The sequence below is a fragment of the Camelus dromedarius genome, chromosome 6, assembly GCF_036321535.1.
Source record: "Camelus dromedarius isolate mCamDro1 chromosome 6, mCamDro1.pat, whole genome shotgun sequence".
Classification (NCBI taxonomy): Eukaryota; Metazoa; Chordata; class Mammalia; order Artiodactyla; family Camelidae; genus Camelus; species Camelus dromedarius.
In genome coordinates, this window is record NC_087441.1 from 50,631,164 (window position 1) to 51,784,596 (window position 1,153,433).

The 1,153,433-nt window shown below is 37.2% G+C and overlaps 3 protein-coding genes, 2 long non-coding RNA genes and 3 other non-coding genes across 22 annotated transcripts; 6 read left to right on the plus strand and 2 right to left on the minus strand.

Annotated features, from left to right (window-relative positions):
• Window positions 1–12,518: 12,518 nt before the first annotated feature.
• On the minus strand, window positions 12,519–318,235 carry LOC116154359 (uncharacterized). The gene is made up of 8 exons (XR_004138226.2): window positions 318,053–318,235; window positions 316,431–316,563; window positions 278,410–278,533; window positions 276,826–276,933; window positions 258,993–259,097; window positions 164,782–164,845; window positions 28,809–28,873; window positions 12,519–12,593 (listed from the first exon to the last, which is right to left on the minus strand). It is a non-coding gene; the product is annotated as an uncharacterized LOC116154359 (long non-coding RNA).
• Window positions 318,236–318,374: 139 nt separating this feature from the next.
• ASCC3 (activating signal cointegrator 1 complex subunit 3) lies at window positions 318,375–621,069 on the plus strand. 3 transcript variants are annotated; one of them, XM_010989648.3, is made up of 42 exons: window positions 318,375–318,647; window positions 338,674–338,804; window positions 340,982–341,132; window positions 355,371–355,930; window positions 381,571–381,691; window positions 385,883–386,084; window positions 386,855–386,996; window positions 387,592–387,717; window positions 418,595–418,795; window positions 419,248–419,388; window positions 446,973–447,137; window positions 455,728–455,904; window positions 458,597–458,668; window positions 485,828–485,962; window positions 503,116–503,307; window positions 503,619–503,843; window positions 510,039–510,158; window positions 513,155–513,319; window positions 515,018–515,104; window positions 515,982–516,158; window positions 519,285–519,510; window positions 521,238–521,392; window positions 523,729–523,827; window positions 524,799–524,967; window positions 527,844–528,064; window positions 529,433–529,518; window positions 530,817–530,983; window positions 531,087–531,232; window positions 531,358–531,478; window positions 533,662–533,804; window positions 548,884–549,021; window positions 549,101–549,221; window positions 550,159–550,291; window positions 553,408–553,533; window positions 558,669–558,780; window positions 558,977–559,111; window positions 593,826–594,050; window positions 612,609–612,760; window positions 614,434–614,581; window positions 617,945–618,154; window positions 620,297–620,472; window positions 620,568–621,069. In XM_010989648.3, the coding sequence occupies exons 2-42, from the start codon at window positions 338,715–338,717 to the stop codon at window positions 620,713–620,715; spliced, it is 6,606 nt and encodes a 2,201-aa protein (XP_010987950.2). In that variant the 5' UTR covers window positions 318,375–318,647; window positions 338,674–338,714; the 3' UTR covers window positions 620,716–621,069. The 3 variants fall into 3 exon arrangements, with proteins under 3 accessions (XP_010987950.2, XP_031311938.1, XP_064342893.1); XM_031456078.2 differs by having other exon boundaries at window positions 385,904–386,084; XM_064486823.1 differs by lacking the exons at window positions 318,375–318,647; window positions 338,674–338,804 and adding an exon at window positions 339,690–339,720.
• On the minus strand, window positions 566,220–656,713 carry LOC116154358 (uncharacterized). 10 transcript variants are annotated; one of them, XR_010381296.1, is made up of 7 exons: window positions 656,091–656,713; window positions 653,442–653,535; window positions 633,326–633,492; window positions 591,335–591,469; window positions 573,763–573,895; window positions 569,279–569,350; window positions 566,220–568,273 (listed from the first exon to the last, which is right to left on the minus strand). It is a non-coding gene; the product is annotated as an uncharacterized LOC116154358 (long non-coding RNA). The 10 variants fall into 10 exon arrangements; XR_010381295.1 differs by having other exon boundaries at window positions 591,335–591,472; XR_010381297.1 differs by lacking the exon at window positions 591,335–591,469.
• Window positions 656,714–660,991: 4,278 nt separating this feature from the next.
• On the plus strand, window positions 660,992–725,455 carry SIM1 (SIM bHLH transcription factor 1). 4 transcript variants are annotated; one of them, XM_010989649.3, is made up of 12 exons: window positions 660,992–661,334; window positions 662,048–662,663; window positions 672,024–672,106; window positions 675,517–675,606; window positions 676,153–676,261; window positions 676,366–676,451; window positions 677,171–677,370; window positions 677,584–677,690; window positions 678,341–678,488; window positions 700,628–700,796; window positions 721,331–721,733; window positions 723,763–725,455. In XM_010989649.3, the coding sequence occupies exons 2-12, from the start codon at window positions 662,489–662,491 to the stop codon at window positions 724,491–724,493; spliced, it is 2,301 nt and encodes a 766-aa protein (XP_010987951.2). In that variant the 5' UTR covers window positions 660,992–661,334; window positions 662,048–662,488; the 3' UTR covers window positions 724,494–725,455. The 4 variants fall into 4 exon arrangements, with proteins under 4 accessions (XP_010987951.2, XP_031311937.1, XP_064342894.1 ...); XM_031456077.2 differs by lacking the exon at window positions 660,992–661,334 and adding an exon at window positions 661,389–661,566; XM_064486824.1 differs by lacking the exons at window positions 660,992–661,334; window positions 662,048–662,663 and adding an exon at window positions 669,638–670,317.
• A 139,404-nt stretch (window positions 725,456–864,859) lies between these two features.
• LOC116154528 (U6 spliceosomal RNA) lies at window positions 864,860–864,966 on the plus strand. The gene has a single exon (XR_004138503.1). It is a non-coding gene; the product is annotated as a U6 spliceosomal RNA (small nuclear RNA).
• A 143,143-nt stretch (window positions 864,967–1,008,109) lies between these two features.
• TRNAT-AGU (transfer RNA threonine (anticodon AGU)) lies at window positions 1,008,110–1,008,183 on the plus strand. Its single transcript has one exon. It is a non-coding gene; the product is annotated as a tRNA-Thr (tRNA).
• Window positions 1,008,184–1,025,067: 16,884 nt separating this feature from the next.
• Window positions 1,025,068–1,025,149, plus strand: TRNAS-GCU (transfer RNA serine (anticodon GCU)). The gene has a single exon. It is a non-coding gene; the product is annotated as a tRNA-Ser (tRNA).
• A 23,075-nt stretch (window positions 1,025,150–1,048,224) lies between these two features.
• MCHR2 (melanin concentrating hormone receptor 2) lies at window positions 1,048,225–1,059,382 on the plus strand. Its single transcript, XM_010989650.1, has 5 exons — window positions 1,048,225–1,048,406; window positions 1,048,695–1,048,904; window positions 1,053,916–1,054,110; window positions 1,056,320–1,056,439; window positions 1,059,067–1,059,382. The coding sequence occupies exons 1-5, from the start codon at window positions 1,048,225–1,048,227 to the stop codon at window positions 1,059,380–1,059,382; spliced, it is 1,023 nt and encodes a 340-aa protein (XP_010987952.1).
• The last annotated feature ends 94,051 nt before the right edge of the window (window positions 1,059,383–1,153,433 follow it).

The window sequence follows — 1,153,433 nt, forward strand, 5'->3', positions numbered from 1 at the left end:
TTATATATGTATGTTCGAAAACATTACTTATAATTCAATAGATTATGTCTTGCTTTTCCTTACAGGTAATTTTAATTCCATTGGGCTAACTGTAGACAAACTGCTTGTCAGATACATGAAATATCCCATCAATTTCTCACACAGTTCACTCATCTGCAGTGATAAAACTGTATTCCACATATTCTTTGGGGGTGAAAAAAATCACTCTTTGCTTGATCCTGAATCACCTCCTTTATGTTCTGCTACCTCTTACGAGTGATGATGCAGATTACGTATAATCTGTATATATGTGTTACATCAGAAAATGAGATGCACTTGTCTTGAAACCATTCTGGCATTAAAGCAGTGTTTAATGCTGCCCACTTACCTGCTTTTTTTGACTTAGGATAAACAAATCCTTTAAATAAGCACAAACGCATTTTAAAGTGCAGCAAACCAATATATCACTGGAAAATAACCAGGGCAAATAAACAAAACTGGCATTGTCAATAAGGAGTGTGTGATTCATCTTGAACAAAGATGCTGAAAGGGGAAAAAAAAACACCAAATTGAGAGTCACAGACTGTAATGGTTGTTTGAATTGTACCCTTACCTAGCAAAGAATAAAACAATCTTTAGACATACAAATAAACATTTTCTCCAAAAGTGGAAGTCAAATCTTGTAAAGATAGTTGAAAATGAATGATTAAACAATTTATGTAAAACCCGGAAAACAGATTTATTTTTGGCAAGCATTTTCTCTCAATGCACATTAGAGAATTCAGAATGCATTTAGTATAAATAGATTTAAATGTTGAATGATGTCAAGTCCTAAATGTACAGCTAAAATATTTAATGCTTTGCAGTCTTTATATGTCAAGTATTTTGAACTTATAGACTACCATTGACAAACAATCATTAGCCATTCAACTGTGGGAAAAAAAGAAAAAGAAAGAAAAACATCTAGATTGTTCAATTTCTTAAAAACATGAATCTATTTTAGAAAGAGCTGAGGCTAACTGAGGATGTTAAATAAGTGGTAAGAAAAATAGGTCTCAATTAAAACACTTTGTTCCAAAGTTATTAAAAGATATTTTAGTACTAGCTTAATACTCTATTAACTTGTGTTAATCTGATTATGAAAAAAAAAATCTCTGTATAGAAGCCTGAGAAACTTAGTTATATTTACATAAAGTAATTTGAAGAATATTGACCAAAAAGGACATATTAGAAAATGAAGATTCCTTTATTTAAATACCTTTGAATTCCAAATTCCAAACTTAATATAAAAACTCAATATCTCAATGAAACTTGAGGAGACGCAATTCTAATATATATATCTTATATATAATGTACTCTAAAAATACAGAGTATTTTAAAGGCATGAATTTTGTAATTATTTTCAAATATATACAATAAAACTAAAATAATAATTAACCCTATATTGATAGTTCCTACAGTCTATTTTTTAATCAGATTAATTTCCAATATTTTACTTAAGTTAATGAATTGTTTATTACCAATGTTATTTCTAAAATGTTTAAGAAACGGTAATTTCAGAGTAGTGCAAAGATCAGTCAACTCCAGGTTTATTAATCTATATCTTTAATAGGAGGGTATTTCTAAGCAAAACAAAACAAACCTAGCCCCTGCCCATTTGTCTAAGTCCAAAATTAATTTAGATTTTAGGAACTGGTATTATGTGGTTTTATTTCCAAGAGTGCAAACTCCAAAAGGGTATTTTTATCTGTTTTACTCATAACTATATCTCTAGCATCGAGAATAATGTTGAGCACATGGTGGGTACTGAAGTCTTTGTTGAATGCTGAATAAATGTATTGTATTCCTAGTTCTCCTCCTGGAGAGAGTCTGTTATTCTTTTCTCTGGAAGACTGAGGCTTGCTGGAGAGAAGTTCTACAATCTGACTTTCTCATATGGCCCAGACTTGTCTCAGTCTCAAAGTCAGTATTTTCTCAAATAATTGGGTGCTGTAATTTTCAGAAATAAGATTTTAGTATATGATGTTGCTTTTAATCATGTTGAATTGCAGGATCTTTTAGAATGCATAAAGTCACTTGGGTATACTTAAAGAAAAAAGCTCCTTGCTAAGCTTCCTCCTCAAGGAAGTTAACTGGCTAAGTGCAAATGTTCCAATTTATTCAGTGTAACCAGGAGACTGATGTGAGCTGGAAATTTTAAAATGTTCCAAGGATTAGCATTTCAAAAAGACATATTACTAAATCCTTTTTAAAAAACTCCTCACCCTCAATTTACTCGGAGAACATTCCTCAAACATTAGTAGAAATAAAATGTTTCAAAAGATAAAATAAAGAAAATCACAAAGGTTAGAAAAAGTGACTTTTTTAAGCATATCCATTGACAGAGTTAATAAGTAAAACACTGCATGGAGTTCATCTCCTTCAAGGCAAAGATCTCATATAAGAAAGATCAGATTGAACATTTTGCTATCTATTACCCAGGAATAATCCATCATTTTTTTTTTATTTCCCAGAAACTATGTTTAGAGATGCTGTATACATTCTTCAGTTTAACTTGTAGTCCTGGATCTCTGTTAGATGACACCTAAAATATGTCTCAGGGATGCTTCCTTTTAATCTTTTTAAAACTCTATTTCTACTTATGTTTTTTAAAAATATATTCTCACTGTTACAAAAAAGCAAACATTAACAAGAGGTGTGACTTAGAAATTGAAAATACTCAACCCTCAAAATTACTAATTATAAATAGGTAGTGAACATACTTCCTAATTTTTTTATTCTGCATATACTAAAATGGGTGTATTGTGTTTATAGACAGATAGCCATGCATGTATTTTTGTACAAAAATGTAATCTTATCAAATATAGTGTACTATATTGTCCTTTTTTTGTCTAGCAACTTATCTTATAAACCTTCCCATGTTATTACAAGTGGATAAATCTCCTTTTGTAAAATAGCAGCATGATATTTTATGATAATAAAATATCTAATATCTGGTAGACATGTAAGTTTTTCCTTTTATCCTTTCTACAAGTGAACATTCTTGCACTTAGATCTTTCTTGTGTATTTCTGTAGGAGTTTTCTAGAAATGGAATTTCTGGGTCAAAGAGTATATATATATATTTTAAAAATTTTAATAGCCAAATTTCTCTAGAAAAAAAATTGTGTAAAGTGACCCCTTTCACCAATATGAATGAGAACATAGTACTGGTGTACTAAGTATTAATGATTTTAATACTTGAAAATATTTTCGGTGATAAATATCCTATTTTAATTTGTATTTTAACTATTGCTAAAGTTTATTTCTTTGTGGATTATTTAAGAACTCTTTGTATACTAGGGATATTTACCTTTAGCCTCTTATTGCAAGTATTCTTCCTAGGTCGTTGCTTATTTTCTAGTTTAGTTATGATATAAACATATATATATTTTGCCATAAAGATGGTTTGTGCCATGCTCAGTAAGATCTTCCCTATATACAAATATGTACAACATAAATATATCCAAAGGTGAGAGAGTAGCCGCAAAATATTTAGCACTATCACAATCTGAGTTTAGAGTTATACACTAAAATGGTAGATATAGATAGATAGATAGATAGATAGATAGATAGATAGATAGATAGATAGACAGACAGACAGACAGACAATGCTATATATTCTATGCAACTAGTATGCCTGTACTAGTTTGTACAAACAATATCAATTCTGCATCTATGTTTTCTTTTATTTCTTTTATGGTTTAAGTTTTTATCTTTAAGTTCTTCATCCACATAAAATTTGTTTAGTGTAAGGACTGAGATAGGGACTATAACCCAACTTCCCCAAAAGATAATCATTCTATTATCATTTATTTATCCATTTTACTCCAGTGATATGAAATGCAATCTTTGTTCTGTGTAAACTGTATTTCTGGGTGAGACTGTTTCAGAAAGACAAAACAGCTAGGGCAAAGGCTCTAGTGCACAATACCAGGAATGTTCAGGAAACAGTAAGGAAGCCAGTGTGGTGGGAGATGTGCGAGCTTGAAACAAGAGGAGCAGCTGATGAGGTTGTGCAGGAAATGGGACAATCTGCATCATGTAGGACCTCCTAAACCAATCTGCTTCTGAATTATTTTTTACTGATTTCCTTTGTTTTGCTGGTTTATCTGTTGGTAGCTAGGAATGGGTATAGATTTTTAAAAACCTCCCTATTTATCTCATTGTTATTGGTTCATTTAAGTTGTCTTTCCTTTTTAGATAAATTCTGAACATTTATATTTTCAAAGACACCTATTTTATCCATGATTTTTCCCAAATTTATTAATATGGAAAGGTGCAAAGAAATCTCTTAACATTTAAAGGATATATTTCCTCTCATTTAATAGACATTGCTTTTTAAAATAACTATTTATGCTTTGATTTCCCGTTTCTCCCCCTTCATTAAGGTATCTAGTAGCTTAGTTTTTTTCAACCAGACTTTTTCATGAAGACAGCTTTTTGATTTATCTACGCCACTGTTTTCCTTTTTTCTAATTCATTAATTTATAATTTTATTTTTAACAATTATTTTTCTCTGTATTCTTTGAGCATATTTTTATTTCCCTAATTTCTTGAGTGTGATATTTAAGTGATTCATCTTTATTGTTTTGTGTTTAATAAGTTAAGTGTTTAATGCTTGGTATTTTCCTGAGTATAGTCTTAGCCATATCCTACAGTTTTTGATTTGTTGTGTAGTATGTTTATTTCCCAAAATTCTACAATTTGTTTTGATTTTCTTAGATCCAAAAATGAAATTGTGAGCCTAAGAGAAATTATTTTTTTAAAAAAAGAATTGAATTGTGTATGAGGAGAGGAGTTTGTATGTGGTTTGTTTGTTTTATTTTATTTTTTTAATGGATTCAATTTTTTTTTTTTGTTTCTATTTTTGCTATAACCTGAATGCTTTACTGCTTTTGTCAAAAATGGGACTTTTACCACTTTTTTTTAATCTTGAAGTTTTGTATTTGCGATCAATATAAGATTCTTTTTAAAATTTTAATAGGTACATTTATACTTAACAGTAAATCTGAAGTTAGCATTTGAAATCTATTCAAATTTTTTTCTGCTCTTATCTGAACTGATAAGAATCACAGAATAAACTGAAATAACTACTTATCATTTATAGAATAAACTGAAATCATTGCTTGACATTAATGAATTGAGCCTATCAATGCAATCAAATCCATTCACCCAATCCAACTTAGCCCCAAGAATGTATCAGGCATGGAAATGATTTTGTGAATGAGAAAATTGTGGACAATGACCGAAAAAAGGACAGAGGGTCACATACAAAATCTCATGAAAGAACATAGTAGGGAGAAATTAATTCTGAGAGAAGAATAAATGAAGGCAATAGGGAATCATTGCCTTTCTCTAACAGGGTCTCCAATATATATTGCTCAACATATCAGCTCATGACTGAGATTAGAAAAAATAAGGATTGTCATTTTATACATATCGGGTCTCAAAATACCATGAAGTCTGTGCAGTAGATGTCATGCTTTGGATCATAAACCCAAAGTTGGAAATATTTCATTACACACTTTCCAATGCAGATTTTCTGGCAACACTTACTAAACTATTTCTCAGATAACAGCAACCCCCTACCCTGCTTCAACCCACACAATTGAAATAGATATGTCTTAAGGGAATTTATATCTAAAAGCATAAATCTCTGAGGCCATATTAAAAGCTAGTGAGAAAAAAAGAACATCAGAAAGAGAAAATAGTTTTTATAAAACAAAATGGGACATTTCCCTTATTATTAAAACATGCCATGGAACTCTAGGGATTGGGGTGCTCAGGTGCAGAATAATGAGCCATGATTTGGCAATGAAAAATTCCATGAAGGGTCCAATAATACGTTATGCTTCATTAATATAAGAATTTTTACATTTATACTGTGATTTTCACCCTTCATTATCCCCAAATGCTTTATTAACTGAAACTACTATGAAGAAAATCGCACCACCGAGAAGTTCCCTGTGATATGTTTTTAAATTAAAATATCAAAAACAATTTTGTTTAAGGAAGGGAGAACAAAATGATGCCTAAAAAGAAGCTTTATAAATATCTAAAGTCAGCAAATTTTAGCACCATCATATTTTAAGTTTAGATTTATACAGAGTCATTTATTTGCCCTGAGAATAAGGACAAAGGGCTGGCTTGAGGTGATGGTTTAAGAGCGGATTTGGACATCTAACCTTCTGCCTTATAAAGTCCCCGTGAGTGACAGTCTCTGGAAGACCAGATGTAAAACTGCTACACACTTCATGTAATCTCTGTATGAGCGGAGCTCTCGTACAGAGCGATGAGCCTCTCTGTTGTCTGCCAGATCCCCTGCCCGTGACAAGTACGCTTTGACTCTCACCAGTCCCCTTCTCTTCTACCAAAGGTTTCTTTGATGCTCCGAATAGAAGGAATGTGGGTAAATAAAAGCCCTCTACTGTTTATTTCCTCAGAATTTATTCTATGAATGGGATTTCTTGGTCAACAGGAATTATAATCCTCAGGACTCTCTCTCTATATGTTGCTCCAAACCGCTTTCCCAGAGGGCTATCCTAATTTGGAGTATGAGAGTCATTACCAAACTGCACCCTAGTCAGCCCTGAATATTACCTGTATGTAATCTTTGCCAATTTAATAGATAAAAACCATATATAACTAATATGTTAATTTGAATGTCTTTGCTTACAGTGAAATTAAACTTTGTTTTCTCATAGTTAATAAGCTTTGTATTTCTTCTGTAAAATGTTCACATCTTTTAACCATCTTTTTTTAATTATAGTATTTACGTTTTGCTATGCATTATTTGATTCTATAACCCTTTGTCATATTTCAACAATTTTCCTTACAATTGCTATTCATCTCTTACTTTTGTTTCCAGTGATATTTTAGTCATTCAGTAGGTATTTACTGAGCATCAACTGTGTGCCAATCACTGCTCCAAGGTCTGGAGAGACAAGACAATATTTTCTACAAAGCTAATAAGATAGAGATGGCCTTGATCTCATAGAACTTACAGTTTAGTCAGGGAGATAGGTGTTAATCAAGAAAACAGTAAATAAATAATATAAGAAACAATGTAATAAAAGTGATGTTCAAATGGATGTTCAAATGGCGCAGATAATTTTCACCTGCCAGAATGCCACAATATATGTGTTATTCATTAATTATAAAGTCTAGGCAGGGTTTCTCAGAAACAAAAACTAGAGGGCTTTTTTCTTGATAGTTTACAGTTTAATAAAAGCTTCCCTTGTCTTCCCAAAAGAGGGTTCTCAACTCTAGCTGCACATTAGAAGCAGCAGCTTTTTCAGTACCCACGCCTGCCCGCCCCTTCCTACACTATGAGTTGGGTCTTGGATGAGCGCTGGGCAAATATTTTTTTTTTAAGCTTTATAAGCTAATGTGAGTTCAGTGTTGAGAATAGAGTGTTGACAAGGCACTTCCTCGTGCCTTCCTGCTCCCTCAGCTTGAATACAAAGAGACCAGGACCTGGCTTTAATGTTAAAACTAAAGACACTAATGTAGGTCACCTTGGGGTAGTGCTGAGAGACGTGACTCTCTTCATTTCTGGGTGAAATCCAGATGACTGGAAATCAGATCTCAAATTGCCTGTTAATAGTTAAAGGAAAAGACATTGGGAGTATGACTGATACGATAACTGAAGATAAAACTAGGAGACACCCTGGGCAGTGTGGGGTGAAAACTGAACAGTGACAAGAGGTATATATACCGCACAGAAGGTACTATTAGTCAGGATAGGAGTACATTACAGCATGATAAATAGAAATCCTAATTTTCAGTGGTTAAAAACCACAAAAGTTTATTTCTTGCTCAGGGTAAATATCCTGCTGGAGTTAGCAAGGAGCTCTACTTCAGAGTCACACTTAGAATTTTAGGCTAACGCATGAATTTAAACATTAAGAAATAAAAATAGATGAAAATCAAAGTACCATATCTTTCTAAGTTGGGCTGATGATGCCAATAAGATTACTGCTTTTAGCTCCACATTCTCAAAAGGAATGGGAGCTGGTAGCTACTCTGGATCAGAGTTGAAGTGCTCCTTAAATATTTATTACTGTTAATGGTCAGATTACACCTCAAGGCAAAACTGGGCTTATAATTTCCTATCCAAAGCCAAATTCAGCAAAGATAAATAAGTGTGAATTAATAAAATTTTAATATATGTTGCCCCTGCTTATCAGGGATATGGTTTAAGAATTTAACCACTCAGTTAGCAACTCCTCCTCTTATCTGAATGGGTGTAAGGGTGGCTGGTGGATGGAGTTAAGAAAGAACAGAGTCACAAAGCTGTTTACTGCTCCTACACAGCTCTTGATAATTAGGAATAATGAAGTGGCATGGAGTGTATTCTGTTTTTCTAAACTGCTGCAGTGAAAAATATAGTATATGAAAAATAATCACAAGACCCAACAAAGTCAAGAAACAAAGAGTGTCTCTCCTCCAAAAGAAAACACCAGATAATACAGAGGAATGTATTTTTTAATTTCATCATCTGATCTATGCTGACTCAAGTGGGTGGTGTCGTATGGGGCAGTCCAGCTGATTGAATGCCATGTTCCTAGAAAATCAGTCAACAGTGTGATCCAAAGAAACCTCTTCCCGAAATCCGTATGTGACTACCTCTTGGAAACAAGAGGGGATGATATGAATGAGGTTGGGTGGGTCACTTCAAATATTCCCCATAGTCAGGAAAGGAAGTCAGAGTACGGGCCTCTTTTAATTTCAAAAACAACACCCCAGGAATAAAACAGTAGTCCTTCTCCAACTTCCACTATGTTCTTCAAATAATCTGCTGTGAAAAAAAAAATCACTACTGAGGAATTTAAGATTATGTGGAAATGGGTGTAAGGAATTGATGACATGAGGGGAACTGTGAAAGCCCTATAAATATTTTTACATTAACCAAAATTAAACAAAAGTAGAGCAGGTTAAATAGAACAGCAAGAGCACACTGTATAACTTTAAGTGAATATTAACTAACACTCTACAGTTCATTTCCGTTTTCTTTTCCTTCCTTGCTGGGGCTGCTTTAGGATCTTTGGTCCCGTTGTTTTAGTGAGAAACTTACAATTGTCTCTGTTTTGTAGCAGCTTATAAACATACTGAAGAGGAGCCTGGTCTCTTATAAAAAGTTCAATGTCTTTCTGCTTATTATGACCTAAGTTGTTGGGTCTGCTTCCAGAAATTTAAGAAAACCAAAAGAATTTGTACATTTGACATATTGAGATGAAGCAGGGGAAAAGCAACATTAAAATCGTGGATAATCGTGTTAAGTTGTTCAATGTATTAGAAAGCAGTAGGTCTCATCAAGGCCCAACCCCTCCCTTGGAACATGCCAGAAGGCCAAAGTTATTCAAGATGAGCTACACCCGTGAACTTAACCAATAGCAAGATAAATTAAAACACAGCAGAATACGTGGACTTGACTCTGAAAACCTCTGACACTTTAAACTGCTTCCCACCTAACGGAGAAGGCTGAGGGTTAGGGTTAGTTGCCTCCTCCTCCTGTATCTGTCTTAAGGCAACATTGCAAAACCCTGTATCCTGCATTGCTGACTACCATTGCTTTATCTAGCTTTAGGCTAGAGAGCTGAAAAAAAATGTTCCCTTCCTAGAGTATGGTTTTAGGTGCTTCCACAAGTGATGGATTAGTCAATCTCTGTTTTTAGCTTCTGTTTTGACCTCCAAAATAAATATACAAACAAAAAAGGAAAAAAGGAAAAAAAATTACACTGTCTGCTACAGACTGACTTGTGTCCCCGCCAGCTGAGATCATCTCTCTCTCAATCTCTCTCCACATGGGAGGACACAGAAAGAAAATGGTGGTCAACAAGCCAGGAAGAAAGCCTTCAAGAAACAGACCAGCACCATGATCTTGGACTTTCCAAGAACGGTGAGAAATAAAGTTCTGATGTTTAAGCCACCCAGTCCATTTCTTTTTTTGAAATGGCTGACTAAGACACTGTCCCAGAATGATGATTTATCTTTAACGAATCTATGGACAATTCTAGTATGTGTTTTAAGAGTTATCAGTTTTCTTTTCTCATTCAGGACCTGGGACCCTATACTGGGATATTGAGGAGCAGCAACAGGACTGTCCTCCACCCATGACTTCTACCCTGCACTTCCCCTGGGCCGACTTTTCTCTCCCACGTTTCACCCAATCTTCTGCCACAAAATTGCTTCAAAATCCACATCTCCTAAAACTGAAATTCTCCATGTTGAGGAAGCACTTTTTGAACCAAATCTTCAAAGGAAAAGTAACTTGTATGAGGACAGACTAAATTAGGAAATTTCAACTCAAAAATCTGTTAGGGTATTTTTTGTATTATACATATGGTACTGTACATTAATAAGGTAAATTCTAATTTAACAGAGTTTTCCTCAGATGGAAGCATTTGCTCTTTCCCTAGCTTTAAGCAGACTTCAAAATTACGACTGGTTCCTTTTTTTTCATTTTCACATGCTTTTCTTTATTAATTAATTTATTCTTTTTTAGTTGAAGTACAGTTGATTTATAATATTGTGTTAGTTTCTGATATAGATTCAGTTATATATATTCTAATATATTCTTTTCCATATTCTTTTTCATTATAAGATATTGAATACAGTCCCCAGTGCTATAAGAGTGATTCCTTTTTAATGTTACGTTTGAGAGGGCAAGGATGTAAAAATGATCTCACTTTTTGATTTTAGGAGAAAAATTATTATTTTGTATAGAAAGCCCTGCAGCCTGCCTGGCCAAGGCTTTCTTAGACACAATTTGATAAACCTTAACATGTTAAAGATATGATCTCCTTTGGGACTGGACCTTGTTACTGACCCTGGGGAGAAATGGACTAGTTTAGGACACTCATGTGGTTCTGAGCTATGCTGCTACACTAACCTTGATGCCTTAATTCTTCTTCTTCAAAGGAAAATCTGGGCCTCAAAGGATTTTAGTGTTGTTCTCATGTTTCATGGGTTCCTTGGGCTATAATTTCCAAGTTGAACCTATAACGGAATTCCTAGGGAAGCTTTGAGAAAATGTGAAGCATACGTTGGAGGATCAGAAAATTAATATGCATTTATTGTGATTCCCTCACAATTTTTCTTCCCTTCTCTATTTGCAGCTAAATGCTCGGTTTACCAATTTATAGCTTCATTTTCCTTCAAATGCAAATATTTTAGTGAAATGATATTGGTATTCTTTCTCTTCTAGTAAAATAAGGCAGCATAATTTGAAACCTCTACCCCCTTGCAAGAACCTCAGAAGATACTAAGCTTATAAATCAGCATTACTGTTAATCATTTCCAACTCTAAGGGCTACCATTATGTTTGCTTCTGTATCTTCCTTTATGTTTGTTTTCCATGTGTTCAAAGTGCTAACGACATTCATTACTTTTGAGATTTATCAGATTAGCACCACCATAACAGTTTATGGTGTTAACATTTTACAAGATTCACTTAATATAATTTTAATTAGCATTGAAAAATGGCTTCTAGTCATAAAAGTGCTTTAAAAATTATAAGCTAAACCCACCCTAAATTAAAAGTCAGGGTTTGTGCTGTTAATAATAATTTTATAAAAGGAGAACATCACACGGCACAGCATATCAAAACTGAAATATTCATATTTTAAATAACAATACATTTAGAAATATAAAACTGCCAAATAAAATGGGTTCTTTGTGATCATACTGTACAACATTGTGGAAAATTAATGGTGTGACAATTACAGGTTATTAGCAATGTGTATTATTTCAAGAAACAAGATTTAGTTTGGAATCTTGGCATCCTATCCATGTATGGTGCTTCCAAAATATTATAATGTGATGGTGAAAACAGTGCAAGAATCAGTTCTATGCTAAGCATTATGAGAACTGTACTGCATAAGAGATACAGCTAATTTTGAATCACCTACAAATAGAAACTCAATAAAAGCTTTAAATATTGACTCTGAGGAAACAATATTGCCAAGGATCTCTAAAGATTTTGCTATTTTTTTAAATTCTAGAAGCTCCATTTCAGAGGATATTACAAACAAAAGTATCAGGTCTTAATATCATATGGGGCATTTATTATTTCACAGAACTGCTTCATTCTTCCTAAACTTGCTATAGGATTACCTCCCTAATTTTGCTTAAATTAATTCTGCTGCCTCTTACTAGGAAGAAGGAAGTTTTACGTATTTCTCAACAACCCCCTACCACCCACCTTAATTTGCATTAGGTCTTATATTACTTTCATGACTTTGTTCAAGTCTGAGAGTTATATATATATTAAAAAAAAAACCTTCAAGATTATATATAATTCCTATCTATGGTTAGACAAGTGTTGAGTCCTGAGAGGTTGGACAACATTGGCAGGAACTGAGGACATTAGTAACTTAAAGCATGAGCTCCTGGGTCCAAGGGCAGATACGAAATTTAGAGGTGAGTTAATCAACGGGGAAGAACAGACAGGATCAAAACATGACTACTCAAGGGTTGTAGACCTTACCTGAAATTCAAGACATCCATCCAAGCCAAGGTGTTTGGTGACAGCAAAAAGAGTGGGAAGACAAGTGGCCAGCACTTGGGAATCTGGGAACAGATATTGGAAAACCAGCTCTGAGAAGTTGGTTCACGGACAGAAAATTCGTTCTGGAGTTCTAGGGCAAGGATGAGGCGGCAGGGAGGGAGGGAGGGGGAGACTCATCCACAGAAGCCCAGTGGAAGCTTGATTACTGGGAACTTGAAGCATAAGACAAGAATTTACTTATAGATTCACAAAACAGGATCTCAGAAAATGAGTGGGATAGGAATATTGAGACCAGAGTAGAGGCAAACGCACTAAGAACAAGATTGGCCAAAGGCCCTGGGCAGGAGTCATCTAACACTGGGTGCCAGGAGCCTCATCCAGAAACAGGAGAAAAGTGTTCCTTCATCCACTGAAAAGCTGACTCCCCCATGAAAAGTAAGGACATAAAAATTCCCATACAATTTCAGGAGACCCTTGTCATTTCTGAAGTCCATCTGTGGATCCTTTGGTGGTACTTGGATCACTTCCACAGACAACTGGGTCTCAAGCTGCAAGACTGAAGCCTCGACCACTGTGCTCTTTCTCCAGGGAGCTTCCTACCTGCCCTGCCTTGACTTCTAGACTCCTGGAGTACTTATTATTTCCCTCATTTAATCACCATTTAGAATATGCTACCAGTGTATAGTTTTAAAAATGTATTCATGTTTATTAACTCCCTTTCCCCTGAAGCCTGAGACAGTAAATCGCTTTGCCCTTTCTTAACCAGGAGCCTGGCACACTGGGTACTGGTACTAGTTTGCAGATGACGGTGAGTTTATAAGTCAGAATGGGGGCAACTGGCAAAGACATTGACTTTGAAAATGTCTAACAATTTTGATGGAAAGGGGTAAATTTATTTACCTTGAAAACTGGATATTGCTCCAGTGAGCTTCCAAATATCAGATAAACAGCTGTTCAGATTAACCAGATAAACTTTAAATCATTGCCAAGAGACTCTCACATGCCTCAATATTATGAGAAAGGGAGGGAGGGAGAGAAAGTGTAGTGTGATTAACTTAAAATTATTTAAATGAGTAGAATTTTTATAATCATCTTTCAAATACTTATAGAAAAAGTGATTAAATACATTGAAAGGAGAAAATTTTAAGAGGTTTTAAAAGTGTATGATTATGATGAAATGAATGGAAAGAAGAGAAAGGAAATGAGGCTCAAAATCAGGAAAGATTCTGGTAGCAGAGCCATTATCCTGAAGTATATAGAAGCAGAGAGCAGGATTAAAGATATTGTGAATAGACAAAACTTCTCATTCCCCAGAGAACAGACTAGATTTCTGAGTTAGTATTTCCTCATCCAACTACTCAGATGCTTGTGCAGTAACTGGTACCACTGTGGTTCTGAAAAACCTTGCTCTCATTTTCCTTAGAAGTGTCTGTGTCTATAAAAGGACTGATGGTTTTCTATCTTAGAGTCACATCTTTTTTTTTGTGCTGGTGGTGGCTCATATACACACACTCATTCAAGAAGCACACATGCATGCGCGCGCGCACACACACACACACACACACACACACACAGCAGGAGAAGGAGTAATCTGTGGTCCATGTAGCTTTGAAATGAACTTAGAGAGATCTTATTTGCAACTTCTTGAGTACTGTCATGACTTACTTATGAGTCTTACTGGCATTAAATGGAAAGACAGAGTCACCACAGTTGAGTTGTCTCACCAGCTGGCCCCAGTGATTGAAGGCTGTGTGCCCAGAGTACCACTCATGGACAAGGAAGCTCTACCCAACTCAAATCCAATTTACTAAGGGCAAAGGGCAACAGGAGACACACTTGTAAAATGCACTGAAGGGTTACATAGCCACACACTGTAGGCTGCAAGTAGCAGTCACAGTAGATTTTAGAATGTAAATTCCCATGCTGTTATGCTGGAAGGAACGGGGTTCTCCCAGAACACCCTAACTTGCGTTCTTAGATGACGAATTTGAGGCCCAGTGAAGCAAAATCATTTGCCTGGGTTCATATGCCTGGTTAGCAATGGTGAGTTGACTAGCATTACAGACTTTTGGAGCCAAGGCTCTGAGTGACACGGTGTTAAAGGCAGTCTGCTAGCAAATGCCTGCGAAAGATATTCATGTAGAAAACATGGGCAAGCTTTTATGCATGGATAAAAGAAAAATGTACTGACTGTTAATAAATTTTCAAAACTCCTTTCACATATATAGATATCCATTCTTGTTGGTAGTGGCATCTTCAAAGATGAGAGAGACAGCATCACATAAGCATCCAGAAACTGAATAATCAGTATCATCTTCACTCAAATCTCTCACTAAGCAACAGTAGCCCTAACAGCCAAATTCAGCAGGTTTGTGCTTCTCTGAGGAAGCCCCTGCAAACTCAGTGGGCTTCCTGACTTAAAAAGCTATTTGCCCCCATTTTATTCCGTTAGTCTCCTAAGCACACGTATATTCATTCATTCATTCACCCTCCCATTCAATAAACGTGTGTGTGTTTATTATGTGACTTTTATGAGGATGCACATTTAAAATTTAAACCACCTCTCACAAAAGGAAAGATTCACCTAAGTAACTTTCTGCTGTCTTTTTCAGGCTTACCATTTTATACCTGTCAGAGTAATTGCTAGATAAAAGAAGTGTAATCATAACCAAGAATTTAAACATCCCCTATATTACAAACTCCCATTCAACGAGCAAAACCACAATTTCCAAATATGGTGCTTTCTCTCTTTTTCCATTGGGCAGTCCCATTTATATTTTCTATAAATAATCACCATTCCTACACCTCACCTCAGAATAATAAGTTATTTTAAGGAAAATTGTAAAAAATTGTATCCAGTTATCTAGGAATGAGCCAGTCCCGCCCAAGTTCAAGGGGACCTCAGTTCCCTTCTATTCCTCCCACCCTCCCTCCCTCTTGTTCCTCCCCCAAGCCCTTGTGTGATACCCCGGGGGCTCTGTAAATGGAGCACCTGCTGTGACGGGGACATGAATTCACCTTCCCCTTGATCCCTTCCCTGGAGCCTGGCAGATAGAAAATATACCAGTTCTGTTTTCTGAAGCTAATGGATACAGATTCATACTCTGAATGTAACTCAGATCAGCTAACTGTGAAAAGAAATGAGAAAATAAAATACTATAACCTCAAATCCTCCCATTCCTTTTCATTTTAGTGTAAGTGCTCCAGTGGACAAAGGATTGAACACAGAAGAAACTAAAATAAAACCTCATGATGTAATCAGTACACAGTTTGCTTCACATTAATTAACTTTGTTATTTTAAAATACAATTACTAGCATTTTCTTTGTCCTCCCATTCCACTCCTAAACTTGATTTCCTGAGGAATATTAATATTAAATTACTGTGAAGTGGCATATTATTCATAGGAAATGTAGTCGCCAACTACACAATGTATCAAAATCCAAGTATGATTCTTTAAAAATTCCATGTTTTTATTTATTGCTCCTTAGAAAAGCCTGTGTGCCTCTGAAACCCGAGGAAAGTGTAGGGTCCTGTGCTTTTCTTAATCAACAAATATTTATGTGGTAAATAGAATGCCTTTGGCCAAGAACTCGAGTGTTGACTTGCATCCTGATGAAAATTTAAATAGCTGATTAAACTCCTCAAACACAGGATTTATAATGGATGCCACTACCATTTTGCAAAGTAATTTAATGCATATTTAGTGAAATTATTATGTGCTCTCTTTTCATAACCAGACGCAGCTGTGATTCTGCAAGTGCAAGAAAGAGAGCAACTGGTATAAGGGCAGCAGTTTGCTGAGATTTGTGTGAAGGTCTTCTGATCCTCGCTTCACTAGCGATATATAATTGTAGCTTTGAAAAAACTTCACAATGTTGCTACTAGATATTGTATGCATTTTGAGTGAAGCGGACAAACAAATGTAATATTCAACATTCAAGGACTGAAAAATCTATTTGGAAGTTATGATTGCTAATTAGATAAACACATTTAAATGAGCACACTCCTGTGGCGAAGCCCTTAGACTACAAAGGACCAAGTGAGCTAAAGACTCAGGCTGGTTGGCAGAGTCATGCCTCACAGTGCACATGCACACACGCAAGCGTGTGAGCACACGTACAGACACAAGCACACGCACAGAAAAGACTAACTTCAGTCTTACACCACTCTGTGAATGAACCATAAACGCTCAAGTCTGTCTTAATAAAATCCAACAAAAATTCTTCTCCCAATTTCCAAAGATTTTACTTTCCTTAGAAATTGTCCCTGAACTCCCTCAAACTGAGTCCTAATATAATAAAATGATCATTATGACGAGCCCTCACTTTATGTGCTTCTAAGGGAGTAGAATGTTCAGATCATTTTTTGCAAAGAAACCACAGAAAACATGGTGCTTCATGGAGAGAAAAGGAACACAGAGAAGCCGAGGAAATGACAGGAAATATATTTTTAGATGAGAGTTAAAGTGAACCTAACTAATGTAATCCCACAATTTATTTCAAGTTGTCTGTAGTCTGCACACGAACATCTTCTCGATTTTTGTATCCTTTTATGTTGAGAGAAAAAAGGCTTATTCAGTGTCTTCAGTCATATTTTGCATGTCTTCTTTCTGTTGCTTTTAATGGAAATGTTATCAAATCTTCGCAGTACATTTTGGCGTCACTGACGCACAGTATGCGGCCTGTGTGTGCATGCCTGAAGCACCCTTCTTCCAGGAGCACCTGAAATCTGTTAGCACCACTTCCCTGCCCCAGAAGCATAATAAATGCCTTGGTCCTCTGAACCTCACTTACTCTGACATGTTTGAGACTACAAACTCAAAGTATGTCAATTCTCGCCTCTCTTTAAATGAAATGGAAAATAATTGGGGAAAAACTGATCTAGAAAATAATACTCTAACATAAAATAACACTTGAGAAACATTAATATTTGCAATAAAGGGAATGTAATAAAGGTGCCATGTGCTAACTTTGTCATGCCTTCAATCTGGTGCTCTCTGGAGATAGACACGGCTGGGAGGGAGGAGAATCCCCCCACTGTTTAAAATGAGAGAATAAGCAATAAAGAGCACCAAGATATGTATACACACATACACACACACATATATATATTTTTTATGTTGGGTTTACATTAGTATAAAAAATGCACTAGGGCCTTGGGAGCGTCCACAATGGTTAGTTTAGTTGTTTGGATTTCTATGAATCAATCCTCTCAACCTAGCGCTTGAAACCAAATGGTAACCAGGGGAGGCAAGAAAAAGATGTTGGTCCAGAGCTTCATTGATCATGCCTTCTCTTGGCTAAATTCTTAGAGGAGTTCCAACTTTAATACTTTGGAGCCTTTATTTCATAACCACGGTTGACTTTTTCAGCGTTTATGTTCTTATTTGTGCTTTTCAGTAGGAGCTGGGAGGGAAGAAAGGCATTCTTTCACTAGCCCTCCAAGTAACTTAGCTCTGCTGGAAAGGAGAGGGGGAGCAGTGGGGAGCAAAGAGGGGGGACAGACTTAAATGACTTTCCTTCCAGAGAAATCAGGAAATTGAGGCAGAATTTGGAGAGTTTTGCTCAAAGTACATTAACTTTAGAGATCCTGTCTCAGCACTGAGAGGAAAGAGAGAGGTTAAACATGCTTAAAAGCGCAGGGGTAAGAAACAAAATAGGTTTTTTTTTTTCCTCTCCAGCTCCCTCTGAATTATGTTTTCACAGAATAATTTAATATGTGCTCTTGAAATGTGTATATTACATAAGTGTCAGAAACAGTCATATTCAATACCAAAAATAACATTAAATTATTTGGTAGTCAATATTTGCAATTTTGCATTACAAGCTTCATTGCTCCATTTCACCAATCATTCTTCTATGGTTTAGCAAGTATCTCTTGAAGATCTACTGTACACCTGACTTTGAATTATCAATGTAGGGCATAGATTAAAAAAAAAAGCTGTGACCTGTGAGATGATCTATACCCTAGAGAAACCTAGAGTTTAGATGAGATGTCTACCTTCAGAGTTTCCCTACTCCTTGCAAGCGGTTTGTTCCCTGCTCTGGGTGGAATTTTGAATGAAGAGTACAATTCAGTGGCGGGCTGAACCAGTTCAACTGACTTTTCTAGTTTTGAATTCATGTTAATAAAGCGTTTTTTTTTATAGTTATCAAGAACTAGAGTAACAGTATCTTGAGCTACAGGCTCAGCCAATGAGTTTTTGACAGCTAATCCTAAGTTGAGTTCTAAAACCTACATTATTCCTCTGCTGTTATCCCTGTTCCTGTCTTTCATTTTGTTTTCTGGCAAACAATCTTGATTGAATAAGGCAGTTAACCAGTATGTTAGTAACACCGCTGGAAATGCTACATTGACCCCAGGGAGGATTATCAAACTAGAACTTGTGCTGCAAGTTTTAGAACAGATTGAGGAATCTTCAAGAGAAAGGTCAAAGAAACAGGCAGTGAACATCAACATGCATTTAGGGATTGGGGGAAGCCTGACTTACTAAGGGCACCACGGAATTATTGCAACTGAGGAGGACACACCAACAAATGCACCGACAGGAGCTGGAAGAAAGCATGGTTGGAGGTGCATCAGGACGTTGGGGTTTTGAAGAGAAGAGTGACTACTAACGTGAGTTTCCGGGAGCAAGACTCAGCAGAGCGGCACTAGAGTAACCCTGCAGAGAAATGATCTAACTTGAGTTCCCACTTCCAGGCACGCATCCCTAACTCTACCAGACCCTGCCTGCATTCCTTGTTAGAAGAGAGCAAGTTTCTGGTTAGGTAGACCCAATGGTAAAAAGGGTTCGAGAGTGCACTCTGAGTACATGTAGATCTATGTCTTAACACACAACAAATTTTAAAGATTAAATAAAAATAATTGTAAAAAATCTTTTAATTATGTAAATATTAAATGTTAAATATATATTTTATATAGATTAGATATAAAGACTAAAAATATATGAAGATTAAAAGTTGATATAAAGATTAAATAAAAAGACGTAAGATTTAAATATCTAATAAAGGTTAAAATAAACAGATTAAATAAAATAATTATAAATATAATGATATCTAGATTAAAATTAAGTAAAAATAATCATAAATAATCTTCTAATTAATAGCACAAAACTTTTACTCCTTCTGTAATATTGTCTATAATAAATGTGGTAAAAGATGTTTTATTATTTTTTAAATTGGCTTAGACTTTGTGATTCAGCTATTTGAAGGTCTGGTTTTAACATTTTAAGGGCAGTTTATTTGAATACTTGATTTTATTTGCTATCATAGTTGAAGTTAGCTCAAAAATAGACATAGCTTCAAATAAAAGTATATTGCTAGCTATGTTTACAAAATCATGAAACATTTTTTCAATGTCATTGACCAATTATACAAAAAAATTTTGCCATAATTCAGGTAGCAAAATTTCTGTCTTCCCTTATATTAATCAGTTGTTCTTAACAACCAAATTGGAAGGCATTTTTCCTGTATTTTTTTTTTTTAAATTAGCTCAAAATTCACTGAGTAACTTCATTTGGAAGATTTTTAAAACAGGTTAGGAAATTCCATTTCCTTAATTTGTAAATACACAGAGTTTGTAAACACAAGAGTTTCTATAGGTGACATATTATTTTTAGCAATAAAATCACTCCCCGTGTAACTGTTTGCAAATAGTCATTTCTGAAGTGCTCTCATTGTAGTGAGGTTTTTTTAAAGTCGCCCTTACCTTCTTATTTGTTGTTTAAATGTCACTTTCACCTTCGAGAAGGACAGATTTGGTGGGTTTTGTTTTTTTTATTTTGTATCTCCTAGATAAGCATACTGTTGAAAGCCATTTCCCTCACAAAAATATTTAGCAAATTTAAAATATTTATTTTTATAAAATAAAAATGTATAACTTTTACACTTCAACAATTGTTTTAAGTATTTTGCTACAAGATGAATGGCAAACTTCTGTGTCTAACACATTTTCAAAGTCATTCCACCTCTCACTGCAAAGCACTTAAAAATTATAATATTTCCAGGTCTTGCTTTTATGAAAATAATTGCCTTGGTGACACTAAATGGCAAATAAACTACACTTTTGTCACAAAATAGTAAAATCAAATGAGTGAGGGCAGCACTGTCAACACCTCCACATTGAGAAACTTCCATTTTTCCTTCAGGAGGCCTCCAGGGCCTGGGTTACTGGCTGAGATGTCAAGGGGTGTGGGAACCAGTGTTCATCTATATACTGATTATTAGAAAAGCTTCACTTTTTATTTGAAAAGTAATAAAAAATGCTCTAATTACTTTTTCTCTGCTCTGATGAAGGTCCTTGCACACTCCAGGGAGCATGGCCATTACAAAGACCACTGTGGCACGTGGGGTCTCTTGTCTGGATTTTTCTACACAACCACGAACAGAGGAACCATAGAAGAGTAAGTGCAGATTTGGGATTTGAACCCAGGTGTCATAAACTCCTGAACTCACCTTTAACCATCTCACCCACAGCCTTTGCAGCAGGGGTTGAAATGACCAGCCTGCCCCACTTGCCCAGAGACAAAAAGAGAAGAGCCCTACCTCCTACGAACCCAGGCATCAAAGAGGAAAGTGGACCACTTGCTTCTGCCCGTGAGCCACAGAGACCTTACCATTAGTATAAGGACCAAGGAGCACCCCAAACATTGACCAGAGTATAGTGTTCTTCTTTCCTGCATAGATGGACTAAAAAGGGAGGTTATGAAGGGGTAAATAATTCCCACTGACACTCTCCCAAGTTGAAAGAATAAAGGGCGAGACCTTCCTAGTGGGCTGAGCTTCCTCATCACCTCTTGATAGTCAGGATAATGTCATCCAACCCCTTTGCGCATTTGTGTCCTCCCTCTGTAAAACAGACTAGAGTTCCTGCCACCAGGGTTTAAGAAACATGTTTAATAAAGTGTAAAATGTTACAAACATTGGGTTGGATGAAGGGGAAAGGAATGGCAGAGGACCCTCACTGTCCCCAGTGGTTCCAGACACAGAAAACATCTAGTGCCCATAGCTAACTGGTGGGGGAATTGAGGAAAAGAATACTTTCTAACTAAGGCAATTTCAAAGAAATTGGTTTTCAATTCACAGCTTGGGTGGGTACAACTGTTCCACCCACAGCCAGCTGTGCACAGAGAAAACCTAGTCCTGTATTGGGTGGCACCTGGTTTGCCTAGAAAGTTTGAGAAACAGTTCTATTTCTGGCCAACTCAAAACTCCCCAAGCACTCCTCTACAACATGCAATTTACTCAGTGCCTTCCCTGGACTGCCTGCCTTCTCTTCATTAGTGTTACATATTATAAAGCTCTTGGAGATACAAAGAATTCTCATTAACACCCCTTTTTGTCTTCCCCAAAGAGTTAACCAAAACATGACTCCCTTTCCTCAAGCTGTGGAAACCTCATTCAGCAAGGAATGAAAAATGAGATCCTTGTCTAAAAATGCTGTTTTTTGTTCTACAAACCCCTGAACTTCACTCTTACAGAAATGCTTATGAAAGCTTCTTTCAGTCCAGTATTGGGTGTAAGTGATAAGTGAAATGAATAGTATAATTCATAACAAGATTACTTCATAGTCTTTTTGCCTTTGCTAAAAGTCAGAACTCTGCTATGCTTCCCTTTATTAAAAGCTCCCAAATAACCCATCTTCTTATAATTCTGATGCTCTGTATGTTAGATATCTGAAAGGCATATATTATGTAATGGATCTTAAAATAAACTTTAGATGCAATTATGAATCACTTTTCTTTCTTTTAAAGCCACTACACTGAATTTCTCCTTCTCTCTACCATTATACTTCTGTGATGAGCAGTCCATCTCATTCTGTCACGGCCTTGGAGGCTGCCTTCCTCTCTCATCACTGAACTGTGGCTGCTCTCTGAAACCTCATCTATCTTAAAGTCGGGAAACAGCTAGCATTTACATCCTCTCCTCCACTGATAGCAAGCTTGCTTCATAATTCCTTCCTTCTTCCCCCTCCAGTGGCTTGTACACAGTTGCTTTTGCTGTGTGCTTCAGCTCCCAGCCTTAGATGGTCCACACAGGGCTCCCCTTGGCTTTGTTCCCTTCGACTCACCTTGCAAATGCTGCCCCGGTTCAGCCCTTTTCATGGCTAACCTACAGCCCTGGTAGGTGAGGACTGCCCTGTAGGGTCATGTAGCCCTTCATCTCTAACCTTGTCTTCCTGACTCGTCTGCCAGCTTTCAGGTTGTATTTTATTTTAATTCTTTAAACTTCTTCAGTTATCTACCCCAAATACAAGTGAAATCATATCATTCACCTCCTTGGAAAACCCAGTGGCTTCCCATTCTTTTTACAGTACTGTGTAAACGCCCAAGCACTGATGGCTCTCCCAAGATCTGATCCCAACCATGCTTTCAGCTTCATTTCCCAGTCATGCCTGTGAGAATTCGTCTCTCAAGGGATGCCAGATGTCTCACTGTTCTCTGAGGGCACTGTGCAGTTTTCCTATCTCTGTTCCCTGGGATGATCTACCTGAAGAAAGAATGGGATTTCAATAAAGCCCAACACAAACAGCCCCACCTCTGAGAAGCTTTCCCAGATGCCCAGTGAAATTCCATCTCTCCTTTTGCCCCACTCCTCCCCAACACAGCATACAGCATGTCCCTTCTGCTAGAGCTTCAGTGATTGGGTTAGTTGTTTATATGCATGTTTAGCAAAGGAGATTTTTAAGACAGATAGAAAATGCTCAATAAATATCTAATACAGGAATCTAAAAATGATTAGAAATCTTGTATTAAATTGCTGTGGGTGACTGCGAAGGGGGGATAATTTTTTTAATTATGTAAAATTCTAAAATAAAGGGTAGAAGATGTTATAACAAATACGAATATACCATCAAGAAATAATAAACAAATAAGTAACAAATGTTGACATTTTGTGTTATTTGCCACAGATTTTCTTTAATGCATTATTTCTGCTTTCCTAAAAGGACTACTTACAGTCTTAACTGCTTAGAGAAAAAAAGTTAGAGTAAAAATTACTGAGTTAAGTGTTGTACTTATGAAGTTAGAAAAATAAAAGTAGACTAAATTCAAACCACATGTAAAGAATGAAATAAATATGATAAACATTGTAAAATAGAAAATAAAGATAAAACAGAATCAATGACTCTAAAATGTGTTTTTTGAAAAGGCTAAGGAAATTGATAAATTTATGATTTATCAAAAGAAAATAGTATTAATGATAAAAGTCATATATATGAAAAAGCAAACATTTAAAAAATAAAAGAAGACTACTGATTTTATGCTGATATATGTGAAACTAAACAAAATAGACAGTTTTCGGGAAAAATAGCAAAGCTGAATCAAAATGAAAGAGAAACATGAATAAAACTAACTATTCAATCAGTCATTAAAAATCTATCAACTCGTACTTTGAGGGAAACAGGGACCAGAGTTATCCTACCTCCTGAAATAATTCAGGAAATAAAAATAATCATAAGGGAATAAAATGAATAACTGTATCACAAAATTTAGATAACCCGGATAAAATGGGCAAAGTCCTACAAAGATATTAACACCAAAAATGACTTAAAAAAGAATGTAAAATCTGAATAGATCTATATAGCAAAGAAAGAGTTGCAGTTATGATCAACACGGTTTCATAAAACTTTAGACAGGCTTCTTCCTCACTGTAGACACCTGACAAGACCCTTTACTTAGAGCATTTACTTTAGAAAACTTGTAATTATGAATTCTTTCCCTGCCCTTTTGAGATGTAAATCTTCTTCCAGACTGTCACAAGTTTTACAAGCCCTGGGAACCATCTTTTTAAAATGTAATTATCAGGAGACAGTGCTCCTATCTCCCAGTTACTATAACAGGATAAGAACCTAATTGTGGAGGTAAGGAGGAGCTTTGCTTCAAGCTGTAAAACTACTTCTTGTCTTGAAGATAAGAGAACATTTACTTTTTCTTTAGATAAGGTCAATTAGCAAACATTTTTGGTCTATGATCCCCAACACCAGCCCTACTCTAAAAAACTCTCCAGCCCTTTGTCTTGGCAGAGCTGGGTGCCCAGGCTTGCTCTGGGCTCTTTCCCCTGTTGCTGGCACTAGTATCAGAAGAAAATCAAATTCTACTTGCTCATCTTGTCCAGTGCATTTTTTTTTTCCTTTTACAGATAGTACTTTTTAAAAATCTGATAAACTAAAGCCTAGGACCAGATGATTTCACTGATGGATTCTACCAAACATTTAAATAAAAATTAACAACAAAACTTCAAAAAAGCTATCAAAAAATAGAAGAGGGAACACTTATTTCCTTATTCTATGAGAACAGTTCCAAAACCAGATTCCAAACACAAAGACATTACAAGAAAACTACCGATCAACGTCCCTTATCGGTATAGATGCAAAAATCCTCAACAAAATACCAGCAAATCAAATCCAGCATCACATGAAAAGATAGCACACCATGTCCAAGTGAGATTTATTCCAAGAATACAAGATTAAGTCAATATATGAAATCACTCGACACACTCCATGTCATTAGAATATTGGAGAAAAAAATGAATGATCATCTCATTGGGCACAGGAAAAGCATTTAAGAAAATCCAACAATCTTTCATGATAAAACCACTCAACAAAATAAAATAGACAGGAGCATCCTCAATGTGGTAAAGAGCATCTATGCAAACCCCACAGCTAACTTGATGGTGAAGCACTGAAATCTTTCTCCCTAAGATTAGGAACAAGATACGGATGTCATCTCTTGCCACTTTCATTCAACACTGCACTGAAATTCTAGAGAAAGCAATTAAATAAGGGGGGAAAAAAAACCTGAATACAGCCATACTGGAAAGGAAAAAGTAAAACTATTTGCACATGACAAAACACTATATATACAAACCCTTAAGGAATTCACAAAACACACTAAAGCTAATAAAAAAGTTCAACAAGTTTGCGGGATATAAGATCAACATACTAAAACCAGTTGTATTTCTATACACTACCATGAACAATCTGAAAATGACATTAAGAAAATAATTCCATTTAAAACAGCATCAAAAAGAATGAAGTACTTTGGAATAAATTTAACCAAATACGCACAAGTGCTGTACGCTGAAATTTACAAAATATCATTAAAAGAAATTAAAGAAAATCTAAATAAATGGAAAATATTCTGTGTTGAGGGATTGGAAGGCAATATTTTTAAGAAGGCAATATTCCCCAAATTGAATCTGTGATTCAATACCATCTTTTGCAAAGACTTTTATAAAAACAGACACGCTGATCTTAAAACTCATGAAAATGCAAGGGGCCCCAATAGCCAAAATGATATTGAAAACTAAGCAAAAAAGTGGAGAATTCATACTTTCCAATTTCAAAACCTACTACATAGCTATACTAAGCAAGGCAGTGTGGTGTTGGCATAAGAATATATAGACCAAAGGAGAAGCATTGAAAATCCATAAATAAACCTCCACAATTATGGTCAATTGATTTTTGAAGAGTACCATTACCTTTCAATAGGTAAGGAACAGTCTTTTTAACAAATGGTGCTGGGATAACTGGATATTAAACATAAAAAATTAATCTGGACCCCCTATCCCACACTATTTACAAAAGTTAACTTAAAGTATCCTCCTTTGCCTGAATTTTATTGACCTAGAGAGTTAATTTCCTTTGTATTTTTAATGAAAATATTAAAAGCCAATTGTCTCAAACACAACTCAAAATAGATCACATATCTAAACGTAAGAGCTCAAATTATAAAACTCTTAGAAAATTTAGGTGTAAGTCTTTGCAATCTTGGATTTTCAACATTTCCTATGGTTTGATCAACCTATCAACATTTTCAATCCCACTTCATTCATTTCATTCTAATTTTAGAAACTATTCCTAATCTTGCCTGTGCCTCTGGCTCTTTGTCCCAGGTACAGATTCATTTCTGGCTATTATTCCTTGTCCTCAGACTTTACTGTGATAGTTATTTTCTAATTGTCGCCAATAATTAGATCTGTTCCAACACTGGCTTTCACCGAACTCCCTGCATGTCCCTCTCCTTGAACACTCTGGTCCCAGGGTCCACCATGAAATGCACATTCCAGAATACACTGTCTTCCAGCCCTCAGTTATATTTAAAAAAGTCTTACCATAACTGATCATTCATTACCTAAAATAATATTCCAGACTTAAGACACCAAGTAGAATATAAAATGAACTAAAAAAGTATCCCTTTAATTTTTCAAATTACTGTATCTTAAAGAAAAAAAAAACTATTTTACTTTTTCAGTGACTGATTTGTAAATTATTAAAGTAAATTAAAAATTTAGTAAATATTTTCTAAAATTAAGAGCTAAATAATGGAAAAAATTCAATATTGACATTTTATTACATTTCCTCACTTATACACAAACTCTTTTTACCTAGTTCATCATATTTCCTAGATGGCAAATGTGTAGTGTTTTTACCTTTTTCAATTTGCATTGCACTTTGAATAAGCTGTACTGAATATTTAGAAACACAATTAAAATTCCTGTTGATTGAGAAGTTAGTCATGAAAGGAAGAATTAGAATTTGAACTCAGAAACATAGCAACATATATTTAGAATGCAAAGATTTTTTTCATGAGTAGAGAGCCCACCAAATCTATTACAGATATTTCATACCAATTTTAAAGATCTCTCCTAGGCTAAAGAGATCTAATAATAAATTGAAACTGTATTTTTTGAGAACAATCCATTAATTAATCTATATATATATACATCTTTAGTTTCATCTTTGGAAGTTAAGAACTTAGTCTCTGACAGCTAAAACACCTATTCTTCTATTTTTAACATGAAGAACAATTTAAGTTTCTAAGATGTAAACTGAGAGCTAAGTGACTTATCAAAGTTGCATAGCAGGTAAGGTACAAAAATAGTGTTTAACATGAAGTCTTATAGATTTGAATATCATACTTTCCCATGACATGGTATCATAAGGTTATAAAATATGCAAAATATTAATATTAATTATACAATGGAGCCAATGGTCTTAGTAGGAAATAAGAGGAAAAAGCCTAAATATAAGAGACCACAGAGGGATGGTCAACAAGCCAAACGATACTATATCTTTGGAAGACCAAAACCAAAATTGCATTCTCCTCATGCTGAAGCAATTTCAATACATCACTGAGACTTCCAGCTCCAGCTGCCTGATTCTAGTAATAAACAATCACTGTCTTTTTATTCATGAATCTATTTCTCTTTCTAAGAAAAAACACATTATTTACTACAATTGCCTATTTAATAGGTACCAGTAAGATATTACTCACTAAATTAATTCTAATGGATTATACTACTGTATAAATACACCAATCACTAACTCCCTAAAACTAAGCAAGAAAAAACCCTATTCTGGACAAAAGCAAATGACACAGATCTGTCAACAATTACTGCTTCATAAGAAAGATTTTGTCTCTAACTATGCTTTCAAATCATGCACACATTCTTGCTGTTCTCCAACCTTGTTACATATAAGAATCACCTGGAAAGCTTTTAAGAAAAGTATTTATGCATCAACACTTCCAATAATGAATAGGTCAGTCAGACAGAAGTAAAGAAACAGAGGACTTTAACAACAAAACAGACAAACAAAACAACTAGACCTAACAAACATATACAAACCCTCCAACCAAATACAGCAGAATATACATTCTTCTTAAGTTCACATGGCACACTCTCCAGGATAGACAATATGTTAGGTCACAAAACAAGTATTACTAAATTTAAGAAGATTAAAGTCATACAAAGTATCTCTTCTGACCACAAATGGAATGAAGTTAGAAATCTATAATTGAAGGAAAAAAAATGAAAATTCACAAATGTGAAGAATCAAACAATGCACTCTTAAACAACCAAAGAGTCAAAAAAGAAATAACAAGGAAAATTAGAAAATATTTAAAGGCAAATAAAAATGAAAACAATATACCAAAACATATATGAATCAGAAAAAGCAGTACTCAGAGGGAAATTTATAGCTAAAAATGCCTTCATTGATAAAGAAGAAATACCTCAAATATGTAACCTAAATTCACATTTTAAGAAACTAGAAATAAATGAGCAAAAACCCAAAATTAATAGAAGGAAGAACATAATAAAGATGAGAGCAGAGATAAATAAAATAAATAATAGGGAAATAATAGGGAAAATTCAATGAAACCAAAAGTTGATCATCAAAATTGACAAATCTTTAAGTAGACTAACAGAGAACAAAAGAGAGAAGATACAAATAACTGAAATCAGAAATACAAGTGGGGACGTTATTACTAACCTTGCAGAGATGAAAGGATTACAGGAGAATGCTATGAAAAACTGTACACCAACCAATTAGATAACCTGGAAGAAAACAACAAATTCCTTGAGACATACAAATTACCTAAACTGAGTAAAGAAAAAAATGTAAAGTTTTTTTTAACATTTTTGATTGATTTATAATCAATTTACAATGTTGTGTCAAACTCCAGTGTAGAGCACAATTTTTCAGTTATACATGAACATTTATATATTCATTGTCACATTTTTTTCTCTGTGAGCTACGATAAGATCTTGTATATATATCCCTGTGCTATACAGTATAATCTTGGTTTTAACAGCTTTATAACAAGTAAAGAGATTGAGTCAGTGATCAAAATCTGTCCAACAAATAAAAGTTATGGACCAGATAACTTGACCAATAAATTCTATTAAACATTTTAAAAAGAATGAACATAAATATTCCTAAAACTCTTCCAAATCAAAAAGGAAGGGAACACTTCCTAATTCATTCCATGAAGCCATCATTACTCTGATACCAAATCAGATGCATGTTACAAGAAAAGAAAATTTCAGACAAATATCTCTTATAAATATGAAGCTCTTATACATATGAAGCTCCTCAACAAAACATTTGTATATCAAATCCAACAGCATATTTAAAGAATTATTCACTATGGCCAAGTGAGACTTATCCCAGAAATACAAGGGTGGTTTAATATAAGAAAATCAATGTAATACTACACATTCATAGTATGAAGAGGGGGAAAATCATCACACAATCATCTTATATGATACAGGAAAGGCATTTGACAAAACTCAACACTCTTTGATGTTTTAAAAAAGAGTTCAAAAAATTAGGAATAGAAGATAGAGGGAAGACTTCTCAACCTGATTAAGGGTATTTATGAAAAACCACATCTAACATCATAATCAGTGGTGAAAGACTGAAAAGTATTCCCCTAAGATCAGAATAAGATAAGGATGACAACTTTCACTGCTGCTATGCAACATTGTACTATAAGTTCTAGCCAGAATTGACATGAAAAAGAAATAAAAAGTATACAAATAGGAAAGGAAGAGGCAAATTATTCATATTTGTAGATGACGTGATCTTATATATATATATCTATATATATAAATCCGAAAGGATCCACAAGAAAGTGACTAGAGTAATAAACAAATTCAACAAAGTTGCAGGGTACAAGACAAATACACAAAAGTCAGTTGTATCTGTATACACTAGCAATGAATAATCTGAAAAGGAAATTAGGAAAGCAATTCCATTTACAATAGCACCTAAAATAATTACATGCTTAGAAATCTAACCAAGAAGGTGAAAGACTTGTACAATGAAAATTACAAGACATTGCTGAAGGAAATTAAAGGTGACTTAAATGGGAAGATGCCCCATATTCATGTATAGAGATACTTAACATTTTCAAGATGTCAGTACTACCCAAAGTAATCTATAGTTTCAACACAATCCCTATCAAAATTCTAGCATCCTTTTTGAAGAAATAAAAATGCTGATCACTAAATTTACATAGAATTGAAAAGTGCTCCAAATTGCCAAAACAACTTTGAAAAAAGAAGAATAAAGTTGGAGGACTCACATTTCTGAATTTTAAAACTTAATTATAAAGCCACAGCAATCAAGAGAGTATGGTACAGGCATGAGGACAGACTTAGTGACCAAAAGAATTGAGTAGACAGCCCAGAAATAAACCCTTATGTAAAAGGTCACTGATGTTTGACAAGAGTGCCATGAGCATTCAATGAAGAAAGGACAATCTTTTCAACAAATGGTCCTGGCAAAACTGGATATCCACGTGCAAAAGAAGGAAATTGGACACTTAACTTCCACCATACACAAGAATCAACTCAGACTGGGTCAAAGACCTGAACTTAAGAGCTAAAACTATAAATTCTTACAAGGAAACACTAGAGAAAAATCTTCATGATGTATTTGGCAATGACTTCAAGAACATAACATCAAAAGCACAGGTAGGCAACAACAGAAAAAATAAATAAACTGAACTTCATCAAAATTAAGAATTTTTGTACATCAAAGGGTACTATCAAGAAAGTGAAAGACAACTTTTAGAGATAAAACATCGCAGAACAGAAAATAACAATCATCTCATTAGAGTTTCACAGGAACGTTGTGACTGGACCTATGTGGGCAGCTGCAAAAACAAAGGATTCCTGCACCAAGAAGTAACAATCAGCCACCCCCATCTCCCCTTTTAGTATAAGAGAAGCCTGAATTCTAATTTGGATAAGATGATTCTTTCGGACACTAGTCCACCATCTTTTTGGTCTGCCTGTTTTCTGAATAAAATCACTATTTCTTGCTCTGGCACCTCATCTCTCTATTTATTGGCTTGTCCTGTGATAAGCATTATGAGCTTGGACTTGGTAACAAAAAGAGTGGTAGAGGCTTGAGTTTTAGTTTCAGCTCCGCCTCTGGCTGGGAACAGAACTTTAAGCAGCTTTATTAGTTTCACTGGCTGTTCTGCGAGCTGACAGAAATTTTCTAGGTCCTTCCACTAAAAAAAAAAAGAAGAAGAAGAAAGAGAGAGAAAGAGAGAAGACAGTGGGGGAATGCCTCTGGAAAAAAAACATTCTTATATTCATGAAGTTCTTCCCTCTGACATCATTACTATGAACTTTAAAGTATCTCAGAACCCCAAATGGCATCATGACTTCCTGTGGGAGAGAAAGGCAATTTGAAAAGGCAGCTATGAAAAATCCAGAGAAAGCTAGGCTGATATGAAAACAGAAAGCTACTGTTTAAGATAAAATTGATTTTTAAGGGACTAAAGTGAAACAAATGGAAACTAACAAGACAATCATGAATATGGTATTTTTTCACCAAAATGATAGCTCTCTGAAGACTTAAGGACTTGGCAGATGACTGAAAACTGAGTTTAAATAGAAAGTTGCACCAGTTTGTTCTTCTGTACTGACACCTCATTCAATTACACTTTAAATTTAACTGTTATTGAGATAGTCTTATGCTAGCAAGTTGACAATTTAGTGGGGGTAATTAGGGAAATTCATTTTGGCCATTAACTACTCCCTAAAGGTTTCCATCTGAACGTTGCATCTCACTGAAACTGAAACTAAGGTTGTGTAAAAATTCCCACAAGAGTAAATTGCAGGATTCTCAGTTTCTATTTTTCTTTGAAAATTTGGTTAAGGGGACATTGGCAATGAGCAGGAAACAAAATAATGTCATTTTTGCTTAATTACTATAGTTACAAGCTTTACATGAGAAACATGAGTGATTAAGACTTGATGTTGAAATCAAGTTTGTGTTAAGTTGTTGTCCGAGGACCTGCCAACTCCAAGGGAGAGGGGCTTCTCTCAGGTTGGGAAGTGAGTTTTCTGCAACTGTCTTGAGTGTAAAAGGGTGACAAGGTCTTCAGAGATCCATTATGCTAATATAATCTGTGGTTGAATAAGATTGTAAATTAAAAGTTTCTGGCTTTGTCATATGATTTTTGAGAAAAATTGAAGAGATTAAGAAAGAAAAAGGAAGCCTAGGTCAAGGACACTGAATAGGCAAATAGAATGGGTAAAGGGGAAGCTACTGAAGTTACTTTACAGAATTTCCAATAACTCTGGCTTCTCTGACTTGGTAATTTTCAAGATAGAGCTTTGATTTATATCTGAATTATATCAACTAGGGTCAGAAGAGTCAGTTCAAGTGCGAAAAAAATCTTTCAGATGCTCAGTCTCGTGAAAAACAGAATGATCAAAAAAGTAACAAATATCCTACAATTCATAACACACTTTCTAAGAATACTTGGGTCAAGTCTATACCATAAAAGTATTTTTAAAGACTCTAATTTTAGCTGTAAGAGTTACTTCTTTGCAGTCAGGAAGACACAGTGAAACCAGTTTGAGCATCTGCCCCAGCCTTCAGCACTTCTTATCCTCCTCAGCTTCCTGAAGCAGCACAAGATCTTATTCCTCACTTTGCACAGCCTTCTTACAGAGGGGATTGTAGCCCTCTCCTCAGACAATGCATAGGTACTGAAAACTGGATTGAGGAATTATAATAGAGGACTGATCCTTTCCCCCCTCAGTTTTATTACGGTGTAACTGACAAATAAATTTGTTACATATTTAAAGTGTACCATGTGATGAAGTTTTTGTCTCTCTCTATCTAACTTATTTCACTTAGCATAATGCCCTCCAAATGAAGGGATTTCCTTCTTTTTTAAGGAAGAAAAATATTTCTTTATATATATGTATTATTATATATATACATATGTATGTATAAATATACACACACACCACATTTTGTTGATACATTCATTCACCAACAGGCGGGTTGTTTTCTATACCTTGGCTATTGTGAATAATGCTGCTATGAACATGGGAGTACACATATCTCTTTGAGATTCTGGTTTCACTTCCTTAGGATACAAACCCAGACGTGGGCTTATTAGAATAGTAGTTCTATTTTTAATTTCTTGAAAAACTATCATACTGTTTTCCACAGTGGTTGTATCAGTTTAAGTTCCCATGAATGGTGTACAAGGATTCCCTTTTCCCCTCATCCTCATTAGCATTTGTCATATCTTTTTTTTTTAATTGAAGTATAATTGATTTACAATATTGTGATAGTTTTGGTGGCATTTGCTATATCTTGCTTTTTAAAACAGACATCCTAACAGGTGTGAGATGATATCTCACTGTAGTTTTGATTTGCATTCCCCTGATGATCAGTGATCACTAATCATGTACCTGTTGGCCATCTTTTTTTGAAAAAAATGTATTCAGGTCCTTAACCCATTTTTTCACTGAGCTATTTGTGTTTTGCTACTGAATTGTATTATTTCCTTGCATATTTCCTGGCATATTTTGGATATTAACCCCTTATCAAATATGTGGTTTACAAATACTGTATCCCATTCCAAAGGTTGCCTTTTCCTTGTGTTAATGTTTTCCTTCGCTGTGCCGAAGCTGTTCACTTTGATTAGTCCAACTTGTTTATTTTTGCCTGTCACCTTTGCTTTTTGTGTCGAATGCAGAAAATCACTGCCAAGACCAGTGTGAAGTTGCTTACTTCCTATGTTTTCTTTTAGAAATTTTATGGTTTCAGTTCTTATGTTTGAGTCTTTATTCCATTTTGAGTTAATGTTTGCATGGTGCATGGTGTAAAAGAGTGGTCCAGTTTCATTCTTCCACATGTGGCAGTCCACTTTTCCCAACACTACTTATTGAAGAGACTATCCTTTCCTTATTGTATATTCTTGGCTCCTTTGTCAAAAATTAATTGAGCATATACTTATGGGTTTATTTCTGGGCTCTCTATTCTGTTTAACTGATCTACGTGTCTGTTTATATGGTAATACCATAATGTTTTGATTACTAAATCTTTGTAATATAGTTTGAAATCAGGAATTGTGATGCCTCCAGCTTTGTTCTTCCTTCTTAAGACTGCTTTGGCAATGCAGGATCTTTTGTCGGTCCATACAAAATGTATGATAAAATGAATGATTTTTTTTCCATTTCTGTGAAAAGTTCCATTGAAATGTTGATAGGGATTGTATGAATATTACACATAAGTTTAATGTTTCTTAGAGTTCTACATCTAACAATATTAGCATGCAAAGCAGTAATAACAAACCCTGAATGTATATATCACTATAGTGTCTACACACATTTTCACCTACGACACATTACTTCACCTTTGTAACAAGCTTGTGAGATACAATGCTCATTTAACTAGTGGCCCGTTAATTAGCCATCTTAATTATTGAGTATGATCAAGCATCTGGAGAGAAGTGAAAAAACAAAACATTTTAATCAACTCAAATCAAGGTCTGCAAAGGCTACACAATACAATTTATCTGCTTTACTATTAGGCTGCCCCTCAGTTTTACTCTGAGTCCACCTTTTTATACTTTAGGCACAACTCTAAGAAAATGGAGCATATCTGACTAGAAAACAACTAGAAGAGGTATGGGGAAAAGGAGCAACACATTGCTATGATGTACACATTAACAATAGTAAGAAGTGGTGTCTGATATTTGAAACACTGACACATGGTTTTTATTTTAAAGCAGAATTGGGAGCTCAAAATGGGATCATTTATTGGAGGCACACATACCTCTGAGTTATTTCATCAAGTATAACATATTAATTCTAGTTATTCAGATTTATTTACTAGTGCTGCTCCAAGTACTTTATATATACATTAGGATGTAATGCTCACTGTGACATTATGACACGGGAACTGTTAGCATCCCCATTTTACAAATGACAAACCTGAGACCCAGAGAATTTAAGTAACTCATCCGAGGTCTTACGGCTAAGCAAAGATCCTTATCCAGGTGGTCTAGCTCCAGAGCCCATGTTTTTTAACAGCCCTATTCTAATTCATATAATGACCCTACATAACCAAAGGACAAATTCCTTCTGTATAGTGTACATGCTTTTAGAAAACAGGGAAATGGTTAACTTTTTAAGAAACATTTTCTACAAAAATATTTTCACATTTTTAGTTAAAGTTTATACATTTGTTATAAAAAATATTAAACATTCAATTCTTCAATAATACTAGGATTTTTTACTTATTTGCTTGTCTATTTGTTTGTTTTGGTTTTACAGTATTTAAAAGTTCAGGCTACCTACAGCCCAATTGTCCCCCTGGGAAGTTAAACAGCTAAAAGGACCAAAATGAGAAATTATCTCTGACTACTTTACTAGGAGGAAAATGGAAGAAAAATAATAGGTAGTTCAGACTAATTTTACTGATCATCTTCTATATGCCAGGGTTTTACGTGTCAGGTGGCAGAGAGGAGAGCTTCCCCAAACCCATGCAGAAGCTGGAGGAGCGCAGGTTCTGCTAAGGATGGAAGTCTCAGCCCAGTCCCTCACGATGCTGGGAGACGTGGCTGGACTTTGGGGGTAAATGGCTGCAGGAGGGTGACTACGCGGCCTGGTTGGCCTGGACAGGCCCATTATAGGCCAGTTAGGTCAGTATAGCCCCCCGTTCAGTCTCAAAGTGTATTGATTTGGATTACAAATTTGGTGTAGCTAGAAAAATTAAATGCTAGGCACTAAGTTCCCTAGCCAATTAGGCGTCTTCAGCAGCAGGGGGCTCGGACCAGAGTTATGTCAGCAGCAACCAGTGCACACCAGAGACCAGGAGCTTTCAGTGTTTGTAAGTCCTCAGACCTTTTAAGCTGAGGAGCTCAGAGAATGTGGACTTGTCTGTCACCTAGTAGAATGGGATTTGGGGACTCATTTTAATTTAAAAAGCAATAATAATGTAATGTGAGATTTCTATACTCTGCACTTGAGAGCAGAACTGGCTTCCTGGGCACTCACAGGGAGCGATGGTCAGAAAGGCCTTGTGCTTGGTTTAAAGCTCTGTTGTTGCTGTGTTGAAATTCCTAGTTTTTGAGCAGGGGATCCTGTATTTCCATTTTTTATTTAGCCCTGCACATTACATAACCAGTCCTATTTGTGAATAGGCTGAGTTAAACTCACACCTGTTACATAATGTTTTGGATGCTTTCTACATCTCTACTCTACCTGACCTGAAACTTAGTAAGTACTCAGTGAATCTTAGGGCTCAGTTAAAACCACACACCAAATACAAATAAAATCTCACACCAAAGATAATTTTTCTCTTGTTTCACAATTATTAATCTTATTATCAAATTAAATTTTAGAGCACAAAATCTTCCAGGCAAAGTAGGTTAAAAAATCCTTGTAGAAATGTATATTTTAAGGCCCAGTAATAATTGAATCCCTGCAGACTAAACAATCGCACTTAGCAGTCTGCACAATGTGAAAGACTAAAAGCTTTTAATTAGACTTTTACTCAATAAGGGAGGGAAAAATAATTTAAAAGACTCAGGGCTAAAGCTGAATTGTTAGTTTTAACTTTGAACACAATGAAAAAACAATTTGACTAAATTAGTTTAGCTGTGCATTCATTAGCCTTTAATAGAAATGTGAATGCAAACTGACTCCAGGTCATTGTACTTAGAGCCAGCTTTTTAATTAGTGATTGGCAAAATGTTTATCTAGTTTGTTGTTGGAATGTTGAACCATTTACACAACAGGACTTTATGTAATCTTAATTGGATCTTTCAGGAGAACAAGATTTCATGTACATAAAATGACAAACTATAGTAATAAAGTTAGCTAATTTATATCCAAGTTGGTACTTAAAAAGAAGAAGTTGTACTATGTGGCTCAATGAGGTGGAGAAATGGTTAACATCTATTTAAACTTAGTTAAATGTGATGCTCAGTTGAACTTGGCCAAACCTTGGTTATCTTTGGCTTTGAAGTTAGATAGACCTGGTTTCCAGGTGGTAAATGGGTTATTAATCCTGTGATACTGGGCACTTAAGTTGCCTCTCTGAGCCTCAATTTCCTCATCTGTAAAATGGGTATTACATAATGGGTCTTAAATAGCCATTGTGAGCACTGAAGATAATATATGAAAGCCCTATCTGAGGCACTCAATATATAGTATCTTTTGTCAGCATCATTCTTATCGGTTTTTTTTTATTTTTAATATATTTAAGTTAAATACTTTTGAACAGATAAAATTAGTCACAAAATTCAATGCTACAAAATTTAAAATGCTACAAAAGTTCAAAATGTACAAAAGGGCACACAGTCATCTCCCATTCTCCATGAATACTGTGGCATTATGTGCATTGTTCAGTAAGTTGCTGTTATATCATAATCATGTTACATGATTATGTAACAGTAATTTATCCTAGAGTTCATTCTATATCAATGTACATAAAACTTCCTCATCCTTTTCAATGGCTACATGGATATACCATCATTAAAATAAGTAGTGCCTTATTATCAGAAAATTAGCTTATATCCATCCTTTGGCTGTTGAAAATAGCACTGAAGTAAATATCCTTAGGCATAGATTATTTTGCACTGTGTGAGTACAGCTTGTGGATGAACTTCTAGGCATTATCAGTGGTGAAAGCATACGTGTATTTTTTCATCTTGATAGCTATTACAAATTGCCCTCCACAGCACTGTACCAATTTACATTTCTACCAATAATTCTAAGTGCTTGTTTCTCTGCACCAACAGTGCATCAACTTTTAAAAAACCTCTGCCAATCTTACACATGAACATTTTCTCTTAAGTTTCAATTCACTTTTCTTGTGTATGAAGTTTAGGCCTTTGTTATATGTTTAAGAGCAATTTTGCATTTCCCTTTCTATGTACTGTTTTTTCATGGTCTTGTCTCACATTTACTGAGTTATTTGGTCCTTTTCTGAAATTAATTTTTTAGGAAAATGAAATGTAGCCAGAAAATCCATCCTTTGTTAATTGTAGTTATTTTTCTCCATTTTACCTTCTCATATTTCTTTTGTTTTTATGTAAAGTTATACATCCTTTCTATTATAGCTTAAGCGTATTATATCATCTCTAGAAAAAATGTTTCTCTAAGAATTAAAAAAAAAATCTTTCACGCTTCTTCTAATACATTTCTGCTTTCACTTTTTATATTTAAATCTTTGGATTTTAGTTACTCATTTAGCTGCCCTAGTCTAATTTGCTGAATAATTCACCTGTTCACCATCAGAATACAATTATTATTTTTATCATATGCTAAAATCAGTTAGTAATAAATTGTATCTTTTTCTGGATTCTCTATTTAGTCTCACCGATCTGTTCACCTTGCTAACTGTTCTAAATTCTATAGTATTTATACTGTTCCAATATCCATAACATAATCAATTCACTATTACTTTTTTTTTCCACATAAAGTTTAGAATCATATTCAGTTTTAAAAAGACACTTGTTGGTATTTTTACTGAGATTGAATTAAATATTCAGATTAAGTTAGAGAAAATAATGCTTTTATAATGTATGTCTTTCCATTAAAAAATAGAAAATGCTTTTTCCATTTTCAGTTATACTTTTGGTATCTTATTAACACATTACAGTTTTCTTTGTATATGTCTTTCACATATTTGTTACCAATTATAATGCATCTTCTCTTATTGAATCTTTTTCTCAATTATATTTTTAAATTGGTTTTTGTGTAATGACATAAAAATATTATTGATTTTGGTTATTATTTTTATATGAAAACAACTCGTAGCAATATTACTGGTTTTTCTTACTGGTTGGAAACTATTTTAATTTAATTTTTTGGATTTTTTAGGTATGATATATCATTTACTGAGAAAAAATAATTACTTTATCTTTTGCTTTCCAGTTTTATGTCTTTCACTTCTTTCTCTCATTTAATTGTTGAGCTTGAAAACTTCAGACTAAGTTAAATAATAGGGGTAATGGTGGACACCACTATACTGATGGATATGTTCATTATTGCACATTATTTCAGAGGTTTGGAGATTGGGATAGATTTTTTTATCAAGTTAAGAAATCATCTGTCCAATCTAATTTTTTTTAAAAAATTAAATAAATATTGAATTTTTTCAACTGTGTTTTTATTATCTTTACAAATAATCATGATTTCCTTCAGAAATTATTCATTTAGAGAATTTTATTGAATCATTCTTATGTCACAATGTTAACAACAGAAATTTTGGTCAAGATTTTAAAATGAAAGATTGCAACTACCAAAACATGTGGTAAGACAGGATACTTGGAAGAACTTGCAAAAGTGAGTGGCCTAGAACTAGTGACAGCAGAAAGACACCAGCCTCCTCCTCATCATTGCCTACCAGTTTCTATCAGCAGTGAGCTCTTCCTTGAGGAGAGAGGAATATAAGAAAATCGGAGTATCCATTTCACTTATTGCTAAATTAATGCAAAATTTTATTATTTCAATGTAACCAGAAAAGTCATGGGATTGCTCCATGGACAGAGATTAAAAAATTAAAAACAGGCTCACTAATTTCAGAGGATGGTAGCAGACAAGAGTAAATTTGCTTTGTGATTCAATCTTCAGTTACAACCCTTCCTTCCAAGCTGAGGAAGTTTGTAGCATTTGAAATTATCTTCATTTAATAATCCAATAGAATTCACCTGTGTTATGTCTTGTCCTGGTGCATTTTGTCATGATGTTCTTTAACAACTTTTTTTCTACTATGGTAATTGATTATTTAGAATTTTTAGTTATCTAAATTCATTTTCAATAATTTACACTTATAAATTACATTCATATTCTCTTTTATTTCTATTTTCATATTAACTATTACAGCATTTCAATTTATAACTACAATAAAGGAAATTCCAGGCCCAAATGACTTAAATATGAATTCTATCATTTATTACAGGAAGAAATAATACAAATACTACATACACTCCTTCAGAAAACAGAAGACATGGAAACACTTGTCAACTTATTTTATAAAGCTAGCACTAGCTTGATACCAAAATAAGACACAGATATTATAAGAATTTCTTATGAATATAGACACAAAAACTTTTAGCAAAGTATTATCAAATCAAATTCAATAATCTCTAAAAATGTTATTACACCACGACCAACTACACTTTCTCTCAGGAATGCAAGGTTAGTTCAAGATTTGAAAATCAGTCAATGTAATTCAACATATTAACAAAGGAGGAAAACCACACGATTATCTCAATCAATGTAAAAAATATTAACGAAATTTGAGATTCACTTATAAATTAGCAATAGAAATGAGCTTTAATCTAATAAATGGTGTCCACAAAATACCTACAGCTAACATCTTCAATGATTAAAGATTAAATGTTTTTTCCCTAAGATTTGAAACAAGAAGGAAATGCTTGCTCCCGCCATTTTTATTCCACATTGTAAAAGAGGTTATAGCCAGTGCAATAAGGCAAAAAGGAAAAATAGAAGAGAAACAAAAGGCATGGAGAGAAGATAAAAAGATGTAAAAAAAAAAAAACTGTTCTTACTCTAAAACAACATAATCATGCTCATGTACATTGAAAAGCCTAAGGTATCTACCAAAAAATATTATAATTTATAAGCAAATTAGCAAGTCTACAGGATACAAGGAGACTACACTGATTACTATGGTCCTGTGTCCAGATATGCAAAAAGACATTAAATCTTAGGGCTCTGAGTTCTCCCCTTAATAAATGACAAATTCTCCAGCTGAAAGTAGAGTAGCTTAGGTTATGTCATTATAAGTAGACATTAAGGTCAAATAAAGTTATTAGTAGACATCTACCTCTACAACACAGAAAGCAGAGGTCTGGATTTCTTTTCCTTGTTTTTCTCAGCTTAATCCTTACATGTATAAGTAAAGAGAGCATATTATTCTAAGTAAGAAAGATCCAGGTTCAAATACTATCTTTGTCCCTTACCCTGGCCTTTGAGTGACAACTCTCTGATTAACTTCTTAACTTCCTCCTTTATTAGATAGGAATAATAATATTACCTTTCAAGACTGAGAGAGAAGCCATAGTGTCGGGGCACATCATTAAGGCTTCATGGAGTCAGTGACATTTAAACTTCCTTTATTTCATAGGTAGGTTATCAGCAGATGGAAGGAAGAACACACCATTTGAAGCAGCACACTGCCTTCAGCAAAGGAACAGAGATAAGAAATTACAGTGTGTACTTGACAACTCTTCCAGTCTGTATGTGGAATGGCAAAGTATTAGGAGTGATGTGGGGGATACAACTATCAGAGGGCCTTGAATGTCGAGATACGGAATTTTGATAATACAGTTGCTAACAGGGATAAGTAAAAGTTCTTGAACAAGAGAGTGATCAATCAGAACTTTACTTTAAGAAGAATATTCTGATGATGATAAAAAGAATAACTGGAGCTTGAGAAAACAATTGCCAAAGTCCAGGAAAGTGGCAATTAGGGGTTTACATAAAGTGGGACATCAAATCAGTTGTAAGACGCATCATTATTTTACTTGCTTTTATGAAAGAACAAAAAGCACGGCTAAGGAAACCATGGCACAATCTTAATACACCATAGACTGCAGGACATATTCCAGTTTCAGAGATGTAACATTTGAACAAATACACATATTAGAGTTGATGAAATATAGTAGAATGATTGTAATGAAAAAAAGAGATTAAAAGTTCTGAGAGACTATGATAACTGAATTACCAAAAATTGAGGGGGAAAAGATGGAATCCAATATGGAGTTGACCTTTTTAGTTTTATTTCTTATCCAGCATCCAAAAAATGGGAAGGATTTCATTGTGATGTCATTGAAACTTCAGGGGTGTTGTCAGTCAAAGGGCTGGAAATGTGGAATAGAACTTGAAAGCATGGTTGCTGTTTGAGAGCGATATTTGAAAATCACATACTTAGGGATAATCCATGAAGTCATGTGAATATGTAAGCTCACTAAGAAATAGAAGATACAGAAAAAACAGGATAGAATTAAAGACAGGAAGCTCCATTCTTGGAAGAGGAAAAAGGAACAAAGAAAACAGGGGAAGAACTATAGTCAATATCTTGTAGTAACCTATAATAGAAAAGAATATGAAAATGAATATAGGTATGTATATGTATAACTGAAACATTATGCTGTACACCAGAAATTGACACAACATTGCAAACTGACCACACATCAATTAAAAAAAAATAAAACCAGGGGAAAAAAAGAATTTGAGTATAGAAAAATAGTCATTCTAAGATAGAGAACCCAGATAAGGGAAGAAAAAAGTTTCCAGAAGAATGAGTTGGTCGTTAGTGTTAGTGGCTGTAAATCAGTGAAGGAAGCCAACTACTGGAGAAAAAAAACATGGTTCTGTTTCAACCAAAGTTAATTAAGTGAAGCTAAGACTTTACATTCTGAAAAATATTCTCAAAGAAACATGCTGAACAGATTTTATGTTCTTTTCTTTTTTGAGAAATTTCCAGCATTCAAGAAGGACACATTTTGTTTTAAAAGCTAGAATATAGGTGTTTAGAATCTGCCCTAAATTTTTAAAAGCTAATGCATGCACTTTACCAGGAATCTTAACCGAATCTGAAATATAGCTGTCATAATAACTTCTCTAGTTCCCAGTATTGCAGATGGTCATTAGAATTTTCAAAGAGAAAAAATAAATGCAGCATCAAGAAATATAAAAACAAAAAGCAAAACATTTCTCCAAATGAATAAATAAATATTAATATGAATCATACTACAAGCACTTTCTAACAGGATAAAGCTTTCTGGTGTATATTCTGCTAGAGCCTTGAGCTCTACCTGGTCACATCTTCTCAAAGGGAACAGATTTTCATTAGAAGAAAGCACCTCATTTTTTCCCCCAGCTTCTCACTCACCCAAAAGCAACCTGTTTATGTCACAACAAAAAGATTGGGACTTTCTAGGTACCCATGAACCTCTCTACTTCCATGCCAGTTTTTTTTTTTTCTTCCAACTTCTATTGAGTGTTTCAGTGAGAAAAATAAGCCGTCAACCCAATTCATCTACTGCTGGACATAATGGCTTCTGAGGAAATGATAAAATTAAACCCATTTCTAGGACTATGTCTGGGCAAAGGAAAAGAGACCTAGAAGAAGCAAACCACTTTATTCAACTACTGCCACCTGGAACATTTCTACAGTGGCAACGTCATAGTAAAATGAGCATCAGGGGAAGCCTTGACATAGAAAATGTAGGTTCAAAAAGTAGGGACAGAAACTAACATTTGTTGAGCATTTAACTATGAGCCAAATCATCTGCTAGATGCTGTAGTGATTTTTTTAATTTTATTCTCAGAACTACACTGTAAGATGTGTATTATTGTTTCCATTTTACAGGATCTGATATTGAAGACATAAGAGGTTACTGTGGATGGAGGATACTGTGTGACAAATCAGGATTCAAATTCAGGTCTGACTCCAAAATCTTTTCCCTAACACCCTGTTGCCTACTTGAATATGAGTAGAAGTGAGAGCAGAGACCCAAACTATGTTTGGGGTATAGCTGATTGTGTGTGTGAGGGCTCAGTCTTTTTCTTTTTTTTTTTTTTTTGCCATCAACTTGAAGCAACGTTGTCTGCCAACCACCATGCTTTCTGTGTCAGGGCTCACCTAGCCACAGTCTCAGAGAGGCATGGAAATTAGCCGACCTAGAACTTAAACCCAGTCCACACATTTAAGTACTATATAAAACACTGCTTCTAAAAAAGAGATAAACACAGGTTGTTATTAGGTATCTCTATCTGCATGTAAATAATACCCTAAGGCCTTTTTAAATTATACTTTTAATGGGATAAATGTGCCCCACCACACAATTTTCCTTACTAGAAAGCCTCTACTTTTTCTAGTCTAATATGCTGTATATTAACTTTTGACAAAGAACTGTAGAAATACAGCTACCGTATCTCAAATGCCCTCCCAAAACAACTGCCTTAGGAACGTAAGCCTCTAATGTACGTAACAGGTAATATTGTTGTGAGTATTAGGGATAATTTGTTTATTCAAAAAATATTTATGAGTACCTGTTATGTACCAAGAACAGTTCTGGTTGTGCAAATCACCCACACTGTGCATGGCACATACCTACTGCTGAAGAAATGAGGGCACTGACTTCATGTCATAGGATCACAAGAGGACAGAAAAGCATCTACGGCTAAAGGGACTGGTCATGACTCCTGAGAGGTGTCCATTTTCCTTTCCCCACTGGCAGCACAGTGACTGCTGACAAGCATCTCATCAGTGGGTGCTGTGCCACGCTTGCTTTCCCTGCCGCTGCATACCTGGGTAACACCCTGCTGTCTAATGGGCCAAAACGGCCCGTGTATGCCAGCTTCTGTGTTGTTGACTTCTTCACAGCAGGCCAGGACTCATGCCAAAGACTGTCAAACTCAAATTCTTAGCATGCAATGGCTTTAAACAGAGCCCCTCAAAGCATATTTTCAGCTACATAGAGTCTGCCTGCTTTGCCCACCCCAAGAAACTGCACCCAGCATCTGCAAATTGTCAAAGTAAGCATGCAAAACAACAACAAACAACATGTGTGAGAAACTAGGGAGCTGCTGTTAAATGGGTATCAAGTTCCGACTATACAGGATGAATAAGTTCTGTAGATCTGCTATGCAACACTGTGCCTACAGTTCACAATACTGTCTTGTGCACTTAAAATTTTGTTTAGATCTTAAGTGCTCTTACCAAAACTAAAAAAAATAAAATTAAATTAAAAAAACCCAAGAAACTAGTCATAAAGAAAAAAAATGCATGTTTCCAAAAGCAAAATGATACCCTCCCACACACACAAATATAAAATCTCTAATGAAGGACCAGAGGCAAAACTTAAGCTTGCAACTGAAACAAGTAAATTGGAAGAACTGGTACTAATTTTGCCACCTTATATACAAAGTTCATTCTGTCTTATTAATATACTAGCTGTGGGCATTTGAGATACAGTAGCTGTTACTTCTACAGTTCTTTGTCAAAAGTTAATATTTAGCATATTAGAACAGAAAAAGTAGGGGGCTTTCTAGCAAAAAAAGTTGTGGTAGGGCACATTGAACCCATTAAAAATACAATTTGAAAAGGTTTTTAGGGTATTATTTACACGCATGTAGAAACAAGTAATAATAAGCTACATTTATCTAGTTTATAGAAGCAGTGCTTTATGTAGTATTTAAAAGTGTGGACTAGGTTTAAATTCCAGGTTGGCCACTTAATAGCTGTGAGCCTGGGCAAGTTACTTATCTCCTCCAGGCCTCAGTGTTTTGATCTGTCAAATAAAAAGAATAACATTTAGGGTGGCCCATATGGAATTGCTGAAATTCAACAGTTTTTGATCTATAAAGAGGGCAATTTCATTGGGTTAATCTAATGACTAACTCTAATATGTATGCTGAAGGGATTATGGAGATAATATGCGAAGAGCATCAAGCACACTTCCTGGAATATATTCAAGCCCCAATAACGTTCTCTCATATTCCCTACAATTCTCCATGGATGCTGCTGACCTTTACGTATAATCTGCTCTCAATTTTGTGTGTTAGTGAAGGTAGCCATGGGATGAAAAACCAAATACTGCAAGTGATAATCATACTCTCTAAGAGCAGAATTGGACCTCAGGCATAAATTGCTCCAGCCTGCTCATTTTTCAGATGAGGAATCTGAACTGGGTCACTCACAGAGAACCCTTTCACCATCCTAGGATAGGATCATGGTCTACAAACTTGCAATTTTTCCAATAGAACCAGTCCGTCGGGATGTCACAGAAAAGCACTCAACCCAAACTTTAAATGCCGAAACATCTAAAAGAGTCTTTTTATGATCATTTTAAAGTTCAAAATATAATTTAATATCAGTGGCAATTTAGGCTGATATGAATATGCTAAACATTACAAACTGTAATCACACCATAAGGTCACAAAGAACACTTAAGAAAACACTTAGAGAAAAAAATCTCTAAAGTAGAGCTAAAACATTAAATTAGCTCCAGTTAAACAATATAGATTTTACATATTTTCCATGCTACTTCCTCTAAATTTATTTCCTTTATGTCAACTATTCATATATCTTTAGGGCCTCCTGGGTTTACTTATTCCATGCATACTTCCATATAACAATATTCATAAAATCTTTAAAAAGAACAGGCCACCTTAATTTTAGGACTAATATTGGTTTATACACTGTCACAGTGTATATACATGCTATATTCCAAATAAGAATGCCAGCTGCCAGAAACAGTGGCGTGTCATGACCACTGCAATTAAGAAGTGTAGTCATTTGTTAGCTTAATTAAGGCTCTAGGCTTTGATTCAGAAAAGTGTTGATTAGAGTTCAGTCTCAACTAGATTCCAAACTGGCAAAAAGCAAACATATTAATATATAAATATATGGTCACTAACAGCTGACAGCCGTGGAAAAACCGCTTTAAAAAAATCAAGAAATTATTTTCTGGTTATGAAATGTAAGCATACCATAATTCATTTTTCCATCCTTATATCCTGTCAGTGGCATTATTATATTACCTATGGAATTCAAATTGCAAAGCAGTCTTTTTTTGCTAATATTGTACCACTGTGCCAAGTGGTCCAATAACTCAGAAATATAAAACCATAACTATAGCCTATTTTCAGTAAAGAGGAAATAATTGGCTACATTTTTACTTGGAGTAATAGTGTTGCTATCCATAGACACAGGGAAAAGTAAAGTGGGAATAAATTAAGAGGGAATAAAAGAGAAAGTAAAAAATGATCTCGAAGGTGACTTAAGTTAACAAGGCCACCAAAGAGTCAGGATCACAGCACCTCTTTGTCATTTGCTTTCTCAAAGTGTAGTCAAAGGTTGTTTCTAGCTTCTGAGTTAAGACCCTTAAGCAATCCTGGCAGTACTCATCTCTGTACCAGCTATGCTGTGCTCACTCCCTAGCCCAGCTGGATATCAATTCATTTTTTTTTTCTGATTAAATTTACAAGAATAATGTAAAAACAATTGCATTGTGAATTTTGCTTCTGATACCCCAATCAACCAAATGTAAAAGTGGCATATGGCACAAATGCAAGCTGCAGATGGCCCAACAGCAGCCGTGCACATCTGGCACATGGTTGTTTGATTTTGTATTTGCCAACTTGCCAGATGACTCTTTCTGGAGAGAAGCCCAATAAGAGAAATTCACTCATCTTCCCTCTTCTACAGGCTCAGTGCTTCAGCCACCCTTCTCACCCTCACCCATACAACCTCAATCATTGATTCTCAACCCTTCTAGAGGAAAAAAACAATTATCTTGGCTCAATTTGATGGGAAATAGTATGTAAGTCTTCTGATTTTGCAATCTCTGAACCCAATTCAGAGCTTTATCTTTGGAAGCTAGTTAGATAGCCTATAAAATGGAAGAGCATTTGGTGCAATGATTATGCAGTGGTAAGAATACATTGATAGAAATTCAAGAATATCAATCTCCCTCCAAAAGCTTTGCAGCTAGATATTGGAATCAAGCTGCTGAGATATTTTAAAGTTCACCTAATTTGACACCAGGGGACCAATTGGAATAGAATGTGAAGAAATCACTCTTGTGTTAAGAAGTCATTTTATATGGTAGATAATTTATATGTTCCAGGGAAAGAGTGCATCCTCTCTTTAGGTATGAACTATCTGTGCAAGATGTAGTTATTTTTACTAATCTCCTTACGTTTCCAATTCTATCGAACAATTTGCATTTACCTAAATAGACCTTGATTTATCACGTCTTCCTATATTTATATATCTTTTTTCATGCTACCTGAAATATTCTTCTCCACGTAATACCATTTACCCATCATTTAAAATTCAAACTGTTACAATTTATATAAGGATTTCTCTTCTTCCTCCTTTCCCCCAACTCCTAAAAGTACCTCTTTTGTGTTTTCATGGTGCTTTGAGTACATTTTTTAAAAAATGCACCCACCCAAATTTATCCCTTTGATTAGTGTACTGGTTTGCTTGGGCTGCCACAGCAAAGCACCACATACTGGGTGATTTAAACAAACAAACAATTTTCTCACAATTCTAAAGACTAAGTCAAGAGATCAAGATGTTAGCATGGCTGATTTCTTTCAAGGGCTCCCTCTTGGGCTTTTAGAGAAACATTTTCTCCCTGTGTTTTCACATGGTTTTCCCTTTGTGTATGTCGGTGTCTTAATTTCTTCTTTTCATACACCAGTCATATTGGATAAGAGACCACCTTAATGACCTAATTTTAACTTAATTAAACTATAAAGACCCTCTTCCCAAATATAGTCCCATTCTAAAGTACTGAAGACTAAGACTTTGAAATATACGGGGACACAGTTCAGCCCATAACAACTAGGTTATGAATACCTTGAGAGTCAACGCTGTCTTTCTTAGTCACATGTATGTTTCTAATTTCCAGTACAATCTCCAATATGTAACTTGAGAGTACGATCTTAAATCATTTTTCTAGAAATAATTAAACAGAGATGGAAGTTGAAGGTAGGTCCAAATTCATACGTAGAAGAAGTCATGGAGAGGACGTGAATAGCATTAATGCTTAGGATTTAAGCAATGACTTAGGGGGTCTAATCAGTCATGCTGTTGTCCAGGCAAAGGATAATCATAAAAGGTAAAGGTAAAGAAGTTATTGTTACTGGGGATAGGGTGGGTCCAGCCATAGTATTGGGAAACTAGGATACCAAACAGCAAATGCAGTTCCTTAAAGAAATAAAGAGTAAGTCAGGAAACCTAACACTGAAATGCAGGACTACCGTTGGTGCCAGCTTTTTAATAGTTGTGCTCTGCATCAGTCAGCTGTTATCACATAATGCTATGTAACAAACTACTCAAAATTCATTGGCTTAAAACAGCAATCATTGATTTTTACTCACGTATCTGCAGTTCAGCCAGGGGTTGGCTGATCTCCTCCAGCTAAATTGGTCAGCCTGCTTCAAGTATTCATTGGGTCTAGGCTTATTTCCTCATTGTGGTTTGGATCAGGTCAGCTCTGTATATGTTCATTCTGTGACTCAGGCAGAATAGGCAGCATCTACTCAGGGCAGGTTCTTCTCATGGTGATAGAAAAAGTGCAAGAAGGCAAGCTCAGTCATGTGAGTCCATTTCAAGCTTTTGTTTGCAGTAACTGCTAACAGCCCATTGGCCCAAACAAGTCACATGGTGAGCACAAAGTCAAGGTGGGAGTTCACTCCATCTTTAATGGGAGGGACAGCAATGTCACTGGCAAGAGGCATAGATATAGGGGATGAAGAACATCTGGGGCCAGTAATACAGTCTATCATAAGCCCTTTGAGATCTTGAGGGTAACTTTATAGAAGATGAATTGACTCCCAGTCACTTCATAGGCTGTTTCATCTTTATCTAAACAATCTTCTTAAAAGAATAACATAATTCCTCAAATAATACACAAAGATATTTATGCTGCCATCAACACAGAATTATACAATCTTCCTTCACTTTCAGCTCCCTCCCAATACAACACTTCACATGTGGCTAAATTCCATCCTCACCTGGGTCCCAGCATAGATGCTGTTTATTTGGCCCTTTGCTTTTCTAGTGATTATTTCACTAAGGTATGTATGTGATTGCCTCATAGTTTTTCTTTTTGCTTCCTTCTCACCCCTTCTTTCTTTCATGCCATAGAGGATTTTGAAATCTAGAATAAATTTTATTTCAACTCTTCCTTTCCATCTTGGGTCATCATGACCTTGCTGACCCATGAGGGTTCAGCAGATCTCTCCTTATGGGTCTCTAAGTCCTTGCAACGTGGACATTTCTTTTACTGTCTATTTTGGTTACTTCTTAGCAAGCATGCTTTTCTTGCCCGTTACTCCTCTTCTATTCTCTGTCACTAACTATTGCATTTCATAGTACATTCTAAGTAAATTTATAACCTGTTTACTACATAAAATTAGATTGTCCACACACAAATTGGAAATTCTGATTTACCAGTGAATTCACTTTCTATTTTAAGGACTTTAACATTCCCATCAGAGTTTAGCAGTTCAAGTAGAAAGAAATATTTCCCAGGTAACCTCCAAGATTCTAATTTTCTCTTTTGGTTCCTACAGCTGGCATATACACAGACATTCAAATATCTAAATTCTGCATGACACAAGCATGCTTGTGGTTATAGATTTGGGGATGAACCAGTTTCTTTTTTTCAGTGTGTCCGCAAAAGCAACCGATTGATGAGCAAAGGAATAACTGGCACACCAGTCATCTAACCAGAGCTAGGGGGTATACTCAGAGTCAACAGCTGCGGTGATAAGAGCAACATTGGAAAACTGAGCTGGGGGTGGTCAAAACTAGGCTAGTTTCCTAGAAACCATGAATCCTGGCCTCGGAAGAGCCTACCATGGGATAGGGGTTTTGTTTTAAGAGTTCACTTTCCAATGCAGCGTTCCTTATATCATTAGCCTATCTTAATTTAAGCAATAAAAATGTATTGTTTACCAGGCAATACAATTGAGATTTAGGTCAATGTTAATCGGCTGGTTTTGCAATTGGATAGCCAATTTGATAGAAGTTCAAATAAATTCTAGCTCCAGTCTATGTACTCTTTATTCTAATTCACAACTCTAATTGTGGGCCTGTCCTTTTATTTTTGGTATGTTTTCACATGAGCCCTTTCACTTATATTTTTACATATGACTGGTTAAATATAAAGTGGCATGAAAATCAAAGTTAAATAAATAATAATCAAGAGAACAAAGGAAGAACAGTCAACATCAACAGGGCTTTGTAAGGAGGGGGCTTAGTGGTAATTGAGACTTGTGTTTGAGAACTGCTTCTGCAGCCAATACCTCTGGAGAAATATCTATGTTTGTATCAGATTCCATCTTAATAGGAAATGCCATCCATGAAATACCCATGTGTAAGAAGGTCTAAGGTCACAGCTCGGGAATTAATCCCATACTAAATCCACACATCAAACTCCATGAACTTTAACTGAATTTGGAAAAGACAATTTCAGAACCTAGCTGTAGGTGGATAATTTATGATGCAGTGGGAAATAGAGAACTTACTATACCCGGGCAACACAAAGGGCTAAATTTACTGTCATCAATTACTTTTATACAACAACAGGGTCAGCCTCTGCCCTCAATTACTCATGTGCAGAAACAGAACTGGTAGCAAGAAAATCAACAGATCCTCAGAGGTTGTAAAAGTAACCTGGATGCGTACTGAGCAGTAACACTAGTCCCTCCATCCTCTGCCCTGGGCACCAGGAAAGCACTGTGACCTTAGGAAACTTTCTGACATTCTGATTCTTAAAGAATGCCTTGAGTTGGGTTCTCCTCATAGTATGCAGAAGGGTACAGACAAAGGAGAAGCTGGAGTCTGATTGGAGTATCTCACACCTCCCTTTTTCCTCCATCTTAGACTGAAGCAGACCAGGAGTACTGTCTAGATGCTAGAGAAGCTCTTAAACGAAAAAAAAAAAAAATGCAGAGGAGAAAGGATTGCACCCATCAGCTTGACAGGACTTAGCCTCTGCCTACATGTGGTACATGTCAACTCTATCAAAATGAATGGGACAAAAGATAGTTACGGACCAGCCAAAGCTCAGGATCAGTCTTCTTTCCATCCCCATGGCCCACTTTCTACCTGCATGTTAGGAGTATGGGCCTGGACCAGGAGATATTGGCCACATTTTCTAACCTCCAAGTCAGTTATTTCCAACAATATTCCAATATCTAGGGTATCTCCTACTCCTTTTTTCAGCCATAGAACCTCTGAATTTATTAGATTTATATAAATGGGATTCCAGGTAAGGTTTTATTAGAAAAAAGGGCTATGTGGGTAAAGATTTTGAAAATCATTGCAGAAGTGGGAGCTCAAATTTTTCTTAACTCCTCACATCTACATCTGAACTTCTCTTGTAGAGATGAACAAAATGTAGTTCTAAGGAGACCATGAGGCCTGACTGTATGGAAGTGCAGCTTTTAGTAAGTGAAATCATACACTGAACTTGACTGGAACCACACTTTTGGAAGGACTTGTTTCCATTTTTCTCAGCAGAGCTCTCCCCATTCACTCCCACTTAAGATGGAGTTGAGGAGGTTAAGGAGGAGGAAGGGGTAAGAGTACCATCTAATGAGGAAGACTTACAGGACCAGAGTGGGATTAAAAGCAAGAGACACAAATGGGGTACTTCTACCAATGGGAGATGAAGGTCCCCTTTTCTTCTATCTCAATTTTTTTTTCTTCCTGTTTTTGGAGTGGAAACTAGGGGCAAAATCATATGCATATCTAGGGGAAGGAGAAAGCTCTTTTTCTTCCTTTAGTCTGGTCCATTAAAGAATGAAGGTAAAAATGTTCTTGAGGCTCACTTGTGGTTTAGTCCAGCTTCCTTGGAGTAAAAGATAGGGACTGGAGTTCAGTGCTCTAGTTAGTGCTAATGTGTATACATACTGCTTGGTGTCTTCTGAGGATATACTACAAGAATGGCAAAGCTATGATAAGTTCAAGATTTAGATGGAAGTTTCACGACCCCAGAGATCTTCCTTTAGAAGAAACATGAATAATAGAATGGCCTAAAGAGCAGAGATGAGGCATCTCAGAAGTAAGCTACACCCTTTTAAAATGCCCACAGTAGGTAGAGACCTCTCCAAGGGACTAACCTAAGAGAAGAGTCCCCAAGCAGACATAAATTTTCATAAAAGATATCTAAATATATTTTTTCTTGCCCCCAGCAATTTCTTCTGCACCTAGTGAAAGATTTAAGTTCATCTGGCTACGAAGCAAAGATAAACAGGCCTGGAAGTTTGCAAGGAATTTAAGGGTAAAGTCAACATCTATCACATCCAAATTTGAGGTTGGGCTTTATGGATGTTGATTCAGGAGAACTGGGACCTGGTAGATATCGCCTGACTTAGTCTACTCAGGCTGCCATAACACAATACCATAGACTGGTTGATTTAAACAACAGACATGTATTTCTCACAGTTATGGAGGTTGGAAGTCCAAAATCAGTGTGCCAGCACGGTGGGGTCTGAGTAAGAGTCTGCATCCTGGCTTGCAGATAGTCACCTTCTCATGGTGTCCTCACCTGGCAGAGGTTGGGTGGGTGGGGGATAGAGAGAGAGAGAGAGAGAGAGAGAAAGAAAGAGCACTAAAGAGTGCTCTCTGATGTCTCTTCTTATAAAGGACACTAATCTCATCATGGGGATCCTACCTGCCTAAACTCATTTAGATCTAATTATCTCCCTAAGGCCCTATGTCCAAATACCATCACATTTGGGGGTTAAGGCTTCAATATATGAATTTGAGGGAGGCATGATTCAGTTCCTAGCATGGAGTTTCTAAGTACTCATACTATTGCTATGTATCTATAAGCACACAAAATGCCAAATTTATTAGGAGGAAGCATTAAGAAGGAACAAGATTAAGAAGCCCTCAGAAACAGGATTAAACCTTCAGGAGATGCAGCAGGATTTAGTGAAATATATATGGGCACTTGGAGCCAGATAGTTTTGCCTTGAAATTGTACCCCAGCACTTGTGATCTCTGTGACAGGAGAACCCTGGAAAGAGTAATACTAACTCCTTCCTCACAGAATTGTTGTGAAGATTAGTGAAATAATATATAAGACATCTAGCATTGAGGCTGGTATGTGGTAATTCCTCATAAATATTAATTTACCCTTTTGCCTTTTATCGTTAGGAATGTTTTGTGCACAAATAATAGTAGCTTTGTCAGTGAACACATTTAATTGTCTCTCAAAATTAAGAAGTGTGGAAGTATAAAGATCTAAGCCTGAAACAGTAGCTCAGCAATGCCCTCAAGGACTGTTTATATTTCTTCTTCACCACCTTAGCATTGTTTTCTCAAGCAAGAACATCATCGATGGATCATCAAGAGAAATGGGTAGATGCTTGTTCCCAGATGGCTTGGTATACATATTTGTAAGCTCGTGGTCAGCAGGTGGCCAATGCAACTCCAAGTATCATACATAAATTCCATACAGGAGGGAAAAGCTCCAGGAGTACCTGTTTATTTTATCAGGAAAGCAAAGGTTTTGGAGCTGCTTTCCAGTGAATTTCCTCTTAATGCTTCATTGGCCAGGTCAACTAGTTACCTGACCTGGAAGGGAGGCTGGAAAACGGTATGTGGCTTTCCAACTTCCATACTGGGTATGGTATGGGAGAAGGGAATTGGGAGTGACTGACAGGTTGGCTCTCTGTAGCAGGCAGAATTCTGAGACAGCCCCCCAAATTCTCAGCTTCTGCTCTGCACACACCTTCTCTCAGTTATGCAGTCGAACTCTAATATAAGTACTGCTACAAAGGGATTTTTGCAGATGTATGTAATTAAGGACCCAAATCAGTTGACTTTAACAAAGGGAGATTATCCAAGTGGTTTTAACCTAATCACATGGCCCTTTAAATACAGTCTAAATGTCAGAGACTGAGAAGCCAAGAAAAGTTCAAGGCACCTTTGCTGACTGGATGATGGAGGAGGCCATGTGGCAAGGAATGTGACAATCTCAGGAGCTTAGAGTGTCCCCAGCTAAGAAGAGCAGGCAGGGACATGGGGACCTCAGGGTCTAACCTCTAGGAACTAAATTCTGCCAACAAAAATGAGCTTAGAAGATCTTTTCCCCCCTAGAGCTTCCAGGCAAGAAGTTATTTCAGCTGATGTCTTGATTTCAGCCCGTAAGACCCTGAGCACAGCCATGCTGCGCTGGACTTCTAATCTACAAGACTGTGAGCTAACAAATGGGTATTGTTCCAAAGCCACTAAGTTTGTAGTAATTTGTTACACAGCATCAGAAAACTAATACACCATCCAGCACTGCCTACCATATTCCCTGCTTTTAGTATTATAATATTCTGATTAAAAGGTACATACTTATATAGTCAAAGTAATTTAGGAAGATAGTGCATAGTGAGAAGGTGAGAAACACTTTGAGGAAAAAGATGATATAGTAAAGTCAGCATAATGAAAAGAGGCAGAAGCAAGGAGCAGTAGTGAGTTTTGACTGAAGTCTCCAGACTGGAACAATTTGAGCCTTAAACTTGAAATTTACAGGAAAATTAGATATTTGGTGAGTAAATCAAACAGTTGTAGAATAAGGAAGTTTTAAAACTTAATCCAAAGGATGACAAAATTGGTGTTGTTTTATAAAGTGATGACACCAAAAGAAACTGACGTTAAACTAAGATATGAACTTGTCTATATATGGCTCCACTAATAAGGCCTATTCTATGCATCATAAGAGGCATTTTTATGAATTAAATTTGTTTAGATTCAGAATTAAAAAAGAGCTTCAAAAGTCATAACTAATTACCCTACAAATACATATTTAACCTAATTATACATAACATCACCTCCCAAATATTATATTTATACAAACCAAGATACTGAGTGAAAAACACCAAGATAAGCATGCAGTGTCAGATAAGTTGATCACCATGGGAGTCTTTGACACTTATTCAGAAATGGAGAATCACTACTTGATTCCAAGGGGTCAACCAGAACCCTGACTCCTTACCACCTGGGGCAGGTGAGAGCTTACCGAGCCTTCCCCTTGGCTGGAAAAAGGAAAATAAGACAGATGTGCCCACAGCTCAAACCCTAGCATCTTACAGAAGACATGGTCATTTGTCAGACTGACACCGGGATACTTTGAGGAGAGTGTGAACCCTAAATATCATTCAGCACATTAGGATTCTGGAAGGGAAAAGTAAAAATCGCCCTGTCACTTGGTGGAACTGAAGGCGAGAAAAATTAAACCTCGTCATGATTAATGTCAGTACCTTCAGCTTCCACTCTGTCACCTACTTGTGTGGAATCTGGGTTTACACCATGGGCAGGAAGAAGCAGTTAAAGCACGCATCGAGGCAAAAGCAGAACCAGCCTTTAACGAAAGATTGCTTTAACTCTTCAAAGAACCTCCCCTTTCACATACATCATGTCTCTTTTGCTGGCTGGCTCAGATCAGCGAGTATAATTAGACTGAATCTCTGGTGGCAGGGCAGGTGGCAGCTGAATGGCTGGAAAATTACACACTTTGCTTCGATGCTGCCAGAAGCTTCCATTTTCCTGTTTCTGATTTTGTTTCTTGGGAAAAAAAAAAAAAGTTTTTTTCTGAGAACAAATTTAAGTAGAGCTTAAATGATTCAAAATCATTATAAAATCACTAACGTTGTGAGAAGACAGTCCCACAAATATAAAGACTTCTTGAAGATGATCAGTAAGTTAATAAAATGTAATATGAATACCAATCAGACGAGGTAAGGAAGAAAAATCATGGTATTAATTATACACAGTTATTTTAAGTTCATACAGAAATCTAATTGAACTTATTCCTTGCAGAAGTTGAATGTAAGATCTTGATCCTTTTACCCTTAAGTAAGTATGTTTATTTTCATCTTGGAGACCTTGAAGAATTAGCTAAAGTTATGAACCCTCTCCACATGATAAAAGTATGTGCACACATGGTGTAGTACCAGTACCTATAAATTCTAGAAACATTAGCTTCAAATCTTTTTCAATTAGAATTCTATTCATGATAGTTTAACATATTTTGAAAGTCCAAAAATATGAGGAAGATATATGAATATGAAAGAACAATGCTTTTCTTCAAGAAGTGTACCTCCCAAGCTAGACAAATGTCCAAATGTGACAGTTCCTTTCTCAGAAGTAGTATGTAAGGCTGATGAAAGTGTGCTTTGAGATAAATTAAGGAAGGATTTCTTTCAAAACAAGCTTTAAACCTAAAAAGAGATTGACAGGTGAAATAATGCCATTTGCAGCAACATGGGTGGACCTAGAGATATCATACTGAGTGAAGTTAAGTCAGACAGAGAAAGACAAATATGATATGATATCACATATATGTGGAATCTAAAAAAAATGATATAAAAAGAGATTGACAGAGACCAGTAAATTATTTCAGAAAAGAGAGGGTGGGAGAGTGTTAGATAAGGCTTTACTAGATGAAGCAAAAAAAAAAAAAAAAAAAAAAAAAGGAGGGGATGGTTATTTGGATGAGGGCAAGAGAAAGGACAAAGCATATATAAAGATATACAGAAGGGCAGCAAATGAGTGCTCTGAAACCAGGAAAGGAATCTGCTGCAAAGAGCAACAGATGGACCTGTGAAAACTATAAAGTGTGAGGATCATTTTCAAAGGGGTGTCAAAAGAAAAACCAGAGGAGTTAGAAGAAATAAAGTCGATGGAAAAGAAACACACGGCATGGAATTTATTAAAAATAAATGACAAATTTTAAAAGTAATAATAAGAAATGAGTGTCAGAGGCCTGAGGGTATGGTAAATTAATAACTATTGTGGCAATTTTTATGACTAAAGTCATTATACTACTTATGTTTGCAAGTCTGTAGTCTAAACATGACCCAGGGGTTGTGGGGAGGGAGGTGGAAAGACTCTTTGCTGGTTGTTCTCACTTGCCTGGAAGGCTTCACTTTCAATAGGACACTTCTAGGGATTTCCAGAAAATCTGCTTTACATAGATATTCCCTAATATCGATAAGACACCGTTAGGTCTCTCAATTCATTCCCAAACAATAATCCATGCACCACACCAAGGGAAGGATTTTTGTCCTCCTTGAGGCTCTTAACTTCTCTTCTTAATCTACTGGCTGTCTCTGGTTGGAGTCAGCATCCGTGGTCTATGATCTCTCCCAGATCCATGTCTCCAGCTCCATTTCTCTCTCAAGCTCTAGCCCTATATTTGCAATTGCTCTCATTTGCCTAAAGGAAGAAGTCAAGACCCCTCATCAGTGTAGAGAAGATCCTCTAGAATCACCTGTTGATCTCTCTGCCCTCATCACCTTCACCGCTTGCTCTGCATTCCACTTACAGCCAAGCTCAACTTCCCCAAACCCAGAAGCGCTGTGCTCCTTCAGCCTGACCAGGAAAACTCTACTCGCTTACTTCTCAGAAGCCCCTGCTCTCCCTTTACACAGCCGGATGTCTGCCTCTCCCATGATACTTTGAGTGCCAAGACAAATACGATGACGTGTTTAGCCCTGCTTCTAGTACAGTGCCTGCTATGTCGTTTCTAATATATATATCTCATAAATTACTACAAATGTTGCAGCCTCAAGTTGCTATTTCAACCTAGTTTTCTTTAAGTACATTGAGTATTTTATCCAATGTACAGAGCATACTGATGCCTCCAGAAAAAAATGCTAGCATGTAATAGGAAAGGATATTTTGCCTGGTGCTTAGAAGTAGATGGGAGAGGAATTGGAAGTATGCATATTGTTTTGCCATATTATTTTCAGAGCAAATATCAAAATAACAGTCTGCATATAGCATGACATGCATTTTAAAACATAAATTTGTATCTAATGAAATGGATCATTATCAAAGTCGTGAAAGAACACGGAAAACAAGGGCCGCTGGGATCTTCCTCCAATCATTAAATTAATAAGGCAAATACTAAGTTGATATAAAGACACAGTTTTTGGCCAGCAAGAATAGACCATAACCTAATTTGCATTATTGACATAACTGAGCTAAGAAAATGTCATTCAAAAAAACATGGTGCAACTAAAAGAGCACACAAAAAGATTGTCCCAGAGGCAAACATCCACAGTGGTAATACAAAGACTTACCAGGAGAGAGGAGATCTTTCCAGGCAGGCGTAAGCAGAGACCTGATCTAGCTGGATTATTTCTGTTGTGTAACGGGACACCTTAAGTTCCCAAAGACGGTTGCTGTTTAACTCACATCAAGCCCATTTAACTCACACCCCTTACCCTAATTATATTAACACTATCCCAAGTAGTTTGTCGAGAGAGAGAGGAGCAAGTCAGGCCAAGAGAAATACTTGATTTTTCTAATAGCTATATTTCTCATTTTAAATTAATCAACCGCATTCTTGTTTTATACACTGGGTCTTCTGTGAGGTCGGTCTGCATGATTCAACATGCCAGCATCTTGTCACTTTGGGATACAGAAGAGATTGGATTTCTAACTTTACAAGGCTGAGTGCCAGATTCACCAGTCATACCTAAAACACACCCTTTACAATTATATGCTTTCTCCTAATACAAATTACCCCAATAAAAAGAGGGAAACAGAGCAACTGGTAGAAGTCTTAAGAAAACAATCTCCCAGAAAACGAAGGTAACTGGGATAAGTAAGAACAAAAAACTTTAGACAAAGTTCAAAAGATCCAACTAAAGTAAACAAGAATGGGGAGGGGGACCTATACATCTGAGTCCTGGAGTGTGATTTCAAGGAGAAAAAGAAACTAAGGCAATGATTAACTCCAGAAGGATAAGTAATGAGATTATACACTTTAGAATTGGTAATAAGGACGTGATTTTAATGGACCAGAAACTAGACTGCTGAGAATCTAAGAGAAAGAAAAGGCAATAATATAAATCTTGTAATGCACAAGGGAAAGTGAAACAGTAAGAATCACACTTCTTTGAATCGCAGACCCTTCAGGTTTTGCTCTCAGATCTACAGGAAACCATTTTGGTCATGTGACTGCAGACATGACTGTAAGCGGGGGATTTCAGAAAGGTAGTTGCCCAAAAAGAAGGCGGTGGCCCACGCTAAATTCTATAAAATAAGAACTAAAATGGCTCTGCAATCCTTACTTCTCAAACCATGCCAACCCCAAGAGGAAAAGATGAACATTTCGGCAGCGACACAGGGGATGCTGTCTCCTCTGCAGATACCCACACCAGGTTCCCGCCGCCTTCCTACAAAACATCAAGACCGTTGTGGCCAGTTCTGCGCTCAAGTACAGATTTTACTACCAATTCAAGGGAGATGCTCAAATCCAGTTTTTAAAAGTTAAGAAGTTTTATTTTACAGTAAGTATCTGTGGAGTCCTCTTACATAAAGGGATAACATTCACTGTTTTTGAAATGAAAATTTGAAGAGTAAGAGGGTCAGTAACACATACTTGGCAAAGATAATCTAAGCCACTGACGTTTATCAGGATTTATCTAGCCTTTAGTGCTTACAATGCTTTGTATTATAATTTAAATATAGAACTGGGATAAGCCCAAGCAGTTATTTGTTCTCTGAAATGGTCTCCTGAAGCAAGTGGTTCAAGTTCAGACATTTAAAATTTCTAAAGTTAAAGTGAAAATTACATACAGGGCCATTGAGAAGGTAATCCTTCATTGGCACAAGACCAGGCTGCCTAATGGGTCTTTTCTGTCTCGTATTTCTGCATGGAGAGTAAAAATTCTGAGACCTTTCAACTTTTACGGGATTAGACAAACATGAACAGTAAGCTTTCTAAAAGTTGATGAAACCTGCCTTAAAGCAAGGCTGTATGTTCTAACACATTACAGCAGCTGAGCAAAGCTCAAGTTCTGGAGCAAATTATGTGATGCAGAACAGTGTCAGTGTTTTTATTTAGATCCACAGAGAACTAGAGTAATGAGAAGAGAAGAGGATGAAACTGACAACAAATATAAATTATAATTATTTGAATTTCTGCAAATATTAATAAATTGTTCATCCAATGTTAAAAACATACGTAGAAAAAAATAGAAACAGTATTCCCAAGCATCATTTATCTACTTAACTACTTTTTTTTCCTGAAGGTCATGGCTCACTCTCTAGTGAAAATCACAAACACACACACGCTCATACACAGACACACATATATAGAAACTGACATACTGCAATGAATTTCACAGGCTTTATAGATCCTTGAAACAAAAACCACTATGTCCATTCTGGCTCTCTCCAAACCCCCTCCCATGATAAAATTTTGCTCTCTGTTCTCACCATGTGTCAAACTTGCTGGTAATGGCAGCCCACCAAGGGCTTACTGAACATAATGCAACTGTAGTTTGCAGAGGTCAAAATTCTGCCTAAGAATTTTGAAAATTCATGAAAAAAAGGTTTCATTTGGTGAAAACTAATGGTATACCACAATGAGATACTACTACACACCTACTAAAATAGATAAAATGAAAAATACTAACTATATAAAATGTTAGTGAGGATGTGGAACACCTGGAACTCTCCTACACTGCTAATGGAATTAGAAAATATAACAACCTTGGAAAAATCTTAGGCAGTTTCTTATAAAGTTAAACGTGCGCCTACACTGTGACCTAGTCATTTCATGCCTTGCTATTTACTCAAGAGAAATGAAAACATATGTCCACACAAAGACTTGTTTAAAAAACGTTCATAACAGTTTTATTTTAAATGGTCAAAAAGTGGCAAACAACCCAAATATTCATCATCAGGAGAATGGATAACCTAATTGCACTATAGCCATAAAATGGAATATTACTCAGCAATAAAAAGAACAAAATACAACATGGATCTCTAAGAACTTACAATGGATAAAAGGAGTTAGATACAAAAATGGGCAGGCATAGTATTAATTCTCTTTATATGAACAGAAGATAATCCATAGATAAAAATCAAAACAGTGTTTATCTCTCTGGAAAGGACTGAATGGAAGGCAATCCAAGGGAACTTCCTGGGGTGTTGGAAATGTTTTATATCTTGACTAGGGTGTGGGTTAAATGGATGGATGTATCTTTCAAAATTCATTAAACTACCTGTTTAAGATCTGTGCATTTCAATGTGTATAAATTATACCTCATTTAAAAACTTTTTAAAAATCTAAGGATAGGCATCAAATTTACTTTGAAACAAGAGAAACAGCATGGAAGAGGACGGGCTTAATGAAACCAGAAGGAAAGCTCTAGAAGGCAGTAGCCAGGGACCTTCCCACAGGAACAGTCTGTAGAAAAACATGTCATAGAATCTGCATGTGGAACTCCACCATGCGTATCACCCAGCCTTTAATTCTTCAGTTTTTTTTTAAATTGAAGTATAATTTACTTACAATATTACATTAGTTTCAGGTGTACAACACAGTGATTTGATATTTTTATACATTACAAAGTGATCACCACAATAAGTCTAGTTTACCATCTGCCACCATGCAAAGTTACTGCAATATTATTGGCTGTATTTCCAACGCTGTTACCTCTTTAGTCTTAATATTTCTTAGCACTTGTCTCTCTGGAACTTAATGCCTGGTTTTTAGCTTTGTCCTATGGTACTCACAAATGATTACAGGTCCTTTCTCCATGGGGTAGCATTTAAAATAATCACTGAGAGTCATTACGCCTCCTCACTTTAAGTCTTCTCTCATCCATACTAAACAGTAACAGTTCCCTACTTCAGTCCATCTACATCCAGCATGGAACCAAGGCCCTTCTCCACTTAGATCCCTCTCTTCTTAACAGATATACATTCATGCTCCCCAGTGCCCATGCTATGCTACAGCTAAATATAACCATCTAAGTTCCTACGAACATATCACTTACACTAAGTACTCAATAAATGTTTATTAAATAAATGAGTGAATGAGAATATGATTGTACCCTTCTATGGATACCTTGGAATTTCTTAGCCCTTAGTTATAGCCTAACTCTGATTAAGTCTACTATAGAGCCTCAGGAAAGAAGGGACCAAGTGACTGAGCCCATTTCTCTAGAGGTAATATTTAAAATTATGAGAATAAATGAGTTGTCCAAAAAGAGCATATATTTAGAACAGCAAAAATCCAAGGAGTGAGCATCGAAAAACACCCATATCAGAAGGCATTGGTTGGGTGGAGAAAACTAGAGATGAAGAAGGCAGAGAGCAAGGAACAGAGGAGGCAATAAAAAGTATATTCAGAGACTCGGGATAATGCATCCTGGCGGGAGAGAGAGGAGTCATGAAGACTGAGCTAGTCAGTTATCAGATGCTACTAGGTGTAACTGATAACAATTAAAGAAGGATAACTACCCAAGTTTCAGCACCAACACTGAGGATATATGCAGGATCACCTGATAGCAAATTGGTTTTAAGATCACACCCAGTCGTTTTTATTATTTTATTAAGCAGAAATGAAGGATGTACTATGAACATTTCCTGGAAAAGATTTTATAATTAAATAAATAGTACAAACATATATAGGATTATAAAATAAGTACACACACACAGACACATATACAGACATTCACACATACATACACTGGGCAAATTTACTTCCTTGGAAAAACACATTTATCTCTTCATGATATTTTAGTGGTAGAAACCAATTTTCAAAAAAAAACCCCAAAAAACAAACAAACAAAAACAAAAAAAAAACAAGAACATAAATACAAACCAGAAACAGACTCATAGACATAGAATACAAACTTGTGGTTGCCAAGGGGGAGGGACAGACAGGGAGTGCAAAATTTGTAGACATTGACAGGCATATGTAGAACAGATAAATAAGATTATACCATATAGCACAGGGAAATATATACAAGATCTTGTGGTAGCCCAAGCAAAAAAAAAAATGTGACAATGAATATATGTATGTTCATGTATAACTGAAAAATTGTGCTCCACACTGGAATTTGACACAACATTGTAAAATGACTATAACTCAATAAAAAAAAAATGTTTAAAATAAATAAATAAATGAAGAAAAGAAAAAGGAAAACAATTTTCACATTGACATTTACTTAAAAGTAATATTATAAAACACTAAAATGATAAACTGATCATTTCACTGATCCTTTCAAATCAAATTTTTTTCCATTTTTAATTGTGGCAAAATACACATAATAAATTCACTACCTTAATCATTTTAAGTATATAATTTTGTAGTGTTAAGTATATTCACATTGTTACACAACTAATCTTGAGAATTTTTTACCTTGCAAAATTGAAACTCAATATACATTAAATTATTCCCCATTTCCCCTCTCTCCAGCCCCTGGTAACCACCATTCTACTTGGTTTCTATGAGTTTGATTATTCTAGACACCTCATATAAGTGGAACCAGACAGTATTCGCCTTTCTGTGACTGCCTGTTTCACTCAGGGTAATGTCCCCATGCTTCATCCATGTTGTAGCATGTGCCAGAATGTCCTTTTTAAGACTGAATAATATTCCCTAGCATGTTCATGCCACATTTTGTTTATTCATTCATCTATTGATGGATACTTGGGTTGCTTCCACCTTTTGACTATTGTGAATAATGCTGCTAGGAACATGGGTGTGCTCAAACAAAAAATGTTTAATTATTTTTCTTCATAGTTATAAATGATATTTATATTACAAGTTAGCCAAACTAGAAACCAATAAATCAAACATTATGCTCTTGGCAACAGACTAATAAAAGTTTCCATATAAAGTAAAAACAGTCAATTTAACAGTTTCTACCAAGTTCAATGTGAAAAATCCTGTACTTGCCAAATATATAATTAGAACGAACTTTTAGAAAATGAAAATAATATGCTTCAGTTTTACATACATTATATATGTAAAGTCTCTACATTTTACTAAATTCATTGAATAATTAAAAGCTAAAAACAGATATAAAACCATTAATTTAAAGTTATTCAATGTAATACAAGGAGATGTGTTCTTATCGATCACTATAACTAAATTCCTTCAAAATAATTGTCCTGTATTGATAAGAAAATATCTGGAGATTCATTCCACAGGATTTTTGGACAGTAACAGCTAAAGACCTTTTTAAACCGTACACGGTGAATAAGAGAAATGATTTAAACATATGGCTAGCTCTGCAGCTATAACTTAGCAGATGGTTAATACTAAGTTTGAAAAACTGAAATGGAATTTCTTAGCATCTTAATAGACCGTGCGATCTTATTTACCTGTTCAATGACTGCTGTATCTTTCTATTATGTAGATTGTTTACTTCATGGCTATAGGAAGCAAGATTATAGAAAATACCTGTTAAATATAAGAAAAAGAAGTGAAACGACCATGACAACCTACCTCAAGATTAACACTGATTTACTCATAAAGTCTTCAAATAAAAGTGTAGAAAATCTAATTATCTCATTACAAGTTCTACTAAATCACATCCCTCTTTCCCTACACATGTCACTCTTACTCTAATGCCAGAAGCCTCTGACACTACTGTTAATTGTTCTAGTTCGTCTAATCCCAGGTATATGATAAAGTCCTATGCCTCTAAAGATAATAAAACATCTACAAAGATAAGCCTCCTCCCCAAGCCAGGTTTGGGCATTTTCTAGAATATTATCCAGCTGGATTGTGATATCGCCATAGAAAGAAAATTTTTAAACCTTAACTACTTAAAGTCTGCATATTTTAATTTTTCATGTATAGAGTCCTAAAGTGTCATTATTTTTGACCGTCTATGCAAAGAACAGATAAGAGTTACACAAAAATTGCATTATTCAGGAAAATAAATATTTAGTAGTTACAAAAAAGATTACTCGCTGACATAAAGTAGCAAAGAAATTCAATTTGGTAGAGACAAAACAAGAAGGAGATTAAATATATCCAGTTGAGTCTCACTATTTAGGTCCTATAAAGTTGCTACCAACACTGAAATGTTGCTCTTAGGAAAAAGACAAGGTTAGGCTCCCATGAGCCTCTGGCCACAAAATTTTTGTCAACCAAAATGCCATTTGCACTATACAGGTTCATTTGCCAATGTCCTTTTAAAATAAGCCAGTCTCATCTGTGTTGAAAACCTGTGCTTCCATGCAACCCTCTCCTTGTGTTTCACTTAGCAGGTATTTTTAAATTCTTCTGCAACATCCTGATCTACAGAACCTGCCTCACTTTCAGGTTTAACATTTTTCACATATCACCCTCTGAAAGGTGTGAGCCAGCCAGCACTAACCAAGAATGGTTTAACACTTTCCTGACCCTGAGTCATGTGACCATACATTTCTTTGGCTCTCAGCCTCACAACAACACTATCTACTGCATTTTAAAAATCAGTTGTCATCTCATCAGTCCCCCAGTATAGCCACTTTTCCATAGCTTCATCACACACCATCGATGTTACTTGAGCACTTTTTGGAGCAGCTTTACACACAGATTGCAGAATTTTCCCCAATTTCAGAAGTCCCCAGGCTGAGACCACCTTAGTCTACCTGCAGCCCCCAGGTTAAATGTGTTTCCTGAGGCTCCTGACCACTGTGGCCTTTATAATCTCCCTGACAGCAGGAGAAGCTGGTTTTTGTTCCCTTCTCTCCCCATGTAACTGTAAGCCAGAAAGAGAAAGAAAAATACCATATGATATCACTTTTTGTGGAACCTAGAAAAAATGACACAAATGAACTTATTTACAAAACAGAAAAAGACTCACAGACATAGAAAACAAACTTATGGTTACCAGGGGGAAAAGGGGGTGGGAAGGGATAAATTGGGGGTTCAAGATTTGCACAGGGAACTATATGCAATATCTTGTAGTAACCTATAGTGAAAAAGAATATAAAAAGGAATGTATGTATGTATAGATATGACTGAACTATTATACTGTACATCAGAAATTGATACAACATTGTAAACTGACTATACTTCAATAAAAAAAAAGATTTGCAGATACCAACTACTATATATAAAATAAACAACAAGTTCATACTGCATAGTGCAGGGAAATATGTTCAATATCTTACAATGACCTATAATGAAAAAGAATATGAAAAGGAATATATGTATGCATATATATGACTGAAACACTATGCTGTACACCAGAAACTGACACAGTATTGTAAACTGACTACACTTCAATAAGAAAAAGAAAATAAATAAATTCAAAGAAATAATTTTTAAAGTCTAGAGGGGCTGATTTTTCTGATTTTTACAACAGCTGCGTCATAATAAAACTAACGTAAAATAAACTGCACATATTTAAACTATACAATTTGGTAGGTTTTGACACACGTATAAACCCATGAAAATATCACCACAATCAAAATAATGAATATACACACACAAAACTTTCCTTGTACCTTTTAATAATCCTTCCCTCTAACCATCCCAATCTGTCTCCCCACTATCTTCGTGCAACCACTGACCTGCTTTCTGTCACTATAAATTAATTTGCATTTTCTAGAATTTGACATAAATGAAATCATCCAGTATGTTTTGTTTTGTTTTGTTTGATCTGGCATTCTTCATTCAGCACAATTTTTTGAGGTTCATCTATGTGGTTGTATCTTTCAATAGTTCCTTTCTTTTTATTGAGTGGTATTCAGTTGGGTGGATGTATCACAATTGTTTATTCATTGATCTGTTGATGGACATTTGTGTCATGTCCAGTTTGAGGCTATGAGCATTCACATACAAGTTGTGTCTGGATGTTGTTGGGAAATAACGTTCCAGATGTATTTTCACTTTTCTGCATGGGCCAGGGCTTTCTGAGCAAAGAGCACTGGCGTCGGTGTTGAAATAACTGAGTAGCAATCTCAAGGATGGAGACAACCAGGGAGATATGAAGTCTTACGTACCCCTAAAGACATCATTTATTTCCATGTCAAAGGATAAAGAACCTAGAGATCTTCTCTCCCCTTCTCAGAGTGGATTTGCTTACGTTCTATACACTCCAGAGCAATGCTTGCGCATGAGCTCTGTCCCTCTCTCTCTCAGGGAAAAAGGGATATGTCTGCCAGCTGCTGCTCGTATAAACCCTGAGATTCATGATTTTGGAGTTCCTGACCTGTGGTACAGATCTTTCCCCACGCACAGGAACATTAGGCCCTCCTTGTGTCAGCCCAGGGATTACTGAGGCATGAAGAAATGGCACTAAGATGCTCTGTGAGTAAATAATTTGATTAGTTCTCTGATCCAGCAACTTTGTGTATACTGTCAGGATAAATAAATAAAAATATAAAAACTGACGTATGCTTTCATTTCTCTTGGATAAACACCTAGGAGTGGAATAGCGAGACTACAGCGTAGGTGTATATTAAACTTTTAAAGAAACTTCACAACTCTTTTGTAAGTTGGAAGTACCACTTTACATTCTCACAAGCAGCGTGAGGGCTCCCGTTTCTCCTCATCCTCTCCAACACTCTATATTGTCCATCTCTTTTTACCTTAACCATTCTGGTACATGTATAGCATCATTTCATTGAGGTTTTAATTTGCATTTTCCTAATGATTAACGATATGGGGTATCTTTTTATGTGCTTATTTACCATCTGTAAATCTTCTTTGGGGATGTACCTGTTCAAATTTTTGGCCCTGTTCAAAATTTTATAATTGGGTGTCTTGTCTTATTACTGAGTTGAAAGATTTCAGATTCTATTCTAAGATACAAGTCCTTTGTCAGATATGTGTTTGGCAAATATTTTCTCATGAAAGGGCTTGACTTTTCATGTTCATAACAGTGTCTTTTGAAGAGTAAAACATTTTAATTGAGTCCAATTTACTAACTTTTTATTTTATAGTTCATGATTTTTGTGCCCTGTTTAAAAAATCGCTGCCAAATCCAAGATCACTATCTTCTACTATATTTTATTCTAGAAGTTTTATGTTTATATTTTAAATTTAAGTATATGATCAATTATGAGTTCATTTTTATATATGGTATAATATATGGATCCAAGGCATTTTTTTCCTTTGCAAATGGATACTCAATTAATCCAGCACCATTTATCAAAAAGCCTATGCTTTCTCCATTGCATCTTTGTGAAATATAAGTTGTCCATACATGTGTAGGTCTATTTCTCAATATTTTCTTCTCTTCCATTAATCTAGTTGTCCATCTTTATTCCAGTGCCACATCATCTTGATAACTGTAGCTTTACAATAAGGCTTTAAAGTAAATAGTGTTAGCCCTTTAACTTTGACTTTCCTTGTCAAGCTAGTTTTGCTTATTCTAGATCCTTTGCAATTCCACATGAATTTTAGAATTAGCTTTCATTAAAGGAAGAGGCCACTGTTTCGTTTTTTTTTTTTAACTGGAACTTCATTGGATCTCTTCACCAGTTTGTGGAGAACTGACATTTTAACAATACTGAATCTTCTGATCCTTCAACACACTGTACTCTACATTTTTTAGGTCTCTAATTTCTCTCAGCAGTGCTTTTAGTTCTCAGTGTGCGGACCTGCACAACTTTTATTAGATTTATCTCTAAATATTTAGAATTTTGATGCTATTATATTGTTTCCCAATTTCAATTTTATTTGTTGCTTGTATATGGAAACACAATCGATGTTTGTGTAGCAATTGCTTATTTTGTATCCTTGATAAACATGCTCTTTTTTGACTAGTCACACGTGGAACAATTTAGTTACATTTTTGTGGATTCCATAGCTCACTGATGCCCTTTTTTATTGTTTCCCATCTTTTTCTTTGTTTCATTTTGGGTAGTTTCTATTGAGAAATCTTCAAATACATTAATCTCATCTTCTTCAATGTCTAATCTGTATATTTTGATCTCAGTATTTTAATCATATACGTGAATTTTTCATCTCAGACACTAGTTTTCATCTCCAGGAGTTTAATTAAGGTTTTTAAAAAAGTATCTTTATGTTTTTACTTACACTTTTGAAAATAAGGTCTACAGTTACAATTGTTCAATGTCCCTTTCTGCTAATTCTAACATCTGTGTCATTTCTGAATTAGTTTCTATTGTTACATATTTCTCATTATGGGATGTATCTTCCTGCTTCTTTGGATGCCCTGTAATTTTTAATGGGGTATCATACATTGTGAATTTTACCTTGTTGGGTGCAGGATGTCTCTGTATTCACGTAAACATTTTTGAGCTTTTTGGGAGGGATGCAGTTAAGTCACTGGGCAGCAGTTTGATTCTGTCAGGTCTTGCTTTTTAAGATTTGTAAGGCAGAGCTAAAGCCATATTACTCTAAAGCTAATTACTTCCCTCTACTGAGTCAAGACTCTTCTGAGTACTCTATCCACTGCTCTGTGAATTCTGAGATTTTCTCGTCTAGCTTGTGGGTCTATTCCTAGCCCGGTGAGCATTAGGTGCTATTTTCTCCAATAATTTTTAGTGATTCTTTCTACAGCTTTAACTACTTTCCTTGCATGCATTTGCTAATCAGTATTCTGCTGAAAATTCAAGGGGGACTCTGACAATCTCTGGAACTATCATCTATACAGATCCTCCATATCTGGCTCTCTTGTCTACAAACTCAAAGCTTCACTCAACCAGGAGTCTGTCAGGTTCCACTTTTGTTTCCCTCTCACTGAGCCCCAGTCTGGAAATTCTTTTAAGACAATAACCTAGGACAATTGTAGGACACACCTTATTTATTTCCCATGTCTCAGGAATCATTGTACTTCATTGCCTTATGTCCAATATCTTGAAAATCACTGTTTCACATATTGTGTCCAGTTTTTTTGCTGTCACTGTTTCTCATAAGAAGGTAAATCTGGTCCCTGTCCCTGGTCACTAATGAGAAGTCCTCTCTGTTCTGTTTTCTTCTAGGAGCGTCACACTGTCAGAAAGCTCCTTTCTTTGATTTTATGAGAATTTTCAGCAGTTTTAGACTACATCTTCATAGCTCCAGATCCAGAAAAAAAGAGTTTGTCTCCTTTCCTAGTGATTGAAGTAAAGATTCCTAATTTGGTCCTGATTGAACTTGAGTGCCCTGGCATTAGTCAGGTAACTATCGTGAAGCAATCACTGCAGCTTGGGAGATGCTGTGTGGTGTTGGGGACAGCTTGCATCCCTGCCAATCCTAGGACCAGGGTGCACTCAACAGCACCACACTACATGGGCTGAGAGTCAGGTAGAAATGTGTCCCCAGAAGATAATTGGGGAAGACGGATAGCTAAGCAGAGAAAACAAAATAAAACAAAACAAAGCCAAAACTGGCATCTATTATATGCTTATTATGAGAATTATGAAAAAGTAAGTACAAGAAACTTACTTTAACCATTCAGTTAAAAAGTTGTAGGTCTTTTTGTTTTGTTTTTTGGCTTGGTTTGCTTTTGAGTCATTTTGTTAACAGTTACAGTTTCATAATAATTCAACTGAGCTAAATTAATTCTCTTGTTCAACATTATAAAGGCTCTCTGTTCAAGATCAGAAATGAAATACCTTTTAATTAATAAAATATTCCCAGTGCAGAGAAAGTAACACTGAAGACAGTAAGAAGCCTTGCCTTTACCTTTGGTCTATAATAGATGTTTACATCACTTTTTCAATTATTTAACTTTTCAAGATGTCTTTTGCAACTCTGTAAAATAAAGACTTCCATGATTTATTTTATACTAAAGACCAGGAATATGCAAACATATAGCCACTGTTAGTAAAGATTTTGAAAATTTATCTTGTCTTAAATTAATTTAAATAAGGTGACCTATCCCTTGTTGAGCAATGGATTTCACACTGCCCCTTGTGAGTAAAGCAAATGAGATAAAAGTACACATTTCTTCCCCTTTGTCTGTATTTCTAAATGACTCATGAGTAGGTAAATGCACCCTGAGGAAGGAAACAATGTTGTCATCTAAGTACACACTACTTATCTTCAATGATCTTTTCCACATTTTCCAGAGTTTTCCAAAAAGTTGGATCTCCATTGAAACATAATTAAAAATTGTTATTTAATACATCTTTTTTTTTTTTACCATGAATGAGTAACAAGCAATCAAGTACCTAATACTAGAATGTTTTCCAACTTCCAACTCCAGCTGTTTAAAGTGGCATGAAATTCATTTTGAAATTTTCAAAAGTAGTGAACTAAGTCCTTTAAATCAAAATTTTGTGACATAAATAAAAGTACATCTGCCTAGCCTTCGGAACGATGCAATGACTACTAGGAAGTGCTTGCTGGGAGTCACCTCACTGGATGCATTTAGTTTATACCTGGCCTACTTCTCCTCACAAACCACCCCTAACTGCAGACAGGTATAACGACATAAAGCTTGAATTACTTTTTATTTTTTGCATGCATCAGTTCATCATTTCACGTATGCTTAAGCTTTCCATTTGCCCTCTATTATTTTCCCAAAATGTTAATTCTTTGAAGAAAATGATACAGTAACTCTTCAAGTTAAGTTGAATAATCCTTTTCATCCTGAGGACTATATCAATGCAATCTATATGATTTTATTATTTATGTCTCATCTTAATTGAATGCTGTTGATTTGCCTCTACTTAAATGTTAAAACTACTTACAAGTCTTTTCAAAGTTATAAAAGAGTTCTTAACTATAGGACTTGTTCTGACTAACTTTACAAAAATAATAACTTAGAATGATGGTGAAATAATTGGCAGATTTTTCCTGGTTTCACTCAGATGGCTACATAATGTGATTTTATTTTTCAAGATATTTTTTACAAACTTCCCTTATTTACCTTATCTCACTACAGTGTCAACTGAGCTGAGCAGCTGCTACTCAGAAACTACCACATAACCTTAAAAAAAAGTATATGGATTTGTGACACAAACTCATCACCTAGCACATTTTAAAATGGCTAGCTGTTAAAACATGAATAGGTGATTCTTTAACATAGCCACTTAAAATTAAACATGAAGTATTCAGACTCTGACATCAGAGACTCCAAACTTCCATCAGTGGGTTAAATCTATATCTTGTTAAAAAGCAATCACAGATTTGACCTGGAATTCCAATTATGGCCAACTGAAAATATACAGACTGGATTTGAAACAATTAAAAATAGATACTAGGCCATGAAGGACTGTAATGTCTAGAAGACAGGAAACAAAAGAGGTAAGCCCTATTATTGCTCCAAACCAGTGCCTTAGGGACATTTCCAGGCTGCAACCTAGGAAAGGGAACCCAGGCAGAATCTGGAAGAGTCTATAATTGAGGAGAGGGAGCTGAGAGTTCAGGGAAACAAAAGCAGTTAGAGTTCTCAGGGCACAGAATCAGAGATAGGAGGGCTACAAAGAAGAAGAACCCCAGAGTTCTGAAGAGGGTTCCTCTCAAGGATTCTCACTCTAGGGAATGAATCATCTAAAAACAACTAGAGACCAATAACCCTCATGAATATGGGTACAAAACTATTAACAAAATTTTAGCAAACAAAACGCAACAATACAGAAAAGGGGTAATACATTTTGACTAAGTGGGATGTAAACTAGAATGCAAAGTTTGTTAAACATCTGAAAATCAATGAACATAACCCATCATATTAGAAAACCAAAAAAGGAAAAAAAATATAATTTTTATCTCTATTAACACAGAAAAATCATTTGACAAAATCAACTGCCATTCATCATTTCTAAAAATCGTTCAACAAACTAGGAATAGAAGGGAACTTCTTCAACACTGACAAAGAGCAGCTACGAGTAACCCTACATGTAGCATCATACTTACTGCTGAAAAACCAAATACTTTCTCCTTAATACCTGTTCTCTCAAGAAAAAAAAAATGGTATTTCTTTTTCAAGAAGGAAGTAAAACTGCCTTTATTCAGATGACATTATCATCTATGTAAAAAAAAATTCTATACAGTCTAAAACAAAAAGAACTAATAAGTGAGTTTATTGAGGTTGCAAGACACAAATTAATATGAAAAATGTATTCATACATACTAGCAATGAACAATCAAAAACTGAAATTGGAAGGGACATAAGAAAGTTAGTTTCTTCCCTCAGAAAATCTATGAGCTTCTTTCTGGAGCATATATTTTACTGAAAATAATAAACATATCTATTTTTATAATTTATAACTAAAGAGATGCAGTTTGGAAAAAATTTTTAAATTGGAAAACAATAGCATAGCATCAAAAATGTGAAATAATTAGGGATAAATGTAACAAATATGTACAGTTTATACACTGAAAACTAAAATACAATGCTATGAGAAATCAAAAAAGACCAAAATAAATGGAATGATATACTATGTTAATGAATCATAAGACCCAATATAACTAAGATGTCAATTTTCTAAATATTAGAATGTAGATCTGATGCCATCCCAATTAAAATCCCTGTATGCTTTGCTTTAGAAATTGAGAAGCTAATTTTAAAATCACATTGAAATACAAAGGACTTACAATAAGCAAAATAACTTTGATGATGAACAACAAAGTTGGAGGACTAACACTACCTAATTTCCAGATTTACTTTAAAGCTGTAGTAACCAAGACAGTGTGATTTTGTGTAAAGATAGAGAAATAAATGAACTGAACAGAAAGCAGAGAGCAGTAATAAACCCACACATAAACAACTAATTTTTGATAAACATTGAAAAACAAGTCATTAAATAAAATACAGTGACTTCAACAAATGGTACTAGAACAACTGGATATTCATACACAAAAAATTAAACTGTGATCCATACCTTGCACTGTATTCAGAAGTCAGCTTAAAATGGACCATAGGCCTAAATGTAATCCATTAAACCATAAACCTCAGGAGTGAAACATAAGATAACACTTTTCTTAGATTAGGCAAAGTTTTCTTACATGCAACATCAAATGCATGATCCATAAAAGGAAAATTGATAAGTTGAACTTCCTCAAAATTAAAAACTGCTCTTTGAGAGATATTTAAATGAGAATGCAAAAAAAAATTACAGACCAAGAGAAAATATTTAAAAATCATTTATCAGATAAATGACTTGTAGCCACAATATATAAAGATCTCTCAAAACTCAATAATAAGAAAACAGAAACCCATTTTTTAAAAAGATGAGTTGAAAATCTGAACAGGGATTTTTACCAAAGATGACAGCTCAGTGACAAATAGGTATATGAAAATATGATCAACTTCATGAATTATTATGAAAATAAAAACTCAAATGACAGTGAGATACTGCTACATATCTATTAGAGTGACTAAAATGAAAAATATCTTACCAATATAGCAAGTACACTGCTAGTGAAAATGCAAAATGGTACAACCACTTTGGAAAACAGCTTGGCAGTTTATCAAGAAATTAAAAATATACCAGTCCCATGATCCAGCTATTCCATTAATAAGTATTTACCTAAGAAAAATACAGTATATCTTTTGCCTTCATATATGCTTCACTCCCAGGAACCACAGGATAGAAATAAAGTGACCGTACTTCCTCTGCATCCCATGAGCTGGCAGTATCTATTGATGATAAATCATCCCTTCTTCTGTCCTAAATAGGCTTGATTAGGGTTGACAGGTTTAGCAAATACAAATACAAATATTGCATAGGATGTGTTTATACTAAAATATTATTTATTGTTTCTCTGAAATTCAAACTTAACTGGGCACCATGGGCATCTCTAGGTGAGATAAAGAATCCTAGATTTATATCTTTGACAGTCTATATCCTGGAGCCATTTCTGTTACCAAACAAATCATTTTAGGCACTTCAAACAGAATGACATTAAATAAAGAGAACTCTACATATATATATAGAATATACATATGTTGGAAGAGAGAAAAATAAAGGGAAGGGAAGGTTCCCTCTGTATCTCAAGTGCACCACTAGATTTCAGGAAATCCAGTGCTCAGGTCAGAAACTGCCAAAAATGAGTTCCACTAGTCACAGTTACTCAAAGGCAACTTATAGACTGCAAGAAAATATTTGCAAATCACATGTCTGATAAGGGGTTAATATCCAAATATACAAAGAACTTATATGAATCATTAGCCAAAAAATAAATAACTCAATTAAAAAATAAGTAAAGGAAGCTAAATAGACATTTTTTCAAAGACATACAAATGCTCAACAAGTACCTGAAAAGCGCTCAATGTCACCAATCATTGGGGAAATGCAAATCAAAACCACAAGGAGCTATCACTTCACATCTGTTAGGATGTCTACTATCAAAAGGACAAGATGAGACTATAGAGAAAAGGGAATTCTTGCACAGTGTTTGTGGAAATGTAAACTGGTATAGCCATTATGGGAAACAGTATGGAGATTCCTTAAGACAGTAAAAACAGAAATACCATATGATACAGCAATCCTACTTCTGAGTATTTATACAAAGGAAATGAAACCAGAATCCTTTTTTTTTTTTTTAACATTTTTTATTGATTTACAATCACTTTACAATGTTGTGTCAAATTCCAGTGTTCAGCACAATTTTTCAGTCATTCATGGACTTATACACACTCATTATCACATTTTTTTCTCTGTGAGTTATCATAACATTTTGTGTATATTTCCCTGTGCTATACAGTGTAATCTTGTTTATCTATTCTACAATTTTGAAATTCCAGTCTATCCCTTCCCACCCTCCACCCCCTGGCAACCACAAATCTGTATTCTCTGTCTATGAGTCTATTTCTGTCCTGTATTTATGCTTTGTTTTTGTTTGTTTGTTTGTTTGCTTTTGCTTTTGTTTTTTAGATTCCACATATGAGCGATCTCATATGGTATTTTTCTTTCTCTTTCTGGCTTACTTCACTTAGAATGACATTCTCCAGGAGCATCCATGTTGCTGCAAATGGCATTATGTTGTCGGTTTTTATGGCTGAGTAGTATTCCATTGTATAAATATACCACATCTTCTTTATCCAGTCACCTGTTGATGGACATTTAGGCTGTTTCCATGTGAAACCAGGATCTTGAAGAGATATCTGTACTCCCATGTTCACTGAAGCACTATTCACAATAGCTAATATATGGAAAAAACCTAACTACCTGTTGATGGATGAATAGATAAAGAAAATCTGGTGTATATATAAACTATGGAATATATTATTCAGTCTTCAAAAATAATGAAACTCTGCCATTTATAACAACATAGATGAACACATAGGGCATTATGATAAGTGAAATAAGAGAAAGAAAAAGAAAAAAACTATATGATCTCACTTATGTGTGCAATGTAGAAGAAAAAAACGTTGAACTCATAGAAATAAAGTAGAAAAGTGGTTGCCAGGGGCTGGCAGATGGGGAAAATGAGGAGAGATTTGTAAAAGGTTACAAACATTCAGTTCTAAAATGAATAAGGACTAAGGATCTAATACACAACACGGTAACTATAGTTGATAATACTGTATTGTATAATCGAATTTTCCTAAGAAAGTAGAACTTAAGTGTTTTCACCAAAATAGGTAAATATGTGAGGTGATGGATGTGTTAACTCAATGGGGGGAACCCTTTCACAATGTATGCATACATTAAATCATACACTTTAAATGCATTAAAATTCTGTTTGTCAATTATACTTCAATAAATCTGGGGGGGGGGGGACAAAGAGCACATACTGTGTGCATCAATTTAAATGAATTCCAAAAACGAAAAAGATGATCTAACGTGTTAGAAGTCAGAAGAGTGCTTACCTCTGAGGTTAGAGGGTGAGACTGATTAACGTGACAGGAAGGATTATTCCTGGGTGCTGAAAATATTCTATGTCTTTAACAGGGTGTTGAGTACATAGATAAATACATACATATTCATCAAGCTGTAAACTTAGTATTAGTGCACTTTGCAGGATGCATGTTATATCTCAATGAAAAGGTTTTTCAGAAGTCATGTGTGCTGAAGCCCACACACATTTATTTATCACTACTAGAAGAAGAACACTATTCTCTACTTAGAACTTCCAAACTCATCACATGCCTCTCATTGGTAGAAACTAGATTCATACCAGCAAGAGATTCTGGGGAAATCAATTCCTAGGATTCTGGGCCCATAAAACAGGAGATAATACAGAAGGAAGTAAGAATAAATGCTGAGTATCTCTCAAAAGCAAAGAATAAAAAGTGTTCTAGAATATGGTACTACAGTACTACAGATGATATTTTAAAACTATTCCTCTTTGAATATCCTAGGATTCATAATTGAAATCCAAGAGATGTGTGTGTGCATGTGTGCGTGTGTGTATTTTAACCAGGATAGCTATATGAGGGAAACAATATGGTTATCTAGGAACTAGAATATTAAGATTATAAGTCCCTATACAATTGTATGATTGAAATATAAACACTCTTAGAATGTAGGAATAACAATTTTAATTAGACTATACTTTAACAGAACAAAGCACAAGTATTGATTGTCTAACAAAACAATTTTTATTGAGGTTGCAGAAAATGCAACAAAATAAAAATAACACATTTTAACAACTTTCTTAACATAATCCATGATATGAAAATAGGTATACCTTATTCATGTTTGTATTTTCCTTTTTTATTTACTCTGCTTGGAAACTTAAATCTCTGAATGTACCATGTCTAGCTTCAAGCTTATCAATCCAGTTTTATGACTTTTAAGTAGCACATTTTACTAGAGAAATATTTTGCATATTACAAAGTATATTGATATTATCATATATTTTTCAAGTTTTTTTTTCAAATTAAAAAACCCTATGAGAGTCTACAGGCCATAAAGCAATGGTTCAACGTTTTATCGCACTGTATTACAACTACAGAACATATGTTGTTGCAGAGAATCTTAAGTGTTACAATGTACCGTGAAAGTATTTTTTTAAAGACTTGTTGCCTACTCCTCTGCTCATTTTCATCTTTATATAAATACTCTCCCCATGGCTACAATTTGTCATGTGTTCTCTCCCATCCTCTGCTACAGCCCAGACCATATCATCTGACAAGCTAAGCCCCTGTAACTTCATTTGGAAGCCTCCAACTGCAGTCTTCCCTCAATACAAATTTGACAGGTCCCCTTATGAGGAGGAACATAGGGCTACCAACAGAATAAAGATACTCTGCCTCCGTTCGCCTGTCATTTTATCTTTTCCCACCTCTGCTGAGCATCGGAACCCTAGTTTCACTTGAATGTGGTGTTCTTGCATATCTCAGCATGGTCCGGAGGAGAACACATTTTCTCTAAACAAGTATTCTCCCTACCTTCCTTAAACAGCATATTTTGCAATTTCAAGTTCTCTGGCCATTTCCTTCTGATTTATGGTCTACCCTGTGCTGCATGTGCCATCCAAGAAATTATTCATGAGAACATTTGCAACAGGATTACTGAGGAGGGAAAAAGATACCTTGAAAACTGCATTTACTAACATCAAGGTCGTCTCTCTTGCCATTCTCTTTTTTTTAAAATATTATTACCCCCTTATTTGAATGTGATAGCCATTTGACCTTTCCCATGCATTATTGAAGACTTTTGTCTGAGTTGGATGAGAACATTTTCAAATATCTTTCAGAATTCAGCACCCCATCCCTCACACCCATCATATTGTGTGTAAGTTTCCTGTGAAAGCTTTTGTTTCTTCATCCCTTCTTGGACTTCCATGGGCTATTTGGCATTCTTCCCCTAATTCTATTCCTTAGTGATCTCTGAACTTATTTAATAACATATTTTCAATTCTTCCCCTCTTCTTTGTTACAGTCATCTAAATCTGAACACCATTCTCTTAAAACATTCAATACTCTCTGCTAGGACATGCTCTAGTATATGTAAGTTGCACTTACTTTCTTGTTTGCTTGTGGGTTGTTTTTTTTTTTTTTTTTTTTTGCCTTTTATCCATCTCTTAGCCATATTCTTTCTTTTAATTATTTATGTTTTAATTTCCACTCTCACATTTTTCCATCTATGTTTACAAGAGTTCCCATGATACAGTGGGGAACCATTAAAGAAAGAAGAAATCTGGGGTTAATCCTGGCATATTAACTCTTTCTTTGACCTCAAGCAAACTACTGCCTTCCTGTGGGCCTCACTTCCTTCATTGTAAATGAGAAAGCTGAGTGGGATGCTCTGTGAGGTTACTGCTAGTGCCAGAAATTCTGTAATTCCAAGAAACAGTAACTATATCTATACTTATATGGCAATATCTATACCTACCTATTTCCCTGTTGCATTAGATCTGTTTCTTGGACTAAAATAAAATCAAACTTTTTTCTCCCAGAAGGGAACCCTCCTACACTGTTTGTGGGAGCGTAGTTTGGTGCAGCCATTATGGAAAACAGTATGGAGATTACTTAAAAAACTAAAAATAGTCTTATCATATGATCCAGCAATCCCACTCCTGGGCATATATCAGGAGGAAACTCTAATTCAGAAAGATTCATGCACTCCAGTGTTCATAGCACCATGATTTACAATAGCCAAGATGTAGAAACAACCTAAGTGTCCATCGACAGATGACTGGATAAAGAAGCTGTGGTATATTTATACAATGGAATACTACTCAGCCATAAAAAGAATAAAATAATGTCATTTGCAGCAACATGGATGGACCTAGAGATCGCCATACCAAGTGAAGTAGGCCAGAAAGAGAAAGAAAAATACTTTATCACTTATATGTGGAATCTAAAAATGACACAATTGGACTTATTTACAAAACAGAAAGAGACTCACAGACATAGAAAACAAACTTATAGTTACCAGGGGATAGAAGGTGGGGTGGAGGAATAAATTGGGGGTTTGAGATTTGCAGATACTAACTACTATGTATAAAATACATAAACAACAAGGTCCTACTGTATAGCACAGGGAACTATATTCAATTATCTTGCAGTTACCTATAATGAAAAAGAATAGGAAAAGGAATAAATATATATATATAACTGAGTTACTATGCTGCACACTAGAAATTAACACTGTAAACTGACTATACTTCAATTAAAAAGAAAAAAAATTTTTTTGCCCATTTTTACTTTAACTTCTACATTACTTGCTATTTCTTCTTGTTTTTGGCCTGAACTCTAGAGAAATCAGATTTGTAAACTTTGTAAATATCCTACTCTGCAATCTTCCTGGCAATATTTATTACCCTGCTCAGTTCATGAACACATGTACACACACACACACACACACACACAGACACACACAGACACACACACACACACACACACACACACACACACACACTTTGCTGACTGTGGACTCATACTGGTCTAAGTTCAAATCCTATGTACATACTTCCCTTTCTAAATACCTCCCTCTCTAGGCCACAGTCTCCTCAAGTGTGAAAAGAAAGTAATATTCCTACTTCAGAGCTCTGTTTTGAGAATTAAATAGGATAAGGATACATAGTGCCCCACATGGTGCCAGTACCTAGTAGATCTTAAGCTGCTCTCCTCCTCATTATTTTAATATTATTTCACATGTAAAATGTAATGGAGCTCCTTGAGGCAAGTCAACTTCCTCTGTCCTTCACACTGGGCACCAGAACCATGACTCCACTGGAAAGATGGGTCCTTCAAATCCCTGGATCCATTTTTAATAACACCTAGAAGAGTTCTTTGTTTGAAGGTGTTCTGGCAATGAGAAAAGTATTTGTGGGCAATGACTGAACTGACTCTCCATAAAGAAAACTACACAAAGTTTATCATAAGGTGTGAATGTCGGTTCCAGCTCACCTCCTCTTCAGTGAGGAACTGGCATGTCACTTAGCCAGTGTCATCAGGGTGATAACACTTGTCTTGGCCCTGCCTGAAACCTCTTCTGGATTTTGTCACATGCAGATTCCTCCTTGTTTGTGCCTACAGGAACTTCTTTGTCTTCTCACCACTAAGTCCTTGAACCTGACTGCGTCCTTACCCTTATTCTTTGCCTTCTCTTCTGTTATAATGGAAGACCTGACCTGCCAACCCTCTACTGTGCGCCAGGTCCTGCTCCTATTCTCCTTCTCAGAGGCTTTTATTCTGCAGTCACCTTTCTCTCCTGTATTATTGATTCCTTCTTGACCACACCATTCCCATCTGCCATTGACATGTTCTAGGATAGGCTCTCCTTAAAATGTAAACCTTCTCTGTCAGTCCTCCTGTAGTTAATGTCCCATCTCTGATCCCCTTCACAGCAAAACTTGTCAAAAATCTGCTCTCGCCTTCACTTCCTCAACTTCTGTTCACTCTTCAATCATTCTGGCTGCTTTCACGACTGAGTCAGAATTCTACCTCTGGCAATCAGGAAACCATCATCTGGTCAAATCCAAGCCCATCTTGATGATCTTCTCTGCCCTGGCCTCTTAGCAGCAGTCACAGAGCACCCACTTGTTCTTAAAATATTTTCCCTTCATTTCCATGGTGTCACACGATCTTGGTTTTCCTTCTATTCTATCCTCTATCTCCTCTGCTGGGTCATCCTCCTTTCCAGCTTCTAAATAGTGGAGAACCTTAGGGCTCAGTTCTGAGAGGTTTGTTCTTAATCTTTCTGTATTTAATCTCTCCAGCTCCATGGACAGAACTGCTGCTTTTGAATTAACTTCCAAAATCTTATCTCTAACACCAAGATCCTCTCTTCATACCCTTGTATTTCTAACTAGATAGTCAAAAGGAATCTCATACTCGACATGTTCTAAATCAATCTCTTACCATAACCCCCTCAGTTCTTCCAATCTTTCCCATCTCAGTAAATGGCACCATCATCTTTCCTGTTTCACAAGAGAAGCATGTAGCCTTACCCGTGAATCCTCTTCCCCCCTCCCCAATTCAATCTAATTAAGTCCTGCCTATTATTTCCAACTATGAAATATGTCTCAAAATATTCTTTTTACTTTACCTCTGATGCCACAATGCCCAGGTAAGCCATCATCATCCTTTCTTGTTACCTGAGCAGAGAACTTGGAGAAAAGGGGGATTAAATCATAATGCTGATATGTTCACATGGCAAGGAGTTTCCCATTCTTCAGCCCTATCTTTCCAGGAAGGAATTTTAACGGATAGGAGAAGTATACGATGTATAATTACACATACTCCATTAGAAGAGAAATAGCAGTGAGGAAGAAACGGGATTACAAATACAAAGAGTACATGGATCAAATAGACATGATATTCCTTTTTTGGAGGTCCCTAAAGATTGATTGGGAGGAAAGCATAATGGTAATAGTTTAAAAATTAAATTAGAAATAAATCCATGTTCTGCATGTGTTAATCCAAAAGACTCCAAAATGCATCAGCTTTGTCTTTCCAATCTGGATATGTTAAATCTGCCACTTTTTTCTGAAAGATCAAAATCTTTGTGTTTTCAATATGCTGTGGCAATAAATGAGATTTAAGATATCCTTTGATAGAAAATGTCTCCTCATGTGTGAAGTTAGAACTTAAAATAATCCTCATTTATTGCTCTTGTGTCCCCACATATCCACAGCCCAAGAAATAGTCATTTGGGACATTGTTAGCTAATTCCTTCATGCTCTAAAGTAATAAATTACTGGGACATAAATGCATAATTTAATGTTGACTCAGTTTTTATTGTGGGAGATAGCAAATACCTCTTTCCATTTGAGTTACCTTCCAGTCCTCTTACTGGTCTCTTCACTTTGGGGAGCAGGGAGTTACTAATTTGTATGTCTGTTTGTTTGCTCTGCCTAGCTCTACGCCACCTTTCCAAAGCCTGGCATAGGAGAGATGACGCAATGAAAAGATGGAAAGACAGCCACCCTCCGTGAATCCTCTGTTTACATTTACCTCCATGGTTGCCTTTCCCTGCTCTCTAGAGAAGACAGAGTCTCAGCTGTGGTTTCCAAATATTTTAATGGAACTAAAATTTTACTTTGGTTTCTTCCATTGCCATCTCTATTTTTCTAATGTCTACCAACCAGTAATTTTTCTCCTGATCCCCACTTTCCAAGATAACTTTACTTTCCTCCACTATTCCTTTGAATATCTCTCAGCCAATCAGAATTCCAATGCTACCCTACTCTATAGTACATTCTCACTATAGTTTTGTTAAATACATGTGTGTTACTTTACTCTCTTAAGACATCTTTTTAATTCCCTCTTGCCTGACTGTCATTCTGTCTGATTGTATTTTTCAATTATAGGTCTTTCTTATTCTAAATTTCCACTTCTGTTACCGCTTCTATATTTTTACCCCTATCAAATTCATAGTAGCTCTTAGCCACACCTTTTCTGATCTTTACATTTTTCTCCCATGATATTCTTTATTCTTGGTTTATTCAGAAGAATTACTAAAATCATGGCTCCTTTTTTCCTCATGTATTCTCCAAAGTCTGATCCATTTTTCCCCCACCAATCTGAAGCTTACAGAAAATTCATTATTAACAAGGATTTCAATTATCTTAAACATGCCTCTTGTGTTCAATCCAACTGAGTTTCTAATCAGTGTTCCCTGGTTGAACAACTCTTCTCAGCTCCCTGGGGCAGATCTTCACTGTGATTCTTCCTCGAAGGCATCGCCCCCAGCATCCTCTTAGAGCCTGGACAACTTCTTTCCAGCTTACTCTCAAGCTCCTCCCTAAACTAGTCCTTATTTTAAAAAAAATTAATATCTAGGCCAACTTAGATAATGTGAGTCTGCTTTCCTCTTTTTTTTCCCTTCTGTGTCTCTTTTCTAAACTCAGCTTCTCACTATCACTCCTCTCTTTTAAAGTCCACATTTGCAGGTAGCCTGGACACTGACAGTAGGCTTGGCTCGAGCTGAGGACTGACCGCCACTGAGACCTCATCACAGGCTAACTCTGTCTTGTGGGTCCCCAAAAGAATCACAGTAGCCTGAGCAAATACTGAATTGCTGCCTTTCTCCAACACCTCCCACACCCGACCTTCCTGAGGTTTTGGCTGTAGAATGAAAATGGAAGCTCTGAAAATTGTTTTAGGGGTCCTGAACTCTTTAGTCCTGGTATTTTCTGTAAATTAAATGTGCTTTGCTTTTCTTACTCTTTGTTCTTCCTGTACCCCTCATCCTGGGGGCAGTCACGCGGCCTTAGCAGAAATACAAGCCTCTCATATGAGCAGAAGAGGATCCACGAACTAAATTCAGGAGGAACTCTATTTGAACTCTGTTTGCTCTAGTACTTGTAACGACTTCTAACTTGGAAATTACAGGGGTCTGCTGTGATCGAGTCTGGCAGGGTATCACAATCAAAGAAACACAGCCAAACAAACAAGAGTAAATAAAAATGATTTAAAACCTGCATCCGTCCCTTAAAAAAGCCCAAAAGGCACAGGACAATAGCTTTAAAATCCTTTCTAGGCATCACCACTATGCTCGATACTCTTCACATAGGCAGAGATTCTCACAAAAACTCAACTCGTATTTTCTCTCTTTCCATATTTTCTCTCTTTCTATATTTTCTCTCTGGCTAAAAGTCACTCCTTCTTTAGTTCATGAATGTAGCAGTCCCCTTTGTCTATGCACCACTTTCCAATTTCCCTTCCTTCATGCTCACGCCATGAACTTCATCCACTATCTCTTCCCCAGGAACCCAAGCTCTCCCCTTGTGAAACTCTCCAAAGTGCAAAAGAAAGAGGTATGGTGCATCTGCTTCTCTCACAAGAACCAGCGCATCACCCAAACTCTGTACAAAAAAAAAAGCCCATGAATGACCCATTAATGAAGAATGGATACCTTCCACCTTTAAAGGTGGCACAGGAGTGAGAAAACCTATAAATATGGTGAAAATCTTACTGTATTTTCTTTTTTCAAAGTTCAAATCCACATTGCTTGACTGTCTCCTGCACACAAACGCAAAAAAATCTTGAGATATTTTCTGACTATACTTCTCCCTCTATGATGTGTTTATAATGTAACCTTTCTACATAAAGGTCTAGAATTGATCAGCATATGGACCTAGCATATACAAAGCACTTCTGGAATGTGGTAGTGAAAAGAACCACTAGCCTAAGAGTTAGAAGATCTGAAATTAAACTCTGCACTATCACTGGCTGAATGACAGTTAACAAGTCACCTGCTGTCTTAGCTTGGGCTCTCCAGAAGCAGACCCTAAGACAAATATTTAAGTACAATGAGTTGACTTAGAAAATGACGCCAAGAAACATGAGTAGTTGAGTGGCGAAGTGAGGCAGAGAAAGGAAAGAAGTGAGTAACAGACATACTCTGAATTGAGTTACCATCGTGGCAACTGGCGCTCAATCCCGCTGGAAACTCTAGGAGACCATATAGGAGATACCCGCGAAGTTACTCCACTCCAGGATGAAGGAGATGGGGTATTTAAACAGTAATTTCTATCAGACATTGGGTAAAAGCTTTTTTGTGGAGGAAGTTGTTAATTCTAGTCTGCCCTTAGAACAGACAAAGAAGGATCTCTGATCAGAGTTAGCACTCAGTCAAAGAGTCATAAATCCTCTCAGTTGGAAGATTTTTGCAGGTGCATGGAAATAGTAAAATCAAGGGGCTATGAGTAGGACACTGTAGTGTCTTGCTATACTCTTTCGCTTGTACTATTCAGATTCATTCACACCTCAGGAAGGCACTCCATCCTATCACTGATACACAATTTTTTTTTTTTGTAAAATTACCTTAGGAATGTTAGCAGAATAAACTACAGTCCCCACTGCTTCAGCTGATTCCAAGACCATAATTGATATGCATTATCTCCTTTCTTTATCATCCATGCTAGTTTTTTCTTCCTCTTCAACCAGTGTCTCAGCCTCTCTAGTTGCTTGCCTGGTAAAGCGACCCAGACTCAGCCTTGAGGGGTTTGAGTCCTGGCTCCTGTACATTGTCAGAATGTGGCTGCTGCAGTGCCCATTTGAAATTATCAGGCAAGGAAGCACCAAGAGGCCCCTCACTGAATCCCCTGGGCTCTAGACATGCTCTTTCTTTCCCCCACTAGGTAGCAGCAACTCTATCTCCTCTGGATAATCAGGGTCCGTTGTCCGGCCGGTATGGTAATTTCTTTCTTTGCCTACCTGTCTACTATTTTGAGAAGCACAAAATTACTAGATGATAGTCCTAACTAAGGTGTAATGGAACACTTACCCTGTCTATTGACAGAAGACTTACTTCCCATTCTGGGAACCAAGACCTCTAATCCAACAGAGTTTCAAGTTGTAGAAACTGGAATCACAAATTCCCCAATCAAATTGATGTTAAAACGGGCCACTCTTACCTTCATCCCTTGATCCATTTTCCATCTATCAGGGACACAGAGCCACATAATAGCTAGCAATTCAAAGTATGTAATAATTCTTTAAGGAGCACCCCATGGCCACAAAGCTTCCCTCCCAAGCTGGCTTCATAACTGTGCCCTTAGGGACTAAATGACACAGCATTTCATCAGGCCAGCAGTTTCTGGGCGATGTATATGATGGTAGAACTAATGGGTCCCTAGGTTGTATGTATGTTCACTGTTGAACCTTGAACCCTGTAAGTGCTGCTCCTGATCCAAGCAATGTCATGTGGGATTCCATTATGATAAATCAGCCACTTTGTAGGCCCTCTGACTGTGGTTGCTGAACAGGCAAAAGGTCACATTTATCGTCAATTTGAAAGCAAGCTGGCAGGCACAGAAATGACAAATGCCAAAGGGATATGGGTGGGGTGCTGACATTATCCGCAAACTCCCTGAATCTGTCTCCTCATCTATAAATTGGACGAAACAGCAACACACCTCAAAGGATTTCTATGAGGATCTCCTTTTGAAGAAATGTAAGCTATAAACATTCAGTTTTTTGATAGAAGCTACGAAAGAAATAAATATCATCACTTCAGCCTCCAGAAAATGAGAATCTATCTTGAGTTATCTTTTACATTATATTTCATACTTAGCCATCTGTGGCTAATATGTGACTTTAAATCTAAGATATAAAAATGAGGAAACTAAAAAGAAAAGCTATCAATTTACAAATAAAAAAACAGAAAATTAAGCTTTCCATTTCCAAAAGGATTGTTGCTATTAATAATATATACAAAAGAAACTAAGAATAATTAGTTTTTCAGAATAAAATCTATAATGAAATATTTGGGCAATTGATGAAGGGGAAAGTCATTTACTTGCTCATGTTTGATTGACATTTTAATCTAATATATTAAATTAAAGAATTCATTTATCTGAGAAAACTTTATCACTGAATGATACACTTGATTACAAAGATTAATAAAAGTAAACTTTAAAATAGATTTTAAAATATTAGTTTATAACTTACTGAATTGCTTTAAATGTCTCAGTGGTATTTTCTTTCTACAAAGATCAGCTAAAAATATTTTATACTCAGTAAGCATGTATTCATTTTGTGATAATCAAGTTTCTGTTAAGCAGTATTAATTTTTGTGGATTTTATAGGGAAACCAGTGGCACAGCCTCAGGAGCATGAGGCCACATGGTGAGACGCAAGAGCCAGTCTAGTAGAAAGAGAAGGTTTACCAGGAAAGAAAGGGCACTAGGCTGAGACTGTAAAGAAGAAGAAAGAAAGTTTAATGGCACAGAAAGAGCATTTTTGTACTAAGTTATTTTTATAAGAGAAAGAACAGATCTACCTTAGTTGGTCCAAATAGTAATGTTCACAAGTGAGATCATCTTGGGGAGACAGAACGCGCTCTCTTGGAAGAATGAGAGTGTCGACTGTCAGATTTGGTTATCAACTACATCTTTGAAAAACACTTACTTTCAATGAGAGACAGTTTCTATTGGTATAAATTTTCTCTATTTGTCTTTCCTTTTTCATTTGTTATTATGGTTAATTGTAGTTGCTTTAACTAAAATGTGTATGTATCTTGCTATAAATAAATATGAACAATAACTTTTACAACAGTACTGTAAAGCCGGTCTGCATATTCCTGAGGCTGTTCAGTTATTCACTCATAACTAAGGAACATCTAGTATCTCTTCTCACCCAGTGCCAGTCACACATGAGTGAGCACAAAATCTCAGCTGCATCTGAGAAATCTAGTTAGAGCCGTCTCAAACCTCAAAGTAATAAGAAAAATAATGGGCAACTCACACCCGGTAAAAAGACAGGGTGACCCTTCACATCCTTTGACAAAGGGCAAACATGAAAAGAAAAAATGCATTAGTAACAACAAATTCCTGTCTCAAGGCTTAGGGCTGGGCAAACCAGGACTTAGAACTATACTAACATTCAAGATCAATGTTCCCTTTTGTTCACATGGAGAACCCTAGACATGATTAAAGGTCTGTCCCTTGACCACATCCCCTCTTGTGCTCTTTCTACAAACAAAATAATGCTTTCCTTCTCATAAGCCTTAGAGATGGCTATATCATAGCCTCATCCTCACACTCAGGAAAAATTTATATAATACTGTAAAGCAGATTGACTTTATGTATTTTACCACCTGCAACAAAAAAGCTGGTTTTAAAATATATATAATATGTATATATGTATATATATTCATACTTATATATAACATATACAGTTTATATATGTGATAAGCTTTATTCTTAACTTCTTGATGAGTTATACTTTTCTTCGATCAGCATAGAAGTATTTCTATGCAGTATTTAAAAACAGAAATCTAAAGAAGATAGTATTTTTGGCAATACCAGGAGGAAAGTTTATTTTTTTCCATTACAATGCACAAAAGCAGAGTTTATTTTCTTTACACTTGGATGATATTTTAAACATTATTTTTCATAGTACCTTAAAAGAAATGTATATCTCAAGGTATTTAATGATGAATGCAATCCCCAAAAAACAAGGATATATGCAAAAAGGAAAAAAAATAAAATGTTTAAGTAGAGAAACAAGTTATATGATTGCCAGGACAGAAATCATTTTTAATTAGAAGGTAATGATTAGAATCAGAATTCCAAACCCCTGGTCTTACAGTTTATAGTAACATAATTTTCTGTGAAATTTAAATACCTAGAAATTGGACTAAATTCTGTCAAAATGGAAAGTTAGACCAAATATTTTGCCAGAAAAGGATGTTCAATTCAATTTGAAAGTTTTAAACTGACCACCAGTAACATTATAAGAATTGAAACACTTCTGGTCTATTTAAAGGAGAATATAAAAGAATTAAAAGACATAGTTTCTGCATTTATGGTATTTGGAGAACTATTATTTCATATGTTTATTCTATTATGCTTTCTTTTCTTTTCTTGCTTAACAATTTGATTTAGACTTAATTTACATAACTGACAAGATATTCAACTAACCTAATCACCATACCACAATTCTAAATATCAAATATAAACAGATACTCATTTTCCCTACTTGTTTCAAACACCTGGATTTTCAAAGACAGCAAATTTCAATGCAAAGGAAATTCTGTGCACTAAAAATGCCACCTTTATGTAATACTGCTATTAAACGCCTACTACAATCATCTTATAAATTTACAAGCCTGTCTTAGAACACTTTAATTAATGGATACCTAAAATGTTTAACAAAAAAATTGTAATTCTAATTTAAATTCAAATATCTAAAACTATCTTAATAAGTAAACCTAATAAAGTAAATGTATTTGAGTTCAACAGTATGAATGTGCTCTGAATATTCAGAATTCTTCTCAAATGACTATATTAAAAAAAAATGAAAAAGAATGGAAAATAGGATGGGAAAGGAACTAATATTTATTGAATGCTTTTCTCTGTGTTTTTCTGTGTTCAATGCATTACATAGATCATCTTAAATAGCAATTGTCTTCCCTTCTGTACTCTGAATCAAGGATTGGCAGATTTTTTTCTGCAAAGAGTCAAATAGTAAATATTTTAGGCTTTACTGGTGTCTGTCACAACTATTAACTGTCAGTGTAGCATAAAAGCAGCCATAGATTGTATATAACTAAATGAAATGCCTGTGTACCAATAACATTTTATTTATTAAAACTGAAATCTTGGAGTATCATGTAATTTTTATGTCAAAATATTTTTATTCTTGTGACTTCTTTGAACTATTTTTAAGGTAAAAATTATTCTTAGCTTGTGAGTTGCATACAAACAGTTATTAGACTGGATTTGACCCACAGCCTGCAGTTTGCTGACCTCTGCTCTAAATCTACCTCAGTATGATCCATATTTTAACAAATTAAAGTATTGGTATTTTACCAAGTTAAGTTAAATTGATGGTTTAATCAAATATCTTTTTACTTTTATTCATCTCTGATGCCTCTATGGGGTATATCTGCTTATGTGTTAATTTTTCGTCACCCAAAACAATCCCATAAACTTGGATAGAAATTTATAGCTAAAATCAAGCTGAAATGTTAAAATTTTAATTTCATTAATTTAAAAATTAAATTTAAAATGTCATGCTTATTGCTCTACAATGAATGCTAAAGTACTTTTTAAAAAATAAAACTTAAAAAGATGATTGGTACGACAGTCAAAAAACTGTATTTCATACTATATAGAAAAGTATGTTCATTTAGATAAGTTGTGAAAACAAGCATGAATTCAAAAACACTTCAGGATGAAGATCAAGATGACAGAGCAGATCAAGATGACAGAGCAGAAGGACACAGAACTCATCCCCGCCCCCCCCCCACACACACAGCAAAAATACATCTATGTGTGAAGCAATTCTCACTGAAAACTAACGAGAGCCTGGCAGAAAGAGTCTTGTACTACCAAGGCTGGAAGAAGAATTGACACGGAATTGGGTAGGAAGGGAAAAGGAGCAATGAGGCCAGGACCTGTGCCCCTGGGAGGGGACTCAGAGGAAAAGGGAGATTACACGGGAAGAGATCTTCTCTGGGGAGTGAGTTGTTTGAGCCTCATATTGGGTGCCCCAGCTCTGGGGTCCAACACAGGGAAGACAAGTCATCTTAACTGGTTAGAAAACAAATGAGACAAGCAGAACCTTGACCCCACTCCCGAAGTGCACACAGACACTTGCTTACTCCTGAAACAAGATGTAGAGAGTAGATCGAAACTGCATGTGACTCAGGCCAGTTTCCTGTGACTGTTCTGAAGTGCAGCCCAGCCTAAGCCAAGCACTCACTCCAGCCCCACTTGCTTTGCAGTGTAGCTCCACACTAGGGCAAGGGCTGCCAAGGGTGAAGGGAATGCTCAGCTGTGAGGGACGGAGCCAGCCCAGACTGGGAATAGAATCTGAACGGGGTAGGGGTTGGGGCTGTCATCACTGGCAATTACAGAGGCAGTGCATCAGAAGCAGACCTGGACTCTGTCTGCAGCCAGGACAGTCACAGCCCACCCCCAGACTCATGCTGAGCCCCTCTCCAGGCCCTCTTGTCCCAGCACTGCTCCCCTCTAGGGCAAGGGTTCTGGAGCTGGGACAAGGGAGAACACACACTTAGAGGGAACAGAGCCAGGTCACATCTCAAGGTTTCTGTTCCAGCAACTTGGGGCCCTACTCATCCCTCAATAGGGTAGTGTTGGCCACTGAGCAGAGGAGAAGCCCTGGCTCACCCCTGGCTCTGGTTTTAGCCCTGCCATCTCCAGCCTTCCTACCAAAGTGATAGCTGCCAGCACAACCTGGGCAAAGATGTGACTTATGTTCACATCAAATCCAGGTCTCCCACCAAATCCACTAGGCACACACAGACTGTATAGTGACACTCCCACACAAGGACATCCTTTCAAGACTGGAATAGGTCACTGATTTCATAAACACAGAGAAAGTTAAACAAAATGAGAAGACAGAGGAATTGCTTCAACTAAAAGAGCAAGAGAAAACTCCTGAAAAAACTAATGAAGCAGGAATAAATAATTTACAATAATTTACTAAAGAGTTCAAAGCATTAATAATAGGAATGCTAACTGATTTAGGAAAGAGAAGAGATTAACACAGTGAGAATTTTAAGAAGGAACTAAAAAAAAAAAAAACCCAGTCAGAACTGAAGAATAAAATAACTGCAATGAAAATCACACCAGAATGAATTAACAGCAGACTAGGTGATACAGAAGAATGCATAAGTGATCTGTAAGATAAAATGACAAAAAGCATCCAATCAGAACAGGAAAAGAAAAAACACATTTAAAAAATGAAGAGTTTAAGGATTATCAACAATCACATTATAAGGGTCCCAGAAGGAGAGGACAGAGAGAAAGGGGTAGAAAATGTATTTGAAGAAAATATGACTGAAAACTTCCTGAACCTGAAGAAAGAAACAGATATCCAAATATAGAAATAAATAAACAGAAAGTGGAAAAGATCAACGAAACCAAGAATTGTTTTTTTTGAAAAGAAAAACAAAATTGAGAAACCTCTAGCCAGGTTCGTTAAGAAAATAAAAAAAAAGAGAGAGGATCCAAATAAAGTAAGAAGGAAAGAGGGAAAATAATAACTGATATTATAGAGACACAAAACAGAGATGCTACACACAGTTATGTGCCAACAATTTGGACAACATAAAAGAAATGGACCAATTTCCAGAAATATACAACCTTCCAAAATTAAATCAGGAAGAAATAGACAATCTGAACAGACTGATCACTAGAAGCAAAATTGAATTTGTAATACAAAAAATTCCCAACAAACAAAAGTCCAAGACACATAACATAAATTCCCAGCAAACATAAGTCCAAGACTTATATTCATAGGATAATTCTATCAAACATATAAAGAAGAGCTAATACCTATCCTTTTCAAAATATTCCAAAAAATTGAAGTGGACAAAACATTTCCAAATTCATCTTAAGAGATCACCATTATCCTGATACCAAAACTAGACAGATACTACAAAAAAAAAAAAAAAAAAAAAAAGAAAAGAAAGAAAGAAAATTACAGGCCAATATCTGTGATAAATATAGATGCAAAAATCCTCAACACTGTATTAGCAAACTGAATCCAAAAATGCATAAAAAGTATCATACAACATGATCAAGTGGGATTTATTCCCGGGATGCAAGAATGGTTTAATAGCTGCAAATCAATAAATGTGATGCACCACATTAACAAAACAGAGGATACAAATCACATGATCATCTCAATAGATGCAGAAAAAGCATCTGACAGAATTCAACATCCATTCATGATAAAAACTGTCACCAAAGCAGGTATAGAGGGAACATATCTCAACATAATAAAAATCATTTATGGCAAATCGACAGCTGACATCATACTCAACAATGAAAGGCTGAAAGCTTTTCCCTGAAAATCAGGAATAACAGAAGGACACCCACTCTCACCTCTTCCATTTGACATAGTATTGAAAATCCTAATCAGCAATCAGACAAGAAAAAGAAATAAAAGGCATCCAAATTGGAAAGGAAGAAGTAAAACTGTCACTATCTGTAGATGACATGATACTATATATAGCAAACTCTAAAGTCTCCACAAAAAAACCTATTGAAACTAATAAATGAATTCAGTAAAGTTGCAGGATACAAGATTAACATACAGAAATCTGTTGCTTTACTATACACTAATAATGAATTATCAGAAAGAGAAAACAAGAAAACAATCCAGTTTAAAACCACATCAAAAAGAATAAAATACATAGAGAAAACTTAATCAAGGGGGTGAAAGACATCCTCTGAAAGCTGTAAGACACTGATAAAAGAAATCAATGATACAAAGAATTGGAAAAATATCCTTGTTCATGGACTGGAAAAATTAACATTTTAAAGTATCCATACGACTGAAGGCAATGTACAGATTTAATGCAATCCCTTGAAAAACACTCATGACATTTTTCACAGAACTAGAACAAATAATCCTAAAATTTATATGGAACACAAAAGACCCCAAATTGCTAAAGCAATCTTGAGGAAAAAGAACAAAGCTGGAGGTATCATACTCCCTGACATCAGACTACACTACAAAATTACTGTGATCAAAACAGCATGGTGCTGGCACAAAAACAGACACACTGATCAATGGAACAGAATAAAGAGCCCAGAAATAAACCTACTCACCTATAGGCAATTAATCTACAACGAAGGAGGCAAGAATACGGGATGGAGAAGACAGACTCTTCAATACGTGGTGTTGAGAAAAAAGAATGAAATTAGAACATTCTCTAACACCATATACAAAAATAAACTGAAAATGTATTAAAGACCTAAACTTAAGACCAGAACCATAAAACTCCTGGAAGGAAACAGCCAGAACACTCTCTGACATAAATTGTACCAATATTTTTTTGGCTCTGTCTCCTAAGGCAAAAGAGACAAAAGCAAAAATAAACAAATGGGGTCTAATTAAACTTAAAAGCTTTTGCACAGCAAAGGAAACCACTGACAAAATGAAAAGACAACCTACAGAATGGGAGAAAATATTTGCAAGTGATATGACAAATAAGAGATTAATATTCCCAAAATATAAACAGCTCATACAATTCAATACTAAAAACAAAACAAAACAAAACAAAACAAAACCACCACCTAGTCAAAAACTGAGCAGAATTCCTGAATAGATTTTATCCCAAAGAAGACATATAGATGGCCAATAGGCACATGAAAAGATGCCCAACATCACTAACCATCAGAGAAATGCAATCAAAACCATGAGATAGATATCACCTCACACCAGTAAAAATGGCTATTATCAAAAGTCTACAAATAACAAATATTGTCAATGATGTGGAGAAAAGGAAACCCTACTGTTGGGAATGTAAATTGGCTCAGCCACTATGAAAACCAGTACAGAAATTCTGCAAAAAACTAAAAATAAAACCAGCAATTCCACTCCTGGGCATACACTCAAAGAAAATGAAAACACTAAAGATACTTACATCCCAATGTTCACAGTGGCATTATTTACAGTAGCCATGATATGGAAGCCACCTAAGTGTTCATCAACAGATGAATGGACAAAGAAGTTGTATATATTGTGAATGAAAAATGCTGCCAGCCATATCAGTAAACAAAGTATGCTGTGGCCATCAAGTCATCATTAGCTACTGCCACCCTTGACAGTGAACGGAGGGAACTCAGGATGCAGACACGCAGGCAGTCTGGCCTCTGCTGCCACCCCCGAATCATGCACCCTGAGGGAATTCAGGATGTGAAAACAGTGGCCCTAGATGCTAGGTGCATCTCAAAGGAATGATTTCAATGAGCCCAGACCTTTGCACCTTTCCATACATAGAAAAGCACTAAATTCCTTAACATGAACTATCTGGTTTTCTTTAATTAATAGTAATCTTTTAATGTTCCAACTACCTGGTCTTTGCTGCAAAAACTCCTATATATCCTGGCTCCTCCCTTGCCTAGTCAGAACAGTCTGTCTCTTAGGGTGATCTGAGAGGCTGCCTCCCAGTCTGAGTCCTCAGAAAGTCTGCCAAATAAAACATAATTCTCAACTAATAGTTTTGTATTTTATTTCAGCTGACAATATATATGTGTCTGTGTGTGTGTATACACATATGTGTGTGTGTGTGTGCAATGGAATATTACTCAGCCATAAAAGAGAATGAAATTTTGCCGTTTGCAATAATATGGATGGACTTAAGAGGTATTATGCTTAGTGAATAAGTCAGACAGAAAAGACAAACACTGTGTGTTATTACTTATATGTAGAACCTAAAAAGTTTAAAAAGCAAATGAATATAACAAAACATAAATACACTCAAAGATATAGAGAGCAAATGTGTTTACTAGTGGGGAGAGGGAAAGAGGAGAGCAAGATTGGGTAGAAGACTGAGAGACAAAAGTTTTATGTATAAAATAAGCAACAATGATATATGGTACAGCACAGGGAAATATAATTTATTTTGTAATAACTTTAAATGGAGCATAAGCTAGAAAAATATTGAATCAGTATGTTGTATACCTGAAACAAATAATGTAAATCAACTATATTTCAATTAAAGAAATAACTTCAGCTAGTAAGAATTTCAGAAGATATTTTTGAAGAACTAAGAGCTCCTGTGACATGACCATCCCTCGATTTTTTTCTTCTACATGTTTGATCACTTTCCAGCCCTCTGAGTGTAGCTTACTCTCCTCCTGGAATGTTCTTCTGACCATACTTGACCTGGGTAATTCAGACCTCTCTATACACTTCCTCACAATGCTACTTCCTCACAATAGTCTTTCCAACCTCTCTATACACTTAGATCTCCCCTTTTTATCTTCCCATAACACTATTTTTTTCACAGAATTTGTTATAAGTATACAAACCTTTTTCTTTCTATTGATTCGCTGTCTATTTCACCTACTAGGTAGAATTTCCACGTGGGTAGCAGGTGACACAGAGGATGCACCTGAAGATCTAGTGTTAAAACTTTCATTTGTGCTTCTTTTCATCTCATCACATCAAAACTTATTCTTGAGTTAGTTCATTTTATGTACTTGGTATATTAGCAAAATAGTACAGGCATGCAATTTATAAATAAATATGCATGGTTCATTATCAAATATTTTTCTAATAGAGATATTCAATCAAACAAGTTTTAAAAACATTGCCCTAGATCATAAACTCCATCAGAAGAAGGATTGTCTGTCTCTGCACCCTCTAAATGGCCTTGCACATGATCATCTTCAATAAATACTTGTTTAATAGGTAAATGAATAATAAGCATCTCCAATTTACTATCCTTAATAATTAGTTGGAGTTATTTTATGTATTCTAGAGTAACTAAAACTGTATCTGTAAAGACAAATTATCCTAGGCTTGCTTTAATAAATAGACAAAAATCAATTCATAAATAATAGCATACATTTGCATATAAACAATGTTCTAAAGTCTTCTAAAATTATGTTGTCTCTTTCACAAAGGTTAAACACCCCCACCATCTTCTTTAAGCTATTCATCTATTCAGTTAAAACTTTCTTCAAGATAATACAAAGGGAAATGTCAGCCTTTGCATAGGATCACAAATTCCAAATTAAATAGAATCTGAATTAATGAGGTTTTATCATATCATCAAACCAACAAAAATCACTTACTACGTTCAAAGTCATTACTTCCTTTTTTTTTAAATGATAAATTTAACTTTTAAGTAAATGTATGCTCAGTGATTCTCTAAGCCCTATGGTACATTCATGTCTTGCAACATGTCTTGCAAAACATTAAAATAACTATTGTTAGTAAACTTCATGTCTTCAGTATGATTAACATCATATTTCTATAATTTTTCCAAATCATACAGTTGCTTTATTATTTCCTTTACTACAGCCTTCTTAGACATACTGAAAATATAAAAACTTTTTTTCCTATTTTTAACATAATCTTTTGGATATAATAGGTTTTTTTGGTTTATTTAAAGCAATTCCAATTATCTGCCCCAAATTTCTTTTATCCCCCGCTTCCTGTACTTTCCTTTAAGCTGCAAGAACCTGCACTGGTAAGCTGTCAGGATGAAGTGACAGAAAACTTAGCAGGGCCTTGATCTCTGATATTTCCTAGTCTGTTTCTCTGCAATCAAAGCAGAAAGAGTAAGTTGAAAAATTAAGTTCAGCAGCTGGTGACCGACACTAATCTTCATATACAATTACTTGTAGTATTTCCTTTCTTTGTTGATTTATTCAATGGTCAATATTTATGAAATACTCTATATGCCAAGTGTTATAGACTCAGGGATGAACAAAACAGACTTAGGTCCTGCCTTCATGAAGGTCACTGACCAGCAAGGGAGTTTTACACCTGCAAATAGATATGTGAGTATATCCCTGCAAGTTGTGATAAATGCTAAAAATCAAAAGAACATCTTTTCCAATCACATTCTACCTACAAACTGGTGATTTAATAAACACAATCATAATAGAAAAAGGAACTTTTAAAAAAATCCCACTCTGGATAATTGGCAAATAGATGAGCATTAGCCAAGACTCGCCTGGTTAGAATTCAAACACTGCTATGCTGAATCACTCTCAGTACTGTAACCACTCTTGCCTTGCTTTCTCCTCAGCCTTTTTCTCAGTATGCTTGAATCTTTCATGGTTACTCTGTATAGGAATGTTACAAAGGGCAAGGTGGGATGTGGGAGTTAGAGGAAGTCAGAACTTAATTTTTTTAACTATCTGTAAAATATTAAAATGTCTACTGTGATAAACATTAAGGAACACTGCAACAAAGGCAGGGAGAAACAGGTGACAGTTAAAATATTGACAGTGCAATGGTCACTCTTAGGCACTAGTCAGAAAAAAAATACATACATAGAATACGATTGCATTTGGCTATGGACTACATATATATATATTTATATATACAAATGAATACAAGGAATATATGTATATACATGCTTGGCTAAGAAATATATATGTATGTAACATATGTACATATATTCCATATACACACACACACACATATATATACACACATATATTTCCTAGCCAGATGCAATCAGGCCAGTTCTAACTGAAATGAGTATCTCTTCCCAAGCACAGCTAGGTTGTGATGACCAACAAAGTCCAACACACTCCTACTGTACTCACATTCCAAGCCAAAATAGCATTTTCAGTTGTATGTACCAACGTATTTAACATCATCTAAAGAATAGTTATTCTTCAGTTTCTGCTGTGGAATTAATTATCTTAATTATCTTTTTTATGAGCTTCTAAAGCAATTATCAATGTAAACCTACAAGACAAATGAAAACATGGTTTAATTATTACCATTTGTTGGTTCGCAAACTTAGGAACTTTCCCAGTGAAATCTGAAACTGGCCCCCAAGCAGAGAGGGCAAAGGGAGACCCATGTAAAAGGCAGACCACTCCAGATCTAATAAGCAAGGGAACTTAGGAAGCTTCTCTTGGGTGACTGTAAGATGAGTCGATCTCCACATTAGCCCATAAGAATCTTAAAAATTTATATAGAGTCCTTACTGGGGCTCAGTCATGTGTTCATGTAGTCCAGATGATCTCAGCATCACATGGCTATCTCAAGGCTGCACCCCTGAACACAGCTCCCACTGTGGGAACAGTCGGCAGAAGTTACATTCCAAGGATGGGGAGGGGTGAGGAGCCTCCTACTATCTGAGTCCAGCTCATTGCTCAACTGGGAGTCACGTCCTCCTGACGCTCTCCTCCAGCACCGTTAGTTCAGGAAATGTGTAGTAATTCACTGAGGAGGGGAAGCTTTGAATGAGGACATTATGTGTGGAACAACAGCACTAAGAATTGGACTTACCTTTCTCCTTGATTGTCATTTCCTTTTTAATGGACATTCTTCTTAATATTGTTATTATTTGGGGTTTCTTTTATTTAACACATGGGGAAGCAAAATATATATCCTTATACAAAAATACAAGTGTGCTGATAAGTTATTTCTACTTGCCAGCTTTCCCAAGGTAAGGACGCTGACTCGGATTTAGGTGCGTTTTTATTATAATTGCTATTTGCTGATCCAATTAGCATTATAGAGAATTCTGTTTTCTCATATTTCTAGGCAGATCTTAATCTCTTCTCTAATTTAATTTTGTGATTGTTCAAAAACACTGTTTTTGCATGCATCTATAAATAGCTGAATTTTAGATTTTTAGGATGGCAGTATTTCTTCTGTCAGGTATCTTCTAAACTGATCTTCTGTCCTCATTTATTTTCTTGTTGTTACTTATCTTTTACTTAAGTGAGAGGATAATTTTAATGGCTAAAGATATTCCCTCTTTATCATATGCTGCATTGGATATATTGTTATGGACTTTTCATACATTTAAGGACTTAAATACATTTAAGTTTTGTGACATCTTGAATTTCAGTATAGTTAAGAAACTAGCCTCTACCTCTATAAGGTGAAATGGACATTTCTTTCCCTTCCTTCTTTTTATTTAATCAGTTATTATTTTTTCCATTAAACTTTAAGCAAGCCCCCAGAATAGCTACCCAGCAATATTTTAATCCACAGCAATATTTCAATCAATCAATCAATCAACCAACCAATCAATCAATGTCACAGTGACCAACACCTCACTCTTCTGCCAAGTCTAAATGCAACACAAGATTCTTTGGTCTCTTAAGGAAGAACTTTGGGCTGAGAGAGAGCACAAGACTTGAAATTGGCCCTTCCTCTGAAGACACTTTGTGGTGAGGTTGCCTGGGGCAGCTCTCCCTCAGCCGTCTTTGCCCTGTTCACATCCTCAACCGTGAAGTTCCATAACTCACTGGGAACACAACACTTTTATCTGAAGCAAATTTTAATTCATTTCTAGAAAAATGGCATTTCTCCCCATCAGCAGAGGAGGGTGAAGGATGACTGAACCTTGAGCAAAGGAGAGACAGAGGAAAGAAGAGGTGAGCTAGGAGTGTCACCTTTGAACGCAAGGAATGAGTAGTTCTGTCTAAAATTGACAGAGCAAGAAATATAAGTGAAACTGATTTCTTTACAGTAACAAATGTAAAAAATAGATGAACTAAAAATAATGATATATTAGGAAGAAAGGAGACATAAGATGGGAGGTGATGTGAATGAGTTAAGGCTTTGTCTATTGACTTCTTGCTAGAATAGATTATGTCTAACGTTGATAAATCAAGAAAGAAAAGTAAAAGCACACTATTTGGGGGGCCAGACTGAGTGAGAAGAAGAACTGAAAATGGAAAAGTGGGACTGGGATTAGTGCAGGGTGGAGCAGAAGACAGGGAGGGTTGAGCGACATGAGACCTTTGTGCAATTTATATTTAAACCATGTGCATGTACTCCTGTGATAAAAAGTAAACAGCATAAGAGGCAAAACAAATTCAATACCATTCCTAGCATAATCAACAGTTAGACAGTATCTTCTCATAATAAAATGCAATAACAGGGTATGTCAATGACTATGAATTACTTTTGCCTTAAAATGAACCTAAATGTAATTGACACTTATATTTTAACCACCAGTTTATTGGAAATGTATGGAATAAAGAAATTTTTAAGCTAAACAAGAAGGAAGCAATCAACCAAATTCCAGAATGTCAGACATTCTAAAGGACAAATGATCTAGTTTCTAACAAACCAATGACAAATAAAAAGGGTGGGGGAGGAGACTATCACAGCATAAAAGGGACTTAAGAGACATAAAATACAAATATAATACACAAAATACAATTGATTCTTGATTTGAATAAACCAACTGTAAAAATTCATCTTTGAGAAACAGGGAAATTTGAATATAGACTGGATATCAGATGACATTCAGAAATTACAATTAATTAGAACAGGTGTGATAATGACAGAATAAGTACGTTAAAAATGTCTCTGCAGTTACAGATGAATATTAAAGTATTTATGGGTAAAATGACATATTTTGTATTTGCTTTAAAAATATCCAAGCAGAATTAAATGTTGAGGGTAACAGTGATAAACAAAAAAATGATGCAAATAAATAAATCTCCAGGTGATGAGTACACTGGAATTCGTTATACAGAGTACTATATAATGTGTATATTTGAAAGTTTCTACAATAAAGAGATTTTTAAATTTTAGGAAGTAAACGGTTTCAGATGTATTGAGAGATTTTGTTTAGTAATAGATGATTGAAGAGAAATATTAAAATATATAGAAAAGCAAAATTAACATGGAAATCATAAAATGCCATTGTGATAGATACCATTCCAAATCATTCTCAGTTTGTGTAAGAAAGTAGTGGCTTCCACTTGAAGAAATATGATTTGTCCTGAGAGACATGAACTAAGAGCCAGACAAGAGTGCTGAGCTGCTTCTAGGGTTGGTTTGTGACAATTTGGAAATCCCTCTGGACCCAGCTACTGTAGACTTGCCTTGGAAACAGGCTACGAGTGAACATTAAAAGAATTGTTAAGTTGTGAGTACAGCCAATACTAGTGTTGAGTATTTCTGGCTGAAGAAAAGAACACTGTACAAAGAAGCTTCCTCCCTCACACCCCAAGGAGCACGTGGGTTGGGCAGGAAAGTGCACTAGCAGGGGTGGCAGTAAAAGAGCAGGAGACTTCGCCCTAACCGTACCACTTACGTGGACAAATTACAGGAGCAACACCTGCTTCCTGTCTCGCTGGAAACCTGGTAAAGCAACCAGCATTCAGGAATAATGCAAAGTCCTTCACCCTCAAGGGAGGGCTTCTCAATTCTGGCTCTTGCAACATGGCTAAGAAAAACAGGATGGGTCCTTTCAACATGAGAAAACAGCCCTGGGTATTCTTGGAAGTATCAGTGAAGAAGAAGCCCAAGGTGAGAAAAACATTTTACTAGTTTTTCTAGGAAGATGCTCTACTGATATGTCAAATGTTGGTGACTGTTTATTGAAAAGCCATTATTTGCTCCGTAAACAATTAAGAAGAGTATCTCAGTTAAATACATATTTGTATAAAATGATCATGTGTACACACTCCTTATTTCACTTAATAAATTGTGAACATGTTAGTACATAAACCATAATGTTATCTTGCTTGCAAGTATTCCATTATAGTACTGCACTTCAGTTTGCTCAATTTACCCTCTATATCCAACACTTAAGATTGTTTTCCAATGTTTACTATTATAAAAAATGACCCAATGGATATTTTTATAGTTAAATTTTTCTGCTTATCTTTATATTTTCCTAGGATGAATTTCAAGGAGTCAATATGGTATTGTGAATGAGCAAAACAAAGTGAACTGCCCCAAAAAAGAGCTTAGTGTATGTACAGCATCAAATATAAGACAAAGCAGGTATCATGGATTAGGGTAGAATAGAATTATTTTACAATAAGTGCAACTGAGCCAATTGCTTAGCTATCCATCAGATTTATTTTTTATACCCTTCTTTGTTATATAAACAGTTTAAGATGGCTTACTAAGATACGTATTACATAGCAGCATGTAAATCAATGAAGTTAGGACACTCTCCTACACCATATACAAAAATAAGCTCAAAATGGCTTAAAGACTTAAAAATAAGACAAGACACAATAAGCCTCCTAGAAGAAAACATAGGTAAAACATTCTCTGACATAAATCTTAGCAATGTTCTCCTAGGGCAGTCTACCCAGCAACAGAAATAAAAGCAAAACTTAACAAATGGGACCTAATTAAACTTATAAGCTTTTGCACAGCAAAGGAAACTATAAGCAAAACAAAACAACAACCTACAGAATGGGAGACAATATTTGCAAATGATGCAATTGACAAAGGTTTAATTTCCAGAATATATGAACAGCTCATACAACTTCACAACAAAAAAACAAACATTGCAATCCAAAGATGGACAGAAGACATAAACAAACAATTCTCCAATGAAAACATACAAATGGCCAATAGAAACATGAAAAGATGATCAATATTGCTAATTATCAGAAAAATGCAAATCAAAACTACAATGAGGTATCACCTCACACTAGTCAGAGTGGCCATCATTCAAAAGTCCATGAATGATAAATGTTGGAGAGGCTGTAGAGAAAAGGAAACCCTCCTACACTGTTTGTGGGAACATAGTTTGGTGCAACCATTATGGAAAACAGTATGGAGATTCCTCAAAAGACTAAAAATAGAGTTACCATATGATCCAGCAATCCCGCTCCTGGGCATATACCTGGAGGAAACTAATTTGAAAAGATACATGCACCCCAATGTTCATAGTAGCACTATATACAATAGCCAAGACATGGAACCAACCTAAATGTCCATCGACAGATGACTGGATAAAGAAGTTGTGGTATATTTATACAATGGAATACTACTCAGTCATAAAAAAGAATAAAATAATGGCATTTGCAGCAACATGGATAGATGTAGAGATTGTCATTATAAGTGAAGAAAGCCAGAAAGATAAGGAAAAATACCATATGATATCACTCATATGTGGAATCTTTAAAAAAAAAGAAAAAGAGGACACTAATGAATTCATCTACAAAACAGAAACAGACCTGTAGACATAGTAAACAATCTTATGGTTACCAGGGGAAAGGGGGTGGGTAGGGATAAATTTGAGAGTTTGAGATCTGCAAATGTTAGCCACTATTTATAAAAATAGATAAATAAATGAATAAATAAATAAAAATAAAAACAAGTTTCTTCTGTATAGCACAGGGAACTATATTCAATATCTTATAACCTTTAATGAAAAAGAATATGAAAACGAATATTTGTATGTATATGCATGACTGAGACACTGTGCTGTACACCAGAAATTGACACATTATAACTGACTGTACTTCAATTGAAAAAAAAATTCTGTATCATGGAGCAAGATAAGGTAAATTTTAGATGGGAGAAATGAAGTAAGTAGAAAACAAAGACAGAAAGAGAGTGTGGTTTTTTTTAATGCATGCTTTAAAACACCATATATTTGCTGGACATAAGCCACAAACTTTAACTTTTCAGCATCAAATGAGAAGACAGAAAGTAGCTGTAGTTATTTAATTCACATACATAATGAGATAAAGACAACCTAGTTGCTAGGAAGAAGCACAAATACTTGTCTGTTATGCCCTGAAGGAAATTCCCCCCAGGTTCTCTTGGAGAACAAGGTATAAATGAAATGGACAGCACCCTTACAGTAAGCACAGCAATGCGTTTCTTGCGTTTCTTCAGGCTGTTTACTGCAATATCATTCAACAAAAGTCAATGGCATCATGTTGAAGTGCAAGTGAATACAAACCACACAGGGGAAGGTGGGCAGCAAAATGCGGTCCACCCAGGCAGCAACCTATTGTACTGATTTCATGCAGGAATAGAGTATCTGAAGGAGGATGAAGAGCATATTTTTTAGCTCAGTCCCTCTTAAGTACAGTTTCTCTCCACCAGAGCTTTGCTAGATGTTGAACATTAGTGAGTTAATACTTCCTGAAATGTACTATCAGTGTAGCCATGTTAAAAGTGGTGAATGGAACCATGAAACCCCCTACAAGGATATATAAACCTTGGTATAAATTCAGCTCAGCTTTCCAAAGTAAGCAGTGCAAGTAACAGTTTAGATGGAATAACTTAGTTAATGGGTCCATCCTCCTTGCATCATGGTTGTAATTAAATACTTACGTAATGATATATTTAATATGTAACATTCCTGTTAGACCGTAAGCTTTGAGGGCAGGAATCATAGCTATTTCATTCATACAGAACTGAAATATCATAGGCATTTACAACCTACCACTACCCACCTACATGCATCTTGCATGGAATACTGACCTATAAATTCAGGCTTGTAATTTATTAGGCAAAGAGTGGCACACATTTTTGACAGAATGTTCAGTAAATTTGGTCTACAATTTGAGGGGATTAAAAGACCTTCTGTTTTATGAAAAGGAGTACACTAAAACTTGGGATCTCTCATCATTAAATTCTACCACTTGAGTTGGTGAACATGCAAGCAAGAGCCAAAGGCCAAAATTAAGAGACAGTTTCTTGATAATGTTAATATCGGGAATTCCTCCCCAGTTGCTTCATTTAGCTTAAAACTTTAATCATATTCTATCTGGGTTCTGCAAAGTTTGAAGCAAGGGCCTTTGCTCAGTAAACTGGAAAAGGTAAATTTTCCCAGTGGTAATTTCCCATAGGCATTGTACTTGTTAAACAAAAGAATCTCTAATTGATGGAAATGTAGGCACCCATGGAACTCCTAGTCCGCAGCTCTTTTTTTCTTAGGATACACTCTGACTATTGGTAGATGAAAGGATAGGATAGGGGTGGTGGAGAAAAGGAAGGAACATATGGGCCTTCTCTATATTCTTAGTCCTTGTTTTCTTTGTATATGTTTATCCAGCATGCAGACCACTTTGTAACATGTCCTGCACTACAAGGCACCTGGATCCTATCTTGTATATATTCCATATTTTTAAATAAATTGTTACACATTTTTGAATTATTTAATAAGGTATCCAATAGCATGTTTTTCCTAAATAAATTAGCAAAACATGACTCCCTTTTGAGATTCTGAGATCTCCCATTCACAAGTTATAAAGAGTCCAAAATAAGTTACAGTAATATCATAATGAATTCTATGCTAAGAATACTGGCTCTATGAAAATTTTCTTTTTAAAAAAATTATTAAAGTATAGTTGATTTACAATGTTGTATCTGTTTCGATGTATAGCATAGTGATTCAGTTATACATATACACATTCTTTTTCATATCTTTTTCCATTATGGTTATTACAGGATATTGAATATAGTTCCCTATGCTGTACAGTAGGACATTGTTGTTTATCTATTTTATATATAGTAGTTCATACATGCTAATTCCAAACTCTTAATCTATCCTTCCCCATCTCTTATCCTTTTTGGTAATCGTAAGTTTGTTTTCTATGTCTGTGAGTCTGTTTTTGTTTTGTAAATAAGTTCATTTGTATCATATTTCAGATTCCACATGTAAGTGATATCATATAGTATTTGTCTTTCTCTTTCTGACTTACTTCACTTAGTATGATCATCTCTAGGTCCGTTCATGTTGCTGAAAATGGCATCATCTCATTCTTTTTTATGGTTGAGTAGTATTCCATATCCTCTTATCTGCTATGAACATTGGGGTGCATGTATCTTTTTGAATTATATTTTTCTCTGGATATATGCCCAGGAGTGGGATTGTCAGATCACATGGAAACTCTATTTTTAGTTTTTTAAAGAACTTCCATACTGTTTTCCATCATGGCTGCACCAATTTACATTCTCTCCAACAGTGTAGGAGCATACTCTTTTCTGTGAAGATTTTCTTATTTGTATTTTTGTTTTTGCTCTGGAAGAACATGTAGAATGAAGGTAACACTGTTCCTCCAGTGAGTCAACAAACATCTGAATGCTTGTAACATGCCAGACAACGGTCTATGCATTATGACATCAATTTCAAATACTTGAAATGATACTTTTAAAGACATAGAACACAGTAGTCCTTGATAAATATCATATAACTAAAGCACAGTAAGATATGTGGGTACCAAGAGATGCAGAGCAAATGTCAAGAGTCAACATGAGCAAGTAAATAGGACCAGTATCTTCCAGGTTTGACCACCTCAACTAAAACAGATGATCAGTTGAGGGATGCCAAGGTACTCATGGTTCCCATGTTTTTATTTTCTATCTTGGAGAAATATGCTTTTTGTCAACTTGTAATTAGAACATGACTTACATTTCACAATTTAAAGAGTCAGTTTTAAGTTGATCACAGCAACAATTCTTTTTTTCTGTTAGCATACATGGAACAAGTGTAGTCTCCTCTGAACTCTGATACATACACACTCTTGATGTTCTTATTTATTTATCCACAATTTGGAGCAAGATTTATAGGTGCAAAAACCCTATACACAGTGGTGACTAAAACTGTATTTGCTTTACAAAATTAATGGTATTATAGATCTACTCAGATTGACAAATCTGTAGATGTAAGATAAAAGCTTACTTTGAAACACACAATATTACAAGGTTCCAGGGCCATATATATGTCCTTGCAATGTCAACTACTCTCTTTGGACCCAACTTTATTTGAAAAAAAACTGCTGTGGTGTCTTCTTGCCTTATCTGAATTAAGTATTACACTTATCCTCTGGCCTTGTCCTCACTGAGAGTCTCGTAAGGCCTTGATGCCCTCCTTCTGTCAGCTGCTTGCTGCTCACCACTCACTAAAATAACAAGACTCAGATGAAACTTTAATCTGCTCTACCCCCATTCATCTGAGGGGAAACTTCTTGGGAACATACCATATGCTGTGTATAACAATAGATGGCAACCCAGTTAAAAAACAAAAACCAAGTGATTATAACCACAAGCATCCAAAAGAGACATCCTAACATCTTAAACATAACAGTTCAATAAATATGTGCTGAGTCAGAACAAATGAATGACGGAATCAACCTACCTTTATACTCACTAGACAGTTTAATTATACTTAACTAATGATATGATGCCCTATTTACTTATTCTACATAATATTTTCCATGAGTTTGATATCACTATTCTCTTTTCTAATCTATGAAATACTATATTCTAAAATTTAAATATATGAAAATTTAAATTGTAAATAGCATATTTATAGACTGGGGTCTTTTCTTCTCACTAAAAGGTATTTTTGACCCAGAAGATGACAGATCCAAAACCACTTCAATTTATTTGGTCAATGATAACTGACTTAAAATGTCCTAAATTAGGTCATAGCACAGGGGACCATACTGGCTGAAACAAGTCATTAGGCTATTTCTACTTCTGACTTCCTTAGATTTTTCTAGATAATTATAAAAACATAGTTTTTAAAAGGAAGAAACTCTTTTCACACCCTCATGCAGACATGACCTGTAGACCTTCATAGTTCATAATTTCCACAAAAGCCAAATGGCTATTACCAGTCGCCTAGAGCTGTCATAAGTTATAAAGCAATTAAGACCTTTTTAAGAGTTCATAATGACTAATTTTTCTTAAAATACTATGGCAAGCAACAAATGACATTCAGCTGCATTTAAGTCATTTTAATGATTTGATTGTATCACATTTATCATTAGGTCAAAAAACTGAGGACACATTTTTCACAATTTCTCTGTACAAATTATTGTTGCACATGCATTACTTAACAGGCTCTTCTCAACTCCTGGGTACAAGGGCATAAAGGTAGTCTTGAAATTTTAGCTTTACTTCTATTACTTTGAGTTGCTGCATTAACACTAGACTGTAACCTCAGCATTTTATGGGAACTCTTTCTGTTGCCATAGGGCCTTCGGGTCTACATATTTTCATGCATGAGAAGACATACACAGCTATGACCAGAAGGAAGCATTTCTGAAAGCAATCCATAATCATAGCTAAGTCTTTTAAATGATATGGAAAACAAGTGTGATGAGCAAATCTGTGTACTGGCTGGAGTGACAGGTGCAGATAAAGTCAAGTTCTGGTTATCAAGAAAGGACAGAAAGAAGCTCAGTGCTTTAAGGAAAGTAAATGGAAATGTGCTGCCTGAAGGCTCTGAAGCTGATGCTGAGGTCTGGATGACAGCTTCCATTCTCACTTACTGCTTACAAGACTGATGACAGCGGTAGACAAAGGAAAAAAGGCAGCCCCAATTCTATGTAAACACAGCCTCTTTCAGCAGTTTCCCTGGGAATATTAAAGTTATTGTCTTTATATACTAAACCCAGATATAGTTCTAAAGAGTAATCAAGAATCTAACCAAAATTACATTAACCCACAGGATATGAGAGCACAGAATAATGAAAGCTAAAAATACATTTAAGAAGAGAGGTTTGAAATTTAAACTAGTCTCTCATAATAGTCAACATATAATTGATCTGATACATGCATTTAATTTTACGGGATATAAAATAGCATGCAGTGACATTTTATTTTTACTAAACTTAGGTAACCACCCCTTTTTTGAACACTATCCATGAGTCATTGTATATGCTGAAATCATTCCTCTTTGGTAGCATGAACATACAAGCCTTGAACTAGTCAAAAACTAAACCATCTCCTGTCATTTCTGAAATAGAGTAGATTGATTGATAGAGTCAGATAGTTATGGTTTGCTGGTTTTCAGTGTGTCAACTTCCTGGTGTATCTCCCCTTTCTTCAGTCACAGTGTCAACTGTCATCAACATCCTCCTCTAAAATGACAGAATGTTTGTACTAGAAGTAACATTATTGATAAAGTTGCCAAACTGTTTAATTTTCAAAAAATCAAGGTCTAAAGCTAAACAATTCAGGACAACCTGGCAATAAGAGGAGGCAAATGAGCAGGAATTCAAACATCGCCACACATAAGCCAATACTTGGCTATTAACCTTGTGCTACTACTCTGAGAGGACGCTTCTATTATACTGTCTTTCACTGAATGTAAGGCACTATGCAGTATATGGCACGCCATAATTTTGTATACCATTTAAAAAACTGATAATGGACATTAAACTATGATATACTGCCAACTGTATGCCACATCCTTATTTCAAAGATGTTAACTGAAAAAAACAGGAATTTTAGGAATGCAGAAATATGATGTCACACACTATACGTGAAGGAAAGGACTGCTTCCTGGTCTAGTGAAATTCATAACTAGATAAATGATGATTATCTACTTCATACAACATCTTTAATTTTATAAGCAATTGAGATCCAGAAGGGCAAGTCTGCCCTAACCCACACAAAGATCTGATATGAATATTAAGACTTAACACAAATTTGGACCAGCTGTGATGGCAGCTTCCATAACTTTAATTCCTAACTCAAACAGTAGGTCACTGTGTGACCGGGGTTAAGTCACACAGCACTCTCTCTGGATCACTGATTTAATAACAGAGATTTTCAATATGATAGCACCCAGTGATCTACGCAATCCCTTCCAGACATGATGGTCTTTAACTCTTATAAAGTAGCACATTCTACACACAATAAATCATTGTTCTTATTAATTACTTGCAAGAGAAATGCACAAATGTATTGACATCTCTCCATCTTCTACTGAATTTAGTAGAAAAGCTATAAATTAAAACTTCAAAATTTTTATGAACAATCTGATTCTCACCATCTCTTCTATAATCACCACTTTCTTTCCACTGTTCCATTTCATGAAAAAACTTATTGAAACTTCAGATATATGTTGGACATCAATAGCTCTGTGGTCACAATTTGACTCTTCTAACATAATTTTCCAAAGACTTTTATCTTCAACTCTAATTGTTTGGCATGCTATTACTGCAAACTTGTTCAAAGTCATAAGAGCTTATTTACAAAGCACTAGAACAATGATTTTTATGAGGATGATTATTTTTCTGTAGCCAGTAGATCAGCTGATATCAAAGTGTGATTCTGGGCCAGCCACATCAGTATCACCTGCAAACTTGTTAAAAATGAAGAATGTCAGGCTCCCTATCTGACTTATGAATCTGAAACTTTGAAGCTGAACCCAAGTAGTCTCTATTTTAACAAGCCTTCCACGTGCTATGGATGTACACTGAAATTTCAGAACTACTACAGTGGATGTTTGTTTTTATTTTCCGTAACATAATCACCTATTACATTGCTTTTTAAATTGATATTTTAAAAATTGTTTACAAGCAATTCCTAACACTCTTATTTGTGAAGGAATATGCACAGGAATAACCAAACCTGCACTAAACTTCTGAAATCTTTTTATTGACTACATTAGGTGATCTTGACAAGAAAGCACAAATGGTATTGATTAAAATTGTTTCAAGTTAATGTCTTCCCCCAAACAGTATTTCTTTGGTTTAAACAGACTAATTAAGAGAATATCCTGTAATATGAAAGGTTAAAAAGGTCTCAAATATAAATTGTGTATTTTCAAGGGATAATTTTGAGGAGAAAAAAAGTCTTTCCTTAAAATTAGGCATGTACATTTCTTCCATAGCTTGGTAAGATTTACCTTCTATATTTATGTGTATGGATTGAAACTGAGTTCTAGGAGGGAGGGTATAGCTCAGTGGTAGGGTGCCTGTGCCAGGCATACACGAGGTCCTAGGTTCAATCCCCAGAACCTCCATTAAATAAACAAACCTAATTACCTCCCCCTCCAAAAAAACCCAAAACAAAGAAACTAAGTTCTGGCTAGAGCACCTTGTCAGCACTTTATCAGCACCACAAGAACTGCCTGTGCTCAGTGAAGGATACTTAATTTACATATTTACAAAACTTGAAGTCTGATGGGAGGTTACAGCAGAGTCTAATGTTCACTCTTCACATCTAGACCCAACATATTAGGGTTTGTTAAGAATAAAGCCCTGAGCTTCCACCACTCATGACACTTGCAGGACTGCCTGTTGCCCATCCACTCTCCTAAGACTGAAGGTTCAGCCTCTAGACACAGACTCTGGATCTTGCTATGAACAAACATCTTGGAACAGGATCTTACTCACAGTGATAATCTCGGCATCCACCAGGGGGAGACTTACAAGGGGACTGACGATCCATCACAGAAACCTCATAGTGTTTGGGGTACTGCAAGGGACGCTTTGGTATCCCAACCAGATTCCTCATTTAGTACTGAGGCACTTACTCTTCCAGCTGCCAGGAGTGTTCACCCACAATGGTTCACAGCTGAGTCCCACCATAAGCACTGCCCTGAACTGAAGAGCATTGCTTCATTCAAGCTTATGCTTCCCTGGGGGCAACCTAAACCAATGGTCCTCAGTGCAGGAGTACAAAAGCCAGGTACCCTTGCCTCAAGTCAGGCACTCTGAAAGTCCACGCCAGCCCCAGAGCCAGCCCCAGAGATCCCGGGGTCCACTGGATGTTGCAAATGCATGGTAGTTCGGCTTCTCCCTGCCCAGTCCATCTTCCCTCTCTCCCTCACAGGTATGTTCCCCAAAGCACTCCCAATACATCACCTGCATGCAAATCTCTGTCCCAGAGTCTGACCCAGGGAAGTGGACGTACGACAGGAACTGTGGCCTTCTGCCCGTACTATCTACCCCAAAAAAGTGTTGTGGAGGGAGGTTTTATTTATATAAATTGGATCATCTTATATTGAAAACTCCTTTTGTTGTGTTAAATAAATCTATAATAAATATCATTATTTTGAAAGGCTAACTTGGTCAGTGTCTACATTTTTACACTAAATCCAATTTATATAATGTTTTACACCGTGGATTTTAGACTTGTAGTTGTTTTGTTACTGCCCTCGTATATTTTTGTAAACCAATTGTTGGATTTTACTCTCATATATAGAAATACTACAATCTGCTTAACTAAATCACTATTCATACATGTAGTTTTAGACTAGCTTGTATTTAATGTATATAATTTCTACATATAATAGAAAAAATAATTACTATAAAAAATAAAAAATAAGTAACATCTCCCTTACCCTTCTCCTTGATTCTAGTTCCAAAGGCAACCACTTTATATTGTCTGGTTTTTCTGCCATTACAAATCTAAGTAACATAATTGAACTTCTTTTTCACAGTTTATAAATGTAAGTAATGTCTGTTGATATTTCTAATTAAAGATAAATTTATACTATATTTTACCACTCCTTCCACTTCATTTTGTTTCATTACATTATTATATGTAGTTCTTCCAACGATTTCTCTTTTAAATTTAAATAGTACAGTGAAGTCTCAAATTCTTGATTTACCACCATGAGACATTATTTATTACTGCTCCACTATGATAATAGTAAGTAGTAATTGGACATAAAATAATTGTGATTCTCTTCCCCTTAAAAGGAAAGCAGCCATGAATCTAGTTCTTTTGAATTCTGTTTTAATTTTTTTTCTGAATTTCATCATTTTTCAGATATATTTAGCTACCTTTATTCATCGAGTCCTATTCCATCTTTCTTGTATTCATTTAGTATTTCTGGTCATTTTACTGCAGTACCCCCTGGGAATAATATTTTACACAAAGAGTGTATGAATGGTAAATGTTCCAAGTACTATTGTGCCTCAATTGTTTTTATTTAACTGATCACTTAGCTAGATATAAAATTCTGAGTTTAAAACCCTCAAAACTTTGAAGAAATTGTTCCATGATCTTCTGATATCCATTGATGCCAGAGTAATTCTCATCCCTTTGTAGTGACCTGCTTTTTTTTATGTTTTTTTCTCCCCAAAAGGCTTTAGAATTTTCTTTGTCCAACAGGTCTTGAATTTCACCAGATTGTATCTAGGTGTGGTTTTTCGTTTTTGTTTAGTTTTTATTTTTCTTTTTATTAAACAGACTTGGCATTTGGTGGACCCTTTCCATTTAAAGACCATTTCTTTCTTCAGACCTGCACTGGTGTTTTGTTTTTTCTGTTTAATGGCTCCTTAGTATCCTCTCCTCTCTCAACTTTGTTTCCTATTTTTAAACTTCACATGAGAAAAACATTGCATCTCTTAAAACACTCATCCAAATATTTCAGCTTTTCTCACTTTTTTTTCCAACTTTATATTGCCTAGTTCTGTGTTCTCAACTTTATCTTCCAAATAACAAGCTTGCTACTCACACAAGTCTACTTCATTTCGCAGTCATCCACTGGATAGCTTTTATTTAAGTAAATATATTTTTAAATTCTTTCTTGTTCTCTGTTTCTTTCCCACTAAAGCCAATTCTAAATTTATGGGCACAAATTCTTCTGAGGCTAATAATTATATATATGTGTGTGTGTGTATGTGTGTGTATATATATATATATCTTATATATATATATATTTTATATATATATATATATGTATATATATAAAATTCTCATTTAACTGAAATGTCTCCCTTTCTAACACGGTTTTTGAGTCTTAATGGTGGATACCATGGTGTGCTGCCCAGATTCCCATCCAGAAAGAGCTCATTACCCTCATTGGGAGAGTGTTCCACTGTAGCCCCATCAGTGGTCGAGAGCCCCATTCCACAAGGCCACGCCCCTTCACAGGATTTCCCATATCTCACGAGGGCTTGACATGGCCTAACCTGGGAGAATGCTGAAGGGGCACCCCAGGTCCAAAGCTCCCTTTATGACTTCGGGTTAAGGCTTTCATTAGGCCTAAAACACAGCTCAACTTCTCCCTGTGCCATGAGAAAGAAAGAAATCCTGTCCCTTGCAACAACATGGATGGGCCTTGAGGGCATTCTGCTAAATGAAATAAGTCAGACAAAGAAAGATAAATATTGTGTGGTATTGCTTATATGTGGAGTACAAAAAAGCTGAACTTACAGAAACAGACGTAGAACAGTGGTTACCAGGGGCTGGGAGAAAGGGGGATTGGGGAGATCTTGTTTAAAGGTACAAACTTACAACTAATAGATAAATTAGTTCTGGATATCTAAGGTACAGCAAAGTGATTATAGCCAACAATACTGTATCTTTTACACTGCTAAGAGCAGAATTCTTAATTGTTCTTGCCACAAAAAAAGAAATGGTAATTATGTGATGTGATAGAAGTGTCAGTTAATGCTATGGTACTAATCATATTGCAATATATAAATGTATCAAATTAATACTTGGTACATCCTAAACTTACACGATGTTGTATGTTGACTACATCTCAATTTTAAAAAAAGAATGAATAGATCACTTTTGTTGTTTAACTAGAAAAAGGATTCAGAGAAGATGAGATTTTAGAGATGTCATAAGAGGTTATACTGACTGTCTCTAATCCATTCTGAATGAGTTGGATAATAGCAGATCTCAATGCATGTTGTGTACACTGGAGCAACATTAAATGAAAGTAACAGTTCCACTTTTCCCCTTCAATACTTTATGCCACCAAGAAAATCTCTTTGAGGAGAGTGGTTTTGAAATAAGGATTATTGACTGACAAAACCAGAAGAAATTTTAAATATTTTAAACCATTGCCTCATTTCTATTTTCAGAAATTAGAGCTTTTTGAGTTCCTCTGAAGTAAAAGCAGCTTGGAAAGTATATGAGAATTTGAGGGCAGGCCAACAACCTGATCCAAAACATTTCATGTGCCTAGAATAGATGTAAAATACATCTCAACACTATAAAGACATGGTTAATCCCACTCAGATGGAGGGAGAAATGTGAGATCAAATTTACTATAAACTGATTATCTTCCTTCCTCTCCTGAATTCAAGTTTTCTAAATTTCAAACTATGAGTAATGACAAAGAAATAAACTAAAAACTGTGTTGTCTGAATCTAACCATCTGCTATTCAAAATTATATTTAGAAAAGGACACATAGGGACAAAGCAATCAGAATCTCTCTTACTGCAAACATTCTTTAAATTTAATTTTTTTCCTTAAATAGCAAGAATCTTACATGAAAATAAATCTTGAAAATTTAGTCATCTACTTGACTATGAAAAACAAAACATTAAGATTTTTTTAATAAAAATACTGTTATCAGTTTCAAATTTGACCCTAATGCTTTTAAAATATAAAGTACTTAAAATTGTTTATACTGTTATTTGTTTGTTTTAAAAAGATTGATTCCATAGATACAGCTTTTTTAAAGCCACAGAATAGTAAAAATTGGTGCTTATAATCTTTAAAACTTACACACTGACTCACATACATGACAACTTAACAGCTATTTACAGATAAATGTGAAATTTAAATACATTATTTCTAGCACTTACTTCTTGTGAATATAGCTGATTTCCTGGATATTCCCATAATTATGTAGCCGTACTTTCTTTGTCTAGTTTCATTAGTTCTTATTTTTCAAATTAATGAAGTAAATCACAATCACAGATAAACCAAAATAGTACAAAACCCTCCCCATGCCAAAAAAGCAGAACTTTTTGTTGGAATATAATTCTGTCCTTCAGTGTCAGGAGGCAGAATGTGAAATGGCTAAGGATGTGTGCGTAGGGCCAGACCTCCTGGACGGATTCCCCGCTGGACTGCGTGCCACCCTGTAATTTTGAGCAGATTCCCCAATCTGCCTAAGCCCTGGGATCCTCATCCACAACACCGGAGATGCTGATAACACCCAGCTGGTAGGGGACTGTGTAGATTAAAGTAGTTGAATCCTATGAAGTCCTCTGGACAGCTTCCAGCGCCTAAGTGACTAGTCAATGTTAGCTGGTAGTAAGAGACACAGAAACTGGAAATTCACTGCAAACAAAGTTATAAAACCACAAAGGAGGTGGTTTCATAACTTAGGAGGTTTTAAGATCCAATATTTACCATGGGTATATCTCAGTGAAAATAATCTCACTATAAATGAAAAGTTGAAGAGCACAGGGTCTGACAGCAGAAGGGCTGCCTGCCGACAACACTCTCACAGTTAGGGTAATAAGCTCTTCCTCGGGGGCAATCTGCACAGCACAGCACAGTGCTCCACCAGAAAGAATCAAAGGTCCTGTTAGAAATAGGGACATTTCAGTAAAAAAAAAAATATATACACACACACATACACTCAATAATTATATATAATTATTATCCTCTGTGGAATTTGTACCCATAAATCAAAAATAAGCTTCAATGAAAAAGGAACAATCAGGGAATAAGAAAGGACTTGGAAAATATGCCTACTTAAAAACAAAATTCAGTGGATGACTGGAAAGAAACCAAAAATGAAAAATTGCTGAGAGTTGTAAGAATGGTTATAAAATACTAAGAATCAAAAACTTTGAGTGGAGCAGAAGCAATAGTCTAGTTTAATGCTAAAGTATCTATTTCACTAAGAAGCTAGGAAACCTAGAAGCCTATACAGTGCAATCAAAGCGAGGTAAGAATGTCTGTAACAACTTGAGGCCAGTTATTTTATCATTCCTGTGACTCCTTGCTTGGGAGATGAATCCAAGAAGTTCTAGCCATAAAAAGAGATGAGAGAGTCCCTGCATAATTTTTCTCCATCTTTCTACCCTGATTTCACTTAGAAGTAGGAAATACTAAATGATAATGAGATGCTAAAAGGTAATTTGAAGACTCCCCTCAACATAAATATGTAATGAGCAACGGGCCAAACTTATGATGTCCCATCAGCAGCTGTTTCAAAGAACAGAACCTGAGGGTTCAAGTGACAGCTTCCTTCATAACGAGGCGGCGGTTCAGGGAGAAAGGCTGCAGGGATTCTAGGCCAACACACTCAGCTGCCAAACAATGGCAGGGGTGCCCATGAAGGTGACCCCCAACACTTCAGCTCATAGGAAAAGTAGTTTCAGAATTAATGCCTCTAGCACATAATTGAAAGACAGTGAGAATGAGTGGTATTAAAAAGAAAAGATATAAACATTGAGCCTAGTTTCTTGCTTCTAGCAATGTTTTTTAAATCACATTCCTCCATCTTTTTTTTTTTTGAATTTTTATTTGTATTTGCCTTAATACGTTTCCACCTTCCTGCTTGTAAGCCCCAGTCTGCACTGCGCCACCTTGTATCAGTTCCTTCAATTTACAGAATTGAACCTGAAGACAGTAATGAGTCTAAAGAGGGCATGCCTTGCCAGCATAATATGATTTTAGTTACAGCTCATAAGATTTAAAACTGGAAGAGACATGAACTATCCTTCATTTCAGGTAAGGATTCTGAAGCCAAAAAAGATTTAAAAAAAAAAAGGGTCCAAGATCTCATGGCTAGCTGGTAATAGGTCTTGAACTAAATAAATCCAGGTGTCCTAACACCTAAAGTTCCACGATTCTCACTGGACCAGCAAACCACAGCACCATTCTTCAGAAGTAAAGGTGAGGAGGACGTGGGAGAACTTGGCTCTGCAGCTAGCTGTCAATCTTACTTAAATCATACACTGGTTTTGCGATAAGACCCTGAAACCAAGGCTATGAATCTTCTTGACTTCCACCCACTTCATACAGTTACATGGGGTTATAATCAATGAAAACACATTTAGAATGTGTACCAAATCCAATTTGCATCCCCCTCCCTGCTTAGATTTGCTTAGTTCCACCTTCCTTCTGGGTCGTCTCCCTTGGGCTCAACGTAGAAGTTCAGCTCGTGCCACCCTTCCCGGACCTCTGAGCGCTGTCAGTGTCTCAGTCTCTCCCCAGCTGAGGACCAGACCCCCTCTGTACCAGCGCAGCAGGAGTCAAAGCAGCCCCAGGTCCCACACCTGCTCTGCTGGGACCAAAGGGGCCTGGGCAACTCTAACTACTTCCGGGCTCAGTTGAAGTGTCTGTTAGTGGCATATGGGATCCAGCCTTCACCAGTGCTAACATTCAGCTGCTTACAGAATGCCTGATTCTTCAGTACGGTACCCCCATGACGTTACTTTAGACCGTAAGGTTCGTTTTTTTTTTAAATGAGTGAAGACAACAGGCTCATGACTATGGGATATTTGCTAGAAGCCTGGGCTGATAAAAGTGAAACAGTCTGTCAAAAGCTCAACTAAAGTCCTGGGAAATGCATTTCAGGAGTGTGGCACTATGCTCCAGGGTGTAGCACCTGCATTTCAACAATGGCCAAAGTGTCTCCCTAACAGCTGGAATGCAGAAGGATGCATGAGGAGACAGCCTTTCTACCATCTCTTCCTTTCTTCTCATCTTTCACTTCCAGTGACCCACCCCTCCCCATGCAAAATTTGTGGTTTCTCAAACTGAAAACATGAGATCTGCAGGCCAGCAATCCTGGGCCTTGGAGTTGGGTGGGTCCCACTTCTAGGAGAGGATATAGTAATATTTCCATTGAATTGGAGGCTATGACAAACCACCAAGCCATTTTGAACTCCTCAAGTCAGTGGCAAGCAGGAGAAAAAAAGGAGTATAGTAACTGGGAAGTTAATCAACCCTGATGACTATGGCATTCTAGGACTATAATCCAGAAGCCAGGGAGAAGTGTGTCTGAAACCCAAGAAGTTCACTGGCGCTCCTCCTATACTCTCATGCCCAGTGACAACCGTCGGCAGGCAGACGACAACTACAGCCCATCAAGGCAAGGCACGTAAGATCCCAGATCCCTTCCTGAGGAGAGTCCTCAGGGTAAGAAACCCTCGAGAAAGCTGAGGAATATTAGTTACAGCAGCAGGATAAGCAACAGCAGAGGAGGCTACAGTTTGACTTAGCCTCTCTAAACCCTTTTCAGAAATTACGGGTGGCTACCATGCTTAAGGAAAATCTGGATTGGCTGGATTTACACCTCTTCTCTTGGGCATCCTGTCTTAAAATGAGGGCATCTTGTTCTTACAAAAATGGAGGTCCCACATTATGGTAACACCAAGAGGGTGTGAGCGAATCTCAGTGGTCCAAGGGGAACACTGTCGTGGACCTGAGGTTTGTGTCCTCCCAGGTTTGCACAAACTCATCTGCCTTCTGGTCACTCAGCTGCTCAGCGAGCCTTGCTGTTGTCTCACCTTCTAGCACTTCCAGCCGCCTCTGCTGCCACCCCCCACCCTGTGTTAAGGCGGGGCTGTGCCAGCCTCTGTTAACACCCACTGAGGCAGAAACTGCCCCAGCTCCAGGCAAGCCCAACGCAAGATTCTGGCTTCTTCCACTTCCCAGATGAATGGGATGTAGGATCTGGCTTCCAAGTGGCAAGACCTGGAAGTGTAGATGATGCTGAGAAGGAGAACAGGTGCTTCTGCCTTCCTCCCTCTGGCAGACTGTTCCGAAGTGCAGTGGGTCCCTACAGCTCATCTCACCCACTACTGGCTGTGATTTTTCAAGAAGTCATGCATGGTCGGTAATGAACCACCTCACATTTACTGACTGACTGATTCTCTCCCCTGACTCTCCTTCCATTTCCCCTCACTACTGCCACCCTGGGATTACACTTTGCAGTAGGATACTACCACAAAAAGTTTTGCCTGGGGCTCTGTTTTCTGCAGAGTCTTGGCTAAGACTAAATATTTTGAGTCACTCTTCCAAGAGAGGTATGCCACGAATTGAAACACACATATGTGCTGCCTTCCCTGAGTTTACCACAAAAAGGAGTATACCACGACCGAAGGATCATTTCAACAGATGAGTGGTCCTAATTTGTACTTGCAATAAGATTAAAAACTTTAATGTTGCTCTAATAGTCTTTATTCTTTTATAATTGTCAGATATGCATTCCACTAAAATTGTCTAAGTGTACTTGAAAGTCTTTTTCTTCTATTTCACTCCACCAAGCATCTTTTCATAAGCTTTAATTTGAAAGTATATTGTTTAAGCTTGAAATATTTCCACACTTTAACAAAGCTTTGATGGTACAGATTTAAAACATTTTTTCTCCATAAGTCAGAGTTTTAAAGGGGAGGAGTCTTGCTCTTAAAATTGCAGAGCATGAGTATATATAAGAATAGAATGCTTAATATTTTACCAGTCCTTCTCTTTCTAAAGTGGACATGTAAGACACACATTTTTTTTGAAGGATACAACAGAAAAAGAAGTGACAGTTGTTAAAATACTGTTCCATCACCTCTAGATTACTGAGCAGAGGAAAGGTCACACCATCAAAAGAAGAAAATTAGTGCATTAGCAGGGCAGACTGAAAGGACATCGGATTATAAATACCTAACTCACAGGAAGTAAAGAAGATTTTGTTAGTTTCCATTGAATCAAGTGATTTCAGATATACTTACTAGCTTTCAGATATATTTACTAATTAAGCTCAATGACAGTCATATACTGGAGATGAATTACAGTTCATTAATGTAACTCTAGGTCCTAGAGAGGGTTACAGTAGATATTCAGTCCACACTTGAGGACAGGGTATTCAAGCAATGGCAGCCTGTCACGACTCATTACAACCAAACAGAGCAACTAAAGAATTCACAACAGTAAAGGCTCCCATTGAAGGAAAATATTAGGCTCACTTGCCTTTAAAAATAAATTTTCTATTGGATTTTTTAGGTTGTTTTTCCTACGATACAGCAAAAGCTAAAGAACACTTTCATTAGGCAGGTTCCAACATAACCCGACTCGGAGAATATCAACTGAAATCTCAGCACAGAGTGGTGATATCTTCCCAACAACAAACAACAGACCTAAGACTGAGTGAGCAGATGTCGGCCGCTTTAGGGAAGTAGCTACACATCCATCTTGGTTTCCTCTGTGGGAAGCTGAGTGGATTATGGCGTATGCTCTCCTTTTCAGTTCTGACACACTGGCCTTTGAGAAAGTCACCAATTCCCTGGGAACATGAGTCTCCTTTCTGCATATTCAGCCTTCATTTAAATGAGGCAGTCATCGTAGAAATTTATACAATTCTTCTATATGTGATGGTGACTCCTTTGCTGGAATCAAGTAAAAGTTCACAAGTTCACACATCATTTTCAGAAAATTAGGTCCCCCTGATCTATACAATTGGTGAATAGGGATCATAAAAAAAAAAAAAGCATTTAGAAAATCATGCTTTTTCTATAAAACGTGTTTGTTATATTAAAAATGTGTTTGAAAGGCTAGGAAGAAAAAAGCGACTTTGAAATCAGTGGTCTACTTGCTTCAGTAAAGAAAACTTTTTCTTTAGGAGCTAATGATTAGGAGGGAAAAGGAAGAGAGAAGGGAAGAACTGAGTAGGGTGGTTGCCTTGACCAGAACAAAAATAGAAATAGCCTGAGATAGAAGCTTGAAAACATATAACTATTGCTGATTGGAAGGTTGGCAACATAGGGAGACAGGAGAGAAAAAGAGAGAGAAGGAACAGCATACTTTCTATTTTTATCTGAAATAGGCAACATCAAGCAGTAGCCCTTCTAAGGAGCGTGCTGTAAACTAGCCCCCTAGACTGTGAGTTCCTGGAGAACAAGGTCTGTGTCTTCTTTGTATCTTTATCCCCAGCCCAGCACACAGTACATGGCATATAGAAGGTGCATGACACATGTTCATTGAATGAGTAAGTGACCGTGCAGCTCTTCAGTAAAAGGAAGGCACAAGCAAGCAGGATACAGAAACACAGGAAGTCGGCCCACTCACGGAAGAGTTACCTGTCAGGGACTGCCACACACACAGAAGCCTGAGAGACCGCTTGTCTTGTATCTACTGTCTCCACCCTTTGAGATTTATGAGATTCCTAACATAAGCCACCTTGTACAAAGAAGTTAAAGGCGTCTTTGTATTTCATATGTGTTAATCACTGTCGAAAACTAAAAATTTTTTCATGAAATATTACATTATCTTCTGAAATGGGCTAGCAGAGGCGAGGACACCCACACCTCACCCATGGTCTCACTCCTCTTTGCCGGTTCACCCTATGAGCAGCTCGGTTTTACCTCTATATCAAAGACATGCATATTCAGAATCACATTTACCTTATTTACTTGTGAAGCTTACAAATTCATTGCACCTATTTGATTATGGAATGGCTTGAGAATATATTCTAGTCACACTTTATGTTTATAATTAAGAAAAATATTGGCTCAAATCACAATCCATAGAAGTAATTCTTCCTCATCTACCGCCAAATGCATTCTGTGGCCATTTGTTTGGGAGGTTTTTATGTCCCCAAACACCAATTCAGAACAGAACACAGGGTAAGTCATTACTTAAAGCACAGCTCCACTTTAAATTGGGTGCTTAAATGACCTTGTGAATTTGTTTTCTCTAGGTGACATTCACATTGTTTACTGTTGAACACACCAGCATGTGATTCTCCTGAATACTAACATGAAAAAGCACTGCTCACACTACTGGACGTTCCCCACAGTGTCTTCTTATACCAAGTGTACCTGTTCCAGGAGCACGTGCCCATCAGCACATACGTGGGCATCCAGACCCAAGTCCTCCTTGACAAGTGACTCTTAACCTAGCTGACACAACCCTTGATTTGACACACAATCCTGTCAGTCCTAGTTTTCTGACCTTGGCTGTTCTCCTGCTGATGGCTCCATCTCTCCATTTTGGCAAATGCTCCCATAAACAAAACCCTTTCATTTCTACCCACACCAGAACTCTTGGACCCACATACCAACCCAGGGAGTAGTTTTCATCTGGTTTGTTCCTGCAGAAAAAAATTTGTAAACTATTTTGATCTACAATGGAAAGCTCATGCAAACCATGCATTATTGCATGCAGTAGTAAATTACGTTAAACTACAGACTTTCTCAGAATGAAAAATTATCAACCAAATAGACATATGAGCTCATCCTTTCAACTCTCCCCTTTTGCCAGCTTCGTCAACAGAATATCATAGCCATAAAAATGCACACACCCACTTGTGACCACACCATCCCTGGTTTAGTGTTGCTCAAGGATTAGCAGACCTGAACCCAAGCAATGACCTCACAGCACAACTCCTTCAGTCAGATTCCCACCCTTGCATGTCACCTCCCTTGGAAGTTCCCTTTTGCTTCACTCTGACCATCCCTGCCTCATTATTCTACTGACATCCACTGATTCTCTCAAGGACAGATGCTCCCACCAAAACTAATACATACTAAGTTGCTAACGTTGGTAAAGCTTATTATGAAATCTGGTCTAGAGTAGCTTCATTCCAGTGGTAGACAATTGTTTATCAATGTTCAAATCTCAGTCACCAGTATCCAAATTAAGAGGGGATACTCCAGGAGTATTCCAGATATTCCTTCTCATAGGAAACTACTTACCTCCTCTCCATCAAATGGCTTGACCTCCTCCCCTCCATCCTTAGCCTTCCAAAGTGTAAACGATCAACATGTCTAAACCCTAATCACCCCTCAAAGACTAACTGAATGATAGCTTCTTCTATCATAGTCAGTAATTAGATTTCTTGTCTAGTCCTATTGTTTCCTGTTAACCAAATGCCAATTTCACTAATTCAATAAAATAGATATAACATCATCCCAGGATGTACCTGATGAATTCTGCAGTGTTCTGCACTCAGTGAAACATCTCCTTGACCCTTAGAGTCAATTGTTACATAAAGGAAAGCCTGTGATGTAATTGAACAACATTAGCAAAATCCATTGTTAAGAGCTTTTCTTATACTGCCACTTAATGATCAGGCCATGATATTAAACTACAAGTTCTCTTTCCAGAGTTGAACTCCATCCCACAGTCCACAAAATCTCTCTCAAGATAAAAATAGTAAGCCCTCTCCACAACAACAGAGAAAAGAAAACTTGCTAGGTGTGAGTGACTTAAATAGAAAAACCTACATTTAGCAAGTGCATAGAATTTCCCAGTCTCAAAGGTAATTATCCTAAAAGTAATGGTGAATGAAATTGAGTTTAAAATTCAATTTTCAAATTGAAGGGCATTATCAATTCTAAATCTGAGATAAAAAGAAAAGCAAAACTTGCCAGGGTTCACACTGTGCCATTGTGTGACGGTCCTGTGCACCCGGGCTTGCCCTTTCCTCTGACCGGGAAGCGCCCGCGAGGCTCCTTCAAGACTCTGCTCAAGTACAACTTCTTCAGTGACGGCTTTCCAAATGAGGTAGGACACTAATGACGGGGCAATCGGACATTCTGTGCTTCAAGATATGCATGTGATACACTGTGAAATATCCTGATGTACTTATAAAATATATTCTTGCAGAAAAAGTAGAACCCTCATCTAATCATGCTCTTCAATCTAAAAACCAGTTTATAGAAAACATACGAAAAGAAGAACCAGTTAAATGACAACCCAAAGAAGCAACAGGCCAAATTCAGAATGTGGGATATTCTCCAGGACAAATTAGTGAGATCAAAAATGTTAGGGTGACTATCACATAATGAAAGTTACAAAGACGACATAATAACCAAATGCAAGAGGTGGGTCTTGTTTTGCTCCTTATTCCAACAAAACAACTCTAAAAAGACATTTTTGAGGCAATTAGGCAAATTTGAAGATGGACTGGATATTAGATGATATTAAGGAATAATAGTGAATTAGTTAGGTATTATAATGAGGTGGCTCTTATATAAAACTATTCTTTTCAGTCAGAGATTTATGGTAAGTGAAATGATATGGGATTTACCTAAGCAAAAAAGAAAGAAAGAAAGAAAGAACGAACAGATGATAGTTGAAATAAGATTGACAAAATGTAAAATGATAGAAATTATTGAGGCTGGTGACAGGTATATTAAACAACGTTCTCTACTTTTGTGCATCCTTGAAAATTTACACAATAAAAAGTTTTAAAATGCTGAATATCTAGAGTGGGGATTAAAGCCACAGAACTCTGTGTGTACAATGGGGAACAGGAGCCCCCTGGGAGCTTACATTCTCAAGCAAGAGAATGAATTGCAATATTAAGCAATTTTGAAACAAACATTTAATAAATTACAATGTGTTAGTGTTCCACAGGAAAAGTACCAGGTGTCATGAGAATGCGTAACTAGGACTGTTCCCGGCTGCCTGCAGGGCCTCTGCGTTCTCCTCAGCACTCAGCTCAATCACCACGCAAGCTCTCGGACCTGTCTTGTCCTCTCTAAGACATCGAGGCACTCCCTCCTTTGTCCCTTAACTCTTACACCACATGCAGTTTTATTCACAATTTATTGTGCATATTTGACTACGTGTCTCCCTAATCCATGCCTGCCTCCCCTTCCCCCCAAGTCTTTAAGGTCCTTAATGATAGGACACTGTGCAATTCAGCTCTGTGTTCCTAGTACTCAGTTAACTGTGGGCCCGTGGAGACACTGCTTGATCCCACTATAACAAACTTTTCACCCAACAGTCTGGCTATCCGTTGGTGATATCACCCAGATATATTATTACAGCAAATTTTTGAAAATAAGAGTTTGCTAGGAACACAGACTTCAGCCAGGCCCTCTGCCTGCTGCTACACTAAAGCCCCATCAGGCCAGATGCCAGGACCCAGATGCAGAGAACAACCCTAATCGGACCCCTGACACCTCTGCTTCCCGAGCTCACTGCTTACGTCCCCTCATTTTTGTTCACCCCAGGCTGCGATGTGAGTTCTTTCTCTGCCCCTCGGGAAACCTCTCGTTGGAGGAAGAAGAACCTGGATTCAGAGAAGAATGAAGCCCAAACTGCCAAGAAAACAAAGTCTCTTTCCTCTCTCTAGGGTGCACACGGGTTTCTCTCTGCACCTTACAGAACCTGTCTATCTAACAGGATAATCAAAGGCCCCATCCAGTGCTGGGAGTGTGCTACCCAGTAAAGGTAATATTTTCTTTTAATCTTTTTATGCACTTTACCTGTAGGTAATATGTACATAGGTTTTAAAGAGAAGAAAAGAACAGTGAGTAAAAACAAGTATTCTGACCTAAAGTATGTCCCAAGGAAAGCATGTTCCAGCCTCTATAAAAAAACAAACAAAAGCCTTCAACTGAGCCCAGTAATGGGGTGTCTTTAGTAATTTCATTTGAGTTAAACCTAGAATTTGAATAATTCTGCTAAAATAAAAAGAGTTTTACTCAAAAATGCCTCATGATGTAAAAGGTCTGGATACTAGACCTGGCTAAGATATGGGCAAGATACTGCTGTGCTGGGCAACTTTCTCCCTTCATGCAACCTAAGGTCAGGGACACGTAAGGATATCTTCTCTCTTACCACTTCTACTCAACATGGTACTAAAGTTCTAAAGAAAGGGACACTGAAGATAACGAAAAACAGAAAAAAATGGTATCCAGATGGGAAAGGAAGAAATAAAATTGTCTTTGTTCACATACAACATGACAGTCTGAGGAACACCCTATGGAATCTTCAAGAAAGAGACTAGAACTAAGAAGTGAGCTCACATGCAAGTCAATCACATTTTTGTATACTAGCAAGGAACAATTAGAAATTAAAATTAAACAATAACAATACCACTTGAAATAGCATCAGAAAAAGTTAAATACTTAGGGAAAAACTGGACAAAAGGCATATAAAACCTATATAATGAAAAGTACAAAACACTGTTGAAAGAAATAAGGAAGCCATGCGTAAATGAAAGATACACTGGGTTCATGCATCAGAACTCTCCATCCTGTTAAGATGCCATTTCCCACAAATTGACCTGTATTTATTAAGTGCAGTCCCATCAAAATCCCAGCAGTCTTTTTTGTAGAACTTGACATGCTGATTCTAAAAGTCATACAAAGTGCAAAGAATGTAGACTGGCTAAAGTAACTTTGAAAAAGAACAATGTTATGAGATTTACACTACCTGAATTTGAAACAATATAAAACTACATTAACCAAAAGTGTGGTATGGGCACAGAGAAATAGATAAATCAGACTAAGGGTCAGAAAATAGACCCACACATATGTGGTCAGTTGATTTCTTGACCAAAATACAGAACAATTCAGTGAAAAAGGGGTAGTCTTGAACAAATGGTCTTGGAACTACTGGTATCCATCTGTAAAATGATCAACTTCCTCCAAATGTAAACAAAAGTTAGTTCCAAATGGATCATAGGCCTAAATGCAAAGTCTAAAACTATAAAACATCTGTGAGAAAACACAGGAGAAACTGTTCATGATGCTGAACGAGGCAAAGATTTTTTAGATACATCAAAAGCGTGATCTATGAAAGAACAAATTGATCTAAGAGACTCCATCAAGAACCTCTTTATCAGAGAACCTCTGTTCTTTGAAAGACTCGATAAAATGAAGGACAAGCAACAGGCTGGGAGGAAATATCTGAAAATCAAACATCTGGTAAGGCACTTACAACAGAATATTTTAAAACAAATTACAAAAACTGCTCTTGGTAATGTAAAATGAGACAAATTTTTGGAAAATAGTTTGGCAGCTTCTTACAAAGTTAAACATGTACAAATCATATGACTCAGCCATTCTATACCTAGGCATTTTTACCTAAGAGAAATAAAAACATCAGTCCATACAAAGATTTGCACACTAATGTTCTTAGCAGCTACATTGGTGATAACTAAAACACGGAAACAACCTAAATGTCCATCAAAAGATGAATAGATAAAATGTGGTATATCCATACAATGGAATAGTAATCAGCAATAAAAGAGAATAAACTACTGACACACACAACAACATGGACGAGTCTTAAAATACACACACTGAATGAAATAATATGAAAGATTACATAGAATATAATTTCATTTATACAAAACTTTAGGAAATAAAACTAACATATAGTGAAAGAAATCAGATCAGTGGTTGCTTGTACATGGGGAGGGGGTGGGAGGAGACGGGAGAATGGATGGAGATATGAGAGAGAAGACTTTCAAAGGGTCATAAGGAAGCTTCTGGGAGTTGCTAAAGGGTAGGCTAATTATCTTGATTGTGGTCATTGTTTTACAAATGTATACTGTGCATTTTGCAAATGTATACTGTTTACTGGGTGTGTATATATATATACACATAGATACATATTTCAAAACATCAATTTATACATTTTAAATATTGTATGTCAATTATACCCTAATAGAGTTGTTTTTGAAAAGCCTATAGTAAACATTATACTTACAGAAGAAACTTTACATGCATCTCCTTTAAAGATCAAGAACAAAAAATAATGCCCCTTGATTCAACACAATGAAAAGTCCTGGAAAATTTTGTAAGAAATAAAAAGGAGTAAGAGATGCATGATTGGAAGAGAAAAGATAGATATTTCTTTATTTGCAAAATATGTCATCATTTACCAAGAGGAAAATATCCCTCAATAGAATCAGCAGAGAAGATGGTAAGAGATGCACAAGACTTCAGTGTTGAACACTTGAAAATTCTGATAAATAACACAGACGAGTATTTAAGTAAATGGAGTCTCTCTATGCTTTAGAAAGGGCATCTTAATAGTATACAGATGTTAATTTTCCCAGATTACTCTATAGATTCAAATTTGCAATCTGAATCAAAATCCCAGTTATATCTGTTATTTAATCAATAAATATATTATAAATGTTTCATGGAAAAATAAATTCAAACCTGAGCTTCTCTGGTTGAAGAGGGCAGGATGAATGCTTTAGGCTCTCTGTGGCTCTGACAGACTCTCTTTCAGAGTCTGTAAAGCATTTCAATCCAAGTATGTGAAACCATCAAGCTAGACACTGATTGAGAGGCTAGATGGGTGAGGAGGCAGAGATTTTTAACAAGCCTCCAGGTGGTGCTAGTGTTGCTGGTCTTCTAGCAAGTCACTAGGTGATCTCAGTGTCTTTTCTAATGTCTATGTGGATTTTATCTTCATTTTACTACCTAACACTCATTTTTATGAGCTCATTGACAACAAAAATCAATCTCAAAGGGCACTGCTAGCTCCCAATTTACTAGTGGAAGAGTCTACTAGTGAAGGAGCAGAACCATCTGAATCTGCCTTGAGGCACCAGAGTGTAGTGATGGAGAACATAACCTCTGAGTGTGACAGAACTAGACTCAGGTCTCAGCTGTCCCACTTCCTAGTTGGGTGACCTTGACAATTAACTTGTCTTGTGAGTGTCAATTTTTCATCAGTAAAATGGAGATAAAAGCAGCTGTCTTCAAGGTTGTTGGGAGGATTATAAATGGCATTATTTAAGAAACTTAGCACAGTGCCTTGAACGTAACAAGCATTCAATAAATGTTAGCTAGTAAAGGGGCATAGAGGATATTTTAAAGAACTGTTTGCAAAGCCTTAAGTCTGGTATCAAAGCACCTATGTATAAAGAACTCTAACCTGTGGTTGGTGGATGCAGAGTAAAGTTACAATGTACAGAGCAGTAGCACGTGAAAGATTAAGCAGTAGAAATAAACCACATTATTTTCACCAGGGCCCTACTGACTATTTATAGCCTATCAGGATGACAGTGTCATGATTTCATTATAGTTACCCAATGTATCACCAGAAAGTATTGTTCATGTAATGTGTCTTTGGAAGAACAAGTTATAAATAAAATACAAACAAGAACAGATCTTTTCCAACTAATTAAATCTGTCTAGAAACATTGATTCCATCTCTTTAGCTTCTCTGTCATTTTTTCCTGCTAAAAACTCAACTATTGTAGGAAAAAAAGTATATTTTACAATCATTGTTGAAACTAAGTATTAACATTCTCTCCATCATATCAAAAATATTCCCCCCAGTTCACCACACATAAATTACCAAAATAATTGTTTTTGAAAATTCTGCACTACAGAATTCTAGGTTTAAACAAAGGAAGTTATGCCACTTTACTGGGAAACATACCGAGAATGCTCTGGTTCTTTCTGATTTTCTTTGAAGCGGCACGTCCCATGACAATAAAACTCATTCTGTGGGGTAGCCTAGGAGTTGAGAAATTTGGGGCTGAGGTAAATGCTAAAATTTGGCAGAATATTGTGCAAAGATCCAGCCTCAGACAAAATGTGATTCCAGAAAGCTTCACCATGAATAGACAACTAATTTAGAAAATAATCAAAAAATGTAATTAGTAGAATGTGAAAGAATAAAGAAAAACGCTAAAGCTTCATCAAATGTCTATTGACTAAAGGCTGCATATATTTTCAAAAATAAAGATTAATCTACTAGAAATACACACACACACACACACGCACGCACGCACGCACGCACACACACACCCTTGCAGAAGGGCAACAATGCAAGGCAAAGAAGGAATTTGTCAAGCCTCAGTGAGTTTCCCAGACAATGTTAAAGAAAAGAAGATGGGAGATGAAGCTCACTTACATGTGCCAATAAAATGTATTTTGGTTTCTCACACTCAAGAAGTAACATATTGCCATTTTTATAACCTCTAGATTAAAAAGCAAGTGAATTGATTTCTGCCCCCATTTCACCTCTCATGGGTTTACCTTGGGCAAATCATCCAATTTCTCTGAACTTTGACTTTTTAATTTATTCAGCGAAGAGATTAATCATTTCAGTTACAGTTTTATTATAAATCAATTTATTATAATATAAATACATTTATTATTCATTTTATTAAAAATATGTTCATAATTCAAATATAGAAAATTGTATGTAAGCTTCTAATTTTTCTATATGTGTTCTGTGCTTATTATTGTAATCTTTTTAATATCCATCTTTTACTTGGTTCCAAACTTTCAGAAACTTAGAGGAACAAAATTTTAAATGTTTAAAATAAATTGTATTTGAGAAGGAGGAGCGAGTATATGTGTGAGAGAAAGGGAGAAAGACAGTTCACCCCTGAAAGAATACATATGTGTTTAAGATACAGTGAATATTCCTTTCTAAAACAAACCTAGAGCTTGGTTTTATTTGAACTGTGTATTTACATTGCTGTCTCCTGAAGGAGAAGAAATCTGACTTCAGAAGGATTCTGCACGGTGCCTGCTACGGTCTCAGAGGCACTTAGGGAGTTATGAGGCATCATGCCCATTAGAACTGTTTCTTCCTTAAAGAATTACTCTTCCTTCTCTTCCATGACAATTCTTCTTATTTATTTCCCCAAAGGCACAGTGTCTTATATGTGGTGATACTCAATAAACGCTTGTGGAATGGAACTGAATGTCAGCCAATGTGAAAACAGAGCAAAAGGAGCAGTTTCTCGTCCTGAAGGTCTTTCTCCAAGATTTGTAAGCGTCTTTCTCTTACTTTGATGTCTCAGTGTCCACCCTACCCATGAAGTCTGCCCTTTCTCTAGTTCTCAGCCTGGAAATCTCCTGCAGCTCAGCCACCTGCTTCTTGATAGAGTTAACCAGCCCACACCTCCCACGCCAGATGGCTCCCTTCCTCCGCCTTTGCTTGGCAAGAAATTACAAACATATTTTCACATGTCCAGACTGGGACATGCATGCATCCCAGGGTCGAAGCTCTGTATGAGCCTCAGCAGAAGCGGTCCGGACTGCCCAAAGAAACTTGGAAGATCTGTACCTCTACACCATTTTGCATTCTCTTTTTGTTTAAACAATGATATTCTTTTGCATACAAATACTTGTTTTAGAAGTTTGTTTCCATCTTCAGAATTCCTCACAAATTTCCCAAGTTCCACTCAAATCCCCATGAGAGAACTGAAAAGATTTCTTTAATCTCAGTTTCATATTTGACCTCACAATTTTCAGTAACCTGATTATCAGTCCCAATCCCCTCTCCCAGATTAGCGAGATTAAGACTGGAGTGCTTCTTTAGAGCAGCTAGAATTACAGGTTTGGGAGAGAACTACAGGTGTGGAGAAGACAGATTTCAGAAGCTTCTTGGAAACCGAACAGGCAGATCACTTGTAAAGGCTAAAAGAACCAACCTTCCCATCCACATTTCAGAGATGCCTATCACTTCTCTCCTTCTTTTGATTTCAGTTATTCAAAAGTAACCCAGTTATCAAAATGGGACTTTAGACACTGAAGAGTTGAAATTGAAAGAACTTTATTTCCTCTTGGTCCATCTGCTTCGGAACTGAAGGAAGGAACCCTGCTTATACTTCAGTTCCTCCTATTATATTTTACAAACTAATGTACAAAAGTGAGCTGAAAGTAGAACACAGCAGCCTTGGAAAAGATAGAAATAAGAATTTAATTCTGTCTCTTTTTAACAGCCATCTTCCTTCACTGAAAAACCAGTGAAATGTATGAGCCAGTCAGCTCAGTTGGTTAGATCCGTGGTCTCAAAATATAGGTGAGGACTGGTGAATGCTACAGGTATACCAGGTAAACTCTAGTGTGGTCTTACATCATGATTATTTAGGATATTCCAGAGCCTAAGCTAACAACTGCAGAGTAAACTAGTAATTTGTCTATATATTTTAGTAGAAAACTTTTACTGACAACATTTCAAAACTGTCAACTTGTCCCTTCTGTCCAGTGAAGTTCCTTGGATCATTCACTTGGTTGGGTGATTAGTTACAGTAGAAGTCAAAACTTGGTTTGGATGGTCCTTGGCTGTTTCTAGACATTGTCAGGGCCACTGTATTCCAACTACAATGTATTTACTTGCATATCTTCCAACCTCACAAAATTATCTTCCACCCACCTGGAGGAGGAAATGAGAAAATTGAGAAAGGTGATGTCCTTGATTAATTTCCACTTTTACAAATATTTTTCTTTCCTTGAAAGAATAATCAAGGCAAAAGCTTAATGATAATCAGTTTCACAGCTGGCAGGAGGGAGAAGGTCTTGCACATCTACCATTTTCTTAAACATTTTCCTTCAATTCAAGGGGACACTTGCATTAAGGAGTGTCTACCGTGAGCCACACAGAAGGTTAAAACAAAGATACTGTGTAAAGTCCTGTTATCTGTAGGTGCTTATCCGCTGCCCTCCCACTGCTGTTGTCTGTGTCCATTATTCCTCACTTGAACCCACCTAGCTAGTATAATGCTCAGTCTTCCTGTGGACCAAAGGTTCTGAAGCCAAAAGCTATAAACTTGGAAAAAAGGAAAGCAATGAACATAAATATCACTTCTCAATCACTTTGCTTGCTTACAAAAGCACTGGTGCATTCTTTTTTTATTACTTTCCTAAAGACACTTTCCCTAAATTGCTCTCAAGAAATAGCTGAGGAAAGAAGTCGGGGAAGGAGGGAAGAAGAAAGAGATAAATAAGAGACCACAGTTAAGGGCTGGCAGTCTGAATAGGCAATATGTGTGGCTGTCTACCTTGTGCCCTCTCAGAAAGCCTTCCCCGCCCCGCAAGTTTCCTTACCCCACCAGCTTTCTAAGGTTTAAAATGCCATCGTTAGACTTACATGACTGAATTAAAATGCTAGCTCCTATTAAAATACAACAGCAAACCCTAAGAAACCTTAAATAAATGATTTATGAGATCCATTTAGAAGAGTAGATTTTGATAGCAGTAATGGAGGACAAACATGAGAAACCTGAGGATGAATTTAGATAACAAATGAAAGAAGGATGAATTTAGATAACAGAAAAATTATTGCCTGACATGCTACAGATAAACTGCTACTGCCTGACTTTGAGGTCAGCATTAGGTTTTTAGTAACAAGAAGCAGAACTACAGGTTATTGTAATACAGTCACATGATCTTCCTCCGCACTCGCAGAGTAGTGGTGAACTGCGGACTCTGGCACCAGTGGCTGCTTTGAAGCCTGGCTCCGCCACGTACAATCCAGGTAATCTTGGGCCTGTCACATGCCCCCTTCCTGTTTCAACTTCCTCATCCGGCTAAAAATAACAGTGCCTGTGCAGTTGAAGATAGAGACATGTTGCATGTAAAATGCGTCATTCAGTGCCTGCTACATTAAAAAACCCTAAAAAGTGTTTCTCATCATCATCATTATTATCATACAGGAATACCATGAAGAAACATGGAAACTATAAGACAATTACATAGTAAAATGATTACTTAAAAAAATTCCCGTTTCATACTAATGTTTCCTATACTTAAGCTCAGTGTCAAATTGTGGTTTGCTCACCTTGAATGATAACAGTCACCATGTATTGAGCAACTCCTAAGTGCAAAGCAACTGTTATTTACTATACGCATTTACATTTAATCTAAGACATGGGACCTCCAACAAGGTTTCAGTTATGTACAATGAATAGATTCTGGACAACATAGGGCCTATAGTTCATAATACTGTATCATATACTTAAAATTTTGTGAAGAAGGTAGATATTTTACTAAGTCATCTTACCACAAAAGAAAAAATATTTTTTAAAATTAATAAATAAGTAACAGGGGCAAGTAGTAACTTTGGGAAGTTATGGGTTTTATGGGTGAATATTTACCTCCAAACTCATCAAATATTAAACATTAAGCACATACAACTTTTTGTATGTCAATCATACCTCAACAAAGTGGTTTTAAGAAAAAAAAAAAGACACAGTACCCTGGAGAAATGCCAAGTTTTCTAAATAAGCAGATTAAATTTTAAAAAAAATTTTCACACAGCAATTTACCTTCTAGAAATTTTCCTAGGGGGAAAAATCAGAACTATGAATGCAGATTTATGTACAGTGTTTATAGGAGCATTACTACGTAATTGTCAAAACGGTGGGAATAAAACCTAGATGCCTGAAAATGTAGAATTCAGAAAATACAAAATGTTCACCTTTCTGATGATATGCGATTAAGGTATTTCAATGAGAAATATTTAATGCCATGGGAAATTATTCAAAATATGCAAGCTAAAAAAAAGCACATTACAAAACATTATTTATAGTATTATTTTGCTTGTATAAATATCGATACAAAGTATATAGCACAGAGCCCAAATCAAAAGTTGGTTGTTAAATACATGTAAATAAAAAAATGTAAATCCAAAGAACAAAGAGAGTAAGGCTGTTTAATTTCAGCAATGGTTATGTAGGGGTAGAGGGATTAAAAGTGATCTTTGATTTCTTCTTTGTAATTCCTGAGTTCTCCAAATTTTACTAATGAATATATATTACTTTTGTAATTTCAAAAAAAAAAAACATTCTGACTATCTAGGAAAGTAAACAATTCTAAGAAGCTCAGCAGAGGGGAAGCATTTATAGGAGACAAGAATGAAAATACTGCAAAGCAGGTAAGTGAGGGCTTTAAAGAACAAGTGCAGAACACAGAACCCGGACAAACTCCCTCGGCAGGAGGGGGGGCGGCATAATTGGCACACGCATCGGGCAGGAGCCAGAAAGAAGGCGTTAAAGGTTCCAGCCCACCTTGACATTCATTGATGTCAAAAAAATCAGTGGCCACCATAACTGCTTAAAGCATGTAGACATGTTCCAGCACGTTGTGCAATGCCCCCTCCAGGAGATCCCAAGTGACCAACTCTTCAGGGTTTGTACCAAAAGGAACTGCACCTTCTTTGAAGAAGCAGTTTAGATGCAACCTTTTTAGCTCCGGTGCCTGCATGTGGAAAACGAATGTTATGGTAGTGACCACTTCACGGGGTTTAATGAGGACTAAATGAGATACTATGTGTGTAACAGAAATCACTCATTAATATTTACTATTTTACCGTTGCTATAGCTTTCCCCCATTGTTGAAATGGCTTCATAAACCAACAACAAAAACAACAATTCCCTTTCTCTCACCCTACATGAAGTTTATTCATCAGTCTTAGATAATGTACTTCTCTCTTCTCCCCTCCCCTGAAACCAACCTAGTTCAGAAGACTAGCACCTCGTACCCGGACTAGTGTCACAGCCCCTTAATCGCTTTCTCCAGATCCATTTTGCCCATTACAAGACCATTCTCCATGTCTCTGTCAGAGTATTCAGCTTAAATGATAACCAAACGTCTCTCTGCTGTTTTAAATCCTTTGTTAGACTGAAGTGCAAAGGCGTAATGTGACCTGTGAGACCCGGGATGCACTGGCCCGTTTGTGGCCTCCCGCTGGTCTCACCCTGTTCTTCGTCTTGTCCATGGCTTCAACTTCATGGGTCTCTGCCCAGTTGCCTGAACATAACACCAGTATCTCTCTCACCTTGAGCTTTTTTTAAAAAAAAATATTTTATTTTATTTAAAATAAAAATTGGGGGGGCAGATAATTAGGTTTATTTATTTTTTTTATTTTTAGAGGAGGTACTGGGGATTGAACACAGGACCCCGTGAATGTTAAGCATGTGTTCTACCACTGGGCTATGCCCTCCGCCCCTCACCTTGAGCTTTTGAATAGGCCAGTCATTCTGCCTGGAGGACTACAACATCTCCCTCCCCCTCTTTCATATGTAATTCTTACCCATCCTGATTTCATATCTAATGCTACCTCCTCAGGGAATCCTTCCTGGCTTCGCAAGCTGGGTCAGATCTTCTACTCCACACTCTTCTGCACCAGCCTTATTCCCTTCATAGTCCATTCTGTGTTTGCAATTATGTAATTATGAGGTTGTTTGAATAGTTTCTTGCCCACTGCTGTATCATAAACCTTATGAAGGGAAAGACCACTTCTATTTTGCCCCCAGTAATATTTCAGGACCTAGCAGAGTCCACGGTACCCAGTACCCAGTGACTGAATGAAGGCACAGCATACTGTACTCGTGCACTTCTTTCCACTCCTGCTGCCTCTCCAAAGTCGGGGCTGTATCATCACTTTTCTGGGCCACTACAGTCCCCCTTAACTGGAATCCCCACCTCCCAGCCTCTTCTCCCTATAGCACACATCACAGTTCACTGCCAGCTTAGTCTTCCAGAAGCTCAGCTCTGATCACTTCACTCCTAGCTCAAGAGCCTTGAGTGGTTTTCCACTGCCCACAGGAAAAAAGTCCAAATTCCTTTTGGCCTCCAGCCAACCTTTCCAATCTTACTTTGCCACCACTCTTCACATGCCCGGTGTTCTGGTTAAACTGCACTGTGTGTGATTCAAGGCATTCTGTAATTTTTTTGCCACACACTGTATCCTTTTTTCACACTATTTCTTCTCCCTAGGATATTTTAATAATGCCTCTACGATCTCCACATATTCAGGTCTTTATGATTTTCTAAATTTAGACAAAATCTAATTCCTCCAAGAAGTTCTCTTTGATTACTCCTAGCCAAATAATTTCCCCTCCTTCTGAATCCCTGTCCTTTCTTTCCTGTGACTCTCAAATAAAGATTGTCATTTTCTACCATTTATCAGAGCTATTTATCATGTGCAAGCTCCACTAGACTGCAAACTCTTTGGAGACAGGACTGGAACACCCAATCAGTGCCTTGCGTATTGCAGTGTTAGAGCAGGCAGACAGCTAGATATGAGCAGAGAAAGGGGGAAGTAGGACAAAGGGCACGAACTGGGCAGAAAGGAGGGGCACGGGCCAAATGCAGGAAAGCATACACCATGTAAGTACCAGGGGTCCCTGGACAGAAAAAGAAAAGCAGAAACCTCTGGGCTGGTAAGTGGTCATACCTTTTGAGGTGACCAGCGGCCTCCAGAGAAAGGTGGGAAAAGGCAGGAATCTTCAGCATCAAGTGTAATCCTTTGTTCATTATGCTCTCATTTCAGTAAAATTAGCCTTGCAGATTAGAAGTATCCATCATGCACCGACGCTATGACACTTCCAATCCAGACTAAATAAGGACAAAAATCCCTCCTCTACTCTGGAAGGTGGAGTTGGGATGAAAATCAGGGAATATGATCCCAAACCCTTCCGTCCCTAATGAATATTACAACCTTTCATTTTTACACTCTATGTAATCATCTTGCCAAAGAAACTCAGGGCAGCTGCTCACCTGAGCCTGCCCGCTCTCCCCTTGAGAGTGTACTATCCATCCCTTAATAAATCCTCACTTTACTTTCTTAACCTCTGCATCTTGTCTCTGAATTCTTTCTGGGACGGGACAAGAACCCAGACACCGGCTACATCTACCGGCAACAGGAGGAGTTACACAAATACTTATTGAATTTTTGATTTGTGCAAGTATGTAAATTGTTCTGTAAGATGCTCATTAAAGATTACTTCATAATCAGAAAGAGAGAAAATCCATCTACACCACCACTCCTTTGAGGGAAGAAGTTGGTTTTCATTGACCCAGTAGGTAATTTTCTTGGTGCACTTGCTTAATTTCTTCTAATCACTAAAGTGGCAAAAAATGATACAGGAGAAAATTATCCTTTCAGCCATTTCCTTCTCTTTTGATGGTAACTTCAGGAAACGTCTGCTAAAGATCCTTTTGATAGAATATAATTATAGTCTGTAATTTTTATCTGTTTCTTGTTAATTCCATTCAGGGGCTCATGCTGGCAGTTGAAACTCTTGGTTTTTCTTTCTGCCTGAACTACTGCTTCCCATCGAGCTCGGACAGCTCACGCTGTGCACCCAGGCCATCTTTCTCAATGGGTTCCTGCTTCCTCTTTTGAAGGAGGCAAACCAGGGAGAGTAAGTGCCATTTCCTGACAAATCTAAAGCATTTAAAGGCAGAAAGAAGGAACTGATCTATCAGCTTAGGAATGTGGACTGCTGTCATAACTATATCCTCAAAAATTCAGAATCAAGTGAATCCTAGGAAAATGAACTCAGATTAAGAGCTCTCATAATTATGACTGTAAACTAGTTTTGTACATTTAGCGTGGTTATACAAAAATAAGGCATTGCTAATACTAACCAGATGTGATCCAAAAGACTGATACAGATATTAACACTTAATTGTGCCTGAAGGATGCATTATACATTGTTTGAGAATCCAAAATTTTTAGACAGGAAGTGACTCATTCCTACCTCTCAGAGTAAGTGGCCTACGGTAACGCACACTGCAGTGGAAGTCAGGACACCTGTGTTCTGGTTCCATCTGCCACTTACTGAGCATGAGTCCCTGGGAAAAGCTCAACTTCTCTGAGCTGTAGAGTTATTTTCCCTGAAGTAAAAAGGATGTCTATCCTACCTGACTCTCTGGATACTTTTTGAGAATCAAATGAAAACAAGTGAAATAATATATATAAAAGTTGTAAACTGAAAGTGCACGATTTTAGTTTAGACACATTTTCAGCCTAACCTAGTTAATACATGACATGAAATTCAAGTGTTTCCAAAAATATTTGCCATAAACGCAATTTTAACTTTGCTGACCTTATGAAAGGTGATAATAAAACATTTCCATACATAATTGAGTGTGGTCTATCCTTCCTTCTTCTGTTCTTTTTCAGGTAAGGCCACTACCTTGAGCCTTTTCTCACAAGGCTAAATCCCCTAGAGATGAAATTCGTCCTCTTTTTCTCTTCACCTTTTCCAAACTTCCAAAATCTATTTAACATGCTGATCTTGGGTTAACAGACTGAGTTGATGGTTATCAGTTTATTGTTGCCCTTATTAGCCCACAAATCTTTCTTCAGGCTTTATCGCAACACCTATTCACTTATACCAGTATCATTCATTCAGTAGCATTTATTGAGCAAGTATTATATGGAAGGCAGTAGAGGACGTATTCAATGTGAGAAAGCAATGTGTGTTTGATTCTTGGCTCTCCAGGAGTTGACACTTCTGATAGAGGAGATAAAACATGCCCACAGGTAATACTGTCAGGGAACAGAGGGATTTTTTATTTGTGGAAGCTTTATCCTACGAAAGTAACTTAGACATCCATGCTGTCCCAGGAATCCTACTTGAAAGAATATTTTTTACTTCTCTCAGGACCAGTTGCATACTTAAATGCTAAAGTCCTAGGCTGGCAGCATTTGGTAACATTCTTCACATGTTTAAAGAGCATTCTTCTTTACCAAGAGCAGAGTACCTCCTGAATCTAACCAAGGCTTAGACTGGGGAGCTCATTCATTTTTAGGCATGAGACAATGATGTTCTTAATATCCAACATCACTGACCCAAATGAAAATATAACCCAACACGACATTTTTAAGTGAAATAGGATATGAGAAATCTTCTGATTCAAGCTCTTATTTTACAGATTTGGAAAATTGAAGCCCTGAGAAATTCAGAAACTAGCCTGAGGTTCCATAAATAACGAGTAACTAATCTCTGACTGTCTTTCCTTCCAGAGCAGTGTCTGTTCTACTACACTTTTTAAAAGAAAGAATGTTTTGCACAGCAAGAAACCATAAACAAAATGAAAATGCCACCTATTGAATGGAAGAAAATAATTGCAAATCCTGTCTCTAATAAGGGGTTAATATCCAAAGTATATAAGAGTATACCACTCATTAGCAAAAAGATAAACAACCCAATAAAAAATGGGCAGAGGATCTGAATAAACATTTTTCCAGAGAAGATGTACAGAAGGCCAACAGGTACACGAAAAGATGCTTGTTGTCGCTGACCAGGGAAATGCAAATTAAAACCACAATGATGTATCATCTCACATCTGCTAGAATGTCTATTATCAAAAAGACAAGAAATAACAAGTGTTGGCGAGGATGTGGAGAAAAGGAAACCCTTGTGCACTGTTGGTGGGAATGTAAATTGATAGAATCACCGTAGAAAACAGTATGGAGATTCCTCACAAAAATTAAAAATAGAACTACCATATGATCCAGAGTTTCCATTTCTGAGTATTTATCTAAAGAAAATGAGGACATTAACTAAAAAAGACACATGTGCCCCATGTTCAGTGCAGCATTATGTAAAACAACCAAGATATGGAAACAACCTAAATGTCCAATAATAGATGAATGGATAAAAAAGATGTGATATATATATATATATATATGCTTCTATATGTAGAGTGATAGATCTATATATGTAGATAGATCTCTCTCTCTCTCTCTCTCTCTCTATATATATATATATATATGTGTGTGTGTGTGTGTTAGAATGTTATTCAGTCATAAAAAAGAAGGAAATCTTACTATTTGCAACCACATGGATGAAACCTGAGTGCTTTATGCTAAGAGAAATAAGCCAGACAGAGAAAGACAAATACCATATGATCCCACTTACATGTGGAATCTAAACAAGCAAACAAACAAAATGAAGCTCACAAATACAGAAAACAGATTGGTGGTTGCCAGAGGCGGGGGCGTGAGGACTGGGTGAAATGAGTGAAGAGAGTCAAAGGTACAAACTTGCAATTATTAAATAAGTCATGGGGATGCAATGTACAGCATGATGACTACAGTTAATTATATTGTATTGCATATTTTGAAAGTTGTTAAAAGAGTAAATCTTAAAAGTTCTCATCACAAGAAAAAAATTATAACTATACACAGTGACAGATGATGACTAGACTTATTGTGGTGATCATTTTACAATACCTTCAAATATCAAATCATTACACTGTACACCTGAAGCTAATATAATGCTATGTGTCAATTATGCCTCCATGTAAAAAAAATTAACTTAAAAATTTTTAAAAGACTTTACCTTTTGGAGATGAAGATGTAAGAGGAGGAAAAAAATCTCATTGAAAGATGGAAAGGAGCTCTGGGCTCCACGACTCTATCTATCTAAAGCTTCTCTTCCCTCAGCACTGCCTTTGCCAGTCATTACGAAGGGAAGTGTGGTCCCAGAACAGGCACGGAATTCCCATTCCTAAGGCCAGTACTCTGGTTCCACCTCCATTTAATTAGCTCTGACCAGAAATGTGTTGCCCTTTTCTTCTGTAAAATTAGAAATCAGATTAGAGGAACTTTTAAGACCCCTCTAAGAGTTCCAAACCTCTGGGATATTTTTTCTTCCCTTACCATCTCAACCCCGTCCACAAATGTAAGCCTTAGTAATAATACATGTGCTTTCAGTCTGTCACTAGCTCGAGAATGGGATGCCAACAGTCTAGGCAGATGATGCTCGCACAGTGTATTCATTCGCATCCCCCCCTTGACCCTGAGGTAGAAGAGGCAACCTTGCTGCTGAAGAAACCACACAGAAGAAGCATGTAGAGGGTACATCTATGCCCTTCCAAACTCAAATTAAATGTGACTATCTCCAAATTATTACCAAAAATAGAAAAGTAAGAACCTTTTAGGTAAAATTTCAAATATCTCTAAGTTTTTGTTCCCTGTTTCTTTTACATTTCAACTCTCTTTTCTGTCAAAACCTACACTGTACTGCATCTTTTCCACAAAACTCATAAGAGCTAGTAGCATGAACTGAATCCCAGCACCTAGCGCAATGATGACAGAGAAGGCACTTAACTGTTTTTTTTAATATATCAAATAACAGGTTCAAACAAACAGAGAATTGTCCTTATTTCCAGATGGTGCATGATAATTGAGAAAAATCATCCACTTTTTAATTCGATTTATGTGTATAATTACAATAAGCTTAATATATTAAGAAAATATTGATTCACCCAGGAATAACAGTGATCTCTTTACGCTCATCTTACAGTTATTTGTCCATTTTTTTAGGATCTGATTCTCCTTTTGTAGGATCCCAAATAACATCCAGTTCACCATGCCATGTTGGGCACTACATTAAATAATGATAGATTCTCATTGAAGATAAAATATTCCAATTCAAACCCTTTGAAAAATATTTTTGCTGAATAAAAAGCCAGTTGGTTACAAAAATTATCTATGCAGATAATTTAGAAGACTGTGAGGTCAGGAGAAAATAAATTTCATTTTATATATTCTAAAACCTTTCACATTAATATCTTTGATCAAATTAATGCATTCCTTTGTCATGAAATGAATTTAGGGTCTACCACTTCAAAAAAGACATAATTTTCTTCTTTCCTCGTTATTTGAATACTGCATTATATTTATCATGATCATTCAGACTTTCCTTGCATTTTCATTTTTCAGTCACATACGAATACTATTTGCTTGAAAAATTCACTCTTGATTCCTAACACTTCCCTCAAAATCCATCATAGACGAAAAGTTCTAAAGTAATACTGAGTTTTTCATTTTTAGCAATATGTAAGAATGACTTAATTCTTCCCAGAAGAAGCTTTTTTGAAGTTAGTAGGAGATCTGCCACAGAAGAAACAGAAGGGAATTAAAGCCTAACTGTGAAAGCGTCTGTAAATGAACGCAGAAGTAAGATGAGAGATCTAGAAGGCCTCAGACCCATCAGCTCCACAGCAACATCAATTCTGACCCATGGATTGGTATATCCAAAGGTGAGTGAGGAGAATACGCTATTTCTGTAACGGAAGAGCACAGCGCTCTGAACATAGTTGGACTAATCGGTGAATTCTAGAGCACTGGACTTGTTATTTGGACACTGGGTCATTCTATGTACCCCCACCCTAATTCCACATTCATCTCAATTTTAAATAAATCAATTAACATTTCTGGGTGTCATTTTTCTGATTGTGCTGTGAGGATAATAAAATGTGTCACTTTTCAACTTTACAAGAGAGAGTAGATGTTAATTATCTACAATATGTCCGAAGTAGTCTAAGGACATCACTGTGTAGAACTACATAGAACTGAAGGGATTTCTAAAGAGAAACAGAGTAAGGAAGAAAAGAACCAGAAAATTTATGTACTGGCTGAATTGCAAGTTTTAAAAGATGATTAACTATTTATCCAGTAATCTCTCTCATTTCAATGCATCTCATACCCCAGAAAAATCACAAAATCATCCCTAAATGTTACATGGTAGACAGACGGTGTTCTCTTGACAGTATAGCAAAAGTTCATGAATGGAAGGCTAAGTGTTACTTGTGTTGGTGGGGATGCTAAAAAAAAATATGGACACTTCCTATTTAAGGCAAACATTTCAAGAACAGACAGATTGCTCAGTTCTGATTTTTTCAGCAAAGAGGATGAACAGTGGGTGCTTTCATTTTTCCTGTGGTGAAGGGTATTGGTCAGAGGGCTCCCATCCTTATTCCTTATTTGCACAAAATTCTGCCTTATCTTCTGGCCTGAACTCTAAGCTGTCACTGATTTCACAACAACTTATTATGATCACATTGTGAGTAACTGGCAATATCTTGATGTATATCCTGTAAGCTGAACAATGAACACGGCATATCACAAAGCATCTAGAATCATGTCATCTATTTCTCTGGGGCAAAATCAGTAACAATAACATGATTAAGATATTTTACTCTAAGGACCTTACAAAGAAGACATTCAATCTAACTCCAATATTTGCATTATGCAAAATATTCATGATTCATCTAATATTTATATGGTAGCTTTCTCTAAGGAAAGTGTTTATATGACATGATTATTTTCAGAGCAGTTAAAAGCAAGTTTTATTAACAGAGAAGTTACATTGTATTTAACAGTGGGGCTAGCACTGGAACCCAGGTTGTCTGACTTAGGCAGTATTCTATGCCACACTTCCTTCATTTTTCTTCAACCAGCTGATAACTCCTATGTCAAACACAGTGCTTGATACCACGGAAAAAGTACATAGCTTTGGAGTCCGAGGAATCTGGTTTTGAAAATCAGCTGAGTCATCACTAAATGCATGATCCTGGGCAAGATTCATGAGCTGTCTGAAACTTTCCTTCATGTAAGATGAGGATATCTACCAGACTAGCTTGCTTTGAAATGAGATGCTGTATGTAGGTCAAGTATCTACGATATTATAGACACTTAATGCAAAGGAGGAAGAAGAGAAGAAAGAGAAGGGGAAGGACTAGCAGAAGGTAACAGAATGAAATGGAAAAGTGAGGATGTGATCATTTGGTTTTGGCTTCAACCTCTTTACTGTAACCACAGTCATTGTTACTCTCTTTTGTATCTCCCTAAATCCAAAACAAAACTATAACGGAAGTCCTGTCAGCATGGATGAAGCCAAATGTTTACTCTAAATTGGCAAAGAGCCAGTGACAGTGTTTCTGTATAATCCTTCTTTAAAATGTTTTCTGCCTGGGGCTTCTTTTCTGCCTCTTTCTCTTCCCTGACCCCGGTTCTTCCTTGATCTCCATCATTCTTTGCTCCTGGTTTTGTTTCCTCTTGTTTCTCCTCATCCTCTTGATTGTCTCCTCTTCATTCTCTTGTCTTCTAAACATAGCTTTTCCTTAAAGTTCTATCTAGTAAATTTATTCCTTCTTCCTGTATATTTTCCTTCTCTATGATCTCATCCACTCTCATAACTCCAGCAATTTAAACCTCCTCATCCTTAGCCCAACATCCCCGCTGTGCTCCAAAAATTCACGTTTTCAACTCTCTGCCTGGCACTCAGCTAAAGTGGTCTATAACTGCACAGGCTGGCTTTCATTTGCCCCCAGTGACTCTCCATCCTGCTGTGTGCCCTGAGAGGCTGACCTAAATGGATAACATTCACAGCTCTCTTGACCTCTGGCTTCCAGTTGGGCTTGGCCAATGGGGGAGATCTCACAAGAAAGCAGAAGGAGGGAGGAGAGTAAGGTCAGGATATGTTCCCTGAAGTAGCTCTGGACTGCCTGCCTCTTTCTACCAAAGTCTTTCTGCACCACACACTTCTCTCCTGGGTTCTGATAATGCTTCTGTCCCACTCCACTTTAGACCTAGCAGTGGTGATGGCCCCTGCTCTAACAAGTCCCAAAGAACTGCATTATCTATTCCCTACAGTTCCCCCACCCAATTATTCACATCTTTGAAAATAGGGCTTTGTCTCCTCCAATTAACCAAATTGAATGCACCATTTGTTTTCTGTCTGGACCCTACGTAGCATTCCTACACTTCTACTAACTCTCCAATTCCATCTCAATAATCCAGGCACTAGCATATTGCAACAATGTACAATTCACATTTACCCCTCTTATTTCTCTCTACCCTTATTTCTGCCAGAGCACATTTCTTAACCATAGCACCACACCTACGCTTCTTTTCCTCAAACTCTTTCAGTGAACCCACATTTCCCATTAAATAAAGTCTGGGCATTTCATTTAATATAAATAGGCCTTTCTGCAGGAAGGCCACCCTGTCTTTCTAACTTCATTTCCCACCACTTCTCCAAGTGGACCTTAGATCCAGATGCATTCAACTATTCCAAAATACTGAATATTCAAATATTCACTATTTCAAAATATGGATCACTCTTCCACAGTCACAGCTCTGCTCATGCTTTTCTTTCTGCAAACCCTTTGCTCCCCAACAAACAAAATCCTATCCTTTCATGCCCATCTTAAATGTCATCCTTTTCATGAATTTCAGTTACAGGAACTAGTTTCTGCCATTCAACTCCATATAAATTATTTGTACTTTTCTTATTTACTTGTTCTCAATTAAAATTATTCGTGTTCTATCTTAGCTCCACTATTGATGTATGTGGCTTCTTGAAGACAAAGTCCATATCTTGATCCATTTTTATATATTTGACTTATACACAGTGCCCTGTTAAATAAATAATTGTTGAAGTGGAAAGTTAAATTTTTTGTGATATTATTATATGTCACATGTATGTTTCTGGTATATATATGTGCTATAGCCAAAAATTATGAAAAATTTGCTAACATACACTATAAAACATGTCAGCTTTTATTTTTGATCCTGGCTTTTGATATAACATATATCCATTTGGCAGCTGCATAATTGCATCATTCTTTATCTATTTGTAGTTTTGCGCCAAAGTATACTAAAAAGAAAAAAGGAATTTCCTCATCCATTCTATTATTATAGTCACAGGCAGCAAGGAATCACATGAGACTTTGCTGTACTGGATTTTGTCCCACGTGTCCTGTAGGAAGCGAGTGGGGGAGTGCCGTCATGAAGACTAAGCTAAATGTCAAAAATCCAAAATGCCAACTTTCATGACTCAAGATGAAAAGGTAGTATTTGCTGGACTATTTGCTACCTCATGTAGATTAGTTCATTGCTGCTTAGAATCAGGGCAGAGTGAGAACAGAACTCCCAACTTCCCAACAAGACAGGAGAAAGCCGCACTCAGCTCAACGCCAGCATAGTTCTTCCACTTTCATGTTATTCATCCTGTCCACAGTTAGGCTTTTGGTGGCTGGTTTGGCATAACATAACGGAGTATACAGAGGGTCTTAGAGATAAGAGGGTTAGCTTTTCTGTTTACTGGCTCATTCACCAATTCATTCAATTACTCATTGAACACGAATTTGTGGAGTGCCTACAATGTGGTAGCCATGGAGAATCAGCAAATAATGAAGAAAAAAAGTAATAAAAATTATAAAGAAATGCTTCCGGGAACTTACAGTCTCGTTGCAAAGGAAGAGAGATCAAGCTCTTCTTTTTTAAAAAAGAAGTCTAGAAGACAACTCTTTTTCCTCATCTCTATTACTTTTTGTTATAATAACCAAAATATTAAGGCACATATATGATATAATATTCTTAGCAGTTAATTTTTTTCAAATGATCTCTAACATAGAATTCTATTGTATAAAATGATACATGACTTATTTATAATATGTATCACTTAATATATTTGATGTACTATCTGTAATTATACAAAAAGATAAAGTGATAAATGAGTTCCTTGGACAATTAAAGTTTTAACTGATAAGCGGCGAGCACTTTGCTGTTTCACTATCCTGAAGCATCTCCATGGAGACACTGTGCTGTCAAGAGCAGGATTTGAAACCCATTCCGCTACCCCATCCAGAAGGATGTGAATTCAAGAAGCAATGGTTAATTATTTGATCTGGTCCTTAGAGAATGTTCACAATACAGTGGTCTAGGAGCCACGTCAAATTAAAAATTGGTTAATTTTTGTGGTTCTTGTCCTCTAGGAAATTAAGGTCCTGTTTTGGTCTTTGTTTAAAAACAGAACCCTCAAGTGAACCAGCCTTCATTTACTTATTCTGTTTTACACAGAAGCAACGCTCAGCTTCCCTTTGCAAGGTGGACACCCTGAATGGCCTGAATGAATGTCAGGAGCAATGACTCCCCAAGGAGAATTCTATTTCAAACGAATGATCTTTAGTGACTTTCTAGCTGCCTGAGGACCAGACCTATAAGAGTGAAAGATCCTGTTTGGGCTTCAGTTTTTATTTAACATAGAGAATAATCCTTCCTGTTTATGAAGTTACATTGTCACCAAAAGTAGAGCTCATTTCCATCTAAAAAGTTCAAAAAGTCTGAAAGGAAAAAAATAAAGAAAAGCTGTGCAGATAATAACAACATACATAGTGAGAACATGGAGGAAATATACAATTATTCTGAGTAAAGTAAAATGAATAGAGAAACAACACCATTTCTAAATACTAAATTGAAAGAGAATTTTAAAAAGAGAAAATACTACTAAATATGAGAATAAATAAATAAAGTTAAAATAAAGCAGTGAAAATAACACTCACAACACTGACTGAAAAATGCCAACCAAAGCAAGGGGGAGCAAAAGCTTGGTTGACATTTTATATCTAGCATGTGAGCTTTCCTAAATTTCCTTTCCTATATATTTTTTCATCAAATCTTTGTAGTCAAAGACCAAGGCTACAACATGCTGTGAAAACAAGAGAGAAAAAAGGATTTAATGATCAGAAGCTAATAATAATAACTGCCTGGAATGATAAAGAGTTTGAACAAAGCAAACTATTATACTACAGAATAATCTTCTAAAAGTGTAAGTTAATCTTTTTCATCATTTTACTGGAACAAAGGAAAAGGTGAAACATAAGCATTGGCTACTAATCTTTTGTCATAAAGATCTGATCTGTCTCTGTAATTGCTTCAAGAACAGCTTAATTCAAAGAGAAATAGAAATAGGAATATAAAATTACTAATAACAAAAATCAAAGTGTCTTACTTGTCAAGTAGATATGATCACAAAAGAAGGATGAAAGTCTCTTCTAAACACTAAAATCAATGAGTAGTCTTCTGAGCATTTACCCAAAGACAACAAAAGCATGAATTCAAAAAGATATATGAACTCCTTTGCTCACTGTAGCATTATTTGCAATAGCCACAATATGGAAGCAGCCTGTGTCCATCAATAGATGAATGGATAAAGAAGATGTGAGATAGACAGACAGATAGATAGACAGATAGGAGATAGAAATAAATATAAAGTGGAATAATAGCCATAAAAATGAATGAAATCTTGCCATTTGTGACAACACAGATGGACCTACTGTTACACTAAGTGAAATAAGTCAGAGAAAGACATACAATTTCACTTATATGTGGAATCTAAGAAACAAAACAAATGAACAAGCAAAACAGAAACAGACTCACAGATACAGAAAACAAACAGGTAGTTGCCAGAGAGGACGGGGTTGGGGAGTTAGGTGAAATTGGTGAAGGGAATGAAAAGGTTCAAACTTTCAGCAATAAAATAAGTAAGTCATGGGATGTAATATACAGCATAAGAAATATAGTCAATAATACTGTAATAATTTTGTAGAGTGAAAGATGGTTACCAGACTTACCATGATGGTCATTTTGTAATATATTTACATGTCTACTCACTGTGTTGTACACCTGAAACTAACATAACATTGCACATCAACTATACTTCAGTAAAAAATCAACTCAACTCAAATGAAATCAAATCAAATCAAATCAGTGGGGTGGTCTGCTTCTAATGTTCTTTCCTTAGTTTTTATAATAGTCTGAGCCATGCTATGGAAATCACACATCAGAAGAGTTGGCTGGTCTTCACTGAAACCCATCTCTCTCATCAAGTGTGAATACAGGTGTATAGGTTGTGTTCCCCCCACCCAAAAAATTCATACATTGAGGTCCTTAACCCCCAGTACCTTAGAATGTGACCTTATTTGGAAACAGGGCCATGGGAGATATAACTAGCTAAGATGAGATCATACTAGATTAGGGTAGGCACTTACTCCAGCTGGAAATTTGGATACAGATATGTACACAGGGAGAACATCGTGGGAACCACAAACCATGGCAACTACCAGAAGCTAGGAGAAAGGCCTAGTACTGATTCTTCCTGGGAGCCTTCAGAGGGGAGCATGACCCTGCCAACAGCTCGATCTCAGATTTCTAACCTCTAGAACTGCGAGACAATAAATCTCTTTCATTTAAACTATTCAGTTTGTGGTGCTAGAAACTAATGCAACAGGGTTGTAAATACTCAATTAGATTAATGAATTCTTACAGGTTGTTTACTGCCAGTCTCACTCTCATGGTAGGAAAGTCATGAGAACTGGTCAAGTTCATTGTAAAGACAATTAGTCTCTACTTTATCAAAACCTATAGGTGAAGAATTGTTCAATGACCACACCACTTAAGATGAAAATTATGAGTTTTGTACAAGTCTTCAAATACCCTAAAGCCACAGAAAAAGCAAACTCCAACTTGCATTAATCCTTGACTACCATAGAGTTGTATGTTGTTTTTTTTTCCTAGCAAAAGATCCATCATTAGAAGACTGACTCTGAGAGCTGAAGAAGTAAATAAAAAGCCCAACCAACTTCTGCAGTGCCTTCCCATATCCCTGGGTAACAATTGTGATTAAAAGATTCCACACGTGAACCACTAAAATTATGCTTCATGAATAAAATAATAGAAGCAAAGTAAATGGATGTGCATTCTCAACGTGGTAGACAGTGGGCATACAGAATAAAGCATGTCTAGTTTTATGGTTCATTAATTTGAAATTATAAACCTTGAGAACTACATGGGGCTATTATTGTTCAGCGAGAATAGAACACAGCAGATGATATTCATTAAAAGATATTTACCAAAAATCTTATTAATTAACATAAAAAGAGCTTTACATGCTCTTGTATTAACAGTTCTTTAGTAAATATTGTCTCTTCAAATATGAAGGTTGGTGGTGTTACAGAAGGGAGGAAAAAAACCTCATGAATTACATGTACTAAATGTTTTGCCCTAAGGACAATACTTAGAAAATGAGGATGAAAAGTAGAATATGATGTGTATTTTATACTAACATTTTTTGCTAACTCTCGGCTTTAATTTTATAGATTGTCTACTGACTTCTTTTTTTAGTCATATTTATTGATGCAGAATTTACATATATAACAAAATTCATACTTAGCAGTGTTCACTTCTATAAGCAGTTCTGTGAGTTCTGATAACTGCATAGAATTGTGTAAGCCTTACCAAACCAACAAACATAAAATTCCCCTATATCCCTGTAGTTAAGTCCTCCCTGCTATAGATTAAATGTCTGTATCTTTCCAATATTCATATGTTGAAATCTAATCCCCAATGTGATCGTGTTAGGATGTGGGGTATTTGGGAGGTCTTAGGTAATGAGGGTGGAGTCTTCATTAATGGAATTAGTGTCCTCATAAAAGAGAACCCCCAGAACTCCCTAGTTTCTACCACTATGTGAGAACACAGCAAAAAAATTCCCATTTATGAACCAGGAAGTGGGTCCTCACCAGACGCTGAACCTGCCCGCACCTTGATCTTGGACTTGCTAGGTTCCAGAACTACGGAAAAGTAAATTTCTATTATTTTTAAGCACAGTCTATGGCATTTTTGTTATAGCACCCCAAACAGATTAAGACACTCTCTCTACTCTCATTTTCTGACAACCACTGACCTGTTGCCTGTCCCATTGTTTTGCCTTTTCCAGAATGTTTTCATACAAATGGAATCATTCGGTATATAACCATTTAGAACTGGCTTTTTTTTACTTAACACATTAATACTTTTTGAGATTCATCCATGTCATTGCATTTATCAATAGTCCATTTCATTTTAGAGCTTAGCAGCATTCTATTTTATGGATGTATCACAGCTGACATATCCATTTATCAGTTGCCAGACATTTCAGATGTTACCAGTTTGGGGGCTACTACAAATAAAGCTACTAGAAACAGTAGTGTACAATTTTTTAAAATTTCTCTTAAATAAATCACCTAAGAGTGGTAATGCCAGACCTTACGATAAGCGTATATTTAACTGCTGAACTGTTTTCGACAGCAGCTATAATGTTTTCCATTCCCACCAGCAATATATGAGAGTTCCAGTTGCTCCATATACTTGCTAGTACTTTGTACTAGCAGTTTTGGTTTTGTATTTTAAATATACTAACAAGTGTGTAGTGATACCTCATGATGAATTTAATCTGCATTTTCTTAATGGCAAATACCGTTTAGAATTGTTGCATGTGCTTATTTGCCACCCAACTCTTTTGTAGGTAAAGTGCATATTCAAATCTTTTTACTCACTTTTTATATCAGTTCTTTCAATATTTTATGATCATGTTCTGAGAGCTCTTTCTATGTTCTGGATATTAGTTCTTTATGGAAGATGTAGGTATTTGAAAATATTTTTATTCATTTGGTGACTTATCTTTTGATTTTTCTAAACTGTACCTTATGGAGAGCAGAAGTTTTTAATCTTGATGAAATCAAATGTATCAGATTTTCTTTATAGTTCATGCTTTTGGTGTCATTTCTAAGAAAACTCTGCCTAACCTGAAATCACAAAGATTTTCTCCCATGTTTTTTCCTAGAAGTTTTATAGGTTTTATATTGAGATCTATGATCCATTTTGAGTTGATTTTTTAAATTGATGCAAGGTATGGATCAAATTCTTTTCTGTTTCACATAGATGTCCAACTGTTCCAATACCCTTTATTGAAAAACAGTCCTGGATTTCCAGTTTCAGCTCCAACATCCAAAGAGCTTGGAAGTCATTGCTCCCATCTTCACAACGAGAAAAAAAAAACTGAACAAACTGAAAATCATTGATTTTTCTTGGACCCAGCAGAGAACTGAGGCTACAAGGCAAACGGTCACCCCTGAAATCTGGAGAGAGAAGTGAACTCAGACAATCACAGCACAATCTTTTTATCTAGAGTAAGTAGAAGCCACAAAACAGGAGGAGCACGTCAGGGGTGATTATGACTAACTACTGGAAGTTGAATGTGGACTAGCATGACAGTGACCAACTCCTCAGAGCCACAGAGTGAGGAGGGCCCCTAACCCTGGTGGGGTTTACCTCCAAAACTCCCACCAAGTTCTCACAGTGAAGAGCCAGGAAGAAACAGAGCACTGGGGTTGGAGGGGTTTGTTGAACATAGTACCTTTTCATCTTTATGTCTTCCAGGACATTTTTTGTGTTTCTCAAACTTGAGGTTGTATTGTTTACTTTGGACTCATAGCTCTTTCTTATAATTAAGGGTGCCAAATAACTGGAATGTTAACTCTGCTTATTTGGTTGACAACTGTAGGCCAAACATCTATCACCAATACAATTAAAATATTTGTGATATATATAATGAGAAATGGAAGTATATATTCCAATATCTATTAGAATTTATCAAACAGTAAGCTATCTTTTTTTGATAATTTTTTTGGGGGGGAGGTAATTAGGTTTGTTTGTTTGTTTGTTTGTCTATTTATTTAAACAGAGATGCTGGGGATTGAACCCAGGACCTCGTGCATGCTAAGCACGAGATATATAACCTTCCCTCCCCCAACCAAGAAAGCCATCTTTTGAAGAAACTTTTCATTAAAAGTTAAATTGAAAATAATAACCTAATAATAGTGAAACCAAACAGTTTTTTGAACTCAAGTGTTTGTTTCTGAAATATTTTGTGTAGAGAAAAAGTAGAATTTAGTAGATTCGTTAAGGTGAAGACTAGATTAGATAAATGCAGGAGCATTTGAAACTGTGTAACAGCAAATGAAAAGTGGAATCACATTCACTGATAAAAGCATCTTTCAAAAATGTAGCTTGAAAACTTGGAAGGAGCTAGAGAAAGGAATGGTACCAAAATGCTTCAAAACCAATAAGAATAACATATAAAAATGCACAAGGAGTAGCTTGATTGATGGAAGAAATGCCCGCATGTTTCCAAATAGAAAAAGGAACAAAGCAGAAGAATAACTTAAGTGCTTTCTGATTGTAGAATTCATGAATAAGATCAAGAAACACTGCAAAGAAGAATGGATGGGCCCAGAATGAGCAGTGGGAATTGGAGAAATATAAGCATTCAGGTACTGATAAGCCCAGGTTACACATACAGAAATGATTTTTAAAAATGTTTTTAAAGCAGAAATAAAACATTTGGAAAAGGTCACAAAGATAAGGGATACACCGAAATTAAAAATTAACAAAGGCTACGTGCTTCAAATATTGAAGAAAAGAAAACATGCTAATCACATGCCAAGAAAGTAAAATAGAGATGTTTAAATAATAAAATTTCACTTGAAATGACAGAGAAGATCCTGAAAAGCTAAGCAGAATACCTAAAGATCATGAAAGTATATAATTAAAAAGGATTGACCCACAATAAGTTACCATAACACATAGTATCCATCATGTTTGTTTAAATCAGTTGTCCAATTTCTTTCTTGGATTTGAAAGGTAGAAAACATAAAAAAAAGTCAAAGTTCTGGAGTGTAATTATTTTTTAAATGACTACAATAAATAATGTAAAAATACAAAAAAAAAAAAAGAATTAACATTTATCTAGTGCTTCTTATACACCTAAGCCATGCCGTTTGCTCTTCACAGCAACACTGTAAAGTCAGTATTAGTGTTCACATTTATAGATTAAAAAACAAAAAACAAAAAATGTAAATTCAAAGAGTTTAAAAACCATAGGAATATAGTTCTAAGCCAAGAAAAGGGATTCAAATACAGATCTCTGAATGTAAACCTTATATTCTTTCTCCTTTCCATGTTGCTTTCCTACTACAACTAAATCTAACGATGCACAAAATAGAAAAAAAAATGACAGTGTAGATTCTAGGAATCTATGGTAGAAATAACGGCATTCCCTGTAAAATTCACTCAACTTTGTCGTGTGTTTGAAAATTTTCAATAGAAGATGTTGCAGTCTGGGGTTGGGGGAAATACCTGAAGTTTAAAAAATCTAGTTAGAAAGGAAACTCTGGATGTTACTGTGTTACTCTGAAAGAATATCAAAAGGCCCAAAGACCTATCTTAATGGGCACCTTCACCAGGGTGCCAAAAAGACATTAGCATCTCTTTTGGTCAAGACATGTAATAGTGCCATAAGCCTCCTGTCAAAATAGAGATACGTTGCCTGGATTGAGATCACACCACAAGCCATTTAAATCCATGAATATATGATGCTAATAACATCTTTTTAATACTTTAGAAATTAGAAAAGAGGGCCTTAGGAAAATGGGACAAGGGATGGATACACTTCAATACAGAAAACAGTAATAATAGCAAGAGTAGCTTCACATCTACACTGTGCTTACTGTGTTACAGGCACTGTTCTAAACACAGAATAAGTAGTAACTCATTTAAACTTAACAACCCAATAAAAATATATGATATAACTGATATCAGCAGTTTGATTTCAGAGGCCACACCATTAGCCATTGTACTGCACTGCCTTTCTGAGGTCAATTGCTATCTCTTTGGAATACTTGGAACCACTGGATACCAGGGAAATGGTAGAAAACATTGAAAGTGATAATGGTCAGGGTAAGGGGATGGGGAGGCGGTTAAAGGTGAAGTGGGATTGAAAATAAACAGAACTACGTGAGTTTGTTTAGATGCTAATAGGTGCATTTCTTATAATAGGATAAGAAAGGAAAACAAGATACACACAAGATGTTTTAGAAAAAAAAAGTAGGGGGAAATAGGATATAAAGTCAGTAAGAAAAGAAGCAAAAAAAAAAAGAGAGGAAAAGAAAAAAAAGTGATGCTTATGTACTGGAAGAAATAAAAGTTGAGTGACAAGAGGAAAAAAGATGATAAATTGTGAAGAATAAAAAATTATTTTTAAAAAAGGAGAAAATTTCCAAGTCAACAGTAATAATGTTTTAAATAGAAAAGTATCCAAGGATAGAGAATGGAGTGAGTCAGTGTAAATGCAAGGTATATGCAAATCATTATGCATTTCTATGCAAATGTATTTCTTTTTCCACTTTCCAGCTGCATTATTTTATTACATTATTGTATTTTGCTACTCAGCATCCAACTACTTTCTTCTGGAGGAAAACTTTTCATTATACCTGGTGAGGGACATCTACTCCTCTGATACCCAAAAACCCTCTCCTCGCCCTCAATCAGATGGAAGGTATGTAACCTAAGGTTAGCCAACTGGATGTTGCCACTGGGGCACTGGGGACTGGAAGTCTTGCGGGTGTGTTGCATCTGCTCAGTGACTAGAGTCTCACATGCTCAGATCAGAGCAATGTCAGCTCCAGCCACAAGCAGAGGCTGGAAGCCTCCCACAGGACTCAAACAGGCTGCTCTGAGGCAGCCTTGGCTGCACTGCCTGCTGCAAGTGCCCTACCGATTGCCCTAACTAAACTGAATCCATTCCTGTTTCCATCAATTCTATAAGCTATCTTCCAATAAATTCATTTTCAGCTAACATAGTCAGGTTTATGTTTGTTGTTTGTAACTAGAAAAGCTGACAAACGAACAAGGGGTCCCCAGCAGAGGCGGGAGCAATGAGGGCAAGATGAGGACGGCCACACTGCAACAAAGGAGCTGTGAGAGTCAGGACCTGCTGGTGACACCTTTTCCAGCAACACTGAACAGATAGAAGAGAGAATGACAAATTTACATCCCTAAATGTTTGTCTTAAGGAACAAACTGATACTGATAGAGATGTCCTCTGAAGAGAGTAAAGAACTTCTAAAGTCTTAAAACTTCAGGGCTGAGGTGGTCAAAAACCACACTTAAGGCTTGGGTGAGTAGCTTGTTGAATTATGTCCACTGAAGTTTATAGCCTCTTCAGGTTCCTTTTATGTAAAAGTTATGGTATTGATGAAGAAAGATTAAGGCCTTATACACTGGGACAGGGGGAAATAAATGGCTTCAAGGGATGCAAAGCATCCTGAACCCCAACCTTCCATTCTCACCTCTGTGAGCCTCCCTGGTCAGCCGTCACTACCTCATTGTCTGTGAGGCTGTTTCTCGCTTGCGTGAGGAGTTACCTTACAAGAGAGAGTCGATGTTCAAATCCCACCCCTCCTTGCCCCTTCTGTCTCAGTCCAGCATTCCTGGAAGGTCAAATACATCACCACATGATTCAGTGTGCTGCCTTGAGCAGCTGGGAAGGATTACAATTGATTGCTCAGCTGATAATTAGAAACTTGGAATCAGTGATGGACAACACAAAAATGAACATGCCAGAAAATCCTTGTTAGCACCCATGAGGAAATCCTGCTGGTTCTACACTTAAAACATATTCAGGACACAGCACTTCCAACCATCTCCACCATTACCATTGTGGTCTGAGCCACCATCTCCCACCAGGATTACTGCAAAAGCCTCCTCACAGGTTTCTGGGCTGCTACCCCTGCCTCCTTCACCTCCATCCCTGTAAAGTATTCCTGATTCAGCAGCCAGATGGAACTTCTGAAAATCTAAGTCATGCAATGTCCCCTTCTTCAAAACCTTGCAAGGGCTCTCCATTTCACACAGAGTAAACCCAAAACCCTTAAAGAAGCCTGTGAACCTCTATGTGATACAGCTCCCAGCTGGCTCTTTGAACCTTTCCTCCACCATCCACCTCCTCACTCACTGCTTCAGCCACGCTGGCCTTCCTGCTGGTCCCTGAACTTGCACAACACACTCCACCTCAGGGTCTTTTTGCAATTACTGCTCCTTCCACCTGGAACACTCTGCCCCCAGAAGACTACGGTTGGTTTCCTCACCTCTTTCAAGTCTTTGCTCACCTTCTCAATGAAACATGCCCTGAACATTCTGTTTAATTCTGCAACCTGATCCCTTCTTCCTGTCTAACAATTTCAATGCTCCTTGGCTTTCTCTATTTTGTTTTCCCTGCTGCATTCATCCTCTTCTAACATGACAGGTAATGATTTACTTAGATGTTTACCACTGATCATCTACCTTCTTGTCGTAGAATAGAAGCCTCCCTGGATCTGGTTTCCTATGCGGGTTTTCGACTCACCTATTTGCCCTCAGATTCCTTCTGAGCACTTCCTACTTAATTCTGTATCTAAGAGGTGCTCACCTCTACAGGCTGCATTCCCAGGCTCCCAGATCTGCCACTTTGGACTAAAGGGAACCAGGAAATCTGAAATTGGCTGGTAAGGTTGCTATTATATCTTTCGCCCCCACCATACATGGCCTTCTAGAATCCTGAAGTTTTTAGAAAGATCTTTAATGTTACCAGTCTCCCAGAATTCTATTCACTGCAGTGAAGATGTAGTTTACTGAATAGTAACCTGAAGGCTTTAAAGAGCTAATGTCACTTTAAAATAGGCTGAACATAATCAGGTCAAGTCTTTAGGGTAGGGGAAGAAATGAAATTTTGTTTAATTTGTGCTTAGACATGTGTTTTGCTTTGTATAGTTTACCTCAAAATTCTAAAACTATTATATTCATTTGAAAAGGCATATAAGTTGAAAATTATTATAGAACACTTCTAAAGCTAATTTATCTTCTCTTGATTATTTTCCATAAATATTCCCCAATGTCTCCTTCTATCTTTTATGTTTTTTGGAGTAGTTTGAGAAACAATCATGGTGAGCTAGCTGCATGCCAGCGTCTCCAAAGTCTGTTTCCATATTTCCACCCAACAGTAGGCTGTTTGTTCTGGGATATGTCCTGAGGCAATCTTGACACAGAAATGCTAAGTAATCACAGTTATCTGGAATCTTTGATTAAAACTTACAGTGATAGCTTTGGCAGCAGAAATATTCTTATACACCAAAGTGTCATAAGGCTCTTTTTTTCAGACTGTGATTAGATAATGAATCCACATAACACTGCAAAAGCACATTTAAATTTATTGCAAAGGCAACCATTTATTTAGACCAGTTCTATACTGGGCATTTTATAAATATTTTCTTTTCAAATTCTCACAACCAGAGTAAGGCTATATTATTATTTCCATTTTACAGGTGAAAAACTGAAACTCAGAGTCTCATAGCTGTAAGTGACAGCAGTGGGATTTCCACACAGGTCTCCCTGATTCCAAATTCTCAGATTTCCACTGTTCTGTTCACCTTGGGCTTTATAAAAGGTAGGATGAAAGAGACAGGAGTACATAAATACCTACAAAATTCTTATGACCCTCAAGTTATGTTAGTCCATTCCAGGAGGGAAGTCTTAGGAAAACGAGGTGCATGCAAGCCAGCAGATCCAGTTGGAAATGGAGCCAGCTGGAAACAAACTACGTATTGTCTTTTGCGCTGGTGGCACTTACATGTAATACATAACAGTAATTTCACTATTTCTAAATAGTAAAGAAGAGACTAGGCAGATACTTGGATGATGAGTCATTGAAAATCTCTGAAGGATACACAGTGAAAACTCCCTACTACTATTAAATAATAATAATAGGTAGATTTTTCATGTTTAATATGTGCCAGTGACTGGGAGAAATATGTAAATGTCCTTCAAACTCTTATCATTAATTATCATAGCTGATGAAATTCAGACAGAGAGGTTTAGGATTTGTCTGATATTTAGCAAGTGGCAGAGTTGGCAATTAAAGCTCATGTTTTTAACCAAAATTCTCTTAAGCACCATAGTGTAATCATAATTACTGCAATCGAACTGTAATGTAGCTTCACTACATGTCCTCCACCCTCTTGCAAGGTCACGACATGTAAGAAAACAATTTTAATTGTTTACAATGCCATAGCACAGAACATTAAACAGAGCAATACTTGAAATCAGCTATATAAAGTTGTGAAACACACATTATGGATCATTTGTTCTGCAATAGTAAGAAAGAAAAAGAACCATCAACTTTGCAACATAACATTTTGGAGGCAGCTCTTATCACCACCACAATACCACTCAATGAATCACCCTTCCTGGTAGCCACATCTTGGTGTAGTCTGTTCCCACAATGGCTCTCAGTATGGACACAGGCCTTGCTTTGGCCAGTAAAACATAGCAAATATATCACAAGCAGAGGCTTAATAAGTGCTAGAATATTGGACCATGTTCTTTGAGAATACACCACCACTATGTAAAAACTCAAACTATCCTGCTGGAGAAACTACATGGGGGAGAACAAAGCAACCTTGGCCAGGAGCCCCAGATGACCCCCAGACATGTAAGTGATGCTACTGTGGACCAACCAGCCACAAGTGAACCTCCAGATGACTACAGACACGGAGTGACTCCAGGCAAGATCAGCAGAAGAATCGCTTAGCTGAACCTATCCTACATTAAAGAGTCCTCAGCATATAAATGGCTGTTACTGTAAGCCACTAGGGTTGGGGGTTTCTATCCCCCATACAGATGTCATTTCTCTTGGGAGTCCCCAGCTTCCCACACATTTTAGTTTTTGCCCATGTCCCTCCTAGAAACCTGTAAAACTGAGAAACAGAGAGTCACATAGGCCTTTGTGAAATAAGAGAAAGAATTCTAGAAACATATTCAAAGCTCTGCTACTTTGACCTAAGTTCATTCCTTCTGAAAACTGAAAATTATAAATCTTTGCTGTAATTGTTCTAAGACAGGGGTTAGCAAATTTTGGCCCACAGGCAAAATTTAGCCCATCCTGTTTTTGTACTGTTTGTAAGCTTTTTCTAGTATACCCTACAAGGTATACATCATAACCAGCAACGTGACAATTTTTTTCTGATTATTAATAAAAATTTAGCATAATAATTATCCCAAAATTTAATAATGATAAAGATGTCTTTAATAAATATTGCTCATAATAAATGCTAGAGAGGACAAAATACATGTTTTTGTTAACTACTATGAAGGAAAAATAGCATTATAGTACTTAAATGATGCCTATTGAAAACTTGTATGAATAGATTCATTTAAACGTTTTTGTCCATTACTAAAGCTTAATTAGTTATCTTATTTGCTATGTACAGCCAGCAAAATCCCCCCAAATTCAGAGAATATGGGTAAATTAGACTAATACGGAAAAGATAACCAATTTGCAAGATGGAATTATTCAGACTGGATGCCTTTACTGCTCTCATTACATATAACAGCTCTGTTCCTGTCTGTTTTGACTTGTTTGTGTGGACCTTGCCTTAAATGACAAAGTGGAGTATCTGAGGCTAAAGGAAGCAGAAGAGGGAATGTTTCTAAGAGAAACAGAGCAATCCTGGGAGCAGATGGGCAGATTAGTGAAAGAACAGCAGAGCCGTGGCAGGAGCTGCACCTGTCAAATTCTGGCTGGAAAGTACATTCCCAGTTGATCTGATTTTAGAGTAACAGGATGGGTCCATGAAATACTTATCCTGACACTTTAAAGTCGCGGATTTTACGGTTTGCTGCTGCTCCTGCTGGGCTGCCTGTTCCATTCGGCTATGCTGAATCCACATATCTGGAAACGGCATCTCTTGTCAGAGGGAGGACTGCTTCCAAAAAGGCCAGTTCAGCCCAAAGAGGCTCAAGATTGGCAGTGAGCTCACCAGGTTTTATAAGTCTTGGAATATAATAAAGAGCAAAGTATTGGGGAAAATATTGCAGCATTCCAGTAATCAGTGAGACTGATAAATTACACAATGATTTACTACCTGGCTCTGAATCCTGAACAGAGTAAAGCTTGGTTTCAGTGGGCTCTCAATGGCCATTAGTGTTTGAATCTCTAATTAATTTTGTGTTAGAATCTGTAATGAATAAAGACTAAGATTGCAGATACTGTCGCTCCCATCTTGGTAGACTGCTGAGATATCAACTGTGAAAACCAGCAAGAAGAAGGGGACTTGGGATGGGCCTAGATACATGCTAGAAGCCCTGGACCCCCTCCTCTGCACAACCTCACCTTCCACTCTCACCTGCCACCACCTGGCTTTAACCACCTATCAATCTTCCAAAATACTCTTCAAGAATCCCCATAGTTACTGATACTGCAGCTCACTTTTTAGCAACAATCTGGTGAACTAAGTGCCCTGATTAAAACTCCTACCAAGCAAAGAAAAAAAAGTAAAAGAAAAAAAATGCTGGATCAAGTATCTTTTTAAAGTCTTAAATGTATCGATGAGTTGACAAGAAAGTCAGAAATACTGAGTGAAGGCAAAAATCCAAAAAGATAAAGTTGGCTTTCACCTCGTGCACATTTGCCAAATCCTGATACATTTTATGTTCAGTTTTTATGGCTTTGAAATTAGAGAGTGTAGACAGGAGGGAGGAAAAGCCAGAGTTTCCTAACTTGGAAAATGTCAAAAGATCTTCCCCCATAAAGCTGGATATCAAAGGGCTATAATCTCAGGGGAAAGGTGAAAGAGAGCTTGACCAAACTCCACCTAACCACTCACCCCTCAGAGAGGGGCCACAAACAGAACTCCTGTGGTTCTGAGTGAAAGGGGACACCCTTGAGAACTTTTAACCATAATCCAGGCCTCACATGGGTTTTACATAAGGGAAAACTGCTTATTTAATCTGAAAAACAAAAACAAAAAACTCAAGCAGAGAATTTCAAGTGTTTCTGGACTAGAACTTGCAGAAGAAAATGTAACTCTTCTCTGCATGAACATACCTTTATCCTACGCCTCAAATTATTCCCACAGATGAAACCCCAAGAAATATTTACTCACAACAAAAATCATAAAACAGAAATAAATAAGTCACCAAATGCAGCATTAAAAAACAGAGGACAGATCAAACATGTAAACAGTTCAGATACTGAAATTATCAGACAGAATATAAAATGAATGTATTTATTATGTGTTTTTAAAAAATAATGAAAGAACAACAATGTAAAATAAACAATTTCTGCAAATGAAAAATATAATGATTGAAATTAGAGACTCAACAAATGGATTTAGCAGATGAAGAGAGTTTTATGGAACAATACAATACATCTGAAAACTGCAGCACAGAAAAACAAAGATGGACTTTTTAAAATTTTTTTAAAATTTTATTTATTTATTTTGGGGGTGGGGAGGTAATTAGCTTTATTTATTTATGTTTTTAGAGGGAGTACTGAGGATTGAACCCAAGATCTTGTACATGCTAAGCATGTGCTCTTCCACTTGAGCTATACCCACCCCCTGGAAAATATTTTTTTAAATGTAGAAACATGGAAGAGAAAATGAGAAAATCTAACATTTTAATGAATTAAAATCTCTCTCTTAATAAATATGAAGTGAGATGAATAAAAAAGACATCAATTCTCTAGTCAAATCACTGTAGAACTGCAGAAAAATAAGACAATCTTAAAACAAAGAAAAGATTTAATTTTAAAGAAAATACAATTATATTGACAGCAGACTTTTCAGTGGTACCAATGCAAGCCAGAAGCAAATGGAATATTTTCAATGTATTGAGGAAAAAAACAATCATCCCAGCCTAGAATTCTGTATCAAGTAAAAATACCTTACTGAAAAAAAAAAAAAAGGCATTATTCTATAATGAAAACACAAGGGTTTGCTCATTTATAGACCTTCACTAGAATAAAATCCAAATGACATCAGGCAAAAAGAAAGTGATTATCATAGAAGATGAGAAGAGGAAATAAAGAAAGAGGTACCTGGATAAATCTAAATATAAAATGACTTAATTAAATAATAATAATGTATTGTGGGATTAAATTAAAACACATGACAAAAATAACATAAAGTTAGGAAAGGAGTAACTGAATTGAAAGACTTTTAAGTCCCTTATATTGTTTGGGAGGAGAGTAAAAATACTAATTTAGAGTTGAAAAATATGTATGTTGAATTTTCTGGAATAATCATTTCAAAATAATCAACAATTCCAAAAGAAGGGAAAAACAAAGAAAAAAAGTATAGAAGAAGCATGGTAATCAAAAAGCACAAAATATGGCTGAAGAAATTAAATACTTAAATAATTACAATATATATAAATGAAGAAACATTCTGTTAAGACAAAGATTATGACTAATTTCTTGGATTTCTATCATAGACTTCTTTTTAAACTCTCTTTGCAAAACACACATCTAAGAAACAGAATTCAGAAATTATGAAAATAAAATGATGGAAAAAGATACCAGTCAAATACTAACGAAAAGAAACTGGTGTCACTCTTTTAGAATCAGGCAAAATAGGCTTTAAGGCAAAAACAATGTTATTAAAGAAAAAAAAGTCCGTGTTTAACAATAAAAAATTCAGAGATATATAAAAATCCTGAAAATCTATAAAAATATATAATGTAACTGTATATATTTCAACTATTTTAAAATCCTAAAAAAAGTGGTATTGTCTTTAAATATAAAGATCAAAAATTAAGTGATTACAGAATACACGTTATTTTCAAGCTCACAGAGAACAATTACAAAGCTCACCAAATAAATGTTTGTAGGGCTAATCTCAATAAACTTCAAAGGGCTGGTATTATAATCATTACATTTTCTGATCCTAATAAACTTAAAAGAAATAAATAACAAAAAATAAATATTAAAAATTCCATATATTTGAAAATCGACATATACTTCTAAATAATCAAAGGGATAAAAAAATAAGGAAAATAAATATTTTCAACTGAAAAGAGTGGAAATATTATATACTAGGTTGGGTAGAATGCATCTGAAACAGTATTTGCCACCTTAAATACATATTAGTAAAGAAGAAAGTATAAAAATTAATAAGGTAAGCATGCAACTAGTTTCAGTACTTACTATCTATGTGATCTTGAGCAAGTGACTGAACCTCTCTGTCGCCTCAGTGCCTCGGTTTCCTCATCTGCAGAACAGTAAAAACAGTAGCACTTACTCAGGGTTGCTCTGAAGATCAAATTGGTGCGCTAGATATTTCACATTTGCTCCTTCAGATCTACTCTCCTGTCTTCTCTCTAATTTGCGTCTCAAGAGGCTGATCCATATGGACTAAAACTACTAGGCATTCTTGTTCTCTGTGGATTTCAAGCACCACCAGGAGATTGGCTGTTCAGAGGAGAAGAATAAAGGTACTTATCCACATGGCTCCTGCACTCCAGGCCACAATGTCACAACAGTTGCATCCCTGAACCTAAGCACAGGAGTCCTGTTTGGTGGCTTTTCCTCACCAGGTTCCAGGAACCACCACCTTCTTCTGCACTTCAAAGATTCGAAGAGGTAACAGCTTCCCACTGTGGTTAGCCTCAGGGTGTTTCACCACCTATTGTTGGTTTCCTTTAATCTTAACAAAAGCATCAACAATAGTCCCTTCGTTAAAGTCTCTTCAACTACCCACATTGTGTTTCCCACCAGGACTCCTACTGATAAAATGAGTTAATACATAAAGCACTAAAATACAATGCCTTGCACAAAGCTTAGTCATTAAGTCATTATTTTGTTGTTTTTGTTCCTATGTCAATATACGCAGAAAAAAGTATTACATAATTTAATGCCCACTAATGACTTTTTTAAAGCCCACTTACAAAGTAAGAATAGAAGGGAACTTTCTTAAATATAATAGACAATTTTCAAGTCATACCTTACTTGGCCTTCTCAGGAATTCAATTCCCCTAACCATGCTGTCTTGAAACAGCCCTTGCCCTTGGCCTCTGTGACATCACACTGACTTGATCTTCCTCCTACCTTTATGATCATTCTTTCTACTTTTATATGCTCTTTCCCCTCTACTTGTTCCGTAAATGTTGGCATTCCCAAAGCCCTGTTCTGTTTTCTTCTCTTTTTATTATACATAGTCTCTTTGGGTGATTTAATCACAGACTTGTCACTTGGAACTCATACACAACTACTCTTAAACGACCTGTCACAACTACTCTTAATGACCAGTCACCCATGTAGCCCAGGCCCCAAGTTAATGGTTTTTAACCATATAGGTGTAAATGAAAAATACTGCCAGTCATACCAGTAAACAAAGGATGCTGTGACCATCAAGTCATCAGCTGCTACCACCCTCCCCGACAGTGAGCGGCGGGAACTCAGGATGCGGACAAGCAGACAGCCCAGCCTCTGCAGCCACCTGCAATTAAGTTGTGCGTTTTATTTCAGTCCACACAGGCTACTTGTGTTTTATCAACAGGATGCCCGGAGGCAGGCGGCAAAATCAGACTGAACCGGCTATGTCCACTTAGGCAAAGTAGGCTAAAGGTCTCCTCTTTTCTTCCCTTGATTTATCTGTGAGTTTCCATACCATCCCGAGAGCTGAAGGACACTTGCCCTGATTTTTCTGTTTTTATTTCAAAAGTACCTGGTGTTTGGCAGAGACGCTTTGAAAATAGCTGTACTTTGAGACCTATACAGAGGTCCCACAGCCCCCAGCCGGCTCCAACTTGACCACAGGAACGCGCCTTCGCAGCTGAGACCCGGAAGTATCCCAGCGTCACCTCTGCTTCGTTACCGTGCTGAGGTCTCCGCCCAAAGTGGGGCCTTGCGCCCTGTGCAAAGGAGCGCGGCCGACTGCCGCGGAAGACTGCGCATGCCCCGGCAGCACCCGCTCCCCGCTGCTCCAGAAATCTCCTCCCCTTTCCTGCAGCCCTGAGGACCTGTCTGCTTCCTAATTCTTAAATTCTCCACTCCCCTCCTTTCGGGAGGAAGGAACCGTTAGAGCACGAGCTCCCCTTCTCCATTCTCTGGCCAATGAATAAAAGCTTGTCTTGCTAGCACCAAACTTACTTTCGTTAAAGGCAGCGCAAAGCTGAACGGGAAAGAATTCCCTATCCGAGCCAGGGCGGGGGGCTTTGGTTCAGCTAGGACCCCAAGAGGGGGTGCCTCATGTCTAATTCAGCAACAGACCCACAGGTACCTCAAACTCAGTCTTTCCAGAGAGCTCCTCAAATGTTCCTCCAAGTGTGCTCTTCATCTGGTTCTCCCGATTTCACTCTCCACCCAGCCTGAAACCGAGGAAATCGCCGCAGATCTCTTTGCTCCCACTTCCCTCCTATTTACATCACCAATATCTTCATCTCTCAACTCCATCTGCTCTCCCCTCACCCACCATCTCTTGCCTGCACTAGTGCAACCTCCTACTAACTTGTCTCACAGTATCTCTCTCTGCTTCTCCAAACTCGTTTTCAAAGCTGTACCTTTTCCTAGTAATCAAGTTTGTCCTGCTTAGGATCCTTCCTTCAACGTCTTATTATTGCCCTAAAGATAGAGTCCAGTATTTTAATGTGGCTTTCAAGGTTTCTTTTACGAATCAATAATGGAATATCTCCTGCTTTGCTCCTTGTGCTCCTCTCTGTCCATCTATGTGGACTTGATTTCAGTCCCTTGAAAACAGCATTCTCCCCTGCCCCTTCTATATAGACATCTATGCACACTGTCTTCTCTACCAGAAATACTTTCCCTCTTCACAAGGCTAATTTTTAAACCTTGGAATTTTTTATTTAGCCTTTTACTTCTGTATTCAACTTTCATGGAAAATTTTAAACATACAAAGTAGATAAACTAGTTTAATAACGCCCTATTTCCTATCTCTCAGCCTCAAGTATTGACTCATGCCAATTTCTTGTTTATTCCATACTTCTATCCATTTACCCTTTCGTATATTATTTTGACATCATATCATTTCATTTGTAAAATCTGTGAAATCTTCCAATATGTATCTCTAAAATTATGAGGACTTTTTATAACTACATTACTATTTTCACATTTTCAAAAATTAAAACCTTCAACTATCCAGAAGTGTTCAAACATCCAACTGCCTCATACATTCTGCATACATAAAATTACTTACAATTTCTTTATGTGACTCAAGATCCAAACAAGTTTATGACATGGTAATTAAGTGCTATAACTCTGAGGTCTCCTTTAATCTCAGATTCCTCTTCCATTCTTTGCTATTTACTTGCTGAAGAAAATGGGTTGTATGCCCTGTAGAGTTCCCCATGTCCTGGATAATTCTTTTTTTTTTTTTTTTTTTTTTTTTTCAGAATTGATTTTTTTTTAACATTTTTTTTTATTGAGTTATAGTCATTTTACAATGTTGTGTCAAATTCCAGTGTAGAGCACAATTTTTCAGTTATACACAAACACACATATATTCATTGTCACACTTTCTTTCACTGTGAGCTACCATAAGATCTTGTATATATTTCCCTGTATATACAGTATAATCTTGTTTATCTATTCTACATTTTGAAATCCCAGTCTGTCCCTTCCCAGGCCCTGCCCCCTTGGCAACCACAAGTTTGTATTCTTTGTCTATGAGTCTGTTTCTGTTTTGTATGTATGTATGTATGTATGTATTTAGATAATTTATTTAATTATCCTGGATAATTCTGATTGTCTCTTGGTTGTATCATGTAACAAGTTTCTCTGGCTTCCATATTTGCTGTAACTTGGTAATTGGATCTACAGACTTAATCAGAACCGGGTTCTTTATTTCTTACCCCCAAGACTACATCATAGGTTGTGTTGTATTCTTCAGTCAAAAGACATGTAATTTCTGCTTGTATCTCTTATTGTAATGTAAGCCATCAATGATGATCAGTGCTTAAATCCCACCAAAGGATTACGAGTTGGCAAATTGCCTGACTAATGTCTAAATGTCTTATTCACCCTTCATGTCTGAATTTAATATTGTCCTCTTTGGGGGAATTCTTCCCTGACTTTTGCCATCAGTCTCTATTCCACACTAGGCCATGTTCTTCTGATAAGTATTTCCTACGATACTCTTTACTTCACATTGTTGTTTCTTGTTAAGTTGAACACCTGCCCCACCAATATGGAAGTCTAATGTGGTGGGGCACATCTGCTTATTTACCATCAAATCCTCAAAACCGTGCACCATGTCTGACACACAGTAAGTGTATAAAAGTGTAAGAAGGAAGGAAGGAAGAGAGAGGGGAAAGAAGAGAAGAAAGGAAGAAAGACATTTTAAAAGGTTGGTGAGAGGGATGGGTTTTAAAACATGTAACCACTGACAAAAGACTTCAGTCACACATGGACATAATGGAAGTAGAAAAGGGAAGCATATACAGGGTTACCTGGATTTATTTTTCTTGCTAGAATTAGGCCATTTAATAAGCATGTCTCAGCAACTTTCAGACATAGATTGATGGATTTAAAGTTTTACTTTCCCTCAGATGAGATAAGAATAGTACAGAAAACAATGCATAAAGACGAAGCTGAGAGAATAAGAATACTCTGGAAGCCCTATAGTAATTGAACTAAAAAAACAAAAACAAAAACTGAATGGTAATGGACAGATATGTTTTGCCCCATGTCCTTGATTAGTATTTTCAAAGTCAGTTTGGGGGAAAAAGTAAAAATAAAGAACATCTCTCTTTTCCTATCCCTGCCTTACACCTTGAAACATAGAGATATTTACGCTAGTTCTGAGAATTGAACATAACTAGGAGTCACAAGTCGTTTGCGTTTCTGTAGGTAAGAGGCTAAGTCAATTGTGTCTGGGTATAGTTGTTTTACTGGAAATGTGAACAAAGAATGGGTAAGTAAAACAAATAAAATATCCATCCCTATTTATACAGAATAAGGTAAAATTTGTGTCACCATAATAATCACCTTTGTTGATAAGAAACTTCCCCTTCATGCTCCTTCAAAATTCAGATGTCCAGGAAGACTTTCTGAATCCTCAGTTTGCACAGAGGTCCCACCTCTCCATTCTGACAGAACTTTCAGTTGTATCATCAACAAATTCCCTATTCAACTGAAATTTTCTGACAGCCTCATTTCACGTGTTACTCTAGGGAAGTGATGAAGTTGCTTTCATCATTATATTCCTGCACTGTTGCACGTGCAGGCACAGCACATAACATGTGTTAAATGTTTTTTGACCAGTGGTACCAAGGTGAGCCCGTGTAAAATGACATATATGCTCCCCTTAACCTAATTATCACCAAAAGCAGTCCTCCCACACAATCAGAGACAATATTTAGTCTGCTGCTACAATAAAAGAATAAACCCAACAATCTTGATGTAAACAAGAAAATGCTCCTCCTGCAGCTTTATCTCCACTGAAATTAAACTTCAGCTGATGCCATTTATACGTAATGCAGATACCTTGTGCCAGGTGAAGTGTGTGAAACGGGAGAGCAGTGACTATGACTGTTCACAGTCAACTTTGAATACAGATATCCTCTCTAAGTGCTGAGTTTTATGCATCCCTTCCCTTTCTTTCTTGGCGAGGTTATCTCATCTCCTCAAGACTTTCAAACATTTAATTTGATCATGTAGTATGATGTAATGTAATGCCCTCAAATGATCCGGAGGTGTATGAAAGTATAACACAATAAAAGAGTCCCTGAGACACCACCAGGACTCCCTAATCGCCGAGGTGCATAATGAAATATATCAAATATAATCTATTTGTCCTAGATACTTGTTTCTCAAACTTCATGAGAAAGAGACTTATAATATCTCTATAAAAATATCCTGTTCTCATTAAGAATATTCTGTAGTTGAAAAAATTAATATGTTTTTCTGTGAACTGAATTTTTTTTTAAAAGGAAACAGGTTGAGAGAGCTGGATCGTGGGGGTGTGAGTTTTTCTTGATCAATTCTAAGTATTTAAGATTTTACACAAGTTAAAACAGATGAAGTAACTCATTTCTATACTGAAGTGGAAATACTAGATGTAGACTAGAGAAGACTAGAGTCACAGCATCCAGGTCCAGGGTGAGGCATACTAGGGAAATATGCATCACTTCTGTTCCATTCCACTGCTACCTCTCAACAACGATAAGGAATTTGGTTATGTGTGGACCCTACTGGATCCAATTTTTTTTTGTTTAACATTTTAGAAAACAGTACAGCACCTCTGATGGAATACTCTTTTTTTTCCTACAAGGAAATGTCTCAAGTGTGACCTCATCAGGCCTTTTTCCTTGGTCCTGATTTTAAGAGCTCACCAAAATCTGCACCCTCTTCCTACTGACATTGCCTAAACGGGCTAATTTCAAAACTGAGCCCCAAATCTAACATCATGAACGTCTGAACCTCGAGACACTAGTGAATATTACTGGGAGTTTATTGCAAGGCTGCAAAAATCAGTACCTTTATCATTTCAACTCTTTTCTGAGAACCTCTCAGGCACTGTCCCAGGCAAGCATGGTGTGTAAAAATTTGGAATGTTATTCCTGCCCTCAGGTAGCACAGAGTAAGACTTAGCATGGCTTTGAGCACCCCATAAGCATTAAAGGAGGGAGAATACTCCAGGGCAGTGGTGCACATGGATTCCAGAGAGTAGACATGCCAAGGCAGGGTCCAAATACTAAGTTGCTTATTTTTAAGTTTACCTTCTTGAAGCCTCAGTTTCCTTAACTATAAAATGGACTTAGTAACACTTATCTTAGGGGGTTACTGAGAGATTACTGAGTAAGGTATACAAAATGTTTAGCACAGTGCCTGGCAGGTGAGAAATAGTCAAATAGGAGAGTAAATATAATGCCAAGAACTAGTAACTAATTAGTGTGTGTAGAAAGAGTAAAACATTTATTTTAACACTCTTTTTACTTTCTTTCCAATGAAAACATTTTTTTTTTTCTGTAACAGCCACAGGTAAGAATTTCTTCACTCAAATCTTTTACTCACTTTTTGTATACAGTAATCCTGGATTTTTCTTCTCTAATTTGTACTATGCTTTGATCCTTTTTCAAAGAAGGTCTACTTGAGGTTGACTCTTTGGATTCTCTGTACAGCATACTTACAAACTACAAAAATGAATCTGGGGTTGTTATGTATGAGTTGAAAGAAGGAGGACTGAGGAGACTTGGTTGGTATGGATCTATTTTTCTTAGGTCCATGTAAGTTTCATTGATTCTGCAATTGAGTGGGGCAAAAATGATATGTGAATTAATTCAGTCTCACTGTATCACTGTATCTAGACTATACAGTTAGGACAAGATTAATGCTTGGTTGACTTAAGTAGCCTTTGCATTTTTTAAAATTCTATTACAGTTCCTATAATGCCCTGTGCTGACAGTTGTTGTTTCCATAATATTTAGCACTGTTAATTTTATTTTGTCCATATTTTTAATAATGCCATTTAATTCATCTTTAATAGATCCAATTTGACTAGCCTTCTATCCATGAGGATAAAAAGGCAGCATAATGACAGTAAACGTGCTCCACTGAAAATCTCATATGGCCTTTTGCATGTCCTCTGGTCTCTTTGTTTTTAGAGCTAGTGGGGTAAACACTAAAATTACTGCATGAATTAAAACTTTGCCACATCAATTTTATCGTGGTACTAATAGGTTGGCAGGGTACATTTCAGATTATGGTGATACAAATGCTTAATCTCTGAGCAAAACAATAAAATTCAAAAACATAAGATTCCTTTAGGGGGAGGAGTTGCTTTTAAATGAGCTCAATTAAAAAAAAATGCCAAATGATTACTCCAAGAACACTGAAAATTAGACATCGCCAGAAGGAGCGAGTAAAAGGCTTTCTGATGGCCTGGATTGGAGACAACTGTTCCCACAAAGCCTATAAGAGATAAATGAAATAAATGGAAGGAAGATGCAGACTCGGTCTTTGTTCCAGTAACTGCCGAATGTCATATTGGAATTCTCAACACAAAACCAAATGGCTGGCAAGATCATCTGTATGCAAATGTAGAGTTAGTGACCCCTCCCAGCTCAGTAGCTATTTTGAGATAATTGAAGTCTATCCTATGTAGGAAAGTAGTTTCTTTCCAGAACTCTGTTGCCTTTTCAAGAAACCTAAAAAAATTCTATGTGAGCATTTAATGCCTAAAAATATGTTAGTTTTATAGTTTAATAGACATATGTCATTCCTTTAACTGTCCAGCATCCAAAACCCCTTTCTACCTGGTGAAAGGCAAAGCTTCATCCCTTCTCTGAAAATCCCAGTGGGTCAGGTCAGAGGCTACCTCTTCCTGCCATAGATGGGTAGAGCAGGTGACCCAGGCTTTGTCAATCTGATGATCCTGCCTGCTACTCTGAATTGGGAGCAAGTGACAGAAAGAAGCAGGGATGGTTTAGAAATGCATTCCAAGAGGCATCACCCAGTGCCAGCAGCAGCATCCAACATCCAGCATGGTGGCCAGGGGAGGTGTGGTAGAAGCAGAGTTCAGGGGGGTTGTCCTTACCAGGCTATTCCTGCATCATGATCTTGGCTTCGGTTTCTCCTGCTTGAACCTGCCTGCCTGCGTTCCTGCCAGTTTACAGGGTCCCTAGGCTTCTCAGCAAACAAGTGAGATATCCTGCCAGCAAATTTCTCTTTGCTTAAGTTAAGGAGAATCAGCTTTGAGTGCTTACAACAGAGAACCCTAACTGACACAGGGAGGGTTTACTTATTGTTAAGTGTGTTCAGCACTGCTCCAATAAGTTTTGTTCTATGTATGAAAAGAAGAAGAATGCTTGGTGAAAATATATCCAGTCTTTCATGTCTGCTTGTATAATAAAAAGCCTCCTAATTCTAAGGATTACTAGTTAAAAATATCAGTTTAGAGACAGATTAGTCAGAATTATTCAAGATTAATATTGCAGCTGTGTTATTATATATCATATAGTGAGTATACAAAGGATTGGTCACTAAAAGTAATAGAAACATACTTCTAGCTCTCTTTTTTTCCTTCTTTTTCTTTCCTTTTTCTTTTAGATTGAAGTATAGTCAGTTTATAGTGTGTCAATTTCTGCTGTATAGCATAATGTTTCAGTCATACATATATATACATATATTTGTTTTCATATTCTTTTTCATTATAGGTTACTACAAGATGCTGAATATAGTTTCCTGTGCTATACAGTAGAAACTTGTTGTTTATCTATTTTATATATAGTAGTTAATATCTGCAAATCTCAGACTCCCAATTTATCACTTCCCACCCTCTTTCCCCTGGTAACCATAAGTTTGTTTACTATGACAGTAAGTCTTTCTGTTTTGTAGGTAAGTTCATTGGTGTCTTCTTTTTTTTAAGATTCTACATATAAGTGATATCATATGGTATTTTTCTTTCTTTTTCTGGCTTACTTCACTTAGAATGATGATTTCCAGGTCCATTTATGTTGCTGCAAATGGCATTATTTTATTCTTTTTTATGGCTGAGTAGTATTCCATTGTATAAATATAACACAGCTTCTTTATCCAGTGTCGATGGACATTTAGGTTATTTCCAGGTCTTGGCTATTGACATACTTCTAGCTTAATATATTTATATATATATAAAGAATAACCACAGAAAAATTTACAAACATCCAACTCTGTATAAGAGTCATTTACATACATTACATAATTAGCAAAATACTTCAGAAGGCAGTATAGCATAATTATTAAGATCATGGATCCTGGTTCCAATTCTAATTTGCCACTTCCTAGCCATGTGATTTTAACCATTCTATATCACACCCTCCTCCTCTACACAATGCACATACTGATAACATTGTGTTCACAGGGCTAACATTAGCATTAACCCCAGAGTCCAGGAGCACCATGCTAACTCATAAGAAGAGTTTATAAATGATGGAGGCATAAACGTCAGTAAGTCCAATATATGATGATACATTTATCCCCACTTACATATGTGGGTCCAGCCACACACCACCACCACCAGTCTCTCCTGCATTCCCATACACAGATTTGTTGGAATTTCTATTGGGACGGTTAATGTAGCTCAAGAGAGCTCCTTCTCTCCTGGTCTCTCAGGGATTTCATCAAACGACCCAGTCATCTCCCTCAGTCTCAGGACCTGGAATCTCCTGGTGGGCATGGTGCTGCTGGCATTGTCATTTTCTGGCCTCTGTTACATTTAATAAAAGAAAAAACAAAACATAAAACCTTAACTTTATCTTGAGAACAGCATTACGAAGTTTGCTCAAGGATGAACACCCTGATGATTTAGACAAGGAGCTAGTGGAGAAACCTCACTGAATTCTCCCCTGCTTCTTCCAGATGAGCACCTCATGCCTTTCTCCTCCATCACTGCACCATCCGCCTCTCCTCCCATTCCTCACCTTAGAGCAAGAAGTGACTGATGAAAAAAGTATCCTGAAACTTTAAGTAACCAACTTAAAAGCTCTCCATGGCTTAAGGACTGACCTCAAATCTTCACCCCCACCAACCTGGCCTGACCCACCACTGTCTCCCCCTGCACCAGCATCCTTGCCTCCTAACTGATCATCCTCCTCTCAACTCAGGACCCCACCAGTTATCTAGTCAATGCCCCAAATGACCTTTTAAAAACAGACACTGAATCACCTCACAGCTCCTCACCAAACACTCATTCATCCACCTCTACACTTAGAGTCAAATCTAAACCCCATGTAAGTGACCCACAAGGTGTTCCATGGTCTGTACTTGAACCTCCACCTCTCTATCCTCACCTGAAACCACTCTGCCTTCGCCTATTGTGTGCTGACTGGTCCAGCCTTCATCCCCTTCCTTGGAAAAGCTATGGACTTCCTGACATAGGACCTCAGTGTCAGCTTTCCTACAGCACAAACCACCTTCGTTCCCCAGATCATCTCCTCATTATAGCCTATCGGTCTGGTCTCATCCTAGATGTCACCATCACCCAAGGACTCTCAATCCCATCACTTTATTTTATTTTCTCGTGGACTGCTTTCTGAAAAAATCCGGCATGCTTCTTTCTGTGTCTCCCAGGTACCAGTAGAATTAAACTCCATGCAAGCGAGAACAAATTCAGCTTTGTAGCGTGTCCCCAGGGCCTTATGCTATATTTGACACATGGTAGATACACAGTAAATATCGGTTCCCTGACAGACGGAATGAGTGAATGTTTGGTCTGCTTTTAAAATCCCAAAAGATAATGGTCTCTCCCATGTATCCCTCACTCCTCTTTCTGAAAGCTTCATTTCTTGAGTAGGCTTCTGCCAGAAAGAAAGAAAAAAAAATGGCTTTGCTGCTGCCAACAACTTCCGGTTCGGCTAATAAAAGGGACTTACGGTGCTGATAGCCTCTGCTAGTTTCCCAAATAACAGCCCGGACTTTCCTTGGCCAACAGGGTCTTCCATGCTCCCCTTTGGACTAAGAAACCTGCCATCCGGTGCTGTGCCCCTCGACCAGACCCTGAGCAGACAACCTCCTGTGGTAATACCACACCCAAGCTCAGGCCAGGAAATTTCCTCCCCACACGTGGAGGTATGGGAGGCACCTAAGAGCAATTTCATGGCAGACTTTCGGCTCCTCACAACAGAAGGTGAGGAGGCAGCTCATTAACTGAGTTTGAGTTCAGGTATAAAATGCCATGTTTTCACAGGAGGAAGCTGATGTGTTTTCTGTGAAGAAATCCAGTCTGAGTTCTCGCTTAGTCTTTTAATTCCTAAATGCAGGAACAAACTAAATAATAAGCCTCGTAGAATACATACAGAAGAAGCTCTGTTTAACCCTAAGCTATTTAACACCTCAGTGGTTTTATAAGCACCAGAGCCTCATTAAATCTTGTGTGTGTGTGTATGTGTGCGCGCGCTGCTAAGGCACAGGGTGATCTGGGAGGAGTCCTGCAGTCCTGCCACACTTCATGGTCACACTGAATAAGCTATGAAAGGACTGAAACGAGGAGGCAAGCAACAGTGACATCTAGTGTGGGTGAGAAATGCCAATACAATACGGCAAACTCCCTCTTTTCCCATAGCAAACTGGAGGAACAGCAGAGAAATGGATGGCAAATTAGAGTCAGAAACATAATGATGAGGGCCAACGTGAAACCAGAATACAGATATAACAGATTACTACAGGAAAATAATCTACTCGGATGACATGGCCACTAAATTCTCTCCCCAACTCTACATCATGATGCACTTTCTCTTCCCATAAAGTCTCTAAACTGATCCAATCTCCCTCCTCTGTTTTCCCTGTCCCCATCCCAAACCCTCCCACTGCTGCCCCTGGAATCAGCCAACCCCCTCGTCCACAGCCTCTTCTGGGAACACTTCTTCATCTCTTGTTTTCAAGAGGTCTGTTTGGATGCCACCTGCGCTGAAACCCCCTTGAGGAAAAGCTCTTTGTCTGTTTCTCTCCCCCTGTGCTCCCATCTTGGCCACTCCTACTTTCCCTCACCTATCTCTTCCTCTCCCTTACAAAAATCTCTGCTCCTTTGAGCCCCTGCCAACTGGATATATCACTCTAGCCCCATGCTAGAGTTGCCATCATCTGCCAAACCCCTGCACATTCACGATCTTGACTGTTTTAACTCCTGACTCACCATTTTCCCTGGACCACACACTTATCACTGTTTTCAGTGTCACCACTGACTTCACCTTCCATAATTCCCCTCCTGGATTCACTGCCCTCCCAGCCAGCCCATATACTCAATGTCCAGTATTTTATTCCCTGCCTTGCAAATACTCTCAATTCCCTCACTCCTTTCTCCCTCCATTAAACTGATGGATAAGATGGCTTATCTCTGCCTATGGTGAAGCAGCTGAACATTCGTAAAGAAAAATTACTCACCCCAGCTGACTGGTTTCACTTTAAATTCATGATCGCAAACCTTAGATAGATGCTCACTATGGCCTGGCCATCCTACTATGTTTCTCTCAAGTAGTATTACTTCAGACTCACCAAGAACTATTTCATACATACTTCATCCTCACTCTGGTATAGAAGCCTCACCTCATTACTCCTGGAGAATAAGGAAGTCAATGATCTGCTTTATATTCCCAGCACTGGCACCCATTTTTCCTTCTCCCCTCCTCCTGTCCAAGCCTGATTCCTCCCTGTGTGCCCAGGTTCTCACCTTCTCACTGACGGACATCACTGCCTGAGACAATTCCTCCCCATTCTAAGTTAGAAATTCCCCTCTGTGCGAAAGCAGTTCTATCTTTACACGAATAGGCTGCAGTATCACGTATCTTAAGAAAGAAAGAAAAGAAAAGAAGGAAAGAAAGAAGGAAAGAAGGAAAGAAGGAAAGAAGGAAAGAAAGAAAGAAAGAAAGAAAGAAAGAAAGAAAGAAAGAAAGAAAGAAAGAAAGAAAGAAAGAAAGAAAGAAAGAAAGAAAGAAAGGAAGGAAGGAAGGAAGGAAGGAAGGAAGGAAGAAAGGAAGAAACCAAAACTCTCTCAATCCCAAAATATTCTGTTGCCTCCCTCATAGCTAAATTCCTCAAAAGAGGCATTACGTGTGCTGCCTCCACTTTCTCACCTCCCTTTCGCTCTTCAGCCCACTTCAGTCTGGTTTCTGCCCCCACTGTTCTGGTGAACGCTTCTCTCTCCCGAAGCTCTCAGAAGCAGTCATCCGAGTTGACACCTCCATCCCTCCGCTGAGTGCAGGACTCCACGCTCTCTGTCTTCTACCTCTCTGGTCACTCTTGGTCAGGCTCCTTCTCCCCCAAAATAAACCTACCAGTGTTGGCGGTCCTCTGTGCTCAGTCTTGGCTCAATTTTCCTCCTTGCCTTATGGGATCTTAATGCATTCTGATTGAAAATACTATTTATGTTTATCTCCTAGAAACTGAGGTCTCCAGCATGAATCATTACTGAGAACCCCAGGCTCACATATCCAGCTGTCTATTTAACATCTTTACTTGGATATTTCACACACATCTCAATCTTAACATGTACAAAGCTAAACACTGGTTTGTTCTCTCCACCTCATCCACTTCCTTCACTTTCCCGATCTCAATGAACAGCAACACTACACAGCCCATCACTCTTGATTCCTCCTTTCCTTCCCGCCCCACATCCAAGTGCAGCAGTGCCTGTATGCTCTCATCTTCCCTGTAGACCTTGAGTTAGAATACTTCCACCACTTTTTCTGCCATCACGCTATTCATGACCACTACTACCTCTCAACTCGGTCTCTGCAAAAGCCTCTAAAATTAGTCAAGACAGGTTAGGCAATGCTGCAGCAACAATCAGTCATGAAATCTGAGTGACCAAGAAAGGAGAAGTACTAGAAATATTTGGCATTCGGCACTAATGGCTACCAGAGCCTGCCCCTCTAGAAATCCCACTCACCATCTTTCCCGCAGCCCCCTACCTACCTGCCACTCTGTGGAAGCTACCCAATATTGCATCTGGCCACGGTATCAAGCTCAATGTCCAGCATCTCCTGGTGATGTGTAATAGGCTCCAAAACACTAAAAAATTTTAAAAATTAATCACCTTCTCCATATATTCCTTGAATACAATAGTGGAACAGGAACAGTGCAATAAACACTCCCATTCGGAGAGCAAAAGAATGGGAAAAAGAGACAAAGTAGTCAACATTTCATAATTGTGAAATCCCACCTGGGGCTGGAGAATGTTCTTTGATTAGGCTCAGACTCTCCCCCTGGAGAAGGGTTCTCCAATCTCTCTCTCTCTCTTTCCTTCACTAAAATTTTATCTGGATGAAACTAGCAACTCTGACTTTAATGTTTATTGCTGTATCTGCAATACCAAGCTCAGGGACAGGGGTATGAATAGTAGGCACCAGGTAATAGTTGTTGCATGACTAACTAAATGAACCTACCTAAGTCTGAATGATGATTCTCTCAGCTCCACATTCTACTTCCCTTAATTATTTCACTCTTTCTTCTTCTTGTCTTTTCTTTATGAAAATGCTAGGTTCCAAGTCCAAGTGGCTTCTAATTCTAGTCTTCTATTTCCTTCTCTGTACATCCTCACTTTTCTCTCTCAAGTACCTTTTGGACCCTGACAAGGTGAATTCTAATATTCTTCAGTTGTTTTCCTAAAGTATTATATTAGACTTCTCTAAATCTAAAGTGGTGGTTTCCAATCTTGGCTGCACAGCAGAAGCAGCTGGAAAGCATGTGAAATGCAGCACACGAGGCATACACCAAACAAATTAAAGTCCCTGGGGTTGCGGGTGGAGCGGTCCAACGTATCAGTCCTTTTTGTGACTCCTCATGCCATCCCGGTGTGCAGCCAAGACTGAGAGCCCCTGCTCCAGAGGGAGACTTTCCTCCTTCTCCTTCCTTCCTCCGTAACCCTGAACCCTCACACTGATTGCACAACCTGTGGAGCCACCATCACTCCAAGCAGCAAATCAACAAGTATTGAATTCCCTAAGTACTCACATCTGTGACTAATTTTACTTCCTCCTCACTCTTTTTCCCCCTCCCAGCTGCATCTCTCCAACTCCATTCATGGCACTAAGTTCTTGATTTTAACAATTGCACTTTAATTTCCTTTTAGATCTGTTTCCATGTCTTCTCTCCTCAATTGCAAAACTTTACTTATGATTTCAACTAAATCATCCACATTTTCTCATTCAGCACATGTGCTGATTCTCTCTTTTTTTCACTTATTCTCATCCACCTGTCTTTGTTTTGTTTTTATCATAAAAAAGAGGTATACAGAGATTTTTAGTAAATCAGCTTGTCTCTGTCATGTGCCCTGTCCTCCTGTCTGTCCTCTTGTTTTTTTGAGTGCAGTTGATGATCATTCCATTCTGCTTCAGAGAGCTTCCTAAATATGACACTCTACAAGAAAGATACATGGTTATTTACCATCTCGATGTCTGAAAAAAATAATAAAAATGCGGACCACTATTTCATACACTTTGGTATGGGCCTAGTGATTAACAAATAGTGTATTTTAAAAGAGAATAAAAGAATGGATGTTTGAAGATCCATAATTTTAAAACACACACATAAACACAGAAATAAATGATGAAGAATGAAAACACCTTTCAACATTCTACCAACTTTCTTTAACATATCAAATGGTCACGAATATGTGTGCGTAAAATACCAAACTCGAGCAGCATCTGAAGCTGAGGCTGGAGTGATATCCCTGGCCAGGTGGCATTTAAACTTCCTCTGTAGATTCCACCTCACTCTAAACGGGACTGAGCAAGCCACCGGGAACCTGAATGCAGAAATGTTTCTGGTCCAGAGTATAGTTTGCACAGGTCACAGGCACATGCAGTTCAATCCACGCCCACTTGGAGGTCAGAAGCTAACAGTAGAACCAATCATGATCAGATAGAGAAAGGATATTCACTGATCTGCTCAGCAAATGCTTGCTGATTTCCTAAAGGGCAAGGCACTGTGATTAAGAAACTCAAGAACAAATGAAGGACAAAAATATGCTAAAATAATGTTCCTACAATTCAAAAACTGAGATGTACATGACATAAATAGTGTTCGAAATAGGTCTCTAAATCCACTGAGAACCAGGAGACTGAAGTCACAGAATTAAACTAAATATGTAGAAAAATGTTGTAACGATGAATTGACCAAAGGGAAAAAAGTTAGTGGGTTATTTTGAGAAGTAATGAGCTTCCTTCCCATCAAAAGGAGGCTGGTCAAGTCTGACAGAAATGCTGGAAATTTTGTCACCTAGGGGTGAAGGCAACCAAGGTGCCTTGAGTACTTACACCCGTTACTCCTCTGTCTGCAATCCTGGAGTTCAGGCTGGAGAGTTAAAAATAGAATCAGGTAGGTAGATAAAGATATTATACATATAAAATGAGAGCATGTGAGAGGGAGAGGAGGAAAGATAAGACAAATTCTGCTTAATACATAAGACTTGGACATTTTAAAAGGAGAATCACTATTAGCAAAATCAATGAAGTCAAATGGAACAATTTCCTTCACAACTTCTTTCCAAACATGCTATCTTAAAACAACCTGAAGGCTCATGATTGAGAACCGTGGCTGCCATACTCACTCATACAAACACTTTAGACATCTTCAGTCATTCTGTGATATGTTGTATCACAGAGCAACCCAATTAGATGATGTGCTCCTTTCATCTCAGTACCTTCACCACTTTATTATTCTAATCATTTTCCTACATGACCTCCTCAGGCTATTTCCCATTGTATTGGTTTATACTCTGGGATCCATATTTTATAGGCTTCCCCAAAGCTTCTCATCATTTTACAGACTGCATCTCTAATAATGTCTTTGATGATGTTCTAAACACCGTAATCTACTCCATAGTACTGAATTGATCATGTTAGTAGAGTGTGATCAGAAAACCAAATCCTATAATGCCAATGAAGAAGGGGTTAATGATTTTTCAGCTGCATTTCTTGCTGGTGAATATGCCACAGATGAGTATTTTCAAAATGAATATGAACAGTTTTAGATGAGCGCTCCTTAAATGTCACTGTGTATTAGTCATGCAAGGATCATTAAGGGGTGTGAGAGGTAGACTCGCACATTTCATCCACGACATACATTCTTGCTGTAGACTGTTACTGCCAGAGTTGCTAGGTTAGACTCTGCTGATAATGATTATTAATGCAACTGAAGCATTAAATGGTTCATTTTTCTCCATTTTTTCTCCATATACAATATTTCCAAAATATCCAGAAAAAAGAACCATTTTTCTGCACGAATCCTTGGGGCTGGCAAATAATACAAGGTAAATAAAAAGCTACAAATTCCAAAATAAATTGATAAAATGGAAATTATCTTCTATTAAAATTTAACAATATATTAATGTGCCTATTTATAGGCAGAAAGCATATTTATGCAAATGAACCATCTTAGTTCTTTAGGAAAACATAAATAATTGTATGTCTTGAATGCTTGAATGTCAGTAGATAACTATATGTTTCCTTCCTTTTTGATACACACATCAGATATCAATCCTTGGTTTACAAGTATATAAATACATATAACTAACCTTGAGGTGATATCTGCCTTCTCAAATATTTATATGACAAATGGGAAATGCTTCACAATCTTTTCCCCAAACACACTGAATGCCCTATCATTTAGATTTTATGGGGCTATCAGTTGCTTGAAGGAGTCTTGAAATTGATCAAAGAAGAGAGCCTTTGAAATTCACCTAAATTCAAAGGAAAATGCCTGACAGTGCATGTGGGCCAAAGGCAATGTTCTGCAGGAAGGTGGGGTAGGTCTGGATCAGTGGTCTGCATCAAGCCCTAGAAGATTTTCTAAGAAATAATGTCTTTTCTCAATACCAGGTCTCACATAACCATTTCCTTTGACTCTGAGCAAATCATTTACCCTCAGTTTCTCCATCCATAAAGTGAGAAGCAAATACCTCATGGGGATGACAAGACAGCTGAAAACTTTTAATGAGGTTCTTTGAAGAAAGATAATACAATTTGCTTATAATTATAATACAACAATTTGAATGTAAAGAACTTTCTTACCCTCAGTGATTCCAGTTACTGAGTACTCTTTGTCAGTGTAGCAAATTATTCTAAGTAAAGCTAGTCTGCAAAGTGTGAAAAGTTACTATCAGCATCTTAACTCTACACAAAATATAAGCTGTCTCTATGAAATAGTAGGTTCTTTTATCTGGTTGAAATATGGGCAAAGTAGCAAATAAATGTGATTTTCAGCCTTGCTGTTAAACAATGAGTTCTTAAATTGAGTAGAAATCCCTATGCAAGAAAGAGAATTCAGTGGTGTCTATTGTTATTACTATTATGTTTTCAGAATCCAAAGCGTTATATTAAAAGCTATAATTAAATTTCTAAATATTAAATCATATCATAAACAAAACTTCCTTTTCTCTCAGTAGAATAAAAATGATTTTCATTTCCTGACAAAAATATGATTTCTCTGAGAGAGGTCTTTCTTGTCTATCTAACTGTATTTATCTCTCTCCCATGCATAATCAAGTAAAAAGTCTCCTGAGGCAACTCAAATGATTCAATAAACCAACCCTACATATCACAACCTCATTAAATGAGCGTGGGGTAGAAGTAGCAGGACATACACACATCATAAATGTACTCAGGCCACACAGGAGAGGGAAAACTATAGCTTCCCTACCACTCAGACACATTTTCACTAAATAATAGGCTCCATTCCCATTATTTTAGGTCCTGTATGAGAAATATAACTGTGAACATAGAAATCTTATTAATTAGGATGCTAGGGACCAAGAAAATTAAATGACAGTTCTAGGAATCTTAACAAATCAGAAACATACACAGACACACACACACACAGGAGGTTTGGTACCAGTCCCTTGCTTGGTACCATGAACTTGCAGAGAACTAAAACGTGGCTTCCCAGCATCCTTACTTCAGTCAATCCACCCTCCACACTCCTAGTATCACCAGGATGAAGCCGAAATGTCTTATCAGCACCCATACAGCCCTTCAGGGTTTGTCCTCTTTATCCTAATCCCTTCAGATTCATTTCTTGCTACTTCTCCATGTACATTTCATGGTCTTTCCCATCTTTCCTGACATGATACACACACAAATGTTTACATATGCTCACAACACACAGGCTTTCCTATGTCTTCACACACTTACCTTTGCTTAGAACTCATATTCACCCTTCAAAACCCCCTTTGAGGACCTCTCCTCCAGGAAGCCTTCCCTGGCATCAAATCCCAGTCTGTACTCCCTATAATATCCTATTTATTACTGTCATAGTATTTTTTCATAGTCTGCTTTTTCTCTATTTTCTCTATAAACTGTGTGCAGCTCAAGAGTAATGGCTCTGTCTGCCCTATTCCCGCACCCTCAGGGCCTAGCCCAGAGACTGAGACATACTGAGTGTTCGGGTCTGGGCTCTGCTAATGCTAAAAGCTGGTCAAATAGCTAAGGCATGCATGTCTGATGCAATTAAACACAACATAAGATCACATCAAACTGTGAGGTGTGGAATTTGGTGCTAATTGACATAAGAAGCTTTTTAGAGAAACAAGAATTTAAATTGAGCCCATGAGAGCAAAGAAATGGAGGTGGGCAAAGCAATATAACAACCAGGAAGCCAAAAAGGAAGGCTAAGAGCAGGGGAATGAAAAGAAAGAGACAAATCCAAGCCATAGAATAATAGAATATAATAATGTTCTGTGCACTTAAAAACCTATTAATAGGCTAGATTTCTTGTTAAGTGTTCTTATCATAATAAAATAAAACACAAGACCTGATGTCACTCTAATATACTACTGTTGAGAATGTAAACTTGTATAGCCTTTCTAAAAGGCAGCTTTTCACCACTGAAGCCTTAAAATACACATCCATCACCACTATCACCACACTCTTAACCCTATGCCTTTCCCCTCCTATTGCTACAATAATTCCACCTCTAGCAATGCTCCTAAAGAAATAATTAAGAATGTGTAAAGATATATGTACAAAGATGTTCATTAGAGTACCCTGAAAATTAGACACCAAAATAAATAAATAAATAAACCTAGTAGTTTTCCGTTAATAGGAGACTCTTTAAATAAAGTATCACATTGCTATGTAATGAAATACACATCAGTTATCCAACTGATACTTGAATATTCATTTTTTGCTATTATCACAGTATAGTAATACTAGTATTAAGTAAAAATGCTAGAATGTTAAAGACATTGAAAAAAATCTAAGTTTATAAAAAACATTTATAGTGTTAGTTTATTTTAAAATAATTGGCAGAAAAAACTAGAAATATAAAATGAGGTTAACAATTAAGTAATTTCAGGAACTTTTTTGTTTTGCTTCTTTGCATTTTATACATTTTCTAAAAGAATAGTCTGTTTTGTAGTAAGGAAAATAAACTCATCTTAATTGACATAAAATCCTGACTAGTCCTAGGAAATAAAGTTTGAAGGATAATGGGAAAATTATTTGGGAGAAATGTTGAGATTATTTCAGAACTATATCTTATAGTGATGATGGATAGGACCCAGTGAGATCAAATGTGAAAGAGCTTTGAAAACTGGAAAGCATAGTGACTGCATTTCTGGAAGCCTCTTCTCAGGGATGTTTATAGAGGCTCTATCAAAATATTGTATGGCATAATAAAGGTAGAATATTCTGAGTCAAGCACAGTTAAGTGGATTTTTATTGCAGGATGTATCAGAGCCTTAATATGCTAGTTTTCACTGTGGAACGTCAAGAGGGCAATATAATATATATTGTTTCCCAAGCATATTTGACCCTTTTCTCACAGAATTTCTGACAGGATTTATGTTTCATAGAACACACCTTAGGAAATGCTGCACTAAAAAATACAGTGTAGTGCTCATATTGAAGTGATGGCAAGCACCTGTAAATACAGGACTGGCACAATGCATTCGAGTCATCACCTTAGGTCAGGTTTTCTCAGCCTTGGCATTACTGATATTTGGGGCCAGATAATTCTTTATTATGGTGGACTGTCCAGTGCACTGTACCATGTTTAGCAGTGTCTCTGGCCTCTACTCACTAGATACCTGTAGTGAACACCATCTCCCGGCACCCAGTTGTAACAACCAAAAATGTCTCCAGACATTGTTTAATGTCCCCACCAGTGGTAAAGAATACTGACTTGAGGAGTTAGGCTAGGAAGCTTTGGCTGAGGTCAGAATTCCCAGCCCCAGTTCTTCAGTCTTTTTAAATAACATCTTGCAAAATGTCTGTCTGCTCTAGCAAATAAATGCAGAATGTCATCATGTTACTTTTCTAAAACACTATGTCAAAAAGAACCATCTGTTAAAATGCTACATTGCACATCTTCATCATCTTATCTATATAACATTTGATGAATGCTTAATTTAAAATAAACAGTTATGACTTTTACAAACAAATGAAAATACCTTCTTTTTTATGTTAACTGCAGCAAATAGGTATGTTATTGGGGAAATCAGTTACTTAGAATCTTGGTTTCCTCACACACACCAAAAAAAGTGAGGCTGAGGCCACTGGCCAAGATAATTTCTAGAGTCCCTCCCAATGCTAAAAAACAATAAAAGCTGACTTTTTTTCATTTATGATATAAAACATTTTACACATCAAACTTACTTTCTATTGTTGCAATGGGAAAATGCTACATTCAGACACTGAAATGAATTATATTCAAAGGAAACCAGGAGTTATAACCTTCTTTATAATTTGGAAACCCAATGTGCATCTGGGAAAATAAGCTGTGAGTTTATCAAAAACAATAACACAAACATACAACATACGGAATGAGGAGATTTAACTTCAGAAACAGATTTTTTAAAATTATGAACCAATACTATACTAATATTGAAATTAGAATTATTGATGAAAAAAATTTTCTAGGAAAAAAGATGAAAGAAATTGAACAAGTTTTCCAAAGAGAAGCCAAGTTCAGTTTCATGGCAGAATTCTTTCTTCAAAACACAGGTCATTCCCTATTCTATTTTAACTCTTCCAGTATACAAATATCTTGAAAACTTGTTGATTGTTTTTAAAAAGCTATCAATAATCCTGGCCAGAACCAGAGTAATATATCACCCAAAAAGAATATTAAAGTAACAACATCACTAGCATAAATGCAAAAATCCTAAGCGAAATGTTAGTAGATCATATTCTATAATGAAGCAAAGGAATTATCTGACATAATTAAGTGGGTTTCAATGCATCCATTAATTCATTCAACAAGTGTTTATTAAGCATCTATAATACAAATCATAATTCTCAGTACTTGGGATATATCTACAAATAAAGATCTTTGCTTCATGGGAATTAAAGCAGGGTAATAAAGACAATAAATAACTAGTGTCATTAACAAGTAAACTACACAGTAAGTTAGTGACAAATGAGATAGGAAAAGAAAAGTCAGAGTAGGTTAAGAGGATCGGGGTGATGAGAATAGGAGGTGGGCTGCGATCTTAAATAAGAAGGTCAGGATTAGATCTCCATTGTGTTGAGAGTGTTTGAACAAAAGCATGAAGAAGTGGGAGTTAGCCTTGTGGATACTGTAAGGAATAGCCTTCTAGGCAAAGGATACAGACAGATTATGCCTGACAAGTTCCAAGAACAACAGAGGCCAGTGGGGTGGGAGCAGAGTGAGGTGTGGGAGGGGTAGGAGAAGGGGGTCAGAGATGTAACAGGGCCAGATTTTCTAGGGCTACCTTGTAAAGGCTTTGCTTTTACCATGAGTGAAATGGGGACACTTGGGGGTTTTGAGCAGCACAGTAACACAGATGATCTACACTGTAAAAGACTCACTCTGGCTGATGTATTGAGAGAAGACTGTAGAGGGAAAGGGTGGGATCAGGGAAAACAGGAGATTATTGTTTATTCCGGGCAAGCGAGTAGCTTAGGCCAGTGTGGTACCTGGAGAGGTGGTAAGAAGTGGGTGGAGTCTGGATATACTTTGAAAACATAGCCATCAGGAATTGCTGATGTGTTGAAGAGAGAGGAAGTGACAGTGACTCCATGGTTTTTATCCTCAACACCTGGAAAGATTAAGCTGCCATCAAGTGCAACTGGGAAGGTTATAAGCTGAGCAAGTCTGAAGGAGGAAGATCAAGAAATGTTCTGAACACATTGTACATAAGAAGAATTTAGACATCCAAGAGGAGACATCAAATAGGCAGCTGGATAATCATGTTTGGAGCTTGAGAAAGGGCCTAAATCGGAGATTCAAATTTGTAAGTCTTCAGCATATAGATCATCTTCAGAGCCTTGCGACTCAATAATTTCAAGGGTAGAAAGCAATAAATCAAAGATTTTTTTGTGGCACTTGAACATTAAGAGATTAGAGAGAAGACACCAGCAAAGGAGACTGAGAGAGAGAGAGAAAAGGTAGGAAACAAGCCAGAAAAGAATGATGTTCTAGAAACGGTGTTCAAGTTTGTCCAAGTCCAGTAAAGGAAGGATGGTTCAACATAAGAGAAATTATTAATATAATAAAATTAACATAATTATTTTGACAAAAGTAATGAAATACTAGTAAAAGAAGAAAAATTGTATCACCATCTTAATGGCTGCCAGAATGTTATTTGATAGAATTGAAGGCTATTTAAAAAGATATATGATCAACTAATAACCAACATCATACTTAATTGTAAAATAGTGGTAATATTCTCATTGAAGTCAGGAACAAAAGTAGCATGCCTACAGGCACCACCACAATCACTGGGGTTTTTTTTTTACAAGCTTTCATGAATGAAATAAGAAGTGTCCTTCTAAATACTACTCAGTCATAAAAAAAAAAAAAAAAAAAAAGAAAGAATGCCATTTGCAGCAACATGGATGAACCTAGTGATTATCATACTAAGTGAAATAAGTCAGAGAGAGACAAATATCATATGTTATCACTTATATGTGGAATCTAAAGAAATGACACAAATGAACTAATTTACAAAATAGAAAGAGACTTACAGACATAGAAAACAAACTTATGATAACCAAAGGGGAAGGGGGTAGAAGGATAAGTTGGCAGTTTGGGATTAGCAGATACAAACTACTATATGCAAAATAGATAAACAACAAGGCCCCCCTGTATAGCACAGGGAACCACAGTCAACAGCTTGCAATAATGAAAAAAATATAAAAAAGAATATGTATGTATAACTGAATCACTTCTCTACACCAGAAACTAACACAACATTGTACATCAACTATTCTTCAATAAAAAGAGAAGTGTTACTCTATAAGGAAGAAAATGAAATAATGAGTTATATATATATATATATTAGAATACAGGACATTATGCTTGTCCATTTAAAAATCTTCTGAAAAATCAGCTCTAAAATCTTGTAATAGCAAGAGAATTAGGTGAGGAGGTTAGTTACAAAGTAAATACAAAAAAAAAATTACTTTTACTATAAAAATACAACACAAGTATAGAGAAAGTAGAGATCTCATTTTCAGTAAGTACAAAAAGATAAAATATCTAGAAGTAACAGTTAGTTAATATGATAAAAATATGGCAACTGAAAGTGTCAGTTATAAAGCATGTAACTTTAGCCAAAAAGGATATAAGAACACTCACCTCTGTCATACAGGATATCAAGCATAATGGCCTGAATCATACCTTTCCACAGCATTTTTATAAAACCTATGACTGGAGTCATGTGCCTTCTCCATTTTCCCTTAGGCTATGGGACCAATTTTTGGTATCTCCAGCCAAGATAGCAGTCATTTCTGTGATCAAACTAGATGCACGTGATTGTCACCATTATTTCCCACCTGGAACATACTGCTTTATGACAATAACCATGCCATTTCAAAGCCTCAAAGTTTCCTATCTCTTAGCTTCTTTCTATTTAGTATACATTTGTTATTCTGGAGAGGATATAAAAAGGAGCTCTCTAGAGCCATTGAAATGATACAGAGGTTATAATTTTGGTACAATAAAATATTGCTCCCAATAAACTTAACATGATAACAGGTCAGATTTGGTAGAGTGAGCCATAGAAACCATCAAAACTTTTATCTCAGAGCAAAATAGATAACTGAACCTTTGAAAATATTTCCAATATTTGTGACTGAGGCCTGTCAGAACGCTGAGTCTGAAGGGATGGTTTTTCTGAGATCTCTTCCCCATGAAGAATGTGTCACAGCATGCGTTAGATTTCAGAGAACAAACTTTGGGCGTTTATGAGCAAAAGGCAGTGCAGGCAGAAAGGATTCATGCTCTTACCAAAATGGCAGAAGACCTGAATTCTAGTTCCACCTGCCTGTGGCTCACCATCGTATCTTTCAGCTATATAGTACCTGTGCAAAGCAGCTTAATTTTCACATTGGTCATGTTAGGTCTCACATAGGCTTGTTGCAGAAGAGGAAGCCAGTGGGCAGAAAAGCTGAAGGTTGAGCCCAGGCCTTCTGACACCAAATCCAGGGTCTTGGCACTGACCTGCAGAGCCCTGGACAAACCAGCTCCCTTTTCTAAAGACTCAGTGTCCTCATCATTACAATGTATTGGAACCGTTAAAGTTCCAGTCCTTCTGGGTCTAAACTCTTTGCGTTTTATAGAAGTTAAAAAAGAAGCAGTTCAAAGTAAATTTAAAAAGTATATTATTTATGGAGACTCATACCCTATGTCGGGTAAGTAAAAAAAAAAAATTATTCAATTTTTATAATCTCATACACATCCCTTCTTAATTTTTGACACCACCAGCCTAATCCTAACCCTCTAATTTCAATTTTATGTTACCAAAATGTAGCTGGTTTTACTCCTGGACTAATTCTGTTGCACAGATGTTACCAATCATCACACTTGTCTGCTCAAGCACTTTTTAATATTTCATCACATTTAAATTTCATCTCTTCTGTTTGGTGTTCAAGTTCTCTCTGATTAGGTCTCATCTCATTTATCTAATCTTACTTCCAAACTTGAACTGCCTTCACTTAATTAGACCAGCATCCTTGCCAACTAAAGAAGCCAGAGTTCAATTCCACATTTGTGTCTTTGGTCACGTTCTTCCCTCACCTAGAATTATTTTCCTGACATTCCACATATTTCAGTGCTATGTCTCCTTAAAGACTCTGCTTACATTCTCCTATCACTCAGAGACTCTTGCTACTATAAAACTGCTAAAAACTCTCTGACCAGCATCTTCTCTAAAAGCCTCAAAATGCCCAGAGAACTCGTGGTCTGGTCCTGAAGGTCCTAATTATATTTAGTACAAAGTAGATATTTTTCTATTTAGGACCACAGAGAATTGTTCATGCCCACCTATGTACAAAGGTAAAGAAAGATCTAGTTCTTTTATGTTCATCGTGCTACTACATTATCACCAATGCCCGAACTCACAGTAAAACAATCACTGGGTATATTATAAACTATACCCTCAAATTATTTTATAAAAATCCTATTATTTTTCTATTGCTCTGGATGAACTACCTTGACTTTCATTAAGAAATATTTCCTCAAGCACAGTCCTTAAAGGAAAACCAACCAAACTGATGAACCAAATTTTTCATATATTGTTAGAGTCTCATATATATAACTACTTTAGTATAAAACATCACTTTAATATAAAATTACAAGTATAAGACACTGAGGCAATATAAAATTTATATAGGAAATGTTAAGAAGTAGAGATTCTTAAGTTTTTAATATTGCTACATTATGGGCAAGATGTAATATTCAAAATATTCTAATAGCTGAGGTATGAAATATACCTTACAGTTCTTGGAAAAACTTAACTTCATGCTTCCCTGAAGGCTTAAATCTGTGCAACTTACTTGGAAAAAAGAGTCAGTTAAATTTAATGACTAGCCTTGCCTGAATAGTTTTCTACTGAGTGCTGTAATCATAGTTCTTTTTCTTTTCAATTTTTTAAGTAGGGAGAAGATAGTTATGATCCATGTGAAACAAACCAAGAGAACTGTACATCTATTAAGATGTAGTTAATTTTAAAAATCATAAGTCTGGTCATTACTTTGAGGTGTGAAAGTTGGAGGGAAGAAGGACACAATCCTTCTGGAAAAAAGTACTTCTTTTCGACTTGTAAGACTTGTTATAGCACAGATCCTAACAACATAATAGTGGTGTGAACTTGGATGGGAACTTTTATGAATAATCAGTTTTCACATCTGTGAAATAATCCCTGTAAGACCTTCATCATCTTACATGGCAGGAAGTTAGATGTAAGTATTACATGTAATAATATATGTGAAAGCATTTTGTATACTGTAAGGTACTATATAATTTTTCAAAAAAATGATTCTTGCTTATTTATGATTATAAAAAAGTTTATCAAAGAAAATAAGAAGTATAAAACTTTACTAAAAAGAAAACAAATTTTGAATCACTAGTAATTTTACGATACAGGAATAATTATTGCTATTTCAGTGGATAACTTTCTAGCTATACATATAAATTTCTTTTTAAATTTTGCATTATACTATGCTTATTGCCTTAAAAGCTGCTTTTATCATGTAAAAAATAGTACATACATTTAAGTCATCGTTAGGTATATGACAATGAGGATACATAAAGGTGAAAAAAAAAACAGAAAGAAAAACTTTTCCAGAATCAAAATTAGCATTTGGGGACTCAGGTAAATAAAACAAAGATTAGAAGTGTGTAATGAGGAGACAATTTGACATTGAAAATCTCTCTGGGAACCCCTGAATGTATAACACAAAGGACCCTCAAGATTACGGTCTCCCTGATTTTCCAGTGGGGGATACCCTGAACCTCCTCCGGTGGGGAGCCCTGTATTTTCACAGGCAAGGGCAGCTCACACCTCAGACTTTACACTGGAATCAGGTGGAGAAAGAGAAAGAAGGAAGGTGCTGTGGTGTTCTGACCAGATTTCCTCTTCAGATCATAGGCACACATGTCCCAGCTGCTGGGGCTGTTACTGACCTTGCAGAGCTGCCCGCTCACTTGGAATGCCCCTGCTGGAAATGCCTAACCCAGAGGAGGCTCTCAGCCATGGACTCACTGAGGCGGGACCAAGGCTTGGCCTATTTCCTCAACTGGAAACAATTCTGAAGAGCCTTCCTCACTCTCTTACAGGAATATATTCAGAGAGCTTTTCCTATAAACCACTGTCTCCCAGTATGCTCAACTTTCCATAGCAGAGTCTGTTTGCAGAGAGCCCATGGCAATTTCCTTTCCAAAAAAAAAGAAAAAAGGAAGGAAGGAAGGAAAGAAGGAAAGAAGGAAAGAAAGAAGGAAGGAAAGAAAGAAAGAAAGAAAGGTAGGAAGGAAGGAAGGAAGGAAGAAAGAAAGAAAGGAAGGAAGGAAGGAAAAAGAAGGAAAAGAACGGAAAAGTGCTCAATTACAGAAAGGAAAAATTAATTTTTATGGCAAGAAGGAGAAAGTTGGGATCCAGGACCACTTAAATAAAATACTATTAGTAGATAGCACTTTGTCAGTTACTAAAGACTTTCACATATATTCTCATTTGATCCTTACAATAGCCTGGTGAGAAGTGTTTTATAATCTCCATTTTATAAGTTAAACATCTGAGAAAAGTCGACTGAATAGTATGATTTACGAAGAAATAGTCCTACTCAAAGATCCCTCCTCTAACCCGTTGACCTTCTGAAACTCTAAGATTTATCAGATACCTATAGAAGAGTTAAGGCAATGTCTGTTAATTCTTTAGTGTGAATTATATTGCTTTCCCCACATTTTCTGAGATGCAGTTTTAAAGGGAATTTTGGGGAGATGCAATGGTGGAGGAAGAGGTAGGAGTAAAGGTAATCTTAGAGAATAATCTCCTGCCCTGACCCCCATACCTCATAAACTGGCACATATGACACCTTCAGGCTCAGTCTCCCATTGTTCCCCATCTCACGGTACATCCTCTAGCCAAGTTAAACTCTGTCGTTCCTCAGACATGTCCAACTTCTCTACATTTTACACAGGAGTTTGGTTTCTCTGGCTGAAATGCATTGCATACCCACTTTGCGCTTAGAAAACTCCTGTTCATCCTTCAAAGATCCATTTCAAGTTCTTTGGAGTACTTTTTCCTAGATTCCGCAGATAGAATTGACCTCTTACTTTACACACTCCACATTGTTTATTTTACCTCTCTGTTTCTTGTTCATGCTCTGGTTCGGTTCTGAAGAGATGCTCTTGTAATTATCTGTTGACACATCTAACTCAACCATGATACTCTGAGGGCAGAACTGCATGTAATTTATCTTTGACTCCCAGGGCTTTGTTCGGTTTTTGGTAGGCAGTGGGTTCGCGATGAATGTGTACACAACACATGAATGAACAGGGATTGGGCTGGGTATAAAGAAGACACAGATGATTGCATGGAGGCTGTTTAAAGGATTAAACTGGATTTTGAAAGGGACATAGGAATGTTAGGGTGACTTGATCATTTTTTTCACATGGTTTATATTACCACATTTTATTCTATTGATTTTAATAGTTTGAAAAGGGCGTATTAAATAATATAATGGGTTTGAATTTCATAACGTAGCCAGGAGAGGGGAAGTGGGATATGGAATGCCATGTCAGGCAACAGCAGAAGGTACTTCTGTCAATAGGGCTATGGAAGCTCCGTTTATATGGCTGTAGTCAGACAAGAGCGCTCACTGTTTTACAAGAAATTACCTCACATAAGAGTGACTGTTTTTAGACTCCCTTGTTGGAGGAAACAATTACTTGGTAGTGTAGGTTATTTTAATGGACATATCACTTTAAATGAAGCCATCACATCTGTTCTGTCTTCTAATTACAAATGCAAAAGAAATACAATTCACCAATGCATCATTAAAAAGTAAAACATAAGTGATTTAAATGCAAAAAAAGAGTGACTGTTTTTAGTTTACCATAAGTTTGACTATTTATGATTTTTAAAATGTTTTATTTATTTACCATTGTATTATTTAATTATTTTATTTTGGTGGGGCTGGGGGAGGTAATTAGGTTTATTTATTTTTAAGAAGAGGTACTGAGGATTGAACCCAAGACCTCCTGCATGCTAAGCACATACTCTACTGCTTGAGCTGTACCCTCCCCCCCAACTATTTATGATTAAAAGAAGGTATAAAAATACAATGTTCAAAATTGACTTCAGAGGAAAAAAAATTGTTTGTGCTCAAAGGAAAGCAAAGAGAAACTAAATAGAATCTTTTAGGAAAGATTTATAACTGTTTCCTTTTGGATTCAAGGCAAAAATAAAACAAAATTACCATTAACTCTAGAGACACAAAATTATGTTTTTGATACTTTTAAAAAGCATTTTTGAACTGTTTTTATACTACTAGAGTCATAGACAAAAAGAGAAGTTTTATATTTCAACATATAACATGCATATGCAATTCCATGGAATATCAATTGTGTGTGCAATGTTCTTCCATAGAGATAAATCAACCTGTTCAGAAAAATAGCAGGGAAATTCAAAAATTGATAGTTATTTTCTCCTGAATATTGCTTTAAGTGTTGCTTGGATAATACTTTATTTTATGAATATTTTAGTAATCAAACTATTACTTATTATTCATATTGAAAATATAAAAGTTAAGTCAAACATCCATTTGCTGCTATAAATTAATGGTTCCTAAGTAATGCTTAATTTGAAGTTCTAAAATTAAATTACTTGCAGAAGGAATGTATTCAATAATTAAAGAAACATTTTAAAAGTAACTATATTAGTCTAATTCTCTTGAGCATAGCACCAACTCATTTCTACAATCTAAGATTTGTCCCTTTGTCCTATCACTTTTTGCCAAGTACAACTCAAGACTGACACTATCTATTCATGAACCAAACAAAAATGAATATTCTGCACAACATTGCATAGTGATTAAGTCACGGCAAACAAAGCTATTGACCTTGGGAATGGTACAGGAGAGTGCTATGAAACACACTTACAACACTTCATCTTAGCTAGTGTTAGTATAACCCAGTTTACCTAGCCCTGGATCCCCTGAATCTGAGGAGCTTGGTATGCGTTTACCCCCAAAATGCTATGGTCTTCACTTAAAAATCAGAGTGACTCATGAAGACTGAGGATGATTAATGAATCCTGTACCATTCTATTGGGTGTGTAAATTACAATTTAGTTGTCTTTAGGACATTATTCTAAAATACAGTTGACCCTTAAACAACAGGGGTTTGAACTGTGCAGGTCCACGTAGATATTTTTTAATAGTAAATACTATAATGCTGCATTATCCACAGTTGGTTGGATACAAGGATGAGGAACTGAAGATACAGAGGGCTGACTATAAATTATGGCAGATTTTGACTGGAGAGAGGGTGAATGCCCCTAACCCCAGCATTGTTCAAGGTTCAACTGCAGTTCCAAAATTGTTTTGGCAACTTAATATTAAGCCATGTGCATTTCAAATATGTAATCCTGTCAAGTTCACTTTATTTACCTCATGGAAACACTAAAGAACCATGCTACCTTTGTACTGTCTTAAAATTTATGGTTCAGCCCTCAGTGTGGTGCTGAATCTCCTCCATTTGCTATCTCCTCCCCGACAGATGTGTTCTTCATCCTTCTCCACCATGCTCTGTGCCCAGGTGGCAGACCTCTATGCTTTGCCTCCTGGATTAGGCTTGGACTTGGCCAATGAGAAGCACCGGTAGCCGATCAGAGAGTGGAAGGAAAGAGAGATGGGGGTATTTGTACCCCTGGCTCCCTCTCTGCCAAGAGCATGTTAGCAGTGGCTGCATTTCTCTATCTAAGCCCGCAGCTCTCTAGGGATTCTGGTAACCACTCCTTCCCCTTTGGATCCCCTGCAGTTGTTAACCTTGTTGATTTACCTTAATTCTGCCCACACGTTACTAACAGTCTGTTCATTAAACGAGCCTAATTACTAGAGTGGAGTGTGCCATGTGTTTCCTGCCAGGATCCTAAGTGATACAAGTAATAAAGCAGAATATGTACTATTTTAGAAAAAAAAATATTTCCTTCCCTGCTTTCTTCCTGCTAAACTGAGTTGCCCCTTTAGATACTGTTGCAGTTTATTAGGGAGAAATAGTCCTTTTGAGAAGAAACTATATTTCTCAAACATAAAGGACCATGAATTCTATTTCTGTGGTGCCCACCAAGCATCACAGTCTCCTGATTCCTAGAGATAAGTATAGTAATGTGCATCTACTAAGCAATCAGCAAATGGTCATTGGTTTTAAACATTGAAATCTAATGTAAATAATTTCTCTAAGTGATTATTTTATAACCCCAGCTACCTCAGTAAGGTTACCTAAGACAAAATCAAAGAAATCAGCAAAAAAATTCGTATTAGCAATCAAATAGGAAACAGCACATAGTAGTTTCAAATTCAAAAGCTTGAAATTTCTAGGACTACCTTTGGGAATTGTCAGTGAAACTGAATAAGGCAGGTGTATAGAAAGATCATAGTTTTTAATCAAATACAAATCTGGTAACTGCATACGTTTACTAATGAACAGAATTTAGTTTTTACTTGTTTAAGGTATGAATTAACTTTATGTGTTTTTAAGAAAAGTTCTTAAGAAACAAGTGAATCTAGACATTCTATCTCCTAAGTTTTCATTATTATTACAAAATTACACATGGCCATCTTACAATATTTCATTAATTACTATAGATAAATTGGAAGAAAAATAATACATAAAGCAAATAATGTTATCCCACAGCAGAGTCAAATAAACATTGAATTGTTTTTCTTATTCATCATTCTTCTCAACTAGGTTATAAAAACTTATTTGCACAACCTAGAAATAGAAAACTTGTAGAAATTGAATCTTGCAGAAATTTATTTAACTTTTCATTATGTAAATCGAAGAAGCAGAGCAGCCACAGCTTTGACAAATGAAGATTAAGTACCCTATTTGTTTTGGTTAGTTCACTCTCTTTCACAAGCCACAGTCTTGCAAGTGAGAAGGGCCCAATTCCAGGTGGAAGGACAAACCTTTTTATGTCTGGAGCAAACTAATCTGCCCGTCTACAACCTTGTCTCACTGAGGGAGACCGAGAGACAAAGGGATCAGTAAGCCTTGGCTATTAGGAAATGTGTGATCTCAGACGCCTTTGAGGAAGTCAAGGGCATAAACCTTCTGAGATAATGGAGAAAGATCACAGCCTGCTCTATGTGTAGTCAGAAGTTATACTCAACCATACTACGACAAGCCTCAGCACCTTAGGAAGGTGGTGCTCTAGCTTACAAAGTACCGTGCCATGAAAGCCAAATAAAACAAAAAAAAAAATGTTCAGAATGATAAACATCGTTCATTTTGGAGTCATTAAAAAAGTAGTTTCCCTACAAAGTGGAATCTAACTCATCATACAAAAAACAGTAATTTCTTACATAAAAAAGCTATCATGATTCTCAAAATCCTATAATATAAATTTTGAAGATAATTACCATCAGTACTGGTTTGTGACTATTAATGGAGAAAAAATGTCAAATATCAAATCAAAAAAGCATTTATTCTAAGAGAAAATTTTTAAAACCTTCTAATTACAATGTATTGTTCTTTTTTCCTTAATCTGTGAACCGGAAAAGCAAAGTTCTTGGTTGTTTTCCTTTTAGAAGTTCAAGAGAGTAGATAAAACTGTTTTATGATGACATTTTAAAGTAATACTTATTTTTTGATAAAGTAATTTTTTTAATTTTAAAATACAGAAAAATATAAAGGGAAAAAAACCGCCTCTAACAAGCCAGGCAGCCACGTTGACACTCCAGGACTGATCAGTCTATTTGATTCCTGTCTTATTATTTATCATAGCGTTAGTATTTTCCTGTGAGTTAGGTGTACCATAATTTAGTTATTATAAATACCACCTTAATTTGAATAATTTTTTAATTAAAGTTTTGTCTGCATCTTGAAAAGCTCTTTAGGACTGAGTTGTAAGACTGGGAGAAGGAAAATTAACATTTTCAAGATACTTGATATAGATGGTAGTTAATGTTCTCAAAGAAACACCCTGTTGTTTTAAAAAAAATTTTCTGTGATTTTAGATTTCAAAATTCATGGAAAAAGAAATAAAATAGACTCAAAATACTAAACAGCCACCCACCATAAGAACAAAATTTACAGGATAATTAGTGATTAAAAAGCAGTTTTATCTGAAAATCATTACTGAATTATATACACTGGCTACTCTTGGCAATGAAAAATTGCACAGGAAGGAGTTAAAACAGGCAAGGAAGACTCTACTCAAGACTAATGCAATACGGGTGAGAGGTTGAATTCAACCCCCCTGGAACAAAAGGCAGGAGAGTTTCTAAGTGCTGGGGTGAGCCAGTGGGAAAGTGCTGAAGGACATCAGGGGTGAGGCTGGTCAATAAGATTTGGCCATCTATGCTTGCCATTTGGTACTTATGGAAGTTAGGCTCCAACCCTCCCATAGACTCTTAGTAAGAGACTGAGAGGTAAGGCACCATTTTTTTTGATGGTTTCATTTCAGAGGCATGGTGCCCAGGTCCTTGAGAAAGGCAGTCCTGAGTTGTAGATTTACATCTCAAAGTGGGAGAGAAAGAATTTACAACTACAAGTTTTTCTAATGTAAGTGCTCTAAGAAAAGGAAGGTCAGGAGTCTGGAGTCAGGGAGAAATCTATGCCAAGTTAAGTCAAGTTGAGGGGAATCTTAAGGCCATCTTGGTCAATATCACCAGTGAGGACATTGTCCCATTGCACTGGATGGCTGGTTTTATGGATGTGAAAATCTGAGAAGAAATATTTGTCCTGAATAATATCATTTCCTGTTAGTTTTTCTTATGACTGAATAATAAGAAAGGACATTCAATGGCTGTGGTTGACTGAATCCTTCTAAAGATGTGTAAATGGACCTAGGTACCAAGCACGTAACCAATTTTTCCTGGTGACCTCAAAAATCTCAGCTACATGGGATAAAATTCCACCAGACTGCCACTGGCCTGTGATGTGAGTGAGAATAAACCTTTAATGCAATAAGCTCTAAATGTTTGGGGGTATTTTGTCACCTAGTAATTACCTCCTACCACCTACCCCCAACTAATTTAGCCTGGAAGAATTAGTAGAAATTCAAAAGATGAACAACAGAAGAATGAAAAACACCCTCTAAAGTTCAAGGCAAATTTCCAGTAACATTTTCAACTACAGGACCCACAAGGTTTTTTCTAAATTTAATTATTTAACCTAATAATATTCAAAATCTAGGGGGAAAAAGTCTCTTTTCTTTCTTTCTTTCTTTGTTGTTTTTTTTTTTTTTTTTTTTTTTTTTGAGGGGGGAGGTAACTAGGCTTATTCATTTATTTATTTTTAGAGGAGGTACTGGGGATTGAACTCAGAACCTTGTGCATGCTAAGCATGTGCTCTACCACTTGAGTTATACCCTCCCCATAAATGTCTCTTTTAAATGGCTGGTAATGAGCCATACCCAAAAGAGTAGAGCTTTATCATAGGTATATCATTCTAGTTAATGAAACATAAAAACTGTTTCATAGAGGAATAAATGTTGGAGGGAGGGGATTGAATATATATATTCAATTTATATATATATGTGTGTGAGTGTGTGTATATATTCAGAGCCAATATGTATTATATTACTTAAAATTTCTCTATTTAAGGACTCATATTTGTGTAAGTTAAATTTTGTTTTAAATGACTGATCAGTGGCATTTTGAAGAACAATCAAATTTTAATACTGCTTGAGTTTTCTATAAGCTAAAATGTGAATAAAGTCTCTTGAAGTCTTCTAAAATATTAGGAATTTTGTCCAAATGTCTATGCCCATAACAGAAAATTCTCTTAGAAAGTGTCCATCTAATCACATTTTACCAGACAATTCATCCTTTTTCCCAACTTAATGACTTTAGCTCTACATAAAATTTATGTAACTTTTTTGAATTCACCATTAACAGAGTAAAAACATGCTACAAAGAATTGGGTAGTAGCATATAGACCTAGCCTTTCAGAAATCCGTTTCTTTTGTAAATCCCTTTAATGGTTTTTGGTACCCTTTTCAAAGCACACTTTGATTTATTATTAAAACATGGTTTGTAAAAGTTAAACTTTATTTTTTTTTTAATTATGCTTTTTAATGATCTGGGAATGGCAATCCTTTAAGAAGTCCAAAACTATGGTAACTCCATCTAAAGGATTAATTATACCTCAAACTCAGAGGCCCTCATCATCTTCTCCCTAAAAGCTCTTTTTTGGCTATATCCTCATTTTTTAAAAATGACATTGTCATCCTTCCAGTTATCCTGCCTTTCAAGCTCAGTTGCTCCACTATCACCCTCTCATCTCCAAGCTCCATGTCCTGTTCAGTCTATATTCATTATGTCATCTCCCCAGTCCAATCCATATTACTACAAGAGCTATCTCTCTTTTTAAAAATACAAATCAAAAACACAATCAGATATGACTCTAGACCTCCAGGAAGAAAAAAAATGAAAAAGGCAAAATACACCGAGAATGCTGAGAAGCCAAAACTCATACAAAGCTGATGGGAATACAAACTGACATGTATTTGCAAACCTGTTTGTAGTACATACTACAGCTGAGACGTACACACCCAGCCACTTCATGCCTAAGAATATTCCTGAAGTGGCAGAGAATGTGTCCACAAGGTAACTTTCTTTGTTCTCTGAGATAAGAATAACAGAAGAAGAGAAGTAGCCATTTTTAACTAGACTACCAAAACATACTCAGGCTGTAATTAATATAACTAATAAAATATCATGGCTAGATTTAGTTGTAATAAACTACATTAAATATGCAACAAATTTTAAATATTCTATTTAATTTAACAATAAGGGTATTAACCAATAACTGTCTTTCAGTGCCCTTCTGCACCTCTTGCTTGCTTCTTGGCAACAGTTCAGGCTATTAAGATCACATTCCTTGTGTTCACCACTCAATTTTTCTATTTTTGTCAGTGTTGGGGTTTTTTTCCCTGCCTCAATATCATCTATTCACCAGTTGTTTTGTATAGTTTCTTTTTACACCAAGATAAGTTATTTGTACATTAAGGTAAAATATAAATAAAGTTAAAGTGGCTCTTTATTTTTGTTGAAAATTTTAAAAATAATTTAAAAGGGAAGGCCAGAGTCAGAGAAAAACTAATAAGTAAATGCTATACTGTAAGCAAACCTTTTATTTCTTTTTCTTTTTTTTTGACCTTCAGTACAGGTTTTATTTTATGTTATGGTTGTTGTATTTTACTGTATAGCACAAGGAACTATAGTCAATAGCTTATAATCACCTATAATGAAAAAGAATACATGTATAAATGCATAACTGAATCACTATACTGTATACCAGAAACTAAGACAACCCTGTAAATCAAAACTTTTATTTCTATTCTGAATAGGTAAAAAATTTGCTTTTTTTTTTGCAAATAAGAATCAGTATTTGTCATATTTTGATTGTAATTCCTATTCACATGAATATAAAAATTATTCCTGTGAGATCTTTTAGCATTTAGTCTTAGCTCTGATCCTTAAAAAATAAGGTGAATCAACATACAGAAGATTGGCGCCCCAGAGGCAGATGCCTATAAATAACCTGTTTGTCTTTTTTCACTTTTAACGTGAAGCACAAAGCATCTTTCATAGCTGGAATAATATTCATTTTCCCTGTCATAATATACTTATTCATTAGCTTGAACTACTTATGCTGAAAGTTGAACAATGTCACACATATCGATTCCCCTAATTGTGGCAGGAAATCAAATAACATATGCTTTATTGTGGTGGGACAATCCTGGATAATTTTTTTGTCAACATATCTACTGCAAAGAATGGATTTCAGTTACAATACTTTAACTGACTGCATTTGTTTGTAATGAACCATTTTGAAAGTGTCATGACATTTTCCTCCACCAGATAATTAATCTGTACTCTTCCTTAATACTTATTGCAACTCCATGATCATGTTATAGCTTTTTGGGTCTTTTTTCTTTATTTTGTTTTGTTTTGTTTTTAATGAACGTACTGGGGATTGAACCCAGGACCTCATGCAAGTTAAGCATGTGCTCTACCACTGAGCTAACTACCACCAGCCAACCCTATGGCCATGCTATAGCTAATAAAAGATCTCGTGTAACACAAAGCATGGACTATGTGAAGATATGTGGTAACTGCATGTTGGAGTTACGGGCATACATTCAGCAGGCTTCTCGCAGGTCCCCTCTGCGCACCAGGGTTGGTGCTGGTGCTATAAGAGAAAAATGAAAGAGAAGAAGCAACAGCCTCTGTTCTTATGGAACTGAGAGCCTAGGTAAAGGATCCTAATGAATTACAAAGCAATGAAAACGTTCTCTGAGTTACTTGCTGGGGAGCCCCAGAGCAAAGAGTGAGTAACTTGGGAGATTTGAGAACTCACTGGAGATAACCCACAGGATTGGCAAGGTTCTGTGGACTATGTCCTCTCTTGCTACGGAGAGAGGAATGGAGATTCCAGGCAGAGGGAAGTCAGGATGGATCCCCAAAATAGGGAATCTCCGGGGAGAGAAGAGGGTTATCTTGTTCTAATGCCAAATATCCCTCAAAGGACAACACTCTCTTTGGTTTGTAAATCAAATAATGGCAGCAAGGCACTCCAGTAATTCTACATTTATCTGGATTGGAAAATTCTGAAGGAATTCAGCTCCTGCCAGAAAACTGAATTTATTATTAAAGCCATTAAGGCGAGTCATTTAAGCAGAACAATTGCAAAGTGTGTCTGTCAGTGTACTTTGAAAGCTGCTAGAGGGCCTTTTTTCTCTGGGTTTAATAATCCAATTAAAGGCTACAGAGTTAGACCCTATGAAGGGAAAAAATACTTTCTCCTTTTTGTTCCAAATTTTTTTCTTTTGTCCCATACCAATATTCCAAGTCCATTTATGCTGAATGCAGGGTGGTCTTAAGTCTCTTCAACTGTGTTGTTAGCTTGGCTTAAGAGTGGGATGAGGGTCAAAGAGACTGCAGAGGAAGGGAAGCTATCTCCAGTAACATTTCACTAGCTTTTTTTTTTTTAAATGAAGTATAGTATACAATGTGTCAATTTCTGGTGCACAGTATCATGTTTCAGTCATACATATACACACATATATTCATTTTCATATTCTTTTTCATTATAGGTTACTACAAGATATTGAATATAGTTCCCTGTGCTGTACAGAAGAAACATTTATTTCGTATATACTAGTTAATATTTGCAAATCTCAAACTCCCAATTTATCCCTTCCCACCCCCTTTCCTCTCATTAACCATAAGATTGTTTACAATGTCTGTGAACACTAGCTATTTTTTATTTAGGCTGTTTTTTTTTTTTTAAGTGGAAAATGTTACTAAGAGCAAGTTGTCAGTAATCTGCTATGGTTTGGGTTCAGATCAGATATCTTCCAGTCCTCAGTATATAATGCCCAGTAACATCTCTCCCACTGAGGTTTCAGCAGTGATTGCAAAATGCATTTGATACGTGACATTGGTATAATAAAGGAGTAGGTTATTTACCCAATACAGTGTACTCAGAACATTATTGTTCTCAAATATAAAGTTATGTTTTAATTTATGGAAAGCAGAATGTCCGTAATGATAAATATTTAATACAATTTCTACATATGTTCCCAAAGAGAATATCCCTAAATCTAACACATTATCTCCTCTTCCTGGAGATCCTTGTATAGGAATTACTTATACATATGGGGTTGTTCAAACCAGCACCTTAGACAGCACCTGCTGCAGCACTATTTCCCTGCCTGGATCTTGAAACACTCCTACCTGCCTCTCCTGACCAGCTCCAACAGTCTCTCATCCCTCTTGCCCCTTGTTCAGTCTCACTGCTCTTCCTCCTGTCTCCTGAACACATTGACTATTTCCCCTCTCAGGACCCTTGGACTTGCTGTTTCCTCTACCTGGAATAACCTAATAATCTTTCATTCGCGCTACACTTTCTCTTTCTCTCTCTCTCTCTCTCTCTCTCTCTCTCTCTCTCTCTCTCTGTTTGTGTGTGTCTGTGTGAGGCAGCTCCCCTTGGAACTCCACTGCCATATGGTAAAAAGTGTTCCAGTCAACAGCCCCAGCAGAGGTCTCAGCCAACAGTCACCATCATCTGCCAGACACAAGAGCAAGCCTCCAGATGATTCTACTTCACAGCCTTTGAGCCACTCCTGTGGATGCCAACTTAAGCAGAGATAAACTATCTCTGCCAACTCTTGCCCAAATTGTGAGCAAAATGTATGTTGCAATCATTTTAAGCCATAGAGTTTTGGGATAATTTGTTATGTAGCCATAGTAACTAGAACGGATTTTTGGTACATACATTGTACAGAATATATATGTATACACATACACACACGTATATATGTACTGTGAATATATACATATACACACACAGCCATATACACATGCATAGGGCTGTGTGTGTGCAAAACAATTAAACTGCACAGGAAATACATTATTGTTTTTGTGCTTTCATAAACAATATTATTTTTTTCCTGTCAATATTCATAGACTCTTGTATTTTCCCTTTCCAGTGTTCTGCACTCTTTCCTGCAGCTTCATGCTTTCATCTATTATCATTTCCTTTGCTTAAAGAATACTCTTTCGTATTTCTCTAGTTTAGGTCTGCTGCTGACACCTTTTTTCCCTTTTTATTTAAAAATGTCTTAATTTTGCCTTGATTTTTGAAGAACGTTCTCACTGAGGACAGAATTATGGGTTGGAAGTTATTTTTCTTTGGCACTTTGAAGACCAAAGTCACATTGTCAGTCTAATTATTGCCCTGTTGATAATATGCATTTTTTCCTCTAACTTCTTATAATATTGCCTCTTTTTCTTTGATTTTCACCAGTTTAATTACACCGTCCCTAAGTATAGTTTTCTCTGTATTTATCCAGTTTAGGGTTGATTGAGGCTTCCTAAATGTGGTTTAAATCTTTTTTAGTGATTGTCTCTTCAAATGTAGTTTTTGTCACATCCTGTCTCTCTCTCTGCTCATCCTGGGACTATAATTATACATGAATTGAAACTTTTCATAACGTCCCATATAACACACATGTTCTTTTTTTTTCTGTGTCTTCCTTTCTTTTACCTTTCTGTGCTTGAGCCTGGATATTTTCTTCTTCCTATCCTCCAGTTCACCAATTGTCTCTTCTGCTGTGACTAATCTGAGCAGAAAACATTATTGAATTCTTAATTATAGTTGTTGTCTTTTCAAATAAGAATTTCTAGAAATTCTACTTACTATTTTTCTTACAATTTCTGTATCTCTTTCAAAATCTCACCTTTATATTTAACTTATAAGGCACATTAATCATATTATCTTAAATTCCAAGTCTGATAATTCATAATTCCAGTCTTCTGTGGGTATGTGTTGCTCTCCAGGATTTTTTTCTCTTAGCTTTCATTCAGCTCTTATCTTTTTGGACACATAGTTTCTTTAGATTGAGTGCCAAATACTGTGAAAGCTCTGAATGATGTTATCTTCCATCAGAGAGGATTTACAATAACTAGGCTCAAAAGAGATGTACATAATGTTATCAGGCATTGAGCTCATTCAAAACTGGGCCTCCATCATTTTGAGGGGTTGTGGGAGCCCATGAATGGGTTAACAAATTGTAACAGATCCCAGCCGCTTATCTCCTTAAAGAAGATGCGCTTAGTAACTGCCTTGAGGTTTTAGCAATGACCCAGACCCCCGGCTATAAACGCTGGGCGTGCCTGCTGTTAGTCTTCTATCCCCAAAACAGCCTTGGGCTGGAATGGTGAGAAGCTGCAGACTCAGAGGTGAGAAGGCTGGTTAGCCAATGACGGGTAAGATCCCCTGAGGGGGCAACCTAAGACAGGCACAGCCGCCTGAGTCCAGGAAAATCTTGTCAAGCAGCTGATTCTCAGATGTTCCGCCCTGATAAGCTGAAAGGCTCAACACGATTATGATTCGCCAAAAAGGGTCTTCTAACCTTGAGCCAAACACCAACAATAAACAAAGCCTTTGTACTCATTGTGATCCCACCCTGTCCTTCCCTAAATTCCTGCTTCAACTGTACTCAGTAAATATGAGAGATTTGAGAGGCTCGTGGAGTTGGCTCCCGACTCCCTCTCGCTCTCTTGACTTTTCCCCAGAGTCTTGAGTAATTCATTCCGTCTCAGTGGGACTTCTGCTGGCCAGAACCCACAACTTGTGACGAACCCACAAGGGGTGATGGGTTACTAGCATATCCTTTCTCCTAGAGATTAGCCCTTTGGGGTTCCAATTAGAAACTTCAGGTGTTTACCAGGGCCTGTCTTCCTTAGAGAGGTCCAAACACTAGCAGTATCCAGAGACTGCTAAAATCTCTGCTCAATTTACCCTGAAGCGAAAGTTCTAACTTCAGTTTCTCAGCTACTACTTTTGAATCAGCAAATACCTCAAGGGGAAAACTGATACCAAATGTTGGATTCATTTCTAGGTATTTCCTTACACATCTTCACTATCTTGATATCGCTCTGATGCCATCAAATATATTGTTTTTATTTATCCTAGCTTTATAGTTATTCCCAGTGGGAGAGTTGGTAGGAAACAAATTAGTCTGTCATTACTGAAAATTGATCTCCGGATGGCTTACTTTTAAGCATCAGATGACTGCGAAAATATCACTTTGTTCAGAGAGGACTTATTTCACCGTAGATTAACAAAATCATCCTGATTCCTATTCCTTCACTTTCTTTCACATTATCTTGTTTATTTCCTTTATAGCATTTATCACAATCTGAAATCATTGTTTAATTACCTGTGTATTTATTAATGATATTTTAAATGATATATTTCTCCCAACTAGAATACAAGTTCTGTGATAACAGGAACATGACTTTCTTGATTATTACTATACCCCAATGCTCAGCACTTTGCCTAAAACACTCAATAAATATTATTTGAATGAATAAATAAATGAATAAATTGCTTGATAATCAGCCAGGAGATTCAAGAAAGAGATAACCACATAAAAATTAAAAATGTCTATAGGTAACACACTATTAGTTGCTGTGAACATTTTATCTATGTATTTTATTAATGCAAAGAGTAAGAAGGTTCCTCATATTGGGGTTGGTAGAGCTTAGAGAAAATTACATGTGAATTCTGTGACAGATTGTCAACCATGTCAACCTGTTAACAAGTATTTACTAAGTGGATATTACAATCTGTGCTACCAACACCCTTTTTCTGCAAATTATGAGAAGCCATGGTAGCATCTGAAAACAAGCACCCTTTCATGTTCCTTCTTTACTTTAGTCAGTAGGTGTTACGGCCACCACTATTCCTCTCTCCAGAGTACTCTGCAATTACTACTGCTACTATAATTGCAAAATAATTTTCTTCCTCCAGCACTTCTTTTCTCCATCTGTCTACTTTATATCTCAAGAAACATTTCTTAGGCAATGCATTTTTTAAAACATTTCTTTCTTTTGTAAATCTCTCTTACCATCAGAGCTATTGTGTGTGTGCATATGTGTGCACATATGTGTGCAGGGGTGGAGGGGTAAGGAGAGGGATAGAGAGAATCAGATGATTGCAGGGACTCTGGAATATACTGTTAATGATTTTACTCTAAATCAGCTGGGTATTCAGTCTGAATCTCTGAACTATGCTCGAGAGGACAAGGACAATTTAATGGAACTTTGCTTTTACCTCTTCTAATATTCAGGGAGAAAATGTCCTGCAGCGAAACTGAAACCTTGTGTGAGTGAAAAACACAGAGCCAGTTCTTGGAGTCTGCTTACAAGATTCATGTCAGGGTGGGCTGTGACAGCTGGTCACAAAGCACTGCAAGTTTGTGCCTGGCCGGTGCCTCAGTGAGCCTCTCCTCCTCACCAAAGAGGAGGTCAACTTTAGGTAGATCAGAGCCATGAAAATTCCTTGCAGGTATTAGCCACAGACAGGTCTTCCAGAATAAGAATGCTTTACTTACTTTTCCAGAAGACTCAGCTCTGTTCTATTTATGTCTGGGTGAATAATAAAAAGGAAAGATGATGGAACCAAACTAATATATACCGATTACTGTAGAAAGGCTGATGCAGGAGGTCAAAGACATAAAACATCTCTTCCTTCCCTCATTCTCTCCTAGTCACAAAATTCAGCCTCCAACCTATTAAAGGTAAAGTTTGAGCTAATGCTTGAACATAGGCCAGAAATCAAAATTTTAGAATAGAGGTCATAAACTGGTAACCTATGGACTGAATTGACTCTTACGTATGTTGTGTTTGGCCAGCTCAGTGTTCTTAAAATTTTGAATTTAATGATTCTGGATTGGAAACGCACCTTTCACTTGGCCAAACCTCTCCTACTGCTTAGTATTTTATACCAAGCACTCAATTTTGCTGTATGTATGTATTCAGGGTTTTTTAAATATATGAAATTATCTTTAAAATTAAATGCACTAAATTAATTTGTAAAGTCTTTATAAGGATATTCAATAATGATTATTATAATTTTTATTCCAAAGGAAATATTCAACATATTCAATTACTTAGATACCAGATAGCTGGAAATGCACAATCCAGAGTTAGAAAAAGATGAAACAATTGGGTTCCTCTTTGTTCTATTTTGTAGGACTGCCCATAGTCCTTCAAAATCATAAAAGTTATATACATCATTATAATGTTCATTCTAATTTGGTTTTACAGTTTATCCACAAAATCGGAATAACCATAACCACAAAACCTCAATGGCAGACAACAAGAAACATTTGTGCTCAGGAGTCTGTGGGTTGGCTGGCTGATTCTGCTGGTTTGAGCTGGGCTCAGTGGGGTTAAACTACGTGTCTGCTGGCAGCTCAAATGGGGATGGCTGGTTTAAGAAAATCTCAGGTAAGACAATCACTCTCTCACATGCCAACAGATTAATCCATGGACACAGGGTCCCCAAAGAAAGAATAGAACAGCACAAGATTTCTTCAGGTTTAGGCGTAGAGCTGGATACAATCACAAGAAATTGGCCAAAGGAAGCCACAGGCCAGGCCAGGCCAGAGGTAGGGAAACAGACTTTATCCTTTGTTGTTAAGTCACATCTCAAAAGTCATATTATATGGAGCAGCAGAAGACAGAGGTCATTTTAAAAATCAATCTACCATATATAAAATAGATAAACAGTAAGGTCCTACTGTGTAGCACCGGGAACTATATTCAGTACCTTATAATAGCCTATAATGAAAAAGAATATGAAAAGGAATATATATATGTATAACTGAATCACTTTGCTGTACACCAGAAACTAACACAACATTGTAAATCAACTATACTTCAATTAAAAAAAAAAGTCAATCTACCAAAGTAACATTTTTTCTTTTTTCAATATACCACAAGACCCTTAGAAATAAGTACTCCCCTCAACCCATTACTTAGGAAAGTGTTCACGTTCAATAGCGTAGGATTTTAACATTGCCTTGGAGTCTAAGGATTCATGTTTCAATAATATTAGATTTTTATAATTTTGAATTTCACATACTACACAGACTAAAGAGGCTAAGAAAAACAAAATAATTCAGTGGCAGAACCAGAAATAGGTATTTCCTCAGCTACCACTCTGATTTTCCTTCAACCTTGTTGGTTGGTTTTGTGTGTGTGTGAAGGTTATCTTCCATCTGGAATATAATAATTCTTAAGAGGTCTTTCTGCTTCAAATCTGGAAACCCCTCCAAAGCTTCTTGCACACAACTGCCAAAATGACCCTGTAAGTGATATCTGATTACACAACTCCACTCTGTAAACCCTTCAGTCATCTCAGTTCCCTCAGGATAAAGTCCACATCCTTGGTTCAGCATCATATATGTGAACACATGACCCAGAACCATCTGTTTTTTTTCTCTATATCTGACCTCATCTTGGGCCACCTCCACATGCTTCTTATGTTTTAACTGCACATCAACATTCTAAGAATGTGTTGTGTTGTGTCAAATCTCTGAGTGTTTGAGATGCTGTTCTCAGTTGCTGCCTATGAAACTGATGAAAATTTTTTAAAACACTTAAAGTATAGAGAAATAGACCCTTAACACACCTGTTGGTAAAAGTCTAAATTATTACCAACTTTTTGTAAAATTATTTGGCAGTGTCCAAATCTTTATTTTATATTAAAATATAATATATTTCCATTTTAGGGGGAAAGCACATTAAATTTTGATCTTTCTGCTTCAATTTCTGTTCTAAAACTAAATACTAGAATAAGAATGAGAACAGTAAAGTGAAATTTAACTGAAACTTACTGGTAAGAAATGTTGTCAAATAAATGAGATTCTAAGTTATTAATAAACATCTTATAGCCAAAAAAGTCAAGAAATACACATTTTTAACCACTGAAAATTTACATCTTATTCCTAGGAGTGAAGGAGATATTTTCAGCATCTCTTCCAAGCATCAGGACATGCAATATATTAAAAGAAAGCTAAAACCTTGTAACCTATATGAGCAAGAAATGGCCCTAAAAAGCCAAGCTATTACTAGAGATGGCCTTCAAGCAATTCATGCCTCCTTGGGCTCTCATTAAATTTTATTTTTTATAAGATCCACATTGAAGGTCAGTCTGCTGTACTGAGTAAATTGCATGTGGATGCCCCTTCCCATTTGGTTGTGAGGTGAACTTGGACCAATCCCCAAAATGAAACAAAGTTCACTGTTTCTGAGAGTGCAAGGAACATTGTGAGCATCTTAGCAAAGTGTGCAGTTTTGCAGCTGAGTCCCTTCTGATGAGTCAGGTGGACAGCCTGAGCTGGAAAAGGGTGAGTGATGGGCAGATGATGGACTAATATGACCAGAGTGTTCAGAGAGAGACGGTAAGGCATCTGCTGACCCCCTGGCTCGGTACATACAAATCCACGTGTCGTCAGCTAAATGGGAAGAGAAGGAATTGACTCCACCTGCTTTTTGAAACTGACCCCATACACTTTCATTCACCCACACCCCACGGGGTGACCTACTTAACCAATCCTTAAAACATGTCTCTTCAAAGAAACCTTTGGATGGTAGACTAACAAAAGACTATTTTTAAGCAAGTTTTAAGCAAGTACACAGTCCAAAGTTCATTCAGATCAAACAAAAACAAATTGCAGACCTACAATTGGCACTGATTTTTTTCCTATATTTTCATGGTTTTATAATGCACTTTTTAAAGTATAAATAAACGATTCACTTAAGCATATAAGCTATGAAGTCTGGGCACTTGAAGCAGGCACTTACTGATAAATAATTCATTTTTTACTATTAGCCATTGTGTTCCATAGAGTTGAGAACTGGAAGTTAACAGCTTAGAAACCAAATATAAGTAGCAAATTTCTTAAACTAGAACCTAACCTCAGATATGCCCATACAGAAACTATATACTAATTGTATGGCAATGTATTAGTAATAGTATTATAAAGGGATATCAAAAGTGGGGAAAGAAGCTCCTTTCTACTCTCAGAAAATAATACACCAGCGTATACAGACACTGGTCTCAAACAGGATTAATGTTCAAATCACGGAATGGTGTTTGGCAGGAAAAAACCTAAAATCTATTTTTTTAATGTGTATTCTAGTACCACTTCCATTTTGGAGGATTAAGTAGACTTTTCATTACTAATATAATTTAGGAGTCACGTGAATTTTTTTTTAACTTAGAGGATAATCCATTATGTATTTAACTGAAATTGGAAACAAAGCCATCCCCAAAGCTTTGACAATACTCCAGGAAAGCTGGCCCAATGCAGAGGGAGCCTAGCTCACTAAATTTGGCCACAGGTCTGTTTTCTCCATTGCTGAGTTGGGGCTGTGTCTTAATCTCATATAAGGAAGATACATCATTTAAAAATTATTCAAAAAGGTAAAAATCTTACAAACTAAACTAAGAAAATATTTTTTTCTCCACAAGATGTTTGCTATTTTCAGTATTTTAACACAAATGGACTCTCCTGTTCCCCAGTGTAGATTATCCTGGATATGGCTGATCTAATCAGGTGAGCGTGTTATTAAAAAAAAGAGTCTAGAGATCTGAGACAGGAGATGTCAGAGAGATTTTCCAGATGGCCTTGAAGAAACAGACAGTCATGTTGTCAAGTGCATTTGGACACAGACAACCTCTGGGAGCTGAGGTCCTCAGTCCTATGGCTGTAAGTCATTGAATTCTGCCAGCAACCTGAATGAGCTTGGAAGGGAACTCCAAACCTTAGATGGGATGACAGCCCTAGCTGACACCCTGCTTTGAATTGGGTGAGACCCTGCCTAAACACAGCTGATTCATACTTTGACTCCTAACTCACAGAAACTGTAGAAGTATAATGTATGTTGTTTTAAGCCATTACTTTTGTAAAGTAATTTATTATGAAGCAATGAAAATTAATACACTCAGTAAGTTCTTGGTTGAGTTTCGCAATAAATTCTCAAGTGGAAAGGATATTAGAAGTCATCCAGCCCAACTTGTCACCTATTAAGTTATGTAAATACTTTTCTTATTAAAGAAATTAATTAACTTCTTTTTGTTTCCTTGACTACATCTTTTATAATGCATGGAAGACCTGCATGTTGCTTTACAGAACTATTTCCATAGTCCATTCATTTCCTCAGACATCCTTTACATGCTCACACATGTGGCTGAAACCAACATGGGCAGAGAGCAATATGGTGGCACAAAGTGGTCGGCTTTGCAATACACAGGGCTACATGGTGCTTAATTACAATTAGCTGGTTCAGAAGTAGGTCTGGGATTTAGCCATCCAATTTAACTCATCAGATGTGTGCCACTGATCAGAATTGAAATGATGGATATGGACACATTCTAGACAGTCAATCCTAAATAGAAGGTAATTTACAATTCATATAACTTTGAAATGGGAGTCTGAAGATTTAGGTGGAGATTCTCTCTCTGCCACTAATTCATCGTGTCATCTTAGGCAAGGCCTGAATCTCTCTATATAATTTGTGCAGTTATGTTAATTGTTAGGGAAAACTCTCTAATGGTCCTTTAAGTACAAATGTTCTAAGATTATGTTAGTCCATATCTATTCCTTTAAGTAGGGCTGAGCCTATACCAGTTCAGATGATTGCTTTGGTCTAGGCATTGGAAATACTGTTTTTTTTTTTTTTAATTTTCCCTAAATGAAGAGCAGCAATGATGAAAACAACTCATAGAAGTACCATTATAGCACATTGGCATCTACCCAGCTACTATCCCAGGTCACAGTAGAAAGAAAGATGAAAGGCTAAGATGGAGAGGGACAAAAATGCACCAATGGGAGAGAGGAAATATGAATGAGAAGAACATGGGCTGTGAGACAGGAATTTTAAATGTAAAGGGCAATGAACCCAACTGCCTCAACCTCATTTCTTTCCAGAGAAGGAATTTCAGAGATGAAATTATTCTAGAGACCCATATACAGAGATCTCTATGGAGATCTCAGAACCTAAAAAAACCTTTAACAGGCCTCTATATACTACCTCTATAGACTACCTATAATGTGAATTCAGAATCCCCCTAGAAACAACTACAGGATACAGGGACTCTTAAAGGCACCTCAGATTTCACTTACAAGACTCTACCTATGTTAGAGAAGAATTAGTCTCTGAGAGATGCCCTGAAAGGACTATATAACTAAGATCCTAGAAGGCAGAGTCAATGTTTAATAATTTTCTGCATTATCTAGACCACTACTGCATAAAATTTTACCTCCTACTAAATGCTTTTCAAACTCCCACTGTGGACAATGTACAGTTTAATAAGAGGTCTGTAAATAATATCACCCAGAAAGGAACAATTCAACCATCTGTCCCTTTGAAACGTCAGTGAGCACATCTTAAAGAGTTAAAATAAATTGACAGTGAATGCCTTAAAGAAATCTAACTCCCAGGATCCTTGTGGATCTCAGAGTATATAAACCAAAAGCAAACTACCTGGAACTCTCATAGGCATAAATTTCAAATGATCTGGTAACTGAAAGGGAAATAAATGTATTCTTACTAACAAATGTTTCAATACCAAGTCCATGGAAGATATGATTCATACAATCTATGCCTGCAGGGTTCTTATTGAGGTAAAGAATAGGCAAAGGGCGGAGATTGGGGGAAGATATCTAAGGCACAGATACTAACAATATTATGAAGAACTAAGACAAAAATTGTGAACTTCATAGTGCCAATCAAAAATATGATTCAATAGAGGGAAAGCTGTTATTTCCCCCAGACTTCAGCCTAGCTTTCTATAGCAGATAAAAGTAAATGCTATATTGAGAAACTCTTTTGTGGAAGAAGGTGCTAAATCTCCAATTACATCTCAGAAAGAAAAAAAAAAAACCTCAACAGTTACTCGTCATAGAAAATGACATATGTTTTGAGATCAAAAGTCAGCCACCTGCCTGGTACACAGAGTGAAAAAAAGATTTTAAAAATCTGCCTTATAGTCTGTGATAACATAAGTTTGATAAGAAAAAATGACAGAAAAGATTAATACATAGCAAGCTGCATGGTCATAGCTAAAATTAATGGCCTTCAGAGTTCTTTACTCTCTCATGAGTGTCCAAAAATGTTCTTTTGAAATCTACAAAGTGTCACACTGCATTCTGGAGTCATGAGGCAAAAAATCAATTATGACATAATTTTGCAAGCCACTTTTAATTTTATATAGTAAAAATCACATGTATGTGTTTATACAGATATATGTGTGCATGTGTATGTGTATGCATACATACATAATTTTCTACAAAATGCTTACCCTTCATACCCCATTCTTTTAATCCTTATAGCCTTAAGCTTTGAATAACATAACTAATAATTCAGTATTCTACCTATGAAATATTTCCTTCTCAGATAGAAGCAACGAAATCCAATGACAAAGAAAGATGAACTGCAGGCAAGTGAGAGAAGGATAGAAAACTATTTTGAAAGCAAAATTTAAAGAAACCTACAGATGCCAAGAAGGGAAAGAAAATGATCACTGTAAAAATTTGGCAGGAGCAAAAAGAAGATGATAATGTGCTCATAAAGAATCTGAACTCTAAGCAAAATGCAGAGAAATTTGGGGACTGAATGGCAAGGATTAGCTGTTCTTGATATACACTTTCCTGCCAGTAGAGAGCCATCTTTAAATGAATAGAATAATTAATAAGTTACAGCACATTATCAATTGAAAGCTGATACAGTTAAATACTTAAATTGAAACTTAGTTTAAGTACAAGGAAATAGCTTTGTGACATAGCACAAAATCCACTGCATGCTTACACAAGGGTACAGTTGTTCTTCATTTGCAAGATATATGTTCATTCTTTTGATATTCATCAAATAAATACCACATTTATTTACTGTAGTGACTTGGAATGTTACCTAAGAAAAATTCACAGGAAAGGAATAGATTGGAACAGCATGTAGAATATACTACCGTTAGTGGAAAGGAAGCAGAGCCCATGTTGAAATGTGCCTAGACAATACCAGGAAGGAGTCATGAAAAACTAGCCACCTCCTGGAAGGGGATCTAGGGAATGAGGGATAAAAGCTGCAGAGAGACTTACTTTAGCTGTATACACTTTATGTTCTGGTCTAATGTTTTATCGCCAGCACATAGTACTTTTTCAAACAATTAAAAATCAATAAAGATGGCATGTACTTGCGGTCTCTTCCATGTAGTGGGGATATGAAGAAAGTACAGTATACAGAACCACCCCACACCCAACTTTTGATCACATCATTCATCCAGAAGTCCAGATGTCCACAAACCTCAGGTACACAGTCCCCATCCCCAAAGTGAACGAGGCAGAAAAGGCCTCTGTATTTGGCCATAGCTACATCACAGCCCATCCACTAGGTCCTCCCTTACCTGTCTCATCAGCAGACATTATCTCATTCTCACAAGGACCCTGCAAGGTAGGTATTCTTTTCTGCCTTTTCAAATGAGGTTGGGTGAGGTAAAGACGCTTGCCCAAGGTCTCACAGATCCGAAGTAGCAGAGTGAAGAACCTCTCAGAATATCTGGCCCCAAATCACTATGTTCCCCCGCTGCTCAGGAGTTGGGGGTGCAGGTTTGAGGGGCAGCACCATAACAAAGGCAAGGATGGTGGCTGACAGCCAACAGGCTGCAGAGGAGAAGGAAGGCAAATTCAGAATTATATCATCCTTCAGAGCTCAGACGAGGGTCTGGAGTTAATGTCAGTTAAAAAAAAAATCAACAAAAAAAAACCCCCCCAAAAACATCGAAGTATATTACACTATATCAGTTTCTCTATTTTGCTGCTGTAACAGATTACCACAAACTTGGCAGCTTAAATCAACACAAATGTATTTTCTTATCTTTCTGGAAGCCAGAATCCAAAATGAGTCTCAGCGGGCTAAAATCCAGGTGTTAGCCGGGCTGTGTTCCTTCTGGAGACTCTCAAGGAGAATCCATTTTCTTCCTTGGCTTGTGGCCCCCTTTCATCTCCAAAACCAGCCATCATCGTTGGAGTCTTTCTCCTGCTGTGTCACTTCACTCTGACCCAACCCTTCTGCCTCCTGCCTCCTGCCTCCTCTCATGATTATACTGAGCCCCTCTGGGTAATCCAGGATAATCTCCTTATCTTAAAGTCAGCTGCGTGGCAACCTTAATTCCATCAGCAACCTTATTTGTCTCGTGCCACATAACATAACATAACATACTCAGAGGTTCCAGGGATCAGAATGTGGACAGCTTTGAGGGGCCATTATGTTGTCTACCACGTATCTTTTTAGGAAAAAAATTCATCAGTAATGTTAAAATGAAGTAGCTTTCAGCATTTTAATTATCTAGAAAATGTATATATAATTCCTTTATGTTGCTGGGGACAAAAAAGGCATTTCTCTTCTTGAAAGTTAGTTTATTCTGAAAAAGAAAAGCTATATTTTCTACAATAGTACTTAACACATTTGGGAACCTGGATAAATTATATAAATCATTATAAACAGTAATATGTGACTGTATGGTAAATTTTTTAAACTTCATGTTTTCCTGCTGCTTCAGCATCCCCACAGGCAGGCTGTGAGCACCCCATCCAGGAGACCAGGGGCACTAGGCTGGCCGCTCCCCCAGGTTCCCCTTCCTGCCCTCTCCTGACTGTGACCTAGTGACATTCAAAAACACCAGTGAAATCCCCCCATGCCTTCTACTTATACACTCCATCCCCACCCACAATAAAGGCACCTGCCCAAGGGCGCTCACTCTCTCACAACTCCCCTCCTCCCTCGTTGCACCTGCTGCCTTGGCCTCGCCCCATGTGGCCCCCTGTGTGGGGCATGAGTGCCTCCCTATTCTAGGACCTGTAAGTACAACGAATTCTTTGATTTCACATGCCTGACCAAGTGTAACACCCATGGATGTGTTGAAGTGTCCTTAAAGTCCCCACAAGGGGATTTCCCCATTTATAGCACAGTGATTATTTCATAACATGTTTATAATGTTCATCAGTCGACTTCACTTTATATAATAACTGGCACTGACATTGTAATTTTGTACGTAATTTTACCTATGTATATCAGATATATTCACATGGTTGAGAAATCCCTTCCAGGCTCATCCAGAATGAGCATCCCCACAGGCACACAGCTGTCATCTATGTATATCCCTGACCCCACATCATCACTCTAGGACTTACCTTCTAACATCCCCAAACCCTTAATAGACCCAACAAATCCAACAATTTCACATATCAGTAAAGGATATCAAATATTTTAAGTGCCCAACTGGTTTATAGTTCTGTATTTGATTAATTGACCATTTGCCCTTATAGTCACTTGCTAAAAAACAAATGGCACCAAAGATAAAAGATTTTGACTGGTTGAAAAATTATAGAACTTTTAAAGCATCTAGACTCTATTAAAGGTAATAATTGAAAATATTTTTAAAGATGTAATAAAATCATCCAAATTTGTATTTTCCTAGCTAAGAACATCATTGGCTGAAGAGGTGATTGATTCCAAAACAACTGAAAGAAAAGATCCAGTGTGAGAATTTAGTGCATGTGCATGTGTATGCGTGTTCCAGTTCCAGCAAGTTTGCCCAAACACTGTTTTGCAGCAAATCACAATTTGTCAGGTGTGGCACTGGGTAGCTTACAGTCATTAGTTTTGGTTCAATGCTTGTAGCCTTAGGAACAAAAGCGTTACATTCTGTGCACATTTAAAAAGCAATTTCACAGGCTTAAAATGCCAACAGTTTCTCATAAATGTTGCTGTAATTATTTTAAATCACCTAATAATATTCCAGGAAAAAAGTGACTTAACTGTGTTAAGCCCAAGTCCATTTCACAGAAAACATCAGCATGGCCCAGAGCTGGGAGATTTTGTCTTTGTTTTTGTTTTTGAATCAAGATGTCTGTCATAGTTCAATTACTATTGTGGTTTTCAAGAAGCCATCTTTAGGCAGGCATAAAGAATGATTTAATTGATTCAAAGAATATTGACTCATGTGGAAGATTAATAGACTAGGGAGATACACAAAAGGCTTCTTTTGTGGGCTAAAAATCTCCAACGTGATCCTTATCTACTAGCATGGGAAAACCAGAAGGGATTATTTTACATTCAAATCAGTTACCATTTCATTGTTAGCCTGTATGCGGCTTCCTTCAGGACTCCCGTTTTCACCGGTGAAAAGAATAAGAAAATATGATCTATGTAAATACAAAGAAAGTCTAAAATAATGATCTGTTAACAGCTTTTTTCATAAAAGCATCAGAACTTCTGAATTAGCAAACATATTTTCCTCTCCAAACAAGTTTTCTGTTGGTTTGTGTTTTGTTCTTTATGAAGCATTCTTACTACCTGGGTCTACAGTGACGGGATGAAATGTATTTGGATAGCGTTTTCCTGCTGGGCACTGGGATCTCATCTACGACCACTCTCTGTACTTTCCATAGCTGGTCATGCCTGTAGGTACTGGCTGTGATCCTTTGGTTTGTAGGGTTCAGGATGCCACAGAACAAACCACTTCAGCCCCCTGCTTAAGGTCACCAGGTCAAGATGTACTAGGTGAACACAATGAAATTACTGTTTCTTAATTAAGAAACAACTGAATATTATTTCCTTAAAGATTCTTCAAATTTCATTATTTGAAATTTTTCATAATAAAATGTTGGAAGAAGAAGGCCAAATATAAGCACATTCATTATGGTTAGTCTAACCGTATTTCTTAATTCTGTACCTTTGAATTTCTGAAAGTAGATGCCTCGATTCTCTGTGCCTTGATCCCTAAGTTCTAGCTACTTGTACTTAACCAAAGTCCCTGATCCTGCCTGGTAGCATCTAGCATGCTGCCACCCAAAACCTGTGTCAGAGAAGCTGAATGGATAGGGTCTCCTCGTGCCTTCAGGGAAACATCCCTCCAGCTGACTTCCTACATTTCTGAAAACAGGCCACCCCTAAGTTTCCTGTGCTCAAGCAGCCCCTAGTCATCAAGTACCGAGGCCATCAAGGCTTTTGTCACAAAGTCCCAGCTCCCTCTGGGAGTCCCTTCACACAATCATCTAAATGTGAAGTAACTACCCGGTTCTCAGTGTGCACCTCCTCTTCAGCTTGCCACCTCCACTCTGAAGAGTCCCTACAGCATCAACCTCTGCCCTTTTCTCAGTTCAGTCTTTCCTTTCAAAGTAAAACCAGTTTCAAGACCCACTTAGATGTGTCTGTTGATTATGAGGACTTGTTCAATGCATCACTGCATCTAGACTTGAAATAGTCATACCACCTATTTTGAGTGGTTACAATCTGTAGTTTCAAAGTGGCTGCATCATTTGGGGAAAAGGTACCATAAGGAAGATAAGCCAACTGGACTATTTATTAAACATTCAGCCAACATTGACTGAGGCAACAATCTACCATGATTGCCTGTCAAAAAACTAGCTTCTCCTCACAAGCTTATGATGACCTCTAATGAATTCCAAAATAGATTTCTTTTAAAGTACAAATTTCAATTTGTAATTTGTAATCGTTTCTATTTTTGTTTTTATTTGGTACCATTCACATAGCTTTAAAAATCTAATAGTATTATGAGCCTTCTAACAAAAATTCTCAATACCCCAACTCAATAAATTCTTCACTTAAATTTTCCAACAAAAAGAGGAAACCTCTGACAACTCTCTTAGCCAATTATTCTATAATTTAAGAATATATTGTTTATTTTAGTCAACAATAATTTTCATTGTGCTTATTACATACCAGGAGCTTTCTAAGTACCTTACAATATTAACTCTTTGAGTTCTCATAATAACCTACAAAGCAGTTATTCCTACTTTCTAGATAGAAAATAGAGGCAGAGAAAGGTCAAGTAACTTTTGCCCAAGGTCACACAGCCAGTAAGTCATAGAGCCAAGCAAGTCTTGTTCAAGACACAATTATAATCATAACAATGCATATACATTTCTAAGTAGTAATCTTAAACTACTATTTATTAATTTTAAAAATTTTGACAATATTGATTTTCTATGAAAAATTAGGATAATTTTCCACACAAATGCACACAGACACACAATTTTACCTCCACTACCCATTCTCCCAATAGATGTATCGTATTTGTTAAATTACCATCCAGTTTACATTTTTATAACAGCTGAGTCATGCAATGCACTTTGATTACATGTCTTTTCTCACATAGATGTTTGTTTTTAAGATTTAATTTTCAAGAAAATTCTTGGATCTCGGGCATCACACTTTGAACTATTTGATCTGTTTGTTTTGTTGGTCATTTGAAGTAGATCATATCCCTGTGATCTGAATAGGTTTATATCAGCCCTATTTTGCAAACTAAACAGTTTTTAGAAGCTTCACCAACTGTACAGGAAGAAGAGGTTAACCTTCCAGGGTCTCCTAGATCATAACTGGCACATATCGTACTGGTAAAGAACGTAGACTTAATGGAGGAACTGTATCCATCACCTTATTTATGAGCATATTTCCCCCCTTTTATCAGTAGATATTTTATTGCTAAACTTGCTGAATTGAAATTATGCACATTTCCCTGACTAACGCTGACCAGGTTATCTAGGAAACTCTAGAATTTCTACAATTCTAGTTTAAAGAATATTCCTACTCCTACCCCGGATCCTGCATAGAGAAGCCCCAGGATGCTACAAAGAGAAACTGAAGAGCACTTGCCTAATGAGCCTTTTACTTTACAGAAATAAAAATCACGTCCAAATCATTTCATAGCTCTTAACAAGCTTTGAAAGTCACACAAAGAGAGAATCATGGGTAGGGGGAATCAGATATTTGATTTAAAATTTGTGGATGATAACTCATAAGGAAAGATGACACTATTAGAATTAGAGGTACATTAATAATTAAATGTGTAGTATTGCTGAAAGAATTTCCAAACTTATTGAAAGTTAATTTTGCTATTTTAAATGCATATTATTTGAACTGGGTTTAACCTTCTTTGGCAAATGAATAAATACACTTTTGAATGCAAATTAATATTACAAAAGAAATCATCAAATTTCTTCAAAAAATCCTTTGTAAACAGAGCTTCCCTTAGTTATGCTGTTTATTTCCTTAAAAACTTATGTTTCAAATAATGTCAAAATATACTTAAATCAAGCCTGCTTTGTAACAAACACAAATCCCAAATCAGTGAAGTATATATTCATAACACTAAATTAAAATAACTACAGGGTGTTAAAATAAAACATTTTAACAAGCTTACATATCAACTATTCAGTCTTTCTCCTTTCTCAGAATCACCGTTCAAATTTCAGCTTGAAAAGCAAAACATAAAGTGAGTCTTAAATATATACATTGATAAGAAAGAAGTTCAAAATTACAATGTTTTTCCATTTATGTTGGAAGTTATCAGAACTACAAATCCCAACGTTTTATTTATAGATAATTTTTTGAGACCATATTATTGTAAGTAATTCACTCACTGTGGAAAAGTTCAGTAGAATTTAATCTTGTATTCAAAACCCAATCTCCCCGTGGTGCAAGCTTGGAAAATATTAACATTCCCCAGTATCAGCTCAACACAGTAAGAGAAAATAAACCACATGGTATAATTCATTCTGTCAGGAAGAAATCCATCAAGTCATCCTAGACAGAAGAGACACAGCAATAGGGCATGAGTAATGGATCAGGCTTAGGAACCTACAAAGCAGATTCAAATGCAGGAGACATAGTAAATTGGCATTGAAAAAAATTTAAAAGGCAGCCATGTGACAAGCATGCAATCTATACAGGCATTCTGTATCCTCTGTATGGACTAGAACTTTTAGTTACAGAGGAAAGAAGGTAAATTTAACAAATTTATCAAAAAGAAAAAAAATTAGAAGATTTGATTCAGTAAGTTTTAGCAACCAAACAAATAACTGCAAAGTTTAATCATCAGTTCTGATTTCCTCACAACTATCTAATCCTGATTCCTGGAATTAAATGTAAGTTTCATAGGCTTTACTAGCAAGCACAAGCCTATGCCAGTCCTATATCTAACCTAAAAGGAGCAGGTAGTAAATCTTGTGAGGCTGCTACATTTGATGGAGATACAATTCCAAGTTCAGATCCAGTGACCCAACAACAGCTGAAAGACTTTCTAGTCACCTTGTTGCCCTAATCCTACCCCACTATCAGGTTCAGTTTTCTTTTTGGATAATAGACCTGAGATCTGAGACATGCATCTGAGTGAGGTTGCTCTTCTGAAATGTGCCCTACATATCAGTGGGTGGGATTCTAACAAGTCCTATGGTCCTATGTTGCCAAGTTCAGCTTGGCAATAAATGGAAGAAGCAACAGTTCAAATGACTGTTCTTCACAATTTGATGCAATTACTCTGAAGACTATCTATCTATCTATCTATCTATCTATCCATACCTATATATATCTATAGCTATATCTATCTAACTTTAAAAAGAGGAATTGTGTATAACTTACAAAAAATGCATAAAAAAGGTAAATACAGATAAAGAATTAACTAAAAAGATAGGAATGAGGTTTCTACTCTGGCTGTAATGAAAGAACACAGTCTTGATGCAACTTCCTAATGTAAGAAACTAGAAAATGGGACAAAATACTTGAAACAACTGCTATCAGACAATAAGCAGCACAGACGGCAAGAAATCGACTTTAAATCTAAAGACATGAATAAATTAAAGTAAATATATAGAGAAAGATATACAATGCAAAAACTGGAGAGCTTGTTTTAATATCAGATGTGGTTGACTGAGAATCAGGATTTTAATTTTCTCTAAGGGAAGAGCAGCCATGATGAAAACAACTCATAGAACTGCCGTAACAGAGTCTTTGGCATCTACCCAGCTACTATCCCAGGTCACGGTAGAAAGAAAGATGAAAGGCTAAGATGGAGAGGGACACAATGTCACCAATGGGAGAGAGGAAATAGGAATGAGAAGAACATGGGCTGTGAGACAGGAATTATAAATGTAAAGGGCAGTGACTCCCAACTGCCCCAACCTCATTTCCTTCCAGAGAAGGAATTTCAGAGTTGAAATTTTTCAAGAGACCCATAGAGAGAGGCCTTTATACAGATCCCAGAATCTAAGAAACCTCTGAACAGGCCTCTATCCTACCTATAAAGTGAATTTGGGATGTCCCCAGAAACAACTACAGGATACAGAGACTCTTAAAGGCACCTCAGTTTGCATTTATAAGACTACTAATATTAGAAAAACACTGAAAAACCAGCATATCAAAATGTGTGGGATATCGCTAACATAGTGCTTAGAGGGAAAGTTAACAGCTTTATTTGATTACATTAAACAATAAAGAAAGGTCCAAAATATATTATTTAGACTTTTACCTCAATAGGTGAGAAAAAGAAAACCAAATTAAATAAAGTAAAAAATAATAATAATACAAATAAAATCAGAAATCAGTGTAACAGAAAATGCACAAAAGATAGAGAAATTTATTGGACAGAAACCTAATTATTTAACATAGTCAATAAAAACTGACAAACATCTAGCAAAATTGATCAAGAAAAAAGAAATGAAAGACAAATTATCAATATCAAGCATAAAAGAAGGGATATCACTACAGACTGCACAGTTATCAAAAGAATAATAAAATATTATGAACAACTTTATGACAATAAATCTCAACTTACATAAAATGGACAAATCAATTAAAAAAAATGTTACCAAAACTGACTCAAGAGAAAATAAATACCAAAATATCCTGATAGCTGTTGAAGAAATTAAAATAATTGAAGATTCTCACAGAGAAAACTCCCAGCCTCTCAGATTTTTTTAGATGAAACTATCTTCTTAATTTTCAAAAATTTAAAATTCTACCACTCAGTAATTTTTTTTAAATTAAAGAGTGTGATAAAGGGAAATACTAGCCAATTTGAAAACTCATGCGAAATAAAGGAGTTCTATTTACATCATGCCAAATACATGATGTAAAAGAGTTTTATTTACAAACAAACAAAACAGAAGCCAATTCATAGGTAGGGAGAACAAACTGGTGATTGTCAGAGGGGAAGAGGGTGGGGGAATAGATGAAACAGGTGAAGGATTAAGAGATACAAACTTTTAGTCATAAAATAAATATCACGGGGATGCAACGCACAGCCTAGGGAATACAATCAACGATATTGTAATAACTTTGTATGGTGACAGATGGTCACCAGACTTACCGTGGAGATCAATTTCCAATGATGTAAATGTCAAACCACCGGTTGAACATCTAAAATCAATACTGCATGTCAACTATACTTCAAAAAAGTTTTTTTTAAGTTTTGTTTTTAAAAATTCACCAGGCAAGGCAGAAAATGGAAACCATTCTTTCCTATTCAACCGTACTGGAGGCAGGGAGAAGACATTCCTATGGCCAAGGAGAGCACTCATTTCCCTAGAATGTTTTATTGCATTTAAAGTGATAAAAAAAAAATTAAGTCCCAGCATTAATTGGGTAGCCTAAGTAATCACTCTGAGAACATTTGTCGATTATCTTTTCATCTCATGTATCCATCCTGGATGTTACAGCAAGACCACCAGGTGAAATGGTGGGGCAAATGCTGCAAGACTCCCTTAAGGACTTCCATCAGCACTTGGATGTCAGAGGGAAGGGTGGTGGGCACACTGACGTGAATGTCTGTCTTCTGACTCACAGCCCTCTCTGTCACATGAACTGGGCCACAAGCAGCTTCTGATGCTGCTCTCAGAGCTCTTACTCCTGTATGTGCTCACAGAAGAGCTGCTAGCCTAGCAAGATGCGTGATGTCATCCTGGAGGCACTTATCTCAGGGTTAGAGGCATCCAAGGATGCTCCCCGGAACTGTTGTCCTTCAAGAGTTGACTTCTGAGTTCCTAATAGGTTTGGGGCTTTACCTGAAACTCCTCCTGACTTCAAAATTCAGCATGACCCCTGATTCCGACTGCATGGCTCAGCTTCCTATCCTTCCACTGCTCAAAAGTGAGAACTGACAGCCAGTTGGGTGGTGCAGGGGAGTTCTCTGGAGCGAGTGGTGGGCTCTGACGCAGTACAGAGCTCCCAGGCCTACCAGATTTTAAAGAAGAAATACTAACAATGACAAATAAAAGTTTTCTAAGGCCAGCATTACCCTGATGTCAAAAGCAGATTGAACATTACAAGAAAAGGAATATACAAATCAATATCTTCCATAAAACAGAAGCAAAAATCATTTTCCAATTATAGGTATTCAAAATTCAGCAATACATTAAACCAATTAGGGTTTATCCTCAGAATTAAATATTAACTTAACAATCAAAAATCCATCAATGTAATTCACTATACTAATAGAATAAAACAGGAAAACCATATGATAACCTTAAAATATGTAGTATTTGACACAATTCAGTAACCACCCATTCATGATAAAAATTCTCAGTAGACTATGGTATCAGAGAAGAACCTACAACCAACTTCATACTTAATGATTAAAGAATGAGTACTGATTTTTATATCAAAAATAAGACAAAGATGTGTGCTCACATCACCTCTATTCAAAATTAGTCTTAAGGGCCTACCTAGTGGAATAAGGCAAGAAAACTTAATAAAAGGCAAACAATTGTAACTAAGGAATAAAACTGTTTTTATTCCCAGATGATATGATAATGTATGTAGAAAATTCTAAGAAACCTACCAAAAATTATTAGACTCAGCAAGAAAATTAAGGAAGTCACCTAACATAGTCAATACACAAAGATCAATTGTATTGTTGTATACAAATAATAAAAAATGGAAATTGAAAATGGAAACTGAAAATGCCAGTTAAAACAATATCAATCATATGAAATCACTAAGAAAATTTTAATAAAATATATACAAGATCCATATACTAATTACAACATATTAATGAGAGAAATTAAAGAAGCTCTAAATAAAAACAGAGATATACCATGTTCATTAACTGGAAGATTCATTATTGTTAAGATGTCAATTTTTTCTAAATTGAACTATAGATTTAATGCAATCATGAACAAAATTCCAACCAGATTTTTTGTAGAAACTGTTGAGCTAATTCTAAAATATATATAGCTATGCAAGAGACCTGGAAAACACAACATCAAAAAAAGACAAAGTTGAAGGATTCTAAGAAAAGAAAGGTGCTATATCTCTATAAATATCAGATAAAATGGACTCCAAGGCTAGATGCATTATTAGAGTTAAAGTGAAAATCAGAATGATGGCTCAATCCACCAGTAAAATGCAGCAATTTTATTTACAATAATGATGGCTTCAAAATATATGAAGCAAATGTTGACAGAACTATAAGAAAATGTAGATAAACTATACTGGCAGAAGATTTTAATCCATCTCCTCAGTAACTGAGAAAACAAATAGACCCACCTCCCCAAAAAATATAGTATAGAAGATTTCATCAATGTGATTAACAAATGATCTAATGAACATATATAGAACATTTTAACCAATTTGCGCAAAACACATAGGAAATATTTTCAAAAAATGACCACATTCTGGTCATGTTTGGATATATATGACATGGGTAGCACTGAAAATAAGTTGGGAATCTAGCAATATGCAAGAAGAACAGTACTTCAATACCAAAAAGGGTTATCCTGGGAATGCAACGCTAGCTCAACATTCAAAAATCAATCAATGTAATCCATCATATTTACAAAGATAAAACAATCTGATCATTTCAATTGATAAAAAATTCAACATCCATTCACAACCTCTTAATGCACTAGTAAAGAAGGGCACTTCCTTAGCCTGATAAAGTCATCTGCAAAAAAACTTATAGCCAACATCAGACTTAATGGTGAAAAAAATGGGTGGAAGACCTAAACAAGCAATTCTCCAATGAAGACATACAAATGGCCAATAGGCACATTAAAAAATGCTCAATATCACTAATTATCAGAGAAATGCAAACTAAAACTACAATGAGGTATCATCTAACACCAGTCAGAATGGCCATCATTAAAAAGTCCCACGAATGATAAATGCTGGAGAGGGTGCAGAGAAAAGGGAACCTTCCTACACTATTGGTGGGAATGCAGTTTGGTGCAGACATTATAGAGAACAGTATGGAAATTCCTTAAAAAACTAAAAATAGACTTACTCTATGATCCAGCAATCCCACTCCTGGACATATATCTTCAGGGAATTCTAATTCAAAAAGATACATGCACCCCACTGTTCACAGAAGCACTATTTACAATAGCCAAGACATGGAAACAACCTAAATGTCCATAGACAGATGACTGGATAAAGAAGTTGTGGTATATTTAAATAACAGAATATTACTCAGCCATCAAAAATAATAAAATAATGCCATTTGCAGCAACATGAATGGACCTGGAGAATGTCTTTCTAAGTGAAGAAAGCCAGAAAGAGAAAGAAAAATACTATACAGTATCACTTATATGTGGAATCTAAAAAAAAAAAAAAAAAAAAGGAACTTATTTACAAAACAGAAACAGACTCACAGATGTAGAAAACAAATTATGGTTACCAGGGGAAAAGGGGGTGGGAAGTAATAAATTGGGAGTTCAAGATTTGCAGATACTAATTACTATATATAAAATAGGTAAACAATAAGTTTCTTCTGTGTAGAACAGGGAACAACATTCAGTATCTTGTAGTAACCTAAAATGAAAAAGAATATGAAAAGGAATATATGTATGTATATGTATGACAAATATGATGTTGTACACCAGAAACTGATGCAACATTGTAAACTGACTGTACTTCAATTAAAAAGAAAAAAACACCCCCTGTTAATGGTGAGATACGAATGCTTTCCCACCAAGACTGGGAACAAACTTTGAATGATTTTTTTCTAGGAAGATAGCATAGGGAGGAAATTGTCCAAGCTCTTGTCTGTATTCAAATGTCTGTTTTGCTCTTGTAGTTCCCTGTTTGATTTGTTGAATTACATTTCAATAATTTTAGGAGGCATATTCTTCTCCATACATCAATTTATGAACCCTCTTCTCCTTTCAGGGTCCCATCTTCAAGCCTTTTCTCATTTTCCAGGAAAGATGTCTTCATCCAGAGATTCCCCCATTCCCTTTGTAGTATTTTGATACCCAGTGTGTAATAGTTACTCTTGACATTCCTTCTCCTGGTCAGTTAAGAGCTCCTCGAAGAGACTTTACCTTTCCTGTCTTTTCTCATCAGCACCCAACTGAACCCCTCATGTAAAGTTGATAACCAATTATTATTTCTTTAACAGAATAGAAATTGCTGCTAAACATTAGAGAAAAGCTGGTAAAACTGCACTTTACCTGTCATCTGAAAGTACTGACGCTTGCTCATTTCATTCATTTAGGGCACTTTTTGCTATTTAGTGCACCTTCTGCTGGCTTAGTTGTTAAAATTCAAATGAGGCATTAATTAACTGCCGCTCAATTCCTTTTTATAAGCATCTAGTGCTTTGGTGGCTTCCCATAACCAAAGAACTATAGCAGTTAAGTAAAGCAAATAGAACCCTTTTGTAAATAGAAAAATGTAATTAACAGTATTTCTTCTTTCCCAACTAAAAATCAAAAAACTCTAGTTCTCCTACCAAGGGAAATTACTGAACTATGCTTCCAGAATTATGCACTATTAGAAGCCAAAACAAAATTATAGAAGTGTAGAGACAGGTAATAGAATTTTTTTCTCCATTCATGTCACAGATGGTGAGGTAGATAACTCTGAGAAGTTTATCAGAAATGGAACTGGCTCCTTCATAAGTTAGGAAAAAAGAGATCATTTATTTATGAGGAACTTCAGTTAAAAACTCAGCATCTTGTGCCAAACACTTTTCAAAATATGCTTTTTAAATCACTATTCTGAAGCACAGAATTTTTGGAAAAATGAAAAAACATGCAGAAGAAGATCAAGCCTTTCCCCAATAACATGACATTTCCAAATATAGTGATAGCCATGCTCATTAACAGCAAAGATTCATTCTCTTTACATTTGATACTGGAATCCTTCTGGCTGATGTAGATAGTATGTGTGTTTAAAATTAGTTAAATATGTAAAATAACTATCTGGTCCATGAATTTAACATTATATTTTGTACCTACCCTTTTGACAGGATTAGACAATAATAGTTTCTTGTTAATACAGAACAGAATATTTTATATTTTCTGGAAGAGAAAAAATGCAAAGAGATCCAGTACTTAGCACAGTTTGTGGCACATGGTAGTCACCTGATAAATATTTAGAGAAGGAAGGAGGTAGGGTAGGGAGGGAGGAAGGAAAAAGGAAGGAAGGGAGGGAGGAAGGAAAGATGGGAGAAAGGGAGGGAAGGAAGGAAGAAAGTCAAATAAGTCTTTCTATCTCTATTCAAAATAGATGCTTTGCAGTTATAATCATAAATAAAAATGAGTCATTAAAAACGAAAGCAACTATTTAGAGTGACGGCAAATTACTCACTGAAGGCATAAATTAATTACTGCAATTTTATTTCCAATTCCTCTAAATGATTTCTTTCCAATCTCGAACAAACCTCCGTGGGTTTAATTAAGACTCCCCCCCCCCCCCCCCCATTTTTTTTGCCTTCCTTCCTTCCTTAATCACAGTATTTCCCTTGGTTTTCCTTACAGGTAGTTTTGGAACTGCAAAATTTTAGAGTCATTTCTTGCCTATCACTGCAACACAAATAAAAGGTGCTTGTCGAGAGGACTTCATCTTCTAATAACAAATTATTTTACTTGATTGAGATTTTAAAGTTCTATTTGGCTCAACCATTTTGCCTCAAGCTTTTAAGGCAATCAGGAATAAATTTATGTGAATCCTGATGTTACCAGAACTTAAAAGGGAAACTGTAATACAGGCAAAGGGTTTAGAGAGAAATCAATCTGTCTACAGATTCGAGAAGGTTGTTCTTCTTAGACAGGAGAGGCTAGTCCTCTTATCTCTGTGGTCTTCTTCCTGCAGCTCTGAGACTGCAAATTCACTTAGCTGCTTTCCAAACTAATGCAATTTCCCAAATCATCGTCTTTACAGGGAAGACAATGCACTGACCCACCTGAGTTAGTATTAGCCACAGCAATAGTATTCATATCTCTCATTGTAAAGGACTACATTTATCTTCTAGTATACATTATCCTCTTGTCAGTTTGAGGGTCTATAAGTTTTGCTCTGGGACTGGTCACTTGTGACTGACCATCCAAATTTCAGAACAGCAGAAAAAGAAAGGAAAACCCTAAAGTACAGAGAAGTAACACCCTGGCCTTCTTTGAACATCAACCTATTTCCCACTAATACAGTGCAGTGACTTCTTCTGGGGTGGGAGCAAGTGTCTGCTTTACATGTGAGAACTCGGAAAGTATACCTCCCACTGGTCCATTCTTGAGGTTATACTTTTAACAGAACAAGCAGTGCAGGAAATGGTGAGGAAGCAGCAAAGGGAAGCTCCAGGATAATCTAAGATTTTGAAAGCAATTTACAAAGACTGTGACTAAAAGGCCCTGAGAAAGAGAGGTTTCCCAGAAGAAAAAAAAGGGGGGGGGGGAGAATCCATGCAATGGGCACTATGATAGAAAGGCCATATAAATTTGAGGACATAGAAAAGACTCACTTTTTTAATTAAAAATTTTTTAAAAAGCGATGTATAGATTTCAGTGTGGGGGAAATAAAAAGGGGTACAGGAAAATAAAACATGGTATGATGTTACACAATTGTTGGAAATGTAAAAAAAATAATAATCCATTTGATTTTGCAGCTGGGACTGTCCTCTTCTGAGTAATGCAGGAGTCATCATTTTGGATTCATAATGAAAGAAATATAATCCTTAGCAATATTTATATTATTAAAAATGTAAACATTGTCTATTGGATTTTCACTTTTATTCATTCATTGGCTGTATTCCAGGCACCATTCTAGGAACTGATTATACTTTATTTTTTTTAAAAACCTTTAGAGAAAGCATATAAGACTTATTTTGATTATAGAACTGAATTAAAATCTGACAGTGCCACAGTAGTCACAACTCAGAGACAGTGGGAGATATATATGATGGGGAGGGAAGGTAAAGAGAAATTAAAAGGGCCAATAGTGTCACATTATATCTGGGAGCCTGCAGTTGATACAGAAAAATGTGGGACAAGAGGCTGGCCATGTTCCAGGTCTGGACTGAGTCCATGGAACACGCCCTGCCAAATGTGGGTCCACGGCTTTGCGCAGGAAAGAATTCAAGAGTGAGCCACGGTTGAGTAAAAGCAGATTTATTCAGAAAGACACACACTCCATAAACAAATGCAGGCTGTCTCAGAAGGCAAGAGAAAGGCCACAAGGTTTGGGGTTGGGTGCTTAGTTTAAAGTACAAGTAGATACACACTCCATAGACAATGTGTAGTCCGTCTCACTCAGAAAGGAAAGTGGCCGTGAGATGTGGGGGTTGTTAGTTTTAATGGGCTCAGTAATTTCATAGGCTAACAAGTGGGAGGATTATTCCAACTACTCTGGGGAAAAGGCAGGGATCCCCAGGAATTGGGCCACTGCCCACTTTTTGACCTCTTATGGCCAGCCATGGAACTGTCTTGGCACCTGTGGGAGTGTCATTTACCATATTAATATATTACAATGAGCTTATAGTGAAGCTCAAGGTCTACTGGAAGTCAAATCTCCTGCCATCTTTGGTCTCACTGTTGGGAGGTGAATTTTCCACCATCTTGGTGTTATTGTTATGTCATTCCTTGAATGGCTGTGCCCTGCCCCGTTCCTTTTGGTCTTACGGTGATTAAGCTGGAGGAACAATAAATGGAAGTAAAAATATATTGTTTAAAATTTGGAGTAAGAGAAAGAAAGGAATGTAGAACTGGGTGAGTTAAATCCTAGCCATGCATAGTATGCAGTCTATCGCCACTGTCTTGATAGAGTTGATTATCAAGCAGAGGAAACATGTGCATGTTATTTAGAGGTATAATTAGAGATTTTCCAAGTTCCTTCAAAAAGACTGAGTTGTTCATTTTTTTTGAACTGCATTTATAAAATTATCTAAGACTAACTGACATTGCTTTCAATATTAATTATGTATCCATGAATGGAATATATATTCATAGTGATTCATATATTTTTGTGTTCTTTCATAGAGTTTTTAAATCTTCTCCATAAAGATCTTGTTTCTGAGAGCCTTTTGGGAGCCAGCCCTGTGCCAAGAACCTACTATCCTCTCTTATCACTCCCCACCTGGTTGAAGGATCTCCTGACTAGCTTGCCAGACAGAGTAGGGTAACATGTGCAACTTAGAGTGCTTCCCATTCCAGGGGAAAATGAGAATATCTGTTCACTTTCTGTTTTGTTTATTGCATGATATTTACTTGAGTTTCATTAAAATTCCAGTCATGGTCTACACTTTGCCGTCAGATTCTGCTCTACCCAAAAGAGGGCCAGGGTCCAGGCCTGAATTTATTCTGTTATTTATGATGAAGTCTCTCTAGATAAGATAACTGGGGAAGAAAGTCCTGATTACAATACATTATCCCAAGGGAAGAGAAGGAGTCAAGATCTGGGGGAGAAAAAGAGGAGGGGAGGGGCTGGAATCTAGCCATTAGGGAGTGGTGGTCCCCACAGCTCCAGAAGAAGGCCTGGGGCTATTTCCCACCCTTCCTCCTCTCTCAGTATCCCCAGAGCATAGCCCCCTCACTTTTCCTTAGTGGTTTCTCCAGCCCTATTCTATTCTAAGAACACTGCACCAGAAACCTCAACAAAAGATAAAAGCCCAAATTGGATCAAATGACTAATAAACATAAGAAAAGATGCTCAACCTCTTTAATATCGCAAGATCTTTCCTAAGGGTCTTTTTTTCTCCCCAAAGGGTTTAACAAATGAGAAATGTAGTCAGAATCATTTCTAAGTGAGGGCACATAAATTCAAAACAAAATTGTAATTCAGCATAGAATCCTGAGTAGGTCTCAAGATGTAAATGCACACTTGAGAATCTTTTAAATACCAAAAAAAAAAAAAGTTATTAAATACACACACAGACAGAGCTATTTCAGCCCTTGAAAATAGCACAATATAACAGAAAAAAATAAAAGCCATATTTCATTAACAAAAGTCGGTGTATCACCAAGCCTACAGTATTCCCTGAGCACACACCTCCACTCAGGGCTCTGAAGCCCCTGACCCAGTTGCAGGCCCATCCCAGCCTTACAGAGATGGCAGCCCTGTATTTTCCAAGAAGCAGCATCCCTTCCCCCAAACTGAGGCCACGCCTGCACCGCCTAATGGCCATCTCTATTCAGGAGCTTGTTCTGGAGGCATTTTCCACTCTAAACTCAATGTTTTAAATGAGTTGAAAGACTGACTTTGAAAGAAGCTCAAAACCATACTTTGAAGTTAGGCTGGCTAGAGGCTGGCCACAGCCCTTAGACTAAACTGAAATTTTACTCAGTGTAACCTGAAATTCAGCTGAAATGCTGACTCTGAGACCTTGAAACCCAGAAGCTCTACAATCTACCCCAAACATCCCTTTCAGGCCGGCTGCCCTTTTGTAGCACCTGGGGATACACAGAATGACTATTTCTGTGGGATTTAACTATTTTTGAGTATTTTAAGTAGCTAAATATATTGAACAGAATGTATCCCTATGTATTTTTGTCCAGCGGTATGAGGTGGTGAGGGCACATCACTGTATAAAGTAAATATAATAATTTATATCATGGACCAATTTGTCCCATTGTTATAAAGCATCTTGAGTCTCTGGACACTGAATAAACCTTAAAAAATAAGTTTTTCCAGATATTGCAGCATTAGAATTAAGAGCATGTAGAGTTATGCCAGATATGAGGGAAAAAAAGTATGCAAATAAGTGAATAAAAGTGAGAAATAAGAGGAGCTGAAGAGATACTCGAGATTTTCAGAAGACAGAATCAGCAGTTGGCAACTAGTATAAAGAGGCAGAAGGAATAAATAGTCTAGAAAGAGCCCAGTACTTTTGGCTTGAGCAACTTTCTGTATGGCAATACCGCAGGTACTGTCTGTTTACAATTTGGGATGTGTAAAGGAAATACATGATTTCGTTTTGTGTAACTTTAGTGTTTGTGGGCTATGTAGGCAGAAATATCTAGTAGGTAGTCAGACATACATCTATAATTCAGGAAAAATCAGGTCTAGATATGTTAGGTAGTTAGACAGAAATGAGCACAGGGCAGGGGGAGAGGAAGGGGGGAGGAGCAACCAAGAAGATAACAGTACACCTGTGCTCAGGATAAGGGGTTTCAAAGAGTTTTACTTTCTCTAAATGAATGTCAACAAAGAAGCTGGTTATAATCAAACGCTGCAGCTGTGCAGTAGAGAGGAGGACCTGGCTTAACATGACCCACTAATCATTATAATGTAATTAACATTGCAATTTGGTCCCCTCCCACAGGTTTCTCTGTGCGCATCATGGGTGAGAGCATGCGTAAAAGGGATGGCATGCTGCGCATTCAAGGGATGTAAGCTGTCAATCAATCACGAGAACGCCCCTAAGCCAGGATATAAGACAGGAAAAACAAAGGGCCACCATTTTCCTCTCTTGGGTTGGCCCACCTTCAATTTTTGAAGGTGTACTATACTAAATTCTGCTCTATTAATAAAATTTTCTGTTTATATCACACCTTCAGCCTCCCATTTAAACTCTTTTTCTCCAGTAAGACAAAGAACTGAGGGCTTTTTCCCTCCTCATGGCAACAGACAAATATATAATTTTTTCAGCATGACTTAGATTTTACAAACCACAAATTCAATAATTTTTAGTAAATTTTGCAGTTGTGCAATCATTGTGACATTTCACTTTTAGAACACTCCCACCTCCAGCCCCATGCAGACACTGATCTGCATTCTGTGTACAATTTTAGAAATTTCATATAAATGGAGTCATCCAAGATGTATACTTTTGTGTTTTGTTTCTTTCCCTTAGCATAATGATTTTACAGTTCATCCACGTTGTTGCATGTATCAGAGGGTTAGAAAATTTCCTCTGCCTTTCTAGATTACTCCTACTGGTCTAAGAATTAAACTGACATGAGACAGATTAACAGGAGAAAATCACACGAAAGTGTACATGACTCCCTGGGAGAGACTCAGGAAAACTGAGTAATTTACCAAAAGGACTGAAGCCTTCACTTCACATACCATCTTCAGCTAAAGACAGAAGAGGATGTCAGGGGTAGTGGTTTGGGACTTCAAAGGGAAGGAAGGCAATTCTATGGAGATGGAAAAGCAAATGTTTGGTAAGTAAATGTTTGCTGGGTCATACAGAGACAATGGGACACAATGAGGAATTTTAACAGACTTTGCTAGGTTTCTCCCTGTCTACTATACCTAGTTCATACTAATAGTTATCTATAGTGATAGCTCCTTTCCTGGAACAGGTCCTCCATCTACATTCTTTTAGGCAGTTATGGGGAAAGTTAAAGTTTCTTCCTCGGTCTTTTGGGCCTTTATTATTTTTAATTTGAAATAATACACATGCCAAAGAGCTTTTTTGGGACAGAAATCCTGTTCCCATACACATGTATCAAGAGTTCATTCTTTTTCATTGCTGAGTAGTATTCCATTCAGCAGATATATTAATTTTGTTTATCCATTCACATGTTGATGGACATTGACCATTTGTTTGGTTATTATAAACATTTGCATAAAGTCTTTTTGTAAACCTATGTTTTCATTTCTCTTAGGTAAATATGTAGGAGTAGAATTGCTGGGTTGTACAACAGGTGTGTGTTTGACTTCTTAAGAAACTTCCAAACTGCTTCAGTAGTTACTGTATCACTTTACATTCCCACCAACAATATGTGAGAATAATGAAATATATTTAATTGTCATCAGTATATTAGTGGTAGTAAAAACATGGACGTGGACTTCCAGCATAATGGTCAGAGTAGGCTAGAGTATGCTGCAGTAACAAACATGCCAAAATTTTGGTAGCTTATCATAACAAGATTTTTTTTTCTTGCTCATGCAGCTTGTCTATCTAGGAACTCTACTTAATCTTCATTCTGGAATTCAGGCTCAGGGATCAGGCCCTATGCAGAACACCTGTCTTTTGTAATGTTGAGGAAAAAAAAGATACAGCAAAACAAAGGCTATTTTTTAAAGCGTCTGCCGAAAGTGACACAGATTAGTTGCATTCATATTTCTTTGATCAATCTAGTCCCATGGATAAGCCCGACTTTAATGAACAGGGAAAGTGTAATCCACCTCCAGGGAGGGCAGGGGGAGCAGATATTGGTGAAGCTGAAGTTTATATTCTATCACACTCAGAGAGACGATAAATGGCCAGAAATGAACAAGGACAAAGTGTTGTGGAATGCCAGAATTCATTTATTTATAAACACATTTTATTGAGCATTTACTATGTATCCATCATAATGTGTCTCCCATCATCCAGCAACATAGCCTGGGCTTGCTCATATGGTGGTGACAGGGGACCATAGGACCAGTTGAAGTATTCAAGACCCCTTGAGGCTTATGCTTGAAATTGGCACAATTTCATCACATTATCTGGCCAAAGCAAGACATGAGACCTATGCTGTTTAAAGAAATGAGGAAATAGGCTCCACATCTCCTGATACAAGGATCGACAAAGTTACCCTGCAGGGGGCAAGGATATAGAGAGGATGAATTTTCACAACCAAGTTCCATAATCAAAATGTCAATTATTGCAGAAAACCAGACTAACACTGCTTTCATATCCAGATTGAAAACTTCCATTGGAAACAGATTGTTGGGATAAACCCAGGATGAAGGTGATTGTAAACTGCAGTTTAAAAGTAAAAACTGGTCAGATCTCAAGAATACATGCTGTTCTCTGTCTGGAACAGCATGTCTGTTCATCCCCAAGGGCTCCACTGGCTGGCCCTGCCCCACGGCTTCACTGGGCATTAGTTTCATCCTTCGAAACCAAGGTGTAGACAGGTGCTCTCCCCACCCCTACCAAACTCTGGGCTTGTGGTGAGAGTCACAGTCCTGACAATCTCTGAATCACACTTTGGGTCCTTCCTATGCCTTGAAGAATAGCACACGTTCACAGTCAAACAGTTCTATGATCTGGTCCTCCATGGTCTAAGATGCCCAACATTCTTCTTCTGTCCTGTTTTGTTTCCTTTTGTCCCAGCTGGCAATGTTTCTGGTGGTATAATCTCATCTAATTCCAGCCTTTCGTTGAGATGGTTGATTAAATCCGTGCTTTTACCCGCACTAATCTCCCTTTCCAAACATACCTTTAGTGTTCTCTTCTAAACAGCCTTCTCATTTTTCATAATATAGATAAGCTGAGATTTTTCAAGTCTTTAAGGCTCTAGTTCCTTTTTGCTTAACCATTTCACCTTTAGTTCATTTCTCTCCACTCACATTTTACTGTAAGCAGTCAAGAGGAACTAAGTTGCCCCTTCAACACTTTCCTCAGAAATCTCATTTGCTAAATATTTAATTTCATCACTTCAAGTTCTACGTTCCACAAAACACTGAAAAGTAAAACAAAAACCAAACAAAAAACCCCCACAAAACAATGAACACAATTCAGTCAAATTCTTTGCCACTTTATCACAAGGATTGTCTTTCCTACAGTTTCCAATGACATGTTCCTCATTTCTGTCTAAGATTTCATCAGAATGGCCTTTACTGTCCATATTTCTACCAGCATTCTGTTCATTGTTACTTAGGTATTCTCTGAGAAGATAGAAGCTTTCTTTACAGCTCCCTTATTTTCCTTCTGAATGCTCACCAGAATCACCTTTAAAAATCTGTTCACAGCAATTCAGGCTTGTTCTAGCATGCACCTCAAAACTCCTCCAGCTTCCACCCACTGCCCAGTTCCAAAGCCACATCCCCATTTTTACAGCTGTGCTCTCACTTCTAGTACTAATTTCCATCTCAGTCCATTCACGCTGCTATAACGAAGTACCCTAGACTGGGTGGCTTATAAATAACAGACATTTATTTCACACAGTTCTGGAGGCTACAAGTCTGAGAGAACGTGGTCAGATTCTGGTGAGAGCCCTCCTTTGGGTTGTAGACTGCCAACTTCACACTATATTTTCGCTTGGCAAAAAGAAAGTGAAAGAAATCTCTGGGGTCTCTTTCATAAGATTATTCATCCCATTCATAACCTAATCATCTTCCAAAAGCCCCACCACCTAATACCATCACATTGGGGTTTAAGATTTCAACATATGAATTTGAGGGCGGGGCATGGGAACACAAATATTCAGTCCATAACACCACTGAATCATTTTCCCCATCAGTGGTAATAGAGAAATTTCTGTATCTCATGAGATCCTATAATGATCAGTATGGAAAATATTATCAAAATTCCCTATGCTAAAGGACTGAGTCATGTTTCTCTAGTGTAGCACAGGAGCAGTTTTGCTATAGTCTCATTAAAACTTGCAGATTTGTGTGGAATTGTTTAAATGTCAAAATATACCAGAATATAGTCCTAATATATTCCAAGGTACATAATTCCTGGAACATATCATGTATAAGATGTTAGAAGATTTGATTGGGCACTAAATAAACTAAACCAGTTTCTCATAGGAAATTTGTATTCCATCTATTTCTCCTCCAATATCCAGAAGTTGTCAGTTTGTAACAAGCTGTTTGAGATAAATAGACTAAAATAGGGAATCATCCCAAAGATCTGGAATTAGAAAGACAGGGAGTGATGATCTGAATGCTAATAGCATTAAGGGCCTAATAATTACTACATAAATGAATGAGCATTTTAAAACTCATCACGTGCTCAGTGAAATACTCTTAAGAATAATTTTCTACACTACTCATGTTTGAACCTGCCTGAATAGGGGAGTAAAACATGCCACCCCAAAACGTGTCTCTTTGGCCCAAGTATTAATTTAGGCTGATTATTTTTAAGAAACAGGAGACTCTGGAAGTCTTCCTTTTTACCTCCCCCTTAGCTGCCTAAAGAATTCAGAAAAAAAGTCTGTTCCAGGAAGAGAGCGATCACCAGAGTTATTTGCAAAGAATATGACTGGGTGTGGGGGGAGGAACTCAAGTGATCAGAGCCAACTTTATGTCTCATTGTCTCTACCTGGCCCAGCAAACACTGGTTTACCAAACATTTGCTTTTCCATCTCCATGTCAATTGCCTTCCTCCCCTTTGAAGTCCCAAACCACTACCGCAAGAACTCTTTTGTCTTTAGCTGAAGATGATATTTAAGGTGAGGGTTTCAACCACTTTGGTGAGTTACTCAGTTTTCCCGGATCTCTCCCAAATATAGCGCTGTTACATTTTTGTGTGATTTTCTCCTGTTAATCTGTCTTACGTCAATTTAATTCTTAGACAAGCCAGAAGAATCTAGAAGGGTAGAGGAAAATTTCTTCCTCCCTGACACCTGCCTCAGACGTGAACCTCCTTTGACATTGCTCCTCACCTATTCAGGCAGAGTTAGTCACTGATGCTAGTCTAAAGAAGACATTTTGTTTTAAAAACTGTGAGTTGCCCTTTGGAGTATCACTTGCATTTAGAAACAGAACAAACTGAAATGAAATCAAATGCCTGAATTTGAAAAACAAACTACTCACCTTTCATCTTTGATGAAGGAGTTAGAAGTCATTTGCAAAGCAATATCATGCTAGGCAATTTCAAAATGGGTAAATTAATATATATTTCATATCAAACTATCTAAATATGTGATCAAATATACTTTTTGCACAGGAGATTCTTGGCAGCTGTTAGCCAGAGCATGGGGGGAGAGACGTCCACTTTAGTTCAGTCTTCTCTTGTGATAATGTATATAAAAGGATGGGGAAAGATACAGCTCAATCCCACTTTTCTGCTGATTTACTGCCACTCACAAGGCTGACAGAACACGGCACCCAAGGCATCAATATTAATCATTCCACAGCTGTTCTCAATTTACCTCTTGAGCTTCGCAAATGTTAATAGCATGTACTGGTCCGGAATGGAAAAAAGAAAAGTTTTGAGTAAATATTTAAATACTTATTAGGAAAGCTATAGATACAGATGGCATTAAAAGTTACAAATCGAAGTGAATATGGCCTTTTCTATGAAAAATGGACCTGTAAAACATTTCTGTTTTTAAACTTGTCACAAACTACATACAGAACTACAGTGTTTAAATAGCATTCTTGTATGTTTCAGATGCTGGTTATATGAATTTGTATACGCATTTCCATAAGACCTAGGAAATTCTTTGACAATAAGTGTCATAAGAACAGTTCTTCCAAGCAAGTGAAAGTTTGTTATTGCACAGGTTAAGACAAAATAGCTTGGTTTGTGGGCTTAGACTTTTCCTATATACAAGCAGTCAAGAAGGAAAATGGAAATTACTTTTCCTTAGAAAATGATGTAGTTTGCTATTATCTCCATTTGTTTGCCCTAAATTTTTTTTTAGAAATGGTGGATAGGTGGTTAAAAGAATCATTTTAACCTTAATTTCCTGAATATAGACTGGGAAAGAATATCCAACACTGACCACTCTCTCATCTACTGAGAGTTTACAGGGGCTTCAAATTAATTTTAGATACAGAAATTGATTCTCTTCCAATATGGCTTTAAAAAGCCTGGGGGAAAATTAAACCTTGGATGGTAGACAACTCAATCTGTCTCTGAACTTTTTTATTTTTCACATTTATAAAATAAAAATAATAATATCTTCTTCATCAGAGTTGCTGTAAGGATTAAATACAATATATATTTTTAAAACCTGGATGAATAATAGTCAACTTGTCTGGAATAAAAAGTATGGAGTTGGAAAGAAGAGTAAGTCCTAACAAGAATGTGTATAATGATGGTCTACTTTCTTGGCTGGCTGGCTGGCTGGCTGGCTGAAGGAATAAATGCTACAGTCTCACTCTTCTCACATCTTCTGATGCCCTGCTAGGCACCCATTGCCCAACCAGTAGCCAATGGACGAGATGGTGCAGGGATGTGATCTGTATTAGACCAGCCTCGTGCAAAAATGAGCAGGCTAGAGAAGGATAAAGAGTGAATTTGGAAGGACAAATAGAAGATACATGGTATATTACATGTTTCATGGATATTTCTTGAACACATGAAGGTAGGCTACATAGTCCATTACAACTTTTATAAAACTCTTTATTCTTTCCGCCATCAACTTCTCTCACCACAACTCCTACCACACTATCCTCTCCCAAACTATCAGAAAAAAAAAGACTCTGGAAATCCTGCCTAACCCCATCAGCCCCTTCCTCTTTCTGTCTTACAATAGCCCAGAGTGGGTCCAGCATTGGCAGAAATCTCACCAGAAGTAGTAGGTAAGTAGACAAGGTAGATATCCTCTTCCGCATTAAGGGGATAGAGGCAAGGCTCAGAATATTCATACGATAACTTTTCAAAATTGCAAAAGTCTACACAAAGCTGTTCTTGGGTTTTTCTGCTCTAACTCCTTTCCGTTCTTTCCCACTCCTGTTAGAGTAGTTACCTTAAACATAGACTCGATCCTATCATTCATCCTGAAACATTTAAATAGTTTCTGCTGTAAATTACAAAAAATAAAAATAAAAACTGGTCACAATTCTCCACTATTTCTCATCTCCAGGCCCCTTTGCAATGCTGATGTGACTGGTCCTCTTATCAAGAGGTACAGTCTAGTTCCTCTCACTCTTGGGAAGCTTGCAATCTGTAAACAAGCCCAAGCTCCCCTGATGGATGATGAGAGACCCTTGGTCCAATAACCTCTGTCACCCCACCTAAAAGCCAGCCAACCACCAGACATGTGAGTAAGGCCATCCCACTCAGCCAACCACAGACCAGTGAGCAAATCCAGCCAAGTTTAGTGGGGCCTGGCCCAGATCAGTATAACTAGCCACCAAAACCTTTGACTTGTATTAATAAAATGGTTATTAGTTTAAGCCACAAAGTTTTGAGACTGTTATGCAACAATTGATAACTGATAAACTCCCCACTGCATATAATATTAAAAATCTGAACTTCTAACATGATAATCAGATCCTTCATAAAGCCGAATATAAATATTCATCTTTATACTTCAACCTCAAAATTTATCTATATTACAGCTTGGCCTTAAGAGTCTGATCAGTGTTCTGCAAACAACTGTATACTTTCACACCTCTGTGCTTTGCACATGAGTTGGAAGTCAGACAGAAAAGTAGACTGAAACTAACATGTACAGAATACATACAGTGTCTCAAGATTTTTACATATGCCTGCAAATTATTGCTTCACAACAACCCTGTAAAGTTGTAGTTATCCCCACTTTATAGATTGGAACATTGTGACACAGAGATTAGATTTCTCAAGGCTGTACAACTAACAACTGATAGATCTGTATGATTTCGAAGTCCATGATCTTCCTATTGCAAAATTAGTTCTCAGTCTGATGGCCAAATGGGGAATGGGCTGGGGTAGAATTATCTTGACAGCTTTCAAAACTTATTTGCTTATGTTGAGAACATAAGAATGTTTTTTGGCAGAAATAGATTCTTTTATTAAACAGTTAGCAAATCAATAATAATATTTGTGTGTGGACAATCATGTGTTTAGCTAACTAGAAAGGAACAATGATAATGTCTAGATATCACTTGTATTTGGCTATTAACATAGTGATATCCATGCTACAGAGTTATTTTCTCAGTAGGTTTGTCCAAGCCAATAGGAATGCTGAATTCCTTGACATTACACTAAGAACAAGAGGTACATTATGGAGAATAAGAAGCTACCTTAGGCTTTTCATTCACCTTTAAATAACTCCAAAGTGCTTATCATACATGTGGGCAGGTATCTATTAGATGTGGGTTTTATATTTTTTATTAATACATTCCTGTTTGTTTTGTCTTCTACATTAAGACAAAGGTGAGGACTGTATTGCTATTTCTCAGGTTGCACCTCCATCCCTAACATAAGGCTCTATAAACACCTTCTGATAAGGTAGCCAGCTGATTTATCCTAAATCCATTTCCAAAAACATGAGATAAAATTATTCTCATTTTGCAGGCTTGGGGCTCAGGCTATTTCCAGAACTATCTGGGTTCAAATCCTGACTTCTTATTACTTTTGTAATTTGTACAAGTTATCCAATCTCCCTGCACCTAGATGTGTGTTTTTCTTAATTGAAATGTAGTTGATGTATAATATTATATGAGTTACAGGTGTACAATATAGTGATTCACCATTTTAAAGGTTATACTACATTTATAGTTATTGTTAAATATTGGCTATGTCCCCTATATTATACAATATATCCTTGTGACTTATTTTATACATAATAATTTGTACTTTTTAATCCTCTACCCCTATATTGTCCTTCCCCCCTCCCCTCTCGCCACTGGTAACCACTAATCTGTTCTCTATATTGACACAGAAGAATTTTAGCAGGGATGGAAATGGTCTCCTCTAATACAGTTCTCCCTGCTCCATACTTCCCTCTTTGAAAACTACCACACTTAATTTATCTATATTATTGTCTCTGTCTGGAAAACCCTTTCCTCCTTTTCCATCTGGCTAAATCATACACATCCTTCAAGGCCCAGCTAAAAATCGAATCTTCTCAGTGAATGTTAGATAGTAATAAATGTTGACTCCTCTGCGCACTGAAACCACTCTGCCAGTGTCTTTAGTGCATCATACTTAGTTGTGTACCTTTCCCTTCTTCCTTGGGAGCAAACTGGGGACAAGAACCATGTTTTATTTGCGTTCCCGAAATGTAGCTCTACACCTGGTATACAGCAAATGCTCACTAAATATTTGTGGCATTACAGTGAATGGCTTTCCATGTGCTTAACAAGAGAAGGAAGAGCTATGCTTCCTTTTCAAAGCTTAGAGTAAAGAGCTGGTTTGGGCTAGGAAAGAGATATTCGCTGAATCCTCAAATTTTGTTGCTATTCGTAAATCAGAAAATTTGTTCAAATTCCTTTTATTAAGTAATTTACAATATAATTAATTCCAAGATTTAAAACATGAAGCCCTCTAGAGAAGAAAAACAATGACAGCGGTGTCTGGGGTAATTGGGGAATGTAACTGTGAATTGCACAATAGACAAATAGAACTACTGAAGAAATCCATCCTGCTAAATGTAGTTTTTAGCAAAGCCCATATTAATCTTCTCATGCCAGATAAAACTTTGCACTTAAACTTTTACCTAGTTGATTACTTAGCTGACAAAGCCGTAATTAGGGCTGCAAATTTTAAAAGAAATGTCAAGATATTAAAGTAGCCTGGTCTAGAAGCGTGTAAGTTATTTGTTTGTGTTAAGCCATTTTGGTAGATAATGCCTTTTTCGGAGAGAAGAATGACAATGAAAAGAACATCTCATAATTGAATTTCTGGACTCTTCAAAAGCCCCCAAAAGAGAGGAACTCTAATTGTTACCCCTTGACACTAGGCTTTCTAAGGAACTGGGGTTCCTTAATGATTTACCCCCATTTTAACATGGTAATATGTATGTCAGAGTTCAATGAGGCTATTTTCAGTTCTCAGATTAAGTTTGACCTTTGCCCCCTGTTCATTTTGGTGACTCTCACACCACCACCATCCTCCAAAGTGCATGATCAACTGTGGTAATTACTGCCTGTAAGAAGACTTGAAGATTATTTCCTATGTTTTTGATGTCTAGTTTGATACAAACGTCTACTATTCAGAGTAACAAAACAGTCTTGTTTCATAAGTACACTTGTTGATGACCAAAATGAGGTATGGTTGAATTGTATACCTGAATCTGGCCACATGGAAAATTTGTATAAGCATGAAGACATCACAAAAAGGGTGAAATCCTATAGGTGAAATGATTTAGGCAGCCAAATTGCTCATGGATCTTGAGAAAATGATCATTTGCTCATTAATGATGGAGCTGAGGATGCAAGTGAATTCTGTAATTAGTGGGATGCGGGGTGAAGGCAATAGGAGTGCAGGTCCCAAAAAGGGCTCCTCCAGGTGCATGACCAACCAGCTGAAAGGCAGGGTAGCTGCTATCTACCTGGAAACATATTAATCACAATTCTAGTTTTAGACAACACTAGCTTATAATAAATGCGAGACTGGGTTAGCCACTTGGATTAACCATGAAAATCTCCAAAATTTAAACTTCAGCTGTTTAGGGCAATTATGGGTATATATAGCTATGAATTGATTCATTTTTTTAAAAGCAAAAACGCAAAACAACATCACCTTCAAAATTAGTTGTTTGGTTAACACTAGTGAAGACAGGGTTAAAAAAAAATCAGAATCTCTAAAAACAAAAATGTCATAGTAAAGGTGAAAAAGTTCATCCCAAATCATATATTTTATATGTCTCTAAAGAATGATGATGGTTCATAGGAAAACATAATTGAAATGTAATTTTGAAATATAATTGAAAACTTGGGACCAATTCTACATGTTTTCTTGTATTTTTCCCTACTGAAGATTTTGGTTTGACTTCTATTTCCTTTGCCACCTTCCCCTGCCTGAAGTCGTAATCTTCCAATTGTAACATAAAAAATCTTTTTTATAACAACCAACTGTGATACCTCAAACAGAGGACTACTCTTTGAGATTTGAAAAAGCAGCAGGAAATGACTGTCAAAAGTTTTTTAAAAATCCCAGCAAAGAACCAAGCAAGAGATATTCAGAGAACATAATGCAGAAACAGAAATGACCTTCCAGAGAATGTCTAATTTTCCCAAAGAGATTTCATGCATTCTGTCAGGCCACTTTCACAAAATACAATCAGGCAGGATTCATCCTGGAAATAATGACAAAGCTTCAGAACACAGAGAATTCAAGGCCTGGGAATTATTTAAAACTCACAGTTCTAAAGACTCTCACTATTCCATGCAGTAACATGGAGGGACCTAGTGATTATCACATTAAGTGAAGTAAGTTGGAGAAGGACAAATATCATATGATATCACTTATATGTGGAATTTTTAAAAAATTACAAATTTTATTTACAAACCAGAAATGGATTCACGGACATAGAAAACAAACTGTGGTTACCAGGGCGGAAAGGGCAGGGAGGGACAGATTAGGAGTTCAGGATTAATAGATACACATTACTATATATAAAATAGATAAACAACAAAGACCTACTGTATAGCACAGGGAACTATATTTAACTTCTTGTAATGAGCTGTAACAGAAAAGAATCTGTAAAAAAATAGATATGTAGGTATATGTACAACCAAATCGCTTTGCTGTACACATGAAACTAACATTGTAAATTGACTATGCTTCAATAAAAAATAAGAACTAAAAAAAAATTTTTAAAAAGAATCTCTCTCTCCAAAGAGAAATTTCCCAGAACTAATTTCTTAAAAATGACCGAGTAATTATGTCAAACTGTGAGATAAATATTAAGGAAACAGACTACTAACAATAGAAATGTTATAAACTTTCACAAAGTTATACAGTGCCTCTATCTATTGAAATAATTTTTGACAGTTACAGAACTGGCAGACCACGAAACAAAAACTGACCAGTATTGAACCATGAAATAATTTTGAAATGAAAAAGCATTTAAATTATGTTGCTTGCAAGACACAATTATTTTTTAAAAGCCCAAGTGAACAATTACGTGATATCTATTGCTCAAAAATGATACCACCCAAGCTATTTAGGAGACCAAAATCACTGGAACACTAAATAACCAACCAAACAAACAAGAAAACCCCCAGATTGCTGTAGAAACTAAAAGATACAATGTCCATGAAAGTACTTTATAATTATGAAACATTAAACATTCTTCATATGAAATGACTTGTAATAATCATTTTTAGGGGGTTGACACAAGTGATCACACAGCAGATTCTAGGGTATTTCACACAATCGCCTGATTTTGACTATTTCAATCTAAATGTGTTACTTGTCTTTTCTGATTTTCTGAGGAAATAGTTTATTTGTATCTTTAATACTCCATCTCTTAGAAATATTTTAAGGATATTATACTAGAGGGGGTAAGATCCACTTGCCTCTTATCTAGCTCATCTAAAGACTTGTAAAAATCTTAGCTTGGATTTCCCTGAAAACAGATTCTGAGATGAGCATCTGTATGCAGGTGAGCTAATTGTAGAGAGAAAGTAACACAGCCAAGGATGACTTAATGAAATGGTGACTGTTGAGGTCACAGCTCTAGGCATCAGGGGCTTGGTTACACCAAGACTTCTGTGCAACACAGAGAACTGTCTGCTTCAAGAGCCCCAGGCTGGAACTTTTATCTACCGACTCTAGCCTCCACTAGGTTAGTGATTCCCCCAGAGCACTGAGTCCCTCATACTTCTAAGCTGTGACTGAACAGGTCCAAAGAAGCTTCTATTGCACTGAAGAAGACCATGGAGTAGAAAGAGCATGGACACACAGTGAACCCTGGAGGAAGGATGCTGCCCAGCGTGAAGTGAGTCTGGGCTCACACAGAACTATGTGCTACAGTGAAGGCTATGTAATGTTAGTTTTCTGTTGTTGTGTAATACATTACCACTAACAGAGGCTTGAAACAACACCCATGTATTAGTCCCCAGCTTCTGAAGGGGAGAAGTCCAGGCACAACTTGATTCTCTGCTCAGGGTCTCACTGGACTGAAATCAAGTCTTTGGCTGGAGCTGCAGTCCTCATCTGGACTCAGGGTCCTCTTCCAAGCTCACTGGTCATTAGCAGAATCCACTTCTCTGTAGCTATAGGACTGAAGTCCCTGTTTTCCTGCTAGCTGTCAGTTGGAGATTGTTCTTGGGTACAAGAGCCTGCCCACATTTCCTTCCACAGGGACCCTCCCTGGGCAGGCAGTTCACAAGATGCACGTTTGCTTTCTTCCAAATCAGTAGGAGCACATCTCTCTGACTTCCTTTTCTGCCACCAGCGGAGAAAACTCCATTTTTAAAAGGGTCATGAGATGAAGTCAGGTAATAGCCCTATTTTCAGGTTGACTGATTAGGACTGTAACTGCATCTACAAAATCCCTTCACAACAGCACCTAGATCAGTGTTTGATTGAATAATTAGGAAAAGGTTTTACACCAGCAGCCAGGACCTTGGGGAGCATGTTAGAAATCCGCCCATCCCAGACCGAACTCACAGATTAGCTGAGGAGATACAACAGGGGACACCAAAAATATCTGCTGCAGCAATTTGTTAAAGTGAGTTTGTTCTTGCTTAACAATTTAAGTAAAGGAGAAGCCAAAGTCTAATAAGACGGGTCTGAATTAAGAAGTACCTCCGTAAATTGGGTTGAGGGAATTAATTGGTCATATTTTTCTGATACGTAAAGAACCAAATAGAGTAGATCTCCACATCCATCATTACCTAGGTTTTTGGTTATTTTCTATGATATCATCTACATGGGGTGCTTAAATAAGGATGCCTGTTAAATAAGAACTATGCCATAAAACTGATTGCTCTGAAGAACTGTGCAACTACTAAAAAAGGTAAAGTGAGAGATTTTTGAAGATTTATCTCCCATTTACCCTATATTGTGAGCATTATTTGAACATATTACAATGGACTCAATTTTTTCATACATAATTGTTACATTTAATCTAGCCTATTAAATCTAACATTTAAATTTAAAAACTCAGTTACTATAAATTAAATATCTGCCAATTTTATGGCTATGAGCACATGCTAATCTTCTTGCCAGAAGATGAGCCATGCAGATTGCAAGAAACCAAGCTGTATTTAGAAGCACATTACTAGGGCTGGGTATTTAAATTCAAGCTCTGCTAGATCCTATGGAGTTCTTTCCCATTTTGTAAAAAGAATGTCCAAAAGTTTTTCTAATTGTATAGTTTAACCTCTGGGGAGCCTAAGTGGCCTTCCCTAATTCTCTGCAGACAATAGCAGTGTTGTGACTGATACACAAAAGCAGCCCTCTGATTTTTCCGAATCTATTTGCAACTCCATGTGGTTATCTCTGCTGTGGATTCCTGAGCAGCTCCCCAACATAGTGATGTACGAGAGAGAAGCAAACGGAAATAAAAACCACAGGGGGCTCCGTCGTGACTCTGTGTACCCTGATCACTCTCCTCCTTCCTGGCTTGCAAGATGGAGTATCACGCATATGTGTGAACACTTACTGTTTGCCAAGCGCTATGCTGAGAACTTGATTTGTATGCTTGATCCTCATTTAATCTTCATAAAAACTTTAGGAAATAGGCACTAGCGATATGCTCCTTTTTACAGATGAGGTCACAGAAGAGCTTATGTGACTTGCATACGGCTAACAGGGTTGCATAGCTAATAATGAGGTAATAAGGATTCAAACCCAGCCAGCCTAACTCCACAGCCAGTACTGAACCTTTATGCTATACTATCAAGAAGGTGGTGAATGGATTAATTTTCTAAAATTGCTGCTCAACGGCCAAAGAAATTAGTAAATTTTCCCTCAGGTCCTTAAAACCAAGATGACTGGAGGATACGGATTCATAAAGTGCTATAAAATGCCGCACATAAATATGCTACCAAGTACACTTAAATATAAAGCATTTTAAGATTCCAAGTCTTCTTTTATTCTTATGTAACATGTCATTTATTGAGCCATAAGACAGTACATTTATTACTAAATATTGACTTCCCAAATGAAACAATGACTGTGGAATTATTTTTTTACTTTAAAAAAAAAAGTTACTACTAGAGCAACTGTCTCAAGATCAGAATTTATATACTATTCATTTTTTTCTTAAATGTTAGTCACTTTTGAAAAATAAGCCAAAAATTGTCCAATATACTACATACTCTTACCCAACAAATGCAAGTATTCAGACCTCTAGGTCCTTTTTCCCAAACCCACCAGCCAGTACTCATTGCCTTCACTCAGGCAGGGATTTTAAGGGTAATTATTTACGAATCAAAATGATAGAAAACTACTAACATGTGCCTTTACTATAATTTGTCAGAGAAATTTTCCTCTTGAAGGTTGGTTCTTATTTAAAGGGAACAAAGTGTCCTCCAGAATTAAAAAACTACCAAATGGTGATTCACAGTCCAAATGTCTTGGTTCACATACTCTAAAAAGCAGAATGTTAAGTGAAGTCTTTAAGTTGCCCATATGGATTCTGTAGGCTAAATGAGGTTCAGAACTCAACCACGAAGTGCATCAGGGATAGACTTCACCAAAGGAATTGCTTCCAAATTTAGTGTTATAAACTTCGAATCCACATCTTATAGGATTTTGTATGACATCAGGGAACTCATGCATCTCTTTTTCCTTTAAAGGGTCCTGATATCCTGGGACTGGAAGGGATGGTCCATAGCTGGAGCTGATGACCCATATTCCCACTATGCCCTTTAGTTCAACCCTCGCTGAGTTCTCAGAGCTTCTCAAAAAGTTCGAAATCATTCATTTCCTCTCTCCCTTTGCAATGGATAAGTTTTACTCAGTATAGATAGTATTTGGGATTTTTAAATGTTAATATATAATCATAATGAGGAGTAAAACTACTGTTTTCTTTTTCCCAGTTTGAGTAAAACATTTACATATTCAAAATAAAAATTACAGGATCAGTGAATGAAATACAATATTTTTAAGACACTTGCAAATTAAATGCTTTGCATGAGTGATCTGCACTATCATCAGAAAACCTTTTCATGCACATAATATGTGCAAGTTCCTTTTACTGATTCTACCAAGAGAAACAATGAGTATAAGATACAATCTTTTAAAAAGATTATAATCTACAGATAAATCATTAAAACCATAGCTCCATGAAAGTTATATATAAGGAAATTATCTCTTTAAATGAAGCAGAAAAGTTGTTTTGTTTAATTTTTTTACTGTATTTTTTCTTTAGAGTAGCAATTAATTCAAAGTACAAACTCCAAAATATTATATATTCAGGTATTATAGTGAAATCACAAATAAACACATATCAAATTTTAAATCATAGATGGATGCCTGGTATAATATAATTTATTGCATTTTGGATAGAGCAAAAGTCTTTTTATGTGAAAGATAACAGATGGGTGGTTTTCCCATTTGGTGTGATATTTATACATTAAGTGTAATTCTGATACCTTTATTATTTGATACCAGATTAATCCTTATATAGTCATTTTGCTGGTGATCCCTGAATCATGAAAGAGTCATACTTCTGATTCACTCTTCCATCCAGAAACTAAGGAAAGAGCTCGGCAAGCAAGTCCAAATTGAAATATAAAAGAAAAAATAAATATATATATATTCATATATAATAAGTTATATATTATGTAAAACTGATAAGAAGCAAATTCAATAGCCATTATATGTCCTTCATACAGCAGATAACCCAGGAAGATGGGAGGTATAGTGGTGTAGTGTTTGTGACCTTGGCCTTAGATGACAGGCCTGTCACAAAAAAGGAGTTCTTATTAACTGGATGACCCCTGAGCTTAACTCCTTTCCCATAACTGGAAATAACACCATAATTCATTGGTTTGTTATGAAATAATGCATATCAAGCAGTGAATGAGAGAAAAAAAAACATTTTTGAAACAGTAACTGAAATAGAGCTATTATTTAATCATTACAAGAACTGAACAAATCAAATACTATTTCCTCATTTTTGAGACAAAGATAGAAGCTCAGAGAAGCTGAACAACTTGCTCAAGGATGCCTACCCAGAATACGAGAATGCCAAGACTGAACAGTGACCTGTCTGATTTTTCACTTATACCACACAACTATATCCTACCATTCTTAAAACCCCCCAAGGGGGGATTTTTATTTGTATTTTAGTTTCGGTTTTCTCATTGTCATTTACAGTCCCTGAGATGGTTTGCTAGGACTGCAGCGACAAAGTAGCAAAAACTGGGTATCTCAGAATAAGAGAAATGTATTGTCTCAGAGCTCTGGCGGCTAGAAGTCCTGTATCAAGGTGTCAGTGGGGTTAGTCCCTTCTGAAGACTGTGAGGGACAATCCATTTGTTCCTCTCATTTAGCTTCTGGTGGTTGGCTGGCAATCGTTGGCATTCCTCAGCTTTTGCTGTTCACCCTGATCTCAGCTGTTATCTTTACATGGCGTTTTTCCTGCTTGTGTGTCTGTGTCCAAATTTCTCCTTTTTATGAGGACACCGAACATTTTGGACATGTGGTGCATCCTACTCCAGTATGACCTCATCTTAACTAACTACACCTGCAATGACCCTATTTCCAAATAAGGTCACATTCTGAGGTGTAGGTAGTAAGACTTCAACATATGAATTTTGGGGGGAAATAACTCAACCTATAATGGTTCCCAAAGGGAAAAAAAATTTTCATGTGGGCAGGCATGGAGTCTTGTAACACCACCCTTCCCCAATAAGATTTTCTCACACGGTGCCTGGTGAATTGGTGTGGTCATTCTGCTGCTACACTGTCTGCTGGCTTGGGCTAATCATTGCACTCCTACTGTGTAGTGAACTGTGGCACCCAAAGCTAGCTTACTGACCTTATGTCTTCTCCTAGCCAGCATCCTTTGATCATTCAAGGCTCACACCATCCCTAAAGAGTACCTAGATATTCCACTGAAAGTCAGGAAGAACTGATCTAACCAGGCATCAGCTCTCAGGCTGCACATGCAGCTCTAGCAATCACTGCCTTCTCATTGACACTTCCACATCTATTTGAGAGTTCAACACCTTCTGCTTTAGAGTTACCTACAAACAGAATTTTCTGTTTTTCTCTGTGAGTGGCAAATTCTCCTCACCATTGAGTTTTGTTTTTTTTTTTTTTACCACTGAAGATTGTTCACTCACATTTCTACTCTCAGAGATTACCTGTCATTACCAAGGTGACATCTTCCTGCTCTAGGATGGTTATGTGTTTATACTGCTCTTCACAGCATCATCACTGATTGACTCTTGAGCCAGTCAATTGACCGATGCCTTACCCACCCCATCCTGGAAGACGATGAGGCATTTTTCCTGCACAGGGCCACACCGAACTTTCCAGGCACCACCAACTAACTCAATTTATTCTTAGCTTCTGAGATCCATTAATAACAGCAACAGTGAACACATGTTACTATGTGTCAGACTCTTCTTGCTATTAAGAGGCCGAGACAATGGGGCCTGAAATATCATGATTTTGTTATTGTCGTTGTTTATGGATTCAGACTAGAAAATTTAAAAATTCAATATTATAGCAAATACATATTTTTATACATACAAATAAATATACATATTTATTTATATACAAAATATTTATATATAAATATATATTATATAAAATATTTATACATAAATATATTATATATAATTTTATAAAATATTTCTATTTTTTATGTATATATAAAACTCTAGAGTTCCATAGATTCCCTCAATAATTAGTTTCAGTTAATATGGATTCTCCTGGGGAGGCAGAATGAAAGAACATTTAAGTGCTTAGGCGATAGGGTCTGGCAGGACCAAGTTAAGGTCCCGTTTCTGTGACCTTGAGCAAGTTAATTAACTTCAATAACCCCATGCGTAAAATGGGAAATAAAAATAGCTCCTACACATAAGGTTGTATTTGTGTAAAGCAGGGTTTCCAAAACTTGCCTAGTGTTAAAAACCACCTGGAACATATTAAAAACAGATTCCAAAACCCCTCTTCTGGAGAATGGGATTCAGAAAGTCTGAGTGAGGGCTCCCAAATTAACATTTTTAGTAAGTACCTCAAATGATCAGTATCATCAGGCAAGTTTTGAAAATATTGGTGTATTAAACAGTTTATATCCCAGTCGGTAAATGTAAGTGCTTTTCTGTTTATCAAAATTGATTTCCTAGAGACCCACCGGGAGGAAGCTGGCTAGGCTGCTCATAAGCCAGTTTCCTTTTCCTGGTCACACCACTAAAGTGCAGTTCCCAGATCTCCTCACTTCTCAGTGACCCCATGAGATTAGCCACATCAGTGTCAGCAGAAACAGTTTGTCTCTTTCCTCTCTTCATCTCCCTCCCTCCAGTCTGATGGCTGTGTATACTTGAAGGCAACCTTGAAACCACAAATTAAAGATGGCAAATGCACAGTTTACAAATTTCCCTGGTTTGTAAATGACTTTGTAGCATTACGTCCCCTGCTAGCTCACACTGGACTGCAACATGAAGAGGGATAAAGCTTTATTGTGTTGAACCACTGGCTTTTGGAGTTGTCGCACAACCAGCGTTATATATCTTAACACATCCATTTTATATGACCAGGAATTACTGAAACTGTCTCATCTCCTTCCTTCAAGGTCTCAGTCTCTCTGATCTAGCTTGCATACCACTGCCTGATGCTAATCTTAAGACTACATTTTCTTCCCCTCACTTACCTATACAAACATACATTAATGACTTCTTTTATTTACCTCATCAGGTCAAAACTCTTCACCTTTGTTTTAAGAACCCTGAATATCTCACCCTAACTATCTAAACATTACTTCTAGAGGATAGAAAAAACAAAATGTCTAAGAGAAGTATAAAGAACTAGGGAGATATAAAGATAATTCTTTCTTTGTGGAAATCTTGTTTCACTTGGTGTCAGAACCACACAATATAGCACACCATTTTTTTCTTTTATTTTTTTATAAGGTAGCTCTATCTCTCCTGGAGGATGCCATTGAATGTGGGGTCCATGTCTCACACTTCCTTTTTATCTAACCTAGTCTCTGGCACCATACTAAACACATAGCAGGAATTCAATAAAACCTTGTTCCTTGATTGTTGAGCTGAGTTCATAAGGTTTTACACCCCCTTTCTTAATCATAACTGTTTATTTCTGAAATGGAGCACCTTACACAAAGTGCTGGGATAGTGTGAGCAACTAGAGAAAGTATTCCACTGAATGACAGGCAAGGGGTGAGTAAAAGGGGTGTGGTTTCCTCGACTGTAGAAACATGTTGAGAGCTGGTCTGCTGTGCAAGACACCCTTCAGTTCCATATGCAGCGGGAAGTAGTTATTTGTTCCCAGCTACTTAGAAGTTTGTGTACAAATATAGAAAGTACCCAAATCCTTAGATTTTTTTAAAAATAGATTTTAAAGGAGAAAAGAATCATAAAAATTATCTAGTCCATCCCCTTCATTTTTATAGATGGGAAAATGGCATGGTGAAACACAGTTTGACCAGGGGAAGGGTATAGCTCAAGTGGTAGAGCGCATGCTCATCACCCAAGAGGCCAGAGGTTCAATCTCCAGTACCTCCTCCAAGTGGAAATCAATGAAGGAACCTAATTACCTCCCCCTCATTAAAAAGCTTGACCAAAAGCCATGTGTCCATATTCTGGTTTCAGTCCAACATGTGTGGCTTGAGCAAGCCACTCAGTTTCCTTCAGCTTCAATTCCACATGTAAAAATTAAAGGAGCAAGATGATATGTATTTAAGGCCCCTTCTAGCTCTGGGATTCTAATAGTTCTACATGCTTAGTAAGTACTTTTAAAAAAAGTAATGTTAACTTATAAATCCACATAAATAATGTGATTTCTATATTTATACAAAAGACTTTGAAAAAGTTTTTATACAAGACTTGAAAAAATCATACAACATGCTGGGTTAATAAATATACTATGATATTCTATTTAGCAAAAATATGGCAAAACTAAGTTAATGAGCTCTTAGTTTAAATCAATATAAATGAATTACAACCAAAACTAAAATTATGGACTATTCTTTTAGAAAGCTGTGGTAATAGATTTTTGCCTGTACTGCTTTATTTAAATCTATTTTTGAGCATATAATGAGTGAGTTTCCCCAGTACCTAGGTTATGACAGGGACATAAATTAGGCACATAAAGGAAAAAACTTCTGCAAGCCATCATATTACTACTTAGTACATAAAAGAAATAAAATTACTAAATGATACCCATAAGATTTTGGGGGGGAGGAAGTATGCAGCTTTTATAGTGATTTATTCCAACAATGCTGCCTACAAACTAGATCCACACTTATTCACTACAAACTATATATAACTCAGGTATCTGCACAGAATCCTCTATCCCTTCAGCTCTAAGTAAAACTGTCCCCAAAGCCCCTCCCTGATTCTACAGCCTGTGCAAGCTCAAATCCCTCCCCAGGTTTTCTGTGAACAGAATCATATATCCCCTGCCTTCTCATATGTGGATTCTCTGTTTTGCTCCTCAGCAAACCAAACGTGAAATTCAACAGCCATTTCATCCATTTCCACAAAAGCTAGAGCAAAGCATTAATGAGAACTAAACACCTTCCTGAAGATCAAGGATCACGAGGAGGAATCACACAGCAATTTTAAGATTCTTACTAGACATTCCTTTCTCCAAGGACCCTTCAACCAGCCTGTCACCAGGAGTCCTCTCTTGGCACTTCCTGCTATAGCAGACTTCTCTCATCTTTCTTCATGCCAAGGAGCCACAACAACAGCAAATATGTATTTTCTCATCTCAGAGAGAGCAACTCAGCCCCCTTTTCTAAAACTTTCTTCAGTTCTCAGGGCCTTGGGTCATATATTTGGGATATTTTTCCAAAGTTGTCTCCTCTTTAAGACAGGATTCTTTTTGTTGGAAGTTACTGAAAGCAACAAATCAGCTTAAGCCATAAGGGAGATTCCCTGGTTCATGTAACTGGGAAGTTGGGGGTGGATTCTAGGACTTAAAACAGTGCCATTTAGATTTTCTCACTAATTCTCCTGCTTTTCTCTGGATGTTGGCTTTGTTCTCTCCTACCTGTCCATGTTGAAGGAGATATGGAAACTGGCAGCTAGGGGTCATTTCATTAGAGCTCACAATTCAAGAGGAACAAAAGACACACTTCATCTGTTATTGCCGTTCTCCAGAGGCAGTACGGATCCTTACAAAAGGCTGTCATGTGTCAAGACTGATGAACCACACACACAATATGGGGTACAAGAACGGCTTCTTACTTACATAATGAGGCTTTCTGGAGAGACCAGCCGGAGGTACTTTCCATGCTAATCAAAAAATGGCATAAGAGAGCCAAGGAAAGAGACTGGATCAAGGCTTTTATTTTGATTAAGAGGTGGGGCCAGAGCGAGAGTTCCTATGCTTAGACAGGTGCTTGCCTGGTTTGAATCTCCCACCAGCACCAAAGAAGAAGCACTGACCTTTCTTGTCATCTTACCCAGATGGGAGGCAGAAAGGGAGAGGAAGGGGTAGGCTGAAAAGTTTGTTAGCAGTTTCCAAAATATGGAGTCAGACTATTACATTAGCTCAACTTAAGTCACATATCCAATTATCAGAATCATCACTGCATCTGGCAGGATACAGTCCTGTAACAGATCCTATGCTCGCATCTGTGGCCATGGGGTCAAGATGCTGAAATTGGCAGCCACACAAAATCCAGTGTAATGGGTGGTGGGAAAAGAGCAGATCCTCAAAGAAAAGATACATGCTTTTGCCAAAAAAAGTTGAGGTAGCTGGCTGAGCAGGAAAACAACAACAACAACAACAACAACAACAACAACAACAACAACAACAATAATAATAATTCTGTATCCCAGTAAAGAGATTACAGAGCTACCTGGTAAGATCTTTTTTTTAAAGTCCCCATCTTGTTATGTGTGATGGGTAGCACATAAAATCAGCAGAGGTACATAATACAACAGCACTGAAGTTTGTATTCAGAATGAACTAGTTAGGAATGTAAAACCACTCACTAGCTCTGGGGACTTACGCAGAAGTAAAATAAGAAAAGGGAAAAGGAAGAAAGGAGAAAATAAAGATTTTTAGAGACTGCTGAGTAAGTGCCAAGTAATATGCTAACTGCTTAATGTGGATTATCTCATTTAATCTCCCTTAAGAACCCTATGATTTGAATGCTGTTGTAACTCCCACTTCATACATATGAAACTGAAGGGTAGAAAAGTTAAATAACTTACCCAAGTCCTACCGCTAGAAAGTTTTGGTTCCTGAATTCAACTCAAGTGCGAAGTGTGTGTGATTAACCACCATGGCTTAACTTCTCTAAACTTCAGTTCATTTCCCTGTAAGATAAATAATGAATAAATTTTAAAAATTAGCTCTGAAATCTTTGCTCTTCAACCAGTCCTCCCAACTGCAACTTTAATTTTTTTATTATATTATATAAAGCAAATTCTATCTCTTCTTAATTCTCACTGCCAGCTTCAGTCTGATTCTCAAAGATCTCACCTTCAGGCCCAAACACCTCTCAAAGTATTTTTTCAAATTAAGACAATTCCCTCCCTGAGAATTGTGCTTATAATTTTTCTAGCTCATATAAAATGATCAAAATAAAAATGATAAAGAACAACAATGTCATTACTATCTCACTATCACACAAATGACAATGAAATCGATTTTTACTAGGAGGATAGGCAAAAATCAGGTAGTCAAAATTGCCTTTAAAAATCTATCCAAGCCCTGCTTTGAGGCCGACATTTAATTTGTAATTTAGTAAGTCCAGTAGAGCTAGATCTGCCCCCAGCACTGAGGAATACCACCTTTTTTGATTGAGCCCAGTGGAATATTGGGCTTATGTTTAAAAAGTCGTGTATGAGAAATACATACCTTTAATCAATAAAATTACATGAATCACAGCAAGAAACTCAGAGCATGAGAGGTGTGAAGAAATTAGGATTAGTTGTGGTAAGAGTAGATTCAATGTGCCTTAGAATAACCATGAAGAGATGAGATCATACTGACATTTGAGAAAGATTATCATTTCAATGTGGAAAACAACTGAGAGGAAAGAGACCAGCATGAAGGCTGCTGTAGGACTTCAAACTGAAAAACAATGATAGTGCAAACTCAGGTGGCAGCAGTGGGGCTGGAGAGAAGGAACGGACTCAAGTGTTATTAGGCGGTAAAAGTATACAGAACAGGGTATTTGATTGGATGCAGAGGATGAAGGAAAGGAAAGAGTCAAGGATGTAGACTGGATAGTAGGATGATTTCCATATGATACTACCAACACAGAAAACACTGAAATAATGAATTTGTGTTATGTGGGAAACTGCCCTCCATTAAAGCAGCATGGTTGCTCTTTCAATATCATACCAATCTTTTAACCAAATAACCCCAGGTCTTTTTTACATAAACTTCTGCCAAGCTAATGTTCCCCAATCCTTTATTTTGTACACAATTTTTTAACCTCTTGTTCCAGTACGTAGCAGTTCTCAATGTTGATGCTCTCATCTGAAAATGTGTGAACTATAATTAAATATGAGAAACATGGTTAAATCTATGGACAAATTACAAATTTTACAGTCAGTTTTTTTTTTTCTTTCACTATCTATGAGATAAGTCCATCTGTCATGTGTATGACGAATAGAAATTTCTGTGTGGCTCAACGGGATAGACAGGACAAGACTACTTCCTGTAGATCTGAGCTACAGGAAGATCAATTTTAGCTCTATATTAGGAGAGCCTTTCTAGTATTTGTAGCTATACATGAGTGGAATGAGATAGTATATGTTTTGATGTTCTGTCTCTAATGGTGTTTAAGAGGATTCAAGCTTTACTGGAAGAATTAGATCAGATGATCCTTCCAAAAGAAAGAATGATGATGATGATGATAATTAATAATATTACACTGAAGCCAAAATACACACTATCATTAGGGTGTGCAAAAAAGCAAGACTCTACTATAATTTGACCTTATCTTGCTCTAGAGCTCAAATCCTGATGATGGCAGTGGAGAACACAGTTTCATCCAGTTTAAGAGAAATACCTTCCGTCAGGTTCTTAACCTCTTTCAAAAAGATTTTCAGTTTTCTTCATTTTCCTAAGGTTATGTGTAGGGATATAGTTGAGCATAAGAATACACAAGTCAGCAGGGGTAGGGAGCTACTTCTTCCTGTACTTTTCTCCCAATTCTCACTGGACTATTGAAGATGTCCTTAGTTCTGTACAGATACCAGGTGTCCATGGTAACCATATACTGATATGTGGGTAGCACCTTCTGGCTTGTAGCCATTGTACTGAAGCCTGTGGCTGAAATCTGTTGTCTCTGTCATATTCTCCTGTCACTCTGAAATCTCTTTATTCTTGCTCTAGGCATTTTCATGTCCACTAGTTCCATCTTGGAATGTATGGAAATTCTGGACCACCTTACATGTCACATTCAAGCTGAAGGTGACATAAAGAGCAATCTTAGGACCATCTATCTAACTTGCACCTCCTTCCACTGATGCTACATTACTGCTTTTGTACTATATTGATGTTATGCTGCACTAGAAAGAAAATTTCTCTGAGAGGCTTGTAAACTTCCTAGGATATATATGAAAAAGTAAAGCATTAGTCTGAAAATTTTTGGATTCACACAAATACACCTAGAATTTTTACCTGTCTCTCCACATTCCTAGGGTTTCTCTCCCAAAGAAAAGAATGGTGAAGACCCTGCCTCTTATCCTTGCTCTCATTATGACTTCTTTCTCTTTGGCTCTTTTTACCAGTCATCTATTACCACAGTAATGCTGTGTAACAAGTCATTTCAAAAACTAACTGGCTTAAAACAACTGTCATATATTTTCACTCACACATCTGCAGGCTAGGAGTTGGAGATTGATGAACCTAGGTAGGCTCGACTGGCTTAGCTGCAAGCTGAAGGATAGATCCAAATCAGATTCTCTATTTCTCACCTTCGCTGGTCCAGTGGACTAGCCAGTCACATTCTCCTGACCATGGCAGAGGTTGCAAGAGGACAAGCTCAACCACATGAACACATTTCAAGCTTGTGCTTATGTCACATCTATTAGCCTTTGCAATAGCCAAATACTTTCCACCTACTATGAGGCCAAAACAAGTCACATGACCAAATCCAACATGAATGAGGTAGCAATGTATACTCCAGCCATGGAGATGAGAAAGAGGCAGGTGAATATACGTGAACAAAAATCTAATAGACTATACTCCTCCGACCAGCACCAGAAAAATTCTCTACTTCTTCTTTCTGTCTGACAGAAAGAGATAAGAAGAGACCAAACCATGTATCATTGACCCTCTCATTTACCTTCCCATGGAAGAAACCCATTAGATCACTGAGAAGAGAAAAAACACTGGGTAATATTTCAAATATATTATCCCCAAAGCAACTGCAATATCATTTAGTCCAGGTCTTTGGTAAGCCTTTTATGACTTCAAGTCATTTAATTATCACCACAACTTAGTGTAACAATTTATTAGTCCTCATTTTATAACTATAGACATTGATAAAATTCAGAAATTTGATCAAGTTCACCCAGCCAAGTGAAAGAGACAAAAGTCAAACCATGTGACTCAATAATTTATTACCAGCAAGAATTCAAGTTCAGCAAGAAAAGCCAGCAAAATACTTTAAAATCCCTGCCAATACACCAGTAAGAGAACTCCAGGTTTTTCAGACTTGAATGGCTAAATCTTAATATTTCCTATAGACTTATTGTTTCCCTGAGCATTCATTGTGTTGTCTTAGTAGCCATCAGTATGCCACTAATTTGTTTTGCCTAGTGACCTCATATTTTGCTCCAGAACTCGTGGTTCACGAGTCAGAAACTAGGACATTTCTTTATTTAGCATCATCTAGTCTCCAGATACAAGGCATTGCTATCTGTCATGGTAACTTTATACCTTAATTTGGGAAAATCAGTAAGAGCAATAGGGGCAGAAGTCCTAGCAGTAACAGAGATCAGGAATGAAAATGTACTTGTCTGAAACAAATAACAAAAGGGTCATCTGCAAGACACACACACAAACCATAAAACACAGGAGGAAGTCCCCAAATCTGCCACCATAAGTTACTACTATCACATGATGTGAAATCAGTAATGACAACAGCAATGACTCAAGTTAATTGAATTCTGAGCTCCCTCATTGTCATCTTCACACCCCAGTAGGTGCTCAGGCCTCTTTCTCTGACTGAAATCATCTATACAATACCTTCCACTAGCTCCTTCCAACGTGTATAATACATAAGAAATAAAATCAAATCTCTCTTTCGATAAGTAGCTCACAAAATGGTTGAGTGAGTCTTGTGCCCTTTGCTCACTTTTTCTGCAAAACCATCATCCTCAGATCAAAATAGTACTTTCCAAGTTACGTACCAGGCATTGGCCTAGACTCTGGAATACAAAGGTGAACAAGAGAAACAAATCTTTGCTTTGAAGAGTTCATATTCTGGAAAAGAAATATATGCAATAAGTGAATGAAAGATAATTTTATGTGGTGATGATCACTGTAAAGTACGTGACGAAGGTTGAGAAAGGGACAGCAACTTTAGATTGGGTATAAGGGAAGATTTTCTATGAATAAATATCCATCAAGACAACCAATATTCTTCTGTGATAAGAAATGACACCAAAATCTCAGCAGGGCTGTCTGCTCTAAGTCTGAACAACTCTCCAGGGTAACTGATATTTTTATGTTGATTCAACAACGCAGGCCAGTGGGGTCTCCACTTTCCTATAACTAAACCTGCTAAAAGAGCCTATTTCTCCACCAGAGATGGCAGGGAAGGAAAGTCTGGAAAGCATCACAATCAATGGCTTTTCATGGTCACCCTCCTTTACAGCCAGTTGGCCAGAACCAGTCACACAGCTCTGTCGAATATCAACCACTATTGGAACTCTGCCCTCAAGATGTACCCTTTAACTTGGTACACAAGGACCATGTTACCTATGAACTCCCTTGTTTATCTCTCCTACCTCTGCCCCTCTTAAAGCAGAGTGGAACATGTTCACTTCACACATTTACTTCCACTTCCAGAAAAGCTCTTCCTGTCTCCATTCACCTTCCTCACTTTCTCTCGGGTATGAAACTTGTGTTTCATAACCCAGTATACTTGTCATCTCCTCTGGAGAATCTTCTATGACTCCCCCCAAGCTGGGTTAGTACCCTCTTCTGTGCTCCTACTACCCTACACTTACCTCTGTACCTGTTACTTCATTACTCCTTTCTCTCCCTAGCTCTACACTAGTCTACAAGTTTATGAAGAATGTAACCATGTCCTCCTAATTATTATACCCCAACATAGTTTCTTAAAGACATAGGAGTCCATTAAGTAGCTGTTGAAAGAAACAATGGGGAGAAAAATAGAACCTAGAAGGAGATGCTGGATTGTCAAGTTGGCCAGCAATATAGTATTGTTTACAAAAAATAATGAAATCATGAGAACAGGCACATTTGGTTCAAGAAGAAAGAGAACCAGAATTTTTTTTTATTTTTGAGAACCAGAATTTTTTTGAGTTCCTGTCATATACCAAGTATTATGGATGTCTAGTTAAGGTCTGAACATAATGAATTTGAGATGCTATGGGAATAATCATTAGAACGTGTCCAAAAGATAGTTTAGATAGAAGTCCAGTTGTCATGGGTGAAGAACTGTAGATTTGAGATTCATCCATCCAGGTGGAGATGGGATCCATCCAGTGTGGATCTCTGTGTCTCAAGCTCTGTGTAACAATACTTGACAGAAATGAAGTCTGGTCAAGTCAACAGCCAGCAAGTATTGGGTGACAGTGAAGAAAAGCATGTCTGACATCCTGAAGCAAGATATAATTGAGAATTCTAAAGGATATATTCTATGGCAAATGGGAGCTAGTGGAAAAAGTGTGAGGCTGAGATGAATTCTATTATCCTTTTCATTGGCGTTCACCTTGATTTTGCTGTCCTGTGCCCCACGTCATTTTTAAATCTCCCACAATTCCATTATGAGTTAAAGTTACCACCATTTCTGAAAAGAGTTCACCATATCTTTCTGATAAAGAGGAAAAGAACCATGAGGGTTGAGAGGGACAAGGACAAATGAAATAGGAGAAGGAAGCAGAGGGCAGGAGAGGAGATTTAGCATAGAATCTGAAGGGGCAAGTACATTTTGAAGCAGAAGGAAAATAGCTGAAGGGCTAGGGAAGGAACAGTTATACAGATGTGGAGTCTAATTATGGTGTATTTCTAGTGATTATTTCCAAATATATTAAATAAAGGAAGGAGCCAGAGGAAGAGCAGGAGAAGAGAGAAAGCCAATAGGGATAAATGTAAATTAGTTATTAATCACTTAATGATGAAAGTAACTTTTCAATTTACAGTTAGCCACTGGGAATTCTCTGAAAATTTTTATTTATCAGCTGAAATGTCACTTCCATCTGATTTCACGTCTCATATCATTCATCTCTGATGCATGAGAACTAGTTAACTGTCAGCACAAATCTGGGAAGTGCCACATATTGGCTTGATCGGACTGCAGAAGAATCATGTGCGACTGAGTCACTTCAACATAGAGCACTGTAGCTCATGACGACAGTCTCTTGAGCTCAGTGTCTGAAATCTCCCTGTTTCATGCCACTTGTGGAGCTATATAGACAGACTGTAATAAACTGGAGGTAAGAAATCTTTTGTCCGTGTCAGCTCAACTCCAGTCCTGTAAATATTGCTATAATGCAGTTGCCCTTTAAGCCTCTTTGATTTTGACATCACTCATCCAGAATTTGCAATACATCCACCCCTTTTGGAAGAAGTTTATTTTTCCTAAAACCTAATGACTCTCTGAGTTTCCATTTCTAGAAAGTATCTAACCAAATTATTTTTGAAATGCATTCTACAGAATAAATATTCAGGTTTATTTTTTAAAGGGTTAAACTGAGGACTAAGCAAAGTTAAACAGATTTATTTACTATGAAATTTCTAAGATTCTTTTAATATGTTAAAGCCCATTGTGATTTTCTTAAAGGCAGATATACTTTGAAGCGATGCCAAAAGCTATCTGACCTTGGAACCCCTTTTTCCTGGAACATATTTTGGGAAATATTAATCTAGCTTAAAGCATGCCAGCACAGATTTCATTTATCTTGAGAGCTTCTACTACGTGACAGGCATCGTGCTAGCACAGTCTGAGGAAGCAGACCTAATCTCTCTCTGGGTCAGACAGACATTAAATTATAATTAATTTAATCATTCTGAGTGTGCAAATTACTGGAGGAAAAGTACAGGGGAATCTAACCTAGCCTAAGAGGTGAAGGAAGGCTTCTCTGTGACACATTGTTTAAACTGAGACCTGCAAAATGGGTGCGAGTGTGTTAAATGAAGAGAGGCAACAGAGCATTCCAGGTAGAGAAAACAACAGATGCAATGGCTCTGAGGCAGGACAGTACGGCCAATCTGAACAACTGATAACAATCCAGCAGAGCTGAAACGCAGGACACAGTCCTCAGGGAGCACACTTTCTGGCTGATGAGAAGGACATATTCTATACTTTACCCTTCTAATTCCAGACCATGAGGAATCATCTTTTCCAGCCAATGATGAACTAGTTATTCAGGACTGATACATCACTAAGAGTAACCTCAAGAGCAGGAATAGGTATGAACATTATCTCTCTGAAGACACTGGAGAGCTACCAAAGTAATCACCTAAGGGAACGTGACTCCAGAAATAAGGGAAGCTCGGAAAGGTGAGGGGAATGTTGGAAACCTCTCTTAACCTGGAGGCATTAGCCAGCTTGGAAGCTCTGGCTGGGAGCTGAGAAGCTTAGCAGGGAAGTCAGCAGTTTCACAGAGTTTGGGTGACAAAAATTATGTCCAGGGCCATAAAAAACAAACTGTGGCTACCAGTGAGGAAATAGAGTAGGAAAAATAGATTAGGAATTTGGAATTAATAACTACACATTACTATATATAAAATAGATAAACAACAAAGGTGTGCTGTATAGCACAGGGAACTATATTCAATTTCTTGTAATAACATATAATGGAAAAGAATCTGAAAATATACATATATATGTTTATATATGTATAATTGAATCGCTTTGCTGTGCACATGAAACTAACATTGTAAAATAACTACATTTCAATAAAAAATGGGAATTAAAAAATTATTTCCAGGGTGTACCAAGGAGAAGGAACACAGGTTAAAACACTGACAGCCTCCATTTGGAAAAACCAAATGACTACAGCCTATGTCTAAAGTGAATGTTCACAAAGGCTAAATTCCAGCTTCAAATCAGCTCAATCTCTGTTTAGATTAAAGTGATCCACCTACCCTAACTGCCTACCAGAAATAAAAGTAAATTCCCTAAGAATCCTCATTCTAAGCCTCAAATTGTCTCTACAAATGGTGGTTCACAATAGAAGACATTAAAGGTCAGAAGAAAACACCAGATTCATGAAGAAAAAGGAAAAGAAATACAGAAAATGTAGAACACTGCTTAAGAAACATTTGGGGCTTGGTGAAACCTTGGCTAACATACCTTGAAGTTTCAGCACAAAAGGAGTGAGAAATAGAGCAAAAGCAATATTTCTACAGCTAATGACCAATAACTTTCTAAAACTAAGGAAAAAATACTAAGCCACAGATGTAAGATGCACTGTCTTTCCCAAGCAGAATAAATGAAAGGCACATCTAGACATACCAGAGCAAAACTGTCAAAAATAAAAGACATATATCCAATCTTAAAAACGAGAGAACAGGACAGATTACCTCCAAAGAATCAATAGTAAGATTGAAAGCTGACTTCACAACAAAAAAAGTAGAAGCCAAAAATACTTTAAAATATTGAAAGAAAATAACTGCCAAACTAGACTTCTATATCCAGCCAAAGATTTACTCAAAAAAGCAGGGGAACTAAAAATATGTCCAAATAAATAAAAGCTGAGAGAATTATGCTCCAGTAGACCTATATTAAAAAGACACCAACACAGGGCTTTCAGACAGAAGAACCACCGTCATAGATGGAAGCATAGAAATGACAAAAGGAATTAAGGAATGAGGACTAATGGAAAGGATAAATATATATGTAAGAGTAAATAAAATCAGTTGTATTAAACAAAAATTCTATCTTGATGTCAACTATACATGTATATGGAGAGAGAAGACAGAAAATAGAGGACAAAAATAGCACAGAAGTTTAGGTGAGGCTAAACATAAATGAAATGTTCTAAATTTCTTGCATTGCCCAGGAACAATACATTTACACTACACTTTCTAAGTCAAGGATGTATGTTGTAGGATGTACAGTAACTACTAAAGAAAAACAAAAGAATAGATAGCTAACAATCGACAAGGAAATACTAAAGTAAAATTCTTTTTAATTTTTAATTTTTATGCAATTTTAAAGCTCACACTCCATTTACAGTTATTACAAAATATTGGCATATATTCTTTGTGTGGTACAATACATCCGTGTGGCCTATCTTACCCCCAGTAGTTTGTACCTCCCACTTCCTTACCCCTATCCTGCCCCTCCCTGACTTCTCCCCACTATTAACCACTAGTTTTGTTCTCTATATCTATGAGTCTGCTTCTTTTTTGTTATATTCACTGGTTTGTTGTATTCTTTTGATTCCACATATAAGTGATAATCATACAGTATTTGTCTTTCTTTGTCTGACATATTTCACTTACCCTCCAAGTCCATCCATATTGCTGCAAATGGCAAAATTTTGTTCTTTTTATGGCTGAGTAGTATTCCATTGTATATTTATATGGATCAAGAAGATGTGGTGTATATAGAGAGAACTCATCTGTTCATTGACAAATTGCTTCCATATCTTGGCAACTGTAAATAATGCTGCTATGAACATTGGTGTGAATGTAGTAGTATTTTTGTTTTTCTCATATATATACTCAAGAATGGAATTGCTGGGTCATATGGTAGTTCTGTTTTTAGTTTTTTGAGCAACCTCTATACTGTTTTCCATAGTGGCTGCACCAATTTACATTCCCACCAACAATATATGAGGGTTACCTTTTCTCCACATCCTTGCCAGCATTTGTGTTCTTTTTGATGATCACCATTTTGACAGGAGTGAAGTGATATCTGATTGTGGTTTTGTAAATTAAAATTCTTAAATTGAACTTCTGCTCCTACCATAATGGACTAGGTAATGAACTTGCCCCACCACCATAAACAACTAGAAGACTGGACAAATGATATGAAACAACTGTTTTAAGACATTAGAATAAAGGCAGCACACAACTGTGATCCCTAAGAAAAGAAAAACAAATGAGGTAGGGCCTATTATTGCCAAGGCTTTCCAGAAGGAACCATTTTCAAGACTAGAACACAGGAAAGGGTTAACCAAACAGAGCATGGATGTCGCATTGACTTAAGGAACTAGAAAATAGAGTTTGAGGAGACTGAAATGGCTGGAATTTGTGGGACAAGCTACCATTAAGAAAGAAGATATGCAGAAAAAGAGATCCCGAAATCTGCATAGGGATCCCTTGAGTCAGCGGCTGACAATAAGCTGTGCACGGATAAGGTAAGACTAGACAAAGACAGGATAAAAGCAAAAAACAATCCCAAGGCTCATATAGGGCTGGGAGAATTCTAATTCCACCCAATTGGTGTGAAGAAGCTTTTTTTGACTATCCAGAGCATTCGTAAGATCCCAGAAGGGACACATCTCAGAAGTAGAGCTAAACTGACCCTAGAATAAAGGCTATCCTAGATCTATATTTTTTATAAAAGATGAAAATAAATGAGGTTGGGGGGGAGGAAACTTTGAAAAGATCAAGTTGACCCACAAAAGTCAATACAAGAGAAGGTATGAATCTCACTCAGACAGATGTGCCAACACTAAGGTCTCTGCAGAGCATGCACTGTAGGTCCTTCTTCTAGGACAAGGTGAGAGCAATAGCATTGGTGGGAGAATATACAGGTTGCCTAGAGCACCACCATCCAAAAGAATTTAATGCATGCTACATAATATAAATTTAAATTTTCAAGTGGTCATATTTTTTAAAATGAGTATGATTAATGTCTATTTTCTTTAATTTGATATATCCAAAATATAATTTTGGCATACAACTAATGGAAAATAAATTGTTACTGAGATATTTTACATTTTTTTCATGCAAAGACTTTGAAATACAGTGGGCATTTTATGCTTTCAGCAATCTCAATTCAGACCTTCCTCATTCCAAGTACTTTGCAGCCATATGTGGCTGATGGTTGCTATATTGAACAGTACAAGCCTAAAGCTAGGGAATCTGGGTTTGTCAGCTGTGTATAAGAGTTGTCTAGGAAAGCCTGCATCTGGGGACCTTGAGCTTGTAAGAAGTTGCAGCCCTTCCAGCTGGGGATATGAAGTCATCACTCCCTTAGACAAGTAACCATAGAAGCTGAGTTTGCATGCAGCCCCTCATGATTCTCCAGGGTTATTTTTGGACAATCCTGTTTGTCATACCATAGGATAATATTGCTAATATCCCAACTATTTAATTAACGGGTCTGCCTCCTGTCATTAAAATAATATAGCTCTTCCAGGTGCTTAGTTAGACCAGGAGATAAACAGGAGTGATCCACTACAAAATGTTCAATCTTTCAGGGTCATTGACTGCCAGATGTCACCAATGAGAATCACATGCAAACTGATAAAGATCATTTCCATACTGGATCAATCATATTTAATAAAGGCATGCCATTTGTTAGGAAAAAAATCTACTTTACTACTACAGAGAGCAACAAAACAGTAGATAAATAGACAATGAAAGGGAGTAATTCTTGGGTATAAAACTGCTTGCTGTGAAAATCCACGAATCCCACAGGGCATGCTGGTATGTATATCTAGACCTTATATATGTAAGACACCATGTCACTTGTTTATAGTTATACATTTTTTCATGTTACTCAGTGACATAAAATACCTAGTTTTCCAGATATTTTACATATTATTAAAACACTGTAATTCATAGATCTGAGCCACAAAAGGAAGATAGATTTCCTCTGGTCACTTAAACAGTAATTGGCCACATTTCGGCTAAAAAGCCACAAAACCAGAAATACTCAAAAGGCTTGTTTGTGGTAAGTGAGTACAAAGTAGATTTTGTCTGGCTCAGTGATTAGAAGGTCCTGAAGATCTCGTATGGTTAAGTGTCATCTGGTAAATGTACTTACTGAGTCTCTGAATTTCTCCTTTCAACTTAACATTCAGGCCTTCTTTAGCAATTTTCAGATTCCTTAAAACATTCCTATAATCTATTTTAGGAAATGTAAGAAAACAAGACAGTACATATATTTTTAATGAACATCTGAAGCCTCCCCAGTGACTCTCACAGGAGTCTTCCCTGTAGCCAAAATTCTCAGCTGGAGTCGGTGGCAAATTCTCCTTCCTAAATGACTTTCCTGTTGGAAAACTCAGGCAGCTGAAAACCTGAGCACACTCCAGGAACACCCCCAAAAGGGACTGTGTACTCTGAGGTTGGGGACATGATATCCTTTGATAATAAACCTACTGAGGGAATTTCTGCAAGACTATAAACAATAACAACAACCACAACAATACTAATGGATATCCAGTATCCATTGAATGCTTATAACACACAGGCATTGGGCTAAGCATGTCACATGGTTCCCTGATTCTATTTGTACAACAACCTTTGCAGGAGGTACTCTGGTTTTCCCCTGAGGGAATATTAGGGGAAAAAGTAATTTATCCAAACGCACCCTGCGAGTAATGGTGGAGCTCGGATTTGAACCCAGACAGCCTAATTTCAGACTTCATGTATTTCTTGCTACACATAGACTCTCACTTATGAAGAAGCTAAATTCCACTTAAACTTCAAAAGCAATTCAGACTCCACCAATAACCCTATCCACATGCCATTCTAGACCTAAAACTCATCCAAGTATCTCTCTTCTTTGTTCCCAAAGCATGTTTGCATTCCCCCAGCTTGTCTGCAGTTCCTATTCACCATACGTTTTTGCACTGTTTAAATTATCTGGAGTGGGGAGGGTATAGCTCAAGTGGCAGAGTGCATGCTTAGCATGCATCAGGTCCTGGGTTCAATCCCCAGTACCTCCTTTAAAAAATAAAAATAAACCTAATTACCTACCCCCCTTAAAAAAAAACAAAAGAAATAAACATTAAATTATCTATTAACTTCTCAGTGTCTCCCACTAGATTTACATTTCTTTAAGGCAGTGGTTTGACCCTGAAGTGATTTTGCACCCTCACACCCCCAGCCAGGGCACATGTGGAAATGTCTGGAGACACTGGCTTGTCACTACTGGCAGAAGGATGCTACTAGTATTTAGTGAGTGATGCTGCTAAACATTTCACCATGTACAGAACAGCCTCCCACTAGGAAGAAATACCTGGTCCAAAATGTCGATAGTGCTGAGGCTGAGAAACCTTTCTGTAGACAAGGCCAACTATATATTATTAATCTTTATATTCAGCACCTAATACAATATCTGAAACATAACAAGTACTGAATAGACGCTTGTGGAACAAAGCTCAGCTGATACTATAGGTTAGAAAATTATGCTCCATTTAATGCTATTTATTTGAAAATGCTTCCCTAAACTTCCCAGATTGAGCTGGCCCTCCATCCTCCACTCGCTATCATTGCCTTAAGTCACCCACCAGACTGAAGAACTCTCTTTGGTTTAACATACTTGTTAGATGGTAATCTCCTGTAAGTCTTAGATATATCACTCTCTCGGTCCTGGCGTATACAAAGCAGTTTTTAAAGATACTAAAAAAGGCTGTATCGAGAAATACTCACCATAGGTGACTTGTTGGCACCTCCCTCTTCAGAATACGCAGCCTCCTCTTAGTCCCAAATGCTACAGGGCACGCAGCCACAAGGGGACCTCCGGTCAGCAGAGGGTAAAGTCGTCTGGTGGGATGAGGCTGGCCCTGATGTGCATTAGTCTTTTCTGTTTTCCGTTTTCTATTATGCAGCCTGGAATATTTATTGTCTACAAGCTGTAACAGCTGGCCCTACTCAAGTGGCCCTCTCTCAAACGTACGTTGTTCCCCGTTGAGGCTGTGACTTTATTTTTATCTGTCTTTCACAGGTCTGAAGAAGCCTGTTGCTAAAACTGGTGTCAGGACACTCTGCAGTACATGCTTTCTCTTTTTTTTTTTTTTTTTTTTTTGCAGAGGCAGCAGAGTACAAGCAAGCACTCCCGTGAGAACTTGCTACCGAAAGAGCTGTGATTTTTCTCATTGGAAACAGGTGAAGTAGGATAAGGTACACCATGGTTGCTCTCGTTCAAGAGCAGGAAACTGAGTGTCTCCTACACAAGGCATTGAGAAAGTGGCTGTTAAATCTCACTGGATTATTACCAACCTATTCAGCCTCTTTTCATTAATGTTCTGTTTGATCACAGTCTAACATTCTAATATTAGTACAATAATGGTAATCTCATGTCCCTCGTTACTTGTTGATGAATTATGACCTGCAGTACTCAATCCTTCGCCTAATATCTCAGTCTTTCTTAGGCTGCTTTGGTCTAAGGTTTAATTAAGATGTTACTCTGGTGTTTTTAAAGCACTAGATGAATAATCATTTTTCAGTAGAGCATTCTTTATATAGAAGAAAATGCCATTACAACTTCCACTTTTAGCTATGACTAAGTAACTACTAACAGACCAAAACTCACACCAAAAACACCGGGAAAAGCTGGATAAAATTTTTTAAAAAGATTTTAGAGGTACTGGAGAGCTTCAGAGCCACCAGGACTTGAGGAGCCAAGCACTCAAAGAAACAAGATGTTCATGAGAATTAGCTTGACACCTGTGTGCCAGTTTTCCCTTTGAGTTATTTTCCAAATTTGTAGGACTTTGGAGCAAGAAACATAAGGATGGTCAGTAAAGAAGCAGATATCAGCTGATAAGTAGCACTTTGAATGGCTGCAAGAGGCTAGGGGGATAAAATTCTGAATTCAGGCCTAAATCAAGGAAGCCAGGACTTGAGGGACGAAGAACCTGTGTCGAGGAAAGGATCATTTTTAATAAATGGTACTGAACTGTGGCATGCCTGCCTGAGGGGAAAAAAAAGAATCTTGACCTTTATATCATACCATTAAAAAAATCTTTTCCAGATGTATTTTAGGTTTAAATGTAAAGTTTAAAATTAAAAGCTTCTAAAGATAACATAGGAAACTATATTAAGGATGGCCAAACAAACTTTTAAGCACCTCAAAGGCACTAACCATAAAATAAAAGATTAATTTAATCAACTAGACTATATTAAAATTAAGAACTTCTGCTTTTTCCAATACACCTTTGAGAGAGTGAAAAAGGTAAGTCATAGAGTGAAAGAAAGTATTTTCAATTCATATATTCAACAAAGGATTTGTATCTAGAAAATATAACAGCTCCTTCAAATCAGTTAGAAAAAAACAGACAACCCAATTTTTAAAAAAATGAACAAAAGACTTACACAAGCACCTCATAAGATGATATCAAGTGGACAATAAACATAAATATGTATCAAAAGCACTACACATCATGGAAATTCAAAGGAAAACTACAGTGAAATAGCACAATGATGGCTAATATTTAAAAAGGATAGCACCAAGTGTTCATGAGATTGTGAATAACTCAAACTCTTTTAAAAAATGGAAATTGGTGTAACCACTGTTTGGCAATATATGCTAACATTAAATACGTACATAACTTATGATTAAGCATTTCTACTCCTATGTATACACACTGCAGAGATGCAAAAGTATGTTTATCAAAAGGCATTCACAATCATGTTCATTGTAACACTATTTGTAACACCCCAAAATAAGAAACCACAAAATGCCTTTTCACAGTAGAATTGACCAATAAATTATAGTATATTCAGATAAGGCAATATTAAATGTGGATAGAATGAAATACTGTAATAGTAATAGTTACACAGTAACAGGAATAAAATACACACAACATTGATAATCTCAGTGAAGGAAAGAAAGCAAATACAAGGGAAAACGGACTGTGCAGCTTCATTTATTTAAAGTTTAAACATACACAGGATTAGCTGGTAGCACAGATGTCAGGATAGCAGTTACCTTTGGGAGGGATGGTAGGGACTGGAAAGAGTGTAAGGGAGGATTCTCGGCTGTTCATAATACTCTGTTTCTTGATCTGAGTAGTAGTAGTGTAACTGCTCATGAAAAAAGTCCACTGAGCTGTGCACTTATGATTTAGGCACTCCTCCTCTGCGTGTTATATTTTAGCACAAAGTTTATGCTCTAAAATCTCATTACAAATCAGATGACAAAACAGTGTTTATGTTTTAGGAGAAGACTACAGAGGCTGTATTAGGTGGCCAGGTTAAAAAAAGAAATTCTGACTTCAATATATTATTTGGTTTGATTAAGACTAAATCTTAATTTCTTCTTCCTATCACACATTTTCACCACTTGACATTACATTATATACTAACTTATTTATTGCCTGCCCCCTCTGACTAGCATATAAGCTACCTGAATACAAAGAGTTTATTTTATTCAGCATCTAAAATGGTACAGTAAAAACTCCTTAATTGGGGGGAGGGTATAGCTCAGCAGTAGAGCGTGTGTTTAGCATGCAGGAGGTCCTGGGTTCCATCCCCGGTATTTCTGATAGATGAATAAATAAGTAACAACTTAATTACCTCCCCCAACCTAAAATAAAATAAAATATCAGGAAAAATAAATTTAAAAAAAGAATCATATAAAAAAGAGTAAGTTTAAAAAAACCATAAAGTTAAAAAAAAAAAAAACTCCTTAATAAATATTTACTGAATGAATGAATCATGCGCCTTATGCCCTTTACTGATCATTGAAGCTTTCATTTAAAGTTTGTTTCAATTTCACACACATGAAATCTTACCGTAAGCCCTCAATAATTCCAGGTCTTAAGCAACTTGCATGAGGTGGGCAGTAAGTAATTAAGAATTTAAAAGTTCTGGAAGATAACCCCTTAATCCTGCTTCATAGCTACAATGATGTCACTATAAGAAGAAGACCAGAAAGCATTTTAGAATAATCTTTTGGTTCAAGGGAGTTTCTTGCCAGCCCACTTCTCTACAAAATCTTTAGTTTTTTAAAGGAAGAAAATTGTTCTACCTGTCATTCAGACAAGAAGAGGGAGGTATATATGGCTAAATGGTAATGCAATGACTGGACTAGTGTCCAAAGCAGGACATCTGCTGACTGGTACACATCTCTACTGAAACCACAGAGGGAACGTGAAGCAGTGGTAGAAAATCTAAATAAAAACACCCCTTTTATGAAACAGGTGATACGATCTCTTTCCCTATGGGCCAAGTGACCCCAAAGCATGTGATGTTTGGGCTCAGATAAGCAGCACAGAGGGGAAATCAGAGAGCTCAGGGAAAGCCTGTGCAGCCCACAAGGCATGGGGGGGAGCCTGGGCAGGTGGCCCTGCATGGGTAGGCACGGAGAGAAGAAGCAACAATGGACACAGCATCACAGGGGTCCGTGAGTCATTTAATATCAAGAACAAAGGTGAGAAAAGTTGGAGCAGAAAGAGAAAGCTAACAACAGTCAGAGAAACTGCAGGGGAAGGGGAAATACCCAGGGAAGCAAAGCCTACTTACAAAACCGGGTATTGAGTAAAGACTGAATCACCTGGCATAAAGAGAAGTGGGAAGAGGAAAAAGGAGAAGGAAGGGAGAAGGCAGTGGGACAAACGGTAAGGCAGCTGTCATCATCAAGGGGGCAGAGCTAAAAGCATGTTTGTTGATGTTTAATTTAGCTATTTCATACATTCAGTTAATACTTTCATTTTTAAAGCTAATTGTAAAGAAAATTAGTAACTCTCCAAAAAGATTTCTAGAAGATCATTAGTTTATATTTTTTTAAATACCAAATTCCAGAGGACTGATGCCCAGTAAGCCTGTATATAACAGAGGTATCCATCCTCCTTATCCAGCAGAGAAGAAATGGAAGTATTACATGGCAAATATGGGTGGTTTGAGGAGTGCCAGTGATCAAGATTGTGTTTGAAGGATATTCCTTCATTGCATAAACAGGGTAAAACCGGACATACAAACCTGCTTCATTTGTACCCTGAGTCCATGCAGTTAGGGTTTGGTCTTTCTTCACAGCATAAATATGGCTCAAACTCAGTATTGAAAGTTTCATCGGGTCAACAGACACTGCTGAGAATTCAAAATTAAAACTAATATTAGAACCTGTTCGAGGCTTCTTTTTTTAAAAAAGAAATGCAGGCTCATGTAAAACATATCCTAGGTAGGTTATTAAAGCTCTAAACTGAAATATATTTTTTTTCCATGGAGTTTAAAATGTTAATGAAATGTTATTACCAGGGGCAAGGGAAAGGAAAGGATTAAACAAACTACTGTTGTGTAACTCCGACTTAAGGGACAATATCCATGATGAACCTATTATCTCTTTTTCCAGGCAAGATATTTACTGAATCCACTTTTTAAACCAGCCAAAATTGCAAAATGCAATTCATTCTTTAAATAATTGGAAATCGGTATTGTGAATGGATTTTGATTGCTAGAAAAAAAAGTTAGCTTTTTCTTATTAGCAAAGCACAGCTGAAAATGAAGATGGAAGACAAATAAAATGTGGACTTGTTAATGGACCCTGGAAAAATAAATGAGGTTTTCTTAATTTCTTAGTAACTGTGGAGAGAGTGTTTATGTCACAATGAAAAAGACAGCTCTGTCAAAGCTCTGAAAAGGAAGCATATAGAAATGGGTATTGAATTAGGTTATTTTTTTTCTTCCTAGCAACTTTTTAAAAAAGTCTTTTAAAAATAAAAAAAACTAAATATTAAATCACTTATTCAGATTTGACTTTTCTTGTATTTGTTGAAATCTTAAATACTGAGGAAATATACAGGCTCATTGATTCCAGCAGCAAATAGATTTTAAGTTTTATAATCCGGTATAAACAATCGAGTCTTAAATCTCAAAATAGATCGAAAGAAAGGGCTCTGTTCCAGAATCAACCTTTAACTGTATGTAAGGACTGGAGTTGGTTCCTCAACTTCTGAGAATTCACTTACTCATTTGCAAAGTAAAGAAAATAATGCCATCCAGCTCAATACTCACTGTGAAAATCAAATTAGATAACAGAAGGAACAGGCTGCTGAAAGTGCTTTTTCCTGTGTCTAGCATCTCATTCACTGCCTGGACATTTGCTAACTGGCAGAGGCTCATATGCCCACTACTGGGCTGCCACCGGAGTCAAGAACAAGGAGGCTATGTATCAGTCAGGCTTCTCCAGAAAAAAACAGAATCAGTAGATTGATCTATCTACCTACCTACTTACCTACCTACCTACCCACCTACCTACCTACCTATACATAAAAGTAGATTATTATTATTTATTATCCTTTACGTTTTCCCCCTCTATTCCTTCAACTCCTCTATTTCACTGCTGGACTCTCACATTTCCAAGGAAATTCCTATCCTAATGCCATGATATCTTGTTCCAGACCACAAAGAGAAGCAGGGGTAAATTTTAGCATATTCACATTGTCTTGAATTTATTTCCTTTTCAGAGTGTTGGCTAACCCCCATTTAGGCAATTGATAGTATCTACTTAAACTACCTATGGCATTTTTGCATTTTGTTATGGCATTTTTCAAAGTTCCTACTCACCCAGAGTTGGATGAAATATTTTCCAAGTGCATCACTTTGTAAAGCTCTCCAGAGTGAAACACAAGATTAGTTTAAGGTCATAATCATGATGGTAAAAGCATAATCAAATTTATGTTCAAAGTTTCTGTAATGATTTGAGAAAAAAAAAATTTGTCATTACAAATTGTCATCAGCAGAAATGTATGTCTTCCAAACTTTAAAAATAAATTGATTAGAAGATTGCTTAATTGATATTCTCTGCTTTGATTTTACAGTGCTTCTGTTAAATTTTCAAGCCCATCTCCAAAACAGATCTACCAGGTACATACTAATCAATGTCCCTGTCAAGTGAATATTCTATGGAGTACGGGCCCCACAACCCCTACTGAATGGGCAGGCGGTCATCTGACCCCTCTGCTCGGTCTAGCTGACAGGATGAGGATGGTTACCTGACTTGAGCTGAACCAACTGGAATTTCTTCCAAAACTAAGTTCAAGGACTCAAGAACTCAATCTCTGCTGGGCACTTGACCTGATACAGGATGCAACACCAAGGTGGGGGGATCTATGTTAGTCATAAGCAAATGGAGCAGAGGAACTCTATCTACTAACAGAGAATCATGAAGCAGACAGACACAGAAATCTTAGCAGAGAGCCCTGATAGCTTACGAGACAGGAAGAGAAAAAAAAAAAAGAGATACTGTCTTGATTTCTGCTACTGTCCTGATTCCACTTCCACACCAAGTGGCTGACAGTTGCATTTGCTCCTTTGGGTTCTAAAAAGATGCCCTGGTGTACATATAATAAATTAGACATTTTACATATACTAATTTAAGTGGTATCTAAGAGTAGTCTTCTTTCCATAAAATAAACTGATTTTACCATCTCTAATTCTGTAATTCTATGAAGACATTTTGTATACAACCCATACACAGAAGTGAAATTAAACCAAACCCTCATAAGGATCCTACAATCCAGATACTACTAGAATCACCATTTTACAAATGAGAAAATTGAGGCACAGAGAAGTTTAGTAACTTGTCCAATGTCATTCAACTAGTATTTAAGGTCATTCAGTTAAGAATTAAGCACAGACTGTGGGGCTCCAGGATCCACAGTCTTAAGAACTATATAATTTACAGCATATCAATCATTTTTCTATGATTCAAATAATCGTATTTTAGAGAAGGCTGATGGTAATTCATAATTTATTTAGAAATTGCATTAAGCAGAATAAATAAAACAATGCAGCTATTAGAAGGAGCCTGAGAAAACTATTAGCATTTGGAATTACGAGTTTGATATGCAGATTAAAGTCATGAAACCCCTAACCTTCCTATGTAGAATGCCTCATTGACCACTCTTTCTCAGAGGAGTTACAAAGAAGATTGATACATGATAAAACCATTATGATAATTAGGGCATTTATTTTAATTTTCCAATGAATAAGCAAACATGAACTAGAGGGTAATAGGACCAAATAATTATTAAGCACTCAAGGGAGTTTGAGTAACAGTTCTCCCATGGCTGAGAATCTCCAGTTTAAAATAATTTCTGTATATAGCCTTCCTTCCTCTATAACATGTATTTACTTGACATGAAACACAAGAAGCTAAAACTACTGTGGGATTAAATAGAAATTTTTAAGGTTGGGTTTTTTTTTTTTAATTACTACAATTGATAGCATTTTAAGATAAAGGCAAATATAACCTCTAAAAATAAGTTTTAAAATGTTAATGGCCAAGAACATAATGATAATAAGCAATGTTATGTTTTGGATCATTAAGAATTAGGCAATAATAATCTGCTGTTTATACCCTGAACCCAATTCTGTGAGGTACAAGAGAAATAAAGGGTAAAATCCCTGCCAGTAAGAGTATACAATCTGACTTTCAAGACAAAAGGGACCCGTGTGAAGAAATCCAGACTGATAAATAAGGGTACATTTTGTTATTGATTCATACTCCCAAACCATTAAAAAAAAATCTGATCAACTCCAAATAGTAGAATATAATCCAGCCATAGCATCATGTGGTATAAAATAAACATCTAACAGAGAAGTTAAAGACAGTATCTTGTAGTAAGAAGGTACATCTTTACCTTATGCTTACAAGATGAGAAATATTTCAATAAGCAGAAAGAAGGGAAGAATCTATTGAATTCCAGAGAGGCAGCAAAACCATAAGTTTGGAGACAGGCAGTATTACACTGCAGTTGTCTTTCCAATATCCATTCTTGCCACCACATAGGTCAGAAGATAACAACCCCAGTTCGAGGAAGGAATCAGACCGCAGGCAGTTTGGGCAACTCCATCTTTCTTTCCACAGTCACTGGTCCAAATTATCCAGGCCTAAGCCAATCAGTAAATGGCATGTACTGGTCTGAGAGGTTCAAAGAAGGACTCTTGAGTGTGTTGTGGGAAGGTATGCTTTCTCACGCTGGCCATAGTGAAGCTTGGGTCTCTGGTTATCACGAGTATTCTTAAGCATTGTAACATGGAAAGTGTGATTCTCCATAATCGTGTGAAATAGAGATGGTTTCTACTGAAGAAATATTATCAGCATGTGACCACTGATTTGTGATTCTATTCACAGTCCTTACAATGTTTTATCTATAAAGGGGAGTTTTGTTTTCTGGTTGTACAATATTCTCATTGGTAACATATATCAACAATGAAGAAAATACACAGGGGGATTTGCAAAACACTTCTACTGTGTATAATACTGTCCAATCTACTTGACTTCAATTATTATCACTTCATTAAAAGTGAAATATAATTTCTGTCCCTCTATCTCACACAGATATTTTGAGAGTCAGTGTTTGTAAAAGGAGTATGTCGTGGTGGCACATGATTAGCTTTTAGGAAAACTATAAGCATAATTGCACTAAAATAAAAAATCACTACTAAGTCAGTTAATGGCCAAATTTACATTCCTTTTTATAAATAAGTTTTGTTAATATGTTATAGTTTCTATAACACCCAGAATACTAGTCATAAAGCTTCTTTAATCAATCACAGTTCCCTTGGATCGTTTTCTTTTCCAACATATGGAATGGCTTGACATAGACAAAGTAAAAATAAAAGAATAACCTTATAAAACTCCTACTTCAAATAAGAAAAAGTATGGCGCAACTAATCCATATTATTTTGAAAGAAAGTCAGTTACAGTATTATTTTAAATAGCTAACTTTCTTATTTTTCCCTTGAAATCTAAACAGTCCTTTTATAACTTGCAGTCAGTGATTTTTAACTGAAATTTAAGTCACTCAACTGTCCTCTTTTCTCCCCATCCTAGTTTCCAAATTTCTAAGTTTCATCATTTCACTTTTAGTCAGCACAATATATAAATACACAAAATCAATACTCAATTTGATAGATACAGGACTAATTTTAACAAATGTTATCTCAAACAAACCTTATTCTAAATGTTATCTTTACTTTAAATGCCCTGCATTACTTCATGTTTTAAAGTTCTTTTCATTTCACTCTCAATACCTCTCTCTCATCACATTGTCCACAATAGCTTGTCTATATTTTTCTTACTTTTGATTTGGAAATGTTTGCCATTGAAGGAGCAGGCAGCAATTGATTCTTTTTTCACCTCAATTACATATTTCAAAACTTTTTTAATATATGGAAATAACTTCTGACCTTCTGAAAGAATACTAATTAACCCTCACAGACCAACTGTTCTGGTTTATTAGACTTCCATAATATACTTAGTTTTTAAGCAAATTTTAAAAGGAAAAAATTTTAGAAGTCAATAACAATTTCTTTCAATCTTTAAAAAGTTAGTTTTCTACACTCCTACAGTAATCTCCTCAACAAAACCATGAACTCTAAAACTTTACGAGAAACAGAAATCCTATCTTTTTCAAAAGGTACTTGTATGACATCTTGCTGAACTCCCCAAAATATCACCCAACAAGCCAAACCAAGCTCATTTGGACTTACTGCACTAAGGCAGAATACCACCTCGACAGAGTATTAGCCACGTTTCAGAAGAAGAATGTCAGGAGTGAGATATTTATAAGACTTCGAGTTTGAGCGCAAGTGGCTGAAGGTGAGTTTTTCAAGTCATGAAACTAACTAGGATTTAATAATAATTTGTGACATAATAGTTTAGGATTGGCAGACATAGCAAACACATTTGGAAAGTAAACACCTGTTTGTTAAGTGAACAGTTTGCCCAGGCGAGCAGATTATTGTCTCCATTAAACTGATCTATAGCAAATTCCTGAAGCAAAGAGTGAAGTTGTTTATTGGTTTATTGTTGTATCTCTCCCAGGTAAAACCTTCTTGGAACAAACAAGTAAGGTTGACATCATTGGTCTAAAATCTCACTGAAGTCCTTCTGAAGCAGACAGTCTTCCTCTCAGTTTTCCCTTTTGATCATTCTTCAGCCTGACCTAGAGTATAGATGGTTATTATACGGGGAAATGATTAAATAGATGTTAGTAGAGCCATCTTGATATACCAGAGTTCTGTTGTTGGTCATTTCAACAATTACACACATCAAGTTTTCTTGTTCTTTTTGGTAGATTATCATCTGATGGAACAGTGCCTATGAAAGGCACTTAAGATTCAAAAGGTTACGTATTTATACATACACACATACATATACTATGATCAGATTCTGTAGTCCATATCTAAGCCAAAAGCCAATGGTGATCTAATTAAACTAAAAGAACAGCTTGCATCTACTAAAAAACTCAGGCTAGATATGGGTATATTAGCCAAATGGCCTAATCTCATCATTTTCTTTGTTTCCTGGACCTTCTTAGTGTTATTAAGAGTCTCAGAAATATCCATAGGAATGTAAATGCAATATTCTTTTCCTAAAGTGTACTTGTAATACCTCTGCAACTCAATGATGTCTGGGGCTTCTTATTTTTTGAACAGAGGAGTTCTAAGGATTTCTGACATTATCTAACTCCCCTTTAATCTCTGAACAATGACAAGTTAAGATTTTCCTCATCATCTATACCTCTAGTAAAGAATGATATAAAGAGTCTTAGAAAAGAAGAAAACCTTCCCTAATCTTTCTTGAGTAGTTAAAGTTTCAGATCTCAACAGATGTTTATTTTTTTCTCCTCCTTGAAATAATCTATACAATTATCTCCTTTTCTGAGAGTTTAACTAGTGGACCAAAACGTAGCCTGAGTGGTATCAGAGACTACTGACTACCCTGAAACAGGCATCAATTTACTAACGCAACAAATACCTATCCAATTTGTCGGTAGTAGCCAATAGGCTTTTGTGCCACAAATTCAATACCTGTGGTAGGGGGCTGCCCAATAACAAGTTCTTAGGCAAATGACTTGTTTGTGGATGCCAAGTCTTTTTTATAGTTTTGGCAATATTCAAAGGTATTTAGGTACTCAGTGGGAGAATATATAGTAAAGGTGTTACAAAACAGATGAAATGTTCTGTCTTACAGGGAATTCAAAGATTTCCTATACAGTAAACCTTGTTTGTAAGGTCTGTAAACATGAGACAGGTGTTAAATAAATTACACAGGTTCTTTGGCTGAGTCTTACCTGTGTACAAGTTCAGTTACATAGAGGTGTGCTCCTACAAGTGATACCTGGGTATTACACAATCCCCCCCTTTCTATCGTCCTAGGTATGACATGGTAGTGTGTTTTAGTTTTTGGTTATCCGCTTGCTGTGCTATCCTCCACCAAAAACAAAACAGAACAAAACAAAAACAAACAAACAAAAACAACCAAAACAACCAAATCCACACATCAGCAATTGAGTCAAATGATTGATGAAACCAAATTTTTTCATTATAAGGAAATGGAAATAAAGGGAGCTAGTTGACACTCAGAGAAAGTGGTTGTAAACTCAGTCATTGGCTCAGTTACATGTTTTACCCAAATTCAAATGATGAACAAATTGCATCCAAGTATTGGACTTATATTTAGGACAGAATAGGATTGTAGAAAGCAGTACTGATCACAGAGAACTCACAAGTAGCATGGATAAAAAATAACAAGTGTGTTTCTTTAAAATTCAGAATTTTAATCAGAAAAGAAGGGGAAATGGCTAAAGAAATAACTAACAAGAGCATACAGATTAAAGAATGATAATCTGTGGCTCCAGTCCTCTAGAATCTGTTCCACAGGTACGGAGGAGAAGCTGCCCATGCCATGCAGCCTTCTTCTTCTTCTTTTTTCCTTTAACATTTTTTTATTGATTTATAATCATTTTACAATGTTGTGTCAAATTCCAGGGTAGAGCACAATTTTTCAATTATACGTGAATATATATATATTCATTGTCACATTTTTTTCTCTGTGAGCTACCGTAAGATCTTGTATATATTTCCCTGTGCTATACAGTGTAATCTTGTTTATCTATTCTACATAGCCTTCTTCTTCATTCAAAACTCTTAGGTGGAAGCTGTCTGCTTTCAAAGACCATCTGCTTCTAAAGGATTCTTAAGAAATCTTAGTTTTACAATAGACATTAGAATGGCACTTCAGGTGTCAGAGAGTATTGTAGCCTACCACTTCTTGGTATTCATCCCTGGTATTCACGCTCCTGTTAAGTTCCACACTGTACCAAAGGTTGGTCTGTGTGATCAATGGAATATGGCAGAAGTGATGGTATGTCACTCACGAGATTAAATAATAAAACACTTTGGCTTCCTTCTTTGTTGTGTTCTCTCTCTCTTCTTCCTTCTCTCTCTCCCTCTCTATGTCTCTTGTCTCTGATCATTTTTGCTGTGGAGAAAGCCAGTTGCTATGTCTTGTGCAGCCCTATGGAGCAGTCCATTGATGAGATACTGAGGGCTCCCAGACAACAGTCATGTGAATAATCTTGAAAATGGATTGTCTAGCCCAGCCAAGACCTCAGGTGATTGGAGCCCCAGCCAATAGCTTGACTGTAACCTCATGAGAGACCCTGACTCAAAATCCCCAACGATGTCATTTTTAGACATTATATTTCAGACTCTCAGAAATTATGTGGAATAATAAACATTTACTGTTTTAAGTCACCAAATTTGGGGATAATTTGTTGAATAATTTATTCCTCAGCAACAGATAATGAATACAGAGGGCACAAGAGAAATCTTGTGTCCTTTTAACTGGAAGACACAAATCCAGGGATCTACACCCTAGAGTGTAACTGCTGTTATAGTGGCTGGACGTATCTGACGGAGTTCTCTTCAACATGCCTCCTAATAGTTTTTTTTTCCACTTTTGCGTCCTTTCCTAAAGAGGAAATCTTCAGGTTTTAGGCCATATAAAGTTGCTTGGGAGGATGTAAAGGAAAGACAACTTGAACCTGTTACAATAAGACTGAATATATAGCATGAATGCGTTGCAGTCATTTGCCATGTATGTCTGAAGTAGAGTCCAAAATCAGAGAAGCAATCTCATGGCGTAATTTGTAACCAGTTCATGTGGTGACAATTTACAAGTACCAGAAGGTATGAAACTCAGGCTCCTGAGTCAGAGGAAGTCCCAAAGTGTCAGACAAGTTTGCTAATTTCATTTTTACAATATCATTAATTTGGTCTCTTTTTTTCTTTTTCTTTTTTTTTTTTTTTTGAGGCTTGAGGAGATAAGAAAATGAAGTTTGTGAATAAGTTCAAGGCTTTACAAAATTTCTAATAGTCTCAGTAAAGTGAGTGCCCCTATCACTGGATAAATAGACTGGAATTCCCCAATTTGTGAACATAAAATCAACAATGTGTTTGCTATTGTCAGAACCATAGCTCTCCAGGAAGGAAATGTTTCAGTCGACTCTAAGAATAAGCAAACAATGATCAGAAGGACGTATTAAAAACCCATAAAGGAGGTAGTCATTTGAACTCCTTTAAAAATGTTCACAGGGACCTAGAAGCTTGGGCTCTTGTCCATGTCCTGTCTTTACACACACAGACATACCAAAGATTCCTCAGTAATCTTAGTAAAAATTTCCCCAACAATGTGGATTGACTATAGTGGTCAATTTGTCCTTCTTATGGTAGGTAATTTCATTTGAAATGTTTGGCAAGGTTCTAGTTAAAGTCCTCTACTGTCACCCAGTACCCACTCTGAAGTGTCAGAGATTATCTTCATGCAATTTACAACTGGAATTTTTCCAATAACTTCATATTTTGGAGCTAATCCCTGGCATTCTGTAATAGCTTCCTTCAATCTCTCAAAAGAACTGGCTTCTAGGACTCTCAATAGAGCCAGAACCTTAGTGAGGCCTGCCTGCCATATTTATTATCTAGGCTTTTTTTTGGCCTCCCTGCTATCTGTTGTTGCATGGCTTCAACCTTTATGACAGCCAACTCCTTAGGATGTACTACAACATTTAAAAGTTGTTTCTGTTTTTACCTGAGTTAACTGCTAAGGTAAAACTTTCATTGTTACTACTTCACACTTTAAGGATGGCTATTAAAAATATGGAAAGTAACAAGGGTTAGCAAGGATATGAAGAAATTGGAACCCTCATGCATTACTAGCAGGAATGTAAAATGTTGCAGCCACTGTGGAAAATACTTTACGTTTATATTAACATACTTACATTAATGTTATATTATGCTATGTGAGGTAAGTCAGACATAAAAGAAAAAACATTGTATGATTCTGCTTACATGAGGTACCTAGAACAGGAAACTTCGTAGAGACAGAAAGCAGAATAGAGGTTACCAGGGCTGAGGAGAGGGGTCAATGAGGAGTTACTGTTTAATGGGACAGGGATTCTGTTTGGGATGATGAAAAAGTTCTGGAAATAGATCATAGTGATGGTTGTAGGCAACTTGATCTTGGACTTCACAGCCTCCCAAACTGTGAGAAATAAATGTTTGCTGTTTAAGCCACCCAACCTATGGTATTTTTGTTATAGCAGCCCCAAAAGACTAAGATATATGTGTGTGTCTATATACATACATAACCATAATTAAAAAATAAAAATCTCCTTTGTTTCCAAAGCATTTCAAAATCATGGACTTCTCCAGTGGCCTACCTGCTATGAGTGTATCTATTAATTCTTGTCTCTTGTCCATTGGCAAACTCTGGTGAGTACAAAAAACTTGACCCTCTGGGTTAAATTTATTTCTGATAAAGGATCATGTCCTAGGAGTGAACTGAGATCTGTCATGGGATATCTTGCCTAATATGTCCTAGTTTCAGAATTAAGAGATGATCCGTTAACAAACAATACTAAACCAGAAATTTCTGGGGACATTTATAATAAGTCTGTTAAAGGAATAGTCAGCTCCTAAACAGAAGTTAGACAGCCATGGGATTCTCTTTCTTTGGGTAATAAAGAAGATTGGCAGAATTTAAAATACTACAATGTTGGATACAGTGTGTGAAGAAGAAAGTGATAAAATTTCTTGGGAAGTAAGCCTGCTTGCTGAATAATGTCATTTATTTTCAATAAGTAGTAAAGATTACACAGCATGAGATACCATCAAGTTTAAGGAAGATGCTAAAACCAAGTCAGTATACTGCTCCCCTTGTTTGGCTGCCATTGCTTAGACGAGGAGATGTGGGTCTAGGGAAAGGCTGAAGTAAACACCTGGTCTGGGATGATTCCCCTGGGTTTGCATCAGAACACTAAGGGCCTTCATGTACGAACAGGGAGAAAGGTTTGCAGTTAGGAAGACCCAGAGTCTGAGACCTTGGAGAGGTCATTTTAAGTCACAAAATGACTGCTAATACGTAGATTCTCAGGAAAGAGTTTCAGTTACCAAAGACTAAGCAAGTCATGTAGAGATGTGATTATTTTTAAAAAGTTGGGAACCCGTTGCTGGCAGTGGTTGGTGAGAACCAGAAAACCTGTTAATTGTCTCTAGTAATCTGTATAGGTAAGTTTTAAATGGTTTGTAATCTATCAAGTGTGAAGAATTTACTCTCCTTAGGATAAATTGTGTCCTGGATAATGGACTCCATTCTAAGAAAATTGTAATTTTTCTTTGCAATGATATAACCCTGTTAGTTAAAATACTACGTAAATAAAAGCCAATTTTTAAGCCCATCTCATCTTGAAAACATAGCAAAAGGTCAGCCACATATCAGGTAAGAAAAATTCACAGTACTGAAGGTCCTAGCTAAGAAGCTGTGAAAAATATAAGGGTACTTCAGAAAACCCTCAAGGCATAACTCCTGAACTTCCAGTGTTTGTGGGTGGGGTGTGGGTGGGTAAGGGGAGCAGAGATTTTTCTGATCTAAAGAAAAACAGAACATGTTTACAATGTTGAAGATAAAGTAATTTTGGTATTTGGTATCACAAGGAAGCAAGAGATAACATATTTATTTGGGTTTAAGGTCCTGAACAAATCTATATCCTCACTCACTGATTTCTTTAGGTGAATTGGAGAGTTACAAAGACAAGTATAAGGTATAACTAATATTCTTTGTCTACTTGACTTTCAATTCTTGACTTGTCTTTCTTAGTTTCTGTTTTTAAGGGATATTATGAAAACTTAGGATATTATTAAATTGGAACCAAATGAGTTGATCCCCAGTAATTCTGCCAATATCAGTAGAATTTTTGCCCAGAAAGAACTTTGGACCACAGGGTGGTCTTCAATCTGGGTTTGATTAAAACAAAAAAATACTAGAAAGCCAAAATTCAATTTAGGTAGGCAGCTATGATCTGATCATCAACAGGGAAATTCTAAGAGATTTGAAGAAAAAGACCATCGGGAAAGTTTTTAATTTAGCAGTTTCTCTGCTTTTCTAAATCATTCTGGTTTCCTGTGCAATTCAGAGTCTTAAGTTTACAAAATATATCATGCATTGCATTTTCTACCAAAAGGGCCCATACCTTTCATCAAATGAAATCACATAACAACTGCAACCCTTTCCTTGTTCCTTCTGATGGACACGCATTATATGCAGTCTCAGTGAAAACATCAAAGTGTCATCTTTCCCTAGCCAACATCTGGGCACATAACTCAAACTAAAGCAACCAGTTTTCCTCTCTTCCATCTTTCTTCTCTCTTCTCCTCTCTCTTTCTCTTTCTCCTTTTAATTTTAACCAAAGTGATACAAAGGCATCAAATATTAGTATAATAATAAAGCTCTTCAAAAAATACTGTTAAGAGAATGAAAAGAAAAGCTAAAAACTGAGGAAATATTTGCATATCACATATTTGATAAGGGAACTGCATTCAGAATATATAAAGAATTCTCAAAACTTAATAAAAAAGTCCACTTTTTAAAAATAGGCAAAACACATAAAGCTATAGCCAAAGAAGTACAGAATACAATTACAATAAAATAACATTTTCACCTATCAAAATGACAAATGACTTGTTCCATACTTGCAAGAAAATGTGAGGTTAAACACTCATACTTTTGTAAGAGAGTAAACTGGTAAAACTTTTCTGGAAGGAAATTTTGATGTTCTTTATTCTACAGTTTTAACTGTGTTCATATTTTTGGACTCATATTTCCTTTTGTGTAGTTAAACTAAAGAAATAATTATACATGTAGTCACAGATACATTTAGCATAGGAAACCATCAGCACTGTAAGGCAGAAAATGTTATCTCATCATTTATAAGACATAGGATTCTGGATAATTTTTTTTTAGATTGTGGATAATTTTGTCTCCTTTATACTTTATTTTATAATGTTTTCTACAATAAATATGTGTTTCCTTTATATGGAAAAAACAGATTGTTTTCTTTCATTTATTTTCAATAGTACAGCCAACATCCAAGTGATGGCTTTCAGGTACCGACTCATCACAGGGGACAATGAAGTTGAAATACCGATCCTGCTTTGTATTAGTCTTTTTCAAATGCAGATTAAGAAAAATAAACTCAATCAGCATGTTCAAGAAAATTAAATCAACTGACAATTTCCAAAGTTTTATGTGAATACATTTTTAAGGTTGAGTTTGGGAGTGGGGGGCAGACAGGCAGAGTGAATCAATGATCTTTCCTTTGACACTGGAAGATGGATGGAAAACATCTATGGCCCAGTAATTGGTTAACTAATAAATTTTTATGAGAAAAAAGTTTAGAAGTTGTTTTGTTCAATCTTCTCATTTTATAGATAGAACATCCCCATGTTTAAAAAGCTACTAATTCTAGCTAGTTACTATTTTCTATCCCTAGATTCAGAACACCTACCACTACTCAGAATTTTATTGAGACTTGGAACATCTGCTAGCTTTCCCATTTGCTGTGGCAAAAATACATAAAGGGATGCAAGGACAAGCTGTACAATGATAAATGATGGTCACAAATGTGGCCCTAAATATGCTGGAATGAGCTTCTGCTAGTTTTATTGCTAGAAACCAGCTCCCTTTTAAACTGTGCCCGAGTGATTTCTGATAATTTACCAGTGTGCTACCTCCCGTGTGCTCTCATGTCCTATCAATAGCTTCCTCCTCAGACCAGCACTGCTACTTTGATGCTGATGACCCACCTACAATTGCTTTACCATTGATCATAACTGCCCTCATGTGGTGGCTGCCTCCACTATCATCATCTGGCCTCAAAGAAAGAGCTGGGCCCATTCCATGTCTACCTACCGTAAAGGTTGATCAGGTACTTCTCTTTAATTTCCCATAGCACACGATCAACCCTAGTTGCACGGCAAATTAGAATTTGTGCCATGACTTTATTGAAAGAGCAGGGATCACAGAAAGGAAACTTAAGGGAACCTATAACCACCCAAAACCATCATTTGGGTGAATCACACAGAAGTAGTGTCAATGGGTTTTTCAGCACAAAAAATTGGGGAAGGGAGGGCTGTTAATCACACAATTCCATTTCCCCTACACCACTGTGTACTCTAATGAGCAAATAAGCCATGCTCTTTCCAAATGTCCAGAGTCTTATTTTCTCTTGGATGCCCATTTCCTTTGTCAATATTTCATCCAAATTTTAAAATCCCTTTAAACCTGGAATAAAAACATTATTCCCATTACTAGGTTTTACTACCGTGCTCTCCTTCATATTTGCCATTTCTGAATTGTTTGAATATTTATATGTGCAACACTGAAGGATAGGTATTGTATTACAAGTTCTTACCTTACATTTCTTTCATTTGTCTAAATTCCATCTCTCCAACTAAATGGCTAACATTTCAAGGACAGGAACTGCTATTTCTTTTTCATTCTCCATAACACTTTGTACAATACCGGACACAGAGTAGGCTTTTGACACTCAAAGACTTGAGTGAATTTGACTAATAGCACTAGGATAATTTGAGATTTGAGATATGATGGCAATGGTCTTCTTCAAAGGTGTATTCTCTTTGTTGGTGATTTAATTTAAATGCCTTAGCCCTAAATATAAGAGTGAACATAAATCACTGTAAACACTATCAGGAGACAATAAGAAAAGGAATCCAGGATTAAAGGGGAAATAACTATGGATACATACGATTTGTTATTTGAATTTTACAATCCTGTGTTATTTTCTTTATTTATGTAGCTTACTTAAGCTTTTAATGACAAAATTCTTATTTGAAAAATTTATTCTATTTTCTTATCAGTCCAAGAAAACATGGATCAGTAGTATCCTAAGCACATTAACCTGCTGACTACGGATTATCTTAAAAAACAACAAATCTAACATTCATTCATTGGAACAAGGACAAATAGAATAGAAAAACGGTTTGCCTACAGACTCAGGCAATTAGTTTTAAATATGTCTAGATGAGTGCTGTTACGAGAAATAAATGCACTGAATAGCAACTATGAAAAAAGATAAATTGCAAACGAAGCCAAGTATAAGTCAGTACCCTAACAGAAGGCACTTGAAAGTAAATCCTCACTACTATTATTGGAGGGTTCAAAATACAAAGATCTATTAAATCTTATTTTTGAACTCCTATAACTGTCCCCATGGTAACAGTCCAGGACAATTCAGATGGAAAATTTAAATTAAGAACCGTAAGTTGGACAGAAAGAACAAATGTCCATAAATCCCTAACTTAATTGAGAAAATGAATTCTAGCATTCATTTTTTAAAAATAGTAATAGACCTTCTGTCATGACCAGGAGATGGGGTAATCCGAAGACAATAAGATACTATTTTGTTTAAAAAATGTGAGTATAAAAATACAATGCAGCAAGTGTTCTAAAGATAATGTTTATCTTTCCCCAGAATGACAGACATTCCTTTCTAGGTAAAAAAAGTTTTAAATTTTGTTCTTATTATAAGAGTAAAAGAAACAAAAATTTCAAAAATATAGTGGGGTTTAAAATGAAAACAAGTCCTTTTTCCTGCCTCCCACGCCCAATTTCGTTGCCAATAGACAACAATTTTTTAATAACATTTCTGGCTTTAGTTCTTGTAGCGATTACTTTTGTTGTCTCCTAAATAAGGATTATCTAGATTGGAGGTTATCTTCTAGAGGTTATCTATATAAGCATATAACAATATTGCTGACACAGTTACACCTCTATTTCTTTTTATCAATTGTTCTCTCTACCAGAAAAAAATGAGAAATTAGATCATGCTTTCTGTACCTTCCCCTCCCCATTCAATCTTTATTACATGATTATTTTATTAGGTTTACTTGAAAATTTTAAATAATCTGCTTAAACATCCTGTTCTTTAATTTCCATTAAAGAACTCCTTGGTATAAAGTGAAAAATGTTAGTGCTTCTGTACCTCATTCTACTTCTCTTTCCTTCTTCCGCCTCCAAAACTCGGTCAGCTATACTGTTATTCTACTGTCAAGGTTTATAGAATTTGCATTTTATTCTTTAACAATCATTTGTTCTTTTACTCTTTGTCTGTATGTTGATTCTGAAAACCAATAGAAAGCAGTTCCATTATCATTCATTACAGAATCACATTTTATGACTGTATTCAGGGAAAAAGAAATCTAATCTACAAAATTGAACTATTTAAATAAAATATTTCAAGAGCACGGATCAAATGGATTCTCAGTGTTTATTTGGCTGCTTCTCAAATCCTTTGACTAGGAGGAAACATTTGAAGAAATAATAAACCTATACTTTCCAGAATTTTTTTAAGGTGAAAAATATTTCAGATTGAAAAGGCCCATGAAGTGCTGAAGAAAACAGGGAAAATCCACATTGAGACACGTCAGAGTGATGTTTATGAACATCAAAGACAAAGAGAAGGAACAGAGACTATATAAAGGAATAAGAATTAGACTGACTTCAGATTTTTCAATAGCAACATTGGATGGAAGAAGACAATGGAGAAGAGTCTCCCAAGAATCAAGGAGCAAGAATTTAGAATCTAGAGTTTTCTACGTAGCTATTAAAATGCTAAGGCATGTTAAGATATTCTCAGATCTATAAGACCTTGGAAGTTTTGCTGCAATAGAATTTTTCTTGAGTCCTCAGTTCTTACCACAATGGCTAATGCAGGGTTGGCACTCAATGAACATACAATGAAGAAAGGAAGGAAGAGTGGGAGGGCCGAAGGAAGTGAGAAAGGAAGAAGGGAAGAAAATCCAAAAGTAAGCCTAGTCCTCAGTTTTATGAAAACACAGAAACACTATTTCCTATGTGGCTGAACAGCATTTGCTACATAAAGACCTACATTAAAAATAATTTTGGAGGCTTACATATGAGGAAAGACAAATTCAAAAGATATTACAAACAGAAATTTGAAGTAAAGGTGATAAAATATTTTGGTAAAATTTATTGTTGTCTTTAAAAAAAAAACACTGAAATTAATTATTCAGCCTTGGAAAAAACCTATGCTACACATAAATGAACCTACAGTACACCATGCTACGTGAAATAAGCCTGTCACAGAGGACAAAAACCACATGCATCCATTCATGTGAGGATAACCTAAAACTGTTAAACTCTTAGAAACAGAAAGTAAAATTGTGATGCCAGGGGCTGTAGGGAGAGAGAAAGGGGATTGTTGTTCAATGGGGGCAGAGTTTCAGTTTTGCAAGATAAAAAATTTTCTAGAGGTCTCTTGTACAATGACATGCATATAGATAACAATACTACACTGTACACTTAAAAATGGTTAAAAAAGTAAATTTTATGTTGCAGTTTTTTGGGGGTTTTTTGTGTTGTTTTTTTTTTCCACAATAAAAAATAGCTGAAACTAGAGCTTCTGTCTCTGCAATTACCCAGCAACACAGAATAGGTGACTTTAGAATTCCTTAGGGAACACATGTTAGCTATCAGGTTTTTAAAATAACCAACTCCAGGGGTGCACATCTGCAGACACAGAGAGAAGGTGGCCACCTGCAAGCCAAGGAGAGAAGCCTCAGGAGAAACAGCCGCTGACACCTTGCTCTTGGACCTCCAGCTTCTAGAACACTGACAAAATAAATTTCTTCTGTTTAAGCCACCCAGCCCATAATATTTTATTTTGACAGCCCTAGCAAACTAATATACTCAGCAATTTTCTTCTGAACAAAGCCACCAAACAGTAATGTTAGTTGGTGAGACAGAGCCACTAACATTCTGGGGCAGGGGGGTGGCGGGGAACGACAGTACATACATATAAAACTCAGTGTCAAGAAATAGTCAGTCCTAGGAAAAAATTACATGAGAATAAGGGACTATGTTGATGGAGGATGAGGACCTATTTTCAGTAAATATTGAGAATTTTGTTCATTACATGTTTTTCTACAAAGTCTCAAAGGAAAAAAAATCTCTCTACTATCAGCAAGAGTTTTATGTGCTTTTATGAGCAATTGGTTCATTTTCACCACATTAAAACCACGACACTTGTAACTGCTCACACTACCCATGGAACATTTGTGATTTACCATTATCAGCCAGGGTTACCAATGAAGGCAAAACCACTGGACAGACAGCTGACAACAGCAACAGTGGAAGGCAGAAAATAGATAGAAAATATTTTCAAAGTGGTGAGAGAAAAGACAATCATAGGATTGTTTAAAATCATATTTTAAACTTAATCCACCTGGGCCCGATGGCAAGTGTGTCCTTGTTACAGAGACAGCTAGATCAGGTTACTGATGTTGAATATTTGAACCAGGATAATAGCTGATAAAAAATACCATCTGCCCACAATACACACATAATCTCTAATCTTCACAACAGTCCTAAAAATAGGCATTATTATCTCTATTTTATAAAATGGAACCAGAGACTCAGAGAAGTTAAATTACATAAAACCACACAACTAATCAAAAGCTAGGACTCAGATCCACTGTTCTGTTTCAAAGCCCATAGTCTATACTAAACCACCAGCCTTCCCTAATTTGCTCTAAATTTACGTTCATTGAGCAAACTTCGTTTTACATTTATTCTCATATAAATTTTCTCTTCAGGGAAATAAATTGCATACTGATTTTTCATAAAACTCATGTAAGAAATATATTTAAAATATTAGGGAATTTATAAAACTTTTATTTACGCATATCTTTAGAAGTATGTCTATGATCAAAAAAGTTAAATGTATTTATATTTACAGAGGTATGAATCTTACGAAACCTACTTTTCCTAATTATATAAATAAAATACCATTAACATATAAAGTATTGACCTACCATCAGAAGGACAGAAAGACTAGGATTTTTCTCAGTAGAAATGAAATGTTTGTTAGTACTACTTTTCCTTGCTCTCTTACTTGATTTTCTTTATGCATGCATGCCTCTCCCACCCCCCAGTTGCAAGATGACTGGTCATGATTAACTGTTTAACTCACCCATAGAACAGTCTGACCCACAAAGAAGTCAAATTCATGTCCTTGGCCTTATTAGTTTCACTAATCATCATTATTCAAATATATGTTTTAAAATTCCAATAGCAATTATTGCCTTTAGAATCCTCTAGGTAATTAATCACGTACTGCTTTGTGACAAACTTACTGTTCTCTTGAACTGTTACTGAACTATTTTGTTATTTATCTTGATGCTACAGTCCATCTTTCACGCTATCATAAAATTATCTTCCTAAAGCAGAGACATTATGATCATGTTATTGCCCTGCTCAAAAACCTATGAAAGGCACATCCTCAGGGATCCCCTCCCTTTGCTTCCACTGAGTTGATGCATTTTACAGATCATGACACTGTTCTACCTGTGCTTTCTGTTCTTCCCCACAGGGCAGAGTAATGGACCCTGCAAAATGTCTACACGCTAACCCCCAGGAAATGTGACTATATTACCGTGCATGGCCAAAGAGGTTGTGCGGTTGTGATTAAGAATCTTGAGAAGGAGCGGTGAACCTGGATTACGTAGGTGGGCCCAATGTGACCACAAGGGTTCTTATAAGGCAAAAAGGAAAGCAAGAGAGTCAAAAGTCAGAGAAGAGGTGATCACAGGAGCAGAGATCAGAGAGATTTGAAAATGGGATGCTGCCAGCTTGGAAGGTGGAGGAAAGGGCCCTGAGCCAAAGAACGTGAGAAGCCTCTAGGACCTAGAAAAAACAAGGAATGCATTTTCCCCTGGAGCCTCCACAAGGAATCAGCCCTGCTGACACTTTCATGCTAGCTCTGTAGGACCCATTTTTGGACTTCTGACTTCCAGAACTGTAAGATAATAAATATGGGTTGTTTTAAGCCACTAAACATATATTAATCAGTCTTAGCACCAATAAAAAACTAATAAAAACCCACTTGAGGAAATCAGCCCCTTCTCTCAGCTTATAAAGCAGAACTCCCAAAACTTTACTGAGGATTTGGGGAGGTAGAGCAGGGAGTTCACATTTCAGAATAATGCACATTAGATATCTCTGCTTTTAAAAATATTTACCTATACTTCTTTTCTCTCCCTCTCTGTTGTCCTCTCCCCCTTTCCTCAAATTCTTGTTTATCATAAATAGAAGTTAAGCTTTTCCCTTTGTTTGTTTGACGCCTGATAATGTATGCCCTTAGGATCTCATTTTCCATGTCAAGTGATTTTTATCTAAGCTTTTCCTCAATAAAATCAAAGGAACTCTAATACCATCTGTTAAGATAACAACTTTTTTACATCTCACTGTACAAAGTACATGAAACAGATATCTTATATATATTGTTTTTACCTCTCTAGGTCCTTTCTCACGGTGGATAGTCAGCACATTTTGCTTTAAATTAACTTGATCAAACCTGCTATTATCTGAATTCAAGATGTTAAGTTTTAGCTACATGCATGGTTAGGTAACTTTCTGTTGAAGATTCTTGGAATTGCCTTTGAATTTCCTGTCAGGAAGACAGCAATGAATCTAAACTTAGTAGGACACTACTTTTATTTGCTCTCTTTCAGTGTGGATAGTTCATACAGAATTACATACAAACTCACCAAATACTTCCTGTGACTAACAGTATTTATTTTCAAAATGTTTGCCCATAATTTTTTTTCTCTGCTTTCTTTGTTTTCCTCACAACCTGAAACAAACAGAGGTCTCTGAATTAGAATTATGACTATGAGCTAGGGGTTTTTTTCAGAAAAAGAGATATAAGAGAACAAGAGATTACATTAGATTATACCAACCAACAGGTCTGGGAGCACAGATGGCTAGAAAGTCAGCAACAAAGCAGGTGGGTAAAAATCCAGCACAAATATTGACAAAGAAGTACCAGGGATATGATAAAGTACTATTATTAAGCCAATTTCTTGTCCTTATTTCCTATGTAGAAAGTTAATAGCAAAATTATTGAATGTGATCAATATGAAGCAGGTCTAGGCTGCCTGGAGTTTTTCTTATCGTCTGTATTTAGCAGAAAAGTATGTAATTGGAAGGAGCCAAAAATGTTATATGAACTACTCTGTAAGGAAATTTATTTCCTAAACAGCATTCTCCAGCTCAAGGTAAGGAAACTATGGGACATAAGCGAAAGTCTGCATTTCATTTCATGTTACCTGAGTGGGAATATCCAGAGAAGAAGGTTTTCTGGCATTTGATGCTATCATACCTCATTCAGAATGGAGTTTTATTTTTGAGATTTAAAGATTGGAATAGTTGAAGCATGACTAATAGTGGTTAATTAGACACTCAATGTTTCAAAGGGCAAAGAGAATATTTGATCATTTACTTAAAATCTCATAGCTCAAGTAAATAGTAGAATGTGACAAAAAATTATTTATTTCCAACTCATTTCCACCACAGAAGACTCAAATTACTTACAAAGGGCATGGGTCTTGTAAAGCCCTTATCTGAAAAACTGGCAAGTCTCAACTCCCCACCAATTCCTCACATCTAAATTCAATGGACACAATATAAACACATGAGATTATTATTAAAATTAAAGGAAAGCCAATAACACAGATAATATTCAATAGACATTTGACAGTAGATCAAATGCTCCCAAATGAGCACTTCTTACTGTCACATATGGTTTTGTGTGAAAATATGCTATAGAGCATGGCCCAGCCTCAGTTACATGGCCCTCCACGGGCATTCTCCATTGAAATAATCATTATCCTGTGACTGCTAACAGGCTTTTTTGGTATGAATTGCTTTCAAAAGTTGTGGTTGTTGTTGTTTGTTGTTTGTTGTTTGTTTTGTTTTGTTTGGAATTGTCTTCGTTCTATTATCTCCTAGGTTTTCCTCTGCTGGAGAAGCAGTTATCTCTGAGTATTAATTCCACGCGTATTGCTCAGAAGTATTCTACTGTACAGGATTTGGTAATTTATTTATTCATTCACCTTTTGATAGGCATTTGAGCAGCTTCCAGGTTTTAGCTGTTGCAAACAAAACAACATTGCTGTGAACACTCGTGTACATGTCTTTGTGTGGACACATATTTTAATTTCTTTTGGTAAATTCCTAGAAATGAAAGTATTGGATCATATAGAAAGTGTATGTTTACTTTCTTAAGAACTGTAAAGCTGTTGTCAAAAGAGGTTGTACCATTTTATACTCCCATCAACAGTGCATGAGAATTCCATTTTTTTTAAGCACCTTCACCAAAATCAGTCTTTTTAATTTTAGCCATTCTAGTAGGTGTGTAGTGGTTTCAATTTGCATTTCCCTAATTACTAATGATATTGAGCATTTTCATGTGCCTATTTGCTATTTATAAATATTCTGTAAGAAGTGTCTGTTCAAATGTTTTAGCTTATTTTTGTGGGCTGTTTTCTCACTATTAAGTTTTGAAAGTGCTTTGTATATTCTGGCTCTAAGTCATTTATCAACTATACGGTTTACAAATATTTTCTACCTAGTCTATGGTTCCTTTCATTCGCCAAACAATGTCTCTTGCAGAGCAAAAATGGTTACTTTGATGAAATCCAATTTATTTGTTTGTTAATGGATGGTGCTTTTGGTATCTTCTCCAAAAAATTATCATGTAACCCAATGCTTTTTCCTATGCTTTTCTGTGTCTACTGAGATAATCATATGATTTTTTTTCTTGTTTAGTTAATGTGGTGAATTACATGGATCAATTTTCAAATATTAAATCAACTTTGTATTTCTGGAACAAGCCCCATTTGATCAAGATATACAGACATACCTCAGAGAAATTTCAGGTTCAGTTCTAGACCACTGCAACAAAGTGAATGTTGCAATAAAGTGAGTCACATGAAGTCTTTGGTTTCCCAGTACATATAAAAGTTATGTTTATAGTGTGTGCAATATCATCATGCCTTAAAAAAGTACATAACTTAATTAAAAAATACTTTATTGCTAAAAAATGCTGACCATCATCTGAGCCTGGACTTGTGATTTGCATCCAAAGTGGGGACCATCTTGTATAAATAAACCCTTAATCTGTGGGATCTGACACCATCTACAAGTGGAGATGCTAACTCCAATGGCTGACTTTTGTTAAATGTCCACACTTGGACCAAAGAATCGACCCTAAGAAACTGGATTAACTACTACTAGTATGACTGCCATCATGGTACACAAATGGAGGCCAGAGGGAACAGTTCTCAGAAGATTATATGTATGGCAGCACTAGGTAGACAACTCTATACATACACACTACATTCTCAATAATAGTATCCTTAGAATGAATTAATAATTAAATTGGACTTCTCTACAAAAGAATGTTTAAAATATAAAACTGTTAATGTGCATGAGATATATATAACATGACATGGAAAGAGGTCTCTGGTATACTGTTAAGTGATAAAAGCAGATTATAGAACAGTCTGTATAAAATGACCCCATTTATAAAAGCAAACACATTAATATGAATAAATATATATGCATGAAAAAGTCTTGGGAAAAAGGTACCTCAAACTGTTAACAATTGTTGCCTTAAGGACATTCACTTTCTCTTTACAATTTGTTATTGTTTGAATGTTTTTACTATCTATTTTATATACACGGCATTATTTAAATTGTTTACAATAAGTATCTATTATTTTTATAGAGATATGTAGTAATAAAAAGCAGAAAGAGCAATAAAAATAAATACATTCTTTGGGGGAAAAAAAACCTTCTCTCTAAAGTGCTTCACAAACCTGTCTCTTTCTCTCCACTGCATGCTACTTCCTTAGTTCAGTCCTTTGCTATTTATTACCTACACCAGGATACAGCAAACTATTCCTGTTAAGGGCCATATAGTAAATACTTTATGCATGCAGACTATATGGTCCCTTTCGAAACGACTCAACTCTGCTGTTATAGCTTGAAAGCAGCTGTAAATGATACCTAAACCAGTGGGTATGGCTGTGTTGCAATAAAACTTTATTTATGAAAACAAGCCATGGGCCTGCCCTTGGGTCATAGTTTGCTGACCACTTGGACCACCGATGCCATCAAATTATATCTCTGACTCCAACCCTTCCCCTACTTTATCCTGGATCTCACATTGTTTCTATAAATGTCGCACAATTTCTTCACATTCTATGTTTTTACTTAAAGTCTCATCTGCCTGGAAAATTCTTAGCTTTCTGGTGACCTTAAGATCATTTTTTAAGACTCTGACTAGCCTTCATGACCCCAGTAAATATAACTGACTGCTTTCCTTCTGTGCTTTCACAGGCTTTGTACATATTTTGATTGGCACCTTGTATATGATGATTTACATAATGTGCCTCTCACTCAGACACAGGAGGGCTGAGACTGTGCTTCTGAATTCCTGGAATCTAATACAAGACTGAGCAAGAGAGTAGGGAATTCAGAAATGTTTGCTAGTATGAATAAAGACAGAAAGAGAGGTATCTCTTTAGCCTTTTAGCCTTTCAAATTAGGCGCAGAAAATTGCTCCTTCCAGCAGTCCTTCTTCCTTTATTAATCAGAGTTGTCAATACCCAGAAGCTTGGATCTTTCTTCTCTCTTTCCTTTTCATATTTCCACATGATTTAATGCCCACAGCAAATAAAACCATATAGGTAATATCAACTTTTTGAATCTAATTTGTCATCTGACCCAAACAATACTCTAAGCATTTACAAGTAACATCACTCAGGGGGATGGTTCATCTTTGCCTTGCAGTCCTATTCATAAGGATTTTGCCTCAACCCAGGTTCACAAGATGGCAGGCCATTTGACTATCGGGAATATATTTCTGAAAGGCTAAAAAACATATAGTGCATAAGTAAATGACTCCCTAGGGCACAGCCTGCAAGTTCAGAATGTACCCCAGATATACTTGGGACTTTTTCACAGGGATTGTACATCAGAAAAATCTTACTTATATACAATAAACCATCAAAAAGTTCATTATATTATTCAACTTATCCTCCCTCAGCCCTTTTAGATGGCTAGTATCACCAATTTGATGATGAGAAAACTGGGGCTCAGGGTTCTTAAGTATCTTGCCCACTGTCATAGTAAACAAGGCAGAACTGGGTCTCAAACTCAATCCTTCAGATTTTAAATTCCATACCCTTTCCTCATGCATGACTTACCCTCTTCTTCCCTCAACTTTTAACACTTGTATGAAAAACTTTTGCCTATTCTTTAAAAATGAGTTATTCAACTGTCTTGTCCAGTCCTGAAGCTTTTTCAGCTGACTTTCTGCTCAATAATGTGGTTAATTATGCAAACTATCATTAAAAGAAGTTCAAAAAGTTTGCCTGTTGTATAGTTTTAAAATGTTTAAAACAGACAATTAAGGCGGTCTTAAGCACCACTCTATACACAGCTTTGTTGAGCTGTCCCTGGGTTTTGACTGGCAGTGAGATGGACAAGGCTGAGATGTCCTGCATCTGACAATGGAATAAATATCCACCCACAGCCAAAGCAAGTGAGAAGCTAGACCTGAGCAGCCTAATGTGGTCGGAGAAGTTTAGTGTCTGTTTTAATATTGGAAAGTACAACAATAGATGGCAGCTCCAGCAGATGTACAGAATATAATTACAGAAGGACCAGAGATCTACTCATCATCCAAAAAACCCTGAAGCTAATAACAGAAATCTACTCTTAGGGGTAGAAATGAATCAAGAAAAAAAAAAAAAAAAGGAAGAAGCTCAGCTCCATAGGAGCTAGCCTACCCTTCTTAGGAAACAAGTCTGAGACTCAGGCACAGGGGAGCCAAACAACACATTAGGGGCGGAAGGAGGCTGCAAAGTTAAAGTGACAGCAGCTGACTTGACTTAGGGCCCCTTTCATCCTCTCTTCCCCAAAGCAGACATGTGCTAAGCAGTCATATAGGTTGAACTCTACGGGTGATGGATACAACCTTTCAGCGAGGAAGAGATCGGAAAACCTAGCAGAAATTACAGTACTCGTCTGTTTAATGTCTCTGTTCCAGTGCGTCTACTCCTTATATATGCCTCTCTATCTCCACTCCACTCTTGCCTGCCTCCCTTTAGTCCTTGCTCCTCACTGTTCAAAGGGTTTTGTAACCAAAGTATGCTTTGGAGTATTTTTCTTAATTATTAAATAACATTTATTTTTTCTTGAATTTTAAAAATAACTAAATATTTTATATTTCACTATGTATGGGAAAACATAATATTCAATTGATTTTTCCCCTCTTGGGTCAACAGCCCTCTGTAGAATTCCTAACCCTGCTTTAACCATCTCTTTATTCACCAGACTAAAAATTGCAATTAATTCAAATTGCACAGACTAGATTTATATATATATTTTTAAATCTCTACAGTACAAAAAAATTAAGAGTTTACACACCTCCTAAATATTCACAAATGATGATAGGGTTAATCAATTACTGCGCATTCACCAATGAAATATATGCACTGACTAAAATGATATTTTAAAAATGCTAAGAAACCAAGAACACAAATGTTTACATTTAAAAAATTAAATTTGAATCCATAACTACAGCTTGGTAAAATTTTTATAATCACCTGGGCAGAGATGTTAAGAGAATATGGAAAAACAAAAACTTGGTTTCATAGAGAGGTAGAAAGAAAGACAAATGGTGAATTATATTTTATTTTTGGTGTTATAATGTTACTCGGGCAATTAATCATATTTCCTAAAATGAAATGTATATCTCTTACCTATTTTTTTTAATTTAACTTTTGACTGAGATGACTGCACAAGCTCACATAACATATAGTCAGTTTCACAGAGCCAATACCCTAAAAATGCTCAGCTGTTCCACTGGGATACTTCTAAAATAAAGCACTTTAAAGAATCTAGCATCTTTGAGAAATGGAGCTGTAACTTCATGTATTTAAAAAAACAGAAGCAAAAAAATCTTTCTGTGATAGACATACTAAAGGAAGCTATTACTCAATATAGTTAAATTAGATTGGAGTGCGTTGCAGGGAAATCTCTATGACCTCTTAATCACCTCTGTCCCCTAACTCTATCCCTCCCCATGCTCCTGCAATTTTCATTTATGATTTGAAATTTTTCTCTAATCCTCAGCGTTCTTGCAGAGAACGCCAAAAGACATTTTGCCCTTCCTCTGCTTTCTGACATGTCATTTTTGGTTTCTAATTTGAATGCACTGAAATCCTGCACAAAATTAAATTCTGATTATGCATTCACTTACCTTTCATTCCTTAAAAGTAGTTTTCCTTCCCCTGAGTTTATAGTAGCAGGCTGATAAAGGCCTGCTTACGTGTGCAATTTTATTAAATAAATACACATTCAATGGAAACATTCAGATATGATTATTTTACTATTCATAATACATAATTTGTTTCCTTTGAGAAATCGTTTATTCTTCCAACAAATAACTTCAATAAAATACAATAACATAAGATTGAATACATGGATACGCTTTTTTCATTATGAGGAAATATAAATGCTTATTAAAAATACAGTCTTTTCCCATAAGAACTTCTTAAACATCAGTTCTAAAAAGATGAAGTAAAATAAGTTTTTATAATAGTATTAAAATTTGTGGCAGCTTAAACTGAAGTAATATTCTAATGTGAAAATGGTTACTTTTTATTGTTTATATCTTCAGATTCATTGCTAGTATATTGTCCTGGCTGCTAGCTATGACCTATTTTTCATTTGTTTTTCTTTTTTCATTTGCTTTATTTTTTTTAATTTTATGGCAAAATAAAAAATACTGAAAATTCCGTTTAAACAACATCAAAGATTTTTATATCAACCATACTAGAAGAAAATCTGAGTATTAATGAATATAAATTTGGAGTAGTGATTCTGAGGCAGGAACTTGCTTAGTGTATTCAACAAGAACAAGGAGGTAGGAATGATTGAGGCAAAGATAGGGGAGGAGGGAGTAAATAGACATTTGGATATAAGATCCTGGAGTTGGGATCAGGTCAGGTCTGGAAGTATTTGGGAACAACCAACATAATGGTTAGAGGCATGAGATTCCCTCACCTAGAAAGTGTAGGTTTGGATAATTGATGGATAGGTGATTGACTGATTGATTGATCCACACATACAGACATGTTCTCCCCAAATTTATATATTTAAATTGAATTCCTGATGTGATGGTATTTGGGGTGAGGCTCTTGGGAGGTAATTAGGCTATGAAGGTAGGGCCCTCATGAATGAGATTAGTGCCTTTATAAAAGAGACTCCACGAAGCTCCTTAGCCTCTGGAGCTGCCCCACCATATTATCACTTGTGCTGCATCTCTACAATGAGGCGTCACATTCTGGACAAGCTCTTTGCTGATATCTCTTCACTGTTTACAGAGGTTTGGGGATCTCAACAAGAGAAGTGGTGTAATATATGCATCATCTTCAGGAGTATAAACAAAAGCATCTTTTTATAGGATAGGCAAAGCAATCTGTCTTCTTGCAAAGCACATCTGAGAATACAGTTGACTGAATATTGAGGTCTGTGTACATTTTTTAAAAATGTAAAACACTATATAAATGGATTTTCATAAACTTCTTTCACACTGTAAAAAATAATTAAGTACATAAAATAATACATTAGATGTTGGCTTCCTCAGAGTAGTGTGGGAAGTTGCATTGGTTCATTTAGATTAGAAGATGGCTAAACAGAAAAAGATATCTTCTGGGACTTATGTCAGTTGTGGGCATTAGTGACTCCCATGCATGTCTGTGGGAGGTGGTCTCAACACACAAGCTTGCTAATGCTAGGATATGGTTGTCTATTTCCAGAGTTTCAAACTATGAGAGGATATTATACCATTTCTGCTTTTATGAAAGGAAACACTATAATCAGTGCTACACACATAATAAAAAAAACTGTTTATACTTGCTTTGCTTATATATGCATGTATAATTTCTTTCTGTGTCTTTGTGAAAGCTAAAAAGGAGAAATTCTCCCACAGAGCATATATGTCAGATTTAATTTTGTAAAATTCCCTTTAGTGGTTGTTAAATAACCAGGTCTGTTCAGAGTTGTGTATATCTGAGACTTTATGTTCAGATAGGGACAATTTTTATCTTTGTACATTGATTGTACCTAGATTTTAAATTTTAAAGTGATGCACTGGTGAAATCAACATCACATTTTTAAGGAAAAACTTATTTTTAAGCAGCCTCAGGTATACATTTTAAGTATTAACATACTAAAATTAATGTTTCTATCTTTCTTCTGCATAATAGCAAAATAAATACCAACTGACAGAGCTGTAACCGAAACGACTACCGTCTTCTGGTCTAGAATATGTTAGAATTCTAGATGATAAACCATTTGATACCGAAGGGAATGAGATAACCCTTGACTTCTTTGCTATCAGTCCCCAGGTCAAGTCCTCCTTTATGAAGTACCACATTTTGCCAAAAATGGGGCTCTTGTATCCAGAACAGAAACTGAAAGTGATAATTTTTCAGATACTGAGGAGCTACGTTCATTACAGTGGGCGAGGGCCTTTAGCTAGCAAGAAAGTTCCGCTTTGGAGGATGGGCCAAGGTGCCTTTAGATATTCTTTTCTAGCCAGACTGTCAACCTCTTAGAGACTCAGTTTCCCTACCTGTGAAATCTAGACAATAAAAGTGAGAATAAGAGAGTTCCAGAAGAAGTGCTTAGCACAATGCCTGGCAAATAGCAGGCAGATGAGCAATGAATGTTAGCTATCATTCGTAAAAGCCAACACAATGTCTTGTCTGCTAGTGTGTCTGCTGACCCAAAGTAGGTGCTCAGTGAAAGGCTGAGTGAAACTTCAAATCAACCTACAGAGGTAGCTAAATATACCTCTTAGTTTGAGCTTCTTAAACGTATGAAATTGGAATCTTATGTCTGACTTGAACCTTGCCCATCTTGACCAATGATTCTATATCTGCCTGCCTGACCTGGGATTTAATTGACTTCAATTGCTCTGGTCCTGCTAAGGTGGCATTTCAGTATCCAGCCTGTTTCATCAACTTAAGTCCTGTATCTTACGATATCTTAACAAGAACAAACAAACTAACAAAACCACCCAAAAAACTTCCCAAAACACACAATTCATATTAAGCTAAGAAGAGAGCTAAACTATCAAAATAGTAATTAAAAATTACTTTAAACAGAAACTTGACGTTAATAATATTAAGTAGCACCTTAACCTTTAAATCTTTTAATTTCATTTTAAACCATAATGGTATTAGTTCCTCAGAGAACACCTCAACACATTCATGTAAAGAAAAAAATGCTCAAAACATAGGGACAATTTTAGATTATTTCACCTTAGGGAAGCTTTTGGGAATCCACACGCTTTCTAGGGGAGTCTTGTACACTTACCCAATCCCTAAGCCTCAAAATCACTGAAATGTTGCTAGCTCAGCCTACTTTTTTAGTCATTGTCAGTTCCGGTATTATAGCACCTGGAGAACTTAGTTTCATTTTGCAGCTGTTGCCCAACTTTCAAAATAATTCATTCTACAATCTTGGTAGAATCCTCAAACTTATATATATATTGGGCAGTTGGGGGAAGAAGAAAATGTTAGTACTCCCATTCCAATCTTCCATCTCATAACATATGTTGAGATTCTTCATAATAATTCAGAATGTTAAAAAATATGAACTCATGAAATGAATCATTGAGAAACAACTTTTTTTTGAAGGGACAGTTTAATTTCAGGTTTTGGAAACAACCAAATCTCTAGGGAAAGAAGTGAAGATTTGGGGGTTATATAGTACAGAATTGGAGCTTGCCCAAAGAGAAGGCTTGGCCTTTGCCCTCAGCCTTACAGGATCTGCTGTTTGCCTGAGGTCCTTGGGTCATACTGTGTAGTCTAACAATATGATTTACAGTGGGGACTGGCCACACCCATACAGTCTTCCGTTGGGGCTGGCCCTCCTAAAGGTCTAACAATGTGACAGGATGGGGGCTTTGGGTCACAAAGATATGAACCTGGAAACTGGGATTAAACAAGTGGGCAATCAATTAATCATGCCTACATAATGAGGATTCCTCGCCCCTTCCAAAAAATCTGCATACCAAGCTCAGGTGAGCTTCCCTGATGGACTGTACTCTGTGCATATTGTCACACATTAATACTGTGACAGTACTGTGTCTTGACTCCATGGCTAGAAGACAAATGAAACTGCATTTGAAACCCTCTTTGACTCTGCTCTATGTGTATCTTTTTTGTATTTTATTTTTATTTTATTTATTTTAATATTTTATTGAAGTTTAGTTGACTTACAATGTTGGGTTAATTTCTGGTATACAACATAGTGATTCAGTTATATATACATATATATTTTTTCCATTTTCTTTTTCATTAGAGGTTATTACAAAATAGTGAATACAGTTTCCTATGCTACACATTAGGACCTTGTTGTTTATCTATTTTATATATAGTAGTTTATATCTTCTAATCCCAAACTCATAATTTATCCCTACCTGCCTTTCCCCTTTGGTAACCATAGCTTGTTTTCTATGTCTGTGAGTCTCTTTCTGCTTTGTAAATAAGTTCATTTTTAAAATTTTCCTTTTTTAGATTCTACATATAAGTGATATCATATGATATGTCTTTCTCTGTCTAATTTACTTCACTTAGTATGATAATCTCTAGATCCATCCATGTTGCTGCTAATGGTATTATTTCATTTTTTCTTATAGTATTCTATTGTGTGTGTGTATATATATGTATATACACACACACGTATATCTATCACAACTTCTTTACTCAATCATATGTCAATGGACATTTAGGTCGCTTCCATGTCTTATTGTAAATAGTGCTGCTATGAACACTGAGGTGCATGTACCTTTTTGAATTAAGAGTTTTCTCCGGATTTATGCCCAGGAGTGGGATTGCTGGATCACACAGTAACTCTATTTCTAGTTGTTTAAGGAATCTCCATACCATTTTCCATAATGGCTGCACCAAACTGCATTCCCACCAACAGTGTAGGAGCGTTTCCCTTTCTGCACACCCTCTCCACATTTACTGTTTGTGAACTTTTAAAATACGGCCATTCTGACTGGTCTGAGGTGATACCTCATTGTAGTTTTGATTTGCATTTCTCTGGTAATTAGTGATTTTGAGAATCCTGTAATGTGCCTTTTGGCCATCTGTACGTCTTCTTTGGAGAAATGTCTTTTTAGGTATTCTGCCCATTTCTTGATTGGGTTGTTATTGAATTGTATGAGCTGTTTGTGTATTCTGGAAGTTAAGCCTTTTCAGTCACATCATTTGCAAATATTTTCTCCCAGTCCATAGATTGTCTTTTTGTTTTGTTTATGCTTTCCTTTGCTGTGCAAAAGCTTATAAATTTATGTGTATCTTCTTTTGACATAATCTTAAACTTAATCTGTACCCTTTCCCTTTAATAAACCATAATCACGAGTATAACAGTTTCCTAAGTCTTTCTAGCAAATTACTAAAACTGAGGTAGTTTGGGAACTACCCCCAATACCCCTGCAAACTTGCAGTTGGTGTCAAAAGTGAGGGTGGTTTTGTATAAGGACTGTGCCTCTAATTTTGTAGTTAACCTAAACTTCTCATAAGGGATTTCCAGGTTTGTCTGAATAAAAATGTCACAGCAAGTTACCTTGACTGCATTTTGGAAGTGACAAGCTGCACTATAATGGTGCAGGATGGAGTTACGTGAGCCTTGCCTACACTTAAAGTAAGCACCACCTGCCTTTGAAGTTTAAAGGTCAATGACAATTCTACTCTACATTACTACCTAATAAACACCTTTTCCACACTTTTATGGGGTTTTCCCATAAGAAAAGACTTTAAAATAGAGGGTGGAAATATGTCTTTCAAGTATCAACAAGCCTCACAAATTAAGGCCAGGGTAGCAATAACCTGAAAAAATGTTGAGTGACAGACTATAGTATTTTATTTATATGAATTTCAAAACCAGGATACTAATCTATGCTGACAGAAATCAGAATAGTGGCTACTTTTGGTGGGTGACCGGGGTGGGGTGAGGGGATCTGAGTGCTGACTGAGAGGAACATAAGAGAGTATTTTGGAAAGTTAGAAATGTTCTATAACTTGATTTGGGCAGTAGTTATATGAGGTGGTATATGGCACTGGGCAATTAAGATTTGTATACTTTGGTGCATTTCAATTTTTAAAAAAGCTGTACCTCAATAAAAACGTTAAATCCTTGGTCATATATAAAAAAAAAAAACTCTGAGTATAAAAGGAAAATTGTATTTATTTAACAGACAGTTGGTGTTTACTATGTGTCAGGCATTCTGCTAGTACTTGTAGATACAACGCAAAGCAAAACACAGAAATGACACCTGCTTATAGATGACCAAGACACCCATTTTTAGCCTTTAGACTCCCATCAGTAACAATTTGGACTTTTAAAATTCAACATGTCTTCATCCTCTGGAATCAGTCCCACAAAAACACCTTTTATGCTTTTGCATATGAAAGGTTTTATAAATAAACTCTACCTATTATATGCCCAGTTCAATTTTCACTATTTCCACAAGGGTTTTTAATATCTTGCAGCCAGCAGTGGCCTATCCTTACTTTGAATTCCTTTTGCATTCATAAAGATAGTACCACACAACTCAGTACTTAATTGTTCTTTCTAAAAAAAATTTTTTTAAATATTTTTTAGGGGGGAGGGAGGTAATTAGGTTTTTATTTATTTATTTAAATGAAGGTATTGGGGATTCAATCCAGGACCCTGTGCATGTTAAGCATGCACTCTACCACTGAACTATACCCTTTCTACACCAGTACTTAATTGTTCTTAAATAGTCTTGAGAGTGTTAAATTTGTCTTCTACCCAAACTGTAAATTCCTTGAGACTAGAGATCACATCACATGTTTCTCTGGAAAGTTTCACACTGCTTAGCAAAGTGTGGGTCTTGTGATATATGCTTAATTACTTGTGGGTGGAATGAATGGAAACTTCATTTTGACCATATTGAACATGCTTAAGAATAGTTTAAACTCCAGGAAAAATTAATCCTTAAAGTAATTACTATCTGGGATTTTATTTTGCCATTTTTAATAGCTCACTTTTTAGTGCTAGAAAGAGATAGAAGTTATTCTTGACATTCTGTTCTGTTCCCTGTGGCTCAGTTTTGATAAGAAGGGAAGAGAGGCTGTTCTTATCTGTTTAATACCAGTATATTTGCTTTAATTGAGAAGGAAATGCATTTTGGATGAAACATTTGTCTCCAAATATTTCTTACCTCCTGATTATTCAACTTAGTACAAAGTTGCCTAAAATAAAAACTACGCTTCCTAGCTTCCTTTGCAACCAAGTATGACCATGTAACTGTAAATGATAGGTATATTTTCAGCTCCTGTTCTCAAAGGGATGTCCTTTGGTTCCTCTTCTTCCTTTGGACTGTTACTTGGAGTATTTGATGGTTGTGAGTCATCTTGGACCATTAGATGAGGATAACACCCCAGAAACGGCAGAGTAATGAGAAGGCGCCAGTGTCCCTGGATGAATAAATTGAGAAAGCAAGTACACTATTCTAGGATTACTCATGCATCCTGTATATGAGATGTCTATTCGTTTAAATTACAGTTATTCTGGGTCTCATTATACATAGTTTAAGCATTTTCCTACCTTATCCATAGGGGTAATCATAGAATAGTGACAGCTGGCAAGGAATGACTTTCCTTCCCACACAGTGCTTTAGGGAATAAATATGTTTTAGCCTCAAACTTTGGGTGGATCATTTGCTAGAATAAGAAAGCAAAACTTATCTTCTGATATCAAAAGGCTAGTTAAAAATGACTAGTTTTGAAGGTAACTACCTCTAATTTTCCCCCCTAAAGTCCCATTCATACACACAAACATACTCACGCATATTCATACTTATTATGGAATGTCACCTGGCATTTGGGCAACCAAATGAATATCAAGTTAAAACAACCAATAAAAACTGTGAATAAAAACTGTGTTTTTATTTCATGTTTTATATTGACTTTGAGTGGCATTGCTTTTTAATAGCTAACCTATGAATGTGTCTTTGAAATTGGTTTTTGTTGCATTTTGTAATATTTTATGAAAATTTAATGTATTTTATTATCTTTTAGGAAAGTAAAAAATGTTCATTCACTGAGCAACAACTCATAATTTCAAGGCTGCCAAAAGAAGCATAACTTTTCTTTTGTATATTCAAGTTTGAAATTTTTAGTTATCCATACCTCAATACCTTAAACATTTCCTGTATTTTCAAGCATCCTCTATTTCTTCTGTTCTGTCTTACAGAAAAAATTCTTCTACCAAGGTTAAGAATAACCTCACCCATGGTCTTGGGTGCATCCTTGTCTTCCTTCACCTCATAATTCCCTTACTTAACTCATCTCTTTCTTGTAGGTTCTTTCCCACTCTCCTTGATTTGAGCAGGAATTAACCCTGTTGATGACTTTAAAAAATAACTGTACTTATCTTCGCTTATCTCTCACCTCTTTGACCACGTTTTTTTTTTTCCCTTTGCTGGCTCCCTTTCTTCCTCTCAATCTTAGGTGTAATGAATATGTATTGTTTTGACCCTTTTCCCGATTATATTTTTTCTGAATTTCCTTTAAGGAACTACCCCTTTCGACATTTTATCCTTGCACCATCTGATTTGCTACAACCTTGTTTTTTTCAAATCCGCTATCTTACCATCTGTTCTACTGAACCCCGCTCCCTTTTTTCTCCTGCAAGACCTTCCTCCTTGAACTTTCTTCCTCTTGCTCCCCTCTATACTGCTTCCTCTCTAGACTTGCACAGCCCTTTTCCTGGAACTTTTCTTTGCCTTTTTCAGGATTGATACACCTTTTCCAGAATTCCATGTTTTCCTCTTAGCTTTTGCCTTTATTTTACTGGAGTACATGGTCAAGTAACTTCCTAAAAGATCACACGCGAGGAAAGTATTCTGTAGTTCTGCATCCTTTGGATGCAGACCTTTTGGATCTGCTGATCTGAAAATATCTTTATTTGCTCTTGTAGTTAATTGATAATTTGAATGAGTACAGAATTCTAGAATGAAAATTTTCTACCATTAAACCTAAAATATTCTGTCATTGTCTTCTAATATATATGCAGTGCTGCTGAATAGATCTGATTCTTGTCCCTTTGTTGATAGATGTCTTTATGTTTGGAAACTTTTCAGACTCATTATTATTATTTCTAGTTTGTATTTTTGATTTTTTTTCCTCACTGAAAAAAATATCTCTTTCTCTTCTACTGATTGAATGTTAGTTTGTTGGATTGGCTCTCCATGACTCATCTTTTCTCATATATTCTGTTTATGTCTTCACATATCCTATATTCTAGATTTATTTGATTTTTATCTTCAATATTTCCAATGAATTCTTTTTAACTTAAGTAATCATGTTTTAGTGTCTTAGAACTCTGTTTTATTCTATGATTGCTCCTTTTTTCAGAGTACCTTGTTTGTACCTTATAGATCCAATATATTCTGAATACTAAAGTATATAAATTGGAGTGTTTTTTAAAAATGTTCTTGTTAAAAAAAGTTCTCTTTTATTTCACAAATTTTAATTGCTTCCTTTAGAGTTAGTTATTTAGTTTTTGTCTTTCCCTTTCATAATGGCGATTTTCCTGATTTGCCTGTTGATTCTTCACTGCATGTTTATATAAAGAACTGGCCATTGATGAGGTTTGCTTTTAGTAAGTAGGATGTCTTCTGGTTCTCTCTCCTGTGAGGGAATTGTGTATAAATGGCTAGGTTGAGTAGGGCAGGGCCAGGAGTACTAAATATCAGGTTTCACTTTAGGATGGATAAGCAAGCAGCTGGCTCTCTGGATGCTGGCCCTGAACGCCAGAATGATCGTGGTTTTGCTCTGTGTTGTTAACATAAAAACTTTCATGTCTTCTCTACTATTTATGCAATTAACTTGGAGGAGACTCTAGGGTTTTTTGTTTGTTTCGGTTTTTGTCTGGTGGCAGATGTGCTTTTGGCTGCTCTCAGTGCATATGGATGAGAGAAGACGATGTCTGATGATTGATTCAACCGTATCATACTTCAAATATTGTCTTCATTTTCAGCTCTTAGTCTCACTTCTGCCCTTTGCCATGCCCTCAACCAACTCTTTTGTAGCTTCTTTACTGCATTTTTTAAGCAATGTTTTTGACTAGTAGTCAAATCACTACTATTAGCTTTGTTTTCCAGGAAACTGCTGAAACTTCATATACTTTTCTCCCCTTCTCCATCTACTATCCTCCTGCTAACATAAGCATATGCATACAAACACACAAAGCTTTACTCTTTTACTTATTCCTCGGTTTTTCTACTTCTACATTTTCATTTCAGTAATGTCTAAGAAAGAATAGCTGGCAGATTATATGCCAAGTCCAACAGTAGCCCAAGAATAACTCTTGGCTTGAATAGTGGCCCAAGAATAACTCTCTGTATTTTACAAGCATATATTTTGCCATTTTAGTGGCAGAATGGCAGAATCCTCCCTGACTGTCCCTTGGTCACATGACCACCTCTACAATATTCTTGTTTAAAGGGAAATAGAAGTACTTCCAGGATAATGGGAGGAGCTCATATGTATTTCTTTAGTTTTTTGGTACCCTAACAAATTCTACCTATTAATTAAGGAAGAGGTGGAAAATGGTAGCTGGGTCGGTAACCAGTAGTGTCTGCCATGGTAGTGATCATTTTTTCCTTCCCAATATAATTCACTAAAAAGGTTAGGAAAGCTATTTAATTAATTAATTAACTAATTAATTAATTACACTCCTGTGTTTATTGCAGCATTATTCACAATCACTATGAAAACAGCCCAAGTATCCATCACGGGATACTTGGAATAGGTAAAGATGTGGTTTATGTATAAAATGGGATATGATTCAGCCATGAGAAAGAAGGAAATCCTGCCATTTGCAACAATGTGGATGAACCTTGAGGGCATTATGCAAGTGAGATCGGTCAGAGAGAGACAAATACTAGATGATATAACTTATAGGAGGAATCTAAAAAAGCTGACCTTGTAGAAACACAGAGTAGAATGGTGGTTACCAGGGACTGGTGCAGGGGGAGGTGACGGGGATTGGGGTGATGTTGGTCGAAGGGTATAAACTTGCAGTTAGAAGATAAATAGTTTCCAAAGATCTAATACACAGCATTAGCCAAAAACAATTGACAAAAATACTCCTGGAACTAACAAGCAATTATTGTAAGGTTTCAGAATACAAGGTTAACTTACAAAAATCAATCATTTTCCTGTATACTAGCAATATACAAATGGAATTCAAAATAAAAACACATTAGGATTTGTATTAGCACCCCAGAAAACAAAATGCTTAGGAATAAATCTAACAAAATATGTACGTGACCTATGTGAGGAAAACTACAAAAGTCTAATCAAAGATATCACAGAAGAACTAAAGAAGAGATATTTCATAGATATTTCCAGATTTTAGGTATTAGAAATAATCCTGCTATGAATATTCTAGTACACGTTTCATAAACTCTTTATATTCATTTCTGTGGGTCATATACCTGGGAGAGGAACTGCTGAGCTATGTTCAGCTCTATGCCATGTGTATGTTCAGATATTGCCAGTTTTCTAAAGTCATTTTACAAACTTTAGGTAAGCTTATTTTAGAATTGAGTCTTTTATTAATCAGCATCCCACAGCGGTTGTCAGCTCCAGGTAAGAAACTGTACTCAGGTCCATCAAAGATGGAATTTTAAGACCCAATGTTGCAAGGCTGGGTAGGGAAGATGGCAGGACAATGGACTGAGAATATATAAAACAAAAAAAAGGCCTAGAAGCTAAGGCTGTGGGACACTGGTGAGTTGAGAAGTCCTAGTGGTCATACATACTGAGATACTAAGAGACTACTGGGCTGGAAACGAGGCTGAGGCTTATTAACCCAGCCCAACAACCCATGTGGTGACAAGGCTGAAAATGAAAGGCCAATATGCTCAGGATGACGGAACATAGAGATGAAAGAGCCAAAAAAATAGATGACTTTGTTGAGCCACTGAAAAACGCTGGAAACATGCCACCCTGAGATTTTCTGTTTTTGAGACAATTTTGAAATAATTAAGGTAAAGTCAATCAAATGATCTAGTTTCATACACACACATACAAAATGTTACATATTTGGGTTCATAATGTGTATATATATTGTTTTGTAAACTATTCACTGCATTGTACATCTTGATATGTTCCCATATCAAACAATACAGATTCCACTTCAGAGATGTGCTATAATTTATTTAAATCAATCCCCTATTGAACTTTTTTGGTAGAATGCATTTTTAAGTACAATGAGTTTTAATGGGTTGCCCAACCATCTATCAATTTCAACCCACCCTGCTCAGTATTGCCAAGATAATCTTTCAATCCCATTTCGTAACTGCCAGATCCTGACTGACTATAATACTAAATTCCTTAAATTCAAGATTGAGTCTCTCCTTACAGACTAGTTTCTATTTAATTTGAACATTATTGTCACTACCTTCTAATAAGAAGTTTCCATTGTAGACAAACAGGTTACTCACCACAGAATGCATCTGCAGCCTTATTTCCTTGTTTTTGTTTATGGCATATTTTATGAATAGTCTTCTTTCTCTTTATGAGGAATCTTGTCATCTGACTGTCTTTCCATTAACATTTTGGAAAATTCTGAAGGGACTACAAAGGGTACAAAGAGAGTTCTTAGAGTTTGATGAATCCTTCTAGGTCAAGACTTAAAAAAAAAAAGATGCAAGTGACCCATGTAATTTAAAATTTTTCTAGTAGCCAGAATAAAAAAGTGAAAATAAACAGGTGAAATTAATTTTAATATACTAACCCAGTATATACCAAATATTATTTCAACATGTCATCATTATAAGAATTAAGATATTTCACATTTTTCTCTTTGTATTAAGTCTTTGAAATCTGGTGTGTATTTCACACTTACTGCATGTCTCAATTTGCACCAGCCACATTTCAAATATAAATATCCATATTTGGCTAGTGGCTACCCTACTGAACAGGGCAGTTCAAAGCACAGTTTATTTTCAGTTTCATTCTTCTCCGTTAAGCTTCTGGAACTGTGATGAGAACAATTTGCCATGTGAATTCCTAGAACTTATTGTTAGTAGTTCTCCCTATCATATGGCCTCCTTGTATTATTTACCTTTTGATGCATTTGTCTTGTCTCATGGCTAAAATGTAAATTCTTTTAAGGCCGGAGCCATGAACTGATTGACTCTCAAGGTTGGAAATACCTTTAACAAAACCATCAACTGTTTCTTCTCTTGATATATGGCTCCTCTGCACTTAGTTCCTATTAAGTAAGCCCTCAGAATCTACTTAAAGTCAAATCCAGTGGTCAAGGCATCCATGCATCCTAAAGCAGACACCTTCTCTGGTTAGTGCTATAAGGGGATCTTCTTTTCAGGATCTGAAATCTGTTTCTCTCAAGTCTGCCTCTCTTAAGAGCACATGAAACAAATCGATGTCACATGATGAGTTTTTACATATTTAGCGATAGTCCTGGTAGCTTTGTCTTTTCTATGAGAATTTTCCCAAGTTCAATCAGTACTTCTTTATTTGCCATGCTTTTGAGTACTCTTTATCATTTTGCTCTTCTCTAAAATAATTCCAACTTATGTGAGATCTTCTTAAAGTGCTTGATTTAGAATAGAACACTGAACGCCAGAAATCTGGCCAGTGAAGAGTATAATTGGATCACTATTGGCTGCCTCTCTATAAAAATACGGTTCTACTAGGCGTCAAGACACATTCCTAACGAGGGAGGACGGAAGAGAAAAAAGGAGCCACAACCTATTATTAACTCACACCACATTTGCATGCCCGGCTTTTAGTCAAGAACTGTACACACACGCACCACACTGTTCTTGAGGCTAATTTTTCTTAATGACCCCTTCCTGTCTTTTCAATTGAGCCAGGGAATCTTGGTATTTTGTTTTTGGTGGGTTTTGCCCGACAAAAGGACCAAATAGAAGAGGGAACTTTTAGGAGAACTAAACTGAGAGTCCAGAAAACTTCAGGAAAGCGGGACTTGAGACCAAGGGACCGTGTATAAAGTGACCAGCAGCCAGGATTCTGACTGGTGACGATGATGGCAATTACTCAGTTCTTCATTCATACTCAGGGGTCGTCTCTCCTTTACCTGTAATAGGAATTACCTCCTTCATGTCTTCACCCTACAGAGAAGGGCGGGGAGAAGATGCGGCCGACTCAGATAATTGCAGGGAAAGACGCTCAGGTGAGGACAACTCAACAGACGCGGAGTCCCAGGAACGAGGGCGCCCGAACCCATGCCCGACCGGGGGCGCGCCCTCACCACAGGTCTGGTGCGGCTCTGACTGAGCGCGGCGGCGGGAGGCGGGGCGGCGGGAGGCGGGGCGGCGGCGCGCGCACGCGGGTGGGGCGGGGTTGGGGAGCCGACGTGCCGACGTTGGCGGCGCTGCGGGCGGGTGACGTGTAGCCCCGCGACTGCTCCGCCCCCTCCCTCCTCGCCGGGTCTGTGTGTCTGTCCGGGTGTCCGGCGGTCTTTGCAGACCTTTCCCGGGGACGGGGAGCGACCCTGCAAATCCGGCGAGGGGTGCGGACGAGGACCTGGCGGTGCAGCTGCCCCCAGACATCCTCAGCCCTGCCCTCCGCTCCCCTCCGACGTGGGAAGTAAAAGATCAAACCGAAAGGGAGGGAGGCGTCGAGGCGGGAGCTGGCTGAGTGATGGGAAGCGTGTGAAGCGGGGCCGAGAGGTGAGGAGGTGGAAGTGGAAGGAGGAGAAGGGGCGCTGCGGCCTGGGGTTAGCTGGCGGGAGGCGGGGACTGCTGGGCCGGCCACGGGACCACGGTGCCCCTTGGGCGATTCTCATTCGGCCCCGGAGGCAAGCCCGGACCTGTCATCCCTTTCCGGCCCCAAAGACTTGTCAGTAGTCTCCGACGGTCTCGTCCTACTCTTGGAATTTGTAGATGGTGATGGGGATCAAAAAAAATCAACCCGAGTCGCCTGTTGCACAGGTGTTAAACCACACCGTGATGACCAGATGGGTGATTTTTTTTCCCCCTGTGCGTGGGTGATTTGTTTTCATTTTTTTTTTCATTACAAAAGTGTGGTAACTTTTTCGTTTTCTTCACGTGGATTTTGGGAGAAAAATCTGCTTCCTTGTGTTTTTTTACCTCCGCGCTGAAAACTAAATAGCCTGGGTAGCGAGTGGACCATGGTAAATTGTGGGTGAATTTAGCAATCGAGGAGTCCTGAATGCTATTTTGAAATAAGCATGTGTATGTGCGAGCGTGTTAGGGAGGTATTGTGGGTACGTGAGCAGTTATTTTAAATATTTCTTATCATGAATTAACTTATTCATTGAACGCAGTGTGTTCATATATTTTGCTATTCTTTGGTTTAAAAGAAGTATAATTTTACAGATAGCTAAACTTTGGTATGAATGGTATCACATGTTCAGTTCAAAGTAGTAATCACTTTTTTGTCTTTCTTTCCCTAAGATTAGAGTAGATAGCCGTTATCTCCATCACCAGATTTCATGTTTCATAGATTGAAATCATTTTTCTGATTTTCAAAGTGTTCTCAAAAGTTGAGAATTCAGTTTTTGATTTCTCTCTGGATTGTGCTCCTGTTCATGTATCTTTTATTTTATTTTTTTAGATGGGGGAAGATAATTAGGTTTATTTATTTATTTTTTGATTTTTTTTTAATGGAGGTACCCAGGACCTCCTAAGTATGCACTCTACCACTGAGCACTATGCTCCCCATGTATCTTTTATTTTTAATTATGGTATTATAATAATATTCTTGCATAAGAAAAATACTCCCTAGAGATGCTCATCCAGGGTAAGCTAAATAATATTTGAGTGAATTAGTATTTCGTAACAGCCTTGTGATCCCTGCTGAACAGTTTTAGTTTGTTTTCACTAAAGTAAACATTCACTCAGTGATGTCTACTTGTGTACCAGGCACTATGCTAGGACTAGGAAATCAAGAGAGAGATGATATCTGTGCTTTTGGAACTTCTGTAGTCCAGTGCCCTCTTAATAGGGAATCTAGACTAGGGTTCCTCTTCATGCCTTGGATCTCTAAGTTGACCAAAGCAAGGCTTTTTGCAAGAATAAGTTATTGTCAGTGTTTATATGTTAGTGGCATTGAAAGAGGAGTGGATCCTTTTACTTGAACAGCATGACTTGATTTTGCCTTTGATCAAAAAGATAGTATACATGCTAGTGTTTTGCCAGTTACAAGGAGTAAGTTTTCTTTTTGCAGAGTTGGCTTAATTATAAAATTCACAATTGGAAATCAGTTTTTACCTGGAAAAAAAAAAACCTTTATTTTTCTGGTTTTTACATTAGTCTTATTGAGCTATGTGTTAATAACTTGTAATTTTTAAGAGTTCTATGCACAAAGCATATTCATCAGGAAATGTATAGTATTTGTTGACTGAAGTAAATTTGTTGCCCTACAGTACCTTCCATGGGGAGGTAGCTAGCATAAGCCCTTTTAATACAGAATAGCCTTGATGTAATATGGCAGTTTTCAGCTTTGAGCAGCTATCTACCTGAAACTGCAATTTTAGTAAACAAACATTACCAAGGAGGAAGGAGTGAGGTATCTAGTATGTATTTAGTAGTCATCCAAAGGCCGGCATTGTGTATGTCTCTTACAGTGTACTCTAAAATTACTTAAAGTAGGGACTGGATCTTATTTCTTATTTCTTTTGCCTAATATAACACCTAGCGCAGAATTGACAGACCTATATGGCTGTTGATTTATTCAGTATATACCATCTCATTTAAGTACTGTGTTTTGCATGTAGATGAGTAAGTGACTTTGTTTGAGTATGTGTACTTTTTGTTCAGTTTCATTTTTCTGCTGTCTTTTAGCTATGATAACCTGTCTTACAGGTTATCCTGATTTATTTCTGAAACTGTCACTGTGATTCAGAGTTAATGCAATTAAAATCAGGTTCCAGCACCCTAATTTAATCAGATTATTCATCCTGAAAGGGGCATAAAAATTGATTTTGTAATACCTCTTTATTTTGTTGATCAGAAAATTGATACCCACAGAAGTTAGCTGATTTTCTACTATCAAACAAAAATTGGCATCGGAACTAATTTCTCTTTATTTTAATTCTCCTTTTTACTATACTCTGCCTCTCTTTATTATCATTTGAATAGATTAACTCTTGGGGACCTTTGTAAATTAAGGTAGATTCCCATTTTATCTGCCTGTTTTTGGAGTTTGGGGCTAGTTTTCCTCCACTTCTCTGAATCCCTCTTCAAAGAGAATTCTTAGGAACTGCATTTGTTACCAAAGGTTTAAACTGACATGGAAAATTAGAGTGGAATTTGGAGAGGTGTGTAATTTTAAAAATGTAGTATATAAGGAGTTTACAGGTGACAGGATTCCCAGGGTATGTTTTAATAAGATATTTGGCAAGAAATATTTATATTTGAAGAAGAGAAAGTTCACACCTAGTTATTTAATGACTAAAGCAAAGATTGTCAAAGTACTGAGTCATAATTTCTGGGGGTGGTGTCTGAAAATGTCTATTTTCAAGCAGCTCCCCAATAATTCCAATGCAACCAATTCATATTGTTGAAGAGCTTCTACATTTTAAAACATATGAATTCAAGAGCCTCTTAATTTTGGCATAGTATTTATTCTATTAAACCGGAACTTCAAAAGAAGGAAGGTAGTTTATCTAAGGATTATAGAGTAAGTAGTCAGGGAGGCAGTTGCTAATGTTTTCCAGCATTTCCAAAGACTTGCTTGGTCATTTTGAAATGAAGTCAGTGAGTAGCAAGTTACCCAGTTGTGTGTAGCTAAGAAACATGGCATGTAACTTTGATAAAGAAAAACTTACATTCCATTCCAAGAGAGGAAATCCCTGCATACTGCTGAGACAACTTGTCTTCTTAGAAAAATACTTGAAAATGAATAAAACTCCCAACAGGCTAATCAGATAGAACAATGTAAAAATGTTAAATTCTACTCTTACTTAGAAATAAATATGTCTTCCTCTTGATTTAAGAAATTTAATTATAAAATTCTAAATAAATGATTTATATGAAGAAATTAATATGAAGGTGGTATTCAGCTTGCAAAAATAGTTTCAGTGCATCTTTTCCCAGTGCACATGCATTTTCCAAAATGAGACCTGCTTTAAGTAGTACCTCTAACACCAGAGAGGCTCACTAACTAAACATTCTGTTTGAACATTTTTCTAAGGTGTGAATGAAGCTTTGAAAAAAATTTATTTTTAGCACTGCTTTTACTCTGGGAATTGGAATGGTAAGGAAGAACCTAAAAATCACTCCCAGAAAGCTTCACAGATTAATGCTCTGAGTACACATCATTGAACAAATATTTATTGAGTTCCTTGGCACTGGCCAAGAACCATATAAGATACCAGGGAAAAGCAAGACGTACACTACATGTGCTCTCTTGGAGATTATTGTCAAGATACTGACTTTGTGAGACTGTTCAGTGAATTTACTTGGGGCAGAGAAAAATACTAAAGCATGGCCATCAAATGCTCTGGCCAACCTGAAGTTAGCAAAGTAGAGGTTTTGTCACTAATTAGAAAAGTGGAAAAGCTGGTATTTAAGTCATTGATTTTGGCCATCAGCTTGGAGAAAAAATGACTGGGTTCTAGAGAGTTTGAAGGGTAACTCATTTAACGTCAATTTTTGAAAACTCTTCTGTTTGCATTTGTTAGAAACAGAATACTAGAAGAACACAGCTGAAATTCTAAATCCAGTGGACATTTTACTTCATTTGACATGGCTGCCATAACTCTTTCTTAAAAGTCACCCTTCCCTTGGTTTTGGAGATACCATCCTGGCCTTTTTTGGCCTCCTACTGTACAAAAATCTCCTTTATAGACCATTTCCACCTATTTATTCTGTAAAGGCTCATTTTCCTCCACCTTCTGCTGTCTTTTCTCCTTAGTCTTCACAGAAATCCTTGGGTGATTATTATCTATTCTCATGGTATTCCTCATGTTTCTCGTGTTTATATCCTGAAACCAGACCCCTCTCCTTAACTACATACCTGAATATTCAATCCTATTTGACTCATACAGATATATCAAACTCGGCTTGTTTGAGATTGAACCCATGATATTCCTACCACCATAACTCCCCCTTCCTTCTCTCCTCCCCGGCAAAAAAAAAAAAATGTCTGAGCCCTAGTTTACATACCATCAACCCAATCTATAAATGTGGAAGTCAGCTGTGATCCTCATCTCCTTCCACACCACAAATAAAAATAATCCTAGTAAGCCAGATAGATTTGATTGAATCACCTGGATTCATCCACTTTTCTCTAAATCACTACCAATACTTTAACTGAGAACTCATCATCTCTTCATCTTCATCTCTTCACCTGGTTACTGTAACAGTCTCTTAATGTCTTTCTGCTTCAGGCCTTGCTTCCTGTGGTCCATTTCCTTTGCTACAGTCCTAGTAATCCTTATTAAACATAGCCCAAATCAAACAAGGTCTGAGAAGTAACATTGAATTTGGCAATATTGAGCTTATTTGTGACCTTAATAGCTCTTTTGGTGGAATAGTGGAGGTAAAAGCCTGATTGGACTGGAGTTTCTGCCTTAGATAGGGATCAAAAAAGCGGGGTGTTAATTGAAGAGGGCTGTGGAGTCAGCAGAGGTTTTTAAATAGGGGAGCTGCTACAGCATATTTTTAGGTTTTGGAAATCATCCAGTAGAGAAAATATTACTAATAAGGAGAGAGGGGACAGTTTAACTCCAGCAACTCTTATCACTGTATCCCCACTGAATAAATTTTCCTTGAATTAATTAATGGATGGATAAAAGTATTTTCATTGGCTGCAGTATAATATTTTTTAAATCATTGCTGAATAAAGATCTCTTCAGTTAACACAGTTTTCAGATTGTTATGGGAATTGGTTAGGTTTCAGCCTTCCTTGGTTAGATTACCATTTTGGTTATTTTTTCACTCTCGTGAACCTGTGTTTCTCAAGTCTGCAGCTACCCTTACGCCCTTACACATGGTTTATTCATATGTGTCATCACTATGGATTTGTCTGATCTTTAACTTTGTGTTCATTTTTCCTGTTTTAACTTTAAAAAGTTGATACCTATTCAGAAATTTGGAGACCTCTTTTTAGCTGTTATTCTTGTCTAAAGAAGATAGTGTTTGCTAGAAGAGTGAAGGAAGACAGATTTTTGAATGTTCATTGTAGGATTCCTAAATGAAATACAGGATGCAGAGTTAAGTTTGAATTTCAAAACAACAAGTAATCTTTTTTTAGTATAAATATATCTCATGTAAGTATGTCCCAAATATTGCATGGGACATATTCTACTAAAAAATTATTTGTTGTTTACCTGAAATTCAAATTTAACTCCGCAGTCTATATTTTTATTTGCTAATCTGGCAACTGTAGCTTAGAGAAAAGGGTTGTATGATTCTTAGTCTGAGAATATAAGCACAAAGATAGACCACCAGAGTTTGAGTCTTCTGAAAATGTAATTCTGATGGTATAGTCACTCATAACTCTGATGATCAAGAAGAGAGAAGCATCTTAAGAAACATGTTGTGCCTGAATATTTTTAGAAATATGAATTGAACATGTAGAAAGAGTACACAAATCAAAGACAAATAAAAGAGAATTTATAAGACCTGTGATGATGTCTTAGAAGAAACATTAAGGTTAGCAAAAACTTTTTAAGCTACATTCAGCAGCCTGTTTTTTGGGGCAATTGCGAGCATCTTAAAAGAGAAAATAGATTTATTTAATTACTTAATCTGCTTCCTTTTTATGCTAAGGGGAACGGAGAATGGACTCTGGGTTGAAAATGGCAGAATTGATTTGGGTTAAGTGGATTTGAAGCACATTATGTGTGGCAATATTAAAAGAGTACCCAGATGTTCAAGTGTTCAGTCTGTCATGAGCCTGAGAATTTTCACTACTGTTTTCAGAACCTGTGATTTGCCAGCATTCAGTTTGATGCTTTCACAACTATTATCTCTCTTATTACAATTCTGTGTTTATTTAAAACTTAATTAAAACTTTTAATTGTGTATTACTTCAAGAATATGGAAAATTTCAGAAAAAGATATAACAAACACTAAAATACTAATCATGCAGATTTAACAGGTATTGAATTTTACCTTATTTACTTCAGTTCTTTTCTTTTAAAAAATACTGCTAATTTTTTCTTCTTTTGTCACTTCTCTCCTTTGCCCCCCCTCGCCCCCCAATCCATTACTTTGAAGCTGGTGTATATAGTTCTCATGCATGTTTCTACGTATTTCTGTGTGCCCGGATATAAACCAAGACTTAATGAGGTTGATGGAAAGAAATGGGACTTGATTAGCTTGGTGAAGAGAAAACTTAAAGTAGGATGACAGGTTACTTCAGCTATCTAGAAGTCACTCATGAAAAGAGTGCTTAAATTTGATAACTTACTGACGTTAGGCAGTACAGGTAATTTTTTTAGAGTACTTTTACGATCAGAAAGCAACATCTAGTACTTAAAGACCCAGTTATTTTATGGTCTATTCTTAATGAGAATGCTTATAAAACATTTTTAAAACAATTAAAAAAAATCATTGTTCAACCTGTACAGATGTCATTTTTTATTAAAAAATCAACAAATATTATACTTTTTACTATAAAAAGTTAACCAGCAATCTACAGAAATGACTGTATTACTATTTAAAAATTTGTTAAGGGCACATGCTTAAGACATTAGAGAAAGTGAGTTTTAAAATATGTTCCTCGGTTTTGATGCTTTTTGAAGCATGGTGTTTCAGTAGTTAAATTCTGTAAAGGTCAGAGATGTCATTGACGAAACCTGTTTTTCCTCTGAATTGCCGTATATATAATTTGCTGGTAAGAAAGGTGGCCTAGAAGTTAGAAAATAAGAAAGAATGAGAAATATGGGCCTGACCCTTTCAAAACTACCTTTCAGGTTAGGAAGCTGTGAGCAGTAGATGATGGAGTCTGATAGGGAAGTGAGAGTTCAGCTTAGAACAAGGCACAGAGCAAACACTCTTATGGACTGTATTTGTCAGAGCACGTTTCTGACTAATATAAAGGGAAAGAGAGTATCCTGTTTTTATAAGTAATTAAGTTTTTACTCCTAAGTAAATATTGAAACAAACAGTTCAGACCAGAATGTTAAATAATGGTCACAGCAACACATTCTTACAGAAAGATTAAGTGAAACATGTATTAAATGTGATAGAGTAACACAATAAAATTCTTACTATCTCTGTATTTGTTCTAATTCATAATGTCTGATGAGTTAGTAATTTACTTTTCTGACTTTTCTGTTTTTATATTTCTTGTTTACCACGTAAGTTCATTTGAGTCCTGATTTTAGTGTCTAGTTTTTTTCTACTTTAGAGAGAAGGGTGAAGATTTCTTCTGTTAACAGATATGTGCCAGCTTCTTTTACATAGTATCAATGTTAGGGCTCTTTAAGAGTTTTCTCTACTATGCTCAAAACTAAGTAAAGAGTAAAGTCATGATACCTTTGGTGGATACTTTTCTGAGTTTGGAGTGTAAAATCCTAGTTGTCTGGTTGTGAGAACGTGCGTCAGATTTCTAAAAGGTCGCCAGTTGCAGAGCTTACATGCAGGAATGTGATGGTGTGCCATGTATTTGTGACACAGAGGAACAAGTAAGTGGTTGAGGTCAGGAAAATCCTTTCTCTCTAATGGGCTAAAGCTGGTTCCAGAGCATCACTTGAATTTTGGTTTGATGTGTGAAGGTACCTCTTGAGAGGAGGTATTCATGGTTTCCATTCAAATTAATCTTCTTAGGGCCTTATTAAGGGGCGAGCACAAATTCCTTAGGTCTGTCTTTCAGAGGCCCATAGATCAGGGTGGAATGAGAATTTTGCCTTTCTCAGATAATCTGGGCCAGGACCTTTTCCACTGGAATTGCACACTGCCTGGTATGTAGTGGGTCTGCTCCATGTGTTCTCTATAGAGTAATATGTGTGCTTGTTCTTTGTGGAATGTTCTTTCTGACTATTCTTGTTCTCATCTGCTGTTGATATGTTATTTCAGCCACTTATTTTCCCAAAACATTTGAAAGAAAAACTTTTCTTATCCCTTGTTAAAAAGTACAATTATTACAACCATGGGGGTGTTCTGTAGACTTTGGTTTATAGTGATGAGCCTGTCTAGCTTTTGGATGGGAAACCTGCTGTTAATGTAAGTCAGTGGCTGGAGGGATAAGTTAGAGAAAGAATCCCGTATGTATACATTTTATTTTTAACAAGTCATTATATATTTTGATTTATATAAACAGTGTTTATGTATGTACTTAATTATGTTTCCTTTGCTTTCTCTATTCTCCATACTCCAAGTGTGTATCCTAATTTGATTGGAAACTATTCAAGGGCAGTTGATTATTGCTTAAGAATGAGTTAGGATCTAAAGTGCAGTTATTGGGTGGACATTATAAATAGTTAAAATTTCCCTTGAAAATCCTTTGGGAGGACACGAGGCTGTCACAACATACTGTCTCTCAGTATGTCATGTGCAGCCACATTTTTCCTCCAAACTTGGAGCATATCACAATATCTAAGGATGAACCAAATGAAAAACTTGACTTGTGTTTAGGGGCCGTGTTGTATACTTTTTAGAAAGCGAACTTAGTTTTAAATATTTGAGTCATGCAATGCAGCAAGATTCTTACAGTTTGATATGTATGTAGTGACTGGAACAGACTAAGGGAGTGTCATTTTCTTGTTGCTCATCCCCATTCACTCCAGAGAATGTGTTCAGTGTGTGAAATAGTGGGCAGAATCTCCAGTATTATTGTTTATGTCTGTCTGTACCTTATATTTTGGCCTGTTGTGTTTGATTAATTCAAATAATTACATACACCTGTGATATGACTCCACTACAGTAACCAGCTGGTAGCAATAAGATACATTATAGGTAAGGAATACAAGTTCAATACAAGTAAGTAAAGATTTTCTTTAGGAATTACCATGAAAAAAAACACCCCCTTTTGAAATGGCATAATATAGGATCGTATGTATAATATCTCTTAAGGCTGATGCTGTCTAAGTTCTTATCTTAACAGTATTAAATGTATCACAACTTGATTTTTTAAATAGATGAATTAAAATATAAATATTTCAATTTTTTTTTCAAGATATTGTTTGTGGGCATATAATTCTGTTTTAAGTATTGAAATCTTAAATTCTAGTTTTTACTCCATTCACAACCTACTCCATCTTTTCAGTGTGTTTATCCATTAACTACATTATATCATTTTTACTTTTTATTTCCCTCCTAATAATTCCCTCGTATCCATGATTACCAACAAGTAATTGCTTGGCTTTATCTCATTAGGCAATATAGTTTGTCTTTTCTGGAGCTTTTGTTATTTCTTTTTAATTAAAAATACTGTAACTATATTTCCCAAAGTTGCTATCAAGTAGTCAGGCCCTAAAAGAGTTGAGAAACACTCTGAAAAGAATATGGAATGTGAAGAATAAATCTTACAAATTTTTTGTGTTACTTCAGAATAATGTGTACTAAAATTCTAGCTCATTGATGATTGGTTGATATCATTTCATGAAGAGAAATATATTACTGTCAGATTTTTTTCCTGCCTGTTTCAGTGTTAAAAAGGGCAATTAACTTCTTCAAGACAGCTTCTTTTTAAATCTGCACATATATCTAATCAACACCTAAAGAACTGTTCAGATAACCATAGGTCGGTATTTCTGGCCAACAACAACAACAGCAACAAAATTTGACTTCCAGGGTTTCAGTCTTTTAGAAATTGTGTTTGTTGTGAGAGATTTTTTGTTTTACATATTTGTCATTTAGTAGATTATACTAAATGTGGAATAAAAATTACTGAGGTAACAGTTGTTTTGTAGGTCTGTTTATCTTGATGAACATTCATTGTCCTTTTACATCAGAACTTTTAACCATGAACATTATGACCTGTCTTTAAGACCTCCTGGTTGAGAGTCTTTTCCTTTCATTTGGACCTCAAGTCCAGCACTTAATTGTTCGCATCATTTAGGCTCCACTGTACTTCTACTGTCCCTGTGTTATAAATAAGCTTAACCTCTCATCATACCAACCTTTGTTTCTTTGCCAGATTGTTACCACTCTAAATTTATGGTTTCCAGTATGAAATGAGCTTTCATTTGGTACCTGAAAAATCCTTTTATGGTTTGCTAGTCAACTTCCTCTCATTGTTGGTGGTAAGGTCAAACTTTACCTGTCTTCAAAAATTCCATCTCATCTTCTTTTGAATAGTTTTGGCAGATCTAAAAGAAAATAGGAGTAATGTTGGCAGAACTCCCTTTTACCACATTTTTTCTCTCCCCATTCACCTTCTGCTTCCCATGTTACAAACATATCTGCACTTACACTCATCTATTCCACCATGCTCCTCCTTCTGTCCAAGTCTTCGCTCTAGACCTATGCTTATCTCCTGCATTCTCAGAGACCCTACTCCCATAAGTTACCATTTTTCTTCTGGTTATTCAACGTTTCCCTCGTTCTCTGTGACTCTCCCTTGGTTACAGAATTGTGGTCAGCTCTCCTGTGTTTCCAAAAACTCTCAACCCCATGTATTTTGCTATTTCTTGCCTTTTTGTCTTCACCCAATTTCCTTGAAAGAATAGGTACTACCTATTTTATTTCCCCATTTTCTCCCTTTCCATTTATCCTTCAACCCACTGAAATTTGCTTTCTCCCAGCGTTTTTTGAAACTGTGTATGCTAAAGTCGTCTAAGACTGAAGAGTGGCTGAGTACACTAGACTCTGTAGCATAGCATTTAAAACTTTCTTTTCATCTGACAACTCTTTGCTGATCTCTAAGGACTCTGTCCTTGGACCTCTACTGTCTACTTTCAAGAAGCTTTTATGCCTGGATGGGGTTCATGGCATTTATGCAGCCTCTGAAATGTATTACAAAATATTTATAAGTATATATGTCTGTTTTCTTAGGGAGAGGGTCCACAGGTTTATATAAATAATTTGACTTAGAAAAATATGTTCATCCATGCTTTTAACTGTGTTGAACTGATAAGACTACATTCTGTATTTCCAGACCAGACCTTTGATTGAGATAACTTTCCAAATGATTGCTTATCTCCAGTTTAACTCCACCTTTAATCTTCTCACTACACTTAAGTCTGAGTAATTTTTCTACAGTGTGTTAAATGTTTTTATCAAGATAAAAAGTGTTTAAACTGAGACATGTTGGGTCTCTGTTTACATCTTTAGTCTTATTTCGTGAGTCTCCAAATGCACTTTTATGTAGGGGGTTTTTAAGCAATAATCTGTTATTTTAGTTTTCTACTTCATACCTTTGCCTTGGAATAACCTTTTCTTCCCCACCAGGCCAACTCATTCAAGTCCTTTGAATCTCAGCTTCCTTCCTTCTTATCTAACCTTCCTTTCCACCCTCTTAGGTGTTTCTCCCTTGTCTTCCTACAGTTACATCTTTCTAATTGTTGTACTTGTTTTTCTTCCTTTTCAGCTATACTGTTAATTTGTTATGTAGGGCAAATGCAATAATATCAAAAAATTTTTTCTTTTAATTTCTAGAGCCTTACACTGTATCTAATGTATAGTGGGCAGAATGTTTAAGTATTTAGTGATTAAGTGAATAACCAAAGACTTAAAATTTGTTTTCTCAGTTTGACCTTTATACATTTCAGATAGCCTTATCTTTGTACTGGTACAAACACAGTGAATTTTGAAGAATAGAATTCTGTAAGCCTTACTTATACCCAGTGCTTAGCAAAGTTCCTACTGGATAGGAGATACTCAAACTTTTGTGAGTAAATTATTTATAGGTGACTATCAGCAAATGAGCTGTTACATCTTACAGTGTTGTTCATTTAACCTGAAAAAGAAAATAGATAAGAACAAATTAGAAAGTCAAGTAATGTGCTTTACTTCATTTTTTGGACAAGTACAATTCATACTGATTATTTTGATGAGCCCTCAGGGAGCTTTAATGTTTCCTGTTAGTATAGTATATAACAGTGTGACCTCATTACCAGGCCCAACTGGTAGATCTCTTCTTCAAGTTTGGGTGTGAGTAATATCTTGTTTTGTTAGGAGTTATTAAGTTTGTGAATTAGAATGAAAAGCAATGAAAAATTATTCCCCACATTTTTTTTTTTTTTTTTTTCTCCCCACATCTTAAAGAGAGGGGCAGGACATTCGGATTACTGTGAGATGTGTCAAAATGATGAAAACAGTAGTCCCAAATACCCTATTAATTCATAAGGCTGCCTTGAGGCAGGATATTCCATGTATCATATGTCTCTTGTTCTGATGCTACATTTTGAAAGCACTAACTAGCGTGGTAAAAGGTAGGTTCTGAGACAGAAGATGTTCAGTTTAGTGTCAAGACCTTTCTTTAAAGACTTAGGACTTAATGTCAGTCATCATGAATAGAATTCTTGTCTTTGCAATCTCTCAATCTAGGTAGAGAATTTAAATTCCAATGCCCCAAGGCATCCATTGTGTGCTCTACTTCTCGATAGATGATATTAACTATGTTCCATCCGTGGGAGAATTGAGAAAAACACTCAATTCACTTTCAGTAAGACTTAATTCTCTCACACATCCTGGTTAAAAAGACTGTTGGGAAGCAGATTGTGCACCTAACTCAGGCCACTGAATTCTTAATGTGGTTAGAAATCCTTGGTCATTATTGATTTGAAACAAAATTGAATGGTGACTTAAGAATAAAAGATACCATCTGTACGACAGTGGTTCTCAAAGTATGGTCTTTGACCTGCTGCATCACTGGAGAACTTGTTGGAAATATGAAATTCTTGTGTTCCATCTCAGTGCCATCTGATCTGCTGAATCAGAAAATTGGGGATGAAGAATAGAGAGGGGCTCAGCAATTTGAGAAGCCCTCTAGGTGGCTTTGATGCACACTAAATTTTGAGAGTCTCAGTGCCGTCCACTGACTCCTTTCATTTCTTCTTTCAGATACTTCAGAAAGAATGTTACCTAGTTTTAGAAAAATCCAGATATGATTCTCTGAATCATTTCCTTTCCAGAAGTGCTCTCCTAAATTCATTTCCAATAAGTAGTTGAAATGTAAAGTCAGCTAGCTAGGGAGTTTACTTGCAAATTGGATCATTTTACTTTTCTGATTAAAATTCTTCAGTGTGATGTGAAGAATCCAACTCCTTTTTTCCTTAGCTGCTCTGATGCCATTTCCTTACTGATTTGCAGTGCAATCATCTATGTTTTTTACTTTATCTTTTTCATTTCTGATTTCTAATTTAATTGTATTTTGCTCAGAAACTATGACCTATATAAAGGGGTCAGCAAACTAATTTGGTCATCCTGAGCTGGAGAATGGTCTATACTTTTGAAGTGTTGTTTTTTTAAAAGAAAAAAAAAAGCAAAGAACATATGGCAGAGACTGCATGTATCCTGCTATACCTAAATAAAGTATTTACTCTGTTTTTCTACAGTCAAGGTTTGTTGACCCCTCATCTATACAATACTTACTTTTTGAAAGCTGTTGAAATTTACTTTATGGCTTAGTATAGATAGGCCACTTTAAATTGTTACAAATGTATTTGGATGTATATTTTCTAGTCATTAGGTACAGATATGTGTGTGTGTATATATATACGTGTGTGTATATATATATATATATATATATATAGTATTTATCATATGTATATTAAGTTAAACTTTCCGATTTCATTGTTCAAGTTCCCTATTTTTTGTTGAGTTTCTTTTGTTGATTTGACCTGTCAACAGTTGATCAATTGTTGAACTTTTACTCTGATGTTGAACTTTTCACATTTTTCTGGAGGTCTGTTTGTTTTATTTTGAGATTATTTCATAAGGGCATCCAGTTTTAAAATTTTTATTCCTTTTTAGTGAACTGTATCTTTTATTATTATGTAGAGAGGTTTTTTTCCCCTATCCCTAATAATATCTTTTGTTTTAAAGTCTATTTTGTCTGAGCTGATATTTTTGATACAGCCACCAGCTACTTTTGATTTTTATTCACAGGAAGATCTTGTTCCATCCCTTGACTTTCAGTCTTTTTCCTGTTTTAGGTGTAGCTATAGTGTTTACATGATTGCTGTTTAGTAATTCAGTCTCTCAGTCTTTTGAGTGTTAATGTTAATTCATTTACATTTATTGTGAGTTTTGATGTATTTGGACTTGTTTCTCTTTGATCTACTTAATCTATACTTTGTCTATTGGTAATAGCATACGGGGTTATTTCTTCAGGTCTCTCTCTCTTTTCCAGGTCACCACTTTTCTCTTTCCTGTGTCTAATCTATTGTTTAACTCATCTGTGGATTGTTTTTAAATTTAACAACTAGATATTTTTATTTCTTAAAGTTGTATTTTCAGATTTGCCTAGTAATTTTTATCATTCATTATTTTGAAAATTTACTCTTGTTAAATGTTTCATACACTTATTTTATATCTAATTACTCTAATAAAGGAGCCAGAGATTTTTCCAAGTATTAAACTTTGTAATAATGTCAAGGATATAAGCAATCAAGAAGAGCAGAAGCAGGGAGTGGTCTGAGACATTGTATACGGCCCTCTCATTCTTTTGTTCTCACAATAGACACATAATCTTTGGACCATAATAGTCAGTGAGGTATCTTAATTGAAGTTCGTGGATCTTTTAACACTGTGGGAAGTGTCTGGGATATATAACATCCCTATTTTAGAATCTGGAGTGGGATTTTATAAGCTGATACTACTATTTTGGGTTAGATAATTCTTTGTTGTGAGGAGCCTATCCTGTGCCTTATAGTATGTTTAGTAGCATCACTGGCCTCCATCCACCAGAAGACAGTAGTACCCTCCCAACTCATTAGATGTGACAGCCCAAAGTGTCACCTCATGTTGCCAGATGTCCAAGGCAGGACAGAATCATCCCTATTTGAGGACTGTCCTAGACTTGTACAGCTTATGTCACATTCTCCAGGGAGCCATGCCTTATAAACCTGTAGATTGTAGTTTTGTTATAATAAGCAATCTTAAACCAGAATATTCCCTCTAAGAATATTCACTCTAAGAATATTCCATAAATAAGAATTCCCCAGAAAATAAACAAGGCAACAGAGAAATTAAATACTACAATAGAAAAACTAGATTTGGTGGATATTTTCAGAGCATTACACCCCCCAAAAATAGGATATACATTCTTTTCAAGTGCACATGGAACATTTTCCAGGATCGATCATGTACTTGGGCACAAAAGAAACCTCAACAATTTTAAGAAGATAGAAATTATCTCAAACATCTTTACTGACCACAATGCTATGAAACTGGAAATCAACAACAGAGAAACAAAGGAGAAAAAAAGGAAAGCATGGAGATTAAACAATATGTTATTGAAAAAACAATGGATCAATGAGGAAATCAAAGCTGAAATTAAAAAATACCTTGAGACAAATGATAATGAAAGCACAACCACTCAAAACCTATGGGACACAGCAAAGGCAGTGCTAAGAGGGAAGTTTATAGCGATACAGGCCTTCCTCAAAAAAGAAGAACAATCTCAAATAAACAATTTAACCCACCACCTGAATGAATTAGAAAAAGAAGAACAAAAAGCCCCAAAAAGCAGCAGAAGGAAGGAAATAATAAAGAACTGAGAGGAATTAAATACAATAGAGATTAACAAGACCATAGAAAAAAATCAACCAAACCAAAAGCTGGTTTTTTGAAAAAGTAAATAAAATCGACAAACCTCTGGCCAAACTCACAAAGAAGAAAAAAGAGAGAGCACAAATTAGCAAAATAAGAAAGGAAAATGGAGAAATTACAACAAACAAAATAGAAATACAGAATATCATATGAGAATATTATGAAAAACTATATGGAACCAAACTGGATAACCTAGAGGAGATGGACAAGTTTCTGGAAACATACTGTCCACCGAAACTGAATCAAGAAGAATCTGAACACTTGAACAATCCGATCACTAGAAAGGAAATAGAAATAGCAATTAAAAACCTCCCTACAAATAAAAGTCCAGGACCGGACGGCTTCACCGGGGAATTCTACCAAACATACAAAGAAGAACTCATACCAGTCCTTCTCAAACTCTTCCAGACGATTGAAAAGGAGGGAATACTCCCAAACTCATTCTATGAAGCCACCATCACCCTGATACCAAAACCAGGCAAAGACACTACAAAAAAAGAGAATTATAAGCCAATATCACTGATGAACATAGACTCCAAAATCCTCACCAAAATTTTAGCAAATAGAATCCAACAACACATAAAAAAGATTATACATCATGACCAAGTGGGGTTCATCCCAGGGACACAAGGCTGGTTCAACATACGCAAATCAATCAGTGTAATACATCACATCAACAAGAGAAAGGACAAAAACCACATGATCATCTCAATCGATGCAGAAAAAGCATTTGATAAAATTCAACACCCATTTATGATAAAAACTCTCGCCAAAGTGGGTATAGAGGGAACATATCTCAACATAATAAAAGCTATATATGACAAACCTACAGCCAGCATAGTACTCAACGGTGAAAAACTCAAAAGCTTCCCACTAAAATCTGGGGCAAGACAAGGATGCCCACTATCACCTCTCCTATTCAACATAGTCCTGGAAGTCCTAGCCACAGCAGTCAGGCAAGAGAAAGAAATAAAAGGGATCCAAATTGGAAAAGAAGAGGTAAAAGTGTCATTATATGCTGATGACATGTTACTATATATAGAAAACCCTAAAAGGTCCACACAAAAGCTACTAGAGCTGATTGAAGAATTCAGCAAGGTAGCAGGTTACAAAATTAACGTTCAAAAATCAGTTGCATTTCTTTACACTAACGATAAATCAACAGAAGAAGAAAGTAAAGAAACAATCCCCTTTAAAATAGCACCCAAAGTAATAAAATATCTGGGAATAAATCTAACCAAGGAGGTGAAAGAATTATACACAGAAAACTATAAACCATTGATGAAGGAAATTAAAGAAGACTTTAAAAAGTGGAAAGATATTCCATGCTCCTGGATTGGAAGAATCAATATTGTTAAAATGGTCACACTGCCCAAGGCAATCTACAGATTTAATGCAATCCCTATCCAATTACCCAGGACATATTTCACAGAACTAGAAAAAATCATAATAAAATTCATATGGAACCATCAAAGACCTAGAATTGCCAAAGCATTACTGAAGAGAAAGAAAGAGGCTGGAGGAATAACTCTCCCAGACTTCAGACAATACTATAGAGCTACAGTCATCAAGACAGCATGGTATTGGTACCAAAACAGACATATAGACCAATGGAACAGAATAGAGAGCCCAGAAATGAACCCACAAACTTTTGGTCAACTCATCTTTGACAAAGGAGGCAAGAATATACATTGGAATAAAGACAGTCTCTTCAGCAAATGGTGTTGGGAAAACTGGACAGCAGCATGTAAAACAATGAAGCTAGAACACTCCCTTACACCATATACAAAAATCAACTCAAAATGGATTAAAGAATTAAACATAAGACAAGATACAATAAACCTCCTAGAGGAAAACATAGGCAAAACATTATCTGACATACATCTCAAAAATTTTCTCCTAGAAGAAATAAAAGCAAGAATAAACAAATGGGACCTAATGAAACTTACAAGCTTCTGCACAGCAAAGGAAACCAGAAATAAAACAAGAAGAAAACCTACGGAATGGGAGAAAATTTTTGCAAGTGAAACCGACAAAGGCTTGATCTCCAGAATATATAAGCAGCTCATACGACTCAATAAGAAAAAAATAAACAACCCAATCCAAAAATGGGCAGAAGACCTAAACAAGCAATTCTCCAAGGAAGACATACAAATGATCAAAAAGCACATGAAAAAATGCTCAATATCACTAATTATCAGAGAAATGCAAATCAAAACTACAATGAGGTATCACCTCACACCAGTCAGAATGGCCGTCATTCAAAAATCCACAAATGACAAATGCTGGAGAGGCTGTGGAGAAAGGGGAACCCTCCTACACTGCTGGTGGGAATGCAGTTTGGTGCAGCCACTATGGAAAACAGTGTGGAGATTCCTCAAAAGACTAGGAATAGACTTACCATATGACCCAGGAATCCCACTCCTGGGCTTGTATCCAGAAGGAAATCTACTTCAGGATGACACCTGCACCCCAATGTTCATAGCAGCACTATTTACAATAGCCAAAACATAGAAACAGCCTAAATGTCCATCAACAGGTGACTGGATAAAGAAGAGGTGGTATATTTATACAATGGAATACTATTCAGCCATAAAAACCGACAACATAATGCCATTTGCAGCAACATGGATGCTCCTGGAGAATGTCATTCTAAGTGAAGTAAGCCAGAAAGAGAAAGAAAAATACCATATGAGATCGCTCATATGTGGAATCTAAAAAACAAAAACAAACAAACAAACAAAAACAAAGCGTAAATAAAGGACAGAAATAGACTCACAGACAGAGAATACAGACTTGTGGTTACCAGGGGGGTGGAGGGTGGGAAGGGATAGACTGGGATTTCAAAATTGTAGAATAGACTACACTGTATAGCACAGGGAAATATACACAAAATGTTATGATAACTCACAGAGAAAAAAATGTGACAATGAGTGTGTATATGTCCATGAATAACTGAAAAATTGTGCTGAACACTGGAATTTGACACAACATTGTAAAATGATTATAAATCAATAAAAAATGTTAAAAAAAAAAAAGAATTCCCCTCATAGTAAATATTATTACTCTGTTTGCCTAAAGATTAGTTGTTTAGTTGTTAGCATATAAGCAAGGAGATTAGATTGGAACATCTGACTTCTTTCCCCAGGAGTTCTCCCCTTCCTCAGCTGCTTGAATTATTTTCTCTCTTGTTCTTTGGTCTCCCTGTTACCACGATCTCCTTTTCTCTGTTTTTCTTCCTCTTATTATTTACCAAATAATTATTGTGTGCCAAAAATATTTCAGTACTGTTCTTTTTGCCAGGGAAGATCAGTGAAATGAAGGTCTTTATTGTCATGAAGCTTACTCTTTGTGGGGTGAGACAGTACATAAATAAGAAAATCAATAAGAGAATGTCAAAATATTAACTAGTGCCTATAAACAGAATTAAACTTTTGTTCTTCGATGGATAGTAACTGGGTAGCTACCCTGACTCAGATTATGTGGTCAAGAAAGGCCACATCTCAGGAGGTATCTTTTAAATCAAGACTTGTTTGTCAAGGAGTCAGCTCTATGAACATAGAGGAGCATAAGAAATCAATGATGAAAATGCATGTAGGTGGAAACATGCTTGGTACTTTAAGAAGAGAAAAAGCCAGTGAGACTGAAATTAAAGGATAATGTGAGATGAAATCAGCATAAAACAAAATTAGAGAAAAGATGGGCAAGTGCTTTCATCTCTTTCAATATTACTGGCTGTGGTAATATAGTATTTGATGCCTGTCCTTAAGAATCTGTAGAATTAACTTTGAAGGAATGTTATAGTAGTATCCACAAATAAGTGTTTTGTTCTGTTTTTCTTTTTTAGTCTTTTTTCTTTTTTTTTTTTTTTTTTACCCATAAGTCAGTGTGTTATAAAAAAACTACTTGGGTAGAAAATATGTCAGGAGAATTTTTCGTCTTTGGTAGTAATTGCTTTTTTAACTAATTGGTTTATTTTTTCTCTTGTACAAGCCAATTTGTTGAGTTTGATTACCTCTCCCACCTCCTCCCTACAGATAAATATCATCTTGTTTTGTTTCAGTTTCAGGTTTCTCATTGTATGGATCACTGATTGAATAATAGATGGCTTTGCCTCGTCTCACAGGAGCCTTGCGCTCCTTTTCAAATGTCACCAAGCAAGATAATTACAATGAAGAAGTGGCTGACTTACAGGTAAATGTTTTAGATGAAAACAATTATAAACATAAAATATGGGCACATTTTGACATTCTTTTTCACAGTTCTGTGTGCCTTTTATCTTGTTTGGTGTTATACCAAGAAGGGGAATGGGTATATTGATGTTTGCTGTAGAAATAGTTCTCTTAAGCACCTACGACTATATTGTCAAAGAGAACAAACAGAGCTATGATATTGAATCCCTTGTTAATTTTTCTATTCCATAGGTTTCTATCTCAGTTAATTTTGTAATTTAATCCAGTAATTAAAATTTGAGTAAATTTTTAGGTCTCTGGTAAAATTCTTATCAAATGGTCAGAAACAATGTCTGTACTAAAACATGGAAATGTGAATATTAATCTCTTAAACTGAGTAGCTGGTCTCATAATTGGCTTCTGTCTTGCCTTATAAATGGTTGTGAATTTTAGAGGCCTAAAGGCTCATAAACTATACATATGAAGGAATGAGCCATATAATATAATACATGACAGAACTGGCCCTATGCTGTTTTTTAGAAAACAGCAGTCACTTTGCTAATACCTTATTTGAATCTATTATAGAATATTAGCATCGTTTATTAGTAGGTTGGAATTTACTGCTTAAAGCCCTTATGCGATTTTACAATTAATAGATTCACTTAAAAATTGATACTAGGAAGAAAAGATATGTAATAGTCTCTAGAAATTTTTCCTCTAATGTTGATACAGAGTTTTGCTACGTACAAACAGTTAGCCTTCTTTATGTTGGGAGCTGTTTTGCAATTTTAGAACAATTAAACTAAGGATATATTCTATACAATTAATTAATACTGCTATCGTACTTGAATCATTTCCTCTCCTCATCTAACCAAGGCCCTTTTACTGGTTATTTTATGTTAGAAATACAACAGAAGATTTTAAAATTTGAGAAATGTGTAAGTACTACATGCTTATCCCATGTCATTTAATTTATTCTTGTAGGCTTTTAAATACTTTTTTCCCCCCTAAGGAAAGAAAGTAGCAGATATAATGTGCCTCACTTTATTGTAATTTTTTAATCTTGGGAAATATCCAACATATACGAAAGAGAGAGAAAAGTAAAATGAACCTATGTACTTATGAGCCATTTAACAGCTTAATTCAATTTAGGACCAACTTATTTCATCTCTACATTCACCTATTTTCCTCCCCCGAAACCCAGGTTAATTAGCTCCATTTCAATTTAGAAAACTGAGAGTCAGGGAAGTAATAGTGAATTATGAAGGTAATAGGAATATCATCAGTACAACCAATAAGAAAATTACATAATAGGAATATCATCAGTACAATCAAGAAGAAAATTACAGTTTTCTGTCTGACCTGCTACTTTTCATTTGGTCAGAGGACTTCAGAAAGTTTAATCCATGGATCAAGTCCAATGATTTGAAGTAAAATTTTTTTATTGCTTTCTGTGTCAGTTCTTTTTTTTTTTTTTTTTTTAACTTTTTTCAGAGGGGGGAGGTAATTATGTTTATTTTTTTTTCATGAAGGTACTGGGAATTGAACCCAGGACCTCATGCATGCTAAGCATGCGCTCCACCACTGAGCTACACTGTTCCCACTGTGTCAGTTCTTGAGAATGGGAAGATTTATTCAAGAAAAAGAGTGTGTATAGATAAGAATCTCCTAGATGCCTAACCTGTCCTAGGATCATACTTAAGAAAGTGGTGATGATTTGAATATACTGAGCCCATCATAGGAATCTAATTTTTGTTAAATGCCTTTTATCAAAAAGCATGACATAAAAAGCTCTTATATACAATATAGTTAAACAAGCTATGTTAAAAACAAGCAGAAATATGAAAAAGAGGTACATGGGGTGTTACCAGTTGTTATTATCTGAATGTTAGACTTTTTTGCTTTTTACTTTCCAGTATGAAAATTATTTCATAATGAGTATTCATTATGATTAAACTGTAAAAAAAAAAAAAGAAGCTTTTATTAAACATATCTTTTAAACAAATGAGATTCTTTTAAATTATATTTACATAAAGCTCCTTCTGGGAGCTGTAAATTTGGATATGAATAGATACAGTTTGAATTCTTGTGGATAGTGAGTGCCAAGTTGTATAATGTAATGCATAATATATGTAATAAATGATAGATTTGAGAAAAACCTTTAATCAATATGTCTCTGTATTATGCTGTCTGTTTCAGATGAAGCGGTCTAAACTTCATGAACAGATTGTAGGTTTGGACCTGACATGGAAGAAGATAGTAAAATTTTTGAATGAAAAACTGGAGAAGAGTGAAATGCAAAGTGTAAATGAAGACTTAAAAGATTTATTGCAGGCTGCAAAACAAATAGGTATCTTTTTTTTTTTTTAATTTTTTTTAAAACCACGATAGTTCAAAAACAGATTCCTTTTAAACTATATAATATATAGTGAAAGGTTAAAATTTCCAGGAAAGTATTCATAATTATGAGACAGTCTCACATATCATGGAGCTTAAGATTCTGTATAGTATAGCGGCAGAAGTATACTAGTAATTATAATACAGTCAAACTTGAGGAATTTATAGAAATTCAGAGTTTGAAAACCACTGTCTTGATTGAAATAAGGATAGGGTAAATTAAAATTTTAATGTAGTTGGGAGGAACCTTAAAAGCCATGTAGCTCAGTCTCTTTTATTGACGCCTGCCTAGCACACAGCAAGGGGCAGTACTGCAGCCGAACTTTGCTTCACTTCCCGCCGCACGCTAGCATTCTCATCAATTGCTTATACTTGAAGGAAGTTGTAATTAGGGATTGTAAGACTGTATGCTTACCACAGGTTACTTTCCCATAATTGAGGACAGAACGAAACAAAACAAATGACTCTTTGGTAAAATGTCTGAATTTGTTCATTGAAATTCATCGTCTCATTTCATACTCTGATAATTAAAAATTGTAGTTAACACTACTGTAGTTCTAACTTCAAATTCAGATTTATACCTACAAAAAGTTCAGACTGATAATTCTGGCCCTGCGTGATCTGGCTTTCACCTTTCTCTTTGACCTCAAGTCATCCTTGTTTTCACTGACTGTGCTTCAGATACATGGCCTTTCTCACTTCCTCAAACTCACCAAGTTGGTGCCTATTTGGGGGTCTTTGTACATGCTCTTCCCTGTGCTGAGAATGCTTTTCTGTCCTAATCTTAGAGCAGATAGATCCTTTCTTGTCATTCTGTGCTTACCTAAAAATTATTTCTTTAATGAGGCCCTCATTGATATCCAATCTCAAGTTGTTACGCAGTCATTCTTTATGTTGTAATCCTCAGTAACATTTTCTTACAACATTTATTATTATCTGATATTATGCTTGTTTGTTTATTGCCTGTGTTTTGCTACTAAGATGTAAGTTTCATGAAAATAGCATCTTATTTTTCTTGTTCAACATACTCCATTCCAGTGCTTAGAATAATGCCTGGCATATTTTAGGCTCTTAATGAAGATTTCACTTGATAAATAAATGAAAACGTTGTCTCAGATGATTTCTTGGTTAGAAGGAAAATTGAGATCCTTCACCATATGCTGGTTGGCAGATTTCTTCCCTTCACCAACTTTGGAAGGTGTTTCTGTTGTATCTCATATACTTAAACACTTCTTTTTTATGATCATCAAATCTTTGAATTTATTATTCAAATATTTTTATTTTGTTTGATGTATTAATTAGTTACTGGTTTGTAATATAGTATACTATTGAATTTAATGTCCTTATTGTTTTAAGTTGTGAAAGTACAAAATGAATGTCATGTATGTTTTTTCAATTAGATGATCTTTTGAAGTTCAAGAGCTTTAGTAAGAATTGAGTTTGCTTAAGCCTAAGGAAAATAGAGGACACTTTGATGTGATTTGTGATAGCATTTGACATAGAATCATACTTTATATTTTAAGAATATTGAGGCAGTTAGGTTCATTGGAAAATAGTAGGGAAAATGCAGTCTCTAGTCTCCCTAGTTTACACTGAGTAGGGTCTTAACCCTTCTGAGCTTCACTATTCATTCCTGAGATGCCACTGGGGCAGGGGCGGGGGTGGGGGGGAACAGGCAGGTGAGGTGGGAGGGGTGGTAGTCTGACTCAAGTACTTTTCAAAAACTCTAATGTACTTCCTCTTGTGTAATTTCATTTTAAAAACACCCCAGAATAGTTAGCAAAAACACTGTAAAATAATTGAACTTGAATTATTCAGTGTCATGACTAAATTATTTCTGTATTAGATGTAGAAATTAAGAGTTTTAAAAAACTCTTTAAAAAAATAAGTTATTCTTTAGACTACTTCCTTCTGACAAGTCAAAAATTATTGTTTTAAATAGTTGGTCATTAAACGTAATCCTAGGAATTTTGTCTGTTAGCAAAACACCTTATTTATACTCGGAATAATCTGCTGACTGATGTTTTTATGGAATTGATTATTTTGAGTTGTTATTTCTCAAAGAAATATTTTCATGACAGATAAAATCTTAGGGTTGAGTTTAGGCAAGTGCTCTGTTGTATCCATTTTTTAATGGTCTGTTTAAGTTGAATGACTATTAGCTTTAGTGAAATTTATAGTTGACTATAAATTGACTAGTAGTCATCCACTCTCTCTGAATGAAAATACTGCTGATACTAGATATGTAATTAAAACTAGCAGCATTGAAAAGGTTAGTCTCATGGGAAAAATGTCTTTGTGAATTCTCTTATATCACTTTTAGCACAGGTAGCTTTCGTGTAATTGTGTCAAAAAGGTAGAGCAAGAGAATAAAGAAAAAAAAGAACAATTCACTTATATTTCAGTGAATGTGGCAGTATGAGGTACTAGTTTAAGACCATGTATATTGACCAGTCAGAGTAATAGGTATGTTAAGCAAAAGGGGATATCAGGGAACATTCTTACCTAATCCCTTCATTTTGTATGTGAAAAAAAACAGACCCCATGAAGGTTAAGTGATTCCCATGGTTGATTTGTGGCACAGATAGGCCTAGACCCAAATTCTGAAATGGAAACATGATGGAAATCCTAGATTCTTTCCTCTTTGTAGTCAGAGGTCATGTTCTGTCAGGTCCACTTTTCAGCTATTCTTAGTCACTCTAGCTACATATTTGCCATTGATCTAGTTAGGCTTTTGCCATATCCTGTCTGAAGTATTACAGTAGCTTGTTGCCTCAGCCTTTCTTTCTTACTCAGGTTTTTCCCTGTCACTAGGCTGATCTTTGTGAGCTCATTTTTATTCCCAGCTTACTCTTTAGACCAAATTCCTTAGAATGAACATTAAAAAAAGCTGCTTTATGAATCAAAATAATTCACCTTTTCATCTCCTTGTCATTCTATGACATGTAGCCTTTATTCCTAATATGTGTAATGTTTACTGTCTTACTTTCCTGACCAGTACCTTTGGTTCTTCTCTGTCTTACTTTTTTTCCTATGTGTTAGAATACTTTTCCTCATTGTGTTCATCTGGTAAAATGCTTCTATCTCTGAAGAAATGACTTAGGCTTCATTCGTGTCCTCTGTTACTCCTTTCTAATGTTAGAAGATAGTATTCCATTGTGTCATCTATTCCATACTTGTTTAGAGTACTTTCTCATTGTTTGATAATTGTTTACCTCTGTCCCCTTCCTGATGGACTGTGAATGCCTTGATGATAAAGGATTCCAGGGATCACAACATCTTTTTACTCCAGTGCCTAATATGGTGCAGGGGATACAGTAGATGTTCAGTAAATAAATGAAGTATTGAGAATCTAAACTAAAAGTCAACCATGGTCTCTACTACCTCTGATGCTGACAATGTCTAACAATTGCCAGCTTTTAAAAATTTATTGTAATTTAAAAGTATTTATTTTCCTCTCAGATTTACATTTAATATATTCCCATACCTTTTTACAATTTTATTCTCCCCTTAAGATTATTTTAATAATAAAACTTAGCTTAAGGGAGAAAATACTATAAATTATCTTAAAATAGTACTCTTGCCCTTAATCTTAATTTATTTAATTACTCATTATAGACATAGCTATCTGCTCCACAGATTTTGAAGGATAGCAACAGTCATGTTAACCTATATTCTGTTGGTAATGAAACTTTGTCAATATGTTTTGTGTGCTCTAAGTAAAAATGCTTCTTAAAAATAGATCAAGATTGATAGTGGCAGTCAGTAAAATGCATCATTTATTAGGCATGTATCTGTTACTTCAAGTTTCGAATCATCTTTTAGGAGGCTAAGATTTTCACAGTGTAGATAGAAAGTAGGATGAGGGTCAAGAATGGTAGAAAGGTCAGTAGAAAGGCTCAACAGTTCCCTAACCAGCTTTGTAACTGAATCTCTCTCCCAGGGCTAGAACAGAATGATCTAATGACATTACTCTGAATCCTGAATACAGGTCAGGATTCAGCCAGAACTGAACTAGGTTTTTTTGTTTTGTTTTGTTTTTTTTCAGTGTTCAGATTATTTTGCCATACACAGACCTATTTGTTTTGCCTTCTCTAATTTATAACCGCTGCTTTTTTTGGTTTTGATGTTTTTATGCATTTTGCCTTTGATAACTTTAATAAAAGGGTGAACCAAAAGGTAGGTTGAACAGGAGTAACTTACAATGTGTGGTTTAGGGAATTTGAATTTCATTATGTTTTTAAGTTGTCAAGGAATAAGATTTTACTATTAAAAAAGTGAGGGATCAAAACTGAGAGTGGAAAGCAGCTTAAGCAGTGACTGGAAAAAGGAAGTATAAGAAGATATTAATAGGATCTAGCAATTCTGTCTGTGGAAGTAAGGGTAGACATTTAGAATAATAAAGGCCTGTTATGAATGGGATATGACAGGAGGTTTTCCAGAAGTGCTTGTGAAAAATAGCTATCTTGCAAAGTATAAATTACAAAAAAAGTTGAGTTCTGCTTCCCGTAAATAGGCAGACAAGGTAATTTGGAACCACTCTGAGAATAACTATTAAAACTATATAGTATAAAATTTGTTTGACTGCATCAGAGTATTACCAAAGCGATGAAGAATTATGGGGCCAAGATCTGGAAGCAGAAGTAAACCCTGAAAACATGATCCTGGTTTGGACCACTTTTTCCTAAAGGTGACTGTCCATTCTGGAAGAGGAGGCCAGGTGGAGAAGAGGAAGATGAGACGATGAGCAGACTTTCAACAGATTTGAAGGACCAAGATGACCCAAGTGACCAAAATGGACAAAAGAGGAAATAGAAAATCTGAATATTTGACTATTAAGGAAATTGAATCTATAATTCAAAAACTTGACACAAAGAAATCTATATGCCTTGACGGCTTTACTGGGCAAAATCACTTAATGTCATTTAAAAAGGAGGGTATTAATATTGATTAAAGGAGGTTACAGGCGTATAATAATCAAATGTGATGTACTATCCTTGATTGAATCCTGAATCAAAAAAAAAAATTAGAAGGATACTTTTGGGACCATTGTAGAAATCTGAGTATGTGTTGGGTATCATTAGGTAATATTAGGTTAGATATTAGGTGAGATAATGATTTTGTGGTTATGAAGGAGGATATCCTAAATCTCGGTGTTTATAATGAAGTGTCATGAAGACTGCATGCAGTATACCGTCAAATGGGTCAGTAAGGAAAAAAAAAACATACGAGATGTGTGAGAGGGAATGCAAGTACATGTGTGTGCACATGTTAATTATTAAATTATTAAGTGGGGAGAATAGTGGGATTCAGGTAAAGCAATAGAGGTTTAAAAATTACATGATTATTTAGTAGATGAAGAAAAAGCATTTTATGAACATCTAAAATCCAATTGTGAAAAAAAATAAATTCTCAGCCAACTAGGAATAGAAAGGAACTTCCTTAATTTGATAGACTATCTATTAAAAAAAACCTTGATCAAACATCATATTTAATGATGCAGTGTTGTAAAATATTCTTTTTTTCAGTCAGGGAATAAGGAAGGAATGCCTGTCACCACTTCTGTTTCTCACTGTCTCTGCTAATGTAATAAGACAAAAAGAAGTATAAAGATGGAAAAAACAGTCATTGGTCACACGACTATATTGGTAGAAAATGAATTTAGCAAGGTCAGTTTACAAATCAATTTTATTTCTACTTACCAGCAGCAGATTTTTAAAAAAGCCATTTACAAAAGTATTAAAAATTATCAACTGCCTAGAAGTAACTTTAACAAAAGATGAGCAGGATTTCCCCATGGAAAACTGAAATATTAATTGAGAGAAATGAGAGAAGACCTAAATAAGTGGAAAGATATACAGAGAATTGAAATACTCACTACTATAAAAATGTATTTTTTACCCAAATTGACCTACAGATTCAGTGTGATCCCAATCAAACTCTTAGCAGGTTTGTGTCTGTAGCTGTATGTTTGTATGTGGAAACTGACAAGAAAATCTGAAAGTTATATGGAAATTCAAAGGCAAAAAGCAGCCAAGTCAACCTTGAAAAATAAAGAGGGAAAGCTTACTCTTTGGATATTGACTTATCATATAGATTAGTAATTTAGTGAGGTGTTGATAAAAGTATAGACAAATAGACCAGACGGAATCTAGTTCAGGAACTGAACCATGGATACTAGGATACTTGATTTATCATCAAGGCCTTCAGGTAGTGAGACATGGCTGACTTTTCATAACATGGTGCGGGGTCAACTGGATATACATATGAAAAAATGTACCTATACAAATAATTCTAAGCAGCTTATAAAATGAAACATGAAGCTCAAAACAATAAATCTTCTAAAAGATAATGTAGAAGAGTATCTTTATCTTTCTATATGGAAAAATACATTAAACAAAAAAATAGCTTTCATAGAGGAAATGATTGGTAAATTGGACTACATTAAAATTGATAGTTTTTATTTTTTTAGAGTAAAAAGGCAGGTCATAGATTGGGAGAAAGTCACTTATATAACTAAAAAGAGAGCTTGTATCTTCATTAAATAAGAACTACAAATCAATAAGAAAAGGACAGATAATCCTATATAAAAATGAGTAAGAGCCTTGAACAAACACTTCACAGAAAATAATTGAATGGCTAATAAACATGAAAATATGCCTAAGCTTGTTAGTAATCAGGGAGATGCCACTACATGCCCATCAGAATGGTTTAAGTTAAAAAGACCGATTTACCTACTGTTGGTCAGGCTCAAGATAGTCAAACAAAAATTTTCATCCACTGCCAGTACAGTTTAAATTGGTATGACTGCTTTGAGTAACTGTTTGATAGTCTCTCCTGTGGTTGGAGAAGTGGTATTTAAATCTTGGTACATAGTAGCCAGTAATACGTACATAAATATCCAATATAAATGCCTGCATATGCACACAAAAGACATGTGTATTCATAGCAACATTATTTGTAGCAGCCTTAAAATGGAAACAACTCAATTCACTGTTAAATAGTGGCACAGATAAATTATAATATATAGGTAACCTTACAGCAATAACAAAACATAGCTACCTGTAATATTATAAATGAATCTTATGAATATAATGTTTACTGAAAGAAGTTAAACACAGAAGAACAGTATGATTCTGTTTATGTGTAATTGAAAACTAGAAATTACTAATCTTAGGTTTCAGAAGTCAGGATAGTGGCTTCCTTTGAAGAAGGGGATAGTGACTAGTAGTGAATATAGGAGAAGTTTCTGGGGAGCTGATAATGTTCTGTTTCTGGAAGTAGTTACCCAAATTACATAGGTGTGTACATTTTGTGATAATTCTTTGAGTTGCATTTGTACTGTATATATCTTGTTATATTTAATAAAATAAAAATTGTGGCTTTTTATATTATCAACTTTCATGAAATGTTTCAGACTGATAAAAAAAATGTATAACAAATACCAGGGTATTCACCATTCAGCCTAACAGTTGGCTGTCTTTCCTTTGGATTTTCTTTTTTAAGAAATAAAATCTTATCAACATGCTCAGAAGTCCTTACGTAGCTCAGTCTCTGGTAACTAATATCATAAATATAATAAATAAATCAGAATGTATTACTCTCATGCCTATTTATATATTTTTATTACATATTTATACATTCATAAATATATGCTTTAGGAATGTATTTATCTCAAATATCAAAAGCAGCAAAAGTGGCAGAGACCAAGTGGGTTTATTTGTTTCATTTGACAAACTCCCTCTGTAGAATTCAGCAGCTTGATAATGTTAGGGCTTAAGACTGCTAATGGCTTGGCCTTTTCTTCGTATTTGTTGCCTTTTGTTCACTATGTCTGCTCCACTCCTAGCCATCATATCTATGCACTAGAAGAGTCTTCTTTAATTTTTTGAGAGTAGATTATATTGCTTATTTTCTGATAATGGAGTCATCTTTGTTCTTGGAATAAGTTCTACTTGCTTATGGTTTATTTTTAGATATATGGATGGCTCCCAGAAAGCTAGTATTTTGTTACTATTTTGTTTTATATTTTCATACCATCTTTATTTTGTTTTCAGTTTTAAGTTTTCATAGAATTATTTTCTTACAATTGAGATAATTTCAAGTTATCAGTTAATATATTTGGTACAAATTCAGTTCTGTCATTTACTAGTGGATAGATAACTAATATCACTAAACCTATTCCCTCTTCTATAATAATGTGATAGTAATGTTTTACTTTGTATAGTTGTTGTGATGTTATGCAATACTACAAAGTGCCTAAAGTAAAGCCTCGTAAATGGCTGTCAGTGAATAATTTTATTATAACCTTAATGTACCAGTAGCCATTGGTAAACAAACAGTTGCTCTGAGTAATTAAGTGGTACGATAGATATATGTGCTTAGTCATGTGGTATGAAAATGTCAGGCACTTCCAAGACTAAGTCAGGAAGGAATTTGTAAAGAGGGAAATGGGACAGGATTAGATTATGTTTTGAATGTTAAGGGACAGAGGTGTGTTATATTTATGTCCATTTCACAAGAGAAATTACAAAATGAAAGAGCTGAATCGCTTAATGAAATCGTAGGTAACTGCAAATCTAACAGCTGTATGAGCAGGCAGTTCACATTACTTGGGGACATGGCAAAAAGCTGTAAATTAAATAGCTGTTGTAGCAATGGCAAGAGTTAGAAATAGGATCAGCTCTTCACAGTTTGCTTTAGCTTATCAGTATATTCTTCATTTACAAATTATTATCACTCCCTAAGCATAAGGAAATTACATGGCATTCTTTGGTAGAGGCATTTTTAAGTTTGTAGTTAATTTTCTTTATAGTATTACCAAGTATGTATAATGTTACTAAGCACCTGATAAATGGATGCAACACTCAAGTGTGAACTTCATTTTAAAAAAAATTTTCCCTTGGAATTAAATTTAAAAATGCTAGTTAAATGTAAGTGAGCTAAGAGATGTTTCCTTAGTGATGCTAAAGGTATGATTGTATTATAAAAGGCTTTTATATAAAATCAAAACTTTTATGTTAGCCATTTCATTGTTTGGGAAGTCAAGTTGTAATTTGATGTAGGATTTTTAGTAGTTGAAGTGGTAATACAGTGACTGAATACTGACATAAAGTATACACTTTAAGATGAGTATTCACATTTTATAATGTATATATGTAAAATTAGAAAGCTGACTTTAAAGCAGAGAAATACACCTTGGTCTGTTTTCAATCTCTTGTATTAGTGTTTTTCTCTACCAAATATTTGCTCACCCTGAAGATAGTAATTTCTATATCAGTGTAGAGATAATCTTAACGTTTAAGCAACTCCTTCAAATTACTAAGTAGAACATTTCTTGAATACTTTACCTACTTAATGCAAGGTTTTGGAGATACTTTGATGTACAGTTATAATTTCTCTAGAATAAATGAAACTCATTATATTGCATTACTTAGGCAATTTTAAATTTATATCATGTAAATTGTTCAGTTTATGCTGCAAAAAACCATAAGAAAAATGTGTACATGTGTTACATCATAAGTTTGATAATTTGGTGATCGTTTGAAAGATAGTATAATGCAAAAAGAAAAAAAAATGTTCCCTGGCTCTTAGAGTCTTAGTATGTTATTTTAACCTTTCTGTATCTGAGTTTCTTTGTAAAATGAGGAAAATGCTTATAAGACTCACGTGACAATTTTAGATAATATATTAGGAAAAAAGTACATTAACAGGCACTGGAGGCAAATATGTAAGAGGGAAAAATGATGAGGGTATGGGATAGTATATGTTCAAGTTGAATATTAGTTTTGTGCTTTTTTATATGTAGTGCTGTCCTATGAAACGTGCTGGTACAAGTATTTTCACATATTTGTAAAATAAATCATAGTAATTATCAGTTAAATCTGTTAGCTAATCTCTTATCAAATATAAAATGTTTATAGTAGCTTGCTTGCCTTGCTGGTATTTTTCACAAATGGGATGAGCTTAAGGTAACATTGATGCAGGGTTATAATATTTTGGTATTTACAGTGCAGATCAGGTGTTGGGGTAAAATGGACATTTAAAGTTTGGCATAAAATGAAAAGATAAATTTGACTGCTTTGAACATTTCAGTATTAAACTATAAGTATAGAAGATATTTGTGAAATACTTTTCTCCTACACATTGAAGATTTAACTGATAAAGGAATCCATTTGTTGACAACTTTTAAATGGAATATTCAGCAATTAAAGATGCAGTTGATGGATATTTTTATTCAACTTTCAATTGAAATTTCCTACTTACCCTTTTTTAAAGTAGGCAATTTTAAAATGTTATAATTTACAACCTTTTAATTCTTAATATTTTGCAGTCAAAAGGAAAATTGTAAAAGTAAATTGTGTGTTTAGGATGATTTAAGATTGTGTTCATCACAGAGCTCTGATTTAAAATACTTACAATGTTACAGTAATCTGTTACTGGTTATATCTTTACACTTTTACATTTCACATCTCATTTGTTCTCAATATAACTGAAGCAGGTAGGGCAAGTTCTTATTATTAATAAAAAGTGTTCTAGTGACATTTTAAGGCATCTTTTTAAATATATTGCAGTTGAAGTGCCATGTGTGTAGAACCAGTTTTCTGGTTTATAGTTTGAGTGTTTTATGGATAGAAAATTAGATATTCAAGTGGTAGATGACTAGATGGGCTTCCTTAAAGGTTTGGAGATCTTAAGTTTCATTCAAACTTTAGTCAATTGATTATATTTTATTCTTTGCTGAGTCTTTTGAGGACAAAACTAAATTTCCTAAAATCCCTATTCCTATCAGAAAGATTAGCACAGTCAATGGTGTGAAAGAAAAAGCTTGAGCAAATAACGCACCAAAGAACTTAAGCCTAATAATCATTTAAAAGATGACATGGTACTAAAGTGTACTTAAACTATAAAAGGAATTTTTTTTAAAAAGGTTATTTGTGAACACGATCCTCACGGTTAATCTAACAAGTTCAATTTTTGGATATATTGTGTAAGAAAACAGAAACATGGGTACTTATTACAAGTTTCCACCCTAGAAGCGTACCACGGCGCGTTTACCCCGGCCTCCCGGTCCCTTTCAGTGTAGCCCGTTATTTATGTGCAGGTTTGGCCAGCTGATGGAGAAGCAAAGAAGCGGCTAGGTTTCTCTAGGTTTTCTTTCTAATCCCATTTTGTTGAGAGTCGGGTGGGGCCTCCCAGACCTTTGATAAGTCACACACCTGACTGCATCCATTCTCTTCAGATACTTTCTGTTTTACAAACGCCCTTCATATATTTCAGTCACCAGAAGATCGCTTATTGGGTGTGCTGTACTAGTGGGTTGGGGTGGCTCCTTTGTTGCCACCCTCCTCGGGCCCTCAGTTCTCTGCTCCAATCCTGGGCTGCCTTCTTATCGGGGGTCCTCTGACAGCCAGTCCCCCACGGTGCTACGTCATCACATGCGGACGGAGTGCCGCAAAGCGTGTCTCGGCTCCGGGCTGGAAGACAAGCGTGTGCAGTTGCCGGAAGGCAGTGCGATGGAATGGTCGTTGCGTCTTAGGACCCCTCGACCCCTAAGATGTTTGTTAGTTTCAAAATGAATAGTTTATTTCTTTTTGGAGAGCTAACAGTGGCAACAAATGCTGTTTGCTAATGCTTCTCAAAAATTGGCTCCCAGGCTCCCAAGTAACGCGGTACAGAGACTCACTTCAGAGGAACACCTTTGTGGTGTGGACAGGTGTCCAGTCTTAGCAACCCGACTCAACGATGGCGTTGAGTAGGTTGTGCAGAAGAAGAGTTTGTAATTAAGCAAGGGTAGTAACATATATGAAGCACCCTTACCCAACTAGGTTTAAAAGTTTAAAAGCATTTGTATGTTTTTTTCTGAAATTTTATAGCTGTAAGTCAGTGTTCAAAAATATGAAACCTTGAGAAAATTCTTTTTTAATCTTTGCAGATATTTCTGTCTGCAGTTATTTTCTTTGTCTTCAAAAATGGACATATAACTTACCTTTTCCCCCATTTAATATATTGTGGAGGTTATTTTGTGGCAAAATATTTGGATCCAATATATAGTGAAAGTAATATATGGTTTAGCATAATTTAACCAGTAAGCTAATAATAGATATTTAAATTAATTTCACATTTGGTAATAAATTAAGACTATTCTTTCATTTATTACTTTATTTCCTAAGATGATGATTATTTATTTGTTTATTTCCTTATTAAACGATAGTTAGAGATAAATCTGCTTCCTAGGAATTTACAGGGAATCCATGTGGTTTAGTAGAAAGAACTTTGTTTATGAGTTAGAAACTTATTTGATTCTTGCTTAATAACTAAATAGCTGTTTGATCTGTCCCAAATTTAATTCTGAGTCTGTATTTTAGTATCTATAAGATGGAGATAATTTTATTAGGAAGAATTGAGATACTTTAATGTAAAAGTTTTTAGTACATTGTTTAAGGAAAATTCCAAGATGCAAAATGATATCTAGACCAAAGAATACATATTTACAATGTTAGATAATAGAATGAGTTTGTAAATGTGAATACCATTTTTGTTCACACTTTAGTATCCCTAACCCTGTTGAATTATCTGTAGAATTATCACAGTCCCTAAATTATCCAAAACCTAAGTTCTCCAAGCATCATATATAGACTGAATAAGTAAAAGGTGCACTAATGCTATCGAATTAATTTACTAAAAAGTACTATTTATAGAAGATTTTTGTTGTGTATCCTCCTAAATATTAAAAAAAATTGTTAGATGGTGTTTTATAGGTTCTTTATAATTATAAAAGTAGTCTTTATACTTGAAGAATTAAATAATAGATACATTGTAAAGTTTCTTATCTTCACTCAAACAATCTACACACGTGTAAACATCAGATACAATAAAAAGTTACTGAGGCAGTGTGGTATAAATTAAAAACACTAGCCTGGTGTCACTGAGGCCTGGGTTCATTTAAATTCAACAGCTTAAATCTCTGTTGAGACAACTAATTTGGGCTAGGTTAACAATGTGGGGACCCAACAACGTACACAGTGTTGTAATCACCTTGAAAGAGGCAATTGAGCTGGATTCTGAAACACGGATAGAATTTGAATAATCAGAGGCCTTGGGGAAGATTAAATGAAGGTATGGAAATAGGCATAGACTAGGGCAGGACCTAAGATAGAAATTCTTGTTGGCTGGAGCACTAAAATTGGATAAAAAGAATTATGTCAGCTCCTGGCGTGACTTGTAAACAAAGTATAGGAGTTTAGGTTGAATTACCAAGCTACATCATTAGCTGCTTAAGATTTGTGATTAATGATATAATTGAAGCCATGGTTTCAGGAAGATGATGGTATTAATTATATTATTACTAATTTTACCAGTATTACTTTAGTTAAGTCACATTGACTTTTGGGGCCTTCTAAAAGGTTGAAATTCTTTTTTTTTTTTCCTGCTCTAGGAATAATTCTTTGGATTCTATCACACAAATACAGGTTCTCCTTTTAGAGAGAGTCAGATATAAGAAATTAATGTGTTAGAGAAATTAGGAGCTGCTCCTTTTTACTTCCTCTTATTTTGATAAGGAATTTACTTCTGGCCTCTTTTCAACAGCAGGATTTTTTTTTTTGGAAGTATTTAGTTATTTACTTACTTATTGAAGTATAGTTGATTTATGTAATAAATTTTTTGAGTGAAAACTATACAAATTTATTTCTTACCATCTCAGATTTACAGTACATGGAAAGAAAGTTGTGGATTTGTGAGACTTTCTTCCAGCTCCAAAAGTCTGTGTTCAGATAGTTGTTTTCACTTACTTATTTAGCTAGCTCATCAAATCATTTTAAGTAAGTTTTTAATAAGTTTTAGCTAATGCCTCAAATTGTTTTTAGAAAGAGGTAAAGGGTTATTACAGGTAATTTCAGTGCTTGGATATAGGATATTTACTGATAGTGCATTGTTTACTTAATACAATTCATCAGGAATTTGGAAATGGCCTTAAAGGGATGTTCCTGTTCCTAAGTTGGTTATCTTTTATCTCTCTCTCTCCCTCTCCCTTTCTCTCTCTCTTTCTATGTCAATATCTATATCAAAATACCAGTATATTTTCGCTGTTGAATTTACTCAGAAAAATGTTTGTAGTAGTTTTTTTGAAAAGAGAAACTTGAACCGTGAACCATGTGAGCTAATAACTGTTTCTTTTGTCTTCGAATAGTTGGAATGGATCATGGGAAAGAAGCAATTGAAAGTGCAGCTGCATTTCTCTTCAAGACGTTTCACTTAAGGGACTCTGTTGGTCACAAGGAGACAAAGGCTATCAGACAGATGTTTGGTCCCTTTCCGTCATCGTCTGCCACTGCGGCTTGTAATGCTACTAATCGAATCACCTCTCATTTTTGTGAAGACAGCCTTACTGCTCTTGTCCAGATGACAACAGATGAATGTGATGATAGAATTTTATTTGGTAAAAATTTAGCATTTTCTTTTGACATGCATGATTTGGACCACTTGGACGAGCTGCCAATAAATGGTGAATCTCAGAAAACAATAAGCTTGGATTACAAGAAGTTTCTGGCTGACCATTTTCAGGAGCATTCCACCCCAGACCTCAAGGCTGTGGAAAAAACAAACGACTCCTTTTTGTGGTGTGAAGTTGAGAAGTACTTAAATGCAACTTTAAGTGAAATGGCCGAAGCAACAAGAGTAGAAGATCTTTGCTGTACTTTATACGATATGCTTGCTTCTGTTAAAAGTGGTGATGAACTTCAGGATGAGGTATAGTTGAAGTTACTGCAGTTTTATCTTAATGTGACTTATTTTAATGAAATAGCCTTTAAAACATATGTGCCTAGCAAAGAAAGTACGTCTTTAATGTTGTGCTAGGGTAGTCAAATATGTGGCCACATGGTTTTACGTAGGAGGCATGCATATCTTTCCACTAGGTTGTTGTAGGAGGCCTGTGAGTATAATGAATATGGGGAGAGCCTAGGGCAATAGTTGGAGTCTCCACATGTCCTGGTTACTGGGACAATTCTGGTTAAATCTGTTGTTACATTGTAATAAGCAGTAGTGTCCCTTCTTCAAAAAGTGAAAACCTGTAGTTTGATAAATTATGTGGTTAATCTAGAAATAACTGTTAGTATTTGTACAGCATTTTATATTTCTGAGACCTTTGATGAAAAGATTATAAACTTCAAAAAGTTAGAAATTTTATCTATATACTGAGTTACTGATTTAGAAAAGTATTTTTGACTAGTTTCTACGATTGAAATAATAAGCTTTGAAAAACAGACTGATCTAGAAGTAACTGGGCTACTTAATATTACTTGTTTAATAAAGGACTGTGCTTTTGTAAGTTTCTTATATCACACAGAGAAAACTTTTTAATTCATTTTTGTGTCTTCATTTGGTTGTTATTCAAAATGATGACTTAATCTTACTGTCACATGAAAAGTTTATCTTGAAGAGTTCAGTTTTGCTCTCAGTACCGGCATTATATTCCTTTTCTGTTATAAATTTAAAATAATGCCAACCCAATTTTAATAATGGATGAGCAGCATATTTGATGAAGGATTAAGAGAGATGGCATATTGTTGTAGAAAGGGCAGAGGCTATGAAATCAGAAGTCCTTCCTTTCCCACTTATTGGTAGTGAGATTTTAGGTAATTGAATCCCCTAGAGGCTATTTTCTTATTGGGTTCTCTCAAGAGAACAGGAATACATAGATTATAGAATTGTTGTAAGCCTTCAATGAGATATCAATATGTAAAATGATAAGGAGCATTTGATAAGTACTTATTACATGGTAGTTGTGATTATTTTTCTTATTATTATTGGAATTAAAGATTTTAAAATCATATGAAGTATCAGGAATGTAGGGGGGAAAAATCGAGTCCCCCCCAATGGAAAATTAGGGAATTAGCTAAACAGGTATTGGAGGACTAAACCCATACTATTGTTGGATATTATGCTCATTACCTTTAGTTTCAAAATAAGTAATCATGCTGTTGATTCTTTAATCAGTCTCATTTACCTTGAATGTCTTACACTTGGTTTAATTTATATCAGGTATGGTCCACATTTATATATGAATTTCTCTGACATTCTGAAGATAGTATTATTGTTATAAAAATTGTGATTTATAAAGAAAATTCTACTGGTATTTGCTTATAATACATAGCAATTTTGCTATTATGATTATAGTAAACTGAAATTTATAAACATCAAACTAATGGAAACTTTATTTTTCTGAGTGAGCCATAAAACTATTCTTTTTAAACCTCAGAATATCTAGAGCAAAGTTTGTATTTCATAGTTCTTCACCACAATTTTTGAGTAACTGAATCTGACTGTTGGAAGGGGAACGTTTTCTAATTCTCAAGATTTTTTTCATAATCTACCTCATTACAAGGTCAAACTGAATTCATACATCTATGTATTCTTCATACATTGTAGCACATGGTAGAGTGCTAGTTGCTGAACATGAAAGGATGAATAAGATAGCAGATTCTCTCTCAGGGAATTTATTATTTAGTAGGAATAGACATGTCAATAAGTGTTCCCCAAAACCATAGATATTATGATACTGTATACAAAGAAAATGAGGGTGTAAAAGATCCAATTATAGATTCTTTTTTTTTCTTATTTTTTATTGAAGCGTAGTCTATTTACAATGTTAGTTTCAAGTGTACAGCAAAGCAATTCAGTTATATGTGTACATACATACATGTATTTTTTTAAAGATTCTTTTCCATTTTTTAGAGATTCTTTTCCATTATAGCTCATTATGAGAGATTGACCATAGTTCCCTCTAGTATACAGTAGGTTCTTGTTTATCTATTTTATATATAGTAATATGTATCTGTTAATCCAAAACTTCTAATCTGTTTCTCCCCACCCCCCCGTAACCATAGTTTGTTTTCTATGTTCATAAGTCTATTTTTGGTTTGTAAATGAAATCTGTAATTTTTAGATTCCACATATAAATGACATCATATGATGTTTGTCTTTGATTACTTCAGTTTATGAAAATCTCTAGGTCCATCCATATTGTTGCAAATGGCATTATTTCATTCTTTTTTGTGGCTGAGAAATATTCCTCTGTGTGTGTGTGTGTGTGTGTTTATATACACATACATACACACCACGTTTTCTTTATCCATTCATCTGTTGATCACATTTAGGTCATAGATTCTTTAGAGGGGTTAGTATGGTAGAAAAAGTATTCCTAGAGGACTTTAAGCTACAGCCAAGTCTTGCAATATGGCTAGATTTAACTTCTTCCAGAGGACCAGAAAACAGTAGGGAACATATTTTAAATGTGAAAAAGAACATGGTGTGTTTAGAAAGGTGCAATCTCTGCACTGAGGGATGCAAAGGGTGTGTGATGAGAGACAAAGGTGGGAAAATAGGTAAGGGCCAAATAAGATAAGGTCTTGTACACCTTCTTAAGGTATATTATAAGCCACTCTAAAACCTGTAGATACCTCCTGTATGGTCTGGTTCAGTGATTTTTCATCCAGGATTTAATGGACAGTTTAACATGTAGGTGCATATTTCACATTCTCCCAGTGGCTTGAGAAGTAGAGTTTTAAATGATTCATCCATCAGTGTTTTTTTTTTTAAATCTATGAATGAAAACAAACAATCATTATGATAATTTTTTTTACAAGATAGACTGTTCATTATTTATTAGATCCCTTTCTTTGCAATTATATTGTATTGATAAGGAAATGTTCCTTATAATTTTGAAGTAATGCTTCAGTATAAAAATATTTTTACAATACAGTCATTCATTGTTACTGTCACTTTAGGGTATGCTGTACTGTCTATTTACTTTTAAATTCCTTCTTAAGCCATGGAAGAGTATAATTAAAAGAGTAATCAATTTATGTCATAGCATAATTTCCATTTTTTTAAAGTTTAGTTGACTATGGAATAGTAAATATTGGATAACCATGCTTTGTGCTATTCCTCCAGAAATTTAGCGGAATCATAAAAACTTACTATTTATTACATATAACTTAAGAGAAATATATGAAAAACTGTGTCTATGCTGAAGATATTTTTGTTCCTCATCTTGTGACTTCCCATGTCTGAATTTACTTTATTGACTTAATGTCTGATGGTAAAGCTGTTCTTAAGGGCTGGCTATTTAAAGTCTTTTTTTCCAAAGACCTTATGTTATTGTTGAACTAGTGTTGGAAGCATGTGAATAATAAGTGTATGTGTATGATGACACCACAAACATGGTGTAACAGAAGTTTTAGTTTGAAACGTGGAGTGACAGAATTCTGATGACAATAGTAATAATAATAATGGCTACATTTGAGTGCCTACTGTATTCAGTAAGGCATTATATTAAGTACTTTATGTGCATCACTTCATGTAATCCTCCACAGTCATGCTTTGAGGTAGATAATGCTGGATTAAAAACTGTTAGAGACCCTAAGTGCTGAAAAGGTTATACTCTGAGGCATTTCTCCTCCCCTCCCCTAGTGATTTAAAAAAAAAAAAAACATACTAAAGCAAATATAAGAGTCTAATAAAATTTCATTTTACCACTGTGGTTAAGTTGATGTCTTTTTCAAACATCAGCTTCTTTAAAAAAGTTTTTCCTCAGTTTTGGTACCTCTGTTTTGCTGGTACTTTAAGGAAAACTTTTGTTGACCTCATGGATTATTGCTTACTGAAGATAGGTATTTTACAAAGATGTTGGGAAATTTGCCCAAGGTTGTAGAATAAAAGTGAATTTAGGATTGAAGTTCAGACATCCTGACTCTTGTGTGTACTTTCTTTGCCAAGAAGTAGATCTGTACATTTTCCTGTATTTATTTCTTTGAAACATCAAGCATTTAAAATAATTTGATGAAACTTTGGCGTTTACTCTGATTTACAGTTTCTTTAGAAATAGTGTCTGTCCTTTATAGAGAGTTCCAGATATAGAATTGGCTGAAATAAGAGAAAGGATGAAACCTTGAGACCTGTTAAAGGTGAGTTTTAAGATTTTTGCAGGAGATTAGTTACATTTAAAGTAATTCTGTGGTTTTGTGGGTGTTGAACTAGCAAAACAGCCCACTTCTTAGGTTTCCCAGTACCATCTTTTTCTTCCCTACTTTGCCACCTCTAAGTTACTGTCTCCTAAGGGCTTTTTTCCTTTTAAACTCTGACTCCTAGTAATTTGTCTATTAAGGCTATAGTCATTATGATCAAGCCTGAGAATTTGATTGGGCTAGAGTCTTTAAGTCTTTATGCTCTTGAGATTTATTTACTTTAAAAAATATTTATTAAAGTTAGTACATTTCAACACCAGAAGCAAATAAAATTTGAACATTCCAGGTTATTTTCTTAATCAGGACTCATTCATCATTGATACAGACATCTTCCTGCTGCTGCTGTTCTGTAACCAGAATTTTAGCAATAAGTTTAGTCCTGCTGGGATCATATAGTTACAGAACTTTCAACAGAAACTTTTCCCCTAGAAAGTACTTGTATTAGTAATAGCAAAATTACCATGTTTTGTGTGTTTGTTATGTGTACATGGACCGGGCTGTCTTCCTTGACGCAACCAATGTCTTCACAGGCCTGTGAATTAGGGATGGTTATCTTCTGTATAAGGATGAAAAAAAGGAAGGAAAAGAACCCGAGACCCAGTTTGTTTCCTAAAATCACAAAGCAAGACATTAGTAGAAATTCCGGGGCTTTTTTCTCAGAATAGGCCCACTGTTCCTATCCAGTATGGCCCACTGTTCCTATCCAGTATGTCATTGAATTCTTTGAAGAGAGAGAGGGATACTAACGGACAAGGCTCTTTGAAGGAAATTCTGTCTGTTTACCTGTTGTTGACTGTGGACAAATTACTAAGCCCTTAGGAACCTCAGTCCCTAATTTGTGAAATATTTGTTTCACAATGTTGCTGTAAGGATTTGTAAGGTAATATATACAAAGTACCTAGCACAATGTTTCACAAACTATAGGTTCTTGAATGTTAGTTTCTTGCCTTCCACTTGAATGAAGAGCATATATTCGCACATACCAAAGTTTTATTAGAGAGTATATCTTATACATCAGTAAATAATTTTTTATCTATGCCTTATTACATATAGATGTTTCAAGTGATTAATAAAATGATTCTTAAAGGCTAGGTCTTAATTCAGAGAATTATTTTTACTACTTTTTTGTTCTGTTTTGCTTTTTGAAGTCTCAATATTCTAAAGAAAATTTTTTGAATTCAGTTTTTGAAGTGAGTTCTGATTTTAACAATAATTGGTAAAATAAAAAAGGTGTTAATAGAAAAACACTTGAGAATATTGGAGGTATGTTGGAGATGGAGAATACATATTTCTTGGTATTTCACTATTAAAGGCTACTTTTGCAGAGTTATTAATATTGATATAAATATTGATAGAGCAATTCGGTAAAGAGTTCTTAGTAAAAGTGAATTTGAGTTGTATTGATATCAAAGTTTGCTTTTGTTCACATGGTGTTCGTTCTTTATGGCAAGTGTGTTTTGGTATTTGTTGTTAGCGTTATCTCTTAACTCTATGCAGATGGTGTTACTTGACTCATGCAAGTTCGTTTCTGAACCCAACTCTGTTCCGGATAGGTGCCTGATCCTAAAAAGTAGAACTTGCTTGGTTAGACTATCTACTGAGGGAAGACTATATTTTTTAGGACTTATTTGCATAATTGATTTTTTTTTCCTTTCTTTTTTATTGAAGTACCATCAATTACAATGTGTCAGTCTCTGGTGTACAGCACAATGTCCCAATCATACATATACATACATATATTCGTTTTCATATTTTGCATGATAAACGATTCCAGCATCCTTTGAAATTTTGATGTAGAGTAATTAGCATGGTTTAATACAGTGGTTCTCAAACTTTCTGTTTTCAAAACTCCTTTACACTCTTAATTACTGAGGACCTCACAGAGCTTTTCTTTATGTTGTTTACCAGTATGTTCTTTTGATATTTATTGTATTAGATATTAAAACAAAAAATTGTAATGCTTTCTGGACCTCCAGAAAGGATCTTGGAGATTCCAGATCACATTTTGAAAACCACTGATTTAATATGTATACTACATTGGCAAGGAGTCTACAGTGTTGTTTTAGGTACCCAGAGTAGGGAATTTAAAATATTATTGAGCTGAATGATTAACATTAATGCTTTATGAAAAGGTTTTCCATCTATTAGGTGTTGTACATTCTTTTTAGTAGTCTTAGCACTGCTGAACTATAAGGACACCAAATTCAACCAGGTGAGAATTCAAATAGTGTCCCTTCAGCTGTGAGGACTGAATATGTGTTGCTTTGTCTGTAGTCTTTACATCAAATTATCAGAAGAGTCCTTCCCCTACCCCAAGTCTGACTGGAGATCTGCCTTGGATATAATTATACTTTGAGACTTAGAGAATATTTAGAATCATAGAATTTTTCCACCCAGTATATCCAAATGGTGCCCATATAATATGGTCTATTTATTCTAGTGAAGAGTTTTTCCAAGAGACATCTTATTCCTTTCTTGAATAGTCCTCTTGTAATTACTTGTGCTGAACTGCTAACTACTCCATTTACATCTACCATTTAGTCTTGTATCTGTACGTGGGGCAGCAAAGTTATAGATGTCTACTCTTTTAAATGACTATGTTTTAGACTGTGTGATGGCAGTTTTATTTTCTCCTCCTTAGTCTTTTTTTTTTTTTTTAAGGGTAAAATTCCTTCAGTTTTCCTCTATGTTGACATTAATTTATTATCTGAACAATTTGGATGCAGTTGTTCAGTGCTCCGTAGATCTAACAGTATTGACACATAGAATGCTTTCATCATCTTGTCTTCAAAGGTATCAGACTTTCAGTTGCTTTTCCAATCTAAGAACAACTAACTAAATAATTTCAGGAATAAGAATTAAGACTATTCTGCCATGCCTTTACTTATGAAGCCTGTTCTTTGTTCATTCCATTTACATGTGTTGATATTAAGCTTATAGTTAAATAATTTTCACAACACATCATTTTTATCCTTTTTTCAAATTGGGGGATTTTGCTTTCATCTGGAGCTTCTATTTTCCTTCAGTATTTCTCAAAGATGGCAGTGACTCTTACATCAAATCTGTAAGTTCTTGAATCTTGGGATATGATTCATCAAGGTCTGAATACCTGAACTTGTTTGTTTGAAGAAGCTAGGTGATTCCTTACTAATTTCTCCATTACCACAGGTAGCATTCGATATTTGTGGTATTTGTTCTGCTCTTTCAAGCTAATAGTGTCTGTAGGAGAAGATGCATGCAAAGTGAGGATGGACTTGCTTCTCTGACTTCCCTGAGGAGGAACGTGTCCAGGTTTTATTTCCTTGCTTCAAACATTGATAAGAGAATTCTTTTTGTTATTTCTCTCATTTTTATGTGCCTGGATTTTTTTTTTTGTTGTTGTTGTTGTTAGAGATTTAACCTACTAGACACTTCTTATGGATTTTAAAAACATACATGTGTAAATACACTTGTTTTTATTGTGGTTTTTGCCACCATATTTCCTCTCGTGTACCTCTAATTTGTTCAGTTTATGGCTTATTGCATAGCTATAGTGTTTTATTAGAATCTAGTTTTTTTCTCTAATTTTTTCAGGATTGTGGTGGAAATTTTAGTTTTTTATGCCATTTCATTTCTTAATTTTACCTTTTTTAAAACACAGATTTATTTTGCTAGTTTTGAAAAACATGTCATTGTAGAAATTTTAGACCACACTTATACACGACATGTAGGAAAGAGCCATCTGTACTCTCACTACCATCTAGTCATGGCCACTGCAAGTATTTTGGAGTATATATTTCAAAAATATTTGAGCACTTTAAAAGATGGGTCATATAGTATATGTAATGCTTTTTTTTATTACTTAACACTTCTGTGTGTATTTTTATGACAATAAGATATACAATACATTGTATAATTTTAGAAATTGAAGTATAATTAATTTGCAATGTAATGTTAGTTTTAGGTATTCAACATAGTAACTCAATTATTGTATAATAATTTTAATGGCTGCAGAGTATATATTTTTCATCATATTCTAGTGTTAAATTAATACTCTGCTATTGATGATGTAAGTTAAATCTAGCTTTTCCCTATTATACACATTGAAATAAAGACTTATGCTGTACATTTATTCATACGTATTTTCCCCTTGAATATATGCCTACTAGTGAAAGTTTTACATCCATAAATACTGACAAAATTCTTTCTTGAAGGAATCTACCAGTGTACATTTTTACCTGTAGTGTGTAAGAGTATCCCTGTATTTACGTTCTTGCCAATCCTGTTTATTATACATTAAAAAAAAAAAACTTGCCTGTTTAGTAGGGGCAAAATGGTATCTCACTGTTTTAACCCTCAGTTACATTTTTTTTATGACTATTGAAGTTAAAGACTTTTTCCATATATCTGTAGGCCACTTACTGAATTCTTGTGAGAATTGCTAATTTTTCATTTGAAGTTGAGTTACTTTTTTTAATTAAGAATTTATAATGAGATGAAAATATTTTTGCAGATGTTTTAAGTGTTCAAATAGGAAATCTATTCATCTTTTCATTTATAAATCTTCTTTTGGTATTCTCAGAAAGGCAATCCCCAAGACATGATTGAACTTTCCATGTTTTTTGATCTTTTTACTTTTTAGTCTCACTAGTTTTAGGTAGAATGTTATCTGAATCAGATGTATCATTTCTCTGTATTTAATTTATAGGCACATATCTGAGTATGTCCATATTGCATACTCTAAACTGATATAGCCATTTTCTCCCCAGATTCTTGGTACTTTTACATTGTCTGCCATTTTAAGTTATTCATTCCTATTTTTACTTTATAAGAGATGAAATTTTTATGAGGAAAACTCAAGAACCATTTGTTTTACTTCTAGCTGAATGTAAAATTTAAGAAAGGACAAGATAGTTGAAGTGTTTCACCTGCTATAACAGGTCTCTTAAGTTTTATAGTCTGTATTGGGAAAGCACTAGCTGTATTTTTTTCTTTATCTTGGTGGAATGTTGCTTTTATTCCCTTCTTTATGGCTTAGATTGTTAGAGTGATGGGCTGAATATGACATGATAAAATAGATAAATATAAGTTCATATACTTGTAACCAGAAACACTTCATTTTTGAGAGGAAGATCTAGTTTAGCAGTAGCATTAGAAAAAACTAAATTCAGTGTGAGTCAGCCATGGGAAGTGCAAATTCAAATAGGTTAAGATCATGGACTTTAGGTTAGACACATACATGAGTCCTAGATCTCCTGCTTATGAACTGACCTGGCCAAGTCACTTCTTTAAGCGGCAGTTTTCTTAATTGTTATGTGGAGAAAGTGATAGACTTACCATATAGATTGGGACTGTGAAGATACATGATATAAGATAAAAGCACTTGAGGCATGTAGATTAATGCCTAGCAGAAAGTAAATATTCCATATGTATTGGCTATTGTAAGTAGTGTTATGTACCTAGCAAACGATACAATTTTTATTAAAGGAGTATGGTCTCATACATGGGTAGTGATAATTCATTTCATTTTTGGGCTCTACAGGCTACACCTGGCCCTACACTTTAAGGGAGTTAAATCCCCTGCAGAAGGCATAGAGAGGAGAGTGATCAGGTCAGTGAAAGGAACTGGAAATAATATTTTATGATGAACACTTGGTGATTCTTTTCAAGAAAAAGCTATTATGGGATAAAAGGATGGGCAGAATGTTTGAGCTCTGTATGTTGAAGAGGGATGATGGCCAAAGAGTTATAACTGGGACCTTGGGGCTGAAAGTACATGAAGACAGATCTCAGCTCACGTATACCTTTTTAATTTTCTGTCTTTAAATATAATTAGCGTTTTTGGCAAATAATGAGACCTTTTATTGGAGATATAGTCAGATATGGTGAATGATCACTTTGTTGGAATTTGTATAGGCTTGGATTTTGGGGACTTTTAAGACACCTTTCAACCCCAAGAGTTCTTGGGGTTATATATCATCTTGTTACAGATTTGAAAGAAAAGATATTAACATGTTAATTTAAACTTACAATGATTGTTCAAGGAGTAAGACATTTTGCCATATTTCATGCATTGCATCTTATGAATGTTTTTGGCACTGTTTGCTCACTTCATTCATTCATTCATTCGTTCTTTACTATGTGTCAAGTAGGTTTGGGAAACAAAACGGGAAATCTAAGAAAGTTTAATCGACCCATTCCCATTATCTTGCTTTCTTAAGCTGCCTTCTCTTGGAACTTTCATACATGTATTTAAAAGTAGAATGGGCAAGAAAATTGTGTTTGCTCTAATGAGTGTTGTTATGACTAATTTGGAAGAGCATATGGATTTTATATAGAGAGAGATATCAATGTATCAATATTGAAAAATAAGATAAATACATTTTATTAGTAGAATAAAGAATAAGTTTCTGTGTTTCAGTAGTGTTTGAGATGAGTAAAAACATTTTTGGATAATGTTTTAGTTGTCAGTAAACATAAATAACTTTATTAGATTTAGAAATTGCTGTAAATGTTTATTTAAATATTTAAAATTTAATCCATTAATTTCTTCAGTTTTGTATGTACATGTGCACATATACACACACATACATACATATGATGGCTGTAAATTTCTTTTCTCTACGGCAATTAAAATCAGCATATTTTCTTTTTAAGGATCAAGGAAGCTATCAATTTGCCAAGTGCATGAAAATGTAAAGTAAGCTTTTTAATATACAATGGTACCTAACTTTAACTTTACTTACTATACATTTAATTAATTATAGTATGTCAGGAATAAATAGTGTTCACATTCCAAGTAGTTTTTATTAAGTCATAAGTGACCTTGATTTTAGCTTCGTTAAAGTGTTGTGTTAGATTAAGTACCTGTAAATAATGAGCATTAGTTATTATGAAAATATAATTTATCTAATTCTCTGCAATGCAGCAACAATTTGCATAGCACATTTTTCTAGAGAGAAAAATAAATACTGAATAAATGTTGTCCTAATTTCCATGGTTATTTTCTTTTGTTAAGACTTTTGGAATGTATGAATATTTAATAATTTTTTTATATCACAAATCAAACTAAGAATAATTTACAATTTAGGATAACATACCTACTTTGTGTAATTATTCAGATACTCAGTTCCACATGGACTGTTAATTCAAAACTTTTTTCAGAGTTACTCAGTTAACATTTTCTTTTATCATACTTGGTTATTCTTCGTTTTCAGTATGCACATCTTTTTCATTTCACATGCAAATCTCAAATTACTCATTATCTCAAAGAAAGACATTCCCTGAATTGAATATAGTTTTTCTTTGGATACTGTGCTTAATGTAATACATAATGTATGCTGTTTATTACAGTAGAGGTGAAGATGCAACTCCAAGTTTTAAAATGCATATCTTGGTAAAATTAAAAAGGGAAATACATGGATTTGTTTTAATTTCATTTATGAGAATCAGAACACACTCTCTTTTTCTTGGGACTTTATTGGATAGGCACTGGTGCATCTCAGGGGGTTTTGATCCTCCTATTATGCCTAGAATCCTAGCCTGAGTAGAGAATTTGTGAATTACTCAGTTTTAACACCTAAGGTTATTCTGACTTCATAAAATATTATAACTTCTGGACCTTTCTTTTTCTGTTTTTTAAAAGGTTTCTATAGGAAAGCGATTATCTCCTTTATGAAAGTTTGATGCTAGTACGCTTCTAAAACTGCCTGGCCTGGTGTCTTTTTGGAGGGCAGACAATAGTTGCCAGTTCAGGTATTCCAGTAGTTGTTGGTTTATTCAGATGTTCCATTTCTTCTTAAATTAAGTTTGACAGTTACATTTTTCTGTGAAATTAGCCATTTCATCTGAGTATTCAAGCTTTTCGCTCTAAAGTAATACATGTCTTCTTAAAAAACAAAAAAAAATTTTTTATGGTAGTTTTTAGTTATGTTGCCCCTGTCTGTTTTTTCTCTACTTTCTCATTTTTGATAGAGAAGTGTTTGTTTTCAGAGAACCAGCTTTTGGTTTTGTTGCTCTTCCCTTTATTTTTTTTCCACATACGTTTCAGCTTTTTTTCCTGTAGCAGGTGTTAGTTTTAAATAATAAGACATCTGGCAGTCTTCCGATCTTCAGATAAGTAAGACATTGGGACAAGCATGATATCCTTGTAGTTATACCCAGTTATAACAAATGTATTTGTTTCACAGTGAAAACGGGCTTCTTCTTTAAATTTTTAATCTGTTTACAACTACTTGTTTTCTTATGCTATCAATAATAATCATGATAACATTTGAAATACTCAAAGTATAGAGTGACCTCAAGCCCCATTTATTGTATCCGAACAATAAAATAGATCCCAATGAGAATTCAGTTTTATGACCTGATAACTAATACTGTTAGAAAATGACCCTACACATATTGATTGTTAATTCCCTCTTTTCATTACTTACTCATTTCCTTCACAAAGATTTGTTAAACATCTTTTATATGTAAGGCATTTTACTAGGTAGTTTTTGTTTAAACCACAAGTGTATGTAATTCTTTAACTTTACAAATATTTATCAGCAGTAAGAGAATAATCACCTTGATTGATATAACTTTAAAATTATTTTTTTCTGGAATCATTTATCATATTTTTTAAAAAATCAGTGCACTTTTTAAAGAGCAGCTTTAAGATTACAGAAAAATTGAGCAGAAAAGATAGAACATTCTAATATACCCTCTTTTGTTTCATAAATTCTTTTACTTTAAGCAACTGCCTTCTTGATCTCTTTGAACTTCATTGTAGTACATGATTGAAAGTGTTTACATTGTTCCACATTACATTCTACTGGAATGAACTTAAGTTTCATGTTGATGTTAAATTGATTATCATTTTTAGTTAACGTTTCTTCGTATGTTTGGGAATTTTAATTCTTACGCTGATACTGATTTGTAGCTTCTCTCCTTTACATTTCTCCCCCTCCCGTCTTAGATTCCTATAGTAGTTGTGGCCCCAGGTATCATTTTGGTAGGAGTTCTTTTCAGCCTCTTCTCATGATCAGCGGAGCCCCATGTACACACTGGCTTCAGCTAAGCCTAGCTCTACATCTCACATTATTTGGAACATTTTTCATCTAGGTTATCCCGTTATCCCACAGGAGCCAGATTTGTAGCCTTGCTGTCCAGAACTGGAGCCCAGCTTGTCTCTTTAGCCCCACTCGGTGTTTTACCTTTTTTTTTCCCCCTTCTCTGTTTCTCATCCAGGGAGATATTTTTCTTGTTTTTAAGTTTGATGTGTCTTTTAGGTTTTTCTCTTTTTGTTTTACCAGAGGAGGTGGATTCAAGCATGAATTTTGTGCCATATCTTCTTTTTCATCTTAATTTCATCTGATACTTGTTTTCAGAAAATGATCTCCTTCATATCTTAAGCATAAAAGGGAATGGATCTTTTCAAGATAGTTTTAAGAAGAAATTTAAAAGTAAAATGTATTTTAGTTTAGTTTTTTTTTTTAGAGAAATAACTGATCATTCTTGTAGGATCATTGTATTTTTTATTATGGCAAACTTTTTAAGGGTTTTGCTGTTTATAAACATTCTAAAACTTGAAAGTTAGTAGAATAAATAAATTCAGTATATAGAATGTACATGCCAATTGGACTCGCACAGTCAGTGACCAATAAACATTTTATTTGACTATTCTTTCTCCTTAGGGTTAAAATTGATTTCTTAAATTTGCTCAAGGTAATGGAAAATTAATCATGATAATTGTGTTAATAAGAATAAATTAACTATAGCCCTTTTAAGTATTTTGATTTAAGAAAAGGACCCCCCCCAAAAAGACTGAACAGAAAAGATAGAAAGAAAGTAAAAAAGAGAAAAGAAAAGAAAGTTAAAAAAAAAAAAGAAAAGAAAGTAAAAAAAAAAAAAAAAAAGACAAAAAGAAAAATTCTTTAGAAAGACCTCAGACCAGAAACTTGTTACTTATACTGTTGTTGAGCCTTACACATATTTTGTGTATTTTGGTACATTTAACCCTGTCTCTAGTTTTATATGAGTACCTGATTCTCATAACTTCATTACTTATACATTTTATATATTCACTGATACCCAGAAAAAAGTGATGTGTAGTATAGTATTTTTAGGGATTCAATTTCTGTATAGAGAGTTTAGTGCCTTGCAGATCTCCCAGATAGAAAGGTCCCCTGATAAATTCTGTGATTTTTATTGTCTGTGCCAATAAGGAAAGAGACTAAACATTATTGCTTGCATATTATCAATCTACGATGAAATATAATAAATAATTCTCATTCAAATATTAGGTGTGTATTTCAGAAGTTACAGGTATTGCTTTGTGTGAAAAATGCTCATTTTCTTTTGATATACAAAGAAATAAGCTTACTTGAAAAGTAATACTTCACTCGCTTGCTCCATTTTGTAAATGTGGCCACTTACATGCTCAAGCAAATTTTAAATTTGTTTACAAGCTATTGCTTTTCCTAACTAGCTTAGTTCAAAAATGCCATCCATGGCTCTTCTACTTGGAAAGAAAATAATGGACATTCTGTACTTATTTTATCTTCATCCCTCTTAACTAGTCCCAATTAGATATTAGGACAAGGAATTGGCTTATTAACTCAAATGATTGAATTGTTAAAATACTTTATTGCTCTTATGAACTAATAATAATTATTAATATTACTGTTACTGAAATAGTCTTTTCAGTGATAAGATTTTCTTAGGTTAGCATGATTCCCATTTGGTTAAATCATGTTTGATTAAAAAAAAGTTTTTAATTTGAAAAATAAGATTTGATAGAGGAAAAGTTTAAATTGTCTGATCATTGGTCCTTTAACTATTAGTTATCAGCTGATTTATCTACATGATAGGGAATTTTTTGGTGTATATAATTTCTGGTGTTCATTCCAAATCTGGTTAATGTGTGAAAACCTATTTTTATTTATAATTTAGTGATGCTTTGTGTCCTTAGAAGACAAAAAGTTAAAAAAAAAAGATAAATTAGAATCTGTCTTGTATTAAAAATAAAATAAATTTTTTTGATTAAATAAAATACTTTTAATATGATAGGAAAGTTGGAAAAGGTAACAAATAAAAATGAGAAATGTGCAATTTAGTATAATCTTTCAGCGTATCTCTGTATAGGACTTCTTTGTGTGTTTTTATGGATGTGCTAACTTATGTAAAGAGCAGAATTTAATGAAATAAAAAATAAATAAACTAATGTAAATCTATGACATGCTTTAAAAAATATCTAACTTAGTAGTTTGTATAATGCAACTAGATAGATTATGCTATATAAACATATTCTATCTAGATCTCAAGAGAGCATTTTACAGTAGAATCAAAATATCTTCTAAACCAGTGCTGTCTTTTTGTGAAGATTGAAATATTCTAACATGGTAACCACCAGGCATATTTGGCTGTTCATCTTTTGAAATGTGGCTAATGTGACTGAGGAATTGTATTTTAAATTTTGTTTAATTGTAATTACTTGGAATATAAATGCCTTATTTGACTAGTGGCTACAGTATTAGATAGTGAAGATTTTAAATTAGACAAACAAGATAGAAAAATGTCAGCTGGTGAGTAATACAGTTAATGGAGTTAATAGTTGATTGAAAAACCTTACCCAAAATGTTGGTTCATTGCCAATTTGGAGTCAGGTCATCCTGCAGGGTTTTTGTTGTTGTTGTTGTTTGTTTGTTTGTTTTATTTTAAACTTGTGTCCTGTCCTCCATACTTTAATCAAAAATTAGTGTAAAGGCATGGTTAATGAATTTGTGTTCAAGATAGACTCAACACTGATAGTGTTTACTGATACGGTAAATACCAGATTCTGGATTTAGAAAGCTCTCAAAAGACTAAAAAGAAGAAACAAGAAGAAAATGAACTTTATAAGGGATTCATTTGAAATTGCTATATTTACAGGATATGGGAATCTTTTCTAGGAATTTATGTGGAAAAAACCTAAAACCAAATATTTTTACTTGGCTACACATCCAGTTTGGGCCAACAGTATGATGTTGTTACCAACTTATGCTATATTTAGAAAAGTTTAACATCTAGTCAGGAGTTGTTTTTTTCTCTGTGATCTAATTGTATTTGAAATATTATGTTAAGTTTTGGGTGCCATTTTTTTAAAAAGAGGCTCAGTAGAAGTTACTTTTCTAAGTGAACCTGGATGAAGAATCATCTAGAAACCAAGTTATATGACTGATAGTAGGGAATTGATGTATGTTTACCTGGGAAAGAGAGGACTTGTGAGTGAAGTATGCTTAATACTTTACTTGGCCTTACCTTCAAACATTTGAAGGGCTGTCTTGTAGAAATGTTACTGAGATCATTCTCTGTAATCTCAGAGGCCACAGCCAGAGTGATAGATGAAAGCTACAGTGAGACTGATTGGGCTCAATATACAGAAGGATTTCCTGACAAGTAGCATTCTCTAGCAGTGGCACGAGTTGCCTTATAAGAGTTTCCTGCTGGTAGAAGTATGCTAGATGTTCATTAGCCAGGGAAAAAATGTCAATAACAGCAATAAGTATTTATTGAGCACTTGTTGTCAGACATCGTGCTGATTTCTTTTAACTGACAAGAAAGCTGAGGCTTAGAGAGCTTAAGAAAGTTGCCCATAGTCCTATAACTAGGAATTGACTGAACTGATAAACTTAGTTCTGAATCCAACCCCATGTTCTCAACTGCCCTATTATTCTGCTTCCCTTGGCAGTAATTATTGCTTTTATGGAAGCTTTGTTTAGATGTCCTCTAAGGTCCCTTCCAAACTGAGCTTAGATGACCCCATTGTAGTTGCGTGGGAAGGTATATGTGAAAGCTGACTATAAGGGAGATTCATCTGGTTCTAGTATGTAACAGACTGAAATGAAGACATACTGGTGGTTGGCAGGAAGGTTAAGGAAGCTGTGATCTAACCAGTGATTAAAGTTTTAATTGAAGCAATGATTTTAAACCTATTGCTCCTTTTTACAGAGCACTAGAGTATATTGTATTTAATTTCACCATTGAACCAAGAATGATTGTACCAGCAGAAATTAGAGTTAGAATATCTGCATGCACATGCTACAATCATGAGCACACTTTTCATGAAAAAAAATGCTGAACATGTATATCAGATATGTTTGTTAGTATTTATGTGTTGTTCTTTTACTTCCTGACAAGTGATAGTTGAATATTACATACTTTTGTGATGTTTTCTTTGAATTATTATTCTATCAAGGTTGCTTTTAAATAATAAATGCATCAGTATAATGTCTATTTAGCAAATATTCATTGAATATTTCTTCAGATGGAGACTGTGGAAATATATACTTTAGATGTAAAACAGTTACTTGCTTGGTACATAAGTAGTGTACACTTATTAGGTATTGTTGTCATTCTCACTATGATGCAAATTATTTTTGTACTTTTCTTACTCTCTTACTTGGTTGTAATTCATTTATTTTAATAACACTAAACACCTAAAGTTAATTACTTATTATATGTAAGGCACTGTGTCAGAAACATTTATGTACATTATTTAGTTCTCATCACAGCCCTTTGAGGGGTATGTATGAACTCTTATTCCCACCATACACGTGAATGGAGGCTAAGAGAAGATGTCTAAAGTCCTAAAGTTAGTGAACAGTAGGCCCATGGTTTGAGCCCTGGTTGATGTTCTCCTAAGCTAAACTGCTGTGTGTTGCTAGTTATTATATTATAAGTTTGCTAAGTTATGAAGTTGACTGACAAGGAGTAGTATAAAATAATGAGTGGGTTGCTGACTTAGAATGCACTTGCACAGAAGATGTTTAAAAAATATGAGCATTGTTGGTATCAGTGGATTATACCTAATCTGTATTTTCTTAAATTCTGTAATGGACTGAAAATTTTCAGAAACACCATTCATTTAATAACATTTTCAGAGAAAACTATTATATTAAATGTAGATATTGATTATAAGCTATACCCATATAATAAAACTGTTACATTGTAAAAAAAACTTTCATAATAGAAATATTACTAGTAATTATTTGTATTCTAGAAAGTCAGAGCAGTGTGATTGAATATACTTCAGTATTTTTGAATCTTAGCACTTTGTGATGTTTTGAGGTTCTGATTCTGTGTTCAGTTTAATACTTCATCTTTAGAACAAGGAAAGCTATTGGAGAGTTTGCTAACAAGGGGTGGAGAGGAGGTAGTATACATTGATCAGACCTGCATTTCATAAAATCTGCTGTGGTTGCTATGTAGAGAATGGATTGAAATGTGTTTTGGATCAACGTGCAAAGACCATTTAGGAAACCTGTGGTACAGGCAGTAAGTGTTAGGGAGCTTGACACAGACAAGCGGAAAGTCTTGAAATCTGTTTAGTAATTAAGATCAGGAGATCTTGAGAGTGAATTGGGTGATGGATAGGATTGGGTGTGATGGGGTAATAAGGATGCATCTTTAGTTTTGATTTGTGTAACTAGGAGGGCAATGCCATTCTTGGAAATAGAGAACACTTAGAAAAGGGTGAAGCGCTGGGAAACCAAGAGATACTTTTGAGCGTGTAGAATTCTGGAAGGCCTTGAGACCTCCAAGTGGAGATGATAAATGGAGCTCAGAGCAGAGATCTGGAAAGGATATGTGAATTTAAGAGTTTTCCGCTTATGCTTGCTGGTGGAAGGTAAGGGCTTGCATGTGAGCAGCTCCAGAGAGAATATGGAGTGAATGAATGTAAGAGAAAATTTAGGATTAAACCTTAAGGAACTCCAACATTTAATAATTAAAGTGAGCCTGGAGAGGAGACAGGAATGTAGCAGCCAGAGTGGTAGGATACATATTAAAAGAATGGTGTGTCGAGGATATCAAAGGAAAAGTATATTTCAAGAAGAATAAGGAATATTTAGCAAGGTGGAATGATGCATTGAGGAAGATGGGGCCAGAATAATATTCATTATCTTTGTCAAATCTATGATTGAGTATCCTTCACTTAGATTGGATAATAGATACTAACAGATCTGCTGTTGGAAAAATTTACATAGATATATCTTATTTTTACTTTTTTTCATGTTCTATGGTTTAGTTTTTTATTGTAACCTTCTTTTAAAGTATGGATTATAATTTAATTCAACACTTCATGGTTCAATCAATGTAGTATCCTTTGAGATGCTAAATGGAGTTTTTGAGATTACTACTACTGCATCAAATTTTTTCCTAGCCTTCGTTGCATTTTTTATTCCTCTTGAGCCTGCAAACAACCAATCCCCTACTCTTACAGGATTTTTCTTAGGAATTTATTTGTTTATTTGCTAGGATGATATTTCCTCATCTCGCACAAGTATGCAGCTTTTTAAACCTAATTGTGGGGTTTTATATTTATCTCTATTACTTCTCTTTAGGTCTGGCCAAATTATATCATACTATTTAGAAAATTTAAAAATCTTGATTCTATCATATCCTACATTAACACTTTAACAAATTTGATTTAATATGTCTTCCAGTTTATATATTATTGACAAAATTTTGAACAGGACAGAGCCATAGCCAGTCTCTGAAGAACAGCTTTAGTGGATGATCTCGATATTGAGATTAAACCCTTGATCCACTGAACCATTTTGTTATCCAAAAAGATACCTCACTCACATCAAGATATTATGCCTACTGTGTATCACTGGCTAGTTTTCATAATGCCCATTGACTGATACGGAGAATAGTTGGTTTCTTATTTGAAAGAGGTCATTTTGGAACTTCAGATAGACTTACTATAATCTGACTTTTAATGAAGTATTTTATTGATTAGATGGAAACAGAATGGAACTAACAAACCTTTTATAAATATTCAAATTTTATTTGTTTTAAAGCCTGTTTTAGAGATTAAGTAATATATTTGTTCAATGCTTTTTGACTAAGCTGAGAAGTAGGATTCAAATAGGACATTAACATGACCAAAATTGCATTTTACTTGGAAATACTGTTTTGCATCTGATTCTTTGAGTACAGCTGTAATACAAGTATGTTTCTCATGTTTCTTCTGTAGTTTCACAAACCCTCAGTACACCTCTGCATACCTCTTCTTGGAAACAGATTTATAGTTCTTATTTAAGCCCATTTTATCTCTTTTTTTCTTACCGATTTTATAAGATTTATAGCACAGTTTTACATGGTATATTATTTAAAGATTTTCATTATTTTATGTTTTGCTTTTATAATGGTATAATATTTGTGATTCATTTGATACTGTGCTAGGACATAGCATCCAGTATAGCATTGTTCCTATTGGAATGAAAATGATATAACTCAATATAGTGGAAAGTAGAGATTACCTTTTCTGAGAGATTCACGACTGCATTCATCTGTTAAAAGTGTAAGGAACAAGGAAGTAATGCTGTTTTAAAGTTAGTCTGTGTTCTGAAGAATATACATATTTTTTGGCATCTCAGGAACAAACTCTATTGGTTAATTTTTTTTACTGTTTCCATTAATTATTTTAATTTAATGAAGAACTACTTTAATTTGATAATTTAATTTAATGGAAAAGGATTTATAAGAACAGTGAGAACTCTAAGCACCTTTGTCTATTGAGAAGTGCCTTAATAGATAATAATGGCTTTAACAAAATCTACCAGGAAAAGGATGTTACCTGTCTGCTCCTATTGTGTTTCCTTTAAATCTAATATCCTTAATTTTTACCCAGGGTAGTGAAACCTGGCTTTTTATTGTTTAAGAGCTGCATTCTTTTTTTTTTTTTAACTCTGAAGTTGATGTCTGTTTCTATACCGAGTTAACTTTTCCCTCCTTTTTTCTATTTGATAGCTTCTGGAACTTGTGTCAGTGTATAGAACAGTAATCCAGACATCTGTACCTTCACAAATAGTCAGTCTTGGTGCCAGATTAGTTCTTAGTGCAAATCTTGAATGATAACTGCCCCTGCTCTCCATGTGGATGAAAATGGCAAATGTTAGGGAAAGTATAATTTGGGGTTGTTTTAATCTTAGAATTCTGCTGTGGATTCTTCATTTGGGGTTATGGAAGTCCTGCTACTCAGAGCAAAACAGCCTTCTTGCCCCTTTTGCTAGGTCTTAGGTGTGTTATTTTTAATAAATAACATGCTTTTTGTGCTGTGATTCTACACCTGAGACATTACATTAGCAGTTATCTTCTAAAAACACTGGTCAAACACTGGTCGTTTCCTAAACTTAGGTTGAACTAAAACTTTCTGATCTCTAATTTATCATCTGTCAACATTATATTTCAAAGTAAATAACCTTGAGTAGCTGAGAATATATGTAAGGGTAACTGCGATGGTAAATTATTTTCCTATGGAGGAAAAGTTCTCAATTTAATAATTAATACATTGTTTGGGCATTGATAGAATATTAAAGACATTTCATGTGGTATATTGAATGCATTTCCTACTACAGCTTGTTTGCAGTTTGGGGTGGGAAAGTAACTATGTAGGTATGTATTACATTTATTTTTTCTGAATTTGCTTTTTCTTTAATATCACCCTTACCTTAAGCATGGGGCTTATGTCTAACAGAATTTCAAAATACTCAGAATTCTTATTGGGAAAACTGTATTTAATCTTTATCTTTCAGCCCTAAGCAATTTGTTGGTTACTTTTGTTATCTTAAGTCATTTTGGTTCATAATTTAAAAAAAAAAGCTTCATTGATATATAATTCACATATAGTATAGTTTACCCATTTAAAGTGTATAAATCAGTGGTTTTGGATATATTCATAGATATGTGCAACCATCACCAGAGTCAATTTTAGAGCATTTTCATCACCTCAGAAAGAAATCCTGTCTTTAGATACTATCCCCCTAATTTCTACACTGCAAGCTCTAAACAATCACCAGCCTACTTTCTGTGTCTAGAGGGTTTCCTGTTCAGGACATTTCATATAAGTGGAGTCATATAATACATGGCCTTTTATGACTGTCTTCTTTCACTTAGCAAAATATTTTCAAGGTTCACCCATGTTACAAACTGCTTCATTCTTTTTTATGGCTTAGTAATATTCTATTGTATGGTTATACCACATTTTGTTTATCCATGTATTAGTTGCTGGACATTTGGGTTGTTTCTACCTGTTGGCTATGTGAATAGCCTTATTTGTGCACATGTTTTTGTTTGGACATGTTTTAAATTCCTTTGGATATATACCTAGGCATGGGGTTGCTGAGTCACATTGTAATTCTGTGTTTAACTTATTAAGGAACCAGGAAACTTTTTTCACAATGGCTACACAATTTTGTATTCCTACAAACAGTGTATGAGAATTCCAGTTTTCTCTGCATCCTTTCCAACACCTATTCTTCTCCATTGAAAAACAAAATAGCCCTTCTGGTGGTTCTTGTAGGTTTGATTTTCATTTCCTTGATGGCTAATGATGTTAAGTATCTTTTCACATACTTAGTGGCCATTTATATATTTTCCTTAAATTCAAATCCTTTGCTTATTTTTCACTGGTTGTCTTTTTATTATTTGTAAGAATTTTTTATATATATTATGGATGTAGATTCTTTAATAGATACTTTATTTGAAAATGTTTTCTCCTAATTTGTGAGTCATTTTATTCACTGCCAAAATAAGTTTCTTATTTTGATGAAGTCCAAATCTCCATTTTCTTTTGTTGCTTATGCTTTTGATGTCATATTTAATAATCCTTTACCAAATTTGAGGACATGAAGATTTGCTTCTGTGTTTTCTTTTAAGAGTTTTATAAATTACCTGTTACATTTAGATCACTGATCCATTTTGATTTAATTTTTGTGTATGGTATGAGTCCAAATTCATTTTATTGCATGTGGCTTGCCAGTTGTCCCAACATCATTTACTGAAAAGACTGATCTTTCCTCACTGAATGGTCTTGGTACACCTTTTGAAAACTTAAACTTGTTTATCAATTCTAAAAGTACTTTTGTACATCTTTTAGTCATTTTTACATAGAAGATCATAGTGATCTACAAATAGTTTTACTTCTTGCTTTTCAATCTGGATGCCTTTTATTTCTTTTTCTTGCCCAATTGCCCTGGCTTGAATCTCCAGTACAGTGTTCAGTAGAAGTCACAAATGCAGACTTTCTTATCTTATTTCTGTTCTAAGTGGGTAAGTATCCAGTATTTTATCAGTAAGTATGATATTAACTGTTGGATTCTCATAGATGCCCTTTGTCAGTTTGTGGAAGTTCCCTTCTAGTTCTAGTTTGTTGAGTATTTTATCATGAAAGGGTGCTGGATTTTGTCGAATGTTTTTTCTGCATCTGTTGAGCTGATCATGTGATTTTTTTGTTTTTTATTCTATTGGTATCATGTAATACATAGATTGATTTTCTGACATGGAACCAACCTTATATTCTTGACATAAATCTCATATTGTCATTTTATGTAATTCTTTTTATAAATTGCTGGATTTGATCTGGTTTGCTAGTATTTCATTGAGGATTTTTGTGTTCATATTCCAGAGAGATACTGGTCTGTAGTTTTCTTACAATGTATTTGTCAGGTTGTGGTGTCAGAGTAATGCTGACTTCATAAAATGAGTTTTGAAGGGTTCTCTCCTGTTCTGTTTTTTGGAAGTATTTATGAGAAATTGGTATTAACTTCTTAAAATGCTTTGTAGAAATCCATTGAAGCCATCTGGATTAGGATTTTCCTTTGTGCGTTTGTTTGTTTGTTTTTTACTAATTCCATCCTTCACTGTTTTAGGTCTATTCGGATTGTCTGTCTTGAGTAAGTTTTAATAGTTTGTGTTTTTCTAGGAATCTGTTCATTTCATCTATTCTACCACCTCTAGGGCTTGTTATTGTTATTTGCTTGTTTATTTGTTTAGTGACCATGGGTTATTTTAGTGCAGAAAATTCCTCCCCGCACCCCACAGTGTTGAGCTTCTGAAGGTCCTTAGGGAGGCACGCCTGTGAGTATACCCATACTCATTCTGAGATAAAGCTAGTTTTGTCAGGACCTTTTTCTACTGGTCCCTGTGGACCACACTCAGCTGTTATTACCAATGACTGCTCTTTTATTTGCAAAAATGCCCTTGGGCATAAATTGCTATACAAACTAATTCAGTAAATTTGTGGCCCCTTTGAAGGAGTAATTCTAGAGGTCAGGGTTGATATTTATTCTCACCCTAAGAGGACTCCTCCCCATTGTCTCTTCCCTCAGTTCTCTCCTGCAACCTAGTTGTTGAATCTGTGAATCTTTTCCTAATTGCGGTTCATCACAACCTCTGCTGTTTTTGAGACAGCCCTTGGCCTTCAACTTCCTGTCCTGGTTGCAGGTGAGGTCAATTTCTTTGGAAGAAATTGAGCTCTTTCTGTTTTATGATTTAATTCTACCCCTAGACAAAATCTCTGAGGTAAAACTCTAAACACCCCTGCTTTAGAAGCTGAGTACTTGATGGAAGCAGTAGGCTGTTCCGTAAGTTCTAATCTTGCCTCTCCTTGTGTGGCCTCTAGAAAAAAGAAAATATTTATCAAATATTTAGTGTCATATATACTCAACACAAATTTCTACTTTTAATGATGTTTTTATTTGTGTGGATTCTCCAAGAACATTTAGAATTTGGTTAAAATAAAATCTTCACATGTAAAATTAGAGTATAATATTTCTGGACAGGAAAATACATATCCCCAGACCATACTTGAGGAAATCTGAAGGCTTTCTGTAACAGTTATTTTATACAGTTATGTAATTGAAAGTCTCTAAATCCTAAATCTGGTTCTCTGACTTTGGAATGAACTTAATCTTTGGCAACTTCTCTTCATAGGAGAGTAAGATATGCATGAAAACTTTTCAGTAAAGTTACATAAAGCCCTTGCAGTATTGTGTTTCAGATTTCACATATAAAAAGCATTAAAATTAATTAAGCATGAAAAAAATCATAAAATTTAATAAAGATTATACAATTAATTATTTATCAAGCATTAAAAATTTTGCCAGTCATAATTTATATTAAAACATTCTAGTGGTTTTTTAACTCAAAAAGGATAGCTCTTACGTAGTAAGTTGTAAAAAAAAAAAAAAAAAGAAAGAAAGAAACCGGGACTCTGCTCTGCACTCTATTTGGGAAAGCAAGAATAGAATGTTAAAAAGCATTCGAATTTCCCTTAGTTATACCAAGGAAAACCAGGTGTAATAATTTGTTATTTTGCGATTTAGAGTTTCGTGTATAAATCATAATTATTTTAAAAATTGAATCATGTTCTTTATATAATTGCAGATAGCTTCTTAGCAATGCGAGAAGTTATTTTTCTTTCCTAAGTTGTTTTTTTAAATGATTTTTTTTCTAAGTACTTTGTAGGTTCTTCTGTGTTAGTTTAGCTTCATAGCTCTGTTGAATAGGGTGTAAATAACTTGAAAAAAGTTAATTTTGAGGTAATTAAGGTTGTTTTGATTTTCCTCCTCTTGTAAGCTGTTTGAACTGCTGGGACCTGATGGACTCGAACTTATTGAGAAACTCCTCCAGAACAGAATTACAATTGTGGACAAATTTCTTAATTCTTCAAATGATCATAAGTTGCAGGCTCTTCAAGGTAAGAAAGTATTAAGTGATAATTTTATTTAAAGGAAAAATTTATTGGTTAGCAGTCTTTTTAATATAGTTATACTTTTAATATCCTTTGGTCTGTTATGTATATATACTGATATCATTCTTTTAAGTAGATCTTAGTGATGTCAGTTTATAAAATAAATATCAATACCCTAAATAGGCTGTTGTATCAGATTCTATTTATGTTTATATATGGTGTTTTTTTGGCAGAAGATTTGGATAGACAGATTTTTTTTTATAGCAACTACGTATATATAGTGCTTACTATGGGTCAAGTAGTGTTATAATTTTTAAGCTAATTTTTTATTTTAAAAACTTTCAAACCTGTATTAAGATTCAAGGATAGTACAATAAATACTCCCATAATCTTCATGTAAATTCACCAATCATTAACATTTTGCTTCTTCCCTCCTCTCATTATCAGTCTCCACCACACCCACACACACGTGAATATGCACATGTGAACACACAAACACACACACACATTTTCCTACGTTTCAAATTTTTGCCGAACAGTGACTGGAAGTTGCAGATGTCATACTACTTCAGCTGTAAAATCTTCAGCATATAATAACAGTCTTATACTTAACTGCAGTATGGTTATCACACCCAGCAAATTGAACATTTATATTGCCATGTATTACATACAGTTGAAAATCCTAGAAGAATCAGAGCTGTCAAGGAAGACAACAACAACAACAACAACAACAACAACAACAACAAAAGCCTTACTTACTATGGGACAACTGATACCAACCTTAGGTTTTAAGTGATAAGTAGGAAAACTGAATTTCTTACATTTACTCAAATGTTCCTTGCCAACCTTATAAATAGTTTGGAATTTTTAAAAAGTACGTGAGCATAAGAAATTAGACACCCTTCTTCAAATCAGTATCGTTCTTCAGTGTAAGGGATGTCACCTTTTCCTAACATTTATGAGTGTGGCACTAAAAGGAAATTATAAAACAGCCTTGATTTAAATCCAAAACTTCTTATGGATTTTCTTTATCCTAGACTTTGATTACTGATAATTGCCTGGAGTTGCTTTGAGATGTCTAGAAACTTTGATGTATTGAATTTAGCCACTTTGTCTTTCTGCAAGTCTCTTGGTTCTTTAAGAGTTTTGAACACTTATACGGCCTTACTCTAAGAGGACTCCCACCTGTTAAGCAGTGCTTGATCAGATATTGCAGTAAGTCAAAGTTAAGGAGTGTTTAAAATGAGTATCTGCTAGAAGAAAAGGAATGAGTTTAAATATCTAATCTTGTGATGTAATTTCTGAGAATTTGGTGTCCATTTTGTCAGTTTTCTAAGTGCTAATATGGAGATACTTACTGACTGATTCCACCTTTTAATAGTGTTAATTTATTAATGAAAAGTTCGGAATGACTCCACCTTCACATACTTGTTTTTGAAAGCTGTAGGTGATGAGTTAGTGTTGTCTAGTAGTTTCATTATGTTCATTTTGGTATGACATTTATACACAAATTTTATTCTACTATAACTTTTGAGAAGCAACATGCTTTTTAACCTAAAACCAAATATTAAATTTGAATTATTTTAAAAACTTTGAACCATTAGTCTACCCTGAAATACCTTCTACTCTTCTCAGCTTTTACTCTTTTAGTCTATGCTAGATCACTATTAATGTTGCTACTAAGAAGAATAATTACACTATAGAAAATTTGAGGCATTTAAACACATAGACTGACTTTTTCTAAGGAGTGTGGTAAAGAAGCTGACAACCAACATATTTTAAGTAGAGTTTTTTTGTGTACATGCACTAAAATTATTTTCCTTAAATGTTTTTTGCACAGGGAAAAGGCAACTGTTGAAGAAAAGAATCTTTAGACTCTTGTTACTTTATCATTGTTCTCATCCATTTATATCTTTTGATATAATTGTGTTAATGATCCTTCAGAATTCTCTTGAAACTACCAAATTGTATTTGTGTTCTTTATTAAGCTACATTAGTAACTGACATCCTGTCCTTTTCTTTATTCCACAAAATCACGATCTTGGTCTTAGGGAGCAATAGCTTCTTTCCATTTAGCACTTTCTAGCTTTCATACTGATTTTCTTTGAATCTTTTTATGCAGATACATACCCACCCTACTTTATCTCTGTTCTTATTACAAGGAAATGTAAAGTAGTTGAGAAGTAGGTGGGTATAGTGTACTGTCTGCTAGGGTGAGGATAGTTGTAAATTAAATTCTCTTTTTGGGGCTGTTGTGGAAAATGCTTAGTACAGAGTATATCATAAAATAAAAATCAAGTTAGCTCATGCTGTCAAGTGACAGTATCTTGAGTAGTTATACAAAACTTTTTCTGTCATAATAACATTTTAAAAGGATATATAAGCTTCTGCATGTTCTTCAGTAAAATTTTATGTTAGAATTGCTGTTAAGCTTATTTCATTTCTGCTTGACAGTCTTCACAGTTAGCTGAACCCATCAAGGAGAACCACGCACTTAAGCATTTGTGCTTTGTAACTTGATTTTTTTATTACCTATTATATTCAGTCTTACAGGATTTCAGTATATTCTGATTGATACCTTATAAAGCTATCAATGAGGTAGCCATATTTCCTTTTTGTAATTTGAATTTCCTTGATGACCCCAAATGTATCCAATAGTATTTTGTTACTGTCACATTTGCTTAAAATGTTAATGTATTTAGCATAGCATCTAGTATGCCATCCTAAATGTTTCATTTCACATACAAAATCTTTAATATTCATTTACAGCAGTAATTATATGGCATTATTCACATTTTTAAAAATTCTTTGTCATTGTGTGACTTTGCAGATAGTTTCTTTTTCATAGTTCAGAGTACATTTGAAAACTGTCAGTATGCTACTTGCTTTTCTAACACTGAGAATTAGTTATAAATTCAATCATTATAATAAGTGTATAAGATTTACTTAGAAAGGAGAATGTATAAGACTTAGAAAAATACTTTTTTAAGAACTATAAAATTTAGGTCTAACGTAGTTGGGGTTATATCTCATTTCATAATTTTGAGGTGTGATCAATCTTTATTTCTCATTTTCTTTTTTGAGGCTTATAAAGCCATTAGACAGAGGGGTTATTTCCTATGATTGAGAGCTAAAATGAGTTATTCAAAATCATATAATGAGATAGTGACAAATGTCTGAGAATTGTGAAGACTTGACTTAGAATGAATTAGAAAATTAATTTTCCCCTCTTGATGCTGTGCTGAACTTCTTCCGTGCTCTGCACTGAATCTTGGAATTTGACAAAATAACTTGCACTGTGCTCCTTCAGAGTATGGACCAAGTCCATTCTTCATTATCTTCCTAGCCTAGCAGCAGTACCTGGAACATAGGTCTTCAGTACAGTGAAATGTGTATTGACTTGGATTGCTTTCAACGAAGTTCCTGTCAGTTCCTTTAGGGCTATAGTAAGCCAAAATACTACTACTTGGAAAGATTTAATTAAACACAGAAGGTAATCCTGTTGGAAGAACATTTTTCCTGCATATTGAATTGACCGAACGACAGGTTTAAACTGTACCTTGAAAACGCTGAGCTTTAATTGACCGGATTCTTCTTAGTGGTTCTAGCCTTCTTCCATTTTCTTAAAAAAACTGTATTTCTATGAAAAGTTGGACCGTATTTTTTTCTTTCTTTCTTTTATTTTTCACCTTCTCAGTATATCCTGAGCTATATTCTATTTTTTTTTATTTCATGTATAAGTTAGTCATAGCATATTGAGAATTTAACAGAGTAAGACCTATTACTTAGGGAAAAGTTATATCTGGTATGTAAAGAATATCTTTATTATGTTAATAGTAATGCTAATTAGTATTGATAATTATTATGTTTATTGAAATTATATAAACAAATTATTTCAAAAATTATGAAATTGAATTTTTAGGTTCCTGATGTTATATCTAAGAAATTACAACATTAAACTGTTTAGTCTATAGGAAGAAAACATCTGCTGACTTTTCTTAAGCCACTATGTAATATCACTTAGAAATTGTGATTTTAAAAAACTCTCCTTAAAATGTATAATTGAATATGCCAGTTTAAAATTTAAAAAAATGAATTCTTAGAGCATTGTGCTATCGTATATTTTGATGAGGGAAAAAAGTAATTTTTTTTATAAAGGTTAAACTTGTAAAATGTGATCTTAAATTTGCTTCATAGACAATTGTAAAAAAATTTTAGGAGAAAATGCTAAACCTAATTACGGCTGTCAAGTCACTATTCAGTCTGAACAAGAAAAGCAGTTAATGAAACAGTATCGCAGAGAAGAGAAAAGAATTGCCAGACGGGAAAAAAAAGCTGGAGAAGATGGAGAAATTGCAGAAGGGCTGTGCTTTGATCCTAAAGAGTTGCGGATACACAGGTAATAAAAGCCAGAAACTGAAACATGCTTGTGTTGTAATTGCTACTTTTATGTAGCATTATCATTTTTTAGTTTAGTTTTTACAATTTAGATGATTCTTATTTCTAGTCATGCTTTCTTATAAGAACAGAATTTTGTTGTATGAAAACCTAAGTATCTGGAATAAGAAAGCGGTGATCTGCTTAATTAGAATATTCCCAGTGTATCCATGTAGGTGAGAGATTTAGATTGTAGAGGTAAGCTGTTTTTAGGTGCTGTGCACACACCACTAGGTTAAGCCTTATGAAATGCACACAAATTTATTTTGAGACTTTTATTTTCTTTCCTAGCTCAATGAATACTTTTTCCCTTGTTGTTCTCTAGAAGTAGAAAAGAGGAAAATGAAATAAAGGCATTATTATACATGGTATTTAAATATTGAAACCCATTTTTTTAAAAAGGGATTTGTACTTTGTTAAATATCTTTGGATTGTGACAAACAAAATTACAAATAAAGAACATTAAGTCAAACTTATCAGATGATGTTAACTAAAGATAGTACCTAAAAATGTGTTTGGTCCTTAAGTGATTACTGTAAAATTTCAGGATTGCTGGTATCCTCATTGTGCAATTTAGTTTCTTCTCTTTTTATAATGGGAGGCTACCTGAAATAGTTATTTTAGTGGTATGGTTTCAGTATATGCCTGCGTTTGCAAGATTAAAAAAAATACAGATTTAGCCTTTTTTTTTTCGTTTTTTGTTTTGTTTTGTTTTGTTTTTTGTATTTACAGAGAGCAGGCACTTATGAATGCTAGAAGCGTTCCAGTTCTGAGCAGACAGAGAGACACGGATGTTGAAAAAATACGTTATCCCCATGTTTATGATTCCCAGGCTGAAGCCATGAAAACATCAGCATTCATTGCTGGTGCAAAGGTATGTCATTGGTATCTGACCACTTTTGGATAATATGTCTATTCTGATGAGACGAAATGACACATGGATTTTCCCTATTTCTTTGGTGACTCTGACTATATTATGCTAAATTGTCATTTGAAATACTGGGGAAAATGAGATAATGCAGTTTATGTAAAGATCTTAACACACAGTAGATATTCAAAACCTATTTATTCTCCTCCCTGTCATTATTTATGCAGCTTGTGTTTTTGAGTTCTAGCAGTTGCATAACTTTATGACCGAAATGTGTATTGCGCATTTTCCCTAGCTGCGTGAGTATGTTTGTCTTCAGGAATACCATCGAATCAATGTACTTAAAACTCACCAACATAATTTGATTTGTGTATTATATGAGATAAGTCGTTCGTGAATGCTTTGTGTGTGTGTATGGTTTTTGTTTGTTTGTTTTCATTTTATATAGACTTGTTTTCCTTTAAATTAGCTAAATTTATTTACCAGTATTGTGTCATAAAACCAGTAGTTTTCTTTCTTTCCCTCTGGAATTAACAAATCTTTACCAAGGCAATTGTTTTATTTTGTATGATTATTGGGTTTTAATTTTTGATGTTCATAGATGATTTTACCAGAGGGAATCCAAAGAGAGAATAACAAGATGTATGAAGAAGTAAAGATTCCTTACAGTGAACCAATGCCAGTTGGCTTTCAGGAAAAACCAGTTTATATCCAAGACTTAGATGAGGTGAGCTGATGATTTTATAAAGTTGATGTTTTTGATGCTTGATATGTTTTTGAATAGATCTGTATTGGAAAAATTATTAGTAAAAGTTAATTGGTTAATACAGTACAGAGATATATGCATTTGGTTACTAAATAGGTACATACAGTAGGGGGGTTTAAATTTTAAAAAGCCTACATGCATTCCTTTACACATTAAACATATATATATGTATATGTATTTTTATAGCTGTGTGTTTATTTTGGTTATTTTAGCTAATATTTGGTTTAACCTTGGTAAGTTGATGTGACTAAGCTATTTTAAAGGATTCATGTATTACATCAATATAGCAAATGGTCAAGCTATATTATAATAGAATATTTCTACAGCATCATTTTAAATCACTATACAGTATTCCATTTTATGCCTTTATTACTTTTAAACAATTTCCGTATTGTTACAATTTTAGGTTGTTTCCTACAGTAAATTTTTATGCTAGACTAAAATTGTAATTAAATCTTTTATTAGTGAGTTTCATCCTGTGCATCAGAATTACCTGTAGACCTTTTTCAAAATCCAAATGCCTTGGTCCCTATTAAATCATAATCTCTTGGGATGGGCCCAGATACCTATTTTTTTGAGGATGATTTTTAGAGCTCTATAGGCGATTCTGAAATGCAGACAGGGCTGAGAGCCTGTAGAATTAAATAATTATGTACATACTTCTTTTTAAACCTTTGCAGTCATTACAAGGATTATCATGATAAAGACTTATTTAGTTTGATATGTTGAATATGAACATTTTCATGTAAAAACATCATTGATGTGCATTGTCTGTATAATAAATGAACCAGGCTTCTTATTTTTCTTTCATACTTATTTCCAAATAAATACTTTGTTCATTTATATTGTAGGAATAAAAGAGTTAATTCCATCTGCAACCTTAATGTCTCGTTGCTATGTAACCTAATATGTTTATAGATTCCATGGATTAGGATGAGGACATCATTGGGGATCATTATTGGACCTACAACATATGATATGGGTATCACAGTTTAACCATTCACCTGTTGAAGGACATCTGTCTTATTTACAATTTTTGGCTTTAATAAATTGTATGTCTGTTTGGGCTGCCATAACCATAGACTAGGTGGCTTACACAACAGATATTTATTTTCCCACAGTCCTGGAGGCTACGAGTCTGAGATCAGTGTGCTGACAAATTTGGTTTCTGGTGAGGACTCTCTTCCTGGCTTGCAGTCAGGTGTTTTCTTACTGTGTCCCCATGGCTTGACATGGACTCTTCTAGTGTCTCTTCCGCTTCTTATAAGGACACCAGTACTATCTGAGTAGGGCTTCATTCGGATAACCTTATTTAACCTTAATTACTTCCTTAAAGGTGCTTTATCCAAATATGGTCACACTGGGAGTTAGGACTCTAATTTACGAATTTTGTGGGGACATAATTGCATCTATAACATGGATAAAGCTGCTCTAGACATTGGTGTACAGGTTTTTGTGTGAACATAAGTTTTCATTTCTCTGGGGTAAATGCCCAAAAGTATAATTGCTGGGTCATATTGTAGTTACATGTTTAGTGTTCTAAGAAACTACCAGTTTTTTCGAGAGTAACATTTCTTAGTACCACTAGCAATCCAGCATGACCTAGCTTCTCCACATACTTGCCAGCATTTGGTGTTATCACTATTTTTTTTATTTTAGCCATTTTAATTTATATTTTATGTATTATTTATAGTTTTATTTTAACCATTCTGATAGCATGTAGAGAGTTCTCATTGTGGTTTTTTTAATTTGCAGTTTCATAAGGGGTAAAATTGGGGAATAATACATTCAAATGCAATGGGTCATTATAAGTACATAAATAAACTCTTTGATGTCGTATTACTATAGATAATGACCCCACCAGATATCATTACCATGGGTATTAATATAGAGCTCAAGAGAAAATTCAGATGTTAACAGAATGTTAGCTGGTTGATTTGGATCTTTTTTCTGTAAGGCAGTATCTTTTTGTATCAGGAAAAGTGCTCTTTTAGATGGTATCTATCTCTTTTCATAATTGCATGCCATTCCTGACAGTCCTATGGAACTACAGATAAAATGCTTTTATATCCTCTCACTGACTGAATGTCGCATCAGATAAATTTGTCCTGTCTTCTTAAATTACTTCTGTAATTTGATTAAAAAGGTAAGGAGAATTTTAAAATTCTAAAATGATGTGCAGAATTGGCTGTTAATGCTGTTAATTGGGTTTTGTACTTTCTCGGAATGATCTAAAGAAATTTAGATAGGTTTTTGTATTAGGACTCACTTCATTGGAAGTTAGAGAAATCAAAGTCAGAGCAAGTTTTAGCAATGAAGACACTTTGTTGGCTTTTCTAACCAGAATATTCAGGAATAAAGCTGCCTGTGTGCCCAGCTGGGTATACATGTTCAAACGATGTCATCAGATCTTCTCCTCTGTCTTTGTGTCTTTCTCTCTCCATCTTTGAATTTCTCTTTCATTATTTCCTTTTCTTTTCCTTCCTCCGTGTCTCTTCTTCCCACCCCCCTACTCTCCTTCTCCTTTTATTTCCCTGGTTCCCTCGTTCTTTCACTCTCTGACTCCCAGATACACTATCTCCATATAATCAGGGAATAATTCAGGATGGCAACTCCAAGAATAGCTGCTTCCCCCTCCCTCAATTGTAAAAACAAAAGGGTTTTCCCCATAAGAAACTCCTGGGCTGGACTCTGATTTTCCTGACTTGGGTCACAGGTTTGTTTCTGAACCACTTTCTCTGTGGTGAGAATGTGGGGTTCTTAGCGACCATGTCTACTCACCTGTGTATCCTCATCGTCAACTCCCTGTGAGCCATCAGGAGTCAAGGAGGACTTCCTCAAAGGAAAGATGAGAGCTGTTATTACCTTAAAAAGGAGAGTGTGAAAGATGCTAAGCAGATAGAACTGTGTCTTTGATATTTTGGTGAGAGACTCAGGTTTGCTTTTTTGTTGGTATTAAATAAGTTGACTTCTATCTGTTTTCACAGTTGGGAGTTATATTTTTTATTTTATTTTTATTATTTTATTTTATTTGTTTCCTCTTTAATGGAAGCACTGGGGATTGAACCCAGAACCTCGTGTATACCAAGCACATGCTCTATTACTGAGCTATACCCACCAGGAGTTCTGTGTTTTAAATAGCCAATACAGTGTTATTCAGCAAACTTGGAGCACTCACCTAAATGTACTGTTTAGTTTGGAAAGTTAATATAAAAGGTGTGTGTAATGTTTCATTTGAGAAGTTGAGAAAATTGAGTTCTATAAAATCTGAATGTCAGAAATTCAAGGTTTTTTGTGACCCCAGATGATTGAATCCCATGCTAACAGGCTGGGTTTTGGGGGAAATGATGAATAGGATATTATCCCAGATCTTAGGTTGCTCCATATACTGTATCTGCTTCACATCATTTCCATGGACGTAACTAGTACAGTAGGGGGTATGTTGTACAGATTTCTATGGCAGCACAGAGAAGGCGGACTAATGAATTCACAGAATAAGCCTTCATGTCGGTGAATGAGGGCATAGGATTTTGCCAGATAGACAAAGGGGATGGTGGTGTATCTCAGGCAAAGGATGCTCCGTGAAACAGTTTGTGACCTTTTCTAAACAAGTATTTCAGTATTATTAGCATGTAAACTACATGTGGAGAGTGACAGCAAATTAGTCTAAAAAGAGGCTCAATAGTGCACATGAAGGGTTTTGAAAAACCAGAGTAGATTTAGACTCAATATTGTGGGAAATACTTAAAAATAAGAGAGTAAATGATCAGGTTTTTTTCGCTTACAGGGATTACTGTGGTTGCAGTGCATAAGTGATGGTTGAGAGTAGGGCCACTGCAATAGTTCAAGGGAGAAGCACGATGTGCCTGAATTAAGAAAGTGTCTGCCTGCATAGAAGTGGGTCAATGAAGAGTAATTTGGCTGCTAGTATGTATAACATCTGATGACTGTTTAAGTGACAGGAGATGAATAAAGCAGAGAGAAGAAACCAGAATGACATCCAGGGCAACATGGGTGAGTGATAGTGTCATTTATTAAGATGAAAAGGAGAAAAGGAAAAGGTTTGTGCATGCTTAAGTTTGGGAGGTAGCATACCATGCTGGTGGAGAGCAGAGCCTCTGAATCCAGGCTGACTGAGTTGGAATCTTGGCCCCCCACATTCTAGCTGTAAGACTTTGGGCAAGTAACTTACCTCTCTGTGATCCAGTGTTTCATTTGTAAAATTGGGATGATAGTACCTACCTCATAATTTCATTGTGAGGATTAAATGTATTAATATAAGTAAAACACTTTGAAGAGTGTTGAGTACTTCATACGTTTTCAATAAAATGTTAGCTTAAAATGATAGATGTAAACTGACGCTGTGACATCAGAGTATGGCTAAAATGAAAAGACGTTGTTTCTTTGGAAGTTGTATTTATTAAATAAATTACTTCTACGCTCATTAATGCTATTCAGCTGTTTTTTCATTCCAGACACATAGTCACTCTATTAACATGTCTAGAGTAGTTTCTAGTTAACTGATAGACACTAAAGAAACCAGTCATTATAATTATTGACATTTGTGATTGTCTCAAGACTTACAGTTTGGAAAAAGGGAAATAGAATAAGTATAAAAAATAATACTTTTCTTTTGGTTTTATTTTGTTCCCTGAGCCCGAGGGAATCATAAAGCTGAAGAGTTTATTGACAGTTTGATTCAATCAAATTACAAAGACAAGAAAGTTAAAGAAGCATCTGGAAAAACACTTAAGAACACAGATCTTTTTTTATAAGATCAATTTGAACAGGATTAAATGTCACTAAAACCTGGACATATGCCCAAATAGAAAGCCTTTACCTGAGGCGTCCCACAGGCTGCTTATTTCATTGTCAAGTATATCACCATTTTCATCAGGACCACTGCCTTTTTAGGAAGATGTATCAAGAAATAATAACAAAATATAAAGTTTAAAACTGAAAAGTGAGTTTACAATCTTTTTCACAGTGATAGAGATCTTAGCAAAGAAGACTTCATAAATTTAATGAGGAAGGAAACAATGTGGCAAAAATTAATTCTAATTTCCCTTAATACCTGTCTAGCCTCACCTGGCAATTATACCCATGAGTGTTCTGATTTTATTTGTTGCTGTATTTGTCAGAGTTTTCAGCACTTGTTACCATCAAAACAAATGGACACACAAATATGTAGATGTACACTCTTTCTACATCTGTTGTAAACCTCACAATACACTGTTACTCTTTTTGTCATAACAGTCTTTTTACGATATCTAAGATATCTAAATAATAACCAAAAGAAGTTTTTATACTTGAGCACCTATCTAGTACCCTTTATGCTTTTGTGTAGGTAGATCTAGATTTCCATCTGGTATTCATTTCCTGTAGCACAGGTCTGCTGGTGATAAATTCTTTTAGCTGTTTATGTCTGAAAAAAGTCTTCATTTTGTCTTTGTCCTTGAAAGATATTTCATTTGATACGAAATTCTAGGTTGACAATTTTTTTCCTAGTATGCTCAGATGTAGCTGCATTATCTCCTTGCTAACATTTTGTCTGATAAGAAACGTGTTCTCATTCTTTTTTTTGTTTTGTTTTATGGATGAATTTTTTTTATTGAAGTACAGTCATTACAATGTGTCAATATCTGGTGTACAGCACAATGTCACAGTCATGCATATACGTGCATATATTCAGTTTCATATTTTTTCCGTTAAAGGTTATTACAAGATATTGAACATAGTTCCCTGTACTATACAAAAGAGACTTTTTTTTAAAAATCTATTTTTATATATAGTGGCTAACATTTGTAAATCTCAAATTCCCAAATTTATTCCTTTCTACCCTCTTTCCCCAGTAACATAAGATTGTTTACTACGTCTGTGAGTCTGTTTCTGTTTTGTAGAGAAGTTCATAGTGTCCTTTATTTTTTTTAGATTCCACATATGAGTGATATCATACAGTATTTTTCTTTCTCTTTCTGTTTTACTTCACTTAGAATTACGATCTCTAGGTCCATCCATGTGTCCTCATTCTTAATCTTCCTCTCTATGTAATAAGTCTTTTGTTTTTCTTGTTTATTTTTAGGATTTTCTTTCTATCACTGGTTTTAAGCAGTTTGATTATGATGTGTCTTTGTATTAGCTTTCTGTTATTGTATAAGAAATTGCCAAAAATTTGGTGACTTAAAACACCCATTTATTATCTCAGAGTTCTGAAGGTCCGATTTGGGTAGGTTCTTTGTTCAGGGCTTCACAAGGGCAAAATCATGGTATTGGCCAGGCTGAATTCTTACCTGGAAGCTCTGGGGAAGAATTCCCTTTCAAGTTTGAGGGTTTTGGCCAAATCCATTTCCTTACAGTTGTAGAACTGGGGTCCCTGTTTCCTTGCTGCCTGTCAGTCTTAGCTACTAAAGCCTGCCCACATGTTTTGGCATGTGGCCCACTCCATTTTCAAAGCCAGCAAAGAAATATTGAATACCTTGTGGGCTTCAAATCTCTGACTTCTCCTGGCAGCTGATAAAACTCTCTGACTTTAAAAGATTAATGTGATTATGCCAGACCCCCCCGTCAGTCTTCCTCTTGAAAGGTCAGCTGTTCCATATAGCATAACCTAAGCAAAGGAGTAAATCCATTATAGTCAGAGTTCTGGGGCTTACGCAAGGTGTTTGCATTGGAGTGCTGGGAGAGATTGAGGAGGAAACCTTGTGAACCAACTTAAAATTCTGCCTGCCTCTACCTTGGTGTGGTGTTCTTCAAGTGTTGTTGTTGTTATTTTGTTGTTTTTGTGTGTGTGATTGACATTGGTTAAGCATCTTGGATCTGTGGGCTTATATTTTTCATCAAATGTGGGAAATTTTCAGCCATTGTTTTTTCAAAAATTGTCTACCCCCCACCATTCCCCCTTTTCAGGTAATCTTACGATAGGTACATATGGGTTCCTGAAGTTGCCACACAGCTTAATGTTGTTCTATTAACTATTGTTTTTTTCTTTCTTCATGTTTTATTTTGGATGGTTTCTATTTTTTTGTCTTCAAATTTACTAATTGTTTCCTTCTGCAGTGTCTAAAATGCTGTTAATCTCATTCAGTGTGGTTTTCATCTCAATCATAATACTTTTATCTTTAAAAGTTTGATTTGAATTCTTTTAGTATCTTTTATGCCTCTACTTACACAATCATTTCTAGAGCTTAGGGGTCAGCAAACTTTCTCTGAAAAGGAACGGATAGTAATTATACTAAGTTTTGTGGATGGACATATGGTCTCTGTTCCATATTTATTATTGTCTTTTTTATTAAAATACCCTTTCAAGGTATAATAACTATTCTTAGTTTATAGACCATACAAAAGAAAACCAAACAAAAACAGGCCAAGGCCATATTGGTCCACAGGACAGATTTGCTGAATCTTGCTCTAGTTTTTTTTTTTTAACAGTCTGTCATTTGTGTTATTCCTGGATTGGTTTTAACTGATTAATTTTATCTCTTATGATATTTTTTTTCCTGCTTTTTAGTTTGCTTGATCTTTTTTGACTAACTTGGACATTGTGATTTTTACCTTTTTGAGCACTGGGTATTTTTGTATTATTATAAATATTCTTGAGATTTTTTTCCTTGGACATAGTTAAGTTACTGTGGATCAGTTTGATTTTTTTTCAGGTCTGACTACCCTTACCTAATTCCCAGTTAATTAAGAGATTTTCCACTATGACTGGTAAGAACAGGAACTGTTCCAGACACTGTGTGATGATGTTTGAATTTGCTTCCTCAGATCCATTCTGAAGGTTTTTTTCCCCTACCTTGGGTAGTTTTCTCATACACGTGTACTGTTCAGTACTCACCTAAAGACTTGAAGGAGACGCTCTGCAGATCTCTGGAACTATCAGCTCTCTGATTATTATTATTATTATTATTATTATTATTATTATTATTATTATTATTATTATTATTATTATTATTATTATTTGCAATAAAAGTATTTTCCCCAAAAGGAGAAACTCACTTCTAAGGGAAGGAAGTAGGACATGAAGCTGAGAATTATTGCTCCACCATTTTTTCAGTTATGCATGAACATACATATATTCATTGTCACATTTTTTTTCGCTGCGAGCTACTACAAGATCTTGTATATATTTCCCTGTGCTGTACAGTATAATCTTGTTTATCTATTCTGCATATGCCTGTCAGTATCTACAAGTTTTAATCTCCCAATCTGTCCCTTCCCACCCCTCTCCTCCTTGGCAACCACAAGTTTGTATCCTATGTCTATGAGTCTGTTTCTGTTTTGTATTTATGTTTTTTTTTTTTTTTTTGATTCCACATATAAGCGATCACGTATGGTATTTTTCTTTCTCTTTCTGGCATACTTCACTTAGAATGACATTCTCCAGTAACATCCATGTTGCTGCAAATGGCGTTATGTTGTTGTTTTCATGGCTGAATAGTATTCCATTGTATAAATATACCACATCTTCTTTATCCAGCCATCTGTCGGTGGACATTTAGGCTGTTCCCATGTCTTGGATACTGTAAATAGTGCTGCTGTGAACATTGGCGTGCAGGTGTCTTTTTGAAGTAGGGTTCCTTCTGGATATATGCCCAGGAGTGGGATTCCTGGGTCATAGGGTAAGTCTGTTTCTAGTCTTTTGAGGAATCTCCATACTGTTTTCCACAGTGGCTACACCAAACTGCATTCCCACCAGCAGTGTAGGAGGGTTCCCTTTTCTCCACAGCCTCTCCATCATTTGTCATTTGTGGACTTTTGAATGATGGCCATTCTGACTGGTGTGAGGTGATACCTCATTGTAGTTTTGATTTTCATTTCTCTGATAATTAGTGATATTGAGCATTTTTTCATGTGCCTATTGATCATTTGTATTTATTTCTTCCTTGGAGAATTGCTTGTTTAGGTCTTCTGCCCATTTTTGAATTGGGTTGTTTGTTTTTTTCTTATTAAGTCGTATGAGCTGCTTATGTATTCTGGAGATCAAACCTTTGTTGGTTTCATCGTTGGCAAAAATTTTCTCCCATTCCGTAGATTGTCGTTCTGTTTTACTTATGGTTTCCTTTGCTGTGCAGAAGCTTGTAAGTTTCATTAGGTCCCATTTGTTTATTCTCGCTTTTGTTTTATTCTTGCTTGGTTAGACTGCCCTCGGAGAACATTTTTGAGATGTATGTGAGATAATGTTTTGCCTATGTTTTCTTCTAGGAGGTTTATTGTATCTTGTCTTATGTTTGTCTTTGATCCATTTTGAGTTTATTTTTTTGTATGGTGTAAGGGAGTATTCTAGCTTCATTGATTTACATGCTGCTGTCCAGTTTTCTCAACACCATTTGCTGAAGAGACTGTCTTTATTCCATTGTATATTCATTCTTGCCTCCTAGCTGTGACTTGTTTTAAGGTAAACTTTTCTCTCTGGCTACTTTTAAGTTCTTCCCTTTGTCCTTGGAATTTTCCATTTTTACCATCATGTTTCTAGATAAAACTGTTTTTTTTAACTTCTTACTCATTTTTTCTCATTCTATTTTCTCCTTAATATCATCAGAGGAAAGAAAAAGGTCTTTATGTTTTTCATGTACCTAAAACTGGGTAAACATTTATAGATAATATATATTATTTTAATCAGCAAAGTATTTCCCCTGTCTTCAGTGAACTTGCAGCATAATTAGGGACATAAGATGGCATCTGTGTTGAGTGTTTTCCAACAATACACTGTGCAGTGTGCTAAGTACAAAATGAGTAGTTTGAATTCAGTGTTCCATAGAAGGCAGAGGGATCAATGCAGGCTATAGTTGTTAATGAAGATTTCTTGGAGAACAGGCGACTTGAGTTGTTTCTGGCTGCTGTCGTCTGTGGGAAGTTGGGCTTTATCTGAACAGTGGCAGTGAACTTAACAGTGTTTTTCTTTTTTTTTTTTTTTTAACATTTTTTATGATTTATAATCATTTTACAATGTTGTGTCAAATTCTAGTGTTCAGCACAATTTTTCAGTCATACATGGACATATACACACTCATTGTCACATTTTTTTCTCTGTTAGTTACCATAACGTTTTGTGTATATTTCCCTGTGCTATACAGTATAATCTTGTTTATCTATTCTACAATTTTGAAATCCCAGTCTATCCCTTCCCACCTTCCACCCCCCTGGCCACCACAAGTCTGTATTCTCTGTCTATGAGTCTATTTCTAACAGTGTTTTTCATAACAGAGCTGTTGTGAGGTATACAGAGAAAGGAGCAGTTCCTGATTTTGTGTTGAAAACTTTGTGTAGACCTGCTATAAAATATTGGAGATTATGTCTTGTCCATATTACTTTTTATATAGAAACTTTAAAATGGTATTTTTGTTATAAAAACTTGTTCACTCTCAGGAGGGCCATTATTTTATGTATTAAAGTATTACTATGGAAACTGTAATGAGAATCTTTAAGATATCTCAGCTTACTCTCAAAAGTAATCGAGGTTTCATTTTGATGCATTCAGTCTGCTATGTGTGAAAGTATGTTTTTGATACTATATTATCTTCTGTTTTAGAGGTCAATGTTTAATATGTAAAAATTGGATCCATTAGACATGCTTTTTCATAAATAAGAGATTTTTTACTTATTTTTGACTCTCAGCAATTATTTAAATTATATGATTAAAAAGTAATGTTTACTTGCTGTGGAAGTGCACTATAGCTCAGATATATGAAATAGCTTGGGGGGAGGGTATAGCTCAAGTCGTAGAGTGCATGCTTAACATGCACAAGGTCCTGGGTTCAATCCCCAGTGCCGCCTCCAAATATAAAGAAGTAAATAAACCTAATTACCCCCCTCATAAAACAAACAAACAAACAAGAAGCAAAACGTGTGCTTTACTATACTTCAATTAAAATATATATTCTACAAAAAAAAAAAGAAGAAGGAGCTGGGTCTCATTTGGAAGGAAGTGCTATCGAAATTTTCTTTCCTAAAACACAATTAATTTTGTCTGTATGCCCTGAACTTCTTCAGGATTGCAGTGCCACAAAGTCTACTGGGAACACCTACAAATAGCTAATTGGGAAAAGGGCACCAGCTGCTTAAAAACTACCTGCCAAACTAGAGAGAGTTGTAACTGGCATCTGCCCCTAGCTAGGAGTAATCTAACAGAATAACTTTCTTTACAGCCTATACTTTGTTAATTTTATGGGGAATAAAATTAGAAGAGAGGAGATTAAGAGCACAAAGTCCATATTGAACTACCCTGGATGATAATTTTAGAACTCAGATGAATTCAGAAGTCTGAAAAGTAGATGAATTTAACTTGTAATGTGGGAATTTCAAATTTGCTTTAGAAATGAACTTAGTCCATATCTTCCAACATATCTATGTATTATGATTATACAGGCCTATCGTAATAAACAGAATATTGGGTATGATTGTGTTGCTACTTACAGATTTTTCATTATTTATCTCTGAAAATATGTGTAGATTGGTTATCAGTCATCAGTAGCCACTTCTTGAGTTCTTGATGGATGCGAGGCATTGTGCTAGGAGGTATGGTGGATACCAGAAGGTTTAGAATTACAATCCTGCTTCTAAGGAACTTACTATCCAGTTAGGCAAGTAGAACTGATGTTAAATTCTCAGCTTCACGATTTTGCATATTTTGTGATACAGGTCAAGTTACATAGCAACTCTAAGTTTCAATTTCCTCATCAGACTACTTATTCTGAAGATTACATTAGTTACCACACAGAAAATGTGTGACTGTATTTGGGATACATTTTGGGAGATTAGTCATCCAAATTGCAGTATGATATTGCAATCCTGAAAAAGTTCAGGGCATACTCTAAATCTTTCTGTTAAGAGTTTTTTTTTTTTTTTAATTTTAAATTTTAATACTGTATCTATTTGGCCAGATATCTCCAAAAGATTATTTGAACATATGATCAACATTAAAATACTGAAATTTTACATTTTTAGACTGCCTTTGAATACCATGTGTGTTCTTTTTTAAAAAATGTTTTATTGAAGTGTAGTTGATTTACAATGTTGTCTTAGTTTCAAGTGTACAGCAAAGTGAGTCAGTTATATATTTATATGTATATATATTCTTTTTCAGATTCTTTCCCATTATAGGTCATTACAAGATATTGAATATAGTTCCCTGTGCTACACAGTAGGTCCTTTTTATTTATCTGTTTTATATATAGTAGTGTGTATCTGTTAATCCCAAACTCCTAATTTCTTCCCCCACTTTCCCCTTCGGAAACCATGAGATTGCTTTCTATCTCGGTAAGCCCATTTCTGTCTTGTAAATAAACTCATTTGTGTCATTTTTTTAGATTCCACAAATGAGTGATATCATATGATATTTGTCTTTCTCTGTCTGAGTTACTTAGTATGATAATCTCTAGGTCCATCCATGTTACTGTAAATGGAATTATTTCTTTCTTTTTATGGCTAAGTAATACACCATTGTGTATGTATACTACATCTTCTTTATTCATTCACCTATTGATGGAAACTTAGGTTGCTTCCATGTCTTGGCTATTGTAAATAGTTCTGCTGTGAATATTGGGGTGCATGCATCTTTTCAAATTAGAGTTTTTGTCTTTTCTGGGCGTATGCCCAGGAGTGGACCTAATCAAACTTACAAGCTTTTGCACAGCAAAGGAAAGTATAAACAAAATGAAAAGACAACTTACAGACTGGGAGAAAATATTCACAAATAATGTGACTAACAAGGGTTTAATTTGCAAAATATACAGACAGTTCATACAACTCAAAATCAAAAAGATAAGCAACCTTAATCAAAAAATGGGCAGAAGATCCAGACAGAGGAAGAGGACGACATGGAACCACCCAGCCAGAGGCTAAAGGGATTTGGCCACAAACTCAGGGATGCCTAGAGCTCCCAGAAGATAGAAGAGGCAGGATGTTTTTCTTGTCATTTAAATCTTTACATACTACATAAGTTCAAGCAAAGCATTTATCTTATAGAGGTCTTCCCTTCTTATTTGGTACATAGTTAGTGCACATTTCTGAGTAAAATGTACTTTGTTCTTTCCAGAATAGATTATATTAAATGTGAAAAACAAATGACTAAGAATACCCTAGTCACTGTGTTGAGAAGGAAAGTTAGGATAACAATTTTCAATCTTGCTTTTGCTTGACAATCACTTGGGAGATGGTTAAGAAATGTTCAGATTACTGTTTCCCACCCTAGGCTAATAAATGAAAATCTCAAGGGTTGAGTCCTGAAAATCTGTCATTTTTCAAAGTACAAAAACTCCCTACACCAAGTATGAGGAAGCTATTCCCAAAGCACTGGCCTCCTCAGCACACCCTCAGTGGATCTCCTCCCCAGCAGTCTTTGAGTAGATCTTTCTTCTACTCTTTTGAGTAGTGGGTTCAGTGTTGGAACCTTTCTATGTGAACTTGAGATCTCACATGGAAAACAAGCAATAGCCTTCAATGTAAGGAAGCAATTTGTAAGTTGTTGACTGCTTGTTTCCACAATAAACAAGTAAAATTCTGAGATCTTCTATTTTATGGAAATGAGCTAATGACATTAAATTGTGTTTTTAAAAATTTAAAAGGTACCAATTTAAATAAGCATTTCTAAATTTCTGTTCTTCAGGAAATCAATACCAAGTATGTTGTTAAACATTGGAATATTTGAATACACACGTGTGTGTGCACATTTGTATATTGAACTGACCATTCTAAATAAGTCATTAATACTTTCATTGACATCACACACTAAATAAGTCATTAATACTTTCATTGACGTAACATATATTATTATTGTTTATATTAAATGGATTCTTGGGGAGATCTGGCCAAAAGGATGGAATAGAGTGATACATAGCTCACCTTCTCCCACCAGTACATCAAAAACTACATCTACATATGGAACAATTTGCACAGATTACTTACTGAACTTTGGTAGATTATCTCTTACATGGGAAATACAAGGAGAATCTTCACAAAAAAAGAAAAAGAAAGAAAGAAAAAGAAGGAAGGAAGGAAAGAAAGAAAGAAGGAAAGTAAGGAAAAGAAAGAAAAGAAGAGAAAAGAAATGAAAAAGGAAAGGGTGTGGGACCTGTCCCCTGGGAAGGAAGCAGCAAAGGAGGAAAAGCACCCTCACCCTGAGAAGCCTCCTCTCCAGCAGGGAGGTCAGTAGGGACAGAAAGGGAGCTTCAGAGGCTCAGAGGAGCACGAAGCAGCTGCTTGGCAGACAGAACTGAGAGACCGGCACAGAGGGTTCCCAGGATGCCCAGCCTGAGACACAAGCCAGCAAGGGCAGGCCGGGACTGGTGCTAGAGCTCGGGCTCCTGCAGACTCATCTGGGGGGAGGACTGGAGCTGACTGCGCAGGCATACAGATCAATGGAACAGAACAGAGAGCCTAGAAATAAACCCACACACTTAAGGTCAATTAATTTTTGACAAATAAGGCAAGAATATACAGTGGAGAAAAGACAGTATCTTCAGCAAGTGTTTTTGGGAAAACTGGACAGTTGCATGTAAATCAATGAAGTTAGAACACTCCCTCACACCATACACAAAAATAAACTCAAAATGGCTTAAAGACTTAAACGTAAGACAAGACACTATAAGTCTCCTGGAAGAAAACAGAGGTAAAACATTTTCTGACATAAATCTTAGCAAATGTTCTTCTAGCGCAGTCTACCCAGGCAATAGAAATAAAAGCAAATTAAACAAATAGTACCTAATTAAGCTTAAAGGCTTTTCCACAGCAAAAAAGAAAAACAACAACAAAAACAAAAATCACCCATGAACAAAATGCAGCCATTATGGAAAACAGTAAGGAGATTCCTTAAAAAACTAAAAGTAGATTTACCATGTGATCCATCAGTCCCACTCCTGGGCATGTACCTAGAGGGAAACATGCACCCCAATGTTAATAGCCCTACTGTTTACAATAGCCAGGACATGGAAACAACCTAAACAACCATTGACATGACTAGACAGAGAAGTTGTGGTGTATATATACAATGGAATACTACTCAGCCATAAAAAAGAATACACTAATGCCATTTGCAGCAACATGGATGGACCTAGAGATCGTCATTCTAAATGAAGTAAGGCAGAAAGAGAAAGAAAAGTACCATATGATATCAATTATATGTGGAATCTAAAAATCAGACACAAATGAACTTATTTACAAAACAGAAACAGACTCATAGACATAGAACATAAACTTATGGTTACCAGGGTCGGGGAGTAGGAAGGGGTAATTGGGAATTTGAAATTTACAGATATTAACTACTATATATAAAATAGATAAACAACAAGTTCATACTGTAAAGCACAGGGAACTATATTCAATATCTTGTAGTAACCTATAACGAAAAAGAATATGAAAAGGAATATATGTATGTATCTGTATGACTGAAACATTATGCTGTATACCAGAAATTGACATAACATTATAAACCAATTATACTTCAACTAAAAAAATAATAAATAACTCTGAAGTTAAGAAAATGAAATGGATTTTGACTTGAAATCATAAGTTATTCAAATATTATTAGATTAGTAATTGAAAATAGTCTCTTTCAAAACAATTCCTTTGATGATGATTCTGTTAACATGAAATTTTCTTGTTTAAGGAGATATATTTTAAATGACATTGTTGCTTTATTTAATTAGTTTCAGAAAATTTAAAGTCATTTGTACTGTAAAAAAATTTTTAATTAATAAATCACCTATAATTTTAATAACTGTAACATTTTGTAAGTTTGACCACAAAAGTGCCCAAATACTTTACCCTCTTTACATATTTTAAGCAAACTAATGAAAGTAATTTAAAAGTTAAGATCAGAGCTGAAACAGCCAAGAAACTGAAAATGACTTTTTTTGGGTGGGATACAACAGAATTTGATAGAAACTTTTGTTTCTATTTTATTGCCAAGATTAGAAATATAGCTGTTAATTAGAAGGTAGGTCCCATAATTTAGGCCAATAAGACTAATACCAATTAAATAATAGTCTTAACATTTTTGAGATATAACACTTAAAATGGCATCCTAGAAGGACACTTATAAACATGTCAGGATAAGTTCATTTCCCTTATGAAAATAATTTATTAACTTAATAGACAATACCAGATTCTTGGCCTCCAATTTTAATTCTGCTTTAAGCATCTGACGTTTGTATACGTAATTATGATACTGATTTTGACAATCCAGCCCTCACTTATTTTGGTGATCCTGTCTAAAGACAAGCAAACCAAACCTAACCAAATCAAACTCATAACTGAGGCTCAACCATGTCTTTTACTGTCCTCTTGTGCATTGAGAGTGTGACTCTTGCTTGGCACAGCACCTTGGTGAAGGTGTTTCACAATGACATCTGACATGCTGGTTTGTTAAGAGGGTGCTGGTAGAAACCCACACGTGGCAGTCTCCATGGTATTTCAGTGGAGGTTGTTATGACTGTGCAGCCAGAATTTTGTCTCCCTTTAAAAATCCCCTCTTGAAATTTTTTCTTCAGTTTTCCTCAACGTTTAAGCCTTAGCTGAAACCTGGGATTGAGGAAGGTACCTTCCTCTTCCACGACGAGTTTAAGTGCTCCTTTCTGACTCCCATTCTGCCTTAAGTTTTCATTAAATGTGGCAGTACTGCTATTATTCGTTTTTCTTTCTTTGATATTTTTCTCTTCAAGGTCAGTAAAAGCTACTTATTTATCATTTTGTTATCTGGGAGTGCAGAATATTTAGAAGACTCGTCTATTTAGGTGATTTTGTTATTGTTGTTGTTGTTAAATGGACTTTTTTCAGTATGAGAAAATTTTTAGGAATTGAACTTGAGGGTATACTGAGTATTTTTGGCTACTCTTTTAAATGATGTAAAGGCACTCCTTTAAATAATATTAAAGGATTATGATTTATGCATTGTGACTTCTTATTGCTTTTTTTTTTTTTTGTATGTAGTAAAGATTGGCTCAGTTTCATTTTAGAAAATAACTAACTTACCTGATTTTCACAAAATCTTACAATCTCATTTCCTTCAAAGATTTAATAGTGGATTACTCTCCTGAGGTCTTTTGTTGCTAAGACTTAATTTCCTCTACCCAGATTGTCTGGTTCAAAATGAATTAATATCACGAAACATTAAAACACACAACTTCAGTAAAAAAGAACTAACAGTGGCCATACATTGTCTTTCTTATCTCTTAATTAATAGAATTCAGTAATTTTTTCATGCATTTCCAAGTGGGATTCCAAATTGGAAATTTAGGGTTTGATAAAGATGTAAAACTCTTTATATGGCATAATGAAAAGCAGGTTGAATCAGTTACTGTGTATTGATGTAAAAAATTAGGTATTTATATCTATCAAGAAAAATTATTATTTTTAAGTAAATCAACATAGAATAGATAATTTCTTAAGATAAATACTTTTACCTAAAGAGAAAAACTTTTTGGTGGAACTTACTATAAAATCTGTTATACAAAAAAAGTAATATCTAAAATGTAATATCTCAATTTACAAAACAGAAAGTAAAATTTCCTTTATAATCCCAGCTCCAATGAAACAGTTTGATAAATATCTTTACATAATATTTTATTATATTAACAGATTATATATAATTAGTTATGTTACTGTTCTATAGCATGCATTTTTACCCTTTTAAATATGTTTTCCTGTAAGCATATATATCTTCATTATCCTATTTAACCACTATAATTCATAAAGAATGTATCATGAATTACTTATGCCAGTTCTCTATTTATGGACAGTCAACTTGTATTCATTTTTTAATTATGAATGATGTTTTAGCAAACATCTTTGTGTTTATTTGTCTGATATTCTTGTTCAGTTAGTTTAACTTGGATAAATTTTTGGAAGTGGAATTTTTTTTAGGTTAAATAATATATAAATTTATTAATGTTGCTCATTTAAAAGCAATCTATATGATGCATATGAGGATGTAAACATTACCAAGAATAATCAATTTTTTTAAAGTGTTAAACACTTAGATTAAACAATGCTCTTATTCTATTTTGCCTTTATTCAATTATTAGTATGGTCAGTGTTTTCATTGACTTTGTGTTTCTATTTTTATTTTTATAAAGTTAAGTTACTTGGTTAAAAAATCAGCACAAGGAATAAAATTGTAAAGTAATGAAGTCGGTAAGCCATACAAGTTTTTAACCTGGACTTTTAAATTTGAACTTGTTCCAGTCCTTGCTCTGTTACTTATTGGCCATTTATCCTTGGGCAAATCCTTTAATCTCTCTGATGTGTAGTTTTCCTATCTTTAAAATAAGGAAAATGAAAAGACTTACCTCATGGGTTTTCTTTGGCTATTGAAAGAAATAATCCCCTTAAAGCATTTAAAGCAAAGCCTACTATGTAGTAAGTGCTCAATAGAAATGCTAACTAACTGGTACTGTTATCATTAAATGGATTAGTGAACATTTACCTACCAGCTTAAATAATGAGGAATATATTATCTTATGTATCTATCTACAATTGAAGAGTATTAAACACAAGAATATTTTATTTCATTTTTTATTATTTTTTAAATTAAAAAAGTTTTGAGGAGAGGTAATTAGGTTGGTCGGTCGGTCTGTCTGTCTGTCTGTCTGTCTGTCTGTCTATCTATCTATCTATCTATCTATCTATCTATCTATCTATCTATCAGCCAGTTTAATGGAGGATCTGGGGATTGAGCCCACCACCTCTTGCATGTTAAGCACACACTCTACCACTGAGCTATACCCTCCCTGCTAACTTAACTTTTTAGTTTTTGTGTTTATATTAGTCTGCTGATCTTGTCACAGATCATCTAGTTTGGGGTTGGCAGTCAGTGAAGTAGCATTCCAGGTGTTCCCTTGCTTTAAAGGTTAGCATGTGGAGGTGTGTAGTGAGTTTTCGAAGACAGTGATAAGTCCTCACAGCTTGGCACTTGGTAGGCAGAATTCAGTATGATGAACAAATGAGAGGGCGTATTTAGGTAATGGCAAGGTGTAGTTTAGACTTTGCATTTAATAACAGATCTGGTCTTCTGATGAAACCATGGAGTCTTGGGTGAGGTTCCAGGTCTAATGCCACAGGTATTGGACATAGGAAGAGAACCTACTGCTGCTTCTATTTCTAAACTTTTAATTGAGAGTAACCTTTGAGGAACTTGACCTATTAAGACCAAAAAAGAGAACGCTGAAGAGGACCATGAGTAGAGGGACTTAAGGTTTGAAATAATTTGAAGGACCTTCAGAGGAGTAATTCAATTTACATTTTTGTCTCTGGAGGGTAAAACTCTAGGAATAATAAGAACTTTTTAATACGAAATATTTTGTAATACTTGAGAGCTCATTTAGGCATCTCCACTTAATCAGATACTTTATTTTTTTCCATTTTTTATGGAAGTCACTTGTATATCTTTTTGTGTGTCTTTTTTTCTTCTCTTATCATCACATTTTAAAAACTAGAAATCTTTAACTAGTGAAAAGTCTCTTAATTTATCCTTGTCCCCCAACTGCCCGTATCTTTTCTTTCTATTAAAAACCACTATATTAGATTTTATGTATTCTTCCAGAATGTCTAAAAGCACATATAAACATATTTTAATACTAAATATTAAAAATACATAAACAGTAGATTCCCTGCACCCCACCCATACCAACTTTGAAAAAAAAAAGCATATTATATTGTTGTGTACCTTGCTTTTTTCAAATAACAAGATCCTTCCATCTCAAAATAGAATACATTCTTATTCTGTTTTATAGCTGCATAGAATTCTATTGTATACATGTGTCATAAATTATTCAAGGGGTACGCTATTAATGATGTTTGGATTGTTTCCAGTTTTTGGTACCACAAATAATTTTGTGATGTATAATCTTGTACATAGACATTTTGCACTTGGGCAAATGTGTTTTTGGATACATTCTAAGAAAGTGAAATTGCTAAATTCCAAGGATATATGTATGCATTTGTGAGAGAAAGATTTTTGTGTTCCACAAATGAAATAAGCTATATTTTGAAAGAATGCATTGAGTGTTCACTGTAAAGTATGTATCTATAACCTTGGGTGTCAAACTTTTTTTGATCACAGCTGCACTATTTTCTTTTTCTTTTCTATTGTATTCTTTAAAAATGCTAGTCACAGTCCGCTAAATTGATTTTATAACCCCCTAGTGGAGCGTAACTGCCTGTGTGAAATACAGTGACCTACTGTTTAGTTGATCAACTCTGTTATGTGAGGTAGACAGGATCTCTAATTGGACTACATTGTCTCCCAAGAATTTCCTATGATTCTCCTGCAGCTAAAACAAAGAAATAAGCATGGTTTCTTCTAATTTTTAGAAAGTCTCTCAGCCATGATATTTTGTTATCTTTGGACCCAGAGATTGTTATTTTAAAATAATATCATATATTGGTATAATATCTATATAAAGAATAAATATATAAAATATAGATATGTAAATTTAAATTTGGATTGATTATAAATCAAACAGCTTCTTGAGGATAGATCATTTCTTAAGGATAAACAGAAAGGACAGAATAATAAATATTTCTTATTTTTATGTAGTCTTCATAATAATGTGAAATTCTGTAACATGGTAAGTATTTGTTTCAAAGAATTTCTAATGCCATCTTAAAGTCAATAAGATTTTAAAAATGTAAGAAGTATGTTTAGAACAGCACCTTTTATTTTTTCACAGAGCAAACGTAGCAGGAGCTGATGTAACCCAAGATAACTTCTGTTTCACTGGAAACTACAGTGAATGTGTGTAGGAAAAAAGATAGTTTAACTAGTATTTAGGTTCTCTGGTGGAAAACAGTTGTCAAACTTAAATAATATGAGCAGAAAATTTTATACCAAGCTCCTATTCTAGAGAGAGGCATTGTGCTTAACATGGAGTATCTGAAGATACTTACCATATAATTTATGAAAATTCATCAGCAATGCAACTCACAGGTAGCAATTGATTTAATCACAATCACTCAGCTGAAGTAAGTACAGAAAAAAAAATCACTGAATATTTGCTTTGTGCCAGGTACTATGCCAAGCGTTAGGAAGAAAAAGATGAAAGCGTAATTCCCCAACTTTAGTAGTCTCATATTCTAGAGGGAAAAAAACTCCTTATATTTATCATTTAACATTTTTGAGAATATAGCTGATTTTCTCTTGATCAGGTGAAGTATTTATCAACCTTTAATAAAGATAAGTAATGAGGCTTCAGTTGGGACCAGTTTTGTATGTGGTGTATGCTCAGACCTACCTATTTTAGACCTTGAGTTGAATATCAAAGTAAATGTTGGTGATTCAGTCAGTGTTGGAAAAGAACATTAATTCTACTCTTTAATACATTCAACAAGTGATTACTTGTTTTCTTGTTTCTTTGCTTACTAAGGATAACTTTAAAGAGAATAAGAAGTCAGATAAAAACTAATGTTTTTTCTCCTCGCCAAAGAATCCTCAAAGATTAACAGTTTGTAACATAATTCATCTGAGTTCCATGATTCTCAGATTATGACAGGGCCTTTCAGGTCACGTTAAGGATTTTGAATGTTGCCTTAAGAGCCTTTCCTGCAATGTAACCTGCTATGTTATGGTAGTATATTAATCAGTGTATATTTTAAAACAGTGTATAAGATTAGTTGGGTGCTTTCTAAAGCTGCATTGTTTAATATGGCAGCCACTAGCCACATGTGACTGATGAGCAATTGAAATATGACTGGTCTGGGTTGAGATGTGCTCTTAGTGTAAAATACACTAATTTTTCAGACTTAGGATGAAAAAAATATATAATATTTCAATATTAATTTTATTATATATTAAAAAGATAATATTTTAGATATATTAGAGTTGAATAAAAGAATAAAGTTAATTTCACTTTTTAAAAAACATTCTTTAATGTTCATGCTAGAAAATTTAAATTTTAGTTACCTTATATTTCTGTTGAACAGCGATCTGGTGATCCAGACTAGGGATTTATTTATTTATTACAGACTAGGAATTTAAATTTTTTGAAACATTTTTTTCATTTTTTTATTTTTGATTTGTAGGACTCGTTTGTTTATTGTTAAGTATGTAGTCCTAATCCCTAAGAATTTCCCTACCACTGAGGTATCTGATGTTTGGTCTTCTGTTACTTCTCAGTAGAGTGTGAAATTTTATTTTATGTTTACTGCTATTGTGTAACCTTGGGAAAGTCCCTGTACCTCTCTGAAAATGAGTTTTTAAAAATTCATGCCATTTTCATTGACCTCTAAAGTCGGAACAATTGCCTGTTTGAAGTTTCTACATGGACATATAATAGGTCCTTCAAATAGAGTGCTTTTTTCCCCCTCTCAGTCTGTCTTCTTAATCTTCCTCATATCGTCAATAGAAAAATGGTCATCCTTGATTATCTCCCCCCCCCACATTAAAGTCATCTTCAAGTCCTATTGGCTCCCCCTCAAAAATATAGTCTGTATCCTCTTACTGCTTTCTATTTTCACTGCTCTAATATAAGCCAGCAAAATCCCTCACCTGTATTCCCAGCATATTTTTCTACTACCTGCCAGTCTCTTCTTCACATGGTAGCCATTTAGAGCTTTAAAAACTATAGTTGTTCTTCCACTTAAAATCATGTAGACTCTCTGTTGTATTAAGAACAAAAACCCAAACTCTTTATCGTGACCTACAATTCCCCCATAATATGACTCTTGTCTCCCTTTCCTCTCTTATACCTGACCACTTACTCAGCCATACTCATCTCTATTCAGCGGGTTGAACATACCACCTTTGTCCTGACGGAGTGGCCTGGCTCTAAGTTTCAGTTCTGTCTGGAATACGTGTTGCTTCCATGTTCTCTTATGACCTGCTTCTTGTCACTTTGTTCTTAACTCTGGTCAGCCCTCTTGAGGCACCTCCCAGAGACTTAATTTTAAGTAACTGTTAATTTGAAGTAACTGTCCCACTCCTCTATATTATGCCATCTATTAAAATTTTATTCATATCAGTATTTAAAACACTTTGTTCATTAGTGAATATGCTGATTTTCTGTCTCTTACCCTCATTACAGTGCAAGCTGTATAACTATCTTTTTGAACATTTAAACAATTTTTGGTACATAGAGGCTCAATAAATATTTGCTGAATGAGGAGATGATGCCAGTTGTGAATGAAAGATGAAATTTTCTTTAGTATATCCCATTAAGAAGGCCCAAAGTTATCTATTTTAGAATAATTACTAAAAATAGTATTATTAAAATATATACACAAAGCAGTGAGTAAAAGTTTTTAAATGAAAAAAATTATCTAACTAAAAATAACTGTAATCATCTAGTAAATATTCAGAGATGTTAAATAAGATATTCATGTCAATTGTTTTATTTTTAATTTCATGGCTATTAAGTAGTTTATGGTGTGGAACATGGTTTGTGAGAAACATTAGAGTGGTGGGACTGATTTAGAGCTTGGACTGATTGTATTGAGTTGCTATCATCTCTGATTCTGAAATTTTGAGCCTAAGACACATGCTATCTAAAGCTAGAGGAAGCTTAAACTGTGAAAACTGTATAATGTATGTCTTTGGATTTATATGATTTTTCATAAATATGTGCTGAAATTGTAATGTTTACTGTTAGAATATTTAAAACTTAAGCTTATGATACATATGCTAACTTGGAAGAGATGACATCGTCCTGACTTCATTTTAGATACTCAGTTAATGCATTTTAATTGACTGACAATATAAATACTTACATTTGATTATTGTAAACAGTTAATGCAGTATGTTTCAGTATATTTAGTGTACATTTTTGTTCTTCCGGGTAAATAGTAGTATCATTCAGATTATTTTTTAAAAATAAAGTGTACATTTGACAGCAGCCTGTATAGCTAGTGTTTGATAAAGGATTTTAGAAATATATATAGATATTCTATCAAATTATGTAAATGAGTCATGTCATTTCTGTAAGATTAGTAGTCTGATGAGTCAAATATGCATAGACAAGTGGATTTAGGATGAAGCTTGTAACATTTTCATCTGCTGATTATGATTTTTGAAAATACTAGTTAAAACTAATTAATAGGGGAAATGGTACATAGAATGACTATCTGGGCTAAACATAAAGCTTTTACGATAAATTAACTGTGAGATACTCAGTTTTCTGTTTAAGAGCAAATGCTAACATGCTAAGAAGAATAATTGTAATTTAACTTTGTTTACACAGTAATGTATAAAATCAATACATATGTTTCTTCTAAGTTAGAAGAATATCAAATACTTGAAAGCAATGATTGTTAGCACCATTTAACTGGACATTAGTGTATAAATGAAATATAAATTAAACAATGAATATTATTACTATGCAGTTCTAAATTTGAGTAAAACAGATTTTTTATATAATTGTACTTTTCTTCCTCCTTAGAGGAAGATTTGTCTTAAGATATTTTGAATATAATTTGAGTATCATTCAAATACAAGAAATTCCTTATGCATCATCAACTTTAACTTAACTATCTCATGTCCTAGTAGCTCACAGACATAATTTGAAATACATTTTTTAATACTGTTAAAATTGGTGTATCCTTTTACATTCCTTTTGCTTTCTTACCAGCAGGTTCATTGATGAAAATTCATTCATTTTTCCAAATTTAAAATGAACAACAAAAAGAAACTTTGAGGGCCAGGTACAGAACATAGGCTATTTGAAGTAATTTATAAAATTTTGTAGGTATTTTTTTTTTTTTGGTAACTTGCTGTTTCTTATTAGCATTTTCTATTGATAGTAAAGAGTGTATTTATGCAACAGTATTTTAAGAATTCTTTTGCAGTGGTTTTGAAATGAATGTAGAGATTTGCTAATTGGCAAAATAAATCATTTTGTGATACTATTGAAAACAGTATATTTGGTAGTAATTTGTATTTGAAACTAAGACAAACTCAGTTCAGATCTCATCTCTTCCGCCATTTATTAGCAGTGGGGACTTCGGTGAGTTGTTTAACTTCTCTAGGTCTCAGTTTCTTCTGCTGCCCTGTGGTCTTTCAGGAAATTCTTTAGAGGTAGAGGAGTCTCTGTGGTAGTCTAGTCTTCATAGTCTGGTCATGACCCACTTTTCCATTTTCGTCATCTCTGCTACCCCTTCCTGTCATATCTGTCACATAACTACCAACTTTTAACTAGTTCCAGGTGTTTTTCTAATCCTTTTTTTCCTTCTTCCTGAAGTAGCATTCTAATGACTCTGTCTCCCCACAGAATCCTCAGCATATGGTTCGTACCTTTATTATAGACAATTAAAAAGATGTAATAGAAATTTTAACATCTTTTTTTCCCTTTTAAACCACAAACTAATCTATTGTAAGGATCATTTTAGACACTCTAACTTTTGTTAAGAAAATGAATGTTTATACTGACATAGCCCTTAGTGTAATGTACAAGTGATCAGTAAATGATTGTTGAATAGAATATTATAAACCTCTGTAAGTAATAGGTTTGTCTGTCAGTGTATTCTTCTAGTGTCTTAGTTTACTTCTTGATAGTGGTTATAACCTTTAAGAACGAAAGAAGTAAGTTTCTTATTCAAGGTTCAGTATAGGTTTTTTCTGGAACTGCCATGTATTTTGGTTAGGTCCAGTTTACTGTTCGCTTGGAAGATTTTATATATGAAGTACATATCTTTTTAAGACTTTTAAGACTTTTCCCCTCATTTATTCAATTGATTTATCAATCAATAAAAATTTATTTAGAGAACTATTACTTTCCTGGCAGTTGGTTAGGTATTGTAGTGATACAGAAAGTAGTAAAACTGAAACCTTAGTTTCAGTCCAGTGGGCCAGATATACATATAAATAAATCATTTTAATGTTTGTGGTTTAGGGTCATAATGACAATATATAAAGAAGGCTGTATGAATGTCCAGCTGCTGAGAGAAATGGAGTCCTTCAATCTTTTGAAGTACAGCAAAGAATAAATACGTAAATAAATGCTTATGGAATTGGAGAGGACCAGAGATTACATTTAAACTTGAACTTGAATGATAATGAAGGGTTTCTCAGGGCTAGGAAAGATATTATACATAGTATAAAGGCACAAAGAATAGTCAGAGAATAGTATATATGAATAGTAGTCATAGAAGTTAATAACAAGGGTTCACATTTTGAAGGGTCCTGTTTGCTGCACATTCTGTGCCTTGAAGGATCTAGTTTGCTTACCCTGAATAGTTAAAATTGACAGTGAGAAGTCTTGTGAAGCTATCTGGCCAGGATGTGTCATGATCAGATTCATATTTTAGGAATAGTAGATTCTGTATTTCTTATCATGAGACTGGAAATTGCAGCACTCATTTACAATACTGTTTTAGAAGCTTAATATCAAACACAAAGATGACATATGACAGTGATGATAGTAGATGCTATTAATTTGTTTCAACACAATTGCAAGTACCTACTCTGTATGGTTTATTCTATATAGTTTATAAACATTATCAGTTAAAGATTGTGATTCTGAAGTTACACTATCTGAGTTCAAATTCTAGCTCCATCATTTATAGGTGTGTGAACCTAAGTCTTTGGAAGTCTCTGTTTCCCCATCTATAAAATAGTCTGGTGTGGTTATTATGAATAATTAGGATACTCATATGAAGAATTCACCCTGTGTTTGGTTCATAATAAACACTCTGTAATTGTTGGCTATTTTTATTTGTCTTTATAATTTCCTTGTGTGGTAGTATAACTAACCTTATTTTACAGATGAGGAAATAGAACTCAAAGATGTTAAGTGTCTTCAAAGTTATGTTGCAAATAGTGGCAAAGACACTATTTTAACCTGGGCTTCTGACCCCAAGCTACATGTTCTGAAAAATGTGCTGCACTGCCTATCCAAGGCTGAGTCATCATCAGAAATTGATAAAGAAACTATCACTGGTACTCTCAGATATTTAATTGACCCGCCTAAGAATTTCCAGACTCTAGATATATTACTCTGATCTTTTCAAAGTGTGTGCTTTGTCCAAATGAAAGCATAAATAGATGTCTATAAAATTGTTTTTAATTTTTGAAAAACAGCTCTGTTGAGGTGTAATTGACATATAATAAACTGTACGTATTGAAAGTTAAAATTTGATAAGTTGGTGTATGTAAACACATGCGAAACCATTGCCACAGTCAAGACAGTGAACATAACTGTCACTTTCAAAAGATCCCTTGTGCCCTCACTACAAGACCTATTTCTCCGTCTACCTACCCTTCCACCTCCAAGCATCAACTAATCTGCTTGCTGTCACTATAGAATAGTTTATTTTTCTTGATTTTTATATAAATGTATCCATGTAGTATGTATTTATTTTCTGTCTGACTTTCATTCAACAATCATTTTGAGATTCATCTTTTTTTCACACGTCTCAGTAATTCATTACTTTTTATCGCTGAGTACTATCCGATTGTATGAACATGCCACATTTTATTTATCCATTCATCTGTTGATGGGCATTTGAGTTGTTTCTGATTTTAGGCTACTACAAATAAAGCTGCTGTGAGCATTTGTGTAATAGTTTTTGTATGTATGTATATTTTTTTCCTCAGGTAAACCTAGATCATATGTTAAGTATATGTTTAACTGTTTAAAAGTTGCCAAATTGTTTTCCAAAGAGATTGTACTCTTTTATATACCAACCAGCAGTATGTGTGAGTGCCAGTTCCTTCACATCCTCACCAACACTTGGTAATTTATGTCTTTTCAGAAAGCTGTCCATTTCATCTAAGTGGTCAAATTTATTGGCATAAAGTTGTTTGCGATGGGCATTTTAAAAAATCTCAGTGATTTTAGTAAGTGGATAGTGTTGTCTCATTGTGATTTTAGTTTTCATTTCCCTAATGACTAATGGTGTTGAGCATCTTTTTTGTGTGCTTGTTGCCATCCAGATATTTTCTTTGATGAAGTGACTATTCATATCTTTTGACCATTTTAAAACCTGGGTTGTTTGTTTTCTTAATGTTGTGTTTGGAGAATACTTTATATATTCTGAATGCAAGTCCTTTATCAGATTGTTTGCATCACAATTTTCTCCCATGTTGTGGCTTCTTTCATTTTCTTAATATCTTGAAGATTATGGGTTTTTCATTTTGCTAAGCTCAATTTATCAGTTTGTTTATAGGTTATGCTGTGTTTAGGAAATCTTGGCCTAACTCGAAACCACGAAAATTTTCTCTTTTGTTTTCTTCTACAAGTTTTATAGTTTTAAGTTTTACATTTAGGTCAATGATGCATTTTGAGTTCATTTTTGTATATAGTGGGAGATGTGGATCCAAGTTTATTTTTCCATGTGGCTATTTATTTATTCCAGCATCGTTTACTAAAAGTACTATCCTTTGTCATTTGCATTGCCTTTGAGCCTTTGTCAAAAATCAGCCGTCTGTGTCTGTGAGGGCTTATTTTGGGATTCTTTATTCTTCTGTTCCTCTGTTTACCGTTATACCAGTATCATGCTGTTTTGATTTCTCTAAGTTTTTAAATAATCCGTGAAATCGGGTAGTTTTAGCTCTCTTACATTAGTCTTCTTTTTCAGAGTTGTTTTGACTTTTCTGTTTTTAGTTTGCTGAGAGACTTTTTTTCTTTTTAGTAGAGAATGGATGTGGAATTTTGTCAAGTTCTTTTTCTACATCTATTGAGATGATCATACAATTTTTCTATTGGTTTATTGTTATGTTGAATTACACTGAATTTTGAATGTTAAACTAACCCCATAGTCCTGTGATAATCCATAGTTGGTAATGATAAATTATTATGTTATAGAATTAGATATACTAAAGTTTTGTTTATAGTTTTTTTTTTTTTCCTATGTTCATGAGGGTTATTTGACTATAATTCTGTTTCATCTGGTTTTGGTGTCATGGGAATACTTACCTCATAGAATGATTTGGGAAGTATCCTCTTTTCAGCAATTTTTCTGAATAGTCTCAAATGCCACACAAAAAAAGTTCATATTATTTCCTTCTTAAATGTTAGGTAGAATTTACCAATGAAATTATCTGGGCCTGGAGTTTTCTTTGTGAGAAGGATTTTAATCTCAGTCTTAATTTATTTAATAGATATAGAATTATTTAAGTTTTATATTTGTTCTTGATTGAAGTTTGGTAATTTGTGTCTTTTCAGAAAGTTGTCCATTTCATCTAAGTGGTCAAATTTATTGGCATAAAGTTGTTTATAATATTCCCTTATTATTATTTTAACATCTGTAGCATCTGTAGTGATGCCTTCTTTCTCATTCTTGACATTAGTAATTTCTGTCTTCTCTTTTTTTTCCTGATCAGTTTGGCTAGAGACTAATCAATTTTATTGATCTTCTCAAAGAATGAGCTTTTCTGTTTTCCATTTCATTGATATCCACTTTGATCTTTACTGTTTATTCAGCTTACTTTGGTTTTAATTTTTTCTTTTTCTAATAATTTTATTTTAAAAGATGAAGCCATACATTGGAAACCTTTTTTTTTTCATGTAGGTGGTTAGTGCTATATATTTACCCCTAAGTATAAGCATTCACAAATTCTGAGATGCTAAGTTTTCATTTTCCTTCAGTTAATAATACTTATAAATTTCCATTTTGATTTCTTTTTTTCATCCATGGGTTATTTAGGAAGTATGTTATTTAATTCTAAATATTTGGATATTTTCTAAGGATTTTTCTGTTAAGGAGTTCTAATTTAATTCCATTGTGATCAGAGAACATATTTTGTATGAGTTGCTTTCTTCTCAATTTATTGAGACTTGCTTTATGGCCCAGAATATGATATGTCTTATTAAATGTTCCATGAGCACTTGAAGAGAATATGTATTCTCCTACTGTTGGATGAATAAATGGCAGTGAGGTCAAATTAGGTGATAGCCCTGTTCAAGTCTACTATAGCCTTGCTGATTTTCATGCCTATGTGTTCTATCACATATTGGAGAGGGATATTGAAATCTCTGACTGAAATTGCAGATTTGTTTATTCCCTTTGCATGTCTATCAGTTTTTGCTTTATGTATTTTGAATATCTGTTATTGGGTATATAAGTATTTAGGATTATTATGCCCTAATGATTAATTATCCTCTTTGTTATTACAAAATGATTGGTTCTTTATTCCTGGTAATATTTTTGGCTTTTAAATCTATTTTTTCTGAGATCAATATAGCCATTACAGTTTCCTGCCATTAATTCCATCCAGTGTTTGTTTACTCCCAGACATCATAGTTTTCATCTCTAAAGACTTTTTATATAGAAGATTGTAGGACAAATTAATTAACCATTCTGTGTATTTTTTTCTCTATTGAAAGGACATATTAATAGTGTCTACACCATAGAATTGTTTTGAGGATTAAGTCAATAAATATATCAAAGTGCTTACAATCGCATATGTCACAGTGTAAACTCTGAACAAACATAATCTATAGCTGTTATTCCTACTATTATGGCTGCCTTTTCAGAAAAGTATTTTTAAAAATCCAGAACTTACTGAAACAGAATTTCCTACTGATTTACATCTCCTGGGACTTTCTTGTTTGCACTTTCATTAGTCATCTTCAACCTAAATAAACTAGGCTATCATCATATAAACTCAAAAGATACCTGTTTAATTTGTTTCCTTACATTATTAACTTGTTTTGGACTTAAGATTGTATACAAACATATAGGTATAGGCTCATTATCATATTTTTCAATTAGTGAATTTCAGTTCACAAATACACTCGAATTGTACAATAGTTGAGTTGTTCCAGCTGCACACACTTAGTTTAAATATAGGACACATTGAGAAACTGAACAAATCAGTCATTTGTTTTTTCAATCAAAGGAAGTAAAGTTTGCATTTAATGTATTGTATGGGACCTTCACATTGTTATCATTTATAATGGGTCATGTTGTGTTTTAGATTGGACAGCTGGCTTTTAAAGGAATGAGGAGACTCAATAGAATCCAGTCAATTGTGTTTGAGACTGCCTACAACACCAATGAGAACATGCTGATTTGTGCCCCTACTGGGGCTGGAAAGACCAACATTGCAATGCTTACAGTTTTGCATGAAATTCGCCAACATTTTCAACAAGGTGTTATCAAAAAGAATGAATTTAAGGTATGAAATTAATAAGCCAGACAACAGCTTTTTAAATTGTAAAATTTAAAATCATTTTGCAGTTGTACATGTTGTAAGAAATCTGGATGTTTTAAAGGATATTATACATGAAGTCATGTAAAGTGCTGCTTGGTTTAATTTATTACTTTAAGGCAATCCCTGTTTATGTTATGAAAATCCCATTACCACTGTGAGAGCTATGAAAATACACTTAGCTTTGAAGCACCAGTTCTCAAAGTGATGAGGCTGTGTAAACAAATTCCATTGTCCTTTAAACAGCTGCACACTTACCCAACAAAGATAAGTATTTTTCATATGTCACTATTAAGACTTTTCACTCCAAGTGGCTAGAATCATATTTCACAATTAAGTAGTGACTTGTACTGACTGCTGTTAAACAAATGACATTGTGGTTTTTCCTCATTCATCAAGCTAGTGTTTCTTTGGCACAGATTGTATATGTTGCTCCAATGAAAGCCTTGGCAGCTGAAATGACAAATTACTTCAGCAAACGTCTAGAGCCACTGGGCATCGTTGTGAAAGAATTGACTGGTGATATGCAGTTGTCAAAAAATGAAATTTTACGAACTCAGGTATGTTGTCTACTTAGATTTTTGTTTGTTTGTTTACTGCCATTCTCTTTTTTTTTTTCAGGTAATTGTGAAAATTATTAAAGAATTCTACTTTAAGTAACTATAAAACATCATACAAATGTAACATGAACTTCTTTTATTTGTAAGCACATCTTATCCTCTACAGAAGAGGTTTTTGCTGGTGCTTTGTTCTATCATATCCCATCTAACTTCCAATAACTTTTGCTGTGTCTTGAATATTGTTAGATTCCTTGTGTGGATTTTAAGTCATTGACAGTAAGTGTTGTTCTTTTAAATAGTAGGCGATGAGGATGTGAATAAGACCAGACTTTAAGAGCAGGAGAATATATAGATTAAATGATCCCACTAGCATTCTAAACTATTCCATAAGGATGGTTTAACGTATATAAAAAAATTTTTAGTCATTCTTTATCATGCACTGTAAATAGCACTATCTTAAGTGAAATGTCTGACAACTAAGGTAATTAAGTTATACAGTTTCTGCCTTCAAGGATCTTATATTATGATTGAATAGACATAAACTATATTAGAACTACAGCTAGATTATCATTAGTGGATGCAGCATGTGAGTAAGATCATGTCCATAGTGCTTTTAAAAAGATAAAATAGTGGATAACCACATGTTAATGGGACAGTTCAGAGGAGTTTAATGGAAAATAATGATGTAGTTTTTGAAACAATGAGTAGACATTGATTTAACACATAATTGGAGGGTGTCCTCATTTCCTAGGGCCTCCATAACAAATTATCACAAGCTTGCAGACTTAAAATAGCAGGAATGTAATTCTCTCATAGTTCTGGAGGTCAGAAGTCTACAATCAAGTTGGCGGTAGGATTTAGTTCTTTCTGGGGGTTCTGCTAGAGTATTCTTTTCATGTCTCTCTCCTAGTTTTTGGTGGCTGCCAGCAATTGTTGGCTTTCCTTGGCCTGTACACACATCACTCCAGTCTTTGTCTCAGTCTTCACATGGACTTTTCCCCTGCATGTCCTTTCCCCCGCTCTTCTAGGAACACTATTCATTGGATTTAGGATCCACCCTAATACAATATGATCTTATCTCAGGGTCCTTACTTTAATTATGTCTGCAGAGATCCTTTTTCCAAATAGGGTTACACCACAATTTTGGGGTAGACGTATCTTTTTGGGTGCCACCATTCAGCCCACTGCAGCGAGGATACCAAGAACACTGAAGCACGTAGGAAGGATAGAAAATCAGGTTCTAGTTAAATGTGTTTGGACTTGATAAGGATAGAGTGCATTATAGTTGACATTTATGTCAATTTTACCAGTTATTCTTAAGTTTGCCTTTTATAGACACTTGTGAAAGAAATCAAATCTTAAGATTTGTATACAGCCATGTTCACTGTAGTATTTTTTTTTAAATATAACAGAAAGATTAGGAAGAAATTAAATATCCATGAATAGAAGACTAGTTAAACAATATGATATTTCACTTGATAAAATAAATATTCCTTAAAACAATGTTTTAATCTCCTGCTTTCTCTACTTTTTCCACTTTTGTAATTTTTAATAGCTTTTTAATGATTCCCATTGTATTTTTTCTGGTAAGTTTCCCAGTAATTAATACAATTAAGTATAACCATAAATTTTCCTTGTCATTTAAAAAATATATTTTCAGTGTTGTTTATCTTCTTTTTTTTAATATGGGAAAGCAAATTAATCTTATTGCAAATTCTCTGTCATGCTGTCCTGATCATATTATTTCCTTGCTCATAAACTTTTATTGGCTCTTTATTGCTTATTGAATTAAGTCCAACTACCTAGCTTTTTAAGAATCTTGTATAAATTAAGTATAATACAAGATGTGATCTATTTTGTGGTTCACCAGGGATTGTCAGGTCTAGCGGCAGTTATGATTTTATTGAGGTTTGATGCAAAATTTCCTTTTACAAGACAGAATTGTATAATTCTAAGATTTATTGTCAGGAGGAATGGTCTGGGTAGGCAACACATACTTCTTAAACATTCAACTGAAAAACAACTCGAGCAATTTAGTAAGTTTGTCATCATTGAAAAAAACTTTTTGAACCTTATTTTTCGTTGTTCTACATCTACCATTAATTTCAAACTTCTCTCCCTAAATACAGTCTTTATCAAGATTTACTGTTTTACAATATTCATTTTTCTTTTCAGTGGTTCCACTGAGCAGTTATACTTTTTCTTATACTCTTATCTTTCCTCAACTCAGATTATCCCTTCTGCGTTTTTTCCTAATATCATAAATGCAGTGTTATTTTGAATTTCAGTGAAAACACTGATGAGAAATTTTAGAAAAGATTTCTCTTTTCCTGGCAATAACTCTGTATCAAAGCAAAGCATTTGCTCTGAGTTCTGACCTCCTTGGTTACATTTATTCCTAGGTATTTTATTACTTTGGGTGCTATTTTAAAGGGGATTGTTTCTTTACTTTCTTTTTCTGTTGATTCATCATTATTGTAAAGAAATGCAACTGATTTTTGAATGTTAATCTTGTAACCTGCTACCTTGCTGAATTCTTCAATCAGCTCTAGTAGTTTTTGTGTGGACCTTTTAAGGTTTTCTACATGTAGTAACATGTCATCGGCATATAGTGACACTTTTACTTCTTCTTTTCCAATTTGGATCCCTTTTATTTCTCTCTCTCGCCTGATTGCTGTGGCTTGGACTTCCAAGACTATGTTGAATGGGAGTGGTGATAGTGGGCAGGCAGCCTTGTCTTGTCCCAGATTTTAGTGGGAAGCTTTTGAGTTTTTCACCGTTGAGTACTATGCTGGCTGTAGGTTTGTCATATATAGCTTTTATTATGTTGAGATATGTTCCCTCTACACCCACTTTGGTGAGAGTTTTTATCATAAATGGGTATCGAATTTTATCGAATGCTTTTTCTGCATCTATTGAGATGATCATGTGGGTTTTGTCCTTTCTTGTTATTGTGATGAAATCATTCTCCTTTTTAAAAAAATGTACTTGTTCATGCTCACATTGGCTGAGTTTATCTGTACAGCTTTGGGAATTGAGATGGGTTATTTCAGGTTTTGTTTTTGTTTCTATCTTGGCTGGGGGTGGAGGGAGATTCTATTCGAATCTGTTAGGCTCAGGCAGCATCAAAGGGGACCCTGAAGTTCTGTTGTATTATTCTGCTAGATCAGATCTCATCCAGCGACCTTAGTTGGGAAGGTGTGTGTGGTGTGCACATGCATGTGCTTACGTCGCACTCAGTATTCATGTCACACTATCTCAATTTACTGTTCTCCTAATGGGATTTTTCCTATCGTATATATTTTATTAATTATTTTACTGAGAATATGTATGTACTTAGGGGTAGAAGATAGGAAAAAAAGGGGAGAAGAAGAAATGGGTTAGAAATTACAAATGCTTAGATGTAGCTTTATCTGGTTATCTGTGTGTATGTTTCATTTAATAATGCTGCTTTTCTGTATAAAATCTGAGGATGTCTTTATTTCATCTCCATTTCTAAAGGATACTTTTGCTGGATATAGATTTGTAGGTTGTAAGTTCTTTTCTTTCACCATTTGAAAAATGTCCCACTTTTTCTGGCCTCCAAGATTTCTGAAGAAATATCCACTGCCATTCAAATTATTGTTCCCTTATAGGTAGTATGTTGTTTCTTCCTCTTTGATCTCCTTTTGAGTCTTTGTCTTTGGTTTCCAGAAGTTTGATTATGATGTGTCTAGATTTCTTTGGGTTTATCTTGTTTGGTCTTTGTTCAGCTTCTTGAATCTGTAGGTTTATGTCTTTTGTCAAATTTAGGAAATTTTTATTCTATATTTCTTTAGCCCTTTTACTCTTGCTCCTCTCCTTCATGGACTCCACTAATAGGAATGTTAGATCTTTTCTTATTGTCCCACAGGAGCCTGAGATCTATTTTTTGTTTGTTTGTTTGTTTCTTAGTATGTTTTCTCTGTTCTTCAGTTGGATAAGCACGATCCATCTTTTCAGTCCATTGATTTTTTCATCTGTTGTCTGCATTCTTGCTGTTGAGCCCTACCAGTGAGTTTTAATTTAGATTGTTGTATTTTTCAGTTCTAAATTTTCTTTTTGGTTTTTCTTTGTATCTTCTTTGCTGAGACTTTTGTTTGTCTCATTTGTTTTGAGTGTGATTGAAACTTCTCCTTGAAGGATTTTTACGTTAGTTACTTTAAAAACCTTGTCAGATAATTCCAACATTTTTGTCATCTCAGGCCTCTCTTGCATGTCTTTTCTCATAGAGTTGAGATTTTCCTGGGTTTTGGTTTGTATGTTATTAATACATATATCCTATACCTTTGAGGTATTATGTTACATGACTCTGGTCCTTATTGGAATCTTGTTATTTCTTACTGTTTGGCTGGGATAGTTGTCAGGACTTTTTTCACACATGTCCGCACACCCTCAGTGCCAGTCTCAGTGCACATGAGGTTGGGGAGGAACAAGTTCTTTTTTTCTCATGTTTTTTGGCTGGTGGTGTCAAAACATTTCTGTTCATCAGGACTGCTCCGTCTCAGTACTTTGGCAAGAGAAATTTCTTGTATCTTGGGTGTTTTGTTTTGCTTGGGGGTGGGTTCTATACTCTTTTGCTTTCCTAGTTTTGAGCTTTTTCAGCACTTGGCTAGGATATATTGGAGTCAAAGAAAGAAACCATGGGGAACTCATTGACTGGCTGCTCCTTGAATTCTGAGGTCCCTATGCAGTCCCACTTCTTACCTCCAATTTTCAGAGTCTTCTGATGTCTCTTTCACATATTTTGTCTAGGGTTTTTAGGTGTAATAAATGAGAGGAAGATAAAATGTGTCTGCTCTGCCTTGTCCAGCCATACAGACTTAAAATTATACCGTAGTCAAATTAATCAACATCCTCTCTGGCTTGTGCCTTTTTTGTTTGTTGTATTTTCTTGGAATTACTACAGGCATACTTTGGAGAGATGGCTGGTTTGGTTCCAAATGACCACAATAAAGCAAATATTGCAATAAAGTGAGTCACACGATTTTTTTGGTTTCCCAATTCATATAAAAGTTGTATTTACACTATACTGTAGTATATTATGTGTGCAGTAGCATTATGTCTTAAAAATACTGTAGTATCCTTATTTTAAAATGATTTATTGCTAAAAAAGGCTAACCATCATCTGGCAGTGCAGGGTTGCCACAAACCTTAAATTTATTTAAAAAAAATGCAGTGTCTGCAAAATGCAACAAAGCAAAGCACAATAAAATGAGGAATGCCTCTACTTTAACCCAAATTTATAATATCTATCTTCCATATTTTTCTTCTAATAGATTTAAATTTTTGTTTTTCACATTTAAGTCTTGAATCTCTCTGAATTTTGGTTATTAATTTGGTGAAGGCAGTGTTCTAATTTCATTTCTTTTTAGCCTAAGGAAAGCCAACTACTTCACCATCATTTACTCTCTATACTTTACTGGTAAATTTATTATGATATTCTAATTCGACTGTTGTCTTGTGGCTGTTGCTGAGCTTTATATTGTTACACTGATGTAGGTGTATGGCCTGGCCTCAGACTACACTGTTTTAATTACTGTTATTTTAGAGTAAGTCTTGAACATAAGACAGATTCCACCATCTTATTTTATTCTCATTTTTCAGAATAGCTGTAACTATTCTTCAACCTTTACTTGAGCATTTTCATTTTAAATCAGATTCTAATTTCATTACATCAAAGGATCTGTTGGGATTTTGTAAGGATTGCATTGAATTTATGGAACACATTGGGGAAATCTCTGTGTTTCCTTCCCTTTTAGAATATTACAAATATGTCACGTGTCCCCATGTTCTGGTGTTCAGTATTGGTGATTTCCATATTTTTGCTGGAGTTCCTACTGTTTGCTTTGCCTGTTAGTGCAGGACCCTGAAAATAATCATACAAGCTGAAACCATGCAACATGACCTTAATAATGGAAAAAACTGTTTTCAGAGGCGTTTTGAGCAGCAAGCTGTAGTCAAACACATTCTTGTTTTTACAGCAAAACTTGCCACACCAAGTGTAAATTTATTCATCAGTCCAGGTCAGGTTTTGCCATGCAAGATTAAAAAAAAAAAACTGTGTTTTAGAGTTTTTTTTTTAATCTTTGAATTGGAGCTATGATTATGGATCTGCATTAGGAGGTGTCTATGAGAAAATGCATTCACATTAACAAATTTGGAGGCCAGAAATATAACACTGCCTTTGGTTAGTTTTGGAAGCATTGGTAGGGATCTGGGGTTCCTTTCTGAATTTGTGACCTTCATTTTATCCTCTATTTGTCAGAAATTCAGAACCTTGGATAAGAAACTCCTGTAGAATAAGATTTAGGTGTGAGGTAGAAAATAATATAATTGTGTTGCATCCTAAGGTTTGAAGCAAACTTACCATAGGCATTTAACTTTTATTTTCTGTAACTGAATTAATGCTAAACTGTATAGAAATAAAATGGATCCAATTTCAGTTTTTAACATGTTTCATTTTATTATAATTGAAAAAATTCTGCTTTGTTTCATTTTATGTAGTTTAAATGAAAAACTGGAGTCATTAGTATTTTTATTGGTCATACAAATGAATCTCTTCATCTTGAGGCAAATTTTACTGTATAAACCTGGATTTATATTGGAAGTGAGCATGAGGGAATGACCTAGCGGCACTGTTCTCAAACATATTTGGATCATAGACCAGTGACAATCACATAAAAAACAGTGGATCCTCTCCCCTGGAGTTTGGATTGGAGGAGCAAAAACACACACATATATACAGTTCTGCACAGTCTATTCTAATGGTTTACTCCTTTTAGATGAAGCACCCCTTGTGACCATTCTTACATAAAGCAGAAGGTGCCATAATTTGGGATTATAATCCTAGAGTGCCTCTGTTGGTCACATCATTCTCTGGCCCTCAGACTTTCATGGCCCTCAGTTTTAGTAGGACACTACAGATTTTAGCTGTGCGGTGATGGCACTTCCTGGTTGTTTTCCTGTAGTGGGAATCAAGTATTTTATATGAGTGTGGCAAGCAAGCAAGCAAGTAAATAAATAAATAAATGAATAACCAACCAACCAACCAACCTTTGATAATACCATTATATTATTAGCTGTGATACAAAAGCAGCTGAAAAGTTTTGTAAACTTTATTCTATAAAAAATGTGCAGTTATAAAGAAACATAGATTTGGTTAGTGAGATTCCTATTTTATAAAAGTTAGAATGATTCTTGGAGACTCTAGGACAAATACGTTTCATGAGTCTTAATGGTACAGCCTTCATTTTTCATAGGTATTGGTATATAGCCAGTAATATATGCTAGTTCTGGGGAAACTGAATTGTCTTGGGAGGCATAATTAACTCTTAAACAGACAGTTCCTCTAAACCTAAGCTGTGTTTGAATGGGGCAGGGACTTCATAATTCAAGCACATCTTCAATTTCTTCTCCCAAGGTATCCACAGAAACATAAGGGCATTCTATGTATTCATTAGTATCTGTGATATTTTTTGAAATTGTGAATTTATTCATATCACTTAACTCTGAACATTTTAGAAAAATCTCTCCTTAAAGGATCTGATGAAAACATTCTATGTTTTTATCTCAATGCTTGCTTGCACTTTCTTGAACAATATTAAATGCTTATGCATTCTTCAGAAAGTTCTAGTTTAATGTGTGATGTCAGTGAGATAATACAGGCTTACAGTTTTACAAGATCCTGAAAGCTTGATAGGTCGGTTTAATTTCAAGTAGTTCTTGATTTGAAAGCAGATTTTCTGTTGTTCAGGGGGCTTTAGTCAGTCTTCAAGGAAATTGTTGTCAAAACGGCTCTTGTGTCACAAACACTGCAACAGAACCACAAAGTTGCTATAAACTTAAAATGCAGATCCTGAGCTGGCTAATTTTAGAATTTGTAGAGAACTGTGCTTTTTATAATTTCTATGACTGATCTAAATAGCTTCTCTTGGATGTATAGTTTTCACATTTCTGTAAAACAGTAATTTTTATATATCAAAACTAGAAATACGTGAAATCTTAATTTTGCAGAGCTTTGTGCCGTTACAGCCGTTGATAATTTTCCTAAAGGAAATTAATGGTAGTTGGATTCATTCTTGATTTGAACCTTGGTTAAATTCATTACATAGAAATATTTACTGCCTATTGTTCTTGCATAATCAAAGCTACCAGAATATTAGAGGATATGTCTATTTGTATTATGATAAATATTATATTAGATTGCATATTTTAAACCATTTTGTATCTTAATGGTCATTTTTCTGTGTATTTTGTTACATACTTTTACATTTCTAACTGGAGCTTTGTGGCATTTTTAAAAATCAGTGTGAATTAAAGGTTGATATTATTTTGAGAGTTTCCATAGTCCACATTTTTTCTGATTCCAAAAGATAACATGCTCATTGTAGAAAAGTTTAAAAAAATACAGAGAATTACAGAGTTTAGTATATAGCCTTTTAATCTTTTTTTCTAGGCAAGGATATATAACTTAAAAATGAAAGTTTGTTGTTTATTATTTTGTTAAATTTTTCCGGTTAATAATTTTGCTTATTATTAAGTATTAGTTCATAGTTCATGACTTTTATTGGATATGCTATGTTAACTGTGCACTTCTGATGACTTTTACTTAAAAATAACATTTATTTACTCACTTACTCATAGCAGATTAAACAGAGGGGAAAGAGCCAAATAGGATATCTCAGAAACTAAGTTGATAAACGGAGAACAAAATTCTCCCTTCTAGTTTTTGAGTTGATTCTTCATGGACTCCAGGTTAAGAGAGTCCCTCTGCATCCATGTTTATCGATCACATTACCACAAATGTCTTCCTGTTCACTTTTAACCACAAGCATAGACTTAAATTTCTTTAGGTCCAGAGGTTCCTTGGGTCTAGTTCCCTTGGAAAGATTCTTTGTCTTTTCTGTTGATGAGTGATAGTGATGTATATGATGCTCTCCCCTGGACTTACTCAGAGGATGGGCTGTGGGTTATCTAGTTCTTGGTGTTCCAATTATAATTTTTTCCCTCCATTATTCAAAGCACATCTGAATGCAAGCTAATTTTAGATCTTTATATTTTAAAAATAAAATAAGCAACAATTATTTTCTTTGGTACTTTAAATGGTACCTTAATTCTGATTGCTGTCTATACAATTTTTTTTATTTTAAAGAAATATTAATCACCTTATCTGTTGTGTGTAAGGCATATTGGGGAGTCACTTGTATTTAAGATGGGGCCTCTAAAAGCTAATAGTCTAAAAGTACAGTATCTGGTCTTTCCTGTTTACCTTAGAAACATTTTCATTATATGGTGCTTTTCCCCTTCAAGTTATAGAAAAGTAACATATTTTAAATGTTTTCCTGTTGTTATTTGATAGAACACATAAAAGATATATTGAAGTTAGTGCATTGCACATAGTTGGCCTTCAGCAAATGTTAGTCCCTTTCTGCATCTTCATTAGATTCTTTATTCTGCTCCTAACCCACTGTACTTCATGAGAAATCATTCCAGATTATATGCTTGATTAATTTGACTCTTTGAACTATATCTGGCTGTTACAATCCAGGAGAAGAGAAAAAATTGATGTGTGTCTTCCCCCCTACCGCCAAGTTTTAGAAGCAACAGCGTAGTTAAGTATGAGTGGTAATTATTTGGCAGTAATTAGAGTAGCCTTTTTACTTATCCTTTGGCTGAACAGTAATCTGTGGAATTGATTCAAGGAGAAAACCTTTTGAAGACTTGGTTTAAAAGAAGGCTTTTAAGTTAAATTTGATCCTTTCTTTTTATAAGAGAATAAAAACTACTTATTCATTCCTAAATTTGAGACTTTTCTTACTAGAAAGGAAAATAATAATCAATTATATTCTATGGAAAGCACTAGATACTACTACATGTTACATTTAATGCAGGCATACTGGTTGATCTCTAAACATTTTATTTCAGCTTTATTCAGGTATAACTAATGTGCAAAAACTACATATTTAAAGAGTGCAGTTTAATGAGTTTTGACATATGTACATACCAGTGAAACCATCACTACAATCGAAATATTAAACATATTCATCAGCCCTAAACATATTCTCATGTCCCTTGGTAATCTGTCCCTCACCATCTGCCACTCCCATCCCCACACAACCATGGAAATGCTTTCTGTCACTAAAATGAAAGTTAGTTTACATTTTTAAAAATTTTATATAAGTAGAATAATGTGTATGCTTTTTTATCTGGCTTCTTTCACTCAATATAATTATTTTGATATTAATCCATGTTGTTGTATGTATTAATGGTTTATTCCTTTGTACTGCTAAGTAATACTGTGTTGCATGAATATACTATGAACTGTTTATCTGTTCAATTTTGATGGATATGTGCGTTGATTCCAGTTTTTGGCTATTACAAGTAACAGTGCTGTGAACATTTTTGTACAATCATTTTTGTGGACATAGGGCTTTCATTTTTGGATAAGTACTTAGGAGTATAATTGCTGGGGATGTAGTAGATGCATATTTAACTTTATAAGAAACTACCAAACTGTTTCCAAAGTGTCTGAAATGCTTTACGTTCCCACCAGCCATGTATGAAAATGCCAGTTCTTTCACATCCTCTGTAATACTTCAACTCTAATTTAAGCCATTCTGGTGGGTACATTGTAGTATCTCATTGTGATTTTAATTTGCATTTCCCTAATGACTAATTATGTTTAACATCTTTTCATGTGTCTTTTTGGCATTTCTTCTTTTGTGATACTTTTCAAATTATTTAACTCGTTTAAAGTATTTTTAAGTAGATGGTGTGTCTTACTATTGAATTGTAAGACTTTTGTATAACCCTAAATACAAGTCCTGTGTTGGATATGTGCTTTGCAAATATTTTCTTCCCATTAGTAGGCTTGCCTTTTCATGTTTCTAACAGTGTCTTTTGAAAAGTAAACACTTTAAATTTTGTTAATATTTTTTATTGAGTTATAATCATTTTACAATGTTGTGTCAAATTCCAGTGAAGAGCACAATTTTTCAGTTATACATAAACATATATATATTCACTGTCACTTTTTCTTTCTGAAACACTTTAAATTTTTATAGAGTTCTAATTTATTGACTTTCTCTTTAATAGTGCATTCTTTTTGTATCCTGGTAAAAATATTTACTAGGCTCAAGATAAGTAAGATTGTTTTCCTGTGTTTTCTTTTAGAAATTTATAGTTTTAGCACTTAGTTTTAGGCTGTGCTCTATTTTGAGTTGATTTTTGTATAAGGTAGAGGTAAGGGTTAAAGTTCATTTTTTTTTTTCCGCATATGAATATCTCTTGTTCTGACATCATTTGTTGAAAAGGTTCTCTCTTCTCCATTTTCTCCATTGAATTACCTTGGCACCGTTACTGAAAACTGATTGACCATATATGTGTGGCTCTATTTCTGAATTCTATTCTATTTCATTGATTTGTATGTTTATCTTTATGCCAGTACCATACTGTCTTGATCACTATAACTATGTAATATATCCTAAAATCAGGTAGTATAAGTCCTCCAACTTTGTTCTTTTTCAATATTGTTTTGATTATTCCCAGTCTTCTCATTTCCATATAATTTCTATATATTTTGGTTGATTTTTGATCACTTTTTTTCCATCTATTACTACACAGTTTTACATAGTAACCAAAGAGTAGAGAGAGAACACATTATAAAAGTGTGAATTGGGGGATTATAGCTGTTTATTTGTAATTATTTTGCAAAACTTGAAACTCCTGAAAATATTGCTTTAATGGGAATGAAAAGCCTAATTGACTAAAAGAGAGTATAAATATTTTGAAAAGTAGGTGAAAATTATCCACAACACCCTAGGATTATAGATCTTTTTAAAGTATTTAATTCTTTTTAATACTTTTAGTTTTTTATTGTTTGTATCCTCTTTTCAAAGCAGATTCTTAAACTGAAGAAATATTTTAAAATAGACAAAAAAAAAATGTCCACTCATAAGTTATTACAAATATATGCTTTCCATGTCTCATTTTTGTGCCAAAATATATTCGTGTATTTAATGAATGGTAATATGATATAGTGGTATGTGACAGTTAATTGATTTTATACATGTGAAGTGTCAAGAACAGTGCTTGGCAATACTAAGTTCTTAATAGCAATAGCTATCTTTTAATAAAACCATACAAACAAGCTGCTTTATACTACAGAACATTCTGTTGGACAGTGACAGTATAGTGCCTACAGGAAGCATTGAGGCAGTCCAGAGAGCAGAAGCTGAGGCATGCACATGCGTTTTCTTTTGTCATACGCTCTTGCTATGGTGGGGAAAGCCAAGTGTCGCTAAGCCACTCCCCTTTTGTAGAATTCAGACTTACAGTCTGGGCCTCAGTTCAAGGGAACGTTTACAAACATCAGGCTTTTCTGGTTTGGAACCAATTTTGATTTAATTCTCAACTGTACAGTTGAAAACTCCCTGCTTCTAGCTTCCCAGGGTCCTGTGGGGCCCTCTCCTCATGGTAGTACACAACAATGTATGAGTATTTTAACTCTTCTTGGATGTTTGTTTATAGTGTCTTCAAACTTTCCTATTAGAAAAATCATAGAGTGTGTATGATTGGCTAGGAATGTGTACTACTAAAAACAAAGCACATATAATAGGAAATAAGATCCCAGTAGGTTTTGAAAATTGGTGTAAGTGCTTAATAAAAACATTGAAGGGTGCAAAACAACCCTACAGAGCACCAACGTTTTAACACATTTGAAGTAGTAGCTGGAAGTAACTTTTTCATCAATTTGTCATTTCAAAATTTATCATTACAAAATTATTTTTGATTCTGTCCTTTTTTTTTTTTGTTATCAGTAGTCATATTAGAAACCAGCTTAATTTCCAGTTGATGTCTTTTTATATTACATATCTAAACATTGAATTACCATAATGCTGTGTTGATTATATTTTGCTCTGGAAAATATAGCATAGTTTTACAGTTTCCTTATAATAATCACCACCTCCCTTGTCCACCTCTTTCCCCTGCCCAGCGCTGTATTTTATATGAAGAGCTAAAAAGAAAATAACATAAATTAAAATGGCTTGATAAAATATGAAACAAAACTAAAAGAAAGTGAAAATGAGGCACAATGAAAATTTTATCAGCACGAAATAATTTGTTTCAACTTCTGGATTTTGTACAGACTTCTGCCATGTATAACTGAGGACATTCAGGATAAAATTATTGATCTATCTCATTAAAATACTGTATACCTGTTTCGTAAATCAGTGAAGAATGCTAATCATTTGAAATCACTATTTATTAAAGTACTTAAGCAGTTTTGAACCAGGTGAAAAACTCAAGAGTCTTAATAATGAAATCTAAATATTCTATATATTGATTTAGTTTAGAAATTAGTGTGGTATTTATCTTTATTACAGTGTTGTTTCTTATTTCCCTAGTTGTCTTCTTTGTTTAGTTTTGAAATGTATTTTTTCAGTACTTATTTCAGAAGCAGAATAAAAGCCAACGACCATATTCTTTTATATTTTGAATGTGATTCTTGGCCGTTTAAGTTTAATTTTTCAAGTGACTGCACAAACATAATTAGTATGTTTTGATGGCAGTAATGATTTTTAAGCCCTTTATAAATCTAAACATTTTGCTTTTTCTAGTTTTTTAAATTTGAATTTCCAATTTTATCTAATTAAGCAACTGATAACCAAAGTGAATTTTTAAACCTCCTTTCATTAAGAGAGAGATCTAAAAATGGAAATAGAACCTGAAATGTGAAAACTTTGTTCTAAGAAGAACAGTTAGTTTTAAAAGGCTTAACCATGTGTTTATACATAATGGAATTAGAAGGCTACCGCTTTCAAAATCCCCTGGTGAAATGTAAATATTATTTGCCAGGGTAATTCTCACAATGAAGACATGCCATTAAGAAGTAATGAGAGTTCTATTTTGAAGAATGTCTCATTACTTTTATGAGTAAGTAAGCTATAAATTACTTGGAAGCATCATGGAGTTCTTAGTGTTAGTTATTGATTATTTTTACTTTTTTAAGGTTTAATAGCTACTCATAAAACACATTAAAATGCTTGAGAAAAAAGCACACTTCTGTATATAAACTACCATGTTTAACTGTTTTGTTTTTCTTAATGTACTTGGACGGGTTAGTGAGAAAGCTTTAATTTTTGATACATAAAAATCTGTCTCATGAATGCAAATTATGTATTATGTGAGACTCTTTTCTTAGAGTGTAATTTAAAAGCACTCAGGAATCTGTCTTTGCTTTCACTGAAAGCAACTTAGAATGACAGCTTTGTCTATTCCATGAGTATTCCTTTGCAGAAAAATAGCTTGTTTCATTGTATTAGAAGAGTGAAGAGAAGGAGTGAAGGATATAGTCTATTAATGGTTTCTTTTTTCTATTTCATTGCATTTGTTTTATGTCAACATTTAGTTACTTTTTTATCATGTGATGGTTTCATATTCTTAGGGACATTAATCGAATAAAAATATGAAAGTAATTAGAAAATCTATTTTTAAATTAGTTTAAGGACCTTGCTTGCAAGTGTATCATGCTAAAGCCAATAAAAAAATTTATGATTTTCTTCTTCCTAAAGTGAAAAATCAGAATGTCTTCTACTGTAAAATTATAATACAATACATAGCATCCTTAAAAGCAATCTGGTTTCCCTGTAAAACAAAGACATAAAAATAAAAGAAAATTCAAGATACCTATGCTCATCCCATGTATTCTAGTTACTTACTAAATTTCAGAAAAATCCTGCCACCATTGTATCATAAGATAGAAACTCACTAACCACAAATATTAGTATCATTTTGAAAAATTACTCATCTTTCTCAGAAATATGATATATTTTCAATATTAAAGGGTAGATTATCTCTGTGGTCTTTCATAATTGCAGATCCCTTGAAATATCTTTATTTTTTTAACTGTTATCCTACAGCTCTTGGGGTTGAATCTGTAGAAAGGAATTTGGCACATAAGTAAAAGTGTTAGCAGCTAATGACCTAGAAATAATGAAGATATATATTTTTATATTATATATATTTTTAGAAAAAGTCATTGACATATTTAGCTTAAATATAGCCTATAATTAAATATACATTGATTCTAGTCAACCCAGCACCAATTCCTATTGATTACTGATTTTGTCTCCTAAATATTTCTTACATTCATTCATGTCCTCTAAGACTTTTTTCTGGTCTGAGCCTTCAATTATCTCTCACCTTGATTACTTTTATAGTATTCTGACTGGAGTACCAGCATCCAATCTGCCCCCTCCATTTCTTTCTCCACAGGTAACCAGAAACAGCCTGGTCAGTCTCACCCCGTCCCGTTTTACTCCCATATTCTGTCCCATGACAAACAACAGCAATCCAAAAAAAAGCCACTCACAGTTTTCCAGGCTACTCTGAGTGATAAGAATGTGATAAGAATAACTTCTGGAAGTGGCTCAAAGTGAGTAGTCTGCCCCTGCCCATCTCATTTCCACCAGTCTGCAGTCTTCTCATCATCTGTGCTTCAGCTGCACACTCTGCCTATCTTCAGTCTCTCACGCCTCTGTTTTCTCCCACTTGCTCTGTGCCTGTGATGGCTTCTGCCTGTAACTCTCTTTTTTCTCCTTCACTTAATTAATTCCCTTTCATCCTCTAGATGTTGAGTCAAATGTCACTTTCTTAATAAAGCCTTTTCTGATTTCTCTGGTTAAGTCAAATCTTCCTATTATAATTTTTCATAATGCTGCTTGTCCTCAGTAGCTTATCACAAGTTAAATTTTATATTTTACAGCTTTTTGAATAATGCCTATGGCCACTCCACCTCCACCATAATGTAAAACCCTGTGAGATCAAGGGCTGTCTGCCTTTATCTTTTCTTGCCATTGCACAGTGCATAGCGTCATGTGGGCACATGACCATGAGGAGGAAGAGGTAGATGCTGATGATGTTAGGAAGCATAATTGATCCCTATTTTGTGGCAGTCATTATTCTGTTGTATTAATAAGTTTTATTATAACCCTATAGGTACTCTTATTTTTTTCTTATCTATGGAAGAAACTAAGATTTGTAATAGTAGTAGGGACACAATAAATGTTCGATAAACGCATGAGTGAAAGATATTGAGTGTGTTTTTATTAAGCATTCACAATATATTAAAGATAATGTATTGATAAATGAGACATGGCTATAAGAATACTTAGATTTAGAAGTATTGATAAATTGTGCTTATAGAAATACAGGGTTCAGTCTATGTAGGACTACCCACTCTTCTTTGCTTTGGAGGAAATTAAGTTAGGAGTCCTCAGCTATTGCCTAGGGCCATAAGAAAATGAAAAGCTGGCCTGTTCTCATGGGCAAGGCCTGGGGCAGGCTTGAGAGGGGTGGAGGGAGGGGACAGGAGAGGAGTGTTATAAACATCTGAGTCATGATTGCAGAATGTTCAAGTTATGGTCATTCCTCTTTCAATGATACTCTAAAGTACAGTTTTGCTCTTTCTGAAAAGATGAGGATCCAGGCCACTTAGCTTAATTTAGCTTAACGCATAAAGAGCCATCAAGATCGCACCTTTCCTCAACAACATTCATCCTAAGTGTGGTAACATCTGGATACCAGACACCTGGAGTATAACTCCCCCAAGGCCACAGGGTAGGCAATGGGGTGCCAGTGCCTTCTTTGTCTAGGTCTCAGTAAATGGGTCTGTTGCCTTATATAAGCTTTTAGATTTTTCAGTTTGGTAGATTTACATGAACAGATTAGGGAGGAGAGCATTTCCCTGGCTAATTCACAAAGTCCATTATGTGGCAGTATCTTAAACGTAACTTTTTGTACCTAAATATCTGTATAGAACATAAGTTATATAAATCCTACTATGTAGAATTTATTTTCTACATAGAAATATTTGTTATTTTCTTATTAGGCAAGAATAGTTAACATTGTGGAGTTAATAATGACTATGTGCAAAAAACATATAAGCCATCCACAGTCCTGGAGTACGTACAATGTGGCAGACCACTTAAAGACATTGTAGATACAATAGCTGTCAAGAGGATCACTGTCCCTGCCTTTTCTGTGCCTGTGGTTTCTTGAGGGAGACAAACATTTAAGCAAGTAATAGAGTGTAATAGATGCTGACATAGAAAATATGGGCACAGAGATGCTACAGAAGCCAATGAAAAGGAAATATTACTAGAGTATTGTGGTTTTAAAAAGCCTCCTAAACATTTCAGCTCAGGAGCTACAGCATGTAGAGAAATATATGTATATATGGTTTTGTTTTAGTTTAATAATGAGATCATATTTATGTACATGTGTTTGTATAAAATGTATAACCTTTTGCCAATTAATGCCAGTGTGTATAGATCTACATTATTGCCTTCTAAAGAACTTCATGTATGTCTGTGTTTGTACACCTTCGTTCTAGGATAGAATTTTGAAAATGAGATTGCCGGACCTGGGGTTTGCACATTTTAAATTTTGATAGATTTTGCCAAATTGCCATTTAAAATGGTTCCACTAGCTATACTTAATATCTCTATTAACAGGTGAATTTATGCAAATTGATTATATAAACCCAAACATTGGATGCAAGAATAGATTCTTCCTACAGGGGAAGAATGTAAAGTTTCATAAAATAAGATGATAAACATCACTAACAATCAAACAAATACTAAGTAAAATACGAAGCTGTTTCTCCATGATAAATTAGTAAAGGTAGTGAAAATACCCAACACAGGCAAAACCACACTGCAGCTTCAGCACTTAGCCAGTGCAGTTATTATGGTAAAATCATTTTGGTGAGTGATTTGCTTAAAAGAAATCTAGGTGCCATGGATGCTGCCTGGGTTGTGGGAGCTAATAGGTGTTGGTGGGACGGGGACCTGGGTTTGGGAGAGCCTGCAGGGAGGCACCTAGGGCCTTGGGGTTGGCCTGGTGCTGGAGCAGGCCGGTTCTGGGGTGTGAGGTGAAGCTGGGCTCTCCCTTCACTTATCTTCTCCAATGGGGAAGGTATCTCTCTTTGCACTGGGTCGCCAGGGTAGAGAGGAGGGTTAACGGGGGTAACATAAACTCATCTTTCCTGCCTTTCTCACTGTCTCTTTTCTTATTTCTGTGCTTCACACACCTGCTCACCTGGAATCCTTGGCTCCTGTGAAGCAATTTTTGCGTGCAGACAGATGTTTCTAAGGGGAGGGGAAATGCTAGAAATTCCTGTGCTGCCATTTTGCTAACGTAACTCCCAGTTTTTCTTTTTCAATTGGGTGTTAATAAAGCGTAGAGCCAGGTTTTATACTTACTCACAGATACTATATTGGCTAATCCTTTGGGCATATTTGCTTTTCTCCTTTATCAGTTTCCTAAGCCTTGTTTTTATTGAATATGAGTTTTCTGTTAAGCCACTTCAACATCAATAACAAGTAATTGTTTTTGATCCCCTTTTCTGTGCTGTAAGTTTGTTAAATTGTAGAAAATGGAAGAGAATGGAGGGGAAAAATGTAGAAAGGTATATAATTTCACTAGGTTCTGCACTGTAGTTATATTGTTGCTGTATGTGTAGTTTATATCCTGAGTTGTGGGCTGATTCAGTGGCAGTTGCTTGAACAAGTTAGCTGCTCCTTCATAGGTGACCTTTGGATTTCAAAACATTGTATGAGAGAGAGTTTGGACCACATTTCACTTCTTTGCTGTGTTTTCTCCTTGAAGTGTAAGCTTCTAAGCTTCCTGCCTTTTGCTTTGTATTCTTAACCATAGACAAATATCTGAAGACATTGAGTTGAATGACTTAATAGCAAACTTTTATTTTATTAAAGGAGAGAAGTTCTCCTTTGGATAACCATAAATTATGATTAAATAGGACACATGTCCTGCCTTTTTTTTAAAAAGTAAAATAGGGTTCAAATAATAGAAGTAGGTAAACAATAAAGACAACTAGTTTCCTTAATTGCAGTCATTTTCAGCCACTTATGTCCTGCCATAATTTCTTCATAAGGTTTTAGAAACTTCACTTCACCTGTCTCTTCTTCCTGATAATAGAACCCAAATTTGATTAATTATTCTTGAATTACCAAAATATCTTAATTTTGAATATCTAGAATTAGTTTGAAAAGATGAAATTGGTATTATTTTGGTATTATTTTTGTGAAGAGCTGTGGAATATATATATAGATATCTATATAGAGCGCTCTCTCTCTCTCTCTCTCTCTCTCTCTCTCTATATATATATATATATATATATATCCCATTGCAGTTGAGGTTTTAGTGGTTTGGTATTACAATATGACATTTTAAGGTATTTCATTTTAGTAAGAAATTGATCCTCAAACTGAGCTTTGCACATGTGGCAGGAAAGAGGTGATGACAATCAAATGTGCAAATTTATATGAGAGAGGATTTTTCCCCCCCTTTCAAAAGGCATATATACTAGTTTGATCTGAAAAAAAAAAAAAACTACTCTATAATAAACCAAGGAAACCCGTTTTCTATGAGCCATATCCCAATTGTTCAGGATAGGATTTACAATGGGACAGGTTTCTACCATAAATTAGTCACATTCAATAACCTATCTTCTATGAGTGAGCAGAATAGGAATCATTGTAAGTTGTATCAGACCTTTGCTCTATGAGACTTTAATGGGATGAAATCCTGGGGTAATACAGACAAGTAGTTAGAATGATGAGAGCAAGGTCTTTATGGCTTGTACACACCCGATATAAACAATTTTTGTATTTTTCTCTATTATGTGTAATTAGTTAAGTTGTAGGATAACCAAGCATTGGATCCTTCACACACTTAAGTTAATGAGACTAGAGTTCAGTATATATGTTCTGGGATTGTGTTTTAAATCAACAAAAAGAACTACAAAGTTAATTCTGCCCCAGTTATAAATGCATGTAGTCTGGAAAGAATTATCTTAAGTGTTCAATTTTGAATTATGTATTATAGGAGCATTTTCTCCCTTACTCCTAGCACTCCATGCTCTTTTCCTTCAAAACTACTAGAATTTCTTACTGAATTATACTTTGTTTATTTAGTAGATATTTATTTTTGAACTTTTTAACTAAAAATAGTATCACAGAGGATTTTTTTCTAACATGAAAATGCCAAGATACATTTCAGATTACATTCTTAAAGCTTTAGCTCGACCATATCTGTAATTTCAAGAAAGAATATGCAATAAGAATACTTTTGTACTTGGAGATTTTCCAATTAATTTTTATATTTTCATTTTATAATTGAAAGCTGTGTTCCTTGACGTAGATAAATATAACTAGATACTTCAGAGGACCTTGTGCTTTACATGTGTGAGTGAGCACGCATGTGTGTGAGTTGATGGGAGAGGAGGGAATATAGAAAAGGCAGAAAAGGAAGTAGTTGGAACTAACTGATTTGTTGTAGTGTCCCAAGGGGCAGGTATAGTCTGCAAGCTGTCAGGTTCCATTACGGGGGCAGTTGCCATCAATCAGAGCTGACATTTGTATAGCAGAGGTTGGTATAACTGTAATTATATGTATGTTTATGGAATTTAGGCTGTGTGACATTTTAGATTTAATCCTTAAATTAAAACATTCATGTAATTTATAAGCTTGTTGGTTGAGTAAGTATGTGATTATGTATTTTAAAAAGGAAGACAGACTATAAATCCTGCAAAACTATTGCCTAGTCTGCATCTATAGCATTAGAATGTGATTTGTAACAACTCCAGGCTGACTGTTTTCAACATAGAAAATGTATTAAGCAAGCATTCTTGAATATTGTTCTATAGCTTAGTTAATAGATGCCTGACATTTTTTACAAAGTACACAATATTTCATCAATTGTAAGACATTTAAAATTTTTATTTCATAGCTCTTTTTTACTTCTTAGTGACACATAAAACGATGGTGTGGTTTAAAATCAATAGTTCTTGAGATCTGATGAAATGTCATAATATACTCTTGGATTTTAATTACTATATATTGATATTTTACCATTCTGGTTTTTTTAAAAAGCCATTTATGTAATTAGTTTAAACAATTAAAAATTTTTCTACAGTCTTAAGTACTAAAATTTTTTAAATCAATTTCAAATGTTATAAAGGTAAGAAAGTATTTAAAAATTTCTTGTATTCCTTTGATTTCACATTTTAAATCTAATTTTAATTTATAGCCACATGCCTCAAGGAAAAAAACTGCTCCAACAGTCAAAATGGTTTTTAAAAATGTTTAAAATTCAGTAGGCTATCAGTGTGATTTGTATAACTTTAAAAAGATATAACAGGATTTGTTAAATATAAAACATCACAAGCATTCTCTGTCTCTTAGGCTGGATATGTATTGTAGTATAATTTTAAGATGATTTTTTCTTTTTAATGAATTAATTTATTAAAATTAGAAGATTTTATGGATTGGCCTGTATATGAAAAATATGAATATAAAAAGACAAGAATAGATTTAATTTTTAAATAGAGAGCAACAACAATAACATTAAGGAAATAAACGGGAATTATGAATTCTAAATTCTAAATATTGTGTCTAATTTCTTTTCTTGGTTCAAAGACTTTTCATAAATATTTTGAATTTTCTTATCTTTTTGCTTTTGGCGCTTATGGAGGTCGCTAGCTGAGGAGATTGGTAGATAAGCAAGGAAATTGGCCTAAATTTAGAAGCTGTATCTATATTAAAAAATTTATGTATTTCCAATCAAGAGGTTGAAGAACTTAGACTTCCATGTAAAAATTTCGTATTTGGTCCCTTTCTTAAGATGCTTGCAGTGTACATAGAAAGACATAATTTACACACACAGTCACACAAGAGATAGTGATCAATGTATATTAGAAGTACAAAGAATACTATTCTGTCTTTTTTTGTCTGGCAAACTTACTCACTTTTTACCTGTTCAGTTCAGCTATGCTTTCTTGCCATTTAACTTGTGTTTTTAATTATAAGTTATATATAATTATAATAGCCTGTATATGCACAGATTACTGTTGCTAAAGTAAAATGCATACACAGAATAGTACAGAAATTATAAGTGAACAGCTTGATGAATCTTCCTAAAGTGAATACATCGATATGAGTACCACCCAGATGAAGATATGGAATACTACCATACCTCAGAACCTCTCATCCCTTTCACATCTGCTGTGCCCTTCTTCCTTCCCTGAGGTATCTCCTGTCTTAGCTTCTGATACCTTGAATTAGTTTCACCTGTTTTAAACTTTATATAAGGTCTGTTTTCTTCTGACAAGCAATAAGAATAAAAGCAGAAATAAACAAATGGGACCTAATTAAACTTATAAGCTTTTGCACAGCAAAGGAAACCATAAGCAAAACAAAAGACAGCCTACAGAATGGGAGAAAATAATTGCAAAATATGAGACCAACAAGGGCTTAATTTCCAGAATATACAAACAGTTCATACAACTTAATAATAAAAAGCAAACAGCCCAATTCAAAAAATGGGCAGGAGACCTAAACAAGCAATTCTCCCATGAAGACAGACAAATGGCCAATAGGCAGATGAAAAAATGCTCAATATCACTAATTATCAGAGAAATGAAAATCAAAACTGCAATGAAGTATCACCTCACACCACTCTGAATGGCCATCATTGAAAAGTCCACAAGTGATAAATGCTGAAGAGGGTATGGAGAAAAGGGACCTACTACACTGTTGGTGGGAATGTAGTTTGGTACAGTCACTGTGGAAAATAGTTTGGAGAGTCCTCAAAAGACTAAAAATAGACTTATCATATGATCTAGCAATCCCACTTCTGGGCATATACCCAGAGGGAACCTTAATTCAAAAAGATACCCCAATGTTCATAGCAGCACTATTACAATAGCCAAGACATGGAAACAGCCTAAATGTCCATCAACAGATGACTAGATAAAGAAGTTGTGGTGTATTTATACAATGAAATACTACTTAGCCATAAAAAGAATAAAATAATGCCACTTGTAGCAACATGAATGGACCTGGAGAATGTCATTCTAAGTGAAGTAAGCCAGAGAGAGAAAGAAAAATACCATATGATATCACTTATATGTGGAATCTAAAAAAACGAAAAAGACAAACGACCTTACTTACAAAACAGAAACAGACTTGCAGATATGGAAAACAAACTTATGGTTACCAGGAGAGGAAAAGGGGTAAAAAAGAAAAAAAAATTAAAATTTAAATTTAAAAAAAGGAAACAAAACAAAGGTGCCCACTCTTACCACCACTCCCATTCAGCATTGTCCTAAGTGAGAGAAATTAGGCAAGAAAAATAAAGGTCTTTTGAAGGAAGAAAGCAGTGAAATGGTCTCTGTTTGCAGAAGATGTGACTTTATATATAGGAAACCCTAAAGATTCTGCCAAAAAAAACTTGCAACTAATAAGCAACTTCAGGAAGATTGCAGAATACAAACTCAACAAGCAGAAATCAGTTGCATTTCTATATACTAATAATGAACTATCTGAAAAAGAAATGAAGAAAACAATCCAATATACTGTAGCATCAAAACCAATAAAATACTTAGGAATAAATTTGGCTACGGAAGTGAATGATCTGTATACCAAAAACCGTAAGGCATAGAGGAAAGAAATTGAAGAAGATATAAATAAATGGAAAGATAGCTCATGTTCATGCACTGGAAGAGTTAATAGTAAGAAAATGACCATACTACCCAAAGCCATCTGTGGTTTCAATGCAGTCCCTATCAAAATTCCATTATCATTTTTTACAAAAAAGAAAAAGTATGGAATCACACCCCAAACAGCCAAAGCAATCCTGAGAATGAACAAAGCTGGAGACATCACACCCCCTAATTTTAAGCTTTATTACAAAACTATTGTAATCCAAAAATATGATAATGGCATAAAAACAGACACATAGACCCAATGGAACAGAATAGAGACCCCAGAAATTAACCCCCACACGTACCATCAACTAATACTTGACAGTTGAGCCAAAACACTCAGTTGGGAAAGGAGTCTCTTTAATAAGTGATATGAAGGAAAGTGTATAACTATATGCTGAAGAATGAAAATGGTTGCCCCTCTCATACAACTGACACAAAATAACTCAAAATAGATTGAAGACTTAAATGTAAGACCTAAAACTGTAAAACTACCTGAAGGAAACGTAGAGAAAAAACTCCTTGAATTGGTCTTGGGAATGATTTTCAGATATGACACCAAAAGCACATGCAGCAAAAGCAAAAATGAGTTTCTGCACAGCAAAAGAAAACAAAATGAAAAGGCAGAATGGGAGAAGATACTTGCAAACCATCTATCTGATGAGGAGTTAATATCCAAAATATGTAAGGAATTCATAAAACTCAATAGCCAAAAAAAAAATCTGGTTAATAATGGACAGGGGACTTGAATAGATATTTTCCCAAAGACATATAAATGGCCACCAAGTATATGAAAAGATGCTCAAATCACTAGTCATCAGGCAAATGCAAGTCATAACCATAATGAGATATTATTTTACACCTGTTAGAATAACTTGTTATAAAAAAAAAAAGACAAGATAACAAATACTGGGGAGAAAAGGGAACCCTTGTGCACTTGGTAAAAGTGTAAATTGGTACTGCCACTATGGGAAACAGTTTTAAGCTTTCTTAAACAGTTTGAACTACCATATGATCCAGCAGTTCCACTTCAGGTTATATATCAGAAGGAAGTGAAATCATTATCTTGAAGAGATATTTGCACTCCCCTGTCCTTTGCAGCATTATTCCAATAGCTGAGACATGTAAATAACCTAAGGGTTTACCAAGAAATGAATGGATAAAGAAAATGTGGCATATACATAAAGTGGAATATTATTCAGTCATAAGAAAGAATCCCAGCCTTTTCCCACAGCATGGATAGACCTTGAGATCATTATGCTAAGTGGAGTAAGTCAGATAGAGAAAGACAATTACTGTATGTTCTCACGTATGGAATATAAAAAGCCAAACTCAAAGAAATAAAGAGTAGAATGGTGGTTGCTAGGAACGTGGGCATGGGGGAAATGGGGAGATGTTGGTTAAGGTATACAAACTTCTGGCTCAAAGATGAATGTGTTCCAGGGACCTAATGTACCGCATGGCAAGTATGATTAACATTACCGTATTACATACACGGAAGTTGTTAAGAGGCTAGACCTTAAATACTATCACCACACACAGACAGAAAAGGTAATTATGTGAGGTGATGGAGATAATTAACTAACCTTATTGTGGTATGTATGCGTATCAAATCATCACATCGTACACCTTAAATTTACATACGTTACATATCAGTGATAACTCAATAGAGCCAAAACCAAAATAAAAGGAAGGCAAGATAAAGTGATGTCACCTACATCACAATGTTTTAAAAGGCAAAAAGATAATATTAATGTTGAAGTGAGTTACCAACTGAAGTGGTTCTGGCAAGTGTTAGATCCAACGTTGCTGTCCAACACATGAGCATTTTAAAAAAGAATACAGCAAATTCTTGGCTCAGTGCTGGTAGATAGCAACACAACTCTGCCATTTTCCCAGTGGTCAAGCTAAAATTGAAACAGTTTGGAATAATGATTTTTATACTCCTGAGGGAATAAGTACATGTATTGAGAGAAATATGAGCTGACAGTAAAAATATTGACAGTTAACCCATGCCCTAATACAAGAGCAGATGGAAATGTCTTGCATGAGTTCCAATTCATTAAGCAAAAGTGACACTTTATTTTCTAGCCACTTTCATTCAGGGAATTAGATTAATGAAATAATAATATAAATGAAGCCATTTCTCACTATGCTGAAAGTAAACTATAAAAAACAAAATGCTAAAGTGGATAAAAATCTTTGATAGTACAGTTCTGATATCTGAAAGTTTTGATTTTACAATTTAATTGTTACCACAGTATTATCTTTGGAAGTTAATTACAAGAAAGTGATGGCAGAGTATTCTAAGTTCATGGTGGGATAGGTAGGCAAGCTTTGTGTTTATTGTTATAATTTAATAGTGTACTTTGTAGCTTTCCTAAAATTTACTAATAATAAACTTACTTATTTTATATTTTAATATGACATGAACTTACAGTTTAGGAAAATTGCTGTTTTTGAAAATACATAGGCATGTTTTTTAGCACTTTTAATGAAAGGATTGTTAGAAAATGATCCCTGGGTATGTATATAATGATATAGTTTGGGTTATTTTAAATTTGTCATTTTCAAAGTAGAAGTTCTGTTTCAATTTATTGAAATATAAAAGATGTTAATTAATGCACTGTGAATGTTTCAACTCATTTTAAATCTCAAAATTCATTGTACATCTGTTTATACTTAATTCCAGTTCCATATTTTTCTCTGTAAAGTTTGATGTCATCTCAACATTGCCATTTAGCTTTAGCAAATTAACTAGGTAGCTTTGGATTTGTAGTATTTCACACCTTAGATATGAATGCCTTAATCTATTTCATTAATAATTTGCCAATTAATGTTATGTGGAAGTACAACTGCTAAATTTTGTGGTTGATCTAGTTCATTTCAGAATGATAGCAGTGATATCTCTAATAATGCAACAGGTTATATCGACAGACTTGGATTATGCGTTTGTTAAGAATTATATACCATTTACAGTCTAAGGAAATAGGATTATTATTTCCATAAGTGACTTCCAAACAGATACAACATAACAAAAATGTTGAAAGCACAGTCTCACCCTTGTTTCGTTTAACCTCTTCAAAGCACAGTTGAGAGTTGATTATCATCAGTCTCTATAATGTGATATACTGGCTAAGAAAAGCTTTGGTTCTGACTTGTTAACTCATGTGTTCTTTGAATTATCCACAAATGGGCTTATTTCCTGGTATAATATTACTAGGTATTAGTATAATAGTAGAGAGTTTATTAAACTCATCTTTTTCTCTGCCATGGTATTCTTTTAGGGGATAAAAATAATTCAGTATGTAGAAGCAAACAGATTCATAATCACAGCTTCATGTCAAATGGTCTCTTCCAAGAACTTTACATAAATACCCTGGGTTTACCTCCTGCACTCAGTGCCCTGGATTGCTGGTGACTCATTGTTTGCGTTGCTATTATGTGCCAGTTAGGCTGTAATGTACACGTCGATTTTTGGTATAAAGTACTACGTGTACTAGTTGATAGTAAAGGGTAGTTTTTAAAAACTTTCTATCGGTAGTAAAGTTTGCTCCAAATTTGGAAAGGTATAAACAGATGACCATTCCTAGAGTGGATTCCTGGTTTCCTTTTAATGCTTCATTCATTTATTTGTCCCTTTTCAGATAAAAGCCATTATCAGGACATACTTGTTTAAAAGATAATGTCATTTTTTTTTCCTTTGTAAGGCATATTTTTAAATAAGCTTGGGTATTTTGTTCACTTCACACTACAATTTACTGACAACCTACTTTCATTGAGTTTTAACTGCTTAATATAGCAGCCTAAAGAAAGATCCTCTTGAAGTGGCTGTGTCTACAGTGAATCAGATATCACTCTGGGATATTTTTAACACTTTTTATTTGATCTGTATGTAGGTGTTCAATCATATTTCTTTTTGAATGACACAGTGGAAATTGAATGTGTGACCTTTCCCCCTTTTTATTTGATTATCTTTTCTTGTCTTCTATAGATGCTTGTGACCACACCAGAGAAATGGGATGTCGTGACAAGAAAGAGTGTTGGGGATGTAGCTCTTTCCCAAATAGTAAAGCTTCTTATTCTTGATGAAGTTCATTTACTGCATGAAGATAGAGGACCAGTATTAGAAAGCATAGTGGCCCGTACTTTACGGCAGGTAAGAGGATGTTATTTGTAACCTTATTTTGAGGGATAAAGTTTTTAAACTTAAATGTGGCATTCAAAGAAATATTAACATGTATTGTTCATGAAGATAAAGATAACTGTAGTGTGGAGAAATCTTTAGCTATTTCATTTTTATGTTGAAAGTACCTTATCTTTCTTCCTTCCAAGTCTTATTTTATTGAAGTCTCCTTAAGTTATCCAAAACAAATACAGAAAAACTTCTATTCTAAACCTGTATTTTAAAGTTAAATCTAATATTAACAAGGCAGTATCAAAATATGGCAGAAGACAGGAGAATATTAGTTCTTCATCCCCTCTCTCCATGCCTCACCACTCCCCCGGAGAAAATCTGGACATGATTTCTACTTTCCTTATATACTAGATAAAATGAAATATAATCATCTAATGTGCATAATCTCTTTTATTTTTTGTATGTTTTGTCACCCAACATTTTTTTTTAAATAATTCTTATTTTTTGTTGAAGTGTAGTCGATTCACAGTGTTAGTTGCAGGTGTAATGTGTATAATCTTAATCATTATTTTCAAAAAGGGACTTGTACATGTTGTCTCTAGTTTTGGACCTTTGTGGTTATTCATAAATTATCCAAACCAAAATTTGTTCAGTCACATATACCGTCCAGATGGTCTCAACACCACATTGCTCTCTCAAGCTTGCGTCCTTGGGGAAAGCTCCGAGCTCGGGGAGGGCAAGCGGAATGCATATTCCAGGGACTGGAAAGGGGGTAGAATCCTCTGATTGCCAAGGTCCAGCTCATGGATTAACTGGCCATCACATCCTCTATGTGACCTCCTCCAACACAGGACTCTGTCACTTGCTGCCTTCTTTTTTCATTCTAAATATTTACCCTGGGAAAACAACACCCTATGCCTGTGTCACCTAAATCTCTGCATATTGTCCACATCTCCCCACTGACTTTAGTCATATCCATACACAGTTGTATGTTTCTGCTTTGATATCCCATAGATAACTCTTGCTAAGTGTGTCAGAAACTCTGTCATCTTCCTTGTATGTTCATATACGGCATTGCAGTCCACTTGGTTCTCAAGCCCAGACTGAGTGTGTAGGAGTCACACTCAAGTTTTCCTTCTTTCTTAACACTCCCCCAGTAACTAGTTAGATCCTGCATGTCTGATCCAGAAATGGTATGGGAATTTAATATAAAAAAGGGGGTATAAAACTTTAGGAAGTTATATTACATTTTAAAATGTTTTAAAATAATGTGTTTTCATCTGATAAATCCACCATAAAATTCTACATGAATTAATGATTTAACTATACCAAACAAAACTCAGTGCTATAATGGACTATTTAAAAAATAACCTTGGGGTGGAGAAGCTCTAAGTAAAATGCGAAACTCCAAGGGTTATAAAGGAAATGTTTCACACATTTGGATATGTAAATATTAAAAACTTCTGACCGGTAAAGACACCTCCAGAAAGTTAAAATGTAAGACAGAATAACAGAAATTATTCGTAGCCCGTAAAATAAAGCTTAAATGTCGTTTATAACTAAAAGGTTATTATAAATGAATAAGAAATATGTTTTTTTTAACTTGGAAAAAGCACTTTACAGCAGAAATAAAAATATTGAGATTCATCAAAAGGATACTTAAAACGAATCCAAATCAATATGACACATTTCTCTTCCATTAGATTGGCAAAAATGGAAAAGAATGTAATTTGAAAACACTCAGTAAACTGTGTTTTTACTTCTAGAAATCTAACCTGTGGAAATAATAGCACGAACACATGGATACATTTACACCAATATTCACTGAGGCTTTCTTGTTAATGCAAAATATGTCGGAAACAACTGAAATGTCCAACAAAAGAAGAAATGATTTAATAAATTATATTACATTCATAAAATAAAATGCTACTTTGCAGTCTTTAAAAAGAATGAGGTAGACTTATATGAACTGGGCTTAAAAGATATCTATGTTATGTTCTTCATTAAAAAGGCAAGCTTTTCAATCCCATTTGTGTAAAGGAAAAAACATGTAGTATGTTTATATGCTCACTTGTTCATTTAGTGAATATTTATTAACCACCTGCAGTGTGCCAGCTACGTGGTTCTACGTGCTGTGGATATAGTTAGCAAAGTTCTTGCCTACATTTAGAGTTTAGGCTGGAGTACAGTAGGGTACGTGTATTAGGAAGGACATGCAGTAAGTTGTGAAAGTGATTTTCACTTTTCATATCCTCCAGTAGGGATGGAATTAGAAGGCTCTTTAGGACATGTTCACTTTTACCGTATGAATTAAAAATATGTGCAAACACGCAGATACATACATAAAACACAAAGGGTTGAAATACTCAAAGTAGACACCCAGAAATCAGAGATTTTAGCTAATGCACAACTTAGGAATAATTTCAAGGATACAGGTAGTTGTGAGACAAAGGTGAAGCACAGAGAAGTTGGAAACTGCCTTCACTCCTCTCTTTTCTTGCCCCAGTGAATCTGCTCTGGCCCAGATTTTACTGGTGAGGTCTCGAAAAAGAGCATGCAGGGCATCATTTGCACGAAACAGATTTTGATTGTGAGATGTTTCTATTTGATATCTTGATACATAGAGAGCTTAGTGATGTTTTTTGAGGGAGCCAGGCCCCAGGAGTCCATATGTTCTGGTCTGTTTGCATTGAGCCACCTAGAGAGACCGTGTCCATCAGCTAAAAGCACTACAAAGATAAGGCTTTTCTGCAACTGTAGAACATTAGAGGTCAAGTAAATACCATTTAGTACATTTGCCAGGAGGTCTGTCATTAGCATGTTTACGAGGGGATTTGACCAGGACATCTTTCTTCCTGAGCATTCCCAGTTGAGGGAGAAAATGGATTGCAGGCCTGCTGCTGGTGCTTTCTGTACATACGTACACAGATACACATTATTATTGTTATTACATATATTTTGAAGCAATTGTAAATTTATAAATATTTTATAAATTATAAATGTATGATAACTTTCTATATATAATTTATAAACTCTATGAAGTAAAATATGTAAAATTATATATTATAGCTTTGTTACATGTGATTTAATTATAAATATATAATATAAGATATATGGATATGTAATATTTAGGTATAATATGGATATATAAAAATAAATATATAACATTAATTCATCCTACATATTGGCATCTTCATAATATAATCAAATTCGAATTGTATAGTTTATCACTACTGTGCTCATCAGCCTTTGATGACTTGCTGTTTGTTATCTTAAGAAAAATGTTTAAATTCTTTAGCTGGACATTAAAGGCTATTGAAGCCTGATCTGTTTGTCTGATTTTAACTTTTCCATTATATTCCTTACCTACCGTAGGTTCCAACCACACAAAACCATTTGTTCCTTCCCCCTTTTTTTCCCAGATGAAACTGATCTTACTTAAGTCATAGTATTGTTAGTTGAGATTAAGAGTTACTAGTGCAAAATTATATATTATCACTCCACACATCCATCTGTTGAATCCACTGTTCTTTTGAATCTGCCAAATATAACTTCTTCTGTGAAGTGTTTCCTAGTTCACCACTCAGAATGAATTACACCTTTTCTGTGTTCCCTCTCTACTCCCTTTCTTTGCACATTTCTAGCACTTACCATAGTCTTCCTTATAATATCACAATTTGCTATGGTTAATTCTGTCTTCATCTGTGTTCCTCACTAGATTTTATTCTCCTTGACAGAGTGATTTATATGATTCTTCTCATGTTTCCACTGTATTAGTGTAGTGCTCCTAAACATTTTAATAAAATGTTTTATTTGTTCCTTGTGATTACCAGACATTCCCAGTAGATGGCAGTGCTTCACACGGCTCTTGAACATTTGTAACTAACTTAGAAGCACCATAGGAGATACGGTGATGCAGCATAGATTCTGTTCAGGCTCTGAAATTGCACAGTGGTATTAGAGACCAAATTCAAAACACACTTGGCATGACTGAGAGAGATTTGGAAAAGAGAAAAGTGTAAGAAAGCCCAAATCTGTTGTATTTAACAACATTGAACTAACATTAGTTGTCTTAACTAAATTTACCTTCAGTGAGTAGGACTTTGTCTGAACTGAGGTTTTATGTGAGGGGAAAATGCTGTAATAATTTACTACCTAGCTTCTGGGTTAATGGTAAAGAAGAAGCTATAAAATATTATTTTTTATAGTTTTCAGCTATTAATAATTTTCAGGTGACTGTATAGAGCTTCGAGACTTGGTTTAGGATATAAGGTTCCAAATTATTCCTATTTAAAAGAATATATTTCTCATACAGGCTTCTCTATATTGAGAATGATAAAATTATTTTTTAAGATTAAAAAATATAGTTGTTTTAAAATGGAGTTTTAGCAGAAAAAAATACCTCTAGTGTTTGCAAGGCCTCATACATTTTACATCAGAAGACCTTAAAAATATACTCAGAAACTTTTGTGTTAAATAATTATTTTAAAACTAAAAATCACTTTTATTTCCTTTCAAATCACCACCAGTAGTAAATAGGACTGTTGTGTAATTAAAATGATGATTTAATTACCGTAAAGGATTCTAATCATAAAATGTAAAGGAGATTTCTTAAATAATAAGTAGGGTCATTTCCCCTTATTTAGGTTTCCTTGGTTTAGGTTGGGTTTGATTTGGGGTTTTGCCAATGTCCATAAGATTTCTATAGTGAAAGCAAATTCATGGTAAAATGTATGTGTATTTGTACTTTATTTTCATGTATTTCTGTCATTTTTTGATCATCCCTCTTAGTACTACTGCAAATATTCTCTTTCATGTGTATGCCTGTGTCTTATTCAATACTCTATCCCCGTTGCCTAAGGTTAGTCCTAAGCCAGTGTTAATGGATCGTGGAAGTATTTATATAACTCACATTGGACTACTTTGCTTGTATCCTTTGAGTCTTCTAGACTAAGCAAAGTTATCAACAGCTTCCTCAGAAAACTGCTTTGAAGTTATTGACAATAGTATCATGAAATCTTAATGATTTATTTTATTTACAAAGTACATAGAAGTTTTTAACCATCCCTTGGTTTGATCTTTCTACATATATTACATATAATCAAAGAATGTGACCTATCTTAGTTTGTGGAATTTATTGAGCTTCATTTTGGTGACCTAATAATACATTTAATTGTCACAAAGTTCTTGTAGCTATTTAATGTAAATTCCTAATTATTGTGGGTACAGAGTTCTATTCTGTATCTACTGAATCAAGCCTGTGACTTACAGCCTACAAGTCTTACGTGATAGGACCCTCAAATTTACCACTAAACTCTTCTCTGTCCACTTTCCTGTCTCATTCATCTTCTTTCTGTTCAGCTTGTTCCAGTCTTTGTACTTGCTTTTTCTTCTCTTTGAAGGCTTTGAAGCCCTGATCTACAGAGGCTTTTCCTCACTATCCCAACCTAAAGTGGAGCCCCTCCCACATTACCCTGTAAGCTATGACCTTATTTTATTTCACTCATGGCACTTACTGATACTGATGCCTGAAATTACCCAATGTATTTGTTTATGAGTTTATGGTTGTCTCTCCTCCACTAAAATGTCAGCTCTTTGAATGTAAAGACACTGGTTTATTTACTGCTATTTCATGGTGCCCCCAAAGTGCATTTAGGTACACAGTTAATGTCTGTTGACTGACTAATGGAATGACTGACAAAATCTTCTGTGACCTCACTTGAAATGCTATCCTTGCTCCTTTGTAAGAAAGAATACATTTTTTCGGTTTCCTCCCTCTTCTGTTTGTTTGTTTTTTTCTCCTTGAATCCTTTCTGGTCATAATGAGTGTAATTCACTATTGAATATAATGGATATCCAGTCAGAACACTTTGGTCCCCTTTTTCTTTCCTTGCATTGTGAAAGCCGGTTTATAGAATACTCACTAAGAGTCAATGAATGAACAGTAAGTTAACAAAATATGGTTTCAGAGGCTTATTGAATTGTTTTCTAGATAATATCACTTAAAGGTAAAGCTTTTTCTGTTGAATGCAAAAGCCTATTTTGAAAATTCACTTATTTATTTATATTCTTAATTTTTAAATTTTCTTAACTATTTTCTTAATTTTAAAATTTTTACTCTATAAATTTAGCTAATTTATATAATCTTTTATGGAATCCACTGAATTGTAAGTTTTATAAAGAGGATTGGTTTCTTTAATTAGTCTGTAACTCTACTGGACAGATGTTTTTCATTCTTTTGGACAAATACTGATTTAGTACATGATAATCTAGTTGGATTTTTTGTGGGGAGGGGGAGTTGGTTGGTTTTTAGATCCATACAAATACCTTTGTTTGAAACAAAGATTGATTTACAGTTTGTAGTGTTAAGAATCATCTTTCTGAGGAGCCATATGTATATCTCATAGGTAGTATATTATTTAGTCCTCAGATAAACCGAGGTATAACCTATCATGATGAGTAAGTGGATTCATTTTTGTCCTGCTTACAGAATGAGTTTGAAAGGCCTGGGGCCACATTTTCTTTCAGTGCCTGTAGGCAACATGGCAATGTTTGTGTCAGGGAGTACACTCAGGCCCTGACCCATGTGTGCACTGTATCAAAATATCCAAGGAGAAATCCAGCAATGGGAACTGCTCACTTAGGTATAATAAGTTGAAGGTACCAGCATGATGCAAGCAAGTTTTTACTAAAATTGAATGTAAATAAGAGGTACATAAAAAGTAAAGAAATAATTAAACTACTTACCCAGGTAAATGTGTCCTGTGAATCCCTTTATTTTACTTATGATAGCAAGAAGGTGAGAATGACTTAAGCATTCCTAGACTTTAAAAAAATAATAATATTGTATAGCCTTTTGTTAAAGACTGAAAATTTTTTATATGCATTCTCTCATAAGGGAGTTTAGTCTTAGGTTAATAAACTTGTCAAACTCATCCCAAGTCCTGTGTACTTTAAAAAATCACATCAAAGGTTTGCAAACTTTTTCTCAGGTAAGAAATCCTTTTTTAAATCAGACTTTTACATGGAAACCTAGTATATAAAAATATGAAAGCAGATGGGATTTGAAGATACAGAGAAGACATATCATAGGGACCCTGTGCTGCAAAATGCCCCTCATACTTCTGCAGAACCCCTAGGGATTAGATGTGAATGGTCCTGGACTGTGTTACAGTGATCACACATACGTTATTCCTCTTAGCAGCATTTCATATCCTCATTTAAAATGGACGTTTGTATGTGATTAAAGTAATACTTTCTTTTGGCAAATGCTACCTTCCTATATTGTTAATTTAGAGAACTTGAATAATAAAAAAATAGAAAAATTATAAAGCTGGAAACAAATATAAAATGGGAAAACAGTAGACTTAGCTTTAGTAGCTAGAATCCTTCTATAAAAATACTTCTAAGAGTTAGTTTAAAAAGAAAACTAAGATGAAGAAACGTCTAACAAATCTAATCACAAGTAAGTAGAGAACCCATGGAAAAACAGAATTAGAAAAGATAAAGAACTTTCACAAAATGTGTAGAAATGTAAAAAGGTAAGAATACTATAAACTTTCATCATGAAAATATAAGAGAGGGAATGGAGTACTACTGTGTACTCAGCAACAGTAAAATGGGTAAGCTCCTTGGCAAGCGAGCGCTCTCATCATTTCTACATTTCTAGCCATGTCTGCTGTCACCTTCCTCTGGCTCATTCTACCAGTGTTGCTAAGTCAATACCCTACACATCACTCTTCCTGGCCACCTGCCCAGCTGCTGTTCTCTCAGAACACCAACAGCCATCACTGCATGCCTTCCCTGACTTACCCAAGTTTCATTAGTGATCTCCCTCCATTGTTCTCACAGTTTTTAGACGGTGCTTCTATTAATAGGACCCATCAGTGTTTTTTGTGATTTTTACATACAGACTCTAAGCCCCTGCTCTCCAGGCACCGAGCCCATCATTAAGACCTAAATTAATGATTGGTGAACAAATTAATCAATGTTATCAGCAGTGTTCAGCAACAAAATTAGAACTTTCCACTACATCAATGAACACTAATAATGCAGCTTAAGATATTCTTTGAGTAGTTTGTGATTTTTTTTCCCTGAAGTTTTGGTTATTGTTCCACACAAACTCTCCCTTATACACTATATCATTTTAAATTTAAATTTGTGAAACACTAAAAGTATCTAACTTAATTATTTCAAACTTTTGTGTTTAAAATGAATTTGAAATTCTTGAATTTCAGAGTAAAGAACATATATTTTTAACATATGAAATTATAAATTGGTAAAACTTACACTAACACCTAACACACATCACTCACCTTGTTACATTTTTAGGGGGAAAACAACAAAATGAAACTATTTAACTAATAGGATTTTTCAGTTTAGGAATCTAAAATTACATTTTTAATCATTTTATATTATCCCACATGCCAGGTTTATGCCAGTTTTCTTTAATATTATCTGTCTTTTAGAATATGTGTTGTTATTCTCTACTTCTTCAGTGATCTTATTGTGAATATTTCATACTTTATACTTACTAAAATTTATTTTAAACTTACTAAAAATCAAGATGGGTTAAATCTATCTCATATATTAATTAAAATAACCCCTATAGGTTGAATCCACACAGAGTATGATAAGAATTCTTGGGCTCTCTGCAACCTTACCCAACTACCTTGATGTTGCTACGTTTTTACACGTCAATCCCTGCATTGGACTTTTCTACTTTGATGGCCGTTTTCGACCTGTTCCTCTTGGACAGACATTTCTGGGGGTTAAAAGTGCAAATAAGGTAAATATTCATCTTAAAAATTATACTTTTCTCTTCTAGAAATATTTCTGTTCATGTATTGGTTAACCCTTGTTTGAGATTAGAAACTCCAGAAGACCATTTGGATCATGTTACAAATATGACAACCTAGGAAAAAAGTCAAGCACACTTCCTCTACTATATGTAGTAGAGTATCTCCTGTTCTAAAAAGTTGCTTGAAATAGTTTGCATTGCGGTAATCAGTGTATATTTTGTATTCTCATCTGAGAATACAGGTTTATATAAGAATGTGTTTCAAAAAGTTATTTTCATATAGTTGAGAGTCAGTGTGAAATAATAAAAAGCTTTCATTAAATCAATAATATATATATTTTGATATATTATTCATCTAAAATAAATAATGCCTTACATACAATTGAAAAATAATTTCATGATAGGAGCTATTAAGGGAGGTACCCTATTTAACTTATAATGTTTTATAATTGTCATATTAATTACATACATAGGCAGCATTTCTAAAATTCTTTGCAGTGTTTTAAAAAGTTTGTTAATCTAGTACCTTAAATGGTGTTACCATGTACCATTTGCACTATTATGGTGCTTATTACAAGCCTTTATAATACCATGAAGGAATACTTTACTTTGCTTAAAATTCATACATTTATCATTCTGTTTACTGACACTTTTCCCCCCTGTGGAAAAAAAAATAGCCTTAGGAGAAGATTCACAGGCCATATGACCTTTTAATAAAAGAAAACAAGGTAGTATCATGTGTTAGACCAGGTCAACCTTGGTCTTAAATATATTATATTACATTATGTGTAAAAGCGATTTTATTAGTAAAATAGGGCCATTTTTACCTACAGTTAATATGCGCCATCTGCATGGAATTAAAGTAAGATATCTTTAGAATCATGGGGAGCCATTTCAAATGTATACACAAAAAGGATAGCTCATGATATGATAATAGTTGATATGTGTCTTGTATCTTCATTGTTTTAGTGCTTATCAGTATTACTTGCTACTTGTTTTTTTAATCATATCTTACTATGTCATCAAATCAAATATATTTGATTATTTATTTTACTATATCATTAGGACAGTTGTAGAGCTGTTTATAGTATTAAATTACTTTTTCAACTTATAATTTAAATTGATAGGAGATGGTTATCACAGAAAGATAGAGAAGAAAATGTTTTCAGATGCTTGTCAGCCAACTTAAAAACTTATTTTCTTTTAATTTCATCATAGAAATTGGTAAATCACTTCAAGCTAATTAAATTCAAAGTATTTTTCACTGCAGTGTGTTAACATTATAATCATAAAGGGGATAGTATGAGATGTTGAACTGTCATAATTATTTTGAAAGTTTAGAAATTTGGCAAAATTTTTAAAAACTTACAAGTCTTACATAGTATAAATAGTAAATTATATATTAGTTATATATGTGGATTTTTGTCTTATTAGAATATATTATTTTTATACTCAGCTGACACATACAGTTGGTAACCATTATGTATTTTCTCAGGGTGTTGTTTAATATTTTCTAACCATTGTTAAATTGTCATTTCTTATAATAAGAGATCCTTGCAGGTTTCTGAGAGTTTCATTTGGAAGCTCATGATGTGATTCAATTGTAGAAGAATATGGGAAAATGGTGTCCCTGATGTGTCTAATTTGAAATAATGGCTTTGGCCAGAACTCAATCCAAAATTCACAGAAAAAAATTAAGGGCTTTGTTTAGAGGAGTTGTTTTTTTTAATCATTAATGGGGAGTAAATTATCTAGTGATTATCTCATCCTACATAATCACTATAAGTCATAAGAGTTCCAGAATGTTAAAAATATTTACTTTATTGAAATAAATAATCTAAATCATAGTCATTTCTGACACATAATATTTTTATCCCCTCCAAACTCTTTTCTTTATTTAATTGAAGTATAGTCAGTTACAGTGTGTCAATTTCTGGTGTACAGCATATTTCAGTAACACATATATGTATTCATTTTCATATTCTTTTTCATTCTTAATAAATGTTAGAGAGATACAGTCAGGGTCACATGCCTCCTCCTTTGAGGTAACCAACTTGACTTTTTGGTTGAAAGCTGTCTTATCATTAATAGGGAAAATGAGACCTTTTTTAAATTCATGAATTTGATATTAAATTTCCAATTAATCTAAAAAATGTTTCTGTAGAAAAATATCTGCCTACCCTTTTTCATATACATTGAAGAAATAGTGTGTTTCCTTAGATTAGAACTTCATATGCCATGGCATTCTACTGGTAGTATTTTGGTGATTTTGAGAATCACACAGGAAATCTCTATAGTTTTATAGAACAAAATAGAGGAAAAGCAGCCTGAAGAATGAGCTTCTTGGGAGAAAGTGGTGAAGAGAACTTTAAAGTTATTTTTAACATATCTGTAACTAGTATTTTATTCTTAAAATCACTGTCTTTAAAAAACTTGGCACTCTTATAAAGTTAATACTCTGAAAGTATTGCATGAGGTATTTTATTTGTATTTTTAAATTACATTGTGTTTATTTCTTATTGGGTTGTTATATTTTAGATATTTATATTGCATTTGTTGTTTCTGCATTCTAGCTAGTCTGAAAGTAAAAGGAGATGCATCGTAATTGGTAAAGTTTTGTTTGTTGTTAAGAAGTTTATAATTGCTTCATTTGATATTTTTCATTTTTAAAAACCTTAAGGTACAACAGTTGAATAATATGGATGAAGTATGTTATGAAAGTGTTCTGAAGCAAGTGAAGGCTGGACACCAGGTATACTTTATTTTATCTTATTTTTAGAGAATGCTTAGTAATTAAAGTTATTGATTTTTATGCTTTTAAAAATTTTCTTAAATTCTGAGATAATGACTCATGGGGTTTCTATTTTAGTAATTTTTTGCCCAATGGGTAGCCATATAAAGCATGAAATATTCATAGATAATATTTTATCATTCCAATACTGATAGATCATGCTGTTTCTTTGCCATTTTTATTAAATAGATGAGAGAAGGATTTCATCCTTTATGTTTCAGGTTTTTTTGCTTTGTTTTGTTGTTTTGAAAGCACCAACCTTATCTCATATCTCAAAATTTTTACTTAATTTTTTTTTACAGAATGTAAATAATTTGAATGTTATTTTATTCTTACTGGTTTTTTTTAATTGAAATAGTAGCAATTAAAATGTGTATAATAAAGTTTCATGTTGTTTGGAAATTAAGCCCTTTTAAATTCCAGAGTTCAAAATGTTTCAATCAGGATTGTTAATAAAAAGTAGAATGATAATAATTACTCACATAAAAGTTAACTATTGCCCAATTGTATTTGGTTCTTTGATCACTTTATTTTACAATGAGGTTTTTTTTCCTATGTTGTTAGCCTTCTCTGACATGTAAAATGAAATATTTTCTGGTACTTTGGTTTTTAAATTTATTTTAAGATCAATGAAATCTTTTTTTTTTCAAACTAAATCTTGTTTGGAGCCCCAATATACAAAACAAATCAAAGATGAATTAGAATTGAAAGCATAGAACACTGCTCACTTAGCATTCTTGATGCATTTTGCCCTCCTTTAAGTCATAGTTTTAGAATTATAACCTAGAGAAAATGTCTTTAGTTTTAAGAATAACTTTTAAGGAAAAGAAATCATGATTAAATTGTATGAAAATATTAGTGACTTACCTTTCTTAGTGATCAGTAAATATCTGAAGCTGCTAAAATTATATTTATTATGTCATTGAATTTCTCAGCAGCCCCTGAAGTAGGCGCTATTATCCTTATTTTCTTAGTGCACTGGCAAATCCAGGCCATATGAGTGTAGCATCTTGGCTAACCATTGTCTTACATCACTTTATTTGGATTTATTTTGTATCCCTCTTTGACCCTCATTAGAAAACTGCTTTGTGGTTTGCATTATTTATCATGTACAAATAAAGAAATGTAAAAGCCCAATATTCTTTTTAAAATCTAAATATTACCTCATACCACCTATTTGTTCTTGGTTAGGAGCCAGAAAACTTTTCTGTAAAGGGTCAAGATAGTAAATATTTTAGACTTTGTGGGCCTTATGTTCTCTTTTGCAGCTACTCAACTGTGCTGTTGTAGCATGAAAGCAGCCATGGATAATATCTGAACAACCAGGCATGGCTATGGTCTTATTAAAATTTATTTGCAAGAGCAGGCAGCAGATGTATTCGACTTGGAGGCTATAGTTTGACAACCTTTGGTCTAGGTTTCCTTATGAGATTTGTTTGAAGTAAGTGATCATCCTAAAATGCTATCTTGAGAAACTTTTGGCAGCATTTGATAGGAAATCTTAATGCAATATGCTGCATAACCAATGTTTGTACCTTCTTTGTGAAAGAACAGGATAAATTCAGTGTAACTAGGTAGATATTACCTACCACCATGGGCATTTTTTCCAACTTTTATATTACAGAAGATATAAACTATATTATTAGCTAAGGAATTTAGCTCTGGAATCTATAAAATCTGTTTGTATATGCTATATTGGAAATATTCAGTAAATATTTCAATGTTTTCTCCATTACTTTTAAAAAAATAGACTTTATTTTTTAGAGCAGTTTTGGGTTCACAGTAAAATTGAGCAGAAAGTTTAAAGAGTTTGTATACACCCTCTGTCCCCACACATGCAGAGCTTCCTCCACCATCAACATCCTGCATCAGTGTGATACATTTGTTTCCATCTATGAGCCTGTGTTGACATGTCAATATTACCTAGAGTCTATAGTTTACATTGGAGTTCACTCTTAGTGTTGTACATTCTATGGGTTTGAACAGATGTGTAATGACATGTATCCACTGTTATAGTGTCTTGTGGAAAAATTTCACTGCCCTGAAATTCCTCTGTGCTCAACCTGTTCATCCTTTCTTCCCCTTAACCACTGGTTACCACTGATCTTTTCACTATCTCTATAGTTTTGCTTATTCCAGATTGTCTTATAGTGGGAATCATACAGCATATAGCCTTTTCAGATTGCTTACTTTCACAATATGTATTTGAGGTACCTCCCTGTCCTTTCATAGCTTGATCGCTTATTCTTTCTAATGACTGAGTAGTATTCACCGTCTGAATGTACCACATAGTAGTTGTGTACAGCTTTTATGCGGACACAAGTTTTCAGCTCCTTTGGGTAAACACCAAGGAGTGTAATTGTAGGGTCAACATTTATTAAACTACTTCAGTCTTTCTTCCATATAGTCTTACATTATAAAATACTTATTTAAAAAATAGAATACAGCCGTATCCCTAAATATTAGGAAAAGTAGCAGTTGTATCTTCTATTGTAGGTAGGTGGAAGTCCAAGTAAATGTAATTTAAAAGATCCTAGGAAGATTATATTCCCTTCTTTTTCTGGCAGAGTTCTCTCACTGTTACAAGGGTTAACTTGTCCCTCTAGAAATCATGATTTATAAAGTTCAAATGCTGGCTAGGAGTGTTTTGTCAGTAGAGATTAGATCTTATTGCCAGTCTTTTCATTCTTAGTGTGAATCCATTCACCACATTACTTTTCAAAATGGAAACTGCCATAGGGCAGGCACTTGTGGTAGTAAATTCAGACAGGACAAAACTGGGATGCAGAGCTAGGTTCGCAGCACAGGTTCCTGTTTAGAAAGGACAGACTAGGTTGGGAAACCCCAGGGGAGACTTCAGGTCATCAGGGCTTACTGCTTTAAGGCAGGAAGAACACGGCAATGGAGAGCCTACAAAGCTGAGGCAGAAGTTGTACACGAGCGTTACCTCCCCACCTTTTGTGTGCATGTCATGGCATCTACCATTGCCAGCCTTTTAAGGATGCATGACCATCAAGCTGTCTCCTTCCTCTGCACTTTTTCCTGGCTAAAAATGCACTCTGGGTGATTGTGTAAGTGTGGTTACAGTTTAAGGGCCCACTGAAACTCTTTGGCATCAGTCCAGATCTGTGCTTATGTCCCACTTTCCAAACAAGAATTAGAGCAGGATAACCACAGTCGTCTTCAGGCTCTGTACCCTGGTAAGTAAGGTTTAGGCTGCAGGTCTCCCAGTTTCTGTTTCAATGATTATTAATGATGTTTGTTTTCCATAATACTTTTCTTCAGTTCTCTAGAAATACCTACATATCTCTTTACTTTTTTAACTGTGAAAATAAAATAGCAATATTAAGGAAAATTTTCATAATTCCAGTTATGTTACTATTTTTAACATTGTTACTGTAATTTTATACATATTCCACTAGTCCTTTTTTTATCCATTTGCACATGTAGCTTTTAATTTGCTCATTCAAGCTTTTTTCCTATTTTCAGCACTTGTTTATTTTTGAATTTTTGATAAAATAAATAATTCTAGAAGATCTAAATTAGTATTCTAACATAAACTTAATTTTAATTATTAGTTACAGTCCATTGCTAAATTATAATTACACTGTATATGCAGATTTATAGTCACTGTTTTCCTTAATGAATACTAAATGTTTTTTATTGTTTCTACATGGTCTTCACAATTTTAATGCCTATAAAAGAGAAAAGAGAATTTTTAGTCAGGTTCTAAGTTTCAGATGCTATGTAAGTCACTTCAGACTTCTAATCTTCACCATCCTCTGACCTAAGCATTATCTTCTTTTGTTAAAAAAGAAAATGAACCTAAGACATGTTAAGCAGCCTCCTAAGGTCACACAACTAGTAAAGGGTCGCACCAGGATTGAAATACACATCTGTGTTGATGAAGCCCACAGCATCTTCAGGGCTTTACATTGCCCCTTTGCCATTAAGCTGACGTTGGCTGTTCCTCTCATTATTGAATGCTTTAAATGTTTGCAACTTTCTGTTATTAAAGATAGTGTTGACGTAGTGATCATCTTTCTGCCTATTATTTTTTCTGTTGAAAATGTTTACTTAGGATAAATTCCCTAAAATAGGATTATGGCACAAACGGCCACATTTTGTGGTCTTGCCACATGATCCTGTACTGCATTCCAAATGCATTATAACATTTCTTTGTCATAGCAGACCTACAAAGGGTTTTATAAACATATACCATGTTCTTCTGAATAGTTTTATTAATGTAGTTTGATGTAAAGTTATGATCTGATCTATGTTTGCCACTTTGAATTTGTTTTACAATTTTAAGGCATATAAAACAGTTTGGTGTCTTACCAGTGAAATTTTTTCTTAAGTAGCAACAATTACCTCTAAATCATGATTATAGAAACTCATGCTTTACATAATATATTATTCATGCTTTCCTTTAAGTGTGCACTTACTTTTGATTAGAAAGACCTGTTCTTCCCTATGTTTTTTCTTCATATGTGAACCTGTGGTTTTTGGCCCCTATATCATTACACTGTTTAATATAAATATGATTAATATAAAAGAGACTGGATAATAAGAGTTTAAACAAATGTAACACTTGGGAACACCAAAAAGCAAAAATGAAGGGGAAAAAATCACTTGTGAGTTCTACCACTCAGAGATGGTTTCTGTTAGTGTATGTCCTTCCATTTTTTAAAATGCATTCTATTCCCTTAATTTCTTACCTTTTTTTCTTAAGTATTCCTGTGGTTTCTTTATTTTCTCTATCTGAGAATACGACAGAACCATAAATAGAAGCAATAACGTGTAAATAAAAACTTAGATTGAAGATATCATATTTAAAAAATTTAATCAGGGTGTTCTATTCAATGCTGTTTCCTTAGGTTTTGTGTTCCATTTGAACGGGTTCTACTAAGTAAGATTGGGTTATAAGGAAATGTTGTTGGTTAGGTTCCTGGTAGAGTGTCAGGTACATGGAAGCTCTGTGGTAGTTTCTTTGTGATGAATTGCTCATCTTCAAAAATTTAACATCCTTAGTGAGTTGGGAGGGATGGGAAGTATGAAATGTATCAGGACTACAGCCCATCAGTTGATATTTGCCTCTAGCATCACTAGTATTACAAATGCCCAGGCCAGCACCTTCAGATTGTAAGTAGTGGGTTGTTAAGGCAGCATTTTCGTCCTTTACATTAATATAATTATCTCAAGTAAAAAGCTATTTTACAACATAATTTGAAAACAAACCTCTATCTCTTTCATTTCTTAAAATTATCTGTGTTATGTATGTAACTTTGGGAAAGTTGCCCAAAACTAAAATCTTTTTCTGTTTCAGTCTTTTCGAAGGAATCGTTCTGTCTGTTTAAGTCTTCTATTTGCAAGTTGCTCTGCCAAGTACTGTTTGGCCTGTAAGTTCAGTTAGCTTGCTAAGTGGCAGCTTCTGCTGATTGCCTTTGTAACATGTCCAGAACTAAAATTGCAGTGTGGATACTTGGAAAGGAGGACTATTACACATTTTGATTTTGGAAGCTGAGGTAGATACCTGTTTCAACAAGGCTAGCAATCTTTGATTTAATCCATCACATGAGAATTGCTACTTCCCACTGGTCTTTGATTATTGAGGCCCATGTGGGAGTTTGTTTTCAGGGGCTTATAACCCCTCACTGGATTAGTTTTCTCTTTTTTATCTCTTTGAGGAAATACCTCCACTAAGGTGTAGTTCTCTCCTTTTATTAGAAGGTTAGCAAAGAGCTGCCCAATAGCATAGAGTTTCTAAGTTGTGTTTTTCCCCCTCATAATTCAAGTTGAATATAATGTTATCCCAGTCACGAATTGTCTTCATATAAGTTTTCAAGTGATAAATTTCAACAAATGAATTTGTGTGTATATGTCTGTCAGAAAATGAAGAATAGATAATTCAACAATCTTTTGCCTTATTCAAAAAAATAAGTCAGATTACATCTTCAATTATAGTATTCTGCCAAACTCTAATGGCTGAAAGGTCTAACTATATGTGCTTCATTTTAAGAGACTCTACTGTATAAATGTTTTGCTGTACACATAAAAGTACAGTAAATTGTGTGTGTGTTTGTGGAGAGAGAAAAACAGAGATAAAGACAGAAACACACAGACAAATAGAGAGCTTTGCTTCTGGAATTCAGTCATAATTATAACTAACTGCACATAAGTGCATTGTACATGTTCAGTAACCATGCTTTTCCTATAAGAAACTTAAGTTATTTTTTGTGGGGCTGTGTACCTCACAAACATCAGCTTTATTTTGTTGACCTTTAAATATATCTCAGCAGTTAGTGTATAGTAGTGAGAAATTATAAGTCATTCTATTCTAGTCCAGGAAAACAAATTGAATTTTCCTTGCTACCTCCTCATGCCCCCTTATCCCCACCAAGTAGTTTAAAAATTCTTCCTTGATTTCATTTATTTGTTTTCCTTCAGGTTGTTTAGTATTTTGGATTTTCTCTGTAGTTGTGGTTTCCCTAAATAGTTTAATTTTATCACAGCAGCTACTTTTCAGATCATTACTAAGAAGACTGAAATATGTGTCCATTAAAAAAAAAAAAAAGAACTGTAACTCTCAGGCAAATAAATACTTTTCATGCTAACAGTTAACAGTTTCCTCTTACATATAAAAATGAATTAATTGTTTCTCTCTATTTAGATTAAATTAAAATAGAGCAAGTTTTGTGTTCAAAAGCCATGCTGATACTCTCTGATCATACTATTACATGGGTTTCAATGTACCAATCATCGAAACTTGTGTGTTCACGTACTTAATAGATTTCATGTGCGGCTTTGTCTTAAAAGCATTAAAATCAGTAGGAGGCAGTTGTGTTCCACTCAAGCATGTGTGATGACAGATGGAGAAAATCTTTTCATGTTGACTTTTCAACAGTCATACTCTGCAAGACTTCAAGCTCTTCTTGGCTTTTGGGAAATTAAAAGTTGGCGATTCAGCCTTTAATTCTGATACATCTGCTCAAACTAATGAGACGTCTCATTTGTAAGCTTCTCTTTGCGTTACCAAATGCAAGTACAGCTTTATCATTCCTGTTAATAATTCCCCTCCTCCTGTGTAACTCACAGAATGGGAAAATAATTGATGCCTTAACCCTGTTGAGATTTTTCTTGTTATACAAACTTTGTTACAGTGATAGGAAAAGAATTAGAAACTGCCTCAGAGAGATGGCATATTTAGAAGTTAACTTGTTCTTCTTTTACATTATCAAAATGTCAAGATCTTTAATCAATAGCTTCTGACTCAAAAATCTACCTCCAGTTTCAAGGATAAAAGGTTTTGCAGTGTTAAAGGGAAAAAAATATCATCTTCAACCTTGGATTAATGCTAAACATCAGCTTTTCTTTTTTCAAATGAATGTCTCTTCTCTTTCTTCATTGTTCGTAGGTTTTTAGTAGATGTTTCTGTTTCTAATAAGAAGCCACCTTTAAAAATCGACTAATAGTTATGGATTTATTTGACTTATTACTATCTGAAGGGAATTCTTTTTGTTTCTTAGGGTTGCTTTTTAGTTTATGTAAAAGTAATTATGTACAAATGAAAGAAATTTTACCATGCTAACTTTAATACTGTAACTTTCTTTTGGCCCTTTTGCCTAAAAATTTTTCTTCCTCCAGATTCAAGCAAATCTAATTTTTGATACTAACGTTTCTGTCATAAACTTGTCTAACATGATTTTATTGGTAAGTTATTTGAGTGCTTCTTTCTCGTCCCCTTCCCTAAAATTAAGATATATTCCCAAATGAATATAAGAGCAAGATTCTTAAAAGGGAGACATTTTAACAATTACTAGGATGAAAATTAAAGATATTTCTCCTTCATCTCTGCTGCTAAAGATGGCACTTATAAAGAAATATTTCTTGTTTTTAACTACAAGAAAATCTAAAGGAAGCATTCACTAAAACTCTACTTTTGGGAAAAAAAAAAAAAAAAGGGCCCTCCCCACCCACCAGAAAAAAGCTCTGATGAATCTTTTCTCAAATTGAAATTTTATTATCCCTCCTTATTTCACAGGCAAAAACTGGTTTTTAGTCCTGTTGGGTTCTCTATTTTACTTTTTAATCAGTATTAATAGTGTTTGCTTACAACTTTTTTTTATCGTCTCTCTATGTAAGATTTTAGTGTATCTGTGTACAGCATTTAATTAAAGTGAAGGCCAAAACAGGGTGTTGCCATCATAGAAAGAATTTCTGTTACGACATAATGAAAATTCATCAAAGAAAATTTAATTATAATTATATATTTAGCAGTCAAAAATTTTAAATTGGACAGTGTAGCTCGGGAGCAATAATTTCTTAGCACTGTCAGCTGCTGGTTTGATCCTGTGATCACTGTGCTGCATATTTCAGTCATGCCTAGTTCAGAAACTTGGAAAACATTGTCAGCCTAGGCCTTCTGCTGTTCCCCTTCCAAACACGAAAGCCAGAGAGGGTTTTAGCTACATATTAAGGCAAAGCAAAATTTGATACATCTTTAATTTAAAAAACATTTTTAAGGCAAAACTCCCTTTTACTCTCCCTTATGAGAATAAATTAATCAGATTACAGAGAAGCTGCAGAAGTGGAAGTAGGGGAACATGCTGATTTTTCCTTTGTGCCTTTCTTTTCTGGCTCTTGTGACATAAAACTCTCCTTGTTTTCCTCTGTCTTCTAACCTCTTTTGGCATTCTTTTTCTTTCTTTGTAGCTTTTTCCTTCTTTACCTGACTTATTCCTCGACCCTTTTAAAATTTAGCACTCTTTCTTGTATCATTCCATCTCAGCTATGACCTTTATAGGAATAACCCATATATTTATGTTCCCAACCCAGATCTCTTCTCTGAGCTTTTAGACCCATGTTATCCTGACTGGCCTCTCCTCTTGGGTGTCACGAGTGTATTATGTCCAAACCAACTAGATAATTTTCCCTCTAAACCAGTGGTATTTCATCCATTATTCTTTGGTTCAGTAAATGTCATGACTATAGATTTAGTTCCATAAGCCCAAAAGCTAAAAGTCACCCTTGTCAACTCTCTCCTGTGTTCTCATTTCTAATCCCTCATTAAAGCCTGTCCATTTAATCTAGGGGTCTCTCAAATCTGTGCATTTCTTTCTACCTCCTCCTCCTTTTGCATTATTATCTCTACCACCTAGTCCAAGCAACCGTCATGTCATCCATGGACTGCTCCAGCTATCTCTTAACTGCCCTTCCTGCATCCATTCTGGCCTTCCTCCCACTGTTCTGTATACTGCAGGGTAGCTAGAATGATCCTTTCAAAATATAGCTTCAGAACAACACATGAATACTTAAAGCTCCTTTAAAAGGGCTCAGGGGTCCCTGTATTGTTTGGCCATTACCGCCTTTAATCTTCATCACATACATGTCTCTCCCTCATTTCTCACTTCCATCTTCCTGGACTTCTTTTAGACCCTCATCATAGAGATACTCTTCCACTTACTCCTTAGCTTTGGCATAAATTTTGTTCCCTCTGCTTCACAAAGTCTTCCTTATTCTCTGCTTATTTGTCCTCTACTAAATCCTTCAGATTTCATCTTTCTTAGAGAAACCTTTTTTTTTGAACCTCCCTGACTCTTTCACCTCCCTGTCTTGAACTACATAATAACAAGCATATGTCTTCTTCCAATTTCATCTATAGTTTTACATTTTTCCTGGCTGTTTTTGATTAATGCCACTTTTCAATGGAAGATGTAAGTCCCATAGGAAAGGGGCTATCTCTGACTTTGCTCCTCATCATATATCACAGCCTCCCCAGGACCTGGAGCACAGTTGGTGCTCACATAGTGTGTGCTCAGTAAGTGAACGGGAGATGTGGTAGTCTTCATAAGTTTGAACTTATTTTTAAAGGATTAAGGGGTAGCCAGCTTCAAAGAAAATCAAAAAAATAATAATGATTTCCACAGTAAGCCGAATGTCCAGACTGAGGGGAGAACAACCTGGAGATGTGGACTGACATCAAAGATTGCTTTGATTACCTTCTTAAGTAAGGAATTTTTTTCTCCCTGTAGTCTGTAAAGATCAATGAAAGAATGTTGGTGTTCTCCTTAAAAATGTTTCATTACATACATTTACTCTTAATATCATTTCATCTAGTTATAGTCTTTTTTGTTAGAAGTTAGAAGTATTAAATTATCTCATTTTCTCCTAAAATAAAATACCCATCTGACTTAGCTATTTTTCATGATATAGCTATCATTTGTGCCACTAGTTATTTTAAGTTAATATATTATTTCTTTCTTTTATTTCTATTCATTAAGCCCTAGAGGAGTAACTTTTGAACACTTTAAAAATTTTACATTTTTAAGAGAACAGAGAAAAAGTTCCATTTTTCTGAACTATAGCCTACCATTAGAGTACTCAATTATATTCTTGAAATTATGTATATATAACAGTTTCTTTATTAACCTTGTAATGTTCTCTCCAATGGCAAAAGGAATACTTTTTGATAAGGAATATTAGTATTGCATTTTTCCTTCACTGCTCTTGACATTACTTTTTTCTTAAGTCTTTGAGGATTTTCATTACTGAAGTTACAAGCTCTTATAGCAAGTGAATCAACACAAACATGTAAACATGTAAAAAGAAAAAGCTAATGAACTTTCTTCTAACCTTGCCTCACCCCAAGTACCCTTACCCCTGAAACTATTCAGTTTTTCCCTAGTACATACAGTCATACACAAGTATGTACATACCTTTAGGCATTTGAGTTTTTTAAAGTTAGTTGGTAGTCAGTGATTCCTGGAATTATGGCAGAAATTGATTGAACACATGGAACAGTTTGTCCCAAAATGATGTTTAGAAATTTTGAGGATATGAACTAAGTTTAGATCTATCCTCATACACCTACAGATCTTTAGCCAAAAGATCAAAAAAATAATACTGTGCATAGTCTTGGAATAAAATTGGAAGCAGTACAAGTGGTTTTATTTTCCTGAAACTGGTTTTCTTTACATCAGATACATGGTTGAACAGCAAGGAACATATATAAAGATTTGAACCTGGAAAGCAAAGCCTATGCTCCATCCATTTCATCTCATCCCCTTCATCTGTTATACAGTTGTATATTATCTCTGTTTTTATATGTTGGATCAGTGTAATTCCCTTATGGAAGCTATCCACATTTCTATCCATTTTCTCACTCTCTGTGTCTTCTTTGGTGCCCCTGTTCATATTTTAAATAGCAAAATGTAGGGATAATACAAGTTGCTTTACCCTCTTACTTTGTTTTTTTGCCATATTATTATATAATTTTCCTCTCAGTTTGTTTTGTTTCACACCTCTAGAATGTCTTGCATAAGAACAACTATAACTATTGGGTATTATGTATGCAGCCAGTGTATAAACGCATGTTTTGCAGGAAAAGAAAAGTTTTGTTGAAAATAAAACCTAATTTATATACATGTTTATTTTATACTGTTATTTTAGTTATATTGTTTAAATGACAATAATAATATAGAATTGGAAAGTGCTAAAACAATGTTTGACTGCTTGTAATCATTTTTCATTTATAACACCACGGAAAATTCTCTAGACAGCTATTCAGAATATTTTATATTAAATTGTCAGAAGTTAATTTGATAGCTATTTATTTTATTTTAGAAAATGATATATTGAATCTCTATTAACTGGTTTCTAGCTAATATTTGGACTTAGGAGCAGTTGGTAGATATATTTGATGAGTTTCGTTACCACCACAAGCGTTTGTTGACTACACTTTTGTAGCCATCTTTTGATGAAATTGAACAAACAGTATTTTTTTGTTAGAGCAGTACATAAAATTTTGTGTCCCAAGGTAGTCTGATACAGCTATTTGTGCACTTGCTCAAAGTGCAAAAAAAGGAGTTGAATATTTAAACTTAATGAACCATTGCAAACTTTTACTGTCTTTTCTGTAGCTAGTATTGTTATCAATCTTTTGATGCCATAGCATATTTAAGTGGGAAGGGATAGGAAGAAAGAAACTATGTTTCTATAGTTAATATTGTAAAATATGTTTCTGTTTTTAAGAGAACAGTCTAATAGGCTCAGATCTTCTCACTTTTTCTTGATTTTATGAATGAGGAGTTGGGAAATACAGCTGTAACTATATTATGGCAAATAAAATGGACATTTCCAAACTGTTCAGCACTCATCAAATTAGTGGCTGCTCCTGATATATAGTCAGAGACTTGTTAAGTCTTGTGACGGGTGTAAGCTGTTACTCTACCTGCATGCTAGCTTGCCACAGGCTAACTTCATTGTATACTGTGCATGTGCACGCGCGCGTGCGCACGCACACACACACACACACACACACACACACACACACACAAGCAGAAATAAGAGACACCAGGATAGGGAGCAGACCTTACATTTATTCACAGAGCATGGTGTTGGTTGCCCCTCTCTAGGTTCGCAGAGTAACATGGTAAGAACCAGTTACCTCTGCACACGCGGGTTGCACAGTAGGAGTCAAGCTCCAAAATTATGAAACTTGAAACTTACATAGTTGTTGCTGGTACATCCTTCCCTTTGGTGGGGAAAGTGGGGGTATTGAGAGAGGAGTGGGAGAGGAAATGGGAGAGAGAAGAAAAGGAAGAGGAGAGGAGACAAAGAAGGAGACCAACTGACCTGCCCAAAGACCTTCTCTTTCACTCTGGAATGTGAGCAGATCCTCTCCTGAGGAAGGAGGAGGAGGCCTGTACTCCGGAATATAAGCAGATGTCTCCTTGAGTGATAAGAAAAGAGTCTCAAGGCTTTATCACCTATAGAATGGGAGGAAATGGCTCTAGGGGAGTGGAGACATCTCAGCCACTAGAGCATTTCATTTCCACCGCTCAGAAGGCCCTGACCATGTATAATCCCCAAGAACTTCTGAGAGGATTCTTTTCCAACAAGACCTAGAGGTATCTTGAAAGGACATACACTCTCCTAAACCATCCCAGTAGGATAGTAGTCTGCTGCGCTGTCTGCTTTGTAAAAAATTTTCTACCCTTACCTAGTACTCTCTTCAGTAGTTCTTATGTCCTGTTCTCCATGGACTTCAATCTCAATTTTTTTTGGTATTTGGTTTTCTCTGTCTTGGAACTGTTTTTTTGAAATGATATGGAGAAAGGCCAAATAAATTAAAATGGCTTAATGGATGGTAAATGGCAATGTAGTTCTTCTTTTAAGTGTGGTATAACTATCCTAACTTGGGTTTATAGATAAATTGAGGGGTTTTTTTTTTTCTTGTTTTCCTTTCTCATACTTTATTTTCCCCATCAGTGAAAAGGGTCAGTTGAAGAGTACAATACAGATTTGTGGAGTTTTTCATTTTGTAAACACAAATGAGAGCAGCCTAAAAACATGGAGACAGTTAAGAGCCAATCTAAGAGAAATTACAACTTTGTGATTTTCCCTTTATAGCAGTACAGTTTTAACTAGTCTAGCTAGTAAATTTTATTGAGAGTATATTGGCTTAGTGGGACTTCTTCTCAAGTAAATTTAGAAAAAGCATATTCTTTTAGGGAGAATCTATTCAAATGTGTTACTTGAGAATATTAAATGCACAGTTGGATGTTTAGGAATTATAAGTAGTGATTATTGTCCAAGAAAATAAGTGAAAAATACTGATAGAAATCTTAAAAATACATTTTTATGTTGTTATTTTACTGAAATTAGATTCAGTCCAGAACATCTTATAATGTTGAATAATAATAGGCCTTCAAGTCCAGTGGCATCTGTAGAAATGAAATTGTTAGCTCACTAATGAATTTTATTTGCATAGTAATAGACTAGCTGGTCTTGCTTAATTTACTCTACAGAATAGATGTTGCTATTTTGGGGCTGTCAATAACAAATGTCAATGCAACTTGGACTGTCTTGGGGGTCAGTAAAATATTTTTCTGTGTGTGATGCTGTTATGTATTGAAATATTATTTATTCTGGCTTATCAGTCTTTTTTTGGATTGACCTAGGTCCGCCAGTAAATTAAGGTGGTCTATGTTTGTACTATGGGGACTAACTAGGAGCAGTGTACTTTGGGTCAGATTGGCTCAGTCATATCTGAGAACATCTTTGACAAAGCATGAATTCACAGTGCTTGGATTTTTAGAACTTCATCTTTAAATTCCTTCATTATTAAATTAATCTTCACAAGTAGATTGACTTCAATATAATATTCCTTGAAAGTTTCGCTTATGTGTGTGTCTATATGAACTTTTTTAAATCAGTAATGCTTATACTTTTTTAATATGTGTAATGTAGACTGAAATTTAAAATGGAAATAGAATTCTGGATTTATAAGCTTGTAAATTACTGAGAATGGCTCATAACTTTGGATCTGTTTCTGTAGTCTATTTGTCTTGTTAAGGTAAGAGCTGCAGTGGTTAGAGTGCCAAATATAGAAACTACTACACTTTCCTTGTAGCTTGGGGGTCATCAATCTCCAATTTTAGGTATCAAGCAGAATGAAGGTAGTTTTTAAGACTAAACTAAGGCAATACTGGTAATATTTAGCAAGTATTTACTGAATAGCCAGTGTGTGCCAGATACTGTGTTGAAGACACGAAACAGGAAGATACACTCTGCGTTAGTGTTGCTTATAATCTGATGAGAGAAAGGTTAATCAGGTAATTACACATGAAATGTAAATGTACAGATTTCACAGTAAACTTTCACTTACTCATTTTAGCATCTTTTAGTGATTTTCTAACACCATTCTTCCTTTCATTCCATTGTATGTAAGGAGGAGCTTTTCCTTTCTCCCCACTTATTCCTGTGGACTTCAGATTCTTGTTTTATTCAAAGGGTCATAATCCATTATTATATTATTTACTCTGATGACTATATTAGCCCAAATTTGGCAGTTGGGAGCCTCTTCAAGCTGACTTCTTTGTCCTTTGGACATGCCCCTGTCCCAGAATTGGAATTAATCATTTCTAATTAATCATTTCTACAAGCAAACCTGGGGTAGAGAATAGTATTTAGAAACCAATGAAAGTATTTTATTTCTTAAATGAATATTTCCACTGGTTTCTTTCCCCAAAATATCCAGAAGAATGAAAGAGATTTGAGTTTTTAGAATTCTCAACCATTTTTAATAAAAAGGAAATACGGTTCTGAGCAGTTCCTTTCCACTAGAGGGGTGTTCTGTCACAGCGGGTATTTTCTGACTGCTCCAGCGTGCCCCGAAGTGCTGCAGCAAGTGCTGGCCTTCAGCTGGGGGAGGTGTGCTGTCTGGGGGTCAGAAACGAAATTTGGGTCTCTCAGGACCACTCACATAGCTTCAGCCTTTTTTCTAATATGGCGAGCTGCAAAAGAGTTTGGTGAAAAAAGAATTCCACAGCCAAAATAAGTTTTTAAACCACTGTCCTACAGCATTAGCTTTTCACAGTTTACATAAAGATTAGTAGTTTCTGTTCTTATGGTGATACTAAGTGGACTGATCTTTCACTTATGGAGTTATCAGCTTAGCTTTTCATGTAGAGGTGGGAATTGGTCTTCCGCTTCGTCGTGTATACATTGGACTAAGCAAACCTGTAGCTTTTCCCTCATGGGCCTCGAATACCAGGCACAATCCTAATTGGATATACTGGCTCAATGAGGTAGCTTAGAAGTTTTCAAATGTAGTGTCTTTTGTTCACCAGGCAGCTATGAATCTCCTCCATTGCTCAAGTCAAGGATGAAGTAATGGATTTGCATATATGATAAGACAAGCTTGTAGCTGAAAATGCTGTACCACCCCTGCGAGCTAGGGCTGAGCCAGAAAGCAGGAGGTACACCTTTCCACAGCCCCTTAATGCTTAAGAAAACATTCTTAATTATGTTAAAAAGTTTATAGCAAACATACATGCATTCAAAATACTTACCATTTTTAAATTATGTTTTAAAAACTCTACTTTTTTCTCTGTTTTTTGTGGTCTTAATGTTTTAGAGACCATACTGAAATATAACTGTCTTGCACTTCTAAGGATATTGTATGATGTCCGATATATGGTGAACTGATTGATGATATTTTTTATGGTGGGCTTAGCTAGAAATGTGATGATACATATTTTTGCTGTCATGGTACATAAGGACACTAAGTCCTCTAAGGTTGCTCTTTTTTAATTATTGTGCATTTTGGTAACAAGTAACTTTTAGGGTTTAGAAGATGTAAAATATTATGGATTTCTTTTAACCAACTGTAACAATTAAAGCTCCCTACAACTGAAACATAGAAACGGATAAATATTAAAATGATTCCTTCAGAGAAATTGATGAAGAATGTATTTCACATTCAGGGTAATGCCCTAAATGTAATTAAGTAATGATAATCTGAATCTGTTTATCACTTTAAAAGCTTAGGTTTCTTGAGAAGTACTGCAGATTCTCAGCGTGAAGAGTCCAGAGGTGGCTCTGAACTGCCAAGTGTAGATCTAATTACACAGCTTGGAGCTGTGGAACCACTTCTCTCTACCCTACATTACTTTCCTTGGTTTATTTGCATAATTTAATGCATGAAGACTAGTCAGTGAATTATACAGTTTTCTAATATAGCTAAGACAAGATAAATTAACCCTGTTTGAGGTAGTTTGTGTATCTGATAGACCTTTAACCGGGTGTCTCTTTTTTTTTTTTTTAAAGGAGGTACTGGGAATTGAACCCAGGACCTCATGTATGTTAAGCACACACTCTACCACTGAGCTATACCCTCCCCCTACCTCAGTCTGTTTAAACTGAAAAATATTCTTTAGTAATGCAGTTGGTTGGCAGGAATATCTGATAATAAATGCTAGTTATTATACTCATGATTAATAAAATACAGAATTTTAAAATTTATTATTTTAGTCCTGTTTTTAATAGTAATAGTTTTATTGATATAATTTATATTAGTGTTGCTGTACACCAGAAACTAACACATTGTAAATCAACTATACTTCAATTTAAAATAATACAGTAGTATCAAATCTTCTATTATAAAATATAAAAATGCTTTCTTCATTCATGTCTATCAGTAGAACATTATTTTGGTTAATGAATTTAAGTAATTTGATTCATTATAAATCTAAATAAGTACCTTTGGTTTAGGAAATACCTTTGACTTCAAAGTCGAGAATTTTTTTATAAGATGCTCTTAAAATAGCTCATTGTATAAGTTGTTTCTTTTTAAAATCCAAATTTTGAACTTTGCAATGGCATTAAAATATACAGTTGACCTTTGAACAACTTGGGGGTTAAGGGTGCTGACCTCCCCCTCCCCCCAATCATAAATACACCTATACCTTACAGTCGGCCCTTCGTGTACACAGTTCCTTTACATGCTTGTTTCCTCTGGATCAGCGGGTCTGCGTGGGATTCAACTAGCTGTGGATCATATAGTCCTGTAACAGTATTTACTATTGAAGAAAGTCCACATGTAAGTGGACCTGCCCAGTTCAAACTTGTGTCGTTCAAGGGCCAACTGTACACTCATAGCTTTACAATAGTATCAAAAGACTAAGCAGTAGCAATTTTAGTTTATTAAATATCAGTGGAATGTTTGCAAATAAATGTAAATAAAACTATCCAGGAAAATTAATTATCTAGTTGAATAATTGGAAATTAGCTTCATACCCCATATTCTAATAAAAGGCATCAGTGAAAGTATTAACTCTTCTTATATCCTATTATGGTTTATAAACTTTTAAATTCATATCTTGGCTCAAAAATATGCTAAAAATAAATGTTTTTTGTCAAAGTTGACTGATTTATTTGTTTATTTATTATTTATATATTTTTAATTGAGTTATAATCAGTTTACAATGTTATGTCAATTTCTGGTATACAAAGCTGACCATTTTTAACTTTGGGATTTCAGTAGTCATTTATTCAGTGCCCACTGATTGTGGGTGATAGCAGGGAGAGTGGTATGGGAGATGAAAAGAGACCTCAAAATTAGTAAGATGTAAACTTGCCCTCAGGCAACACCCAAAGAGGGAATGTAACTTGGTAGAAAGAACGTAGGCTTTGGAATATCAAATCTGAGGTTAATTCTCTGTTCTGCTCTTGAATGAGTAGCACGTTACAACTCTGAGCTTCAATTTTCTCCTCTGTAAAATACTAATAGAATTACCTCCCTAACTGTGTTGTTAATAGTAAGATGACTATGCCTGCACCTAGTACTGGGCCTAGCACATAGGATGCACTTAATACATCATATCTTTTATTACTAGTCCTAGTAATTATTAACAACAGTGGAGAGATCTGTCTACATCTCCAGATTACACAAGGCACAAGTATGAACAGAGTTTCTGTGGGAGTGATCATTTTCCCTGGAGAGATTGGAAAAGAATCATTAGTACTAGGCCTTAAAGGTTTGCAGAATTTCCACAGATGAAGTTGGCAGGAGAACTGAGTAAAGTAAAACATAGATAAATGCCTGAAACATACAAATACATGGTGGTTTTGAACAACAGGATGGATTTAGAGATGATACCCTGAGGCCAATAGGCCAATAATGAAAAAACTTGGAATATTATGGTCTTTAAATCAAGGAATTTGCTAACTTTGAGAGAAGACCCCAGTTAATTTTTAGATTATGCTTTCCTTTCTTCCTTTTTTTCCTTAGTTGTGCCTTCCTGTGGTTGTTTATGTAATGAATGGCAGCTTCTGTGTTCATCATGTTCCTAGACTCCAGTCGGGTACCACAGTAACTAGATATTAGCTCTGTAAGCACAGGGGCAAGTGCAGGCTGCGCTCACCCACTGCAATATCCCTAGTGCCTGTCATGTAATGTTGGATGATTGCAGACTCACAGAGGAGCTAAATCAAGCACAAAAATAGAAATAAATGGTAGTTAAGTGATAAATGCTTAAGAGAGGGCCATATGAATTCTTTGGATGCTCAAAAGAATAAAGTATCACTTGTACCTGGAATCATGAGGGAGATTTTTATTATTTTAATTTAACTATTATAGTGGCATCATCTCCACCCATGTAAGTATAAGGATTTCTTTTCTTTTTTCTTTTCTTTCTTTTCTTTCTTTTTTTTCTTTTCTTTTCTTTTCTTTCCTTCCTTCCTCTCTTTCTCTCTTTCTCTCTTTCTTAAATGAGTTTTATGAATTTGTACCAGTTCTTCAAGTAGTTCAGTGTCTACAAAGCTATATTTTTAAATGTTTAAATCAAAGTTTCTTTTATACGATCTGTTTCGGTTATACTAACTCTTTCTCAGGGATTCCTCCCTGAGTACTTTTTCGCTCATCTTCACCCTTCATTAAAAAAAAAAAAAAAAAAAAAAAAAAAAAAAAAGCCCCCTTTTTTCTTTTAATAAGCCCATCGTTTTAAAATTGTCCTGTCCATTGTTCTATCAATTTACAATTCCAAAATCATCTTTAGGGTTTTTTTCTGTTTTATCTACCATTTTCTCTTACACTTCCTTGAGTCATATTTTCTTTATCATCATGTAATGTATATTCCTTTACAAAAATTCATGATTTTTCCATGATGATGGCATTTCTCTTTAATTGCTCAGTTTAAGATCTTCCTCTAACATAAAAATACTTTTTCAAGTATCGGTTTTAGTGGTATCTTTTTTTTTCTGAGTCTTGAATGAATTTTTTCTTAGTATAGATTTTATACTGAGGTTGTGTTTTGCCTTTCCAGCTATCATTGCTCCTCTTTCGGCATGTCCATTTCTGCCAAAAGCCTGTATTCACCAAATCCATGTGCATTTGCTCTCTTCTCTGTACCTTTGGCTTCTGTATACCTTCCCTTGAAATGCTATTTATTTTCTTCTGTTAGATCACGTCTCTCTTTTCTTTTAAAGCATTTCCAGGTAAACTAAAACAAGATAAACTTGTCACTTAGATCAAAAGTACCACCACTCTTCTAAGTTCATTTTAAAATACGTTTTTACTTTGACACCATAAATCCTTTAGCAATAAAATAATCATATCAAATATACTAGTACAATGGTACATTATAAATGTACCATTACAACTTCATTATCATTACTGATCATTTCTCCTCTTCAATATAACTTATATATTTAGTTATGAAACTATTTTGTTTCATTGGGTAAGACAAGAAATACATGATATACAGAGAAAACATTATCTTTTTATCCCCCATCCCATTTTCATTTGTGAGGTAACTAATTTGGTTGGTGTCCATCCATATCTCTCTATTTTTAAACACACACATACTATATATGTATACACACACTCAGGATAATACTATGGAAATTGATTTTCAACTTGATTTTTTGTGTGTAGCATTATATTGTGGATATCTTTGCAGATATCTTTCAGATCTGCTTGTGTGTGCATGCGTGCAGGAGCAAAATCCAACTCTGTACCCACCATTGGATTTCCAAAGCCACACAGTGTTACTGCAGTTCAGCACCTTTTCACATGTTTATGACTATTTTCACTTTCTTGCCTATAAATTTCCCCAAAGTCATAGAGAAAAATCCTGACAGATCTAAAGAAAAATGAACTATTTCTGTACTAAATAAGATACCATATCAGAGTCAAAAGATGAAGCATAGACTAGAACAGAATATTTGCAATATAAAGACAAAACATACTATCTTCTGTATTGTAAGAACACTTACAAATTGATAAGAAAAAAAATGCCCAATAATAAAACAGACAATATCCACAATAGGGACATAGTTCAGTGGTTATGTTACTTTGACTCAGAATTTCACTTCCATGAAAATATTCACAAACGGGAGAAATGTCTTGTGTACAGAATTATTTATTACAGCATTGCTTTAAATAAGAAAGGATTGTAAACAGCATAAATGTCTATTAAACGAGGACCAGTTAAATAAATTACGGTATTTCTAAGTAATGCAAATGAAAGAATTAAGGAAGAAATTGTGTATTGATAGAAAAAGATCTTCAGATGACCTGTCTAGCTGGTCAGTACTGGCAGGCCTAAACTAAGAACTGACTCACAGCAATCAGAATGATTTAAAACTGCATTTACCTGATATCACAGACAGGGTATCATAACCACAGCAATAAAAGTCTGTTTTGTTGTCTACATGCCCCGTGATATATAAGTCTGAATTATACCTATAGTGGTACTACCCATTCAAACCATAGACCTTAAAAAATTATTTACTGTTTTCTCAGTTCTCCCAAAGTTAGTACTTACCAGAACCATTCTAAATGCACAGACAGGTTTTTTTGGCTTTTGTTTTGGTTTGGTTTTGGGGTGTTTTGTTTTTGGTTTTTGGTTTTTGGTTTTTTGTGGGTTTTTTTTTTTACTTACAGTGGATGCCATAACACTGGGCCTCAAATTTTAACTTACAACAGAATCTCTTGAAGGGCTTACTAAACCAGATTGCTGGGTCCCACCCTCAGAATTTTTGGATAAAATGTAGAGTGGGCTATTAATTTGTAGTTCTAACAAGTTCCTCGGGGATGCTGTTGCTCATGTTATGGGGACACTTTTTTTTAATTTAAGTGTAGTTGATTTACAGTGTTGTGTTAGTTTCAAGTGTACAGCAAAGTGATTCATTTATACATATATGAATATATATTCTTTTTCAGATTCTTTTCCATTATAGGTTATTACAAGATATATATACATATATGGGGACACACTTAGAATCACTATTTTTTTAAGTCCTTAGGGCTTAATTCTCCTGAAAATCCTGGGTTAAGAAAGTTGGGAAGAACTGAGAGCAAGACAAATAAATGGCTATGCTGGTTAGAGAGAAAACATAGTTAGTGGGACATAAACCTCCTCACCCTCCAGTCTTGTCCTTTAACCACTGCAGTAGGCAATGCCATATATTGTAGAGCATTATTCCTCAGCAACATTTCCTGTGGGACACCTAACTGCTATGCTGTTGTATCTTTTTCAGGTATTTCAATTCTTAGTTTTCCTTCTTAGTGGAAATTTCTAGGAAAGAGAATTTTATTCAAGATTTCACAATGAATCTTTGGCCTCCTCCCTCCTGTTTTAAAAATAACCTCAGACTAAAGTATTTCTATTAATTTTTTCATTCCCAGTTCATCTGGGAATAAAACAACATCTTACAAATGTTGTTAAAGAATAAGTGTTCTTTTCAACTATTTTGTTGGTGTTAGATACACACACACTTGCAGAAATGAGGAATAAATGTTTATATAGGTATCAATTTATAATAGTCATTTACTGATCTAACCATTTAGTCTTTTAGGTCAAGTTAATTTTATTAATGTTTATTACCCTTGTAATGGTATTAATACTCATCAGCTTTGTCTAAGGGTCTCCAAGCTCCTGTATAAAGAGTTTTAGCATCCCCTTTGAACTTGTTAGAAATGCACATTCTTGTCTTGCCTGAGGCCTACTTGATTAGAAAGGGGGGTAAAGGGAAGGATCAGCAGTTTGTGTTTTTAATAAGCTTGCCAGGTGATTTTGACTCATTCTACAATTTGAGGGCTGTTGTTTTACTGAATGTGGTGTTTCACTTGCACTATATCCTTCAGTAGTAACTATCTATGGGCTAGGGGAAGTAAGAATCAAAGAGATTAAATAGTTTGTTCTAAATCACACTGCTGTTTAACAATATTTCAAAATAGAAGTTTTGTCCTTTTTAAAGTAGTATGTCCTCTCCTTTGAATGTGCTGAAACAGTATCCGTTACTTTAGCATTTTGGTTTTTTGAGTGATCATTATCTGAGCTTCTACTTTCCATTAATTTTAAAAAGCATCTCATTTGAAGGACACTTTTTGGCAACTCAGATACCAGCACCAGAACTCAGATTCACATACTGTCTTTCCTAGTCGAGGACTCATTCCATCGTACATTTTTAAACTAAAAAAAAATTCGTGAAATATTTTTAATTGCAGTAACCTAACAGACCTCAAGTAAAAACAGAATCAGCTTTATAAAACACTTAAAATTTACTAACATTATATACTTGAATCTACTGTTCTAATCTTATTTTAATGACACATGCCCATTTAACTGCTGTTTGGTTACCAGCAGCGTTTCTAAGATTAATTTGGAGTTATTTCTGCCAAATGAAACAGTGCTGTCCTCTCTGTTAGTTATAATTTTCATATGAGTCTGTTTAAATTAATTAACCAAATTAACAAACCATAAAATCAAGTATGTTTATAGAGACCCAAAACCTTGTAATGGCTGCTATTGGAGCCTCTAGACAGAAAATTCTTAATAAGAAAAAGAGTTTATTTTACTGAACAAGACATGATGGATTCTTTAATAAAAAGAAATTGCTGCTTTAAGTTGTAACTAATATTTCTCTTGGCTGCAGTAGAAAATAATTTGCAAAATGGTAAGTTGACAAGTCAAACTGAAATAATTAATGAAGATTTAGGGTCATATTTTATTTTCCCGTATGTTCTCCATATCTGTTATTTTCAGAGGATTTACATAATGTGGCATTTGAATTATGGAGAACAGAAATTTGGTTGTATTATAAAACCCTAGCCCATCTGGAAAATTTTCTTGGGGCTATACTGGTTACGTAAAATATCCTAATAATCCCTCATATTTCATATGTATAGGTAAATAAAGATGAGGTATTAGGGGGTCTTTGTAATGGTGGTTTTATTTATGTTTTATTTTAAACTTCTTTTGTCTTAGAAGAAGAAAGCTAAGTCGGTGGTAATCATTAACTAATTTCACTCAGTAGTAGTACAGTGGTGATCCCAATAGTTGTTAATTATTGAATTTTTAAACCCCACTGCTACATATTTTTACTCTCCTGGTTTTAGAGGAGGATCCAGAAATCTATTTTAACAAGCCCCAGCAGTGATTCTGATGAAGTGGTCCCTGGGCGTCAGAGTAAGAAATTTTGAAAGAGAACCTACTTCTTCAAGCTAACACACTAAAATTACCAAGGATAAATACTCTATATACTGCTGTAGCCTCCTCCATTCAGATTGCACCCTGCTTCTACAGCCAGGTGGCACGGATTCCTGGTGGGTTTTTTTTGCCATAATAGCAGTGTTCCAATTTGGTGCCTCGGAACATATTTATCATTGTATCCCTGGTGCTTTGTCCACTGCTCGGCACACAATAAGTATGTGTAATATCTTGGCATGGATGAAGGAAGGAGACCAGCTAGCTCCGTGTTTAGCATTCCTGTGTTATCCACACTCCATCCATCTTCTAGGTCAGCTTCCTAAATTATGTCTGCAGTTTTATCTTACTCCTTAAATTGTATGGAAGAAGGGACCATGTCTTATCCATTTTCATATCTTTCCTTTCAACAGTATTCTACAAATACATGGCCAGTGAATCTATATTAAGTAAAAATTATTTTGTGCTCATTTAATCCATCATGCACGATTCTCATCTCCATGAGGGTAGAGACCTTGTCTCTTTTTCATAGCAATTTTCTCAGCATTTGGTAGTGACTGCATCCTCAGAAATGCTTGAATGAATGAATAAATTAATAAAATAATAAGTAACTTCATTTTAATTGAGATTTTTGTAAAATTTAATGTTAGGGATAAAGCTTTGTGTGTAATCAAATTTATATAAAAGAAAAAAAAATCTGCCTTACCCTTTAAAAGGAAACTCACAGTTGAAATATCAATACATTTTACAAAGGATGGTAGAATTTGACAGCTTCTGAATTGGTGAAGCTTCATTGGGGCATAGTTAACAGGATTTTCTATCTAACATAATATTAGGCAGCTATGTCAATAATTATGACGATATCTTAATGAGCTTAAATGGCAGTCTTTTGACATCCTATGAGGTAAGGATAATTCCCCAGAAAGCTATAGAGCCTATAAAAATCAGATTTGAGTTTTCTTAAGTTGAAAATAAGGAAAACAAAAGAATTTTCTAAGTATCCATGAAACTTTCTGAAATAAATTTTATTATTGTACTCCTTAAAATATTCTTATGATCATGTTTCTTTTCAGAATGCATTAGTATCAGAGAGTAAGTTAGAGCTCTGATAAAGTGTGAAATCTCAAGCTTTATAGCCTCAAAGGCTGTGATTAACTTATGGTAAACATCTTCAGGTGACTTACAATGCTTGTTTTATTTTCTCCGTTTTGGGAGATTTTTATTGAGGAATGTCTGTTCTTCTTCAAATTATCTACTCTCCTTTACTTTGAATACACCCTAAAAGAATATTGGTTATTTAAGTATTCCAGTTTCTTGAATGATTGTTATCAGAGGTTTTGCTCTACTGTGAGTTTCATCAGATCCCATATGTGAAACATTCCCCTTGACAAGTTACTATGGGTTGATTGTAAGATGACTGTGAGTTAATTATAAGATTACTGTGGGTTAATGGCAAATGCTGGAGAGGCTGTGGAGAAAGGGGAACCCTCCTACACTGCTGGTGGGAATGCAGAGTTTGGTGCAGCCACTGTGGAAAACAGTATGGAGATTCCTCAAAAGACTAGGAATAGACTTACCATATGACCCAGGAATCCCACTCCTGGGCATATATCCAGAAGGAACCCTACTTCAGGATAACACCTGCACCCCAATGTTCATAGCAGCACTATTTACAATAGCCAAGACATGTAAACAGCCTAAATGTCCATCAATGGATGACTGAATAAAGAAGATGTGGTATATTTATACAATGGAATACTATTCAGCCATAAAAACTGACAACATAACACCATTTGCAGCAACATAAATGCTCCTGGAGAATGTCATTCTAAGTGAAGTAAGCCAGAAAAAGAAAGACAAATACCATAATATGAGATCACTCATATGTGGAATCTAAAAAAAAAAAAAAAAAAATACACACACAAACAAAGCATAAATACAAAACAGAAACAGACTCATAGACATAGAATACAAACTTGTGGTTGCCAAGGGGGCAGATGGTGGGAAAGGATAGACTGGGATTTCAAAAATGTAGAATAGATAAACAAGATTATACTGTAAAGCACAGGGAAATATACACAAGATCTTATGGTAGCTCACTGAGAGAAAAATGTGACAATGAATATATATATGTTCATGTATAACTAAAAACTTGTGCTCTATACTGGAATGTGATACAACATTGTAAAGTGATTATAAATCAATAAAAAATGTTAAAAAAAAAAAAAAAGATTACTGTAGGTTAATTACACAGCAGGTGCTCTAGAGCTGTGTCGCTCTGTCTCCTTTCTGGTGAAATCCCGGCCTCCGTCCCTTTTTCACTTTTGTCCATCCTCAAAATGATCTTCTCTTCCTCAGGTCAGCTTGCTGAGCCTAGTAATTCCCTGACTAAAAATAATCTGTTGCATGTCCTTCTAAATGTGTAGCCTGCAAATAACACCCAAATTCCAGCTTCTAGGACAACATGATTGACAGAAGTATATGGATACTGGGAATTCCGAGAGGCAAGAATTAGGAATTTAGTAAAGGCTCTTTGGGAAGGCTGGGGTTGAGCTGTGGAGAGAGGGAGCAGGGGGAGTGGAAGCCAAAGAAGAAACATCACGGAGAGAAGGCAGGCCCTGATAGTCAGCAAATGCAGACTGCTAGTCACTCCCTTATTTTATTCTCTTAATTTGCCTTCACATTCTGCCTGCCTACTGTATCTGAAAAGACTTTTTTTCCACTTCTTGACAAAGCATCCAGACACTCAACTTCCCCCTAATTCAGATTTCCACAGTCGCTTTGTGAATAATTCCACAGGAAGGTATGTCACAACAGAAAATTCCAAATACCTCTCTGGGAGCTTTTTCACTGCCAGCAGTCCCCTGAACTCTATTTTAAATGGTTGTTTTTCGACATGATTTTGTCCAAGGAAGAATGTTCTTTATTGTTTTCAATTTCTTTAAACATCTTTTTGATACTAGCAATTTCATTGACTATGAAATAAGACTCTTTGTATATTTTTATACTCTGTCCTTTTAATATATGATTATGCTAATGACTCATGTCTTCAAAAGAGAAATGCACAAATTAAACTCCACATTTTATATAATCCATTAATTTTATTCTGACCTCTGCCAATTTCTAGGCTAAAAATAAATAAAGCCGTGTTTATTGAGTTTTACTTAACTTGACTTTATCCTATATATACACTTTGTTCTAAAATAATCAAATGTTGGAGAATTCATAAACTGGGGGTTTTATTTTGAAAAATTAACAGTTGTTTATACAGGGTGATTTCCAGACTAGTATTAAGCCATCTTTGAATGAATTTGAATATTAAATAAACTTCTTTTCTTTATTTTAGGTGATGGTGTTTGTACATGCTCGAAATGCCACTGTAAGAACAGCTATGTCTCTAATAGAAAGAGCAAAGAATAATGGCCAGATTTCCTACTTTTTACCTACTCAAGGACCTGAATATGGGCATGCAGAAAAACAGGTAGGGAGCAAACGACATTACAATACAAGAACTAAATCACATAATGTGCCAGGTATACCAGATGTTTTACATAGGAAAGCACCATGATCTTCAATATTCAAAAAGGTAATTTTATCCTGTTATAATCTTGAATTTTTTCTTGACTTTGAAAGAATCCCAATGCATGACGTGTTCAATGATCACTTTTTTCTATCTGGTTATAATTGTAATGTTTAATCCTGCTCTTGAAAATATAGCTAAAATGCAGTTAAATTCTATGAAATATGTTAACATCTTATGGATTATTGTTCTTTTAAAGATATAACAGATAACTTTTTTTAATTTATAAGATTACTAGAGACAGATGCAACTTACATAAACAAAATCTCTTTCTTGAGTATGTAAAAATCTGAAACCAAAAAGGTTCAGAACAGCTGCCTTGCTACTCGGTATGTGCTCAGAGGACTTGAAAAGCCTGTCTCCTCATTAGAAATGGAGAACCTCAGGCCCTACCTGAGCTTTACCGTATCATAATCTGCATTTCAGCTTGATCCCTGGGTGGTTTATGCACATTTCAGCTTGAGAAGCACATCTCTAGGTAATTTGGGTATTGATAGTGTTCCAAGATTTACAGAGGGTTTTATTTAATTATACCAAATAATGATTTACATCAAGAGTGGGCAAACTACAGCCCAAGGGCCAAAGGTGGCATTTTATAATTAAAGTTTTACTGGAAAATAGTCAAAACCCTTCCTTTATTTTCTATAACTGCTTTTTTTAAACACAAGGGCAGAATCAGTAGTCGATACAGGGATTATATGGCTCACAAATCCCAAAACGTTCTCTGTCCCTTTGCAGAAAAATTTGCCCTGATTTAAAGTTATAAACAATAAATTTTCAAATAAAAAAATCTCTGACAGTGATATTTTCTATGTATAACATAAGATTGAACTGATATTTGCTGAACAGCTGCCAGACACTGTACTCTGCAACTTCACATTTACCACCTTATGTGCCATTTTATGTATTTAGTTGTTAGGGTTGTGCTATAAACTTCCCTGTTTTCTATTGGTATTTTAAATTGTGACTATGATAATCTGATGCTAGTTGTTTTGAATGTCATATTCTCTTTCAATTTAACTACAAAATGTATTCATTTTCTTAATTTTTTTTGTTTTATAAAATTTTCTATTACCTACCACTTATTATGCAGCTTTGCATTCTTCCAGTTATTTATTAATTATGAATTTATGAGCAGCTTTGGAAAGTTAGGTCGGCATGCTTGAGTCTTGTTTCATTTCTTTGAAAATACAGAACTCTATTGTGTTTAAAAGCCAAGCCTTGAGAGCCACCTTGTGGTTTTCTGGTTATTTTGTACCTCTCAGTTCTGAGAATTACTGCTGTTCTACATCAGGCAGGTTTATTGTCTAATTGTTATAATAATAATATTCAGTATTTATCGAGTCTACTCGTACCAAGCATTGTTTTCATTGCTTTCTATAACTCATTCAGTGCTCTCAACAACCTATGATGTGGGTTAGTATTATTATTATCTTTTGATACAGCATCTATCAAATATAACTCAAATATAGCATGAAATATTCTAAAGCATATAGAAATAATTTATGTAGAGACATTTTCAAAATAATATTTATTTATTTAATTAAGACAGTGTCACCAAACACACAATCACAGATCACTATGCTGAAAAAAAACATGGAGAAATGGAAAGTTACAGTTGAGTAGACTTGAAAATCCTTTGCCATTTTATTATATCTCTTTTAGGTATTTTTATTATACTTGATTTTGATCCTGAATGGATTCCACAGACATTTATTAATAAGTACATGTTTTCAAGAAACGTCCTGTTCACCATTATATTCTTTAAAACAGTATTCAGCTGATAGTAGGTACCCCAAAATCAATTTTTTTTTTTTTTGCCTTTGTTCCTTGGAGACAAACATAAGTGATGTTCTCACTTTAATTTTCTCTTTTGATCTCTACCAGTGTTCTTTCCTTGAAAGATTCTTATCACCATTTTGCAGATAAGGAAACTGAGAAGACAGAATAAAGTTCTCAGAGACTCCCCTGTAATAAGTGGAGCTGTAGTTTGAACCAGTCTGACTCTAAAGTCTACCCCATCAGTACAGTGCATCCTGTTTGTTCAAAAGCAAACATATCAAACCCAGTCTGACTTTAGGCCTTTGAGTTTTTTTGTTTGTTTGTTTTAGTAAAAGAAAGGCACATTACTTTAGCCGAACTGTATCCCTCTTTCTCCTAAAGAGAGATTCAAAACAGTTGGCCCCTCCACAGTGGAAGTTATTTTATAACAAAAGGTAATCTTTCTAAATGTTTTCTCAAAGATCCAGAATTTTAGATTATTCTTCAGTGCAAGTTGTATGTTTGTCCTTATTTGTTGAAGTGCCTTTTGAACTTGAATGGATTAACATTCTGGCAGTACTAAGAAAGCTATTACCATGATGACAGGAGATATTTCTTATGTTTTTGAAAAATGGGAAATTAAGTACTCAAAGCATTAAAATAAAATGAGAAGGTAAATTTGCTGTGGTGGGAGACTCCTAACTCCTGTTAATGGAAAGGCAGCTAAATCCCTACTGTGTCTCTGTGCTGCTTTCCCCCTAAGTGCTTAATGTAACCGTCTCAATCCCTGACTCACCAAGTATGGTTTTTAAAAGCTTTTCTTCACAGTTTTATTCAGCACACTGTAGCTAGTAAATAATAGATAAAACTCTGTTAAGAACTCCTTTTCTGTGTGTGGGCGGGGTATGTGTATGTGTGTGTATAGGCTATTTCCATGCCTTAGCCACAGCTGAGAATGAGTCTTTTCTTCCCAGTAAGTAACAGTTATACTTCAGGACTCCTCAATCCATTCCCATCTTTAATATCAAATTCACTCCCAGCTGAAAAATCATCTATATTTCCAAATTGTCCACTGAAACAGGAAAATAGGAAAAGGAAAGTGAAGTTCCCCAAGAGTAGTTTTAGCTATAAAGAGCTTCCTGTTCTCTCTGGGGAAGGGAGTGTCCCAGAAATTCCAAATGAGCCCCAAAGCAAGAGGGCACGCAAACATAAAGCTCTGGTTGTGGCTTCACCTCTAGAAGCCCTGTGGCCTTAAACACCTAAACATGTCTGAAACATACTTTCTCCTCTGTCAAATGGAATAATAATGGGGTAAACAACACCTATCCTAGGAGTTTTCCATGAGCAACAAGTGAAATGATGCATGAAATTATTTTGGAAACTCTCTAAGAATGATAATATATTACATATATTATGGAAATCTACTTTTAGAAATTTACTCTGGATATTCCTTTTTGCCTTCCCCCACAAAGATACTTCTTAAGAAACCATTATTTTCTGTAAGAACATAATTCAGGGAGTAGTAGCAGCTTACATTTATACATAGACATGTATCATTATGTATGCAGACGTTTTCATTATTAAGCTATTGCTCTTATTATTATTGTAATTGTAAGTTGAATAAATTATTTGAATTAGTATCTTCAGATTCTGTTTCATTTGCCCTCTCAGTCAAATAATTCTTCCTTTTAGGGATGAAAATTTTAACAGGCCTTAAATACTCTAGTATTAGGATGGGTGTTCTTACACACAGAAACACACACACACACCCCCGCACCCTGTACAATGTTTCTCTGATTTATGGACAATGATGTGGTTAGATTTTTTACATACATTAGTGATACTAGAAGTTTTTCCTATAGGTAGATACGGTCTATCATGCAGTAAGCCTCATGAATGTAATTACTGGAAATATCCATTAAACAAATCAGAACACTTGGAAAAATCCAATAATAATATGTACTCTCAAGCTATGTCATTTTATGACACTATTATTATCTAGATCTGCCAACATCTCCTGTTTTCATAGGTTAGCTCTAGCCTTTGCCTAATTTAAAGGAATTTGACTTTAATATAAGTTATCTGATACTTAATATTGATAGCTTTAATTATTTCTGCTTTAGCAGGTATCCAGTGTCAGTATAGCCAAATAGATTTAGAATTTCCTCTTCCTGGAATAGATGATACCTGTTACGTAAGGGCAGTAATAGATGTCTAATAGCTCCCTTTCTCTTATTTTTTACTTGAAGTGCAAAATGTTATCTTCTCAGAGTTTATTCTTTCATCAGGCATATCAACCTCCTTTCCTTTTGGAGGCAAACTTATTAATTATACTGACTGTTTGTAACCACACAGAAAGAATATCAAAAGTATATTAATGTTTTTTAATAAAATCAAAGAAAATTAATTGGATTTTTGGAAGCATGACTTTTCTGTTTTCAAAGGGAGGTAGCCTTTTCAGAATAAAGACTTTGGATCCAGGCAAACCTGGTTTTTAATTTTGATTCACACACTCTGACATAGCATTTCAACTTCCTCGAGCTATGATTTGTCATAAACAAAGTGGCAATGATATCTTAAGATTTTTGTACTAAATGAGGTAACATAGAATTTGCCTGTCACATAGTAGACACACTGTAAATGGTTATGTATGAGCTTTGAAGGGAAAGAAGATGACAGTTTTAAAGAATAATAGATGAGACAACACTTAAATTTGAAGCTTTGAACAACAAAAAATAACATTGAATTTTAAAAGGCAATAAATAGGTTGGGGAAATACAACAAATACAACAGACCAGTTAATATCTACATCTTTAGGTCCTGTACTTATTAAGTTTAATAACTAAAACATGATGATTCCAGTACTTAAATGAACAAAAAAGGAAATAAAATAGGTCAACAAACTGGAAGAAAAAATTATTAAAGTTGTGAAATGTAATAGGCTTTATATTCTTAAACCCAATAAATTATCAAAAACTAAAAATGTTAATGTCGAATTCTGAAGATGTTTTGAGGATTTGGCACACTCCTAGATTTCCTGTGGCAATAATCAGTTCAATCCTTTAAAAAAAAATTTGGTAATATATTTTAAGAGCCAAACATTTTTTTAGAGCCTTTAACCTTGAAATCTTAAATCTGGGAATCTTTCCAAGGAAAGATTAAAAGGAAAAGTTAATATATACCAAGAGTTTTATTCCAACATGTTATTTATAATGAAAAAAAAATGATACAGACAGCATAAATATCCAATAATAGGGGAATTTTAAAATAAAGCATGGACAGTAATTCAATTAACTATTGTATACCTGCTAAGAACACTGATTTTAGAGTATATAAGACATCCAATTCTAAATTAATATTTCAGTTTTAACTCAATTGACCAAGTGTCTTGTGCCACTCTAACCTAAATAAGTGGCCAGATGAGACAGAGTCTTTCTAAGACATAGGCATTCTCACAGAGGATTTAGAAATAAATATATATAAGGAAAGCAAAATGTGGTAAAAAAAAAAAAAAAACATGAGAGAAGGACAGATAGTTCAGTGAGAACACAAAGGAGAAGTATATTAATTTAAACCAGTGGTCTTGTATTTCAGTAGCAGCAATGAGGGTAAAGAGCATTCCAAGGGAAAAGAGAAAGAGGACATGGGCAAAGGAAGCCAGTGGATATATTTGGAGAAAGAGAGTGTTTCTTAGTCTCTGGAAGGTAAGGTGCATGAAAGGCTGGGTATGTAGATTTTGGTCAGAATGGAGAGGACCTTAAATTATACTCTTAAGTATTTGGACTTTATGTGAGGTGAGGATCTGTTTAAGTTTGTGGACAAGCCAAGCTGTAAGACCAGAATTCAAATGCTGAAAAGTGGAATTGATTGTCCTCCACACAAGGGAACTTCTCATGGCCCAGGTGTTCATTTCAACATAATCTCACATGTGCCTCACTTTGTATACGTAAGAGGGTTTTTTTTTCCAGTTTTATTGAGGAAAAATTGACATGTATTACTGTATAAGTTTAAGGTATACAGCATGATGGTTTGATTTACATATATTGTGAAATGATTACCACAACAGGTTTAGTTAATATCCATCATTTTATATAGATTCAATAAAAAGAAAAATAAGAACCTTTTCCTTGTGATAAGGACTTTTAGGATATAGTCTCTTAACTACTTTCCTATATACCACAAAGCAGCGTTAACTATCATCATCATGTTGTACATCACATCCCTAGTACTTATTTACCTTGTAACTGAAAGCTTGTTCCTTTTGACTGCCTTCCTCCAATTCCCCCTCTCTCCCTACTCTGCCTTGTCTCTGGTAACCACAGATCTGATCTCTTTTTCTATGAGTTTGGTGGGGTTTTTTTGTTTTTTTGTTTTTTTTTATTTTGGTTTTGATTTTAGATTCTATATATGACTGAGATCTCACAGTATTTGTCTTTCTATGCCTGACTTATTTGACTTAACATAATGCTTTCAAGGCCCATGCATATTATCACACACGGTAGGATTTCCTCGCTTTTAAATGGCTGAAAAATAATCCAATGTATGTGTAAATATATATATATAACTATATATATATATATATATAAAGCAAACAAACTATATATATATATATAGTTTGTTTGCTATATATATCCACATATACTTTGTTCCCCGTTCAATCGTTGGTAACCTAGGTTATTTCCATGCCTTGGCTATTGTAAATAATGCTGCTATGAACATAAGGGTTTAGATATCTTTTTGATGTTTTTGTTTCCTTTGAATATATTCCCAGAAGTGGAATTGCTTGATCATATGGTAGTTCTATTTTTAATTTTTTGGTGAACCTCCGTAGTGTTTCATAGTGGCTGTACCAATTTACATTCCCACCAGCAGTGCACAAGTTTCCTTTTTTCCACATCTTCACCAGCATTTGTTATCTCTTCTCTTTTTGATGATGGTCATTCTAATAGGTGTGAGGTGATATCTCATTGTGCTTTTAATTTGCATTTCCCTAAAGACTGGCTAGTGATGTTGAGCATCTTTTTATGTACCTGTTGGCCATTTGTATATCTTCATTGGAAAAATGTTTATATAGGCCGTTTGACCATTTTTAGTTGGATTATTTGGTTATTTGCTATTGAGTTGTATGAGTTCTTTATATATTTTGGATATCAACCCCTTATTAGATACATGGTTTGCAAATATTTTTTTTCCCATTCTGTAGGTTGTCTTCTCAGTTTGTTGATTTTTTTTTTTTTTTGGCTTTGTGAAAGTTTTTTAGTTTGATGTCATCCCACTTGTTTACTTTTGATTTTGTTGTTTGTGCTTTAGGTATGATTTCCAAAAAATATTACCATGACCCATGTCAAAGAGCTTTCTAGTGAGACATTTTTTAAGGAACATAGAAAGTAGCATTGGAATTTTATCCTTATTTCTCTTGTTATTACTTTTAACTAAATTTTGATTGCAGTAATTTTAGTTCTTGTGCTTTAAGATGTATTTTAGAAGCATAGAATAAATTTCTTATAGCAAATTTATACATCTTATTAAAGAATTTTGCTGTTTTGGAAGAGTATGTATATCAGAATATTGTTACTCTCTCATTTGAAAATATATTAGTAGGGGAGCCACTTTAAAAACACATAGATTACATAAATAAGGTTTTTAATCCCTAGTGATACAGAGATTTTTATATTGATAAAATTTAAAAATCAAAGTGATATTTCATAGCACACTCTTTTTTAATTTTTTATTTCAGCATTTATTTTAAAATGGCCAAATAGATATAAAGAATGCAATTTTAAATAAGATTCTCTTTTCTAATTAGGATGCTCTCTCTGGAATGTTAACTTGTTGCTATGTAATTGGGTTGTAGAAATTCCAGGGTAGCTCATGTAGGAACCGAGATCACCTTTCTAGGAATGTAACATGGATCGGGGGACATGGTACTTTCTTTCTCCCCAGTTAAAGTGAATAATTAGCACAGTTGGATGGGATATGGAAATTGGTTATGGGAAGTAGGCTAGTGTGAGTCATTGTGAATTGATTGTATACACACGAACCTGAAACTTTTTTTAGTGGTGGTTACTCAGTGACTGTTTACTGAGTATAAGCTACGTACCACTCACTGTGGTAGATCAGTAGGTATCAAGATAGATAAACTCTGCTGTCAACCTGTTTAAAGTGGATTGAGAAAGATGCATTCTATCAATCAGGACTCCTTAAAGGAAACAAACCATTCTAGGTATATTTTATATAAAAAATAATTTTGTGAGAAGTTAGATACTTACTAGAATGTTGGTTAAGACTGGAGGAGTAGAAGCTAGGCAGCTACTTCTTCTACTGGAAGTACTAGAACAGCATGTTGAGCGTAAGCCACCGCACCATCGCGGTGATCCAGCATGTAGAAGCTACAGCCACTACTACAGATGCCCTTCATCATGCATGAACTTTAAAAACACACAGATTACATAGGTAAGGTTTTTAATCCCGAGTGATACTGAGATGTGTATATTGGGAAAATGAACTTTGAATGTATAGTACATCCATTGTAATTTTCAACCCTCATTTCTCCAAGACCTTGATGACAGGTAACATGGCCAGATATACTGAACCTTAAAGGAACAAAGGTTTTTGTAAAAGGTTAGTACAAACTGTTGTGGAAGTGGTGATAGGGAAGAGAGACATCTTACCAGTTACCAGAATCAGAATATCTGAAACTAAGGCCCTAGAATTTTTAACATTATCCTCAAAAGTTTTGATCATAGCTAAATTTTGTTGGTGGCTAATGAGCCTTATCCTGAGAACAGGGTGGGAAGTGTGATGTATTTCCTCTGAAAGTCTTATGGAAGACAGAACAATGCAGGTTGTGGTTTTCTTGGTGTAGATGCCGGAGGACCAGTTTCAGATGTCCCAGTGATAGGGTTTAAAGTGGAATAAGAGCTCTAAAAGAGAGAGAAAGAGAAAGGGTGGGGAAGGTGACATATATTCCTTTGATCTCTAAACTCCTGTGCCAAAAGATAAGCCAGATAATGGTTTATGCTCCAAACAATGTAAGCAGGTCCACTGATTAATTTTATAAACTTTAATGATAAAAACCACGCTTACCAAAATTGAGGGCTTTATAATATTTTTTTCCAATATTGAAAAGATTTACTCACTAGTAGTTGTGGGAAAGAGTGGTATCATTTGGGAGAAAATACTTACCTCTTTCTGGTTAAATTTAGTTTTGATAATGACACTTAAGTTATTCCTTCCTAATGGATTTGAAATTATCCACATTAAAGCATATCTCATCAAGATAAATTACCACAGAAGGTTTACAAAGGTCACTGTAAAATATTTATGCAATTTCATATTGCTCTTTCGTTCACGGTTTGTATCAGAGCTGAAGGTCTTGTGTTACTTCTGCATATTTTTTGGTCTTGTGGAGAAAAAAACAAATTTGTTTTTTAATATTCTTAATTGCTTGCTGTCGATCTTCATGTTTTAATCATGTGTTTGTGTTAGTTTGGAAGTCGACTTTGGGAAGTGGTTACATTTTAACCTTTTTCATTTAAAAAAGTGCTCACACTGAGTTTCCTTGTCATGGGAAAGAAAAAGATACGTAAAGTCATGGAAGGAAGCTTGATGTCCTTTCATTGGGGGCGGGAGGTGGAGGGGAAATACAGTACCCTCTGTGTGCTAATGGATTATTTTAGCAGCTGTCCATTCCATTCTAATTTTACTGACAATAAAGCCCTATATGGGAAGTTCACCTGTGACAAATGGAAATATAAAATCAGAGGAAACCAAACTTAGAAAATTCTTAAACTACACACCTGACTCCCTTTACCTTTTCACAGCTGGTATTCTTTTGTGTTGAATTTCCATTTGTAGAGACACTTTATCTAGTGAGTATAGTATTGGATCTCAAATAGTTTCCTTGGAGAATCCAATGCTTTATTCAGAGAATGTGAACAAGGTGAATTATACCTCTGCAGCTCTGCAGAGGACAGCAAAGCCTGGACTCCAGGTAGAGCTCACCCTGGGAAACCATGTGGGAAACAACTGTTCTGACACTTGAGAAAGCAGCAGGCATCGTGTAATAAACAAGTTTAGCTCCATAACTCGTGGTCTTAACCATCTTTCTCCATTCACTTCTCCAAATGAAACTCCTGTTTAAAAGCTTCTTACTTTTGTATTTCTTTCAAGGGAAGATTTTGTACAACTACCATTGTATGTGTTTGCATGTGAGTTTTAGCATGAAAAAATTGAATTGTGTTAGATTGTGTTAGACACTTTTATGTCTCTCGCTTTTCTCAATACTACGTCTCAGAGATCATTCCAAATCAACACAGAAAGATCTGATTCTTTCTTTTAACAGCTGCAAAGTTTTCTCCAATGTGGACATTATCTTAATTCACGGACTCAGCCTGACTTGATGGATACTTCTGTTGTTTCTAATTATGCTTTATTGTAAACAGTGCTGCAGTAGACATTCTTGCTCATATTCTTGGCAGTTGAAATGCTGTCCATTGGGAAAATTCCTTGCAGTGGAATTTATCCATCAACACAGTACACGCATATAAAATTTTGGTGAATGGTCCTGAATTGCCCACTGGGGAGATTGCTCCAGCTTAACATTTCCTGGAACAATTAACTTCCTCCCGTCTGACTTTGCCAGCACTAAGCAATGTCAGAGTTTTTGAGTTTATGACAGATTAATAGGCAAAAAATGGAACTTCATTATTATTTTGACTGGCATTTCTTTATGAGTGAAGCTGAGCATATTCGATATTCACCATTTGAACTTCTTTTTCTATAAATTGCGTGTTCTGTCATATGTGTTACAGACTTTTTTTCTAGTTCATCTTTGATTTTATTTTGTTTGTGAATATTTTTACCATGGTGAGATTTTATCAGTTTATTTAGTCTTGCTTATAAAAGCGATACCTACTTCATCCATGATTTCCTCCAGCACTTTTAAAATTTAATTTAATTTTTATTGTTAAATCTTTGATCTATCTGGAATTTATTTCATATAGTAATGATACTGGTTTGGAACCTCCTCGGGACCTTCCTGGGTGTAATATGAAACTGCCCCCCACTCACAGAGTGCAAGAGGCAGACCATTCCAAGGGAACTAGTGTACAAATAGATCTCCGCCACAATCATGTCATTTCATTTTATGGAAGTCCTTCGGCAGTGTTTTAATACTTTCTTCATGAATGTGCTGCCTATTGTTTTTTTCCGATTTTGATGGCTTTTATAAATGCAATATTTTCTTCAGTTTTATTTCTGACTAGTTATTGTTTATATACAGAAAGACTTGTTTAAGATACTGATTTTGAGGACTGTCACCTTTCTGAATTTTATCATTATTTTAGTTAGTTTTTAATCAGTCCTCAATTTTCTAAAGAAATGTTTATTTTATCTGCAGCTAATAATTACTTTGACCTCTTCTTTCCCAGTATTTATACTTTTTATTATTTTCTCATGTCTAATTTCATTGTCTAGGACATTGGTAAGCTGATAGTAAACAACTTTGCCTTGTTTCTAATTTTAACTGATATAATCCTAATGTTTCACAATTTAGTAGGTTTGAGATCGATATTGTCACCTCCATTCACCAACATTGAATGTAGTCTTTTGTCAGATTTCAGAGCCTGGAGATGATCAGATATTTTCTTTCCTTTGACTTACTAATAAATATGTTAATATAAGTGTATTTATAAGTATATCAGTACAATGTCATTGTATTCTATGGTTTAATTGTACTTAGTTGTGATGTATTGTTTTAATAAATTGGAGAATTCTGTTTTCTACAGTTCTTTACTATTTGGATTAATATTCTTAAAAGAGATTTTTCTATTATATTCTGTTTTCTGCTGCTTTATCAGGTTTTAATATCAGTGCTATTACACCGCCTCTGAAAGATTAATTTTTAGGCTTTACTTCTACTTCTGTGCTGTAAGGTCTCTTAATAACATTAGAATTAGTCTTTAAAAGTATGAAGCCTGGATGTTAGCTAGCCTTTAAATTTTATTTAAATTGCTTTTATTATAATTTTTCTATCACTTTTAATATAAAGGTTAGTAACATATTTTCCTAGAAAATTATTTGTTCTAAACAGTTTTAATAATGGAATGTATTGAATTTTACCAAGTACTCCTTGATGAGTCTTTTAAATTGTGATATATTTCTGAACATTTTCTTTATCACATTGCCAATTTTGTGTCTGTCTTCTTGTGCTGTTGTGCTTATATACAGCTACGTGTCTCCTTTTACTTAAAGGCTAGATAGTAAATATTTTAAGCCTGTGAACATATGGTGTCTGTCACAACTCCTTAACTCCTCTGTTGTAGCTCAAAAGCAGCCATAGACAATATATAAACAAACTGATATAGCTGTATTCCAATAAAACTTTATTTACAAAACAGGCAGTTGGCACATAGTTTACCAACTCCTGCTACCCAGTAATAGGCATTGTCTATTTTTGTTCATTTTTTTCTTTTAAAAAAAGAGTTTTTGTGTTTTCTTACCAATTTCACATTTTTAAAATCAGATTCTATTTTAACCTTATTAGGACATTTCTTTTCTCTTGGCTTTATCATATTTTTTTATTTTTATAAATTCTTAAATTAGATGTTTAATTTACTTATTTATTATATGCTTATTTAGTTACAATAAGTATTTCAGGTATGATGTTTTCTGAGAGCACAACTGTGCTACGTCCTATAAGTTTGATGTGTGGTGTTTTCATTAATTTTTAAACTTGTGCAATTTTAGTTTTTATTTCTCATTTGCTAAGAAATCCAAGAAAAAGAGAGATAGATATATAGACTTGCGTGTGTGTTAGTTTAGCCTTATTCATGATTTTATTCAGATATTTTGCACCTTGTTCCACCTACCATCGCATCTCCATCTCCCCTAGAATGTTGTACTAGAGTACCTAAAACTGGTGTCCCCTGTCTCTTCCCTGCTCAAAAACCTTGAGTAGCTTCCCATTTAATTCAGAGTAAAAGCCACAGTCTTTATAATGGATGTCTTCAAACTCATGTCCCAAACTGAATCTTCTCCCCACCTTCCTGATGCCTAGCCTAAGGCACAAGCATTGGCTCTCCTCATCCTATTTCCCCATCATATATTTAGTGCACCAAGGCAAGGATAGACCTAATAGTCTCAGCACCTTCTTTTCCTTCATGTTTTGCTCACCCCTCCTTTCCAGACAGTCACCCAGCTTTGGTTACTTCATGGTCTTTTTTATGTGATATCTCTGTATCTCCTGCCTCTGTCTTCTCACTCGGATTGTCGTAACCCCAGAAATGCTCATCTACTGTCTGGTCTTGGCACAACTATCAAGTGACCTCTCTAAACAATAAATCTGATCCTGCTTATAAACTTTAATTGGCTTCTTTTTCACCAGTGCTTGGGACCAGATAAAGCCTGACCTCAGTCCTCCATTGCAGCTGCATTTTCTTGTATTTACCACACCCGCCCTGAGCATGCTCTCCAGACTCACTGTACTCTTCCACTGGTTCCAGCCTCTAAGCTTGTTTTTGTTACCGCCTACCTCCCTCTATTTAGCAGTACATCACTTGTCCTTCAAGACCCACATTTCACATAGTCTGTAAGGACTTCTTTAATAAGACTAGTACATCATTGACTCATTCCTTGGAGAAATGTATAGTGAGTACTACACAGAAGGTACTCTGCCAGGTGCTAGCAGTGTAAACACAAATAAACCATAATGCCATTCCTCACCTAGTTTTAGCTGTGGCCACATGCCTCTATTATAAACATCTTTTATAGAAATCATTTGTGTATGGATCTGTCTTTCTCTCTAGTCTGCAGTCCAAAGCTCAGATTTTTGACTTCATTTTCTTTGTATTCCTAGGATCTAGCACATTAAATAGGCGTTTCTTATTTAAATGACCTTCTCTTTAGTTCTGTATGCTTTTTTTTTCTATTAGTCATTATCATGTTTTATAAATTTGTTAGAAGTTACTTTTTTTAGAAATTAGCATAAATAATCCAGTGTAGTAATAAATATCAGAGTGCTTAGCACTAAGTCACTGTGAAGTTGCTGTACATAAGGTCAAATTGTACAGCTGTATTGTGCATAGGTAGATAAAAATATCACTGTAAGTTATCTTCCTGTAAGGAACTATGGTCCTTAAGCCTTTGTGTGTATCAGAATAACTGGAGGGGCTGATTAGAAATGTCCATCCAGGCCCATGAAAAGATATTTCGCATCATTAAAGATTAAGGAAAAACTGATTAAAACTACAATGAGATACCACCACATATCTGTTGCAATAGATAAAAGAAAATAGTAACAGTATCAAGTGCTGACAACCATGGGAAGCATCTGGCACACTTATGCATTGTTGACATAAGTGCAAAATTATACAGCCACTCTGGAAATGGTTTGGCAGTTTTCATAGTTAAACCTTTACCATATGATGCAGCAATCCCACTCCTGTTATCTACTTTAGAGAAGTTAAAATGTATTCACACACACACACACACACAACCTGTACACTAATATTCATAGAGGCTTTATTCATAATTACCTAAACTGGAAACAACCCAAACATCCTTCATCAGATGATTGGATTAACATTCTGTGGTATATCCATTCAGACTGTGGAATATTATTTAGAAATAAAAAGGACTCAACTACTGATACAGCAACTTGGATGAATCTCAGAGGCATCAAACTGGGTGAAAGAAACCAGTCCCTGAAGTTTATATACTGTTTGATTTCATTTATGTAACATTCATGAAGTGACAAAACAGTAGGGATGAAGAACAGATCAGGGGATGCCAGGGTTTGTAAGTGGGGAGGGTTTAATTATAAAGGAATATAACACAAGAGAATTTGGGGGCGGAGCAGGGTAGAGGAACTGCGTTGTATCCTGATTATCGTGATGGTTATACAATTTGAATATATGCTAAAATTCATAGAACTGTACACCGAAAGTGAAAAGTTAATTTTACAGTATGATAATTTTTAGAATAAGATGTTTAAAAGTGCACATCCCTGGGCCTTATCCCCAGGATTTCTAGTTTATTTATACTGTGGACTAGGCTAGATCACAAATGGCACATTCAGATTCAAAGATAATTGAGGATGAGCAACCCAGACTTATTTTAAGATTGCTGTCACTTTAGGTCTCTACTGAACGAATAAAAAAGCAATGCATAGGGGATGAAGGGGTAAGTATAGCTCAGTGGTACAGCTGGTTTCAATTCTCAGCACCTCCGTCAAAAAAAAAAAATGCATAGAATATGAGCAGGAGTAGAGTCAAAGGAGAAGTGACCCCTGGCACCTCTTGCTTCTTCATAAATACCAAGCTAGTTGAACCCACCTGGTCAGAGTCAGGTGCTGTGTCCTCACCGCAGCTTGCTACCGTATAAGAATATTCTTCACCACAGTTACATATTTCCTACACTCAACTTCTTACTGTGTCATTGGTGTCATAAGCCAAGTCTTACCCCAACCGAACTTCGACTGAAAAATCTGCATTCATAACAAGCACAACAGGATATTCCAGTGCAAGGGTCCACAGACAGCAGTTTCACCTGAAACAAGCAGCAATCCAGCAGTGAGATTTGTTCAGAACATCTCCAAGCAGTATGTTTTTAGTTTCCTCTGTTAGCTCTGAATGTTCACTCGTGAATATTAGTGAAGAAATGGAGTAGGTAAAATGTTTTTCCTTTCCCTACCTTTGGCCCCTGAAAGAGTTCTATTATATCCTAGCAAAATACTCCACAACAGACTTTATCCCAAGTCATACCGTATTCGTGTGATTGACAGTAACTCATGTCTGAAAAGATGAAAGTTAAGGCAATATGATTCAAATGTAGTTATACAGTGTATGCATAAAATTATTTCTCAGAGGCTGACCACACTGCACAAAAACGAAATAAGAATACTGTTCCCTTGAAACCTGAAGAAGATAATCGTGTGTGTGTGTGTGTGTGTGTGTGTGTGTGTGTGTGTGTGTGTGTGTGTGTGTGTGTGCGCGCGCGTGCGCGCGCGCACGCGCGCGCACATTTTGTTTGAAAGTCAAAAAGGCTGAGTTCTAAGTTGTTATTTACATGGCTGGCCACTAGATGGTGGGCTTTGTTAAGACATTCCCTTCCATTTTATATTTGAAGCAGATTTCATGGAGTGTTGTTTTCTTAGATCATTTTCTTAGTTAATTAGTATTAACTTAGAAGTTTAAAATTTTAAGTGACCTTAGAGATAATCAGTGTGACAAAGTCTGTACTAGAACCACAGACCACTGAAATCCCACTCCTTGCTGATGTCATGCCCCTTACCAAAACACTGTGGAAAATTCTGTTGCAAAAGAAGCTGTCAAGATGTTGGTCAGAAAATTATCAGAGCAATAGCAAATAAGCACGGAATGTGATGCCCAAACAGAAGCTTTGACTATCTGAACACTTATATTAATCCACAGTTTTTAATTTGCAGAAACACTTTCTCCATCGTACAGTGGGCCATCAGTGAATTTTAATTTTGTAAGATCTGCTGTAGCACTTAGACAGATTGCAGAGAAGTGGACCAAATCCCACAACAGAGCTCAGACCAGGCCAAAGAACAGACCCCAGACGCGAAGTTAGTATATTCAGGGCAGATGTAAAGCTGAGGAGCAAAAGCAGGTGGCCAGTGCCCTCCCATCAAAGATCAGCAGAACGCAAGTGTAGAGGAAGCACAGTTGGGTTTATTGGCTCATTGACATGAGAAGGAGCGTGTGCCACACAGAACCAGGGGCTTCTCAGTAAGGCTTCTGAGGCAGTGGGTCGGAAACCAAAAGTGTCAAGTCCCCAAGGCAGGTATGGACTTGTCAAAAAATGGACATAGAGAAAAGGTCAGCTCTTGTGTCTGGTATGAGTAAGTGAAGTTTGGGGATGGGAATGATTGCTGGAGGTCTTGTAAGAACTCTGGTCTTTACTCTGAATAAGTTGGAAGCCGCTGAGATTTATGCTTATTTTTAATAGAGTCTTTTTGGAAGGATAGGAGCAGGTAATACTGATTGATTGCAAGAAAAGGACACCTGGGTGAAAGGAACAGTTACTTTTAACTTCTTTCCTTTTGAATTTTGTGTCATGCTCAGGATTACCTATTTTTTAAGATAAATAAAATATAATTTTAATGATTTTGTATAAAACATTATATACTGAGACCTAAGGTAAGATCATAATATTTTTTAAAATAATTTTATGCTCTCTTTGATAAACTCACTCAAGAGAAATGCTAAATAAAATTGCTTTTAAATGCTAAATAACATTCTTTTATGTTTTGTTGTTATCTACTCTAGGTTCAAAAGTCAAGAAATAAGCAAGTACGAGAATTATTTCCAGATGGTTTTAGTATTCATCATGCAGGAATGCTTCGGCAGGATAGAAATTTGGTTGAAAGCTTGTTTTCTAATGGGCATATCAAAGTCCTAGTCTGTACAGCTACGTTAGCCTGGGGTGTCAATCTTCCTGCTCATGCTGTTATTATTAAGGTAAGAGCTTACTTTCCTTTGCACATGGATTTGCGGTATCTTAAAACAAACCTGTGGATTGATTTATTTAGAAAAATATTGTGATTTGGCTGCCTCATTGACTTTGAATGTTATTTATAGAAGGTCAAAATTATTTTCTCCAAAAGAATCTAGTTTATATTGTGAAAATTTAACTCTATCACAGATGATGAAAGGATTAGTTAAAGTACACTTTTGAGATCTTATCATATTTGCCTAATTTCAGTATTCAGCTCATCAGGATTATATTTGTGTGTGTTTATGTAAATTTGTATTAACTTTTCCTCATCTAGGGAACACAAATATATGCTGCAAAAAGAGGCTCCTTTGTTGACCTTGGAATTTTAGATGTCATGCAGATATTTGGTCGAGCCGGAAGACCACAATTTGACAAATTTGGGGAAGGAATCATCATCACAACACATGATAAACTCAGCCATTACCTCACTTTGCTCACTCAGCAAAACCCAATTGAGAGTCAGTTTCTGGAAAGCCTTGCAGATAATCTAAATGCAGAGGTAAGATCTAATGAGTAAAAGACTGGAATAGAATCATCAGCTTCAGGCATGGCTGAGGGATTGTGCTGTACACCAGGGGTTGATACAACATTTTAAACTGACTATATCTCAAAAAAAAAAAAACTAAAATTAAAAAAAAAAATCATCAGCTTCAGGAAAGACCAAGTAAAATAAAAGTTGAGTTGATTGCTATTTTGTAATATTTAATAATACATTTTATGTCATACACAGTCATGAAACACAGAGGCTGAATGGCAGTATTGTTGGTTAGTTCAGAGCAGTGTAGACTGCAGATGATAACTGATAAGAACTCATTGCTAAAAGACTATAATTTTCAATCATGAGGTTTTGTTTTAGGACGGAAATCTAACCAAAGCTATACAAACTAGGGAAACAGAAGTAGCAGTAGCAACAACTATATTTGTATTGCACTCTTAGAAAGTTTATTATGAAGTACTTTTCAAGTTTTTATAAGGTTTATAAAGCTCCTCTCTCTTAGATCATTTGATTAACTTTGTTATACAAAATGTAATTGAGTTACAATATTATAATTTATTTCATATGTGATGTGTGTTGTGTGTTGAGATTTAAATAGCAGACCCTGGAAGCTTTGGTAACATCTTAACTAGTAAAGAGGATAAACATTCTTAATTTAAGAGTCTGTGTATCAAACATTCAAATGAGGATTTATTGTTTTCATGACTTTTTAAGTTATTGCTCTGTCATCCAACATTTTCCTGCTTCTGTATTCCTTTCTTACTATTAAAGTTGATTCAAATAATTTTTGAAAGTAGGTAGGATGTAAAAAATAGATGAATAAATGAAATATATGTAATGAAATACTATTTTTCAGAAATTTCACTTAGATTCTATTCATGTTATTTACAAGTCTTTTTAGAGGATGAAAAGCACACTCACTATGCAGTTCTTCTGTTAAAGAGCATATGTATAGTCTAAAGGGGGAGAATAAGTTACAAAAACATAGTGCAGCATTGTTGGTAAATAGTAAGTTCTAAAGAAGGATTCGGTAGGAGAAAATACTTTTGGCCCCAGCCTATCAGAAAAGGCTTTCTTCATGAAGGTGGTAAAACTTGATCTGGGTTCAAAAGGTTAGATAATGTTTAGAAGATCTAGTTGGTAGGTAGAAAAAGTCTAGAAAGATGCTGGTTTCTAATACCATAATTCAAGAAAATAAAAAAGATTAGGAAATAAATTTTGACTCCAAAGAAGGTATTATAGCTCAGTTTCCATCCTCATTACCTACTATTATGGCATGGTTTAGATAATTAGGTCTTGAGTCATGGGTCACCAGTATCTATAATGGAATAGTTCATTGTATGAAGATAGTAATAGTAGCAGTGGACTGCGGATGTGCGACCCTCTGGGTTATTTTTGTATATTCTCTCATTCTCTCAATTCTGCTGCTAAGTAGATATTATTGTCCTCAGAGAGATATGTAACTGATCCAAAGATCATTCAGCTACTAATTTTTGAAACTAGTTTTCAAACTCAGGTCTATTTAATCATAAACCTAGTCTTTTCTTTATAGCCTAGATTATTGTTTTATAAAATGTAGTAATTAAAAGGTAAATATATATATATAAATGCTCTATATTAATACTATTTGCCTTCTTCTAAGACCAGGACTAAATATTTTCCAAAATGGTAGAGATAATTTCTCTGACTTAAATAAAAAGCAAGACTTTTTTATACAGTTATTCTAGAAAATTATATCAAGGAAGAGTACATCTTTGTAAACTTATAATTATTGTCCTTAATAGCTTTTTGTAAGTGATAAAGTAAATCCAAAGTGGTAATGTTATTATGCAGAAGACACAGTTGAGTAAAATACTTCTCTTATCCTCAAGGAACTCTTTTTCTTAGGGACTGACTATAAAATACCATCAGTGAAACTATTTGGTCAAGCCCTGAGAAATTAAAATAAATTGTAGTTCATAGATTCACCTTAAATTCATAAAATACTTATTAGGTTTGTCATTTTCACAAATGTCAACTAACTATAGCTATAATTCCATTTAAGGCCTTAAGTGGCATTTAAATAATGAAACACCTTGAAATTTTTTGCTGTATAGTAAAGTATAGCCACTGCTAAAATTTCTTTATCATGTTTTGTCTACTAGAATAGCTCCCAATTAAAGTAAATTTTCTTCTTAAGGAAACAAACTCCCTTATATTATAGTTGAGCATGAAATTAAATTTGGTAATCTGTGGGAACCAAGTGTGAAATTAGTTTATAAAATGAATGTGTGCTGTGTTCTTAAGGTAATGGATTTTTAAGTCTTTAGACTTCCAAAATCTTTGCAAGACTGTGCAACGGCAGTGACCAACATAAAGGTCATGTTAAATTAGGAATATTGCCTGTCCTGACATCTTTGATAAGATGAATATCAATTCTGACCACTAGTTTAGAAGAACTGGAGAAATTATTATATTAAGTAATCATTTTAATGCAAACATTTTATGAAGCATCTTTGCTGATCGATGCCTAATGGGGCTGACTCCCTAATGCTAATTAATGCCAAAAGGTCACAAATCTCAGCCCTGTATAAAGCTGCTGAATTTTGCACTGAGACAAACACTGAAGTGTGTTTGAGGCTTATTAAAATTTATTCAGCAGACATTACTGAGTACTTATTCTGTGCCAGCCCCCTGTAGTCCATACTTTAAAATATATTAATCTTTCTTTTTTTAATATATTAATCTTTCTATAACTGTACGTACATTCTTTATACAGAGTTTCTCCCATCTCTGCGGGGCACAGTACAAACACCTTGTCCTTGGATTTAAGGCCTCAGCAGTCTAACAACCTTCCCAGTTCTGGCTCTGCTTACTTTCCAGCGCAGGTCTTCTGCTCTGGACAGGCTCTGACTCTATTCACTTCACATAAAAAGTACCAATTTTCCCATTTATAAAATAGGAATAATGTTACTACATTGTTGTGAAAATTTAACAAATACCTGTGCTAAACTGTTACTCAGTACAAGACTGTACCACTTATGTTATCTAATTGTCCCTTTATACTCAGCCCCAATTATGCTGAGTACTTGCACTCAGATTTTAGTGGAATAAATAAATGAATAGTGGCATAAATGGTGTTTTCATGCATTTACTAAAGGGGTTTATATACACACATGTATTTATATAAATATGATTATTATATTTGCTTACTTAGTTTTATATGATTTCAACCAGTTAAAAAAAAAAACACATACAAATAAACAGTTAAGATAACCTAAATGGCTAAAGTTTTAAATTAGACACAAAGTGATACTTTGAGCCTTACTTCTAGAGTACCAAATTTGGGGTGGGTTTTTTATAAGTTTCACATGTTAGATGTCTTTCTTTAAAAGGATTTTTGAATACGTACTATGTGCCAGGCACTGTAGATGGCAGTTCCATAGATGTCATCTTAATTATTTACATATATCTCATGTATAAGACCAGAAAACTTCTTGAGACCAGAGTTATTTATTGCCATATCCATTGTGCTTTACACAGTGTAGTCTTGTTACTGACTTCCTGTATGATTGTTGAGATGAATGGGTAAATGTGAAAAATACTTGTTTTATAAAAGGCTCCTGTACTAAGTAGCCACTAGGAGACAGCAAATATTTACAAGTAGATTTTTATTTTTGTCACTAGGTGGCATTCAAGGATTAATCTCACAATACGATATACTGTCCTAAATTTGCATTCATCTTTCTGGGTAGTCTGTTCCTTTTTGGTGAACATTTAGAAGACTTGCATTACTTGGTCCAACCTTTGATACCTACTTTCTCTTTTCCTTCATTCTTATCATTATCTGGCAATAGGTAGTTATTTACTATTGTTAATTTACTGAGTCTGACTTTGAAAATAATAGGAAGCTGATTTTATTTTATCCTTTACAGAATTTTCAACTCTTAGGAGTTGTTTGATATTATTTTCAAATATCTGTAAGTCATACGAGAATTAACACAATTTGGCTATCAGACAACAGAATCACAAGTGTCCGATTTTTAAGCATTTCATCAAACTAGTTTCTTTTACTGAAGCAGACTAGAAAATGTTTACCTGTGTTTCTTGTAAATATTTAGGAAATGTTGTAAACTCACTCCTTGGCCAAATTTTAGTTCTATTTCCACAAGTCTTCATGTTGTGGAAAATCTTATAGTCACATTTTAGAAAATGTATATTTACCTGTATTGCAGATGATTTAGTCATTTGTAATTTAATTAATAAATAATAAATAAATTAATGTAAAACTATTTATCTTGTCCAGCTTTATGGAGATGTAATTGACATATGGCATTGTAAGTTAAAGGAATACAGTGTGATGATTTGACATATATATTTGAAATGTTTACTACTGTAAAGTTAGCACATCCTTCACCTCACATAATGACCATTTTGTTGTTGTTGTTATGATAAGAGCATTAAAGCTCTACTCTCATATCAACTTTCAAGTGTACAGTACAGTAGGAATAACTGTAGTAGCCATGCTCTTTATTAAATACCCAGAACTCACTCATATATGTGCCTGAAAGTTTGTGCACTTTAACCAAGATCTCCTTGTTTCCCCCACCTCTCAACTCCTGGCAGCCACCATCCTGTTCTTTGTTTCTGTGAGTTTGATGTTTTTAGAGTCTCTGTATGAGATCACACGATTTGTCTTTCTCTGACTTATTTTAAGATATTGTAATTTTTAAAATAAATAGTCAGATTCTGCCTTATCATTTATTTACTTTTGGGTTTTTTTAATGATTAATATTTAATTACAAATATTTAATGACCAATATAATGATACTTATAAATTGCTATATCTCATTTTCAACTAACTAAAGATAACTAAGCATTTTTGTACTTATTTTACAAAATTATTTATACAGAATTTAAATTATAGTATGAAAATAAAGCAAACATTAAGGTTTATATTTTTGTAATACTTAGTACTAAAATGACAGGATTTTTTTTCCTTTTCTCCTAAAATTTAATAATTTAGGTAGGAAGCATTACTTCTTCTTTGATTAAGGTATTAAGAGGTAAAAATTTTTTTCAGCTACAGGTTCATGAAAAATTACACAGTTACGAAGTTTTGCAACTTGAACAGATTTTTAAATTAAAATGAACACTCTAAATAAAAGCAGAATCACTACCTTTAGGTCTAGTAGTTAAAGAAATGTATTTAAGGAAACTTTTCATTGCAATTCTGTGTTGAGATAATTTTCTAACAATTCCCTTTATTATATAGATTTTATGTGTTGTTGTGTTTTAAAATTATTAACCTTTGATTTCATTAAATTAACACATTATAAAGCTACATTAAAATGTCATTTCAAAAATTATATTTCCTTTCAGAATATAATCTAAAGAATTACCCAGTGTTTATTGTAATTCAGATATATAAATATCTATTTTTCCATAATGTTTTAAATTTACCACCAAAAAATTAAAGTCACCCCGTTCTTATGTGATTTTTAATCATATAATAATAATAATAAATTAGTATATTATTAATACGTAATAATATGTATTATTAATGTATTATGTATTAATATATAATAATCATCATGCATTACTAATATGTATAAATCCCAGTGAAATATGATTTGTTTTATGCAGAAATTGTTGCATTTATCATTGTATTCATATTGTGTATTTACATTAGCTATGTTGCAAATGGGTATCATTAGAGGAAAAAGCTAATGTTACTTAATACCCCTTGTGATTTTGGTAATGACAGTAGACAGCATCACAATAAAGAGGGACAGAATCAGCGATATTATATTGTTTTGATTGGAGTATACTTACATTTAAAATTGTCAGTAATGTCACATGAAATGAACCCAAATTTTAAAAGAAACAAGAAGGAAAAAATTAATAAATACCAAAAATGTTTTTACTGCTACATAGAATTAAACTCCTTTTAGGGAAAAATAATTAAATGACATAGTAATCAGTAAGATCAGTTTTGGAAGATAGCATTTCTAATGTACTGTTCTCAACTAAATGAGGCAGGACTGATTTTTAATTAATCGGAGAAGTGTCATGTTCAATAATAGTGCTTACCTGTTTTTTTAATATAACATAGTGATGTATTTTAAAAATTTAGCTTTTGAAAAATGGTTCTTGATATAATATTTATATTCAACTTTAATGCATTAGTTTAATTTTTGTTATATTTTTGATTTGCAGATTGCTCTGGGAACAGTTACTAATGTGGAAGAAGCAGTGAAGTGGATAAGTTACACTTACCTGTATGTACGGATGAGAGCAAATCCATTAGTGTATGGCATCAGTCACAAGGCTTATCAGGTAGAAAACTCATTTATTAAAAAAAGTCAGACCTCCTTTTTGATTCTGTAATCCTTTCATGATAGGAGGATAAATATTTACTACTTCGGCCTCATCTGAAAAGAGTTAGGTACCTGATGGAAAAACAAAGAGCTTTAATCTCTTTTAGAAAGTACTAAGGAAAATTAAATTTGTCCCCTGTAATTATTTCACTTTCTTTATATCTCTTTTCCACTGATACTAGTAATCTCCATATTATTATCAGTTTACTATTCAGAAAAGTTCCCATTTGATATTACTATTTTGCTCTGATTTTTTAACCTATTTTTTAAACTCTATGTTTTAAATTTAGTTTTTGGAATAAACCAGACATGAGGAAACTTACAGACCACTTTTAATCTAGGCTTATGTTATATACAGTATGTTCCTCTTATCAAGTCCTTCTAAGCTCTTATTCCTAAATTAAGAGATAGCATTAATGAGTTATTATCTTAACCCTTTGGAGGCTGGGACCAGCTCTGCTGTGCACAGACTGAGAATCAGATGCATGTCGTAGCAGTTTTTCCCATGAACTTCACAGTTCTGTGGTCCACATGGCTTACAGATTCTGTGAGATATTGTCTTTTCTTTGGAGCTCTGCTTTATACACTGTAAATGCTTCCTAATTACAGATGAAACCAATTTGTCTAATGAAAATACTGTTTCACCACCATTATATGGATATTCACTAGTGATTGGTCAAAATTAGTAGAGAAGTTGAATTTAACTCAGAATTACAGTTTTCCTTCATTTACTGATAATGTGTATATGTTTGATAACACATTCTGTTATCAAAGCAGTTTCCAATCTTTTTTTTTTCCCTTCATTTTTCATATAAAGATTTGAGCATGAGAAAATTGAAACTTAAGGTTTAGGAGGAAAAAAAGAAGAAAACTACTAGCAGCAACTAGTTTTAAACCTGTTACTTTGGTTGTCAGTTACTGACCTTGTATTTACTTCATTCACTGCCTCAGCATGAAAACGTATGAAGGACTGCTGTTTCAACTGCCTTTCTTCTTCTCAGTTAAAATATGTGCTAATCTTCAAATGAATATTTTCTTTTACAGCCAAATTACTCTAAATTATAAAATGTAGGTTCATCATAACCTGTAACCTTATAAATTTTAAAAAGTATGGCACTAGCTGTTCCCATTACAAATACGGGCTTTGTGACAAAAGTCAATGACACCATGAAAATACTCTAAAGGAGTAAATAATGAAGGAAAATAAAACACAATGTGTATTTTCATGGGCCAAGGCATCTCAAATCTTGAAACAAGATAAGCACATCAGTTGATTTTTTTCCCTTTTTCAGTTTTATTATGTAGAATTATTACAGTTCGACTGCGCAGACACATTATATTGCATGTAAATACATATGTACAGTATACTGCACATTTTTTTAGTTTTCATGTGTGTACTAATTATTGTTTCTAAGAACAGATTAGATCTCTAGCTTCTTAAACTTACATAGTTATCAAAGGAATAAAGCCAACTACAAAATAAGAATCAACAGAATGCGATAATCCAGTGATAAAGGACAGTCAAATGTGCTTACCCATATTCAAGAAATCAGAATAATAATTAGTTCATTTGTGTCCTTATTATTATTGTTATTATTTTTTAGATTCCTCATATAAATTATATCATATGGCATTTTTCTTTCTCTTTCCAGCCCACTTCACTTAGAATGACAGTTGGCTTTTTTTAAGTACTAGGTTAATATCAGAAGTCATTTTTGTGTAATTTTCTAGTATAAAAAAGTACCTTTTTTCCTTCTGAGATACCTAGTTTTACTAACTGTCACAGTTCAAAGAATCTTACCTTTATATTTTTTTAACTTATGTATTTTTATTGCTCAATAAGAATTTATAGCCACAAAACTCATGTGAGTTAAGCCAGATCATGTAGTTTAATACTTTTTAGTGGTTTAGTAATATATGATAAATAAGATGTTTTCATAAGGTGAACCTGATACATACAGTATCTCACTTGTAGAAAATATTTAAGACTTTTTGTATTTGTTAATATGACTTGACTCCATCTTACTTCCCTACAGTTGATTTCCCTTAGCCTCATTTTTCTGATTGGTTCATTTATTTCAGCTATATTTGGTGCATGAATAAGCTGCCACAAAAATCTGTTAGAACAAATAGTAGGAATATTAACTCATTAATTGATTTCTGAAGTATTTTTATATTTCTCCCTCCCCTCTTAAAGGTCATGCATCACTTTATTGCTCTGACCAGACAGTGATCTTCAGGATGTGGGAGGTGTGTGTATAAATATGTGTATATATACATATATTTACACACACATACACCATAGTAACAAGAGTATTTCTTAATATCCTTTATTAAATGTCCTTTCTGCTTAGGAAAATACTGTAATATAATGATTTCTGAACTGTTCAGAAATTCACTGTCAAATTGATATTACTCTTTGCCTCTATTATCATTTTAGACAGAATAGGTTTTCCCATTCAGCAGTTACGGAAACTGCTAGAACACTAAACATGTTTTTGAAAGGATAATTTTTTATTTATTTTTGTATAGCTTTACTTTGACAGAGGAAAGCATTCTGTCATTTCTCTAAATAACTAATAAAATAGGACTATGCTTTGATATTTTTAAATTCCTATTTATTTTAGTGTAATTTTTTTCTTATGTCTCATTTCTAATCCTTATTAATCTTAAGGATTATAAAACCATATAGGAATTTTAGATTCTAAAATATTACTATCTGAAGATAATGTATAGATTCATCATTTTAATTAAGTTTAAATATTTCTTTATTTAATAGAATAAAATATTTTCTAAGTATGTCCTAACTTTTTAAATATGTACTTCTTTTAAAATTCTAATAAAAAATTGTACTAACTGAAAGATCAACAAAAAAGTGTAATTTCCATAAATAGGTATATGTTTGCAAATGATGACTCTGAAGAAATATTCAAGTGTTAATTTTTCTTCCTATAGATTGACCCTACGTTAGCAAAGCATCGAGAACAGCTGGTCATTGAAGTTGGACGGAAACTGGACAAAGCTCGGATGATTCGTTTTGAGGAGCGAACTGGATATTTTTCTTCAACCGATTTGGGTAGAACCGCTAGCCACTACTATATTAAATACAGCACTATTGAGGTATTATACTGAGCAGAACAAATACAATAATATGTTTGTTCTTACATGCAAATACTTTCTAGACTTCAAAATACAGTATTAATGCAAAATAACAAAAGTTACTAATAGAACAAACAGCATTTATTTTATGTGAATTCAACAATATATACTCAGTAAAGATAAGGAAAAAATAGGACTTTAAATATTTAGGACCCACTTGCCACCCTGTTCAATGAGTATATCCCAAGCAGTGGATGCACCTGTACCTAAAACTATTGAGCATATTGGTGAGACCTGTGTAACAAATACCTGAATGGTTTTAAAGTAGGGGGTGATAACTTAATGATATCCATGAATAAAAAGTTGAAAAATTAATTGCAAGTTATTGGGAACACTAAGAAGAATTGTCAAAACTAGTAAAAAAATTATTAGGTTGCTGAGCTTTCCTATTTGGACAATTTAAGAGATTTTCAAGGGTAATTTTTGCTACGCAGTTGTATCCCTGCTTGTTGCCTTCTAATGTAATCTTCTGTAAGATAGGGTTCCCACTATAATATTTACATTTTAAAGAATACTTCCATGTCTTCATGTGTATTATATAGCCATGTATGTATCTTCACATGTTTATACCTGGGAAAACTTAACATTGATTACGTATTAGGAGAGGGCTTAAGTTTGGAAAGGGAGATAAGTTAAGATGAATTTTTATCCTTTATTCTCTTTATAGAGAGAAAGTTTGAATTTTTTATGTTCTTTTTTATTTTTGTTCTTAAAATTGTTTTTTAAATGGAAAAGTAGTAGAAATCACTGAAGTGAAATTCCTTCGTAAATAAGAACGCCAAGTCCTGTATGAGACCGAAGTCTTGTACTATTTAACGTGTGCTAATGCCTATATCATGTTTAAGAAAACATTTTCATGTGCTTAGTAGCTTTTCCTCATCTTTCCCCAAGTAAATCTTGAGTTTCTATAACACTTGAGGTTTCTTCAAAGTCTTTTAACATAGATTATCTCACAACTATGATCTAGCAGTTCCTCAACCCAAAACATTTTCCCTAGCCCTCTTTGCCTCCCTCACAACTTGCACCCGCTCATTTTGTCCATTAGGTTGCTCTTCTCATTTGTCCACTTGGTGTGTTGCTGCCCAGCTGCATCATAAGCCTGTTGGCAGCTCTCTTTCAGGAACTCTAGCCTTTCTTCAGCTTTGTCTTTATTTGTTTTTGTTTTATTTTACCAATCTTTTTCTTTCCAGTTCCCTGAATTTCTATATGCCCTCACTAGCAATATTATGATATCTTTGCCAGAATCTTCAGGTTACATGTTTTCAGTTATTCCGCTCTGAATTTTATGTGATATATGATCAGCTTAAAGTTGGTGAATGGTGCAGATTTCCACATGCCCATGCTGAAAATGAGCCAAGACCAGAATGTTACACTAAATATTTTTTTAGATATCCAGTGTAGGTTTCATGAACTGATTTTATTGATCTTTTTCCTTCTAAAGGCCTTCTTTAGCTAATTATGTTTTGGGAATTTTTTTAGTCTTAAATAAATGTGGTAATGTTTGAAGTAATGATTCGGAACAGTATGCCTCTGGTGTTATAACTGCGTATCTAGGGCTCAGGTGTTCTTTTAGAATGTATGATTTGTAGTCACGATTTTTCATTTAAAATATTTTACTGGATCTTCTGTTTTAATCAAATATAACACTTACTTTGGTAGACCTTCAATGAACTCTTTGATGCTCACAAAACAGAAAGTGATATTTTTGCTATCGTCTCCAAAGCTGAAGAATTTGATCAAATCAAGGTAAGTAAGATTACTTGAAGCTCAAATCAAATGCATATAACATATATGCATTTATTTGTTTATGAAAGTTTATAATTAATTGTTATTCCTGATGCAATGGTTATTCCTAAAGCTGTATGACACCTCACGTTTGGAATACCAGTAGTGTTCCTCCATTTATCAACAATGTCCACTATCCTAGATTATGATAGTATGTCATACCGACATCATTCTTTGCTCTCTAGTGCAAGTCAAATATAATTTAAGCAGGTTTTACAATAATGAAATAATTGGAGAATATAGTATATAGATTTTGGTTTATTTATAATATAATGTTCACAGAAGAAAATATAAAGGACATGCATGATTTGAACTTAGATATGAATATTTCTGTACCTGTATTGTAATTTAATCTTATTAACAGTGAAAACTTTAATACTTTGAATCATAGTACTTCACAGCTTTAAGCTGTGAATATGTTATACCATATAAAAATATATGACTGTAATGAATGCATTTGAAGATAATTCAAGTTTGCCCTAATCCATTTGGGCAGAGGTTTTACTCTGGTCAAATAAGAAATGAAATCTCATCAATTGAAGGATGGTGGGGTCAGAAGATTTAATTCTTGTGGCATATCAAATTTTTATATGTCAATGGCAACTTTAATATTGGTGATGAATAATAAAATGTCATTGTATCAGCCTCAAGGTAGTTTTTTTCTTATATTATATTAACTTCCTATGAAAAAATTGCTATTATTTTAGTATACAAAAGGAAAATGTTGTTTTATAACAAATGGAAATTTTTAGAAAAGATGCAATGTGGTTTAATTTCAATATGAAAAATTTAAATAAATCAGCTCAAATAATCCTATAAAAAACATTGATTATTCCAGGTCAGAGAAGAGGAAATAGAGGAGTTAGATGCCTTATTAAACAACTTCTGTGAACTCTCAGCCCCTGGAGGTGTAGAGAACAGTTATGGGAAAATAAACATCCTACTTCAAACTTACATCAGCCGAGGAGAGATGGACAGTTTCTCCCTTATATCAGATTCTGCGTACGTTGCACAGGTAGGAATATTACTCCCTTCCTATTTTCTCTTCCTTGTTTACTTTTAGAGATTGAAGAAATTAATTTGTGCTATACTGTGAATTTATAGCATTGTGACATGCTGTCAAATTACCATTTTATTTTAGAACTCGTTCCGTTTAATTTGTACATTTTTATGCCATCTACGCTATTAGATCAGGAACCAGGGGTAGGATGTGCTGGTTGGTTTGGCTTTTTTTGATGTTGCTGTTGTTTACATTTTAGAGTTAAAAACATCAATATCCAATTCTTTCTGTTTTAAAAGTTCATTTCTTTTTCTTTCAAACGGCAATAATACAAGAATAGTTCAAGCAAAATGAAAAGATTGTGGAACCTTTGTAGCTTTCCCCAAATATTAGAAATATAAAGGTTTTTTTTCTTTACTATTAAACAAGGCTTACTAAATATACCTCATACCATGTATTCAGTATGATAAGTCTCTAATAAAAAAAGTAATCTTTCTTTCCTACTATTGATACTTACAAATTGAAGACTGAAAGAAAATAAATCTTTAAATTACAGCTCATTAAATGTATGTTTTTTGATGACCATAGTATAAAATATTATAATATTTAGTTTTTATATTCAAGCCCCCATGTGATGTAAAGTAGATTATTTTTTGCATTTACTTACTTTGGAAATGAGATGTTTCTCTTCTAGTCACGCTTTTAAAAAAATATTTATTTATCATGAATACCTTTTTCATTATTAAGTAATGTTTCCTCTAAGAAGAAATAAAAACTTAATCTTATTTTAAACATAGAAACTATTCCTTGTTGTATTTTGTGTTTGTGATTTTGTTCAAAGACTTAATATAGAAAAAGTATGTTTGTGTTAATAAATTATTATTAACAGCCATGAATATTCTGGAGTGCTTTGAATAACTGTAAACATGAAATATTTACAAATGTGAGCTAAGATATATTGGTAAACAATTTGAATGAATACAGTAATTTAACCAAATTAACAAGAAACCAGGTGATGATTTCATATACTTTGTAAAGTAAATGTAGATGTGGTGAAAACATTTTTTTTCATTGTGTAACACATTTCTGCCATAGAAAAATTACATAAATTCTCTAAAGCCTAGAACCTCTATAGGAACCATTGTTTCTGAATTTTTGTTTTATCTGTTTTTCTGAAAAATAATATAATATTGTCATCTTATATTAGCTAATGATTTTATATTGAAATAGTTAATGATTTAACCTAAAAGCAAAGCCATACTGGGTTCTGGATGAATAATCTGGCCACATTTCTGCTTGATTCAAGATTATGAAGATATTATCAAAGACTGATATACAAATTGCTTTATAATATAAAACTTACAGTTTCTTCATTACTGGTATCCAGAAACTCAGTCTCAGAAGTTTGAGGATATATATATGTATCTCAAAGCATCCCTGGTTTTTCTTAAATAGCTATTGGTTTATCATTCTTGAATGCATTAGAGACATTATTGTTGAGTTTGGAGGGTTTTTTTTGTTTGTTTTTTTGTTTTTAAGTTTAAGCCATCAGTAGTTCCACAAGCCTTCTTTCAGCTCTGGAAAATGATACTTGCTTTTGTATTTCTGAAACTTCATTCTTTCAGCCCTTAAGATAAATTCTTAGCTGAGATATTCTGTGATTTTGTAAAGGAGCCTATATTTAGCTTCTACATGTTAGAGGTTTTGATCATTATTCCCGCCCAATTTATATGATTCCAGATTTAAATGTTCTGTTTGTATCTTGTCACATGGGATTTCTCCTTCCATTTCTTTTAGCTTTTAGGGAACAAGTATAGGTTCCGAAATACAAAAATAGCATACTTTCAAACACAGTTGGGAAATTTAGCCTAGCAGATTTTTAGAAGAGCATCTGGGAATGATGTGGGAAAATCTATTTGACACATGTAACAATCAAAATATTCATTTTATTTTTCATTCTCTGGGCCTAATAAGAGCCATCTTGTCATTTTTAATGAGCGTTAGAACTGTCCTTATACTTCTAAATACCATTTTTGTTCTTAAGTTTCTAATACTGAAACAAAATAGTTGAATTTATCAAAAGATAACACTTTTCATATAAAATGTAAACCCAAAGCCCTTAGCTCTTATGATCATTTTTCACCTCATAATTTCAAGCTGGATCATCTGTTTGCTATTTAAAATCATACTCTTTCCATCTCTTTTTATGATTTTGACCAGATTTAACATTCTTCATTTTCAAATATAGGTGTCATTAGATATTTTAAGGTGTCTCTAAGTTCATGATTTAAAAAACAGTCTTCAGTAGACCAATCTGCTGAGTTAATGATAGAAAGGAGACAAAGCAAATGGACTCTACAGAGATGTGAAAAAGGCTTCAGTCATTGTAACTTTTTATGTGTGTATTAATGAAGTTTTCTTCAGATCACTGAATTTAGAATCTGGGAGTTAAGTTTGGAGTTGTTTAGACCTGCCTTTCAATAGATACTCTGACACTAATTATCCTGGTCAAATTATTAACCTCACCAAGCTTTAGTATTTTCATCTATAAAATCATAATATCAAGACCAGTCAAATGCAGCTGTTGTAAAATTTAATTAAGATAATATATGTAAAGTAGTGAACACATTGCTTGGTTTAAAAGGGAGCCATTAACATGGGTAGCTGTACTCATTAATATTTTTTTGTCACTTTCTCTCACTAATTTTTGTCTCTGACTGGATCTCAAAGTCTTCCTGATTTCTCTAAGTAGCCTTATAAATTTAATCATTCTACTGTATACCCGAGGGCATCCTCAGCTGTCTCTTCTATTCTGACTGGCCTCAACAGCCTCCTACATACTTTGCATGCCTTTTATTTCTTCCTACTTCATTCCTGTTTAGAGGGTGTAGGGTAGAACTTCCTAAGAACTTGGAAATAAAGCTGCTCTTGGAGAGTTAGACAAAATAGCATCCACATATAAAGGATGTGATTATTTTTGTGTAGTAGTAACAGATAATTAGGGTTATATGAGGACAGATATTTCCCACAACTAAAGGATGCAGCTTGATGTACTTTTGAAACTGAGTCTGAATAATAACTTTATTGACAAATTTAAAACCACATTGGACCTAACCACCAATCCCCTTTTTCATTCTTCAGAATGCAGCTAGAATTGTCCGTGCTCTTTTTGAAATTGCTCTGAGGAAACGTTGGCCTGCCATGACCTACAGGCTCCTGAATCTCAGTAAAGTCATCGACAAGAGGCTTTGGGGTTGGGCTAGCCCTTTGAGACAATTTTCAGTCTTACCACCACACATTCTAACAAGATTAGAAGAAAAAAATCTTACTGTGGATAAGCTGAAAGACATGAGGAAAGATGAAATAGGTAAGACTCTTAGGAAGCAAAAATGTTTTAATATATTATTCTGTGCAAATAAAATATTTCACTAGATATAAAAAATAAGTATTGTGAATTTTCACATTACTAAAGGTAAACTTATACCATTTTTTGAAATTCCTTTTTCATATATCTAAACTCAAGCAAAAATCCCTCCAAATTGTATGAGGTCACTCAATAGAATTAGCAGTTAAAATGGAATCTAGATTGTCACATCCTTAGGATGACTATTTTACAGATAGAATCTTAGATATAAATGATGAGAATTAGTCAATGAGGCTTATTCTCAAATTATTTCTTAATATTTAGTTCATTTCATAGATCTTTTTATGTACATCGGCAGTATTACAGGAAAAATGTGTATCAACATCAAATTGTACATTTCTTTAGTTTCTAAATGAGCTTCATCATTACACATGTATAGATCTTTAAATACAGTTCCTGGGGGAGAGTATAGCTCATCAGTAGAGTGCGTGCTTAGCATGCACATGGTTCTGGGTTCAATCCCCAGTACCTCCACTAAGAAATAAAATAAAAAATTAATTTAAAAATATATAAAGAAACCTAATTACCCCCCCCAAAAAAACTATATATAAACACAGTTGCTGTCAGTGTGTAAATAACATTTGGTCTTCCATGTTTTTCACATAATATTGAAAAATTACCCCTCTTTACATTTCCATGCACCTTAACATTCTCCTGGACAAACATTGATTAGGTAACATTTCAGATTCTAAGTAGGAGAGACATTACACCTGAAGGGAGTCAGGCTGAAGAGAAATAGGAGGGACCTGGCAAAAGGTCCATAGTGGTGAAGAGAGGCTGAGGTAGTTATTTCACTTGTGTAATGAGAAGAATACTTCTAAGACAACGGAAGAAGGGAAGTATCTGTAAAAACAGAGTAATTGGGAAATTCACTAGCAAAGTTGAAATTACTCACACTGGGCTAACAAATATTTTATCAAAATAAGGAAAATCACTTTAGTTTCAAACTCGGGTGAACATAAGACATTTTGACTTATTTGTAAATGTGCGTTGAAAAATTATATTATGAAGAGCCAAGACAGACAAGAAATATTGATGCTATAAAGTATAAACTATTTTCACTTAGTTGCTGGACTAGAGTAGGAAAATGTTTATAGTCACATCTTTTTGTGATCCCCACACCCACCCTGGTGATTTCATGTATATTTGTATTTCAGAATCAGATCATTTATGAAAATATGTATGTATAAATGGTTAACTTTGAGCTAGATTGGCCATATTTTATCTTTGTTTTCTGGAAATGGGCATGGCTAGGTTAGTTGTGTTAATTACTAAAGCATTTTCCATCATGGTTATAGAGTTCTGAAATAGGCCTTGAATAAATTAATGGCTATTTTCACAAAATAGTAAATATTTCCATAATGTGTCTTAAACTAACTAGGAGAAAAGTGCAACTTTGTAGTAGTTTAAGCACTATCAAGTCTCAGTAATTTTTAGGACCCTATTAATAGCTGAAAAAAACCTTGATACTGGTTTTCAGAGCTATGAATTGCTAATTCAAGTTAACTATTACAAAATATCCAAACATGCCAGGTCAAGAATGTCAGCTATTCTACATAGCAAATCATAAAACAAGCAATAAAATCACCTTCTCTGAAATCCCATTTACAAGTCAGATTTTTTTTTTTTCTGTCTGGACACATTTCTTCTATGTGATGTTTTCCTTTCAGGTCACATTCTGCATCACGTGAATATTGGGCTCAAGGTCAAACAGTGTGTTCATCAGATTCCTTCTGTTACAATGGAAGCATCCATTCAGCCCATCACACGGACTGTCCTTCGAGTAACACTCAGCATTTGTCCTGATTTCACTTGGAATGATCAGGTAGAAATAGAAAACACCTAAATCTACATTAAGGATAAATATCTGTACTGCAGGTTCAACTACACCTCCTTACGTCTGTCCTCAAGGCATATAGAAAGTCCTTTTTAAAAAAATCTATTAAAAAGTCATTTAAAACGTTGTAGCATTATTTACTCTCATCCTCAAGAAAAGCATGTGATATATTAATACTATGTTCACCAATGAGGCCCCTTCAGAGCATCTTGGGACACCTAAAACTTCTCATTGAACAATGATTTAGTGGATTCAACTCCATAGGGACTTTGCTTAATTCTGTCTTCTTTCATTTTCTCTATCTGATCTTCATTTTTTCCATCTGTACGTCCTCTGTCATTTTAGCAACTAGAAATTCAAGATTCTCCACGCTAAAAGAGCCCTTTTAAAGTCCTGATGTTTCTCAGACTATCATTCTCTTCTTTTCTTTACCATGAGGCTTGTAGAAAGAGTATTCTACGTTTTCCTTCTGGTCACCTGCTTCCTACTGAGACTGATTCCTCAGTGACCACCAAAGACTTACCAATTAACATAATAAATGACTTTTTCTTAGTTATTTTCTTTACATCTCTATATACATTGTCCTTCTTCAAAGTGTCCTTCCTTGGCACCCATCATATTCCTGTTTCTGCTTTTATCCCTTCTGTTCTTTCTTCCAAACCTTAACTGATATATACATGCATGAAAACCCACTCTGAGCCCTCTTTTTATTCTGTCAATAATTCTTAAGGCCTGTCTTTGCACCAGTTACTGTGCAAAGAGTACAGGAGAAAAGAGATTATAGATACAGCCAAGTAAATCTCCATCCTTTTTTCAAGAAGCCAGTCAGGGAAGACAAGTAAATCTGTAAATGTGTTGAAGCAATGCCTACTTTACATGGTTATTGTAAGTTTCTAGTTAATGTAAGTAAATATCTTCTGCATTACCTGACATTAGTACATCTTAAAAGTGGATGCATTTTGTTCAGCAGTGTACTCAAAAATTACCCAACCATAATCCTAACCCAACTCTACCATTGGTCTTAAAGTGTCCTAATGATTCATTCCTTCAGTTTCCTCATCTGTAAACATCTATGATAATAATAATTATCTTTCTCACAGAATTTCTGTGAGGACTAGATGATATAAAATTATATTTAATATTTCTATTAATACAAAATTGCATGAAATATAAAACTAGTTAGCCATAAACTCATTTCAAGTTTTATATTTTGTAAAGCACAAAGGTTTTATATTTTTCACCTTGTTTTCTTCTGACAATATCCATAATAAATCTCCCACAATTTGGTTTAATTCATTAGTAGGATGAGTACTTAGTTGTTGTCACAGTTGCTTTTATCAGAACGTTGTTGGCTGTGAGAATAGCAAATATGACTTGTCTCAAACTTACTTAAGCAAAAAAAGATACATTATCTTACATAATGAAAGATCCACAGGTAGAATAGGCCCTGGAGATAAGATTGAGTCTTCTGTTTAATGATACTATTCTGGGCTGAGGATCTTCCCATCTTTTTGCTCTGCTGACACTGTTGGCTACTTCCCAAATGTTTTCAGGCTTCCTTGTTCACATTTAACAGAGGGAAAAATACACCCTCTTCACCAGCCCAGAGCATGGACCAAAAGACCTTTTCTTCAGCCTAATTGGGCCAGTATTGGGCATGTGCCTGTCCCTCACCACAAGTTGTTGTAAGAGGGATACCATAAGCTGATTAGCTTATGCTGACCAAAATTATCCTGAAAGATGGGGTTACCTTCTCCTGAGTTGCAGGAGAGAGAGAGAGACAGATGAATATTAAACAAGATTAGGTTTTATTAGGAATAGAAAAAAAAAAAAGAGGAATGAACACACAAAATACAGTTTATCTAGCCAATGGAGTATTATTTGTCAATAAAAAAGAATGACGTACTGATGCATGGTATGACATGAATAAACCTTGAAAACATAATGGTACATGAAAGAAGCCATTCGCAAAAGACTGCATTTTATATGATTCCATTTATATAAGATGCCCCAAATAGGCAAATCTATACAGAAAGAAAGTAGATTGTGGTTATCAAAGATTGGAGGTTGGGAGGATGGGGAAGACAAATTTTCTTTTGGGGATGATGAAAATGTTCTAAAATTAGAATATGAAGATGATCACACAACTTTGTAAATATATTAAAACCATTGAACTGTAGACTTTAAATGAATAAACTTTGTTGTGTAAGTTACGTGTAAATAAATCTGTTAAAAAGAGAGAGGGATGGGTGCTGGGTATGCAAACAACAGTATCCCTTACTTGAATTACAGTATATAGAATTAGGATACTATTTTTCTTCTAGGTCCATGGGACAGTAGGAGAACCCTGGTGGATTTGGGTGGAAGATCCTACAAATGATCATATTTATCATTCAGAGTATTTTCTAGTTCTAAAAAAACAGGTAAATGTGTACATGTGACTCTATCCTTCTTATGTTGCTATCATTAAGAAGAAAATATAAACAAAATAATTACTGTTTTTACCTATTTCTCTATAATTTCACAGTGCCATTAAAGCTTTATTTATCATTTTTTATGTCTCTGGTTTTAAAAGAAAATAGTAATTAAATGCTATAGCAGTTATTCATATATTCAGTGTGATTTTCATTTGAAAAATTGAATTGTAATCTTTCTGATGGGTTAAGGTATAGCTTCCAGAGGGGTGGAATATGTCAAATGGGTGGGATAAATAAGATTTTTAAATAAAGAAATAATTTTAGGTGTTACATAAACACAGTACTAAAGAGTATTTAATCACATTGTGAAAAAGGCATTCTTTTTTAAGTTCTATATAAATTCCAAGAGAAAGACTCAATTTTGTTATAACTATCTTTAACTGTGATGTTTCATTCCTAATTTCTCTTTTTATCAAACAGAAAGCAAGCTTTAGGCTTGAGTGGGCAGCCATAGAATTTCATAGCAATATTCTACTTTCGTTGCATTTGTGTTCATGATCACCTTCTGTTTATGCCAAGTGTTCTGTTATTCCATTTATGGTAGTGAAAGAATTTAAAGAAAAATATCAAGTAAATAATTTGGTAAAAATTATGAAGTTAAGTACTTGAATGAATGAAGTTTGGGAACTTCTGATAATGAGTCAAATTAGTAATGTGTTAATACATGATAATATGCATGTGTAAATAATATAAATTGAGTATATGTTTTCCCTTCTGTAACATCAGATATCCTCAGAAGGGAACCACCTACAGGTTTCTGAAGTATCTATCTCAGCTATTTAGGAATCCAAGATATTTAAATATTTTCTTTACTTTTAGTACATATTACTGTAGATAGCATTATTTTAACAAGCAACTAATAAGGCCTTTATGCTATTAGAATAGCCATGTTCATTTTAGTCTTTATTTCACATTAGGTCATTAGTAAAGAAGCTCAACTACTAGTGTTTACAATACCTATTTTTGAGCCTTTGCCTTCCCAATACTATATCCGAGCGGTGTCTGATCGATGGTTAGGAGCTGAGGCTGTGTGTATTATCAACTTCCAACATCTAATTCTGCCAGAGAGACATCCTCCCCATACAGGTAAGATACTGAATAGTAACTTGAGTCATTGATTTTCCAAAATTGTTGTTTTAGTCAATGTTAAAAAGTATCTATGCTTTAAAGTTGTCTGAATCTGCGTAAAAATCCAACTTATTTGTCAATATAGTTTGAAAAGAGACTTTACAAAATCAAATCTATGTAGACCCTCATGGAAGACCTTAATTTTTTTTGAGTTCCAAAAATATTAAACTAAGCCTAATTCAATTCTTATAGTCTAACTAACATGAAACTATTTTGGTATTATTATGTCTTCATCTCTATTTTTACATATAATCATTATAATTTCTCCATATCTCCTTCCTTTTTCATTGCAAGTAGTGTCATTTAATCTGTACTCTCTGTGAAACTTTTGAGATATCCTTTTTTTCCTTGTGTTTATTACTGTTAAACTTACTTCTAGTATGTTAAATTAACCAAAGTGAATTGTAAGGGTTTTCTCCTCCATATGGTATGTTTCCACACCAAAAAGTGCTAATGCTAAAGCGTCCGGTTATGGTATCACTGCGGAATGGATTCACTTACACCTCGAGTCAGCTTGTGTCTAAAAATAACGTATGCTTTTTATGTTGGTTCTTTTCCTCCATACTGACATAAAAGGGTATATGGCGATCTGCAGTGTGTGTGTGTGCGTGTGTATAAACAGTGCCTTTCATTGTCATAACTGACACAAATCCATTTTAGATTTTCATAATATGATTGAGTTCCTTCCTATGTTGACTTGTTAAAGAAGCAAAATTTCATAAGTAAATGTTTTTAATAATACTTCTAAGTGCCCTATAAATATTCTATTTCAGTAATATCCTGAGACTATTAACCAATTAGTATATTAAGTTTATTCTTATTGAGAATTCATAATGGATGAGTATAGATTTCAAGAAGGACCTTAATTTATAGAAAAATGAAAGTCAGATTCCCTTTTTCATATAATTCTTCCAAAGACAAGCTCTTTGTTTTTTCAAAATAAATATACTAGTTTTTACTACTTTTAATGAACACATTATTTGACAGTCTTTTGGGAAAGTAACATAGGCAGTGTGACTTTAATTGTTGTCAGTTTTGTCAAATGTGTACCTTGCTCTTTGTCTTAGCATATCTTAAAGAGAGATACTGTAGACTACAGCTTAATACCACTGTGATACCTTGACAGGGAAAAACTAAAAAGTTTGTCAACATAGAAAAATAATGAGATTGCAGTATCTACTCATCTACTCGTTGAGGAGGACTTTTCTGGTTTTCTTCCATCAGACATGCTTTGTGATATCTAGAATCTCAAAATATATAAAAGTGCTTGATGCTTTAATTTAAAATATATAACACAGCATTGTAAACTGACTGTAACTCAATAAATAAATAAATAAATAAATAAATAAATAAATAAATAAATAAATAAATAAAATATATGCTACCGACATCACTACTAGGTCTTTTGCTACAATACCTGATTTTAACATGTATTATGTTCTAATGCTCATTTAATTACTTCTTTGTTGACTGACTAAGCACATACTACCCTATTTATATAATTCACTGATTTTCTGACTCCATTTTCAAAAGCAATAAATGCACCACCATGACCCATGACATATCAGTTGATATTAAAATTCATGATGTAACTTCAATGATTCCTAGTTCTTTTTGGCCAAAAGTATCTGTATAGGCATCCCATTGAGCCCAAATCAGCCAAGAAAAATCTTCATCTTTTACAGAAGTAAAGCATCTTAATTTAGCATTGTCAATAAATGCCAAAAGTGTTTGGGTTTTTTTTTTTTAGTCTTTATTAAGAATATATCTATGCTTTGATTAGCATTGCAAGTTTAAACTTCATTCCTTTTTGATTTTCAGTGCTACAAAAAAATACAGGAGATTGTAACCTGGTATGAGAGACATGTAGTTAGTTTTCAGTTTCCTATGTAATTGAGTAGAGCGGTGGGGCAATGATAATTTTTTTTAAATTAGCTTTTTTACTTTTAAAAACTTTTTTGAGAAGAGAACTCTCCATACTTTCCAATTTGAAACTGCACTACGAAAATCTAACTCAGGATACAGACCACCATGTCCCCTTATTGATTTTTTTTTTTCCTACTTACTCAAACTTCAAATGAGTAGAATTGTCCTCCATAGAATAAACCTGGGATTAAATCTGCCTTCCAGTTTTCCAGCTGATACCTTTCTGGATTATGGGAAAATTAAATGACTGTCAAGTGCAAGTGTATCTAGGTTTAAGATTTAACTTTATTTTTCTAATTCATTTTAATTTTCTAGTCTCCTTGTCTTCTAGTCTACATAATGATTTACAATTATATCTAGTTTTTTTCAATGTTTTCTCAACACAGTTCTTATTTACCAGTCATGCTCTGATTTAAAACTCTCGCCTCAGTTTCTTCCTGGAACCATTTTAAGTTTATGTTAGTTTGCCTTGGCTAGAACAACAGCTCATTCAACCACTCTGTTTTGTCAGTTGTCTAACAGATGAAAAGTAATTTGTTATAAGTAACCATTCTAGTACTGAAGTTTGCAAATGACTTTCCTTTTTCTACAGATCAGGGTAGCTTTAGTTTTCTTCTAGAACATACATATTTTCATACACTTGTCATTCAATTACTTTCCTGATTGGAAGAGAAAGATATATCATTAGAGCCATCTTATAGGGAGCTCCCCCAGAAAAGTGTCCAATATGTCAATTTTATAAATGTGGTAACAGGGGTAAAGAGATCTATAACTAGTATATAAGAAATTGTTAATCCTTTTTCCCTCTAAAGAATTAAGGGTTGTTATAATTTATTTCTAAGAAACAGTATTCAATACTGTGCATATTTTCCAGTTATTGTATTACAGTACCTGTTGAATCTTTTCAGAATTACTGGATCTTCAACCTTTACCAATCACGGCTTTGGGATGTGAAGCATATGAAGCTCTGTACAACTTCAGCCACTTTAACCCTGTGCAAACACAGATATTTCATACGCTATATCACACAGATTGCAATGTCCTCCTTGGAGCGCCCACTGGATCAGGAAAGACTGTGGCAGCTGAATTAGCCATTTTCAGAGTCTTCAATAAGTACCCCACTTCAAAGGTCAGTTGGAAAGAATCACATGCTTACATTCAATTAGAAGATACAGTCCATAATCTGTACACTGGACAGTCCTAATATACTGTCAGGACTCAGTTAATAGATCTGTCACTATCTTGGTGAATTTTCCAGGAAGGCACAGATCAGTATTAGAATAATTGGCCACAAGGAAATATATATTAAACTTCGGGGGTCCTTTAGTTAGATTTCTGATGTACATATTGGTGCTCACATGTCCTTTCCTCATTGTAAGATATCTGTAAATCAAAGGCAGTTTCATTGTAAGATACCTGATTCATAGCCATATTTATAAGAAATACAATGACTCATAATCAAATCCTTTGGCTATGAAGGAAACACTAATACTTTAACAAATACAACTTGATTACACACAGGAAATACAGAGGCAGCTTTTATTCCACATTTCTCCAAATGGCCATGATATTGTCAGTTAATGTGAAATAATGTGACAAGTCAAGTAAGTGTTGATTTTAAGCTTTCTTGAAATATGAAGTACTCAACACTTTAGAAACATTTTTCAAGAAAGCTAATTCATATGTTGTGATTATGATTATGTGCTCTTTTATTCATCATTTTAGAAACCCTTTAACTTCATTTTTCAGTGATTTCCAATTAGCAGTTGTTCTTCCCAGCTTAGCTGTAATTTTTCCTCCTCCTCAGTTTATTATGTGGTTGTTGATCCATTAGGAGAGATGTTAACACAATAGGAGAGCTCTGTTTTAAATTTGAAACATTTTACAAAGGAAAGAATTTTTTTCAGTGAATAATCTGTATTTAAGTTTGGATTATTGAAGACCAGGTTTTTTTGTTTATCTTTATTTTTTAAAAGGTAGAATACCTAAAATGTATGACCGGCACTGGCATCTTCCATAAGATATGCATTAAGATTTAAACAACCAGATTACTTACCTTCAGAATTTCAAAATTAGTACCTTTTTTCATGAAAGAGTTACAGCTCAGATAATTCTTGATGATAAAAACTGTTATTTTCATCAGAACCTAATTTTCTTTATGGCATGCATTGTCTCAGAATTTTTTTTTTAATTTTCACATTATATTAAAAGATAATTAATTATAAATTACCTAACGAAAATACCACTGCTGGTTTTAAAAAATATATTTTAAAGTGTCAATATCAGTATTTTTATAATGTATTATATTCATGTCTTATGTAGTTTGAGTAAGTTAATGACTTTTTTCCATTAATTTAAAATTTTAAATCTTTCATATTAAAAGATACATTTTTAGACCATACTGTTGTATTTTGATAAATTTTGTTGAGTTTGCCTTTATTTCAAAATGATGTCACTGTTTTCATGAGATCTTTTTGCACCCCACCCCCCCTTTTAGGCAGTATATATTGCACCCTTAAAAGCCCTAGTTCGTGAAAGAATGGATGATTGGAAAGTTAGAATAGAAGAAAAACTTGGCAAAAAGTAAGTTCTTACTTTTTTCAGAAGATACACATTGAATAATCTAAAAAGATCAACAAATGAAAGATTTGTATAAAATTTTTGAATGCTTTTATAGTGATTTTCATAGTCTTTATTTAAAGGTATTGTAATTAAAATGTTAAAAAATTACAGTATTCCCATTGTTTTAAGATTGAAAAATGAAAGCTTTTAATTTAGTTATACTTTTATTTGATAAAGTCATTTTCTCAAAGTTTTTAGATTCAAAAACAAAAGAAAAATAAGATTTGTATCTTTTTTTTTTTTTCGTATCATTCGGAGTGCCATTTAGTGCCATTAAATAAATTATGGCACATTCACACAATGCAGAATATTGTATTATTCTATAAAGAATAAGCTCTTTATATACTGAGGAAATGATCTCCAGAGATACTGTTAAAAAAATTTTTAAGTTTAGTATCTCATCTTTTGTTTTTAAAAAATGGTGAAGAGTATAAGTGTGTGGTTGTTTTAGAATGAGAACTAGATGACCAGAGAATATACATGTTACAGAGACTATTTACTATATATTCTTTGACCCATATGAAAGTATTATATATTCAAAATAATAAGTAGAATGTAAAAAAAATGAATAGAAATAAGCAAAAGCTTTGGGACTGCTATACTTGGAGAAACTAATCTTGGCTTTTTTCTGTTTTTTGAATGTTAAAACAGATAAAAAAATTATTTAGTGATCATTTAAAATTTGGAGTTAACCTTCAGATTTCCCTCTTTCTCACTATAAATCTGGGATCTTCTCAGAATGGGGTGGCACATAGTTGTCCCAGCTTATCTTGTTTGTATCCTAATATGTTTGAATTTGCCTATAGTATCTATAGAAAATTTTAACCTAAGAAAAATAAAGCTTATGCATAATCATATTCTTAATGAATGCCTCCTTTTCTCTTAATAAGTTAACACTTTCCTTCATTAGCAAGGTGTTTATTCCAACATATGGAGGAGGTGTGAGTTCAACTCTGTAAAATCACATAGGGCAAAGACTTTATAAACATAATCAAAGCAAAGTTTGACACTCTTCCAAATCTGCATAAAAGTTAGATTTCAGTGATTTGCTTCTGTACATTCTCCATTTTATAGAAGGAAATCATCTTAGAGTTATTCCAAAAGATCTATTTTGGACTCAACTCAGAAAATTTGAGAAATCAAAGGGAGATAAAGTAGTTTTAAGCATAATAAAATTTTATTTTGAAAGATGTATTTTTGCTTTTCCAAGCTCATGTGTTACCTGAAAAATTAAAGGGACCGTTTTTATTCTTCTCCAGAGTTATTGAACTAACAGGGGATGTAACTCCTGATATGAAATCCATTGCCAAGGCAGACCTTATTGTCACCACACCAGAGAAGTGGGATGGAATCAGCAGAAGCTGGCAAAACAGGAACTATGTAAAGCAAGTCACTATTCTCATCATAGATGAGATCCATCTGCTAGGTGGGTACTACTGTATCTGAATCCAGTTTGCTGACTTCGACTCTTCATACCCGCAGTAGCAGGACTTGTTAAATGATTAACATGCATTATTCCTGTTTCCTAGGGGAGGAAAGAGGCCCTGTTCTAGAAGTCATTGTATCTCGAACAAATTTTATCTCATCCCACACAGAAAAGCCTGTTAGAGTAGTTGGACTATCTACTGCATTAGCTAATGCCAGAGATCTTGCTGACTGGCTCAATATTCGTCAGGTATGTGGAAGATTGATAAATCAGGCATTTAATAGTGTGGCTTAGGACCATGTTATGGAAACGCTGTAACGCTATAAACTAAAGTATACAAACTGGAAATGGTTTCTCTCTCATTTTTACTCTAGATGGGCTTGTTCAACTTCCGACCATCAGTACGTCCAGTTCCACTAGAAGTTCACATTCAAGGCTTCCCAGGCCAACATTACTGTCCTCGTATGGCTAGCATGAATAAGCCTACATTTCAGGGTAAGCTTCAGATTCTTGGAATGAAATACCAACCATTCTGTATGGTAGCCTTCAGATGCATTCTAAATGATACAGCTTTCTTTGAAAGGGTGATACTGCTCCAACTTCTATAGATATCTGAAACGATTTTCCTTAACTGTTAAGGAATATAAATATATGTTAAACTAACTATTGAAAATTAGAAAGGTTTCGTAAGTGATGTCTCTGTAGTAGAATAAATATATGTTGTTTTTAAAAGTAATCAAATTATCCTTAAAATTAATTTAAGTATTTTCTTATGGCAGTAGCTTGAACAAATGATAAATAGAAAATACAAGTTTAAAAAATCACATAGTATTAATTTTTATCAGCAACCATAAAACTCACAAATTTCAGCACTTGTTTTTTACAGCGCTTCTGTTTATGTGTTTTGTTTTTGTTTTTCTCTAACAAATTAGGAAAGCAGAAAAGATTTAAGAATAACACTCGTATTTTATTGAAACATGTTTTGTTTAGGCTGCATAAGGAATATTTATTATATCAATTAAAAATAACCTCCAAAATAAATTCTCTAATGTGAACCGCTGTTGATTGTGAGGTGACAGTTGTGAGGTGACTTTTTAGCTGCTGTAATTAGCCTTATGACAGAAGCAAAGTATTGATTGTGAACTAGAGACCAATCTTGGCAGTTCAGATTATTTACACCTCCACAGAAGCATTGTACAAAATCACTAATGAACAATAAATCTGCCGTGAGCTGTTCAGCCACACCTGTTCTTGCAGCAGCAAAAATCCATTAAATGTTAAGGTTTAAAAAAGAGGCAGATTCATTCATGATTATGTGGACAAATGATACCAATATTGTACTAATATGTATATTTTAAACATTGCATCTCTAATATGATTTATCAAAGCATTACCATTTGCATTCTATAAATTCTGATAAACTGTGAATGTTTATTTTTCATAGTATATATTATAGATTGCTTATCTCTATTTAAGGAATGGCTGATTACTTACCAGTGATTGAAATGAAGAGTTTCGTATTATGTGAATCAACAGTAAATAACCTACACCTACACTTTTCTAGATAAGATATCAGTATAGTAGCTATCCTTATAAACTATTTATTATACCTAGAGTGGATCACTGTATGTCTTTGAGTTTAGATTTATGATTTTGTGATAGCTTTACTTCTCACTCTTAGGGTATAAATATAGTCAAGGTCATGTCAACATTTCCATTTATGAACCTTGTTTTTTAGCCCGTAAAAAGAAATTCTGCAGCTCACATTTCAAACAGGAAATTACAGGGAGGTTGAACTTTTCTATATAAAAATTTTAAATATCTCTGTTTTAAGAGACTTGTGTACACATAAGTATAAATTCTACTTGCAACATCTTATCAGCATTTTAGAGCCTTTGCGTAGCAAAGAAACTTCACCTCCAGTTAGGTCAGATGATTTATGTGGCTCTTTAAGTAATTTTTTTTCGGTCTCATTATCTAGTCCTCATCTTCTGTGTGTCTCCTCCTGTGCCTTCACTCAGGTAGAGATTCAAGCCTGGGATTCTTTTCAGTTCTCTTCTACAGTCTCTTACCTTCCCACTTGAAACCTGATGCATACGTTTTTAGAAAAACAGGGAAAACATTCTTCTGACTTACCTCTGACTGATCTATTGATACAAACTCTCTTAATTTTTCCGTCTACTGGCAACAAGACAAAAATAAAAGGAATTTTTTTGTAGCTTTTCATCACCCCCCAGGACTTGACTCTCTCTCCACATCCCAGGACCACTTAAGTCTGTAATATCATTGCATAGGTGCATAGGTGAAATACAACTCAGAAATAGAAAACGCCACCTAAGTTTTAATATCCATATACAGCTATTAACAGAGAGTCTCATTTTATAAGTCTCCTTCCTTGGCAGTTCACAGCAGAACCAGGAGTCAAGATAGTTCAGTCTTCCCTGACCCAGGCAGTATTCTCCCTTAGGTAGGGCCAGCTACCTTTCCTTTCCCGTCATTTCCCCAGTATGCTGTCAGATCCACGCAGTACCACAAATAATGCCTAATTTCATAGCCAAATTAAGAATTCCATTAAATCATTTACACCATTAGTTTTCATGTACTCATTTGATATTCTAATGAAATTCAGATTCTGGTATAAGAGGTTTACCATTTGATTTTCCACACCTTTTCAACAGCAATTAGAAGCCATTCTCCAGCCAAACCTGTTTTGATATTTGTCTCATCAAGACGTCAAACTCGTCTTACTGCTTTGGAATTGATAGCCTTTCTGGCTACTGAAGAAGATCCAAAACAATGGTTGAATATGGATGAAAGAGAGGTAAGCAGTACATTTATTTCTACTTGTTACACATGTCAAATTAGTTTGTAATGTGGTATGGAAATTACATACATAGTTATGTTTAGTTTTAATCTGTATTAATAATTAATCATAATTATGTATTTAATCTGTGTTTAATCTGTGTCTGTATTACAGAAATTTGGGAGAAAAATAAGAGAATACGTAGTACTGCCACCTTAATGCTATTAATATTTTGATGGTTTTTCTTCCAGTGTTTTCCTGCTAAATATTTTTTATATCCATATTTATTCCTGTATTTTTTCCTTTAATATCATCACCTATGTATATTTTAAAATTCAGCTAAGTTTTTTTCATAATATTTGATTGGTCACTGCCCTCATGGAATTTATAATCAATTTAGAAAATTAACTTTTTCTAAACTATGAAACGACTATTTTCAAAAATTTAGAAAACACTGGTAAGTATATAAAAATTTAAAACCTGTGGTTATCCTTCAACTAAGTAATAACCTTCATTAAAATTTTAAGCATTTATACTTCTTATGTTTATATAATTATATTCTATTATGTGGCTATTCTGTTGTAGTTTTAACCTATAATTAAATAATCATGCATCTTTAGTGTTATAGGTATTTCTTTATTTAGAATTAGTTCCTCAGTATAGAGTTCTAAATTTAAAATTAATGGTCAAGTAATGTGAACATTTTTATAACTTTTCGTATATATACATTGATAATTAATTTCCAAAAGGGCTGCTTGTCATCACTGATGTATGAATTATCAGTAATATATGAGGGTAACAGTTTCACTACATCTCATTTGTTGTAAATTATTGATATATTATAGATACAATGTTTCTTATTATTTTAGCATTTTAATGTATGCTTCAATTTTTTTGTGGTTGAACTTTTTTCGTATATTTATTTCATTTTTTCCTTTTTTGTACATTCCTTTGGACTTTTATCTGTCTCAGTACAGCATTTTTCTTATAGATCTGTGTGAGAACCTTACCAAATTAAAACACACACACACGCACATACACATCTAAAACTTTATAGAGGCATACCTTGGAGATATTGCGGGTGTGGTTCCAGACCACTGCAATAAAGTAAACATTGCAATAAAGCAAGTCACACAAAATTTTTGGTTTCCCAGTGTATAATAAAACTTATGTTTAATAAAACTAATGTTTGTACTATACTGTAGTCTTATTAAGTGTGCAATAGCCTTATGTCTAAAAAAAATCAATGTACTTGCCTTAGTTTAAAAATACTTTCTTGCTAAAAAATGCTAATCATCATCTGAATCTTCAGCAAGTCATAGTAGTAACATCAAAGATCACTGATCACAGATCACCATAACGAATATAATGCTGAAAAAGTTTGAAATATTGTGAGAATTACCAAAATGTGACACAACAGCAAATGCTGTGGGAAAAATGGTGCCAATAGATTTGCTCAATGTAGATTTGCCATGAACCTTCAATTTGTCAAAAAAAAAAAAAAAAAAAAACCAATATCTACAAAGTGCAATAAAGCAAGGCACAATAAAATGAGGTATGTCTGTATGACATCACTTTATTCCATATATATTTATTAATTATATATGTACATTATTAGTCTTTCATCTGCTTTATTAGTTAATTTTGGTGGTTCATTGGAAGTCTTTTAGTTGCTTTTTCAAATACAAGTTTTTGCATTTTATGTGATACAATCTGTTACTATGGTTCTTTGTGATTTATTCCATTACTTCTAAATGTATATTCCTACTCCCCTCCATAGATTTACAAATAGTGATTTTCCTTTCTTATACTTTTCCAGTTTTTAAAAATATTTTCCTAGTTGGTGTTATGATGAAAAAATAGATGAAATCAATAATAAAATTGTTGCATTATCTTCCTTCTCCCTGCCTGTTTCCCCTTTTGCATCTCATGCAGCCTGAAGAACAGTAAAAACAGTGTTCCTGACCTGCTAGTGCCAGTCTCAACAGTTTGCATATTTCCCCCTTCCACTTCTCATTTAGGATTAGTAGCCCTGTTGGATGGTACTGTATCTATTACAGTAATGTGTTAAGTTGTATTAGTTCACTAATAATAGTATTTCAAAATATTCTTGCATAGGACCACAGAGGACCTTACTCACTAATAAGTAACAGACCCCAGAATGAGCTTCATATAAAAGGTATCACATGACTCCATGAAATAGAGTAAAAGCTATCATTTTATCTTTCAAGTTTCATCATTACTTCCTTAATATGGTTTGTGGGTATATCCAAGGTGTATAATTCAAGGTAATTTAAAATCAAAATAATTTTGTCAAAAGTTCCTTCTCCTGTGTTATTTAATTATTATACCCAAGTAATCACCCTGTTGTGGCTAAACAGTATCTTGACTTAGAAGGCAAATGCCGAAAAATAGATGTATGGACTATTGACAGTTTAGTTTATGTGCAGTATCTGCCTAGGCTTAGTTTTGTTTTTTGCTTTTTTTATTCTCTTGTGTCTTACTTATCCATAATGTGTTCCCAGTAGAGACTTTTCTTTGAAGTCAAGGTACAAAGTACATACTCACTGAACACATTTTGGGACATTTGCTTTAAGTATATATATAAGAGCTGTGCATTTTGTGCATATGTGACTCCCATGAACCTCAAATGTGAACCCAATATGGTCTTTCCAGCTGTAGTGCAACTCTAATTTTTTATTTTTTGTTTCAACGTATGACCCAGGGAACTCTGGACAGCTCAGCCATTGTTTAGAACTACCCCTTTTTTTTTTTTTTTTAATCAGTACCAGCTTACCACCAAGGCTCATTAGAAAACTTAGAATTTACTTGCATAGTTTCTGCTGTTGTATAGATTTTCATTGCTAGAGTAGGACAACTAGAAATTAAGCCATTCCTGGATATTTTATTTCACCAAGCCCATCTCAAGAATAAGACCACCCAGGCTTTGTTTTTATACCTGCCTCTAAAAGCAGTCACCTTTAAATATAAATTTCTGAGGGTTTGCAATCTGTGATTATGCAAATTTAGTCAGTTATACCAAAACCTACCATAAGGCAGGTGTTTCTATTGTTGAATCCCCTAAATAGTTAAATTAGAAGGACTTTTCTTTTAACACTTTAGTTTTTCTAGCAGTGACTTTCCATAATATCCTGAGCTAGACTCTTGGTGGCTATTCCACTGCTGTTCCTTATACAGTGTCAGATTAGTGTTCTGTGGGAGGACAGGAGTCCTCTGGGTAGGACTCTAGTGTTGACAACTTGAGCATCTGAAGGAGACAAGGTAAGCACAGGAGCAGTTTTCCTGGCAGCTGTGGAGCAGGGTGCCTGTGAAAGAGGGCAGTACCAAAAGCATTCTTCAACTGAGTGGCATTAAGTCAGGAGGTATCCTTAGATATGGAGGTGGAAGGGAAGGGGAGCAGGAGAGGGAGGAAAGAAAGTTAGGGCAAATCTGAAAAGGATGGAGAGAGAGAATGTGACCAAGGACGAGTACATGTGTTCTGTTTTGTTTCTCAGCAAAGACAAAAGGAGTTATCCATCTAACTTCTTAACCTAGTAAAGTCTCAAAGTAAAGTATTAGGAAGCAGAAAGACCCCTTCATGTGTATCACTGATGTGAAATCATACCACAGAATGAGAAAATCCCGAAAGTAATGCCCTTTCATATTTGCCATTAGGAAGACTTCTTGCAGTGATTCCAAAAGTTCATGGGCATGTGCTCTTGGATTCTCAGTTTGACAGCCACCACTCCCACCATTAACCTCAAACTATTATTGGGTGTTTGCATCACCCTCACAAGCTTCAAGTCCAAGACAGAAACATCTGAATACCTGAGCTTCAGTCTCTAGCATGTGGCAGGAATAGGGAATATCTTCCCCTCTTTGGCCTTAATTGGAAGATAATTCAGATGCTGGCTGTCTGTAAAGAACAAAGGTTTACTGTAGTCCTTCAGCTGTCCAAACTCATTCATACACAGTCTCTGCATACCTGCACTTAAAAAAAAATTCCCTTTTAACAATGCACCTCTCCCTCATATGACCAAAATCCACTCATCCCTCCCCAAGGGAGGCAACTGAAAATTTCATCAACTCCATTAATCCTGAATCTCTTGGTTATATCCAATCACCCTTTTAATCCTTTGCAGTCTTATCTCAATATTCTCTAGCCACTAGACTAAATTATAAAGTTACTCAAAATCATCACACTGTATTCAACAGTGGAGGATAAGGAAAGGTCAGAGAAATGAAATTAGATAAGATATGTAACAAATTGTTAGTTAAAATAAGTTAGTGCATGTATGAGATAGCAATGGTAGAGGCCACAGTATCTGTTTCTGCAACTGATCCAGGAAGCCAAACAGATATTTGTGATTTATTTTCTCTACCATCCATCACATGTACACTTTTTCTTCAACCAATCCCTAAGCTAATTAAGATTCTTTATCCAGTGGAGTTACCAAAACCCACATTCCTGAGACATTGGAAATTGAATATTCATATATGCTTAATTCATAGAGGTTTTTAAAGCTTCAGTTTATTTTCCTAATGTAATGCTATTTCTCTGGGGTCCATTCAGAATTTTCCCTTCCCTTATTGTGTACCAGTAGCCCAGTTTTTTTCAATCAGCGTCCGTCACCTAAACTACGCCATGACCACATTTTGCTTGTTCACCCTGTAGCATAAGAGCTTCAAATGGCTCTGTGGTCATTTCAGATTCTATGTAAATTGTTATATCCCTTGGATGTTATGTCTGTAAACTAGCAGAGCTAGAATTATAGGGAAAGGAAACACATTTTCCAGTTGGTTTATTGGGTATGATTGCAAAAGACATCCATACACATTGACTGGTTCCTGGAACTGTATGTTCTGGCAGTGAGAGAAATAGTATCATGTAATGATTACTTAGTTTAGAGGATACACCTCGTCCTATGAGACAGCACCCTAACCTTGCCAAAGTAATGTCTCTTAGCTGCCACTCTGAGTCATTAACCTATAAAGCCAGATCTTTCTGGGTAATGAGGGACATAATAAGAACAGTGGGTCCCACGGCATCCATTGGCTCAGTCTTTCTTTACGAATTGAGTTCCTCAGTCAGAAACGTTGTTATATGGGATATCATGATGTATAAGGCATTCAGTAATCCTACCATGGAGGCTATTGGCAGGACTTGATGGGCAGGAAAGGAGAGTCAAAATCCAAAGTGTCCATAATACACATCATCTCAATTGGATATCCACTCCATGGTAGAAAGGGTCCAGTGTAATTTCCTTCCCATCAAATAGCAATCAGTTCCCACAGGTAAAGTACTCTCTAAGGGGCCCAGGATTGTTTGAGTTGGTGGCATATTAGGCACTGAGCAGTAGCAGTAGCTGGGTCTGCATGAGAAAGTGGAAGTCCTTGTTTAGCCTGAGCAGTTTTCATCTCTTCCACCATGGAGCCACTCAGTACACGAACCCACTGCACAAAGCACTGGCGCCTGGGAGAGAGGCTGCTGGGCACCCTCAGATGCCCACTTAACTATTAGCAGCATTTTTAACACTGTTAACTTTTTTAAACATCTTCATGGAATTTTCGTAGCCGATTATTCTAGGACCATTCTCAAAGTTCGTCCACATAAAACTTCTGCCTTTCTTGCCACCTGTCCTTTAATAGCACTCTTGCCAAGCTCCTGACCGTTTGGCTAATCCAGTAACTACAGGGCAGAGTATGGATCATCAATTTCCATCATCTGTACTTGGCAGTAAAATGACAGGGAAATACTCGACATTCAACTTTTACTTCTTTCCTTAGAGTCTTCCGTGAGAGAACCTAACAGCACATCAGTGTTACTTCATATGGCACAACCATCTTATTTAAAGCCACTTGGAACTTTTTCCCTCAGTCAGTTTGACATAAGGCCGTGGGGTCTGGGTGGGTAGGTTAAGTAAGGGTAATACAGCAAGAATGGACACACACAGAGGGTTCATAGATTACTTTCATGATATCCTTCCATTAGGTCCTTTTATTTCTAGTGATGATGACTGCTGCTGGGTGCACCCATAAATATAGCTGAATAGTTCAGATATCCAGTTGATGATCAGCAGCTTCAGTTGCAAGGTATTTGGTATTACATAGTCAGGAATTCTTTCTCTCCCCCACCACCCAACCTCAAAAATATCCATTAAATAATCCTCTAACTTAAATCAGTAGGTGGCTCTTAACCAGAATTTGTATTCATTTATTTAATGTATATTTATTGAATGCCTACAACTTATAAAGCACGGTGTTAGTCTATTGATCCCAATTCTCAAGGAGCTTAAGTGAAGAAGGTAGAAATTTTAAAATATATCTATGATCAAACAAATAAATTGATATCAAATTATGAAAATTGCTATGAAATAAACCAATAAGAGATGAAATAGAGTAAGAGAATGGGAGTAGAATGGTCAGAGAAGACCTCTCTAAGGAGGTGACATTTAAGCTGAGAACCGAAGGAGAAGAACAAGTTAGCTGCTCCAGGAGAGAAGATAACAGCATTTCAGGTGAAGGGAACAGCATGCTAAAGGAATGGAGAGAAGATCAGTGGAGCTGGAACAGAATAAGCTGGGAGAAGGGTGGTACGGGTTAAGTTTGAGAGATAGACAGAAGCCAGCTCATACAAGACCATAGACCCATGGCTAATGAGCTTGGATTTTTATTCTAAGTACCATGGGAAGACAGTCATTTACTAAACCGACGTTTGTTGAGCATCTTCTGTGTGTCAGGTAAAGTCCCTGCCCTTATGGAAGTAACATTCTAGTGGGAATGATAGATAATAAGCAAGTATGATTGTTCCTATGGGAAAAAAATGAGCAGGTAAAGGGAATAGAGGGCACTAAGGGTGGTTGCACATTAATGTTCTAATTACAGAGACGGCCTCCCTGATGAGGATACCTTTGAATAGAGAACTGAAGGAAGCCAGAAAGCAAACTAAGCAGATACATAAGGGGAAGTGCAGGGGTGTTCCAGGGCATTCAAAGATTCTAAGCTAAACAAATCCCATACCCCAATTTACATTTTAAGATCCAAATTAAACAAATTACACGCTCCAATTTACATTGTAGGATCACTTTTACTGCTTAGTGGAAAATGGACTGAAGTGGAAGTAAACATGGAATTAGTAATGGTGGTGACCTACAGGCAACCTAGGGTGGTGACAGTGGGAAAGAAAAGATATGTTTTGAGCTAGACTCAATAGGACTTTCTACTAGATGAGAAACAGATCGAAAAAATGAAAAGAATTAAGAATGGTGCCCTAGTTATTAACTCTAAACATCTGAGTAAATTATAGCATCATGTATTGAAATGGAAAGGGCTGAAAGTGTGGGATGGAGAGGAAGGAGGAGACAGATTTGAGTAAAAAAATTTTAAAAAGAAAAAAGTTATATTTTGGATATGTTAATTTGTATGTCCAAGACTTTCAAGTGGAGATTTCAAGGCAATTAAATATGGGAAGTCTGTAAGACCTAAGGGGATGTGAAATGAACATGTGGACTTGGGAGCATCTGCATAGATGCAGCCTTTAAAACCAGGTGAATACCTGGGACCCTCAGGTAGAGAATATGACGATTGGAGGACAGGCCTTGAGGGACATGCTCATTGTGAGCTTAGGTAGAAAATGTGGTGCTGGCATAGGACCCTCAGAAAGTGGTGCCAGTGAGGAAAGACAGTGTCTTAAAACACTGTAGACACGAGGGCTTCATAAAGGAAGGAGTGTTGGCTACATCAGATGCTAATGGGAGTTGAGTGAGATGAGAGCAGAGAAACACCCGTGGGATTTAGCACTTGAATGTCCTGGACCAACTTGGCAAGCAGCGTCAGTGACATGTTGTGAACATAAGCCAGTTTAGAGTAAGCTGAGGAGTGAGTGGGTGGGAGGGGAAGGAAATGGAAGCAAATAGCGTATACAACCCCTTCTAGAAGCTTTACTATGTAATTTAATTAATGTTATAATTTAGTGCCTAACAAGTATGGTTCGTTGGCTTCCGCCAGATATTCTGCAGCCTGGTCCGATGTGCAGGGTGAATGGTGCTAGGATCTGGATAGTTGCCAGCCTGCTCTGAAAGATAAAAGAGCAGAGGGAACACCTTGTCTCCTGAGCGGGTTTACTGATTGAAAGCTCAGGATGCTGTGCTTATTTCATCACTCACACCCTGGATGAGATGCATGTCTGGGATGGGAGAGCAGAATCCCGGCTGAAGGTTAAGCTTTATTCCTCAGTCTTGCTTACATTCTCCTCCTCAACTCCTCGATGTATCTCTCCTGTTAGCTGCAGGGCTGCCCCTTTCTGCCTCCACACACTGTTAAATGAGGTCCTGGTAGCTAAAGAAAAGCACATCAAAGAAAACTAGCTTTTTTTTTTTTTCCTTAACAAGTAGTAATGAATTAGAATTCTACAAGGCTTTCTGCCCTAAAAGCCCTGGGTCAGAATGTTTGAGTTGTGTTCTGAAGTCTGCAGTACCACCAGAAGGTAGTTGGAGGGAAGGAATCTGAAGCAGGAAAGGAAATCGCTTTCTGACTGAAGCAAGATATGAAAGGTATCCAGATGTGGGTAACATGAAAATCAGAGGAGTGTGGAAGATAAGAATTCTTTGGAACATAGTATACTTTAACCCTGTTCATTCAAATTAATGGTCTAGAAGACTCATGTAAATGACACTGAACAGTATTAAGGAAATGTTCTAATTGTAATTTTACACATTGCTTCAAACTGAATTCATGAAAAACTGTGTAGCATAGGTGCACAGGAGGAGCACGAAAAGTAAGAGTGGTGTTATTTTCACATGCTTAATCCTGAAGGACTTCTTCAGTGCTTGAAAAGTTTATCATTTTAAGCTAGACATAACTCAGCCAACCGTATCACAAGTAAAGCCTTCATAAACTTACAAGATGACTATAGATGAACTATAGTTTCGATTTCCTCAGTCATCATAAGTTGAGATTTGGTGGAGTTTCTACTACTGACATTTTATTATAGCTTTCTTTTCTTTCACTTGCTTTTTCAATATATATATATTCCTGTAGGTGAGAAGGTAGTACCAGGCTTTGAAGATGGACTTTGAGATTGTTGAAAATCAGAAATTAGGTTGACTTTAATGCAGAGTAACCACATTTTCGACTTGAAAGATCTGGTTTATCAAACTAAAATAGATTTAGCTCATGATACAGAAGTTTCACCCTGAGTGCCTTCTATTTTGAACAGACTTCAGAGCTCTTAAGGACTGACCAGTAAAGAAAACTATTGGGCTGAGAATATTAAGTGTCAAAACAGACATTCCCTACAGATTTGCTGAGCATTGGACATTTGAACTGAGTTAGGTCTCATGGAATATTTGTGCAATTAAGAGCAGCTACAAGATAGGAGGCTGTTTTTTTATCTGTCTTTTTTGTTTTGCTGTAGTTGACATCATACATATCCTATTGAAGAAAGAGGCAAAGCTCTTACTATTCTTAGCAATAATTGATACATTTATGGAATGATTTATAGTTCACTAAAGTCTTATCCTATTTACTCATGAATTCGGAGAGGATTGTTCTATTATCCCAGTTTAATAGATTCCAAAACTGAAACTTAGAAGAATTAAGTGATTTGCCCAATAGCAGAAAGCAAGTTAAATGGAGCGTGGGAGCTCAAAACCAGGGTTGCTGTCTCAGAGCCTGTCTCAGTACTGACTGCCCACTGCAAGCCAGTGACCTTGGTGAGGTGTTTAACTTCTGAGCCCTATCCTTTAATCTATGAAAGAATAATAACAATCCCATACCCACAGGATTGTTGTTAAGATTAAATGTATTAGTACATTTAATGTACTTAGAACAGACCTGGAACAGACTTAAATGTTTAATAAATGTTAACTGTTACTACATTGAATAATATATTTTAAACAGATTCTTTTTGCTGAAAGTTGTATGGTAAAATTTGATCATATATTTATAATTTTTGCTTTGACCCTTCACAATTTTAATTCATATGAATATAGTATTTGTTCATTTAAAATTGTACTCCTTTGGAAAATTAATTCTATAATGTCCCTTTCATCAACTTTCTCTGTATTCTAAAAGCTTTTCAGTGTATAAAAATGTTCTCCAAGCATGTTTTGGAAGTTGAACTCTCCAAAATTTGAAATAAGCATAAAATGTATATTCAGAAATAAATATGAAGCACTTAGACTGGGGTTTACTATCATAGCATAGTGAATTAAATTAGAAATGCTAATAAGGAAAAAATTTTAATATCTCACCCTATAGCAGTTTTGATATTGCTATTATTAAAAATCAGGCCAAGCTAAAAGCAAATATTGAAAATAGTATTGTGTTTATTTAGCAGACATAGCAGAGATTTACATGTTTTTGTTTAGATTTCATTTATACATTTAATTCTCATATAATTGTATATTTAATGACATATAAATATATTTATACATTAACAGTATGGTAAATTATTTTGAGGTGTGGTTGTTTGGGGCTTAAGAGGGGTCAGCAAGAGAATATGATCTGAGGTGTATTGGTAAACTTTGGAAACTTACTACCTTTAATTAATTTCATTTGTACTTCTTTCCTACTAGTAGTAGATCAATAGAATTTTCTAAAGTGTTTGTTTCACTTTAGCTTTTCCCTGTCTGTGATGTTTATCATACAGCAGAGTGTTTTAAGAAAAACATTTAGTAATTATGAGCAAATGTTATAACTTCATTTAACATCTGTACCAGATGTGACATATTTAATTATTTGTGTAAAAAAAAAGAAAGTCTTTGTAACTTTCATTATTCTTCTGTATGGTGCATCTTTTATTGAGCGTTTTATACAATTGATAAGCATTATTCAGTGGCATATGGTCTGAGTCTGACATGCTTTCAAAAGAGTACAGAGTTCTGATAATGAGGATTCTGTGAAAATGGGAAAACCAGCACAACAGATATGCTTTGAGAAAGTATGGGTTTTTAGCATCTTGAAACAATATATCACACTCAAAGGGACAGAACTGGGCTGCACAATCTGTTAGCTCATTCTTGTCCAATCTGGTCTCCTCCTTTCTTTTGGAGCCAGCGTTGTCATCAACTCACTGAATTATATTCTGACTGGAATGTATTTCAGGCACAGAGTAATGTATCTACTTAAATGGAATCCTATCTTTCTACAAAAGCTTTTTGAGTATAATAAATTTAAAATATAAAAAAAAATTTCTATTAAGTTAAAGTAATTGGTTCAACAGTTTACATATGTGCCTTCCCTCCCACCACCCTGAAAAAAAGAAAAAATAAAAAGACCACTACTTAGAGAAGCATAGATCTGTTTTTCTTTTATTTATAATATTGAAAAAAAATTTTTTGATTTAAGTAGCATGCAGTCAGACATATTTCAAAGACTGTTTATTAGAAAGATACCTGTACATTACAACAAATGTTACTTGAACAAAAATGAAGTGTGGAATTAAAACTTCCTCTATCAAAGTATTTTATTTATCATCATTATTCTTTTTAAAATTCTATAGCAGCTTTTCTTAACAAGAATTAAGGCTTAATGTCCTAAAGCATCCATTGTATGTAGTAAATGAACTTTTCTCCTAACCATCTAGAATGGTACTAGCTGTCCTTGGAAAAATTAAGAAGATGGTAGTTCAGATATTTTTTTGTGGGGCTCAATTCTCTCATGGAACCAGAATTGAGAAAGACTACTATATAGTATTCAAGACCACTGAGTCTTTTAATTTGAAGTATAGTAGGCTATATAAATGAATTGGGCATTGCATTAAAGCTATATTGCTTTATGTAAAGGATTTTTAATTGAAATATAGTCAGTTTACAATGTTGTGTCAATTTCTGATGTACAGCGTAATAGTTCAGCCATACATATACATACATATATTAATCTACATATGCTTTTTCCTTATAGGTTATTACAAGATATTGAATATAGTTTCCTGTGCTATACAGTATAAACTGGGTGTTTATTTTATATATAGTAGTTAGTATCTGCAAATCTCGAACTCCCAATTTATCCCTTCCCACCACGTTCCCCCCAGTAACCATAGGTTTGTTTTCTATCTCTGTGAGTCTGTTTCTGTTTTGTAAATAAGTTCATTTGTCAATTTTTTAGATTCCACATATAAGTGATATCATATTTCTTTCTCTTTCTGGCTTTATGCAAAGGATTAAATGTGATAATCTTTGTAAAGTAATGAGCACAATGCCTGACACATAGTAAACACTCAAAAAATAATATCCGTTATTATCATGTTTTAAGCTTTCATTACCCTAAATTCTGGAAAAATCTTGCTTGTATAATGTTGTTATGATCAAGATGAAATTTATTTTAAGTACAGTGATAAAGATGTATATAATCTAATCAAAAATTATATTTTCAAATTTAAACAGGCTGTCCTAGTAGTATTTTATGCTTAATGACTGAGTAACATTACTATAAATTTTGTTTTTTTATGATGTACAAATAACTCAGAATCCATCTATGGTAACCATGTAATAAATGAAGTTGTTTTGTGATTGTTCTCATGAGGATTTTAGGTCTTTACCAGTTCAGATAGACAAATAGTTCTTTATAATGCATTGATTTATGTGAAAATGGGGGCAGGAGTATGAGAAACAGCTAGGCTTCCCTGATGTGAAAGGACATGATATTAATGCCTCACCAAACTTCCTGCCATAGGATTCTTCAGCTTTCTTGTGGTAAATGGTGCATTACTTTTTGGATATGATTGGCATTGCCATAAAACACTGTAAATTATATAAGTTGTCAAAAGACGCTGTTATTTAAGTTATGAAACTGAAAAATTCCTGAAACTAACTGTCAGAGCAAGAATATCAGTGAATTAATTCTTGACAGTGTAAATTGAAGATATTTTATGCAGTGAACTATTGAATAAAAAAACGATAATAGGCTGTCACTTGAGAATGGCTAACATAATTTATGAGACAAGACAAGCACCTTTCTTGATAGCATACATTTCTAGTCAGCTTACTTATCCTGTGCTAATTTTAAAGGTAAAGTGGATTTATGTCAATACATTTCCATATTCTTGCTAAACAGTTTATAAAGTAAATAATGCAGGAATATCAGGTGACTATGAAACAGAATGAACTGATTATACATTGCATTCAATTCAGGGAAAGTAGGTAAATAACATTTCTGATGTGTATGTCATTAAAATATTATCTAGTCTATGCAATGCTTTTTATACATTAATAATTATCATATGACCAAATTTCATTTTCCCCCCCTTTTTTTTTTTGGATTATTGGTTTAAAACAACTTTTTCTTACGTAAAAAACTTGGAAAACTTTTCCAAGTTTGAAAATAAAATTAGTAAGAAGGAGAACAGTTGGAATGCTTTGTTATATGAATATGTTTGTCTTACGTGTTTTTACCGAACTGCAGCAGCCAGCTGAAGTTTCTCTAGATTGGTTTATGCACAGCGAGGAGATTAAGTGCATTACAAGTATACTTGTGAATATTCAAGGTCATTAATAGTAGAAGGAAAAAAAGAAAGGAAGTCTGAAGACAACATCAGTTTTTCAATTTCCATCTCAGTCTTCAGGCATGTAATAATTATACATGTGCCTATTTTCGAGTTCCTTCTCTGCTCTTGTTTACTGATGGAATGTGGTCGTGAAGCTATAAACATAACTACAATATGTCCTTCTTCTAAGCGCTCATGTATTCTCAAACCACTTGATCTCTGCATTACTGCCCTCATGGTGTTGCCCTTTTTGGTGCCCAGGCTGCACATGGTGTCATCCTCCTCTTCAAGGGCAAGTCTATCATTAAACATAAAGACTTTGGTTTTTCGATTTAGTTCTTTATAGGGAGTAAGTTTTGTAAGAAAATAAGATTTGCTGCTTGTTGCCATAAAATCTGTGTTGCATTAAGTATTTTTCGTCTAGAATAGAAAGTGATAGAATATTCTGAGAGTATTTATAAAATATGAGTTTCAGAAACCATTTAGACACATAAAATTCAGTGAGCTAAGCTGAGGCTGGAAATGAAATCTGTTTAAAATGTAAAAACTGGAATATGTAAGAATTCTGAATATAATAAAGTTAACATTTAAAGTACAGAAAGTAAGTAAGTAAGAAATTACTTAACCATTATTGCTAGAATAATTGACCAATTATTTAGGAAAAATAAGCTTGGATTTCTACTACTTTCTATTACAAAATAAATTACAAGTTAATTATTTAAATGCAAAAAGTAAAACTATAACAACAGATAAATAAATGAGTATATGTACTTGACCTCAAGATGAAGAAAAGTTTTTTAAGCAACAAAACATAAGGGACCAATCTAAAAATTGAAGTCAATAAATAAATAAATAAGATGAAGTACAAATAAAACTGGGTAAAAGTATTATGCCATGTGAAGGACAAGGGGTTGACACCCTTAATACATAAAGAGCTATTACAAACCACTAAGAAAAAAGGCCATTACATCTACTCCATAAATGAAAAAATAATTTACAAAAAAAGCAGATCATAAATATAAAAAACATTAACTCCACTATTGATCAAAATAAATAAAAAGTAAACAAAAATATGCCAGTGTGATTTTTTTTTTAAATGAAGAAACTGAGGCTCAGAGAAGCTATGTGACTTTCCCCCAAGTCACTAAGTTCAATGAGAAAGCCTAAATTTAAATGATTACTATTTGATAGGATTATGACTGATTTTTTCCATTAATTTTTTGGCTGTATTTTCTAAATTTTTATCACTGAGCCAAAAAGATAGAAGTCTTTTCTATAACGAGATAAACAGAGACACTGAAACATTTTAGGCAATATTACATCCTTTTTAATAGTTGTTACTCATTAAAGGGTAATGAGTAACATTTTTTTTCCTTGTTGCATAAAAATAAGATGGATGACATTTAAATTTTAATTAATTTAGAATATACGTTCTCACTGAGTAGATATTCTTTCTTCTAATTTAACTTTAATCATAACTGCAGATGGGACTTACATTTTTATGCCCATATAGCATAAGAAGCAAAAAACAAAAGTAATCAAATACAGTCTTAATAAGGAAAAATTTAAAGCTCATGCATCTACATCTTGTAATTGTGTTTTTATTTGCAGATGGAGAACATCATTGGAACAGTAAGAGATTCCAACCTGAAGCTGACACTTGCTTTTGGAATAGGAATGCATCATGCTGGATTACATGAGAGGGACCGAAAAACTGTAGAGGAACTGTTTGTAAACTGTAAAGTCCAGGTATTTTTTTTCTAGATATTTAAAGTAACTTAAAAGTTATATTTTAGTTAGATATAAGATATTACCTTTTATTTTTTAGGTTCTTATTGCTACAAGTACGTTAGCCTGGGGTGTAAACTTTCCAGCTCACTTAGTAATTATTAAGGGAACAGAATATTATGATGGAAAAACAAGACGATATGTGGATTTTCCTATTACAGGTAATATGTTTAAATTTACAGATACATTAAACTTCTGTTTTAGTCTTATTAATTTGAACCTGCATGAATTAAATTTTAGAGAATTGGTCATATAGGATGAGCAAATTGTAAAAATTTTGTTTCCAGTAAGAATATTACTCAAATTATTGAGCTGTTTTATTTACTTTTACTTACCCAATTTGTTAATGAATGTTGAAAGCATAAATAGTGGTTTTAAATTCATAAATAGATAAAAGTACTGATTAGCAGCTATTAGTGACTTAATAAATTATAATTAAACATTATGTTTAATTTTAAATCTATTTCACTAAATATGATATTTCCATAAGACTTCTAGAACTAAAGCTCTAATTGCTATAATTCGTGCATAAATAGTCTATTTATATTTTAAAACTTGATAAAAGCATTTTCCAGTGAGTTGTGAACAGGGAAACACCAAATGTATATTTGATTTCAATGAATACATTTAAAACCTATATCAATTCTAAATTATGACTTACTTTAGAGACTCCAGCAGTATAAAAGAAAGGAATTGTATACCATGGGTAGAAGGAGGGCAAGGCCTAAAATGACCCAGTATTCATTGGGAAAATTAATCAAATGAATCTGCTGAAGAGGTTTTTCTATGTGTTGCTGTCTCCTGTTTGATTATAATAAGTTATATCTCTGAAATAGCATTTTTAAACATTTAACTAAAGGAACCTTTGATCTTCCTTACTTTTATAAGTAGTAAGACTCTTGGGGATTCAATTTTCTATCATAGTGGAGTGGTTATTTAATTATTAGGGAACTCAGTAGGCATCAGAGGTATGGCATCCATGGTCTTAAAATACTCTACATCCTTTATTTTATTGTGTTGTAGAAACATGCCATAATCCACAAATATTTCTGATACTATGTGCCACATTACATAATACCTCTTGTTCTCTTTTTATAGATGTCCTCCAGATGATGGGGCGTGCTGGGAGGCCCCAGTTTGATGACCAAGGCAAAGCTGTAATTCTGGTTCATGACATAAAGAAAGACTTTTACAAAAAATTTCTTTATGAACCTTTCCCAGTAGAATCAAGGTAAATTTGGCTGTAGGTTAATTTAAATGGATTATGCCATCACAGGTTGATATTTTTTGTCATTACATTTTATTAGATAAAAATCACTGAAACTTTTAGTTCAGAAGAATTACTTGAAGAGAAACAAGACATTTATTACTGTAAGACAACATTCAATTATAATTTTTACTTGAAAAAAAAAACTTTTTAAAGGAAGCAGTGCAGTATCTTGTTTAGTCACATTGACCCTAGAGCAAGACAACCTGAGTTCATCTCTAAGCTGTCTGCCACTTATTTGTCTGATCTTGAGCAAGTTATTTAATTCCTCAGTGCCTTAGTGCACCCATCTGTAAGACGGAGGTAATAGCAGTACTGTCTCATAGGGTCCTTGTCTTGATCAAATGTATAGTGCTTGGCACAGTGTCTGTCACATAGTAAGCATTTAATACAGCATTAGTTTGGTATATGTTTTGTAGTACATTAAGAAATAAATATCCAAAATAAAGCAATTAGCAGTGAATAATTTAGGCTGGTGGCCTGTTTCAGAATTGTCACACACTTCTTTTGAATCCAGTAACTGCCACCCCTTTAGCAAAGTCTTCCCTCATTTTCTCAGCTGAAAATAACCTTTTCTCTGTCAGATTTTTACATTATTTTTAATATTTATCACTTGCTACTTTTCGTCATAGTCTTTTTAATATACTGTATCACCTTTACTACAGTCGAACTAAAAAGGAAAAAACATTTCTAATTTATACTGTAGTTATTGGTTATTTTTACTCTGTTACAAGTTCTACTAATGTTTATTTTCCAAACTTTGGAAAATATAAAGACATTTAATATTGTGGGAGATAGCTAACACTGTGCTAAGAGAACATCTATGGCCATAAATATATATTTTTTAAAAGAAAGAGTGAAAAATGAACTATCTAAGTATCCATCTCAAGAATTTGGAAAAAAAATGGGCAAATTGAACTCAAAGAAAGGAGAAGATAGGAAAGACAAGAGGAAGAATTAATGAATTGAAACCAAACATACATTAGGGAAAAAAAATCAACAAAACCAAAAATTAGTTCTTCAAAAAGAAGAATAATATTGATAAACCTTTAAGCCTAGTCAAGACAAAAAGAGAGATGGAACAATGCAATATCAGGAATCAAATGATACAACAGAAATTAAAAAGATATTAAGATATTATTAAAAACTTTATGAAAATATTTTTAAATTTATTTCAAATGGTAAAATTTTTTTTAACTTACTGAAACTGACACAAAGAAATAGAAAAATTTAAAGTCTCTTATCTATCAAAGAAGTTGTATTTAAAATTTAAAATCTTTCCACAAAGAAATGTTCTGACCCAGATGCTTCACTAGTGAATTCTTTATAACATTTAAAGGAAGAAATAAAATCAGTCTTACATGAACTCTTCTTATAATAGTAGAAAAGATAGTAGGAATATTTGCCAACTTATTTTATGAGACTAAAATACCTTGATACCAAAACCTGATAAGAAATTTGCAAGATAGGGATATAACAAGGCTGTGTCTCTCATGAATATAGTTGTAGAAATCCCAAATGAAACATTAGTAAATCAAATCTAGCGATGTATAAAAAGATAATACATTACAACTAGATGTAGATTATTCCATAAATGCAAAGATGACTTATTATGTGAAAACGAATATAACTCACCACATTAGCAGGGAAAAAATTAGAAAAATTATATGATTATTTTATAGATGTTTAAAAAAAAAGAAGCATTTGGTGAAATTCCACACCCATTTGTAATAGAAACTCTTAGCCAACAGAAATATAAGGAAATGTTCTTATTCTGATGAAGAGTGTCTACCAAAAATCTACTGCAAACTTCATGATTAATGATTCAATCTTGAAAGCTTTCCCTTTGAGCTAGGAAATGGTACAGGGATGTTGTTGTCACCTGCCAGCAAGCATTGTGCCAGAGACTGCCATTGCAGTAAGGAATATGCAGAAAAGAAATAAAAGTCGTAATATATATCCTTTTGAGCAAGAAAAGTGACTAAAAATCACAAAAGGAAGACTTCTGGGCTGCTGGTAGTGCTTGCTCTTAGTATTAATTACACAGATGTATTCACATTGTGAAAGTTATTTGCATTGTATTTGTGTAATTCATGTAATTTTTTTATATAGGTACTTCAGTAAAAAATTAAAAATTTGTGCTTTGATATGACTACTGTTAATATTTTATCTATCACAGAGTATATATACAGAATTTATATATTAACTTCTCTGTTAACAGGCATTTAGAGAGTTTCAATTTTTTCTTCTTACATATATTGTTGCAGTGAAGTATTTTGTTTCCCTGTTATAACCTGTAAATGTTTCCCTATCAGATGATAATGAAAAAGTGAAATTGCTGGGTTACAGTGATTGTTCAAACAGATGTTGCCAAGTTGCCCTCTAAGCTGGCTATATGGATTTATACTCTACCCCTGGTGACTTGAGAGTAATATAGCAATTTTTAAAATTCAATTTATTATGACCGTTTTCTCACATTCTTAAAGCATCCTTGGCAAAAGCTTTTTTATACCTCCCATATTGTTCCATGTATAATTGACATAGCCTTTTCTTTTGTTGGGCATTGCTTCCTTTTTTTGTATTTTACGTAAGAAACTAAAATGAACATTTTATTGTGCCAGTCTTTCAACACATCTGACCATCTCTGTATATTCTACAACACCCAATACAATTATGTCTTGTATGACTGAGCTTAATAGTCAATGAAGGAATGAAGAGAGTATCTTTCCTCTAGCATAACTATCACACCTGTCTTGCCAGCTCTCCTTTCATCTGCCTCAGTATTATTCCCTACATACTCCAATACCCTGCAAGTATGCCCCTCTGTACTCCAAGGTTTATTGTCTCCTGTCTGCTCTTACCTTGGCTCTCATCTCCTCCTCCTCAAAGTTACTAGCTCCCTTCCTGTCAGCCTGTGTTTATTTCCACCTAGCAGTTCACTTCCCCAGAATTATATACAAATTATACAAAACACATTTATTTTATATCCTGGAACATGAAATCTGAGTCTTCACTATGTGAGATAAAATGTCTTTCATTTAATATTTATGTATATTTCCCACATCTTGTTCACTCTGTAGCTTATTAGGAGTGCTCTCTGACCATTTAAATGCAGAGATTGCTGGTGGTACAATAACATCTAAGCAAGATGCAATGGATTATATCACCTGGACTTACTTCTTCCGACGTCTTATCATGAACCCCAGGTAAGCGAAGGGCAACTGTTTATCTTTCTTTTTTGTAGTGAAAGAAAATATGTTTGAGAGTAATAATTTCTAAATTCAGGTACATAACAAGGACATCCTGGGTATATGAATTTGCCCAGAGAGATGGTATTTCTAATATGATCACAATGTATTATGATACATTAGAAAATAATTGTGTGCATTTTATTAGCTTATTTTAATTAACTTAGAATATTCTCAAGAAGTTTGCTCTGTAGTTAGGGAAACAAGACACCTCAAATCATTAAGAAATGTGCTCAATTAAATTACATGGTAGTGACTGACTTGGGTGCAGCTGGAATTCAGAGAAGAGGGTGTGGGTCCTGATCAGATCACTTTTCCTTCCTGAACCAGTCTCTGTGTGGATCTTTCTTTACAGTCTTGTTTGTAGCAGCACTATTCTGCCAGTCTCCAGGTCATTTTCAGTGACAGTTGCTTCATGTAGGGGTTCTTTTTAATTCTTTTTAAAAATTTCTACTTTTTAGTTAGGTGTGAGGGGCTTGTATACACACTTGGGTGCATGTATGTATGTGTAACAAGGAGAAACTGTGGTTTATTTAAAATAGAAAAAGCGAAGACCATTCTCGAAATACAGTCATATATAGAAAATAATATGACCCAATTCTTCAACCCCCTTCATTTAATCGTATTGATTAAATTGATAAATCATACTTGTAAAGCACCTCCACCACACCACCATCACAAATAAAATTTATGTTGAGAAAGAATTCAGTTCCTGGGTTGTTCTTTATATGTCTTTGTATATTCTTATGTTTTTGATACTATATATATGTATATATATATATACACACACACACACACACATATATACATATATAAAGATACATATTTATATGTGTAAATATGTATGTAGACACATACATATGTACATTAGTTTGTTCAGATATATATAAACACATGTACTGGTGTATCATGAAATATAATATATTTCAAATCGAGTTCTGGATTCAATTTGTATGTTCAATTTTACTCTCTGTTTTCCCCTGAGAAAGCTTCTAAATATTTCTAAGGCAAAAAAAAAGTAGTTTCAGCTGTCCCTTAAACCACTTTCATTATTTGTGTCATTATTACTGCTGCATAATCTGAACATAAAAAAACATGGTGCTGTAACAAATGACTTCCCAGTTCTGACAGTTATAGCAGCAGCATTTCAATACCGATGAAAAATTTCCCAGCGAGATCTCTGGCCAGGTTTACATAAACCAAAGAAGAAATGGCTGCCACTATTCACATTAAATCCAAACTGTTTAGTGTAACTTTATGTTTTACATTACAATAAAATCCCTTTCATTTTCAGCTGGTGAAATTTCATCCTTGTTAAGGTTGGAATAAGATAACTAGAGGTTTCACATGTAGTATTCTTGGTTGTCCTTGTATAAGATCTTTTAAAGCTAATTTTTTAAAAGTTGTTTTACCTTTTGATTGTTTAAATTTAATGAACTTTGTAAATTTTTATGATAGGGAGAGGTTTGTTATGACTTTTTCCCAATGGACTGCTAATAGAAGTTAGCTTGTCTAGCCCATGTGCTGGATGCTGTCACTATCAAACTGCCTTTGACTTTCACACCTCTCAGGGGACTAGTAATTGTTGTGTTCAAACAGCCTGTAATTGTGATCCCGCTGGCTTTCTCAGTACGCTTCTGGCTATTAGAATCATTAAACAACTCAGCACCTGTTAACAGCATTGTAAATATTCAACCCTGCTTGTGTGCAGGTTGAGTCCAATATAGAGAAATCTTACAGAGCTCAGCCTCATAAATTAGAGCCTCTGACAAGTCAATTATTGTGAAACTGGGTTTCTCTGTGAAATAAATGAAATAGCATGCTGACAAAAAGGTAGGCTGTCTGTTTATGGCAAAGAGAAGATAATGACATGATGATTCAATGCAGTGAGCTTGAAACTACATTGTATCCTTTATCTATAATTAAAGTTTTATAATATTTCTGCTTTAATAACCAGTAAATTATAAATTTTGTACTGTGGAGAGTGAGTCATGAAAACAAACCTTTTTACTTAGCTGTTGCATGCTTTTTCAAGTTAATAAAGTGATTATTGAAATTAATAATGTGTAATGTTTTAAGCTAAATGCTTATAATTATTTAAGCTAGAAATTGCACGGTGACTGAAAAGTTCACATGTTTGAAGAGAAGGCCAGATAAGGCTACTAATGAAAATCATGTAAATATAAACTCTATCCTTTATTCACAGAATAGTGTCAGAATATATTCTCTCCCAATTTATTTGACCTAAAAAAAAATTCCATTTCCATTTACTTTTATTACTTTGTAGTATCTTATAAATTATATATCTAATTAAGATGTAGCAATCTTACTTTTTTTATGGATTTAAAAAATTTAAGTAACCTTGGAAACTCAGTTCAAATATTAACAAAGAATAATACTTGGTATAAATCAATAAAATCATATCACTAACAAAAATAGATGCATTTTAGTATTTGTGCTGGCTGCACAGGAGAAAAGTTTTTAGTGATTGAGATTTTACTGTTATATTCAAGAATATAACATGTTAACCAGCATTCTCTGTTTTTAAAGTTGTCACTTTTAAAAACAAAGTCATCCCTTTTATATGCCACAATATCTGAAGAAAACAATTTTCGGGAATTTTTACATTCTAGATTACCCCCAAATATCATAAGGATGAAAGTTTTGATATTGAATAAATTGAATGTCAGTTCAGTTAAATTGAATCTTTTTGTTTCCTCTCCAATGCAAGATAATAAGAAGGTTGGTGAGCACATTGGAAAAGAACAACTATATTAAATATCAGTGGAAGTTTTTAAAGTTATTCTATTCAAAGAATGCATTCATTTTTAGCAAGTTAGATTATGAATAATATTTTAGTGTAGTCATCAGATAATTGCTGTAGTCTCAGAGCTATGATTTTACTTGATTTTTTTGGTGGGGGGCAGCTCATTTTAAATGTTTAAAAAATGTTTACCCTGACTGTACCTTATCTGGATAAAAGCCACAAATTAGTCTAAAAAATTTCCCAATAGATTTAAATAAACAAACTTCAGAAGGGATATTAGCCCATCAAAATATCTTATAAATACATAAAACAATGGGTAAATATTGAAAAGGACCTATAATTTTTGGAGAAAAGTTTTTCTCATTAATGGTTTTAAATATTACTTGTAAGTATACCAATTTATTCATTAAAGCATAATATTGTGAAGCTGGCATTTCAATTACACTTATAGGAGAATGGCTTATGGTAATCAGTAGCAGCAACCATGAGATTGTTTTTGGTTTCAAATGGCTAATAAATTTATAAATAAAAAGGGAATTATAACTTTTTGGTTTTCATGGTATTATTATTTTCATAGTGTCTTCCTGCTGTAATTTTAATTGCATAAAGAATAGCTTGATTCTTGTCCTGCAAGTAGTACTTCTTATTCAAGTACACATTTTCACTAATTTTTTCAATTTAGAAATAACTTTATCAACTCTGCATTAGTCCAGACAGCTGAATATAGTATTGGAAAACTTGTAGGCTTAGCAAGCTGAAAGAATGTGAAATGTAAAGTAAGCACTTATATTGTAGAAAATTTGGCTGATAAATTTCGTTTGTTGCGGTCAAAATGAAAGACAAAAAATATTGTTAGTAATTTGGACCACCTTTGGGAATCTGTCTCTTTATGGGGCTTTGAATATCCAGAATTTTTATTTTCACCTCTAATGCAGAATAAATTACTCTAATTATATACTCCTTCTTAGTCATAATACAGGATAAAGGAAGCCTTTTCTTATGGTTTCTAATGCTGGTTTTTCACCTTCACATATGTCTGGTTAGATAAAATTCTGTACGTTTTGTTTAAATTAATGGCAGCACAGATCTGTCTGGTATTTATCTGTTCGTTGATAAATATTGCTTTATTTTGGTCTATGAAAAGAACTTTTCTAGGGAAAGTTTTCTAGGAAAGGCAATAATTTCTCCAAAGACTAAAATTTAAAGTAACTATTTCACTTTTATGAAAATTAAAATCCTCAGCATATAATTATGATTTACAGTTATTTTCCCAAATAAGTAACCTATTATTAATCCATATTCATTGAAGACTCTCATATTTGGGTATACCTAGCCATTTAAGCTAATGTCTCTTTCTAGTGAAAATATATCCTCCCATGATTTAAGTCCTGCTTTGTGTATTTTTAAATAAATGTTTATAGAAATACTGACCCCAAATCTTTCCCTTTGAAGAAAGGAAAAAAGTAATCACCATACTTGGCAAGTTGTGGTTTCTTTTAGGCCTCTCCCATTTGAGACTGTTAACACTTTCTGCCCCAGGTTCTGACTGCCCTCTTCCTAATCCTGTACAGATATAAGCCCTCGTGCTGGGGCTTCAGAGATGAGAGTCTGTTCTCTGAAGCCTGTTCCTTGATTTGGATGGAGGTAGGGCACGTAATTCTCCATGCTGACTAGGGGACAGGGTTCACCCAGCAGGAATTCGAGATCTTCCATGGCTGCAGCACAGTCCCTCACCTCTTGGATCTGTTCCCAGGCACAGATTCCTGGTGTTCTTAGGGTTTTGCCAAAAACATCTTGGAGTTAGAGAGAGGAGCATTCAGGTGAATTGCATGTCCTTTGGCTTTTTACTTAGAAAATATGTGGAGCTGAACTCTTATATTTTCTGTAGAGATAAAGCTTAATTAGAATGCTTTTTTGTTAACATGATGATGTCTCTTCTAATCTTGGATATTTATTCTTTATGCATTAGGGGAACAACAATTGACTAAATTTCCTAAAGAACTCATCTACCACCCAAATCCATAGTTCTTTGAGTTTTTTAAAGTTACTGAGGATGAGTTGTTACATACAAAAGGGAATTATACATTTATATATAAAATGTTTACATATTTTTAACATATTGCCATTGTTCATCAGTGTTGGCAAACCTTAGTGTGGGGCTTTTGATCTGTAAAATGGAAATGGTAGTTTTGCATTTGCTTTATTTCATTAATTTGCTATAAATGTAATTATTTTGTGGAAATTCTAAAATGAACAATGTGAAATTGAAGTGACCGTTTTAATAGGAAATATCTTGAAACAAATAATGACCTCACTTGTTTTCTAGCTACTACAATTTGAGTGATGTGAGCCATGATTCTGTGAACAAGTTTCTGTCCAGTCTGGTTGAGAAGTCCCTGGTTGAATTGGAACATTCCTATTGTATTGAAATTGGAGAGGTACGACTGGATCACATACATTTCAATTGAAGAGATTGCCCAGCTTTGTAACAATAGGACTTTTTCTTCTAGTGATAACCAAAAATGTTAATGAAACTGTTGCAGTAGCAACCTGCAATATGAATTTTAATTTTATGAATGTATGCACTTCTGTTGTACTTTTTATTTATGTCATTTTATCTTTCTTTGGAAATAGGATAATCGGAGCATTGAACCTCTGACATATGGCCGGATTGCCTCTTACTACTACTTGAAGCACCAAACAGTTAAAATGTTCAAGGAGCGTTTGAAACCAGAATGCGGCACCGAAGAATTGCTCTCAATTCTGAGTGTGAGTTTCATGATTTTACTGCATTATTTTTAATATAAAGAGATTATATTTTATATATTTCATACCTTCCCTTCTTTTTTTTAAACTCAGATATATTTTTTTCTTTTATTACCTTTTTATTGAGGTATAGTCGGTTTCCTTCCCTTCTAATTTGGGTGTTAAATTGTTGCCGTCTGGTTCCTCTTGAAATTTGGCAGAAACTATTGATACAGTTTTCCTCTGTCAGACAAGATCACTGCAAAAGCAACATATCTGGAACAAGTTCCCCATAGATAAGGTGACCATGTAATTTATCATCCAAACCTGGGTCCCTCTGTGAATGGAATGGGGCACTGTTAACACTTAAGCCAGGATAATAGCTATAGACTGGGCTCCTCTCAGCAGCCAGGTGCCCACCCTATCCTTCAATGTAATAACTTGTTTGAATTATAATCGAAGGCTTTTCTTATTGCTGTTTTTGGGTAGTTCTTATTGAACCTACAATGTTACTGAAATTTCTTTACATAAAGATCCACGAGATTAAGCTCTCTTAGAATTAATTGCCAGAAAAACTTTTTTAACTCCTCCCATTCCCCCTTCCCAAAAAATATACAATCCGATTTATCACATGGTAAAAAACTATACTGTGTTGACATTTTTTTTTTTTACCAAGAAGCTTAGAACTGAACTTAATATTAAAGTTAAAATTACTATTAGGAGTATCTTCTCCACTTCTTTTCTGCATACTGTGTATGTTATTATTTCTCTTTGTTGACTTTAAATGTAATAATTTACCATAAAACTTTGTTGGCACGTTAGTCAGGATATAATATATGTTATAAGTAAATATTGTGTATTATTTTACCCTTCAGATGTGTTGGTGCTTTCTTAAAAAGTTAAGACCCATTGGACTATAAAGTCTTTAAGGTCCTTCTCTTATAAATTCACTGATTCTGCTGTGGTTCACTTACTAGCTTTTTTCCTACCTCTGCTATTTATCATTCTCAGTTGGCAGCAGTATCTCATTCACAGTTTCCTAATTTTTCAGTGTTTTCCTTTGAGGAACTAGTGTATAGATTCTGTGTGTGGCATAGGGCCTCATACGTTGTAATGAGTCCGAGTTTGTTAACAGATGGATGTGTGGGTCCTGTATGAATCAGTTTTCTGTTCACTCTACAGAAATGAGTACAGGGTTACAGTATATGAGGCAGCTCTCAAAAAAATGATTTTTTTTGTCAAATTGACGATTCATTTCTGAGGTAAGAATTTTTTTTTTTAATGAAGAATTTCTTTTAGATTTCCAAGAATGAGGTTTTTATCATTTCTTAGACAGTCATAAAAACAGGATTTATGTGGAGGAAAGACAGTAAAATAATGGTTAATTAATTTTGGCAAGCATCTTAAACTAGTATCTGTTAGATTTAAGAGTATAATGTTTCTTTCATGTTTATTTGCCTTATTATATTACCTAATCTAGTCTTTTAAAGTACTTAGGAACACATTATAATAGCTAACACCTTTGAGCACTTTTCATGTGCCAGGCACTATTCTAGGAACTTTACACTGAGAAAATCATTTAATCCTAACAACGACCACTCATTTGATATCAATAGCGTCCCATTACTATTCCCATTTTACAGATTAACCAACTTGTCCAAGGTTGCAGAGCAAGTGAGTAGTTTACAGTCTAGCATCTGAGTATGGGCTCTAACCCCCGCACTGCTGCATCTCGTGTCTCACTCACAAACACACACACACACACACACACACACACACACACACACACACAAAGATGTGGGAAACACTGAGGTGGGAGGTGCAAAGTATGTCATGTTAAGACTAGATGCACATTGTAAAGGTTTGTGAAAACCATATGCCTGTTACATTCCGTATCCCCTTCCACCACCCTAAGAAAGCCTCCAAGTGTATATATAATACCAAGAGGACTCAATCATTTTCTCTTCAGTCTTCTCTACGAAAAGGCATTGATCAGAACCAGAGGTTTGTCGCATCCTTTCACCAGCCTCTTTCTTTCCAGCATTACACTGCCTAAAACCAGTTACACTGATCTCATGGTATATCATTATTAAAATAAAGTCAGCTCTTTGGTAACTAAACAAAACAAATTATCTGCAGATTTATATGTGCAGGTGTGATGTTCTAAGAATTGCCACAGAATGTTGCCCATCATCAAAAAGAGTCTCTAAAAACAAAACAGAATGTAGTATTCTGTCTGCTCGTTAATCTTCCCTGTGCACGAGATTTGCTATGTACATTTCTCTTGGCCCGACATCAAAAGAACATCAGGGAGAAAGTTTGAATGAGCCCAAGTGAGCCATTCAAATGACTAGGACATTTCAGTCTAGAAAGGTTTTGAATCAGGTAACAGACATTAAAATCATGAGCTATATGAATGGAGGCCCTCTTTAGATCATGAACAAAATTATCTTTTTTAATTAATAAGAAGTTCTATCTGATCTTACAAGTAATAACTCAGAATTTGTTACTTCACTTGATGGATATAATATAGGCCAAAAATATATAGATTCAAAAAGTGCTGGAAAGACTTTATTAATAATAAAACTACTAACGAACTGAAAGAGAACAAGAGATTGTGCCTGTCGTATTTGGTGTGATAGATGCTGGACATTCTGTTACAGATCAAGGGAGGTAGGGACCAGGGTTAGATAAAAGTGTGTCATCTTCATGGTATTTTTCTCTTGGTCCATCAGATACTTGGAGTATCTTTTATCCTTCAGAATATTGGGTCCAGGGGGTATTTGTTTCTCTAAGTGTGACAGTCTGTTTCACCTTTAGGAACTAATTCCTGTTGATTATTACTCCATTATTTGTAAAATTTTATCTCAGTTAATACTGAAATAGAAAACACAGTTTTACTAATGTTTTTTTCTCTACTAACACCTCTTTTGAGACCTGCATTTTCACTTACTCATCTTCTTCCTAAGAAATTGTCCTACTTCTGGCTTACATTTTTAGATGTCATTATCTTTAAGTGATAATCAGATACTCTATTCTAGGTGTAAGGCTGAAGGTTGTGTTGAGCCTATTTCTCTTCACTTATTCTATGATAGCAACTCATTTATTTAAATCTTGTCTTTCCAATACATTCGTCAAAAAAATAATAACTACTACCTTTTGTGGAGCACCTACTACATGCCAGGCATTTAATATATGTTATTTGTAATCATCAAATAACACTTCATGGTAAATGGTAATATATAGAAAATGAAATTGAGGTTTAATGAGGTTATTCACATTTTCCCAGGTTCTATAGAATGTAGCTCTTTAGAATTCCTTTCCCTATACCCTACTTCCTCTCCTAGACATATTTTATCCTTATCCTATGATTTAATTCCAACTGTAAAAAAAAAGTTAAAGAATTGAAATGTAAAGATACATACTTTTTAAAAGTCAATTAAGAAGCAGAGTTACTTTTAAAATTATGTGTGACCTTGTGATTTAGAATTATAGGTATTAAGTGCAGATGTTAATTACTGGCAAAATAATTATTTCAACATTCCTTATTGAAAACATATATTTTAAATTTTAAGCAATATGATGCTACTTGGAAAGGTTAGATATTTTGTAAGAACTCTTGCCAAGTTTTTTTTAACACCATGAATTAATAAGCTTCATAATTAAGGCAGCTGCTTCACACTTCTATTGTTAACCAGTGACATTACATCTGTCTTGCTCCATTGATGCCCTCCTCCTACTTATTGAAGCATTTAGCAGTTTTGGCAACAGGGATTACATGGCATGGAGTAAGTAGTCTAATTAGATATAAGTGAAAATCCTGAGGGAAAGGGACATTTAAAAAGTAATTTGAAGAATCTCTTAATGATGTTGGCACTGAAAGCCAAGTCTAGAGTAAAAGGTGCCTGTCATCATGGCACACAGGGATCATGATTTGATATATCCAGTGGACTTCTAGAGATAGCCTATTTTAAAAGAGTAATTGAAATGGAAAGATTTCAAAGTTAGGGAAAATGTATTTAAACATATTGAAAATTCATTTGAACATATTTTTTCATTTATTTGGACATATTTTTCATAATGTGTTTGCTGTAGTATTAATAGCTTTGAAAGAAAGCAAAATATGCCCCAAATGTATTTTGTCTCTAAATTGTCAATATATTTCTGAAAAAGATATGCTCAGTTGTTATGGTTCTTGTGACTACACAGAAACATGAGATTATATATCAAATATCCAATTTGAAAAGTTGTGAAATTCTTATTTTTCCACAAAGCCTTGGATATTGACTAAAAGTATGGGTTTTATGTGTCAATATAAAATAGAACCATTCCAAATTTAGAAAAGTATCAGGGCAATAGAATTTTTCTCTATTAATAAATTCCCACATTTGACAGTTCTCTGCACTGCTTTCTTTAAAAACAGTGATTCTTTCCTCTGTCCACATGTAGAACATTTTCAGTAATACAGTATTTTTAATGCTTGAATTTTGTCCTCTTTGGAACACAACCACACATCTTTCAGTTGAAAATTGCAAACATATCTTTCTTAAATATGAGCTTGGAAAAGTAAGTAAGAATTTTTTAGAGAGAGAAATTTTAAACAGAACAAATAAAAAGGACAAGCCAGATATGGATACCATTGGTAGGGGACCCAGGATGTAGAATTAAAGAGATCATTAAAGGAAGAATGGAAGGAAGGAAAGGTTAACCGAGTAACAGTGCACATCACCAACCTCATGGCCTTCCATTTCCAAATGACCTCCCGACAGTCACAGGATCCCATCTGCTACTCTTCATCACCCTAGTGAGGAAACCTAATGGGATCTCTTCCAGGGTTCATGAGGAGAGCTTCCCTAACCCTCAGGCCGGGGAGCTGCTTGGCATCTTTTGGAGAGGCACAGATGGCAAATGTCTTCAAAAAAAGTATCTTTCGACTTCTCTTGGTCTCTTTCCCTCGAGACCTCCCCTAGTCTCCATTATTTCCTAGCTTCTTGCTAGCTTTCTGGACTTACAAGCTTTTCTCAGCACAGAGAAAAGTGAAATATTTTCCTGATAAGTCTTCAGTCTCAGATCTGTTGTGATTTACTGGCTTCCTCTAAAGATTTTTAAGCTGATTATGTTCTGATGAGCGTAAAATACATGTGTAATATTATCTGAAATTTGCCCTGTTTTAAATTTTTGATACTTTTTAAAAAATTCCTTTTGGCTTCCCAAACTGGCCCACAGAATAACAACTGTCAATTACTAGAATTCTAAAGGTTGGCAGTTAAATAGGGCTATTAAGAAATGAGTTTAGATACCAAAGTATGAATAGCTTTAATATTTCTTTTATTATCACCTAATTTAACTTTCTCATTTTTTTCCAAAAACAAAGACCCAGTCTTGCCCAAAATGACACAATCAGTATGGAAAAAATAATATAAAAACTCAGCTTCCAAAGGGGAGAGTTGAAATTAGAATTCCTCTCTCTCAGCAACCTTTTAAATGCCCTTCTCTTTTTTTTCCCCCTTTGCAGTTTTGTACTTTTCTTTTTCCTCTTGTATTTTATTTAGCTCTTTTGCTTAAACTTACAAAGCAAGGTTATGTAAAAAGGATACATCATTAACCTTCTCAGCCTAACCTATCTATAAAAAATACTTTTGGCTTGTTGACATTTATTAACATTTGCCAAACATTCTATCCAATACTCAGTGTACTTGGGAGAATACCAAAGAAATAGAAGACAGACTTGTATCTTGTAAGGAAATTTGTACTAGAGCCCAAAGAACCTAATAGAAACAAAGGAATATATCTGTCTCTTCTGCTGTTGCTGCTTAGTATAGTTTTGTCTGTGCCCAGGAAGGGTTTAGTCCTACTCGTGGCATTCAAGGCAGAAGAGTTGCTGCTGTTGTCCTCAAAAGTCAGAGTTCTCAGCCTGGCCCAGGGGCAGGATTGGATCACCAAGCTCCTGGGGGTCAATGTTAAAAACATTTGCAGAGGGAGACTTCATTTAGGCAGTTTTAAATTATAAATAAAATATTGAGTGGTTTCATATAAATTAAGTTATATTTATAAAACTCCAGGGTAGTTTGCTTTTCTGGGAACCCTATCATGAATCACTTGGCAAAGTAAATCATTGTTAATTTGGTTTGGAATATATGTTTGTTTATCATTGGTAGTAACTCTCTGCTTAACTTAATGATACTATAACTATTTAGAATTGTCAGTACACAGGCAATCACATTGGGGAAATAAAAATATAATGAAAATAACACTGAAGATTATTATCTTTCTGGGAATGAAATCTCTTCCCTAAATTCTAACCATTTACCACTTCATTCTAGTTTGACTAGGCAGAGGATTGTTTAGACTATAAAAATAAGTGGAAAATAAATAGAAACTGTGATAGTGGATAAAACATTTTAAAATAGAATTTCCATATACCAGAAATTGGTTTCTGCTCAAAATGTTTAATTTCATCCCAATAAAGTTTAAGTACTCTAAAATTACTGTTAGGGTTTCATTGGTCCAGCAGGTGGAGCAGTTCTGAAATCAATGCTAGCTCCCTCCTCAATTAATAACAGTGATTAGAAGTATTCCAAAGCGTTCACGGTTCCTATCCTAAATATCTTCCCAGTAGAAATAATGTCAAAACATCACCTTTTATTTTCACAAAGCAACCAAATAGGTAAATAAGTGTAATGATTGCCGATACTTAAAGACAGCTAAATGTGCTTCAGTGTCATTTTCTGTGTAATGGAGCAAAAGAAAAATTAAATACCCTAAAAAAAAATTAAGTATCTTTCCCAACCTCCTACTGGTATAAGCAGAGTCCTTCAATATTACATTGTTTTGGAAGCGTGGAATTAAAAAAAAAAATAACCATAGAAATACTCCTTGGTGCTAAGGGACATAAAGCCCTTTAGCTTAACTAATATGCCAGGCTTTTTATGTAATAATGCAGAGAAACACAACAGAAACTTTTTTAACTGTATTAACACAGTTTCAGGTAAAATTTTTGTAAATTCTCTATTATAAATTGTGTTAAAGTATATTCTAATATGTGTTTAAAAACAGGCCATTATATTTAGTCATTTTCTTGTTTTATTGAATCTAGTTTTACAGATAATACTGCTTTTATAAGTTTCAGGTTTTTTAAATGAAAACAGTATAATTACCCTTTTTAATTTATTTGTTTAAACAATATTTATTCTTTGCCATATGTCCTTACTCTTACTAAATAATGCATTGTTCTCTCACCTCACTGGTTGTTATCAGACAACCCACTAGTTCTTATACATTAGCCATTATGTAGTCTGATAGAGATTTATATCTCCTGATCATTTTCTCACCAGTTTCTCATCCATTAATCCTTCTGAGTTGTTCTTTTTTCTGGTCATTGTGTTTTAAAGAAAAGAGCCTATAGTCCAAGTATAGAATAATTACATAACCATGACTTTTGTAATATCACCACCATAAATACCTTATGGAATTATTGAGAGGATTAAATTAGTTAATACAGGTAAAGCACAGAACAGTCCTTTGCTCATTTGCAGGACTTAGTAAATGTTAGCTAGCATTTTATTTATATTTTATTTATTTTTGTTTTGTGTTACATTTTAGTTTAGGTTTATTATTTGTATTTTGCTTTTGTTTTGCATTCAAAACTGCCTAACTCTAGATATCTTTACATTTTTAGGGATTCAGAACACTTAGTCTCTCTATCAGAAAGGCTGGCCTTATTGAACTTACTAAGACATATTAATATTTGGAGGAATGAAGAGTAGTACAGAGTCTGGGTTTCCTTATGATCCCAAGACAATTTTGCTCTCACCATAGCATGTATCCTTTAGTGAGTTTTAGTGTTGATTTTTTTTCCCCCTAAACATATGGTACCTTCATTTGAGAGATCTTGATATCCTTGACGATAATGTCATTTTATGAGTTTTCTCTCTTAGGTTGTTTTGCCCCTATTCCCTTTTTCCCTCTTCCTTTCTCCTCAGGTTAATATTTTACTAGAGGCCATGGCTCTGGGTTTTTGTGTACCATGGAGGAGTGACAAAGTCTGTAAAAGTAATGACTCCCCACTGCCACATTATGCTATCTCTAAATAAAAAAGCACTACGATTCTTTAATGAGACATTACCCTGGCTTCCAGACCAATGTCTGTGTTCCTAAGGGTGCTCATCTATTTATAGTTGTTAAAAACCACTTAGTAATTAGAAGAAATCATAAAGTAATTATGATTCGTAATAGTGATTATGGCTGGGTGATTACTCCTTCTCTAAGATGCTATGCAAATGGATTAGCACTTCTTTGAATTAGGAACTTGGGCTTGAAATCTATGAGGAAGCTGTATTAGTAAGAAAAATATTCTTTCTTTTGGGACTAAGGAGAAGGCTGTAAAACAGCCAGCAAGCCATTGGAATCTGGCTGAGAGAAAAATAAGGCAAATCAAATTGGCCATTTTATTAGGCATATACTCATCTGGAAAAATTCTCTTCCTTCAATTGCAGTTAAAGCTCTGGTCAATTTCATAGAGTTCATTAGTAATGCCAGCTCTAAACTGGGCTGTGATACTGAGTAGTTTCTCTTCCTGAGAACAGGCAAACGTTACACTAATACGATACTTGGGGAGACCATGTTTAAAGTCTAGGTACTTGCTCAATGTAGGTTTTCAAAAATTAGCATTTTGCTACCCAAATAGACGAAGTATTTCTTCATTTCAATTTCTAATGAGGAAATAAATGTCCATTCCTTTTATTATCTGCACTTTTATAATCCCTTCCTCTACTTCAGTTTTTTCTTTGCCTCCCATACTAGTTACACTTTCTCTTGCTTGTCCTTCATTTTCTCTTCTTTGGAAGCTTATCTGTTCAATACCTTTTGTTCTATGGATATTCTTAAATACACATTTTCAACAGGCCAGCAAGTATTTATTTAGCACCTACTGTGTTAAGTGCAAGAGAACAATGATAGTTAAGATATGGTTCCTGCTTTCAAGAGGGGAAAAGGCCTATGTCTAAGAAGTAATTATAGTTTGAGATTAACTGTTTTGAAAGTGTAAGTTATATCAGCATGTCCAGAGTATGCTGAAGGTCTAGTTATTAAGAACACGGGCTTTAGAGTCACACAGACCTGGCTCTGTCATTTTCTAGACATGTGACCTTGAGTTAGTCACTTAATCTCTCCAAGCTCCATGCTCATCTGTAAAATAAAGGGGAAGATTAAATAAAATAATGTGTAAAGCCTCAATACATATCTACCGTATGATAATCGTTCATGTCTTTTATTGCTAGTTTTCATTAATAATATTTTAATGTTGACAACACATTCTGGTTGTTGATGTATTACAATTTACACAAATTGTATCAACAGAGGACAAATATCATTATCTTCTTCTATTCAAAGAAGGCTTATAACAGAAGTTCTGATTCCTTAGCATGCCATATGAGATTGTTCTGAGCCTGGTCTCAGTATAGGTTGGAGTTAAAACAGCCTCCGTCTTCAACTCCCCTTCCTGTTTTGCCTCTCTGGAGCTCCTGCTGTTCCTTATGCCAAGAATGCCTCCCTCCCTAGCTTAGACAGGACAGTTTTCATACATTGGTCAAGACCCATCTCGCTTACCTGTGTGAAGCACTAACCAAATGAAAAGAAACCATTATAAAATCATAGGTTAAGGAGTAGTTTATTCAATAGATATTGTGGGGTAAATTGTATAACATTTTGGGAAAATATTCATTAGATTCTAATTTCATGGCATATACTAGAGAAAAATTCAGTCAGATGAGCCGAGAATAATATTTAAATTTCAAAGAGGGAGAGTGGACAAAACAAAAAGCATAAAGGAATAGAAGAAATTATAACAAGGAAATGGGTAGTTTTGCCTACATAAAAATATAAAATATGTGCATGCCTCTATATATAAAAATTTTAAAGTGTTAATATTTGTCATAATTATTTTAATTGTATCAAATGGGTAATATATTTTAATTTTTTAAATCAAAAAATTGAAAAAAAAAACCACTATGGCTCCAATGATAAAATGAAAAGAAGACATTAAATAACAACTTACAGAAGAATAAATTCATCTTTGACAAATATCAACAGAAAGTTCAACCTTCTCAGTAATCAAGGAAATGTGAATTGAAACAGAAATGGGAGTCTTTTGAGCCTATTAAATTGTTGGAAATTCAAAAGTATAATACTCACTGATGGCGAATGTGCTGTGAGTTGTGACATTCCCAGATGCTACTAAATGGAGTCTTTGTTGACCCAAACTTCCTAGAAAAAGAATTTTGATAATATCTATCAAAGTTTTAAAAAAAAAAAAGCTTTAAAAAATTTCCACTCTGGTATTGTAGTTTCATTTCTAGGTATCTATCTAAGGAAACAGGTGATATGTGCACAGATGTCCATAACAGTGTTACTTATGATAAAAAAAAAAAAACGGAAAAACTTTTCATAAAAGACCAATATCTCTTTAAGAATGAATAATTTATAATCACTTAAACATAAACTTAAGTTCTTGAAAGAGATTCCGCAGGAAAAGTGGTTTTTGTTTTGGTTGGTTTTCACATAGGCCTATATGTGAATTATAGCATTAAGATATTTATAAAGCTTGCCTTGTTAGACAATAAAGGATAATTTAATAATTAGCTGAATAGCTCTTTCAAGCTTTTCAAGTTCTAGAAGATCTACCTAGTGATTAATAATTCTTAGCAAACTATAGTGTTCCCAGTGTGAGAAGGACTAAAATGCATACTTTTATGCTGAGCCTTTATACATACAGCAGAAACCTAGAATTTCCTCTCCGGAGATACATTATAAGCTGAATATCTGTGATTTCTAAACCCAAAGAAATGGATGTGCCCCATTCTCATACTTAAATGTATTCTGAAAATTTGTGCTGTTACTACCAAATAAAATACATCGAGATGGTCTTTATCACAGTAGTAGTATTCACACCATCTGCATTTTATTTTAACATTACATTCTCCTAGAAGAACTCCACTTATTTTACGATGTTTTCCAGCTGGCAGTTCAATAGAATTTAAGCATGTCTCAGAGGTTTGATTATGTCACAAAGTTAGAATTCACTTTGCTTTAAAACACACACACACACACACACACACACACACAACCCTGGAAGGTAAGGATTTCTAAATGTCATTCTCCTCAGATATATGAAATTCTACACATTCTTATGTTCTAATTATTATTTTGTATGTAAATCAGAAGAATAATGCAGTTTGGCAGAATCACTAGACTCTGTTTCAAAGTATTTCCATTTGCAACCAAGAATTCTTCTATATATATACTTGCTTCAACTTGGTAGGACTTAGGTCCTCTATTCCACGTCTGTAGGTATTTTCTGTTATTTATTAAACAGTGTCATTGCAAATTGGTAAGACAAGTGCTAAACAGGTGTCATCTTTTACTGACAGATGAACAAATAAACTGTCTTCCACAACCAGTGACTGGGCCGTAGTGTATTGCTCTGCTGAACTGAAAGCACAGAAAGGGTTGTAACCTTGAACTACTGTTACTATTTTTCAATAGTGAAGGAGGAAAAGATGTGAGAGAGGAAAGAGTCCGTAAGATATTGAAATAACCAGTGAATGCAAGTAAAATCAGAGAAAAAGGAAAGATGAGTTAATTGTCACGTGGGATCCACACCAAAGTCATGTGGGTAATACCAGACTAGCTTAAAAACAGATTGGGCTTTTTTCTTTCTTTTGTTGTTTTTTTTTTATTATTATAGACTAGAAATATGCTGTGATGGTTATTTATTTTTGTTAATAAAATTTCTAAACATATATCTTATATGGGTTTCAGAATTCAAAGAACTTTAATGCTATAGAATACTCTTAGAACCATGCTGAAAATTTTTTTCTTTGATCATTTAGAAGATCCATAAAGATCTTTCAGAGTCTTGAGCTGTCATTATAAACATCAGTCATCATTTCATTATGGGTACATTAAAATGCTAGAGGGCTCATTAAAAAAGAGCTGATAGAGTCCTGATAAACTGAATTTTGCTGTTTGTGGACCAAAAGCAATGATTCTTTCCGTTTTAGAGAAAGCAAATGTCCACAGATACCTCCACATCAGTGTGTCAGCAAAATAGAGCCAAGTGAAGCCAAAGGTTTCTCTGTGTAATACTTTGTTAGAAACTGATTAAACAGTCTTACTTTTCTTTTTGAAGCAAGTAGTTAGTGGCTACATCTGAGATCTGGAAATGTGTATATGCCTGATGTATCCTTGTATTGCACTCTAGTAGCTTAATTTCAAGTTAATCAGCCCCATATGAATACCAGACTTAAGAGTTATACTTTACACAGTCTGAACCTGTACTTTGCTTTCCAACATTAAAGCACCAAGGAAATGCAAACTAAATTGGGTATTGGGTTAATTTAGTTTACAGGATGTTATCGCCTATTATTGAATAGATAGGTAGACACATAGATGTATATAGATACAGATATTCCTATAAGATGTTATAAGGTTTGAATATGACTTTAGCCATAAGAATGCATGTTCGCTTTCTTTTGATTCACACAGAGCAGATGGATGCTTGACTGCCTGCTAATCCACAGCTGGAATGGTTTCAGCAGTTTCTACGTTGCCGGGTTAGAGTGGCTTTTCTAGTGGACTGAGAGGGCAGCAAAAGAGGGATATCATTATTCATCAGTATCCCAGTGGGAGCGCTGCCAGCAGAGATTAATTTTTTCTGTTATGCTTGTAAAACAAGCTCAGGTGGAGTCTCTAATCCTCAGGGCACGGGTGGCAGATCAAGGAAGATGCTACAAAGCTAGTTAATTTTCTGATTCTGGGGGAAACAGAAGCTCTGTTAGATGTATAAATACATGATTGCAAATTTAAGTAGCTCAAATCCAAATGGGATCTTCTCAGACATCTGGTACTGAAAATTTCTATTTTTCTTTGTTATCTTTAAATATAACTTCTTAGAAGTTTACCCTGGAGCCAAAATATTGGTAACTCTAAATATGAGGAAGTAATTAATTTTATGAGTTAATAACAAAACATTTAATTTTTACAAACATGAACAAAAGCAGAAGCTTTCTGCCTAAACAGACTCAAAGTTAGATGCCTAAAGTACCTAACTAAAGTATATTACCAGAAAGATACGGCATTAGCTATCTGATTGGCAGGGACGGGTTTTTTAAAATGTATATCCAGTCTATATTTTAATGGTTTTATTTTTACTCTCTCAATATATGATTTCCATGTGACACCTGTTCCCTGTATCTAATTATATGATCCATCCTATAGTTTTGAGCAACTGATATAGGCTTCAAAATAAAGTTAGATAACTTTTTTAACAAACATAACTTATACATGCAATAACTATTGTCTTCTTAAGATTATTTATCTTTGAAAGCTGTTTACTACATTGATTACCAAAAATATTAACTTCTTCCAGGCCCATGGCACATTCTGTTGATTATATTGGGACAAAATGACATTTCATTAATGGTACTTTTTTGTTTGGACATTTCCTTTTGTTTTGAGAAAATGACAAGAAGTTATTTGAAGCCTAGTCAGAAGACTAAATTTGATGGATTAAGTCAGGCAGTATAATTTTTGGTTGTAAAAATTGGTTGTGACTACAAGATAATGTATAGTTCCTAAAGTCATTCTGACAGCAGTACCAAAAAAAAAAAGAAGTTTCAAAATGTTTTGAGTGACGAAAGCCTTATTGAAATGAATTTATAACCTCTCAGGATATTTATTCTGAGTAACATGACATACATATGTTCCGGAATGTTTATTTAAAATCAGTCCCTTCTGTGACTCTAGTCACACCTTATATACCTTTCTTTTGGTTAACTTTTGGATTTTTGTTAATAATGAGTCCAAATCTTGTTTTACCAAAAGATATACATTTTAAAAAGCACTAAATAAAATGCAGAAACTAGCACTTCATGGAAGAGGCTCCTACAAAATGCAGGATTTATGAGGGTCAGAAAGGCTTTCCAGTTAAGAGGAAATAGACAGAGGACATAATATGGAATGAGAGTTAACTAAGTCTCAGAGTGACTAGAGAACTAACTGCGGAGTTAGAGTGAAGCCCAGAGCCGTTTGTTAATAATTTCTGTAGCAGTAATGACTGCTAATAAGTTTAAGTAATTGTTCCCCCAGCCTGTACCAAATAAGCCAGCCCTTGTTGTCAGTTACCTGTCCTACTCAGAAGAAAATATAATAATTTGAATACTATACCTAAGCCTAAGTAAGAAGCCTCACAAATCTGTAGTTTCGTTTGTCTTTTTCAGATAGGCCTTGTGAGTCATGTGACTAATTGTGTAGCGGCATTTGACTCTCCACAAGGAACATTGTTTCAAGAGAGACTATAAATTATTTGTTGAATCAGTCCTTAATTTTAAGCAGTACATTTTTTAATCCAAATAGAAAATTCAGATACTTATCAGAATTTTTCAGAAATTTTAGAGAAATCTACAATTTTCTTCCTAATCAATACAGACTTTGCTTCTTCATGGAATAGTTCATACAACTTATTCAAGATACCATTTCAGTTGGTTTCCTCTAAGAATCTAGAATTTTGCGTTTCAGATAAATCAGAAGTTCCCTTAGACTATTAAAATAGATTTTAGAAAAGGAGTTTCTACATAGTGAATAAAAAGCAATAAAATCTAATACATTTGGAGAAATACCCTGAGCTGTTTCTCCAGTACCAGTAGGAGGCATCCTGTCAGTATGGCTGACTTTCTTTCCCCTGGATGCTGTGGCGTGGGTCTCTCATCTTCCAAACTCTGGACCTCAGCGATGGGTTTGTTGGGTAGACGTCTAGGAAGAGAATTTTTGAAACTTAAAAGGCTGTATATGAGCACTGACCTATTTCACAAGTTTTACTGTATTCTATTAATGTGTTCTTTACAGTTTTTAGTTTATGGATATTGGTAAACTATCCTGAGGAGCAACCATTTATAAAAATTAATGTTTATGTTTGTATTAATAATGGTGATACTGTCCAGATAGAATTCTGTGATACATTTGAATGTATTCATCACATATTAAGATATGCAGATCTATATATATCCAACTGTAGCTTGAAATTCAGATTTGTACCAATGGTGTCATGTTCTCCCTCTTGGAAAACTCTGTTAAGACTTTCAGGGCACTGAAACAGATTTAGCATAACATTTTTATACAGATATATAGAATTACTACTTGATTGTGAATTGGGAGTTTTGTAAATAACCATATTGTTATTAAGGTACAGAATTTATACCACATTCAAAATCTAATGAATTGGGAGCTTTTACGTCATTGTGCTAAATAAGAAAGAATCAAAGAAGAGGCAGTATTAGAGAATTAAGGATACTAGTCCCTAGGGAAAAAACACTAAAATTTATGTACTCAAAAAGAGAGCATAATATTTTATAGTAAGTAGGGAGAAGGAAGAGGACAGTTTAACTGAAGAAAAAGAAATATCTTAAAAGAAACTAAAAACTGTGGAGAAAAGTTCTTTTTCTTTTATATACAACAGAATTTGAACTTTTAGCTCAACTATTTGCTGACTTAAAGGCTGAATCAAATTTATTTTGTTTGTGGTGATTTTTTGAGACACAATTTCATGACAACTTTCAAAAGACAATTTTTCTAACATAATTTTATATTAAGGTATAATACTTTTCATTTCGGGTTTAACTTTTAGCATACAATCTTAAAGAAAATAATTTTTTCCAAAATTACATTTAAGGATGTCATCTATTTTCCCAATAACCTGTCTCAGTACTTTATTGAAATTATTTGTTTTTGAGCATTTATGATATCATTCTTATGTTTTCTCATATGTCTTTCTTCTTCAGTTATTAATCAGCCTAATTCTTCCTGATTCTCATTTGCAGGGGATTTGCATGTTTTTCCAACATGCATCACTTGCATGGATTTAGTGAAATAATGCATCGTTTCCAAGATGTTTAGTTTTATTTTGCAATCTTTTTTTATTACTTTACATTGTATTGTTGCATTGATCTTATACAGTTAGAGACTGACAGAGTTGTTGGCTGATGGCTAGAGTTAAATAATATTCAGTCAGAAAGAATGCTTGATGACTAATTTTTAACTGGTTGAAATGTTTGAGAATAGTTGCCTTATGACTTTTGCTTGCTTGCACAACTTTGCAGCAGACTTAGATACTGAACACTCAGATGACAAAAACCCTTGCATAATAGAAAGAACATAACTTTGGAAAGTTATCATTATAATTGCCTATATTACAGAATATCCCAAGTCAGTAAACTAATCTAATTTAAGAAGCTGAAGAAAAATGAACAAGCAGAAGGAAGAGTAGAATAAAGATTAGCATTGAAATAGATGAAATAGAGAATATAAAATCAGTAGAGAAAGTCAATTAAACCAAAAGTTGGCTCTTTAAAAAGAGCAACAAAATTGACAAATTTTGCCTAAACTAACCAAGAAAAGTAGGACATTCAAGTCACCATAACCAATAATGAAACAGAAGTCATTACAAGTGACTTCACAGAAGTAAAAAGGATTATAAGGGAATACTATAAACAACTCTATGCCAAAAAACTATATAATGTAGATGAGACAGACAAATTCCTAAAAAGATACGAACTACCAATATTGACTCAAGAAGAAATAGGACATCTAAATTTGACCTATAACAAGTAAAGAGATTGAATTAGTAATTTTAAAACTTCCCACTAAGAAAATCCCAGGCTCAGATAACTTTATTGATGAATTCTACGAAACATTATATGTTAATATCAATTCTATATAAATTCTTTTTAAAAAATGAGAGAACACCTCCCAACTCATTTTATGAGGCCAGTATTACCCTGACACCAAAAGCAGACAAGGACATCACAAGAACAACAGATGAATGTCCCCTGTAAATATAGATGCAAAAATCCTCAACAGAATACTAGCAAATCAAATCCAGCAGCTGAGTAAACAGATTATATACCATGACCAAGTGGGATCTATTCCAGGAATATAAGGTTGATTTAACATCCAAAAGGCAAGTAATATAATTCACATTTTAATTGAATAAAGGAGAAAAAAAATGATCACCTGAATAGACAGGTAAAAAACATTTGACTAAATCTAGCACCCTTTCGTGATCAAAACACTCAATAAAAAAGGAATAGAATTGAACTTCCTCAACTTGACAGAGGGCATCTACAAAAAAACCCTGAGCTAACATTATGCTGAATGATGAAAAACTGAATGCTTTTCTTCCTAAGATCAAGAACAAGATAAGGATGTTCATTCTCACCATTTTATTCAGCATTGTACTGGAGATGCTAGCTAGGGCAATTAGAGAAGAAAAAGGTATTAAAGATTTACAGATTGGAAAAGAAGCAGTAAAACTTTCCAATTCCAAAAGACATGATCTTGTATATAGAGAAGCTTTCAGGAATTCACCCAAATATTATTAGAGTTAATTTTAAAAAGTTGATCAAGATTGCAGGATACAAGATCAATATACAAAAAAGAAAAAACAAAAACAAAAACAAAACTGTATTGCCATACACTAGAAATGAACAATATGAAATAAAACCAAGAAAACAATTTTCTTTATAACAGCATCAAAAAGAATAAAATACTTAGGAATAAATTTAACCAAGGAAGTGTTAAGTCCTGTAAACTGAAAACTACAGAACACTGTTGAAAATAAAGATCTAAACAAATGAAGATTTCTCTAAGTAAATGGAGATATCTCATGTTCATGAATCAGAAGACTTAATTATTGTTAAAATGGCTATACTCTTCATATTCATCTACAGGTTCAACATGATCCCTGTGAAAATCCCAGCTGATTTATTTGCAGAAGTTGAGAATCTGATGCTCTAATTCATATGGAAATGCAAGGCAGCTAGCCAAAACAATCTTGAAAAAGAAGAGCGAAGTTTGAAGACTTGTAATTCTTTATTCAAAGCTTACTACAAAGCTAGTCTAATCAAAATAGTGTGGTAAAAGGAGAGACATATGGATCAATTAAATAGAATCAAGAGTCAGGAAATAAACTCGTACAGTTACCGTCAGTTGATTTTATAGCAGGGTGCCAAACCAATTTAATGGAGAAAGAATAGTCTTTTCAACAAATGCTCCTCACATAATTGAGTATATACAGACAAAAGAATAAAACTGGACCCCTCCCTCACATCATACACAAAACTTAACATCTAAAAATGACCATAGAGCTAAATGTGGTAGCTAAAACTAATACTCGTAGAATAAAACATAGGTGTAAAATTTCCTCACCTTGGATTACATAATGCCTTTTTAGATAAAACACCAGAAGAGCAAGCAACAAAAGAAATAAAGTGGATAAATTGGACTTCATCAAAAAAACTTTTGTGCTGCAAATGATACCATCAAGAAAGTAGAAAGATACCCACCAAATGGAAGAAAATATTTTCAAATCATACATCTGATAAAGAACTTGCATCCAGAATATGTAAAGAACTTTTTAATCTCAATAAAAATGGCTCAGTTAAAAAGTGGCCAAAGGATCTGAAAAAAGTATTTCTCCAAAGAAAATATAAAAATGGCCAATATGCACTTTAAAAGATGCTTAGTATCACTAACTATTAGAAAAAATGCAAATTAAAACCACAGAGAGATACTACTTCACACCCACTAGAATGGTTATAATCAGAAAGAAAATAAACAAATATTGGTGAGGATATGGAGAAACTGGAACTCTTATACATTGCTTTTGGGAATGTAAAATGGTGCAGCTGCTTCGGAAAATGGTTTGGCTGTTCCTTAAAACATTGAACAGAATTACCATATGGTTTACCAGTTTCATTCCTAGGTATATATCCAAAAGGATTAAAACATGTTCAAACACACAAAAACTTGTACGTGAGTGTTCATAGGTACGTTATTCATAGTAGCCAAAAAGTGGAGAAAATCCAGTCTATGACTAAGTAAACAAAATGTGGTATATTCATAAACTGGATAACAGTTGACTTTCACAAGCTGGCTCTAATACTCTACTGGTTCTCCCCATTATACCTTTTTTTATACAATTTTCTCAGTAGATTTCTTGATATTGTTTCTTATAAACTTTAAAACAACTTTTTTAACTGAAAAAAAATGCATTACTAAACATGCGTAGGTCACCCTAAATCTGGGGAGATTTAAAACCTCTTTATTTGGTTTTAACATTCTCCTCAAATCACCATCTTATTTCCTTTCTACCATTCATTGCCAAAATAGAAAATGAAGTCTCAACCGGCTGTTTTCATTTCTCTTCCATCCATTTATTCATAACTTCCTGTAATCTGGATTGTTACTGTTCAAATTTTCCAGAGGTCCCCCATGCCCTCTGAGTTACCCAGAGCTACAGTCTTTTCCTAGTGTTCGTTCTCTTGGATCTTTTTGCAGCATTTGACAACGTGGGTTACCTCTTGATACTCTCTTCATCCTTAAAAGTACACTTCCGTATCTTATGCAGTTCTTTTTCTTATAGTTTGACATTGGATCCTCTTCCTAGCTGTTCTCGGTTTTTTTTTTTCTTGCTTGTCTACTTTCCTATGTACACACTTTCTCAAGTCACACCACATTACAGTTTAAAATACTACCTTTAAATGGTTGAATCCCATAGCATAGTCACAGCCTTCGCCGCCCTTGTGAACTACAGTTCCAGCTTCTGGTTGATCAGGGGACATTCCCACTTCATTGTCCCTCTGTGACCCACATTCAGAGTGTCTCAGTCTTGCTCTTCATTATTTCCAGGATTCCTGTCTTTGTTTTGTCTGTCAATTGTATTTGTGTTCTTTCATACCCCCCAGATGAATTCCTTCGAGTAACCCATGGCTCCTACTTTTCTCCGCCCCAGTTCCACATATTACACCAGCTACCAAGTCTGTTCCTTCATAATTTTTTTCCTCAAGTTTCTTTTTTCAAGACTGTTCACTCTTCAGCTCCTGTCTGGGTTCTCATCACCCATTCCAAAACAATTGTGCTAAACAGTCTTCTTTAAATGATCTTCCTACTTTAGTTTCTTTTTCCTCTTCAATTCTCCCAACTCATCCCTGCCAATTTATGTTTTAAAACATCATTTGCATCATTTCTCCCCTCAAAAATCTAAAATTACGTACATAATAAAGCATTATTTCCTTAACCTGGCTGTCAAAGCCCTCCACAGCCTTCCTTTTTTACCTGAACCTTCTGTCACCTTTAAACACACTGTATGTATGCTCAGCTTCACACTTTTGCCCAATTCCCACCTGGACTATGTGTCTAATGTTCATCCATCCATCTTGGCTCAGCTCCCTCTTAAAAGATCCTCTTATTCAGATTCAGCGGTTACTGCTTTTTCTAAATTCATGACACCAGTGTTTGTTTCACTCATGTATTGCTTATTCCTGTATTATCTCGTGATATTTCTTGTATATTGGCCTATTTTGTTTTTATGCTTTTAAATTTATTTTACTTTTTGTATATGTATTTCTTAATTCCTGGATGAAAGATAGTCAATAGATATTAAATAGATTAGAAGTGTTTTAATGTTTCCACTTTGGGTTTTATTATTTAGTTTTTTGTTTGTTTTCTATTTGATATAATCTCATATAGCCTATAGAAATGCAAATTAAAAAGAAAGTCATTCTAATAAAAATGTGAAGTGTTAAAGGCAGAAGCAAGGTGATTAAAAGAAGTTTATTTAGCTTTTAAAGGTGGACTGCAAAGTGTGACATTTAACCATACACAATTATTGTATATTGCTGCTAATCTCAGTTATTTGCTTTTAGGATTCAAACCTGATGGCCCCAAGATTTTTTATTCTTAAGAGGAAAATATCTAAACATTGTTAAGCTGTGAGGTGTTTTTATTATATCCTTGAAAACTGAGGAATTTTTTTAAGTTTCATCAAAGAGCAATTTTTTAAGGACTTAGCTATAAATCCTGGGAAATGGAAGTTCCTGATGGAATTCTTACCACTGAAATTATTTTAAGTACAGCAGACCTGCTGGTACCCACTATTGTAAGATCGCTTAAAATCCAGCTGTCAACCAGGTGGTCATTCTTACAATGCAAAGAATAAAGTACTATTTCTTGTTCATATATAATTTTGGCAAATGATTCTGTGCTTGCCCCAATTGGTTGAAGGCCAAACATATGTCCATTACTTTAAGACATTGATACAAATCAAACACATATACTTACATGAGCCCTGATAGGAAACACATATAGATTTATGAGTAATTACAATTATATCCATCAGTGTTAACATGTTTGCCATCTGCATATAATAAAATTATTTTGATATTTTATTTTAGTGAAACAAAGTGTGTGCATATCAGAAAAATATGTTATTATTGCTTAACTAGATCTTAGTTTTATCATTTTCCAATAAATATTTTATAACCAAGGGCTCTTATCTTACTTTCTTCTTTTAGCTTGTAATCTTATTAAACTTATTCCTAGTATACCTTTCACTGCATTTTGAGGTCATTGTAAGTTCCATGTAAGTAAGTCTACTTTATAGCAGTCTTTTATTTTAGAAATAAATATACTTTATTCATTATAGTAGTATATGATTTATTCAGTTTGAATAAATAAGTTTAATAAAAGTACAAATCATGAGTGTTAGAAATAATACTAATTATGTATATATATGATTTAAAAAATAAGTTGTGTCACAGTTTTCTAGTAAATTAATGATTGAATAAAAGTAATCGGAAGTAATAAAAATATAATCCCTTAAATTTTATCCCTTATAATATCTGGACCTGGTTTGGTAAATGCCAGATTAATTTTTTAAATATTATTATGAAATACATAATAAATTAGTTTAGTGCTTCATAAAGGCACAGAAAATAAACAGGTTTCTTATCAGGGAAATTTACTGAAATGCTTTTTCTACGGCTTCAGTGGCCAAAAGACAGCACTGGAATGTGAGAAACTAATTTTGGTTTGTTTTAACGCCTCAGAATGTTACAAATTAATCAAGTGCTACTTAAAGTCTAGAACTCATTAACTTTATAAGTTTTGCTTTTCCCATGACAGAGATTAAGTTATAGTTTACAGCTTCTTTAGTCCCTCACCTTGATCAGGTTGCCATCCCACTGTCCAAGTGCCCTCTTATCTGCTACTTAGAGAGAGAGTTCAGCGTGGGCAGTGATGTGTGCAGCGACACAGAAGCACTAGTTCCCTGCTACGTCGTGCTTACACAAGACCACGCGTGAACCCATGATGGCTGTTTCTTACCTCGGTAATTTGCTTTGGTATAGCAGACTCTTACAGTTATTGATTGCACCAAGAAGAAAAAAATATGCATAAACACACTCATACATACATACTCAAACAAAATTCACATCTTTATACACTTTCATTAAAGAGAAAAAGCAAAGCAGATACAAAGTATTTGATAAGCTTCTTACTTTAACAAATCTAAAAAGTAAGCTGTCCAGTCACCATATTTAAGGGCCACAAGGAGATATAAGACTTACATATTGGATAAAGCTACCAGAGTCCTAACTAAACCAAAGTGCCACCTAATCACTGAAAGACATACCTCAGCAGTATAGATTTCCCAGATTGTTCTTTGGAGAACAAGTGATTAATTTAGTGATACAGTGATGTGAACAAATCGTTATGTAAGAGTGTATAGCCCTAGTAAACTAAAATTAGTGTGAATTTGCAAGCAAGATGTAGTAGCATACATACATATGTTTGGTTGATTTTTTTTTTTATTTTTTTCTTTATGTGGAGTAGCTGAGTTTATAGCATTTGTAGAACAGATTGAGGTTTGTGATGAAAAGGGAAACAAAATGAAAACTATTGAGTGAACAGCAGGGCCCATTTGATGTGATTATGAAAGATGTTTCTTTATTCTGATTTCTCTTTTGCAATCTAAAAACAGTAGCAGGGGGTTGTGAGCCAAGTTCATCATAGGTTGTCAATCACTGTCATTTAACATTTTCAGAGAAGATGTCTTTATTCAAGGACAGCTGGGCAAATCAGAGACATAGATTTGCAGTTAGTAGCCTGTCCAGCCTACACTAAATAAACAAGGACAGGGCAGACAAACCAGCCTCTCACATAAAGATACAATGGAGTCGACTGACCTCACTGCCCTCCGTTCAGCTGCAGGCCCAGTTGCATGAAAGCTTCACTGCCCACTTTCAATTTCCTTTAATTACCCACACGATGTAGATAAGAAAACGAGCCTCACTTATAGTCAGTGATCACACACAGGAAATTAACTAGACAAGTTGTTTAAAATTAGAGGAGTAATTTGGAGATAAAGAGAGTGTCCTACAGAGGAAGAAGTGGCTAGGAAAGGTTTTTGTTTGCTTGTTTGTTTTGAAGCAGGGATTTCATTATTTTACTAGCTCTCTCTGCTGATCCTGGGTTTGCTGCTTTTCTAACCAATCCAAACTAAGTAAAAAAATCTCCTTTGTAAGTATTCTGAATCACCCAGGATAAAATAGTTGGAGGAGATAAGAGCTTAGTAAAGTGGTGAAGCAAACATGCCACATTCTAAAGAGCTTAGAAAAATTGTGAACTGGAATTCCAGGAATAAATGACCATGGTTTTCACAGGAAGGTCTAGCAGAGCAATTGAGGGTTAAATAGCAGTGTCTTCAGTGAGTCTTCATTTTAAAGTGCTGCCCAAATTCATAATCAGACCACAAAAAAATGAGTTAATAATGCTGATAATGTTTTATATATTCTAATTGATCTAAAAATCGATATTTTCTGTTTCATTATTGTGGTTCATAGCACTTGAGTTTTGGGGTTTTTTTTTTTTACTTTTTTTAATTGATTTATAATCATTTTACAATGTTGTGTCAAATAGCACTTGAGTTTTATTTAGAAAACACTGTAGGGTTTCAGAGTACTGTAACTAACTATCCATAATACTTTTTCTTCAAAAAAGTTGCATCAGGTGTGTCATATAAATGATTCTTCCTTTTCCCTTTCTCTTCACAGTATTTTGAGTTAGTTCACTTCAGTGATGAGAGCGTATTTCCTTATCACTGAAGAGAGCGTATATTTCTTTATCACACGGTGCTGTGCTTTTGTGAATGTTTGATTAATATGGATTTAAAAGAAACCTAATTGGAGTTTGGAGACTAAAGCCTTCAATATCAAATCTGTAGATCAAGAGAATATAATTCCTGAATATTTTATCTTTAATTTGACTGTCCCATATTGAGAACACTGTCTTTCAAAGAACCAATATTTTCTGTAATGCAATTACAGAAAAACTGTGATTACTTGGTTAAAATGAATATGCCACTACTAGTAGAGCATGAATAATAATATTATTTGTTTAGATAATATTTAAGAATCATCATGTTTTTCAAAGTAAGTTAATTAAATGTCATTTTAGGTAGGGAAGTGTGTTTACATAATTATAAACAAAGGTTTACAACTGAAAACTGTAGAACAAAACTCAAATAATTGAATCTCAAGCCTCAGTTAACATTCTGTATGGAATCAGGTGTGAGGATTATTACTACAGCATTAATGCCTGACATCTTACAGCTTCTAAGTATTTCACATTGACTCCTCACACCAAATCCCAGTTTAAGATAAGGAATTTGGAACTTGGGGAGGTTCAGTTACTCTCAGAAGGTCACATAGCTTGTAAAATCCACCTGTTGTATCAATTCCCGGATCCCGTGTTCTCTCTACCACCTCACACCATGCATACCACCGTCGTTATCTGTAACATTTCTAAGGGGATGAATTACCTTCTACGTTCTTTGGATTCTCCTTTAATTCAAACACTGGAAACAGAAAAGGAGGGATCCTCAAAGGAAGTAATAGCTTTTGATGAAACCTCATTTAATTTTGGATAATTTGTAGCTATAGAAACTATTACTGATTTGATATTTTATAAGCAAATCAAATACCAACTCTTGGAAGATCTCAAAATCATTGCCTGTGTCAAAGTTAATAATGAAAAAGATGTTACTTATCAAAAGAATATATTAAATAATAAAGCCTACATAAGCATTCCAAAGAGTGTATAAGAATCAGTGTCCCTCTTTCAACTCAAATTTGAGCCTTAACCTATCACTTCTCCCTTTTTTACCTAAATATATATATTTTTTTCACTCTTTCAGCTCAGTTGACCTACTGCTATTATTTGTACCCATCCTTCCATATACTTGTCCAGTTGTCATTTTACATTTATTCATGGTCAGTTTTGATTGAGGTCTGCACCCCTACCCCCAACTTGACTATAAGTCTTCGTGAGAGTAGTGAATCGTGTCTTTGTTTTTGTTCAACATTGTATACCTGGCAATAGTGTATCCTGAGTGAATATCTGGTAAATAAATGCCTCAGTCCACTAAGACCTTGTCCATTGTGGCTATGAAAATACTCTTAATGTTTATTAAAGTGTACACATTTTGCAAAGAAATTAAGAAACCCTTAGTTTAATTAATAAAGGAACCCTTAGATTGCTTTTATGCACTGAAAAAAGGCATCCACCGAATTAAATTTTTCAGTAAGATCACTGTCTTTGGGTAATCTACATTAAAGATCTGATGGCTCCCCTATTTGACTTAGAAGGATCTCTCTACCACAGAGCATTTTTTCCAACCTAAAATGTACTCAGCTGTTAGCAGACTCATCTGATACTGATACTGCTGGCAGTGAGCAAAATCACAATCCTGGTGAAGCAGGGGATTAAAGCAATAAATCGGGTAATTCAAGCAGGATTGGCATGGTTTGAAGAACAGTGGAGTCACATCTTACATAGAGTTTAGATTCTAAAGTAAGCAAATACAATAAAAAGCATAATGATCAAATTTACCTGAAAATAACCCTCAAAGTTACAGTAAGCAGGATAGTGAGTTGTCTGTTTAGATAGGCCGCTTCTCAGTGAATTCAGCACGATTATTTTTTCCCCTAGTATTGGAGGAGATCCTTGTTTCTTTAGCACCAGTTGAGGTAGTTGGCTTGCATTTAGAAGTCATGCTTTATGAAAAATGTGCATCTTTGGATGCTAGAATCATACACCACAGGAAGATGTTCACAGTTTCACAGGTATTTGGGAAATACCTAGTTTATATTGTTTCCTCCCAATCAATCAATAGCTCACACACACACACACACACACACACACACACACACACAGTGTGGGGAAGCAGGGTGTGTAATGTATATAATCAAATTTGATCGGGATTGTACTAAGGGAAGTGGATTACTTAGATAATGGTATTAATTAGCACTTTAAGCTAAATTCTTACTTTCTGTATAATCTGATTTTAATGTAATTTTTCATATAATTTGTAAATTTAAACCTATTCCCTTTGTATCTAAAGCCTGGAGAACTGATACAGTTTGCAGTATTAAAATAGTTATTTGATTTTCATCTGGTAAAAGATCAGAGGAAGTTGTATTTTATGAACAGTAGAAAAAAATCTAAATATGAATAAAATTTTGGATTGTAAAATAGATTTACAGCTTATTTCTTCTCCCTTCACCTCCACCCAGCTATGTGGATTATGCCCTCTCTTTAAGTGTATTTTGCATGCTTAAAAGAAAGCTCCCGCTCACTGAGTGTTCCCAACTTCTCTGGTATTAATAGCATCATCATTCTCCTCATCCCTGAGGCTTAAACCTTAGACCCCTCCTTATCTGTTTTTATGGATCTGCTCATACTGTTTTCTGTGCCTGGAATGCAAGGAATCTGTCTCCCTCTCTCCTCTTCTACAAATTGTTCTAAGCCTAGAACAAACACTGTCTCTTTAGGGAAACTTTCCAACACATCCAGTACACTTCAGCGCTCTTCTCTGAATAACAGTATTTTATTCTGCACTTAAAATAATTATTTATATAAACTGTTTTCCCCAATGTCATTTTAATTTCCTTGAAAGAAAAGATCATGTTTTAGATTTCTAAACCATCTTTTTCCTTATCTGCTGTCACGGTTTTCTTAAGCCATTTGGCTAGGCTGGGATAGGTGGACGGGTGTTGATGGGGATTTGGTTGGAGCCCAGATATTAGGCTGAGAAGCGTCAGTATCAGGTAGCAATGCTTTCACCCTGAAATTCACCTGAAATCAAAAATAATAGCACTGTCATATGTAACTGGTCCTTCTTTAGCAGATAACTTCAGAGAGAACAGGAGAGAGCTGAAATGACATATGAAAAGAAAACCATGACACACAGGGGCAAAACATTAACTGCTAATGTGTCAGCATACCCTTCTTACATAAAGCAGCACAAAAGGGTGAAGACAGTGTTCAAAATAGTATCAAGCAGCTGTGATAGTTTTGACTATTGCAAAACAAATAAAGCAAGAGACATAATTCATGAATGAGAGGCAATGTAATGATTACTTTAATATTTCTATTAAATGTGTTTAACTGTATATTATAAAATTATATTCGTTTATTTATCCAGTTTAGTTAAACAGAATGTTCCAAATATTCATTTGAGATATTTTTTCAGGTATTAAATCCATTGAAATTATCTTTAGACAACATTTTTCAGTCTCTTGGACTCATCATTTTCCCTTCCATTACAGGGCCTTTGCATATACTATATACGGTTCCTAGAACACTCTTCACTTCATCTTCATCTGGTTACCATCTCCATATCCTCTGTATCAGAGCATGTCTGCCTTTTCCTTCAGGAAACCTTTATGACCTCAGATTTCTCTGCTAAACTCTCATGCTTTTATGTATTTCTTCTTCATTGCATTTGTCACCATACCAAATTTGCATTTATTTATGCAAGTAATGAGTAATGTCTGTCTCCCTCATCAGGTGGATCTTGAACAAATATTTATTTAAATAAATTTATTTCATTCAATTTTTGAAACAGAAATTTGTCCATTAATATAGGCTGAATTTTTATCATAAGGATGTAACCCTATCATCATTGTCCTTTTTTTTAATGGTCTTGTAGTATATTCTTAACATACAGTAAAGGCACAAATTTCTGAAGTTGTAAATCAAACAAGAAAAGGTGAAGATATATTATACATAGATAGTAGAATACTCTAATGGTTTTGTATTACTGAATTCCAAACAGTATCTTAAAGAGTGTCATTGTAAGTCTTATTTCATAGGCAAGAATCTTGTGCCTTTCAGATACAAATCAGAAGCTATCTTGTACCTGTCTGTGAGCTAGAGATGAGTTTGCACGTTCTATATATAAGTTATATTATATTATCATATCAATGAAGTATACTCTTGTTCTGGTCAGGCTTCTTTCACTCAGCATAATTATTTTGAGATTCATCCATGTTATGGCGCGTATCAATAATTCATTCTTTTTATTGCTGAGTAGAATTCCACTGTATGGATAAAACACAATTTGTTTAATCCCCTCACCTGCTGATGGACGTTTAGATTTTTTCCAGTTTTTTACTTCATAAGTAAAGCTACTGTCAACTTCTGTGTACAAGTCTTCTTGTGGACATGTTTTCTCTTGGGCAAATCTCTAGGAATGGAGTGGCTGATTCACATCATAATTGTGTGTTTAATTTTTAAGAAAATGTAAAAATGTTTTCCAAACAGATGATAACATGTTACATTCCCGCCAGCTGTGTGTGAAACTTCCAGTTTTTCTACCTCTTTACCAGTACTTGATGTGTTAGTCATTTAAATTTTGGCCATTCTATTTGTATTTACCATAAGTAATGATATTGCACATCTTTATGTAAAATATTTGTTAAATCCTTGCCCAGTTTTTTACTGGGCTGTTTGTTTTCTCAGTCTGAGTTTTGAGAGTTTATATATTCTGGATACAAGTACCATATTAGATATATACCCTGTAAATATTTTCAGTCTGTGGTTTCTATTTTCATTAAGAACAGAAGATTTTTATTTCAATGAAGCTCAGTTTATCAATTTTACTTTTATAAATCAAACTTTAAATTATCCTGTTGTAAAAAAACTTCTTAATCCTAGGTAGCAAAGATACTCTCTTATGTTTTCATATGAAAGTCTTATAGTTTTAGAGTTTACATGTATGTCTATAATATATTTTAAGTGAATTTTTGTATGTACTACAAGGTAGAGATTGAAGGATTTTTTGTTGTTGTTTTGGGGTTTTTATGGGTTTTTTTTTTTTTTTTTTGCATGTGGATACCCAATTATTCTGATACTATTTCTTGAAAAGACTATTCTTTCTCCACTGCTTTGCCTTTGAGACTTTGTCTAAAATTGTTTGTCCATATAAGTATGGTTTATTTTTGGACTCTATTTTACTTCACTACAACACTTTTTTGTTCAGTGTAGCTTTGTATTAAGTTCTGAAATCAGATAATAAGCACCAGCTCTTCGACTTTGTTCTCCTTTTTCAGAGTTCTTTCAGCTATTCTAGGTCCTTTGCATTTCCATATGAATTTTGAAATTGTGACATTGTGATTTATAATAAATATTCGGTCTTCCCAGTTCTTCTTTTGGTATGTTAATTAGGTGACTTTGAAAAGCACCGAAGGATAAGCACTGGTTGCTGGTGAAGCCAGGCATCTAATTGGAGGTTTGGAACTTTCAGTCTCACCACTTCCCACCTTCCCGTATTCCTTGGGGAAAGCTGGGAGGGGCTGGAGATTAAGTTCAGTCACCAGCAGCCAATGATTTAATCAGTCATATCCACCTAATGAAGATTCCAAAAAAAATCAAAAGGACAGGGTTTGAAGAGCTTGCAGGTTGGTGAACATACAGAGACTTGGGAAGAATGGTGTGCTGAGAGAAAGCATCGAAGCTTTGAGCCCTTTTCCCATACATTGCCCTATGCATCTCTTCTATCTCCCTGTTCCTAAGCTATATCCTTTTATAATGCACCAGTAAGCCAGTAAGTAAAGTGTTTCTCTGAGTTCTGTGAGCCACTCTAACCGATTAATTAAACCTAAGGTGGGGTTTTGGAACCTCCAATCTATATAGCCAGTCCATCAGAAGCACAGGGGATAACCTGCGCTTTCAGCCGGCATCTGGGGTCGCGTTGGCAGTGGGCAATATCGTAGGACTGAATCCTTAACTTTCAGAATCTGATGCTGTCTCTGGGTAGATAGTGTCAGAATTGGGTTGAATTGTAGGACACCTAGCTAGTGTCTAAGATGTGCTGTTGGTGTGGGAACACCCCTCATACACACACACATACATACATACACACACGCACATATATTGAAATTGGTGATCAAAACCCTTTAAAAATCTTCTTTTCGGTATCTACCAAAGAGGGAAAAAAAAAGTCTGCTGTGGTTTGGTTTAAGATTATATTAAGTCTATAGATAGATTTATTTTAGGAGAATTAAGGTGCAACTCCTCATTTAGTTATGTCTTCTTTAGTTTTCCTTAGCAATGTTACAGCATTTTGTAATTTTCAGTGTACAGGTCTTTGTTTTTTTTTTTTTTTTTTTTTTTTTTGGTCAGATTCATCTCTAAATACAGTAGTTCCCCCTTATCTATGATTTCTTTTTTTATAGTTTCAGTTACCCATGGTCAACAGCAGTCCAAAAATATTACGTGGAAAATTCCAGAAATAAACAATGCATAAGTTTTAAGTTGCGTGCTGCTCTGAGTAGCCTAATGAAATTTCACACTGTCTGTTGCATCCTGCCCAGGACATGAATCATCCCTTTGTCCTAAGTATCCCGCTCATCGGTCACTTAGTAGCTTTCTTGGATATCAGATCACCTGTCACAGTATCATTGTGCGTGTGTTCAAGTAACCCTTATTTTACTTAACAGTGGGCCCAAAGCACAGAGTAGTGTTGCTGGCAATTCAGATACTCTTCTTATTCTCTCTTGCTATGCCAAATTTATAAGTTAAACTCTATCATAGGTATTATATGTAGGAAAAAACATAGGATGTAGGTATAGGGTTCAGTATTTCCACTAGGGGTCTTGGAGTTGGAGACCTCTGGTAAGGAGGATGACTGTACTTTATATATTTTATGCTATTGTAAATTTGTTTTTCAGCTCTGATTATTCATTGCTAATATACAGAAATACAATTTTTATATTAATGTTATATCCTGTAATCTTGCTAAACTCATTTATTCTAGTAGAATATTTTATAGATTCTGTCAGATTTCCTACAGTGATGATCATGTCATCTATAAATAAAGACAATTTTACTTCTTCCTTTTCATTCTTGATGTCTTTATTTCTTTTTCTTGCCCAATTGCACTGGCCAGAACCTCAGGTGCAATATTAAATAGAAGTACTAAGAGCAGAAATGTCTGTCTTGTTCCTGATCTTAGGAGGAAAGCATTCAGTCTATTACTGAAATACGATGTTAGCTGTAGATTTCTCAGAGGTGCCGTTTACTAGATTGAGAAAGTACCCTTCTTCTCCAAGTTTGCCGAGAGTTTTTGTCAGTAATGGATGTTAGATTCTGTCAAAATATTTTTCAGCATCAATTAAGATGATTGTGTGGTTTTTCTTTTGAAGTTTATTAATAAAGTGAATTTATTAATTTATTTTCAAATATTAAGCCAATCCTGCATTCACTAACTGCATTCATAGTTTGATGCTCTATTGTTAGTACATACACATTAAGAACTGTTGTATCTTCTTGGAGAATTGACCCCTTTATCATTATGTAGTTTTCTTCTTTATTCCTGATAACTTTCCTTGCTTTGAAGTTGGCTCTGTCTGAAGTTAATATAACTACTCTTGCTTTCTTTTGATTAGTGTTAGCATAATATATTTCCCTCCGTCCATTTGCCTTTAAACCTGTCTGTGTCTTTAAAGTGGGTTTGTTGTAAACAACATATAGTTGGTTCATGTTTTTTGATCCACCCTGAAAGTCTGTCTTTTAATCGGTTCATTTAGACCTGACATTCAAATATAGTTGGATTACTATCACTACATTTGTTAGTTTCCTATTTGCTGCCCTGTGTTCCTATTTTTGTTTTCTGCTTTTTCTGTCTTTTGTGGTCCTAATTGAGCATTTTATATGATTCCATTTTCTCCTTAGCATATCAGTTATACTTTTTTTTTTTTTTTTGCCTTTTTTAGTGGTTGCCCTAGAGTCTGCAATGTGTGTTTAAAACTAATCAAATTCTACTTTCAAATAACACTATACCACTTCACAGGTAACATGAGTATCTTATAATGACAGTAATCGTAATTCCTTCCTCCTATCTCTTGTATCATTTCTGTCATTCAGTTCACTTACATATATAAGACAAGACACATACATAAGCATGAGACATATACATATGCATATGTAATTGAATACACTGTTGCTATTATTATTTTGAACAAAGTGTTGTCTGTTAAATCAATTAACAGTAAGAAAAATAAGTTTTTGTTTTACCTTCACTTATTCCTTCTTCAGTGCTCTTCCTTTCTTCATATGGGTCCAGATTTCTGACTTCTATTATTTTCCTTCTCTCTAAAGAACTTCTTATAATATTTCTTGCAAGGCAGGTCTACTGGCAAGTCTGCTGGTCTGCTGGCAACAAATAAACTCAATTTTTATTTGTCTGAGAAAGTTTTATTTCCCTTTTACTTTTGAAGGATAATTTCACAGGGTACAGAATTCCAGGTTGGTGGGCTTTTTTCTCTCAACACTTTAAATATTTCACACCACTCTATTCCTGTTTGTATGGTTTCTGAGAAGAATAATTCAGAAGTAATATTTATCTTTATTCCTATATAGGTAAGGTGTTTTTTTCCCTCCTGCTTCCTTCAGAAACTTTTATTTAGCTTTGATTTTTTAGTAGTTTAAAGATGATATGCCTTGGTGTGGTGTTTTTTGGGATTTGGGGGCTTTGGGGCATTTTGTTTTGGGGTTGTTTGTTTGTTTGTTGCTGTTTATTCTGTTTGATGTTCTCTGAGCTTCCCATATCTGTGGTTTGGTGTCTGACATTAATTTGGGAGGAATTTGCAATCAATATTGTTTCAAATAGTTCTTCTATTATTTTCTCTCTTCTCCTTCTGGTATTCCCATTATGCATATGTCACATCTTTTGCTGTTGTCCCACAATCCTTGGATAGTCTTTTTCTGTCCTTTTTTTTTCAGCCTTTGTTTTTGTGTTTCAGTTTTCAGAGATTCGATTGATATATCCTCTAGCTCAGAAATTCTCTCCTTAGCCATATCCAGACTACCAGTAAGCTCACCAAAAGCATTCTTCATTTCTGTTACAATGATTTTGTCTTTAGCATTTCTTTTTGCTTCTTTCTTAGGATTCCCATCTCTTCGCTTACATTTTTGATCTGTTCTTACTTGCTATTTTATCTGTTAGAGCCCTTAGTATATATTAATCATAGCTGTTTTAAATTCCTGATTGGATAATTCTGACATCCCTGCCATGTCTGATTCTGATGATGGCTCTATTTCTTCAAATTGTGTTTCAAGCTTTTTGGTATATGTTGTAATTATTTTCTTGATAGCTGGACATAATGTATTGGGTAAAAAGGACTGCTATAAATAGGCCTTTAGTAATATGGTAGTGAGGTGGGGCACTGCGGTGTGGAAAGAACGTTCTATGGTCCAATAATTAGGTCCCAAGGCTTTCAGTGAGCCTTTGCCTCTGGGCTATGAATTTCACAACTGTTTCTCAGTTTTTCTGCCCTTCCCCCTTAGATGGGACAGGATGGCTATAACGTACTGGAGAGGGGTATTTCCCTTCTCCCATGTGCAGAGGTAGAGCTGGTTACAGTTAATGTTTCCCTTCCCCAGATCAGTTAGGCTCTGATAGTATCCCAGGTTAGGCTCTGGTTAACTGGTTCCTCCTAAGAGCAGGCCTTGTGAAAAACAGAGTGCTCTGGCATATTTCAGAATGTTTCCTTTCCTCTCCCCTTGCTAGGAGCCCATGGGGATTTTTTTCTGTGATACTTACTGTGGGAATCTGGTCGAGCTCCCAGAGGTAAATCTCACAGTATTGTGGGGCCCCCTGTGACTGGGTCCCCCTGGAGTTTTTAGCTCTCAGCATTGTCCACACCAAGCCTCTCAAAATTCATCAATTACAGTTCAGGTTTTTTTACCCTAGCACTGATTCCCGTGGCATTTTCTGTTTGTTGAGTCTCTGTTCTTCTTAAGCGTGACTCCATGTATTTGCCTGTTTCTAGTCTTGGGGGCAGCACTTTGCCCTGTGTCCTCCTGTCTCATATGAATGCAAGACAAGTTGTTGATTTTTCTATCTGTTTGGCTTTTTATTGATTAGGACAGAGTGGTGGTTTCTAAGTTCCTAACACGTAGAACCAGAAATCTCAATTTTGAGCAATTTTATTTTAATCTAATTTCAGTAAATCTTAAGTTAATGATTCTGGTCTTCATGCATTTCTTACCTCACGAGTCTCATCCTCATCCCCCTTTCTCCCAGCCTTGCGTTATTTCTTCCACTCATCCTATAGTTCTTCAGTTAAATATGACTTCTTCCAGGAAGCTTTTCCTGACCCTCTAAAATAACTAAGCCCCCAAACTGCATATCCCTTCAGCACTCTGTACTTCCCATATCATAACATTATTTCCACTTTGTAGAACTAGTCTGTCCGTGATAGACTCTCAGTTTCTGGTGCACTGCTGCCAGCCCAGTCCAGCCCAGTGTTTGATACCTAGTAGGGTCTGTATTGTTCTTGTTGACTGTATAAATAAGAAGAGCAGTCATAATTTCAGGTATATTATACACTACTTGGTTTTGCTTAATATTAGTGGTAGTACTGAACAAAGCAAAGTTTTAAGGGATGTGGGTTTTCTGAACTGTTTTAAATGTCAGTCATTAGAACTAAGAAGTACATTAACTATTATACTTTGATCCAGTACATTAATATATATATCTGCATGGGTGTGTTTGCTTTTTCAGGATGCGGAAGAATACACAGATTTGCCAGTAAGACACAATGAAGATCATATGAACAGCGAACTGGCGAAATGTCTTCCCTTTGAATCGAATCCTCATTCATTTGACAGCCCTCACACTAAAGCACATCTCCTACTGCAGGCACATCTCAGCAGAGCCATGCTGCCCTGCCCAGATTATGACACTGATACCAAAACAGTGTTGGACCAAGCTCTCAGAGTATGTCAGGTATGAAATCATTTTTTGTTTGTTTGTTCTTAATTCAGGTTCTGGAGGTTGAACCTAGGACATCATGTATGCTAAGCATGTTCTCTACCACTGAGCCAAAGTCCTGCCCCCAAAAATCATTTCTGATGACCTACATTTTCTCCTATTATTTCTGGGTTTTTTTCCCCTGTTTTAGAATAAAATATACTTGCATGTAAACATTTTTATTGTAGCATTGTTGAGAAAACTCGGTGTATCAAATCGAGAATTTTCAAAGGAAAAGCAAATATAAATAATGCAATAAGATGACAACTTCAGTCATCCATTCCATCAAAATTTATTGAAGGTAAACCAAGTGCCAAGTGCTCTTCTAGATCCTAAGCATACAGACAGAAGAGAACCTACTGTGATAGGCTTCACTCAAGATGGAGAAGGCAGGCAATTAAAAATATGTCAAGTTGTGGTCACTGCTGTTTTAAAGTAATAACAAAGTATAATAAAGGAAATATGGAGAAAGATGGAGGATACTGTTTTGTATTATTTTTTAATGTGATATTGAGGAACTACCTTGCTTATAAGGTGAGGGGGTGAGCCATAGGGTTATCTGAAGAAATGTATTCTAAATATTAAGAAGAGCAGTGTCAGGACTCATCAGGAACTTACTTGGTATATTCCAGAAATATCTAGAAGGTCATTTTTAAAAAAAGATGAAAAGCAGTGGCTATAAATGAGGTTAGAGAGGGTAGGAGTGCGATTATAGAGAAAAAGTGTTCAGGTCATGTAGGGAGTTTGTAAACCATGGTCAGGATTTTGGATTTTACTCGGAATGAGAGTGAAGTGATAGAACAGTGGTTCACTGATGGTTATGTTGGGTTATGTCTATGACTGTTTACCATATTAATTAAAACAAATTCTCAAACGTTTATTATTCATTTAAAAATAGTATTAATAAACCCATTATATATTAATATAAATAATTATTTTCATGAAAAATAACTACTTCCCAGAACAGTGAAAATTAGTGAAAAGTATATCAATGTTTTACATTTTTGCAAATATCTTTAATATCTAGTTTAATAGAAGTCAGCTAAATTTATTTGTCTCCTTTTGCAATCAGTCTGTTACACTATGATGTTTTAGTTGAAGTATGTGAAGGAAATCCAGCCTCACAGAGATGTGTAGTCTGAAGAAGGGAGAGTATTTTTATAGCTTTTTTAGAAAATTGTAGATATTCTTTGATCCTGTGCAAAACCTTGGCATTTGATGTTCTTTAGTCAGTTGCAATGAGGACTGAAACTATATCAATGAATTGTATATCTTGAGTGCTCTGAAGCTAGGTGAGAAATGGTGGTGGCTGGACCAGTTTGGTATGGGTGAGGTTGGTGAGAATTGGTTGGATCCTATATATATATATATATATTAATATATATACTTTTTAAGGAGAACTAACAGAATCTGCTAATGGATTGGACAGGGGGTTTTAGAGAAAGTAAGGTGCCAAAGATGATTCCAAAGCTTTTCTCCAGAGCAACTGGAAGGCTGGAGCTGCCATTTACTGGGAGATGACTATGAGAGGAGCAGGGTGGAAGAAGCACCTATGGAATGAGATTATAAGAGCTTTTAATTTTTTACATTATGCCTTTTTAGACATCTCTATAATAAAAAATAATTTTTAAGATTTTCAAAGGACTTAGGTATTTTTGAAGGTAGAGTGACTGAGTCTGTGAAGATGTGTGTGCAGGCACTTGCAAAATTAAAGCCTTAGAAATAACCCAAGCATCTTTTAGGTTATAGAACACTGCAAAATATTATAATCCCACTTACGAATTCTACATCTGTGTAAAAATATATAGAGAGAGAATCAAAATATTAACAGTTGCCATCTCTGTGTAGCAGGATTTGGGGTGATTTTTAATTTCTTCATAAAGAAATTTGTTTTTATTATTTTATTCTTCTAACAATTTTAATATCGGGGGAAAAACCCTTAATTTTATTGGTTAAAAGAAGAGGGATGTTTCATGTACCCATAAATTATCAGGAATTAGAAGGGAAATAAGGCTTAAAAACAGGTAAATTTTGTACACCCTTGTTGTAACTAACATATGGTTTATCTCTCTAGGAAGATGGTTTGCCACTCTTGATTAGTCACACTTTATAAACAAAGGTTAAAGTTCCTAAAGTTGTAGCTGTGGCCCTGGATACTCATTTGTGTTTCCTGTGGCTGTTTTTTTCCCCTCAGATACTGACCTGTTAATGAACTCAGGGGTCAGGAAAGGTTGGAAGGAAATTGCAGGAGGAATTAAGTTTTTATACTAAGAGATATACTTACAGATATACATATACAAAAGTTATAATGTATATGAACTCATTCATACTTTTTTCACCATTCAGTCAATAATGATTCAAAGGCTATATAATAATGGAAATTAGTGATTTCCCAAGGAGTCTATTTCTAAATTTGCTATAAGGGAAAAGGATTCAGTCAAGTACTTTTAGCCTCTCTTAAATATTCTTATATCCAGTTTCTTGGGATGATGTTTATATTTCTGGAATACTTTTTGCTCCTTCTAAATAACATCCAGAGAAAAATAGTTTTCTCTTTAATTTTCAAAGTAATATACTTCATTATAGAAAATTTAGAAAAACAACATAGTAAAATTTAAGTCATTCATAGTAATTATATCTCCCCCCCATAAATATGAGGCTCTTTTGTTTTTGTTAATAAATTAAAATTTTTAATTCAAATGTTTTTAAATTTTTTCATTTTGAAGTAATTCGGACTTACAAAAAGTTTGTAAAAATAGTACAATGAAATTTTCAAGTGTCTTTAACTCAGCTTCCCCTAATGTTAACATCTTGCCTCAGTACCAGTCCAATCTATTAACTGGTCTACAGACCCCATTCCAGTTTTGACCATTTGGATTTTATCCCACTAATGCCCTTTCTCTGGACCAGGCTTCAGTCCAGGATCCCACATGGCATTTAGTTGTCACGTCTCCTTCGTCTCCTTGACTTTCAGGACGTTGGCACTTGTGAAGAGTATTGGCCCGGTGGCCTATAGAGCTATCCCTCAGTTTGGGTTTGCTTGATATTTCCTCATAGTTACATTGAAGTTATTTATTACTGGCAGTCCCACAGAAGTGATGTTTTCCCCTCTCGGTGTGTCATAGCAGGAGGCCTGTGACATGGATGTGTTAAACCAGCGGTGTTAACTCTGTTGCTTGGAGGTGGTGTCTGCCAGCCTTCTCCACTGTAAAGTTCCTTGTTTTCCTTTTGTAATTAACATGTTGTGGCCAGATACTTTGAGGCTATGCGGTTATCCTGTTTCTCATCATATTTTCCTACATTATTTTCATCATCCATTGGTGATTTTGTCTTGAAACAAACTTCTATTTCCATCATTCTCAGAACTCTACTGTAAGGAAGAACTTTCCCTTCTCCTCCATTTATTTACTTTATTCACTTATTTGTTTGTTCTTATAAATATAGTCTTATGAGGGTTTATTTCTTCTTAGAGAATGATTTGAGAAACTAAAATCTGAGACTTGTTGACTGTCGCTGTCTGGGTGTCTTTGCCTCTAGGCCTTGTCAGTGGCCAAAGCTAGGAAATATTAGTATGTACACACAGAGATCAGTATCTATTTGTGTATCTATTTATCTCTGTATGTATGTGTACGTGTGTGTGTGTGTGTGTGTGTTTGGATATGAAAAACATTTACATTCATAAAACCATGACTTTATTCTAAAACTTCCAATTCCAGTTTAACACCAATGGTTCATTTTAGTCTTCCCCCCTTTTTAAATGATAACTCTTTTCTCCACTTGTGAGAAACTTGGCTCTCATTAATCAAAATATGTTAACTTAATTCCTCCATCCTAGCATATTCCTGATGTAGTTTTAGAATTACTAACCCTTGGTCTTGCAAAAAAAAAAAATAGTAAGTTTACTAACTGGAGTACAGTAATTATGTATAAGTTCTTTTTTGTCTTTGGAGGCTCAGGGTCTCCTTTTCTTTGTGCATTTACATGCATACACACTTGCTCTCTTGCTTTCTTCTTTTGCAGATTTTTATCATACTTTACCTTCCTTAACTTAGTAATTTATAACGTTAAATATTCTTCTCAAGCATAATTTCTTTTTTTTTTTTAATGGAAGTACTGGGAATTAAACCCAGGACCTCGTACATGCTAAACATGCGCTCTGCCCACCTCCCCTCAAGCATAATTTCTAATGGCTGCACTTTATTTCTTTACAAGAAGGTCCTAGCTTTACTTAATTAGTTCCCTGTCGTCAGACATTGTGTGTGCAATTTTCCTTTATTATAAATTATAAGTATTAGTTATGCTTGTAAATACGGATTTGGCTTTTCAGAAGCCACCTGGAAAGAAACTTAGTTGTAAAGAGTTGGGAACCAGCTTCATATCCTAAATCCTCTCATTCTTGCAGTTTCTTTGTAAGATTGTGATAAAAGTAAACAATTTGCCAGGAAGAGGAAAGAATTAACTTTTTATTCCCTTTAATGTATAGAAATACACCTTTTACATGAGTTATCATTTAGATTATGAAAACTCTGTCGTTTTGACTATCCATGTCCTGGGGACACTTTCACAAAAGAAAAGCATAGTTGTAGTAGTAGTATTCACTCTGGCGTCAAGTCAGACTGCACAACACAGCCTGCCTTCACTTCTTGTACCATGTGAAATTATGGATCAAGGTCATTTGTGTCATTTTTTGGTTTCCGTTGTTTTTGTCATGGTTCCTTTTAATATTTTACTGCTACGAGTATTTCCACTTCCATCTCACCTAACAAAAATAAGAGTAAAAATTTCTGTACATATCTCAGGGTTTTTTTTAACCTGCTTAAAATGTTCTAATTTATAAGTCGGGCAATTATGGAATCGATTAGTCTTTCCTTTAGTCTTTGAGATCCTCTAGATTATGTTAACTCTAAAGTTTATTTGTAAAATGTAGTAAATGACGCAACATACTTTGTGTGCCAGGTATACCCAAGAAAAACCTTATAGTAACTTTTATGGGAAAATTACAAATAAGAAGTATCAAAAATTAAAGGGACTTGCCTAAATTTTTCAAATTTGATAATAAAGCCTGAACTGATAAAAAGCATATGATGTTTTGATTAGCTGTCTGCCTGACACTGTTTTTTTATCAAGAGAAAAAGAAGCTGATATTCAGAGAAGTTAGATAACTTTGTTAAAAAGTGATTTGTTGAGACAGCCCATGCTGAAACCCAGTGGAGATACCAGGACTTTAAATCCTACTCTGATAGCTCTGATCTTTTCGAAGTGCCGTAAGTCTTTATGTTAAAATTTTCTTCACTTAAATGACAAATAATTAAATACAATACTAAGCTAAACAGTATAAGAGCACAGGTTTATATCTTACCCACTCCCACTATGTTCTATATGATATTTATAGCAAAACTTCCCAGTAATTGGATGTTTTCAGGTGTTTGATGAAAAAAGGGAATCCATGGCTGCAGGAGCTGACAGTGAGCTGAGGACCAGAGGCTGCGTCATTGAAAGTGTAGCTGTGCTGTCAGTTTGCTGCGTTAGTTTGGGAAAGTTGCTTTCAGATAGAGTAGAGACCATATTTACCCTTCAGCTAATGCTATCTACCCTGCAGGCTGAGTTTAATACATCAAAACATTTATGTGCATTTTAAGATTTATTTTAAAGGACTTTAGCAGCAATACCCTTAAAGACTACAAGATATATCTCCTGAAAGAGGAACACACACACACACACACACACACACACACACGTGTGACAGTGTAGATTGATTAGAAAGATCTCTGGAAAACTATGCTTCCAAATTTAAATTAGAATTAATTATGTTAAATACAAAACTTTACCAGAATATTTCGAGAATGGCATATCATCCCTGCACCCCACACCTAAAAATTGCTATTTAAGGGTGGTCCCTGAGGCAGGCCATCATTAACAGTGGTTCTGGTGAATATTTATCGAGGCTTTGCTTTGTACCAGGCTCTGTTCCACTTGCTTTGTGCTGCACGGACGCATCTGTTGTAATCGTCCAGTGAAGTAGTACAATTATCAGCCTCACTTTACAGATGAATCCTAAGTAACTTGCCCCCAAGGTCATATCAGAAAGAAAAGCAGTTTTGAGCATAGGCTGAATATACAATAAAAGTGTATCTAACTGGGTTCCCTTTGTCCTACAAAGATGGATCTAAGAATTGTCCTCATGATCTGGTCAGAATTTATTTTAAATATGAGAACTTCACAGGAATTTCTACTTTTTTTAGACCAAGAATTCCCATTAGAACATGAAAAATATTTTTTAATTAACCCCTCCTTTTCAGTATATACTCAAGTCACCTCCTTTTAATTACTCTAGTTCCCTTTCAACAGTCTGCCTATAATTACTTTAACCAGTTTCTAAGAGGGACTTGTTAATATGATTGATATTTGTAATTGCCTTATTATATCACTTTACAGTGTCCAGTTAATGTGCTGTTTGCCAGCTGATATGTTTTTTGATATCAAATGCTTATGATCCTTCTCAAGGTTTTTATATTATGCTAGATAAACTGATGAATTAGCCATTTAATTCTTCACATTCTCTCCTAAAGCTGCAATAATTGGAAATAATGGGGGAAAGATCAGATTGCTGATAGAACCACAAGAGAAAAGAGGAATGCCATACCTTTATAGTAAATAGTAATGCACACTACAGGAACTGTGGTTAGCTTTACTGTTAACACACATACGCACATTTCATGTTCCTCTTTCGTCCTTCAAGGTTTGCCTTCTCAGCTGAGGTTAGCTCCTTGGCCTTTTTTACTGGCTAATCACCACCGCCACTAATGGAGCTCCCCTGGAGGCAGCTTTTGTCCATCTTTTTGAAAAACTTCACATTTCTAGTAGCAATAGGCAGTCTCAGAGATTCCTTGTCCCAAGATACAGAACTGACAACTCCCCCAAAAGATAACAGGTATCTCCTCTTTACTATTGAGGGAGAGCATAAAGCTGTTTAGTGCGCATTCCAAGGCGTGTGTTTACATAGATTGAATTCATGTTCCATTGCACTAACACTGAAGTTGGTCGAAGGTAAACCAGGAGACCAGCTTTGAAAATAATCTAGGTGATCTAGTGCCTGAAAGGAAGACCTTTAAGGAGCTATTTTCTGATGGGTAAGTTTCCATTGTTTTGTAAATTCTTGCATCCAACTTTAATATAGGAGCTGTCATTTTACATCATTTTCTTTAATATTCAAGTCCTTTTGAACAGCCAAGTTTCTAGCCTTTCTTCTCTTTCACACAAATACTATGTGTGATACTATAGCTCATATACCACTCAAATTTATGTTATCATGTTCTAATAGGATTTACCAATTGTCACAAAAGGTGCTTGTCAAAAAATAACTTTAATAAGCTGTATACATAGAGAAAGGGGAGGAAATGTATGAGTTGATCTATTTTTCTCCATTCAGAAAACCTTCTTAAATTTGCAAAAACAAATCCCTAAAAGTTTACTAGCAGGGTTGTTGTTTAGCCCAAACTTCAAAATAATAATTTGACCTCTTTATCTCTGTAACAGTTTCTGATAAACTTAAAGTATATTACATTTCAAATAACTGGTATATTTTTTCTATAATCCACAGCTATTCTGAATACACAGTGCTTCTTCAATCTATTTTTCAATATGGAATATTCAGTCTATTTTAAATATTTAAATAAGTATTTGATCTATTTTAAATATTTAGATAAAAATATTTTAATTGATAAACTTAAAATGAATGTATGCATATATTATGGTCTGAGAATAGGAAAGAATAGAATACAGGATGCAAAAGAAGATACAAGGATAATGAATATTTTTTGTTGACCTAATTATTTTCACTGAGAGATCCTATGACTATAGCTGGACCTATATTTCCATTAACAAATGATTCTAATTTGCAGTAGATTAAAAAGTGTAGAAATACTTGATGATACCAGGAGACAGAACTGCCGTGGAGCAAGGCTAATGTGATCTTTGAGGAGTCTTTACCTATGGATGCACTAAGCACAGGCTCAGTGGGCTATAAATGTCCTGAAAAACATCAGTGTCAATTAAATCAACACATTTTAGAGTCATAGAATCAAATACAGTTAGCAGTGAAAATAGTCCAGGTTATTACCTAGCTTAACAGAAGAAGTACTTGGTCAAATCCTTAATCCAGTACTTGTAAGAAATGTTTTGATATAGCAAGTGGTAGATAGTCTTCCATATAGTCTTATTAGAATTCTTTCACATTTTTAAATGCTTGTGATTAGATCAAATGAAAAGATTATCTTTAAGTGGACAGTACAGCCAATAGGATTCAGAAAGCTTTCTCAAATCATTTTGAGAAAAAGATAGATAGATGGTAAGTAAATAATTTTTAGACTTCCAAAACTGGGTTATACATATTCAGAATCTATAATTTAAAGAGTTAATTTCTGCAACTCAAGTCCTTAAAGGATCCTTAGATGAAAACTATACTGTTAAGTTTTAAATATACCTGTTTTATGGGTATGTTTCAAGGAATATTAATACTAGGAGTGTAACTTTGGAGGATTTCACATCACCCAAAACATGCTGGAACTTTATCAATAACTATTTATAATGTCACTGACTGTTAAGGTGACTTGGGCATAATTCTTGGCACAAAATAGATCTCAATATATCATGGGTGAATGGAATGGTAAATATTTCACTTTTTCCTTTCTAGTTATTTCTTAGGAGAGGACTGAAAAGGGAGATTTACTGTGTGTGGATTCTCACAGTATTTTTAGAATTATCTGCCAAGTCCAAAGTGTCTACCAACAAGTGTAGTCTGTTTGTTGTAAACATTCATGTGACCTTATCAAATTCATAGAGACGGGGAAGTCTAATTCAGGCTGCTTTCTTGGCAAGACTGCCAGGAGCTCCTGTCTTGTCATAGAAGCCTGATGAGGTTTTATTAATGGATGACTATTTCAAAACAAATAATTCTAGATGGACTTAATCCTGAGTGATTATTGTTCCAAATGCAAAAGTCCACACTATGGTGCAGAATCATCATTCAGTTAGTTGCTTATTTTATCCTGTATCAAAGTTACACTTTATTTCCACAGCAGAACACCCACAACATCACCTAAAACAAAGCACTGTTCCCCACTACAGAAGCGGTACAGAGCTAATGCATTTAGCATCTCCAAAACTAACACAAATCTGTGGATTTTGAGGTGTAAAACACCTTTACTTACTCTTGTGGATTTAAAGGCAATCTCCCTTCAAGGACTATAATATAATTTGGAAGGCTACTCCCCCCTGGGTGACTACCTGGAAGCTTTTGTATGACAATTTGGTGATGGTTTGTTGATGATATGATGCTATTATGAAGGGTCCTTCTACCCCCAGCTCCCCTCCTCATCCCGCATAACAACCCTTTTCCCGGTTGGGGCTGGAGGAAATGAGTAATGCTTAACCCATTTGTGTGATCAATTCACTTAAGCAGCTACTGTGAAATGTTAATCACAACTTTAATTTGTACTGCATTAGCATTTTGATTAACTTGTAGGCTTGCTAGCACACTTGAAGCACTTTTACCCATAGTTACAGCTCGGAAATGACTTTTTGATTAATTAAGTTTGTTAGACAGCAGCTGAGCTTCCTGAATGCTAACCTTCTGGGGGTAAAAGTTCAGGAGAAAGTTACAGTGAACAACTGTTGCTATTGAAAAAGATTCTTGTAAATCTACTTATAGCATTTTAATTATTGACAAAATATTGTATCATTACTTACAACTGACCTGAACCTTTAAAGGAGTGTGCCTTTCTGTCAAGAAAGCTTTTATTAGGTTTTCCCATCATTGTAAAACGTCTGGGAGCTCTTGAACTAAATAGTGTGTTTTCTAGCAGATGTCTTAACAACTAATGTTTTAACAAGCTGCCTAGGATGAATTTCCACAGTATTTTTTTAATAAACTTTGTATTTTAGCTTCAGACTTAAAGAAAAGTTACAAAGATTGTACAGAGAGTTCCTGTATATCTCACACCCAGTTTTCCTCTGCTATTAACATCTTACATTAATATGGTACATTTGTCACAACTGATGAACCTATATTGATATATTATTGTTAACTGAAGTCCATGCTTTAAATAAATTAGAGAATTCCAAATGAATTATTTAGTTTACTTACTGTCCTTTTTCTATTCCCAGATTGCATTCAGGACACCACATTACGTTTAACTTTCATGTCCCCTTAGATACCTCTTGGCTGTGAGTTTCTCAGACTTTCATTGTTTTTTCATGATCTTTCCATAGGATTTTGCTTTCTCAGTCTGGACGAAATAAAATGTTCTCTTCAGCTCTGACAGTGTATTATGTTTATGTCATTTAATTAGAACAGACGTAGCAACATTATCCAGCCATTTCAGCCTTTGTCATGATCTTATTTTCATCTGCACTATCACTAGATACATTAGGATGACTATCAGGAGAGGTAAGGAAGAGGAGAAAGGATAAAGGGAGGAAGAGAGAATGCAAGTCGTCAGAATGCTGAGAGAGGGTAGAGGCTGGACATCACCTGTTCCACTCCATATGCACACCCACAGCTGCACTGGAAGACACCGAGGACGAAATTCGCACTTTGTAAACTGAAGTTTAGAAAGTTTTTAATAATGGATCTTAGCGCTACCTCTTACTATTAGCCTGTTAACATACCTCTTGATGTACATTAAATGATAGTTTTTCCTTTAGTGACCTAAGTCAGTGATTCTGCTTCCTTGCAATGAAGTTGATTTAATTCAGTCACAGTACTCAAAGTTCTAATTTTACTCTTGGGTTATTTAAAGCCAGAATTCAATTGTGTTTCAAAAGCTAGTTGATGCCTGCCTATCAAATATTAAGGTGTAGTTATAACCAAATGATACATTATGATCTTGAAATTTTAGGTTTTCAAAAATTCTGTTGACGAATTTGCTCAGAGACAGTAATCAATTTAATGCATAATAATTTTGTCTGGTGCTTTTATTTTTCTGTTATGTAGGGGGGAAAAGGACAGATATAAACCACTTTAAATCCTTCTTGTTACAAGACAGGGTATATGTAAATCATTCAGAGGTTGTGGAATATAGTGTAATGAGCACAGATATGAAATTAGAAAACCAAAATCAACTCTTAACTTCATCACTTTTCACCAGTGTGATTACACAATCACTGGACTTACATGACCTTTAGTTTTTCCATCTGTGAAAAGGAGACAGTACTAATGTTTACCTCCTACTTGGTATTGTTAAGGGTTAAATGAGAGCGATACAAAAATGTTTGTCATCTATTACTGCTGTCCAGATGTTTTCATCATACCATTTATGCATACTGTCTACAGTTTGACCTCACATAATTCACTGTTTGCTGCTTTTCACAATAATCGAATGAAATGTACTTTATTTGATACAAAATACAGAGAATATACAAATACAAAATACACCTCCCCATTTCTTCTTCCCTTTGAAACTCCTGAGCTGGCTAATTCTTCTTGTTTCTCCAATGAAAGTCTGCCTCCTCAGATCTCTCCAACCGTGTCTTCTCAGATTCCTGCTTCTTTTATCCGTTTATGTTCTTTCAGTGTCAGATTTCTTTTTCAATCATGTTCCAAAGTCTCTATCTCTTTCCCCGCTTTCTTCAAACACCAGTTCAGAGTGTTCATCTCCATTCCATCTCCTACAGTCACCACAGTGGCTTTAGCTGATGACCTTTCAACACTCTAGTCACATGCACTCCAGACTCCTCTGCTCTAATGATTACTATATCCAGACCACCCCGTGATATCACCCTGTGACCCTCCTCTCTGACCACAGCTTCTCTACCCATCAGCTTGACTGAACATTTCTGTTACTCATCACACCTGGCATCTCTCCTCCCTCCCTCATCCCTCAGTCCAGTCTCCAGTCCCCTGTGGCTTCAGGTGCCACTCAAACAGCACTGGCCCTAGAGCTGTCCCTTTCAGCAGTGATGTCACCAGTAACGAACATCTCAACCTCTGAATTCTCTGCTTTCACAGCCAAATTAATCATACTCATTGTTGCCGGAAACAAGCACAAAACGTTGGTAATTATTTCTACAATTTCTAATTGTTCCTAATAATTTGTATAATTATTGCTTCAAAGTCATGCTGTTGAAACACACCATGGCTCTAGTTTTTATTCACATTATTCATTACCCCTGGTACTTACTCCAAACCTTCTCATGCTCCTTTACATTTATGGTACTTTCTCCCAGCAAGAGGCATCACCGCCAGTTTACAGAGGTGATTGAGGCCCTGCAATATGAATGCTATCCATTTCCATTCTCTTCCTTCAGAGCTTCCCTCTCTCCAGTGACTGTGTGTGAGGTCTTCAGGGACCGGCTGAAGCCCCTCTTCTCTGTGAGGCCTTGCATTCTGGCAGCGGAAAACTTATCTTCTTCTGATTCCAAGAGGGTCTTTTCTCTCTGCACCTTATTCTGTGCTGCCTTCTTTTTTGACTGGGGTTTTTCTGCTCCTAACTTAAAGGGTATTAATTACAGTCCACCTGGAAAGATAGAAAGCGAACTTTATAAAAACAAAAAACAGTATAGGATGAGTGTGTTGGCATTTTATTGATGAAAGATCAAAGCTTACAGAAGATAGACACAAACCTAATCCAACTGCTTTGTTTTCCAGATTTTTTAGATGAGAAACAAATACCAGTGGCTAAGTCATTTGCCTAAGGTCTTACACTTAATTTAAAGGCCCTCTGAGGCCAAGTCTCTTTCTAGTATACCACACCATCTTCAGACCGGTTTCAAGTGTTCATGATTTATGCATCTGTTTGTATCTCATCCAGACTTATTATTTGCTTTAAACATTGTCTTGTCAGGAAATCTTCTCAAAGTCTCATTTTTTTCTAGTAGCACATTCATCAAAGAATCTTCTGTTCTAATCCAGGAGCCCACTGGAACTTCACACACTTCCCTCTCATCCTGAACTTTACAGGCAGTATCCTATACTGGTTAAAAGCAAGCACTTTGGAGTCAAGCTCCCCAGAATCTGAATCCCAGTCATACCCATTTACCAGAGCTGTGTATCTTTCAGTATATTTCTTTCCCTCTCTGAGCCACAATGTCTTCATCTGTAAAATGGGTTTTAATTCAGTAACTTTCATCAAATGGCTATCAGAGTATTTGACAAATAGTACACGCTTAACAAATGGCCCTGCAGTCACAATTATTTCGGTAGTGCCCTTGACAGTTCCTCTCCTGCCTTTCTTGATCTTATCTTCAGGTAATTGCCACTGTGCTGTCCTCACCTCTGCTCCAAAGATGCTCATTTGAACTATTTTGGCTGCCCACTCTGTGCCCAGGATTTCTGAGTCCACATCCCTAGCCCTTACTCTCCAGAGCTCATTTTCACCTGGGCTCCTCACCTGGCTTCATGGTGGCACCTTGGTTAAAATATGTTCAAAACCAAACTTATCGCCTATTCTCCTGTAAGTCAGTGACAACCCCACCGTTTATGTTAATTATGATACAGCTTTAATTGTAGTGTAATTTTATAAATGAATGCAGTACTGGGAATCGTATTTCCACTCTGTCACAGCTGCAAATAACAAAAAATTTGGAGTCAACAATCAATTGAAATTGATTCTACCTTGGTAGGAGACAAGAGAGTCTCATGCATGCAGTCAGTCCCCACCCATGTTGCCCCTAGACTTAGCATCATCCTAGCTTTGCCTGATAGGTAGATGATGGATAAGAGGTAAAGGGAAATTCAACATTTGCATAATGTTAATATTAAGCTGGGGAAGAGTTTTTTCTCCTCAGTGTACTGAAACAATCTTCTGTTGCTGAATATTAGATCTCTGTCAGGGACTTGAGGTGACATGGGGAACTGAGCCATGATCACTAGCTGTTACCAAAGCCAGCCCCACTCTAGGGAGGATCACACACTTATTAGTTCTTTTTTTTTAATACTATTTTTAAAGATTACAGTCCACTTACAGTTATTACAAAATACTGGCTATACTCCTCATGTTGTACAGTACATCCTTATAGCCTATCTTACACCCAGCAGTTTGTACCTTCCACTCCCCACCCCAATGTTGTCCCTCTGCCCACCACTGTAACCACTATTTTGTTCTCTATATCTGTGAGTCTGCTTCTTTTTTGTTACATTCACTAGTTTGTTGTATTTTTTAGATTCCACATAAGTGACAAGTGATATCATACAGTATCTGTCTTTCTCTGTCTGACCTATTTCACTTAGCCTAACCTAATGCCCTCCAAGTCCATCCATGTTGCTGCAAATGGCAAAATTTCATTCTGTTTTTATAGCTGTGTAGTATTCTGTTGCGCGTGTGTGTGTGTGTGTGTGTGTGTGTGTGTGTGTATAAAATATCTTCTTGATCTATTCATCTGCGGATGGACACTTAGGTTGCTTCCATGTCTTGGCGATTGTAAATAATGCTGCTATGAACATTAGGGTGCATGTACCTTTACAAATCAGTGGGGTTTTTTTTTTCATATATATACCCAGGAGTGGAATTGCTGGGTCATATGGTAGTTCTATTTTTCGTTTTTTGAGAAACCTCCATAATGTTTTCCACAGTGTCTGCACCAACATACATTCTTACAAACTGTGTACCAAGGGTTCCCTCTTCTCCACATCCTTGCCAATACTTGTTGTTTGTGTTCATTTTGATGGCAGCCATTCTGACAGGTGTAAGGTGAGATCTCATTGTGGTTCTGATTTGCATTTCCCTGATTATCAGTGTTGAGCATCTTCTCATGTGCCTGTTGGCCATCTGCATTTCCTCTTTAGAAACATGTCTATTCAGTTCTTCTGCCCATTTTTGAATTGGGCTGTTTTTCTTGATGTTCAGTTATATGAGCTGTTTATATATGTTGGATGTTAATCCCTTATTGGTTATATCATTTCCAAATATCTTCTCCCATTCAGTGATCTGTCTTTTTGTCTTGTCTATGGTTTTCTTTGCTGTGCAAAAGCTTTTAAGTTTAATTAGCTTTTTTTTTTTAATTTTGCTTTTATATCCTGTAGGTGACAGATCCCAAAAAATATCACTGCAGTTTATGTCAGAGTATTCTGCCTGTGTTTTCCTCTATGAGTTTTATAGTATGTGGTCTTACATTTAGGTCTTTAATCCATTTTGCGTTTATTTTTGTATATGGTGTTAGAGAATTTCATTCTTTTACACGTAGCTGTCCAGTTTTCCCAGCACCACTTATTGAAGAGACTGTCTTTTCCGCATAGTATATTCTTGCCTCCTTTGTCATAGATTAATGACCATAAGTGGGTGGGTTTATTCTGGGCTCTCTATCCTGTTCCATTGATCTGTGCATCTGTTTTTGTGTCCGTATCACACTGTCCCACCCACTAGTTCTTATCTACCAGGAAGACTGCTGTAAAAGATAGTGAGACGCAGGAAGTTCATCCTAGGCTCAGCCATGCAGAGGTGTGTCAGCAACCTACAACCCTCAGAGCCATCCCTTAGCCTTAGCCCCTTCAGGTACGTACCTGAGCAGTAACGTGGACTTGGCCACTCAAACTGAGAACCAAGCCCATAGCCTCCAGTTTAGCGTGAGCTGCAGGGTCTGTCGTTGGCCTTGTCTGTCCCTGACTCTCTTGCAGTTGCACAGCTCTCCTGATGAACAGTTCTGCCCATTCCATGCATCCGCTTCCAACCTTGCACAGCCTGCTCCTCGAAGCCCTGTACCACTCAGTGTAGAAATCAACTCCAAAAGGTCTAGAGGAGGTCCCTCTTAGAAAGAATGGGTTGTTTTAGGATGTTTTTTTCATCTCATCATAGAGGAATGTTAAAATAGGTACCCAGTTACTGAGATCTGCTTTGTTCCTAGCAGCATAGTAGGTATCTTACAGAGTACATCATCTCATTTTACCCTCATAGCATCCCTGTCCAGAGGTATAACATCTTCTATCACTGAGAAATCTAGCATCATAGGGTTAAGTGATTTCCTCAAATTTACACATAGTAAGTGGGACAAAATTAGGATTCGAACCTATGTCTGTCTGTCATCAAAGCTTGTAATTTTTTTCCTACGCTGTACTGCCCTTGGCAGATGTGCAATAACTTAGGCAGAATATTTGTTATGATTATTATTGTTAGATGTTTACCTATATTCTTTCATAAAATGAATATTTCTCGAGTTCTCTGTGCTAGGGCTACAGTTACAAAGACTGTTTCCAGAATCTTGCCATCAAGGAGTGTCTATTGAGTGGGCACATGTATAAACAGACTCACAATAGGACAATGATGGCACGTGTTAAGAGCTGCAGCATAGGAAATAAGTGCCTATAGTCCATCTGGAAGACTCAGGGAGCCTTCACAGGAAAAAGCAGCATTTGTACTAGACTTGAAGGATGAACAGGAATTTCCCAGGTGAAAAAGGTAGAGGGAGCAGTATTTGTAAAAAGAAAACCTGCAGAGAAGTGTTAGCTTTCGTCCTCTACACAGTGTGATGCCACTGAAGAAATTTAAGCAGGGGAATGACACGGTCAGTTTTACCTCTGTAAAAATTTCCTACAGTAACAATAAAAAATATGGATTGAAGAAAAATTAGACGAGACTGAGGATAAAGGGATATTTATAATATTCCAGGTGAGAGTTGGTGAGGGTCTGTGCTGTGGCAGTGACAGGAGAGGCAGAGAAAACAGGACCCACTAGGGAGGGACTGGGCAGAGATATGTGGCAACATTTCATTCAGCACATTTGTCTCGTCAGAACCTTCTGTCATCCCAGATTCTTCATCTCCCATACCTGCCTTTTCTCTAAATTAAAGCGAGATAAGTAACACTTTTCAATTCGTGATACAGCTTTTTCATTTACTTCATGTAAGCAATCATTTTGCATGATTTTTGTACATTTTCACATCTGGATCATACAACGAAAGGTTGGGGGAAAACTCATAAATTTTATGAAATCTTTCAGCTTCATCATGAAAACTTCAAAGTTAAAAACATATGGTCCATCCATCTAGCTCTTCTAGTATGTGAGCTTTTGATCTGGAATTTATTTCAAGTTGTAATGTAAAAATCACAAGTACAGTCACCATAGTTACTCCACATTACAACATCTAACATCGTCATGATACTGCATTCGGTATAAGCATTCATTTCTCTTTTCCTTTTTCTCTTCGCTTCCAGAATTCAAGAGTTGTGACTTGTGAACTAATACTTTTATTTTTGTCTGAGTAGCGTGCGTCATGACCGGCTTGTCTCACATACTTCAAAGGCAAAGTGTTTTAATGAGCTCTGCAGAGAAATAGGAAGGACAGAAGTAGATTTTCCCTAGGTTTATAAACACATACATTTGTGCAGGTATACACATTAATGTGCACACATACACATATGTATACGTGTATGTATTATACCAATACTCAGGCTTTCTGATGACTCATTGGCGCTTAAGAGCCATTTGACCATTCCATCCCAGTAGCCATGATATCCAGAGATGTTGAACCATTTCCCTGCAATGTGTATAAAAAGACCACAGATTGGTTTAGCCAGATGTTTTTCAAACTATTTTACTTTTTGTAAATTAGAGCACCCAGAATAGGAAATTCACAACTTAGAAGGAAAATATGTCTGACTCAAGAGTACTAATTTTACTAATATAATAGACCTTTAAAGACTATTTCTAGAAATGTACTAATAGATTTTGTACAACATTTTATATATACTTTGCTGCCAGTGAGACGGTGAAGTATGACTTTAGGCATTTACTAGGTCCATCTAATTTCTCTTAAACCTTCATCTCTTCATTTCCTAAAACAAGAAAGTGTGCTCCTAAAACTGTATAAAGTAGCTGCCTGAGATCATGATATTAACTTATGTGTCTTTAAGTCAGCATTCACTAGAATCTAATTTAATTGAAATAGCTTTGCCTGTGTAAACCTCTCCTTTGTTTAAATAAGATTTCACTGTTTAGTTTTGCCTTAAGCAAATGCAGCCATTTGTTTGTCCATAAAACATTGGATTAAACGTATAGACTAATCTGAATAGCGTCTCAGCATTTCACATGCACCACAGGTTCTTGCCCCCTTTTGTGTGTGGTGTCTTATTTTCACTGAAAACCCAGGCTCTGCCTTTAGCTTGCTCTTTGGGGAAAATACACTTCTGGCAAGAAGACCTCCTATCACCTTACCATTATTGATTTTAAATTTGGAAAAGACTACCTGAGGTTTACCCTTTAAACGCAACTGCTCGTGCTCTCGAGCCAGTGAATTGTATAGGCACTTGCTCTCCAAGTACACTGAGTTTTTCTTTTCATTACTGGCTGCCAGTATTATCCGGCTATCTTTGCTGACCTGAAAAGGCTAGATATTTGGCACTTTGTAGGACGTGATGTGCAGTACATACTGTGAGAAATCCAGTGTGTTCCCTCCAGTCTAACTGTAGTTGGTTTCTATTTTGATCAATAGTAATTTAGAGGTATGATGCTTGTGGAGGGGGAGTTGTTTGGTTTTTCTTAAGGCTAACATGAGAGCGGGCAAGTGTCATGGTATCCTTGTAACACGTGCCTTTTCCCTGTTCAGGCAATGCTGGATGTGGCTGCACACCAGGGCTGGCTGGTGACTGTCCTGAATATCACCAATCTGGTGCAGATGGTGATCCAGGGTCGGTGGTTGAAAGACTCTTCTCTTCTTACCATACCACACATAGAAAACCACCACCTTCACATTTTCAGGTAATTATTTTCATTTCCAATGTAATTGGGTTTTTTTTTTATTTCAAAATATTACTTCCTTTATATGTGTGGTCACTTGAATTTCATGATGTGCCTAGAATATTGATTCTTTACAGTGAAAATAACCCTGTTTCCCAGAGGGAAATACAGCCTAGTGACCTAATGTTCTCACCTGGAATTTGATCATCAGTCTCAAACTGAACCACAGTTCATTTTAACCTTCTATTAAATTGTTTCCATTTGCAACATGGAATACATTTTCATTTTAACTGTTTATTACTTTACAACATCAGCCTTCACTTTAAAAGATGTTATTAAAGTACTTTGTGATCCAAAGTAAAATAAATTACCAATTTCTGTTATTGCAGAATAGATTTGAGGGATCAGAAATCTATTGTCAAAAGTAAACTGTGCATCTGCAAAATGTCCAAAACTGAGTGTTATATATACCAGAAGCTCAAGATATAACCTGTGCTTAAAAGAAAAGTTTATATTATCATAAAATTGCTCAACTCTTAGGTCCTATGTACATGGCTACAAAGAATAGAACAGTACATATTACAAGCAAGGTTGGCAATGTTTAAATGAAAATGTTTCTTTTACACCAGTTGAGAGATACTCTGCAGCCAGAATGTTGGTTCACAGCCATGCAGATGGGCAAAACATTCTGGTGTGCCTGCCGTCATGCACTGCCTCCCCCTTATCAGCTGGACCAGGAGCATCTGTCCTGGAGGCAGCTCGAGACATACGCCAACCAGAACCTCAGGCACACATGGGGTCTCCTCAGGAAAGTCCCTCAATTTGAGTGACGTATACTGGGTTCCAGGGCAGTTGTTTCCATGGTGCTTGAGTCCCCACCATGGGACATCCCTGGAAACTAAAAGGCACATCCAGAGAGTGAGCCACACCAGCAGCAGGTGGCATAGGGGGAAAGCAGGTACCTCCTATGTCTGCAGCTCAGTGTCAGGAACCCTTCCAACATGGTACTAAAAGTTATGGGAGCTGGGTTTCAGCAGTAGAGGAGACACATAAGGTTACTAACCCAACACAGCACGTGGGTCTGTTATGGAAACTGTTTGGGGCCTAGGAGATTCGCTCTAGTTCTTTGTTGTTACCCAGAAAAGTGCTGTATTCGTCAATTTCAATAATAGTGTTCATCTTGCTGTATAAACAGGAAATCGGAAGATTTAGGTCAACTCCGTTCCTGTGATCTGGCGCTATTTAAGCTATAAATCTCAAATATTCCCAAAATGTACTTTTAATTGTATGTTCCCAAAAACTTACAATGAAAAATTTATTCAAGTAGTTACATTAGAGAAATTTGCCTGCACCCATTAAAAACATATCAGAGCTCCAGTTCAGTACTTTATCCACATGGAAGCATTAGCACACATTAGTGCCTTCCTATAGGAAGACACCAACTGTCTGTGAACACTCATTATTTTCTGAGCTCACATATGATTTACACATTTTATGTCATGGTAGCAAAACTGCCTAGGATTGGTATCTTAGAAGATGTTGGCTGATTTTGAAACTTAACAATAGTGACCTTTGAAAAGTTATACAGTAACTTTAATTTTAAAAAACTGTTCTAATTATATAAACCATCATTGTCAGAAAATCCCAATGGTGCTATGAAAGAATTAGTGGTTGGTGTTGATATTGTTTCTTAGGAAATGGAGCTCAGGTATAAAGGGCCCACATGCTGGATTCCGTGGCTTCACTGAGTGCCTTCCTGAACTGATCCACGCCTGCGGAGGGAAAGACCACATATTCAGCTCCATGATAGAAAAAGAGCTACCTGCTCCAAAATTGAAGCAGGTAAGTCTATCAGTTCCATGTGTTGACGCTCCCTCACTCTGTCTGGGCAGCTATACCACGAGTTTTCTAACTTAGAGTGTTAGTTTTGGAGTCAGACTCTCCTGGGCTTAAATTCCGTCTGCCATTTACTAACCGTCATTATGAACATGAGAACATTACACCTGTCTCACAAAGTTCTTGGGAAGACTAAGCAGGATGTTATGTAAACTACTTTATATAGTTCCTGATACAGAATAAGAGCTCAATAAATGATATTAAAAATAATGACAGCAAGGGGGTGGGTGTAGCTCAGTGGCAGAGCACATGCTTAGCTTGCATGAGGTCTTGGCTTCAATCCCCAGTACTTACATTAAAAAATAAAATAAATAACGACAGTAGCAATAATTAGTAGGAGCGTCTGCATCAATAGAAGTTGCTTCGGTCCCGTGCTGTTACGCCAGCTGAGAAGGGCCTGCTGTGACTTGCCCGTGACTAGGCTGGATGTCTCAGGCGCCCTTCTAATCCCTTCCTCAGGGTGGGTTTTCTTTTTTTACACCCGTGTATATTTTCACACAATTCCCTCAATTACTTTTTTATGCCTCCTCCCCTTTTTTGAATCACTTTATTGTTCCAAAAATACCCCTTCAAATAAACTCCCTATTTATATTTCATATAGCTTGGATATAAGTCTAAATCTACCTTGTGAAAGACAACGTAGTTCTTTGCTCCAAACTATCTTTGCAAAGGCCAAAAATATGAATGAACAATGCCAGAAATATTTGGCGCATATAGACTTCTAAGTCTTAAGCAATTTTACCCTAAACATGTCAAAGTAAATGTTCAGGATTTATAACATAATAAACATATTTACTTGCAAATGCAGGTATTAAAATAAAGAAACTTCTAAACCATGTCATTTTTTTTCCAGTGGAACTTACTTTTGAGCAAGACTTGGAAAATTTTTAACGGGCACTAAAGTCTGATTGTTCAATTTCTGTTGAACCCAGAATTGGCACCAAAAACTGGTTAAATATTCATAATAAGTGCCTACCTTTCTAACTAAATTACCATCAAAATTATGAATAAAAACAATATATTTAAATCAAAACAAGGCTTCTATTAGCAACAACAGATTTCTAATATAATATACAATGATTTCAAGCCAAGTTTTAGATGTGATAAAAAATTAGAACATTGTTATAATTAGTTCAGGGAGAACTCAGAAGTAAACTTACTTAATTTATTTGCATAAATTGCCATTCTGTTATCTTTAAAACCAAATGCAAATTGGCTCGGTCTGATATGATGATGGTTATTTGGCTCAAAAGTGCTTCAATTTGCAGAGCAATCTGGTGTCGGCTCTGCAGTGAGGCGATCCCAGGTAACATACAAATCCTGAATTATTCCAGAAATTAGTATGTTTAAAGCATCAATTTAAGTGCTAATTGCAGTAGTAATGAGAAAAAGCAGTACAACTGTGAGATTTGCATCTTCTACCCCATCAGTATGCCTGGAACGGCTGCTGACTGGCAGAGGATTTGGCTGCTAATTAAATAATTGTATGCATGGTAGTGCTCTTGCCTGATTCAATAGATGAAGATTAATCCTCAGATAAATATGTTTGGCTGGTATTGAAATGTCTTAGCAACTTCTTTAAAAACAGCTCTTGTTTTATTTACATACATGTATGTGTGTATGTTTGTATATACATGTATGTACAAATACATACACACAACAAATATATGTATATGCATTGAAGATTGAAAGTAAAATTAAGTGCTACAAAAGATTACTAATATATAAAAGCCAGATCTGACTTTTGAAGGCTTTGTAAAAATTCCGAGTTGCTAATAATTAAGACATATTGATAACTCATTTAAAGGTGCAAGAAACATATGAAGTCTTGCTTCATATGGTAAATGTGTCTTGTGTCACAAAGTTAAATGCTTTACAGAAATTGTGTATTTGTTGTCCCTTGATTACTTTTCCACCCTGGGCAGTCTGAGAAGCACATCTAAGTGGCACAGCTTCCAGGCTCCGTGACTGTCAGTTCTAGCAGGGGATGGGCCAGCATCTGTACCTTGAAGCACAGTGTAGACCATTCAATGGCTTGACTATTTCCAGATCTATTCCAAACCTAATTTCAGATTCACAAGTTATAGGATTGGAGTTGGATTGAAAATTTGCACTGGATTTACATTTTTTGAATTCCTAAGGGGTAGTTTGATTCATCAACGCTTCTTCATTTCAATTAGGTATACTCAGCAGCACTGAAGTCTTAGCAAACAGGAAATCAAAGCCTATAAGGAAACCTATGGTGTGTATTAAAGAAATGAAAAGAAAATCAAAATTAAAATATTCATGTACTTTTAAAACCTTAGAAGGTAACAACAGATAATACAGCCTATAGAGAAGTTTTCTTGACTGACAGTGATATTTGCCACATAATTGTAACTGTTAGAAAAAGATGAGTTAACTATCTGAGGACATTAAGTTTATTTTGTTACATCTTTGCTGTAGACTCGAGAATTCATTCATTTATTCAACAATGATAAGTACTTGGTATTTGCATTTTGATTTCTGACAAAGATTTTCAATTAAAGAGCAAGAATAAAATTGGTAAAATACTTTCTACCCCTTTAATATGTGTCATTCTAATTGGTATTCTCAAAATGATAATGCCAAAAATACATATTTGTTTCTAGAAAGAACCCTAGATTTATAGGGTTCCTTTTGATATACAGACATATGAAATGTTTTCCTTTCAGAATGATTTAGAATATGGACCAAAAAAAAAAAAACCATTTTGTACAATAAATGGTCAGTGGTTGATGCTGACTGACGACAATTGCATCACATTTTTTTCAGGTTTCTGTTACATCCCCAAGTCACGCTCTCTGCCGTAGAAGTCACATAAACGTTAGACTAGAAGCTTCTCTAAAACCAGTTCAACAACAATTATTTTAAAACTTATTTTTTAGTATAGTCAGTAGCCACTCAATAACTAGTAGGGATTTACAATAAAGGGGTCATAAGTTTAGATAATAATTAATACTTTTTAGGTTGTTTTTAAAGGGACTTTAAAAAGATTAAAAGCGCACTGTTTTTACATGTAACAGACGAGTACATGAAAAACTGGGAGATCTGAACAAGAGCTGTGGATTGTATCAATGTTAATACCCTGGTATTAATACTGTACTTCAGTTTTGAAAAATGCTGCCATTGGGGGAACTGGGGAAATGGTGCCCGGGATCTGTTTGATTTCTTACAACTGCACTGAATCCAGAATTAATCTCAAAACAAAGAGGCTGGTTTTTGTAAAGCTCACTATTTCTTAGTTGATTACTACATTTCACATTAACCATTTATTACCTCTTTATCCAGGCATGGAATTTCTTATCTCATTTGCCGGTGATAGATGTTGGCTTAAGCGTTAAAGGCTGGTGGGATGACTCAGAGGAAGGACACGACGAACTCCCCATCACAACTGTGACTTCAGACAAACGCAGCGACAACAAATGGGTCAAATTGCATGCTGATCAGGAGTATGTGCTTCAAGTCAGCTTGCAGAGAGTCAGCACTGGGTTCCACAAGGTATAGTGTTTGGTTTCCATTCTCAAATGCTTCACACCAGATACCAGCATGCCCCAGCACACATATCTGTTAAATTACTCATGTGTCCGTGCCATTCATGAATCCCGCTTCATCAACTGGCCTTAAGCAGTAAGAGTCGGTCTTCTGAAATTAATCAGTTCTCATGTGCCATTTTTCAATCCCAGAATACCCACCTGACATCACAATATGATGTCTGGAGTCCTGTTCTCAAAGTACGGTCTGTAGACTCAGTCCAGCAGAGTTTTCTAGAGTACCTTTTAGAGGGCAGATTCCTTGGCTCTACACCAGACTGACTGCATCAGAATCTCAAGGCTCCCAAGGAATCTCAAAATCTAGACTTTTACCCAGCACTCCAGATGGAGAAGAGGCTACGTACGCTTTTCTGTGCCTCACTTGCCACAGCTCCTGCTTCCTTCATTCAAATGTATATGAGAGCTTTGTCACCATTCATACAGGCCAAAAGTTTACAGTACTTTTAAGTTACTGTGCTCTTTTCTGTTGCCTGAGACACCAAAAATAATTATTTGGCCTCTAAGAATATTAGTACACAGCGTGTGAGCAGATTGGTTTTCAGACCATGACAATCAAAATATGAAAGTCAGGGGCTTTCCCGTATCTATAATCAGCCCCTTGGGGAGTGAGGTTCATTAACACCATTCCCTCTGTTTTCACACACAAAATGGACAGGAACTTACTGTCGTTAACAGTGTCTTTTCAGTACTGTGCCTTCAAGTCTCATCTCATTTGATTTCTAATTCTAAAAATCAGTTGGTGTAAGTATAAACTGGCCTCTGGCATTTCAGAGGCTTTAATAAAAATATTTATAGATGATTTAATGTATCCCAACTTACAAAAAAAAAGCACTAATAATCATACAGATAAAATCTTGAAGAAAAAAAAATTTTTTATAGCTGCCCTGTGAGGAGGTGTGATTCCCCATTTTACAGAATGATGGAACTTGGGGAGTTAGATTTGCCAAGGACCTACAGTCTGAAAACATGAGCGGGCTTGGAGCAGAGAGTTCTCTGATTTCAATGCCTGTTCTCTTTGCCCTGACCTGTGCAGACACCCTGACAGAAGCTATGCCTGTCAACATAGCTAAACAATGTGCCCCAGCCTCAGGGGGCTCATGGTCTCAACAAAGAAACACCCGAACAACTTACCACACTGTACTGAGGTGTGTCTAAGGCACTTGGAGAGCACTAACAGGGGACAACTTAATTGTGAGGCCTGTGCAAATGTTTCTGACAACAAGATTTTCACCTTAATATCAGTACTTTAAAATTAGATTTAATCATGCTAAAAAAAATTCGTTTGTTTCTAAATGCTGTAAAAATACATTGCTCTCTGACCTCTCTTTAAAAATGCCTTATGTGAAACATCTCCCTGTAAAAGGTTGAGCAAAGTCGGATTAAGTGCACATCATTATTAGTACATGTCGTTATTTGTACATTTTACACCAGAAAGTCTTTGTCTTAAAGAATCTCTAGAATAATCTTGTATTTTGTAAAATCAACCTAACATAAAGACTTCAAGTCCTGTCACTATCATGATATCTAATCTTATTAATATGTTTTATAAATTGCTTGGCTTTACAATTCCCATTCCTCAGAGAAAGGACTTCTTAATATCACCATATTAGAATATGTGCTTTTTCATATGAGTTTTATTCTTGGGTTGGGGCAGGAAAGATGTTTATCTGACATAGTGCTTATTATCTCAAGGTCCAGTGTCTAGGCTGGATTGACTTTTTCCTGAGTATCAGTCTCTTGTAGATTTAAGACTTTGGAAAATTTGCTTAACATGGTTGTCTCTCAATTTGTTCATCTGCAAATGGAGTGTTAATTTCATAGAAGAATGGTGTGAGAATATGTTAGTTTGATGTCAAGATTCAGGGCTTTCTGTTCTAACAGAGCCAAATAATTCTGGTGGTTCTAGCCACAAAGTAGTGTCTATACGGTGCTTTGAGAATCTTAAAAAATGGTGTAGATCATGAACACACCAAAACATGAAGATTTATGGCCTTCAGGTAAGACAACATAGCCTTTTAACGACAACCGAGTGGTATAGAAAATCTGGCTGTTATTAATGGGGTTTGTGTGTGCGTGTGTGGGTTTACAGGGAAAGCAAGACAGCCATGCAGTCACACCTCGATTTCCCAAATCAAAAGATGAAGGATGGTTTTTGATACTCGGAGAAGTGGATAAGAAAGAACTTATCGCTTTGAAAAGAGTGGGATATGTCCGAAATCATCACGTGGTCTCCATCTCTTTTTATACCCCTGAGGTACCAGGCAGGTAAGCAGAATCTTAACCCTAGAGTTCCAAAAGAGTTGACTATGACTGTGATGAGAAGAGTGGTTTTACATTTTTGCTCCATTTTTATATTTGAGGTATATTTACACACTGTATTTCATGAGCGACTGCTACCTTGGCCTGGACCAGCAGTACGACATCCATCTCAACGTCACGCCAGCGAGCGTCTCCGCACAGGCTGACGAGGAGCTCTCCAGTGCCCTGACTGACCTGCAGGTGAAGTGACCAGAGCCCAGCCATCCCCGTGAAAGGAGTGGTTGAGAAGTCTGGCTGTTCAGTCATCTGGACAAAGTCTAATTACTTGACATTTGCCTTGGTGGAATCAACTTACAACCTCAAGCCACTGAGGAAATTGGCAGTGGCTGCAGCACTGACTCCAGCAGCACGAACTTGGCTGCCGGGGCCCTTTAACAACGTTGCCTTTTATAATATTGTCTGCAGGGGTCTCTTGCAATGTAAAATGACCACACAGGTGGGAGAATCTTGTGATTTGTGTACATTGAGATGATATTTAGGAATTGTCAAATTTTCATCTCACAGTATACTGTTTACAAGTACATTGGCTTCTCTTTTTTTTTTTAAGGAAAACTGTACAGAGGCGTGACACTGTTAAGATTTGTTATAACAGACTTCTAACACTGCAGCATAAAATATGTAAGATAAATCTGTACAGTGACACCCAGTATATCTTTTTGGCAAAATTTATACTTCGATCACATACAGAAGTAATTTCAAGCATTTCTTACAGTTATAAATGTTAATAATATATGATGTAAAATTACATTACAGAGCCCAATGATGATTTAAAAAGAAAGCCAACTATCCTGATGTTAGAAAATGTAGATACTCTACTTGGTGGAAATAAAATATTTGGAGTGCCACTTCAAGACTAGCTGCCTCACTGAGCCCCTCTTACTCTTCTGTTCTTTTCATTTCCTGCTACTTCAAGACTTCCATTCTCTTTCCAATATTATTTATTTACACAAGGAGAGAAGTACAGTTCATTCGGAGAAAAATTTCAACCCCTACAGGTAGGTTTTCACCCGTGATAAAGGAAATTTCTCTGTGTCCAATTTCCAACTTGAAAAATAGCTTTCAAACTAAAGGGTTGTTGGAATTCAGTGGCCATGAAACATACATTCTAGTGAAATTAAATTTTATCTTTGTATTTTCAGTTATTCCTGGTCCTGCAATGAATTATTTTAAAATACTTTCCAATGTTACCACCACAAGTACTAGAATTTTCAGGGTTTTTTCCTGAAACTGGAACATATTGGAGTGTGTACCTCCTTTTCGGTACTAAAAGAAAAAAAGAAGAACTAAAAGGGTGGGGAGAACCAGGCATTCACCTCCTAAAATTAAGTCTAAATAATGTGAACACACAGAGCACAGTAAGCATGACGTGTCTAAAGAACTCTAGTCTCAGAATTTTATAGAAAGAGTTCTTTGCTTTTCTTTGGCAGTTTATTTCCTAATTGCAATTCATACCTTAAGCATTGTTTTAGTGAAATGAAAAGAAAATGAAGGCTATGTATAGACAATCACCAGTCCATAGAGGAACCTGAGGAGAAACAGTCTCATTGTGTTCATGTTTATCAGCATCATTTTTTCTTTTTGAGTAGGCAGGTTTGGGGAGGTGGGGGATCTACTTCACAGGACACACAACAGAAACATAGGCACAATAACAAAGAACATCCATTGAGAGAAAATAATGTGACTAATTTTAAAATTAAAAGTCATCAGTTCACAGTTGCAGAAGACACTAGTAAGGCAAGGTTTGCTTGGATGGAAAAGTTCATCTTATTCCAAGGAATGACCAGCACTATTTATCTACCACTTTATGACTTTATCCTCACTCATTTATCACTCATCCAAAATTTTAGTGTTAAGTGTGCATTACGATGTAGGGCATGTTCCAATGGATTAATTTCATATTTCATTTCTAATTCTATATTCCATTTCATAGTCCCCTGGATTTTAATCAACTCCAGATAATGGAAGTGCCAGTCAGATATTCATTCTAGGTACTACATTGAGTACTCTGAAATCCAAATGAATCAGAGACATGTCTTTGCCTCAGACAAGGCAGCCTGGTGATGAAAAGATGTAGATAACTGTCATAAAAGCAAGTCGCTGCAGCAGTGAAATATTTAGAAAAATCATGAAAGGGACATTTAGGTTGAGTTTTGAAGACAGAACTGTGAAGTTAGAGATGAAGAGCATTGTAGGAGGAACAGTATCAAAGTCTGAGAGCCTGCAGGGTCCAGTTGGTCTGCATTTTCAGAGAAAATGAAAGGGACTGATGGACAAAAAGGATGGAACAGTATATGAAGAGACCCTGAATTACAGGGTAAGAACTGCAGTCTTCTGTGCAAACAGTGGAGTTCCTTGGGAAGGCACCGGAGAAGATGACCAGGAAGTTCAGAGAGTAGAATGGAGACTCAGTGGAGACGGGAGGGCAGGCGTCTGTGCCTGTGGTGAGGATGGGCACCAAGTGCTGACGAGATTGAGCCTCACCCTCAGATGCTGGCATTCCCTTCTAGTGAACGAATCCAGAAGCCTTAGAAAGCTACACATCACTCCCCAAGCACACACTTCTCCCATTCCTCCAGTTACTCAAAACCTTGGAGTCATCCTTGACCCCCCTCTTGCTCACTCCACACAGCCGCAGCGGTGCCTGGTGAACATCCCACAGGGCCTTGGCTCGTGCTGCTCCCTCAGCCTGGCCCTTTCCCCAGACACCCACAGGTCTGACCGCCTCAGTCTAAATGTCAACCCACCCAAGCTGACCTATCCCCTAGCCCACTTTCCTGTTTTTTCACCATTTTTCTTATCACCACTATAAAAAAATTTATTACTTAGTCTCTCCTAACTAAGCTTCAGGAAAGGTTTTTTGGGGTTTTTTTTTTTTTTTTTTTCAATCACTTTTGTTCACGGCTACATTACCAAGAACTACAGCATCTCTGGGCACATGGTAGCCGCTTGATAAATCCTTGCTGAATGAATAAATGGACCTGGAGACACAAATGGTTTCCAAAACAAAACACACCTACTTCAGTTGACATCTCCTCTTCTAGAGACAGCATCTACTATCAGACCCACCAGGAGCAAGGTACTTACCTGACCCTCATGTCATCTGTCAGAGGAGAGGAATACTTAAGCTAACAGGTAGTTTTATTGTGATGACTATGGAATATTTTTATATAGCAGTGGATCTTGGATGTTACAGATATTTTAAACCTTCAAATTATCATAAGACCTTTTTAGTCTGAAGTTTCAGCTCTCCTTTCTCTCACCAGACCTCTTTCTTTCCTCCATCACTGATGCTGACTAGTCACAGTGAAAGGATTCCCAAACTGTAACTCCATACATTTGAAGAATACAAAATGATAATAAAGACTTTCAGAAATAATTCAGAATGAGGAGGCAAACATTATTTCATGAGCTAAAGGAAAACCTGAATTAGGTTTTAAATTTCTCAACTGAGTATTACCAAAACAAAACTTGGCTTCAAAGTTGTATATTGAGCCCCTAGACTACCTTTCTTAACCTGCTTTCAAAAATCTAAACTCTAAATCTAGAAAACACAGATAATTTTTTTTATTTAATGAGTTCTAATTATATAATTTTCAGATCCTTAAAAGTGCTCAGAATGGTAGTTGATTCCAGATGTCCTGGAAGCCTGTTTCTCTGGTGCTGGAGGATGGCTGCAGTGACTTCCGGAAGAGTTATTCCCACAGTGTCAACCTCATTTCTTTCACTTTTCATTACGGAGCATTCTGTCCTATTTCTGAAAAAAAGTTCTTCAAATTTTAGGACTTTAAATGAGATTTTAAGGATTATTTTTGCCTTGAATCTCTTCCCAAGTCTTTTGTATGTCAATTTGAGAAAGATCTTTGGGTGATACTCATATATTGGGTCCAGTCTCACCCAGGGTCAAGCTTTGGGCCCCAACAGTCACGTCTGAATAGATGCTTAAATTTTTATTGATATTCTTCAATTGGCCTGCAATTCAGAGCATATGTTTTAAATGTAGTTGATTAAAGTTTCACAAGTAATACTATGTTCCTAAATTAATATTAAGCAGTTCATTTTGCAGACTTCCTGGAGAACATAATGGACTGTAAATCAATCCATGTTTGGTTAAACAGAATTACAGCACCTCTGTCTAATTTAAAGTTCTTGCAGAGGGGCTTCAAGATGGTTGAAGAGATTGACCCAGAGCTCACCTCCTCCCACAAAAACGTCTGAGATACATCTACATGTGGAACAATTCTCACAGAATACCCACTAACCTCTGGCAGAAGATCTTATACTAGCAAAGCTACAAGAAAAATCTCCACATAATAGGGTAGGACAAAAAAAAAAAGATCATGTCAGGACCTGAACTAGCTGCAAACAAAAGTCCAGGACTGAATGGCTTCACTGGGAATTCAACTAAGCATACAAAGAAGAACTTGTGCCAGTCTTCCTCAGACTCTTCCAAAAGACTGAAGAACAGGGAGTACTCCCAAACTCATTCTATGAAGCCATCGTCACCCTGATACCACAACCAGACAAAGACACTACCAATAATTAAAATTATAGGCCAATACCTTTGATGAATGTAGTTGCAAAATTCTCAACAAAATATTAGCATACTGAATACAACAACACATAAAAGAGATCATATACTAAGATCAAGCTGGATTCATCCCAGGGACACAAGAATGGTTCAGCATACGCAAATCATTCAATGTGATATACCACATCAACAAAAGAGAGGACAAAGACCACATGATCATCTCAACAGATGCAGAAAAACCATTTGATAAAATTCAACATCCATTTATGATAAACTCTTACCAAAGTGGGTATAGAGGGTATAGATCTCAACATAATAAAAGCTATTTATGACAAACCCACAGCCAACATAATACTCAATGGTGAAAAGTTGAAAGCTTTCCCACTAAAACCTTGAACAATACAAGGATGCCCACTCCACCACTTCCATTCAGCATAGTATTGGAAGTCCTACCCTTAGCAATCAGACAAGAAAAAGAAATGAAAGGTATCCAAATCGGAAGGGAAGTGGTAAAATTGTCACTATATGCAGATGACATGATACTATATATAGAAAACCCTAAAGAATCCACACAAAAACTACTAGTGCTGATAGATGCATCCAGCAATGTAGCAGGATACAAGACTAACATTCAGAAATCTGTTGCATTTCTTTAACAATGAAATATCAGGAAAAACAATTTTTTTAACTTAAAATCATATCACAAAAACAAAAAACACTTAGGAATAAGCCTTACCAAGGAGGTAATATACATACACAGAGAAACTATAAAATGTTTAAGAAAATTAAAGATGATTTAAAGAAATGGAAAGATAACCCACACTCTTGGATTGGAAGAAATTTGTTAAAATGGCCATACTACCCAAAACAATCTACAGATTTAATATGATCCCTATCAAGTTACCTGGGACAGTTTTCACAAAACTAGAACAAATAATCCTAAAATTTATATGGAATGACAAATGAGCCAGAATTGCCAGAGCAATACTGAAGAAAAAGAGCAAAGCTTTTAGGAAGAATAACCCTCACAGACTTCAGACAATACTACAAAGCTACAGTAATCAAAACAGTATGGTATTGGCATAAAAACAGACACATGGATCAACGGAACAGAATAAAGAGCCCAGGAATAAACCCACACCTATGGTCAATTAATCTATGACAAAGCAAGCAAGAATATTCAAAGGAGAAAAAACAGTCTCTTCAGCAAGTGGTGGTGGGAAAGTTGGACAGTGGCATGTAAATCAATGAAGTTAGAACACTCCCTCAGACCATACACAGAGCTAAACTCAAAATGGCTTAAAGACTTAAGCATAAAGAAAGGACACCATAAATCTCCTAGAAGAGAACATAGGCAAAACATTCTTTGACATGAGTTGTAGCAGTGTTCTCCTAGGTCAGTCTACTAAGGCAATAGAAATAAAAGCAAAAATAAACAAATGGAATTTAATTAAACTTAAAAGTCTTTGCAGAGTAATGGAAACTATAAACAAAAAGACATCCCTCAGAATTGAAGAAAATATTTGCAAACAATGCAACTGATAAAGGCTTAATTTCCAGAATATACAAACAGTTCCTACAACTCAACAAAACAACAAAAAACAAAAAACCCAATCAAAAAATGGACAGAAGACCTAAACAAACATTTCTCCAATGAAGATATACAGATGGCCGATAGGCAAGTAAGAAGATGCTCAATGTTGCTAATTATTAGAGAAATGGAAATCAAAACCACAATGAGGTATCACCTCACACCAGTCCAATGGTTATCATTAAAATGTCCACAAATGATAAATGCTGGAGAGGGTGTGAAGAAAAGGAATCCCTCCTACACTGTTGGTGAGAATGTAGTTTGGTGCAGCCATTTGGAAAACAGTATGGAGATGCCTTAAAAAACTGAAAATAGACTTATCATATGACCCAGCAATCCCACTCCCGAGTATATATCTAGAGGAAACTCTAATTCGAAAAAATATAAGCACCCCAATGTTCATAGCACTATTTACAAAAGCCAAGACATGGAAGCAACTTAAATGTCCATTGATAGATGACTGGATAAAGATGTGGTATACACACACACACACACACACACACACACACAAAAGCACATAATGGGATAGTGCTCAGCCATAAAAAAGAATGAAATAATGCCATTTGCAGCAACATGGATGGACTAGAGATTATTATATTAAGTGAAGTCAGACAGAAAGACAAATATGATATCACTTACATGTGGAATCTTAAAAAAAAAAAAAGATACAAATTCTATTTACAAACCAAAAACAGACTCATGCACATAGAAAACAAACAATGGTTACCAGAGGGGAAAGGGCAAGGAGGATAAATTAGGATTTGGAGATTAACAGACACATATTACTATATATAAAATAGATAAACAACAAGGACCTACTGTGTAGCCCAGGGAACTATATTCAATTTCTTGTAATATCATACAATGGAAAAGAATCTGAAAAGAAAATATATATGTGAGTACATGTATAACTGAATCACTTTTTTGTACATCTGAAACATTGTAAATCAACTATACTTTGATAAAACATTTAAAAATTTTAAAATAATAAATAATTTAAAAAATAAAAATTAACGAAGTTGTGGTAAATATATATATGCAGTGGAATACTACTCAGACATAGAAAAGTGTTTCCACCTCTCCAACTACAAATGCATACACACTTTCAGTTGTAGCTCAACACACAGACGGGAATGGAACTGTTCCCAGGATGCTTGCCAGGAATGTGTTTTGACAGCTAGCGAAGGTAGACAGAAGCCCCAGACAGTGGAGGAGAAATCTGACTGCCTCATTTCTACCCCTTCTGGGTTATGAGGACAAATGTCACCACTTCACAACCTTGCCAAGGCCATTTCTCATGTCCAAATTAGCAGAAACAGGGACCATTTTGGAAGCTGAACATCTTTTGAGAGCAAGAGCATGTGGGCACCTCACCCTTTCCACCAAGTGTTTGGATTGCAAGGTATAGTGCACCCAGAGTAAAATGGTATTTAAGTAAGTTCTAAAATTTCCTTAAAAGCATTTGTGTTCTTTCCTTAATACTGCAAGCAAAACCCTCTCTGTCCAACCTCCCTGGGAGTCGCGTTGCTCCCAGGCTTGTATAAGCGTGAAAATCAATTTAAGTATATTCAGTAAAACCTAAACCCTTTACTTTTAAAATCAAATATTTGGTTTTTCTTTCAGAAGTAACTGTTTTTACACCATTTGATCCAACTTCTGAAACCTAATTCTAGCCAAAAATAAGGAGGAAAAAATATGCCACTGGCTTCTAATGTATTAGAAGCAATGAGAATAATATAGACATCTTAGTAAAACCTCAATCTTGTTTTCTGATACTTTAGGAGATGTATTCCTTTAAAAACACATTACCCTTCAAGTGGCCTTTGGAGAAACTGAAAGATTGAAGAAATCCTTGGATTACAGCAAAGAACACTCTCCATGGACAATTCTAATCAATTATAGAAACCCAGATCATATTACACACCGCAGTGATGATCCTGGCTTCTGTCCACCTTAGAAAATGCTGCAACTCATAGACATTGGTCCTGCTGCTGTTTGCAGCTCTCTGACCCAGAAAGGTTTACTCTCATTTGTTACTTCTCATGCTGAAAATAACTGTACATCTGCATCTTTTATTTCAGTTTTGTCATTTCATTATCTTTGCCCACCATGTTAATTATTTTTGGATGCTTCATCCTATCTCCAAACAATGTATTTGAAGCACTCACGAGGATGCATTGCATAAATATTGAATGTGCTAAAGACAGAGCCTGAGGTAATTCAAAATGAATTTAAGTAAATTGATTGGAATCAGCTTTTATTTAGGAAGTCTTCTAGGGACAATTCTGACATATTTAAAATAACTAACTGTTCACAGAGATGCAATCTGCATGTGCATTGCAACAAATCCATGAATCAGCAATCAGAACAGAAACACCTTTAAGATGCTGGAAAACAGCTAAAAAGAATCAGAAAGACGATACCAATTGCAATAATAAAATACCTGGGGATATTCTTAGAACAAAAATGATTTGATAAAATGAGATAAAGATAATGTAACAATACTGAGGTGTTAAAATGAAAAGGGAAATGTATGGTATACCCAAGCTGTATTTACATACATGTTTTATAGGTTCAGTAGACAGAAAAATGAGATCTGTTCCACCTTGCTGAACAGTGAGGGAAAGAGAAGTGGCAGCTGTAATTAGAAGTCAAATGTCTTGCATTGGATTTGGCAAGCATTTCTTGGACATGACACCAAGGGCACAGGCAACCAAAGAAAAATACACAAATTGGACTTCATAAAAATTTAAATTTTGTGCATCAAAAGACACTATGTATTAACAGTTAAAAAAAAAAAAAAGGCAACCCACAGAATATGGGGAGAAAGTATTTTCAAATTATATATCTGATGAAGAATGAATATCCACAATATAGAGAGAATTCCTAAAACTCAACAACAACAAAACCAACCTGATCCAAAAATGGGAAAAGGACTTGAATAGATACATCTCCAAAAAGATTTACACGTGGCCAAGGAGCACAGGAAAAGATGCTCAACATCACTAATCACCAGAGAAATGCAAAATGAAACCACAGTGAGATATCACCTCACACCAATTAGATGGAGAGAAAAAAACACCAGGAAATAACAAATGTTGACAAAGAAGTAGTGGAATTTAAACTGCTGTGCACTGTTAGTGGGACTGTAAAATGATACAACCACTGTGGAAAAGTAGTATGGCAGATTCTCAAAAAATTAAAAATTGAATTACCATATGATCAAGCAATTTCACTTCTGGGTATATATGCAAAAGAATTTAAAGCAGAGTCTCAAAGAAATATTTGTACACCCACGTCCATAGCAGCATTATTCACAGTAGCTGAAACACGTAAGCAACCCAAGTGTCCATTAACAGATGAATGGATAAGCAACACGTGGTATGTACATACAATGGAGTATTATGCAGCCTGATTATTCAAAAGGAAGAAATTCTGATATATGTTGCAACATGGATAAACTTTGAGGACATAATGCAAAGTTAAATAAGATAGTCACAAAGAGACAATAGTGTATGATTCCACTTATATGAGGTTCCTAGAGTAGTCAAATTCATAGAGACAGAAGTAACATGGTGGTTGCCAGGGGCTGAGGGAACAAGGAGCCAGTAGGTATAGTTTCAGTTTTACAAAATAAAATAAATTTAGGAGATGGACAGTGGTAACAATTGTGTAACAGTATGAATGTACTTAACACCACTGAACTGTAAACTTAAAAATGGTTAAGATGGTAAATTTTACATGTGTACTTCACCATAAATAGAAAAGGTCATTTTTAAAAAGTCAAATGTCTTAGATCAAATAGAAGAATTATAAGAAAACCAAATGACACTCAAAATGTTTATTGAAACTTCAGGACAGTGCACACGTAATCAGAATATTTAACACTGGCAAAATTAAACATTCCACATAGAAGACTTACCAGACCATTTTACCAGTCTAATCCATTGAAAATATATTTCAAAAACCTGTCAAATGCTGGATCTAGAAATCATTGTTTCCAGATATTAAAAAAGAAAAAAAAGGAGTGGAGCAACTAATTTCCGTTCCTGCATCCTTCCCTACCCCTTTTCCTGCCAGAATCCATACCCCTGACCAGGTCAGAGCCAGGTCTTAGAGCGAAAGGGTGACTCAACATCCCCAGCATAACCCAAGACTCTGCGGCTACCACACACTAAAAAGTTATGGGTTGGTAGGACGGTGGTCCCTTTGTGACAGCCACACCTCCAGTAGTGTGACACTGGTGACAAAGAAGTCAAGCCTCCTTCCCTCTCCCCCATCTCCCACACCCATGCTTTGAGGTACTTGAACCCCACCCTGTGAGCTCACAGGAAACAGAATGAAAGATTTGTATTTTGCTCACTCTTCATTATGAAATATTCCCAATATAAAAAAAAAATGCAGACAAACATAACAAATATCCCTGCAGTCTGCCTAATTTATTGAATTATAACATTTTCCATACCATTTATATGTGGAATCTGAAAAAAAAGATACAAATGAACTAATTTATAAAAAAAGAAATAGACTCACAGACATAGAATACAACTACAGTTACCAAAGGGAAAAAGGGGGCTGCAGAGATAAGTCAGGAGTTTGGGATTAACATATACACACTACTGTATATAAAACTAAACAAGGACCTACTGTATAGCAAAGGGAAATATATCCAATATCTTGTAATAATAACCTACAATGGAAAAGAACCTAAAAAAGTAAATATATATATGTATGTGTATAATTGAATCACTTTGCTATACACCTGAAACCAACACAACATGGTAAATCAACTATACTTCAATTTTAAAAACCACTGGAAAACTACTGCACTTAGACAATTTTTAAAAAAGAGATTTCCAAAGCAAATACAGTAAAACATTTTCTGGACTTTGTGTAGATGCTTTGTTTCCAGACTATATTGTTTGAGATTTATCTATGTTGACATAATTTATTACACTGTATGAATACACTATTTATTCATTTAAGCTGATGGGCTTTTTATATTTGTTCCCAACATGTGCTACCACAAATGATTACTGCAACAATATTTTCCCCACTTCTTACTGAATTATAATTAATTTCATAAAAATATACATAGCTACATAATATTCAGATTAAGGTTTTAGTGGAGGAAGGGGAGGATAATAGCTCGGTGGCAGAGTGCGTGCTTAGCACGTGCAAGGTCCTGGGTTCAATCCTCAGCACCTGCTTTTAAAAAGGATTTTAGTTGAAGAATCAAAAGAAATTAGACACAATGATTTTATGATTTGCCTAGATTAGTATCACAGGTTTATATTTTTAGGGCAAAATGTAATCTCCCATGGATTTCTCCACAGAAAGTAGGTGCTGTTGAAATTGTAGGAAAGAATAAAGGCAGCCATGGAAGCATCTCTGGCCAGGGCTGATGGAACACAGGCAGCCACATCTCACGAGTCCCTGATTATGTACAAATGAAACTAGTTAGCACACGTTTTCCTTTTCTGCTCTTTTAAGCTTATATTTAACCGCACAATTTCCCAATAGATGCTTCTTTTGCGCCTCAGTGGGAGATGACCTCACAGGTGGATTCTCTAGGCATCACCTGAAGGAGAGTCAGGAAGCAGAGCCCCCGTGTTTTCGCCGCTGAACCAGGACTCGGCAGGCTCTGTCCGGAGGCTGTGGGTGGAGCTGTTAGGCGGGCTCTAACTCTTCCACACCACGGGAGTTAAGATGAAGTCGTAAGCCTCCTGAGAAGTGGGACTGTGCTCTGCCATCATCTCTCCTGGCACAATGGGACTGGGCAAAATGTCATCATGAATTAGCAAGCATGCCTGCATGCTTCATGGTGTGACAAAGGTCTTAAAAGTTTCTCTTCTATTTTTGATTTACAGATTTTAAAGCTAACATTACATTATCCCTCCCTGGCAGCATATTTGGTCAAATGGTGTTGCTTTCTTGGATAAGCTTGGTTATTTGTGTTAACTACATTTCTCTATATTTCCTATCACATGTGGATTGGAAAGGAGAATCCTGCAGACTCTTGCCTCCCAGTTTTAGCTATAGCTGCAACCTACCCCCCCCACCCCCCCATAAGACATCTAAACAGAGAAAAGTCAGCTTTGATGCAAGATGCAAATATAGTAACACCCCATGAGGTGCTGCATTGAATGGCTGTTCTAATGCACATTGAATGGGTGATCTATTTAAAGGGATGTCAGACATTTCAAAGAACTTGAATTACTACCTCACCACAACTCACAAGATTTCTTCAAGAAGAAATAAAAAAGATCACATTAAAAAATTCATTATCCATCATTTTCAGAAGCAATCTATATATCTCTCAGAATACATGTATTTCATCTCATCATTGCATCAACTGAAGAAAGGCATACTAAGCACAGCATTTTACCAAACATTGAGCTGTGCAGATGCTTCAGAACACAGGAGGCAACGGAAGTCAGCACCGCAGGCCACCCCAGACATCCTCAGGTGCTGCCTCCGCCGGGAGCCTGTGCTCCTTTCCTGACCCTCAGAGCATCAGCCTCTCTCCCTAGCTCACCTTAAACCCTCACCTGCAGGGCACACGGCCTCATATATAGGAAGCACTTGAGAAGTATCTGCGGCACAAATACAAATTTAAAATAATAGATTGAAGGATTGTCTCATACAGACAATGAAACTCACAGAGGAAATGGACTTACTAACGGCTTCTGCAGCGTCCACTACGCCCATTGTCCTGTTTTCTCTTAAAGGGATTCGTTGATGCGTCTCCGGAGAAGGTCAGCAGAGCAAAGTGAGGTTACAGAGTATCCTTCCTGCTTGCAGGTCATTAGGCAGACAAATGCCTTCCTGTGCTGGGAAAGATGATCTGAAAGAGAACCAAGTAAGCACAGAATTTAGGAAACTAAAGGTATTTTTCAGGCAGTGGGCTCAGGAGTAAAAGTCCCTGACGTCTAACAGTCCCCACGAGAGAATATTTTACAGCCTCCGCCCCAGACTGCTGTTCACTTAACATGTTCCCAACCAAACGTGCAGTGCGGAGAACTTGGCGCTCTCTGCAGAATAATTCTGGAAGGCTATATGAGGAATTCGTGAGTGATGGCTTCTGAGGAGGGGAAGGAAAGAGAGACTTAATGTATAATGCTTTGCACTATTTTTTTTATCTTGTGCTTAAAGTATTTTTCCATTGAAAATAATTGATTTAAAATGTTTAATAAAAGGGAAAAAACTCTCAAAATTATAACCTGCTTCAAACGAAGCAAACCAAACTGAAAGACTGCCCTTGGTGTTTCCTTTACAAATTGATTCACTAGCTGTTCATCTGAGGGGATAGGGTTTCCATGGAGGGTTAAGGTAAAAAACTTAATTTCCTGTCAAGGACAACTTTGGGAGAAAGAGGGCAATTTCCCCTTCCTGCCTGGGAAGGGGCCCTCCTGAGAGCAGGCGTGGGTTCCCAGGCGTGTTTGCTGTATGCGAAATGGCACAGCTGGTACTTGAGGCCCTCAACCCCACGAAGCTCTATGAGCACGAGTGGGTGTTCCCGAGTGATGAGTCTCTGTTAAAGGATGATTAAAACATGGGAAGATTCAGTGTTTTATTTGGGGAGGAAAACTGAAGATTTTCTGGGGAAGGAGTTTTATTTCTGTGCTTTTTCTACTTCAAGAAATCTCAAGGTGATTTCTCACCTTTCATCCATATGGTTTGAATTGTATCTGCCCCCAAAAAAGATATGAAGTCCTAACCCCTAGTACCTCCGAACATGACCGGGTTCAGAAAAAGGGTCTTTACAGAGGTCAAGTTATCATTAGGGCCTTGGGGCGGGTCCTAATCCACTAGGACTGATGTCATTATGAAAAAGGACATTTGAACACAGAGACAGACATACGTGAAGAGGATGTGAAAGGACACAGAGGGGACACCTGTGAAGAAAGAGGCAGATATTCGGAGTCAAGGAAAATGGGGGACAGCCGGAAGCTGGATGAGGCAAGGACGGATCCTTCCCCTACAGGGTTCAGAGGGAGCATAGCCCTGCTGACACCTGGATTTCAGACTTCTGTTGCCAGAACTGTGGGATCATGTGTTTCTGTTATTCTAAGCCACCTACCTAGTTTCAGGTACTTTGTTATGGCAGCCCCGGGAACTAACGCAAACCTTCCCACATCTTCTGGGTTTACAGACCCTCAGTGACCTCTGCCAGGTCTCGGCGCCTGTGGCCTTTTGCCTCAAATCCGATGCCTTGCGTTTTGCTTCATTGCTTTTAGTTCCATCATGCAGCTCTCATCTCCAGATCTTGGCTCAGTGGGTCTCCATGCTTGGCAGGCCTTTGTGGCTATACACCTGTCACTCATCCTCAGGGCTCAGCCTGGAGGCATCTCCTTGAGGTGGTGAAGCTCCTGCTGTTAACAAATGCAAGTTCGTGTGCCCGATGCACAGTGAGGCCAAAAAATACCAAAATGTTGGACCTGGAGCAGAGAAAGGTTTATTGCAGGGCCGAGTAAGGAGAACCAGTGGCTCATGCCCAAAAAAAGCCCCTAACTCGCCAAGGGGTTTCAGCTGAGCATTTTTAAAGGCCAGCAGAGGGAGGGGCATCCCAGGGTATGTGGTCAGCTGTGCACAATTCTCAGATTGGTTGATGGTCATCAATCCTTAGGCTCCAGAAGATCCGAGGATCTACATGCTACAAGCTACATGCTCATCAAGGAGTTAATTCCTTCCATTTGGTGGTGGTTTTTAGCTTCTGAGAAACTCAGGAAATATGCATGAGATACTTCTATCTGGGTACTTGAGAGAGAAGCTGCAGCAGAGATAGGGAGGGGTCTGTCCCAGGGAGGCCCCATAGGGTCCTGCTCAGTTATAATTCCCCCCTTTTCTTGAAACCCCTCAATACTGAGAACAGGTGTGTACAAGGGGAATATTTTGGTTAGGGAGGTTAATCATATACTTGGCAGAGGATCTTGGTTTCAGTCCCTAATCCTGTTTCACCCCTCCCCCAAGTCCTTCAGGGAATGGGGTGACAACCACTCTGGTTTCTTCCTACGGAAATGGGGCATAGTTCTACCTTGATTTGGGGAATGGACATGGAGTTGGAAATATCCCCAAATTCCAAGTCCTGGATCCAAGTCTTATGTGATTAAGATCTTATTCCCTGAGGAATTCCGGAGAATAAGCCTGAAAACCAGTCTGAACCTGGCACTCTGGGGGAGACTTGTAGCCAGAGAGTCAGTTGTCTACTTTTGTCTGAATAGGTTTTAATTCTTGATATGGTGTTAACATATATATACGAGCTATTGGCCACCACACAGGTCTCCTTTTATCTGCTAACACCTGATCTAAAGCAATTTTATTGTCTAAAAATTTAATAGAAGAGGAGACCTTGAGGTCATAAGGTTGCAGCTGCCATCTGCCAGGAGACATCGCTTTGAGAATGGCTGGTGGCATCCTGAGAATGACAGAGCTCAGAAAATTCGAGTTCTCAACAATATAGGAATGCGTCTGAAATCACGTCCACAATGGCCACCTAGTCTTACTTTGGACGTCTGAACCACAGCGCCTCCGTTTTGACTTTCATATGCATTCCCCTCCTCAAGGCCAAAGCAGATATATAATGCACGTCCAAAAGCCCGTAAAACAGGCCACTTTGGTCAGTAAAGTTTAAGTCAAACCATGCATAACCCAGGATGACTTCCCCGTGTCTCAATATATGCAGATTTTCCTATCATTGCCCCTTTTGATTACAATATTTTAACAGAAAGCACTGATGTTCAAAATACCTGTCCTTTGACACTGAGGTGGTGGCGGCTCTTGCCTCAGGTTCAGATCACGTCCCTTGGTGCTACGTCTCTTTTTTATTTGCCTAGTGATCCGTGTTGGGGGAAAACTAATCAGATATCGTGAACAGGCTCAGAGGGACGTTAATGGGGAAAACACTTTATAGGCCATACATTTTTATCACTTATACTCCAGTTATTACACAGGCATCATACATGTGCTTTTAGCAACAGACTTCAAGCATTGTTATACATCATGAGTACTTATATCCTGTGACAACCCTTTAGAAAATTATACCCTACATGTCGGGGGCAATGTTGATAGGGAGGCAAATATTTGGTAATCAGCTCAATTAGAAAATAGATTAAAAGCCAGTCATATTTTAGACAAAACCAAAAAGCCATAACTATATTCATCAGTTCACTCAATCCCATGTAATCAATCCCCTTTACAGCAGTTCCATGAAGTCAGAGCTACAGACGATTTAAATATCTTGCCCAAATCAGCTGTATGGTTTAAAAGAAAACTGTACTTGTCAAAAATGCTCCCTTTCTTTCTACTAGCCTTAATTACATATTTAAATTAGAATCCTCAGCTCTTAACTTCTAGTGAATGTTTCAGTATCTTGTTTGAGAATGACCTAACTATTCAACTATTCAGTAAACTTCCATCATTTAACCCAATCCAGCACAACTCTAAAATTCAAGTCACAAAATATCTGGCGAGATCCCCTTTCGGTATACATTCCCAAAACATAATCACTGCCAAAGAGATTACCCAAAAGCTCATCTCATCTGCACTCAATTCACCCATAAGAATATCATACCAAGCTAATTATTTTTTTTTCTGCTAACAAACCTGCAACAGAAATTACATGAACTTACTGACCTTCAATATACCTAGGTACAATAAGAGATGACTGCATTGATTGTACCAATAAGCTTAAACTAGCTTTAATATCAGATATCAATTCAATATTGAGTATTTCCTAGATCACATACGTAAGCCTGAAATTTGTTCTGTCTAGCTTTTTTTAACTTAGAGAAATATTTGATTTGTAAGCACTTACTTTTAAGTCAATTAAATAGAGCTCATTTACAAGTTAATTTTTTAAAGTAAAGACAGAGCCAGAGATCTCAGTTTTTCTGCTTGAGTTTAAAAAAAAATTTTTTTTTCCTTGAGAGCCCAGCTAGATCATTTACATCTCAAAGGCACAGGAAGAGAAATGCAAATTTCCCCTGTATCTGCTTATACAAAAACCCAACTATCTTGGCTATTTTCAGAGATTTTTTTCTCCAGTTCCCAAATATCCACTTCAGTTTAAAGAAGTAACAGTAATAGACAAATATATATTTCATTCACATTTACACCTCTCACTTTCAGCAAAACCAGGAAAAGAGAACAGGATTTGGACTCAGGTACACACACACACACACACGCACGCACGCGCGCGCGCAAGATAAAAGCTAAACTGCAAAAGGCCCTCTTTGATCTAATAGTAGAGCCATTAGGGGCCATTTTCTCCAGATCTCAGGGAGTACCGAGACCACATAGTATTATAATAAAAAAGAGATCATTTTTGTTGCAGTATGAGATTATTTTCATTTATGAGAGCATAGCTAAAGTTCTCCCAGTTTTGCAAACTACACCCTGGGGGGACAGTAAGATGGAACAGAGCTCTAATTATCCATACTTATTTTTGGCCAATGTCATCAAACATCAAGCAAACAATTCAGAATGGTCTCTCAGGGTCACAGTTCCCTAGCCCCAAAAAGGAGATTCCCAACCAGTGCTCCCTCAGTCCAAAATAGGAAAACCCCAACCGACGCCCCAGAGATGAAGCCGAATGAAAGACCAAGGCAAGTCCCAAAGGGAAAATTCCAAACAATGCTCTGCCTCAGGTGAAGCCGAAGGGAAGGACGCCTTGGTGTCATCACGTGTGAGCTCAGTTGCCAAAGCCGTCTCAAACCAGCCCGTGCAAGTACCGATACACATACAAACAAACATGTTCCCACAAAGGATCAGATGAGGTGTGGCCCAAAAACTCCACTTCCACTTCCAGGCAGAGGCCTCCAGGGTGGACTGGCTCCCAAAAGAGAATGGCCCCAGAGTGGCTCCCAAAGCATCCAGGATGGCTCACTTTCCAGAAAGGAAAGAGCCCAGGTGGAGTGGGTAGAATTTTCCCATCCTGCAAAAAAGCCAGAGTGGCTCACCCCAGAATGAACACGCAAAAGCACAAGCAACAAATAAGCTACAGTCGCACAGACAGAAAATCAGAGGAGGTATAGTCTAGATTTCACTGCACCCCAGATGGAGGCCTCCAAAGAGATGGGCCCAGCTCTTGAAAGGGAATGGACCCAGAGTGGCTCACTTCCCACAAAGGAATGAGCCCAGATGGAGTGGAGAAAATTCCCAGCCTGCGTGAGCTGGAACAACTCACCCCAGGTGACACCAAATGTGGGCCGAATGTGGACCGTAGCTCGGGGCCGTTCTTGGCCCCAAACAGCCTCGTGGCAAGGCACCGGCCAGCCGGCACCTGTCAAAAAGAATCTCCCCATTCCCCCATCCCCAGTTCCCTGGAGCAAAGTGAGTTCTGGCAGCTGCTGGGACCCAGGCAAGGCGCTAGCCCTGGACAAGGTCAACCTGCCATGGGCACAGCCTCCTTAGCTGGTTTCATCAAAATTGTTACTGAATGCAAGTTTGTGTGCTGGCTCACAGTAAGGACAAAAAATACCGAAATGTCAGAGTTTGGAGCAGAGAAAGGTTTGTTCCTGGGCCGAGAAAGGAGAACTAGTGGCTCATGCCCCTCAAAAAAAAAAAAAAAAAAAAAAAAAAAAAACCCTGAACTCCCTGAAGGGTTTCAGCTGAGCATTTTTAAAGGACAAGTGAGGGAGGGGCATCCCAGGGTGTGTGGTCAGCTGTGCACAATTCTCAGATTGGTTGATGGTGCTCAATCCTTAGGCTCCAGAAGGCCTGGGGGGCTACGTGCTTATGATCATCAAGGAGTTAATTCCTTCCATTTGGTGGTGGTTTTTAGCATCTGAGAAACTCAGGAAATATGCATGAGATACTCCTATCTCGGTACTTCAGAGAGGAGCTTCATCAGAGGATTGGGGAGGGGTCTGTCCCAGGAAGGCCCCATAGGGTCCTGCTCGGTTACACCATCCCTCACTCTCCCCTCCCCTCCCTTGTTCCTCCTTCCATTGCTGAACCTGCCCATGATGCTGAAAATGTCTGTGGGTCTGTCTGGCCCATAAGAATAACTCCCTCCAGGGTAGGGACCACATGGTCTTCATCTTTTACTCCCAAGCCTGCCACAAGGTCTGGCACATAGATGCTCAGTGAACTGTTCATGATCTGAACTGCCCTCTGAGTACGTACTGTCAGTGGAACTCTGTCAGGAGAGGCACTGTCATCCCGCCCACCTCCAAGGAGGAGGCGATGCCTGGAATCTAAGCAGCCTCATGACAGGAGAAACAAGGGCATCCAGCAATTCTGTAACTATTTCTCATTCCCGCTTAGAGGCCCCATGAGATAAAAGAGCCCAGGGCTACAAATGGGGGCCCAGCAGTGGCATCTGGCCTGGGTTAGATGCCCGCACTGTCTGGGGTATCTTTACCCTCACTCTCTCTCACTTGTCTACTTATGCATCTGCCTTGATCTCATTTGGTAGAGAGTATCTTTGAAGCTGTAACCTCCTCTTCAGAGACTATTCAGGGTCCTCTGGGAACTGAAGAAACAATGGTTGAATTGAAACAGCAAAGCCAGGAGGCTGAACAAATGGGTGGGTGTGAAAGAAGTTTCTGGAAGAAGTAGATGGTCTCACTCTTCCACTTGTTCATTATGAATCCACAGGAACATGTTTAAAGGACCAAAGATGTGGAAGGAATAAAGAAGAAAAGTGGGAAATAAAAGCCCTATTTTTGTGAGGAAAGAACATTTTCTCTTGATCATCCACAAATTATAAGATGACATACATTAGCATGCTATTTCATTAACAAATTACAGTCCATTCTCCCCAGCGGAGGAATAAAGAAAAAGTTCACCTAATAAGAGAGGTTAGCTCCTAATTAGGATCAGGCTGCAGAATTTGCCGGGTGTAATTTTCCACTGCAAATTGTTCTCGGGTTGACCTTGGCTGGTATTAAGGACATGGGTTTGAAAACACATCTTTCCTCTGCCAGCACGTCCGCACAAAGCACCAGTGCCATTCCACAGACCATTACTGAGTCTGTCTCCATCCCCCAGCCTCCCTCCTGCTCCCGCATTGCCCTGCCGTTCCCTCGAGCTTTGAGATATCTTCTTAAAGAGAAACTAACATTTACTGAGTACCTCGGGGTAGCAGAAAAGACACAGGACTTAGAGTCAGACAGTCCTGGCCGTGAACTACGTCTCCACTACTTACTTACTTACTTACTTACTTACTTACTTACTTACTTACTACTTCTGTGGCTTAACTGAATCTCGTTTCCTAGCTGAAGATGAAATGATGACACCGGCTTTCAGAGTTGTTGTAGGGATTCAGTGTGAGGGTGGTGTGAGGGTATAAAAGCAAGTGCTCACACATGTTACTTTCCTTCTGTTTCAAGTCCTGTCAGCAACTCTGTGAGGCTGGCATTCCTCCTCATTCCGCAAAGACCTCAAGAGAAGCTAAGTCAGTCTCTCAAGGACATGCAACCCACATATGGTGAGGGCAGGATTTGAACCTCTGACTCCAAAGCATCCAACCCAGGCACGTTGTCCACCCAAGCACAGCAACCTTGAGGATTGGCTACTCAGTGTAAAAGCCTTGAGAGATGAATGCTCTTTATTTCCAAGAAACCACCACCACCCACCCTCACACCCCACCTCTCCTCCTCCCCCCAAATACCTTGTGAGGTCCCAGGTGTGCTGGACCTGAGTGTAGCTGAGGTAGTCGTTTCATAATGAGGCAAGGATAAGAGCTGTATACCATCCCTCCGTCCCTATTGATTGCTTCACCACATGAATAGGAAACCTGTGGAAAAGTTCTACAAATGCACACCAAGCAATCCAGTTCTCTAAGTCAGCACTTTGGAAAACTTTGGGGCTTTGAAAATTTTCCAGTGGTTCCAGAGATGTCAATGTGACCTTCAGAGACAGGACAGTGGTGTCTGGGACGGGAGGGAGAAGAGTGATCTCGAAGCTCTGGCGACCTGTGCTTTCATATGACTATAACAAGTAGGTAACTGAGAAATTTTACCAGAAAAGATCTTTAAAATAGAATTAATAGAATCTCCTCCGACTTCACACTTTCCTTAATTCCTCTTAGGGTTTGTTATCTCTGTTTGCCCTAAATGGGCCCCATCTTGGGCTGCTTCAGAACCATCATTAAGAAAAGAATTTCAAGATAAACAAAACCAGTTAAAATCCCTAAAATTTAGAGGTCAAAGATTGCCAGAGGTTGTGGAAGACAGAGAAGTAGAAAGATGAAAAATAAGAATGGGAAAAGAACTCTTCTTAGCCAGTACTTACAGACTTGGCAGGTGACATAAGGCTTTTTTTCATAAACACAAGAACTCAAAAACAGACTTCTTAACATGCCAGTGTATTTTAAAGGGGAAGAGAAAAGATCTGGCTTTTCCTCTTATATCTCAAAAGGAATTGTACAAACTTCAACAATTTTCTTTTGGTTAAAAATGACTTTCATAAATTTGGTTATATAAATACTCAAATTTACAAGTAATGATTGCAAAGCAGTCTGACTTTCAGCAAATCCCTGAATGACTATTATTTCCTTCAAAGTCATCATCTCAGTAGACTGTGCTTTCACAGTCAGTTCAACAATTCAGTTACATCCCACAAGTTTTTGAAACTCCCTTTCAGGACTCCCTTCAGAGCCCGAGGTACATTTCTCCAGTGGTGGCAAACATTTTTTCTCTGAGAGAAAATCTGATTTTGGGAAATGACCAGAAATTAACACAATCAGTCTAGGTAAAACCAGCTTTCGTCAAAAACAAAATGAGACTATGGTTCTGGAGTAATTAATTTTGAAACCAATTCCCAAAGAGGAGTTTGGAAGTCTTACACATTGGCAGCCTGTTGGAACAGGGGTTTGCCCTCCCAAGATCAGTGTCCGCTCAGCTGTGTGAAAAGTCACTCTCTTCTTTTCTTGAGCCTGAGTGCCAATATTGAGTTTTTGCTATAGCTGCTTTTCACAGAGTTTTAATTAGACATTAACAACTTGATGATACTATTTCTCCTTTCGCCTGAGGTCAGTCATCTTTCTTCATTTCTGATGGAGAAAATTAGTTCTCTTAGAACCCACAGATCTAATTAGCTAGTGGAAGGGCCACTGTGGATTTGTTCGATAGATTTTATTCTTCACTTTACAACATTTTCTGGCATTCATAAGCTGTCAAGTTTAGTGCTGAGTAGCTTTACCGTGTTTCTGATGCCATTAGCATGCAGAGGTTAGCTGGGCCTCCTCTCCTCTCTAATTTAGAAGCTCATTAGGAGACATTTATTTATTTCAAAAGTGCATGACCATCAGGGTCGTCAAGTGCTAATCTGCCGTCCCATCGCAAGGACTGAGGAACAAACTCTTCCTACACCCACAAGGTTTATAAATGCCTTTTGCTCAGTTTCTGTGGCAACTTCTCTATATTTTGGTGATAGATCAAGGATGGTACATATGGGGAGGAAAAAGATAAAGTCGTTTCTAAATAATGCTCTCTCTGCACTCACTTGAGGAGTCTGTGTGCCTCCTTGGGGTCCAAGCCTGACCCTTTCATCCAACAGAAAAGAAAGGACCTGAGCATCTTCCATGATCCAGCGAATGCTGAGGCTCCACCACAGCAAGCTGAGATGGCATCCTGGTGTTTGGGAACACAGTGGAGTCACCCAGGCTACCAGGGGTGCCTGTTCTACAAAGGTCAGCTGTCAGGAGCCCATCTGAAATTGGCATCAGGCTAAAACAGGGTGTGTGTTCCCTTGGGCCATATTGGAGGAGAGGGCTCGGAGGAGGAGCCTCAGGGATCTTAGAAAACTCCAAGTTAAGTGGCACAGGGACTTGTCTGTAAGGAACCTTTCAGATGGCAGCTCCTAAGGGCAGGTGTTCCGCCTACTGACCCAACCTGATATTTTGGGACTGAGGGGTCCAGGCTTTCCCTCCCCTGGACAAGAAGGAAGACGAAGGACTCCATGCTGGCCTGCTATTAATGTGAGTGTTCACCTTTGTCACTGCTGTTTACCTGGGGATTTTTATTTGATTCATATAACTTAATCAATGTCATATATGTAAGCTGAGCTCTGATGTATATATTCTTTTATTTATACAATCAAATCTTTGTGCCTCTAGATTAGACCAAAGTGTTATAGCCATCCCTTTTAAGCAGCTATTTGGAATTACTAAACACCCAGGATGGCTTACCAAAATGGAAAGTGAAGACAGGTTATTCTTCTAAACTAGTATCAAGTGAATTATTTGCTCAGGAAGATGAAGCATGTAAAGTTAGATTCTGAATTGAATCCCTAAATTCTCAGTAAAGTTTCTATAAGGTATATTCTACTGACAGACTTGCTGCTACTTTGAGACATACAGAATCTGCTTTGGAAAACGGGTTTTGCCCAAGTCAGTATTTTCCTGTAGGATCACATGGCCTGTCTCTGGTGGTTGGCTGCCTAAGAGGTAAAGTACCAAAGAAAATTACAGATAAACTCGAAAGATTATACCCTATGGTCCTTCCCTCCACTGCCCGCCTATTGCTTTATTTCTCAATCCCCACTTGAGAAGCTGGCAGTAACTTAAATATATGTTGTTCCTCTAGATAACGCTAATAATTTGTCCCAGTTTCATCAGCACAGAGCAAACTGTGTTGAGAGAAGTCTGCTTGCAAATTACCTGTCCTCCCACTCCACCCACACATCAGAATACCCTCTGTTTTTGACACATATGAATGTGACTTTAATAAGGGAATAACATACAGACTCACCAAGCCCTCCCTTTCCTTTGTTTCCTCAGCCTCTATCTCTCTTCACTTCTTAGTTTTGAATTTGCTGGTTTGTGGGGGAAAAGAAGGGGTGGGTAGGTGCAATGCAGAGACAGTAGTGATGAAAATCTCTAGCTCCTGAGTGACACAGGTCAAATTTCTCTGTATGCTGGCAAAGAAGCCCACAGTCACTGCCAAAACCACAGAGTAAAGTCCTCTAAAAATCCCCTCAGACAGTGATGTTTTGAGAGTTAAGCCTTTTCATTTATATTTGGACAACCACCTGTTGACTTCTCCCGGAGCCTGTCAAGGGCGGATGGATGGCGGGAATCTGGAGCAGAATTAGTCCATTCAGAGGGCTTGATACTCCCCTTTGAAGACACTGCCATTGTTTTCAATGGAGTCCAGTCAAGGCTCATAAGATCAAAACATGAAAAACAAAAAGGAAAGAGTCGACTTGGGGCAGGGTCTCGCTCTCCTCTTGTGATTATCACGGCATTCTCAGGCCATCCTTTTTAATCCAGGAATCGATGAGGGCAGTCTCTACAATGCATTTCCCAGTCCTGAAATGCGGTGGGTGAGAGCCAGGGAAAAGACAAGGGAGAGAGTCCACACTGGACACGGAGGCAAGGCGTCAGGGCCTGCCCCAGGGCTCCCGCTCTGCTTGCACACTGTCCAGGGCAAGTTCTGCTTCTGCCACAAAGGAAGAGGGGAGGATAAAGTAAAGTGAAGCCAGAGGACAGGAAACAGAGTGGAAAGTATGCTTCAGTTAGGAAAGTCTCATTTAAAGCAAATCTAAGCAGCAGGAAGGTATATAGCTCAGTGGTAGAAAGTGTGATTAGCATGCACGAGGTCCTGGGTTCAGTCCCCAGTACCTCCATTAAAAAATATGTATGTATAAACCTAATTATCGCCCCTTCCAAAAAAAAAAAAAAAAACCAATTAAAGCAAATCTCATATTTGTGATAGGAGAATCAACCACCATAGGATGGCATCTTGGTGAGATTCAGACAGTTTTAGGCACAGACAGGGTTGCCAAATTCTCCAGGCTGCCTCGATCAAGCCAAGTCACAAGTATTTTGTGAGCTTTTACTATACCCTGGGTCCTGTGGCAATTCAACCACGAACCCATCACAGATCCTGCCCCCGTGAAGGTGTATGTTGTCAATCATCCCTAACAATCTCTACAAGAGACGAGAAAACAAAACTCAAAACAGTATGTCTCTTTTTGCCAAATAAAATATTCCAATATCTCTCTCAGGGAACATTTCCTTGGGCAATTCAGCAGCATGAACAGTGGATGGTGTCCTTTATTTGCCACATACATTTACTGTGTACCACTGCACATCAGAATTCTGCAAAGGACTATAACTCGTAGAGGCAGCTTGGGTAAGAAGGCCAGGCTTGCTCTCCTTCTGTGAGCGCTGCGACAAGGGTGTGTGCCTGGCTCCAAGCTTCCTCCTAGGGCTGCCCTTCCCCTCCTACAAACCGCTCATTTCAAAGCTATTTCTGCTCCCAACTCCCATGGACACAGGGCTTTGCCACAGCTTGGAAGTCATGGCCCTTCACTCTTGTCCACACTGACACCAGCCAGCCCCTCAACCTAGGTACCCAACCAATGGGGCTTCCTCAGAGCAGGGGTAGGGTACACAGGCTCTGGGCTGGGCGCTAGGGAACTGAGGCTGAACCCAGATGGTGTGTCCCTGCCCTCAAAGTCAATATGGTCAGTCCTAAATTGGAGTGTCTGTGAAGTACTCTTGGAGTATGGAGGGTATGCATTTGATCTTGCTGGGAGAGAAATAAAGACTTCTATAGTTCTAATTAAATTCAGCGTCAACTGCAACCAGACCTGAGACAGGGCTCGAGCAGGCAAAACAGGATTAGGGCCTCGATGGCGCTATGGTTGCTCATCAGATGCTCAGTTCCTCAGATTTATCTTTCAATTCCCCAGACAGTCATCTAAAAGCAGGATTTGGCTTTCAGAGCCGACAGTGAACACACATGTCTTCCCAACAGTGTGGCCAGCGGCAGAGGTAGGCACTCCACACAGCAAAAGAGAGTGTTTCCAACTGCACTCCTTCCCACCCTCCCTGCACTGTCTCTTCCAGCCCAATCCCTCTTCTACACCTTCTCTCAGATGGATCCCATCTTTCTACCCATCTTGAGGGCCACTGTCAGATTGCTTTTTCCAAAACTCCATGTGCACCCTGTCCTGGCGGACTCTAATGGAAACAGATGGCACACTGACAGGGTTGAAGTGAGGAGAGTTTAATGAAGGGACTGGGCAGAATGGAACAGGGTTTTGGATGCCACAAAAGGATGAAGGAGCACCTAGAGACTGGCAAGAGGAAGAAGCCCTCACGACCCCCGGTCTAAGAGGGCAAAGGGAGAAAGAGCTGCAGCTGTAAGAGACAGGCTGTCCACCAAAACAGAGCCTAGAAGAACATGACCACCACCCAGTGGTGGCGGGAAGAGGACAAAGCAACACATAGTCCACCTCTCCCTCTCCCACTCTCCAGTGGCACCCCACTGACTGAACTCAGTCAGAAGCTGAAGGCAGCCCGGCTTCCCTCTGGGACACTCTGAAGAGGTTCAGTGTTGGGGGCAGAGAGCAGGGTAAAAAGGGCAGAGGACAGATCTCTAGAGGGAGGGGCAAATAGAAAATAAGCAGCACGCAGCTACTATGAGATTGTTCAGACACCTTCAATCCAATGGACCTTTACTGACTATCAAAGATGCACGCTGCCATATATTACACAGTATTGCACCGGCCCCCAAGCAAGGTTCTGTTACATACATTATCCCATTACCCGTCTTACAGATGGTGAAAATGAGGCTCAGTTAGCTCATGTGTCTTGGCCAAGGCCTTACAGCTAATAATGATGGAGTCAGGATTTGAACACAAGTCTGACCCCAAAGCCTGAGTGCTCTACCGAGGGAAGATATACCTAGGACAGGACTCAGGGACCAGCGGGATCTGGGAAAGGAGGAAGAGGGGAGATCTGATTATGTCTTTTAGGGATTGACCCTGTGGGCTTTAAGCATGTTGGGATTATGAACTAAAATGAGACAGATAAGTTCATGGGCACATGCTGAATCTGAGACCCCTAAAGTAAGCACCTGCTGGGTAGGCGTGTCAGCATAGGGCAATGTAGATGAAATCTGGAAAGTACCTGGGGGTCTCATTGCCATGGGACTAGGGTGACGGCTGACACCTTGGGGTAAATAACATCACTTGGGGAGCCTGCTGGGCAAAGATGAGACAAGGACCCAGGCAGGTCCTTCCGAGACCCCCACACTAAGTTCCTCTTTAGTTGAAGAGAATGTTCTATTGCCTTCCATGGCACCCAAGGCCCTCCTTCCCTGGGCCCCGAACACTTCAACATTCCTTCTCGCTGGTTCCAGAGACAAACCTTCCTGTCTGATCAAGCCTGCCTCCACCTTCCCAGCTCTGCCTCCTTCCCCACACCCTGTGCCTTGTCTTGCCCACAACCTGTGCCTCCTTCACAAATGCCTTGGTCTGGCCGATGGCTCTCAGTAGTTCCCACATCTCTACCACACAGCACATGCTGCATGTTTTGTCTCCGTCCTGTATGGACAATGAGATGCTCTAGGTGTGTTGGACGTAGATGGATCAAAAACCAGTTGATTCAAGAACTCAGTTATTTTGGAGGTAGCCACACAACTTTGTAGCCAAAGGCCAACTTTCTTGTTTGATTCATATTAACCCAACAATTTAGACCAGTTTGTTATTCCTAAAACAGCTCTCCAAAAATACTGGTGGTAGCATCATTGGAATATAAGGGTAGACTTCCAAAGGGACTATACAAAAACACTTAATTGGAAATATATTCCAGTAGATAAAGGCATGGTGGGCTCAGGTCATCCATGTGGCACTTACTTCCTTGCAATTTGGGGCAAGTTACTTAATCTTTCTAAGTCTGTTTTCTTATTACAATAGTGGTACTTATTAAATAGTTTTGTCAAGCAAGTCAAATGAGATAGGGCTTAGCCCGGGGCCTGACAGGTACTAAGGCCTTAATAAGTGTTAGACAGCACTATTCATAACTTACCTTATTAAAGCTGGAAGGAGCTGCACAAAAAGTCTAGTCCAATCACATCATTCATAGCTGTGGAAATAGATGCTCATAGATCAGGCCATGATCGAGTAGAGCTCAGACATCATAAAAGGCCTGGGTTCCTTCCTCACTGCCCAGCTTTATTCAAGTGAAGGTATGATGGTTCATGCCTGTACAGGTCCATGCCTTCACATATTTTACAAGCAGGGGCACAGAGTCATCTAAATCTGTTTTTTTGTTTTTAATGCTCTGAAGAAATACAATATTTATGTTATAAAATCCAAACTACTTTGATCAACTAGGAAAAATATCTATAACAATATAACGTTTAAGACAAATTTTGGTAAAGCAAAAGTGACACTGGTTTGCAAGCACAAAAATCACTGCTAGCGATCCTTACGGGAACACTGAAAGCAAACGAGGAGAGGACAGTTGGAGTGGAAGTCATGGGGGTGCTGTGTGCATGGCAGTTCTCTGTTTTTGTTTTTGTTTTAGACCACTATCTAGGTCACAGGCCGACACCTGTAATGAAAGTGTCCACCTATAGGTGGCAAACTTATACTGCTGGCATTCTGTCCTTGAGAGCCCTTGCAAACCAATGTCACAGCGGATGGAGAGGAAAGTGAAATTTAAAGAAAGGAAAGAAAAAACCTAAAAGGATCCAGAAATGACATTCTCACGCAAACTTACAATGAAAGCAACCCCACGTAATTTCACAAAACATTTAGTCCAATTCATCTGCAAAACACCTCATGGAATTGTACCAAATGCATCTATCTGAAATCTATTTCCGGAGTCCCTACAACATAGCAACCCCTGGCTTGCGGTAAAAAAGGACCCACATCGCTGCCTTCAGACCCGACAGGCTGGTGACCTTCCACATGCGAGCGCTTCCAGCAATAGCTCTCATTTGACAGTAGTGGTTGTGCTTGATTTTACAGATAAGGAAACAGAAGCTCAGAGACACCAAGGGGTGTGGCAGCAGAGACCAGAGCCCAGCTCTTTGGATTTCAAGTCCTGTCTCTGTCAGCCACTGTATGCTGCCCCAAACGTATGGCAGAAAGTGACAAAATAATTCTGTTGGGGTTTATCATTCACAAAGGAGCCCCAGCTGGTTCTTCCGGAGCCTTTCTGAATAGAGTGGCCCCAGCTGCCCCAGCTAACCCAGACTCACTCCCTAACCGCGGGGTGGGGAGTGCTTCCCAGAGTGCGGGCTGGACCTCCTGGGACCCCTAGGGAAGGTAATAAAGAATCTAATTTATTAGCTAGGAAAAAAAATCCCTCCACACTACTTAAAAAAAAAATCTCTGGATATAATTCAACCTTTTAAAATGTGTTTAATTAGAACAGTATTAAATGACTATTTGAACATATAAAGAGGGTAAACCCACTCCTCGCTCCTTTCAAGAGTTTCCTGTGTATGATTCCAGGATTACTGCTACATATTTACATCGATGTGGATGTGTAAGTGTGCATATAGAGAGAGTTGTCTTCACCCACTTCATATATCATTCTGCTACTTGCTCTTTTTTGTTGACCAATGTACCTTGCAGAGCCTACAGTAGATACATGCCGCTCAGTTAATGCGGCGTGGTGATCTGTATTCTGGATGTGCTGTAGTATATGCGCTACTCCCCTACTGGTGGGTATTTAGGTTGCTTCTGCTTTTCACTATTCCAAACAGTTCTGTAGTGAAATCCTTTTACATATAACCGCGCACACATGCAAGTATCCCTGAGGGATAAATTCCTAAAAAGGAGATTTTTGGAACAAAGCATATACACATTTTACATTTCTATAAAAGCTGTTGAATTGTCCCCCACGAAGGCTGGACTCACTTTTTTGTTGACTTTTTCCATCTTTTTTTTTTTCCTTTCTCTCTTACTAACTTTCTAGTCTCATCCTACACTCTGAGTCACTTTTATCCCATGTTCTAACTTTAACCTTAAAGTCTTCCTTCTCCCTCCTTTTCCCACATCCAGTTCATCAGAAAGCCCTGTTGGATATCCCTTCAAATATGTACAAAATCCAACCACTTCTCATGATCTCCAGTGCTAACATCTCATCAAAGCCACCGTCATCTCTCTCCTTGATCCTTGTATAGCCTCCCACCCATCTCCCTGCTTCTGTTCTTGCCTCCTTCAAACTATTCGCAACACAGCAGCCAGAGTGACCCTGCTGACAGCAGTCAGAGGGTTGCAGCCCTCTGCTCAACACCCCGCACCAGCGCCTCCCTTCACTCAGAGAAACGTCCTCACAGTGGCCTCCACACCCCAGCGATCTGCCCCTCTCTCCTCTTTCCCTCTGTTTTCCCCATCCCAGCTCTGTTCTACTCCAGACACCAATCTACCTGCTATTCAGTGAGCACCCTGGGTGTGAACCCCTCTTTGGGTCTTTGCTCTGGCAGCCCCCTCCCTCCAGACATCACTTGACCAACCCCATCCCCTTCAAGTCAGCTCAGGTTGCACCTTCTCAGCAAAGCCACCTTGACACTCCCACTCCATCTTGCAAACCAAGCCCCCCCTCTGGCTCCCCGGACTCTTGGCTCATTTTTGTTTTCCCACAGCACTTACAACCCTCTTACCTACTATGTAATTAACTTTTATCATGTTCATTGTCTGTCTCCCCCATCTGAATGGAACTGCCACATGGGTGGGGATCTTTGCTGTTTTGTTCCCTGAAAATTCCCAAGTACACAGAGCAGTGGCTGGTACTCAACAGATGCTTATTAAATATCTATGGAACTGGAATTGCCATCCATCCCTCTGTTGCAATTATGAAACAGCTTCCCAGAGGTGTGGTTTTGACATTGAGGCATTTCCTTGGAGATGATGTTGTTCTATGGCTTTTTGAAAATAAGTATTAGACAGGAAAAATGGAAACATCGGGCATCATCAAAATCTAAAGTTTTTGCTATATGAAGGACCCTAGAAAGGGGTTGAAAAGACAATCTGAGGAGACAATACTTGCAAGTCACATATCCAATAAAGAGTTTATATACATAGAATACATAAAGAACTCTCAAAACTAACAGTGAAAAAAAACCCCATAAAATCCAAGAAAAAAATTCACTGGCAACCAGGGTTAACCACTGAAACATGATCATTCCCATGAGGTCATAATAAACATTTCCTGATGTGTGTCACACAGCCTAGAATCAACAAGGAGGGTAGTGTTGGCCCAGTGAGAGCTACACCACTTAGCACCTTTGTGCAAATTAGAAAAAAGATGCCCTCCCTGAGCAGAACATAGGACTGAGTCATGGCTGAATTTCAGTCTTGACCTGCCCGAGTAGGGCACAACCTCCCCAGCTGAACCCAGAAGCTCAAGAACCAAGTTCAGGAACACAAACTCAGCCCCTCCTCACCTTTAACTGACTCCATCAGTGACTTGCAGTGTTTCTAAGAGCAGTCACTTGATCCTTTTGTGACACAATTTTTTTTCCTGGATCCCAGTAAAAACTATAAAATACTTAGATACAAGGTATTACAAACCCATCCTGCTACAAGTTTCTTTTTTTGTTACCATGACAGTGGTGCCCATACTCATCAGGATGAGCAGGTCACCCGGCTCTAGGACAAGCTCAGGCCGTTTTGGTTTTATTTAATGAGGAAGGGGGAGCTCTGGCTACTTTTGTCCCTGTTCAGTCTTCGTCTTCAAGGGCGGTGGTCTGTGACTCACCGGCCAGCGTTCATGACCTGCTGTCAGGGGCCTGAGGCATCCATTCTATTGAGCTGAATGAGAACATCTGACTTTCTCTGTCAACCTGCAGTGGAACACACCTCTCAGATTTTCTGCACTATGCGATACCAGCTCCGGACACTTCTCATTCAGTGTTCATCTCTGTCAGCTAGTCTGAAAATTGGAACCAGAAACACTTGACAAATCACTGGCCACATTATGGTTACAGGTGGTGACATATTGCTGCTGCTGCTGCTGCTGCTTATTCATGAAACTGGAGGTTAAGACTCCGTTTCTGAGATGTAAAGCAGGGAAAACCCCACATAAAGCCCCAGCGTTGGACAGAATAGCACATAGACAATTTCCACCCGAAATGCTGGTTATTAGAAGTCATGTGGAGTCAGGAGTTGCCATGGAATCCATTTGTTTCTAAACCGGCTCCTCCTGCTGGAATAGTTTTTCATTATCATGTCTTTCTTAGAAGAGAAGAGAGGCAGAGAGAGAGAGAGAGAGACAGATGAGGGTGTTATCTGATATAAAACTATGTTATAATCTTAATACACTCAAGCCCTGAAATGAATAAGAAATTAAAAATTTTAAGGAGGGTTAGTATCAGGTTTAACACAGATTTGTATCGCTGTCTGGTTTGGAGTAAAACAATCACGTTGCCATCATGTGACTTCTGATTATTCAGGGAGAATACACGGTGGCTTATCATATGACATTTATCTTCACAAACAAGTTATCAGATCTCCACCAGTGAAAACAAACATCAGAGCAGATCCAAACCAGACAGGTGGCACACTTGCCGCACACTTGCTTCCCTGTTTTCTCCTATGTATCATTGTTATTTACATTCTTAACCAGACCGTAACTGCTTTTCCTCCTGTGAAACTGCCACCAGGCTGTCTATCCCCATGTTCCCCCCAAGTTATTTGCTCAAATCATGTGAAGTGATTGGCTGGCATATGTTAATGCTTGAGCTGTTTTTGTGATAGAGACCCCACGTGTTTGTAGGTAAAATACAGAAACAGGTTGATCAAATATCAACTTGGGACAGCTGAATTTCAAAACATACAGAATCCATAAATTAACTGCTGTCTTAACATATGTACAATCTAATTGACTATAATTAGTCAGGATATCTGTTGGATGAAGACACATTAAAATTATATTTGTATATTTATCTTCTGTGTTTTGCACTAAAGAATATTGACTATTTCACGTAAAGGAAAAAAATTGTCTGTTGATGACACCAGAGCCTTGAACCTGTATTTCTGATTGTCTCCAGTTCCCACAGTTTTGATGAGCTCTCCCGCAGGGGTTCAAGAAACTCTTACCTCCATTAAAAGCCAGGTCCCAGCTCTTCCTCTAGCCCCGGCCCCTGGACCTCAAACCTCTTCAGAGCCAAGAGGGCCCCACCTTCAAATGTTTCTGGAAAGACAATTCAAGAGGAGATAAAATTTAAAATTCCTTAGGCATATGAAAAGATGTTCAACCTCCATAATAAAAGAAAAATGAAAAGTAGACTGATTTTTTTTTCACCTATCAGACTGGCAAAAAAAAAAAAAAAAAGGTTATAATGCGTTTCATTGCAAGGCTGTGAGGAAACAGCCACCTTCAAGCATTGCTGGTGGGAGCGACAATTAGCACAACTTCTGTGGAGGGCAATTTGACAATATCTGTTAGGAGCACAAATCCACATTCCTTGACCTAGCAACTCCACTTTTGGGAATCTGTCTTTGGTTACACTGGTACGAAGGTAACTGTCATGTGTCCAGGGTTGTTCACTGCTGCATTGTTTATGATCGCAATGAAGAGGAACAACATAAATGCCCTCAGTGGGTGACAGGTTAAATAAATTATACTGATATATTCTCAAAACAGAATGCTATACAGATGTTTGGGAAAGAAAGAATGAGGAAGCTGTCATGGAAAATGAAAAAATCAAGGTTCAGGACAGTGTAGAAAATACCAACCCTAATGTTTGCTTGAACATGCGTAAAGCAACTCTAAAAAGATAATAAGAAATTAAATGTTGTATAATAGTGGACACCAACTGGCAGCCCAAAGATGCATTTGCTTGGTTTGCATAGCTTTTTAAAAATTGGGTTTCACTTAATCTGATACTCAAGTAAGGAAAAAATGTGAGGCAGGCCAGATGTTAAGATAAAAAATGATGCTGGTAACCTAATCTGTCTGGATTGCCCACCCAGCTTTAGGGTCACACCTTGGACGTAAAGCCGGGTGGAGGGACTCTGCAGTGAGGCTGTGATGCACGGATAAATATTCTGGTCCCAAGTCTCTCCCCAGGTTTCCTAAAGAGGCCGAGGGGCTGCAGCGGGGAAAAGGCGCCCCTAGCAGCCCCAGCCTCCCAGGTGCGCCAGAAGCAGCACTGGTTTATCCATTTGTCACAGTAGGCACAGAGCCTCGGGCTCATGATGATTTCAGGAGCCCACAAAATATTTTAATTTTAATCTCTTTTACATTCAAAAGGAAAAAATAAATATAAGAATAATGAATATATGATAATGATTCCAACCTGAGTTACATTCATCTTTATACTGACCTCACTGTAAAATACAATCTTTAGCATTTTTTCATGGAGGAAGGGGTTCCTAAAAATATGACAAAAGTGCCCAAGGACTGACAAAGTCACAATGTACTAACGTGGCCCTACACAGGAGGGAGAACAAAACGCCTGAGAGGAGGCCTGGACCTCACAGCCCCGGGCCCCAGGCAGGACCTCTTCCTCTAGGGACTACCCCCCTGTACCAACACCACACACATCTCGGGCCCTTTATGCTTAAGAATTCTGGCAAAATTAGGGAACAGTTTCAAGGCCAAAAGGAGAACCAGTGCTTATCTGCTGTTATTCTAGTGTGTCCTACTCTGGGTGGATTGACTCATACTCTCTGGACTTCTTTCCCAGCTAGAACCCTGGAACTCTAGAACCTTCTAGGGGTGCTCTGAGCACTTCCCTGTCCTCTTGAGGCCAAACTCCCCACTGAAAGGCTGTCTGGCTTAGTTCCCCTGCCTCCTTCCCCTCATCCTGAGGCCACCATCTTCTTTCCCAAGGAGGTAGGAATGACCCATCTTCAGAGACCCCACCCTATCCCCACCATGAGCCTAGACGTCTTATCATTTTATGCCATATGCCCAAGGTCCTACAATAGGTTTTCCACTTTAAATATTTTCCCTCCCGACAGTCTTCTCCAAAGACAAGCTGAGAAAAAGCAGACTAAATCTATGGTTCTCAAAGTGTGGCCCCCTGACTGACGCAATAGCAACATCTGGAAACTTGTTAGAAAGGCAACTTATTGGGTCCCATCCCATATCGATTGAATCATAAACTCTGGGGGAGGGGACCAGCAATCTGTGTTTTCACAGGCCCTCCAGGCATTTCCCGTGCAAGCTCAAGTTCCCAAACTACCAGCTAGCAGCAAGGATACCCAGATTTTCCAGGGCAGACTCTCCAGTCCTCTGGCTCAGAGGTGATGAGTAGAGCTAGAGGGGGACTCCAGGGAATGTGTCCCAGAAGCCAGAGGCTCTTGGTCCCCAGCGCAGATGAAAACAGAGGTACTTCGCGATCATCCTGAGGTGACGCCAAAAGGCAAGAGTGGGCGGCAGCTCTCTAAGTTTGGCGGCGCCTTCAGCCGAGTTAAGTCAGGGCGGCCGTCTAGGGGTGGGGTTCGGGGCAAGGTCCGGGCCGCCGTCACCTCGCGGTGGGAGGTGGCGCCCGCGCCTACTCTGAGCTCGTCCTCAGCCCTGCTTCTGCGGCTCGGACCACCCCTGCTCCTCTCCTACCTTAGGAATGCCAACTCCAGAGTCCAACAGGGGTTTCCAATTCCTAAATCAGAGAGGAGCACGTATTTAAAAGCCGCGCTCCGCCAGTAACTCCACCCTAGGGGACCCCGGGGCTCAGCCAGGTCTGGAAGTCCATCATTTGTTTATGGATTAGAGGGATCCACCTCAAGAGAATGCCTTACCTACTCCGCCTAGGGGGTCCTTTTCAGGCGCTCGCGGCACAGTCCCGGAGTACATTGGTCCCAGGAGTTAAACTCAAAGCTGGGTCTCAGGGAAGGGGAAACTCTCCAGAAACCTAATTCAAAACCTCTCAGAGCAGGATGGTGAAGCACAAGTCCTCTGAATCCACTCAGGTCTGATGCCCCTAACTCTTTTCGAGGCCACTGACGCCTCTCCGCCCCCTTCCGGCCACTAGCCTCCCCTAGCTCTCCCGGCCACTGGGACCTGGCGTGCACTCCTGCAGTGCACTGAGAGCAGCATTTGGCCTGAAATTCGGAAACCGACTTAAAAATTAAAGTGTCGGGGTTTTCTTGGGCATGAGCACCTGTCCTCCTTGCTCAGCCCTGCAATAAACCTTTCTCTGCTCCAAGAAAAAAAAAAAATTAAAGTGTCTTTCAACCCCAAGTCGCAAACCAACGTTCATCTTCAGCTTTTGAACATGTTGGTTGTGCTTCCGTGCCCTGCTTTGCTGAACTGTACACACACTATCCGCAGCTCGATTTCTCGAAAGGAAAGGTCTGAAAAGTGCCAGCGCCCCGGGCAGCAGGCACCCATGCTCTCCTGTCCTCAGAAAGCGCAGCATCAGTTTTTTAGCTACTATTGATGTTTGAACAATTCAATTCTTTTAAAGTGGGCCCAGTTTAAGAAGCACTCTTGTTTCTCAGGGACCAGTTCAAAGTTATATTAGACTAAGGTTTCAAAATCTGGGTGGAAAATATTATCCAGAATATTTAGAGAAACTACACAAAATTCTTACTTTTGTTTGCCACTCTCATTTTTTAAGTTGGCACATTTTCTTTACCCTTCCTTCCTTCCTTTTCTCTCCTTCCCTTCCTTCCTTTCTTCTTTTCAGTATGTAACGACTGAAGCTAATTTTTTGGACATTTTAATGGTCAATTCAGGCAGGCACCTGAGAAGTAGTACCTCAGAAGAGGGCTGTTTTGTGCATAAAATATACTCTCCCAAATGTCCTCATCAAACAAGTAATATTTATCCTGACTTAAAAAACATTAAGTACGGCCTTATTTTTTGAGATTCTTCCTATCCTTTGTTTTCCAGCAGACTCGCCCCTCCGCGTCAAAGTTATCAGGGGCCCTTGTTTCTGCTTCAACATCACAACGTCTAAATGTAATAAAATGGGGCTAGAGCAGGATTCACTTGCATGGAAGAAGAAAAATGGTAGTATTTCCTGAGACATTAGTATTTTCCTAGATAAAGTCTCCTTTCCAGTGGTAAAGAGTGAACATCTGAGATATTTAAGTGACCATCTTCAGATTTTGCACTTTTTTTTTTTTCCGGTTTGGGGGAGGAAGGTAATAAGCTTTATTGATCTTTGACGGAGGTACTGGGGATTGAACCCAGGGCCTATCTGCATACTAAGCATGCACGCTACCACTGAGCTATGCCCTCTTCCCCCGGGTTTTGCCTCTTGATTAGAAATATATCCTTCATCCAGACGTTGGCCATTGTGTAAAATCTGCACCTGTATGCTGTGTACAATTGTGTATATGTGATATGCAAGAGTGTAAAAGTGCGTGTGTGGGTCCATAGCAGCCTGTTGTTGTTTTCTAAAGTATGTTATGAGGGGCGATGTGGGAGACAGAGTACATTCTAATTTTGATAAGATGTTGAGGCAGCAACGCGCACAAAGGAGTTACCATAAGGCAAGATAGAGGTCTGTGCCCGAAGCAGAGGTCGCGGCCGCTGTGCTGAAACTAGTTCCGCGGTTTGCACGGTAATTCCGCTGGGCGTTCACTCGTTCTTTTACAATCCAAGGGTTCAGTTTCCCTAGTCAAGACTTTGCCTATCGTTGAGATAGGTCGGACGGCCCTCACAGGCCCCATCCTCTGCGTTCCGGGCGCGCGCATCGCGCGGGACTCCGCACGCACGGGCGTGTACGTTCTCAGTTCCTCCACGGCGGGCACACCTTGCCCCTGGGACTTGCATGCAAAGAGTGGCGTCCAGGGTGGCTGAGGGCGGGACGCAAAGGGGCGGGATCCAGGGGGGCAGTCCCAGAGTGGGAAGAGACTCCCAAGGGCACGATGTCGCGGTCACTCTGGGGTGTTTGCCTTCCTAGTTGGGCGCTGGGAGGAGGAGGAAGATGTTTATAGATGGGCTCCGGTTTCTTCCCGCTTTAGGATCGCGTTCCAGGACCGTGTAGACAGCCCCCGAGGGCCAGAGGGCTACAGTTTGAGGCACCCGCGCAAGAAGGCGGTAGCCTAGCCGCTCTTAGGATTCCTGTTTGGTGTTGGTGGGTAGCGTGTGCCCGTCTTTCTCCCTTCTGGGGCTTTTCCCTTTACATTGGCAAAGAGGTGGGTGGGATTAGACTCAAGAAACTGATGAAAAATTCCTGCTGCTAGAGACGAACACCGATTCTGCGAGCACGTGGGAGGCCCCCGAGGCTCCGGCCCCCGCCCCCACAGGCGTGGTGCTCGCGCGTGGACCGCGGGCGGGGTCGCCAGGAGGGTGCGAGGCCGGATCCTGCGCCTGGGCAGGGGAGTGAAGGAGCCGCCTTCCCGCTCCAGCCTGGGTTCAAAGATTAGAAAAACAGGTGTTAGTTGCCATGCTAATTCACTCTCTTGGTAAACGCGGCTCAGACAGTTGTGTGCGGAGGACTTAGCGAGGGGTCTGTCACCACGTGGCCGTGCATTCACTTTGTTTATTAAAGGACACATACTAGATTCAACGACTATTGAGCTTCACTAGGTCGCTAGAGCAGCCCTACTGGCCCCCACCCCCAGGACGTCGTCTTTGGTGTGAAAATTTCCATACTCGTTTTGCCTGTCTTGCTTCTAAAGGCAAAAAACTACATGTCTTCCGCTCACAACGCGCCCTGCGTCCGGAGCCCGGCACTGCCTGACCCTCAGAGAGTCCCTGCGGTGGGCAAGGGTTTCAGACTGCAGAAAAGCATTAACACACCTGCCCGTTATTTGAAGTAGAGACAGGGTTTACAGTAACCGCTTACTTAACTGAAATCCTTTCTAGAACACAGTCGGAATAGAAAACTGCTTCTTACCCCTAAAGTGTCATTGCTTCGCCTGGCCGCTCCATTTTAGCCCTAAGAGCTGTCCAGGTTGGGGGCGGGGAATTGGGGAGAAAGAAGGATCTCACGTAAGATTCTTTCACTCTTTCCAGACACCTGACCCTCCCCACCCACCTTGTAGCAGTTAACTTGATCTTATCTGGTCTTTCTGGAATCTTGTGTAGAAGGGAGCCACAATACCTCTCTATGTATTCTCACTCATCTCTTGATAAGAGTGCATTACTTGGTCCGAACCGCCCAGACCCAGGTCTCCAAGTGGCTACAGTCTCTGGGGAAAGGACTCTTTCTAGGTTAGAGCCCATTAGCTGGATTCCGGTTTTGAAATACCTACAAAATCTCTACGTTTAGTTCTTTTCAGAAAAAAAATTCTTTCTGTTCGGAACGCTCACCACCTCCTCCCGCCAGGTGTTTCCCAGATGTGTAAATACCCCTACAACGCTCCCGTGGTAGTTCTGCGAGCTTACTGCCATCGGGCGGCAAGGAGGTGACAGATGTATGTATTTCTGAACAAACACTCTTAAAGTTGTTCCAAATATCAGCAGGATAGCATACACCCCTCTTGAGAATACATGTTTTCTCGGAGGCAATTAGAGCCACAAACGAGAGGACGAGTGCAACACGACTGGTATTCTCACTGTCTTATATCGCTGAGGAAACAACTGCCCCCAAGTCCACCTCCAGGAGCAGAATCGTGGTCACCAGCAGCGACAAAACCAAGCAGGGAATCGCATCTGTAGGGAGTGATTCTCAAGCAGCAATAATTGTCTTCCAGGGCTACTGAACTTTTTCCCGTTGCTATCTGTTGTTTATCCTCATATGACAGAGAAGGCGATTCTAATTAGAGGTTCTCTTAAATATAACTTGTCAGCAATAGTACTTAACAAGCGCTTGTTTAAACGGCTCCTGTAACGGAATAGTGAATGCTGTAAATTCATTCATGCAGACTGTATCCTTTCTGTGAGGAATTATTCATGTTGGACTTTTGCTTCCTGAAACAAAACCCAACAAAAAGTCTTGGCTCGCGTTCAAGATAGTGGATTGTTGTGAGATATCTATCCCTGTATCAATGACTCTAACTCTATTTTGGTCTGAAATGTAACCCTTTTCCCCTTAGTGTCTCCTATCTGCTCCCTATCGGAAAAAAATCCATGACTGAGCTTTCTTTCTACCGTGAACAAATCAGCCCCCAAATTCGACCCATTTCGAAAAAGATGCACCTCTTTAAGACGGATGGTTTCGGTGTCGCTGTGGTTGCAGAGAAACGCGAAAGAGAAAATATAACACAACGCCGGCCCCGCGCACTCTATGGGCCCCGCGACTTGCCGATGAGAAGGGCGTGGCCGCCAAGTCGGCCTTTGAGCGAACCCCGCCCTCAGCCCGGGCACCTCCTACCCCGCCTGCAGCCTCGCCTGCCGGGCGCCCCAGCCCCCGTGCCCGACCTCGGTGGCCCCGGGGTCCCTGCCAGCCGCTTTGTGGCGCCCTCTGCACTGAGATGCCGGGCGCCCGGGTCCGAGTGCACAGCCACTCGACCCCCGGGAGCGCGGGGAGCGCGGATCCTGCACATGTCCCTTAGGGCCCTGGAGGCCAGGAGCAGCAGTGGCTGCCGGGCAGCGCAGACGCCGGGGCCCCCGGCTCTTAAGGAGCTCTGCGGCCACGCGGGTAGCAAGGCGGAGAGCCGGGAGCAGGGGCCCGCGGGAGTAGGCGCGGGGAGTGCTCAAGTCACTCGGCCCCGTCGGCCAGTGAGCGCCGCGCCCCGGGAAGCCCCTGACCAATAGGAAGCGAGGAGGTTTGTGAGTGGCATTAAGGGAGGGCGGGAGAGAAGGAGCCCGGGAGCGAAGTTGAAGCTAAACCCCGTAAGCCATAAAGAAGTTACAGGGGGGGCGTTTTCGGCTTCCAATTAGGAATAATACTGGCTTCGTAGCAACTACTGAGGAGGAGGATTCTAAAACCACCTCACCCGTCCCAAAGCCCGCACCCCCCTCCTTCTCCCATGCACCCCTCCCCCAATTCATAATCAAGGAAAGAAAAGAGAGCTGGGGCGCGCTCTGCTCCTCTCTGCCGGTGGGAAGCTAAGAGGCCTGAGGAGTTGCTTAGTTGGACGTAAGCATGAGTACAATTAAGAGGCGGGCGCCTCCGCACCCTTTGCCGTCAGCGGGGACTAAAGGTAGGTGAAGCGGAAGACACCCTGCGCCCTCCTAGGGGCGCCCGCAGCTCTACGGCGGAGGGGGAGAGGCCAGGGCCTCCCGCACCGCCGCCCCCCCCCCCAAGTGCCTGCGAGGGGCTGTCGCGAATGTGCCACCTGTTAACCTGGCGCTGCTGTGCCCGGCGTGTTGCCGCCCCTGCTGTGCAAGGAGAGCGCTGGGTCACCTCCTCGGGAGTCCCGAGGGACTTGATGTGTAAGTGCCACTTTTTCAGGAATCCTTGAGACTTGAGACCCAAGGTAGAGAGCCAAGTTCCCAACCTGCCAAAGTCGGGGGGAATGAAAGGCTCCCGAGCGCGGTGGAGGAATTCTGATTTTCGGAAACCTGCTTTCCTAGGACGTGCGCCTGGCCTGGGCGGGGGCCTGGGGACCGGAGGCCGAGGGGCTCCTAAGGGTCTTCAAAAATCTGCGTTCCGTTGTTTGGGCAACTTCCCAGGGGGCTGGAGAATGTGTCTGGCAGGACTGAGAGAATGCGAGCATTATACGCAGAGGGCTCAGTCTCGCTGCTGATCTCTCCGTATCTTAACAAACACACACACAAACCAAAACACCGAGCCCGGCGAGGAAAGCTGAGGCGCGCTGAGGCCCTTTCCGGCCATTTTTTTGGATTTCGGGCGAGCGCGTGAGTGATTGTGGAGCGGCAGATCTCTTACGCTCTGATGCTGTTGTCTTCACAGTGGCCTGAAAGAGCTGTCCGGCATTCCCGTTCTTCCCAAAGGGGCTCGGAGCCGCCTCAAAGGCCGCGGGACTGAGAGCAAACGTCGGGGATTATTATGTCGACTTTCCGAGGACCGGGGTTCGCAGCTCGGAACCGAAGAAAAGGCTGGCTCCTCGGGAGTCCCGCCGGCATTTGAAACCCAGGGACGCCTAGGATTGCCCAAATTGCCGAGGATCAGCAACTTTCCTCTACTGGCATCTCATATTTTTAAAGAAAATACTTTCTGTTCTCCACGTTGGTCTTTTACTACCAACAAAACACTGAAGCAGACTTCAGTCTCGTCATTCAAAGCGTGCTTTATATATGTTTGCCAAATATGATCTCTAATTAAAAGTTTATTTTTGGTTTTGGATGAATCTGTGGAACTTATGTTGTAAGAAGAAAGAGGGAACGAGACACGATGAAAGAGAAGTCCAAAAATGCTGCCCGGACTAGGAGGGAGAAGGAAAACAGTGAATTTTATGAACTGGCTAAATTACTGCCTTTGCCCTCGGCTATCACCTCGCAGCTGGACAAAGCATCCATAATCAGACTCACCACCAGCTACCTCAAAATGAGAGTAGTGTTCCCAGAAGGTAAGTGACTTGGCCCAGATGGAATTTCAAAGGCAGAAGGGGTACAGGATTTGCCAGACAGTGAATGAGCCTACATCACTGGGCAGAGAAGTACATTCATGCTTCCCTGCAAAGGGACGTTTAGCATGGCTGCTTAAGTAAGGACCCCTCTGGATTTAGAATTTCTGTTGCCTTTCCTGTAGCTCTTTCTACTTCTCCATTAATACTTTCTCTTCAGTCCATCAAATATGTCTGATTGGGAAGCAGCCCAACAGTGCTTTTGTCAACACTTAGATAGTGGGCTCAATATTGAAACTGCTGCTAATCTAAACATGACTTTCTCTTTTTTTATTCCTCTTGTTAGAATTGTATCTAGTAGAGAGCAGGAACACCTCCAAATTCTTGTATTTTTGCCATGTCTAGATTGCCCCATGTACATGGAGATAATAATCTAAGCCAGATAATATTTTCTATGTCAGTAATTCAGTAAATGGGGAGCAGGCATAGCCATGAACAAGTACGTCCTGAATTTACCCAGCCTCTTGATTGCTTATAGCTAATGTATTTTGAGTTTTTGAGATGTTCACAGATTCTGAAACTAACTCTGAGCCTTGGTGATTTGCAACTCTTGGCTTGGTATTTTCTGAGATGTAAGATTGAATTAAGATGGCTAGCCTATTTAGAAAATATCTTCTAGGTGGCAGGTTGGCAAACGGATACCTGGGGAAATTGTCTTATAGGGCCTAGAAGTTAGAATAGCTGAGCTATTGGCATGATTTAAAATGTGTATTTAGATTATCAAGATTTCCCTGTGTGAGGACAGAGTAGCCTTCATCGAACACTGTCTTATATAAAATCATTTACACTCACTAGGAGAAAGACTCTTTTCTGTTTCCCCATCCTTTCCTTTACCCATCTTCAAATAACATGAACGGTTTAAAAATATTTCAGATATGTCTTTGCTGGGAGAGGGGGATTTGGAAATGTAAAGAAGAGAATATTAAACAAACAAAACTCCAAGAGAAAGAACTCTGTTTACTTACAAACTAGAACTTCTTATTTGACCCTGAGAGGTTTATGTTATTGTTGATTTTAGATGTTTGGGGTTTGTTGTTTTCTTTTAAGGAAATAGGGGGAAGGAAATAGTCATTATCGGGCTTTGAGTTTCACTCTGCTTCATCTTGACTAAAAGTTATTACTGGAATCAAAATCTTGCAAAACATGACCCCAGGTTAGTCAGGGCACTAAAGGAAAACTTTCAAATTATAGTTCAGTTTTACCCCCAAAACTGTAAGTAGTGTTACAGTAATTTTGTCTTAAAGCAGTTCCTTGAACAATCTCATCTGACCCTGGAAACCACATGAGGAGAGGCATCAAAACCTAAAGTACCCTAAAAATTAAAAAAAGAAAAAAAAAAGAAAGAAAGAAATAGAAAAAAGAGGGGGAACTTATTTACTAAAAAACCGCATTTCCCAATCAAACTGTCCTGAGAATTGCTGGTGGGAAAATTACTATTATGCTACACTGCCTTCTGTTTAAAAAAGAGATCTCGTCTTCTTTATACTGTCAGCGCCTACTTTATAAAAATAAAGCTATTGCGAACTCCGCTGGCCGCTCTGTTCGTAACAGGATTATTAGCAGTGATTTGTCAGCCCCTGCGGTCTCAGTGGGCTCCCTTTCTGCGTGATTTCTAGCGGGTCTCGTCAATTATCGTTGCCGATGTCGCTCACTGTTTGATCAGAAGAAGCATATGGTGCTGCTTGTGAGGCTGCGAGTAATCGCGGAGGAAAAGAATAGCGGGTCGCCGTTCTGGGCGGGCACAGGGAGGGACAGAGAACCCGCGGAGTCACTGGGCCAGGGTCTCGTCTGTGCCGTGCAGACCCCGGGCCGGCCGTGGGGGGGGGGGGGCGGGGAGGGATTAGGGCTGTTTTGGTTTTGTTTTAAAGAGAGCTAGCTTTCTTGTTTAATTAAGGGCTAACTCCACAAATTATAAGTCGCCTGATAAATAAATAGGAGGAACAAAAAGTAAACTTTCTTAGCCAACTTATTATTTTTAAAAAGAGCGCCGGCAAAGATTCCCGCTGGAGTCTCCTTGGTGGCCAAACCCGTCCCCTGTGGCTACTTTAAAGGCGACTGTGCTTTCTGCAGCCCCACTCACCTTCCTTCCGAGCTCTGGGCCTGGGGCCCCTCCTTCCTCTCCCTTCTTCTGTGGATGAGTGTGAGTTTATGGGGAGGAGGGGATGGACGATGTGTGAACTCTGGACACATCATTTATTTCTCAAGCTACTGTTCAGCTCGTAACTCACCCGCAGCCTCCACCGGGTGAGTTAGACAGGGTCATCAGGACAGTTGGTCCTAGGGATGAGGTTTTAATTTTGAGGATAGATCAGCTTCAAAAGTCCAAAACTTAGACACAGCCCTTTAAAATATTAGAGAACAATAACAAAACAGCAGCTTTCAAAGGAATGGAATAATCACAAGCGCAGAACTAGGAGCAACCTGCAGAGGGTGCCAAGTTTGGGTTCACCTTCAGTCATAAAGGAGGACAAGGTTGGATCCAAGGCAGTGGGGGAAACTGAGCACTCTTTATAGGGGCAATCTTTTTTAGTGATGAGAAATGGAAAGAATTTGTTTGAAAGTTAATTTCATTTTTATATCCATCTTGACACCATCCTGGCACATAGTATGTCTTCAATAAAATTTTAAGGGTGGGATGAAGGTGGCTACTTCATCATGTAATGTGGCCTTCTATCACATGTAACGTGGGTTTTGCAAGGTATATAATCTAAAATAATTCTAAATCTGGTGACATCTTACTTATAGCCATAACAATGCTGTAAAACAACACTGTTTTTGCTCATATTACATTTTATCTATAATACCCGGTAATGACAAAAGGTTTAACTCAACAAACAGAAATCCTTCTATACCTACATATTAAAAAAAATTTTAAAATACAGCTAATTGCCTCCCTCCTCAGTTGCTGAATACAATCTGCCCCTCTCCCCGGGGTCTAGTAGATTCCTGGTCTTCGAGCAAACTTCAGCTTTTATTTATCTGAGTAGATAAAATTGAGCTGTTGAGGGGAAAATGAGAGAGAGAGAGAACAGACAAGTAGGATATGGGCACTTGCAATAATTAAGAATAAAGCATTAGATTGGAGATTTAATAATAACAAAACCCAAAACCCTGGGACAATTGCTGTGAAATCATTAAAACTGCATATCTCCCAAGTGGTAACATATTCTATTCTAAATAGACTTACAAAGGAAGAATTGAGGCATCTAGAAATATGTCTTTAGTGTCATCCAAACCAGAAAGGCAGGATAAAAAACGAGATGCTGAGACTTTATTTGTGTACAAATAGAACAAACTCAACTAAAAATATGTATTTGTTATCCAGATATAATACAGTTTTGGCCGGGGGTGTAGTGGCTCACAGAATAGCCTTTGAAAAGATCAGATATTTTCAAATCTATAGCCATTCAGAAGCTTGGTAACATCACTACCATTTCATTGTCAAGATATCTTGGGAAAATAAAAATAATGACAGAATTGAAATTAGTAACTGTGCAGGAAAGAATCTCTACAAAGGCTGGAAGGACAGGATGATTAAACAAACCTATACAGACCCTTTCTATTATATTCACCTCAAGATTGAAATCCTTAATCACCTTCTATTTTTTGAGGCTGAGAACTGAAAGAGAAAAAGAGGCCCCATTTCCCACGTGGATGGGTGATTTAAGGCTGTTTTTCTTGCTGCTTGGGGAAATGATTGAGCATTAGGTTTCCATGTTTATTTTCTTACAGAAGTTTTTCTCATTTAAAAGCCTTTAAGCACAGTTTATGCTCCATGCTGGTTTTCTCTGTTTAATTCCAGTTTTGATGCTGACTTAAACTGTAGACTGCAGAACTAAACTCACGCAGAGTATTTGCAAGGCAGATTTATGTGCTAGAAACTGTAGATCAGATCAATGAAAAAAGAACTTTTTTTTTTAAAGGGAATTATCACTAATGAAAACAATAACAAAGAAACAACTGTAAAACCCGGGTATCATAAGCTATGGCAGCATGCTTTTAAGCTGGGTACAATCACACCCATCTGAAGCAAAAATCAGGTTAAATTTCCAGAGGACAAATCTGATTTCTAGGGAAGTTCTTTTTAAATTCTGGGGAAATCTTGGCAGCTTCGAGCTTTTGCAGACACAAAGGTAGACAGAGTTCGAGCCTATGGATTCTTGCCTCATTTCTCTGTCAGCTCAGAGAATCTGTCTCAAGAGAATGGAATTTAGACCCAGCTAAAACCTTATGATTTTAGCTGTTCACCCATTGCCAGTCTCCGATCCATGGAATTAAAAGTTTTACATGATGGCGGGGAACCCTCAATTATTTAGTAATGGGCCTGCTAATCAGAAAACACTAAAACAGTGTCTGGGAATTAAGAAGCAAACTTTGTTCCTTAGATAGCCCCATCTGGTAGGCGGCTCCTGCGTGGAGTCACCCGACCTCGGTGGCTCGGACCAGACAGGGAACAGCGGCAGTGTCGAAGCCCCTGCCGCGCCTGCCGCGCCTCCCGCACCGCCCGCAGCACGCATCCGGGAGGAGCATGCAGGCCAAGGCCGGTCGGCCAGTCCGCGCGGTGCGGCCCATTCTCTCCTGGCAGCGGCGGCCGGCGACCTGCCCGCCCACGCTCGGGTGGCCGCAGCTGAGGGTGCGCCGGCTCCAGGCATCCGCGCAATGTCTCCTCACTCCCCGCGCGGGCCAAGGTCTCTGCCCTCCCGGGTGCGAGGACGTCGTCGCCCGCCTGCCCTGAGCAGAGGCCAGGCGGGCGCGGTTGTGGGCCCGCCGTCCTCCGTGCCGCGCGGACCACTGCCAGGAGGACTCTTCTTCGTTTTAAACCGAGATCCAGCCCAAGGGGCCGTCCTGCGGCTGTCGAGTCCCGGCCGCCAAGAAGAACCCAAACGGGATACGCCCGCTCCTGCCTTCGGGGCAGGTGGCAACAGCCCGCCCGGCTACCCTCGAAGGTCCGGAGTATTGGGGCGACATCGCTTGACGCTCCTGGCCGCCACGCAAGCACTATTTTCAACCCCTCGTGCATTTTCGTCCCATGGTTTATTTGGGACCTGGCCGAACCCCGCCTGACCCCATTTCCCGCAGTTCGTGTTCTCTCGCTGCGGGCTCGGGTGCCAACAGCCAGCCTGGTCAGCAGGCTTGGCCCGGCCCCGGAAGCGAGGTTGGAGCACGACTAGGGCGCCGAGAGTCAGCGTTGTGACCATCGATCTCCACCCCAGATTTGCACTAACATTAACGGATCCCCTGGGCGCGGCTGGGGGTCTCAGAGGCGGCGTGGGGGCAGGGCACACACGCACTGTGGGGGCCAGGCTGCTGCGCGGGACCAAGTCCGGCCCCGGACGGCCACCGACGCCCTCGGAAGATCGGCCACACCCGCCAGGTGGCGGAGAAGGCGGCGCCCGAGTGCGGGAGGCGGGGGTGGGTGCGCCTTGGTGCGTGAAGCCGCCTTCTGTCCAGTGACCGCTGCAGGCGCTCGGTCTTGGCTAAGCGCGCTGGATCTCCGTCCCTCTCTTCCCTAGAGAGCCTAGCCGCTGGGGCTTCCGGAGCCCTAATACGAAGGCAGCTAGGTGGTTGGGCTGGGGAAAGATTTAGACAGTGGGTTCTCAGCGAGGTCGCGCAGGCCCTGTGGAAAAACCAGGAGGCTGAGACAAGTTCCCCCGGGACCCGATGGTGGGAGAGGGGTCTCGGAGGGCTTTCCCCGCCTCAGTCACCAAGTTGTGGTCGGGTTATGGGACAGCTACCCCAGCAACCCCACATTGCCTAAAAGGCGTATTGTGATCCAGCCAGGAGATGAAGGTGCCCGAAAACCGACTATAAGGAGGACACCTTTCTATTGAGATATAGTGATTATTTATTAAAGGAAGAGGGGGAAAAAACCCCAGTAGAACAAGCTGTCCTCCTCCTCCTCTTCCTGTCTGAGTGAAGGAGGTGATGACGCCGAGTCTGTAATCTATATTTTGTCAAGGGTATGAAATTCATTCCGAAGGAAAAACTCGATCAATTTATTTTTGCTGCTTGCAATAACACAGCTGGATGATGCTTTGAGCTCACGCTAGACTGGGGCTCATCATTCATTCGCCAAGAACGGGCCTAAATTGTGCCTGTGGGATTAGGTCAATTTTAGTGGATCTACTTCGCCTCATTTGGTTACTAATTGGTTTCTTGTTTTATAAATCGAAATCTCATTTTCAGGAAATTACAAAACCCGTGCAGTCAGTCCATTGAGGTAATCCTTGGGTCAGGGGGTATTTAAATGGAAATGGCTCAATCGCGCACGGAGGGTAAAGCAACAGTGAAACTTCGCCCGGGGTTTCTCATGAAATGTGAGCTAGCCCTTAGATCCATAATAGATACATCCCTTCTAATACTACTTATGTAAATATGATAAACCAGACCTTAAGGGAAGGGGGGAGGGGAGAAGCAAAATTTATCTGCTAAGGTTAATGTGGCATATCTTGGAAATCTTCCAAAATAGATTATGTTTTCCTTTGTTTTCGGCCACTTTAGCTGGGGAAAATCCTTTTGTCTAAAACCCGATTTAGTTATCGCCTCCCTCACAGAGCTCCTTTTCTCCTTTGCAAAACCCCGTTCCCTCGGCCTCACCGAATTGCAAGAGAATCTTTAGATCTTGTTCCCACTGTAATCCTGCCCCAAAGGGAGCTGGTTTCCTCCTCATTTTAAGCAGACAATCAAAGGATTTGCGAATTTTCTGCGGTAGGTCAAGTGCAGAAACGAAATCTCAGCTTACCCCCCTCGCTAACTGCAATTGGGTGCGGGAGCGCTTCACCGCAGGCAGAAGGTGAGGGGGTCCAGGGAAGGGGTCTCTGACCCACTCCAGGGTTTTCGGGAGGTGGAACGCGTGACCGGGGCTTCAGAGGTGTCCTGGGCAGGCTGAAGGGCGAGCTCGGCCCTGGTATTAGGTCAGGAAAGCCCGGCAGGTAGACGAGGGCAGCCAGTCCCTTATAAAACATTAACCCAGACGTAACCGTGTGACGGAGATTTCAACCGGGAACATAAGAGAAGGCAGTGCTCCATGAGAGCAAAAGGTTCCTTAAAAAGTGTGGGGGTGGGGTACGGGACAGGGCGAGGGAGGCCCCTGTTAACCTGCGCCCGGCCCAGCTGTTTATTAACCTGCCGAGAAGTCTTATTTTCCCTTCGTAGGCGCATACTAATGAGGCTGCAACCCGAGACCACAACCAGCCGAGGCTGGCGCCGAGAGTTCGGAAACAGTACTTAACCTCGAGTCGAGTTTAGGGGACTTTCAGATAATTCGAGTTGGGAGGCGGCTCTTAGGCATCTCCAGATGCTTTGGAGGACCTTCATAATTTTAGAATAAAGACGTTTGTTGACTCCAAGCGCAGGCCTTGCATCCTTCAGGGAGCTGCGGAAGACTCGATTCCAGACGCGACGCGGCCTCGGCCAGCTCCCTGCACCCCTGAACGCCCGGCCTCTCGACCCCGGGAAGCTTTGGGCTTTCAGGCTTCGGCTGGGCCCGCGGCATCCGAGTGCCAGCGCCACCCGCGTCCCCGGCTCTCCCACCAGGATCCTTTCCCCTTCCCCCTGTGCGGCCTCCCCGACTAACCCCTCTCGCTACTTCCTCTGGGTGGGTATGTGTGGTCGGGGATGAAAACATAAACAGATCCCGCCAGCAACCTAGGAGGATGGCTTGACTGAGACGGGAGGAACGAAGGGAAGGTGACAAGGCGAAGGGGTGTGTACAGGCGGCCATGTCGGAGGCCTCCCGAAGGATCCTGGAGGACCGCAGGGATCAGGGCAGTGGTGTCACTCTGGGGAGGGAAACTGGGGCTGGCTAAAGAATCAGGAGGGGTTGCCGAGACGGGAGGGAGGGAGAGGAGTCCGGACGAGGGCGGGGGGGGGGGGTCACTGTTTGCAGAGCGGTGGGGAAATCGTTAGATTTATTTAGATGTGCAAACACCCAGGAAGACCCGATCCGAGCTTAAGAGGCGCTCACGTTTACTCGTTACCAGGGTTTTGAACGCTTGCTTAAGAAGCAGCTCCTGGCCAACACATTTTAAGAGTCCAACTCCATGTTTTATTCAGAAAGATCCGCCCCCACCCCCATATTACAACGCAAGTGTTTGTCATTGGGTATTTCATAGTGATTTGTCCCGTAATGAAGTGAATCAGTAAATCACCCTCCTTTTTTTATTATGTTAAACCTTGTTTAATGGTGTAAGCATATAAGAGTTTAACTACCTAGTTAAATTAATTTCAGCAGCAACACTGTTAAAAGATATTATTACCCATAAGTAGTATAACCTTGGTCTCCGCCAGTTTCTTCTGCCTTATTTTTCATTTTCTCTCGGCAAAAATGTACTATAGCACATTCCGTATTAATTTTAAAAAATCAGCCACGGGTATCCTGGGGGGTGGGGTGGGTTTTAGGCATCACCAGAGAAATGATTTGTGGCAAAGCCTGGAAAGATCTTAACGTGGTAACATCAAGGAGAGGAAGGGGCAGTCTTTGTTAATAGATGATACCCGGATAGCAGAGAAACTAAATAATTCTGTATGTCAAAAAGAGAACGAAAATATTAGTAAGACGGTGTTAGCGCCTGAAAGCAAGTGATTTGCACAAAAGCCCTTGGAAGGTTCTTTTTTGATGGGAGGAGGGCAGTGAGGTTAGGATGTGTGAGGAGGAGAGGAAAGGCAGAGGAAGGATTGCGTAGTGATGTTGGTGCTGGGAGTCATCCGCAAGTAAACAGATTTTCCAAAAGGGGATTAAAGTCAGAGGTCGAGGCGAGGAAAATGGCTGGAGAACCCCGCAGCCAATCAGAAAGCCCTCCAGGTATGAGCTGGACTCGTTTCAGGTGGCTCTGGGCCGACAGCGGCATTAGCTGCTTGTGTGGACACCCTCGGCCTCGTGATAAGGATGACGATGAAACTTGGGGTGAGAAGTAGTGTCCTTCTCCCTTCTAAGCACACTGGTGAACCTACGCAAAAGTTGCCGCTGTCGTGTGGTGTCGGGGCCCCACTGGGCAAAGGCTGAGCCCAAACTCGGCTACTTGGGGTCCTGCCAGGGAGGCGCTCAGCCAGGGCGCTGCCCTTCGGAGAAGCCGAGCCCGTCCAGCAGAGGAAGAGGGAGTCTGACCTTTGCTCAAACCTTTAGAAGCTGAGAGGGCGTGGCCGACATTAATCCGCACCCGACTCGCTGTCCAGGTGGGGAGGGAGCCGGGATGGTATCTGTCGTGTGCGCAAGCTTGCGTGTGTGACACAACCGCGAAACTAGTCTCAAACTGCCAGCCGGCTCGGAGTGTGTCTTTTAAGGATGTCTCTGTGTCTCCACAGGGCTCGGCGAGGCGTGGGGCCACTCGAGTAGGACCAGCCCCTTGGACAACGTTGGCCGCGAACTGGGTTCGCATCTGCTCCAGGTACTGACGCGGGCCTCGCGGCGGCGCATGTGCTTCAAGGACCCGGGTGCCGGCCGGAGCCAGGCTTCTAGTTCCCCAGAAAATAGGATCCGGTCCGATGGCGGCCATCTCGCAGTCCCTATAACTCCTTATAAAGTTAAAATGTTTAGCTCTTAACCTCGATAGATGCGGACGGTGCCTCGCGAAGCAGAGAGGGTGATAAGGTGACAACTGGCCCATTGGGTTTGGAAGGGAGCCTGGCAAGTCCCCAATCATGACGGCTAAACCGAGGGAGGGGGCGCCATCTGACACCACTCGGCAGAGGGAACCGGAGCTCCCCGGGCCAAGTTGCCGAGGCCAGGCTGCAAAACAATCCGAAATGCAGGATTTATCCAGGAAATAACGGGAATCTGGTAGAAATGCTCGTCAATGCTTTAAGCCTGCACATTCCGGATCCAGCTGCGTCTGCTGCGTCTGCTGCGTCTGCAACTCGTTTCATCTCTTCCCTGTAGTTCCCGGCTCCCTCTCTCTCTCCACACGCCCTCACCCCAGGCGCCCCCAGGCCGTGCACAGACCCTGGCATACACACATACACCTCCCCAGGTAATGAGTTCATCCAGTGTGCAGGCGCCCATCACCGCGTTGTTTGCAGTGTACACCGTTTTAAATTGCCCGTTGCCCGCTTAAGTCGCCTGGCAAATATTTAAAATAGTAAGACTCCCGATGGCATTTTTAGGCTTGACTCTTATATCCCACCCTGCACCCCCTTATTCTTATTATTCAAGTCCACCTGGACTTCTCACGTGGGAGCCTGGAGCCTGAGCAGCATGGCATTGGGGAATCTGAGACGATTCCCGGTCCTGGGCCAGGCATGAGCAGTATCTCAGGGCAGTGGTGCCGAGGCCTTTCCTGTCCCATCACTACCCCATCCCTCCCTCAATCCCAGAGGCTAAAGTCTCATAGAGCAAAGAAAGGCCCTGTGTCTTTAAACTTAACTAGAAAGGCCCTGTGTCTTTAAACTTAACTAGAAACCTGCTGTCTCTCACTTTTCTCAGGGACACCCTGCAATAGTTGTCTCTCAGCTACTGAACCCCTCCCAAATTTTTCCACATTGCCAGCTAACTTCTGTCACCAATAAAAACAAGGGAACAAAACCCAAGCAATCCCTCACCCTTTCTAGTTTTTGCCCAATCTTTCCCCTCATCTTCATCCCAAACTTATCACAGGACACAACTAGCCTCTGTTTCCATCACTTACCCTGCTCCCCTCACTCCCACACCCCTGCAGTCTGGCATCTCTCCCAGGTGCTCTGCACACGCTCCATTCTATTTTGATATCTAGCATAAGATGCCCATCACTTATCCCACCTGACCTCGTTCACTCCACAAATATAGCAGGCCCCACTGTGTGCCAGGCAGAAGGAAGCCCTGCCTCCATGGAGTTGACATGCTAAGGAAAGCAGCCTTGCAAACCCACTGAGGTTTGACAGGGCTGCTGCATAGTATAACAGGTGGTGTAGGTGCCAAGGAGAACAATAAGAAGAACAAGGAGCAGGGCTGTGTTTGAGTGATGCCATTTTAAATGGGGATGGTTGCAGAGGAACTCACTGGGCAGGTGACATTCAGTAAAAGACCTGATGGAGGTGACATTGCTTACCTGACATCCTGCCTCTCCCTCAGTCTCTAAAGTAGCACACCTTCCTGTATTCTTCTCCCGCTCTGCTTGCTCCTCTGGATTTCCCACCACTGTCTGGCTGTATGTGCTGGCATTTCCCCAAGGTTCCAGCTCTGTTTCTCCTCTCACAGCTTCAAGGCCCCCTGGGTTGTCTCAGTCAACACCACCACCTCAACTCCTTTCCCCACATTTGCATGACCCTCTCCCCTCACCCCCCACCTGCTGGTTTCTTGTCTAGACACCCCTCCTGAGCTCCAGACCTTTATTTCCTCCTGCCAACTGTATGCATCCAGATGGAAGTCTGCATATACCTGAAGTTTAGCATATGGAAGAAAAGAATTCACTATCTCCCTCCTCCAGACTCCACTCATGCAAAAATTTACTGTGCCTCCCTAAATTTTCAATGATCTTGAAGTCAGTCTCAGCTTCTCTTCCTGCCACCATAAATTCACAATAGCTAGAACCATCTTTGACTTAGGCTCTCCCCCTACCTCGTCCTCCTTGTGACCACTCAAGTTCAGGCTTGCCCATCTCTGAGCTCCTCATCTCAACTCTTCCTTCCTATATGTCACTGTCCACATTCTGCCAGAAAAAAATATATCTCAGCATGCTCTTCCCTTGCTTAGATACCTCTGTTAGAGCCCTGATGCCTGCAGGAGCATCTCTGAATTCCTCAGACTGACATCTCAAACTCTCCAAAAATCCAGCACTGGTGTACTTCCTCTCTGGTACACCAAACTCATCATGCCTGAATACACCACATCCACTCTCCCCCAGTCCCTGCTTTCACTGTGTCATTTCTTCTGCCTAGGGTGCCTTTCCTCCCTTCTCCCATTCAAGCTTCCTCTTCAAGGCTCTAATCAAACAGCTCTTCTAAAGCCTCTCTGATTCTCCTCCAGGCCTCTAGCCACTCAGCCTCCAGGCCCTCACAGCACTGTCTTCTCAGCTGTATGGTCATATCTGTCTTTAGCCCAGGTGTCCCTTTTGGATTTCCAGCTCCTTAGGTGCTGGATCTGACTCACCCTTATGCTCCACTGCCTGGACTGAAGCCCATTCACAGAGTTAAAGGAGCAGTGAAAGTCTAGGACTTTTTCTTCATGGAGAGCCTGCCAGTTTGACTCATCAGTGTAAACACATACACACTATAGCACTACTCTATGGACTTGCTGCCCGGAAAGCCTCTCATCTCCTAAATCCCCCTCTCCTGGACTCTTTCCAGAGCCACTGGCCAGCTGCCTTCTATCTACAAACTTTTCATACTGCCGGCCCTTCCACATCTCCCAGTGCCTACTATTTCCCAAACCCTGCTAGTACTCTTTCCATTATAGGATGCTGTCACTACAGGCCCCTCCCAGACTGACACAGGAGACTCCTGGATCGTTCAGTTACCATTACCTCAAGAACTTAACCCACCTATAACAGGCTGTGATTTCCACCCCCCCCCCGAATGTTTGTGTGTATGTTATAGATATGTCTGCTTTGTCCATTTCAGTGGATCCTCAGTCTTGGAGGGCAGTAGCCTTATCCGCCACTTCCTCTGGGTCTCTCCTGGGGTGCTGCATGTCCCATGCTTACAAATTTGGAGTAAACAGAAGAGGGACTCTTGTGGCTGCCTTTCTTTGCCTTATTTCTTGTCAGCTCCTCTCTGTTCCATCTCCCTGCGCTTTCAGCAGAACATCTCTACCTTCTGTTCCCCCACCTTCAATTTCTCCCGATGGCCCAGAGGGCTCTCTATTCAATTATCTCTCTCTCTCCAGACCCTGGATGGCTTCATCTTTGTGGTGGCCCCCGATGGGAAGATCATGTACATCTCGGAGACAGCCTCAGTCCATCTGGGTCTTTCTCAGGTAGGTGAGTGGTCCACACCTCCGGCCTTCAGTGTTTACAATCAGGGATGGGGCTTTCCCAAAGCTTTTATATGTGTTTCTGGGACTGGAAACATCTCAGCTGGCAGGAAGTCTGGATCTCCCCCTTCCTCTACTTACCCTTTTCCCCCCTCTACATAGCCTTCAGCTTCCACCCCAGGTCCAAACAGTGGCTACCTTTCTAAGTTACTACCATAAGCCAAACAGCATGGGAGGTGGTTACATACATATCACGATGTCTTCACCAGAACATTGCCAGGGAGCTGTGCTGCTACTACTCCTACTAGTGCTACTACTCCTCCTACTACTGTAATCTTTATTATCATTCTCTTTTCTCACAGATAAGGAAACCCAGGCTTAGATAGGCTGCAGTAGGTAGCAGGCAGCAGAATTGGAATTAGAACTCAGGGCGGACTGTAGAGCTCTGACTCTGGTCCTCACAGCCTTGCAGACCCCCTGGCCCAATCTTCCAGCCCCTCCGCGGGGCAGTCCTCCATCTCGGAGACGGTGATACCCTCCTCTTTACAGGTAGAGCTGACCGGGAACAGCATTTACGAGTACATACACCCGGCGGACCACGACGAGATGACCGCAGTGCTCACGGCCCACCAGCCCTACCACTCTCACTTCGTCCAGGGTAAGGCAGTCGGCTTGTAGCTCTTCCTCAGTTAGCACGGCAGGGACCGTGGCGCCGCGCCGCCTCTCTCACGTCCTGCCCCTCTCTCCGCTCCTCCCTCCCAGAGTACGAGATCGAACGCTCCTTCTTCCTGAGGATGAAGTGCGTCTTGGCCAAGAGAAACGCGGGCCTCACCTGCGGCGGCTACAAGGTGCGTGGCTGAGAGGGAAGATCCACGCCTCGTGGCGGCCGCGGCCACCCAGCCGGGTGCGGGCGAAGGGGCAGGACGAGGGGAGCGCGCGGCGCAGGAGGGAGGTTCCCGTCCCCGGGACCACTCCGTACGGGTCCAAGCGTCACGGGCCCGGCCCACCGCGAGGGCCGTTAAACTTTGCGAACACCTGGGGACTACCTTTTGCAATTACGTATGTCTCACTGGGCACAGATACTGCCTGGACGCTGGGGATCTTTACCTGGGGTACATGATGGGCCTTAGGGATGCGTAAAGCGTCTGAAATGATCGGAAACTAAGGTAGATTCGTAGTTTACTCACAGCTTCAGATTGTGCTCCTCCCCCACCCCCCGCTAGAGGTTAAGAACCAGAGCTTTAGTGGAATCCACGGTTCTCTAGTTTAATGACATTAAGCACGATCAGAATGCAGGTTGCAGGGCCCCCTTCGCGTTTCAGATGCATTTAGGGTTGGCCGGGCTCAGGGCTCTGCGTCTTTATAAGCTCCCAAGTGAGCCCAGTGGGGCAGTACAGTCATTCCCTTGAGACACCATGGAGCACCAGTAGTTTTGACCCCTTCAATGCATGGGCGTGGCCCACAAGCTTTTGGGCCCGAAGAGTCTCAAAGTGTTTCAATCCATTCCCCACATTTTTGGGCTGTTTCCTGACTGTGGCTGAGTCTCACACCTGACCATCCGCCTCAGGTCATTCACTGCAGCGGCTACCTGAAGATCCGCCAGTACAGCTTGGACATGTCCCCCTTCGACGGCTGCTACCAGAACGTGGGCCTAGTGGCCGTGGGCCACTCGCTCCCTCCCAGCGCCGTCACGGAGATCAAGCTGCACAGCAACATGTTCATGTTCCGCGCCAGCCTGGACATGAAGCTCATCTTCTTGGACTCCAGGTGTGCGACCGGGGAGGGAAAGGGTCACCCTTAGTGGGAGGGCAGCCCTGCTCATCGACTGAGAGCTCTTCAGTCGACCTTGTGAGCCCATTTTGCAGATGATCCGAAGTGCGAAGTGAGGGTGGGCAGCCAGGTCTGAGATGGCTGTCGAGGGTGGGGGCATCCCCGCACCCGGTGCTCATCCGGCAGGGATTGCTCTCCTGCTCTCCGCAGAGTGGCGGAGCTGACGGGGTACGAACCTCAGGACCTGATTGAGAAGACTCTGTACCACCACGTGCATGGCTGCGACACCTTCCACCTGCGCTGTGCCCACCACCTGCGTAAGGAGCCACCCTGCCCCGCTGCACCCGGACAACCCGGCGCGTGGGTGGGGGCCATTTGGGGGGAGGGGGGTGGTGGTGATGGTGGTGGCAGGAGAGGCCCTGGAGCTAAAGACCCTACCTTATAGCCCTAGTCATCGAGGTCCCTCACACAGGCAGAGGGAGAGTCTGAGTTTCTGGGTGAAATCCTCCCAGGAGGAGTCTTGTTCTCCTATTGACAAGCACCCCAGCACCCACTCCCACCCCCCCACCCCGCCAGGCTAGCCCACTTGGCTCACGCACATTGACTCACTTCAGCTTTTGATACAGCTTTGCTTTGAGCTTAATCTCCCGGGACAGGTAATGTAAGCATCAGAGTTCAGCGGCCCGGATCCTACCTTTCATCGTTAGAAAGTCGAGTTCGGGTAATTCCCCAACTTTAAATGTTTCCCTCTTGTTCCCCTCTTTGCTAACTGTGAGGGAGGAGCGGACCCGATGCAAATTAACGGGTCAGTCTGTTCGTTTGGGAATCTACCGGTTGTCTCTCCCTCCTGCTTGGGTGCAGTTATTAGGGCTCTCGGGGGACCCGAATTCCCACAGCCAGAGATTGCTTTTGGGCCAGTTCAGGAGCGGGCTGGCTCACCACCAGCTGCCTTCTGTTTCTCCGCCAGTGCTGGTGAAAGGGCAGGTGACCACCAAGTACTACCGGTTCCTGGCGAAGCACGGCGGCTGGGTATGGGTGCAGAGCTATGCGACCATCGTGCACAACAGCCGCTCCTCCAGGCCACACTGCATCGTTAGTGTCAACTATGTCCTCACGTGAGTGCAAGTCTGGGATCCCTTCTCCCACCCAGGCGATTCTGGTCTCCACGAGGGCGCAGTTGGTGGGCACAGTCAGTTAGGGAGGCTGGGGTCCACTTGGAGGCGCCGGTTTTGACCCTGAGCACTGGCTACGCTGGAAGGTGGCAGCTGGAACACTTTCATCGTTATGAAGAGGCTTCCTTCCTTATGTTCCAAAGAAAGATTTAGAAGTTTTTCCATCCATACTCCGTACTTGCTTTCTGCTCTCTCTCTTTTAACCTTTTAAGTGAACTCTGCATTAAATAAAACTTAATGCGGCAGGGAAAAGAGAGGGAGAGAGGAAAGGGTCCCACGTACGGAGACGTTTATGGTTAACAAACAGGACATCTGTTTCACTTTTTCAAATCTGGGTTTGAAGTTCTTAATTTTAACCAGAGGCTCCAATCAAAGTTAAGAGTTCTGAGAGAGTGATTCTTTCCCTGAACCACAAAGGGGGTTTAAGTGACCAGGAGTGTCTAACCTTAACCACCGGAAAGCAAAGGGACCTGCGATAACGCTGCCAGTCTTGGCAGGTGCCCGGCGCCGCGCGCTGTGCCGCGCCTCCGAGCGGAGCAGCCGGCAGCGCAGTGCCACCTGCAGGCGGGGCTGGTTGCGCGGCCCCCGTCGCAGCATTGGAGCCTTATTCTTCCTAGGAACAGTAATCGTTTCTGGTTGCTGGTGTGCCCCTGCAGGCTGATCACGTGTCCTGGTGTGCCGCTGGTGAAGAAAGCACGTTCTGTATAATGTTTGTGAAAGTAGAATTGCTTAGGGTTGAAGCCTTTATGAAAAACCCTCGTGTGCGCATTTTTCTTTTCTTTTCTTTTTTTTCTTGGTAGAGGTTGAAATTCTTGTGATTTTAGGGAACATCAGCAGTTATTTACTTTGGAAGCATTGACACACCAGGCACTTAGTAGAAATGATATTTTGACATTAGGAAGTTGATTAAAGGCTGCTATTTGGAATCAGACTATACTATAGGCCACGAGGACTAGATTCATTCCACGTTCCTTTAAATTAACAAATTAAAAATGTAGTAGTTGGAAATATTATGCTTGGCAATAAGACTATTTACTCTGCTCTCTGTTTAATAAGAAAATTTAATTCAGTAGGCTTGGAAAGTGAATTTGGTTTAAATGAGGATTCAGTACTCAAGAATAATAGCTAGCTATTAAGAAGAATTTTTTATTTCTTTCATTTTAGTAAACGGTGTTAAAACAAATACTATTAGGTTTTTATAATAGCAGGAAGGCTGTGGATTTTAATACAGAGCAGAAAACATACCAATATTTTGGGCACCATGAAACAAAACCGTCTATTTTATGAATGCAGTTTTTCATATTATTAAAATAAATGTAAGAGAAAATGGCAAAACATAATTCATAAAATAAGCCACTTTGTGAAGCAGAAGTATTAAGGAGTGAAAAATTATGTCTGCTTACCATAGAAAGGAAATGGACATTCTTTAAGAAGGTACTTTGTATGTCTGAGACGTCACGAGCATTATACATACACTCTGTTCTCTGGTGGGTGCCTGTGGTTAGTAATTTTTTATCAAACAGCAGGGTATACAGTCACACAGACCCATATAAATGATCAGAATGCAAGTTAGATCTCCCAATAGGTAAACTTAATTTATGTTTAGAGTCATTTTGAAATATTCTATATTGTTTTCCAGTGGATAAGTGTACTTTCTTACTTCTGTTGACTCTGCCATTCTTCACTTCACACACTTCTTCAGAGCTGCAGATTAGGCTCCCAACTTTACATGAGATTAAAAAGATATAATGAGGATAAATGATTTACAGAAGGAAAAATAGCATGGCACACATTTTTCTGAATGTTTTATACCTCTGAATGAAAATAGAAATAAACACACAGAAGCACACAAGAGGAAAAGCTGAAATTGATTTTATGAGTCTCAGCTCCAATTCTTTGTATAAAAATTCTTAGGATAATTTTTATAGCTGCAAATGTGGAAACTGCCTTAGATGGAATGTCATCAAGTGGCTCTGGGTGTGTTGACAGGATTTTCATGATGAACAGGTTGCAGTTTGTTTGATGTGTATATCGCACATCTGGCTGGAAGTTACTAATTTACATTGTCTTAGCAAATTAAATAGATGGCTATTGATTCTCTATGGTAGCAGTGAACTACCACATACATTTGTTTTCAGGGCTAGTTCTCTATGAAGCCTGAGAATGATAAGTGAATTCTTTCCAAATACAGCATCTCAAACAATATACTTAAAACCACAAGCCCCTCAAATAATTTGACAGACCAGATGTTTTCCAAATTTAGACATTTTAATAGTATACATTTTGAAGGGGTTTCCATGTCATGAAGGTAAAGAGAATTTTATATAAGCATTGGTTAAATGAAGGTGTGACATTTTGGTGGAAGCTGTGTCATAGGAAACTCATTTTTTTCTGATTTTCTGATGGTAAATTTATGGCTGAAGTTAAAATATGTGTAGAAAAATCAGTCATTATTATCTAACAAATGCAATGATGAATAGAAATATTCAGTAACTTTGTTTTAATAAGCAGCTGCAACAGTGAATGTAGGAATTTTAGAGGCATGTGGTGCCTTTACTGGCTTTTGTCTGACCACCATACAAAATGTTAGTGTTCTGAAAATCTGGAGAAGAGACAGAGAAAACACAGATTAAATTTAAAAAGTTCTCTTTAGTTTTTCTGTGAGTCCTTGAAGTTCCCTGAAGCTCACATAGCTCTTCATTAAAACTCCAGAGAACAAAACAAAACAAAAAAACCCAAACTAAAAAACTGACCAGCCTGTAAGCTTAAAAACAACAACAACAAAACACATACCCTGTAAGCTTAAAAACAAACAAACAAACAAAAAATCTTATAAACTTTGAGTACCCACAGGCTTTGAAATAAGTGTTAAGTAGGATGGTCCCTGCTCCCTGATTATTTTCGGGAAAAGAAGAGATGGAGCTAGTGTCTAGTAATAGTGAATGTGGGGAAAGTCTAGAAACGTCTGGAGAGTGAAAAAGAACATACTGTTTAAAACCTAATTTTCCTGAATTTGTATTTCCTTGAGTTTAATTAGTAGTATTAATTATTCATAGCCAGTTCAGATGGAAAACATTAGTACTTAATGTGAAGAAAATTGAAAATGCGGAACACTCAATAAACTATGAAAAGTAATTTCTAGAAAAAAGAAGGGTCTTTGTTCTCTTTATGTTTAAAAAATTAAACTTTTAAAGTCTACTTCTAAGAATAAACCAATAAGGCCTAAAAATCCTATTTAAAATACTTTAAACATAAATCTTTCAAATATACAGAAAAGTCAAAATAGTAGTTCAATGAATATCCATACACACATCATCTATTATATGTCATATTTGCATTATGTCACTCTCTTCCTATATGTGTGTCTATTTGTGTATTTTTTCTCCACTGAATCATTTTAAAATAAGCTACAGACATCATGATACATCATCCTTAAATAACATTCTCCTACAAAGCCACTGTACCATTTATGATGGCACATTTAAAGTGTTCAAAACTACTATGTAGAAGGTTGCAAAAATATACATTGGATCTATTTACTGATGCCATTAAAGACAATCTACCACTGAAATTCATCAAGTACTCGCTGATGTGTGACCTCATTTAGGCTGATTGATAGACAGTATTTTGTGAAGTGACTTCTGTAGGATATAGTTGTAAATGTTCATGTATTTTAAACTAGACTTCCAATGAGAATTGTACGCTAATATGATTCTGATATTTTACCTGGAAAATAAAAGAGAAGATTTTGAGAGTGATTTGGTAATTTTGGAATCAAATACATTTAACATCTTCAGCCATTTTTTTGTTGGTAAAGAAGCCATCTCTGCTTATTTCCTAAGTTTAGGATAGAACACTGTTTTTCTGGAAAATCTCATATGCTGTTTTAGAGTGAGTCACTGAACACATAGAAGAAAGTAATTTTCTGTGTTACAACTTCTATCTCAGTGTTACAGAAGGCAGAACAAACAGAGAGAATTTACATCTGTGGTCTATATTACACTTGCTATCTACTGAATAACCCTTGCAATTTGCAGAAAAGTTAGGGCAAATATCAAAGGAGACATACTTCCTTCATGCAAAAGAAAAAAAAAAGGAGTCTCTACATTTTAATTATTGCAGGTCCCTTAATTTTTGTTCTTCTTTGCATAAAACCATTGTAGTTCTCTCAATTAGAAAGGGTTTTTAAGTGTTACTATAGTCTGTGAATAGACGCCTCACATATCCTTACTATAAAGCAGCAAACATTACAAAATGCTCATATTAGTTTGCGCTTTCAAGTACGTGAATAGTGCTGAGTTACTCTGAGTGATTAACTTAAAAATGTATAATTAATTTAAAGGCCAGTGATGTTATTACTATGAGGAAATTTTAGAAAATGCTTTTTAAAAACTTGACCAATAATATGTGTAGTTATAAAATGGACTTTGTTTTTCTGGTTGGCAAAACCACCCTTTTATATTACAAATAATATCAAATGAAGTAAGCTACACCAAAATATAAAATCATCTACTCTCATGTGCCTCAGATCTATGGAGCACTTGTTGCATAGATTTAATGTTTTTGATCCTTAAAAATGATAATCATGCACCAGCATATACCCATAAATTAGATTTGATCCTTAATTGTGTTTAATTATGCTGATGATAACATTAAGCATCAAAGCCCCAACTGTCCTTTTCAGCCCCAACTGATCTTTTATGTAACTGAATAATCATAGAAACAAATTGAAGACACGTTTTTATAGATAGTAATTTATAACAACCAAAACTAATAGTAATTAATAGTAATTTTATAACTATCAAAACACTTTATTAAAGAAAAGAGCTGGGAGATTTAGTCTGTTCTACAGTACATGATGCCAGTACTCAAATAATCTTAACCTTCATACGCTTTTCACTTATTGTAATTTTTTAAATTAAAATGGTCTGCATTTAGTTTTGAATTCATCACTAATACTCAACATTTCCCCCCCTTGCTGAATACATATTTCAGTGCTGTTACATTCATTACCAACCTGCTGTGTTGACAGTGCTGTACAGTGGTTGGGGTGGGGATCACACTGCCCATGATCTAGGTGAGGAAGCTGAGGTCAGATCTGCCGAGGAAGTGGCGAAGCCAGGGGTGCAGCCTGGAGTGTTGACTGTCTTCCCTGTGTTCCCTGTATACGAGGAGTGGTCGGGGGTGGTTGTAGGGGAGAAAATGTCTGGGAGAGAGGAATGGATTTCACTGAGTAAGGTGTGCAGTGTTCAGCCCACCCAGCTTCTGGTTAGGTGTTCACCTGATCTCATGGTACAACGTTAACACGCTGCCTCTGTGTTGCTGCTTTACCAGTTTGCACAGATATGGACAATTTAGGGGGTTAAACTAGCAGTGCTACCTTCTCAGTGACACTCAGTTAAGAGTGTATCTTCCCCCTCACCAAGGGCATTTTCGTCTTTAAGAAAAAATGTAGCTTGCCAACATTTTAGTTTCTTACTGAATTGCTTGCCTTTAGGTTACACAGATACAATATTGCTATTACTAATAATTTCATTTCTGCAATCAGATTTAACATTTTGTTCCTGTTAAACAAGTGTGAAAACAAGTGTCGGTGGATTGGCAAGTGAAGTCATCCCCCCCTTTTTTTTAAAATCAGATGAGGCACCTAATTACCTCCTGTGACAGCAGGCTGTATCCTAGGTGGTGTGTGTGTTTCTGTGTGTGTGTGTGTTTGTGTATTGGTGGGGGTGGGGTGTGGCGTTGGGCCTTTTCTGCTTTTGAAGGAGAATGGCAGAAAATGTTGTCCCCTGGGACTGTTCAGAGGCTGGGGATGGAGAGCTTCCCAGCATGCTCTGGGCAAGTGTGTCATCCTCTGGCCCTTTGGCACTGCTGCTGCCTGGCTGCGTCCCCTTCGCAGGCTTCTTTGACTTCCACTTCTTTTTTGTTGCCTTGACCTGGAGGGCACTGACTCCCAGGACCTCCCCTTCACTTCCTGGGTAGAGATCACTTGGTGTTTTCTAAATGACTAGCCTGACCACTCTTCTCTGGCTGTGGGGAGGGAAAGGGTTCTGATCGATGAGTCACATCATGGAAAAACATGGATCATTGCATTTGAGGGCAGGGATCCATCCACATTATTGTGAATAGATGGAGAAATTCAAAGGAGGCATTACTGGAATTCCTGAGAAATATTTTTTGTTTGTTTTCTGACTTATTGTAGTCATGCAGCAAACAGTGTTATATTTGGTACAAGATGTGTGTGGGTTGGTGGGTGGGGTGGGTTATGCTTATCTCGATAATTTAGTAAAAAGCTGCTACTTCTTTCCCTTTATCCAGTGCTTTCCTCTCTGTTTTCTGTTCTCATTGGCTTGTGACATCTTTCCAGATGAGCAGGTGGTGATAGAAAATTCATTTGGGTTGAAGTACTGGTGTCTGTTTTTAAGCCATCATGCAGAAAGGATTAGCTGGAGTTTAGATGGAACCTGAAAATACCCGAGTGCCTATGCATGGAGGAATTTAACATCCTGCCTTTTTTGAAGGAGTCACTTCCATACCTCCTTTCTCCTGTCTCAGGCATCCTGAGGTCCTGGGAACTGGCAGGGGAGAGAGGTGGTCCATGGTGAGGGCAGGGCTAAGGGCCATGAGAGGGGAACTTGCTTTGGTTGGGCATTGACAATGTTTGGGGTCTGGCTGAGTCCGGGCCATCTGTTTACCATCTGTGACTTTGACTCTGGAAAGTTATATTGCACTTGGATCATGATTTTGTTTTATAAAAGCACAAAGTATTATTCAAAGCAACCTGCAAGGAAAAGGCGTGGGCTTTGGTGCCAGATGGACCTGGGTTCGAATATGCTCCGCTGCATAATAGCTGTGAGACTTTGAGCACAGTTCTACTCCTTTGACCCTCTGTTTTCCCATCCACGAAATGGAGACATTTGTGTATACTTTTTAAAGACTGAGGAGGATTAAATGAGACAATGTGTGTGTGTATGTATGTATGTATATATATCACAGTACCTGGCAGAAAGCAGATGCTCAGAATATCTTAACTCTTGGTATTAGATCCTGCCAATTATGTGACATCAACTGAAACACTTTGGAAGGAGATGAATAATCCCCTCTTTAAGTTGGATTTCAAAATTCTCAAATCCACAAATTTAAGTGTTTATTTTCTTTCCCTTCCACAGCCTTCCATACACATTCCTCCAAGCATTGTGCTTTTTGTGTGTGGTGGCTTCTATAGTTTGGTTAAGTGCACCCTGTTTTTCACTGCTGTCATTGTAAATTCTAGAGGGAGCTGAGATTTCTGCTTGGATGGAGGTAAGCCATCATTTACCGAGTACCTTATTTGTGCCAGGCAAGGTGGAAGGTGCCCTACATGGTGGAATGGTGTTTTACAGGGAGAATGAATATTCTAAGAAACTAAGCTTTCATCAAATTTCTAAGGTTAATTTAGTTCAAACTAGTATTTTGTCAATTTTACCAATGTCAGTAATGATGAATCAAAGTGACAAAGGCGTGCAACACTAGCACTCTTGATGGTGTTCAGCGGAGCCTTTTGTACGTTCCCCATGACTCCACAGGGATGGGTATGGCCATATCACCAGCATTTTACGGAGTATGGCAGATTGCAATGATTTATTGCCTGCATACATGAAGCAGAAGTCTTGGCATCTCTTAAGTAGTTAACAGTTCAGTTGGCAAAGTAAAAGCACTTCATTGAAATACTTAAGAACTCAGATCAGCCCAGTTTGAAATGCTGTGGTACACTTGCACTAGTTGCTAAGGGCACAGAATTCAGAGGAGCTTGGAGTGAGGGTGGAGCTATCAGGGAAGGAGTAGAATTTTAAGGATTGGAAGCAGAGCTGGGGTCTTTTGATACGAAGCAGTGACTTCTGCACATTGGTCCCATTGTTCTTTCTCAGTAAGTGTCCCTGTGACACAGTTTGTATCACTTTTCAAATTCAGCTGTGCTTGTCTCACTGCTCTCGTCGAAGCTGAGTTTCTTTCTGTCTCTACCTTGGAACTGAGCATGTTCTATCAGGCTTGGGAACTATTTTCCCTAAGGCTCTTACCTTTCCTGAGTTGGTACTGGTGTATCTTCAACACATTCAACACATTCATCTGACTTTGGTAATAAATATGTAAATATTAGCATCTAAGCACAGTTTTTCAAATTTTAAGGGATGTCAGTATTTTGAGTTGAACATAAAATCTTATTAAAATGAATACATGGTGGTACCACATCTATAATGGTTATATTTTTTCAATTACTTGTAGAAAGCTAATGTGAGATATATATTAGGATGACAAACAGCAGCAGATTGGAGGTGAGGGAGGTGCAGAGAACCTCTATGGCTAGCTCCAGATTTGCAGGACTAGGAGTTCTCCCAATGTTGCATTTGACATCCCAATCCTGCTGTTAGAATACGATGCAGTATCTCCCCTAGGCTTCTTACTTAGGTGTTTCAAACCCTTATAACCATAGGGATGCATTACAAGGTATTTGAAAAATGTGCTATGAAGTGAGATATCACGACATTTTATGCAACACAGCATACTAGTTAAGGCCTTGGGCTCTGGGTCTATTGCCTATTCAAATCTCAGTGCTGTCACTGACTAGCTCTGGGACTGTGGGCAAATTGCTTAGCTTCATCATCTCTACTTCTTTAAATCTGAAAATTCAGGTGATAATTCTATCTACCTCATAGAGTTGTGAACATTAATTGAGATAATGTGTGAGGTTTTTTGGCACTGTGCCTGATTATAAAGTAACATGGAATAAATGGGAATTATCAGGGTGATTATTTCAGTGAAATTAAATAAAAGAATTTTTGGCCTGCTGGTAAACACAGAATACAAGTCTGTAAGTCTTTGAGCTGAAAGAGAGAAAGCACAAGTCTTACGAAGGCCCAGGGTTGCCCAAGAATGAGAAGTCGCCAAATATTCTGATGCATCTGGAAAGGATTGTGAGACCCTCCTTCAGCTGGTTAGTGCTGGTAGGTCTTTAAACATTCACGAAAGATTTATTGAGCACCTATGATGCATCGGGCACTGGGCCAGGTTCTGGGGACATCAAAACGGACAAGACAGTATCTGCAAGAAAAAGAAGAAATAAGCACAGGTCCACGCTGTAGCCTGGCTTGATTTCCCCATGGGCTTGCTAATGACTGAGATTTCTTCCTGGACGGAAGTGCTTCCATCTACAGTTAGAAAGAAGAGGGTCTAAACTACCCTGAGAGTGTTGGGGCCACTCCCGGGGAATAAGCTTGTAGGGGTGGTCAGACTCCCCTCTGGTTAGATGGTGGGGAGGGAGTGGAGGCAGTGGGAGGAGCTGGGTCCCTGGAGAGAGGGTGTGTGTGTGTGTGTGTGTGTGTGTGTGTGTGTGTGTGTGTGCACAGGGAGATCATGATTGGCAGTAAGGTAACTGGCTGCAAGCCAAGAAGTCCAACTCTAATTCTCACAAGGACATTATCCAGGGCAGGTCCTGTGTATCTCATTATCTCGGCCAGAGAGAGCAGTTGTGTCCAAGTTAATTTTTGTCCTTTTGGAACAATGTTGAGCTGATCTTTGTTCTGCTTTGAATGGGATTTTTGAATATTTGGTGGGACTGACCTCTAATAGGATTATGAATCTCCGCAAATTTTCAATTGAAGACTCACTCTAGAGTCAAAATAGTCTTTGCAAATTTATTACATTTTTAGAAAATGTTGCTAATTGTTTTAGATTTTTATAATATTTTAAACTTTTCTCTTGTAAGGGGTAACCCCCTGGCCCTGCTGCTGCCTTGCCCTGGACAGACTGGAGGATGACTGTCAGCTCCCAGCTGGAGGTGGAGTGGGAAGGCGTTCCATTCATTGCTGTACTTAGAAAGGTTGGGGCAGAAGAAGAACTCACATTAGAGGGGTGGCTACTTTGTGTCACAGGCTCAGAGAGCCCAAGTGACTTTGCCAATACAGCTAATAAATGGGCATGCCAATCCAGAGCCCAGACTCCAGAGCCTACCTGATTTCCTCTTTGACGCGCTGTCGTTAAGCTGGTAATATTGTACCAGGGTGAACCATATGAAATTGCTGTTTCTGTGCGTTAAAACAGTCCATAATTGGCAATTTCATTTGATTCCACCTATTGCTCAGGAATAGGATGTTTTGCAGAGATTTTGCAAAGGGCTATGGATATTACAGTGTGAGGTCTCCATTGCTTCACAGTCTGGCTGTACTCAGAACTAGTCAGCTGCCGAGCCGTTATGCCCACCCATCAGGCCTCAGCTCATCTCCCCTTCACCAGTTTAAGCATCAATGGTTACAACGTGTTCACAAATCTGCAATCCATAAGCATCACGCATAGACCATTATTTCATTTATTATTATTTTTACCAGGATTCAAATGTGAGCTGCTGTCTTTACTAGGGTATCTTTCCTTTGATTGATTGCTGAGTAGACAGAGCTTGTGAAAGGCTCACTCTCCTTTTTTTTTTTTCCCGAGGATTTCTTGTTCAAACAGAATTTGTTGTATCCACATCAGTAAAGCCATGCTAATATGGGCTGCTGGCCAGACCGTGGAAATAGCCTCATTATGTTGAACTGGATGTCATAATGGTACCCATTAAGGTGGGATTCTCTCTGTGTTTGTACTTTTAAACCCAAGTCCCTTGCCACTTTTTACATCTCTCTGAGAACAGCAACATTCTCTGGTAATGCAATCTGAGAATGTGCTGGCTGTCTCTTCCTGCGACTGAAAACCATGACAAAAATAGAATCCTGGGTTCGGAGCATTTTTAGGGGTTTATGGCCTGCTGCTGCTCTGTAGTCATTCATTTCACTCTCTGCACCTGTGGTGACTGTCATGTGTTCTGGTGGCTGAAGGTAAGCACCCACGAGATTTACTTCTTTCAACACTCCCATTAATTGATATTGGTGTCTAAATATATGCCAGGAAAAGAGCAGCTATTTTTTTTTTATTCCAGAACTAACCAATTGCAACACAAGTGTTTTCGTTTTAATTTTTATAAGCCATTAAGAGACTAATAGCATTGGAAGTCACAGCATTTCTATTAGCTGTTGAAATCTTACTATAGCCCTGGCGAAGTGGAGTATTTGTTGTGCTGGATTTGGGTAATGGGCTCCTGCAGGGTTATAGCTCAGGAATGTTGGAAGGATGAAGCCCACAAAGGGGAGGGCAGAGTGGGTGTCAATTTCATTCCTCCAATTAGAGTAGTTAAAGAAATAGCGAAGTGCAGGGTGGCATTTGACTGTGAGGGCTAATTGAAAACCAGGGGAAAATATTTAGAGACGCTACATGGCATTTTATATCATAATCTCTTTTCTATTTGTGTCTTATCTTGGTTGACTCAATAGGACCTTCATTATAAACAAATTTCTATCATTAGAATCAGCTTAATTTCTGTTGTTATAATTAAGAGGATGGTAAGAAATGTTGTAGAGCATAGTCCTTTTTATTGAAAACTGGGGTTGGTTCTTGCATTCACTCAGCAAATATTTCCCCAGTGTCTACTACATGCCAAGCTCTGTGTAGGACTCTGGTATGACTAAGACAGTCAAGGTACCTACCCTCATGGAGCATAAGTTTTAGTGGGAAGAAAGAGATAATACCTATAAACAAATAAATATGTCATATAATGCCAGGAAATAAAAGGAAAAAAATTAAGTAGGACAAAGAGATGGGAGTGGTAAAGGAAGTCCTCTCTGAAGACTATTAAATGTAAGGAGGGAGGCAGCCATACTGAGACCTGTAGGGAGAATATTTCCAGCAGTGGGAAGCAAATGCAAAGGCCCTGAGGTAGAAACCAGCTTGATAAGTTGATGAAAGTAGGAGGTCATTGTGGCTGGAGCAGGGAAACGGAGGAGAAGAGCAGGAGGAGATGATGATAGAATAGGCAGAGTCAGAATATGTTGGATCTCGAAAGCTTTGGGAAGCCATTGGAGAGTTTTGAGCAAGGGTATGGCATGAAATAATTTAAGCTATGGAAGGATCATCTGGCTAATGTGGAGAATAGGCTTTGGAGAAGGTGATGGGAAGAAGCAGAGAGACCAGTTGGGAAATAATTGTAATCGCCTAGATGAAGGAAGATCATGGCTTGAAAGAGGGAAGTAGTGGTGAAGGATCAGATTCAGGTTGTTTTGAAGGTAGACCAATGGGGTTTGCAGATGGACTGGATGTGAGTTGTGAAAAAAGTAGGAGTCAAGAATAGCACCTAGGTTTTTAGCCTGAGTGACTTGAGTGAATGGCAGGAAGAAGCAATTTGTAGGAAAGGCAGCAATGAAGGGTTATGCGTGGGCCTGTTTAGTTTGAGATGCCTATTATTCATCAGGGTGGACACATCAGGTAGGCAGTTGGATGTGGTGTCTTGGAGTGGGGAGGTCTGAGCTGGAGATTGGGGGGCTTCAGCATATTAAATTTAAAGCCAGCGGAGGGGGTGAGACCACTAGAGGGTGGGTGTGTTAATGGAGAAGTAGCCTGAAGACCAAGCCCTCCAGCTCTCCAGTGCTATAGGGTCTGCAGGAACAGGAAGTGCCCAAGAGGAGGGTGAAAGGAGGCAAACAGTCACTGGTGGGGAAGGGAGTAGTTTGGTGATACACACGCAGTCAGGACAGGCCCTGGGGAAAGTGCGAATTTTATCTTTGGAATGGTACTTTCCTTCTCAGTGGTTTTCCATCTTCTCTGTGGTACCCTTTCTTTCAACTGATTCTTTTAGTTTTTCTCATCCCGGATGACTACTGCTCCAGTTCTCAAAGTATGGTCCCCTGACTGGTAGCATCAGTGCCATCCAGGAGTTTGTTAAATTTGCAAATTATGGGCTCCATCCTACACCTATAAATGGGAAACTCTAAAGAATGGAGCCCATCAAGCTGTGTTTTAATAAACTCTTCAGGTGCTTTTGATGCTTGCTGAAATTTGAGAATCACAACTCTAGGGAAAGGAGCTGATAAACGAAATCAATGAAGGATAATAGATAAGGCTTACCCTTTCATCCTTTATGAGCTATCTGTCTAAAGCCAAATAAATAAATGTCTAATGGTAAATTTTACACATCAACCAGTAGCCCATTCTTGAGATATCTTTATGGGGGCCAAAGAAACTTCTCAAGCCCTACAAAAAATAAAAGCAGGCAGCTGCCTATCCTGTCTTTGGTAATGGGTTCTATTGATAACTATGTATTCTGTATAATGTTATACAAGCTCTCTGACTCCAAATATGGCAACAATGAAAAATTTGGCATTTTAGTGAGCAATCCAAAATCTCTAACAATTAAGAACTTATTTTGTTTAAACACAACTTATCTACCAGGCAATATAATAATAATAATAATAATAATAATAATAATAATAATTATTATTATTATTATTATTATTTGTTGAATTGTGATTTTTTTCATAAAATACATCACAAATTAATTTTAGCTATTTAAATAATAGAGTTTTATGTATATTTAGTTAAGCATTACAGTAGTAAGGACTTAAGGAGATTAGAAATAAATGAATCCAATTAAAGAACACGTCTGTGAGATTTGATATGTCATAGGTATGAGTGAACTGTTTGCACAGCAACTGTAAAGAAACCGTTAATGATTAACTATCTAGAAGAGGTTTAATCATTAATAAATGCTAAGAGACATATTTTAAAATATTTAAGTTAAACAAATGAAGACCTGTGCATTTAAAAACACTGCATCATGCTGTCATTTTTTACTGCATCTTTTCCTAGGGAGTTCAAAGCCTGAGGTACAGCTTTTCCATTATCTCAGAAATGCCAGTGCCTTGTGTTGTGTAGAAGAGGGCAGAGCCTCCAACAGTGCTGTGAGGTTTGGCCTGTGGGGCCTCCCCACACTCTCTGGGGAATTTGGGAACCCAGTGATCTTAAGGATAAGTGTTGTAGGAAGATTATTTCTTTGTGATTACAGATATCTTTTCTGTTCCTGGAGTTCATGTGGTGTTGCCACCCTCTCTGCCAGAGGACAGTTGTAGGATTTGGGAATCAGCTTTGTAAGGATCAGAAGGACTAGGTGAGAAAGCTATTCCTGTGAGAACAGAGCCCCAGCCGAATATAAGGTGTTAGGTTATTGGGTCCCCCATTACTTATCTATCTTAGGTATTGGAAGAGTTCTAAAGAGAACATATGTCAGAAAAACATCAGCTTAATAAGTGACAGTGAAGGTGGGGGGGGATGGACAGAGAGGGTGCAGAGGTGAGACAGAATGGGAAGAGATAGTAAAGAGGGGGGACTAGAGTAACATGTGTGCATTTTATTTTATATCTGTGCAAATTTTAAAAAGTAAGAAAAACTTGGTTGATATTAGTGTCGTTTTTTTCTTTTTTTATATTTGGCTATTTTTTCCCTCCAAAGTAGGCTTAAAATTTGGGGTTCTGATTGTGAGAGAGGAGACTGACAATTTTTTATTTATGCCTTTGATGAAAGAGGCAGCACATTCTACATTTAATTTGTTCGGATCTAACTTTTAAAGCCCAACATTTCATCCCCTATCCCCCACCTCAAGAAAATAAGAAACAGAACAGCTGTAAGATAAATAGAATTTGAAACTGAGACTAGGAAGATTCACAAACACACCTAAAACATTAGTAGCTAGATATAGAATGAATTTCTGAGCATTAAAAAATTAAGTTCCTCAGAGCAAGAGATGTGGCCCCAAAGTAGGGTTTACGCTATTTAAACTATGACAAATATGCCATCTATAACTCACGTGAAACTAAATTGTTTTAAGAAACTACATGGCAAGATTTTCTTTTTGTCAATTATAAGTAATAATTTAACTTGTAGTCTCCAAAGAAGGAACCGTGAAGTCCTGTAGTTCACTTGAAACCCTTCAGAGACAGATAATTCTGTAAGGTAGGAAGGGTGGAAAATAGATCAGAAAGTAAATGAAATGTATGGGCACCAGGAGAGCATAAGGACACTTGGACATTAAAAAATGATAACTGTTGTACATGAGAAGTTGAACCTAAGGGGAAAGAGTTTAGTGTTGCTTTCTCTGTTGTAACTCAACATTGTTCACAAAGAAGAAACCCAGGAAATACAAAGAAAAGAAATTGAGGAGCCATTTCATTAAAAGGTGGGAGTGCCTGAAATTTCCCTCAATTAGTGTTTCTTTTTCAAGGAATATTTTTCTGATTGTAAAAGTCATACATGTTTGTAGAAAAAATTAAGATAATGTGGAGAGGTACAAAGAGAAGATAAGGAACATCATTAATCTATTTTCCAGATACCTACTGTTAACATTTTAGTTTTCTGTCTCCCGTATGTTACATGCATAAACATGCCTATACAGCACATGTTAATTTAAAAAAAGAGAGATTTTTTTACTTTATCAATGGTATTTTTCACACTGAGTAAAAAACAAAATAATGACTGCATAATTTTTTATCACATTGGTATACCATAATTAAGTAATGCTTATGTTTTTGGTTCTTCCTATTTGCCTATTTACATTAAATATAAGAAATTAGGCTGATCAGCACCCTCATATATAGACTTGTGATATCGATCTATGATTACATTCCTAGAAGTGGAATTCCTTGATTTAAGGTACGAACACTCCTAAGACTCCTGATAAACACTGTTAGTTTACTCTCTTACTAGTAATATATTAAAATGCCCATTTATTTCACCCTGTCTTCATTAAGATTCATTGTCATTTAAGAAATCTTTGCCAATCTGAAAGGCAAAAAATAACATCTGATCGCTGCTTTAATTCACATAGGTTATTACCAGGGAGGCTGAACCTTTAAAAATGTTTCTCAGCAATTTGTGCATAATTTACATCATTTTCACTTTTTCAATTGCAGAGATACTGCATTTATTATTGATTTCTAGAAGTGTTTCTCTGGGGGTTTAAAGCACTATTCCTCATCACTCCTTCTATACAACTGTAATGGTTCCAAACAAATGGTTGAGGATGAAATTAATTTAGTATTCTAGTTTGCCTAAGTATTGCATATGCTGTGCCTGAATTATAACTTGATACAAGAAAGTACATTTAATTAATATATATAACACTAAAATGGTACCATATGATATGTTTCTTTGATTTAAGATCTCAGAATTATGGAATGATCGTTACTAATTATAATCTAAGAATTTAGAAATCTCTCACATAAACTTGCTTAATTAGCAGATATTTATTTCCCATTTATGTAGAAAAGTTTGCCCTTTTTTTTGAATTTTTGGTCATTTGGATGAAAGAGAAATGAAAGTTTGTTGCAATGAGAATTATTTTGTTAATCTCTTGCAAGTGAGCCTCTACTCTCTGTACGATATTGTGCTAGACACACAGTAAATAGAGACTATGAGAAGAGAAGGAATTTAGGAGGTTGTTGTAAGATATGTCACTCTCTGTGAGACAGAAATTAGAAGTGCCAAATGGGTGGAAGGGACAGTGACTGGTATAGGAGCTCGGGGGAGGGAGCAGGGAAAGATCACAGTGGCAAGTGCAGGGAGGCAAACAGTCAGATGCAGAGTGGTGGCGGTTCTGGGTTTAGCTACATCCAACTTGTGTCATGGGTTTGTACGAAGGTGTTACACAATCCATGTTGTGAGGATGGTTGGTTTTGCCACATCTTACCAACAACTTGCAGTTTTTGACTTACTTTTTGGTTGTTGTTGTTTGCCTGTTATTTACACCCCTGTCTTTCCTTCTTGAAATCACAATGTGATGGTGAGCCTCATTCACTACCACATAATATTTACTCTCACGTAAGGGAAGGGTAAGCCATCCCTTACCCTTGTGGGGCCATCCACTCCATAGCATGTTGGATGAAACCTACAAGATGGAGGAGAAAGAGGTTTCTAGGTAGAGGCAATGTTTATGCAAAACTCAAGACTTTGGGGGAACTATTAAAATCACCAGATCAAATGGAGAAAACCACAAGGAGCAAACACAAATCCACTTATTAGAATGAGACGATTACATTTCCAAGGGTGACTTAGCCTAATTTCCTAGCAGATTGTCTTAGTCGGTGAGCCCCTCAGTATGGAATCCTTATCAACCATCTCTGCTGGGCTCCGTGGGAGCCTGAAAATGAAACATAAAGTAGGTCTCTCTGCTGAGGAGGTTTACCCGGTGGCCAAGCAGTAACTCTGCCAGAATGTAAAGAAGGTCATACACTTCGTGTAACAGTGACTCTAGAATCCAATTAAAAAGTTTAGTGTAAGGCACAGTCATTCCCACTTAATCCGACCACGGTTTAATGCAATCCTCTGCTTAGTTCAGTCTGCACCTTTGGAGCCAAATCAATTGTATGTCTTTGTGTCCACGTTTTCCCCAGTAATTTGATCACCCTCATCTGTTTAAAAAAAAATAACTCAGTTGGGAAATCTGGCAACATCTTTTAAGAATTGCCACATAACATAAAATCATCACTCTAGAATGGCCAGCTTCAAAATTGACGTGACAGAAGCAAAAATTCAGTGGTCTAAAACAGGAGCAGAATAGGGTGTGGTGGAGTTGAAGAGGAGAATTCTTACAAAGAATCTTGACTGAACAGAACTGGTCAAATACTGTTGATTGCTTCTCTGTGCACTCATTCCAGTTCTCTTGAAGGTTGTACTTTGTTGGTGCTGCTGTCCGCACCACCGACGCCATCTCCCAGTCGAAATGATAGGCATGATATTAACGCATTTCTCGGAAGCTGACAGTACCTTTCAGCGGTGAAGACACTTTTGCTTTGCATGGCATCACACGGAGCTTCCCCTGTGGCAAGCTGGCATTTACCTTGTGAGTGGTCGTGGACTATTGCTTAAGGAAAGGCTGAGAAGGCCAATGACGCAAAAATAGCCCCTTTTATTCTATTGGAATTTGAGTAACTCCAAATATGTACATGACTATTATAAAGTTTAGAGTAGACTCAGATGGTTAATTCTGCAAATTGAATGATTTCTGACTGTCCATAATGGAATAAGAGGATTACTCTGGTCTGTGCAAATACGGGTGAGACTGACAAGCTGCAAGTCCTAGTGATTGCAAATTACCCGTTTCACATCGCTTTCAGAGCTAAGGTACCTGAGGATGTCCTCAGTTCTGGTTCAAGTCATTAAAGGGAGAAAAAAGTGTAAATTGGTATCATAGCCATTTTGAAAAATATGCCAACTGGCGTATGCCATGGTTCTTTCCATCTGAGAATCATATCTGGGAGAATAGTGTGAGCTGCCCTTGAGAGGGTTACCTACAGAGTCCTGACCATGGTCTAGATGGCTCTTCTTAAGCAAATGTGAGCAGGCCTGAGTCCTTCCTTTATTACAGTCAGCCAATTCAAGCTCCTCACCATACTCATTTCAGAATCTAAGTTCTGTGCAAGCAAGTATTTAATTTTGTCCTGCTCGGCAGGGAAGCATTGAACAGATTTACCAGGCACACACTTAACTTGCAGGATGCGTGTGTGATACCAGAATGTGCCTCCCTGGGGGAGGAGGAGAGGTAGAGCCAGACTCTTCTTTGTGTCTGAGTTCGGAGGAGGGGAATGGAACTTGTAACGTGATTCCCATCAGCATCTAGACCTTTAATCTACACAAATGAAGTACTCCATTTAATAGAATTCAAAAAGTAAAACAAATGCTTTGTTCTCATGAATCCACCATTCAGAATTGCTCTTGGCAGCACATCAACCGTACTTGAAATGTCTTTAAGTGGATATATATATATTTTTTATTGTGCTTTTCATCCTAACACATCTTTTGAGCTGTTAGAGTCTTGAACAGAGAAACAGGAAGGCTGAGCTCCTCTCAGAGTTCTGGGTCTATGTTGCTCCAAGGTCTTTGTTTGCCAACTTAGCAATAAAGAACTTACCTTTAATAGATATTTTGGCCACACCACAATAGAGTTTATAGGCTAAAAAGGAACAGAGCAAATTAAGATGTGTTTGGGGTAGAAAGGAAAGAAATAAGCATGGCAGTTGTTTGTAATGAAATGTATTACAGTTGCTACCAAAGTGAAACTATTGTTCTGGGGCATTCAGGTGCCAAAAAGTGCCACAGAGCGTGGACGTTAAGAAATAATCCTGTTTATCGAGCATTTACTATGTTCTTCTACGCATCATGCTGTGAGTTTTTCATATAATATGTCATCTGGATCTCAGCATATCCCTATGAGTTTCAAAGAGGAAACTGAAGTCTAGACAGGTTGTCACACAGTCAGAGGCTCAAACTGTGACCTACCCGACTTTGTGGTCTTCTGCTCAACTTTGGTGGATTCTTTTCTGTATTTTTTGGTGTGCACCAAAATATTAATATTGTTATTGGTGTATCAAAAGTATTTGTATAACTCTTCTTATATTTATTGGCTTTTTCATATGAATATGTAGAATTTAAAATCATCTATTGGCTTTAAAATTTTAAGCCTATTTAATTTGGAGTATTTCTATCATTGGAAACTATGCAAACATTTTGGAGGGACTTTTTCAGTCGTTGAGATGCGTACTCTGGGGTCTGACAGTGTGCAGGAGAAAAGTGAATCCTTGTTTACGCTCTGCTTGCAGCCATGAAGTCTCTGTGCTGAAATGTTACATCAAGAATGAGTTTACAAAAATTATTGGGCTGTGTTTTCAGGGGTACATGACTTTTTCTGTCAGGGCCTATATAGATACTCTGCTGCCCAGTGGACAGAAGTACATTTGAAACAGAAGATGCCCAAGGATGGGGGCTCTCCCTCTTGGTTGGGTGCAGCTTGCTCACTGTCACATGCATGCGACCTCAGGGCCAGGTGGGTCAGGGGACCCACAGCCCACAGGGGTCTTTTCTCACAGAGAAAGGCTGCTGGGTCATGAATTATTAGTAGTCATAGAAGGAAGCAATCCTTTCCTGGTTGCATCCTTACCTCCTTCCTCTTCCATCTGTGTGAAATATTATACAAAATGCCATTGGAATAGGAGAGAGTATCTCTTGACTCAAGTCTTCTAGGAACATAGAATCCACTGGGAAAGATATGACATAATCACTTGAAAAATACGATTAGAGGAGGAAAGAGATAAGCTTCCAGTCCCCTCCCTACTTCTCTCAGGAACTGGCTCTGGTGCCTTGGTCATGAAGGTAGAGACTTGGTCCTTCTGTTCGTTGATGTCTCCCCAGGGCCTCCACAGAGACACTCAGTAAATACTTATTGAAGGAATGGATGGGTTTAACCATTGGGAAAGGCTTCCTAGAGCTGAGTGGGATTTGAGATAGTTCTTTATAAGAGGAGTTTTATAAGTACGTGTTGGAGGAGGAACAAAATCAGGAAAATACAAGGTCAGTCCAGTGAGAACTATTTTGAATGAAGTGAGGTGCTGATGAAGGAAAATTCTGAGTTATTGCCAGAAAAATAGATAGGAGCTACATTTTGGAGGGCACTGAGTTTCTGATCGAGGAGTGCTCGAGTCTGTGCTGTGTCTTGTCCTTGGAAGTGATTGACACAGTAGAGCGGACCAGCCATGTGACCAGACTCTCCCAGCCTGAAAGACAAACTGCATGCCTACCTTCTAAATTTTTGTTACTCACATAGGAGAATTTTTTTTTTAACTTGCACTGAGTAGATGGACTATTTGATATGAAGCCACTGTAATTTGATGACATCTGTCTCTACACTGCAGTTTGTGGCAGTGATATTATTGGACTGGTTTTAGCTGGTTTCTATTCCTGGTCACTTGAGGAGGAACTTCTTGCTTGAATTATACTTTTGCTCTTGACTGATCTCTCTGTAGAAGAAGAGCTAGGGAAAAGGAAAAGAAGGTAAATGAATATTTGCCGATCCGCGGAAATCTGCCAGTCACTTTTACATATATAATTTTATCAATTGATTACATTTAATATGCCTATCTTAATCCAAAGAGATTGAAAATGCATGTAAAATGTTTTAAAAGGTGAACCCGTTAGCAAAAGGAAAAATAAGATAAGAAAAATAAAGGAAGCAGCGGTATTTGTTGCAGAAAATGCCCGCCGCGAGGACTCGTGCGCTTGCTAGAGCTGGTTACGCATCGGACGTGGGGCTCTGGGCTTTTTGACTTCAGTGCAAAGAGGGAAACATGATGAGTGAAATGATTCACGGGGCTCGTGAGATAAAAAGAAATCAATTACCCAGGCGCAGCCCAGCTAGTTCTGGAACCTGAGAGAAAATTCTCCCACGAGTCCTCATAAAGAAGGCTCTGAAACATTTTATTTTGGCTGCCAGTGGGAAGAGTTGATATCCTCTTATGAAAACTGAGGAGTCAGATGAGACTCCCTGCTGCCTGGAAGCAGGCTGAGGTGGTAGCTGTGGGCAGGGCCACGCTGTCATCTTGAGTCCCTGCATACCTGCAGCAATGCCTTGGTGGCGAATCTCTGAGACACACTCTTTATCCATGTCATATCCCAGCCTGCAGTTATTACGCTTATTTGTTTATTGTTTCTTCTCCCCAGTAGACTGTAATCTGCACAAGGGCAGAGGCTGTGGACGTCTCATTTACCCTTTCATCTCCACACGACACAAAGTCTGGTATATATTAGGAGCTTAATGATATTTATTGAATGATGGAGTAGAAGGAGCTTGGGGGGAATGTGTACCCTAAGGTAACTGAATTAGTTAGCCTGCTGAAAGGGATTTTTAACCACTTATAAGCCTGGATACACTAGTTTGCTAGCCAGACGAATATTTGGAATGTTGACCAAAATGAATGAGCTTGGAACAGCTGATGGAAGACATTCTTCTTGCCAATAATCAGATAGCATCAGATGGTCAGTTGTCTGCTGAGCTCACCCCACACAGAAAGTCTTTAGAGTAGATGTTATAATCCATATCTCACCAGTGAGGACACAAAGCTCAGAGAACTTGGATTACAGGTTTATTTTCTACTTATACAAAAATAATGAAAAAGTATTTTAAAATCAAGACATCTTCATGAACCTATCATATAATTTGTCATGGTACACGTGGAAGCCGCATCCACACACACCAGTTAAATATTAGGCACTTCTAAAATAACCAAGGTGGAAAACCAGTTATATGGCTGACTTTGGCTTGCTTCCTTTTCAAATACGGGTGACTGTCATTTCTAGGGAGAGAACCTGCATGTTTGTTTCCTACGCTGGCTGATTAAGGGCTGTATCTTCCCACCCTGCAGGGACACGGAATACAAAGGGCTGCAGCTGTCCCTGGATCAGATCTCCGCCTCCAAGCCAGCCTTCTCCTATGCAAGCAGCTCCACCCCTGCCATGACTGACAACAGGAAGGGGGCCAAGTCCAGGCTCTCCAGCTCCAAGTCAAAGTCCAGGACTTCCCCTTACCCTCAGGTAGGTGCGCTGCCATTTGGCAACTTATGTTCTTTTCTCTTCTCTTCTCTTCCCTTCTCTTCTCTTTTCTCTTCTCTTCTCTTCTTTTCTCTTCTCTTCTCTTCCCTTCCCTTCTCTTCTCTTCCCTTCTCTCTTCTCTTCCCTTCTCTTCTCTTCTCTTCTCTTCTCTTCTCTTCTCTTCTCTTTTCTCTTCTCTTCTCTTCTCTTCTCTTCTCTTCTCTTCTCTTCTCTTCTTTTCCTTCCTTCCTTCCTTCCTTCCTTCCTTCCTTCCTTCCTTCCTCCCTTCCTTCCTACCTTCTCTCTCTCTCTCTCTCTCCCTCCCTCCCTCCCTTCTTTCCTTTCCTTTTTTAATTTTGTCACCTGGTTTGGTCTAGAAGTGGGGAAGTATTAAAGCTGTTTGGAATTAATTATCTGGCTTTAATACATTTAAAACTTCTATAAATCTGGAAAGCTTTCTAAAAATATCTTCTTCCTCCCCTTCTTCCTTTAAAATAACTGCTGGTAAAAATTTGAAGTGTATCTTGTGGTTTACTGCTTTTATATGAAGGTTGTGAGAGGCTTAGTTGTAGTCAAAACCGTAACTTTGTTTCAAGGAGATTGGTCCTAAAATTTTCCCCCATAATAATTAACCAGAAAGATGCAGCCAGCATAGCAAAATATGGAAAACAAGAGCTTGATACAGAAAAATTAAATCTTAGGGCAGGAACTGAAGGAAGATAAATTAAGAGGTGGAAGCAAAAGATCAAGGATGCATTTCACCATGAGATTTGAGCACAGATGGACTATTTATGGGGAAGAATGAAACAAAGAGGGTCTTCCAGATGGCAGGAATGGTAGGAAAAGCAACTCTCTTCTCATCTTTGCAATGTGGTGAGCTGACAAGACCCAGAGGAGGTGTTCCAGAAATTCTGCAAGGTACAAAGATGAGTCTTGATTATTGGGAGGATAAAAAATGTTTGCCTCATCAGCCACAGAGATATGGAAATGTATCTGTGTCAAGGTGTAGACACAACTCTCTCCTGGCCTGAAGGAAGTAGAATAGAACTGAGGATTTCCCACGCCTGTTATCTGTGGCCACTTCCACCCTATTTTTTTTTAAAGGCACCACATCAAATTCCTGCAGCTCATCAGAGAACCTCAGGAGATGGTCCCTGAACTAGTATCAAATCAAACTGGATTCAGAGTCATTTCATCAAGGTGGTCTTTATCATTTGTGTTTTTAAATATATTTTTTAAGTGAAAATGGAAATCTAGTGGGTCCAGAATTCTTTCCTTGCTTACCAGAGCTGTGTCATTCTGTTGACTTCTACAAGTGTGTACTGTTAGAGGAAATGTCATTCACTGAACTAACGGTCACTAAGAAGCTCCTATTTTCTAGATTATCTTAGGAGTTTCGTGTATGAAGATGAGATCATGGCCCCCAAGGGGCTGATGTCATGTGGTTTAAAACTTCCCACAGACGCCAGATTTCTTTACCCTGATAAAAGGAACGGGAGTAGATGTGAGATGCCTGGACATTTTTCAATGTACGCCTTCTGTTCTGAGGACTGAGCCCTTTCCTTATAACGTGCATTTTAGTTCAAGTCACTGTGGAGGAGGAAGGGTTGTTTCTTTCTCACTGAATATCTGAGAAGCTTCTCTTATTGCTCTCTTGGACCATCTCTTTTCACTACTTGGAAGGATGGATTACTCCTTTGGGTAATTCTATCCTTAAATGTATAGGAGTGTTGGACAAGTAGATGAAAGAATTTAAATTAGGAAATACAAAGGAAAGAAGGAGTGTGTCCACTGTTACACAGACATTAAGCCACAAAAACAAAATCTCCCCACTGGACATCCAAAACCTGTCTATGTTTTCTATCACACTCAGCTCTTAAGTCTAAAATTTCTTTAGTTTACTCTAGTGGTAGACGACCTACACATTAAAAAACATTTTAACTGCCATTAGACTAGTCTTTGGGCTTGTATGGGGAGTTTTTTTTTTTTTAAACACTTTTATTGTGGTATGGTTCCATTCAGTAAACTACACATATTTCAAATGTACAATCTGATGAATTTTGATAGATGTATGCATCCATGAATCCACCACCACAATCAAGATAGCTAACATTTCCATCACTTTGTGTGGGGAGGAGTTAATTTGAAAGTTATACATATTTTATAGTTTAAAAAAAGCAATACAGAAGGGTAGAAATTAGAAAATCCCCCACCATCCCCTCATTTTCCCCCTACAAATGATGGTTTCTTCTAGCAATGTTGTCTGATACATAAAAACCACTCACATGCACACACATTTGTTCACAGAAAGTTTCTCTTGACTTTTTTTTGTGTGTTCACTTTTGTAATTAATACTTATATAAACATAGTCTTTAGAATTTTGGTCCTGTGTCTCATTTGAAATTTCAGTCATGAATTAGGTTTACTTGACATTTATGTGCCTAGTAAAGGTTATTCTTTAATTGTGTTTGCTTTAGATAATCATGGTGCTAGGTCAATCATTGACTGAGTTCCTTGTACATGGGCTACTAACATGTAGAGATCAGAAATGGACACGTCTTTGCTTTCGAGGAGCCACTCTTGTGGACAGACAAAAGAACAGGCATTTGCAGTGAACTGTCATGGGGTGAGCAGACACATTTGGGGTCACATTAGAAAAGCATGATGTCTCAGGCAAACTCTTCACTGTTTTTGCTGGAAGAAAACAATTCTGTACCAGCATCTTGGATTCTAAATCCTCAGAAATTTTAAAGAAAAAAAAATTTAGCTTCTCAAAAGTCTTATTTGGTCCAAATTGCCCTCACATTGTTAATAGTTTGCTTTCAGCTTTCCTGCATCATTGCTATTATGTGTCTTTGACTCAGAAGAATTAGCTGAGCCTCTGCATCAGAAAGATGCTACTCTGGCCATTGTCATGAATGAGGGTAGGGGCTGGGTAGAAGGTGCTAGAGTAGAAAGAAGTGGTATAAGAAATGCCCTTAAGTTTTGTGGTACAGTTGGAATAAGTTATAGACTAGAGTAAGGAGTGTATAGGAGATGATGTGTCAGCCTGGAGGACTGGGGAATGTGTTAGGGGTGACCTGACTTTGAGGGTAGAATTCAGATATATGTGCATAAGGCAGAGGGGAGGACATTTCAGAAAGACCACGATTATGAAGAGATGCAGGAATGCACTGGGGGTGAGGTAGCAGATGTCAGCCCCTGTGGATGAGGACTGGTGGTTATATGCCTGGAGGAATGCATTGATTGGTGCCAAGGAGTTTAGATTTTCTTTTGTGGAAAACCAGTAAAGGTTTTTGAACAGGAAATGAGAGCATTAAGGTGGTTGAAGCAGGATGAACTACTCAGGAGACTCATTTTAATAGTCCTGGTATGAGTCTAGGAAGGTCTGAGCTAAAGTCCTCAACCGAAGTAAAAGGCATTGCAGAAGAAGGATGGATAAAATTCCTTTTTATCCTTAGCTGCTTGTGCTTTTTTCTCTTTATAGATATATTTTGATCATTATAGATTTATTTTGAAATTATATTTTAAAGCTTACGTTTTGGAGGCAATGACACACTTGCACTGAATGTCCCTTTATATATTGGTAGACACATTGTAAATGTACTTTTATTTACTGAATGATCAAACTTGAATGGTATTTAATTTTAAGTGCTTCTGCATCTTCTCAAAAATAAAGAGAAAGTCTTTTTTTTTTTTTTGTTATTCCCATGTTCCTTATTTTTAGCGTGCAAGTTCTCATCAGATTTTCCAGGGGCAATTTCTACAGCCAGGCTGAGCTCATAGGGTAATGTCTTGTGCCTTTTATTCATTTATGAAAATGGTGATTGAATGATCCTATCAATATTATTTACTAGGTTCTTTGCTCTATTATGTATCAAGCATATTTAGAAATTTCTAACGACATCCGATGAATGGCAAACAGCAACACTGCTTTTTGGAATTATTTAGATACCCTTATTTGAACATGCAAGATGTGCACACTTGTAATTCACTGCCACCACCCAGTCTGTCTGCTAGTAGATGAACCTGGTAGGAGATGCCCTTGGGAAAGATTTTAGACTTGATTATATTATAGTCGCTTAATGAATGACTCAGTCACCTTTGCACCTCTATGTATTACATAGGACAAGAGAGGTCAAAATAGAATTGTTTTGAATGATTTTGGAAAAATCGTTGTAAGGGATGTTATAGACGAAGCCCTGCAACTCTGCGGTTCTGCAGACTCTCCTGTGCTGGGGGCAGCGCTCTTACCAAATGACAGTTGTATTCACATAGCAACTTATTTTTTTTCATAGTTCTGTTGAATTAGAAATAATGAGTCTACAGAATCTATTTTTCAGACCTTATCTCTGGCAATTGCCAGTAGCAACTGCTGGAGTGTTGTTCACCCATTTTGATGGAACTAGTCTCTGCTACTGTAGTGCGGTTGGGAGACATCTTGCCGTAGCTTAGCCATGTCAGTCATGAGTAAATCGCCTCCTGATGCCAGTTTCCTTTTAAGCTTCTCATCTTGGCATGTTTATAGTTGTTATGTTTATTAGAGACAGTGTGTGCCCTCCTTTTTATTGCATTCCCCTACCCTCTTCTTGCTTTTCGCCTGGTCAGTAATAACCAATACACTCTGTAATTCTCTAATAACAGTGCATGCAGAAAACCATGGATGCTTCTGGAATCTGAAAGTATTTAATCACTTGCTACAGATACACTGTTAACACTTGCAGGTTTAACTCACATCTGTTACCTTACATAATCCCTCAGAACCCTCTTAATTCTCAGTACCAGCAATCTGGCTTCCTTTTGGTGCAGGTAGAAGCTTTCTTCCTGTGAAGGTTCTTTCTGGCCTCAAAAAAAAAAAAAAAAAAAAAAAATCAGTGACCTCTATGCTGACTTTTTAAGTTACAGAGGAAAGAAGGACCAAAAATTTCTCAAGCATGGTTTTCCTCTACACATGGTACTTTTATCACTACCAGGATAGATATCCCTTCATTTCATGTTTCAGATGTCACATGAAAACGTAACCCTTGACCGTGAACACCAACAAAAGATTTTAATGCATCTTGCAAAGAGAAGGGCTTTCTGAGAAAATCCTTTACTCAGAAAATCTTACACTCTACAGGCTTGTTTATATTTTCTGGCCATGTCTACACTTGAGATGTCCCCTCTTCTATAAAAATATCAGGAGATTATTAAAGTGGACTTTTATGGTCTTTTTAGATTGTCTTTGTAAACGAACCTGAGTTTTATTGTAGAAAATACTTTGCTCAGTAAGGTGAGACCTCTGTGTTACAGATTTGTACTTTGGTTTTTACTAACTCTTGCATTTAGTTAAATATCTATTCTGTGCTGTAAAACACTAACAGTGGGTCCCTAAGGAACCATGTCCACGGTGTCACTAGGGAGGCAAAACCAACATTTTAGAGAGGAATTATAAGGTGTGGCTGGTCATGGGACCTCCAGGCCACTGCTTCTGCCTTTTGATTCCCTTGGCGCGTGGTAAGGGGAGGACAGACACTCCCCCATTAATCAGCAACCTTCTACTCCCAAATTTACCCATCAGTGCCCTGCTTCTCTGTCCTCACTCAGTACATGGGTTTCAGAAGGAACCCGATGTCTTATTTGAAATAGGCTGGTAAGGTCTGCTGTAAAGCACACACAAATTTGCTGCAGGAATGTGCAGGGTGAAGGAGTGATCTGACTAAGAGAAAGGTGATGTCTGAGGAGATATTATGAATAGAATGAATGATGAGACAGAAGGAAGCATCAGTGGGGCCAGGCAGCAGTAGTTGTTTCCAGTTCAGTCTACCTGCCGTTGTAGGGAGCTTCTTTGTCCCGCACCTTGCTTTGGAGCACGATAGTATAAAATATTGATAAAGGCAAGGTAGATATTTGTGGCAGACAACTAGGTGTATGGGATAGAAAGAGGACCAGAAGATGATACACTTTTTTGCTGAATAGTTTACTCAAGCAGGCAGGTATCTTAAATACACTGTTTCGCTGGTGTGGTTTACTAAAACATGTACTTCATCGTGGCACGTGGCACGTAAAATTCATTCCCAACAGTGAGAATCCAATGATGACAAATCTCACGAAAATTTGAACAAACAGGTGGCTGTACTTAGTCACACAAGATTTACATGTTGGCCCAGCAGGACTTTATTGAATAAGAAAAGACCAATGAGAAGAAAAAAGGAGAAAAAATGGTATCAATGAGGGAGGTGGGATGAGATTTTACAAAAATGAGAAGACCAAAGGAAGAAAACTTGGAGGTAGTAAGCTGGGATTCTGAGATCCCTGAGGATGGGAGATGTTGTCCTTGACAACCAGACTGCCTTGGGCACCCAAAAGCCCTTAGGACATATGAAATGAGTGAGTGAATGAACTGATGGATGAGCCCACCGAAGTGAAGGTGGTAAGACAGGTGGACGAAGAAGCAGAGGAGAGATGAGATGATGTGGGTATACAGCCCTTCCCCTAGAGGGCTTCCAGATTCAGCGGGGGGAGATAAAAATGTGAGCAAGTGATTTAAAGGCAGTGTAGTATGTATGCCATGGTGGCCGTGGTGGTAGCTGTGGTGCTGTGTGTTGGGGGCTCACCTGCCCCTCCAGCAGTGGATCAGGGGTGGGAGTTGGGAGTTGACAGTGAGAGAACTAACAGTTCCTAGGCTCAGAGCCCTTCATGCCAAAGGGAGTTTCCAGCAGGTTCAACTTTATTCCTGTTGGCAAGGTTTGCAGTGGGGCTGCGGGTTGACTGTTAATAAGGCCCTGCACCCTTTGGGTGCCCCCCCAAGGATCAGGCTCATGCTCCATCTCCCAGCCTTGCTGCTCACCACCTCACCCACCTACCCTTCTTCTCCCATCGCCTGTGTCCTAGGAGCGCCCTCACTCTGGAGAATTGCAACACATCTTAATTTTCCCCCCACTGTGGAAAATTAAGATTTGGAAAATTTCCTCTCCAGTCTTCCCTGCTTCCCAGAGTGACCTTAAAAGACCACTGATCATGTCAGTGTTTGGAGACCCGCCACAATCCTAGCCGTCATTCACGGCCACCTATAATTGGGTCCTAAATTACCTGAACCCTGTGATCCAGCCGGACTTCTCTGCTCACTCTTTGCTGAAAGCCTTGTCCTTTCCTGCCTCCACACTGTGCTTATGCAGTTATTTCTGCCTGCACTGTCTCTGTTTTTAAGAATTCTGCCTATCTTCTAAGGCCAGGATTGAGTGCTATCTCTTTCATGAAATATAACTGAGTTATATTTCTCCTTTGGGCCTCTAGAATAATCTGTCTTCTAGATATGTCAGATCTCCTCTTTTGGACTATAATGCCTTTGAAAGTAGTAACCATGTCATTTCATACCCACCCCCCACCTCACCCCAGGACCTAGTACAGCATCTTCCAAATACTCATTCACTAAATGTTAATGAAATGGATGACCAGTTAAATAAACACATTAAAAAGTATGGGGTAATTTTGTTAATTGCCTATAAAAACATATAAAACTCCCAAGGAGGGAAAAGATTCTGCTACTATGGAACTTAAACCTACGTAAGAGGTAAAAGATACCCATGCAGAACAATGTTAGGATGGTTTCGCAAACGCAGAATCCTGCAGTACAAACCAGACACCTGCATGCTGAGGAGGAATTAGATCCAGTGGAATCTAGAGGCCCCTTCAAGAGTGAAACTTGGAACAAGCACTCTCTTGCCCTCATTCTAGGGGCAGAGAACGGTCCACATCCGTCCTGAAGTGGGCTTTCTAGTCTTCACGTCTCCACTGTCATCTCCAGTGCAGCAGTGGAGACATATGGCAACTGATGTTTGCTCTGTGTGTGTGTGTGTGTGTGTGTGTGTGTGTGTGTGTGTGTTTTGATTTACAAAATAATTGCCCTGACGTGTCTGTCCAAGAAATGCCATTTGGCTCCGTGATTTATCTCAGGAAACTGTCTCTGTCTGTGGACTCAGCCCTAGTTCCAGAGCCCACTTCCCATGATCAGTAGACACTTTCTACATCACTCTCTTGTTCCTTTAATTATCTGTGTGCACTTTGGTGCTACACCTTTAGTAGGGTTAGACCCTAGGAGGGACAGAGTTCTTCCATGAGAAAGTGAAAAGACTCAGACAATTTTGTTTCTTTCTTTCTTTGGTTTTTGACCCTTGGACACAGAAGGCCCTGTGAGGGTCATGTTCCTTCACGATGCTTCCTGACCCTTAGTGTCTCTTCTACCCGCTCCTCACTGTCTTTGTCCAGTCCCAGGCTCTTCAGAACAGGACATCACATCGAGACTGCTTCTCAGCCTCCTTACTGTTCTTTTGGTCTTGATCTTTCCTGTTAGAGTAAGCTTCCAGAAATCTCATTTTCTGTGTCCTCCCCTGCCCGACCCCCTGCCCCCAGACCTTATTTAAAAACCTACAGCAGCTCTGTGTTGGTTATAGTATGCAGCCCCATCTCCACAATGTGGCCCAGGCTACATCCTCGCCTCTGTGGGCCACCTCCAGCTGCCCCACCCCCGCCCCCTACATCGGTTCTCCACTCTCGCTGGGGCCTGCTGTGTGCTCGCCCTGAGGACACCCTTCTTGCCGCACTTCTTAAATCCTCCCCACTCACCAAAGCACAGCTGCAGCCCACCTCTCGACCCCACAGATCCCTGGCTCTGAGGAATAATTCATGTTAAACACATCTCTATTTCATAATGGAGGATGGTTTGGATCAGGGGAGAGTTAGTGTCAAAAAAGAAATTGGGCAGCGGGCGAAGCAGCTGTGCTAAGTCAAATGGAAAGCCTTTGCTTCTGGCTTAATGGAGGTGATGGCTGGAATTTGGGATTGTGCTCTGCAGCTGAACAGAGGAGAAGAGGGGAGTGGCAGAATCCACCATCAACATGAGCCCAGGGAAATTTATGTTAACAAAATGTATAAAATCAAATTTTATTAAAACTAAGTAGTGAAATTAAAGAGAGCAATGCCGTATTCGACAGTTCTTGGTGGGATTTGACCCACTCGTAATGGAAACTTTCTAAGTTAACAAAGTTAGATTTTGGTATCTTTGTCTAAGAAATCTAGATTCCTTTAACTCTTCCATGTTTCACAGATTTTTTAGGAAACCCTTTTAAGCATATCATAGTGCATTGAATTGCAGTGTTTCCCTAAAAGGCCAAGGTCTGGATGTATATTATTTAATGGCGAGTTTAGCTCTCCTCATTATTTTACTCTGCTTGGCTTAGAAGATGAAAAGGATGAAAAGGTAGGTCCATCCTTCCATTTACAGACACCAATTTGAAATCGATTAACTCAGTAGAAAGCCTTAAACTTCAATTTCTTTCTTATAAAATTACAAATCAGATAGATCTCTCCTTTCAGCATGCAGAAAGCTGGTAACATGCCCGCCAATCTGTTGGCCCAGTTCTAGGACGTGGCCCAGAGCAGCTCAGGCAGCCGCCTTTTTGTCCAGACTCAGAATAAACCAGCGGGAGACCAAACAAAGCAGCAGTTAGGGGCTGGAGCAGGTGGCACCACCTGCACCCATCAAATTCAAGCCCCTCTAATCTGCCACTTGCATGTGAAAAATCAGAGGGTGAGTCAGAGTACCAGCGAAAAGATGGAAGTGGTTCTGGCTCACGCTCAAAGCCCATCATGGAAGAAGATTACCATTAAAACTTGTGCTACTGGTCCTGTTAACCCAGGATTTACCTACTGGGCTACAGCCGTTTCTGTATGATCTATGCAGGCTGGGATATTCTTGATCATGACAGCTGTGGATGCCAGGACAGAAAGGGCTTAATCAAATGTTTATTACCTGTTTTACATCTTCAGTGCAATGAAAATGCCTGCCAGTCTTTAGGACTTTACCTTTGGATTTACAAAAGGATGTGGATTGTGGATTTCATGGCTGGGAATAGCTCTCTCCATATGGAACCCTAGAGGAGACTGCCTATAGAATTACACTGGAGGAAACCCAGCCTCTGGTTCCGAGTGCTGCTTCCCCTCCAGCTGCACATCACCCTGACAGCTAAGGAGATGTCGACTACAGTTACTTCTCTGTGAGAAAAATGACTGAACCAAATCCCAGGAACATTTTTGTAGCTGTGGGGGGTGGATTAAGAGAAGACCTATGACATTTCAAACCACATTTGGGGCATATTAAAAAACTTCCTATGTTTCTACTTCTACTTCATGAAATATATCAGGAACTTACAGGTATGAAAAGTTTCTCACCAGCATATTCTTTGAGCTAACAATAATGAAAATGTGGCTTAAAGCTAAAAACAGTGTCACCACAAATACTAGATTATCCTTGAAGTGGAGCAAATCATAAAAATAATGAGTGAAAATCTTGTGAACCCATTCTTAAAAACTGATTTTGAGAAGCTGATCATTTATACCATCTTCTAAAATGAAGGAAGAAAAAGCCAAAATATTTAAAATTTTTAATAATTGAATTTTGAATCAGTGAATGCTTTCTAATTATTTATAGTATAAATGAAAATATTTACTGCTCAGTTCCTCTAGTGAAGACACCCTCAATGCTGGGATGTGACTCAAGATTGATATATATATATATATATTTTTAAATGCATTCTCTAATTTTTCTTGAAGATTTGTTCAAGCTTAACTCTTTTGGAGCTATATGTAATTAAAGTGAATTTTTCATGAAGATTCTTTTCCAATGCTAAATATTGTGAGACTTGTGTGGGAATCATGTTACACTTAATGTATAGTTTATACAGAATTATTCTTGCTGTTAATTAATTAAGACAATAAATTAGAATTGAAGTGGCAGCAATAAACTTCTACCTACCACTAGTAGTGCAGGAACGGAGCAAGTATCTTCTTTGCAGTTTCATTTAGTTATAATTTCTATCTAGTAAAGTTTTTCAAGTTAGAAATGGACTCTGTTTTGACTGCTGTTCAGTTACATTATCGCAGGCAAGTGTTTTCAGTCAGCTTCCCAGGTTAGCAAAATAACTTGCATAATTGTCATTTGAAAATGCATTTGATTTTGCCATTAGTTTTTCCTATTACCCTTGTGTTTATCCTTGAGAAAACTCCGGGCAGTTTCCAACGTGTCTGAGCCAAAGCTGCTCTTTATGGTAAACACGACTCCCGTTGGAGGGAAGCATCCCCAGCAGTGGGGTTGCTTTAATGGACATGCTGTATTACTTTAATCTAACCCTTTTGCCATCTGTTCTTCCCATAACAGTGAGTGAAAAAAGAGGACATATTTTATGTTTCAGGGTTACATTAGTAAAAAGTAAGATAAAAGTGATTTAAAAGCATGCATATGTTCTTAGTACAACGCGTCTGCATCTGTAATGTTTTTTCTCACGGTGCAGACACAAATCAAGAGGAAAGCTGCTTATGCCTGATAGAGTGAAAGTTTTTCATGGAAAACAGGACTTTACCATAAGAGGGTCTCTCTCTATATTTTACAGCTAAAAATGATAAAAACCTCAATGAGCTGCCAGAATCAAAATAGATAACCGTAACATCTATTGTTGGAACATCTGGCATTTTTCCTGAGTTGGCTTGTGGCTGCCACATCCAGATGAATGCAGAGCACCTGTCTGGAGCATGCTGCAGAGGCAGGAATGAATCTCATGACTGTTATCCAAAGGCGACTATCTGTGGGTGTAATTGTGGTGGAAGCAGGCTTCACGCTGTGTGGAGGTGGTCTACTGGAGTGTAGAGGTTGGAGAAAGCCCCTTTTGTAAGAACATGCTTGGGGACCTGTGGTCCAGTGCTGCCTACAGGGTAGGGTGCTGCTGTCTTTGTTAGCTCAGTACCTTAGTTTGGATAAGTCCAGAATCCAGGAAAGAGCAAGGACTCTGTAATTGCATCTCTCCTTTTAAAGATCACAATCATGTGACCTTGAGCAAAAAAATTCTTTTGAGCTTTGTTTGCTGCATCTAAAAAGGGATTAATGAGACTTTTAAGATGTTGTGGGTACTTAATAAGATAATGTCTGTGGGATCTCAGTATAGTGAGGAGAGCATAGCAGGTATTTGATAATGGTAGCTATTGTCCTTGTTATAGGCATTCGTTAGCATATGCAAATCACATGGAAAACTGCCTCCAGGTCATTGTTCATTTTCCTAAGCAGCTACAGTGTTAACAGAGAGTAATAGCTCCCTTCTTTGAATTCCTAAACTATATTGTTTTTCTCTTTATTCAAGCCTCTGCCATTTTCTAACTTGTATTAAACTTATGTTCTGTGCACTATTTATATGCCTTTGAATGTGAACACCTTGAAGGCGGGGCTGTATTCCTCACATCACTCCGCACACTGTCTTGCAAATATCAGGCACTCAAAAAATATTATAATGAATCAGAATGAATTGTTATGAATAGTTCCCACTGAATGCATGTAAAGCCCCGCTGATGGCACAGACCTTTAACCAGATGAGGTATCAGTCTCTTCTAGAAGGAATGATTTTTTCATGAGCCCTGACTCTCAGAGGGGCGCTGGGGGATGTGGCTGTCATCTGACATCCTTTCTGGCAGGCATCCAGGCTCTTTGCCCATCAGCTTTAGCCCCTTTAGTGAGTGGCATTGGCTTCATGTTTATTAGAATTGAGGCATCCTTCATCAGACTCATTTTTAAATTTACCAACATGAAAGCCTGTTTAGAAAATTAAACTTTAAATAAGAAATAGGGATAAATTAAGGTGCAGAGTATTCAGAATAACAACAAATTTTCTAAGAAAGAAGAGCAGAGGTTTGGGCAAAATTAACCAAAAATTAGTTTCAGTGAACTTTCTTTCATGGTTGGTGTAACCTAATTAAAATAGGGAATTGAATCATTCAGTTTTTTAGGTTTAAATGGAGGAGAAAGTGTTGTTACCTTTTCAAAAGAAGAGCAGATATCCTATAGCTCTTGAAACATGATTTTGTTTTACCTGAAAATAGTCTAGATATAGCTGGGAGAACTGTCCAGAGGGCACGCATAGATTCTAACTGATCATGAGTCCCATTCTCCCTCCACCCTTAAAACAGATCTTTGGGCTTTGAGTCAAAGTTTAAGTGATAAGAGTCGTTGGTACCAAAGGTCATTTCAACTTTGAAAATCAGAGCCTTTGGAAAAAAAGGCCCTCATATTTAGGTGATTGGCCAGTGGCCTGATTTTTTGGCAGCTGGGATGTTGATTTCTTTTTTTTTAACTTTTGCTGAAGTATAGTTGGTTTACAATATTGTGTTGGTTTCAGATGTACAGCAAAGTGATTCAATTATATTTTTGTGTTTTAGCTTATTTTCCATTATCGTTTATTACGAGATATTGAATATTGAATATAGTTCTCTGTGCTATACAGTAAATCATTGTTACTTATCTATTTTATGCATAGTAGTTTGTATCTGTTAATCCCAAGCTCCTAATTTATCTCTCCTCTCCTCCATTTCTCCCTTTGGTAATCATAAGTTTGTTTTCAATGTCTGTGAGTCTGTTTCTATTTTGCACATAGATTCATTTGCCTTATTTTTTAGATTCCACATATAAGTGATGTATTTGTCTTTCTCCGTCTGACTGACTTCACTTAGTATGATATATTCTCTAGGTTCATCCATGTTGCTGCAAACGGCAATATTTCATTCTCTTTTATGACTGAGTAATATTCCATTGTGTATATATACATCACATCTTCTTAAACCAATTATCTGTTGATGGGCATTTGGATTGCTTCCATGTCTTGGCTATTATAATTTGTGCTGCTATGAACATTGGGGTACATGTGTCTTTTCAAATTAGAGTTTTTTTTTTTTCTTTTTCAAATAAATACCCAGGAATGGAATTGCTGGATCATATGGTAGCTCTATTTTTAATTTTTTAAGGAGCCTCCAACTGTTCTCCGTAGTGGCTGCACCAATTTACATTCCCACCAACAACATCCTAGGGTTCCCTTTTCTGTACAAGAGATGTTGATTTCTTTATACCTTAACATATATGTTTTATCTCTGACATGCTTATAGGATGGGATAGAAAATATGGCCTCTAGATAATACAGTCTAGGGAAAAAAACTCTTTTTTACAAGATGGTGATATGATAACTATTCCCATTTACCCAAGTGAAAATCATTAATCAAGGACCTTTACATAGTACATACATATCTGTAATGTTTTTCATTTTTAGAAGTATTTTAGTACATATTATTTATTTGATTTTTGCTGCAATTTTATAATGCACTTGTTCCTATTCTGCAGATGGAAAAAAATCAAGGCCCACAGAAGGTCATGCTTTGTACAAGCCGTATTGGATGACAGTAGGTCAGGGTCCTCCAAATATTTGACTTCAGTGCTGTTTCTACTGGAATCCCTGGTTGATAACTTAAATTACATTTTTTTTTTTGCACAAAATACTAATCATCAGTAATAAAAACAAAGATTTAATTAAATTATAGCTTAATTAGAGTATATCTCTATCGTCAGGAAAAAAAATTTTTAAATGGCATTGTCTCTAATAATTCTATAAGAATAAGATATAAGTTTGCTCTATAGGATTTTTTTATGTTTAAATATTTATTTTGAAATGATTTCATACATAAAAGCTGCAAGAATAGTAACGTATTCCTGCCTACTAAATCCAGGTTCACCAGGGCTTAGCATTTTGCTGTCTTTTTTTCCCATCTTCTCTCATTATTTATTTTCTCTGAATCATCTTATAGTAGGTTCCAAATATGATGCCTCTTTACCTAAACCTTAAGACTTCAGTGTATATTGCTTGGTGTAGTGGTTCTTAGAAGTGGGGAATCGCAGCTTTTGTTAGCCATTGCCAAATTCCCCTCCATAGAGGTTGTATCAGTTTGTATCTCCACCAGGGATGTGGCGCAGGGAGCACCCATTTCCCAACATTCTGCCAAATAACATATTGTCAAGGGTAGAAAAAATGCTGCTATAGACATTCATGTATAGATTTTTATATGAATATAAGTTTCATTTATCTGGAAAAAATATCTAGCATTGAATACGGTAGTTGTACATTTAGGTTTTTTAGATGCTGCTAAGCTGTTTTCCTGAGGGGCTATACCATTTTACATTCCCATCAGCAATGCAATAGTGAGCCAGTTTTCCTTCATCTTTGTCAGCATTTGGTGTTGTCACTATTTTTTGTTTTAGTCAGTTTAATAGGTATGTGGTGATATTTCATTGTGGTTTGAATTTCTATCTCCCTAATTGCTAATGATGTTGACCATCTTCTCATGTGATTATTTGTCATCTATCTACCTATTGGATGAAATGTTTCTTCACATCTTTTGCACATTTTGTTTTTTTATTGTTGAGTTTTGGGAATTCTTTATATACCCTAGTTACTAGATCTTTGTTGGATATGTGGTTTGCAAATGTTTTCCCCCTGTCTGTAGCTTGTCTTTTCATCCTCTTAACAGGGTCTTTTGCAGAGCAAAATATTTAATTTTAATCAAGTCCAATTTATCACATTTTTCTTTTATGCATTGTGCTTTGGTGTCAAGTCTAAGAACTCTTTATCTTGCCCCAGATCTTGAAGATTTTCTTCTATGTTATTTTCTAAAAGTTTTGTAATTTTACCTTTTACATTTAAGTCTGTGACCCATTTGAGCTAATTGTTATATAAAGTATGAGACCTAGGTTGAGGTTCATTTTATTTTTGCTGATGGATGTCTAACTACTCCAGCAGCATTCCTTGAGAAGTCTGTCTTTCCTCCAGTGAGTTGGTTTTGTACCTTTGTCAAAAATCAGCTGGACACATTTGTGTGGGCCTGTCTCTGGGTTCTCCATTCTGTTCTATTGCTCTGTGCATCTGTGTGCCCATCAGTCCCACACAGGTATGATGACTGTAGCTTTGTGGTAAGTTTTGAGGGTAGGGAGATAGACCCATTCTCTCAGTTTATTCTTCTTTTTCAGATTGTTTTAGCAATTCCAGTTCCTTTGCCTTCTATATAAATCTATGCACATTTTGAAACTTTTCTACCTTCTTTCAACCACTTTCTCTGATCCTTTTGTTTTCTCTGACCAATTTTTGTTTCCTTACATGTTTTCTAGTTTGCCTTCAATTTCCCTTATTACATTTTCATTAAAATCTATTTTCCTTTTTACAGCTTGTAGTTTATTCTTTATTTCTTTGAGTTGGGTTAGTTTTTATTGCTTTTTTTTCATGTTTTATTATTGTTGGGTGTTTGTTTTTATTGCTGTTGATGGTTTCTTAGTTTCAAAATTTCTGATTCCAGGTATGTGCACCCATGTGTAAGTCATGTGTATGTCGTGTGTATGTCGTGTGCACGTGCGTGTGTGTCTCCAAATGCTTGTTGAGAGTACTTATTTCAGTTTGGAGTGTTGTCTTACAATTTTCTTTTATTTCATGGTTGGTTGTTTGATGTAAATTTTTATCAGCTGAGATGTTTGTATTTCCAATTTCATGTTTCTTTCCTACAGGAGTTTTATAGGGAGTTTAATTTTTTCTTACTCTGGCATTTCATGGGCTGGGCTACTATGTCAAGGTTACCCTTTTCTGTCAGTTTTTTAAATACATGATGATTATGGTGGAGACGGGCAGGAGGGAGGAAAGGCCTGTCTTGTGGGGCTTTTTCCTTGTGTATCTGCTAGACCCTTAATTTCTCCCTCTTCCTTCTTTCCTTTCACTGCTATGTCTCCGAAGGACACAGCCCTTTCTCAGTTTATGGTCTTCTTTTATGGAAATGACACTTGTCTAAGGCTGCCACTTTGGCTTTTGCCTGATTTTGTGTCCCTTTCCTGTGACCAGTGCTGTGAGCCACTGCATACTGACTGGTGTTCATAGTTTGGCACTTACCTGTGCCTTTTCTGGGGATGATTTTCTTCATATTGACTATGTCCTAAATTCCTTTCTCTTTCTCTCTTTATGGAGTCTCTTAAACCTCTCTGTACCCTATTCTCTGCACCCACAGGCTCACAGCTGCTGTTGGTCTTTTAATTTTTTTACTTACACATAATTTGAAGTTTAGCGTTTTCCCTGCCACCTAGTAACAGCATAGGTCACATGAGATTTAATTTGTGCTTTTTGATGACCTTATAGGTTCTTGGGAGAGGATGTGTGAAGAGTTGCAGATTCAAATGGCTGTCATCATCCTTCACACTCAGAAGCCGCTAGAATGGAATAATTTATTGATCCTAAGGCCTCATAATCCCTATAAAAATTGTTCATAATGGGACAGTTGGGGGAAAATTGACATTACAGTAAAATTATAACTGACATAATGACTTTCTTCCTATAACCATAACAATAAAAATTCTTGGTCTTGGATTATAGTTCTAAATAATTATCAACTTTAAATAAGTGCAATATAGGAACAGGCATAGGGAGCATATGTTTCAACACTAGAAAAGATACCAAATAATTATTGTGTCCTATAGAATGTTAGAGCTGAAGGAAAAGTTCAAGAAAGACTAACCAAATATTGTCATTCTACAGGTGAGGCTAAGAAAGGAAAAGTAATTTTCCCGAGGTTACCCTGAGAGTTACTAGCAAGGATGGACCTGGGACCAGGTCCTCTTGGCACCCTGTTCCTAGTGCCTCTTCCATTAAGTGGCCCCAACTCTGCTTCAGTCTTTGAACTTGACCTTCAAATGGTTGTTTTTAAATGTTTTATTTTTGGTACAGTTAAGACAGACGGTATCATTTATCAAGATTTACACCCACTTGAATTAAAACTTGCTCAGTGTTTCTAAGTAAAATTAAGAGGTGGTGGTTCTATGGTTACAAAAAAAATGTATCATAGTAGGTTGGTAGATTAAGTACCATCATGACCCTTTTCCTATTGAGACAAAAGAAATTCAAGCATTTGCTCACAACTTTACACGCCGTAAGTAGCAGAAGTAGGTGGAGGGAGACTGGAAGCCTTGGTACATAGCATTGGTTTATTGGGTACACGCCCTGCCAACATTGCCTGGCTGCCTTCCTCCCTTTCTGCCCTTTCTCTTTCCTCAAATACTTAATGAACACCTGAACTATTTCAGATCAGATTACAGGGCTGGATAGTTAAAGGAGTGCAGTTCATCTTAAAGGGTAGATGTGGCTCACAGTTTTGACAGTGCACATAGGTTCAAGTTTACAGGCCTTCTCCTTATAAATGAAGGCTAGGCTTCTCCTCCGTACCTCGGAAGCAGTGGGTATTCTGGGACTTACTGAACCACCTAGCTCCTGCCTGCTCAAAGGGCAGTGCACTTGCTGCTGTAGTTTCCTGATTTATTGACAAGAGGCTTATCTGTCTGATTCTTCTTTGGGTGCTCTTGAAATGTGTACCTCATGTGTGCTAGGGTTGCCTCGTGTTGAATTTTCTTTGTCAGAGAAGGTCAGAATGTTCCTCTCTGCTGCGCCAATAGCTCTTTCCCACATACACTTAGGGAAGGCTTTTCCCCCTCTCAACAGGGCTCAAAAGTCTTGACTGGAGTACTTCAGAAATAGGCCTGCTTTATACTTTTATGAAAACAAGCAAAGCCTGGGCAGTTCCTTGCTTGGAAGAGCCCTGACGATCTGAAATCTTTCTAGGCCCGCACCGGGATGGCGCTCCGAGTGCGAATGGGTAGCGCGGTGCTCCCCGCTCAGGAAGGAGAGAGGTGCTGGCCCCAACTTGGTGAAAGTGAGGGTGGCATCTCTGAAAAGAGTGGCCGCCGTCACAGAGAGAACAGGCAGTGGCACGTGGAGGCGGGTGCAGAGAAATGCTGCTCCGGATGCCTCTGTGTGCCCCTCCGTCAGGCCTGCGGCAGACAAGTTGGATCTTCTATTTTTTTTTTCCTTGATGGACTATGCTGATGGTCCAAATGTTCATTTGGAAAATAATTAAAGCAATATTAGAAATGGTCATGGAAAAACCCTGAACCTGGAATTGCCTAGAACTCTGGCCTGAGCACACTGTATGTATCAGCAGACTTTTGAGTGCCCAGGAAAACCCCTGGAGGAGTTCCAGTGTGATTTGGAGGGCCTCATCCTTCTGGCTCCCGGGGACCTGGTGGAACTGTTGGTTTGCACTGAGTTGGGAAGAGCCGGGACTCTTTCTCTGGGAAGGGAGAGTTTGCGTAGTCCTGTGAAGGTCTCATCATGGGTCAGATTTGCTCAACTAACTAGCATGTGACAAGAACAATGGAGCCCAGGAATTTCTCCTCTCCCCCACCCCCACCCCCACACATGCCCGTCCCTCTTTCTTCTTGGGGATAAGAAAGAAAATGTAAACTGGTCTTACATTTTGGTTCCTGAGACTGTTAAGCAGTTCCTGCCACTTTTCTGGAAATCTTTCTAACACTGAATCCTTTCGCTCTTCTCTTCCTTACCGGTGTTGTCTCTCAAGTATAAAACCATGGTTTAGAGAGCAGGCTTTGAGACCAGATAGCCTATGGGGTGGCAGTGACATCTTGCTAAAATTCTCAGTGTGCAGTGTCCTCATCTATAAAATGGAGATCCGTTACTGTCCAGGTGGTTACAAGGATTCATTGGTGTAATATATAATGAATGATTAGTGCATTGCCAGGCACGCAGTAAGTTCTCAATAAATGACATCTATTATTAGTATAGCAGTTAATCTCTGTATGGTACGTAGTATTGTGTTTGGCACTAGGTAACCAAAAACTGGTAGAAATGATTACATCACTGATTTTAGTGGCTCTTGAGGCCCTTCAAACTGAGCACACCTCCTAGGGAGGTCTGCGGGGACTTCTATGTTTTCTTTCAAACACCTGACCAAATACTCTGGCAACAGGTGAGCAGCATGATTCCAACAAGGCACAGCCTTGCCTGTAGCTGTGTTGTCCCAAGGAGCCTGTGCATATTTGAAGTTGTACTTTAGAAAGCAAGAAACACATCCTCGTGCATAGGCCCACCTTATACGGGGCAAGGCTTCTCCAAAGTCACACTGAGATTAGGAAAGCATTTATTAACTACCTTGCCATGTATCCAGCATAGCTATCAGAGAGTTAACAGTCAGTGTGCAGCCTTAAGTCTTATTTTTGTTTTGTTTTTTAAGTAAGAATAACTGTGAAAAGCAAATAGGAAAAAAATATGGTGCTTTCTTGGACTCCCCCTTCAGCAATACCTTTTGGGAGGTGATGGAGAACTTGGGCTTGAATCTTGGCTTTGCCACCCACTAATCCTGTGGTCTTGGGCAAATCATTTTCCCTCTTAGAGTCTTAGTTTCTCTAGCCATATAATGGGTTACAAATATCTCCAGTAAAGCGCTTCTAAGAATTATGTAAAGTGATTCACGTGAAGTACTTCCAACAGTGCCTGGTATTTTCAGTCCCTGTTTTTTATTATTTCTAATAATAACTGCTTTCAGCAGCCGAAAGGATTTTCTTTTGAGGTACCATGACTGATGAGTTGATTCCAAGTCTGGTGTGCCCAACTTGGTGCTAGAGTTCTTAGAATCTTATTTTGGTGACTAAAGCCCAGTATGACCTTAAGGGTGCTTTCAGAGTAAAACGGATTCCTTCCTTCCTTTCTTTCTTTTCCTTTTCTTTTTCTTTTCTTTCTTCTCCCTTCCCTTCCCCTTCCTTCCCTTGTTTCTTTTTTTTTTTTTTAAATGCACTTTTCTCACCCTCTTGGTTTCAGTATCCAGGATTTCCCACGGAAAGATCTGAATCTGATCACGACAGCCAGTGGGGAGGCAGCCCACTGACCGACACAGCCTCCCCGCAGCTCTTGGACCCCGCGGACCGGCCAGGCTCCCAGCACGACGCGTCCTGCGCCTACAGGCAATTCTCGGAGCGCAGCGCCCTCTGCTATGGCTTTGCCCTCGACCATCCCAGGCTGGTGGAGGAGAGGCATTTCCACACCCAGGCCTGCGAGAGCGGCCGGTGTGAGGCAGGCAGGTACTTTCTGGGAGCGCCGCAGGCGGGGAGGGAGCCCTGGTGGGGCTCTCGAGCAGCCCTGCCCCTGACCAAGGCCTCCCCAGAGAGCAGAGAAGCCTACGAGAGCAGCATGCCTCACATCGCTTCGGTCCACAGGATCCACGGTAAGGCCCTTTCCAACCACCCCTGACTCGCAGCCTTGCGCCCCTGGGCAGGTGCATCATTGACCGTGGAGGGACCCCCACCCAGTGGTTTTCTTGCTGGGCTTTACAAATCGGAAACTCACACTAATGGGATTTTAAAAACCAAATCCACTCTTTTGAAGTGTATTAACTTTGCTGATATTTGCTAAATGAATTTATTTTTGTCAGGCGAGTAAAAATGATCCCCATTTTAACATCAAAAAAAGTAAAGGAATTAAAGTGAATTGTTGAGTCAGTCTGTTGAAATGTAGCATATATGCATTACATGTCTTGTGTGCAATTTTATTCTGTATTCTTTGGCTTCAAATGTGGACCCTGGTAGTTTAGGGCTCATTTAGCAGGGTTTCTTGGTGAGGACACTTTTGGCGTTTGGGGGATGCCTGTCTTTATTTTATGGCCTGTCACTCACATCACAGGTAGTTTAACCTTCCTGGACCTCTGGGAACTAAATGCCAGTACCTGCCCCCTCCCTCCATCATTAGGACAACCCACCGTGTCCCTGTGAATAAAGGATGGAGTGAGGTGTGGAACCTACGGAGAGTTTCACCTGGGGATTGTTACTTGGCTTTAATGAACACACAGAGACGGGCACTGCAGTAAAAGCCCTTAGTGTTATTAATGCTCTTCTTTGTTCCTCTTAAGGTAAATTGCACAAGGAACACTCATTCTGTCCATTCCAAGCTTGGGTCCAGGCAGGTCTTGAAAACCCTCCCTATTTCGTTAAAAGTCAGTGACATTAAGATCGATCTGACAGCCATATTATTTTTCTTGCTGTGTCTCTAGGATGAGAAATATGCTAGACGTTGTTGTTGTCACCCAAAAAAGTCTGCAAATACCACCTAGGCACTGACTGTTCTCTATGAATGCTTTTACTTTGTTTCCATTTTGCTTTTGCTTTTTCTGCTTTTGCTTTGACTTTCTCTAGTAGACTGGGAATGGAAACCCAGGGCAAAGGGCAATTACTTGCCAAAGAATGGAGTGAAGTGAAAATCCTGGCTTAACCTACGTGGTCGGGAGGAAAATATTAGAAATAAAATAAGAAGAAAAGGGAAAGAGAAAGTGTGATCCAGGGCTTCTCTGCTGCATTAAGCAGTTGACAGCTTTCGTGTGTCCCTTTCTGCCTCTCTTCTCTGTTTGTACTGACTTTAGACTGTTCTGAGAACAGTGCAGTTTATGGAATAGATTTTGGATGCACCCCTCCTCCATATTAGATGTCTCTTCTTGGTTCAGAACAGGTTGTTATTAATTTTTTAAATGTTTATTTGTTCTTCACCTTATTTCAGAAGCAATCTAAGATACCAGAGTTACAATTATGTGTGAAATTGAGATTTTTTACCACTAGATTTGAGAAGACAATATTTATATTTTTGATTGGGACAAGATATATACAGATATATCCGTGTATACATATACATATATATGAATATGTATATATATAATAGTTTAAAAACTAACGTTAGAGCTTTATTTTAACTCTACTTACGATACATATAGCAATTTTAACACTCTAGGTGACTTAGTTGGAATTGAAAAAACAGTTCAGCCTATATCATCATCTTCCTCAAACCCAACTGGAAGCATTTTCTAAGCATCAATTCAATATAACACTTCTGTAGAAAAATAACAGAAACCAAGTGCTATGAATTTTCCTTTTATTATTTACAGCTGGACAGGTCCAGGGATGTGCATACATGGACAAATATAAACATACTTTACCACTTTGCTAATTGGTATTCACAACCCACGAACAAGGTTTACCTTCTCAAAAACTTGTTATAAATTTCATCTGCACTTAAAAGCCACTGAGAACTGTGAATTCCAGGACAAATGTTGACACTCTGTCATGTGAGCCTGTGTCTGTTTCAAATATTGGTGCATGTATCAAAAATGGAAGATATAAGGTTTCTTTTAATAGGAAAAAGAAATATACTTACATTGAGGTGGGGGTGAGTTTTAAGACCACTTACTTTTTACTTTTTCTGATTTCTAGGGCGAGGTCATTGGGATGAAGAGAGTGTGGTCAGTTCTCCAGACCCTGGGTCTGCCAGCGAATCAGGTGACCGGTATCGCACTGAGCCGTATCAAAGTAGCCCGCATGAACCTAGCAAAATTGAAACTCTGATAAGAGCCACCCAGCAAATGATTAAAGAAGAAGAGAACAGATTGCAGCTAAGGAAAGGCCCCCCAGACCAACTGGCTTCCATTAATGGAGCTGGGAAAAAACACTCCCTCTGTTTTGCAAACTACCAGCAGCCCCCACCGACAAGGGAGGTCTGCCATGGCTCCGCTCTTGCCAACACTTCGCCGTGTGACCACATCCAGCAGAGAGAGGGAAAAATGCTGAGCCCCCACGATAATGACTATGACAACAGTCCCACAGCACTGTCTCGGATAAGTAGTCCCAATTCGGATCGCATTTCAAAATCCAGTTTGATCCTAGCTAAAGACTATCTCCATTCGGATATGTCTCCTCACCAGACAGCAGGAGACCATCCTGCCATCTCTCCAAACTGCTTTGGCACACATCGGCAGTATTTTGATAAGCATGCTTACACATTAACTGGATACGCCCTGGAGCACTTATATGACAGCGAAACCATTAGAAACTATTCCTTGGGCTGTAATGGCTCACACTTTGATGTAACTTCCCATCTGAGGATGCAGCCAGATCCCGCACAAGGACACAAGGGAACATCTGTTATAATAACCAATGGAAGCTGATGTTTTTCTAAAACATTTTGTTCTTTAAGGATCTCTGAAACATATTTATCATTTAATGCCCCATTACCAGCATTTACAATGCCACAGATTGTTAGAGTGGATAATTTAAGTTACTAGGTATTTAACATGTGTTCCTGTGAAATCGAAGACAACAGCGCTGGCATTCAGGGTTACACACAGACAGTGGAGCTGAAGTGAATATACACATTGCCCCTCTATTTATATGGGAATCAGAATAGATTAATTTTGAATTGAAAAATACTTGTGTAGATTAAGTGAGCTTATACACCACGTGAAAGGACTGACGGATGGCATGATGATCCAGTGAACTTCACACACACAGATCACTATCTGCAAACTGCTGTATATACTTTACATACGGAAATAGAAACTATATACCATAAATACACCCAGAGTAGGTTACTTTCCTTAACTTTAGCAAATTAAGCTTCTTAAAGAAATTTCCACTCCCCAAGTAACTAAGAAAGAGAGAGATACCTCTTGTAAACTGGCTTCTTCTTTGTGCTTTCAATCATCCAGCTCATTTGGTTCAGGCATAAATTAGGGAAATAGTTCTGGATATGATACAAGAATGAGTTTTCACCTGGTTTCCATTACAAGCAATCAGGAAGTGGTGATTTTTCACCTCACTTTTGAGTTATACAAGGAACAGGATCACACTGACATAGCAGTGAGGGTTCTTCTAAGTAAAAACACCAAGATGTTGGGACACACATCAAAAGCTTGGGGGTGCCCAAATGAAAATAGGTTAGTAAAGATGCAAAGGCTGGAGGCAGCAAAAAAAAGAAATGGTATCTCAAAACAAACAATTTAAGGGTCAGCACATGTAATCAACATATTTGGGGCTCATAAAACTAAACAAATAAAAGATTCCAGCTAATTCACCAAGAAAAAACGCTGATACGTGCAAAAAAGGAAAAAAAAAAAAAAAAAAAAAGAAACCTAAGGAAAACCAATGAAGTGCTTCATGACAGCAGTGTAAGTGTTTGAACACATTTCAAAGCCCAGATGTGCAAATGTGACATGTGGAAAGCCTCAGGAGAGAGTCTAAGATAAAAGCCTGGGCTGATAGACACGTGGTTAAAGAGCAAGAGTAGTTCTCTGACCCAAGGATCAGGCAAAGCGTTCATTTTCCCTATTGTTTGCAAACAACAAAAACCGCAAACTTGGTCTTAAGTTCATGTGATACAGTATAAAGACCAGCAGACTAGGTGCCGGGATCTCTGGGTTCCAGTTCTCTCCCAGCCTGTAACTTCTTTTGGGAGCACCGATGTGTCACTCAGCATGCCTGGACCCCAGTTTCTTTGTCTGTATGGCAGTTCTAATGTTCCCTGGTTCTGTGCTTCGTTAGTCCAGCAGAACTGAACTTGTTAACCAGTTAACTCTCTGCTGTGAGGTATCCAAGTCTTATCATTCTGGCTTTTCTGTGCTCGTACAGAGGTCTGGGTGCTTTGAAACTTAAGCAGGTGCATGGGCTCTTTTAGGTGTGTATAGTGACAGTCAGCTTTCTAGTTCAGTCAAAGTGTAGATGGTACAAACTGATGAGGGAGAAGAAAACCAAGTAAGATTATTTAATGCATAATTCTCTAGTAATCAAAGCAAAGTGACATAAGTGATTAGAGAAGTTTCACAGGTAATATTCCCTAGGAATCATATGCCCACAACTCTTGCCATATGGAAGGATGGGAATGCACTGGAAGAACTTGGCTTATCATTTTGAAGACAGAACATGACACTGAACACTCAGGGATTAGTACTGTATTTTCATCGTTTAACACAGTTATTTGGCAGTCCAGAGGTAGGTGATGTTCTGAATGATGGTAATCTGAGAGATGAATACCAGGTTGTTTGTATATGAGTAAAGAGGCTACATAAAATTAAATATTTCTTGGGTATGACAGAGCAACATTTGTGCTGTAAATGGAAAAAGTGCAAGTGAGTGAGAAAGTTAGTGCTTATCATATATCCTTTTAAAAATGTTCAAAGAACAATAAAAAACTAAATTTTGAACTACACAAGCAAAAGGATTCAGTAATTTTGAGAAAGATATTTATGGGAACCCCTGGCACACTTAAGATGGATTTTTGATCAATTTGCAACATGAAGTAAGGTTTTAGGAACGCTAAAGTTCTTGCAGAATTCTGTAGATGGCCAAAGGGTCCAAAGACACAACTATCTCAAGAATATGGTGCATTTTGGAAAGGAAATCTGTACAGATGGGTTTTACTGATGGATACACTTTTTAACAAAAATGTTAGGGAGAGATGCTATAAAAGAAATGGAATCTTAAGAGTCAAGGACAATGGACTGTTACAAAAGAAAAGACTCTTAACTGAATAAATTTCTGTGGAATTTTTTTTTACGGGAGATAGTTAATTGATGAAAGAAATAAGCTATGAACTCTACAAACAGGGGATAATCAGAAGGAATAATGCTCTTTAAAATAGTATGACCTATATTTTTAAGTGAAGACAGAATTACCTGAATTTCATCTTGATTAAAATTTTGGTAAATTGACCAAAATGCAAACAATTTATTTAATTCACATGTCAACAATTTTATAGTAGCAGCTTTATTACATTACATTTAATGCCTATATATGTATGTTCCCAGTTAAAACTAAACTTAAATTGGCTTTAGTTTTAATACATGATTTTCATTGCTTTCCCAGATGCTCAGAATCATGACACATGATTGAAATAGAGAAGTATGATTTTTATATCACTGGGGATTCATAAAAGTGTGTTATATCCAATTACTAGTACAATATGTAGCAATTCATTAAATAATACAAATCTCACACTTTTGAGTAATAGAAGGAGTATCTTTACTTCTCATTTTACCTGTCTGCCCCACCTAATTAAAAAATTTGGATGACCAAAGAAAGAAATGAATATTTCCCCATCTTCCTTGGGAAAATTGAGTTGAGTTAAAACCATTTTTGAGAATATACAGGTTTGACATATTATTTTGGGATGCAAAATACTAATGTCATAATCCCTATGGGTCAGACATTTAGGTGCGCTTCCGCTCCACAGGTCTTTTGACACACTATGCTGAGGATAATAGCCTCGCTTTTTCTAAACTGTAATTGCCTGATAGAGACTAATCCGACACAGGGCTGAGGTGGCATTCAGCATGAGACAGGATGCAACGAGTGATTGCCTTCAGTGTTTATACAGAAAACTCATTTATTCGTTCTTGATTGTATTTTATAGGACTAGCACATTTCCATTCGGCACTCTTCTTAGTTCCCTCAGCCCCCTGCTGCCACGTGCTCCCTCTGGGCAGAGAATCCCACTTAAAATTTTTAAGCTTTAATGGGCTCTTCTAGAAGAGGGTAATATGCTCCATTTTCTGTTCTTTTTTAATGGGGGGTGAGGATCGATTCAATAAAAGATCGTTTGGAAAATATGCATAGATATTTTAGAATAAAATGAAAGGCTTTGCCCCCGCTCCCAAAACCTAGACCAAATAAGTTTGATAGAAGACACTACAGCTAAAGAGACCTTCTGGATACAGAGATGATATTTTAGAGCTCTCTCTCTTTCTTTCAAGAGTCAGCTATTACTAAGATATTCAGTGCAATTCTTTTAGTACTAGTAGTGTTTGGAAGTGTCAGAGTGAATGCTGATATTTGGAAAACTGAGGATTTGACCATTTTGGGGTCATTTACCTAGCCCAGTGGAATAACTTATGCTTTAATACACTCTCTTTGATTTAAAAAGTTTGCCCAGATTTGGTTCCTTCATTCACACAAATCACAGGACATAAACATACATCTTATTTTCCAAATGACTTAATAATAAATGTAAACCCTATGGTTCTCTCATGTCAGTGTCAGCTTTTGTGAATCAGAATTAGACTATAAGATCGCAAAATCAATTGGTTAATTTTTGCTGGGAAATGCATTGTGGATAAAACAATCATTTTCATTGTCAACTTTAAATGAATGACAGGACAGCTGTGGACACATGCATAGAAAATGTTCTTGGGAGAAATTTCTGTGTGGGGCTCATTTTTTGTGCACAAGAGTCGTACGGGTAATGCTGAACTCAAAAAGGGAGATTGTGCCCATATCCAAACAGGGGTTTGCTCAGAGTTCCTTTTCTAGGATGGTATGCAGAAAGGCTGTGTGTGTGTGTGTGTGTTCATTTTGTCTACACGCACATATACACAGTTGTAAAACAAGTAACAAGATTCTGTTCTGCTGTGCTCCTTAAAAACTGATGGTTCACATAAGAAATCCTAATTAATAACTTAAAACCAAACATTTATCATTTTATTTATTGCAATTTTGCTGCATGGGACTTTGCTTTCATAAGCCTGTATAGTGGAGAGTTTGTCCTAATTTGCCAATCTGGAACACATGTAATCACAGTTGAATTTCCACCCAACGACCCTGGTGTGTTTACATTTCAAAAGAAATGAAATAGGCGTGGAAAAATTTTTAGAAGTACTGTAACTTTTTTTTCCCATTATTTTTCCCCAAAGGGAAATATTTCAAAAAGTGAAACATATGAGTAGGCACTTCAAAAAAAGATAAAATATTTTATGTTTGTTTTTTGACTGACATGCTATAAAAAAGGATTATATTTGTGAAAGAAAATACTGATTGCCAAGATTTCAAATACCATCTTGCAATGTATAGTTTTTAGTGACATCGTAGTATAAATCTGTAATTTGAACTTTTACTTTGGAATGTAAAGTAGAAAATATTAGCTATGTCAATGATATCTTGCAAAGTGTTCCCCTTTATAATTATTTATATTGTAAATAGCTTTCTGAAGTAAATTCGAAGTTAATGTGCATAAAATGTATTTATTATGTGAGGAAATTTTTGGTTTAAAATATAGTTACCAATATGCAGTTTGAGTCTGAATTCTTCATTTGAAAGAAAAATTTCTACAGGACAAAACAGACTGTTAACTAGAACACTAGAAATGTAAAGAAATAAGGATTGTTTGGCTCTAGTTTCTGTTGGAATGGGTAACGCATGTGCGTGTCCATGCGCACGTGCACACACACAGTAAAAGAGACCTAGCAATAGAAGCTTACGCATGCACGGTAACTCTTAAGTAACAGGTCTGATTTGCATTAGATACCAGAGAATGGTTTATTTATTTTTTTGAGCCATGGAGGTAATTAGATTTATTTATTTATTTATTATTTTTAGTGGAGGTACCGGGGATTAAACCCAGGATCTCGTGCATGCTAAGCAATGCACTCTATCACTGAGCTATATCCTCCCCCAGTTTCTCAATTTTTTATTAGAACATCTTAAGCAGGACTTCTTTGGTCTCCACTTTGCTAGATAAAGTGAGAACTTTACAAGTATAGGTTACATGTTTAATGCCCAAGGAGGGAAGTAAATAAAACCTGTAATATTGAGATCACTTAGTTTGCTGTGATTTAAAACACATTAAAACATACCTTGAAAATTGTTACTTGGAATCCAAAGTGTTTTTTAAATTTAGAAATTAAGAATTAAGGTCAAAAAAAAAATTAGATTGCCAGGAGGTTCTCTCTTAAGCATTTTCATAGCACCCGACATGTTTTTTTTCCCCCTCCAGAGATTTCTGATTTACCTTGATGTATTCCAGAAATTATCAACCATCAGCCAGTTCAACAAACCTACATGATACATTTTTAATTCAATGGAAATATTGTTTATATCTCATAAAGCTTTTTGACAAACCTATACAAAATATCGTTGCCATTGATATTATAGCATTTATCAGATTTTTCCAACATGATTCTTTAAGTAATTGTTTTAGTGCTTTTCTTTCTGAAAATAAAATTGTTTTCACCTACTTTATACTTCAGAATAACTGGGTTTCCAATTTAATTCACAGCGTTTATGGAACCCCTATTATATGTTCCACGTGGGAGAGACACCAAGAATCTTTCTTATTGTAGGACATTATAGGAAAGCACACACAGAGGGTCTTTGATTTCCTTATGTGCTTTAAAAGTGTAAATTCTCAAGATAATCATAAAAACGACAAGCATTTATTGAATCATCATGTGTCAGGCATGGAACCAAGCTCGGATTGTCACTGAAGTCTGAATACAGACCATCACAGAGGCAACTACCAACATGTGCTGTCCCATTAATGAGGAAAGTGAGGCCCAGAGTGATTAAGTAACTCAGTGACACAGCTAGTAAGTGATGGGGGTGACAGTTGAACCCAGGCAGGTTTACTTCAAAACACTACCTTACTTCATTCTGCTTTCTTTATGTAAATAAATAAACATGCGAAAGAAAACATTATCTGAATGGTGGTTGCATAAAACATATCACTCAGTCCAGTCAGTGGTGGCTCCAGGGGCCCGACGTGGGGTCCTAGGGATGGGCTTGCTCCTCATCCGTTGTCACACTGACACATGACGACCAGCCCGAGGTACACGGAGGCCAAGCCTGCGCTTCCTTACACGGCATTTTGCCTTCCTGCTGAGTGAGCATTCTGATGTTTCTTTTAAATAAATGTGATACCAAGGAAAGTCTAGGGCTTAAATAAGCTACAGGCAAAGTATCTTAACAGGATCCCCATAATATCTGAAGACAATCTTGAGGCTTTCTCAATTAAGAAAACACAAGTGTATTCAATAGTAAGGAAAAACTACACATTTTTCTCATTCAACATTTTCAGGAGGTGAACTAAAGCAGAAGTGTTACTTGTTCACTCTAGTCGGTAAATACTGTTGTTTTCATGGAAAGTTTTCCTTCCTCTTTGAATAAAGACCAGCCAAAGCCCACTCCACCAAGAACTAATGTGTGTCAGTCTCGCCTGCGTTACTTCAGGGCCTGGTTTCAAGGGTACTTTGTGGGGAGAGCTTAGAGGGCTGTTGCAACTACCATATTACGTGTTTTCCTCCTTTGAAGGGAAACTGCCCGAAAGTTACCTGACAGAAAGACTGCCCCTCAGAACATAGATGATTCCTGTAAGATGCCTTTAAGCAACGCATGAGGTTGCTGGCATCAGCCTTTCTGCCTCTGTGATGGTGCTAAGTCCTGGGTGCCAGCAACCCAGGCAGCCTGTCCAGTCATCCCCCGGCCCCGGCCTCTGCCTTCCAGTGTCAGGAGGGTGGATCCTCTGTAGCACTTCTGGGCCTTCTCATAACCATATATGTGCTTTATAACTTAATATGTGCTGTATTTACCGATGGAATTAGATCCAGGGTGGGAGAAATGTAAAACAGCCCCTGCTTTGAGAGTTTGTAAATAATCTCCACTTTGTTCCACTTCCCCCAGGTCAGGCTCCTGTGTGGGGAGTAATTCCATATGGGAATCTGACTTGAGTGCCATCTAAAGAAACCTTAAAGGGAATCTTGGCAGTATTTCCCAAGCCTCCCAAGCCATAAGGAAATCATTCTCAGTATCTGGTGACGGTTTTCTGATAGCTGTGTATGACACACACACACACACACACACACACACACACACACACCCCTAACAAACTGAACCCCAAGAGTCTTTTTATGGGTAAGATCTCCAGAGTCCACTCAGGAATGGAGAATTGAGATCTAATGTGACAAGAATCGTCCAGAAATTAATTGAGGTTCATTATTAGAAATGCAGAAATTTCTACATTTCTAATTTCTAATTTCAGCCCTTGTGTTCAGTCACGTGCCCCCTTAATGAGGCTAGATGGGGTTTGTCTATGGTGCCATGCTAAACCTACTTTTAAATTTGAAAGGTCAGAGCCACCTTTTTAATAAGCATTTGCAATTCTATTACTAAATAAAAGGTTATCAATAGCCAAGAAGTTTTTTTCCAGGGTGGAGAGGTGAAGAGGTGGGCGGGCTAGCTGGTTTTCACACTGCTTAAATATATCTCTCAGTCACCTGTGTACTTTGTTTAAATACCCACATCTGCTATGTAATTAACCCTGATGCCTTTTCTGCACAAATAAAATATGTAGAAGGTGTCTTTTAATATAGGATACAGTTTTATTTTTGAAATTCACTTTTCTCTTCATGGACACTGCTGTTTCTCCATTTAATGTTCCCAAAATGAAGTAAGATGGCTAAAGATTTCTACCACTCTTTCATCTCCCCTCTGTTTGGTTTATGGCCAGATTACCCTTTTTTAGAGACCTTGTCATGTTGCATTGCTCCAAATTTTTACTTTTTCCTCAAGATCCCCGTGTCCTACAGACATCATGTCATTTTATTTCAGTGACCATCCATCTCTAATGAGAAGGACTTAAAAAATATGTCTCTATAACCATCATGCCACTCCCATGCCTAGAAAAATTAACCAGAACGTCTTGCCATGCAATACGTGGCATTTTGTAAAAGGAGGGGACTGACATCAGGCATGAAATTCTGTCCAATGTCTCAGAGTCCTGAGGCCTCTCTTTGGACACTCCCAGGCTTCAGCCCTCCCACAGCCCCTTCATCTACTTACCTTCGTTTTCTTCCTCTCTTTTGACCCCTCTCAGCTCTTCCCCGAGATAAGGGTGCTCGTATTCATTTGACACACAGCTGGGTGCGTACCTGCACGTCCGTGCACACGCGGTCTGTGGGAGGAGCCCAGCCTGCAGCCCATCAGGTCTCATGACCACTTAGCTACTCTCCATTCAACCCTCACGGCGGCTGTATTCAATCCTGAGAGCAACTTGAATCCTACTGTGGGTTGAAGATGTGGTGCTCTGCAGCCTTCACTTTCGATGTCTCTTCCTGACATCTCAAAGTGTACCTGTATCTGCCTGCTCATCTCATGAGCCAGGGGACTTTCCTCTGTCAAAGGAAAATGCTGGGGCTTCTTATCCCAAAAAGCTGTGGTGAACAGTCAATGAAGCAATGCCTGCCGAGCCCTCCGCATACAGCAAGTGCTCAATAGATGTTGACATGTAGTGTTATGGGCCTCTGAGAAGCTGATCATGCAGTTTTCCACCTCCCTCTCATTCATCATCCAGCCAGCCTCCAACTGACATGGCCCAGGGCCTCCCTGAAGGACACTGAGCTCACCAGTGGCAATACAGACACAAACCTGTGCAGCCCCTAAGGTAAAAGGGTCACAGCCGGGGGTAGGGGCTGGGGGGGGGTACCCAGATGCCCTTCCACTCCTCCCCCACTTCCTTCTCTGCTGCCCCTCCTCTGATGCCGGCTTCTCATGGCCTCCCCTTGACCGACCCATCCTCTGCTGGCTCAGGACTCACTTTTTTCCAAACTCTCCGTGTTGATGTCCTCAGCCAGCTTGGCAGCTGCTCCCCCATGTTCTCCAGTGTGTTTGGGCTCGTTCATTAGCAGCAAAGACCCTCATCAAAGGGCCTGTGCCCTATCCTTCTGTTTCCCCCAGCCCCAGCCCCCAGCACCGTGCCCAGGCATAAGAGAAGCAAGATAAATACATGTGGTCCTATAATGAAAAAATATGAAAACATGTAAGTGTAGGTTTATGTATAACGGAAATGCTTTGCTGTACTCCAGAAATTGACACACTGTACCTGACTATATTTCAATTAAAAAAAAAAGGTAAATATATATTGGATGAGTGACTACATGCTCCCCCACAAATGATGATGATGTGTTTCAGGTTATTTCATCTTGTCCTACAGTCAATATTATACAACTTCCTGGGGCTTGTGCTACCCATAATGACACTCTGGATTCTAGAAACATTATAGTTTCTTCATGTTTTCTTTATGGGGGAGGGGTTGCAACTTGCTCTTACCCTGTCATTGTGTGAGATACTACCTTTCTTTCTTTACAAAATCCTCCTCTTCCCCCTCAAACTTCTCTCCTCCATTCTATTCTAAGAAGACAGGGTTTTCTTCCAGGATTCATGCCGTTCATGTGCATAAAAAGGCTCTTTGCATCCCTGTTGTGGCTGAAGGAAACGTAAATCCCTGAGCTTGTCACATTAGGCCCTTCACAACTGAGCGCTCAACTGCCTCCTTGGTCCTTTCTCTGTTGGCCCCCCAGACACCAGAGGCTTCCCTGCACTGGTTTTCCCATCTTCCTGGAACACGCCATGCCTTCCCCTCTCCTAGGCCTTGGCCGGGGCTGTTGTCTATGCGGAATGCTCCACAACCATTCTTTGCTGAGAAAGTTCCTCTTCACCTTTCATGACTCAGTGTTCACAAATGATGCCTGAAGCCTGGCTCCTTTTGGGAAAGTGTGACACTTTCTTTCTGGGCTGTCATCGTACTTGGTTCATATTTCTGTTGCCATGTTTATCAAGTGTACAGTGAGTTGTAGGATCTTTTTTAAATTATAAAAACAAGACATGAGTTAAAAAAATTGACACAGTGCAGAAGTGTGTAAAATAATAAAGAGAATGTGCACAATTTTTCGACCTCTTTCACTTAACAATGTGCCATGGGCGTCCTCCTACATCGGCGTCTCTGTATCTCTTATTCTCTTTAATGGGTATACGATAGTTGATAGTATGGGTGTGCCATGGTTTACTTACTTATTCTGATTTTGATAGACATCTACTTCTTTCCAATTTTTATTTATCATTTTACATTACATACGTATATACAATAAACATCTTTGCAAATAGATCCTTTTGCATCTGTGACTGAATTTCAGTAGAATAGATTCCCAGAAGTAAAACTGCTGAGTTGAAGAGTATCTTTATTCTTGATAAGGGCTATCCGGTTGCCTTCTAAAGACCCTGTAATAGTGGACTCTCCCCTCAATGGTATATGAGACTATATACTTGTCCCTTAATGGTTTTCTCTTTTGTTTCACATAGGACTTGTGTATTTCTTGACTTTATTCTGAGGTACTCAATAATTCTGTAAGCTGTTAACAAGTTAACTTTCTTCTATAACTTTTTTTTTCTAATTTGGTATTGATAGTGTATAGGAAAGAGTTAATTTTTGTATATGTATCTTGTGCCAGATACAAATTTTTACATCAAATAGTGTGTAGCTTTGGATTTTCTGGGTAAACAATAATATTTATTCTCTATTATTTGCAATTATTTCTTTTTTATTTCTGTATTAATAAGATTTTAACCATCAATAACATATTTATCAAATGTCTTTTTGGCATTCAAGGTGATAGTACATTTCTTTCCTAACTTCTTTTCTTTTTTGGCGGGGAAGAGGTAATTAGGTTTATTTATTTGTTTTTAGAGGAGGTACTGGGGCTTGAACCCAGAATCTCATGCATGCTAAGCATGTACTCTTCCACTTGAGCTATACCCTCCCCCCTCCTAATTTCTTAATTTGAAACATTCTCTCCAAATGTTGAAATATCTTTGCATTTCTGGCCAAAACCTGCTTCATCAAATTATCCTTTTAATATACTTCTATATTCAATATGCTAATGCTGAACTTCGGACATTTTCCTTTATTTTTTTAGTTGTAATCATTTTCCTGTATTTGCCCCATTTGAATAAGGGCTCTTTGAGAACAGGAACCATAAATGTAAATGCCCCTTCACCTCACATAACACCTGGTACACAGTAGATTCTAAAACTTCACCTGTACTTGTGCTCTGAAGTCCTGGATTCAAATCCCAATTCTGCCTCTTACTAATGATGTGGGCAGGCCACTTAATATCAATCTGTTTTGCCATTTGTAAAATGCAATACTACTTCCTTAAAGGGCCTATGTAAAGATTAAATAAAAGAACATATGTAAAGTCCATTACAGTGTTCAGAGCATAAAAAGTAATTAAAGTTCACTCCCTTCATTTTCCCATTGATGCAGAGAAATAACCTGAATTTATCTGTCATGGGACAGTTATCAGGGCAATCCAAGATTTTTTTTAATGGAGAAGATTATGGGTGACTCTGCATCTCCACCTTCTCACCACAAAATGGATGGTTGGATGTCAACCTTTTTTTGATCACTGTCATCAGATAAATATTTGTTAGGTATCTCATAATTACAATTTGAGAAAAATTTAATATCATGTAGGTGCTGGGGTCAATTAGTAAAAAAATTTACATTGGAATTATAGTTCATTATTTCATGTTTTCTACTTTAACCACGTGTGTACACACACAGCACACATCTTATTAATTTTTTTTAAAGTCTATTCTTATTAGAACCTGAAAGGGTAGAATGGATGCTGATTTAAGTCACCAGTTCAGCAGTAAGCACGAGAATTTTGTGATGAGATTACTCTCATGTGAGATTTTTATTTCTTCAAGAAGAGAAAAAAAAGGAACTGGATTGTTTAAACCTGAAAGCTCCCTCCAGCAAACTTAAATATCAATGTTTTCTCATATACAGGAGAATGAATTGGATTGCCTATGCATGGAGTTGAATCAATGCCTCAGGAAAACCCTCTGGTGTCATCTCGCTGAGTGGTTTCAAATAGGAATACGAAACCCAGATGAAACTCAGATGAGATAGTAGAAATTGTGACAGGGCTATTTTTGAAATGATGCTCTTAGGAAAAGCTGCTGATTGAAATCAATACCTCAAGACTCGGAATTTGAAAAGACCATGTCTGAGACCTGAGAGGGTCACTGGATAGAAGTGTCAGCTGATGGTATTCAGACCGTGCAATTGCTTTCACCAAGGTGTCTCTGTGTTGACTTAAGTGACTTGTGGTAGCTGGGGGCTGAGCATACATTGAGACAGTCTCCCTCCAGTCAGGCTCAGGGGACAGGGAGACTAGAGGGGACATTGCCTGGGGTCTAAATGAGGAAGTCCTAGTGTGCTGCATTGGGAGAAATGAATTGAACTAGATTTTCTTTTTCATTTCTCCCCTGGAAAAGAAGATTCTGTGAAGGATGTGAAGAAGACAAACCTTTTAAATACTGAAAAAAATTAGTGTACCCCAAACCTTGCAATATTTATTTCAGACCAAGTCCTATTGAATAAGTTATAATTGATCAGAAAAAAATCATTTGCACAGATCTCTGCTAATATTTCCATTTTTCTCCCAGGAGTCATTTCCTTTTTGTTAAGTGTGAGATTTGTGTGTGTGTGTATGTGGTGATGTCCCAGAGTGCGGGGTAACAGAGAGGCTATTCCTTCAATTCAAACTGAATTACATAGAAGTTGCAGGAATTGCTTAATTACACTAAGATTTGAGATGATATTTGGGGGAGAAATGTAGTTTAATGAAGCTAATAGCCTTTTAGTTTTTTTAATAGGATGAGATTTTAAAATTATAGCGAAATTTGATTTGTCTTTTATTGTATGTTAAAGGGAGTGAATCATATTTCTGTGTCCCTAGCACATGTGGTGTATTAATTATTGTGTTTACTAAGTTTAGGATTGTTCATTGGAGTGAAATTGAATACTCATTTCAAGTACTCTGAATCCAGCTCTCCACTCTCCTGTCAACCCATGGGACATGTCCCAGCTTCATGTGTGTCACAGGCACAGGTGACCATCACAGGACAGGAGTAACAATCCCCACCCCCACCCCCAAACTCTCACATGCTGCAGAGCTGGACACGCTCTTTAGAGCCATAAACATGGCCAAACTAGAGGTAAATTAAGCTTGGAAAACTGAATCAAGGTTTAAAAATGTCAGAACAGTTTCAAATGCCACACTGCCCCATTTTCTGCCTTGGTTTTGTAAGAATATGTTTAAAAGAGGGACCCTGTTGTCACTGCCACTGTTCTGAGAAACTTTTCCAGTGGAGAAGCTGTGAACACAGGGGCAGGGTGTGAAGTGAAGAGGCTCAGCGAGGTGGCTGAGGGCATTAGGAGGAAAACGAGCAGCAGAGGTGGTGGGAGGCCTGACTGCGTCCTGTGTACAAACACACCTGACCTTGAATCAGAGCCAGATTCTTGGACATATACATTATTATATAACTGCTGGAGCTACTGACACTCTGCCTACAAGACCCACCAGTCTAAGTGTGTCTACTCGGTCTTTTTAGCAAAAAAAAAAAAAAAAAGAAAGAAAGAAATAATTGGAGGCTGGAGCCTAGCTGGAGAAATTTTCTGCCTTTTCTGCTTTTGGCTTTTTTGGAATTTAAGAACTCACAAAACCAAGAATTTAAAATATGATCTCAAAACCAACGTCTTGCTAATCTACATTCTGTCATACCAGCAATGCGACCTTGAGGAAAGGACTTGATCTAAGTCTCAGTATCTTCGACCATAAAATGGGGATAAGGAGAGTCCCCACTTTAAACAATTGATGAAAGGGTTTAAAAAGCTAGAAGCAGAGTGCCAGGACCTAACCAGCTCAGGACTCAAATATTATTTGTGATTAGTACTATGATGACTATAATCATTGCTATTCTGATATTATTCTTTGAGCTAAAATTCTATAATTTCTGTTTCTAGGGCTAAACTGAAGTCAGAATTAATATTTATGGATTTTTTTGTTGTTGTTCAGGGTTTTTTTTAAAGGGAGTTGCATCTCATCAAAAGCATTCTTCATAAAGAGAAAAAAGAACTGTTGGAATGTATGTGATAGTTTTATTTTTATTGCAGTTCTTTAGTGGAATTCCAATATTATTCAGCATGTTTTATGTTTACAGAATTATTTAGGGTATAATCAAGAATACCATAACACTGTCTTCATAAATGGGCACTGTTTTAAAAACTAGGCATAATTAGCAGGAAGATATTCATAGTGCGGGTCTGACATTATTATGACTTCAATATAAATTCCACAAGGTGGAGAAGCCCCAGAGAGAGAAGGCTATAGATTTATCATAGGGTGATGCCTTTGCAATATGGATTGTACTTATCTTTTTATTTGCCACAGACAATGTAAATTAGAAACATCTGAACAAGGATTCAAATAATTTAGCATCTGTAGCCCACTATAAAATACACTGTTCTGATGCCTAGAGTAGAAACAGAAATTTACTGTTTTCTCACCCTACTCATAGGATGCTTTGGCTTGAGGTCCCAGAGGTAGCCTCCTACCAGTGACGGACAGGGAGCCGTCCTGAAGGAAAGGTGGGGAAATGGGAGCAGATCGCTTATTATTTCCTCCTCTTCTCTCTTCAGTGCTCTAGACAACATTTTGTTCTGTGGTCAGATGTTATCAGTGAATAAGAATCCTTTGAGAGGGTGAAGTTTGGGGTAATGATATCTTCAACCTATTTCCCATCTTCAGGTTATTTATTCTTCAATGGTTGGAATTACAAGATTTAAGAAATGTAACTGAGCAGTTGAACAGTTAAGTTCATATGAATATGTGTGAATTTTGGGGATGTCCTCAATGGTTCTAAGTGTTTCTGGTTGGGCAAGTTTCGCAGCAGGTAGGAAGAAGTCCATGGTGCTCAGAGCAGGAGTTAATCCCCACAGCAACAGACAAAGGTCAGAGAGTCTGTGACAAGCTGGGACCTCCTCATGGGATTTCCATGTTTGCTCTTCCCCCAAGCCTTATTATCCTCACTCGACAGACGAGGAACCTGAGGCTCAGAGATTTCTCAGTGATTTACTCTAGGTCACTTGGGTCACAAATCAGACTTTACAAAACTTCCATTTCCCAGCATGACGATGAGGAAGACCAGTGGAAGATGGTGCATTCGTCATGTGCTCTGAATGGCTGGGTGAATTTTTGATGTGGTTTCCAAATTTTCTCATCCCACAGTGATTTGGAAAGTTAGCATGAAAGCAGCAGACTCTCTAAGGCCTGAGAGAGTGCCTCACTCTTGTCTGTCTAATCTGCTGTCCAACTGAGGCATTTTTCCCACTGGGGACAAGAGGGGCTTCTCCTTGCTGTACCCATTTAGTAACAAACAATAGCTGGGTAGTTTTGATCCAATTATAGCTATTAATTTGCAAGCGGCTCTAAGCAGATCTGAGATATCCCAAGACATTATCCTAGCTATGTGTCTTGAATTCAGAAAGTGGAAACATGATGTCCCTCTGGCTGCCCAGTCTACCATGAGAGCCTCAGCTTAATGCGGAACTGATTTCTTTCTTTGAGCAGAAATAGCAAAGCAAGCACTTCAAAAAGACCAATCCATCTCTTCTCCATAAAATGTTAACACCCTTCAATGTACCAAAAAAAAAACCCCAAAACAAAGAAACAACAAAAAACCCCACCCCAACTGGCTTTCACCCTTTGCATGCAAACACCAACTGAAAAAAAGCAAAAAGTACTAAGAACATTTGAATATCCTGTTTTGCAATCCATCCGTTAACCATTATCCCGTACTGTAAAAGTTGGAGCGAGTACACCCTCTCTGTGGCTTTCCTGTAAGCTTGAGCTTTGCCTACCCATGGGGTTGGGGGAGGGACAACATCGTCTGTGGAGTAGCTCCCAGCTGTCTTCAGGAGGCTGGCTGTGAGGGGCTCCTGCTCCTGGGTGTTTGCTGTGTGCTTGCACGTCAGAGCCAATCCCCACAATTGGACCTGGGACCAGGGACCTGGGTTAGGAAATGTTGTCTTCAAGATGCATATGAACATGAACTTCTGAAGAGCCCGTTGCACTGTCATCCTAACCTGCCCAGTCCCCATTGGGAAATCACACCATGGAGTTCTTGGTTTCTCTTGGCCCTCATTGAATATCCATACCATTCAGAGTTAGTCTGATGCTTGGAGCACACAGTCACTTTCAGAGGGAGGTGTTTTTGGTGAAGAGAAGGGGCAGGAGGGATCTAGTAAACTGTTTCCTTAGTGTCAGCACTTTCTTCCCTATGTTCAGAACTAGGGACCAACCACTGGTTTGGAATACCAAGTGGTTATGTTTCTACACAGAAACGGCATGAGAAATATTTAATACATTGTACTGAGTATCAGTTTCAGAGAGTTTTTCACCTTCTGGTTGTTAAGGACTGACTGTGGTTAAGAACTTGAACGCTGGAGCAAAGTTCTGTATTCAAATTCTAGTTTTGCCCCCAAACTAGCACTCTGACCTTAGGCAAGTTACTGACCTTCTCCGGGTCTCCATTTTCTATATGTGTAACGGGGATAGCAATAGAATCTACCTCAGAGTGTCTAGACCACTCTCTGGTAAATATTCAAAATATGTTAGTATTGTATCACCGCAAGGGATTAGGAAGGTAATTCAGTTTTATTTTGTGATTCAATTTTGTCAACATTCTATAGGTAGCTTATTCTCTGCTGGAAAGTGATTGAAACACTTGCTAGACTCAAAAGGTAAAATTTTCTACAGAAACCAACGAACGCTCTTTGGAGGGATATTTTTTTCCCCATTGATAACTATAGCTTCTATAAAATAAACATAATTCTTGACACGTTTCTGAATTAACTCTTATAGGGTATCATCATGGAAGAAATAATATGCTAGTGTATTTCAGTGGCCTGATAGATACAAGTCATCTTTAGATTTGAATTACATAATACTTTCTTCTTAGTTAACAGGTTGATGTTTTGTTAAAGTTGGCTGGTATAAAACTTATTGCTCTTTGAAATGATGCTCTCAATTTAATTGTTTCTCAGGACCTTCTGGAAAAGAAAGTGGAATTGTAGATCATTTTTAAATGAGAGCTATGAGATCAAGAAACTGGGAAGAAGATTATATTCTTGATCAATAACCCAGTAGTGTTATTGGGTTACATAAAAGTACCCTTGCATTGTTACTCTTTTTCATTCTCAGGACTCTCAAGAAAATAAGAGAAGCTGAGATGAGGTCGAGGAGAAATAAGTAGCAGGATTATTAGAAAATATGGAACTTAATGTTGCTTTACAGCTTTGGTTTTATCCTCTTGTTGCAAAGGATTGTCTGTTTTTCTCTGAGTCAAGTAAAGCATGAGTGTGAAATACATACATAGGTTTTGAAAGGTTGGTAGAAAAGATATTGTATGGTCTCACACAGGATATTTGGTATACGATGTGCCTAAGATTTGTAAATTCATATACAGTAATTAATAATGAATGAAATAGGTAACAATTTTGGAGCACCTACTATGGGCCAAGACATTTAGTGCTCGCAAAATGTCACATCATAAATATGCCATTGCTTTGATAGACTGTAAAGACATTGCTTTCTCTTTTCATCTTTACATCTCAAGTAACACTCCTATGAATGTCCTTTGTATCAAGGATGACTAATAAGAATGAGGATGTCTTATTGCTGCAGAGCCAGTTCTCCTCTCTTCTGGGCATGCTGCTAGATTACATCTTCTAGCCTCTTTGCATCTAGATGGGGCCATATGATTAATTGGTGGCCAATAAAAAGTGATGGAAGTGATGCAGACTACTTCTGCACTCTCTTGATCTCTCTTTCTGTTGGCTGGGATGGAGAAGATCCAGTGATGGATTCCAAGGCCATAGAATTTGGAGAAGCAACTTGCTAGACAGGAGGAGTCTGGATCCTACACTGGTAAGCAGAACTACCTCTACACCTTGTCCCATAATAATGTGAATGGAAAACACTTCTGTTGTTTTAAGCTTGCTGAAATTCGGAGTTGTTTGTTATACTAGCTAACATTGCTTACCCTGACTAAAACAGTATAAATGCTTCTTTACTAATATAGAAATAACTCAAAATACTAAGAATAGCTAACATCTATTGAATATTAACTATATGCAAAGACTGAAGCTTAGAGTGCATGTTACCAGGCCAAGGTCACAAGCTAATGAGTGAGAGAACCAGGATTGAAAGTGAGGCAGAATGACCTTGAAGCCATGTACTTAACCATTTTGTTCTGATATTTTTCTATGAAACATCACATTTACTATTATTATTTTTGTATTCTAGAAGTAAATCATGGAATGAAGTTTGTGTCAAATAAATTTTTGCCCTAATCACCATTAAAAAGTCTTGTGGTAAGTAGCTCTGAGTAACTATAATTTTCATAGCTGAAAATCTCTGTCCTCAGGTCACTGGGTACTCACTTCAGCACTTATAACGATGTGAATGTATGCATCATCTATGGAGTTTTTCTTCCCCAGCTGGGCCAGGATACTTCAATGGAGACATAACACAACAGGTCCACCCACTTTTCTGTTTTTGATTTGGCAGGATCACTTTTTATTCCCATTAGTTCAACATCAACCATGTTACTCTGCATTCCAGCTGTCAAAGGAATATGGCCTCTGGGTCCCAATGGCCAGGATCCTAGTGGTGATGGTGGAGGTGGTCTTTGTGAATTAGCCAGGGTGAAGGCGAGGAGAAATGCCAGATGAGGGGCAGGATGGGTCTGGTAACCCTCTACAGTTTCCTTCCATAGAAATCCATTCTGTGTATTCTTGTTTGTTGTAACCTCCCAAAGAACATTATTTATCTCCTAAGTAAAATGTATGCACTCAAACTCCAGTGACCTTAAGGAATTTTAAGTATGACTACGTGTTCCTTGTAGAAAAACCACTTTTAAAATGTAAAAAAAAAAGAAGCTTTTTTTTTTTTTTTAAAGCTAAATTAGAAACAAAAAGATCTGAAAACTCTGGAACCTATACATATAGAAATAGTTTTGGGGGGACCATATGTTCCTCTTTGTAATACAAATGTGTCGAAAGAGCAAATATCTGCAAAAATCAACTACAAAGAATACCATGCGAGTTAATGCATATCAAGCCATTCAGTCATGAAAACAATTTGGAGTAACCAGCAGTGGGTCCATCCAGACTCACTCTCCACAGCGGTGATAAAATCCCAGATGCGGTGCCAGCCGTGTGTGGAAAGGCTCCAGGTCGGAGGCACCCCTGGGATGCGTGTGCCTGGGGAGAGAGCAAGAGCAGCTCAGCCTCACCATTTGAAAGCTCTGAACGGCCTGCTTGGAATGCTAATGGCTTATGCTTTCTGCTTGTAGAGGAGGATGACTTTTCTGCAAAGCATTAAATCACTCCCCACCCCCACCCCCACCCCCAGGTCTTTCCAAATTCTCTCAGACGATTCTCTCTGAACTGATTCTTACATTAAAATTTGGAGAAGACACGCCACAATCTGTAGGGTCATAAGAAAGGCATGATAAGGAAAGCAGACCAAGTTAAAAATGGTGAAATGGGAAGAGACTGGAAGGGTTCCTGGAGAAGAGGAAGGGAGAGAGAGGGGTGAGCCAGGGAGAGAGATGTGGAGCTGGTTAACGGGAACGTTATCTGTACAAGGTTGGAACCTGGAGTTCCTGAACGCAAAATGGACCTTCGCCTAATCCTATGGCAATGTCAATATTAGCTGTGGTTTTGACTCCAGCTTTAATATATTAATTTATATAGAGAACACATACTGCAAACAGTGAAAGCTGGGGTTTAATCTGACAGCCCATTGAAGGGAATTGTGTTAACTAGCAATTTCACACATCTTTCGCTGAATGATAAATGGTGTTAAATGAAGTAGAATGAGATCCTCAAGGGCCTCCCACACCATAAAGGGACAAATAAGTTTATTCCGGGTAATGCAGGGAGCATCATGTTTTGTGCTCATATCTTTGGAAATTGATGCTTTGTATATAGCATATAAGGTAACTAGCTCATTTTATTAACCAAGACATTTCATTTCTGATAAGGCTGTGAATAGTTCATACTCAAGAAACTCTGAGTTTCTCAAATTCGTATTTCTTCTCATCTTGAAGTGAAGCTTTTCAGGGTCCTTAGCTGTAGCTTCTTGAAGAGGAGGCTCATTTGCTGAGGACCAGAGGAGAAAAGTCCATCTTAGGGCTTCCGCTGCTCATTCTTCCTTCTCATATAGCAGTCGGGCTCTTTCCTTAGGAAGCCCGTGCTCCTCAGACTCAGATTTCCGCTCTTTCCTGGTGATGCTCCTGTTCAGTCCCAGAGAACTCGCCTCAAATTTGTTTCCAACTCTGATTTCTCATCTTGCAACATTTTTTCCCCCACCCAGACCATTGAAATGTTTGTTGCCTTTGCAGTTCCATCAACAGGACTGTAGAAATAAGAGCAGACTCACCTCTTTGAGAATTATTGTATTAATTGACAGCATCAGTGCCATTTGAGAGCAACCTGAGGCGGTCCATGAGCGAGCACACCCAAGTCACCTGGCAGCGTGGCCAGAGGTGGCAACCATGACTGTGAACGTGGCTTGTACCACTGTCTCCCTTCCAACTAAAGCTGGAAGTCTGACACTTGAGTACTAACTGGTGATTCCTAAAAGCCTGGTACAGTCCTAGATCCGACTGGTATACATTACAATTCTCTACCATATGCCCCTGGTTGAGGAAACTCTGGATCCTACAGCATCTATCAGACCTGGCACCAGGCTGCTATCACACAACTGTAACATTTTATTTTTCATGACAATTTTATATCGCTTCCAGACTTTAAAACTTTTTCCATTTTATTGAAAATTCTTGGTTTACTTGTTGGCAGATCAAACGCTGTTCTTAAGTGCACATAGTTTAAAATTAACTGTCCTTTAACTCCAGCGAACAAACCTGGTTAGAAAGCTTTTTCCCCCAACACAAACTCTTTTAAATTCTTCCTCAATTCTTGTGAACTGAGGAAATAATTTAATTCTCAGGACCTGTGGATTGAGTGTCTCTCTACATATGGTGTACAGGATGTGTGCCGACTGCCTTCAGAGGCAATAATTTTTAGTCCTGGGTTGCTAGTGGATTTTGCTAGTGCTAGTGCTCCCTAACCTTCGTGAGTGCACTGATTTAAATTGCATTTTAAAAATTGTATCTATGTTAGGTCATGAGAAAGGTGGTCAATAGCCAGCTATGATGAGGCGGTGCCCAGTCCCATGTGACTGTGCAGCTGTGGGCACATCCGTGACCGCTTGCCTGGACTCTGTATCGGACTGACTGATCACTCTGAGAGTTCCATTGTGACTTCTTTGGGTGAAAAGCTGGCTTTGCCATTTACTAGCCACGTGACCTTTGAAAATTTGCTTAACCTTTCTAAGCCTCAGTTTCATAGTTTGTAAAGTGGGGATGAAACAAGTGCCTAATTGTAGGGTTGTCAAGACTATTAATTGAGTTCTTTCACTTAAAAAAATCTCAAACAGTGTTGCAGAAAATGTTAATTATTAAGTGGGACCGTATCTAAAAGATCATCTTAAAAGTGTGTTCCTTATTTAAAAAATTAGTTGTTAAAAACTTCATGAGGTCAGATAAGTGGGGGAAAAGTCTCTCATTGTATCTCCTTCTCTGAAGTGAGATTATGATGTTCTACAAACCACTGCAATTCTGCTCTATTGATTTGCTCGTCAGGCCTTTCCACGATCAGTGTTAGTAATGGCTTTGGTAGTCTTCCTGTATCTGTGGGACTATAAAGCCTGGCTGGTTTCTCAAGACACAAATTGCTGAACCAATCACAATACCAACAGTGGATACTTTTGAAGAGTCTTCTTAACACTGCTCTGTGTGGCTCCCGGGGAACTGTCTCTCAGCTCCACAGGGCAGGTGCCTGGAGGTCGCATGTTTCTTTGCTGTTACCTCTTCAGCCAAGGCTGTCGGGACAGCTGTCCTGAAACGGACCTGTCACATTCTTTCTGTCGATAATTTGGCTCTGGAACTGAGACCTCTAGTTGCTGCATGTGGCTGGTACTGTCATATACAAATCTTGGAGCCATTGGTGCAGAGAAGTAGAGAAAGCCTGTCTGCAGCCAGAGAGAACGGAGCAGACGAGAGAAGCCAGATGTGATTCAGAGAGACTCGAAGGGAGCTGACCTACAGGACTCCTGGTGGCATGGCAGGTCCGGCTACGTTCTTGCTCTTCCATTTCATGAAGAAGTCTCTGTCGATGTAATGAATTTTGCGTTTTCACTTAAGGTACCTGAGTAGCAACCAAATACCTTAAAGACTCTTGGTTCTGATCAGTGATGATTTCAAATAAAGCTCACAAGTCCATTGCCATCCATGCACAGGACCCCATCACTCACCCATGACCTCTGTCAGTCTAGTGCTATTTGGTTTTAGGGCAGTGGCACCCGATATCCATGTATTTTCAAACAGTTTTTTTTTTTTTAACCTCTTAGAACGTAGAACAGTTCATTTGATTTAGTTGTGTAAATTTGGAACAGTCTCATTTTATAACTGCTGAAAGTCTAAGAAATGATGGTTAACGAAATTCATTTATTTCTAACCCAGTATTTGAAAGGTGCCTTAAATTCTGTAAAGAATATTTGTATTCCTCCTCCTCCTCCTCCTTGTAAAAGTTAGTGCCAACTCATGTTTAAGAAAGAAACTGTGTAATGTTTCTGGTATCAATGGAAGTCGCATCTCAAAGCAGAAGAATCCTCACTTTGGTCCAGCCTAGAAACCAGAGCCAGAGGGTGGCCCTCAGCAGAGTTTCCCTAAGCGTGTTCCTTTGAACTCTTGTTTTCAGTTATGTTAACAAGCGTATTGAATAAAGGCACTCTATGTACAAATATGCTGTGAAACACTGAATTTAAACACAATTCAGCTCTTTGTTAAAGGTTTTAAAAAAGATTTTATACCATGATACACATTGTGATTCTCCAAGTAGTGTAAAGTTGTAGTAATTCCCAAAGTATCCGACTGTGGAATCCTTTTTCTGTAGAGAACATCTTTGGGGGCAAGTGTTCCAGGGAACATATTTTGGGTGTGTTTTCCTAGTGGAAGTATCTGGGGAAGGTGGGTGTTGCCTGGTGTGGCCAGGCTTGCCCTGCTTTCTTATTACTTACATACGGCTCTTTCATTTATAACTGATGCCAAAATCCCTTTGGAATTATAGGTATTTTTCTTATCAGTACCAGATTTCAGGTGACACCAGCAATAATGAAACAAGACTACGAATGGCACAAAGATTGCCCCTACTGGATTACACAGTCCTTGAAGTGAAGTGCCTGACTCATCTTGGAATCTCTATGATGGGGCCAGTTCACGCCAGTCATATTGGTTAAGTTGAATTATCGAAGAGTTAGAATTAAATGTTATTCATTCTTTCAACAATTAGGAAACTACGCATTTCTTTTTCCACAATAGACGCCTTTAAAACACGATGCTTTAACGTAGTGAGCTGTAACCGAACTGGCTACACCAAGCGGCACCATTTTAATTCTCTGGGGATAAACTGCCAGCAAGGACTTTACTCTTTTACAAGTTTCTTTCAAATTTAGTGAAATACCTGTTATACTTTTGCTAAAGGGAGGAATGATACATCTTTATTGGTTAAAGAAATCAAAATTTTGCTTAGGCAGTAATAAGAGGGCCTTAAGGAACAGACCATCAATCCAATAATTTAATAAAATTACAAGAGACTGTGATGCAAAACAGTTCACTGTAAGATTTTTTTTGTTCTTATATCATTAATGGAATTGACTCTGGCAGTATGAAAGCAAGCTGGGCAAAGTTAAGATGCTTTAGATTACATGAGTATTCATACTTATAATGCATATAACATACGCATTGCATTTTAATTTATGGGCTTACGGGAACAGTGATTAAGTAGGAGAGAGAAGAGCTTTTTAAACACCTCCTGGGGAGTGATTTCTATTCTTTGCTGTCACATCTCCAATTATTCTTTCTGTTCAAATACTTACTCTCTTTCTTTGAGTTTTCCTGGTACAGGTGGCTGCCATTTGCAGAGCTATCAATTTTGCTGCCCCCCTCCCTTTTAAGGCAGCATTATTTATGCCAGTTCCTGCTTATCCGTCTTTTGATTCATTTAGACAAGAACAGCTACAAAACATTTTAAACAGCTTGAGAAAAAGGTTACCTCTAAGGACCGCATGTTATCATGCATACTCTCTAAATAAAATGTTTAATCTGCTCCAGCACAACTCTCAGGGACTGTGACTCTGACATGGTTCTAATTTGAGCCGCTCTTTTAGATGCCAGAAACGTGGGGCTCAACACCGTCATGGCGGCGTGCGCCAGCAAGGCTATCCCGCTTAGTGGACGAAAACATCAGCTCTGCTGGAGAAAAGTTTTCCTCATCTTTGAAAGAGGATGTGGAGCTCGTGTCACCTGGGATGGTTGCTTTCCTTCTGTTGGTTGCTGTTGCGTATTTCACTCTTCCAAATCATTTGGTTTAAAGTTTGTTATGTTAGAATTGATGGCAGGTTCTGTAGTCTGTTCGACCATAAATTACCACTCCTTGTCTTGGTACTGAAAGAGATTACTTAGCCATTCACGATTTTCCATGGGATGTTCTCCAGATGTGTGCCATCTGAAGTGTCCTGACACCTCACTCCGGTGGGCTAAGCTGGCCTCTTGTTGAGGAAACAAAGAACTGGAAAATATATACATCAATGTGAAACATGCAGGTCCTCAGACAATGTTAAGATGCCTTCACACTTTCCCGGAGTCCATTTGTGTTTCCCAACAATGCCCCTACTGTGGAAAGCAAGTGCCTCTGCGGTACTTACCATCTTTATGTATAATTTTATGCTAATCCTCGAATTGTTTGAGGAGCCCTTAACAGTCAGCTGCCTTTCTCTGTCTTTGGAGGTCTCAAATGATGTTACAACTTGGAAATCCCATAGATGTGGGCAATTGTGTCTTTAAACAATTCCGGCCCATTGGGTTTTCTAATACGTTGTGTGTTAAGGACGTGGTTCTCTCCAGTGCATCCTGAGATACTGCAGCGGATTCTCTGTTTCAAAGTGGCCCCAGGGAGATAGCCATTAAGACAGCATCACCTCTAATCCAATTTCCCATAATCTGAAAGTCTGTGCAAAAGCAAATGTTGAACCTGAAGCTGAACGCAGTCTTTTGAATACCAGACCAAGACCCATAATATATTATCTTAACTATTTGGGGGAGAGGCTGATTGTTTGCAAAATCTCTTTGGGTTGCCATTAGTTAGGGATTAATCCTTCAGAAATATTCGGCACTCGGCCTATTCAGCATCGAGCCTGGCTCTTCCAGCCCCATGGCCGGGCCGGGGCCCTGGCGGTTGCTTGTGTACTCAGTCCCCGCTTATTTTGTTCAGGTTCACGATCAGGCAAGACAGTGCTGTCAATTCAAAAAGACATTCTTTTTTCAAACTATTGATCTCCGTTGCTTTTGCAAATCCTTTAGTATTGGCTCTCAGGATTACTATAATGCTATAATCATTCTGTTAAGGATTCAGATTTGTGGTGGGCTAAAGATGGGAACATCAAAAGGACTGAAATGCCCTTGAAGCAATCAATTTTTGTTCATCAAATACAAATGCTGAGAGGCTGCTTTCAGCTAATAATTTATAACTGAATTAATGACACATGGCTTCCTTCGGTCTTTTTCCCTTGGCTTTGTCCTCCCCCCCCCCACCTCTTAAATGATCTGATTTTATACTCTGGCAAGTAAATTTGAATTGCATAGTGTTCTACATGAGAAGAATGCTTTGGGAAGTGAAAAGCTTGCTTCACTTGTTTTCAAACTGCTAAGGCAGGAGAAATCTTCTTTCTTTGGTCTCTCTGAGAAGGTAAATCCTAACACGGTATCTACCCTGCTTCCTCTGGTAATGAAACACTCATTTGTGGTTTATGTGTGCGTAACATCCCGGCAGAAGCTTCCACTGGAAAAATCATTTCTGTTGAAGTCGCAAATGGCTTGCTGTGTCTTGATTACTTTTGCACAAAACAGCTCCAACAGACAGAAGTTTATTAATAATAAGATAATGAATGATGTTATTAGGACAGAATTTTTCTTTGGTGTTAATAAATATAAGTTATAGATCTCTTCTAACATAATGATTAAAACCACTAAACATTTGTAAAGTTTGGAAGTCATTAGTTTATTTTCAATTGCATGCCTCACTTTTCTATTTTTCAACATGAGAACGTCAATATTCCTATTTTAGACAGTGAGGAGATCTTCCAAGGGGAGCCCTGGATGTCTGGACACTTCTTGCGTGTAAAGTGAGCTTCACAATTCATATGAAGACACCTAAGAAGAAAGTTCTAAATGTGATGTGAGAGCAATTGATAAGCAGAATGGAGAAGAGCCATAGAAACCCAATGACACATACGAATTTGGTTGCTGCCTGTACAGGAATTTTGAGTATTTAGATAGAAACAGTTGAAAATTTCCTTTACTCAGTCAATTAGAAGACACTAAGAGTCAATAGTGTGGACAGAAGGGTGGAGGAGTAAAATGGTTGAGAAGAGAAATGTTTCTTGAATATTTTAGAAGCATTCATGTCCATGTCAAAGTAGAGTCTCTCTCTATGTACAATATCCATTGAATTTTGTTAAGTTTGTTAGTTCAGCTTGAGTTACTGTCATATTTGAAAATAATGCAACTTTTTTTTTAGTCTGCAATGAAGACTTTTACTAATTCACAACATCTTTTACCCTCATTTCGATTCAAATAATTGGCAACAAATACATAATGAATGCCTCCTCCACCATCCAGTGAAATAAAGCTGAGATGGAGGATTTCTACTTATCATCAAATAAGGGCAGTCTTTTAGCCAGCAGCAACCCCGAAATCTTACCAGACCCATATGTGCTCCTGCCAATTTCACATCCTTTTAAAGACTGGTCTCAATGGTCCAGTTTCAAAATCCACTTATTGTCTGAGTCAAAATCCACTTTCAGAGATGTCTCATTTAACACCAGTAGCTGTACTAGTATCTCTGCAAGTTATTTTTACAAAACTTTTGACATTTCCTTTAAAAAAATAAATAAATTCCCATTGCTTTTTACACTGCTGGGAAGAAGTCACATCTTAAGTTCTTCACTTGCCTGAGTTTCTCAGTGTTGTCTGCCTGAATCTCTGTAAACTCAGAGCTGTTGGAGGCCACGGCAGAATGTTTGGTGTCCCTCATGTCACGTGATGTTTATCGAGCTGCACGGGTAGTACTGCTGGTGTCTGGAAATAAATGCCAGCCCACTTGTTTTAAATACCCAGGGCACTTTAATGCAGGTGTTGAGAGTAAAGGGGAGCTTTCCTATCTTAGAATAACTCAGTTATCATCTTTTAAACAGAGATTGTGTTTTCTACTAACGGCACTTAGGAGTTTATGTGCAGGTGTGAGAGTGAGTGCGTGAGGAAAAGAGATACTCTGCTTGCTGTGGTGGGGTTGGACAGAATACCAAGTGGCCACAGCATTTATAGATTAATCGGGAGTGATGTTTTTCTTCCTTTAAAGCAAGAACCATTGCTTCCCGGTTTGTTGTTCACACACTCCAAATACACGTGCCACCAGCTGGAACAGAAGAAAAACATACACAAGAGTCATATAACTTTTAGCTACAAGGATTCTAGTCTCTATTTATCTGTTTGTTTATATTATAAAAATATATTTCCCTGCAGCCATAGCAAGCACTGAGGGTGACTTTAAAGTGAAACACGGTTTCATAAAATAGGGACAGATGCTCTCATCCTAACACAGTTCCAGGGTGTGGATCGTGCTGGGAAAGAAATGCCCACCCTGCAAGCACTGGATACCAAATCACACGTTCCAGGTCCGCTAGAACCTAGTGTCTGGCCCCAGGTCCTCGCACTCTGCAGCCACCTTCTAGACTCAGAAATTTTAGCAGCACTGTAGTATAAATATCAATAATAAAGAAAATGTGATAGGTTTTAAATGAAAATCTAAGGCGACCTAAATGGACCTGAACAATTTGTTAAATTGCACAGAACTCGTGTACCTGATTCATTTACGGCCAACACCATGTTGCTGTGTTGGCTGCAGTGTTTTGATTTAATTAGGGAGGGGAAGTGAGGGGAAGTGAGGGGAAGCCGAAAGCACTTTCTCTTTCCAAGTTTGAAGGTTTTTCTTTCCTTCAGTAGTTGAAAACAGAATTCTGTTCAGGATGATAAAACCATTTCTTCCCAATATTGAAGCGTTTGATATTGATTATTTTTACTGTCTCTTTCTCAGTGATAGGAGATTGGATTTTTCTGATTCATCCCAGAGAGTTTAATAACATTTCACTTCATAAAAATCAATGTCTTGGCTCTTTCAAGAGGCAAGGAGCATAGTGTGTTCTGGACCTCAGGTCACAGGGTTGACCCTAAGGGTCTGTGGAAAAGTAAGGAGGCTGGGAAGCCACCCAGTATTAAAAAGCCAGACCTCAGTGAGGACTGGGGCATTTTCCAGGGTACGATGGCAACTCTATGGGTTGAACTTACCTGTGACTCAGCCTTTCCTCTTTGCATTTCTATTTCCTCTCTTTCCTGCTTCACCAGTAACACCTCCCACAATATATCCCCTGGGATCTTAATCAGTCGGTGTGGTACCATCCAATGTGATGAACAGCTGTGGGTGTTTTTCCTCCTGCTGAAGGATTTGGTAGTCTCCAGGCTCTGGATCTAACCAGGGCCGGCCAGGGTGATAGGGCCACAGGGGACAAGAAAGTATGTCAGCCTCTGTAATAGGAAAGAACAAATCTAACTCCATATTGGATCTGTTTCTTTTACTTTAACCTTTGTATTCTGTTGTTTTTGCTACAAGTTAATAACTAAAAGAATATTGCCAATAGTCTGAAATATATAGGATAGCCCATTCTCAAGGCTATGACCTTTAAAGGTGCAACACTTTTTTATTCATACAGAGATAAAAAGTTGTAGAACAGAGAATAAAATTTTTCTTGTTAAGGGTTTATAGGAACACTGTGACCAGACCTACATGGACAGCTGCAAGAACAAGGGATTCTGGCATCAAGAAGTTGGCAATAACCAGCCACTTCCCCCCCTCCCCTTTTAGTGCAAAAGAATCCTGAATCCTAACTTGGGTAAGATGGTTCTTTGGGACACTAGTCCACTATCTTCTCAGTCTGCTGGCTTTCAGAATAGTCACTATTCTTTGCCCCAACAATTCATCTCTCTCGATTTATTGGCCTATGGTGTGGCAAGCAGTACAAGCTTGGACTTGGTGATACCTCCACCAGGAGGAGTGAATGTGAAAGTGTGCCCTAATGTACAAATCTCTGTCTACAGAGTATTATGTACTATGTACCTGCTTGTTGTATATTAAATATACATCTTATATAATACATATGTTCTTGAATGTAATTGTTCCTGGCACATATAAGCTAATTTTGCTAGTTTTACTAGAATTTTGTATAAACTGAATCATACAGACTACACATTTTTATTTCTGCTTGATTGTGTTCAGCATAATATTTTTGAGATTTACCCAGGTTGTTGTGTAAATCAGTAGTTTGGTTCTTTTTATTACTGAGTAGGATTTCATTGTATGAATATACCACAATTTGTTTAATAATTGACTTACCCATTGTTGAACATGTGCATTAATTCTAGTTTTAGGGTGTTATGAATTAAGCTGATCTGAATATTTGCATGGTCTTTGTGTGGACATATGTTTTCATTTCACTTGGATAAATACCTAGTAGGATTTTTGGGTCATATGAAAAGAACATACTTAACTTTGTAGAAAACTGCCAATTTTTTTCAAAATGATTTTACCAATTTACATTCCTACTAGCCATGGATGGGAGTTCCAATTGCTCCATATCTTTGCCAACACTTGATATGGTCAGTTCTTTTTAATTTTAACTATTCTAGTGGATGTGTGCTGGTATCTCATTGTCATTGGTCATTTAATTTTGATATGATCTTTATCTACAGTGTTTGGGTAAAAACCAGGCTATGACATTTTATTACTATTATTATATTGGAAATAGAAAGAAAAGGAATAAAGGAATAATAAAAATTTAATTTCTGTTATGATAATGAAAATAAGAAATTAAAGAGGTTGAAAAGAAATCATACTTTGTAGAGAAATAAAAAGATATAAAATAGATTTTGTCACATAAGTTGATTTTGCAAGGTATGGATATTTTGATTTGCTTAAAGTAAACTAGGACCCCAGGCATCATCAGAAGGGGCTAGGGAGGCAGAGGCAGCTTGGTGAGCTGCTTGAGAAGGCTGGAGACAGGCAGAGTGCCTGCCTGCAGTCCGTCTGCAGAAGAGGCAAACATTCCTGAGAAAGTGCCCTTGGCTGAATGATTCCTTTTCTCATTGTCCTGCTAGAGGTTACGTTAATACAAATAAAATGCCACTTTCCAGGATGACTCACTCTTTTACTTCCTAAACTCAGGAGCAAAGGGGATGGAATTGAATTATTTACTATTGTTGGGCAATAATCTCCCCTTCCATTTCTGCTCAGGTTTGGCTCGCTGGGACCCCACGTGGATTAGGTCTGTGGGCGTAGAAAGACAAAGGCAGTCTGTTGGCTAACCTGAGCCAGGGTTAAGGAAAAAGTGGATACTCCCGAGTCAGCAGTAATGGTGCCCAAAGCCCTTTGTCTCCAATATGCTTTATGGACGTCAGAGGCTTTTTCCTCGGTCTAAAGCCTTTATGAAGCTAATCCCCTATAGCATAGAAAATAAACTTAGTCCTTCTGCAGAACTTGGTAAAATATGGAGAGATGTGAGGGACATCATTTCAATCCAGTGATCTTTGAAAGATAAGCAGAAGATGATGAAAATGACAGCATTCAATTTAGAAATTCTCACAACACCAGTGATACGCCCATTCTTGGAAACATCACTGACATTTTTGTGTCCTGGCATATTTTGTCCTAATAGGTTATCAGAAAGCTCGCAACCTGAGAGAGATTCCCAAAGAATAGTGAGTTTGGGCAACTTATCAACTGTGATGGGGAACAAAGGTCAACCAGCAACAGCCAGAGTGGGTGAAATTGCTGCTCAGAATTATTTGGAACCACATCGTGCTCACTACCCACTAATATATTTTTTTCATTGGCATTTGCTTTTATCTTTACCAAAAAGGAATTTGAGGGGACAAATGTGAGGGGTCTTGATTGACGTGAGAGTTACAATCAAAGCACCCAGATTTAACCCTGATCTATCCTCTGTTCCTACTGGGAAGAGATTTTTAAAATTCAATCCAATGAATAACGCACTGTACTCTTATTCTCCATTTTTTGAGATATACCCTTTTTCAAGTCATGTAAATAAAAACTTACAAGGCCACTTTATCTTTTTTGGTTTTTAAATCTCAATGCTGGGTGTGTAATACTGTAAGCTAATTAATTGTCTTAAAAACATGCAAAGTGTAAAGTACATGTGAGGTTACTGTTACCACCAAATATATAACTTGGAACTTATGCCTCCAAGCAATGAGTACTTCAGAGAAGACTCCAGAGAGAATTAGACCCAGAATTCCGTTATGGAGCTTTGATACATTTCAAACACTCCTAATGAAAAGAAATAGCATATTGAAAATGGAGATCATATGTATGGTGTAGCCTTTCTCAGAAATTCCTTATAACAGAAGAGAAAAAAGAATTGGCAATAAAGTGCTATTCCTTCAAGCTGAGAAATGGTGCCATGATCTATCAGTAGGGACCTGGGTTAGATCCAAGATTGTCCATCCTTCGTAGAGAACACTGTTCAGCTGTTGAAAAGGAAGAGGTAGGTTTACACATGTTGACTTGGCAAGATCTCTGAGACATATTGTTAAGTGAAAAAAGCATGGAACAATAACAGTGTATAATCTCATTTATACAAAAAGGATACAAAGTATAAATGTGCTCTGAACACACATGTATATAAAGGCAGGATGCACATACTAAACAGTTGACAGAGGTTACTTCTGGGAGGGGTGCAGGTGAGTATGTGTGAGCATGTGCATGTGTGTAGAAATGTGCACGTGTGTTTTGCAGGTGGGATGAGGGACCAGTGAACCAGAAATTAACATGTTTTGTTCTGTATGACTCTTTTCCTTTGAATATTCTACAAGATTCTATTTAGATATATGACAACTACCCCCAAACAAGAAAAGAAATGGTTTAATTAGATGTACTTCAGCCATTTTCAGGTTATAATCTGATACTTGCATATAACTAAATTTGTAACATTCCTACTGACAGCACAATTGAAAACTGCTCTGGAATTGGTTCCATAATGCCAAAAAAATTCATTGAGGAAAGAAAGAAATACAGACAGAATCCAGTGGTAAGTGGTGAGCTCTCTGGGGTGTCTTGTTCTCTATCCCTGAACCCCAGCACAGATCCCAGCATAAAGCAGAGGATTCCGTAAGTATTAGTTGAATGGTCTGTTTTTGGTCCGTTGGGAACATATTTTTTTTATGATTTAAAATGCAAATATGGAACCAATGATACGATTTAGCATAGTAGAGACAGTATGGATATTACTACCTAGATGAATTCGATGTCCTCAGCAAAGACAGTCATATGAAGGACATGAGCTGCCAGGCCTTTGTGAAATAGAAGACGACGAGAAACCAGCATGGCATCCAGCGCCCTACCAAATGGAAGTTGTTCTGGTGATGATAGTGTCCAGCCTCCCCTGGATGTGACATCTGGCTTCTTGAGCCATTCCTTCAGCAGCATCCACCAGCCGTACTTAACATGAAACGGGAAGCAGGATCACCCACAACGTGCTCCTGGATCTCAGCCAGGCTGCCGACCCTGTGGTAAAGCTGTCTGCAACACAAGATCTTTGGGGAGGACATGTGTGGAGAATGGATGGCAATGCAGGCTGTGCACCGGGCTGAAACGGGATCGCCACGAGCAGGGTGGGCAGAAGAAACACTGCGATTTAATATCAAATGATAGGCTGCGGAGGTAGACTTCTGGGAAATCAGATGCCACGGAAAAATTCCTTTTGGGCCAAAAGTCCCGTTGGGGGAGGGGAAGAGAATAAAGAACGAAAGAAAAATTTTCTGAAGTTTTGGCTTTGATTGAAGAGGTATTATTAGTGGACGGGTGGGATATAAAATAGTCTGCCTCCCAATGGCTGTCTTCAGTGTGGTTCATCACCTACCGTGGTATTAGTTTTAGGCACAAATGGATTTTGCACAGTTAATCAAGAATATCTCTATAAATGTTACATTTATACGGAAAAAGTGTTATCGCGTAGTTACGGTGTTTACCCAGGTTTGAGATTTGCAACCGTGTCACATTTTCAAACTTTGGAAAAGTAATTCTATGTTCATAATTTCCAATGTAAAATGAAAACATGGACCATCTGGAAATTATCAAAATGCTATGTAAAAGCAATGATGCCATTTACTGTATAGAATCAATTTAGCACACCAATAAACACACACACACACGTATAAACCTTGAAAAAGCAGGCTATTTTTTTTTCCATATAACTTTTCATTTAAATTCTGTTGCCATTGTTGTGCAGTAAATTTTGTTGTCACACAGCTATAGCGAAAGTGATTTTTATTTGATGTGATCCTACTGCATCATTAAAATATCAGTATTTTTTATGTTTTGCAAATATTTGTGGACACCATTAAGCAACGTGAAGCCCAGTGCAGTAACAAATGCCCATTTTATGGCCACTGTCAGACTATATATTGTATAATGTCCCAATATTATCAGCAATCTAGACCTAAATTATCACAACCCCAAGTCCATGAAACACAAGACACATATATAATCGCCCTTATTCCATGTATTGAAATGTTAGAATTGAAAGCTTGGGCTATCAATTCAGGCAGAAAATGTTGGTTTTTTTCCAGAGGAATTTTTTCCCTCGGGACAAAAAAGGAGAAAAGGCAAAGAAATGAAGCTAAGGGCTGATTTTTGAGAACAGCTCTAAACCTGGGAGTAGATTTTTATGTTCCCCAGAGAAGAAACAGAGGTGAGAGGGGAAGTAAATGGACAAGTGGGAAAATGTTCTTTTTTTTGTCACTGTGCTTTATTATTATTATTTTAATGAACAAAGACATTTAGGCTATCAGTACATGATGTTGGTTTACAGTGTAAGAGATTTTTCTCTTCACTCACAATTCTCCTTGAGAGAAGCCAAGGAGATTAATGTTTTAAACTATGAGGACAAATTACCCACAACATATGTTTCGTGGCAAATACTGAGCAAATAGTCTCTAAGTTGCTCAGGAATGCAACCAGCTAAGGTGCAGCAAGGAATCTGTATAAGACTGGGTCAAAATTGGAAATATTTTGTCATGTACTTAGGCAGAATTAGCGTGGGACTTCTTGTAAACACCTGGTGATTCAATTTGCCCTGTGACAGAAGCCCCTTAACTTACTGATAAATACTTCCTTTCTTCTGCTAAATTTCTTCATCACTTCTGTAAATCATGAAGACAAATCACCCCCTACCTTCCATACATCCCTTGGTCTTCTTTTTTGTAGAGCTTTGAAGGGGGTGAAAGAATCGATTTCGTTGACTACCAATGACAATATTAATCAGAGAGGCTGTCGGGACTCGTACCCGAGAATGCATGTAGAGGAGTCAATGGTAGACCAGCTTGGCTTCTCGCAGCTTCCTCCTTCTTTGAGGTCCTCCATGGCCGCGGTTGGAGGGCTGAGAGGGGGCTGCTGCATCTGACTGCCAGAGCGACCAGACACCGGGGAGGAAAAGTTAGCACTTTGAGAAGCAAGTGTTCTGACTGTCACCCAAGCTTGTATTCAAACAGCAAGGGCACTCTGACAGAAGGCAAGCCGTTACTAATCGTGAGAGAGATTTCAAACCTTTTTCTGAACTATGCAGACCAAATGCACATAATCTGCTTCCTGAAACTACTCTGCAGTATGGCACTTTTATTTTTAATTGTCTATGTATTATGAATTTCAAAGGATCTTTTCCACCTGAAGAGTTGTATCCTCCTCTAACAGAAGTTGCCTCGTCCATGAGATGATCAATTTGAATGATAACTTCCTCCCCAAGCGTTTCTCCATATGAAAGCCAAGTTAGAAGTTGGACTTTTCACTCCATCGTGAGTCATTACCCATACTGACAAGATTTGCTACTGGGTTATGAGATGGTTGATCAATAATCCTGAATTAATAAATAATTACAGATTTACTTGAAGAGTATTTTTCTCATATGAAATAAATTGTGCTGTAGAAGAACTAAAATGGGAATTTTATGATTTATGATAAAATGAAGTTTTTGACAGACAAAAATTCTGTTTCAGGGCAGAATATGTTGAAGTAAAGAAATAGTTCCTTATTCACGTGTACGAACAGAACTGGGATTTTTTTTTTTAATTTTTTTTTTTGAGGACTTAAAGAACAGAACTGAATTACTTCAATTAAAAATACTCAAAATATGTTCAGATATAGTAGACAAGCACTGAAGTTATAATTTGATGAGATTTCAAAACAGGTTGTACAACTGAGACATATTTCTAATTTCAGCTGCCTTTTAAAAAGTTTAAATGAAATTTTTGGAGCATTTTACTTATTTTCATATACTTATGATATAAAATAGATATGAATAGTAGAATATACATTTTTTAAATGTTTGCATCTCTTACCTAAATTTTTGTAGCTTTTTATGTTCAATCTAAGCAGTGGTAGATGAAGTTAGGTTTTTTAGTACTACTTTAAGTAGCAGTTGACAAAATAAATTTTGTGTTCCTACAAATTAGCCTAGGTGTTTCCCTGACTTGTTTCTCTTTTAAGGTTTTTATTTTTTTCTTTAATATGAATATGTGAAGAGTTTCTGTTTATTTATTTTTTTATTCCATTTTCATTTGGGCGTACGTAGAATTGCGTGGGTAATTCTCCCTGTCACTTTCAGTGTGGGTTTGGCTGTGTTGCGTGTGATGTCCTAGAATTAGTTCCAAGGACTAGAGACAACGTGAAACAAAGCACATACAATTGATAAATTCATTGAAAAATCATGCTTCTTACAAAATTTAATGGAGTGATGATAAAGATAAGGTTTTTGTTGTTCTACACCAGCATTTTAACGATTTAAGGTGGAATAGTTTTCTTATTTGTGTTTCAAAATGGAAAAGTACTTTAAAAACATTTGTACAATGGTAGGTGAGTATATGTAAATGTGGGTACAAATATAAACATGTATTTCTAGATGAATGTATTTAAAAGTTTTAAATAATTTTAGAAAGAGGCTGGGGTTGGTGATCGTGAGAGAAGGAGGGCGATTTTTACTTTTCATTTTATGCCCTTCTGAACGGTTGGAATTTTCTAATGGTGTGTGCTCTACTTTTATTTTTTAAAGACAATGTTTAAAATAAATATGCTAAATGGAATTATGTGCTATTTCTTTTTTTTTATACTTTCCTGTGTTAAAATTTTTTGACTAACTTTTTTTTTAAATAAAAGAGATTTAAGCAGGTTTTTTTTTAAAAAAAAAAAGCTTGAAATTAAGCAGCCTTGTTACTTTGCTTTTAGCAATAGGCTAAAGAGCAGTCACAAGTGGCCAAAAAAATCTTTTAAATTAATTGTGCTTCTTGATTTTGTGCCACTTCTTGCTACAAAGTTTCATATTTGGATATTTTGGTGATCAGACTTTTCCCTGACTCAGAGTTAGCTGCTTTTCTGTTGATTTTCTATAGAAAAAAAAAAAATCAATGCTGAGAACTCCCTGTGACATTGCCTAGTTGCTACTCATGGGTTTGGGAACCTATGCGGGGCAGAAGTGGAGTGTCCTGTATAGCGACTGCCTGTATTCAGTGTTCTTTAAAGTGATAGGATTTTCTGTACCAGCATCGTCTCATTTGGGATTTTATGTTTGCTTGGCAGGCATATCAGTATGCTCTGACTTTGTGTGCAATATGATAGGTCTGCAGTGTCTTTCAATTCTAAACATCCATTTGGGTGTAATTAAATAATGCCTATATTCTTTCTTGTCTTTTCCATTTCATAGTTATACTTTTAGTGTCTGGAAGAAGTTTAATTTTGTCCTACACTGGAATAGGATTTTTAAAATGAAAAGCAAAGTCAGCTTTCAAAGATATTACTCATCTATTTCTGTAACTAGAACGATATACATGTGAGGTAATAATTCATTTACTTCCAAGATACGTTCTGCTGTTGGCCAAGAGAAGAACAGAATTATGTAGTTCTAGCTTGTGTCTAAAAGATGACAAAACAGTGAGTTTAGTAACAAAATCATTTGAAACAACTGCCAGAAAGTTTTTGGTGAAAACAACTGACTAGTTGAATACTTCAATTTTTAAGGAGTGTTTCTGATGTCACAATGAAGCAAAAATAAAACAAATAAATAATGACATGTTTCTATATTAAATCTATACTATAAAATAAAAATAAAATTATTCTTATTTCTGTCTCAATCACAATACAGAAAATAATTCTGAAAAAAAATTCATGTGATATAAGTAATGAGGATGTGGTAAAAAACTGTTACTTGAATTCAAAGGTAGAAGATTCGTTTTGAAGTTTATAGATACCATGCAGACTTTCAAGATTAAATATATATCTTGTACTCTATTTTTTATATTGTCATGAAAGTCTCTGTGGGAAATAACGAACAAATCAAATTTAAGTTTGAGTTCATTTTGCTATGCATTTTTTGGTTGAAAATTATAATTTTTGTTAAAAATTATACAGTCTTTTTGCTTTCTTCAGAACCACATGTCACTGTCTTCTTTATACATGTAACAGATAATGTTATGACAGAGATTCAAAAATCTTATTCCCCAAAGTGAAAACTGAAGGTTATCTACCATCAAGGAGGTGGTATAGCACCATGATTTTTTTTTTTTACTATTATGCATTCCTAATCCCAAATAAAAAGAAGTTCTTCAACCGCTGGAAATGGTAATGAAATTATTATTACTATTTTTTTAACATTTTTTATTGATTTATAATCATTTTACAATGTTGTGTCAAATTCCAGTGTAGAGCACAATTTTTCAGTTATACATGAACATATATATATTCATTGTCACATTTTTTTCTCTGTGAGCTACCATAAGATCTTGTATATATTTCCCTCTGCTGTACAGTATTATCTTGTTTATCTATTCTACAATTTTGAAATCCCATCTATCCCCTCCCACCCTCCGCCCGGTAATGAAATTATTGATCTTTGAAGATTTCCTTCAGTATAGAGAGACACAATGCTTAGTACTTCAATGCAGGAGGAAGAGATATTTATTATTTAGGATCAAGAAAGTTATTTTATTTGCAGATCATTTTAATTAAGCACCATGTAAATTAATTTTTAAAGTAAAATAAGTTTACTCTTAAAAAATAAATTTAAGAGTAAAGAGTAAGTTTATTCTTAAAAAAGAGTCAAACTCTTGGAGCAGCATTTTCATCATTGGCTTACTTTTAAATCAATAATGGATTTTATATTTTCTAAGACTAATATTATACTATTGAGAAAGCAACTTACTGACTTAAAACATGGTATTCAAAGACCTGCAGTGTCAGTTTATCTCCATTCTTTTTTAAAAAAAGTAAGTTAGTATTTTTGAGATATCTGTAGTTTGCTTTGCATAATTACTATGACAGTGACGCAACATTTCTCACACAAATATCTTTCTAAGTTATGCTTCAAAAGCTCTGTCATTCTGGTTGTGGATTTTTTCAGGAAATAATGCATTAACAGAATAATTTTTTTTGCCTTAGAGCCACAAATTTCTGTCGTACAATTTTTTTTTAGAATACTTCCATTTTGTAAACAGACATTTGTCTAAATTACTGCTACTGCTGTTGCTCTTATTCCTACCAATAGATAGCATCAAACACTTAACTCTTTCCAGGCATGATGCCTTTTTTTTTTCTTTCAGTAAATTGTTGAAATTTATTTCATCTGTTTCTTTTTTTTTTAATTTTATTTTATTGAGTTATAGTCAGTTTACAATGTTGTGTCAAGTTCCAGTGTAGGACACAATTTTTCAGTTATGCATGAACATACATATATTCATTGTCACATACTTTTTCACCATGAGCTGCCACAAAATCTTGTATATATTTCCCTGCAGGCACTATGCTTAATGCATTACATGTATTGTCCCCTTTAATCCTGAAAGCAACTGCATGAGACAGAGACATTTATCTCATTTTACAGATGGAGAAACCAAGGCACAGAAACATTAAGTTACTTGGTCATTGTTTCATAACTAGCTAATGGGGCCCTGGGGTTTGGAACCCAGGCAGCCTGACACCAGAGCCCATGTTTTAACTGCCATAGATATGAGATTCAAATCTATTTGAAAGTTTGAATTTCCATTTTATTGTTTGGTTTACACACTAATACAATTTTATGAGCACAAAAATGTAAAATTTGGAAGAATAATTTTAGCTTAATACTTTTTCTGTCTAAGGGTAGGCTTTAGATTTACAGAAAAAAATCAATTGTGTGGCCTCTTTAGATTCAAGAAAAAAGTTGCAGGTAACTAACTGGGGCATGATTGAACAAATGGAGAGGAATCATTTTTTGGTTTATTTACTGCTGGTTTTATGTTGTCTGTTGAGAGCTAGAAGTAAAGGGCACAACTCCTGCTCTCAACTCCTTACAGTTTGGTTGGGGAATCAATTGAATAAATAGATAATCAGAAGTAATAGAAGCAGGACTAGGTCAGAGGCAAATCTAAGTTCACAGAAAAGGATCACCTACCTTCCTTAGTTTGAGGGGGAGTGGGAAGTCTTCCTGGAGGAGGTGATCCTTGAGCTGCATATGTTTTGAAGGATGTGTAAAAGTTTTCGAGTCAGAGAAGGCAAGAAGTGGAGAGCCTTTCAGGGAGAGAAACATCAGACTTAAAGGTACAAAGACATAGAGCTGGGCTTGATTTGGAAACTTCATAACTTCATGGCTAGAGCATGGAGCATAGGAAATGAAGTGAAAGAAAGAAATAGAGAAATATTTGGAGAAATAGAGTCTGTAAAACAAACTGCCTTGTGTACTGTTCTAAGGACCTAGGATTTTATCTTGAATGTTATGGAGAACCATTTAAAGATTTAAGTGGGGGGGAGAAAATAAGATTAAATTTGTGTTTTAGAAAGATTGCTCAAGATACATAATGAAAGTTTTTTTTAAAATTTTTTTATTAACGTATAGTTGATTTACAATTTTAGTTTCAGGTGTACAGCAAAGTGATTCAGTTATGCATATACAAGCATATATATATATATTCTTTTCAGACTCTTTTCCATTATATGCTATTATAAGAAATTGAATTTAGTGTCCTGTGCTATACAGTAGGTCCTTGTTGTTTATCTATTTTATATATAATAACATGTGTCTATTAAGCTCCAACCCCTAACTTATCTCTCCCCAGCCTTTCCCATCTGGTAACCATAGCTTGTTTTCTATGTCTGTGAGTATGTTTTGGGTTTGTAAATAGAATTTGTATTTTTTTTTTTTTTAGATTGCACATGTGAGTGATATCATACGATATTTGTCTTTCTCTGTCTGACTTCACTCAGTATGATAATCTCTAGGTCCATAATGAAGGTTTTAATGCAGTGGGGCAAGGCCAGAGTTAGGAGATGGTTGTACATGATTGTAGTAATCCTGGAGAGATATCATTAGACCTTGAATTAAAGCAATGGAAATGGAGAAAAGAGGATGAGTTTAAAAGCTGGTTAAGAGATGACTAAATGATCAGTTAGATATCTTCCAACGGAAATTACTATTCTGATTTCTGTTACTATAGTTTAGTTTTGGTTGTTTTTGAATTTTATATAAAATCATATTTTTTTTGGTCCTCCTTCTTTTATTCAACATTTATGTTATTGCATATAGTAGTAGATTATATATTCAGTGCTATAATTGTGTTCCTTTCTGTGATTATATCACAATTTATTTAGCCTATCTATTATTGGTTGACCCCTGGGTTGTCTTTATTTTTATGTTAATTTAACTAATAATACATTAATATTTTTGTACATTTCTTGGTGCATGTATATATGCATTTCTAGTAGAAATACATAGATACAGAGAACAAACTAGTTACCACAAGAGGGGAAGAAGGTAGGTGGATGGATGAAATAGGTGAAGGAAATTAAGGGATACAAACAACTAGTTAGGAAATAAATAAGTCACTGGGATGGAATGTACAGCATAGGGGAAATAGTCAATAATATGGTAACACCTTTGTATGGTGTGTAGTGTGTAAGAACATAAATCATGAAAATTTACACCTGAAGCTAATAATTAATATAATATTGTAAGTCAACTATACTTCAATTGGAAAAAATAAAAAAAGAGGAATGCTGGGTCATGGCTTATAAGTATTTTCAACATTAGTAGATATATCAAATAATTTTCCAAAGTGATTGTAATAAGTTTATACTCCTATCAACACTAATCAAGAGATTGAGGCATTCCATACTCTCACCAGCAGTTGGAATTTTCAGATTAAAAATTTTTTCACAATCTGAGGGTTGTGTTGTGTTATGTCACAGTTCTATTTCACATTTTGTGAATAACTAATGCTGCTGACCACCTTTTCATGTGCTTACCGGGTATCACGGCTTGCTGGCCATTTGTAAAATACCTGTTCATTCTCTTGCTCATTAAAAAAAAATGTGTTGTCTGTCTCTTGCTTATTGATTACTGAGAATTGATTTTATCTTCTAGATATAAGTCCCGTGTTGGAAAATACTTTTTTGGACCTGTGTTGGGGATATCTTCTAATCTGTGGCTTGCCTTTCATTCTGTTTATTTCTTTTGAGTAACAGAAATTTTAAATTTAACAAAATCTACTTTATTAATATTTTTCTTGGTGGTTAGTGCCTTTTGTGTTCTGTTTAAAAAATACTTGCATGGTGTGTGTATCTTCAGCATTATTTAAATATATTACTAAAGAACTTGCCAAGAAATCAATTTATGAATTTATAATGGAACAATATATTTGTGTATGTGTGTGTATGTGTGATTTCTACTCATCATACTTAACATTTGGAAGGGAGAAATTAGGTGTTTGGGGTGATCTGTAGTTGGAGTTCTGCTGATAGCATGGCAGAAGGACAAGGGTCAACAATGTTGAACTACCAAAGGAAACAAAGACTGGAATAGAAAGGGAGATGGGCAGGAAATGGAGGGTCAAGGAGTTGAACAGCAAGCATATGAGAGAACTAAGGCTGGGATGTTGTGGTTAGAGTGTGGAACGCTGGTGTTTAAGATTTTGGCTATATATCGGTTATGTTAATTCTAAGATACAAGATAAGTTTGTGTAGCAGAAATAAAGTGGAGATGAAGGAATGGAACAGAACATTAACAGAACTGGGAAGACTGGGTGTTCAACATGTCATCTACAATCACCATTAAATTTGTCCAGGATAATAGTGGGACTTCTCCGCAGATGATGTCACACATTTTGAAGTCTTTTTCTGCCAGGTGGCAGATGGGATACAGACCCTGAAAGCTCAGTACAGCAGCGTGTGCTCAATGCTGAGAGTAGATGGGAGCAGTCTTTTTTTTTTTTTTTTTTTTTTTTTTTTTTTTGGCAGAGAAAAGGCTTTGGAATAAGGAGTGCCTGGAATTAAGACGAAGGTGTTAAAGATGTGATGGTGACTGCATATGCTCAGTCTGATAGTGGTCATGGCTGAGCTGGAGCAGATGGCAAGGAGAAAGGGACTGCAAATAACAATTCATGTCACATTTTACTCTAGAAGTTGATGATTTGGGATCAGTTAGGATCAGTTGCTCAGTTGGGATGTCCATGACACATCGCTATGCTCGTGAAAGCATCCCACCGGGAAGCCGTTGATGCTACTGGTGGAGAGAGAAGCTTGAGAAGATGAGAAGTAGACAACTTTGTGAGGACAGGATCCCGAACGTGCTTTATTCCCATTGGGTAACCACACATAAAGTTACTTCTCAGCCGAGGGTAATGGTAAAGGCATGAAGCCATACAGTGCCTTGGTATCTGAAAATTGAATTTACCAAGCAGTTTGGCAAGTCAGACAGCTCAAATGTGTCGTTATGATTACAAAGCAACACAGCACGACAGGGCGGGCAATTCTGAAGAAGACTGTTTATTCCAGGTGGATACCGTGGAATCCCACCGGGTTCAGCTCTATCAGCTCCCGATGGTTTTGTGTCGCCCCTGAATCTTTGTTCTCTCAGTCCAGGCAAGTTGCATTCCAGATTGAATCTTTTATGTCTCTACAGGTAATTTGCTTGAGTGTAGACCAATGAATCCATCATTTCCTCTTGCCTGAAAATAAAACAAAATAAAAACAATTGCATGCCCCTGGTTGGAGAATTTGGACATGTTCTATTAATTCACTTTCCCAGTGAACAGATCCATTTCTTATTCAGCTGCTTGGCTGGAATTTAAACTTTGTAGTTAGTGGAAAGCTGCTTTGCTTAAACTCTTTGAAGTAATCTTTTCTCTGGGTATCTCTCTTTTCAAGAAAAGAAATCAGAAGTTTAGCTACCATAATAGACCGAGGACTACACATATATTTATGCTCACTGTTGTCTTAGATTATAGGTATGATTGTTTCTTTTGTTGTCACTGCATCTTTGTCACACTTTTCGGGTGGCTGTGCCTGACACTTCTTTGCAAGAAACATCCCTGTATAATGCATTGGGATGGAATTTCCAAAAGTATAGTTAAGGTTCTTAACATTTTCCTTCTTAACAAGTAGGGTTTCCCCCAATATCACTTAGAGACAAAAAGCCCAAATCATCTTTAAAAGATTGTTTCCTCCCCTCACAGCTGTGTTAACCTATCTGGCTGTGGGGACCCCCACCCATCTTCCTCAAATAACCAGGTCTCTGTCTTCACAGATGGTTTTTAAATTAGCACTAAAGATAATTTTCTCTCTGGATATTATCTTAATTCTTAAACTGTACTTCATATTTTTAGTTAATGTCTTTATTGTCCTTCTAGGTAGTATATAAAAGTTAACTTATATGAGAATATATCTAATTTGACAAGTAATCTTCTATTAACAAACTTCATCTACAATGATCCGTACTAAGAAGACCATTTCCACAGCAAATCTGTCAGGTACGTACTCATTACCAAGTGGTATGGCTAAAGAAAAGTGTGTGTGTGTGTGGTGGGGGGTGGGGGGAGGCATCCAGCAAGTTAGAATTTCCTCCCTGATTCTCTACTTAATGTATCTTCCTCTTTAACATACTTATTTTTTGGCATGTCTTTAGAAGCTAGGAAATGCTATGTGAAGTTGGTACCATGCACTAGTGAGTAACTTTGTGAAGAGGGATTTGTGAATTGTTTGACTGTCACGTGGTTGCTAAGAAGCCATGTGCAGAAAGGGTCTGCACCGTGTAATAACCAGGTAAGTTCCAGATTTCCTCATCTTTGGAAGGTGGCCAAGTGAAGTAAACAGACAATAAAGTATTCCATGGTAAGAAGGGCTTGATCTCAGTCTGATCACTCTAGACTTGACAGAGGAAGGTGGTCTGGGCAGTGGAGGAGGCAGTTGGAGGAGCGTGAATACAGAAGTATGGAGAACACATTAGTGATGCTTTTTCTGGTAAGACCTCTCTCTTCAGGGGTGGGGGATGTTAGTAGAGGCTCCTTGCTGCTTGAGGGCAATGGTTAAGGCTTCAGGGCCAAGGACATGTGTCACATGACCTCCTGGTCTCCTCTCTTTTCTATGACTACCTCTTTAGGCTTTCCTGGGAAGAGAGAATTTCGTTACAGATCACTGACACATCCTGCATGCTCTCCAAAGCCCTGGGAATTTGAGGTGGGGCAGCCTCATTCTGCTTAGTTTTAGTTTTAGGAGAGTTTGAGGTTGGGTGAGTTAGAGAGTGAAGTTCCTAAGGACAGGAACGCAAAGACAACTCTCACTGAATTGCTTTGCAAGGCCCAGAGCACAGGGCTCCATACCTCGCTGATGACATTCACTGAGCCCCCATAAACTCCCTGTGATGTGGGTACCCGTTGTACAGGTGATGAGCTGAGCTCCAGAGAAGGGAAGTCACTCACCTAAACTAGTAAATGGCAGTGCTGGAGTTCAAATCCAGAAGTGGCCCTCCAGAGACCGAATGCCTAGCTACTCAGATTTGTTTAATTAATTTCAAATGTTTTGTTAAGAGAGGGAACTGTTGCTGGGAACAGAGGAAATGCTGTTTCTCAGATTATCCTTAGAGTTATAAGTATAGCCAGAAAATCTAAGGTTTGTCCCAGTGGAGGTGCATACTTGAGATAATTTATGATCCTTATGAGGATGATTGGGATAGTGGATGCAATTTGAATAAGTAGGAAAAGTTAAATAATTTGTTACTGATTCAAATGGTAAATTTGAGACGTTTCTTATGAAAGTAACTCCTCCTCCTGCAAGCTCAAAACAAGGAAACAAAAAACCCACAGCGTTTCTGAATTCCTTTAATTTTTCTTTTTCCCACAATACAACCAACAAGTTGAATTCTTCTAAAGATTTTGAGTTAATTAATACACATTTATACATAGCCTTCAGGCACAGAGTACATGCTACTTGCTGGAGAGTAAAAAGTAAAGATGAAATAAAGCCCTAGCACCCAGGGGCTGCTGTTCTGGTAGGAGGACGGTAGGGGGCGAGGCCAGTGGTGTGGGAGAGCAGGGAAGAAACCTTGGTGAGTGGGGAATGGAAATGGGTACATAGAATAATCTGAACATTTCCTGGAGAAGTTAGACTTGAGGGCCAGCTTAAAGCAAGGACTAATTGTGACTTGGCAGAATCAAACCTATTTTTATTATTCTGGGACCCAATGGAGATAGGAAATGGTATACTGAATATAGATATCATAGAAACAAATAACACCGAACTAGGAAGGAAAAGGAACAGTGATGGGTCAGCCAATGATTCTTTTATAGTTACATGTGGAATCTATTAAAAGCAAAATAAATGCTTTTTTTTGAGGGGGGGTTATGTTTTAATATAAGAATTATTTTGGCTGCAAGTGATAATTTAATTCAAAATGGCTTAAATAAACTGGAAAATAAAAAGTAGGGAGGGAAAGGGGAATTTATTGATTCACTTAACTGAAGTTTGGCGTTATCTAGATTTAGGGGCTCAGACGACTTGGTCTCTCTCCATCTCGCAGTCTGCTTGTCTTTGTATTGGCTTTTTCAGGCAGGCTCTGTCTAGAAGGTGATAATGTGGCCCCAGAAATCCCAGACTAACCCAATGAGCCCCTCAGAAGCCCTGGCAGAAATTCCTAGGGTGACTCAGGGTCACTTGTTTGAGTCACCAGCCTATCTCTGAACACTCCTGGAGGAGTGGGACGCTCTGATGGGCCAGATCTGGACCCAGCAAAGGAGGCTGTGGTGAAGTCAGCTCCACTGAACTGCATGGACTGGGGGACGGAGGTACGACAAAGGGAAGTCTGGTGCTGTTATGAAAAGGCTGCGCGAAAAACAAAAGATGCTCACAGCAGTAGTACCTTTACTTTCTAGAATGTTCCCATATAATATTATATTCTAATACAATATAATAAAGATAATTGTTTGTGTATATGCATGTGCCCTTAAAATAGTTCTAAAGAGCCCTGAGGCCTTCACATATGCTCTTCCCCCCGTAGCGGCCCTTCTATCTTTACCTCCCTCTGTAAGCTCGTTGACGTTGGTTCATCCTTTGTGTCACTTTTTCAGAAAAGCTTTCCTTGACCTGAAAACCAGGTTAGTGCCTCTTTTAAGTGTAGCCCTCCATGCTTTGTTTTTGTGCACCTACTATAAGTCTTGTTTGTCAATATTCTGCTACCATTTACTTAACTGTTTGTCTCCCTGACTGTTTACAAGCTCCATGAGGACAGAGAATATAACTATGTCATCCACTGTTTGTTGGCCAGGGTACTTAGTACAGTGCCTGGCAAAAGTGGCTACCAAAATGTTTGTTGAGTGACTAACTAACCCAAGTTAAGCCTTAAATATCTGAAGTATTTGGCTAAATTTTAGAATAAAATCCACTAAACTTTCTCCTTTATTTTGTTAAAAGCCACATCTAGTGAATGAGTGTCCCAGGTTTTGGTACCTGGAGACCTACACTTCCATTGAGAATTACAGTGGTTCACTTTTACTGAAGGATATTACACATCTTATAACTAATCATGTTTTCTTATTAACTGGATTTCCAGGAAGGTGAAGAGCCAGTTTTTCTGAGTTCATTAAAGATTTTATCCTGTACTTTAATAAACTTATCTTAAATACCCTTCAAGTCCAAGTAGGGCATAAGTAAATAAATAATGAGTGGTAGTTTTCACTCTGAAATTAAACTTAAAATTAGAACAGGTACTTTGTTCCCACAATTATCTTTGTTAAACCCTTGGTAGATGAGAGTTAAATTGATTCATATGATCTCTGCCTACATTGGAGCTGGAAACATTATAAAGAGATACAGTTCTAATTACCAGAAGCAAAGCTGAGTTCATTTATCCTGGATTATCCTTGTTGCGATCACCTCCTCCTTTGCTTTGAGAATATTTGCTAATGGGAGATTTAACTTGTTTAGACTGGCTCACATCTGCCTCATGCCGAAGTGTTGGATGATGGTGAAGCCGTGAGAACTGAAGAAGGGTTCTCCAAGAAAATGTGAATAACAATAGAGATGGCTTGCCATCTCCTCTCTCCCCAGGGTCCTCCCTGTTAGCCACATTTCTCTAGCATGCCTATGAAATGGAGGCAAAGGAGTGTCTCATGGACACATATATGAAAAGTTCCTCCACTGTAGGGTGATCTGATCCCAATGCATTTCTTTAGGAATTGAGGTCCTAAATATACCTTATCAGAATCAAGCATGGTTGATTCTGATAATCACCAAATTTCTCTAAACCTGCCTCAGAATTTTGAGGGACGAGAGGAATGTGAGCAGGGAAAGTGCGTTTCTTGAAGATTCGGGCTAATCATGAATTTCTTCCACGAGAGCATCATATTGAAACAATGTGCTTCTTGCTCTGGGTTTAGAGAGAAGCCTTTTACAAAAAGTTTTCCTGATTCTATTTCTGTACTGTTTTTAAATTATAATGTTACATTTTAAATCAATCAGTTTTATTGAGATACTTTTTGCCTTGATGATGATTCTGGCTAGCAAACCAATTTATTTATTCTTGTGAAGAATAAAATAGTTCTGTACAGAGTTGATGGACAGCAGTGTTAAGGGTTGATTAAGGCAGAGTTTTTTTGTTTTTTGTTTTCCCATCCTTCTCTTTAACCCAAAGTCTAAAAGTTGAACAAATTTAAGCGGCTCCAGCAAGACTTGACCTCAAATAATCTTTACTGTGTCTTTAGTAAGCCAAGTATAAGTGAATGGAAACATATGGAATCGATTTTCAAGACAATAGATCTTGGTCCTAAGTTAAGAGCAGAGTATTTGAAAAAAATACATTCTAGATTCCAACAGGTTTAAAATGGCTGGGAGCAAGTCCAAGCTGCTTGATGAACTAGAATCCCTTTCCCACTTTTGATTACACCCAGTGTGCCTTCCCTCACCCTCCCTGTCTATTGCCCAAATTTCAAAGGAAGGGATGGACAGTATGACAGGGCAAGATTGTGTTGACATCATATCTAAACAATGGGATGAAACTAGTGAGAAATTTGTAAAAGCTTTTTTGGCATTAGAAGGAGAAAAACACCAATTAAAGAAGCTGGTGGTGGTAGTCTGGTAATGGGATGGGGTTTTTAAGTGCTTGTTGTTTCTTGAGTTCTGAGTCCACTGCCCAATTTCTCTTTGTTTCATGGAAGCCAAAGGACTTTTTTTTTTTTTAATTTGGATAAATTCCACTGGAAGAGAAGATGATAATTGGCTTTCCCTGTTGTTTGACTTCAGAGAAAATAGTTATAGACACTATACAGATGGGAACCATAACCCAAGAAATTTAAAAACAGGGGTTAAGAATAATCTGAAAATTAAGAAGAAATCCTTATTAAGGGTCAGCCACTTTATAGAATGTAGCAGATTGTACTTCTCACTGACCAGCAACCCTTTGGCATCAACACGAGCCCAAAGCCCAGTTCTCCTGAAAGAACACCCCACGGAAAGGAACTGTGCTTGGGGCAGGCTAGCGCGCTCATTGTGAATGATGTCTGACATCTGTTTTGAAAAGAATAAGGAAATCTGACAATGACCCAGAGCTTGGGGCACAGTGGTGATAGAAAGAAAAGAAGAGGAGGAAATGAAAATAGTATCTACAGCTTATCTACTGAGCCTAAGATGCAGAAGAGAATTATTGAGAGGATGAGGGGCTGACATACTCCATATTTCTCCTTATATTTTTGTTTTCTTGTAACAGCGCTCCATTTCCATTCTCATCCTCTCACAAATGCCTGCATTATATCTCTGTGTGACTTTGCTCTTTTTTTATTCCTTACTTCCCCTTTTAATATCTCACTCATATACCTTGAGGATACTCTGTTAACAAACTGAAGTTAGTGGGTAATTGAATAGCTAACCTACAGCATCCAGGGTTCTTCGGTGTGCACAAAGTGTAGGAAATCCTGAAGATGCATCAGGAGACACTTTTCTGACAATATTTTTGGAAGAATGTATAAGAAGTAAAAGTAAAATCAGTTACCCCATACATTACCCATTCTCTCTCCTACAGTTTTTGTGGGGTTTTTTTATGCCGTTGGAAAAGAACACAACATCAATATTTAGTACATAAAAACACATTTAATACATGGAAATTCAAGTATTGAATATTTACTGTATGAAAGGTGATGTACATTTCTCATAAGTAGAATGAATTACTATGAGATGTTTTAGCTTCAAAATCTTCTTAGAAGAAAATTCTTAGAGGAAAAGTAGCCTATTTTTTAAAAATTCAAATGACACATCGAATTGTAGAAATGTTAGGGGTAGAAAGTGATATTATATTTCAAGGTGCTTTCCTTTAAAGTTCACTGGAATCTTGAATCTGAGAAACACCATAGTATTTTTTAACCTATCATCTTGATTCAGTCAACCAATATTAAATATTTTTAGGAAAATATAAATTTTTATTATGAAAATAAGAAAGATAGGATAACATTACATTCCTCATGTTTCACTTACAGAAGGAAGCGCCAAATTAGAATTCCACAACAAGCACCATGGGTGACATCACAAAGTGTTTATTTAAGAGACACCAAGAAATCAAGCAGAATCACCATTTTTCGGGGCACCTCCCTGGACCAGCTGGCTCCTCTCCATCCTTTAGATCTCAGTTTAAAGGGCTGATCTGCAGAGACTGCCTCATCCAAGTGGACCTAGCTGAAACAGACTCACAGACATAGAAAACAAATTTATGGTTACCGGGGGGTTAGAGGTTGGGATAAATTGGGAGTCTGAGATTTGCAGATACTAACTACTATATATAAAATAGATAAACAACAAGTTCATACTGCATAGCACAGGGAACTATTCAATATCTTGTAGTAATTTATGGTGAAAAAGAATTTGAAAACGAATATATGTAGTTCATGCATGGCTGAAGCATTATGCTGTACACCAGAAACTGACACAACATTGTAAACTACATATATATGTATATATGTATATATATACACACACACACACCAAGTAGATCTTGCTGTTACTGAGTCGGAGCTTCATTCCTGCACCTGCAGCTTCTTTTATGGAACGCATCATGCTTTGTATTACGTGTATGTATAGTTATATGCTTGTTATCTAACTTTCTACTGAATGTTTTAGAGCAAGAACTTTAATTAATTTTTAAATTAAATTATTTTTCAAAAGTATCACCAATATATGCTAGCACATAGTAGGATAAATGAATACCAAGTAGGTGTGGTCATACTGACCAAGGAAAACTTTGCAGCTCAAATGAAGACGTAGATTATTGAAAGTTTCATACACCAGAGGAAATCAGGTGGGTATTTACAGATAACTAGAGAAAGAACATGAAAAAGAACATTTCATGTTCGTAAAAATGTTTACCTAAACTTTCTGACATCTGCTCTCGTTGGACCTCATTGTATGCAGTTTGTTAATTTATCTCATCAAATTAAATTCTTCTAGTGAGTCCATGATCTCTCCCTCTTTTTCTTTCCCTGCCCTTCAAAGAGAGTAGGGAAACCGAGACGTGACTCAGTATCAGCTCTCACAAAGGTTGGGACAAAGAAGAGTCCTTCACCCGTGGGCTGAAGATCGTGAGCAGCTGTGGAGCTATTGAAAGAGGCTGCACCCCACATGCACCCTCAGGATTGCCTGCAGACGGTATGCATTCAATAATATGTACCCATAAGCTGCAAATGTAAGCAGATGTTGTTGTGGTTAATAAATTAAAACACATGCTAAATATCTTCTCTATCAAGAGGTATTTTAAAAGACTGGCCCAGGCACGACGTTGTACCACTTAGGGTGAATTTAGACTGTGTGACTTTGGGCAGTTATTTAAAAGTCAGCTTTATGAGAAATGCCAATTTTTTCCCCAAAGTAGTTACACCTGTTTGCCTCCCACCAGCAGTGAAAGAGTCTCCCTTTGCTACACATATCTTCAGTCTTTCAAAACTTTTGCTAAACCTGTAGGTGCAAAATGGCATGTCAATATGGCTTCAATTCTAGTAAGTTTTAATATGTTTTATTATGTGTCTATATTTATTTTATTTATTTGTTAGTCACCTAGATTTTCTACCTGTGAAATGCCTGTTTGTGCTTGCTTTTGATTGGGTTATCTATTCTGACTGATTTTTATGAATTCAAAAAAATCTTCTGGGGATATAGCTTTTTCTCTTTTGCTTGATTGTGTGTGTTGTAAACCCTTTCCCCAATCTGCTACTTGTTCTTTTCACTCTAGTTGTGGTGTCTTTTGATGAAAAGAAGTTGTTAATTTTTGCTTGGCCAAATCCATCAATCTTTTCTGCTATGGTTTGCATATTTTGAATGTTAGCAAATTCTTTCTTTCCCCAGGTCATAAACGTATCCTTTTTTTTTTTTTTTGGAAAAATTTGAAAAATTTGCCTTTCATGTTTAATTTTTACTGATTCTGAAAGAATACATTTTGTACACTTACTTTCATCAGTGTTTTTATGCTTACATAGCAGGTACCCTACAGCTCCCAATTGCCATTGTGTAAGTTGGGGTACATTATAACAGATCTCCCCCAAATATGGCAACTGTACAAGTCAGAACTACTCACTTTTCATCCTGGAATAGACTTGAAAGCTCAGTCCCAAAATGCAACTGTGTGACTTCTTAGAAGGCACCAACTCAGTATTTCAAGTATTTTAAAAGTTGCATGCTCCTTTTGTATTTCAAACTACATTCTCAAAATTGTCAGTATTTTCAGTCCCTAGGTAGCTAACCTGATCTTTTCCCCTGAGATGGAAGAAAATGTTCTGTGACCATGCGGGATAAAGGGACGGACTACAGGCAACACCATGAGAAACGTTGTTTGGAAGTGTGGGACGTCAGTGGAAGTAGCCAGCGATGCGGTGAGCAGTAGCTTCTGTTCCAGTAGCTTTCTGTTGAAAAAATTTTACTGTTAGGCTGTTCGTAGTGACTTTGAATATTTTAGCAAATTCAACTTTTAGAGGTCTCATTTTATATATTAAAAATCTCTGCTTAACATAAAGTTATATAAGCATTCATAGAAATTATCTGAAATGTTACATATTTTTCTCCCCCAAAAGGCCTAGTTAAGAAATTCTGAATCCTTTCCCCCTCAAAGATATCAGGGCAATTTTTTGAAATGTCTAATTTCAATGGAAAACTCTGAAAGAAGAGCTTTAATTTTTTTCCCTAATACTATGTTTTTGGTAAGGAACAGTTAAATATCTTATTTTTTCTGTCATTTTTTTAGGAAATGAAAGAAGATCTAAAGCATATTGAACAATACTAGTATCCTTTGGATTAAACTGAAATGAAGTTATTCAAATCACGTATCGGTGTTGGTCTCCCATTTCATATCTTTGTTAAATTAAGTGATAAAATCACGTTACATCATAAACCTGCCTCAGTGAAGATCCAGGATCATCCCACATTGAATTAATGATTTGGTTTCTAGAAGTGGATTTAAGCTACACTGGGTATTAAAGCAATTTGAGTGAGTGCCTTTGTTATTTTCTTGGGCATTTAGAAATAGGGGTAGGACATAGCAACATAGTCTGGTTGAATCAATACAAGACAGTAAATATTTAAGTGTGTCAGAATACAAAGAGGTAATGTAGTTAAGATTAATCCTGGGTAATAGCCACTGGGGCCACTGGCCTGCTTTTGAACTGAGAACACACCTGCTTCCCTTTGCATCCTTTGCCAGAATGTGTGTAACACTTCGAGCTGGGATTTCAAGGACAGTCAATACAGATTGCTGCAGAATCTCATTTCTATGACACCCTGGGTGTTCTGAGAAGAACCTGGGAAACCTATGCTATAGTTTATAGACCAACAGGACTTCCATATTAGGCTTTGCCTTGGCTCTGGCCATGATCTGGGCCCCTGTTGCATAATCCCTTTTGATGGAGAGGTACCTCTTGCAATGAAAGTCAAATGCATTATTTTGGCTATTCAGTCTTCCCAGCTGCCACATGTCTTATTTTATGTTGAGTGGGCAGCTGGTTACAGCTGCCTGGAGACAGCTTTATCCATTAGAGTCTTTTGGTGATGGCTGGTGCTTCTCGAAACTTAGATCATGGGTGGTAGGTGTCCACGCAATGACGCTGATGAGAGAGCCCGAGCAGCTTGGGGCTTAGAGAGGACTCCTCTGACTTAGGGAGATTCTGAAGCCTCAGATTCCAATCCTCACGCCAAATACTGTGTTTTGTGGATGAATTATTCATCCCCTTCTGAGTTTTATTTTTCCTTTTCACATAGATTTTGATCATCCTGCCTCTACCTTTCAATCCTTAAAAATGAGTAGAAATGTCGATACAGGGGAAAGACAGAGGATGGTATTTCAGGATATCATCTCTGCTGAACACGCAGTGTTTTAGGACTGCTCAGAGAGTTTGAACTCCTGAAAGATCTTATTGCAACTTTTGTTGCAAAATTGTGCAGGAACTTCAGTGACAATCTGTAACCAGAAGCTGGAAGATGCTTTGTGGACGTCAGAGCAACAGGAGAGAAGGAGCAAATAAAGCAGCTTTGGGTGTGTGTGTGTGTGTGTGTGTGTGTGTGTGTGTGTGGTATTGTTAGAGAAGTCACATCAAACCTGCCTGTGAATACATTCTTGTGCTTTCTCTTTCCCTTATGACGAGTCTACATGTACTGATTTTTGGAGTTTTTTGTGGTATAGATATGCAGAGACGCTGATTGATTATGAACGTTAGAGTAGAACATAGAACTGATCTACTAACTACTGGAGAAATGTCCTTTACAACCATTGATGTAAGTGCCACCGTCTGCTGGGAGAACCCCGTTACACTGCTTGGGAGACATTCCATTCCACAGGTGAACAATATGAATTACAGTTGGAAACAGAAAAGACACATCCTATTCTTTTATTTACAAATTTACTTACAAACATTATCGATTTCTTTCTTCTCTTGAATTAACCTCTCTTTATAAAACCCTTTATTAGTCCTAGTTTTGCTTTTTGTCAGTACATAGCAAACTGTATGCCCGCAGAATACACGAAGGAAAAGTGTGTTCTCTTAATCATAAGGAATGTTAATTGAAGACCAGTCACATGGCAGGCTCCATTCTTTGCTTACATCTATGGTCTCATCCAATCACTGTATTATAAGTCCCATTAGTGCCCTCAGTGATTGAATCTTAGAATAATTGGATGACTTGCCCATGGCCACACAGCTAGTAAGAGGCTGAGTCAGGGCTTAAACTCAGACCACTCCAGGTGAGAGTCCACACTAGAATCTCTTCTCTTTACTCTTTTTCTTCTTCTTTTTCCCCTCTCAGGTCCAACACCCGCTCCTGGCAGTGATTACCTTTCTGCAGGCTCTTCATCACTTCTTCCCAGTCCTTCTCTGCCATCCCTGAACATTGTTGTTTGTCTGGCTTGAAGCCCTTCTCCTTCAGGTCATTCACCTTGGTGACACACTCAGACAGGTTGTGGATGAACAGGGTGAGCAGGAGAAAGCCAAGCCTGAGTCTCCCGCTCTGCACAAAGTCGAGCCATGAGCCAGCCTCCTTTGGACGCGCCCCCTTCTGTCTCCCTCACTGAGAGCGCCTTTATCAGATGCTCTGCCGATTCAGAAGTATGGCTTTCTTCCCCCTTTGTCATCAAGGGAAGTATATTACATTTTAGAACAAGTTCTAGATAAGATTTCCCTAATGTATCACACATGTTTTAGTGTTCACGCTCTGAGAGGAAGCCCTTGGGTCTATTAAGGGCTTCAAGGAGGGAAACCTTTTAAGAATTGTGATGAAGTGTTAAACCTAGAAAAAACAACAAACTGCGAACTCTAGAAAACTAACAATTATTCTAAGCAGCTTTCGTAACCGGAATAATAGTGGTACATTTGAATACTTTCATGTGTTTTCTTCTCCATTTCATTGATATTATAAACTCATAGGCAGTGTACTGTATCCACATATTAATCAGACTACAGTGAATGTGGAACTAGGGCAAGCACATCTGATTTGACTCACAAGCTGACTATTCTCACATTATGGGTGATACTCGTCTTTGGATTCAATCTCTGCTTCTGCACTGTATCACTATGACCACATTTCCATTCCAATTCACAGAGGGGAGGAAAAGCCTTAGTCAACCCTGGTAAAAGTTCAAATGACATGTGGACCAAATCAGGTTGAAACTGGCCAGTGGAACTAAAATATTTTACTGTGTAAAAATTGGACTGTGCATTTTGTAGGAAATCCAGAATTCAGAAGTAAAACAATGGTTTGGCTGTTGGCCTGACTGATTAGGTTCCAGGTGCATGCTAGGCAAGGACATGCTCATGGAGCATTGTGGCATCTCCTGCACGAGGCTGTAATGCCCTTTTATATAAGGGATTCATTACATAAGAGAAGGAGAGAGAGAAAGAGAGGTATGGGGAGAGAGGAAGGCTGTTGTTTGGGCCACTCAGTCCTCCTGCATCTTATACTGAGGTTCCAATCATGTCCAAAATCACCAAGACCTTAGAACCTCTGGAAGGGAGATAAATGCCACCAAATAATAATGCGGGTACTATTGGTTTTCCTACCAGCACCTGATGTTTGGACTATTCATGGCTTAGAAGAAATCTTTTTCTTCATTGTAATTCTGATAGGCAGGAAAAATCATTCTAAGGAAGCATGTTTCAAATGTCTCTGTGGCATTAGTTTTAAAAGATACCTTGTACAGAAATGTTCAGAAGTTAGTGGTGGTTTAAACAAAACTAGGCAGTTTTCTTTACTTCTGGATTTCTCAAAGCCTTTAATATACCAGTGTGTACTGAGAATGGGGTGGGGCATAATAGTCAGCTGTTTCCCAAACTTACTTGACCATGGGTATTTTTTACTGCAGAATACCACTCAAGATACTGGTATTACATGGAACACACTTTTTAAAATGCTCTATTGAAGACTTGTTGGAGAGTTGCAAGATTAAAATCAAATTATAGTAAAGTTAGTTCAAATTGGGAGTTGAAAATGGGATTAGAACCCACTCACATTGATAATGATATAAACTGTTAATCCCTGATGAATATTTTATAAATAATGCTGGAAACTCTGAGCATCAACCATAAGTCTGAGCAGTTCTCATGGTGGCTTATAACTTCATTGTGAGAGCCCCCACTAATAACATCTTGAAAATCCTTTGGTTTGTAAGAAAATCTAAGTTCGGTTGACAGGCCATAAACTTTCCCTCCCTTTCTGGTCCTCCATATATTTCATGTCCCCTGAAAACGTTTTGGTTTCTATTGAGTTTTTAACAGTAATGTGGCAGGTTCTAATGCTCCTGCTGGTTTAAGGAAAAATGCTCTCACTAATAAATTATAATGAATTGTCAGTCTCAACAGGCCTGTGACCTTCAGTCGGTGGGGGGTTTGGGGCTAAACTCCACTTCCCCCTCTTTTTGCTGGAGCCACTTTTCTTGTTCTAGCCTCTCCTCTTAATTTATGGGTGGGCTGCCCACAGGACAACTCACCTGCAAAAATAGTTCATGCTGTGGTGTTTATTATACTAAGTGGGTCTCATGCTGACTGAGAGTTTTTACAAGGGGATGGAGTTGCTGTCAAGATCTTCCATCATCTGAACAAAGCTGGCCCTTAAATTATCTCATATTTATCATATAAATTTAGAGGAGTGGGATTAGCATGATGGGAGTGAGATGGGACACAATGGTGTGAAGTCAGCTTAAATGTCTTGCTCCAGGGCCTCTGTAAATCCAACTTCAGTAAAATGTATCAATAAGGTTGCAAAATACAAAGGCATGTGTTAGAAATAGTAAAATGATGCCCTACTAGCACAAGGTAATAAAAACTCTCTGTAGTCTACGTGAAGGAATGCTAATAAAAGTAACTTTCAGCTGATTTTTTGGTGAGTTGAGTGAATACTGACTGGGTATATTTTCTTTATTCTCCAGTTATAAATATTCCTTGCTTATTCCTCTGATATGTTCTCCTTCGAGAGAATTCAAAAAGGACAAAATACAGTAACAAAAAAGAGGAAAAACTCCTACCATCCTCTCTTAGGGGCAACTATTTTTAACACTGTTATTTTCTTTCCAGTGGGTCTCCCACACATTTTTTACATAGTTGTGACGATAGAATATATGCAATTTTGTGCCTTCTTTTTTGCCTAATATTATAGCATAGGCATGTCCCATATTACTAAATAATCTTTGCAAATGTGCATTGCTCATGTTAAACACTGTTATAGCATGCAGGTAGTCTTCGGCTTTTCTCCTACTGTGGAGTCGCCTTAACACTAGGACTGGTCATGTGGGCTTTCTTTCTCTCTCTTTCCTTTCTTTCTCTCTTTCTCCCTTTTCTTTCTCTTTTTCTTTCTCTTTTTCTTTCTCTTTCTCTTTTTCTTTCTTTTCTTTCTTTCTTTCTTTCTTTCTTTCTTTCTTTCTTTCTTTCTTTCTTTCCTTTCTTTCTTTCTCTTTTCTTTCTTTCTTTTCTTTCTTTCTTTTCTTTTCTTCCTTCCTTCCTTCCTTCCTTCCTTCCTTCCTTCCTTTCCTTCCTTCCTTCCTTCCTTCCTTCCTTCCTTCCTTCCTTCCTTCTTTCTTCCTTTCTTTCTTCCTTTCTTTCTTCCTTCCTTCCTTTCTTTCTTTCTTTCTTTCTTTCTTTCTTTCTTTCTTTCTTTCTTTCTTTCTTTCTTTCTTTCTTTCTTTCTTTCTTTCTTTCTTTCTTTCTTTCTTTCTTTCTTTCTTTCTTTCTTTCTTTCTTTCTTTCTTTCTTTCTTTCTTTCTTTCTTTTTGCAATTACTCAAAAGTCAGGTTCCTTCCTGGAACTCAGGGCCTTTGCACTGCCATCTCCTCTTTCTGCAGGGCTCTGGCCCAGGTTGACAGAGGCAGGTAGCAGGGAAGCTCTGGGAGGATAACTGATGGAGTCCAGTCACTCATTGGCTGTTTGCCCTGACCCTCCTGGAACAAGACTTACTTGTTGGTCTCATTCAACACTAAATCTCCAGCCCTCTAATGGGCCTGGCACATTGTAGATGATTAATAAATATTTATTGCATGCATTTACAGTATCAAAACTTTAGGCCATTTTTTGTGCTTTTTTGGCTTTTATTAACAACATTATGAAAAAATTCTTTGTGCTTAAATTTTTATCTGCATTTTGGATCATCTCTTTGGAATTGATTGCTAGAATGAAGACAATCAGGCCAAAGGGCCTGCACATTTTAACGTTCTTGACACATGCTGACTGGCTTTTGTTAAAGGTTGTACCATTCATATCAGCTGTGAAGGAGGGTGCTCTTCTAACCTTGGAATGACTACAAGTCTTATTCCAAGTGGGATTGTGTCATTTTTAAACTAAATCCAGCAAAAGTTGGGATCATTCAGTTTTAACTGAATGTCTTTGATTATTGTGAGTTGAAATCTTTCATTATTTATGTTTCCTACTTTGAGAATTGTGCAAGTTCTTGATCCTGTTATCTTTTGGGTATCTTTATTTATTTATTATTTTTCAGTTCACATGGGGTTTTTGTAAGCCAAAATGTTAGTCTTTTATCTGTCATATTCATTTAAATTTTTAGTTTACTTTAACCTTTTAAGAGTCATTTATAAATCAAATCCATCAGTTTTTTTAAAAAAAATTGTTTCATAGTTTTTAATCCTAGACCATCCCACCCTACCAAAATCAAATATTCATCTGTCTTGTAACCTTTTTATGGCTTGATTCTTCTTTAAACTTTCAATTTGTTATTTTGTCTGAATTTGTGTTTGTATATGGTGTGAGGTGAGCATCTAAATAGAATTTTTCCAAATTGTTCTTTTTTTTTAAACATTTTTTTATTGAGTTATAGTCATTTTACAATGTTGTGTCAAGGTCCACTGTAGAGCACAGTTTTTCAGTTATACGTGAACATACATATATTCATTGTCACTTTTTTTTTCGCTGTGAGCTACAACAAGATCTTGTATATACTTCCCTGTGCTATACAGTATAATCTTGTTTGTCTATTCTGCATATGCCTGTCAGTGATCTACAAATTTTGAACTCCCAGTCTATCCCTTCCCAGTCCCCTCCCCCTTGGCAACCACAAGTTTATCTATGAATCTATTTCTGTTTTGTATTTATGTTCTTTTTTTTTTTTTTTTTAGATTCCACATATGAGTGATCTCGTATGGTATTTTTCTTTCTCTTTCTGGCTTACTTCACTTAGAATGACATTCTCCAGGAACATCCATGTTGCTACAAATAGTGTTATGTTGTTATTTTATGGCTGAATAGTATTCCATTGTATAAATATACCACATCTTCTTTATCCAGTCATCTGTTTTGTTTTTTTAAACATTTTTTTATTGAGTTATAGTCATTTTACAATGTTGTGTCAAATTTCAGTGTAGAGCACAATTTTTCAGTTATACATGAACATACATACATTCATTGTCACATTCTCTTTCGCTGTGAGTCACCACAAGATCCTGTATATATTTCCCTGTGCTACACAGTACAATCTTGTTTATCTATTCTACATTTTGAAATCCCAGTCTCTCCCTTCCCATCCCCTGTTCCCCTGGCAACCACAAGTTTGTATTCTATGTCTATGAGTCTGTTTCTGTTTTGTATTTATGTGGTTTTTTTTTTTTTAAGATTCCACATATGAGTGATCTCATATGGTATTTTTTTCTTTTTCTTTCTGGCTTACTTCACTTAGAATGACATTCTCCAGGGCCATCCATGTTGCTGCAAATGGCGTTATGTTGTCATTTTTATGACTGAATAGTATTCCATTATATAAATATATCACCTCTTCTTTATCCAGTCATCTGTTGATGGACATTTAGGCTGTTTCCATGTCTTGGCTATTGTAAATAGAGCTGCTATGAACATTGGGGTGCAGGTGTCATTTTGAAGTAGGATTCCTTCTGGGTATATGTCCAGGAGCAAGATGACTAGGTCATATGGTAAGTCTATTCCTAGTCTTTTGAGGAATCTCCATCCTGTTTTCCACAGTGGCTGCTCCAAACTGCATTCCCACCAGCAGTGGAGGAGGGTTCCCTTTTCTCCACAGCCTCCCCAGCATTTGTCATTTGTGGACTTTTGAATGATGGCCATTCTGACTGGTGTGAGGTGATACCTCATTGTAGTTTTGATTTGCATTTCTCTGATAATTAGTGATATTGAGCATTTTTTTATGTGCCTGTTGATCATTTGTATGTCTTCCTTGGAGAACTGCTTGTTTAGGTCTTCTGCCCATTTTTGGATTGGGCTGTTTGTTTTTTTCTTATTAAGTCATATGAGCTGCTTATATATTCTGGAGATCAAGCCTTTGTTGGTTTAAATTGCAAAAATTTTCTCCCATTCCGTAGGTTGTCTTTTTGTTTTACTTATGGTTTCCTTTGGTGTGCAGAAGGTTGTAAGTTTAATTAGGTCCCATTTGTTTATTCTTGCTTTTATTTCTATTGCTTGGGTAGACTGCCCTAGGAGAACATCTTTGAGATATATGTCAGATAATGTTTTGCCTATATTTTCCTCTAGGAGGTTTATTGTATCTTGTCTTATGTTTAAGTCTTTGATCCATTTTGAGTTTATTTTTGTGTATGGTGTAAGGGAGTGTTCTAGCTTCATTGATTTACATGCTGTTGTCCAGTTTTCCCAGCACCATTTGCTGAAGAGACTGTCTTTATTCCATTGTATATTCTTGCCTCCTTTGTTGAAGATTAGTTGACCAAAAGTTTGTGGGTTCATTTCTGGGTTCTCTATTCTGTTCCATTGGTCCATGTGTCAGTTTTTGTACCAATACCATGCTGTCTTGATTACTGTAGCTCTATAGTATTGTCTGAAGTCTGGGAAAGTTATTCCTCCAGCCTCTTTCTTTTTCTTCAGTAACACTTTGGCAATTCTAGGTCTTTTGTGGTTCCATATAAATTTTATTATGATTTGTTCTAGTTCTGTGAAATATGTCCTGGGTAATTTGATAGGGATTGCATTAAATCTGTAGATTGCTTTGGGCAATACGACCATTTTAACAATATTGATTCTTCCAATCCAGCAGATTGGGATATCTTTCCATTTTTTTAAGTCTTTTTTAATTTCCTTCATCAGTGGTTTATAGTTTTCTGTGTATAAGTCTTTCACCTCCTTGGTTAGATTTATTCCTAGGTATTTTATTACTTTGGGTGCTATTTTAAAGGGGATTGTTTCTTTACTTTCTTTTTCTGTTTATTCATCATTAGTGTAAAGAAATGCAGCTGATTTTTGAACATTAATCTTGTAACCTGCTACCTTGCTGAATTCTTCAATTATTTCTAGTAGTTTTTTGTGGACCTTTTACGGTTTTCTATATATAGTATCATGTCATTGGCATATAGTGACACTCATACCTCTTCTTTTCCAATTTGGATCCCTTTTATTTCTCTCTCTTGCCTGATTGCTGTGGCTAGGACTTTCAAGACTATGTTGAATAGGAGTGGTGATAGTGGGCAGCCTTGTCTTGTCCCAGATTTTTAGTGGGAAGCTTTTGAATTTTTCACTGTTGAGTACTATGCTGGCTGTAGGCTTGTCATACATAGCTTTTGTTATGTTGATGTATGATCCCTCTGTGCCCACTTTGGTGAGAGTTTTTATCATAAATGGGTGTTCAAATAGTTATTCTCTCACAGTTTTAATATTTTTTATTATTAAACTAGTTCACCAGAATCATGCATCAGTCTTACATAACAACAAGAGCAAAATGACAAAATGCTTGACATCTACACATTTTGTAGCTTCTAATTAGCATTCCAAATACCAGTAAATATGGACAATATCTATCCCTGAGAAGAGTATTTCTCATCAAGTTAATTTATTCAAATTAAAGTAACCCCTTTTTCTTATTTTTCTTGACTTGGCTGAATTTGTGTTTATAGACAAGATATTAGGGGCATTAACAGGGACCCAATGTCTCAACTTTCCAGATGGAAAATGTATTTCCATTTTGCTGGGACAAGGACAACCTCAGGATTCAGGGATTGGTTTTTACCCTAAATATAGTTTCATCTGAATCTCGTAACTCATTGTTTTGATTGTTGATAGAGAGAATCTTTCTCATCAATTTTCCTGTTTATTTTGCTCAGGTTTAAGTAGATTCTGAGTAGCAGAAAATCTGTAGAGAAGGCAATTCCAGTAATCGAGAATTTTGATAAGAACTCTAGAGTTTTATATCTAACTATCCTGATCACTACCACTCAAATGTCCAAAAGGCATTGTAGATTTAACATGTGCAAAGAAGGCCTGATTTTCCACTGACCCCAATATCACATGCATCAAACATTTTGACATTCATCAAAAAAGGAACATTTCTACTCTCCTTATGATAACTTCCTGAGCATAAATGACATCTTCAGCCACCTAATCCTCAATCCCAAATCCCAGTAAACATGTCTGATTCCTCTCTTTCTCTCCTCATTCATATCCAGGCTATTACGAAGGGAATGGACACTTTCCTTCACTATTTCATGACCTAGCCTCTGTCCGCCCCTCTGACTTTCCACCGTCCGACTCCTTCTTGTTCCTTGTGTGCCAGCCACGCTGGTCTTCGGGCTTTTCCCGGAATTTGATAGGCCCCTTCTTGCCTTAAGGACTTTGTACCACTGTTTCCTTGGCCTGGACGATTGTCATATCACATAGCTGGCTCCTTCTTGCCATTTAAATCTCAGCTTAAATCTCCCCTCCTGGGAGGTTTTCCTGACCACACAATCTAAAATAGCTGCTTCAGTCACTACACAGTCACTACACGATCTGTCTTAAAAGAATGCATCTAACAAATATTTTCTTGAGTATTCATACATTTCAAGGAAAGGTAACTTTCTTTTGTTCAATACAGCGTACCCCATGCCTGGGAGAGGGCCCGATACCTAGTAGGTGTTCAGTGAGTGAGTTAGTGCGTACCTGATGATAACATTCTGGAATCTACAGCCCTAGTGGACTGTTGCAGCTTGTAATTTATACTTCACAAGCTACTGAAGCCTTCTACCCTCTCTTTCCCCTGGTAACTATTTTGCTTTTTGGTTTCTCTTTTCCCTTTGTGTTTCTTTCTCTCTCTGCATCTTACTTTTCTCTTTATGTAGTTTCATCCCCCCGCTCACCTTAATCTTCACTATCATTCCCCGCTCCCTTGCTTTTTGCCCCAAACTGGATAAAATGGGCCTGAGAGTTTTTTTTTAAATATTTGCTTTATTTGTTGATTAAATCTTTAGTTTCTTCACCCTTAATTTAAAAAGCAGATGAGCTGAATGTTTTATATTTTTCTAAGAAAAAAGATATGTAAGTTACATATAAATTAATTTTAAAAATTATTTCTACATGACAGTGACTCTGGAGAGGTAGGGAAAACCTTCCTTGCTCCTGCTCCTGTTTCAATGGTTCAAAGACTTTCGAACATCTGTAAATACGGAGCTTAACTGGAAGAGTGGTTCCCAGAGAAGGAGAGGAACTTGATGTGCTTTGAAAGTAATCTAGAAATCAGGAAAAAGGAAACTGGGGGTCCTCTACCTGAGAAGCTGGAAAACACTCAGGAGACACTTGTGTGAAGGAGAACTGTACTCCAATGTCTCAGACCACACATGGTCACACCCTGTGATCTAATACCAAACGCCTCACTGACAGTGGAGGGTCCTTGGCTTTACCACTCCATAGTTTTATGCCTGCGTGTGTGTGTGTGCGTGTGTGTGTGCATGTGTTATTAAAGTGTAGTCAGTTTACAACGTTGTGTCACTTTCTGGTGCACAGCATCGTGTTTCAGTCATGCATTTACATACATATATTCCTTTTCATATTCTTTTTCATTATAGGTTACTATAAGATATTGAATATAGCTCCCTGTGCTATACAGTAGGAACTTGTTGTTTATCTATTTTATATATAGTAGTTAGTATCTGCAAATCTTGAACCTCCAATTTATCCTTCCCCCCTGCCCCGTAGCCATAAGTTCGTTTTCTATGTCTGTGGTTTTGATGACTTGTCATCTACATGTAGATTATTCTTCTAGGTTGAAAACAGTGTTGCTAATGATCTCACCAGGAAAAGTGTATATCCTGGGTTGTTTTGTCTGGGTATGGAGTTGAGGAAACTGGCTCTGCAGACGTGAGAAGCTACTTAATGAGGATATGTTTTGAGAATTCAAGAGTTAGCTCAAGAGAACAAAAAATTAAAATTAAAATTAAAGTAATGGTGGATTGCTATAAAGCCAGAATGTGGTAGTCACATCTGGGAGGGGAGTGTGTGTGTGTGTGTGAGGGAGAGACAGAGAGAGATCAAATGAGTAGGGAAGAGAGCTTCAAATTTTTACCTTGTATACTATTCAAAAACTGTAAGGTGTAAGTGAGTTTTATTCTCTTATTTTTTTCCCTCCTATTTTCCTTTCAATAGTTTTCAAACAAAATACTGCTCATATCCCCTAAAAAGAGCTACAGTGAGTTGCAGATGACCACAGTGGTAATGGGAGTGACCTGGGAAGTCAGTTCATTATGAAACATTTCTTAAACCTACTGGAACTTGGAATCCATTTTTCTTGTTGTATCACTCAGGACTGGACTCAGTTTTGGAAACTTTATTCTAAACCAGTAAAGCTCATTTGGTTATTATGCCTATCAAGTAATAAATCTTCAGGAAATAAGCTGTGCTAACTGAAGGTGGAATTCATAGTGGAGCAGCACGGAAGATCACTTCAAGGTATTTACTAGAGACCCACTACACAAGTGACTTCACTTACTCACTTAGTCAACACATATTTGCCTGGTTCTGTTCAGCTCCGTCTTTCACAAAATTCTTGCTCTTGTCTCAAGGTTTGCATTGGCCCTATCTAATTCTCCTTATCTCTCCTAACCACCCTTTTGGAAGACTCAAGCTTCTCCAACCAGCTAAAATATGTGCTCATGTATTAATCATCTCCTTGCTTCTTATACTTCAAAATATTCGAACTAGTCTGTATAATATATGCAAAGAAAAAATGTAGACAGAAAGAAAGTGAAAGAGAGAGAGAATAGAAAAAGAGCAACCAAATTAAAACAAATTATTTCTTTGGTTATGGTTGCAAAATATAGTAACAGTAGTATTAGAATGTGGTAAGAACATAAAGATACCAAACTCAATGTTTTCTTGCATTTATAAGTGGGCAAGAAGTCTTGAAACCTGTTTCACATCCACTGTATTTTTTAATTCCTCATTAAAGTGTGAAATGTCTTGGCATATTAGGAGTGATTAAGAAGATGACAAAAGATACTATTAAGCCCTGCATTGAAATTGCTAAGATAAATCAATTCTGTCTAATGAAGAAAATATTTCCCTTCAAGGGGAGGCTTCATTATGAATGCTCATAGCTCTCCACCTTAAACACAAATGTGCATTCTAAGATGTTTTGACAATTAAAAAAATTATGACACATTACAACTAAAAGAAGTCATTTATTTATCTGAGATGGGAGAAAGAAAATTCCTCAAGTGGTTTTCATTCTTTCACACCAATCAGAGTATTCACATTCAAACAGCCTGGGTCTTGGGAGGGAGGCAGAAGAAGAAGAGGCAAGACAAGAAAAGAAAATATTTTAAAATTTGGATGGATCAAGGATAAAAACATGAGCGTATACTTGCTTCCTCCCAGACTGTCACAAATCTGAAAAGCAAGGTTTAGGCCCCATTAAGAATTTGGCCCAAGATGTAATGTTATCTAACACTTGCAGATGACATGTAACTTACAGATTTTAGCTGTACAGCTGTGAAGACACCTGCCAGTTCCCTCCCTCCTCAGATTTCTTGCCTCTGCATTATTGAAAGATCCTATTTGATTTCCAGGAAGGTATTTCTCCCTTAGGATATGGTGACTGCAAATGTATTATTTGGATCTCATGTGCCTTCATTTTAATGCTGCTTCTCTTGTTAGAGGAGTAAATTGCTAAGCATTCATCAGATGTTTGAAACAGAGCCACTTACAATAGCTCCTAATTGTCTATGTAGTTCATCAGCCTCTTCATTTCTGGTTATTAGATGATCAGAATACAATCTAATTTTAAATTGAGAGGACTTGTGATGTACCCTTCATCAGTGTAGCTTTCCTTCAGAGCAAGGGAATTCTTCTCTCTGGAGTTACCTGGCAAAAGGTATTATGTGCAAATGGAAACAAAAAGAAAGCTAGGGTAGCAATACTTCTATCAGACAAAATGGACTTTAAAACAAAGACTGTAACAAGAGACACAGAAGGACATTACATTATGATAAAGGGATGGATCCAACAAGAAGGTGTAACACTTGTAAATATAAATACATCCAAAATAGAAGCATCTAGATACATAAAGCAAATATTAATAAACGTAAAGAAAGAAATTGACAATAACAATAATAGTAAGAGACTTTAATACTTCACTTACATATATTCTCTCTCTAAATATATTTATTTCTATATATAGAACATCTCATCCAAAAGCAGCAGAATACATGTTCTTCTTTTAAGTGCACATGGAACATTCCCCAGAATAGATCACATGCTAGACTGCAAAACAAGTCTCAATAAATTTAAGAAGATTAAAATCATATCAAGAATTTTTTCTGATCACAATGCTATGAGAGTAGAAATCAACTACAAAAATGCAAAAAAATGCAAAAAAAATGCCAACATGTGGAGGCTAAACAGTATGCTACTGAACAACCAATGGGGCACTGAAGAAACGAAAGAAAGAGAAATCCAAAAACACCTGGAGAAAAATGAAAACAGAAACAATGATCCAAAATCTATGGGACACAGCAGAAGCAGTTCTAAGAGGAAAGTTTATAATGATTCAAGTCTACCTTAGGAAATAGGAAAAGTCTCAAATAAACAGAGTGGAGCAGATAGTCAGCAGTAATGTAGTATCTTTTTTATGGAGCAGTGGAACTACCATACTTACTATAGTGGACGTTGTGTAATGTATAGAAATACTGAATCACTATATTGTGCACTGGGAACTTTCATAGGGTTGTAAATCAATTATACTTTAAAAACAAACAGACAAACAAGCTCACAGGGAAAGGGATCAAATTTGTTGTTACTAGAGGCAGGGGGTGGAGGGGGATTGGATAAAGCTGGTCAAAAGGTCCAAATTCCAGTTATAAAATAAATAAGCATTAGGGCTATAATGTACAATGTGATTAATATAAATAACACTGCTATATGTCTGTATGAAAATTATTAAGAGAGTAAATCTCAAGTTCCCATTATAAGGAAATATTTTTTTCTTTTTCATTTATTTTGTGTCTATATGAAATGACAGGCGGTCACTAAACTTATTGCAGTAATTATTTCTTGATGTACATAAGCCAGACCATTATGCTGTACACCTTACAGTGCTATATGTCAATTACATCTCAATAAAACTGGGAGGAAAAGTAAATAAATAAAAGGGAAACCCAATACCTAGCATCATTTGATCTGTTACTCAGTTGTAATGGTAGCCTATTGTGGCCAGATCTTTCCATTTTTTAAAATCTGGATAAGCCTGAAATGTTAATATGTTTTAGTGTCCAATCTCTGAATTCTAGAAAGTCGGTAAGTAAATCAAATTAAACAAACACACCGTGCATGACAAACAAACCACATCTGTAGTTCAGAATCAGCTGAGAAGCTTCCCATTTAGACTTCTGACATTGATAGAAGATGTACAGAAGATCGCATCTTCACACAATTACAATTTGGAACCTGAGCTAGCTGCTTTTTATACAACCCAGCACACAAAACATCACCTCTTCCTTGAGGAATCTGTGTGTATACGTTTGTCCTACTAGAGACCAAATGACTTTGAAGAAAAGAATTAGGCTGCTTCCATCTCTGTATCCGTCGAGTACCTGTCCCCAAGCTTTAATGCGTGAGGCACATAGACACGTTTGTTCAATGAAAAGAACAAACACCACACAATTGTCATCCACAGGTCCTGTTTTAAGCATTTTTGGTTACAATATAATGGCAAAAACAAAATAAATTAAGTGTAAAAATTAGTCTTTGTGGGAGAGTTATTAAATTAAGTGGTTGCCAAGGGGCTTCTTAATAAAATAAAATTTAAATAAGGAAATCAGAACTGGTTTTCCACTATTATTACTTAAAGTATGGTTACACTTGTGGTACCATGAGTGGAGGAAGAGTGGGTCTGTGGAGCCTCAGCCTGTGTTCTGCAATATTTCTCAGCAAGAAATGAGACTCAGAAATCATAAAAGATTGATAGTTTTGATAACTTAAAAATTAAAACTATCTGTATGGGAAAGGCACCAATAAATACATCTTATAAAGGCAATTGTGAGAAAATATTCTCTCTCTCCAGCTAGCCTTTTTCTGTCTATATCTGTCATCCATTTATCTATTTATCTATCTGTGCCTCTGTGTCTGTCTGTCTATCTGTCTATCTCTCTGTGCCTCTGTCTGACTGTCTATCTAATCTATATTTCAGAGTGTAAACAGCAATTTATTATTTCAGCTAAGAGCTGCTAGTGGTCAATAAGAAAGAATTAAGCCACTCAGATATTGGTGATTCACTAACCAATAATAAATAAGCTTCAGTCAATTAAAAAGACGTTTAATCTCAACAGTGATCATGCAAATTAAAATGATAATGCAATTTTGTTTTATTTATCAAATTAACAAAAGTTAAAAAACTTGATAATCCTGAATGTTGGCTTATATTTAGACAAACAGGCAGTCAGTCATACATGGCTTCAAGGAATGTAGATTGGTACAAACTTTTTACGTGGCAGTTTGAGGGAACTCATAAAAATAAAAATACGTATACCCTTTGATCTGCAATGTAAGCATAGGAATTTGTCATACAAAAGGATGCTTGTAAGTGTTCAGAGATGTCCATCCATGCACACAACATTCTTTGCAGCAGCAAGACATTAAAAGTACCTGCAAGTCTGTCAGTGGCAGACTGTTTATGTACGCTCTGACTTTGCTATCAGACAAGCAATGGGGACCTATCTCCCTACACGCACCAATATGAGGAGACATCTACAACATGGTGAATGAAGACATGCAAGGTACAGACAAAAAATGTCCCAAATTGTAAAATTATAAAATATGTCCTTAAATAAATACACATTGAAAATATTTTAAAAGCACAGGAAACATTCAGAAAAATAAACCTCATAACAGTGGTGAACTCTGGAAAATGAGATTAGGAAGAGAAATTCTTTTATCTTATACTCTTCAATCATTTAAATTATTTTTGGCAACAAATGCTCTGCTTTTACATCAAATGCTCCTAGTGAAAATGCTGACTTAGGAAACAGATCCTTAACATATAAACTCATTTTCCACTATGACTTCCATGTCACAAAACATAGTCTTTTTTTAAATTAAAAATACAAAAGATTTAAGAACTCAGTATGGGCATGATATGTTCTATGGACACCTCATCTGAAATGATTTGCTTTAATGGAGTTGATATAGAAGATATAAAATATCTCAGTGCCCACCTTGGTACATTATTTCCACTCAGTTTAGAGGTCCCTGGACCAAGATGTGGTCAGAGCCCCATGTCTGAGAGTTAAGCATTAATTTGTTTATATAAGACATGGCTAAAGCATTTTAGAATATGGTTAATTGTTGCATGAATTTATCTCTACTGAGGATTAAATGATTACTCTTCAGATCTCACTGTACACAGTTAAGGCCAGATGAGCTCTGAGTCATGCATATTAATGTTGAAATATTGTATAAAGGACAATAAACACTATTGTGTTAGGACTTCCCTGGGTTTCACAACAAAACTTTGTGGGATTGGTATTTTTGGTCCACTTTATAAATGAGGAAATTGTACACTACTTAAGGCTCTGCAAACAGTAATTAATAGAGTCAGGGTTTGAATCTAATATTTTAGTGAAGCAATGTGATGCAGCAGAAAGGGCTTAGACTTCCAGGTAAAAAGTAATGAAAAATCTGCTTGATGAAAGCACAAAAAACGATGTAACTAAGGAAGTATGACCTAGGCCGCTGTGGGTTAGAAGATCAGGTAACAAAATGTTGCTGGGTTAGTGCCTCTTCGTTCTGTAAGCATGAAAAAATCGGTCAGGTCATAAACCCTGTACTTCATGGCCAAACCCTATAATAACAAACTTAATACAGCAGTGGAATTTACTGATGCACTCTGCCACTAAGGCAGTCCTAACCCAGGAACATATGCAGAGATGATAAACTTGTGAGTGCGTCTGGTAGAAGAGCTGAAACAGATGTGCAGAGTGAGAGACATCAAAGTTAAAACAATTACCATCTCAACAAATGGGTAATTCTCCCAGATACAAGCTTAGCATTTTTATAAGACCTGGGCATTCCTTATACGGGCAAATCAGAATCGATATATTCAAATGTGAAGCATATGTAAATCATTAAAATAAAACAAAACAAAAATGAGTGGCTATTAGTTGCTCTAAAAGATACTGCCACTTGGCAGCAAATGTTGAGGCATAGATTTGAATTACCTGAGGGGACAGTTTTATTTTTCTCCTACCCTCCATCACCCTCTCCCAGAGGTCTCCAATATGGATACATCTGCCATTGATGTCTTAGCAAGACTGAGAGCTGGGACCAGAAAGGCGACCAGCTATCATCGGCTGCCAGGTGATACTGACAATGGGGAAAATGGTGAGTAAAGTCTGTAGCAATAGGGTTAGACATGGCTGGATGCAAAGCAGGGTCTTCTCTGGTCAGTAACACTGAGTCATCATGATGGAGATGTTTCATTCAGATGCTGGAGATTACATGGTTTAAAAAGAACAATCTTTCAATGTGCTATTTTGCCTACTTCACATGTAAAGGAATTTGGAAAGATTTTCCTATTAAGTGATTATTGTATGTTTTACTCTATTTATTATAATAAGTAAGATCCAAATTTAATAAATTAATAAATAAATGTACTATGGTCTTTTTGACTGTTGTTTTTTTCTTTTTTCTTTTAAGATTCCACATATGAGTGATATCATGTGGTATTTTATTTCGTTCTCTTTCTGGCTTACTTCACTTAGAATGACAATCTCTAGGTCCATCCTATGCCATTTTTGACTCTTGTATATATATTTTTACATTGAATAGAAATGGGATAAAGTATAATTTTTAAATATTTCATTTTCATTACCTGTGGCTTCATGATCTTATCTTGAAAACATCAGTAACTGAAAAGGCTTGCACCTGTGGATATTTCAAAGAATGCTTTGCCTGAAAATGGTATTTATCTGATATTTTAGTAGCTTTTAAGTTCTCATCCTCCTGTTTAATAGTCTTTAAGAAAATGTAAACCACTTGTCTGTGTTTCTGACGAATGATAAATTACACAGATAGTAAAATAGCATTATGATGAATTAATAGCTGATGACTGTTCAATATCAGATCTGAAGACTCTGCTTTTTCATTGTATGCCCCTAGTGAAAATGCTGTTTTATGAAAATGACACCTCAGCATGCAAACTCATACTCTATTAGACTCCCATGTCACAGTTTACTGGTTCAAAAAAAAAAAAAAAGTGTTGCTATGCACTACACTACTGAAATTGAATTAAATTATTAAACACAAGCTGCCAAAGAAATAATAGTGCAGCTGAATGTTTTTGTGGATTTGTTGGTGAGCCTGTGTGTTCTTTAGTGTTTAGTTGCAATTACAGGACTTCTCCAAGAGGGATGACCGCAGTTTTGAATTGCCGCCTCCAAGAATAGAGAAGATGCTGTGTAGCAAGGGGAATAAATAACATTTGACTGTCATTTCTAAAAATAGGCATAAAGATAATTTAGTAGGTATGTTTAGAAACTGTACCTTTAATTTATAGGATTCTGGGAGTATATACGAAAGTATGTTTGGTGCCATATGGAATAAAACCACAGTGGCAGAGTTTGCTGACTTAAGTGGTCAAGTGTTGGACTGAAGCAATCACCAGTTTGCCAGTTACACTTATCTTGCCAGTGCTTTCTTGTATCTGACAAATTCCAAGTGTGAATCATCCATCTGAAAACAGACCAGCATCCTGTAACTCTGTTCTCTCATTTCCCCTTTTATGTATGCCTCACAAATAAGCCAAGATATTTAATACATTGATTAAAAGGCGTACAGAATTGTGTTGAGATCATGGACAAATAAATGAAGTGGAGTTAAAGTCTCTAGCCCTACCCAGCATTGTTCTGAACTTCAAATATTTTATCCAAAGCAGGCTGTGTAGAGTCCCGAGGGACCAAACCGAGAACACAAATTTAGCATGCACTTTAAACTTTGGTTGTTCTATCTTTCAAGCTAAATTTAAATCTCATTAATTTTTAGTGGAAGAACAATAGCTAAATATCTTGCAGATGTAGCTTGTGTATTTAAAATTCCTTAGAAGATTTCCATTTAGGGTTTTTACTACATTAGTTTGATCTACTGTGCATGAAAATATGGCATGTGCATTTCTCTCAGGATGTGCAATTTGATTTCATACTGTGGAAAAATCCAGAGCGTAAAATATTAGCATGAACAGTGTCAAGTGTCGATGCTAATTCTTTTATTACTGTGGCATTATTTAAGGACAGCAATCATTCAACTATTTTAAATGATAGAGCTTGAAAAATAGCTATGTGATCAGCTAAGACATGTCCTTGGAGAGGAGAAAGTTCTAGAAAGTTCTAGAAAGATGACATATACAACCAATCATAGATTTCTCCTGTTTGTACAGGATCACAGAGGATGCAGCTGTTGACACCAGTGAATAAAATCAGAATGTAACATTTTAACATTGTTGCATGTGTCACCAAATTTTCTCATTTTAGTGATCACAGGCTAAGGGAATTTATTTTCAAAGAAGCATGGTTACCTTTGTACTTTAGCAGAGCCATATATTTTAATACAAATGATGACACTTTGCAAGATGACCCAAAAAATTTCAATATTAATTTTGGAGATTCTAAGAAATTAGAGTGTTGAACTCTTCCATTAAAAATGAAAATTATTAAATGCTTTTTGAGTGCAAAGTAAGAACACATAAAATATTAGATGGGTTAGATGTTGGGGATGAAAACACATCATGTTTATGTTGTGGAGAGAGATAAATTACTATACAATACTACAGCTCTACCCAGGGGGCATGTACAAAAAGCAGCAGGACCACTCATCCACTTGGAAGAGTGGGGAAATTGGTGTATGCAGGGAGCATCCAAGGAGGAGGCTGATAGTGGGCAGAGACCTGAAGGACTAGGAAGCATTGATCAGCAGGCAGATGAGGGGTTGGCAGGCTAGACAGGGAATCCAAGGGAAGACAAAGGCAGAGCGGTGAGCAAAGGTGGCATGCTGGGGACTGCATAAAGGTCATCATGGCTGCAGCACAGAGTTTGATGTCAGAGGAGACTATGGTTGAAGCTGGCATCAAATGTGCAAAATCTTGTATGCTTTGCAAGGAAAGTAGATTAAATCCATAGGTAAGAAGGAGCACTGCATTTTGAGCAGGAGAGTAACATTCTCAGATTTGAGTGTTTCATTATGGCACCTGTTTGGAGAATGCATGGGAGGGAATCATCTTGAATAACTCTTGGGTTCTGGCTCAGGCTGATTCTGGTGCCATTCCCTGAGCTTAGGAGTTCAGGAGGGGAGCAAGTTAAGAGAGTGGGGATGGGGAAGACTGAAGGAGACAGTGGGGTCAATTTGAATGTGCTGAGATTGGCAGGAGTTAGAAAGGTCAGGTTTCCAGCAGGCAGTTATACATAGTGGTTAGTACTCAGTACAGAACCAGATTGAAATGCTAATGGATATAAATGGTCGAGTCATGAAAATCACCATACCTGCAGAAGTTCGAGACCACCGTGACATCTCTGTCATTTTGAGCAGGGAGCCAGACCAGGAGGGGAAACAGGCAGTGAAGTGTGTGTGTAGAGACTCTGGAGCCAGGTTGCCTGCCTTTGAATCCTAACTCTCCTACTTAATATCTCTATGACCCGAGGCAGCTCTATGACCTTGGGCAGATTAGTTTCTGTGCCTCAGTTTCTTCAACTGTGAAATGTGAGTAGCAATGATACTGACCTCAAAGGAGTCCTGTGGGGATTAAGTGAGTTTCTAAAACGTTCATGCTCTATTTATATGTAAAGCATATGGGACATATAAGTGTTATTATTTTCATTATTATTCATTGTCTTTATCATTCCTCTTCCAAGCTTTCACAGTGGAATGGCTCTGTGGTCTACTGGGTCAAAACGTGGTGGTTCAGTTTTGCTCTGGTTGGACCTGAGAGATCTGATAAGACTGGTTAGTCATGGCGATGCAGGTCTCAGTAGAAAGTGGAATGCTCTAGTCTTCAACTCAAAATTCTTCCATTTACTTTGAAAACATGGGCTAGCAGCCAGGTCACCTTGAACAAACCTTGTAGGTGGCTTTGGAAATGCAGAATTGGCTTGGTGGAGCCCTTCTGATTTGAAGGACCGGAGCTTCCCTACAGAATTGGCTGAAGAGAAAATGGGGGACTTAAGGATAACACAGAGACTTGTGACCTTTCCAATAGAGGCTGTCAGAAGCTAAGTGAATGGTAAGTCAGCTGATGCTTCAGACCCCTTAGAATCCTATGATGAGAAATGGTCAGAACTTTGAGTGTCCCCAGGGTGTCCCATCTTGATGACCTACCACCATTCTAGGCACATTTTGTAGGAATCTGCTTTAAAGTTAAAGTTATGATTTAATATTTTATTCATTGAATTTTACCTATCCTTCAAGATTCAGTTCAAACCCTGCTTCCTTTATAAATTCTTCCTTGGGTATCCCAAACTAACATAATCTCTCCCTTCTAGCAAATATTATTGTGCAAAACATTGTAAAAATGAATGGGACAAAAACTAACATTTATTTAAAGCTTGCTATGTATTAGGCACAGTTTAAGCACTTTGCATTCATAATTTCATTTAATTCAGACCATGGTAGAGTCTTAATAACATCACTTACTGCTTGTGTTTTTTTTTGTTTTTGCTGTCTTCAGTCATTTCTTCTACAGTTAATATCTTATTTATGTAACAAATTTTGCATTTTTTTAATTCATATACTTTCCATGAGCTTTTCCTAGAGCATAGCAACCAGAGACCAGAGAGCTCATGTTATCTCTTTCAGAACTTGGGGGAATGTGAATGCATGTTGATTTGATCTAATAGGATTAGGCTGTCCGTGTGGCGTAACTTGAGGGTTTCCATTCAACTGGTGGTCAGTGTGAATGGTGCCTGTGCAAGTGTGCAGTGCATAGATAAGATGGCCATACACATTGACCCTGGATAGGATGCAGTTGGACCTACCATTGAACTGGAAAGCAAGCTTATACAATGACTGGTAAATTACTTATCCGTTGGTCTGTTTCCCTCTGGTAGACTCTGAGCTCTTGACAAGCAGGACCCAGGTGACTCTGGTCCTGCCCTGTTTTCCATAGCCCTTAACACAAGACTTTTCAGAAGGAATATCTGCAAATGGTATTTGTTTGAGAATAGGGCAAGGGGACTGAGGCAAGGTGGTTTGGCCACCCCATCTGTACTCTTCCTTTCTTCCACTCTTAATAGCTTAATTAAGCAATGGCTTTCTTGCACTACAGAGTGAAAGAAATAACACTAGATATATTTTAGAGAAGACAGATAGAAAATGAACTTCGTGGATGCTACAACTCATCTGTCCCTCACATATTACAGGTAAGGTGAGGCAGTCCAAAGAGGTTAAATGCTTTGCCCAAGATGATGCAGGGCCCTGCAGTGGAGCTTGGTCTGGCTTATAGGTCTCTGACTCCCCATCCAGTGCTTTTCTTGTTACACACTTTCAGAAAGTATGTCATGTAATGATTTCCTTTAAAGGAAAGGAAATCAGAATTGGAATTTACAGATTGCTTCCAAATAAACAGATTTAAAATTTCTGAAATTAACCGATTGTCTCATTAACAAAATTCTCCCAACTCCTACTGTCTCCTAACACCTACTGAATTGTGTGTCTCTATGTAACTACATATGTTTATATATTCCTAAGCCTTTATATTTCTGATCGAAGGTACCCTTCCACATAAAGCTGAACCGATTTAGAACATTTGCCTTTGTTGAAACAAAAGCAGTTCGTTTCATTCACATCAATAACATGTAATTGTATGTACAGTGAGCCGCACTCACCAGGGCTAATGAATATTCAACCAGCAGCGAGAGAAGGGCGCCCCTGGAATGATTACAAGGGGCCCTTTCTGATTTAGCATCGCACCCAAGAGTCAGGCAAGGACAACGGAGCTTTCTCTCCCCAGCTCGATAGCCTGGCCCTGTGGCTCCGCCCACACTGACGCAGAGGCCCGCCTGTCTGATTTGGGGGCTCTGGCAAAAAGCCTGAGCCCATTGATTACAGATCGCTGTTAATAAAGAGCATTTGTAATACAGCAGCGGCGAGGCGGTCTCCCCGCGCCGGTTCATGATGGCCCTTCAGGCTCCACAATTAAGTCGTCCAGCAGGCATGCCCCCTGTTGCAGCTGCTCTGTCAATCTCATTTTGAAGCACAAATGATCTTAGACCCAGTGTTTGACATGGGGTTTTAACACCAAAGAAGGCAATTCTGCAACTTCAAATGAGCCTAATTGGCTGAGCGCTCGGGCGTTCGCTCAAGCTGCTTCAGTCCATCAGAGAGAGATTTCCCGCTAATTGAACTGCTCAGAAGGAAAAGAGCCACGCGGAATCACGAGGTGCCGAACCATTGGAGAGGGTGGTGTATATGTTTTTTCATGATAGCAAACTTGAAGATACATTTCTCCTCCTTAATCAGCCACCTGTCAACACGAGAAAGGTAGTTATCGCTGCAGATGTCCACTGGGTTACCGTCTAAAGCTGAGTTGTTGCTGTTCGGCGGGTAATTGGGCAGCCGTTGCTGATGAAGGACATTACAAAACACCGGGTCTGTACAGCATTTTTCTGCATCACTCTGAAAGCTGCCCGAAATAAAAACATGCAAATCCAGGTTGTGAGGAGAGAGATGAGGAAACTAATTAGAGGCGCCTCAGTTGGAGTCAGTGCCTAGTCATCCATCACTTTATCCATCCACCAAGGCACCTCCATCACCTGTGCCTTGGTTCTTCCTCTGTTAAAAAGCGACCATATGAGAATGAAATGGTGATATCTATATCCATATCTGTATCCCTACCTTTATCTATATCTCTATACCCACATCCATATCTTTATATCTGATATTCCTTACACGACCCAGAATAAAATATTTTATAGACAATTAACAATCTATATAGCAAATATTACAAGAGTATCTGTGAAATTGATACAGTAATGTGTCAGGCAGGATCTGGAAACTCAGGGAATGAATCTGATGTGAGTTTTTCTAAACCAAAGCAATGCTTAAAATTATTACTTAATATTCATTTTTTGGTGTCATATTCTCCACACATGTATCTAATTTACACAAATGTGTTTTACATGACATGGTGGTTGAAAATAATTAGGGGGGAGGATAAAGAAGTGAGAAGAGGATACATACAAAGATTTAGGACAGGCTCAATTTTATCTACCTATTTTATTTCAGATATAGAGAGGATCTAGAAAACATTCCAATACATATTTTTTAAGATATGCAGGAAGTGAGTGAAATACGCTAGGCGTCAGCTCCAGGCATTTCAGCCTGGAAGCATGTGGTGTACATTTTATGGTGCCCAGGACTGGAGAGAGTGGTTGTGCTCAGGTGGCTGTATTTTAAATCTTTAGAGTTGTTCATCTGAGTTCTGCCTCTGCTTTACTTTGTGACCTTGGATAAACATTCAGCTTCCCTAGGCCCCAGTTTTTCATCTTCAAAGACAGCAGACCAAGTATGATCCACCAGCGACAGCATCCTGAGATGCTTAACGAAAGGGATGAGCCAGCTTTTTCATATATTTAATCTCTTTATTGGGAAGAGTCGTATAGTTTTGCACCTCATATCATGATAACATTTCAAAATCCAAAAGAGATCAGATCTTCCTCAATTCCCCACTCAAGGCAGGCTTAGCAAATAATACTGCTTTGGAACATGCCCCCCTGGGCTGAGTCAGTTTGGGAATCAGCACTGTGACGCCTGCTTGCTGAGAGTCTTGGGCCAATGGCGAGTGATGTTGCTGCTTTCCTCCCAGGTGAAGGCTCCAGGCAGGGTGACTCATTAGAGGCTGAGCTGGCAGTAAAAAACAAACTTGTCTTACACTTAGTTTTTATTTTTATTAAAGTAATAAACGTACATGTTAAAAGAGCTGAAGATAGCAGTAAAAAGTTTGTACTAACAATTATAGCTTCTACCTCGTCCCCCCCCCCCCCAATTCCTGCTTTCCAGAGGAAACCTCTTGCTAATCCTTAGGGCTTCTGCACCATAGTTACCTTCAATTTCTAACTTATATGCTTATTTCTCTAACATTTCTTGCTTTGCCCATTTTAGGCACAATCTATTATTAGTTTCTTGTCTGTTCTATCTGCAGATTTGCCTATTCTAGACATTTCATATAAATGGAACCATATAATATGTGGCCTTTTGTGTCTGGCTACTTACTTTTTTAAAAAATATTTTTGGGGGTTTTTTTTTGGTGGGGAGGGGTGGTAATTAGGCTTATTTATTTATTTATTTATTTATTTATTTATTTATTATTTATTTTTAGTGGAGGTATTGGGGATTGAACCCAGGACCTCATGCATGCTAAGCACACACTCTACCACTGAACTATGCTCTCTCCACTGTGTCTGGCTGCTTTCACTTGATATTTTCAAGATTCACTCAGGTTGGAGCATATATCAGTGCTTTATTCCTTCTAATTGTCCAGTACTATTCCATTGTAGGGATATATGTAGCTATCCATTCATCGACTGATAGATATTTGGATGGTTTCTACTTTTTGGCTATTACAGATAATGCTAGTATGAATATTCATGCATCGGCCATTTATTCTTTTTTATGTAGTTTCCTCTTTGACCGTCATTATTTTTCCCCATATATTCCTTCAGATCTGATACAGGCTCTTAGTGATGTCTTTTTCCAGTGCTTTAATATATCAGATAAAGTTTGCCCCCCTTTTCTTTGGGAAACCTCCCCCTTGGGCTTTGTTTCCTCCTGCTCTAATCTGGATTGTTACCCCCAGATCTGCGGATAGCTTTCTTACTGGAACATTTATTCCGTTACCTTTGTGTCAGAGCCCCTGTTCCTGAATCCCATGCCGTTCTCTTTCTCAGCTGATTCCCGTTTGATTGAAGCTGCGCAGGGTGTGGGAGGGCACCTGGTGTCCGATTGCTTGGTGTATATCCAGACTTTGAATTGAGTTCCCTCATCCCACCTCCAAACCCCGAGCACCCTGAGCTCCCCAGGTGAGTTGGCTCAGTTCTTTTTAGTGTCCCCTCTGCTCTGATTTTTACCTTCCAAACACGCATTGAAACCCCTTGTGTACAGAAGACTCCTCTCCTGTTGTCTTTGTCCATAAGAGTTTATACTGGCCTTGTCCCTTTAGATCATTGGAGGACGGTCTCTGGGGAGAGAATGGAATGAAACTTGTGGAATGAATGCTTGAGTGGGGCCTTAAGTCTCGATTTCAATGATTTGGTGTGGTTCCTTGAAACCAGTCTTTCACATATGGTTTTTCTCCTTTCTCTAGGATGCAAATTTGTTAATTCCCTTCAAGAAAAAAGTAATTGTCCACCTTTACTTTATTTTGCCTGTTTATATTTGCAAAGCCTATAAATGTTATAAAAATTATGAAGGCAAAAATGAACTACTAATGATTCATAAATGGCTCAGTGTGGACCAAGCCCAGGTGGTACTGGAATCACTTAGAACTGGGAGGGAGATTAAGGCCACAAGGCCTAACTCAGGCCTGCAGGAATTCGGGGACAGGCTCAGTGAGGCCACCGGATGTGCTTCGGGTCCCACAGCCCACAGGCCAGAGAGCCACCTGGAGGACCCAGGTCTCCTGACTCAGTCCAGGGAGAACCTTCTCTCCTACCACCGCCTGCCACATTGCCACCTGACCTTTGCTAGCCTGACTGTGACGCCCTCTAGGAAGGATCCTGCACCCTCCATGGAAGCATATTCCAGAACCTGGTGATCCCCACAGAAATCTGTTTATACAAACAATATAACCCACCTCTTTTGGATCACAATTAAAGAATTTTGTTTTTACAATGTTTTCTTAGTAGGGATATAAAGTCTCTGATGAATTAGTTTTGATAACTATGAAGTCTTTCCTCATTTTCTATTTCTCCCTGATTACATAGCATCCACCTCTCAACACTGTGAAGATGAAACAGTAGCACGTGAGTGCCTGGTATAAAGCCAGGCACCCTCTAAATGCCAGGGTCGGGGCTTTATTTTCCTTTAAAGTAAAGCTGTCATAGGAAATATCGCGTTGATGTAAAGTAGGTGCATGATATAGCTAGGGTCATTATTTGCTTACTGTAGGAACTGTTATGGAATTACTTTGAATAAACTCTAACTTACAGGCAATTTGCAGGAAGCTTTTGAGTAAAGTTCACCTGCAAGAATCTGGTTACTACGGGAGATGAGAGGAGAATTTCAAGGAGGCCCTCTCAGGATGTTCTCAGTGCCACTTCCCCAGCCCTGCGCTGACCCGTCCCTTCCTCCGCCACATTGGTGGTGCTGTTTCCCATCAGCATGATCCCATATTAACCAATCGCCTCCTTCTGACATTTCATTCTTCCAATGAAATGCATGTCGGGGAAAATTGTCTTCTAAGACTGTTATCTCGTCTTTATTCTTGAGCAACTTGTTCTTGATTTTTTGCAATTCTTTTTGTAGTGTTATCCCTGTTGTGATATATGCTTAAGTAAATTATACTATGCTAGTTTGGAGATCCATGAGACTAAAAACAGTTGACTTCATTTAGCCCTTAGTTTACAGACAAGGAAACAAGGCCCAGAGATGGGGAGAACTTGCCCCAAACTCCACAGCTGATTTTCGGCCCAGTGCTCTTGAACTCCAGTCTTGCCACTCCCTCTTAACTACCTCCTACTCAGCTACACTCCACTTGTTCCAAACTATTATTTTTGCATATCCAGGCCATTTAAAATTCTGTCTTCAAGATTCACATAGATGGTTAATTAAGTGAGCTTTCCCCTCCAATTCTTAAAAGCTCATTTCGAATTCATTGTATTGGAGTCATACAAACTTGCATGTCAGGGTGACGGGTGAGCCCATGGGTAGTGATCGCCTTTCTCTGTTCTGAGAAGCCCCAGCCAGTGTCTTTGCAACGGATCACACATAAGATAGCTAAGAGCTTTCTTGCAAATAGTCCAAGTCTCAGTGCTTCAACCTCTCAGAGGAGACTATTAAAAGTAGAGATAAATACTCTTAAAACTTCCCAGAAAATATAAAGAAATTTTTATGGGAAAAAAGAAGTTTAAAATTACATGGACCCTTCCAATACCACACTTTGGGGAAGATGAGCAGGAATAATAGTCAGATAGGAAGTCTATATTGAGACATGCCCTAGGAAGATAGCATGCCCTTAAGAAATCCTCACAGCACTCTCAGCACCTCTGTCTGAAATGTCCTGGCCCTGGCCCCATATCTATGCCTCCCCATCTGCTCCTGGCTCTCTCATCTTAGCCTCCCTGTGATTCCTCCAAAGAATACAAGGAGCACTTTTACCACGGCCTTCGTCGTCTCTGCTTTTTCCACCTTGCATTGTCTTCCCCCAGATATCCACATCCGCAAAGCCAACTCACTCAGCTTCTCCCAGTCTTTGCTCAGCTGTCATCTCAATGAGCCTATCTGACTAACCTATTTCAAATTTCAGCTGCACCAACTAACCCCATCCACCACAACCTGCATTCTGGATCTCATTGTCTTGCTCTTTTTTTTTTTTTTTTCCATAGCACTTATTCCTTTCTTCTATATTTGTAATGTACTTTTCTGATTGTGCTTCTTTTTTATTTTTGCTTTTGCACTAGAATGTAAACTCCATGAGAGTTTGTGTCCATTTTGTTTCTTGATGCTTCAGTACAGTTTGCTGATTGAATGAATAACTGTCTGAGAATGTATCCTTATGCCTGTCTCAGGTAGTACCTTCACATTAAAAACTTAAAAAATTTTTTTTGATTGGTATTTTTTATTATAAAAGTAACATACGCTGATAGCAGCAAAATCAAACAAAACTGAAGTGTATAAAATAAGGAGAGAACATCTCTTTCTCACCCTCAAACATCCCTGGAGATAATCAGCAGAAATAGTTCGGCATGCCTTCCTCATGATGTTTCTCTTTGTTTACTCAAATATGCATATTTGAATATCTCTGTAGATAGATGGGTATCACTTGACATAACTTGTTTATCTTTTCAAGTCAGTCCATTGGTTTTTCTTTTTAATAAATGCGTATTTTTGATTCTGTGTGTTTTAGTCTGTTGACAGATATTTATGATATTTCAAATTTGTTTCTCCTGCAATGATGCACTGAATGCCTTGTATATAGGAATGTGGGTATTCATGCTAATATTTCTATAGATAGAGTTCTTTAAAGATATGTACATTTAAAATGTCTAAATCATCTGCCAGCATGGTTCCCATTTCCACTGCTTCCAGCATTGCCGGGCCCTGTCTGTTTCTCCATGACTTTGTGAGCACTAGATGTTCCACTGTTTGCCAATTTTTCAGAAAAATAGTTTTTCTCTTTACTTAGCATTCCCTGATTGCTAGCTAAATTGAGTGACTTTACACATGATTACAGTTACATACATTTATTCTCTAAATTGTTATTTGAGATTTTCCCATGTTTTTCTAATGGATTATTTTCTTTTCTTGCATTTTTGCATATTGGATAGTATTCCTTTCTGGTTAAATGGGTTGCAAAATTTTCTGTCTGTCATTTGTTTTTTAACTTGTTTATAGTACCTTTCACTGTACAGTGGCTTAAAATAGTTGTATGATTAAGTCTGTCAGTCTTTTCCTTTATGACTTCTAAGATTTGGGTCTTTTCTTACTCCAAACAGTATTTAAAAAATTTTTATTTAAGTTTTATCTTTTAGAACATTCTTAGATTTATTGTTTATTTTTTGGCAATTTAATTGAATTACAATTTATTTTGTGTACCTTCTGAGGTAGGGATTTACTTTTATCTATTTCTTCTAAGTAAGCAACCATCATTCTAACTCAAATCATTAAATAAATTTATAGTGTCCCCACATTTTGAAATGCCACTTTTATATTTATAAGTTCAATATATTCAAGGGTCTTTTTCTGGACTCTCAGTTCCTGTGCCATTGATATATTTGTCTTTTCTGTGTCAGTATCACACTATTCTAATTATAGTAAATTTATAGTATATTTTGTTATCAAGTGGAGCAAGTCCAGAAGAAAAAAATTTGGAATATTTTTATTTTTCTTTTGTTTTACATTGCCCTTTTCCCAACCTTATTGCAGTCTCTCCAGTTTGCTGTGGCTGCCCTGACTTTTGTGTTTATCTTGGCTCTTCAAGATCTCATACTTTGCATTCTTAAGCACCACAGCCTTTTTTCTCCTCCTTTGAGGCTAGACCCCATTTGGTAAGAGCAGTGTTGTTATTAAGATTCAGAAGATTTTAAACTGCATCTTTACATGCCAAATGAGGTCGACTCTGAAGGACAAATTTGGATAATTTGATAACGTCCAGCTCATTTGGCTAAAAGGTAAAACCCTCCAACCTCATTCTCCCAATTTATCCCATTTCTGTTAACTCACTTGGATATGCCAAATTCTCAGTCTATGCTGAAAAAAAGAAAACTTATAGACTCTCTGAGAGCTTTTCCATTCATTTTCACTATTTACAAGAGTTGCTTAGTAGAGCTATATGATCATTTGGCCAGGTTAAGTCCAGTAATATGTTAGTGGAGAACAAGAATTAAATTTTATATTGTAATATGGTCAGCTTTCTTAATAATAATAGTTACATTATTATTATCTTTACATTTGTAATACACTTTGAAATTTCCAAGGTGCTTCTATTCATAATGTTATTCCAACTGACCCTTCAAAATAGGATTCCATGTGACACAGGATGGGTGTGTGTGTCTGTATACAGGTATTTTAAGTGAATCATCTCTAAGGAACTACTAATTAAAATTAAATTTTATAATAAAATATTTGAAAGAAATAATTTTTTATTATAATTCCAAAGTGAAAGTGGAGTTTCGATTTCTGAATTTTACTGAAATAACTAGATGGTTTTGGCTATAATTTTTACATTTTTTTATTCGATGTTTTACATGTAGCATGGAGTGTCTCCCCTCCCCCAATCCTATACTGAAGAGTGGCTGTTGACTGCCAGCCCCCTTAACAGTGGGGTTGGATGTGGGCTCTGGGCTCCCCTGCTGTTGAACATAACAAACAAGCTGACCATGAGATTCCAGATGTTTCTACTTCATTTTATTTAAAACTATAGGACCTCCCACGAGCAAATGTCGACATGGTTGAGTGGTAGAGCCTGTCCTCTCCATGTTGGGTACAGAATATCAACCTTGTGGCATGGCCAAAAATCTAAACTTGGGTCCCTCAGAGCAGAAAGGTCCCCACAGAGCCAGAGCATCAACTTGCACTGCCACTGACACCAGTCAGAAATATAAACGCATTTGGAAAACATAGCCTAGGCTGAAAGACAGCTGTCCTGGTTTGATGCTGTAAATGGGTCACATGAATTTTTTACACTGACCTCTGACTGATGAACACATGGGGAGTATTCCAGCTGTGATGTTAAAAACTGGCTGGGGAGAAGGAGGTTGTAGGGAGATTGTAGTAGAAGATGGATGCCACCTAATTGGGTTAAAGAGGACTCAGAATGGAGCCTCTGCTGGGAGAGGAAGGGGAAGGCTGGTGGAGAGAGTCGTCAGGTGCTGGGGCTGATGAAGCTCTTTGTTGATCCCATTTACCCTGCTCATCATCCCCAGTGTGCATTTGGAGCTCAGTCAGCAAGAGCTCCTTTTGAAATGAGAAAGCCTACTTAAAAACCCATTGACAGAATCAGAACTTTCAAAAAACAATCCTTTCACAGACTCATCACATTTTAGTGGTATATGGGCCTCGGGGTCAGTGCCGTGGGATGAATTAATCTCCTCAAGTACGCACTGGCTTACATCTGAGCTTAATGTGGTTGTTTGAGACTGATGGCTTATTAATCCATGACTGTTTTCATAATTTTATTTTTTACTTTTTTGGTCTGGAAACAAACAGTCCTTTCTAACAAGTCCTCTAAACTTCTACTTAAGATTCCACAAAAACCACACTGAAGCAATTAGCGAGAGGAATTGAGAATTATAAATGTTCCTCACAGTGGTCTTTTGGCATTGGGGCTTTTAAGGGATGGAAAGTGTGCTGCTTGGATTTTTTTTTTTTTTTTTTTTTTTTTTTTTGGTTGCAACTGGAAAGACACCAGAACTACTAACGATGCTAATTTTAAAAGCCAGTCAGTAAGATGAATTAAACCGAGCAGCAAAATAAAGCTCAACACTGCTTCGCCCTGAGAAGCACACACTAAACAATGGGAAAGGGCAAAAAGAAAGAAGTAAAACACTCCTTCACTTCCAGAATATTTCCAGGCAGAAGGCAAATTTTCCCTAGCGTGAAACTATGGTGCTTTTGATTTTCTGAACTGAAGACCTGATATCCTGAACCTCCACCCCTCCTCCCCCAGCCTGCCTGCTCACTGTTAAAGCTCAGTTGTCACTGGGCTGAAAACTGCTTGTACATTGTCCATTTGACTTGCCAGCGTTCTGCTCTCCTGTGGAAAATGTGGATCTTCAGCTACATAATGTCTTTCCATTAGCGATGGCGGCTCTCCAAAGTAGAGATGTGGTTTAAACACAAATGGGCAGTGCGGGCCAAAATGAATGCAATTTTGAGTCTACTATCTTTAAAAGGTGGATCTGGAGGCAATTTAGTGAGTGTAAATTACAATTGACTTTGGAAGAAATAACTCATACACTTGAACCTCCTCAGATGTGTAGCCAATAGGGGGTAGCCAGGCTCACATGAAATTTTACACATCTATCAGCTAAAGAAGAGACCCCGATGTAAAAATCTAACTATCATATGGATTTGCAACACCCCCTGGAGGACTCGCAGCCCACAAATCAATGAATGGTTTGTGCTGAGCCAAAAACATACTTTCACCGCACTTCTCATTTTCCTTAACCATTTCAGAACACCATATGGGAGAGGCATGGCAGCCTCGGAACTGCTCGGGCAGAAGCCACTCCTTGGCAGGGAGAGGGGTACTGCGTAAAAGGCAGCCAAAGACGGGTTGTTGCCCAGCTCCTTGGCTCTGACAATAAATGGTATTTAGTTACCTTTAAAATTTAAGCCCAAGGAACATTTTCTGCCACACAGGTGTTTTGGTCTCTGGCATTCTAGAAGCCATCAGACACGCTGCTTCCTGCCACTGACTCTCTTCACTGTGACACTGTGCATCAGTGGTGGAGGACAACCGTCTGATTTCAGTTACCGTCCTGCTCTCTTCTTTGTGCACTTGGAGACCTGCCTTCCCTTACTGTCTGCAGCCAAAAGTGCAGGCGGGTTCACAGGTTCCGCTCTCTCTCTCTCTCTCTCTCTCTGTGTTCCCTATTAAAGATTGCAGGATGTATTTAGTGGTAGCTCTGCCTATGGGCAAAAGGACATTTTGTGGCAGCTAAATTTTTCAAGCATTAATAACTAAATTACAAACAGGGAGAACTGTTTATTAACAGATAAGTAAAGAAAATGCAGGTCATTTCTTTTCGGGTAGCGCTGTTGTCCAAGGCGATATAAGGGCTAAATACTTCTGCATCCTTTGAAAAAGAGGACTGATGTTGATGTTTCTTGAATACTGGCATTCTTCTATTTAGCGAACTTCAATGACGTCTTACTTCACCATCTGCATTAAAAAAATAGAATGTAGAGTCTATGTGGACTGTTCTCAACAAGTAGGCATGGAAGAAAATGTTTTTCATTTACAGTAATATGTAATTTGGAATTCCAAGTTTGCACTGCATTTTATGTGTGTTTTTATTATGTATTGTTGTGGTCACCTAGCATTCCAGTTAGGAATTGCATCTAGCCACTTGTAACAGAGATCTGAGCAAAACAGCAGCTTAAGCAAACTAGGCCTTTTTTCTTTTTCTGTTGTATAAACGAATTCCTGAGGTTGGAAGCTCAGGGCTGGCATGATGGCTCCACAGTGTCACCAATGACCCAGAATCCTTCTAGCTGTCTCTTCTGCCATCCTTAGGGGAAGGGGTGTGACGATTTTCACAAATGTTCAGGATGGCTGCCAGAGATCCAGGCTCACAGTTGAGTTTCAGGCAAGAGTATAGAGGCCAAGAAAAGAAGTTTTCCAACTGAGTCAACCCCTTTAAAGTGCGTTCCCCAACAACCTCACCCAGGGACCCCGACTTAGATCTCATTGAAAAGAACTCTGTCACAGGACCTACCGCAGAGGAGGCTGGGAAAAACAGATTTTGATCTGGGCATACTGAAGCCCCAAATAGTATCAAGGCTCTGTTAGAAAGGCAGAAGGGAAATATATATCTACTGAACAGGCAAGTAGTGCTATTTGCTGCAGATGTGGCTTGCAAGGCAGGAATGACAGGCACAGTACCAAACCCACTGGGCAACGTATTATGCAAATGGAGATGTCTTTTAAGGTAATTTCAACTTCTCATGAGGACACACTAGGAAACACAATGATTGCTCAACGCACTCCTTCCCAGAGACCCTTTCCCTTTCTGCTCCCTTTGCCCAGAACACGTCCCTCAGGGATTTGCAGAGCTTTATGCTTTTATTCAGGTCTCTGCTTAAATTTGATCTCATCATTGAGGACTTCCCTGATGCCTGGAAATCAGTGCAGGTTTTGCAGGGTCTGAAGCTTACACAATATGGCAGGCCCCTTTAAGGAACAGGAAAAATGTGACTATGAAATTGGATATTTACATATGAAAGTGAGTGTTGATGTAGAATGAGAAAGCACAAGTTAAACAATTAAGAAACTTATAACTACTATAAGTATCACAAAATCTAGAATAATATGGTAAGCTGTATTAACTGACGAGATACAGCTCTTTAATGCTTCCCCACCCTCCCCATTTTTAAATTTTATATCCTTTGATTCCCCTCTACATGTGATAATTTTATAATATCTTCTCTAAAAAGAATAGAAATATATCCTCTAGCATATTTTATAAAACATTGTTTTGTTATCATTGAATGTTTAAGAAAGTTCCTTTAAGCTTCTAAAAACTTGTAATCGGTAAGGTCATGTAAACTTTAAGAATTGTTGTCAAATTGGGGAAAACTTCTATAAAGATTTTTTTTATGTATGAGCTTTAAGAATTTAGGGAATATCAAATTTTCTTAGGCAGTGACTCATCTTAAATATTCTTTGACTGCAACATTCATTAACTTGCTTGTCTTCATTGTAGTGGCATGTTATATATTTTATATTATCTTTGTTGCTATCAGTGTTTTGCATCTGATTATTAAGTAATTAATAATGGTATTTCAGGCTGAGAGGAGATCATGGGCAGTGGTGGGGTCCAGTAAAGGCAAGAAGTCCAGTTTGGGGGAATGCAGTGTCCAGGGAGAGCAGCTGCAGAAGGTAAGACTGGAAAGATGTGCTGAAGCCAGGTGGGACAATTGTCAAATGCTGGTATGGGGCTGAGGAATATTTTAAGTTATGATTCCTTTAAATGAAGGAATGGAAGGCTTCTTAATGGAAAATTAAGCATACGAAGAGTGATAAAGTATTACATTGAAATTAGTATTAGGGTAGGACAAATCCTTGGTTTAAATCCTAGCTCTGGTGCTTACTGGTCCGTGACACCTTCCTATCCACCTGTCAGCAGAAGTGCCAATGATCTACATAACCAGACCTCATTAAACCAAAACTGAATGCATTTCCAGCCCAGCTTCCCGTTAGCTGAGTCCTAGACATGCCCGAGCGCCCCCCCCCCAACGCCACCACACAAGGAAAAGTATGATGGAGGGGAAGTCAGAGTAGGAAAAAAAATAGCAGAGTGACCCGTTGCACTGAAAACTTCATACACTTGCAAATTTAACAAAAGCACTTTGGAAACAGGGCATATGAGTGAGGGGCCCCGACACTTCAGCTTTATTAGTTGCACAATCAACCCAGCTCCCTGGTCACCTTTTCAAAGTTACTGACCTCTCCCAATTGGCTCTCCCAATTCCCTTGACCCATCTTAAGTTTCTCCACAGCACTTGTATCCTTATAATGTTAATCTATTTACTTGTTTACTGTTTGTTGTTTAATTCTCCTCACTAGGATATAAAATTCCATGGTGAGGAGGACTCTCTCGCCATTATTCCCTCCCCAGTGTGGGAAAAGTGTATGGCACATAAAAGTTTGAATGGACGCAGGACTCACTGGCTTCACTGTTCTGTGTTACTGTATTTTTTACTTCCAAATCATCTTTGGTGTATTTTGTGGATGTAAACGAACTGGTCAAATGATTGTTTCTATATTCTATTTCTGGCTTTCAGAGAGCAAAACGGGAACATGTGGGGAGGTGGAGAGCAATGGGAGTGAGGGGGAAAGGCAGCCAAGGACAAGGGGAAATTCCATTAGAGTTAAACAGTCAGCAAGTGAGGCCGCGGGAGTCAGGCCGTCTACACGCTCCCATGGGTGAGCTAGGCTGCATTTCTGACTTTCCAAGCTACCTTAAAAACTATTTTTGATAAATGTGTCCTTTGAATCCTATGGTGAATTTATGTTGCAATTGAATATTTCAGACCACTTGTTCCTGCTTGGTTCTCCCAGCCAACATCTATCTGCTAACCTCTGCTCCAGAGCCCGGGGGAGACGCACTGTTATATATGAGTCCCGTAAAGTCTTAGCAAAGACTGAAATCTGATGCTAATGTTGATGTTGTCTTGGGAATGAGGCTCCTGACTCTGTGTGTGGGTACCAGTCAGACATTTTAAAAGGTTCCCTACCAAAAAGAATTATTAAATAAAAAGTTGAAAGGGACTTAAAATTTTATTTTCCATCTTTTCTATATATTCATACACTGTCGATGGAGGTAGTCTACCCAAACCAGAACCAAAATTCTGCTGTTCTGCTTTTCAGCCTATGTTCCTTTAGCTATAATGCAGGGATAGCCTGAGAAGGAAGAACCAAAAGGAAATTCACATGCACTTGCCTTTACTTTGCATTTTCACCTGTATGAAAATTACGTTTTGTGGGGGCCTCTGAGCAGCAAGCTTATGTCTTCCTTTGCATTGAGGCTATTATTGGGGTGCCCGTGGACTTTGTGGCACGACACCTCTAAGAAATTCTCCAAACGGTTTTGAGTTTTCTTCAAAGCTATGTAAGAAAAACTCCAGATATACTTTTGTGAAGAGCAGTCCAATTTCCACAACTTAGATCTGTTCTTAGACTGTTCCTGAGATGTGGGTCTTTGTGTTCAGAACCTTAGGAGGAGAGGACTGCATATATGTCACTAGGAAACAGAAAGCGGTTAATGTTAAGAAAATGGTGTTTCTATAAAAAGCAGCCTTTGGTCCCCATGGTGTGTGGGGGAGAAATTCATAAATTTCTTCTCCTTTCTGGTTGAAGTGTTCATCCTTAAAAAGAATGGGTCGAAAGCTATGTTCTAAATTAACACTGCCTTTCTCTCTGATGCCGAAAACAAATGAAATGTCAAACAAGCCAATTATTCATGAGTTTCCCCCACTCTTTCCAGGCCTTCCAGGTTTCAATTGCTTTACATGACGCGACCCTACAAAGGAAATAATTTGGGTAGAGTGGACCCGAGTTGCCGTGGCTGGTCAGCTCTGTGTGCTGGCGGTGAGTTTATCTGGGCCTCAATCTTAAATCTTCTCTCTACTCCTGTTTTTCTCTCCGATACTTTCTTTTTCTTTTCTTTTTTTTTTTTATTTTCATATTCTTTTTTCATTTTGATATTCTTTTTAAATTATAGGTTACTGCAAGATATTGAAGCTGTATAGCATGAATTTATTGTTTATCTATTTTATATATAGTAGTTAGTATCTGCAAATCTCGAGCTCCCAATTTATCCCTTCCCACCGTTTTCTCCCTCTGGTAATCGTAAGTTTGTTTTCTATGTCTGTGTGTCTGTTTCTTTATCTTTTTTTTTTAGAGTCCACATATATGTAATATCATATGGTATCTCTGATACTTTTTTAACTCACTCATTCTCTACCGCAGTGCTTTGTCTTGGAGGATGGACCCAACCCCCCAAGCCCACTGGGCTCAGCCAGTGATAACATTTTACCTCCCCACTGACTCTAATTGGTTTGCTTGGGCCATTCTTCCCTGAGATTTTCCAAACTACAGTTGAGGGAAGAAATCTTTCTCTCTCTGTCTGTGGAGCTCTGGAGGTACACCAGGGCAGCTGCCCTAGGCATGCCTCCCCGAGGCAGGGAAAGTGGGTGTGTGGAGGGAGAAGGCAGCTGACAGGTGCGGTCACAGAGGGGCGGAGAGGTGCACAGAGATAGAGAGAGGTAACAAAGTATCCTTTTGACACTTGCTTTTTGCAATCATCAAAAAAATGATGCATGTGCAAACACAGCCCCGTCCCCTTCACTTCCATGCAGCATCGGCGTAGAAAAGAGTCACACCGCAAGCATCATTTAGTCCAGGGCAGGACCCCATGCCTCCCATCACAGCAAGCCCACCTTCTCCAGAGACCCAGGCCCAGAGCCAAGCTGACACAAACAGGCCAGCCCAGAATGAAGTCGGCCCCAGGCCTCAGCACCTCGCACCTCTCCCCCACAGCCCTTCAGACCTCCTAACTGCAGCCTTTACCCTCTCCACCCCCAACCCAGGCCAACTCCCAGCCTCCAAGCCACCAGGGAGGTTTCTTTGCAGGATAATAACAGGGGTTTAAGGGTTACCTAAAACAAGAAATGTCTTGAGGTCAGCACTGTGGGGGCCTTTCCTTTTTGGTTCTGTTCGTTGAATTTTTCTCTTCTCTCTTCCCTTTCTCCCTCTCTCCCTTCCTTTCCTTCCTTCCTTCTTCTTAAGCTAGGATTTATGAAATTCTACCCCTGGCAACCAGAGTCTTGATGGATACAAGAAATTCAATATTTTTTTCCTACTGCATAATGTAGAACTCCACACGGATATAACCAGGTTTTTCTTAACTCTTAATTGCTTTTTCTGAACAGAACTTTGCCACGCAGAATTTTTTTGTTGTTTATGTATGAGAACATCTGAAGGAGAAATGTGCTACTATGTTTCCACCTTTGGTCCCATTGTCTCTGAGCAGACTGGGTTGTAAGGGATCAAGAGAATGGCTGGAAGGGATCCCTCCCCAGCATCTGTGCCGTGTGCTCCAGAGGTGCCTGATCCTGGCACTGTCCTTGTCCCCAGAGCAGACTCGCAGGTGAAGGCTGGCTGTGGAACTGGGCTCTGGGGTGTGGCCCAGGAAAGGTGTGTTACTCAGAGTGGGGACATTAAGGGCCTAGAGATGCTGAGAACAGCTTTCTTAGTTTAGGGAGGAGGTTCCAGTCCTTTCCCTAGATTGCTGGTCACCCAGGTGTTCAGAGATTTATGTGGCTTTCTTCTTGCTCCCCTCCCTGCCTTTCCCTCCGCCAGGCTGGGTTTGTGGGTGTCCGTGTTTTCTTCAATCAAGCCTAATCTGGAAGGGAGAGTTTCACTCTTTAAAAAGCTATGTCTTAACAAGTTTATACTGTACAGCACAGGGAACTATATTCAATATCTTGTAATAGCTTATGGTTAAAAAGAATATAAAAATGAATACATGTAAGTTCCTGTAGGACTGAAGTATTGTGCTGTACACCAGAAACTGGCACAACATTGTAAACTGACTACACTGCAATAAAAATATATTTTTTAAAAAAAGCTATGTCTCAGTTCCTTAAAACATAGCTTTCAGGGAGGTATGTAACATGGTGCATCCACTATGGAAAGGAGTACAGAGAGTCCTCAAAAAACTAAAAATAGGACTACCATCTGATTCAGCAGTTCTACTTCGGGGTATTTTTCTAGGATGTGGAAAAGATATCTGCACCCCCGTGTTCATTGCAATAGTATTCATAATAGCCAAGTGGTGGGAGCACACCGATGGATAAAGACAATGTGGTATAAACAGACCACAGAATAGTATTCCTGTGTCAGGCTACAATATGCTTTGCATGGATGAGAAGAAGGGGCCCCTCCGGGTGAACGAAGCCCATCTGCTCAGTGGCTGGCAACTTTGTCGGAAGATACAGAGCCCCTTCTCCAACAAGCAGAATCTCATCAGAGCCACCTCTTGGCATGAGAACAGGCTTGATTCTGCTTCCGGCGGCCTTTCTGCACAAAACTATTCAGACCCTTTCTGAGAAGGGATGTATGAGAGGGAGAAAAGAGATTTTTAAAAAATATATAAGTAGGAATGGAAATCATGTCCCCTTCATAAGTTTGATAAGTTTTTTTTTAAAGGACTTAAGATTTTAAATAAATTATAAAATAATTAAAAACATAAATCTGTATAAATAACAATATAACAGACCCCCTGGGTAGCACCAGGATTCAACATGGCTCAGCACACTGTTGCCATATTTTCCTCAGATACAGTCGTTGCAAATCTGTTCTTGCTAATGTTATAGGCAAAGTTACTATCCACTTTCGGCTACTTCTCATTCCTTTCCCTCCCTCCCCAGAAGGAGGCATGTCATGCTGAAGTTGATATTTATCTTTCCTGTGTTTATACTTTTACCACATTTGTTTGCATATATAAATAACATATAGTCATCTTTGGGCATATTTGAAAAATAAATAAATATTATATATATATACACACACAAGGAGAGAGAGAGAAGTGGTAAAATCCTTTTGAAGCTTGCTTTTTGCATTCACTACTATTGTTTCTGAGTTACTTTCATCCTTTCATATGCAGATCTAGTTCTATCACTGTAACTGCTCTGTGGTATTCTGTTGTGGAACTATGCCATAATTTCCACGTCTGTTTTGCAATTGAAGGACAGGTGGGTTGTTTGCAACCGAGAACAATGCAATCCCTGTGTACGCGTTCTTAAGCCTCACTCAAGAGCACACCCATTCTGTGATTTCCCTTGTGCACAGAGGACTACTGATGGATTGGCCAGAATTCCCAACATTCTTGGGGCAAACATGCATATTAGGTCCCTCTTATCGAAGTTGGTACAATCAGAAAAATAAAGTCTATTCTTAGAAATTTTCTGGCCCAGCCCCAGCCTTCCCATCTTCTCGGCAATCCCCACAAGTACTCTCTCTCCGTAATCAAGGTCCTGAAATGCTTTGATTCTTCCATTGTGCAGAAATACTGTGCAGAACGGAATGATGTTCCTGAGTTTGAGTCTAGACTGAAACTTAGCCCTAAGATCTTTGAAATGGCATCTTTGGGTAAAAAGAGAATGAAATATTATTTAAAAGTTTCAGCTTTCTCTCATCCCATGAGTGGAATGGAGCCTTGAATACAGGTACAGGTTGAGGTGGTCTCTCTCTTTACCTGGGACAAGCTTTTGAATGAGACATTCCGTTTTGCAAACTTAAAGTAGTGGCTACAACCAAACTTGATGCTTGAGATCAGTGGCACCAAAGAGTTCCAGATAAAAACATAGCCTATGGTCTAAAAGGTGAGTAGTCACATCTCTGCAAATACTGCTTCCTGGCAGATTCTGTTTTCTAAGGAGGACTGAGACTGCTTTGTGCTTGAATGCTGTTGTTACTCCTCGTGGAAACTGCTAATTTTTTTAAAAAACAGGTTCTTTGTAGTTGGAGCTGAGGCATAGGAGCTGAACCCTGGCCAATGCAGGACAACTTTGGGGCATGGTTGCCCTCAAATTATTTGTTGAAAAAATGAAAACAGGCTTGGAGTTGGGGTGCAAGACATTCTTTTCACCTCTTCATGGACTCTGGGGTCCTGCAAAGAAATCCATTAACAGGAGTGATGGTGAGGACTCCTTGTGGCTTGTGAGCAGGAGAGCGGGGGACCAGGAAAACAGAAGACAAGAGGGCAGAGGCAGCCTTCTGGCTGTGATGGGGGGTGGGGGGACATTTGGTTAGCACATGGGATCACCTCTTTGGGGACTTCCAGAAATAATTGGGAGACATTATCTAGGGGCACAGAAATCATCCGGTAAAGAGACCTAGGAATTTGAACACTGAGCATGGATACAACCTTGTTGATATCCTCAGGCTGCAGGAAAAACTTGTGCTGGTGAAGAATGGAGGCTGTACAGCTGTAGCCTTTTCCTTTTTGAGAAGCAGTGTTAAAAAGACATGGCTGTTCCTTCCTGTCTAAACACAGAGAGATCCTCTGGAAAGTGGAAATTTTGCAGGGAGTGTATTAGGCTTGAAAAGGAGGCAATTATAGAATAGAAATGGGAAAAGATCTTTAGCTGGCAATTCCTGACAATTTGATTTATAAACATACTTCCTGTGTATTTGGGATTTAATCCCCTACCTTTCCATCTAACCTGAATATTAAGAGTTAAGGGGGGGAAGGTCAAATTCAAACAACTTTTCCACTGTCTGAGACTGAGGTGTCACATCAATTCTTGTAACATTTCAATCTATGTATATACTTTAAAAAATCCTGGAAGAATTTTCTTCTTTGATACCTAATTAGTAATTGGACTGCAATAGTATATTTTACTTTTGACTACATTGACTAGGTTTCTCAAATACACTTGGCACACGTCGGTAATGAATGTTCAGTATTTCTATCTTTAAGGGCAGGAAGACACCTCGTTACTTGTCTAGATCACTTTGGACTTTAAAGTCCTAATTTTTAAAGGTATTGGTTTATTGTTGCTTTTAATTTCACTTTGGATTATAAAGCTCTCAGAGACCTTGCTGAAGAGGGCTGTGTGAATTTATTATACTGTTCTTACTACTGGTCATACATTATCCATGCAGTATTAACGGAAAAGCCAGGAGAGATAAGGTAAGGTTTTAAAGCAGGAGACTCATTTATAAGAACCAAACCTTACAGCTTTTTCTTCTTCCTCTTATTTTTTCAGTTTCATCATTTTTCTGCCTCTGCCTTGTCCTGTTAGCTTGTTAACAGTATGGTTTCTATAGCAACACCTACTGGTTGTTGTAATAATGAAAGTCACAGCAAGATCTCCTGCAGAGAAATCCTTGATGCTGACAAGACCAGCTCATATTTTCTTTGTCCGATGTTTTCTATTTCTTCCTGGAATGACCATTTTAGCTGAATATAAAAGATCTCTACTAATTACTTGTGAGATAAACAGCTGAAGTCAGGCAGCCCCGACAACACATTGGATGTTAGCTTTATTCCAGCGATGGTGAGATACTGCCTGAAGGAACAAGCCAATTTCTTTAGCTATAAATTTTACCAGCCAGCACGGTTAACATGAAATAAAATGAAGGTCAGTCCATTTCTTCCAATTTGAGTTAAAAGGTTTTATTTAGAGGAAATTTCCCATGCACTCAGGTTTTAGCACTTCATCAAAATAGCAAAAGTCTGATATTATTTTGATGTATGATTTAGAACAATAGATTAAAAATAAACATAAACTATTAAATGCTAATTCTGATAAGATTGGTTTGGATAACCATTTAGACCATCACTAGACTAAATCCTCTCTTTTGTCTCTATTTTTGGAGATGTAAGATGCAAATTTTTCTATTGAATATTCCTTTTTCGAATTATTCAGATTTATCATGCACTGCTTCTCCATTTTGCTTTACGTAACGTATTCGTACTTATTAACTTAAAATGGGAGGAATCAAGAAGTTATGGGTTTTCTTTACTCCAAATTTACCCATTGTGTATCATTAACCAAAAATCAAGTATTATTATTTAAAATATTGCTTAATATTTAATTCCAGGTCCTAGATCGGTTGAGGATCTCTGGCCTTATTTCCTAGTCCAGTTTCTTTTTATAGTCTTCCTGATTTTCATGTGAACTCATCTATTTACTTTTGTTTTAATGACATCTTCCTTCTCTTCTTATGAACAACAAGAAAAAATTAGTGTTAAGTTGGACTCTTTGACAACCTATATTAATTCTTTCTGGTCACTAGCCATCTATTCCATAAATTTAAATAATTTTCTAAAGATTTAAAACAGTTTATCTATCTTCCAAAAGTTTATACAGTAAGTTTTATTAAAAGTCTTAATGCCTAGGAATCAAAAGCAATACTGGGTGACACCAAGCTTTCTGATTTCAATTAGAGATGTCCAGTATGTATGCAAAGGATTTAATTAAATTAAAACCAGAAATCAACAAACTGGGCTGAAATTCTTGTTTCACTTTTCAATTTCTTTCATATCTTTGTATTTAGAGGAGGTTCTCATGTCTCCCAAGAAATGCCACAATTTTCCAAAACTGTCATCTCTTTAAAATATATAAACACACACATACATATACAGCAAAAATATGAGTAACGTTGGGCAGTCTTTTTGTGATGGGGTTAAGGAAGAGGTTTGTTTTCTTCTTAATGCATTTCTGTATTTTCCCCCAAAATTCATTTATTGAGAGTGCCTTATTTTTATAATTAGAAAAAAAGGAAAAACCTTGGTAAAGTTAATTATGGTAAGTGTCTTCAAACTAGGTTTCATAAATTTTGGTCAGTCTCTGGGTGTTATTTCATCCTGAAAATCTGTAAATCTCATCTCCAGCAGAAGAAGTAGTTAATGCTAGGTATAATAAGAAAAAGTGTTAAGGACTTTGCCACCTGAATCTCAATGAAAACTATCATGAACCCTACATATCCCTTATTTAAGGTCCAGAGATAACCAGATTCAAAATCCCATACATAGTCTAGCATGTATCTGAAAAGTACTTCGCCACAAACTCTTCCTGAGAGTGGCATCAGATGTCCCTTAGGCTCTGTCTGCTATTCTGATTCGTGGCAATCTCTCTAGAGCACTTGTTTACTCACTTCCCTAATCACAGCCTTCAAATGTAGGTGTTTTTTAGGGTCTGGCATCCCCTCTGGCCTGATCATCAGCTGATGTTGGCTCCAACTCCATAATCTTGAAATGAATGTTTCCACAACCACAGTCTGCATATTCCCAACTTTCGTGACTGTTAAGCCTTTTCTTCGTCTGCATCAAGCCTCCAGTTATTTGATTCCTCCAACTTTATCCAACCAATCACCCGTCTCCCTCAGAGCCCAGCTTGTTGTTCCGCCGCAGTCAGGGACTTCAGTGCTTCGCCGCTTCCCCCTTGCCTTGCTCACCCACGGACCGGCTGGCACAGTGTAGCACTAACCTGGGTCATTACTGGTATGTGCTGTGCACGTCTCCTCCCCCTTTACTTATAGTGTGCATGTGTTTTCTCATCTTAAAAAAAATCAACACCAATAAACAAAATAACTTTCTGTGAACTGTCATATGTTGAACCACTATCCAATTGACTTCTTTAATTTTGTGTCAGACTCTCTAGTCAGTGATCCAAACCCTCTGCCCTCCATTTTGGTCCCATTTAATCTGTTCCCAAACTCCATGTGGAAGCAAGTTTCTGCCCCATTATTCTTTTAAAGCTAGTTTCTAATGCTCAGCAGTGAGCTCCTGAACAAGCATAAAGGCTCTCTTTCGGTCTCCGTTCTCTTGGGGTTTCTGTAACGTCCACCTGTGTGGATCCTGCTCTTTCTAAATGCCCATCTCTCCCTTGATTTCATAAACATCATTGTTTTCTTTTTTAAACTTAAACCTCAAACTACTCATTTGGCTCTTCTCTTATTTTCCCTTTCCTTACCTGGGGGCACTACTCAAGCTCCAGAGCCAGGCTTCTTCCTTTGTCTCTTATACTTTCTCCCTTGAAGAAATACTAATTTTTGAAAATACGCTCCCCACAGTGATCACCTTTTTACATTCTAGCCCTTCCCTTCTCTCCCCAGTTCCATATGCCAACTCGCTCCAGGCACAGAAATTAGAAAGAAACCCTAGGATTTCTGTAGGTCCCCACTTTGGATATTTTGCTCTCGGAAGACATGTCACACAGTGGCTCTCAGTAGGGTCTACCTGAGGTGGGGTGGAGCCTGGGGATGGTGGTGATCAGGGAGATTTACCGAATCACATCAGCCAGATCCTCTCCCCAAGGCCTGACCAAGCGCAGAGCAGGTGGGAGTGGTTTGCCCTGGGTGCTGGCAGGCAGGAAGGGCATGCATTTTTGGTGTAGAATTTAGAAACACTAATAAAACTGACTAGAAGTCGTTCTGCTTTTTATTATCACCATGTGCCAACAATTTTAACAATGTCAGGAAATTCTTCCTCCTTAAAGAAAGTCCTTTGTTGATCTACATTCTAAGCAAATGCCATGATTACTGTTGGTATTTACCTGCACAAACTTCATATTAGGACGTGTTAATTACTTGGCCTATAATAAACATTGTACTCTACATGAAAGTTAATTTGAAGAACTTCCCTTTTATACAGTCACCCCCAATGCATAAGGACTCAGCTACTATACATGTTCCTTTCAGGAAAAAGGGCAAAATTATTCTGAGTCTTTTGAGCTCACCTCAGGGGCAGATCTTGTCCCCAGGCTCTGTGCTGCTATGTATTTTACATATTCTTGCATTTAAATGGAAGAGTCAAAATTAGCCAGTGAATGTAAGACAGAACCTGAGTTACTTCAATTCTGTGACACTGGGTGATCCCTTGGAGTCTTTATTTGTGTTCAAAACTTAAAAGAGTACATTGGAGTGTGAACCATAAGGTGTGATATTTTTGTTTGGTTCTTGAAACTTTTAGCTCATACATTCAATATTTTACTGAATTTAAATAATACATTTAAAATTTAAATTTATTCTTTTAAAATTATTTCCTTTAAAGTTAAAGAACAACTCAAAAATAATGATTACTGATTATTACATAATTATTGCTCAAAATAATTTTGCTTTATAGATTAGGTGGTTTGCGGCTCACAGTAAATATATACTTCATAGCCTCTCAGATTTTTATTTGTTATTTATTCAGTACTTTTACAGGCATCACTGCTTGGTTTTTCTTGATACTATACATACTATAATATTCAAATATTCAAATATTAAAACACTTCCACTCTCATAAAGATTAAATGACAATGGAAGAAGTTGACTCCAATGCAGTGTCTTTATTTTCCCTTGTTCAAGAATGAAATTTTCTGTGCTCATCTCCTCATTTTATTTTCTGAAACCTGGAAGGTCATTTTTTCCAATGACATCTTAATGGAACAATGGGGAGGGGTGTGTGTCTGTGTGTGTGTGTCTTAGTCCATTCAGGCTGCTATAACAAAATACCACAGATTTGCTGGCTTATAAGCAATAGAAACTTATTTCTCACAGTTCTGGAGGCTGAGAAGTCTAAGATCAAGAGGTCAGCAAATTCAATGTCTGGTAAGGGCCTGCTTCCCACTTCCTAGATAGCTGTCTTTTCACTGAGTCCTCACAGGACAGAGAGCAGAGAGAGGACACAAGCTTTCTTTTGACTCTTATAAGGGCACTAATCCTGTTCACAAGGGCTCCACCATCATGACCTCATCTAATCGTAATTACATTCCCAAGGCTCCACCTCCTAATACCATCACAGTAGGGAGCAGGCAGTCAATGTATAAAGTTGTGGGGAACATAAACATTCAGTCCACAACAGCATATATATATATCTATATTAATAATACCTACTTACCTCTTTGTATGTATCCATTGACATTCATACACCATCTTTATTTATTTATTTTAAACATTTTCTTATTGAGTTATAGTCATTTTACAATGCTGTGTCAAATTCCAGCGTAGAGCACAAGTTTTTAGTTACACATGAACATATATATATTCATTGTCACATTTTTTTTCACTGTGAGCTACCACAAGATCTTGTATATATCTTTCCCTGTGCTACACAGTATAATCTTGTTTATCTATTCTACAATTTTGAAATCCCAGTCTGTCCCTTCCCACCCCCTGCCCCCTTGGCAACCACAAGTTTATATTCTATGTCTGTGAGTCTGTTTCTGTTTTGTATTTATTTATTTATTTTTATTTTTATTTTTTTAGATTCCACATATGAGCAATCTCATATGGTATTTTTCTTTCTCTTTCTGGCTTACTTCACTTAGTATGACGTTCTCCAGGAACATCCATTGTTGCTGCAAATGGCATTATGTTGTCGATTTTTATGGCTGAATAGTATTCTATTGTATAAATATACCACTTCTTCTTTATCCAGTCATCTGTTGATGGACATTTAGGCCGTTTCTGTGTTTTGGCTATTGTAAATAGTGCTTCTATGAACATTGGGGTGCAGGTGTCATCCTGAAGTAGGGTTCCTTCTGGATATATGCCCAGGAGTGGGATTCCTGGGTCATATGGTAAGTCTATTCCTAGTCTTTTGAGGAATCGCCATACTGTTTTCCACAGTGGCTGCACCAAACTGCATTCCCACCAGCAGTGTAGGAGGGTTCCCTTTTCTCCACAGCTTCCCCAGCATTTGTCATTTGTGGACTTTTGAATGATGGCCATTCTGACTGGTCATACACAATCTTTATTGACATTTCTGTGACATTTGATGTTTTGCCCACTCCTTTTCTCTCTCTTTCATTAATTTCTGTGATATCCTTATCTTGATTTTTCCCCAACTTTTCTGACCTGTCCTTCTTTAACTTGCCCTTTGAACGCAGAATTCCCTAACGCTGAGTTCTTGGTCTTTCCCCTTTCGTCTTCTTCCAGGACTTTCGACTACCATTCATGAACCCTGGACTCCTAAACAGATTTCTACCTTAGGCCACTTGCCTTTGCTTCAGGGCCATATTTCCAGGTGGATATGCCATAGGACTTCAAAGTCAACATGTGCAAAACATATTATCTTCTTCCCTCAAACCTGCTCCGACTCTTGTTTGCCTCACTTTGGTTACTGGCATCAGAAATCTTGGAATCATTGGAAGGTTAAGCCTAAAAATCATCCTAGATGTCCCTCATCACCCCATCTCCAAATCCTGTCCCTTCTACCTCCTGAGTTGCTCTCTAATCTGGTCCCTCCTCTCTATTCTCATCCTCAGCATCTTAATTTGGGTTTTTCTAAAGAGTTACTAAACTAAATTCCTGAAATTGAGCTCGCTTTCTCTCTTTTACCCTATTCTTCCTCATCCTTATCCAGTTTAGAGAGAGTTTCTTCTAAAGCATACATCACACTGTGCCACCTCCTTGCCTAAAATCCTTTACTGGATTCCTAATACCTTCATGACAAGGTTCCAGCTCTTTAGAATGTAAAATACAGTCTGTCATAATCTGATGTTTCTTTACTTTCCCCGGAATAGCTTCAGTATCTCCTCAAATGTACCTTTTCCTTCAGCCCTGCTGGACTACTTTGAGCCCCCATACCTGCCCAAGCCCTCTTGCTCATGTCTCTCGTCACCTCCTGAAGCTTTCTTCCCCCTTCCCTACTCCTCTCCACGACCGTTCCCTTCCTGGCTAAACTGGCCTTGTCTGTTGTCTCAGCTCCTCAGAGATTTTCATCAGACTTCTCTGACTGCTCCTTCGCAGGCTTCTTTGCTCTCTCCTCCTCTGATTAGCCCCAGGTTGGTGTTCCTCAAGGCTTGATCCCTGACTCTTTTTTTCTTTAAATTTTCTCTTTTGGAGACCTCATCAGATTCCATGGCTTTAATTACTACCTATATGCTAATGACTCTCCAGCTGACCTCCGGCTGAAGTCTCCTCTGTATATACACTCTGCTTGGGTGTCTCGGGCTTCTTAAATTTAACAAATCCGAAGTGGAATATCTGAAATTCTTCCCTGTTCTCTCTGCCCCTCTTCCTTCCTTTCCCATTTTGGTAACTGGTGCCATGGAGTACCCAGGGTTTGAGCCAAAAATAAACCAGGTTGTAAAGCATCACTTACTTCTAACCCATCAGTGGGTCCCATTTATTTTACTTCCAAAGCACATCGTAGGTCTCCAGTGTCTATATCAAGCTAGCCCCCATCTTCGAGGCACTGTCTTGAGTGCCCCTCCTGCCTGGCTTCCCTGCCTCCATGCCTGCATTTTTTATAATTCAGTCTCCATATAATAGTCAAAATGACGTTTTAGAAAAAGTAAATCAGATCAAGTTCTTTCCTGTTTAAAGTCCTTCAATGGCTCCTCTTTACACTTTCGATAAAGCCCTAAACTCTTGCAATGGCCTTCAGCTCCTGAAAGGACCTGCCTTCCGCCTCCCACCCTTGGCTTAACCTTCTCCACTCGTAATGTGCCCTGTATGTACTCCACTCACTCTGCCCTTCTCTCATTTCGTGAAACAGGCCAAGCTGTTTTCAGTTACCCACAGTTGCTTCTCCTTGGAGTCCTTTCTCTCTACCACCTCCTTTGACTCCATCCTTGTCACCCCTTACGCCATAACTCAAACACCATCCTCTTAGACAGGGCTTCTCTCGCCATCTTTACAGAGCAGCTCCACCCCCCCTTAATAATTCCTACCAGAACAACTGGTTCCCTGCGTGGAATTGATCACACTAGCAATGTTTGGTTTACTATCACCTCTACTAGAATACATGCTCCCTGAAAACAGAGACAATGTCTGTCTTGTTCAGCGCTGTAATTCCAGTGTGTTGCCCAGTGTCTACACTCAAAGTATATTTGCGAAGAAATAAATGAATACCCGATGAGCATGCGTTTTAGGTGTGATCTTTTCTTGGAAACATTTCCTAATAATCCCCCACCTGAATTGAGGCTTGGCCAAAACTTGCTGACATACGGATTCCTCCTGGTACTCTTTTCTTCCTTCTGTACTTTACCGTAACAATCATCTCTATGGTGTGATTGCTGATTTTCATATCATTCCCCCCAGTAGATTGTGAGTTCCTGAGAGCAGGTTTGAGCCTTGTTTGTCTCTGCATCTCTCACAGTCCTGGCTCAGTGTCCAGACCACAGTGGGCACCCGACAGTCGTTTGCTAAGGAGTGACTGCACGGGGTCTGTAATAGCACATCCGTTCTCCCCAGGGACTCTGCCACATGTTTCTCAGTCCAGTGGTAGAAGTGGTCAGCATTTTATGTTGAACAATTCTTTGGTGTATAGAGCCATCTGGAGCGTTGACGACATGATGTATCTCTGGCTTCTGGACTGTAAATGCCAGTAGTACCCCAACCCTTACCCCTTGTGTCAACCAGAATCGCCTTTCTACCTTTCCAAGAGGTAGCTCCCTTTCTAGAAACTCCAAAGAGCTCAGTCTTTAGCTTGAGTAAGTGTTGTGTCTAAAGCTTCTTCATTTCTCATAGAATCAGCACTTTCTTTCCACACACACGCTTAGAAATGAATAAATAGCTGCTCTCCCTTCTGAGAGAGATGGACCTCACTCTGTCTATGGAGTGTGTATCTTCTGAGCACCCAATCCTTACACCTCATGGCCTTTCTCTTGCCTTCTGAAACAGCTTGCACTCTATGCAGTATGTATCTCTCTAAATAAATCTACCTTTACTCAAAAAAAAAAAAAAAAGAAATTACTAGACACCTATTGATCTTTAATTCATCTTGGAAGTTGTTAAGTTTATTGGAATCCTTAAGACCAAGATGAAAGCTTTTAGATCATTTTAAGCATCTTACCTTTCTGTGGTATATTTATTTATAAATTATACCCTATTGTTTCCTTAAAAAATAACAATAAGACAGGTGCCAAGAGGAAGCCAGAAAATATAAACTTAAAAAAAAAAAAGAAAAGAGAAGACTCAGCTTGGTATAACATCATATGAATATAACTTGAATATGATCAGTAACTCTTAAAAATCATTATAGTCCAACATAAATATAACTGGGAAGTGTTTTCAATGGTCCTTCCTTTTAAAAATGTGGAGCATAGGATAACTAGCCAACATTTTACTCCACATCAGATTGCAACCCTTCAGCTGGCATGCAAGATCCCTGCCTCCTGTTTCGGAGTGCAGTCTTGGGTCTGACTTTTTCCTAAAGCACCTTACTGTCTGTAATGCCCTCATGATACTTGTTAACTTGCTTCTAAGTGAAGCCAGTTATTTCTACTTTATTTTGCTGTGGAATCTGCCAGAATTATGGTTTTAAATACAAAATGTTATTTCTTTCCTAAAGTTATTGGTCTGTCAGGCAAATTTCTTTCCTAGATCTGATTTTATTCAATCTTCTACTTCATGTGAGCCAGGATTATAAAGAACAGAATCGTGAAGACTAGGCCAATAGCAGCCACACTGGTAAACTGATATCCATCTCTAGCTGTGGGATGTGTGGAATAATATGTTTACCTTTTTCCCTCTTCTCTTACTTTAGTGAGTTTTGTTCTAATAGCTGATTTTGAACTATAAATTCATCATCTGTGAAAATGGAATTGAATTTCTTTGCTGTTTTTTGCTCCAGATGAAAACCCATAGCCTCTCTCTTACAGTTCCCTTCTGCAAAATTATGTCTTAAAAGATGTTTTTAAAATATTTAACAACTCATTTTTATCATCCCCGCAATGTGCTTTGCCAGGGTAATTGAGGACTCTAAAGATTCAAACCTGATTTTTTAAATAGGGCTATGAGTACCAGTTCTTCTTTAATACTCGTACCATGGAGTCAGCTCGGCAGCTCCTGTAGAAGGGAGACAACGCACAGCTTGTTCTCTGGTGTCCAGATCCTCCCGCAAGCGGCCCCGCTCCCCGCCCTCCCCCCCGTGTAACAGGGTGTGCCTTGCCTGCCTACACCCTCCTTCAGTAAACAATCACTGAGGAAAATGGAGAAGAAAGCAACTTAAGGATGTAATGAACTTTCAGGTAGTTTAGAAACCATACGATATTGTCACAAGTAGATTTCTGTGAGCAGTTTTAAAATAAAACATTTACAGTTTTTCTAAGAAAAATATTCCCATCTTTTTCCATTTCTGAAAAAAGAAGCAGTTGCATGAAGGGAGCTAGTGAATCAAGAATAAAAAGGGAAAATAGGCTTAAGACTTAGCTAATTAATGAAATGTTTAATCTCAGTATAGAAATGATCCCATGCTGTGCCTTCCACAAAATCCAGACTTGTGTGCTATTTGGGCTCTATTACTTATTCAAATTCATTCAGACTTAACTGAGAAATCACTTACTCGTGCATGCAAACATGGACTTCCCTTTTAACATTCTCAAGTGAGGTTGTCAACTCCGTTTTACCCTATGTGAAATGTATGAGCTCAAATGATTTGGATTGTAAATCATCTATATTCCTGTAATTGATTGGAGCCAAGTAAAATGGAACTTACTGTGAGCAGTCATCTGAGCTCAATAGAATTTGGTGACAGTTTTATGAAATGGAAAATTTTAAGGTGGAGATAATAGCACAGATGTGAAGAAACACTAAACATCAGACAATAATTTGTCTTTCTTTAAAAGTCCTGAAATTCATTTGAAGGAAACATTAGAGTTTTATTGTCACATTCTAAAAGGACTATGCTATCTAAGGAAAAAAATTCATAAAGGGTTTCATAAGGGTTATTTGCTTGACATAGTCTTTGCAGTTTTATCTATAAGAATATAAAAAAAAAATTGAGGGCATCCTAACTGGCAAGCTTAGGGGGGATTTGAATAGTATATTATGGCACATAAATTAGACAGAACATTTTTGAGCTGCCCCAAAATGATGAAACACAACAATGTTAAATAATAATTCAGTTAAATGGAAAAAATACAATGCAAATTGAAGCTGTGCTTTGATTTCAGTTGTGTCGAATTGTGTGTACTTGTAATTATATGTATTTGGATGATGGGAATGTGGAATTTCACCCTTTTGTTTCCTAAATTGCAGTAAAAATAGGATTTGTGCATTAAATAAAAATTAGGTGATAAAATGAAGATAACAGTGTCGTTTTGAATATAAAATATTGTGTGACTATTTTCCATTGTTTCTGGTTCTGCTTCTGTTGAACTTGATTCTTATAAGAGAAAGTGAGCTTGACTTGTGTGATTTTTGTTCTTCACCAGATAGTCCCAGGATAACTGCATTTTACTGCTGAAACACCATCTGGACTTTGTTCAAAATCCTCCTTAGCATGAATTGTGGTTGGCTAATGTCTCTCCCTGTACAAATACCATAAATTATCCACTCTCAATAGGGACCTCTATCATTTTATAATTTAGGTTATTTCAACCTTTCAAGACACTGCTACGGGAACTTTTCAATATCTCACCCTATTTTTTTGGTTATAATTAGGATGTTTTTAAAGATGTTTTAGATTTAGGTTTTGTTTTCACATATTCAAATTCAGGCATTATATGCTTGTATACTGGGTACTTTCCATCTTCAAAAGTTGGAACTTACTTTTTTTAAATAATCCAACAAGAACAAAATATGCTGGACACCCTGTATCAGAGCAAGCATAGCAAGGAACGATGTCAGTGTTCTCTCATTCTTTAACTGATAGAGTTGTGGAAGTATCTTAGCTTTCTCATCCAACCATCTCACATTCCTTTCCCATGATGGGCTTGCTTCTTGTCATCCCTGGAGGTTCCTGCTCCATAAGCAGCCAGCAGCTGTCGGAGGTGATAAGGATGTGATAATAATCACTTCGAGGTGATTCTTCGTGTTGACTGAGGGCAAACACTCCAGCCGCAAGAGATGGTGAAGAGAGATTGACCTCTTGTCCCTTAACCGGAGAAACTAGACAGAAGGCTTCACTTTGAATCTTCAGGAGCACAATGGCTGCCTTTTCACCTCTTCTGGGCTGATGGGCCCGCCTTTGCCTTTCTCTATCTGCCACATTTTTTTTTGTCCCACAAACACAATGAATCACTTTGCAGGTGCTCAGCAGGTACATTGTTAATTTGACCCCAGAAGAGCACTGAACCCATCCGCTCTGCCTGCTTTCTGGGTGTGGTAGTGACCCAACAGCCTATGAGATCTGGGCATTATGTTCACCTGGGAAGAACTGAGAGACCATTCCATCAGTCATAGAACAGCCTGTCTAGATCTGAGCTAAAATGCAGACAGGGAGGTTTTTGAAGTGATTATGCACTTCTTAAGTAATTATGCCAGAATTGGAGCATTCAGGTGGGCCTGATGGAATTCTGGTCTTTGCAGTTGGCTTCTCAAAACACCCCAGAGAGCAACATCACAGAGAGGTGTAGTTTGATAAAAGGGGCACAATGAAGCACTATGACGTGCCATCCTTACCTACCCGCTGACATGGCCCATTCAGTTCTAGTGTCTCCAAAATAGAGTGTTGCAGAGTGACCCCTTCAGGATCCAAGTAACCCAACTGTTAAGACCAAGTAAGAGAAGGTGGGAGTAGAGAAAATGAATATTGTACCGTCACTGGGCACCATGCACCGGGCGAGGAGTTCTACATACACTAATCCTCAAAGTAGCCCTGCGAGTGACATCACAATCCTTGTTTTCTCCATGAAGAAACCACAGCTCCTAGTGGTAAATTGTGGAGATAATATTGGAACTTCATCTGAATCCTACCACATGCTGTCATTCATAGAATGTCCAAACCTAAAATGACTCCTTGGCGCTTGGGGCTACTATAAGGAGACTTGATGGTAAATAGGCAGAGCGAGAGTGGATTGGATGGGGTGCAGTCGGAGGACTTCAGGGTGCCAATGGGAAAGAGCAGGCGGTGTGCTGTTTTTAGGTACTGGATGTTTACCAGAGAAGTGGTGATTCCTAACAGTACATCTTTATATTTAAAACTCTCAAAGAGCTGTCCCCTCCACTTTGTCTGCCAAACTTCACCATTCATGCTGAGGTGAGAGCTGGCCAAACTAGACATTCATAGACCTGCAAGGATGAGGACTTGCATTCGGGAGAGCTGAACTTGGAGTAGGGAATTTTATACTCAGGGTAGACTAAGACCCTGAGAGTAGGGAATACAAGTCAAGTCAAAGTCCACAGAAAGATGTCAAAGTTCACATCCAGGGAGACCACGTATAAACATCAAGTCCACCGTGCCAAAGGTAGCATTGAGGGCAGGGTCAGAGATCACGAGTCTGAGACCGATGGGGATGAGACTGGAGCACAGGCAGGCCAGGGGCAAGTGGGTTGACAGAGGGCTGGAGGCGAGGCTTAGGGTGAGATCTTAGAAAGTGCTGAAAGGCTGCACTTGGTTAATGGAGGGGGTTTCATAGTGTGTGAATGGGTAGGGCTGGCTAAAAGCTGAGAATGGTGTTAATATTGGCGTCCTGTTTTCAGGCTGATTTGGACAATTGACACTTCTTCAGTCGAACGTGAAATGGAGGCAATGTTGCCCTAAGTCCTCCTGCATGGAAATTCTGGAGCTGCCCTTGCTGGCTCCCCCAATTAAGCCAGTAAGACTTCACAGAATACTGGGCGGGATGCAGAAGGCAGTGGATTTCTCTGGGTCCCCGTGCCCAGTGTTCATCTAGCTGCCTTGATTTTCCTTAGCGACCACGCAAGATTGCCAAGTATTTAAATGATGAGGTGTGATTCTGGCTCCTTCATCAGAAATTATAGCGAAAGCCAGGTCGGTCTGACACAAAGAGAAGTCAATTGCTGGCGGCTGACCTCATCTTTGGCTGCAATTCTTTTGTAAAACATGTATAACCTTACAAGTTTTAGGAACATTTGATGAATGCCGATAGAATATTCCGTTAATATTCACCTATTAAAGATACTTTTCTTTTTATTATAATAATTACATGAATATTTTTACAGTTCATTGATCAGAAGAATTTTCCACTAATTCACATTGTTTTTTTGTTTGTTTGTTTATGTCCTAGTGTCACATTCCAATGTATGAATGTTGTAAAATTTCTTGCATGAGACTGTGAATCATTTTAGCTAGTTGTGCCGTTACAAAATTTAATTTATTTCAGAGATAGTTATATCACATAAGTAAGTGGAGCCTTTATGGGCTGTCGCCTTTTTCTTCATCCACAAATAAAGAGGCTCTGGGTACCATGAAATGAAATTGGATCAGACAGACTGGGTTCAAATTCTGGCTCTGTAGTAATAAGTGTCACCTGACATCAGTCACTTGAATTCTTTGAGTCCTGGTTTCTTCCTTTTCAAAAAGGATCAAAGTACCTGCTTCGTGAGGACTGTCTCTTCCACTGAACACCTGTTCCAATATACCCCATCACACCTTCTTCAGCTACTTAGTAGCTATTTACAAGATAGGTTATGTTTAGTAAAAATTGAGAGCACAATCATAAGGTCAACAGAGGTTATGAAAGAAGAAAAGACAGTAACTCTAACTCAGAGTTGTGGGATCCTAAATGAGAGAACACAACACTTTGTATGGTGCTTGGCCCTTATTAAGTGTGCAATAAACATTTGCCATTGAATGAAAACACTAAACTTGTTGAGAGTTAATTATTCCAATTGAATTTCCATCTAGATAGCTTTCTGTCATGGGACATTCCATAGTTTGTTCCAAGTAAATATATCCAAACATACGACAGTAGGAAATAACCTTTCATAGACTAGATTTTTCTCCACAAAAATTAATGGTGATGATGATTTCATTTACATACAGAGAATCCATAAGATAATGTATCCTGTGACAACACACATTTGGGTTTGACACAACTGATAATTGGGTCTTGTTCTCTACCCCAGGCTTAACCTGGTTAGTTCTTTTTTTTCTTTCTTCCTCTTCCTTTCTTCCTTCTTTCCTTTCTTCCTTCCTTCCTTTCTCTCTCTGTCTCTCTTTCTTTTTCAGTTAACTTTTAAAATTTGAAGTATAGTCAGTTTACAATGCTGTGTCAGTTTCTGGTGTACATAATGTTTCAGTCATACGTATGCATACATATATTCATTTTCATAGTCTTTTTCTTTATAGGTTATTATAAGGTATTGAATAGAGTTCCCTGTGCTATAGAGTAGAAACTTGTTCATACTATTTTATGTATAGTAGTTAGTATCTGCAAATCTCGAACTCCCAATTTATCCCTTCCTGCCCCCATCTCCCCCTGGTAACCATAAGGTTCCTGATCAGTTCTTTAAACTTGGAATACTGACACTAAAGTTTATATGGTTGAATTTTTCAGCCCCCATTTATAGTGCTATGGTCAGAATTAACAACAATTCTGTCCCTGAGGCACCACTGTTATGCTTGCTTAAATATATTCATGGAATATGTTCATTGTTACTATATTGCAGATGAGGAAACTGAGCAGAGAGATGGGCATTATTCAGCCCAAGAAGAGAGGACAGCAGAAGTGAATTGGGCCAAACTGAGGGAAATTTTGAGACAGTTCGTCTTCAGTGCTCTCCTACCCACCTTCCTTCCCTTCCAGTCTCCAAAGTAGAGCGTGCCCTTTTTTCTTGTCTCAGGTTTTAACTTCCTTCAGCTTTATCCACATCTTGAACCTGGGGTCGCATACATGGCAGATTCAGTTCTCACTAAATATTCTTTTTTGTCCCCAAGATTTCCCAGCCTTCCTTGGAGTTAAGGGCCAGGTGACTGGGGATGACCAGTGCAATATGAATGGAAGTGACACATGTGACTTCTGGGCCAAAGCATTTAAGAGGCAACATCTAGTCTTACTCAATCCAATAAAGAGCAAGATATTCATTTGCACTTTTATAATTACATATTTACTTTCCTTTTGCAAAAAGCACCATAACTTAGTTTTGCTTTTTCTAGAATTTCATATAAACGTAATCATATGGCATAAATCTTTTGTGTGTGGTTCTTTTGTTTGTTTGTTTGTTTGCTCAGTCTAATGTTAATGAGATTCATCTGGGTTTTTGCATGTACATTCCCTTTGATCCTACCATATGGATAGATCACAATTTATTTATCCCATTTACACGTTGTTGGACACTTGGGTTATTTTCAGCTTGGCTTCTTACCAAAAAAAATGTATTAAAAATATCATTTGTGTATGAATATTTGTCTTGAGTAAATACTTAGGAGTGAAATGGCTGGGTTGTAAGGTAAGTGTATGTTTAACCTTATAAGAAATACCAAACTGTTTTCCAGAGTGGCCATATTGTTTTATATTCCCACCAGCAGTGTGTGAGAGGTCCAGTTACTCTGCCTTCTTGTCAGAGCTTGGTCTTTATTTCACTTCTTATTTTTAAAATTTAGCTATTTTAATAGGTGTATAAGTCTTATCTCATCCTGGTTTAATTTGCGTTTCCCTAATGACTAATGATGTTGAGCTTCTTTCCAGGTTTTTTTTTTTTTTAACCATAAATATCTCTTCTTTGTTCAAGTGTCTGTTCAAGTCTTTAGTCTGCTCGCTAAAATAATCAGATTGTTTGTTTTCTTGTTGAGTTGACAGAGTATCTATATATTCTGAGTAGAAATTCTTTATTGGCCATATGCTTTGCAAATATTTTCTCCTGGTCTATGGCTTCCCTTTCATTTTCTTTTTCTTTTTTTCTTACCTTTTCATTTTCTTAGCAGTATTTTCTGAAGAGCAGAAAATTTTAGGATTAATAAAATCCAATTTATCACCTTTTAACTTTTTTTTGTCTTAAGAAATCTTTGCCTAACCCAGAGTCAAAAAGACTTTTTTCAGTGCTTTCTTTTAGAAATCTTATAGCTTTGATGATATATTTTGAAATTTTTGTTTCTGATGTGAAGTATATTTATTTTTGCATATGGATACACAATTGTCTCAGCATTGTTTTTGAAAATTTTATTATTTCCCCATTGAATTACCTTGACCCTTTTGTTGTAAACCCATTTACCATATTGGTTTCGATGTATTTCTGGATTCTCTATTTTGTGCCATTGATCTGTATTTTATGTCAATACCACATTAGCTTGTTTACTGTAATAATTCTTGAATTCAGAAAATGGAAGTTCTTCAACTTTGTCCTCCCATCTTATCCCAAAGTTATTTAGGCTATTCCAAGTTTTTTGTTTCTTTTTTTTAGATTTCCATATAAATTGTAGAATCAGTTTGTAATTAAAAAAAAAAAAACCTACAAGGATTTTGATGGGAAATGCATTGAATCTGTACACCAATCTAGGAAGAAATGACATTTTAAAAATATTGAGCTTCCAATACATGAACAGGGTATACTTCTCCATTTACTTAGTTGTTATCTAATGTCTTTTAGCGATGTTTTGCAGTTTTTTAGTATACATGTCCTGTGCATAGTTTTAAAAACATTTCCGTATCTTCTGATGTCATTATTAAAAACATTGTTTCCTTGTTCCAATTTCCAATTGTTCATTGCTAACATACAGAAATACAATTGTTTTTTGTATTGACCCTGGATCGTGGGAACTTACTGAATGTCATTTATTAGTTTTAGTAGATTTTTGGTAAATTCTTTAGAGTGTCTCACATAGACAAGTCATCTGCAAATACAGGAAAAGAAAGAAAGTTTTAATGACAGAATTTCAGACTTAAAAGAGATCCCAGAGGCGACACCGGGAAGGTGCCTCACAAGTATGATTTGTGAAAGTAGACACTAAATTAATCTGTTCATGAAGCTGACTTCACACGTAGTGGGAAAAACCAAAACCAAAACCAAAACAAAACTTCAAATCTCTGCGTCCTAAATTTTAATTGTAGGGTTTCTCCAGACTTTTGCTTAAGGTTAATTAGCATAAATAGTGCTAAAAGTTAAATGTTAAATTAAATACAGCCATTTAATGACTTCTCAAGGGGACTGAAATAATTAATCAGGATTTGAATTAAACTTTTAAGCAAAGTGACTACAATCATATGTTGAAGAAGTTCCGGAAAATCATAATGGTATACTCATTCTTAAGAGTCAACAGATTAAGCCAAAATAACTGTAATTAAGAAGGCGCAGATACACAAATACTACTTACCAATTACATTCTCCTCTTTCAAGGTTAAAATAAGAATAACTATTTGTTCACCATATTTTATTCATTTAATTTCTAATATTATCCAGCTTTCTCCCTTTCTTGCCAGCCCTGCCCATTTCATCCTGTCTGTGGTTAATTTATATTCTACGGAAGGAATATCTTCCAAAAGAATATGCTTGTCTGGCTAAAAGCTATGGTGTATTATAGACCATAAGTCTTTCAAAATTTCAGAAGGCTATAGAATCTTTTTAATCAAAGAATATACTCATAATGTTTTTATGGAGAGTTCATTTTTAAATAATGCCAATCTTAGACATTATATTGATGCTGGCTTAAAATGTGCATCGCTTTTTTAAATGGTCAGTTTTATTCCCCCCAAATGTGGATTTACTCAAAATAGATTTTTCCCCCTCTGAGGCTGCATTCCAGTCTATATGTAAATTGAAACACACTCAGATTAAAGTAAAATAACCATGAATTATGGGACAGTTTCCTCACATGAAGTCTTTTCTTACTTAACCTTTCCACATGAAGCAGAGAATCTGTATTTGGTGTCTACTGAACCTGTTTGACATTCCAGAGATGACAGAGTCCTGCAGAATACATCTTAGCGGGTCTGGGTAATGCTTTTGTTGCATAAAAGAACTAAACTGGAGAAGGATTTGTGATTTTTCAATTCTGGAAATAGTATGATGAAAAAACTAATGATCCCACACAGAGTTCAGTGTTTGTGTGATGTTTATTCAGCCAAACACAGAGCTATTTTTCTCTGCTATTAATCCTCAGCTTTTCTTAGACTCTGGCATAGAGTATTGGTGAAAAGCAATGTTTTAGTAGCATGCTACATTTCATTAAATAAATGTGGGCATACGAGTGAACCGCACAATTCTTTCTGAAGTCAATCACTTCCTAACCTCAGAATTTAACTCTTTAACTTGTATTCATTTTCACTCTGTAGAAAATTACAGTTTCACCCCCTTCTCCCTTTTACCTTGCAAATTAATATGAATAATCTACTGTAAAGTTGAAAAATCTTTTCATGGGATCATTTAAAATGTCCCAAAGTGAAAAAGTTCTGTTTTTTGCTTTTTTGTGAATGACATATATTATGTATTTCCTTCCAGTTGTCTTTCAGTTTTTTCCAAGTCACTCTGAATGTATCTTATGAACATATTTGGAATGGCTTGATTCGATTGGAATTCAATCCCATTGTGTGTTTTCTTCAAATCTCTTACCTTTTAGTCTTTGCATTTTCCCAGTAAACATGCCAATTCTGAGGTTACCATGTTAGCTTTCCAGAATCACTTATGCATCCTTTTGTGAATTTTTTGAGAATCAGTGTTACAAAATTCTACATTTGGTGGCAAAGAATAGAGCTGGAATAGGTGAGCGAGACAGAGAGCGGAGGGAGGGAGAGAATCCTCTGGAATCTTAATAAAGTTCAATCAAATTACAAACCTTACTTGGGATTTACTGAATACTTACTACCTAGTAGGCACTGCAGAAGGTATCTTCCATAATTCGTCTCACGTAATTACCCCTCTCCTATGAAGTAAGCAGTCTCTTAATGCCCACTGTAAGGTGGGGAAATTAAGGAATACAGAAATTAAGGGGCTTTTCCAAGGTTATGCGAGTAATAAATAACAGAGATGTGACATGAACTCAGACTTGCCTGGTTCCAATATGTAGTGCAAATCCACGTCCCAGCACCACAACCTCCTCCGTTAGGGCATAAATTTCCGAAAGGGCTTGTTTTCTTCTGAAATTACTCAGAATGAGGCCAAGACTTGTGTTTTTGGTTTTATGTTCCTCTGACAACTTGTGGCCAAACCCTCATCCCCCGACAAAAACCTTTGAAATCTTATTCTAGATTTTTTTTGCGTGAATCTCTTTGTAAATAAAAAATGCAATGGAAACAGAGCGGTATTAGGTTCAAGCCAACATGAAATTTACCCTATGTTAGTCCGCCAAGCCCTGTTGACGGCCCCAGAGGGGTTTGCTTGAGTGAGGGCAGCCCTGGGAGAAGGGCCCCTCCCAGCCCAGCCCCACCTCCATGCCTGCAGACACCCTGCTCTGGCAATGGCTGCGCCTCTTCACTAAGCAAGGGGCCAATTTCCAGCCCTTTGCCTTTTACAAATGGGAAGGGCTGTGGTTAAAGATGTAGACGTTTTGTTTAAAATAGGAAAATCGCTGACAGTGTGATTCCCAAGCTTATTCTCCCATCCCCCTTCCATGTTCCCATCCCCAGATTATACATCTCTGATCGTTTGTTTCAGAAAGGACAAACTGTTTGGTGCCCTGCTTTCAACTGCACGTGATTTAATAAATAATAACTTCTACATAACAGAAGGTCTCACAAGGGGCTGCCCAGTGACCCCCTTTTTCTAAAGCTGGACTAGAACTGAGGTCCTGGCACAGTGCTGAAGGAAAGGGTGCCAGGGAGATTTTCTTCCTCCCAGAGTTATCGGCACTTGTACTCACAAAGTGTTTTGTCCTTTTATGTAGGGGGATGCTATGTGGCAGTTAAATTTTAGCTAAGGCAGCTATCCTCCATCTGCTGAAACTTTTCACTCCTTTCAAAGTATTCCAATTCCGTGAAGTATTCTTACTTCTTATATTGCTCTGTTGAGTTCTCAAGCAACCAAGTCCTCTGAGTAGGAATGGCTGAGGAAGAGGGCCTTCTGATTTAGCCAATATTCTAATTAATTTAGATTTCATGTGAAAGTCCTTTTGGTTAAGTCTTGAAACAATCTTTTTTGAAAAAATGATTTGTAAACGTAGCAAATGGAATATTATGCAATTGTTGGTGGCTGAGGCACACTCAGGATCTAAGTTCATTATCTGCATGCAGTTCCTGGACAGAACTCTGCAAATTGACAGCTGGTGGCCCCTCCACTCATCCTCTCTGAGTCCTTTCCTACTTGGGTTCCAATCCCACGTTCTTTAGGTACTGTTTGACCTTGGACAAGTTATTTCCTTTGAACCTCAGTCTTATCATCTCTAAATAACTACCTCAAAGGGATGCTGTGATGAAGAAGTTAGTTCATATCAATGTCTCAGCACACCCTCTGGCAGAGTCCGAGTGCTGAGTGGTTCTTAGCTCTTGTTAACACATCTTTAACTTTTAGTGTTTGCTGACCTCAACACATACTTTGAAAATTGCTTTCCTTTGGGTGAATACCACATAAATCAAATCATTTTCTTGCCATTTGCCTCTTTCTTTTGAGAAGAGAGTTTAGTTGTAGCAGAAGGAAAACTACTCTAGCCATCTGGCTCTGGATTGGGGTGGGGCACATACAACGTTTTGTGTAATTTACCACATGTAATGGTTATTTTCTAGAGAGTAAAAATAACTTGGTTAAGTTTGACGAATGCGTATGTAAACACAAGACAGACTGGTTGGTTGAATATGAATTTCAAATTCCTATTTGGGGTTACCAAAAGTCCTCAAGAATCAGTATTGTTACTTCAGTGGCTTTCCACAGTGAAGTGGCTGATGACAGAAGTTCACACCTCATTAGGCTGCCTGTTTGTCCCCTCTTTCCTTCTTCCCTCTTCTTCCCCAGGTGGACATGACAAAGGGAAATAGGAAAACGCTTGTTTGTTCACTCTCTTCTCCCTCTCTTTGGCCGCCCTGTGCATGGTAGAAGGTCGGTGTGCAAAGGTCTCCATCCAAGGCCCCTGCACTTAACACTCTGACCTCACTGCCAAATCGCTTTTCCAGAAAGTGCCACCAGATCATGTGTCACTTTTATGAACTTTTGGTCTGGCAAACCTGAAGTTGTGTCACCTCCTATTTGGTTAAAATGTGTGCCTGTTAAAAGCAAACACTATGAATGGATAGAAGTTTGAGTCCAGCCTGATTTCAAGGACTTTATATTTTTTCTTAAAACTTGAAAGTGTATTTGAAATACAGTAGCACAGCAGGAACTTAGAGTCACAGGTTAGTTCCTTATTAGCATATTTGATCTAAATAATGCACTAAAGCAAGGTTACAATTTTTGAAACATTCATTTAGGAAGTATGTTTGAATTTCATTGATTGCGAGAAATCTGCAATTTAATCAAAGAGTTGATTCATATAAACATCGAGTTTATATTTTGTCTACTTAAATCAGTTTTTATTGCTTTAAAAGTGTTTGCTTTAATCTTATAAATACACAATGGTATGCTGCTTACAACTTTGGCTTCACTAAAAAGAATAAATGTTTTACATTTAACTTTTGAAGCATTTTAATGTTTATTTATGTTTTAATTGCTTAAAATACTGTTCCATCCCTTAACCACCAAAGCTAATACATTAATAGTAAAACAAAACAAATCATCTCCTCCCCTGCCACCAAAAAAAATAAATAAATAAAACCAGGTATTAAAGTATTTTGTAGTTGTTAATATTCACATAGATCTCATGATTTACTTTTCATTTTGTATTTATGGAGGAGAAAGACATTCACATTCTTAATTTTTAAAAAATTGTTGGAGTTAATCATTTGACAACTGGTGTCTATGTGTATTTTATACATTCTCTAATCATTATTTTATTCAGTGCTATGATTACCTTAAATATTAGGCTGAATACGTATACTTCACATCTGTGAATTATGTCATTTTAAAAGAAATATTTACACAAAATATAATAACTTTCGGCATTGTGATTACAAGTTTTTATTCACATTTTTAAAACATACACTCTTGTCAAGTCTGGTGATTCTTTTGAGTGTATTTAAATGATTGCCTACCTTTAAAATTAACCAAATTACTTAAAATTTTTCAATAGTTGTATTCAAAAAAACTATCTCCAATTTGAAAATGATAATGAAAATCCAGTATATTTATTTTATGTTTAAAAGAACAGTTGAGAACTCACAATATATTTGATTCTACAAATTAGAAAAACAGATTTTCACAATCCTGCTAGCTCTGATAGGTCCACTAAATTTTGTTGATATTTTTATACACAGCTGGCAGTTTTTATACTCTAAAAGCTTATGGCCAATGGGAATGCTATTTACATGTGAGGGAAATAATACATAATTTACCAAAGGATCAGCAACTATTTTTAGTGGTAGGCAGGTTGTAATTATTTTACAAGATGAGATACCCTTATACATGTACTTATGACTAGTCCTGGGTGATTAAATGTTGTAAATAGTTGTAAGAGAGAGTGTACTTTCTCCCCTCTAGGTTGATTTCACTAGTACGGTGGATAAAAAACTGGAAAAAAAGACATCTTGAAATAACAGAACGATAGACATACAGCACAGGGGGAAAAATTCTAGAAGCCGATCTTTCAGGCACCTTGTAGCTAAGCAATTACTCAAGGTAGTGCTCTGTCCTATTTTACAAATTCCCATGGAATGATATTATATAATTTATTCCTCTTAGCACTGATTAAATTAAGTGTTAACAAGACTAATAATTATATCTGACTTGCTTATGTCCATTTTGATTTCAGTGTGGGAGAAACTAGGTACCAAACCATCCCTGGCTCATTTAAGGAGCAATTCCTCAGTGGCAAGCTCACAAGACTGTTTTTTTCACCTGGTTGTCCCCATCTGGGCAAATTACAGCCATCTCCCCATAAGATTATTTTTGGAGGAGTCAAAATCCATCACTTCCTTACATTCATGACTTTCTCTTCACTGTCCACAGTATCTCCAGTAGTTGGACGTTTTCCCTGCGGACACTGCATTAAAATGAGCAGGCAATCCAGTCCGCTAAGTTCACAAGATAGCTCTCTCTCACCAGCATCCCACCGCCCCCTAGGACACTGACGTGCAATTTGAGCCCTGACAATGGTCAGGTTTGAGACCAGGCCTTGAATGGCTGAATCCAGAGTTAAATTTGGAAAGGTAAAGCGACTTCATTATTGTCTCTGAGCAGCCTGTTTTTAAATACAAAGAACCCCTGAAGGGATTACATCTTACTTGCAAAGGTATTTATTTGATTTCTGTTTTCTATGGCCTATGCATAAGGTGGAGTTTCTCAGATAAACTGTCAGATAATTTGAAACCCTGTGGGTAGTACCGGATGGGGATGATCTATCTTGAGGGGGTCCTGAGGTGGTAAGGTTGGGGGTTGGAGAAATATCAGAAGGGGTTGGTCTTACACAGGATATATTGGCGACAAGAGCCAGCATTCCTAGAGTGTTACCAGGCGCCGGGCACTGTCCTAAGGCTTTTTACATATACTGATTCATTTAATTATCATAAAACACCTTATGATTCTACAACGATCTCTTTCCAAAGACAATAAAACTAAGATAAAGAGAAATTAAATAACCCTAAGGTCACAGTAGATAACAGAGTAAAGGACAGTGTGAGGATCTGAGCCCAGCTAGCCAGCAGTGTAGAGCTGAAGCAAGACTGTCTATTCACCTGGTTCCTTACGGAGAAGAGTGAAGACTCGGGGCTGAGAATCTATGAAGGGAAAAGAGCCCAGAAAAGGAGTGTAGAGCCTCACCAGCTAAATCACAAATTTCAGGTTTGCTTCAGATCAGTTTTACAGTCTGTTCAGGGAAGGAGACAGTCTTAATCCCGTGATCTCTCCCAGAAGCAGGACTCTGTGTTTCATTTCAGCTCTGCTAAGTCCTGCCACTTTGGGTAAATTTATCTTTTTTCTACATCTCAGATTAATTTACAAACAAATAAATTGGATCTACAAAAGAAAATGAATGAGCATAAATATTTTAAAGTGTGAAGTAATCATTTTATATGATGACACTGGTTTTGATAATTATTTTGTTAAATATGGAAAAAACCAAAAGAGCTAAGTAGCCCAAATAAAAAGCCATTGGAACCTAAAATCCTTTAAAAACAGGTAAAAATTTAAACAATCACTTTAATTTTTATTGTATACATAGATCTTACCTCCAATGCAAGGTGAAAAGTTGGTGGAATTGTCTAGGTAATTCCTAAGGAAAGGCTACATGTGTCCATATGTCCAGATACGAACAGAGCAGTTAGTCTGCCCTACCATGTATATGGGCTTCTTTGATTGGTTCACCAATTGATTGATTTTTGGCCTTAAATCTATTCTTCTCCCAAATATTCAGAAAAATTTTCCATGAGTATGTAACCCAACTGTGGTTTCTGGAAAATTGCTTTTCTTTTTGTATTGAAAGACATTTGGTGAATTCTCTGTTCTAAAATTGGCGATTTGGGCAGAACATTCTGGGACTGACTTTGGACTCATGCTGCAGTTCTGTCTGTCCTTTACTTTGCCAGTAGAGATTAGTCACACTCCACCAACCGGCTGTTGTATTTTGGAACTTGGGACTTCCCATCATTGGGGGTCATTACAATGCATCGCTCTGGAAAATTAACTGTGTAGCTGTCCGTAGTTTCCAGGAAATCCAGTTGACTCCCTTTCCTGCCCTGAATCAATAAACAGGTCTGTTATTACTCAGGCCCCTGGGCAAATGTCCCTGTGATGAGGACCAGTCTGGCGGGTGGGGAAAGTGGGGAACAAGGTTGGGGCCATGGGAGTGGATACTTTTTAAAGTCAAGTGACAAACATCAGCCAAACCATTTCAAATGTTGCTTTCATTTTAAAGTTTAAGGTAGCATGAGTTGTTTCAGAAGGGTCAGAGGTTTTGGATACAACTGGAAAGCTGTTATTTAGCCCAGTTTCCCTTGAAAGGACTTGTCCGCTGCTTGGTGGCAGCACGGCACGTGATCAAATTAGTAGTAGCAGGGCAGACAGCAGGAAGCTGGAATCAGCCTGTTTGGATGAGTAAAGATTTAATCAAGTGTCATCTCAGCGAGGTGATGCGAAAGAGCCTTTGGAAAGAACCACCAATGCCAAGGTTTCCTTGCATGAAATATAGCACAAGTTCAGGCTTCTAAACTCTACATACCTCTGACCTTTGGCTCTTTTATGTCTCTATTTCTCTGGCCTGACAGACCACATGCCAATGTGCAACCCAGAATCCCTCACCCTCGTGATTTATGGCTTACAGCTGCTTCAGTGTCTCAGACGTGGCAGCTGCTTTTCAGATGTCTTCACACTGGAGGGAGAGTGTTAATGGGAACTTGAGTGGCTGCAGAAGAGAAGAAGAAAAGTTGATGAAAAAATCATCTGAATTCAGCCCCCAAGCTTTCCATTGATCTTGGCCTTCGGGGCCAAGCAAAATGTTTGGTTTATTTCATAAGCTAATTAGGTGTGTGAAAGGCTACTTAGCATCTGCTATTGACTGGACCCAACAAAAGTGATCACCGGGCCGGGGAATCCATAAGGGATCAATAACAAGCGTGTGATTGGATTAGCCATTTGATCAATGCTGTGTGCTAATATATTAACAAGCAAATTACCCAGCAGCCCTTAAGAGCAGAATGCTGACTGATTGCATTACAAACTAGTGAGATCTAATGACCTGCCAAGTGCAAGGGGTTAGTTATACAAATCAGAACCTGAAGGTATTTTTTTCCCTTGAAGATTTCTCCCCCACCAAAGGAAATACTTCCTTAAGTGAGATTCAAATTAAATTACAATTAGCAAGTAGTTGCACTGGGACAACTAATTTCCAAGCAGGGATCATTCCTAGGAAATTGGAAAGTCCAGATAAAATAGCCTGGAGAAATTTTAGGAAAACCTAAGTATATAGCAAAAAGGGCAAACGCAAAGAACACCAGAAGAGTCACTAATATTTCTCTATAAAATTTTGGTAAACAGATTCCCAGTTTGTCTGGATAGAGCTCTTTCATGATAGACTCCAACGGTGCTTGACCTTTATCAAACCCACAGGTGTCTTTCTAGCTTACACTTTTGTTTTAAGGTAATCTAGTATCTTAACCAATTTGGTCTCAAAATGGGTAAACAATGAGCTATGTGTGGGCACACGTGCCGGTGTGAAGGAGTGTGGCTAACATCCAAAGCGCACGTCCAAAAAAGAAGAGAAAATCACACAGAATAAGGTGTGGAGGAGTGAAGGAAACGTCTTCTCTTTCTCACTCTTCAGAACTTGATACTCTGGGATGATTCTCTAAGCGACCTCACATGAGGAAAAAGCCACAGAGCAGAGCTCCTCTCCCAGCCGCCTCCCCCACGATTAGGTGAACCGTGTATTCCATCGACTGTGCTCTTTCTGAGTCCCTAAGTGAAGACCAGGCAAGCCTTTGCTCACTTTCCCTCTTAATCCTTTTCCTTTTAAGAAACCTTTTTTTCCCCCTTTGCCTCAGGGAAGCTGAACCGATTAGTCTGAATTCTCCAGTGTTATTTGCAGACTGGAAAGGTCTCCCGGGCCGGCCGGCGGGGGCAGAGGGGCGGCCGGGACCGGTGAGGCGGGGCGGGCGGGGCGGGCTCCCGGGCAGCTGACAAAACAGGCGGCCGCTCCGAGCTGGGGGCCGGAGGGGAGGGGCTGTCAATCAGCATCAAAGCAGCGCAGGCAGGGAATATAATATCTGATGGAGCGCTGTCAGTGCCAGGACTGTAAGGTGAACCAAGGTTGATTTGCCCGGGGCTGAGACGCCTAGTACCTCGGGGTTGCGTGTTGGGGCACCAGGGGGGCTATGGGCAGGTTTTCCCACTCGACCTGTATTTGCTGGGTTTCAGTTTTTATACATTCCTGTGTTAGTTGTTGTACCCAAGTAGCTAGTCCAGTGCCCTCAGGAATACCTAGAGGCGTTTCTATGAGAACTATTGTTCTGTTTGAATAAAACTGCTGATAGTCAATGATCACGATGATGACACTCCCTTCAACCCCATTCCTTTGAGGTGTTGCCTTGTTTAAGCCCTGTTCTATGTTTTTAAATACTTTTTGTTTGTATGCTCTACCAAAGCATAAGTACAGGAAGCTAGTAATATACAGTTAAAGAGCTCAGCTCCGTTTAAATATGGCAGTAATGAAACCATGAAGTCATCACGTTTATCGTTGGTGGAATCTCACCCATCACTTAGCCACCGGTGAGATTTTGTAAATAAATGACAAATCTTTGAGATCTGATGCAGCCTAAACTACAGTGGCCTGTGGTGTAATGATATAATAGTCTATGCTACAAGATTAATTCTCTCAGTCATCAGTGATTATATCCACAATGAGAAGCAGCAGACTTTGAACCTGCAGTAAAAGCCCATCTAATTGATCACATGTTCACCAAAAAACTTAAACAGAATTCAAGTATATTCTACATCTCATAAATGAAACAGGTGACTGTCGTGCTATAAAACCCTTATTTCGCGGTGTTGCTGGTTAATGCCTCCGAGATGATTCTACACTTCTTCTGTGGTGCTATTAATTTGAAGCTTTAAGTGATATCATAAATATTTCTGCAGGAAGAACCAGCTGTGTAGCTCTGGGTGATAATGATTATTATTATTTAAGATAGAAAGCATGGGAGGACAAGGTTCTTGCTTGTCACTGTGTCTGATTCTGTAATATGCTGGTTTGCAGGAAGAACTGAGAAGGGAGAGAGAATGATAACAAGCAAGAAAGAAATTTACCAGTGTTCAGTAATTTCTTTGGGGCTTTGTGATTGTCTCGCTTCGGAAAGAAAACAACACCTTAAGCGACCTGATAAACATCATTATTAGAATCTATTACAGCCTAAACGTCATCTGAAGTATATACATCTTCTAATCAGTGGGTTGTTTTTATTTAAAAAAAATCTGTTTGGTTTCTAAACTGCCTCACTTTACCTCTTCCTGGTTAAGTTTAATGACAGTGAATACTGAAGATTTAATGTGATGTTTCCCATCAGTTTGAAGATAATTGTGTTTCAAAACCTCAGTTTCCTTTGGCTTTAGTTAAAGCTTATAGAGCCTGAGGGGGTCTTCATCAGTATGAGAATGAAGGGCATGTTCTTTTGCCTGCTTTCACCCACCCCACAGAAGATTCTTCTTCCCCAGACAAAGTGCTTACGTTCTTGAAAGCTCCAGTGGGCTGGACTGTGACTTGGTTGCAGTAGGCAGCTCAGGTGTCCTGCTGTGATGGACTGATGATTAATCAGGACAAAGGTAGGAGTGGGTGGTTAGCTGAAGCACGCACGAGTGAGGGGGCTTACAAGAAGGGAAATAGCTCTGATTAGAAAAACATTATAAAATACTAGGTAGGGGTCTTTACATCTTATTAAAAATATAAAAAATGAGTGTTGGCAAGCATGAGGAGAAATTGGAACCCTTATACACTGCTGGGAGTTTAAAATGGTGCAGTCACTATGGAAAATAGTATGATGGTACTTCAAAAAGTTTAAAAAATCAAATTACCACATGATCTTGCAATTCCACTTCTGGGAATTTATCCAAAAGAACTGAAAGGAGGGGCTTGCACAGATGTTTGTCCACCCATGTTCATAGTAGCGTTATTCACAATAGCCAAAAGGTATAAGCAAGTCAGTATCCATTGATGAATGAGTGGATAAACAGAATGTGGTATATCATACAACGGGATGTCATTCAGCCTTAACAAGGAAGGAACTTGGAGGCGTGCTGCAACATGGCTGGACGCTGAGGACATTGTGCTGAGTGAAATAAGCCAGTCACAAAAGGACAAATACTGTATGATTTCATTTATATGAGGTACTTAGAGTAGTCAAAGTCATAAGAATAGAAAGTAGAATGGTGGTTGCTAGAGGCTGGAGGAATGGGGAAGAATGGGGAGTTAGTGTGTAATGGAGACAGAGTTTGAGTCTGGGAAGATGAACAGTCCTGGAGAGGGATGGTGGGGATGGTTGGACAACAGCGTGAATGTTCTTACTGCCACTGAGCTGGACACTTAAAAAATGGTTAAAATGGTAAATTTCATTTATACATGGTTTACCATGATTTAAAAAAATACTAGTTATAGAATAACCCACAGGGATATCTGTGACCCTCACACATCCCCTTCAGGCTTTCTGCGCAGAGGAAGGAAGCAGTCGCCTGCCAAAGTGCATGGTGTGTTTTTCCTCCTCCTTTTGGGGGTCAGGCTGGAGGAAATTAGTTTTCATTCCATGCTTCCCTTGGCTGCTTGGGAGTGGGATTTGAAGAGAAGGCTGAACAAGAACTTGAACTAGTCATGCTGACCTCAGTCGGCTTGCCTGAGGAAGGTTTACAGTTCCCACGGGTGGACTCTGCCTACTAGAAATTTTCCTCCTGCATTGGGAGACCACAGAAAGAGGAATTAGAACTCTCACTTTTTCATTTTAATTCAGTAAATATTTACTGAGTAATTATGTGCCAGGCTCTATGATTGACCTGACTTTACTCAAGACCATGTGTCATGTCCTCAGTAGAAGTTGTGGTTATTGACAAATGACTGTCTGTGTAGACTGCCGTGATAATGGTCAATGTCTAGCTCAGGGGTTAGAGCTGTCACCCCAACAAACCAGTGTTCTTTAAAGACATGCCTTTGGTCACTTAGTTCTGAGTTTTCTAATATTTTGAATTCCATATATACTTTTGCCATGGCCTTTTAGGGGAGCAAGAGTTTCATTAGTATATGAATATTGTTGAATAGATTGTGATAAATACTGTGTCTTCGATGCATGTAAAACTTGCAGTTTACATAGTAGGTTTACTTACTATCCTAAACTGACCATCCACTTACATGTTGAAATTTGTTTTTCTTATTTATGTATTTCAAGAGCAAGACTTTGGGTCTAATCTTTATAACTGGAGTTACTTGATTTTTTATGCTCATTTAAAAAGTATGAAGTATTGGATACATTCAAAAGGATGTATGTAGTGTATGTGTAAAGGTTAAGGCATTATAATGAAATGAATGTCCGTGAACAGACCATCCAAGCTCAGGACTAGAGCAATACAAATATCGTTTCAACAACCTTCTCCTGGATCCCATGCCTCCTCTTAAGAGGTAACACTAACCTAATTTTAAAATTATTCTCTTCCTTTTCTACTCTATATGTACATGTCCCTAAGCAATGTATTGTTTTTATCTTGTTTTGAATATTTAAAATGGTACTGTGTTACATATATTGTCTGAGCCTCGCTTTTTTCACTCATTATTGTGTTTCTGAAATTCATTTTCCTTGACGTGGATAGCTCTAGTTCCATTCATTGTCACTGATGGGGAGTATTCCATCACATGAATAGACCAAAGGGTGTTTATCGATTCTCCCCTTTATAGACATTTAGGTTGTTAGCAGTATTTTTTTTTTCTTTTGCTACTCTGAACATTGACATGTGAGCATTGTTACGCACATCTTCTGGTACATTGCCCGAAAGTTTTTCTAAGGGGCTGCCCAGAGAGAAAATGCTGGATTTTAGACCACGTTAGTGTCAGTTATCTATTATTTTTTTCTTTTAAGGATAGAACACATGGAAACTGACTTCTAATCCTCGCTACACCTGCATCATTTCTAATCTGTTTTTCTATTTTTTTTATCAACAGTCCCTTTAATTTTCCTTTTATAAACTGTGATACCTCCCTTTGCTCCAAAGAAATGCCTTTTCCATCCTATGGTTTGAATGTTTTTCCCATGAAAAAGCTCTGCCTCCCCAGATTGTACATTTCCAGTTGATCTTCAAGCTCAGTGAAGACAATTCCCATCCTCTGCTCCAATCCCCAATTATTCTAAAGCTTATCAACCAATTATTTCCAGGTTCTTTAGGAATTAATTAATTTCAACTGCTGAGCACTACTTTAATATTTATATTAAATATAATTAGTACCTGGGATAAGAAACAACTTAGAAATATACAAGTGTATCTCATGCAACCTGCATATATTCTAGCCAAGTATTAAAGCCATCAATATTTCAATTAGTTTTTTTTCATTCATTTAATCAATATGTATTTACTAGGTGCTCCCTCTGGGATGTCCACTGCACTAACTTCCGGGGACACAGCAATGAACAAAACAGGTGTGATCTAGAAGAGAGGTCATAACCAAATGTGATTAGCTTCATGAGAAAAGAAGAAGTGCAATGTGCTTTAAGACAGTGTGATGTGGGACCAACCAAGTCTGCAGGTACAGCGAATAAGAGCCAAGGAGGGCTTCCCAAGAGAAAGGACACTCAGGTTGGACCTGCAGGAGGTAGGGTGCAATCCAGGTTAGAGGAGCCCAGGGTGGTAGATGGCAGTGTTACCCCAAAAGAGGAAGGGAAAAGACCCCAGTTCTTGTCTTACCCAAAAGATAAGAATTCATATGGGAGATGGAAGCATTGTTTAGCAAAGGATTTTAAAGGTTTTTATTAGGAAAGGGAAGGTATACCTCCAAGAATGAGGGGCAGGCTGATCCAAGGGCAGATAGCAATGGTCTTTGACCTTTCTTTCATACCCTCACTTAGAGGTGTTGATTGATGGCTCTTGCCCCCAGAGTGCTTAGTGAAGCTCGCCCCTTTTTGCACGTGGCCTTACTCATGATGCACACAGAAAAACCTACGGGAAGCACCTAAACTGAACTGCTAATTATATTACATTGTCGTGTCCAGTTAGGTCCTTGTTGCTACCACACAATTGTGGCTGTTGGGTTCTAATTGATTTCTTGCCAGTTTCTTGCTGGCACTCATCTAGAGGAAGTAAAGCCCCTTTATGCTGAAGCCAGCCATACTGACATCTTCCGGACCATCCTCCCTCTCCTCCACCTGTCTGCCTGGTGCCCTCACTTATCTAACTGCCTAACAGGGGGAGCATTCCCAGTGGAGGGAAGCTCCCAGTACCTTAAAGGGCTGTATGAGAGGATGTTGAAGAGGTAGCCTGAAGAAGTACGCAGGGATTAGATCATGTGGGATTTCAAGAACAATGAAATACTTTATATTTTTTTCCTAAGGGCAGCAGAATGACCTGATTGATGTTTTATTTATTTTTTTTAATTTTTTTTTTTGCAGGGAGGAGGTAATTAGGTTTATTTATATATCTGATTTTTCAGTGGAGGTACTGGGGATTGAACCCAGGACCTCAGGCATGCTACACATGTGCTCTACCACTTGAGCTATACCTTCCCCCCTTGACTGATGTTTTAAATCTATTATCTGGTAACTACATGCAGAACATATTAAAAGGGTGCAATTGTTAGGAGCAGGGAGACCTATAAAGAGTTCTATTACATTGGGAGAGGATGGACTTGGGCTGGGGAGGTGGATGAAAGGATTAAAACTGAATATATCTGAGAGAGTTTTAGAAGCTGAGATCAGCAAGACTTGGTGACTGATTACATGTGGGAGGAAGGTGAAGATGAGGTAAGAGTTAAGGAAATTTCCAGTTTTCTGGCTTAAGCATCCATTTATTGCCCTACAATTAAATACAAAGGAAGCAAAAGCAGCATTTTAGGGTTCTCTTCTGGTACTAGTGGAAAAGAAACAATTGGTACCACAAGGAAAGAGGAAATCACCAACATATTTCACAATGCAAATAAGATTTGAAGTCAACATCTGCTTTTGAACAATTCGCTTTGTCTTTTTCTCTTATTCCTTTCCTGCCTCTTCTCCTCTCGGCCCACTTCACAATCAGCTGTTTGCATCTAAGCCCTTTCCCCCATCAAGTCTTTCCTCCAACACCACCTTCTCAGCAGAGTAGGTCCTGATCTCTCTGCAAACAAGTCCTCTCTCCTTCTCCTGGTGTGCCCTGGATTTGCTGCCTATTCTTGCTTATCATTATAATATCTTACTCACCCAACCAGACTGCAAGCCCTCTGAGGCAGGAGCCATGTTTCACAACCATTTTACAGTCATAACTTTCTCTCCTTCTTCCTACCTCTCTCCCCTCGGCAACAGCACTGGAACACCTCTGCTCTTGACTGACATGGGAGCCACACTGGGGACTAATCCAGAGGCCCGTGACTTGCTATTTTGCAATCTTCATGATTCACAAAGAGATAGATTTTGACTGTAAAATTAGTAGTGTAGAAATATTATCTCTCAAAATTATGTTCTTTTTTATTACTACTTGTAAAATAAAATAATCAAGTTTCAAATTATCTAGATAACCAAACACCCAGCATTTTAAACACTTAGTGTTGACTTTTTGTTCAGGATCAAAATATAGCAAATATTCCTATCTGCTGGGTTCTAGGCAAAAGATTATGGGGAAACTTGAACATCTTGCATTTCAAAATAGTGCACATGTTTTTCTAAGATATATTTAGTAAACATGATTCATATCACAAAGCAGACTCGCATCTCAATAGTCGATTTATATTTTTCTTTAAATTAAAATGTAATTACATACACAAATATGCACATATATTTACATCTATGTATGTGTGTATTTTATGTATATATATAAAGATTTGTGTAAAGATAAAAGGGAAGAGGTCATTTAGATAGTGATGTATAATTCTAAAACTTAGATCTATAATCTAAGTGCAAATATACTTTTTTAGGTTTTTTTCCTCCCCCACAAAAAAGAAAAAGTATATCCACAACTTTATACTTTGTATTTGTATTAACAAAATTTATGCACAGACAACATGTATGGAGTGATGTTAAATTATTGATCACCATCTGTTTATTATACAGATCATTGATTGGGAAATAGTCTGAGTTATTTAAAGGTATCAATTCTTCATAATTATGCAGTGTTTTGATTTAAATGTTGCTATAATCTTGTGAATAAGAAAGCCATAGTTTTATCAGCTTTTTGGTTTATACAAGGGCAACAAAGACACTGAAAGTTTAGGAGTCTGTCAAAAGTCACATTCTTAAAAAAACTTGGAGAAGGACTGCAGTGTCTTCCTTCTCAGGGTAGTAGCAGTGCTTTTTCCACTCCGTTTCCCTACTGCCTCCTTAATCTGCCTTGGACATATCTCTGTAGAATCAGACAGAACATGGTGATGACCCACTGAATCAATTTTTTTTGTAGTCTTATTAATGGAAAGCATTCTAAATTTTGATGCAGTCCCAACTGAATTAGCTCAAATAAATGTTGGACACATTTGACTTGGTTTTATGCAATGGAAAAAAATCTTTGAGATGGCACTTTTTCTTTTTTGACACTACAGCATGAAATCCAATGGGATTTTATAGTTTGAAAACCAGGAAAGAGAAACTACAAAAATAGTCTCATTATCCAGAAAGTGAATATTAATTACTGTGCCACTTTTAAATAAGTAATTTATAATGTTTCTCATATTAATACATCATTGGTAATTACAACTTCTTAGTAGAAACTTTGATGAAACTTATTATATTTGAAGTATAGAATAATAGGACCTATAAAAAAAGCTTAAACAAACTCAAGTGATTCCCCCAAGAAACAACTTGCATTTTTGTTTTACTTAATTATAGTTAAGTAAGGAGAGCTAAAAATTTCTTTTATCGCTTTTATGAATTATTAAGAATCTTCAATAATGTGCCAGGAAAAATAAAACGTACTCATATATAAGGTATTATCTATCTATAAAGCTTTTTGTCATCCTAGCTGAGTTATGAAATTTTACATTGAAAATGTTATTAATAATACTGCTTGCTATTTCTATGCATTGGAAGGAAGAAGTGATTTTTTACATATGCATTTATATATGCATTTAGTGTTGATAATCCAACTTGGATGTACCGTCAAACAATTTAAACCAGCCTTTTCAGAAAAGTTAGAGATGCTTAGCACTTGTCCCTAACTGCAGTCTACATGGCTTCATGCACTCTGGCCATGAGATTGCAAGCCAGCAGTCACCAAGGGAGAGCAGCAAAAATGGGCACAATATGGATGGCAGAGCTCCAGTGGCATCTGAGTAGTGTTGTCCTCTATGGCCGGATTCTGTTTTCACACCAAAAGGGCTGTTAGCGAAATCTGGCCACCAGTGGCTTCATCCAGGCATAAAAATACAAAATTATTCATAAGAACATTTTTGTAAGCATAAAATATATATTAATTTATGGACACAAATGATATAGCTGGGAGATAAGATTGATAGCCATTGATAGATCAAACTTATTAATATCAGTAAATACATATTTTTTACTCAGATGTATTCATCTTTAATAATTATTTCAATGTAATTTCAATAGCTCAGCTTACTATGTACTCCAGTCAATATGAAAGATAGAGTGCTGTTCCAACCACCCATTTTTTCTTTGATTTAGCTTTTATTTCTTTTTCTTTTTTTAGTACATAAAATATATACATTTTTAACATTTATATAATGTCATCAATAAAATACTGGTTTTATCTTCACTCCTGGGTATGAATACTCCTTGAATCATTTAAGGATATGAATTATACAAGCCACGGTCTCTTCCTTCCCCATTGCATAGGATGCTGGCTTGCCTTTTGTATTTGCAATCTGTATGCTGAATAAATTGGTGTGTTTCTTTCTCTTGAAGAGGCTACATATTTCATACATATGTGGCAGTTGTAGGTACATACGTCTGCTGTAGGTACAACTCACATTCATCGCTAGTAATTACATAGAAAGGGTTCTCGTGAGCAAAGTGAGTTGATAAAAATGATAATGCAAGGCTCTATATTTATTCATTTGCAATGATTTCCACATCAACTTCACTCAGTTTATAAATCTAAACATTAGTTCTCTTGCTGTCAGCACTTCAGACTCCACCTGGGATCAGTCAGCCAAGCTGTGCTTTCTGCCTCCTAGAATCATCATGCAAAATAAAGATTCTGCATTTGGAATGTAGCTGACAGGTTGGTTGATGATGTACCAGACAAAAAGGAATGCACTTCCCCTTCTCAGCTATATGAGCTCCTCTGTTCCGTGGGCTTCTTTCTTTAGTAAGAAAAGCAGATGTGACTTAAGGAGGAGGGACAAGGCGATGGTAGGGAAAGAGTTATCCTTTCCTAAGCACATTTTTAATTGCAACCCATTTTTTTGTCTTATAAAGTACAGAAGTACATACAATTTCCTGGTGCTCAATTGCTAATTAGGTCTGATATCTTTATTTTTGCAAGAAAAAAATTGTATGTTAGTTTTGTATATTTAAATGAAGGGTGTGATAACAAATTTGCCAAATAATCAATTTGGTCTCCCTTATAATTCTTTGCCTTTGAAATTTCATTTTTTTTTACATTATAGTTTTTTATTTTCTGTAGCACTAACTGTGGTAAAATTTATTAAGCTGCTTATCTTAAACATGCTAGTCATGTGGTACCTATCTCTGGGGTCCAGAATATTAAATTCACAGATTCTTTTCTACTTGAGGCTTTGCCTACCATTCATTCATTCATACATTTCTTCTTTTCTATTGAATGTTTATATTTCACAAAAATAATTGTTATTAAAACATGGCATTTATCTTTATTAGTCAAACCTGACATCTTAAAAAAAAAACAACTTCGGAAGCCAAGAAATACTCAGAATGAGATTGCTAGTTGCTTCAATGCTGAAGAGGCAGACTTCGTTAAACAGAAATCCAGCCTACAAGTGGATTCTGTTGGGTATCTGCAATTGTTGCTACGTATATCAAGTCAGCGAATTGACTACATACCAAGCAGCTAGAAACTTACTGTACTGAATTTTAGTATCTTTGCACGTGGGCTTTAGCAAAGCTATGAATGGTAATGTTTTCATAAAAGAACTGTCTAGCCCCTTTGTGTATTTGAAGCTTACTTTTGAATCATTCTCTCTGTTGTATCTCCGTCTCTTCTTCTCTTAAATAGGAGTTAATCTGTTTATTTAGATCAGACAGTAGATCAAATAAAGAGCCAAATAAGAGTCTGAGTAGCTGAGGAGAGCTGAAAGTTACTCTGCTGCCAAAGATGGTAAAATCTACTAATAAGAGCGGTACCTTGGCAAGATGTAATTATATTTCCTTTGGTATTTAACCTACTGCATCAAACATAAAATCATTCTGGATACTTCGTATTAATTTTTTAACTCAGTTAATTTATTGTTAAAGTAGTATTTACCTATATAATTTTTACCTGACTAATGAGAATATTCTTATAAAATTTTATTAAATCTAAAAGAAATATTTTTATTTTATTTTTTGCATTCTTTTTTATTGAAGTGTAGTCAGTTTACAGTGTTGTGTTAATTTCTGGTGTACAGCATAATGTTTCAGTCCTACGTATGCATACGGATGTTCGTTTTCATAAAAGACATATTTTTAAAGATATCTTTCACTCACTCAGGAAAGATGGCTCCATTTTAAAGTGGAAGAAATGGGTGTCTTCTAGGGCCTATTGCTCTTGTGCTGACCCTTTGGGGAGTCAGTTCATTAAACAATTATTTGGGGCTATGTTCTGAGCGTCTCCTAGTGCAAAGATAACGCTCTGACAGAGAGTCAGTGACTGTGTGCCAGGAGGGCCCCTTGGCTAGGAGTTGCCATGGGCTATCTCCACTGCTGTTTTCTCATGCCATCGGGGTTCACGTGACCATGCCCTGGGGAGACGCTTTTTCATTCTTTATCTCTTTCCTTTCCAGCAGCCAAAATTAGGGATGCATTTGTGACTGTTTCTAACAAATGCACAGTGACAATATCCAAAAACTGTTCTTTCCTTGGAACCAGAGCCTTAATGAAAAGCAAAACAAAACAGAAACAAGTCCTAACTGCTTTACTAAAAGGACTAGGGATTGGTGATGGATCTGGAGCAGCTTGGAACAATGCCTGGTACAAAATTTGTGCTCAATAAATATGTGTTGAATTAAGTAGAGGAATAAATACTTCACTACCAACAACTTAAGCAATTTCTAGGAGTGGCCCTGTGATTCGTATTTTATCTCCAAAGGGGCTATTTAGTCATTCCACAATTATTTACCAGGCACCCAGCCCATGTAAAGCTGTAATAACCATTCAAGGGGATACAAAAATGGATAAATCATAATATGAAACCTACTGATAAGTGAGTTATAATCTTTGCATGATTACTAACGTTAAGTGGAATGAAAATGCTATGAAAGAAATCCAGATAAAGTAAGTGAACAGATAATTATTAGTTATTCCCTGTTGTGGCTGATGCAAGTCTCCCACAGAGTATCACCCTCTTAATAAAAGCGACTACTTACTGCCACTGTGAAGTGACTTCTGGATGTCAGGTACTTTGTTTCTATTATTTCTAATTTACTCAAAAACCCAGCAAGGATTGTTAACATCACTGCTCCCGTTTTATAGTTGAGGAAATGAAGGTTTGGAGAGGATCAGAAGGAAATTTTCTCAAAGCCACATAGCTAACCAGTTCCAGATCCTTTGTCTCACCTTGCTGCTAGAGAAAGACGGACCGAATTCCTGCCTCTGCCTCTCTCTTCTATCTACAGCCCAGGCTCCTTCCTTCTTAAAGGCTCAGCCTGCCCCCTCCAATCCCATCCAACCTCTTTCTCTAGAAAGAGGAAATTTATGATGTAGCACCCTGAAACTCAGCTCTGAGTTACCTTTAATGTTGTCTGGGAAAGATAAGAGTTCTGGGTTTCTTCCTTGTCCCTAAAACCAGTCTCCACATGATGATGTTCACCCTCTTGTTCCCAAGGCCCATGTTCTACCTGGATTGTCTAGTAATTGAGTCCTTCCAGAACTGGGGTCCTGGTTTTCCCTGGCCACCCCTTTTTCTGGAATGGGATCCTTCCCTTGAACTCCAGCCAGAAGTCTTAGTCACAGCCAGCCAAGGGCCGAGTTCACTGTCGATCTCCTGGCACTCCATGCCTGGACACCTTGTGCTGCAGGTGGTGCACGAGGCCTTTGATGACAGAGGTCCTGCTCACGTCTCCAGCCTCATCCTCACACTCCAAACCTCAGTCATACTGAACTACTTGCAAATCTCTGAATTTGCCTGTCCATTTCTCCCCACAGGACTTGGCATAAATTGTTCCCTCTACCTGGATACTTTTCCTCACTCTTCTCCTGTTTTCTGGATCTGTCCTTATTTAGCTGTCACCTCCTCCAGGAGGCTGCCCTTTGCCTTCCCTAGTCACTCTGGGTTTACTCCTCAGTCCTCTTACTGGGCTAAAAGCAATCTGAGGACATCATTATTGTATCGTCAGAAACTAAGCCAGGACCTAGCACATTGCAGACACTTAATTTTTTTTCAGTGATATAAAACTACTTACAAGGCAATTTACAAGGACCATAAAAATCAAATAAGCAGTACTTGGATGACACTGGTGTCCAGTTCCCTGATACAGTAATTTCCCCCTTGATGCAATATTCTAATATACTAGCTGACTCTCATGAATCTTTTAGGCAACCATGAGAATTTTAGTTCCGGCATCTGAGAACCTAAAGTCCCTCCTGCTGGAAGAATAATTTCAGCTCATCGTTATTGCAAGGACTTACAGGGCACATTATTGTGATTTGCAGGTGAGGACACTAGGACCCAGACAAGTGTCAGATGCTGTTATGATGAGCCTTGGTTAATGGAGAATTTGAATTTATGTTCAGTTCATATTTCTACTGAGATAGAATGTCAACATTTCAGATAGGTTGCTAATTATGATGATTCCATGTCTATAAGTTTTATGAATGACAAAGCATTTCTTAGAAATTAAAAAAAAATTATTTATGAAGGGGGAGGGTATAGCTTAGTGGTAGAGCACGTGCTTAGCATGTATAAGGTCCTTGGTTCAACCACAGTACCTCCATTAAATAAATATTAAATAAATAAAAAAACTAATCAACCCCCCAAATTTTTTTTAAATAAAAAAAATTATTTATGTAGATATATTCCTTGGAAAGCATCTGTCTTCTACAAATGGAAATGATAAGCCCACTAAATTACTCTATGGAGTAATATGGAAGGTGGCAGATTTATAGCTACTACTGTCCACAGGTCACTTGCCACCTCTCCTTGTCCACCTTGTGAGCTATCAGTTTGCCATGTCTCTGAGCAATGCCATTTTGAGAAAAGAGAGAAACTTCGTCTGCAGGTGGTTATGGCAAACCCAGAAGATGTACTGAGTATCTATGTGGCCCATTACAAAAGGCCTAGACCACAGTCTGAAATGTGGAAGGAGTTTTCTGGCCACATTCTCAAATGATTAGGAACGTGCTGTTCTTTTGCACTTTGTGGAAATCTACTGTGTAGTTATCATTCTTTAAGTAAAATTGTCTCTCTTTTAGTGAAAGGAAAGGATTTCTCTCTTTATTGAATTTGTGTTCCTTGAAGCTGAATTTGCATACCCAGAAAGCTGTTTTAAATAAACCATTCCTGACTATATTATTGGAAGAAGACAAAAGAAGAGAAAGGTCAAGGTTTCTGGTTCACATTAACTGGCACTAATGTTCATTCATTCAGCAAGGGTTTAGAAACCTAGATTATGCCAGGCACTGTGAGGGACCTGGGAGTGCCGGAGATCCCGGAGTGAGCAGTGAGCAAGGCACCATCGCTGCTTCAAAAGGCCTTAGCGCTCGGAGTGAGGGGGGCTGGGGGGCTGGGATGCCATTAGCCAGGGTGAGGTCTTCCTTTTGACCCAAGTCTTCCTTTCCTGATTCAGAGGCAAAATGGCCCATTAAGAACAAAACAAGAAACAAAATCCTTTCTTTCACCTAGCTCTCAAATTTTCTTCTTAAGTAAACTGACAACTCTCAGCTGGAAACTGCAGCTTCCCGACCATTGGTGAGGGGAGATTAATTGATTGCCACCTTGCCAGGGAGACGTGGGCATGGGTGAATGCTTCCCACTCTGTTTGCATTCCCTGAGAGAGCTCTGTGCCTGCATGAATTCACACTTAGAGCGGAGAGACATTTCATTCTTGGATGAACTCGGGAGAAGTGAATCAGCCTCCACGTTTTAGGCATTTGAATTATTCTTCCGTCTTCTTTAAACTGCAAAGGGAAATACGGATCATCCCATGAAAATACATATTCAACCTTTTTTATATAATTGAGTTCATGAGTCCGTCTCCTATTTTTATTTACTTATTTGGTAGTTTTGAGGAAAATTTCTCCATTTTACTAACCACTTTAAAATCCTTCTCCAGATTAAGATCAACATCTGAGGCTAGAATTTAAACCCCAGAAAAAGGTAGTGAGTAAAGAATCTTTAATTTATGAAACTGAACAAGTTGACTTATCCAAACATCTCTAGGGCTTTAATGGGGGATATCTATAATTCTCTGAATTGTATTCCTTTCACAGTGATATTTTGTAATTCCATTCTATTACCCTTGCTTAACATTAATGAGATAAAAAGATCACATTATGGCGATTGATGTTCTTCAAATTGAATGCACGTTTCCACGTACAAAGCTGTCTGCTAATTTAAAAAACATAGCATGTAACATAGAATCATGACCATGGTCATCACTCAGCTGGGACCAGATAGCATTTTTTATCTATTCATTGGATTTAACAAGGCATGAGATGGAAGCAGAATACAAAGTGTGGGTAGATTATCCCATATCCCTCCTTTTGGCCAATTCTTGGCAATCTCAGCAAGGAAACTGAGGCTTCATGTTTCCATGGAAATAAACCTCAAGGTCAAAGGGGCATATGGAAGGTCAGACAATGACAAAGGAACATCTGAGAGGCCATCTGGATGAGTGACCTGACATAATTAGTCATTAATCCCACTCTGGGGAACAATAGAGCTGGCAGAGAGTGTGTTTGGGCTTTGATCGTGGTCTGGGTGATCTCATGGGGAAGATGGAAAAAAGCCCCACTTGGTAACTAAGCAGATTACCCCGGCATGCTGTTAACTAAAGACGGGGTGGCCGAGGAGGCCAGTGGGATATGCGTTTTACATATTAGACTACATTTCCCTTTACTTACCACAGGCCCCTCTAGGGCCATGTGGCTTTCGGATTAGCTTCTGGGTAGCATTTTTTACAGTTTACAATGGAAGGAGAGCAAGAGTCCCAAAATACGTTGCTTAAAATTCTCAGGCAACAGATGGGAAGATAGCCGGAGAGCCAAAGGCATTAGCCAGCTTGGTTTACAGGTGTCAATATTTACTAAGCAAAGTTTGCCAGGGTGCCTTTTGGGAAAAAGCGGAGAGAATGGTTAATCAGTAAAACAACAGCAATCAGTCCGTTGTCTGTTTTTAGCCGAATGGTTAGAATTATAAGTTGTCTCAAATGGTAAGAACGCATCATCATCTGTCTTTCTCTTCGCCTCTTCTTTTTCACGTTTATTAGTCTTAGCTGACTTTGATCAGCTACCCCTCACGTGTAGCTAGAATCCTTCTATTTGAATGGCTGCTGATGTTTTGAGATTGACTGTGTGCATTTTTGTAGGATGTGAACATGCTAGCGGTCTTTGTAAATGCATGTAAGTCGGCAACTGCTGAAATCTTCATCAGCTCCCCGGGGATAACCGATTCTACTGGCTGTGTGAAGCATGTTGACCAGATGAAGTAGTAAATATGTTGGACCAAAGTCTCTTTGTTCGAAGAACTTTCTGAATTATGAAATTTAAAAGTCACTGTGAGTTTTTAAATTTTGAAACCGGAACCTGATTAGTCCTTGGGTGACATATTCTGGCAAACTACAGGTGGGGCAGTAGAAAGAGCACTGATCTGGGAGCGGGGCGGTGAGACATACTGTTGTCCTAGCTCTGCCTCGAATTTGCTGCGCAATCCCTTTGTAAGCATTTCTTTATCTGTAAAAGGTTAGGTTGTGCTCTATCACAAACAGCAAATATACTTCTTGTCATGCCAACTATGAGAGATTGGTAGTGGCTGCAGACAACGCCTACTGAAAATTGGGAAAGACTCAGCGGCATCTACACTTAGTGAGAGGGAGTGATTAGTAATGTCTGCCCTTGGTGTGGGAAGAGACGTGGCAGCATGAGTGTTAAATACGCCCATCTCCAGATTTGATTATCTTATCTATCACTGCCAGCTCTGTTTTGGAGAATTGGGGTGGGGGGTGTATTACTTACATAAAGACTTTGAAAACTAAAGTTGTGGCATCCATTACTATTAATAGTAGTAGCAGTAGGGGTAGCAGCAACACAGGACTCTTGCACCAGGTATGGTCTAGAAGTTATAGTGATGGAAAAATCGAAGTAGCCTGGTTGCCAGTATTTAACTATATTTCCTCATTTAGAATGTAGGCATCTAAGTCATGAGATCGACTGAGAAATTAAGATGTCAAATCAAGGCTGAATGTAAGGGTGACAGAAAATATTCCTAAAACAGTGCCATTAAATTGCTACTTGGTCTTGTTTTTTCTCTCCGTTTGAAAGGGGAATTTTCGTATTCACTTCGGTGGCACATATACTAAAATTGGAAGGCTACCGAGATGATTAGCACGGCCCCCGAGCAAGGATGATGGGCAAATTCATGAAGCATTCCATATTTTTGAGATCGTTATTCTAGGTGAAGTAAGCCAGAAAGAGAAACAAAAATGCCATATGATATCACTCATATGTAGAATCTAAAAAAAAAAAAAAAAAAAGACACAAATGAACTTATTTACAAGACAGAAACAGACTCACAGACATAGAAAATAAACTTACGATTACCAGGTGGGGAAGGGTGTGGGAAGAGATAAACTGGGAGTTTGAGATTTATAGATACTAACCACTATATATAAAACAGATAAACAAGAAGATTCTCCTATATAGCACAGGGAACTATATTCAGTGTCTTGTAGTAACCTATAATAAAAAAGAATATGAAAAGGATATGTGTGTATATGTATGACTGAAACATGATGCTGTATATCAGAAACTGACACAACATTGTAAACTGATTCTACTTCAATAAAAAAAATAAATAAAATGAAAGGTGAATTCCTGCACCCCAATGTTCATAGCAGCACTATTTACAATAGCCAAGACATGGAAACAGCCTAAATGTCCATCAACAGATGACTGGATAAAGAAGATGTGGTATATTTATACAATGGAATACTACTCAGCCATAAAAACTGAAAACATAATGCCATTTGCAGCAACATGGATGTTCCTGGAGAATGTCATTCTAAGTGAAGTAAGCCAGAAAGAGAAAGAAAAATACCATATGAGATTGCTCATATGCGGAATCTAAGTAAATAAATCAATATGAAACAGAAACAGACTCATAGACAAAGAATACAAACTTGTGGTTGCCAAGGGGATGCAGGGTGGGAAGGGACAGACTGGGATTTCAAAATGTAGAATAGAAAAACAAGATTATACTGTGTAGCACAGGGAAATATATACAGGATCTTGTGGTAGCTCACAGCGAAAGAAAATGTGACAAGGAATGTATGTATGTTCATATATAACTGAAAAATTGTGCTCTACACTGGAATTTGACACAACCTTGTAAAATGACTATAACTCAATAAAAAATGTTTAAACAATGAAAGGTGAATTTTAAATGTTCATCTTGAGAACTTTAACTAGAAGTACAGATGAGTTTTGAGTTGACTATGATCCTCAATGGCTGTTCAGAATAGCTAGACATAGATGACACAGCTATGTGTCCATAAGTCCCTAGGAGAAACTGGCATACAGAGCTTTCTAGATGCCTTTCTATTTTCCTTTCACTAAGGAAAAAAAAATTTTTTTTCACTGGACATCCAGGGTTTCGTTCCCCTTGCTTTTCCCCTCAAAATGTTAAATCAAGAGTCTGCTCCTTTGCTGTGATATGTTAATTCACATGAGTGATTTACTTGGGCATTCTCACTGCTGCAAAAAAATTTCTGAAATCCCTACTATGATTAAAAAGTACCTAAACCAGCATGAAATACAACTTGAGTTATATTATCATAATAACGTGAGTTATTCAAGGGAGTATACTCCACATCTTTTATTTATGGAATGTCTCCATGTGAGAATTTCACAAAGGGAGTTTCAGGTGTTTTGGAAAACTTTAATACTAACTTCCGATAAAACTGTTTATTCTTATGAGCTATCAAATCAGTACCTTTTGGGGTCTATGAGTTCTAGGAAGCCAAGAAGTTGTCTGAAGACATCTACATTTGGAGTAGTGCTGAATTTTGCTTCTTTGGCTCACACTTCTTGGTGTGCAGCTGCTTCAGAAATTTACTGGAGAAGTTTGGAGGAAGGTAGCAAGGTACATGGCATTCTTGTTTTTTTTTTAAGCTTTATTGAGGTATAATTAACAAATAAAATTGTATGATATTTAAAGAGTACATCTTGGTGGTTTATATATACCTATATATTGTAAAGGATTTCCACCATTTAGTTAATTCACACATCCATCATCTCAAATATTTATCTTTTTATGTGTGTGTGAGAACAGTTGAATTCTACTTTAATAGCAAATATCAGTTACATAATACAATGTTATCAATTATAGTTACCATGTTGTGCATTAGCTCCTCAGATCTTATTCACCTTATAGCTGAAAGTTTGGACCCTTTTATCAACCTCTCCTTATTTCTGCCAACCCCCAGCCTCTGGCAACCACTCTTCTACTTTCTGTTTTCATGAGGTTGATTTTTTTTTTCAAATTCCATGTATAAGTGATACCATGCAGTATTTGTCTTTCTCTGTCTGGCTTATTACACTTAGCATAATGCCTTCAAGTGTCATTCATGTTGTTGCAAAGGGTAGAATTTCCTTCTTTCTCGTGGCTGAGCAATATGCATTATACATACACATACACATATTATACACATACTATGTATATATCTCACATCTGTATCCATTCATCCATTGATGGGCACCCAAATTGTTTCTATATCTTGGCTATTGTGACTAATGCTGCAATGAATATGGGAGTACAGATATCTCGTTGATATTCTGTTTTTATTTCCTTTGACTATGTACTCAGAAGTGGATTTGCTGGATAATATGGTAGTTCTATTTTGAATTTTTTGAGAAATTGTCATACTATTTTCCATAATGGTTGTACCAATTTGAATTCCCACCAACAGTGCAGAGGTATTTCCGTTTTTCCACACCTTGCCAACCTTTGTTATCTCTTGTATTTTGATGATAGCCATCCTAACAGATGTGAGATATCTCATTGTGGTTTTGATTTGCATTTCTGTAATAATTAGTGATATTGAACACTTTTTCAAGTACCTGTTGGCCATTATATGTCTTCTTTGGAAAAATATCTGTTCAGTTCCTCTGCCCATTTTTAGTTTGGTGTAGTCCCACCTGATTATTTTTGGTTTTGTTGCCTTGCCTTTGGTGTCAAATCCAAAAATTTATTGCTAAAACAAATGTCAAAGAGCTTACTGCCTATGTTTTATTCTAGGAGTTTTATGGTTTCAGGTCTTACATTCAAGTCTTTAATGCATTTTGAGTTGACTTTTGTTTATGGTGTGATTTAGGGGTCCAGGTTCATTCTTTTGCATGTGGCTGCCCTGTTTCTCCAGCACATTATTACAGAGACTATCCTTTCCCCATTGTGTATTCTTGGCTCCTTTGTCATAAATTTATTGAACATATATGCATGAGCCTTTATCTATCCGGCATGCATGCATCCATTATAACAGCTTTGGGTTCCCTAAACTCAGGATCCCTGTCATGTAACACAGTCCACTACATGTGCAGGTATCCTTCCTTTCACCCCATGGGATGGGGGACAAGGAGACCTAAAGCAAATATAATGATGCTCGTGATGTTTGCTGTGTCATGAGTCCTTTATCTCTCATATCGGAGCCTCATGTATTCCACCACCACCTATGAAATTTTGGCAGGCTAATTTGTTAGCTTGCAAGTAGGGTGCCGTCTCAGGGGGTTTATAGCTCTTCCCAGTGAAAGGAATAAACCTTCACAGAGGAAATAGGATTAGAGTTGTACGTGGAAAAGTGGGTATGTTTGGTAGTGAAGAAACACTATTCCCAAATAGTGGACCATGTGAAATGGGCTCCGATTTTGGATTGTATGTTGTTGAAGAGGGTGATAACATGAAAGCAATAGTTTAGTAACATTGGTCTGCATTTCGGAAAGGAGAAGAGAGAGAGTCTAAAATCATGGACGCCCATTAGGAGTTGTAACGGTTTTCTAAGTATAAGATTATAGGGACTGAATGTAGTAAACTTGGTACAGTGAGAGAGGGAATGTGAGAGAAGAATGAAAAACTTAATGCGAAAGTGTAGTTTCTTATTTCAGGTTAAACCTTTCAGTGTCTAATGGTGAGATAAGTTCTAAAGTCAGATAATTCTCATAGTGTGTTCTGAAGCTAGTTACTTAACCTCTCCCGATCTTAGTTTTTGGCATAAAAAACATCTACCCCACATTGCTTTTTTAAGGATGAAAAGAAATGATGTCAGTGAGAATGGCAAGTCTTCATTCTTAACAGTTTTAATCACATAATAATAATCCAAATGAGGGGTAGGTTAGGAAATTGTACATTTTGGCAAAAGTCGCTGATTTAAAGCTGGATGCTTTTATCATGTCATTCCTAGAGAAGAAATTTGATTATTTCAGAGTATGAAATATAAAGAACAAAATTATGCTTTGAAAATGTTATTACCGACTGTATAACCAACTAACATATCGCAGAGGAAAAGTCTTTTTATTGCTGGGGGGTGGGGTGCAGACACGGTAGATAATTGCTTTGGATGACCTGGACTCAGATCATCTCTTGCAAGTCACCACGACCAGGGCAAGTGAAGCATGCCCACTCTGTGTCATGGCAGCCAAGCTGCTGAAGCAAAAATGTCATGTCAACACTCTTGGGGTTCTCACAGGTTGTTCTAAAGGGTCCTGCCTTAGTAGGTGAAGGCAAGAGCTAAAAAGTAGAGGGCATAGGTGCTAGAGCTACCAGTTCTGACGGCGTATTTCCAATCCTCCTTCAGTCACTGCAGCTCCACTTGGATAGACCCCACCATCCAATCTCCACCACCAACGTCCCTTCTGCCAGGCTCCACCACATCTGTGGGCATAGTCAGTGCATTTTTATCTCTAGCATTTGAAAATTACTTGAAAATATCACTATGTTTCACCTCTAGATACTTCAATGTGTGTCTCCTAATGATAAGTATATTTTCCTTCAAAACCACAACTAGAAAATCTAATATTGACACAATACTATTGTCTACTATGTATATTCCTGTTCAAACGTTCCCCCATTGCTCAATTATTTCTTAAATAGCTTTTGTTTTGTTTTTTTTTGTGGGGGGGATTCAGAGTCCAGTCAACAGTTTGGATTTAGTTGTTATGACTCTTTTTTCTTCTTTAATCTAGAACAATTTTCTAGTCTTTTTGGGAGGATGAGAGTAGATAAAGAGGGAGCTTTTGTGTTGTTGATATTTTTCTAGACTCCTGGACCGTTGTTTTCAGAATGTTCCTCCATCTGAATTTGTCTGGCTTGAATGGTTCTTTATGATTAATTTAGGTTAAGTGTTTTTGGTAAGAATATTACATAGATGATGTACATTTCTTACTGAATCACATCAAAGACACGTGATGCCAGTGTTTGCTATTAGTGTTGTTAAATTTGGTAATCCAGTAACATAGTGTCTCTCAACTCAGATTCTCTATATACTGCTCCCAACAAGCTTTCATCCAATAATTCTAGCATCCAAGGATGATCCTAACTCAACAAATTATTTTTATAGTGCTGGTGAAATGATGACTTTCTGTTTCTATCATTCCTTCTACATTTATTAGCTGGTTTTTAAAAAATATTTAATAAAGAAAGGTTTTTCTTTTCTCCATCTCTCTCTTTTGAAAAAAAAACTTTAAAAGTACCATTTGTACTCATGAACCTTTTAAAAATATTTGATGTGTTACTCCCCATTCCTGCCATTCTTCATTTTGATGTTCAGAGGTAATTGTTTATTTACAAGCTGTCTCCATTAGACTGTGGGCCTCTTGAACTTAAGAGTCATGGTGTCATGTCTTGTGGATTTTTACCATTGCCTAATACACATATGAAACATTATACATGTTTATCAAATGCATGAATAAATATAACTATCAAATTACTTACCAAATTTGTTCATAGTTTTAATTAATTAAAGCAATGATATACTATTTATCACTTATCAATTTGACGAATACTGAAACATGTTAATACTCATTTTTTGTCTTAACACATTTGGGGACTTTCAAAGGACTTTCATCGGACTTTCATCATAGGCTACTGGAGGATAATTTAGTAACATGTATTAAAAGTCTTTAAGGGATAATGGCTAAGGTTAAGATGAAAATGATTAGAGCCAAAACACATCACCAAGTTTACAAGGAATACATAAAACATTTTCCTTTAACTCAAAAATCCCACCTCTAGTGGTATCAGGGATGCATTTTTGAGACGTTAAACTAGTATGCTATGTGACAATCCCCTTTTTAGAGTTGTTTGGTAGCTGCCCCACCCAATGGATCAGTGAAATCCATTGCAATGTGGAAGTGGGGTGGAGAGTTGCCCAAAACAAGGGAATCATTGTTTGACTGTAAATTTCAAAACCAAGGTTATTGAACCCACTGTGAATTAATAGCCTAAAAGCAAACATTTTTTATTCTTTGAAAGCCAGACTTTAATGAGAAACGGGAAAAGTTTGTACATTTCAATGAGTCAGAACTTAAAGGACTGACCACAGAATAGATGATAAAGCAGGGAAATATCCAGAATATTATGTAATCCTTTTCCTGGGGTTAAAGAGGAGAAGCCAGAAAAGAAGGGAGAGAAGGCAAGGAGTCAAAGGCAAATGTCCTTATTTCCACCCTTCACATTTGAACATCACAGAAAGGGAATGTTTTGAGTGGGACGCCAAAGCATGTGCTCTGTTTTTCATTTGCTACCCTTTCCAGAGATTTGCAGAGTGCCCTGTGCCAGCAGGGGAGTAGAAATGGCAACATGACTAGCTTAAACTAGAGAGGGGTGGGGTCTCCATGGGCTGTCCACTGCTGGCAATAAGCCAGAGGTTGTCAAAGGCCCAGGGAAGACTTCTATGCACAACTAAGAATTAAAGCGGTGCGTCTCTCAGGGATGGTAGCCTGCAAAGACACAACCCGAAGGTGGACTCAGAAGGTGGGCACCAGTGTGCTGAGGGTGGGGTGTGGACAAGCTCCCAGACCTGTTGTTGGGAATGGCTCAGGCCAGAGAATAGATCAAAGGTTTTATTAGCTGCAGACTCCACACATGGGGCTGCACAACTGGAGGCTGGTGCCCGGGGACCAGTAGAATGAGACCTTTCCTCACAGAGCTAGTTTCATTCACAAGCCACCCCTGCACCCACATAGCATCTTGGGAAGGAGGAGGGAAAATTTAAAAACCTCGGGAGAAGAGGTACAGTCGTCCCTAGGTATCTGTGGGGGATTGGCTCCAGGACCCCCAGTGGATACCAAAATCCTCAGATACTCAAGTCCCTTATACAAAATGGCATATAGTATAATGAATGCAGTCAGCCCTCCACATCTGTGGCTGAGAAGCCCACAGATACGGAGGGCCTACTGTGTTACCTAGATAGGTGGCTTCAACTTTTAAAAATTCAGGTATATATATGTGTCTATATATATTCCAGATTATTTTCCATTATAGATTATTACAAGGTACTGAATATGGTTTCCTGTGCTAAATAGCAGGACCTTGTTGTTTATCTATTTTATATATAGTGGTGTGTACCTGTTAATTCCATACTCCTCATTTATCCCTTCCTGCCTTTCCCCTTTGGTAACCATAAATTTGTTTTCTAAGTCTGTGAGTCTATTTCTGTTTTGTATGTAGATTCATTTGCATTATTTTTTAGATTCCACATAAGTGATATCATTTAATATTTGTCTTTGTCTGACTTAGTATGATAATCTCTAGGTCCACCCATGTTGCTACAAATGGCATTATTTCATTCTCTTATGGTTGAGTAATATTCCATTATATGTATGTCTGCTGTGAACATTGGGATGCAGGTGTCTTTTTGAATTAAGAGTTTTTGTCTTTTCCAGATATATAAGATGGCTTCAATTTTAAACTAAATGTATTTATGCTTGAAAAGGATTTAGTTAAAGAAATGGCTAGGCTATTATCTTTAATTAGGTAATTTAGTATTTTTCAACTATTGAGTGGAAATAGAGATTCCTCAGCAAGACCATATCAAGTCTAAGTTAAATAAGAATAAAAAAAACTAGTAAGAAGTAAGAAATTAAAAAGTTAATATTTTTTACACACCAAGGTGACAGTAAGGCAATTTTGACACTGTAGCATAAGAAATTTGCCCCAAGGATCAGATAAGTACACAAGATGTGTTTACAAAAATGAATGAGATGGAGCTATCTTGACACCACACAAAGCATAGTACAGTTTTACTAGTTACTGGGCAACATGAAGAATGGTATTGTGGAGTTATATTTATTGATATAGAAATATGTTCACAATATGGGTATCACCCACAGGAATTCCTCTATTACCCTATCATCTCTTTTTAAAATAGATCTCGTCATCATTTTTACCTCCACCCTTGCATTTCCAATCTGAGTTCCTTGTTTGATTCTTTAAAACCAGTTAGTCTAATGTGTAATTGCCATTGCCATTAATTTTTCCATGTGTGAATGTGTATGTGTGTGTGATATTCTGTAAGCAGCAGTAGTGTAGATATTATATCTATTTTATTTACTCTTATCTACTCAAATCTCCAGCGTAGTGCCTGGCTTGGAGTGGTCAGCCATTATTTGCTGAAAGACTATAGAATAAATTTCAAAAATTCAAATTACTAACAGCATTTACAGTGGCATCTTATTCTTGTAAGAAAAAAAATAGCTCTACTGAAGTGTATACATAGTAATAATGACTACTACAGGGAGGTAGAAATGCAGTTGATCTGAATTCTTTTTTAAATTTTTTTGTATCTTCTAATTTTTCTACAGTCAATAAGAATTTGTCCTGTAATAACTTTTGAAAATAGTACTTTTGGATTTCTAATGGATCACAAATACTTTCAGCATATATACTAAGAGTTTGGGTTTTAAAAACATCTCTTTATGATACATTATTTTTAATATATAGTGTTGTTTCACATTCATCCTTTACCCAAAATGTACACAATTATTAGATTCTAAACGTTGACTCACTTAACAGTCATATTCTTTGTGTTTGAAAAATTCAATTGGCTTGTGCATTTTACATCACCATATTTGTCTCTTTGTCCAGGTACACCTATGGGCCAAACTATAAGATGTTCTTCCCATTTGTAAACTGGTCAAAGAAAATTATCCCATTTTAGGGTTGGTTAGGCTGCTCTACCGTGAAGTCCCACGCTTAGTGAAGTTAATACTTCCTACTTTGTTTCAGATGGTTTAAAGGAAAAATAAACTCTATTTTTACTACATATCTGTTTGGGAAATTTAAATTTAACTCTTGGCCAGAAATTTCTTAGCCTTACTGTGGTGGCCTAAGATCACAAAGGTGTGAGAGGAGCTGTGTAGCTGTTCGGGGGTGGGGGGTCAGTCACTGCAACTGTCTGCATTTAACGGTTACGTTTCTGTTCCGTGTCCCACCCATCAGATCATAAATGAATGGATGAGATGTGCTTGGCTAGTAAACCACACCTGGGTCTGTGCCCAGTTCTCCAGGGGATGTACTGTCTCCCTTTGGAGTGCTGTGCACCATTTCGGAGCATTCAGTAGTGAAACATGCTCCACATGCCATTGAGTGGATTTGCCATTGTTGCTTTGTTTCCTGTTTGTTTGTTTTTGTGTTAAAGTACAGGTGCCTTTAAGTTTTATTTACTCTTAACAATTATAGATCTTTTTGCTTCAAAGAAAGGAAGCTTATAAACATCTTGCAAAACATTTTGGATATCAAATGGCTATTATAAACAATTAGTTAATTGTCAGTTAATCAGGATGTGTGGATTAAATTTCTCCTCCTAAATACCCATTGGTTTAATATTGTAGGAAATTAGGGTGCTTTTGAGTATTCATTACTTATTGACTTTCCAAAAAGCAACGTAGTCATGGAGGAAATACTAATTCAAAATTTAGGTCCCCTTTCCCAATTATGCCAGACTTTTTGAAGAACAGTTTATAACTAGGCGTTTGCACATAGGCATAAGTAGTAGATAATGGGACAAAATGTGCCCAGTGGCGTGCTTTAAAATGTCCTTTCTGTTAGAATAATTGAAATCATGACTTACTCCTTTAAGGAGATAACTTAACCCAGGGTTTTCTTGGTTAAAGTACATCCTGGCATTACATGTTGGCACACTTTTTTCAGTAATATTGCAGGCACTGCTTAATTAAATTGAAATTCTCACTTCCTGGGACACATTTTGTACGAGTCACACTTTCACATAACAATTCATAGACTAATGCATGTAAACTTGTTCCTGAAAAACTAAAGTGTATTATCTTTCTGCCATAACAAAGCATTGAGAAATGATACCATTTTATTTCTGTTTTTCCCTTGCATTTTTGTACAAGAACACTGGTTGATTTGTGCCAGGAATTTGTTCTTTCTACATTTTCTAAAAATGGCTAATGTGTGAGCACTGCTAAGGTTGATAATTGCTTGGGCATGGCAGTAGCTCTGTCATGTGTTAGTACACAAACCTATTAGCAAATCTCTTTTCAGATGAATCAATGACATAAATGTATAGATACTCGTGGATGTGTTTCTTTTTCTTTTACAATAGTGTGAGAGAAGAGCCGAGAGCCAAACTCCCTGCAGCGACCTCCTAGGTCCAATATGATCTAGCCCAGACCCTCCACTCTGACCTCATTTCCACCCCTCCCCAGCACGTTATCCTCCAGCCACACGAACCCACCTTCAGTTTCTCAAATGCAGCAGGTGCGTTGCCACCTGCCTTTCCCCAGGACACAGCACTAACAGGGCTCAGAGATGCCTTCCCCATCCACCCACTGAAAGATGCTATGGGTCTACCCCCTCATTGTTCTCCATCTGTACTTACATTTGTTTCCTACATTGCACATTTCACTGTTGGGATTAGTGTAATGTGCTTGTTTCCCACCTGCTTCTCCTTATTAGAAAGTAAGCGTTAGCAGAGAGACGATATGTCTTGTTCAATGACATGAGCAAGGACTTGGCACATAGTAGTTCTAAAGAATGAATGAATGAATGAATGAATGATCTTCTGATATTACCTTTGCAGGAAACTGTACAAGTATCCTAGGGAAATGGTTCGCTGCCATAAATGGAAAGAATGAATCAGATAAAAAGGGTTTTAATACTGGAGCCTCTGTGGGACACTGAAAGCCCTCAGCTACTCCATAGTCTCTGGACAAGAAAATTTTAGCCCTCGTCAGGGAAGGGCCCGTCTTCACCTCAGTTGGTGCCCAGTGGAGAGGGAGGGTCTCTGGGACCGTTCCTGGAGAGATGGATTAGTATCAGGGACCAAAGTGCGATGTCACAAGATGAACAGGATGCTGCTGAAGAGGGGATGCCAGGGAAAGTCGCACTGCCAGTTTCTGGAGCATCTAAAGGACAGAGAGTGACTAACATGTGATCCTCACTGTGGGAAGCTACTTACAAGAAAGGAAGGAACAGGCAGTCTGAAGCATTAGTGATTTCACTCGTGGGGCTGGCAAGTACGGAAATTATTACACATTTTAAAAATTATTACTGTTGTTAAGCCATCTTTTAATTTTATTCCCAGGTTGGTGTATTCTAGTAAACTCCACTGTGTATTTTCAAAGAAACTGCCCCCCCACCCCCAACTGCTTCTAAGCACAAACTACCCTTGGGTTGCTGCAGCTACAATCCTCTCTGAATTCAGTACTCCATTTAAAAATTACATATTCTCCGCTCTCTCACCATTTAAAAACATTTCAAAAATAAATTGACCATTTTTATGGGTGTGACTACTCCTCCTTTTGTGTTCCTAAAAGAATTAAATAAAGCTAGGCAGCAAAAATAATATTGCTTATGCTTCTAATTTTCACAAAAATTTTCTTTGAACTTATAATTAGAAGATTTTCAGAGTCTATAAATTATGGCATTTTCTTTTGTCCCTACTAATTTCTATATGAGGGATTAAATGTGTTTTTATGATATAACTCAAGTCTTTCTATTTGGGAAATACAAAGTTAATAATAATTAAATAATGGGCAAAAGAGTGATGCATGCATATTTTCTTTTTTGTCTTTCTCTGGGTTATAGACTAAATGGTTTACAGACGGCAACAATAAGTAAAAGAACATTTGCATTTCCTCATTCAGTTTAGTTTAAAACAAATCAACAAACATTTATGAAAGAGATACAATTTAGCCAGATTAAAATTTGAACCTTCACATGCCTACCTGTGGAAACAAAGGCTGATTTCCATGGCCACATAACATAATTTGATGATTGAATCTGGCCTCATTTGGTGGCTAGGAAGTTCCAGTCCAACACCAGATCAGAAAAGACTCCGAGTACAGAATAAAGACGGGAGAGAAAAATCTAGGTGCTGTTTTGAGTAATCCAAATTATTATCTACTTTTGGTTCAGGGCATTCTAGTGGGTAGCACCACGTGAAGCAGAAAGTTGGATGAAAGTGAGGGACTGTGGCTTTGTTTTAACATTTCATTTCTTGACCTGCAGGATCACATAAAAGAGAGCAGAAGAGAAGGGCCCATGGTTGGGAGAGGGAGCAATGGTCACAGAAATGAGTTAGTTCAAAGAAGGGGCTATGGAGGATCCCTCAGCTGTACTGATTAAGGTAAGAGCTGTTAAGAACCAAGCCTCCTCTCCTCAACCTCCACATCGTTTTTATTTCCGAAATGCCTGAAGAGCCAGCACAGGCATCAGCAGCTCCTATAAGGCCCAAGCCTGGCACTGCAAGAACCCAGGAGAATCACAGCTGCCAAACTGCCTGAAGCCCTGGGGCCCCATCATGAACTGTCAGCTTTTCCAGGCTCACTGGAGCAGCTGATCAACAGCATGCTCAGTGCCGAGGGAAGGGGCCCTCCTTCAGGCCACCTCTGTAGATCTACAAGTTGCATTATGCTTTTTCACATAAAAGTGAAATTTGGTATTCACATATAAGTGAAAGTGGTATTTTTCTTTCTCTTGTTTCACTTAGCATAATGCCTTTGAGGTCCAGCCATGTTGTCACAAATGGCAAGATTTTGTTTTTGATGGCTGAGTAGTATTCCATTGTATCTCTATATACTACGTCTTCTTTATCCATTCCTCTGTCAATGGACACTTGGGCTGTTTCCATTATCTTGGCTATTGTAAAAAATGCTACAATGAGCATAGGGGTGCATATATCTTTTCAAATTAGTGTTTTTGTTTTCTCTGGGAAAATTCTCTGAAGTGGAATTGTTGGATCATATGGTAATTTTATTTTTAGTTTTTTTGAGGGACCTCCACACTGTTTTTCCATAGTGGCTGCACCAATTTACATTTCTACAAACAGAAAATAATTGTTACCTTTTCTTCACATCCTCACCAACACTTGTTCTTCTCTTTTTGATAATAGTCTTTCTGACAGGTGTGACATGATATCTCACTGTGGTTTTGACTTGCATTTCCCTGATGATTAATGATGCTGAGCATCTTTTCATGTGCCTGTTGGCCATCTGTAAGGCTTCTTTAGAAAAATGTCTGTTCAGATCCTCTGCCCATTTTTTAATCAAGTCTTTTTTTCTTTCAGTTATTGAGTGTATGAGTTCTTTATATATTTTGGATATTAACCCCTTATCAAATATATGGTTGACAAATATCTGCTTCCATTCAGTAGGTTGTCTTTTTGTTTTGTGGATGGTTTCCTCTGCTGTGCAGAAGCTTTTTGGCTTGATATAGTCTCATTTCTTTATTTTTGCTTTTGTTGCCATTGTTTTTGGAGTCAGATCCAAAAAAATATTGCTAAGACCAATGTCAGGGAGCTTACCACCTATGTTTTTCCTCTAGGAGTCTTATGGTTTCTGGCTTTATATTCAAGCCTTTAATTAATTTTGAGTTAATTTCTGTACATGGTGTAAGATACATGGCCTAGTTTTATTCTTTTGCATATTGCTGTCCAGTTTTCCCAACACTGTATACTGAAGATTGTCCTTTTCCCATTGCACATTCTTTGTCATAAATTAGTTGATCATATTTGCATATGTTTATTTCTGGACTCTCTACTCTGTTCCATTGATCCATGAGTCTGTTTTTATGCCGATACCATACTGCTTTGATCACTATAGCTTTGTAGTATATTTTGAGATCAGGGAGCATGATGCCTCTAGCTTTGTTTTTCTTTCTCAAGATTGCTTTGGCTATCCAAGATCTTTTGTGGTTCCATACAAATTTTAGAATTATTTATTAGATTTCTGTGGAAAATGCCAATGGAATTTTGATTGACATTGAATTGGATATGTAGGTTGCTTTAAGTAACATGGACGTTTTAACAATACTAATTATTCTAATCCTTGAGCATGGAATATTTTTCCACTTATTTGTATCTTCTTCAATTGAAATGAAATGGTACTTAAGCACAATTAGCTTTATTTCCAAAATCATTCTCTATATGGAGACTCTTAGTTGCTTTAGTCATGTAACATCCAAAATAACAGCCTGCAAGAGTAAGTGGAATGATGACTGGAAAACTATCAATAAAATTTTTATTTTTTGTGAGTTTAACTCCTTCTAAGAAATTATCCAGAACTTTCCACATGGTTTACCTTGGGAGGGGGAAGAAGGAGACCAGGGCATCTGAGAGATGCTGATGTGACAAGTCACGGGACCCCTGCCCTGGCTGACTGTTTCTGTTTGGTGTGAGTCACTTCATTTGCACAGATGACTCTTGCTGCTAATGGCTGTTCTTCAGGGAGGCTATGGCTGCAGGAACCACTGTGTGAGCTTTGCTTTCACACTTTTCACAGGCAGAGACTCAGTGGCAGCTGTTATGTGTGATCTAACATTGGCTGTGACTGCCTTTCTTAGATTCTTCATCTGAAGAGGATCTTGGGTCCTAAAAACCTTGCAGAGAAGAGAGTTTTCCAGAAACCATTACTTATGCTTTTACATGTGAGGTGGGGTTTCAGTGTATAGAGTTTCTATCCTGTTGTGGGGTCTTCATTTCATATTGCACATCAGTGCATGGGTGGCCTTCTGTCACTCACACTTGGCATGCTTCCTGAGTGTTATTGCTTCCAAAATAAGAGGAGAATTTTTATGCAGTTTCACAATTAATTTTTTTGCAATAATCAAAAAGAATGAAAACAAAATCTATCTCATGATGTGCATGCTTTAACTTCTTTTGGAAGAAAACAGAAAAAAATAGCAGTAGTCCTGAAAGCCAGATTCTCCTTATGCTTTTTTTCAGCTTGTGCTTAAAGTTTTTACATTTTTAGAAAGTCTTTTCTTTGTGAGATATATATATATGAGAGCATATTTATTCAAATGGATAGATAGATCCATGAAAATAAATTCAAAACACAGTAAAGTGGAGTCAATACTCTACCTTACTCATGATTGAGAAGTGACGGAGATGATGAGGAAAGTGTGTAAGACTGAGAATAACAGCCAGAGTATCTGTTTCCTCTGATACCTGTACTGCTAAGAGACAGCATACTTCAAGAGTTGTCTTCCTTTTACTCAGTTCATTATTGTAATAACCTCTGTCTAAACCCTCTTCTTCCTTCTGCTGCTTTTTTATTAAGAGAGGGATGTGGTATATTTTCATAGGAGGAAAGGAAGAGCTGCCAATGCATGGGTGACCCTCATCCCCCGTACAAAGAATCTTTAAAAACACCCTATGAACACTCCCTCAATTTTGTTCGACTCAAGGGATGTGATGGAAAAGGAGGCAATTCTAATCTGGGAGAGGTGTGGGTTTCTTGTCAAAAGGGCGTGAAATGAAACAAAGGCTCTGCTGCAAAATGCTCCTCACTTCCCTGTGGGTCTGTTTTTCCTCCCCTTCACTTTGGGGTCACACTCGAGGGACTGCTGTGGTCATTATCACCATCATCATCATTGCGGGACACACAAGACTTCACAGATCCCTTGATCTTTATACCTTGTCCCCAAGGGAGGATATGGTTTTCTTCCTTTCAGCCCTTGGCCAGCTCTCCTCCCCACGTAATAAATAAGGTCACCAGGCTGGTCAGCAGCTGCCCTCCCTCTATTTGTCACAACTACTTGGGTTCTTTCTTCTGCCCCATTTGGCTTGAGACCTTCCTCACCCCTTGCTTCCTTTCTTATCCTAGCTCACTGCTTCCAAACCCTCCTGGCTAATACTGAAATTCCCTGCAAGACTACAGCATTTTATTTTCTCCACCTCAAAGCTTAGAGAAAAATAAGTGATATTAAAATCAAATTTGCTAAAGATAGTGATGATAAAAGAATCTTTCAGAAAAATAAAAATCTTTTTGAAACTTTATTCTTTCTTCTGCTATCTATCAATTTTCTGGTGATTTTTAATAAACACTGTGGCCTAAAATTTTAAGGCAGTTAACCAATTAATTATGTCTTGCATCTGGAAATGGGAATGTTTAATTTGATAACCAAATGCCCTATGTAGATCAGCTGAATTATTGCTTATGAGGAGGGATTATAAAAATTACCAGTTCATGAATTTGTATTTTTATCCAGATCTATCCCTCAAGAGTTCTCCTTAGTTAATAGAACTGTGATAGCTTATAACTTTCTAGGTATTTATATCTGTGTACCTAATAATTATAAACAGAAACATTTTTCCTCTTCATTTAATATAGGAACAGAGTATTAATCGAATAAGTTTATTTTAACTTTTTAATAATCTCATATCTTACCCCTATATTTTCCTTAAATTTAACTTACCACTTTAAATCTTGGCCTCTCAAAAGTACCTTTCACTGATTTACATATATATATATTTATATTTGTATAGATCTATATAGATATAGACATAAAGTTACAAAATTGTCTGCTTGGAAAACAGTCAACAAAACAATCTGCTCCAGGGGGAGGGTATAGCTCAGTGGTAGGGGGAAGGTATAGCTCAGTGGTAGAGTACAGGCTTAGCATACACGAGGTCCTGGGTTCAATCCCCAGTACCTCCTCTAAAAATAAACAAACATAATTACCTCCCCCAACCAAACAAAAAAAAAAAACAAAAAAACAAAAAAAAAAACGAAAACCATCTGCTCCAGCATCTCTGTGGGGAAATGGCTGGTCTGAAGGAGGCAGGTACTTGATTTTCTTTGCAGCCTGTTTCTCAAGCTCTCTCAGGGACAATTTTCTCGTGGCTGCTCTTTCTTGTCACCTAGGACTCAGCTCAGATGTTCCATGCTCTGGTCCCCTGCCCCTATTTGCTTTAGGGTTTCATTCTGATTTATTTTCTTCACGATCCCAATTTCCTTCTGATAGTATCTTTCTTATTGTTCAATTATTTATTTTGACTGGTCCCGACTACAGTGTAAACCCTGCTTGATGACTGCTTTTGTCGCTGCTATGTCCTCAGTACTAACAATGGTGCCTGGTACCAAGGAGGTGCTCGAAAAGGAAATATCGGTTGAATATGTGCTAGTAAGTTGCCATTACTATCACGGTCACAGAGAAAAGATACAGAAATGGTACAAAGTTGGAGGAGAAGGGGCCTCTCCCAGGCAAATGACACTGGAAAATCCTTTACAAGCCACACTCTTTTGTACCACAAGGATAACAAAGTTTCAGTTGTCCTATCTGTAGTTACTGCTTTAAAGGAAAATGGGAGACTTCTTAAAATCGTTATTCCTGAAAAGACGTAGAGAGAAATCACTTCAAAAATACAATTTTCAAAGAGAGAAGGAGACAATGCAGGAAAAGGGGGATGGTACTGCTGAAATGGTTAGCGTTAACAGACATATTTTAAGGAGACTTTGAATTATTTCTTTTTTAGTAAAGATTATTTTTATCCTCTGACCTGGGATAAGTGACTTTCACTGGAGGAAATTTCATTTTGAAGCAGATTCTCACAAGCCATATTTTAAACCCTGCATGCAGAAGGAACTTTCCCTTTCCTCGTCAAGTCTGCACAACTCTTGGAGGGTTGGGGGAGACCTTCCGACTTGGACCGGCAAAGTTCACTGCTCCCCTTCCCCGTTGCTTTCCCACGGCCTTGCCCTCTTCTCGGTCCAGCAGGTGGTCACGGTGGGCAGGGGAGTAACAACTGGAAGAAGAAAACAAGCCCTGAGCTGCACCTGCTCAGAGCACAACCCAAGTAGGAGAAATCTGGGCTCCTACTGAAGGAGGGCTAGAAACCAGAGAAAGCTGGCAGGAGATGACACCTTGTTTTTGGTTTTTAACTGCTTATTTAAGTGTGCTATTCTTAGAGAAAATGCACAAATCCTAAGTGTACAAGAAGATGCACTTTTACAAACTAAGCACCCCTGTGTAACTGGGACCCTGATCAGAACACAGAATGTGACCAGTCCCCAGAAGGTCTCCTTTGGCCCCTTCCTGTCACTAACCCTCCTCACCAAAACTAACCATTCTCCTGTTTCTCTTGTTTCTATACTGTAGGTAAATGGATTCATGCACGATGTCCTATTTTGTGTCTGGCTCCTTTCATTCTCCATAGTGTTCATGAGACTCACCCAAGTTTATCATGCACTCTGTCTGCTCATTCTGGCTGCTGCATGGTGTTCCATCGATGAATACAACACAATCTATTCATTCTGCTGCTGCCAGGCAATTGAATAGCTTCCTTTTTTGGAGGAGGGGATGGAGACTTTTGTGAATAGTCTGTTATGAGCATTCTAGTACATCTCTTCCGGTGAAAGTACACACACATACACTCCTGTTGGATACAGAGCTGGGAGAAGAATTTCTGGATCATAGGATGTGCATATGTTCAGATTTAGCAGACAAGCCAGCTTCCCCAGTGGTTGTATGCACTTATACTCACAGCAGAAAAATGAGGGACTTCCAAATGCTCCACTTCTACCCCAATATTTGGCATTTTCTGTCTTTTTCATTTTAGCTATTCTGGTGGATACATATTAGTGGGGTTTAACTTATATTTATTTCCTTGAGATTAGCTTGTTTTTAATTGCTCTAGTCCCAAGGTTTTGATATCATGTTTGATGCTGAAACTTGGAGTGAGCTGCCCAAGGGATTACATACAGAATGAGAAAAGAGACCAAATTCATTCCAAGAGAATAGAAAGGTTAAAGGTTCTTGGACTCAGAACCAACGAGAAACTAAAGAGAGGTCAGCAAGGTTACTTTTGAATCAACTTAATTTTTACCCCAGCAGTTCATCAGACAAGGTAGAATCCATCTTTTCAGATAGAATAACTCTCTCTACCCTATTAAAGAAAAAGAGGAGTTTTTTTTTTAATCTGCAGAATTTAGTAGAGAGATAGCTACATAATACTTGACTATAAAATTCAAAACAATGATTAGGTGATGGACAGATCTGTGACAGACCTGGTCCTCATCCTCCTGGGGTGCCTATATTTTTTTTTACTTTTTTTTTTATTGAGTTATAGTCATTTTACAATGTTGTGTCAAATTCCAGTGTACAGCACAATTTTTCAGTTATACATGAACATACATATATTCATTGTCACATTTTTTTTGCTGTGAGCTACCACAAGATCTTGTATACACTTCCTTGTGCTATGCAGTATAATCTTGTGTATCTATTCTACATATGCCTGTCAGTATCTACAAATTTTGAACTCCCAGTCTGTCCCTTCCCACCCCCACCCCCCACAGGGTGCCTATTTTAAGGACAGTGAGAACAAGAACCCAGAAACTTACAAAGCCCAGTAAGCCTCAGAAACAGATGTTTCTTAAACATCCCCCCAGGAATACTTTCTGGCAAGGGGGATGATATGGGTGTGAGGTGGGGGAGAAGGTATGTTCCTTTCTGCTTTTCTCTTTTGCTAATGGGTCAAATTATAGACTGGACTCATTTAAGGAAACCAGATGCATTGCAGATGAACTCTTGGGGCTGCCCAAAGAATCATGGCACTTGGTTTCTGGTTCTTAGAAATAATCAATGGGACTGGACTCTATGTCTTTCTAGCAGTCCTGCCTCAGAAAGCACAGGCCCACCAAAAGTCTCTTCACTTTAAAAATCTATTAAAGTATTATAATTATGTAAGATTTTGTCATGGGAGAAGCTGGGTAAAGGGTACACAGGACCTTTCTTTTTTGGTAACTTCTAAGTAAAATTGAAAACATTCTAAATATCTGTCTTCTAAGACAGAGAATCAATACATAAAAATAAATTTCTTCAAACTCCAAATAGATATAAAATTTTTCTGCAATTTTAATTGTAATCACATGTATTCCTGTAGGTTAAACATTGCAGAGAAACTCCAGTCCCAAGTGCCTATTGAAAGATTTCTGCATTAGTGCGAAGCATTGGCATCCTAAGCTGTGGTGCTTAAGCATGGCATCCCACGTACTCTGCTTAGATGACGGACGTATGATAGTAATTTTCACTGCTTTATTTCTTCAACATGAAATTGCCACTTAGCCTTCATAAAGATTTTAATGAAAAAAATTAAGAACATAATCAAACAGTCTGCAAACAAACCAGCAAACTAGTTGGATATAATGGCCTGTGGTAGGTCAACTATGTTAGCCTCACATAAGAAAGACAAATAAATAGAATTATTTCTAAACTCCCACGAGACACTGATTGAACAGGAAAAATGTAACCAAGTTATTTGTCCTCCCCTCCCCCTTAGCTTCTCAATTTTTCTCAATTTTAGTTCTTCAGATTTAACTTTTTAAAATAAATGGTCAGATTTTTGAAATGTGAGAATAGAAAGCAATAAAACACTTGACAATTTTAGTTGCACTAATTAAAACTGAGAATGAAATAATATGAGGCAGGTTTCTTTTTATGAGCTGGGGTAGGAAACCAAACTTTCAAGAAATTAATTATCCTTTACTTATTTTTGACACAGTAAGCTTCTCCTCAGGAAAAGTCTGCTGTGAGACTTTGTAGAGCTTGCTTTCCTTCTGGGGACTCTGACAAATCTTTTTTTTTTTTTTTTTTCACCAGATCCTTGTCTTTAGTGAGGAAAGGCAAAAAGCAAACAAACAAAAAAATGACTGATTAAGTAAATGTCTAGCTGTAGATAAACACCTCAGAAAAAGTGATAAATATACCAGACATCAGAATGATTTAGTGGAAACGTTACGCATATTGTAGAACATATGTGAATTTATCCATAGGGTAAAATAGAGTGGCAGAACACTAAACAGTCTGACCAGGTAAATAATACATGTGAAGCTGGATAATGCAAACACATTCTAAATATGCATAAAACATAACCAACTAAATACACATTTACTTAAGAGGCCCCACAGAAATTTATACTAGACTATTCACTAATATTCATGTAATATTAGTATGGAACATATTAAAGGGCATTTGGTCACACATACCAAACATGCAAAGACTATGAATGAGTGTTATGTATCAGCTACGTTAGCTTTTCACGAAGGAATGTGAGACCCCAGGAGAGGTAATTAGACATTACGGTAGAAGGTGACTGGAGCATTATCTCACCGGGGAACTGATGTTTGTGACAATATGGTAAAGTTATGAACACACTTGCTCTCAGGGCCAAATAATTAGAACTTCAATCAATAGAGCAACCTAGAAGTTACTGATTGAAGCAAATTATTTTTAGGTAAGGCGAAAGAATCACAATGCGCACATAATGTCACTGTCATCAGAGGAAACTTGCTTTTCTTTCTTCTGAACAGGGCATACATAATTTCATTTAAAACTCATTCATTCTTTTACTCATTCATTTGCTCATGTTTTCATTTATCCAGCAGCAGTAAGCAAAATGACAGAAACCCCTGTGCTCGCTTAGGAGAACAGCAAACAAATAGTAAAACATACAATGTGGTATGTAGTTGGGGGAAAACAAAGCAGGAGGGAACATGGTAAAGGGATGATGTGCAATTAAAATAAGGGTACTGAAATGAGCCTCTCAGGTGCTTCCGGAAGTGATGTTCTAGGCAGAGAGAAGAGCAAGGGCCAAGACCTCGAGATGGGAACAAACGTGATGTGTCTGAGGAATGGCCAGGAAGCCAGCGGGCAGTAGTAGAAGGAGAGGCGGGGAGACTCAGGATCAGAGGTCAGCGAGGACACGGTGGGCATTGCTGATGGTCATTTGAATAGGGCCACCTTTCACTGTGAGTTGGAGGCACACGTCTCTTCATGGCAAGTAGCTGAGGGGCGGAGGTGGGTATAAGCTAGCTGGAGGGAAGAATTGGTATGGGGGCAGCAGACAAGACGGCTGGTTAATCTGTTTTTCTTCTGCCTGAGAGCTTATCGGTTACCCCTAAACCTGCTTTGAGGGCAATGAGTGGAAACAACAAACTAGAGGGCCTGTTAAAGAGACCTGAGTTCTGCTCGCAAGCCGGGGTCCATCCCCCTCCTCTTCGCTGCTGTAACCATGGGTGCCTTTCCCTCCTCCTTTATCTTTAGACAGAAGAATATTGTGGGCAGGTGGGCTTTATCTCTTTCCTCTTGTGACCTTTTAATTTTGACCTCCCCATGCAAACATGAACAGGCAGCAGGCAAACCTGCCACACAGGTCACATTTCCCCACCAGACACACCCGGCAGCTTTTATTTTGATGACAGAGAATTTAAAAGATAGCCTCTATTTTGTTCAAGTTGGCTTGCTGTGAACTTTCACTCCCTCTGCTGGTTGTGAGGAATGTGAAAAACTGCAGTTTCTTAGGCTGCCCTGCTAGGGGAGTTCCAGAACAACCTGCCAGACGCGGCTTCCCGTCTAAGCCAGAGGAGGAAGAGAGTCAAGCGGGTACCGGGCCCCAAGGAGACAACCTGGCCCAGGGAAAGTTTCATCCTCTGCCTGGCTCGTGATGGAGCTGTGGCATCTGCACTTCAGCCTCACAGCGTACAGATACAGAGGCTGAATTCCAGAGACTCAGGTCCACAGGTAACTTAGGGCAGAACCAAGACTTGGAGAAGCGTGCTCAGGGATTGCCATGAGCATGAAAATTTCGTGGGTAGGGAGACAGCTGTGAATGAAGAGCTAAAGTAGCTTTATTTGGAGCACCCCTTTCCTGGGGGCTGACTGTAATCTCAGACTAATAACTGATGGGGCGGGGCTTATCTCCAGTCCATAAAAGGTTGGAAATGCTCATCTCTTAATACAATAGTAGGGCAGTAACTTTCTAGCCTAAAGTCATTTCCAGTGTTCTCTTAATTCACTAAATGACTACCCCGATTGAATCTAGTTCCATAAAAATAAACACCGAGTCCTAAAGCCTTTCACAGGTTTTAATGCCTTTCTTCCATGAGACCATGAGGGAGTCATCACCACCTGCAAAGCACTGGTTTTCAAGATATTACATGTGCCTGGTGTGACCTGGGATCCTGTGCCAAGTTAAAGCAAACAAGCTTGGATATAGTTTGGGAAGAAATTAACTCATATAGTTATGATTTTAGTAGGTCAAACATTTCCTACTCCCCCATGTCCAATGACTAACACCCAAATAAAAGCAGATTCACTTTATGCACACTGCTTTTCCTGGAAAAGCCATACATTTGTCAGGGTCTTTGTGCCCCTACTTATCTTTGCAGGAGGCAGAGAGAGGTCTCCATCCTCCCCAACCCCAGGCAACATGGCACTGTGTTGACCCAGGTGGTGGAGAAGAAGAAAATGCCTGGCCCTTGTCTGCTATGAGCACTGCTGGCTGCAGGACTGATGAAGTTAGTCTTGCAAGTCTGTCACATGGTATGTTTTGCCTTCTTCCTTGTATGACAGTTATTTGTGTACTTTCCATATTGACCTTATTGCTTATAAGCTCCCTGAAGGCTGAAACAATATCTTATTTTTTAGAGCACCTAGTATGTACTAGTTATTTGTTGAATAACTAAAGAGTTACATACTAAGTTCTGAATAAACATTTGTTGAGTGGAAGAATTAATAAAGGTATTCACCTGAGACTTTTCCAAAGCAACCAGAAACTATGGATTGCCTTTAGTCAATAAAAATATTAGTGATAATCATAGCTATATTTGTTAAGCATTCATAAGGTGTCATGGACTGTGATCCACGTTACAAATATTTTCTCACTTATCATACAACTTGATGAAGTAGGTCACAGTTATTTAGCCCCGTTTCACAGATGATAAAAATGAGGCTTAAAGTGATTAAATCACTTGCTCAAAGTTGCCCAGCTAAGTACTGTGCCCCAACCCATTTACATTATCTTTTTAATTTTCTTTTTTGGAGGGGAGTAATAAGGATTTTTATTTATTTGATGAAAGTACTAGAGATTGAATCCAGGACCTTGTGCATGCTAAGCATGCACTCTACCACTGAGCTATATCCTCCCGCCCTTTCATTACCTTTGATCATTCTCTTATGAAATGATCTGGCCACATGGGGCAGTGGTACCAGGAGAATGGAGTCGCAGTGACAGAGAGACAGTATGGGGAGGTGGAGGAAGTTCACATGCCATAGAATGAAAGTTGACTCCCTTAAACTCCCCAGTCATTCAGTTCACACTTTGAACCATCCTTACTGTGTGTAATGCATTATATATATATTTAAGTGAAGAAATCCAGGGGCAAATTTCTAAGTGATTTAACAGATCACCAGACTTTTTTTTTCATTGAAAAAATCCATATGACTAAACATAAAATGTCTGGTTAAGGGAAAAATAAAACATTAGTGAATTTTGGTGGATTGATTTGAGACTGGCGTTGGCTAGAACACCTTGCAGAAGGACTAGTATGAGTCAGAGCCCTTCTCTGCCTCTAGTCTCAAAAGCCCTAGGTGAGAGCCGGTGAATGGATCAGAGCAAATAAATGCCCTCATCCTGATCCCAAACCCAATCCCAGTCCCAATATGGGCACAGCAACCACACATCTGACTTTGTCTTTGAGAGGCAGAATTACCAGATTGTCACAGGGAAATCACGGAACTGCATTTATAGCATTTATTTTTGGCTATTGTGAAGCAGTAAGTGAGAACTGCAAAATTAGAAAAGAAAATCGCTACGGTTTCTGTTTCTTGAGAACAGTTTTTATACTGACTTACACCCTCAGCATTGGCAGAATGGAAAAACTACAGTTTTTAAAAGTAGTTTTTAAAGATAATTACTTATGATATTGATGTTCCCTTTCTCTGCCAGATTTAATTAAAATTACATACTTTTCATTCCTTTGTATTTCAAAGTTATGTAAACCCTAATGTTTGAATTTTCTTTGTAAAGCTTGAAATCTGATTGCCTATCTCCAAATTTCCCAGACACGTTTTCCTGCCCACAACTTTAATTGCCTGTTAATATTATTTTTTAACATATCTTTTCTTCTGTCAGACCTGAACACTGCTTTAAATGCAAAATGCATATATAATCTGTCCCAATCTCAACATGATATCTAATCCACATGAGCCTGACCAAATTGTTTTATTCCTTTATAAATGATTAAACGTCAGCGAGTTGGTATAAATATTGATATACATAAATATGTGTTTCTCAAAACATATTTATAGATATTTATTCTCTGAAAGGCTCTAAGATTTGGCATATGATTGTTATTAGCATAAATTTTTTTGAAGAAAGACTATTTGCTGCACATTTAACACTAAATAATATAAATAACATATGGGATGTAGGCTGTATGAATTTTTAGTAAATGTTAGGTCTAATTCCCCTTAAAAAGTCCAGTTGAAAGAAGCACGTTTCAGCTGAAAGAAGAATACAATACTTTCATGGTGCTCTAGCAAGTCAAAGGGCTTGTCCATTTTCCTGACATTCTATTTACTCAAAAGAGTTTATCTAAAGGGAAAGAGCAAGGTTGCAGGCAGCTAAGAACAATGTTGTAATTGTCACTAATTAAGTGCCCTCAGCTGTGTCTATACTGGGCCACTATTGACTTGCCCTACACACACTCAGCTGCAGGTAACCACACTAAAAATTCCTCCACTTACTACCTCCCTTGCTATTCTCATTTCTAGGGGGGGGAAATATTGACAAATATGTCACATTTGACTTTCGCAATTTGTTCCGTGAATAGGTAAATTGAGGATACAACTATTCTCCCCTTTTCTGAATTTTCTACACAGAAAGTGGCTGGAAGCGGGGGGATGCTGGCACTGCTCATGGATGGGCTGGACTGATGAAATGATTCTGAGGAGCAGAAATGCAGGCCGATTGTGCTTGGAGTGGTGCTACACTAGTGCTGATCCATCAGCATGCTCAGAACATGCTCCTTATAACCATGACAAACAGTTTCCAAAGCTGCCTGGCCATTCAGTCAGGATCCAACCATCAACAAAGTTAACTGTGATCTAACCCATTTCTGGGATCTGCTTAGCATCACACTTTAACCACCGTAGCTTTCAGCCTTAGAGACAAATGAGAGTTGGTTTTTGTCACCTTGAGCAATACTTAAGCTTTCTTTGCCTTTGTTGCCATGTTAAGAAGATGATGAAAGACTAGACATGTGTTCTCAAACTTTGATGTGCACATGACTCTCCTGGGCATCATGTTAAGTTCAGATTAGGTATCAGTAAGTCAACAGCGGGGAGTTGTTCACACTGGCTCCTAGGTGCTGACCGAAGACCATATACTGAGTGCCAAGGAGCCGGCTGATCTCCAGTGAGCCTGTCAACTCTGACATGGTCTCATAAGGGCTTTGCCTGTGAAATATACTTTATCCTAAACTACGTGTAAATTCACAATTCATTGATTTATTTTTGCATATCATGTCATAAGGTCTTATAATGCCAGTGAAAAGATAATGAATGAGGGGACTAAATTCAGCCCTTCGACCATTTTCTAAAGTTAAAAAACTTGTAATAGTGACTGTAGGAATTGGGTGCCAAGGTGTGTGCCCATGATTTTTATCAACACACTAAATCTCAGCAAAACAGGTAGCGTCTTCGTTATCAGTACCACTTCAGAACTTCATAGGGGCTGCAAGAAGGACCCACGAGTGTTAGCTGTTTCATTTTCTGTAGTGTGGTTAAAGACATATTCTGCGAATTCTGAGAATAGAATGAGCTTTCAAGTATTTATATGTGAAATGTTTCATGGATTTTATTTTGATGCATTGATTTTCTTCAAGATACCCCAGAATCCTGGACATCTTAAATTTTTCTCCACTTTTGCCTCTCACTACATTTTCCCCATACACCACAATGTTGCCCCACTCAAGTTCCTAAAGACCAATTTAGAATTTTACTGTAGAGAATCTTCCTTCTGGAGTCTTTCCATTTAAATCAGTTGAACAGATAGGTTTCTAAGACGAGCAGAAATACACTCACAGAATTTAAAATCCTCTATGGTCTCTTGTTTCTTAGGATGTTATTTTAGCTTCTTCACTCAGTTTCAAAATCAGCTTGACTATTTCATATTCTTACAATTTCATAATCTTCAATAACATTATACATCTTGGTCCTTTGGCTTTATCACACCCATTGCTAAGCAATGGTATAAAAGATTTTAGCAAAAATATTCATTTCATATTTTTCTTTAAGAGATTAAATGCAGTAGGAGCACTTTTTTAAAAAAAAGTGTTTTCAGTGTTGTTTAAAACGTAATATGAAAGGCTGGAGCAAAGGTTTATGCAGATAATGCATTCATGATTGAACTATTTGTATATTAAATATGGTTGTAGGATATAAATTAAGTTAAGCTCTTGAAATTTATAGACGAATTCAAAAATGTAAATCTGCTCAGAAAAAAGCTATTTACCTCATCCGTTTGTATGGTAATTGATGGTTCATAATGAAATAATCTGATGCACAGAGTCCAGCTAAATTAGCCTGCCCGTAATGTACTATGTTGAAGTGACTTCACATTCTCATTAGGGCCTTTCTAATTTCTAAAGCAAAATTAATGCAATTAGTGATCAAATCAATACATATTGATCATGAGTTTCTTCAATATGGCATGAAAATATCAGGTCAAAAAGAAAGGGCTTATTTAAATCATAGAATTAATATAAGAAATTTAAGTTGTTGGGGGGAAAAAGGCTTCATGCTATTTTCCATAGTAACTATTATTTACAAGAAAGTGGCCATATTACTTCTAGCATTGTTTGGATGAAATTCAACATAATGTGCTACATCGACATCACTTTCCCCCAACGCATCAATACTGTATTCTTTGTCCATATGGATTTTTCTCCCCATAACTATCCAAAAGCAAATTTTTTCCTCATGCACAGAATTTCAGATGACTAATTACTCAGAAGCATTTCTTTCTTTTTCACATGCAAATGTAAGCAAGATTCCAGGGAGAAGCACACACACCCATCCCCTGCCACCCCCAACTTGTCCGCCCGGTAAAAGTCCCGGCGGTGGAGTGGGCTGGAGTGAAATGTATGCAGGAAGGAGTCTGAGGCCCAGACTGTAAAAAATCAAAATACATTTGTGGAAATCAAGGGACTGCTGCTTTGCTACATACTAATCAGTTTATTTCAGTGTGAAATAAAATGATACTTCCAAGAAAAAAAAATGACTCAATCCCAGAAGTCTTTCTTACCTTCAGTCAAATGGATTCTGAGGTGTGGTTCTACTCCTGTGGCACGAGGGGAAACGTGTTGAACTGTCTTAACTGCTCAACTTCTTGTCCCAAAGGTCAACAGATTATGTCGATCTTGAGAGGTATTTCTGAGTAAACCTAGAAAAAAAGAACATATTGTTAGGTCAGCTCTACTGTTGAGATCTTCCAAAGGCTGATCTGGGGAGAGGACCTGATCCGAAGCCTTCAGACCATGGACTGCAGTTATGTCCAGTTAATTTGCTTCTGTATCTTGGAGGCATGTTAGAGCATGAGCCACTTCTCCTAAGTCATATTTCATGACTGTAGTTCCAGAAGTTTTATGGCATATGAATAAATTCCCTTTCTCTCTGTGATAAAATTAAATTGCTTTGTTTTTAAAAAGGTCATTAATTTGAAGTTTCTCTTGCAATTTTCACACCAGATGAACATGAATAAAGCTTTTCATGGCATGTAAATTTATAAACTGTGAATATTTAAATGAATGGCAGTGACAGGTGTACATTTTATTTTGTTTACAGACTGGTCCCATTGACTTGAAAGTGATTTCACAGATTTTGGGTGAAGTTCAGACATTGATTCGCTGGTATGAGACTCTGGTGCTTCTGGTGAGGCAACCTGGTGGAATTGATTTAATGTTCTCACCAATGTCACTGTTTTTGATATACCAGAGTGGTGGTGAAAATAATAGATTTATATTTGCCAAATCATTTTTAAATTCTCTTGAAGGGAATAGTACATGTGTTTATAGGTGTTTCTAGAATACTACTTTAAAACAGCATTATCTTGTGTTCTACTGGTTTCTGGTTCTATGTGATACTTTGGCGGGGGGAAAGGATTCCATAGATAAATGTGAAGTTTGGCAATACCTGACAGGCTGTCTCATATTTTGGGGGGAAATTTACAGTGTTCATTAGTATAATGAAGGCTCTGAAAAGTCCTACAGCAAAGGAGCCTATTTAATGTTCTTCAGTTCAACACTTTCCAAATTAATTTGGCCACTCCATTTTTTTGTCTTTCCTTCTTCTGAAATCTATTAATACCCCGTTAGGTCTGCTTTAGGGTACTCTGATTTTGATTGGGTGAGTTGCAGGGAAGGTATAAAATCTGAATTCTGGAGATATGCTGAATGACATTGACCATTTCACATTCGATTTTGGCCAACAGGAAAGAGCTGGCAAATCCAGCTTATCCACGTTTTTCAATCAAACAACACTCAAAAAACCCCACTAAGATTGATAATATCTGTTACCAGTACCACTTATTCTGTAATCTCCCACTTCCTGAGGGAAACATAAAATAGCTCTTTGAAAAATCAAGTAAATCATACTCATTCTTTATAGAGATACAGATAAGCATAGGAAGAAAAATTTCCCACAACCCTTTCACTGTTAATGTCTTGATGCATATGTCTTCTGTCTTTTTATAGGAATATAGCTGTTTATTAAATTGGACTCGGTATACACTGTTTCATAACCTATTTATTTCACTAAATTATACATAGTGACTATGTTTCCATGTCATTCATTTATAACATCATTGTTTTTCATTTTATGCATGGACCACACCTTTTAAGACAAAAGACGCTGGCCGCCTTGCCAAGGTCAAGGTCCTGTTCATTTCCAGGGAGAAGATCCTGAAGCCCAATGGCAAGAAGCCAGAGGATTTCTAGTCTAGCATCTCCCAAGCCCTTCTGGAACTAGAGATGAACTTGGACCTCAAGGCCCAGCTGCGGGGGCTGAATATAACAGCAGCCAAGGAAACTGAAGTTGGTGGTGGTCGGAAAGCTATTATAATCTTAGTTCCTGTTCCTCAACTGAAATCTTTCCAGAAAATCCAAGTCCGGTTAGTACATGAGTTGGAGAAAAAGTTCAGTGGGAAGCACGTTATATTTATTGTTCAGAGAATTCAGCCTAAGCTAACTCAAAAAAGCCAAAAGCTTTTTCAAAAATAAGCACAAAAAATGAGCAAAAGCGTCCCAGGAGCCACACTCTGAGCCATGTTTTTCCCAAGTGAGATTGTGGGCAAGGGAATTTGCCTGAAACTGATGGTTTAAAAATAAAAAGGCACAAGACGTACAGTTAGTAAACAGCCATGAGCTTAAGGGCTTCCGTGTGTCCTTTGTAGGTTCCTGGCAGGCTGGGTCCTGCCCAGGTATCACTGCGGTGCCGCAGGGCGGTGCGGTGGACCAGGAGGTGGGTTTTTCCTGGCGGCAAATCACCTCTGCAGAGGGAAACCTAGGACCAAGCAGAAGAGCTGGATGCTACCTGTGTTCTGTTCTTCCTTCCCCAAACACCTTTTCTCCTGGCTTCTCTTTCCCTGCGAGTGAACCTTTCTCACAGGTTGGAGGTGACTTTATCCCTAGAGATGGTCCCTGCTGGGGAAAGCACTGCCCTCCCTGCACAGTTCTCCGGGGCAGTGCCTCTTTCTGCCAGGACCTCTGCGGTGACTGTAGCACCAGCCAAACGCACCATCCCCCTGCGGCTGCTCTGGAGATGCCTGGGACCTAATAGCTAATGCCATTTCAGAGAGGCTGCTTGACCCCGCCGGGACTGGCTCTGGTTTCTGGTCAAGCTCTGAAAGCCTATATTTGCTGCCTGCGGATTCTGATCTTGCAGCAGCTTTAACAGAAGCTAAGGGCAGTGCTAATTTGGTTTGATTTGGTATTTGAAGTTACTTCTTATGAACATGCTGTGCATAGTAACGCCAAAGGTTACATGAAGTCTTGTAATAAAACAGGGGCACAAACGAGATTTTCTAAGGAAATGGAAACTCAAAATTCATTACCTTTTTGAAAAAAGACTTCTCTTAAGATCCCAATTTGATTTACATGCTCCCTTATTTGTACTTCTCAACTATTTTGCAATTACTACGATTCCTGGCACCTTATAGTTTTTGCCTGTCTGTCATCGTCTTGGGATGTGAGCACTTGAGGAATACACCATCCTGTCTTGTCTTATTTATTTATTTTTTAATATTTATAATCAAGCAAAGACCAGAGACACTAAGTTGTGGGGCAAGGAGCTTGAGCTCTTGTTCCAGCTCTGAGAAGTGGTTAAAAGCCTGGGCTCTGGAAACCAGCCCCCATGGTTTGAGTCTGTTTGCTGTGACCTCGGGCAAGGTATTCAACCTCACTCTCCTTGGGTTTCTTTGTCATAAAATGTGGGTGATAATAGCAGTGCTTCACAGGGTTATTCTGAATAAAAAGGAGTTGATATTTACAATGCATTTAGAATAGTACCTGACCTCTAGTAAGTATTATGTGGCTATTCACTTAGTTTTAATTTGGTCTTATCAAATTGCTCCCCAAGGCTGTCTCCTTACAGGTACAAGTGAGCTCCACTGGAAGGGACCAGCACAGTGCCTGGCACAGACTGCAGGCTGAGTGGACACTTCTTGGGTCACATGTACAATCCATTTTGTGTGCCCATGAAAGTTCTAGATGGAGCAGGCATGAAAGTACGCTAAAGACATGCCCTCTGGCCGGTTCTTGGGACTCTTGCTTCCGAGCCCTCTTTCCTGCCCATCTGTAGTGTTCATTGCAACATGAAGGAAGGGGGTAGGGCACAGCCATTCAAGGAATGACACAGCAATTAACCCAAAGATAGGCCTTGAGGCTCAAGATGGCGGGAGATTTGACTTCCAGTAGACTTTGAACTTCATTATACACTCATTGTAATTTATTAATATGGTAAGTGGCACTCCCACAGGCACCATGACAGTTCTGAGGTTGGCCATAAAAGCTCAAAGAGTGTGCGATGGCCCAATTCCTGGGAATCCGAGCCATTTCCCCCAAAGCAGTTGGAAGAATCCTTCCACTTGTTAGCATATGAAGTTACCAAACCCATAAAAATTAACAACCTCCACATCTCGTGGCCATTCTCCTTTCTGAGTGAGACAGTCAGAGCGCACTCTGTCTACAGAGTGTGTATCTATTTTTACTTTAAACTAAGCACCCAACCCCCACACCTCATGGCCTTTCTCTTGCCTTCTGAGTCAGCCTACACTCCATGTAGTATTTATCTCTCTAAATGAATCTACCTTTACTCAGCTGTGGCTCGCTCTTGAATTCTTTTCTGCGCGAAGCCAAGGACCCACACTTGGCAGGGCATGTCCCAGGGGCACAACCGAGGCCGGGACATGGCCATCCTCTCACCCCACATTCATTTTTCCTGTATCAGTCTTCAGTCGGCTACTTGAGTTAAGTCATGCCATCCCAGGTTTTTGTTGTGTCTCATAGAGAGAGATCAGTATATATGTACGTGTATGTGAGAACTCACATTAAAACCATGGGGAATGCTCAGTCCTCTGTTTCCTCAACTCTTTCTCTCATAAGCCATGACATTTTGTGGCGTAGATAAGAAAGGAAATCAGAGCTGGGTCTTCACATTGGAGGTGGGAAGGAGGCCCATTTTTAATGGCATTGAAACAGGAGGTGAAACTAAACTCAACATTGCTTATTTATGGCTGTAGTTATTTCTCTGTGGTTCATCCCAGAGGGTTACTTTCTGTGGTTAATTGGAACTTCTAAGCCATTTTTATTTACAAAGTGTTTTACAGTCATTGGTATTGATGACTTATAATTCCCCCATGAGTTAGGTGTCAGGATGAGGCATTGACAGGGCTCCACTCTCAGGAAGCTGAGACGTGAGGGTGGATAAATCTGCCTGCCCCTCCCACACAGCAGCCACGGGGTCCTGGTTTGCTTTGTTTTGGCTTGTCAGGGGCGTATTACCTTCTCCATGTGCTCTGATAGCAGTTCTGATTGGATTCCTGGATAAAGGGTCTTATCAGGAGGGACTGAGAGAAAGAGTGACACAGAATCCACTTAGCCATTATTTTCTTCCCTCTGCTCCCCGTGACAAACGAATCGTCCTTGCAACCGTATGTCTTTCGGCTCACTTATTTTGTTTTTTAAAGAAGTAAGACAAATAACTGTCTGTTTATTGTTAAATTTGTAGTGCCAGTCATGACAAGCATAGGGATAGTAACACTTTTGCCAGCAGGGTGCTTATCTGTTTTACTAGTTCAGAAGGACTTGATTGATGTGAAAAACCAAGGTCTCCGTAAAGATAATTTAGCCATTTCCATACAGTTTATGCTTGTGTTGGTTGTATCCTGCAGAGGAGTCCCCTGGGGCAGCTTCAGCTGACCTTCCCTCTAAAAGGTAACACATAGGAGATTCCTAAAGGAACCATCGTCTAACAAGACTAATGATGGCTTCCATGCTTATTATCATTCAGAGACATAGAAAGAGGCTTTAGAAATGCAGTCCCACATTCCTCCCTTGATGTTCCACATGATCTATTAAGGCGTTATGTGGCAGATAAATTCATCATTAAAAACTTACTGTTAAGTCTTTACAAATAATAACCAGGTGTACCTTGATTATCTTTGATCTCGATATATATTTTTTCTGTCACTAAACAGATGATACATAGCAGTTTGTTTTACTGACAACCAATCTGAGGGACTTGAAGAAAGGAAGCTATTTTCCTCTGGTATTTTTTTCTGCTTTTTTTTTTTTTTTTTTTTTAAGTTAGAAGGGCTAAAAAGAAGTTCTTCACTTGGTAGTAGCTTCTGACAGCCAGGATCACTTTTTCATATTGCTTTGATGGGGTGTGAGGATGAAGCATCTTCACTGTTTATTATTCCAGCTCTCTTTCCATTTGATTTATTTCTCCCATTTGTTGCTACTAAGTATTTAAAAGTTCTGACTAAGTGACACGCTCCACATCTTGTGTGCATTAGGTGTGCCACGATACACTGGATTCCACTTAATGCCACCACTTTGGATTGAGATGGATTTTTTTTTTATAATGGGCTTTTTGTCACATTAACCACTTCCAGAGCTAACATTTTCTACATTCCAAAAGGAAAAGAGAAAAGACAACAAGAAAAAATGTGAATACAACAATTTAGGTAGATATATACATAAGACAAATGAAAATGCCTTACAACACAGGACAGGATTAGTATCATAAATGATTTAATCATTTTCTATTATAAACAGTATGTAAATATTTTAATATGCTTCTGGGGAAATGCGCGGGAATAGAGATTGTTCCAGTAACTGATGGAATTGAGGAAGAGCATGAGGAACGTGGTGACAGAGGTGAGACGTAACAGGAGAGGAAACGTGTCCCTCAGCAGACAGCAGGTTTTGTAAAGAAGTTTAAAGAAGGAAGGGAGTTTGGCTGAAGTCCTTGTTCACACCGCGGTTCTCTATAATCTACTCCATTAAATAATATGGATTTTTAATAAAAAATTAATTTAAAGCAATGAAAATTTTAATTTGGCATTTCAAAAATTTAATTTGAAAATCATTTCTTTGTAGATGTGTGAATTCCCTTTGTATTCTGTAATAGCTCAAGGATTGCTTTATAACCAGGTATCAAAATACGGGGATCACTTGGGAGAGAAAGTACAGATTATTTTTCTGGTTTGTTGAAAACAATATATGTGAAAAGCATGTCTTTATGTACTCTGAATTCTGAGCAATTGGTGGTGATAATATGCATTTTTACTTTTTAAAAGTTTATTTTCAACATTATTAACAGGAAGCAAAAATAACTGTGTCCTCATGAAGATGCCAACTATAACATTTTACTCGGGAGCTTGCAATATTTGGGGGATGTTGATCTACCTTAATGTTTTCTTTAAAATTAAAATGATTCTTGAAGGATTAATGGCTACTATTAACTATGACAATAGCTGAAATGTACATCCCGCATTTATTATGCGTCTACTGTTCTGTTTTACATGTGCTACCTCATTGTATTATCATAACATCATAATCTGGTAAGCATTATTTTTCTCTGTTTATAGATAAGAAACAGAGGCAAAGGGAGATGAAGTAAACTGCCCAAGAACATATGGCTAGTGAGCTGTAGAGCAGTGATGGATGAGACAATACATGTTCTCTGCTGAATAAATTATGAGGCCTCGATGATATAAGTGTTTTTTCTTTCTTCGTAAGACTGACAGACCAACCCATACCACTCTGGAAGTTCATAATGATAAAACCCGAGGTCCAGAGAAGTTGAGTGATTTGCTTAAGGTCACACAGCACATTAGTGGCAAGCAGGAAAAGCTCTAGACCAGAATGGTACCGAGGTGAATGGGTCCATATCAGACAGGAGGAAGGAAGGGGGATTTGGTTAAATAAAACCAGTCCTCTTTTCAACTGAAAACAAGACACATTTGGCGTAGAGGAAGAGCACGGTCAGGACTAGCAGCCATAGGCACATTTATGGGGAAATGACATTTTTCTTGGGTATGATCCTCACTTCTGACCACTACCTCATCCTTTTTCTGCTCTATCCAGTGTCTCAAATTCAGATTTATAATGCTTATGCTGTCTGCAATCCAGTCTCCCTGTAAGGCCATCTATTTTAAAGTGTTAGTGTTTTAATAATCCCTTTCTGAAGATTTAAAAAGAGACCAGCCTGAAAAAGAACATTGCATGCTGAGCTTTTAAGTATTGTAGAGAGAGAAAATAATTTAACATCAAGGGGGTTTCCAAGTATTCTTCAATTCAGATAATTTAAACCACCAGCTTTTCCATTTGCAAGTATGCCTGACCTAAAAAAGGTAACAAAAGTTTTTGGAAGAACATTTGCAATATGAATAACATGACACATTTATTTAAGACTACCTGTCTTTGAGATGCTCAAGCATGGTCAGATTTTAAAAATAAAACCAACTCAGACAGAAAAAGACAAATATCATATGGTATCATTTACATATGGAATCTAAAAAATGATACAAATGAAATTATTTACAAAACAGGAAGAGACTCACAGACATAGAAAACAAACTGACGGTTACCAAAGGGGAAATGGGTGGGAAGGGACAAACTGGGAGTTTGGGATTAGCAGATACACACTACAGTATATAAAATAGATAAACAACAAGGACCTACTGTATAGCACAGGGAATTATATGCAATATCTCATAATAACCTATAATGAAAAAGAATATGAAAAAGAATATACATGCATGTATAACTGAATGACTATGCTGTACACCAGAAATTAACAAAACATTGTAAATCAACTATACTTCAACTAAAAAGCATTTTAAAACTCTACCTTAGACTGTTATCTAATATGTTATCCCTCCCCCATTAAAATCCCCACAGATAAAATGAAAGCACTGGGAAGTTATTTTCTAAAAGAGTCAACTCAAAGCAACGATGGGACCTTCCTGATTCCCATTTGCCTGAGCCGTTATACCAACTTGTTAGTAATAGTTGCATGGATGGGAGTGGATGCTGGGGATGTATAACTCTTGGATTTCAGACTGAAGCAATTATTTTGAGTTCTTAGACTTCTGGACTAGACTGACTAAACACTAATTTTCTAGTTTTTTTTTGCTTTTTGGGGTTTTTTGTTTTGTTTTGTTTTGTTTTGTTTTGTTTTTTGGCTAGTGAGCCTTCAAGTGGAGAACACAGACACACAAGCAAACATTTTATATCCTTTCCTGTCCTCTTAAACCCAGTGAAGAAGAAAATGGGAGATTCCTATCCAAAGAGGCAGGTCATTTCTCCTTACTACTGGAATAAGGTTGTCAGATTTAGCAAAGAAAAATACAGGATACCCAGTTAAATTTGAATTTCAGATAAAGAATGAATACTTTTTTTGGCATAAGTATGTCCCATGAAATATTTGGATGTCCTGTATTTTTTCCAGCAACTCTAAAGAAGCACTTAGCCCACTCCTGGTGGAAAATGGGCATTGTCCCAGCAACCTGTGAGTCCCAGTGGAAAATGCTGCCCCATCAGGGCTGTGGAAGACAGCACCTCTGCCCACAGATCTTGGTACATGCAGTCCTAGAAGCACCGTCCTGGTGTGTGTGCTGTTGTCCCAGGTGGCACTAGAGAGATGGTTATTGGGTCTTCTCCATTTGCAAGGCCCAATTCATGTTGGGGAAGTGGCCAAGCATTCAGGAACTGGGGCCACTGAGGCAAAAGTAACCCTTTTCTTTCACACTATACTGATGGAAGCCCCACTTCCATTTTAAGCACGGCATTGATGTCAGTATTCAAACTATTGCAGTGTAATCCAGTTGCATTAGCTCCATTATATTCAAGGTCTGCAGGCTTCATCTAATTTAGGCTATAATTTGCTGACCAAAGAAATGAATTTTATTACAAAGTAGCATTTGTTGTGGGCCCCCTGCACGGTCCCTCAAAGGGGATTTTCCCAGGTACCCCTCCCAACTCTGTGGTAATCTAGCCAAAACCGTTTGTTCTCCTCAGGCTTGGTTTCCTGATCACCTTTAGATGAAGTATAGGAAACGAAGCCATTTGAGGGATAAGACAGCCGAATACTACTACAGCCAGAGCTGAAGAGAGATGACTCACCAGCAAGTACTCAAATGAAAATTCGTGCTGATTTTTTTTAAAATAGTAAAGCAGTTCTCAGAGTAATACTTTTATTACCACCTCTGGCCTATTTAAAATTTTTTTTAAAACACGTAAACTCACAGAAGACACAAAACATTTAAAGGTCAAATGTGAAAAAATAAAACATCACCCTGATTTATTTTTAAAAATTGGTTGAGTTATTTCAGCTAAAGAAAAGAAATGAACACAAATTGTAGTGAACACCCTTGACCTGTAGTTTTAAGAATAAGATTTTGACAATCAATACAGTAACAGGCACGCTAGGAACATTTAACAAAAGAGAAAAGCCAAAGAACTAGTATGTCGAAAGGCATTTGTTCAGCATAGCTGTTTTCAGTTGCTGAACATCCTTCCTCTGCAGCATCTGAAGGGCGCCTAGTGACCCCTAGCTGAGGAATCTATACAGCTCCGAGCCCTTCCCCCACCTGACTGACAGCTGCCGTTCTGGGCACCTCTGCCCCCGAACTCCATTCCTCAGGGGAGACAATGGCTCTCTATACAGCAAAGCACGTCGTTGGTGTAAGTCTCTTCTAAGTCTTTTGCGTGTTCTAGCAGTCAGATCTCATATCTCCTTGTCTCTCTCTCTCTTTTTTAATGGTTTGTTTGTCTCCGGTACTTTCATCCAAAAGGAAGATGCTCAGAGTGATAAAGTGGTCCATAGCTTCTAAGGATATAGCGGTGAGGCACGAGGAGCCTGCATTGCTCCTTGGAAATCAAGTGCATCGTGAGTCAGGGCCTGGGGAAGCAGCCAGTGCACATGCAGGTTTTCCACCAGTGGCTTCCATTAGTATACTAGAAAATAAGATGTGTGTCTATATGGAACAAGCTTTTTAAAAAATTTCCCATGAAAACACACCAAGGTGAATGTTTTTAGATGAAGGACTATGGTTGATTTTTTTTTAATTGGAATTTGCCAAAATTTTAAAATGTTCTAAAATGAACATGTGGAACTTCATAGGTTAAAAAAAATGAGCAAATGATCTCAAAAAGCAAAAGGAATTTTGGTTTGTATATTCTGAGTCCTTGCCTTGCGTTAGGTTTTAGGAGTTCAGTATAAGCTTAGAGTTTGTGTCTTAAGCTATCAATAAGTTATTTTCCAAGTCTAGGGAAAAACAGGACCCAGGCCCATCACTGGGAAAAGGTAAAGTCTGAATGTCCTGAACAAATCTCACTGTTACCTTTATCAACTTCCATTGTAGAAGCAATTCAGCTGCATTACTGCGTAGCAGTGTTTCCTATACTTCCAAAACCGAAAGATGGAGCACGAAGCTGAAGTTGCAGGGACTCCTCACTCCTGCAACCCTAGGCTGTAAATGGGCGAATTTAAAAAGAGACTGGCAGTTGGCTTAAAACCACTTGGGCTGAGCCAGCATGTAGCAAATCACATGGCACCTGAAGAATCAGCATACAAGTCGTTTTCAAACATGCAGAAGAGGATTCCATAAATGAAATGCAAAATGATTGGAAGTAATGAATTATCCAAATGTATCCATTCTCCTTTTCTTCTTGAGTGCATGCAGAATCTTCATGGTGAGGTGAGGGGCCATATGAATCGCAAATATTTTTTCCTCAGCAGTGCCTGGCACACAGGACACACTCATTGAATTTCTCTTGAATGAATATGTTCTGAGACCAATTCGAAATTAAAGCGACAGGTCTGATCAGAATCCAGTCCGATGAGGAAGCACACATTAAGACATCTAGCACAATGCCCAGGACAAGAGTGGGCACTCAGCAAGTCTCCCCTACAGACCTCAGGTATACGCTGCTTTCTCGAAATCTGTGCACTTTACTGTAACATGGTATTTATCAAATGGCAGCATTTGTGCCTTTGGAGGTGTAAGTATTTGCTTGAAGAAGTAAATGCAAACATTCAAGGGCCAAACAAGTTTTAGAAATGCTGCTTACATTATTCTGCCCTTAGGAATTTTCCACTTTCTAAGCATCTGAGAAGTACAGCAGTAAAGCAACCTGCTTGACCAATATTTCAAAAAATAGCTTCATCCTTATGAAAGCTATATATACATATGGTTCTATGATGTTTGTTGTGAAAAATAGCAATCCTTCATCCCAGCTTCCCATTCCCTGCTTCCCAGAGGCACTGATTGATCCTTTTGGTATTTATTCCAATATCTTTAAATAGCCTTAAACAGCTACTTATACTATTACTTTTTGAGTTTTGGTGTTTAGGTATTATTTATTGACTTTGGCAATGGAAGTATTGAGAAAAGGGCTCAGGCAATGCCAGAAGCATCAAGCAGTGTAGGCTGGAACTCCTAGGTGGAAGAATTGGCAAGACACACTCAGACCTCAGCCTCTTGGCATCACATGGAGAGGTGTGCTTGAACAGGCGTGGCCAGACGCATCAAGGATATGCTCTGAGACGGACACCCCTGTTGCTTTCTTCGTGTGGGAGTTTTGTGGAGAGAACATGACAATAGGGCTCTATACAGATGAGGGCTGTGTTCAGTGGAGATCAGCACCTTGCAGCTCCATGCCAGCAGCCGAGGGAAGCTGCACACCAGTCTTCATAGACCCTGTGGGGAGGGGAGCATGGGTCCCAGTTGACTTGTTGCCAGGCAACCAGAGAGAACAGCTGTGTTCACTAGTGGACAACCCTATAGCACTCTGTTACTCCACTGTCCCATCCTCCTGGTAGTTACTTCATACTTTGGTTAGATCAGTATTCAGTATGTTCACTATTATGATCATTTGAAATGTTGTTCATAGTTGATCCCTATAGGACCCTTTGATTACTATCTCCTCCTGTACAACTTTTTCCCTGGAGTTATTTGTTTTATGTTTGCAAAGTTCTCTATGTGCCTATCACTAATTTACCCCCAAACTTTTAATCAGTTGTGTAAACTTCTTCTAAATACTTTCAAACACATTAAGCGTTCCCTCCATCGTGTCTTCTTGAACTCTTCTCCCTCGGAGCCTTCAGACCTGCCCCAGTCTGAATGCCTTGTCGGTTGCCCACTTGTACCTTAGTTTCTCACCATTGTAGGGGTCACTCTTGGTACCTGCCCAGATCCCCTTACAGGGCGGGGGCACAGGTCCCACAGTTGCTGTAACTACTAATGTCTCATAGATGCCCCTTCTCCAGGGAATAACCTGAAGCCAACTGGGAGGTATTTCAACCTGGAGGTTACAACCCTCCCACAGTCAATGCTGAGTTGACACAAGAGTACAGAAGTCTAGTCTCCTTGCCTTTAGATGGGACCATCTCTGTGGTGTAATTTATAACACCTCTCCCCCTCTCCGGGATCAGGCTGAGCTGTCCTCCCGCTGAGTCCATATCCTTGTTTGCCTCCTTCCTCTGCCCTATCCTGCTTCCTTTTCTTCTTTTCTCCTGACAACTCCCCCTCAATAAATCAGAGGTACGTGAATTTCATCTCAGGCACTGCTTCTGGAGAACCCAACCTAAGACAACCATCATCCTGGGGATTTCTTTCACACTCCTCTTGAGGTGGCTCTCTCATTTTCTGGAACTGTGACTTCCTCCTTCTTGGTTAAAGGCATCCTTTTGTAATTTCCTGAGAAAGATTGCATGGGAGATAAATTCTTGAATGACTTAAAATATTTTATTCTACTCTCACACATGATCAATAGTTTAGCTTCATGTAAAATTTTACATTGGAAATCATTTTCTATCAGAATTTTAGAGATAAGGTTCCATTACTTCTAATTTCCAGTGCTGTTGTTGAGAAGTCTGGTGACTTTCTGATTCCTGAATCCTCTTTCTGCTCCCTTATTTCCTTCTTGGAGTCTCTTAGGAACTCTTCTCCTCCCTGGTGCGCTATGGTTCCTCAGGGAATGATGAGGGTCTACTTTTATTCACTGAATTGAATATACAATATGTTCTTTCAATCTGGCAACTTTTGTACTTTAGTTTGGGGAAGTTTTCTTGAATTATTTCTTAGAAAATTTTTCCACCCTTACTTAGTTTTTTCTCTTCTCTCTGTAATCCTGTTATTTGGAAATTCCTAGATTGAATCTTTACAAAAAATATTTTTCTCTTACCATCTTTGTTTTCTGAGAGTTTTTTTTTTTTTCAGTTTTGTCCTCCAAATGTCACTTTATTCTTTTTTCCAAATGTCACTTCAAAAAACATTTCTGCAATTCTATTTTTAGTTTGAAGATTTGTAATTGTCTCTCTTCATTTTCATGGTATCCTCCTGTTTCATTAGCTCAATATATTTATCTTATTTATCTGAAGAAGGAATGATAATTTTTAAATTTTTTGGCATAGTTTCAGTTTTATCCAGATTTTTTTCTTGTTATCATTACTGCTTTGGTTTTTGTCTCTGTCTTTCATAATAGGTCAAGGATCCTGCAGATCTTCGGTGATCTTGGTTGACTTCCTAAAGCACAGGGCTCCAAAAAGCTGATTGGCTTTCCACGTGCTTGGGCAGAGCTCTTCAACTGTATGCTTTACTGTAGGGTTACTGGGCTGTGCTGTTTCACTGGGGAAGCATCTTATATTGTTATATTGCTTAATATGTACGTTCAGCTGTATGTAACAAGAAATTAAAAGAAGAGTAGCTTAAACACAGAAAAATCTTATGTGTGTCTAATGCAAGACTGGGCTTAGTATAGCACTCTAGAGTGTGCAGGATCCAGACATCCCCTCTGCTGTTGCTCCATCATCTTGAGGATGTTACACTGCATGGTCCAGGAAGGCTCGGCACCATGTCTACATTCTGGTCAATAAGAAAAGGGAAGGAGGGGAGAAAGAATATATATATATCCCGTCCTGGTGAGTTGTATATATACCATCTGCTTACATCCTGCTGGCTAGAAATGTCAGCTACATCTCATGGCAAAGGAGGCTGGGAAATGTGAAATCTTTTGCAATATACATATACATGCACCTAATTAAAAATTATATCACTATGGAAGAAGGGAGGAAACGATACTAGGAGACAACTAGAAGACTGTGGCACCTTTCAGGTGTATACTAACTTTAGGGCATTTCTCTTGGGCTGATTAAATTCTCTAGAAAAGATTCTTTCAAAATTCTGACTAGAAAGTTATAAGTGTGGTTGCCAGAGTACTAGGAATTGAATGAGACAAAAAAAAAAAAATCTGGGATAGTGGTAGGGCTTGTAGTGGGGACTGGATCACATTATTTAGTGTATAATTTTTATTTAATCATGCCAGACATTCTCCAGTCCAAAGACCAGCTCTCTCAAAACAATCCAGTTTTCTTTGGGGGTTGGGGGTTGTTGAACAGTCAGTCACTTTTCTGCCTGGAGTGGTGAGGGAGTCTGAGAATCTAATTTTCAATCAATCTTTGTGTTTTCAGTCTCATCTTCACTTCTAGTTCCAGAGATAGTTGCCTCCAACCTCTTAGGATAGTAGACATTGGGTTGCTTCTCAGATTTCCTCACTCTTGACTTAGGCTTCAGCTTTCTCAAGTTCCCTAAGTCAATAACCACTCATTCATCTGCTGTATAGCTTCCAAGATTTTGTTTGTGTTGACTTATCACCTGTTCTCTTTGTCTGATGGGTTGAGGTTTAAAAAAATTCCCTTACTTTTTGTTTTAGTGGGAAAGAATGGAAATCACTGTAGAGACTCAACCCATCATCTTTAACCCAAAATATAAATTGTCCTTTAAAGCAATTTGCTTTGCTACCTCACTTCTTTTATTCTTGGAATATATATTAACATTTCCCATGGAAAGTACAATATTGATGTAATGACGATGGTGATGATGAAAGCCAACATACATTGAGTTCTTACTGGTTTATAGGCAGTGTGCTAAGTACTTCACCTCTTATTTCCAGAACTGACAGGAAAACCAATTACACAAGAATTACTGCCCTTAGACCCAGGCATATGAGGCTCCTGCACCAGGCCCCAAGCTTAAGAGGTCCTTCACTTTGAAAATGCCTTCTTTGACAATTTTTAAGGCCTCCTCTGGGACTTGAGACCAACAAGCAGTAGCAGTGCCACCAAGGCAGGATATTGCAACCTCTAATTGGGACCCATGTGAGCTCTGGGTCCTGTTTCTCCCACTTAAGGCACTCTGACCTGCTAGTCCTTGTGTGAGGTTGACCAGATACCCTGAGGAGCTCTGCAACTCACACCAATAGAATCATTCCAGGGCCTGGTGGCCAGCCTGGTTCCAGTGGGCTGCCTCGGTGAGCTGATCCAGCTGGCTAGAGTGGCATTCTTTCACAGAATTATGGGATTAGATCAGAAGAATGGGGCTGACATGCTATTTGGGGTGACTCTCACTCAGGATAAAGAGTCTTGATGTGCACTTCTTGTGCAGTAAACAGATACATATATTCTGTTTCTCTACCATTATTAAATCTTCATTGATAAATCACTGTAACTCATATGGACCTGGGAAGAGTTTTCATCTTGTGTCCAACTGAGTAAGAGTCACCCTAGACCAGCAAGTCACCTGTAAGTCTTATCCAAAGTATACAAGAAAATGTGGATAAGTTATATTATGGCTATGTTAAACTTAGCATTTGGAATTTTGTACTACAGAAGTGGAACCACACATTTTCCAACAATGTTTCCTCTTGAACTCTTTAGGCTCACACCACTTCATTCCTAGAAGGTTATCTAGCTCAACACTGACTACACCTCTGACTCCCCACACTGCCACCAGCAGTGTAAATTGGCAAGGGACCTGCAGGCAAAATGAGAAAAGTGGTCCCTCTAAACACTTATAGGAACCTACCGGTGATTTCAGCTGACTCTGATCACTGGGTGCCCTATTCCATAGAAATCATTATATATTCTGAGCATCAACCCACGTTTCTTCATTTAACTTTTTTCATTGTTTTTGTTGTACTGATATAACCAAAGGTCAAATAGATGAAGGATTTTGTCTAAATCTGCAAGCTAAAAAGTACATGGCAGAGCTGGGGTGTTACCCCAGGGTTGTCTGACTCTAGAACTCACTTTCTAGGCTGCATTTTACTACTTAGTACATTGAAAAACACTGATGTGATGACTTCTCCTTCCCCACGAGAGCCCATTGCACTTTTTGGTACTCTCAATTCCAATTAAAGCAGTTAGGTCATTGTATTATACTTGTATTATAAATATCCTGATAGTTCTATGTACCTGTAGTCTCTAAAAAAGAGAACAGAATAGATGTGTAGCAAATGGTAAAAGGCTCAGAACATGATGCAGTGAAAAAAGGGCAAGGGTTTTTGATTCACACTAAAGTGAGCCCAAATTCCAGAAAATTACTTCAACTTTCTAAGTACCGATTTCCTCATCTATTAAAGTATCTACGTCAGTAATTAATAGTGAGGATTAAATAAGGTTATATGGATAAACTGTAGTGACTGTACATAGTAGGCATTCAATGAATGTATCTTGTTTTCCTTGACTCCCAACACACACATTTAAGGACATGGATAATTCTGATTTACAGACCTATCTAGAGAAACCAATCTCTGACTGTCAGCAAATGCCCTCAAGTCCTAGCACTGTGCTAGTGTTTCATAACTATTGTGGCAAATACAATTTCCTGTAAGGCTTAAGATCTAGGTGTGGAAGTCCACAGGAAGAGGTTCAGCACCTGTAATTTTGTTACATGGTTCTTAGAAAAAAAATTAAGACCTTAAAAATTGTCATGTCTAGCATTTCCCAACTCGCATTCAACTCTACAATTTTTTGTATCCACTTGGGAACAACTTTGATTTTGGTAATGCAATAAATAAATACTACAAAAAATAAAACAAACAAACAAACAAAAAACAAATACCCTTAAGTCCTATCAGAGAGATATAAAATGAAAGAATAGGGACATAATACATTTATATCATAGTTTCTCATCTTTGGGGGCTTAATTTTGCCATAAGTTTTAATCCCATGACAGACTTGATTTTACAGAAAATTTGTCCAGTATAGCCTATGGCTGAGACCTTATTTTTCGATGTTCAGATCTTGGAATAAGAAAGAAACAATATCCACAAAAAACTGTTAAAGATGAGCTTTGAAACTTAAGAAAAGGACAGAGAAAATTTTCAAAACCTGTTAAGTTTTTAGATCTACCTTTGGAGCATGAAGACACAGTGAGAGAAAAATTTGTTTTTTAAGATAATTTAGCTTTTGGTCAGTTTGCAAAGGCAAAGGTGGAGAGATTTGGGGGATTCAAGTGCCTAGATTTGTAGGCAGCAGCTGGCTGCTATTATCCTCACATTTCTAAGCACAATAGACATATAGAAATGAGCTGGTTTGTGAATACTGATCTTGGAAGAAGACCAAGCAGATAGTCTGCTGTGATTCACTGACATCTGAATTGTCCCTTTCCCACCACCACTGTCCATGTGCAGAACACACCATCCTGGTCACCAGGCCGGAGGGAGAGGTCTTGCAAGTTCGTGCTCCATTGGCTTTCCACATCAAAGGTGAAAGTCATTTCCTCAGGGAGCCCTCTGCTCTGGCCAGACCTGACCACGTGTGGAGAGAAGGACAGAGAGCTTGCTCTGTGGATCCTATCTGGGAAAACAGGTTTGCTGCATGTTTCCTTTATGAAAACCAGCATTTTAGTATTGGATGGTAAAAGCTGGGGAGAGACGTTTGGGGTGCTTATATTGGAGCTAAATTACATGAATTCTTGGATCCTTTCCGTGGGAAATTAACTGTACATTTTTATTTTAAAAATATTTTTACCCAATTTGTTCCCATTCTTAAAATCTAAACCTTCATACCAGCCACAGCCACCCTACTTTACCCCCAGCAGTAAAAACATATTCATAGTCATGATGATTACATTCTAACTGTAATTTAATGAACAAAAGGATATTCTGGAAGAGAGAAATAGAGCATTCTATCAGGACTGTAGAGGTAGAAATTTTCTTTTAATTTGTAGTTCTAATATGCACTTTATCCACAGCAAATAATTTCTGCAAAGACAACTCAATAAACCTAAAACTAAGACCATACCTTTGATTTAAATAGAATATAGTATCTAAAGATTAAAATATAATGAGGCTATATGTTTTCTCATTAGTCCTTTCATAAGGGAAATATAGAAGTGAAAATTAAACCCTTGCTGATAAGATGCTGTTATTGGCTGCGTATCTTTTGAAAAAATAAAGAGAAGTTATAAATCAGATCGGCTTTAAAAGTCATAATGGAATCATGCTTATTTGAAATGTATGTCCATGCACGAGCTCAAAAGACTGCCCATAACATCATCTAGCGAAGACAAGAGTCAGAGAGAAAACTATTGTATGGAGTCGCTAAATGCATATATACTTCAAAACAGGACGACAGATGTGGAACAGCTGCTCATTATCCATAGGGAAGGGGGAGTCCGTCTTTTTTGAAACCATTTATAAGCTCTGTCATGATTAGGTCTAATATTTTTTGCTTTGAGGTAAATAAATGAAGCATTCATGATCAGAATTTTAAAATATATCTTGATTTGCAACAAAAACATGTATATCAGACTATCAAAATGCTTCACATTTTAATCTTAGCGATATTCATGAGGGTCCTGTTACATAGAATAGGGACAGCAAACATCTACCAAATGCTTACTATGTGCCAGGTCCTACTCTAAGTATTTTGATTCATCTAATCTTCACAACTGCCTTCAGAGGTAGAGCATATTCTCATCCTCATTTTGCAAAGCTCAGAGAGGTTATTAACTTGCCCAGGATCACACAGCTAGTAAATGGTGTTGCCCAGATTCAAACACCAGATCCCTGACTCCAGAATCTATACTTGGCTAAACCATCACAGTGTATACTACTGTTCTTCAAACAAAATGCAGACTCTCCGTCGTGCACGTTGGGAAGTGTGTAACAATTGCTGCCTTAGATGAGAAACTTCTGAGCAACAGGTTTATCAGTCAGGAGAGGCTTAGCTAAGTTATGGAAACAGAATGACCCAATAATATTACATGCTCAAGGCAGGTCAGCAGGAAGCTCTGCTCCCCACAGTTAATTAGGGACCTCGATCTCCATTTTCTCTGGCAGCAGACAAGGGGATGGGGCAGTGACAGCCATTCTGAAATGCCTCAGCACAGAAGTCTCACATCACACACCCACTCATGTTCAGTTGGATGAAACTAGTCAGTTGGCCTCACCTACCTGCGAGGCTGTTGGGAAATATGAGCAATAGGTAGAAAGAGATCTTAGAGAAAGACATTTGAAGCCCAAGAGAAATAGATCACAGAGAAGCATCTAGCTCCTCTGAATGTTTAGCTACTCTAAAATGCTTACAGAAATTTAGGAGAACAAAACACGTGACAACAGTATCAAATGGACAAGACGGAGACATGGCGACTGGAAGGCGTAGTGGGTAAAGAACAAGGATGGCCCTGGTGAGTCAGGGACACAAGTGCATTCAGACTTTAAGCACATTCCTTATAGAGGCTTATGCCCTGTTTACAGTAATCACAAATAAGGGTTCTTCACAAACCTCAGGTATTTATTTACAGATTACTACTACAGAACAATCTGATTCTTCTATGTATTTTTTTCTAATTTAATTCTGAAAGAAACCTTAACTTGATGTTAGGGGACTACTCTATTCTTCTTTCCATTTATTGTCTACAGATGCTATTCAATTAGGCAATCCATAACCGGTTGACCAGCACCGAGGGATGCTGATGGGTAGATTGGAACCAGTCTGAAACTAGGTTTCCGGAGGGAGGTACGCTCCAAGACTCAGTCTTTGGCCCTGTGCAGCTGAGAAGTTTATCCCTTACCTGGATAAAGCTATAGAGTGAAAGTGGATCCCATTGCTGAATAACTTCAAATGAGGAAGGAAATGCAAGGTTTCAGAATCAGGCTCTAGAAACGCCTCGTGGGCTGAAATGACGGGCTGAATCTAGCCCTGAGATTGAGTGGTGGTAAATTCAAGATCCTGCACCTGGGTCCCATACTTCACCTACCTGAGGGGAGGGCAGGGCAGGGCAGGGCAGGGCAGGGCAGGGCTGTGTGGAGACTAAACCCTCACTGGTATGCCTTTTCTCTTGTGTACTTTCCAGTCTCCCTCGTGGTTAGGTTTGCCGTTGACCCATTCTGACAGTGGAACGTGAGTGGAAGTGAAACGAGTCATTTCTAGGCTGAGGTTGTTAAAGATCGGGTGTGCCTTTCCCCACATTCTCTTTCTCTTTTCTGCCAGCAGGATGATGCCAGGGAGACATGAAATGAAAAGATGGTGGAGCCACAAGACAAAAGCAGCGTGATTTATTCCTTAGTCACCTCTTTGAAGTGAGCAGCTCAAAGCTCATCAAAATGGGATGTGAGCAAGAATAAACCTTGAGTCTCTTAAGCCATTGAACTCTTGGGGTCGTTTGTTTATATCTGGAAAACATTTAAGGATTTTAGTTGGCAGTAAGTTTACACGAATCACCCAGAAGAATGCTTCCTATTCTTAATGTCTCAGCAGCATTCAACCACCTGCCCTCCCTCCTAATGGAAACACATTCCCTTGGCTTCTGTGCCCCAGCACCCTCTAGGTTTTCCTCCCACCCTGCCAGCTGCTCCTTTCTCTGTCTTTCTTTGCATCCTCTTCCCAAGGGCTGTTAATTATTGAGTTCCTCCAGGTTCAGTGGGCTGTCCTTTCCTCTTTTCATTTGGTGTCCTTTTACATGGATTCAGTTACCATTGATGAGCAGAAGACTCACCATTTATATCACTACCTGAGAACAAGCTTCTGAGCTCCAGAAACATATAATCAAACTTCCTACTTGATATTTCTCTATGGACTTTTCAAGGACTCTGTTTAACATCATCTTTCCTCCCAAATCTGGCCCTTTGCCATTGTTTCCCACCCCAGTGACTGGGACAGCACCCCTCCAGTCACACGAGACCAGAGCTGTAAGTCCCTCCACACCCCATCACCCCTTCTCTCCCCCACCTTACATGACGCATTGCCAAAATCTATCACTTTTCCTTGTAAATATTTCTCAACTTCATCATTCTCCCAGCTTCCCAGCCTGCCTTGCCATTATCTCTCCCCAACACGCCCATAATAGTCCTTTTACTGATCCACACGCATACACTAGTGTACGTGGTGACTTTTCCATCCATTCTTTGTGGAAATCCTTTGAAAAATAAAATTCCATCTCCTTCCTATTTAAAACTTCTTAGAGGTTTCCCATTTGTTGGGTTAGGCTGAAGTTAAAACACATGGCCTCGAATATCCTGCTTGATCTGGCACGCCCTACTCTCTGGCTCACCTGGCTCCCTGCAGGCTCCCCCCTTTCTCTGCTCCATCCACGTTGGACTTGGTTCTATCCCCCGTACTTTCATGAGAGTTTCTTCTACCACCCCTTCGGCACGTGCTCTCCCTGCCCAAGACACTTCTCCAACCGCTCTTCTCTACTGACCATACCCTCCTTCAGCCCTCTGCTAAAAACAAAAGAAGCCTTTTTGATCTCTCTGATTTGTTCACATTCTCCTATTGCAGGGCTTCATAAGACTGTATACATTTTCTTAAGACTTGTCATAGATGCATTTTTACATTTATTTGTGTGATGATTTGATTCCTCTCTATATCCTTCACTAGACCATCAGCTCTGTGAAAGCGGGGGCCATGTTTTCTCCAGCTCACTTTTACCTCCAGCACACAATACAGTGTTAGACACAGATTGGGCCCTCAGTATTTGCCAAAGGAAGAGCGGAAAGGAGGGAGGAAGGAAGGTGGGAAAGAAGAAGGGAGGAAAGAAGAGAGGAAGAAACAGGTCAATCTTTTTCTACATTTGCCAGTTTGTACCTGGAGCATTGGTTTAGGCTCTGAGTGCTATATTTTGAGACGAAAACAAACTAGGCTGTATTTGAAAAAGCAGAACCAGCAAAGTAAGGTGGGCCAAGTTGGGGATTCAAGTACCAGACAGGTAATTGAATGCTTTTTATAATTTTTATAATTAAATGTTTTTTATAATTTCTTCCAACCAAGAGATTCTGTTTTAAAAATATATGTGAAATACTATTTCATGATGTGAAACAATTTACATCATTTCTCTTTCACAAATTAAGGCATTTAAAAAGAAAACACTCCTGGGTTTGTAAATGATCTTCAAAATATTTTACAGGACAAAAATACATGCAAAAATTCTGCAACGTCTCCACACAATATACTGACTGGCACTTTTGTCCCTCTTTTCCTGCTTTTTATTTCTAGATTGACATAATAAAATTATCTACCTCAGCAAATTGTATAAGAAGCCTTCTGTAAACATATGTAGTCTAATTTAAGAAGAAATAATTTATAATAATTGTCAAAACCCTTGTTTTATATGAAGTAGGATTACTGCCTTATTACTTCTAAGCTTGAATTTTTTTGTCTTTTGATAATGTTGCATATATATATAATTTATAGCCATGAATTTTAAAAATATGTAATTTCCATATTCTTTATATAATATGATGGTGTGAAGGCAAAGTTAAATTTAATTAATAACCAGTTAGCTGCCAACTATGAACATTATTAAAATTGACTAACCAAGTTATAAAACCATCTGCTATGGCCATTTATTGGGAACTGCCAAGTTCCTAAAAGTTACTGATGTTTGTTCCATATCATAAGCCATTGATTGGACTTTAACATTTTTTTTCATTTATGCTTCTCCATTTATACATCAGAATTCCATTCCAAATAGGTCCTTTTCACCACTTATGAACCTTTGAACTGCGTACCAGAGGAGTTTTTTGTTTGTTTCAACACTAAAAATAGAGAATGAAGCAAATGACTTGATTCTAGATTAGAGAAGGATATTATCAGAATCGAAGGAAGGATCTATACCCTGCAGGACTCAGCTCACACAGAGCATTCAACCGGACCCCCTCCATCAGTCACCAAGGGCTCAGTCAGGGACCATGCTAAGGGGGCAGGAACCAGGGCTGAGCTGAGCCCCATGACCCATCATGTCAGCAAGAGAGGAAGATACCCACTCTGTGTGGGGAAGAGGCCTGGATGGAAGTGTTGCTCACAAGGACGTGGTTGAGGAACAGTTCTGAGAAATCACGAAGGGTTGGTCCCCACCTCAGACCTCCAAACAGCTAACGGCCAAGGATAAAGCAAGTGGAAGAACCGAACTTCAGTCACTGGCAAAATCTCGAGGGGTTGCCTTAGAACAGAGTCCAAATCGGCTCTGCTACCGAAGAGATCAAAAAGTCTGTAGGAGCCAGCACCAGTGTCAAGATGAACCTTAAGTAAATGGAAGGAATCCAGAGTCCTTCAGGTAGTGGGCAGAGAAAAATGTGAGCGTTTAAAACAGAATGATCACACTGACACTACGAAGGTCATCTGTGAGTCAGGAAGTTAATGATGTTTTAAACTTTTTTGACTCCATTATGTTAAAATATCTTATGTAAGTATTCTTGAAGAAATGAACTTTGATAATAAAAAATTATATGACTCAGACCCTCTTTTCACTCTTCTTGGTTAAATCCGGCCATTGGCAGCATCCACACAGAACAAGGAATTAAGATTTCTGGTTGCAGAAAAAATTTCTGAAATCTCTTTCAAGAAATATTTTTTAGATGCAGTTGGCTATCCTTTCTGAATAAATACATTTATAAACAATGTTAACGGGGAGCCAGAGGTGAACTGTCCAATGTTTACAGAGATTTTATGGTTGGTAAATATAGTATAAAATCTGTAAAACTATTGGGCTATGAGCATTGAAAAGGTGAAAAAGACCAGTTTACGCAATGAGCTTTGTTAACATCAATGGTCAATTTGAATAATATAGGCCTCCAAAGCTCACTTTTCTTATCAAAACTCTTGGGTCAAAATTATTAGGAAAAATGTTTCAACTCGCATTTCAAGGTTTTTAAGAGAAAAGGTGTCAAATTTATGAAACCTCAAAATATTTGTTACTTGACTAGATTGAAAGAAATTCCATTTGAAAAACTTGCTGGCTAGGTGCTCTATAATTTAAAAAAAAATCCACCCCTGAGCTTTTTGTGTGGTTTTCTTAACAGTCTTAGAACTTGTAGGCTTGAAGCAGTTTATATTCTACTTGTAGTAACTCTTGGAAGTTGTGCATGTAATTCAACCCTGAATTTAAATCTCTAATCACTTGGTTTTGACAACTTCTTTTTAGTGTGTTCTGCCAACAACATATCAATTAGATGTGACCCAGGGGTTCCAGGTCACTGCAGGAACGCAAACAAAGCTCCAGGGATTACATGCTAAAACTCAACTATCTTGTTGGCTGCTTTGTAAAACAGAGGAAGTGGAAACTTAAAGTAATTCTCATCACACCAGCTACATGAGGAAAAAGAAGAGGCTGGGGACACACGGATTACCAAGGTTATATGTTTCTATGAATTGTTTACTTTGCCTGCATAAATCTATTCTTACCAATGCTCCGAAAGCAATCTGTTGAATTTCTAAGGAAAACATTAAGGACTAATAAACAACTTTAATTTTATGAAACAGTTTGTATAGAAAGCACACTGCTAAGTAACAGAAGTGAGTGTTGAAAATATTTGTGCAAGAAATGTAACTTAGGCACACAGAGTGGAATTATCTTGTCATCTGTCCTGGCCATATCAGCATTTAGTTGAGAGTAGTTCTTTCCCCAAGAGATTGATAATAAAATGATACTTCTCATCATCATTATTACACTAATGACAATAAGGGTCAGATCAGTACAATAATAAGGGGGAAAATCAGTATTCACTGACAACATTGATTTGAATCACTGAATTAAACTTATTACAGTTGAAATCTTTAGATATATCAAAGTGAAGTGATACCAACAGGATTTATATCATTATAACACTGATGATTAAAAATAAAAGCACCAGTGGAAACTGAAACTCTATAGTATATTTTGGTTTTTCATTCTTCGAATTTTAGAGAAAAAGGTATCCTGACCTTTTAAACAATCTCCCTGTCAGAAACACCAATTTCTTTCTATATTCAGCTCTGGGAAGTGATGTAGATGCCTTTGCTTTCCCCAGCATGTGGTATTGACTTTGGAGTAACGCTTAAATGGGACCCAGATGTTTCTGCCCTCGGCCTTCCAACTCCTGCTTCCAGGGCTGTGGTCTCTGGGTTTCCTTAGGCCAACCCTGATTCATAACTCGGCACCTTTTGGAGTTCCTTGAAAAGAATCCACCCTCCCAAAAGCATGGAGATGTATAGAATTTATTGAAGACTTAGAAGTTTGCTTTGTGAACTACATAGCAATCAACTTAAAACTTAATACAAAATCGTCTCCTATGCCCTCTTCTTGGACACCCCTCTCCCGTTCTCTTTTTCTAACCATCCTGGATTTTCTGGATGGATTTTCTGCTCTCCTTCTGGACCTCCCCTTGGAAACCTCAGATTACTCCCCAACCTTTTGTGCAGAGCCACTCAGCTCTGCCCATCTCCCATGCCGAAGCTGGCACACTCACACAGCATGACATTCAGCCAAAGGGCCCTCCAGGTAACAACATCTACAGCTTTATAAGGCAATTTATTGACCCATTAGGATCTCATCCTTCATACTAAGAAATTCATACAACTGCTTCTTTTCCCTAAAAACATGCAATATTCTCCCTAAGAGGAATTCTGAAGAATAAAAATTTCTCCATTTATTTTAGTAAAAGAGTCACTTTCTCTGATTCAGCAATCCAAATAGCCTATAACTACACAGTAAGAAATGCCAAGGAATGTAACAGTTCTCAAACATATCTATCAACTCCCCAGAGAGTTCTCGCCTAGAATAAATTCCAGGAAATTCTAATTTCAAAGTACAAATTGTCACAAGTGTTTTAGTCTATGTGGAAGACCTGATTTTAAGTAGATATCCTTGATTGAAAACGACCTTTGTCACCCATCATCATTCCTCCACTCTACTCTCCAAGAATAGATATGCTTTTTTAGAAGAAAAATCTCAGAAAATTGTGTATCTCATAAGTTCATATCAATGGGATCTGAACCTTTTAAAGGAGCAGAATCATCCAGTGAAGTAACTTATTCAAAGACCCTCTCTTCTTGTAATAAACTATACCAAAGAGAATTTGAACTTGCAAATATGAGTGTTAAAGGTGTAACTGCATGTTTAAGATGTAATTGACAACTAAATGAGCATTGGATTATGAATTTAAGAAGGGCTTTGGTGGAGTGAGGACGAGCAGGGGTTGGGGGGGGTGGATGGAACTGATGCCTGTTTGATTTCCTAGTTGTGCGTCATGACACCAAGTTAACTTGAAAAAAAAAAAAACCACAGGACTTAGGCTACTCAGAGTCACAGATTCAGGTCTGACTATAGCTCTGTCTCTAACTGTGTTAACATTGGTGAGTTATGCAATCTTCTCAGCTTCAACGTTCTCATCTGTAAAAGAGGGATAACAAATTTAGCCTCAGAGCCCTATTGTCAGCATTCTTTATGTGAGAGTTTTACACATGGAAAGACATCCTCAGGACAGAGCCATTGAATTTTCATAGATGCAGAAGAGGAGCCTTGTCTCCAGCCTACCCTCAATTCAGGGTGTCTCTCTGCCAGCCCCCAAAATCATACAACACTCAGCAGCCTTCCATGGAAATTACTTTGATGCAGTATTTTTCTAGGTTCGCTCCAGGGCCACATGCTGACTTTCACAGGCCCTGGGCAGTCTTGTCCTTGAGGGCTCCTTCCTCCATAAAAGCGTATTGAAAATTATGTTATATGAATGTGTTGGCATAAAGATGAATACAATCCAAGCTTGATCCATTGTTATTCATTATTATAATGTCCATTTTCTTCTGAGTTTTGGAAGAAATTACATCTTCAAGGGCCCCTAAAAGTGTCTTGGGCCCTAGACACTCTGCCTACTGATCCTGCAGGACAGGATTCTTGCTCCTGTTTGAGGCTCCAACATTTCATTTGTGGTATTTTTTCTCAAATATTGAAGGAAAATTCTCAGTCCTCTCTCTTCTTTGGTTCTTTATTCTACACATTAATTTTCTCTAATCTCTCTTCACAGACTCAATCCTCTTACCCTTTTATCATCTGGGTTGCCCTCTTTGGGTTCCTTTGGATTCTGGCCAAGGTATTGATGTTTCTCTTTGGAAAGTGTAAAATTATGTCTGATACCCTGGGCCACCTGATGTAGGCCATATTGAAGAAAATGATTTATTTCCTCTTCAGACACGTGAAACTCTACTTTTTGAACTTTTTGAAACGCATTTGCGCTTTTAAATTTTTATTTGTTTTTAGTAGCCATCAGGGCATATTTAATTTCTTCTGAACTCTTACCCCCAGATTTGACTCCTTTCCAAATGTCATTGTTTCATTTGTTCCTTTTTTGACTTTATACACTGGATATTCCCAAATCAATAATAAATCAAACACTTAGGCATGGAGATTCAGCATACTGTCACCTGTCTCCAAAGTGTAGCCATTAAACGAAAGGAGCAACTAGAGGGACCCAGATTTTTAAGATTTTTAAGAGGGCTTAACAACAGAACAGCACGTGAAATATGACACAATTCACCTTTCATTTGTACTTGGTGATCATTTAACTTACAACATTCGCATTTATCTAATAGCCATTTAAACTAGTTTATTTTATTTTAGTAACTAGTTTATATTTTCATTTTAGTTGTATTTTAATTCTAGACGTTTAAAAAGAAATGGCTTCTGTCTTTTTTTCCTCCACAGTTTTACTAATGAGCATTGGATCCCAGTTTTAAAATAATTGATGATACATTTTTATTTATACTCTGCTATAGTCAAAAGAAAAGATTGAAGAAGCGTATAAAGATGCATATCGTATGGTATCATAAAACAAATTAAGGTTAAAAAAATCAAAGAGAAAGTAAAGATAAGGAAACAAGCTGGAAAAAGATATGAATGGTAACGTGTGCCACCTGTGCACACAGGCTGATCAGAAACAGGTCACAGATTTGACTCTCAGCTCAGGTTTTGAACACTCAGAAAGACAGACAGCGTATGCCTCATTCTTCCCACCAAAAAACCCATTAAAAATTTTTCCAGATTCTTACCTAGGATAAACAGAAATAATATCAAATAATTCTTACATGGCTGTGACTCCTTTAAAAGGAAGACAAAGCATTATATCAGAAGCTTACCTCTGCCCTAACCCCCTCAAACTTTCCACCTGCCATGTCTGATTTCTCAGTAACACAAGGAAAATTGTCAATTATGTACAGCCAGAAATTCTTATCCACTTTTTAAAAATCATCAGGGCCATCAAGACCTCCACTGCTATCTCACAGGCTACATGACAGAAATAAAAAATTCAGCAAACACAGAAAAATGTAAAGAATATCCAGAGAAGTGTAAGATGCGTCCTAATCATACAGAGATAATATCTGTTAGCACCTTGTTCCTTTCCGGTTTTATCTTTTTAAGGACAAATTCCTAAATGTAAAATTCTTGCATCAAAAGATGTAATTATCTTGAAAAAAAATTGCCAAATTAGCCTCCAATCTGCAGTATGTGTGGATGGCCATTTCAGCATATCCTTGCTAGGTCTGAGGCTCAGTTTCTTTCTTTACGACAGGAAGATAATACTATCACCTGACAACAACCCTGTTACCTCACAGGGTTGCTGTAAATATCAGATGAGTTAGCAGCATACCAAGGACTTCGGGCAATGCCATGCTCATCCCTGCTCTTTCATTCGCAAATTTTGTAGATAAAAAGTTTCTCATTTTCTTTCATACTTATTTAATTAGAGAGATGGGATGCATTTTCATATATTTATTGTGCATTTTTGTTTCTTCTTTCATTAATTGTCTGCTCAGATCTTTAACACAACTCTCTAATGGTTGCTTGATTATTCTTACCTGTTTTGTGTGCTCTTGTATACTCAGGATATTAACCCTGTATCTGACATAAATTGTTTCAGATCTTTCTCTCAGCTCTTGCTTCTCTTGTTTTTTTACCTTTCTTTTCATGCAGACGCTTAAGTCTTTTATCGAGTCAAATAGCCAATCTTTTTGTGTGTTTTTTCCTTTCTTTTATGTTTAGAAAGTGTATTATTTTCCAGTGGTTGCTGTAACTACCACAAACTGGGGGGGTGCTTAAATATTACAAGTGTATTCTCCTGCAGTTCTAGAGGCTGGAAGCCCAAAATCAAGGTGCCAGTAGCACTGGGTCCTTCTGAAGTCTCTGAAGGTGAGTTGAGTTGGTTCCCACACTTGTCTCCTAGCTTCTGGCAATCGCCTGCAATCCATGGCATTCTTTGGTTCGTAGATGTATAATTCTACTCCCCGCCTCCATCTCCACATGGTCTTCTCCCAGGTATGTCTGTGTCTATGTGTTCCAAACTGTCCTCTTCTTATAGGGACACCAGTCCCATACTTATGGCCTATCTTAATCCAGCACGACCTCATCTTAAATCAACTATAACTGCAAAGACCTTATTTCCAAATATGGTCACATTCATAGATTCTGAGTGGACACGAGTTTTTGCAGAACACTATTCAACCCAGTACTGAAAGTAATTTTGTATTCTAAGATCACAAAAATGTCACCTATATGTTCTATGTATGTATGTAGATACTTGCTTTTACATTGTTCTTTAATTCATCTGGATCTCCATCATTTTCTTTTTTTCTCATTTTTCCCTTGTTAAAATTTTTATTTATTTTATTTTTTATTTGTTTAAATTTTTCCATTGTTTTCTGGTGTAATGAGTAATTAACCATTTAGGCGGGGGTACATTACCTTGAAATCTAAGAGTCTTTCCATTTTTTCAAGTGGCAATGGAAAAGTAAAATACCTAATGAACCATTTAAGCAAAGACTTAGCACTTTTACACACAGAGAGAAATAAGAAAAATATAAAAGGACAATTTGATGGCCCATAACTTGCCTAAGAAGTACCAGGCTTAATATCCATTGCCTATTGCCTAATAAATATTTCTCACTCTTGGAAATCTTAGTACTTATTAGAAAATTCTTACTTCTTCCTCTCAGGATGAGATTTTCACAGTTTTATGTGGATGGAATCACACATTGATTTATTGGGAGGTGCTCAGCTGAACAAAGAAAGTTGGAGAACAAGAAACCCTTCAGCTTTTTTTTTTTTTTTTTTTTTTTTTTGCTTTTGATGACTTCACATGATGGTTTTCATGTCACACTTCCCCTCAGATCCAGTTTTCAGATGCATGGACACTCCACCCAGTGCTCTGGCTTTATTCATGACCGTACTGTCACTCCTCATCCTGGGGAGGTTGTCCTGGCAGGACTTCGCTGCTTCTCCACATATTTTTTATAAGTCACATTCGATTCTTTGGTGACCTTTAATTTTACTAGTGTTCAGCGGGTTTCCTCCTCAGCAATGCCTTGTGCTTTGATTCTCTACAATAGAAAAGAATGTGTGTATTTTAGCCTCTATGAATCTGATCCTGTCTCATCTGAAATGTCTCTACATAGACTGGCATGCTAATTTATCACGTGCCAGTTATCTTCTTCTGGACACGTCTACTTCTACCAAAGATTTTAGGTGGTTGCATATCCCACTAAAAACTACTGTATCGAAGAAATTTCATCCACCACAAATATTTTCCGAATTGTAGAAGTGCCACTGAACATAAGATTTAAGCTGTTCTTCAAATTGATACATACATTTAATATTAATCTACCAAACAGTGAAGTTGGAAAAGATTATTTTCAATCTGCTGCCAAATACACACTAGTGAAGATATTCCTTCTGGGTCTGGACTTCTGGATGCTGGAAGGAAATAGAACTGAATAGGCTGATATCAAGTTAATATTAAAACAATATCATAAAAACCATTTTTGGCAGGATGAATCACCTTACCAATAGCTTCCCTCTCTTATATAACTAAATTTAGAATGTAAGTGGCTAAGCAACATTAGGACAGCTGGACATGAGAACTCTCTGGGTGCTCACTGTTTTATATATGAATATATATTTATATATGTATAAACAGTATTATCTTCAGAAATAAAGTATGCCAGTTCTTATTCTCAACTGTTTTTCTGCAAGGGTCACCAGGAAAGCTGCTCCCAGATATAAATATTATCATAAGCTTTTTGGGCTCCCCTGAGTTTTTCTACATTATTGTCATCATCAATGTTATGAGATCTTCCAGGTGCTTTCCTTTGAAACAAGCTTTTACTGGACAACAACTATGGATGCTGGCGGAGAACTGTGGTTCTACAAGAGATAGTATGTCCTGAATAGAATATTTAGTCTGCAAATATTAACACATTTCTTAAAGTTTCTGTCCTGTAGTCCTTGCTGTGAAGGCTGGGCTACCATCATGACCCATCTATCCTATTCATCCAACAAATCATGATTGAACCTCTACCATGTGCCAGGCCCAGTGCCAGGCCCAGGTCCAGGCATTAAGGAACAAAACAGAAAATGATTCCCTGCTCTTATGGAATTTACTGATCCTCTTTGATTCAAACTGCCAGTTTCACAACCTCCTAAGGCTAATGTTCCAAAAGGGATTTCAGGAATAGCAGAAATATACTTTCTATTAAGATCTGCAAAGAATGACATTTTTTGATCCACTGGAATCAATCTGAGATCCTACTCAATTGAGAGAAGGAATAGGGCCAGTATCAATGTTTGAATAACAGTGAAAAAACTATTATAAGGTAGGGTGTTGCTGCCATTGGGATGAAATGGATGTAAATGAAGATTGTGTTAGCTCGGAGAAAGAAGGAAGTCTTGGCCAGTGGGACCCTCATTAGTAGTTGGAAGAGGACAGTTCATCAATGGGGACATTTAAAAGTGTCACTACATGGCATGAATTAGCTGGCTCCAGATTTCACTTTCTCGAAATTCTAGACTCTGGGTAAGAACAGCACCGAACCAAATACTGCATCCACTTGGTCCTTGCATCTTTTTGTGCAGCAGTGGAATGCTTAGTGACAGGACAAAGCGTCTGCATAAACAGTAATGATTTGTGTCTGATGTCAGCTGCAAAGTCATCGAGAAACAATCCCTCGCCATCGCCTTGCTCAGCTGAGCAGCTGCCACCTCCCTGGCCCAGCGTTTACTGTTGTAGAGCAAGGCAACACAAACAATGGTCCTGCACCTGCCAGAGCAATGGCGTTGCCATCTTCCCAGCCAGGAGGAACAGGGCCATGAAACTCAGACACACGCCCTTGCAAGCTCAGCTGCCCTCCTCCCGAGAGCTGCTCTCCTGCCAGACCAACAGCCCATCCAGTTTGCCTCGCAACTATGCTGCGGACCCAGAGAGCATCCCGGGAGACAGACAGACCTTCCGGAGAGACACGAAAGAAGCCAGGTCAGATCAGATAGCTTTGTTAACACCTGTGGGAGAAAAAGTGTAACCTGAGTGTTCGAGAGGGTCACGTGTGGGACTCCTTAATCCAAATGCCTGTTCTCTTTGTTTTCTTCTTGTATTTTCATCTGTCGTTTCCCTTTGTCAACACAATTGTGCTGAGATGTAGCTTGTTTATCGTATCCAAGGAAGGGAAATAAGTCTTCAGCGATGGTTCGTCTCTCCTCCTTGACTTTCTCCTCCCTGGTGATTTTATTGACATCCAGGTGCCAGCCACCACTCCTCCTGAGATGACTCCCCCAAACCATAACTTCAGTGTAGAATCCTAGAACTTTCAGACTAGAAGTAACCATTAAAATTATCCTAACTCACAAGTTTTAAAGATGGGAAAACTGAAGCTCTGAGATGTTAAGTGACCTTTCAAGCTTACAGAAAGAAGAGGTTCAGTAAAACCAAGATTACACCTGGGACCGCTGACTCTCAGTCCGGTGCTTTCTGCACACCTCCCAGTGGGCTCTGAGGCCTCTCGTGATCACTCGTCCCTTCCCCTTATTTTGATTTCTACAGCCACGCTGGATTCCAGGGGGTCCTACTTCCCTAGTCTTTGTAATTGCTTCCTGGCTGACATCCCACCTACATTCCTCAAATCCATTCTAGGATAGCCACTGCAGATTACACCTTTAAAGTCTTTAAAAGAGCTCTGTTTTTCATGATTATTCTAACTCAAAAACCTTTAAGAGTTTCTTAATACCTCAGGTAGGTCAAAAGTGGATCTAACATCCCCAGTTCCTGATTCTTAGAATGTTGCTCATGCTTTTCCACCCACTGCTCCTTCTATTTGGAATGACCACCCTACATCTCTGCCTGCTAACATTCTCCCCAGCCTTCAAGGCTCAAATCAGCTGTCACCTTCTTCATGAAGCCATCTCTTATCCCCCAAACTGTGACCTCCACCTTCTATGTCCTCCTATCACATTTCATTTTCTCTCTCATACAGCATCCAACCCCACAGTATAGTTACTAGTGTGTGTATCATATCCCTTCAAGTAGACTTTACATTTTCCCATGCCTGAGATTCGGTCCTGTACAGTCTTGTCCCTGCCCCTTCCCCAAAAGTGCCTAATACAGTGCCTTGAATACAGTGGATGCTCCATTGAATGCCATACTTTTTGAGCAACATCTGACAGCAGTATAGTCTCTTTGCTTAGAAAGTTCGTTTTGACTTTGCAATTTGTATATATAGCAATGCAGTATCTTGGAATTAGGAACCAAATCCCAAGAAAGTGGAATTTTTTCTTTTATCTAAAAAAAAATTTTTAGCAAGCAGCACCTTTAAAGAATTTTTAAATTGCAGTAAAAGGCACATAAGTTTTACTATCATAACCATTTTTAAGTTTACAGTTCAGTAGTGTTAAGTACATGCATATTGCTGGGTGACCATCATCACCACCCATCTTCCAAACTCTTTACATTTTACAAAACTGCAACTCTATAGCCATCAGCAATAACTCCCTACTCTTCTTTTTTCAGGCCCTGAAGACCACCATTCTATACTCTGTCTTTATGAATTTGATTACTCTAGATATCTCATATAAATGGAAACATACAGTATGTGTCTTTTTATGACTGGCCAATTTCACTTAGTATCATGTCCCCAAGTTTCATCCATGCTGTAACATTTGTCAGAATTCTTTCCTTTTTAAGGCTAAATTATATTCTTTTGTATATTTCATGTCACATTTTGTTTATCCATTTATCTATCAGTCGACACTTGGGTTACTTCTATATTTTGGCCATTGTGAATACTGTTTCTGTGAACATGTGTGTACAGATAACTCTTCAAGAGCCTACTTTCAATTCTTTTGAATCTATACCCAGAAGCGGACTTGCTGGATCATATGGTAATTTGATTTTTAATGTTTTGAAGGAATGGCATGCTGTTTTCCACAGCATTTGCATTGTTTTACATTCAAAAGTGAGATTCTTTTTAAAAATTTTTTCTGAAGGTCTAAGCTTTCAGAAAACTGAATACCTGAAGTAAAATATAATAGAAACAGAATGACAGCTCTGAGACCCAAGCTGTTTCAGTCAGATGAATCACAGCTGGTGTTTGGAAGCCAATTTGATGTGAAGAATATGACACATAGCCCTGGCATTCCGGAGCCTGGCTCTGCCCACCAGATAGCCTGAACTAGAACTTCCAGGAACCTGCAATTACATAGAGGTCCTCCCATGCCTCTACGGCCTTGGGTATATGTGGTGGGTCTTCTCAGGGACAACAAGTATGTCCACACACTTGTTTTGGTGTTTATGGCATTGGGGCTGGGAGAGAGGAACAACCAGTTAATATTATTTTTAAATACCTACTTGTTTAAATAGATTCACATTGATAGCCATACCTTGGGACAAGACCCCTGCGTGTATTCAGGGACCTCCAGAGTGGGGATAGGGCAGACTATGAGGCCAGACCCAACAGGGAGGACATGAAAGAACAATAAATGGATGGGTGTCCAGGAGATCAATGTCTGTGAATTTGACTGGCTCTCCACATGGTGGTCAAAGGATGACAGAAGAGTGGAACAGAGGATACAGGGGTAGGCAGGACTCGGAAACCAGGTAGTTGGGAAAGCAGTTGGCATCAGAGAATTCCATCAGTAAGGACCAGGGGAAAGACAAAACAGAAGGTAGGGAAGAAAGATCCTAGTCCTAGACAAAATGAGGTATTTGGAAGTTCACAAAATTAAGAAGTCAGGCATAATGGAATGACCAGGACCTAAAATAAGAACCAGGGAACATTTAAACAGACACCACCCCCTTCCACCATTTTTTTGTTATGTCATCCTTTCGTCCATGCAGTGACCAGCTGCTGCTTGGCAGTATGATTCTGGGTTCAGAGAGCTTGTTCGTCTGAAATCCTCCAATTCCTTTTGTTTACGGTAAAGAATGACCCAGAGGCCCTACCACAGAATATTGATACTAACATATATAAACTTGTTGATTCCCTTACTTTAAATATCGTGCCTGTATTTTCCAAAGAGTCTGGGTCTATGAATAAAAAGTGGGCATTCTTTCAGTAGATATTTCAACAATATCATAAAAAAAAACCTTGTAATAGCCTATAATGGAAAAGAATAAGGAAACGAATATATGTATGTATGTGTATAATGGAGTCATTGTGCTGTACACAGAAATTAGCACAACATTGTAAACTGACTATACTTCAATTTTTAAAAATCACCTGAAAAAAGGCCCTTCAGTCTGTCAGCATTGTTATGATTTCTGATTTTGCCGGCACTCTCTTGTTTAATTCAGGGAGCCATTGCCCAGCCAGGAGACTTTTTCTCCTGATGTTCTTGTGCATGGGTGTGTATAAATCTCTCTCTCCTGTGCCCTGCTTTACTGGACTTTCATTGCTCATTAAATTAATATATGAGCAGGAGTAGGAAAAATAACAAAACTAAAATTAGTCATGTTTGCTACTTTTGAGCAGCGCTGATATGATTTACTAGAGGAGGAAATTGGAACTGTGAACTAAAATTAAACTTGTGAATTATCTGAAGATTTCACTCATCCTTGTTATTCCTAACCCCAGGGAGGAACACTTGTGTACACTGTGAGTGGGGAAAACTTTCAGGCAAAAACATAGTTCAGTTTCAAATGTTTCCTGCCAATTCTGAGCAAGCATATATTGTATTTATTTCTTGAACATTTAGGTTAGCAGTCTTAATTGAAAATATGCTGCCCGTAATTTCATCACTTACGTAGCTGTTAAACTGGTAATGGTATTAAAACAAAATTGAGTTTCACTTTAGTTTTGCAAATATATTTTTCACCACCAGAAACAGTTTTACAGCTAAGTATAAATACAGAGCATTCTTTGAATAGATAATCATCGTTACCTAAATTAAGCAAGTGTGTTGAGTATTCTTTCAGTCTTCAGATGGCACATTATTTCTGACTTTAACTGATAAAGGGCTGACTTATCTGCCTCTTTCTTGGTAAGTAACTTACTGATAATTTTAATTGCATCCATTATTCCTTCTGAGACAGTGTTCTTTTTGTTTCTTGATTTGTACTATCTTCACAACACCTTGACTGTTAAATAGGTGATTTAGGGTTATCACCTCTGAGAGTTTCTGTGGAAGATATTCAATATATTGGAAGTAGAGAGAGAATGACTTACTCTGTTCTGCTCTTATCTTATGCAAACATTTAATATCAAAGTTCAACATAGATGCTTTATGATGGAAATATTCCATATAAATATTATGAGTGATACAGCTTTCTATTTCTGCCTCATTGTTTTCCAAAGTTGTTGTAAATATCCCATAGGGTACTCCACACACAAAAAAAGAAAAAACAAAAGATTCTGCTATCAGAAGACTTTGGAAAATGGTGTGGTGTATTCTCACCATTGGAGCTGTCCAAGGCATGTTAGCATTTTTATAGATGGAGTCAACTTGCTGTAAAGTAACCTGTGTAACTTTATTCAAGTTTTTCCCACAGTTATTTAGAAAACCTTTTCTTCCCTGATGTAAATAGCATTCCAAGAAACACATTTCAGAAAACACCGCTTTTTTTCACTGCTTAAAGCACGTTCACTAGTATCTGTGTCATTACCACGTGTTAAACACAGAGCATGAAAAGGGCTGCCCTCTGACCAGCCAATTATGTGCTAACTTTAAAGTACATGTAGATTCCCCATTAAGTGGCATATTCTTTCATTCCGAAAATTGGCTTGATGATATCTTGCAAGTAATGCCAGACGGTGAAAATCAGGATGCTGAGGAAGAGTACAGCAATGAAATGTTCCCTGGCCTTTTAGCATTTTCAATGAGTTGTAAATCAAATTTATATGTCCTGAAAATTATTATTAGTTTCTTGTTGAAAGGACAAGTCTTCATAGGGATGTGAGGATTAATATTCCTTCCTTCAATGAGCTGGAACCATTTTGAGTTCTATGTCTTCTTAAAACTCATCATTCTTGCCAGAAAATTTTCAGTATGTACTTACAACTAAAAAAATGACAGTTGTCCCTTGCTCTGTTTTGACTTTTCCTTAAACTGGTATTATGTTTCCACAAAAGCTTACTGTTTTCCTCTAGCACAGGTGAGTTCTTCCTTTACACCTGACTGACATTTGTAGGATCCTTTGGGATATTAGAGGAAATAGCCTGGGACAGGCATCAGCACCCATGCGCTCCTGTTTTGTGAGTAAACAAATCCATTGAGCCTCTTACCAAGTTTTCACAACGTGGGAACTGATACAATGAGAAGCAGATGGACTTAAAAATACCTGACCCTAAACAGGCGGCTTGGGAAATAAATTAATGTCCAGCGTAAGAGCTGGAAGACACCTCAGAACTCATCCATTTCAGGAGCTCTCAATGCTGGCTGCAAGATGGAATCATCTGGACAGCTTGGAAGCAAACAAACCAGCAAACACAAACAATGCTTAAGGACACGGCGCACATAGATCTAGATTGAAGTTATCTAGGGTGCAGCCTAAAGTCTGGAATTTAATATTTTTTAAAACTCTCCAATGGGGAGGAAAGATCTAAAGTGCAGGTAGTTTAATTCAAAAAGATACATGCACCCCAATGTTCATAGCAGCACTATATACAATAGCCAAGACATGGAAACAACCTAAATGTCCATCGACAGATGGCTGGATAAAGAAGTTGTGGTGTATTTATACAATGGAATGCTACTCAGCCATAAAAAAGAATAAAATAATGCCATTTGCAGCAATATGGATGGACCTGGAGATCGTCATACTAAGTGAAATAGGCCAGAAAGAGAAAGAAAAATACCATATGAGATCACTCATATGTGGAATAAAAAAAAAAAAAAGGAAACAAATGAACTTATTTACAGAACAGAGATAGACTCTCAGACATAGAAAACAAACTTGTGGTTACCTGGGAGGAAATGGGGTAGGGAGAGATAAATTGCATATACTAACCATCATATATAAAATAGATAAACAAGGTCCTACTGTATAGCACAGGGAACTGTAATAGTCTATAGTGAAAAAAAAAAAAGAATATATATGTTTGTGTGTGTGTATATATGTAACTGAATCACTGTGCTGTACATCAGAAATTAACATATTGCAAATCAACTATACTTCAATAACAAAATTTTAAATTTTTAAAAAATAATGTAGGTAGGTAGAGTTAAGAACAACAAATCTTCTAAAACTTCCTCATTTTATGAGTGAGGAATCTCTTGAGCAGTTCAGTGATTTACCTGCTCATTGTGGCAAAATTAATTAGTTCGCCTGAATCAGGAAACAGATTTTCTGATTCTTAAGCAGTGCCCCTTCACCGTATGTACTGCCTCTCCTTAGCTGTGTAACTGGGCAAGTCATACAACCTCTCTGTTACCTTGTCAATCATGCTTGACAAAGGTCATTTTAGGATCAAGTCATCAAAGGAAAACAGGCCTGTGCGAGTTTAGATGACATAGTTAATTCATTATACGCGACCCAAACCACTTTATTCATCTGCGCCAATTAATAGAATGCTTTCCATAAGCTTTCATTTGAAAAAGTGCTTTCCTTAATTTTTATTTGAAATCTAAGACCACCTCTTGGCATGTTATTCAGTCCCAGATTCAGTATCTTTCCTGAACCTACTGAGTGGTTTTTACACATCTGTCCCAACAGCCAACCCACACTGGGACACAATCTCTTTTGCATGGGTTTTCAAAAGGAAACAAAAATAGGAATCCTTAAATAAGTGTGCTAGCTCCCTGTCCTGGGCCATGACAGCGCTTTGAGACACCACAAAATAAGAAGCAAGAGCGAATGAGAAGAGAATACTTTCTCCACATCTTCCCACAGCGACCCAGCCAGCAGCTCTGTCCCTCTGGGATGGCCCTCCTGCCCCCGTCACCCACTGCACCCCTGACCCTCTCACAGAGCACATTCTCCCCTCTGCTAGCTGCCCCTTTACTTCCCCGCAGCCTCCATTGTGAGTGGGGCTGCTTTACACGGAGAGGAAGGTGCAGAAGATGATGGGGGAAGGCCAGCCACAGTTTGGACGTCAGTGCTGCCAGTGTCTACGCAGAGCAGACAAGCTGGGGTGCCTCAGTGCTGGACTCCAGGTGGTTCTCGGAGTGCTCTTTAGAATCTTGTCATCCTCAGAGGCCCACGGGGACGGATGGGTAGTTCAGCAGGTGGTTACTACTCTAAGCTCCCACCTACTACCCTGGAAAAATGCAGAAAGTACCACAGACAAATGCCTCACTGACCCCTGGGCACACTGACCAGGAGACAGCCATTATTTCTAGGCCACCAGGATATAACCTGATGCTCCACTGGGAACTGCAGGGCGGCCTGCCTGGTCTTCATTGCCGTGAAAAATCCTAAGCTGGGTGTGTGTCAGAGGGCTTCCATGGGCCTTGCTTTTCACCTATCATAAAGTGATGGCAGTTTGTAGGAAAATCATTTTATGGAAGGTCCCTAGAACGTGCCGATCTAAGCAGCTAACATCAGCCTCTCTAAATCAATCATGCCGTGGTTTCAGCCTAATTCCTGGAATTGGTGTTCAAGCTAAAGAAGTCAGTAAATACCAGAAAGTAAGTTTTATTACCAAACCGATTGCAGTTCCAGTAAAGATGCTGTGTGGGAAGAGAAATGTGCCGGTTACAGATGTCCATCAGCCCCAGTCCTAAGTAGCATATATTACAAATGAAGGCGGCAGGGGGCAGGATACCCACAAGCAGCAAGGACAGATGCTCCTAGCAAGGCATCACAAATCAAAATCAAACCTAAATGTTCACAAGGTATGCCGTGACTGGGTGGAATGAAATCAAACAGACTCGATTTTTAAAACTGCTTTAAATGACAGTCTTCTCCAGGAAAGAAAAAAAAAAAGGCTCCATTTTTAATTCAATGCCTGTTCAAAAGCCTTCATCCACAACCTATGAGTAGAGCAGGTGCCCAGTGAGGTGAGCTAAATGAATCCCATAGCTTCTATGAAGAGCTTCTATCAGCCTTGTTGCGTAGAGCATCTGCCTCCAAACTGCGGGGAGTAAAACCTGAGACCAGCACGGGGCAAAGGTGGTTGTTTTGCTCTGGAAACTTGAATCAAGTTTCCCATACTTCTGTTCAGTGTCTTTATGCCAAATAAATATCCTTTGCTGGGAGTCTGATTTTTTTGCCATTCATTCCCTATTTTTTTTTTCCTCAGATGGGGGAAGGTAATGACCTCTTTGAATCTGATAATCTGTTAGGCCTTTTACCCTCAGGCTGTAAGCCTCTGTAACTGTATCTCTTTCCTAGGATAATAAATGTTCAATAGATAATTACATATTTCTGGTAGATGTATGTCTTATGCAATGGCCTTGTCAATGAGGCCACTGTCAGCCAATGGATTTTTTTTCAATTCGTGCCTTTGTATTCTGGACACTTTTCCATCTATACAGAGGGCCTTCATTTCTCTCTTAATTTATCCTCCTCTTCTCTCTGCCCATTCTCTCCCCACCCCCAGCACCCACCACAGAGCATGGTTCCAGGTCTGGCTGCTGTGAGGAGAATTATCTTCTACCTCATTAATATGATTCTAGAGTTAGTGATGAAGATGTATATAGCTAACTTTGGCAACTTTTTTTAAACTTAAAAAATTTATGAAGACATACAGATGGTCAATAGGCAAATAAAAAGATGCTCAATATGACTATTTATCAGAGAAACATAAATCAAAACTACAATAAGGTATCACCTCAAACTGATCAGAGTGACCATCATTAAAAAGTCCACAAACAATAAACGCTAGAGAGGATGTGGGGAAAAAGGAGCCCTCCTACACTGCTGGTGGGAATGTAATTTGGTACAGCCACTATGGAAAACAGTATGGAGATTCCTTAAAAAACTAAAAATAGAGTTACCATATGATCCAGCAGTCCCACCTCTGAGCATATATCTGAAGAAAATTCTAATTCAAAAAGACACATGCACCCCAATATTCACAGCAGCACTATTTACAATAGCCAAGACATGGAAGCAACCTAAATGCCCATCGACAGATGACTGGATAAAAGAAGTTGTGATACACACACACACACACACACACACACACACAATAGAATACTACTCAGCCATAAAAAAAGAATGAAATAATGCCATTTGCAGCAACAGGGATGGACCTAGAGATTGTCATACTAAGTGAAGTAAGCCAGAAAGAGAAAGAAAAATACCATATGATATCACATATATGTGGAATCTAAAAAGAAAGACACAAATGAACTTATTTACAAAACAGAAATAGACTCACAGACATAGAAAACAAACTTATGTTACCAAACGGGAAAGGGGAGCAGGAAGGGATAAATTAGAAGTTTGGGATTAGCAGATACAAACTACTATATACGAAATAGATAAACAACAGGTCCTACTGTATAGCACAGGGGACTATATTCAATAACTTGCAATAATTTATGATGAAAAAGTATATAATATATATATATATGTATAGCTGAATGACTATGCTGTACACCAGAAACTAACATAGTAAATCTACTATACTTCAATAAAAAACATATAATCCCTGTGCCTTCCTCTTGAATTATTTCATAAAAAATTAAAAGTTTTTTTAATAAATGAACCTCAGTGTACCAAATTGGTTTGATCCAAATTCATATCTCAAAATACATTGTCCCCATCAACTTGTACATGGTCTCATTTTAATACCTTTGTTCATTTATTTAGTAACAAAGTGAGCCCTTTTGAACACAAACCCTGGAACAGTGCCAGTAACTTAGATTAACCTGTGTGCTCCAGTCCCTGCCTCCAATGCACAGGAGCCACTGTCCTGAAGTCTGTCATTATCTATCATCCCCAGGCTTCTGAAAATGTGGTTTTTATCACATACATGCCTAAATGATATATCATTTCATTTAGTTGCTTTTCAAACTTTTTGGAAAGGATTTCCTGTGGTCTGAGGTCCTCTAGCACTTGGCTTTGTCACTCAATACTACCTTCCTACAACTCACCCATGAATTTCTTTTTACAACAAAATAGATTTATCTGTAAGTTTTTTTTTAAATGCTTATGTAGTCTCCCTCATGAATGCTATGACCCTGGATTTAGGTTATGTTAAATCAGAAGACCACGTCTGCAGAATAATGTCTAGAGTAAAACATCAGACATTGTGTTATTTATTCTCAATACTTTCAAGTAAGGCTAACACAAGAGTACCTGAGCCATGAATGTTCATCTACGTGTCATGTCGTTATTCCATGATACTTTCTACCCAGGTTGTTACATGAGATAGGATACAACATATATTTTACATCAATATATACTAAAACTTACTGTGTATATCTTTTAATATGATGCTCAATATATTTGATTCAAAGAATTCCTCCCTTTAGCCTCATATCTGCTCTTACCAGCTCATGAAAATATATCTCAGAAAGGTATTTCTTTCAGCATTTCCTGCTCAAACAATAGCAGACAACCCTCAAATTTTTCTAGATAAGTTTTCCAGGCTCAACAATATAATAACTCAGAATTAAACTCCCTGAACTCTTTGGGGGCTGCTCATAGAATCTATGTCTTTGAATCTTGTGAGACTTGGCCATAAATAATCTAAGCTGAACCTTTTGCTCAGTAGCTGTCCAACTCACCCCTGAGCTGGAGCATCAGATCCAATCTATCTAGCTGCAGAGGTCCACTCGGCAGGCTTGGGGGAAGCTGGCCAGAGCCTCATTCTCCAGCTGGAGGATTCGGACCCTCAAGCACCATATCCCTCTTGCCAGGCAATTTGCACCGCTGCATGGAATTCTGATTATTTTCTTAAAAAGCCTTTTGGACACCCTCAGGAGCTGCTGTGGAAGTTCTGGCTGCACAGGGGACGAGTCTGAAATATCAGAAATAAAAACAGGATGAATAGCTAGAAAAATCCAGACTTTAGTTCTTGACCTGGTAACAGTGTAGAGGAAATCGTGCAAGTGTTAAGCAGAGGGTGTGATTCTAACAAAAGAGAAAAGCTTTCTTCTTCATTTCTGATGGCCTCAATGAGAAGCTGTAGTTAAGGAACAACTTTGAAATGAATTGCTTCGGTTATATGATTTCACTCTTCTTGTGTGCTTGGCCAAGACATCTCCTGGTCACTCAGACACCAGCCAGGTCCAAGTGCAGAGCCCATATTCTTTCCATAAAAGCACTGTCTACTTTTAAGGAATTTTGGAATCTAATTGAGGAGAAAGAGGGGGAAAAAAAGAAAGAAGCATGGTGTGCATGTTGATGGCTAGGAGACAGGACTGGACCAGCACAGTTGTCAGAATGGAGGAGGAGAGGTAGGATCCTTAAGGAGAAATGTTGGTCTGGGTTTCAAGCTCAAGCTAGTGACCACCAGGAAAAGAACAGAGGCTTGAGTAAGATGGCTTTGTTAACAATGGATTTCAGAGGAGCTGATCCAATTATGGCAGTCCAAATTTGATAGCTGTTGTCACAGGAATGGAAAATGTCTCATTGGAGGGTCCTGTTTTTTAATCTCCTCAGTTTGGCTAGAACATGTTATATGGTAAATAAAAGTTTATTAAATGAAAGATGGAGATATTGTGAAGGAGGGCCTGACAGAATTAAATTTTATATATATATATATGTTATAATTTTATATATATATAGTTATTCAAAAAGACTGAGAATCATCATGCTGTTGAAAGAACTGGGAAAATAATAATAGTAGCTAACACACAGTGTCGGCTATTAGCCGGGTGTTGCTCTAAGTTCCTTTACTACTTTAATTAACATCCATAACAGCCCTAAGGGTAGATACTCTTATCCCCACTTCACAGGTAATTTCACAGGGAAATTAGCATCTTGCCCAGATTGACATGGCTATTGTGCAGTAAAGCCAGGATTAGAACCGCGCAGTCAGCCTGCAGAGTCTCCATCCTAACCTCCATACATGAGACTTGATACAGGAAGACTAGGGCAGAGAAGATCTCTCCTTTTGATAGGCTCTTAATGTAGCAATTCAGAAGGGGGATAGATTTTATTGAAAGGAACAAGATACATAGATGAATTGAGGTGGGAAGAGGATACAGCTCAGTGGTATGGCGTGTGCTTAGCACATAGAGGACCTGGGTTCAATCTCCAGCACCTCCATTAAAAATAAATAAATAAATCTAATTACCTCCCCAATTTTTTTTAATTTATAAAAAATTTAGTGTATAGAGATGAATTGTGGTTATGTAAATATGCTATGTATGCCATAAAAGTGAAATATTCTATGAGTGTTGTCAAATATTTCGGAACTTCCACTGAGGCCCCACAACTGGGCGTGGGTGAAACACAGCCCCAGGCCCACCAGCCCACCATGAAACGTAACATTTCTCCATCCTCCCACTGGCTGGGGCTCTTACTTAGTTATAGGCTATAGAACACTGGCTACAGCTTTATAAGTTGCTTTGAATTGATCTTTTGCTTTGTTTATGTGTTTTTCATGCCTCTCTTAGTCAGTTTGGGTTGCAATAACAAATTACCATAGACTGGGTGACAACACACATTTATGTCTCACAATTTTGGAGGCTAGGAAGTTCAAGATCAAGGTGCTGGCAGATTCTGTGACTGGTGAGAGCCTTCCTCTTGGTTTATTTTATTGTATCTTCATGTGGAAAAGAGATTATCTCTCTCATATTTCTTCTTACTCATGAGTGATCCTGTTCATGAGGGCATCACCTTCATGATGTAATTACCTTCCAAAGGCCTCACTTCCAAATACAATCACATTGGGGATTAGGGCTTCAACACATCAATCTAGGGGACACAAACATTCAGTCCATGACAACCCCCAACCAAAGTTTAAGACCTTCAAAGACAGAAACTGTTCCTTTACATCCTCAGTGCCTGTGGCCATCCTGAGCACAGAGTGGGGACTTAACACTTTTCTAAGCAACTAAATGTTTCTGAAGCATAACCTGAGAAAGACTATTTTCAGTTATGCAACATCGACCTGCCATATGACAACTCTTTATCCTTTCTGTTCTCATCCACAGTTGGAGTAGTCGCAGTTAGGAAGAGAGAGATAGGAGAGTGATTTCTAAAACCGTGGAGGAGGGAGCAGGTTAGAGCCAACGTGGTGCTCCACTGAAATCCCGAGGTGATGCTTTGGTAGAGGCTGCCAGGGTTGTTAGTCAAAAAAAAATCTCTCTTACATTGTCATCAGTTTAAAAAAATTTTTTAATTGAAGTATAGTCAGTTTACAATGTTGTGTCAATTTCTGGTGTACAGCATAATGTTTCAGTCGTACATGTACATACATATATTCCTTTTCATTATAGGTTACAGCAAGATATTGAATATAGCTCCCTGTGCTGTATAGAAAAGAAAAACTTGTTTATTTACTTTATATAAATTTTAGGATTATTTACTCTAGTTCTGTGAAAAATGTCAAGGGTATTTTGATAGGGATTGCATTAAATCCGTAGATTGCTTTCAACAGTATGGACATACTAACAATATTAATTCTTCCAATCCATGAACAAGGAATATCTTTCCATTTTTTTGTATTGCCTTCAGTTTCCTTCATCAATATCTTACAGTTTTCAGAGTATAGGTCTTTCAACTCCTTGATTATGTTTATTCCTAGAAACTGTATTAATTTTTATGCAACTGTAAATGGAATTGTTTTCTTGAATTTTTTCTGATAGTTCATTATTAGTGTATAGAAAAGCAACAGATTTCTGTATATTAATCTTGTATCTTGCAACTTTACTGAATTCATTTATTGGTTCTAATAGTTTTTTGATGGAGATTTTAGAGTTTTTGATATATAGTATCATGTCATCTGCAAATAGTGACAATTTTACTTCCTCCCTTCCAATCTGGGTGGCTTTTATTTCTTTTTCTTGTCTGACTGCTGTGGCTAGGACTTCTAATACTATATTAAATAGAAGTGGTGAGCATGGGCATCTTTGTCTTTCTCCTGATTTTAGAGGAAAAGCTTTCAGGTTTTCACCCAAGTGTTCATCAACAGATGACTGGATAAAGAAGATGGAATACTACTCAGCTATAAAAAATGAAATTTTGCCATTTGCAACAATATGGCTGGACTTGGAGGGTATTATCCTGAGTGAAATAAGTCAGACAGAGAGACAAATACTGTATGATATCACTTATATGTGGAATCTAAAAAGTAAAACATACTAGTGAAAATAACAAAAAATAAATGGACTCACAGATAGAGAAAACAAGTTAGTGGATACCAGTGAGGAGAGGGAACAGAGGAAGGGCAAGATAAGGTAGAGGATTAAGAGGTACAAACTATTATGTATCAAATAAATAAGCTACAAGAATATGTTGTACAACACAGAGAATATAGCCAACATTTTATAATAGCTGTAAATGGAGTACAACCTTTAAAATTTGTGAATCACTATGTTGTACATTTGTAATTTATATAATATTGCACATCAGCTATGTTGTACACCTGTAATTTATATAATATTGTACATCAAAATCAAAAAATTAAAAGAAAAAATTATCTTTTCCTTTATTTGTAATCATTTTTTGAGTTCTGTCACTTCATTTAAAATTTTTCCCATTCTGACTTGTCGTTGATTTATCTCTTGTATTCTCAAGTTTTAAAAGATTTTTGAAATAGTATATTACAGTTTTTTCTGTTTTTAAATGTATGTATAACATTTAACTTACTATTGCTCATTTTAATGTGAATTCAGTTTTCCTTAACTTTTAATATGAAGCAAGCCTCAAGATAGAGTTAATAACTGCATGGTTTCTTTTCATGTTCTTGTGTAGTGTTAAAAAATTTTGGCAGCTTTTTTTTTTTTTTTTCGAGATTTTCTAGCTCTTTTTCTTCCCTTATTTTTATCTGGACCTGCTCCTTCCTTCATCTCTATAGTCTCTGTTCTCAATTTTTATTCATATCTAATTGTTTCTCCTCAATGTAGGGTTCTGTTGTGAATGGAATCATGACTAGTACATTCTGAGAGTCCACACGGGCTAGCCTGCTCCAGTCCCTCCAGTTCTTGTCTCCAGACTGTACTACTACTGGATTGGGCAACGCCCCTCCCAGTTTCTCACATTCGCATTCTGCACTTTTAGTGCATGTCTGTTGATGATGTGGGACGGTCCTGTTCTCCAGTCTGATGGACGTCTGGTGCTCCCTCTGCTTCCCCCACATCTAGGTCTTGTGGCTATTAGTAATCTGTTCCCATCTGCTTGTATTTTGGAGTTAATGGGGATACTTTATCACATTTTTGTGGTGTTCATGGGTTTTTTATCTTGCTATCCACTTGACTGTCTCTTTTTATGTGGCATTTGGGAAGATCTAAAAATCATGTTGCCACCTCTGCTCCAATGGTCTCAGATTTCCTCTAAATAAATTCGTAGTTTTTGAGTGTTTCTATGTCCCAAGCACAGTTCTTACTGGATTTCTATGGATTAAACTAATTTAATCCTCGCACCAACTTTATAAAATAGAATTTATTATTATCTCCATATTACAGATGTAAAAACTGAGGCACAAAGAGTTTAAACAGTTTGCCCACAATCACACAGAGGTAAATGATTGCCATCTACTACTCTAGTCTACCTGCAAACATTTAATATCAGAAGGAAATGTCTCCCAAAAATGGTTTAGAGGGCAAATTTAGTTTTTCAAATATTGTCACTGGGGTAAAGTATGTATTTAAAATTAATATGGAATTTACAGAACAGAGTCAAATGCAATCCTTAATCATTCTTTACATAATATGAGTCAAGCTAGAATGCCTTTCTTGTCATGCACCCTTCTCCCCTCATAGCTTTTTCTCCACTTACACCAATGATAGAAAATGGCATCGAAAGTAGGTAGGGAGTCATGGCAACCCTAATTCAGTCACTTGATCCTGAGCACCAACATGTCTTCTGCCAGGTTTTCTGGAGTGTGAAAAGGTGAGTTGTACGAGCAGCAGGAAAATCAATGTTCTCACCTCACCAGAAACTCTGAGCTGCTCCTGCAGAGCTGAGGGCCACCACGCTTTCAGGAGAACAACTGCTTTCTTGACTCATACAGATGGGTCTTGACTTTCAATAACCAGGGTTAATTTAGACATCAAAAAACAATTCAGGCCCCCAGGCAGAGAGAGAGAGTCAGGAAAGACTTCAGAACTAGCAGCTTCTGCAGAAGTTATGTAGCTTGTTCTTGTGTCTATGAGTTTTTCTAGTATGTTTTACACCTTTTTATGTGTCCATCTCCCCAAGCAGCCTACAGAGCAGATAAGAGAGGTTGAAAAATACGATTCCTTAAACAAACGTTTTGGAAGAAAGAATACATGACTTTTCCACTCCTTAAATACGCTGCAAAACCTGTAGGCTTTGAGGGTAGACAGGAACCGCAAGGCAGAAACAATTAGGAGAGAAGGGGTAGACGCTCTTCCAGGCTCCTCCATGCACAACTCCTCTGGAACCCCTCTGCTTGTATCTACAGCCATTCTGGAAGTGTGCAAGGTAGAGTACAGAGCTCCTGCAAGGGGTCGCGGAGAGGAGTAGGTTCTGAGTGGTGGCATCAGGAAAGGAAGGAGAAGGTAGCGCTATGAGTGAAACACCACCCAGGTGCATCTATGGAAAATGCACACGTTTCACTCATGGACTGTGCCGTCCAGTGAACTGCCACACTAGGAGTTCTGTTTCTCATTTTGTGTGTTTATTTTTGACACTCTAATGTTTGGAAGGGATGGAGACTACATTGTCAGAAAGGAGATAATGCTATTAGACTGTCGAGATTACATCTAGCCAGAGGATGGAGCGAAACAACTTTTTACTTTTCCCCATCACTCCAAACTGACACCATCTCAGCTCAGCATCAAGGATTTTCTCCTTTTCTGTCTCCTTCCCTCTTGTTCACCTCCCCTGAAAGTCCAGACCACCAATTCATCGGTTCTAGGTTATATTCACCATAAGAATCTTTGCCACAAGCAGTGACGCCACACAACTAATTGGCCATAAGGTAATTTTGCCCTAAAAGAGAAAATAAGTGTTTGACAGTTTGGTTTCATGTCTCCATAAATGCAGCACTCTTATCTTTTATATTCTATAGATCGTAGGTCTCATAATGGTCTAGACAGTGACAAGTAGACATGATGGACTTAACATAGTGGATATACTACATGTATCGACTTACTAAAAAATACAATGATAAGAAAACTTACTGGAAGTGTGAAGTTACAAAGTGTAAAGCCAGCCTGCAAACTACACTAGCCTAGCCTAGACTAGACCAGAAAATAACATATCAGTTTGCAAACCCCTCTTACCCGTTAAACCCAAAAGGTTACCGAGCTATGGCAAATATAAAAGAGGCAGTCTTCAAGAGCATTTATTACCAATTCTTTGGTTGATTTAGATACAGCAGCTTGCTCTCTAATGCCACCTTTACCAAACTTATCACACAGTATTAGCAGTTGGAGGCAAATGGAGAATCAAGCTCCTCCCATGATCGAGAAAAGAAATGGTTATGTCATTCCTGATGAATACACGTTTCTTAAAAATGGTGAAAACTTTTGGTCTTTGAGAGCAGAGACCAGGAGGTAGACAGAATTTTGGTACTGGGCACAGAATGAGGCTTAGATGATTTGGTGAAATGCAGGAACTGGGCATGTGATGGAAGATTTAAATGTAGTCCAGATATATACTACCAGTTTTAAATGCTATGCATGGGTAAGAAATACCAGCACGCTTCTTCTGCTCATTTTACTTCCAGGGAAGTCTGGAGAGACTTTAGCAGATTTTTTTTTAATATCATAAAGAACTTACATCCAATATTAGATCCTGAATCCTTAATGATCACCTTTGAGAAAGGAAGCATCATCACTTTCTCTAAGAGACACCTGAATACAACTACAACCACGAATCCACACACATCTTAAATGTATTCAAATCTTTTTTGTATTTTCACTTTTCACAATAAAATCTTTTTAGATTTCATTACTAATTTTTCACGTTTCTTTACATCTTTTTCAATGTCTCTCTTCTATTTTATTTTCATTATTCTATCTTCCACAGCAAAATTGTCTTGGGCCAATTAGTTGGGCAGGGAAAATGCTTATAGCAAAGATGTTTATGGCAAAAATACCAGACACACTTTTCACCCTTGCACCCCACCCCCTAGGACATCGGATTTCAATTATGTTGCTCCGTCGTGATTTCCCACCTCTTTCTCATAGAGCTGGGGAGGCTGAGGGCAGGTTGGAGGGCCTTAAGTTCTTCAGGTGCTTTGTAGTAAAATATTTCTTATAACATGACCCCTATTTCTTATAACATGACCACTTCTTTCAGCACAATGCCAGGACATTATTGTTGTATGGTTCCTTTTCTCAGCTGTGTCAAACGTCTACTTCTGTTGCTTTGGTTTGGCATGGGCAGTGCTCAAGGAGAGAGGCGAGCCCCCTCCCCACACCCCCATGAAGAGGGTGCAGGAGTGGGAGGAGAGCCCCTTCTATTTCGTGCCCTCTTCGAAGTCCAGCACCAGTGTGTCACTAAAGGTCATCAAACGGAATAATTCTCACTAAAGCTAGAAAATGCAAGTTGCAATGTTTTCCCTGGTTGCTAATACAGAGAAAACACGGAATATGCTAGTTATGGAAAACAGACTGTCCATCAGATGGCAGAAAAACTGAATTGGGGCAGTGACTGAGAGTGCCAATGGCCAACGACAATGACAAAAGCCATGAACTGCTCCCCTTTCCAGTGTTTTAGCCTTTTCTGCTCGTAGGTTTTCCTACATTTCACTGTGGACCATTTTTGTAAATCCCTATGCAGTATGAGGTGCTTGTCCATGTTAACTTCCTTATCTGTGAAAGGTAATCTTTGTAAATTGGAAGGCTGTTTATAATTAAGGGTTGTTGTAACAAGTAGAAAGTATATACACAGGCCTAAATGGTAACAGAACAAACACTCTTAAAGAGGTTAGTTCCCAAATAGCCTGTTTTCCGTAAGATATATAATTACACTATCTCTTTTTCCTTTAGGAGGCAGCTTCAGAAATAAATGTCTCTAAAGCAACCACTTGTATGTGAAGCTGGAAATACTAACCAAATCATCCCCTCTCTCTCCTTTCTCCTGAGTCCCAGGAGGCTAAGGCAACAGCAGTAATGGAGACACTCGGATGTGGGTAAGATACACATTTAACAAGCACCACGAAGGAAAGCTTGTTTGCTGTGTCACTATGCTCTCCAAAGTCAGCTGGGATGATAGCAGAGGGCACTGTCTTACGATCTCTTATTTTAGTGCAGAGAAATGTCCTTGGTGGTCAGAATTACTCACTTTACACAAGGTAGCCTTCAAAACATTTCTAAATACCATAATTCACCATGATAGAGACCGTGTTATTAGAGAAAATAAAATTATTAAGCTAGAGTAAGAGGTCAGGCTGCCCAGTATTAAACATGTCATAGCAACACAGAAGATGGTGCAGTCACCCGACCTTTCTGTTGCAAATGAAAATCAAGTATCAGCTTTTCCTGTCATATTAACCGTCATGTAATCCTCTCTAGGTGGCTTGTACAACATGAAGGATTCAACATTTTCTAGTACGTATTAGGAACATTCTTAAATTGAACCTTTCCCTTCATGAGTCGAAGGAGTCTTTCTGAAAGATGCTCCCTTGGGGACCAATGAACATGATGAGCCTGTATTGGTTGACCAGTTGGTACAGAGAAAACATTCAAGCTGCTGAGCATTTCTTGATAAGTGTTTCTTGACCACCTACTATATGCTGAACACAGTGAATGAGACAAAATGAGTAAAAGATCCAGAATCTGCCTTTTGAAAGAATATAATCTTGTTGGGAAAACAACAAAAGTTAAAAAAGAATAGAAAGCAAGGCAAAGTAGAATATGGAATGGAAGTAATAAATGCCACAGGAGAGACTGCAATGAAAGGAAAAGGGAGGTTAGCGGAGGCCTGGAGTACGGCAAGAGGGTTGGGAAACCGACCTGAGCAAAATGCCACAGGACAAAAGAGCCTGGCAGGTGCAAGGCACAGTGAAGAGCCTTGGGAAATAAAGTTATTACCATGAGGAGGGGCTTGATGATAAGAAAGTTTCAATCCAAGAGGAATGTTTCAAGTGATCTCATAAACAATGGAGTTATGGTAGCAAAAGTGAATCATATGAGGGGATGGCAGCGGTACACAGAATAAACCCAAAGATTAAGCATATGCAAAGATGAAAATTTAGGTGAGGGATTTTGCAGTAATAGATTCATTAGGGGATTAGAGTCTATGGTGGAGTCCATGGGACTGGACAGGAAAAACAAAAACTGAGAACACGAGAGAAGGACTGGCATATGATAGGGTTCAAAGGAAAATAAAGTGCTGAAGATCAGGTCCTAGGACAATGTGGGACAGTTAGACAATGGGTAACCAATGGTGGCTAATAAGTAAAGCTCAGACCCTCAGCCTGGGTGGCTGAGACCCTGACAGACATTAAGTAACAGACAATAGTATCATAAACACCCTCGCAGTGGCTTCGCTGTCTCTGAGACCACCCAAAACTAAAATTATGGGCTCTCAAGGTCAGTTCATTTAGTTCAGTAAATCCAGTTTAAAAAGAATCAGATGCACTGGTTTAGTGGTACATAGGAGAGAGAGCTAGCTTTTAAATCTTTCCCTTCTTGCATCGTTGGTTTGATATTGTCGAGACCTAGGTTCATGAAGGCAGAAAGATGGGGCCATATTAGGGCTGGTGGGACATGCTAACCTTCCTCCATTTTCTTATTTAACTGAAAAGATGGTTTTTCTTTTTAATTGAAGCATAGTCAGTTTACAATGTATCAACTTCTGGACAGCATCATGTTTCAGTCATACATATACACACATATACTCCTTTTCATATTCCTTTTTCATTATAGGTTACTACAAGATATTGAATATACTTCCCTGTGCTATACAGTATGAACCTGTATGAAAAGACTGTTGATTGAGCTGATTCTACTTTCAGTGAGTAAATGCTTTCCATCGGCTCATTTGCAAAGGTAAAGAGGATTTTTCCCTGAATAGCATGTGGTTTTGCTTAAACATAATATGTTGTTTCCACCAGGGCAGTTCTGCTCACCTTCAGTAGCTTTCAGGATAGCTGTCCCTCCCTCTCGTTTCCTCTCCTTGTTTCAAATCATTTCTTTATTGTTATTGCCTTGGCTCAAAGCTCCCATAAGAGCTTCTTCCTTAAGCCCAGGGACATGGAAGTCAGAGCAATGGTCACAACAGAACAGCATGGCCGGTGTGGAGGACGGGAAATGCGGGGCAGTGGCGAGAAACGGGCCGACACACAGTGTTACATTAGTGTGGAAGTCACAGGCCACAGCCTCGTTCTTGAAACTCTACGCTCTGTTTTATTTTCAAGTCCATAAATTTGCAGTATTTCTTTGCAAGGGAGTATTTTCGTATGAAAGCCAAAACAAGGCGTATTTCATCTAAGACTAGATGAGATCACTAATAATTTAATTCTTCTTGCGTAGTTCCAGGTTGGTGGTGCCATTTAGGTGTGTATTCCTGGATCCATTGTTTTTAATGTAGTTACTGTATCTTCTAATTAAAAACTTCACTAGGGGAGGATCTGAAAGCTGTGAAGGTGCTGCCACCTTGAGGATTCTTCCTGCCCATTTGGAGATTTACCTTTACTAAGCAGAAGTAGCCTAGTGGTGGCATCATTTTATTCTATAAACTACAGTTCTCCCACGTTGGATATTGCAGGACACGGAAACACGCACCTTGATGGCTAACGGAGCTTTAAACTCTTCAGCCATGAGTTTCAGAACGAGGTGGTCTTTACCATTCTCCTCACTGGTGACTGCTTGGACCCCCGTAAACCTTACTACACAATTCCCCCTTCTTTCCTCACCTTCACCTCCCGTAAGCAACATAAAATGATTGGAAAAAGAAGATAGGATTGTATTTCATTGCAGTTGAAATTGATGTGAAACTAACAAATAACTTAAAATACAGATATAATCACAGAAAGAGAATGACAAAAATCCTAACCTTTCCAATTCTTCCAAATGCTATCAATTCTCTCAGCATTAAAGTTGTAACTAGGACAACAGTCCTCTAAAAATCCCCTGCTTAGAAAACAGAGGAGTGAGGGATGGGTGGCATCTCACTCTGAAATTTATAAAAGGGGCAGGATGCTTGCCAAATGCATTATCATCTACAAATAAGAAGACAACAAATCACATCACCAAGGTGTCCTTTCTTGACTAGTCTCCATTTGAGGAGCCTTAGCTCTAGGTACATTTGATTGATGTATTTAAAAAAAAAAAAAACAAAAACCTTGTACAGTAGACTACTAATTTGCTGGATTTTTAGGTATTTCTTGGCTTTCAGAAGCCCTTCTTGTTAACTCTTTAGTATGTTCCCTGTGAATTCTTCAGCATAGTGTTTACCAAGATGCCTGCTTCCAGCCTGCTGAGGAAAAGAAGACTTGAACTTCTATTGAACCTTAGGCCTCAGCACAATTATGGGGCAGAAATGGTTCCATTTCCCCCATTAAAAAGCTTTCATTTTCAAGCCACAGATGAAATTTCATCTGCTTTGCATCAGTGTAGTTTATAACTTGAGAGAGCTTGGCACCACAACCCTTAACCCCATTATCGGAGTTTTTCCCCTTTTGAGGGGAAATAATACATTTACAGCTTGTTTTTTGTTCATTTGGTTTTTTGTTTAAAAAAAAATAAAACACGGTGGCGCCCTTGCATTTTTTGCCCTTCATCCAAAAGCTTTATTCTGGGCTGCTCTGAACTGAGCATCTCCAGAATGACAGCCATACGTGGCTTTTGGTCTCTCTGGGCATTGCCAAGCACCCCGGAGCTCTGTGGGCACTTACAGACACCCTCTCGGATTGCTGAATCCACTTCCATCAGAAACACTTTCATAGAGAAGAAAATAAAGTAGTATGTTTTTAGTTTTCCCTTAGAAAATGTAATTATAGGACAAATAGGCTTTCTCTTTCTATAAATTCTTAAACTACAAAGGCGGTACCCAGTAGGTACTTATTAGACCCACAAAATGTAGTTTAATTTGAGGGGCCCCAAATTATTTGGATTGGACATTGATAGCCATGTGGAGCAGTGGAGCTCACCCCAGGGCACATCCATTCAATAAAAAGCTTTCCGAGGATGGGAGCTGGTCTCCCACATTTAGAGAGTGGGTATTTATTGATCAAGGATATAGAAGAATGAGGGAGAAAAAGGAGGAGAGAAATGGAGGTACTTGCTGGAGAGTAGCTGAACGCTACCAGAAATTACCAGTGGCACTGCTCAGAGTCCTAGGCACTGGGGAGGAGCCGGGCCATGAATGCCCATCTTCATCCCTTCTACAGAGTGATGCTTCCCAGAATTAGCTACTCCCATTTCTAAATGTGTGCAATGCAAACACAGTGGTGAAACGAGTGCAAGATCCACCATAATAAGCCCCCATTTCATCCTGGCAGGAATTTCTTTACCTCCTCTTTCAGCTAGGTTTCTTTTTCCTGAACCAAACCCTTGTAACCTAGCGACTCTTAGCTATTAGTACTTGTAACTTAGCTTAGCTACCATTGTCAGTACAAATGTCTAGAAAACGTTCAGTTTGCAGCTACAGGGAAACGGTTTGGCAGTAAAATAGTTGGCTGAATTGAATAGATTTTACCATATGAGAGAGAGAGGGCAAATCTTTGCAAAAAGCATAGTATTGACATTTTTCTTTCAAATGAAATTTTAAAAGCAAAACCTTCAATTTATTCTGACAAGCTAAAAATAAAGGAAAGGAAAAATACAATTGTCAAGGTTCTTGACAGGTTGAGTCACAAGAAATAATGGATATTATGATTCATATTCCAAATTGTGTTATCATGTCCCAATATTGAGGCACTTCAAAAATATCTTTTAAAAAATAAAAAAATCTGAATATTTAACTCAATGACAAATCAATTACATGTTATTTGTCATATCTCTCTTCTTCATCTGAAAATAGAAATAAAATTTGACTTACAAGGTAATTACGATACAGATGGCTAGAATGATGAGAATTTCAAGTCGCTAAGTTAATCATGTGACTTTTTATCACTACTAATAATAATAGCATAATGGTGACTATAACCAGGTACAGGGTTAGAAGCTTTAGAGCCATCTCATGTCCTTCCAGACCTATGAGGAGGTCACTGTTCTTATTCCATTTTACTCTGACACGTAACCAGATGGGACAGGTTGCCCAGAGAGATACGGTAGTAAATGACAGATCAGAATTCAAACACCTGGAGTCCAACACCAGAAAGTACCCTGTGGGCAGCTGCACAGTGAAGACCATCCTGTTACAATCGGTCATTTAATTCTATTTCCATTTCAAGATTCTTATTTATGGTGACAAACTTAGCTCATATTGTCCTTTGAGTAGTGATGTTTGGTATCTACAGCACCTAAATTCATTTCAGGGAAGCGCTGAAAGAATCTGCTCGGTTTTGTGGTTGTTTTTTTCTGAGTTATAGTGGAGGAGGATACAGTCCTGAAAACTACACTATCTCTCAAAAGTCTAAAGAATTTGATTTTAGATAAATGAAGTTGGCAGTCTAGTTTCTAGGAATAAAAAAGAGATGGAGTGAAAGGACTGGCAGTTGAACAGTGCATTCATTTTGTCACTTCTTTAAAAATCTTATGAAAAAAATTTTTTAAAAGCTTAAGGAAGAAAAAATGTTTTAGCAGTTTTACCATATTGGCCACAGCTAACAGCCTTCTGGCTTTAGAACTCATCCTAACGCTAGGAGAAGAGATCCTTAGAACGTTGTTCTTTTGACAGTGGTGGTGTGTCTCTTATTACTTTGTCATTGGAAGAACAAAGAGGGCGGCACAAACCTGCTGTCCTCAACCTACCCCTAAGGGTCCTCATCCCCTCCATCTACCCAGGCATCTGTGACACGCCTTCTAATGAGTGAGCGGTGTTGCACTGTGCCTTTTACAGTGTTATCATTCATTGGAGATGTTAACTACCACAACAGGAAAGAGATAGCATTGAAAGAGTTCCCCTCAATTTTTCACGGTTCACACATCAGACAGGCGTGTGCAAGGTCAATTTACAGCAGAGGGCAGAGGTGGCGACAAAAGACTTTCCCTTAATTTTATTTAAAAAAAAAATAAGCACAGTGGATATAGGAAGTCATCTGAATGACCTTATTAAAAGATTTTCCTGGTGAAGACAGGCATACAATATTCTTTTATTTTTCTGTAGCTAAAATAAATAATAAATCAAACCTCTTAGGAGTTTTGTGATGGTGTAATAAAAGCCTAATTTATGAGGCTTTTTCTCACCTCAGAATGACCCGTTTAGTGCTCCTTACTCATCCCTGTAGGTAGTAGAGGGAAGGTTTGCATTGGCTCTTCACGCCTGAGCATATTTGCATCAGGGAAAAAATAAAAGGATCTAGATGCCCTTCAAAAATAAGATGATATTTAAATGAGGAATGCTCACATTGTTTTTTTAAATATGCCTTCCTTTGTTTCCATTGCACAGTGACTCCATCCCCACATTTCATCCAGAACCTAGAGAAACATCACCTCCCCACTCTTTCCTAAGCTGTAAGTAGTTTATAACAGTCTTCATGTTCCCCTGAAGACCTGGGAGAATCTGACACTTTCACCAATGGGATGTTAAATATCAAACTTGTAAAGATTATGATATTATTGATAGACCATGTATAAAGGGTTTTGGAAACATTTTTCTACCTTTAACATCAGCTGAATGTAGTCTAATTTTAAGCTGTATTTGGTAACGGGGTGCTTTCTGTTGTGTGGGATTTCATTTATGGCCTAGGATGTGGCCACGATTTGAATGAGCTTCCTTGCCCATGAAGAGCCTGGCCCGATGAAAGGGATAAATCACTTCTTCTCCACGACGCCGCGTACAGCATGACATAAGCCACCTTGCTGCTTATTCTGGGCACTTCATTAGTCTCACTGCTGTCAGACACCTTGGGAATCCTATTTTAGAAACCTGAACAAACTGGAAGAGTCACAGAGTGCTGAGACACTTCCTCCCTGGAAGGTAGATGGATAAGCCACCTCTTCTCTCAGACAAGTGTAAGTAACTTGGCTTATTGTACACCTAACTTGGCCGTTTTTAGACAAGCAAACCCATCTTCCCTTCTCTAGATTTTACATGTGTTTCTCATGTGTTTGCACTGGCTCGTTCAGCAGGTCTACCTTTCTGACGAAATGCGGTCACCTTGGCTTCAGCCTCCTCACCCACGGTCTCTGTTCTCCACCAGAAATGACTCCTGGGAGGTTCAGAGTGGGCTCTGACTCACAAGTAATAACGAAGAATTCTTTGAACTACAGATTATCCTTGAAATCCTCATTTTCAGAGAATTGTTTTTTAAGGAAATACATAACAGTTGCTTTCATTACTATGTTTTACTTTAATGAAAGACTTCTAGTCTACATGTTGAAAACAAAGAAAGAAAAACTCCCTTCTGCCAAGACATAGATTAAATATGACATCTGTGAGGGAGGGGCAGTGGGCTAAGATGGAAAGAGACCCCAAGTAGGACCCAGATAGCCTGCTGAACTCAGTGACCTCAAGCAAGTGTTGAAATACTCTGGGCTTCTGCGGAAGCAACCGAAGTGTCCATTGATAGATGATGGATAAAGAAGATGTGGTACATACATACAGTGGCATATTACTCAGCCATAATAAAGAAGGAAATCTTACCATTTGCAGCAACATGGATGGGCATAGAGGGTATTATGCTAAGTGAGATAAGTCAGAGAAAGACAAATATTGTATGATTTCATTATATGTAGACTCTAAAAAATTTTTTAAAATGAACAAACAAAACAAAAACAGACTCCTGGATACAGAGAACAGACTGGTGGTTGCCAGAGGGGAGTGGGGACTGATGAAATAGGCAAAGGGGATTAAGAGGTACAAGTTTCCAGCTATAAGATGAGTCAGTCACAGGGATATGATGTACACATGGGAACTGTAGTCAATCACATTTTAACAACTTTGTATGGTGACAGATGGTAACTGGTCTTATTGCGATAATCACCTCATAATGTATAAAAATATCACATCACTATGTTGTACACTTGAAACTAATATAATATTGAATGTTAATTATAATGCAATAAGAAATGAGATTTATGCTAGGTGATCACTAAAACTCCGTCCAGTCTTACATATTAATATCACAACTTTATAAATACAAATGATGGCACAAGATTTGATGTTTCACTATGGCTCTTGTGCACGCACACCTGTCCTCATTTCACATATTTATTCAATCACAGCTCTCCTCCTTTACTTCTGTTCTGATAACAAAATCACGCAGGTAAATCCAATTAGGGGAAGGCCGTCTCTCCAGGCCCCCACAGAGCAACCAGCTGCTGATCGTTAGAGCCCCCTCCACGGTCAGGTAGTTCTCCTTCAAAACCTAATTAGAGCCCTCATCAGGACTTGTAACAAAAAGATGTCGTCTGAGAATAACTCCAAAGTGATGTGGACAAAATGATAACCAGCTCTACTCGGCACTGAATAAAACACCGAACAAATTACAGTACCTATAAGTGAGTCAGCAGTCGGCGGCTGCATTTTTTTCCACATATTCTTCCCCGTTCACAAGGACACCCATCTCAACCCATTTCTTCTGTCTTCTTGGGCATGTTTTCCATGATGCCTTCATAGATGGTGCCGTAGGCTGGGCCTCTGGGACATTGTCCATCTGAGCTGCTGGGACGCCGAGAACATGGCAGACGTGGCTCCACAGACGTTTCTTGGTTCCTGATTTGCACAGTTGTTGTGGGAGCTATTTGTGGAAAAGTCGTATAAGTTCTTTGTTTCTTTGTCTCTTCCTTCAAGCTTGTTTGTACGGCTTCTCTCCTGTATTCTTTCTTCCCCCAGACTTGGAGGTTCTGAGACGGCTTTCTGCATGCCGTGCCCTGCACAGGGGCTGCCTCAGACATCTCCCTATACCTTTCTCCAATATGGCTGGGTGATCATCTATAAAATGAGGGACTCAACTAGGTGACCCGTAAAACCTCAGCAGCCCACTTGCACAGGCGACCATTGAAGTTGCCTACGAAGATCCTTCCATCCTTGGTCCTTGGGACTTATTGAAGAGGAGAGGCTACTGACCACTCAGATGATGGCAAGAATGAACTTTGGGGGCATGCCACCGTGGGGAAAATGATGCTTCCAGGAAGCTGAGGAAAGTTTGTCTGCAATTTATTTTTCTTTATTTTAAAGCATTCCCAGACCACTTCAAAGCCCACTGATTCTTAACCCCCTTGTTACCAGTCCTTTCAGATGATAATTATACGCAATGCTTTTGAGGACTTACTATGTTCCAGGCACTATCCTGAGTGCTTTTATTCATCCTCACAACCACTCTTTATGGAAAGTACCATTACTATCCCCATTTCACAGATGGGGAAATGTGGCTCAGAGAGGTTAAGTAATTTGCCTGAGATCACATAGTAGCAAATAGCAGAGTTTGGCTTTGAAATCAGGTAACCAGGCTCCAGGGTCTCTCTGCTCTTCTGCCTCTAAATACAGCCTTCAGATGAACAACAGTTTGATTGGAATCATGTATATACTGGGGGAGGAGGGTGATGGAATGGTTTGGTTCCTTTGAATAGCAAGTAATTGCCTGGATTCTCTTTCTCCCTTTTCAAAAGAAATGCTTGACAGAACACACCTTATTTGAGAGATAGATGTTATTTATTTAATGTATTGGTTCCTAAAAATCTAAAGTTGGCATATTTCCCTCCCAAATATCCACACTGATTTGGCTGGTAATGAACGATTTTCATCTGGTTTGGGATGGGTACAGCGACTTTAATACAGCACCATATGAATAACAAGAAATACAAAAACATGGATGATTGGAGCAGGAAGGGACTTGATTTTTTTTTATAAGAAATAAAACTGAGGCCCAGTTTGAAGAGAAGGCCTGCCTGGGTTCACAAAGTTTGTTAGCAATAGACCAGAATTAGAATCACAGATTTCTCTTTTAAGAATTCTTCTGAAAAGTGGCTGACGCCTCTTCTCTCGTGGAAGAGAAAGTACCTAGAGTTGATAGCCGTGCTTCTATCAGCAGGCTTACATTTTTAATAACATGCTATGTATTTTCTTTCCTTTCCACCATCAATGTTCAAGGGAAAAGAAAATGTCAAGAAGGGCCCAGCAGCCATAGCCACTGCACCTCCTCTGCCATCCTGACAGTGAGGAAGTGGCTGCTCCTCCCCTACTTCTGGGCCGGAGGGCCCATGGCAGAAACTGGAGAAGGGAGGGTGTGGAGAAGAAGGCGACGCCAGAGTCACCATCCCAATCCAGCCATAACCAACCCAACTCAAAGGTGTGCTTCCTTTGGAAGTTCTTCTAAAGTACAGTATCTTACCAGGCCCTTTAAATCTTCCACACTTCCTGCAGTTGAATCAGGAGAGGAAGATACCTTTAAACAGATACTCCCTCTTGTCCCCAAATCCTTAGTCTCAAACTCCTAAGGCAAATGGGCAAATCACCCAGTCATTCCGTCATTAGGTGCCCCTCTCCATGCCCTCTTCCCAAAGAGAGGGAATAAAATTTCTATTGCCAAAGAATACTTCCCTATCATGAAATCCTTTCCAGATTATTTGCCTTTGGAGAAATGCTTCCCTCCTTCCCTTTTTGCATTTAGACACAGTAAAATCCCACGAGGTAAAAATTGGAGAGTTCCTATAATACATTTCTTTACATAAAGTGATGTCACTCGAAATAGACTATCTGGATGTATACACATTGGGGTTGCTCTGATTCCAGCATAAGGGGTATCAAGGGTATTCTCATACCACTCACGTCTTTTTCCTCATTTCAGTTTTATGGCTTAATACTTTCATTCAACTTTACTGACCTGATTAGCATTTTTAAGAGTCTTATGATAACTCTGCTCCCTGGGCCACCAAGGCTCCTGGACCAGGGATGGACATGCCACATAAGGGTTATCAATCTGCTAAGTGGCCAGATTCTCTCTGCCAAGAGACTGACCACACACACAAGCTACACTAAAAAAAAAAAAAAAAAAAAATTGGGGTTGGAGGTTGGGGGTTGAGCTGAAAGAAGCAGAGGCAGATTTAATGACCCAGCAAGTAGAAGGAACAAGCAAGCTGAACGTGATGGGAAAACCCACACCGAGTAATAAATGAGGAAGTTCAGAGAGAAAAATGGATAAAAGACTATGTGGCTTCAGAGCAATAGAGATAGTAGTTCCACTGTCTCCCGAGGACTGTGGATCCCCAGTGCCCACCCCCGGGGGTCATATTTTCTTCCTTTGATTCCCTAAGCTATTCCAGTAGCCTTTAAACTCCTCCCTTTTTGCATAAGCCAGTTCAGGTAGGCTTGTGGGGTCTTTTTCCTTTAACCAAACTCTAACAAGCAAGTCTACATTGTCACCCACACAGAACAGTCTGATTTGTTTGTTTAGTCATTCTTGCCGTAACATGGCGAAACATAAGGAATCTCAACTGGGAAGAAACAAAGTTAAATGCTTCCAGATTTTGAAAGGTCTTTATTCGTCATGTTTCTACAACAAATCTATGCCTGTGTGAAATCAGATGAATTAGCAATATGGTTAGTTTGAGTTCTGCTACCATCATGCTGGGCATTTGAGCAGGAAGTGTATGTAATTTCAAACAAGATAACTATTCATTGTTTGGCAGAGTTGAATCTCCATAGTCACAGTCAGACTGTACTCAGACTCAGTAAATAGAATCCCAGCATTTGATGTTTCCAAATGAGAATGTATGGTGTACTTTTAACATTAGGATTTGTAAATGTAAAAAGCAAAGACATGCGCGCGCGCGCGCGCACACACACACACACACACACACACACACACACACACTCTCTCTCTCTCTCTCTCTCTCTCTCTCTCTCTCTCTCTCTCTCACTCACACACACACACACACACACACAATTTAAAAGCAAGCAGCACCACACAGTGGTGGGACAGGGAATAGCCACCATTTGAGGAGAGCACCAGTATTTGTTCCCTTGGGAAATAGAGGACTGATCCTTTGTTATTCTTCCAGAGAAGTTTAAATATGATCAATACAGTGTTATTTTCTGAAAGAAACCGTTTTTATGATGTTTTTACTTCTTGGCCTCAACAAGAATAATTTTTGGCTAAATGTCAAACTTAATTACAGATGAAAATGCTAATAGTGAAAAAGTAGTTGTCAACTGTGTGTGGTTGAGTTTATTAGAACCAAATGCATTTCAAAAATCAATGATTAAAAAACACTATATTCTGCACATCAAGGGAAACCTTCAACATAATGTAGAGGCAACCTGCTTACAGGGAGAAAATATTTGCAAATGATGTATCTGATAAAGGGCTAATATCCAAAAATATATAAAGAACTCATACAACTCAATAACAACAACAACAAAAAATCTGATTAAAAAATGGAAAAATGGGCAGAAGATCTGAATAGACATTTTTCCAAAGAAGACATACAGATGGTCAACAGATAATATGAAAAGATGCTCCACATTATTAAACATCACGGAAACTCAAGTCAAAACCACAATGAGGTATCACCTCAGACCTGTCTGAATGGCTAATTATTGAAAAGACAACAAATAACAAGTGTTGGCAAAGATGTGGAGAAAAGGGAACACTTGTGCACTGTAGGTGGGAATATAAATTGGTGCAGCCGCTATGGAAAACAGTATGGAGACTCCTCCAAAAACCAAGAATAGATCTACCACTGTTAAGAATAGCAATTCCACTTTGGGTATTTATCCAAAGAAAATGAAAACATTAATTTGAAAAGATATATGCACTCCTATGTTCATTGCAGTGTTGTTTACAATAGCCAAGACATGAAAGCAAACCTAAGTATTCATCAATGAATGGCAAAAAAGATGTGATATATATACACACACACATGCACAATGGAATATTGTTCATCCTTAGAAAAGAATGAAATCTTGCCATTAGCGGCACCATGGGTGGACCTTGAGGGCATTATGCTAAGTGAACTACATCAAACAGAAGAAGACAAATACTATATTATCTCTCTTATATGTGGACTCTATAAACAGTTTTTTTTTAAAAGCTCATAGATACAAACAATAGACTGGTGGTTGCCAGGGGCGGGGGGTGGGTGAGGAGTGGAAGAAATAGGTGAACTGTTTGTTTGGAATTTTTTAGTTTAAATAAATAAAAAAATGTTAAGGGAAAACACCATTGCTTTATTGCCTGAAGACTTTCCTTTTATTCTTTGGTACAGAGGACATTTTATTGCTTAATTTAATCTGCTGAAAATCAAATTTTATAACTGAAAATTTAGCACAATTGTAACCATAGGCATTATAGTGATCACATTAAGTAAATGAAAGTAAAATACACCTCTGATACTATAAATTTAGTTACAGTTTGGCTCATAATTTACTCCATGTGTGAAATATGAAACAGTGATCTGAAAATCATTTCCACCTATTTCAACCTAAAGATGTTACATCTTCAGTTCTTTGAATTATGAAGACCTTAATTTCTAGAATGTATTCTGTCTGTGTCACAATGGAATGTTCATCTTTCCTCAACAATGCTTGATCACTTAATACCTTTACTGACACCCTCAGTGGACAGCCTTCCTAGGTATTTCTCCATAGGTGAAGAGTTTTCAAGAGAACTTCAGCAGAATCACTGGTGTCTAAAGAGTCATTTTCTCACTATTTAATTTTTTAAGACTTCTTGCTATTGAAAAAAATGATTAGCAGCAGAGCTGCAAAATAATCTGTAGTTAAGAAGAATGCATGGTCCAGTTCAGCACAGCTCAGATAGCATCTTTGAATACTTAACAGAGCATATAAAATGAAGACAGCCCTTGGCACAGTTGAGTGACGTACTCAGTGATGCCAGCCCTGCTGTTTTTAATACTTAAAGAGTCTGAAAATCCCCAGAACATAGAGAATGAAAGGTCCTGTATTAACCATATTTTTGTATTTTCTCTATTTTTAACGCTTGGGGCCTCACTTGCCATGGAGAGACTGGCCCTCCCAGGGCTAGCCAGTTCCTAGAGATTACAAAGAACTTGCGTACAAGCATGACTTTCAGATACAAACCAACCAAGCCAGAGCCTATACTCCCCAACTACCTCCTTTAGCAAACTCTCCCATATCCAGCTACTAACCTTCTGCCCTAGTCACCCCAGGACCGGACATCAGATGACTCAGGACAGCCCATACACCCCAGAGCCCACGGAAATAATTCAAACCAGCCAATCCTAAGCCTGCTTACCCTACCTTCCCCATTCCTTCCCACAGAAACCACATGAAAGGCTTTGGCCCAGACTTTCTCCTTGCTTTCCCTTTGTCTCTTGACTCACCCTGGTGCGTCCCAGTGTGGCCCTGCGTGGCATGTCTGACTTCCTGCATCAAAGGACCTGTGAGTATAAAAGCTGGTCCTTCATGATAGCCATCTCCATCTCTGCATGTCTTACCATAAAACAAATTAAAACAACTCTTGGGAACGTTTTAAAACAGGTTTCTAATAATGTAGGACTCTCTTGTCTCCATCATTTTCATTTCCTGGTACACTTTATTCCCAGAATTATGTGAAAGTATGTTTTGTCCAGAACCGTGTTTGGACTTGAGGCCCAAGAGATGCATAAAGGCAAGATGATTACTCTCTTGTTATTTTGTTTATGGATCTTACTTATGCCATTGAGAAACATTTCCCATAAAACTCAGCCCAAACAGTAATTGTAAAACCATGCTTTCTGGGACTTTATGACCCATATTTAATTTTTTACTTTGAAATTTGATTGTGGCTCTGGTCTGTATTAGTTCCAACCTTTTTTTCATTGCACTGGCTTTTAACTGATTTTAAAGTGCTAAAAACAAACACAAAACTGATTAAGTAACCAAAGCATTAATTTGGCAGTCATCAATAGTCACCGCATTTACGTATTTGCCCCACGTGGCTTGGTGCGCTTGGCATACCAGGACGCATTATAGTTTGGCTAAATAATTAACTTCCAGTCTGCCTGATAAATTGTTCACTCTTCTCATAGCTTGTGCCCAATTGACTCTGCTGTTCAATTTCCTCTGCTGGACTCGGAGCGCCCCAAGGCTCAGCCCACTTCATTTGTGGAACTAAATGCTGCTCTCCTAGGGTTACGTTTAATTAAAACAGCAGTATTTAAGAGAAATATTTCACTTCTGAGGTCTGGACCATCCTTTGTGCGTATAATTACTCTGCAAAAAATCACACTGTGGCAAGATAGGGAAAAAGTCAAAACAGTTGCAATTGTGGAGCCGCTGTCTGAAAGCTGAAGAACAAAATCATCAGGAAGCAGCAGTCATTTTTTTTGCCTTATTTCGACTTAATAAACTCATATACCAAAAGTATCAACAAAATATTCACAGTAGAGGCCCAGGTCTGCTGCATTTTTTTATTTTGCTGAGTGAATGTAAACAGCTTCTGAATCTGGCTTCTGAGTATGTTAGATGTGCATCAACATGTATACATGTGTATATGTGTGTATACATATGTTGGTGAATAAATGTGTGTGTGTGTGTGTGTGTGTGTGTATACAGGGACACCATCATTAATTAAACACTTACCACACACAGGCACTTTGCCTAACTACTATTTGTTCTCTTATTTAATTCTTATAATTCTAGTAAATATTAGATTCTTATAATTATAGCCCTATGTAATTAATCAGCATCACATGTTCTCAATAATGTAAAGACTGATAAGAATGAATATTTACCTTCTTTACATAGGTAGAGAACTTAACTGCTGAAACGCACTGCTTAGAAATTCCACTTACTTTATAATGTGTTAGCATTTCTATGCCAGGCCCTGAGTCAAGAATTTTATGTCTATTCCTTCATTGACGGCTTACTACAGTCAACGAAGAGGTTTGGTATTCTATTTTTACTCTTGAGGAAAATGAGGCTATCTAGAGGTAAAATGACTTAAGTTTACGTAGCTGTTTCTCCTGGCCTGTATTTTCTGTCACAGGAAACCCAGATGGTGAGGTAGGTGATATTTGAAGATGCTTTCTTGGCTTGCCTGTGGTTCTCCCCTTAGTGAGGCAGTGGCATTCTCCGCTTCAGGGCGGGCGGGCAGGGGAAGCCTCCCGGGTCTCACACAGAAACCCCGTGTCGGGTTCAACGATATGTCTGAGCAGGGAAAAGCAACGGTCCAGGCCAAGGCTTTTCGAACTCTTTGGTGAAGGAGCAGTTACTTCTGTTATAATATAAATTACTATAAATAAAATCACAGCATCTAGTAATAAAAATGAATTACTAGATACATGAAATGAAAAATCCAAAGACACAAAAAATACAAGCCCCAACTTTTGATTATTAAATTCAAATGTCTACCAAAAGTTTCTAAACTCCTACTCCCAATTTCTTTGCCTATCTTATTAAGAACTAGTTGCAAATCCTTTTAATCATTGGTGTATATAGTACCATGCCCATAGGCCACACTTTCTGAAGCATTGGTCCGAGCCGTAGGCCTGAAGTGAGCCATCCAGAGTCCTACTCAGCTTAGTTAGGAGTAAGTAGGGAAACTAGTCATGGCTTCCTGGCCCCCAAAAGGGCAGAAGCATGTTTGAGGAGACTGGCAGACTAAAGAACCCCTGTGATTGAATCAAGGAAGACACAAAGAGCATGGAACAGACAACTGCAGGACATGGCAGGACTGCAAGCATCAGTGGCAGATGGAGTGGAGGTAGAAGTCAGTCCTTAAGACCTGGTGGGATGGTTACACTTCAGCGAAGACCTTTGAGGGTGAGAGACTATGGGCCAGACATGCATCCTTCAAATGCCTTTTTTTTAATTTTGATTTTTTTTAATGCACAAAAAGAATGTCCCAGAAACAGAACAAGTATTGACTATTAACAATGAAGCACTATATAAAGAAGCCCCCTCCCCACTTAGTAAATGGCAATATCGCAAATAGATGTGAAAGGAGGTGAACACTTTGGGATTAAATGCAAACTCTAAATTTGTATACAGCATTCATATATGGCTTATTATCTCATAGCAATATTATTTTCATAATGATGTATATGGCATTTATACTTATTGGTAAGAAGCTTTTGACTCAAAAGTTAAACAAAAGTGAGGAAGAGGTAGTTTAGCCAATGCAAGGTGAGAAAAAGCCTTTACCTTGCTTTGGTTTTTTCTTCCTCAAAAATCCACAGCCATTTCTTTTCATTCTAATATTCTTCTGGATCAGCTAAGAAGATAATGATGATTTTGGAAGACGCCAATTCAGAACCCTCTCAGTACAGAATCCCCCAAGTGGACAATGATGTTTTTGAAATAACTACTCTGAAGGTCACCTGGGAAGTCCCCATAGTGATCCTCTCACGGTCTTTCTTATGGAAGTCACCATAAACCCAGATTCTTCCAAAGAGAAAGGAATAAACAGAGGCTGAAGAATCTTAAACGGCTGACTAGTAAGTTCCCAAAAAGACTGAGTTTAAAACCAGAAGTGACTGAGTTATCTTGATTTGGCAAAACTCAATTTTCTGCTACTGAAGGGAAAGGGGAACTCGTGCACTAAAATGGATGTAATTCCAGATATTTTTTAAGTATATTTTTGAAACTTGACCATGTATTTTGTAAAACATCATATCTTCTACATGTAATTATTTGCTCTTTAACAGAAGACAATGATCTAAATCTAGAACAGTGAAGTTTTAACAGAAGAATTTCCAGTAACCGTCGCAAGTCATAGGAGAAATTAGATCTTCTAAATAGAAAGCCACAGAGATCCACCTTCCTATACATCCAGCCCTTTGGAGAAGTTCTGTTGTCCCCCACAGAAATCTCCAGGCAAATCTATGATAATCCATGACACCATATGGCTTTGCATATTAGAAATCACAATATTCTATTCGTTTACTTGAGAATTTAGAGTGATATACAGTTGTCTATCTGAGTGGTAAATAACCCATTCAGATAATGAACTGAGATTGCTCTTCCAGTCAGATGCTGTGCTAGCACGCAGACTGTGGCATCCATGTGTCACTGAGACCTCACTGTCCCATCAGTGCTTGCAGCAATGCCCTCCAGGCATGGGGACTCAACTATCATTAACAGCAAGGGCTGTCCAAACTTCCTAGCCACAAATTTTCAAATAAAACTGAATGCAGACTCTCAATATATAAAATCCCAATTTATATAATAGATAAAGAGGTAAGGAATTGGAAATACATCTTACCAGTAACCCTGGGTCTCTGAAGAACAAATTTGGAAACCTCTTCAGGGCTCCACCCACACAGATGGCTAGCTCCTTTCTGGAGAAAACTAAACTCTGTTCTTTACCTAAGCGTGTGCTTCGCTGATATTTAAAGCAGTCAACAGCCAAAAGACATTTCAGTGGGGAAAGTGTTGGCCGGTGGTTAGAATGAGAACAATTGATGAAGAGAATGTCTTGTGTCTGAAGACATAGCCTGGGTGACATTATAGATTAGGGGCCTCTTTTTTGTAGCCATATCACTGGACTGGAATGAAGGATGTGGTTGGTTTTATTCGTGGTGGCTTGCCAAAAAAGGCAATGACTTACAGCAAAAATCGGAAAAGTCCTGGGTTCCCATCTTACTTGTTGACACTGACTCAGCTAAATGATATCAACAACATGTTTTTAGTCCCATATTTTCATTGAATATATCCAGATTTAGTGTTTTGACTTCTTGTGATGACATCTGAAACAAATTTTGAAAGTAATGACATGAACATTTTATGCTGTCTTCTACTTCCTATACTTTAATCTCCATACAGGGGTTCAGTTTCTTCCATGCATCAGCCTTCTAACTTTCTGTTTGGTTGTATAGGGTAATAACAACATATGGTGGCTATTATCAACAATCAGTAGCAAAAAGAACCAACAAACGCTCCTCTTTAAACATGACTACTTACTCCATCCATTGATTTTGGAAGATATTTTCAAGCCAACATATTTACAGTTTATTTAAAATCATATACATAAGCCATTATTGAATTCATTCTGCAACTTCTCTTTAGTTAGCCTTAAAGTATACATTTATTGAACACCTACCATAAGGTGTAAATCCTATACATGATGCCCTGTGTTGGGATTATCCAAGTGAACAAGCCATGACTGAATGAATGAGCTATCTACAGGTCAGTAGGATTGTCAGAGATTTAGAAAGGAATGCGGTACCTGTCCCTCTTCCTAACAGAACCTTGAGTCTCTCAGGTGTGAATTTTGGTTTTAATTGACCCCAGTGCTACTCCAAGGACAGCCTCTGATTGGCTTAAAACATTCCGCATAATCCCATTCTCTTGAACTAGTCCCAGAAAAAAAAAAAAAAGGCATGATCTAGTTTGGTCCCTGTCTGCAGCTTTGTTCAGGGAGAGGGAAAGAGAAGCTTTCCAATCCTGGGTATGTAGTGATGGCAGGTAGAATCGATTGGCTGCATTACCACCGAGAGGGAAGCCAGCTGGAGGACAAAATCTACAGCAGAGCTGAGAGGATTTACAGCAACATAACCAGGGCCGATCAAACCAACCCTGTGGGTTTTTATTGTGTGAGCAACAGATTATATGACTTTTCTATCACGTGCTACAGAAGCACTCCATCAGAAACAATATCAAGAAGTATCAACGTCAAGGAAGGTGGGAAGTTACCAAAACTACAGTCAGACATTTCCAAAATAATCTTACAGCTTTAGATGACATCTAAAATTGTGCGGAAGATTGTCATCAATTCTAAGTGACAAACTTTCTTCTAAAAAAGCAGGAGCAGATATTCTGGCATCTCTTTCTAAGGGATGATATCTGTGAGGAATTAACTTGGGAATCAGTTATTCCCTTAGATATAATCTTATCTCAGGCAAATGTTTTATTTAAATTCTGTCCTCCTTAATTGAATATGGTTATGAAGTCTGAAATCATGTGAACTCATAATGAGGAACCTCATGAAAAGAAAACAAACTACAGCATATTTACAATGATCTCTGTTACTCACCATCGCCCTTTATCCCCAGTCACTCAGCTAGGACATCCCAGCCCTAGCAGTCTATGATTTTAAGCATCTGTTAAGCTGCTACTTTGGACTTGACACTGTGTGAGGCTCTGTGAATTCCAAACATTTCAGTGAAGTCTGTAGAATACTAAGCATCTCATCCATGACCTACAGGAAGCTTACTGAAAATAACTGATTGGCTTCTTTAGTTTAAGTTAGAAGTTTATTTTAATTTAGGACATAAGTTTGGTTTACTTCAAGCCCACTGGTATGAGAAATTTAATAAAGGATATTGCTTTTCTACTTTAAAATACTCACCCATATAACAATGACTTTTACCACTTTATTTCTTAGAAAGGAAGGGCCAGCTAAATTGCATAAACACTAGGTGGCACTATAGTTTGAAATAACATTCAGCTAAAAGGCAGCTAAGATATTCATGAGAGGTGGTAAAACAGAAAAAAGAAAACCAAAAGACTATAATAAATTCATATTTAAGAAAAGATTAAATACTGAAGTCTTTTAGTGCTTACTAAAGAAAATGAGTTATCCTTACGCAGTTAATGAATTAACTTTAAATTAACTTACATGACTTAATAGATCAAAAAGATAAATTTTTCCCCTGAGTTGAAGTAAGACCAGTTCTCACCGGAAGGCAGCAACTGATTAAGCCAGTGATAATTATTCAAAACTCTTTTTGTTCTCCCAAATAAAGCCTAAATTTAGGTTTTAGCCTGCTCACCAAATTTTACAACTGAATAATTATTTTTCCCCTTAGAAAACAAAAACAAAATATCTGCTGGCATCCCTTGGTGAAAAAATAAGTTACATAAGAAGTTAAGAATATAGTTTATTGCTTTTTTCTATTTAGATCATAGGCACATAGGTAATTAACCTTCAAAAAGCTCAATAAATTATACCTCCTATAAATTTAGGATCTTTGTCTGAAGTGAGTTTTATATATATAAATGCAGTATTTAATTGACCATGCATAGTTCTTTGTTAACCAGTTTCAAATTAAGAATGCTGGCAGAGCACATGGAAGGTATTGGTCTGCTCAGTGTGTGATCAGCTGGTCTCTGCTTGTTGAGGACCCTGAGCCATTCAGAGAGCTCTTGGTTAGTTTCCAGCCTCATGTCTTCCGTCCTTCAGAGCTATGTCTCTGCTCAGCAGTAGGCCTTAGACAACTCCCTCCCAAAGCCACAAAGTAAATAAAATCTGACAGTGAAATAAAATTGATTTTTTAAAACTTCATGTGAATATTTGATTTCTCCTGACCACAAAGACTTCATAAAATAAATGTAAGCTTATTGTTTTTGTTCCATTTGAGAGAAGAAAAAAAGAGCTATTTTGATGGGTCAATTTATCCTTCCTGAACATTCCTTGCCAGACCCCCATTCTCTCTTATGGGACACAGTCCTGTTAAGCGACTAGGAAGAGATATTTTCAAAGTAATTAGGTGCTGTTCTATTAGGTACTTCCCTAATAGAACAGGATGGTCTTTACCCACAAAATGTTACTACTGTGGCTGGAAAAGTTTATAATACATTCACTATGCAAGGCAAGAATATTATTTTCATAACATAAAGAGGCCCAAAGAACTGAGAATGAGGTTTTTAAAATTTGAACTAATAGCATGTTGTTTTGTTTGGCTGCTTTATGAAATGATAATTGTGTATCTTTGAGACAAAAACTTGAATTATAAGAAGCTAGAAAAGAATACAGGAGCTCTAGTGAGCCACAAATCACAAAGATATACTGAGCTCTCTGTTTCTAAGGCATGGTACTGAGGACCACACAACATATAAAAACGTGTAAGAGATGGCCCAGTCCTTTTAAGGAGCTTACAGTGTTGGAAAGAAAAGCTGTAAATACACAGAAAGTTAATTAACTATAAAAATTGTAAATAACAGTTCAAGGCAGAGATAGATAAGTTAAAGATAGTACCTAAGATTTCCTGAATGAATGGTGCAAATACAAGAATATACAAGTTATTTAGGAGAGAATGTATTGATTAGTCAGTGTATAGACTAAGCTATTGCAAAAGAGCGGGGGGTGGGGGGACTCTAAAAATTCAGAGCCTCAAACAACATAGACTTGGGACGAAAGATAGTCCAGGGAATGTCTATAACTTGGTTTCACAGGTCATCTGGGGATCCAGGACCCCTTCCACCTGTAGTTGCTTCATGTCCTCCAGGGTATCGTATTGGTTAAGGGCCTGCTAGCATCTAGAATAGACAAAACAAGCATCTCAGTGGCCCAACACAATCATTTCTCACTCATCTAAAGTCTGGAGAGTGGCCAGAGGGTTGTCAGGGGAAGGTTGGGCACCTGCTCCATCCAGACATTGGGAGACCTAGGTTGACAGAGGCATCTTCAACAGCATGGTCCTTGACACAGACATCCAGCATTGATCACTTATGCAAATTTGGAGGCTCAAAAGTTATTTTTTAATTTTTGTTTTGTTTTGTTTTGTGGTTTCTCTGACAGTAAAATTTCCTCAAAACTTTAGTAGGCTTCTAACCTACTTAGTCTCAGTTTCTGTGGTAGGCGGAATTCTAAGATGGTCTCCAAGATACCCACCCCATGGTGTACATGCTTTGTACCATGTACAAATGCCAACTTGAGTTTAAGCAGGCCTGTGCATATGATGGTATATTATTTCCACGATTAGGTTACCAATCAATTGACTTTGAGTTAATCAAAAGGGACACCATATGGCTGGGCTAGCCTAATCAAATAGTCTCTTTGAAAGAACTGAGCCCTTCCTAATGTAAGAGAGATTCCACATGAGGAAGATTATCCATTGTTGGCTTTGAAGATGGAGAGGTCTATGTGGCAAGGATCTGAGAGGAACCTATAGGAGCTAAAGCAACTCCCAGCTGATGCTCAGTAAGGAAATGGAAACCTAAGTCCTACATCCTCAAGAAATTTAATTCTGCCAACAACCAGTGATTTTGGAAGTAAATTCTGAACCTCAGACAAGACCACAGCACCAGCTAATACTTCAACTTCAGCCATGAGACCTGGGCAGAGGATCGAGCTATATCATGCCTAGATTTCTCAGCTATGGAACTGTGACATAATAAATGTTGTTTCAGGCTCCCAAATTTGTTATGCAGCAACAGAAGGTAATATAATTGCTAGACATAATTCTCAAGCCCAGTTTTTCTTCTTTCTCCTTCATGCTCACACTTTTCCCCTTCAACTTAAAGTATCCTCCTTAAGACCATCAGACTTGGGCAAAAAGGCCACAACCTTGATGTGACATTTTCTACAGGGTGAAGTATTAATAGGCTTTTGTTACTTAAAGACTTAAAAATGTTTACTTCTTCCCTTTTGGGCTGTCTTGGTTCAGGCTGCTGTAACGAAGTACCATAGACTGGGTGGCTCATCAACAAAAATGTATTTCTCACAGTTCTGGAGGCTGGAAGTCCAAGACCAGGATGCCAGTGTGGTCAGGTTCTAGTGAGAGCCTGCTTCCTGGTTGGCAGATGGCTGTCTTCTCCTTGTACAGGAAACAGGAAGGAAGTTCTCTCCCATCTCTTCATATATAGGCACTAATCCCATTCATGAGGGCTCCAGCCTCCCAAAGGTCTCACTTCCAAATACTATCACATTGGGGATTAGATTTCAACACGTGAATCTGGGAGTGGGAGGCACAAATATTTAATCTATCTCAAGGGCCTATAGGCAGTTAGCATTTCCAATCCTTCTAAATCCTAAATTTATAGACTATCCCCTTTCTCTTACAAACCTGCTAATTCTTGCTATGGTTTTCTCTTTCTTGTATAACCTTGCTAAATGAAACCAGTTACAACCACACATATGACTAATACCACATTTTCCAACCACATTTAAAAATCTGAGTGAAAAAGATAATTTTCCAAGAAAAATATAAATTATAAAAATTTGTTCATGAAAGGAAGATAACTTGTACAAACAAATAATAGAACAAATTGACAGTTTTGAAATCACAAAGTAAAAAACATAGCATTTGGCTTAGATAGTCTTTTGTCCAAATTCATTAAAACCTATAAGGAACAATTACTCTCATACTATTTATATACTTCCAGAGCAGAGAGGAAAAGGAAGTTTCTAGTGTTTTTTTTTAAATAAGCTACCTTGACTCCAAAACCTGACAAAGAAAGGATGCTGATAGAGACCAATCTCACTGTTGAATAGGATGTATAATCCAAAAAAATTTGGCAAAAAATACGTACTTTTAATATAGGTGTAAAAAATCCAAAATATTAGCAAAGAATCCTGCAATATAACAAAAGAATAAAACTGCATCACCACAGGAGGAATACTATAGTACTGTGAACACTGTCTAATATTAGCATTGGTTAGCAAGATGAAAATACATTTTATTATACAAGTAGGCCAGAAAAGAAAAATTAATCTTGATAGATCTCAAAAAGGATGTTGGATGACATTTAACAATTATTTACGATTAAAGTTCTCAATAAAATAGGAATATAACATATTTCCGTAATTAATGCAGGGGAGGGGTGGAAATCCATTTCCAACCAATAGCCAATGTCACACTTAGTGATAAGAAAGGAGATAATCAGGAATATTCATTATCATCAACATTATTTAAGAAATTGCTGCCTGTTCAAGTCAGAGTCATTTTAGACAAAAAGTTGTAAATATGATTGTAATTTATAAATAATATGATTACAAACCTGAAAAGTACCAAATAATCAATTGGAAAAAATATAAAAACTAATTTATAAAACAGTTAAGGGTAAGAAACAGAGTTAAAAAGAAACAATGATATTTTAATATCAATAAAAGTCAGTCAAAATATAATGGGTAAAAGGCTTATTCATATTAATAACACAAAAATAAATACTTAAAATGTATTTAATAAATGTAGAAAATATATGGGAAAAAAGCTACAATGCTTTTTGAAAATCATTTTAGAAAACTTGAAGTAGCATTGGCAAAAGAGACATTTGGGACACCTTGCTAATCAACTGGAAACATTAAGATTTCTGCCTCATAATTTATATCGAATGTATTTCAGCTAAATTAAAGATGAATAGAAAAAGTAAGATTACAAAACTAGAATGAAGGGTTGGTGAGTATTTTTAGTTTTGGTGTGAATATAGACTTGTAAGTTTGACTTCAAAGGCAGATTGCTCCAAAGGAAAAAAACTGGTAGATTTTATCATATAATCTTTAAGCCCGTCATCTGGCATTTTCAATGGAGAGGAAGCAATGATCAAAAGCAAGCCCTCTTTCTCCCATGGACGGAAGCATATCAGAATCCTCACACGTGTGCATTCTAAAAGTATTCTCACTCTTGTGCAGTTTTTATTTTTAACTGTCATTCATTGAGTGTTTAGTATGTGCCAGGCAATGATCATATGCAGTGTGCATCATTATTTTCATTTTACAGATGGAGACTGAAATTTAGAAAAGTTATTATCACCATTATTATCAGTACCAAGTAACATTATTAGCAGCTTGCATATGCTGAATACTGTGCTAAGTACCTTATAAGGAGTCTCATTGAATTCTCACAGGAATGCTATCGGTTAGGAACTATTACTACCCTAACATTCAGAAAAGAAATCTCAGACTCATGGAGGTCAGACAATTTGAGCAGCTTGTAAGTGGAAGCCTGGAGCTGAGCCCAGCTGGCTTTCAAACACCCCTCCCCCACTAGCCAGAGCTCAGAAACAATGGTTATGCTATTTAAATTTTGTTGAAATTCTCAAATAATCTGAAAGGTAGACCTGAGATTTTCATAAGTTTTTTTTTTTTCAGAAGCAGATATTTGTTTGATGATGTTGAGAAACAGTGACTTAAAACTTCCATAAATTACGAAGTACCAATTAACAATGTTAAAACATAAAAATTAGGGGAAATTATTTGCAACATGTTTAATAAGTATTTACTGAATGCTTATTTTGTGTTTTAGGCACTGAATATTTAGAGAAGGAACAGGTAGGTTTCTACCATTATGGAGTTTACTTTTTAAAAGACGGGTTAATATCCTTACAAATCGTTAAAGGAAAAATAAGCAACAACCCAACATATAAAGGAATAAGGGAGCAAATGGGCAAGAATAAAATGAGTTCTTAGGAATATATGCTCATATTCTTATCAGGAATGAAATAAATGAAACAAACAATAAGATGTTACTTTTGATCTATCAGAAGAGCAAAGATGAACAAGAATGATCACATGTAGTCTCGGGGTTGGTGTGTGGAAAGTCACACTCTACTGGTGGGAGCAGAAATGGGCCCAGAAATTGATGTAAAACTGTCGATACAGAACTGTTACCAACTCAAAAACGATGAGCTGACACAACCAATGGTAAGAAATCAAATAATAAAATGGAACATTATCCAGTCATTAAAAACAGTGATTAGATCTCTACTTACCAAAAGGAAACATTGTTAAGATGTGAAGAATACCATTATGTGAAGAAGAGATTACAGAGGAAAATATATGAAGTGAATTCATTTTTAATGAAAATCATTGATTGGATCTATATCCTGTTGCAATATTAGATTTTTTTAAATTTTGCATGTCTACGTTTTTAAAATAATGTTTAATTTCTATCCTTTCTGGCTGCACCTATACCACCCTAAATCTGCATGAATCCAGTAAGTTCAGTTGGGATCTTAGAGGCAAAAAGCCTACAGATGGAGTCTCACTGCCCCTGTTCTATTCTGCCTCTGTTCCTTGGCTAAATTCTGTCAAACCTGTTATGTGCAGACAGATAAAATATACCAGAATTAGAGGGTGCATTTCAAACCTCTAGAAAATAAGGCAAGCCACAACTATTTAGTATGTGTTAGTCTCTAAAAATAGAGTATTACTATCAATGTCTCAAATAGACATTAAAGATGCAGAAGCTATGAGTCATGCTTTGCAGGTTAAATGTCTTATTTGCCCCGAGAACTTGGACCACGTCTTTATATTTCATTAGGTAAGCCAAATATGGCATCAGGGAACAGCTAATTCCCTCTGCTGTTCTAGGTCACTGCTGATATTAAATGACCCTTTCATCACTACCCAAGTGCTAAGAAACTAAGTGAAGCAACTACAACTTTGTTTATATTGGGAATGAGATAATTTGACAAGCTCATAACTTGCCTAATTGGGGCTACTAGTCTAAATGTTTATTCAACTGGCAAGTCAAGTTTGTGTTTTCTCCCTAGTAAATTGATTTTTTTTTTTAAACCCAAGGAGAACTGCCAATGGTATTGGTATCACAGAGGTGTAGTCTCCAGTGTTTTATTAACAAAGGATCCCTGGATTCTAACAAAGGACATTTCTAATGGAGAAATGACAATATGTCACCATGTCCAATCTAGCTAGAGACCACCTTCTAATCTAAGGCAGGGCATTGGTTTTAGGAAGGGAATGGAGTCTTTCATTATGGGAATGGGAATGGTAGCCTTACCTGTCAGGAAAGGATAGATTTTCTCTCATTTCAGCTAATTCTGAAAAAAGAAGTCTAAAGCTGAGGAACCTCGTGTGCTACTGAGTAACTAAATTCTCAAAAACACTCAAATTCAAATTTTATGAAAATATTTAAATCAATATGGTAAATTATTATCTAAAGCTTTCATTTAAGCACATTTTACAAAAACTTTATGTAGTTCTCATTTGAGATAATTCACAAAACAACTCTTGCAGCTCAGAGGTTTAGTACCCTACCCTGAGACACACAGGGAGTGAGCAGCAAGTTTCGATTCAAATCCAGATCTTTTGAAGCTCTATTTGGTGATATTTTCAGTACTGTTGGTCATCTTTCTATGTCCTGTGTTCTCTCTGGGTTAGCTTTGACCTAAGCACAGCCTTGACTAAAATGACTCGTAAATCTTCCATGCCCATCACAGCCCTAGGCGCCCATCACAACCCTAGGCATGAAGGCAAAGAGCATGAATGACAAATCGCTGACATTTATGCTGGCTCTCCCCTCTCTGACACTGCACTCTTTCCTGATATTCCTGGTTGTGGCCTCAGAATCTTTCACAACACAACCCTCTACGCATCCACCATAAATTAATTTTTACAGATTGGATTTGGAATGCCAGAGGAAAACTATTCTTTCATCCCTGGAATAATGTACTGACATGTTCCATTTTCCCAGTTCTTAACAATTACACAAATCATAAAAAATACTTACATGCATCTGGAATGAATAAATTTTCTACAGTTTTAATCACTGATGATTAGGGCTCTTAGCCTTCAGATTTTTCTCCTCCTTTCACACAACTACCATGTTGTCTTCCCAAAGTCTTGTTTTTACTATGGTAAAAAAGTACCATAGTACTTGTTTGTTCAAAAGTCCTCATTGCTTCTCCCATGACTACTTAATTATGTCCAAAGTCCTTGCTCTGGCACCCGAGACCCAGCACCATCTGGCCTGGCCTCTCTTTCTAGCCTCACCTGCCACTGCTCCCCAACATGAACATCACTCTTACACAACTGGAACCACTCATTTCCAAACACACATTCTTCCTAACACCACCTTCTTCTCTTGATGAGCTCTATCAGAAATGCCTTCTTTCCTTCTTTATCTTACTCCAACTTTATTCATCAAAATCCCTGCCAGTTTTTTTAGGTTGACCAATTACAGTCTGAGTTTTAATGCTGGTACTTCCACTTATCAGCATATGAAGTTGGGCCAATTGCTTAACTTTCCCATGCCTCTGATTCCATCTGTAAAATGCAAACAATGCTACTTCACAGGGTTGTTATGAAAAGTATGTGAGTTACTTTATGCAAAAACCCTAAAGAAACAACTGGTACATACTATAAAGCATTTACTATTAATATTATTATCATTTAAGAAGCTATTACATTTCATTAGACTCTAATGTCATTAGGAATTGTGATAAAACACTTATCAAACCCTGCCTTGATACATTAATATTGGTATATAAGCCCTAAATTTTAAGTTCCTATAGGAAAATGACCATGAATTCAACACATTCTTAACTCACAAAACCAACAAAATAGTGCTTTGAACATTGTAAGTGAAAAATAGACATCTATTGAACCTAGTATTTTGATAAAAGAATGTTATCTATAAACATAATTTAATATGTATTATATTTTTAAAATTCATTGTCTTTTCCCATTTTACAGACAATAAGAAGTAAATTACTTGCTAGAATCTCAGGGCAGGCAATGAACTTGAAAAGGACTGCAGTTCATTCTCTGGTTTAGGGGTACCTAGGCTATTCAAAACAAATAACTACTTCTTCACATTTCATTGATCTCAATGGGCAGAAGTACTTCAATCATCCCTTTTGGCCTATTCCAGTATTTATTTAGTTTAATGCTTTTCCCCAAGTCTAGCCAAAACCTCTCGACACAACAAATATCTTCCAAAGATATTAACTTCTCGGTCTTTAATCCAAGTAAAGCAAAATTATTAGTTTCTTCTCAAAGGATCTATTTTTCTCATCTTTAAATCAACTTGAATCCTCTTTCAAGATTCATTCTCATTCCTTCACAGAAAAGAAAATATAGAAACCAGTGCCAAGAGCCAACAATAAATGACTTTCTGGATACACTCAAATATGATCTTGTATTTTGTCATAAAAGCTACATTCTTGCCCTGCATTCACTTGTGATTGATAAGACCCTCGGAACTCGGCTGCATTTGTTTGGGTTTTCTCCATCCCGGAGATGTCTGACTTTGTTTTAGTCCCTAAGTGAACTGTTTTGCAATGGGGTATAAAATCCATTCTCAAATATATCAAGGAAACTCTAGGAGGTGTTATTTGCCCCAGCTAATTTAGTGTCATGGGAAGACGTGAGAAATCTCAATTTCTTCATCCAGGTCAGAGCTACCCAATAAAATCAGCCCTTGGAGGGGCTCCTGAGGAGCAGCTCCTAATGGATGATCTTTCGTCTTGTTGTTGGACTCACTAACAATAGTTTGGTCTAGATTTAATCTTTTTAGCTTGTAGACAAGACTGTCAGGATGCAAGTAAGTGGTGGTGATGAGGGGGAATCTAAAACCTTATTAAAATCAGTCAGGGTATGCCCATTACTTCTCCTGGGTCTAAATGCAGCTCACCTCTCATATAGCACGAATGCCATATTTTATAACATGACTCATGCTCAAAGACCCATGTCTCTCACATCTAATACTTTGTGTTTCTTTCCATCATTGGAGTGGATCACTGGATCATTTTTAATAATTCGGGAGCTTTGTCTTACTTTTTAGCTTGCACTAGCCTAGAAAACTATTTTAAGAGTGCTCCCATACACCAAGACTAAGAAGTTTACAAAATAGTGGATGAATTTGTGGCTGAAAGCCTAAAGTGATAAATGATAACCACAAAAATCCCACATGTGAAGAAATTCTCTGTTCTTTTTGGAAAAGGAAAGGCAATGGGGGAGATTAGATCTAAGGTTTTCCCAAAGGCTTATGCCCTGAAAATTGAAAAAAGACCAAACTCTGGAAACTGTTAAGATTTTTTTTTAAAGGGATTAGGCCTGAAAGCAGGCTGAGGGATAACTACTCTAAACTGAGAGATGGATTGTGCCCAATTGATATCAGATGTCTGAAGTTAAACTCCAAGTAATCTTTCCATTTTACTTCTCATGACAGTGACAGGCAAATCAGAATCTATTTTTGATGCTCTTTCATGGCAGATACTGGAGAATCTGTCCTGCCTTTGTACATTTGGTGTTTATGACAGGCCATATTTTCTTTGAAAGCCGTAGGGATTGAATACATAATAACCCAGGAAGTGGCATAAATGACCCAATAGAGACATTATGGTATCTATAGCTTTAAAAATCTGCCAGAGCAATTAAATAACAACAACAATAATAATCCTTCATTGTACCTGCATTTTCACTAGAAATGAAAATAATGTGCTGCTTTGCTCATTATAAAAATTATGTATACTCATTGTTTAATAAAAAGATTAACAAAATGAAGAAAGTCACAAAAAATAAAAAGCACTGACAGCCTTTCATGCAGACAACTACTTTTAACTTGTTTGTGAGCATCCGCCCGTCCCTCTGCATACACAAGCACATGTAAAATTGTATATCCAAGTTTACATATATGGGATCATATTGTGCAATATATTTTCATTCTATAATATAGTATAAATAGTTTAATGTTATTAAATACACTTTTTAATGGCTACATAGAATTCTACTGGATGTATATACATTTAGGTTGATGAGTATTTAAGTTATCTTCAATTTGGGGCTATTATAAATAAAACTTCAATAAGCAACCTACATCATGTATGTTGGCAGATTTCTGCAATTAAGTCTATAAGAAAAATTTATTAGAAGTGGATTTTCTGGTATGAAAGGACAGCACATTTAAATTTTTGATACATATTACTTAACTGCCTTCTTTACTAATTACTCTCAAAACAATGCATTATCAAGTTCATTTACAATTCTAAGACTAAGTTTACTGTTGCAAACAGCAAGTTCCAGCAACTTTTTATCATTGCCAATCTGATGGGTGAAAATTATATTTAACTGTTGCTTACATTAATTTATTTGATTAATTTAATTTAATTTAATCAATTGTTAATTTTTACTATGTCATTGGTCATCTATTTTTCTATTAGTGATTTTAGAGAGCTTTTTTAAAAACTGTGTATTAAAGACGATCAATTTTGTCTACCATGTATAGTTCAGATATTTTCCTGGATTGTTTGTCTTTTTGCTTTGTATATAGTATTTTTTTTACTTGTCAAAATTTATAATCAATATAGTCAAAATATTATAGTCAATTTCATACTTTTGGTTTTTGTGCCATGACATACTTAGAAAAATACTCAGCCCTAATAATTTTATGTGATTTTACCTTTTGAATCTAAATTTTGTGACCCAAGTAGGCATTGAATTCAATATATGGATCAAGATTTTTTTTTAATTTAAATGGCTAAACAACTGTCCCAATATCCTTTAGCTGAAAAAAAAGTCATTCATTTGCTCAGTTATTTAAAACACCCTCTCCTTATATACAAGATTCTCATATATGCATGGCTACCTCTCAGCGGTCTCTCTGCAGTTCAGTTGATCTGTCTCTTCTTACAGCCTAACATCAGCTTTAATTATTGTAGTTTTATGATATGTTTTTCTATCCAGTGACAAAATAGCACTTTATTATATTTAAAGAACATTTCTAGTTCTTCTTCTCATGTATTCTTCTAAATGAACTATAGAAACATTTAGACAAGTTCCAAAAAAATTTTGGGACTATTAATTGAATGAATAGATGATTTTAAGTAGAATTAACTGTTGTTCTCTATGGTTGATTGTGATGTGTCAAGTTGGGTAGTTCAAACTACCTTTCCAAGAGTTCCCTCGCCTGTGTGTTTCCTGTGTGATCCTTAGAGTCGATCACAAGAGAGCTTCTTAGATGAGATTTAGAGCATGGAGGTGAAGCAGCCGCCATTTTGTAGCTCACACACTTTATAACTAATCTGCTGACTTGCTTCGTTGGTATGAAGCAGCTGGACCTGCAACTGTTCCACCTTCTCCTGGCTCCTCCATGAGCTTCTCGACTACTGGGCCAGGTGTGTGTGACTCCTGGGCCATGACCAAGGTCTCCAGCTTCTGCATGATACCATGCCATCAAGATCTGAGATGGACAGGACTAGGATGAGAAAAGCAAAGCACTCAGGGCTCCAATGTTAAGGGGCACTCACTCTTAGATTTGTGCAAGTACCACTTTATAATTGCACAAACCCGATAGTGCTTTCCTTCTCATATTTCCACTCTAGGCACCTCACTTCCTCTACTGTTAGCACCATATGCTGCAACTAGAATTGACCTAGGCTTGGGTTAATTCCCGCTGGCTCCTGATATTGTTTGTGAGTTCTAGTTTGTTCTTGCTCTGTCCCATCTCATATTTATGCTCCACCTCAGACAGAGACAGTTTGCTTTACAGAGGCAGTTCAAATAGTTCCTACAGTCTCATAAGGTCAAATCCCTATAACAAATTCTTATACACACTCACATACAGAATCCAAGAAAATATTTGAACTAGTTATGGCAGACAAAGTTCAACAGCACTATATATTTATATATATATATGCTCTTAAAAATCAGCAATAGAAAAATAGGTAACCAAGGAAATGATAAACCAACAATTCACAAAAGAATGAAAAATTCAAAGTAGTATTTTAAGCTTTGCTATTAAAGAAATGAGTATAAGTGCAACCCATCTGTGCCTGGCAGCGCACTGACTAACTTTGGTGTGGCATCTAATCAAATTCCTCTGAAAGTCTAGTTGAGCCGTGTGATGGTACCTCAGTCTTGCAGGTGAAGAAGCTATCTGTGGTTGGATTACTCGGCCACACATTAAATGTCAGTTTTCACCCAACAAATTGGCAATGGTGATAGGTAGATATTCTTCCAGCTCCATTTGATTCCCTCCTTCCTCAATAATCCCCAACTCATTCAACTTACTTTATACAAATAAATACAACATCTTTTTATAATCATCTACAGAAATCCAATCCTTTTTAATTCATTGAATATTTTATCTCCAGGCTCACCATCTACCACTAATTCTGTCATCATTCTTGATGTCTCACAGATTATCGCTTCAATACCCTGGACTCCCAGTTCATAGAAATCTTCACACTCAAGGATCTTGCTCACCACCTCATCTCAGCCACACTGTCCCAGGCTCAACCTTATGCTGTAGCATCACTGGGCACTGTGCCACATCAGAAATCTTGATGTCAAGCCTCCCACTGTCACTAAAGTAGTGATCAATTAGATGTCTAAGGATTATAAGCAAGGGTTTTAAAATCTAAGTAATGACCTCACAACAGCAGTATTTTGCCTAATACTGGTCTTCATTTATAACAAATCTGACATACATCCTACCTCCCAGATTTTAGTCTCCAATATCATTCTCCATTCAAAGGAATCAGATGAGTATGATAGGAGCTGAATCCATGTCTTGGATCAGGAATAAATCAAGATGGGTCTACAATATATTATTATTTCCAGAAATCAGGAATAATTTTTTAAAGTGCTTAAACTACAAAGGAGCTACTTAAAGTTTCTCTTGAAGACTGTTAACACAATTTAATACCATAATATGGTAAATGTTTGGAGCAAATCTGTGAAAAGCCATTAGCTAATAATGAAATTCGAAAAGAAAAAGTTAATATTTTTAAAATAGTTATAATAAAAAAAAAGGTGGCAAGAATATGATATGGTCAGTTTTAAAGTTTAATTTTAATAAGTTTGGGATCTTTGTATATATGGATATTGTTTTCTACACTTATCTGTCTAAGAAATGCATTATTGAAACCTGAAATTGCCAACATTTGGCCATTGTGATTATTAAAATGGCAATTTCATATGGTTCAGCCAATACAGGCACATTTGCATCTATCTGGGTAGGAAATAAAAGGTGTGAAGTGATAAATGTAAATGCCAAAAATACTAGAAACTGTGCAAAAAATTGTAAAGAATAATTTGCTCTAAGGGTCACCCCAAATAACCAGGTAGAAAGAAGCAGCAACAGTGAGAGGCCAAATAATGAATTAGCCCAACATCCTGAAAGGACAGCTCACTGCACAAAATCACCTCCTTATCCTTTAGATGGTGCTGTTATTTATTATGAAATAGCAAGAACTCCCAGCAATGTAAACTATTTTTCCTCCTACAAAGAACCCCAGACATGATAGACCCCAACTATGTCACTCCCTCCTGTTTATCCAGCCTCCTTATTCCAGTGCAGACATACAATTCTGTGGTGCTGACAGCATTCGGAGCCCACTGATCTCACTAATTTACACTGCCCACCACCCTCTTCATGTTCTCATCTCTCTCCTTCCTGGCTTAGAGTCCACAGTCCATCACCAGAATTGCTCTTTTGCAAACATGCTCCATTTCCTTGTTCTCTTTCTACACTTTCTCAACTGGCAAAACACAGGTCCAAGTTTCACCCAATTGACCTCCTACTGAATGACTTCCCACAACTGGCTGACTGCTCATACTTTGAGTGTATGACTGAAACTCCAAAGCAGGACTTCAACACTACTCAGCAATCCTAGAAAATTCACTCTCACTCCAATCCAAGAGGACTTGATACTTTTTTTCTCTGTGTCAAATTTCCAATATCCTCTTCTCTGTTTTCCATTTCAGCTGATGACCTTGTCTTTCATTTCACTGGGAAATTAGAAGCAATCAAGGAATTTACACAACATTGTAAATCGATTGTACTTCAATCAAAAAAGAAGAAGCAATCAGAACAAAACTACCTCATCTTCCCACCAGCAGGCTTACTAACCTACCATTTATGTTGCCATAAGCGCTGCCTTCCTCCTGTTGTTAGTGATGGCCACTACCTCCACGTATGTATTTAAGTGCGTATTTCACACTCTCTTGCCTGTTCAAGGATATTGATCCTGCAATTACCTGCTTTCTCCTCTTACAATTACCTGATGCTCTTTTCAGCTGTATAAAAAAATGCACTAAGTTTTACCTTAAAAAAGAATAACAACCTTTATTGACTCCAAATTCTCTTCCAAGCTCACTTAACTAGAAGGATTCATGCCAAGGCTGCCAAGGATTATCTTGCTGGATTTAATGGTTAGTGTTTAGTCTTCATATTCCTCCAAACTCTTGGCTGACTTTTTTCTTGGCTTTCCTTGCTTGGGTCTAAGGATGCCATACTCTCCCTATGTTTCTATTGACTAACTCTTGTGTCTTCTCAGTTTCCAATGATGAGCCTCTGGGCTTAGTTCTAGGTCCCCTGTCTTCTCCAAGTCTTATTCCCTAAATATCCCTTCTAGCTCCATATCTTTAAATGCCACATTTACACTGATGACTTGCAAATCTATGCCTCCATCCTGACCTCCTCCTTGAGCTCTAGACACCTATGTCCAACTGCCTACTCACTTCATGTCGGTGCTTCATAGGTGCATTTGTCAGGGTTCTTCAGAGAAAGGACATCAATGGAATGTGTATATGCAGAGAAAGACATTCATTTTAAGGAACTGACCCATGCATTTACGAAGTCTGGCAAGTCCAAAATTTGCAGGATGGGATGACTGGCTGGAGACCCAGGAAGAAGCCAATGTCACATTTATAGTCTGCTGAAGAATTCCCTCTTGCTTGGGAGAAGTCAATACTTTGTTCTATTCAGGCCTTCAACTGATTGGATGAGGCCCACCCAGTTATGGAGGACATCCTACTTTACTCATAGTCTACTGATAAAAATGTTCAGCTCATTCAAAAACATTCTCACAGAAATATCCAGAATAATGTTTGGACACATCTGAGCACTGTGGCCCAGCCAAGTTGACACATAAAATTAACCATCACAAAGGCTTTCTTCAATTAAACATGTCCTCAAATGTGCCTTTTCCCCAGGCTTTCTACATGTCTGGAAGTGGTACCTCCATTCACCCAATTGGTCAAGCCAAAACTTAAGATTCATCCTTTATTTCTCTTTATTTCTTTTATTTCATATCCAATCCTTTAGCACATCCTGTACACTCTGTTCAACTGGTCCTGAGTTTGTCCTTCTTTACACTGCTACCACTTCTACCCTGGTCCAAGCCACTGCCATCTCTTGCCTGATAGGCAATAACAACCTCCTACATTGTCGCCTTACCCTCACTCTGGCTTCCATTTTCTCCACAGAGAAGCCAGAGTGATCTTTAAAAAAATGCATCAAGTCATATGTCTCCCCGGCTCAAAACCCTGCAAGTCATTATACTTGGAATAAAATCCAGAGTCCTAGCATGGCTCAAGGACCTGCATACACACTATAGGTCTCTCCCGTTCATTTTCTACCACTCACCTCCTCAATCACATCTACTCCAACCATGCTGTCTTCTTGCTGTTTTTCAAATACTTTAAGCTTCTCTCTCAGGGCCCTTCCTTTGCTGTTTTCTGTCTAGCACATTCTCCCCCTCCACCTTTCCATAGTTGGTTCTGTTTTGTAAGGATCACTTTGGTTGCTGTGTTCAGAACAGACTGAAGGAGCAAGGTACAAAGCAAAGAGACCAATTCAGAAATTCCTGCAAGTACCTAGAGGAGAAGTGATGGGGGCTTTGGCGAGGGTGGAGGCAGTGCAGGTTGTGACAGGTGGCTAAATCGTCAATTATTTGCAGATATGACCTGAAAGGTTTCCTAGAAGATTGGATGTGGAGTGTGGAAGAAAAGCAAGATTCAAGGATGACTCCTCACTTTTCATATTGAGACACTAGAAGAATGGAGATGAGATCAACCAAGACAGAGAAGACTGCAGAGGAGTCAGAGTTTGGGGCGGGGGAGAGTTAAGTTCTAGATACTTGTTAAGACAGTCCCATGGAAATGTTGACTAAGAAGCTGGACATGAGACTGAAGTTCAGAGGAGAGGTCTGGCCTGAAAATTAAAAAATGATCAATTTGTAGATGGTAATTAAAGCCTTGAAACTAGATGCAACTCCACAGAAAGAATGTATATTGGAAAAAGGAGAGGTCCAAGGCCTGTGCCTTGAGCTACTTCACCATTAAGAGGTCAGAAAGATGGAAAGAAGCTAGGAAAAGAAGCTGAGAAAAAGAGGCAAGAGAGAAATGAAAATATCAGGTGTCCTAGAAGAAAACTGAAGAAATAATTTTAGGAAAATGCAGCAATCAATGGATCAAGTGCTGGTAGAAGATCAAAAAAGATGAATAGTAAGAGATGACACTTAGACTTAGCAATGTGTCAGTCAGGAGGACCTCAACAAGTACAGTCTTGATGGAGTAGTGAGGATAAAATCCTTCAGCTGTTCAAAAGATTGTTGGAGAAAAAGAATTGGAGGCAGAGAGTACAGGCAACTATTTCAAGGAATTTTGTTATAAAGGAAAGGAAAGAAATGTGCTGGTGGCTGGAAGGACCAAGAAAGATAGGATTTTTTTTCAGGTAACAAAAATAATTGCAATGTCCAACAGAGAGTAGGAAATTGGTGCTGCAGAAGAGAAAGAGGAGAGCTGCTGGAGCTGGTGAATGAAGTAGAATCCAGGGCTCCAAAGAAAACAGTCCTTGGTGGGGGTGTGGCATATAGTGGCACATCCATGGTAACAGCAGAGAGGGCCAAGTATACGGGCACAGGTGCACCTCATCTGCATAAGCCCCAGACAACTCCCTGTGCAGTGTCTCCTGAACTCAGACAGAGGAAGCGTGTATGACACCCTCAAACTCTGACATCTGATGTGTTGGGCAGGAATCTCGAGATAAAGACAAGGGATGGGTCCTGGGGGCATGATACTCACTGTGTTTCAGGTTTCTGGTGCATCTGGAGTAGGTGGCCTTAGGCCTTAGCAAGACTTGAAATACAAGATTTTTTTTTAACCATGGTAGTCGCTGAAGTTCAAAGTGGCTTTTCCATGCCCTTTTTTCTCTTTTTTTTTTCCTAGAAAATTGAAGTGTGGTTGATCTATAATATTGTGTTAGTTTCAAGTGCACAGCAAAGTGATTCAGTCATTTTTTTCAGATTATATTCCATTATAGGTTATTATAAGATATTAGATACAGTTCCCTGTGCTATACAGTAAATCCTTGTTGCTTATCTAGTAGTCCGCATCTGTTAATCCTAACTGCCTAGTCTGTCCCTTCCCGTGCCATTTTGACCACAGAGAAGTGGCTATTTTTAATCTTTGGATTGTAATCTTCCTATGAAATTATATTTAAATTTGGGTAGACTTTATTAATAAACTCATCTCTGTGCCTTCTGTGAACAGAATTGGTACTGTGCCCTGGTGGTCCTATTAGAATATTCAAAGTTCTGTCTCTGAAGTAGCTTCACTAAAGGGGAGCTAGACTACCCTGATTAGCTGTTGATCTCCTCCAGGGAAATGGACCTAGGTTAACCATTAAGCCCAACACGTTAGGAGGAATCGGTCTCGGAGACATGGCTGGTGGAGGACATATTTCTTTCCTCATGTAGGGATATAATTCACCTGACTCCTCTCTACTCCCATATGCACTCCTACCACAGAGGGATGGAATGCCTTATCTGACTGGTGAGTTTGCAGGGAAAATTGGGCATACAAAGTCCAGTTCCTCCCCCTTCCATTCCTCCAGCAAGCCAGGTTGCCAGCAGAGCCCGTATAATCTGGGTGGCTCTAAGACATGTAGTGAGATTACAGATAAAGTTCCTGCCCTCTGGTGGCTTAATGCAGCCTGTGATAAGGAGGACAAATCTGCCAAATTCTGGGATTTACATTTGGAAAGCCCAATATCCCACAAATACTACTCCAATACCATCTTTATCAGCCATAAAGGTAATAGTTTCATCTCCCATGTGCTCTACTCTTTGTCTGTCATTTAAATAGTTCCCAATTCAGGTGGAACCTTCCTACACTGCTGGTGGGAATGCAGTTTAGTGCAGCCACTGTGGAAAACAGTATGGAGAGTCCTCAAAAGACTAGGAATAGACTTACCATAGGACCCAGGAATCCCGCTCCTGGGCATATATCCAGAAGGAACCCTACTTCAAAATGACACCTGCACCCCAATGTTCATAGCAGCACTATTTACAATAGCCAAGACATGGAAACAGCCTAAATGTCCATCAACAGATGACTGGATAAAGAAGATGTGGTATATTTATACAATGGAATACTATTCAGCCATAAAAACCAACAATGTAATGCCATTTGCAGCAACATGGATGTTCCTGGAGAATGTCATTCTAAGTGAAGTAAGCCAGAAAGAGAAAGAAAAATACCATATGAAATCGCTCATATGTGGAATCTAAAATAAATAAATAAATAAATACATACATACATACATACATACATACATACATACATACATACATACATACAAAACAGAAACAGACTCATAGACATAGAATACAAACTTGTGGTTGCCAAGGGGACAGGGGGGTGGGAAGGAACAGACTGAGATTTCAAAATGTAGAATAGATAAATAAGATTATACTGTATAGCACAGGGAAATATACACAAGATCTTGTGGCAGCTCACAGAGAAAAAAAATGTGACAATGAATATATGTATGTTCATATATAACTGAAAAATTGTGCTCTACACTGGAATTTGACACAACATTGTAAAAAGACTATAACTCAATAAAAAAAGTTAAAAATAAATAAATAAATGCATACATACATACACAAATACATAAATAAATAAATAGTTCCCAATTCAGGTGGAAACAAATGGTACTGATTACTGGACCCCTTTAAATTCCTAACAAGAATTTCACTCATAAAGTCTTAGTATAAAGGTTATAGCTACTCTGACTTAGGAAGATTCTGGTATAAATACCTTTGCAAGTGTGAGAATTCTGTCTGTTTTCATTATTTTTACATTTATCCTGAAATATTTGCAGTTGTAAAAATCTATTGGACTATTACTGCCAAGTGTTTAAAATTAGTCCACAAAAAAATGGACTATAGACAGAGTAAAATTAACACAGGTTGCAGAAAAACACAAAATGCCTTAGGCTTACTATTTTATTGCCAGTACTAAGAATGAATATATTTTCTTCTGCATATTTTAAATTATTTTTAACACCACCAATCTCTAGGATCTATTTACATGGATGATTATACATTAAAATTAAGCCTGCAATATAAACCAGATTGAAAATTTTTAATCTGCTAGACAAAGAATGGAGTCATTTGGCATCTCACACAAGTCAACAAAAAATAGAAAAGCAGCTGTTTAATGAGGTTTTGTTCATTTTTAAAATAATGAGATGCCAAACTGGTACCCATACACTAAAAAAGCTCTGCTCCCATTGAGGTAATATCAGGTAGTGGTGTTAATGGGAATTTCAGAAATATGGCTTCTTCATATGAGACCTTCCAGTCTGTCACAACTTAGTGGTTTCAGTAATGAAAAATCATGCTTGAGCAAAATGTCATTTACAAATGCAAATAAGTCCCCCCAAATAAGCTTTTCTGAAAATAAATTGTACAACTTTTCTGAGAGAAGTTATATTGGCCATTTATTTGACTTGTGTTCATTGATTAGGTTCTAATACTTATCTAAAAACACAAGATGAAAGCTTCACTTGGCATAACTTGTGTTCAATTTTAATATTTTCCCCTTTATTCATCCCTCACACAAAAATTGCTTGCAGAATACTATATCAGATGCAGAAATTTCCATCACACTTTTCACATGAGTAATGACTCATTATGCATTTATGTATTTCTATCAACTATCACATCAAAAAGACAGTGAAACAGTATAAAAAAAAAGTACATTTGCAGCAACATGGATGGACCTACAGATTGTCACTCTAAGTGAAGTAAGCCAGAAAGAGAAAGAAAAATACCATATAATATCACTCATATGTGGAATCTAAAAAAAGAAATAAGGACACTAATTAACTCATCTGCAAAACAGAAACAGACTTGCAGACATAGTCAACAATTATGGTTACCTGGGGAAAGGGGGTGGGAAGGGATAAATTTGGGAGTTTGAGATTTGCAAATGTTAGCCATTATATATAAAAATAGATAAAAAAATAAATTTCTCCTGTATAGCACAGGTAACTATATTCAATAGCTTGTAATAACCTTTAATGAAAAAGAATATGAAAATGAATATATGTATGTACATGCATGACTGGGACAGCATGCTGTACACCAGAAACTGACACATTGCAACTGACTAAACTTCAATAAAATGATAAAATAAAATAAAAACAAATAAGCTCTCAATAAAAAAGTACAATATCTTTCCTAACTACTCTAGGCAATCACTAAAGTGAATATTTTTGGCACTAAATGTAGAGACTCCACCATTTAATCATATCAGTCATATGGGGATATGAATTCATCATTTGGAAAGTCTAAATAATTAAACTAATTAGCCAACCAATAAAAAATATTCATTATTTTTTAAAAAAAAGAGCATCTCTGGTTGAATCCAAGCTAATAAAAGCATTCTGATTTTTTAATTAAATATGAAGTTATAGTTAATAATATTAACAGCTATTTATTGAGACTGTTATGTACAAGGTAGATGTTTTATATATTTTATCTCATGTTATTTAATTCCCACAATAATACTGAGGAATGTAACATTATTCCAGTGTTACAAATGTAAAAACAGAGTCTCAGAGAAGTTAAGATCACACAGCTTATAGGTGGCAGAGCTGACATTTAAACTTAAGGATGTCTGCCTACAATGCTGTCCTTTGTCTTTACACTATAAAGTGTCTCAGGTAAGGATCCATTTGTGCCGAAGTCATCATTAGTGAACTAGTTGGTCTGGTATGGGGTTCAGTTCTTCGCAGTGGTTTAGAGCAAAGCCAGCCATTCAGTTTCAGGGTGAATTCTAAAATCTTTCCCTTCATTTATAACATGAGCTAAATAGCTGGAGTAACTTGTCAAAGACATCCCTAATGACAGAGTGAATTTGATATGGAATCGTAATCTCTAGTCAACTCAGGTTTCTACAGATATCTTAAATATCTAAAGCATTTACAACCATTTATCAGTGAACTAAGCTGTCCATAGAAGCTGTACAGTTTGATGATCTTTTACAGCTCTTTCTTAAGATACATGCTTTATGCATACAGAGAAAAATTAAGTGGCAACAAGATAAATGATTAATGCCTCCCTAACCAAAAGTCCTTTCACTTAGGATTCCTTGAAGTTAACAAAGATTATGACATCTTCTGCCAATAGATAGCTCAATTTTTGTACATATGTGTTTCCCAACTCAGCCTTGGCTACAGTTTAAGCTCAAATAATTATTTAAAGTAAAATAATAATAATAATTATAATGATAATAGGCCTGAATGCTATGGGACAAGTAATCATTTAGAAAAAACTAAAAATTTAAATTCACAACTGATAGGAAATCTCAGAAAGAGATGAGTTTGAGGCAGTGAACGGTACTATTTATCATGTAATCTTCACACCACTTCTCTTTTCATTTGGTTGTCCACCTGTCCTAAGAGTCCAGTGGTAGCGGATTCGGGTTACAAATCCCTGAGTTCTAAAGATACTAAACTTTCATCACAGACACATATAATCCATCTCCATTAGGGAGAGTAATGCACACAGACAGCAGCAGTAAATGTCAACAATCTGCACTCAAGGACTCAGTCAGGAGATTTCAGTGAAGCCAATTTCTCAGAATCCTTCCAACTTGAATATGTGCATATCCTTTGACCCAGCAGTTCCACTTCTAGGAAATTATCCCACAGTAACACTTACCCACATGTGTTAAGATATATAGACAGGGGCATTCACTGCAGCATTATTTGTACTGGTGAAAGCTAGGAGGCGGGAAAGCTAAACCTCTATCAGCAAAGGAGTAATTCCGTAAATTATTATCACTGTGGAACCATTAAAAAGAATAAGGTCAATTTTTTGTTGGGATATGAAAAACTCTCCAAGATACATTATTAGGTAAAAATAAGCAAAGTAAAGGATAACACATACAGTATGATGTCATTTCTTTAAAAATAAATGTGTTGGTGTGTGTGTAAATACATAGAAAAGGAACTGGAGAAAGGATATCAAATATTTAGCATTAATTATCTCTTGGAAAGAAAAACTGGGGAGAAAAGTAAGTGAAAGGGAGTTTTCTCATTTTTCTAAATATTTTGTCTTGTTTGAATATTTTATAATGAGAATCAGTTCCTGTAGTACTTGTATAATAAAGTGCAAAGGACTCAGTTATGATACTAGGATGTTATTTTTTAATGTACCAGAGTCATTAATGGATATATTTATTTGTGTAATATGTATGTATCTATATATGTATATATAATAATTTTTAACTAATTTGATTTTCTGATCTGAGATATATTTAGAATCATAAATTGTACTCCAGATCTGAGTTAATTTGAAAACTCTTTTTGTTGAAATCATGTGGGGATTAAAAAAAAAGTATTTAATCCATTGTAACAAATGAAGCTAATCCAGACACTGATATCAAAGTACAAACACACAGCTAAGTATAGAATTCCATAACTAAAATATTCTTGAGGACAGTTATTCCCTCATGATTAGATCTTGATTTTAAATAATAGGACTTATAGTATCCCCACTTCTGAGTTTTGGATAGAGGAGAAGGTTATCTGGAATAATCAAAACCGGTGAGTTGGAAGGAAGCCTCTGGGCTTGATTTGTATCTAAAAATTAAGCACAAAGCCCACTGCATCAGCGTGTGCCACGTTACACTCCATCATATGTGCACAGCATCGTCTAGTGCTTGAATTTATCATTTCAGCATCCGTGGTGTGGAGGGAGCAGACAAGATAAGATTCTCCCCTTCATTGACCTGATGTTAAAATGCCTGATTCAAATAAGAAATACCCTACACCTACATCTCACAGTTTCTTAACGAAGAGGAACAATAATGGAAGAACTGCTGGATATGAACATACTAAGAAATTAACTAACCTTTGAATATTGTGATCATGGACATCAGTGGCTATTAAGCAGTCATAAAGTGCAATCAAAGACTCATAAATCAAGAATTTTATCATCAAATTCCTGAAGTACTTGAATCTCTCTGTTTTCTTAAACTTCTAAGGGTCAGGTATGACCCAACTTCTCTCTGCTGTTCATTCATAGAATTTTCCAGCGGTTATTTCCAATCAAAATCTTTCCTACATTAATCCCACTTCCTTTCATTAGTCCATTGTAAATATACAGAAAAACTCAATTTCCTTCTGATTAAAATCTCCTCAAATGTTTCACTAAGGCAGAAATGAAACTAATTTTTTTCTCACGACAACTGCCTTTCACTGGGTGAAGCTGTTGCAGTAGCATCATGATCTACATTTCCTTGAATAATAATACCCAATACCTGCTTTCATTCTTGTGAGAGGTTCTTTAATTGGATGGAAGACCCAGTTGTACTGAATATTTCCATCCTTATGCCTCATACAAAGCGTAAGAGTTCTATTTGTTTCAGTTCTTCTTTTGGCAAGGAAGAAAAGAAGGAAGGAATGGACATGTTGAGTGCTACTAGACGTTAGGCATTATGCTCAGTGTTTTCACAAGACTTCCTGTTTAATTCTCCCAACAAACTATTAAAATGGGTATTATTTTTTTCATTTTGTAAGTAAGGAAACAAAGACTCACTCAGTTATGTAAGTTGTTGACTATTACACAGCCAATAAAAAGCAGAACCTGGATTGCAGGCCAGTAGGACTCCATAACACCAGTGAAATCCAGTTCTTGAAATACAAAATTGCAGATGTGGCTAATACTCATTGCAAAATCGGTTCCTCCCAAACACCTACTCAGACCCTTTTGGACTTTTGTGGCACTGCACACCTCTCCACTCTCAGATGTCTCTAACCCATCCCCAAATTAGAAGAAAATTGATCCCAACAAATAGGAATATCGGGAGAAAGATCATCTGCAGTTGGATTAGTACAAATATTCAAAGAAAAACAGCATTGAATCACAATATAGAAATGACTCATTCAAATATTTTCTGCATGTTGTATCCATAATCCAGAGGAGTTCTTAGACAATGAATGCAGGTTGCATTGAGATTTCACTGGTAGAGCTACTATTCAATGAAGTGTGAACAGTGGAACTGACAGACAAGACTTTCAGGAAAAGATTGCTCTTTGTAGAAAAAGTGTGTTGTAAGAGCAGGTGTTTGATCCTCACCTAAGTATTTCATAGCTTTAGCAGAGACTTTGGTATAAATAATTCTGATTCCAACATTGTTTAGCTGCATAAAATAATAGACAGTTCCTTCAACTTGAATTGCGGCTAAAAGGTTTTCTGAGGGGAAAGTATAGGTTTAGGATAACGTAGAATAGGAAAGATGATGTTGGCATGGGGTACAGGATAAACAAAGGGAAATAAATATTAAAGCTATAGTTAAGAATGACTAACTCATGTTAGTGATGCCCTCAATTATTTGAAAAAAGATAAAGAATAAGTGAGGGACTTAATAATTTACTTTCAAAGCCAGTATATAGTAATATAATTTAGTGTTTACCAAGAGAAAGTCACATAAGAATCCAGCCTCCAGCGATCTTGTTAAAGAAGAGAACGATGAGAGCAAGGGAGGATACACTTGCAACTTTTTTACATAGGCTAGTCTGTGGCTCTGGGAAAGATTAAATTAATTTTTATCAATTTTCTGCTCAGATCATGAACAGAGGCTTGCAATTTCACAAGTATTAGAAGAATCAACAATAGCTACATGTTTAAAGAGTTAATAGTAGCAAAATGCTTCTGGATTTCAGATATTTAAAAGGGAATAGCAACCATTTCGCAAGGGCTTTTTGCTTTAATACAAAATGAAAGGTATACTTATTGTAACAAATGTAAGCAATACAGAAGTATATCATGTAAAAAGTAGAAGTCCTCTCTGTGCTCCCTCCCAGGACACCCATGCTAAGTCTCAAGAGGTAACCACTGCTAATTCTTTGTTAAGTATCTGTCGATAGCATGAAATTATAGTTCTGCAGCTACCTGTTTTTCTTCTTTATTATTTCCCTTCCATGTGAGTACACACCAATTCTCATCTTTTTTATAGTTATATAATGTTCCATAATATGTACCATAAACGGATTATAGTGTGTACATACCAATTACACACCAAATATTTTCACATAAACTTTTAGATGGCCTCCAATTTCTGGCATTGTAAACACTGCTGTGATAAACAATCATGTGTATACGTGAACTTTGATTATGTCATTAAAAGGAAAACAAATCATAAGTCGTGACTGTAATTTGGGCAGTTTTCCTTTGGTGCTATTATTAGGTCTAAATTCTTTTGTTTGTCAGCTCTATTTATCTGTGTAGTAAACTTAATTAACTGTGAGACAACCACTTTGAGAACATGAGCAAATGTCAAGCAAGGGAGGCTTTCAATGTGTGTGCATGTAAGTGTGAAGATAAAATTCCACATGGGAAATACTGGAGACTGAACAATGCAGACTGTGGCTCTAGCTGAGGCCCATGTTTAAGAACCATCATCCATACATAGTAAAGTCTTCAGCCTCAGTTCATTGCTGGGGTAGCCAAAGAACCGACTGGTGCTCTGTCACACGTGCCTTGGATGGAGAGGAGTATAAAAATAGATTTGGTGCTTCTTTTCTGATGCTCCAATTTTTTTTTTTAAGAATTGTGTGTTTCTCAAAAAAAAAAAAAAGCACGTTAATGTAATACTGTTTTAAAGTTCATACTCTGAGATAATCAGTATTTTAGTGGAATGGAAATGATGCTTTTTTTGAAATGAAAGAGCATGAAAAAAGTGATTATATACAAAGGTGTCTGTAAAAGTGCCTTTCAAGCATCCTAGCACACTTAGAACTGGAAGAAACTGAGTAGGTTGTTTTGTCCATTTATTACAGAGAAGGTGAGGCCTAGAGAGGGCGACTTGTTCAACAACCCACAGCCAGTGAGTAGCAGAGATAACACCAGAATACAGGCACATATACCCAATCCAGTATCTTTTTCATCATATCATTTGCATGAAAGGGATAATCAATAAAAATAAATCAGTTAAGCTTTGTTAGTTTCTTTGCACCCACAGAGTCAGACGTGGAGGGAAAGCTGGTAAATCTTCGGCTCGTGGGATTAATGTTGAGAGACTTGGACTTTGGTGTAGAGCCTGTCATCCCGATTTGTAACTGACTGAAGAGGCGGCCCTACATGCGCTGCCTCTGCATAAGCATGCAGCCCCGCCAGAAACGTGGCTGGGAAAACGCCAGTGCCACTAACCACTGGCTGCGATCAAGCAGAATTATCCGCAGCTGTTTAAACAGGCATCAACTGTTGGTTAACAAGCAGGTGGCATGGACGGTGACTTAAAGAGAAATAAAGTTTGAGTCATTTGTATCCTTCTGGATGTTGAGGACAGTTCTGCTCTGCTGGGCATTGTGTCCACAAGGTACAGTTTGGTAGGACAAAGAGAAATCTACAGTAACTTCACTTTAAAATATTGAAAACAGATTCACTGTGCCAATAATCCTATAGGCCCCCATGATTTTTCCATGATCCCTTGTTTAATTCCTGGGCCTTCTTCCTTGACCTGAGGTAACAGAACACACATCACTGCAGTGTCTTCTCTGATCCACAAATGACAGTTGAAGGCAGGGCCCCAGGGTATCCAGAGCAGTGTTCCTCAACTCATGGCAGACTCCTCCCTCTACTAACGTGTCCACTGTAAGTCCCGGAAATGAGTAAAGGAGAGAGGAAAGGAGTGACGAGGACATCAAACCCTCCTTCTGGGAAATGACAGTAAAATTTCTGCATACCTGAAGGAAACTTGAGTGTGGAATTTAAACGTTACCTCCTCAGTGATAGTTCCTTGACTCCCTGGGATTATCAATCACCTTTAAAACTATGATTGTCATCGCATTTGTATGTCCATTAGGGTCTTATTATATTTTTATAATAAGTATATAAATCTGTATTACCTATAATGGTGCATTTCTTGGGGAGACAAATTTTTTCATCATTGTTTGCCTGGAATCTATCCCACAACAGCTAATCAGCTAATATACATTAAGTTCCTACGGCGACTTTTGTGTCATCTGATTTGGTCAGAAAGTAGAGTTAACTATTCTGACTAAAACAGAAAGGTACATACTCTCTATAAAATATTAATTTTAATGAAAGGCTGTATAATAAAATGCACTTAACACTTGAACTGCATTAACACGATTTCATTTTCTTTGGTAATTCACACAGGGTCATCATTTTGCTGGTGTACAGAATATGGGCAGACATGCCAGGTTAATGCAACCCTCTGGTTGATAAAGCATCAGATAAACCACCTGTCTGTTTGTTCTGCCCTCTACAAGGCATCACTTAAGTCTCCACTTTGACACCTGTTAGTGTTACCCACGAGTTATTTATCTGTGCGTCTTCAATACTTATTTTTATGAACCCAGACTGGATGCCTGCAGGTTCTTATTTCTCTTTTATCACTCTGCAAAAATGCCCTCCAGTACACACACACACACACACACACACACACACACACACACTTCTCAACATGTTTTAATATCCGTATTCAGCTCTGTAGTTACTCGTCATGTAGAAACGAAAGTGAAATGAGCCAAGCCAGTGTCTTCCAATAGCACTCAGCTCATGTCGTTTTAAAAATCTAATGTTTTATTCAAGCACGGCCTCTCTCTGGTAACTCTCCTCCAGAGATGTTAATGTATAGCAAATTACTAAGGCCATCTTCACATACGGTAGACCAGTAGTCTGATTTGGGGCTCAGTAAAGTACAGCAATCAAATGGGATTCAAAATTTCAGGTTTCTGTCATTCTTTGATTTGACTTTCAAAAAGGAGAAAAGTTAGTAACTACAATACAAAATTATAATTAAAAAATTGGGAAATAGAAGTCTTGGGACAATGAAAAGAGCCATCTGAGCTCTACTTTGCCAGATATTTAGTAACTACTGAGGATGACATTTTCTATAATTAAATGAATAGCCCTGACTCTTCAGTAAAAAAGATGCCCTGCTTTTGCCATGCTACAATTACAGAGTATTTGGGCCCCAAAGCACCAAGAATCAACATTATAAATGCATGAATTAGTGATAATTATGAATACATAATGTTGTTAACTATTGATTTAGTAATGGTTAACATATCCAGAAAGGCTATTTGTCTTAAAAGTCATGTGTGGTAAGTAAAAATATATTTTCAGGGTACATATAAATTAGAATTGCCAATTTTGACAAATGAAAATACAGGACACCTAGTTAAATTTCCGATAAACAACAAATAATTTCTAGTATAATTATGTTCCATGCAATAGTTTATCTGGCAACCCCAGTTTAAATCTACTAAAGAGGCAATTAACCCAGTGGGCAGAGAAAGAAAAAAAAAACCCTCAAATCGGACTTTACTCAAATCGATCACTTTCAAATCACTAAACATAGAGATGGAAATAAAATGAAAGTAGACTATTCAGGAGTTTGTACTTTTTAAGGTCTAGAAAGGTTCAACCCCTCAGTTATATTTGCTTTCCTCAGTTATCGTATTACAAGCCTAAATATGGCCCCTAAAGGGCTACGGTGTGGTCCTGTAACCAGCAGGACCCTGCCATGTCCCCTGCTTGTTTGTAGAAACGCTTTAGTTTCCTAGGCCTTCTCCAAGTTTCAAAGAGCATACTTAATTAGAGGAATGAGAAAATACAGAAACAAAGGGGAGCAGTTAAGCAAAACAAAGAAATAATAGTTTAGCCATTAAACAAGTCAAGGACCTTTAGTTCCTCCTCAAGGGCTATAGATAATACCCTGAGCCATAGCCTTGAGCTGTTTTGAAGGTACTGAAACCCCCACCAGGTGGAAGAAGTTAACTGCATGCTGATCACCAGCAGGCTGACCCCAGACTGGTTGGGAACAGAAGGTTGATGCTGTTGACTTCTGATGACCTCACCACCAACCAATCAGAAGAATGTCCATGGCCGATCAGGCACCCTCTCCCTCATCCTATCTTTAAAAACCTTTCCCTGAAGGCCATGGGGGAGTTCTAGTCTTTTGAGCATTAGCCACCAATACTCTTTGCTTGGCTTTGCAATAAATGCTGCACTTCCCTTCACTACAACTTGGTGTCAGTAGATTAGCTTTACTGTACAAGGGAGAGAGGACTCAAGTTTGGCTTGGTAATAGTCATTTTATAACCAAAGTTCTCCAAACACTGAATCTGCCCCTTGAAATAATCACATAGACTCTTGCTCATTCTTCACATGAAGAGTCCTACAAATAAATTTCTAATCCTTTTGGAATTCAGTGTCTGGAGTGATTCATGAAAGACGGTTCGCTTCGGAATCAGGCTGTTTACTGTTACAATTTATGCAGACCTCTATAAAGTATTCTGACCTGCCAATTTGAGATTAGAGAGAGGCCAGAGAAATTGCTTTCCAAGTAAAGAACCACTCTTCCTTATTCCCAGGCTGACCCTTTGCTCATGGGCACTGCTCTGTTACTTGGGAGACTCATTCCTTCTCAGAGGTTGAAAGACAAAAGACATCAAACTCAGCCCTCAAAACCCTATTGGTGCAAACCCGTCAGACTGCTTGTTGCCTGTTCAAGTATCAGGGCTCACTGCATACAGGTTAGAAATGAATTGAGAAGTATGTGAATTGTTTTGTAAATAATAAATTGACAGTTGGTGATATATGCTCTCCTTTATGATGTAACTTTATAATTAAAAACTGATAGCTTCTTTCAGGGTGGGCACTGACCAGCATGGGACTTTTTCTTGATATACTGTTGAGACCTCCACAGGAGGCGTTCAAATCCTAGTCACAGTTGAATGGCTCACCCACTAAACAAGAGTGGTTGGTATGTTGGCAAGTCATTCTCCCACTTTGTTCTCATGACACAACACGGGGGAAGAGCTATTCTCCTTGAAATGGTGACTCAGCAATGATCTGATGTCAGTTATGGGGACTTTGCAGCTATAAGGCCCCTATGATCTCCATCTATGGATTGTGCAGGACATGGACAACTTGAGACTTGTGATCCACCGTATACTGTTAAACTCAAGATACTGTCAATTGTAAGACACACTAATATTTATGTTCCACTATAAAAGAAATAAATGCTGCTATTAAACTATGCCACAATGCTTTCCTGAAATTTAGAATTCTGTACTTATTAAAAGCCTTCTTCAGACATGGATTTTTGGAATTAGTTATTGTTCTGTACATAAGAACATAATAAAAATAAGCAAGATAATTTAAGGTACTCCTAAAATATTTTCATAGTTAGAGTTTGACTCGTCTGAACAGACCCATCTCTAACATTGGTAGGGCCCAGGAAAGTGGAGACCCAAATGCCACATTTCTAAATAGTTGGAAGTCATAAACTAAACTACACCAAAAGCCCAGACCTTACACTCCCAAAGGATCACCCTCATTGCCCAGAAGCTGAAGGAGCCCTCCCTGTTCCAGACCAGGTTGGCCTCCTGCAAATCAGAGGAGTTGCTGAGCTAGGGCAGGGCAGAAACTGGACCCAGATGTCTAGAAGGTGACTGGACCTGTCAGCACCAGCTCAGGTCCCCAGGAACTGGAAAGAACATGTTCCCCTCCCATAGCCTCACTTCTCTAACTCAGAATTCCAGGCAGCTGTAAGCACCTCCCAAAACCACAGCACACAGTGGAGGGGAGGACAGGCGTGCCGTTACTCTGGGACCCTGCTCCGCCATGGTGAGAAGGTCAGCTGGAAATGAGGCAGCCACCCTTCCTCTGGTTTCCCAGACAAAACCCATAACCCTCTCCAAGCACCCCAGCCCCAGTTCCTCTAGGAAGTCTGAGGCCACCAGCCACAACTCCCACATGCTCAGTCAGCTGTCAGACTTTCCAAAACCTTCTTACAGAATGCAGAAGGAATAAAATATGTTTGCGTTTCAGTGTGCTCAAAATATGAAGCCCTCTACAGGGCAGGACTTGGGCAGGAACCCTCCGGCTGGGCCGAAGGGCAGTAGTGCTCCGAACGCCTTTCTACCCAGAGTCAGAGATGTGCTGTTTCCCACCTACTATCATCCTCCGTGCTATCAAAAGCTTCTCTAAAAGTGCTCAACTATTATTGCCAAGATTTTTTTCTAAGCCGTGGTTCATTAAGAAATGTTTTCAGATGATTAAGTAAAAAATAAAGACTGGCACGTTATTTTTTTTATTTTATTTCCTCTTATGAAAAATACAGAGACTAGCCACTCATTTCTTCATAGATGTTTCAGATTTAGGGGGAGAAAAAGATAAGATACCCAGTTAAATTTTAATTACAATGAAAATTTTTAGTATAAGTAAGTTCCAAGCATCACATGGAACATACTTATACTAAAAATTATCCATTGTTTATCTAAAAATCAAATTTAACTGGATAGCCTGTATTTTATCCAGCAACCTTACTTACTCATCATAAAAGCCCTATGCAATTGGTTTTATCTTCCCCAATTACAAGTGAGGAAGTCGAGTCTCAGGATCTAAGCAGATCAAGATCACACCACTGGGAGGTAGCAGAATCCATATTAGAATCCAAAGCCCATATTTCAATCCTACATTCTGTGTACTAACTGAAATTACATTTCATGTATTTAACAAACATATAGGCAGAGCTCTATATGTTTTATAAAAATTAGCTCAGTTAGTTCTCATTACAAAACCTATGAGGTAGGTACTATTATTATTCCCTTTTTATAGATGGGAAATCTGAGGCACAGTGAAGTTAAACAACTTGTCCCAAATCAGATAACAAGTAAGTGGCAGAGCCAGGTTTCAAACCCAGGCATCAGAGGAGAGGGTATAGATCAGTGGTAGAGCATGTGCTTAGCATGCATGAGGTCCTGGGTACCAGTGTGCCCCATTAAAAAATAAATAAGTAAGTAAATGAACCTAATTCTCCCCAAAAACCCCCCAAAAAAGACAAACCCAGGCAGTAAGTCTCCAGGGAGTAAGGCTTGAGAACCTGGCCTCTTTCTCTCCACCCACCATTATGCAGTGTTGCTTGTAATAACACTGTCTCATTTCTACATTTTGAGTTAAATAACTTTTTAAAAAATGAAACAAAAAGTGGACATTGAAAGAAACCTTAGAATGTGATTTGCAATTAGTGAAATTTAGATATAAGGAAGCTATGATGCTCCAGGTGATATAGGATATCAATGTCATGAGTAGAACAGAAATATTACATTTTGAGTTTTAAACATCAAGAAATATTAAGTTTAAATATAGTTATTTAAGTGAATATTAAGACATTGAGCTATTTTTAAAGTTTCCTAATAAAATAATTTTGAAGGTGATTGAGTTTCATATAATTCCTAAAGCAAAGCTTACTTTAAGAAAAACATTTCCCATGAGGTCATGTTAGCTCACTGACAATAATGTGAAGATAGTAGACATATCTGCAGTGGCCAGACCTTTCCTATTTTTGCTCCAGACACAGCTTCAGCTGCCCATGGGACTGTCATTATTCCTACTCTGCATCTCCTCACTCTCAGCTCTATTCCTAGACTATCATAAAGCAAGCTTACTTCTTTCATCCATTATGGATATGTATCTTAATAAAAGTTTGTAAGGAATAATGCTTTGACCTACCAAAGAATTTAATTTTAATGTTGAGGATTTTAGGCATAAAGACAAATTTTCAGAGGAGAAAATTTTGGGTTAGTCCACTTTTCCAACCAGTGAAGTGTAGCCCTTATATGATATATCAGTTTAAAATAATTTCAGCTGCCCATAACAGAAAGAAAAAGTAACAATAGCTTAAACAAGAGGGAAGTTTATTTCATTTTCATCTAAATTAAGTCCAGAGATAAAAATTCTAGGGCTAGTTTAGCAGGATCACTGTGTCACCACAAACCTAGGCTCCAATCTTTATGTTCTGCCAACTTCTATGCATGGCTTCTATATTCAAGAATACCTCCAGGACCAAGACAGTTACTAGAGTTCCAGCCTTTGTGTCTATATTCCAAGCTAGTACCTACCCTATCAAAGGTCTTTGAAGTCCTACAAGCTTCCACTTATATCTCATTGCCTGGAAATTAATCACATAAACACATGAGGCTAAAAGAGTTTGAGAAATACAGACTTTAGCCAGCCACAGTCTTCAAGATTATGTTACAAAGGAAAGGGTGGGGGAGGAGGGGGGGATATTAGGAAGCAACTACTGGTTCCTGTAGAGTGGGACTAGCTATTTCACTTCTCGGCGGAGGTGGGCTTCCTATGACAATAAGAAATCTAAGATCAACTGGATATTTTATGTGACCCTTCAAACCCAGCTCCTGGACTTAACAAGTCCTAAAATCCCCAATGCTGCTAGATGGTCACTGAATAAATACACATCCCTTTAGATTTTGTTTTGGGAATATATGCATGTGTTTATGTACGTAATGGAAGGTGATCTTAGCTTACACTATGTACAGAAGCATTATATGACAATTACAATAGTTAAACACTGAAATAGAATTTCTCAGAGAATCTAAAAGATGCCATTCTTGAGAAAGAGCTACACATAGTACAGGCATTCATCGTGCTGGAAAAGAACTGGGAGAGGAGTGTGGGACTAATTGGGCAGGGACGTGATGTGGCAAAGTTCTTAGCTTCATGATTTTGTATGTGGATTCCAAGTGAATGACTGACATTTGAAAAAAATTAGCTCTTTACCATATTAGATAATCTACGTTCAAAATCTGATTCAAAGACACTTATTATAACTAATCATGAAATTTAAAAATCCAAGGTGTTTGGTTTAAGATCTGTTAAAACTTGAAAGACCTCTACTCTGATTTATACTGAGATTCTAGAATCTCAATCTAAATCTGTATGTTTAATATGTTTAATGTAAAGTGAGCATGAGTTGCACTTATTTACATTATATTTCAACCTTGATTTTAGTATCCTATCAACCTTTCCTTTCTCTGACTATGCCCTGATGGTGATTGACATCTCAAAGGTCTAGCCACCTGTGAACAGAGTTTTAAATATCACCTCCTTGAATAAATTATGCATAATGCTCAAAATAGGTTTGGAAGGCACTTACTGAAGCAGGATTAAGTCAGAAAGGAATGTGATGCCCACAAAAACTGTTTATCTTTTGTATAACAGGTAACTATCAGTATTTTTATAACAAACAATAAATTGAGATAAGCATAATTAAAATCACATATTTTGTGCTAAATTTATCAGTTCATGAAATGTCACTGTATAAATCTCAAGTCAGTCAACTAAATGTATAAAAATGACCCTTTTTATACTCATGAAGAGAGTTTTTAGGCAATATCTCTTTTTTCCCTGACAACACATTATTCTAGTTGGTCCTAACTCTGGGCCCTCTGAGAAAATGCAAATTAAAAGATATGGGCTTTGCCTTCAGGAGAGCTGCAGTCTGCTGATGTAGAAACCATAAATATTAAGGAAATGCAAACATACAAACTGTAAGTACTTAATTAATTTAGATCCAACTCATTGGTGTTTTTTAAAAATCCAGATACAATATGATAAAATTCTGAAACAATGTTCACTTGGATTCATATTTTGTGTGCTATTTTTTATAATGTTATCTGGAACTTACTTGACTTCATTGAATTTTATCTTAGTTTCAACATATACCTTTATTACTTGAAATGATTCTGCTTTTAAATAGTTGATAATGATGCTTTTCATATCTTTAGACAGAATCTTATGTCCTCCAGGTACTCATATTGATTCCACATATATTTTTTGAGCTTACTGTGTGCAGGGCACTACTCTAAGGACAAAAATTAATTAGGTTTTATTTTATGTCCTGCCCCATGTGCAGCGGCATATCCACTTGCTGAGTCATCAACCATCTTCAAACCCCAAAAAACTTTTAAGTCATTTATTTTCCCATTTGTTTCCATTCCTTGCTCTTCCCAATGGCTTCAAATATTGCCCCTAAGAAAATAACCTCTGATTCTTTTCGTCATCATTTGTGTCCTACTCAAATTTCATTCTCATGTTACCAAAAACAAAAAACATTTGCATTTAGAAACCCTCTTTTAAACTGATCCTCTTCCAGCACATCCTTGACATCCTTGGCCATCACTGTCCCTCTGCCTTCAGGCATAGCCCTTCCACCAGATTTTCTGGACTACTCAATAGGAACCTTCTGGTCTACTAAGAGACCTTCATTCTGCACAACCCACAAGCCATGTTCACGCTATTTCCTTTGTTCCTTTATAGTGTGTAGAAAAAAAAACAAAACAAAAAACACAATAAAACAAAGATCCCTGCCTGCATGGAGTCACATTCTAGTGGGGTTCTGATACTCTCCTGGGTGAATTAATAGTAACAGCTAACACTTATGGAGTGGTGTTCATAAGTGTTATGAACACTACATACCAGGCACTGTGCTAATTTATTGCATCCAACTCAACAAATATTTATCAGTGCCTAGAATATTCCAGAATATCCTAGGTGCTTCAGCTATAACAGTGAACAAAACATATTCTATTAGAGGGAGAGAGATACTAAACAATGGCCATAATAAAGAAGCAAATTATAGAATGTGTTAGAAGGTGACAGCTATGGAGACACACACACAAAAGTAGAACAGGATAAACTAGAACAGGAGCCTTTGCAATTTTAAATATGGTGGTTGGGGTCATAGTCATTGAAAAGGTAACACTTCAGCAAAGACATCAAGGAGTTGAGGAAGTTAACTCTGTTGCTATATGAGAGAAGAGTACACAAGGAAGAAGGAAGCGCCTAGACAAATGCTCTGAGACGGCACACCTGGCATGCTCTAGAGCAGCAAGGAGGCTAAAGTCCGCCCTGAAGAGTGCAAATGCGGAAAGAGCAGATGAGGCCATAGGGGTAAGGGGTGCCTTTTGACTTTGACTCTAAGTGAAATAGGCAACCTTGAAAGTGTCTGAACAAAACTAGGATCAGTTTTAGGACTTAAAAGATCTCTCCAACTGCAATGTTGGGAACAGATCGTAAAGGAACAAGGATACAAGGAGAGAGATCAGTGAGGAACCTAGTGCAAAAATCCAGGAAGAGGGGACAGGGTAGCACCCTTGTGCAGCAGGGGAGGTTTTACTCGATAAAGAAAAAGAGCCTTAGACAGAAGAAGCGACTTGTCTCCAGGCTGCCTCTTCAAGCTGAGCTCTTTAACTACTATGTCTGCTGCCTCCCACTGAGACCCCTTTCAGTTCAAAAAGTATCTTAATGAAATCAGTATGAGTGATGCCTTAAAGATGGCAGATCATTTCATAAGATGAGGCTTCAAATTGTTAAAGGGAAAACTGCTTTTATAGCCAAATTTCAAGTCCTGCCCATCCTTTAAAGACTGTATCAAGTTCTAAGAGCTACTCTGGCTCTTATTTGAAATCCTATTATGTTATATTTGATTTCATATGGTTTACCCTCATATCTCTGTGCAGCTTTTTATGATTCCTCAACTGTTTTGTGAATCCTTGAGGGCGGGAGACAGGATCATACCTGTATCCCCAACATTGCCTGGAACAAAATAGAGGTACTGATACTTTAAAATATTGATAGATTGATTTTCATTGACATCCCATTTTGAAAGTGGCCTAAGAGGGGATGGTATAGCTCAGTGGTAGAGTACATGCCTAGCATACGTGAGGTTCTAGGTTCAATCCCCAGGACCTCCGCTAAAAAACAAATAGATAAACATATTTACCTCCCCCCTCAAAAAATAAATTTAAAAAAAAGGAAGTGGTCTACAAATAATGCAAATATAAGAAAATTCTGATATGGAAGAGAGACTAAAAGATAAAATGTCTGTGCTATATATTAGACCTTGACAATAATAACAGGTGGTACTAAGTTAAGGAATTTATTATGAAAGCAACATTTCTCATGTTTATACAGCACACTAGTGTTTACTTAGTCCTCTCACCAAAAATATTTAATTTGATCACTGTAGTGCCCAGAATTTTTTTTTCTCGTATTGATACTTTCTTGAAAAGACCAAAATTATCAATAATGTTTGATGAAAGCTGCATAATGCATCAAGGGAAAAATCAATCCAAAGTGAAATTTAAATTCTGTGCACTGTACCTTTAGGATTTCTAACTTATAAGAAAGAGTGAAAATGGAAAAAATAATTAAGAGTACCTTCTGCTGACCTGAAAGTAGTGTTAGTTCTATGGTGAATAGTCCTACTTTCTTCAAACACATTCAGCGCACATATCCATACATACTACTTCTGACAGGTGAGTTAAGCTGACCTCTCTGTCTTCTTTCAGCACCTCACCATTTGATGTGGGCTTTAAATGTCATCTACTAGTGTGTCTTTTTTTCCTCAACCACACAAAGACCATTAATCATGGTCAACTGTACGCAACATTGCAGAGTTTTATTAACTCCTATGCATGCCTGCAGCTCCCATCCCTCTCAGATAGAATTACCACATCTAGCTTCTCAACCGTTCTGCAGATTTTCACCATGTTCTCCTTCCATCGAACTCTAAAGTACCTTAATACAGCCCCCTCTCTATTATCTGTGCCAATGGCACATCAGAGTAAGTGAGAGCCACAGAAAATGTGTGACCTCAACTTAGCCTTTGATCCTCCCCTTTCCTGCCCTTTACGCAAGTTGCTAATGAGCAGTGAAGATGACAGATTGAAATGTCAGCTCTTTCCGCCCTCTGACACACGTGTTAATGAAAACGAATACGACAAGGGGCTGACAGGACATTAAGAAAAGGAAAGGAAGGGCCTGCCTGACCTATAGGACAGTCAACTCTTCACAATTGAGTTTATTTTAATTATTTCTTTTACAAATTACCCCATGAGTTGGGGTTGAATATCAATCGTACTCTTCTCATTCCTGACTTTGTGACCACGTGTCACTGAGTGCTTCCAAGACACAAATTTTCCTTCTGTGCAGGTCATCTAACTAAAATTTTCATGGCGAGCTCATATCTCCGAAGTATAGGATGTAGCTTTTCATTTCAGATTTGTTCACTTTCAATTTCTCACTAATGAACCCATAAAAAGGCAGAAAAGAATTACAAATCATAACAGAAAATCATGACTCAAAGCCATCATGTTGCCAGGAAATGAGAGGATTTCCTACTGACTGTGTGATCAGGGGAGCTGACTTCAGAATCCCACGTGGTGCCTCATGCATATTTTGCCGCCATAAAAGGAGTATACCTACCCAGCTGAAAGCAAATAGGGGGAAAGGTTGTACCCTCAACACTTTCTAAATTCCTCCCAGAGACCATCGCAAATAGGAAGCTCAGCAGCCATCCTGCAGAAGAGGATACTTTGGGGAAAAAACCCTCCTCAAGGCCTATTTTTCTCCTTCTCTTCAGAGACTATAATTTTTGGAAACTAACGTAACAGGAAATGAGAGGGAAGAGAGCTAGCAATGAGACCCCCCCCATGTGAGGGATCTAGCATTTCACTTGTTAGAGTCATAACAACAAGCTACCGAAACAGGAAGAACCCGGCAATGGCATAAACCGAGATGGAAAGTTAGAGTGTCCCTCTCAGGGGAAAATGCCGCTAAATCCAAAGAGGGTGGGATTTGAAGAGAAGCTCTAAAACATCAACCTGTCTTCCAGTTGAAGATCTGAGAAGGGGGTTTTACCAAGGCCCAAGCGGTCAGGGAACCAGGACAAGCGGAAACCACTTACCCTGCCTACTGGCAAACATCAGGATTAGCGCTGTCACCCCAGAACGGGTGAGTGGAAAGAAAACAACGTGGAATCACGAAGACGTGGAGCAGCAGGAGAAATGGAAGGTCAGCCTGAAGGTTTAGAGTAAGAGCAAACTTTTTAAAATAATTAACTACAATAGCCAGAAGATAGCTTTTTAGGTATTAATTATCAATTACCAATAAGATGTAAGATTTTATGGTTCCTCTGAAACAGGAGAAAAAAGTCATGAAAAGAGAACATGGAGATAAAATGACAACAAAGTAAGTTATAAAGACAATATGTTGCAATGAAAAGGGATCTTGAGTGAGAAAAAGAAGGATGAAAAGGAATTAAAGTGCAAAATGAGAAAGAAGATGATACTAAGAAGAGCAGACGCCAGAGATGCAGTCCCCAAGTGACAGATATTCCCAGAGGAATTTAGAGTATCTGAAAGCAATGTAACAACAAAAGATATAATTGAAGAAAGAATCCCTGAACGGAAAAAAATTAGCTAAACATGTCAGTTGAAATGATCTACTTTATTCCCTGAAAAAAAATTATTGGAAATAGACCCATATTTAGATACATGCATTAATTTATTTCTAAATAAAATATTTCAGGTATACAGAGGAAACTGAGCCAGCTGTGTGTTTTCTTCATTTTCTATTTTTTAAAGATGTCATGAAATGTTTATTTATATCTTTAATTTTACCTGAAAGCTAGCTATATCTTTAAATGATATCTTTCTTTGAAAAGTATGTATTCTTTTTTCCCGGTTTTATTGAGAAGTAATTGACATATATCATGATATATAAGTTTAAGATATACAGCATAATGTTTTGATTTACATATATTATGAAATGATTACCACAATAGGCTTAGCTAGCACCCATCACCTCATATAGATATAATAAAAAGACAAGATCTTGTGATGAGAATTTTTAGAATCTACTTTTTTTTTTTTTTTGGAGGGAGGTTAAACAGAGTTTATTCTAGGTGAAAAGTATATATTCTAATAATAAGTCCATTGCCCACGTATGGGATCCCGTTGTCTGGTCTATGCAGAGGTATGTTCATACTCAGTAATGGCAACAGCTAAATTGTTTGCTGTAAAAGGTAAAGGGAATTGAGTTTCTGGGGCATCCTGAGTGAGAGAAGTAAAGAAATTCATAGGATGGTAAGAAAAATGATGTAAAGGAAGACAGAACTGAGGGCCCAAGGGAACATGATGTTAAAGAAAGTCAGCTAGTGACAGATTCCTAGGCTCACTAAGAATAGGGGTGTTTTTGCATTCCCCCAAAATGAGTACAAATGTTTATCAAAAATATACACAAGAACATTTACAGCGCTATATCCATAATAGCCCCAAACTGGAAACTACCTATGTGCCCATCAGCCATAGAACAGATAAATAAAAATGTGTCACATTCATGGGAGGGAATACTATAAATACTGAAGTACAAATGCAAACATGATAAGGAGTAAAGTACAGTTTCAAGTGATAATGAGAATGAATCTCACAAGTGTAATTTTGAGCAAAAGAAGCCAGATGCAAAAGAATGCTTGCTAGGATTCCTTTTAATGTAAAGGTTGAAATAAGTAAAACTGATCTTTGGTGTTAAAAGTCAGGGTGGTGATTATCCTTGGGGGGCTCTTAACCAGAAGGGGACCCAGCGAGGGAACTGCTGAATGCTGCTAACGTGCTGTGTCCTGATCTGGGTGCCGGTCACATCTCTGATCAGTGTGTGAAAGATTGCTGAGCTTTACAGTTATAACTTACAGATTTTTCTGAATGTTTGTTATACAATAAAAAAAGGAAAAATAATAGGGCCATTTGTACGTGGGGGATCCTTTTGTTGCCTCAAGAACGTTGGTAAAAGTCTACGACACCGGATCTCCTTTATGAATCACACTGGGAGGAGGCCAGGACTGTCTGAGGCCAAGGCTGTCGGCGCCCCACGTTGGCCAGCGTGGAGCAGAGAGAAGAAACGGGCTGCGGGAGGCAAGGTAGGGGGTTCCAAAATCAGTCGAGGGAGGTAATTGGAGCCAAAGGGGACTAGGACACGGCCAGGTCCAGAAAATCCCCAGAGGTGTTCCTGTGGGAGAGAAGAGGCTGAAATAAGGAATGCTGCGTTTCTGCTCCCTGTGGGATGCGGAGCTGGGTCCAGTTTACTTCAGAACTAAAATTAGGGTGACTCCGCGAGTCTAGAGGCACTGGTATCTGTATCATGAAAGAAAGGAGCACGCAGGTTTTGATCATAACGCACACCTACAGTTCTCTTATTCACTCACCTTCCCTCACAAGCCTTATCAGATGGTCTATTTCTGCTTTTTTCCCCTTTTTGATCTCGATTTCCTGCTCCATCCTCTGAAATATGGCTTCTGTCACAGCTGCTCTATTGAAACAACTGGAACTGAATTTCATACCAAAGTCTAGTGATCTCCTCTCCATTCTTCCTCTTTCATTCAATAAAGAAATCTGTATGGAGGAACCACTATATGTGGGCCACTGTCCTAACGGTTAGCGATGTGGAAGTAAATAAAACAGACCAAAATCTCTGGCCCTGAGAAGCCTAAATTTTCCATTTGGGGCCAAAAAATAATAGCAAATAATCATTCTTTCTTAACTACCGTTATATACTATGTTGGTACCTCACTACGTCTTCAGATGTCTCTGTAGATACTTCCTCCCGACGGCTAACTTGTAAGTGTTACTGGTCCTTTGCTTTTGTCTCATACACCCCCTTGGGGAGTTCATTTATGTGCCAAGCTTCAACACCAGCCTATATGTTAGGGCTTCCCACTCCCTCTCTCCAGCCCTGCACACCTGGAGCCCCACTTCTCCAACTACTCCCATGAAAACTCCCCTGGAACACTCTGTTCACACCTCAATACCGTATGTTGTTCGTCATCAAATACCTTGTATTCTCCCTCTCAAATTCGTCATGTTTTTCAGTAAAGTCACTGTTTTCCACGTCATTTCAACTAAACCCTTGGAAACAATGTTTAGTTTTCCTTCACTTACTGCATCCAGTTTGTTCTTAAATCCGATTTGGTTTTTTATCAATGTCTCTAAAAGTGCAAACATTCAATGCTCTGTCTCTGGATTACCACAATAGATTGGTGTTTCTGTTTCTAATCCCTTTCCAGCTTCCAGGGCATCCTGCATACCATGGCTTGGATAACTTCCCAAGACCCTTTCATGGTCAGACCCTGATGCTTAGACAAACTGGAGTCCAGGCCCTGCTGTCAGGTAGGAAGCAGAATCCTGGGCAAAGGGCACCATCAAAGAGGCTGGGAGGGGTAACAAGGCATAGGTATTGCATAAGAAGACAGAAATCTGGGCATCGGATGCAAGCAAATGACATTTTCCAGATTCTTTATTTCCATATATTTCTTATGTTTTCTAAGTTAAAGGCTTGCCATACTGTAGAATATGCAAATTTATAAATCCAAAAGAAAACATGTTTAGTGGAAACATTCATAGCATGTTCTTTTATGTTTCTGTTTGAGTTTTGAGTTTTATAAAACAGAAACATAGAAACAAATTTCCACTTCAGAACCTTCAAGGGTTGGGGGAGTGTATAGCTCAGGGGTAGAGCGCATGCTTAGTATGCATGAGGTCCTGGGTTCAATTCCCAGTACTTCCATTAAATAAAAACAAACAAAAAACCTTCAAGAGGATGTTACAAAATTCACCCACAGAAAAGCTCAGTCACAAGAGAGTGTCAGGAATAAGCACTGACTATTCCTAGACAGGAGCAGCCCAGGAGACAACCAGGCTCTGAACGAGGCAGCATCTTGGAAGGGCAGTTACTAAGGGAAAGGATGTTCCTGCCATTGCAAGAAAGAAGGAAAATGCTAACTTTTCCCCTAAGAACTAACATTTTTTTCCAAAATCACAAAGTTGTGCCTATTTAGAATGAATGGTTTTTATCACACCATATATATATATATGTATATTTATTAATAGACTTTATTTTTATAGAGCAGTTTCTGGTTCACAGCAGAATTAAGCAGAAAATACAGAGAGTTCGCACATAGTCCTGCCCCCCCACCCCCCGCACATATATATTTCTCTACCCTCAACATCTAATTTTTTTAAAAATTTAGGAATTTCACATGTATTTTAAAAAGTAAAAATCAGCATAAAGAACTTGGTAGAAAAACCTATAATTTCTTGTTTAATGAAATTTATGTCACATAGTTTCTAAACTGTTTAAAAAACCCAAAGGCCTTGCTGGATATAGTATCTAATTTGTGGTGAACTTTTTTATCCAGTGAGATAATTGATATTTTTAAAAGAAATACTGAAATGCCCTGAATTTTGAGGTGCTATGCAGCCTTGCTGCTGCATTTATTGGGCTTTCTTTTCCTGGTATTGACTGACTCTGAATGATTCCCCATAAAAAATGTACAGCCCTCCCCAATAAATTACAGATCATTTTATTCTGTGGTGAATATACCATTTCAACCATTTTTAAGTGTGCAGTTTAGAACATAGGCATTGCTCAGCAGCTCTCACCGCTATCCATCTCCACAACCCTTTCATTTTCCCCAGCTGAAACTCTGTACCTACTAAACACTAATGCTCCACTCCTCCTTCCCAGCACCCGACAACCACAATTCTGTTTCCTGTCTCTATGAATTTGACCACCCTAGGTACCTCATACAAGTGGAATAAGATAATTTGTCCTTTTGTGCCTGGCTTATTCATTTAGCATTATATCTTCAAGATTCATCCACATGGTAGCATATATCAGAATTTCCTTGCTTTTTAAGGCTAAATAATATTCCATTGTATGGATATACCCCACTTGTGTATTCATTCACACACTGATGGTCACTAGGATCGTCTCCACCTTTTGGCTATTGTGAATAATGCCACTATGAACGTGGCTATCCAAATATCTGTTTAAATTCCTGCTTTCACTTCTTTTGGGTATACACCCAGAAGTAGAAATGTTGGATCATATGGTAATTCCATGCTTATTCTCTAAGGAATAACCATACCATTTTCCACAGTGGCTGAACCATTTTACATGCCCACCACAATTCAAAAGGGTTCCAATTTCTCCACAGTGTTCTCTTGACAACACTTGTCATTTTATGATTTGTTTGCAGCAGTCATTCTAATGGGTGTGAAGTGGTTAGTCCTATATTTTAAACAATGTTAATTTTGAATAATAAGTCTATTCAATGGGTTTGCATGTTAACCAAGTCTCTCCCAAGATGGCCGACAATGTTTTAATTTATGGAATTTTCTGCTTAACTTTAATTGAAGTTACCTCAACAATGGGCCATTTACCTTACCACATTTGCTATTCCATATCTAGCAATGAGTTTGCTGAGCTTGAGCAGAGAAAAAAGACATGCATATGTTTGTCAGATATCAAGGCCACTGTGGAATCAGTGCCAGAATTCTCACCTTGTTAATCTGGTTCAATAGTCAAATATATTCAAGGTAACATGAAGCCAATAAAATGCTAATGTCTCCCTGTTGTAACATGAGAGAACTCCCAATGCAATTCTTATAACTATGTTTATGATTAAGACATTTTTCCACTTGCTATCATCGTTCATTTTTCATTCTTTCCCCAAACTCCTTCCAAAAACAAAGTCTTAAATTTTGCCACATTTTGCCTTGTTTCTAACTTGAACCAAAAGTGTTTTGAATTATAGGAAGAATGCTGTGTCAGAGCTACTTTCAAGGAAACTAAAACATCTCTGGAATAAATTTTAAAGATGGTACCACATAACTTAGTTTCTTCATGCACATACTTATAAGAGACAAAGTGTAAATTTATTTCTTTCCTACTGGAAATATGGTGGCACTGGCACCTTGAATTAAGAGAAGGAAGGTGGTGGCACTAAACTACTTCAGCTGAAATTGGGCAAGTCATTGGCTACAGTTACAAGCTATGATATTAATGTTGAGACTTTCAGTACTCAGCATAACATGGGCTGAGGTCAATAGCTGCAGTTAACTGAAATTCTGAAACCAAATAATATATTACATAAAGCTGTTTACTGGTAATTTATAGTGAGTAATTTATTGTAAAAACTAAATTTTAAAATCTTTACTACTCTTCCTTAGAAGTTTCATTTTTTTTACAAGAGCTAAAGAAATATAGAAAATGTTTTACACAATGGAAGCCAGAGAAAACAAGTTTTAGACATCAATGTGATCTGAAAACGCCTTTGTCACTAAGGTCACAAAGCACATTATGTCAGAGTCCATCAGGAAAGCAACAGCACACTTAAACTGGCAGAATTTAATAGAGAGGATATCTACAAAGTTGTGAGCAGGCTTTAGGGAAGCTGACAGGAGCCTGTGCCATTCAGTGAGCCCTCACCACTCCTAGACCTGCAGGGGCAATGGAAGAGAGTAGTTTTCAGAACCCAGTGGAAGCATGAAACCAATCTGCAGGGTGGGACCTATAGGTGTATATACCCCAGTCTTTCCTCCTGGCCTCCCATCACCCAACTGTCTGAATCCAGCTGGAAGCTGGAGAACAATGGGGCCCACAGATGCGGCCCCTCAGGCTCCCGTAGCAAAGAGCAAGGTGGACAAGGAGGAGCCAATGCAGAATGTCCAGCAGAGAAACCTCTGTCTTTAGTGACTGTGTGTGATTAACACTATCCAGTTAGAAGTAATAAAAATACTGGGAAGAAAGGCTATTCTAAATAGAAATTTTAAAGGATTTAAAATATATTTAAATATATTTAAAATATATATTCCATATTCAGTGACTATATGTTAAATGTATTTCATATTTGGTAACTGTAATAAATCTTGGATTTTCAACATAAAGATGTATATATAACTTTATTAATTGAAAATTAATTTTTCCTCCCACTAGTAAACCAATGTGAAATCGATTCTAAGAATATTGGTTAGAAAAGGTGCCAGTGATCATTCTACCTGGGGCTACGTCTACAGAGATCCAGTTCTGATTGGACTGACCTAAAAATAATTGGACGGCCTGCCCAGTGTGCATTGTTTCGACATCTTTGATGGGGTGAGGTGAACATTTCTTCTAAATGTTTGTGATCAGTTATTCCATTTTGATTGATAGGCCAGCAATGAAATCTTAAAATTCTTAGCCTACAATAGATTTTCATCTTTGACATTATACTTTCCACCTCTATCCATTTGCTTGAGGTCTTTTTATATCCTCTATGTCTCTAGTACTTAACTTTTTTAAAGCACGGAATACAAATACAGTAACTGTTTTAATGTGCTTGTTGGCTAATTCTAACATCTATGTCAAGTCTGGTTTGGTTTCAAATTGATTGATTATTCTCCTCAATATGTGCCATATATTCAAAAACATAAAGCACTACTTCTTTGCATGCTGGTACTTTTTTACTGGATACCAGCTGTTGTGAATTTTACTTTGCTGGGCGCTGGATAATCTTGTACTCCTATAAATATTCCTGAGCTTCGTTCTAGGACCTGATTCATTTACTTGGAAACAGTTTGGTCCTTTCTGTCCTGCTTTTCAGCTTTGTTAAGCGGGCCCAGAGCAGCTCTAATTTTGTCGCCTTAGTGAGGAAAATCTCTTCTGAGTACTTTACCCAGCATCCTCTGATTTATCCCGTTTATCCTTTGTTTTCTGCTCTGGCTGGTGGGAAAAGGAATTATTCTTGGCCCTGTGTAATCTCCAAGGATTAATTCCTTGATTCTTTTCAGGTGGTTTCCAGCCTTGAGTGGCTTCCTCCAGAAGTCTGTGGTGATCAGTACTTTGCTGAAGACTTTAAAAGGAACCTCTGCAGGTCCCCAGGGGTCTCTGTGCAGCTCTCCAGGACCCTGCAAACCAAACGCTACCACCTTGGCCTTCCTCGTGTGCCAGCTCCATCTCCTCGACTCAGAGATGCTGCAGGGCTCCACCTGGGTTCCCCACAGCCACCAGTACCATGGCCTCCAAACTCCCTCCTAGAAATAAGCTGGGGCCATGTCTTGAAAATTATTGTCTGCTTATGCCCAGTTTTTTGGTTGTTCCAGGTATAAATCCAGTCCCTGTTGGTACCTCTCTGTCAGAGGTAGAAGTCCTTACTACAATTAAACACTACATTTAAAGCAGTTTTGGCTTTGTTTTAAAAGTTTTTTTTAAAAATAATTAACAACATTCTTTCAGGTTTCATAGCTATAAAACATAATACAATTAGGACACCTATGGCGTAGCGCACACAAATCACTCCAACCTGATTCACCGCCCAGTTTATGAAAAGTTTGTAAGTAAAGCTAAGACTGTTTCAGGTCAGCCTGGCCTACGCGCCCACATACTACCTCTGCAGCAAATGCACAACCCTGCATTTTCTGTATGTCCAAACTATGTCTGCTGACTGAACTAAAAGGAGATACAATAGTTTCCAGCATAAAGCAATATGCAGAATTAGACAATATGCAGAAATTCATCAGAAACAACAGTATGTGAAAATGCGTACTCTGTGTAATATGCTTGCTTTTGAGGATACTAGAGAATACAGCCTTAAAACTTAAGGAAGGGGAGTGGGTAACCTTGAGATTATAATTTCTATTGTGATGATGTTTAAATTCAAGACACTTTCTGGAAACAACATGAAAAGGTAAGTTTATCAATATTGAGCTTCTTACTGTGTGCTTTCCTAAAACTGTATTCTGTAAATATAAAATTTTATGCTCTTAGCATATATGAAGGGTTTCAAAGGTACCCAGCTCTACTCAAATGGTTTATATGCTATTTTTTATATACACCAACCTCTGCCTAAATGATTTCTACATTATAAAAGTTTCAGATCTCAAAAAGTCATTAGTGAAAATAACTTGTTGAAATTGTGATTGATATTAATAGTCTCTGCCATAAATGATTAATTGATATTATTAGAGTTGAAACCACAGAGCTGACTATTATGGGTTATACTAGTGAAGCGGCCCATACTACCTAGAGGGGAATGGGGGCCTGTAACTTCTGCACAGCCCCACCAGACCACAGGCAGGGTGGCTGGGAGCCACAGGGACACCCCTCTGATCTCCGCAGATGACATTTGAGATTCTTTCTCCTCCTCTGGGCCTCTGTCCTTCTGCTGGAGCTGTCTTCTGACTCTTGTCCGTCTCCTTAGCTCCTCCTTCCCCACTGTGGCTTTCTCTCTCACCAGCCCCTGACACTACCAGGATGCCTTTCCTACGTGTATATTGGCATACTGGAGTCATCGTGCATGTTTCTGATACAAATAGGTGTTAAGAAACCCTTATTAACATAGTTAGTTGAGATTATCTAGAGCAGTGATGCTCCTTTGGGACCACTCTCTTCCCAGCTCACATTGTTTCAGCCCAGCAAAGGAGAACCCTTCCACAGCCTCGTGGAACCTAGGGAGTTCTTCCCCTTCCCTCCTTCACCCCAAGTCTTTCCTGTTTTCCTCTTTCCTCACTTGCCTCATGTCTTCCCAGAGAAATCACTATTCACTGTGCCCAGACTGAGTTAGGACATCATCAATGGGAAGCTGCCAACCAAAAGATTTCTTTGCCTTCATATAAAACAGTGTGACCTTTTCTAGACGTTGTTACACATGGCTGAATGCCTTCTTGGGTTTCTACTGTTTACTCGAGGATACCTGCTAACAGAGTAATAGGCAAGTAGAGGGGGAAGACCTTTGAGGGTGCATTAGGACACTCCCAGATACCCCCCCCCCCAGGAAAGCCTCAGGACCTCTTTGCATGACTGAAAAATAATTATAGATTTTTAAAAAACTCTCCTAGGTTTCAGAATCCTCATTAGAAGGGTGACTATTTCACAAATTCTCTTAGTTGAATTCTTCTGTTGTAAAAATAAGTCCCCAGGATATTTTTAATCACCTTTTTAATGATATATTGTTAACTTTTCCCCCCACACCAAAGTGAGGTGAGAATCTACTCTTCCTGGAAATGAATTAAAATGTTGAAATGATATTATCAGAGCAAGAAAACTCCTACTGACAAGCCATTAGACATCCCCAGCATTTTATGGCACCCAGGTTCAATTTAGATATACGTGCACAATATGATCCTGAGACAAGATTGAACTGGAACCAGATATTTTTTATGAACAGATTAAAGTCTCAAAGGTCATTGCAAAGTCTTTTTGTTCAAAAGTATACACTCATCCTCTCACCCCACCTGTTGGGCAGAACAGACACACTCCTGCGCTGGTAGCACCTTTCCTTATATCTGTGGAAGTTTGTAAATTAGGAGGTTCCTTATTAAAGGGAAGGCATTTTATATAGCCTACTGCTGCCGTCAAATCCTGCGGTTAGAGAAATCCAGTCAACAGTACTCTGTGGACTCTCCTGACTCTGAAGACTCCAACAGTGACTTAGCCTGCACTCTAGTCAAGACTGAGTTGCAGACCAAATGTCCACCTGCATTTGGCCTTTTTGGTAGCGCACAGAATTGACACCACCTCGTTTCTAAATCCACTCTCAAACAGAGCCCCCAGTAAAGTTAGGACCATAGAGACAGTTGGACGTGTTTTCAGTCATTTTTTTCACAGATGTGTAAACTGAGGCTTGGAGAAACACAGCTCTGGTGCCAGGTCACCCAGGAAGTAGAGGGTGGGAGTCCCAGCCCAGGCCTCCTGCAAGTGGTGATGTCCTTTAATAGTCCTGCAAGAGTCACGGGGAGAGTCAGAGACTTAAGGTGACAGTGCTTTTTGCTAGCTTGTTACCAATCCTTTGATTAATCTAAACCATGGTACTAAAGCCTTGCTTGTAAGGGGTTTCACTCAGTTATTTCAGAAATCAAAATAAATGGTAGGGATATTTAAAAGGGAGATCAGACTAAAAAAATATTTCTCCATTATCCAAGGAAAGATCTGAGTATTTGAAATTCTAGATTCCAAGTCAGCCCACTTGCTTTTGTATAGCATTACTCCTTTTCTTAAATGACATTTCATCTGACAGCTGTAAGCCCCCCTCTCACCGGTTTCTTGGTTACACGTTCCAGTATAAATCCCCTGTGGTCTAAGAGACAGGGCATTCTGAGCGAAGGGCTTCCCCCCAACATCTGCTCCCATTCATCTCTGCCCTGCCTTGACTCCATGTGTGAGTGACAACAGAAAGAAAGGCAGGCCCGGGGCTGGAGGGGAGTCCAGCTGAAGAGTTAGGTTATTGTCCTTTATGTCTGTGGTTAACCAAAAATGTAGCTGCCCTAATTTTTGGATCTGCCTCTTCTCACAGCTGAAGTGTTCTCACTCCACAACCCACTTTCCTCTGCAGCCTGGTTCTTTATCTTTCTGTCTCCTTTGACGACAACACATCCCAGAGGAGAATGGCCAAGAACTCCCCCGAGTTGAAGTGGGATCAGCTCCTCCACAACAGGATGGAAGGAGGGAGAGTTTAAGAAGCTCTTGTGTGTATTGGGTGTGATGGGCTGAATGGGTGGCACATTCTGACTTTTTCTAGGCAGACGGCCGAGTCTGAAGGGGGGCCCATCTGGTGGGTCGAGCAAAGCAGCAAGGCCATAGCTGTGCTAAGGACAAGCTGGGAGCGGCCCCATGGCTTGTGATGGCCCAGTGACTTGGCAGTGTGGGTCCATACTCCACCTAGTGGTTAAAGAGGGCATTTCCAGCCCAGGGGTGAGAACCAACCAACTAGGAAGCAGCATAAGACCTGGGCCTGGACCTTGAACTCCAGGGGCACCATTCAAATTCCACTCTATGCAACCAGCCAGACTAGGGCAGAACCCAGTGGAGGAAAAAAGATCAAGGAACAGGATAAGAAGAGCGGGGCATGATGTGGCCTGATTTATGTTCAAAGAGATCATTCTGTCTATATGGAATGTAACCGTCAGGAATCTCTGTAAGAGACCCAGAAATCGCTTGGAGGGAATTGATTAGTTCATGTTACTGAAAAGTTCACAGGAAGAAAGGGCTTTAGGCAGGCTTGATACGGGATTTTACTCCATTCCTCTGAGGCTCTGACAGCTCTGCCTTCTAGTGTGTTAGCTCCATCCTCAGGCTGGCTGTGCAAGATGGCTGTCAGTCCACACACCCGCTTATGCCACCTCCTTCACATGCAGGAGGAGAGAACAGCATGGCTCCCACCAGCCATAGGACAAATGCCCTAAGCTCTGTGCTTATTGGACCATCTTGAACCCGTCCTTTGGCTGGACAGATGTTGGGGCTGATTGGACCAGTCCTGGGTTGTCCAAACCAATTACTGTTACAATAGGGCATGGATTTTTCCTGATAAGCTTTAAAACATCAGGGTTTGCCCTGGAGAGGGAGGTAGGGCCAGTCCCACATAACCCACCCAGCTGTCACAGGAGAGAGAGCTGACTGGAGGCTGTCATCTTACCCACTACAGGGAGAAAGAGAGAAAAGAGCAGAACGAGGCAGAATACTTTTGATATCATTGTCCAATTGAGAGAGGAGGATGGCTTGGCATGGAATGGGGCAATGGAAGTAGAAATATGTGGATAGAATCAATATGCTTTGAAGGTAGATTCAAGAGGACTTACAGATTGAGAAATTGACACAACATTGTAAGCTGACTATACTTTAATTTAAAAAAAAGATTTAAAAAAAAGAATCAAAAAAGAGAACTTATAGATTGGGATGGGAGGTAGGGGCTATGTGTTAAATTTTTAAGTATGAAAAACAGGTGAGAAAACACTGAGTCTCTCGCACTTCTATTAAGATCAGGAGAGCACTGTGAGTGGCAGGCTTGGCTCCCAGCCGATTTACACCAGAAAACAGGCAGATCTGCTTTCCAATGCAAGTCCCTTTGAGGCGGCAATAGCAACAGGCAAGTCAGATGTGAAAAAAATAATGGGCATTTGTTGACATTTTTAAAAGAAGGAAGAAACTCAATGTACGTGTCATACCAAGAAGCTGCTGATCATGAAGCTTCAATTTAATCCCCTGACACACGACTCAGATTATTTTCCTCAAGATCTGGGTCTCTGTCTGAGGCACAAGCCCCTCCAGTTTTCCTCCCCAGACCCTTCTCACTGTATTACCATCACAGGTTGTTGACTGAATAAATTCATCACAGTCCACACGCCAGGCTCTGTGCTGGGGTTTACAAACATTGCCTCTTTAATTTGAAAGCCCCTCCATAAGTGTTATCCTCATTCCAAAAATGGAGACATTCAGGCTGGGTGGGCTGGAGATTTGAACTGACAGAAATTACAATTTCTGAAAGCCCACTCTGGGTTGCTTCACACCTTCTGTGTTACATAACTGTCATGACAATGCTAACATTGTCACACAAATAAGAAAAACAAGACTCTGAGAGATTCAGTATTGTGTACAAGTTCACACACCAAATTACTGGAAGAGTTGGGATTTCAGCCCTGATTTTCATTTTCTGGGTGCATAGTCTTTCCACCACACCGATGTCTTTCTGGGCGGAGATGCCCACCACCGACTCCAATGGGGAAGTGCTGAGCTGAGCTTTGATGGAAGGAGAGACAATAAGAAATCACCTCTAAGGAAGCCATCAGCATGATCTTCTTTCTGGGCTTTAAAGGGCCTCAGGCCTTTCTTGGGAGACTCTGAGCCCAGTGAATAAACTTTCTTCCATCAGCCCCATGTCTGTTCTGCCCACCCCAGCAGTCTCTCTTTGAATGTGGACACTCCTGACGGCCATGCTCCATACATGGATGTGCGCGGGTCACAGACACGGGGGTCGGGGAGTCAGAGCAGTAACAATCCACGCTGCAGCACTTTCAGACACTTTCATTCTCTTACTTGATCTTTCTGCGACTCTGAGAAAGGAACGGTGCGTGTTTTTATTCTCTGCTCATGAAGAAACTAAATCTCAGACAGGTGAAGGGACTGATCCAACCCCACTTGGTGCCAGAAGGGATACATCTTACCCAAATGTATGTAAATGTATGCTGCTGGGTGAGACTTCCATGTAAACAAAGAAATTGAGTAATTTTAATTTTTTTTCACCGTCTGACAACAGCATAATGGGCTAGGTAGTTACTTCACGAGCAATACTGTGGAGAAAGATGAGCATCTAAGTGGCCTCATAATTATCATAAAAACCCTCTAAAGATGCCCAGATTCCCCATCTGCAGGCGACGCTGGAGAAGGCAACACTCGGGTGTGGGTGGCTCTGAATGCTAATGCCGTATTGTTCTCTCCTGTCTGTCCAGGGACGCACCGCCCGCGCGCGGCGTCTTTCAAGGTCAGCTCTAAGGTCACACTGTTCTCCTCCAGGCTGGCATGGCTTCTCTTCTCACCCTGCAGGGCCCCGCACTGTCATCTGTCAAGAGCTTCCTCCAAATTTCAATGCAGATGAAATTCACCCAGACCATGTGTGACAGCAATTTGAAAATAGCAATATGCACAGAAGAAATCTGAGTTCATTCACGCAAAAGGCACTTATTCAGCACCGACCATCTCCTGCACAAGATGCTGAAAGATGGCTGATTTAAGGCTATGGAAAATGAAGCATTTGAAATAAAATATAATATCCCCCAAAGTTAATGTTTGTGTGTATATGTACATATGTGTGTGTGTGTATATATATAGCAAAAAGAGGAAAGTGGAAAAACATGTATCAGTGTGTTTCTCTTACTTATGCCATTAGAAAATAGTGTCTTTCAAAGCAGGAACCATACCTGCTATATTATTATCTTTTCTCAGCACCTAGTGCAGGAAAACCAAATAAATGCTACTCACTGATTCAATACAAGTCGTTCTGTTTAAATGAAAGAAGAATTGATTTCAGCTGATGCCTATGCCTGCTTTATTTTCTGCCAAGAAAAAAAAAATGCAGCTAATCGCCTACCAAGACTGACCCAAAAAATAATATTGTGTAGGAAGATTGAATAAAGCTAAAAATATCTCTTTATCACCCTATGTGGTTATTTATTAGCATAAATCAAAATTATCATGTTGCAACAGGTCATTTTATTCCAAATGTGCTCACATGTAATATGTTTGTTGAGGATACAAACTAAAAGCAACGTGCCTTAAATGTATAAAATATTTCTTTTCAAATCTAGTTATTATGCCTCACAAATTACTTCGTGGGAATTTTACCTAACAGTTTTTGAAAAGAGAAACTATCAACAAATTGTAAATGATTACTTCTTCATTAAAATAACTGGTTTTTCCCTCAATTGTATGGAAAGGAGACCCTCTGTCCTCTGTATGAGATGAAATCTCTCCATACTCTGACCAGCACTTATGCCTAAAAGCCCAGTTCTCTAAAGCATCCTGGTCAAATAAAAGGGACCTTGGCCACATGTTCTTAATTTACTTTATAAGATTTTAAGAACTGAAGAGTAGACAATTTCAGAATGTAGAATAGTCTGTAAGATGCTTCAAAAAAAAAAGAAGTCAAATAATGTAAAAAAGAAACAAAAGAAGGCAGTGGACTGTTCTAGATTAAAAGAGGTAAAGGCAACAGTGACAAATGCAGTGAGTGCATGAAGCTTCATTAGACACAGGACTGAAACAAGGCTAGACAGTGAGGCATCTGGGGGACAACTGGGAGCGCATGAGTACATTTTCCACAACAGGGAATCATTATTCACTTTCTTTGGTGAAAGTAACATGACTATTTATTATATGATTTTTTTAAGTTTTTTGTCGGTTTAAGAACTTCAAAATAAAAAACTGAGGAGATAGGAACCCAAGAAGGAGGTAGTAAGTCTGAGAGGAGAGGGGCTCTACCCTGCGCCTGGCTGTCCACCAGGAGCACCTGGACAGGGCCTCCCCGGTGTTAGATGTCCGTTTACTGCAAACAGGAAAAGCATTAACATCAAGCTTTGCTACTGCTTACTTTTCATTAGTGGCAGCGCCACTGAATATTCCACTGGCCAAACATGTACATTCATTCTTTTATCCCTCCAAGAAGTATGTGCTAAGTGTCCCCATGCCGGATGCTGGAGATGCAGCTCTGAATAAGGAATCGATGTTTGCCTGCAGGCTGCTCAGAGAGATCTGTGTGTTGGTGGACCATAGAATTTGTCCACACAGCGTGTCTGAGTGAAAGGGAGTATGCTAAGAGTCAGTAAAATGTTCTCATTAAAAAAAATGTATTGAACAGCAAATTGTTTTTGTTTACTGATTCTATTTTATTACACTAGTAGTTCTATTCAAAACTGTTTTTAAAATAAAATGACTTCTAAAAATTAAAAACAACATTACAGATAAGCATTTGAAATAATTTTCTAAAAAGACTTTGTTATAGTGACCATCTGAATGCTCTAGGAATGAAATAAACACAATAGTTACTTGGAGTAGATAGTCATGAATTTCTATCAGTTGCTTAGTGCCTCTGTCAATTGTTACTAGCATTTTCTTGAACGATGTGTTCTTTTTCAACATGATCATATTATTTTTAATTTATTAATCAATTGTAATCGTCAAAATTACTTTGGCCATTAACACATTTGAAATTGTTAACACCTGAAATGGGCACTTCGCTATACTTTTATCTGATAAAATTCCTCTCCCTTCACATAGTATCAGAGGGCACACGACATCAACGTGACTTATCACTAGTGATGTTAATACTGATCACTTGCTTAAGGTAGTGTTTTCCAGGTTTCTCTACCATAGAGTTATTTTTCTTTCTTTCCATACTTTATTCTTTGGAAGTGAATCGCTAAGTCCAACCCATAAGCAAGGAGGAGGGAACTGAGATCCAGTTCCTAGGGAAGGGTCTTGGTGTTCACATACATTATTTGGAATTCCTCTGCAAGAAAGATTTTGTCCCTTTTTTCCCATTTATTTATCCTCAAAAAAATACATATATATATGTCTATGTGTATGTACACATGTGTGCATGTGTGTATAAAATCAGCTATCATTCCACTATTTGTGAGTGCAGTACCAAAAATATCAGCTTTGGAAGCATTTACTGAGTTGCAATTATTCTAAAGAAAGCCTACACCCAGCCCCCAGATTTTGGTTTCTAAATAACATTCTCCAAAAAAATCAGTATGTTTATAAATGTAGAAAATGTAGATATTCAGCATGGACAAGACTTTTAAAGAGCCTGACTATGAAAGGAAGAAGATAGGCATTCACTTGATGTGATCAAAGTTTTGAGTTGCTGTTTTAAAGTAGGAAATGGGGAATAAGCATATTTAAATTTCAATTAAAAAGAGTAAATAGAGAGGGAGTCTTTGATGGCGCAGGACAGCCAAAGGAAAACTGATGGAGCCAAGTCCCCATGGAGGTAGGAGGGCATGAGGCCCAGGGTAAGTGGAAGGAGGAGGCTCAGGGAAGGGAAGGGAAGAAAAGCTATTATGACAGGAGGTAACACTGTTAGGACAGCTGCAAGTAATTATATTGATTGGGGCAAGAAGTTGAAGGAGTTACTTCCTGATCTTTTCTATTTTCTCTGTGATGTAGGAGATGGTTTTAGGAAAGAGTTGGAAAAGTTACCAGAGAGAATACAAGAGTCAACTAAGAAGTGAAAAAGGCCTATGAGTTTATTCAGGAACTTCTCCTCCTGTCTTCATCTGTGCAATCTAAGTTAGTTATCTGGGTCACCTGTGTTCCAGTTCACCGATAAAAAGAGGACAGGAAGTCTAGAACAAGGAATTTTCTTTTTAAAAAGAGAAGTGGAATCTGCAGACATCCCTTTCACTCGCACTCGTTGGTGAGAACTTAGTCCAATGGCCACCCCTTGCTAAGGGATGCTAGAAAATACAGGAGACGAGAGGGATTGGCAGGGGGATCTGCAATCTTACAAGAATATCAAAGAAGGACAAAGAGGGAACGGAGGAAGGGGTTGCAGGATGGACCCTGGGGCTTGGGCCGAATCAAGGAGTGAAGAGAAGAACTCAAGAGACTGTGGTCCTGGAGAGAAGACAGCCTTTGCAGTAACAGTGAGAAGGGGACAATCGGCATTTGTGATCAGAAAGCAGAGTTTTAGATTTCAGAGGTGGAGAAGTTCAGGGTGGTAACTGGTTCTGAGCTATGACCCAGAAAGTGTGTGACGGATGTGGAGTAAAGGTAAAGATTATTACAGGATACTGTGGAAATTTACATTATTCATCTTTCCAGGTGTCATCTAACTATGGGCCTGTCCTAATGTTGTAAACTTGAGTAAGAAGTTTATTAAAAATTTTACTATAGGCCCTTTTTCAGTTAGAAAAGTTTATTCTAACCCATGGGATTGGCCAACCACCTTTTTTGGAGGTCCTAAAATTTGAATGGATAAAAAAGTTAGGGACCACACATTTGTGAGAACCCTGACCTCTTCAGTTGGCACTTAGTTGCCACTGCCACCAAGTGGCCAGTGGTGAGAACTGCATTTGGTGCTGGAATCGATTATCAATGAGGCATCTGCTTTCTAAAATACAAATTTTCTTGTAACCTTTTTTTTTTTTTTTGAAGGGAGGGTAATTAGGCTTACTTACTTCTTTATTTATCCACTTATTTATTTATTATGGAGGTAGTGGGGATTGAACCCAGGACCTCATGCATGCTATGCACATGTTCTACCACAGAGCTATGCCTTCCCTGCCCCAAGATTCAACTTTCAAGCTGGGGAAGTCCACCAACTCTCTCGCGTAATATTTGTGTGACAGCTTCCCAGTAAGATGTGCAATACATCAATCTATCAAGTGAAAAATTACATGAAGTGTGTAGCCTGATAGATAATGTATTCTAGAACATTCACAATTTTCTCTGATAACTTAGGAAAAGGTTGTTTTCAGATTGTACACTTGTGAAAAAAAAAGAAACTCCAAAACATTGAAAAACAGAAAAAGTAAGAATTTTTCATAACATCATCTTTATAGACAGACCTGAGTCCTCAAATCCTTGCAAATTTCTCAGCTGGATGGACAAGGCAATGTGGCAGATGACATGAATATGCACAGGGGAAGGGTCATGAGCACGGCCCACTCATATACTCCCACCTTTTTCCTGCACAATGAAGCTTTTTTTCTTCCATACGTAAGGATACTGTGTACCTTTGAAATACACATTTGGAAGACAAAGAGGTGAAACTGGTCAGAATTGAGAAAAAGGGAGTAAACTTCTGGGTCCTCTCCAATCTCTCCTTGACTTTATTACAGCTTTTCAGTAAAACTAGGTGAAAAGAAAAAATTGGAAGCTGAATAGCATCTTCGTTTATTCAACAAACTCAACAGTTATTTACTGAGCCCTTCCTCTGTGCCAGGTTCAGTCCTGGCATTTCTATCTCAGCTCAAGAAGTGCTGGAGACACAGCAGAGGATCACTGAACCCGATGCAACAGGAGAAATAGCAGTTGGGTTAAACCAGTCAGCTCGCTTAAATTTGCTCCGTCGAAGTTTTCCATAAATTCCTGAGGATGGAGTTGGATATTTACATCTACCGTCTCTTTACATACTGTATATGGTTTACTATGTATAATTATGCTTAGGGAAACTGGTTAGTCTACAGCATGTAGTTCTCATTCCAAAGATGAAAGGCCGTGGTCCACAGTGAGTCTTTGCGGTTGCCTTCCCCAAAACTCAAACTAAAGCACCTTTCATGTTTTTTCAAAGGAAGAAAGTTAGGCTGAGTGTTCTCTACCTCACTAACCAGTCAGAATCCTGGTGCCCAGAGTGAGCAAACCCGTTAAAGTAAACCTTCAAGAATGAGGAATTAACATTTTACTTCTATTTGGAAATGCATACCATACCTCCATTTCATACTGTACTATAATTATTTGTCTGTTTTCCCACAACACTGCAAACATCTCTCCTCACTGGCGGGGATGACACTTTGTCCATCTCTGTACCCCCAATGCCTGGAATAATTACTGGTGTGTGGTAGATGGGTTGGCTTGTTGGTTGGCTGGCTGACTGCTTGGTGCGCTCTCTAGTTTGTTGGTTGGCTGGTTGGTTGATTTGTTTCCAATTCATTGTTGACTGTTTCACTGATTGGCTAATTAGTTGGTTGGTTGATTGGTTGATTATCTGGATGATTGGTGGATGGGCTGGTTGGCTAAGTGGTTGAATGGCAGGTTGGCTAATGTCTAGCTGGCTGACTGGTTGTTGAATAGAATGAGTGAATTAGGTCTGACAGTGAAACAGTCTTCCAGGTAAATTGAAAATACCCAACCCTTTAGCCCCTGAATGATTTATTTTAGGGAATGATTTTTATGTTATGGATAGAATTTTAAATTAAAACAAATATCTTCTATAACAAAATTTGAAATTCCTAAATAGTTGAAACTAACTTTTCCAATTGTCCATTCTAATAATTTCCAAAACTTTATATTGGTGCAACTTCATTATATCACAAAATCCCAAAAAAAGGAAATTAAGTAGTTCGTTATAACTCCCTTAAGCAGAAAATTATTACTCCTTTAAGGTGTAAAACCCCAATTTTAGCACAGGCTATCCCCAGGAGTATTTGCCAAGGCTTGCCAGCTGCACACAAAATATGACTGAGAGATTACTGAGCAGAATATTGTCAATATTGTCTAGTTTATCCCTGTCTCTCTGCCCTTATATACTAATTTCTTCAAGTCTCTGAGCACTTTGTCCTTGGAAATGGATGGCTTTAAGCATGCTCTTAAAAGTACCACTTAAATGTCACTTAAAAATAACAATGACATGTAGGTGACGAGGTGGCCGAGTGGTTAAGGCGATGGACTGCTAATCCATTGTGCTCTGCACGCATGGGTTCAAATCCCATCCTCGTCGTGCACACTGTTGTGTGGGAGTGACGTTTTAGTGCCTTGTGAATGAGGGCCTGTGCTAGCAGCAGAAGAACTAAGATGACAAAAAGAATCATGAAGTTTTACTGACACTTTCTTTAACAGATTACACCTTACCGTAGGCCAACCAATTATGAGTAAATACAATGAAAAACAGAAATTCACCTAAGAAAAGGAAAAGCCATAATATAGGTCAACTGATTTTTCACTTTGTTTTAAGACATTCTTGGTCATAATGATTTACAGTGGTGGTTAAAACAGCATATATGAGAATTTATGACCATTCTTTAAAAAGTTGGAAAAAATTGAGTATAAATTGTTGCAAGGACCTCATCACTAATGGTAAGTTTTTAACATAAGCACCTGTGAGTGTTTAAAATGAACGCATATGCCAAGGCATCTTAAAGAACATAAACAGATATCAACAATGCCTCTGAGCATCCAAAATAAACTAAAAGGGAGTCGTTTCCTACTTGTTTCCTGAAAGCCCTGTGTTCTTTTTGGTGCTTGGCATTACGGCTCAGCTTGAAAAAGAGCTGAACTGTACATGCTCCACATTTCTCAAAACTGAGGAGAAAATAAGGAGTATTTCAGGTTATTCATTCATGTTTTAGGCACCAACATGGCTTCTGAGTAAATTTAATAGTAACTTTAATAGTAAATATTAAATATGTAGTATTGGAAAAAGAAAAAAACCAATGAAAGTAATTAAAGTTGATCAATTTAATTCATTGGTCATTTATTTAAAATAAATGTTCCTATACTGATTATAAAATCATTCTAAAATATGGCTGGCATCAGCAGTGGAAAATAACTTTTAATCATTTAGAAACTTGGAGCCATACAATATAAGTCATTGATGTGAAATTAGCAGGCTTGAGACGGTAAATGGGGACTTACTAATAAGCAAAGTTTTATAGAGTCTAATTGATTGGTAAGCCTTAAAAATCATTGTCAATTGTTCTAAGACTTCATCTCAGGTTTCTCCATAGCAAGTCTAGGATTTACACAAACTGACTGCCCTTAATAACTTAAAAAAAATTCCAAAGTTTATGTTCTATTGAATATTATTATGATATAAAAGTACAAAAAAATAAGATGAGTTTGTGAAGAAATGGGTTAAAGTAACCCTTCTCAGAGCTGTTAATGTATCAATGTGGATTATGACTCTCTAAGAAGGAATGAAGGAGTTACATAGTATACAGTGTGTCTCAAACTCTTTTGACCACCATCCCAGATGTATATTGTCACAATAATTCTTGATGATAAACCATACCAAACTCAGTGGCGTAAAACAACCATCATTCATTCAGATTCACAGTTGGACTGAAACATCTCTGCTTCAAGCTGCAGGTCTATGGACCGGGATGCTCCACACCTCTCTTCCTCTCCTCAGCCCAGCAGGCTGGCCAAAACAGTTCTCAGGCAATAGCAAAGGTGCAAAAGAGGTGGTGAAAATGCATGGTATCTCTTAAGTCTTAGGACTGTCATACTCTCTACTCCACATTCAACTGGACAAAGCAAGTCACATGACCAAGCCCAAAGTAAAGGAGTGATAAAGTATGATCTATCCGTGATGACATCATTGCAAGGAAGTGGATCCAAGGAGGACTAAAAGATCTGAAACCAATAATCCAATCTCTCACAATCATGAAACCCTGTGTGTATAGGCCATCTCACGGTGAGAAATCGACCCCAGGACCCACTATGTACCCATGTATACATGTGTATACACATGTGTGGAGCAAACTAAACCTCATTCGCATCAGCACATGTGGTCCGTCATCTCCTTCACTCCTTTCGTCAGTTTTATAAGACCAGAATCAATGCAGCCCACCGAAAGTTCTTGAACCAGATGAAAATCTATCTGATAAGCATAGTCAGAAAGAAATCCGTGTCTGGAGTGGGACAAAAACAGGTCAGCAGCAGCACCCACAGACACCACCAGTAACACTGAAGTGGTTTGTCTAGAACCCCCCAGTCCAGTTTCCAGTTTAGAAAAAAAAAGCTTTAATATTTCAGGGGCAAGGTTTTAACTCTGAATTTGGGCTCCCCTGGGGCTCTGTAAAGCAGATGACATCATCAAAAGAACTTGCAGTTTAGGGTACAAACTGGATGGGATTCTACTGTACTTCACTGCCTATTGTTTATCCTAACTTTTGTCTCAGTTTCTTTATTAGTAAAATGGGATAACACCCATTCTGTGTACCTGCCAGAGTTGTTCCAAAATAAATAAATAATATATGTAGTGACACTTTTTAAAATGCATTAAAAAGGCCATATATCCTCTATCAACACCTAGGGAAATTGTCCAACATAAGCAAGGGTGCAATCAAATTTCTTATGGTGATATTTTCCTGAATAGTGGTCTCTCGCACAGAACTTTTACCTACAAATGCCTAGTAAAGCACAATGCAACACATTGGACTAGGAAAAAAAATGGTTTCTTCAGTCTTACAATATGGCAACAACAACAAAAAGATATATTCATCCTTCATTTAGAGCACACAGTTAGATAGAATTTGACTGTCATCATCATTATTAATCACTGGAACACAGGAGTGAAGTGGCAAATATTATTATTGAGACAGATGCCTCCAGGTAAGAACTACAAGACACCTCACACCAGTCAGAATGGCCATCATTCAAAATCCACAAACGATAAATGCTGGAGAGGGTATGGAGAAAAGGGAACCCTCCTACACTGTTGGTGGGAATGTAATTTGGTGCAGCCATTGTGGAAAACAATATGGAGATTCCTCAAAAGACTAGGAATAGATTTACCATATGATCCAGCAATCCCACTCCTAGGCATATATCCAGAGGGAACCTTAATTCAAAAAGATACCTGTACCTTAATGTTCATATCAGCACTATTTACAATAGCCAAGACATGGAAGCAACCTAAATGTCCATTGACAGATGATTGGATAAAGAAGTTGTGGTATATTTATATAATGGAATACTACTTGGCCATAAAAAATAAGAAAATAATGCCATTTGCAGCAACATGGATGGCCCTGAAGAATGTCATTCTAAGTGAAGTAAGCCAGAAAAAGAAAGAAAAATACCATATGATACCATTCATATATGGAATCTAAAAAAAAAAAAAACAAAAAACAAAAAAGACAAATGAACTTACTTACAAAACAGGAACAGACTCATAGACCTAGAAAACAAACTTATGGTTACCAGTTGGGGGATGAGGGTGGTAATGGATAAACAGGGAGTTCAAGATTTGCAGATACTGACTAGTATACATAAAATAGATAAGCAAGTTTATTCTGTATAGCACAGGGAACTATAGTCTATATCTTGTAGTAGCTTATGGTGAAAAAGAATGTGAAAACGAATATACGTATATTCATGTATGACTGAAAGATTGTGTTGTACACCAGAAATTGACACAACACTGTAAACTGACTATACTTTAATTAAAAAAAATTTAAGCTTCAAAAAAGAACTACAAGACAAGTAATCCTTGAGGTTACATGGAAAAGACTCAAAATCTGGTCAGGGATAGAAAAGTTGAACAGAGAGATATACTTCAAGAATTTAACTTGGAGAAAATGTAAAGTTTAGGAACTCATAGTGGAGTACTACATTTTTATGTTATCAGAGAAACAGAAAATGCTTTTCAACAAGGCTATTGCAATAGAAGTTTAGATAACAGGTAAGAATCAGCCTAAGAGACAAATCAGATGGTTATTTTTTTTCCTCTTTCCTCAAAGGTGTTATGATGAAATCTCACTTGTTGCACTTACTAACAGATCCTCACACCCTTCTGGAATCTTGTCTGCTAAGTGTCCCACTTTAAACTCTCTTTAAGTTTTCTTTAAATTCTATTTCCCATATTCACTTCCATGGTTTTTCTGCAAGAGATTTTAGAGTACGTGATCATTTAGAGGCAATATCTTTTTGCTTACAACACTAAGGTAACTTCCAGTTGTAAAATGAATAATCAGTGACACTACATTTAAAAAAAAATTCTGATCTGCTGGATTTTTGAGCTAATTTCTCCAATCTTTCAAGCTTTTCTGATTTTTCTAATTTAATGTGTAAATAGATGACAGGTCACCGAGCCACTCTGACCACTCAGCTTGTAGAAGGAAGAAAGATTCTGAAAGGTGTTGTAACTGCCATTATCATATCACTAACTGAGCACTTACTACAAGCCAGGTCTGGCTTAAATGCTTTTGCACATGTCATCCCAATGAAGCCTTCCAGCATCTCTGGGAGGGAAATACTACAATCTTCATTTTACAGAAGGAGCAACTGAGGATAAGAGACATTAAAGAACCTGCCCAAGGTCGTATGCCTAATAGAAAACCATAATGCTGGGATGGAATCAGTGTAAAGTCCCCAGAGGCTCCCTTGGGTAAGATGAGTTGAGATACCGCTCCACCTTTATCAATGCCACCTTATTTGCTAAGTAGCAACTGAGGCCAGCAGAGCTGATCGCGAGGAAAATACGAAGCTCAACGTCATTATCAAGTAGTTTTTCTGGGTTGAATTAATAGTTTCTCGGAATACCAAAAAGATTTAAACAGGCTAAGCCGAAGTTCCTAAAAAAGAAACCAGTTCGTTGGTGATGTTACAGGTTTCTTCTTTCCTCCTCTCTCCCTCCCTCCTTTCTTTTGAAACCTCGGGACAGCGATAAGCATCTGTTGAAATAAAAAGGTCAGATTTCCATTCCTTCACTTCTCAGCTGAAAACAGCTACAAATGTTCACAGGAACTTAGGTGACTATAAGGGTGACTTATAAGAGACAAGCTCCAGGAGAGCAGAGATGTTTTTACGTTTGATTCGCTAGATCCTCCCAAGCTCCTAGAAGGGCGCCGGGCACCCAGCGGGCGCTCAGTCAAGATGTGCTGATTGGATGTAGTGGCAAGGGTGAGGCCGCCGTCTGGGGCTCTAGCCTCTTCTTTCTTCCGACAACCCCTTGGAAATGGAGATGGGGTGGGTTCCCGACCTGCCTTAGACCACGGTTCTGGATCCAGACCCTCCCACTCCCCCGCCACCTCCCGGCAGCTGGAAGCAGCTGCGCGCGCTTTGGCGACCAGGGCTTGTCTGCTAGCGCTCCAGTCCCACAGAGAAGAAGGGCACTCGGGCCGCTTGCCGCCGTGTCACTCACTCCACGGGGGGAGGACAGTGAGCACCCAGGTGACGCTTCTGCGGATGGGAGCCCGAGGCCCGGGGAGCAGACAGCCGACGCACCCAGGGTGCGGGGCCTGCGCGGGGGACAGCCAGCGCCGGCTCCACCCGCCGCTCCTCCCAGAGGGGCGGGTTCACCGACAAGTGTCGGATCGCTCTGAGCATCTTCTCTGCAGCCCCGGAAGGTACAGAGTGGCTTCTGCGGAGGCGCCGGCGGGACAGGGGAGGGCGGGTGGCTCGCGGGTTTCGTACTCAGTAAAGAAAATGGAAACAGGTGGGAAAAGAAAGGCAGAATGGCTCTTGGGGAAGCGGCAGCCTCAGCTCAGAAAGCTGGAGAGCACGGAGCTCATGTATCCTGCATCTCTCCGGAGGAAAGGGGCTGAAATAGAGTGGCGAAGGCGAGGCATTGATCACTGACTGGGTTATGTTTTCCTAATCAGGGGTTCAAGATGCCTTTTCTGAACTAGAAAATCCAAATCCAGTTCCTCGCCCAAGTTGATATCCCTTTTCCCCACGGCCCACGTCCCGTGTTCACGCCTTTGGGCATTCAGTTAAACTTATATTACTCATATGTCACATGGTGCTTGCAAGGTCGTCTGAAATCTGCCGAAGCCCTTAGGAAGTTAGCAGTTGTCAGGGAACTGGGGAGAGTGGGAAGAAGGGAGCGTGAGCTTTTGCCCATCAGCCAGGGGCTTCTTACAGCCTTTGAGAAATTCTTTCTAAAAGTTCTTTTTTTAGCAACGAGAGAGAAATGCGCTCTCTTATACTCATTAGTAAGGTTTTGCCCCAAAGTCTGATATCTTTATCTGTAGTGGAATCTTCTTATAAAAATGCCCTGAAGCTACTACTAAATAAACAGGCATATTTGTTTTCATCTGTGGCAAGCACAGAAATTTCACTGAACTTAACTCGGTGCAAATTTGGGAATGAGGTGTTCTCAGTGAATATTTTCTAATTTTTTTAATATTGCGTTTTCTACTTAACCTGTTCGTTTGTATAACTTAGTGAGTAGAGATGTGGAGACAGGGTGCCGACTGGCTGGATATGACTGGATTGGTAGCCCATTGTTTGCTTTTCATTTGGATCATGACATCTGTTTAACGTCACACCTGAATTGGCCTTTTGCAGAGCAGACATGCTCTCATCATTGGTCTTGTGGCTATGACAAGATAATTATGAGGGCAATATTGTTTGACTCCTCCCCTAGCACAGACTGTGAAACTGCACAAAGCAATTCAATTCCAAGAAAGGAGTTTTTCTAGCCAGGCAGATAAAGTGCCATCTATGCACGGGCCACCTAATGCTTCTGAAATATTCATGTAGCTTGTTAAATAGAGATTGAGTAGGAAAGAAAACCACCAGGCACTTTAAAGAGGACCGAGGAATAGTCCTATGGGTCCAAGAGGCTGTGAGAGGGCCAATTTCATTTTTAGTGTCAGCCTGCTTTCCTCAAACACCAGACATGGATTTGGGGGAGGACTACTGCTGTATAGTGATAAATCTAGTATCTATTTTCAGAGTTGAGCCTGTATCACTTAATACAAGTGATGGACTAAACGTATAAGGTGCAGCAATTGTCCTCCCAGAGACCCCAAACTCCCCAGGTAATTAGGTTAGTCCCAGAGTAGGATATGGGACATCCCTCTATAGAACTTTTCAAAGCCCACGAGACCCAATGGTCAGGGCAGTGTCTGGTCAGAGGCCCTGGGAAGGAGCATCCCAGCACCTCCTCCTCAAAGGACAAAGGATGGGAAATGCTCCTGTGCCCTGGACCCCACAGGCTGCCCCTCCCCCCTCCTTTCCCCACCTTCTGTCTCCACTTCTGCATTCTCTCATTCCTCTGCCCCCAAACTGTCAAATGCCAGGGTTCCAGAATCATGGGCGTGTATCCTTTCTCTCCCTGGGGTACCACCCTTTCCATCCCGCGCCAGCACAACTGAGGATGTTATAAAGATATCTCTGAATAAAGCAGGAGATGCACATCTAAGTGTGCCTTCAAGGTTTGCAGACTCCAGAGCCTGGTGCTTCCAAGCAGCCGAATCCCCTGGTAGATCACAAAGATGGGGTGAGGAGCAAGGGGCCTCAAAGACCATGAAATCAGAGTCTAGAATATGGAATTAGGTGCAAGATGTATGGGAGTTGTCAGGAGGGATGAAGATGGGAGAAACTGTTAATTCAGTCAGTAAGCATGTGTGGAATTCATACCATGTGTTTACAGTAGCTTACAGTTTGGGAGAAGGGGAATGTGAACACAGAACTAAAAATCATGAGAGACATACAAAACCTGAGAGCATAGAGGCAGGCGAGACTCAAGCACTGGAAAATAAACCAGGGGATATTTCTCCAAGAGAGTGAGCCATTCCTAAAAGGAAGGGGAGTTTTCCACATCTACAAAGAGGAAAAGAGACCTTCATGCAGTGAGAACAGGAACAAAGGCACAGATGTGAGATTGACCATAACAGCAGCAGTAACAACACTGATGTCATGGTACCGTGTGCCCGGGATTCTACCTGCACCATCCGGTTTTCTCACAGTGACCTTATGAGATAGGTTGTATTATTCTCATTAAACAGGTAGGAGGCTGAAGTTAAAAGAGGTTAAGTAATGTGCCCACATTCTCACTCCTGGGAAGGTAGATCCTGGATTCAGTTCCAGGATCCCCCTACTTAACCACACATACCATTGGCCAGATCCCCACAGAGGATGAGGATTTTCTCAGAAGCCAAGCCCCAGTTTTGAAGGAAACAGCTCTAGCCACATGCTTATGCCGAGCAGCAGATATTTTTCTTTATGGCTACCCTCTTCTTTGTTCTAGAAACTCTCCCCTGCAGGGACATGTTTAGCAGAAAAGCATCCATCAATTTTATCCCAACTCTATTACATATAAAACATCTATAAAACCTCCTGTAGGTGGTGGCCTTTGTGTTCCACAGCAATCTCGTGGATCCACAGGAAAGGAAGGAATTGTGGCACACGGTGGTGGGGCAGGGGAAGTGCCCCCTTCCATCTGCAAACATTTCTTTCTTTTTACCCTCTGACATCTTAAAGCAAAACAAGGTACTTGTGTAGGGGCAGGCCTTGCTGAAATAAGATTGGCGGCAGAGATGGGGCCAGCAAACGGATTTTGGAAAAGAAAAGTAGAATCACAAAGTTTGGAAGAAAGAGCTAGGCCACTGTAACAAGATAGTCTCATATTACTGGAAATTCAATAGAGTAAGTATGGCCAAATGAGCATGCTAAAAAATGTATTAAGTAAATGAATATTTTGTCAATTTCATTTGCTCCAAAAATACTTGAAAGTGGGCATAAAGGTGTGAGGCACAGGAGCATTAAATAAGAGCTGTTACTTATGAGCACTTACTATATGTCTGGAACAGTGCTTTACACGCATGATTTCATTCAGTCCTTGGAGCAACCTTTATGAGGGTAGGTACCGTCATTCCCCAATGTACAGATGAATATTCTAAGGCACAGAAAAGTGAAGTGACCTGCCCAAGGTCACAGCCAGTGTCAGACCCAGGACTTAGTCTTAGGCACTCGGGCTGCAAAGCCTACACTCTTAATCATGACATAAACCCCTGAGTCCTCTTAGTTCCTTTGTGAAATTCTTTGGATATATTAGTAGTTTAAGGAATATCTTCTGGGCTATGTCTGGATTCAGATCAAACACTCTTTCCCACAAACACTCCTCAGCAGGGGACACAACTTAATTCACTCTCAAGTGAGAAAGTTCAAAGTCTAAAAAATCCTGGGATGAAAACCAAGTGTGTGCTCAAAAACAAAAACAAAAAACAAAAAACAAACATGAGTCATTATGTTCATTTGAGACTACTTAAATAATGGTAGCAGATTTTCAACAACAAACAGCTTTTTTTGTCTTTCCAGGATGGGCACTCAAGTGCCTGGGATAGGGGTGATCAGATGCCCATGCCTTTTTTTTTTCTTAAACAAAACATCTTTGTTTTTTGTCTTCAATACAGAATACTAAGTGATAGATAAATGAATTGCTAATTTTTTATTTGCACCACAGCTTAGGACAATTTGTACTTTGAAAATTAAAAACAATAATGATGATAATAAACAAGCAAATGAAATGTTACCTCTGATGACCAAGTTAAGGATTAGCAGCTAGTAAAACCACTGTTTTTACTGCAGGGATTGCTGATTGTCAGACTGAAATGTCTCTTAGTTTATGAGCACTTGACCTATTTGAAAGCATTGTACCTTATCTAAGAGTTTCCTTTGTTAAATTCACAATCCTATCTTGACATCCACTCAAATACATAATGACTTTTTATCATAAAACCTGCAGCAGAAATGAATACTAAGTTTTTCATGTATCCCTTCTGGGATTGTACCATCTGAATTAATATATCTTTTCTTTAATGTTTTGGACATTCGTTTTATGTAATCAGTACCTGTCAGTGGAACACTGAATATTGACAGAATAAAGAATTTTTCCACATTCTCATTGCTATCATATATCTCACTTACAATTTTTAGGACAGCCAGGGTTCAGTTCAACCCTGAAAATCCCAGTGTAGATGGTTGGTGGTGTTTAGTCTCTGGAAAGCTTTTATCAGCAAATTCCCTTTCTCTTTCTCTCTCTCTGTCTCTCTCTGTCTCTCACACACACACACACACACACACACACTCACAAACATACCCATACCTCCATACAAAAGCAGCCTCAGTCTCAGCCTGCCCTGTCCTTACCTGGCAACCAGATGGTCCCAGGTAAGGTGATCTCTCTTTAGCATGAGAACAGTCCCCATTCAGTGGAGTATAATGGAGTACATTGACCTTCCTTTGGTCCATCTCAGTCATGGGAGAGTTCATGGTGCCAAGGAAAAGTCATATACCTGGAAACTAGTATGTAGCAAAGCTCCATAGCTGGTTGAGTAAAGCCTGCCAGTGTGCTTTTAGAATCCTTACATTCTCATTAATTTTTAGATAAACTGCCGAACAGAATAATCAGTATATAAATTGAAATGATCATATTAATAAAAAATTCTGTCCCAAACATAAGCCACTAGGTCACATGAGAGCACTTAAATAACACTAGCAGATTTTTAGCAACAAAAAACTCTCTTCTCTAAATACAAGCTTATAGATCAGCTGGGCAACTCATAAGAAAAGGTTTGTTTTTTTTAAACTGTCTTTGCCAAGCAGGAACATCTATTTTTCAGAAATTTTCTTCTTTAATCCTACTTAGAATTTTACCTCACATAATTCTTAAAAAGGATATGAGGTGCATTAGAATTATATTAATTAAAGGGTATTAAATTAATAACAATGTAAATAATTATTGTACAAATTATCAAGAACATTTTCTCTAGTCAACTTTCTAAGGCAGCTCTGTCCAACAGAAAAATAAGCCACCAAAGTAAGCCACATATGTAATTTAAATTTCCTAGTAGACACATTTAAAAGGTAAAAGGGAACAAGTAAGATTAATTTTAATAATATATTTTAACTCATTATATAAACATTATCATTCCCATTTACAATCAATTAACTTGTTATTAAGACATTATTTGATATTTTTTATACTTAGTCTTCAAAATCTGATGTACATTTTATACTTCTAGTCTAACTCAATTCAGACAAGCCGTATTTCAAGTACTCAGTAGCAACATTGTCTAGTGGCTGCTGTGGTGCGAGAAAGGTCAACTTCACATGCATACTGTACCACTTTATTAGGTAATAGGAAAAAATGACGAATAAAACATGATTCCTGCTCTCACTGAGGGAAGAGTGCAGGAATTCTTTCATGCTAGGGACCTTCCTAGGGGGTCCAGGGCTTCTAGCTTATATGTAGTTTTCTGCAAATTAGAGACTCTCTCCTTCCCCAAGTCACTTGACTCCCATCTGGCAGAAAGTGGACATAATATGCTGATTTTACTAAAACTAGATACTCCACTACCATCACCCAGAAAACTGTTTAATAAATATATGAGCCTATAATGTCTACAAAGTAAATGAAACACCACTGTCACCTCTGATCAGTGTACAACCTGCACAGTTGTCCCAGGAGCCCTACTGGTTCCCTTAGCTGAATTCTGGCCATAGCACTCCTCTTCCCAACTCCATCCTTGCCCACATTCCAACCAACATCAGAAAAATAGGACTCTCTATAATACCACTTCAGAAATTCCACTGCCCCCTCACCCTGATTATAACACAAATTGTGAAGAAGGGTACTTTTTTGGTGCCCTACCCTCCTTCATCTGTACTTCTCACTCCCTTCCCTCCAACATGCTATCTTCCTCCTTTAAGAAAGGCCAATGGATGGCCTATACTTCTAAAGAGCTGCCTTGACCTCCCATAAACTCTTCTAGATTCTAAAAGCTAATAGCTAGGCAAAATCAGGAAATTCCCTCAACACAACCTGCTTTCAGAGAAAGTTCAGGTGGCAGTCCTTAATTCTGCATCATGTATTTAATACAGTACTTCATTTTCTCAGGGCTTTTCACATTATAAGCACCATCTTTACTGTGCGATAAAAGTCTACATTCTCAGTTAAACTAATTTCAAGCATCATCAAGAAAGTAAGAGGAGGGGCATCTTCTTGTCGTGGCTGAAATGTTGCCAGTTAAGTGGAAACCTACCTTGTCTCTGGTCGTGGCCCTGCCAGAAAGGGCCGTCAGCCGTGCTTTCATTCCATTTCTCCATATCTCTGCCATATAACATTGTAATCTCTATTTAAGCTGATCCTTCAAGTAGTTTTTTTCCCCACCCTATTCAGTTTGTGGGTATAATTCTTGAGTTTACCACATATTAGAAGTATTTGCATTCAGTTTACATTTATGTCCAGAAAAGTAATGCTGTGGCCCCAGATTCAATGTTAACATGATAAATTATCCTTATCATCTAGTAAACTTCACTGTGGTTGAATTAACTGGTGATGGCTTTGTTTTTAAGTGACTCCTTCTTCATTCCGAAGCTGAGGAAATCGTATGACATTTTGAGTTTTTAATTCAATACTTTGCTATATATTTTTTTTTTCATTGTAAGGGTAAGTGGAACTGACTTATCCATTAGGCAAAGAAACCACAGTTCCCAGGGCCCGTGATAATTTCAGGGGCCAATGAAAATGTTCTAATTTCTTTTTTTAATGGAGGTACTGAGGTTCAGGGGACTGAACCAGAACCTTGTGCATGCTAAGCACACATTCTACCACTGAGCTATGCAGCCCACCCTCTCCTAATTTCTTCTAAATTCAGAAGGCAAAAATAAATGTAATATAACCTGGATTATATTTGTCTTTATACTCATGCCAACTGGAAAATATAATTTTTAATATTTTTATGGAGAAAAGAGCTCATGAAAGCAAAAGTGTCTAAGGCCCATGGAAGTAATGATGCAGCTCTTCTCTGGGTGATGCTCCCACCAACAGTCTCACGGACATCTGCTCTTCCTAAGCATTTTCCTTCAGAATTTCTTCCCAACTATTGTAAAAAAAAAAAAAAAAAAACTTCTCTAGCAAAATGATTAGCTGGAATTTTCTCTAAGAATCTAAAGAGTCTTAGAAAAAGAAGGCCTAGAATGTGAGAGTCTAGATTCTCCAACTTGTTTTCAAATCAGCAAAGAGCATGCCTTTCCAGCTAATATAGCTCAAGGTCAAGCGATATTTCAAATGAACTAATTAAAATGTCAGATATGACTTGAGCAGGGGAAAACTAATTCTCGTTCACACGTTTTTGTGAGTGATTCATGAATGAGGGGGATAACATGCCAGACTGTACCCCAGACCTTAGCTGTTTATCAAAAGTTAAGCATTTACTTCCATCAAACCAAATTCACCAAAATATAGCTTCGTAATGGAAGTGAAGTTAAAGTCAGAAGAAAATCAACAAGTCAGGTAAGCATCAGCACTACTGCCTCTAGAAGCCTAAGATCGCTTTGGACACTGGTGAATCTGTGAGTTGCTAAGATGTGTGTGGCAAGGAGCCAGCAAGTGCGGGAGGCAAGAACAGCAGCAAAGGAGGCAAATCTCTTAAACTAAAGGCAAAACTGGAATTTGAGCAGCATGCCCTGGATCCCAGCCAGGACCTCCTACCTTAGCAAGGCTGGAGCAATCCGTGTGCAGAGACCAGAAGGTGCTGATACAAAAGAAGCGGCCGGAAGGTGAGCTGAAGTAAGACACAGGGCCCTGAAGACCTGAGGGTTGGTGGGTGCACCAGTCAACATGAGGTAGCTGGGGAGCGCTGTCAGAAAGCCACAGGTGATCCGTCCTGAAAGTTGACAGACTGGGCTTGCTGGCAGCAGTCACCCTGGGGATAGTGTTTTTTAAACAAGGGTCAGCGGTAGTTTGAAGGACCTACAGCAGTTCTGCTCCTTCACCCCATCAATCGCCATCAGTGGCTTCATCCTGCAGAGCACTAATGCCATTTCCAGGTGCCCCAAAGCCACACAGAGTTGGTGCCCACCAGATTATAACTTGTTTTCATATAGATTGAAAATACTCAAGCATAAAAAAGTTGAGACTTGTGCAAGATCACATGGTTTCCTAAGGCTATAGATTCTGAACTGTGAGACAGATGACATTTTATAGTCATTATCATTTGAAGAGATAATTGAGTATTATGCAGCCAAAACATGCGGGAGAAAAGTATTCTAGAAGGTTGTCAGGCAAGGAATAAAAATGTCATATTCTTTTCCTGGATTTTGTGTTTGGGGTATTTTTCCCTTTCTAATATTTGTAATGTGCTGTGTTTTCTCATTCTAAATAAATACTTGCAGTTGTTTGTACTTGTAAATTTGTATTTTTCTTAAAGAGCATCCCCCCATTGTATGAGCTTAAGGACCCACAAGTTTCCTGCATCTGCTCCTGACAGTCCACATACCCAACTAAATGTGAGATCTAGTTCCTACGTCAGTCCAATGGAGAAAAACTTCTCTCTGGTTAGTTAGAAAAGGAATTCAAATGAAGGATGCCGTGAATGTTTGGGATTAAAAGTGAAATGCCTTTGTGTCAAGGGTGAGCACAAAGTTCAGTTGTTCAGGCTATGCTGATTTAGCTTCTGCTTACCCTAAGGAGATGGGTGAAAAGCAGAAATGAAGTGGTGGGTTTAAAACACACTCTCAGTTTGTTCTCTGTATCTGTGAGTCTGTTTTGTTATATTTGATCATTGTGTTATTTTTTAGATTCCACATACAAGTGAACATACAGTATTTGTCTTTCTCTGTCTGACTTATTTCAGTAAGAATAATACCCTCCAAGTCCATCCATGTTGTTGCAAATGGCAACATTTTTAATGGCTGAGTAATATCTCATTGTGTATGTGTGTGTGTGTGTGTGTGTGTGTGTATCTCACATCTTCTTTATCCATTCATCTGTTGATGGACACTTAGGTGGCTTCCATATCTTGGCTACTGTAAATAATGCTGCTATGGTGCATGTATCTTTTCAAATTAGTGTTTTCATTTTCTTTGTATAAATACTCAAGAGTGGAATTGCTGGGTCATGTGGTACAGAGAGCAAACTAGTAGAGAAAGGTTGAGGGAGGGGCAAAATAGGTGAAGGGAATTAAGATGTACAAGCTACTAGGTATAAAATAAATAAGTTATGAGGATGTAATGTATAGCATAGGGAATATTAGCCAATATTTCATAACAACTTTATATGGAGTATAATCTATTAAAATAGTGAAATTGCTATGTTGTACACTTGAAACTAACATAATATTGTAACTCAACTATACTTCAGTTAAAAAACAAAACACTCTCTCCCATCCAATTTGATCATATTTTTGCACCAGCTCCAAATATGGTGTGTTCATCTTTAAGACAAACCTCATCAGTCTCTTCTCTCCAGATTCTCCTTGTCCCTCAGAGATATACTGGAAACTATGAAGTGAGGGGTGGAATGGTCCCTAAAGGTTTTCTTTCTACCTGTGAGAGGTGACCAAGCCTGGTTTTCCCACGTCTGAGTCAGGTTATTGTAGCTGCTGTCCAGACAATCAATAGATAGAGACCGGTCACGAGAATGATACTCTTTTTCCGGTCCTCTTGACTTGAAGTGTTTTAAGCTATAAGATGTACTATGTTTTGTTAAAGCAATCAAACGAGGGCATGGCTCTAATGCCGAGGTAGCTACATAAGCAAACCAAAAACTAAGCCAGAGTCAATGCACTAGAATCCAAGAAAATGAAACTTAAGAACAAGAACCACAAATAGCCAACTCAGCCTTCCCAAATAAGGCAATCGCTTCAACTACCGTCGATCAAATCATGTCCTGGCTTTGCCTGTGCACATTTTCTATGAAAACCCTGAGGTCCTGTCAGTGGAGCACTCCTAACCACTTTCGGTTTGGAGCTGCCTGATTTGAATTGATGTTTGCTCAAATAAACTCTTAAAAAAATGTTAGTATGCCTCAGTTTGCCTTTTAAGTTTCTGAATCCACTCACTGTAGATTAAAGATTATAAAGTGGCAGCCTTAACCTCAGTTCTGCATCAGTTCACAGCTCTTTTTGCCTACAGTTCTTTCCACTCCATCCTCATCCCAGGATCCTATACCCAGTAGGCAACCTCTCTACTGCACAGTGGTGGTGATAATGATGATGATGATGGTGATGACCGATGTTAACTGAACACTTACAAGAACACATTATTCTCAGCACTTTTTCATATTATCACATTAATCATTACAACCATACTTTGAGATAGGTACTGTTCTTATTACCGTTCACCAACGGGGAAACAGACTCAGAGAGATTACTTAACCAAAGTTACAAATTGCAAGTGGCAGAACGCAGTACACTTACATACCCATTAACCCTTATATATTAGAATGTAACGCCAGGAGGTGGAAATCTTGTTGGTCTTGTTCTTCGCTATAGACACCATAATGTTTGTTGAGTGAATAAGTGACTTAACATAGAGCATGCCTGGAGATCATTAGAGATTTCCCAAAGAGAGGTTCAGTAGAATGGAAGGAGATGGGTGGATCAGGCGAAAACAGTGAGAGTTCCCTTTGTTGGGCCCTAACTTGGAGAGCACATCTATACAACTGGGACCCATGGGTGTGTGTGTATATGGGCAGCAGGGAGGCAGCTTTATATATAGTTGTTATATGTTGTGCTTGGTGGTTATTGAAACATCCTTGATTTTACTGGTTATTAGCAGCAGGCTTTTTTCTTAGGTGATTTTCTTCTGATATTTAACTTGAAACTTGTAACAAGCCAAGCAGCCAAAAAGCTAGCTTGTTAGATTCATTTAATTCCATCATCATGACTATGTTTACTGAAAATTATTATATTAGGGTTTATTTCTAAAAATAATCAAAATTGTGTGAAATTATCACTGAGATGTAAATAAACTCATCATCTGTTAGTTCTGATTTATTCTCTACATCATGCTCCTCTTTGCCATATATGTTTTCTTATCACTTTTCAGACTCCTTAACACTTTCTTTTTTCTTAAAAAAAAAATCTGATTTCCTTTAAATTCATTCCTCGTTTTGCTTGTCCTAGTCATCATGAATAAATTGTGTATGTATGAAGATGTCAGTGTATATAGACAAATGATGTGAATTAGAATACATTAAACTGACACTGTCAGTCTTCTTTCAACACCAACCTTCCAAGCATAAATATCCTCTTTTTTTTTTTTTTAAGGAAAAAAAATCTTCCTACAAGAAGGTATTCTCAACTATTTAAGACCAGTTTTCCGGGGTTATATTCCAAATAAGTGTCAAAACCTGCAACTTAATAAATGAGAAATAGCTTTATACCCAGAAAAGTTCCAAGAGAAAGTATTTATTACCTGGCTGGATGGGTTCACGCCAGAGGTACCACGTAAAGACAGAGATAGCACAGGGAGTTTTCTGCAAAAGAGTATTTATTACGTTAGCCTTATTTAAGCATTGGCTTTTTAAAATAATTTTTTGGGGGGTAGGGAATAATTAGGTTTTTATTTATTTATTTATTTACCTTTTAATGGAGGTACTGGGGCTTGAACCCAGGACCTTGTGCATGCTAGGCACACTCTACCACTGAGCTATATCTTCCCCCTAAACATTGGCTTTTGTTGCCAAATTAGAGGGAGTTGACCTGGATGAAAATGGCCCTTAGATATAAGGAAATCATACTTAGCAATTGAGAGATTCTTCATATAAAAGATTCTAAAACATAACCTTCTGAATAAATATTAGTAATACTGAAAACATGAACAATTTAATTTAATAGCGCTTAAAATTTTTTCAACAGCTAATATTTAACAGCCTCAGTGAATTAGTATTTTGTTTCTATATATTAAACTAATAAGTAGTGTCTATTAAGGACAGAAAGATAGTTATATGGTACTTGCTGAACCTTATGAAGCACCAAATACCACTGAACACTAGCTTTCCATGTTGAGCAGTCCTATGCCTGGAGGGCAAGCGGGCCACTACCTGCCACAGCCAACATGACAAGGTAAGAACAAGGAGACCATCTTCCTTGACATGGATTTATTATTCGATTGATGAATTTCTGTAAGTTGAAATTCAGTGAATTGATAAAATAAGAAATTTCTTATACATATGACAGAGGGATTCACAAAATTTTACTTAGAATTTTCACAGATACATCAATTTGCTTTCCTTACTTTGGATTCTATATGCATGAGGCTTGAACTGACACCGGGAAAACAGTCACAGCCAAGGTAACAGGACTCATGCTCTGTCAGATTTTTAGTGACATAAGTAAGGGTTTCAGATTACAGGTTGCAGATTCTTTCAGAGCTCTTTCCACACATCATATTGTCTCACAGATGACTCCCTTTCCCACTCTCTGAGGTTCCCGTCTTCCTCGGAGAACTTGAGAGCTGAGTACAGAGAGGTGGAAGGGCGAGGTTAAAGAGATCTGAGCTGAGATTTAAATAGCCTAGGAGTTGTCAAAACATTTTTAACATTCGTTAAATGTTAAAAACATTAACATGTTACCATACAGATTATACTCCCAAATCTTAGCTGTGAGACTGTTAGTCTTAGAAACATACTTATTAGCATGAATGTTGGCTAAAACTTGGGGAGTCATGCTCCTGTAGATTATATTTGGAGAAGAGGTATTGAAATACATAAATGATCTGGGAGATAATGGATATTGCTATACATAATTCATGGGAAAATGTTTGCCTATGTCTTAAACTTAAATCATCATTTCTAAAAGTGCATATGTTCACCAAATCTATTAATTTGAATATGTAATACATATTTTTTAAACTTGTGAAAATGCTAAAAAATAGTTGTCATAAAAGTTAAGTTTTCACCTCTTATCTTGAATACTAGATTTTTGTGTATCCCCCAAAATCAATCTCAAATATTGACTTTTCATGATCTAAGTAACAGAATGAAAATTAAAATAAATTAGTTATCTTGACTTTTTCAAATAACCAGGTCTGTTGTTTTAAAACAATACGAGGTCACTAACCGTGAATATTTTTCTGTATGAAATTCTTCAGTGAGTTCAGTCGTATAGAGCTGTTTTGCCTGAAAAAAAGCCCTTTTGCTAAGTTTTTGCATATATTTTGGCATCAAATTTCAACATAACAAAAACACAAAGTTAATGTTTATATTAGCTGATTCTTAACGTTTGAAATAACTGAATAGAAAAGTAAAAGTGAACAGAGGCAGAGTAGGAAAATTAAGAGGAAGATAAGTATTAATAAAGAAGAAAGAACAGGGCTTTAGATTATTGCCTTGAAACCACATGGTCAGATGTTAGACTACTTTTTAAAAACTATTTTTTTTCTATTAATATAACCTGCAGAGCCATACATAAAACCCTCTGTTTAGAGATGACCATCAATCTGACTTACCCAGTCACTAATTCTTTGCTTTTCTTTATATTTTTATCATTATTATATGTATCCCTAGTAATATAGATTAGTTTTGCCTGTGTTTTAAAATTCTATCTGAATGTAATCATACTGTATGAATTTTTGCTTTTTGCCCAACCCTAAGAGATTAGAGGCATCTACGTTCTTGTGTGTCTTTATAGTCTGTTCCCATCTAGTGTGGTACAGTATTTCCTTGTGTCAGTGTATCACAGTCTATTTATCCATCCCATCGTTAATAAGCATTTTGATTATTTTCAGTTTAAGACATTTAAAATAAATATTTCTGTGAACACCCTGGGGCACTTATCCTGAAACATATAAACGTGTGTATCTCTACTGACATCTCACCGAGGAGGAAGTTTCTGCTCTTGGATAATATGTAATTAGTCAACTTTAATAAATAATGTCTCCCTGTGTTCTACTGTGCTATATTAATTTCTACTCCCAACAGTGGTCGGAGTTTCTGTGACTCCATATCCTCACTAACACTTGCAACTCTCAGACTTGACTTATTTTTAACCAATCTGATACGTATGTATAGGTATCCTGTTGTGGTTTTAGTCTGCTTTTGCCTTATCACTAATGAGTATTGAATACCTTATGAAATGTTTATCAACCGTGTAAAGGCTTATTGAAATCTTTGGCCATTTTTCTGTTGAATTTTCTACCATTTTCTCACTGATTTGCATGTATATTTTATATATTCTGAACAAGAGCCTTCTTCTGGTTATATATATTACAAGTATCCTGTGAGGCTTGCCTTTTTGCTATTGTAATAATATATCCTTTATTCCTCCAATTTTGATGTTACTTTTTATTTTGTGTGAATATATTTTACCAACAGGCTACTGACTGGAATATTCCATCTAGAACATAAAACATTCACTCTGCTCCATTTCTCAAACATTCATTTATTCCTCTCACATACATTTTTTTATTCTGATAAACCCCCCCACACACATACACACACACACACACACACACACAAACATAACATGACATTGACCCTCTTAACAAATTTTTGGGTAAACAGTACAATGTTCAATGTTGAGTAAGGACAATGTTGTGCAGCAGATCTCTAAAACTTTTTTTTATCTTTCATGACTAAAATTTTATTCCCAGAACAGCAGCTCCTCATTTTTTCCTTTCCCACACCCCTGGCAACCACCATTCTACTCTCAATGAGTTTGACGACACTGGACACTTAATACCTGTGTAATCGTGCAGTATTTGTCCTTCTATGACTGGCTCATTCACTTAGCATATGTCTTAGAGTTTCATCCACATTGTAGCATATGACAGGATTTCTTTCACTTTCTAATACTGACTAATATTCCATGGTATTCATATACCACATTTTTTCCAACTTTATCGCAGTATTATTGACATACAGCATATTTAAGGGGTACAATGTGATGATCTGATACATGTATATATTGCAAAATGATTACCACAATAAGGTTAGTTAACACCTCCACCCACTCACGTAATTACCTTTTTATGGTGATAGTATTTAAGACCTACTCTCTTCACAACTTTCAAATATATAATACAATACTGTTAATTATAGTCACCATGATACACATTAGGTCCCCAAAACATATTCATCTAATGGATAGAAGCTTATACGCTTTGACCATCACCCCCATTTCTGCCCCCACTTCCAAGCCTCTGGTAATCACCACTCTACTCTCTATTTCTACAAGCACAGAATTTTTAGATTCCACATATAGGTGAGAATAGAACAGTATTTGTCTTTCTCTGACTTACTTCACTTAGCGTAATGCCCTCCAGGTCCATCCATGTTGTCACAAAAGGCAAGATTTCCTTCTCTTTTATGGCTCAATATTATTCCTGTGTATGTGTGCAAGTGTGTGAGTGTGAGCATCACATTTCCTTTATCCATTAATCCATCAATGGACATTTAGGTTATTTCCATGTCTAGGCAATTGTAAATAATACTACAATAAACATGGGAGTACTTGTATCTCAACATACTGATTTCATTTCCTTCAGGTGTATACCCAGGATTGGGATTGCTGCATCACATGGTAGTTAAATATTTTTAATTTTTTGAGGAAACGCGGTTCTGTTTTCCATAGTGGCTACACTGATTTACATTCCTACCAACAGTGCAAAATGATTCCCTTTTCTCCACATCTTTGACAGGACTTGTTATTGTCTGCTTTTTCAAAATCTAAACAGGGGCGAGAAGATGTCTCATTGTGGTCTGATTCGCGTTTCCTTGATGATGAGTGATGTTGAGCATCTTTTCACACACCTGCTGGCTATTTGTATGTCTTCTTTGGAAAAATGTCTGTTCAAGTCCTTCACCCATTTTTTAATTGGACTGTTCGTATTTTGCTACTGAGTTGGGTAACTTCCTTATATATTCTGGACATAAATTGCTTATCAATCAGATGGATGGTTTAAAAATGTTTTCTCCCATTTCATAGGTTGCCTTTTCATTTTGCAGATTGTGTCTTTCTTGTGCCAAAGCTTGTTAGTTTAATGTAGTTCCATTTGTTTATTTTTGCATTTGCTCCTTCCATTTTTGATGTCATATCCCAAAAAATCATTGACAAGACGGTATCAAGGAAATTTCTCCTGTTTTCTTCTCATAGTTGTACAATGTGTGGTCTTACATTTAAGTCTTTAATCCATTTCAATCAGTATATAAGCAATGCTTGTATTTTGACTGCTTGCTGGCCATTACCCTCAAAAAATATATTGAAGATTCTCTGAGGCCTTAGAATGGCTGTTTTTCCCTTCCAAAAGGGTTTGCATTTGCATCTTCCTGGTACCTAGGGGACTTTGCAGTCCTGGACCACTTCAGATTAAGTTCAAGTCCTAAGGGTCCCTGGCCAGCCTACTTAGGGTACAAATTTGAGAAAGGATTCTTCTGGACCTTCCCAGAAAGGGTCTGCTTTTCTTTTCTCTCTTTCTTCATTCCACAGGCACCAAGATCTCTCAGCAGTTCCCAATGTTTGTGGAGGTAGGAGAAGAAAGTGTAAATCAGGTTCATTCATACCTAAGGATGTCATCCTTGGGGCTCTAGCTCAGAGGAAGAATTCTTCTGAAAAATTCTCCACCTTGACTTCCCTCTGGACATGAAACAGACATGGAACCAGGGCTCAGATGGTTGTGGCATGAATAAGTGCCTTCTGGATAAAGATAGTCTTGAAGCTTCAATATTCTGTTTAATCCTGCAGTTACAGGATCTTATCCAAAAGCTGGCCAGGGAAGGCCCACTAACTTTTCAGCTCATGAATATTTTTTTAAATTGCTGTACACACACATCCACACATTCACACATACATATATATACATTTTACCTAGCACATTTTATTGTCTTCAGTGGGAGGCTTAATCTGAGTTGCCCAGTTTACCATTAACAGAAACAAGACTTAGATGGTATCTTTTATCAAGATGGTTGGTCAAGCAAATAATTTTCCAGTTCTGTTGATCTTGTTTGTTTAGTTGTTTATTTTTAGGTTGGTTGGTGGGCATTTTTTCCTGTGCCGTAATTCTTCTTTGCACACGGTACCCCAACTTGCTTTACCCTTCCCACGCTGTCTTTTCCTGATCTAACTCATCCTTCAAGATAGTCCAGAAATCATCTTAGAAAGTCTTAGCCCATTCCATTCCCAAACAGTCCGACTTGGTGCCCCGCATGCTCTTCATAGCAGACAGAGAAAATACATTTAACAACCTAAGTATTGGGGGAGTACTAACCAATCCGACTAGACACGCAGGCTAATGGAAACAGATGCCAGCTGTAAACAACCAGTACCAGCGTGCACTGAGTAAATATTAGCTGTGCTTGAAGTGTGCACTACAATAAGGCAGAAAACATGCGCACACTATCATAGCATGCTGTTCAATAATTTACTGTTTACATATCTCCTCTGGTGATTTGTCACACCATTATAGACAGGGAGCAATCACCCTGGAATCTTTTGTTGCATGGATTCTTGGTGCAAAGAAAGCCCCAATAAATATTTTGTAATTAAGTTAAAGAAAATCTATATTGAGTGAACTTCCTATTCCTTCACAGCTTTAACCACTGGAAGTTTGTAAACAATGAATTCACTTCATTCATCCTATTGTAACACCTCTGCTGAACTTTTGAACAAATCCTGGAATCAAGAGTTTGCTTATCAAACACTCAGCGTGGTGGATACAGCCATCCTCCCTTCCATGATTGGGATTATCTGCTCAGCGGGGCTGGTTGGCAACATCCTCATTGTATTCACGATAATAAGGTAAGGACTTATTCTTTCCCGTAGTTTAGGGACATTCTATACTCTCTAAATGAGTCCTCTCCCGCCATAGTATTTTCCTGCCTGAAATCAGGTTTTGGAAACATTTGCTTAAGATAATTCAGAATGTTTAAATACACACAAGACAAGGCATTCATATGTGCGTTTGTGAAGTTTCCCTTTTAACTTCTAAAATTAATTTGGCCATTGAAAATCTGGTACAGATGGCATAAATTGAAGATGGTGTGTGTTTTCCATGTCAGTCCTCAGGCATCCCTCCATTTCTTTCAGGTCCAGGAGAAAAACGATCCCTGACATTTATATCTGCAACCTGGCTGTGGCTGACCTGGTCCACATCATTGGAATGCCGTTTCTGATTCACCAGTGGGCCCGAGGAGGAGAATGGGTTTTTGGGGGGCCTCTCTGCACCATCATCACATCCCTGGATACCTGCAACCAGTTTGCCTGCAGTGCCATCATGACTGTAATGAGTGTGGACAGGTAAGTGAAGAGATTGGAATATCTTAACGGAATCCAAAGGTTCCTGTATTTCCCCAGGGTCATCCCCACTAAAGCAACATCAGTGCTGGTTTATTAGAACAAAATTCCCCCTCATTTGCCTGCTTCATTGTAGGACAGATCAATTAATATTTTTCCAACTTTCACAGAGGTCAGTTTTTTTAGTGGAAAACTTAAAGCACTAAAATCTCGTTTTTCCCAATCATTTTTTATCTCGGTTTTATGTACAACTGACAGCAAGAAAAAAATACCACAAAATCATGAAATGTTGGAAACCAGAATGAATGCCCCCTCCCCATCATTCTTGCAGTAAGGAAGCTGAGGTCCTGAGAAGTGAGGGGACTTGCTAAAGGCACATAGAAAGCCAGTGGCAGAGCTGAGAACAGAGGTAGGTCTCCTCACTCCCTGTGCAGGGCCACTCTGGAAAGTTCAATGTCTCACACACCCTTGTTATCATCTAGTGGCTTTAAGGGATCAGCGGAGTAGTGGCTCCCATGCAGCTGTAAAGAGATGTGGGAGGACAAGGAAGACCATATCTTACACTCATCATTACTGTTGCTGAGTCCAAGCTCATACTGCTCACCATGCAGCAGGTCAATAAATCAAGAGACAAGGTGCTGGGGAAAGGAATAGCAGACTTTGTTCAGAAATCCAGCAAACCAAGAAGATAGTGGGCTATTGTCCCAGAGAACCATCTTGTCTGAGTTAGAATTCAGGCTTCTTTTATACTAAAAAGGGGAGGGAGTAAAGTCAAACATTTCCTGTTTCCGGTAAGCCTCCATAGAGGATGTGTTCATTTCTGCCTGCCTGCAGTCATTCACAGGTGGGCCTGGTCAGTATGTTTCCTGTGAGCTAAACAAAGGTATTTTAGCTTAATGCTCATTACCTGGGAGGCAGGATTCCCAGAAATGGGCCATTATGTATAATCTAAGTTTATAGGCAACAGCCCTTTATTGATTGACAAGCAATAGATACAAAGGTTAAAGTAAAGTAAACAGATCTAATATAGAGTCAGATCTGTTCTTCCCTATTACATTATGATTGGTTAACATATATGCTGCCATTTTACATCATTAGAAATTTGTTGGACTGTGTCCTGGAACATGCCATCACCAGATTCACCAACCACATAACCTAATGTTACTTGAGGAGATGATGGCAATAGTGAGTGCGTATGCGGCTGGTGAGTGGTGGAACCCAGTTCAGACCCAGGCTGTCCAACTCTAGAGACTGCAAGTACCTAGGATTCTTGCAGGTACTTCGCTGGGAAGCATGCGAGCTAGAGTGCACCCTGCAGCATCCCAGTGCCCAGACCTCCACACCAGGTCTTAGCAGCCTCCCCCTACAGAAACAAGCCCCGAAGACCACAGTAATCAGCACCACAGCAATGTGCTGTCTTGGAGAGCAGTCCATTTAATATCTCCATCCACCTTCTTCTCACCCCAACCCCAACCAGCACACTTGGTTCTCCTTGTTCTGATCTACTTTTTCTTTCTCCTTTGCTTCAAATATATTACATAATTTAATTTACTTTGTGTATGGAGGTATGTGTGTGTTATTTATTGTCTAGCTTTCACTGCCCCTCAAATGTAAATTCTACAAAGCCAGGGTCTTTGATCACTTTAGTACATCCCAAGTGTCTGTGTAACAGTGCTTGGCACATGGCTGCTCAAAAACCACTGATGAATGAATGAATAAATGAATGTGTGTCATGAGGGCTGTGTTAAATTTCCCTGAGTCCATCTAGGACTCCTCCCTGAGTTCTGCTTTTGCCTTTTACCCTTCCAAGTGGGCCTTTGGGATTGGGAATTGATGAGCAGTTCTTCAAATGGATAAACAAAGGAATAGCAGGATTCATATAAATCATTCACTGGGTCATTAGTACTCAGGTATGAATAATGATGCTAATGTTTAATGCATTTTTTATATCCTACTGCTTTTCTGCAAAAGAATTCTCAAGATATGTAGAATGTACTTCTCAATTTATCATTAATAACATATTTTTTTAATCCATGTACTGGGTAGGTAGATCTGGTTAGTTCAGCTGATGACACCAGTGCTGAAGGTATTTGGAGTAAAACCAGGGTTCCAACACCAGGGCCAGGGCCCTGTGCAGGTCAGACCCACAGCAGACGTACAGTTCTCACCAGGCGTGAGCCCATCCTCAGAAAAATAAAAAGCTCCTTCATACCGTGTACATACCATGAAGGCAGGAGAGTAATGGCTTTTTCTTTAAAGAAGGGAAATGACACCTCTTCTGAAAACCTCTTCCTGCAAATAAACTGAAAGCATATCGTTTGCCTTAGAACAGAACCTTTCCCAATGTTCACAGGTTTTTTTCAGAGTGGGTGTATGTGCATGTATAGTGTGGGTTTTTTAAATCTTACGGACACAGAATGCTAAAGTTTTGCTTTAGAATTAAGACGCTCAGGCTTATCCTTCTCCCTGCCCGTGCTTTAAAGGATCACATGACCAGAGACAAATAAAGATTTTGTAAAACTGAACCTTCTCTTCCCACCACCTTGGCATTGCTTGCAGCTCCAACTCTACCAAATTCATTAAAATTCAACAAAATCTACAATTTTGTAAGACAAGAATGGACTTTTCTTTGTTAGGCCAAAAGTAAATATCAGTGTGCCGTCAGTATGCCTTACCGCTTATACATTTAAGTCACTTTAACTCTCAATTTAACGGATCATAAATTTCAAGTGTTTCCTGTAACTCTTTCATTTTTCCTTCCCTGATTAGTTAATAACTGCAAGTGTGTGGAATAGTTTAATAGTAGGTTCCTACCTCCAAAGCAGTATAAAAAAATTTGTAAACATCCAAAATATTAAAAATATTTCCCTCTAGGTAAAAGCTACATAGACTTTCATTAGTGGTCACTTTTTTAAGTAAGTTTGCTAGAACAAGAGTCAGTAAGTTGGAGCCAAAATTCCCTATTCATTCATTTAACAAATATTTACTGAGCAGGGACCATATGCCAGGTATACAGCAGCATTAAACTAATCGCCAAGCCTCCTGCTTCATGGAGCTTCCACTCCAGGGTGTAGACAGACAGTAAGTGAAGAGCCCTACAGGTAAACGTGTTTTCACACAGCGATACACACCAGGAAGGAAGAGCTCCCTGACAATCCGCATTTATAGTCATGGGTCCCTGTACAGAGTGAGTGATCAAGGGGATCACTGGGAGGGATTGGGAGGGAGACCTAAATGGGGACTCAGAGCAAGAGCAGGAGGAAGGGGAGGCTGAGCCTGTGCAGCGGAGGGTAGAACAGCACGTGCCTGGCCCTGAAAGAGGACAGAGATAAAAAGAAGGCCAGAGAGAGACTGGCACACGCTTCAGCCTCAGTGACAGTAGGGCCAGGTGGAGAAAGACCTTGAGATTCACGGTGAGAATTCTGAATTTTATCTGAAAGGCAAGGAAAAGCCACTGAAGGGTTTTCAGCTTAGGGGATATGATTGGAGACGATTCTCTAACCGACTGATGCCACAACTCCAACATCTTAAATCCCAGACAGAATGATAGCTGAGGTACAGTCACTAACCTCATTCCCTTCCTCAGCAGGGAGGGAAGGGGGCCTTCTCTCCTTAGGGCCAGGTAATGCAGGTGCGGTGTGCAGGGCGGCGGCCGAAGCACCCAGGGCCACAAGCCTGGCCCTGCATGCCGAAGGGCCCCTTAACTGAGTGCAAAATGTCCTGCTCCTTGTGTAAAATTGAAAGACAAAGGGAACAGGGAACTTTTCACTTTCATAAACCTTCACTAAGTAGCTCTACAAAAACTTGGAGAAAATTAAAGGACCGTTGACCATATTTTGCACTTATTCAGTGTCTACTAATGCCACATTCCACCACCCTACACCCCAGCGAAACTCTGCTTTCTCAAACACCCTCCTGTGGATCTGAGCTCCCTTTTTCATGCTTTAGTTTTCAGCTGGCTATGAAAAATTCTTCTTGGATTTGCTGGAGGGCCAAATATATTTGATATGTCAAGATTTCAATTTTGATTAATGATCATCCTTTTTTTTTCCTGGATCAGAATGAAAAAAAAGGAAAAGGAAAAAGAAAACCTCTTCCCCATGAAATTAGTCCATTTCCCCCCTCCAGCCTGCAGCCGAAGTTCCCTGAGGAGTCTGCATTGTCTGTACTTGTTACGTTTGTTTATCCTCACTGTGATGTCTGTGAAGTGAACCTCCAAGAGCCTGGGGACTTGGCTGTATGACCATCGGAGCAAAACGTTGTCCCCAGGTGCCTGAACCTCTTCCTGCTGGGGATTCTTCCACAGCTAGTTAACTCTTCTCCTTCCTGTCCTACATCATCAGCACACCCCCACTTCCCATCCTGCATCAGTACACCCTACTTCCCATCCTGCATCAGTAAACCCTACTTCCCATCCTGCATCAGCACACCCTACCTCCTGTCCTGCATCAGTACAACCTACCTCCTGTCCTGCATCAGTACAACCTACTTCCCATGTTACACCAGTACACCCCACTTCCTGTCCTGTGTCAGTACACCCCACTTCCTGTCCTGCATCGGTACAACCTACTTCCCATGTTACACCAGTACATCATACTTCCTGTGCTGAATCAGTACACCCTACTTCCTGGGCTACATCGATACACCCTACTGGGAAGAGGACCACCCCTCCTGGAGGAAATCCTCATTCAGAGACAGTTTTTCAGAGCCTCGTGTACAAGGGAAGCACCTTTGTAAAGAAAGAGTTTACATGGCAGAATTTTATGATTTTCAGTGTCTTCACGGAAGTCACAGTTGTATTAGTGAGTGGTTTATTCAGACTTACAGGGTCAAGAATTGTTCTCTCTACAGGTTCCAGCCAGCTCTTCAAAAATATAACTTTCTCTCACCCTGGTAGAGGTGTGCTTCAGGGAGGATAATAATACTAATAATTTACTCTTGTTGTGAACCTTTCATCCTTGGAGCTCAGTGCTTTTATTGATTCTTCCCAAACCCTTCTTAACTGGCTTTGCAGGTACTTGGCTCTTGTCCAACCATTTCGACTGATGAGTTGGAGAACAAGGTACAAGACCATCTGCATCAATTTGGGCCTTTGGGCAGCTTCCTTTATTATGGCATTGCCTGTCTGGGTCTACTCGAAGGTCATCAAATTTAAAGACGGCGTTGAGAGTTGTGCTTTTGATTTAACATCCCCTGACGATGTACTCTGGTAGGTTGTTAAAACTTAAGAAAAATAGAGTTGAATTAAGTTGTGAAGTGCTTCATGCTCCTTGTCAACACGTGAGCAGCTGTGCAGAGGGTCCTCGGGGAGCCTCTTCGGGGCAATCTCCCCTCTTAGTTCTCTGCTTCCCACCATTGAGTTGATAGTTTGATTTTAAGGAGAGGGTAATCTTTAGAAAAAGATTTTGAGTTTAATCATGTAACCTCTGTGGCTGGAAATATATTTAAATATGGATTTTAAAGATCCGTGGCAGCCAGACTCAACGGGAACACAGCAACCAAGGGAGGGGCGGACTTTACAGAAGTGTCTAGGAGATGCTGAGACTCAAACCTTATCAATATGCAGCTGGAGTTTGGTTGTGTCCCCCAAAAATTTGTCCTACCTGCAGTACTTGTGAATAGGACCTTATGTAGAAATAGAGTCTTTGCAGATAGAATCAAATTAAGATAAAATCTTACTGGATTAGAGTGGCCCCTAAATCCAGTGATTGGTTCCTGATAAGGAGGGGGAGATTTGAAGGCACACACAGACAGGGTGCATGTGAAGACAGAGGTAGAGAGGGGGGTGATATGTCTGTAAGCCAAAGAATACCGAGGACTGCCAGAAACCACCAGAGGCGAGGAGAGGGGCCTGGAGCAGGTGCTCCCTCCCCCAAACCTCAAAAAAGAACCAACCCTGCCAACCCCTTCATTTCAGACTTTCAGCTTCCAAAACTGCGAGACAATAACTTTCTGTTATCTTAAACCATCCAGTTTATGGTAATTTGTTACAGAAACTCTGGGAAGCTAATACAGCAAGGAATGTGGGCATTTCTTACATTTGAATTTGAAAAGAAAATTAAGCCAAAATTTTTCTGATTGAAACTTTGAACAAAGCAGTGGAATCACTGACTAAAATTTTTCCGTCACCTCCTAAGGGCCAGATACTGTGCTGGGTGCTTTTTACATACATTCTGGCAAGTCAGTCTGGCAGATTCCTTTTCCCCATTCCACCACTTGTTCAATAGATGAATCATTTCTGCATCAGAGAGACACAGCCCAAGAGGGACAGAGGTAGAGACCCAGCCAAGCCACAAATCCAGCAACAAAAATCTCCAGAGGAGTGCAACATTGATACCATTGATTCTGTACTTGCTGTTCCTCACACCAGCATTGGCTCCACTCACAGACAAAAGCATCACCCATCTAAAGGTGAAATATTTAATCACTGTGGCTGATAGGATTAACCTGAGTCCCACACTGTCTAAAAGGAGGGCAAGACCTGGGGCTCGCTGTACAGTTACATGACTTTGGCCTGTGTCAAATAAACAAAGACTAACTATTTTGCACCAACAGCTATTTATGCTATTTTCGATTGGTTATTGTAAGGGATATTCTATTTCAGCCTCTGTTGTTCCTCCCAGAATTAAGTCCTTGCAGTGAATTGGGATTGGAACTAGTGTGTCGCGTTTAGAGTTCTCTTGGTCCTGGGGCTCCCTCTCTGCCACCCTGTCTGCACCCACCCAATCCCAGGCTCCTCTCTTCCAGGACAACAGGGTTCTGCCAGGAAGGACACCTGCAGTCTGTGCAGAAACAGAATTGGCTCACCCAAGAAATCCCCCTGGCAGAGAACCAAGGAAAAGACCAGCTGATTTGATAACTGGTCCTCCTCCGTGCCTGCTGAGAGGCCATCCTGAGCCTTGGTTACAAGCGTGGGCTCTGGAGCTTGAGTGCCTGTCTGGGTTCAAATCTCACCTCTGCCACTTACTAGCTTAGTAACCCTGGGCAAGCCACTGACCCCTCTGTGCCTTAGTTCCCTCCCCTGTAATGGGAAGATACTAATGGCATTTTTACTCATGGAGTTGCACAAATTCAGTGGGTTAAAATATGTAAAACACCCTGAACAGGGGCTCCCATACAATAAATGGTCCCTCGGTTGCCTGTTGTTGTTAATAACACTAAATACAATGGTAATAATAAGCATCCTCACCCATTTCCCACTCGGGAGTGTTGGCTACTGAGAAGGGTTGGTGAGAGAAGCCATCGTCAGTGAACAATGGAAAGCACAACTTCTCCATGTGGAAGCACCCAAAGATCCTCATCTTCCCCCAAACACTTTTATTCTGAGCCCTGAAAAATCAGAGAATCATACACGGTAAAAGCTGGTTCTGAGCGTCGTGAGTGTAACAGTCATGGTTTCTCTCTCTCTCATTTTACAGGTATACTCTATATTTGACGATAACAACTTTCTTTTTCCCTTTGCCCTTGATTTTGGTGTGCTACATTTTAATTTTATGCTATACTTGGGAGATGTATCAACAGAATAAGGAGTCCGGATGGTAAGTGTGTGTCGTGTTTTGCTTTATTTGTTGAAAGAACAATTCAGAGATCTAAGACATCTACAACAGAAGCTTAGGTGACAATCACTTGAAACATGCCACGCTCAGACATATGGTCATTAACCTCCATATATGACATTTTCTGGGGAAAAAACGACATGTTCTGAAGCAGCTATTTGAGGATCTATCAGTGATAAATATTGTAATCACTGATGTAATGGGTTCATAAAAATGTAAACAGAAATCAAGATTCTATTTAAAGAATAATTTTGTACTTGCCACCAGCAATATCATTTAAATATTTTATTTGTGCATTTTGCAGAGCTGTGTACAAATTTAAATATCCTAGATGTTGTGTATAATTTATAACCTTTTCATTTTGGTGGGGGTTTTTTTTAGCATAGAGGAGCAGGATGTCATTACTATTTGTTCACTTAGGACAAGGTTAATTGATACTAAATCAAAGCAAAGACTTAACCTAAAGACAATAAACTTAGGAAGGAAAAAAGATATTTGTCTCTAAATACTGTATAATATCACTCATATATGGAATCTAAGAAATACAACAAACTAGAGAATGTAACAAAAAAGAAGCAGACTTACAGATACAGAGAACAAACTAGTGGTTACCAGTGGGGAGCGGGAAGGAGAGTGGGGCAGGATAGAGGTAGGAGATTAAGAGACACAAACTACTATGTATAAAATAAATAAGATACAAGAATATATAGTACAACACATGGAATATAGCCAATATTTTATAATAACTATAAATGGAAATAGCCTTTAAAAATTATGAATCACTATATTGTACACCTGTAATTTGTATAATATTGTATAGCAACTATACACCACTAAAAGAAAATAAATATTTGTCTCTAAAATTATATGAATAAATCTAAATTATTTTATACTAGAAATGTATATATCAAGTTGCTCAAATGAGTCAGTGATTATATAACATGTTAGGTTAAAAATCATTATTCCAACTGGTCTTTAGAATAGATCATTGTATTTCTTTTGAAAAGACAAGGTTGCTGGATTTCCCCCCACACTGTGGGGAACAGTTGTGAACAATTTTACCACTATTAGTCAAAATTCATAGCAAACTCTGGTATTAAAGGTTTAGGTGCTCATTTGGTTTGTGACATTTTTCCTCACTTCTTTAAATTCTTTGGAAATATCACATTATTAAAGAGTAGTCAATTTAGAATGGGAAAGGGAAGCAGCCACAGTTACAGGGGGAAAAAATAGCTTCTAAATGTATCACAGGGAGCTGACTTGATGAGAAGGGTGAAATGGAGTCATATTGAGACATTGATAGCTAGAGAGGATGCTTGAGCCCTTTTAAAACAGTTCTCCAAATCTGCTCACTTTGCTCCCAACGCTTTTCTCAGAAATGCTAATAGCATCTTATGGAACAAAGTTCATACTTTCCAGTCACCCTCAAAATGCAAAGACATAGAGGAATTATGGTGCCTACTTTGATGAACTACAGAGGAATTATTATCTTAGAATGATCTTCATCTGCCATGCCTTTTAAAATATTATTCCCCAGGCTTATTGATCTGCTCCAGTGATGTCCCAGGGAAATTTCTATTAAATGTCTAAATATGATATAACATGATAAAATTTGGGGATTTTAAGTATTTTGATTTTAGAATAATTTTAAATTTACAAAGAAGTTGCACAAATAGTACAGAGTGCCCATAAACTCCTCACCCAGTTTCCCCATCATCTTACCTTACCATGATGCATTTGTCAAAACAAAGAAAATGGCATTGGTACATGCTATTAACTAAACTCTACCCTATACTGGACTTCACCAGTTTTTCCATCAAAGTCCTCTTTCTGCTCCAGGATTTAATCCAGAGGATCACATTGCATTTAGTTGACATATCTCCCCAGTCTCCTCTGGTCTGGGACAGTTTCTCACTCTTTCCTTGTTTCCCATCACTTTGACAGTTTTAAGTACGTAAGGAGTACTGGTCAGGTATCCTGCAGAATGTCCCCCAGTCTGGGTTGGTCTGATGTTGTATCACAATTAGACTCTAGTTACATGTTTCAGGAAAAACATATATTCACAGCATTTCAGGGAGTGCATGATAATTGCACGACAGCTCTGTTGATGTTAATCTTGATCACTTGTTTACGGTAGTGTCTGCCAGACTTCTCCACTTTTACTATTTATCTCTTTCTCTGATGACTTTGGAAAAGAGTCACCAAGCCCACCCTCAAGGGGGGAAGAGAATTAAGCTCTGTCTCCTGGGGAGGGGAGTATCTACATATATTATTTGGAATTTTTCTAAAGATTTGTCTCTTCTCCCTCATTTTATCCAATCTTTTATATTAGCATAGATTCATGTATATTTATTTGCTACTCTGGATGATAATTCAATACTATGTTACTTATTTTTGTTTTTTAAAATGCTCCAGCTTTGGAAAATTTGGGAAATTTTTAACAGGAATAAAAAGAATACGTTCACAGTGCTCTGAATAAGTAAGGATAAAAATGAGCTTCATATTTCACTGCGTAGCCCTTAAGAGCTGTCCAAAAAGTTCTGGGAAGTCATTGCCCTCGAATTTCTATGGTTGTTTATTTTCTGTCTCTCCAACCATTTCCTCTACAGCTACAATCCCAGTGCTCCGAGGCAGAGAGTGATGAAGCTGACAAAGATGGTGCTGGTGCTGGTGGCAGTCTTTATCCTCAGCGCGGCCCCCTATCACGTGATACAGCTGGTGAACTTACAGATGGAGCAGCCCACACTGGCTTTCTACGTGGGCTATTACCTCTCCATCTGTCTCAGCTATGCCAGCAGCAGCATCAACCCTTTTCTCTACATCCTGCTGAGTGGAAATTTCCGGAAACGCCTGCCTCGAGTGCAAAGGAGAGTGACTGCGAACAAAGTCAATAATATGGAAAACACCTTGAAACAGAGCTTTTAAGAGAGTCTATGGCTCTTGTCTGTGTTAATAGTGTTATTAGAAAGGGCAGGTTTAGAGCAGGGTTGTATAGCTGAAGTGGTAAAGTGCATGCTTAGCATGTATGAGGTCCTGGGTTCAATCCCCAGTACCTCCATTAAAGTAAATAAACCTAATTACCTCCCCCCAAAACAAATGTAAATTTTTTTAAAAAAATAAAGGGCAGGTGTGATGTGCTCATATCCATCCTTCTTGTGTCCTTGTGACTCTGGGACAGTAGTGTAACCATTCAAATACAGGGCATTTAATATGCTAACTTTGGTGAAATGTGAAATGTTTGTCTGGATGGGCACTAAGCAGTGGAACAGTCTAAGAGAACCAGACTCCGTGGTTGTGGTTGTTAGTTCAGCATGTTATAAACTAGCCACTGATGAAAATGACCATCCGTGACCATCGATTCAAAACTCACCAAGAAATTTGACCTTGCTGTCCACACTGAGGCCTCACTGTAACAGTGCCCTTGAGGTTCCTAAGAGGGGACCACCGTGCAATGAGATCTGAAGTTTAGCTGTTTTATTTTTATCTACAAAAATGTCCATTTCATCTGGTCTAATCTAATGCTGTCAATAATCAGCTCCACCTGTTAGCATGACAGTTACCATGTACTGAAGATACACAACATGTAAGATCACATGTAACAAGCCTATGAGGTAAACACTGCCTCAGTCTACTGAGGCTCAGAAAGGTTAAGTGATAGTTCTCACTCTGCACAGCTACATCAGAGCCAGGATGAAATCCAGGTCTGCCTGTCCCTACCTTTTCACTGCATCACCTTGGCAACCTGTACCTGTCATACTAGAGATAGCCAATAACTGGGGTTTGTTGTTGTTGCTGTTTTGCTTTCTCCTACACCCCTACGAGAAAAGAACTAAAATCTGAAAGAAATTAGTTCGTGTTCTTAAAACAGTCAGTTTAAGCAAATTCTTTTGCATTTAGCTTTGTTTTCCTCCCTACAAATGATAGAAACTAGCACCTGCGTCTTAATAATAGTATTCTTCAGGATGTTAAGCACACTTAGACACATTCTCTTTAGGTGACAGTATATATTGTTGTTCAGGGGAACAGAGTGTAATTAGCTCAGTTTCATAGATGTTCATTATGCCTATCTTTTCCTTGTTTTGGCTTGCATAAAACATGCACTTTGATATAGTAAAGAAAAATGCTTTTAAAGCCTATATTCTCAACAAAGGTAAATATTCCATTTGTGAATGAATCTGCAAACCCACCTCCTACATCTAAACACATAAAACCACTTGCTTCATAGGCATCTGAAACTGATTTTTAATCAGTAATCAGTCTTTTATATAGAAGAGTCACAGTAATCAGGTTTTTAACAACCTGATCTCCATTTTTATATCTCAACTGTCAAGACAAATGACTTTTAACCCAATATATTTGGTTCTAGATCTTTTAGAGAACTTTTTGGAACAAGGTAATATCAAAATGCATATTGGGATAAAAGGTTATATAAACAACTTGAAAATTACAAACAGGTGACATCTGAGATATTTTAGGTTTTTTAAATTTTTTTATTGCAGTATAGTCAGTTTACAATGTTGTGTCAATTTATGGTGTGCAGCATAATGCTTCAGTCATAGTTGAACATACATATATTCGTTTTCATATTCTTTTTCTTTATAGGTTACTAAGATATTGAATATAGTTCCCTGAGCTATACAGAAGAAACTTCTTGTTTATTTTATATATAGTAGCTAGTATCTGCAAATCTTGAACTTCCAATTAAAATCCCTTCCTACCTCATTTCCCCTCTGGCAACCATAAGTTTCTTCTCTATGTCTGCACATATCTTTCTGTTTTGTAAATAAGTTCATCTGTGCCTTTTTTTTAGATTCCACATAAGAGTGATATCATATGGTATTTTCTTTGTCTTTCTGGCTTACTTCACTTAGAATGACAATCTCCAGGTCCATCCACATTGCTGCAAATGGCATTGTTTTATTCTTTTTTATGGCTGAGTAGTATTCCATTGTATACTGCAACTTCTTTATCCAGCCATCTGTCAATGTACATTTAGGTAGTTTCCATGCCTTAGCTATTGTAAATATTGCTGCTATCAACAGTGGGGTGCATGTATCTTTTTGAATTAGAATTCCCTCTGGATATATGCCCAGGAGTAGAATTTCTGGATCATATGGTAACTTTATTTTTAGTTTTTAAAGGAATCTCCATACTGTTTTCCATAATGGCTGCACCAAACTACTTTCCCACCAACAGTGTAAGAGGGTTCCCTTTTCTCCTCACCCTCTCTAGCATTTATCATTTGTGGGCTTTTTATGATGACCGTTCTGACTGGTGTGAGGTGATACCTCATTATAGTTTTGATATGCATTTCTCTGATAATTAGTGATATTGAGCATTTTTTAATGTGCCTATTGTGCTGAATTCTCTTATCAGCTCTAGTAGTTTTTGTGGGGAGCTTTAGGGTTTTCTATATATAGTATCATGTCATCCACATTTAGTGACAATTTTACCTCTTCTCTTCCAATTTGAATCCCTTTCATTTCTTTTTATTGTTTGATTGCTATGGCTAAGACTTCCAATGCTATATAGAATAGAAGTGGTGAGAGTGGGCATCCTTGTCTTGTTCCAGATTTTAGTGGGAAGTTTTTCAATTTTTCACTGTTAAGTATTATACTAGCTGTGGGTTTGTCATAAATAGTTTTTATTATGTTGAGATATGTTCCCTCTATATCCATCTTCATAAGAGTTTTTATCATAAATGGGTGTTGAATTTTATCAAATGCTCTTTTTTTCATCAGTTGAGATGATGATGTGATTTTTGTCCTTTCTTTTGTTGATGTGGTGTATTACATTGATTAATTTGTGTATGCTGAGCCATCCTTGTGTTCCTGGGATGAATTCAACTTGATCATAGCATATGATCTTTTTTATGTTTGTTGGAGTCTGTTTGCTAATATTTTTTTGAGGATTTTGCATCTATGTTCATCAACAATATTGGCCTGTAATTTTCCCTTTTGGTAGTGTCTTTGTCTGGTTTTGGTATCAGGGTGATGGTGGCTTCATAAAATGAGTTTGGGAGTCTTCCCTCCTATTCAGTATTTTGGAAGAGTTTGAGAAGGATTGGTATTCATTCCTCTTTGTATGTTTGATAGTGTTCCCTGGTGAAGCCATCTGCTCCTGGACTTTTGTTTGCAGGGAGGTTTTTTATTGCTGATTCTATTTCATTTCTAGTGATCAGTCTACTCCAATTATATATTTCTTATTGATTCAGTTTTGGTGAACTGTATGTTTCTAGAAACTTGTCCATATCTTCTAGGTCATCCAATTTGTTGCCATATAGTTGTTCATAGTATTCTCTTATGGCTTTTTGTATTTCTATGGTGTTGGTTGTAATTTTTCCATTTTCAGTTCTTTTGTGTGTGTGTGTGTGTGTGTGTGTGTGTGTGTGTGTGTGTGTGTGTGTGTCTTCTCTCTTTTCTTCTTGGTGAGAAGGTCTGGAGAGCTACACACAGAGGCTGGATGCTCTTTTATAATTTTGATCAAAACCTGTGTCATGGCTACAATTCCAGGGCCCTTCTATCTCACTTTTCTAAGGTGCAACAGTCAGGGTTCAGTGAATAATCCTGACATCTGATGACCCAACATGATGGGTCATAAACAGATGTTATTATTTGATAATTGAAGAGCAGTTGAAGAGTTTACCTCTGTTGTCTTTTTTCAATGCAGAAGATATGATTTTAAAGATTTAAATGGTTTTAAACCAACAGACATTTTCTAATAACATTTCCAATAGACCTCAAATAATTCCAGTATATAAATTGGTCAATGAATTATTTAAATCTATATTTATTAAGAGTTGTAAAAAAATTCATTTAATTGAAGTACGAAAGAAAAAGGGTGACTATTAAATTTTTGTGCCTTTATATAGCTTCTCTATGCATAAGCATATATATGCAGATTTGCAAAGGTGGTTTGACAGAGATTCTCTATGTGTTTTGTATTTTTGCTCATGATATGTGTACATATTTACTTTCAAGAGATGTTAATGATTAGTTTCACATATCTAATTAATACTTGGGTATTTGTCATTATGTAAAATCATAACTGTGTCCTTCCTCTATCTTATTCAACTTTAGGTGACTCATCAAAATTTTGATTGATTAATATAAATCAATGAATAAAAATTGCTTGTATATTAATTTATTCCTGGCTTGTAGCTTCTATTCTTAAGGTTTTCTTACATAAAAAAAAAAAGATTTCGTATTTCCTTAATATAGTTCCTCCTCAACTAAGAATAAAGATTTCAGAATTAGTAAAATGTGTCCCAAATACGGCTAATAGTCTAAAGGTACTCATCATACCAGATTCTCAGAAATCTAGGCACTTGTGTTACACCTGAAGTCCCAGGAATTACCACTTTTAAAAGGTATGATGTCCCAGAGATCATGGGAACCTTGGGCCTGAAAGATATTTTAGAGATTCTACATTTCTAACAAGTTTGCAGATGATATCAGTGCTGTTGGTCCATAGACCACACATTGAACTGCAAGGGGTTATGTCCCATGAAAACACAAAAGAGGAGAGAGACAGGAGGAAGTTTCCAAAATTAAAGTTGGTTATGCAGACTGAGAAAGAGAGAAGGAGAGGAAAAGATTTTGAGGTTTCTAGCCTACAGGAAAGTTAACGATTGACAAAAGAACCCTGGAGAAGAACCAAATGCAATCTGTATTCATTAAATGGAGTTCCTATCTGTTCCTAAATCAATTTTAAAAGGGTGTTACTGAACCCACTCTCTTAGCAATTATCGAAATCAGGCTACCAGTAGTACTTAACAGCATATACACGTCTATTTACTTATTCAACTCTATTATTTATTAGTAACCCAGCCACAACAATAATCTCTGTTTCCATAAAATCATCGATCCTTTATAGTTTTGTATCACTACTTAAATAAGGGTTGATTTGCAATGGAAAAGCACTATATAGACAGCAGGGATTAATTTCTACATAAACAGTACAGAAAAGGGAGGGAGGAGGAAACCTCAGGCTATAAAGTTAGTCAACCTGTGTTCGGATCCTTCAATTGCTACATACTAGCTGCAAGACTTTGAGCAAGTTTTTTAACTATTCTAACCCTCAGTTCCCCTTCTATAAATTGAAGATGATATCATCCACTTCACACATTTTTCAGGAGATGTAAACACTTAAAGCACTTAGAACACTGCTTAAATCATATAAATAGTACTTTTAGTATCCTCATCATCCTCATCATCTTCATTGTTATCATCACCTAAAAATACTCAACAGATTGAGAAACAGGCATAATGTTTTATAATCCCTCTTATGGAGAAGTAGGTTCTATTTCCCCATCCCTTGAAGCAAGGCTAACTTTGTGACTTCCTTTGACCAAAGACCTTGAAGCTTCCATTTTGCCCTTTTGGAATCCTACACTAAGACACTATGTAAGAAAGCCAGGCTAGCCTACTGGAGGATGAGACATGACATGGAGAACTGAGACACCCCAGGGGGTAGCCAACACCAACTGCCAGACGTGAGTGAGACCATCTTGGACCGGACAGCCTAGCTGACTGTCCAGCATTTACAGTCAGGTGAAAGCAACAGAGAAGCCATCCAACCAAGCCACAGAATTGTGAAAAATAATAAGTTGATGTTTTCACTTTTAGCTTTGGGGTGATTTGTTCTGCAGCAATAGGTAACTGAAATGGCATCTATGAAAGTAAAAATTAAAATGGTCCTTGGTGATAAACATAATTGTGTCTCTAAAGTCTTGCAGTTATTATGAATCTTGATTCCTTCCTTTCTCCCTTCATTCTGTAAATATTTATTAAGCACCTGGCATATTCTAGGTAATATATTAAGTTTCAGATATAGATTGATGAACAAAACATTTTCCCACTCTTGCACACTTTATGATCTAGCTAGCATTAAAAATGCTAACATATGAATAAGTATATAATTATAAAGTGTGATAGGTGTCTAGAGAAGAGAATAATGGAGACAGAACTTAGCTGTATCGGACAGTTTTTCATCAATGCTTAGACACAGAGCAGCTGTGAAATAAACTCTCACACACTCCCCCATTGACTTTATTCTAAAAGAAATGGTTATTGCATCGGATTCAAAATGTCTAGAGTATGAGGAAACTGTTGTTCCATCTCTTCTCTATTTAAAAGAGTAGATATAAATAAACTGCCTGCAGAGATGGAGAAAACAGATGGATTTGAAAATTCAAGCTCACACTGAATATAATTAACTTGGAAAGAGAGAGAAGCCAAGGACGCCTGAGAGCATATAGGTGCCTGGGAGACGGGCAAAGGGCTAACTTACTTTTAACACCACAGTAGTCTCAGCAGTAAGGAAAATTCAAACTCGATTAAAGTCTCTGAAGAGGTGAAAGAGCAAACAAAGAGAGGAAAAAATGTGGCTACTGGAGAGGCAGTAACATTTCGACCCAGTCGCCAGCCTGGGCGGGTGTGTGCTGCTGATTAACAGAGCTTGGGTTTCCTGGTCATTGCAAATGAAAGGTTTTGGGAAGCACTCTTGGTGTCGTCTACTGTCTGACTCTGAGAGATGTACACCTGAAGAGACAAAAGGGCTTAATTAAGCAAAGCCCTTCTTCAGCAGAAATGAAGGGTTGCCTTCTTCACAGAGGGGCCTTATTTGCATATCCAAACAGAATGCTCTGGGATGACTGGACCAGGCAGATAGCAAACTGACCCTTGGCCTTGAAGGGCTTGATAATGTTCATGCCCCAGGCCACTGGGACTGAGACTTAAATAGAGCCTGGTGTACAAAGTCCCTCACCATTAAACCCCAGGGGCCATTCCCCCTACTCGTCCTACAATTTGGTCAGTCCTACACATGGAGCAGGCATTCACAAATCCATGCTTTTTTGTGTGCCATTCCTGCTACCTAGAATACCCCTTTCCCTTCCATCTAACAAAATCCTACCCTTTAGACTTAATTTAAATGTTATTCTTCTATATTCTCACCCCAAAACAAGCCAAATTAAGCATCCCCTTGTTGGGGATGTTGTTAAACATACTTTATGGCTCCCTTTACTATGGCATAACCAGCAATAGCATTTGTGTAATTGTCTTACCCACTGCTTTGTAAGCTCCTCCAACATTGTAAGCTCCTCAGGTGTGTCTGACTCTTCTGGTTACTACTGGTGGTGCTTAAGTAGCTATCACATAACAGCTATTCAAGAAACATTCAATTGATGGAATAAATAAACAAAGTAACTGATGAGAAAGGAGTATATTTGAAGAGATGTTGAGTGTGTATGTATGTGTGTGTCTGTATGTGTGTCTTTGTGAGTGTGTTATGTATATACATATATATATATGTATACATATATAACATATTTATATCCATAGTCTTTGTGTGGAAATATATATAGAGAAAGATGTTAATATAGGAAGATTTCTCAAATAAACTATAAGAAGACTTTTGTGATTGAGATGGCTTACAAGTCTCTTTAAACTTCTTTTTTTTTTTTTTTGATTGTAGTTTTATCATAATGAAAGGAATTACAAATTAGAACCAAAAAAAGAGATACAAATGGCAGAATCTGGAACTGAGAGGATTCCAAATGCAAACTTTTGTGTCCTCAAGAGTGTGTTTCCCTCCTGGCATCGATATGCGGTAATATGTAGAGTACTGCCAACCCAAAAACCTCATTCACATGTTTTGTATATTCAAGAAACAGCAAAAATTATCTTCTTTATCCTCTTTATTTGAATATAGTAATAAAGCACTGGCATATCATGTATGTATTAAAACACTTGCAGACATTTTACCTTTAGTTAGGTTTTAAGCAAGGGTTTTCTAAAAGGTAACCAATTTGCACTCATAAGATTTAACGTGAAAAATATAAATAAATAAGATTAAAAGATTTAATGTGGTTTCAAATGTGAATCTTTGAGAACGATATGTAATAAATATACAGTTGCTTAACCTAAAGCTTGCACCTCTCTAAACCAATTTCTAAACTTCAAAAATACCTAGTACTTTTTAAGATCATTTGAAAGTTCAAACAATAACCTTTTCAAAATTGCGCAATTACATCAGGTATCAAGTGGGAAATACTCAGTTCTGTCTTCTTTTTCAATGAATCAAAATCCCATAAATGCTAGAAAGCAAATAATCACAGATTGTAAGACAACTGATTCTACCTGATACCTTCTCTACATAAATAAATCCTTTCCTTCTTCAGTAGAATTATTATAATTTGATGAGCATTTGAACGATGATTCAAATACATTCTTGCAGCCAAGATGTGTTTTTAAATAATGTTTTTTCTCTAAATTTATAAGATATAAAAATCTCATTGTAGAAAATTTGAAGAACAGATAAGTAATTTTCTTTAGAAAAAAATTAAAATCATCACAAATTCAGAAGCCCAAGATATTATTGCTAATATTTTTATAGTAACATTTCATTAGAAAAATAATATAAACATAAAATTTTGACATACAGAAACAAAAAATAAAATGAAAATTACAATTTTTCTGTATTAGTTTTTTCTAAGCATAGATGTTATTTTAACACAATTTGGACCACAGTGTATATTTTTAAATAAAATTTTGGTTACTCCCAGTTTTTTGAGATTATTGTTAATATTGCAATGGACTCTGAATTTATTTGTCTGAGTTTTTAACTACTTTTTTGGAACAGATGCATAGAAGAGAAATAAGTAGAGCAAAAAGCACTTACTTTTGAAATCTCTTAATCTGGGTTGCAAGAGTGTTTTCCAAAAAGTTGCCACCATGGAACCTCCTACCTGCAGTAGATGAGAGCATCTGTTTTCCATCTCCTCAATAATGTTCAGTAATGTTCTTTTTTGTTTCTGCTAATATGACAGGCCAAAGTGGTTTCTGAACGGGTTTGTGAGTTCTCTGATTATGAAGTGAACTTAGGCATTTTTCACATATTAATTGGCCGTTTGCATTTCATTTACTGTGAATTAAGCTCCTTGAGGACAGGGGTGTTTGTCGCAAGACCCTATGTCTGTCACATTGTAATCACTCAATAACTGTGGTAGAAAGAACCAGTTTCTTTGACCATTTGTTACATTGGGTTTTAATGTTTTTTGTCAACTTCTAAAAGCCATTCACATCCTAAGTGTTAATTCAATTATTTCCCCCTGATTTCTCATTTTCCTTTTAATCTTATTTATGGTGTTCTTTGATGAACAGTCTCATTTTTATGTAGTCATTCATTGGCCTTTTTATTTTCTCTTATTCTATTTCTATTCAAACAACTGTAAGTGATTTCTGCTATTGCTTTATGCTTTATGAACTCCTTTTCAATTCTGAGGTGGTTTTCAGTGTAAACATAACTCACCATTATTGTTGGGGAGGGGAGGGTATTTACTATTTCTGTAAATGTGTTTAATTTGCACAAAGAGATTCAGTGCCTCCTGAGAATAACTTGAAGACTAACCATGTGTCCTGCCAGTCCCTAAAAAGAGAGAATGGGAGGCTTGGGAGGGGGTACATTTTTCCTTACAAGGATTCCTAATTTGGGGTGAATCCTCTGAGCCTGTAAGATTCAATGTACACTTTTCTGGGTAGGGTCTGAAAGGATCTGTGATTCCAAAATGCTTTAGAATCATCAGAAGTTCTTCAAGGAATGTTCATGTCTGAGACTTGGATTCCCCAAGCTTTAAACTTTAACAACTTTTCTTCAAATCCAGAGTTTGACACCCCACGAAAAGGAAAAATAGGCTAAAGAATAGTGACTGAAGATTTTAGGCTGAAGGATAAATTTAACACAAGGTTTTCTGACGTTGCTGTCATAATGAACCCAGACTTTCCCAGTGATACTTTAGAATACTGGGTGCCGGCTTTTCATGGATGCCAGCCCATATGCACGTCATTGAAAATTCCATAGATCTTATGTCAATCTCTTCACATCATCAAGACTTACAGAATGTCCCAACTGGATAAGAGCTTACAAACCTATAAGCCTTTCAGTCCTATATCACCTACATCCTCTCCAAAATATCTCCTCAACAGCAGTCACCAAGTCTATGATTAAATATTTCTAGAGATTGGGAATTTTTTGCTTCTTAAGACAATTCATTGCAGAATTTCTCCCTCCAGCCCTATTTCATGAAGATCCAAGTTTTCCATTTATCTTACTGAAACAATGGAGCCCAGGTAATCAGATACACCTGCAGGAAATCTGCTGAAACAACTTTTCAGCCTTCTTAAATGGATGAGCTGAGACATAATCAAAACAGCATGTCACTGCTCTTACAGATTTCTCACTGAAAGGTTTATGAAACAGATTTTGAATACAGAGTGTGCCTTAAAACTGAAGGCAGGATTTAAGTTATAAAAAGCATGTATCAAAATATGAGCTATACTGGTGTTTAGATGCCATAACTTGGGAAAACAAGGACAGCAACTAATTTTTGTGTAGGTGATCATTAAGGTATTAGATCAGGCTATCTCCACAAATCTGACCATTTTAAGAAAGCTAAGCAAATGCACAGAGAGATTTTTTTTTTCACTTGGGGCAATGTCTCAATGCCACCATGGGCAAATGTCTGAATGCTCGCTGGGGTTTCCCAACTCTGGATTGTGACTTAGGAAAAAGACTGTTGTCTAGATCCCTATAGAGCAATGGAAGGGGGTCGGGACGCACAGAATCGAGTGTGTAGTTATCTTCTAGGACACATGTGCCAAGGATGTAAAACATATGAAATAACTTCAATCTCTTTAAATACTTATTTTAAAATACTCTCCTTAATGTTTGTCAAAAAATAACATAGAGACTAGATATGGGAATTATCCTGTTAATTTCTACCTCACTCACAGTAATAAAGAGAGGAAAACTCAATCAGAAACCCCAGGGGGAGGCAGAGCTCAATTAGGGTGAACGTACTACCACTCTGGGTCCCAAACTCTAGCGGTGGGCTACAACACCCTTGATTTCAATAATTTCTGGCAAAACTGTATCATGTCTCAGCCATCACTGGGTCTATCTCCTTCAGTACTTCTCATTTACAAGAAATGCAGGGCCATCATTCCCCGGTCTGTAGAGCACTCTTGCCACACACTCTGCACACATTCCTCGCCTACGGATCTTTGGCTGCTTGACTAGGATGCCCCATCTCTTCTTACCTCCCCGTAGTAAATACCACTGGAAGCAGCAGCAGCCATTCAGCAGCAGGGGTCCAACAGCAGCAGCTGAACTGGCACGAACAAGGGTGGCAGCTAGTCTCTGGGTAACATGCCCTTTTCTGATTTGCTTCTCCATCCTTCCAACAAGTTACCAACCAAATCCCTGCATTAATTCCTCTAAACTTGAAATACCTAAAGTAGTTTCTCTTTTCCTGACTGGGCCTAACTAATACAGGCAGCATTTACCCTCATGGCTCATCCCTCTCCATTTATTCCTTCTATTTTATTAATTTATAAAATTAAATATTTAGTTCAAATTTATAAGACTTTTTTGAAATTTTTAATAGAACTGGGATAAGCACATTTCCTTAAGTCTGCCCTTATTATATCACTTCTCAATCCTTTCTCCAAGGAATATTTGGCATCTGAGTACAAGTGTTCATATTTCCCATTATATGTAATAGTCTGACTAGAAGAACTCGTTGGAGGCAAATTAATGAGTGATTCTTCATGTTAAATTTTTTCCAACAAAAAAAGATATTTGAGTCACTTCAAAGGAACCACTTAGAGCACACTTAAGAGCTTGAACATTTTTCCCACATGACATAGCGTGGTAGTTCTGACCGAGGAAAGAGGAAAGAAAGGAGAAGAGCGCCCATGCTGAATGCTTAATGCCAAGCATCTTCCACGCATCATGACTTGAAAGGGTCCTTTTTCTAACAGAGCAAAACTCTATCTTTACAAACACATCTAAAAATATCATCCTGATTACATAGCCTAAGTCTTAAATAGTACAAGAAACACTCATTTCTTACAAGTAAAGAAACTTTAACCAAGTAAATTATTCCTTAGTTTCATAACTCTCCAATAGATGTCATGTTGCCCATTTCTACCCAAGGAGCTTCAATTGATTGGTCTGAAAATTGACTAGAGTCTGTTTTGAGCTTCTGGTGATAGGATACCCACTTAACAAAGTAAGACCTTTATTTTTACCAGCCCAATATCTTCTGAAGAAACTACAAAGGGACCAGCTGGCAGAAGGAGGGAAGAGCGTTTGAAGATTAATTCTTCTGAATCAATTTAGAACGCTAACTTGGAAGTGTGGCAAAAGCAGACCGTGTAAGCGAATATTAAATGAAATATGGTATTAAATTATCTCTGAGACACATGTGGGCCCTGAAACTATTGAAACCAAGTCTAAATGTGTTTGGAGTTGAGCATGAAGTGTTCAGTTGGTAAATCTAATACCACAAAAAAATTTTTTTTCAAGTTTGATAAAAATGACAATACTACATTTTCCAAAGGCATCTTTTTGTCCACCTTGGTTTAAAATATAGCAATTAACAGAATTGTTCCAGGAGGAATCAGAGGCTATGCCACGAGTCTCGAGAATGAATTAACGCCTTTCTCTGAATTGTCAGATACATTTGAAAGCAATCTGTTAGGGCATGGTGACAGAATCACTCTCATTCTCTGTAAGCGCCAGTCAGTTCCACTCAGTTTCATAGCAGTAGGCTGCTCTCAAATCCCAAACAAACAGGGACCAATATATTCCATCAGTCCCAAGAAAATGAAAAATCAATAAATTATAGCGTTTTAGAACTTTGTTGGACCTCAAAACCTTTTTAAGGTATTACAAGACTTATCCAAAGAGTTATCCACATTGGTGTTGAGCAGTCAGAACTAGAACTCCAAACTCCCAATTCAGTTCACTCTGCCTCAAGTACATGGATAAAAAAATCTTGGGAAAGTATTAATTACCACAGCAGGAAACTCTCAGAGAATGTTCTGCTTACAGTCAGCTCATCACACACCCTATTCATTCACCCTTCCTACATCTTTGGAATCCACCCTGACAACAAATTGTAATTGTAACTGAAAGTCAGTCTGTAAGGCACTGTATTTTATTTGCAAATTCATTTTCAAGGAGCTTATATGCTTTCAGGTCTCTGACTATTTTTAAGAAAATTATCACAGAGCTTTCATCCAGGTTGAATTTATCAAAGCTAGTAATGCCACAGTAAATGAATAAAGAGCAAAGCTGATGAGTAAAACCCAGGTGAACACAATTTTATATAACAATGTCCTAGTAAAAATAGCTTTTTATAACAAACATTCTAGTCTAAAGGTTATATGTCAACAGTTTGTAGAACTATTTAAAAATCTTTCTTTGTTATAGGAAAGCTCTTTCTTCTGATTATAAAAGAGGCTTAGAAAGAAATATAACTTTATAGTGATGGGATACAAATAAACAGTGATCAAATTTAAACTTTTCAGTGACAGGTATGCAAAGATCACTAATATTGTTCTTATCTAACAATAAATAATGGCTAGCTGCATGCTTGTGCTCCCAACAAGTCCACAGTCTCGTTTGTCCAAGGTTCTTCATTTACAGACATTACTAAGGATATTTGTTTCTGCTCTAACAGATTTTCTAGACAAGACTGAGGTAAAGTATACCAGGCTTATAATTTTACATCTTCACAACCTGTCCTTTTTCATTTGCACTCTTCCAGATCATCAGCACCCCATGACGTGAACATAGGAAGGAGGCTGCAGAGAAACTCCCTCAGGCATCTCCCCACTCACCTGCACCAGAAGGAAAAGTCTACTCCCCGCTACAGTCAGGTTAATCCTCAAAAACTGCATCACAGCCCTACTCACTCCTCTAGTCTTTTTACTTGTTCAAACCCTGCCTTTTCCTCCAGGATGGGTCGGTGAAGTCTGTCCTTACTCCTCAGATCTCCTTTCACTGACTTTTCCCATCATTTATTGTCTGTACTGCTTGCATGGCTTTTTTATGACACTTTGGGTTGTTCTTTGTCATCATTCACATTCATATTTCCAGGATCTTACTCTATACTTTGACACCTGGCACAGTGCCCTGCTTATAGTAGGCAATTAATAGATTACTTGCTGATTTTCATAGTCAGTTGGTGAAAAATATGAGCTTTGGGGTCAGGCTAACTGTTACAAACCCTCTGAGTCACAGTTCTCCTCTATAACATGGAGGTGATAATACCTACTCTGAAGGTGGCTGTAAAAAAAAAAAGAAAGAAAGAAAGACTAAAGTGACTAGAACTGTAGCTGACGTATATTTAGTGTTCAATATCAGTAGCTCTTATAATTAACAAAAGATGAGTAACATTATTAGTAACCCTAGTTACGAACATTATCAGTTAGTCACTAAAAGTATTAAATCAGAGGTTGAGTATCTCTAATTCCACTTCCACTAATATTTATGTTATTCTCAGAACAAAATGTTGAACTTTTCAAGTTTGATCAGCCAATATCTGTACTGTATGAAACCTATAAAATGAGGATTTTTAATATTTTTATTTACCATACTACATCTGTTTGACTCTTCCATTTGTCATTGGCTTACTTTATTTTTCTGCAGCAAATTGACATGTGACTTTAGCTTGACGATTGTTCTACCTTTGATATGCCAAATTGTAGTAGAGGCATTTTTCATCTTGGTCAACACCTGCATGACGTTTCAGGAAGGCAAGAGATAATCACTGATTTTTCATGATGGAATTTAATTTTGCCTTCAAAAGTTGGCAGATCAAGTGATCTATTGCCAGTGATTTTTTTTAATGAAAAATAAAAATTAGAAAACTTATAGAATCTTTTGATTCAGAAAAATGGCAGATAGACCTTGACAACTGAGGCATTCAGAATGCCCCATGTCTATCAGCAGAAGCCTCCATTTTCCTGTCCCAAGTACATTTCCTGTAGGGACAAAATACATTTTAAAGGAAGTGCCACTCATCAGGTTTCCGAACATCTCAAATTAGTCACTGTGACTGTGGAAATCTTAATAAACCCACTGGCCCACATGCAGGATCTCATCATAGCCCTAATCACTCTTCTTGACTGCCTTCAAGCCATTCACAGCACGAACATCTCTCCACTCAGGATGTCCTCCTCGCTGCCACTTCTTGACACTCATCCCAAGTGAGCTCATCATTCTGCCACTACTCTTTCCCCATCTCATAGCTCTGCACTTGGGTATAGAGCACCAAACTGTCCATTGAATTTCAGAGTGTTCCAGTGTCCCAAGATTTCCCAACCAAGTACCATCTGAGTAGTAGATAAATAAAAAGTAGGTAGGAAGATAGATAGATAGATAGACAGATTCCCAGGACTTTTTCTTCAAGATTCTGAGAATATTTAAAGGTAGCCAGACCTTCTATAATACTTATGATCATATGCCTGATTTAATAGCATCATCTTACTTTGCAAATCCCAAACTCCCAGACTGTGGGTTATAGCCCACAAGATAGTTTTCGAAAGTTTGAATTGAATGTCTTTAAGTGGGACACACACTCACCAGTTCCCTCACAGCTCACACCTTGCTAGTATCATCTCTTGGAGCTTCACCTTTTTAAGTCATATATCTGTCACCTGAAGCCATCTGACCTTGTGAATTCTGCTTTAGTTACTACCTATGTGTGATGTTTCCTTTTTTGCATAAAATGTTAATTCTTTAATAAGTAGAACAGGTAAAATAAAATTTCTCTTTACAATACACTCATAATTTAATAAGGTGTTTTTGCTCCCTTTTGCTTTGTTTGAGATTTTGTGTTGTTGTTGTTGCTTAAAGAGTGATCTTCCCTCGAGTATCTCTAACTGGCTGTGTGAGCCTTTGGGGAACATCGAAGGCAGTCTGACAGGCACAGGACTCTGATTTCACCTTGACCCAGGGCTAGAGCAAACTGAGTTTCAGCTCGGCGATGTTAAGTCCCTCTGGCTTGAATTATCAGGCACAGGTCTCTGAAAGCAAAGAAGATGACATAGCAGGTATGCTGAAGCATCAGCACGCTGCTGAGACATGTCCCCCTCTGTGCTCAACTGGAGTATTTACTCTGGAAAAAGTGCTATCCACTTTCTCTACTCTAGTGGAGATTCTGGGTAGTCCCCTTCCCCTGCATAAAGCTCAGAAGATTGACCCCAGTGTTACACACAGCCATTTCCCCAACAAGAGAGTTAGAGGATCATGCCTGCATTTTTCCCTGCCTGTAACAATGCTATTTTATAGGTTTCAGAAAAGAATAACAAAAAAAGGAGGAAAGAGAAGAAAAGAAAATGTGCTCCAGGAGGAATATACTGGGGTTAGAATATATATATATTCCATTCCAGCATGAGAGATTTTAGTTAAGCAGAGAAAAGTTGTCAGCTGAGAGTGAATGGTTTCTAATGAGGGCCACAATTTCTCCTTTCCCAGAACTCTCCAGGAGAAAGAAAAAGAGCCATAGGTTTCAGACTTTTCTCGACACCAAAGTAGCAGAAGAATGGACCAAAACGTGTCCTGAGTACTTTCAGCAAACGTGTCTTGAGTATTTGCTCTGTGGCAATGACAGTTCTGAGCACTGGGATCCAAAGATAAATAAGTTACTGCCCTCAAAGTCAAAAGGGGCCAGAAAAAAATCAATCAGTCTATTAATCAGTCAATGTTACATTCTGGAGATAAGTTCAAGAGAATTTGGGCCACAGAAGATAAATTCCACCTTTACCTAAGTGTAAGAGCAGGAAAGTCACCAGCAAAACTGCAAGGAAGCAGGACCACTTGAGTGAGTCTTGCTAGCTGAGTAAAAGCTCACCTGGCGTACAAAATGGGGCAAAATGTGCTGGACAGGCAGAATATCACACACACACAGAAGTCCGGAGACGTATTTTATACTCCCATTTACTAGGACTTGGAGCAGGACAGGATGGGGGAGGTGGAGGGAATGCAGATAGGTGCTGGACCAACGGGCAGACATCAGGTGATACAGAGTTCACAGACTAGCCATCACCCTCAGAAGGATGGCCTTCCACACAGACACATCTGATTGGAAAGAGAGACGTACCTTCAGGCATCAGGATTTGTACCAGACCTGAAGATTATCATGAGGATCTGTAATAGGGGTGCCCTTAAGAAGCCACAAAGAAGAGCCCCAGAATATGATATCTGGAGCAAGAAGTCCCACTTGAAATCAAAAATGGTAACCTAAGTGTTGAAAATAAAAGTAAGCACTTCCAGATAAATGTGGTTAAATGAGCACACATTTTTATGGTCCCTCTCTTGGACACTCCCACTAAAAGTATAAGTCCACAAGGGCAAAGCAGACTGAAGGGAAGACAATAGTAAGGGAGCAATATTTTTAAAAAGAAAATGGAAAGCACATTTTAACAAGTGGCAACTGACTTAGAAGAGTTGAAGAAGTTGAAACCTCTGTTTCTAGAGATAGATGCCAAGAAGAAGCAGATCCAGCAGAACACGGAAAAGGCCCATTCCTCCTCACTCTTGCTGTCAAATGCTGACATCCACTTGTATTCTCCTCCGGCAGGGAACTAGATGATTATCTTCTGGAGAGATGAGGCATATATTAATCAGGAAAGGATAGATCTTGCTGCGGTGATTAATGAATCCTTTCAAAAGTGTATTTCTTACCCTCATCACAGTCTGAAGGAAGCCAGGTTGTCTTCCTGTATATTTTGTCTAAATGTCCAGAACACGTGGCATCCAAGGGCACTGGGGGGCATAGAGCTCAAGGGCCATGTGAGGGATGAGGGATGTGCAAATTAGCCCACATCCCATTGGCCAGAATCAAGTCAAATGGCCTCCATCTAACTAAAAAGGAGATGAGGAATGTAAATAAACTATAGTATTGGCTCAATATTAACAATATTTGCCACATGACCTAGAGAAGAGACAAAAAAACACTAATTTTTTCTGTTTCCCCCCAAAACAATCACCCCATAATCATCCTTTGAGTGGACTTCACTTAATACATCCAATCCATGCACACAGAGATTCAATTTAGCTGTTTTCAGCCAAAGAGTACTAGATGTTCATATTAATTATGTTTTTTACATTCTGTATTTCATGATGCTTTGACATCCTGAGGCCTTGTGGACCCAGAGAGGGGCTGCTTCTCCGAGGGTTAGCTAATTGCTAGAGATAGCAAACAACTTGCCTGTGTGCAAAGCCTTCATATGCAAACCAACCAATCAAGAACCTATATTGCCAACCTACTTCCTTTTTTCAGGTTCCTTCAGTTTAGGACATTATGCCACTGCCCTAACTCACCCCAGGACCAGGTACCAGACAGCTGGAGACCACCCCTGTCATCCAGAGCCTGCAGAAGTATTCTAACTATCCAATCTAACTCTGCTCAGCTGTTTACCCTGCCTTGCCCATTTCTTCCCATGAAAACCACAACAAAGGTACATTTTAATACAATGCCCAAGAAAGTATTCAAACATGGAAAATAGGGACAATGTGATTAAAAAGGAAAAAATGACCAAAAGGAAATATAAACAATACAAGAAAAAGAAGGAAAATTTTTTTAAAAACCTGCAAATTATATCTGCAGATAAAAGTAAAAATATTACATCCTTTTCATAAGAATAGACTATTAAAATAAAAATAGATCAAATAAGAAAGATCTCTTAGAAATTAAAATAATTATGCCCCAGCTAAAAAATTCAAAAGAAGAGTTTCCCTCCAAGAAAGAGTGTAAAATGAAAAAAAATAAAAATCAGAGGATCAATCCAGGAGGTCCAACATCTGATAAATAATACTTTCAGAAGAAGAAAAAAATGGGAAATTAATTATCAAAGGAGTTACACAACACATTTCTCAGAACTAAAGTACATGAGTTTCCAAACTGAAAAGGCCTCCAAGTGCCCAGTACAACAAAAACACCAGAACATATCATCTTGAATTTTCACAGTACCAGAGATAAATAAAAACCCCAACAGATTCCAAATTGGAGGAGGGAAAGATAAAGAATACATTTGGTATTAAAAGTTTCAAAATTATTAATGTGCAGCAATGTCTTCAGGATGCTAAGGGAAATTATTTTCAATCCATAATCCTGTATTTAATCACCAATCAACTGTAAGAGAAGAATAAAATAAAAAAAAAAATTTAAAACAGGCAGTGACCCAGAATATTTACCTCCTATGTAATTTTTCTCATGGAGATTGTGAAGAATCTTCTCTATCAAAATTGGGAAAGTACATCAAGAAAAAGTAAGATGTAAGAGCCAAAAGAAAAACATCCAATGAAGGAGAGAGGCAAAGGAAATCCCTGGGACAGTGGGAAAGGCAGTACCAGGACAATAACACTGCAGGAGATGTAACAGCCATTCCAGTCTGGATAATGGAAGAGTCCAGGAATGAAGCCTTCAGAAAAACAAACAAACAAAACAAAGCAAGAAATTATGATTGATGGATTATCAGATGTACTTGAACACATGGAAAATAGTAGTAGGAAGCATTCTGTGATTTCTGTTTTCAGCAGTGACATGTAAAGAGCTTGAAAGTCATCACTCCAAACCTAACAACAAGAAAAAAAAGGAAAAAGTTGAAAATCAATGAGTTTCCTTAGATCTTCAGAGAACTGAAGTCACAAGACAAACCACCATCCTTAAACTGGACAGACAGGTGAATACAGAGACTACCAATCAGCTTACCTAACACAAGAGCTGCTGGTGCCAGTCGCCATTCAAACACTTAAATGGTAACTTCAATGAATTTCTGGAGGCTAAGGATGGACTAGCTTGAGTGTTTAAAATTACTGGGGGCCTTCTGTTGGAGAGAGTCATACCTTACATGAGTTTTACCTCTAGAAGCCTCACCTGGTTCCCACTGTGAAGAGCAGAGAAAAATCCCATGTTTGCCCAGGCAGAGTGGAAAAGTAAAAATTCTGAAATAAACCCAGAGCTTCTCCACATCAAAGACCTGCCCAGCAAGAGAAAAAACTTCATCGGAACTTTTCAGACTTGGAGGAGGGAAATTACCCAATTATAGCCCCCTCTAGCCTTCCTGTCTCACTTAAGGTGGGAAGAGGTAGTGAAAGCTAAAAAATACTTGTGAAGGTTACATCCCAGAGGCACAGGCACACTAAACACCTGAAGCCTAATCACAGGAATACAGAATGCTTCCCTTCCTCATACACTCACATCACATCAAGCAGCCTCCTGTATGATAATCATGGATTTGAGCTGAAAGAACTGCAATACTCAGACTCTGCTTAAGAAGGAGTCTCTAGGGAAACCTAAAGCCAGATGGGACACAAACTAAGACACTAGAGAAAACTAAATGCTCTGTTATTTACAGCTAAAGCAAACAATATAGCAAACCAGCTTAACTCCTAGCCAGGTAAACAAAAAAAGCCTTGCACTAAAGACTATATATCTTGACTCCTCTCAACCAATAAATCATGTCTAGTTTTCAATGAAAAAAATTACAAATCATGATCAAATGAAAAAAGTTGCTAAAAATGTAAAATTGCAAGGGAAAAAACCATAATCTGAAGAGACAAGTAAGCATCAGAACCAAACTCAGATATACAAGAGGTTTTGAAACCTTCAAACCAGGAATGTAAAATAACTATGGTTAATATGCCAAGAGATCTAATGGGAAGACATGCAGGAACAGATGGGTAATGTAAGCAGAGAGATAGAAACTCTAAATAAAAATCAAAAGGAAATGCTAGAAATCCACTCAAACAGAAATGAAAACTGCCTTTGCTGGGCTCAACAGTAGGCTGGACATGGACAAGGAAGAGTCAGTGATCTTGAAGCTATGTCAATAGAAACTTTACCATACTAAAATGCAAAGAGAAAAAGAGTGGGAAAATGGAATAGAATATCCAAGAATTGTGGAGCAACTAGAAAAAAGTATAACATACACATAATAGGAAAACCAGAAGGAGAAGAAATAGAGAAAGAAGCAGAAGAGATACTGAAGTAAGAACGGATGATGATTTTCCAAAACTATTAGTGCACGTCAACTCACAGATCCAGGAAGCACAGAGAAAACCACATCAGATAAATACCCATAAAATCTACACCTAGACATGTAATATTTAAACTGTAGCAAATCAAAGACAAAGAGAAAATCTTGAAAGAAGCCACAGGGCAGGGGCGGGTGTGGGCACATTAAAGGAACAAGGATAAGAATTACACTGGACTTCTCATCAAAAAAATACACAAGCAAGAAGAGAGCAAAGTAAAATATTTAAAATGTTGGCTAAAAAAACCTAAAATTCTGTACCCAGCAAAATTATCCTTCCAATATGAAGGAGAAATAGACTCCTTCAGATAAACAAAAACTGAAAGAATTTATTGCCAGTTGATCTTTCTTGAAAAAAATCTTAGAAGTTTTTCAGAGAGAAGGCAAATGATAGCTTGAAAATCAGATCTACATAAAGAAAGGAAGAGTACCAGAAAAAAAATAAATGAAAGTAAAATAAATTTTTATTTTGCTTCTTCCTATCTGATCTAATAGATAACTACCATTCAAAGTAGTAATAGAAACTACATAATGAATGATTATAGCATATGGATAAATGATATGAATGCAGCAATATTATATGTGATAGCATGGAGAAATTGAGAATACTCTGTTATAAAGTAACTGTACTTCCCATGAAATAGTGTAGTGTTATTTGAAATGGACTTAGTGTCATTGAAAATGTATATTGCTTCTGTTTTGTAGATGAGTTCATTAGTGTCTTCTTTTTATTTGTTCAGATTGCACATATGAGTGATATCATATGGTATTTTTCTTTCTCTTTCTGGCTTACTTCACTTAGAATGATGATCTCTAGGTCCATCCATGTTGCTGCAAATAGCATTATTTTATTCTTTTTTATGTCTGAGTAGTATTCTGTTGTAGAAATATAGCACAACTTCTTAATCCAGTCATCTGTCAATGGACATTTAGGTTGTTCCCAGGTCTTGGCTATTGAGATTTGCAAATATTAACTACTATACATAAAAATAGATTTTAAAAATCTCTTCTGTATAGCACAGGGAACTATATTCAATATTTTATAATAACCTTTAGTGGAAATATATATATGAATGAATGACTGGGACATTGTGCTGTACACCAGAAATTGGCACATTGTAACTGACTACACTTCAATATAAAATAAGTCAAAATGACCTGAAAAAAAAAAGAAAATGTATATTGCACACTCTAGGGCAACAACTTAAAAAAGGTCTTTGAAAGGGGTATAACTGATATGCTAAAGAGAGGTGAAAATGGAATATATAAAATGCTCAATTAGAAGCAGAGCAGACAGAAAAAGAGAGGCAGACACAGACAAAGACAAAAACAAAAACAAAAACAAAAACAAGTAAAACAAAATTAAAATAGTTACAGACATACTATTACATTTGGTGGGAAGTAAGAAGTATATTCAAGGAACAGCCAGAAAATAGAACATGAAGCAGAGCAATGTTAGCAGATGGCAGTCTAAGAAGCCCTGGACCCTTCTTCTCCTGAGGGAAGATGGCAGTCTAAGAAGCCCTGGACCCTTCTTCTCCTGAGGGACACACCAATTTGACATCAATATATAGATGAATTCCCTCTGTGAAGAATTCAGAAACTAGTTGATAGGTCACTGCATCCTGTACAAGTACAAAACAGCCACCTTGAAACTGGTAGGAAAACTGGAGCTACCCTTTTGCCATAACCCCCACTCCCAGCACAGCACCAGTCATTCCAGTAATTCCATGGGTTCTCACGGCCTAGAGCACAAACAGAAAAGCATCTTCCATAGGGTTTCCAACTTTTTATTTTTTTAAATAAGAACTTTTTAAAATAGTTGCCATTCTTGTATCACTGTATTTTGTGAAACAAAGGATATTTAATCAAAAATCACAGAATGAGCAATATTTCTTTAAACTGACTAAATTTAGCTTATGGGGAAAAAAAAATCAATGTTGTCTATAGTTGCTGAATTTTACTGAGCACCAATGAAAACTTTGTTACAGTCTGTTACAGTCTGGTTCACTGTTACAGTGAACCCCTGCTCTTCAACATCAGGCTGCAGTCACACAGATAATGCAGGATATAAATGATTATTTAAATAAAGGAGGAAATCAGACTAATCATGTACATTTTTACTCAGGCAAGTTATTTACAAAACCTAGATTCATATCAAAATATTTACAAAGCAACTTCTCTTCCACTTTGGCTTTCCCAGAAAACAAAATTATTTTTTTTTTAAAAAGAGATTTTATATATATACAAGAGTACAAATTCAAATAACAGTTAAAAGCCAATTTTAATGTTGGGCATCAAAATAAACAGCACGCATAAAATTTAAAAGGCACAGTTGGCCAAAAATATTTTCATTATAAAGGAAATTTTTTCCAGTGGGTAGAATCAGGTTTTGGCAAGCAAAATTTTCAATAAATTAGAATACAGAAGCTGGAAATGAACAGAGGGACAATGCCAGCATGGTCTTTTTCAGACAGCATGTTTTGAGAGCCTGTACAATTTGATGTTTATTTATCTCAATGAATGTATCCCCTGACCTCCCCAAATTACTCTACTCTCCCTGACTACAAACACCAATTCATCATCTCCTAAAAGAAATTAATTTGTGGGGAAGGATGAATCACAGTTTTATCGTTAAGACCATGGCCTCGTCTCTAGTATATTAGCATTGCAAAACAACAAAACAGTGACTTATTCAAAAACATTTACTGGGAGGCCCTTTTAAGTGTTGAAAGATGGAGAGTTTTTCTTTAAACTCAGAAGCAAATTATTCAGAATCAATGGTGTTGCATATATGCACTCAGTCAATAAATATTGTGAATAGGCACCGTGGGGCAATCAAAAATGAATAAGACACAATCTCAGCCCTCCAAGAACTTAAATACAGTCGTTAAAATCCCACAGCCATGTGTGATAAACTCTCAGGAAATCAGGAATAGAAGGGGACTTCCTCAACTTGATAATGAACATATACAAAAACCTAGAGAACTGAGAAATAGACCCACACAAATATAGTCAACTGGTATTTGACAAGGAAGAAAATACAATTCAGTGGTGAAAGAACACAGTCTTTCAACAAATAATGATGCCGAAACAAGTTGTACATCCATATCTGGACACAGGTGGTACACCTTTCACAAAAATTAACTCAGAAGGTTTCATATATCTAAATGTAAAAGGCAAAATTAAGAAGATTCTAGAATATAACATAAGAAAAATTCTAGGTGACATTGGGTTTGGCAATGAGTATTTAGATATAACACTAAAAGCATAATTCATAAAAGAAAATATTAATAAGGTGGACTTGATTAAAATTTAAAACTTCTGCTCTGTAAAAGACAGTATTAAGAGAATGAAAAGACAAGCAACAAACTGGGAGAAAAATATTTGCAAAACACATCTTGACAAAGGACTTGTATCTAAAATAAACAAAGATCTCTTAAAACAACAATAAGACAAACAACCTTAATTTTAAAATAGACAAAAGATTTGAACAGACATCTCACCAAAGAAAATATACAGATGGCAAAAAGCATATGAAAAGATTCTTAACATCATATATCATTAGATAATTGAATGTTAAAACAATGATATACTACTATACGTCTATTAGAATAGCTAAAACTATTTTAAAATGTCAAATGCTGAGGTGAGGATGTGGCACAAGGGGGACATTCACTTATTGCTGGTAGAAATGCAAAATGGTACAGCCAATTTGGAAGACAATTTGGCAGTTTTTTACAATGCTAAATGTAGTCTTACAAAATTCAGCAATCACACTCTTAAGTAAGAAGTTAAAAACCTACATCCACGTAAAAATCTGCACACAAATATTTAAAGTAGCATTATTCATAATCACAGCAAACTGGAAGCAACCAAGCATGTCTTTTAATAGGTGAATGGATAAACACACTGTGGTCCATCCATACAATAAAATATTATTCAACAATAAGAAAAGAATGAGCTACCAAGGCATGAAAAAGCAAGGAGGAAACTTAAATGACTGTTGCTAAGTGAAAGAAGCCAATCTGGAAAGGCTACATGTCATACATTCCAATTATGTGACATTCTAGAAAAGGTAATACTATGGAGACAGTAAAAGGATCAATGGTTTCCAGGGATTATGAGAAGAGGGTGGAAGCATGAGCAGGCATAGCACAGGGTATTTTTACAGTGGTGAAACTATTCTCTGTGATACTGTAATGGTGGATATATGACATACGCATCTGCCAAAACCCACAGAATTCTACACCACCAAGAGTGAACGTATGCAAAACTTTTAAAACACACTTAGGAGGTCAGGGTATCCCAGTAAAGAAAACAGAATGTGACAAGAGAATACAACTGTATTATAAATGCATGAAAAAATCTCACTGAAAGAGGTGGAAGAAAAAGTGCTGATCCAGTAACTTTGGAAATGAAGGGAGTCTGTAAGACTAAAGACAAAAGGAACTGCAAATAAATACTATATGCTAGTTGATAAAGTTGTTTCTCACGTACAGCACTAGCAATGCTGATGTTGCTACACATGCGTACTAGAATCAGATGATTAAGTACATGGATGGTAGACGGTGGGAGACATTTCTTATTACTGGAGTAGGAATTTGCAGATAAGCAAGAGAAGGAGGCTGGAATGATCCAGGTGGTGATGGATTAGAGTCAGAAACACTGGTAAGAACTCATGCTTGGCTTAGTATGGATACAGATAGTTACACATATTTATGTATGTGTGTATAAATATGGGTTAGTATATACTCATGTATTTCTTTGTTCTCTCAGCTGAGAGGACCTAAAAGGAAAGACACCCTAGTAGCAAAGAACACACCTAGTTCCCAGATCTTGGTTTCTAATGCCATTCACTAATAAAAGGAACCAGGGATCCTTGGAGAACTGGCTAATTCTAGGCAGAAAACATACGAGATGAGCCTGTATTACCTCGTGGTCCATAAAGTAAGGAAGTGTTTACACACACATATACACACACAAATAATGATGGAGTTAAGTCAAACAGACACAGGAGCCAACTGAAACAGACCTCAACAGCCAAAGCTGGTGCAACTTGAGCAAAAATAAATAAAGCTGTATTGGATTATAACCAAAAGTATAAAATAAATATCTATGAGTCCATACCAAAATAAATCAATGATTGTGTAAATCAATAAATGAGGAAGAAGAAACAAATTTCTCTTGGAAAAAGAATTCCAAATAAATTATGTAGATACTCCACCCTAAGGGGAGGGTTGCTGCACATAGTGACTTCCAAAGAACGCAGTGAAGAAAGGGAGGAAGAGGGACTACCTACAGTGGAGAAACCTGATAAGCTAGGTGATCAAGGTCAACATCAGCAGTCATAAATCACGCTGATAGCACGTCTCCTTGATGTAAGATGATGACAGGGGCACCTTACCTCTGTGATCTTCCTACCCAAAACTCATAACCCGCTTTAATCATGAGAAAAAATATCAGATTCCAATAGAGGTATCCTACAATATATATGACCAAAATTGTCAAGGCCATCAAAAATAAGAAAAATATGAGAAGCTATCACAGCCAAGAGAAGCTTAGGGAGACTTAACAAGTATTTGTAACGTGGTCCTGGATCTAGGATCCTAGATGGGGTCCCAGAACAGAAAAAAGGACATTAGGTAAAAACTAATGAAATCTGAATAAATTATGGACAGTATATCACTGTATCAATATTATTCAATGTATCAATATTGTCTCAATGAGTCTATATTGGTTCATTGATTATAATATAACAATGTATCAATAGTGGTTCAACGTATCTATATTATAATAGTGTTTTAATATTGGTTCATTAATTGTGACAAGTCTATCACATTAATGCAAGATGTTAATAGGGAAACTCTGTGCAGGAAGCAGGGATATATGGGAACTCTCTGTACTATCCGCTCAACTTTTCTGTGGGCAAGTAATTTCACACTGAGGTGTTAATGGTCACTAAAGCCTTAAAGAGGTACTACACCACTTAAAAAAAAAACAGTGGACTGTTATTAAATCATCTTCCCACCTGTGTGCCACCTGCCAGGGCAAGCCTCTATTAGTATTGGTTACTAGGAGTGGAAAAAGCAATTTATGGCCCAGGGTGGGCAGGTCTGGCTGGGGCGGGGCAATGTGAACGTCCTTAGGGAACATGAACACGTGGGAAGAGAGAAGACACAAGAAACGTAGGCAGCTAAATAACCTCAAGACTGCCCTGGGGGAAACCGATATGAGATTTATGGCTTTAAAGGTACTTAAAATAATTAACAAAAACTAAGGTAAACATACAAATAATCATTTAAAAGAGCAAGTCGTCTCCCTTCTATGTCACCAGCCAGGGGAAGCCTTCTTCCTCCAGCCACTTCCCACCTGCTCACTCTCCTCTGCCCCCTCCATCCTGACGGAGCTGCAGTTCTCTGTGCTATTCCTAATACTGTTTCTCTGGGCTGCCACTTTTTCTTGCAGCTGCCAGTTTTGCAACCTTGCAATAATCAAGTGGAAAATAAAAACCTTCAAGGTTATAGTTATTCTACTTAGCAATAAAGCCCAAGCCATTCAGTCAGGAAAATTCAACAAATACACCTTAGGTAACTATCTGCAAACATTGCTCAATACTGTGGAAGACACATGGGCAGGAAAAGCACAGCCTGGGCCCTCAAGCTCGCTGCTTAGTGAGACAGGTGAGTTGACCTCAAAGAAGACTTGGTGTTATGAACCTAAGGAACTGTGGAAATTAAGACTCAATTAACTGAAACAAGAAGATTGTGAATAGGGTTAGTTTCCGGAGGAGGGTATGTTGGGTGTCCTGGATTTCAAGCTCAGGATAGAGGTTAGGACTAGAACCATAGATGTGGAAGTATTGCCAGATACTTTTTCCCTCCTCCAAATCCACTCCCCACCCTTTTCCACCCTGCTACTTGCTCCAGGATCCTAACCTGTACAGATGAATATGAGTCAGAGTACCTGCTGGCTTCCCCCGGGGTTCGATCAGCAGGAGATTGGAAGGCGGGAGAGTGAGGGCAGGGTGTTTATTCTCCAGGTTCCCTTTCTGTGAGGTTGTCTCAGACTGACCATGTCATGGTCCTCGCGGAAAGTCATCACTCCTCCATCTACTCCCCTCTTTCTTTCTGGGCCCCAGTAACCTCTCCCACCCCTGTCCCTCAGGGGTGTTAGCTACACGTATACTAGCCCCATATTCCTGAACCCTTCCTTGAAGCTGCCCTACACTCCACCCACACCTATACAATGAGTTCTTTCCTAAGTAATCTGTCCTGGAACTATCCTGATTTGAGTATGCCTTTGATCTTCTCAAGACCCAAGAGACCCTGAGTAAGTAATACTTCCCCTAGAAGGGGAGAGTGCAGAAAGAGAAGAATTACCAGAGAAAATACTGCATGAGGATTCTTTGTACTTAAGAAGAAAAAGAAGCCACCACAAAAGAATCCAACTGTGAGAGAGGGCTAGAGAACAGATCAAGTGGCATGTGGACTCAGGCCAACCCCTATCCTGGCCTGGTCATTGAAAAAGACGTGATGATAACAGTCATGAGAAAGAGAGTGGAGATGAAGATGGTTATTTGGAGGCTGCATATATGGGTCCACATCTTTCCAAACCATACTTACTCTAATTTCTCTTAGTTAGCGCTACACAAAGACTTACTGGCTAAGTGTGCCCCACCCATCATCAGCCACCAGCCACTGCCAGTCACCATTCGCCCACCGGGCACACCAGTCAACCACCCTCCATATTGCCATCCTGTCCTCCAGTCGTGACCCAGGCCCCACTGTTGGATGGAAGGGCTTACTCCCCAGCTGCCGAGAGTCCGGACAGCTGGAAGTGCTCAGCTGACAGCCCTCTGTGGAATTTTCAATGCAAGCATCATTACTGAAAGATTGCTAGACCAGTGAGAGAATGCTTCAGTTTTCTATGTGATGGTTCTGTCTATGAATTGATTTTTCAGCCTAAGTGCATGGGATTTGGTAAATAGAAGTTGATGCCCCAAAGTTGCATTAGAACACATATTTTCCAGTTTGCTAAGCCATACAACGGGAATCCAGGCTTTCACTGTTGCAAGTTGTTTAACTAGCAATGTAAAATGATTCATTTATGGAATATTTGACGTCAATCTATGTCTTCATAAAAGAAGCATTTCTATTTCTAATCCAGATAATTTCTGCACCTGCCAAAAACCAAATACCCCTAAAAACTCTCCCTGATTTTTCAAAATATTGTTCTAATGATAACACATGTGAAAACTGTGGCTTCTATGACATGGATAAGTCACTGAATGACATTAGATAAAAAGCAATTAGAAATTTTAAAAGTCTTTAATTTATACATTTATCCTTAAATACTTCATACATGATTTAATCTGAAACTCATAACCACTTATTAAGTACCCACGCTAAGCCACAGAGCATCCAGGCACTTTACATTATGCATGCATAATATATTATCTTTCAAAAATAATTACTTCCTCATCTTTATAAAAGCTCTTTCAGGTGAATAATTTTCCTCTGTCCCTTTGTTTGTGCTCTCAGTAAGTATTTACTGACTAACTACTATATGGAAGACTCTGCCAGGGACTGAGATACACAACGTGAACAGAAACACACGGAATCCTTCTACAGTGAAAGCGACCCACCACTATTAAACGTCTCACATTTAAGTGTATAGCTGTGATAAGTGATACGAAGGAAAAGAATATCTTGCTGAGAGATGAAGAAAATCAGGGTCTGAGAGATTAGGCAACGTCTGGAATCTTGCTTCCTTTAGTGCATGACCTGCTTCATGGCGTTATGGCTGTCGCTGGGTTTCCCAGGCTGCCTCGCTCTCACCACCAGCATCCACCCAGAGTTGCTCTGCATACACTGGGACCCAAGCCACCAACTCATCCGCCTTGCTCCTGAAATATGATTAAGTTGGAGGAGTGTCATCTAACTCTCAGGGCACAAGATCTGGCACCAAGACAATAATCTAAATAACATTGTCTTGGAGCTTATTTTGAAACAACCCTGCCGCACTGAGAATCACTGAAGCACATTGTATTAACCCTTTGAAAGCAGTCATCACTTTACGGCTTACATTACAGCAGTCTGTATCCATGACAACATATTCATCTTTGTAGCCTCAGCTAGATACACGAAGCTAAATAAGTCTTTGGTGGTAGAATGGAAAAGAAAGAGAGAGGAAGAGAAGGAGAGGGAGGAAGGAGGGAGAGGAAGGAAATCAACCTATGCCAATATTCCCACAATCATAGGCAAGCAAGAAAAAAACGTAGTATAACAACAGGGAAGACAATTTTCAGGAGAAAAAATCAGCAAAAATCAACTATCAGTATTTCTACTCTGACAAAAAGTTATAAACCGAATTAAAATATAATTAATGTGTAATAGGTGATATGAGTCCTAACTATACACACACAGGCACATTCCTCTGTCGTACATCAACATCTTTACAGCTGACGTGTGAAAAATGTAACAATCAGCTTGGTTTTGTAAATGTTCCAACATTTCTCAAAAATAAAAGTTACCATTTCAGCTTTGCCAAGTGAATTACATATTATTATTTAATATGAATTTTTAGCTGGACACCATCTTTTCTGCAACAACTTGCCTGGCTGGACTGTGACACTGAACAGATACATTATCAGGGCTGAGTTATTCATTATGCAAAGCATGTGTGCTGTGCTGGGCATCTGCTATAAAGCATCCCGCCACATCCCAGACCAGGCAAACTGAAGATCAGGCAAAGCATGACTCTGGGAGCAGGGTAATGTACTGTGCATATCATTAGAATATCATAATATAAAAATGTTACACTTGTTCCCAATATATTAAAAATATTAAATTATGAATTCCACAAAAAACAGAAAAAAATGATCAGCATTTCCTCTATGTAGCCCAAGTGCCTGATTTGCTCATGTCGACATTTCTCAATGTATAAACCTTGAAATAATAACTACAAATTTGGGTGACCTTTAAGACTTAAAAATGAAGACTCTCAACTACTAGCAAGAGCTTCTATCACTTTCTGATTTTATAAAATTTCTTGGTAGTTGCCCCACGAGGAATAGTGCAATAACCATCATTGAATTATTTTGACCCACATCCATTTGAAACTATAGGTTATAAACTGGTGTCAGACTATGAAGACTTTGCCATCTGTTTGTTATAATCACTCATGGTAGGAAAAAAAAAGGCAGTTATAAGATTTTTACCTTAATGAATAGATCAACAGGGAAGAAAAACAGAATCTTGGCTTAGAAAATTTTCTTCTAGCAAATCTGATTTGAAATGTGATGCCAACTTTGTAAATTTTTATAATTTTCTTACATTTGTTTAAGCCTGTATTTGTAAATCAGGTTTTGATTCAGTAGGCAACAAAAAAAATTAGGCTTCAAAGCATAAAAACAAAAACAACAACTATGACAAAAAATTTCTATGACATAATACAACCTCTTCTTAAGCTGCTCCAACCATTGATCTGATCGAGGTTGGAGCACAGGAACCCAGCCCAGAAGAAGGCCTTGACCTGGTTCTCCGTGGATGGTGACTCCAACTCCGTGAGGGGGAAGGGAGTCTCTGAAGAGGACACCTCTGGGTAGAGAAGGAAATCTCTTTCTTTCCCCAAGGAAGCCTTTCCTTCCTTAGTTTCTCCCTTAAGGACACAAGGTTGAGAAGAACTCATAAGCCTCATCTCAGCTCGGAGGAAGAGAGTTATCATTAATTATCATTAGTCATGACATGCCAAGAATGTGCCTAATATGGATTCTGCCCTTTATGTCATTTCTGAACTTTCTCCAGAGTAGCTCCTCTGTCTTTTGATGACTTAACCCTCTGAGGTAACACATTCTTGTCTTAGCTGCTAAGAATCACTTGTGAAAGGAGTTTATAGCTCCCTTGGCCCCTGCTCTTGAAGTTTACTTTGGCAACCAGAAAGAGAAAAACAAAGGACAAAAAAAAAAAACCTTCCCATTAATTGCTCTAAGCTTAAAAAGCGGAATGAAACGTAGTAATATCTCTTAATTAGGAAAAATATCATAAAAGCCGAGACACTCCATCAACTGTTTGAAGTAAAGAAAGAAGGAAAGTACGCGTGACACCCACGAGCTTAGCTCGGTTACTCTTCACAGCAGTTCTTCAAAGACGTGATTATCCTCATTTTACAGTTGAAGAAACAGAGGCTCAGAGATACGGAATGAATTCTTTCCTGTCTGAAAGCTAAAGAATGAGCCTAGGTCCCTCTGCCCCCAAATTTCAGATGCTTGAGTGAGTTCCACACAAGATTTGGGGGATGTCTTTGACTGTACCAGAACCCGTGGAAGGCGGCTCGCGCTAGGGCTCGCGTCCTGGTGCGAGCTTCAGCAATGCCCCCTTCACCTCTCCGGAGGAACTAAATGCTTTCTCCTTTGGCCTTTCCACATTTCTCTTTCCACTCTTTACCTAGCTCTGTCCTACCAGCCCTTTATGACTCAGCTAAATTAGCCCCTCCTCCTGAAAGTCATTCCCAAGTTTCCAATAATGAGCCCCATAGAATTCAGTCATTATCTTTCTCGCCATTTTGATAATTGCCTTTTCTATATTCCTCATAATACCATAAACTCCGTGAGGGCCGGTCTGTGTCTTCTTCACCCTTGCACCCTCAGTGCCTAACATGATGCCTAGCCCATAATAGGCACTCAGTATTTGTTGAAGGTAATTGAGAAAGGAGGTAAAGTGTTCTAATCTCAGTATCTGACTGTGCAAAATTGGTTCTACTTTTGCCAACCTAAATAATAGAGTGATTAATAACTCCTCAAGACTGAACTGAGGCTTCTGTTTAGCTAATAATGTAACAGGTTTTCCAAGTCTCTTTTCAGTGTATAGGGCCTTTAGGGGTCCTGTGGTTACTTAGAAAAAAGAAGGCCAAGCTTTGGTCAAGCTCATGGAACCCTACGAGGTTTAGTTCATACCCTGAGCCCCACAACACAATGAGAGCTAGGTATGAATGCCGTCTGCCTAACTCAAAAATGATCCTTTACAAGTAAAGGAAAGAGGAAAGACTTCTTTTTCTAGTTCTATATTTCAGTTTTCTCTAGTTCCAGCTCCCTCCCAACACAATACCCAAACCACCTTCATATTACAAGGGGTTGGGAGGAAGAGATACAGTCATTGTGATGGAACTGCAAATTCACTCATGACCACTCCATGATCCAGCAAAGTCATAGTGTGTGTTGTTTCTTACTGACATGATCTCCCTCCTAATCTCCCACGTACAGTGACTAGTCTAGCTTCATTTAATATGTCAACCCATCTAATAAACAAAGCAATCCTTTTATTAGGTATCATTCATCTTTTGGGTAAAACACTCAGTCTATTTTAACCCTGCCTTTTCTCTTATTTACACACACCACTCCACTCTCTACATCGACCTCTGGGTTCACAGTAGCTGTTGCATGAGTGGGTAAATGAATGGCCTCAAGCAGGCAGAGTGAGGGGCCATCACATCCTCAAGGTGACCTGTGAATGCCTGCAGGCCGCACCGTGGAATGGCTGGCACACATATTGGCCATGGTTGACCTGGACTATCCATGGGCATTCTGCTGGTCTCCCTGCTGATATTTGCAGCAGTAAATCTGTGGCCTTTCTTCCTTGACTTGGCCAGGGCTTGGCAGAAATATTACTGCTGACTCAGTACATTAACCACATGTCTATCCTCTGTAAACAGGATGCCGTAACATCTGCCCTATATGCATATGCTGAAACACCTTGTTCTAGACAACTCAGTAACATGCTCGAGTCACTTGCCTTGGCCTTTTGCCTCCGTTGTCACTCCTCCCCTCAGGGGAGAGGGGGGAGTCCTCCTCCAGGGACCATAGAGTGGTGGGTAAGGCGGGGGAGGGTTCAAAAACAAACAAGCCAACCCGAAGTCCACACCTGCAACCAGCTCCTTCATAGGGCTCTCACACTTCAGGCCACTATGCCCTAGTCCCCCAGGGCCAGATACCAAACAACTAGGAACAGCCCCTGTGACACAGAACCCGCTGAAATTATTCAAACTAGCCAATCCTAAGCCTGTTTACACTGTCTCACCTGTTCCTTCCCACAGAGACCACACACACACAAAAAAAATCCTTCCCATAGTTCCTCTCTGCTCCCGTCCCCCTTCCCTCCTCTCCCCACCCTCCCAACCCCTCACCCCTACCTCCAGACCAGCCTCATTGCTTCCCCATGTGGTGGCCACCAGCATGGCAGCCCCATCCTCTTGGGGAACTGTGAGTAAAAAATTATTTTTTCAGTGGCTATGGTGTCCTGTCCTGCTGACCTTACTATATCTCAAAGTTTCCATTAACATCCTATATTTTTAAATACTCAGATTCCTTCCTCTTGGCTTTCAGTGGCTATGCCCCATTCTAAGTCTCTGGTGCATCCTCCATGTGGTCCCCAGGCTTGAGTGTCCACCCTCAGCTTCTACTGTGAGGCCCCCTTGACCCTGCACAGGTGTGGGGTTGCCCAAGGTTGGCTTTCTGGTTATCAACTAGACGTCTATGCTACGTGGGGATTGAGAGAGCCAAACTAGCCTTGCTGTCTGGCCACACTGCCCTACTGGGCTGCCCACACATTGGCACTGGGCACTCCTCGTGGGGTCCCAAACGAGACGGGGAGCATAGCATGCCTAACTTTGGTATTTCCTCAAATTTTTAAAAACATCTTCCGAACTCTGGCTGAAAGCCTGGAGCAGAGAGCTGTCTTCCTTCTCTCATCTTCTTTCTACATCTGTTTCTGTTTCTCACCATTCCTGGGTCCAAGGGGGATGGCCTTTCCCACTTTCTCTTCCCGTTTATTCTTACACCACTGTCCTAAAACCCCATGCTCAAGTCCCTCAAGCCTGGCTCTTGGTGTGTTAAAAAAGGGAGAACAAAATAAAGAAAATTGAATGCGTCTTTCCCTTCTCTCTGTCTCTCTCTTTCCCCTACCCCTCTCTTTCTCCTTATTGTTCTCACAATAAAACAGGATCTAGCTTTCTTGTGTGCCACCCTCTCCTGACACAGAAAACTGAGACTAAAAATGTAAGGGAGCAGGAAGAAGACAATTTAAGTAGGGAATATAATCATTTCACATTTGCAACAGTGCAAATTGTTATCCCTTTTTTATCAGCTTGTGATTACAATCATCAACCTTAATTCACAGGTATGTGTCTTAAGACCTCCAAGCAGTGAACATCATTCCCCAGAAATAAAATCCCTCTCCCATATTTAGTACAAAGGATCTAAAGAACAAATGTCCCAAATTACAAAGTGAAAAGTGAAAAATATTCTATAAAACAGGAATGTAGGTCATTAGTAAGTGTTCTATTAGTTAGACAAAGAAATGCTAGATGCACGTCTGTAACATTACACAATCCAGAGCAAATCCCATGCAGGCCTCAATTTTTAGATAAGAGTCTAAAAAATCTCACCTAATTCTGATTTATGCTAGCCTCAGATGTAACGTTAGTATTTTCCCCCTCTTTACAGTTGAGCTGTCATTAATAGTTTCGGGAGAGACTCAAAAGCTGGTATGTGAAAGTCATTATTTAAAATACATCTCTTAATTTCCTAACAATCTAAGATACTCTTGCCCCTCCCAAATATATTCAAATCTGTGCTGAGAGCTTTTTCACACATTACAATCCAGCTATCACTTTCACATTTTTTTGTGCTGAGAATTGCCTAGAAAACAGATTAGCCAGACACTAGGTGTGAAAACATAAGAAATGTGAGAAAAGTGAGATTTAATATTAAAGTCAAGCAGTGAAATTTTTTCTCCTCCATTCTGTGAGTGTGTGTGTGGGTGTGTGCGTGTGTGAGTGCACGTGCCAGTGAGCCTCTCTGCCTACGGAGGAGTCCCTATGTGTGGGTTCTTATTCTTGCTTAAGATTTGAGGGAAAATAACAAGTTTTTAAAAGGGCCTATAATAAAAAGTTAGTTTGGATATGCATAGCAAGAAAGGCTGCAGGGAAACACCACAAAATGTTAGCAAAGTTCCCCTTGGGTGTTAGTTACAGGCTGTGTTTCTATTGCCTCTACTTTCTAAATTTTTCCCCATGTTACACTAAAACATGCATTTTTTAAAAACCCTATTCTGAGAAATTTCAGAATAAGAGCTCTCACTGAAGTCTCCAAATGCTTGTTTGGGTTATTTACAAGGACAGTACAGGTGGAGCACACAAGTTTAGGACTGTGCCAGGTTTTAGATGAGTTTCTAAAAGCAAGATATGGAAATTTATTCATGCCAAATTAAAGCATGGAAGTTGGCAATGTACACTGCAGCTGTGGAGATGTCTAAGAACAGAAATCCCAGTTTTACAAACCTGAGAATGTCTCAAAGCAGTGCTGTTCAAATTTCCGATAATGACTCACTGAGGGTCATGAAATCACGTTAGAGGGTTAGGACTAGCATTTTTTTTAACTAAGTAAAATAGAATATGAAATAGTAGAATATAGCTCTTCCAACAAAGGTACTGCTTGTGTAAAATATATGTATATGCATATGTATATTAAATATTTGCACACATATTCATATGAATATATTCATAAATATGTTTGTGTGTGTGTATATATATATATATATATACACACATATACACTTCATGGGTTGTGATGTAAAATATGTTCCATACTGTAGTTTATATAAATCTTTCAAAAAAGTTTAGAAAATGATATTCTAGAATACCTATCACAGGGCTGTATACATAGCAAGTGTAGCAGAGTGTACACACACACACACACACACACACACACACACACACGTGTGCTCAATTAACTACAACTACTCCTGTCCCCTCATATTTCCCTCTGAGGGGGCTGGGTAGGTGGCGTTTAATTTAACAAAGCACTTCACTGCACCATTTGCTTCCCAAAAGATGAGTTTCTGAAAAGCTGGAAAAAAGGAGAATGAAATTTCTCTGCATAATGAAAGGCATTTTGGAATTCCCAATCACAACCCAGAGATGGAAGGAAGGGTTCCACAGAAGAGAGGAGAGATGGAGGAAGGACGGCACGGTAGCAGGTAAGGGTCTATGGAGAAAGGGCACCGAGAGAAAAGTGGGGAGCAAAGGACAGTGTATTTAGTGTTCAGTTTCACAGTGAAGTCCTTTGTGGCCGCGTGCTCTGACACGCTGCTCTGTGATGTAACTGCCCTCTGTGACTCCAAAATCACCAGTGAACTCAGCTCCAGACATAGTATGTGGTATCTTCAGGTTTGAAGAACTGACACAGGAATGGGCATGAGACATCATTCCCCCAGTGTGCTAAAAGGGACCGATTCTTGGGTTTCATGGTTACACAAATAATTGTTGAGAGGAAGAGAAAACAGGGCAAAGAGGAATTGCCAACATTCTGGGTTCTGGTACCACGCTGGAAACATTCAAGGTCTATGACTTCACCAACAGTAAAACCCATAATAACCATGAGGTTGCCTTTCCTGCCCTCTGACTGCTACTTCATGGGAACCTTTTCAAAATAACTTGCTGCACAGGTTCAAAACACAGAAACCATACTCTAATTCCACACAGACCACTTCTAGCCAACTGCCTCCTTTCCACACAGCCTTCTGGCCCATTCTGAACAGGGCAGATCACCCTGGACACCCACTAGGATGCTGGGTGCTCCGTGAGGCAAGTTCTCAATCTGGATGTGGCTCAGAGGTTGGCCTCTTCCTTCAATGAAGGACAGTGAAAGTGTGACACTTTTTGTTTTGCATTTACAGGTAAATATGCCCTAATGTTATGATGTGAAATAATAGAATCATAAAATGGTAACTTTATTTTTTTATCCTAATTTATTCAGCCAGCATGATAAAAACATGAATAACAAAGTCCAAATTATTCAGAAGCTTCATTTTCACCAGCTTCCAACCCTTTCTTCAACCTCTACTTCAAAACCCTACAAGGTCAAACAGTTATAAGCAGCAACACAAAAATAAATGGGCTTCATCTCCTTTCATGTCCAACTTCATCGTGTGAAGAAAATTGGGGAAAGCTGCAAAATGGTTAAAAGGCAAACAGTGAAAATTAGGAAGAGAAAGAGTCAGGGATATGAATAATCAAACTGAGATCAGTCCTAGAGTTATCAGGAATGTAGTGACACTGCGGGGTGGAAAAGCAGGCTAAATAAATTGAGTTGAGTAAATCCAGGTATGCGTGTTTTTATGCCTGAAAGTAAAAGCACTCCAGTGTGCAAAGATGTGCTAAATGACACAGTAAATAAGCAAGACAGAACTTCCAACCCCGAGGTACACACGGAGTAGCTGAGGCATGAGACATGAACGTGAAAAAATAATAAACAATATTTCAAAAACAATTCCCAAGGGTTTTTTTTTTAAATAACAAGCATTATAGAAGTTGAGAAAGCAAGATCTAATCTGATTAGTGAAACCTTTTCCAATGTCCATTACACAAGTTTTCCAATTTTTCGAGATGTGTCCTAGCTTGCTCCTAGACACCAGCTTCCACCCTATTTGGGCACGTGGTCATTGTGCCACTCTACTGATGTCCCACAAGAATCCCTCCACTTCCTTCTACACCTCCCATCCCTCAACTGATAAACCCTGGTTTAATCTATTTGGGCATTCCATGTCAACGATGGTACAAAGGAGAGAAGAAGAAAGAGTAGGTCAAAGGGAAGAGAAAAATTCAACAGAGGCGGCTGAGAATTAAGTCTGAGTTATTCTGTGAGTGACAGGGGAACAGATGCTGGATGAGGGGTGGGCAGGAGAAGGCAGAACCAGAGGAGACAGTTGAAACTGGACCACAGGGGCTACAGATGGGAGTCGAGCTGCAGACAGCCAGAAGCAATAGCTGTGTTGTCCCTGTCCCCATGGCCTCAATTCATCTTACAAAACCTGCTTTCCCTGGAGGTGGGGGGCTCTGTGCTGCAGGGAAAGGCCATGGGCCTAAGAGACGGACAGAAATGGCCATGAGTCTCTCCTCAGCCGCCCACTGAATAAAGCCACAGCTAGTGCTGCGTTTGCTTAAAAGTTCAAGACTGGCCCCTGGGGATGCCCTCCCTCTCCCTTTCAGTGCTGCTTCCCCTTCCTCCCTCTCAGTCGTCCCCTCTCTCCACTATCAAGTCACCTGGTTCGCTCTGCTCTCTGAACCTTGCTTTGTGAAAGACAATTCTGTGATGCCTTTTATGTCACCTCCCCAGGGAAGGCTGAAAATTGGAAGCGGAACCACAGAATCATAGAACGTGAGTGAAGGAGTGGATCTTAACATCTGGTCCAACAACCTCAGTCTAAAAACAAGGAACCAGAGGCTCTAAGAGTGGAAACAACTGAGCAAAGTCTCCTGAGTACTCAACTCCCAATAGTCTTTTTTTCCAGGGCCCCACAATCATGCCCAATTTCCAGTGAAGCCTGTTACAGAATTAGATCCCTAAACCTGGGCCACAGCTGAAGGAAAAAAGTCCAAATCCAAAAGGGCAGTTTCTAAAGGCAGATATTAGTTATGAAAACAATAAATGTTGATTGTAACACTGCAGAGGGCTCAGAATTTGCATCTACCCTTGGAAGCAGTCGGCCTCAGGAACAGTCCCTTCCCACGTAAAATGGGCACAGAGCGCCATCTGCTGGACGTCTGGACTTCACCTGCCACAAATCATGAAAGGTCCTAACTAATAACTAATTATGGAAAGAGTAGTGATAAACTCTTCTTTGGGGTCGTTTTCTAAATGTACAAAATGTAAGAAACAAGTTCCATTTTAGTGTTGCACAAATTCTTTGTTGTTCTGTGTGTGAGTCCTCAGATATAAACCATAGAAGCTAGCTTGTTTACACATCAGGAGATGTATTACAATAATTAGCATGCTGGCAGAACTTCTAAAAGGTTCAGGGAATTAAGTTTGGATGCTCCAGAAGCAGTGCAATCAGTCTCATCCACACATGCGACGTCTGCAGGAGAAATGCCACGGCTCCTACTACTGCCTTGAGTCACCCGTGAAGCCCAGGCCAGACACCTGCACTAGAGCTTCTGAAAACAACAAACCTGTCTTGTTGGAGGAGGTCGTCGAGAGGTGGTGACCACCAGTTGACCCACAAGCTAGACCCAGGCAATCAGAGGCTCCTTATTTCCTCCTCTGTCTTTGGAATGTACCTTCTGCCCATCATTTCCAAACTAGGAGCCAAGGGATGCAACCTTGAGAGAATCATGTTCTGTTGAGACTGTCTGGACAGTGTTGAGACTCAGTCCAGTTAAGGCCTCTATATAGACTTTCAAGATTCTGGCAGGTGGGTCTGGAGATCTACCCATCTTTCAGGCACCCAAGATAAGCCTCATATGTAAGTCCCCTGCTTATTAAACCTGCCGCCTGCCAACTTGGAGTGGTCTGCCTCTTTCTTCAGTCTCTCTCGCCCTTTGTGTTCCAGGCCAGTTTTAGATTTCACCCAAGGAATTCCCAAGGCTGTGAACCAACACTGTCCTTGCCAGAAACACCACTGCAGGGCCTCAGTTCCTCTTTCCAAATCTCACACAGGCACATTATCTTGGCGGAAGTTACATGTGTGGATCCTGGCAGCATGGATGCCAGGAAATGCAGTTTTTCAATTCTACTGCTAAGCAGGAATTCTGCAAAGTAAGGAATCACCCAAATGGCTAGCATTTGCAAATGATTTGGAACAGCCACAAATGTCAGCTGTCTACTACAGCTGCTCACTTAGCATTCACTCCCTCTGCCCCTACAGAACTACACATTTTGTTCAGCTATACCTCTCCCCAGGCAAACCACCTAAGTCAGGGGGAGCAGAAGCTGTCTTTGACTCCAAGGATGGGTTCTGACAAATCTAAGCCAATCGTGGTAATACTAGCCCTTTTCCTAATTATTGATTTGGGAATCTAGATTTATTCCCAAAAGCCCATGGTATTCTCTTGGAAATTGTCAGAAATCCTGAGTGGGCCTTTATACTGCACTGGCCCAACTGGACCAACTAGAAGAATTTTTATTCAGTGGGTGATCATTGTTTCTCTCTCTCGTTCCTGCTGTGTGAACTGAAAAGCCTTACTACAAACAGACATCTCACAATCAAAAGGAAAGTCGCCCTAAGGGCAAAGCCAGAAGAAAGAGCAGAGGGACTACCCGGGAGGTGCAGGCCGTGGCCTGAGCCGTTAGCGTGTGGAGCCCGCCTCTGAATTTCGTGTTATATGAGATTAAAAACAAAGTCCTTAGCATTTCATCTTTGCTTTGCTTTCAGGTTTCTCTTACCTTCAGGTAAAGCATTCTGCCTGTTATCATTCCCCCTAGACTTCTTCTCAGACTGTGACTTCAGCTGGGTTCCACCTGCTCACGTGGGCCACCACCGAGAACTCCACTGGGCTGGATGCAGCCGGGAAAGGCTGTCTGCAGGCTGTTCACAGTCCAAATTAGGAGCTTGTACACACCCCACCTCGCCCCTCACCACTTCCAACCTTCTGGACAAGAGACATAGGAAAGTCCAGATCGCCATAAACTGCCTCGGGCCCACTGTTCTCTGAGTGGGCACAGCTTCCCTGGCTGTATGGAAGGATGTCAGCCCCACCTTGGAAAGTTCTTTACCTGCAACTTCTGAACTGAGGAGGCCTGGTGAGGTCCACTCTCCGACTGTCAGGGGGACTCACACCTAGGGCATCTCTGTTTACGACAAAACTTAGCCTACATTTACGTAAGTACATTTCTTGCAGCCATACTGCTATCGCTGTTTACTGTTACCCCTACTACTAGCACCAGTAATCCCTGTCGCGCACAGAGCCCGTGACTACCGGCGCAGATGATGAGCAAGAGCTGCGCCACGCACAGTCACACAAATGGGTTGGAACCGGTGTCCCAGGTCAAAACCAAAGCAAATAGTCTCATAACTAGTGGGAAACATGGGGGAGATTGCCTGACCCCCCTGCAGTGGGGATCTAACTATCCCCCTGACTTCTCAAGCCGTAGGTCCTTGTCTGACACCAGGAGACAAGCTGTTAGAGGGCCTTCTTGTCCAGGTAGAGGAAAAACTCTTTTTCTACAACTTTAAGAGGCTGGAGGAATTTCCCAGGGTTATCCTCTCATCCATCCAAGGATCAGAGCTGCCTTACTTAGATCTCCTTGTACTGCCCAACTCACTAGCTGACCTCCAGTCTTCTTACCGTGCCTTCTGCTTTACCGGCAGGCGGCCAGTCCCTGAGCCACTCTGAGTGTCACATTCATCAGCCTTACCCATCTTCTGTGACTACAGAACCCTGATTCAAGTCACCTACTGAGAAGGTCTTGCGAATCATTCATTCATTCATTCAGCAAAATCGCTCAACAGTTACTTTGTGCCCAGCAGTCTGCCAGGCACTGGAGTTACAATGTGAAACAAGACTAGAACCTGCCCTGATGGAACCTACACTCCAGAGAGGGCAGCAGAATAACTACAAGGTAATCAAAACGTCAGGCCGAAAGACCTCACCTTGCCTAAGAAAAGCTGTCTGTGACTGTTAGAATAAAGACAATACTCTTTCACCTAACCTGTAAGGGCTCACATCCCCAGGCCCCAGCGCCCCTCCAGCTTCATTCCATCCATCTCAGCCATGAACGGGTCCCACGATGGCACTGCCATCCTCCAACGACTAAAACTTCACACAGAGGCAGAAACCCTCTTGGCTCTTCTCTTTGCCTAGTTAACTTTTAAGCTTCCTTTAAAGCTCAACAGAAAGTTGCTTCCATAAAGTGGACTCCCTTGAAGTCTTCTTCATAATTTTACTTGAGTAAAATTTGAGTAGTTAATTGTCTGTCCCCTCCACTAAACTGTAAGCTCTGGGGATTAAATTTGGTTTTGCTGACATCATATCCCCTGTAGGTAACACCATCATCCGGTACAAAGTAGGCAATTGATAAATACAGGTTGAGTAAGAAAGTTAATGAGTTATTGGAGGATAGCTGAGGTCCAGGTTGAAATCAGAAGGACAAGAGGATTTAGAATAGCACCAAGAAGGTTTGAACACTCCTTCGCGGTTGCACTGACGTCTTTCTTTGCCAAATTTCTCACTTTGGGCAGAATTTAAAGAGGTGGCTTTCTTCAACCCAAACTTACAGAAGCCATCTGGAGAAGAATGTTAAGTTCTCCTGTCCCAGGACCTGACCAAGACATGACGACCAACAGCTGTGAAGTGTGGGAGGAAGGGGAGATGAATCTTTGCTGTTGGTTCGCAGCATCTCCCCATTGTGCCAGTAGCAAGTCAGAACATGTCCCATCCTCCTGATCGTGCTCAGTTTGCGTTTTGTAAAGTGAAACACTATCAGCTGCTTGTTTAGGTTATTTCTAGTCACTTTGGGATCATAATTTGGAACACAGACTGCATCAGTGATTAATTTTACGTGGCACATCCTGGAATGGTGGTTTATGGAAAAAGAGTTACTAAGGCTCAAAAAAAAAACCCAAAAAACAAACAAAAAACAAAAACAAAAACAAAAAAAACCCTGTGCAAAGTATTTCATCCCTCAGGCAGCCAGCAGCTTCTCCCATGTATAGGGAAGTGGATAATGTCTCCCTGTGAAGAAGGATCCTGCCAGCACTAAGACATCCAGCCCTGCCCTGTCCTACCTGTAAGTTTTGACAAACAGTCACCTCCCTGCAATCACATTTTCTCCCCAAGATCAATAAAAAATATTGCCCAACCAAACAACACAATTGTGAGAAGGGATGAACTGTTTGAAGCCACTGAAGTCAGCGGTGGTTGTTATGCAACAATAAGTGAAGATAATTTTTTTTTTCAAATCTCATTAGATTGGTTAGAACCTCCAGAGCAATGTGAATGGTGATAGCTAACGACTGACAATGTCTATCAAATGTTGAAGTTTGCACATCCTTAGACCTAGAAATTCAGAATATGTTTTACAAAAATGCTTGGATGTGTGCATCAAGATATAAGTACAAACATTTATTCCTTATTATCTGTAATATTAAAAAATTGGGAGTAACTTAAATGTTGAGGGGAATGGTTAAATTACACATATTAATACCGCACATAGAATAGCAACAAAAAGTCTGAAAAGATTTTCCCAGACTAATCATAGTGATCACCTCTGAGGAGAAGGGACATGCTGAGAGAATCAAAAGGAAACGTTCCTCTTAAAGTAACAACCAGAACGGAGCACAATAAGCTAGAAGTAGCCAAGCAGAAATGACTAACGTCTACAAATGTAACTCCAGACCACAATGCCTTTTAGGCTGTCAGGCCACACTGTTGGCTTATGTTGAAGGGTTAACTAATCCTTTTTTTTCTTTCTTTCTTTCTTTCTTTTTTTTTTTTTTTTGACATATACTGTTATTTAAGCTATCCTATCCCTATGTAATTAGCTATTTAGACCTAAGCCTAAAACTTTACAAATGTCAAGTTAAATTTCCTGTTATTTGTGAAAAGTTGTTCAACATCACTAATATTAGGGAAATGCAAATCAAAACCATAAGGAAGTATCACCTCACACCAGTCAGAATGGCTATCATCAAAAAGATCTACAAATAATAAATGCTGGAGAAATAAAATGTGGGAAAAAGGGAACCCTAGGACACTGTTGGTGGGAATGCAAATTGGTGCAGCCACTATGGACAAAAGTATGGAGTTTCCTTAAAAAACTAAAAATTGAGTTACCATATGACCTAGAAATCCTACTCCTGGGGATACATCTGGAAAAAATGAAAACTCTAATTCAAAAAGATACATGTATCCCAATGTTCATAGCAGCAATATTTACAATAGCCAAGACAACGAAGCAACTCAAATGCCCATTAACAAATGATTGGCTTAAGAAAATATATAAAATGGAATATTATTCTGCCATAAAAAGTGAAATATTGCCATTTGCAAAAGTGTAGATGATCTAGAGACTATAATGCTTAGTGAAATAAGTTAGACAGAGAAAGACAAATACTATATATCACTTATAGGTGGAATCTAAAAAATAACATAAATGAATTTATATACGAAATAGAAACAGACTTACAAACATAGAAAACAAACTTATGGTTACCAAAAGGGAGAGGAAGGGCGAAGAGGGACAAATTAAGGATGTGAGACAAACATACACAAACTACTATGCATAAAATAGATAAGCAACAAGAGTATACTATATAGCACAGGGAATTATATCCAGTATCTTATAACAACCTATAATGGAATACAATCTGCAAAAAAAAAAAAAAACTCACTATGCTGAATACCTGAAATTAGCACAAGATTGTAAATCAACTATACTTCCATTTAAAAAAAAAAAAAGTCTTGTTATTAGGATCAGCCCACTCCTCAAACAGGTTGAAATACGTATTGAATTCTAACCTCCAATATCCCATCCATTCTCTTTTCAGATCATCTGAAAACTTAATCATCATGGTGATATTGTCAACAAAATATTTTTAAAATGCTAAATTACCAAGAGGCAATATGAAGGTAAATTAAAAATTGAAAATTTTACTCTCAGTTTTCTCATGTTTCACAATCATTTTAACATTTTTTTTCCACCTCAAACAATGTAAATATTCCCTCCCTTTTTTCAGATTCTTAGTGCTTCTACAAGTCCTTACCAACATATGTTCAATCTGTTTTGTGAGCATCCTTCCATCCTGGGGACAGCTGGGCTCTCTCTCTTCCCATCCTCTCTTTTCCCATATATATATTCTTTTGTTCTCCTAATTTAAATTGTTTGTATTTTACTGCTTAGTTTTCATTCTTTGAGCATTGCATTTTCCTCTCAAGCTACCTTCCTAATTCAGTCATTTATTTATTCGATAAAAATATATTCAGCAATCACTATATGCTCAGCACTGTGGTAAACAATGAGAATTCAAAGATTAAAAGATACATTCTTCAAAATGGGAAAAAGACACATAAACAACTGGGACACAATGAGCTGAGTTCAATAAAGAGGAATATGCAAAGTGTCATGGAAGTGGAAACATGCAAAGGAAAGATTACAGTGATGGTCCTCCACATTTAACCCAGTTAAGGAAGGCAGTGAGGTCCAAGGGGCCCAGGGAGGTGACAGACACTGAAAAGGTAATAGGGTCTTTGCAGTAATGTGTCGGAATTGGTTCACACCAGTGAACCCGTTATCTTTGGAGCGTGTCATTGATTAAAAATTCCCGTGCAGTTATAAAATATACTGGGTCTGTAAGAGTGAGAATGACAAACAGAATGCCTGGCATTAGCTTTCGTCCTGGTATCTGATATCACACTAATTTTCTGATGCTCATTTGTGCCCCTGGGCATTCAGAAATATTTCCTTTCTGTTTAGAAATATGTCAAGTATTTCCTTCTGTTGCTTTGATCATGTACAGCTGTTAAGTTAGGGCTAGTTTCAGAAAATAGCACTACAGGGTGAAAAGGACTGCATTCAGACTTTATCAACCATCTGGAGTGGTAAGCTGCTTTGATGGCCTAATGCCTCTCTGATTTGATTTCTACGAAGTAGGAAAGTTTTCAGTAAGAAGTACATTAGCATAGATGTAATTGAGCGGTGCTCATACCCCCAGAAACTCATGCTTACTGAAGAAAGCGCAGTCTCTGCTGCAGCCATGTTTACAGGATTATCAAGTGAACCTTCTTTAGCCTGTTCAACAAGGATGTACAGGGATTGTTGCAGACTGAATACTAGGTCACAGCTGCTGTTGATAGCACCTTCTTCACTCTACCCATTCTTTATTTCTTATCGGCTTGGAAACTTCTTTGGGGAGGTTCTAGGTGTGCACTCTAGAGTCTGCCACAACAAGATTGATAACACCCATTCATCCAAGAAACTCGGATTCTACCTAATGGAATAAAATTACAGTGAGGTACTTTTAACTCAAGCAAAGATACCCACACCACACCATCCCCACCACCACCCACCCCCATCGCCAGTTCTTGAGAGAGCCTCGTCAGAGGAACAAAACAAGAATTATAACTATATATTCAGTGAATGGTTTCATCCTTTTTTCTTCATAATGAAAATGCATCCACAGAAATTACCTCTTCTATTAATTGCAATTAATTCCACATGTGTAGATGTAATTAATTTAAAATAAAAATGCAATTAAAAATAGCATTATATATGCAATTTGGGAGAAGATGCCAAGTAGTATGACTGATGTACCCCTTTCAGAGTATTATCTCACTTGCAAGATGTTTACATATATTTTGAGCACTGTGCATCAGTGGTGTAGATTTTTACAAACATAAGAAATTTGTATTTACCTAGGATAATGTACCATTTGAGATGTCTTCAACTTCATATCATAGAAATCCCAACACAACTGGCTTACATAAACAGGAAAGGCAACTATCCCAAATGCCAAGTCCTGAGGCTGGATGGCTCCAGAATGAGTTGATGCAAGGGATGTCATAAAACCCCCACATTCCTATCATCTTTCTGTTCTGTATCCTTTATATGGCTGTGTCTCTGCTATCTCCTGTCATGATCCCAAGGTGGCTGCTAGAGTTCTAGTTATTTTATCCACAAAGAACAATATTCAGCAAAGGTCTATCCTTTCCTTATGTTCCTTTATAAGAATGAGGAAATATTTCCCAGAAGCTTTCATCCAATTACCCTGCATGTCTCATTGGCTCTGCCCTAAAGCAGTAAGGGAAATGGGACTACTCAGATAAGCTTAGATTGTTCCAGATGTACCCTTGGGTCATTTTGGGGAGGCTGCCCTGGAACACAAAATCAGGATCTCCCAGCAAGGAAAAAGTTCACACTAAATCAGTAGGGCTCTTCAGCGATGCAGTTGCCCAAGGTTCTATCCCGTTGCCTTCTGTTTTCACTCTGTTCCGATTGCATGGTTTTACGTATTTTCCTGCTACCTATTTACCAATGACTCAGACTTACATCTCCAGCCCACAACTGTAGCTCTAGCTTTAAACTCAACATTCGAACTGCCAACTATTAAAGACTCAACAAACTCAACACATAAATGGAACTAGTTATCTTTTCTCCTGTATGTGGTTTGCACCCAATATTCTTTGTCACAACTAATAAATTAACTACATAACCAGTCTACCAAGCTAGATAAATCAATATCATATTCTTAATTTATCCCTCTTCCTCTCGTTATACATTCATTTGATTTCCAAAAGGAAATGTTCTAAGTCTGTGCTGTAGTGCTTATACGACTGCATATGTTTTCCAAAGCTCATCAAATTGTGCATTTAAAATTGGTGAGTTTTTGATATGAAAATTAGACTTTAATAAAGATATTTAAAATACTCCTGCACCCAAACTTTAAAGAAACACTTTTAAAACAATATTGCACTAAAAATTTCACCTTTTAAACTAGTAAATGTTAAAATTTATACTACCCAATGTTGGTAAGAATTCATTAAAATGTGTATTCCACAAGCCTGCAAGGGAGTAATCATTGATGGAACCCTTTTTAAAACTAATTTGAAAATGTCTATCAAGAAACTTAATTTTTTTTATTACCCTTTAATATGATAATTTTACTTCTGGGGATATTTTTTAAAGAAATAATCCAAAGTACATAAAAAAGTCATATGCATAAATATGTTCACTGAAATATTTATCACGTAAGACCTCAGAAACAACCCAAATGTGGTGACAGAGGAAAATAGTTAAGTATATCATTAGAAATCATTTCCTCATGGACTTCCTGAATGTCCCAGGCAGTCTTTCCTGTTGCCGTGGTTCCACAGCCCTGTGTCCGTGTCCCTGTGACAGCACTGTTCACTGTGTCTTGCACTTCTTTTTATCAGTGGTTGCCCCCAACATGACTGTGACCTCCTGACAGCAAGAGTACATCATACTCATCTTCAGTGCCCCACGACCTAGCACAGTGCCTGGCACATAGTGGGTGTTTAACCAAATAAATAAGAATCTTTTACTGGAAAACATTTGGCTGACATCCACCAGAAGCTGTTTCAAGTGATCTGCAGAGTCTGTGACTCTTCATAAGGGCATGGTGGCCACTGCCTTAAATTGTCATCTCATTCTAGAGGCTTTGCATTGATCCACTAGACAGATACCAAATGTAATGTGATCTTCAGAGTCTTTATTTTTACCAATAAATGTTTAATCATTCTAATACAGGTACCTGCTAGCACTGAGCAAAATCTGTCTGCGAATGAGATTTAAAGATCAGTGCTCATACTGCAACTTCAGTCAGATGCCTAAGGGCGGCTGCCACTCATCCTTGGGGTCTAGCAGAATTTAATTCCAGTCTAGCCACACCATCCCACAAGGATCCAAGTTCAGTCGGCTTCCAGCTGTTGTTTTGCAGCTGAACGTTTCACTCTGAATGTTAAAAGGAGACGAAGTGCTCCCAGAACTCTAATGAATTTCGTGTAAATCACTTACCTGGCGACCATAACTCAGGTCTCACTAGACACAGAATAATTTATGTTGATTACAAGTTTGTTTATTCTGCTCCTTATTTCTAAATGCTCTTTGAGGTCTTGTGCTCTGTCTGTTCTTCAAACCCACAAATACCTAATAAAATGTTTTTCACTTTGAGAGAAGTCAGTAAATGCTTGTTATTGACTGGTAATTGTAAAATCTGGATAACATTTAAGGTATGGATCACACTTGTATAGTGCTTTACAGTTGGCTAAGCACTTGCACATGAGTAGAAGAAAGGAGACTATATACTCCAACATTTCAGGCAAAATCTGGTAGAAAACAATACAATGCTATATACATTTGGGTTTACTCCTTAATTAAGATTTATAGCTCATCATGTGAGAAAAAAAGAAAGTTAAAAATAAAAATAATCAATTCCATGAGTTCCAAAAAGAGGAAAATGGAATTTCTTTCCCCTCTGTACAAGAAGGCATCAATTTACAAAAGAGCTTTTCTGTTCCAATTATGGTGTCTCTACCTGGTCACCCAAGGTGGGACTTGTGGATGCCATGGGATGGCAGGTAGGTGTGTGACTGACATTTCAGACAGTAAATGCTTTCAAAATGCTGAAACTTACGCAAAACATTCATTTGCTTAGGGCAGTTGACAAGTCGATGAATTGAGACATATTCAAGACAATGGACTGGATTAAAAACAAATTGAAATAAAACCATTCTATCTTTCATGCAATCTTTGACATTCTTTCCCTGCCAATCAATCATTTGGTGAAATGGCTTTTGGTAAAGTAATTTTTGAGAAATTAATTTCAAAGGATGTGTTTTCAGCTAATTAGAGATGTAGACCCACTCTGAACACCTGGACCTGAAAATCCACCTAATTCAGATTCTTTAACAAATTTTAAAATGATGTTTTAACTTGACACTACATAAAGAAAACAAGGTTTCTAATTATATATATACTATGGAAGAATTCAATACAGTAGCATACTGAAGAGTTAACTTTAGCACAGTTATATATACAAAAAACCACACAACAGGGGGTTGCAAAACTCTCAGCCAGATGACAGGAAAATGCTTCTGCACTGATCTTGTCCAGAGTTTTACTTCCCTTGCCATTCTAATTCTCGTTTCCCATTGATCCTCTTATTTGTTTGAAGGTGGTCCACAGTCTAGCTTGTTTTGCAACGCAATGAACACTTCTTTACATGTGAATATGTCAGCAATTATTATGAATGAGAATTTGTATAAGCATTCTTCACATCATAAGTCAGCCATTTTGTTACAAAAATGCTTGAAAGAAGAATGCTTGAGAAAGTATAGATAATAGTAAATACTCCCTAACATACCCTGTAGACAGTTCCAACATCTCAGCCAAAAGGAAAAATTTCAATAGCCAGGCATTTGGACAGTCTATAACATTCCCACAGCCATCCCTCTGTTAATTGATGCTTTGTGGTCTCAATAATTGAGTGTAAAGATTTTCACATCGACCTGCTCCCTTGCTGTATATCACTTGTGGCACTGGACAAACTGTATACGTGTCCTTTCAACAATGCTCCCCTTGTTTACAACGCAGTATTATGGAAACTCTACTTATTACAAGCCCTGTTCTAGTGATGACCATTTAGAAATTAGTTTTTTTTTTAAGTGCCAATAAAAAAGAAAATCAGATTTTTCAGAGGTGAGTGCGTAACACATGAACTATGCAGACCTTCAGTGGAAACTAATCTCAAACACCCTGGAAGATTAATCCATTTTTAATGAAGCTCAAAGCAATGATGCTGATACATTTGTATGAGCTCCACATGTGCACATTAATCCTAAATACACTGTTGGCTTTGTTTGGGAAGCAATTTCCACTTTCAAACTTTGGAAAATGTATCAGAACCCAAGGAGATATTTGCATTTAAATTATAGTACATGCTTTTCACATCAATCACTCCAGGGGTAAAAAAAAAAAAAAAAGGCAATCCTGATGAGATGACCAAAATAAAATTGACACAATATTATTTATACAATTCGCTTTCAGTATCCATGGAGCAAAAGGGAAAAAGGCTGCCAAGACAGAAAATCTACTTTGATCACATTGAGCAAATGTGCTATCGAAACAGGATGTACTTTCAAACCATTTCCAGAACTTTGTCACCAGTTAACAAACGATTCCATGGAATGAGTAAGCAATGCTGACTACACTTCATCAAAAAGCACGGTTTTCCCTCCTCACCTCACTCCATCCCGGGGAGAACAGCAATGTAACACAACCGAGAGCCTCTGCCCCAGGAACGGTCCTTGCCTACCTCTGCAGCCCTCTCTGCTGCCATAATTTCGTGACAAGCCGTCCTCATGTCACGGTCTTTATACCTACTGGACCCTCTGCCTGGAACCTCTTCCATCAGATTTTGTTTATGACATCACTCAGGCCTTTGCTCAAATGTCAACTCCTCGGGAACCATCCTACCTAAAATACCCTACCCGACCATCCCTATCATAAACCGACCATTCTGTCTGCTTCATTGTCTCTTCACAACCCTGGTAATGACCTACAATTATATCATCCATTTGGCAACCTGTTCATTCTGTCTCCCCCACTAGAGTGGAGCTGCACAAGAACAGAGACTCCGTGTCTTCATCGCTGCATCACCTGCCCCTTTTTCATCTTCTTTAAATGCCGTGGGAGGAAGGGAAGGAGGTATTTGCATTTAAATTATTGTACATGCTTTCCACATCAATTACTTCATCATATTAATTCATCAAAAAGGGTGAATGCGAAGGTGGATGGAAGGATGAAAGATGGGTGAAAGGATAGTGACAGGACAGAGGGAAGAATGGATTTCCTCCATCTAGTGCTACTTCCCCAGAAATACATTCTCTCTCCCATCTTTAAAAATATAAAATAACCAACTTCTCTGAGCTCTATATACTACCCTATTTCTTTCCTTCCCTTCATAGTTAAGCTCTCTTAGTAACAGCCTCCACTCACTATTAACACTTTTTCTTATATTTTTATTGAGTAATGTGATTATAAAAGTAATAAGTGCTAACTATGACAATTTAGTATGTATCTTCCCAAAGTCTTTATTTTATTTACACAAATATAGAGAGTTTTAAAGAAACTGACTATGCTTATTGTGCTATAACTTTTATCTTTTTATTTAATAAAGTGTTGTGGGTGTCTTCTAAGACCAAACATACAGATTTACTCCTTTCTTTTTAATAGCTGCATAATATTCCATAGCATGGATATACTATATTTTATCCAACCCTCTTGATGGACATTCAGATCACTTCCAGATTTCCACTGTTATAACTATACTGCAATAAACTCGCTCACACATATGTCTTCACATACTCACACTTTTATTTATGCTGCATAAATTCCCTGTTCAGCCTTAAACTTGCTGCAGTTAATCTTTTGCCCACTCTCCCAGCTCCAATCACACTGCTACAGCAGATGTCAGCCAAAACCCTACCACTAACCCCTTCCTCCCCTGGCGTTCTATAGGAAGAGCACACAAGTAGGAATGATAGCCAAAGGGGAACCAGAATTTGACTATTTTGATAGTTGAATAAGCATTCGATGCCTGGTTCACTGTTAAAAGTCAAGTAAGTGAATTTTAGCTTAAGCCAGGAGGCCTCAAGGAGGCTGTCAAGAACTGTAAAGGCACTGGAATTTTACCCAACCTGAAAGCTAATGAGTTAGCCTGCTACAGTGATAATCCAACCAAAAAGAATTCACCAGATTTCTCACCAAAAATGACACTTAGAATTTATTTTAATGGACTAACAAAATTAATGTGTTCATCTGAAAGCACAAGGGAGGCTTCCACAGTATCGCACATCAAGGGCGGGACCAAACCCTGCCTTGGCCAGGTCAACTCTTCTCACCCCAGGATCCTGGGAGAGTTGCGGCTCATGGAAAACCCAGTTGCCATTGTCTGGGTAGCTGGGTGCATCTGTGATAAACCTGGACTGCAGTGCCTGGCCCAGGCCCTGAATCAGAGCAGCGCCTCTCTGTCGCTATTAAATCTCAATATTACCATCAACAGCAGCCTGAAACAACCAGAACTCCCAAGCACCGAAGTGCTTTTGTGAGAGGGGAAAAAAGCACAACAGTCAGGCCCAAAGGAGTCCATGGTTCATCTTAAGTATCCCCGGGCCTGCAGGCAAGAGGAAGAGAAGAGAGGGCTGAAGAGGGAGGCATCCCTCTGCATACTGCTCGCCTGGCTCCCCTGCTACATGCAGCCCAGTCAGAGCCCTGAAACCTGGTCAGAGTAGCACCTCCTTCAGGGCATGGAGAAATAGAAAAGAAGAGGTAAAGGGTAGGAGGGGCCTCCTGCCATTCACATATCCAAATGTTCTATTAAAATTTCCTTGAAACAGAAAACTTCTGTCCTGGCATCTATATAAACACTGTAACATACATAAAAATAATTGTGTGTGTGTGTGTGTGTGTGTGTATATATATATGTGTGTGTTTATACACACATACATGAAAAGACTTATAACAAAGACAGTGTTTTACTAAATGGACTGAGTCCTGAAATGATGAGAATTTGTATGTACCTCTCTTATACAAATTTTGGTGAGGGAGCATTTTAGTGCTGTACCCATATAAACAAACCATCATTGTAGCTAAAAACTCAGAAATGGCTTCATTATACAGATAGTACATCAGACTCACTAAATTAAGCTACAACTTGTAAACCACTTTGATTTTTCTATAAAAGAAATATAAGATTGAAATAAACAATATCAAAAGTAACAAGGTGAAAAATAATTTGAAATTTGAAATAAGAGATTGCCAGATGGAAAGAAGACACATTTTCGAATAATCTCATGTCTAGTTGTTAAAATGGATGTATTACACAGCAATTTGGAACATGTTTCCAACCAAATGAATTTCTATTTATAGGTAGTCAAGTTCATGTGCATGCATGTATTTTAATATTTTAGAATAATGCTGTCCTTTCTGGTAACACTAGAAATAGAAATGCTGAAATTAATCCATGAAACAGACGCCTTCTCTTAGAACTTACCTTTGTGACAAGCCACTAATTCATGAGCTGACACCTTCAATTTATTTCGAAAGAGGATAACAATAATAATTACTACTTGTTAAATGTCTAACCTGTCCCTCTATTAGATGGGCAGTATCAGTCACATTTTACAGATGAGGAGGCAGAGGTTCGGGGGAGGAGCTAATGCAGCATCTCTGACCGGAGCTGGGATTGGAGCCAGTGTGTGCCACTACACCCATGTGACAATGTGGCTCTACCCCAGGCACCTGTAATACTGTTTCAGGAAGCCCCCATGGTTCTCCTGAGGCACCTCGGAGGAAAGGATGATGAAATTACTCAGCAGGCAATGCCCCAGCTGCCCAACCCTGGCATCAACTCAAACAGCCTTCAAAAATACTGAGCCCACTGCTCCACCCACCCCATTCTGATCTGAACATCCCCAAACCCCAGGCCTAACCTGCAATCAGAGGTTGCCATGGCCCCTCCACTCACACCCACTGCATCCATTCCTTCCTTGAACAAACATTTGTGAACTCACGTGTGTGCCAAGCACTGCTAAGCAACGAAATTTTAAAAATCAGTAAGACACAAGGTTAAGTTGTTTATTTGACAGTTTTCTTGTTTCCTGAAGTAAGCTGGTATCACTATAAACTGCCCTCTTAGAGCTGCTTTTGCTGCGTCCCATAGATTTTGGATTGTTGTGTTTTCCTTCAAAAAGAACACAAATAACAAACATTGGCGAGGTTGTGGAGAAAGGGGAACCCTCGTACACGGTTGGTGGGAATGTAAATTGGTACGGCGACTACAGAAACCAGTATGGGAGTTACTTAAAAAACTTAAAATAGAACTACCAAATGACCCAGCAATTCCACTCCTGGGTATACATCTAAAAGAAGCAAAGATAATAATTCAAAAAGGTACATACACCCTAACGTTCATAGCAGAATTATATATAATAGTCAAGCTAATAGAAGCAAACTAAGTGTCCATCAACAGATGAATGGATGAAGAAGCTGTGGTGTACAATGGAATATTACTTAGCCACAAAACTTTTGCTATTCACAACAACATGGATGGACGTGGAGGGCATTATGCTAAGTGAAGTAAGTCAGAAAAGACAAACACTGTGATATCACTTGTATGTGGAATCTAAAAATTACAACAAACTAGTGATTACAGCAAAAAAGAAACAGACTCACAGATTAGTGGTTACCAAACAAATCAGTGATTACCAGTAGAGAGAGGGAAGGGGGAAGGGGCACTACAAGGGTAAGGGAATAATAGGTACAAACTATTGTGTATAAATAAGCTACAAGGATATATTGTACAACACAGGGAATATAGACAATATTCTATAATAACTATAACTGGAGTATAACCTAAAATTGGAATCACTGTATTGAACACCTGTAACTTACATAATATTGTACATCAACTATACTTTCAATTAAAAAAATAAGTAAAACATAAACAAGCCCTTCAAACATTCATATGCACTCAGACCAGGGATCTGAAACTCAAGTGCCTTTGAAGTCCAGGTAGATAATAAAAATGACTGAAGCAAGCCAGAAGTAAGCAGTAGAGAGTGCTGAAACATGGAGTGATGAGGCAACCCAGAAATTAAAAACTACAGGAAGCTGCTACCACCCATCTGACAGAGAGCAAAGGGAGGAGGGATTACCAGAGTCCCAGAGCCTGGATCTGGGGGGTGGGAGCTGGACCTGCAGTTGTGGGGAACACCAGCTGCAAAAAAGACACAACCTCCAACCTCCCTCAACTTCCTCCCAATGGCCAAGCCTAACCTGAAGCCCATGAATAAGGATGTCTGAGAAACTGGAGAAGGCAGGTCCTGGGACAAAGAGCAGAGCTGGGGAAGCGCACGGGGTGGATCTGACCGCACCCAGGCAAGTGACCCCCACCATCCAGTCTCCTCAGTACAAAGATTCTTGATCCCCAGGCCCGCATCCAATTCCCTCTTCTCCTACCATGCCATCAGTCTCCCACCTATGTCCCGACACCCTGCCTTATACTGCCTTACTTTGCTATGGGTATCATATCTTAATGACTCCTTTGTTCCAACCATAAAACCTTCCTTTGTTTGACCAGCTTCACTCTGCAGAATTCACATGGCTCCAAACCCTGGCTCCACCCTGCCATGTACTCCCAGGAGGCCTTCTTCTCAGTAAGCCATGCCTCTGAGTTTTTCAATCAAGATTTAAATTGTTGGACGTGGAGATTGTCACAGCTCCATGCTAGTTCTCAGCATGCTGCCAGCAGGCATCGCTCAGAGGCTGATATTTTGGTAATATTCTTAAGTAACTGAAATAAAAATTAATGCTTCCTCTCCCTCACCAGGGCATAGTAGGGGGAAAAAGTAGCACAATACAACCATTTGCATTTAATGAATAATTGATTTACTTTTGAAACTAGATTAGAAATTGGACTGTGATAAATCTACTAATTACACATGAAAATAAGACTCGTTCACTTCTTCAAAATTGTTCCAAACTGCTTAGCATAATCTCCATCTGAACTTTGACCTTTGATCTTACATTGAATAACATTGATGGATCCCCTAAACAAGAAATGTCACATTAATTATTTTACATTAATAAATAAATGCAGAACCAAGAAGGAGACTATGGACATTAATTTTTTTCAAAGTCTATTAAATCCGCAATCAAAAAGCTTATTAACAGTATTTTCAAATTTCACACATGAAAATGATATCATCCAGTATCTTTTTTAAGGAAAAAAATCACCTGCTTAGTGGTTTTTTTTTCTAACCTTAAAGAATATCAAAATCAATTCCCTCCTAATTGTCCCTCTCATGGAATATTCACTTCCTAACAACAGCACTCTAAGCACAGACCACTTCTTCAAACTCTAATTTTATAGCTTTCCAATTTTTAATTACTTTTGGGTTTATTGAAACAAAAACTCCTTCACAGGTGCACTGGAATTGTGCCTAGCAGAAAAAGAACATGGACAGGAATCATCAGACTGCACACATCATCAATGAAATTCTAGAAGGGCACCTCACTGACAACTGGAAAAACTGAAACTGAGGCAGCCACCTACAAATGTAAGAACTGAGTATCAAGTGACTTCTTGCATCTATAGGTCTTAACTGTTACTTTTGGAAGCTCACTTTTGGAAGATAGTTATTCAATAGCATTTAGATTCCTTAATAAAGTCACGCTTATGGTGTTTGGGACTCCAATGATATAGCTACAAATAAAATATAGGTCCCCTTGGTATCACACATATTTTAGTATATAATAGTTCAATGAGATAACATAGTATAAATGCTTCATTTGATTCCAGTGAAGGTAAATCAAGTGTACTGATTTTTCTCTCTGGGTCATTCATCCTTCTGACAGTTCCGCACCCTGTCTCAGGAAGACAGGTTTTCTCAGTGAGAGACTCTTTATATCTCATGTGCCCTACCTGTAGGGAAGACACTCAGCATACTCTCTGAATCATCCAAGAGAGCATTGTTCAAAGTGCCTTGCGCAGAACCCTGGTGCCTCAGGATGCTAACAGTTACTTCACATGTCCTCATACACACATATAAAATAGTGTAGTCAGATAATTTTGAGAAATGCTGGATCAAATAAAGCTAAATGCAGGATTTTTCTTCCTGCAGGACTGCTCAGATAATTTAATATGCTAATATGTACTGTGAGTCACCACCAATAGAATGTAATCAGCTTTGTTAATTATTAAGATCATGTGAACATAGGCCTTTTTGACACAAAGCATCTCTTAGGAATAATGTCCTATAGAAACAGACTTTGGCAAACAAGGCTCTAAGGCCTTCTTTAGGAAGATCCTGCTCCATGATGTAGGAGAAAGATGCTCACACAAAAATAATGCAAGCCAGCCAGGAGACACATCAAGTAAAGGGAAGAAGTCTGGAAAGCATGAGCAGGCCTGGAAGTAAATGGGGACAAGTTGGGAATATTGATGGTAAGAACCACCATGTATTTACTTCCTCCCACATGCTCAGTATTTTGTATTACCCTTTTTTTTTAATTGAGGTATAACTGACATATAACATTATATTAGTTTCCAATGTACAACATAATGATTCGATATTTGTATACATGTGAAATGATCATCACAATAAGTCTAGTTAACATCCATCACCATGCATAGTTACAGAATCTTTTCCTTGTGATGAGAACTTTTACGATCTACCCTCTTAGTAACTTTCAAACATGCAGTACAGTATTATTAACTATAATCATAGTCACCATGCTGTACATTACATCCCCATGACATTTACTTTATAACTAGAAGTTTGTACCTAATAAGCTGTACAATGTAGGACAAAGCAGAGAACTGCCTGGACAGTAGCCATCCCTGGCTCCATCCCATCCATCACTCTGCCCAGGCCCTGGAGAGTCCAGGCTACTTGTTCAAGCCCTCAGCACAGTGCAGGTGGGACTAGGTATCACTTCCCTTCCCTACATGTCTCAGTGGACTCCAGGCTGCAATCTTGGCTCCCAGAAGCTCACAGGAGCAGATGTGAAGATACAGGGATGTACAGGCTATTTTCAATATTTAAAAGGTCTACCATAAATAATACATTCATTTCTAATAAAACCCCATGGACTGTCTTTAAATTTTTACATTTGTTTTTATTGCTGTTGTTTTGCTTATAACAACGCAATCTGCTCCTTTTAGTTCTCTCCAGCTGTTCCAGTCTTTCTAACCGAAAACCATTTTTGAGAAATTTTTTAGAATTAGACAATGAGCTAATCATGCCATCAATGATCTTTGTGTGATAGATAAAAATCTCCTAAACTGGAGGGGGAAAGTGAAGAACGATTGAACATAGATAATATTTCAAAGATAAAACTCGTTCTTCTAGCTGATTAGACTCACTCAGAGAAAGAGATTCTCAACAGACATTGAAAAGCCAGGTGATGCATCCCATTTTCCTCGTGGCAATCCTCTTGAAAAGAGGCTTTGCAGGCTGAAATCTTCAGCACCTGCCACTGCCTCGGTGACAGCGAGTGCCCACAGCCTTAGAGAGGAAACTTTTCAGAGTAAGACGGAAATGCTACCCCTTCCCCCACACCTACCATCCCCACTCTCTCCAGGGCCCTACTCAACCCCTCTGAGATCTTCCCTGAGGACAGCACAAGGAAAGCTGTAAACCACACTTAAGGAGTGCCGCCTGAAAGAAAACCAGAGTGAACCCCCGCCCAGCGCTTGCGTACATAAACCATCAGCAGGTGGAGCCCTGTGCTAATTCAACAGTTCTCCCGGGCCCGGCTTCGGTGGCCTGTAATAGTTGCCCTCTCAATGTCAGGCTCGTGTTGCATTCCTTCCTTGTTAGGATTAGCTCATCATCGTATTCTGTACAGAAGCATGCGGGAGCTGTACTTCTACAACCCAGCGGAAGGAAAATTAAGATGAGTTTTGTTAGCATGAGAGACAGTATTTGATGCATGGCCCTTAGACTGTCACGTGTGTGAAAATGGTGCTTTAATTCATTCATTCCATGAATACTAAGACCTGCATGTTGCAAGAAATATCACAGCTGTTTGTTCTCTAGGAATCCACCTAATATCGATTTTAGGCCCCATCTCATCAGGCCGTAGGGAATTTCAGTAATAAGCAGAGTTTCCTCAAGCCCTAAACTCAGGGTCCTATAAAGGTTCCAGAGCTTACACGATTTCAAAGGAAGAGACATACAAATGATCAAAAAGCACATGAAAAAATGCTCAATATCACTAATTATCAGAGAAATGCAAATCAAAACTACAATGAGGTATCACCTCACACCAGTCAGAATGGCCGTCATTCAAAAATCCACAAATGACAAATGCTGGAGAGGCTGTGGAGAAAGGGGAACCCTCCTACACTGCTGGTGGGAATGCAGTTTGGTGCAGCCACTATGGAAAACAGTGTGGAGATTCCTCAAAAGACTAGGGATAGACTTACCGTATGACCCAGGAATCCCACTCCTGGGCTTATATCCAGAAGGAACCCTACTTCAGGATGACACCTGCACCCCAATGTTCATAGCAGCACTATTTACAATAGCCAAAACATGGAAACAGCCTAAATGTCCATCAATAGATGACTGGATAAAGAAGATGTGGTATATTTATACAATGGAATACTTTTCAGCTATAAAAACCGACAACATAAAGCCTTTTGCAGCAACATGGATGTTACTGGAGAATGTCATTCTAAGTGAAGTAAGCCAGAAAGAGAAAGAAAAATACCATATGATATCACTCATATGCAGAATCTGAAAAAAAAAATTTTTTTAAACATAAATACAAAACAGAAACAGACTCATAGACATAGAATACAAGCTTGTGGTTGCCAGGGGGACGGGGGGTGGGAAGGGACAGACTGGGATTTCAAAATGTAGAATAGATAAACAAGATTGTACTGTGTAGCACAGGGAAATATAGACAGGATCTTGCGGTGGCTCACAGAGGAAGAGAATGTGACAATGAATATACGTATGTTCATGTATAACTGAAAAATTGTGCTCTACAGCAGAATTTGACCCAACATTGTAAAATGACTATAACTCAATTAAAAAATGTTTTTAAATAAATAAATAAATAAATAAATAAATAAGTAAATACTAAAAAAAAAATAAATAAATAAAGATAACAATCCAAGAACATGGGATATCTTGCCATGTATTTGTGTCTTCTTCAATTTCTTTCATCAATGTTTTATAGTTTTCGGTATACAGATCTTTCACTTCCTTGATTAAATCTATTCCTAAGGTAAACTGTAGACTTTGGGTGACTATGATGTGTCAATGTAGGCTCATTTTTTTCATAAGAAAAATTTATTCTTTCATTGTAAAAATTATTTTATATTCTTTGATTCCTGATTGGAAAATACATGCCGAAAATACTGTAACGTATACAGTATGAAGAATAAAATCACTGATGTTCTCATGAGCTTCTGAAAGGCCTCCTTTCCCCACTGTATTTGAGTGTACAGGGTAAGAATAAGTGTCATGTGTGTCAAACTACACACACATATATACACATAGTGATGTGGGGAAATGCATATGCTCAAATGTTGGGTAAGAAAAGCACAATGCAATAGTGTATTTATAGTCAAAATCTCAACTAAATAGATGAAGTTGAAAACCTTGAAATTACATTGGCTATTCTGTTTATACTACACTTGATTCACTTAATTTTAAATAGATCCATTTACACATGTCATCAAAATTACTCACTATAAAAAAGAGTTAGAGTGCTCTTCATGAAGTACGGAGAACTAAAAACACCTCTAATCCTTTGTTCTAATCTTTGGCCCCCAGTTTAGGACATCCTCAGAGCCCAAACATCTCTCTCCTCAACTGGGAAAAGGCTGAGGGATTGGGTTGAATCCCAAAGCATCAACCACCAGAGCCGTCTCTCCCCATGTGAAAACTCAGTCTTTTTCTTTCTAGTCTTATCCTTTACCCACAGTCCGCCAGAGAAGAGCACTTGCAGGTGCAACTCTCCAAGCTCCACACATGTCAGAATGGAAGCAGGATTTTTATTGGTACATTGACTTCCAAGACTCATTCAGAAAAATAGGAGCTTGATTAATATTATTAGTTCAACAACTTTATTTTACTTAAGGAGGCAGTTTAAATAAAACTAGGAATCAAAATATTTTATGAAACCAGGTTATGATGACCAGTATGAAATTATCTCTGACTCATTTTTTTTCAAAAGCAGCACATTCTAAACCAAGCAAATTCAGTGTGGCTTCTAATTTTTATTCTTTAAGAAAAGATCTTTTTTAGAAAATTCCTCCTCTTTTACAATTAGACAGTATTCCAGTCTCCAGAAGTCTCTTCCTTTGCTTGTGTTGTATCATGAGTATCTCAGTTCTGAATCGATTGCCTTATATGTTCCAGAAATTCCTCACCATGTCTTCTCTTCTGACATTTCTTCTCTTCCTGTGGTCATTCCTGTGTTGGTTTTATTTTAGCCATATTTTTTTTTTTTTGGTAGTTTCAAAGGTAATTTGGGGAGAGAACAGGTAAATGCAGATACCATTTGCTGATCAGTTGCTTTTCATTTAGAGAGAACTGTAGCAGTAATGAAGGGAATGAATGTAAGGCGAGGGTCCAGGAAACAGTGACTACTGTGATAATCCAGATAAGAAATGGTGAAAGCCAGAATTAGACCCACATCAGAGGGATGGAAAGGAGGGTATATACTGAATCCTATTTTTGAGGAAGTTTGCTGTGTTGGTAGAAAAACAAAACACAACCTGACTTTCTTAGGCTTTATCAACCTATTATAGGTCACACAAAGATCACACGAAGAGTAACGTATCAGATTTCACTGGTTTCCCACTTGCTCAAAGGAGCCCCCAGCCCCGGTTGAGGTGTCCCTTTGTTATCTGAGAAGCTGCCGAGGAGTGGTTCACATGTGCTCACAACATGCCTGTACCTGCCAGACTCCACTGCTCCAATGACCACCTCCAGGGATAAAGTCCTCATAGACCCATACAGCGATTTGAAATAACACCCAAGCTGTAATCGAGCTGAAGCCCTTGACAATTAAGTCTTTTTTATTGGGTCAAGCTTAGTATCTCCTTTATCTTAGAATGAGTGCTTACCCAAAAGAACTTCAGTTCTCACATAAATAGACCCCTGGTATAATCATAGCCACCCCTAATCTCCACTGGATTTATGTGGACATAACCGAATTTGAATTCATTTGAGTTCAAATTATGACCTCCCTGCTCACCACCCTCTTTATACCCAAAATTAACATTTAAAATAATAAAGTGGCAATTTTTTAAATTCTGAAAGTATAATACAGACAACAATCAATATACATATTCACAGATAAGAAGATTACTATAGTTACAGAGAAACGGTCTGAAACAAAGGAGAATCATAATTGATCCTTCAAGGTCTTTGAGTGGCTAGAGACCTAGAGTGGTTAAAAGTAAGAGGAGTTCCAGGAAAACTGATCAGCAGGATGAAAGCTGTAGAGGCAGGAGTATGTTCACACATCTAATGAATATGTGCCAGGCACTATGCTAGGATTTGGGGGCACACAGATGGTTAAGGGAGGACTCTGCCTCCTGGTAGCTTAAAGTCTAGCTTAGACAGTATGGTCTATCTATAACCCTTACAACTGTTAAACGCAGCAAATGCTGTATTTGCCACATTTAACAAGGTGTTAATATTCAAACAGAGGAGGATGTGAAAGAAAGCTTTAAGGGGGAGGTGATATTAGAGTTGGACTTAGAAGAATGGGTAGCATTACGTCAGGTACAAATAGGGAAAAGGAATCCCAAGCAGAGGAAACAGCACAAGCAAATATCTAGCGTGTGTTCCAGAAATTACACCTATTGCCTAGTTGGACCAGGAACATGGTAGGAGACAGGACAAGAACCTTAGAGCAGGCTCAGGCTGTGGAAAACCTGGCATCCCTGGACTGTGGACTTTGTTCCGTAAGCAACGGGGATTCACTAAAGACCAAGCTACAGAGCCTGAGCTGAGTTTTAGTGGAAAAAAAAAATCTGAAAACAGTGTACAGTAAAGAGAACAAGAGTGGAGAGTAAATTTATCTACAAAGGTGAGGTAAGAATCTCACTGAAAAAGATTAAAGTAAAAACTGAAAGGCTTTTAAAGACAATGTCAAATGAACAGCCAGGAGGTGATGAATATGAGAGACTGCAAAGTAAACCAGGATGCGGCAACGGGTTGAGGTGACAGGTGAGAGACAAGGATGAGTCAAAGAGGATGGCATGGTTTCCAGCTGGATGATGAGGAAGTTGGTGGTGCAATTAAGAGAAAGAACTTAAGAGGAGAGGGAAGAAGATAAGGACTCGAGCCATGTAATTGAGAAGTCATATTCAGGGACTCAACTCCTAAAAGGGGCTTCTCAGCACAACCTTTGGAAATTCATGAATCCCCAAAGTTCATGCAAGTTTTTTACTGTGGTTTGTCTTATTTTTTGTTTGTTCAGTTTTTTAGAAAAAAATATACACACACCTATATATATAGTCTCAATCACACCTAGATTCTCGCCCCCCAAAAAAGCTTGGTTCTACTGGTCTAAAATGGACAGAGACTTCATGTTGAGGACTGCGTGGCTAGCGGCAAACGTGAAAGGGTCGATGGACTATAGAAGAACTTAAAAGCCAGAAGAAAGGTCTTGCAGAAAAAGGGAGAATAGGCACTTTTGGAAACGAGACAAGAAACAATGAAAGTCGTGTTTGAGAAGATTAATTTAAAATGGAATGCAGAGCTAAGGAAGGAAAAGAAACCGGAAGGAAAAGAAACCAGAATTAAAAAGACCAGTTAAGAAGACACTACAACAACCTAGGTAACAAGAGGGCACTGGGGAGAACAGTGAGGGGAGACCTGGTGACGATTAAGGACTAAGTGAATGACTGAGCCCAGGGGTGAGGAGAAAGGGAAGACTGGCCTGGTGACCATGATGCTACTAGCAGAAACGGGGACAGCAGGAAGAGATGGGTCTCAGTGAAGAGACATGTGGCATGTGCTCAGTTTGAAGTGGTGCTGGGACATGCAAGCAGAAATACTCAGAAAGTCATAGGAGTTCACTCTTAGTGCCCAGGGAAAAGTTCAGAGGTAAAGGTTGAGATTCAGGAATCAACACCAATCAAACCCTGAAAGAGCAGTCGTGAGAAAGTGCTTATTAAGAAAAACAGACTCAACCTTGAATCAGAGTAAAAGAGAAACTATCCGAAACATAAAAATAGAAACAAGATAGCAGAGACGAGCCAAGTCCTGGCCCATGACCTCCCATAAAGTAAAGTCAGCAATCTGGTAACCACATTCAGGGCTGCCAACCTCATCTTAGAGAGGCGAAGAATAACATGTCCAACCTCTGGAAAGTGCTCTAAGGCACACTTTTTAAGCTTGACGTCTTGAAGCCTTGAAAAAAGATCGCCTCACCTGAAAACCCCGGCTCTCTGTTAACAGAGTGTGACCCTTCGGGGTTCCTGGGAAGGCCTCTAATTGCACTTATCTCCCTCAGGCTGGCACACCTGTGATATTAGCTGGGGGATGGGATGGCCCAAAATGACCAAAAGAGAAGTTGCCCCGACCCTCTATGCCTTATCTTCCTACCGCCACGTGCCTCTCTTCCTCTCCCCGCCATGTCTGTGCCAGCACCGTGTTCATGATCGCTGTCACTCCATAACTGCTCCAGCCCAAACCAGCTGCCAGGAAACAGCAAAGCCAGTGCACACAGCACCTGAGGGAAAGCTCACTTCAGGAATCCCTGGAGAGGATGAGAAAAGAGGCACTGGAGTCCTTTCGAGCTGTGGCAGCCTTAACCCACATGTACTGACAGAACTGGGGCTGAAGGAGGGCCAGACTGGCTTTGCTCTTAGTCCATGGCTTCTTCTTAAATGTCTGCTTTGGAATCCAGCAGTGAGGGAGAGAGGGAGGGAAGGACCAGAGAGAGGGCTTGGGAAAAAGAGGAAACAAACTACTTTTATTTTTCCTACGGCAAATAGAAGATGAAGAATTCTCATCCAATTCAATGATCTTAGCTCTTCAGAGAGTCTTTCAAGAGTAATTAGAAGCTTTGTTCATGCCCAACAATTCTGCACTCAAGGAGAGCTGTTTCCAAGGTGAAATGAATTGATTATTTTGAAGGAGCCAGTTTAGCATTTTTAGACAACTTTAGGTTGAAAAAGCCATTTTGACAGGATGTTCTATTTAAATCACATGATGAAATACAACCTTTTGGTTTAGGCTGGTTTGTTGTTTTCCATATGGAAATGCACCAAGAGATTCTTTGGTTTTTTATAGACAAATAGATAAACATGGATCAAACCATGACCTTAGGTAGTGACTTTTTGTATATTATACGGAGTTACACTGGAAAAGAAACAAAAGTCTGACAATTCCTCTGGCATTTTTGTTCACAAGTATTGTATTATTCTATACAAATATGCAAGTTTACATGTATAGAAAACCTCACAGAAATACACAATTGCTGGAGTACTGTTGGGAGTAAATTCTATTTTAAATTCTCAGCAAATGTTACCCTAGGCTAGCATCCCACCAGTGGTCACCCACAGCAGTTAAGATGCACTGGAGAAGCTAAGAGCCACATAAAAGTATAAAAGAAATAACAAAATCAGCCTGGTGCTGGTGCTTGTATTAGCTGGGGTCCAGTCAGGACACAGAAATACATCAGCTATTTCAGTGAAGAGAATTTAACATAAAGAATTGTTAACCAGGTATTGGAGAATTAGAAATGCCACAGGAACAACACTGAAGTAAAAAGAGATGTAACTGCAAGGAGCAGGGACCACCTGAAGGGCAGGGGGACAAATGGAGGAGGCTGGAAGTATTACAACCTGGAAACGTGAAGGAGAGACCCCACCAAGCTGGCACCCAGACCTCTGAGGAGGGGATGCTGCCTGGCTGAGCTGACGTCTCTGAGAGGGATGTGTTGCAGCTGGTTCTGAAGGACTGGCTACTGCTGTGGGGACGCTGACAAGCGCAGGAAGAAGCAAGCCTCTACTTCCAGTCTCTTTTAGATAGAGTGTAACAGGGTTCTGTCTGGCTGGCAAAGGGGACCAAGCCCCAGCTTTGAAAGCAGAGTGTAGAAGAGTGATTAGAGTCCAGTGATAATAAACAAGCCCGGTGCTGTCCCACATTTTTAGAGGATGCTAACATGCTAATCTTATTTTCCCTGCTTGTAGAAAGTTTTCAGTGTTATCATATTATGTCACCGAAAAACGAGCATCCTCCTATGCAAAAACAGCACAAGGAAGGGATTAAAGGAAAGTTAGAAAATTAACCCTATCAGACATTGAAGAGGGGCCCCGAGATTGGATCAGCTATGAAAAGCAACACGATGTTTTCATCTTTAACATCTGCCCTTGACTTTTCGGGTTAACTCTGTGTCTAGGGTTAGGATGAAACCAATAGTTTAGATTTTCATTATCATTTGTTTGTTTATGAAAATTGGCTACCAAAAAAGCTACCAAAAAAATTGTTCTTGGTTCTCAAGAATTACCCTCTCCTCCATCATCTTTTATAATTGCTTATTAATGGAAAGAAATAGATGGTGATGACTGGACAGCAGTCAGCAGGGTGGCCCCTGCCTCATTAGTCCTACAGGTAGAAATTTTTGTTACCCAAGAGGATGGAATCTCTGAAACTCTGATATATTATCTCAAACTCATCTCACAAAAATTTATAATGAATAAAATATTTTTTAAAACTTTGTATAATATATAATGTCCTAAAAGGTATCACCAATATTTCAAGTGAGAATAAAGGAAGAGATACAACAGAATCTCATTGTTTGTGAAAATATGTATAGAAAAAAGGCCAGAAGAAAGTACACCAATGTTGTGGGATTATGTCAATTCTTACTTTTAGGTTTCCTTATTTATAGATTGTAAATAACAACGTAATAACAGTGTAGCTATTATCTGTGGAGTGTGTCCTACGTGCCAGGTCTAGCGCTACTCTTGAGATCTCTGAGGTCTTAGCACCATTTACTTGGCAAGAAATAAAAATTGGGATCCATAATTTGCTCTCACTCCTTCAGCTGGTGGGGTTGGAGAGGGGTCCAGTGCCAGTTTGTCAGCCCCATGAGTCCCCACGCTTAATTACATGTATTATTATTTCAAGGAGACAGAAAGAGCTATTTTTTTTTTCATGGATTGTGGTGAACAAATATAAACTTTCAGTTAAATGCAATAGACTATTTTATTAACTTTGTTTAGTGAATGTCCATTGATTCAAAATCACTGTATGTCCCACTGATTTACCAAGTCTGGCTCCAGTAGATTACCATTTCCAAAAAGTTAGACTACATTAGAAATATTTACTTTATGTTAAACTTACGATTAGAAGCCAATTTCAAAGCCGGCTCATGCTGCCAATTAATCTGAGTCGGGGAGACCTTTGTCCTATCAGGAATGTCCTTGTTCCCACTAAGCATAGCCTCAGGTAGAGCAGGAGACAGTTAAGGATCAAAGGGTAAGTCTTTACAAGCTAATCACTAACAATTGGCTCATTCAGAAATTAGCGCTCAACCCAGTTTACGAAGTTGATTCTAATAAATTTCTGCAACTTTCCCATCGTTTCCCCTCTCGGTTCATCCTTCTGTCTAAATTCTGTTGGGTTCATGAATTTTTATTTTAATCATACACGTACTAAGGACTTTTAAACAGTCAGAAGCACACGAATTAACATGAATTCGTTTAAAACAAAAACATTCCCTCTTTTCCAGGTTTCTTTATTAATCCCTGACCAGTTCAAGTTAACAACATTAATCCAAAATGCAACTGTATTTCTTAACATAAAAAAAAAAAAATTGGGCAGCGAATAGGGGAGAACATTAAATTAGCATGCCTGAAGTATCTTATATCCAGCCATACAGAAATGAATAGAAGCAGTTTGAAGATGAGAAGAAAGCAGTAACTGGGAAATGCAGCTCTGAACATCCTCTGTGCTCATTCTCAGTCAGTGCTAATAGACATAAACGCCACACCGTACTCTAGCCCATGTTAATGGGTGCACCTGCTTTCATCTCACTGTTAAAGGGACAGTGGCTTCCTTTTTCTGATTCACCAGTGGCATGAAAATATCTGGCTGCATATTACCTCTTTACTTTCTCGAGAGCTTAAATAAAATGCTCCATCAGCTGGGGCCGCTTTGCAATATAGCATATACTCTCTAAAGAATTGTTTAATAAACTCTTTGAACTCTTGATTTACATTTAAAGGAAGGAACCAAGCCAGAGCAGAGTCTGTTGGAGGTAAGCACTGGCCAGCTATTTGTGGATGAGACGTGGTCTCTCCATCATCTGTCGCTGATTCATGCCGGCTCTGAGCCTCATCCACAGCGGTCCTCTAGCTCACAGGATGAGCCCTTCCCCTTTCTGTAGATGGGAATCTGCTTCCCTATTTTGCTGATTCAGAGGCTTATTAAATATAACAAGGCTCATGTCATGGGCAACACAGTTAATACATAACTTCCGTTCTGCCATTAAACATAGGCAGGAATTTTAATTCAGCAAATATTATTGAATATCTATTTCATGTAGAGATTTGAAAGGATGCCATATGGTATTGTAAAGAGAAATAAGACTTGCTCCCTGACCTCAAAAGCTTGGTTAGGGAGACACATGTGTGCGCCTAAAATCTCAGAAAATATGCTCTATGCACTATGAACAGAGAAGGCAGCACAAAGCCAGCAGAGGATATTCATTCACATGGAGGAGGCACTTAAGCTTAGCTTTGAAGCATGGGTAGAAAGTAGAAGAGAAGGAGGGAAACTGAGCAGAAAGGAAGGGATTCAAAGCAGAGGAATCCATAACATGGGCAGGGTAGCAAGGACATCCTAGCAAATTTAAGGAAGCATGGCTAGTTCAGCTGAGCACAAGAAAGATGTAGAGAGAAATGAAAGCAATGAGAACTTTAGCATACAGGAGCTCCGATGAAGTTCTAAAAGCACAAGTCTCTGAGGCTTGGTTCCCTTGTCTTTTAAATGAAGTTAGTAATATTTACCAAATTAGACTTTAGGGTTGAAAGAAGCATTGTATATGCAAGTACTTTTTAGCACCTTTATATGAATATGATTAATCTACAGAGGACTTAAAAGTTATACAATGACAGAGATTGAAAACGCATGGCCTGTCAACTGGGTTTTTTTCTTGGCATCAGATGGTTTCTAAAATAAGGGCATTTCAAATAAAAATCCGTATTTTCAGCTTCTCTTGAATAATATCAAGATCTGATCTGCTGGCCTCACACACTCACATGGCAATGATGGGCAAAGCTAAGCAGCAGCTGGTCCTTAGATTATGCTCTCTCCAGTTTGCAACACAAATCCACTCCCTATTGTCTTAACCCAGACCACTTCATTTACGTCATTGCCCCATCTGACCTCTGTACTAAGTGGTCACCAACTTAGCAACGGTTCTATCTGCCCAGCCATGATCAGAGACATCATGGCAACTCCAGCCAGATGCTAAGCCACTGATAACCAGCCTAGCGGTGTGTTGGGAGCTCCCTCCTCACTAGTGGTTGCATTTGGTAGGTCTATGATCTATCTGCCTAAATCTGAGTAGCCAAATACTGCTGGAGATTCACACAACCATGCTGACTCATTTTCAGATTTCTGGCCACAAATCTCAAATGGGCTTGAAACTGCCAGAAAATTCTATTGCGTTTTCTTAGTAATTCACTCTCTTTCTCTATGGGATCTTTATATCTAACCTCCTCTTTCTTTAAATCACCACCCCTCCCCTAACCACACCTTGAAATCATCCTCACAATTCCACCGGTCTTTCTGCAGCTGGAGCCACATGCTTGACTCCCCGCTCTGCTAGAACAGAAGTGTCCTTGCTCCTAAGTCCAACCCCGCCTCTAAGACACAATCCCATCCCCTCCAGCCTGCATCTATTCAGAACAAAAGTCCTCCAAAGAAGTTTCTCCCTTTCTAAACCTCCCATTTTTTCCCTCAACCTACTTCAATCAAGAAATACTGCTTTTGTCTCCACCACCCCAATGAAATGGCTTCAATTAACAACTACTCTGATCATTTCATCTTGGCAAAGTCAGTGCTGAATTCCTAGAAGTCACTGACCTGACTTCTCAGTGAGAGTTAACAGAATTGACTGCTCCCTCTCTAGGCTCTTCTGATGTCTCATTGATCTCCTATCCCTCTCATTCACTGGCCACTCTTGTTCATTCTCTTCTGCTGGACTACTGGACCCCTAAATGGCGGAGGGCTCCAGGGCTTGGTTCTCAGGCCACTTCTCTGAATACACATTCTTATTTAGTTTCATGGAGTCAGATAGCATGAATATGCTAATGACTTCAAATTGATACCACCCTCTCCAGATACCTCTCCTGACCTCCAGATTCATGCACTGCCCAGCATATCCATTGGACACTAAAGAGGCACCTAAAGCTCACCATGAATAAAACAGAAAATTTGACTCTCTTACATCCAAATATAGACACAGACCTAGATCTAGATTCAAATACATAATACAGGTATAAGTGACAAAATAGACATCGGTAAAGACATACTTATTTCCACCACCAAGACTTCCTTATTCATTTATTAAACAAATATTTATTGAGCACCTACCATTTTCCAGGTATGTTCTAGGTACTTGAGGTACAAAGTAACATAATCATAATTTATTATATAATGCACAGTAATTGTAGCACTGTCTAAATACTGTACTTAAAAAGCAAAAAAAAATTTACTTTTATTTGGCCCTTTGGTCATTATATTCACATGCTGATTATAACAATAGTAGAAGAATCTTGATTATACTACATTTCAATAAATAATTTTAAGACTTTGTAATAGTGGGACTTTACTATAGTAAATATTTGTATTCTTAAAGACATTTTTCTGAATAACAAGGAGACCATATATCTAACTGTAGTAACTCTGATCTTAAAGTCACATTAAGTCTTCTGGCTAAAAACTGTTTAAACTTTTCTGTTGTAAAGGAATAATGTCAGTTCTTAACAATCACTTTGCATTTAATTATGCCTAATTGTCAAAGGAAGCAGGTAAAGGCACTTTATCTTTAAACTTGACCATGCATTTAAATTCATGCACTGCCTAACCCAGAAACTACTGCTAGTGTTTCCTTTAGGAAATAGATTGCTCTGTCTCTTTATTCCAAAGAAAGTGAAAATTACTTCTGGCTTACTTAACAAATCAGAGTATTTCATGCTGAAGGACCTGATTCAGACACATGATTTGCAGTCTACGTAGAGATGCACCAATCATCCCTGATATTCAGCCAAAAATCTGCTTGTTGGCTTCAGCTCTGGCTTCAGGCTTTGGAAGTTTGAAGAGCCAAATGCCCACTTGAGCATCATTTCCGTTATTCCTGAATTTGTGTCAATGATCACAAGATGACATAGGTTAATATATCCAGTCATCACGGCAACATCAGTAATAGCTACAAGGCGTGTCATTGACATTTATTGGGATTTATCATTATTATCTGTATATTTACTTTCAACTATAGATAAGCCTTTTAGATACAAATCAAAGTGAAAATATCTTTGTATGATTTATTTGTTAAAATCCTACCTATGCGAATCAAAAATGTGTATTATTGCAAAAATAAAATTCTGTAATAATTAATAAAAATTGAGTAGTCTGTTAATTTTATGCATAAAAATGATTAACTATTCAAATATGAAAATTGATAAAGAAACTGATTTATAGTTAATGTAAATTTTAAGAAAGGACGTTAACTAAATAATTTAGTAATAATATGATATCTTTTTCGAGCCAAGAAATACTCATAAAACTTAAATAATAATGAATGATTAAAGAGTAGATATGAGATATAATCTAATCATTTGGTAGATGAGCATAAATAACATGTGTGACTTTAAAAAGAAAGAAAAGAAAGCTATTTAACTTGGTTTTTTTAAATGTTATTTAGCCCATGAATCTTCTAACAAAAAGTACTTCTTAGCATTCTTCACATTCTGTAAAAATAAACTAGGAGCTGACAGCTTTGTTACCTCAAAATTTTATGAGGAGGAAGAACTATAGTCATGTATGACAACATGCATGATTAATCATTTTTGGTCCAGACACCATAAAGGATACAAGGAGCATGAAGGGAAAAAAAGGAAAGAAAAGAAAGTGTTAGAGAAAAATGAGATTACAAAATTATTTCTTCTCTTCTACGAGCTTCACTTGGATGTGGGCGTCTATTCAGTCAGTATTACCACAAAAGAAATTTGCATGAGCAGTCCAGCAGCAGAGAAATGGTTATCTTGCATGTGTATGTCAAAGATTTTAATTATTATTACTGAAGTGCTTAATAATAAAATTTTAATTAGTAAGTTACTTTTATTATGAAATTACCAGAATTATCTGCCTATCCCAGAAGTTCATTCTGTTTGGCTCCAACCAAATATTACTTTCACACTCAGCTATCGGACATGGTGAACAGTGCGATTACTCCTGCCAGAGAAATAAATGAGCCCTAAATAAGAAAGTCACAGGGGAAATATTCTTTTCCTTTGTATGTGCACCTGGCTCCTAGCTCCTCCTGGGGAGTACCTTAGAGACACTGTAGATAAAGCTCTATAAAAATATTTATTTCTCCTCTTCTTTGCAAGTTATTAGGCAAAGAGGCAGAAATTTGCCAATTTCAGGTTCCTTCAGGGTTGGAAAGTATTTTATCACTGATCAAACACTGAATAAAGACTTTTTATCAGAGAAAACTTCTTCAGGGCGACACAAGCAAGATGGCAGAATAGGAGGTTCCAGAGCACTTCCCGTCACCGAAATAACAATTTAAACCACCACCCATGTTCAAAAATATCTTTAAAAGAGGTAAGGAATCCAGGTGAGAGCACGTGGATGGAGCACAGAAACGAGGAAAGACACACTGAAGAGGAGAAGCACCATTTCACATGACCCATGTCACTTCTCCTCCAAGCCTGCATAGTGCAGCCCAGAAAGAGATACTCTCTACCAAGAGGAAGGAGAGTGAAGTGAGCACCCAGCTTTGCTGCAGACCCTAGTTCTAGGCCCTCTCCAGTGCATCCACAGGGGATGGGTTAGAGCTGCCCTAGCATCAGGCCAGCACTCATGGCCTCAGGCTCTAGGCCAACTCCCAGGGCTCCAAGTTCCAGTGGACCCAGGCTCAAGGCCAGCTCTTGTGGCCCAGGACCCAGGCCCACTCCTACACCTGCCACACACACACACTCTCAAGCTCCAGGCCTGCCCCCATGGACCTAGGCTCCAGGTCAACCTCAATGGACCTAAGCATCAGACTGGCCTCTACAGACTCAAGACCAGGTACATTTGATATATAGTGTTGTTCAAGTCCACTGTTTCCTTATAAATTTTTGGTCTGGATGGTCTATTCATTGTTGAAAATGAAGAATTGAATTCTGCCATTACTATTGTCACTGTTTTTCGCTGCGTTTTGCTAATATTTGCTATATATATTTAAGTGCTCCAATCTTGTGGGCATAGATATATTAAAATTATTATTATCATGATTTTATTCCATGTAAACATTCCTGTTAGATTGGATTATTATTCCTCAGTCTTTAGATTCCCCTGTGTAGACTCTACATCCACACTCTTTACCATGTAACTTTCCAGTGCCTCCCACTGTGGACAGTTTACTTCCACCACCCACTGGCAAAGGGCTTAAGCTTGTGACTTGTTTTGAGCAATGAATGTCAGCAGACAAGGCGAGAGCAGAGACTATAAATCTCTGTGCCTGGTTTGGCTCGCTCCCTTGCCCTCGTGTGCTCCATCATGAGGAGACCCCATCCCAGGTGGCATCACACCCTTCGCCAAAGGCCTTAGACTTGAACCCAACTGGAAGCCTGGAGCCCTACTTAGCCCAGCCAAGCTCAGCCTCAGTCAGCCAAGCTGCAGGCCCATGATCACAGAAATTAAGACTTATTGTTATAAACTGCTGAGATTATGAGGTTGATTGTTACATCACAAAGACTAAATATTATATTTCCCATGTTTGTACACATCATCACCCAGTATGGCAGGTTCCATGATGGTGTGTTACTTCACTGCAATTTTTTTAAAGCAAAGAATTAATCATCTTTATCCTGTCACTATAATTCAAAACAACTAGTTTCCTGGCCCTCCGTAAATGAGAAAATAGCCTGTCTTTTAAAGTAAAGTTTTATTTTCTCAACAAGTATGTGAGATTTGACTTAGGAAATAAGATTTATCAACAAATTTTCCAGAATATAAATATCTAAATAATCATCAGCTTTGAAAAATTCCAGTAAGGCTGCCATGACTAAAAACATTTTCAATTTCTTGTGATTATCTCTATTTTTAGGGCTCGTGGCACATGTATCTCCATTTTTAGATGAAGGAACTGAGGCAGAGAAAGATAGTGTAATTTCCCCTAGTCTACTTGCAAGCATCGGGACTGGAATGCACACAGCCTGATGACAGGTCTGGGACTCTTCACCACGCCGCTCACCGCGCCACTCTGCTCGGCCAATAAGAACTCCTAATCCAAAATCTTCCACTTGAATAAATTTAACTACGGGCCACGATGGGGTAATTGGGACTGGATTTCCCCTCATGCCCTAAACAAGTATGAAAGCACACAAAACATATGAAGTGATAGTTTTCAGACACTGGACAGCAGGCGACACAGAACAGTGATCCCAGAAAGAAGGGAAATACAAGAGGCCAGCTGAACTCAATCGCCACCGCTCACAGCGTGGAGAGAGTGTCCAGGCGGCAGCTCAGGCACGGGGCTTCCAAACAGCCCAACAATCTCCCTGCACTAAGGAGACCAAGTTCAGAGTTCAGGGAGGCCGAGGTGGCCAGAGTTCATGGAGTAAGGCTCCCGAGAGCAGCAGAGGGTCCTCCTGGAGTCTTGGGCTGAGTACTCAGCAGCCTATGTGTGTGAGGAACCCCCAGAAGCCAGGAAACAACAATTTGAAAGGAGGAGGCAGAGTAATTCCCTGAGCTTACACGGGACCGGACGTAGATCAAGTGCCCCCAGCCAGGGCGGAAAGACCTCCCACACACAGGCATCGAGTCAAGTCCTCCAGCAGGTGTTAATGACCTCAGCAGTGGGGCCAAATTAGCCCTTGACTAAAGACTGGTCTAGACTAGCCGATAAACCTCAAATGTCAACTTCTAAAGATTGCAGGAATTTCTGAGTAGTTTAACTGCATCTCAGAACAAAGCCCAGAAGCATTCAAAGCAAAGTGAAAACCTTCAACATCCCAAAACACATTTACAATGTCTGGTGTGTAATCAAAATTGCCCACATGTATGTAAAAATCACTGAGATGTAATATGATGACCATGAATATCAGTAGGTACTGAAGAAAAATTACCCAGAAAATTATGCAAGGAAGAAATGAGATGAGAGGTCACATTTGAGGAAAAGGTGAGTCATCAGGAACAAACTGTTCTTTCTTGGGACTTGAGGCCTGAGCTTGTTACAGGAGAGAAGATTCAGCTGTGCTTGAGAAGAAGTGACAGAGGACCAGCTTTCTCAAGGTAAGCATGAAATTCTCTGGTTTAATAATCAAGAAATGATGATGGTAATTCAGTAGTTAACTGACTGGCAATACAAAGGGAGGGAAAGAGAAGAAATAAGGAAGAAAACACATGTCAATGAGCACGTTGGGAAAACTGATTGATTTGAGGGACAGGAAGTTAGAGTTGAGAGCAGTCTCCCCTGGTACAGTTCACACAGTCCCCTCAGCATGCTGGCATCTATTTCTTCGTTCTGCTCCCTTTTTCTTGGTTTTACTGAGAATTTCCAGGGGAGGGAGCTCAGAGTTTCTGTTCCAGGCAGAGACTTTCAGTAGCTAACTTACAAGAACCTTCCAGAGAGGAGTCAGTGGGAAAGGAGTGGAGGAGTCTGCACAACACAGATGCTTCATTCTCATTACAATTTTCCTCTTACAAACTAGAGCCTCCTAGACTCCAGAAAAGAAGAGTCACGCCGTGTATCAACAATTCAACAACGCCTTCAAAGGCTCCCTAAATAGAATACTTTTATGTGTGAGTAGAAACTATCAAGAGCTCATAGCATCTCTGTGACTGATGGCTAAGAATATAAAATATTTAGCTTTCCTCCCTGCCTTTTTCATCTTATTAAAAAGAAAGTCTTCTAAAGGAAATAGCTTAAACTCTCTGTAACATATTGACGAAGAGGGCTTTTCACTCTCATTCAGCCTAGCTTTGCTTTCATTTACTACCAGTGTGACATGGAAGGAAAAAGTCGTTATTAAATTCAAAAGGATATTGTACCTGTGAAATATTAAAAAAAAAAAAAAAGGGGGTGCCCTTGTCCTACAGAATATTTAGTTCAGATACACATAACAAGTGAACTGGGTGGTAAGACAGGGTAGACTCAATTGAGACCATAATATTTTATATCAAATTGGTCATAAAGTGTTTTTTATAAGCTTTCAAAGATGACTTCACAGGGATAGATGAAAAGGTCGGTAGACTTCAGTGGTATGCTCTGCTGGGGAATTTTGTCAAGCAGATATGCCAAAAGTCATTGACTCACAGTCCAAAAGAGTGCATCACCCCCACCAGCCCCCATTAGTTTTTGAGGACAGAAAATTGTTTGGCTGATTTTATCTAGCCCTGCTTCCTATTTATGTTATATTAGTATCTAAAACTTTCATTTCTGCTGCTTTTATTTCACATCATCTGCAATTATAGAATGAAAGTAATTATCGCTCCCTGAGGCCCAGTTATTTGCTAACATTTCACAGTAGTTTTGCATAGTTCAAGTAATAAATCCTTCACTAAAATTATCAAGCCTTATCTCTCCCACTATTTGAAGTGATTTCTCCTCAACTGCATAATATTTAGCTATGACAACACCCGTAAAACGAAACAAGAAGGGGCAGGTTGTCCTGTCAGCGACACACAGAGTGGTTGATTGGAGGGTACAAATTAGTTATTCTGTTATTCTGCTGTTTGTCCTTATACCAAGTGATGGGGCTACACAGAAACTGGTTTTGCTCTTACAGGGGTGGTTAGCAGAAGGACTGAGTGGTACTTCAGTATTGTGTAAGGGACATCCCATGGAACTTTTATCTTACAAGGCTGCCTGTTCAACTCAATGTCATATTTACTGAACTCCTGCACTGTGTCTGGTCCTGGGAAACAGAAAGGTTGGGTTACATAGTCTCTGCCCTTAAGAGGTTGTCAGTCTCATAGGGAGGACATAGAGTAGGGAAATAATTACAATGTAATACATGTAAGATTACAAAATTATGTGCAAGATCAGAGCCAGCAGAGGTGAGAGGCATATGACTCCACCTGAGAGAAGGAAAGCATCTCACAGGAGATTGAGCTGAGCCTTGAAAATTATGAAAGAAGTTGCAAAACTGGTACCTGTGGACAGGGCTGGAATTATGGACCAAGAGACCAGGATGTGTAAAAGCCCGAAGGTGTGAAAGAGCCCAGCCTGTTCAGGGGTCTACAAATATTCACATACTGATGAGACTAAGATGGAGAGGCTGCCCGGGAGGGGGAAGGGTGGGAAGAAAATTAAATGAAAGATGGGCTTGAAGAGGCCAAGAGAAGCTAATCACGAAAGGCTTTGACTTCCAAGATGCAGAACTTGCCTTTATCAGAGAAGTTACGGGACACCACTGAGGATTTTATGCAGGGGGGGTGACATGATTGGACTTGCAATTTAAAGACAATTCTAGCAACAGTGTGGAGGGAGATCTGGAGGCAGGGCCAGACTAGAGTCAGTTGGGGGCTGAAGGCAATAATTCATAAGGCTGAGGGCCTGAAGTAAGGCAATGGCACGAGCCCAAGTGAATCACCAGAAACCTGCAGCCGCATGAGTGACCAACCACAGCCAGACAGACTAGCAAGAGAACCCCCTCGCTGATCCTGGCACAAATAGCCAACCTACAGAATTATCAGATTATTCATGATTGCTAATTAAAAGCTCTAGAATTTTAGGTGGTATGTTATGAGATATTAGGTAACTGGTATCATTATTTATTATTATTTAAATACTACTACATTTTACGTGTCAATATTTTTAAATTTTAGAATTATGTTCCTAAATTAAAATGGCCCAGAGTTTCCTTTGTTGTGCTACATCTTTATTTAGTTTGATATTACAGTTTACTAGACTCATAAAATCAGCAAGGTGATTTCCAACTTCTATGCTATGAAATAGTTTAAATAGCATAGAATTAACTATTCCTTAATGCTTTGTTAGAACTTGCCTATAAAGTCATCTTTGCCTGGTGGCTTCATTCACCATAGATAGTTCCTAAATTTTCAATTATTTTCAGTTTACTCTTTGTCTGTTAGTCTATTCATTCTATACATCTAACAATGAGGTTTCTCCATTATCTAGCCTGTTCAAATACTGCAAATATTGATATTTTTCACTGATACAGAAAGCTAACAAAGAAAAGCTAAAGCTATGACATTTCTCTTATCAATTGCCTTAATGCTAAAAGAATTTAAGCAACACTAATACTCAAATAATTTCACAGGTTATGAGAGCTGAGGTCTGTGTTATGCCATTTTAAAATCTACCAGTAGGCGGAGCTCTAATATTAAATCATATAATCTTTGCTTGATAATAGGTATCTCTTTTCCTTTGCACTAATCTCAATTTCTATGTTATGAAAAACAAACTATATTTATTCTAAAATCAAAATTGAAATCAAGGTGACATGTTATAATAATTTATGGAAATACACAAGTAGACATTAAAATAAAGTTTTTAGAAAAATAAATACCTGCGAAAAAATCAACTACATGAATTAAAAGAAAAAGAAATCACCAAAAACTACTCATTACATTTATGTACTTGAAAAAAAATTTTAAATATCTAAATATAGAAAAGTAGTTAAATAAATTACAACACATTCATACAGCAGACTAGCATGAAGACATTAAAAAGTATATATTTGAAAGGTTTTTATGATATGGGAAAATGGCCAAGGAAAAAAGTAAAATACAAAATTAATTTTACCTGATTTTTATAAAAATTACACATATGCACAAAATAAGAACCTGAAAAGATATCAACATGTTGACATTGATTGTTTCTGGATGATGAGATAAGAAGGTGGTTTTCATCAGTTTTTTCGCAGCTCTTTTTATGTCCCAATTCTCTACAAGGAGACTGATTTGCTTTCATAACGAAAAGAAAAAACTTATCTAGAAAGTTTCTGGCATTCTTGTTACAAAGCCGTATTTCATTAGTAATAAATAAGTATCAGGTTAATGAATGATAAAGACAATGACCTTCTTACTTAAAATCCCTGCCCTGGGATCTGTTTTTTCAGATCCTGGCACTGTAAAAATTCAAGCCTTAACATCTCCCCATTTCCCCCTTAGTTTCAGTTATGAAAGATGAGTAAGTTCTGGAGATCTAATGTGCTGTAGTAGTGCTGTAGTGAACCACACTGTAGAACATACTTGAAGTTTGCTAAGAAGGTAGATCTGAAAGTACTCTAATCTCTTTCCCTCACACACACAGTAACTATATGGGGTGATGGATGTGTTAGTTAGTGTGGTGATTATTTCATAATGTATACATACATCAAAACATTAAGGTTTACATCTTAAATATACACAATTTTTACTTGTCGTTTATACCTCAATAATGTTAGAAAAAAAAATCGAACTTCAAAGAGGGGAGAAAAAAGAGCCCAAAAGAAGGGATGGGGCTTAAGAAAAGGTACAAACAGGGGAAACAACCTAAGTATCAGTCAGTGGATGAGTGAATAAAGGAAGTGTCACACACACACACACACAAAATGGAATATTATTCAGCCTTAGAAAAAAAGGAAATTCTGCCATTTGCTACAACACGGATGAAACTTGAGACCATTATTTAAATAAAACAAGTCAGAAAGAGAAATACAAATACTGTATGATCTCACTTTTATGTGGAATCCAAAAAAAAAATGAATTCATAGGAACAAAGAATAGATTGGTGATTGCCAGGGGCGAGGGAGAGAGGGAAACAGGTGACGGTGCCCTCCCAGGTAAACTTCCAGTTATAAAATGAGTAAGTTCCTGGGACCTAACATGCAGCCTGGTGACTACAGTTGACAATATGTATTTTATATACTTGAAAGCTGCTAAAAAAGAAGATATCAACTGTTCTCAACACCCAGAAAAAAACAGTAACTATGTGAAGTGACTGATGTATTAACTAACCTTATTGTGGTAATCATTTCACTATACGTATATATCAAATTAATCATTATGCTGTACACCTTAAATTTAGACAATGTTATGTATCAATTCTATCTCAATAAAGCTGGAAAAAAAACAAATTAAAAAAAAGAGAAAAGGGAGAGACATTCTTTACTGTGGCCAGAAGTTCACTATCGTGAAGATGCTAAGGAACCCCTCCCTCTTTCCTCCTTTAATGCCATCCTCTGGTCCCTCGGGATACATGAACGGGTTTGTACACACACAGGGCCTTAATGATGGGCGGGGATTCTCTCTGGGTTCCTCTCTGTGGCGGGGAAGAGAGAAAGCCTTGTAAACTGAGCTGCCAGGGCTGTGGTTGGCTCCAGAGGGGACCCTGGCACCTGCAGACCGCAGGACCTGGGTGTGGGCTGCCTCCACCTTTCAGCAGCTAGCCAAGTTGGACTGAAAAGATCAAGACTACAGAGGATACTTTATCACTGATACTTTTGTTAAAAGGTATGTTATTATTTCTGAGACCTTGATCAGAAATCACTGCCTTTATGTTTTATCCTTTGCCACCTTGAAGCATACACTCTGGTTTCTTCTGAGAGCAGGGATGTGCTGAAGTCCTAGGGCCTGCTCTCCGGGCTGGTAGGGAGAAAACGAGGATGTCACAGGTCACACACTAGTCCTCAGAAAAGATGAAAAGCCTGAAAGGATGAAAATGTCCAAAGGACAATCTCTCCACATGGCAACATTTACTGGCAAGGTGGCCACGGTCATCCACATGGTATTTCTAGTTTTATATTTTTAGTCAATTTTTGGAAGTATAATGGCCATAGAACAAAACTCATCTATCCATTTTTAAGGGAACATTTGATGAGTTTGACAGATGGATACAGTCGCACAACCACACACGATCAGGGTATAGAACATTTCCGGCATTCCCGAAGAGCTTCCTCATGACACTACAGTCAGTCCCTTTCCCCTGGATTTTATATCTCAGATGGATGCAATGACAATACGTCCCCAACAAAAAGTGATGGCTCATGGTTGACAGGTACAAAGGTGTCATGGGAATAATATGCTATTTGAACTTAAGGCTGCCCCCCAAAATCCTGGGCCACCGGTTTCCATGTGCATGGAGACTAAGTGATTTCAAGTTTTAAAAAAGTAGAAAAGAAGGAAACAGCAGAAGACAGTGAAAAAATTGGACAATAAAGAGGAGATGGGAGTAGAGAGGAAACGTGAATTAAAAAGAGGTTAGAGAGAGTGGCAGTGAGAGCAAGGGAAGGGCAGAGAACATGAGCACACGTTTTTGCTGGGTTTTGGGGGGGGATAATTAGGGTTATTTTTTATTTATTTATTTTAACAGCAGTACTGGGGATCGAACCCAGGACTTTATGCATGCTAGGCAAGCACTCTACCACTGAGCTGTACCCTCCCCACCACAAGCACATATTTTTAATTATTTATCTCTACATTTTCTAAAATGATCCAAATATTCAGGCTGGTAAGGGGGAAACACTTAAAAATAGAGTGGAAAATTTTTTTAGGGGTTAGAAGGAAGAGAAATGGAAGAGGAATCCAAAATTTCTCAGTTGTTTTCATTTAAACCCTGAGCTAGACTAGTCTGCACACATATCTAGCTGGGCCATGTTTTGAAATTGTAGTCAGTGTTGACCTTGGAGCCCCTAAGCCAGCGGTTCTCATTCTGTGTGTGTGTGTGTGTGTGTGTGTGTGTGTGTCCCTGGCAAACTTTCAAATACCAGGGCTTTAATTAGCACACTCGCAAGGACGGATCTGCCCCTCACTGTGTTGACTACAGGCACCGTCGACCCGCAGGAGGTGGAGGGAAATGTTTGACTGTGAACGTCTGCAGCCTGACTTCCCCTGGATCCTGGGATCCGACATCCTCCAGAAGCAAAGGAGTTCTTCTCTCGGCCACTTCATGGCTTATGTTGCGCCTCCCACCTCTTACTCAGAGCAAATAGCAGGCTGCTGGACCAACACAGCTCTGCCTTCACCTGAGAGCCGTCCACATATGCCTGCTAAGTTATAGTAGAAATTAATTTTACAAACTGACCAACATTTGTGCTCCTGCCTGTAAAGGGTTCACTGCTATGAGTGTCCCCTGGCATGCTGAACGACTCCTCGCCTCTTTTGATGCTACCCCCTCCCCCCACTTCTCCCACTTTGACATGAAATTCCTAGGCTGCACAAGGATCCCTGATACAGTATTCCATCGCCACACTCTCCTTGCCCTGGACTTCCCTGATTCCATTCATCAGCTTGACTCACATCCCATTTCTGGCCCAGCTCTCGTGCTAGAAAATCAAGGCAGCTAATGGGTGCTAAGGTGTTCTTGGTTGGAGTAGTGGGCTTTCCTGCCAGGTGACATGTTTGCCTTTGAACAGGGCCTCTTTAGAGTGCAGCGGTCCCCAACCAGGGTGATTTTCCTCCCAGGGGATATTTAACAAGGTGTGGAGACATGGTTGCTCACCACTGCGGGGATGGAGAGGTACTGCTGGCATCTAGCAGGTAGAGGCCCGGGGCGCTGGTAACACCCGCCCAGTGCACAGAGAGTCCCACAGCAAAGCAGTATCCAGCCCAGACTGTCCATAGTGAGGAGCCTGAGAAAGCCTGCCTTGAAGGGATGGCCCAACCAGTGGAGAGCTAAGGCGCAGTGTCAGGCAGGCAAAAGGAAATACTTTGAGGCCGTTGAGGTTGAGTGGCATTCTTCAGTTCACACTTACCTAGGTCTATTGAACTCCCAGCAATAAGGGCACAGCCTAGAATCTGTCATTGTTGCTTTTTAGTACAAAAAAGTAGCCTTTGAGGGACCTGAGCGTAACTCACAGCCCCACTCTCTCACTGAGTGCAGGTGTCACCCCAGACGTCAACAGTATCACAATACAGCTGCTTCTAAAAGCGCTTTTCCTCAGAAACATAGCGACACAAACCCCTCTGTAGCAGCTCGTGTTTGGACACAGGACAGACCTCAGTCTCCGCTCCAGCCCGTCATCAGCCTCCCTTTCTGAGCTGCTCTTTTTCTGAGTATGTGATTCAATTCACATTAAACCCATCTGTGTCGCGAGGGATATTGTGATGCAGTTCTACTCTACCAACAGAAGAGGCACACTGATTCCATATCCTACAACCGGAAAAGGATATATTTTGCAAACATAGTCACACTAAAACTGAGGACCATAAGTCATTTCTTGGCCCGGGCCTGACGATGCACATTTACACTTCAAACCTGTGGCGACAAACCTGACAGCACCATTTGATGTTTACAGGAAAACGGACTTCAAAGAACACACTGCGTTCCCGCTCATGCTGTGGGCGCAGCTTTCCAGCAGAACGTGATTATGCCTCTGATTACCTATGCCTATTGTCGTGACAGTTTCATCTAAAGCTTTTTTAGAATTTAATAATTGCCTTTTGTCGACCTGTATAATAGAGCAGAGGGCCCGCAGCGCACGTGGACCAACCGTGCCCAATACGCGCGAGTAAGTGGCCAGGGTAATCAAAAAACAGACTAAATCCGCGGGACTTTTGTAATGAAATAAACTATGAATAGAGGCACAAAAATATCATCAATGGCTGGATGTGTATTGTTACTTTGAAGCTCTTCCCAGCTACCACCACCATCGGATCAGAGTGGAAGCTAACACCCACTACTTTAAATAATTACTGGATTATTTTTTCTCATTATTTATCATTCAGACTGTTCTGAACACCACCCCACTCGATGTTATAATTAGTTCTCTGATAAACCTTTTGCAGAATAAATGGTTCCCCTTTTGTAGTGATAGAGGTATGAAAACAGGGTACGTCAGGCAGGGGAAACAATGTGGTCTCCGTTTCATGTGCCAGGAAATGAATCTGTGTTTGAACACTGATCGTGGACTCAGTCAATCATGTTCCCCAAATCTGCTTGGAAATTATGAAATTCATAATATATACATGGACAGAGCATTATCACCAGAGATGCTTACTACTGTTTTAGATTTAGATTCCCATTAAGGATCAGTTATAAATACCACAAATGCTAATTGAGATGAGCACATACAAGCAAGTTAACCTACCTCCTCATGGTCATAATGAGTAGATTTATTCCTGAGAGAACTATTTCCGAAGGAGAGATGAGGAAGGAAACCAAGTCTCTGGTTACCACTGTCACTGGATAAAATATTAACACTGGGAGAGCCTCTAGAAACTGTATTTTATCAGCTCATTTAACAGATGAGAAACCTAAACTCCAGAGAGAAATTAAGCAATTTTCTTAAGGTTACACAGCTAGTTGGAGCAGAAATTTATTTCCAAGCACTTAAGAGGAGCAAGTTGAACTTTTAGCGAATTGGTGTTAAAGAACTTTGAACACTTCAGTGACAAAGACCACGAAGACATATAAGACAAACTCAGAAGTATCAGTTACTCATCCCCCAGGTTGAGTGTTTTTACTGCTTCAAGTACTTTTCAGATCTTGAAACTCCATTCATCCTATCTGCCCCCATTTCAATCATGTCATTTTCCTAATGGGTCTGCCTCACCTATAATAGCAGCTCTCCATCCCCCCAGTGCTGAACAGCCATGTCTCCACACCTTGTTAAAGACCCCTATGGGAAGAAAATCCCCCTAGATGGGGACCACTGCTTTAAGAGAATCCTAGGCACTCACAAGTCCCTGTTCAAAAGCTTAATTTCTTCATTTGGCTTTCAAGGGCTCCCTCCATCTGGCGCTGACATGTTCCTTCTCATGTATCATCACTACTCCACCAGTGAAATCCTCTGCTGGACCCAGGGTACATTACACATATTTCAAAATGAGCACCTTTGTTATTCCAAAATCACCTGCACAGAATGCTTGCCCCTCACCTCTCTGCCGATCTCAAGGACAGGTGCCACTGCATCCTCTTGCTCTGTCTGTCTCCCTTGTTCTCCCCACCCCCCAAAAGACATCGCTAGTTCTTCACAGCACTCTTCCTACTGAAACCAAACTCACCCCAGAATGTGTCTCAACAAAGACTTCCAGGCTGCCATGCTGGGGGAAGCCAATCTGTCATTCCTTGTCGTGTTCTCCTTGGTCTTCCACATCCATACGGCTCAAGTCCCCTGCCCCATTCAATTTCTCTTGACTACCCAAACCCATGAAACTCTCTCCAACCTGTGAATTCCTATTGTGTGCAACTCTTATTTAACACTTAGCTACTACCTATCTTCTTGGTCATAACATCCCTGAAAACAAGGATCATTTAATTTCATTTTCAGTAACCGCATGACTACATGCACATAATAACTACTCAGTAAAAACTACACCATCAGCAGTGTGTGATGCACGATGTATGTGCATTTGTGTATTCTGAATATTAAAGTAATTGTCTGGACTGGTTAATATTGAGGTAGAATACTGGTTAGAAAAAAGTTAATGGTTATTTGCTATTAAAAATAAAGGAAGATTATCTTCTATTAATTATATATGCATGATAGCCATGCACATGGTTTTCTTTACCCTTAGTGACCATGTAATCAGTATGGGTTTCAAGCACAAAAGTTGAGTGGAGAAAAAGTAACTTTCTGTATACCACTGTAATTTTATTAACTTAGTTCTCAAGCCCCCATTTCTACCTCATAACAGAAAAATACATAATGGCCAATTCAAAGTAGCGTAATTTCAATCCATTTAAACTTGGCCACTGAAGTTTTCCTGCCCCACCCAGCCCCTGGCTCCTGCTCCTCCTTTTCTCCTTGGGTGGTAGAGTGGCTTCCATGACAACACCATATGGAGCCCTGAGGGAGGGATGAATAGTTCCATGCCAACCTCTGTTTTATCTGACCTCCACTGATTGTCTTAATTAGATTTGAGCCATAGCATCTTCGTTCGTTGCATCTTTGCTAATGTCCTCAATCCTGACATAACCTTCAGGCATCAGTCCACACAGCCCCTGTCCAACTCCTACCAACCACACAGCTCCCTCCTAGGGAGCGTCGACTCTCTCGGCCACTGGTACAGCAGTCTTTGAGGAGGAAGGAGAGGGCAGACCACTTATCTGCTCTCCACATACACTAGTAGTTGAGGTTCTGGAATTTTCTGGCCTGCTTGTCTATACATGTTTCTGGGCTTTACTACTCCTTTCTTTCCTATTTTGCACCCTTCTGTCTTTTTAATTCCCCTTACCAGGAGACACACTCAACCCCATCATCCAGCCTGCCTAGTGAAATTTTTATTTCTGTGTAATATTTTTAACTGGCATGAACACTTTCTCATCCTCTGAATCTTCCTTTTTTTTTAATTGTATCTTATTCTTGTTTCAGTGATGAAATATCATCTCTCTGAGGATGTAAATTATAATTTATTTTTAAGTTTTCTTCTGTCCCTTGCACTGCCTCTTTCTCCTCAGTTTCCTTTTTCTTTTTTCATGTTTTGGTCACTGTCGCATATGTTAGAGGTATTCCTCAAATGAATCCAATTCTTGGGTGTCCATATTTTAGGGAGAGAGACTTTAAAACTAAATTAAAAGCCTACGTCTGGAGACAAGTCTCACTGAAATTTCTGGGTTATTGGAGGGCCTCAAAACATTGTGGTTATCCTGTCTCTTTGTCCTTGTAGGTTTATGCCCTTTTATTCATTAATGTCATGATGGTAGGGAAGGAAGACATGGTCTGGAAGGAGTGGAAATAAATTCAGGTATTTAATAAATTAGAATTTCCCTGGTTTGTGTTAAAATAAAATTAAATGGAGACTAGTCTTATGACTCCCCAGTAGACAAAACCATTTAAAGTTACACAAACAAAGCTTTATCTAATTTCAAGAATGTATATAAAATTTATTTTTTGTTAATGCCTCTGATAATCATAAACAAAACTTAAGTCATCTTCCTAAAACTTTAAAATTACTTTTAATCAATCCCTGCCATCTGGAAACCCCCACTGTAATAAACAATCATTGTACAGGTTAAATAATCTCTTCACTTTCACTTTATAAGCCATCCTATAATGCCATGCCTCTGAGCTTTATAACAGTTTCAGGTTCAAAGTCTCTCTGTTCACAAACAGTTTCTTTCCCACTCAATGAAATATTCACAACAAATAAAGCTCTCTGAATGTTCCTCTGACACTGGCAATATCCTGGATGGTCAAGTAACATTTCCCATGACTGAGGGTTCCTCTTGTTCCTCCTTCCTCCAAGCTGTGGAGTCAGAGTTCTTGTCCTTGGTATCTAATAGCTAGTGAAAACACAACCTCTTCCATTCATAAAAAAGTTAAAAAAAAAAAAACTTTTCCACTCACTCACTGAAGAAACTCACCTCTTTTGAGTCAAAGAGAATTTGTTCAATTTGAAGATTGTTTTCAGAACTCTAAAGACCTTTACTCTCTCAAGGACCTAACTCTTGTAAAGCAATAGTACACTGGCTTTCCATCTATTGTTTCTGCTTAAGTATTTTTTTGGAATTTAGACAGAGCTAGAAAATACTGTTTAGTTCTGGGCTGAATTCAAATATAACGATAAAGATAGTCATCAAATTACAAGGGAAGAGAGCAAAAGAAGAACAAAGAAAAAAGGACTACAAAAAAACAGAAAATAATGAACAAAATGGCAATAAGTACACACCTATCAATAATTACTATAAATGTAAATGGCTTAAATGTTCCAATCAAAAGACATAGAGTGCCTGAATGGAAAAAAAAACAAGATTGATGTATATGCTGCCTATTAAAAAACTGACTTTTTAGATCTAAGACACACACAGAAACTGAAAGTGAGAGGATGGAAAAAGATATTGCATGCAAATGGAAATAAAAAGCTGGGGTAGAAATACTATATCAGACAAAACACTTTAATATAAAAACTGTAACAAAAAAGGACATTACACAATGATTAGGAAATAAATCCAAGAAAAAGATATAACAATTGTAAATATATGTGCACACAACAGAGAAGCACCTAAATACATGAAACAAATATTAACAGACATAAAAGGAGAAATTAAGAGTAATGTGTTAACAATAAATGACTTTCACATCCCACTTATATCAATGGACAGATCTTCCAGACAGGAAATCAACTTTGGCCTTAAATGACACATTAAACAAGACAGACTTTATATATATATAAAATAGATATATAATAGGTATATAATATATAATATATATAGAATATCCTATCCAAAAGCAGAAGAATGTACATTCTTTTCAAATGCACATGGAACATTCTCCAGGATAGATCACATGCTAGTCCACAAAACTCAGTAAATTTTTAAAAACTGAAATCATATCAAACATCTTTTCCTATCACAATGCTGTGAGACTAGAAATCAACTACAAGAAAAAGTACAAAAAAAACATAAACACGTGGAAGCTAAACAATATGCTACTAAACACCCAATGGATCACCGAAGAAATCAAAGAGGAAGTCAAAAAATACCTGGAGACAAATTAAAATGAAAACACAATGATCCAAAATCTATGGAATGTAGCAAAAGCAAATTCTAAGAGGGATGTTAATAGCAATACTAGCCTACCTCAGGAAACAAAAGAATCTCAAATAAACAACCTAATCTTTCATCTAAACTAGAGGAAGAATAACAAACAAAACCCAAAGTTAATAGAAGGAAAGAAATCAGAGCAGAGCGTAACTAAATTAAACGGAGACTAAAAAAAAAAACATAGAAAAAAATGAAACTAAGAGCTGGTTCTTTGCAAAGATAAATAAAATTGATAAACTTTTATCCAGACTCATCAAGAAAAAAAAGAGAAGACCCAAATAAATAAAATCAGAAATGAAAAAGGAGAAATTACAACTAACACCACAGAAATACAAACAATCATAAGAGATTACTATGAACAATTATATGCCAATAAAATGGACAACCTACAAGAAATAGACAAGTTCCTAGAAATGAACAATCTCCCAAGACTGAACCAGGAAGGAATAGAAAATATGAATAGATTAATTAACAGTAAAGAAATTGAATCAGTAATTTAAAAACAACTCCTAACAAACAAAAGTCTAGTAACAGATGGTTTCAGAGGTGACCTTTACCACACATTTTAAAAAACATTAAAACATTTATCCTTCTCAAACTATTCCAAAAAATTTCATAGGAGAGAACACTTCCAAACTCCTTCTACATGGACAGTATCCCCTGATACCAAAACCAGACAAAAATGTCACCAAAAAAAGAAAATTACAGGCCAATATCACTGATAAACATAGATGCAAAAATCCTCAGCAAAATGTAAGAAAACCAAATTCAACCATATACTAAAAGAATGATACACCATGTTCAACTGGGATATAAATACCACCAAAAATCTATCGAGGTATGCAAGAATCGCTCAATATTCACAAATCAATGTGAACATCATATTAACAAGCTGCAGAATAAAAAATCACATGATCATCTCAATAGATGCAGGAAAAGCTTTTGATAAAATTGAACATCCATTTACGATAAAAACTCTCAACAAAGTGGGTATAGAGGGAACATAACAAAGGTCAAACATACAAGCCCACAGCTTATATCATACTCCACTGTAATAGCTGAAAGCATTTCCTCTATAAGCAGGAACAAGAAAGACAAGGAAGCCCACTCCTACTACTTTTATTCAACATAGTACTGGAAGTCCTAGCCACAGCAATCAGACAACAAAAAGAAATAAAATAAATTCAGATTGGAAAGAAAGAAAACTGTCACTGTTCACAGATGACATGATACAACACATGGAAAATCCTAAAGATGCCACCAAAAAACTACTAGCACTCATTAATTAATTCAGTAAATTTGCAGGATACAAAACTAATATATAGAAATCAGCTGCATTTCTATACACTAACAATTAACTATCAAAAGATAAATTAAGAAAACAATCCCACTTACAATCACAACAAAAAGAATAAAATACCTAGGAATAAATCTAATTTAAGAGGTAAAAGCCCTGTATCAGAAAACTATGACACTGATGAAAGAAGTTGAAGACAACACCAATAAAAAGATATATCATGATCATGGGTTGGAAGAATTAATATTGTTAAAATGACCAAGATAATCCACAGATTCAATGCAATTTCTATTCAGTCAAGCACCTTGATTTCAAACTATAGTACCAAGCTATAGTAATCAAAGCAATTTGGTACTGATGCAAAAACAGGCGCATAGATCAATGGAGCAGAATAGAGAGCCCAGAAAGGAACGCACACTTATATGGACAATTAATCTATGACAAAGGAGGCAAGAATATGCAATGGGGATAAGACAGTCTCTTCAGTAAGTGGTGCTAGGAAAACTGAATAGCTACATGCAAAAGAATCCAATTGAAGTACTCTTTCACATCATGTCCCAAAATAAATTCAAAATGAATTAAAGACTTAAATGTAAGACCTGAAACCATAAAAAAATTTTAGGAAAAAACAAACAGGATGTTCTTTGACATTGGTCTTAATAAATTTTTTTGGATATGTCTCCTTTGGCAAAAGAAACAAAAGCAAAAGTAAAGAAATGGGATTACATCAAGCTAAAAAGCTTTTGCACAGCAAAGGAAACTATCAACAAAATGAAAGGCTGCCTACTGAATGGAAGAAGATAATCTGTAAATGATATGTCTGATAAGGGGTTAATATCCAAAATATACAAAAAACTCATACAACTCAACATCAAAAAAATTTAAAAATGGGCAAAGAATCTAAATAGACATCTTTTCAAAGAAGATATACAGATGACCAACAGCCACATGAAAAGATGCTCAACATCACTAATCATCAGGGAATTGCAAATCAAAACCACAATAAGATATCATCTCACACCTGTCAGAATGGCTATCATCAAAAAGAACACAATAACAAGCCTTGGTGAGAATGTGGTGAAAAGGAAACCCTTGTGCATGTAAACTGAAGGGAATGTAAACTGATGCAACCACTATGGAAAGCAGTATGAAAATTTCTCAAAAAATAAAAAATAGAACTACTATACAGTTCAACAATTCTACTTCTGGGTATTTATCAAGAGAAAATGAAAACACTAACTTAAAAAGATATGTGCACTCTTATGTTCACTGTACTATCATTTACAGTTGCCAAGATACGGAAACAACCTATGTGCCCATCAATAGATGAGTGGGTAAAAAAGATGTGGCAAATGGAGTATTACTCATCCATAAAAAAGAATGAAATTTTGCCATTTATAACAACATACATGAACTTGGAGGGTACCTGCTAAGTGAAATAAGTCAGAGAAAGACAAGCACTGCATGATTTCACTTATATGTGGAATTTAAAAAAAAAAAACAAGACAAATGAACAAACATGCAAAACAGGAACAGAGTTATAGATACAGAGAACAAATAGGTGGTGACCAAAGGGGAGGGAGGTGGGAGGAAAAGAGAAATAGATGAGGGAGATTAAGAGGCACAAACTTCCAGTTGCAAAATAAATGAGTCATGGGTATGAAATGTACAGTGTGGGGAATATGGTCAATAATTACATAATGTCTCTGTATGGTGACAGATGGTAATGATTTACAATAGTGATCATCTTGAAATGTACAGAAATATTGAACCACTATGTTGTATATCAGGAACTAATGTGGTGTTGTAGGTCAGTTATACTTCAAAAGCAAACTCATAGGAAAAGAGATCAGATTTGTGGTTACCAGAGGCAAGGGTAGGGAGTAGGGGAATTGGATGAAGGTAGTCAAAAGGCACAAACTTCTAGTTATGAGATAAATAAGTACTAGGGATGTAATGTACAACATGATAAATATAATTAACACTGCCTGTATATTATATATGAAAATTGTTAAAAGAGTAAATCCTAAGAGTTCTCATCACAAGGAAAAAAAATGTATTCTATTTCTTTAATGTTGAATCTATATGAGATAGTGGGTGTCCACTAAATTTAATGTGATAATCATTTCATGATGTATATAAGTCATTATGCTATACGCCTTAAACTTGTATAGTGCCATATGTCAATTACATCTCAATAAAACTGAATGAATAAATGTCACTGAGCTGTGTTGAGTGTGAAGTTGGCTCATCTAGAAGTCAGAAGCATAAATGTTCAAGTCAGAATTCTAATCCAAAGTAACAACCAAAAGAAATCAGAGTAGGAAGGGCAGGGCTTTTGGATTAAACCAGACAGGACAAAGTAGAGAACATGTTTCTGAACCAAAGTACATAAGCAGTCTACATATCTGACCACTTACAGGTGCTTTCCTTCTTCCGGGGATCTAGACAGACAAATTAACTCAGGAGGCCCAGGAACCCACCCACAACAGGCAAATCTGCCAAGATATTGTCTAGCTCCATCTAGTTCACACTGGTAGCCTTGTGCCTTCTCTCTGGTGCATTTTTCCCATGAAGAAGCACTTGAGTTGGAAATCTCAGGGCCACACAATGAAACTTTTACACCAACAGAGTGACAATGGACATGGCTGAGATCTTCCACCAAGAGCACCATTTAGCTCCATGGTGGGGAAGAAATCCAACCTAGAGCAAGTTCAGCTCAAGACAACAAGTACATGATGAACAACAGTGCTGGGCAAAATTCAAGCTACAAAGATGACCGTTTCCTGTTTATCCTCAAAAATAGACACTCTGTAAAGAAACCTTCACTTAAAAAAGAGTTCCATGAAGAATAATTCTTATGGTCCAAACTAATGTCTGTATTTAACAAGGCTGCTCCTAGGATATGTAGGGCCCTGGTGAAACATTTCTTGTTGGTCCCTACCTATATAAATAATTTTATTTTAAAATACATAACTAAATTTATGGGCCCATGTGGAGCATAGTGATTTATCAGTGAAGACTTAGAATAATGGGTTTAGCAAAGACACTTAAACATTTCTTTACAATCCATTTAATAACTGAAGATTCTTCATAATGTCTAGTCACCATCTTGTCCTGTTCAGGTCCAGGAACCATCTCTGGGTTCTTTATTGTCAAATGCACCATTGTTGGCTAATTTTATATCTCCCACTGAAAAAAATGTAATAGTGTTATATTAACTCATAATAGCATGGCTCTTCAGGATATGTTTGCACTGAAACTATATAGATCTTTTTGTCACTGCAGTTTCCT

Excerpts from the sequence above, each read along its gene's own strand:
- SIM1 (XM_010989649.3), top strand. The coding sequence starts at position 662,489 with ATGAAAGAGAAGTCCAAAAATGCTGCCCGGACTAGGAGGGAGAAGGAA. Across the intron at positions 662,664-672,023 it reads GAGAGTAGTGTTCCCAGAAG|GGCTCGGCGAGGCGTGGGGC; the intron begins GTAAGTGACTTG and ends GTGTCTCCACAG. Across the intron at positions 675,607-676,152 it reads TCCATCTGGGTCTTTCTCAG|GTAGAGCTGACCGGGAACAG; the intron begins GTAGGTGAGTGG and ends TCCTCTTTACAG.
- ASCC3 (XM_010989648.3), top strand. The coding sequence starts at position 338,715 with ATGGCTTTGCCTCGTCTCACAGGAGCCTTGCGCTCCTTTTCAAATGTC. Across the intron at positions 381,692-385,882 it reads TAAGTTGCAGGCTCTTCAAG|ACAATTGTAAAAAAATTTTA; the intron begins GTAAGAAAGTAT and ends TTTGCTTCATAG. Across the intron at positions 528,065-529,432 it reads ATAAGTACCCCACTTCAAAG|GCAGTATATATTGCACCCTT; the intron begins GTCAGTTGGAAA and ends CCCCCCTTTTAG.
- MCHR2 (XM_010989650.1), top strand. The coding sequence starts at position 1,048,225 with ATGAATTCACTTCATTCATCCTATTGTAACACCTCTGCTGAACTTTTG. Across the intron at positions 1,048,905-1,053,915 it reads ACTGTAATGAGTGTGGACAG|GTACTTGGCTCTTGTCCAAC; the intron begins GTAAGTGAAGAG and ends CTGGCTTTGCAG. Across the intron at positions 1,056,440-1,059,066 it reads CAGAATAAGGAGTCCGGATG|CTACAATCCCAGTGCTCCGA; the intron begins GTAAGTGTGTGT and ends TTTCCTCTACAG.